The 1,153,433-nt window shown below is 35.4% G+C and overlaps 1 protein-coding gene, 1 long non-coding RNA gene and 1 pseudogene across 5 annotated transcripts; 1 reads left to right on the top strand and 2 right to left on the bottom strand.

Annotated features, from left to right (window-relative positions):
* Positions 1–189,600: 189,600 nt before the first annotated feature.
* Positions 189,601–197,400, bottom strand: LOC129483884 (uncharacterized). Its single transcript, XR_008658324.2, has 4 exons — positions 197,303–197,400; positions 196,047–196,196; positions 190,152–190,247; positions 189,601–189,793 (listed from the first exon to the last, which is right to left on the bottom strand). It is a non-coding gene; the product is annotated as an uncharacterized lncRNA (long non-coding RNA).
* A 222,422-nt stretch (positions 197,401–419,822) lies between these two features.
* LUZP2 (leucine zipper protein 2) lies at positions 419,823–1,005,516 on the top strand. 4 transcript variants are annotated; one of them, XM_055282114.2, is made up of 12 exons: positions 419,823–420,276; positions 666,047–666,160; positions 668,988–669,058; positions 670,106–670,187; positions 695,609–695,671; positions 836,019–836,081; positions 844,523–844,585; positions 900,668–900,742; positions 907,109–907,276; positions 974,075–974,167; positions 1,000,238–1,000,315; positions 1,001,445–1,005,516. In XM_055282114.2, exons 1-12 carry the CDS (start codon positions 419,833–419,835, stop codon positions 1,001,547–1,001,549), a joined length of 1,419 nt encoding a protein of 472 aa, XP_055138089.2. In that variant the 5' UTR covers positions 419,823–419,832; the 3' UTR covers positions 1,001,550–1,005,516. The 4 variants fall into 4 exon arrangements, with proteins under 4 accessions (XP_055138089.2, XP_055138086.1, XP_055138087.1 ...); XM_055282111.2 differs by having other exon boundaries at positions 420,024–420,276; positions 666,043–666,160; XM_063641902.1 differs by lacking the exon at positions 419,823–420,276 and adding an exon at positions 625,935–625,997 and having other exon boundaries at positions 666,043–666,160.
* A 62,520-nt stretch (positions 1,005,517–1,068,036) lies between these two features.
* Positions 1,068,037–1,070,772, bottom strand: LOC129485251 (N-acylneuraminate-9-phosphatase-like; annotated as a pseudogene).
* Between the last annotated feature and the right edge of the window lie 82,661 nt (positions 1,070,773–1,153,433).

Raw genomic sequence — 1,153,433 nt, 5'->3', positions numbered from 1 at the left:
CTTTTGTCAGTTCAGCCACCTGAGTCTTAGCCCAGTTCTGTGCCCTTGCTGGAGAGGTGTTGTGGTCATTTGGTATAGAAGAGGCACTTTGACATTTTGATTTTTCAATGCTTTTGCTTTGATTTTTTTCTTATCTTTGTGGACTTATCTACCTTTGATCTTTGAGATTGTTGACCTTTGAATGGAGTCTTTTTTGTTGATGTTGTTGTCACTTTCTGTTTGTTTTTCTTTTAACAGGCCACTCTTTCATAAGGTTGCAATTTGCTGTGAGTCTACTTCAGACACTAGTCACCTGGGTCCCTCCTCTCATCACCCCTCCACCCCCACCCCCGCTCCTCATTCTTTGTGGGTTGAACTGTCTACCTCATCAGTCCCAATGCAATAACCTGGATACTTCAGTTGGAAGTGCAGAATTCATTCACCATTTTCATTCTTCTCTGTGAGAGCAGGTGACTGCAGTTGCTTCTAATTGACCATATTGCCCCATTCCCTCTTGGAGAAATATATACAGGATGGCTTTTAATGCAGCCCAATACAAATTCACTAACTTTCTCATAACATTATAAGACTATTTTGGTGATTTTTAAAATCACCTGTGAAGGCTGTAAAACAGCAAAATTGACAGCCTGCTCCTTCCTCTGGGAGCTGTATCTCAGGGGGACACCGACCTGATATCTGTTCAAACACTCCTGTAGGAGGTATCTGAAGACACCTGTTGGAAGGTCTCACCCAGTCAGGAGGAATGGGAACAGGGACCCACTTAAAGAAGCAGTCTGGTTCCCAGTCTTGGGTATGTCTTTAACAGCAGTGTGGAAACGAATTAATATGGGAAATTGGTACCACTATAGTGGGGCACTGCTGAAAGGATACCGAAAAATGTGGAGGCAACTTTGGAACTGGGTAACAGGCAGAGGTTGGAACAGTTTGGAAGGTTCAGAAGAAGACAGGAAATGGTGGGAAAGTTTGGAACTTTCTAGAAACTTGTTAAATGGTTTTGGCCAAAATGCTGATAATGACATGGACAATGACATCCAGGCTGAGATGGTCTCAGATGGAGATGAGGAACTTGTTGGGAACTGGAGCAAAATTAACTCTTGTTACGTTTTTGCAAAGAGACTCATGGCATTTTGCCTCTGCCCTAGAGGTTTTGGAATTTTGAACTTAAGGAAGATGATTTAGGGTATATGGTGGAAGAAATTTCTAAGCAGCAAAGCATTCAAGAGGTGACTTGGGTGCTGATAAAAGCATTTGGTTTTATAAAGAAAGCAGAACATAAGAGTTTGGATAATTTGCAGCCTGATGATGCTATAAAGAAGAAAAACACTTTTCTGAGGAAAAATTCAAGCTGGCTGCAGAAATTTGCACAAGTAACAAGGAGCCAAATGTTAATCCCCAAGAAAACGGGAAAAATGTCTCCAGGGTATGTCAGAGGTCTTCACAGTAGCCCCTGCCATCATATGCTCAGAGGCCTAGGAGGAAAAAATGGTTTTGTGGGTCGTGTGCAGCCTAAAAACTTGGTGCCCTGCATCCCAGAGGCTCTAGCCATGGCTGAAAGTGCCAATATAGAGTTTGGACCATGGCTTCTGAGGGTGCAAGCCCCAAGCCTTGGCAGCTTTCATGTGGTGTTGAGCCTATGAATGTACAGAAGTCAAGAACTGAGGTTTGGGGACCTCCACCTAGATTTCAGAAGATGAATGAAAATGCCTGGATGCCCAAACAGAAGTTTGCTGCAGAGGCAAGGTGATCATGGAAAACCTCTGCTAGGGCAGTGCAGAAAAGAAATGTGGGTTTGAAGTCCCCACATAGAATCCCCATTGGGGCACCACCTAGTGGAGTTGTGAGAAGAGGGCCACTGTCCTCCAGACCCCAGAATGGCAGATCCACTAACAGCTTGCACCTTGTGCCTGGAAAAGCTGCCGACAATCAACATCAGCTTGTGAGAAAAGCCAGGAGGGAGGCTGTACCCTGCAAAGCCACAAGGGTGAAGCTGTCCAAGACCATGGAACCTACCATTGCATCAGTGTGACCTGGATGCGAGATACGGAGTCAAAGAAGATCGTTTTGGGGCTTTAAGATTTGACTGCTGTGCTGAATGTTGGACATGCAAGGGGCCTGTAGCCCCTTTGTTTTGGCCAATTTCTCCCATTTTGAATGGCTGTATTTACTCAATGCCTGTACCCCCACTGTATCTAGGAAGTAACTAACTTGCTTTCAATTTTACAGGCTCATAGGTGGAAGGGACTTGCTTGTCTCAGATGAGACTTTGGACTGTTGACTTTTGTGTTAATGCTAAAATGAGTTAAGACTTTGGGGGAATGTTGGGAAGGCATGATTAGTTTTGAAATGTGAGGACATGAAATTTGATAGGGGCCAGGGGTGGAATGATATGGTTTGGCAGTGCCCCTACCCAAGTGTCATCTTGAATTGTAACTCCCACAATTCCTACCTGTTGTGGGAGGGACCCAGTGGGAGGTAATTGAATCACAGGGATGGGTCATTTCTGTGCTGTTCTCACGATAGTGAATAAGTCTCATGAGCTCTGATGGTTTTAAAAAGGGAAATTTCCCTGCACAAGTTTTCTCTGTTTGCCTACTGCCATCCATGTAAGATGTGACTTGCTCCTCCTTGCCTTCTGCCATGATTGTGAGGTCTTCCCAGTCATGTGGAACTGAAAGTTCATTGTGATGCTTAATATGATTGTCATATTTATCGGATTTGAGGATGCAAAGTATTGATCCTGGGTGTGTCTGTGAGGGTGCTGCCAAAAGAGATTAACATTTGAGTCAGTAGGCTGGATGAGGCAGGCCCACCCTTAATCTGGGTGGGCACAATCTAATCAGCTGCTAATGTGACTAGGATAAAAGCAAGCAGAAGAATGTGTAAAGACTAGACTGGCTTAGCCTCCCAGCCTACATCTTTCTCCTATGCTGGATGCTTCCTGCCCTCGAACATCAGACTCCAGGTACTTCAGCTTTGGGACTCAGACTGGCTTCCTTGCTCCTCAGCTTGCAGATGGCCCATTGTGGGACCTTGTGGTCATATGAGTTAATACTCCTTAATAAACTCCTCTTTGTATACACATATCTATCCTGTTAGTTCTGTTCCTCTGGAGAATCCCAATATATCCATTAAACCTGTTTCTTTTGTAAATTGCCCAATCTCAGGTATGTCTTTATCAGCAGCATGAAAATAGACTAATACAATAGTGTTTCATATCTATATTAGTCTGTTCTTCCGCTACTATAAAGAAATACCTGAGACTGGGTGTATTAGTTTATTATCACACTGCTAATAAAGACATACCTGAGACAATTGACTCACAGTTCAGCATGGCTGATGAGGCCTCAGGAAACTTACAATCATGGTGGAAGGGGAAGCAAACACATCCTTCCTCACATGGCAGCAAGAAGGAGAAGAATGAGCAAAGGGGGAAAAGCCTCTTATAAAACTATCATATCTCATAAGAATTTACTCCCTATCAGGAGATCAGCAGCATGGGGGTAACCACCCCCATGATTCAATTACCTACCACGAGGTCCCTCTCATTACATGAGGGGATTATGGGAACTAAAGTTAAAGATGAGATTAGGGTGGGGGCACAGACCAACCATATCACTAGGTAATTTATAAAGAAAAGAGATTTAATTGGCTCAGTGAAGCATAGCAGCTTCTTCTTCTGGGGAAGCCTCAGGAAATGTACAATCATGGTGGAAGGTTAAAGGAAAGCAGGCACATTTTATATGGCCAGAGCAGGAGCAAGAGAGAGAGGGTGGAGATGCCACACACTTTTAAGCAACCAGATCTCAGGAGAATTCACTCACTATCACGAGAAAAGCACCAAGAGGGGAGTCCACCCCCATGATCCTATCACCTCCCACCAGGCCCCATCTGCAACACTGGAAATTATAATTCGACATGAGATTTGGGCAGGGACAAATATCCAAACCATACCAATATTGAACTATGTATACAGAAGAAATTAGAACGCTGATCTCCAGTACAGAATCCTTTGCAACTTTTCAGTATTCTAAAAAAGAAAGTTTTGAAACTCATACTATTCTAAAAAATGCAATATAAATTTTATAACAAGAAATATAAATCTGGGAAGAACATTCAACATTGGATGATGAGAGAGGCACAGAATAGATATAGGCCCAAATGAAATAAAAATTAGTATTAAAATATATTCACATTTTAAAACTTCTCTTCATGAACAAATAATTATGCTTATTTGCAATTACCAATATCAATGTAAGAAAAGTGTAACTTGCAGTTCTTATATCATACTTATAATTACATATGGTTCTTAAAGGCATGATGTCCATTAAATAGAATATCAATTGTAATAAACTTTTTATATATTAGACATTTTAGGATAATCAATTTAATTAATTTTCATGATTAATTTTAAAAATTGAATTCTAAAAGCTGTAGCCAATGTGTAATGACTGACTTAATGGATATCTTAAGACAGTAATTTACCCAAAATCAAACCCTGTGAAAATGAAGCAGTTGACATGCAATATATTGTTAAGTAAACAGGTAATTAGTTTAGTGAGTATATAGCAATGATAGAAAAGAAAGAGAGGATAATTTAGACTACCAAGCTAGGAAGATTTTCTTTGAATATCTGTGTCCCATGTACCTTATATTTCAAAAGGTATTTTATGGTTTTTTGTCTAATTTCTCAGCTACTCTGGGCTCTAGTATGTCCTATATACCAATAAAACAAATATATTTTTCTTTCTTAACTGTAAAGAATGTTAATAATTTTCTAACACATTCTTGAATTTTTAAAGAGGGCACTATTTAACCAAAAGAAATATATCTATACTAGCAGAATTTCAATTCTGTGTCAGGTATCGGGGAGGAAGAAAAGGAACTAAGATTTTTGAGCATCTGTTATACATAATGACAATTTATGATGTATGTATGAAATGTTTAAAATTTTAATTAAGTATTATATTAACTTTGTGAGCCAGGCATTATTAACCTGCTTTATGGGTGAGGATATTGAGATTTTAACTTATGTTACCCACACAAAGTCATGATCTGAGACCAAATTCATGGATATTCTCCATATGAGAAAACCTGAAGTACTGAGACTGGGTAATTTATAAAGAAGGTTTAATTGACTCATGGTTCCACATGGCTGGGAGGCCTCATGAAACTTACAATCATGGCAGAAGGGGAAGCAGGCACCTTCTTGACAGGGCATCAGTGGAGACAGACAGAAGAGTGACCGTGCAAGAGAGAGCAGGGAAAACTGCCTCATAAAAGCATCAGATCTCATGAGAACTCACTCACGTCATGAGAACAGCATGGGGAAACTGTCCCCAGGATCCAATCACCTCCCACCAGGTCTCTCTCTCAATACCTGGGGATTACAATTCAAAATGACATTTGGGTGGGGACAGAAAGCCTAACCATACCAAGCTTATATTTGAATATGCGTAACAGAAATCATAAATGACTGGCATTTATAAAAATTATATTCAGTATAAACAGATAAAATAAGCAGGCAAACTAAATTATTTTTTTTTATTTTATTTATGATTTAAAAATCACTTATGTTCACTGTAAAGACACGGAAAACAAAGAAAATACAATTTATACAATCTAGTTCTCTCTGTGTTTCCAATGTTAGAAAATGACACCAGTCAGAAACGAGAAACCTAGAAGTCTTTCTTATTTCCTCCCATCCTCGTCTCCATGTCTCCATTATTCAGTAAAAGTTTAATACATGGATCTTTAAAATATGCCCATAACCTGTCAACTTGTTTTCTTCTCTAGTCTTACCATCCTGTAAGCCAATTGAAACTGATATCTTTCTGATATCGGTCATGTCTCCTCCAGGCCACTGTGCTCTCAGCAGCTAGTCAGCTAGATTCATATTTTTAGAAACACAAAACAACCTGGGTCATTTGCTAATAAGAAATGTTAGGTATTTGGTAAAAAAAAAATAAAAGCGCTCTTATTTGAATTGCATATTAAAAATTAGAATTATTTTGTTGTGGTTTTCAGGTTTCTATCAGTATTAGCAAATCTCTCTAAACTTACATTATTTTACATAACTTGAATATCTAATACATAACTAAAAATTTAGGTAACAATTTTTTTGTTTTTTGTTTGTTTGTTTTTTAGGTGGAGTCTCACTCTGTCGCCCAGGTTGGAGTGTAGTGGAATGATCTCAGCTCACTGCAACCTCCGCCTCCTGGGCTCAAGTGTTTCTCCCACCTCAGCCTCCCGAGTAGCTGGGATTATAGGGGCATACATTACACCCGGCTAATGTTTGTATTTTTAGTAGAGACAGGATTTCACTATGTTGTCCAGGCTGGTCTTGAACTCCTGACCTCAAGTGATCCACCCATCTTGGCTTCCCAAAATGCTGGGACTAAATGCAATTTTTTAATCCATCAAGTAGACTATTATGCATTATACATAAAACAGGGAGGTTCTAACCATTGAAAATTTAAAAAACAGACATAAGGGGATTAGTTATGTACTAACTCCATTTCTATTGTTTTGTTTGATGGGCTTTAAGTTTTGTTCACCATAGCAGTTAGCAATACAGGTTGAAAGTTGGTATAAATGTGGACAGTGTTTAAGGAGGGCAATACTGAAGATAAAACAGCTTGTGATAAAAAAAGAAAGTCCGTTACTTGGGTAAAATGTAAAGAAATCAAGTATAAAGTCAGTGAAGGATGCCTTAACTTTGTTGTTATACACAGAAAAATACTACAAAAGTTCAACTTTTTACTAAAATGTCTGCAGGAAAATATTGTTTTTATAGAATAAAATCTGAATTGTCAAGCCCGGAGCCCCATACTTTCTCACTGAAATAGTTGTATTTAATAATATATTTTCGCATAAAGTTAGGTATGTTGGGAATACAACTGCACTGTTACAGCGTATTGAGGTAGTTTTTGCATACCTTTTTAATAGTCTATACAGCATAAAGATTATATTCACTTTAAAAGTTTGGCAGAATTCAGCATTAAAATCCTGTAGGCTTATAGTTGGCCATTACCGGGTAATTCTTGGTAAGTTTTAAAATAATTCCACATCATATTTCTTCCATAGCACTTTATTTCTTCATTTGGTAATTTATTTTTCTAGAAATATTAGATATATTTCTGTTTAAAAATGTTTTATTATTCCTAATAGTATTTATTCTTCTCTTTCTTCATAAAATGTACCATTATATATATTTAAACAGATTTATCACAATATTATTCTATCATTTTTCAAAATTTTAATTTCTTACTGTTTAGTTTTAGCTTTGTAATATAACTCCATATATACTTATTTTTTGAAGTTTTAAAATTGTTTATCTTCTACTTTAGGTTAATGTTTATTTCAATTTTTTTAGAAGTAACTCAATTTATATTTATAGATTTGCTTCTGTTAATCTCTGTGTTTGTCAGTGAACATCTGTTTCATTTTCCATAACAATTTTCCACTGTAATTTAATTCTCTTTAGTTTTTGATCCAAGAAAGGAGAGATTGGCATACAAGGAAATGGCACTCTTCAGACTTCATGTTAGTGAGTTTGTTTAACTTTGTTATTTGTAAAGAAGAAAAAGGAAAAGATAAGCAATTTATCCTCACCCCTGTAAGTTTGTTTTGGTTGTGGTAAAATTTCTACATATAGACCATGATTAGTTCATATGTAAATTTCCAAGACCAATTCCTGATTGATAAGAAGCATTTGCTTAGAATTTCTGTGCTAATTTATAGCATACCTTTTCTTAATGCCATCATTTGCGCCCTCTAACTATTTGAACTATTTCTTGAGAACCTGGAAAATTACAAACTGCCAAAGACAGAATATTGCTCATGCCAACTAAAATAATTCATTAGACTCTCTTCTGCTTGGAAGAGGCTACATTTTCTGTTCCGCATGCCATCATATAGAGGACACTTGATAGTAATTTTCAAATAAAAGGATTATAGATATTTCTTCTCCAATTTTTTTTTGTGAGGGTATATATTTTTCTTATATCTTTTGTACTCACAGCAAGAATATCGGTCATTTCAGTTTTAATGGACCTAGGGCTAGCACAATGTTTTTAAAATATGAGACTCTAGTACTCCTTTTTTTTTTTTCTTTTTTTTTTGAGACGGAGTCTCGCTATGTCACCCAAGTTGGAGTGCAGTGGCGCAATCTCGGCTCACTGCAAGCTCCGCCTCCCGGGTTCACGCCATTCTCCTGCCTCAGCCTCTCCGAGTAGCTGGGACTACAGGCGCCCGACATCACGCCCGGCTAATTTTTTGTATTTTTAGTAGAGACGGGGTTTCACCGTGGTCTCAATCTCCTGACCTCGTGATCCGCCCGCCTCGGCCTCCCAAAGTGTTGGGATTACAAGCGTGAGCCACCGCGCCCGGCCGAGACTCTAGTACTCCTTAAATGAGTTAATAAATGCATTAATAAATGACCATTCATTTAATCTTTTTTTAATTAACTATATCTTTTATACATAAATTATGTTAATGATATTGGAGGCTTAAAGTTTGCCTTAGAACTTCATATTGTTATATATAAAATTGTTGCTTTTTAAATTTATTATCCACAAAATTTAATTCAGTATCCTTGCATGAAATATTTTATTTTTTTCAACAGATATTTTTATAAGTTAGATTTGGTCTCAATATCAAAGAGCTCATGTTCTGTTTGTAACAACAGATTTGTACAAAAATAAACAGAAGTTAAAACATGCTAAAATAATGGTTTTGAAGAGTTACTTGGGATTTGAGAGAAAGAAGACATAGCAATTTCCTCAGAGTATGGCATAATTTCATCAATTTTGTGCTGTAATAATTTCTTAGGAGAGCTGCTTGACTTATCCCAGAAGAAGAAAGTGTTTATAAAAATTGTAATTCCCAGGTAATTGATTTTTTACAACCTTGGCACAGATACTTCAGGAGCTTATAGGCGATAATATCACCATTTGAACAAAGTTTCATCCTGACAATTCAATTGATGGTGCTAGATGACAATAGAGATTCACAGCACTTTTGGATAAGGTACTAATCCTTTTGATTATTCATGGTGTAGTGTTATAAAGGCAAGAGGTTTAGACATGAAATCTTTTCCCTGTTTCTTGTATTTATGAAATATTTTAAAAAATGTAAAATTTATCCTCTTAAAATTAATATTTCTAATGAGCAGAAGTGAGCATATCAAAGCAAAAACAACAAAAAAGTGTACTAAATTTTAAAAAAATGTATATAAAATAAATTTGGTTTTGCTTTTAGCTTTGCTTAAGAAGTATGTGGAGGGGGGTATTCTGGGAAGATGGCAGCATCAGAAGCACCAGGATTTGTTTACCCACCTAGACAACAATCGTACTGGCAAAATATTTCTGATGTAAATATTTGGAACTCAGGAGGCAAAGGCTTGGAAGGTAAGTTGCTGCTGATTTCTGTCAATCTCAATTCAGAACAGTGGTAGTTACCCATTACCCCCAGCCCTATGGTAGGCAGCTGAACATGTGTCCATGGAACAGCTTGCACACAGTTTGCAGGAGCCAGGGTGGGGAAAAAAAAGGAATCTCTCCTCCAAATATCAGGGATCTGTGCCTGGATCTCTGATTGCTGTGTCTGATCACAGAGGTACAGACAAAGAAACACATGGCCATTGTTTTTACACTTCGTGGTATTATTGTAGCGCCCCCTCCTGCCCGTTTCTTTCAGATGAATTGACTCACAGGCTATTTAAAGGGACATCACCCTTATTTTTACCCCTTCGTTTCCCTCTTTTCTGCCCTTTGGGTTTGAGACATTAAAGAGTAGGGCAACTAGTCTTTAATTCAGATAATTACAAAGTAATTCCACATTCCCAGAGAATGATGCAGCCTTTTAAAAAACCTGAAAAGACTTTCAGTTTATACTGCATGCTGATCTTTGGCACAGAAACAGATGACAATTTAAAAAAAAAAAAAAGCAAACTCTTGCAAACTCTAGGGAAGGGGTGGGAGTCTAATTTCCAGAGTTAGCAAATAATTAGATTTAAATGTCTAGTTTTTAGCAAATAATCACAAGTGATACAAAGGAACTGGAAAGTATAACTCATTCAAGGAATAAATATAAATGAACAAAAACTATCCTTGAAAAAGACATGTTGACAGACCTACCAGACAAAGATTCTAAAACAACTATCTTAAAGATGCTCAAAGAATTAAAGAAAGATGAGGGGAAAGTCAGGAAAATGATATATGAACTAAATGGACATCAATGAAGACATAGAAAACCTAAAAAAACTCCAAAATTTTATAAGCGAATAGTGTAACAACTGAAATGGCATTCATAACAGAGAGATTCAAAGGAAATTTTAAGTAGACAGAAGAAGATGGACTTGAAGATAAGATAATGTGAATTATTGAGTCTGAGGTGCAAAAATCCTAAAAAGTGTAAAGGAAATGAACAGAGCCTAAGGGACCTGTGAGACAACATTAAGCAGACCAACATACACTTTGTGCATATACTACAAGAAAAAGAGAGGAGAAAGGGGGTAGAGACAATATTGAAGAAATAAGGGCTGTAGACGTCCCAAATTGGATGAAAGGCCTAAACATAAACATCCAAGAAAATCAATGAAATCCAAGTAAAATGGACTCAAAGGGATCCACACTGAAACATATTATAATCAAACTTCCCAAAGACAAAGAATCTTGAAAACAGTGAGAGAGAAACAATTCACATACAAGGAATTGTAGATAACATTATCAGCAAATGTGTTATTGACAATTGTGTAGGCCGGAAGGCAGTATGCCAATATACCCAAAATGCTAACATAAAAAGATTGTCAATCAGGAATTATATACCCAGCAAAACTATCCTTCAAAAGTGAGAGAAAAACTTAAGACATTTCCAGGTAAACAAAAGCTAAGAGAGTTTATTGCCACTAAACCTTTCCTGTAAGAAAATCTCAAAGGAGTCCTGGAGAATGAAATAAAAGAAGACTAGATAGTAACTTGAAGTTTTACAAAAAAAAAAATAATAATAATAAAGAATTCAGTACGTGTAAATACATGGGTAATTACAAAGGCTAGTATTATGGTTTCTAATTGCACTTTTAGTTTTCTACACAATATAGGAGATTATTACATCTTAAGAAAATTATTAGTCTAAAACTTAGTATTATTACAATTGGTTTGAAATTCCATGTTTCCAACATAACTTGAGAAACTAATGGATATCAAAGAATTATTAGTTTAAGTTTTTGAGCACACAATATGTAAAGGTATAATTTTGTGACAATAACAACAAAAGGGGTGGGGGTACAATTGTTAAAGGAATAGAGTTGTTGTATATTATTAAACTGGTATAACTTCAAATTAGTGTGTTATAGCTTTAGTATGTTAAATATAACCCCCAAGTGCTACTGTAGAACATTTGTTCCAACTTCCCCAAAATTCAGAAGTTGAAAAATTAACCCCAAAGGTAATTTACTGTATCAGGAGGTGGCCTTTGGGAGATAATTAGGTCATGAAAATGGAGCCCTGATGAATGGGAATAGTGACATAATAAAAGTGGCCTGAGACAGCTCTTTCACCTCTTCCATTGTGTGAAGATACAGCAAAAATATGATCCTCAAGATAAAAGTTAATTCCTGTCCTAAAACTTTATTTGATAACATGCAAGACATCATAATGGCATTAAATCATTATTAAAAGCCTAGCAACATAGACAATGAGAAGGCAGTTCTGGGTTACAAAATATTGACTAACAACGTTTCTGAACTTAGAAAGAACAAACAAACAAACAAAACACTAGGATGAAACCTATCAAGAAATCTATTAAATTTCACAAGACTTTCTACCTACTCCCACAAAGGTTACTGTTATACCATATCTAATTTTCCAGAGAAGGGTGTTGCGGTAGTCTTTTCTCTTATTCCTATAAGGAACTACCTGAAACTAGATAATTTATGAAGAAAAGAGGTTTAATTGACTCACAGTTCCACAGGCTGTACAAGAAGCATGGCTGGGGAGGCCTCAGGAAACTTAAAATTATTGTGGAAGACAAAGGAGAAGCAGGCACATCTTCACATGCTAGAGTGAGAGCGAGAGAGTGAAGGGGAAAGTACTACACATTTTTAAGCAAGCAGATCTCCTGAGAACTCACTCATTATCATGAGAAGATCAAGGGGGATGTCTGCCTCCACGATCCAGTCACCTCCTACCAGGTCCCTCCCCCAACACTGAGGATTGCAATTCGACATGAGATTTGAGAGCATACACAGAGCCAAACCGTATCTGGTATGATTCTAAATAGTAACTAGTTACATAAAAACAAAGTAAACTTTCAAACATAAGTATTATGGGAATTGCTTTTTGATGGTAAATTTGGAAATTTCTTGGCATACAGATGTAGTATTAGAATTGTAACGTTTAGAGCTTAAAAGGGCATATTTTGTATTTATTTGGATATTTAACAATTATACAAAGCTCCATTTTCCTATGTTAAGTAGTACATTGTGTCCTATTTATACTATTGAAATCATTTTGTAAATGGGATGAGTCACTTAGTACATGGAATCATGCTGCTTAGATTAGCATCTTGGTTAATAATTTAGTAGTTAGAAGGTCTTGGGCAAAACAATCAATTTATATTTCAGTTTGCTAATCTTTCAAAGAGGATAACTACAGTAGTACTAATGCCATAAAATTGTTCACATAGAAGAATGTGTGACACAGAGTAAGTGATCATTAATTGTCAGATGCTATCTCTAACCTTGTTAAACCAAATATTATAGGTGATTCCAAATTTTAACTAAAATTTCCTAAGAATTAAACTCTTCTTTGCCTTCCCTACCCCATATAAACTAATTTTATGGTTTTCTAAGAAAGAAAAGAAAAAAAGAGAGAAAATTTTCAACTTTAGTTACAATTTTATCCTCATCTTTCCACCTACTTCTCTATTACTGGGGAGGAGAGAAGAAAAGGAGAAAGAAAATGAAAAAAGACGATCAAAAGTCTTCTCCAATGACACATTTGGTATTTGGGATCCACCCGAAAGTGTCTAGGCAGATTTAAGCAGATTTAGATGGCTTGTAGCAGATAAACAATTCATAAACGGATGAGTTTCAACTTTTTGTTTGTTTCTGTTATTGTGTGTTTCTTTTTTAGCCTTATGCTGTTGAGTATAACTCTATCTTATGAATTTCCTTTAATTCAGCCACCAAAGTTTCTGTTCAGACTCAGAGTCCTCTCTTCTCTGTCAATAGGCCTTTATCAACCATCTTTTTATTGTCTTCTGAAGCTCTTGTATGACCTTATATTATAATCCTTCCTCCAGTTAATGTCTAAGCCCTCACTTAATGAATTGAAAATTGCACTGAAGCACCAGACTCTGAATATGAAAATATTTAAGGATATTTAGTCAATATTTTGCTTGCATTTTCCTTTTTATGTATAAACGAGTGTGTTATAGTAATAAAACTTCTATCTAATATGGATTAAAGGAACTCTTTCAATAAGTACAAAATAAGAAATTTGTTAAGGATAAAGTTTAGTAGACATTTTCTTTCCTTAGATGTATATTAAGGATATAAAGTCTTATAGTCAGGGATGTCTCAGAATAGATAACTTATTGTATTCCCATATTCCCATTTTTTTTTTCTGAAGAAACCAGTGCTTAGTGACCTGGCACAATTTTTAATGAATGGCAAAGCTGAGATCTGAGTACAAATAGAGAATACTTAATATAAGCAAACTGTAAACATCCAATTGTTGATTCTTAACCTAACAAAATTAAAACAATCAAGAATGAAGTTAATTGCCACATCAGACAAATTATTTGAGACACCTAAGGTTTGCTCCTGGGGAAGAGATTCTCTAATTCTGTTGCTCTCCCACAAGAAGAAAGCAACAGAAAAAGAAATACCCTGGCCTAGAGGAACTTGCCCTGCCCTCTAATCTTTGACATTAAACTTAACTTAGGGCTTCTGAAAAACATTATGGAAATGGCTCCAAATATTTTTTTTTGCCATTTGTTCCCTGGGTCGGCCTCATTCTTCCCTTTCTGATCAGAAATGTGAACTACACATACTATTACAAGTGAGCCATCTATGGCATTAAATTAGATTTGATTTAAAAATACTAAATGTTATATTTTAATAAGTTTTCAATTCAAACTATTTTCTAAGCATGCTATACACTTTCATTGTACCTTCAAATTTGCTTCCCCCTCTGCTGAAGTCACCCTTCTCTGATTAGATCCCTGCATTTTAAGCCTCAGCTCAAAAGATTGTTTCTCTTTCTAGAAGTTTTCTTTGCCATGCCCTCTACTCACCTTGTTATGGTTACTTCCTCTTCTCTGTGTTTATATACTACTGTAATGTCCAGGACAGAGCTTATATATATTTAAGCATTTCTCCTCCCATGCTAACCAGTGAGCTCTTCTGTGTAACCTTATGTGCCCATCATATTGTAGTCCTTGATATGTCACTGCTGAATTTTAAATGAAAAGGAAAATACTGGAAGGTAATGGGATTTATAAATTTACCCTGCATCATTTTGCATAGTTCAGCAAGTCATGTAATACAAAACTTCATGTGAGTTTTGAAACAAATTGGCTAAAATAAAACCTTGATGAAGCAGTAAGGAAGAGAAATGGTTTTATCATTCTCAACAAAATATAAATGCAAGGACTTGGCAGGAATATGAGGGTGTGGTTTTATCCAGGTAAGCAATTTCTGTACAAAATAAATTTCACTTAAAAAAAAATTAGGCCAAGAATGCAATACAATCACCTTAGTAACTTACCTTAGTAAAGGTTCCTAAGGGTCTATGATGCATTTTAGATTTTTACTGTAACTTGATTAAAAATATATATTAAAAAACTGGGTGATAAACATATTTATCTCCCTTATTCACAATATATGTCTGTCAGAAAGAATGTGATGTTTCCTTCAGGAGAAAAGTAATGCAAGTAATCATTTGCATTACCACAGCCATTAAATGGGTTTCTGTTGTTGGACTCCATATTTTCTATTATTCTTTGTATATAGTACATAAAAGATAATAAGATGTTCCACAAAAAAATTAGAAATAAAGAAAATAGAGTTGACCTCTGAGTTTAAACTAGTCATATCTGTAGACAATGGGATGAGACATAAGTTTGTTAAACTCACTGAAAAAAATTATCTAGATTATAAAATTAAAAGAAATATGGTATCAGAAGAAGAAAGTAACTAAATTAGAAAATTAAATTTAGACTATTCCACATCCCTGAATTTGGTCTAATCCTTTACTCACCAGGAATGTATCTTTTTGCTATTTTGCCTTCCAAAAAGCTTACAAAGAGTTAAAATCTATGTTTATGAGTGTGTAGGTAGAAGGGATTCTAGTCAACCTTTTTGGATACAAGGATGAGAATCACTAGAGCTTCGGAAAATTCATTAAGTTAAAGTCCAGCGTTTGAAAGGCCACAATCCTAAGCAAATTAATGCAGGAACAGAAAACCAAATACTACATGTTCTCATTTATAAGCAGGAGCTAAATACTGAGCACACACAATCATAAAGATGGGAATAAGAGACACTGGGGACTACGAAAGGAGAGGTAGTGTGGATTGAAAAACTACCCTTTGGGTACTGTGCTCACTGCCTGAGTGAAAGGATCCATGCCCCAAACCTCAGCACCATGCAATATACCCATGTAACACACCTGCAAATGTACCCCCTGCATCTAAAATAAAAGTTGAAATTAAAAAGAATTCATTATTATTTTCTTAAAGCCCAGGCATGAGGACTCCTTCAGTTGACCTTTTCTTAGAGGAAACACCAATTTTACCTCACTACTACTGTATCTGCTTTACCATCATTAGTTTTTCCTTTGATTTTTATCTTAACAATTTATATGACTATATCCCCTATGTTAATTTCTTTTCCTTTCAAGGCATAAAAGTAAGAAACTTTCTACCTACAGCAGTTATACTTACCCCCTATGTTAATTTCTTTTCCTTTCAAGGCATAAAAGTAAGAAACTCTCTACCTACAGCAGTTATACTTATCTCACCCTCCTAGAATCCAAGGCATGGGTGTGATATTACAAATGAGTCATACAGCTCCACCTAAATTTTCAGCTATATATGATATCTTTAAGTTGTAAAGCGAGGCTTAGGCTACCTTGCGGGACAAATTATTTATCTTTCAGGGTAGGCCAGTCCACCAACAGCTCTAATTGTAAAAATATATATTTCCCTAGAGCTTCCAACAACTATAACCAGATCATGACTTAGGCCATACAGAATGTTAGACCTTCTTGTGCAAATCTTCTTTCCCAGGCTGTACTTTATCCCTGTTTTTTCAATTTTTTCCTTAGACAGTTTTGACACACGTAGCCAGTTTCCTTTCAATAACTTCTGTTTTATCTACATAGTTCTTAGAGAGTAGTTCTCTCTAATGATTGTATCATCTTAAGGATATTCTGACAACTGCTACAGAGTAGACTGGTACTTGTTATGGACCAACTGTGTCTTCCCAAAATTCATATGTTAGTATTCTAACCATCAAGGTAATGGTATTAGAAGAGGAGGCCTTTGGAAGGTGATTAGGTTATAAAGGTGGAGACCTCATCAATGGGATCATTGAAATACAAGAAGAAACACAAGATATATGATTTCTTTTTCAGTCACGTGAAGATACAATGAGAAGACAGCTGTGTGCAAACCAGGAAGAGTTCTCTCACAGATTCAAGATTTGCTGGCATCTTGACTTGGACTTCCCAGCCTCCAGAACCATGTGAAGCAAATGTTGTTTAAGCCACTCAATCTATGGTATTCTGTTATAGCAGACAGAACTTATTAACATACTATTTTATATAGCATTCTCAACTATGATGTCATTTGCTATTTCAAAGGTGGGTGGGTGTGGCATATCACCATTGAGAGATACTGCATATACTGCCAGCTGAAACTCAGTGTTTTCACTTCCTAATGTGAAACATTTGAGTCCTGTCTCCTGCATCCTACAGTTATTCATCACTTAGATTGAATGAGGAATCCTGTCTTTCATCATTCACTTTACTTGACCCAACTGATGAGAGAAATCGTATTTCTGACTACTCCAGTGAAAATTACCCATATTGTTAATTTTTGTTGTTGTTAAATTATCTATGGGCTCCAGAGGCCATGAAATATAATCCACTGAGATAATCCTAATTAAGAAATGTTTTATGCAATTTGAGTTGTTCTCACTGTGACCTCTGGGCAACAATATTATAAAACCCAATTTAGAATTGTTTTTCTGAAAACACTTAGTTGAGCAGTGACTATATTTCAGTATCTGCTTCACAAGGGAGTGGCTGAACTCCTACACATCTTTCATTATGTTTCTTACTAGAAGTTTAATTCTCTCTGTAGGTAAATTCAGTTTAGAATTTATTTTTCAGAGTTGTCTGCAATTTATTTTGAATTATTTGATCTTGTAAGATAATCATGGCGTATTATTGTTGCACAAGCATACAAATTCAAGAATAAGATGCGTGCACTTCTCAGTAAGGTTTTTCCTCTCTGCACTGTGCTTGGTGAAAGTGTTGTGTATATAAAGAGAGGTGACAGCATGACAGATCCTGAAGGTAAACTGACAGGGATTTCAAATTCTAGTTGCATCACTTATTGATTTTTTAAACTTAGGGAATTTACTAACATTTATCTGCTTTGGTTTAACCACTTTCTAAATGGATTAGAAAATTCTCTGTGCCTCAATTTCTTCATCCATAATGCACAATGTAGGTTAATCTTTAAATTGTGAGTTAGTGATTGGTTTGTTGGGAAAAATAAATGAATTTTTAAAATAGTTGTTAAAATTGCTTGTCACATGGTAAGAACATACATTATTCTCTATTTTATCTCTGTTGTAATTTTAGTATCTATGCCAAACCTGTAGCTGCAAAGTTATTTGATTTGTGTGTGTGTATGTACAGACACACTAAAAGAAAGGCATTAGGTTGTTGAATAGAAGCAAGGATGTCACTAATGTTAATAAATAAAATTTTACAATGTATTTGGGGATTGAAACACACACAAACATGCACACACATCATTATATAGAGAAATACACAGCTTTGAGAAAATATTTTTCTATAATTTATGGGGAAGAAGACATCTAATTCTATGACCCAATCCAAAATATTTTTGATGTTTACCTTTAAAACAGTGAGATATACAGATATCTTAATTTTTTTGAAGGAAGATAATTTTTCTATAATATAATCATACTGGAAAGGTTGTATGGGCTTTTTGATTAATAAACTGAGCCTTAATAATATCAATGCAAAAATTGCACTAGGCAAAGTAAAACAGGAAACGAACACTTTATTTAAGGGTATAGCAATGGGAGACAGAGACCACACACAGTCTGAACTCAACTCACTGAAACAAAGAGCAGAAGGGTTTCTAAGAGCTGGGCCAGGAGAACTGTAGGTCCATTGCATTGTTTGCTAATTGGCCTCACTGAAAGGAAAATTAAACTTTCTTGTATCTTCATTGGAGGTGATAGTTGTACATCACAGATGAAGTCACCCACCAAACATAGGCTCCTACCATCCTTCAGAGAGTGGGAGATAGGGGTATTGTCATCCCTAGTTATTACGTTTCGACAGAATGACTTCCTTGAGAAAGATAGTCCTAAATTGTAAAACTGGAAAAAGGCTTTTAGAAACATTACATTCTACAGGGCAGAGAAATAATGTACAATCGCAGCTTTTATAAAGTGAATGCTCTAAGTAAAAAGGAAGTCAGGGGCATACAGCCATGAAACAGGTTGTCCAAAGTTTATTCAAGCTGAGGGAAATGCTAAGATCATCTTTTGTTTATAATTTATAAATCTGACTATTTTAAAATTTAAACAAAAAGATACAAAACCAGGATCATTTTGGACAGATAATCTCCCTTTACCTCAGCACGCTTGTCTCTGAAATGGAGATTTTAATATTTGATTCATTTGATTTGTTGTGAGGTTTTAATTAAATGGTATAGGCAAACACTTCACAGGCTGGAAGATTATTTTTCAATCAATACAAGAGCTGTTAGTTTTATCACTGGCATTATTTTTCCTCCATAGTACAATTTAATTCCTCTGTACAATGTCAATCTACCACTCTGAAAAGCTGACTCAGTATTTTAAAGGAAAATGAAAAAAAATATTAACCAGGTGCTCTGACAATAAGCAATGCCACTATTATCACCATACTAGTTAATTACTGAAACAGTGGAGGCTCTGTTCTGAAAAAAATAATTTATTGACTTCAATAACATTAAAATCTGATTTGAACAAGGATATAAAAATCTGACATCATAAACATTCTTTTCACATTTATATACAGGTATGTGTTCCCATTCAAATGAAATCTGTTTTAATAAATAATTATTATTTTCCTTATTATATTTTTGACACTGGGAAATATTGAATACCAAATCTTAAAATTGTTAAGGGAAATGAGGATTTTCTATATCACCATCTGCTGTTTGCAACGTTTGTAGTTCCAATGTTAATAGTCTAATTCGTTAAACAACAACAAAAAATCCATGTAAATGTGCTGTTAAATTAATGGTCCCAGTCTTAGGAGGCAACTAGATGAGTAAAATATGTTCTCTTTTCGAAAAATAGTGCTGGCTCTTTGCTGTAAATTGCCTCTTTTAAGAAGCCAGATGGTGAGTTGAAAAAGTAATTTAATTTAAAAAGCGTAAAGTGTATTTAAACATAGGATTGGAATATTATATATATATATATATATGATTGAAAATGTTCGAGAGATTTTACACTACTTCTAGCTGAAAATTATACAGAATGGATCAATAAAGAAATATGATAAGGATCATCCTGATTATATAGATCATCCTGCTAGGAGTATATCATTTAGCCCAGAATATATAAAGATCTATATGGAAAAGTAATAAAATCTTACTATTCTCAACTGGAAATCTTCGTTCTTTGAACATATTTTATGTGCTCATTTTACAGACCCTCCTAGAGATATTAATTCTCAGTATGTCAAATATAACCCACACATTTTTATGTTAAATGGTCATTGGTGACTACTCATATTTTTTCTGGGATTAAGTGCTTATGACATGTCAACCGTTAGTCTATTTCAGTGAATATTTTCCAAGAATTTTTCAATTATCTACTAAGCTTTAAAGATTATTTTAATAAGACAACTATTTTCTGTACATTTGATTCTTTTCAGAATTGTATATTAGGTTATTTAGGAGGAACATAAAACATATACTCACTATTGTAGGTAAAATAATGACCTCCCAATGTTGTCCTAATGGCTAATACATGTGAATAAGCAACTATATATGAAAAAAAGATATGTTGTAGATGCGATTAATACCTTGAGATAAAAAAAATCTTTACTAATTTGGATGAGTCCAATTTGGACTCATCCAAATTATTAAAGATCAGAGTCACAGAAAGCAATGTGATATGTGATATGAGCAGAGGTCAGATAATGCATGGCCATGGGCCAGAGAATAAAAATGGTAGCATCTGAAAGCTGGAAAAGATAAGGAATCTCATATCCATTTAAAGCCTATAAAAGGGACAGTCCTACTGACACCTTGATTTTAACTGAATGATACATCTGATCTATAGAACTTAAGATAATATATTTGTGTTGTTTTAAATCAGTTTATTGGTAATTTACTATAGCAACAATAGGGAAATAGTATAAACTGTATCCCCCAAATTGTGTAGACTAGTTATGTAGACAGAAATTACAATCTGAGAAACGTATGAAACAAATTCTATGATATTCAATGGGGAAAAGGTTGTGATAAAAAGTCATCAAGGTCTTTTGAAATATACTGCTTGAATGAAATAGATTTTTAAGTCAGAATGTGAAAAATTAAAATTAAAAATATTTAAACTGAATATCTCTTCATATTAGCAAATTTCACCAAAACTTGCTACCTATTATGCCATTGCATTGCTGCCTCTTATGCCATTACATCTCCCAACTAGCCTGCTGGAGTCCCAAATTGTATCTTACAAGTGCTCATCAACATCCTTATTATAAATTTGTTGTCAGGAGTCTCTTCGGTGCCTTCTGTCCAAAAAGCCACTTGAATTCTGAGTGCTACTCATAACTTGCACAACAGCCCTAATGCCATTGCTTAGGGTTCTGGTCCCTAGTACTACCCAATCAAAACATAAAACAAAAAGCTACTATGATTGCCACCACCAACAACAGGGATTGATAGCAAAAGTCAAGTTGTATTCCACCGAGATCCTGCGGTGCCAGGGCCACATAACCACCATTCTTTTCTAACTCCTGCATTTTGTCACTTGCCAAAAACTGAGTGAAAATATCTCCTTCAGCTTTTGGCTTCCATACTATCTGTATAGTTAGGAGTTCATGGAGCAGAAAGAAAAGGAACTATCTAATATAAATCATGGGTTCAAGTGATTCTCCTGCCTCAGCCTCTCAAGTAGCTGGGATTACAGGCATGCGCAACCACGTCCAGCTAATTTTTGTATTTTTAGTAGAGACGGGGTTTCGCCATGTTTGCCAGGCTGGTCTCGAACTCCTAACCTCAGGCGAGCCACACACCTCCGCCTCCCAAAGTGCTGGGATTACATGCGTGTACTACTGTGCCCAGCCTTAAACTCGTATTTTTCATATACATTAAATCTCTGGTTTTCCAATTTTAATTATAATAAATTTACCTGCAGAAAATCAACATTTTAAGAAGAAAAAAGAAGCTGAATATAGTACCAAATATTATGTATATATAGTGTTTTAAGATCACAGGAAGCTTTCGACACAATCAGAGCTTATGGATGGAAGACCCCTGAGAAAAGGCAACTGCAGTAACGGAAAATGGCATTTTGAAAGCTTGGGGATTTAGCCAAGTATTAGAAAAGGGAGAGATGCTGGCAGGATTTTAGGGAGAAAATTTCAGCTAGGAAGCAGAGAAGCTAGCATAGCTTTTGGCCATCTTACAGCCTGGATAAAGAATAAAAAGAGTTTGGGGCTACCAAGATAGCCAGGATTTCCAAGATTCCCAGAGAAACAAAGTATAAATAAGTCAGCTCAGGACTGCATCTTCTTCCATTTGAGAAACTTGCTGAAGTCTTAAGCTGCACCAGAGACCAAGACACAGGTAAAACGCTGGCAGAAGACAGAGTAGACTTCAGCAGTGGATTTTAGTATTGTAAAAGTAAAATTGAAGGCCCACCAAGAATGAGAGTTTCTAGCAGATACAGCAGGTCCGCAGATGGAGAGTGCAAACAGGAGGTAGTTATTGACTCTATAATGACTGTCACCAACTACAACTTCTACAACTTGTTCTTTTTTTTTCTTATTGGATTATGTGACCTGACCTCACTCTTGACCCACTTCAGACCTCCACAATTTTTATAAATGAGATCTTCTTTCCAATTATAAATTTCTAAATGCAACAAAAACAAACTGAATTAAGAAAAAAGACAAATGAAACACACAGATGAGCTAGTTACTACAGTTTTAAGAAATAAACATTAAAACATCTATAGTTAAATAGGTTAAGAAAATAGAAAGTACAGTTGAGAAATTTCCCTCAAAAGAAGTTATTTTTAAAAATAACTGAAGACATAAAATTGAAAAAAATGTGACAGTTGAAATTAAAGATTTAACAAAGATAAGTTTAAAAGCAAACTAGAGACAACAAAGCAGAGGAGCAGTGAGCTACCAAATAAGTCATAAGAACACAGCCAGGTTAAAATATATATCGGGCAAAAAAGAGAGAAAATAATCAAAAAGGAACCGTCATCTTACAGACAAAGGGCTCCATCAAGTGTAATTACAGTGCCTAAAAAGAAGAAAAAAGAAAATGAGGTAGTAGCATTATGTGAAGAGGTATATAACAATAATTTTCCAAAACATATGAAATACTTCAAGCCAGGTATTCATAAATCAACAATATATTCAAGCAGTGTGAATTCAAAGAAATCAATATTCAGATCCATTATAATAAACATGCTGAAAATAAAAACCCAAAGAGAAAATTTTCAAGGCAGTTAAAAAAATATTGCCTTAAATGTAGCAAAATAAGATGGGTAAGTGATTGATAAAAACATGATATAGCCTGGGTGACAGAGGGAGACTCTGTCTCAAAAAAAAAAAAAAAAAAGAGAAACAGAAAGTATTGTTCAAATGATGAATAAACTTTAAGTGTAAAACTTTATAATCATCAAAAATAATCTTGAAAAGTGAATATGATACTGATGTCTTATTTAGTTTTCAATACAAAAAATAAAAAGAATAGATTAATAGTTATGGGGTGAAAGGATAGAGATGTAACATGATAAAGCAAATACAGTAAAATGTTCATGATCATATCTAAGTAATGGCTATCTTTGATATCACTGTCAAAATCTGTTAACCTTTGCTTACATTTGAAAACATTAATAATAAAATATTGAAAAAAGGTGAAGCATAAATGCCATCCCAACAGATGAAAACATCTGAATATGAAAACATATATTATGAAAATATTTCAGTATAGTTACCAAGAAAATCTTTAAAATTCCAATGAGATACCACTAGAACATTCCCACATTGCTAATTGAATTTTGAGTTACTTCATCAGTAGTAATATAGAATTATGACTATTACACAGTACTTCCACTTCTAGGTATATGCAACATCAATATTATTCATATTAGTCAATACTGTAAACTAGCCAAATGAATACATATTTCATCACTGGTTGAGAGCAAATGGCCACGAGCTATAATTTCTCAATGAATATGTATGTTCATGACCATGTATGTAGTAATGCCTTTTCAAAATACATTCCCTTCATAATACAAATCGTTTCCTCTCCCTCTTTGTGAATACTGACAATAGTGAATTGTTATTTCTCAAAGGATCATGCCTTTTTTTTTTTTATTATCCTATGTTTCTGATGAGGAAACCAAGGCTTAGGGAGGTTACATAATTTGCTCAAGTTTACATAAATTGCCCAGGTGAGGTGGCTCACACCTGTAATCATAACGCTTTGGGAGACCGAGGCAGGAAGATCACTTGAGGTCAGGAGTTGAAGGCCAGCCTGGCCAACACGGTGAAACCCTGTCTCTACTGAAAATACAAAAGTTGGTGGGGCACGGTGGCAGGTGCCTATAATCCCCGCTACTCAGGAAGCTGAGGCACGAGAATTGCTTGAACCTGGGAGGCAGAGGTTGCAGTGAACCGCGATCCTGCCACTGCACTCCAGGCTGGGTGACAGAGCAAGACCCTATCAAAACAAAACAACAACCACAACAACAACAACAACAACAGCTTATATAAATTACAGGTGGTTGTAAATCCATCTGATTTCAGCTAGTGCTTACCATCTGCTATGCATAAAAACATTTTACATTCATTAACTCATTATAAAGACAGAAAAGCAGCTAATGATTTATCATAGTTTATATATTTAATAATGAATTGCTACCCAATCACACCTACACTACTTTTATCCCTTGGTTATTTGATAGAACTTCAGAAAGTCCACGTGTCAATAGCAATAGTAACAAAATGGCTTGGCAGTGTTTTGTGACAGCAAAGTTCAAGGTGCTTAATAAAGATAGAAAGAAATTCACAATGATTTCTACTTTTACCCACAACTGTCACAGAGCTTGTTAAATTTCTGCATTTCACGGGTGTAATTTAAGTTTTCCCCCAGTACATGAAACAGCAACCTAATATAATATTTTCTTAATCTAAATTCCAATCAGCTCACGTTTTATCTGACATTTAATCTAAATGCCAATCAGATCATGTTATTAAATGCTATCAGTTCAGATTTTTTGTTGTTGTTGTTGTTATTTTATCAAATGTGATTCCAAAACTCTATCTCAGGTCTTCTAAAACAATAGCTCTGTAGATGGTTATGTTGTAAACTTAGCAATATATAATGGTATTTTATTTATTTGCTGGTATATTATCTCTTTCCTCTATTAAAAGCAAGAATATTGAGAATTTTGCCTATCTTGATTTATTTCACTTAGAAAAATAAATAACCTAAACAGGTTGAATAAATGAATAGGATGAATAGGATGAATAAATGAATGAGACCAAGAATATATATTTTACTCCATTTATCCAGGTGATCCATATGTATCTAGACAGTTACTGGTGAACAGATTGGAACTGAGAAACTATTGCTCTGGGTTTTGTGGTGGGCAGACTTCTAAGGTGGCCTCCAAGACTCTTGCCCCCTTGGTGTATATTTCCCTCTCATTGACTATGTTCAGGACCTACAGATAAGAGGGGATTTTACTTCCCTGACTAGCTTATGTTATATGACAACGGTGAAGAGATTTTGAAAATAACACTAAGGTCTCAAATATGTTGATTTTGAATTAATCAAAAAGGAGATTATCCTGGGTAACCTTGATTTAAATAGGTACAAGCCCTTAAAAGTTGGACTGGGTGCCTACTCAAAAGGACCATAGAGAACTGAGATCCTTTTTCTTACTTTGAAAAAAATAAGCTACCATATTGTGAAACTGTTTATTAGAGGGCTACCTGCAAGCAACTCTGGGATCCTTAGGAGCTGAAATCAGCCTCTGGGTGACAGCCAGCAAGAAAGTGAAGACCTCAGTGCTACAACCACATGAACCTGAATTCTACAAATAACCATATGAGCTTGGAGGAGGACTCAGACATGCAGAAATAAACTCAGCCTGCTGGACACTTATATTTAAGCCTCGTGAGATGCTGATAAAAGAATTCTGCTAATTCACACCTGGAATCCTCATTCACAAAACTGAGATTTAAAAAGTATGCTATTTTAAGCTTCTCACTGTGTGGTAAGTTGTTACATAGCATAGAATACTAATACAAGGTACTCAAGAATTGATCTTTGATTATTTGATTGTGGTATTTTATAGAGCATCTTAGACTTAAGAATAAAAGCCCTGCCTTCAAAGTCTTATATTTCTTCAACCGTAGACCACCATACATACTCTAAATTATTGAGCTAGTCGGCATTTTTTTTTTTTTTTTCCGAGATGGAGTTTTGCTCTTGTCGCCCAGGCCAGAATGCAATGGCATGATCTTGGCTCACTGTAACCTCCGCCACAGGTTCAAGCGATTCTCCTGCCACAGCTTCTTGAGTAGCTGGGATTACAGGCACCCACCACCATGCCCTACTTTTTGTATTTTTAGTAGATATAGGGTTTCACCATGTTGACCAGGCTGGTCTTGAACTACTGACCTCAGGTGATCCACCTGCTTCAGCCTCCCAAAATGCTGGGATTACAGGTGTGAGCCACCACTCCCAGCCCAGCATTTTTTAAAATAAAAACATTTATGACTACTAAGTTTTTAGGATGCCAAATATTCCTTACCACGGAGGCATATTCAATGCTTCCCCATTAAGTTCATTGAACCTTTAGTTAGATTTTTGTTTAGTTTGGTTTGATTTGTTCGTGTGTGTGTGTGTGTGTGTGTGCATGGTTAAAAAAAATTCCCTGAATTTCAATTTTGCTTAACTTGCTTATAAGAATTGTTAATTTTTTTACGTGCTCAGTCTATATTTATTAAAATAATCATATTAATTTGCTGTTGTGACAAATTACATTATAATGTAATGATAAATGGTCTTTGCATACCTGAAACAAGCCCTCTTAGTCAATAATATATTATCATATTTGATTTACTAATATTTTATTCAGAAATTTTGCATCTGCATTTAAGAAAAAAATTTGTCCCAATTTTTTTTTTTTTTTTTTTTTTTTTTTTTTTACTTCTTCTATCTTTTTCAAGTTTTAAGAGCAACTTTGTTCTTGACATCATAAAAATAACTTGGAAAGTTTACCTCTTTTGTATTTCCTAGAACAGTTTCTGAAAGACTTATTTCATTTTCTCTTAAAATATTTAATAAATTACTAATAAATCATCTGATCTTCCATTTTGGGAAGGCTTTAAAGAATGAATTGTTACTTTGGGAGGCTGAGGCGGGTGGATCATCTGAGGTCAGGAGTTTGAGACCAGCCTGGCCAAAATGGTGAAACCCCATCTCTACAGAAGTTCAAAAATTAGCCGGGCATGATGGCAGGTGCCTGTCATCCAAGCTACTTGGGAGGCTGAGGCAGAAGAATCACTTGAACCTGGGAGACGGAGGTTGCAGTGAGCTGAGATCGTGCCATTTTCACTGCAGCCTGGGCAAGAGAGTGAGACTCCATCTCAAAAAAAAAAAAAAAAAAAAGAATGAATTATTTTTTTTAATTGAAATCAGATAATTCAGATTTTCTATTTTTTCTATTTTTCTACTGTCATCTTTGTAAAGTTAGGCTTACCAAGCAATCTAGTTGTGCTTATCAAGCAATCTATCCATACATATACAGAACAGTTTTTAATATTTCATTGATTTTTAATATTTATTATTCTGTGCTAATTTATTTTTATTGGCTGATTTGTATTAACTTCTGAGATTAAAGTTTAAATTTTTATTTTCAATTATTTTTTCTTTTATACTAAATATATTTAAGGCATAATCAAGCAGGTGATAATTAAGCTGTAGCATAAAACAATATATTTGCAATGAATATATTAAACGAAGGATTTATATCCAAAATACATAAAAAATACCTACAAACCAAAAAGAAAATTACAGACAATAGAAAAATGTGCAAAAAAATGAATAGGTGATTCAAAAAATAGATTATGCAAATAGGTAATATAAATAGAAAAAAATTGCTCCATCTTATTAGCCTTCAGGAACATGTAATTTAAAACCATAGTGGCTAACTTGAAAATTTAAAATACTACCCATGTATCAGGACTCAGAACAACTTCAGCTCTCCTAAATTGATTGTGGAAGTATAGATTGGTGTAAACATTTTTGAATACTATTTCCCAGTATCTAAACAAGTTGAATATATGATCCATTTCTGAGTATATACAGAAAATATATCTCTACTTTTGGTCATGCACACGCACATACACACGTGCTCACAGGAGAATTATTTTTATACCTCAAACTGGAAATACTGTAAATGCTCATCTAAAGCAGAATGAACATAATATTGCAGTATATTAATACATTCCTATAGTACATATCAACACGAATAAATGAACTTAAACTGTACAGAATAATATCAAAGACTCTCACAAGTATAATATTGAGCCAAAGTAGCCAGGCACAAATAAGATGTAAACTGAAATGTATCTGAGACAAGTCTCAATCAATTTAGAAGTTTATTTTGCCAAAGTTAAGGACATGCCTGGAAGAAAGAAAAATAGAATCATAGAAAATCTCAGATCTGTGCCTTTTTATAAAGATGATTTAGAGGCCTTCAATATCTAAATATTCAATATTTAAATATTTAAATAAAGGGGAAACGTTGAAAGAGAAAAGGAGCAGGCAGGGAAACAGTCAATTATGTAAACCTCTTGCACTCAACGAATCCTCAATAAATCAGCACCTTACATCACGTAAAGCGAACATAGAGTAGCTACCTATGGAGATATTTAACTTTGTATCTGTAGCTATCTGCTTAGGTGGAAAAGGAAATGCACCTTCTTGATGACTTAGCTTTCAGCTTATTGTTTTTCTTTTGGCATAGTGAATTGGAGTCCCAAGTTCTTATTTTCTTTCCACAAGGACATGCTGTATGATTCCATTTGTATATAATTTAAATCATGCAAAATTGATGTAAAGAGTTTAAAATTTGAATAGTATTGCTCCCTTGGGTGTGAGTGGAAGTTACTGAGAGAAGATCCAGGGGCTTTGGAGAGATACCAGGGTATGTTGGTACCTTTGATTTTTCATCTTGGCACCAGTTACATGGTTGTGTTTTCTATGAAAAAGTTAATTGAGGCCTACTATTATGATTTTTGTAGTTTTTAGTATATAAACTTAAGTAAAATTTATAAAATATGAAATTTGTGGGATACAGGCAATGACATCCATAGAGTGAAGTTTATATAGCATATAAATGCAATTTTTAGGGAAAAAGAATTAGAGATATATGACCTAAAAGACCATCTAAATAGTTAAAAAAAGAAGCACACTAAATACACAATGATAATGGAGATAATGATATGTATGTTCTAATTTAAAACAGAAACTAATGAAAGAAAGAAACAGAATAGAGAAGACCAACAAGGCATTTTCTTTTTTTTTTGTTTTTTAGAATTTTGTTTGTTTCAAATATTGGGCATTTATAAAAGATAAGCTAGGCTTCTTTTAGAATAATTCCAAATCCACCCTTTATCAAATTCATTTGTTTTATACATAGAGAAAAACCCTCTCCTCCTAAATTGTCTTTATTACCACTCCAAGAAGTGGTTCATGGTAGGTAGATAAACAGATAGATAGAATTTTCCAGAATGGGATAATTGTATACTTATTCTACAACTTGTTTCTTATTTATTGTAGATAACATATATCCCGTGTCACTGTAAGTGGTGTATCTATGTACCCATATCTATATGTAAAGGAGATATATCACGTTTAAAATTCTTACGGATTCATAAGTACACAAAACTACACTTATCATCTTAGAGGTATAGATCAATAAATTATCACAAAGTCACCACACCTTTGGAAGTAACTATAGTTCACAAAACCTAAAAGAGAGGAGTTCTTATGTAAAATTTAATTACCAAATGATAGTTGGAAATTAGCAAGAAGGTGAGTATTTTCATATTTGAACTTGTAAAGAAGAAGTTCTCCCAGAAAGATCATGTAATTGCCCAGTCTGTTTTATATACTGTCAAGATTAAGTTTCTACAGCACTTTCTCAAGGATCTAATAATGTCTTGCCTCTCTCCACAACTCTCTAGACATTCTGGAAAGACAATTCCAACCCAGCTCTACAAGACTGAATTGTTATTGATTTTGGAAGTTTTATAATTCAAATTCCTGCAAAATGTAAAATTCAAATCTTGTCACCTCGTGGACTTGAATTGCTTGTGAATGCAAGAGCAATTGAAAGCAGCTAGCAGCAGTTGTTGAGAAAGTCACTGTTTTCAGGGTAAGCTTTGAATGATTAAAATTTTTCTGTCTCTTCGGATGCAAGGGGAGCATCAGGAAGAATGTCTAGGAAGAAGCCACATCATTTACTAAGTCGGCATGGATTGATTCAGCTAGAGTGGATCCTTTTAGGCTGAGTCAGGATACAGATTTCTCCTCACAAAGAGCCTTAAGTTTCTAAGCTAGAAGAGGAAAGCATTTGGCCCTGGGGGATGTATCAGTTCACCCGGGAGTGAGACTCAACCATCTTACCTCTCCAATCAAATTTGTCAGACTCTTTTAGCTTTTTACACCCCTGTCACCAGAGTAACTATTCAGAGCCCCTGCTGTTTAGTTCACCAAAGAAAAGGCAACATTTCAACATTTTTCTGACACAAATTGGAAAGTTGTGTAGCTCCTGCCTGTACGATCTCAGCAAGAGGCCTGGTAAACCAGTAGGAAAACTGTGGTAGGGCAATCAAAAAACACTAGGAGATAACTGAAATTTTCTAATATAAGAAGCTGTCTTTAGAAGATGTGCTACAGTGATGCTACAGTTTGGAATGCACTGCATCACTGTGGTTCAGTAGCAATATTCAATTCAATGAGCATTTTTTTGTACATTCATACAGCCAATATACTGACTGTGCAAGTTATAAACAAATGAATTGACATGATCGTTTCACCTCAGGGAACTTGCCCTGCAATGGTGCAGATAAGGTATACCCAATCACAGTTAAACTAATTTTTAGTGTGAAAGCACAAAGCATGGAGTAATCAGTTCTGAGTGAAAAATTCTAAGAAAGCTTCATAAATGAGATAAAATTCTAGGTGGCTCTCTCCCACCTCTTGCAGTAAACTTACAGGAAGGACACCAGAGACCGAGAAAGTAAATGAGTAAAATCATAGACTTCCTTTTCCCAGATATGCTTACAGAAGGGAATAAAGCCAGAGTGGCGGAAAATAAAACTGGAAAGGTAGACAATCATTTATTTTATACCAGTCTTTCAAATGATTTTATCATAAAGAGAACTAAATAAGTTTATTTGCAAATAGTCTTTCAATTCACAAAAAAATGGATTTGCATTTAAGTTGAAATAAAAATGCCATATTGGCATTAATAATATTGGCTTATTGCTAATGTAAAATATTACATTAGATAAAACAATATAAAATTGTCTGGGATTATAAAACGGTTCAATATCAGAATTTTACATCATGAAATTAGTAAGTAATATTTTCATGGCATACACTTATTCATTGCTTACTTCATTAATTCATAATTTCTCAAAATTTTTCACATTCATAGACAATTACAGAATTGCTTTTTCCTCTAAATAAGGGGATCTGAGAACAACATGTGCGTTTACAGACATGTGAACATTTTGTGTAGGAGGAAGTAGCTCTCAAAGGGCATTAGGATAGTTATGTGTATGTTTCCTGAACATGGAGGTACACTTAAAGATGTGGCTTTGAATAATAAGCATATCAATTCATAAGCATCCAGGCCGCACAACACGTTCAAATGATACAAACAGTAATAGACCAGAAGATCTCCTGACTCTAATGATTCCAACTCAAAAATTGAAAAGTTCTGTTATAAAGCCATATCTTTCTTCTCCATTTTTAAGGATATGTTTCCTGTCGTGGGATTATTCGAGCTTTGAATGAGGCTGATATTACTACTGATTTTGTTGTTGCTTGGTTGATACTTTGCTTTCTGAGCCTGTGTGCAACTGATTATATTCTGCTTTGAAACTCAAGATAATTTATATTACTGATTGGTGCCTGTGAAGAAAGTAGAAAATGACATTTTCGCTCATGAAAAGGCATTTCTTCTTTTGGCCTTAGTGAGAAGAAAGATTATTTCTGGCCTAATGTCCTTATAGATTTTAGAAATTTTGAATTGTTTAAAATTCCAGGATTTTGTCATGTCTGGGGTTATATATGTGTTTGGAGGGTTTTTTTTTTTTGGTAGTTGTTTAGCTCTTTAAATAACAAATACTTTTGTAATAAAAATAGAATAACTGGAGGCTGAGGCAGGCAGATCACTTGAGGCCAGGAGTTTGAGACCAGCCTGGCTAACATAGTGAAACCCGCCTCTACAAAAAATACAAAAAATTAGCTGAGCATGGTGGCATAGGCCTATAATCCCAGGTACTTGGGGGGCTGAGGTATGAGAATTGCTTGAAACCCGGAAGTGGAGGTTGAAGTGAGCTGAGATTGTGCCACTGCACTCAGGCTGGTTGACAGAGGGAGTCTCTGACTCAAAAAAGAAAAAAAGAATAACTGGTCACAATTTCTAGGACCTAATCAAAGATGTCAGAAGAAAAATATGAATAATTTTTTTTTCTAAGAACGTTTTATAATGTTGGTTCCACAATAATTTTCTTCAGAAAATATTTTATAATTTTGTTTTTCACATGTTGAAACACAAAACAGAAAGAATATCAGCACTCAGAAGGCACCGTATCAGTAGAAATAAAATGTAGCCCAGCTAATATGAAGTTGATTATACCGGAGAGAGGCTATAATTTGTTCTCAAATCTAACTCTTCTTTTATTTCTACCACCCTTGTCCTCATAATGGCTGTCACCACCTCTTATCTGCACAATTTTAGTAGCCTTCTGATTATTATTCCTTCCATTAATAATAACACATTAAGGTAAAGTGTTATAGTATATTTTATAACATATATTTGTTATACATTCATGCACATTAATATTATGCATATATAAATGCATGCTTTCCCCTCTCTATGAAATTTAAAAAATGTATTTCACATAAAAAATTAAAACTAAAAATTGAATATTTTAATAGTATTGGTACAGGATAGGCAAGCCCCCAAACTGGAGTTTAGCCAATGAAGGTTCTTGGCTTCGTCCAGGAAAGAATTCAAGCATGAACCAGTGGAATTACTTAAATGGACGTGTACGGCAGCAACAGAAGTACTACAGAACAGGGCTACCCTACAGGCAGTGTGCCCAGAGTAGTCACTGAAAAGCAATTCTGCACTTATATCTATTTTTAATTATATTCACATTAAGGGGTGGTTTGTGCATTAATTTCTAGGATGAGTGTAGTAACTTCCAGGTGTTCTCATGGCAATGGAAAACTTGCATGGCACAATAGTGGGTGTGTCTTGTGGAAAGCTGCTTTCATTCCAGACTTGTTTTAGCTAATCCTCAAATTGGTCCAGTGTTTGAACTCCGCCTCTGAAGTAGGGTCCCACCCCCTATCTCAGTTTTACAACAAAACAACTAAATGGTTTAAACCTGCTTCTTTAAGAAGCAATTTATTGATCATCATGTCTTCAAAACAAGATAGAAATCTATGTAGAACCCTTTTAAAAAGCATTTATGGGCAAATTACAAAGAGATATTTACAGTAAATTTATAAAGAAGACACTAGAGACTTTTTAAAAATCATGCATTTACAAAATATATGATTGTAAAATCATGTACTGAAATAATGTATTGACATCTGGAAAAATTAATGAAGAAAACAATCTCACATTATATCCAGTTCCTGTAATGCCAAGCCCGGTTTGTAATTGTAATGTCATGCTTCTGTACCAAATTTGATCTTCCCTTAAATAATCTGAGAAAATATTAAAAAGTCACTAAAGCAGATTTTAATATTTTTCAAAAATAATCACTATAAAATGAGAGAAAAGGATTGGAGGCAATTCCTTCAGGCTAATTATTTGACAAATGTTTGAAATTTAGATGCCTGCCAAGGAGAAAAATATAGTACCTATTCGCTCATCTCAGATAGAATCATAAGACACTTTAGAGATAAAGAGATGAAAGAAGCAATCCTTAGGGAGAGCTTTATGATAAATAAACCATCGTCAGTCTCAAAACTCCATTTATACCTGGCTCTGAAAGCATATGTGGGTTTATCTAATACATTTTCATTGCACTTCTACTCTGAGCCAAGTAAAATGCTGGACTCTCTGGATTGAAAAAAAAAAAAAAAAAAAACAGGATACAGTGCCTCCTCTCCAGAAGCTCATAATTTAACAGTCCAGGACATGTTTTCCACATTGTTTATGGGCACTAGACTGGAAAGTATAATAACATGGTTTCTATCTGGGTCTAGGCCAAATACAGAGCCAACATGCAAATTGGTATTAAATCACCCATTGAACTCTCACCTCAACCTGGGTCTCTATGAAATACCTGTTAGTCAAGTTGTAGTTTATGCAGGTGACATCTAAAGGGAATTTAGTTACTGAATTACAAAATGCAAACAACAACTACCAAAAAGTAAATAAGGGGGTAAAATTCCTCATTAGCTTTTATTTCAATTATTTTCAATCTTTAATGTGCATATGGGTCACTGGGGATCTGATGTATTCTGATTCAGTAGATTTCAGGTGTTATCTTAGATTCTGCATATTTTGTAGACATCAGGTGATAATAGTTGCTGCTGGCTCACAAACCATATACTGAGTAATAAACATGTACAACTCCAAGATAGTACCCATCTTATTATATTGAACATTATGTTTTTATGATAGCTGAAAATATCAGTGCCTGACATACAATAAGTGGTTATTAAATGTTCATTGAATTAAAAAAAACGGATCTGTGTACACATTACTTTATTACCACAAATGATAATTTGGTTATTCTAATTTTTTAAAATGAGCCACTATTAGATGAATTATACTTGAACTTAAATGTGTTCTGTTTCATTTTGCCCATCTCCATCTTCTAAATTATTCTCTAATACTAGATAGTAAAAAGAAATTTAAGCCATATCAGTTGTTATATTACTCAAATAAAAATTTAAAAAGATATAAAAACTGTCACTTTATTTAATTACAATTATAATTTCATGTTACTTTTAAAAATTGAGTTTTAATTGAGTCATCTTTCCCTTTCAATTCTGATTGGAAGCACAGTGAGATATTTTTTCTGAATGCCTTGGTACTGAGCTAACCCACAGAGAAAGCAGAATAATGCCTGATACTTTTTCTCTGGGAATGTTAAATAAAGTAATGAAAGTTCATTGTTATATCTCCCAAATCCACATTGTTCTTATTGATTCTCCTGAGAGTATTATTGAGAGAAGGGATTTTTGGCTTATTGTACAAGGCTGTTAATATGCTGCCCCATGAAGTCTTTTTCTCTTAAAATATTATGAAATATGGTATTTACTTAGGACTGCTTTCCAGAAAATCCTCTAGTCTGGTTCTATCAGGGCTTCCTAGTTCACCTAATCTTGTGGACAATAGTCAAAACATAAGAACACTTTCAAAAATAGAGGTTTCTACTACTGTTGAAATTTTAACATATTTTAGATGAAGTAGGTTTTCTTGAGGGCAGTTCAAACTTTCTGATTCTATTCTCCAGAGTTTTGGGAAAAACAAATAATCAAATATCATGCCCCTGAAACTGTAGCTTTTTTTCCCTTGTTTCTTTTTCTTTTTTTAGTTGAGAAGCCTAAGCATGTTTTTTTAAATTTATTTTTTATTATTTTATTTATTTATTTATTTTGAGATGCAGTCTCGCTCTGTCACCCAGGCTGGAGTGCAGTGGCACGATCTCGGCTCACTGCAAGCTCCACCTCCCAGGTTCAGGCCATTCTTCTGCCTCAGCCTTCCGAGTAGCTGGGACTACAGGCGCCCGCCACCACGTCTGGCGAATTTTTTGTATTTTTAGTAAAGACGGGATTTCACCATATTAACCAGGATGGTCTTGATCTCCTGACCTCGTGAGGGGCCCGCCTCAGCCTCCCAAAGTGTTGGGATTACAGGCGTGAGCCACCGCGCCCGGCCAGCATGTTTTTATATAGCATTTTATTCCTTACATCTCCTTTTGCTATATAGATATCTATAATAGTGAATTTTCAAATTACTCAACTATAAAAACAATTCTCCTTTCTGCTTAAACAATCATTCCATATGACAACCGACTTAACAGATAAATTATGGTCTCAAATTGATTTTTACCAATATACTAATGTTCATTTTAATACATCTCAGAAAGGTTCTGATTTTCATATTCTTTTAAGAATATAAGTACATGAAAGTATTTAATGTATTTAAAGAAGAATACTCTCTTAATGAAAACATGTTTACCATTTAGAGCATGAACTGCATTGGTAAGGCAGCAAAAAAGGAGGGGGAAGAAATTACTGCCAAGGTAAAGCTTTAACACCTAATAAGTGGTGTTTATTGGCTCCAGATAGCCAAGGAGTAGGAATGAAAAGGAAATGGTGTTGACAAAATTAACTAATGCAACTAGTAGAATTAAAGAAGATCAAGTATCACGCTGTGGAGCGCTCATCATTCTTGGAGCTGATTCCTTTTTATGAACCTAATTAGTACTTCACTTGTATACACAAGGCCCCTCATTTTTATTCAAATGAATTTGTACCATCTGTTCAGTTTACTCCTAAATACATATGAAAAAGTTTTACTCTGCAACTCAGTAGAATGGGGCATAACATAAAGCTGCTCAAACATCTAGACTGGTCAATAATAACCTCGTGTGTATGTAAATAGTTTGTCTCACACAATACTAGTACAGAAAGCTGAATATAAATCATGTTACTATAGGATTTATAAGGCATAAATGCTCTTTTCAGTTTTCATTTAACTGTGATTTTCTGGTCTATGGCTAGAATGGCAGGAAAGAAATACATAATCAATATGCCAGGAGTTTTCACCAGCATGAGTGATGAAAGAAGACACTCCTGTCTTGGCAGTCCGTACATGAAAATGTTTTCTTGGGAGGGTGTATGTGTCCAGGAATTTATCCATTTCTTCTAGATTTTCTAGTTTATTTGCATAGAAGTGTTTATAGTATTCTCTGATAGTAGTTTGTACTTCTGTGGGATCTGTGGTGATATCCCCTTTATCATTTTTTATTGGGTCTATTTGATTCTTCTCTCTTTTCTTCTTTGTTAGTCTTGCTAGAGGTCTATCCATTTTGCTGATCTTTTCAAAAAACCAGCTCCTGGATTCATTGATTTTTTGAAGGATTTTTTGTGTCTCTATCTCCTTCAGTTCTGCTCTGATCTTAGTTATTTCTTGCCTTCTGCTAGCTTTTGAATGTGTTTGCTCCTGCTCCTCTAGTTCTTTTAATTGTGATGTTAGGGTGTCAATTTTAGATCTTTCCTGAAACCAAGAAGAAGTTGAATCTCTGAATAGACCAATAACAGCCTCTGAAATTGAGGCAATAATTAATAGCTTACCAACCAAAAAAAGTCCTGGACCAGATGGATTCATAGCCGAATTCTACCAGAGGTAGAAGGGGAAGCTGGAACCATTCCTTCTGAAACTATTCCAGTCAATAGAAAAAGAGGGAATCCTCCCTAACTCATTTTATGAGGCCAGCATCATCCTGATACCAAAGCCTGGCGGAGACACAGCAAAAAAGGAGAATTTTAGAACAATATCCCTGATGAACACTGATGCAAAAATCCTCAATAAAATACTGGCAAACCGAATCCAGCAGCACATCAAAAAGCTTATCCATTATGATCAAGTGGGCTTCATCCTGGGATGCAAGGCTGGTTCAACATACACAAATCAATAAACATAATCCAGGATATAAACAGAACCAAAGACAAAAACCACATGATTATCTCAATAGACGCAGAAAAGGCCTTCAACAAAATTCAACAGCTCTTCATACTAAAAACTCTTAATAAATTAGGTATGGATGGGACGTATCTCAAAATAATAAGAGCTATTTATGACAAACCCACAGCCAATATCATATTGAATGGGCAAAAACTGGAAGCTTTCCCTTTGAAAACTGGCACAACACAAGGATGCCCTCTCTCACCCCTCCTATTCAACATAATGTTGGAAGTTCTGGCCAGGGCAATCAGGCAGGAGAAAGAAATGAAGGGTATTCGATTAGGAAAAGAGGAGGCCAAATTGTCCCTGTTTGCAGATGACATGATTGTATATTTAGAAAACCACATCGTCTCAGCCCAAAATCTCCTTAAGCTAATAAGTAACTTCAGCAAAGTCTCAGTATACAAAATCAATGTGCAAAAATCACAAGCATTCTTATTACCAATAACAGACAAACAGCCAAATCATGACTGAACTCCCATTCACAATTGCTTCAAAGAGAATAAAATGCCTAGGAATCCAACTTACAAGGGATGTGAAGGACCTCTTCAAGGAGAACTACAAACCACTGCTCAAAGAAATAAAAGAGGATACAAACAAATGGAAGAACATTCCATGCTCATAGATAGGAATAATCAATATCATGAAATGGCCATACTGCCCAAGGTAATTTATAGATTCAATGCCATCCCCATCAAGCTACCAATGACTTTCTTCACAGAATTGGAAAAAACTACTTTCAAATTCATGTGGAACCAAAAAAGAGCCCGCATTGCAAAGACAATCCTAAGCCAAAAGAACAAAGCTGGAGGCATCAAGCTACCTGACTTCAAACTATACTACAAGGCTATAGTAACCAAAACAGCATGGTACTGGTACCAAAACAGAGATATAGACCAATGGAACAGATCAGAGCCCTCAGAAATAATACCACACATCTACAACCATCTGATCTTTGACAAACCTGACAAAAACAAGAAATGGGGAAAGGATTCCCTATTTAATAAATGGTGCTGGGAAAACTGGGCAGCCATATGGAGAAAGCTGAAACTGGATCCCTTCCTTACCTCATACAAAAATTAATTCAAGATGGATTAAAGACTTAAATGTTAGACCTAAAACATAAAAACTCTAGAACAAAACCTAGGCAATACCATTCAGGACATAGGCATGGGCAAGGACTTCATGTCTAAAACACCAAAAGCAATGGCAAACAAAGCCAAAATTGACAAATGGGGTCTAATTAAACTAAAGCGCTTCTGCACAGCAAAAGAAACTACCATCAGAGTGAACAGACAACCTACAGAATGGGAGAAAATTTTTGCAATCTACCCATCTGACAAAGGGCTAATATCCAGAATCTACAAAGAACTCAAACAAATTTAGAAGAAAAAAAAAACAACTCCATCAAAAAGTGGGCAAAGGATATGAACAGGCATTTATCAAAAGAAGACATTTATGCAGCCAACAAACACATGAAAAATGCTCATCATCACTGGCCATCAGAGAAATGCAAATCAAAACCACAATGAGATATCATCTCACACCAGTTAGAATGGCAATCATTAAAAAGTCAGGAAACAACAGGTGCTGGAGAGGATGTGGAGAAATAGAAACACTTTTACACTGTTGGTGGGACTGTCAACTAGTTCAACCATTGTGGAAGACAGTGTGGCGATTCCTCAGGGATCTAGAACAAGAAATACCATTTGACCCAGCCATCCCATTACTAGCTATATATGTAAAGGACTATAAATCATGCTGCTATAAAGACACATGCACACGTATGTTTATTGCGGCACTCTTCACAATAGCAAAGACTTGGAACCAAACCAAATGTCCAACAATGATAGACTAGATTAAGAAAATGTGGCACATATACACCATGGAATACTATGCAGCCATAAAACAGGATGAGTTCATGTCCTTTGTAGGGACATGGATGAAGCTGGAAACCATCATTCTCAGCAAACTATTGCAGGGCAAAAAACCAAACACCACATGTTCTCACTCACAGGTGGGAATTGAACAATGAGAACACTTGGACACAGGAAGGAGAACATCACAATCCAGGGACTGTTGTGGGGTGGGGGGAGGGGGGACGGATAGCATTAGGAGATATACCTAATGCTAAATGACGAGTTAATGGGTGCAGCACACCAACATGGCACATGTATATATACGTAACAAACCTGCAGGTTGTGCACATGCACCCTAGAACTTAAAGTATATATATAAAAAAATGTTTCAAAGAAAGGTAATTAGGGATGGTGGTCATGATGACTTTAGACAACCATGCAAGGATGCTGGCTTGAACATGCAAGGATGCTGGCTTGTGGAAAAAAAAAAAAAAACACATTAAAAAGAACTCCGTAAGTCAGCAAAAAATGAAGGAGAAGAAATCACTGCCAAGGTAAAGCTTCAAAGGCAGTGGAGAGAAGAATATGTTAACTAGCTTGACTGTATTAATTAGTTCAGTGTGTATATGTACATCAGAGCATCACATTGTACTCCTTAAATATATACAATTTCATTTACAATGTTCAAAGAAACACAAAAGCACCATAAAGTAAGTTGACTGAATATGAATGAAAACATGAATAATGTCAGGGAAAATGATTTAAACAAGTATAATGGAATGATTAGCAATAATAGTAAAGACACAAGTGAAAAAGACGAGGATATTCTTCTCAGGACTGCCTGTTTGAAGTCAAGGATTTAAATTATACTGAGCAGTTGCAATTAGTGTTAGTGGACTCTGAATGACATAGTTGTCTGTAGTTTCTGACTGACCAGAAATTACATGAGGCCAGCTGAAATGTGAAAGATGTGTTGACATCATATAAGTTAAATTATTATTTACTTATTTAATATATATTGTATGAGAGCCTACAAATATGCCACTGAGATTTCAAATTTATGTGTGATATCAGCTAATATTATCGTGATTAATGAAACTTTGCTCCTTATAGTCTTACCTTGTCATCTTCAGTGTGGAACATAGAATTATTCTTTTCCATCTACAGCTGCACTGAGATTTCAAACATTAAGCTACAAGTGCAGTTAGAGCTAAAATGGTCCAGTATGATGATCTGCAATCTATTTTCTCATTTGGAAACAAATAATTTAATCATTAAATAGCAATATTAGAAGTCATTCCCCCAATAATTAAATGATTTCTAAATAATAATTGTATGGTTTTTAATTACACAGATGGATCTAAAATAAGGCATATGCTTAAAGCATACTATATTACAAATAACTAAATTGTTATGACATTTTAGGAGGCTACAACAATTAAAGTATAATTTTTAAAATCTACAATGAAATGAGAATGCAATTTCACATGCATAACTCCAACTGGCTGGAGCTTTTCTATACATCTACAAATACAACTATTTGTAAATAACATTAGTGGGAAACGTGACAGGGATAATATGCAGTAAAATTAGATTTAGGAAGCTTTTCCTAACATGTAAATACAAAACACAAAGTGCCTAATTACTTAACTCATTAAAATTCTCATAAACCATGCTAACCGATTACACAAATGAAAGAGATTAACTATAACTCTTTCAAGGGTAAAATTAAGTTAAAGCAAAGAGCTGCCCTAATATTCATTTTCAAAGAGATTAAATGATTGTACAGTAAGGGTTCAAGTAGAGAAATAGAAGTATTCTTGGAATTTGCAGAAAAAAATTAATACCTAGAATTGGCTATCCAGGTGATGAAAATTTGTTTCCCCGGGATAAAGAGCACAGCCAGGTAAGGGTTAGAATGAATCTAAAAACAACAATTCATAGGCACAACTGATGGCTCCCAGTAGAGTTCTACGTCCTACACCACAGTGGACCAGGTAAGGAGAGGACTAGAAGAAACTCTGAAACCCTTTCTAACACTGAATTTCTGTGTTTTGACAACAGAAGTCTTCACAAAACATTGAATAATTTCATTTTCCTAGGATGTATTACTGTAAGCTTGTTAACATAAGGTATATAACTTAAATGTATAAGAGCTTCTTTTGTCTGTGATTGACACAGTCTGAGAAAGGAGGCATAATATCAAGAAACTCAAAAGATGTGTTTTCTTACTAGACTCCTTTGGGTAACTGTACTTGTTACTGGTGGAGGATGTCCAGGTTCTTGGCGTTTTGAGCAAAGATTTGGAGAAAATGCAAAAACAAAGCAAGGAAAGAATGAAGCAACAAAAGCAGAGACTTATTGAAAATGAAAGCACACTCCATAGGGTGGGAGCGGGCCCACGCGAGCAGCTCAAGGGCCCAGTTACAGAATTTTCTGGGGTTTAAATACCCTTTAGAGGTTTCCATTAGTTACTTGAGGTACACCCTATGTAAATGAAGAGAATGAAGTTACAAAGTCATCTACTGGGTTATGCCCTATCTAAATGAAGAGGATATTTCCTGTCATAGCTGAAGAATTTCCGTTTGATTTAGTTCTAGGAAGTCCTTAGGTTCCCTGGTTCCAGGCCCTATTCTCCTGCCTCACATTCTGCAGTTTTCTATCCTCATTCAACTTGCTAATATTTTCACAGATTGTCATATCTACATATATATCCACAAATACACATGTATATCGTCAATTGTCAGAAATTAAAATTTGTTGAAGATTTTGTCATTTTATAAGCAGGGTTAAATTGTTCAGCAATCTTATGACAAAGAGTGATGTTTTGTCAAAAATATTAATGTATCGGGCTACTAGGGGCTTTACTACAGGATACTCAATTGACAACTGATTCTATAAAACCTGAAATACAATAGGCTTCTCTAAGTATCATCCTCTAGTGAAAAACAAAGGTCACAATAAATCTCTACGAGCCTAGACTGTTATTCTGAGTCGGCCCTTTTTATGAAACTGAACCAAACAATGCAAGTGTAGAGATTTTAGGGGTGTTCCCTCTATTGAACTCTCTGAGGGAATATTTGCCCATAGAGAAAAGAGAAACCCACCTTTCAAGCATAGCCCATCTTGGATGGTTTCCATTAACTACATTATCAATGCTCTGAGTATCTAAGTTTTCATATTTCTTAATGTGTATATATAAGAAAAATGCACTTATTGAACTGATAGAAACATAATTATCCTATTGTGCAAACAATTTCGTGTTGATGAAAAGCAAAATGAGTTGTCTAAGGTCCAGTGGCACATGGAAATTCAGGGACTGCCCCCATAAAAAAGATTTTTTTTTTTTTTTTTTTTTTTTTTTTTTTTTTTTTTTTTTTGAGACTGAGTCTCATTCTGTCGCCCAGGCTGGAGTGCAGTGGCATGATCTTGGCTCACTGCAACCTCCACTCCCGGGTTCAAGAGATTCTCCTGCCTCAGCCTCCCTAACAGCTGGGACTACAGGCACATGCCACCATGCCTGGCTAATTTTTTTGTACTTTTAGTAGAGATGGGATTTCACCATGTTAGCCAAGATGGTCTCGATTTCTTGACCTCACGATCCGCCCGCCTCGGCCTCCCAAAGTTGTGGGATAACAGGCATGAGCCACTGCGCCCGGCAATGTTTTTTTAATATACCACAACCTTTCATGTGTTTTTTTTTCTAACTGCTTTAATTAGTGGTAATATTTGGAAAAAAAACATTTTCCCTTTCTCGATAAATTCTGGTGTATCACTGTCATATATATACGTATATATGCATGCATATACACACACACACATGCACAATCTCCTTTGAATCTTATTATAGAGTCTCTCTTATTTGAGTTTTCCTCTTTAAACTTATTGACTGTTCCACAGCTACAATGAACCTTCCCCTTCTGTGTGTTGCTTCTAAAAACTTTCAATTTTCCCTATCTATAACATAGTCACTTTTAAAAATTATTCCACAGACTTGTAAAATAATATTATTCAAAATGTTTCTGTATTTAACTCACAGTACATTTCTTTTTCCATGGTAGATGTGTCCTTTGATATATTGAAATATATTTAGCTATAAATGATCAGTTTAGTCAAGAAATGTTACTCTTTTAAAAGATTTCTAGATGCTTATCTCATTAGAAAAGAAATGGAAGGTTTAAATGAGAAATATAGAAAGATATTTCCCAAATAATTCATATACTAGAACTGCAATCCACACCTGTTTGAAAGAAGTAACTGTTGTTTTAATAAGCAATCCCGAAACTCTGTGATTCAGAAGTGTGTTTGGTATGTTTTATTCATTTTCCAAATGGCTGTTTTGATGAATTATGGATGTGTGTATTCATACAAACACTATGGAAAAAAAAATTCTTACCAGCGTCTTTCAGCAAAGGGCACATGCACAGGGCAGAGACCAGTAGAGGAGCTCAGAAATCTAGCAGAATGATAACAGCCTAATTTCTTAAGAGTCTATTTTGATTTAGCTGAATAAACACTGTGGAAAGGTTACAGTTTTTAGATACATAGTCTCAGAATATTCAGTCTGGAAACATTTAGAAGTTTGACCTTTTGGTGAAATGTGTGTCCATATGACCATGTCATGGAAAGCTCAAAATATATTCTGAATCATTTACTAATAGCTAAGTAATCTTTAGTTTCCTAGTACAGTACACTTTCACAAAAAAAGGTTCATATCACTTGTTAAGGGCTGTAGCCCCGTCCAATGTAATAAGAATATGTTGCTTCTTGAATATTTTAACTTTTCAACAGTTTCCACAAACTCTTCTTGCAATGTTGTGCAAAGTGTTTAACAGGAAATATCAGCATCACTTAATAGTTTTTCAACTTCTGTATGATACTAGAAGTCTCATAATGCCTGGGGTTTATCTCTACATCTTGTTGATACTTCTGAGTCCAGAGCAAACACATTAAGGAGAATTATTCACTGAGTTTTCACTGAATATCTATTTCATGATTCTGGGCCGGAATCAACCAGTATGGGCTCAGAGTATAACCAAATACTTCATCTTTGAATTGCATTTTGAAACTTTCTTTCCTTTCCTTCCTAATCTCAAATGTGGCCTTGTACTGTGACACTCTGTGCACACTATGCACATCCATGCATAGTGCTTACTTATCCAATTATGTGCTTGCTTAGAAATTACAAGGGCAGCCAGGTGCAGTGGCTCACGCCTGTAATCCCAGCACTTTGGGAGGCCGAGCCAGGTGGATCACTTGAGGTCAGGAGTTCGAGATCAGCCTGGCCAACAAGGTGAAACCCCGTCTTTACTAAAAAAAAGTACAAAAATTAGCTGGGCATGGTGTCACGCACCTGTAATCCCAGCTACTCAGGGGGATGAGGCAGGAGAATAGCTTGAACCCAGGAGGTGGAGGTTGTACTGAGCTGAGATTGTGCCACTGCACTCCAGCCTGGGTAACAGAGCAAGACACTGTGAAAAAAAAAAAAAAGAAAGAAAGAAGGAAAGAAAAAGAAGAGAAGAGAAGAGAAAAGAAAATTGTAAAGGCCAATTCTAAAACATGCCAGGCAGAGAGACCCAGCTGTGGAATCCTCCAGCTCAAGGGGAGTTACAGTTAGCCACCCACTACTGGGCTGAAGTCAGAATGGTGCAAATTGGACCTCCGGATAAGCAATTATGTGAGATGACCATCGTAACACAACACGCAGATCTGCACCCCCTTTTTACTACTAAATTTTTCCCACACATTTTTCTCATGGTTCCTTTGAGGCTTGATCCTGGCCATTCTCCCATCTGCAGGCATTTGACCAATAAAAGCTGCTTTCCTTTTACCATACCTCACTTTCCATGCTTTGACTTCTGAGCATCAAGCATCCTGACTTGAGCAGTTACAAAAGAGAACATACTCATGATTGAGGTATGAAAGGAAAAATCTTAGTTGAAGATGTATGACTGAGTATAAAATCTGAAAAGTAAGGAACAAAAAGAATGGGAAGAAAAGTTACAAGGTCATTTGTCAGAAAGACCATGGATTGATGACAGAATAAAGACGAATTATGGCAAGAAGCCGAATGTCTTTTCTACACGATTTGTGACACAGAATGAGTCTACCTGTTTAAAGAGTTCATGAGCCACCAGACAGTCACTCATAATCACCAAAGGGAGCTCAAAGATTCTTCCTCTTGACAAGCACCTGTGATCTCTGGGGCAGCTCTGCTTAGTATCCTCCCAACTAGCTGATGCTTTCCTCAGACTTCATCCATTAGAAATTCCATCTGAATGCAATAATCTTTTGTCAGGGAAAAACATCTGTCTGTTTCTTTATGGAACCATCACCATCTTAATTTAAAATATCTTGAAACTTTAAAATCTTCCTGAAATCTAAAGAGAAAGGGCAGTATCTTCTGGGTCGTCTGATTCACTTTTGCTATCATTCACTAGATCTGTAACTCACCCTTATTCGGGTGATGCTTCTCCATCACTGCCTAGCAGTTAGACGTGCTACTTCACCTCCGAGTCTGTTCATTAAAAAAATTCTGTTATTTTGCAGTAGAATAATGTCTACTACACAGTAAAGTGTGGCATATAGCAGGTTCCTCAAAGTGATAAGTCTTTCTTCCCCTTTCCATATGGCACTTCATTTAAATGGAAAGTAAAATAGGGAGGAAATGGAAATAAATTAGAAAGTGGATATAGAGAAAGCAAGGTATACGGAAAACAGTATTATGGAAAATAAAGAAGAAATTTCAACAAAATATCAGCATAAAAGAGTATTATACTGTGACAAAGGGAGGATGAAAACTAAAGAAAAATTGAAAAAGAAATAAGAAAATAAAAGTGGTGTATTGTATCCTTTCCTGAAACTGACAAAGCAATGTATAAAATCTAAAACTTTTCTTGTATAGGGACTCCATGGAGAAGCGAAGTAATTCATGATATATTTTATATGGAAAAATAAAGCCTCAACTTAAGATATGTTATACCATAACTTAGATATGCCTAAGAAAACTTCTGTGAATACACAAAACACAGAGGAAAAACAGGGCTAAAGTTAAGACTATAAAAGTATTAAGAAACTAACTCCATGACAAAATCAAACTCTAATATTCACAGTCTTGTGGCTGCAAGGAAGACCTGTGCACTATAGCTCCCAGGAGACATATAAAAGTATTTATAGAATTGGATAGAAATGGTATCTTTGTAGCAACCTCAGAGAGTCAAGGTAAAGATGACTTTCAGAAGCATCCAGAGGAAACCTGCAACCTAGACTTTCCAGATTTCTGGGTCTGAGGTCCATCCCCTTTGACACCTGTTTCTTCTTACTTCACTCATAATCAGAAATCAATAATTCAAAACTGTTCTCGAAAATTCTTGCCAGAACTGCCTGTCCCCTCTTCCCTTTAGTAGTGTATAAGTAACATATCAAATTCCCAAGTCCTGTGTGCCTTACAACTGCCCAGAAGTATGCATAGTAGGGAGTCTCTTTAATTAAAGCCTCATTAATAAAACAGTGCCTTCCCTGGCAAGTGGCTTAGAAGTAGAAGTTGGTTAGTTTTCCCCAAACATAGGAGATGTGAATATGGAGAACATTAAAATGCTAATGAGAACGAGGTAGTGAATGTAATGGAAAGTGATTTGTCCGGAATATACAATGAAGAATCACAGTGATCTTACTGAATACTTTTGATGTACCCAGTATTAGGAAAAGTCATCCTGCTTGTCTGCAGTTGAGACAGGATTTTAACCAATCTTATGATTGAAACATCTAATTTCTCAAATAATAAATGGAACATCCCACTACAAATACTTTTCTGAAAGTACCTGAAAAATACAGTTTTCAATATGCTGCACATTAGGTTCATATCTGTTCCACATTTTCCTCATTTTTCTTGGATTAGCAGGATAACTGGAGAATTTTTTTAGTTTAGTGATAGCAGAAATACAAGAGTATCTGTAAACACCTCGCAGCTCTTTAAAAAACTAGAAATACAATCCAATCCTTTAAAATTTTTTTTGTTGTATATATTTAAGGTATCAAATATGTATGTTTCTGGACCTGTTTTAGGGCATTTTAGGTTAGAAATTGAAGTTCTTCAGTCTGCAATTATCTTTAAAGTTATTGTACTAATGATTTCTGATTTTTGTTTTTTTGTCCCCCTCCCTTGGACACCTATTATTTAGATACTAGCTCTCCCAAAATGGATTTCTAATTATCTTATCTCTTTTTTCTATCATTTGATATTACTTTGTACTCCAATATTTTGTTTCTGTTGTCATTTTTTTAATCCTTTCTTTCTTGGTGGATTTGTCTCTAAAAATTTTTCCTTTACTATAATTTTAGTGACATTTGGAATCAGAAGCATATACATAGTTCTAGGGCACTACATTTTCCTAGAACTTGCCAATTAAAATTTCAAAAGTCTTATTGTAGCTTGAATCTTAGATTTAAAAGAGCCCTTACATACCAAAAATTTAAGTTGTATTTTGACTATTCAAGGTCTGTTTCTCTCTAATAGTACTCAATGAGCTAGTTCTTAACCACTTTTCAAAAGCAACTCTTTATCTCCCATTTATACATGATTTTAGTGTTTATAATGAAATCTAACTCCTTGGCAACACTGCCAACTGATTCACTTTTTTTTATTGCATGTAAAAATATTTTAAGTGTTTAAAAACAGCTAAGATATCCATTCAAAATTGTACATGCTGGATGATCTCATCTTAACATCATTTCTTTTGACTGTTTCTCACACATCATGGCTTCCAGGGCCTTCATCTGCCCTAGATATGTCCTTGACTGGGCACATTCTATTTATGTTTTGCTGGCAAGTAAGAAAATCAATAATCTATATATGAACTGACATGAAAAACACATCAAAATGTGGAACTATTTTTGTAGCACATTATGCTATCATATAGCTTTCTACTATCCAAAAGTGTAGCCACTTGGATCCTGAGTTTTATGCAATATTATTTTGTAGTTTTGTCATATTTAACCATTCTTTTAGTCTTTAATCACATTATTTTTAGAGTCTGATAATATCAGATGGATACTGCAATCTGAACATTTGATAAGTATGCTTTCAAAGTCTGACAAAAAATGGGTAAAGCAGAGAACCAATAATAGAGTTAACTTTCAAAATGGATCTATGATTACATGCTTTGAAAAAAACTGCCTGTTGAGGCCTCCTTTGAGGCCTCCTTTCCTTCACTCAGCCGAAACAACTATAATGACAGCCTTGCCTGGAGCAATGCAGTCTAAGAGGCAGGAGAGCCCTAACCTGGGACAGACAAGCCTGAAGTGCAGCTGCGTGAAACAGAACCACTCTCAGGAGGCTCAAGGTCCATTTGAGTCAAGGGTCCAGGCTGATCTTTAGTCTGAAATGCAATGTCACAAGAGGTGACAGGTACTTCAGATCAAGAAATTTTACCGAGCAATAAACTCCTCATGTACCTATGTGAGTGGAATGGGCATTAGCCCTACAGAAGCCTGAAGAGCTCACAAATGTCCTGTCATAATTTATCAGAATTGTGTGGTGGTAGGGAATTCTTTTAACATAGAACTAGAAGATTAGAACTAAAATCAGGGATAAAAATGCCATTCACAATGCTAGGAAGGCATATAACAGCACTGGGTTCAAGCTATCAGAAAGGATTTGTACATATGGTAATTTTTCATTAAAGACTAGGATTATACTATGAAAAATGTAAAATATGAGGAGGTTAAGAGTGACTAGGTTGTTCTACATGGTATGAAGGCAAAAAGGAAGACACAGGTAGACGGCACAGAGGATAAAGGACTGGAATAGTTTAAGGCATTTATTTCTTAGAAACTGCCCTCTGTACTCTGACACTATTTTAGGATGCCCTTGCTTCATTCTCATAGAGTCAACACAGTGTCTTTGTATACATGCTGCTTTGAGAGTCCAGTACTTACCACTAACAATTGTGGAATCATAACAATCATAAGAAATACATAACCTCAGTGTTAAGAAATCATATAACCCTACTGTTAATAAACCTTCTGTATTTAATTGACAAAAGCAATAACATCTAAAGCAGTGACATTTAAAACAAAGTTCTGAAAATAATAAATTCCAAATGTTTATAATACCATGTTGCATGTTTTCATTAGTTAACAAATTAACAAAAATTTTTGAATTGTCAAGATATGTTAAAAATATTATTGGTTTTGATAACCTAAGAAGATTTTCTAACAAGAGTACCCATTTATTTATAAAATAAGAAAGCCAAGGTTTTAATTTTATTTTAGTGTTTTTGTTTCTGTTTTGTCTAAAAAATGAGTATAGTCAATGCAGAGTCCTACAATACTATAAACTAAAAAAGCATTACCTGAAAGTGAGGACGTAGGATGAGATATAAGAAAATCCATATTACATGATGCATGAATTGCCTATTATTACCGAAAGACTATCCTATTGTGAAAGGATGGTCTCTAACTTACTCAAACAGATTTCCTTAATACGTATTATCAGAAAGTAGCCACAACAAATCATAACCAATTCAAATTAGCCTACAAATTGCTGAATTACATTGCCATTAAAATCTGTTAAAATAGAATGAGGAATATTAATAAGAGCATACTAAATATATTACTCTTCAAATTCATTGATTTGTGGCCTCTACTTGAAGCTCTCTAAGATAGATGAAATTGTGTGGACTGTAGGTCTGATTATGAAAAATAAAACAATAAAGTATTTGCATAAAAATTTGCCCACAGAAACAATAAATCTAAAGGAGATTATGATTTATGATTTTGAGTAGGCAAACGTTTCCTAAGCACAAGATAAAGTATAATAACTGTATGTAAAAGAATTGACAAGTTGCACTAAATTAAAATTGAGAACTGCTGTTCACTAAAAGGCATTTTTAAGAGAGTGAAAGGGCAAGCTACATATTGGTAGAAGATTTTTCGCAACACAATTAAATGACAAAGGACTTGTATTCAGAATATATCAAGAACACTTACAAAACAGTGAAAAGGGATAGTGAATACAATTAGAAAAATAGTCAAGAGATATGAAGAGGCCATTACAAAACAGATTATTTAAAAGGCCAAAGAGAATATAATCAACTACAGAGAACTATAATAAAAACAAAAAGCAATACCTTTAAACACCAATCACAGTAACTAAAATTAGAAGGCTAACCAGGTATGGTGACTTTTTGATGAATTTTGGTGGAGTATATAGGACTCGTATGCTCTTGTAATTGGATTATACATTGGTCCAAGCATTATCTACCAAATATGAACATATACATACTTTTTGTCCCACCCACTCCCATGATCTTTACTCAGGCAGTGACAGAACTAGTACATCTGAAACCCAGCCAGGGCTTTTCCAGAACATGACAACTAAACCACATGTATAGGTGGTCCAGACTCTCATTTCACCTACGCACAGTGAGCACAGTGAATGGAGTACCCATGATGTCAGAGTTGAAGGCCACACATGAGCCCGACTACATGGAATCCCTCTCACCAAAGATAATTTGGCAACTGCCCCTGCTGAATGTCTGGCAAGTCAATAGTGGTGATGAATGCTGAGCCCCAGGTCTGCATTCATACCTTAGAAGATTACCAGTAACCTACTGTCAAGTTGGTTTCATCAGACTCCTTCCATCCTGCAAAGTTTGATTAGCCATCAATTCTGACCAGAATTGACACATACTTCAAGTGTTAATTTGCATTTCAAATAGAACCACTATCTGTGGGCTTTCTGAGTACCTGGTTCACTTACATGGAATTCCACATAGCATCACGTCAGAACAAAGTATACCTTACAGCATAAAAGATGCCAACAATAACCATAAAATGCACTGGTTCATCAACATACCACACCTACCAGTAGATGCTGGCCTATTACAGTAGTGGAATAGCCTCATAAAGATGAAGCTGAGGCATCAGCTTGACAATGACACCATAAAAAAATAAGACACTCTTCTCCTGGATACAGCTATACTCCCTAACCAATGGCCATCAAATGAAACTTTTGACTCAGTAGGTAGATTGCATAAGTGTAGGAAAAAAAAGACTGTAAGTAATAGTGGCGTGGCTTACCATCACTTCCAGTGATTCAGGGAATTTGTACTTTTATGATTTGGCCAGAAAATCTTGGTTTTCAAAAGAGAGTGCTTCCACTAGGGAAAATAGTAAGAAGTCCACTGAACATAAAATTTTGGATATCGCCTGTTCACTCAACTTGAGTCAGTAGAGCAGCAGATTAAAAAAATGAAGGAATTACCACACTGACAAGGGTAATTATCCCTGACACTCAGGAGGAGATAAGGCTTCAGCTGCATTACGTAGGCAGGGAGGAATATGTTTGCCACTATCATCAACAGAGACACCTCTTTTTACCCCCGTGATCAGTTTTAAGTGAAAACTGGTGAACGTAGCAGCATAATGTAAAGTGTTTGATAATGGGGGTCCTTGACACTTCAGAAATGAGCACCCGGGTGACTACACCAGGCAAGCCAGGGAAACTAGTTCTAGCCAAGAGAGTGGGGAAAAGGGGTTGAAAGTGGGTAGGGGAGGAAGGAGAAGATAAGCAACAGCCAGAGCCTTGGAAGCAACTGCACAGCAGGACTGGTAGTTCATACCACTCACACTCCTCTCATTAATTTTTTTAGAAAGTGTGACAACTAGAATCCAGATTCTGTGGTGAATAAAATATATTTAATGTGACATTCAAGTGGAGAGAGTGCTCCGTGGTACACAAAATTAGTGCTTCCTCCTAGATCTCCCTGTGGGGACTGTAAATGCCTGCCCTCTCGTCCCCCTCCAGATAGTGTGAGTATTGCTCCCTTTTGGTTCTCAATCACTTCTTTCTTTGGAGAGTTGCCATGACCTGAGAGTAAACACCTCTGCAGAAAGGGTCTTTCTTGCCACCAGTCCCCTCACCACACTCCATGCAGTGGACAACTCACAGAAGGTGATCAACTTATATATTACAAAATTCTGCCTCCCTTGACTTGAGGAGGAGACAACTCTGCAATGCAATGTATACTTCAGACCGTCCTGTGCATGAGCCCAAGGCATGACTTAATTTGTGATGACGTTCTAGATTGGCTTTTACTCCCCCCTATTCTGCTTCCCTCACTACCTGGTAAGAGTTCTTAAAATGCACTCCCTACTTACATAAAATATATTTGAATATTTGTTCCAGTCTCTGTTTTTCAGAACACAATCTGAAATATGCTATGAACCAGAAATTCCATTTCTAGGCTATCCTTACCAAAAAATGTATATACTGTACAACAAATGATATGTATAAGAATCTTCATAACAGCATTACTCACAATAGTCCATTCGAATAGAGGATGTGGCAGATTGTATTTCCTAAAGACAGCTGCGAAAGTATCTTCTATCACACGTGCCCTTCTTACAACATGATCTTGACACACCTCCAATCTAATGTTGCTTTCTGTAAATCCTTCTCTTAAAATCTGCTTGTTCTTTTGTTGCTGTCTTTGAAAATAAAGTACGGAGCAAGTGATGCTGTGTGATTTCTGAGGCTAGATCATAAAGATGTCATGGATTCAACTTGATTTCTCAGGAAATCACTCATGGAAAACAGTCACCCTGCCATGTGGAAACCCAAAGTAGCCTGCCCAAAGACCACATATAATGTTTCAGACAACTTCCCAATGTGAGTTCAAGCTGACTGACTACCTGCATCAACTGTTAAGCACATATGTGAAGAATCCTCCAAAGGGCTCCAGCCCCAGCTATTCAGGCACTCTTGACCTTCAAGTATTCCCTGCTGAGGCCCTAGACATCTGTGCAGCAGAAACAAACTATCCTCAATGTGACCTGTCCCTATTCCTCTACCACACAGAATCATAAGTAATTAAATTATTGCTTTGTCCTACTGACTTTTTTGGAGTTTTGTTACATAGCACTGGTAAGTAGGATACAATGCATAGTATATTCACACAGTTGTGAAAGTGAGAAGCAGCATATGGATGGGTCTAGTATAATGTCGAGTAAAAAAGATACAGAATATTTTCAGTATGGGATTCAATTTATACAAACAATAAGAAAAGACACAACTATGCTATTAGAAATCAGAATAGTAGTTACTTTGTGGCTTTGTGGGAGATGAAGGAGTGTAGTTATATGAGGAGGTGTAAGGATGCTGGTAGAATTTTACTTCCTGACTTGAGCAGATGGGTTCCACTTTGTGACAGTTCATCAAGCTGTATATTGAAGATTAACAAAAAATAGGTGTGAGTCATGCAGACTAAAATGAAATTTATCTTAATAAATGCAAGAATCACACTTTAATTTTGTCATATTTTAGATAAATGCTCTGATATTATTCAGTTGTGCATATATCATTTGTTTAGGTATTTTGAGTTTCTCATGTTTTTCTCAAAATTTCAGTAGCGGATTAGTGCACTTTCATCTGGTTATAAATCACACATTTCTTTAATAATTTTAAAGTGATAAGAAATCATTTGTTAACACTAATGTCTTCCATATTTATAATGTGATGATTTTTATTTTGAAATATTTCTGCACTCTAGACATAGAATTCTAAAACAGCTGTCTAAAATTTTATTACTATTTACAACCAATATACTATTTATTGTGCATTTTCTAAGTCCTGAATGAACTATTGTCAATTATTTTTAGGTAGTTAATTTTTCCATTAAAACATAAGTGGTGTTTTAGAACCTCTATGGGAAAATTATTATTAAACTAGAATGCACTAGTTCCAAATCTAGAACAGAGAGATCAAAAGATTTAAACTTTGTAATCTACATCAAGTTCAAACCAAAGAAAAAGATATCTGTAAGAATGATATCTTATAAATCCTAGAAAAGCTTTGTGTTGAATGGGATGAGAACTCTTCCTAGGAAAAAAAATCCCATATAGTCTTTTATGTCCTAGAGAAAATTATCTCTAAGAGTATGCATTTATTTTTACTTTTCAAGAACAGCCTCAGACCAATATTCATGTCATTCTTTGAATTAAGAAATTCCTCCAAATAGTCTTTGAGTTCTATTCCTTTTCAGGGATATCTCCCAATTTTAATGACACAGTTGCATTTACATGACATCTGCTTAGTGTGAATTCGATATAAGACCTTGCTAGGTGAGGGTCATGGCATGCCCTAAATAAATAATGGAATTACGGCACATTAAACTGAAATTTTATGACCTTTTACCAAACTAAAACTTCCATAGCCAGAAGTTATGCCCATCATAATGCTGGATGAATTTTTTTTTTTTAAGAACAGAAAGAAAACTGTTTTATCACACAATTAAACTTGAATGTGACATGCATCATAGTCAATCTGCTTAAGAGACTGCAGAGACAGAAAGATGGTCACCAAAATTAGTCCACAAGAGGAACAATCTACAGCACCATGTCATACATAGTTCATCCTGAATTCACATGGAGATTGAAGAGGCTATCTGTGTATGCTAATTGTTTATATTCAATGACAAAAAAACTTTTCACATCTTCATAACAGGAGGTAGTTTAGCAGCTTGAAGCCAGGTACTTGTTGAAGGTAGGCTTTCACTCTGCTACAGAAATGGTTGAAAAGCATTCTATCCTTTTGGCTACTTACATTTTAGAGCAGTGGCTCTGCACTTTTTCTTAAGATCTTTTTAACTTTTTTTTTTTTTTTTTTTGAGACGGAGTCTCGCTCTCTCAAAATAATCTTGCTCAGATGGAGATCTGTTTTTCTCTCCAATGCTGGATGAATTTAGTGATAAATCCTTTCCAGATGTAACACAGGTAATTAAATAGAAAATACAATCTTTCGCAAATAAACAGTTTTTTTAATTCTAGAATCCAATGTCTGATTTGATTTTTATAAAATATCCTAAGTGACAACATAAAAATATTTTTGAGGCAGCTCAAGAATTAAAATTAAACAAGCTGATTGTTTACAGATTACTAAGCATAAAGAATTTTCACTCTTATTGTGAAGTAAACTTTCAGCCTAGAAATACTCAAGAAATAATAAGGAGTAAAGATTAAGTGTCTTAATATGGTGCTTGTTGGGGTGTCTCTTATTGGAAACAGTTTGTCCTTTGCAATAACAACTGTTATTTGCATTATATAAACATTAAAGAATTCCTGAAAGTACTTTAGTCTCTTACAACATATCTTTATATGCTCTTTAATAAATTAATAATCTATTTCTTAGGGATTTGAGACCTATAGACTGAAAAGTTTTATTTTGCCTTTGTGTATTGCATTTGTGTATTGCAACTTTAAGAATTGAAAAAAAAAGCAAGCAATGAGAGACAGTTTGATGTGATGGGAAAACTATAAAACATGGAATCACTTATTCTAGGTTTGATTATTAACTACCATTTACCATCTAAATAAACTTAGGCAAATCATTTAATCTCTCTAAACTTCAATTCCTTTTTCTGTAAAATATAATGTACGCTCTTTGTAATAACACATTGCATTTAAATCATGGGATTATGCATTGGTAAAAAAAGTTTTGAGAACTCTATAATCTACTTAGTAGACTAAATTTGTAAAACATGAGGAAGGTTGTTGAACATTCAAATATAATTTTGGTCCTGTAGAATGTGGAATTTTGCTATTTGGAAATAAAAGCTATATTCTTCAATTTCCAAAACAAAAAACATTTTACACTATTTTTTAATATCTCTGTGTAAAATCAGAAGTATATTAAACTCAACCTCATGGATATGGTTTTCCAGTATCATAAGACTTTTTATATGTTATTGAGTAACTGAAGCATCACTATCTAGTTTGTGTTATTAGCTCATTAAAAAATGAGTTATCCCATTGTTCAGTCACAGAATCATAGAAATTGAGCTAGAAGAAACTTGGCAGTGATTAATTCAAATTATTCCTTCTTTTAAAATGTTAAAACCTCTCCAGAAAAATTAAAACATATTAATGTATATTCTTCGAACAAATTCATACTTATTCTAGTCTTCCTGTAATAAATACAGACCATGATAATTGTAATTATGTTTTCTCTCTCATCCTTCAGACTTGCTGGTATAGTACTGTTTTCTGGTATAGGTCATTTCCATAAATTGAAGATAAAAAAAGTAATGATATCCTTCAGAATGACCAAGAAGCTTGAAGGCTTTTCTAATTTGAAAGACCAAACATCCTAATTAAAGACTAAGTTAACAACTACAGGACAGAAAAAAAACTGGGTTTCTGTATCTTTGTGTTTCTATCCTTTTGTGAGTTAATTTGTTCTTTTCGAATCTGGGGATTATGGTTGGGAGATATTGATGTTCTATGGAGTAGATAAGAACAAGTCAACCATATGCTTTTAAAAGTAAACTTTTTTATAGCCTGTCTGAATTTGCTCTGGGGGAAAAAAAAGACAAACAACTCATGGTCCTTACTCATAAAAGAGTGAAAGAAGACAATATTTACACAAATATAATATAATGCTTCGGTTTCAGAATTTTGTTTTAAAACAACTGGATTATGATACAGGGGAGGCAACAATTTAAATTGAGTTCGAGCATTAAGATTGACAATAGAAAATGCCCCTAGATATGAAAACAAATAAAAGAAAAAAGAAAGAAAGAAAAGGTAAATGGACAGATGTTTCATAGGAATTGCATTGCTTAGCTATATTTTAAATCTTGAAACTGGAGAAGAGATGCCTTCATTGCTACACTCCCCAGTGAAAAACAAAGTACATACTTATGTCATGTAAATAGGAGCACAAAACAATTGTTAGAAATAATTTGATACTTGATGTGTGTGTGTGGGGGTGTGTGTGTGTGCTCCTGGGTGTATACTTGTAAACATCAAGGCACTAGGGGAAAACTAAAACATAGTTATTTGTCATTAAGTTTTTATATAAAGTATCATTGTCTTGCTTATATATAAAGTATCATGCTTTATATAAAGTATTATATAAAGTATCATGCTATGTTGAATAGCATATGGTTGGGCATTATATCATTATATGGTTAGGGCTTATAAAATCTTCAGTTGCTATATTTCAGTTATCAGTTTATTGCCGCTTGGCTACAAATCCATCCATTTTTGCCCTGCTTTTATGGTACTGTAGCTAGATACTGTAAACATTTCAGTTTTGCTAACTGACATAGAGTTACGCTCTTAAAGGACCACTGAAAGTAGAATGGATTTTTCTAACTGATCCGGACCTTTTCTTACAGCTTCCTGGCTAGTGATGCATGGGAAAATCCATAGTCCGTAATCTCAGTAGGTTTTACCTGCAGCACAGAACAGGTGCCTTCTCAGTGAGTTTTGCTTGCATCCTGGAAGGTAACTTATTTACTAGCTCATTTATGGCATCTCAGAGAAATTCTCTACTACATAGTGGACTTCAGACACAATGTCTCCAATAAGGTAAATCTATTAGGTTTGGTGTGAGCAGAGGTTCTCTTTGTTTTTCCTTAGATTATCTCGTTGATGATATAAGGAAATGTAGATTCTAAATTCTACATTTAGAATTCACTGCTCCCTGCATCTGTCATTCATTCCTGTATTCTTTAGAGTTCTCCTTAATCCTCTTACTAAGTTAACCCCTCTTCATAGATAATTATTTATGTCAAAATTTCCCTATTCAAAATGCTGTTATCTGTCTCCTAATTGGACCCTGAACAAATATATTCCATTGCAAAAGTCTATATCCTTTTTTTTTTAAAGAAATCTCACTTCCATTTCACATAAATTAAAAACAAAGCCATGGGAGCTGGGCGCGGTGGCTCACGCTTGTAATCCCAGCACTTTGGGAGGGCGAGGCGGGCGGATCACGAGGTCAGGAGATCGAGACCACAGTGAAACCCCGTCTCTACTAAAAATACAAAAAATTAGCCGGGCGTGGTGGCGGGCGCCTGTAGTCCCAGCTACTCGGAGAGGCTGAGGCAGGAGAATGGCGTGAACCTGGGAGGCGGAGCTTGCAGTGAGCTGAGACTGCGCCACTGCACTCCAGCCTGGGCAACAGAGCGAGACTCCGTCTCAAAAAAAAAAAAAAAAAAAAAAAAAAAAAACAACAAAGCCATGGGAATTAGATTGCCTGAGTTTGAATTTTGATTCCGCTACTTAATTTTGAGAAAATAACCTCTCTGGGCTTCTAATTCTTCAATTGCAAAATAAAAATGATAAAAATAGTACTTGCTGCATACCACTATTGTGAGGATTAAATAAGTTAATTCACACAAGACCCACAGAACAGTGACAGGCACATAAGAAAAAATCAATTAATATTAGCTATATGTGTTATTATTATTATTATTTTTAAACTCCCTTTCATAGGGTTACAGTCACAGAAAAACATACAATTTCTTTCATAATTTTATGTTGTATATAAAAAGCAAAATGAAGAGGGTAACTTAAATAATCACCTTTTGCAGGAAGCCTTTCCTCACTGTCTTCTTGTCTTCCCACTTCTTTGTATCGTCCAGAACTGTCATTACAATGATCGCACTTCACTGTAAATCATTTCTTTAGAAATCTGCTTTCTAGAGCAAAATGAGAGTCAGAGGCTACTCTCCCTCAAGCCTCACACCTTGTAAACACTTAGGAAATATTTAAGGAAGGAGGGCAAGAGGGAAAAAAAGTGAATTTATTTTGTCTGCATCATTCCCCTCAATTTTCAAGACACAAAACTAACCTGAAATATAAAACTGACCCTGTCACCTTTAATCAGGGAAACTATTTTATTTCCTGTGACACAAAAGTGAAAGAGGGAAGTACTAATCTAAGAGGGTCAGGCATTGAGGGAGGTTAGGCAGAGATCTGTCTTGTGCTTAACAGTTAAAGATCTTCCAGTTCTGTTACTGCATGCTGACTAGAGTGAACAATATCCTCTATCCTACATCACCATTTTTCCTCTCCCGTAATTAGTTTGTTAATGAGCTAATGTTTCCAATGGACTGTGAAATTAAAACAATGTGTTATCTACTGTGATTGCGAAATATTTTCTCTGGACATCAAATGTGTTTCACCCACAATGTGATTTTCTTTTCCCTGTTTATAAAAGAATCAAAAAGACAGCATCAAAGAAGTGCAGATGTCTGGTGGGTGAATAAACACTTCCAGCATGTGGAACAATTAAATAATCTCAAACAAAATGGGATGAGAGGCAGATGCAGACACCACAGGAATAACACTTACGCAAAGGGAAAGGCTCCAAGGGAATCTCTGAGAAGCAACCTGGCTCCGCAGGCCAGGCAATCATGGGTTTGTCCTTTTGGCAATTACGAGTGCTCTGGACACTCTGCATGCACATGGCAGGGAGATCCTCAGGCATTTCTGAGGGAATGATGATTAACTTTAAATGTTGCCAAGTAATCAGAACACTGAAGTAGACTCACAAATACAGGCTCTCCCCAGCAAAACCATAGCACTCAATATTCCTTAAACAAGTGCCACAACTTTCTCTGCGTCCCATTCCCTCTACCTGGAATATTTTTGTTTATTGCTTGTAAGATTCTATATTTTGATGTTTAAATGATATTATTTCTAAAATCCTTAAAGGTTACTTTTCATGAAGGGATATCTAATAACTCTAGCTTTGTATGAATTAAAATAGCACCTCTCTCCTTTTAAAAATAACATTTCTAACAAAACAAAATTTGCTAGAAAATTAAGTGGTTTAGGGGAAACATGTATTTTATTTCATGTAAAGGCAAGGCATCTGTAGAAATTACATGGCAGAATATAATCAGCACATAAAACAGAAATTACAACAGTTTGGGAGAGGAACAGTTCATATCAGGTTTGGTTGATGGAAACAATTCACATGAAGAAAATTTGAGCCTCGAAGAAAGAAAATAATTTTAATAGGCAAAAATAGCGACAGGATGCTCTGGACAGAAGTGGACCCAGCAAGAAAGACAGGAATAAGGAAAGTTATACTGGGTTTGAGGGATTAGCAACTGAACCATTTTGATTCTTACGTAGAATAAGTGAAAGGAGTTTCTTCTAAACAAGAAGATTAAGTCAAAAAATGGAAGATAATTGAATATCAACCATTAATTTAATTTAACGAATGTTTTAGTACCACTAAGGATGATTTGAAGAGATTTGTGTGATCCTGTGCCTACCTTAAAAGCTTAAAAAAAAGTTGCATACTTTATTTGCAAATTGTATTTTAATAATGAAAGAAATGATGAAAATAAATATTCGATGCTTATAGTTTAATATGCAATTGAACTGTGTTGTTAAATTTTGGAAAAAAATATCTAAAATGGCTGATGAAATGCAACCATTGTGCACATGCAAAAAATAACGACAATTCAGATTTGCAAAAAGCACACTTACATATAAAGAAATGCACAATGATTTATTTTAAAAGTTGGGGAAAACTTGCAAACAACAATGAAGTCCCTAAGAAACAAGTTGACCTGACACAGAAGAGGAATAACAAGACAGATATGTGTACAAACACTCCATTAAAACTTTTAGTCATATGGAAAAGCTGTTTTGTAATCTTGTTTTCATTACTTAACGAACTTTATAAGACAAGACATCATCTAGACCTTTGAAAGAAACAAGACTCTGGCCTACAGGAGGGTAAATAGTTTATACCAGTTTAGCAACCTGTATTGCTTATTGTGGGAACAAAGAAAAACAAGCTATAGTTTCTAACTTATAATACAGTGCACCTGTAGGTAACAAAAACACAAAGGTACACTTTTTGTAGTATACCATAGCCTATGGGGAACAGTGATTTGGGCATGCATAAGGAGCCTTGAAAACACAATGTTGGAAACTTCCTCCAATTAGATGGAGGGACAGGAAAAATTTCCTGGAGGGAATGGTTTATATGCTAAATTTCAGAGTATTGCTGAGAACTATTGGGTTACAATGGATTTGCAAAGGCATTCCAGCCTGAGAAGAGCATGGAAAAAATGCACTGAAGTGGGAAATAGTGTGTAGTGTGTTATCACCACCAGTTTACTATTTTACTGTATCATCTAAAGGGAAGACCCTCCCATTAATTAAGAAAGTAGACTGAAGAATGAGATAGCTCTGAATTCACGTCTCAGTTCTGCTTTTTAAGAAACATAAATTGTATATGACATTGTTTCTTCAATAATTCAAGGAACCTCAGGTAGTATATATTGGTGTGTATTTTTCTATCATTATTCTCCTTTTATTTAAACTGTGGCGAGAACATCAGATATATCATCTTAACAAATTTTGAAGTTCATAATACATATTGTACAATACGATAAGCACTATGTATGGCAGATCTCTAGAACTTACTTAATTGGCAAAACCGAAACTTTATACTCATTGAATAACAACTCTCCATTTTCTCCTTTCCCCAACTCCTGACAACCACAATTCTACTGTCTGAGTCTATAATGTTGACAATTTTAGATACCTCATGTAAGTTAGATCACGTAGTATTTGTCTTTCTGTGACTTTCTGATTTCATCTAGCATAGTAACCTCCAGCATTTATATGTTGTACCATATGGTAGAGATTCTATTCTTTTTAAGGCTGAATAATATCCCATATAGTGTATGTGTGCATGTGTATGTGAGTGTGTTTGTATGTATGTGTGTGTCTATATACACAACATTTTCTTTATCCATTCATCTATCTGTGGACAAATGAGTTGTTTCCACATCTTTGCTATTGAGGATAATGCTGTAATGTCATGGAAATGAGGTATCTCTTGCAGATACTGATTTTATTTCCTTTGATTACATACCCAGAAGTGGGATTGCTAGATCTCATGGTATTTCCATTTTTAAAATGTTTGAAGAACTTCTCCACCATTTTTTCATAATGTCTGCATCATTTTATATTCCCAAAAACAATTTACAAGAGTCCCAATTTCTTCACATCCTCACTAGCACTTGTTATCTTTTGTGTTTTTTTTAAATAATAGCCACTCTAACAAGTATGGCAGGATAGCTCATTGTGGTTTTCATTTGCATTGTCTTGACAATTGGCGATATTGAGCACCAGTTGATCATTTGTGTGTCTTAACAGGCAACAAAAGCTAAAAAGGACAAGTGGGACTGCATAAAACTAAAAGGCTTCTGCACAGGAAAGGAAAAGTTAAAATGAAACAGCAACCTATGAAATGGTAGAAAATATTTCAAACCATGTATCAGATTAGAATTTAATATTCACAACGTATAAGGAACTCACAACTCAATAGCAAAAACCAAAGTAATCCTATTTAAAAATGGGCAAAAGACTTGAACAGGTCTTTCTCCAGCTCTGCTTTTTATATTTTAAATTAAAAATCACAGAAGTGCTACCTAGAGAATGGCAATTAAGACCTCTCCCCCCATTCAAACCCCAATCTCTGTGGAGGGCCTTATAGCAAATTTTATGTCCTTGAGAAAGAACCACTGCTTGGCAAAGATGAGGATTGGGGTAAGGGCATTCACTCAGGAGAAGAAGGTTGAAAAAAGAATGTCTACCAGGAAGCATGCTTTCATGAAACATTTGGAGGAACTGCATTTGAGACAGAGGTAAAAAGGAAGAGGAAGACAGTGGTATATATTTAAAAAAAAAAGATATAATTATTCAGTAATGTTTTACTTAAGTAAATCAGTGAGAAAATTATCACTCTAAGTATTCCTTTTGACAGAGTCATTGACTTATAATAACAGCAACCTTTTGAATAATTTTATTAAGACCAGGTTGCAATGTTATTTTGTGATGTGCAGGTTTAGACTGTGATCCAAACAAATGCAAAATCAGTCTAAGTATTAAGTGATGTTACTTTGATTTTTATCTAAAATCACATTTCCTAGATTTATTATTCACCATATTTACTAGGTTTGTATAATGATTTGCTTTTGGGTGTTAAAAGCAGTCACAATTTTGTGAGTTGTTCTTTAACTTTTCTCTCATCATTAATCTTTATATAGAGGCAGAGGAGAGGGAGAGATGAAGAAACAAAGCAGATAAAAAGATGAAAATAATAAAATACCAACTGAAAGAAATATAATGTAAAATAATTACCAACTGAGATAATTTTGCTAATTTTTGTAATAATGACACATGTGATTGAAACCCTATTCCCAGTTTGTTAATATGTTTTTTATTTTAGTTCAAACCGTAAGGCAAAGTAACTTAGCTATTACCATTCTACATGTTAGTATTACCATTTCAAAGCCTGCTAACATTTATTTTTCTTCTCCTACTGCCATACAAATAAAGTACTCATGATAGATAATTTTCTCAAAAGAAAAAAATTGAATTGCAAAGAGGATAAAAGCTTTATAAAGATGACACAGCTTAGTATAAACATTTAATTGGCACAGAAACCCAGCTTGATAACTCCCAAGTCATTGTTAATCTTTCTCCTACCAAAATATAGATAATTAAGCTACAGTTTTCCTGATTTCCTTCCACCCTTCCTCTCTCCTTACCTCCCTCCTTACCTCCCTCCTTTTCTTTTGTAGTTGTTGTTTTGTATTTATCAAACAAAAAATCTGCTTAAATGTCTCTTTAATATTATTTTGTGTTTGTTTTTTATCTCATAATTCTGCTAATTCCAATTAATCAACTTTATAAGATGCACGATATATATATACACATATATATACACACATATATATACTGTAGCAGGTTTGCTGTAAGCAACAAAACCTGTTTTATTAGTGACATGTGAAAAATGATTTTATTGCACTTTCGTTAGTATAGAGAGACATATCTCATACAGTTCACTGCACATATCCCTGGCTGAGCATTTTAGTCCCTGGACAGGTAAAGCACAAATTCAATTCAGGGATACTATTCAAATTGCGACTCTGAGATTCAGCTCACAGGTGGGGTACTCAACCTGAAACCCAAAGGACCTCTTAATAATGAGACTATTTTTCATTGTTGATGAAGAAGAGCCTTCTGCTTTATGGAGGAATGCACACTGAAGAGAGATGTATTGGTAAATATCCTCAAGCTAAAATCAAGGTTATTATAGACCATTGGCTAGGATCATTCAATCTGACTTGGTAATTAGATATCACTTTCTGGGAAGCACATACATTAGAAAAGGTTAAGTTAGTTACATTTTGGCTCAGGAACTCTATTATGTGATGATATCATTGTGTATTCACGTACTATGCTCTTGAAAAACTATCATGGTTTGTCCTTGGAAATATAGCTATTGCTTCTTTATTATTTAGGTCCTTCAGCATTCAAAAATAGCTTCTTTATTAGTTTTTTTTTCTTTAATCGTCTCTTCCATAGGGTCCTCCAATGTATTCTCCACTATTTAGCCAAACAATAAGCTGTATTGTCTTTCTATTATACATAGTGATCAAATGATTGGATTTGGAAGTTATCACGTACTTTCAAATGTTTACTCATTTGTGCAATATGTTAATTATAACACTTAGCAGAAAATATGTTTAAAACACTGGTCATGATTACTACTAATAAACAGTTAAAGACCAGTAGTTTATATTAGTGATTGTAGTTTTCTTATAGGAAAGGGAGGTTTTATTATTAAAACACTTTAGAAACTGATTCTATATTTAAAGCAAAGACTACAAATTTACCATTCCCCAAAGACATTTTCATATGGATAAACTGATCACATCAATATCTTTTTTTTTAATTCCTGGTATATCATTTACTTTATTGCCCAGATGGTTTTGGTTATATGATCTTTTTCAATTTATGTATTGCTGCATAAAACACCAATCTGAAATCTAGTGGCTTAAAACAATAACAATATGTATTTTGCTCACAAATCTGCAATCTGGGCAAGTCTCTATTAATAGAGACAGCTCAACCTGAAGGCTTGGTCACTCACATGTCTGGCCACTCATGCTGGTCGTGGACTGGGACTTCAGCTGGGACTATAAAAGAAACACTTAAAATGGTTTTGTGAGGTGCCTACTTGGCTTCCTAACAGTGTGGTAGCTGGATTCCTCATGTAACATCTCAGGAGGACTAGGAGTAAATTTTGCCACTTTTTTTTTTTTAACTTAACCTCAACAGTTATATAGTGTTCAATTCATTGCAGTCATAGGCCTACCCATATTTAGATGTAAAGAACAGATACCTTATATATCAGTAAAAAAGTATCAATATTACAAGTGTGTGGAGGATAAAATAAATGGTTGAGACCATCATTGGGAAATGCAATTAGCCAGATTGCCCTCTAATCAAAACAGTTTATTTTCCTTGATCATACAAAATGCATTCATATTTTCTCCCCAGGAAACCTCTCAAATTCTCATGTATTATAGCACCAGGCCCAGGCTAGAGGCCTAGGAACTCACTATCAAAATTAGGTTCAAGAATAGTTTAGTCTCTTTAGGTCTGATTCCTTCATTACAGCTCTTCAAGTTCAGTTTTCTTTCTTAAATTTGGGCTTTCATCTTGATCTTTAAAGAGCATATAATAGCTGTTAAATTTACTTTAAAATAGATCCCAACAGCCAAATGTCACATTCATGTAAATCTCATAATATTTTCTGAAATACCTATTCATTTTAGGGCATTACTACAGAACTGACTTATATTCTGAAGGAAATAAACACTCTAACGTCTGGGCCACAAAATATATTTACACAGAACCACCTAGTGTTTTAAAGAGACTGATTAGTGTTATTTACAGAGGATAGTCCTCTGCAGTCAATATCTGTATTTCCTATTACCAGCTGATCTCATCTATGTGGGAACCATTACATAATATAGTAATGGAAAGGAAAAATAAGATTTAAGCGATTAACAGTGTGAAATACAATAGTGTGCATTCTAAACAATATTGATTTTTGCCTTTCAGATATTTATTGTCCTATAACTTTCATTACAGGTAATTTTTTTTCTTACTAACTACAGTATAATTTTCCAAAGCTCTTTTTTATTTTAAAATTTGGTCTTCCATAAAGACTAAAAAAAGGAAACTCTATTGGACATACAATTTAATTTTCACATTGATCACCTAAAGATATCTTTGCACATATTGGTACTGTTCCTTTTTTCATTCTGAGCAAAGACCATGAGTCACAATGCAGCAATATTAGGGTGAGAGCTTAAAATATCTTCAGAAATCAGAGCACATTTGAGAGGAATGGGGTACTAGTGGTAATTAAAATATGATGAAGGGTATACATCAAAATAATTCTGGGCAGAGGACATATTTTTTTCCAACATGGCAGATTAGAGGCTTTTAGCATGCCTCAGTTGTTGGAAATAGCAAGATAGTACAAAAAGATAAACTCTGTGAGCTTTAATTCAAGAAAGAAAATGTGAATCCACTGGAGTCACGAAGGATACCCCAGATCCCAGAAAGAAGAACATGGAAAAATTGCCCCTATGATGGCATGTGGCTGATAAAAGTGAGTGAAGAGCCAGTACATAGAGAGGCAGAGAGCCCCCTCCTGCGACTCACTTTTCCATGGAGATCCGAGCACCCTAGGCCAAGGAAGAGCACTTTGTTTCTCCCAAGCCCTGGAGCTAACTCAGGCAGAGGCTTGGAGGGACTCAGATGGAAAGATACCAGGAAATGCTGCAGACATTTTCTCAGACCCAGGACTGAGGCCAGGATGCCATTTTTAATTCAAGTGTATACAAAATCAGTCATTCTTAGTGTGGCGACCTGGCAGTGTGATCATACATTTCTGTCTTGGGGCAAAGATTGGGGCTCTTGATTTAGATCAGGGCTGGGGCCTCCACAGCCAGAATTGTAGAAAGTAGTTCAGCAGTAGACACTGGAATTATGCTCTCCCTTGTCACAGGACTTGGGCGAGAGTAAAGCTATTAAAGCTGCAGTTTCTCCTGGGTGATGAGATTTGCAGCCAGAGACAGTTTGGTGTCCAGGAACAGGTCTGTGTGTGTCATTGCTATAGGCTCCAGCCTGCTCCCCTCAGGTCATAGTGCAACAGGGACCTCTCCACTCCACCCTCAGGCAGCACCCGGCATTCAGAGCACACATGTGTCTGAACCAGAAGCTTGAAGAGCCCTACTTTTCTTGTGCAGAAAGTGTGGTATAGTGAGATCCCCTGCACTTCCTACCAAGGAAGATCCATAGGCATTCAAAACACATGCTCACCCAGATTGGCAGCCTGAGACAATCTACACTTCTTGGGCAAAGATACTGGTTCGGAAGTTCTGTCTCTGCTCCATGCTTAGGCATATCTCCAGGCGTTTGGAATATGCACTTGCCCAGATCAGCAGCCTGAGCTGTCACACCCTCCCTGTGCAGAAATCTAGGTGCAGTGGGACTCTCTGCTCCATGCCCAACCAGATTTCCAGGCATTCAGACATCTGCTTACCCAGATCAGCAGACCTAAGTCATCCATTCTTCCTATGCAGAGATTGTGGTGCAAGCAGACCTTCTCAGCTCCAAGCACAGGCAGATCTCCAAGCATCTGGAGCACCTACTCTCTGGGATTAGGAGTTTAGGCTTCTCAGCTATTCAGAGAACATGACTCCAAGGAGGTTTCCCAGCTCTACCCCAGGGCACACTTCTGAGTGCTTGGTGGCTGCCCACTGGATTCTCTCTCAGTTCTGGTGCTTCTGGCTGCCATCAGATAATCTGTAGGTTGGCCTGCCAGATCTGGTCCTGCCCATCTTGCTGCCTGCATCCCCTGGACTGAGTAGGAAGTTCAGACCTCTGTGCACTCTACATATTAGGCAATTGCCTGAGACAACAAAGAGCTTCTCCTAGTAAATAAGGATCAAGTATATACCCAACAACATTGGCCAGCTCTTACCCGTAAGTGGTATATACTGGCTTTTAGATCAAATTGCACAGCCCAATATAAAACCTGACAATAGACATTCATAAGTCTATAGAAGCAAAGCCAAAAGACCCTACCTGACATTATTTACAGTCACATTCTCCAAGGGAGGAAGGGAAAGGGAAAATTAAAGAAATATCAAACTAGTTATATAACAGAAAAATAAAAAAAAAAGAAAAGATACTATTCACATGAAAATAGTTTTCCAACTTAGAAGTGCTAGCATCTCTGGGTGTTAGAAAACCAGTGCAAGAATTCTGGTACCATGAAAAATCTGAATATAATGACACTTCCAAAAGATCACACCAACTATCCAACAATGGTCTCTAACCAAAATGGAAATTCAGAAATGACAGATAAAGAATTCAAAGAATGGACTGTAAGGAAGCTCAATAAAATTTAAGAAAATGGGCCGGGCACGGTGGCTCAAGCCTGTAATCCCAGCACTTTGGGAGGCCGAGGCGGGCAGATCACAAGGTCAGGAGATCGAGACCATCCTGGCTAACACGGTGAAACCCCTTCTCTACTAAAAATACAAAAAATTAGCCGGGTGCGTTGGCGGGCGCCTGTAGTCCCAGCTACTCGGAGAGGCTGAGGCAGGAGAATGGCGGGAACCCGGGAGGCGGAGCTTGCAGTGAGCCGAGATTGCGCCACTGCACTCCAGCCTGGGGGACAAAGACTCCATCTCAAAAAAAAAAAAAAAAAAAAAAAAAATTTAAGAAAATGTTGAAAATCAATACAAAGAAACTTCTAAAGCAGTCCAGGAAATGAAGAGATAAACATATTAAAATTAAGTCAATCAGAGATTCTGGAATCGAAAACTTTCTTAGGGAATTACAAACTACAATTGAAAGCTTTATCAATAGATAAGACCAAGCAGAAAAAATAATTTAAAAGCTTGAAGACTGATCTTCTGAATTTGGTCAGATGAAATATTATAAAAGTAAATTTAAAACATAGACAAAGTACTAAAAAAATATGGAATTATATAAAATGACCCAAACCTATGAATTATTGGCATTTTTAAGAGATAAGGAGGAAAGTAAATAACTTGGAAAATATGTTTGAAGAAATAATTCAATAATATTTTTCTAATCTTCCTAGAGAGGTAAACATTCAGAGACAAGAAATCCAGAGAACACTTGTGATGTAGTATACAAAATGAACATCATTAAGGCATATAGTCACCAGACTGTCCAAAGTCAACATTAAAGAAAAAAATCAAAGGCAGCTAGAAGAAAAGCTCAGATCATGGACAAAGGGAATTTCTTCTGGCTAACATCAGACTTCTCAGCAAAGCTTGCAAGTCAGGAGAGACTGAAAACCTATTTTCAACATTGTTGAAGACAAGAAATTGGAATTAAGAATTTCTTAATCTTACTAAACTAAACTCCATAAGTGAAGGAGGCCTAAAATCTTTCCAGCAAGTAAGTGTTAACGGAATTTTTTTATGACTAGACCAGCTTCTTCAAGAGATCCTTTAAGGGAGTGCTAAATGTAGTAACAGAAGAATGATATCTGCTACCACAAAAACACATTTAGGTAAACAGCCTACTGACCCTATAAGAAACAATACAATAGAAACTACAAAGCCACCATCTAAAAACATCATGATGGGATCAAAACATCACATATCAGTATTAACATGAATATAAATGGCCTAAATAGCCACTGAAAAGGCACAGAGCTGCAAGTTGGGTTAAAAAAAAAAAAAAAAAACATACATCTGCTGTCTACAAGCGACCCACATCACACATCATAATATCCACAGGTTCAAAGAGTAGGAGAAAGATCTCTCACACAAATGAAAATCAAAAAAGAGCGGAAGTCCCTCTTTTTATATGAAATAAAACAGACATTACACCAAATATCAACAACACTAAAAAAGGACAAAGAATAACATTACACAATGATAAAATATTCAATCCAAAAAGAATACTTAATTATCCTAACTCCATACACACCCAACGTTAGAGTACTCAGATTCATAAAACAACTACTTCCAAACCTGAAAAAAAAATCTTAGACACCCACACCGTAATAGTGGGGGACTTCAACAACCTGTTGTCAGCATTAGACAGATCACTGAGGCAGAAAACTAAGAAAGAAAATATGGACTTAAGTCTGATGCTTGAACAAATGTATCTAATAGACATCTACAGAATACTCTGTCCATCAATCCCAGAATACAGATTTTTCTCATCTGCACAAAGAATATACTCCAGGACCAACAATGTGCTTAGCCAAAAAGTGAATCTCGGAATATTTAAAAATATTAAAATTGTAACAACATTCTCAGACTACAGTGGAATAAACATATAAATCAATATCTCAAATTAATGATCTAATATTATATCTAGAGGAAGTAGGAAAAAGGAGCAAACTAACCTCAAACCTAGAAAATAAAGAAATAACTAAAGTCAGAGCAGAATCTAATGAAATTGAGATACAGAAATTCATACAAAGAATCAATGAAACCAAAAGTTTGTTCTTTGAAAATGTTAACAAGTTTGATAGAGTGATAGACAGATTTAGAAAGAAAAAGAGAACATCCAAGTAAGCACAAACAGAAATGACAAGGTGACATTACAACCAATCCCACAGAAATACAAAAAATTCAGATACTATTATAAACACTTCTAAGAACACAAACCAGAAAATCTACAGACAACTGATACATTTCTGAAAAGACACATCCTCCTGAAATTAAAACCCTGAACATACCAACATTGAGGCCAGAAATTGAATCAATAAGAAAACACCTGCCAAACATAAAAAGCTCAAACCCAAATGTATTCACAGCTGAATTCACAGACATACAAAAAAGTGCTGGTGCCAACTCTACTGAAGCTATTCCAAAAATTCAAGGAGGATGGACTCACTTCCTCATTTATTCTATGAAGTAAAATTACCCTGATGCCACAACCAGGTAAAAACACAACAGAAAATGATCTACAGGCCAATATCCCTGATGAACCTAGACACAAACATTTTTAAGAAAATATTAACAGGCTGGGCGTGGTGGCTCACGCTTGTAATCCCAGCACTTTGGGAGGCCGAGGCGGGCAGATCACGAGGTCAGGAGATCGAGACCATGGTGAAACCCCATCTCTACTAAAAATACAAAAAATTAGCCGGGTGTGGTGGCGGGCGCCTGTAGTCCCAGCTACTCGGAGAGGCTGAGGCAGGAGAATGGCGTGAACCCGGGAGGCGGAGCCTGCAGTGAGCCGAGATTGCGCCACTGCACTCCAGCCTGGGTGACAAAGCGAGACTCCATCTCCAAAAAAAAAAAAAAAAAAAAAAAAGAAAATATTAACAAACCAAATTCAGCACCACATCAAAAAGTTAATTCACCACAATCAAGTAGACTTTATTCCTGCAAGGTTGGTTGAACATACACAAATTAATAAATGTGATTCAGAGCTAAAAACAAAAATATGATCATCTCAATAGATGTGATAAAAGCTTTTGATAATATCCAAAATTTCCTTATGATATAAAAACTTCAACAAATTAGGCATAGAAGGAACACACATAAAATAATAAGACTCATCTCTGACAAACCCACAGCCAACATTATACTCAATGGCAAAAGCTGGAAGCATTCCCACTGAGAACTGGAACAAGACAAGGATGCCCACTCTCCTCACTCATTTTCAACATAGTACTAGAAGGGATGGCCAGAACATTCAGGCAAGAGAAAGAAATAAAAGACATCCAAATAGGAAAAGAAAAAGTCAAACTATCTCTCAATATGAATGATACTAAATTTCCTAAGTTTCATATCATTTCCTGAAATTCCCAACAGAATCTGACAAAAAGCTCCTGGAAATTATAAAGGATTTTGGTAAAGTTCCAGGATACAAAATTGGTGTACAAAAACTAGTACCATTTCCATGCACAAATACTATTCAATCTGAGAGCCAAATCAAGAATTCAATCCCATTTATAATAACCACGAACAAAAAATAAATTATCGAGGAACACATCTAACTCAGAATGTGAAATATTTCTACAAGGAGAACTACAAAACATGGCTGAAAAAAATCATAGATGACAATAACAAATGGTAAAACACCTAAGCTCATGAATTGAGTCAATATTCAACATTGTTCCTTTAAAACTAACAATGTAATTCTTCACAGAATTAGAAAAAGTGATTACAAATTTCATATGGAACCAAAAAGAGCCCCAATAGCCAAAGCAATCCTAAGCAAAAAGGAAAATGCCAGACATCACGATATGGTTTGGCTCTGTGTCCCCACTCAAATCTTATTTCAAATTGTAATCCCCATGTGTTAGCGAAGGGACAAGGTGGGAGGCAATTGGATCATGGGGGTGGTTCCCCCATGCTATTCTTCTGATAGTGAGTGAGTTCTCACAAGAACTGATGGTTTTAAATTATGGCATTTCCTCATGCTCACACAAACTCTCTCCTGCTGCTTTGTGAAGAGGGTACCTGCTTCCCCTTTAACTGCTGCCATGCTTGTAAGTTTCATGAGGCTTCCTATCCAAGGTTCCTGTTAAGCCTGTGGAACAGTGAGTCAATTAGGCCTTTTTCTTTTATAATTACCCAGTCTCAGGTAGTATTCTTTATTGAAGTGTGAGAATGGACTAATATAGTAAATTGGTAACAGGAATGGGGTACTGATATAAAGATACTTGTAAATGTGGAAGAAACTTTGGAACTTTGTAATCGGTAGAGGTTGGAAGAGTTTGGAGGGCTCAGAAGAAGACAGAAAGATGTGGGAAAGTTTGGAACTTCCTAGAGACTAATTGAATGGTTTTGACCAAAATATGGATAATGATGTGGACAATGAAGTACAGGCTGAGGTGGTCTCAGATAGACATGAGGAATTTCTTGGGAGCTGGAGCAAATGTCACTCTTACTGTGCCTTAGCAAAGTGACTGCAGCATTTTGCCCCTGTCCTAGAGATTTGTAGAACTTCAAACTTGAGAGAGATCATTTGGAATTGGAACTTATGTTTAAAAGAGAACCAGAGGATAAGAGCAGCCTGATGATGTGATAGAAAAGAAAAATTTATTTTCTGAGAAGAAATTCAAGCCAGCTGCAGAACATTTTATGTAACAAGGAGCCAAACATTAATAACTAAGACAATGAGGAAAATGTTTCCAGGGCATGTCAGAGATTTTGGCAGCAGCCTCTCCAATCACAGGCCTGGAGACCTAGGAAGGAAAAAATGATTTTATCTGCAAGGCCCAGGACCCCCCTGCTCTGAGAAGCCTTGGGACTTTGTGCCTTGTGTCCCAGCTGTTTCAGCTCCAGCTGTGGCTAAAAGGGGCCAAGGTACAGCTTGGGCCACTGCTTCAGAGCATGCAAGCCCCAAGCCTTGGTGGCTTCGACGTAGTGTTGGGTGTGTGGGTGCACAGAAGGCAAGAATCGAGGTTTGGGAACCTCTGCTTAGATTTCAGTGGATGCAGGAGCAGAGCCTTCATGGAGAACTTCTGCCAGGGCAGTGCAGAAGGGGATTGTGGGGTTGAAGCCCCCAGGTAGAGTCCCTAATGAAGCACTGCCTAGGAAATCTGTGAGAAGGACGGTGCCTTCCAGACCCCAGAATGGTAGATCCACTGAGAGCTTGCACCATGTGCCTGGAAAAGCTGCAGACACTCAATCCCAGCCTGTAATAGCAGCGAGGGGTGGGGCTGTAGCCTGCAAAGCCACAGGGGTGACACTGCCCAAGACTATGGCAGCCCACCTTTTGTATAAGCATGAGCAGGATGTGAGACCTGGAGTCAAATAAGATTGCTCAGGAGCTTGGACACTGAATGACTGCCCTGCTGGATTTCAGACTTTCATGGGGCCTACAGTCCCTTTGTTATGTCCAATTTCTCCCATTTGTAATGGGAACATTTGCCCAATGCCTGTACCCCCACTGCGTCTAAGAAGTAACTAACTTGCTTTTGATTTTTCAGGCTCATAGGCAGAAGAGACTTGTCTTGTTTCAGATGAGACTTTGGACTGCGGACTTTTGAGTTAATGCTGAAAGGAGTTAAAAATTTGAGGGACTGTTGGGAAGGCATATTAGCGTTTCTAAATATGAGCACATGAGATTTAGGAGGGGCCAGGAGCAGAATAACATGGTTTGGCTCTGTGTCCCCACTCAAATCTCATCTTTAATTGTAATCTCCATGTGACAAGGGAAAGACCAGGTGGGAGGTGATTGGATCATGGGGGCAGTTGCCCCCATGCTGTTTTCCTCATAAGGAGTGAGTTCTCATGAGAGCTGATGGTTTTAAAGTTGTCACTTTCTTGTTCTAGCACGCACTCTCTCCTGTCACCTTGTCAGGAAAGTGCCTGCTTCCCCTTGCCTTCAGCCACTACTGTAAGTTTCCTAAGGCATCCTAGACATGCTTCCTATTAAGGCTGCAAAACTGTGAGTTAATTAAACCTCTTTCCTTTATAATTACCAGTCTCAGGTAGTATTCTTTATAGCACTGTGAGAATGGACTAATATATATCACAATACTGACTTTAAATTATACTATAGGTGACAGTAACCAAACAGTATGGTACTGGAACATAATAGACAATCCAGATGCAAAAGCCACACACCTACAGCCATTTGATCTTTGACAAAGTTGACAAAAATTAGCAATGGGGAAAAGACTCCCTATTCAATATGATACCTGGTGCTAGAATAGCTGGCTAGCCATATGCAGAAAAAGGAAACTAGGCTCTGACATTTCATCATACACACAAATTAGCTCAGGATGATTAAAGATTTAAATGTAAAACCTCAAATTATAAGAATCCTAGAAAACCTAGGAAACACCCTTCTGGACATTGTCCTTGGGAAAAAAAATTATGCCTAAGTCCTCAGAAGCAATCGCAACCAAACCAAAATTGACAAGTGGGACCTAATGAAACTAAAGAGTATCTGCACAGCAAAAGAAACCATCAACAGAGAAAAAAGACAACTTACAGAATGGGAGAAAATATCCATAAAGTCTGCATCCAACAAAGGTCAAATATCTAATGTCTGTAACGAACTTAGTCAACAAGCAAAAAGCAAATAGCCCATTTAAAAGTGGGCAAAAGATGTGAACAGAATCTCTCAAAAGAAGACATTTATGCAGCCAACACACATGAAAAAAAGTTCAAGATCATTAATCATTAGAAAAATGGAAATCAAAACCTCAATGAGATACCATCTCACACCAGTCAGAATGGCTATTAAAAAGTCAGAGAACAACAGATCTTGCCAAGGCTATGGAGAAAAGAGAAGGCTAATACACTATTAAGGGGAAGAAAAATTAGTTCAGCCACTGTGCAAAGCAGTTTAGAGATTTTCCCAAGATGTTAAAATAGAACTACTGGGTAAATATCCAGAAGGAAATAAATCATCTACCAAAAAGACTCATGTACTCGTGGCACTATGCTAGGTGTTCATTACAGCACTGTTCACAATAACGAAGCCATGGAATCAACTCAGGTGCCCATCAACAGTAGATTGTACAAACAACTGTAAGCCATTATCCTAACTGAATTAATGCTGGAACTGACAGTCAAATACTGCACGTTATCACTTATAAGTGGGAGCTAAACATTGGGTACTTATGGACGTAAAGACGGCAACAATAGACACTGGGAACTACTAGAGGGGTGGAGGCTGGGAGGTAGCAGGCTAAATGTTGAAAACCTAAGTATTGAATACAATGTTCACTACCTGGGTGACAGGATCATTCATATCCCAAACCTCAGCATTACACAATATACCCATGTAACAAACTGGCAGATGTGGCCCCTGCATTTAAAATAAAAGTTGAAATCATAAAAAATACAAAAAAATCAAAATCAGAGTGTACTTTGGATTTATCCCAGTTTGAATTCTTGTACTACCTCTTATAAGTGATCTCATTCAATATACTTCCCACCTCTCAGAGTCTGTTTTCTTATCTGAAAATGAAAATAATCAGACTTGTCTCATTTCTTATAACTATTAAATCATATAAAGTACTTTATTTCTTGACACAATGAAGGCCCTTAGCAACTAATAATTAGTGTTATCATTAGCTTTGCTATTATTGTTTCCTGAGTGCCCAGAGCAGTGCCTGACATGTGATAAAACTGCAATAATTCATTGTTTGGTGAAAAATTTAATGAAATAATGAATACATAAATCAATAAATTATAGAAATAGCATTATAATAAATTATGTTTACATAATAGTGTGATTCTGGTAAATATCATAGAAGGACTAACAGACAGGCAAATAAATGTCCTTGGAGATAGTCAACATGGATTCACAGAAAGCATAAAATAAGAAAAATTAGTTGACTTTTAATGTAATATACCAGAAAATTAATCTGCATACATTGTCTATATATTTGAAATCTCAGAACTCATAGTTTCTATTTATTCTATTTAATCATATAAAATAGCTTTCTTTTTTTAAATTACAAATTTTATTGTTCTGTGTTATTGGAGGTTGTATTAATTAGGATAGGCTAGGTTATGTTGCATTATAATTAACTACATAGCAAATACAAATAGTAACACAAATGGGTTTTTTATGCTCCACATGCATGATCATAGTTATACGGTAAATCAATTAATTTGTATCCCTTTAGTATTCTTTAATATTATTCCGTAATATTTTTATGTTCTTCAAAATAGTTTCTTTAAGAATCGTATTGTATTTCCTTATGTTAAGCTACTCAAATTAGTTTCCTGGGGCAGCCATAACAAATGACTACAAACTTCGTGGCTTAAAACAACAGAAATTCATTCTTTTACTTAAGGAGGTCAGAAATCTGAAATCAAGGTGCTGAGAGTGGTACATTTCCTGTGAAATCTCTAAGAAAATGTCCTTTCTTGCCTTTTTTAGATTCTGGTAGTTCCAGGCATTCCTTGGCTTATAGAAGCAAAGTTCCTATTTCTTCCTTCACCTTCACAAAAGTTTTCACATGATCTTCTTCTCCACGTTTCTCTGCTACTCTTCTCTTACAAGGACACTTCCCACTACATTTACGGCCCACCCTAACTCAAGATGATCTCATCCTTAACATAGTTATATCTCTAAAAACACCTTTTCCAAATAAGGTTATATTTCCAGGTTCTTGGTCGACTTATCTGCTTGGAGTGGAGGCAGGAGGCACCATTCAAGCCACTATGGTACAATAGTTTACTCAATCTAAATATTTCTGGTTTAAATGTTAAATTTTATAAGGTACATAAAAAGATCAGAGCTGGGTGAAGATTGAATTGTGGGAGAGAAAAGCCTGGAGATAGAAGACAAATAAGAATTTAAGTACAATAATGAAAACAATTTAAACATGAGAAACGAATACTATTGGAACTAGAAGGGGGCTAAATGTGAGCCATTTAACAAAAATATTTTACAAGTTTAGAAAATGTTTGGGAAAGGCCACTAACAAAACTATCAAAGAGCATAAGCATATTTGTAAACAAAGCTAACTTTTGATTTTGAATATACCAAATTTAACTTTTAAAGAGAAATGTTGACTTTTCACTTCTGTTCACTACAGCTTGCATTATCAATGCATTTTTCTACCCACTCTCAGTCTCTGTTCATGAATTTTGGTGAAGGTTACTCTACATTTAGGGGCATTGAATAAAGAAGCAGAATTAATATTTTACCAATATATTCTAAACTTGAATAATGTAGTTTCTGGCATTTTTGGATCCTTTTTTTTGATGCTTCTCTAAGTCGAGTTTCTCCAAAGCTGACAATAGAATGAGGACTTGAATCAAGTAATTCATGAAGGAAGTGCTCCCGTAAGAAACTATTAGAGGAGTGAAGAAAGCAGGAGAGAGGAGAGAAATCTAAACACAGTTTTTATTTCCAGCAAAATCTTACCCTCAGCTTCATCATGCTGGGGACTTCTGGGTGTAAATTTTGTGTTAGATTTAGTCCCAAATCCAAGACACTCTTGGCTAAGGACTTCTCTAGATTGGTACAAACCAGACAATTCTGCATCTCTGCATGTATAATAAATGTGACTAGAATAGCTGAAAAGCAGACCTTCAAAGATAGTCACAAGTGTGAGTCTTCTATAGTTAACTCTGCACTTCTGTGATCCATTCCCCTATTATATTAACTTCACTCTGTCCTGTTAGAGTTTTCTCAAGGTGGTGATTACTCACAATTTCTCCAGAATAATTTTCAATACAATGTTTAGAATGATCAGCTATATGTAGCTACTGTAGTTTATCCTGAGATGATAACTGATATTGGTTAGGTTCCTCTTCTGTCAACCATCATTGATTCCACTCACTCTACACTAGTTCTTCTATGATAAAATAAGTTTTTCTGATGAGAAACATTTCAGTTCCTAAGCATGGTCCCAAATGAAAGTTGTCAAAAAGAGATATATTGAAAAATGAGTAGTGGCATTACTCAATAACAAATAAAAGGAAGAAAAAAGAAAAGGTGAAAAAAATAAGAGAAAAGAAAAAGGAACAAGTAACAAGAAAATCATATTGAAAATGTCCATATGTGAGGAAATAATGTGGTATATTTATTTCACTACATTTATGCAATAGAATAGTTTCTGTTAGTGACCATAAATGAGTTACAGCTACCTGAATAACATTAATACCATTTAATAATCTAATAAGAAGTAAGGAAATATGGGCATGACTATCTTTTTATAAAGTTCAAAAGCAAATAAGACAAAAACATGCATTTTTAGGCATATATATGTATACATGCGTGAAAAATATATACCGCCCAGAGGGGTGGTTTTGTGGGGAGGAAACAGAATTAGCATAACAAAGGTATATGTATATACATATATATAATATAGGGGTAAAGAGTTCACAAATGTTCATTATATTAACAAAGTGAACAAATAAATGTAGGCCAAACATGACCCTGTATCTAGTAACAGTGATTACCGCTAATGCATTCTGTGCACCTGTTTTCCAGTTAAAAATAAAAATTTTTCAGGTTAATTTATTTGAAAGCACAGCTAAGATTGAGAACCATTGTGTTATATGACCTGTAATGAAACTCAATTTATTTTTCAGTCAGCTGAGGCAAATACTAATGGGGAATATTTTATTTGTAAAGGAATTGTGATTCAATATTCAAAGAAATGAGGTTTTTTAAAAATTAAATGTTTTAAAGCATGTGATTTTGCTGTATCATAAAGGCATGAAACAAAATATATAATACAGTAAAAGCTTAAATTTTATCTCACAATGCCCATTCAAATGCTAAATGAAGGACTTCAACAGGAGAGAAATAATGTGTCTGAGTAAATTGACTTTAACAGCCTGAAACAGAATTCGCCTCACAAAGTCACATAACCCAAGTAGTTCAATTACATATCTAGTGGAGAGTGTTTAGAAATATGAAGTTTTACCTTAAAACATGAAAAATGAAGAGGAGTTATGCATTTAATTTTATATGTAGTTGAGAATCTTCTTAACAATGTGTAAGTTCTGTTTTAACATCCGTATTTCAACAATACAAGAACCTGATAAATTGTTTATTCACATAGACACTTTGACCACTTTAATACAAAGAAGAGCCATAGTACATTAATGTACCTGACATGAAGATAAATGACTGCAATTAGCTTTCTCATTAGTTTTAACTAACATGACTTCTTTAGCCATGACTGATTTATCTCCATTTCACTTCTCTAATGCTTCAGGAAATTGTCTGCTAGACATTAAAGGCAGGTAAAGAGAGTTAATTTGAAAATCCAGACAGCAACTTTCTTTTTTCCTTTGGGTTTACTTGTGGCTAACACTCAAAGGAGGATGCATACACACGTGTTTTTGCCATTATTCTATAGGAAAATGATCAATGATATAAAAAGTCAACATTTATGAAATGTAGTCAGAGATATATGTCATATTTAAGGCGAGGAAAAGAAAAACTAAACGTTTTGAACGAGTATCTAAAGAATTCTTGAAAAATCTTGGATTGAATTTATGTTTCTGTCTCCCAACCAATTTCACTTTTGTAATAATACCACAGAGGGGAGGGATTAATCACAGGGATAGGCACATTGGTAAGATAAACTAAATGAGTCCATCAAGAGTTTACAATTATTTTTGGGTGATCAGGTTGCCAAAGTGAGAACAAAAATGAAATTGTATTTTTCTTCAGATTTACAGAAAGCCATAGAACAGTAGTAGAAAGAGGACTTTGCTTTACCTCAGATCTCAGATGAAGATTTACATTTTATGTTTTTACGATGATGGCTTGTCTTACAGAAGCCTGTGAGTTTCTTCTGAAAAATTCTGTGTGTGCCTGTGACCAGAGTATAGTCTAGAGAAGAATTTTCTATTTTCTCTTCCTCATACCTCCCTCATGTGAAGGTGGTATGGGATTTGTGCAATAAAGTGTTTTCAAACATGGATGTTGGAAAAGAGACAGGTTCTTTTACCTGAAAATCTGAGATCAGAGAAGCTCTCTCTGTCTCTGTGCGTAAGTGGACAATAAACGGTTTGCTTATTTAGGTACTTCAATACCAGCTTTAGCTCTAGAGTTGAGGAAACACCACCACAGAGGCAGGCAAAACAAAACAAAACATTAGCAACAAAAGAATCCACTTAGACTTGGAACCTGAGGAAGAACAAGATGAACAATTAGACCAGGGCATACCCTTTGAAATAGCGCCGATAGAAGAGTCACATCTAGAATAAGACACTTCTCTTAGGCAATTCTGGTTTCTTTTAGTGGAAGGAATTAGCAAAGAAAATGGTTAGGTTGGGTTGCTCACTACCGCTGAAATGACGTTGCTTCCAAGACATCTCAGAGGAAAAAAGTAGAAGAAATACATGTTTTAAAGTGTGGAGTCCAAAGTGAGATTTGTAATTCAATTTGGATACTATAGCTTTTACCTCAATTTCTTTAATAATAATTATGTCCTCTCTAGCAATGGAAGTCATTGATTCTAAAAACCATTAACATAATTTCATACTTTCCTTATTCTACTCTATGAAGAAAACAATTTCAAAATAATGATGCTTATGACAGTTTTAAGCAGTTCACATAGTTGTATACATGTTATTATTATTTGCACCTTGCATAAGGGTAGATTTGTAGAAAATACAATCTGTCAAATGCTCTCAGCAAAAGTATTTAATAAGAAAAAAAAGTATAAACAAAAGGGAGAAAGAGAAGGAGGTCATGGTCTTACCTTGAAGTAACATACTCCACAATAAAAAAAACTTACACTCAACTAAGTATTGCACAAGGAAAAATGCAATAAGAGGATAGTAAGAAAATATAGCCAAAATACTATAGGAGAAAAAGCAAATGGTTATGACTTGGAGTCTGGGGATATTTTTACATCACTGTGGCTTAGCATTAAAGAATGAGAAGCACTTCTAAGGTACGGAGACATCAGCACTTCTAAGAATAACTGAGACATCATTCTATACTGAAATTATTACATTTATAATCAAAGTCAAACTAAATAATTTAGAAAGTAACTATAATGGCACTATATCTTATTTTTGTCCTGATATTAAGCATGAATTATATTATGGTAGCCTTACTCTTACTTAATTGGAGATTTAGATGGTGGTTGCATTTATTTCCCTGTTTTCCACATAGAATTCATGGAAATTATTTGATATTGCTTCTTGTGATTTTCTATTTATGTCATTCTAATACTAGTCCTATAATTGTCACTCCTTACCTTTCTCTATCAAAAATATTATTACAGTCAAGATTGCAAAAGTAAACTGATATATTTAGAACCCATATTTTATAAGAAGTTAGGTAATACTTTGAAAGTATGAAGTTATAGACAGGAAAATGTACAAATACGTCCTTTTGAAATGATACATTCCGAAATTGTGACGGTGAAATTGAAATGTGATGAAAAATAATGTAAATGATTGATTCTTAAGGCACAGACATTAATGATTCACAATGAGCTCTATAATTCACAGAACTCAATGATATGCAGAAAACAAATATATGGTAGGTGTATAATTTCCTCTTCCAAGGAAGATAAGACCTATACATGAAAATGATTCATCCCAAAATAACAAATTAAGATAGCATTTTGTTGTATTAAAAATGTAATATATGCTTTCTGAAATGATTTTCTTCTTTGATAAATATATATCTAGCCAATATCAAAATGTGTGAAGCTTTATGTATAATAACAGAACTCCAATCTCGGTCTCTAATGTCAAACCTGCAGCAATAGACTCCATTATTCTAAATTACACTTCCATAAATAAGGCATTTATACCTACTTTGGTATGGCATAATGGAATGATGTTAGTCATTTATTTCTGATTCTTTCTTTCACATATTAATGAATGATTCCAATGATTCTCTAGATTGTATCCAAGGTGATTTTAGCTACTTGTAAGAGAAAATATTCCATAGTGGCTTTGACAATTGGTTGAGGTGGCTTCATGTAACAAGAATTAGAAAGAAGTCAGTTAGGTTGAGATAATCAATCATTTTATTAGGAAGCCATATTCCTCTTATTTTCCCCCTTTTGATTTTTAGTAAAATGACTTATTCTTCAAAGTCACATGCTAATTGGTGTTTACCAAGCATTCATTATTCCCACCCAAAGAAGGGGAGCAGGCATATAAGGCAACATAAAAGAGCCCTGATGACTACTTTTATTAAAAAAAAAAAAATCAGGAAGTCCAGAGTTTTTCCTGAAACTACATCTAGAAATCTAATATATATCTTTGGTAAAAACTAGGGAAATCGGCTATACCTACCTACATTGGAGTCTTAGAAATGAAGTCTATAGTTGAGCTAACTACTACCTAAAACAAAATCTAGGTTATATAAGTAAAAAAGGGAATGCAAGGACACCCAGTAGAAAAAACAAAAACAAAAACAAACAAACAAAAAAACCACAATGCCCAAGTCAGTAACCTGAGTAATACTATGGACTCCATCAAGCTTATGTGAATGGAGAGACATGCTCTGTTGATAGATCAAAATATTTCACATGACTAATACGCGAATTACCTCCAATTTGTCCTATAAATATAATGCCTACAAATTGAAATTTCAGTAGAATTGTAAGATATCACTTCACACCTGTTGGCTATTATCAAAGGGACAAGAGATAAATGTTGGCAAATGCATAGAGAAAAAGGAAATTCTAGTACACTGTTGGCAGAAATTTATACTAGTACATCCATTATGGAAAACAGTATGGAGGTTCCTAAAGAAATTTAAAATAGAATTACCGTATGACCCAGCAATCTATCTTCTGGGTTTATCCTGAAACAGATGAAACCACCATCCTATAAATATATCTATGCTCCCATGTTCATTGCAACATTCTTCAAAATAGTCAAGATATGAAAACAACCTGCATGCTTATTGATGGAAAAATAGATAATAACATACTGTATATATAGAAAATGGAATATTATTTAGCCTCAGAAAAGAAGATCTTGCCATTTAACACAGCATGTGTGAAACTGGAGGACATTGTGCTAAATGCAATAAGCCAAAAAGAGGAGAAAATTATTGCATGATTTCACTTATATGTGGAATTAAAGAGAGAGAGAGCTCAAATACACAGAGATAGAGAACAAAACGATGGTTACCGTGCATACAGGTTACTGTGGGTAGTGGGAGGAAATTTGAAAATGTAGGTCAAAGGATAAAAAAATAGATATGTAAGATGCACAATTGTAGAGATCTAATGTACAACATGAGGACTAAAATTTATAAAACCATTGTTTTAGGGATTTTTGTTAAATAACTAGATTTTAGCTGTTCTTGTTAAAACAATAATTATAAGATGACAGACATGTTAATCTGCTTTACTATGTATACTATACAGGTTGAGTACCCATTTTGGAATGCTTGCAACCAGAAATATTTCAGATTTTGATTTTTTTGGCTTTTTGGAATATTTGCATTACACATACTGGTTAAGCATCCTATATCTGATAATCTAAAAAAAACTTTTTAAATGTTGACAAAATGAAGTAATAGGTTTTTATCAATTTGAATAAGACTGTCTCCCCTACAGCTGTTGGATTGTCAAACTCAGTTGAATAATGACAAAAATTCACAGTACTTTGAATGACTTATGAAAAATAAAAAAACATAAATTGAGTAGGGAATAATTACATAGTAGAGTGCCAGAATAACAAAAATGCTTCCCTGGTTTCCAAGAATTCTGGACACTTAGCTAAAAATAAGAAAGCTTTCTTTCTCTGGCTCCACCAGTACTTCACTGCGTGTCCTCTGATAACCCACTTAGTCTCCCAGAGCCTCATTTTCCTTCCTTGTAAAATGAAAGATGGTGCTTGACCAAAAAAATCCTGAAGTCCTTCTAGTATCCAAGTTCTCTTATTTTGCATTATTATTCTCTCTACTCTATGTTTCTATCTTTTACCTTTACTTCTCTCTCCTCCTTTTTGTCTCTGAATCCCCTTACCTCTCTTGTCCACTCTTTCTTCCACATCTGTTCATGTATGAGAGGGTGAGAGATGTGTGTGTCTGTGTCTATATCTAGAGAACGTGAGAGTGTGCAAAATTTCTTTTGTAACACATATACAATTTATTTGAAATAGTTTATTTTCGATAATTGTATTATAAAAAATTTAAAGTTATGTTAGATTTAGTCCTTAATATAAATGAAATGTGTTAAGGAAACATTTCTTTCCTTTCAACTTTTGTAAATTATTTTATTGTCAAAATTAAGTAATAGAGCTGGTGAATGTTCTAAAATATAATTAGGAATTTTTTACACTTGGCTTGATAACTGGATAGAAACATACACAATGGAATTAACCAAACCGCAAGAATAAGCGAATTTTCAGTCAGTTTAATGAGTAGCTAATTTAAAATATCAATGTTGGTAAACAAGTGCTGAAAATGCAATTTTTTTTCCATTTCTAATATTAAGATATTCTACATGCACTATTGACAGTGAACTGGTGCCACCTCTTTATTCTGAGACTAACAGTTGTCCTGGAGGAGAACCCCTAGGACTGGCTTTTCTGCAGACATACTTCATTGACACTATCTCATCATCCATTGGTTCATTGTTCTCAGTTTTGTATGAAAAAATGTCTTCTTGTTCCTCATTCACTTATCTGACACCACAGATGATGCCTTTGTGAATCAGTAACTTTTTGTTCATGACATCTCAGTTGATATAAATAGAAGTGATGATAATTTTAGGTAGAAAAGAAACACTTGAAGATAGATGGAAATAGAGATAAGAGATAGAAATTGAGATAGAGATGAGAGAAGAGAGAGTTCTTCCAGTGTAAATATCTTTAGAAAAACGTTCTCTAAAATTTGTCTGCCCTAATTTTAATATTTAACCTGAGACTTTAAATCATTTGACTACTTTTAGAAGGGTCCAATTCTATGCCTCACTCTAACCCCAGTTCCGTTATTTTGAAGCTGCTTGTTCTGCACTGTTTTCTATGATATTCCATAAAGTAAGAAGAGTAAGTTAGTCTTTTCAACTTTGCATAACCATGACAGGACCTGGGACACAGTCAGCACTTGAATATTCATTGAATGAATAATTTAAAGAAAATAACAGTGGGTTATACTGCATCTATTATTTTCTATGATTTAATAGCTCAATAGCAACTAGTTTTGAATGGTGAATCCAACTTGGAAGATTACTATATCTTTGCACTATGTCTTTGCTTTAAAATATCAGTATAGAAGGAACAAAATCATTGCAAAATTCTCACTGACAATATTTAGATAAAATATGTAATGAGAACAAAAGAAACAGAATGCACCTGGCAATTGCAGAGCACTTGCCCTTCCATTCTTTTGTCTGTTCTTCATGTAGTCACTCATCTTTCCATAAATCATGTATGTATTCAACATTTATTAAACAGTGTTTCTCTGCCACTTTTTAAATGCTATTTATTTAATTTTTTTTTTTGGCGGCGGGGATGAAGTCTTGCTCTGTCGCCCAGGCTGGAGTGCAATGGAGTGATCTGGACTCACTGCAACCTCCACCTCCAGAGTTCAAGCGATTCTCCTGCCTCAGCCTCCCGACTAGCTAGGATTACAGGTGACCACCACCACGCTCGGCTAATTTTAGTAGAGAGGGAGTTTTACTATGTTGGCCAGGCTGGTCTCAAACTCCTGACCTCAGGTGATCCACCTGTCTCAGCCTCCCAAATTGCTGGGATTACAGGCATGAGCCACCACACCCAGCCTACAACTTTTAACGATAGTTGGAGAGATAAGGAACAGTTAATACTACAATAATGTAAGACCTCTTAAAGGAAAACTGTATAAACAATGACATTTTAAATATTTAAATTAATACAATGATAACGAAAGACTGCAGAGTCCAACTAAATGATTTAGAGTGAAAATAAAATTTAGCCTTTGGATCTCTATACTAAATAAATGTATACATTATCTCCTAGAAAGTTAAGAATCACATGTAAGAGAGAAATGTAGGATTTTAGAAATGAATTACTTCCTCATTCTTAAAATATACGAAATAGGACCATGCTCTTGTGAATCACCTATATTCCCATTTCTTAAATAAATATTATAAAGCTAAAATACCTTGGTATAGGTATCTATGCTTAGGACCATATTAAACAAATATATCGAATGAAAGCATAAGTACACATTACATTTTTTGTATACCTGCCCAGGGCAGCTGCTTCTCTCCAGCCATGACTGAACCACAACCCATACATATTCCTCACTTTCTACTTCACTTAACAAGTTCCAGCTCCAGCTGCATTGACCATTCTCCAATGCTCAGCAGTGCTCTAAATCTCTTTCCTATTAATCAACAATGTGAGGAGGGAGGCAGTGTTCCCTAACTGCTTTCAGTGGAAGGGAAAAATTGGATTCAGAAGGAATTGGCAGGAATTTTTATACACAGAAGTGGTGAAATCAGATGGGATCCATTCCTACCCAGATGTAAATCTCCCTCCAGCTGGTACACTCCAGAATTTTACTTTATTAAATATACAGAAAACTTCACTTGATTTTGGTAGCTACTGATTGATTGATTTCACGAAAATATTTTTTTGCTACATTTAAAACAAATCACCATGAACCAAACCACTCATGCTGTTGTATGACTCCTGTGGCTGGAAATTCTTATCATCCAGAAACTCTGATGTGACTTGGGGGTATCTACACTTTCCCTGTCCTGTGATTCACAGAACACTTGAAAAAATGCACTTAGAGGGCACAATGGGAAAACATAAAGCCATTGTAAGCTTTAAATGCACAGATGATATGTAAGGCTAAATTAGTCCATAAGGGATTATTGTCTCTCTGCCCAGAAGTAAACCCTCTGTAAATAGAAATTTCCCTCGGTTTAATCTTTCAGGGTCTTCATTTTTCTGATTATTTGCTGCATGAGTATCTCCTGTATTAGTTACAACATTCTGCTCATGCCTGCTTTTAACTAATTCAATTAATAGTCTCAGGCTTCTCTGCAATTAATCCACTGAGGAAACAAATCCCTTCTCCTACAGGTCAGGGAAAGAAAAATTGAAAGGGTCTACTTTGAAATGGAAATGAGGGAGCAGAAAGATGAAGGAAATAAAATAAGTACTGAAGGCAGTGCTTTCCATATTTTCCCCCTTGAAGTATTGCTAATAGCAGAGATGAGGGGAGATGTACCCTCCTATTAGTCGCTGGGCAGAGCCAGGAGTAACACATCTCTAATAGATTTTCTTTGAACTCTCAAGTTTAATCATTAACAGTAAAATAATTTGCAGGCTACTATATAACATAGATGTTCATCTTAGCATCATATAATGTAGGTTGATTTTTTACTAGAATTAACTGTAATACTACCTAGAAAATAATGGCATCGTTATGACATTTCCTTCCCCTATTCATAAGTGTGATATATTTTTCCATTTGATAAACTTTTTTCTGAGTCCTTCAGAGTCTTTTATATTTTAGTCTCATACATGTTTGAACATTTCTTGCTATCCATATGTGTTTTATTTCCTTTCTATCATAAATGAAACTTTCTCTTCCATTATATCTCCTGATTTTCATTTGAATATACAATGGCTATTGATTTGTATGTTAATTTTATTACCTTCTACTTTGCTACGTTTTCTTATTGTGAAAAGGATTAGCTTTTCCTTAGATTATTTTGGAGTTTCCAAATATCTAATTGTATCATCTGTAACTAAAGTCGGTTTTACTTTTGGTTTTTCTTCTAGGTTTTTACATTATTATTTGTTTTAGATGCCTGGCAATTTCTTCTAAAACAATGTTAAAAGGCCATGGAAATAATGGGTTTCCTTTTCTTCTTCCTGTATTTGGTGAAAATTATTTAATGTTTCTTAAGTAAGATATTGCCTTTTCAGCAGAGGCATATTATGTGTTAAAAGATAGTTTTCTTGTTAAAAAATTATTAGCTTCTATTTTAACTGTCTTTTACTTGAGTGGATGCTGAATTTTGCCGAGTATCTTTTGTAGCTCTATAATCAATTATTTTTTGTTCTATTACAATGGAGAAGTTTATTAATTATAATATATTCACCTCAGAGTACCCTTGTATTCTACAATTAACTTCACTTGGTCATGATGTATAATTTTTCAATTGTTCCTGAATTATCTTTGTTGATATTTAACATTTAACAATTATCTGATGTTATACTTCTGATTTTAATTTTTTATACCACTTGTTTTGTGGTTTTTTAGTTTACTTTGTTGTTTTTAATTGAAGGTTGTGAATTGAGCACTTATTAATACCTCATTTTGCTTTATTTTATTGACCCAATTACTTTAACGCTATGTTTTTCTTTGACAGTGCTTTAGCTTTACCCCATGATTATGATATATTTTATTTTCATTATAACTTTTTACATAAATTTTGAAATTTAATATTATAAATTTTCAATAATATGTCCTTTTTTAAAAAAACTGCATGAGATCTTTTTACTTTTATTATTATTTTTAGCTGTATACTTTCCATGTGGAGAACAATTTTTTTTTTTTTTATTTTTCTTCTAGGGAATTCATTGGGGTTTAGTATGTGGCCTACAGTGCAGTCCATTTTTATGCATAGCCAAAGGACTTCAAAAGCAAGATAAAACCTTTTATTATCAAAGTTCAGAGTTTTATCTGATATGCATTTGTTCTGTATTAGATTACAAGAGATGTGCTAAAGTCTTTCTTCTTAATAAATTTCATCAAGATTTGCCTGTCCATACCCTAAAATCTAGGAATCATCCTCAATGAATCTCAAATCCACATATATATCTTAATTATCACATTATTACTCCATTATAGGTAGCTATTGTTTCCTGCCTAGAACATCTATCTCCTAATGACATAAATGGCTCTTCTCCATTCTGCCCAAAGCCAGGAAATAAGATCATACATTTCCTATCTAAAAATCATTAATGTTAGCTTAAGGTACAATCAAAATTTCTTCATGTATTTTACAATAACCTGCCTGTTCACCATCCTCATTTTGCAATGCCTTCCACATCTCTCAGTAGACATCAGCCTAGGCTAAACTTTTTCCGTTTTCTTCAAAATGTTAAGAACTTTAAACTTCTAGATCTTTGCATGCACTAGTCTCTTTAACTGAACTATTTTACCCCTCACTCTTCTCCTACTAAACACACATAGTTCCTTTGTCATTTAGGGAAAGAAGTCTTCCTGTCTTTTGTCTCCCATTATTTCTCAATTTAACTTAATTCTTGAAGTTTTCTATCATTTCAGTTATATAAATTTGTAATTATACTTTATTTTGTTAAGTATTTACTTAATGTGTTACTCTCCACTAGTCTGTAAATGTTATGAAGGCAAGAACTATTTCTGGCTGGATTTTTTCCACATTATATCTCTACAATCTAGTGTAGTACTTATAAATGCTCAATAAATAATTGTGGAATAAACATATACAAGTGTTTTCAATTATTTCACAACAATATAAATGTTTTAACATAATGCTTTTGGACTTATAATGGGAGGTGCATTGTAGTACATTGAGCAATTTAGAAATGGGCTGCATTTACCTAGTAGATTCCTTAGGTTGGACATCTGACAATAAAGTAGGAAAAGAAATTTTACACATGCATATACCCCACATGTAAAAAAAAAAAATCACCAAAACAATAAAATTTTAGCATAATCAGCATAATCACCTGTGTAATAATTAGAGGCAGATAACTGTTGATTTGTCTTTAATTTATGGTGAAGATGTATCTGCTGACTTTTTGTTATATTTAACATAGCTGCATGAGAGAAATGCCTAAAAACTTTCTGAATGAGATTCAAGTTGTGACCTGTTGCATATCTAAAACAGTTCTTGTTAGCTATAAGTCTAATTAAAAGCGACAAGTGTAATAAAAATATTCGAAGACAATAATTTTTATCCAAACTACTTCTATAAAGATTCCCCATGCTTCTGTGGAATCAACTACACATTACCCCAGAGATATGAAAATTGCAAAATGAATTACCATTTTAGAAAGATCAATCAAACTATACTCTCAATTCCTGTAAAATATGTGAAGAAGCTGACACCTAGAACTAGAAGTTAATTGCTGAACTTTCATCAGACCTCTTCTTGAACTCTCAAGGTCCCTGCTATGGTTTGAATGTGTCCTTCAAAGATCCTGTTTTCAAACCATGATCCCCAAAGTGAATATGTTGAAATGTGGGATCTCTAAGAGCTGTTTAGGTAACGACAGATGTGCCTTCATGGATAGATTAGTGTCATTATTGTGAGAAGAAATTCTTTAGCATGGAAGTTAGTTTCTTTTTTATTATTATTATTTTGGATTGGGGGGTTACATGTGCAGGTTTGTTACATGGATGTATTGCATAATGGTGAGATTTGGGCTTCTATTGAACCCATCAAACAAATAGTTAACATTGTACCCAACAGATAATTTTTCAACCCTCACTGCCCTCCCTGTATCCTCCTATTTGTAGTCAATTATTTTTGCCTTTATGTCCATGTGTACCCACTCTTCAGCTTCCACTTAGTAAGACTATGCAGTGTTTGATGCTCTATTTCTGAGTTATTTTACTTATGAAAATGGCCTCCAGTTCCATCCATGTTGCTGTAAATAACATAATTTCATTCTTTTTTTCATGGCTCGATAGTATTCCATGGCATATATATATAACACATTTTCTTTGTGCAATCAACCGCTGATGGACACTTAGATTGATTCTATGACTTTGCTATTGTGTATAGGGCTCTGATAAATATACAAATGCAGGAGTCTTTTTAAAATACCATTTTTTTTTTTCCTTTCAGCAGATACCCATAGTGGGATTGCAGAAAGGATTTGTAGTTCTAATTATAGTTCTTTAGGAAATCCCCACACTGTTTTCCATAGAGGTTATACTAATTTACATTCCCACCAACAATGTATCTTTGCCAATATCTGTCATTTTTTTTCTCTTTTTCTCTGCTTCCTCGCTAACATCTGTTGTTTCCTGGCTTTTTAATAACAGCCATTCTGATTGGTATGAGATGAAATCTCATTGTGGTTTTAGTTTTCATTTCTCCGATGATTAGTGATGTTGAGAAATTTTTCATATGTTTATTGACCAAGTAAATGTCCTCTTTTGAGAGGCATCTGTTCACATCTTTTGCCCACTTTTTAATGGGGTCATTTATGGAGTTTTTTTTTTTTAACTTTTAAGTTCAGGGGTACAAGTACAGGTTTGTTTCATAGGTAAACTTGTGTCATGGGGGTTTGTTTTACAGATTATTTCATCACCCAGGTATTAAGCTTAGTACCTATTATTTTGTTGCATTAATTTCCTTATGGATTCTGGATATTAGAGCTTTATTGGATGCATAGTTTGTGAATATTTTCTTCCATTCTGGAGGGATTGTCTGTTTATTCTCTTGATAATTTATTTTACTCTGCAGAAGCTCTTTAGTTTCATTTGGTCCCACTTATCAATTTTTGTTTTTGATACATTTGCTCTTGAGGTCTTAATTGTAAATTCTTTGCCTATGCCAATATCCAGAAAATATTTTCCTAAGTTTTCCTCAAGGATTTTTATAGTTTCAGTCTTTATATTTAAATCATTAATCCATCTTCAGTTAATTTTTGTATATGGTAAAGATAGTGGCCAGTTTTGTTCTTCTGCATATGGCTAGCCAATTTATCCAGAACAATTTTTTGAATAGGATGTCCTATGCTCATTGTTTATTATTGTCCACTTTGTGTAAGACTAGCTGACTGTAGTTACATGGCTTTATTTACAGATTCTTTACTCTGCTCCATTGATCTATATGTCTGTTTTTGTACCAGTACCATGCTGAGTTTGTTACTATTGCCTTGTAGAATAGTTGGGAGTTGGGTATGTGATGTCTCTGGCTTTGTTCTTTTGTGTTGGGATTACTTTGGCTATTTAGGCTCCTTTTTGGTTCCACATAAATTCTAGAATTGTTTCTTCTAATTCTTTGAGAAGTGACCTTGATAATTTGGTAGAAATTGCATTGAATCTGTAGGTTTCTTGGGCAGTATGATTGTTTTAATGATATTGATTCTTTTAATTCATGATAATGTATTTTTTTCTTTTGTTTGTGTAATCTCCAATTTCTTTCATCAGTGTTTGTAATTCTCTTCATACAGATTTTTTACCTCCTTGGTTACAGGTATTCTTAGGTATTTTTTTGACCCTTGCAAATGGTATTGAGTTATTGATTTGGTTCTCAGCTAGAGTGCTGTTGGTGTTTAGAAATGCAAGTTATTACTATATGTTAATTTGCTATTGTGAAACTTTACTGAAGTTGTTTATCAAATCTAGCATTTTTTGGAGAAATCTTTAGTGTTTTCTAAGTATAATATCATGTTACCAGCAAAAGAAAAGATCATTTAACATCCTCTTTTCCAATTTGGATGCTTTTTCTTTCTTTTCTTTTGCCTGATTGCTCTGGTTGGAACTTCCAGTACTTTGTTGAATTGGAGTGGTGAGGGTAGGTATACTTGTCTTGTTCCAGTTCTTAGTGAGATGCTTTCAACTTTTCCCATTCCATATAATGTTGGTTGTGGGTTTGTCATAGACAACTCTTACTATTTTAATAAGTGTTCCCTCTATGTCTAGGGTTTGAGGGTTTTTATTATGAAGGTGAGAGGTGAAGCCAGCTGGACTTCCTGGGTCCAGTTGAGAGGTAACAGCGTGCTGGCAGTCCTCACAGCCCTCGCTTGCTCTTGGCGCCTCCTCTGCCTGGGCTCCCACTTTGGCGGCACTTGAGGAGCCCTTCAGCCCACCGCTGCACAGTGGGAGCCCCTTTCTAGGCTGGCCAAGGCCAGAGCCGGCTCCCTCAGCTTGCAGGGAGGTGTGGAGGGAGAGGAGCGAGTGGGAACTGGGGCTGTGCGGGGTGTTTGCGGGCCAGCTGGAGTTCCGGGTGGGCGTAGGCTTGGCGGGCCCACACTCAGAGCTGCAGGCCAGCCCTGCCAGCCCTGGACAATGAGGGGCTTAGCACCCTGGCTAGCGCTGCGGAGGGTGTACTGGGTCCCCCCAGCAGTGCCAGCCCACCGGTGCTGCGCTCGATTTCTCACCGGGCCTTAGCTGCCTTCCTGGGGGGCAGGGCTCGGGACCTGCAGCCTGCCATGCCTGAGCCTCCCACCCCCTCCATGGGCTCCTGCACAGCTGGAGCCTCCCCGATGAGCACCGCCCCCTGCTCCATGGCGCCCAGTGCCATCCACCACCCAAAGGCTGAGGAGTGTGTGTGCATGGCAAGGGACTGGCAGGCAGCTCCACCTGCAGCCCCCGTGTGGGATCCACTGGGTGAAGCCAGCTGAGCTCCTGAGTCTGGTGGGGACATGGAGAACCTTTATGTCTAGCTCAGGGATTGTAAACGCACCAATCAGTGCCCTGTCAAAACAGACCACTTGGCTCTACCAATCAGCAGGATGAGGGTGGGGCCAGATAAGAGAATAAAAGCAGGCTGCCCTAGCCAGCAGTGGCAACCCGCTCGGGTCTCCTTCTACTCTATGGAAGCTTTGTCCTTTCGCTCTTCACAATAAATCTTGCTATTGCTCACTCTTTGTGTCCATGCTGCTTTTATGAGCTGTAACACTCATTGCGAAGGTCTGCAGCTTCACTCCTGAAGCTAGCGAGAACATGAGCCCACCAGGAGGAACGAACAACTCCAGATGCGCCTCCTTAAGAGCTGTAACACTCACTGCCAAGGTCTGCAACTTCACTCCTGAGCTAGCGAGACCACAAACCCACCAGAAGGAAGAAACTCCAAACACATCCAAACATCAGAAGGAATAAACTCCAGATGCGCCACCTCAAGAGCTGTAACACTCACCGCAAGGGTCCACGGCTTCATTCTTGAAGTCAGTGAGACCAAGAACCCACCAATTCTGGATGTACAGTGACTGAAGAACTTTTCTGTCTAGCTAAAGGTTTGTAAATGCACCAATCAGCACTCTGTAAAAATGCACCAATCAGTGCTCTGTGTCTAGCTAAAGGTTTGTAATGGCACCAATCAGCACTCTGTAAAAACGCACCAATCATTGCTGTGTCTAGCTAAAGGTTTGTAAATGCACCAATTAGCACTGTGTAAAAACGGACCAATCAGCACTCCATAAAATGGACCAATCAGCAGGACGTGGGCAGGGACAAATAAGGGAATAAAAGCTGGCCAGCCGAGCCAGCAATGGCAACCTACCCGGGTCCCCTTCCATGCTGTGGAAGCTTTGTTCTTTCACTCTTCACAATAAATCTTGCTGCTGCTCACTCTTTGGGTCTGCACCACCTTTAAGAGCTGTAACACTCACTGCGAAGGTCTGCGGTTTCACTCCTGAAGTCAGTGAGACCATGAACCTACCGGGAGGAACAAACAACTCTGGATGCACCACCTTGAAGAGCTGTAACACTCACTGCGAAGGTCTGCAGCTTCGCTCCTGAAGTCAGCAAGACCACAAACCCACCAGAAGGAAGAAACTCTGGACACATCCGAACATCTGAAGGAACAAACTCCGGACACACCATCTTTAAGAGCTGTAACACTCACCGTGAGGGTCCATGGCTTCATTCTTGAAGTCAGCGAGACCAAGAGCTCACCAGAAGGAACCAATTCTGGACACAAAGGGATGCTGGATTTTATCAAATGCTTTTTAGTATCTAAAGAGATCATCATAGAGTTTTTGTTTTTAATTCTGTTCATGTTTACTGATTTACATATGTTGAACCATCCTTGCATCCCATTTGAAAATGGATCAAGTGGATAAAATCCATTTTGTTGTGATGGGTTATCTTTTTGATGTGCTATTGAAGTTAGTTGGCTAGTATTTCCTTAAGAACTTTTGTATAGTTGGCTAGTATTTCCTTAAGAACTTTTGTATCTATGTTCATCAGAAATACTGGCCTGTAGTTTTGTGTTTTTTGTTGTGCCCTTACTAGATTTTGGTATCAGTATTATATTGGTTTTAAATAATTAGTTAGGGAGTCACTAAATAACTTATTCATGTAACCTAAACCACTTGTACCCCAAAAACTATTGAAATTTTAAAAAAAAACCCTCCAGGGAGCTGGGCATGCTAGTGCATGCCTGTAGTCCTAGCTACTCAGGAGTTGAGAGGGAAAAATGGCTTGAGGCCAGGACTTCAAGGTTACAGTGAGCTATGATTGCATCACTGCACTCCAGATTGGGTGACAAAGCAAGACTTAGTTTCTGAAAATATAAGTCAAAAAAAAAAAAAAAAAAAGAATTAGGGAGGAATTTCTCCTGCTCAACACCTTGGAATAGTTTCAGTATGACTCATAAAGGCTCTCACTGTGTATCTCATAAAATTTGGCTGTGAATCTTTCTGGTGTTTGGCTTTTATTTGTTGGTATATTTTAAATTACTGATTAAATTTTATTTACTCACAATTGGTTTGTTGAGGATTTCAATTTCTTCCTGACTCAATCTTCAGGGATTGTATGTTTCCTGGAAATTATCCATTTCCTCTAGGTTTTCTAATTTGTGCTCATAGATATGTTCATAGCAGTCCCTGACATCTTTTTTTAATTTTGTGGTATGAGTGGCAATGTTTCCTTTGCCATTTCTGATTGTGCTTATTTGAATCTTCTCTCCTTTTTTATTGGTTAATTTAGTGCGTCATCAATTTTGTTTAGCATTTTAAAGGGTCAATTTTTCATTTCATTGATTCTTTGTACATTTTTTGGTCTCAATTTCATTTAGCTCTACTTTGATCTTCATTATTTCTTTTCTTCTGCTAGCTTTGGGTCTTGTTTGTCCTTGTTTATCTAGATTCTTCATGTATGACATTGGGTTTTTGAGATCTTTCCAACTTTTTTATTCAGGATTTCATGCTATAATCTTTCCTCTTATCACAGCTTTTGCTGTATTCCGAATATTTTGGTAGGTTCTGTCTCTATTTTCATTTGGTCAAACTTTTTTTTTGGTTTCTGGTTTAATCACATTGTTTTCCCAGAAGTCAGCTCCAAATATATGTTTTTTTATTTGAGTATCTCGTTAGCTTATTTTGGGCTTCTGTTTTGTACTCTTTTAGTAACTAACTAAAATAAAGTTAGTTAGATTTAGTGACCTAACTATGCAAATGCAATCTTAATTAGTGTGTTACTATTTATGTAGCATATGTATATGAAGAAATAGAAGAAAGTTCATGGAAAGCCATTTGAACAAAATATTTTTATAATACTATTAACGGCCAAAAGCTTTTATGTTTGGCATTAAAAAATCAATGTGAGCAAGGAAGGAAAGCACAAATGTGTCACAGCTATTCCTCAACTCTATCAATTTTGCAGCCAGTTAAAGGTGGCTATCAGTTCCAATATTATTTTTATGTTACTTTAGAAAGTTTTAGATAGGAATGCATGCATCTTTGTTAGATTAAAGGAATATGAATCATGGAAAAATGGACAGAAAATTGTTTATAGAAAACAGAAATGGAAACACTGTAATCCCAAAAAAATGTATTTCAAAATTTGCCTGTGTGCTTAAATTTAAATTTAAAATTTAAAATTATTGCAGCAGTAATGTGCTTACATTACTGCTGTAAGGATGTTGCAGCTTCTATGGAATAAGCAGGCAGGGATTTCAATCTTGGCCACTTAGTAGGTGTGTTACCTTGGCCATGCAACATCTCCATGAACTTTTGTTTTCTTACAAATTAAATGGAAGTGAGGACTATGAAAATACGTATTATAAATGTGATGCAAATGTGTAGCACTTTAAAGTATTAGTTTTTATCATCATCAGGTAATATTTAATGATAAAACTAAGTTTGAATTCTAATAACTATATTATCATTTTATTTCTCCATGATACTCTTGAGAGATTGTAAGTAACCTGTTAAATTTCAAATGAATTGTATAATAGATAATGTCATAATGATAGTCATAGTAACCACCTACATAGAAGGATTGAGGGAATTAAATATGCCAGGTAACTTTTTGCAGCATTTTCCCTCTGAACCACCTGCTAAATCTGAGAGAAAGGAAAAGAAAACGAGGGTAAATTTTTCTATTGGAGCTTCCTTTTTCCTTGTTGAGTTTGATAAAATTGAATCCACAGAGGTAAAAGTATTTTAAGTTTGAATTAAAATGTATAAACCATGTTTTACTTTCCTATCAGTCTACAGTTAGGTTTTGAAGCAGCTCCAATCAAAAGACACATTTTTCTGAACTCCAGTGCACCTCTACTCTCACTTTGCTCTTTCTTAGGTCTCTTTCCTTGTCCATTCCTTCTCCAAGCTCACAGATATAGGTCTTTTATTACAATTTGTTGTCATCCACCCCAGAAGAGTACCAGGATATATATCAAGACACTCTCCAAACTTCCTTGCCAATGTTTTCATCAGAATATGATGATTTCAGACTCTTTGTCTAGCCTATACTATTCAACAGCCCTTTTATCATCTGACTTAGTTTCTTCCCTGTGATCTTTGACATATTGCATCACAGGTCATATTGCATCAGAATTTCTGCATTAGCTGAGAATATGTGCTTCCTTCACTGAAAAGAAACTTCAACCAGTTTATTGAAAAAATATTAAATTCCAAACTTGCTAGTCCATAATTTGGACATCATTATAAGCTATTCTCAATAACGGTATCTATTCTTATAAATCAAAATAGTAGATGATCATATCAATTAGGTATATTTCTTCAATTCAATTAAGACAATAGAATCAAGCTATGCATTGTGCTAAGCAGTGGAATATAGAAAAAACAAAGGACTCATTAAATTTCTAAATTGACAAATATACTGATGTCATCTAATTAATTAAAGCATACATACAAATTTATATGACCTTGTAACTCTTAAAGAGAAGGCTTAAACAGTATTATAACAGCTCTTATATGCCAATCCTGTCACCTTGTTACATTTCTTCTTCATTTTATTATCTTATTTGTACCTACTAGCTTCACAGTACATGTGATTCAGATTCGTATGTTAACAAATTACAAATCCTTACCTGTGGTAGATGTTTAGTGCTATTTTAAAATAGAAAAATTAAAATAATTAATTCTAAGAATGCTGAGTATAGACTGAATTACCCTTAATATTTTTAACTGTGTCCAGAATTTTAAGCATTTTATTGGCATTACCATCCTCAAGAGCTTTGTTTGCTATTTATGTAACATATTTTTATAGTTTATATATTTGTATTTATAATGATTTTAGGTAAGTCCCTCCTTCATCTACATTTATTTACTATTGCCTTGTTAAAATCAATAGCATTAATAATATTCTAATTTAGATTGGGTTTGAAATCATACTTATTCATTGATTTTTAGTATACATTTTAATAAACACATACACGAGTTAAAAATGGACAGCGATGTACCACTTAAAATCATCTCATAAGGTGCCTGCATTAATTTGCTAGGGCTGTCTCAACAAAGTACTATTGACTGTGTGGTTTAATCATCATAAATTTATTTTCTCACAATTCTGGAGGTTAGAGTCCTGAGACCAAATTGTTGCTAGGATTGTCTTGTTCTGAGGGCTGCGAAGAAAGTATTTGTTTCCGGTCTTTCCTCTTGGCTTGTAAATGGCCATCTTTTCCCTGAAGTTCCTCTTCCTTCATGTGTGTGTCCAAATATCCTCTTAAGGACACAAGTCATATTGGGTTAGGTCCCACGATAATGGCCTTGTTTCAACTTTATTACCACTGTAAAGACCCTATTTTCAAACATGGTCACATTCTGAGTTATTGGTGGTTAAGATTTCAGTGTAAGACTTTTTTGGGAGACATAATTCAACCTATAACCGAGCCTAATGGAAAACTTTCTTGTGTGTGACATGAACTTTTTCTTTATTTTGCCTTTTTTAGACTGATGGCTCTATTTGGAATGACCTTCCTTCTATGTAGCAATCTATTTCTGCATATTTCAATTTTATTATCCTTCAAGGAAAACCACTAATAATGCCCTTTTATACAATTTTTCTTATCCCCCTATTTCTTTCCCCACCATCCAAATAAATGATACCTCTCATTCTCTAAACTCTAAGAGTACATTAGTTGCATCTCTTCTTAGAATTATTTCCCTTTAACAGAAATGCATTGGTTTAATATTAAGGAAGAAATTGTTTTAAAGAAAATTTGTTTTATAAGAGGCATACTGTGTTCTTTTCCCTTCATAGAACAATTATTAAAAGGTAATATTTCTAATATTTCAATTGAGGATAAGGAGAAATAACAACAACAAAAGAGAGAGTTGTAAAATAAGAGTGACAATAAGAAAGAGATAAGGAAAGAAATAAGGAAAAGAAGGAACTATTTTTTTTTTTTTTTTTGAGACGGAATCTCACTCTGTCACCCAGGCTGGAGAGCATGGCATGATCTCAGCTCACTGCAACCTTCGCCTCCTGGGTTCAGGTGATTCTCCTGCTTCAGCCTTCCAAGTAGCTGGGATTACAGACATGCGCTATGATGCCTGGTAGCTTTGCTTGTGCAAATAGAAAGATTAACCACTTTTCTAAATAATTTATTTTCTGGTTTTAGTCACTCATTAGTTTCTATTTTTCTCTTCATATTGGATTTGTGATATAGCTGAATCCTCCCTTAAATCCACATCCCTAATCTTTCTTTTTTTTTTTTTTTTTTTTTTTTTTTGGTGGCGGGGAGCTTTTTGCTCATCACTACTTCAACCCCTTTGAAGGCATATTTTAGTGCATTTAAGTAATACTCCATAAAATTTTCATGAGAAAATTCTTATGCTATTTTTGAGTTTGTAATGTCATGAGATCTGTGATTTTACCAACATAGGAAAAAAATGACATTTCTTGCCACTTATTATAAGAACAAAGCTTTCTGCCCTTGTTATAAATCTAATCCAGTAAACCACTATCCTTTAGCTCTAGAGTACCTTAGGAACAAGGATGTCCCAAAAATTAAAGTGATAAAAAATAAGAATTTGAGAGTTTAATGTTCCCACTCAGGTTCTTTTTATTAATGTGAATATTATATATGTTTTAGAGACATTTTGTTTTTATTTATGGATATACTCATATTTCTCCTTCAGAAGAAAAATAAAACTATATATTATCTTCACCATCAGTAAACACTGGCTGAACACCAACTGTGTACAATATCTAGTGTTAGAACCTGAATATACCACAGAGCTATAAGACACACAGCATTGCAATAAAAAAACCACAGCACATGTTAAGAAAAAGAGCTCATAAATACATATATTCATAAATTTATATACTTATAAACATATATTTATAAAATATATATTCATAAAAGAGAATATGTGATAAATATCAAATAAGTGGCTTAGACACATAATGTTTACAGGAGTTCAGAAAATGACTCAGAACTTGTAACAATTCAAATAGGTTTCATGAGTAAAATAACTCAAGTAGACCTTTGGATGAAAGGCAGTACTTATTAGAGAGAAAGACAGTTTTCAATTAAGATACAAACAGTAGCGAAAAGTGTGGCAGCATCCATATATCCCCTTAGTGCTTCAGCAGAATGCGTTATAACTGTGTTTCAGTGCTCATTATTGCTAGACCTTATGACCTAGGTTCTGATTTACCACAGCACTTAATGTACCCTTATCAAGTGTGCTGAGTTCACATGCACATTACTATATTCTTGCCTTCCTTGGGAGGAAAAAACAACAGGAGATAAAACAAGAGAAGACAAGTTCTATTGAAGTCCATAAATTCCAGGCTAAAAATTAAGCTGATGAGCAATAAAATTACAAATCTTGAGGAATAATGGAAAAAAATTTAAAGCATGCAGCACTCTCGGAAAGTCATTGCATATATCTTGTTTTGAGTTAAAGGGTCTTTTAGAATGTTGTCAGTAGGAATACAAGGAGATGAATTTCAAAGTATTTTAATAAATATTTGCAACTTTGTTTAATGTATTATTACTTAAAATACATAGAAAAATGATTTGATCAGAAGACATTTTTGCAAAGATGGTGTTGTATATAGCAGGTTGACAGCATTTCTTTCCCCAAATATTTAATGTAATAAAAAATTAACTAAAACCAAAATAATAACAATAATAATAAAGTAATAAGAGCAAGAATATTATGAACTAAGAAATATTTGTAAACCTATGCCCAAACTTCTTGCCAAGGAAATAAGCTGAAAAATGCTAGTGTATGTTCACCTTATATCGAAAAGCTGTGGCTTCAAACAAGCAGAAACTGGGGAAGAAGGTAAGTCAACAAAATCATCACACTGCCCCCTATCAATATGGAAACTAGTACATAAGTCAAGGGCAAATCTTTGAGAACGTTCTGCATACCTATACTGTACCTCATCAAGCATAAAAAAAGGCCACTAAGCTTTCCATCTTTTGGGAATAGCACTGAAGTGGAGAATGGGTAAATTCCATTATCAGACTTGTGAAGCTAGTCCTAGTACATGGCATTTCAAAAATCAGGGACATTACAGAGCCCAGATTCCACAGACAACTGCATTCTCCATCAGTGAATCTGTCAACTTACCTCATGCAATCCTCAAACTTCACACTCAACTTGCAGTAAAAAGGACAGAAAAATATCATCCAGTTATTATAATTTTGGCAACATGCACATGGATGGTAGTTTCAAAGAAGATGGAAAAGATTTTAAGAATACTCACTCGACCTGACACGGTGGCTCACGCCTGTAATCCCAGTACTTTTGGAGGTCGAGGTGGGCAGATCACAGGGTCAAGGGTTCAAGACCATCCTGGCCAACATGGTGAAACCTCGTCTTTACTAAAAATATAAAAAGAAATGCAAATCAAAACCATAGTGAGATACCATCTCACACCAGTTAGAATGGCCATCATTAAAAAGTCAGGAAACAACAGGTGCTGGAGAGGATGTGGAGAAATAGGAACACTTTTACACTGTTGGTGGGACTGTAAACTAGTTCAACCATTGTGGAAGTCAGTGTGGCGATTCCTCAGGGATCTAGAACTAGAAATACCATTTGACCCAGCCATCCCATTACTGGGTATATACCCAAAGGACTATAAATCATGCTGCTATAAAGACACATGCACACGTGTGTTTATTGTGGCACTACTCACAATAGCAGAGTTGGAACCAACCCAAATGTCCAACAACGATAGACTGGATTAAGAAAATGTGGCACATATACACCATGGAATACTATGCAGCTATAAAAAATGATGAGTTCGTGTCCTTTGTAGGGACATGGATGAAACTGGAAACCCTCATTCTCTGTAAACTATCGCAAGGACAAAAAACCAAACGCCGCATATTTTCACTCATAGGTGGGAAATGAACAATGAGAACTCATGGACACAGGAAGGGGAACATCACACACTGGGGCCTGTTGTGGGGTGGGAGGAGGGGGGAGGGACAGCATTAGGAGATATACATAATGCTAAATGACGAGTTAATGGGTACAGCAAAACAACATGGCACATGGATACATATGTAACAAACCTGCACATTGTGCACATGTACCCTAAAACCTAAAGTATAATAATAAAAAAATATATAAAAATTAGCTGGGCATGGTGGTGTGTGCCTGTAGTCCCAGCTACCCAGGAGGGTGAGGCAGGAGAATTTCTTGAACCCGGGAGGCTGAGGTTGCAGTGAGCTGAGATCATGCCACTGCACTCCAGCCTGGCGACAGAGTGATACTCTGTCTCGAAAAAAAAAAAAAACTCACTCACTGAAATCCTTTATACCAAATGAAGGTTATGATTGATGGGAAATTAAATACATAAGTGAATAATAAATTCTATACAAGATTTCTCAATATTGCCTTCTCCCTTTCTTGTATGAACATGATAAATATAAATGCCATGATGTTGCACACACTGATTATTGTTTGCCTATTGAACTACCCTACACTTTTTCTCCCACTTTGCAGAAAAGCCCAATTTCACTCAGAACTTCCATGTCTCCAGGCCTAAAAAAAAATCATGATTGCTTTCAATCCTTTGATAAAGTCATTTTTTTTTCCAGCTTACCTTGCACCTAGGAGTCACCAAGAAACTGAAGATTCTCTTCTCATGGATAAAAGAATAGCCCTTTGCCTATGATACCCCTGCAGAAAGAAATATAAATAAAATTATAGTATTAAAAAGTACATATGAATGAAGAATAGAAATTCAATATACATTTTTTTTCAATTTCTACAACCTCTTGTTGCTCACACAATTGCTGGACTTTGAGCCCAACATAGTCTGGGTATTAAAAAGAAAATTATAGTAGATGAGAGACAGATTATACCCCAAAGGCACTGGCTCATCTGTAGTATCTACAATCTTGCAAATAGTATCTGAGTGTGCTGGACCAAGAAAGATTGAGTTTAATTTTGCTTCAGTCAGAATATATTGATACAGATGTCCTAACACAATGTTATGTATGCAGCTTTCTGGCTGTGGTAGACAGCTGCAGTTTTGCTTTCTGGCTTAGCTAAAGCAAACCTAGATCTAAATCTGTACTATAGATATTGTAGGACAGAAACGTGTTTACATAATATAGTGAAAGCTACTTAAAAACTTGGGAGATGGAAATGTTTTGGATTCATCATATGCTTATGCTCCCTCTAAAAATGACTAATTTAAAAAAAGAGAGAGAAAGAGATTTGAAAGACTTGAACTTCATTCTAATTTGGAAGAATTATTTGTGTGCCAGAATCTTAATAGTCTTCTGCAGTTTTACCATACTGTGTATGCTGGTGGGGAGATCTTCAATTAAAACATGGGCTCCCCATTTTCAATTGTACTGGAAAGGACTAAGGATTGCCAAGCAGAGGTGGCTACAGTTTTCCACCAAAATCAAAGTGGTAATGGTAGTTATCATACTTAGCAGGAGAATCAGGTATCTAAGGTTGTTTTATTATATTGAAGAGTCAGGTTTTAGCTTGTTGAATTAGTTATTCCAAATGATAAAGTCAACAGGCAAACTAAAAAGAATATATGACTAACATAGCATACCTATGACATCAATCACTATGCTAGAGGGTTTGGTACCACCATTACCTTTAACACCCAGAACAACTTGACTGAAGGTGGATATTTCTGTTCTGGAGAAAGATTAAAACCCATAGCTATGTAGAACTATCCAGTACTTAATCCAATTCCATATTAAGTCCAAAGAACATGGAATACTGGTCCAGACAGACCCATGAGAGAAATTACAGGAGGACTAGAGATAAAATTCTCAACTAAGCCTACCTAACAATTGTCCCATTTAGAACTAAAAAAAATTTATAACATCATTGTCTGGAAAAATACTCTCTGAATCGGTTTTTTTTTTAATTTATGGAGAATTATAATATATAGGAAACAATAAGTATGATACCAAGTATACACATCAATAAATTATAACAACCAGAACATAATTTTATAAAAAATCTTGTATTAACTGGACCTCAGGAGCTCCCTTTATGCTCCCCTCCAATTACTTCTCCCTCCATCTTAACTGATTTTCTCACTAATAACTTACAATTAGTTATTATAATTTACAATAGTTTTGCCAATTTTGTATTTTTTATCAACGTAACTATATAATATATATTATTTTTAGTTTGTTTCCTTTCACTACATATTATGTTTGTGAGGCTTAGCAAGATTGTTGTATATATTATAAATTATTCTCTTTCAGTATATTATAGTATTTCCTTGTATGAGTATACCATTAATCAATTCTATGGTAGGGAGTATTTGAGTAGTTTTGACAAACTCATTTTATAAATTGGTTATACTAATTTAAATTCCCACAAAACATGTAAGAAAATTCTGAACATTTCACCTGTTCAACTCTGATGTTCATAGTAGGAATTTTCATTTAGTCATTTTTGTATGATTGTATTGGTATATGTAAGCAGCTTGATTTTAATTTGCAGTCTCTGGTAATTAATGAAATTGAACACTTTTTCATATATTTATCACTAATTTGGAAACCTCTTTTGCAATGAGTATTAAAATATTTTACATGTTTAAGTTAGGTTTTCTTTTTTGATAGATTTTCTGAATGAACACAAGATCATTTCCCATGATAGAAGTCTTCTTAGTAACCCAGTGGACAAGCTAACCCAATCTTCATATACTTGTGAGTGTTCTTCTCCACTCAGCACAGGACTTTATCTCATGAGCAAAACAGCCAGCTGGCAGGAATGTAATCCAAACATAGTTTCAAAAGTGGACTCCCAGCCGGCGCGGTGGCTCACGCCTGTAATCCCAGCACTCTGGGAGGCCGAGGCGGGCGGATCACGAGGTCAGGAGATCGACACAATCCTGGCTAACACGGTGAAACCCCGTCTCTACTAAAAATACAAAAAAAAAAAAAAAAAAAAAAAAATTAGCCAGGCGTGGTGGCGGGCGCCTGTAGTCCCAGCTACTCGGGAGGCTGAGGCAGGAGAATGGCGTGAACCCGGGAGGCGGAGCTTGCAGTGAGCCGAGATTGCGCCACTGCACTCCAGCCTGGGCGACAGAGCAAGACTCTGTCTCAAAAAAAAAAAAAACACACAAAAAAAGTGGACTCCCTCAACAAGGCACCAGTGATTTTGGTACCATCATTACTGAAAGTCTAATTTGCTACCCAGAATGATAAATATAAGTAATATCTGTGAGGCTGTTCGAAAGTATCTATGTCTACACGCTTTTTGTGTCAGTCATTCCATCACAAAGTGTTGGTTCCTCCTTGGGCCCTACCTAGGAAACAACAGACAGGATTTGTCTCTTTTCATCTCTTTCTCTCTCTCTGTAGCTCTGTGCAGTCTTTTATTTTAAGGAAGTGAGGCATTAGCAGGAGGAGGAGGCCTAGTTTCACTTCTTATGTTTCTCCCAAATCTGTCTCTTACCTAGAGTTTCTTAAGGCTTCAGGACTTCAAAACCAAAGCCAGAAAGACTCCTATATTTATTTACTTTCTACCAAATCTCATTACTGAAGCAATGATCATGAGGCTGATAAAATCTTAGTTTAAGGAAAATAATAATTATATAAATATCATAAAAATAGTATTATTGTGATAACACTACCCCTACACAGTGAATTTTCCATAATAGTCAGGGTCTTTTTTTTCCTTCATTTTAACTGAGTGAACTTGAATAAGTTATTTAACCTTTCTAAGCCTCATTTCCTTCAATTAGTAAAGGGTCCAAAATAGCAATGTTTCAGCAGTTTCATGATTAGTAAGTGACTCAGTGCAGCATCTGACTCCTTTTAAACTTGTTCAATACATGAAAGCTATATATAAGCCATGTACTGTTATTTAAATAATTTATAGAAGGCAGCTAAGAAGAGAGAATTTCTGAGAACTTTCCCTGCAGTGGTTCTTTACCTCCAATAGCTACAGTCATTACATTTAGACTAATACTATTAATATGCCACCAATAATTTCAGAAAACATCTTGACAATAGCTCAAGTTCTAAAAAAGGTCTAAAAGACCTTCAAGAGTGAGGCTGAAGAAGTCAGTCAGCAAACCTAAAGAACTAGCAGAACTGACAGCATCCCTAAGGAAAAGGGGACAGGTTAATGCTCATTGCCAGGAATTTTTGCTGCAGCATTTTCAAAACTCACAGGAGGTCACAGATGAGACAGGCTCTCAGAATCTCCTATGGCTTCCGGATGTCGCAAGTGCCCTTGCTGTCCTGTCATGTCACATGCCAAAAATAAAAACTTTCTATGCTCTTCCTTAGCAAAGCTCTGTGGTCTTCATATTTTGGATGTAAGAGGAGACAAATGCAACAAGGCATATACCGTGGCTTGAGGACCAAAACTCTTCTTAAAATCTTATTTAGAGATCCAAAATAGTAATATTTGAGAGCAAAAGGTAGCCAAGATTTTAATGTCTCTTTTGCTACTTTTTTTAAATAAGACGTTTTAGTGCTGCAACATATGGGGGCGTGTGTGTATGTTCATGTTGTGCACATGTGTGTGTTTGAGCCTGAAGGTATTTATTCATGTCCCTGATATGACTGTTAAGCATCTTTAAAGGAAATTAAACAACTGGGATAGGGGAAGCCCTTAAAGATAACTTATAATTCTCAAAATTTTAGAGTGTGATGGGAAAATAGTGATGCAAAATATTATAAGCAAGGCAAGCATTGAAATTTAGATTTTTTATTTTCTCACTTGTATAAATTAACAGAAAATCAGTAGCTGTTCTAGGTATATTCCCTTCCTTTTGTATTTTGCCTATTGTCACTCATTGCATTATCTATCCCACCCTACCCCCATCATACGCACACTTACAATAAATAAATGTTTGTTTTCCATTCATACCTGAATGGTTTTGCATCTGAAGGGTTTTATTTTAATGTTTTTCTCTCTTTGAATGAAATGTTCCATATAACTACATCTCTAAATAACTTACGGACTTTTAGAACATTTTGTAGAATAAACCGTACTTACTATCTCATTTTTACTTGCTAAATAAAAACACTCTTATTTGAAACTTCATAAAATTTAAACTGAATATTTCTTAGAGCCTACATTGTTTTCTGTTATATTTGAATTTATTCTAAAATTTTTAAATTCTGTGTCACTTTAGATTGAACAATGTAAATATTTCATAAATATTATAAAAGTATGAATAAATAAGGGAATCAATACAATGAATGTATTCTAGCAATCAGCCTATTTTCCTATAGAGCAATCCACATTTAATCAGATACAAATATTAAAGCAGTACTTTAATATTGAGGGTAATAATGCAATTCTAAAATTCCTCGTGTGCTTATTTTTAGTACAATAAAGCATTTATGATATGCCTACTATATGCATGGCTTCATATTAAACAATCAAGATACAGAAACAAATTAAAAAGAAATAACCCTTTTAATTTGTTAGTTGAAATAATTATGCAAACAAACAAATCATAATACCTACTGACAGAATAATGAAATACTAATGTAAAAGATATTAAAATAGCATTTTAAAAGATTGATTAACAGTATTTGACAGGGGAAATATTATTTAAGGAGAATGCTTTAGCCTGGATATTCTTTATAGAATGTGCCTTGTTTATAAAGGCACAGTTAAAAGGAGATTCTGGAGTGATAAAGAATCAGTGTATTATCATTGAAACGCAACTGAAGTGAGGGAAGTGTTTTTTGCTTTGATGGGAAATTAGCTCTATGGGATAGGCATGGGCCATGATGTGAAAAATATTGTATTCCATGCTTAAGAATGTTGTATTGTGAATATTGGAAACCATAATAGGATTTTCAGCAGTTTGGTGGCATGACCCACGATGTAGTGATGAAAAATATGGGCTCTGAATCCACACTGCCAGGATTTGGAAACCACGTTTGCCAATAACAAATTATCAGACCTTAGTGTACATAAATTTTTGTGCATCAGTTTTAATGTCTATAAATGGTGAATAAAATGTTGCCTGTATCATTGAGTTGTGAGAATTAGTTAATATATCGAAATCACTTAAAACCTGTCATATATTAAAGCTAATAAAAGTACAAGTTATTCTTCTTACTGTTTTTGTTGATATGTCAAAGTGTTAGCAGTGTCATAAATATGGGAAGAGTAAAGTTAGATTTAGTGAGATGGTTAGAATAATATTATTAGAATATGTTACACAATAAAGTATATAATAATGGAGGCAGGAGATAATGAGAAAACAAACTCAAGCCACAGAAGCCATAACAAGAAGTGAAAGAATTGAAAACACAAGTTTGCCTGTGTGTAGTTGCTTTACTTTGGTTTTATTTGCCTTCATATTTTTGAAATATGAATTTTGTAAAGAAATGTATTACACTTATAAACACAAATATATGTATGTATACATATGCCCATTTCAAACAGAAATTATTCTCATATGCATCTTTTTATTTAAAATATGATTTGATAGCTTCTATATTTACACACATAGATATACCTTTTTATATTTTAAATGTCATTCTCTTATTTATGATAGATAAATTCAGAAAATTTTATAATACATAAATGGTAGAACAATTTATATTCCTTTGGGTAAACACCTAGTAATGAGATTGCTGGATTGTTAGTTCTGGTTTTCTTTGAGAAATTTTCAAAATACTTTTCACAATGGCTGAACTAATTTTCATTCCAAACAGGAGTACGTAAGCATACCCTTGTCTCTGCATCCTTACCAACATCTGCTCTACTATTTTTTTTGACTTTTTTAGTAATAGCCATTCTGACTGGTGTGACACGGTATCACATTGTAGTTTTGATTTACATTTCTGTAATAATTAGTGATGTTGGTTTTTTTTTTTCTGTGTGCTTGTTGGCTGCTTGTATGTTCTTTTAAGAAGTGTCTTTCCAAGCCCATTTTTAAATGTTTTTTTTTCTTTTTTGGTCTGTCTTTTGGTTATTTAAGTTCCTTATATATAGTGGTTATTATAACTTGTTGGATGTATAGTTTACAAATATTTTCTCCCTCTCTGTAGGTTGTCTCTTTACTCTGTTGATAGTTTCTTTGGCTGTGCAGAAGCTCTTTAGTTTTATGAGATACTACTTGTCTCTTGTTGTTTTTGTTGCAATTGCTTTTGGAGTCTTCATCATGAAATCTTTGCCAAGGTCAATGACCAGAATGGAATTTCCTATGGTTCCTTCTAGGGTTTTTACAGTTTTAGATTTTACATTTAATCTTAAATTCATCATGTGTTGATTTTTGCATATAGTGAAAGGAAGCGCTCCAGCTTCAGTTTTCTGCATATGTCACACCAGTTATTCCAGCACCATTTATTGAATAGGAAATCTTTTCTCCATTACTTGATATTGTCAACTTTATCAGTGATGAGATAATTAGAAGTACTAAAAATAGTACATAGTAAACCAGTGTCAAAAATGAGGTTAGATGTTTTTCATATTTGCCTTTTTAAATTTTGATATCTATAGCACCTGTCCTTCTGAAAAGCCATGTGTCCATATAAATTTACCTTATGTAATTGTTTTTATTTTCAATATATATATTTTGTTACCTTTCAAAAAGAGATATAATGGTTTAGAGAGTGCTTTTTATCTAACAAATATATTTAAAAATAGATATATGTAATATATATTTAATAAAATTATAGCTTTTTAGTGTTTAGTTCATTTACTTTTGATAATTGCATTCACTTCTGTAGCTGTCACCCATAATAAAATAAAATCTACTTTCAACTCATCAGGAGAGTTTCTCATGTCCCTTTGCAGTTGGTTACCCTTCCAACCATCCTGATTTGTCTTATTTTAGATTAATTTGGCTGTAGATAGGAGGCATATAAATGTACTGTAAGTATTACTATTTTATGATTGACATCTTTTCCTTAACATACTGTTTTGAGATTATTTGTTCTTTTTTAATAATTACTGAAAAGTATGCCATTAAATGCACACACCACTATTTCTCTACCCATTTTCCCCTTGAAAGACATTTAGATTGGTTCCAAGTTTGTGCTTTTATAAATAGGACTACTATAAATAATTTTTTGTGTTTTGAGGGTATATATTTTTTAAATCTTGGGTTAAAAACTAGTAGAACTACTGTTAAGATCAAATGTCTGTTTAACATTATAAAAAACTGCCAGTCTCCAAAGCAGTTTTTACACTACTAACAGCAATTGATAAAAGTTCTAGTTGCTTTGATATCTTTGCCAATATATGATACTAGATTTTAATTTTTAAAATTTTAGCTATTCTAGTAGTTATAAAGTACTTACTTATTAATGGTTTCATTTGCATTTCCCTAGTGACCAATGTTAATCAACTTTAAAGTTCATATAAGTCATATATATGCCTACTTTTATAAAGTATCTATTTAAACCTTGCCCATTTTAAATTTTTATCCTTTCATTTTATACGAGTTATTTATATTTTCTATATACAAGTTACATTTAAATACTGCAAATATTCTCTGTCAGTATCTAGTGTGTCTTTTACACACATAAATTTTAATTTTCAAGAAATCCTATTAATCACTACTTTTTTTAGGTTTTGTGTTTTTGTGTCTGACAAAAATGCCTGTGTATCTAATGTGTAAAAAAAATATATATTCCAGAAACTTGATTTATGTTTAGGTCCATTATTCTTCTCTAATGTATTTATGTGTATATTGTAAGGTACAACTAAAAGTTTACTTCTTCCTCCTACAACGTTTTCAGGTCATTCTACCAATACGTATCTTTTTTAAAAGTTTGCCCATAGCCCTTGAAGTTGCTGCAGAACTTTCTACTTAGTTCAGCTGAAACTGGGGTCTTGTCACACAACCAGGAAAGATCAGGCTCATGGACACATAGAAGGGTGAGGAAAATTGAATTTACTGGGCAAAAAGGAAAAAGAAAAAATAACTCTCAACAAAGCAAGAAAGAATCCTGCTAGCAGGTTTCCCACCTCAAAGATAGGTCACCACCCAGGAACCAAAGAGGCCAGGATCCTCACTGCTGCAAATGGCACAAACTCCCCAAGGCTCCACCTCGTCCTCCAAGTCCGCAGGTGGGAAATGTTCAGAGAGAATTAGCTGGGAAAGGGGTGGGTTTCATCCTGGACCATCACTTCAGTTTTTCAACCTTCAGGCTCTTTCAGGCTTGAAAGTCGGGATTCACCGGGGAACCTTGGCTGTCTCCTGTCTCTATCAAAGTGACTTGGCAAATTGCTGAAAATGAAGCACGTTGAGTCTATTTGTGGACTCTCTATGCTGTATCATTGATATATTTTTCTGTCTTTACTCCAGTACCACCTTTTTGCTGGTAACTGCAGCACTAGAGTCTGTAACGATACCAGGTAGTATAAACTCTCCAACTTTATACTTCTCTTGCAGGATTACTTTGGTTATATTAGATCCTTTGCATATTCAAATAAACTCTGGAATTTTCTTTTACACTTCTTCAAATTATCCTCTTGGAATACTGACACTCTGTTGAATCTGTACTTCATATTAATTGTTAAGATCCTGTATTGTTGTTTTGTTTTGTTTTTTTTTTGCAAGCTGTCCTTTATCAGTTTGAAGAAATTCTCTTCTGTTCCTAAATTTAATTATGAAATGGTAATAAATTTTGTCAAATTCTTATTGAAATGGTTTGGATTTCTATTTTTTGTATTAATGTCAGGTTTTTTATAATTAATTGTTTTTGAATGTTAATTAAGTCATTCATTCCCGATTTTAAAAAGCCTACTTGGTTATGATATTCTATTTATCCTATAGTTGTTGTAGTCAGTTTGCATCCATTCTTACGATTGGCTTAATTTTTTAAATATGATATGTGTCAGATTTCAATATCAGGGTTATACAGCTACATAAACACAATGGGGGGTTATTCTCTCTTGTCAATTTTCTGAAAGAATTTGGATAGAACATTATTATTTATTCTTTAAATATTTGGTAGAATTAACTGAGGCAGTTATTTGGGCCTAGAATTTTATTTATGGAAAGACATTTTATTATGAACTTAATTTATTTAATAAATATGGTTTTATTTATATTTTATATTAATTATTGTGTTAATTTAGGTAAATTAACTTTTTAAAGAAACGTGTTTGTCTTATAAAAGTTGTCTAAATTTTTGAAAAGATTGCTATGATTTAACATAGCATAGCATGACATAAGCCATGTAAGTTATATTTTTTTCTAGCAAACATTACATAATTGCTGAACCTATAAGACATATTATAAGTGCTCAATAAACATTTAACCATCATTGCCAGTTATTGTATATAATAAATATTATATATAATACATACACAGACACCCACAATGTTTCATTATGTTATTATACATTACTATAAAGTTACTTATTTATATCAATAATCTTAAGAAATTATACAGCAGGATTTTCACTGTGAAATACATAGTAAACATAAATACATCTTTCTGATATAGATTATATTATAAAACTGTGATCGAGTGAACTACCTAGTTCTTTACTCAGGATAAGAATTTTATTTCAATGACAGTCAATCATTTGTTTTTCAGACAATAAATACATAGCAATGAACTTATATAACTGTTTGGCATTGTGAAATGTATCCAACATATGTGATTTTGAGGCTAAAATTATTCTTAATTTATCTATGTGGTAATATCTACATAAATATCAACTTTTATTTTACAAAGTGTCGAAAGTTTTCTGCCATAAACATTGTTTTTATGGTAGAATTTAAGGATTACATATGTGTCCACAGTACTTTTATAAGAATTTGACATACTGGCTAAGAAGAAAATCTACAGACATGTATCTACTTGAGGTTTATTTGTCATTAAAGATAAAAGCTAAATACTGTTTTATTATTATTATTATTATTGAGGGTTTAAATCAAGAGAAAGCTAAATCACATTTAAAATGTTTTATATATTAGTCATGAGGGAAAAGTAGACTGACAACCCCAAGTGTTCACAAGAATGCCGGTTTCCTTGATGTGCTTTTTAAAATCTGCTGATTAGCAACCTAATTCTAACTGCAACCATAAACCCCTTTGCCATGTAAAATATCATATTCATCAACTCTGAATATCAGCATGTGAGCATTTTGGAAGAACCATTATTTTGCCTACTTGCCTACTTCATTTTTATTTATTATTTTTATTTATTTTTTTTTTAGAAGAAGTCTTGCTCTGTCGCGCAGGCTGGAGTGCAGTGGTGCAATCTCGGCTCACTGCAAGCTCCGCCTCCCGGGTTCACACCATTCTCCTGCCTCAGCCTCCTGAGTAGCTGGGACTACGGGCGCCCACCACCATGCCCGGCTAATTGTCTTTTTTATTTTTAGTAGAGACGGAGTTTCACTGTGTTAGCCAGGATGGTCTGGATCTCCGGACCTCGTGATCTGCCCGCTTTGATCTCTCAAAGTGCTGGGATTTCAGGCATGAGCCACCGCACCCAGCCAATCATATCTTTTAAAACTCTCTATATTATGTCTATTTTTGTTAATCTTACTGATATGATTTTCAAAGAAATTTTATAGTTTTAGGAAAGAATGGCATGATAAAAATATTTGGCATTGTTTCTTCTGTTAATTACGTTTATATTTAATTGAATTTATTTCTGATTTGAACAAACCCAAATAATCTAAAACAATATATCATTACATTTCAATGACATAGAATAGCACATATTTTAGATGTACCTTAAAATGTAATAAACATTTTCAGAAAGTAGGGTACATGGCATAATAGAATGTTCAATGGGAAATAATTCGGGGTTTATTGCTATAATTCCTTTAACTTGCAGGTTTCGTTAGTAGAGAGGAGCCTCAGTTAACTCATTTATTAGACAAAGTAAATAGGTGAAATCATGTCACAGATCATCTCCAATTTTTTACATTATATATTTTTATTTTATATTAAAGTTAAAAATAAAAATTATGTGATGTTTTGACATGTGTATACACTGTGAAATGGTTAAATCAAGCTAATCGACACATCTGTCACCTCACATACTTATAATTTTTTGTTGGTTGAAAACTTGTTTTTTTTAGCAAATTTTAAATACACAATAAATTATTAATGATAATCACTGTGCCATATTTTTACATGATCCACAAAAATGGGAACACTAGGATTTTTCCATATTACCAATTTATAAAAATTTGACAACCCTTTACAAGAGTGCAATGTTGCAATTCATTTGCTATTCTCCTTATTTTGCAATGTTTATGATCAGAAACATTTAGCAGTATTTATGGTCAGGTTTTCTCCATTCTACTGAAGAAGATAACCTTTGAAAAGTCAATTTTTTCAAATAAATATATGTGCAGTGAAAAAACTTTTAATTATAGCAAGCACTTAAAAAGTGACAGAGTAACTATTTCTGTGTTCCCAGGAGAAGCTGAGGCATATGCTGTCAATTTGTTTACCTTCATATAGTTAAGCTTTTTTTTAATTAAGCGGACAGCACAAATTTCAATAGAATCTATATAAATGCTTATGTTTTCAGATATTTCTCTTGTGTGCATTAGACATATACAGTGAATCTAAGGGGAAATTTAGAGAATTTTATACTGTATAATTAATTTAATTCAATAAAAGTCACATAAATCTTTAATTTTAGTGCCAGTAATCCATTGCGTAAATAAGATGAATCACTTATTTGTGTAAGATAATACTTTCCTTTACTGAAATCTCATCTGATTTCTCACAAAAATTGAAGAAAGTGGCTTATTCATTTTAGTTACAAAGCTAGCTCAGCTCTTTAATGAAAATCATAATACACTTTAACACATTTTCCCACACATTTTGACTTTTTGAAGTCTCAGTGTACATTTATATTGCCTCTTGATCAACTGTTGTAGTTATTTTCTTTAGTAGTTTGGTCTTTTAGTCTTCACACTAAAGATGCAGGTGGTTACACACACCACTATACTACGAGTATTTTGAATTTTTTGTATATTTACGTTTACCAGTGGAGTTTATAACTTCGGATGTTTTCTTGTTACAGGATACGATCCTTTTATTTCAGATTAGAGAAATTCCTTGTAGCATTTCACAGAAGACAGGTCTGGTCTGGTGTTTATGAATTTCCTCGGCTTTTGTTTATGTGGGAAAGTCTTTATCTTTCTTTTTGTTTCAACAACAGTTTTCCTGGGTACAGTATTGTTGGCTGGCATTTTAATTTTTCCTTCATCACTTTGAATATATTATTTCACTCCCTCCTAGCTGTAGGATTTCTGGTAGAAAATCCACTGAAGGATGTACTAGAGCTACAATGAATGCTACGTGTTGTTTTATCTTGCTACTTTCAGTATTTTTTCATCACTGACTTCTGATAATTTGATAACAATGTGCCTTGGTGAATTTCTCTTTGCATTGGATTTTTGGCGACCTATTGATCTTTTGGTACCTGGATGCTGTCATATTTCTCTAGATTTGGCGCATTTTTAGCCATCGTTTCCTCAAATATGCTTTACAGACCTTTTTCTCTCGTCTCCTGTGAGCAGTTCTATTATGAGGATACTGGTTTGCCCGATGGCGTTCCATAATCTCTGAATCTAGGACTTCTCTAGTCTTTTTTTTCTCCTTTGATTGGATAATTTCATATGTTTTGTATTTAGGAGCTTGCTGATTCTTTCCCCCATCTGTTCAAATCTGCTGTTGAAGTGTACTAATGAATGTTTCAGTTCAGTTATTGTATTCTTTATAAGATTTCTATATAGTATTTTTTCTTTGAAAATTGTTTCTATTTATTTGTCAAATTCCTCATTTGATTCCTAAATTGTTTTCCAAATTTTATTTGATTTTTCTATCTGGGTTTTGTGTTGATAGCCTCTACCTCTTTAAAATGACTTTTCTAAATTCTTTTTCAGACATTTCACAAGTCTTAATTCTTCTGGGTCTTTTGTTGGATTTTTTTTTTTAATTTTTTGTGATGGTGTCATATGTCACAATCCTTGTATCTTTACATTGATGCCTGTGCATTTGAGAAGACAGCCACCATTTTCAGCTTTTGCAGGTGTTCTTCAGTGGTATTAGACATTTACTACTTAAAATTGAAACTTAACTTCTGACCCACTAATACTACTCATTGTGAGGAAGACTTACAGTGAGCACCAGAACTTAAAGCACTGCACTGGAACTAACTTGCTACCTTGGTCTTGTTTCCCAGTCTGGAGAAGACTCACTGCAAGCACTGGAACTTAAGTGTTGCACAGGAAATGAAACACAGACTTGAGATCATTCTAGGGCCTGGAGAAAACTAAGTAGGCATCAGAACTTAATCATCAACTTTTTAATTGCTTCCAGGTCAGGAGAAGGCTCCATGTAAACCCCTAGGATTTGTGGAAACTCAAGCCAGGGATTTGGTCCTTCTCACAGGTTATGCCCCCTGCAGCACTGTGGTGTGTGCTAGTGTCCTCTGTGTGACATTTCAATGATTTGGAACCAGAACAGCTGCCAAGATCCATTCAACAATCACTGCCATCAGCACACCAACTCTATCTCCAATTCACTCCAGATGGTTCAGCCCTTCTGGCAATTCCAATGTTTCCCACGGGACAGGACTAGAGCATGTTTCCTACAAAGATCTCCATACTGGTGGAATAGTTGAATGTCCATCCACAATTTCCTCTTATCACCTCTGAAACCATGGGTCTAGGGAAATTCTTAGTGAGTTAGATTATGCTGTCTTAGGAGAAGGGTAGCACGGTCCAAAGTGACAGTTTCTCTTATTGGTCATGGCTTGTTTTTGTGGGTCCAGGGGAGTTTCTGCTTCTCCTCTGAGTTCTGACAGATTCAGGGTTGGATTCTTATCTCTAAATAATTGCTAGTTTATTTTTGTGGTGGGAGGAGGAGTTATGACAGAGGATCTTCTACACTGCCACCTTGTTGATGTCACCTCTCAGTATGATTTATCTTAAAATAATAATATAGTCAAACTTCACATAAAAACGTTTGTCAATGATGGACTGCATATATGATGATAGCCTCAAAAAGTTGTAATGGAGCTAAAAAACTCCAATTGCCTAGTGACATTGTAGTCATCATCATGTCATAGCCCCAGGCATTATTAATGTATTTGTGGTGATACTGGTATAACAAACCTAACCAGTTATATAAAAGTATAACACATACAATTATATATAGTACATCATACTTGATAATGTTAATAAATGATTATGCCACTGGTTTATGTATTTACTATAGTATACCTTTTGTTATTTTAGAGTGCACTTTATCAACTTATTACAAAAAAAGGAGTAACTGTAAAACAGCCTCAGGTCCTTCAGGAGGCATTACAGATAAAGTTGTTATTATCATAGGCAGTGACAGCTCCATGTATGTTATTGCCGCTGAAGACCTCCAGTAAGGCAGGATGTGGAGGCAGAAGACAGTGATTTTGATTATTAGGATCCTGTGGAGGTCTAGGCTTATGTATGTGTCGTGTCTTAGTTTTTTTGTTTTTTGTTTTTTTTTTTTTGAGACGGAGCCTTGCTCTGTCACCCAGGCTGGGGTGCAGTGGCACAATCACTGCAAGCTCCGCCTCCAGGATTCACACCATTCTCCTGCCTCAGCCTCCCGAGTAGCTGGGACTACAGGCAACTGCCACCATGCCCGGCTAATTTTTTGTATGTTTTTTTAATAGAGATGGGGTTTCACCGCGTTAGCCAGGATGGTCTCGATCTCCTGACCTCGTGATCCACCCGCCTTGGCCTCCCAAAGTGTTAGGATTACAGGTGTGAGCCACCGCGCCCAGCCCATGTCTTAGTTTTTAACAACAACAACAAAATTAATGTAAAAACAATTAGAAATAGAAAAAAATACATAGAATATAAAGAAAGAAAATAATTTTGTGCAGGTGTACAAGGTATTTGTGTATTAAGGTAAACATTATTATAAAAGAGCCAAAAAGTTAAAGCCAATGAAATAGTTTAAAAAGTAAAAAAGTCACAGTAAGCTAATATTATTGTTAAAATATTGTTAAACAAATATAATGCAGCCTAAGTATACAGAGTTTATAAAATCTACTACTGTCCAGTAATACGCTAGGCCTTTATATTCACTTGTTACTCACTGACTCACTCAAAGCAACTTTTACTTTTGCAAGCTCCATTCATGATAAGCTATACAGGTGTACCATTTTTTTTGTCTTATTATGTCATATTTTAACTGTACCTTTTCTATGTTGACATATGTTTAAATACACAAATATTATTTTGTTGTAATTTCCTACAGTATTCAATACAGTAATATGCCTTATAGGTTTGTAGCCTAGGAGCAATAGGCTATACCATATAGCCTAGATGTGTAGTAGGCTTTAATACTGAGGTTTGTGCAAATATAACTCTATGATGTTTGCATAATGATGAAATTACCTAACAATGCATTTCACAGGATGTAAACTTGTCATTAACTGATCTATGACTGTATTAATATACTAAAAACATTTTTCAAAAGTTAAGACAGCAGTATAATTTTTTTTCAGGCTTTGTTTAATCACAATGCCACTTTATAATTTAAGCTTTCTAGCATTTTATTGTTAGGAGAACCTATAAAATATATATGAAATTGAGAAATAAAATCATTTCAAATCACTTCCTATTAGTGTCTTCAAACTCTTACCAGAGCATTAGTTCTTAATAATCAATTACATTTTTTATAAGTATTTAGAGTTAATGTGATCTCCATGGTACCTCATTATTCTGTCATTTTGTTTCCCTACATATTGAAACTAATGTGTGATAGTCCCTGTGTAACAAAGTAGGTTAGATTCAAAACTCATTTGGAAACTTTTTATCCCTTTCTTGCTTTTACCCATGAAACATTGTTAAAAGCCCTTTGTTTCCCTCCTTTCCCACCAGGCGCTCCTGTGCACTCTGCTTGCTTATCTAATTATGGGCTTGCTTAGAAATTCAAGGGGCTAATTTTGAAACAAACCAGACATGGAGACCCAGCTGCAAAATTCAAGGGATTACGTCAAAGCAGTTAGTCTACAACCTGGTCATTGTTAAGATGATGCCAGCCCACACTCTGGATGGACCATGAGTCAAGATAGCCACGGGAAGAAGACACACAGACCCTGTACCCAGCACTGCTCCTGCCTGCCTCCCATTTCAAGTTCCCTTTTTTAAGCCCGTCTTCCCAGCCTAATGTTTGGAATTGTCTCTTAGTGACACGAGCCTGGCCATTTCTCAACTGCTAATATTTGAATGAAGTTGCTTATCTTTCACCGCACATCTCTTCTGTTGTGGCTTCCAAGCAAGAAGCAGCTGCACTTGAGTCAGTTACACCTGGCCTTATACTAAACTACGAAATCATTAGTGTGCCCTTTTACGGTTAGTAAAAATATTGTGATTTTTGCCATTTAAAAGTAATAGCAAAAACCACAGTTGCGTTTGCACCAACCTAATAGTTTTTGAAGGGGTAAAAACCAACAAACTTGAAGCAACTATTATTCATATATACATTTTTACGGCCTAGGATTATGTTGAGTGAAAAAATAACACTATTTCCAAAGAATAGAAGCAACAATTTTAAATCTTTAAAGTTCATGTTAGTAACATAATTTATATTTTAAAATACCTTTCACTTAATTTTTATTTGCTTAATTTAATTAAGGAAGGCATTTGAGTGCACATGAAGCATATTTTTGCTTTTACTCATATATTTTAAATTTTATTAGCTATTTTATTATCACTAAAATGAACTAATTTTCAATATCATTTAACAAAATTATTTTTCCTTTGTAGAACTCAAACATGCCAGAATATATTGGTAGCTAAAGATTTAAACATATTAAATTATATTAGTATGTATTACCTGCATTAAACACCTATCTTTAAAGGCTGATTAAAATTTATTTGAATGTTTTACCACAGTTCCTACTAACAAGAGCAATTTAAAAAGATATCATACTTAATTTTTCTAAACTTTGTACATTGTTTTCTTTCCTCAAATAATCAACTTTGGGAAGACTAAGCAAAAAAACCACCTAGAGGTTATGCATATTAATTTCAGAGTAAATTTTAATGTCTTATTTTCACTGAAACAATTTTTCTGATAGAAGTATTTATTGAGAGTAGTATGTGCTCAGAGAATATGCTTAGAAACTTTTCCTCCACAGTACAGCCATCAACTCATGAAGAAAACAATGAAGCCATTAAAAATAAAAGTTTCTTTGAGTACAGCTTATTCATATAATTTTTCTCTTCGTCTGTAAATTAGTTTCTACAACTTAAAAAATGACTTAGGGCTTGGCTTGGTGACTCATGCCTATAACCCCAGCACTTTGGGAGGCTCAACTAGGAAGATCAATTGAGACCAGGAGTTTGAGACCAACCTGGGCAACATAGTGAGACCTTGTCTCAACTGAAAGAGAGAAAGAGAGGAAAGCAAGAAAGAAAGAGAGTAAGAAAGAAAAAGAAAGTGAAAGAAAGAGAGAAAGAAAGAAAAAAAAGAAAGAAAAAGAAAAAGAAAAAAGGAGGGAGGATGGAAGGAAGGAAGGGAAGGAAGGAAAGAAGAGAAAAGAAAAGGGAAAGAAAAAAGGAAGTAAGGGAGGAAGGAAGGAAGGAAAGAAGGAAAGAAGGAAGGAAGGAAAGAAGGAAGGAAGGGAGAGCTAGTCTGTGTAGTGACATACACTTCTGGTCCTAGCTACTTGGGAGGCTGAGGCAGGATGATAGCTTGAGCCCAGGAGTTTGAGGCTGAAGTGAGCCCTCCAGCTAAGCCAAAAAAGTGAGACCGTATCTCTTAAAAAAAAAAGTCATGCAAATTATTATTCATCTTCCTATAGGCCAGTGTTCATTAGAAATATTTTAAACAATATCCAGACTACATAAAAGTAATCTCAGTATTTTCAATATTATAAATAGTTGGGAAAACATAAATTTTTACTATAAAAGTAAAATATTTATTTTTTCATACATAGCTTAAGCTCTACATTATATAGAACTTGACTAAAGTAAGAAAAAATATGTATAAGACAAATATAGGAATACGCCTTTGAAATAATATTGCTACAACTAATTATATTCAATATCACAGGAATCATAACTGTATGATGACACAGAGATATTTTTTAGAATTTCTTTGGTCTTATAAACCTGCTTTTCAATTCTATAAGAAAATCAATACATTTTTTGAGACCTAACTACATGTCAGACATTGTAGTAGTCATTTTACTTTATTGTATTTATTATCTTACTAAATGCACTGGAAATTCTAAAAGATACATACTATTATTATCACATTTTATTGATGAAGATTCTTGGATATAGGTATATTAATTATTCCAAGATCACACAGTTAATGACTGCTAGAACACTGGTCAATGTATCTACAAAGCCTGTATTCACCATTAGAATGAATTCACCTGACAAAAAACATTACATGAAAAACATCCTGTATTGTTGATACATAAAATCATAGACTCACATACTTAAAAGTGAACTTAACATTTACCTGATGAAATGCTACAAAATACATGCTTGAATTTTACCCCATAACATATACCCTTAAAAGTATGGATGAGGGGGTGGAGCCAAGATGGCCAAATAGGAAGAGGTCCCATCTACAGCTCCCAGCGTGAGCGACGCAGAAGACAGGTGATTTCTGCATTTTCATCTGAGGTACTGGGTTCATCTAACTAGGGAGTGCCAAACAGTGGGTGCAGGACAGTCAGTGCAGTGCACCGTGCATGAGCCAAAGCAGGGTGAGGCATTGCCTCACTCGGGAAGCACAAGGGGTCAGGGAGTTCCCTTTCATAGTCAAAGAAAGGGGTGACAGATGGCACCTGGAAAATCTGGTAACTCCCACACTAATACTGTGCTTTTCCAATGGGCTTGGAAAACGGCACACCAGGAGATTGTGTCCCGCACCTGGCTTGGAGGGTCCTACGCCCACAGAGTCTCACTGATTGCTAGCACAGCACTCTGAGATCAAAGTGCAAGGCGGCAGCCAGGCTGGGGGAGGGGAGCCCGCCATTGCCCAGGCTTGCTTAGGTAAACAAAGCAGCCAGGAAGCTCCAAATGGGTGGAGCCCAACACATCTCAAGGAGGCCTGCCTGCCTCTGTAGGCTCCTCCTCTGGGGGCAGGGGACAGACAAACAAAAAGTCAGCAGTAACCTCTGCAGACTTAAATGTCCCTGTCTGACTGACAGCTTTGAAGAGAGTAGTGGTTCTCCCAGCAGGCAGTTGGAAATCTGAGAATGGACAGACTGCCTCCTAAAGTGGGTCCCTGACCCCCGAGCAGCCTAACTGGGAGTCACCCACCAGTAGGGACAGACTGACACCTCACTCAGCCAGGTACACCTCTGAGACGAAACTTCCAGAGGAACGATCAGACAGCTGAATTTGCGGTTCATGAAAATCTGCTGTTCTGCAGCCACCGCTGCTGACACCCAGCCAAACAGGGTCTGGAGTGGACCTCTAGTAAACTCCAACAGACCTGCAGCTGAGAGTCCTGTCTGTTAGAAAGAAAACTAACAAACAGAAAGGACACCCACACCAAAAACCCATCTGTACATCACCATCATCAAAGACCAAAAGTAGAAAAAAATACAAAGATGGGGAGAAACAGAGCAGAAAAACTGGAAACTCTAAAAAGCAGAGCACCTCTCCTCCTCCAAAGGAACGCAGTTCCTCACCAGCAATGGAACAAAGCTGGACAGAGAATGACTTTGAAGAGTTGAGACAAGAAGGCTTCAGACGATCAAACTACTCCGAGCTAAAGAAGGAAATTCAAACCAATGGTAAAGAAGTTAAAAACTTAGAAAAAAAATTAGACAAATGGATAACTAAAACAACCAATGCAAAGAAGTGCTTAAAGGAGCTGATGGAGCTGAAAGCCAAGTTTCGAGAACTATATGAAGAATGCAGAAGCCTCAGTAGCCGATGCAATCAACTGGAAGAAAGGTTATCAGTGATGGAAGATGAAATGAATGAAATGAAGCGAGAAGGGAAGTTTAGAGAAAAAAAGAATACAAAGAAATGAACAAAGCCTCCAAGAAATATGTGACTATGTGAAAAGACCAAACCTACGTCTGATTGCTGTACCTGAAAGTGACTGGGAGAATGGAACAAAGTTGGAAAACACTCTGCAAGATATTATCCAGGAGAACTTCCCCAATCTAGCAAGGCAGGCCAACATTCAGATTCAGGAAATACAGAGAATGCCATAAAGATACTCCTCGAGAAGAGCAACTCCAAGACACATAATTGTCAGATTCACCAAAGTTGAAATGAAGGAAAAAATGTTAAGGGCAGCCAGAGAGAAAGGTCGGGTTACCCACAAAAGGAAGCCCATCAGACTAACAGCTGATCTCTTGGCAGAAACTCTACAAGCCAGAAGAGAGTGGGGGCCGATATTCAACATTCTTAAAGAAAAGAATTTTCAACCCAGAATTTCCTATCCAGCCAAACTAAGCTTCATAAGTGAAGGAGAAATAAAATCCTTTACAGACAAGCAAAGGCTGAGAGATTTTGTCACCAGCAGGCCTGCCCTAAAAGAGCTCCTAAAGGAAGCACTAAACATAGAAAGGAACAACTGGTACAGGCCACTGGAAAAAAAATGCCAAATTGTAAAGACCATCGAGGCTAGGAAGAAAATGCATCAACTAATGAGCAAAATAACCAGCTAACATCATAATGATGGGATCAAATTCACACATAACAATATTAACTTTAAATGTAAATGGGCTAAATGCTCCAATTAAAAGACACAGACTGGCAAATTGGATAAGGAATCAAGATCCATCAGTGTGGTGTATTCAGGAAACCCAGCTCATGTGCAGAGACACACATAAACTCAAAATAAAGGGATGCAGGAAGATCTACCAAACAAATGGAAAACAAAAAAAGGCAGGGATTGCAATCCTTGTCTCTGATAAAACAGACTTTAAACCAACAAAGATCAAAAGAGACAAAGAAGGCCATTACATAATGGTAAAGGGATCAATTCAACAAGAAGAGCTAACTATCCTAAATATATATGTACCTAATACAGGAGCACCCAGATTCATAAAGCAAGTCCTGAGTGACCCACAAAGAGACTTAGACTCCCACACAATAATAATGAGAGACTTTAACACCCCACTGTCAATATTAGACAGATCAATGAGACAGAAAGTTAACAAGGATATCCAGGAATTGAACTCAGCTCTGCACAAAGTGGACCTAATAGACATCTACAGAACTCTCCACCCCAAATCAACAGAATATACATTTTTTTCAGCACCACACCACACCTATACCAAAATTGACCACATAGTTGGAAGAAAAGCGCTCCTCAGCAAATGTAAAAGAACAGAAATTGTAACAAACTGTCTCTCAGACCACAGTGCAATGAAACTAGAACTCAGGATTAAGAAACTCACTCAAAACTGTTCAACTACATAGAAACTGAACAACCTGCTCCTGAATGACTACTGGGTACTTAACGAAATGAAGGTAGAAATAAAGATGTTCTTTGTAACCAATGAGAACAAAGAAACAACATACCAGAATCTCTGGGATATGGTCAAAGCAGTATGTAGAGGGAAAATTATAGCACTAAATGCCCACAAGAGAAAGCAGGAAAGATCCAAAATTGACACCCTAACATCACAATTAAAACAACTAGAAAAGCAAGACCAAACATATTCAAAACCTAGCAGAAGGCAAGAAATAACTAAAATCAGAGCAGAACTGAAGGAAATAGAGACACAAAAATCCTTCAAAAAATTAATGAATCCAGGAGCTGGTTTTTTGAAAAGATCAACAAAATTGATAGACCATTAGCAAGACTAATAAAGAAGAAAAGAGAGAAGAATCAAATAGACGCAATAAAAAATGATAAAGGGGATATCAACATCGATCCCACAGAAATACAATCTACCATCAGAGAATACAAGAAACACCTCTACACAAATAAACTAGAAAATCTAGAAGAAATGGATAAATTCCTGGACACATACACCCTCCAAAGACTAAACCAGGAAGAAGATGAATCTCTGAATAGGTCAATAACAGGCTCTGAAATTGTGGCAATAATCAATAGCTTACCAACCAAAAAGAGTCCAGGACCTGATGGATTCACAGCCGAATTCTACCAGAGGTACAAGGAGGAGCTGGTACCATTCCTTCTGAAACTATCCCAATCAATAGAAAAAGAGGGAATCCTCCCTAACACATTTTTATGAGGCCGGCATCATCCTGATACCAAAGCCTGGCAGAGACAAAGGCAAAAAAAGAGAATTGTAGACCAATATCCTTGATGAACATTGATGCAAAAATCCTCAATAAAATACTGGCAAACCGAATCCAGCAGCACATCAAAAAGCTTATCCATCACGATCAAGTGGGCTTCATCCCTGGGATGCAAGGCTGGTTCAACATACACAAATCAATAAATGTAATCCAGCATATAAACAGAACCAAAGACAAAAACCACATGATTATCTCAATAGATGCAGAAAAGGCCTTTGACAAAATTCAACAACACTTCATGCTAAAAACTCTCAATAAATTAGGTATTGATGGGACGTATCTCAAAATAATAAGAGGTATCTATGACAAACCCACAGCCAATATCATAATGAATGGGCAAAAACTGGAAGCATTCCCTTTGAAAACTGGCACAAGACAGGGATGCCCTCTCTCACCACTCCTATTCAACATAGTGTTGGAAGTTCTGGCCAGGGCAATCAGGCAGGAGAAGGAAATAAAGATTATTCAGTTAGGAAAAGAGGAAATCAAATTGTCCCTGTTTGCAGATGACATGATTGTATATCTAGAAAACCCCATTGTCTCAGCCCAAAATCTCCTTAAGCTGATTAGCAACTTCAGCAAAGTCTCAGGATACAAAATCAATGTACAAAAATCACAAGCATTCTTATACATCAATAACAGACAAACAGAGAGCCAAATCATGAGTGAACTCCCAATGACAGTTGCTTCAAAGAGAATAAAATACCTAGGAATCCAACTTACAAGGGATGTGAAGGACCTCTTCAAGGAGAACTACAAACCACTGCTCAATGAAATAAAAGAGGATACAAACAAATGGAAGAACATTCCATGCTCATGGGTTGGAAGAATCAATATTGTGAAAATGGCCATACTGCCCAAGGTAATTTATAGATTCAATGCCATCCCCATCAAGCTACCAATGACTTTCTTCACAGAATTGGAAAAACTAAAGTTCATATGGAACCAAAAAAGAGCCTGCATTGCCAAGTCAATCCTAAGCCAAAAGAACAAAGCTGGAGGCATCACTCTACCTGACTTCAAACTATACTACAAGTCTACAGTAACCAAAACAGCATGGTACTGGTACCAAAACAGAGATATAGATCAATGGAACAGAACAGAACTCTCAGAAATAATGCCGCATATCTACAACCATCTGATCTTTGACAAACCTGACAAAAACAAGACATGGGAAAAGGATTCCCTATTTAATAAATGGTGCTGGGAAAACTGGCTAGCCATATGGAGAAAGCTGAAACTGGATCCCTTCCTTACTCCTTATACAAAAATTAATTCAAGATGGATTAAAGACTTACATATTAGACATAAAACCATAAAAACCCTAGAAGAAAACCTAGGCAATACCATTCAGGACATAGGTGTGGGCAAGGACTTCATGTCTAAAACACCAAAAGCAATGACAACAAAAGCCAAAATTGACAAATGGGATCTCATTAAACTGAAGAGCTTCTGCGCAGCAAAAGAAACTACCATCAGAGTGAACAGCCAACCTACAAAATTGGAGAAAATTTTCGCAACCTCCTCATCTGGCAAAGGGCTAATATCCAGAACCTACAATGAACTCAAACAAAAATTTACAAGAAAAAAAACAAACAACCCCATCAAAAAGTGGGCAAAGGACATGAACAGACACTTCTCAAAACAAGACATTTATGCAGCCAAAAAACACATGAAAAAATGCTCATCATCACTGGCCATCAGAGAAATGCAAATCAAAACCACAATGAGATAGCATCTCATACCAGTTAGAATTGCGATCATTAAAAAAATCAGGAAACAACAGGTGCTGGAGAGGATGTGGAGAAATAGGAACACTTTTACACTGTTGTTGGGACTGTAAACTAGTTCAACCATTGTGGAAGTCAGTGTGGCGATTCCTCAGGGATCTAGAACTAGAAATACCGTTTGACCTAGACATCCCATTACTGGGTATATACCCAAAGGACTATAAATCATGCTGCTATAAAGACACATGCACACGTATGTTTATTGGGGCACTACTCACAATAGCAAAGACTTGGAACCAACCCAAATGTCCAACAACGATAGACTGGATTAAGAAAATGTGGCACATATACACCATGGAATGCTATGCAGCCGTAAAAAATGATGAGTTCATATCCTTTGTAGGGACATGGATGAAACTGAAAACCATCATTCTCAACAAACTATCACAAGGACAAAAAACCAAACACCACATGTTCTCACTCATAGGTGGGAATTGAATGAGAACAGATGGACACAGGAAGGGGAACATCACACACCGGGGACTGTTGTGGGGTGGAAGTAGGGAGGAGGGACAGCATTGGGAGATATACCTAATGTATATACGCATGTCCAGGAGGAACTAGGCTTAAGCTTCCAGGTGTCTCCTCACAGTGGAGTCACAAATGGGCATGCTCAGTTCTCCTAAAAATGATGTATAAAAACACATGCTAAGTGTTGCCAAACAGAAAAGCTCTTCTAAGCCTAGATGTCTCGTTTCTACTGGGGGTCAGTCATGTAGGCTTGCAATGCTGCATGACTCAGCCACTCCGACTCCAGCCTCCCTCTGCAACCACTCCCATCCCAGCAAAAACAAGTGTTCACCATACTTGTCACTGTTCAGATAAACTTATTTGGTCAAACTGGTGTATCATGGCTTAAGGCTTCACTTATACAGAACCACAAATTCGTTTTAAATACAGCAGATTTTCTTATCAGGCAGGATATTCTAAGCATTTAGAATTTATATCCTAGAAGCCAGCAGCAGGCCTATTGTCAGTTTTCCTTGGAATGTGCTGGATTTTACAGGAGATACGAATACTGTACAGTTTGATTTCTTGTAGAATTTTTATTAAGGGAACAATGGATGATATTCATGAGATCCCTACAGTAATATGAAAGCATATTATTTCACACTAAGTTGCCAAATTCTCTGCTAACAATAGCCAATTTGAGAGATTGCAACAAAAGCAAATGTGAATACAGGGCTCTTAGTTGGAGTCTTCAAACAAAGTTCACAACTATTTAATAAAATATATCTCAAGACCAATCTTTCCAGCTGTCAAATTGACAGAAAGCACAGTGCTTGATATTGCCTACTATTAATAAAGGAATGGAAAAACATGTACAATCATATATTACTTCAACTTTTTAGAGTACAAATAATATCTTTTAAATTTTAAAATGCACATATACATCTACTTCTTGAGATTTATTTTATGGATAAAAATTGTGAAAGTGCATGAAATCACAGAAAAAAAGTTGTGCAGCATAATTTGTAACAACAAATGGCTAGAAACAACTCAACGATTCATCAGTAGATGACCGGTGAAATCAATTACATTAAATCTATACAATGGAATATTATGAAACTGTTAAAAAGAATGGTATCAATCTCTGTCCTGGTATGAAAAGGCAATCTGACATGAGGAAGAATGATATCTATAATGTCAGGAAGCTTTCCAGCTATGTAGTAAACTAAGCTAGAAAGTTAAATTAACAGTGTGCATTTTCTTTTCCTTCGGACACTGTTATGGGCATACTGTGCTGTATTTGAAAAATCATGACAGGAATAAAATAAAACCTGCTATTCCTGGAAATCACAAATTTAAATGTCACCATTAACATCTAAGCTGTCTTAGATAGCTATGCAGTTCTATTTAACTTGTTAATGTACTATATGGTAATTAATCCAGACAAAAATATAGAGTAACAGAAGTGTTAAATAGACAAATCCAAGACTACAAATGATAAAAGGACACTAAATTTTGCCTCAAGTCATACTCTGTGGTAGAAGGTGTCCTGTTCAAAACCAAGAAATGAACAACTTGCTATTCAGTGAATTTGAATAATTCAAAAATAAAAATTTTATTAAATTATCTTTGGGGCAACTGTGTTAAAACTAGAAGACTGAGCTATTTTTGGTTTGGGAATTGTATCTAAGATAAACTAAAAACAGTTTCTGCCATGTCTACCCAGCTTTACAATGCTGTATTTATGATTAATCCTTCTTATGTTTCAGTGGAAATCAAAATATAGGTGATAGATGAGCTTAAATATTTGCAAAAAAAAAAAACTAGCAAACACATTAAGGTAATAAAGTCTAAAATTTCTTAAAGAGTTAGGCTTGTTAAGTGAAGGAAATGGTTTTTTCACTATTGTATATTCCCCACTATGCCTAGCCCAGTGAGCAGTTTCCAAAAATCATTTGCTGATTGCTTATGAGTTTCCTACTGATTTTACCATTTAATTCTCCATCCTAAGCCTAGTACAATCTCCTATTAGACAAGCCCTAGGGAGTATAAAAACAGTATTGCATGTTTTGAGTACTTACATTTATAGAGTTTAAATTCAAAAATATTCTAGGAACATCATAGCAACAGTAAAAATAAAAAATAATCTCATTGCAAATCAACTTTTTTTTGCTTTTGTTTCATCCAGTCTTTTTATATATGCATCTACAATTCTGCGTAGTCATAAACACAGGTTGTATACCATTTTTTATTCAGTATATATGCATCTTAACTTGAAATATTTAAAGTCCACGTTGTGCACTAAAGGCTGACCCTAAGTATTTGAAGAGTATAGGTTTAAAAATGTAATTAGTAAATTTAAAATTAGATTCAGTTAATAGATATTAAAATATTAAAAAGAAATTAGTAAATAGCTTTGAAGTGAACAATATAAAGTTTTTTCAAAGATTGAATAATATGCAATAGAAAATTCTGAATTTTCTACAGATAATAAGCCCCTTATAAAGGAGGTTTTAAAAAATACATAAACATATTTCATTTTCCTTACAGTTATTTGGAGAAAATGTAGATCATAGATAAGGAGATGGGTTTAAAAAATGGGTTAAGATATAAGGCAAAGGTTATTAGACTAAATGAGACATGAATAAAACAATAGTCCCTGCCAACTCTGGCATACATTAAACAAGGTGGCCTAAAAGATTAAATGGGGCTGGGCATGGTGGCTCATGCCTGTAATCTCGGCACTTTGGGAGGCCGAGGCCGGTGGATCACCTGAGGTCAGGAGTTTGGGACCAGCTTGGCCAGCTGGCCAAGATGATGAAACTCTATCTCTACTAAAAATATAAAAAATTAGCCAGGCTTGGCGGTGGGCACCTGTAATCCCAGCTACTTGGGAGGCTGAGGCAGGAGAATCTTTTGAACACGGGAGTCGGAAGTTACAGTGAGCCGAGATCGCACCACTGCACACCAGCCTGGGCAACAAGAGAAACTCAGTCTCAAAAAAAAAGATTAAATGGATTGATGGATTGTGCCAAGTCTTAAGAAACTCAAAATTTGGTCTTCTCCTTTGGCTATAGATAGAATAAATGAATATTTTAAAAATCACTAAATAAAGATACTTACTATAATTTATCTCACAGAGTAGAATAAAATATTCACTAATTCTACAATGCAGCCAATGGAGGTTCCATGCTATTTTCTTGTTTATCATCTACCTATCTGCCTACCTACCTATCCTATCTGTTCATCTATATCTATAAACCATCTATTTATTTTAATGTTCTTTTCTATTTAATTACATGCATGTTTTGAGCATCAAGGAAATGTTACTTGACTTAAATAATTGACAAATTTGAAGAACATATTTGAAGTTTTAAGTAAACTGAATATATATATTTCCAATTTAAGAAATAGTTATCAGCCTTCAGGAAACAAAGGGTTAGCTGGTTGCAAGTTTTATGTAATAAGTTCCTATAATAATTACTGCTGAGATGGGATTTGCAATACGTAAATGGAAAATTCAAATTCACAACTGTGCAACTATTAAAGGTTAAAATTTATTGAGCATATACTATTTAATGCTGAGCCCTCTTATAAATGAAGAGAAATTTATCTGTAAGATAAAAGTTATTTTTGCTTCATAGATTAGAGTGAGATTTATTGCTGTAAAATAACTTAGCAAAAATATCAAGCTTATAGAAATGTTGGAACTTTGTTGTAAACATCAGTCTGCTAAAATTCAAAACCATGCTTTTTAATTTTCATTTCTAGACCTAATTGAGAACTGCATTTCTTTTTCTTCTGTCAACAAAGGAGCCCATATTAAAGGGAGCAGCACATGGATTTTACTAATTAGTTAGCAGGAATTATTAAACCAGTACATACAACACTTATTAAGATTAATCTTCATCGTTTTTAGAAGTAGTTTAGCACTTTTTTGGAAGTACTAAAAGTAGGCTTATAATATGGGTAAGGTGAGTACAGAAAAGACCAAATAAATTGACTTGACTGGATTTTGCTGTACTGAAAAATGTTATGGAAAGCACAGCATTAAAAACAAGTTGCTCTAAAAAATTAAAAATGATGTTAAAATATAGCTGGCTAACTGGAACAAGTTTATGTGGTTTTATTAAAAAGATCAGGTAGGCAAAATCTAGACAGGATTATGTGTCTTTCATTACAGGGTTTAATTTCCTTTAGGTATTAAGTAGAGGCAATAAATTATACACATCCCCTTTTATGACCCCAAGTTGCAAAATATTTGAGAGATAAACAAAGTCAAATATTTGGGAATCAAAATAGGATATTTCATCAAATCTCAAGGGTCATAAATTATAAGATAAAGCATTATATTTTGTATTTAAAAAGCAATGGCAAATTATGATACAATGTCTATAGCAGTTAGATTTTATGGTACTTTGGTTTTCTCTTATTGAAAAAACTCTTAGATAAACTTTGACAGAATTGCTTAACATGAGTTTAATATATATTCTAGTATCAATCAGAATTCTGGCAGAACATTTATTTTACCTCAAATTATTCCAATGAAGAGATTTGGTAATAACCTATGGAGATAGTTAAAGGTACAAACAAGAAATGAAGTGATACCAAAGACAGTAGAAGCTAGAAAGTATTTCCACCCATAGAGATGAAAAAAAAAAAGAGAAAGAAATAATGATGAAAGAGGCCAAAGAAAGCTAGAGCCCTGGAGGGAGGAATGTCCATGATGAGATAGATAGGAGTGATTTACTGATGGCATCTGAAAGCTTTGGACAAATACAATCAAAAGGTACTGATATGGTCTGGCTGTGTGCCTACCCAAATCTCATCTTGAATTGTAGTTCCCATAATTCCCACGTGTCATGGGAGGGACCTGGTGGGAGGTAATTTAATCATGGAGGCGGTTACCCTCATGCTGTTCTCATGATAGGGAGTGAGTTCTTACAAGATCTGCTGGTTTTTTTTTTTTTTTTTTAGACAGAGTCTCGCTCTGTCGCCCAGGCTGGAGTGCAGTGGTGCAATCTCGGCTCACTGCAAGCTCCGCCTCCCGGGTTCACGCCATTCTCCTGCCTCAGCCTCTCCGAGTAGCTGGGACTACAGGCGCCCGCCACTATGCCCGGCTAATTTTTTTGTATTTTTAGTAGAGACGGGGTTTCACCGTGGTCTCGATCTCCTGACCTCGTGATCCGCCCGCCTCGGCCTCCCAAAGTGCTGGGATTACAAGCGTGGGCCACCGCGCCCGGCCAAGATCTGCTGGTTTTATAAGGGATTTTTCCCCCTTTTGCTGGGCACTTCTCTCTTGCGTGTGACCATATAGGACATGCTCCAGCTTTGCCTTCTGCCATGATTGTGTGGCCTCCACAGCCATGTGGAACTGTGAGTCCGTTAAACCCCTTTTTCTTCATAAATTACCCAGTTGCGGGTATGTCTTTATTACCAGCTTGAGAACAGGCTGATACAGATACCAAGCAAGAGAGCTCAGGTGATGCGATCGCAGAAGTCAGCATTCCTGGGCATGAAGAAGGGTAGAAAAGAGCAGACAGTAAATCCAATTTGGTAGGAAAGCAGGACAGTAAAGGTTGGCACATTTGTTCATGTGTGTATGAAATTGTTTAATATTCTGAAATTTCTTCATATTCAGAGTTCAACTTTTCTAGTTTTTTTCTGACTCAGTGCTATTGATGTCCACCCTTTCACACAGTATCATCCTTTGTGTGGTCAAGAATATTGATATACCCTGCTTCCTGAAATAGCGTTCCACTGTCATCTCCAGGATTACTTTCCAAGCTCTGGCAAGTTTTGATGCTGCTACTTTATTTTACCGGAAGACACCAATGGAAATTTTTCAGCCCAATTTCACACATGTGCAGGCAATAGCAACTACTTAACAACCACCCCCTGTGTGAGAATAATTATAAGATTCTTGGGTGGTAAAATGCAACCCGCTAAGAGTTGTTAAAATGTGAAAATATATAAATGTATTAAGGTCAGTAAAATGTGATATCAGTTGTCTTACAGATTTATTTTAGGTTGGAGGGTATGGTTTAGAGTGTGATAACAACAGACTTCATATTACTAAATTACAAAATTAAACTCACCATTCGGGCTAAGTGAGATGGAGCAACCACTGCCTACAAGGCTCTGCTCCCCATAACTTGTATCTGGAAGGATTTAATAAGATGTAGGCTTCTGAACAATAATATTTGTAATTCACCATTGAATTCTAGCTTTACATTTCCAGTTTAAAAATATCTTAGTAAATATGCTAATTCAATTTTTTGTTGGAGTGTATTAAACTTAATTGCATAAGTGTTTAAAAAAGACAATTCAAGGATATACCATAGAAATATTTGTTAAAAGATGGAAGTGATTTATAATATTTTATTTATAATATAATATTTAATTCACAATATTCTAATCAGAGTAGCATGTAATGTGGAAACCATTAAGTAATGATAAGAGGGTCACTTATTTTTGACAAAGGGGAAAACTCTACATTGAATATTGACATGCCAAGAGAAATGTGTGCAACAAACAGCATAGCATCAAAACAAGAAAATGAACTATTAGAAATCTAAGAAGTTGTAATGGAAACAGTACTAGTGGAAGAGTATCTGAATAATAAAATACAAGCTAAAACATTTGAGTGAGCATCTATCTTGTCCAGAATCTTCTAAACTACTTTGGAAAAGGTAGTGTTGGCTGTATCTCAGAAAAAAACTACTGTGGTACTCCCCATTTGGTCATAATATATTATATATATTATTTATATATTGCTGAATTCTATTTTCTAATAACTTGTAAATAATTTTTGTATTTACATTCAGGATGAATATTACTCCGTAATTTTATTGTAGTTTTTTTTGGTTTGGGTTTGGTATTAGAATAATGTTGTCCTCAGATAAATTTGAAATTATTTACTTTTCTTCAAATTATGGGAATAATTTGTGTTGAATTGCTATTATTCTCACACAAATGTTTGGAGGCACTTCCTAGTAAAATCACCTGGTCCTGAAACTTTCTTTTCAGGGAGATTTTTAAATTATACTTTCATATTATTTAGATAGCTAGATGATAGATATATAGATACAGGATTATTCAGGTTATGAATTTCTTATTGAGTGAGTATGAACAGTTTATATCTTTATGGTAGAATGAGGATTTGAAACCTATGATTTGAGAGAGGTTGCCTCTAATCATAGATATGAATTACTGTTTCAGTTTATACCAGTGTAAAAGTTGCTAACCTGTATTAGGATCTTCATTGTAGAGAAGTATAGAAGAATAAACAAGAAGGTCTTTAGTGTTCAAGTTTAGAGTATTCCTAATGTTCTCCCTATCATGTGCGTTTTTAAAAGCCCAATGTGAAAAGCTAAAACATATGAAATATGGTATAAGAAAACACAGACGACCCAGGTTGAAAGAACATAGCATTAATCTACAGTTCTGAATACAAGATGCCTCCTAGAATCTTTAAGTTGTGAAAATTTGCCACATTTTATAGTTTTACATGACATTATTTCTGCTAAATATCCATTTAACTTGTGAAACGGGCACTGGTTACATTTACATTCGCCATCTATTTTCTGCAAGTTAGTATATCCATCCATTTTACCAATGATAAAAGTGAAGTTCAGAGGAACACAAGCTAGTTTGTGGAATATGGGAATATCCAAAATTATCTCACATTTGATGAATTACAAGTGTAATGCCCAATCCTTAATGCAAGGAACACTTAAAAGATGGATAGTTTATCACACTTTTTTTTTTTTTGAAGATCTTCAGGAGGAATTAAGTGGTTACTTTTTGAGGAGTTTAAAATTATTTTTCTCCCAGATGATGTAAGTGTACAAACATTATTAGAAACAGCATGTGAGTGTACATAAACCACAGAACCTTAATGAGGTAGGGAAAATACCATTTACTTTAAAATAAAATCCCACATTTTAATGAATTCCCATAGCACTTTTTAACTTACAAAATGTTGTCAAAGCCAGTTTTTCATGTGATTCTCAGAATAACCGTGTGAAATTGCTATTATTAATCTTTGTCTGTTACAGATGAGATCACCCCAACTTAATGAGGGAAAGTGATTTGCTTAAGGTCTCACAAACAATACATGGCAGAATTAGCTTCAAGCTGTATCTCTTGACAATTTAACCAGTGTTATTTCCAGCGAATCTTTTTGTTTGACCCCAAAGTGTATATGGAGATGAATGAGAATAGAGTAGAAGTCAGAGAATGACAACAATACCCATGACAGCATGGAGATCTTACAGGATGATTTACACCTCCTCTTAAATGAAAATATCACTGGGAGAAAATTAGACAGCACTTTTTTGAATGCAATGCTGCGCTGCCTCAAAACTCTGCTTAATTTTTGAAACTCCTGCTGTCAAAAAAGACATAATTGATCTGTAACCTGGCTGGATATTCTTATACTATAATGAAAAGGATTAGTCCTGCTGGTTTAAACCAGTGTATCATGCTTACGATGAAAAAGAGAGAGGCAAATAAACAGAATACAACAAAAACACGAAACAAAGACAATTAATAAAGAGCAAATAAATCAAAATGTATATTGCTCCTCTACAAGATTTTTTACGAATGGTCCCCCTCAGTCAGTAGAGTGAAACCCAGTGATTAAAACAATATCCAGTATTGTCAAAAACAACCATAGCATTGTATCAGTAGTAGAGCATGTATCAGTAGTAGAGTAGTAGAGGTTGGGTGGAACTAGTCTGAAGCTCTACATATTCAAATTGCTAGAGTTTTGACCTCAGCTAAGTATTTTTTTTTCCTTCTTTTCTCTATAGTAGTCCCCTGAAGTACACAGTAAAAAATTGAAAAATAACACAAGGACTTTTCCAAATGGAAAGAGTATCTGCTTTGGCTATTTTTTTGTAATGTGTACATTGTTCTAATGTTAACATGATGAAAATACATGCGGCTACATTATAGTATTGGTTATATGGTGTTATACTCACAATAAATCTTTGTTTTAGTTAATTAATAATAGTTTTCTGCAAAATCACTCTGAGGTGAATCAGTAATAAAAGTCTGATTCTACTTTTGATGTCTGAGAAGTAACAGTTTTATTAAGACCCATCCCTCTCCTTTCTCTCCTTCCTCCCATCTGGCAAGCCAATACAAACGGCCAAGTGAAAGAATAATACTTAGTATTTGATATCCCAACAGGGTGACCATAGTCAAGATAATTTAGTTGTACATTTTAAAATAACTAAAAGAGCATAATTGGATGGTTTACAACACAAAGGATAAATGCTTAAGCAGATGGATACCCCGTTGTCCATGATGTGATTATTATGCAGTGCATGCCTGTATAAAAATATCTCATGTACCTCAAAAATATATACACCTACTATGTACCCACAAAAAATAAAAATTAATAAATTACTTTTTAGAAAAAAATTAAAAGCCAGGTACTTCCTTTCTTGACACAGGTGGAGAAGTTATCCATATTAAAATTTGTGCAAAAATAATTGGGGACATAAAAACAGATACTAGGCTCGGAAGTAAATAATTCAACGTGTCTTGGAATTCTTCGAAAGTAAAATGGCTGACGGCACACTATATGAACAAGAAAATGAGGAAGATTGTTATTCTTGACCGATTAAGGCCACTAACCCTTAGCAGGGCTATCTTTGGAATATGATTTCTTGAAATCTGTGCAGAAGGGGAAGAACTTGTAAATAAAGAATAGACTGGTTGGAGATCCAAGACTCTTTGGTTTAGGTCAGGACCTACTTCCTTTGACCAGCTCTTATGAAATTCATATTCCTTTAGTAAAGTACACTGGAAATTACAGTGCAGCACCATCACCTCTTTAATCTTTCGTGTTCTTAGAATAAAATATAAAGCCTCAGGCTGGGCGTGGTGGTGCATGCCTGTAATCCCAGAGCTTTGGGAGGCTGAGGTGGGTGGATCACCTGAAGTCAGGAGTTTGAGATCAGCCTGACTAACATGGTGAAACCCCATCTCTACTAAATACAAAAAATATATAAAAAAAAAATAAAAAAAATAGCCGAGCATGGTGGTACATGCAGGTAATCCCAGCTACTTGGGAGGCTGAGGCACAAGAATCGTTTGAACTTGGGAGGTAGAGGTTGCAGCAGTGAGCCAAGATCACACTACTACACTCCAGCCTGGGCAACAGAGTGAGACTATCTCAAAAAAAGAAAAAATTGTATAGTTTGAATGCATTCATTTCTGTGTATCTTTATAAACATAGTGTATTTATAAGTAAATATATGTTGTCTAATGTATTATATATATATATATACTCTTATAACTAATATTACTTCAGTAAAAATTATGTTTAAATATCATGAAAAAAGGGGCCCTAAATTGCTAGAGTTTAGCACTTTATGAAAAGACACTGAAAATATATGAACTAGGTGAGAAGAAGCAACCTATATTTTTGAAAGTGAAACTATAGAGAGGCCTCCACATTCAGCCACATTACCAAATGAACCAAGATGAAATTTCTATCCTCATTTCAAATTGCTACAGAGGATAAAATTTATATTTTTAACCACATAAGACTACTCACTGCTCAGGAACAAATCATGCACTCTCTAGCTTCTGAGCTTTGTTGAGGCTACTCCCTCGGTATGAAATGTTCTTTTCACTACCCCATTCTCTTTTTTGGTGCTTCCTGCATAATGGTAACCACTCTAGTTATAGATAAATTATATCCCCTATGTGGATTTCCCAGATACCTCTTGCAAACCTTAATACTTCTGTCCATTGTGCTTCATGTAGCTTTTCTAATTAAGCATCTATAATCTGATATTACAGGTTTTAAGATTTTGGAGATGTGTGTGTATGTGACTGTGTTTTATGGATGTTTCTTCCTTTACTTGTCTATGACATCCTTGATCCAGTTCAATCCCTATTCATCTGTGTAGCTCTAGAATATAACAAAATGCAGAGAAAATAGGAACCATTTAATAAATTTTGGTAAGAATGCACTCTATAAGATGTTCTAAATTTGATTAAATACATATATTTTAGCTTGCATTCAAGAGTAAGTTTAGAGCTATCATTTTTCCCAGCCATCTCACTACTGCTTATCTACACAAAGTAAAAGTAGTCAATATATTAAAAAGATACCTGAACTCATATGTTTATCTCGGGTACCATTCACATTAGCAAAGATATGGAATCAACCTAAGCATCCATCAACAGGTGAATGAATAAAGAAAATGTGGTATATATACATAATAGAATACTGTTCAGTCAATAAAAGAATGAAATCATGTCTTCTGCAGGAACATGGATGGAACTGAAGGTCATCATCTTAAATGAAGCAAGCCAAGCACAGACAGACAAATATCTCATGTTCTCACTCATAAATGGATGCTCAAATAACGTGTTCAGATGGATGTAGAGAGTAGAATGACAGATAACGAAGACTTGGAAAAGTGAGGGTAGGAGCTTGGAGGGGAGGATGACAAGAAAATGGTTAATCAGTACAATGAATGTTATTTGGGAGATGGATGCCCTAAAAACTCTTACTTGACCACTATGCAATCACTGCATGTAAAAAAATAGCACATTCACCCCATAAAAAGTAAAACAAGAACAGTAAGTTATCCACAAATACTTTTCAATTTTACATCCACACAAAACTGTAATATAGTTGATAGCCTCAAAAATGCAGTAAATTAAAGCTGAATAATGAACTCAAACAAATTTACAAGAAAAAAACAAACAACCCCATCAAAAAGTGGGCAAAGGACATGAACAGACACTTCTCAAAAGAAGACATTTATGCAGCCAAAAAACACATGAAGAAAGGCTCACCATCACTGGCCATCAGAGAAATGCAAATCAAAACCACAGTGAGATAGCATCTCATACCAGTTAGAATGGCCATCATTAAAAAATCAGGAAACAACAGGTGCTGGAGAGGATGTGGAGAAATAGAAACACTTTTACACTGTTGGTGGGACTGTCAACTAGTTCAACCATTGTGGAAGTCAGTGTGGCGATTCCTCAGGGATCTAGAACTAGAAATATCATTTGACCCAGCCATCCCATTACTGGGTATATACCCAAAGGACTATAAATCATGCTGCTATAAAGACACATGCACACGTATGTTTATTGCAGCACTATTCACAATAGCAAAGACTTGGAACCAACCCAAATGTCCAACAACGATAGACTGGATTAAGAAAATGTGGCACATATACACCATGGAATACTATGCAGCCATAAAAAATGATGAGTTCATGTCCTTTGTAGGGACATGGATGAAACTGGAAAACATCATTCTCAGTAAACTATTGCAAGGACAAAAAACCAAACGCCGCATATTCTCACTCATAGGTGGGAATTGAACAATGAGAACTCATGGACACAGGAAGGGGAACATCACATTCCGGGGACTGTTGTGGGGTTGGGGGAGGGGGGAGGGACAGCATTAGGAGATATACCTAATGCTAAATGACGAGTTAATGGGTGCAGCATACCAACGTGGCACATGGATACATATGTAACAAACCTGCACATTGTGCACATGTACCCTAAAACCTAAAGTATAATAATAAAATAAAAAAAATTAAAAAAAAAGAAAACAACCACTTTATAGATCCTTGAAATTCTACAAATATAGGACTGAAGTCTGGATACATATGCGTTTATCACTAAAATAATCTATTAACTGCTTTATACTATGCATTTTATATTAATATAAATTATAAATTAATTGGCTATTGTGTGATGATAGTTGCAGCTACCCAGTATGTACACTGTTTAATGGATATCTAAAAGTTTTAAGTAATTATCAACTCTCACATTTTTGGAGAGATAAAATGAGAGAAGTTCAAAATGAATTCTACTACAACCCAAATATTTAAATGAAATTTCCAATATGAGTACAATGTGATTTATATTTTTCTTACTGCCTAGTTAATTCACATAATCACTGGAAATAAGTCTTAGTAATAAAGGCCCGCCATTGTCCCATCAGCGGCAAGTATTGGCTTTAATGTTGGCCACTCCATGATCAACCAGATTTTCTTTCTTTTACTTCCTGCTTCCAGAAACAATTTTTAAAATGTAATAGCAAAAATAGTAGGATAATCTAACATGTGCTATTAATGATATGTTTTATAGTGCTAGGCACATTATATACCATAACATATACAATCTGAAACTTGGAAAAATTTAAAATTTTCACCTGAAATCTTCCAGTCAGTAAATAGTAAGGAAGAACTTAAGCATATTTGTCTAATTTTATACCCCATTCTCTTACGTACTCATATTGAACACATCTGTTCTATCATAGGTTTCTCCAGAAAGACGATGTTATTTATGCTAATAGCCACTAGCTACATGGGACTATTAAGCACTTGAAATGTGGCTAATCAGAATTGAGATGATATATAAATGTGACATACACATTGCATTTCAAAGACTTATGAAAATATCTCATTAACATCTATATTACAATAATTTTATGTTAATTATGTCAAAATAGTTATATTGTGAATATTCAAGGTTATATTAAATATATGATTAAAAGTAATTGGATTTTTTAAACTTTTTAAAAAATGAGGCTATGAGAAAATGTAAATTTGTATGTCTGGCTTGCATTTATGGCTCACATTTTATCTGACTGAATAGCAGCACTGTTCTAGAACTTTCTGTTCAATAAAATACTTTTGGGACACCAGTTAGGCAATGTGACCTCTCCTGTAAGATGGTATTTGTTAAAAATGAAAACTAGGATGACCATCTCTTCATCTGCCCAAGACTAAGAAGCTTCCTGAGATGCTGAACTTTCAGTGCTACAATGGGACAGTCTCTGGAAAATTAAGAGTTGTTTACCCTAAAAATAAAACATACATTTTATCTTGGTAAGTAATGTTTGGTATCTTTATCTGGATGCTACACAGATATGTAAGAATTAACAATTCCACAAACAAACTCCTTTATCATTTCCAACTCCAATTTCATGATTTCCAGCCTCAATTAATGGTGTCACCATCCACTATCTTACAAATTAAAAGTAAAGCTGCTGCTTCCCTTCTGCCTTCACAGTCTGGTTAATATTTACGGCGTGGCCAAATTTAACCTGGAAACATACAGGGAAGGTAACTGTGGGAAATGTAATTTGTACAGTACAAAATTCCCACACTTTGTGCACTCTAATATTTATTTTACTGTTATTATAATATTAAAAACAGGAAAAACAAACAAGCACATAAAAAGCTATAGGGTTATTCTTGACCTGTCAACATTAATATCTTAGCAGTCATAAAACTTGTGAATGAAGACCCTCCCCTCTATTTTTACCACATATCTGATTTCAAGTACTCATCACTAATTAGCTATTTGTGGGAAAAGACAGATTGTTTAGTTTGTGGTATTTGTGAGGGAATCAGTGGGGATGTGTGGTTATGACAGAAGGTAGGAGGTAGGCAGAGGTGCGCATTCACAGAAGGGTTTTGTAAAAATTACAATGTTTGTACAGAGTAATGGTAATTAGTAAACAAGTAAAAACCGATGATGAAGTAGAGTAACTATTAGTGTAAAGTCCTTGAATAGACAAGAGGACCAGATTAATTATAGCACAATTTATGGGCTCCTCTGATGGCTTATATGGTCATAAGCTTAAATTCAAATCAGTTAGTAGAACTGTGTATTTTTCTAAGTCCACAGAAAAAAAAAAGAGAATACCACTACTGAACTGAGATTGGAGGTTTGTTAGGTGAATTTTCAGACAGAGTGAGGCAATGGCGTTAGGAAAATAGGTGAATATAATTCATTTTATTAAAGGATCATTGAATGTAAACCACAATAGAAATAAAATAAGACTATGAGGAAGATAATAGGCAGTAGAAAAATCAGTAACTATAAAGTGCCAATCAGGAAACTTTTTACAGTTGAGTTATTAAAGTGAGTGCAATGAACTGAATGTTTCTGTATCCCCAAAATTAATATGTGGAAGACTAGCCCCCAATGTTATAATTAATGTTAGTAGATGGGGCCTTTGAGAGGTGAGGGTAGAGGCCTCATGAATGGAATTCATGCCTTTATAAAAGAAGCTCCAGAGAGCTTTCTTCCCATTCTACTATGTGTGGTTACAATGAAAGGACATCTGCCTGTGAACTAGAAAACAGACCCTTACTGGGACTGTGCTACCACTCCATGAAAACCACACTTTTCCCATGGATCCTTGCAACCAGTGGATCAGAAAGTCCCCTCGTAAGCCCATGCCACCTGGGCCTTGGGTCTCAAGTACAGAGCTGGGAAGACTCTTAGTGGCTTTGCAGGTGGGTGGCTGTTTGGGCAGGCTCTGAAACACAGGAGTACTTGCATCCTCTGGCTCTGGGAACTTCCGTGAAGCAGGAGATTCGTCCACTCCCATGGGAAGAGGACTGAAGCCAGGGAGCCAAGTGATCTCGCTCCCACAGAACTCCACAAGCTAAAACCAACTGGCTTGGAATCCCCACTGGCCAGTGCAGCAGGCTGGTGACTGCCTAAGAAGACCGAGTTCTCATGGGTGGTAGGGGCAGCCACCATCACTGCAGCTCCAGTCAGCATTTTCCGTTGCTGCTGGTGCCAATGAGACTGGGTGGTCTGAACCAGGAGCAATTCCTCTAATCGCAGCACAGAAGCTGGGCCCATTTGTGGCCAGACTGCTTCTTTAAATGGGACCTGACCCATTCCTCCTCACCAAGCAGGCCCCACTTGTGGGAATTGCAGCATTCCCAGCCAGGGGTCTATGGGCAGAACCCCGATATCACTAAGGGGAACCCCCAGGAGGGCAGCTGCAGTATTGTATCCCAGGTAAGGATGCAGCACACCTGCTCACCAAGGGACAGCCAGATTACTTATTGAAACAGGTTTCTGGCCTTGCTTCTTCTGACTGGGTGAAACCTCCCAACAGGAGTCTCCAGATACCTCATACAGAAGCAGTCCAGTGAGCATCAGATCAGTGCCCCTCTGGGACAGAGCTCCCAGAGGAAGGAGTAGGCTACCACCTTGCTGGTCTGCAACCTCCACTGGTGATAGGCTCCAGGGAAGGGAGGGAACCAGGTGAATAGACCATGGAGTTGACCCCAAGCAAATTGCAGCACCTAGGCTTAATACCTAGGTGTTGGATTGATAGATGCAGCAAACCACCATGGCACACATTTACCTATGTAGCCAACTTGCACATCCTGCACATGTATTCCAGAACTTAAAAAAACCTACAGAAGAAGGTTCTGACTGCTAGAAGAAAAAACAGAAAACAATAACAGCATCAATGCAAAATACCCCACATAAACTGCATTTGAAGTTTAGCAGCCTCAATAATCAAAGGTAGATAAACCCATGAAGATGAGAAACAATCAATGCAAAAATGCTGAAAACTCAAAAAAGCCAGAGTGCCTCTTCTCCTCTGAATGATTACAACACGTCTCCACCAAGGGCAGAGAACTGGACTGAGGATGAGATGCATGAATTAACAAAAGTAGTCTCCAGAAGATGGGTAATAATGAATTTTGCTGAGCTAAAGGATTATGTTCTACTTTATTGCAAAGAAGCTAAGAAGCATGATAAAAAATTACAAGAGCTGTTAACCAGAATAACAAGTTTAGAGAGGAACATAAATATCCTGATGAAGCTAAAAAGCACAGCATGAGAACTTTACAAGGCAATCACAAGCATCAATAGACAAATAGACCAAGTGGAAGAAAGGAAATCAGAACTTGAAGACTACCTTGCTGAAATAAGGCAGGCAGACAAGATTAGAGATAAAAGGATAAAAAGGAACAACAAAACCTCTGAGAACTATGGGATTATGTTAAAAGACTGAACCTATGACTGATAGGAGTACCTGAAAGAGATGGGGAGAATGGAACCAAGAGTGAAAACACACTTCATGATATCATCCAGGAGAACTTCCCCAGCTTAGCAAGGCCAACATTCAGGTTCAGAAAATCCAGAAAGCCCCAGTAAGATACTCCATGAGTAGATCAACCCCAAGACACATAATCTTCAGATTATCTAAGGTCAAAATGAAGGAAAAAATTTTAAGGGCAGCCAGAGAGAAAGGCCAGGTCACCTATAAAGGAAAGCCAATGAGACAAACAACGGACATCTCAGTGGAAACCCTACAAGCCAGAAGAGATCAGGGCCAATATTTATCATTCTTAAAAGAATTTCCAACTGAGAATTTTATATATGGCTAAACCAACCTTCATAAGCATCAACAAGTCTGTAAAGTAACCAGCTAGCATCATGACAGGCTCAAATTAACATATAACAATATTACCTTAAATGTAAATGGGCTAAATGCCCCACTTAAAAGACACAGAATGGCAGGCTGGATAAACAGTCAAGATCCACCAGTGTTCTGTATTCAAGAGACTCATCTAACATGCAACAACACACATAGACTCAAAATAAAAGGACAGAAGAAAATTTACCAAGCAATTGGAAAACAGAAAGAAGCATGGGTTGCAATCCTAGTTTCAGACAAAATAGACTTTGGACCAACAAAGATAAAAAAGACAAAGAAGGACATTACATAATGGTAAAGGGGCCAATTCAACAACGAAAGCTAACATGTATATGTGTGTGTGTATTTATGTATATATTATATATATGGATAGTTGGGTGTGTGTATGTATATAAGAAATCAACAAAGATATTCAGGAAATTAACAAAGATGTTCAAGAAAATTAACAAAGATACTCAGGAAAATTAACAAAGATATTCAAGAAAATTAACAAAGATATTTAGGACTCAACCTCAGCTTTAAATCAAGTGAACGTTATTGATATCTACAGAACTCTCCACTCCAAAACAACAGAACATATATTCTTCTCAGTGCCACATGGCACTTAATCTAAAATTGATCACATAATTGGAAATAAATCACCCCTCAGCAAATGCAAAACAACTAAAATCAGAAACAGTCTCTCAGACCACAGTGCAATGAAATTAGAGCTGAAGATTTAAAATCTCACACAAAACCACACAACTACATGAAAACTGAACAATTTACCCCTGAATGACTCCTGGGTAAGCAATAAAATTAAGGCAGAAATCAAGCAGTTCTTTGAAACAAAGGTGCACAAAGAGACAACATACCAGAATCTCTGGGACATAGGTAAAGCAGTGTTAAGGCAGAAAATTACAGCACTAAATGCCCACATCAAAAAGCTAGGCAGATCTCAAATTGACACCCTACAATCACAACTAAAAACTGGAGAACCAAGAGCAAACCCTAAAGCTAGCAGAAGACAAGAAACAACTAAGAACAGAGCAGAACTGAGGAGATACAGGCATGAAAAATGAAGAAAAAAAAAAAAAAGCACCAAAGAATCCAGAAGCTGATTTTGTGAGAAAAAAAAAGATAGAGAGCTAGCTAGACTAATAAAAAAGAAAAGAGCAAAGAATAAAATAGACACAATAGAAAATGGTAAAGGAGATGTCACCACTGACCCCACAGAAATACGAACCACCATTAAAAAATACTATCAACACCTCTATGCAATTAAACTGAAAAATCTAGAAAAAAATGGATAAATTCCTGGACACACACATTAATTCCCAAGACTGAACCAGGAATAAGTTGAATCTGTGAATAGACTAATAACAAGTTCTGAAATTGAGGCAGTAATAAATAAGCTGTGAACCAAAAAAAGCCCAGGACTGGATGGATATACAGTTGAATTCTACCAGAAATATAAAGAAGAGCCATTACCTTTTCTTCTGAAACTATTCCAAACAACTGTAAAGGAGGGACTCCTCCATAACTCATCCTATGAAGTCAGAATTATCCTGATACCAAAACCTGGCAGAGATAGAACAACAACAACAACAACAACAACAAAAACTTCAGGCTAATATCCATGATGAAAACTGTGGCAAAAATTTTCAATAAAATACTGGCAAATGAAACATGGCAGCACATCAAAAAGCTTACCCACCACAGTCGAGTTGGCTTTAATAGCCAGAATGTAAGACAAGTTCAACATATGCAAATAATAAATGAAATTTATCACATAAACAGATCTAAAGACAAAAACCACATGATTATCTCAATAGACACAGAAAAGGCCTTTGACAAAATTTAACAACCTTTCATGTTAAAAACTATCAATAAACTAAGTATTGGAAGAACATAAATCAATCTAATGGGAGCCTTTACGACAAACCCATAGAAAGTATCATATTGAATGGGCAGCTGGAAGCATTCCCCTTGAAAGCCTTTCCACTAAACATGGAAAGGAACAACCAGTACCAGCTACTGCAAAAACATGCCAAATTGTAAAGACCATCAAGGCTAGGAAGAAAATGCATCAACTAATGAGCAAAATAACCAGGTAACATCATAATGACAGGATCAAATTCACACATAAAAATATTAACCTTAAATGTAAATGGGCTAAATGTTCCAATTAAAAGACATGGACTGGCAAAATGGATAAAGAGTCAAGACCCATCAGTGTGCTGTATTCAGGAAACCCATCTCATGTGCAGAGACATACATAGGCTCAAAATAAAAGGTGGAGGAAGATCTACCAAGCAAATGGAAAACAAAAAAAAGGCAGGGGTTGCAATCCTAGTCTCTGAAAAAAAGACTTTAAACCAACAAAGATCAAAAGAGACAAAGGTGGCCATTACATAATGGTAAAGGGATCAATTCAACAACAAGAGCTAACTATCCTAAATATATATGCACCCAATACAGGAGCACCCAGATTCATAAAGCAAGTCCTTAGTGACCTACAAAGAGACTTAGACTCCCACACAGTAATAATGGGAGACTTTAATACCCCACTGTCAACATTAGACAGATAAACGAGACAAAGTTAACAAGGATGTCCAGGAATTGAACTCAGCTCTGCACCAAGCAGACCTAATAGACATCTACAGAACTCTCCACCCTAAATCAACAGAATATACATTCTTCTCAGCACTACACCTATTCCAAAATTGACCACATAGTTGGAAGTAAAGCACTCCTCAGCAAATGTAAAAGAACAGAAATTATAAAAAACTGTCTCTCAGACCACAGTGCAATCAAACTAGAACTCAGGATTAAGAAACTCACTCAAAACTGCTCAACTACAGGGAAACTGAACAACCTGTTTCTGAATCATTAGTGGGTACATAATGAAATGAAGGCAGAAATAAAGATGTCCTTTGCAACCAATGAGAACAAAGACACAACATACCAGAACTCTGGGACACACTTAAAGCCGTATGTAGAGGGAAATTTATAGCACTAAATGCCCACAAGAGAAAGCAGGAAAGATCTAAAATTGACACCCTAACATCACAATTGAAAGAAGTAGAGAAGCAAGAGCAAACACATTCAACAGCTAGCAGAAGGCAAGAAATAACTAAAATCAGAGCAGAACTGAAAGAAATAGAGACACAAAAAACCCTTCAAAAAAATCAGTGAATCCAGGAGCTAGTTTTTTGAAAAGATCAACAAAATTGATAGACCACTGGCAAGACTAATAAAGAAGAGAAGAATCAAAAAGAAAAAATAAAAATGATACAGGGGATATCACCACCAATTCCACAGAAATACAAACTACCATCAGAGATTACTATAAATACCTCTAAACAAATAAATTAGAAAATCTAGAAGAAATGGATAAATTCCTGGACATATACACCCTCCCAAGACTAAACCAGGAAGAAGTTGAATCTCTGAATAGACCAATAACAGGCTCTGAAATTGAGGCAATAATTAATAGCTTACCATCCAAAAAAAGTCCAGGACCAGATGGATTCACAGCCGAATTCTACCAAAGTTACAAGTAGGAGCTGGTACCATTCCTTCTGAAACTATTGCAATCAATAGAAAAAGAGGGAATCCTCCCTAACTCATTTTATGAAGCCAGCATCATCCTGATACCAAAGCCTGGCAGACACACAACACAAAAAGAAAATTTTACATCAATATCCCTGATGAACATCGATGTAAAAATCCTCAATAATATACTGGCAAACCGAATCCAGCAGCACATCAAAAAGCTTATACACCATGATCAAGTGGGCTTTATCCCTGGGATGCAAGGCTGGTTCAACATACATGAATCAATAAATGTAATCCAACATATAAACATAACCAAAGAGAAAAACCACATGATTATCTCAATATATGCAGAAAAGGCCTTTGACAAAATTCAAGTCCTTCATGCTAAAAACTCTCAATAAATTAGGTATTGATGGGACGTATCTCAAAATAAGAACAATTTATGACAAACCCACAGCCAATGGGCAAAAACCGGAAGCACTCCCTTTGAAAATTGGCACAATATAGGGATGCCCTCTCTCACCACTCCTATTCAACATAGTGGTGGAAGTTCTGGCCAGGGCAATCAGGCAGGAAAAAAAAATAAGGGGTATTCAATAAGGAAAAGAGGAAGTCAAATTGTCCCTGTTTGCAGATGACATGATTGTATATCTAGAAAACCCCATTGTCTCAGCCCAAAATCTCCTTAAACTGATAAGCAACTTCAGCAAAGTCTCAGGATACAAAATCAATGTGCAAAAATCACAAGCATTCTTGTATACCAATAACAGACAAACAGAGAGCCAAATCACGAGCGAATTCCCATTCACAATTGCTTCAAAGAGAATAAAATACTTAGGAATCCAACTTAAAGGGATGTGAAGGACCTCTTCAAGGAGAACTACAAACCACTGCTCAATGAAATAAAAGAGGATACAAACAAATGGAAGAACATTCCATGCACTCATGAGTAGGGAGAATCAATATCATGAAAATGTCAATACTGCCCAAGGTAATTTATAGATTCAATGCCATCCCCATCAAGCTACCAATGACTTTCTTCACAGAATTGGAAAAAACTGCTTTCAAGTTCATATGGAACCAAAAAAGAGCCTGCATCGCAAAGACAATCCTAAGCCAAAAGAACAAAGCTGGAGGCATCACACTACCTGACTTCAAACTATACTACAAGGCTTCAGTAACCAAAACAGCATGGTACTGCTACCAAACAGAGATATAGACCAATGGAACAGAACAGAGCCCTCAGAAATAACACCACACAACTACAAGCATCTGATCTTTGACAAACCTGACAAACACAAGAAATAGGGAAAGGATTCCCTATTTAACAAATGGTGCTGGGAAAACTGGCTAGCCATATGTAGAAAGCTGAAACTGGATCCCTTCCTTACACCTTATACAAAAATTATTTCAAGATGGATTAAAGACTTAAATGTTAGACATAAAACCATAAAAACCCTAGAAGAAAACCTAGGCATTACCATTCAGGACATAGGCATGGGCAAGGACTTCATGTCTAAAACACCAAAAGCAATGACAACAAAAGCCAAAATTGACAAGTGGGATCTAATTAAACTAAAGAGCTTCTGCACAGCAAAAGAAACTACCATCAGAGTGAACAGGCAACATACAGAATGGGAGGAAATTTTTGCAATCTACTCATCTAACAAAGGGCTACTATCCAGAATCTACAAAGAACTCAAACAAATTTACAAGAAAAAAAAAATCAACAACCCCATCAAAAAGTGGGCAAAGGGTATGAACAGACACTTCTCAAAATAAGACATTTATGCAGCCAACAGACTCATGAAAAAATGCTCATCATCACTGGCCATCAGAAAAATGCAAATCAAAACCACAATGAGATACCATCTCACATCGCTTCTCGGCCTTTTGGCTAAGATCAAGTGTGAGATACCATCTCACACCAGTTAGAATGGCCATCATTAAAAAGTCAGGAAACAACAGGTACTGGAGAGGATGTGGAGAAATAGGAACACTTTTACACTGTTGGTGGGACTGTAAACTAGTTCAACCATTGTGGAAGACAGTGTGGCGATTCCTCAAGGATCTAGAACTAGAAATACCATTTGACCCAGCCATCCCATTACTGGGTATATACCCGAAGGATTATAAATCATGCTGCTATAAAGACACATGCACACGTATGTTTATTGTGGCACTATTCACAATAGCAAAGACTTGGAACCAACCCAAATGTCCAATAACGATAGACTGGATTAAGAAAATGTGGCACATATACACCATGGAATACTATGCAGCCATAAAACAGGATGAGATCATGTCCTTTGTAGGGACATGGATGAAGCTGGAAACCTTCATTCTCAGCAAACTATCGCAGGGACAGAAAAATCAAACACCACATGTTCTCACTCATAGGTGGGAATTGAACAATGAGAACACATGGACACAGGAAGGGGAACATCACACACTGGGGCCAGTCGTGGGGTGGGGGGATGGGGAAGGGATAGCTTTAGGAGACATACCTAATATAAATGATGAGTTAATGGGTGCAGCACACCAACATGTCATGTGTATACATATGTAACAAACATGCACGTTATGCATATGTACCCTAGAACTTTAAGTATAATTAAGAAGAAAAAAGAAAAAAAATAATATGGACTAATGATGAAAATTCAATTATGCAGAAATGTGGAAAGTAAAAAATGTATTTTCTGTTTTCAAAAATAAATAAAGAACAAATTTGTAGGCATCACACTATCTAACTTCAAACTATACTACAAGGCTACAATAACCAATACCACATGGTACTGGTTCAAAAACAGACACACAGAGCAATGGAACAGAATAGAGAACTCAGGAATAAGACTGCACAGCTACAAACATCTGAGCTTTGATAAACCTGACAAATACAAGCAATGGGGAAAGCATTACCTATTTAATAAATGATGCTTGGAGAACTGGTGAGTCATATGTAGAAAATTGAAACTGGACCCCTTTCTTATGCCTTATACAAAAATTAACTCAAAATGGATTAAAGAGTTAAGTGTAACATTCAAAACGATTGAAAAACTATAGAAGAAAATCTACGTAATACCATTCAGGACATAGGTACAGGCAAAGATTTCATGACAAAATCACCAAAAGAAATTTCAACAAAAGCAAAAACTGACAAACAGGGTCTAATTAAGCTAAAGAGCTTCTGCACAGCAGAAGAACCTGTTATCAGAACAAACAGGAAACCTACAGATTCGGAGAAAATTTTTGCAATGTAGTTATCTGACAAAGGCCTAATACCCAGAATCTATGAGGAACGTAAAGAAATTTATACTTAATAAAACAAACAACGCCATTAAAAAGTGGGCAAAGAATATGAACAGACACTTCTCAAAAGACGACATTCATGCAGCCAACAAACATATGAAAAAATCTCAACATCCCTGATCATTAGAAAAATGCAAGTGAAAACTGCAGTGAGATACCATCTCATGCCAGTCTAATGATGATTACTAATAAGTCAAGAAACAACAGATGCTGAAGAAGTTGCAGAGACACAGGAACACTTTTGCACTTTTGGTGGCAATTAAACTAGTTCAACCATGGTGGATGATGGTGTGGTGATTCCTCAAAGATCTAGAACCAGAAATACCCATTTGACTCAGAAATCTCATTATGAGTATTTAACCAAAGGAATATAAATCATTCTATTACAAAGATGCATGCATATGCTCATTGCAACACTATTCACAATAGCAAAGACATGCAGTCATCCCAAATGCCCATCAATGATAGACTGGATAAAGAAAATGGGCTACATATATACCGTGGGATACTATGCAGATGTTAAAAGCAACAATATCATGTCTCTTGCATGGATATGGAGGGAGCTGAAAGCTATTACCTCAGCAAACTAATGCATGAATGAAAAAACACTGCATATTCTTCTTTCTAAGTGGGAGCTGAACAATGAGAACACATGGACACAGGGAGGGGAACAGCACACACTGGGGCCTGTTGGGTGGTGGGGTTGGGGGAGGGAGAGCGTTAGGAAAAATAGTTAATGCATGCTGGAATTGATACCTAGGTGACAAATGACCATGGCACACATTTACCTATGTAGCAAATCTGCATATCCTGTGTATGTACCCCAGAACGTAAAATAAAAGTTACAATAAAAAACAATAAAAAATATATTGGAAAACAAACAAACAAACAATGAAAACAGACCCTCACCAACACTGAGTCTGCTGATATCTTGATCTTACACTTGGTCTCCAGAACTATGAGAAATAAATTTCTATTGTTAATAAGCCATCCAGTCTGTGGTAATTTTTTTTAACAATCTGAATGGATTAAGGCAGTGAGTAAAATAAAAAGATGATAAGCAGTTGTTGGAAACAAGATAACTTAATATTTTGGAAGTTATAAAATAACTAGAAATAAAAAATAAAGCTATGGTAGTTTGAGGAGAGGCGAGTAAAGTATATAAGAGGTGGAAAGCCTAAAGACCTGAAAGACCAGAGAATTGGAAATAGAAGGAGAGAAATATTCCGAAATTAAAGAGAACCCAAAGTGCTAGCTATCCAGCAACAAGGTGGGATAGCAGGAGGTATTCCCTGACAGAATGAGCTTGAAAGGAACATGTGAGGGAGGAGAAATAACAGTACTATGCAAATGTAAATAAGAACACATATGGCACTTTCCTTGCAGTGAAAGATTATCAAGTTGTACCATTATGCAATGCAGTATTTTCACAGGACAGCTAGACTCCTGTTAGAGTGAGAAAGTTAAGGAAAGATTCAGAAAAGACATTAGGACACAGATAACTTTGATGAAGCCCTATTATGAATTCCAGGGGTAACATAGAAAAAGTTTGGATCATCAGGAGATGGGACAGGAAAACAAAAAGCTTTTAAAGATGAATGAGGCATGAACTATAAGCAAGGAATTTTCTGTGGCTACTATGATTAGCACGGATATAAGGCAGAATAAATTCACCCTTAAAGTCTCTTAGAGAGGGGCAATGATCCATTTTAATTATAGCCTCCTTCCAGGAACTGGTCTCCTACAGATTGTAATGGTTATTTGTATAGTATGAGGAGGGATAAAGGGAAGTCTGCCAAAATTTGCAGAGCTTTACGGGTTCTCTATTTAAACTTGCCAATAATATTGTCAATGCCAAGCAATTAAAATACTTCTCAAATGCAGAAAGTTATAGCGCATTTGCTATATTTATGTTTGTGTGCATATTTTGAAATATCTGGCTAAAGAGTTTCAAATATTCTCCTGTTAGACACCAGGTTTCCTCTTAAATATTGTTGCATGTACGTATTTTAAAATAACACTGAAACACTTAAAAATGATAAGCGTATATTTATTTGCCCATTGATATAATTCATGCCAGTGTTTGTTGGCAAGAAAAATATGAAAGTTTCTTTCCTATTTTCGTTTCTTCTACCTTATCATTTGAATTAGGCTGAAATAAAAAAGATAGCTTATCCAAGACCATAAACTTCAAACATTTATTGTATTATGTATAATAAAAGTTAAAAGGCCTACAGAGAACATAAGCTGTGTATACTAGATCAGATATTCTCAAAATGTAACACCTGAATCATCTTCATCAGAACCATCTAGTTTATTTAACATTCAGATGTTCCACACCTCAAAGCACTTCCTGAATTATATTCTCAATATAAGGGATGTTAAAAACCTAAATATGTGTGTGTTTATATATATATATATATGTGTGTGTGTGTGTGTGTATATACACACACACACGTATACACACACACACACACACATATATATATAATACATTCATTAAAATTTTTGTATTTGTCCTAAACTACATCCATTGCGGTTTCAGAAATATTAGTGTTTGGAAGATAAAGGACCACATATTTATTTTCACAATCATCAAGAAAGATTGCTCTATGAGTATTAATTTTTTCATTTTTACTACACACTAAGTACTGTTATTTAAGAAGCAGGCCCTACACTCAGAAACAAAGATTTAAGCACAAATAACTTATTTTGACAATGAAAGAAATACTAGCCAGGGTAAACAAAGTGTGGTGATTTTGTACCATGTCAACAGCACTTGCCATAATTATCTTCTCTGTGTGTTTCCAGGTTAAAGTTGGCCACAGGTAAATATTTACAAGATGGTGAAGGCAGAAGTGAAATAGCAGCTTTAATGCTTAGGGGTCAGGTTAGAATGCTAGAGATTTATGTTGCTCAAGCACATTTCTTTGATCTTTTGATTCACTTTGAGAGTGTGTGAAAGCAGCTAGGTGTTTCCAGAATGAGCACATGTATGCTTCTGTGGCAAATAGTTCCAATCTTTCTAAAGACAATCTGTGGCATTGGGGACAGAGACAATGAGAGAAAAATGTGGGTTTCTGTCTATATCCATGTGTTCCAATCAGCCTCTTTTCTCTCACTTCCTATCAGGTTTCTTTTCCTGACTTGCAGACCTGCTGAACTAGAACAACTTCAGGCCCATCACACAATGCAAAAGTAATAGTGTTCCATAGACTTTTTGACCAGTTCTCAACAGGTTGTAAGTTTTAAAATAATAAATCTCTTATTTCGTATAAGATAAGACTCAAAATGGTCTTACCTTCTTAATGACACCCTAATTCATGAGACAGAAGGAAAGAAAGGCAGTGTATTATTTCATTCTCACACTGCTATGAAGAAATGCTTGAGAATAGGTAATTTGTGAAGAAAAAAGGTTTAATTGACTCACAGTTCTGCATGGCTGGGAGGCTTCAGGAAGCTTACAATCCTGGTGGAAGGCCCTCCACCATACCACTCCATCGTGGCAGGAGAGAGAATCAGTGCCCAGCAAAGGCGGAAGCCCCTTATAAAAACCATCGGATCTCATGAGAACTCAATCACTTCACAAAAACAGCTGGGGGAAACCACGCCATGATTCAATTACCTCCACCTGGTCCCATCATTGACACATGGGGATTATTACAATTCAAGGTGAGATTTAGGTGAAGGCACAGAACCAAACAATAGCATTTCACACCTGGCCCCTCCCAAATCTCATGTCCTCACATTTCAAACCACAATCATGCCTTTCCAACTGCCCCCCAAATCTTAACTCATTCCAGTATTAACCCAAAAAATCGAACTCCAAAGTCTCATCTGAGACAAGGCAAGTCCCTTCTGCCTATAAGCCTGTAAAATCAAAAGCTAGCTTGATACAATGGAGGTACAGGCATTGGGCACATACACCTGTTCCAAATGGGATAAACTGGCCAAAACAAAAGGGCTACAGGCCTCATGCAAGTCTGAAACTCAATAGTGCAGTCATTAAACCTTAAAATTCCAAACAATCTCCTTTGACTCCATGTCTCACATCTGGGTCACAGTGATGCAAGAGGTGGGCTCCCATGGCCCTGGGCAGCTTCACCCCTGTGGCTTTGCAGGGTTCAGCTCCCCTCTCAGCTGCTTTCATGGCTGGTATTGAGTGTCTGCAGCTTTTTCAGGTGCACAGTGCAAGCTGTCAGTGCATCTACTATTCTGGGGTCTGAAGGATGGTGGCCTTCTTCTCACAGCTCCATTAGGCAGTAAGTAGAGCTAGAGCTACGTAAGTAAGTAGAGTAGTGCTAAGTAAGTAGAGCTAGAGATAAATAGAGATCGGTAGGAAAAGACAGGAACATATAGAGATAGATGAAGACTAGCAATATAAGGTCAGTGCCCTAAAGAGGTACAAAAGTAGAGACTAGCAGAGATTTGCAGGGACAGACAAGAACATTCTGAATTATTTAAATTAGCTATGGCTCAAAGGGCAAATATAAAAGGAATAGAGTGGAGGGAGGTAAGGATAAAAATGCTCTTTCTTTTCTCTCCAACAGGACCTTTCGGTCCTTTAACTAAACTTAATTGAAGGACGGATGCACTGGTGTCTGCAGCTTTTGCTGATGCACAAGCATTCCATTCTTTAACTCATTGCAATGCCACAGGCCTTAGAAAAAGATATGGTCACATAAAAAGAGCTGGGAAAAAGGAAAGATAATTATATGGGGACAAGGATTTACTTGTGTCTTTCCAGGTGATGATCAGATGCCTGTGTGGGTGCCCACCAAACATCTGAAGATTTATCATGAGCCACAGCATCTAGTGGACTCACATGTAGAATGCAAATTGAAGGTTTGAAAAGCCTCAGTTTGCTTTCCCTGTGCCTTCTGTTAGAAGGGGCCTGTTTCTCATCAGTGGCTCTCCGGCTACAGCCACAAACGTTTTTGCTTCTGTTTCAGTAGATTTACTAACGTGGGGGTGAGGGTATGCTTGTGTTTCTGCAGGAGATGAATGAACCATGTGGATGCCTCAAGATGTGTATGACCATGGAATGGGAGACTAGAGGGACCCACGGATCCCAACCATGGACCGGGTTCCCCCAGTACGAGCCATGAGCCAGTTGAATCTGAATGCAAAGATGGAACGAAGACAGACCAGAGTCACGATGCTTAATGGACCAGTGCTTTCTGACTCAGTTCCTCTCTACCCTGAATACAAGAGACCCTAATAGTTAGGCAGGAATGTCACCGCCCCTATTCAGCATGAAGAAATTACAGAAGACAGACCTTCATCCTTCGGCAACCCCTAGGATTAAGGGTCCTCTTGTAAAAAGGAAAGGGGAAATATGTGGGAAGTATTCAAATCAGATCGATTCCAGTTTGAATAAGGGCTAAGAAAAAATGAAGCTGGATCACCAACCCGTAATTAAGGGCTGCACAGCCTGCAATCGCCTTGCTCGGTTAAAAGGCCACCTTTTATGCTAGTAATAATATTAGCTAGTAATAATGATACCTTCTCTTTTACAAAAAAGAGAAGTGGGGGCATGTTGGGAAAAAGCGGAGTGTTGGGAGAAGCTGAGGGCAGGGCTTGCATGTCTCACATAATGTAAAAGAGTCTTGGAACATGTCCAGGGTCCAGGATCTAAAACCCCTTGTGGCCTTTGGAACACCAAGCTTTGTACTAAAGGGTAGAAGTCTCCCCTGATGCACCATCATCTAAGCCCAGGGCATAAAATCCCTCGTGGCTTGGGTAAAATCCAGGGCTTGTGGCTCTGGAATGGGCCTAGACTTGCTGGCTCCTTGCTCTTTACTCTCCCAGGATGGATTGTATCTTGATTTAAAAGAACTGCTCTCTATAATCTCAAGTAGCAGAGCAAATGCTAAACCATCACAGCTGTAAATCATGTGCTTAATGCAACGTGCCCTTTCGACCTCCACATTCTCACCACCTGTTTCTCTGTTGGATTACCAATAAATAGCGTGGGCTCCCAGAGCTCGGGGCCTTTGCAGCCTCCGTACACTAGCAATGGCCCCCCTGATCCCACTTTACTTCTCAGATTATCTTTTTCTCAATCCTCTTACTCCGCGTTACTTCGTCACCCCCACAACGTGGTGTTGGGTCTGATCACCCCAATAACTCCCAAGAATAATTCTCCAGGTCTTTTAACGTTCCACATATATAGGCAAAGCAGGCTTTAGTGGCAAGATAAACACCTCCAGCAAAGAGACAAAACTGCTGGCAGATAGAAGTTGAGTGACCTGAAAAGAAAGGGTGTGGCTACAAAGATATATGGGTTATTGGCAGAATCATCTTTGATAATAAGCACTATCTCATTTGTCCTCAAAGCAGCTCTACAGGTATTCTATATTATTTACGCTTGTCTTATAAGGGTAAAGAAAACAGATTTAGAAATCCTAGGCATATTTTCCAAAGTCACAAAGTTGGTAAGTGGAAAAGTTGAGTTATTAAACTCAGGTGTGAATGATTTTAAAGTCTATGCATTTAATGCACTATGGGAGCTGTCAAATAACATATCTGGATTCTTCAATTCAGTGTGGCAGCAGCTGTAGTCCTACCCAGTTGTGACAGAATGGTTTTCATGTTGGGACTCATTGCAGATTATTTGGAGGTTGATTAATTACCCTGACCCTGTCTACACCATAGAATCACACTGCAAACTATGTGGGCCTACCGTTGAAGATTTTGCCTCACGAGAGTCCAGAAAAAGGTGTGCCTAGAAAACCAGCCAAAGCATAAAATACAGGATATAGAATATGTTTGAAGCAAATTACTTCTCCTTTTTATTAATACTTCTTTTGTTTTGCCATAGGCTACATCTGCATCATGGGGACAAATGGAAGATAAAAGACTCTGCTCAGAAGTTAAAAACAGCTGTGTGGTTGAGCCAAACTTACAAGGTAGGACTAAGATATACAAAAAAGATCATAGGTGAAGACAAGGTTCATCGACAAAGGGAGAATTTGTAGGAACTAGTGAACCAGAAGTAATTTCAGTAATTGAAGCAAGTTATGTTCAGCAATTAAGGCAGGGACTAACGATAGAGGCAATTGAAGTAAGTGAGTAGAGAGACTGGATGGGGAACAGACGCTGAAGCAGTCCCCTGATGTCTGGAAATATTGCTTGACCTCACATCTCTCCAATCCCTGCTTTACACTCTCTGCTCTGACTTTATTAAACCTTTTGAAGATTCGCCAGCATAGTGTATTCTCTCTTACCTCTGAACCTCTGAATATATTACTTTACCTGGAAAACACTTCTTTCTACAACTAAGAGCAAAACCAATGATAAAATGTTGGATGCTTTTCTCCTGATATTAGGAACAAGGTAAGATGTCCACTATTATTTCTTCCATTTAATCACATAATGGAAGTTCTAGTCGGTGAATAAAGCAAATAAATAAATATATAGTATAAAGTTTAGAAAAAAAGTAATACTAGCTTTATTTGAAGATATGATTGTTTATAACATAAACAAATATTAAAATAATTACTACAACTAATAAGTAAATTTAGCAAGTTTAAATTTTCAATATTAAAAAGTCAATTACATCACTTGCATGCCTGGAATACAGCCCACCTGATCATAGTGTATTAACTGTTTAATGTGCTGCTGTGTTCAATTTGCTAGTATTCTGTTGAGGATTTTTGCATCTATGTTCATGAGGGATATTGGTCTGAAGTTTTCTTTTTTTGTTATGTCTGTTAGATTTTGATATCACCCTGATGCTGGCTTCATTAAATGAATTAAGGAGGTGCCCCTCCTCCTCAGTTTTTTTGGAATTGTAAAATAAGATGGGTGTCAGTTCTTGTAGAATTTGACCGTGAATCTATCTGATCCTGAGTTTTTGTGGTTGGTTCTTTATTACTGATTTAATTGTGGAAGTTGATGTTCTAGTCAGTGTTTCAATCTCTTCCCAATTCAATCTTGGGAGATGATGTGCTTCCAGTAATGTATCTATTTAAAGTAAATGTTTTGATTGGGGGGCATAGAGTTGTTCGTAGTAGTCTCTAAGGATCTTTTATGTTTCTATGGAATTAGCTGTAATATCACCTTTGCCGTTTCTGCTTATTTGAATTTTCTCTTTGGTAATCTCACTAGGGGTCTATCAATCTTATTTATTTTTTTAAAGAACAAAGTCTTTCATTGGTCCATTTAATGTATTTTTGTATCTCAATTTCATTATTATCTAATTTTAGTTTTTTTCTTCTACTTGCTTTGGGATTGGTTTGTTCTTTTATCCAAGTTTCTTTAGATGCAAAGTTAGATTGTTAATTCGGGCCGGGCACGGTGGCTCACGCCTGTAATCCCAGCACTTTGGGAGGCCGAGGTGGGCAGATCACGAGGTCAGGAGATCGAGACCATCCTGGCTAACACGGTGAAACCCCGTCTCTACTAAAAATACAAAAAATTAGCCGGGTGAGGTGGCGGGCGCCTGTAGTCCCAGCTACGCGGGAGGCTGAGGCAGGAGAATGGCGTGAACCCCTGGGGGTGGAGCCTGCAGTGAGCCGAGATCGTGCCACTGCACTCCAGCCTGGGTGAAAGAGCGAGACTCCGTCTCAAAAAAATAAAAAAATAAAAATAAATAAAATAAAAATAAAAAATAGATTGTTAATTCGACATCTTTCTAGCTTCAAGATGAAGTCATTTAGGGCCATAAACTTTCCTCCTAACACTTACTTTAGCTGCGTCACAGACATTTTGATGGTTGTGTTGCTATTTTCATTATTTTCAAAAAATTTCTTATTTGTACCTTTATTTTGATATTCACCAAGGAATTATTCAGTAGTAAGTTGTTTAATTTCCATATATTTGTGTAGTTCTGAGAGATCTTCTTGGTATTGATTTCTATTTTTATTACACTGTGGTCTAACAATGTGTTTGGTATAATTTTAATTCTTTTGAATTTATTGAATCTTGCTTTATGACCAAGCACATGGTCAGTCTTAGAATATGTTCCATGTGCTTATGAGAAGAATGTATATACTGTAAGTGTTTGGTGGAATGTTACGTAGATGACTATTAGGTTCAATTTGTTACGTGTTGAGTTTAAGCCCAGAGTTTCTTTGTTAGTTTTTACCTCAATGATGTGCCTAACACTGTCAGTGCAATGTTAAAGTCTCTCACCATTATTGTGTAGCTGTCTGACTCTTTTTGTAGGCCAAGAAGAAGTTGCTTTAGTAACGTGGCTGCTCTAATATTGGGTGCATATATATTTAGTATAGTTAAGGCTTCTTGTTGGGCTTGCAACAAGAAACCTTTATCATTATGTACTAATCTTCATTGTGTTTTTAAAATTTTCGTTAGTTTTTAGTATGTTTTATCTGATATAAGAATAGTTACCCTGCACATTTTTGTTTTTCATTTGCATAATAGATTTTACTCCACCCATTTACTTGGAGCTTGTGCATGTCATTCCATATGAGATGGGTCTCTTGAAGGTAACAGATGGTTTGGTCATGTCTTTTTATCTACCCTGCCACTCTATGGCTTTTAAGTGGGGGAATTTAGCCCATTTATTTTAAAAGTTATTGTTGATATGTGCAGTTTTATTCCAGTCATCATGTTGTTAGCTGGTTGTTACACAGACCCGATTGTGTAATTGCTTTATAGTGCCTGTGGGGTATGTGCTTAAGTGTGCCTTTGTGGTCACAGGTGTCATTCTTTCAAATCCACATTTAGCACTCCACTAAGGACCTCATGTAAGGCTGGTCTAGTTGAAATGTATTCCCTCAGCATTTCCTTGTCTGAAAAGGATTTTATTTCTCCTTCACTTATGAAGCTTAGTTTGGCAGGTTATAAAATTTTTGGTTGGAATTTCTTTTTTAAGAACACTAAAAAGGCCAGGCGTGGTGGCTCACGCTTGTAATCCCAGCACTTTGGGAGGCTGAGGCGGGCGGATCACGAGGTCAGGAGATCGAGACCACGGTGAAACCCTGTCTCTACTAAAAATACAAAAAATTAGCCGGGCGTGGTGGCGGGCGCCTGTAGTCCCAGCTACTTGGAGAGGCTGAGGCAGGAGAATGGCGTGAACCCAGGAGGCGGAAGTTGCAGTGAGCCAAGATTGCGCCACTGCACTCCAGCCTGGGCGACAGAGCAAGACTCCGTCTCAAAAAAAAACAAACAAAAACAACAACAACAACAAAAAACACTAAAAATAGGCCCCCAATCACTTCTGCCTTGTAAGGTATCTGCTAGGAGGTCTTCTGCTAGCCTGATGGGGTTCTCTCTGTATATGACCTGCCCCCTTCTGTCTAGCTGCCTTTAAGATTCTTTTTTTGCATTGACCTTGATGAAACTGATGATTATGTGCCTTGGGGTCATTTTGTATAGTATTTGGCTGGGATTCTCTGTATTTTTTTAATTTGCATGTTTACCTCTCTAGCAAGATTGGAGTTAATTTTCATGAACTATATTCTCAAGTACATTTTTCAAGTTGCTTATTCTCTTTTCATTACTCTCAGGAATGGTGATAAGTCATAAATTTGGTTTCTTTATGTAATCCGATATTTCTTGGAGGTTTTGCTAATTTTTCTTAATTTTTTTTATTTTTGTCTGACTATGTTGCATTGAAAAATTGGTCTTTGAGCTCTGAGATTCTTTTCTCAGCTTGTTCTATTCTGTTGTTAATATTTCTGATTGTATTAACGAAATTTTTGTAGTGAATATTTTACCTCAAAAGTTCAATTTGAGTCTTTCTTAAAATGAGTGCTTTGTCTTTCAGCTTTGAGTAACTGTACAGAATTGCTTGGCTTCCTTAGATTGAGTTTCAACTTTCTCCTTCATCTCAATGGGCTTTTTGCCATCCAGATTCTGAATTCCATGTCTGTCATTTCAGACAATTCAGACTGGCTAAAAAAGCATTGTTTGGGGAGCTACTAGGCTCCATTGGAGGTAAAGGGACATTCTGGTTTTTTGAGTTGCCAGAGTTTTTGTGCTGATTCTTTCTTATCTGGGATGGCTTGTATGCCTTTGATTGTGGTAGAAATTGAGTATAGTCCGTTGGCTTCATTTCTGGAAGTTTTCAGAGAGCAAAGTCTCTGTTCAGGGTTGTTGTTGTTGAATTCTTGCTCCTGGTTTCTCAGAGGGGCAAATTAGCCCTGCTTTTTTGTGTAATTTGGGCTGCGATCCAGTGGATGGTGGTTGAGAGCAATGGGCTATAGCTAGACTGGTAGCCAAGAGGTTCTTTTGTTTATCTTCCCCTTGGTAGCTGTGTTCTGTGGTACAAAGGAGAGATAGGTGACCTGTTAAGTAGGTTTGTTCATGGACCTTGTGGAAGCCACCTGAGATCACTGGCACTGTTCCCATGATTTATTGTTGTTGTTAGGTCTTTTGGGCCATGGGTCCTGTGGGAAGAGGTCTGGTAAGGAGATAGGCCACAATCTTACTAGACTAACCCCATGAAGGGAGGCATGCCAGGATCCCATACCAGCCTGTGAAGCTGTGCAATTCAGGCTTTTCAGTTTTCTGAGTGTGAGATCCTCATCCATTTCAGTGAGGAGCCAGATCCTAGCTCAGCACTTCTGAGCCACAGGCCACAGCCCTGGGGCTCCTCCTTCAGCTGCACAGAGTTGGGTTCCCCGTGCAGTGGGAGATCCAAATGCATTGAGGTGTAGCAAAGCACCCAGGCTGGGAAGAAGAGGCTGTAGTGTGTAAATGCTCCTAAAGGGTGGATGTACTGTGTACATGCTTGTAAGGCAGAATCCCTAAGAGGGGCTGCAATGAGAGAGCCAATGATGTACTGTGTACATGCTCCTAAGGGGAGGCCAGGCAGGATCCCTAAGAGGGGCTGGTGGGCAGGCAGGCCTGCAGGACAGATACCCCAGTCCCATGGGGAAACAGGCTAGCTTTTTCCCTGTGGTTAGCTGGGCCCAGAGCCTCTCAGAATAAGAGGAGAAGTACTAGGGTGTGGACACTTACGGCTGTGTTTCACTAGAGCTGACCTGCACTCAAAGATCCCTGGCTCTGTGCCTGCTGCAGCTCCACCTCTGTCTCATCTCTTGAGAATTCCCTCTGCCAGCTCACACATCCATGGGACTAGGAGGGCCCCTGCGGCTAGGATCCCAGAGGCCCTGCAGTGAGAGTGAGCAGTCCCCCAAACCCTTCACTCACCCCTTCTCCAAGTGCTGTCTGGAGCCAAGAACCAGCTGTAGGATTCAGGCACCAATTCTAAATTTTATATGTGCATACAGATTTTCCAGAAGACCTGACACAGTGAGAAAGAGCAAAATTGAAGAACTGACACCTGATTTCAAGATTTAGTAAAAACATACAAAAATCAAGGCTCTGTTAATGGTATAAATATAGACCTATCAATCTATAGAGAGAAAAATAGACTCCAAACCTAGACTCACATATACATGGTCAAATAATTTCCAACAAAGGTATCTAGGTAACTTAATGGGAAACAGAACATCTTTTTCACAAATTATATGGAAATAATAGTCTTAATGGCAAAAATTAGAACTGTAAAATGTCTAGAGGAAAAAAATAGAAAATCTTTATGGCATTGATGAAAGCAAAGACTTCTTAGATTGGGCCACAGACACAGAGATGATAAACTGAAAACAAAAAAATGCATAATTCCTGCCTTATTAAAATAAAAAACTCTTACAGAAACACTATGAGGAAACAAAAATGACAATTCAGGTTAGAAGAAAATATTTACAAAATATATATCCAACACGGATTTTCTATACATATATATGTGTGTGTGTGTGTGTGTGTATATATATATATGTGTGTGTGTGTGTGTGTGTGTGTTTTACCACTCAGTAAGGCATGCCGAACATATGAAAAACAATCAAACATAGACAAAAAACCAAATTAAAAATGTGCAAAATATGTGAACAGACCCTCTGCAAATTAGGATATATGAATGAACAGTTAGCATATAAGCACATATTCTAAATCAGTAGTTATCAGAAAAATGCAAATTCAAACTGAAAATATCCAGTGTTTATCAAAACTTGGAGCAACTGCAATTATCATACATCATTGGTAAAAATATAAGATAATATCATTAGCTTCTTAGAATTTTAAGGTCTATCTACACCACAATCTAGGCTTTCCAGCTATTCTTAGCTATTTACCAAGAGAAATGAGAATATATATATATATATATATATACAGTCATATAATATGACATGTATTAATATTCTTTACAGTTTTATATACAATGGCCCAAAGCTAGAAATTACTCAGATGTCCATCAAAAGGTGAATGGTAAATTCAACTTGGTTTGTTCACACAATTATCTACTACTCAACAATAGAACAGAAAGACAATACTGATACAAAAACATAGATGAATCTCAAAATAATGATGCAATATGGAAGAAGTCACACCTAAAAGAATATATACTATACATTTTCACTTAAACAAATTTTAAAAAATGAAAAATGTTATAATTTATGGTGACAAAATGCAGATAAGTGGTTTCTTGAGGCTGGAATGGGGGAAACAACTGGATTTCAAAGTGGAATGAGGAATCTTTTGTAGATGATGCAATTGTAGTATATCTTGATTGTGGTGGTAGTTTCATGTGTATACACAAATGTCAAAATTCATCATGTCATGTACCTTAAGTGGATATAATTCCTTATATGTAATTTATATTAAAAAAAACTTGTTTAACTCTCAGTCAATGAAATTTTTTATTTTCAATTCAGCCAAATTATTTTTGTAATAACAAAGATATTTTGGAAGTGTCTACTTTGAAATGATAAGATATGTCATTACTTGGCATTATCAAGGTCTAATCTATTTAGAATTAAACTTCTTGTTATTAGTAGAAAGAGTAATACTCTGCTCAGATGGTTTACTGTATCACACATAAACACAAAACAAAAATCTCTCAAGCACCTTCCTAAATAATAGTCTAACAATAAAAAATTGTATTATATAAATACACTGCAATAACACTATTAAATTTGTTATACTCTTAATATCTATGCAATTATAATTATCATACTAAGGTTGCTAAAGTTAATAAATACTTGTTAATTGCTAAAGGCAATTTTTCAACATTCTGCTTGATAGTACCCTGTAGCTATGGCAGTACAGATTTTGCAGCATTAAAGCCTCTGCTATAAGGAGCTGCTGAGCATGTCATTTCACTAATAATTTTTTTCCTTCATTTTCAGAGTCTTTTAGGTTGAAGAAATATTTGCTAATAAATTCATGACACCATAGGTAGAAATATTTTTGGATGTTTAGTTATCATACTGACATCCTTTTAGACTTTATCTAAATAATTCCATGTATAATGTCTTATGTCTCTAGGAGATCTACGTTTTAAAAACATAATTTTCCTCAGTGTAAGAAAGTCAATTCTTGATTTTTATAATTTTTTTTAAGTAGCACTGATTACCTTCTAAACTATTCACCACTTTTAAAGTAATAATTTCTGAATTTTCTCCTAACTTCTTCCAATGGTTTAAATGCAAGAACTCTGTCAATATTTAATTAATTCATTTACCTTATAACTTTTGGGTTTACTGTTCTCCTGTGTCACCTCACAATTTATAATGATAATAGAAATAATTACATGCGTTACAATAATTACACATATTTTAACTAACTTTATATCCATGTTTTTATTTGAGTTAATTTATTAAATTTTGTACATAATCAGTTCAATTTAAAGAGATTTAAGACACAGTTTATGCTGCAAAGTATTCTGATAAGGAGAAACCAAGACAAAATGATATATGCAAAAGATATATTAGGGAAAATATTTTTGAAGATAAGGGAATAAAGCTCGAAAACACAAGAGGAGCCTTCAGACCATCGTATATATCTGACAATTTTGAAGAAGAAAGAAAAGGAAGAAAAATTGAATAGAAAGGATCACAGTCTGCTCCACAGTTCTAAGAAAGTTTGGCCAGGCAAATGGATAGTTCTTGAGTCAGAGTTACATGTCAAAAGTATCCTACATTTGCAGGAATGTCCAGAATTGGTATCGCTAACATGCTCAGTCCTTGAAGGATGATCCTGGCACAAATGCCATTCTGAATTTACATGGGAATCTTTTGGAGCTCTCAGTCAATGAAACTACTCAGTTAGATCTAAAGAGTGCATTTTCATGACCACTGTTTTTATCCCTTGAATTACATAGATTATCTCCATATATTCAAGTGCAAAGCTCCTAGATGATTTCTGTTGGCCTCTTTTTCTTAGGGGGAAACTTCAAAAAAGGGGAGGAGAAAGTAATGGGGCAAATAGCTTTCATCACTGCTATTGCTCTCAAGGTACAAATTATTCTCATTCTCTCCAATCAGTGGATTCTAGATCTAAAAATTGGAAAAAGTCCATAATTGTGTACTGGAGCTATCATCCTCAAAGCCTCCTGTTTTATCATTCTTCTCTTTTTCTAGTTGTAGATATTAAGTATGACCTTAGCTGGCTGCTCATTTATTTTGCCCCTAGGGAGGACATGCTCTATTAATCATTTCCACAATTTCTTGCAGATCAAGGCCCCTGAGCTGCTTCTTAACATTGCTGATAATTGAGGCCTACATTGCTGATAATTGAGGCCTTTAAGCACTTCCATGTGACCTCTATTACATGGGGTCCCACAATTTCACTGGATATAAATGAGCCCAACTCTGAGCCACCTCTCCTGCTATGAGCATTGGTCTACACTTGAGAGTTACCACTAAGCATTCTTTTTTTTTTTTTTTTTTTTTTTTTTTTTTATGCTCGTCCTCCTTTCAACAGAGCACTCCTGATGGCTTCAGTGAAGCATGTGTTCTTTGAACTCTTCAATGGAATATACTACTCTGGTGCGTCTTCTCTTCTTGCATAATGCACTCATTCCAGCATGGCCACTCAGCCTCTTCATTTCTCCTTCTAGAGTATGCCAGGGTGATTCAGGCACTACTTCACTCATTGTTGGCCAGTTCTCCAGGCTTTTAAGATCCGCTCCAGGAAAAAAAAAAAAATTCTCTATTCCTTGAAGTTTTGCCAGGATGTTTAAATCCTGTATGCTGAGACATGCACAAAAGTCAATGGATTCTGGCTACTTCTGGCCCACTCAATTAAACACCCATAAAATCCAAACCTAGGATACTTTCCTTGTTCTGCCAAAGCATGCAAACTAATTTCTTCAGTTCCTTTGTTGTATATTGTATTTCTTCTCTAATCACAGCCAGCGTACTCCTGGCCAGGGTATGCTGGGGCTTTGCCCAGATCATCCTGGTTGCAAGGGGTGGGGAGATCTGGGCAGCTTCTGAGGGAGACATCTGTTACTTCTCAGTGGAAAGATTTCTGCAGAGGGGTCTCTCAGCAGAGAGTGGCACTAGTGATTATTAGGGAAGGGTTGCCAGCCTCTTCAAGCTGAGATTTCAAGGAGATCTGCTGAGATAACATCATTGGGGTTCCAGCCAGATATTTGTATGTTTCAGGGTCCCTGGTTTTCCCAAACAGAGTCCTGAACTTATAATAAAAGATCTACCCTGGCTGAACATTTATACATCTCTAGTGCTCTGTGACTCTATTAGATCCTTGATCTGCTGCTCACCTATTCTGGCTTTTCTACCTCAGGAAATAAAGAGTTATTTTAAGCTGTCAAAGAGCTCCTCTGGCTCTCACATTTAGGTCTTGACTTCTTTTTAAAGACTTCAGTCTCTTATCAAAACAATTTAGCAGTAACCAGATAACTCTTTTGCCTTTGTCTGTATTGCTCTCTTCATATATTTTAACTGTAGGATTCATCAAATGTATGTCATTCTTCTCCACATCACTAGCAGTGACTGCAATTGCTCTGTCACCTTGTTTTAGGGGCTATATGACTCAGGATGGTGCCCTCTTTGCATGGGGGTTGGTATGTGAGCAAGTCACCAAAACCCATCTTTTTTCCTATCTTCATGTGTCACTCTTGGCTCCTCTCATTTTACTTCAGGTCCTCTGAAAAGCCCATGATAAGATAAAATTATACAGGCAAGAACTATATTGAGAAAAAGGCTCATGATGAATAAACGGGAGCAAGCATGAGAAGGAGGGAAAAACCTTTACGCCTTACTGCAGTGCTGATAGCTTTGAAGAACAGGTGTGGTGAAGGAGGATTGTGTAGGAAGAATCTCAGTCTGCAGCACAGTTCTGAGAAAGTTTCAGAGGAGGGCAGAGTATAGTTCTCCAGCTTGTTTCCTATGAGAACAGTTCTCCATCTTTCAGGAGCAAAAGTCTCTTAGTAGCTCTGCCAAGTCACTGCGGCACTATTCACAATAGCAAAGAGTTGGAACCAACCCAAATGTCCAACAACGATAGACTGGATTAAGAAAATGTGGCACATATACACCATGGAATACTATGCAGCCATAAAAAATGATGAGTTCATGTCCTTTGTAGGGACATGGATGAAACTGGAAAACATCATTCTCAGTAAATTATCGCAAGGACAAAAAACCAAACACCGCATGTTCTCACTCATAGGTGGGAATTGAACAATGAGAACTCATGGACACAGGAAGGGGAACATCACACTCCGGGGACTGTTGTGGGGTGGGAGGAAGGGGGAGGGACAGCATTAGGAGATACATCTAATGCTAAATGACGAGTTAATGGGTGCAGGAAATCAACATGGCACATGGATACATATGTAACAAACCTGCACATTGTGCACATGTACCCTAAAACCCTAAAGTATAATAATAAAAAAAAACAAAAACAAAAACAAAAAAAAAACAAAAAAAATATTCTTTTACTGATTATAAATGTAACACACTGAATTAAATGAAATCACCATAATATCACTATGGAAAAATAATCATTAATAGTTTAATGAAATTTCTTTTAATATTTTTTGAAAAAATTCTTAGTCTCTAATGACTTAATTAGTTCAAATGTACTTTTCATTATATTAAAAATATAGTACAAGCAGGAAGACATTATATTAAATATGTATGATACTTTTTCTAAAATTAATAAAAGGTAAATTATTGCATTTCCTTAAGTAACCTGTACAGTTCTTCCATTTTTATAAACAGATGTATGTCAGCTTTAATATTTTCTTTATTCATATTGCTTTTTAAGGAACCTCAGAAACAAATATGATGCCTGAATTATAGCATCTTCTGTTCCTCATTATTGAACATTTACCTAATTAGCCTTATTATAAAAGCCTATTCCTTTCTGAAGGTTAAATACATAGAATAAAGGATCTTTAATGTATTCAGTTTCCATTTGCCCAGGACTCATCCTGGAATAGCACTATGCTAGTATCTATACAATTTCAAATGGAAAAGCAAAACAGAGACTCTTAGCAAGCCTTCACAGTGTTAAGAAATATTTAGCTATTCTACTTTTTACACATAATACATTTTATTAAATTATCTGGTTTTAGTAATTTCAGGTTAGCGTTAGTCACAAAAGCACATAGCTTTAACTCTTACAGTTAACTCTTTAACTCTTTTTATACAAAGTATTGAATTATCTCTGCCTCTGTATTGACTTTAACGAATTGTTAACATTTATTGAGTCTCCAGATCCACCATTAAAGCAATAGCATTTAAATCAAGGATGTGGAAGATACTCTTGACTTTTGTGGTTAATACATTGAAAGGAAACATAATTAACACAACTGTGGAATACAGTTTCCTAAGTATCATTAAAAAAGAACATGGCATTTGAGCTTATAAAGTAACTTCTGTTCACATCAGTCAGAAAGCTCGAAGTTTAGCTGAAAGAATGCAAACAATTGTTTTAGATGTTTCTCAAAACTATACAATCTGAACAATAGAGAACATTAAATTTTAGATTTAAGAAAGATCTTGGAAATAACTTCCGATTAGAAAACTAAACAAAACAAAATTATGATTCATAAATGCTATTAGCATTTTAGATAAAAGAACACATTAACATTTGGTAAATATTCACTATGGTCAGTATATTGTTAAAGAAACAGTATAGAGTCAATTTCATGTGGTCTTTGTGTTGTTACAGTTTCTTTTATATTGTGAGCTTGAGGTGACAGCAGTTACTGTACATCTGTTGATTGGTTATATTTCAATTTTTAGTATAAACACACTTTAAATAACACTACCCCTAAAAGTGACCCAAAAGCTAATAATTCAGATTTTTACAAAAATATATATGACAGAAGAAAGAACATCTCACTAAAAAAATCAGCTGAGTGAAATATGATACTTATAATTTTTATATTAAACATGTTATTACTATCTGTCATGCATAAGATTTCTGACACAAATTTGATTTTATTGTCCTTTTTATTTTTCAACATGCTATTTTTCTTTGACTTATTTTATAATATGAATTTTTTTACAAACATATCAAACACATAAAGGAAAAATAACTCTCCTTCTAAATGTCGTACTCTTAACAACACGTGTTTCTTCTCAACATATTATCTTCCAGGCTTTTGTCAAAAAAGAGAAACATTTTCACAAGACGTAATGTTGGCAATGGTTTAACTTTCTATTTGTTTTCTTTATACATATTATTTCATATTTTGTTGACATTATGTATATTAGTCAGTTATTCAAAAAAACAGAAACAATAGATATGTAAGAGGAGATTTATTATGGGAATTGGGTCATTCAAGTAGGTCAAAAAATCTCACAATATGCCCTTTGCAACTCGGATAACCATGTAAGCCACTGATGTAATTCAGTCTGAGTCCAAAGGCTTGATTGCCATTGGGGCCCATGATATAACTCCCAGGCCCAAGAAGGCAGTGGGATGAGGGGAAACTGGGGTAAATCCCAGAGTCTCAAGTCTAAAAGCCCAAGAACCAGGAGCTCAAATATTTGAAGGTTTAGAAGAGTGAGAACTCACCCTTCCTTTATCTTTTTATTCTATTCAATAGCTCTCAATGGATTTTATGGTGCCTGCCCGCAATGATGAGGGTAAACATTTTTTACTTAGTATACTGATTCAAAGGCTTTCAGAAACACTCTTACAGACACTCCCAGAAATGTTTTATTATTATTATCTGGGCATCCCTTAGCCCAGTCAAGTTGATTCATAAGGTTAGCTATTACCTTAGGTTATAAATATAATGGCTGAATGATCTTCCAACATAGTGTTAGAATAATTGATTTCACCATTATCTAAATGCAAACTATAATTATTTATTAGTTAAATAGCACTAAAGTATCAAGTAGGCTATGATTTTTGTCTTTTCTCTCATGATTTCCTTAGGATAGATTCCTAGAGATGGAATTACAGTTATCCAGTAATTAAACTGGATTGAAGGATTCAACTAGGTGAAGGATTACAATTTATCCAATTTGTTGCATCCATGATCCATAAAATATTATTTGACAGATGAATAAATATATAGATGCTCTCAATCTAAATAAGTAAGCACTATATCTTTTAAAATTTATTTTTTATTCTAAAAATGATATGTGTTATCTTAATATCTAATTTTATCACATTAACGGGATTTTACTAATATTTTCAGAATAATCATTAAAGCAACAGCTACACAACAAAATAATATCTTTTGTTTTTGAATAGGCAATAAGATTTCTATTGCCTTAACATGATCATTCTATTTTCTCAATGACACTTTTGAGTAAAGTAAAATATATTTAAGAATTGGAGAAGTTGTAATTTCTAGTTTGTCTACTCCAGCACTTACCTGATAAATATTTTTCAGCATTTAATATTTTTCATACTCTATGGTAAATATTGGAGATATGAAAGGAAATGACATAAAGCTCATGATGTAGGGTTCAAATTTCATTAGTGTAAATAGTCAGTAGAGTGGGAGTGGAAAAGCATTGAAACCTAAAGAAAAAGTTTCTGGTTATGCTATTTAACAGGGTAGCCACCAACCACAGGTGGGTATGTAAATTTAAATTCAAATAAATTAAACTAAAATAACATTTAAAATTCAATTGTTTCATTATATTAGACAGCTTTCAAGTGCCGTTAGACACATGTTACTAGGTTTTGTTGCATTGAAGAGTACAGATTATAGAAGATTTTCATCAACACAAAAATGTCTATCCTACATCTGGTCTAGTGTGTAGCAGGTGCAGGGATAAGGCAGGAAGTAGGATTGAAGCATACACAGCTGGACTGACACGGGCTCCTGCCTCCTCCTTTCACTTTCCTAGTTAGTTGCTGGAGCCTTTTCAAATGTAAGTATAAATGTATGTTTTTCCTTTTTATTTACTTTGACTTTCTCTGTTCCTCTCTGTTTTCTTTATTTTTCTATTTAAAAAAACTTTGATGAATTATGCAAGTAAAATGTATTTTCAAGTTGTAATAGTCTGCTTTACTAGAGGTGGAGACTTCTCCTCTTTGATGAAGGAATCAAAATTTCTTTGATTTAGGTAACCCTTTGTATGAAATCTTGAGGTATTTTATATGTAAAGCAAACAAGTGTCCAGGCATTTCTCTATGGGAAATGAGGAAAATTAAATTATTTCTGGTAAAGTAAATCTGTTTTATCCATTGTACCGCACTTTTTCTTCCTCAGAGACTCTTTGGCTTGGTTTCATTCAAACACGCATCAGGCCTTCAGCAGCATTTGCTCATATGTGATAGAGTGAAGTTAAAGGCCTGTTCTCAAAGGAAAAAAGACACTGGTATGAATAGGTATCAGATCTCTTAAACCACCCCGCTTTGAAGGGCTTCAACTGACACCAAGGCAAATATGGTAGATTTAAAGATTTTATTCTAGATTCATTTCAAATTCTATTTGTAAAATTATCTTCACTATAAGATTATTATTGTATTATTATTGTATGTTGTATCACAACATAGTAATTGAATTGTTCCACTGTGTAGCAATGGGAGATAGATTATGAAATGGAGAAAATGAAATTAAGAAGTAGGCATAGAAAGAGTTGAAAAGGAAAGAGATCAAGTTTTTGGTTTGAAGGAAGAACAAACCATTGAAGCTTGGTTATTATATGGTTCACCTGTTTGAACAATCAACCACCCTGATGATGATAGACATCAGGATATAAGAAGACTAGGACTCAATTATAGAAATCTTCAGTGAGTGGAAATGGGTAACAGAGGCTTTGTAAATAACCACAACACAGAAGGTTTGGGTCAACAGTAGCAAAATGAGAAATTAAAACCTTCAGTGAAGTAGGTTTTTGTGTGTTAATTTTGCTTATTTGTCTTAAGCAAGTGAAAAAGTAATTTCTTGAAATTAATGATAAGGACTCTGAAGACTACAGGCAATGCCTCTGGACTGTTAAATCTCTGAGATGTGGGAGAGGAAATTGCTGTAATTTAAGAGGAACATATGATAGTTGCCATCGAGGCAAACAGGTAGAGATTACACTGGGAAAAGAAGAGAACATGGAAACAGGATTAATGCAAAAATTAAAATGTGCTGAGGGCTACAGCAGATGCTTAAGGAAGGTGGGAGTGTTACAAAGAGAGAACCAAATTATGGTAGCTGTAAGAACATATAGGATTTGGCCAGAGGGAAGTGCATTTTCTTGGTGAACAGGGATAACAGGGTTAAGATGAGGTGGGACTGAGTTCCCTAAAATCTGAATTATATTGACGGCCCATGTGGAAATAGTGACCTGGAGAATTAAGTAGACAGAAGTCTTTGCTCTGTATTCAAAATTAATGATGTTGAATTTTTTGAGCATCTTCTAAAACAACAACAATCCCTTTTCATAATTTGTTGGCAGGAAGAATAATTTAGTTTCTTGCATTTTCAATGTTCGTTGTTATGGCCATCACAGGGGCCACAAGGCTCAAGACTTTCCATAGTGGACTGTCAAATTTTACCCCAGATGTTATGGAACTCAAATCAGTCAAACATTTTTAGGATGCTGACATCTTTGGACTTATATTTAAGAAAAGCTCATGCTCATTTAGTAACTTAATAAGAATTTAATGAGTCCCTTCTATGTCAATATTTTTATTCTAGTTGCCAATTTGAGTGATAAAATATTTTCAAGGGTGGAACTAACAGTCCAGTGATAAAATAATTAAGACCATAAACAGCAAATTAAAAATTAATTGATTTATATAATTACAGTAATGGCAAATGTCCCATGAAGATTTATGAAATGCTACAAAGGTGTGTTACAGAAGCAGCTGGCCTAATGAGTGTGATGGCAGTGATTGGAGTAAAGGGGCAGAGGTAAAAGGGGGAAGTTTTTCATAAAGAGATAACATTTCAGCTTAGAACTGAAAGTAAATCAGTTGAATTGCAGAGAAGGGAGAGAAGCAATGTATACTCCAGGTCAAAAAAAAAAAAAAATTGCATGCCAAAGGCCCTCAGGTAAGTAAAACAAAACTTGGTTTATTTGAGTATGTGAAAAAAGAGAAGTTTTCCTGGGGTATGTTGAGCTAGAGAAAGTATGGCACTAATGTATCCTGTTATTACGCAATTCCCTTCTCTCCCTCTGCATGCAAATCCACACAATCGATGAAGCTGAGTTTAAATTATTTCACTTTCAATCAGCTGTCTCTGTCCTCTTTGGCCCAACATGATCAGTCCATCTTTAAATTTTTCTAACAATGTTTCTGTGTTCTTCTCGTTCTGAAGTGTTTGCATAGAAAGCCTCATATTTTTACTTACCTGTTTGTCTTAACTATATCTAGTTCCCCACTCATGCTGTCACCAGAGGATTTTGATCATTTCCTGCATTTTAATGTACTGTCTTTGGCTTATGGCACATGTAGTTCTTTGCAAACACTGGGTTTTCAACTAATACTGGCCAAACTTGTGAATTGCCACTAATAATACATCTTAGATATATACAATACACATTTGATTATTCTCTCAATAAATGTTTGTGAGCACCATCTCTGTTAGGCACTATGGTAGGCATTTGGGATGCAATGAGCTTTTTCTCTTAGCATGTAGATGTTCAACATCACAATTGTAAGTGTCCAGTTAGAGGAATTGCAAATGTGTTTGCTTATCTAAGAACAAAATAGATAGGGAGGGACAATAACGTACAGTAAGGAACTGTAAGACATGAAGCATGAAGTAGAAACAAGCTCACTGCCTTATCATTGTGAGTTAAGGTCCTGTGAGTATACAAGGGTCTACCTATTTCCTTTCTTCAACAGATACTTCTTGATGTATAGTATTTGTCATTGTTTTAAAAATAAGGGCTACATGAGTGAATGAAAAAGTCTCACCCATAGGGAACTTGCATTATAGTTGAAGAAATCCTTAGCTGTGCCAAAAATTGTAAGAATCCACATTCTATTTCTTATTCATTGGGCCTATACTGGATCTGGCCAGCATCCACTGCAGAGGACTAAGAAATAATTCCAAAGAATGGAATGATGATTGCTAAAGATTTCAAAGTATTATGACTTGGCATACTGTTTCCTTCTCAATAGCTGCAAACACTGAGACAGTTTAACACTGATCTACAGAAAAGCAGAATGCAGAACAGAAGGAAGAAGCAATCACTGAGTTGTTTTCTGTTTAGGGAAAGCTCTCAAATGTCATTCCCCACATGTCACAGTGGCTGGAGTGTGTTTTTCAAGCTCGCCCTTTGGGGCTGTTCTTTGTGACCTAAGAGTAACTACTGTTCTGTGTTCCTGGAGCTTTTTTGCCTCCTTAAGAAAACTATGACTCAAAGGCTTCTGTAATCTTTCTGTAACAGAAACAAAGGTTTTATCTCAGAAAGGTTAAGATGGCAGGTAGGTAATACTGTATTTGCTTAACCTACTCAACTCCAGAAATGCCACGGAAGATGTGTGAGCCTTTAAGTAAACCTGAGCTTTTTCCAGTGTATGTGAGATGCCTCAAATGTAACATTTCATTAGGTTAAAACAACAGTGAATGGTTTTGATTTCCCTGGAGCTATAAATGGAAATAGTCAGTCTGGGTCATTATACTTAGTCTTTGAGAGCAAATATTTTCTCACTATGTCTACTCTTCCCTCCATATGATCTATACCCACAAAACTATTTTAGGAGTTACAGGTAAATTAAAATTGATCTTGAGTTAGGCACAACTAAACTTGAATGTTCATGAGATGAAGTAACTAAACTCATCTGATAATGATATTCAGAGTCCACAGAGCTGCTCTTCTTTCATGGCCTAGTTTTGTTCAGTTCACTGTAGGTATCTTGGAATCGTTGTTACCTCCGTTCACCTTTGTCTCCTATTTTTGTATTTCCTTGGTTCTTTTTAGTTTTATTTTCTGGCTCATATCAGGCAGGTTTGGCAGCTATTCAGTATCTATTTATTTACTTATTCAACAAGTATTGTGTGTTCTATGTTCTGAGTACATGGGATATGGCAATGAAGAAACTAGACAGAAATCTTCACCATAATAAACCTTGTTATGTCACCTGTGTTGGTCATCGCCTTCATGGAATTTTACGTCCCTCTCCTTGTATCCAGAATGAGGCTTTCTCTTATTTTTTTTTTTTTTGAATTTTCTTTTGATTTCTGCTATCTGCCAATACAACCTAAAAACTTATAACACAGACATTTAGACACTTGCTTTTTTGTCTTTATTTTCACATTATGCAATCTATTGCTTTATCAAGTTCTCTGAATAATTGGCCATCTGTGTATAGCACAAAATAACTGACAAAATACTTCTGGAAAAAAAAAGTATTGCCATTGAAAAACACAACCTTATGTTGGGATTTTCAAACTTCCTTTTTTGGAAAGATGTTAGAAAAATTCCCCTTTTTGTTTATTTTTGAAATGCTGCAGCAATTCTATTAGCTAGAATGTCAGGATAACATACTGACCCCTCTTAAACAAAAATTAGAAAGAATTGCCCATCCTCAGAAACATTCTTCCATTTAGAATCTTTATTAAAAGCCTTTGTTCTGGATAATTTAAAGCTCAAAACTTGAGAAAAACCACAGGAAATAAAGTTATCAATGTCCATATAAGTACTATCTTCCTTTTTGATTTTGTTTTCTACTTCTAGATTTTGGTTTTGTGTTCCTTCCAATTTCTTTCACTAGTAAACATAAACATACTATTGTATTTCAACACAACCTGTGAAACGTTTTATGATCCATATAAGTCCCCTTTTAAAAATATGGGACTTACGAATTTGCAACTTCTGAATTTTTTGATTTTACTACTGGAAGACTGTATTTAAACTATGGTTAGAAAGCAGTAGGGTAATAAAAGGAACACAAAAAGAAATGGAGGTATAAATGATTATATAACTTGATAAGTTGCAAAAGAATAATAAAAATGATAGTAGTTGTAACTGTGATAATCATTATTTTGAAAATAACAACTGTAATATAAAATATTTTTAAATTAGAGATACGTTTTTATTAAAAGTCATATGAGTTCTTGTGTTTAAATTTCATGCACTAATTATCTTCTTCTGAGAACCTGAATATTTTGCCTGCCATTAAACTGCTACACTTTCAAAATTCATAACATACATATATAAGTAAGCATGAAAGAGCAAACAGGGTGTGTTTTGTGACTGTTTTCACTGATGCAGAATGATTTAGGAAGTTACCAGAAGTTATGATTCTGTGAACTGATAGGGAAGAATCTTTCATCTTGTCTCAGAGAGGCAATATTTCCCCTTTTGGGTGAAGAAGGACATATTGGAAAACCATAGTCAGGGCAGATAATGTGGCAGCACTCAGAAAGAAATAGAATGAATTTCCTGGCATTAGATGCATTAATATAGGGAGGAAGACAACGTCTGTTATTTAATGCAAAAGAAAAATCTAAAAGATGCTTAATCCAAGTAATTAAGGGTAAAGCAGAAAGAACTGTAACAGGAAATCTGACAAGAAGAACTTTAAGCTCCCATTATTTTCCTGTACAATGGTTGAAAGTGCCAAGTAGTTTGTCTAAATCTAATCAGAACAAAATGTGTTTGAATTTTAACATTATTTTATAAGATATAGATTTAAAGTGTGTAATACATATGTATTTTATATATATTACACATATATACAAAATGCTAATTTACTTTTCTGTAGTATTATCACTCAAAGTTGATCAACAAAACATTTTAGGTCTCTAGACTTATTTCAGGAAAGGGCAATACACCTGTCAATGTACAATGAAATATTCCTGAATTGTGGGACCTAATGTATGTAGGTGAGAGCTATTTATTATATATTATTATCTACTAGAAAATATATTGTTTAATTGGAACCAAAATCACTCTGCTTTTCCCTATGAGTTGAATATTAAAAAGCATCTTTTTCAGAATACTCTCTATACTGAATAGTTGGTACTATTTTTGCTTATTTATTGATAATTTATATCATCCACCAAGCTGTATTTAACAAACTTGAAGTTAGATGGAATTCAAACAACTTTAAGATTTTAGAGTATTTTTTAATCTCATGAGTTATGCGATTTTAGTGAAATTATTAAGGCTATTTCTTCTTCTATAAAATAAGCACCTGCCTCACAAGAATTTTCTAGGGCTCATATATATTATTTAACAAACCACTGGCTGGATGCAGTGGCTCATGGCTGTAGTCCCAGCACTTGGGAGGCCTAGGCGGGTGTAATCACCTGAGGTCAGGAGTTCGAGACCAGCCCGGTCAACATGGTGAAACACCGTCTCTACTAAAAACACAAAAGAAAATTAGCTGGGCATGGTGGCGGGTGTCTGTAATTCTAGCTACTCAGGAGGCTGAGGCAGGAGAATCGCTTGAATCTGGGAGGCGGAGGTTGCAGTGAGCCGAGATCACGACATTGCCCTCCATCCTGGGAGACAAAAGCAAAACTCCATCTCAAAACAAAAACAAAAAACAAACAAACAAAAAAACAAAACCCACAACAATAACAACAAAATCACTTTGTTAACATTAAAGCAGGATGAACATATATTGGTCATGTTATAATCAGTAGAGTTTAAAGATACTCTATCTTTTTTGTTACTTTCCTTTTCAGTGGGACAAACACCCACTCACAACAAATATTTCTTTCTTAAACTCCAGTTGAAACAGCGGTTCATTGAGGATGTCTGTGGGACAAACACCCACTCACAACAAATATTTCTTTCTTAAACTCCAGTTGAAACAGCGGTTCATTGAGGATGTCTGTGTATACCCCAATTCTCCATACAACATTTAAAATATTCTGCTTGTAAAAGATTCACCACTTTTCTCTTTTAAGCTACTTCTTATCTATGTAAAATAATAAATAATACAAAGCTCTCAAATTGGGTATGATATGACTTTCAGGCAAGACACAAATAATGAAATATAAATGTTTGTAAACTTTTGTAGTAATATAATATTTTAAATGATTCTAAGAACCACCAAAATTTTGTAACAGTTATAATAATATTTGGGCAATATTGTGTGCTTCCCTCTGTAAAATGTCTACATTGAATTTTTGTTTTATCTAGACATAAAAAATTTAAGTCATAGCACTAGCATCTAGAAAGCTCTCTTCTGAGGTCTCACAGAACTTCAACTTGACCTTTTCCTTGAGACAATCAAATGGTGTGATTATTATTTTAGATGCACTTCATTTAGCAAAGTTCTTTATTATAATTATATGTACAAAGTCTATTGGTTATTTTTATTATTATAAAAATTATTATTTATTATTAAATTCCTCTAATTTTTCACAATATGTTTATAAAGAATGCATGGTTTATATTTTTATTAATAATAGTAATATTTAGTATTGGATGTTTCTGTATAGAGTATGTTGTTGAACATGTTGTTATTGGATGACTGAATTTTGCCAATTGGTATTAACAATTACTCAAATTCTTGTTTATGATGGAATTATGAGTTACATTTCTATTTTCAAAATACAACTTAGTGCTTATTTTAAAAATATGTATAAATGATTAATTTTAAAAATTTACATAAATAACCTTAATATCTCTAGGAAATTATTTTTTAAAATAATTGTAGCCATTATGTGAGCAAAAATGCACATAATTTTAAAACAATTTTAGTTATTTAAGTACATTTTTAAAATATAAAATATTTTGCATTCTTCTAAGATAATGGGTCGATAAATGAGGAGCATCTCAAATTTGACTCATATTCCTCAGTGTTTTTCTTCCTCAGCCAAAATACTTTCTCTATATGATAAAGTTATAAAATAAAACAAGAGTGTCACCCAGACCAACAGCACCTGACCCTCTCAAAAAATTAGAGCTGAGATTATTTCAGGTTTTCTTTGTAAACACAAATTTAAAAACACTATAATTCTATGAGATCAGTTACGTCATTTTCAGATCAAGCTCAAGAAGCTGTTTAGAAAATACTACAGTCAACAGATGAACAAAAAATCTTTTGGTTGCAAAACTGCTTATTTCCCTAGCCTATTGCTATTTTTAATGCTTTGTTTCATTTTTTTTTTTAATTTTTATTTTTTAGATGGAGTTTCTCGCTCTGTCGCCAGGCTGGAGTGCAGTGGTGCAATCTCGGCTCACTGTAACCTCTGCCTCCCGGGTTGAACCTAATCTCTACAATCTCTGATTCTCCTGCCTCGGCCTCCCGAGTACATGGGCTACAGGCATGTGCCACCACGCCCAGCTAATTTTTTGTTTTCATGTTTTTTTAGTAGAGACGGGGTTTTACCATTTTGGCCAGGATGGTCTCCATCTCTTGACCTCATGATCTGCTCACCTCAGCCTCCCTAAGTGCTAGGATTACAGGCATGAGCCACCGTGCACAAATTGAGCAAAGAAATACAACATTTATTGTTGAAACAAACTCTTATAACATGGAGCACCAACATGGCCAAATTATATAAAGAAAACACAAATCCAGATGATTATGAGACTTAAAAAGCTTATATTGCGTGTTGGTGAATCTACAGCTCTTAGTTCCTAAGCACAGTTAATACTACTAGCTAGAATCCCGGAAAAGCAATATTTAAAATCAATGTGTTTGTTCTACAGAAATGTGTCAAAAATTTTAAAGCAGTAAATAAATCCTTTAAAAATGAGTTGTTATGAAAATCTGGGTGTGTGTGTAACGACAGTGTTGCTGCAATGAGAAGAGGGAGGTATGTCTTTATAATATTATTCAGAAAACATGGAGTTGCAAATAAAACAGGATTTTAGTCACAGAGAAGCTCTCATATGTAAATATAACCTTGTAGATAGGAATAATTAAATAAATATAGCAAACTGATTAATCTATAAAACCCAGAGTGCTAGACTTGCCTCTTTTCAGCTTTGATGTCAGAAAATAAGCTCAAAATGGGCACTCTACTGCTTCATGCAAAGTGCTGGTTTCCAGAAGAAAGATACTCAAGAGTTATGTGCTCTATCTATTCATTTATAATTGCACATTTAGGCTACTTTCACATCTTAACTCTTCTGAATAATGTCACAGTACACATGATGTTGTGCAGCTATCTCTAAAAGATTCTGATTCTAATAGTCAGATGGAGTAGTGGTTATGAGAAGTTGGAGAAAGGGGAAAATGAGTTGTTTTCAATGGTATAAAGTTTTATTATGCAAAGTGAATAAATTCTAGAGTTCTGCTATACAACATAATGCCTATAGGTAACAGTACTGTATTGCAAAGTTAAAAATTTGTTAAAAGGGTAGATTTTTATGTTAATTGTTTTTACCGTAAACAAATAAAAACAAAACAGCATGAAGAAACTTTTGGAGATGATGAATATGTTTATTAACTTTATTGTAGTGACAGCTTTAGGAATATATGCACATGCCCAATCTCATAAAATTATATACATTAAATATGTGTATTTATTGTATATTAATTATACATCAATAAAGCTATTTTTGGCCTGGTGCAGTGGCTCACACCTGTAATCCCAGCACTTTGGGAGGTCAAGGCGGGTGAATCACCCGAGGTTAGGAGTTCAAGACCAGCCTGACCAACATGGTGAAACCCTGTCTCTACCAAAAATACAAAAATTAGCCAGCAGTGGTGGTGTGTGCCTGTAATCCCAGCTACTCAGGAGGCTGAGGCAAGAGAATCACTTGAATCAGGGAGTGGAGCTTGCAGTGAGCCAAGATAGCTCCATTGCGCTCCAGCCTGGGTGACAGAGCGAGACTCTGTCTCAAAAACAAAACAAAACAAAACAAAAAACAAAAAAAATAGTTTATGAAAGTGACATATTTGAATGCATGCATGAACATAATAGAAATGAACAAGACCATGAGAATAGACTAACATATGCCAGTGAAATTTATGAATTCCGATGAGGGGTAAATCTAACTTTGAAGAAGGGACTTTGAAATTATCTTAAAAAAAAAAAAACAGACTAGTAGAACAACTGTGTATGCTTTAGAGAAACCATAATTACTTTCAAATTATTGATGTGAAGAAGTCCAATTGATTTTGAAATCCATCTTCATAAAAAATTTTAATATAATGTTTTTAATGAAATATTACATATAAATAAAAGTTAAAACCTGACACATAATTTAAAGAAAGAAACTTAACCACATTTAGATTAACGGTAAGAAGTATATCCCCGATGATAATTTGTTTTTCTTTTTGCTATTTTTGCTACATACTAGTGTCAAATTTATCACTGATGACAACTGGAAATAAAGTGAAAAGATTATTTAAACAACTTTGATCAGAGCTACATTTAACCACTACAAAAATAAAATCGGTATAAAATTATGTTCACATAAACAAGCCCCAGTTTTTCCTTCCAAAAATAAAAATATTTTATCTGGAAGTTTTATATAATTCAATATGTAATGTCTTCTTTAGTATTTATTTTTCTTATAATGGTATAAATTTTAAGAAAATGTGATAAATTGTGTTATCGGCTTTCTTATTAATGCCTCCAAATTCCTTTTATTTCAGTTAAGTCTTCTATGCAAATATTACTTTTCATAGGGGTAATGACGTGAAAACTTAGAGTAATGCTGAAACAGTGTATACTGTTTCTCAATTGTCTAGAAATAATAATTATATATGGGATACTAAATTGATTAGCAATGAAGAAATTATGTCAGAATACTTTTGTAAAGGCTTATAAAATAAGAGTCTGAATCTTTTGGCAAAACCAAATGGAAACAAACAAACATTCACTTGCCCCAAGCCAAGTGAATATCTTTGTAGAAAATTGCCGTGTAATAGGCCGTGCAGACTTGGAGTCTGAATCTAAATATATTGAGATTTAAATAAAAATAAAATACTCTATATTAAAGTTCCAAACAAATGGGCTAGCAAATTTCTTTCAAACAGGCTTGAATAAATGGATCAGAGAATGAAAGAGATTGTTAACAATTTTATCAGGAAGACAGAAACAAACCAAGACTGTCCTGACCAAACCAAGAAATAAGGTCACCCCAGCATAAATCAAAATAGTAACAACAGTTAATTTACATCATGGGATACAAGAGTGTTTTGTAGCAGAATGTCAAGACACCAGTCATAGGAGATATACCTAATGCTAAATGACGAGTTAATGGGTGCAGCACACCAACATGGCACATGTATACATATGTAACAAACCTGCACGTTGTGCACATGTACCCTAAAACTTAAAGTATAATAAAATTTTTAAAAAAAGACACTACTCACATAATATGCTGTGTTACAACAGGCACAAATCACAAAGAATTCAACCCAAATGGTGCCCCATTATGCAAAGTGATAGACCTGTTCTTACTCTAAGGCAGGCACACTTCTGAGGGCTGTGCATTAAATACTTTATTCTCAAAGAAGTCCTAAGGTAGGTGCTATTCTTAACCCATTCTACAGATGTAGGAACAAAGAGAGCTTGAATATCCTGCCAGAGACACACAGTAGTGGTGCTGTGATTTGAATACAGGCAATGTAAGATTCTATGAATAAGCTATATTGACTTTCTATTAATATTTTTCTTCAGTGTATTTTTTAGCAACGACCTGAGAATATGAAACTATGAGCTGTGCAGTGCCTCCCTAGAATTTATTCCTTTCAAATACTTCCCATGGCATTACTAGGAAATATGCATGCAACACATACTCAAGTGATTTGAGAACATTATACGAAGACTAGTTTGAAGCAACAGGTTTTTTTTTTTTTTAAGAGTATGAAAATTTTAAGATTTTTAATGCATATTGTCTTAGTGTTTTCACAGTGGGTGGTGTGGGCAATTGCAGTATAAAATATATATGTGCTATTGGACAATAGGGCATTTTTATTTATTTTTTATTATTTTTTTAATTGTACTTTAAGTTTTAGGGTACATGTGCGCAATGTGCAGGTTTGTTACATATGTATCCATGTGCCACGTTGGTGTGCTGCACCCATTAACTTGTCATTTAGCATTAGGTATATCTCCTAATGCTATCCCTCCCCCCTCCCCTCACCCCACAACAGTCCCCAGAGTGTGATGTTCCCCTTCCTGTGTCCATGTGTTCTCATTGTTCAATTCCCACCTATGAGTGAGAACATGTGGTATTTGGTTTTTTTGTCTTCGTGATAGTTTAGGGATTAGAGAATGATGATTTCCAGTTTCATCCATGTCCCTACAAAGGACATGAACTCATCAATTTTTAGGGCTGCATAGTATTCCATGGTGTATATGTGCCACATTTTCTTAATCCAGTCTATCGTTGTTGGACATTTGGGTTGGTTCCAACTCTGCTATTGTGAGTAGTGCCACAATAAACACACGTGTGCATGTGTCTTTATAGCAGCATGATTTATAGTCCTTTGGGTATATAGCCAGTAATGGGATGGCTGGGTCAAATGGTATTTCTAGTTCTAGATCCCTGAGGAATCGCCACACTGACTTCCACAATGGTTGAACTAGTTGACAGTTCCACCAACAGTGTAAAAGTGTAAAAGTGTAAAAGTGTTCCTATTTCTCCACATCCTCTCCAGCACCTGTTGACTTTTTAATAATGGCCATTCTAACTGATGTGAGATGGTATCTCATTGTGCTTTTGATTTGCATTTCTCTGATGGCCAGTGATGATGAGCATTTTTGCATGTGTTTTTTGGCTGCATAAATGTCTTCTTTTGAGAAGTGTCTGTTCATGTCCTTTGCCCACTTTTTGATGGGGTTGTTTGTTTTTTTCTTGTAAATTTGTTTGAGTTCATTATAGATTCTGGATATTAGTGCTTTGTCAGATGAGTAGGTTGCAAAAATTTTCTCCCATTCTGTAGGTTGCCTATTCACTCTGATGGTAGTTTCTTCTGCTGTGCAGAAGCTCTTTAGTTTAATTAGATCCCATTTGTCAATTTTGGCTTTTGTTGCCATTGCTTTTGGTGTTTTAGACATGAAGTCCTTGCCCATGCCTATGTCCTGAATGGTAATGCCTAGGTTTTCTTCTAGGGTTTTTGTGGTTTTAGGTCTAACATGTAAGTCTTTAATCCATCTTGAATTAATTTTTGTATAAGGTGTAAGGAAGGGATCCAGTTTTTTCTACATATGGCTAGCCAGTTTTCCCAGCACCATTTATTAAATAGAGAATCCTATCCCCATTGCTTGCTTTTGTCGGGTTTGTCAAAGATCAGATAGTTGTAGATATGTGGCATTATTTCTGAGGGCTCTGTTCTGTTCCATTGATCTATATCTCTGTTTTGGTACCAGTACCATGCTGTTTTGGTTACTGTAGCCTTGTAGTATAGTTTGAAGTCAGGTAGCGTGATGCCTCCAGCTTTGTTCTTTTGGCTTAGGATTGACTTGGTGATGCGGGCTCCTTTTTGGTTCCATATGAAGTTCAAAGTATTTTTTTCCAATTCTGTGAAGAAAGTCATTGGTAGCTTGATGGGGATGGCATTCAATCTATAAATTACCTTGGGCAGTATGGCTATTTTCACGATATGGATTCTTGCAACCCATGAGCATGGAATGTTCTTCCATTTGTTTGTATCCTCTTTTATTTCATTGAGCAGTGGTTTGTAGTTCTCCTTGAAGAAGTCCTTCACGTCCCTTGTGAGTTGGATTCCTAGGTATTTTATTCTCTTTGAGCAATTGTGAATGGTAGTTCACTCATAATTTGGCTCTCTGTTTGTCTGTTATTGGTGTATAAGAATGCTTGTGATTTTCGTACATTGATTTTGTATCCTGAGACTTTGCTGAAGTTGCTTATCAGCTTAAGGAGATTTTGGGCTGAGACAATGGGGTTTTCTAGATATACAATCATGTCATCTGCAAACAGGGACAATTTGACTGCCTCTTTTCCTAATTGAATATCCTTTATTTCCTTCTCCTGCCTGATTGCCGTGGCCAGAACTTCCAACACTATGTTGAATAGGAGTGGTGAGAGAGGGCATCCCTGTCTTGTGCCAGTTTTCAAAGGGAATGCTTCCAGTTTTTGCCCATTCAGTATGATATTGGCTGTGGGTTTGTCATAGAGAGCTCTTATTATTTTGAGATACATCCTATCAACACCTAATTTATTGAGAGTTCTTAGCAAAATTGTTGAATTTTGTCAAAGGCCTTTTCTGCATCTATTGAGATAATCATGTGGCTTTTGTCTTTGGTCCTGTTTATATGCTGGATTACATTTACTGATTTGCATATGTTGAACCAGCCTTGCATCCCAGGGATGAAGCCCGCTTGATCATGGTGGATAAGCTTTTTGATGTGCTGCTGGATTCAGTTTGCCAGTATTTTATTGAGGATTTTTGCATCAATGTTCATCAAGGATATTGGTCTACAATTCTCTTTTTATGTTGTATCTCTGCCAGGCTTTGGTATCAGGATGATGCTGGCCTCATAAAATGAGTTAGGGAGGATTCCCTCTTTTTCTATTGATTGGGATAGTTTCAGAAGGAATGGTACCAGTTCCTCCTCGTACCTGTGGTAGAATTCGGCTGTGAATCTATCTAGTCCTGGACTCTTTTTGGTTGGTTAGCTATTGATTATTGCCACAATTTCAGAGCCTGTTATTGGTCTATTCAGAGATTCAACTTCTTCTTGGTTTAGTCTTGGGAGGGTGTATGTGTTGAGGAATTTATCCATTTCTTCTAGATTTTCTAGTTTATTTATGTAGAGGTGTTTGTAGTATTCTCTGATGGTAGTTTCTATTTCTGTGGGATTGGTGGTGATGTCCCCTTTATCATTTTTTATTGCATCTATTTGATTCTTCTCTCTTTTCTTCTTTAATAGTCTTGCTAGCAGTCTATCAATTTTGTTGATCTTTTCAAAAAACCAGCTCCTGGATTCATTAATTTTTGGAGGGTTGTTTGTATCTCTATTTCCTTCAATTCTGCTCTGATTTTAGTTATTTCTTGACTTCTGCTAGCTTTTGAATTTGTTTGCTCTTGCTTTTCTAGTTTTTTTAATTGTGATGTTAGGGTGTCAATCTTGGATCTTTCCTGCTTTCTCTTGCAGGAATTTAATGCTATAAATTTCCCTCTACACACTGCTTTGAATGTGTCCCAGAGATTCTGTTATGTTGTGTCTTTGTTCCCGTTGGTTTCAAAGAACATCTTTATTTCTGCCTTCATTTTGTTATGTACCCAGTAGTCATTCAGGAGCAGGTTGTTCAGTTTCCATTTAGTTGAGCTGTTTTGAGTGGTTTTCTTGGGTTTTTCACCTATGAAAATTTTAGTTTGAAAGGTGATTTGAAATAAACAAATCACATGGTATGTATTTTCTTAGAATTATTATCTTCTATTTAGTATTCATGTTTTCTATTTCCAGACTCAATGAAGATGAAAGGGACACTCATGATAAAAGATTCATACCCTCCCTCCTCCGGTCAGTTGAACAGACCATACTTTTGAAGTAATAGCACTCTCCACACGCTAAATGTGCTTACAATAAAATAAATCCCTGAAGGAAGATTTTAAGTCAATCTTAGTTTAAAACTCAGGCCGAATGTGAAGTAAACAGGCTTGCTTATAACTCTTGAGCCTGTGTGTTTAATACTCATATTCCCTATAATTTGTTTACCAGACTGTTTTCATCCTCAGATTAAGTATGCAGATCACCCCAAGGGAAGAGTAGATGCACAATTGATAGAAAGAATAACTGGTGAGAGAAGATGATCCTATGCAGAAAACAGCAAATACCTGAAGTAAGAGTGAGCAAGTTAATAGTTTGGGATATTTTTATGAAAGGTGTTCACTTCCCAAACCATTGTCATATTATTAAGACTTCAAGCTTATAAAGAAAGTATAATTTTATCTACTAGACATACTTCCTTTGAGTAAGGTACTTTCATTATTTAGAAGATTATCTGTGATTCCTAACCTAATGAAAGCATAGCATTTCTGTCTGTATATAAATCCTTTTGTATATAAATTGAGTCAGATAACAAACAAATAAGTATTTCTGTTTGTCCATTATTACATCACATGAAAAGGACAAGATGGATTTTTATTAACTCTGAGTGTATTTAGAATGGTTTGGCTTAGAATATAGATTAGATGGAATATCAGAAAATTACTTTGGATCTCTAAAGAAGTATTTTCAGGGCCTTGAGAGGGATTAGCAGTCACACTAATGAGTGCCTGGAGAAATCCACGGGCCTGGGGTGCTTGTCAAAGGAACAGGCCATAATCAATGTAGGCAACCTTGAAAGAGAGAGACAAATAAGAAAGATCTATGAAATTGCTTACTCCAGGAGACGTGACCTAGCATTAATATGTCATAAATAAAGAAAACAAAAATGGTTCCAAATAAGAATGTCAAATAATTATCACAGGAACTAATTATTTGGATTTTCAGGGATCAATTTTGAAGTCATGTTGCTTCTTATTCAGCAACTCTGTGTAGTGAGTACCAAAGTGACTACCATAAAGATGCTTAATGTCTCCACAGGAAAGGGCAGGAATCATCCAGCCTGCTCATAAAGTTTTATTGGAATCCAGTGCTGTTATTGTGTAGCACAAGCACACAATCTCTTCTGGAAACTCTTTAGAAAGCACTTACCCCACTGATGGTGACGGGACAGTCTAGCAGACTCTGTGCTTTTGCTGGGAGTTGTATTTCTTCAAAAGGCATTACTGTTTTTGGATTGTGAAATGCCTATTTTTAAAACGTAGAAAATTCAGACAAAATATAGAAATAAGAAAGAATGCTGAAAGCACCTTGTACTAATAAAGAACAAATTCAATATTAGCACGTTTTCTCCAAGAGAAATAGAGCAATAGGACCTAATTTACATTTGATCCATTTTATTTAAATCATTTTTTTTTTGCAAAGAGTCTGTGGGATTTTAACAAATTTTCAGTTGTAACCATAACAAGTAAATCTAGTAATAAATGTTATAATGAGGTAAGTTTTTCTACATGTATTAAATGTGCTAAATATGCCACACGATCTAATAATCTTAATACTTTAAAAATGTAACTAGCCATATACTTAAACCTGAGAGAATCCCTATTGCACATTGGCATACAAAGGAAAAAACTATCATAAGAAGAAAAAAATGAATAATATACCTGATATAGAAAGAAAATGCTTTTTAAAAAGTGAAAGAAAGTCAGAGTACTAGCAGTTCTAGTATGATAAAGATGTACAGAAGTGCGGGATTTCATATCTCGCTCTAGATAACTATGACTTTATAAGGAATAACAATAATGTTATTTTTTAAAATATACTTTTATAAATGCAAGTTAAATCTTATCAAATCCTAATGTTTTGAGAGCATAGAATGAATAGTTTTAGTGCAACGTTTCTCAAGTAAAATTTCAAAGTTAGGTATCTTGACATACATTTTGAATTTTATATGGCTACCGAACAAACACATAAAACTTTTGTAAATATCCCTCTATTGCCAGGTGCTTCTTTTAGGAAAATTACTTCATTGAATATTTGAATATTCTGTTGTATCTCAGAATAGTTATATAGTCATCCCTGTGAATTTTCAGCTCTGAAGATAAATATCACATATGACAAGCTAACTGATGGGGTCCTACTTCAGGATCAATCATTCCACCCAGACTCTCAACAGCCTATAGTGTGACAGAGAATCAAAAATGCATCTAAAGCCTACTATAATATCTTTGAAAGGAGAAAGAAAAGACAAAAAAACATGTTTTTCAGCAGTGTTTTTCTTCAGGGATATGAAAGAGAGCCATAAGCATGCCCATTGTAACAACAATATATGTGAGTTATGGTTCAGCCTGGGCTCACAATGCAGAATTATTAAATACTTTCATAACCTAGAGGAAGGGGGGCAAGGGTAGGTATAGTTTGCATTAAAGGAATAAAATTAACAAAAATAAAGCTGTCTACAGAAAACATGCATATATGAGAGTGCCAGTCTGTATATAAATATTATTAGATATGTTTAATTTTATATAATGTAGATAAAAATAAATAGAAATAAAATATTCATCATGCATCTTAAGAAATCATCATGTACACTCTCATTTTGGAAACCACTGTATTACATAAGAGAAACACATTCTTTAAGCACTAGCAGATTTTTATATCTAGCTACTGAATATATATGTATATAATTTATATACGTTATTCCAACTTGGCAGTATAAATCAGATTGACAACAAGAGAACATTAGTGAGCATCTTTAATCTGTAGTAAAGAGTTAATAATTCTAACTGTCTGGATATTTCCATGGGTTTCAGAGAGTTTTGTCTTCTAAACAGTCATTGAATTCTTTATTCATATTGGTTATACTTTAATCTGCAAGGCAATCACAAGGCAGTTGGAAGTGTAATAGACTGGGGCTGGGCCTAGGTTCTAACTCTAGCTTTGCAGTTATTTTACCATTTATTTATTTATTCAACAAAAGCTCCAGCCTAGACACTGAGATACAGTACTAAATAAAACATACCACTGCTCTGACATCACAAGGCAATGAGCAATTCACTTCACAGCATTTGGTCTTATTTCCTTCATGTTTTTTTTCTACTAAATTCTGCATAGTTTTAGCGACATATTCTTGGCATTTCAATTCCTGACATCTTGTGAATAAATATTTTTTTCAATGACTAAAATGATACAATGAAGTAGAGAACTTAAAGTATGATTAGAACCACTGTCTTAGTCTATTCGAACTACCTTAACAACATACTTGGCACTGAGTAATTAATAAACAACAGAAATTTACTGCTCACAAATTCACAAATCTGAGAAGTCCAAGATCAAGTCTCCAGTAGATTCAGTGTTTAGTGAGGGATCATTTTGTAAAGATGCTGCCTTCAATGTGTGTTCTCACATGGCAAAAGTTGGCAACAAACTCCAGTGCTCTTTTATAAGGGCATCAATCCCATTCACAAGGGCTCCACCTTTATGACCTAATAACCTTCCAAAGACCCCACCTCTTAATGCCAACACAATGGGAGATTAATTTTCAACATATAAATTTTGGAGAAACAAACATTCAGACAGTAGCAATACACTTTCAGCACAAATGTTCTATAAAACTAGTTTTCATATGTACAAACAAACTCAAAGATTATCAGTAAATATGCTTTTCTGATGCTAGGGGAGTTACATGATGCATATGTACATATATACGACACATATTAAAAGACAGGAGAGTTTCAAGTGATGTATATCTGCTCACTAAAAACATTCATAATAATTAAAATGTATTGAAAGCCCAAACTGTATAAAACCTTGTAGTTAGTAGAGAATTTATAAAAAATATACCTCATCTTAAGATATTATCAACAAATCCATAGAGTTAAAGGAGAATAATTTCAGATGTTATGTTTTGAAAATCCGTCATAACATAATTTTTTATTCACTTCCCTGGAAGGATTTTTATCCGGTTTGAGTAAACCTCTTTGTGGAAATCTGAATTGCTTTACCAAATTAAATTTTTCAAGTTTAGTTCTGGAGGAATGCAATCAAGTAACAGCTGTAGTTTCAAAATAAACACTTTGGCTCATTTTTTAAAAAAATTTCATTTGGACAGTTCTGAGTTAAAAGAAAAGATACACAAATTCACAGAAGACTATGTATTTCTGAATTCTATTCTACAGCTAAACATGTGAAAACCATGTAAGCCACTTATAATTAGGTTAACATCAATTTGCTTACTTATTGTTTGAAGGGGAGCTATAACGCATGCAATAACCTTTGATGGTAGACTGACCATGATATCAATAGTAAAATTTTATCAAACAGCATGCTCAAATTTTATATCAACAGGGAAGTCATGCATACTTATATTTATGTGTGTGTGTTTGTGTCTATAGTAAATACTGTCTTTCTCTGTTTAGGCATACCTATATATTTTACCATTCGTTTTTATAAATACAAGTAGAACTCTATTTGTCTATAAATACATATGCATAAGGCTCTTCTATCCAGCACACTTGTTGAGATTTCAAAGGAAATGCTACTGAGAATAGAATTTCAAAGTGAAATGCATCATAACACCAGTATACCCATTTGGAAGCAAAAGTTGAAATAGTTCAACATTGAGTAGAATCTCGATATTATGTATGTCTTAATCTAACTTCTAATTTGTTCACCACCAGTTATTGACATCTCCATAATTCTCATTCTATTCTATAAAACCCAAGTGATTTTTTTAGTAAAAAAAAAAAGTATGCCTAATTTAACTTGATATTAACTACAACGACTCACGAACCTTTTGGGACAGAAGAAGCAACTTGTAGCTAGCATGTATGTGTGTGTGGATGGATGGATAGATTGATAGATGATAGATAGATACCTTGACTACACCTCAGATATTCTACTGATTCTATTATTATTGAGAGAGCTCAAGCATCTATTTGAAATAAGTACTCAGAAAAACATTAGGAGGTAATTTCCTTACCTGAAGGAAGATGTAAGATTTTTAAAAGTTTAACAAGTTGAATAAGCTTAAAAATCTTATCAAGTTATAGTCCATCTTACTTAAAAATACTTTTATGCATATTTGAATGTATTCTGATTAAAATAATTAGAATTAGAATAAGATTAAAAGAAAACGTGGCAAGCATCTGTATTTTAAAACCAAGTATTTCGGAAGGTAAATTAAACTCTCTCCCATTACATATCTAATCTAAGATGACAATAAAAATAAATAAAAACCATATTTAGATATATCTGAAAGGTAAATATTTTGAACAACAGATTTCTTTCAATATATGATAACATAAAAATATACTTTATTTCACAAATTTATTTAAACAAGTTTGACATGTCTAATATGTACCAGTTATTGGGCTTGTCATATATAACACTATTATGATCACAACAAAGATTCCGTCTTATAGAATCTTGCCATTTCTAGTTGAATAAAAATACACAACTACTCAAGGAACCACTCTAGTCAAAATAACAAGGAGAGGAGATGTACAACTTTATATGCAAAAAGAATTGTGTAGGTAAAACATCAAATTATGGTAAATTATTTTACTACATCATAAATACTATATCATAAATACTCATTGAATTTTCAAGAAAAGCTTTTGTAAAGGAAGCTGTTTTTAAAAATTCAAATCTGGAATAAAAACTCTAGATTTCAACAGATTTGGAATTTCAGCAAGGGAGGCTGTGTAGGTAAAATGTGTTAAATAGAGAAGTAATCAAAGAAAGACTAATCTAAAAGGGTTTGTTAAAATATAAAGTTGATCATCCACAAAACGAAAATACAAATGGAAATAGAAATTTGAAAGAACAACCATAATTAAACCAGAAATGGCAGAGAATAAAACAAAATGCAGAAACAGGCATAACAACCAGAAAACATGAATTAAGAAGACAGATCTCATGTCAAATATATTTGTGTGTGTACATAATAAATTCCTTATTTAAGATGTCAAAGATTCTTAACCCAGAGACTTAAAAGGCATTTATAATTCCTTCTTTCTTATCCTCCACCAAGTGTATCATTAATCCTTACAGATTTTCTTCACTTAAATATTTAACACACGTGCATTTCTCCACACCCACCTCTTCTAACTTATTTCGAGATTTTTTTTTCCTGCAAAACTGCAATAGACTTGCTAAGTGTTTTGTATCAAAGGTGACCAGGCATTTATGGGTTCAGCTTCTGATGCACAAATGACTGTCTATTCTTTCCTCATTATATCACTAAAACCGTATAATAGCTTAATCTGTGAAACTAAAGTTGAACGGTTGAACCATGAAATGTTGCATCATCTTGCTTATAATTTAAAACCCAGGGACTTTAACAAATTTAGGTAACAGTCTGGTGATCAAGTAAAGTTCTATTAATGGATGGGATTCATTTGGATCATTCAGGTTGCAAAGACAAGTTTGCTGAGTTTTTTGTTTCTGGAGATTTGAATTAATATACATAGGAAAGATAAACAAACAGTAAATGCAATGTTATTAAGCCATAGTTTTCAGACACAATTTCTTCTGTGCTTTGTTATTCCTCCTTATTTCCGTTGAGCGTTCTATACCTCTCTTAATGGTTAGGAAATAAAAAAGATTTCCAGCTCTTAGAATAATTTATTTTCTCATAATATGTATTGTCAACAACAACAGTCCTAAGCCTCAGAGCATAACTAACACTTTGATACAGTCCAGCTTTGTTCCTTTACAGTATAAAGTTCAAGATTTATATTAAGAGGGACATCACGTACTTTTCTGTCTAAAATAAATTTATTCATGTGTATATGACTATGTTTGTGTGTTATGTTTCAAAGCAGTTTTGAAAGAAAATTGCTACTTTTCTAATTTTAATTCATGACAACCCTATATTCAAAGAGTTCTTTGAAATAACATATTGAACAAAGTAAGCTACCTGCTTACTGTGAATAAAAATATAATAGTTCTAAGAGGGCAGAACATGCCCCATGATAGTGTTAGTAAATGATATTAATTTAAAATATAGTATAATTTACTGTATTTTAAGGAAATCATGATTACCATATTTATCATGGACCCTCTTTGGAGAGTTTAATGAAGAAAGTGATGGATGATATATTCAGAAAGGAAGGCTGGTGGTGTTAGGGTAGTCATTCCATATTCCTTCCACTTGCCTTAGTTATGTAAACAGGTTCAGTGAATAGATCTCATCTACCAAATGAAAAAAAAGTATGAAAAAGAAAACTTAATTTTTTCTAATTAAATAATTAGTTGGGTATTTTCACCATGACAAATATCCCTACTAAGTGCCCATATTACCTTTCCATTACAAATATCAATAAATAACCTAGATTTTAAGGCTACTCTCAAATATGTACATAATAAAAATGACACAGAAGTTTAACAGCATATGAAAATACGTATGAGCACAAGAAAAACTATACATGCTATATAAATAGACAAAATTGTGTTTGTCTGTTATCTAAACACATCATTGTGGGGAAAGCCCTGGAAGAATCACGTATATACTGTTGTTTGACCTTTACTGCTACTCGTAAATAGTAGTAGTTTTTACTGTTACTAGTAAATCATCTACTAATAGTAATCACTTACTATTACTAGTAACAAGTGAATGTTTCTTCATCACCTCCTTGGAGTCAAGGAAAACACACAGACACACACAAATGAAGAGAATTGTTCCAGTACTGCAGACCACATTTTAAAAAGCTGTTTTATATTTCCTAGCAAATCAACTATCTCTCGTGTTCAGATGACACCAGAAGAGGAGGAAATGGACAATGGTTTTTTAAAAAAATAAAATCGTGTCCATGTGTTCCCAGAGGAATTATCTCCTATTTGATGAGATGATTTCCTCTAATTGAGAATAAAACTTTACTACCTCCACGATGAACCAAATCTAATAGCAAATGTTTAGCTTTCCTCTCTCACCTATGGCTAGATCATAATCAATATTTACCTGATAGAAATAGTGACAAAATTGAATTATCAAACGCTACAACAGCCCTGTAATATTTCTTAATATTCACAATGGCCTTTGAATGCACAACACAATTATGAATTATAAACAACTATAAACAGTTATGAAGATGTGGTTTAGAATAGTCAGTGAAACCCAAAAATAGGAGAAATAAATGTGTTATTCTCTTGACTTGGCTCATATTTTAAGACCTTAATAGAACACTAATCTGATATTTAAAAACTGCTAAAGGAAGTTTTTAAAGATATCACCTAAAGCCTGAGAATAAGACATTAATATTCTGAGTTGAAAAAAAATCACGATAATCCTTTTTAAATACCTTCAGTATTCATTCAAATCTCTTGTCTTTTTGAGGCCTAAGGAGAAAAGAGTTAGAAGTAGTATAATGCTTTAGATTCTCCCCAAATAAGGCTCTTACAGGTAAGAGGCCCAGCAATGTTGTTGTTTTGTGAGGTTGCCTAGCAACCAACCCCCCTGCTCAACAGTGGAGCCTTCTGAATGCATTAGTGTCAAGATCAACTAGCCTGCAGATCAATTACAAAGACAAAAAATGAAGACAAAAAATGAAAATATAGGTAAAGCACCCCATGGAGTAAAAGAGCATTTGGGTATTACAGGGTAAAACTGTAAAATACCTCTCCTTATATCTCTTCTTTTTTTGGAAGTTATTTTTATTTTTATTTTATTTTATTACTTATTTATTTTATTATTATACTTTAAGTTTTAGGGGACATGTGCACAACGTGCAGGTTTGTTACATAGGTATACATGTGCCATGTTGGTGTGCTGCAACCATTAACTCGTCATTTAACATTAGGTATATCTCCCAGTGCTGTCCCTTCGCCCTCCCCCCACCCCACAACTGTCCCCAGTGTGTGATGTTCCCCTTCCTGTGTCCATGTCTTCTCATTGTTCAATTCCCACCTATGAGTGAGAACATGCAGTGTTTGGTTTTTTGTCCTTATGATAGTTTGCTGAGAATAATGGTTTCCGCCTTCATCCATGTCCCTACAAAGGACATGAACTCATCCTTTTTATGGCTGTGTAGTATTCCATGGTGTATATGTGCCACATTTTCTTAATCCAGTCTATCATTGTTGGACATTTGGGTTGGTTCCAAGTCTTTGCTATTGTGAACAGTGCCACAATAAACATAACTGTGCATGTGTCTTTATAGCAGCATGATTTATAATCCTTTGGGTATATACCCAGTAATGGGATGGCTAGGTCAAATGGTATTTCTAGTTCTAGATCCCTGAGGAATCGCCACACTGACTTCCACAATGGTTGAACTAGTTTACAGTCCCACCAACAGTGTAAAAGTGTTCCTATTTCTCCATATCCTCTCCAGCACCTGTTGTTTCCTGACTTTGTAATGATCACCATTCTAACTGGTGTGAGATGGTATCTCATTGTGCTTTTGATTTGCATTTCTCTGATGACCAGTGATGATGAGCATTTTTTCATGTGTCTTTTGACTGCATAAATGTCTTCTTTTGAGAAGTGTCTGTTCATGTCCTTTGCCCACTTTTTGATGGGGTTGTTTGTTTTTTTCTTGTAAATTTGTTTGAGTTCATTGTAGATTCTGGATATTAGTCCTTTGTCAGATGAATACACTGCAAAAATTTTCTCCCATTCTGTAGGTTGCCTGTTCACTCTGATGGTAGTTTCTTTTGCTGTGCAGAAGCTCTTTAGTTTAATTAGATCCCATTTGTCAATTTTGGCTTTTGTTGCCATTGCTTTTGGTGTTTTAGTCAAGAAGTCCTTGCCCATGCCTATGTCCTGAATGGTATTGCCTAGGTTTTCTTCTAGGGTTTTTATGGTTTTAGGTCTAACATGTAAGTCTTTAATCCGTCTTGAATTAATTTTTGTATCAGGTGTAAGGAAGGGATCCAGTTTCAGCTTTCTCCATATGGCTAGCCAGTTTTCCCAGCACCATTTATTAAATAGGGAATCGTTTCCCCATTTCTTGTTTTTGTCAGGTTTGTCAAAGATCAGATGGTTCTACATGAGTGGTATTATTTCTGAGGGCTCTGCTCTGTTCCATTGGTCTATATCTCTGTTTTGGTACCGGTACCATGCTGTTTTGGTTACTGTAGCCTTGCAGTATAGTTTGAAGTCAGGTAGCATGATGCCTCCAGCTTTGTTCTTTTGGCTTAGGATTGACTTGGCGATGCAGGCTCTTTTTTGGTTCCATATGAACTCTAAAGTCGTTTTTTCCAATTCTGTGATGAAAGTCATTGGTAGCTTGATAGGGATGGCATTGAATCTATAAATTACCTTGGGCAGTATGGCCATTTTCACGATATTGATTCTTCCTATCCATGAGCATGAAATGTTCTTCCATTTGTTTGTGTCCTCTTTTATTTCTTTGAGCAGTGGTTTGTAGTTCTCCTTGAAGAGGTCCTTCATATCCCTTGTAAGTTGGATTCCTAGATATTTTATTCTCTTTGAAGCAATTGTGAATATGTGTTCACTCATGATTCGGCTCTCTGTTTGTGTCTTATTGGTGTATAAGAATGCTTGTGATTTTTGCACATTGATTTTGTATCCTGAGACTTGCTGAAGTTGCTTATCAGCTTAAGGAGATTTTAGGCTGAGATGATGGGGTTTTCTAAATATACAATCATGTCATCTGCAAGCAGGACAATTTGACTTCCTCTTTTCCTAATTGAATACCCTTTATTTCTTTTTCCTGCCTGATTGCCCTGGCCAGAACTTCCAACGCTATGTTGAATAGGAGTGGTGGGAGAGGGCATACCTGTCTTGTGCCAGTTTTCAAAGGGAAAGCTTCCTGTTTTTGCCCATTCAGTATGATATTGGCTGTGGGTTTGTCATAAATAGCTCTTATTATTTTGAGATATATCCCATCAATACCTAATTTATTGAGAGTTTTTAGCATGAAGGTTGTTGAATTTTATCAAATGCCTTTCCTGCATCTGTTGAGATAATCATGTGGTTTTTGTCTTTGGTTTTGTTTTATGCTGGATTAAGTTTATTGATTTGCATATGTTGAACCAGCCTTGCATCCCAGGGATTAAGCCCACTTGATCATGGTGGATAAGCTTTTTGATGTGCTGCTGGATTCAATTTGCTAGTATTTTATTGAGAATTTTTGCATTGATGTTCATGAGGGATATTGGTCTAAAATTCTCTTTTTTGGTTGTGTCTCTGCCAGGCTTTGGTATCAGGATGATGCTGGCCTCATAAAATGAGTTAGGGAGGATTCCCTCTTTTTCTATTGATTGCAATAGTTTCAGAAGGAATGGTACCAGCTCCTCTTTGTACCTCTGGTAGAATTCGGCTGTGAATCCGTCTGGTCCTGGACTTTTTTTGGTTGGTAAGCTATTGATCATTGCCTTAATTTCAGAGCCTGTTATTGGTATATTCAGGGATTCAACTTCTTCCTGGTTTAGTCTTCGGAGGGTGTATGTGTCAAGGAATTTATCCATTTCTTCTAGTTTTTCTAGTTTATTTGTGTAGAGGTCTTTATAGTATTCTCTGATGGTAGTTTGTATTTCTGTGGGATCAGTGGTGATATCACCTTTATCATTTTTTATTGCATCTACTTGATTATTCTCTCTTTTCTTCTTTATTAGTCTTGCTAGCTGTCTATCAATTTTGTTAATCTTTTCAAAAAAACAGCTCCTGGATTCATTGATTTTTTGAAGGGTTTTGTGTCTCTATCTTCTTCAGTTCTGCTCTGATCTTAGTTATTTCTTGCCTTCTGCCAAGTTTTGAATGTATTTGCTCTTTCTTCTCTACTTCTTTTAATTGTGATGTTAGGGTGTCAATTTTAGATCTTTCCTGCTTTTTCTTGCGGGCATTTATTGCTATAAATTTCCCTCTACACACTGCTTTAAGTGTGTCCCAGAGATTCTGGTATGTTGTGTCTTTGTTCTCATAAAGATTGGGAAAAAATAGAGTAGAAAACCTGAAAATTCTAAAAATCAGAGGGCCTCTCCTCCTGCAAATGAGCACAGCTCATCACCAGCAACGGAACAAAGCTGGACGGAGAATGACTTTGACGAGTTAAAAGAAGAAGGCTTCAGATGATCAAACTTCTCTGAGCTAAAGAAGGAAGTTTGAACCCATTGCAAAGAAGCTAAAAACCTTGAAAAAAGATTGGACGAATGGCTACCTAGAATAACTAGTTTAGTTATTTCAGTTAATATGACCTTAAATGAACTGATGGAGCTGAAAACCATGGCACGAGAACTACGTAACGAATGCACAAGCTTCAGTAACTGATTCAATCAACTGGAAGAAAGGATATCAGTGATTGAAGATCAAATGAATGAAATGAAGTGAGAAGAGAAGTTTAGAGAAAAAAAGAGTAAAAACAAGCGAACAAAGCCTCCAAGAAACATAGGACTATGTGAAAAGACCAAATCTATATCTGACTGGTGTACCTGAAAGTGACGAGGAGAAGGGAACCAAGTTGGAAAACACTCTGAAGGATATTATCCAGGAGAAATTCCCCAACGTAGCAAAGCAGGCCAACATTCAAATTCAGGAAATATGGATAACAGCACAAAGATACTCCTCGAGAAGAGAAACTCCAAGACACATAATTGTCAGATTCACCAAAGTCGAAATGAAGGAAAAAATGTTAAGGGCAGCCAGAGAGAAAGGTCGGGTTACCCACAAAGGGAAGCCCATCAGAGTAACAGCAGATCTCTCGGCAGAAACTCTACAAGCCAGAAGAGAGTGGGGGCCAATATTCAACATTCTTAAAGAAAAGAATTTTCTTTTTTTTTTTTTTTTTTTTTTTTTTTTTTTTTTTTTTTAGACGGAGTCTTGCTCTGTCGCCCAGGCTGGAGTGCAGTGGTGCAATCTCGGCTCACTGCAAGCTCCGCCTCCCGGGTTCACGCCATTCTCCTGCCTCAGCCTCTCCGAGTAGCTGGGACTACAGGCGCCCGCCACCACGCCCGGCTAATTTTTTGTATTTTTAGTAGAGACGGGGTTTCACCGTGGTCTCGATCTCCTGACCTCGTGATCCGCCCGCCTCAGCCTCCCAAAGTGCTGGGATTACAAGCGTGAGCCACCGCGCCCGGCAAGAAAAGAATTTTCAACCCAGAATTTCATATCCAGCCAAACTAAGCTTCATAAGTGAAGGAGAAATAAAATCCTTTACAGACAAGCAAATGCTGAGAGATTTTGTCACCACCAGGCCTGCCCTAAAAGAGCTCCTGAAGGAAGCACTAAACATGGAAAGGAACAACTGGTACCAGCCCCTGCAAAAACATGCCAAATTGTAAAGACCATCGATGCTAGGAAGAAAATGCATCAACTACTGGGCAAAATAACCAACTAACATCATAATGACAGGATCAGATTCACACATAACAATATTAACCTTAAATGTAAATGGGCTAAATGCTCCAATTAAAAGACACAGACTGGCAAATTGGATAAAGAGTCAAGACCCATCAGTGTGCTGTAATTAGGAGACCCATCTCACGTGCAGAGACACACATAGGCTCAAAATAAAAGGGTGGAGGAAGATCTACCAAGCAAATGGAAAACAAACAAACAGAAAAAGCAGGGGTTGCAATCCTAGTCTCTGATAAAACAGTCTTTAAACCAACAAAGATCAAAAGAGACAAAGAAGGCCGTTACATAATGGTAAAGAGATCAGTTCAACAAGAAAAGCTAACTATCCTAAATATATATACACCCAATACAGGAGCACCTAGATTCATAAAGCAAGTCCTTAGAGACCTACAAAGAGATGTAGACTCCCACCCAGTAGTAATGGGAGACTTTAACACCCTACTGTCAACATTAGACAGATCACTGAGACAGAAAGTTAACAAGGATATCGAGGAATTGAACTCAGCTCTGCCCCAAGCAGACCTAATAGACATCTACAGAACTCTCCACTTCAAATCAACAGAATATACATTCTTCTCAACACCGCATCGCACTTATTTCAAAATTGACCACATAGTTGGAAGTAAAGCACTCCTTAGCAAATGTAAAAGAGCAGAAATTATAACAAACTGTACTCAGACCACAGTGCAATCAAACTAGAATTGAGGATTAAGAAACTCACTCAAAACTGCTCAACTACATGGAAACTGAACAACCTGTTCCTGAAGGACTACTGGGTACATAATGAAATGAAGGCAGAAATAAAGATGTTCTTATCTAAGATTGTTATGTAGAGAAACTAAAAATCAAAAACAAACCAACCCCAACGTTAGCAAAGGAAATAAAAAACTAAAATTAGAGAATAAGATAATATAATTGAGACCAAAAAATCCATAAAAAGTATCAGTGAAATCAAAAGTTTCTTTTTTGAAAGGATAAATTGATAGATCATTAGCTACGTTAACAAATAAAATAAAGAAGATCCAAATAAGCACAATCAGGAACAACAAAGGTAACATTACAACCAATCCCACAGAAATATAAAAGATCTTCAGATACTATTAACAACACCTCTATTTACACAAACTAGAAAATATGGAGAATAGGAAATAAATTTCTAAGATGGATTCACATCCAAATTTTACAAGATGTCCAAAAAAAGAGCTAGTACCAATTCTAGTGAAACTATTTCAAAAAATTAAGGAGGAGAGATTCCTACCAAACTTGTTCTATGAAACCAGCATCACTCTGATATGAAAACCTGGAAGAGAAATGACCAAAAAAGAAAAACACTGCAGGTCAATATCTCTGATGAACATGGACACAAAAGTCCTCAACAAAATACTACCAAATCAAATCCAGTAGCACATCAAAAATTATTTCATAACAAATAGACTTTATTCCTGGGATGTAAGCTTAGTTCAACATACACAAATCAGTAAGTATGACTCACCACATAAACAGAATTAAAAACACGAACCATATTATCATCTCAATACATGTGGAAAAAGCTTTTGATTGAATCCAACATTTCTTCATGTTAAAAACCCTCAAAAAACTAGGCATTGAAGGAAAATACCCCAAAATAATAAAAGCCATTTATGACAAACCCATAGCTAATATCATACTGAATGGGCAAAAGCTGGAAGCATTCCCCTCATTCAGTGGAACAAGACAAGTATGCTCACCTTCACTACTTCTATTCAACATACTACTAGAAGTCCTTACCACAGCAATCAGTCAAGAAAAAGAAATAAAAGGCAATCAAATATGAAAAGAATTCAAACTATGTTCTTCACTGATCATATGATTTTATACATGGAAAACCCTACAATTTCCACCAAAGCCTCCTGGAACTGATAAAAAACTTCAGTAAAATTTCTGGATACAAAAATCAATGTAAAAAAAATCAGTTCTCAAGCTAGGAGCCAAATAAAGAAAGCCACACACACACACACACACACAGACACACACACATACACACACAACCTAGAAATACATCTAACCAAGGATCTACAAGAAGAGCTACAAAACACTGCTGAAAGAGATCATAAATTACACAAATAAATGGAAAAATATTTCATGCTCATGGATTGGGAGAATCAATATCATTAAAATGGTCACACTTCCTAAAGAAATCTACAGATTCAACGCCATTCATATCAAATTACCAATGTCATTTTTATAGAATTAGAAAAAAACTATTCTAAACTGCATGTGGAATCAAAAAGAGCTCGAATAACCAAAGCCTAAGCAAAACAAACAAAACTGGAGGCACCACATTACTGGAACCCAAACTAGTACTATAAGGCTATAATATCCAAAACAGCATAGTACCCATCCAAAAACACATCAACCAGTGAAACAAAATAGATAATCTAGAAATAAAGTTGCACACCTACAGCCATCTGATCTTCCAGAAAGTCAACAAAAATAATCTGTGGGGAAAGAATTTTCTATTCAAAAAATGATACTGGGAGAGCTGGCCCAGCTGTATGCAGAAAAATGAAGCTGGATCCTTACATTTTACCATATACAAAAAATAACTCAAGATGGAGGAAAGATTTAAATGTAAGACCTTAAACTATAAGAATCCTAGAAGAAAACCTAGTAAACACCATTCTGGGTATTGGCCTTGGGAAATAATTTATGGCTAAGTCTTTAAAAGCAACTGCTACAAAACAAGAATTGACCAGTGAAACCTAGTTAAACTGAAGAGCTTCTGCACATCAGAAGAAATAGAGAAAATAGACAATTTATACAATGGGAGAAAATATTCACAAACTATACATATGACAAATGTCTAATATCCAGAATTTATAAGGAACTTAAACAATTAAATAAGAAAATTAATCTCATTAATTTGTGGGCAAAAGACAGCAGCAGACACTTTTCAAAAAAAGACATACAAGTGACAAACATGTGAAGAAATTCTCCACATCACTAATCACTAGAGAAATGCAAATCAAAACCACGAAGAGATAGCATCTCATATCCATCAGAACGGCTAAGAAGTCAAAAAACACTAGATTCTGGCAAGGCTACAGAAGAAATGAAATGCTGATAAATTTCTGAGGAGAACATAAATTAGCCACTGTGGAAAGCAATTTGGAGATTTCTTATAGAGCTACCATTGAAGCCAGCAATCCCATTATTGAGTATATATATAAAAGAAAATAAATTATTCTACCAAAAGGACACCTGCACCCATATGTCTCTTACAGCTCTATTCACAACAGCAAAGACATGTAAACAACTTTGGTATGATTCAGTGGTGGATTAAATGAAGAAAATGTGTTTCATAACACCATGGAACACTATACAGCCATAAAGAGAATGAAATCATGTTCTTTGCAGCAACATGGATGCAGCTGGAGGCCATTATCCTAAGTGTATTAACACAGGAGCAGAAAACCAAATACCACATATGCTCACTTATAAGTGGGAGCTGAACATTGGGTTCTCATGGACATAAAGATGTTAACAGTAGCCATGAGGGAGCACTAGAGTAGACAGAGAGGGAGAGGACAAGGGCTTAAAACTTCCTATCTGGTACTGTGCTCACTCCTCAGCATCACACAATCTACCCATTCCAAGTGTTCAGTTTTAGTCAATGATCAATCATTCTGGGGCTTGTCAATAGAATGTGTTCACACTTAGAATGTTGCATAATTATGGCAGTTGCCTTATTGTGGATGCAATAACTTGAGTAATATACTAAATAAAGATCCAGAATAATAAAATTTTGGAGGATCATATGAAAGTATAGTTACAGTGGTTCAACTAAAAAACTACAAAAGAATACACTTGTTTTCATCATTCCACAGAATTCATTTATTCTCAGTGAGATATATTCTATCTTCGTTTATTCTCTTTGCCACCTACAAGTTTCTGCAGCAGTATGTGTCTTTTTGCTAGATAATAGTTTCAGTTTTCTTTGTTCTTAAGTTTAATCAGAAATTGCATTGAGATAGTTAAATGTTGTTTTTGCCAATTTTCCCCTGAATTCAGCTAGCGTCTAAGAAGTGATACACACAAAGATAAAGCACTTGATAATTTCCTCAATATAAGAACTGTGATCTGCTAAATACTGATAGCTATAGTGAAAATGGAAAAGACCTGTAGCGCTGGTTTTCAGACTTTAATGTACATCAGAATGCCTGAGAAGATTGAATGTTAGTTTTAGTTCTCCAACATATCCATCCATACCTCCTGTTTTCTTGCACCATTCCTGGCATTACTTGGGTTAGTTAGGGTCTTCTAGTGAACTGATGTTAAAATGAAATTATAGGTACAAGATAGACATTGAAGGAAATGGCTGTACAGGTTAAGAACAGAGAGTCAAAGAGGGGCAGGAAGCATTCAGACGAAGATGTAAGAGTGACCCCAGTGAGGGGGAGAGGTGAGGAAGTATTTGATATAAAGAGTCTCAGACTGCAGCACAGTTCTAAAAATGCTTTGGCAAAAATATTACAGTGGGCCAAAATTGACTGTTAAAGGTCTTGCATCTTGCAGAAGTCTGCCTCCTTTAGTACACCTGCTCTACTCAGTCATTGGGTAGGAGCAGTTTTTATGTAAAAGTGAGTCCAGATGCAAAAGCAGGACAGTTGAGGCCATCAGTTAACCTTGCTCCTGCAGCAGGAGATCTGAGTGGAACATTTCCTTGGCCAACACAGCTTGTCAAAACACACATTTCTGGGCTCCACTCTGAAGAGTTCCTGATTTAGCAAGTCTGGAGGTGGGCCTTGGGATTTGCATTTTTAACAAATTGCATATACTGCAGATCCAGAGACCACATTATGAGAAATGATTATAAAAAAATTCATTTGGTAACTTACTTCTTATAATATCTTGATTATAAGAATTATAATCAAGATTATAAGAATTATAAGAATAATATATTGATTAATTCTTATAATATAATATCGAAACTTAAATATATATGCTAAAATAAACTCTTTTTGTACAAAAAGTTTCTGTGGAGCTTGACCTCAGTAAAATATTGAATAGTTCAATGAGTGTGAATGTTAGTTTAGAAAAATGCATAAATTCTGCTGAGATGAAACTGCTTTAACAGCATTTGACTGGTGCAAAAGAAAAAAACTGGAACTCCTTTCCGGATTTGTCTTACTTCTCAGCAAACAAAACCCAAGTTTTCTTTGTTACATTTTAATAGTTAACATCCTGTACATTGAAACAGTACATTGAAAATTCAAAATGTTTACAGGAACCATGGATGGGAGTGAGATTATGCTTGGGGAAATAAAAGTTATTTAATTCATAAAATCTGCTAATGATGCAGACCAAAATTCCAACGTGTTGTATTCACAGCAGGTTAACAAAAAACTGTCTCAAGGATTCTCTTGCATAAGAAAGAATTATAGGGAATAATTCAGATAATCAGTTATTATATTTAGGACTTCGGCAATAGGCAATGTAATTTTACTCAGCAATATTGGGGTAGGAAAAAAAAAGACCTAGCATCTGAGACAAGAATGAGAACAAACAGGTTGAAAAACAATGAATCTTGTCACCTATGAGGCAAAACAGGTACTCAGTGCTCCTCAACAGAAGATTGAGTCTCTTCTTACTGTTTAAACAAATGGAATATTACAGCAAGTGTGCAGTCCATCCCCAGAATCAGTGGGGCACCGAATTGCTAGGTCCAGTAGAAGGACTTATGCTAAGAGTACTATCTCAGAACTAGAACTGAGGGAAAGAGGGAAGGAAATGTGCTAGTAATATTAATTCAACTTTATTAACAAGCAAATCATACAGTAAACAACTAGCAGAGGAGAAAAGTCACCTGTAGAAAGGGACTGGGCTCTTAAAAGCTTTCACTAGAAGCAAATACATAAGCAATAACTGCGAATATCCTACAATTAAGAAGGTTCCTAAGACTAGAAGAAAATATAATAACAAAAAGACAACCAAAAAAGTACAAATTTTATTCAACACGAGATGAAGCATCAACCAGATATTATTCTTTTAATCACACAGTTTAAGGCTTATCAGTTTGTTCATTGTTTTGTTTTTAGTGAATGTGTTTCAAAACTGTCCTCAAAACAAATTGCATATTTCCTGTGAATCATAACACAAAAACATAGGTAGTAAATGGTAAAGTTTTCACTATGGAATGTGGGAATGCTATTCTTAGTTTTGATTTATTTCAGAAAGTCTAAGTGAAGAAACTTCTGTATTATGGCTTTATTTTTGTAAGTTTATATCCAAGTTCATTCATGTAAATAAGATGATATTTTAATATGGAAATATAAACAAAGTAAATTCAACTGAACTCTCACCATAAAGTTTTTACATCTTGAAATTATGAAAAGCCAAAGACTGCTAAGAACCATGAGTAGCTAAAGAGGAAACAGGATTCTTCCATAGGACTTACAGAAGGAGCCTGGCCATGCTGACACCTTGACTTAAGACTTCTAGTCCACCCTAATGTGACAGAATACACTTTTATTGTCTTTAACCACATACTTTGAGGTACTTGGGTTAGTTAGTTTAAGTTTAATTAGAAACTTATAGAAACAAATACAGATTTTGGTACCGATCATGGGTACTACAGTAACAAATACCTAAACATGGTTAATTGGTTCTGGCATTTGGTAATAGCAAAGACTGAAAGAATTTTGAGATGCATGCTGGAAAAAGTATATATTGCCTTGAAGAAATTATTGTCAGAAATATAGCCATTAATTTATATGAATAATATATATATGAATAATATAATTTATATGAATAATATAACCAGCAATTTTGGTGAGGCCTCAGTAGGAACTGAAGATAGTAGAGAAAGCTCCTATTTTCTTAAGGACTACATACATCATCATGAACAGTATGTTTGTAGAAATACAAACATTAAGGGTGCCTCTGGTGAGTTCTCAGAAAGAAATGAGTATCATGTTATCGGATATTGGAGAAGAGGCAATCCTTGTTAAAAAAACTTTCAGAAAACTTGGTGGAATTAATATCCAGCATTGGGTAAAAATTAAAATTGGATATTTAGTTGACAAGATTTCCAACCAATCTGTGAAAAATATGTTCTGTTATCTCTTTGCTACTATTAGTAAAATGTGAGCAGAATGAGTTAAATTGAGGAATACATTATTAAATAAAAAGAAACAAGAATTTGATGATTTGAAAAATCTCCAGCCTATCCACATTACAAAGATGTTAAAGCATACTCTACAGAGAATGCCTAGAACCTTCAGGGAGAGCATAATCCTGTTACAACTTTCTTTCAGACTTAGTCCCTAACATTTAAGTCTTTAATCCATCTTGAATTAATTTTTGTTGAAGGTGTAAGGAAAGGATCCAGTTTCAGCTTTCTCCATATGGCTAGCCAGTTTTCCCAGCACCATTTATTAAAGAGGGAATCCTTTCCCCATTTCTTGTTTTTGTCAGATTTGTCAAAGATCAGATGGTTCTACATGTGTGGTATTATTTCTGAGGGCTCTGTTCTGTTCCATTGGTCTATATCTCTGTTTTGGTACCAGTACTATGCTATTTTGTTACTGTAGCCTTGCAGTATAGTTTGAAGTCAGGTAGCGTGATGCCTCCAGCTTTGTTCTTTTGGCTTAGGATTGACTTGGCGATGCGGGCTCTTTTTTGGTTCCATGTGAACTTTGAAGTAGTTTTTTTCCAATTCTGTGAAGAAAGTCATTAGTAGCTTGATGGGGATGGCATTGAATCTATAAATTACCTTGGGCAGTGTGGCCATTTTCACGATAGTGATTCTTCCGATCCATGAGCACGGAATGTTCTTCCATTTGTTTGTGTCCTCTTTTATTTCTTTGAGCAGTGGTTTGTAATTCTCCTTGAAGAGGTCCTTCACATCCCTTGTAAGTTGGATTCCTAGGTATTTTATTCTCTTTGAAGCAATTGTGAATGTGTGTTCACTCATGATTTGGCTCTCTGTTTTTCTATTATTGGTGTACAGGAATGCTTGTGATTTTTGTACATTAATGCCAGAAAGTAGAACAAATCATGCAACAAAATTTTCACTGTAGAAAACGTTAAGCAATCTCCAAAAAATGGATTAACTAAAGGAGCATACACATATTTTACTCTTGAAAACAAATGGCACTAACATTGTTACTAATGGTCAGCATTAACTCTGGAGATTATTTCCTTAATCCTTGCCAAGACACTAATAATGAGTACTACGGACTTAGAAAAAATTACGCGTTGACTAATGGGACTGAAGAGAGTTTAGAAAGCATTTAGTAAACAACAGTTTCTCATCCTGTATATGAAAAAACAGAAGTTCAGAAACAGTAAGTGATATATCCAAGATGCAACAGTGAATTAGGGGCATGGAAAGAAAGCAACTGAAATCCATGACTTCAGGTGAGGACTTTCCTTTTGAATAATATACTATGTTTGGAAGAACAAAAGCTTTGAAGAAAGTTGCTATCATGGGAATAGCCGTCTAACATTCATAAAATAAAATGAGTGAAATACTGGAGTTGAATATGACTGTTTAAGAAATTAATAATGTTTGGCTAATAATAACACTACTGCCTTTATATACAACTTTATTGCAAAGGTGCCTCACATATATTCAAAGAGCTATAGTTTAACATAGTAAAAACATATTTATAGAAACTTTTAGGTACATAATTGTCAACAGCGTTTTAAGAAGAAAATCTTGTAGAATATTTCTCTGTGCCAATTTATGCGATCAGAAAAGCTAATAACCTTTATTTGCATGTGATATGCAAACAAACTCAAAATCTTCCTTTGTATTTGCATATGGTATGCAAAAGACATAAACTGAACAAATTCCTAACCAATCAAATTAAAAATAGCCTTTAATTATGTGATGCACACTACTTCCTTTTACTTGCACATGCATGAAAAACTAAAATTTACAACAGCATTGTAAATGTCTCATTCAATAAAGAAAAATAAACAACACTTGAATCATATAAATTGGAATCATTTCTGGAATAGAAACACATTATCATCGAAAGTTTAGGTAGAGCTAGGTAATTTATGAATGAATTTCTCATCTGCATTGTGGGTCAAAATGATTTGGGAATCTAGAATTTCATTCGCTTTTGTCTCTTCTGGCACAGTATTGAGATTCATTATTTTTAACCCCAAATTTCATCCATTAAACATTTAAATATACTCAAATATCTACTAAATTAAACATACCCTGTATATATGCAAATGCAGGCACACAAATCTTTCTGTTGAATCTTGTTTCCGTGCGATCTCTCTCCTTTTCACAGGTGGAAAGAGTGTTCATTTTATTTCCTAACTCAGTGGTAATCTCAACCTTTTTTGTGGCTTTGATTGTCATCTATATACTGATTGCTCATAAATTTGATTTCCAGAATTTACCTCTGAGTTCCAAAACCAACCGTCCAACCATTCAATTGATATTTCCACTCCAGCATCAAATATTTCCACTTCAAAGGCATATAAATGAAATGTTGTTTAACTAAACCACCTCCCTGAAAACCTGGTTCTCTTTCACTGTTTACTGTATCACTCAATGCCACTGTACAAATTAAAAAGCCAGGAGTCAACTTTGAAATCTCCATATCTAATGCACCATAAAGTATCAGATACTTTAATTATTAAACATCTATCTGATTTTTTACTCCACTACTTCATTATTTTTCTCGTTTTTTTCATCAGCCTTACTGACTTTACAGAATACTCCACTACTTTAATCCAAGAACTTGTCAGCTCTCACCTGGATCATGGTACTATCATATTAAATAGTCTCACTCTTTTACTCTACAGCCTAATCAGCACAGTTTCCACAGCATTGCCAGCAATTTTTTTCTTTTCACTTAATAAATGCTGTTTTTTAAAAATGTGTAAACATATATGTAATTTTACTTAAATGCGTAATTATACCATATGATTTGTTTGACAGTCTATTTTTCTTTTTTGCTTTTCTCCATACTCCCTTTCTTATTCCATCTAAACCCACATCATTCTACTCTACTCATGTAGCCTATGTTAAAAAAACTAGTACATATTGCACCCTTCCATATCGTTCTCTAAATATCTATACACATAAACATTCATGCATATTTTATAAGTATTTATATTTAATTTTAGTGTTCTTTTAAAATTTACCATATTTAATTATTTTTTACATTTTTGCAGTTTCCTAAATAACATGTAAGTATTGCTACAAATTAATTCATACATCTCTAACTCATTATTCTCCATGACTACAAAACATTGCCTGGGTTAAGTGAGCAGGAATTTATTCAGGTTTTTTTTTATTGACACATCTTCATGTTTTTCTACTTATTTTCTACATTGTGATTTTTTCAAGCCTGAACTCGATTATACCTACCTGAACTCAGCCTCTGACCCCCAAAAATCTTACACAGAGAAACACAAGGCCTGTGTGTTTTACCTCTACCTACCTCAGAAGCCTCATTGACTCCTATTCACCTTTGTGCACTTTGAGTTACACACACACACAGACATACACATGCCTACACACACTTCACTTGGTATCACTTTCTCTTCTTAAAGAATTGAACTTTTTGTTACATATCAAGGGATCTTTTGCTTCATTTTTCTAAATATTATCTAGTTAAATGTCCCCCAGAGCACCAAGCATCAGAGTATTGCAATTATTATTACTTATTATGAACAGAATGTTACATTAAGTTGTGGTTTTTGTCATTGTCAGCCTCCTTGATTAAACTGCAATTTGCACAAATCCAGGAATATTTTTATTTTAGTTTTATATTTATTTTAATTTCTTTTTTTTTTTTTTTGCTTTTTATTTTATTTTATTTTATTTTTTTAGACAAAGTCTCACTCTGTCATCCAGGCTGGAGTGCAGTGGTGTGACCTCAGCTCACTGCAGCCTCCCCTTCTTGGGTTCAAGCGGTTCTCATGCTACAACCTCCTGAATAGATTGGACTACAGGCGCGCGCCACCACTCCCAGCTAATTTTTGTATTTTGGGTACAGACGGGTTTTCACCATGCTGATCAGGCTGTTCTCAAACTCCTGACCTCAGGTGTTCTGCCTGACTCAGCCTCCCAAAGTCCTGGGATTACAGGAGTGAGCCACTGCGCCAGGCCGTTTTAATTTATTTACATCTCTCGTACTTAGTACAAAACATTGAATATACTAGCAACCAGTATATTTGATGAATAAATTATAATAAATACTTAAACAGAAAATAAGAATTAAAATATTATAACTACTGAAAATATAAATTAATATTTGAAGAAAAGTTAAAAGAAATAGATGAGTTTTAATATTATATTGAATATTATAAACATTTGCAATTACTAAACATAAATTTAATTTTGAAGTTTCTTAATAAAAAAAGAAGGTTGAAAAAAACAAGTTAGTTCTTTAGATTAACCAAAGTGAACTTTATATTATAGTACTTAGATGTAAAATAAATGTTTCTATTTGGTACTTAATGAGTTATAATTTTCTTGAAATTTTCCTTTTCTTATTACTCTTTTGGAATTAATATCCCTTGGAAATCAGGACAATAATCATAATTGCAACACTTATGAATCCTACTTGATGGCTGATAGTGTTCTATGCACTTCACTTATATTTATAAACTCTTTACATACCTCAAGGGACAAGTTTATTTTTTTCATTTTAATGATAATGATATGAAGGTACATAGAAATTAATGTGGCCAACTTCCTACACCGAACAAGTAGAGAAGGCAGAACGTTTAATCTTCCAGTTAATAAAATTGAAAAAATAATAATAATAAACAGCATAGAACAATCTAAAGAAGATTCTCAAATGGTTTATGTTCTATTTCTGATCTCCTCACTGCATATTTATTTTTCTGCTAAGCAGTTTAAGACACTGTTTCAGTATCTACTGCTGAATAATAGACCTTCCAAAACTTAATGGCATAAAACAATACTTTCTCATGATTTTGTGCAATGACTGTGGATAGCTGAGTGGTTCTCAGTTCCTTGCTTCATCAGATGGGGTTATTAATTCAGCTGCATTAAGGTGATAAGTGGATTAGACTGAAAGGTCCAAGAAGGCTTCACTTACAGAGCTATTCCAACAGGTCTTTCTACATGGGCGCTTGCTTCTTTACAGCCTGATGGTCTCAGGAAAGTTGAAGTTCTTATGTGGCAGCTGGTTTCAAAAAAAGACTGAAAGTGAAAGCTGCTAGTCCTTGTAAGAGCTGAGCACGGACCTGAAGTGTCTATTGGATGAACCGTGTCACAAGGTCAGTCTGGACTGCAGGCAAAGCCAGTTGAGATCCCAGGGAAGGGAAAATGAACTTTTCCACTCAATGAAAGGGGCAGTGATTACATGTAGAGAAGAAGATAACTGTGTATGGCTATCTTCAGGGACTATAGCTCAGGTAAACACCTATACTTCATAATTATTTTTTACATATTTATTTTCCTACTCTTTTGTGATGGTATTGGAAATAGTAGAATATGAAAAAGAAAGTAATATTAAAGAACAGAAGTACAGGGGAGACTCTGTAACCCAAACATTAGTATTTTAATGTGGAATTTGAAATGACCCTGAAAATCCTGATTTTTCTTTAGGTTTATACAAGGGCAAGGGAAATTGAACAACTTATGCCATGGACTAGGGGCAAGAAAGAGGAATGTGTGATTTTGGAGGACTGCTTGTAAGTCAATAAGGCTAAAAATAAATCAAAACAAAACAAAAGCCAAGGTGCTTGATGAATATATGCAGGACAAGAATGGAAAGAAAAGGGAGGAACAAAATGTAAAGGGTTTTGAGTGACATACTGAGGATAAAAACTTGACATTTTTGCCCACAGCAAGCACTGGTCTTATTATATTAAACTCGGTAGAGACAATATAACTAAGGGAGAATCATCAAGAGGTTACTTTGACTCATTCAGTGAAGCCCAAATTTTGTCAAATGCTTAATTGTTTTTTAAACATATATTTTCCAGGCCTTGAAATATTACGACAAATGTTTTGGGCAAGGATGTTATTGATAGTGCCAAACAAATTATTTTAGTTTAATTGTTTAGAAAAGTGTCATGCTTAGGGAAAGGCATTAAATGATTTTTCCAAGACTTCTCAAAATATGTATCTTCCAATTAAAATAATATATTTAAAAAGCTCTACAGAATAAATGTTATTAGTACCATTAACTAATATAACTAGCTTAGAGCCTAATATCTATTACATGAAATCAGGATGAAACAATATTTTCCCATCCCCTGTAAATACACTCAGTCAAACCAATCCTGAATAATAGCAGCAGTACGTATATCACTAAAACCAGAGAATTTGAAAGGTGAGGAATTGACTAACTTATTTGACCCAACTTTAAGCTTGTTTTTCATTGTCACCTTCAAACATCTGCAGCTTCCTTGCCTCTTTCAGTCTTCACAGAATTGAAGAGAGTTAGGGCCTTACACTCGATTAGGCTTTGGCGTGAGGGAAAGTCATTTATTAAAATTCTTATTTTTTAATTTTCATTTTTGCCCTTTGAAACTTTCTCTTTTGGTTGCTTATGGTCCTTTGGTACAAATATGTGGTTATTATTATTCCCTTTAAATGAAGTCTTGTTTATTCAAATTTATTAACAATACATTGCAGTTAACTATAATGTATGGATTGCTATTAACTGTTTAATGTGTGATGTGGCATTTTAAAAATATGTTAGATTCCATATTTATATACATATGCTATAGCGCATATATTTTATGTTTTCTGTATTTGTAATATGGTGTTTGTATGCTTTATTTTATGATAAAAAATTTTTTTTTGTTCCATCCTCCCCAATTACTTTGGAGAGTAGTATGTTGGACTTTTTTATTCAACCAGTGCTTACTTTTACTTGAAAGAAAGTAGAACAAATAAAGAAATAATACAATAAAGAGAGAAAGGCAGGTAGATAAAGGAGAGAAACAGGGAAAATGGAAAAGAAAGATGCTATGTTCAATACATAACCTTCTATTATTCAATTTATAAAATTAAATATAACAAAATATTTTACTCCCCTCTGTAAAATTCTAGATACTTCTTAATATTTTAAAATTCAAAATATTTTATCAGAACAGGAATAATTCCCTTCTTTTAGAAACGTTTGCTTCTTAAGATAATCTCATTTTTTCAGTCCTACATATTTGGCACAAATTATTTCCACGACATATATCAACCTTCTTTTTACTGTCAAATGATTATTTTCTTGCTAATATTGTTTTGTGTAATAGAAAATTGAAAACGCAGCATATATTTTCCTGGATCCCCACAGCCCACAGCTGGTATCCATCATGCTCTGGATCCCCAAGTTGAATAATTGATGATATGTGGCCTATTTGATTTTGAAGAAATTATATTCTACATATGGCCTATTTGCTTTTGCTTTAATAAAGCAAAGGGGAAATGTATTAAATTTTATTTGAGTTATTTGAAATATAAAAGGTGAATTTCTACTTATCATAATTTCTTAAAATGTAAGTGTAGCCAGGCAATTTAAGCATTGCCATCAATGAAGAACAGGCCTTGAATTTTAAATATCTCTAAAGGCACTATACTAAAGTTTTGTTATTATTTTGGGCTTCAGAAATCATACACCTGACAAAGAGTATCTTTAGATTTCAGAGGTGCGAAATGTAGATACTGATAAACAGTTGCAATTCTGGAAAGCCTAGCAATTGCCACCCACTGTGCTGAGCTAAATTTAAACAAAGGACAAATAAATCCTACTGGTCATTGGCTAGCATAGTAACATAAATTGATCATTTCAATGATGCATGCTTTTATATAAGAGTGAGATAAGCATTTTTAAACAGATCAAATTATTTGTCAACTGTTGAGAAATTTCAGCTAGGATTTAAAGGTGCACAACATAATCAAATCACTGTACAGCCATACATTGGTGACAAACTGAAAATTAAATTAGCCTCTCAAAGAATTGCTCAAAATTGTTAAGTCATCAAATCATCAAATCTCTACCCAGCAGGGATTTGCTCTGAATAGCCCCATACTTGCTATTCATTCTTCCCATTCATTATTCTATCATTTCCTCTTTATCCTGCTCTCCTATCAAAAATAATTTCTACCTAGAGCACGTATATGGGAAATCCATAACAAAGCAAGCAAGACACAGGGGAAAATCACAAAGCATGTTAAATTTATTCTGATTGCTCTTCTGCGTACAAAGCCCATGTATCCAGTCACATTTTCATAACTATACTTAAAAGCTTTTACAGCCGGGCGCGGTGGCTCACGCTTGTAATCCCAGCACTTTGGGAGGCCAAGGCGGGCGGATCACGAGGTCAGGAGATAGAGACCACGGTGAAACCCCGTCTCTACTAAAAATACAAAAAATTAGCCGGGCGTGGTGGCGGGCGCCTGTAGTCCCAGCTACTCGGAGAGGCTGAGGCAGGAGAATGGCGTGAACCTGGGAGGTGGAGCTTGCAGTGAGCCGAGATTGCGCCACTGCACTCCAGCCTGGGCGACAGAGCAAGACTCCGAGTTACTTGTAAATGAATCATATGTAAAAAGTTAAATTAAAATGCTATTCTATGTTTATAGAAGGCAGGGAGGCCATTTTCTCTTCTCTCCTCTCACAAGGGTTTTCTTGGAGGCGTAATGAATCCGAGCCCATATCTTAACATTTGGAACAGAGATACACCTCCCTAGGGATTCGGTCCATCATCAGTTTTTACAATGTAGAGATATCACTAAGGTCCAGGCCAGATGACTTCTAAAAATGTAAAACTGAACTTCTGGAATTAACTCATGAGATATACAGGTGACTAGCAACAAGGTGCAGTTCTTTGTCTCAAGAAGATAAGAAAAGTTGTTCTTTCTTGTGCTTTGCTTTATAAAATATGTTCAGTTTTGGCTGAATTTCATAATCAGTTGCTCATGCTAACTTACTTACATGCATATAAACCTGTTAATGCTTACTTGATAATAGTTTTTATTCTTTCTTCTATATTGGTACAGAGAGGTTTTGTGTGTGTGTGTGTGTGTGTGTGTGTGTATCTGTTGACAAGACTATTTTATTTCCTCTGCATAGCCAAAAGTGACATGACTCACAGAATTCCACATCAGTTAATTTTAAAAGTTGAACTTGGCCAGGTGCGGTGGCTCACACCTGTAATCCCAGCACTTTGGGAGGCCGAAGAGGGCTGATCACCTGCGTTCAGGAGTTAGAGACCAGCCTGACCAACATGGAGAAACCCCGTCTCTACTAAAAATACAAAGAAAATTAGCTGGGCATGGTGGCACATGCCTGTAATGTCAGCTACTCAGGAGGCTGAGGCAGTAGAATTGCCTGAACCCAGGAGGTGGAGGTTGCGGTGAGTCGAGATGGCACCATTGCACTCCAGCCTGGGCAACAAGAGCAAAACTCCATCTCAAAAAAAAAAAAAAAAGTTGAACTTAAAGTTTGGGTAGTACAGCAAGTCCTCAGAAATTCTTAAGAAACAAATAATTCTGATAGATATATTGGTAGGACCATTAGCTATAAATACATTCTAAAATAAGTCGGTAAGAAGACTATACAATCAGTTGAAACTTCAGATGGAGATTAAACATATTACATTCTTAAAGGCGTTTTACCCAGATGATCTATAATCTACATTCTTACCTTCCATAATCTACCTTCTAGGAAGTTTTCTCCTGAACTATGCAGCACTGTCCACAATTATTTATTGGAATTATTTATTCCTGTAACTGTCTCTTCTACATGATTCTAAAGTAGTGAAAGCCAAAATCTATCTACCTCTACAATCTGGATACCGAGAACCAAAACCACGCCATACTGTACATTAACATGACTTTGCTATTCCACCATCTCCATTGACATGTCTTTGCTTTTTCTGGAGTGTCCTGGTAAAACAAGTAGTTTGGTTGTTTATTATGGGAACTTCATGAAAGGGCTGCCATCTCTTCAATGGAAAACATTAATAGACAGTTTGTTTTCCACAGTTCTTTGAATCGCCTCAAGATCCTTACTTTGTGGTTTCCATTAATCCTGGACTGTTGTATCATAATTCTGAATCAATCCCAATCAAGCCTTTACTTTGAAAGATCCACATTAAATGAAACTTTTTCACTTCCAATTTGTAGCTAACTTTTGACCTTACAGTTTTCTTTTCTCTCCCCATGAGAAGTATTGCCAAAGCTTTGTGAGATACTGTTCTCAATCTATATATCTGTATCTATATTTAGATATTATCTTCCTTTTCATCTGTTAAAATACATATCTGTTCATATCCTTTGCCCACTTTTTGATGGGGTTGTTTGTTTTTTTCTTATAAATTTGTTTGAGTTCATTGTAGATTCTGGATATTAGCCCTTTGTCAGATGAGTAGGTTGCAAACATTTTCTCCCATTCTGTAGGTTGCCTGTTCACTCTGATGGTAGTTTCTTTTGCTGTGCAGAAGCTCCTTAGTTTAATTAGATCCCATTTGTCAATTTTGGCTTTTGTTGCCATTGCTTTTGGTGTTTTAGACATGAAGTCCTTGCCCATGCCTATGTCCTGAATGGTATTGCCTAGGTTTTCTTCTAGGGTTTTTATGGTTTTAGGTCTGACATTTAAAAAACTGGGCAAAGGATATGAGCAGACATTTCTCAAAAGAAGATATTTACGCAGCCAAAAAACACATGAAAAAATGCTCATCATCACTGGCCATCAGAGAAATGCAACTCAAAACCACAATGAGATACCATCTCACACCAGTTAGAATGGCCATCATTAAAAAGTCAGGAAACAACAGGTGCTGGAGAGGATGTGGAGAAATAGGAACACTTTGACACTGTTGGTGGGACTGTCAACTAGTTCAACCATTGTGGAAGTCAGTGTGGCGATTCCTCAGGGATCTAGAACTAGAAATACCATTTGACCCAGCCATCCCATTACTGGGTATATACCCAAAGGATTATAAATCATGCTGCTATAAAGACACATGCACACGTATGTTTATTGTGACACTATTCACAATAGCAAAGACTTGGAACCAACCCAAATGTCTGACAATGATAGACTGGATTAAGAAAATGTGGCACATATACACCATGGAATACTATGCAGCCATAAAAAATGATGAGTTCATGTCCTTTGTAGGGACGTGGATGAAACTGGAAACCATCATTCTCAGCAAACTTTCACAAGGACAAAAAACCAAACACCGCATGTTCTTACTCATAGGTGGGAACTGAAAAATGAGAACACATGGACACAGGAAGGGGAACATCACACTCCGGGGCCTGTTGTGTGGTGGGGGGAGGGGGGAGAGATAGCATTAGGAGATATACCTAATGCTAAATGATGAGTTAATGGGTGTAGCACACCAACATGGCACACGTATACATATGTAACAAACCTACATGTTGTGCACATGTACCCTAAAACTTAAAGTATAATAATAAAATTTAAAAAAAAACTTAAAAAAAAACATATCTGAATGACTAGCATATCACATTATCAGAAATGTTCATTAAACAATTTTATGCTTCATAAGTGTACAATGATGATAATTATTATCATTCTGAGATCTTTCTATGAAGTATCATGGGACAACTGAGAAAACCACAAAAAGAAAGCTTTTTTGTAGTTTCATAGTAACATAGTAAACTTCACTGTCATAGAAAAGTGAAGAGTTTCTTCAAAGAAGAGCAATGTGAGTACTAAACTCAAAACAGTATTCCTTTCACTCATATTTACATGAATTATAAATATTTTTCCAATGTAAAGGAGGAGGGGCAGATCTGACTCCGACCTGAGGGGCAGGCTTGATTCAGGAACAAATTACTTTTGTAATATAGATTTTATCAATTTTACTTCATGCATTTTCTAATCTGTATAATGGGGGAATCTTACAGTACTCTTGAGAGGTTTACATGAATAAAAATATGTTAGTCATTTAGAATAGATCCTCATATACAATGTAAATGTTTTATTAGTGTTACCTATTATTATGTGCCTTTTGTAATTTTATCTGTTTAATTTTGTCCATTAAAGGTGCAATACTAATGTCTTTGTCTCCATTAAGAGGTGTGCAATGTCAAAAAATAAACATCAAATTGTGTTAACACAGACTATCTGAGATGACTTTTATTTTCTTCTACTACATTTTTAAGTCAAGTGTTTCTCCCCAAAATGCCTTTTTCCTTTCTTGTGAACTCTTGCCAACTCCATCATGATTACTTTAGCAATGTTAACAATTAAACGCATTTGTGTATTGCATGGAAATAGGTTAACTACTATCTAATTATTGGCATTTTATATTTATATATTTTTCCTGGGTGCTTTTATTCTTTTTGAAGACTGTAAGAAAAATTTTAAGACTTTGGAATAAGTAAAAGGTATTTTGAATATCTTTACACTGGAATACTAGAGCAAGGTTTGGAGATTGAATATATAACCTTCAAAATTAACAAATAACATGAAATGCATGTGTATTGTTGTCTTAGGTTATTTTACAGTGCTCTAGAAATTATAACTGAATAAAACAAAGTAAAGCAAACAAATTCTCTCCTATAGATAGACATTTAAATTCTGCCTGTTAGAAGTTTTTTGATACCCCAACCCAAGAAAAAGCCAGTTACCTGCCCATTTGCAAATTCATTTTAATATTAAAATAAATTTAATATTTAAAGATAAATATTTATATTTATCTATAAATATGTCTGTTGTTTGGATTTTACTTTGGATTATTTCTAACATTTGCAAGTTGTCTCAATTTATGACTTAAATACATTTTTAATACAAGTTTATTTTATATCTGCATTAGTCATGATTTTGTGTGTGTGTGAAAATTATCCTTTAACAAAATTATTTTCAAAGTTAGTGTATCTAAGGAATCATTTGATTTTGTCTTTTTTTACCAGATCATTTTAAGAAAAAAAAATAATAATTCTTAAATTATACAGTCATTTAAAAATTGTAATTAAAAAATTATATTTTTAAGGCATGTGTCAAAAATGATCAGACTGTTTCTACCAAGACAGATAACTGTTCAAAGAAGTTTCATTCTTAAATTAATGTAATCCAGCATTGTTTGTTATTGACAGCATTAAGCAGTTAACTTAAATGATTATGTTCCCCAATATTTTTGCTGAAGAAGAAAACCAATTCCAAAACAAAATTAACAAAGACTGTGATATGGTTTAGATCTGTATGCCCACTCAAGTCTCATGTTCAATTGTAATCCTCAGTGTTGGAGGTGGAGCATGGTGGGACATGATTGGATCATGAAGGTGGTTTCTAATGGTTTAACACCATCCCCCTGGGTGCTCTTCTTGTGGTAGTGAATGAGTGAGTTATTGAAAGATAAGATAAGCCTGCTTTCCCTTCATCTTCCGCTGTGATTGCAAGTTTCCTGAGGCCTCCTCAGAGGTCAAGCAGATGGCCAGCATCATGCTTCCTGTAGGGCAGGAGTACCAAAACCCCAGGCTACAGACAGGTTCTAGTCCATGGCCTATTAGTAACTGAGCATCACAGCAGGAGGTGAGCTGCCGGTGAGTGAGCATTGCCACCTGAGCTCTGCCTCTGGTAAGTTGAGTAGTAGCGTTAGAATTTCATAGGAGCAGGAACCCTATTGTGAACTGTGCATACGAGGGATCTAGGTTGCACACTCCCTATGAGCATCTAATTAATGCTTAATGATCTGAGGCGGAACAGTTTCATCCTGAAATCATCTGCCCCTGCATCTCTGCCTTCCCCGCAGGCCCCTCATTTGTGGAAAAATCGTCTTCCATGAAACTGGTCCCTGGTGCCAAAACGGTTGGGAACCACTACTGTGCAGTCTATGAAACTATGAGCCAATTAAAACTCTTTTCCTGGCTGGGCGCGGTGGCTCATGCCTGTAATCCCAGCACTTTCGGAGGCCGAGGGAGCGAATCACCTGAGGTGAGGAGTTTGAGACCAGCCTGACCAATATGGAGAAACTCCATCTCTACTAAAAATACAAAATTAGCCAGCCATGGTGGCACATGCCTGTAATCCCAGCACTTTCGGAGGCCGAGGGGCCAAATCACCTGAGGTGGAGAGTGCGAGACCAGCCTGACCAACATGGAGAAACTCCATCTCTACTAAAAATACAAAATTAGCCGGCCGTGGTAGCACATGCCTGTAATCCCAGCTACTTGGGGGGCTGAGGCAGGAGAACCGCTTGAACCCCGGAGGCGGAGGTTGCAGTAAACCAAGATCATGCCATTGCACTCCAGCCTGGGCAACAAGAGCGAAACTCCATCTCAAAAAGAATAAATACATAAATATATAAATAATCTCTTTTCTTTATAAATTACCTAATCTCAGATATTTCTTTATAGCAGCGTGAGAACTGACTAATACAGACTGTTTATGCATAAATCATGGCAAAGAGTTCCATCTGCCATCACCTTTATTTTAATAGGGTTTCAAAAGTGATATAGAAAAGAATAAGTTTTTCAGAATAAAAAAGAGAAAGACTGAGAGTCTCTGATTAATAAGCAGTTCTATTAAGGGGGAGTTTTGGAAGTGGGAGACTTTCTACTTGGTGTTCAGTACATTGGAAGTCCTTGGTTGGCATCAATAGGGGAAGTGACAAGTTTGGAAACATTTCCAAAGAGAAAGTCATGTTCATTGGTAAAGGGAGAAAGTTTCTCTGGCTGACCGTATCTAGGAAACATATCCTGAAGTGGGATTTATGGGGGGCTTCTGGTGGTCAAATTGTCATAATAGCCCTGGGCAGCTGGGGAGGGTGTTGCCTGGCAAGTGGCTCTTGGTCCCTGTAAGTTTTTACCTTAGTTAAAGCCCTGTTTCTTTTTTTCTTATGCATTTTGGTTAACTGTTCAATATGCTATTTTCGATGTTGTTTCTTGGCTTTATACATTACTATTTAAATTTTAATAAATATGTATTCTGTGTTTTCCAGATATGTGCTTTTATTGCAATAACAGCATCTTCTATGTTTTATATTATTAAGAGTAGAGATTGAAATCTCAATTGCTAATGAAGCTAAAAAGTTACTTGAGAGGCATGGGTGTGTGTGTATAGCTCAATACGTTAATTATTTTTAAAATAAACCACACATAATTTAATTGCCTTATTATATTACTTTTGTATCATTTATTTCAATATTTCAAGTGTAACCTCTATTCCACCCATATTGTTGCTGACATTTAAAGCAAACAATTGCATTTGTTTAGTTGTAAGTAGGGATTAATTAATTTACCAAGAAAGATTTTATGTTAATCCCTAGGACTGATTTTTCCAATAATACCTGTGTCTCTCTGCACAAAGGCATTAGTTCCACAACATAATCTTAAAACCCCTTAAAATTCTGATAAAAAGTTACATGAGAAGACAAAATCATATGCACAATACGTAGTGATTAAATGTCCAAGTTTACAATGCCTGTTATGTTTTTGTTTCTTTTAATTTTTATCATGAGTAGAAAGAATAAAGAAAAATGACTTAATGAATAAGCAGAGGCTACAATTTTTGAAGAATTCTATACACATAAAGATGAAAACAAACCTGCCGGAAGCAATCCTTGGAGAAATCTGCATGAAAACATAATCATATACATTGAAAATATACATTTAACATTTACACATACAAGGTGAAAGAGGAAGTGGAGTTAAATAAGTGGAGATAAGGCATATGAGATGGCTCATGACCTCCATTAAGCCACAGACATACAAAGATATTGACAAAAGAGATTGCAAAACTCAAACTCTTATTGCCTCTTCAGAAACACATACTGTGATTCTTCACCAGGAATCATGCACCCAATTATTGCATGTCTCAGAAAAGCCACAAATATCAGCAGGAGAAAATGATCCAGAGAAATGTGGCCTTCTCATTACAAGAGCTGAACTGAAAATAACAGTGGACTGTAAATATTGATTTAATGCATACTCATTATTAATATGCCTGTGGACATGTGATTATTGGTTTAGAGGAGTAAGCAGTGATAAATATGAATCTTTCATACTGGAAATCAAAGCGTTTACAATAACATTTGCCTCAGGGACCATAGTATCTGTAGATCATCAATATAAAAATATACACTCTGAATTTGTTCACAAGTGCACTCTCAAAAAGAAGCCAGACTGTGTGCATAGCAGCCCAGAAATTTAATTTTTAAAAAAGGCACACATGAAGAGGAAAACATGTACTCTTACCCAAGCAACACGGAGAGGATTGATGTTCTGAGAAGTTACATGGATTAGTTATTTGCTTGAAAACACGTACTTGCCAAAACACTAGGAATAGCAGTGGATTTTTTTTTAATACAGGAAAGCATTTCAGCCTAAGAAATACAGTAGATGAATAGAAGCTTTTTCTGATTATGTAATACTAATAAGGCTATTGTATATTAAATGCAATTACACATCAAAATTCTTTCTCCCCAGAATATAGCCACTACACACACACACACACACACACACACACACACGGAGAGAGAGAGAGAGAGAATGTGATGGGAGGACTGGACTTAGCAGAGATAAAAACCTTTAAAATATATTTTGTGTTGGCTGCTGGTGGGAGGGATTCTTAGAGTCGAGGGAGACATGGTTTTAAATTATATGTGTCCAATAATGTGGATTATGGAAAGTATTAGAACTTGCCTATACTAGCAGATAAATAATAAAAAGTTTGCCAATAATACATACATAGATAAAATTATATATAAAATATAATATATAACTAAAATATAATATATAATTATATAATATACAAATATAAATTATATATAATGTATCTATAACTAATATTTATATGTATATTAAATACCTATATTTTTGTATATCTAATATACAGTTTTTATTTAATTATAAATACGATTGTATCTATATATTTATCTAATTATATCAATGTATAAATTTTATATCAAATATAAATTAATATATAGCATATATTAATATATAAGCATACGTATAATATATAATTTTTGTTATATATGTTATATAAAGATATAACATGTTTATTATATATGTTTATATATTATATATAAAATTAGATATTTGATAGATAAAATTAGCTTGTAATTCTCAGTTTCTGTGTAAAACTCTAAGAAGTTAATTTGTCGAGATTCATTAATTAGGCTAAAAATGGAAATATCTAGGACTTACAAATGTTTTTCTATATTGCCTTATTATATATATTATATATTATATTTAGTAGTATATCTGAACAACTTGCAGCATTACCAAAAATATTTGTAATAAAATATTTTCATATTATATATCTATTAAACTTCTTCCTAATTAATTAAAAATCTCATCAAGAAACCTATGAATGACTTATTTTTCTGCATTAGTTGTTTTGTATTCTTCATATATTTTTCAAGTTCTACAGTTATGCAGATCATCTTGTTATGCAAGTATATATACCATATACTAGATCTATCCAAGATATAAATTATCAAAAAATATCTCTCTTTCAATCTACAATCCAAGCATTATAATTATTGATTCATTACCTAAAACTAAAAATATAATTATTTGAGGATATAAATTATATTTGATAAATAACTGTTTCATTTAGTATTTCCAAGTCAAAATTATGATAAATACACTTGAGTTATTAAAAGAACATTCCTAGTTGAAAACTTCAGGAAAAACTTAGGAAAGACTTTTCTTCTTCTAGAACCTTGATGTACTATCTGAAGCTCGTAATTCTGATTTTCTTCATTATTTAGTAACACAAATATTACCATAATTTTGACTAATGCCTGATATTGAGTGTTGATATTAAGTTCTATGACTATTTTTCTGTGATAGATGAATTGTCTGTGTTGCATAGAACAATATGCATACCAGGAAGCATGTATATTGGCCCCATGGAGCCCCGTTTGTTGGAGAAAATTCATGTGTTTTCCCCATTGACCCATCATTTGGGAGCAGTGTGTAGTGATTGGTAGAGACAGAATCCAGAGAGGGGCCCTGACTCTCTATTTGTAGAACGTAATTGGGGAAGAACCAGCACGTGCCATGATGTGATAATAGCTATGATAAGACAGCAATGTAACATGACAGAACACTGGCTACAGCCTTAGCTGTTACCTCAGCATTTACAATTGAAAACAGAGTCAGATTCTCTCTGGAATAATTAGGAGACAGAAAACCAAGCCTTGTGTTTGACCAAAACTGATTGCCTTAGGCATGGAGCCTGTTTTAATTAACCTTTTTAATAAGCCAAATTTTTGTTTTCTGGGAAGCCAATCTTTAGGGGACTATTCTTGGATAATTTAAATGTACCACTCCACTCAGAAATATATGTAACATGTAATGTTCATCCATTTAGAATATTTTAGAGTATCCTTTGCATAGAGTCAAATGTTTCACTTGGTATAGAATCATATTTCATTACATCAATTTAGTGATTACTAGATTAAGCTGGCAAACTTCTTCCGTTTATGACCAAATAGTCATCTTTCACAGTGGTTACCATGCTTAAAAATTTGATGATGAGGAGAATCTTTCCACATTTGTTTTATTCTTCTTGCAATAGCCCATTCTTGTTATAAATACTCCAAGTATTTTAAAGACGGCAACCAGAGGTTCTATGTTCTATTCCACTGGAATATACAATTGACTTAGTACTTACTGGTTCTCTTTAGCGATTGTGAATATACCTATTTATTCTTTAGTCCCTAATAACACAGAGAACAGATCTGGCAATAAGAAAGTTGAGGACTACATTTCTTTTATCATTGTATTTTTTTTTAGTTCCCAGATATCTGTTCTTGTATTGCTGGTACACAGAAAGAAACTGTGAGCCTCTCTAAACAGCATGCTCCCTCTTTTGTTCCCTCATGAAGTGCCTCCCATTCATCATGTATATTCAGGGCCAAGTCTGTGTATAAAAAAAAAAAAGATAAGAGATGGTACCAGGAAGAACAAATCACAGTTCTGTAATTTATTGGTTGTGTGACATTAAATGTGTCTGTTCACCATTTTGAACCATGGTTTTCTTACCTACAAAGTAAAAATAAGATATACCTCTTGGGGTTTATGTGACAATTACATAAAGTGTGTGCGTCTGTGCATTTCTGAGCAGAATGACTGACAGTGCTACAGTATCTTAGTGGTACCAAGAAGAGTGCTTATTGCTTTTTGTTTTGTTGTTGTTGTTGTTGTTTCATGTATCACAAGTGCTTTTTTCATCATTTTTTTTCAAAGAACCTCATATAAAGGTATAGAATTAGGGATTTTTCAGGTGAACTAAGAAATGCAACAGCCATTATGGGAAAAAATCCATATACCCACTTTTGATTTTTAGCCCAGGCACATCAGAACTAACTACATTTCTAATTAAACTTCAAGAAATAATGTTCACGTTAAATAAGTCCATAAAACCAAAGCGCTGGAAGATAATGTAAAATATTATTCATAATACTATATTCAAAATGAAAATTTATAAGGCCAATATTTATCTATTGTCTTTTCTAAATAATGTTTTCAGGGACAGGATTTGTGCTCTTTTCATTTTGTTTTCTGGGCAAATATATTTGGAAAAATAAAATGGTTACCTATATCTAGTATTTAAAAACTAATAGAAATGAAATTCAAATGATTTCCCAACCAGTTGTCAATAGTCTTAGAAAGTCCCTTTAAATGTATTTTTCTTGTAAAATACATTTTACAAGATATAAAAATATATTGTAAAATATATTTTTAATCTTCTGAGTGTTCATAATACTGATAAGCTAAATAGTATATAATTTTCAAAAACATTCAAGGACGTAAATTTGAATTTTTTTAATTTTCCTGCTCCGTTATCATTAGTCAAGAACTATTGAATCAAGACATATAGACACAGTTACTCTAGTTTCCTGTGATTCCTATAATATCTTCTTCAATAATTATTTTGAAGGCTCTTTCTATTCTGTCTCCAACTTATTCTAGCCAGAATCCACATATAGTCACCAAAACACTCTATACTCTCATCTATGTTATTATTCTATAAACTTGTTAAAATCCATGCTATTGTTTAATCATCCAAAAGGATGATAATTGCTGAGCGCAGTGGCTCACACCTATAATCCCAGCACTTTGGAAGGCTGAGGCAGGAGGATCACATTGAGACCATGAGTTCCATCTGGACCAGCTTGGGCAACATAGCAAGACCTTGACTTTACACAAAAATAATTAAAATATTAACCAGGCATAGTGGTGTACACCTGTAGCCCCAGCTTCTTGGAAGGCTGTTGTGGAGGATCACATGAGCTCAGAAGATTGAAGCTGCAGTGAGCTATGATCTTGCCACTGCACTCCACTCTTTAATTCTAATCCCCACTTGTCAAGCAAGCGACCTGGAAGCAGGTGATTGCATCGTGGGGGTGGTTTCCCTCATGCTGTTCTTGTGGTAGTGAGGGAATTCTCACAAGATCTGATGGTTTTAAAAGTGGCAGTTTATCCTGTGTGCTCTTCCTCCTGGCACCTTGTGAAGAAGGTGCTTGCTTCCCTTTCACCTTTTGCGATGATTGTAAGTTTCCTTCTCTCCAGCCATGTGGTTCTATGAGTCAATTAAACCTCCTTTGTTATAAATTATCCAGTCCCAGGTAGTATCTTTATAGCAGTGTGAAAATGAACTAATACACAGAATTGGGACCTGGAGTAAGTACTGCTATGAAGACAAACCAAAACTATGGAATCAATTTTGGAACTGGGTAACAGGAAGATGTTGGAACAGTTTGGAGGGCTTATAAGAGCATAGAAAGATGTGGGAAAGTTTGGAACTTCCTAGAGTTTTGCTAAATGGTTTTGAACAAAATGTTGATGGTGATATGGACAATGAAGTCCAGGCTGAGATGGTCTCAGATGGAGATGAGGGACCTTATTGGGTACTGGAGCAAAGGTCACTCTTGCTATGCTTTAGCAAAGAGATTGATGGCATTTTGCCACTGGCTTAGATATCTGTGGAACTTTGAAGTTGAGAGAGATGATTTAGGATATCTGACAGAAAAAAATTTCCAAGCAGCCAAGCATTCAAGAGTAAGCTGACTTATTCTGAAGGCATTCAGTTATATGCATGCACAAATAGATGGTTTAAAATTGGAACTTAAGTTTAAAAGGGAAGCAGAGCACAGAAGTTTGGAAAATTTGCCACCTGGTCATGTGGTAGAAAAGAAAACCCTATTTTCTGGGGAGGAATTCAAGCAGGCTGCAGAAATTTGCATAAGTAATGAGGGGCTGAATGTTAATAGCCAAGACAATGGGGAAATTTGTGATATTTTCAAATATCACAGATATTTGCAGCAGCTCCTCCCATCACAGGTCCAGAGGTCTAGGAGAAAAAATGGCTTTGTGAGGAGGGCCCAGGTCCTCACTGCTCTGTGCACCCCTAGGACATGGTGTCCTGCATCCTAGCTGCTCCAGCCACAGCTAAAAGGGGTCAAGGTACATCTTGGGCCATTGCTTTAGAGGGTGCAAGCTTCAAGCCTTGGTGGTTTCTACGCAGTATTGGTTCTGTGGGTGTACAGAAAATGAGAGTTGAGTTTTTGGAACCTCCACCTAGATTTCAGAGGACGTATGGAAACACCTGGATGTCCAGGCAGAAGTCAGTTGCAGAGGTGGGGCCCTCATGGACAACTTCTGCTAGTATAGTGCAGAGAGGAAATGTGGAGTTGGAACCCACACACAGAGTCCCCACTGGGGCACTGCCTGGTGGAGCTGTGAGAAGAGGGCCACCACCCTCCAGACTGCAGAAAGGTAGACCCACCGACAGCTTGCAACATATACCTGGAAAAGCCACAGACACTCAACACCATCCCTTGAAAGCAGCCTCAGGGGCTGTACCCTGCAGAGCCATAGAAGCAAAGCTGCCCGAGGCCATGGGAGCCCACCACTTGCAACAGTGTGACCTGTAAAACAGGGAGTCAAAGCAAATTTGGGAGCTTGAAATTTTAATGACTTCCCAGTCAGATTTCAGACTTGCATGGGGCCTGCAGCCCCTTTGCTTTGGCCAATTTATCCCATTTGGAATGGGACATTTACCTAATACCTATACCCCCACTGTATATTGGAAGTAATTCATTTGGTTTTGATTCTTTAGACTCATAGGCAAAAGAAACTTGTCTTGTGTCAGATGATGCTTGGGACTTGGACTTTTGGGTTAATACTGGAATAAGTAAAGACACTGGGGGACTGTCGAGAAGGCATGATTGGTTTTGAAATGGAAAAAGGACATGAGATTTTGTAGAGGCAAGGGACAGAATGATATGGTTTTATCTGTGTTCCCACCCAAATCTCATCTCAAATTTTATTCCCCATGTGTCAAGGGAAGGACTAGGAGGGAGGTGATTGGATCATGGGGGCAGCTTCCTCCATGCTGTTCTGGTGATAGTGAGGGAGAGCTCAGGAGATCTGATGGTTTTAAAAGTGGCAATTTGCCCTGCACTGTCTGTCTCTCCTGGCCCCTTGTGAAGAAGTTGTTTGCCTCCCCTTCATCTTCTGCCATGATTGTTAAGTTTCCTGAGGCCTCCACAGCCATGTGGAACTTTGATTCAATTAAAACTCCTTTGTTTATAAATTATCCAGTGTCAGGTAGTATCTTTATAGCAGTGTGAAAATGGACTAATATACTTATTCACTGATTTCTCAAATATTTATTGAACTCTTGATATGTATCAGGCTCCATAACAAGCACTATATATATACGTGTGTATATATATATATATATATGTGTGTATATATATATGTGTGTATATATGTATGTGTGTATATATATATGTGTGTATATATATGTGTGTGTATATATATGTGTGTGTATATATGTGTATATATGTGTATATATGTGTATATATATGTGTATATATATGTGTGTATATATATGTGTATATATGTGTATATATGTGTATATATGTGTATATATGTGTATATATGTGTGTATATATGTGTATATATATGTGTATATATGTGTATATGTGTATATATATGTGTATATATGTGTATATATATATATGTGTATATATATATATATATATATCCTTATTTAATCCTTATGAGAGTTCTAGAAACTGAGTTCTATTATTACTTCCTGGCATGTGTGCAAATTTCTCCACAGTCGAACTGTTATTAAGGAAAGAAACCTAGATTTAATCAGCTGTATTTGGTCATAAATCAGGAACATAAATTATGATATTTTGTTCTTAATTTACTGTTCAAAATTTGCATTACTTCCAACTGAGATTCTTGCCTAAAGAAAAATAACACTAAATTTATAAAATAAATTAATGCAATCAATTTTTCATATAGCAAGATGCTTGAGTCTCTACACCTTGCTTAAGAGAGTAGAAACTAATTTATCTTTTAACTCAACTTTTAAACTGAAGTGGCTTGAAGTCTATTTTCTTCTTCTCCCATTTTTTTCATCAACTGATTAATATTTAAGCTTTGTCCTAGCTCCGTTGCCACTTTCCTTTAATTAGTTGGAACATACTATGTCACAGGTATTGTAAAGATATGTTCTTATTTGTATTTTTATTTAATGTTCATACAATTTTGAAAGTGCATTATAAATCCCCATTTTTAGATGTAGGAGAAAACTGAAGCTCAGAAAATGCTAAGTGTACTTTATGCAAATTAATAAGTAATGGATCTATAATTCAAATTTGTATTTCTAAATGTCCTGAATTCCCCCACGGGATTGTGCCACAGTTGAAAATATCATGTTATTAATAACCATTTGCTATTCAAACTCTGTCCTACTAAAATATTCTTCATATCATAGCCAACAATTTGCATACTCAAAGGAGAACAGTGGCTATTAATTAATCATATGTTATTCTGCCATGTATTGTACAGTACATTGTATGTGCTAACTCCAGAACAAATGCTCTTTTTTTAAGAAATTCTACAGAAGAGATAATTGTTACAAAGATGCATAAGAATTCATGTTCTTAATGACAACTAAGGAAAATAAACTGTCAGATTATCTATACTCAGAATCAGTTCCATCCCCTTTAGTTTTCTCCATTCTATCATAAGGTCTGCACGTCTAAGAACTGTATTTTTCAAAATCTCTCTGCAGCAGAGTTTCAAGTTAGAGTGCACCAATGATAGGCGGTTTCACAGGGAAACGTGGGAGGCAGAAGTATTTCCTTTAGCACAGCAGGCAGCCATAGGCTCTATCAGGGATGTGATTGTGTACCAGCTACTGGGCCTTCCATGTGAATTTCACTTTCTGAGTGTTTTAGATCACTGTGAACACTGTGGACAGCTTCCTGACCTATAACAGAAGCAACTTCCTGATTCTATTACCAAGTCTGAGCTAGTAGTGAGATACGTTGATCACTCCTCCAGCATTTTCAGTTGTTTTGCAAGTAGCTCATTTCCTGTGTGAAATCTCTCACAGTTTAAACATTCTAGAGAGGCTTTTGTTTTCCTGTATGTACTCTGACTGATATAGGAAGATAAGAAAAGTGGCAAAATATAATGTGTTAGTTTCCACTTATAAGAAGAAGCTTCAAGTCTAGAGAAAGAAACGTTTAACAATGTTTGTATTTATTCAGTGGGCATTATCAACTGAGAAATACTTCCCTCATGTGTTCTGAGGTGGGACTTAACCTCTCTCCACACTAGACAAAATTACATAAATGTAACACCACCCACCATGACTTCATACCAGGACCACAAAACCTAACTACTTTCTGGACTCTCCATCAATTCCTCAACAGTTCTGTCCTCCAAGAGGTGGCAATTGTACTTTTCTTTGCATTTATGTCACTCTATAAGGGCTACATTGAAAAAAGAAGAAAAAAATCATGTTTTAACATCACTATCTCCTGCCATTTTCCTTCTCATACTTGCTTCCTTATTTTCAATTATTTACCAACACTTGCCCAGCTCATATGATAAAACATACATTCAAGGAGTAGGATAGAATTAACTAAGGCCTTATCAAATTATTCATATAACGTCTCAATAAAAGACATTTGTAACAGGATAGACAAAGTGAAGAACGTCACATTTCCCCCCAAATCTTCAAAAAGTCATTTTCAAATAATAGAACATGATATATTAATTTAATTGAAGTAAATATTTTTATTCTAGTTATTTCTTAAGTGAGACAGGAGTTTTGATGGCAACAGACAGTTCCCAGGTTTCAATATTTACTTAAAGCACTTGTTATCTGCTATTATATTATTAGTTGTTACTATTATTATCTTTATTCTAAGGGATGTGTTTTTAATCCATTTCTAACAAAGGTTATTCTGATTCATTTTTAACTTTGAAAGAGCTTTTATAAAATAATATGCTTTGTGTAGGAAAATTCAATTCAGTAGATCCTTTTCTCTCTTTAATGTGATACACTTAATTTTGATTTAATGTTGCGGAGCTTTCCATTATTTTCTCCTTACCTTTTGGGGGTAAAAACCAGGTCTTGAATTGGAAAAAATGTAGACATCTAATTACTTCTATATACTTCAAAGGAACAAGTACGTTTACTTCTAAAGGAGCTGATAAAAGTTATTCTGGCAAATAAGCTCTGACAGTTAATGGAACTAATTTACAAGTAAAGAAATGTGAGAAATAAATTGTTCCATGGGTATAGGAACTTTAAATATTGGAGTCATGGAGGTGAACACCTAAAATTACTCTATCTTCATATCAGAAAATAGCAAATTAGAAAGTGCCATTTATTTAAAGCTTAAGAAAAACAAGTTCTATTCCCAGCATCAGACTGATGGGGATGGGGAAGGAACATAATCTATTAGACTCTCCTTTATATATCCAAGTACCTAGACAACTAGAATTCATTTAATCATATAAGCCTAAAATATAAATACCATCCTAGACATAAGGAAATCAGTGAATATGTCTGCCTTAGGAATTTATTCATTGATCACATCTATTATCTTCTTGAAATACTTTTGTTAATGGGGTTATGGGGTTATGGGGTTATGAAAATGATGAGTAATATTTAACCAAAAATGTATATTAAGGCGAGAGCCACACTTCGAGATGTCAGCCTATCTAGAAATTTTGAATTGAACCAAAATATATTTTGTTTCCTTCTATTTCTCTATATCCATTAAGACTGAGATTTCCAATGATTAGAACAGGGATGTTGATGATTCTAAGAAATGTACTGTGAAATTATTTTTGAAAACAAGTTACTATTGGGAAATAAAATCTCATTTAAGAAATATAAAGAAGTCCCATGTTCTATTACCAGGATAACACAATATTAAAGGACTTCTGAAAATGGGCTAAGACTATGTAATAATTTTGAAAGGTAATTTACTTCTTAGATTCCTTTGGGTTTATTATTTTTCTTTTGAGACAAAGTCTTGCTCTGTTGCCTAGGCTAGAGTGCAGTGGCACGATCTTGGCTCACTGCAATCTCCACCTCCTGGGTTCAAGCGATTATCCTGACCTACTGAGTAGCTACCTACTGGAGGAGCTGGGACTACTGGAGTAGCTGGGAGTCGCCTACTGAGTAGCTGGGACTACAGGTGCCCACCACTACACCTGGATAATTTTTCTAATTTTAGTAGAGATGGGATTGGGCCATATTGGCCAGGCTGGTCTCGAACTGCTGACCTCAGGTGATCCACCCCCTTTGGCCTCACAGTGGGCTGGGATTACAGGTGTGAGTCACAGCACTCAGCCAAATATTTGTTAATAGGATACTTTTATCCAGTGTACCCAAAAAATTTCCAAAGGAAACCTGTCTATCCACAATTGGACATACTTATCTGAAATTAATTTGATCTGATCCTCCCAAAATGATAGTATATAATAAGAGAATAAAGAGCATAAACCTGAATTTCAAAAAACATTGTTTTTGAAAAATGAAATATTTTTAATTTTAAACACATTTTAAAGTATTCATTATTATTATTATTGTACTTAAGTAAGTATAGATTAGTTGATCAATCTATGGATATTTTCTAAATTATGCAAATTTATATTTAACACCCTCCCAAAACACTTTGTTTCGATGCATTTGATGTTTAATAGCATTTATGACACTTCTTAACACACACATATTCTTATTCTCTGTAAGTTTATATTGAAAACAATTTTATAGAACTATTAAAGTATTTTGTAAAAATATCTGTTGAAGAAATAGTGAGCTCCTATCATAAGAAATTAAAAACACAGTAGCAAATGACTTCTCTGAGGCACTGTAATGATGAATGGGTTGGCAGATTGAGTTCCTGAGATGGTTACCAAATGCTGGCAATACATTACAGTTATCTGGTAAGCATCTAACAAATACATATGTCTTTTAACTCAGATCTGATGAATACAAATATGGAGGGTGCAGGTTCCACGCATATGTATTGGTAATAAACTTTTTAAGGGATCTGATCTAACTGGTTTAAAAATGATACTTGAGTATCACAGAATTCAATTTTTAAAATTTTATTATTTTAAGTTTAGGGTACATGTGCACAACGTGCAGGTGAATTACATATGTATACATGTGCCATGTTGGTGTGCTGCACCCATTAACTGGTCATTTAGCATTAGGTATATCTCCCAATGCTATTCCTCCTCCCTCCCTCCACCCCACAACAGTCCCCGGTGTGTGATGTTCCCCTTCCTGTGTCCATGTGTTCTCATTGTTCAATTCCCACCTATGAGTGAGAACATGTGGTGTTTGGTTTTTTGTCCTTGCGATAGTTTGCTGAGAATGATGGTTTCCAGCTTCATCCATGTCCCTACAAAGGACACGAATTCATCATTTTTTATGGCTGCATAGTATTCCATGGTGTATAAGTGCCACATTTTCTTAATCTAGTCTATCATTGTTGGACATTTGGGTTGGTTCCAAGTCTTTGCTATTGTGAATAGTGCCACTATAAACATACATGTGCATGTGTCTTTATAGCAGCGTGATTTATAATCCTTTGGGTATATACCCAGTAATGGGATTGCTGGATCAAATGGTATTTCTAGTTCTAGATCCCTGAGGAATCGCCACACTGACTTCCACAATGGTTGAACTAGTTTACAGTCCCACCAACAGTGTAAAAGTGTTCCTATTTCTCCACATCCTCTCTAGCACCTGTCATTTCCTGACTTTTCAATGATGGCCATTCTAACTGGTGTGAGATGGTATCTCATTGTGGTTTTGATTTGCATTTCTCTGATGGCCAGTGATGATGAGCATTTTTTCATGTGTCTGTTGGCTGCATAAATGTCTTCTTTTGAGAAGTGTCTGTTCATATCTTTCACCCACTTTTTGATGGGGTTGTTTGTTTTTTTCTTGTAAATTTGTTTGAGTTCATTGTAGATTCTGGATATTAGCCCTTTGTCAGATGAGCAGGTTGTGAAAATTTGCTCCCATTTTGCAGGTTGCCTGTTCACTCTGATGGTAGTTTCTTTTGCTGTGCAGAAGCTCTTTAGTTTAATTAGATCCCATTTGTCAATTTTGGCTTTTGTTGCCATTGCTTTTGGTGTTTTAAACATGAAGTCCTTGCCCATGCCTATGTCCTGACTGGTACTGCCTAGGTTTTCTTCGAGGGTTTTTATGGCTTTAGGTCTAACATGTAAGTCTTTAATCCATCTTGAATTAATTTTTGTATAAGGTGTAAGGAAGGGATCCAGTTTCAGCTTTCTACGTATGGCTAGTCAGTTGTCCCAGCACCATTTATTAAATAGGGAATCATTTCCCCATTTCTTGTTTTTGTCAGATTTGTCAAAGATCAGATAGTTGTAGATATGCAGCATTATTTCTGAGGGCTCTGTTCTGTTCTATTGGTCTATATCTCTGTTTTGGCACCACTACCATGCTCTTTTGGTTTCTGTAGCCTTGTAGTATAGTCTAAAGTCAGGTAGCATGATGCCTCCAGCTTTGTTCTTTTTTTTTTTTTTTTTTTTTTTTGAGACAGAGTCGCCCGGGCTGGAGTGCAGTGGCGCAATCTCGGCTCACTGCAAGCTCCGTGTTCTTTTGGCTTAGGATTGACTTGGCAATGTAGGCTCTTTTTTGGTTCCATATGAATTTTGAAGAAGTTTTGTTGCAATTCTGTGAAGAAAGTCATTGGTAGCTTGCTGGGGATGACATTGAATCTATAAATTACCTTGGGCAGTGTGGCCATTTTCACAATATTGATTATTCCCACCCATGAGCATGGAATGTTCTTCCATTTCTTTGTATCCTCTTTTATTTCATTGAGCAGTGGTTTTTAGTTCTCCTTGAAGAGATCCTTCACATACCCTGTAAGTTGGATTCCTAGTATTTTATTCTCTTTGAAGCAATTGTGAATGGGAGTTCATTCATGATTTGGCTCTCTGTTTGTCTGTTATTGGTGTATAAGAAAGCTTGTGATTTTTGCACATTGATTTTGTATCCTGAGACTTTGCTGAAGTTGCTTATCAGCTTAAGGAGATTTGGGGCTGAGACGATGGGGTTTTCTAGATATACAATCATGTCATCTGCAAACAGGGACAATTTGACTTCCTCTTTTCCTAATTGAATGCCCTTTATTTCCTTCTCCTGCCTGATTGCTGTGGCCAGAACTTCCAACACTATGTTGAATAGGAGTGGTGAGAGAGGGCATCGCTGTCTTGTCCCAGTTTTGAAAGGGAATGCTTCCAGTTTTTGTCCATTCAGTATGATATTGGCTGTGGGTTTGTCATAGATAGCTCTTATTATTTTGAGATACGTCCTATCAATACCTAATTTATTGAGAGTTTTATCATGAAGCGTTGTTGAATTTTGTCAAAGGCCTTTTCTGCATCTATTGAGATAATAATGTGGTTTTTATCTTTGGTTCTGTTTATATGCTGGATTACGTTTATTGATTTGTGTATGTTGAACCAGCCCTGCATCCCAGGGATGAAGCCCACTTCATCATAGTGGATAAGCTTTTTGATGTGTTGCTTGATTCAGTTTGCCAGTATTTTATTGAGGATTTTTGCATCAATGTTCATCAAGGATTTTGGTCTAAAATTCTCTTTTTTTGTTGTGTGTCTCTGCCAGGCTTTGGTATCAGGATGATGCTGGCCTCATAAAATGAGTTAGGGAGGATTCCCTCTTTTTCTGTTGATTGGAATAGTTTCAGAAGGAATGGTACCAGTTCCTCCTTGTATCTCTGGTAGAATTTGGCTGTGAATTCATCTGGTCCTGGACTTTTTTTGGTTGGTAAGCTATTAATTATTGCCTCAATTTCAGAGGCTGTTATTGTTCTATTCAGAGATTCAACTTCTTCCTGGTTTAGTCTTGGGAGGGTGTATGTGTCCAGGAATTTATCCATTTCTTCTAGATTTTCTAGTTTATTTGCATAGAAGTGTTTATAGTATTCTCTGATGGTAGTTTGTATTTCTGTGGAATTGGTGGTGATATCACCTTTGTCATTTTTTATTGCATCGATTTGATTATTCTCTCTTTTCTTCTTTATTAGTCTTGCTAGCGGTCTATCAATTTTGTTCATCTTTTCAAAAAACCAGCTCCTGGATATATTGATTTTTTGAAGGCTTTTTTGTGTCTCTGTCTTCTTCATTTCTGCTCTGATCTTAGTTATATCTTGCCTTCTGCTAGCTTTTGAATGAGTTTGCTCTTGCTTCTCTACTTCTTTTAATTGTGATGTTAAGGTGTCAATTTTAGATCTTTCCTGCTTTCTCTTGTGGGCATTTAGTGCTATAAATTTCCCTCTACACGCTGCTTTGAATGTGTCCCAGAGATTCTGGTATGTTGTGTCTTTGTTCTCATTGGTTTCAAAGAACATCTTTATTTTTGTTTTCATTTTGTTATGTACCCAGTAGTCATTCAGGAACAGGTTGTTCTGTTTCCATGTAGTTGAGTGGTTTTGAGTGAGTTTCTTAATCCTGAGTTCTCATTTGATTGCACTGTGGTCTGAGAGACAGTTTGTTATAATTTCTGTTCTTTTACATTTGCTGAGGAGTGCTTTACTTCCAACTATGTGGTCAATTTTGGAATAGGTGTGGTGTGGTGCTGAAAAAAAATGTATATTCTGTTGATTTGGGGTGGAGAGTTCTGTAGAAGTCTATTAGGTCCGCTTGCTGCAGAGTTGAGTTCAATTCCTGGACATCCTTGTTAACTTTCTGTCTCGTTGATCTGTCTAATGTTGACAGTGGGGTGTTAAATTCTCCCATTATTATTGTGTGGGAGTCTAAGTCTCTTTGTAGGTCACTCAGGACTTGCTTTATGAATCTGGGTGCTCCTGCATTGGTCCCTGACCCCTGAGTAGACTAACTGTGAGGTACCCCCCAGTAGGGGTGGACTGACACTGCACATGGCCGAGTACTCTTCTGACACAAAACTTCCAGAGGAACGATGAGGTAGCAGCATTTGTGGTTCACCAATATCCGCTGTTCTGCAGCCACCGCTACTTATACCCAGGCAAACAGGGTCTGGAGTGGACCTCCAGTAAACTCCAACAGAGCTGCAGCTGTGGGTCCTGACTTTTAGGTGGAAAACTAACAAAAAGAAAGGACATCCACACCAAAAACCCATATGTACATCACCATCATCAAAGACCAAAGGTAGATAAAACCACAAAGATAGGGAAAAAAACAGAGCAGAAAAACCGGAAACTCTAAAAATCAGAGCACTTCTCCTTCTCCAAAGAAATGCAGTTCCTCACCAGCAATGGAACAAAGCTGGATAGAGAATGACTTTGACGAATTGAGAGAAGAAGGCTTCAGAAGATCAAACTACTCCAAGCTAAAGGAGGAAATTTGAACCAATGGAAATTTGAAATGAAAACCTTGAAAAAAAAATCAGATGAATGGCTAAATAGAATAAACAATGCCAAGAAGTCTTTAAAGGACCTGATGGAACTGAAAACCATGGCATGAGAACTACGTGACAAATGCACAAGCCTCAGTAGCCGATGCGAGAAAGGGTATCAGTGATGGAAGATGAAATGAATGAAATGAAGCAAGAAGAGAAGTTTAGAGAAAAAAAAATAAAAGGAAATGAACAAAGCCTCCAAGAAATATGGGTCTATGTGAAAAGACCAAATCTACATCTAATTGGTGTAGATTTAGAGATTTAGATTTAGATTTAGATTGGTGAAGAGTTTAGAGAAAAAAGAATAAAAAGAAATGAACAAAGCCTCCAAGAAATGTGGGACTATGGGAAAAGACCAAATCTACATCTGATTGATGTACCTGAAAGTGAAGGGGAGAATGGAACCAAGTTGGAAAACACTCCGCAGGATATTATCCAGGAGAACTTCCCCAATCTACTAAGGCAGGCCAACATTCAAATTCAGGAAATACAGAGAATGCCACAGAGATACTCCTCGAGAAGAGAAACTGCAAAACACATAATTGTCAGATTCACCAAAGTTGAAATGAAGGAAAAAATGTTAAGGGCAGCCAGAGAGAAAGGTCAGGTTACCCACAAAGGGAAGTCCATCAGACTAACAGCTGATCTTTTGGCAGAAACTCTACAAGCCAGAAGAGAGTGGGGGCCAATATTCAACATTGTTAAAGAAAAGAATTTTCAACCCAGAATTTCATATCCAGCCAAACTAAGCTTCATAAGTGAAGGAGAAATAAGATCCTTTACAGAGAAGCAAATGCTGAGAGATTTTGTCACCACCAGGCCTGCCCTACAAGAGCTCCTGAAGGAAGCACTAAACATGGAAAGGAACAACCAGTACCAGCCACTGCAAAAACGTGCCAAATTGTAAAGACCATCAAGGCTAGGAAGAAAATGCATCAACTAACGAGCAAAATAACCAGCTAACATCATAATGACAGGATCAAATTCACACATAACAATATTAACTTTAAATGTAAATGGGCTAAATGCTCCCATTAAAAGACACAGACTGTCAAATTGGATAAGGAGTCAAGACCCATCAGTGTGCTGTATTCAGGAAACCCATCTCACGTGTAGAGACACACATAGTCTCAAAATAAAGGGATGGAAAAAGATTTACCAAGCAAATGGAAAACAAAAAAAGGCCGGGGTTGCAATCCTAGTCTCGGATGAAACAGACTTTAAACCAACAAATATCCAAAGAGACAAAGAAGACCATTACCTAATGGTAAAGGGTTCAACTCAACAAGAAGGGCTAACTATCCTAAATATATATGCACAGGATTCAATTTTTTAAAAGACATATATGCATCAAAGAGCTTTTACTCATATAAACAATCTACATAGAATAAGTCAAGTTTCAGGTGCATCATTGAGTTGCAGAATCCTGAATTGTTAAGATTAATATGAAATATAGTCTTTCCATTTCAGCCTAGTTCTCTATGAGCTGATGAAGTGATTTGAATTCTAGCCCTTTGCAAAAATGAGCCCTATAGTTTCATTCTCACAATCCAGTATTCATACCTACATTCAGTAAAAGTTCACTGAACACCTTCTGGTTGCAAGGCAATAGTCTCTTGAACTCCTTGATATCTTAGAGTTGTTGCTCTTTAAATTCTGTCCCCTTCTAGAATCCCCTCTACTCATCTCTTTTCTCGGCACTAAGCCTTTCAAAGAACTGATTACTTCAAGTGACCCATCTAATCTCAAAATTCCATGTTCAATGATAAAAGTTGCAGAGCAGGACAAATACACACAGGTAGCAGCTCTGCCTCTCTGAGACATCTTTTAGCATGACCTGTGACCTGGGACCTGTCCAATCACTGCACAACAGAATGCAACAAAAAACAGTAGCTATTCTCAGGCTTTTAAAAAAAAAGTTTAATTTTTATTGGACATAGTAGGTGTATATATTTATGAGACATTTTCATACAAGCCTAAGGAAATGAGGTATCTAGCACCTCAAGCATTTACCCTTTCTTTGTGTTATAAAAGATTCAATTAGGCTATTTTAGTTATTTTTAAATCCACAATTAAAGTATTGCTCACTGTAGTCACCTTGTTGTGCTATCAAATACTAGATTTTATTTATTCTATCTAATGATATTTTCATACCCATTAACCATCCCCCACTTATACCTGCTCTCACCCCCAGTACTCTTCACCACCTCTGTCAGCCATCATTCTATTCTCTAATTCCATGAGTTTGATTGTTTTAATTTTTAGCTCCCACAAATAAGTGAGAAAATGTGAAATTTGTGTTTCAGTACCTGGCTTATTTCACTTAACATTATGGTCTCCAGTTACATCCATGTTGTTGCAATTGACAGAATTGCATTCTGTTTTATCGCTGAATAATAATCCATTATATATTTGTACCACATTTTCTTTATCCATTCGTCTGTTTATGGACACTTAGGTTGCTTCCAAATCTTATAATGAATTTTTGCTATTATGAATAGTGCTGCAACAAACATAGAAGTGCAGCAATCTCTTTAGTATATGGATTTATTTTATTTTGGGTACATACCTAACAGTGGAATTGCTGGATCATATAGGAACTCTATTTTTAGCTTTCTGGGGACCCTGCAAACTGTTCTCCATAGTGGTTGTACTAATTTGTATTTTTCGATTTGATGTTACCATGAAGCTTACAAATATCTTATAACCCATTATTTTAAACTGATGATAACATGGCATTGATTGTATACACAAAGAAATAAAGTAAGAAACAAACAAGCAAAACTAAAACTAACACAAACTCTACACTTTAATTCCATCCAAACCCCTGCTTTTTACCTTTTTGTTGTTTCTGCTTATATCTTATTATACTATGTCTTGCAAACTTGTAGTTATGTTTGATTAGTTTATCTTTTAGCCTTTCCACCCAAGATATGAGTAGTTCATATACCACTATTACAGTGCTATAATATTCAGTGTTTTTCCATAGGTTTACTATTAGCAGTGAGATTTGTGCCTTCACATAATTTTTTATTGCTCATTAATACCCATTTCTTTTAGATTGAAGAACTCCTTTTAGCACTTCTTGTGAGACAGGTCTTGGGTTGATGAAATCCTTCAGCTTTTATTTGTCTGGGAAAGTTTTTATTTCTCTTTTCTGTTTGAAGAATATTTTGGCTGAATATGCTACTCTAGAATTAAAGTTTCTTCTTTTTTCTCTCTCTCTCTCTCTTTGGTCCTTTAAGTACGTCATGCCACTGTCTTCTGGCCTGTAAGGTGTCACAGAGATTTCTGCTACCAGACATGTTAGACCTCCATTATATATATATATATTTTTTCTATTGCTGCTTTTAGGATCCTTTCTCCTTCCTTGCCCTTTGAGTATCTGATTACTAAATGCTTTGAGGTAGCCTTCTTTGGATTAAATCTGCTTGGTGTTCTATTACATTCTTATAATTGCGTATTGACATATTTCTCTAGGTTTAGAAAGCTCTCTGTTATTATCCCTTTGAATAAGTCCCTATCTTTCTCTACCTCCTCTTCTAGGCCAATAATGCTTAGATTTGCCCTTTTGAGTCGATTTCTAGATTTTATAGGCATGCTTTGTTATATTTCATTCTTTTTTCTTTTGTCTCCTCTTACTGTTTATTTTCAAATAGACTGTCTTCAAGCTTACTAATTCTTTCATCTGTTTGATCAATTCTGCTACTAAGGGACTCTAATGCATTCTTTAGTATGTCAATTTCATTTTTCAGCTCCAGAATTTCTGCTTGATTCTAATTATTTTACTCTCTTTGGTAAATTTATCTGATAGAATTTTGAGTTCCTTCTCTGTGTTATCTTAAATTTTATTTTGTTTCCTCAAAATAGCTATTTTAAATTATCTTTCTGAAAGGTCACATATCTCTGTTTCCTTGTGATTAGTCCCTGGTGGCTTATTGAGTTCATCTGGTGAGATCACATTTTCCTGGATGGTCTTGATGCTTGTGGATGTTTGTCAAATATCTAGGCATTGAAAAGTTAGGTATTCATCATAGTCTTCACAGTCTAGGCTTATTTGTACCTATCTTTCTTGGGATAGCTTTCCAGATATTTGAAGGGGCTTAGGAGTTGTGATCTAAGATTTTGGTCACTGCAGCTTTATCTTCCTAAGGGGTCCCCCCAAGCCCAGTAATGCTGTGGTTCTTACAGACTCATATAGATCATCCTGGTGGTCTTGGATAAAATTCGGCAGAATTCTGTGGATTATCAGGCAGAGACTCTTGTTCTCTTACCTTATTTTCTCCCAAACAAATGGACCCTCTTTCTCTTTCTGTTAAGATATCTGGAGCTGCGGGAGGGCTGACCAAAACACTCCCTTGGCTGCCCTGTTTGGTGTCTAACTGGGTTACATGCACCCCAAATCCACTGGCTTCAAGCCCAGCGTAGCACCAGGACTTTCCCAGGAATTGAAGTCCTTGTGACCTAGACTGCCTTTCAGGATTATTTAGGACCCCAGTGCACTTTATAGTGCAGTAGTAAGGCTTGCCAGAACTCAGTTTCCAACTGCTGACATGGGCAATTCCCCTCTAGCTAGGGCTTGTCTAAATGCTGCCTCTGTGAGCACTGGCTGAATTTTCCCCAGTATTACCTTCCACTGTGACAGAGTAGCACTAAGTTCCAATGCAAAATCCCACAATCCTTGCACTCTCCCTTCCTCAAGTGCACAGATTCTCTCTTCATCCTGGGGGATGAAGGAGGGTGATGTCAGCAGTTCAATTCTCAGATGACTTTTTCAGTGACATAAAATTAAAACTAGGTACTGTAATTACTCATCTAATTTTTTGTCTTATGAAAGTGTTTTTTTTCCTTTTCTTTTCTTTTTTTTGGTGTATATGTGTGAATATTTGTTCAATTTGGCATTCCTGTGTGGAGGACGATCAGTGAAGGCTTCTATTTGGCCATCTTGCTCCACCTCCTTCTGTTCTCAGTCTCAATTCAGTACTGCATCTACCTCACTTTAATGAATCTATGAAAACCATTTCCAGGTTCTTTACAGTTAGGAGTATTTGTAAGAAAAAATTCAGAAGCATAACAAACTACAGAGATGCTAAATCAACTAGAGAGCATTCACAATGGTTTGGTTCAGCTTCTGAGAGAAAAAAAAAAAAAAAGAACAAAACTGAGGATATGCAAAACTTAATATAAATGATTCCTTTGTATAAATATGGTAAGCCACTTCTCATTTAACCATCTTTGCCCCAACATGTTTATTATAAAACCTGCCTTTTAAATAGGATTTTCTTGATTTACTAAGGGCTTGAGTTTATGGTAACGAAAAAGAGTTCTCATAACTAACTCAGCCCAGGAGAGGGACGGTTAGAAAAATCTTCATGGAGGAGAACTGTCCTTAGTGTTTAGAGTTTGTGGGAGCTGCTATGTTCATATTTAATATGTGGTGCCTTTGGAAAATCTAGATGTAGGTGGCAATTAATGATTTTCTGACAGGGGTAGATCTACATTTTGAGAAGCCCCCTTAAAGGGAAAAATATATAACTCTGATTACAAAATTAGATACACAGTGAACATTTATAAAGAACTATAAAAAAAGGAATAATACATTATCAACTTTAAAGATCTGGCAAGTGTCAAATTATTTTAAAATCCCCCAAAGTCACTTAATTGAAGCATTTAATTAGAGGAATGACTCACCTCTATAACACTGTTTGGCTAACATTTTTATTGGTATACTGTTAGGCCACCTCAGTCACAACAATTCTGTAATAAGATTCCCTATAGAGAGGAAAGAAAGATGATCCAGTCTTTCCTCTAAGTAGTTGATTGAAATTTATTTTTTATTATTATCGGTTAGAAAAGATTTTTCAATTTCACAACCCTTTATTGAAAACCTGTCCTTAGTTTTCTTTGTAGTTTCTTATGCAGGTTGTTCTTCTTGCCCAGGGAAAAGTCTTATGGAAGCACTAGCCCTCCTCTCCTCTCCTCTCCTCTCCTCTCCTCTCCTCTCCTCTCCTCTCCTCTCCTCTGCTCTCCTCTCCTCTCCTCTCCTCCCCTCCCCTCCCCTCCCCTCCCCTCTCTCTTTTCTTTTCTTTTCTTTTCTTTTCTTTCTTACTTTTTTTTGGGAAGGAATCTCACTCTGTGGCCCAGGCTGGAGTGCAGTGGTGTGATCTCGGCTCACTTCAACCTCCACCTCCTGGGTTTAAGTGATTCTCCTGCCTCAACCTCCTGAGTAGCTGGGACTACAGGTGCATGCCACCACGCCCAGCCAATTTTTGTATTTTTAGTAGAGACGGGGTTTCACCATGTTGGCCAGGATGATCTCAATCTCCTGACCTCGTGATCCACCTGTCTCGGCCTCCCAAAGTGCTGAGATTACAGGTGTGAGCCACCACGCCCAGCCCATTCTAGCCTTTTCAATGCACTTGGAATGATTCTCATTCTCATTTGGCTAAGCCAGGACTCCCCTGGTTTTCTTCTATTTCCTGAGCAACTAGAGCATAGGGAGGGTAGAAAAGGGGGTCATGATGCTGGGTTTAGTGGCTTTCAAACAGGGAGTAGAACAGTGTCTAACATAAGCCTTTTCTGTGAGTTCAAATGTAGGATCCAGAAGTTTGATGAGATGGAACAAGGCAGGTTTTTACTGGGGCAAGGAGGGAACTGGATGAGGAAGGTTATAACAAAGATAATGCTGCCAGCTCATTAACCTTACCACAGCTGCAAAATCAGGGTAAGGAGAGAGAAGGTCTCTAGCGCTCTATGTCTCTATCATGGGGTTCATCTATTTTTTTTTTCCACATAACCAAATAGTAAATGTAATTTGTTTTGGTGGCTGTGTGGTCTTTGTTTTAACTACTGAACTCTGCCAGGGAGAAAGCAGCCATAGAATCGGTAAACAGATAGATGTGGCTGTGTTCCAATAAAACTTTATTTATGAAAAAAAAGAAGCATTCAACAAGATTTGGCCCATGAAATGTGATTTGCCAGCCCCCGTTTTACCCTGTGATTGGAGCTTGAAGACTTCGCAGAGGCCCAAGCAAGAACAGGTCTTCTAGTGGACTCTGGATCTAAGAATAGGGATGACTACTTTTTATGTGTAAGATATGATTCTGTTTTAGTAGAGTTGACAAGCTCATTGGGAGTATTACATACAATAGCCAAATGCACATTTGCTGAGGCAGGGAGTTATACATTTTAAAAGACAGTCACAGAGAGCGTATGCTATAGAAAGGAGCAAGATATCATTTTATGTCTAGTGGTTAAGGAAGACTTTATGGAGTAGATGAGGTTTTACTAACATCTTAAATCACAGATAGAATGTGTGTAAATGTAGGGAGTGAAAAATGACTTCAAGTGTGCAAAAATGTGAGCAAAGATGTGAAATTTTGCATCTAGTATCGTTATTCCAAGGGACTTTTAAAAAATTGGCTATTGGATATAGTCAGTGTTTACAAGGAAATTGTCTTCTAGACTACAGTTGTACAGGAAGTAGAATCTGTTAAACTTCTATCTCCAAGACAAGTAGAAATGAAGAGGATTCCTTTTCCCTGGTGATCTATTCTGCAGACACTATAATTTACAGAATCAGAAGAAATAATTACAAAGTCAAGCTTCCCTCTGATAAATCTGCCTGGACTATGTTGGCAGTGAAAGTTAGCAGTTTTTCGTAGTGGACAGGATTTGTAACCTGCATCCCCTAGGACATTCTGCAAAATAGAGTCAATTCTGCACATCCCGTGTGGGACTTTGCAATGATAATGAAGTAGAAAAAAAATAATGTTTTGCCTCCTGGATGCCTAGCTAGATTATAAAATAAAATCCAGAGCTGCATTCACTCCCTTATCTATATTTTCAAGCTGTTCACAAATGGTAGGTTGAATTATGGTAGGTTTGCACATTCAATGCAATGGTATTGAAAGAGAAATAATAGTTAGCTATTCAAATATACAATGACTATGTTCTCTCAAAACATAATTCTCCAGTAGTAAGCAAAACAAAACAAAATTAAGAACTTTTTTTGGAAAATAAATGAGCAAGTTCCAGCATGAGGTCTATTCTATAAACACTTTATCATAATATCCACAACTTTACTAGCAAGTTTTATATTCCTTCCCCATTCATTTTAAGTGTATGTTTAAGTGAGAAATGTAATCTATCTCAAAGGGAAAGAATATGTGCAGGCTTTTTTAATAGTCCAACATCTTCTCCCTAAGGTCTAAAAATTTAAATATGGAATTGCTACTCAACCCAAATTAATCTAAGTCAATCAACCTACAGTTTCTCTCTCCTATACTCTTCTTACTCTGACTGCATTGTCTAGAGAAAGAAGAACTGATCAACAGGACTGATATGGCTGCACTTCAATTTTATCTTGATGTGTTAAAAAAATTCTTCTGTGTTCTTTACAATAATTCAAAGGATAAACCATAAAGCAATACATTTCTGTCAAATAACCCATTTAAAATGCTTACTTCAGCTACAACAGTAAATTTTAGCCCCTCATATGATGTAAACTTTCTTAACAGTTGCTTTTTATTAAATGTATATCTGGAAAGAGCTTTTCTTGCATAATAAACTTTTTTCTTATAATAATTACAGCCAAGTACTAGCTGCATTTGCTATGTCAGATATTTTGCTACATTTTATATGCTTTAATTTATTTAATTGAAATAACAACCATATGTACCACATGTTAATTTGTTCTATGTTTTATTAAACTGAAGTACAAGGAGTCTTAACAATTCAAACCCAGTCCCTCTGACATGAGAGCTTATGCTCTTAAACATTATTATTTTTATAGACTATTATGTACATGAATATGTTTGTTGACATCATGTATATATGAAGATATTTGTTGCACAGCGTATGTTCATTAAACTGAATTTAAGTAAATTGAACATTTTTACTGGAAAATCAGTTCCTTGTAGAAAAATAATTTTTCAAGTTTTAGGAAATATTTAACCATCGATTCCATTTTCATCTCCAAAAAAGCAAAAACACTAGTATTTAATCAATCAGTACTTACTAAATGCAGATAATTTTGTATTAGGAAACCTTGGATCCCATGATTTCTGGAGGAAATAGAGCCAGAACACTCAAGAGGCCCCATGTGTAGGCCCAACGTGGGTTAAGAACTCCCTGAAATTGCATGAAAAGTTTTGAGTGGCTACATGTGCTTTTCTAAGTTGGGAGTTCAGGCTTTTATCACATTTTCAAAGAGCCAGTGACAACCAAAATTAACCACCACTGTTCTGAAGGAAATGGACTAAGGGGTTCTACTTTTGAACTAGGCCACTTAAGGTGCCCAATATAGTCTAGAGAAATCCTCCAAACATACCCAAAGAACTCACCAAGACCTTTGGTTCACACAGGAATGGAACTTTCAATTTCTATTGTGTTGCAAATCACAAGTTTTCCCATAGTCTCTGTTATATAAATGAGTATTCTAGAATCTGGGTACAACCACCTCTTTAACTCTTCCCACCTTAAAGACTCAACTAACCCAACAACTACTTGACCAGGAATCATGGAGCGACAGGAAAAGCACTGGCATCAACGCAATTAGCACTGATGGTAGCTATCCTCCCTGAACCTTGTGATAGCGATTCTTCCTTCTCTACTAAAAAAAAAAAAAAAAAAAAATAGCTGGGCATGGTGGCACGAGTCTGTAGTCCCAACTACCTGGGAGGCTGAGGCAGGAGAATCGCTTGAACCTGGGAAGCAGAGGTTGCAGTGAGCCAAGATCATGGCACTGCACTCCAGCCTGGTGACAGAGTGAGATGCCATCTCAAAAAAAAAAAAAAAAAAAAAAGATTCTTCTTGTGGTCAAAATAATTTCTATTGGATGAAAAGTTAATGAAAAATTGGAGTTTTGGGCCTCTCATTTTTAATTCATTAAATGAGTTTCTCTTCCCTCCCCCTCACAACCTTAGGTACAGAAGTTTTAAGACAAAACAATGTTAATGTGTTTGGCATTCTCTTTAAGACATTCCTTCATTTGTCACCATTCTCATGTTTATTTAGTCTGTGATTCACAGTGTGGATGAACAAGTGTTCAGAAAAAAAAAATTCTGGAGTTTCAGCGTGCATTCTTCATGGGTAGATGAAAAACAAAAGGGTAATGCTATTTGAAAACCTGGCTTCCTACATTCCACTTCCAGGTCCATGTTCAAATGCTCTTCCCATTTCCCTTCTCCTGCTCTTTTTATGTTGTGGTGATCAAAGGATTCCCAGAGCAGTGGTGGTGTACACTTTAGCTTAAAGATATGCAAATCTTATTTAAAGGAAGCCTATTACTCCTATTGTTTGAAATGTCTCATTAGCAGCATTAAATTCACAGTTTAGCAGAATTATTTCAGATACTTGAAGTACATGGAGTATTACACATGACAAATGGTTGTATATACTTTATTTAGTTGTTTGACAATTCTATTATACAGTACTTTAGTAAATGAAGTCTTCTGGAGAAGGTTGACAATGTAAGTATTATGTTGCTTTTCCTTGTAAGAAAAAGTATTCCTATTTATGTTTTGCCCTAATTTATGGTAATGTGAAAAGTAAAAATGCATATATAATATTTACTTCTTCAATAACTCAGTTTGCAAGATAATGTTCAAATTATTATAATTAGAATATAAGGCCATGGATCCAGTGCTTTGGAGGGCATCATTTCAGCTCTCCTCTGGTTACATCCTTACCCAAGTGATGAGAAATCTGTGTGGCAAAGGGGCTATAGTTTAGGAATATTCATGGGGCATCTGTTTTAGGGCGATATGATTTGGCTTGTGGGCCAGGGTGGCCACAGGTATCAGTGATAGGTTTTTTATTGTGCAAGGCTGAGCTAGGTGTGGCAAAAGACGAGCGGCAGACCAACGGGCCAGCTTTCTTCTTACTTTCATTCCGGTAAAGAAGTTTAAGAAGTTTTCTAAATTTGAGTCTGTCCTTCCAGACAATTATAAAGGTGTATGTCATGTCATTAAAAGTTTAATTTATAACTTCTAAAACCTTAGATGGAAAGCATATAGGCATTCATGTGCACTGTGCATGAGTAACATTTAAGGGTAGGCCCACTTCCTGATCTAACCTTTGACTTTATCTAGTTCCTTTTGCTTCTATTTTGATGGTAATTGAAAACATAAATTACCGCCCATAGCTTTCTGTTTCAACTTTTCATCTATCATCTGTCTTTCTACTTAGGCATTTCCTTTTGTACATGGTTTTCTCCATTTACCTATGCCCCTGCACTTCACTCCGCCTTGTCTAAAAAGCAAATCCTCTTTCAAGATACAGCTCAGACATTGTCTCTTTGGTGAGTTCTTTGCTATAATGTGCCTGTCCTCCCACTCTCACTCTCCCAGGTGATCCTTCCTTTGTGATTCCACTTGCGCTATATCTTCACCTATGAGACTCTATTCCTGTTGTTAATTAATAAAAATAGCTACCTCTTATTATTTCTGAGATATCTTTTATAATATTTCAGTCTCACTCTTGCTGGACATTCCTAGGTTGATAAGTATTTCAGCTTTACGTACTAAACACGTATGCATTAGTAACTGTTAGGACACAGAGAATTAAATTAACAACATCCATTAAGGGGGAAAGGATAGCAGTGAGTCAAGGAAAGGTTTAGTGTTAAAGCCTGTGAATCAAGCCCAGTGCCAAATAAGTTCTTGCTATACTTATTTGAGTCTTACATTGATGCACTTAAAGAACATATTTTATATTCTTTATCATAATATAAGGGATAAACCACAAAAGGAATCCAATACATGGGGGTTGACATATATATATATATATATTTAATATATTATCTAAATTAAAGTAATATTTATTTTATGGCTACTAAAGGTAATGTTTGAAAATACATTAATGTAGAAGATGTTGTCTATATTCATTCTAGAAAGTTGTATGTTCTCTTTAGAAAACCTACAAGCTTATTCCTTCATACTCAGCCATTACAGCATAAGCATGCTGAGACAGATCAATACAGATAAACTACACATTTAACTAGATATGACATTACTGAAACAAATAATTCTGCAAATAAAAAATGTATTATTGTAGGTGAATGGATAAGTAAACAGTATTACATCCATGTAACGGAATATTAGTCAGTGCTAGAAAGAAATGAGCTACCTACCATGTCATGGAAAGACATGGAGAGACCTTAAATACATACTACTAAATGAAAAAAAAATCTGAAAAGCTGACATACTGTATGATTCCAACTATATGACACTCTGGAGAAGGCAAAACTGTGGAGACAATACAAAAAAAATTAGTGGTTGCCAGTGGATGAGAGAGAAAAGGAGGGATATATAGGCCGAACCAGAGGATTTTTAGTGTAGTGAAAATACACTGTACGATACTATAATAATGGGTACATGTCATTATACACTTGTCCAAGACAATAGAATCTACAACACCAACAGCGAACTCAAATATTAAACTATAGACTTTGAGTGATTATGGCGTGTCAATGTAGGTTTATCACTTGTATTATAACAAATGTGCCATTCTCTTGGGGATGTGTTGAAATTAGGGAGTATATGGAGAATCTCTGTACCTTCCTCTAAATTTTGGTGTGAAATAAAACTGCTCTAAAAAATTACCTGAACACAAATATCAATTTGTCCCTTATATAAAGATATAAGCATCTAATGCCTAATTTTTAATTGATATAACAATGCATACAAAATTTAATCCTCTCTAAATAGTATATTGTATAAATTTATTCTCAAGTTTATAGAAAGAAAGGAATGCAGTTTCAGTCCAGAAGCTCACTAAATATATTGTGTTACCTATATATTTTTATTCATTTTACTGCAGCAAGAGTGAGGAAATAGACAATCATGTTACACAAGTATACTCTAAAAGTTGGGAAAATGAAGAGACTTCAAAGGAAGATAAGCTGGATACATTTTATTTCTTTTAAGTAAGTAATTTTACTACTTTTAAGTAGTAAAATAGTGACACTTGTAGGTTATGACATCTGTATATTTTATGATGTACACACACACATAGAGAGTAATCACTAAGAAATCTATACAAGGAATATATGAATAAATTAAAATGGAACTCTAAAAAATGTTCAAGTAATCCACAAGAAGGCAAAGAAAACAGTGCAATAAGCAATAGAGAATGAAGGATAAAATAGATAATAAAATGCCAGTTTTAAACTGTAATTTATGATTACATTATATATATTTATGTACAATTATATATAAATATATAATTACATTAAATAGTCTAAAAACACCAACTACAAGGTAGAGATTTCATAGAGTGGATAAAAACAGAATGCAATTCTATCATGTCTACATAAACTAAATTCAAACATAAAAATATAGGTGGGTTGAAAGGAAAAGAAAATAGCAAAATGACAAACATTATCAAAACAATCATGAGAAGCTGTATTTATGTTATATAATGTAGGCTTCAGGCAAAGAAAATTTCAAGAGACAAAAAGGTAATTACATAATGATAAAAGGATCAATACACCAAAAATCTCATTAGTTTTAAATGTCTATGCAGCAAACAATAGCTTCAAAATAAAGCAAAAAATGTATAGAAATCAAAGAAGAAATAGATCCACATTTATATTTGGCTACTTCAAAACTACTTTTAGCAATTGACAGAACTACTAGACAGAAATGCCACAATGTTATAAAAAATTAAATAACAAACAGGTGCCAACTGTCACTTATAGAACACTCCAACTAACAACAATGGAATATATGTCCATTTGAAGCACTCACAGAACATTCACCAAAATAGAGCAGAAAACCTTAACAAACTGAAAAGAATAAAAATCATACAGAGCATGTTCTCTGAACAGGACAGTATATGTCGGAAACAGTTACTCAGTAGGACTGTGTTGTTCAATTTTCAAGAAGGGCTTGTTTTCATGACTGTCCTTTTCCTGGAACTTGGAACTAAGCTCTTGGAATATTGTAATAATAGTGGTTTGCATACTGAAGATCTTGAACACTCTATACTAGTTTGTCTGAATAGTTCATATGTTCTACAGTCATATCACACTGAATGCAACCAATCTTGTCTGAATAGTTCATATGTTGCAATTTATGGTGAAAATCTTCTTTCCTTATTAGAGTCTGGAGCTTGAGCAACTGTTTTAGTGCTATGTACCTACAAGCCTAAAAACAACTACCATGAAATTTCCTAGTACAAAACATTTATCAAGTGTTGTCATGATTTGTTGCTGGAAGAAGTAAGTTTTTCCAAATGAATGAACTGGGGAAGACTTGGGAGTTTATGCTGGTTCCTACAGAATCTAAGGCTGCATTTCTCTCACTACAAATAATTGTTTAGGGAATTTTATTGTATTTTATTTTATTTTAATTTATTTTATACTTGTTTTACCTATCTCTAGCCTCATTATCATCATGTTTATGGGAACTCTGCTGATATTGGAACAGAGGTTGGGGTCAGTAGTGGCTTTAGGAGAGATATGTAGGTTGTCATGGAGCCTAATTTTTGGAGCCACATAGAATGTGTCCTAAAGAGATTAAAAACTCATCTTTGAAGCAACCACCACCACGACCAAATTCTGGTTTGTAGTACTCACAAATGCCTGTATTGTAAATGCAGCAACCAGGACTAATTTCAGCTACCAATGTGACATCAGTGAATGTGGGTTTGGGAAGAAACATGCAGTAGCACAACATTTTAAGCTGTTTTCAGATACAGATACAAAAGACATAAACAATCTTGAAAGCATATATGATGGAATCATAGATTAAAATAATTAGAAAGGGATAACTTAAGTAGTTATCTTTGCTTTTATTATATTTTATTGTAGATTTTTGTAAAAGAATAATAACAGCTGTTTTTAAAAATTGTCTCACAAAATCCCTAAAAATTGAACAATTTCCTCCTGTGGGCCAGTATAAGCCAGTTCTACCGTGCACCATTGTAGAATCTCATTTCACTTCTTGAGTTGTAATGTCCAAACATTTCACTAAAGTAACATTAAGGGAATGAGAGGAGAGTAAATTAGTACTCAGTGGGTTTATAAATAAAGCCCAAAGAGGTATGATGCAATGAGGAGCGTGGGGGAGGGGTCCCTTCCCTTCCCTCGCCTCCACTCCTTTCTTTCTTTCTTTAATTTCTTTTTCTTTCCTCCCTCCCTCCCTCCCTCTTTCCTTCCTTCTTTCCTTCCTTCCTTCTTTCCTTCCTTCCTTCTTTCCTTCCTTCCTTTCTTCCTTCCTTCCTTCTTTCTTTCTTTTCTCTCTCTCTTCTCTCCTTCCTTCCTTCCTTCCTTCCTTCCTTCCTTCCTTCCTTCCTTCCTTTCTTCCTTTCTCCTGCCTAAGCTTCTCAAGTGGCTGGGATAACAAGAGTGTGCCACCACCCCCAGCTAACTTCTGTATTTTTAGTAGGGATTCACCATGTTGGCCAGGCTGGTCTCGAACTTCTGATCTCAAGTGATCCACCTGCCTCAGCCTCGCAAATTGCTGAGAATTACAGGGATGAGCCACCGTGCTTGGCCAGTATCTTAATTAATTTTGATTTTCATTCTCCCTCCCTGTCTTCCTCTCTCCTGTCATTCTCACTGTCTCCCTCGTTTCTCTCTCTAACACTCTTATAATTTTACACTTTAATTTTAACACTCTTATAATTCCATAATATCAATATTGATGTTTATTTTAATGAAGAATCGCTATTTTAAAAGACAGTATTTCAATTTTGCACGTTATTTTCTTGAGTATCTTTTTTAACTAACATTGAGAAGCACACTTTTCATTGGTCTAAAGTTTATCTATGAAATAATCAAACCATCTGAGAGTTATACATTAAAACATGCTTTGTTTTGCTCTTTTATGTGATAAAGTTGACTTAGCTGAACCAACTGAATTGTTTTCTCTTAAGAAAAAACTAGGAAATTTACTAATTCTTTACTGTATTTATTTTAGGATAGATTCCAAAACAACTCATGATGTCCACTTTCATTTTAATAACAACTAAGATTCCTCAGGTTTCAATGTCAAGAATATTTGTCATCCTCTTTATCTAACACTAAAGTTATTCATAACAATTCCCTTTTGCTCGGGCAAGAAAAAATACAAAAGCAAAAGCAAAAACAAAACAAAGCAACAACCCTACAATGAACTAGTATGAATACAAGAATTTTGTTTGTAATATGGGGGTTAGTGGTTAAGTACAAGGTTAGTAGTGCCAAGGCAAAGTCATTTTCCTTCTAGATTTTACTTGCAAAGTGAAGCCACCTCTGTGGAGTCCCTCACTTCAGAGCCAGTCACAGCACTAACCAAATTAGCTTCTGCATGAATTAGTGGATAATAGACATAAGAATGGTTGACACTGGATAGAACCAATAATCAAAATGAAAGATATTTGCTAAAGATTATTTTCATCTAGAAATAGTTACTATTGAAATATCTTCTCACTATAATTAGGAATGTGCCTATGGTGGTCACTCATACATCATAAAAACATAATCTGTGGAGGATTCATGCTTTCTTCCTCACCTCCTTTGCCCTTTTATTTTTGGTTGACAGTAGTAATTACACGTTTATGGGATAGAGAATGCTATTTCAATATGTGTATACAATGTATAATGATCAAATTAGCATAATTGGTATAACCATGACCTCAAAAATTTATCATTTATTTGTGTTGTGAACACCCAAAATCCTGTCTTCTAGCTCTTTGAAAGTGTACAATAAATTATAGTTAACCATATTCATCCTACAGTTCTGCAAAACACCAGACTTCATTCTTCCTATCTAACCTTTTTTTTTTTTTATTTTTTTGTGAGACAGAGTCTAGCTGTCACCCAGGCTGGAGTGCAGTAGCGTGATCTCAGCTCACTGCAACCTCCTCCTCCCGGGTCCCAGCAATTCAAGCACCTCAGCCTCCCAAGTAGCTGGGACCACAGGCATGCACCACCACACCCACCTAATTTTTGTATTTTTTTGGTGGGGAGAGATGGGGTTTCATCATATTGACAAGGCTGGTCTCAAACTCCAGACCTGAAGTGATCTACCTGCCTCGGCCTCCCATAGTACTAGGATTACAGGCATGAGCCACCATGCCCAATCTTAGTGAGAGACAGGAGTAGCTGGATTTCCTAGGCCCACTAAGAAATCCTAAGCCTAGCTGGGGAAGGTGACCACACCCACCTTTAAACACTGGGCTTGTAACTCAGCTCACACCTGATCAATCAGGTAGTAAAGAGGGCTCACTAAAATACCAATTAGGCTAAAAGCAGGAGGTAAAAAATAGTCAAATCATCTATTACCTGAAAGCACAGTGGGAGGGACAATGATTGGGATGTAAACCCAGGAATTTGAGCCGGCAGTGGAAACCCCCTTTGGGTCCCCTCCCATTGTATGGGAGCTCTGTTGTCACTCTATTAAATCTTGCAACTGCACACTGTTCTGGTCTCTGTTTGTTCCGGCTCAAGCTGAGCTATCGCTGGCTGTCCACCACTGCTGATTGCCGCCATTGCAGACCTGCCGCTGACTTCCACCCCTCTGGATTCAGCAGGGTGTCCGCTGCACTCCTGATCCAGCGAGGCACCCATTGCTGCTCCTGATCAGGCTAGAGGCTCGCCATTGTTCCTGCACGGCTAAGTGCCCGGGTTCATCGTAATTGAGCTGAACACTAGTCGCTGGGTTCCACGGTTCTCTTCCATTACCCACTGCTTCTAATAGAGCTATAACACTCACTGCATGGCCCAAGGTTCCATTCCTTGGAATATGTGAGGCCAAGAACCCCAGGTCAGAGAACAAAAGGCTTGCTGCCATCTTGGGAGAGGCCTGCCCTATCTTGGGAGCTCTAAGAACAAAGACGTGCCTGTAACACTAGCCTGTAAAAATAAGTAAATAAATAAAGACAAAGAATAACAAATGCTGGTGAAGATGTGGAGATATATGTAACTGTTGGTGGAAATGTCAATTAGTACTGTCATTATGGAAGACAGTATGGAGGTTTTAGAAAAAGCTAAATGTAGAACTACCATACAGTCCGGCAACTCCACTAATAGGTATTTAACCAAAGGAAAGAAAATCTGTATATCAAAAGGATACCTGCACCCCCATGTTTAGTGCAGCACTATTCACAATGGTGAAGATATGAAATCAACCTAAATATCCATCAATCAATGAATGGATTTAAAAATATGGCATAAACACACACTGAAATACTATTCATCCATAAAAAAGAATGATATCCTGCCATTCGTGGCAACATGAATAAGCCTAAGGACATTATGTTCGGCAAAATAAGTCAGGCACAGAAAGATAAATATTACATATTGTCACTCAAATGTGGGAACTCAAAAAAGTTTGGAGTTCATGGAAGTAGAGAGCAGAACTGTGGGTATTAGAGACTGGGAAGGGTAGCAGAGAGGGTAGGATAGAGAGGTTCGTTAGTATATCTGTTTTTCTAATCAGTTTTCATCTGCCTATATTATACTTAAATCCCGAAAACAATTTATTTCATTTTGGCTCTATATATTTTTATGTATTATTAATAGTAATTGTGGAATATCTGTTCTACTTACTTCAAATGACTGCTGCATCTGAGAACACCGTGTATCAGTTAGGAACCTTGGAAAATTTATAAACATTTATCAAGCATCATTTCTCTTCTCAGATCATTAAGCTTGATTAGCTTCCTCACCACTTCATAAAACAGCCATTATTGATTCCTGGCAATTTGTAAATTATCTTTCTAGTTCATGCCCGATCATCACCATGAAACTCAACCTTCTCAAAGCCAGATTCCTGACTGCAGATACTCAAATTCCTTTGTTCTTCAGGCATCCATCAAATTATTTGCTCTCAAAATCCCCTTATGAAGTTCGTGTTTTTCCTACACTTAGAAAGAGGAAGTAGCATTGCTATGTATTAAATTGGATTTGGGAATTTTTTTAATAATAGTTTTCGTGGAAAATTTCCTATTCTGATTCTTCACTCTGCAAATTTTGGAACCAGCACCCTCCAGTAAAAGTAGGGACTAGGGAGAGAGATTCAGATATCAGAGAGGAAGAATTTAACAAATTCCTAAGAGAATAGAAATATTAAATTCATTTGTATCTGTCCCATATTTATCATCACCTTTTCATTTGTTCATTCTTTATTTTTAAAATTTATTTGAGTAAAAGTGAGACTTAATAAAATGTATACATTTAAAGTATAGAATTCACCAAGTTTTGAAAGGTAAATACACTCAAGCAATCATCATCCTAATCAAGATACAACACATTCTCATCACTCTAAAATGTTCTGTCATAGCCCTTTGCTGCTTTTCCTCACCCACTAAATAAAAAAAGACTGCTCTTATTTCTATTATTAATATCTCCTGTTGTAGAATATCATGTGAAAACATTATACAATATATAATTTTTGAATTCATCTTCCTTGGTGCAGAACATCATTTTAATTAAACAAAATATTTTGAGATGCAAACATTTTGTTGCATTAAAATATCTTATTCTTTTATTTGCCATGCCATATTCCATTGTTTGAATGTACCCATATTAGTCAGAGTTCTCTAAAGGGACAGAACTAATAGGATAGATGTATATATGAAAGGGAGTTTATTAAGGAGTATTGACTCACATGATCACAAGGCGAAGTCCCAGAATGGGCCATCTGCAAGCTGAGGAGCAGGAAAGCCAGCCCGAGTTCTGAAACCTCAAAAGTAGGGATCCCCACAGTGCTGCCTTCAGTCTGTGGCCAAATACCCAAGCGTTCCTGGAAAACCACTGGTGTAGGTCCAAGAGTCCAAAAGCTTAAGAACTTGGAGTCTGATGTTCAAGGGCAGAAAGCGTCCAGCGCAGGAGAAAGATGAAGGCTGGAAGACTCAACAAGTCCAGTCCTTCCACGTTCTTCTGCCTGCTTTATTCTAGCCGTGCTGGCAGCTGCTTAGATGGTGCCCACCGAGATTGAGGGTGAGTCTGCCTCTCCCAGTCCACTGACTCAAATGTTAATCTCCTTCTGTAACACTCTCACAGACACACCCAGGAACAAAACTTTGCATCCTTATATCCAATCAAGTTGACACTCAATATTAACCATCACAGTACCTAAACTTGTGTATTTATTCATTTGATGATGATAACATAGTTTGTTCCTAATATTAGATTTTTACAAATTAAACTGCCATAAATATTTTTGTGAAAATATTTTGATGCAAATATGTTTTTTTTTTTGTAGATGAATAAGACTTACTAAGTCATATGGTCAGTGTATGTTTAAATCCAAAAGAAACAAATTTTATCCACAGTATTCATACCATTTTAACTCTGATAAATAATTTATTAGACATTCCTGTTGCTTCTTAATTGTGGTTTTATTCTGTATTTCCTTAACAACTAATTGTCTTATTATCCATTTTTATATATTCTTTTTAAAAATACGTGTTCAAGTTTTTAAAATTATTTTTACTTTTTGATTGGTATGTTTATCTTCTTAGATTATTTGAGTTGTAATTTTCAAATGTATTCTGGATACAAATAGCTTTTAAAATGTATATGCTGCAAGTATTTTTATCACTTTGTGATTTTCATTTTATTTGCAATTACTTTGAAGATGAAGTTTTTAAAAATACAGTTTTCGGCCAGGCGCGGTGGCTCACACCTGTAATCCCAGCACTTTGGGAGGCCAAGGAAGGTGGATCACTAGGTCAGGAGTCAAAACCAGCCTGGCCAATATGGTGAAACCCCATCTCTACTAAAAATACAAAAATTAGCCAGGCCCACACCTGGTGGTGTGTGCCTGTAATCCCAGCTACTCAAGAGGCTGAGGAAGAAGAATCACTTGAACCCAGGAGGCAGTGGTGGCAGTGAGCTGAGACTGCGCCATTGCACTCCAGCCTGGGTGACAGAGTAAGACTCTGTCTCTAAATAAATAAATAAATAAATAAATAAAGTTCTCAATCATTTTAATTATATGCTTATTGATTTTTGTTTGCCTACCCCAAAGTCATAAATTTTTTTCTGTTTTTTTTTCTAGAAATTGTAAAATGTTAACTTTATATTGTGTTTACAGTAGATTTAGAATTTTTTTATGGTATGAGTCAAGATTTATTCCATTCACATGGATATTTAATAATCCTAGTACTATTTGTTAAACAGACTTTCCTTTTTCCACTTAATTACTTTGCCATTGTACAGTAGAGAATTAAGTATATCAGAGAAAAGGTTTGGTCTTGTCCAAAGACTCAAGGGTAACCACTAAGCCTTTGGTATATACTACCAATGATAGTATCTTTGTTTACCTAGGGATACTACTTTTGTTTACCTGGAGAACTTAGACTATGCTGGATAGTCCATACAATGCAATTTATGGTGGAAGCCTTGGGACATATGGCATCATGTAGACCTTTAAAGTAATAAAAGACTAAAATTAGTCCTGCAGGTGGTCAGTCATATATGCATAAAATGACCTCTAATAAAATTTGTGGACATGAAGGCTTGGCTGCGCTTTTCTGTTTGATAAAACTTCATTCTGATAGAAGTAAGCACAGTCTCTACGTCTCCACTGGAAGAAGACCATTGAAAGCTTGCACTTGGAACTCTCTTGGACCCTGCCCTATGTACCTTTTCCCATTGCTGATTTAAAACTGTGTCCTTTCATTGTCATAAACCATAACCCAGCGTATAACAGTTTTCCTAGGTTCTATGGGTCCATGTAGCAGATTATTACATCTGAAGGCAGACTTGGGATCCACCCAAATTGTAAGACACTTATTATAACTTTGAAAATTCATTGACCATAAATGCTGTCAATTGGCTTCATTTTTTTATTGATTTTTTTTTCTGTCTTCAGCTCACACTGTCTTAATTATTATAGGATAATCTACTTTTATACCAGTAATTATAAGCCCTACATGTTTGCCTTATAAAATAGTCTTAGGTAGGCAAGCTATTTTGCATTTTCATACATATCATTATCTAGTAAAAATCCTGCTTATATATTGAATGGGATTGTGTTAAACCTAAAAACAATTTGGAGAAAATTGATATCTTAAAAATACTGAAATTTCTTCTTCATGAACATGAGTATCCTTCTATTTATCTAGGTCTTTTTCACTTTTTCTCACCACTGTATTCTCACTTCTGACTCTTTCTAAATACGTGTATTTCTGTGGCATCTCTTTTTAATGAAGAAGCCACCATGAGTGCTCAAGAACTGTATGAATACCAGGCTTCTGTTGCCAGGACAACAGAGCTCAGATCTCAGGCTAAAGGCCTGATTGATCCACTGACCAGACAAATGGGGGCCTCTGTCCAAATCCAAAGTAATTTCTCAATATAAACATTTTTTTAACCCTCCAGTAACCATTAAATATTAGGAAGAAGAAGAAATGGAAACAGGGATGGAAGAAAGGAAAGAAATGAAGAAAGAAAATATATTTTCTCTGCCACTTCACTATAACCTTTTAGAGAACAGAGTCTGTGTGTTTTACTATTCTGTGTCAAATACAATCACACACGCACACACGCACACAGATACACTATAAACACTCCAGAGCTATTAAATATAATCTGAAGTGAAATCACTAGTACATTTATAACTTTTATTTGTGCCCTTTGTCACTTGCCAGGTTTTTAGTATATTTAATATATTTTAAAGTGCTACAACCATAGCTTTAATTCATGTCACAATTTAATGTAAGTTATAGCAACTGTTACAACTTCGAGACAATGTAAAAAATGGATAGAAAACAGCCTCTAACATAATGTTGCAGGACTTTTCCTTAGTTCAGCTAAAGACAGAGTTCTATATCCCACGGCCACAAAAATTCAGGCTCGCAGACAATTTGAATGGTAAGATACGGTTTTATCGGGTGAAAAGGATGAAAAGGGGGAAACAGGGACTCTCGCTAGGCCAAGATCTCCTGCTAGAGCGCTTCCCTCTTGCAGCTTGAATCCCAGGTTTCACCCCGGAAGAGGAGGAACCCTGCTCCTGCCCAGTGCAAAAGGACACGCACTTCTGTGGCTCCAACCCAGTGTGCAGGTTGCTCGGAGTTTCTCCAGGGACCCCCTCCCATCTGGTTGTCTCAATAATTTAATTGATAATTTTTTTTTTTTTTTTTTTTGAGACGGAGTCTCCCTCTGTCGTCCAGGCTGGAGTGCAGTGGCGCAATCTCGGCTCACTGCAAACTCCGCCTCCCGGGTTCACGCCATTCTCCTGCCTCAGCCTCTCTGAGTAGCTGGGACTACAGGCGCCCGCCACCACGCCCAGCTAATTTTTTTTTTTTTTTTGTATTTTTTAGTAGAGACGTGGTTTCACTGTGGTCTCGATCTCCTGACCTCGTGATCCGCCCGCCTCTGCCTCCCAAAGTGCTGGGATTACAAGCGTGAGCCACCGTGCCCGGCCAACAAAATTTTTTAAAGTTAGTGGCTATTCAGATTTTCCTTGAATGCTATAAAAGAATAAGATTTGACTGCCAAACACATCTATCGGAAAATGACAGCTTATATTAGCAATACTTACCGAAAAGTTTATCACGGGTACATATTATATTTTCAATTGATTTTTACAAGTGAAAATGACATACTTCAAAATATTTGTAGATTGTTTAGCATTTAACCTTCATAACACATTTTTTTCTTCATACTGTAGCAACAATTATTATTTACCTTTCTAACTTTCAGCTTTTTAAAAATGGATGAAGTTAAATCCTATTAGCTTTAAATTATCAGCCTCCTGACATCCTCTGATCCTGTTCAAAGGTATAAAACCTCATTAATTTAAGACTGTTAGAAAAAACTCAAACTCTACCTAGTAAATGACAAATCAATTAAAATTAATGCTCATTTCTAAGCTTTTGACTTGTACATACATGAAAATATAAGTGGATAAATCTATGAAAAAATTAGCAAACAGAAAACTGTAGCATATAATCTCGTAGAAGATAGTCTCATTCTTCCTACAGTTGTCTATTCTTTTGAATAATGGCATTATGCAGGAAAGAATTGTATTATGTAGTTTTATGTGAGCATGTTATTTTTATACATTTCTGGTAACCTTTCTATAAATGTTCATCTTGCTTGTGTAGATCTTTCTATCATATAGTAATGTCTATTTGGAAGCAACCACTATAGAAGGGGCACACAAAAACCAAGTAGACTATATGACTTGGTCAGTTGAAGTAAATCACCTTCTCTTGTCAACCACTCAGGGTTGGTACAATTGGCACATTAATAAGGTGGCTCTGGTGTCAAGTGTGGGGGATCGGCATAGACCAAATTGCATGGAATTCTACATAGGAAGGTGGATCTAGCTACCGCATGCTGGCTTACTGTCATCAACAGTATCAAATCTGAGTTCCTAAAATTGTGCAATCCCTCAAGAAAATCAACTGCTGACTTGGTGGAAAATTGACCTCCCTTGCACCCAAGAAGAGGCAACAATTCATTCCTACAGAAATAGATACACAATCTTGTTGCCAATTTGGTATCAATCATGACCACTAGTTGAGGGATTAGAGAGTATTTGATCCATTGACATGAGAGCCGGTAACGCTCTGTATAAAACCAACAGGTACATTTCATAGCAAACAATATATAGGAGTGGGCATATGATTAGGGAACTACTGGTCATATCACAAATCCCACAACCTAGAGCCAGCCAACTTCATAAATCTATGGAACTGCCTTTTGAAGGTAAAGATAAAGCACCTGTTTGGATTAACAGTTGGCTAGAATACTTTGCTCTACTCAAGAACTTAGAAAAAAATGTTAAATTGATAATTTTTATGTAGTGCTATGTACAGGAACAAAAATGAAAGCAAGCGTGGCTCTACTTACCTTAATCATAGTGGCTCAGGGAATTTGTGCTTTCTGTTTCTGCAACTCTGAGTTCTGCGTGTTTCAAGGCCTTATTTACCAAGGCATCATCAATTCGAAGATATCTTAATTTAGAATTAAACTTATTTCTTGTTAAGTATCAATGAGGAAGAAACTATGCTAAATTAACTTGACATATTATTGATTATAAAATGTACCCAGATATTCATATAAAAATATATATCTTAATATTGTTGAAACAGAATATTCTTTAAGTTTTTATGAGTTTTATAATGTTTTATGAATAATATCATGATATCTCTGCTTTTTCTCAATTGCATATGTTTTCCTTAACTTTATGCTTTTGAGGTAGAGACAATTTCTGCATTTTAATTTGATGCAATTTCTGCATTTTAATGTACACATTTTGTTGCACAAATAAACCAGTTTATTAATTCATTCTCCTATATAGGAAGAATTAGAAAGTTTTCAGTTTTTTAAATTATAAACTGTCCTGTAGTGAACATATTATCCATGTCTTCTTTCACATATTAGTAAGAGTTGCGATTAAAAATAGTACTAGATTTAAGTTACATTTTCTAGTTGTCTATTGTTTCATGGTATCCAGAGAATATCCAGAAAGCAGGTACAACTTGGCTTTCTTTGGTATTTTGCCATTGTTTGTCAAAAGTGGTTGTACCAACTTTGTTTCTCCCTAGATATATCTAAGATTTTCATTTTTCACATTCATATAAACACATAGTGTTACCAATCTTATTGATATTTTTCAATCTGTTTTGTGTAAAATCATATCTCAGTGTGACTGTAATGTACATTTCTATTGTTACACATGGAATACTCTTTTATTTGCCTGTTGACCAATTGAGTCTCTTTATCATCATATTCTTTGCCCCTTCCCCTTTTGTACAAACAGCTCTAGATTTAAAGAGACTATTATAGTTATCCAGAATTTCTAGAAGTTTGCACATATTTCTAGAATGTAATCTCTGCTCTCCTTTCTTACTCTTTTCCTACATAGCATTGTTATATATTCTAGTTTTATGAATATGTGAAAAGTAAAATTCTACAATGTATAAAACAATATTGGTAATATATGGGAATTATGTAGTATATTTTGGTCATGCTTTCTTTCAGCAAAGTGTAGATTTTAAATATCAGAAAGGAGGAAGCATATAGTTTTACAGATCAGTAATTACCAATAGGTGTTTTTACAATGAGTAAGATTTTCAACAAGTATATCTACTATGTAGTGGTATCATGATTGTTGATTTTGATCCCAGATAATCAAGTTTGAACACAAAGTATGATCTAGAAACAGCATGCAAAAGCAAAGAAAATGAACTCATCTAGGTCTCATTTCAGAACTGAGTATAGAACTCCTATACTTTGGTCCACCAGAATTTATCAAGAAAAAACCTTCAACCTTTACATTTCACCATATGTAAAGAGAAAGCTGGAAACTAAGAACCTAATTCTCTCTCTCTCCCTGTACACACACACACACACACACACACACATATAGAGGGCACAAAGTGATATTATGATATATGCATACAGTGTGGAATGATTAAGTCAAGGTAATTAACATATTCATCATCTCAAATACTTATCTCTTTGGTGAGTACATTTGAAATTTACTTTTTTGGCAATTTTGCCATATATAATAACTATATATATGAAAATGTATAGATGAAATATATTATTCATTACAGAGTTTTGGGAATCCAAATGATAATTTAAATGGGAATTTTATCTACAATGAATTTGTTGCGAATACCAAAGAGACTGTTTTTTAAAGTCCAAAGACATTGGTACTTAAAGGTTAAATATGGAAATCATTTCACAAAAATTTATTTTAGGTTTACCTTTATTGTATCTATTAGGAAAGCTTTCATATATATATATATATGTATGTATATATATGTATGTGTGTATGTATATATATATATATGCCATTTCAACTATAGAAATAGCTATCAAACACAGAAACCTGTTTTATCTATGTTTTATCAGTAAATTATTTTTCTTATTAAAAATACAATGTTGAAACACTCATTCTTCAGTTTATATGTCTCAATGGTTGAAGGAAACTTTAAAAAATACTTTTCACTAGATTTGATTGAAAGTTTTGTAAATTGAACATTTTCACTCAATATTCCCATATTTGAATTCATTTTCTTAAAATTAAACTTTCTGTAGAATAAAGAGAAATATTTCCCACTGGCTCCATTTATAACAGCTGGATGAATGTGTTGTTCAATGTATTCTGCCAGATTTTGCTCCAGAAATTTTCAATTGCCACCTGGAAAGGGTATTGTTTTGTGTCAAAATAAAAAATAACAAGAGCTCAGGACTGACAGAAAACATAGAGGCTACAGTAACTGGCCACCAATAGGTAATCAATTTGCAGTGACCGCTGTTACACAATTAATTAGCTCAATGAAAATACATGAAATCAAATGTTTATTTTCCTCTCTGAAAGGCAAAAAATATCCTGGCACAAAACCACATTTTTAACAAATCCACCCTTATGATCAAAGTAGGTCAAAAACATCAAGTAAATATCAAAACTTACTCTAAAAATTATCTGAGTTCTATTATATAGAAATTCATAATTTTCATTGTATTTGATAATTTTCTGGCAACTACCTGTCATGATTATCTTTTCAGAAATGAGCTTTTATATAAAGTATTTCATAAGATTGATAATTACATGTTAATTCAAGACATGGACTACAAATATTTTCTAAAGCCAAAATGTTTAGTCTTAATTCTTCCCCAGAGCACCCTTCTGTTTATTATTGTATTATCATATTTACTGTAATTATTAAAATGAAAAATTTGAAAATAAGATTAATTTTAGTATTAAAACTTGAGGTTTTAATCATAAATGTTTAAAACACCAGTTTGTTTCTATAGACTCTTTGGATAGGGTTGGAGACCTTGAAAAGTTAGAGAAATGTTTTTCAATTTCTTCATCTCTTCCTCTACAATAACTTTCTGTTCCCTGAGTAAAGTACCACAGTAGGTCAGATAGGCAGATAAAAATTATTCTGGCTGTGATTTTTTTTCTTTTGCACCATATGGAGTAAAATGGTATCTATGAGACAGAGTGTGCACAGAAGATCTAGCTGCCATTTAGTCAAATTGTTCAGAGTGCAGGCCAATTAGGAGGATATTCAAAGCAATTCTAACTACTTGGTTCACAGTATTAAAATCAGGACTTACAGAAAATACAGTTGAGCAAAGCCAAACAAATTTTAAAACTTGTGTAACTTGAAGTCAGTGCATCCACTGGTGCATTCAGAATTGTTAATTGCACACACAAGTAGCTATTCTGTACCAATGAGCATATGCTTACAGAAGAAAATGTTCTAGTTAATGGAAAATAAAATTGCAGAGAAATGACAACATCTGTCATTGAAGATTTAGCTCCCAGAATTAATACAGAATAAGCCCTTTAAAACTTTCTACTGCAACCTAAGCATATTTTCTATGTCCTAAAAATGTCCCCTACATTTAAATCTAAGTAAGAATAGCCAAGGACATGTATTATTGAGCATCTACTATAGTCTTATTTCACAGGAATGTACCTGAAGCATACATGGATGGTATGTATATATTGATATATATATATTGCCCACCCAAAAAAGTAACATTATTAGAAAGGGAAATGTGTATTTATAACAATAATAAACAGATAATAAAGAGTGCTTTAGGGCAAAGGGCTCTAATGGAAAGACAAGATGACTGAGAGTTAGACAATCTAGGTTTGAACCTCATATTATCAGCAGTAACAATGCAAACTCAGACACGTTCTATAGACTCTCTCATGATCAGTTTTCTCACCTGTATGTTAAGCAGATAATACTACCATGTCCACAAATGCCTATCAAGCATTCCTGTTGAGCTAAGTAATGAGTGAAGATATCTAGGGCTCAGAGAGACAAAAATACTCCATTTATGGCAATATGAACTTCTACCATGTCCTCTGTTTAGGAAGTATAACTGTTGTAGGGATGAAAACTCAAACCTTTATCAATATGAGTAGCAAGCTCAACTACATTACTGTTTGCCTTCCTTGCCTTCCCCAGCTCCCCAGCTATTGTGTAAGTTACAGGAGGTCAGGAATCTTTGTCTATTTTGTTCACTGAAAAGAACCAAGAACTTGACACATAGTATTATTATTTCTTAAAGGAATGGATAAAAGTGTTAGCTGATGTTTAAGAGAATCCCTGTTTATCATCTTGGGCAGATTTTAGAAGTAAAGACCACACCACAGAATATTGTTTGCAACCATAATATGTTTGCAGGTTGGGTATGCAACTTATAAAACCAAGGCCAGTAGGACTATTCAGGAGTCCCCAAAACGAAAGGAACAGAGCCACTGCTAGAGATATAAACCTTATGGGTGTGAGTAAGAATGTTGGATCCCCAGAGCAGAACTTAGGAAATACATAACAAGAGCACTGACTGTTCATCCAAAATAGGTTACTGTTGGATAAGGTAAAAGTCACATAGGATTCAAAGTGGTTAAACTGACATTATTTGTCATTGTTATATGTTAATTTGAATAGTACAAATTTCAAACTTTATCAGAATCCAGAAAAGGCCTAAGATTTTGGTTAGAGTTTGGACGGATAGAAGCGAAGAAAAAAAGGTTCTGATCATTTTATAACTAACAGAAGCCTGAGTGAAGACAAAAGCCAGGATAAGCTTGATAGTTTGTAAGAAACTGTATTAAATCATGCTGCTATAAAGACACATGCACACGTATGTTTATTGCGGCACTATTCACAATAGCAAAGAGTTGGAACCAACCCAAATGTCCAACAACGATAGACTGGATTAAGAAAATGTGGCACATATACACCATGGAATACTATGCAGCCATAAAAAATGATGAGTTTGTGTCCTTTGTAGGGACATGGATGAAACTGGAAAACATCATTCTCAGTAAACTATCGCAAGGACAAAAAAACAAACACCGCATGTTCTCACTCATAGGTGGGAATTGAACAATGAGAACTCATGGACACAGGAAGGGGAACATCATGCTCTGGGGACTGTTGTGGGGTGGGGGGAGGGGGGAGGGACAGCATTAGGAGATACACCTAATGCTAAATGACGAGTTAATGGGTGCAGGAAATCAACATGGCACATGGATACATATGTAACAAACCTGCACATTGTGCACATGTACCCTAAAACCCTAAAGTATAATAAAAAAAAAAAAAAAAAAAAAAAAAAAAGAAACTGTAACTAGAGCAAAAGAAGGCTGTCTCATAGCTTCTCTCCTTTTCTCTGTTACTTGTGTGCTGCAGGAAAAGACTTTCTACAAAGTCTACAAAGGTGTTCTGGGCCATGAAAATTCAGACAAAGATTTGGGAATGGAATTAGCATTCGAAAAATTATTCCACAAAAGGATTGCCTTCCACAAGGGAAGAGTATACATGTGAATTAACTGAAATATCTTTATCCAGGTCCACAAATTCATAATTATTAACAGATAATATAACTAGACACGGAGTCATTAGGAACCACAGTGCTACTGAGGGTCATTGATCAAGGAAGTAAAATTATAAAAGCAATGTTTAATGAAGTTTAATTGATGGTAATACCCAGCAAAAACACAATAAGTTGAAGAAAATGGGGATTTAGAGAAACAAGGCATACAGATAGGAAGGTTAGATACTCCAGGTGTGAAGAATTTAATCAAGCTGGGAGCAATAAAAAAAGAAAAAATAGGATATTATGAAAATAGATAGGTTTAAGAAAATACCACTAGTTTTGTTATGTGACTAAATATAAAAGAAAAAAAAGTATGAAAATAACTCCATTATTTTGGTTCTGAATAAAAAGAGGGTACATTTCCAATTCAGAATTGAGAGAGCTGACATCTGTTACACATCTGTCATCTACATGGCATTAAAGAAAACATTTTGCATTCATTGTTTTACTTAATACCTACAGCAGCTCTTTGAGGCACACAATTTCCCTGTCACAGATAAAGAAACAGGCTTTTAGAGTTTGGATAATTGGGCCATTTTTTAATAACAAATACATCTGGAGTAGAAGGATTGAAGCTCATATTGGTCTATCTCTAAAGCCCGTATTTTACTCTAATATCATGCTACAAGATACCTTTTACTACCAAAACTTAATGTAAAAAAATAGGAAAGATAATAGTCAAGTTTGAGAAAGAATATTGGCAAAGGTTATTAAAAATTTTGAAGATATAAAGTTTTCAATATATAATCTCATATTAAATAAGTGAGAGTTAATATACATACATATATGATAAAGTGACAATTTGGTGGGCTGAAATTAATGGTCCTCCTTCCTGTCATAACATAGAGGCTGTACCAATTAACATTCCCACCAGCAGTGTATAAGCATTCCCTTTTCGCTACATCCACGCCAACATCTATTGTATGTTGACTATTTAATAATTACAATTCTGGCAGGAGTAAGGTGGTATCTCATTGTGGTTTTAATTTGCATTTCCCTGATGATGAGTGCTGTTGAACATTTTTTCGTATGTTTATTGGCCATTTGTATATCTTCTTTGTGAAAAATCTATTCATGTCATTTGCCCACTTTTCAATGGGATTTTTTTTCTTGCTGACTTGAGTTTTTTATGGATTCCATATATTAGTTCTGTGTCAGATTTATAGCTTGCAAATATTTTCTCCTCTTCTGTGAGTTGTTTGTTTATGCTGATAATTATTTATTTTGCTATGCAGGAGTTTTTTAGTTTAATTAGGTCCCATTGATTTTTGTTTCCATCACAATTGCTTTTGGGGTCTTAGTCATAAATTTTTTGCCTAGACCATTATCCATAGAGCTTTTCCGAAGTTTTCTTCCAGAATTTATATGGTTTCAGGTCATAGATTTAAGTCTTTCATTTATTGAGATGATTTTTGCATATGATGACACGTAGGGATCCAGGTTCCTTTTTCTACCTGTGGCTATCCAGTTTTCCCAGCACCATTTATTGATTCTATTGTTAACTCAAAAATATTTCAGAAACAAGTTGTTTAATTTGCATGTATTTCTGTAGTTTTGATGATTCCTTTTGCAATTGATTTCTAGTTTTATTTCACTATGATCTGAGAAGATATGTGATATGATTTTGATTTTTTTAAATGTATTGAGACTCGTTTTGTGGCTTATCATATGGCCTATCTTAAACAACATTTCATGTGTTGATCTGAAGAATGTATATTCTGTAGTAGAGCATATTCTTGGGTAGAGTATTTTGTAAATATCTGTTAAGTTCAAACAGTTCTAGAATACAGTTTACATCCATTGTTTTTTTGTTGACTTTCTGCCTCAGTGATCTGTCTAGTGCTATCAGTGAAAAGTGTTGAAGTCTCTCACTATTATTGTGTTGCTGCCCATTCCTTTCTTAGGACTAGTATTTATTGTTTATTGAATCTGGAAGCTCCAGAGTTAGGTGCATATATATTTAGGACTGTAATATATTCTTATTGGATTGATCTTTTTATTATATAATGACCTTCTATGTCCTTTTACTTTTTAATGTTCTTGCTTTAAGGTCTGTTTTATCTGATACAAGAATAGTTACGGCCGGGCGCGGTGGCTCACGCCTGTAATCCCAGCACTTTGGGAGGCCGAGGTGGGTGGATCATGAGGTCAGGAGATTGAGACCATCCTGGCTAACATGGTGAAACCCTGTCTCTGCCAAAAATACAAAAAATTAACCAGGCGTTGTGGCAGGCGCCTGTAGTCCCAGCTACTCAGGAGGCTGAGGCAGGAGAATGGAGTGAACCCAGGAGGTGGAGGTTGCAGTGAGTTGAGATTGCACCACTGCACTCCAACCTGGGTGACAGATGGAGACTCTGTCAAAAAAAAAAAAAAAAAAAAAAAAAAAAAAAAAAAAAAAAAAGAATAGTTACTACTGCTTGCGTTTAGTATCCATTTGCATGGGACATCATTTTCTACTTCTGTACCTTGAGTCTGTACGAATCCCTAAATGTTAGGTAAGTATGTTGAAGACAGCAGATTTAATTTTGTGATTGTTTTAATCATTTCTGTAAATCTGTATCTTTTAATTGAAGCATTTAGATCATTTATATTCAACATTAGTATTGAGATGTGAGGTACTGTTATAGCCATTATGTTGATTGTTACCTAAAAATTTGTTTTCTTCATTGTGTTATAGTTTTATAATTCCTGTAAGTTTTATTATTTCAAGATGTTCTATTCTGTGCATATCAATCTTTTATTTTAAGATTTAGGACTTTTAAAACCGGTTCTTATAATGCTGGTCTGGTAGTAACAGTAACCTTCAGCATTTGCTTTTCTGAAAAATACTTTATATTTTCTTCATTTATGAAACTTAGTATTGCTGGATACAAAATTGTTGGCTGACTGTTATTCTGCTTAAGAAGGCCAAAGATATAACCCCAATCCCTTCTGAGATTGTAAAGTTTGTAAGGTTTCTGCTGAGAAATCTTCTGTTAATCTGATAGGTGTTCCTTTATATGTTACCAGATATTTTTGTGTCACTGCTCTTAGAATTATTTCCTTCAGGTTGACTTTAGATAGTCCAATATACTATATTGTGATGTCCTTGGAGATGTCTTTTTGCAATGAATTTCCCAGGACTTCTTTGAGCTGATTGTATTTGGATGTCTAAATCTTGCAAGACCAGGGAAGTTTTCCTCCATTATTCTCTCAAATAAGTTTTCCAAACTTTTTTCTCTTAGGAACAGCCATGGTTCTTTGGTTTGGCCATGTAACATAATCCCATGTTTCTTGGAGGCTTTGTTCATTTATTTTAAATAATTCTTTTTTCATTTTTATTTGAGTAGTTTAATTCAAAAGCTTTGTCTTTGAGCTCAGATATTCTTTCTTCTACTTTGTCTAGTGTGTTGCTCAAACTTTCCACTGCATTTTGTAACTTTCTAAATGTGCCTTCCACTGCCAAGAGTTATGATTAGTTTTCCTTTAATATGTTTATGTATTTAGAAAATTTTTTATTCATATCCTAAATTGTTTTTAAACTTTTTAAATGTTGGTTTTCATGTTTCTCTTGCATCTCTTTGAATAACTTAATAATTAACTTTTTAAATTCTTTATGTGGTATTACAAAGACTCCATTTTGATTTGGATCCACTGCTCGAGAGCTGGTGTGATTTTTGGGGGGTGTTACAAAACCTTGTTTTATCATATTATTCAAATTAATTTTCTGGTTTATTCTCATTTGGATAGGTTATTTTAATTATTTTTGAATTTATTTGTGATTCAACTGTGTTTATTTCCATTGTTTTCCCTTGAGGATATAACTTTCATGTTTACTGTTTATTGTACCTGATTTGGCTCTGGATACTTTCATGGGTGAAGACTCTGTATGAGTTCCTTGGTTATAGACAGTCTATGTATAATGGCTTTCTCAGATGATAATTGTAGTGGCAATGTGCTCAGTGTGTGAGCAGTTTCACTGTCTCCTATGGAGTTTGAATGACAGAAGTGTCCTGAAGCTTATCTCATTCCTCAGTGCTGTGCACATTTTTATTTACTTATTTTTCCTCCAGTATCTAATTTACTAGGTTGAACAGTTCAGGCTTTAGGCCAGTGAGGAAGGTGTCCATAGGTAAAAGCCAGCTGTGGCTAAAGCAAGTAGGTGGCCAGGTGCAGTGGCTCACGCTTGTAATCCCAGAAGTTTGGGAGCCCAAATCAGGCAGATGACCTGAGGTAAAGAGTTCTAGACCAGGCTGGCCAACATGGTGAAATCCCATCACTACTAAAACTACAAAATTTAGCTGGGCATGGTGGTGGGTGCCTGTAATCCCAGCTACTCGGGAGGCTGAGGCAGGAGAATTGCTTGAATCCGGAAGGCAGAGGTTGCAGTGAGCTGAGATCGTGCCACCGCACTCCAGCCTGGGTGACAGAGCAAGACTCCATCTCAAAAATAAAAAAAGGAAGGTAAATGCTAGGCAGGGGTCTCATCCCTGACAGATGTGGCTTGGAAGCTCTCAGTGAAATACACTGAAGTCTTTTCAGGGAGAAAGGAGGCAGCCACCAGAGCTCACCTGCCAGGCCAGCAGGAAAGTGATCCACCTTGCAGTCACACTCTTGACCCAGTTTTCCAGCCATTCACATTAGACAGGCACCTCTTTTCCTCCGCAGGAATGCTGTTGTTTAATGTAGCATTGAAACTCTACCTCTTGTACAAGCCTGAATAAGGAGGGCCCTCCTCCTGTGGGGATTCAGTCACGTTGAAGTGTTCCAATAAGGCTGTCTATAGGTGCACCCGTGCCAAGTTCCTGTGGGAGAAGTCCCAGCTCTGTCTGCACTGGTGGGTGAGGGGAAGAAGAAATCCCCATCTCCAAGACCCTTTACAAGCACCAGGGTTGCCTGACTGTTGGAGTAGAGCAGTAGACGTTCCTTGCTGAGCCTGGCACTGCACTGTGCCTCTGCTGAAAGAAACCTCTCACAAGCAGAAAGTTTTGGGACTCGAGACCACACACCTGCATTATTTTGTCCCACAGTGTGCTCCTTTGATGTGGTGTACTCCATCTTCCCTTAGGAGTTGGAGTCCCCGAGGGACAGAGCACTGTAAATCCTGCTGCTCCTCTAGGTCTAGCCAGCCAGTGGAACTGCCACACTCCAGGCTGCTGCTGAGGAATGTTTCTAAGGGGTCCAGTTATGTGACCTGTCATCAAGACTCCCAGCAGTGGCTACAGCACCAGCTGTGATGGGGGTAGCAGAGGAGTGAAATTGACTGTGTGAGATTCCTTGCTATAAACAGCCTTAGTGTGTGGGCTTTCTTAAATGCCAGTTACAGTAATAATGAACTATTCATGTGGACAGACTCAGGACCTCCTGGTTAGGCAGGGTGATGCAGGCAATGGTGATAGCTGAGATCATGAAAAAGTTTTCTCCTTCCTGAGCACTGTGCTATTCTGCCTGAAGATGTTGTAATGCAGTGGTCCCAACCTTTTTTGGCACCAGGGACCTGTTTCGTGGAAGAAAATTTTTCCACAAACCAGGGACGTGAATGGTTTCAGGATGAAACTATTCTACCTCAGATCATGAGACGTTAGATTATCATAGGAGTGTGCAACTTAGATCCCTCACACGCACAGCTCACAATAGTGTTCGTGCTCCTGTGAGAACCTAATGCCACCACTGATCTAATAGGAGGTGGAGCTCAGGCAATAATACTTGCTCACCTCCTTCTGCGAAGTCTGGTTCCTAACAGGCCAGGGACCTGTACCAGTCCATGTCCTGGGGGTTGGGGATCTCTGTTGTAATGGACCTCATCATTTGGCCTCCATCTAGGAGGTGATGCTTGCAATAAAGCACCAGCTGTGGCGGTAGTAATGGGATTTATGTTTGCTTTATGTTAGCCAAGGAAGGTGCTCTGGTGTCTCAGGCAATGAATGGGGCCATAGAGCTCCTAAAAGCTTCTGTCCTTTGTGTTTAGCTACCAGGGTGAGTAGAGGGGCAAAAGCAGGTGGGGCCTGAGCCAGGCAAGACTTTTCTCTGGCTCTTCATGCATGGAACCAGCAGTGGCTCCAGTGGGGATTGGTAGGCTGTTCTCTGCCCACTGAGGTAATGTTTCATAGAGGAGCAGAGCTGCCTTTGTTGAAGCAGAGCAGGAGGCAGTTAGCCTCACCCAGCTTTCACACACTTGGCAAGGCAGGTATCACATCCACCGTGTTTCACTAGCATCACCTAGCTAAGTTGCAGGCAGTCTGTAGTCAGAACTCAAAACTGCCACAGGCCATAGCTTTTCTTGCAGAGACAGAAACCATGGTTTCAGGCCATGCCTCTCCCAGTCTACCGGTGAAGCAGGGGCACCCAGCTCCTTTGCCCATGACTACAGCACACTTCTTGCTTGCCCTTGGTTTCTGGCCAAGGGGGGTTGTCCCTACTCAAAATTATATTTTAAGTGTTAGTTGGAAATTTCTCTCAACCTTTGACAACTGCCTGAGTTAGTTGGCAGATTTCTGCGAGCCCCCTGTGAGGTAAGATCAGGAATGACTTCCTTCTATACCTCCTGGAAACTGGGTTTGCATACAAACCATGCCCCAATGACACTGCTTCTCATATACTTTCTACCGCTAACTAAATCAGCTCCAGCACTAGGTAGGGTTAAGGCCTAGATTGCCAGGTTCCCCAGTGGCAGTGTATGCCCTGAAGGCAATTTATTCCCTTCTCACATTCTGGAGTCTTAACAGTTTTCTGTCTGGTTCACAGCGTAGGCTTCAGCCTAACACTTCTTTCAAAAAGTCTGTGGTTTCCTTCGGTTTTCCGTTAATTTTCTATGTCACTTCTTAGAAAAATATTCACAGCATGAACCTTTACACAGTTTTGCCCTTCTAACTGGGAAAGGCATACTCACAATGTCTCCAGTGCACTATCTTGGTAAAAACAACCAACGAACCAATGAAACAAACAAAAACTCTGCCCTTTGTTTTAACCACACTATATGTAAAGGTTTTTCTTTCTTAGCTTTCTTTCTCTTTTTTTAAGTTTAGTGCGATCAACTGAATTATCTACTTGCATGTCTTTTGCATTTCTAGCAATAGTCGAATCTTCCCCAGAAAAATTATTGTCCCTTACACTATTGTCTTATAATTAGTCTTTTCCAATCTCTGTGATAATCTTTCTATTATGTCCCTTTATCTGTTTATTAAAATGTCATTACTTTTCAAATCACTGCCCCTAAATCATGGATATAACTTTTGTTATTACTCTTTATTTTTATTTTTACAGGTATTGACCTGTACTCAGGAAAACTATTAGGCCATCTTTATATAGCTTACTAACAATCATTTTCATTTAGCAGTAGGTTTTTACTTTAAAATATCCTGTTGGGAGGCCAAGGTGGGCAGATCATTTGAGATCAAGAGTTTGAAACCATTCTGGCCAACATGGTGAAACCTCATCTCTACTAAAAATATAAAATTAGCCGGGTTTGGTGGTGCATGCCTGTAATCGCAGCTACTCGGGAGGCTGAGGCAGAAGAATCGCTTGACCCCGGGAAGTGGAGGTTGTAGTGAGCAGAGATTGTGCCATTGCACTCCTGCTTGGGTGACAGAGTGAAACTCCATCTCAAAGAATAAAAATAAATAAAAATAAATAAATGAAATAAAATATCCTGCGTATTTTTTTTTCAATGCCAATAAAACTCAATGCCTTTCTTTTTCCTGGACACACAGCTAAATTCCATTACGCATCCTCTTCGGCAGTCGGGTATGGCAATGTGATTGAATTCTAAATAGTAGACTATGAGAAAACTGATTGAGCTACTTACAGCCCTGGATGGTGAAAACTTCTAAAATTGTAATATTCTTCCCAATCACTGATTTAATACAAATGTACACTTTGAAAGTACAAGCCACTTAAAGAGGGCAACATGACAAATTGGAGGAGAATTGCCAGGCCAAGAATCATTTCTCTTTGCTGTGAGTAAAAAATACACATTCATTACATTTGAGCTATTATATATCTGGGAGTTGTTTTTACAGATACTGGCATTATCTTAATAGATAACTATTATTTTATATTAGAAAATAAAGCAAGCATCTTTCTTTGAAAATGAGCAGACATTTCATAAACAATGATGGTATCCAAGTTTTATACTAATCAAGGTTTAATTGGGCAACTATGTCTGTTTCATATGTTTGTGTACACATATAAATTATGTATTCTGAATATAATATATATAATATGCAGAACATATCTAAAATAATATATGATGCAGAATATAATATAGTATAATATATATAATATAGTAATATATTACATTCTGCATCATATATTATTTTATATAATATATAAGATATGTGGGTATCTATATGTTTTGTATATACTTTACTAGATCTTATATGTGTATATATCTATATGCAATTAAATTTTTTTCATTAAGAAAGAGAAGCGAGAAAGACAGAGAGACAGAAAGCACAAGCATATGAGTATTTAAACACTGAGAAAAGATGGTTTCTACTACAAAGTGGACAGAACAGAAGAAGTAGAGGGAATTAGCATTTTTTAAGGCATGTATTAGGTTTGGTTGTTCTAAAGTTTTATATTTCATTGGTAAAAGATATATTTTAGAAATATTGCAATCATATTTTGCCAATGAGAAATGCAACACTTAACATTTTTTCTTACCTGTGGGATACCACATTTTATTGATTAAATTATATTTAGAAATATTATGCAGTTAGAAATTAGAGAGCTGTTTAAGTCTCAAGGTAACTAAAAGTTTAAAAGATTGTTTAAATATTTTCCTGAAACTCTTGAAGATTAACTTTTTATAAAGTACTATATTGAGATTCAAACAAATCCTTATTTGTCGGACACAGATCTTTCGTCTCAAATTTATCTTCGTCACTTTAGAGATCTTTATATTTCAATTGTTGTTCATGTGCTTTTTGACTAATGGCATTCAAAGGAAGTTGGAGTTTGCTCTATATACAGGTTTCATATCAGGGACAAGGTTATAAGGGTCTTAAGAAAGCATTTGGCATCAAGACTACTAGGCTGTGTATAGTTAGAAAATACTTTAAGTGTAAAAGCATAGTCATATCTGTATAGATCTCCAATGAATAATTTAAACAAGCTTACTAATAATTTACAGAACTGAATCATTTAAACACATCAGCAACCATTGGACATATGCATAGTTCATTTTTATGGTTATGCTTTTTTAAAAAATAGCTTTTTTTTTTTCTTTTTTGAGATGGAGTCTTGCTCTGTCACCCAGGCTGGAGTGCAGTGGCACGATCTCGGCTCACTGCAAGTTCTGCCTCCCGGGTTCACGCCATTCTCCTGCCTCAGCCTCCTGAGTAGCTGGGACTACAGGTGCCCGCCACCATGCCCGGCTAATTTTTTTGTATTTTTAGTAGAGACGGGGTTTCACTGCATTAGCCAGGATGGTCTCGATCTCCTGACCTCATGATCCGCCTGCCTCGGCCTCCCAAAGTGCTGGGATTACAGGGATGAGCCACCACACGTGGTCAAAAAATAGCTTTTAAGTGGGAATATACTACCTCTATCTCTGTCAAATAAATTATGTATTATAATTTAATCAAGATGTTCAGTAATGTGAATATACTTCCAAAATCACATGTATCTTTACAAATTATATTATGAATATTCATTTTAAATAAACAGAAAATGTTAAAAATTTTCAGGTGACTGATTGCCATCTTATGTTATATTAGATTGGTGCAAAAATAATTTTGGTTCTTGTCATTACTTTTAAAGGTGAAAACCGCAATTGCATTACTTTTGCAGCAACTGACATGGTTTGGCTGTGTCCCCACCCAAATCTCATATTGAACTGTAACTCCCACAATTCCCACTTGCTGTGGGAAGAACCCAGTGGAGGTAATTAAATTATGGGGGCATGTCTTTCCTGAGCTGTTCTCATGAGGGTGAATGAGTCTCTCAAGATATAATGGTTTTAAAAACGGGAGTTTCCCTACACAAGCTCTCTCTTTGCCTGCTGCCATTCATGTAAGATGTGACTTGCTCCTCTTTGCCTTCCTTCATGATTGTGAGGGCTCTCCAGTCATATGGAACTGTAAGTCCAATAAACCTCAAACCTCTTGCTTTGTAAATTGCCCAGTCTCCTGTGTGTCTTTATCAGCAGCGTGAAAACACACTAATACACCAATCTAATGTTAAATATGGAATAATTTCTCTTCAGTTTTAATAAAATAAATAAATATAAAAAACAAGAAACATTCATTCTCAAGCTCTAATCTAAAGTAACTTTCAGGAAAATACAGTAGACATGTGCTTTAATATATTATTTTAACATAACTTAAACACTTATTTTATGAAGATAACATTAATTCATTACATATTTGTCACTCTGGTTAGAATGATGCTTCAGACAAAAATACAAGGCTCAATGAACAAGTTTATGCAAAAAATTGGAAAATCTGAAGAAAGTGAATAAATTACGGAACATACACAATCTACCAAGATTGAACCAAGGAGACATAAAAAACCTGAACAGATCAATAGTTAGTAACAAGATTGAATCAGTAATAAAAGTCTCTTTCCAACTCCCACAAAAAGTCCAGGATGGACCCATTGGATTCACAAGACTGGATGAATTCATTGCTAAATTCTACTAAGCTTTCAAACAAGTACTAGCACCAGTTCTTCTCAAACCTTACCACAAAATTGAAAGTGAAGGGATTCTTCCAAGCTCATTCTATGAGGCCAGCATTGCCCTAATACCCACACCAGATAAGGATGTAATAGCAACAACAAAATAGAGCCAATATGGTGATGAACATAGGTGAAACAATTAACAAAATACTAGCAAACAACTTCCAACAGTACATCAAAAGTATTATAAACCATAATCAATTGGGATTTATTCCAGGGATGCAAGGATGGTTTAACATATGCAGAACAATAAACATGATGCATCATATCAATGGAATGAAGAAAAAACATATGATCATTTCAATAGATACAGAAAAAGCATTTGACAAAATTTGACATCCTTTTATAAATACAATTTTCAGTTAAGGGTATATAAAAGAAACATACCTCAACACAATAAAAACCATAGATGACAAACCCACAGCTAACATCATACTGGATAGGGAAAGCTAAAATCTTTTACTAAGGACTAGAACAACACAAGTATGCCTAATCTAATGATTCTTATGCAACATAATACCGGATGTTGTAGCCAGAGCAATTAGGCAAGAAAAAGAAATAAATGGCTTCAAATAGAAAAGGAGAAAGTGAAATTTTCTCTGTTTGCAGATGACATGATTTTTATATTAAAAAAACCTAGACTCCCCCCAAAATACTCATAGAAATGAAACATTCACTAAAGTTACAAAATACAAAATCAACATTCAAAACTCAGTCGTGATAATAATGAGCTAGCTGAAAAAGAAATCAGAAAAGCAATTCCATCTCCACTGACTACAAAAAATAAAATATCTAAGAATAAATTTAACAAAGAAAATAAAATATCTCTACAAGGAAAACTATAAAACACTGGTGAAATAAATTGAAGCAGACAAGAAAAATGGAAAGACATCAATTGTTCATAAATTGGATGAATTAATAATGTTAAAATGACCATGCTACCCTAAATGATCTATGGATTCAGTGCAATCTCTATCAAAGTAACAATGGTATTTCTCACAAGAATAGAAAAAAATAATCTAAAATGTGATTGAAACTACAAAAGACTGTGAATAGCCAAAACAATTTTTCACAGAAAAGGAAACAGACCGAAAAGAAAACTGGGAGAAAACATTTCCAAACCATTCATCTGAATAGACAAGAAACTCAAACAACTCGACAGCAAAAAATCAAATAACCTAATTGAAAATGGACACATGTTCTGAATAGACAACTCTCAAAAGAAGATGTGGCCGCAGTTATATGAAAAAATATTCAGCATCACTAATCATCAGAGAAATGCAAATCAAAATGACAGTGAGATATCATCTTAACCCAGTTAGAATGGCCATTATTATAAAGACAGAAAGTTACAAATGCAGGTTAGAATGCAGAGAAAGGGGAACTCTTATACACCATTAGTGGAATTGTAAATCAGTACAGTCATTATGGTATGGAGGTTCCTCACAAAACTAAAGATAGAACTGTCATATGATTCAGAAATCCCCCTACTCAGTACATATCCAAAGGAAATCAGTATATTGAAGAGATATTTGCACTATCATGGTTACTGTAGCACTATTCACAATATCCAAGATATGGAATCAACCTAAATGTTCATCAATAGATGTAGGGCAAAGAAACTGTGACATATATACATAATGCCAAACTATTAGCCATGGAAAAATGAAATCCTGTCATTCATGGAAACATGAATGATTCTAGAGGACGTTAAGTGAAATAATCCAGGCACAGAAATATAAACAGCACATGTTCTCATTCATATGTATGTGGAAGCTAAAACAGTTGATCTTATAGAAGTAGAGAGTAGAATAGTGTTTACTAAAGGTTGGGAGAAATACGGAGAAAGGGATAGAAAGAGGTTGGTTCATGGAAATAAAGTTACAGCTAAACAGGCGGAATAAGTTCTTGTGTTCCAAAGCACTGTAGGGTGATTATGATTAACAATTTATTGTGTATTTTCAAATAACCAGAAGTAAGTATCTTGAATGTCCCCAACACAAAGAAATGATAAGTGCTCGAAGTGATGAATTTGCTAATTACCTTTATTTTATCGTTAATGTGTTGTACACATGAGTCAAAATACCACACTGAAAGGCCAGGTACAGTGATTCATGCCCTTTAATCCCAGCACATTGAGAGCCTGAGGCAGGAGGATCACTTGAGCTCAGGAGTTCAAGACCAGACTGTTCAACATAAAGAAAGCCCATTTATATTAAAAACAATAAAAATAGCCGGGAAATTTGGCATGTGCCCACAGTACCAGCTAGTTGGGAGGCTGAGGTGAGAGATTGCTTGAGCCCAGAAGTTCGAGGCTGCAATGAACTATGATCACATCACTGCACTCCAGCCTGGGCAACAGCATGAGACCTTGTTTCTAAGAACTATTTATCTATTAATACATATATTTTTATGAAATATATCACACCGTACCTCATAAATATGTACATTTATTATGTTTGCATTAAAAATGATAATTAAAATCAATTTAAAAATCTGACTCATATATTTAACTTGTGCTATTCTAAACTTCATCATACCTTTGCACTAATTTGAGTATATGCTAAATGCTCACACTGAATAAGTGGATTAGATTCCAATGAAAAGATAAATAAGGGCTTCCCATTCACTCAGATTAATGTTCATGAAAAACAATGGAAATTAAGTATAAGGAAAGTATCACATCTTGTAACTTACCAGCAAGCCCAGGGTAAAATGCAGTATCATTGACTATTAAAGTAATAAATCAATATACAATTAACCTACACAACAGTAAAAATGTAAAAAAAAAAACCCTATGATTTTTATTCTCATAATGTATATTTTGGGTACAATGTTTTATTTACTTTTAATCTTTGCAAGTATCTCAAGAATGTTCAGGTATAATTTTTTTATTTTTTAAAACAAATACTTATAATGCTATCATGTACAAGGCACTATTTATGCACTTCATAAATGTGAATTTAATCTTATTGCAACCTTCTATGTATATATGATTGTCACCCACTTCTTGCAGGTGGAATCTGAAGCAAAGGGAAAAAAAAATGCTCAAGCTTTCACCATTTTAAGTGGTGGAGCAAGAATTCAAATCTAGCCATCCTGGTTTTAAAGTAGGTATCAGAGTGGTTAAGACATTAACTAAGGACAAGCAGTTAATAACTTAAAAGAAAGAAATATTAATATGAGGTCTGTTTGTAATATTGCCCTCAGACTCAGTCAAGAAAGTCCCCTGTCTTGACTTCCAAATTTCACAGGGTTCTCTTATGGCCCTGCTTCTGTTGTATTCTTCTTTATGGAGAAATAAACCTATAGAACAAAGGGCACATTTCACCTAGGAGCTATTCCCCAACCTCCGGGAGCCCCCACACCAGTACTCAAACCTACACGGTTCTGCACACAAGGTTCATACCTGCTTATATAGTCTGCTCAAGCCTCTTCTCCAGCTCCCAAAAGTTGATCACACCTACAGTGTGCAAAACCTTAGGCCCAAGGAATTACCAAAGCTGGCTTTTGAGGGTATGCAAGTTGAGCTTGGATATGCAAGCTGAAAGACTTACAAATGTCCTCTCGAGGCCATTCCTGGTCAGTATGGAACAGACAACTAGGAAGAAATGGATGGGCCATGGCTTAGAGGTCTGCCATCAAGTCTTGTGTTTTTTACCATGTCCCTGGGAAGAACACTATGGTTTCCAAGAACTCAAAATTACAATTCAGGTCATTATGAAGACATTTGTCATGGCAGAAGGAAAGACAACATTTTATTTGTTGTCTTTTCTTGCCCTGTACTTGGAAATATTGGGGGTTCATCATTTTTGATAAACACATTCCTATCCCTTATGATATACTATTTCAATATATATAGTATAAAGTATATGGATGAAAATAACAGAACACCCAATTGTAGTATTAATATAGTTGAAGAAATAAATGCTTTACCTTATCCCCTCAACTATATTTTATTTATATTTTATTGGACAGGTATTTTATGAGTTAATGTCATGCAAGAGAGTCTCAAAGTTGAGAATGGAGATGCAAGCTCATGATCAAAGAATAATGAGGTAACCCTTGAGTCATTTAGCTGATAGTGCACCTAAAAACAGTACACCTAACTGTAATCGACTTCAGTTTTCTCAGCCTTTCTTCAGCTACTACTATTGTCTCAAACCTTTTGTTAAATGTAAGGAAACACGTGATACAAGTTTCTTTGGAAGCTTTTAATTATTGATTTTGAAACTTTTCCTTCTGAAATACCCTCCATATATTTTTTGGTTTCATTATATTTTTTTATAAAAGGAAGCAAAAGTTTTTCTAGTGATGCCACCAGGTTAGAAATTTCTCTTATACTATGTCTCACAGTGAAGAAACAATATAACGACTGGTCCAAAAATGCTTCCAACTTCAAAGTAAGCATAACTGTTAAAAAATCAATATTATATTAGTTTTTATGTTAGCAGACAGATATGAAGACTAGAAAACAAATATACTATACTAAGACTAACCTGAAAAAATAAGAAGGAAGATGCACTCATAAAAAGCCATACTTCCTTACCAAAAGTAGAACTTCCAATACAAAAATAATTATTTTAAAATTAAAAGTTAAAATGCTTCCATTTTAAAAATTGAGTTTCAAAAATCCTAGTCATGCATGAGTATAAAAAATGTACTACTCTACAGATCCAACCAGAAGATGAATGCTGTATGCCACAGGAAGAGGTAAAGCTAATACAGAAAAAAAATAGCAGCCTTTTATATTCCATTAAATCTTTGCTATGTGATAATTTCTGATAGCTTTTTTATTTGAAAATCATTATTTTATAATAGTGAAATGGAAGCACTTCTCGTATCTAGCTAAGTCTCTTAAAAACATTCCAATCATATAGGGAGAAGCCAAACTGGAATGCTTAATCAGAATTCAACTTTTTGTGCCTTTTAAGTGTGCTTTTCAGTAGGTTGCCATTACAAGGTTCAGTTCAGCTGTCTAGTTAGAGACCACTGCACTGACATGCAAGGACACCTGTCTTCCTAAATCTCAGTCTTTGCAACTCATCCTTTCTAGTAGGTCAGAAGATATTTAATTTATGATATATCTCCTCAAAAAACTCTCTGTTTTTTTTTTTATCAATAACAGGCAATGAATATTTATTGCCATTTGGCACTGCAAACAAAAAAAGAAGTAGAAAACCAACAAAACTGCCTAAATAACAATAGATTTCTGTAGGGCAAAGGGGAAACACAGTCTATCACTTCATGGCTTGTGCATACAATCCCTAGAATGAGGATGTTTAGATAAATGGAAGATGATCTGCATGTTTCAGTTTTATGTCAAGTAAAAGACAAAAGAGAACAACTTATGTGGGCCATATTTGGTTATTCAAAGAAACATTTAGGAAAACAGAGGGTTGTAGAATTTTAGCATCAATTTCTGAACTTCTTATTTACATTGTTTTATTGTGTAAGCTGTGATTAAATAATGCCAGAAACAATTAAAAAGTAAAATATTTCAACAAATATTTCATTTGTTGGATATAACAATATGACTAACGTTTCACCACCACCATTACCCACCGAATGAATAAATTTGGAAACTGACTAGTCTCATCACAGCAACCTCAAAACTGATGTGGCTAAATGCTAATCAAAAGACGATTTTTGAAACGTTTGTTTCAGTGGTCAAAATAGATTTTTCTTCCAGTGTGAGATATTACACTTCATACTAGCATGAACACACTTCGATGGCAACACTTCGAAGATCTATTTATATGCTTGGAGAGGAAAGAATAGTTAACAGTATCAAATTTGTTTCTATAATTTTGTCAAAAATTCATTTAAAGTTTTTTTTTTTTTAGCTTCAAACAAAACTTTGATCCCATATTGAGATTTCCTAAATCTAACTCTTGAGAGAAAATGCAATAAGAATGAAATTTAGACAAGCTTCAAAGAGCAATTTATCAAGGAAAAAATAGGAAAAAAATAGAAATAAATGTACAAAGCAACACATTTCAAGAATCTGTACATTTTTTTTTCCTGTGGCTATTTAGCCTTTTGGCCAATTCTTGCTAGACAGCATATTTTTGAATATTGATGTCTTATTTATGTCTACACCATTCAACAAATGATATCAGGGTAAACTTTCTATGTGAATGCAAATGGATATGAGAATTGATGGTGCTGGATACTGAGATAAAACAAGAAGTATAGCATAACATTTATTTCCAGAAATTAACAATTTTATCTTTATAATGATGTTGTTTTGATAAACAAGTATGGGGCACAGGATATCACCATTAAATGATATGGACTCTGTTGTGTAGGAAAAATTCAGATTATGGGTTAGGGAGTCATCTCTGGACCAGGCCCATGGATTTCAGTGATTTTACATAATCACACTCAGTAAACAGTAAAGTTAACAATTTTATCATAGTTTCCCTTATAAGTCCACCAACTAAGAAGGTCAACAGTTGTTTTGAGTTAGTTTGATTTTAGTATCAAGATTACACAGGTGGAAAGCAGATTTTGTTCATATCTGTATGTTTCTAATTCATCAATTTACATCATATGGTATTTTCACCTCGAGTTCCAAATTTCTAAATCTAAATGTATATTCTGCAATAATTCTTAATGTTCCATATTCTTAATTTTAATACTAATTTTGAAAGATAGCATTTATACAAGGTTTATACTGTATTAACACACTGCTCTCAAAATTTGTCACATATTAACTTATTAAATCCTTGTAAGATTTTATATTATATGAGGTAAGTAGTATAATTATGCACCAATTTACAGGTGTGGTCTTTATTATTGGAGTAATAAATCCTTACTTAATTAATTGATTAAATCATTTCCTTATCTACAACTGTTTAATATCTATTATGTTCTGGGCATTAAAATGGACAAGAGGGCACAACACCCAATAAACCATTCTCTCTTTTCACAAAGCTTATAGTCCAGTAATGGAGCAGTGAAATTAACCAACAGATACAATATAGTTAGTTCTAATAAGTGTATGTAGAGACTACCTTAAAGTCACCAAAAGGGGCCATCTAAGATGACAGTGATGGTCTTGAAACACTTTCTAGTGTATGAACCTCTGGTGGTTGATTGTATGTGTCAACTTCATTTCCTCACGAGATTCTCAGTTTAAGTATTATTTCTGCATGTGTCTGTGAGAGTGTTTCCAAATTAGATCATCATTTGAATCACTGGATTCAGTAGATTGCCTTTCCCAATGTGAGTAAACACCATCCAATCTGTGGAGGCCAGTAATAGAACTGAAAGGCCAAGAAAGCAGGAATTTGACTCTTCTTTCTGCTTGCCTCCTTGAGCTGAGACATCTGTCTTCTGCCCTTGGACTGTAATTTACACTGTTCACTCACCTGGTCCTCAGGCCTTCAGACTCAGACTGAATTACACCACAGGCTTTCCTACATATCAAGCTAGCAGATTGCAGACTGTGGGACTTTTTGTCCTTTTTAATTATGTGAGCCAATTTCTCACAATTAAATCTTTATATATAAAATAGGATATATACATATCTCCTCAACGAAGTAATAGCTATGTTGAAAAGGGTTTATTTGGGGATCAAAAGTCACTCCAGGCAAAAGGAATACTGTCTATGAACATGATTTGATTATTTGCAAGCAGTCTTTGCCTGTAGCCATTTGAATTTTTTATCATTTTATTTTGTTTTAAGTACTAGAACATATGTGCAGGATATGCAGTATTGTTACATATGTAAATGTGTGCCATGATGGTTTACAGCACCTATTAACCCATCAAATAGGTATTAAGCCCAGCATGCATTAGCTGTTTATCCTTATACGCTCCCTCCCTGTGCCCTCACCCACAGGCTCCAGTGTGTGTTGTTCCCCTCCCTGTGTCCATGTGTTCTCATTATTCAGCTCTCACTTATAAGAGAGAACAGGCGGTGTTTGGTTTTCTGTTTCTGTGTTAGTTTGCTGAGGATAATGGCTTCCAGATCCATCCATGTGCCTGCAAAGGACATAATCTCATTCCTTTTTATGGCTGCATGTTATTCCATGGGGTATATATACCACATTTTCTTTATTCAGTCTATCACTGTTGGGCATTTGGGTTGATTGCATGTCTTTGCTATTGTGAATAGTGCTGCAATGAACATATGTGTGCATGTATCTTTATAATAGAATAACTTACATTCCTTTGGGGTATACCCAGTAATGGGATTGCTGGTCAAATAGTATTTCTGATTCTAGGTCTTTGAGGAATTGCCACACTGTCTTCCACAATGGTTGAACTAATTTATATTCCTACCAACAGTAAAAGCATTCCCATTTCTCCACAGCCTCGCCAGCATCTGTTGATTCTTGACTTTTTAGTAATCAACATTCTGACTGGTGTGAGATGTTACGTCATTGTAGTTTTGATTTGCATTTCTCTAATAATCAATAATGAGCTTTTCTTCACAATTGTTGGCCCCGTGAATGTCTTCTTTTAAGAAGTGTCTGCTTTTGTCCTTTGCACAATTTTTAATGGGATTGTTTGTTTTATTCTTGTAAATTTGCTTAAGTTCCTTATAGATTCTGGATATTAGACTTTTGTCAGATGGATAGATTGCCAAAATTTTCTCCCATTCTGTAGGTTGTCTGTTCACTTGGATGATAGTTTCTTTTGCAGTGCAGAAGCTCTTTAGATTAATTAGAACCCATTTGTCAATTTTACTTTTGTTGGAACTGCTTTTGATGTTTTCATCATGAAATCTTAGCCTGTGTCTATGTCCTGAATGGTATTGCCTAGATTTTCTTCTAGAATTTTTATAGTTTTGGGTTTTACTTTTAAATCTTTAATCCATCTTGAGTTAATTTTTGTATAAGGTGTAAGGAAGGGGTACAGTTTCAATTTTCTGCATATGGCTAGTCAGTTTTCCCAGCACCATTTATTAAATAAGGAATCTTTCCCCATTGCTTGTTTTTGTCAGGTTTATTGATTAGATGGTTGTAGATGGGCAGTCTTATTTCTGAGTTTTCTATTCCGTTCCATTAATCTGTGTCTTTTTTTGTACCAGTACTAAGCTGTTTTTTACTGTAGGCTTGTAGTATAGTTTGAAGTCAGGTAGCATGATGCCTCCAGCTTTGTTCCTTTTGCTTAGGGATTGTTTTGGCTATACAGGCTCTTTTTTGCTTTCACATAGATTTTAAAGTAGTTTGTTGTTGTTGTTGTTTGTTTTTGAGCCAAGGTGTCACTCTTGTCACCCAGGCTGTAGTGCAGTGGTGCATTCTCAGCACACTGCAACCTCCGCCCTCCAGGCTTAAGCGATCCTCCCACCTCAGTCTCCTGAGTAGCAGGGATTACAGATGTGTGCCACCATGCCCAGCTAATTTTTGTATTTTAGTAGCAACTAATTTTTGTATTTTAGTAAAGATGAGGTTTCACCATGTTGGCCAGGCTGGAAACGTAGTCTTTTTCGAATTCTGTGAAGAATGTAAATGGTAGTTTAATGGGAATAGCATTGGATATTTAAATTACTTTGGGAAGTATGGCCATTTCCACGATATTGATTCTTCCTATCCATGAGCATGGAATGTTTTTCCAATTGTTTGTTTCTGCTGTGATTTCTGTGAGCAGTGGTTTGTAGTTCTCCTTGAAAATGTAGGCCGGGCGCGGTGGCTCACGCTTGTAATCCCAGCACTTTGGGAGGCCGAGGCGGGCGGATCACGAGGTCAGGAGATCGAGACCACGGTGAAACCCCGTCTCTACTAAAAATACAAAAAGTTAGCCGGGCGTGGTGGCGGGCGCCTGTAGTCCCAGCTACTCGGAGAGGCTGAGGCAGGAGAATGGCGTGAACCCAGGAGGCGGAGCTTGCAGTGAGCCGAGATTGCGCCACTGAACTCCAGCCTGGGCGACAGAGCGAGACTCCGTCTTAAAAAAAAAAAAAAAAAAAAAAAAAAAGAAGAAAATGTACTTCCCCCTTTAGCTGTATTCCTAGATATTTTATTTTCTTCGTAGCAATTGTGAATGGGAGTTTATTTATGATTTGGCTCTCTGCTTGTCTATTGTTGGTGTATAGAAATGTTTGTGATTCTTGCACATTGATTTTGTATCCTGAGACCTTACTGAAGTTGCTTAGCTTAAGAAGCATTTGGGCTAAGATGATGAGGTTTTCTAGATATAGAATTATGTCATCTGCAAACAGAGATAGTTTGACTTCTTCTCCTTCTATTTGAATTCCCCTGATTTCTTTCTCTTGCCTAATTGTTCTGGCCAGAACTTCCAATATTATATTGAATAGGAGTGAATAGGGCATCTTTGTCTTGTGTTGGTCTTTAAGGGGAATGCTTCCAGCTTTTACTCATTCAGTATGATGTTGGCTATGGGTTTGTCATAAATGGCTCTTATTATTTTGAGGTATGATCCATCAATACCTAGTTTATTGAGAGTTTTTAATATGAAGGGATGTTAAATTTTATTGAAGGCCTTTTCTGCCTCTACTGAGATAATCATGTGGTTTTTGTCTTTAGTTCTGTTTATGCAATTAATTACATTTATTGATTTGGGTGTGTTGAACCAGCCTTGCATCCCAAGGATAAAGCCAACTTGATTGTGGTGGATAAGCTTTTTGATGTGCTGCTGGATTCAGTTTGCCAGTATTTTATTGAGGATTTTGCATCAATATTCATCAGAGATATTGGCCTAAAGTTTGTCATTGTTATTGTTGTATCTCTGCCAAGTTTTGGTATCAGGATAATGCTGGCTTCATAAAATGAGTTACAGAGGAGTCCCTCCGTTTCAATCATTTGAAATAATTTTAGAAAAAATGGCACTAGCTGTTTCTTGAAACTCTGATAGAATTCAACTGTAAATTTGTCTGGTTCTGGGCTTTTTTTAGTTGGTAGGCTATTTATTACTGCCTCAATTTCAGAGCTTGTTATTCGTTTATTCAGGGATTCAACTTCTTCCTGGGTCAGTCAAGGAAAGGTGTAGTGTCCAGGAATTTATCCATTTCTTCTAGATTTTCTAGTTTGTTTGCATAAAGGTGTTAATAGTATTATTTGATGGTTGTTTTTATTGCTCTGGAGTCAGTGGTGATATCCCCTTTATCATTTTTTTGTATCTATTTGATTCTTCTCTCTTTTCTTCTTTATTAATCTAGCTTGCAGTCTGTTTTATTAATTGAAAAAACAGCTCATGGATTTATTGAATTTTTTTTATGTCTATCTCCTTCAGTTCCACTCTGATCTTAGTTATTTCTTGTCTTCTGCTAGCTTTGGGGTTTGCATGTCCTTGGTCTTCTAGTTCTTTTGGTTGTGATGTTAGGGTGTCAATTTCAGATTTTTCTGGCTTTTTGGTGTGAGCATTTAGTGGTACAAATTTCCCTCTTAACACTGCTTTAGCTGCATCCTGGAGATTCTGGTACATTGTTTCTTTATTCTCATTGGTTTCAGAAAACTTACTGATTTCTGCCTTAATTTCATTATTTACCCAGGAGTCATTCAGGAGGAGGTTGTTCAGTCTTCATGTAGTTGTGTTGTTTTGAGTGATTTTCTTAATCTTGAATTCTAATTTGATTATGCTGTGGTCTGAGAGACTGTTATAATTTCAGTTACTTTGCAATGCTGAGGAGTATTTAACTTCCAATTATGTGATCAATTGTGGAATAAGTGCCATGTGGCACTGAAGAGTTCTGTAGATATTGATCAGGTCCACTTGATGCAGAGCTGAGTTCAAGTCCTATATATCTTTGTTAATTTTCTGTCTTGATGATCTAATATTTAATGTAAGGTACTAAAGTCTCCCACTATTACACCGTGGGAGTCTAAGTCTCTGAGAATTTGTTTTATGAATCTGTGTTTTCTTGTATTGGAGGCATATTTATTTAGGAGAGTTAGCTCTTGTTGAATTGAACCCTTTCACATTAGGTAATGCCCTTCTGTGTCTTTTTTGGTCTCTGTTTGTTTAAAGTCTGTTTTGTCAGAAACTAAGATTGCAACCCCTGCCTTTTTTCTGCTTTTCATTTGCTTGGTAAATATTCCTCCATCCCTTTATTTTGAGCCTATGTATGTCTTTGCATGTGAGATGGGTCTCCTGAATACACACACGGGTGGATCTTGACTCTTTATTCAATTTCTGAGTCTGTGTATTTTAATTGGGGCATTTAGCCCATTTACTTTTAAGGTTATATTGTTATGTGTGAATTTAATCCTGCCATCATGATGCTAGCTGGCTATTTTGCAGACTTGTTGATATAGTTGCTTTCTATTGGCATTGGTCTCTGTACTTCGGTATGTTTCTGTAGTGGCTGGTAATGGATTTTCCTAATATTTAGTGCTTCCTTCAGGAGCTCTTTCAAGGAAGACCTGGTGGTGATAAATTCCCTTAGCATTTGCTTATCTGAAAAGGATTTTATTTCTCCCTAGCTTATGAATCTTAGCTTGGCTGAATATGAAATTCTGGGTTGGAAATTATTTTCTTCATGAACGTTGAATATTGGCCCCAATCTTTTCTGTCTTATAGAGTTTCTGCTGAGTGGTATAGTCTTAGCCTGATGGGCTTCACTTTGTAGGTAATCCTGCCTTTCTTTTTGGCTGCATTTAACATTTTTTTCTTCATTTCAACCTTGGGGAATCTGATGATTATGTGTCTTGGTGTTGATCTTCCTATGGAATATCTTACTGGCATTCTCTGGATTTTCTGAATTTGATTGTTGGCCTTTCTTGCTAGATTGGGGAGTTCTGGATGATATCCTGAAGTATGTTTTCCCATTTGATTCCATTCTCCCCATCTCTTTCAGTTACCCTAATCAGTCATAGGTTCAGTCTTTTTACATAATCCCAAGTTCTCAGGGGTTTTGTTTGTTCCTTTGCATTTGTTTTTCTCTAATCTTCTTGGCATGTCTAATTTCAGCAAGATAGTCTTCAAGTTTTCAAATTCTGTCTCTACTTTGTCTATTCAGCTATTGATACTTGTGGTTGAATCGTAAAGTTCTCATGTGTTTTTCATCTCCATCGTCTCATTTATGTTCCTAAACTGGATTTTCCGGTTAACAATTCTAGTAATGTTTTATCTTAGTTCTTAGTTTCTTTACATTTGGTTAGAAGATGATCCTTTAGCTCAGTTAAGTTCATTATTACCCAACTTTGAAATCTATTTCTGTCAGTTCATCCATCTCGGCCTGAGCCCAGTTCTGTGCCCTTCCTAGAGAGGTGTTGCAATCATTTGGAAGAGAAGAGGCACTCTGGCTTTTTGAGTTTTCAGTATTTTTTCTTTGATTTTTTCTGATTTTTGTGAATTTATCGAGCCTTAATCTTTGAGGATGTTGACTTTAAATGGGGTTTTATGGGGACTTTTTTGTTGATGTGGTTGTTGTTGCTTTCTGTTTGTTTCTCTTTTAACAGTCCCTCTCTCTTCTGTAGAGCTGCTGCAGTTTGGTGGGGGTCCACTCAAGATCCTACCTTGGTCCCTCCCACACCTGCAGGTGTCACCATTGGAGGCTACAGAATAGTAAATGTGGCTGCTTGCCCCTTCCTCTGGGAACTCTATCCCCAAGGGGCACCTAACTGATGCCAGTGGGAATGCTCCTGTATAAAGTGTCTGGAGACCCCTGTTGGGGGTCTTACCCAGTCAGGAGGCACTGGATCAGGGACCCACTTAATGAAGCACTCTGGCTCCTCCTTGACAGAAGGGGTGTGCTGTGCTGGGGGGGAATGCCACTGGTCAGGACTGCCCAGATTCCTCAGAGCCAACAGGGGGAAAGACTAAGTTTGCTGATCTGCAGAGACCACAGCTGCTCCTCCCCCTAGGGGCTCTGTCCCTGGGAAATCAGAGTTCTGTTCATAAACCCTTAGCTCTAGGGAGTTGCTGAAATTCCCGTAGGGAGGTCCCATGCAGTGAGTAGAGATGGGTCTGGGTCTGGCCTAAAGAGGCAGTCTAGCCATGATCTGCCACAGCTGCTGTGCTGTGCTGTGCTGTGGGGAATTCCTCCTGGGTCCAAACTTCTCAATCTCCTTGGCACCAGCAGGGGAAAATGGCAGACTGAAGCCGCAGTGATGGCAGCCAGTAGTCTCCCCAGGAGCTCAGTTGTCTTAGGCATCAGGCAGCCGCAGTGATGGCTGCCACCCATTCCCTAGGGAGCTCAGTCATCTTACACAGCAGGCAGCTGCTGTGATGGCAGCCACCTCTCCCGCTGGGAACTCAGTAGTCTTAAGCTGTCTCCAGCATAGCATCCACTGAGAATCTGCACAGCATTGTGTTTAGGACCCAAGGTCTTGGTGGCGTGGGCTCACGAGGGGATCTCCTGATCTGTGGGTTGCACAGATCCAAGGAAAAAGCATGGTTTCCCAAGCAAGGTAGCACAATCACTCACTGCCTCCCTTGGCTGGGTGGGAGCTCCTCTTGCCCCACACAGCTCTGGGGTGGGCTTTGTGCCACCCTGCTTTTCCTCTCTCTCTGGGGATTGCACCAATGGCCTCGTCAGTCCCGGTGAGAGAACCTGGATACCTCAGTTGCCAGTGCAGGATTCTTTCACTGTTTTCATTCTTCTCAGTGGGAGCCTCTGACCATAGCTGTTTCTGGTCAGCCATCTTGGCCATGTCCAACCATAATTTGAATTTTTGATGAGTTAGGCATTTTAATCATATGCTCTAAAGATGGTAGAAGGAGTGGATCTTTAAACAATGAGACACCACTCTTGAAGAGTGGTTTCAAGATTGTAATGAAATAATAAAAGCAACAAACTTAGCACAGGTCCTGGAGAAGACGGTAAGTGATGAACAATTGTAGCCTTAGATCTGACTACTTTAACTTATACAGGAGGAGACTGTGTTTCTATAACTAGGGCAGCTTCTCTCAATTGTCTATGATACAATTAGATTGACCTGAAATCTTGAAACAAACAAACAAACAAACAAACAAAAAAAACAATGAGACAGCCTAGGTAAATGACCAGCAGCCAAATTCAAAAGATTTTATTTCCTGTTTAATTCACAGCAAATCTCATGATATGATAAAAATTGCGTCTGCTTATTTAAAAAAAAGATATGATTAAACTTTAGTGTAAGTATATAATTATAATATTTAATTTTTTAGGGGAGAAAGGGAATTAGATCCTAAAGAAATCTGGAAACACTGTAAAATGTCTCTATCAAAAAGGTCTTGCAAGTTCCCATGTTGATTGTTCTCTAAACTGTTAATTTTGTAGCTTAATCTAGCTCTGTGTACACGTATGTCAATTCCCCCAAATGTCTCTTGCTACTAAAATTGTTACAAATATGCTGCTGCAGTTTAACAGACAGAACATGTTGTTTTGATTATAAATTTACATAATTTAGTTTTATAGTTTAATCAGTCCATGATCTAAACATTGTTTCACACCCAGCACTTCAAACAGGCATGGTAGCATAGCATTTAGAGTGCTAAATCTGGAGGCAGACAAACCTTGTCTTCTCTAATTCAGGCAATGCAGGTAATCCTAACACAGCCTTACTTTCTAGGAACTATTACCAAAATGTTTGCCTTCTTGATTTATCAGGGTTGAAGGTAGTCTCAGTTCCTGTTTTAATTTTTTTAAGATGTGTGTCAGTCATCAGTTCTTGTGAGTCTCATTGTAGGAAACACATTTTACATATCTGATCATATGAACTCCTTACTCCTTTAAGCCTTGTCACTAAACTCGGGGCCAGAAGGCAGCTCCTTTATGACTCTTTCTCTTTAGACACTTACAGCACAAAAGCAGCTTTCTAAATAAATCTCTCACTACTATCCTTCTCTTCTGTCTTAATCCATTAATATTGTAGAAGTCGATCAAATAATTCAAGTGGTACAAAATAGATACCCCTTCATTCTCTTTGTGAAATATATATGGAGTCAGAGATTCATTGTTTTACTTTCACTTTTATATTCATAAACAATTCAAAATGGTGGCCAGAGTACTGTTCTAACATATTATCTGAAGGTTTGAAATTAAATTCAATCCCTTCAGTAGTTCTTTTGTAATATATGTTTTACATATAATTTAAAAAGTGGAAAACTAAAAGCTTTGAACCCATGTTCAAAGATTGAGATTTGTAAATTTGAATCTAAAAAGAGAAATGATGTAAGTGCAAAATTTTAACAAACATTTCTGTAGCTTTCTAATATTCTAACAGTGACCCAGAGTCTAAGATTACATATACAAACAAAATGATTTTTATATGCTGTTGATATCTCCAGCATTATATAAGTTTTTAAAGACACTATTTAAATTAATATAATATCTTCAGAAAAAAATGAGAAAATACTCAACCAAGCCATATGGACACATATTATTATTGGTTCTGTATCTTGTATTTTTGTGTATGCGTATGAAATGTGCTGCAAATTTATTATAAGCTTATTTTTCAATACAAAACAATGATAAACAGATATACATATTAATAGGAAACAACATAAATATATAAGAGAATGGCATAGTGAATTATGGAATATCAATAAAGAAAAATACAATAGTAAAAATTACAGTTTCACAGACACAGAGGAAAGTCTTATTCATTTTATAAAACAGAAATATACAAGGTGGCTGCAAATATGTAAATAGCATATGCATATGCATGTGTGAGTCTGTTTTCTATGCCTATTATAAAATATTACCACAACATAAGTCATCTAGAACAATATAAATTTATTACCTCCCAGTTCTGAAGATCAGAATTTCTACACCAGTCTCATTGGTTTGAAAGCATGGTAGCCACAGGATTGTTTTCCTTACTGACATCTCTAGAGAGCATCAGCATTTTAGCTCATTGAAATTGTTGGCTGAAAACAGTTCCACATGGTTGTAGGAATAAGGTCCTCATTTCCTTGCAGGCTGTTTTCTGGAGATTGTTTCCAATCTCCAGAAGCGACCCACATTCATTGGTTCATTGTGTCTTCCTCTCTCTTCAAAGGCAGAAACATGAATAGAGTCTTTCTCATTAACCAGAATTATAATATCTTTTAAAACCCTATAACATTATCTGGTCAAGATTGTATTTTATAGCCAAACAAAATAGTGAATGAAATCTTATCCAGTCAAAGAAATAAAGAGCAAGGTACTATTTAACTATTTTTGCCTAAGCTCTAACATCCTATAAACTCATTGAGAGATTAAGTATAATCCTGTCACAAAACTTTGTGAAGCAGCACTTATGTATGCAGAAGCACAAAATAATGCTCAGAGATTATCTAACATTTGTGAAAAAAACAAAGAAATCCCTAAAATAGAAGAATGTATTTGGAGACTAATAAAGTAAAACCCTAAAGTCTCAGTGAAACTCAAAATCTTCTCTGGATGCCTAGTCATACTCAACGTTTCTTCCTGTATTACTGCTGCAGTTGCTAAAAAAAGGTTTATTGCTATGGATGTACTTAACATATTTTTGAAATTTGTATCTCCAGAGGTTGTACTAGCCATACAAACCACAATTTGTAGAACTTAAATAATATAATCCACAGATAAAAGTAAACCACTGTCTCCTACTTAATTATGTTTTGGTGTGAGACCTCCTAATACCAGATCAGTTTAAATTATCTTTTTAAATGAGGGAGAGAGAGATTACTTCAGGGAGAGATGAGAAGTAATTGTTTATCTGGAGCACATGTGGCCAGACACCAAAGAGAATAAGTCAACTAGCATAGTTAATTAATTACTATAAGACAAGACGTGAGCTGTTTAATGCAGAGTTCTTGGGCTGAAGATATAAGAGAGATTTATGTATTTTATTAAATATATGTATATATTTCTTCCCCAAAACATGCTCACAGAAAAACGAGTGGCAAGAATCCTAAGCACATATCTCCCCGCAACAGAGGGAAACAGCAATCACTGAAGGGGCACAAAACCTGCTTGGATTTTGTTTGTTTGTTTTTTGTTTTATTTTGTTTTAAACTGTGGAGCAAAGCTTCATTATGGGATAGAATACAATTAGGAAAGCCAAAATTAACAGCTGATGCTGACAAGTTGGACATTCAGCAGTGACAATCGATAGATCAGTTTGGAAAAGGAGGGTTCCATGCAGTTGAGATAACGCATCACCCCCATATTTGCCACCAGGGCTGCCTCATTCATTATTCCATTGCACAATTACAGAATCTCCCAGACTAAATTGGTTGATGTCAACTGGAGGAGTAATCCTTTCCACTTAATTATGTAGTAACTTTACCACAATGAATGTTCTCTACTAGAAAGAGTTATGATCCAAACATGCACATCCTTTTGGCCAACTCTCATAGATCCATTCACATGCCTCTTTCACCAACTTTTTTGTCCCTAATCTAACTTTCCTTCTCTTTGGCTCTAGAACAATCAACAAAATCATTCTTTCCCATTCATGAATTCATATATATCGTGAATTTAAGCTACTTTTTTTCTACATGAGGTGTACAATAAATTACGGTAACCAAGTATGTCTATAGGAAGACTTTTTCCCTAGTATCTTCTTTAGTATCATCCACAGAAAGTTTAGTGATACAGCAGTTCATTTGTGGCTTGTACCTACATATGGTAGATAATTCATGTCTGAACCAACTTTGAGATTCACTTCTTCTAAAAGAGAATTATAAGAGACATCTTATTATAAAATAGGTATGAGCTGAGGAAGAGACATTGACCCCAGGGTGATAGGTGACATAGGGAACAGAGCAACTTGTTCATGGAACTTCCTTATGACTTCCAGACCTGTTCAAGCTCAATTTCATATGTGCCACTTTTATTTTACAATCTACTGCAGTAGGGCTCATCAGACCTTATGAGTTGGTGGTAACACAACCCAGCTCACAATGGCCTATTCAGACTACATAGTCATTTGAGGTCTTAGGTCAGGCACTCCATCTCCATCAAAGTACAGTCTCATACAAGAGCAACAATCCTTTTTTTCTACCTATCTTTTCCCTAGATCCATCATTTTCTCCATATTTTATTAACAATCTCCAAAAAACTCTGTGGCTGAGGATACTTGGTGCCATTCTGATCTTGCTGAATATTGCATTAATTACACCCCAAATAATGCAGTAGCTTACAGGATATAAAACTACCTAAGAGTTGAAGATTCTCAAGTTTCTCTATACACATTCTACACCATCTGAAGTTTCAAGGTCCCACTATTTCACTACTACCTTTCCGATTTTGCCATTTTGTATATGCCCCAACTAAGAATCTATCTTTGATACCTTAACAATCTTCCATTAGGTTGTGTTTCTGGGTTTTTAGATCTATCTTATGTGAAGCTGCAGAAGATGAGTGTGTCTTTAAATGTTACAGATGAGGTTCTCCAATTCTCACACTTTGGTTTAAATTGTGAATCAGTAGGGCTGAGACTCTCATTTTGCTCTTCGGTGAATCAACTGCACTTATTAAAAATCACTAAATTCCAGACTACATAATAGTTACTAATCCTCCCATGCTTCTCAGTTTCCAGGGACATAAGCTAACCAGGCATTCCCTTTACACTTTGTCTGATCTAAGCTCACTACAGGTAAACATCTTGGCAAATACATTGCTATAGATTTCCAGGGACTTACAAAACTCCATTTACTACCACTAATAATACCCTCATTACCACTGTTTGTTGAATGATTTACTTCTTTAATCTTATCCTTAGAGTCTGTTTCATTGGGCCACAAATGGCATCAACTCTTTTATAATAAAGTTCCTAGAGACAGAGGTAAAGATAAAATTTTTTTAAAAGTTCTTTATAAACAGAGGTTTCTTGGGGGTGGGACAACTGAAAAACGGAACGATAAGTTAGAGAATAAAACAAAATAAGAAAGTAAAACAAACAAACAACAACAACAAAAAAGAAAAAATGCTGAGAAACAGTACAATGTCAGGAAATGCTTACCTTTGTCTTAATTCACAGGGGGAGATATCTGTAAATAAATTAACCACCAGTATTGTTCTATTTGAAGGCATGAAAGTCCCCTTTATGTACCTGTAGCAATCAGTCACTGGCTCTGGGCCATTCAAAGAAAGGAGGTCAGTGTAACTTCCAGGGTTAGAAAAAGCTCTAGTCAGTGAAGGGCAATTGTCCAGAGAAGGAAGTACACTGTGGGCCATCAGAAACTGACAGCAACTGGGAAATGGGCGTGCCAGCCAGGAAAGGAACTATTAGAAGTTTTAGCACAGGGTATACATGGGCAGAACCTCTCTCTCTTTCTGTCTCTCTCTCTCTATCTCTACCCTACCCTTTTATAAAAACCATGCACACACACACACCCACAGTCTTGCTTCTTGTTTTGAATAAGAGTCAGCTATTCTTTAGGCAGTGACAAATAAAATATAAATAAAATGACAAGAACTCACTGAGATACCAACTTAGTGGTATTAAGTTTTGAAGTGTCTGGGAGACAAGTTCTAAAAGTGATATAGAGAAAGACACAAGGATAAGGTTTGAAGCAAGAACAAATTTGACCTTATCCTGCCCTCACAGTGATTGAGTGTCAAGAAGACTAGATCAGACAATTTAATAGGCCGTCTTAAACTTTATTAGCTCTTTCTGAGAGTTCTGTGCCAGATCTCCAACAAATAAACAGAAGTACTTGGAAAACCACATAGATAAATTCCCAGTACATCTTTGAGGCATTCTCGCATAAAACGGATATTTCAAAACATAACAGTGCTGAGTTAATCACTGAATGTAAAATGAAGTATTAGATAGAATTATCCACGTAGACTACCTTCCCATAGTCACCAAAAACTTTAATGCTCTACTACAGGAGTCAGCAAATTACAATCATAGGTTAAGTTCAGCTCATGACCTGGTTTGTTTTTGTTGTTTTTTTTTTTTTTTTCTTTTAACAACATGTGAGATAAGAATAATTTTTTACATTTCAAAAGGTTGTGAAAGAAGAAACTCAATACAGGGTCTGGGACAGGACTGTATATGGCTTTCAAAGCCTAACGTATTGGCTATCTGGCCTTCATAGAGAGCATGTTTTGAGGCTGGTTCTATAATTCAGATATGATTCAGGTCTCTTTACAAATTTCCTTCACCATAAGAAAGCAGAGCATAAAACACTCTTTAGTAGCAGAACATAATCCATATCCTCAAGTTCTACTGATACTGCAGTTAGACCATGAGTAGTGAGAATAAATACTTTTATATGTTATTCCTTCTTGAATCTGTTACGGCCACAAATGCTCAATAAAATATTACAAAAATGTGACACCCATAATTTCTGTATAGTCCATTGTTTGTCACACTTCTGAATGCAAAGGAATCGCCTGGAATTTTTATTAAAATATGGATTTCTAAATTATATCTCAAGAAATTTCAAATGTGTTATATATTATGTAGGTCACAGATATTGGCATTTTAAGCACACCCTGGTGATCCTGATGCAGCTGGATCATAAACTGCAATTTGAAGACTACACACAGAATAGAAAGAACATAGGTTTTAAAGTCAGAAAAATTTAGATTTAGTGGTTTACTCTTTAAGTAAAACAATAATTTGAGCCCATTGAATACCTAAACATTATGTTTCAGCTACTCTTGTAAGTGTCGAGCGGTGAACAAATCCAAACAAAAAAATCTCTACTCTCATGTCACTTACACGTGAATTGATATAAATAGATTAAAAGAAATTAAGTAAAATACATAGAATGTCAGTTCGATAAGTGCTCTGGAATAGAAGAAATCAAAGAAATGTGAAAGGAACTGCTGGGGATGAGGCTGGGGAGGGAGATCTCAGTAAATTGTCATTCTGGCAAAGACCTGAAGAAGGTGAGAGAAACAAACGTCATAGAAATACCTAGAGCAAATAAGATCCCAGGGGAGAAAACAGCTACTCTGGAGTTTGGCACATTCAAGAAATAAAATGGTAAAGAAGCGGTAAGGATACAAAGGAACCTCAGACTGCTGTTTGAAGAATAAACTGTAGGGACTGTGTAAGCAGAATAATGGCCCCCCATGTGTCACCTTAAATAGCAAAAAGAATTTTAAAGATGCGATTAAGTTAAGGATCTTGAGATGTGGAGAGTATTCTGGATTACCCAGGTGTGTCCAATGTAATCATAAGGGTACTTATAAATGAATGATGGAGGCAGGAGGGTAGGAATCAAATAGAGATCTGAAGATGCTATGCTGTTGGCTTTGAGAATGGAGGAGGGAGCCACAGCCAAAAAATGCAGGTGACATTTGGAAGTTTCAAAAGGCAAGAAAAAAGATTCTTCCGTAAAGCACCAGGAGAGAGCGTGAGCCCTGCTGATGCCATGCTTTTAGCCCACTTAGACCTATTTTGACTTTTGGCCTTCAGAAATGTAGGATTAAAAATTTGTGTTTGTGTAAACCATGAAGCATGTGACACTTTGCTACAGCAGCCACAGGAAACTGGTGCAGGAAGTAAAGACATTAACATGGAAGATAAGTTGGGAGGTTATTGCATTAATTCAAAAAATAATAAAAGATTGACTTAATAACAAAAAACTGATATAAAATTATTGAATTGTAGATACTCTCTGGTAATTTGAATGAAGGATCAAAATGATTTACAAATGAATTGCATGTTAGCTGTAAGAGAAAGATGAAGGTCAATGATGACACTGTGTAAGATACTGGAAATCAGTTGTTGCCTATTCCAAGTGAGTATGTCAAATAACCATTCAAATCTGATTGCAGGGCTAAAATCTGGGCTCCACAGATAAATTGGTGACCACTTTTAAATAGCATTTAAGGCTGGGACAGTGAAGAAAACCATCAAATGGAGTGAGTGAAGATAGAAACGAGATCCAAAACCTGAGCTCTGGGTCATTCCAGCTTTTGGATATTGTAAAAGTAGCAATGAACTGGCAAAGTAAACTAAGAAGCAGCAACACAGGAGGTAAGATTAATGAAACAGGTGACTGTGTTGCCAAGCCTGGTGAAGGATCTCGAGAGCAAAAGTGAACAAGTGCATAGAATGTTCATGAGAAGTCAATGTGGGGACTGAGAATTAACTATTGGTTTTAGCAGTGTGTAGGTCAATGGGACTTTGGCAACGGTAATTCCAGTGAAATGTTAGGGAAAAAAAGAATCTGATGAGAGTGGGTGCGAGCAGCTCTTTGCTAATTTTAAAACCATGGACACGTTTTTTAACCTCTATAAATGTCAGCTTCCTCCTCCATAATATGAGATAACTATTCATATGTTAAAACAATTTCTGTGAAGATTAAATGATATAGTGCTTACAAAGTATGTCTTAAAACTTCTGGCGCATAGTGCTAAAAACATGTTAGCTATTTTCCTTTCCTTTCTGTCCTCCTACTATATTCCAGTGAAATAAATATCTTTTCTATTATGTATATTTCATAAAATGAATATGGAATAAACTGCAAATTTGTATAATCCAGATAAGAGGTACATTTACTCTACACTTTAAGACATCAACTTAATCAACTTTTCTCCCATTGCTTGGTTCTTGGAAAGTACAGTGACTGCTGAGGAATTTCTATAAATTTCCATGAGTTCACATTTTCAGAGTTACCACTGGTCTGAATATTTAGCTGTCTCTTGATCAGTTCATCTTATGGATAGTCATTCTCTGTATCAGGTATGGTTGTGTTCAGCTGCAAATACTTTAAAATCCAACAAATAATGTCTTAACATTAAAAACAACGTTTAACTCTCTTTGTGAGAAAATCAAGGGTAAGGATTCTAGCCCAGTAAAGAAGTGCAGTCATGACATAGGGAAGCAAACAAAAGCACACTAGACTTTAGCTTTATCATGCAGGTATTTGTTCTCAAGATTTTTAGCTCATAATCACAAAATGACTGCTGTGCCTCCAGAGCCAGATATTACACAGACAGGAGAAAGCAGAGGAAAAAAAGGAAAAAATGAGACTGTCAGCTGAATTTAGTATGTTTTTTACTGTTTATTTTTATTTGACATATAATAATTGTGCATACATATTTATGGGTACATAGTAATATTTTGATATGTATAATGTATAGTGATTAGATCAGGATAATTAGCATATCCATCATCTCAAACATTTATCATTTCTTTGTGTTAGCAATATTCAATATTCTCCTCTGAAAATATATAATTTTATTATTGCTAACTGTAGTCATCCTACAGTGGTATAGAACACCAGAACTTACTCCTCCTATCTAGTTTTAATTTTGCATCTTTTAAGAAAACCCCTCCCTAAAAGAACATTCTTGTAAGTAGATTCTTTTTTTCTTTTTCTTTAATAACAGTTTTTCCTAAATCTATTACCAGGGCAGATTACATGAGGCTGCAGATTAGACCAATGTTTACTAAGGTGTGTTGGATGTATAACTGGGCATAAAAAAAGATGGTTTTGCTTTTTTATCCAACTTGCTGCTCTGTGCCTTTTAGTTGAGGACCGTAGCTGACATATCAAATAATTATGCTATGAATATGGCTGCTTAAGCCTAAGCTATATAAAACCATTCATTTCAAGGACTAGTTAGTAAATACTAGTTTAGGTGGTATTTTATAACGTTTAAACTATAAAGTTAACATGAGAATGGCTAAATCTGAGGAACATTAGATTAGGCCATATTAGGCTATTCTAGATCTCCCTGGAGTCACAAGGGTGCAACCTCAGAGGCATCCTGGCCATCACCAAGTAGGAAAGACCAGGTCTTGCAGATCCGCAAAAGGGTTCACAGAAGAATATGACAGAAATGTGGAATTGAAGAAAGTGGCCTAAGAATTCAGCAAAGAAGACATAAGCTACATAACTGTTCATGGGATCCAAGGTAAAGCTTAAGTAGGGTCCCCTCTGCCCTCCCCAAAAATCCTCTGCTTCCTTCTTTTTGCACTTTTTTGAAAGATCAGTCTGTCTGTGGTCAAAGGATTTCTTTCTCGTCTCTGACTAGGTATTGTGCTATTAGTTTTAAAAGCAGGGTCATGTTCTCTTAGGACCAGAATCGGGAGAGATGTCCATATTACCTGGGAGCTTGGAGTTTGGTCTGGGAGGCAGAGCTGAAAGTTATTTCTCCCTTCAAAAGCATCCTGGGGCTTGGTTTCAGAAGCATCAATACCCTACATGCCATAGCCACTTCAAACAAACTACCATGTTGTTCCTGACATCTTCAAATGTAGTGCAATACTGGATATTAGACTCTTCTAATAATCCACTTGATAATGTCAAAAGCTTCAATGACAGTTAAATTTATTTTATTTTATTTTATTTTATTGTTTTTGAGACAGAGACTTACTCTGTCACCCAGGCTGGAGTGCAGTGGCACAATGCACAATCTCAGCTCACTGCAGCCTCTACCTCCTGGAGTTCAAGCAGTTCTCATACCTCAGCCTCCCACGTGGCTGGGACGATAGGCATGCACAACCACACCCGGCTAAGTTTTGTGTTTTTAGTAAAGATGGGATTTCACCATGTTTACCATGCTGGTCTCGAACTCCTGGCCTCACATGATCTGCCTGCCTCAGCCTCCTAAAGTGCTGGGATTATAGGCGTGAGCCACTGCACCTGGCCTAGAATTGATTTTTAATGATGACTTCTGATATAATGGCTCCCTTGACCAAAGCCTTATATTTTCAACTCCAAAACAAATAGACATATACACATAAATATGTATATTCATGTATACACAACACAGACGTACATGCACACACACACACACGCACACACCTCTATGTGACATCCAGAATAAAATTAATGTCATTATTGTTGTTTTAGACATAGGGATTGTGTAGTTGAACACACTTGGAAGTATATTGAAATTAACCAGGCTAATTGTTTTGCATAACATTCAATACAATTGTTATACAAATAAATTCATTTCAGTATACTGATACTGTTTGGCTCTGTGTCCCCACTCAAATCTCATCTCGAATTGTAATCCCCACATGCCAAGTGAGGGACCCAGTGGGATGTGATTAGATCGTGGGGATGGTTGTTCCCATGCTGTTCTTATGATAGTGAGGGAGTTATCATGCAGTCTGATGATTTTAAAAGCAACAGTTTCCCCCGCACTCTGTTGCTCTTCTGCTGCCTTGTGAAGAAAATGCCTGCTTCTTCTTTGCCTTCCGCCACGATTGTAAATTTCCTGAGGCCTCCCCAGCCATGCAGAACTGTGACTCAATTAAACCTCTTTCCTTTATAAATTACTCAGTCCCCAGTAGTATCTTTATAGCAGTGTGAAAATGGACTAATACATATACTCATGTAAATGTGTTGAAAGGAATATACCCTATCTATGTAAAAAAACAACAAAAACCAAAACAAAACAACAACAACAACAACAAAAACAGGCATCTCTGGAAGCCTAGACTGAAGGTTTAGTTCTGTAGTTCTCCATAAGGCGCAATGAAGCCCTCCACCAACTGGGGACATTTGAAAATGTCTGGAGACATACTGGTCATCACAACCGAGCCTCACCCCTGTGAGGCACCACTGACGTCCAAAGGGTAGAGGCCAGGGCTTCTGCTCCCATTGTACAATGTACAGGAAAGTTTCAACAACCAAGAACTAACCTACCCAAAATATCAACAGTGTGGAAGTTAAGAAACTGCTCTAGAAGGATATTTTGATTTTGGTCATTCAATTCAGCATCTTAGCCCCTGCGACTGCTGGCTCTAAGCAGGCTTTTACAGAAAGTGACTTTGTTAAGGCTTTTGTTCTAACATCTCTTCTGATACTGTCTTTTTCAAAGCCAAACATTACAGAAATAAATTAGCTTAGTTTTCTATTTTTGATTTTCATTTTGTTTTGTTTTATATCTCATTGGCTCACAACTGTAGTCATTGCTATGGAGCTAAAATCCAAATAAACCAATGCTTTGCCTAATTCAGCTTTTTGTTGTTGACAGAAAATTTACTTGTTGCATTTAAGGAATTGCAACTCGGCCTGGGTGGGTTTTGAACATGTTTCTGTGTGTATGTGTGTGTGTGCATGCCAGTATCTTCTGCTTGCTGATTCGGATCTGCCTCCACTCTTTGCTACCTCCCTCTCTGCCCTGGTGTGCTGATTTGCATCAATTGCATTCAGGTTTTCTTGGAATCTCACCAATGGGATCCCAAAATGAAGTCTGTAAGGAGAAAGAGGAGTAAGGTTAATGTGTTTTTTCCCCAACTCCTTCTGTGTAAAGTAAACCTTCTTGAATCACATTACTTTGAGTGTCTCATCTCTTTCCTGATAGAGGTCAGAGTAATTCAGATTTTGAGTATCTGTGTGTCTGTGTGTATATAGTGCATAGCTTTTCCTTTATATTATGCCCATCTAAATGTTCTAACATAACCACAAGAAGTAGTTCCAAAGAGAAAATAATAAAAATAAAAATACAAACAACAGTTCAAACACAATAGAGCAAGAAAGATAACAGTGCTTGCGATCAGTTGTATAACTCTTGTAATGCAAGTTTCAATTATCTTTGTTCTGTTAACATGTAAGCATTGGCAATATTTTTTCAAGTTAGAAAACTAAAATTAAACACAAACTATGAATATCCGCTTGTGGTAAAATTCAGCACTGCTATATCATATTGCCCTTTTGTCCTATCAATACTTGACATATGTCTCCTCCAGTCCTTTCACAGCCTGCATTTGGAATAGCAGTAGCCTTCTAATTCATGACCCAATCTTCAACATTTCCATACTATCATATTCAGCAGTAAGTTGCTATTCTAAAACGTCTAGTGGATTATTTATCTTCCCTGATAAAAATAATTTTTTTCACATTTTCCTACTGAGTACTGCCTAAACTCCTCAATTTGATCAGCAAGGTTTTGTGTAATCTGACCTCAAACTTCCCTTCTCTGTCTGACACATACATGTGTCTTTACGAGTATAGTCTACCCACATTAGACATGACAAACACAGTTTATAACACCTTGACAAATGTCCACTGAACATTCAATTCTTTTTTTTTAATTATTTTGAGAGGGAGTCTTGCTCTGTTGCCCAGGCTGGGGTGCAGTGGCGTGATCTCGGTTCACTGCAATCTCTGCCTCCCAGGTTCAAGCAATTCTCCTGGTTCAGCCTCCCGAGTAGCTGAGACTACAGGCGCGTGTCACCATGCCCTGCTAAGTTTTTGTATTTTTAGTGGAGACAGGGTTTCCCCATGTTAGCCAGGCTGGTCTCGATCTGCTGACCTTGTGATCCACCCACCTCAGCCTCCCAAAGTCCTGGGGTTACAGATGTGAGCCATCGCGCCCAGCCACATTCAATTCTTAATAACCATAGTTATCTGTTAATGGCTCTTTCAAGTAAAAATGTTGTGAATTCTTAGCGAGAAAATGTGGCTAGTCCAACTGGATGTGTTTCCATCATAGCCTGATTTGTAATAGAAGTGTTTTATGCATACTTTCTGTTTTAATACACAAGTGTATATAAAAGAGTCAAGAATTAATAAGATTAATATTTTTACTGCTCCTTAGCAAAGCATAAGTGAAGTATACCATGACTATTAGTATAATCTGGTGCCATTATCTTGACTAAAGCTGAAGCACCAAGTTTCCCCATTATTATTTTTATATCATCAGTGGAAATATAAGCATGGAGAAAAAGGCAATAATATCTTAATATTACCAAGGAAAAATTTTTTTTAACTTAGAGACCCCCCTTACAAGATTCTCAGGGGTCTATTGACTAAAATTTTTAAACCCTGCTATAAAAGCTAAATAGATGTTTGATTCTTCAAGCTGCTTCCTACTGTCTCCGAAATCATGGGTGGTTTCTAACAAAACGTAAGAAGTTACTAGTTGAGGAAAATAGAAGTAGAACCATAATCCTTATGTTCTGGTATTCTACCTTGTTTGCCCAAGGTTTTCATTGTATGTCTTCAATTCCATGTGTGCATGTGGAAATGGAACCAAGATGTTGCTGCTCTCTGGAGCTTTAAGTTTTCCATCTGTGTTTGCACAGTGTTTTACATGGCATATGGGAGTTTCTGTCACACTGATTACAGCTATTCATTTGCATGTCTTTCTCCTTTGGTAGAAAGTGAGCTTCTGAAAGGTAGGAAGGTTGTTTGATTCACACTTTCACTCCAATACCTAGAGTTGGCACACAGTAGATGTACAAAAATAAATAAGCAAACAAAAAATGAATTAAAAAGTTCTGGAGCACTGGAGTTTACAGCTGTGACTATGTTCTCATTGTAATTACTATAGAATGAAATAATAATGGCAGAAATCTTCTACTAAGGAATTACTATATTTTAAGCATGGTCCTAGGTCTTTGCATGGATCTCACTTAATCTCTACATGAACTCTTTGCATTCATAAATTGTTATTCCCAACTGCTCCCCATCTGCATTTTGTAGAAACAAAAGTTGAGAATTAAAAGGTGAAGTGATTTTTTAAATCCCACAATCACCCAATATTGGAGTCAGTATTCAGTTATATGGTATCTTAATGTCACAGACTTCACATATAAGAAGAAAAGCATTCTGGGTGTTTGTTTGTTGTTAGATGCCATCACCATGCATGTTGACCTGACAGCATCAGGTGATTTTATCCCATGCTGGCAGGGGACTGCTAAACATTAGACAGCTGTAAGTTGATTTTCATGATTTTTCTATGGCTCCAACTTGTGTTCTTGTGATTTTAATTGAAATATATATATATATATATATATATATATGTATCTGTATGAAACCATATTTATCCTGATCCTTTTAGCCTCTTTCTGAAAAGCATGTCTAAACTTGTATCATGTAGCCTGTCTGTGATATTTTGTTCAGGGATCTTAACAGAGTAGCAGTCAGTGACCAGGACTAAGGAAGAGAGAAAAAAAAAAAAAAAAAGGCTTAAGAGTAGCATCTCAGCTCATGAATGGGAAATACAACCTGAATGAGCTTTTCCTGCTCAGGATCTATGATGTTCTTATTCTCCACATACAATACGTTATCTTCTAGTAGTAGACTTCCCCGAGGTAAACTCATCAGAGAAACAAATAAGCCAGGATTCCACTTTTTGATAACTGTAATGGGAATTATTCCTTCTTAATAACCATAAAATTTGAGGCCCTGATGCAGGCCATACTTTTTCATCAGAGAGATACTTAAGTGGGCAGATTTTCTATCAGACATGTATTTGGTAACCCCAAGTTCTGATAGTTTGGGAATAATATTTCTCTTAAGGTCAAAGAGAACCAGTGATCTTCTAGTAGACTGGCACAGAATTCCTTGCTAGCCTACAGAATGCTGATGGTTATTTGTTTGTTTGTATATTCATTAGTTTTGCTTCTTTGTTTTGTTTTTCCAAAAACTATATTCTCCTTACTAGAGTAGGATTCCGTGACAAAGTTTATTCTTTCTACACTACTGTCCTAAGATGACCACTCCATCTATGTTCCCCTCACCCTTCTCAGCTGAAGCAATGCTGTGGGGATCTTGTATGTTGTTGAGAGTATATCTCACTACATTTCAAACTATACGATGGCTTTTTGACCATGGCCCAAAGTACGATATACATTGTACCTCATGACCCATTTAAAACAAACTTTCACAAAGAAACTTTTTCTCTTACTAAAAGTAATGGATTCTGTCGTTCTCATCCGTATTCTTTCTACAGGTCCATTGAATTGATTTTGTGATTCACGAATAAGTCTTGGCCCTCAATTTGAGACAATGATCTATTCTAGGGTTGTGGCTCTCACAGTGTGGGAAGTTTTATTAATAATCGAATATTCCTGAACTTAAAAAAAACATATTTACTGTAATAAAACCAATAATTCACTGGTTCTAAAACTTTGTTATGCATCAGAATCACCTGGAAGGCTTAAAACCCAGATTACTGGACTCTACCTCCAGAGATTTGATTCAGTATATCTGCTGAGCAACTCAATAATTTTTACTTTAAACGAGTTTTCGGGTAATGCCAATGCTGCTGGTTCTGGGGATACCCTTTGGGAACCACCGGTCTAAATGGAAAAGCTTGGATTTCCTCCCACTAAGAGTTAATTCTATTAGATCCTTCCTGAGAGTTCTAAGGATGCCCCCTTGTGGAAATCTAAGGTAAAAGTTTGCAAGACAATGCTCCCAAAATACCACTGAGAGATAAAGGCAGTAGATATAACACTCAAATTTGAGACATTCCCTCCACGTCCCTTAGGACAAAGAACAATGATGGTTGGGTAGCAGTAAAACATGATGGTTAAAAGGCCAGATCTTAAAGACAGATGAACCTGGGTTCAAAGCTACCACTTTTGCGTATGATGCTGGGCCTGTTGCTGAACTTCTCTAATTTAAAGCTTCATCATCTGTAAAGCAATATAATAATAGTACTTCATGCATCATATAAAATTTTAGTGAAAATTAAGTACATTATACATGAAGACTGAAACATTTGACTTATAATTTAGGATGTGAATAGCAGTCTTCTATTTAACATTCTGAAGTGCAACACTTGAAACCACTCAAACTCACACCCACATTATTAGCCCTTTCACCTAATGCATCTTTCCCTAGATTATCCAAAGATAAGTGCTTATTCATGAAAAAGAACCAAAATTGACTCAGAACTCAAATATGCCCCTTTACTATGCAGGTTTCTAAAACTTCTCCCGCCACCTGAGTTTGTTTTTTCCGGAATAAGCCACTATGCTACATAGACCCTAACCAGTGACAGAGGCAAAAGTTGCGTGAAACAGCTGCCACCACGATATTCCAAGGGATTCTATTCTACTGCTGCAGAACTGTCTGAAGTATGTAGTTAGAACTAAGTCGCGTGCCTTGGGATCTGCTGCTTTCATAAATGCAGGTGCCTGCCCCAGGCTGTAAGGGTCATTGAGATTTGAGATTAAAACCACTTTCCTCTCAGTACTGTGTTCCGCCACAGCTATTTATCAGCAAGATGGGCCTATGTCCACAGCGTGCGACTCTTTAGATGCATTCAGCCAATACATTTCAGATTCATGGGATAATGAACCAAAACAGCCATTCAGTAAAATCCCAAACTAAAAGCCACCAGACACCAAACCAAGATAAAATCACTTTTAAAAAAATCAGTGCATATATCTTTCATTAGTAATGATTTATCCACTTTCTCAGTGTCTGAAAATAATGAAAGGAAATTAAAATCATCATTTTTTTGCCTCAAGGTGCTCACTGAGGAGATAAACACATATTAAATGTTTTTGAATTTAAGGATAGTAATTCCTTTCCATATTTGAATATTTCTAAAATCTAAATGAGGTTTTCAGTGTAGTAATGTTTATTTTCTCTGAAAGTAAAACCTGTTAATAAATCAGTGCTGTGTTTACAACTTGTGGCGTATTGGAATCAAAACAAAGACAGAATTTCTCATGCAATATGAGGGCTTATGTAAAGGTCTGGTTGGATATTTTTAGATTATATATCAATGGAAGATAATTTTGAATAATATAAATCTTGAGAATTAAAAATGTACATACTTACTCCTGCTCAAACACACACACATACAAACATGCGTATTTTTAAGCATACCCAATACCACCACCATTACTATTGATACCACCACCAGCACTGTTACCATTCATAACTATGGGTCTTAAAGTGTTTTGATGTGGGTGGTGTCTATTTTTCATCTCTAAGAACAAGGCTCTTTCAAAAGCATTGTTAATAAACATAGTATAATCTTTTAAGTATTTTGAAATAGGAATATGACAATAAATCTCAGCAAAATGCTCATAAATTCTAAAATACAACATTAAGCATGTTAAGAAAATATAAAACTTGCCTCTGTACTTTTCAACTAGAATGTCTGTTTCTTGATACAAATAAATAAGTGTCACTAACATGTGAAGTTTCAAAACTGAATTTTGAAATTTTAATTGCAGGACTGAAAATGCAAAAAAAGTCTATGTATTTGTTTAGACTGAGAAGGCGAGAAAAACCAACTTAAAAAAAAGCAATAGCTTTACAAATAAGCCTACATTTACCTAAAAAATGATAGCAAAAAAATGAACCATACTGTCTGAGAAACACTGTCATTTGTGAACAAAGGCTGGCATCTGGACTTGCTTTCAATCAGGCAGCTCTGAACTGTGCAAACTGTAGTCTTCTGTTGTGGTTTCAAATATCCATTTTCAAATACATCCATAGTTTTAGAAATTTACAGTGATTCTCTGAAATAGATGCAATAGATTTATCCGTACATTTTCAAATCTGTTACCTCTATCATAAAAAAAAACTTTATGAGTAGAAGCATTTTCCTTTACAATGTATCTATTATTTCTATCACATTCACATGTGTGATATTAAAAATGCTTATGAATGATGCTCAGTTTTCTATCAGAATAACTCATTCAATGTACATAAGATGCAAAATGCATTAGACCTATTTACAGAACTACAACAAATCAATGTAGTGCAGCCTGAGACTTTAGGTGTGGCATTAAGAGAGCTGAGTAGGATGACTCACTTATTTGTGTGACTTTGCGAAATCACTTAAACCATGTAAGCCCTGGTTTTTTATCTCGAAACTGGAGATAATATCTACCTCATCAGATATTGAAAGTGTTTAATTAATAATCTATGCAATATGTTGTGTATGGCACCTGTTAAAACTCAACAACTTGTAACTACAAGCCTTTATTATAAATATGAAAAGTGTAATAAAAGATACATGTAGTATAAATTATGTTTTGCTTATTTTAAAAATTATGTACATACAAATCTCTATAAATTTAAATTGCAAATGCCCAAGGAGAGTGCATTAGAAAATGATCAATATCACTTTACAAAGAAATACACTAAAGAATTTTTTTTTTTTTTTTTCGAGACGAAGTCTTGCTCTGTCATCTAGGTTGGAGTGCAGTGGTGTGATCTCGGCTCACTGCAACATCCGCCTCTTGGGTTCAAGCAATTCTCCTGCCTCAGCCTTCCGAGTAGCTGGGATTACAGGCACCTGCCACCATGCCCAGCTAATTTTTGTAGTTTTAGTAGAGTTGGGATTTCACCATGTTGGCCAGGCTGGTCTTGAACTCCTGACCTCGTGATCCACCCTCCTCAGCTTCCCAAAGTGCTGGGACTACAGGCATGAGCACATTTGTTGAATTCAATTAAAACCTGATTTTAAAATTTTGCTTTGTGTGGAACTTTGCCAGAGCACACATCATATGTGTCTTTTCAAGATACCAAAATTAGTATGTGCTATAAACCCATAAATTAAAAGTTATCTTCTAGTCTAAAAATGTCTGTGTTTTAGAAAAATTGGTTATTTTATGTAATGAAAATTGTACAGAAAATGTCTATGAGATAAGTGAAATCTAGGCGAACAACAAGTAGCCATGTGAACGACATATATATATATACACATACACACATATAGATGTTATTTATATATGTATACACACGCGTATATTCGTCATTTTATATATGTGTGTGTCTGTGTGTGTGTGTTTGTGTATATGTATATATATGGTACACATATATAATCTTGACTGTGACTGTGGGCCTGATGAGGGAGGGAGCCAAGAGAATCAGAGTGAAGAGAGCTCCCTTTCTTCTACAGATTTGCAGTATATCAGGGAATTTTTAGAATTCTGGCTGCCTGCGTCTCCTGAGAGTTTCTTAGTAAAAGAAACCAAGGAGATACTGAGAGTTTAAAAATAAGCTTTTAATCTTATATATCATATAAGCTTTGGCCAAAACTGGAGTTGATGTGAGAGAAGAGCATGACTTTTGTGGACTCAAGAGAATCTGTTGTTTTCACTATTTTCTAGTTCTGATTTTCCTCCCCACTATTTTTCCCATCCAAGAACTTATGTCACTGTGATCTATGTGAGGAAGAGAGACAGAGGGAGAGGGAGCATTAAATAAATTACTAATGTATCAGTACAATAATGTGAACACAAAACCTTCTGCCTTGGGAGTCTTCTACAGAGGTGCCACAGCCAGCTTTGTTAGAAGAACACAGTTCCACACTCAGAAGGACCCGCAACTTGATTTATTGCTCTGTCATTGCCATCTTGAAACTTTTAATACAATTATCTTTGAATTTGTATTTTTTTTCCCTGAAGTCGGTTGAAGCAATAGGACATGCACGTGGGCAGAGGAGATATGCACAGTGTGTGTGACCCCCTGCCCTGCTTTCTTGCTGTTTTCCTTTGCCTATGTAATTCATGATGCTCATAAGCCCAGAATTATACAAGACCCACAAGTCTTTGGGCGATACCCAAAGCCAGTTCAAAGTAAATGTGTTATGTTATACTTATGTACGGAGTGGGGAAACTTGCTTCAAACCCAGGAAGAAAGCAATGTCATTCAAAGAAATAAGAATGACCAAATAATCCCATCATAGCTATTCTTACTTACCCTCTTCTCCTGCATTAGACAATTAGTGGTGGAGAAATGATGATGTAAAAAGAAAAGAGAAAGATTGGGCAAAATGTAGTTTATTTTCTTTTCAGTACTTCTTTATTCATTAGTAAGCTGAAGGTAGATAGTATTGGCAAATGTGACTTTATTGAGAATTAAAATAAAAACAGCTTATTTAAATTTGTGCATTTCTGCCGTTCTGGTAAGAAAAAAATACATATTCATGCAGGAACTATGAAATATCAGTTATGTAATTTCACTGATTCTGCATATAAGGTAATTGTTCTTATTTAAAACTAGTATTTGAATTTTTAACATTAAAAAATCTAAAATTAAATGTAAGGCAGTTTAAACTGACATTGTACAAAATAAAAGTTAATGGTAAATTTCAGTACTATAATTTAAAAATTTAGTTTTTCTTTAATTAGAATACAACTAAATAGAAATTTAAAAGTGAGGGGAAAGAGAGACGATAAAGAAAAAACATTCCATATTTTAATATCATTAACCACACATTTTCCTTGTTTGTGGACTCAGAGCCCTGCATTTTCATTTTGCACTGGCTCCTGCAAGTTATGTAGCCAACCCTGTATAGAGTTAATGTAAAATGTAAAGGAGAGAGAAGAGAGAGGGCATTTTTCTTACGTCAGCAAAGAGAGAAAAGGAGTACTATGCTATAACCAAAAACACTGTGAGAAAGGCTTTCTTATTACACCCTGGTTTAGAAAGTCCCTGGCTACTCTTACATATGGGTTCTCAAATGCAGTCTTCCGGACTATCTCATAACCTCTTCTACCTCTCACTGACATTGATTGGCCTAATGGATTTCCATATCTTACTGCAGTATCCCATTCTGAATGTCATTGCTGCTTCAGTCCCTGGTCTGGAGAAACACAGCCTTCCCTGTAATTATAAGCTATTCCTTCTACTCAACCCATTACTATAGGTGCATGTGAATCTCTGGCTGGGGTTCTTCTGGAAGAGGGCTGAGAAATTAGCTGGAAGAAAGGAATCTAGATTTAGTATCTACTTAGCTCTCATCCTGTTATCAGGGTGAGGTTAACAAACTTAGGATATAGCTTCATTGCCCATTTGTTGTATATTATATCTAGGCCTTATCCATAATCATAATCAGTAATCTTAAATGTGTTTCTTAAATCTCAAATGTCATAAAAGGCAATGTGGAAATAACATGAGTTTGAAGGTCTCCCATCAATTGGAATCAAGATTCTACTGCTTATTGGATAAATTAACCACCCTCTGAATGCGTTTCCTTATTAATGCTCAGTTACATCAAATTTATATATTCATGTTATTTTTCTTAAAAAAAGACAGAAAATTTGAATGGAAACAAATGATCAACAGTGATGGAACAATGACAATAAAAGGAAGTAGAAAAGATAATCAACTGCTATGTGGATATTTGCCATTTTTTGGCCATCCAATCTGAGTTTCAATCCAGAATTTGAATTTCTTTGTGACATCTGGGAAATCATCTAACACAAAGCCCTCTACTAAAATATAAAATATCGGATATTCACTCTCCTGGTATCCCTGAGAATAAGACCAATTAACATAACTCAGGGTCCCCCAGTCACATGTATCTACCTCAAAAGTTGAATAATATGCTATTGATGAAAATAATTAAGAACTATCCAGAATCTTTTCTGCTGAGCCTGGCATCAGCAGCCCTAGCTTTATCAGGTTTCAGAAGCAAAAGTTGTGACCATTCCAAAGGTGGCATCATGGTCTACATCAGTAGAGTAAGTGCCAATGTGCATGCCCAGTGGCAACAATAGTGAGGTCTACAACGGGGCCACACTGAACCATAATTTGGAGCTTTGTTCCTCTGCTGCATATGTTCCTACCTTGGTTCTAAGTCTTTCATAGAGATTCTGAGAGCTGCCTGATACCCTTTGAATAAATGTTCTACTTATGTTAGCTAGAGTTGTTTCCTGTTGCTTAAGCTAATAACCCTGGCTGATGCAGCAGTTAATGTATATGTTCAGCTATTCCAGGGGGTCTTGACAAAAATGTAGAGATCATTATTAATGTATTTCTGCCAGAGGACTTTAATGCTCTACTTTGGAAAGGCCAACCAAACTTTATTGATGACTACACTCTGGAAAAAAAAAGATAGTTTATGTTATATCAAGTGGAAGATATAACTACTGAGTCTGAATGTGCAAAATCATCTTTAAAGGGGTAAGGAGCCTAAGGGAAAGAGCGTCCTTTGCTTTACATCCATATGGATTATATAAAAATCAACATAAAATGTGGCATTGTTTTTCCTTGAAGATGATAACAAATCTAGGGCCAAGCTCATAGAAGAGTCTTAGGAAAGATTTTTTAAACTCAACTCTCTAAAGGTGAGAGGAATTAAAAGGATGGTGGGATTTTAGTATATGAATTCACCAATATCTCTTAATCTGTGCATCTAAAGCAGATTTACTCTAACAGTACTAGGCTTGAACATCCTAGCCATTTCATGGAATTTATGTAACCTTCTTTCATGCCTCCTGCTCTTGCATCTCCTCTTCTCTCAGGATGTTTCCTGAGATTTTTTGGTCTCAGAGTGTTAGTTGGCTTGGGCTGTTGTAACAAAATACTTTAGTTTCGGTAATATATAAAAACAGGAGTTTGTATTTTTAGTGAGCCGAGATGGCGCCACTGCACTCCAGCCTGGGGGACAGAGAAAGACTCCGTCTCAAAAAAAAAAAAAAAAAAAAAAAAACAGGAGTTTATTGCTCACAATTCTGAAGGCTGGGAAGTCTAAAATGAAGTCCCCAGCAGAGTGGATGTCTGATGAGAGCCCATTCCTCATGGGTGGCACCTTCTGTGGCAAAGGCAAAAAGGCTTCCTGAAGCCCCATTTATAAGAGCACCAATCTCATTTATGACCCAATGCACCCTCATGACTTAATTACCTCCTAAAAGTTCCACCTCTTAATTGTACCACAATTGGGATGAAGTTTCAACATCAGTTGTGGAGGGGACACAGTAATTCAGATTATACCACAGAGTATATGAAAATATCATTGGCATATTCTTGGTATCACATTTTGCAAAGCAATAAGGCTGATTTGGCTGATTATCTTAGAAAATAAGTCAGAAAAGGACGTATTCGGAGCTATCAGTGCTTATAAGTCCCTTCCTAACAAGATGATGCGTGTAGCATGAAACTTGGGCAAAAAGGAATAGAAAGGATTGTGGGATTTTAAAAATGAGCCCACCCATAGCTCTTAACCTGGGCTTTTAAGGCAGATTGATTGTAAAAACCCTAGCTGTGAGCACCCTAGCCATTTCATGGCATTTGTTTCACCTTCTTTCTTGACCCTTGTTCTGGTTCTGCTCCTCTTTTGGGAGGAGCAGATTCTCTGAGATTCTTTGGTTTGGCTCTTCTTCATAGATTCAAGTGCACCCTTTGCACTTTAAGTAAGACATAGTTTTCCCTCTGCTTACAATTTTGAAATTTCTATTATTTAAAATGACACTTACTTTCCAATAATTTTTTTCTGACTTTTGCACTTCAGATTTTCACTTAGTCCTCACTCAGCACTTTCTGACTAAGCTACTTATCAATCCACAGCCAATTCCCCTTTCCTTTGCAAAGTACTAGGAGGGAGGGAACCAGATCCCATACTTAGCAGCACAAAGCATTCAGCTGCGAGGAATACAATCTCCAACTAAAATAGGCCTGAAAAATAGATGCTGTATTATTGAATATGAAATCTCCATGCAGAATGTTTCAGACTTTGTGCACTCAACTAATAGTATCAGGAATAAACTAGATACATCACATCATATCTATCCACAGTGTGGAAAGAAGGTTGGCAATATCTCTTCTCATAATTCCAATATTTCAGTCCTATCTCTAGGCATTACAGCCTCACAAGGACAGAATCTCAACTAGGAAATAAGAGAACAGGGATTAAATGGACTTCTCTTTGTATGACTCTCCATTGCAAACAGGAAAGGAAATCTTTCTTAGATCTCTTAAAAACATGTTCCTTCATCTCACTTTGTGTCCCACCCCCTCTAGGAAAATCACTAGTAAATGCCGTGGGACTGACCTGTTGGGACTCAAATGAGATCTGTATTCATTTAGCAAGAAAGACAATGCTGATAAAAAAAAAAAAAAAAGAAAAGAAAAAGAAAAAAGAAAAAGTGCTGATTATCTTTTGGATAGGTAGCATGACTTCCTTAAGGTTGAGAGAAGCAAACTCTCGCCAAAACAGTGTGAGAAATAATGATAAAAGTTTAGGAACATAATTTAAATTTCAGAAAATAGGTTATATTTATTGTGACTAATGATGTAAATTGTAATGATTCAATCTTGAAGCTAGGGCTCTTTAATATCTGGGATAAATGTCTTTGTTCCTGCTTCTTTTCATCATATTCAGTCCATAATATGAGGCAGGGGTTATCACAGCAGCAGCAGAGCTGAGACATCCACATGAAGGAGATGAATCATACCAGTGCATTTTTCTTCAGGCTCTTGGATCATGGCGGGTGAAGGGGTGGGCACACATGTGGAGACGAATGAGCCAAAGCCAAATATAAACCTTGCTTTGTCTGGGCCACTCTGCACTGACGAGCCTGTGGAGATGTGGCCCACAGTAATAAATGTTAAAGAACAAGAAAGAGGGATTCTGCTGAAAACTATTCTGACTGAAACATGGAAAGTGCTGCAGACTTGCTGGGATATCTGCTAAAATAGATGGCTTCACGATAACATCTAAAATGGAATTTACCACAGTGCAGGAAGTCCTCAGTCAATACCAATGCCCAATACATAGTTTGTAATTAATTACCTGTGCAAATGGGATTGGTTGGACAGAAGCAATTCCTATCCAGTGGAAACTTCTTTGTGATCTTTTACTCTTCTGGCATATTATTTGTTCCAAGAAATAATCTTAAACTTGAGTTACCAACCTTATTTTATCTTTAATAAATACATTTGAAAAGCATCAATGTAAAATGAACCAGCAATGTTAGCAGCAATCGATTTTTAGAGAGTATATCTGTAGCAGTATTAATAAAACACAAGAAAGTCTTTCACTGACATTTTATTTTCTTGACTGGGTGAAATGGCTAATAATAATATTGATCATTTTTTAACCTTGTGCTAAGGACTTTATCTCCCATGCATTACCTTTAATTTCATAAATAACTGAACTGAGGCTTATTTTACTAGGGCTATGCTGCTAGAGAGCGAGAGAGCTGGTCTTCAAATTCTGATCTGTTTTATTTATAATAGAGTACTTTAGAGAATACGATCCTCTCATACCTATTACACTATGGGACAATAAGAGATAGATTTTTTTTTTCAAGATTACAGGCATACTAAGGAAGAAAGAAACAGGTATAATGATAGAGTTACTACCCCTGTCCCAAATGAAGGGCAAAGAAAGAACTGGGCTCAAGGCTAATCAAATATTTCCTCCATAGCAGGTGTATTTGTCAGAGTTCTGCAGAGAAAAACAGAATCACTGGGATCTATGTTATCTACCTACATAGACAGGAAGAGATAGATTTTAGGGGATTGGCTCCTGTGATGTGGAGGCTGACAAATCCAAAATCTACAAGTCAGGTGGGTAGACTGGAGACCCATGAGGAGTTGATGCTGCAGCTCCAGTCTGAAGGCAGTCTAGAGGCAGAAATTTTTCTCTCTCAGGTACCTCAGTCTTTTTCACTGAAGGCTTTTAAATGATTGGTTGAGGCCTACATACATTATGGAAGAAAATGTACTTGTCTCAAAGTCCAAGATTTAAATGTTTATCATATTTTCAAAAATACCTTCACAGTAACATCTAGATGTGTTTGTCCAAAAATTGGGTACCGTGAGTACCATAACCTAGACAAACTGACACATAAAATTAACCATCATAGCAAGAAAGTGGCAACTGAGAAATGCTGCACAGAACAATGGGAAACTATAAACCAAATAAAATTAAATTATCACCTAATATTTTATTTTGCTACTAAGTCTTAATATTGGCTAACTTCACAATACTAATCCTTATCATTACATAGAGTAATGTAATGTCCCTCAATCAAGTTAATGCACGAAAATATCTCAGGAGTATCTTTTTAGTCATCACGTATCTATTAAACATTGAATATATTCCATGCAATGTTCAAGCACATCGGCCAAAAAGAGAAAAGAAACAGTCTCTGTCCCTGAGGGCTTACAGTTTGATGAGGGGTGTAGGGAAACAGAATGCTTGTATCAAAACAATTAGCTTTTTGTTTTACTACTAGCTCAAATGTCAATATTAGTGTTATCACATTATTTCTTAGAGCTGGAAAAGTCAGCCTTGTCTGATATGTTGATAAAGGTAAGCATTATGCTTCCAAGAATATGTGTTCTGGTTACAGACAATTTTTTAGCACAAATAGAAATATTATCAAAGTTTTCAGATCAAAAATGACAACTTGCTGGAATTGCAGTGCATGCACATTAGGCATAAAGGAATTATGTAATGCATTGATATAAGAAATAGTTTCAATGGAAGTTATTATGTTAAGTATTTACATTAAACTTTTTAATATTAAAATTTCACTTAGGTACTACTAAAGATAATATGAACAGGGCCCTGTGTAGTGAATTACAGTTGGTTGGCTGTTTCCATGGTCAGTGAGAAAGCAGGTACTTTTGATTCAGACCTGAGTTCAAGAATCTGTTGTCACTACCAATTGTGACCTCAGGAAAGGTGCTTACACTGCAGAGCCTTACTTTGTTTTTCTTGGTAATAATATTAATTTGTTTTTAGATTTATAAAGATTAAATGTTGTGACACATTTGGAAGTTCCAAGCAGCACCTGAGAGTAGCAGCCTCTCTTTAAGGACAATTTCCTTATTTGCATTAGATTCAAAACTTATGAGAACATCACCTTATGAGTTTATGAGACTCTCTGTTGTATTTTGCATCACTCATATCAATTATTTTGGTATATAAATTTCTAATGTCTTGTGAAATAATATTGTTTTTACTCTCTATCTGCATAATTGCTGCTGACACACAGAGACACAGGCACATGCATATGCATATACACTCACATACATCCCTCCCAGTAAAATATGGCATGCAATTCTACAGTATGAAATTATCGGCTGGGCGCGGTGGCTCATGCCTGTAATCCCAGCACTTTGGGAGGCTGAGGTGGGTGGATCACCTGAGGTCAGAAGTTTGAGACTAGCCTTGCCAACATGGTGAAACCCCGTCTCTACTCAAAATACAAAAAAATTAACTGGGCATGGTAGCGCACGCCTGTAATCCCAGCTACTTGGGAGGTTGAGTAACGAGAATCAATTGAACCTGGGAGGCGTAGGTTGTAGTGAGCCGAGATCATGCCACTGCACTCCAGTCTGGGGGACAGAACAAGACTGGCTCAAAAAAGAAAAAGAAAAAAAGAAGGAAAAAAAAAAGAAAGACATGATCATTGTTAGAGATGCTTACAATGATATCTTGCTCTAACTGAAAGTTGTCTCATATTATGCAAAAGGCAAAGTATGATTGAAATACACTGCTTTGTACAGGAATAACTAGTAGGCCTATATAAAAAAACAGATGCTATTGAAAATACCAGACTAAGAAGATGAAGAGAACAAAAATAGACATGAATTGTGAGCCTGACCTTTGTTCTAGTCACTCTCTAGCTACTCAATTTCTCCAGCTAATGAACTAAAGAAGACATTTACATCAGTATGAGATGTGACTGGAGAACATTATGTCACCTGAAGCTATGCAATGATGGTATTTGGTTCCTTCTGGAAAGCAGGGTTTAAATATTGATAAATATTTCCATAAAACACTGTATAAACATGCAGAGAGAGTGAAAGACCAAATATCAAACTGGGGACTTTTCCAGCATACAACATAAAACTTTAGAAATGAATAAGCTCTTTTCCCAGCACCATTTATTAAATAGGGAATCGTTTCCCCATTTTTTGTTTTTGTCAGGTTTGTCAAAGATCAGATGGTTGTAGATATGCGGCATTATTTCTGAGGGCTCTGTTCTGTTCCATTGGTCTATATGTCTGTTTTGGTACCAGTACCATGCTGTTTTGGTTACTGTAGACTTGTAGTATAGTTTGAAGTCAGGTAGTGAAAACTGGCTAGCCACATGTAGAAAGCTCAAACTGGATCCCTTCCTTACACCTTATACACAAATTAATTCAAGATGGATTAAAGACGTAAATGATAGACCTGAAACCATAAAAACCTTAGAAGAAAACCTAGGCAATACCATTCAGGACATAGGCATAGGCAAGGACTTCATGTCTAAACAACAAAAGCAATGGCAACAAAAGCCAAAATTGATAAATGGGATCTAATTAAACTGAAAAGCTTCTGCACAGTAAAAGAAATTACTATCAGAGTGAACAGGCAACCTACAGAATGGGAGAAAATTTTTGCAATCTACTCATCTGACAAAGGGCTAATATCCAGAATCTACAATGAACTCAAACAAATTTACAAGAAAAAAACAACCCCATCAACAAGTGGGCGAAGGATATGAACAGACACTTCTCAAAAGAAGAAATTTATCCAGCCAACAGACACATGAAAAAATGCTCATCATCACTGGCCATCAGAGAAATGCAAATCAAAACCACAATGGGATACCATCTCACACCAGGTAGAATGGTGATCATTAAAAAGTCAGGAAACAACAGGTGCTGGAGAGGATGTGGAGAAAGAGGAACACTTTTACACTATTGGTGGGACTGTCAACTAGTTCAACCATTGTTGAAGTCAGTGTGGCAATTCCTCAGGGATCTAGAACTAGAAATACCATTTGACCCAGCCATCCCATTACTGGGTATATACCCAAAGGATTATAAATTATGCTGCTATAAAGACACATGCACATGTATGTTTATTGTGGCACCATTCACAATAGCAAAGACTTGGAACCAACCCAAATGTCCGACAATGATAGACTGGATTAAGAAAATGTGGCACATATACACCGTGGAATACTATGCAGCCATAAAAAATGATGAGTTTATGTCCTTTGTAAGGACATGGATGAAGCTGGAAACCATCATTCTCAGCAAACTATCGCAAGGACAAAAAACCAAACACCACATGTTCTCACTCATAGGTGGGAATTGAACAATGAGAACACATGGACACAGGAAGGGGAACATCACACACCGGGGCCTGTTGTGGGGTGGGGTAGGGGGGAGGGATAGCATTAGGAGATATACTGAATGTTAAATGACGAGTTAATGGGTGCAGCACATCAACATGGCACATGGATACATATGTAACAAACCTGCACATTGTGCACATGTACCCTAAAACTTAAAGTATAATAATAATAAAAAAAGAAATGAACGAGCTCTATTACCCAACTTTCTCATTTTAAAAATACAATAACTGAAAGTCAGAGAATTTCAGTTATTTCTAAAATCAAACTGTTTTCAGAGCTAAAAGCTTAATCCTGTGTCTTTAAATCTGCTGTCCATTTTATTAACTATTAATAATGAAATTACAACTTAGCTTTTAGAAGAAATATAAAGATAAGTATTTTCAGAAGTAGAAACTGAAAAATGTAAAAAGGAAGCATGTTTTTTCATATTTACAGCACATTTTTGTGATTTCTTACTTTTTTGTTGTTACATAGACAAAAATCTCCAATATGTAGGAATTAAGCTTCTCATTAATTTTATGACACTGAAACACTAGTAATGTTGATAAATAAAAGGTTAAATTAGATGCACTTTTTGAGCCTCCAGATTGGAAATTTTCTAAGCAAATGTATACATCATCATTAAAGTATCTTTTCATTATTGTAGTGTGTATTGATGCACAGATAATTTTTGATCATGTTTTAATTTTATGTATAGAATTTGTTACATTTAATTATAAAATATTGTTATCAAAATAATATATTCGATATATTAAGAAAACAAATTGCATCGGTGCCACTTATATATAATATATATATATGCATAGCTATACATAATTTATATGTATTATAATTAAAAAGGCATTTGTGAGCCACTACCTAATTTAAGAAATAATATACTCCCAATTTGTGCCCTGATCCCATCTTGTCCTACTGACTTCTTCATCCAGAAAGTAGTCATTATCCTGAATTTACTTTTTAGTTTTTTAATCAATCTTTTTTTCTATTTAAAACAGATTTACTATACCTATATGTCCATGAAAATTAAAAATCATTTTTTCTTATTTTTAAGTCCGTACAGAAATGGTTCTTTATTGTATATATAAGTAGTTGTACCTTGCCATTTTTACTCAACATTACCCAGCAGTATGTTTTTAAGATTCCTCTGCAGGGATATGTTACATGATATTAAAATGTAACTTGGTAACAGCAACACTCATGGTATATTTGCCAGCCAGAAGAAAAACATTTTATGAGTAATATTTTCTCTATGAAAGCTAAATAAAAGTCTCCAATGTCTACTGTTTCCAACTTCGTGTCCATGTTTACTCATTGTTTAGCTCCCACTTATAAGTAAATATATGTGGTATTTGTTTTTCTGCTTCTGAGTTAGTTCACTTAGGATGATTGCCTCCAGCTCCATTCACGCTGCTGCAAAAGACATGATTTCATTCTCTTTTATGGCTGTGTAGTATTTCATGGTGTATATATACCATATTTTTTATCCAGCCAAACATTCACGAATACTTAACTTGATTCCATGACTTTGCTATTGTGAATAGTGCTGCAATGAATGCACAATTGCAGGTGTCTTTTTTTTTTTTTTTTGCAGATGTCTTTTTAATATAATGATTTCTTTTTCTCTAACCTTCCTAGTAGGAAGGTTACTGAGTAAAATGGTAGTATATATTTAGTTCTTTGAGAAATCTCCATACTCTTTTCCATAGAGGTTGAACGAGTTTACATTCCAATCAACAATGTATAAGTATTTCTTTTTCTCCATATCCATATCAGTATCTGTTGTTTTTTGACTTTTTAGTAGTAGCCATTCTGACTTGAGCAAGACAATATCTCATCATTGCTTTAATATACATTTATCTGATGATTAGTGATGTTGCGCATTTTTCACGTGCTTCTTGGCCACTTGTATTTCTTCTTTTGAGAAATATCTGTTTATGTCCTTTTTCCAGTTTTTAATGGGATTTTTTTTTTCTTGTTGGGTGTTTGAGTTCTTTGTAGATTTGGTATATTACTCCTTTGTCAGAGGCATAATTATTTTTATGATGGCACCAAATGTGTGGGCAGGAAAAGTAAAAACAACAACAACAACAACAAAATTAAAAACAAAACCAGAATCAAGTGAGACTACATCAAATTAAAAATTTTCATACCACAAAGGAAAGAGTAAACAAGATGAAAAGGCTGCCTATGAAATGAGAGAAACTATTTACAAAGCATATATTCTATATCTGTTAAGGGGTTAAATCCCAAATATATAGGAAATTCATAAAACTTAATAGCAAACAAAGCCAATAACCAGAATAAAAAATGAGCAAAGGATCTCAATAGACATTTTTTCCAAGGAAGACTTTAAAATGGCCAATAGATGTATTTAAAGGTACTCAACAACACCAAACATCAGGAAAATGAAAACCAAAACCACAACATGCATAGATATCACTCACACCTGTTATTATGGCTGTTATCAAAAAGAAAAGAGATAACAAATATCGGTGAGGGTATGGAGAAAAGAGATCCCCTATATGCTTTTGGTGGGAATGTAAATTGTTACAACCTTTACGGAAAATATTTGGCAGGTTTCTTTAAAAAACTAAAAATAGAACTATTGTGTGATCCAAGAATCCCATTACTTGGTATATAGACAAAGAAAGAAATAATTATCTCAAGATATATCTGAACTCCCATGTTCAGTCTGGCATTATTTACAATACCCAAGATATGAAAACAATGTTAAGCATCTGTTGACAGACAAATGAATAAAGGAATGCTTACTCTTACACAAAGAAATACTATTTTGTCTTAAAAACTAAAGGGAATTCTGTCACTTGTGACAAGACGAATGAGCCTGAAGGACATAACATGTTATATTAAATAAAACAACAAACACAGAAAGACAAATACTGTATACTCTGACTGATATAAGGAATCTTTTTTTTTTTTTTTTTTTTTTTTTTTTGAGACAGAGTCTCGCTCTGTCACCCGGGCTGGAGTGCAGTGGCGCAATCTCGGCTCACTGCAAGCTCCGCCCCCCGGGTTCACGCCATTCTCCTGCCTCAGCCTCCGAGTAGCTGGGACTACAGGCGCCCGCCACCGCGCCCGGCTAATTTTTTGTATTTTTTAGTAGAGACAGGGTTTCACCGTGGTCTCGATCTCCTGACCTCGTGATCCGCCCGCCTCGGCCTCCCAAAGTGCTGGGATTACAAGCGTGAGCCACCGCGCCCGGCCTGATATAAGGAATCTTAAAAAGTTCAACTCAAAGAAACAGAGAGTAGAATGGTGATTACCAGGAAATGGAGGTGGAGGAAATGGGGTGATATTGAACAAAGAGTACAAACATTCAGTTGTAAGAGGAATACGTTCTGGGGATTTAATTTGCAGCATGGTGATTATAACAAATAATACTATATTGCCTACTTGAAGTTTGCTAAGAAAGTAGCTCGTAAGTGTTCTCGCCATGCACACACACACACACACACACGAACTATGTGAAGTGCTGGGTGTGTTAATCAACATGATTTTGGTAATCATTTCACAATGTACACATGTATCAAATTTCCACATTGTATACCTTTGATATATACAATATTTATTTGTCAGTTATGCCTCAATAAAGCTGAAAAATAAGTAACCAGAAAACAATAACAATAACAGCAACCAAACAAAAAAGATGAATGATACCAAAGAATTTGAAATTGAAACACAAAAGTATGAATATCTGCTGGCAGCAAGCAGGGCTAAGATCCAGGGAGAAGATTTTGTAAATGCTTTCCAAATTTGGAAATGTTCTCTTTAGTTTCATGTGATTTGGGTCAAAAATTACATTTCTTCTAAATTTTAGAATAATTTTATCACATGCATACTGTACATGCATAGAAAGTGAAGACAAGAATTGAAGCAATTTCCAAAATGATTGATCCAAAAAAATTTTTCCCTGAAAACAATTACGCATTTCAAAGATTGTTTTGCGTGAATAGTCATTTACAAACTTCACTCTTTATTTGTGTGATGCTACACTAACTAAATTCCATTCTCACTTTCGCTCTAACTACTTCACAGTAACACACCCTATATTCTGATTGCCTTTTAGGTGTCAGGCACCATTACTGGAGTAAGGAATAAGCAATGACGGAGAAGACAGAATCATCAACTGCCATTGCCCCAAACCAAGGAGATACTGCCTTACCTGGGTTTCACTGGAACTAGAAAGTTTTATCCTCAGTTTACCTAAACATTAATAAAGGATAATCTATAGTTAGATTTTTTAAGCTTGAAATACAAGCCTAATAGGCAAGCCACTAATTTGGCCTTCCTTAAAATTATATTTTTGAAAATGTGTATATGGTTTATAAGCAAAGGGCACACTATGTTGGGATGGTAGAGGGCATATGTTCCAGTGGAATCCCATTGCGGGCAGAACTTAAGCTACCCTTCTCTTGTCCTGAGTAATTCACCTCAGACTTCAAAATTGAAGGCCAAGAACTTATTATTTTTTCAAAAAGTTTCAATTAACTAGGCTGGCCCTCTTTTGCTTTTCTTAATAATGTAAACCTATTTATACATCTTGTTTAATTATCATTGTATGAGGTTGGTTCAGACTAACTGTGGTTTACGCATTGTTGAAATTTGCCATTTGATATTGGAATACATTCTTAAATAAATGTGGTTATGTTATTCGTTTTAATGGGCATTTCTAGCTTTATGTTTTTGGGAATTACTTTTTACTTGCTGTTTATTTTATGTTTATTTTCGACTATGGAAATGATATTAGACAAAAAGCAAATTGAAGTGATTTTCTTATTCAGGTTCAAAATGGGTCGTAAAGCACCAGAGTCAACTCGCAACATCGACAACACGTTTGACTCAGAAACTGCTAATGAACATACAGTGCAATGGTGATTCAAGAAGTTTTGCAAAGGAGATGAGAGCCTTGAAGATGAGGAGCATAGTGGCTGGCCACTGGAAGTTGGCAAGGACCAATGGATATGGGAGGGGGACAGGGAAGTGCTGGGTAGAAAAATGTGGGGTCCCTGATGAGGCTCCACCCTCGGGCCTGTGCCCACAGACCTAAGTGAGGACAGGTGCTCCTGTTATCGTGCCCAAATGTTGCATTTTCCAAGACCACCCTGGCGCTGCATGCCTCCATCCTGTGCCTATAAAAACCCCAAGACCCTAAAGGGCACAGACACAAGTGGCTGGACGTTGAGAGGAACACACCGGCAGAAGAGCATACAGGCGGCTGGACATCGAGAGGAATGGAGGAGTGGAAGAGCACACTGACAGGCCCCAGCAGACACCAGCAGGCCATCTACCAGCGGAATGATGTGGACGCCCGAGGGGAACTGGCCAGGACAGTCAGAGAAGAGCTCGGCCACTGAATGGCCCAACTCCAGGGAAAAACCATCTTCCCCCTTCGTCCCCCTCTGGCTCTTCATCCATCTGCTGAGAGCTCCTTCCACCATTCAATAAAAATTCACACTCATTCTCCAAGCCCACGTGTTATCCAGGTTTTCCAGCACACTAGTGGAAGAACCAGGGATACAGAAAACCCTTTGTCCTTGCTATAAAGGAGAGGGTCTAACTGAACTGATGAATACAGGCTGCCTACAGACAGCAAAAGTAAAAGAGCACACTGTAACAAACGCCCTCTGGGGCTGTAAACATTCACCCCTAGACACTGTCCTGGGGTTGGAGCCCAGGACAACGACCTGCCTGTCTGCATGCTCCACTAGAGGTTTTAGCCGCAGGATACCTAAGAAGCAAGCCACACCCCCACTGCATGAGCTGTGAGGGGGATAAGGGAACTTTTCCTGTTTCACAATGGAGAGCAATCATCGAAGTTGATCCTCTTAACAACTACACGAGAAGCTGCGAAGAACTCAACTTCAGTTCGACCATTCTCTGGTCATTCAGCATTTGAAGCAAATTGGTAAGGTGAAAATGCTTAATAAGTGGCTGGCTCATAAGCTGAGAGAAAATCCAAAACTTCGTCCTTTTGAAGTGTCAACTTCTCTTATTCTATGCGACAACAACAAACCATTTCTCTATCAGATTGTATTGTGTGACTTAAAGTGGATTCTATACAACAACCAGAGACAGCCAGCACAGCGATTGGACCGACAAGAAGCTCCAAAGCACTTCCCAAAGCCAAAATCACACCAAAAAATGTGATCACTTTTTGGTGGTCAGCTGCTGGTCTCATCCACTGCAGCTTTCTGAATTCCAGCAAAACCATTACATCTGAGAAGTGTGCTCAGCACGTCCATGAGATGCACCGAAATCTGCAATGGCTGCAGCCGGCACGGATCAACGGAAAGGGCCCAATTCTCCACCACAATGTCTGACTGCACATCGCACAACCAGTACTTCAAAACTTGAACAAATTGGGCTATGAAGTTTTTCCTCATAGCCATATTCACCGGAATATGTAGTAGTTCTTCAAGTATCTCTGCAACTTTTCTACTTCTTCAATTATCTACTACTACTACTACTACTACTACTTCTTCAAGTATCTCTGCAACTTTTTATTTGCAGGGAAAACGCTTCCACGACCAATGGATGCAGAGAATGCTTTCCAAGGGTTTGTCGAGTCCCGAAGCAAGGATTTTTACGCTACGGGAATAAACAAACATTTCTTGTTGGCAAAAATGTGATGATTGTAATGATTTTTATTTTCATTAATAAATATTTGAGGCTATTTATGATGATTTGAAATTCATAACCTGAAACCGTAGTTACATTTGCATCAACCTAATATTATTATTAAGTGCACTGTGCAAGGCAAACATGCATTTGGACCTACTGCACTATACTTTACTTTGCAATTTCCATTTGGAGTGTCTATAATGTCCTTTTATTTTTCTTTTTTATTGAGCATTCATGTAATCGCAAGGATGGGCCATCTTCATTGCCCTAGAGTACCCTTTGAGCCTAAAAAGTGTGGTACAGACAACAAATAGAATGAATTGCAGATAAAAATGGAGATACTCTGTATTTAAAGCTTGCTATTAAGAGGTCAGTAAATGGTTGGAGGGACTAATAATCTAGGCTTCAATAATAAGTGTGGTTCTGTAACATGAATTCTCTTCAGAGCCAGGATAATGCAGAATGTGCCAGGACAAAGTCATCACATCTGTAGCTGATTAGATTAGCACAGGGTGTGAAAACAATAAAACAAACAGGCTTCATCTGAGACCAGAAAGTGTTTGTGAGGTTCCAAACATGCAGAGAAACTCTAAAAAAGAGGATAGCAATTATGAGAAAAGATTCCAAATAAACTTCTCCCTGAGTTACTTCTTCAAGGAACAAATACCATTTTTAAGCACTAACATTTATTGCTATTGTCAACCACTATTACAAATACCTTACCACCTGCATTTTTCAAGGTCCTAATATGTGCCAATCCACAATGCTCACCTCCCACATGCTATTTTTTTCTAATCCACAGAACTAGTTCACAAAGTAGGTATTATTATTCCAAATTTATAGGGAAAGAAACACAATCAGTTTATTTAGTTCGTACAGCTGACTTCACATCATTCAGATATTATCTCAAAAGAAATCTGCCTTTACTCAAAGACACACATTTTATGTGCAGTTGCATCATATTGCCTCATATACTGCCTGCCCAGTTTTCTATATATTGCTTCCATCTACCACATGCATCAATGTCTACCACATTATCATTTATATTCAAAATTATTATTTTCTGAAATTATTTTTTAAACTGCCCATTATTGTTTTTACACAAGAATATAAGCTCCTTTAAGGCATAGAGTATGTCAGTTTTGTTTGTTGCTGCATGTCTAGAGAATAGAGTGGCTTGGCACTTAGTTGGCCTTCAGGAAATATTTGGTGAATGAATGAACAAGTGAATATCTAATAATAATCTGGTAAGTGGCAGAACCAGGATATAAGCAAACCCAGGTTTTCAGCAGCCCACGCTTACATGTTACTTCTACTACATTTCATAACCTCTTATATCAAAGTCATCAGGTTGTACACACCATGGCATCGAATTCCCCAATTATTACAAAGTCTTGTCTGACTATAACAAACCCAGGCCTCCAGCTGTGAGAGAATTGCTACTAGCTTCTAGCTTTTATGTTGAAGGTACAGTCACATCATTTACGTGAATTTTATTCTTGGCAAGCAGGGAACTTATGACCTCTTTGAAATCTATGAATTTGTAGCCCAGATTAGACAGTGCTGGAAACACAGCGAAGACACCAGTCTCTCCGTTGACACTTTCAGTGCTATAATTCTTGAACACTTAGGATTGGAGCTGATCAGTGATTGGGAAGTATCACCTTAAACAGAAATTTTAAAGTCATTAATGTTGTGGTCTAATTAATTACAAGCTTAATATAACTGAAAGGATAATGTAGTTATTAAAGTGGCTAGCATAATGGTAAGTTGCATAAAAAAACTGTACACTTCAGAACGTTTAGAATTTACTACAGTTTGCAGAAAACATCTGGGCCACTAGACTCAGTCATGTATTCTTTTATTTCACAAATATTTATTGAGCAATTACTATGTATTTTTATAACACCATGAACTATGTACAGTTACAAGGACCACATATCAGAGGGAATGTTAATTAATAAATACAAAAGATTTGTTTTAATTTTCTGTCCCACATAGAATTATAAGAATCACCAAACAGTCCATATTAACAAAGTACTGGCGTTGTGCATTTTAATAACTCTTTAAAAATTGTATTGCTCGTGTCTAATTGTGTGCAGTCATTTATCCATGACACTATTTGAAAGACTGATCAAAATTTATTCCTCTCTGATTTGCTGGTTTGCATATTTTTCATTTAGTTACAAAGTGTAACTTGAGTCTAGCTGCCCATATCTGTTTTCTAGGCTTGAGGTTTTCCATTTAAATCTCCTTGTTCAACTTCAATAACAATTTTCCAGTAGAATGGATTAAGGAATCTGGAGAAAGTTAGTCTGGCCTCACTTATCTCTAAGGTCCGTCTTATTAACCTATCTCATCTGCTCTGTAGATATAATACCTGAGGTCCTGAATTACAATGTCACCAACAATTTGGGCATGACCTTGACACTATCTTTACTTCTATTCCCTCCCATTATCCCCACATATAAAAAATATCCATTATGAAAATCACCTCACATCCTGTCCTTTATTTCTCTCATGAGTATTAAATTAGTATTTCTAGAATTGACCTGAAGCAAGGCACCCAAGACCCTTCACAACCTGGCTCCAACGTAACTTTTCTGTTCCTTCTTTTGATGCTTTCTTGTGATACTTTATAATTAGCCCCCAACTCTCACCCAAGCATACATGTGCATGGGCACACATACACAAACGCACACAGTTTGTGCCTTCCTTAACACGTCATTCATTTTATATCTCCTTAACTTCATTGCCATTCTGCTTGCTTAGGCCTGTCTAATGATCTCCTATTCATGCCTCAAGCTTGGCACAGATGTTTCCTCATTGAAGGGACTTTTTCTAAACTAAGTATTCTTGTGGCAATCTGTGCATTTGTCTATTACAAAAGTTATCAAGTTTACTATAATTGTAGTCTATTTTTCCTTTGCCTTTTTTAATGATACAATGTGTTTTTTTCTCATTGTAACTCTATAATACTTAGAAGACAGGCTTGTATGTATCAGACAAGAAATGTCACAGGAGTGAATTAGATTTTAACACAATGATGCCGTAATTCTTTAAACTACACATTGTTTTCAAGGAATTAAATGTGAAATGAATTTTAACTTAACAGCTATCACAAACATCAAAGAGTAAATGATTTAATTTTCTTAACATATCATCTTTGTCTTGTTTTATATTGGCAGCCAGAACAGATATTTTATTTTGGGAAATGTTTTCACCACAGAAATATCTATGTTTACCAATAAAACTTTACTTTTGTATGTATCTTGTTGCTTAATAAAAAGTAAGTGCTTACTGTATGATTATATCCAAAACAAGATTTGTTTTCAAAATATTTGTGATAAATATATGAAGAAAAGCTATCTATCTCCATGAAGATTAAATTAATCAAATCAATGAACAGAAACATACTATATGCCCTGGTATTTTCTAGGCTTAAATTTACATTTAAACTGAAAAGTAGTATAAAATTGTGAATTTATAAAGCACTCTAGATAAAGTTCCAAAGAAATTTGGAACAATTTGGAACTCCAGGCAATTTGTAAATTTACATAACTCCATTTCTATCCATATATTTCACCGGAAGATAAGATTGGTTTGATTATGCTGTCCACATACTTCAGGTAAATGGTGTTTGGCGTTTGAGGCTAGAGGCAGTAGCTACTCTTGCCCACCCTTAACTATAAACATGCTTTTCTTCACACAACATTTGATCCTGTCACTCTCCTGATTATAGTTGCTCAATGCCTACTCATCAGCATACAGACATAAATGAAAACTCCTTAAGGTGATACAGGAAGCCTTTCAAAAAACGAATTCCTATCACCTGTGTAAAGTCATGTCCTGGCCGTCTACAACTCACATGTTATGCGTCAACCATGTTCCACTGCATGTAGTGACACGATTCACTATTATTTCAGACCTTCATTCCTTGGTACATGCTATTATACCTACTTGGCCTTGCTTGACTTCCAGCAAATCAAATCTCATATCAGTCTTCCATTCCACATGAAGACTGTTCTATTAAATTTATTTTAAAATTTCATTAAAATAATAATCTTTATTTTTCATTAGTTTCCACATATTACTTTTTTTAAATGAACACCTTCTCCATGCTAGCCACGACACTAGAAACAAGGGAAAGAGTGATGAATAAAATATATTTATGGTCCTTGATCTTAAGACACTCATCAGTAATTCCAGATGAACATGTGCTATATCAGGTAATGTCCCTCTAGTCAGGTTTGTGAACAGGTTTATGCTCATTACTAAAGCCAACACTTGTAAGTGATTCTTTTCCACTTAGTTAATAGTGTGAGAAAAGACATTTTCGTTTTGGCCTATGGAAAAAGCAGTCACTTGTGGCATCTGCCTTATAAATGTCAAGACACTGAATATCACCCATCTGAAAGACAGATCATGATCACTCTTTTAGTCCTCGGCTTGGCAGAAATGTTTTTAATGTTCTTTGTGACAGATGACTCTATTTTGTCAGTCTATGTGGGAGAAAATGGAGCCAGCATCAGTTTAGACAGCTAAGTTGCAAACATTGGAGAGCTTTTGGATCAAATATTTTAATATGATCACAGTGTGTCCCATGTCTGCCATTCACTACAGTACTAACTCAGTGAGATTTTGTAATCTGTAAGTGGGGACCAAAAATACAATGATAAATTGAATTATCCACACATTTGCAAAAATTAGCTGGAAGATAATTTTCACTATCCATGAAAATTTTTACAAATTATATCAAGCAACTCTCTGGAATTGGATAAACAACCACCAAAGTAATTGTTACATATTTGTTACTTTTCTTTGCTTAGCAATAGCCTTTACTGCATTGTACTCTGTACCCCTAAATCACAGGAATAAAGAATGTTTTATACTACCCATTACTGATTTTCCTTTTTTTTTTTTTTTTTCTAGGAATGGCTTATACCTGTTTTATTTGCAGCAAACTCAAACAAAGTTACAGTCCCTCACTTCATGGCAATCCACTTTTATCAATCCAAGTTTAAAAAGTCCAGAAAAATTAAAGTAGTTCAGCTTATCAGTTTCTCAAATTAGCCACTCCACTTTTAGCTTTTATTTATAATCCCAATTTTTCTTACATAACACATTTTCTCTTAAAAAAAAACTTTGGGGGAAAAATAAGATAAAAAAAGAACAAACTTGACTTAAACTTTGCTTGTGAAGTGTCTCAACCCTTGCAGGAAACTATAGTGAAAATTATCAGTATGAAGGTCAAAGCACTGTGTCCAAGCCCCTTTAGATAAGAGACTAGAAAGGTGTTGCAAAAAGATCCAGAAGGAAGTTGCTATTGCAAATATCTGCAGACTTTAGTAGTAACAATGTCTTCAGTGGATACACCAATTATATGTCAATATTGTGCACTGTAGACTAGGAGCATGGACACTATCCTCAGTCTATTTTGGGAATAGTTTCCAGAAGGCAATCAGTTCTGGTAGTACAAAGTTCTGGGTATCATATCCAAAGATATAATAATACACAGTTAAATGCATGACAATAGAAATTCAATTATATTTTATTGTTTCCCACATCAAGAGTGCACTGCAATATCTAAGAAAGACACTCCTATCTACCCTACAGTCTATAGGCCTGTAGATGGACAAATCCCACTGTTTAATGACAAGGCATCAGGGCACTCCATGGTCTACTCTGAACTTAGCCTTTTCTCTTATCAGAAGCCATTGCACATAGCTTTGACAGATTAATCTTTCTGTATATCAGAGTTTATATTGAGAGGAGCAGCATGAAATAGGCAACAGAGCAAAGGTTTTAAGTTTAAGCAGTGGGAATATAATTCTTATGTAACCTTGGGCAACTCATTTAATTTGTTTGGGCCTTAGTTTCTACCTCTATAAGTGGGAATCGTAATACCTAAGATCCCTTGAATTACAGAGAGTTTTATATGGTATAAAATATTTAAAATCACGGCACTTTTTGATTTTACAAAATATTAAATCTCTTATCTTTTTATTCCAAACCATGGTCAGAAAATGAGATCATCTGCTAACATTAGGCAAGCTCTCTGAAAAAGTCTTTGAATCAAATGAGAGGAATTGTATGTGAATGGACACATTAAGATAAGCATTTTTACAACTCATCTGTATGATGCACTTACTCAATTCCAGATTCCAAAGGAAAGTCCAATTGATCTCTTATGAATGTTGAGGGTAAAGGACTTTAAAGATATCTTTAAAAATCAACTTTTAAAATTAAAGATAAAGAGAAAACAGCTTTGGGGAAACATGACCTCTGCTTTTTATTTTTGAAGGAAAAGTGAAACTGAAGGATTGCACTTTTGATACATTTAAAAAGGAAATGACAAAAAATTGTAAAATGTGAAATTATTATTTTTCAAACTTTTTATTACTATCCCCAATGATCCCCAAATTAAAAACGTGGCTTGAATTAAGGCAGATCTACTAAACTAACTTTCTCCTGACTGAATTATTATAGACTAATTACTCAAGATTTGCCATGACCATGAGAGAAACTATATCCTGATTTGCTATTACTTTAGACACACTAAATAAACTTTAAAATTTTAAATACATTGATTGTTTAAAAATGTATTTTGCCAGTCTGCCGGAATTTCAAAGCAATCAGTGGTTACATTAACTGAAATACCAATATTCTTAAATACAATCATTCTTAAGACAATTTAAGGCTGCAGTAAATAATTTCTTTGAACAAGACTACTTATGTTTAACATAAAATATCTCACAACTTAAATCCAAGTCCCATATTTATCAGTGATTGACTTGATACATGGATTGTAGCACAAATGGAAAATCAGGTTACTCAAAAGACATTTGCCAGGCTTCTCTACTCTTGTGGTGAGTAAAATTCATGACTAGCTTCTCATTCTGCTTTCTACAATCTCTTTGTTCATTTCCCTCCATGATCTCTTACTACTATTTGTGTTTTTCCTATCACCTTTCTCTACCTTGCCCACCTATAAAGTAGATATAAAAAAAAAAAAAAAAACTATTCCTGAGAAGCAGTACAATCTTCTCAGCTTCTCCTTCTTGCTTAAAGAAAATTTAGGACCGAAGAGTGTGTTTTGTCCAAGTGAGTTCCCAGAGTTTTTATTATGGACTCATGATTTTTTCTTTACACAAAACTAAGTGATTTTGTTTTTTTGTTTTTACTTTTTTCCTTGCCTTTTTACCTTGTAATTCTCTCCCCTTCTCTTATTTATTAGAGGAATGCTTTAAGACTGTCTGACATCCGTTGAACAGTTACAACTTTAATTTAATATTTGTCTTGAGACTTCTTGACTCTCAGTTCTTCTCCATTTGATCATCTTTTAAGGGCTGCTAAGTGTCCTTATGGAAGGGTAGCTAGCTTCTCCCAAAACAAGCTGTCCAAAAGACAAAGATAGGAAGTGCTATTTCTTTTATGGCCTTGGAAGTCACACAGCATCATATCTGCTGTATTATAATGGTAACACATGCTGCTTCTGATTTAATGTTGGAGAGTGTGAATACTAGGTGACATGGTTTAGCTCTGTGCCCTCACCCAAATCTCATCTCAAATTGTAATCTCTATGTGTCAAGGGAGGGACCTGTAATCTCTATGTGTAGAGGGAAGGAAGTGATTGGAGCATGAGGGTGGTTTCCCCCATGCAGTTCTCATGATACTGAGTGAGTTCTCACCAGATCTGATGGTTTTATGAGCGTCTAGTATTTCCCCTGCTTGCACTTCTCTCTCCTGCTGCCATGTGAAGAGGTCCTTGCTTCCTCTTCGCCTTCTGCCATGATTGTGAGTTTCCTGAGTCTTCCTCAGCTATGTGGAACTGTGAGTCAATTAAATCTCTTTTCTTTATAAATTACAGAGTCTCAAGCAGTGTGAGAATTGACTAACACACTAGGAGACAAGGATTATTTATGGCCATCTTGGTGGCTATCAGAAGGACTGATTTTGATGCTGGAAGAGTCTATTCCAAAAATATGTCATTACAGACATAGTTTCCTTGGCAAGTTTGTTCTGCTTCAGGAACATTGGATGAGAACGGCTCATCAAGAGTGATTTTGAATGCCAAACGTGGGCAGGACTGTACCATATGCAGGAATCTACACCAGCATATCAACAACTGATTTCTTCTCTACTGAGAGAAGAAAGTGCTGGCATTAGGCATTGAATGTATCAACATGACTCAAAGTGGCAAAAACAAAGTGGGATGGAGTTACTGTCAAGAACCTGGTATGTGAAGGAAAAGAGGTTAGAAAGGGTAACAGCTTACTGTCCACAACTAGGGAAGATGATTGTCTTGACACTTTGACAGTTTTATAGCCAAGGACCAAGGGAATTCTAAAGGTGCACATAATTAGAGCATTTCAATTTATGTTAGTCCTGAGAGATCTGCTTTTTAATAAGAAACCTGAGATTTGATAACATTTTTTATACAAACAGATTTTATACAACAGCATAGTAAAGTTCTGTATTCTCTTGATTTTATGTTGATTATAGGTGCAATGTTATAGAAAAAAAATTAAACTTAAATTTGTATATTTCTAAAATTATGTGTTCCTACATGAGGTAATAGAGTTGATATGATTATTTGTAACATAAGTGTTATGATGGTCCCCAAAATATCATCAATCTGAGTGTGATTTAAACTTTATATGAGATGCCAACTAAGTGCTAAATGTTGGATTACTTTTTAATTCTTTATTTTAAAATCAGACAATTTTCACTGAAAGAAAGGCCTTCTGTATGCAAATGGCCTGAAGCTACTGATTTCAGAAATAATTTATCTCTTATACCAAAATAAGAGGTGATATTGTGATATCAGATTATTTTCATTTTATTCTGATTCTGAGTAAAATAAAAAGTGTAAGACATGTATTTTTGAAGTTCCAAACTTACAGAATTTCTAGGATACTTTCAGGATTCATGGAGAAATAGAACAGCTATTTAAGATGGGAGATTTACCACAGAATTAAAGATATATGACTGTAGTAAGCTTAGAAAGAGTTTTGTCGTGAGATATCAAAATCCCATAATCATTATGATTTTATATTTATTTCATAACATTTTAAACAAAAAATTGTAACTACTTTTAATGTTTTGAAATACATATGGGAAGTGTATTTCTCAGATAATACAAAACATTATTTAAATACCACTTCAAAGTGGTATTTGTCTTGTGACAGTTACCTCTCCAGTGACTAAAGGTGCAAGGGTTGGACACGGTGTGGAGTGGGCAGAGGAACTCGGACTCCCTTGTGTACAATGTAAAAACACTGGGCATCATTAATAGAACAGAGAAAAGAATCCTAAGTTCATGGCTTTTATATCCCATCATATAATAGGTCTGAAGGGCTTGTTTTTGGAGACAACTGAGAGACATCAATGACTGTGACTGATAGTAGAGAGCAGTAACAAATTTACAGAATTGATTATTTACGTATTACCCTGGAAATATTATCACAATATATTTTATTATGATAATACAGAGCGACATATTTGGTTTGGTATTTATTGAGCTATATGGCAGATGGGATATGCATTTTTGTTCCCAGACTGCACTTTTCCTTTCCCTGAATTAACTAACACATGCTGTGACATGCTGTGACACCATTTTCTAAATACTGGCTTCTGATTACTTCCAAAAGTCATGAAATATTTTTGTGTTTAAGTTATTTAAAAAGTAACGGTATTTTTCCAAGACATATTTTTGTAACGATTCATAATCTAGTCATTTAAGCATGTTTTGTTGGAAATAGAAACTCTTCGAAGACCCCAAATGTTTATAATATAGAGATCAAATCAGACTATGGATTATTTATTTTAGTTAACTATTGCTGCATTCAAAACCTACTTCAAATGTAGTGACTTCGTAAACCATCATTTATGTTTTGCTTATGAGTCTTAGTTTTGAGCTGGATTCAATGGATGTAGTTTATCAGTGCTCTACGCTGTATTATTTGGGGTGGCCCAACTAGCCTAGAAGATCTGGTTCTAAGATCACTTACTTGCACGACTGGTAAATTGGTGCTGAGTGTTGATTTCTTTCCATCTAAGTATCTCCCTAGGTTGGATTTCTCATAGTGTTGTACACAAGTTCCAAGAGAGATTGTCCCCAAATACAGGAAAGAGAAACCACCAGTTTCACAAGACCTTGGCCTAGAAACTGCCCTAGAATCAGTTTTATCATATTCTATTGATCAAGTAATCATATAGCCAAGGTACTAGGGGAGAAGATGTAGACCCATCTCACAATAAGAGCAATCTCAAAGAATTTGGGGGCCATAGTGTAATGCTACCACATGACTCATTCATTTACTCACTAAGTTCATCATGACTATCCACTGGATTAGTTTTTAAATATTATATAAATCTTAACACTTTTTATTCTTAGAGTGTTTTAAAATTAATATCTATCTGGGGCTATTCATTGAATATAAGAAGAAAAATAAAGCCTGCTGTTGTATTCAACAAAATAACAATAAATTTTGTAAAAATAATTTGGCAAATTTACATCAGGCTGACTCTATTAGTTTCTTATTGCTGAAAACAATGCAAGGTTTCATATTTTAGAGCTCTGAAGGCCAGAAGTCAAAATTAATCTCACTGAGCTAAAATTAAGCGATCAGGAGAGCTGCCCTCCTTTTTAATGAATTTGAGAAAGAATCTGCCTCCATACCTTTGCAGCTTCTAGAAGTTGCCTACATTCCCTGCCTATTGCCAGGCAGAAATGTAGCAACTTCCATTCTCTTTCTGACTCTCTCTCTGACTACGGCCCCTGCTTCTGTCATCTCCCATCCTTTTTTGACTTTGACTCTCCTGTTTTCTCTTAAAAAGACTCTTATGATTACATTAATTCCCTCAGTAGAATCCCCTATGCCAAGTTCTTCAACTTAATCAGATCTGCAAAATCCAATTTGCCATGTAAGTTAGTATAGTGGAAGGATTTGGGGTCAAAACATGGACATGCTGTTTGGGTGGGAAGGTTAATTATATAGTCTAGCATAATGTTTTTCCCAGAACAAGTCATTAAAGCAATCAGATAAAAATTATTTTAGCATATCAAACACTGATATTAAAAGTAGAAAACAAAGATTATGTTTTATTTAGTCTTAAATTTTTTATATATAAACTTCTAATTTTTTTATGGTTGAGAAGCATTTACAACAAAAGCCTGAAGGCAAAGGATAACCCACATAAAATATCTCAACTTTGGGATACTTTATCAAATCAGTAACAAAACACACAAAATACTAAATAAAATTAACTCATTTATTATTTTAACCAAAATATGAAAAATGTTCTAACATAAGCCAATGTTATAGAAGACATTTGGCTCTATTTTTTATTATTCAAAATTTTGATTATATTGAAATTTTATGTTTTAGTTGCTCAGTAAAATTCTCACAAATAAACTTTTAATGACATTTCTTTCATAAGCCAACAAATGCTCAAATATGTATAGTCACAATTCTACACATTTTAATTTTTAATTTTATTACCAGCTTGTCTGTTACTAAAAGAAAATTTTGGCAAAAATCATAATGTGATATTTCCTTCTTTTATTAATTCACCTTACAGGAAGCAAATATGGCTTTTATTTGATCTTCAAGTATTTGCATTCAAATGTTTTCAAAGAAATTCTAAGATCTTCAGTTGATACCAAACCCTATATTTACTATTTCTTTCCCAATGCATACATACCTATGGTAAAGGTTAATTTATAAATTAGACACAGTAAGAAATTAATACAAATTAATAATAAACCAGAACAGTTGTGCCAATATGCTGTAACAAAAGTTAGGTGAACATGGATTATCTCTCTCTCTCTCAAAAAGTTATATGATTGTGTTCTCCCTCTCTTTATTTCAAAATATCTTATTGTAGTTTACTCACTTTTCTTCTTGTGATTTGTCAATCTGATAACCAAGAGGTCTCCTAAATGACTAACAGGCAGGTAGCATCTACAGTGTGGATAGGCTGAACCAAGGGGTGATTACATTGCCAGCAGAACAGATTGGACAGTGTGAGATTTCATCATGTTACTCAGAATAGCATGCAACTTAAGACTTATGAATTGTCTATATCTGAAATTTTCCATTTAATATTTTTAAATCATAGTTGACTTTAGGTAACTGAAACCACAGAAAACAAAAGCACTGATAAGAAGGGAGCTACTGCACTGTCTGTCCCTAGAAAGATCTTTATAGAATTATTAATATAGTTCATTCTAGATCATTGTCTATGAACTTGTCTGTACCCTACTTGAAATTGCTGTGTATCTGAGTACTCTATGTCTACGCAGATTGAATATGTGTTTCAATTAAGGCAAAATGATAATTTAGGCAGTTTTTTTTATCTGCCCTACTGTCTTGCCATTCTCCATCAATTTTCTTCAGAGTCCTCTGCACCCTAAAGTGTGAATAAATCCAAGAGCTTAAATTTACATTTCTCAGATATATTTGTGTTTTAAGATGAATCAAAAGATATCCTCAGTGGATTTTAGTAAAACAAGCAGGAACCAGCCCAACGATGTGTTAGAATTTAAGAGGTAGAGATCTGGAAGTTTTGGGTGTAAGCAGAACCCCAGTCAAGATCCAGTGATCTTGAATCATTTTAAAGGGATTAAGACTTTAAAAAAAGAACTCAGGCATGAGTGAATACAGTGGTTATTTTTTCTTCCTCTTTTCTTACTGTCTTTTTCTGAAGGCAGGCCCAAATTTCATAGTCGCGCAGCTGTGTGGGCAGTGAAATCTCTAAGACAAACCTTGCTTTTCTCAGCAGTGGATAGGAAAAGGATTTCAGTAAAGCTGGAGGTTATGGGAGAAATTCTAATAGAATAAAGACTGAATAAAGAAACCCTCAGTTCTGAGTATCAGCCAGCACAAAAACTTGGCCTACCCTTAGTTATTTCGGGGGTAGGGGACAGAGAGACCCCGAGCAGCATAGCAAGCAATCCAGGATTTGTCAATGAAAACATTTCCCATGAGTCAAAGTAAATCCTGAGTCACATGTGTGCTGTTTTGTTACCTGCTGAACAAGCAAAACTAAGAAGAAAACATAGCATATTCCAAAAATATTAGCATACTTCAAACACTCAGTGTCTCGTGACAAAGCATCTAAGACCAAATTAAAAATTAATAGACATTTAAACAATGTGACCAATTCTCTAAGGAATAAGAAATAAACATATCACTATCCTTAGACGATCTGAATGATAAGATTATTAGGCCAAATTTTAAAACAGCCATTATGACGTAAAAATAAGATAACTTAAAAGTAAGTATTTATTGTTATTTTAATTCAATCATTATTATTATTAAATATAGTAAGATAGTAAACACACTTTAAACGAGTGAAAATATAGAAGCGTTAAAAAGTGAAATATAGGAAAGAACCAAATGTAACTGTAAAAGTAATAAAATTACAATATCTGGGGAAAAATCACTGCATGTACTCAATAGCAGAATAAAGATCAAAAAGTAAGAATGAAATAAAATATAGACAAATACAAATTTTTCAATCTTATGAAGAGAAAACAGCAGAGATTGAAAAGAATGTGCACAGACAGCCTCGGGGACGAGTGAGACATTATCAACAGGTCTGGTACTTGTGTTGTGGCTATATCCCAGATGGAGAGAATAGAGATTGGTGCAGAAAAAATGTTTGAAGTAGAAACAAAAATTTCCCCAAATCTGTAAATTCCTATAAACTTAGGAATTCCAGAAGCTCAGGGAGTCTTAGATAGGATAAATGCACACAAAAAAATTCCTAGATACATCATAATAAACTACTGAAAACAAAAAAGAAAGGAAAAGAAAACAAATCATATAAACATTTAGGGAAAATAACATATTACATGTAGGAAAGCAATGATTGAAATAACTGTTAATTTCTCACCAGAGATGGTTGGATGCAGAAGACAGTGTTATGTCATCTTTAAAGTACTTAAAGAATATAACTTTGAATTCGGAACTCTATATATAACAAAAATATACTTCAGAAATTAAGCTGAAAAAAATTTTTTTGATGAATGGAAAATAAAAGAATTCTTCATCGCCAGACCTGTTGTAAAAGAAACACTAAAGGTACTTATTCAAGCAAAGGAAAATAATATCAGAAGGTCTTATAGGCAACATGGAATTGGATTTTGTATTTTCTTATTTCATTCAGCCACCCTATTTTTTTGATGTAACTAATGTAATTAACTTACATTCAAGTAACTATTGATACATAAGGATTGACTAACGCCATTCTGTTAATTATTTCTGTTTTTTGTTTGTATCCTTCATTCCTTTCTTCCTCTTTTTCATCTTTGTGATTTTGTTATTGTCCGTACTGCTGCTTTGGTTCCTTTTTCTTTGACATTTGTGTATCTCTTGTAGATTGTTTGCTTTGTGATTATCATGAGGAATAAAAAGTGATAAACAAATCAAAAGCAAGAGAATAGGAAAATGATATACCATGCAATTACTAACCAGAGGAAAGCTGAAGTGTCTATATTAATATCAGACAAAATAAGTTTGAAAAGAAGAAATATTACAAGGAATAAAGAAGGCCATAATACGATGATGAAACAGGCAATTCACAGAGGACATTATGATCTTAAATATGAATGCATCTAACAGCCATGATTCAAAATAGATGACAAAAATTCAGAGTTAGATGGAGAAATAGCCAAATTCACAGTATCTAACCAAATTCCCATAAGAAAATTATATGTATGTTATATGTTTAAGTTTATTCAAAAAACAATGAACCCCAACATAAATATTGTACCTTATAATGAAATATTAACTCAAAATAGATCATAGACATAAGTGAACAACGAACAACTGAAAAACACCTGGGAGAATACATAGAAAAAATCTTTGTGACCTTGACTTAGGCAAAAAGTTCTTAGACAAAACATCAAAATCCACTAAATTAAAAAAAATTGATAAATTGAACTTTATCAAAATCAAAAGCTTCTAATTTTTAAGAGACACCATTAAGTAAAAGACAAAGACATGTAACAGACTTTGGGAAATATTGGCAAGTCAAAAAACTCGACAGATATTTGTATCCAGAATATATAAGGAACCCACCAAGCTCAACAAGAAAACAAACAATCTAGTAAAAATGAGCCAAAGATTTGACTATACGAACATACAGATAGCAAATAAGCATATGAATATATATCACTACATACCTAATAGAGTGGTTAATAAAACAAAACAAAAGAAAAAAACTGGATAAACAAGTGTTGACAAGGATATGTATGTTGATGCGGGGAATAAAAAAATCATACAGGTATCCTGAAAAACAGTTTGGTAGTTTCTTATGCAGTTAACCATATGCTTACCACACTTCCAAGCAATCCTATTTAGAGGTATTTACTTAATAGAATTGAAAACTAATGTTCACCCAAAAACATGGACATGAAAGTTTATATGTGTATAGATATTCTATTCAAAATTATCCCAAACTGGAAATAAGCCAAATGTCACTCATTAGGGAATAAACAAAATGAGGTATATTGATAAAATAAAATACATTTGAACTGTTTGATCTATTACGTAGCAATCAAAAAGAACAAACCATTGATGTATGCAATGGCATAGGTGGATCTCAATCATATTTTGCTAAGTAAAATAAGCCAAATTCAGTGGGCTGCATGCTATATGCTTTCATTTATATGAAAATTTGGAGAAAAAATAATGAAATTGTGGAGAGGCAGAATCAAAAAACAGAAAATAATCAGTGGCTGCTTGGTTAGATGTGGAGGGGAGTAGTTGACTAAAAAGGGGTAGCATTAGAGACTATTTTTGGAAGGTGATGAAATATCTTTTTGGTTGTTTTTGGATACCAATAGGTTTTTTTTTTTTTTCTAAACAAAGAAAAAACTATACACTAAAAAAAGTAAATTATACCGCATGCAATTTTTTCAACTGAAGAAAACACTATGTAAGTATCTTTGGAGGTAATAACATGATACTGCAACCCACATTCACTCAATCACTTCTATCCTTACCTGATCCATTGCAATCACAGTCTAAAACTTAAGGGGCAAAGCAGGAATGCCTACTCTAGGTAAAGAATGACAAAGGAGGAGAATGAATAGACCTGGGTATCAGATACTGAAATTATGGTTCCATGTATTAGAATTGGCCATAAGAAACAAACTGGGAAGGATGAGATTCAAGTCTTTCTTAAATGATAAAGTTATCTAGGGCTTACATATATATCTTCCAAAGTTTCTCAAACCTTGCCTTTTCAAGTTATTATGCTTCTCCTATATGCAGATTGCATTCTGACTCATATGTGCATCACTGCTTAGATTTGACATCTGTTTACTTGATTATTGGAAGCTTATTACATTTCAATTTTAAAGATCCAAATTTCTCTCCTGTAATCTGATATTCTGAAATTTTCTGGTCCCAAGTTTATGTTGATAGGTCCATGAGCTCCATTTGAAACACTAGTCACTTCTGCTTTTATTTATCTTTAACCTGTTTGTGATGGGTTATGGCCTCAGCTGTCTGCTTCACTTCCTCGTTTTGTCCAGCCGAGTAAAGTTTATTCGTGTATTTTATTTTAATATGACCAAGTATGCATTTCACTAGCCTCGATCAATCATTTTTTCATTAATCCAAACTACTGTCTCTGCTTTGGGTGATAATTTTCAGGCTGACAACTGCCTTGGGACAAAGGTATTTTCAGCTGTGATCTATGAGAGTGATTGGCAGGAACTGAAGTCTTGCATATCTCTGTTCCTTAATCACAGCACAAGGTGCACTTGGGAATGTCATCACCATCTGCAACAATCTTATTTGAGAAAAACTGCTGCTTAGTATGTCTTGTAATGCAGAGTCTGAAGAAAAAAATCAATAACAAGATACATGGTTAAATAAAGTCAATAAAACAATAGAAAACACTCCATTTTTATAAATTAAATACCTACGGACTATAAATTAGACAATGTTTTTCTTGTCTTTGTATACAAGGGAAAGTGAATTTTTTTTTTTTTTTTTTTTTTTTTGGAGACGGAGTCTCGCTCTTTCACCCAGGCTGGAGTGCAGTGGCACGATCTCGGCTCATGCCATTCTCCTGCCTCGGCCTCCCGCGTAGCTGAGACTACAGGCACCCGCCACCTCGCCCGGCTAATTTTTTGTATTTTTAGTAGAGACGGGGTTATACCGTGTTAGCCAGGATGGTCTCGATCTCCTGACCTCGTGATCCGCCCGCCTCGGCCTCCCAAAGTGCTGGGATTACAGGCGTGAGCCACCACGCCCGGCCGGAAAGCGAATTTTTTAAGCAGAGAAGGTAACATAATATTAGAATTTAACTGTGTCTTTAAGTTGTGAATAAAAGAAAACGCAACCAAAAGAGGCTTAAATAGTAGAGGGAACTAACTAGTCCATGTGACTTGCATATTTAGAAGTATGATTACCGCAGCATCAGTATGATCCAGAACTGGTGACATCCAAGAACCCAGTTTCATGCTTTCTACTGCTCTGCTTTCTTCATTGTCAGCTTTCTCCCCTTTGCTTCCGTTGACGGCTCACATCAGCTGGGGCAGGATGTTGTTCTCTGTTCATATTCTGAGAAATTGCAAGAATCTAACATTAAATGAAAATTCCTGACTCTAACCCTCACTGAACAACGTAGGTGACAACTCTTAAGTCAGTCACTGTGGCAGTTGATTGACTGGAGCCAGAGTTAGAAGCCCTTCCCTAAAGCACAAACAATCAAAAGGGAGAAGGGATTTTGCTGATTGGAAAGGCCAATCCATGCAATTACTGGAGCTAGGGATAGGTTCAGCACCACCACTTATGTTTGCTACAAAAAGAAGATGGGTAGATGAATTGACAACTAATTGTTTGCCATGTCCAAAGTGCATATAGTAGGTGTTAGGCAAATTTTTTTGTTAGATGAATAAATTATTAATTATAAATTAAAGACAATTCTAGGCTTTCCAGTGAGTAACATTATAGGCAAAACTCACTACTCAGCTTCTGTTTCCTCATCTTTAATGCGAACATATTAACTTCCATATAGAGTTGCTATGAGAATTGGAAGAGTTAATACATGCAAAAGTCCTTAGCCAACTAAAAAGTACTTTTTTCTTTCTTTTTTAAGGGATACGGCTTGCTATGATGCCTAGGCGCTGGCTTCAAACTCCTGGGCTCAAGTCATCCTTTTGTCTCAGCTCAAGAATTAACTCCTATAATTCTTGAATTACAGAAATTACAGGCACACGCCATACAATTTTTGAAAGTATTTTTTTAAGTATCAAATGTTTTAAGTATCAAGATACCATTTAAAAAATAATTTGCATTATAACACAGCTTCAAATTTTGTTAAAATTGAAACATTTTCATTCAATGGATTTTACTTTTTAATGACAAGACTTTTAAATCTTAGTACTTGAAAGCCAAATGCTATAAAATAGAACAAAATATCAAATTAATTTTCAGAGATTTTCTACTTAAGTACTTGATGCACCAAAAATTCAAGAAATTTATGGCAAGCTCTGTAATTTTTTTTTGGTTAGAAATAATTCTGGGGAAACACATCAAGAACAAATAGGTTGTTGTTTTTTAAAAAAGTATTGAAACTTGTATAAAATTAGTCCACTTATTAAGTATTTTTATTGACTCTTTCTTTGTTCTTCTAGCTAACTTTTCTTTAATTTCTAAATCTAGATCTCAACTAAAAGTTGCAAAGTGCAAAAATAAAATCCTAGAAAAAAAAATGGTTATCTCAGATTACAGGCAAATCATTACTGTAACGGTCATTTACATTTTTTACCAGTTTAAATAATCTTTAACTGACTACTATACTACTAAAAATAGATGAAGTAAGATTTACTTCCACCTACACTCTGTGTGTGTGTATGTGTGTATACATATATATATATATATACACATACACATATATGAGTTAACATATATAAATTATATGAGTTAATATACATAAATACAAATGACATATATATTTCAGTTATAAATACATAAGTTATATAGATTTGTTACATACAACATATTTTAGTTTTGTATTTGTGTGTATCCATATACATATATAGAGATTTAATCATCTTTAGCAAGTATTTCTTTAATCTCATCTTTTAAAAAATATACATCTTAATTCATCTGCTCTTTTAGAATTGTGAGAGAGCACAATGTACTACCTCAAAATATGAAGTTGCGCTAAAGGCAATTTAGAAGAAGCAGCAGATGCAGAAAAGCTCTTTGGCTTTTGTACATAGTTTTACCAGGACAGAAAGTGCTCTGCCTTCACTCTACCAGGGAGAACAAAGGTTAACCACTGAAGACAACGGTTAGACCCTTATTGGCCTGGGGAATGGTACCAGAGCAATCTACGTTAACAATCTTTACTAACCCCCATTTATCTGCCATTTGTTTACCTTCCCACAGCTTGCTGCCCCTAGAGACTTAAAGTCCATTTCCTTTGTCTTGTCACTTTTCTAAAAATGTACTTTTCTTTGTTACTATATAAACTGGAATTCAAAGCCACCTTTTTGAGAACTGCTCATTTCCTGTTTCCCATTTATGCATGAAAGAAACATGTTAATAAACTTCTATTTGTCTTTCTCTTGTTGATCTGTCTTTTGTTTCAGGGGTCTGTTACAACTTAGAACATATGAGGATTGAAAAAAAGATTTTTCTTCCGCTGCAAAATCAATTTCAAAAAGCAAAGTTACACTGCATATAAATCATGATATTTCAGAACGAATAGGCAGTTTATTAGTTTGCTTATTCGGATACGTTTTCCTTAAACCAACCAACCAAACAAATAAGAGTGCACTGAATATACAATAATTAAAAGCATGCTGATGTTCATTTCTCATAATTAGAATTCTAACTTTAATTTCACAACAGCGCTGATTACCAATGGCTTTGAGAATAAACTTGATGAGAACGGGCAGTTCAGGAAGCCGGATGAATTAACAAATATGAAAGATTTTTTTTTTCCTGTGATGATGTCTGAGATACTTGAACTACTGGATAGAAAAAATTAAAACATGCTTTGAGAGTCCAAGAAAAAAATACTCTGGGAGGCCGAGGCTGGCGGATCATTTGAGGTCAGGAGTTTGAAACCAGCGTGTCCAACAAGGTGAATCCCAGTCTCTATTAAAAATACAAAAATTAGCCGTTCATGGTAGCAGGCGCCTATAATCCCAGCTACTCGGATGCCTGAGGCAGCAGCTGAGGAGAATTGCTTGAACCCAGGAGGCGGAGGTTGCAGTGAGGAGAGATGGCACCATTGCACTCCATCCTGAGCAACAGAGAGACTATATTTAAAAAAAAAAAAGAAGAATCCAAGAAAAAATGATGTATGAAACTTAAGATAGCAAGTATATAGCAGCTCATAACTTGAAAATCCAGTATTTTGGCTTTTTAAAAAATTAAAAGTGTTAAAAATATCAGCAAACAACTGTATAACTGAGAACTCTTCAATTTAGCATGATGATTGTCAAATTAAATTATAAAGAAAAGGTTTGCATCTCAGCACTAACTCTTACTAGCTATGTGAACTATGGAAATGTACTACTTAACCTACCTGCATTTCTATTTTCTCACCCAAAAATTAAAAAAAAATCATACCTGCATGATAACTTTGGCAGGAAAATTATTTAGCATCTATAAATAATTTTGTAACACAGGCCCTGGAATATCCTGGGTGCTTACACAAGCAGTTGTTAAAATTTTAATGTTACATTAATAAATACAAATAACAAAGTATCTTTTTGCTAAAAATTCAGAAAATTTTTAAGAAAAAGACAAAAAGAAAAAAAGATCTTGCAATATCTATACCGCAAGGTACGTTTCCTTAGTACATAAAAATTTCATGCTTTTTGAACTTCTATTATGCATCAAGGCTATAGACAGTAATGGACGATTTGAAAAGTGGTAGCAAAAAACCTCCTCCCTCAAAGAACTCAATGTAATCTATAAACTAGATTTTTAAATATGAATACTTTAATTCATAATAATTGAAGCATTTGGTATGGAAAGATTAATTCTGATTGGACAATTTGGTATATAAATGCTTTTTAAAGCACTTAACCAGCTGGTTGAAGGGTATTTGTGATTAAGCCACTCCTGTACTGAGCACTGTGCTTTATTTACAAGAAAAATCAATATAAGAAGGCAAATCTGTTCTTTTAAACCATTATAAAAGCTTCAGTCATCATATTCTTTAATGAGAAATATTTGTGATAGCTTTGACTGCATTTTCTATTCAACAGGGGGAAAGTACAGAAACATAGAAGACAGTTTATAACTCCAGTAAGTCCAGGCAGAATCTTAGTCTCATTCATATTATTTAAAAATTTTGATCTAATTATGCTTTGAAGATTTCCCAGGTGGAGATGTAGTTCTTACCAATGTTGTTACGATGCATCATCTGCTGGTGCTAACACAAATTTGAAAATACTATTTGATGTTCAGAGAAATTGCAACACTCACATTTTATTCCAAATCTACATGATGCTGATTTCAGAAGCAAAATATTATGATTTTTGAAATAAGTACATGCTTTAAAATGACAGCAAACAAATCTTGGAAGACTAGATAATAATTGGAGTAATTTACAATACAGAATGTATAGAGGTTGACATGTTTTATGTTTTTTAATATGGTTTCATTTGCAAGACTTAAAATCATTGAATTATTCAAGTCATTCATTTTCAGCCATGTATGGCCTTGGACAAATACCAGTCTTCTTTCTATGTCTCAGTGATTCACTTCTAAAATGAGGAAAATTTTGTCCTGTCTTCCTCCCTCGTGGAAGTTTTATAAAAATCAGAAGAGATTTTGGCATTAAATGAAGGTTGTCTACTCCAATGATTGATTGTCCTCTTTTGAGTCCTGAAGTCCTGAAGAAAGTTGTCCAAGGAGATGGGTGAAAATAGAGCCTATTAAGCCATAATTTTATTATTATTTTTCTTTACTTTTTTGTGCCATCCCAATATGATAAAAATTTTCAAAAACATTTTCTTGTAAAAGTTTAGAAGTTTTGTTCATTATATTTAGCTTATATAAGTTTTGGGATTTATTTATGAATGATGTGTGATAAAGATGTTATTTTCGGTCATGTTTTCTATTGACAAAGAATTTTATTAGCACTGTTTATTAAAGTGCATTCTCTTCTGCTGATTTGTAAGGCTACCACTTTCCTATACAAGATTCCTTATATACTAGGTTTTTTCCAGGCTCCCTCTTCAGTTTCATCATTAAATTACTCTGTCTTTGTGCCTACTCTCATACCCTTTTAACTCTTCTAGTTTTATAATTATTCTTAATGTTAAGTGCTGAGTCTATTTTTTAATCTTCATTAAAACTGGTGTGGCTTTTTGGTCTTTTATACATTTCTATGAATTCTAGAAGCAACTAGGTAAAATTTTTAATTAGAATTGCATTGAATTATTGGTGAATTTGGGTAAAATCGGTTTCTTTGCCACATTAAGTTATCACACATATGAACATTGTATATCTTTCCATTTGTTCAGATCTTTTATTTTCTCTACTCATATTTTGTATTTTTCCGCCACAGAGTTCTCTTGTATTGCTAATGACAGTGACAGATTTGCTTCTTGAATATGTAATAACATATAGCTCAACAATTTATTCTGGACTTTTCCAGAACATATTATGTTCTTCACTTTTCAGTAACTGTATTTATTTTGAGATTTTGGCTTCTATTAGTATATGTCAGAAATTACTGAGATTATATCATGGCATTTAGCTTCTTCTTTTATAATGTATTTATTTTAAATAGATAATATTTACAAAGAGTAAAATAGCCATAAAACTGATAAAAGACAAGCCATAGAAAATAAGTTTTCCTCTGATTCTATTTCACAAGGTTGGTTTTATTATTATTCAGTTATGGTGAGTCTACAGAACAGGAGAGGACTGATATTAAAAGGCTAGTTGTTTCTCACAGTTCTCAAGAGGAGAGGGCACACCACACCAGAGAAAGTCACACAGGGAAACTCCAAGGTAGGTCAAGAGGCAGAGGGTACAGGAGTAATGCATAGGCAAGAGCCTTTATTGTGATTTCCATGGGAAGGAGATGGGGTAAGCAGGTTTAGGATAGGCTAGTTTGAATAATTTCAGGGGACTTTTGTGAATAAAAATTGCCACGAGTTGTCTAGTACTTAACCTTGGACTACTTAGGGTAGGGGAATAGTGGCCAAGAGTATAAAAGCCCCTAAGATAAAGTAGGTAGTTGGGGTATGGGCTCTGGATTGGTTGGTTTGCATATGAAAGGTGGGCTCACAGGAAAGTTATTTACTGGCTCTAGGAATTAGCTAGCCTTGGGAGGGGCTGTCTTTCCAGAGTCTGCAAAACCCTACATGACAAAGCATTAGAAATACAGAAAATATAAAGGCGCAATTAATATTCTATCTCCCTTCTCTAACCATGTAGTTCTCTTCTCAAGAGGTGAAAAATTAATAATTTTATTTTCAGAAATAATCTATACATTTTCAAATATATGTAACTGTACATATTTGCACAATTGCATACTGTACATAATAATGCATTTTGCCTTTTAGTAAACAATATATATTGAGATTTTTGAAATATTGGTAAATCTAAATTAACTTAGTCATTTTACTAGTTCTTCAGAATTCCATTAGATTGCTGTATTACAATTTATTTGACCATGATTTTTGCTGAAGAACATATAACTTATTTAAATATTTCATTATCATAAATAATCCTGCTTTATTTATTTTTTGTTTATTTCATGTAATTAACACATGTATAAGTCTTTATTGGAAAAGAGATAAAAATCCTTATTGAAAGGGTGATGCATTTGGAATAATGATATATATTGACAAACTGTCCTCCATAAAGATGGCTCCAATTTATACTCCTAGGAAGTTTGAGAATGCCAGTTTCTCTCATTATCAGGGTCCCTAAAAAGTATTTATCAAAGTCTTTTTGTGTGTGTACGTATTCATATATACAGAACACATATGCATATATTGGTATAGTGAGAGTTATTTATTGGATATTTTATTTAGAATTTTTGTAATTATCAAAATATTTTCTATAATGTCTCTATCATAGTTTCCTTTTATGGTTTTGATATCAATATTCTAATCATTTCCTAAAATACTTTTCGGAATGTTCTCTCTTTTACATTTTTTGGAATATATAATATGAATTATTTGTTTCTTGAATATGTCATAGAATTTGACTTAAAATTTTTTGTGGCTTTTTTCTTAAATGTACAAGTTAGGATTCATAGACCTCACCTCTAATTTTTATCTATAGAATTCTACTTGTAGTGTGACTTCACAAAAGTTTTAATGATGTTGAAAATAAAAGTTTAGAATTATCTAAGCAGCCAATTCATTGTATTCATGATTTTTAAAAAAAGATGTTTAAATTACAGAAATGAGTTCCCACTTAGAAATAGAGTATAATTGCTTTAACAAACAAACCTACAATCTCATGGTTTTTTACACAAAAAATGAAGAGGATTTTGGCATTGCAAATATACTCGTGGCATTAACTTTGACCCCCTAAGCATATTTTCCTTGGTGTACTCTTTCAGTTTTTTTCCCAATAATTTATTGGTCTTTGGGAGATAGATGACACAACTGGGGTAGCCTCAGTCTGTCAGAAATATCTACAAGATATCAAAGAACACAACATTACAAGTAAGCATATTCTTTTTTTACTTTTTTTTTTTTCTTCTTGTTGGTTGTTTTGTTTTTGAGACAGAGTCTTGCTCTGTATCTCAGCTCACTTCAACCTCCGCCTCCTGGGTTCAAGCAATTCTTCTGCCTCAGCCTCCCGAGTAGTAGCTGGGACTACAGGCAGCGCCAACAAGCCCAGTTGATTTTTGTATTTTTAGTAGAGATGGGGTTTTGCTATGTTGGCCAGGCTGGTCTTGAATTTCTGACCTCAGGTGATCTGCCCACCTTGGCCTCCCAAAGTGCAGGGAAGGCATACTCTTCTTAATATAGAAAGATAACGTTTATAATCCCTCCCTAGTTGGCTTTGGTTACTGACCTTTTTCCATTTCACCAGGGCTCAAGAGGAGCAACAAGCACCTGCATGGAGTGTATTCTTTACCTCCTTTCTTTTTTGTTTTTTAACTTGAGTCCTAAATTTTGTTAATATATGAAGAAAAAAGCCCTTTCTGCAGATGACTGACAGCAGGAATGACTGATGTTATCCTTCATGTAATACTTTGTTCCCTGTCTTAAGTTAGCCTTCCCTTTGATACAGGTGCATTGATACAGCAATAGCTTTAACCCAATAAAGCTGTCACAGAGCTTTCAAAATATTTTACACTAGACCAAAACAAGAAAGTTTCAGGAATTGCCACAAAAAATCTCTTAAATAATAATTGTAAAATGCCTGTACTTGCACTATTGATATCTATTATAGTGTGATAACCAGAAGGATATAAATTATTTGTTCTTTTAATTTTTATTTAACTTTCTTCAGATAATAATATGAGGCTCCAAAGAGTTTACAATGATACCACTTAAAGACTGTGCACTTTTTTGACCACCATAGCAGATATTATTCTGAGTACACCACAGTTGCATTGGCATTATTGAGCTTTTTCCCACGTGTAAGAAAACAGGGTGCTTAGCTGCATTCATAATCAAACATCAGCTGCGAAAAATGTTCTCTTTTCTGACAGTTCCATCATGAATATTACCTATGCACACCAAGACCAGTCAAAACAATAGTGAGAATATATCAGATATAATTAAGCTTCGTATTTGAATACCTTTTTCTCAAGACTCATTCCAGAGCATGACACTATATTTGTGGAAAGTTAATAGATACAAATTTATATTTAATATGACGTGTCAGAGTTTATTTATTCTTTGATCCTCAAATTATTTTCCCCTGACAGGGTGAATTTAGTAAGATATAAACAGCGAACATCGGCCTTCTTTTGGAATTTAAATGACTTAATGTGTGGTTAAACAGTGGATTAATTATGTAACAATTCCAGAGATCATTAATGAATGCATTGCTAGTGTGGGAATTTTTTAAAAAGAAAAGTGCTGTACCAGTGCCAGTCAGATTTACTTAGTTTGATTTTAAAAGCTAGGTTTCAAAATAGTTTGGGCACAAAATGTTGTCTTTATGAGAACATTTTTCTGTTTGCAATTGTTTTCAGATGCCAAATTTCAAGGGCTGTTTACAGGCTCAATTTAGGGGTCAAGTACTTAATACCCAAACTGGTTAATTGCACCCATTATTACTCAGCCAATGAAATTATAGTAGCATACCCAAACAAGAAAGCACCACTGAAAATGAGTCCCCATAAATTTCTCCTAGGACCTCCTGCACTGAAAATGACATTATTTTTATTTTATTTTAATAAGCAGGAATTATAATAATATTTTCTTTTTCTTCATTTCCATTAGCACAAAGATTTTTTTTTCGAATGTCACAAGTGAAAGGAGCCATTTGGCTCTGATTTCAGTACCAAGGGAGACCACTTCAGTGGCTTTTAACACAGAATTGGCTAGACCAGAATGAATGAAAATGTCAGTGTATTCAGATCCACTGAGCCATGAAACCAAATGTGGTGCCACTTTGCTATTATATTACAAGGGAAAAAAAAAACAAGCTTTCAAATTTGTCCTCCTTTTAAAAGATTTGATTAATATATGTTTGTAAATAACCATTTATGTAAGTAAAAGTAAGTGTTAATACTGGCTCAGAGTTTCTTGATTAAGCTATGAATATAGCATCGATTTATGTGATTTCTATTGAACAGAAAGATATCTTTATAATTATTGAATCCAAACCCTTTGCTTTAGAGAAATAGAAAATGAGGCTGAGAGATAGAAACGCACTTGCCCGTTGTCAAACAACTGAGACTCTACAAGCCTGCCATGTTTTGCTGCATCCTGTTCTCTGATGCTGCAGTGCAGGCCTTTGAATTCCCTCTGTAACTGTGCCAAGCAGTTCCGTATACCTAGAGCTCACCATGTCCCTTTCACCATTGCTTTCAAATGTCCTTTTAAAGGAAATTTTTCCTAGCTCTACTCTAATACCAAAAGGATATAATCTTTCCTTGCTCTGTATCCCCATAACCCATTGTTATCTAACCTTCAGGATCTAAAATAGATTCACTTTTCTTATGGTTATATATGTGCTTGCCTTAACTCTTTTTTTCTACCTTCATTATGCCACAAGTTTTTTTGAGAGCAGGAAATTATTTTACTTAACTTTGATGGTCTATATTGTATCTAATATGTGATCCAGCCTGGGTGACGGAGTGAGACTCTGTCTCAGACAACAACAACAAATTCTATTCTCTAAAAACCTAAAGATCTGGAGCCTATAGTCAGAAAGAATGCTGTCTAAAGTTGAATCAATCTGATGGGAATATTAAGGCTATTTAATCCCCATCTAGTTTATTTACTGTGACACTGTATCATGTATTATGCTGTTGATTGCAAGTAATAGAAAACATGTTAAAATAGCTTATTAATAAGGACATTTTATTATTTAAACAGAATTTTCTAGGCAGTGTCATTTCATGGTTAACTGAGCAGCTCAATAAACCATTTAAAACTGCTTATTTCCAATGTACTATTTTGCCATTCGCTTTACACTGTCCTCAAGGTTGCAAAATTGGAACTATATTTTCAGGTACTTCTTACAAAAATAACAATATATGCCAGCAAATTGAGTCTATTAATCATCAATTCTTAAAAATCCTCTCACTTTTAATTGGCTAGAATTCTATCATATGCTCCTTTTTAGTCTGTGCCTACAGTGATGAATCAGAATCTTTTGGATAGTTTAACATTAACAGGATTTATTCCTGAGTTCCTTGAGGAAAAATTGGATATTTTTTTGCAAGAAAAAAATAAAAATAATTATTGAGAATACAATCAACAATGTTAGGGAGAACAATAAAAAAATGCTGTTAAGGGATAAAACTTTTTATCGTAATATTCACATTTTAATATCATCAAATAATTGATTAGAATAATTCAAATAATAAGTTCTATAAGCATGTTAAAATATATATTCTTCCTAAATTTATGAGTCTTTCAAAATATATGTCCAATAATAATCTAGTTTCTATATTTAGTGAAGAGAGACTAAGCAGTTAGGAATCCGAGTGGAAAAATCATACTCAAAAAGTGCTTTTTTCTCTCTCCTCACTCAACGGCAATAAACACAGAAGACTTCTGGAACCAAATATGTACAGGTTTCTCCTCATCAAAAAGCAAGCAATCAATTCTGCAGTGAACACAGCAGCTAGGTATCCTTCAATTCAATTCTGACACTATCTACTTGGAGATGGCAGTATCATATCCCACAGGCTGAGGGCTCCGTCCTACAAGATCATTTCTCACTTCTGATTCCAATCCCACGTCCCAAGTTGGTTTATATGTGCTTCTGACCTACTGGATATAAATCTAGAATCACATGAACCCCTGTTCAGGTTTGATTAATTTGCAAGAGTAGATCACGGAACTCAGGGAAACACGTGCTTAGGTTTTCTAGTTTATTGCAAAGGATATTACAAAGGATATACATAAAGAGATACATGGGACTGGATATGGAAAATAGTGGGGAGTTTCTGTATCCTCCCCAGGTGTGCTACCCTCCAGGAGCCTTCACAGACATGTTCAGCTATCTGGAAGCTCTCCCCACCCTGTCCTTTTGGGGGAATATGAAGGTTTTATTATTGAGGTATGATTGACAACCGTGTAGAAATGTGTCTGGACAAAAAGGGTATGATGTAATACTAATAGATTGAATGGGGGAAACCCAGCAAGGCCTGTCTGTTCAGATACTTCTTTGCCACTTGGTATAGCATATCATTCTCCAGGGTTTGGGACAGAGCTTCTTCTGCAATGGAAGTCTTATGACATACAATCAGACAGTCAGGGAATTTGTTTATGACCAGCTCCAAGACAGAAAGGTATAAAAAGAATCCTGCCTTGAGGACAAAAGGGAACTAGTAAAAGGCAGGCAGGAGAAGGTCAGAGAGAAACATTTTATTTTCTGAGGCCTGATTCTCAGGTCTGAACTACCTTAACATTATAACAAAAGACTGCAACAAGGGCTGTGGGAAACTGCCCTTGTTACAAGCAAGAAACTGCATGCAAAAACCGCATGCAAAAATCAATACAAGGGATCTTCAACAAGTTCGTGGAATATGTGCCTTATGAAAAAACTGCATGAATTTTAATTCTTTTACTTGGATATAAACTCACACTAATTTGCTATATCTGAAGAGGATCTAGTTTGAGGCACTAAGAAGGATTAGACGTTAGTTTTTCAAAAGAGACTTTATCAGAGTGTATTAGTCCATTTTCACACTGCTGATAAAGACATACCTGAGACTGGGTAATTTATAAAGAAAACGAGGTTTAATGGACTCACAGTTCCACATGAGGAGGCCTCACAATCATGGTACAAAGTGAAAGGCACATCTTACATAGCGGTGGACAAGAGAGAATCAGAGAGATTTGAAAGCAGAAACCCCTTATAAAAACATCAGATCTCGTGAGATTAATCCACTACCAGGAAAACAGTATGGGGGAAACTGCCCTTATGATTCAATGATTTCCCACCACATTCCTCCCACAACACATGGGAATTATGGGAGGTGCACTTCAAGATGAGATTTGGGTGGGGACACACAGCAAAACCATATAACATGTTTGTGTTGCTCACACAAATCCTTTAAAATAGAAGCAAGAGCATACATAAAATTCATGGTGAAGCTTGGATGGAAGAATGGTGAAATCACTGATGCTTTACAAAAAGTGTATAAGGATAATGGCCCAATTAAATCAGCAGTTTACAGATGAATAACTCATTTTAAGAAGGGAGAAGACCATGTCGAAGATGAAGCCATAGCATCAGATGATCCACATCAATTTTCATGGACAAAAAAAATCTTATTTATGCCCTAATTGTAGAGGATCAATGATTAATGGCACAAATCAGTTTCAGACAAGAGAAGTTTCAATGGCAAATTTCAATGAGTGGGATCAAGCTCCTGAAGTACTTCTTCAAATAATGTAATAGGAGATAGAACATGACTCTTAACAGTATGATCTTGAAGACAAAGCACAGTCAAAGCAATGGCTACCAAGAGATGGAAATAATCCAGTAAAAGCAAGAGCAGATGTGTCAAGAACAAAGGTAATGGCAACAGTTTTGGGAGGATGCTCAAGGCATTTGGGTTATTGATTTTCTGGAGGGCCAAAGAACAATAACATCTGTTTTTGAGAAAGCCAAAGCTTTAGCAGAAAACCATCCAGGAAAGCTTTAGTCTTTCTCCAGTACAACAATGTTCCTACACATTAATCTCTCGTCAAACAGAGGCAATTTGGAGAGATTTTTGATGGGAAATCATTAAGCTTCTGCCTTAAGTTCTGATTTGGCTCTGACTCCTTTTCATTTCCGAATCTTAAAAAGTCTTTAAAGGGCTCCCATTTCCTTCAGTTAGTAATGTCAAAAATATAGTATTAACATGTTTAAATTCACAGGGCCCTGAGCTCTTTAGGGCCAGACTAAATGGCTGTTATCATCACTTACAAATGTGTCTTGATCTTATGGAGCTTATGTTGAAAATTATTTTTATTTTATTTAAAATATTTGTTTTACTTAATTGTTTTCATTCCAATTTTCCTTGAAATCCACTCGTGTGTGTATGTATGTGTACATAAAATATTACAAGAATAATTCAGCACCCCTCCTCAACAATGACATACTTTTCTTTCCCATACCTTTCTCCCTCATACCTTGTCTTTATTAGTTTGCTATATCTGTATTCATCTGAATGTGTTACATATAATTACTTTATATATTTATCTTTTTTTCCAGATGAACTATTATATGATGTATGTTTTTGTAGTCTGCTCTTTTCTTAAATAATTTTCTTAGTTTAATTATCTTAATACATTTTATCCATGTTAATTGGTTGTTAATCCATCCGGAATTATTATTTGTGGATAGTAAATATAAGAGTTACATCATTTTTATGACTGATTTTCTCAAACTATTTATTAAATAAATTTTAATAACAGTATTTGTTTTCCTTTGATATGTATTTCTCTACAGTATATAATGCTAGCTGTATCATATAGTATACCCATATCTACAAGAGTATTTTTAAGAACTCCCTGTTGTATTGATTTCTTCATCTCAGAGATGGTAATTTTTCAATTCATGTAGCTTTAGAATAAATCTCAATGTTGACAAACAAAAGTGACTCACCTTGATTTTCTTCAAAACTGTCCCCAAGAACTAGGAAAATCAATAATTGGGTCTTCTGTAATGCCTCTGATTGATATTTACGTATTTCTCCAAAATATTCATCCATATGTTAAATTTATTTCTAAGGATTACATTATTTTTCATTGTTATTATAAACAATACATTTTTTTTTTTTTGGTTTTTGCTGATATAAAGTATGTAGTTGATCTGTACGTTAATTTCACACATAGAAACTTTAAGAACTCAATAATGAATTCTAATAACTTTTCTATGGATTTTCTTATTCTATGCTATCATAGCTTCTTCACATATAGTTTTACTTGTTTTCCAATCTTTAGATATTTTGGCTCTTTTCTTGTATTACTGACCTAGTTACATCTTTGATTCATTGTTGTATTGAATGGGTGATATTAGGCTTTCTCTTTTTGTTCCTGATCTAAAAGTGAAAGTTTTGAGTCTGCAGTTTGCATTGTTTTTTTAAGATAATTCTTATCAAGTTAAGGTAGTTTCCTTTTTCTAAAGGTATTTATTATTAGTCTGAATTGATTTAAAGTTTTTAAGTATTTATTTTACAAATTTTTTATTGACTTACAAAATGCATGTAACCACATTCATGCAATCATCACCTAGATCAAGAAACAGAACATTGAACAATACCCACAAAAGAACCCCTTGTACTGTCTTTCAGTCACTTTATCTTTCCTTTCCCTGCTATAAAATAAAAGGTGACCATTGTAATTTTCTAAAATCATAAATCAATAATGCCTGTTTTTAATCTTTATATAAATGTTAATAATATGGTAAATGTTTACTTTATTATATAAATATTGCTACTAAATATATTTAATAATATATTAAATATATAATTAATATATAATATATAAATAGGAACGTGTCAGAGATACTCTTTTGCTTTAGACATCTAGTGCTCAGAATATATTTATGATAGCCACGTTGTTATGTGTAGTTGTAATTATTCTAATTTCACTGATAAATAATATTTAGTGTTTTAAATACTATAAATTTATCCATTCTAGTGCTGATGGATGTTTGTGATTTTCTGATTTTGTATATCATGAATAATATTCCTCTGAATATTCATGTACATGTATTGTTGAGAACATGTGTGCACTTATATTGGACACATTTCTTTTTTCTTTTTTTTTTATTTGGTTTTGAGATAGAGTCTTGCTCTTGTAACCCAGCCTGTAGTGCAATGGTGTGATCATGGCTCACTTTAGCCTCAACCTCCTGGACTCAAGTGATTCTCCTGCCTCAGCTTCCCAAGTAGCCAGGAGTACAGATGAGTGCCACCATGCCCCAATAATCAGTACAGTCCTAAGAATGAAAATGTTGAAACATAAAGTATACATTAGCTCAGCTTCAGTAGATATTGCCAAATAATTTTCCCAAATGGTTGCACCAACTTACTCATCCATCAGCTCTCTACGAGAGTAAAGATTGCTCTATATTTTCACAAAAGTTAATATCTACGTCTGCCCAGTTATGACATTTACTGAAGATTCCTTATGCCTAAGTAATGCTTCCAGTGGAAAAGTGAGTTCAGATGATCAGTTGATTTCTGTGGTACAGCTCTCTCTAGACCCTAGCTCTTAGTATTTAAACTTAGAAATTCAACAGCTTTCTGATTCTGTTAAACAGAAGAGTTTAGTATTTTATCTGGATTTTGTAGTTGTCTGCTCTCCATTCTATGTGAAAGTGGATATGGCATATCGGATTTTATCAATTATTTATGTAAATATATTAAAAAGAGCATGTGATTTTTCTTCCTTAGAGTTTCTAATGCTAAAATATATTTTTATTACCTCAATAAACCCGTTTTGATTATTATTAATTTTTTTTTTTTTGAGATGGAGTCACGCTCTGTCATCAGGCTGGAGTATAGTGGTGCGATCTTGGCTCACTGCAACCTCCGACTCCCTGGTTCAAGCGATACTCCTGTCTCAGCCCCCCGAGTAGCTGGGATTACAGGCACATGCGACCATGCCCTGCTAATTTTTGTATTTTTAGTAGAGACGGGGTTTCACCATGTTGGCCAGGATGGTCTCAATCTCCTGACCTCTTGATCCACCTGCCTTGGCTTCCCAAAGTGCTCGGATTACAGGTATGAGCCACTGCACCTGGTCTATCATTAATTTTTAATAAACTTTATTTTTATTTTATTTCTTCTACAATTTGTTGGGTTTATTGTTTTAATTACTTGTTTAACTTAGAATTTTGGTTTGCTAATATTTAGCTTTTCTTTGTTTCAAATATAAATATTTATATCTACAAGTTTAGCTATAATCACCATCCATGTATCTCAAAGTATTAAAATTGAGTATTTGAATTAACTGCAATGTTAATATTTTAATATATATTTGGATATCTATTGTGAATAATTTTTTCAGCTCACAATATTTAGAATTGTGCTTATAATTTCAAAAATATATGGGGTGTTTTTTGTATGATATTATTGAATTCTAACATAATTGAATCATGCTTGAAAACAAGATCTTTATAATACAACTTGTGTGAAGTCTTCTGAAGTTTGTTTTTGATCTAATATTTGGTTCATTGTTTAAAATATTTCTTATGTGCTTGAGAAGAATATATACTCTATATTTTGGATATGAATTTGTTTATATTTTCTGCTTTGCAAATACTGGTATTATTTAAGTCTTCCATACCTTATTATTTGTTACTCCTGAAGGCTGATTGTTTTTAAAATTTGCTTTGTGAGTTTGTGTTTATTATGGTTTGTCTCTGTGTCCCCACCCAAATCCCATCTGGCATTGTAATCCCCATGTGTTGGAGGAAGGGCCTGGTGGGAAGTGATTGGATCTTGGGGGTGGATTTCCCCCTTGCTTGTGCTCATGATAGTGAGTGAATTCTTACACAATCTGATGGTTTTAAAGTGTAGCACTTCCTGCTTCACTCTCTGTCTCTCTTGCCACCATATAAGATGTGCATTGCTTACCATTTGCCTTTCACCATCATTGTAAGTTTCCTGAGGCCTCCCCAGTCATGCAGAACTTTGAATCATTTAAACTTATTTTCTTCATAAATCACCTAGTCTTAGGTAGTTCTTTATAGCAGTGTGAGAATGAACTAATACATAAAATTGGTGCTAGGAGTATGGCACTGCTATAAAGATACCTGAAAATGTGAAAGCAACTTTGGAACTGGGTAATGGACAGAGGTTGGAACAGTTTGGTGGGCTCAGAAGAAGACAGGAAGATATGGGAAAGTTTGGAACTTCCTAGAGACTTGTTGAATGGTTTTGACAATGAAGTCCAGGCTGATGGAGTCTCAGATGGACATGAGGAACTTATTGGAAACTGGAGCAAAGGTCACTGTTGCTATGCTTTAGCCAAGACTGGTGACATTGTGTACCTCCTCCTAGGATCTGTGGAAGTTTTAACTTGACAGAGATGATTTAGGGTATCTGGTGGAAGAAATTTCTAAGCAGCAAAGCATTCAAGATAGTGCCTGGCTGCTCCTAACAATGTAGAGCCATATGCATTTGAAATAAATGATCTGAAATTGGAATTTATGTTTAAAAGGGAAGCAGAGCACAAAAGTTTGGAAAATTTGCAGCCCGACCATGCAGTAGAAAAGAGCACCCCATTTTCTGTGGAGAAATAAAAGCTGGTCGCAGAAATTTGTATAAGTAAAGAGGAGTCAAATGTTAATATTCACAGCAATGGGGTAAAATGACTCTAGGGCATTTCAGAGATCTTCACAGCAACATCTCCCATCACAGACCCAGAGACCTAGGAGGGAAAAGTGGTTTCCCGGGCTGGGCCCAGGACCCTGCTACTCTGTGCAGCCTTTGGACATGGCACCCTGTGTCCCAGTTCTCCAACTTTAGCCATGGCTAAAAGGGGTCAAGGTACAACTCAGGCCATTGCTTCATAGAATGCAAGCCCCAAGCTTTGGTGTCTTCCATGAGGTGTTGAGCCTTCAGGTGCACAGAAGGCAAGAGTTTGGGAACCTCTGCCTAGATTTCAGAGATGTACGGAAATGCCTGGATATCCAGACAGAACTCTGCTGCAGGGATGGAGCCCTTATGGAGAACCTCTATTAGGGCAGAGCAGAGGAAAAACATGGTGTTGGAGCACCCATACAGAGTCCCTACTGGGACACTGCCTAGTGGAGGTGTGAGAAGAGGGCCAGCATTCTCCCAGCTCTAGAATTGTAGATGCACCGACAGCTTGCACAATGCACCTGGAAAAGCCACAATCACTCAACGTCGGCCTGTGAAAGCAGCCACAGGGGCTGTACCCTGCAGAGCCACAGTGGTAGAGCTGCCCAAGGTCGTGGGAGGTTACCCCTTGCATCAGCTTTCCCTGGATGTGAGACATGGAGTCAAATGAGATTAATTTGTAGCTTTAAGATTTAATGACTGCCTTGTTGGGTTTCAGACTTGCATGGTTTCTGTAGCCTTTTTGTTTTGGCTAATTTCTTCCCCTTGGAATGGGAATATTTACCCACTGCCTGTACTCCCATTGTATCTTGGAAGAAACTAACTTGTTTTTTGATTTTACAGGTTTCATGGATGGAAGGGGCCTGTCTTGTACCAGATGAGACTTTGGAATTGGACTTTTTAAGTTAATGCTAGAATGAGTTAATACTTTGGGAGACTGTTGGGAAGGCATGATTAATTTTGAAATGTGCAAATGACATGATATTTGAGAAGGGTAAGGGGGAGGATGATATGATTTGGCACTGTGTGCCCACTCAAATCCCATTTTAAATTATAATCCCCATGTGTTTTAGGAGGGGCCTGATGGGAGGTGATTGGATTGTGGGAGCAGATTTCTCCCTTGCTGTTCTTGTAAGAGTGAGTAAGTTCTCATGAGATCTCATGGTATTAAAATGTGGCACTTCCCACCTCACTCTTTCTGTCTCCTGCTGCCAGGTAAGACATGCCTTGCTTCGCCTTTGCCTTCTGCCATGACTGTAAGATTTCTGAGGCCTCTCCAGCTATGTGGCGCTGTTAATCAATTAAATTCCTTGCCTTTATAAATTACCCAATCTCAGGCAGTTTTTTATAGAAGTGTGAAAATGGACGAATATAGTGTTCATCTGAGCTTTCACTGTGAGAATTTTGTAAATATAAGGTCTTATCTGAGGGTTTGTCTTTCCACACAGGCTGTGGACTGGCTTCTGTCAGAATTCAAAGTGTCACTGTCAATCTGGTCTTAGGTTTCTGATTAAAGTATTTGTATAAGATTGCATTTTTTATATTTTGCTCTGTATCAAATTACCATCAACCTTAGCAATTCTAAGCAAAAAATATTTATTATAATTTATTATTATAACATTTATAAATGTTGAGGTGTATTTCTTTGTTGTGTGTCATAAATTTAGGAGCCTCTTAGCTAGGTGGTTCTGGCTCAGGATCTCTCATGAGGTTATGGATAAGCCATTGGTCAAAGATGTGGTCTTCCAAAGGCCTTAGTGGGGCTGGATGATCTGCTTCCCTCAAACGGCTATAAGGAGAAGACCTTGAATCCTTGCTAGCTATTGGCAGGATGCTTCAGTTTGTCTTCACATGGACCTTTCCATAGGACTGTTTGATGTGTCCTCACAACATAGCAGAAGATTCCCCCATGATGAATGACTAATAAGAGAGAGAACAAGAAGAAAGCTGAAATGAATTTTGTGACCTAGCCTCAAAAGCCACGCATTGCACTTCTGATATATCCTATTCACTATGAATGAGTCACTAAGCCTGGCCCACATGCAAATGAAGAGAATTAACTTCAGCTTCTAAAAAGAAGCAATATCAAATATTTTAGGGCCTCTTTTAAATCCACCCCAGAAATTTTTACAGAATTTACACAGAATATAAGTTAAACTTTGATGACTAATTAGGGGAGGTATTTACAAATATTTCTTAGAGGAAACTTGTTTTTCCTACTCAGCCTCAGAGCACAGACAATCTGTCTTTTTCTCCCTCTATAGAGGTGCGAGTATTTTATTAGTTCAGCCTTTTCACTGAGACCTTCAAGGAGGAAGATATATGAGGAAATGTCATTTCCAAATTTCCTTTATGTAACTACAAGGCTATGATTTATTCTATCCACATGGCTTAGCCAGTAAAACTGAAGCTGTTTGATCACTAAGACTACCACATGGATTTAGGCCACCCGGTGCATTTTTGCTCTATGTTGTAGCCTATTTTTTACATTTTATCCCCTGGGAATTTTCTTTACTTTTCTGAAAACAAAAGTATAAAATTAGAGATATGTTTACATTAAACAGAATTTTTAGAATTTTGTCTTAAAAGATAGTACAGAGCAATCATTTACTTCTAGAAATGGAAGTCTCTGAAAAGAGATTTACAGTGCAGACGTGCACTACATTTCAACTGGATTGCTAGGTACTACCAGTGCATAATAAGCTTTCAGCCATCCCTCTGGTAGTGATTCTCACAACCAATTCTATCTGTACATTGTTTTCAAGAATACCTTTCTGCTGATCTCTCTTTTGTTAATTATAATACCTTTGGTGATGCACCTTGTTCTTTCACTGGCTTCATACTTCCTGATGCTGACTGACTCAAGCCTTCTTATCCCACCTGTACCCACAAAACACTTCAAGTTGTCTTCTTAAACAAACTTTCTTCATTCCCAAAGAAAAATTCTGGTTAAAGCTATTAATATAATATTTCCACTTATATAAATCCATGAATTTCAGGTATCTATCCATCCATCTTTTTAGTTGTTATCTTTCTGATAATAAAACATTATTTCTGTTACTATTTAGAAAAACAACTTTAACTCATTAATAATTATCTGATTTTTAATATTAACTAAGCACTAAATTAGGCACTGGAAGAATAAATATAGGAAAGAATCTAGCTCTGTTTTTCACAGAGCTCAAATTAGAAACAAAAACATAATAGAAAAAGACTATTGGTGGCACAATGCACTACAATAAACATGTGAATGGAACAATAATGGGAGGAGGGAACATTTTACGTAAATTGAGAAAAGAGAGGAAAATAAGAGAGAATGGTTAGTAGAGACAAACTTTGAGCTAGGCCTTAGAAGTTCTTTAGTTAAGAATGTGAGCTGGTAGTGGCAAGAGGGATGTGTGAAATGGAACAAAGGAAAATATAGACAGAAAGGGAAAGTCTCTAGGCAGAGAAATATGAGCAAGGTTTTGGAGACACATGAGCACAAGAAGCATTCAGACGACAGCTGAGATTCAGATGGTTGGAATGTAGGGTGCACAGTGGTAGAATGGCAGACCGGTTTGAGATTTTAACCTGGCTTTTATTATAAAATGGCAGGGATGAAAAATATTAAAAATAGTTCTTAAATAAATTATTTTTTATTAAATAAATTTATGAAATATCCAGAAGTTTGACTGCAAAACTATTTGATTTCTCAGCAAGGCTTTTAACCATTTCACTGGACTCATGGGTTTCTAAATTCTAGAAAAAGAAAGTTTCTGAAACAGGATTTCTTAGACATATATCACTCTGTGAGTAAGAATTCCTTTAACAAGATGTTAGGTTTTATATGGAAAGTGTCCTTGGTGTGACTCCTCTGAGGATCAATTTTTCTCTTAACTCTATCCATCTTAGTAAACTTAGCAAATTCTAAGTTGACTAAACAAAAGAAACATTCAATTGATAAGAAATAATTTCATGACTCTAGACATTTCCCCAAGCCATGTAATATTCACCTCTTAAGCAATCATAAATAAAACTTAATACTTAAATTCAATTTCCTGGATCTCCCAAGAGAGCAAATGAAAGGGAGAAACAGGCTCTCATTAACATGATTCTCAAATAATGAGAATTTGAAATATGAACTTCGCATCAACTTTGTTTTGGTTTTTTCCTTTGCCATTTACTAATGCTGAAACCTTATGTAAGGCATTTAAATTATTTGTGCTTCAATTGCTTCACCTTATAATAAGGATGAAGGCAGGACACTTGGTTTGATTTGTTCACTGTTGTAGCTTCAACAAGTAGGACAGTATATGTTGTATAAGATCAATAATATTGAATGGATGAATGAATGATCTAACATGGTTGATTCTAGGATTGAATGAATCAATGTGTATAAAGTTGTCTTCATTCAGTAAAGGTATATTAAAGTAAAAGAATAAAGCAACTGCAAAAACATAGAAAACAAGTAAGAAGCCTTACAATTAGTGAATATGTAAAAACCACAGTTTAAACAGCAGCAGTAAATCTGGATGTGGGATGGTAGGAGTCTTTGAAACAGGAATTTTAAATAAAAAATTCCTCTTCTAAATCTGTTTTCTCTGAATGTTGTCTTAGTTCTATCAGACGGAATTCTCCATTATATAAGAGAGCTGGCTGTCTAATCCCAGACATAGATAGCTGCATGATCAGAGAGGGAAAAGGTTTTTTCTCTCAGCTCCAATACAAAATAAAAATTTTAAAAATGTTGGAGAAGTATTCTGATTGGAATGAAGGCATATGTTTTATATTATCTTAAGGAGGGAAAAGATTTTTCTGCAGAAAAACAAACAATAAAATATTAGCCAAAAAAACCCTTAAGGGAATGCTTGACACATATCAAATATTCAACGTATATTAGATTATATTGCCCTTGTTTACAGTTAGCAGTGGGAACAATACAAGTTTTTGGAACTGGTAGTCAGAAAGTGTAAATTTACATTCCAGCTCTCATGGTAGAAAAATGTCCTCTGGAGCAATTGTGAATGGGAGTTCACTCATGATTTGGCTCTCTGTTTGTCTGTTATTGGTGTATAAGAATGCTTGTGATTTTTGTACATTGATTTTGTATCCTGAGACTTTGCTGAAGTTGCTTATCAGCTTAAGGAGATTTTGGGCTGAGACGATGGGGTTTTCTAAATATACGATCATGTCATCTGCAAACAGGGACAATTTGACTTCCTCTTTCGCTAATTGAATACCCTTTATTTCTTTCTCCTGCCTGATTGCCCTGGCCAGAACTTCCAACACTAGGTTGAATAGGAGTGGTGAGAGAGGGCATCCCTGTCTTGTGCCAGTTTTCAAAGGGAATGCTTCCAGTTTTTGTCCATTCAGTATGATATTGGCTGTGGGTTTGTCATAAATAGCTCTTATTATTTTGAAATATGTCCCATCAATACCTAATTTATTGAGAGTTTTTAGCATGAAGGGCTGTTGAATTTTGTCAAAGGCCTTTTCTGCATCTATTGTGATAATCATGTGGTTTTTGTCTTTGTTATGTTTATATGCTGGATTACATTTATTGATTTGTGTATGTTGAACCAGCCTTGCATCCCAGGGATGAAGCCCACTTGATCATGGTGGATAAGTTTTTTGATGTGCTGCTGCATTCCATTTTCCAGTATTTTATTGAGGATTTTTGCATCGATGTTCATCAGGGATATTGATCTAAAATTCTCTTTTTTTATTGTGTCTCTGCCAGGCTTTGCTATCAGGTTGATGCTGGTCTCATAAAATGTGTTAGGGAGGATTCCCTCTTTTTCTGTTGATTGGAATAGTTTCAGAAGGAATGGTACCAGCTCCTCCTTGTACCTCTGGTAGAGTTCGGCTATGAATCCGTCTGGTCCTGGACTTTTTTTTGTTGGTAGGCTATTACTTATTGCCTCAATTTCAGATCCTGTTATTGGTCTATTCAAGGATTCAACTTCTTCCTGGTTTAGTCTTGGGAGGGTGTATGTGTCCAGGAATTTATCCATTTCTTCTAGTTTTTCTAGTTTATTTGTGTAGAGGTGTTTATAGTATTCTCTGATGGTAGTTTGTATTTCTGTGGGATCAGTGGTGATATTCCCTTTATCATTTTTTATTGTGTCTATTTGATTCTTCTCTCTCTTCTTCTTTATTAGTCTTGCTAGTGGTCAATCAATTTTACTGATCTTTTCAAAAAACCGGCTCCAGGATTCATTAATTTTTTGAAGGGTTTTTTGTATCTCTATCTCCTTCAGTTCTTCTCTGACCTTAGTTATTTCTTGCTTCCTGCTAGCTTTTGAATGTGTTTGCTCTTGCTTCTCTATTTCTTTTAATTGTGATGTTCAGGTGTCAATTTTAGATCTTTTCTCCTTTCTCTTGTGGGCATTTAATGCTATACATTTCCTTCTATACACTTACAAGGGAGGTGAAGGACCTCTTCAAGGAGAACTACAAACCACTCCTCAACGAAATAAAAGATGACACAAACAAATGGAAAAACATTCCATGCTCATGGGTAGGAAGAATCAATATCATGAAAATGGCCATACTGTCCAAGGTAATTTATAGATTCAATGCCATCCCCATCAAGCTACCAATGACTTTCTTCACAGAATTGGAAAAAACTACTTTAAAGTTCATATGGAACCAAAAAGAGCCTGCATTGCCAAGACAATCCTAAGCCAAAAGAACAAAGCTGGAGGCATCATGCTACCTGACTTCAAACTATACCATGAGGCTACAGTAACCAAAACAGCATGGTATTGGTACCAAAACAGAGCCCTCAGAAATAATGCCACACATGTACAACCATCTGATCTTTGACAAACCTGACAAAAACAAGAAATGCGGAAAGAATTCCCTATTTAATAAATGGTGCTGGGAAAACTGGCTAGCCATATATAGAAAGCTGAAACTGGATCCCTTCCTTACATCTTATACAAAAATTAATTCAAGATGGATTAGAGACTTAAATGTTAGACCTAAAACCATAAAAACCATAGAAGAAAACTTAGGCAATATCATTCAGGACATAGGCATGGGCAAGGACTTCATGTCTAAAACGCCAAAAGCAATGGCAACAGAAGCCAAAATTGACAAATGAGATCTAATTAAACTAACGAGCTTCTGCACAGCAAAAGAAACTACCATTAGAGTGAACAGGCAACCTACAGAATGGGAGAAAATATTTGCAACCTACTCATCTGACAAAGGGCTAATATCCAGAATCTACAAAGAACTCAAACAAATTTACAAGAAGAAAACAAACAACCCCATCAAAAAGTGGGCGAGTTATATTAATAGACACTTCTCAGAAGAAGACATTTATGCAGCCAACAGAGGCATGAAAAAATGCTCATCATCACTGGCCATCAGAGAAATGCAAATCAAAACCACAATGAGATACCATCTCCCACCAGTTAGAATGGCGATCATTAAAAAGTCAGGAAACAACAGGTGCTGGAGAGGATGTGGAGAAATAGGAACACTTTTACACTGTTGGTGGGACTGTAAACTAGTTCAACCATTATGGAAGACAGTGTGGCGATTCCTCAAGGATCTAGAACTAGAAATACCATTTGACCCAGCCATCCCATTACTGGGTATATACCCAAAAGATTATAAATCATGCTGCTATAAAAGCACATGCACATGTATGTTTATTGCAGAATTATTCACAATAGCAAAGACTTGGAACTAACCCAAGTGTCCAACAATGATAGAGTGGATTAAGAAAATGTGGCACATATACACCATGGAATACTATGCAGCCATAAAAAAGGATTAGTTCCTGTCCTTTGTAGGGACGTGGATGAAGCTGGAAACCATCATTCTCAGCAAACTATCACAAGGACAAAAAACCAAACACCACATGTTCTCACTCAGAGGCGCGAATTGAACAATGAGAACACTTGGACACGGGAAGGGGAACATCACATACCGGGGCCTGTTGTGGGGTGGGGGAAGGGGAGAGGGAATGCATTAGGAGAGATGCCTAATGTAAATGGTGAGTTAATGGGTGCAGCACACCAACTTGGCACATGTATACATATGTAACAAACCTGCATGTTGTGCACATGTACCTTAGAACTTAAAGTATAATACAAAAAATAAATAAGAAAAATGTCCTCTGGTAAACTGATTTGTCCCTCTGAGTCACAAATTCTTTATGTATGAGCTAAGCGTGGATAACAACACTAGCCCCCTGGGCTTTTGCTTTGGTAAAATGAGATAAAATTTGGTTCTAGTGTTTACCATAGTGCCTGACTTATGGTAGATAGTCAATAAATGCCTGTTTACTCCTCTATCTTTTTCATAAGACTGTAGTTTTCTGCCAAATTCTGACATCGGCTGTTAGACCTTAGAGATTAAGGAATCCTCTTTCTAGCTCAGTTCCCCATTTATTACCTGCCAAAGGTGATGACTAATTCCTTTCTGGTAAAACTGTTGTTTGGATGAGAAATAAAACACTATAAATGATAAAACTCTGAGAGGTTATATCTAATATTTAGAAATAGGGGATTATTAGGCTAAATTTTTTTAAATTGTGACATTTTAAAAATTAACAATAGCTCACCTATTTCCTGGAATAGACAAACTAAAAAAAAAGCATCCTAATGTCATATAACTAAGTATTATCTGATTATATTTGCAATTGATAACAAATTTTAATGTTATTATATTAATTACTTATGTTGCATAAGCCAATGGTTATCAGGATGATAGCTACTGGGTGAAGAATAAGAGTAACTAGAAGTAAGTATATCTTAAAGAAAGTCAACTGTTGCAACTTCTGCTGGACTCAGGAAAATCTGTCTCCTCAAAGTGAGATGTGTTAGTAGGTTTTTGAGTATAATCAAGCCCTTCATCCCCCTCAATGTTTCTATTCACATGGTAGATTCTTAATATGTTTCTTTTTATATTTGTATTCATGCAACTTTGAATAATTATTCTTTACTTTGCCTAAAAGAAAAAAAAAAAAACCCTTTTCATTAAAAAAAAAAAAAAAAAAAATCCCAGCTGCCACAATAAGGGGAGGTCTGGAGACAGATTAATTGATCAGTACTTGGGGTGAAGTGAGATGGGAGAAGTTAAGACTTTTTGTCAGAAAGAAGGTCCAATTACACCCACTAAAACTTCCAGGAACTAATACTTCTAGCCTATGCCATTCATTTTTTTTTTTTTTTCTTTTGAGATAGAGTCTTGCTCTTGTCACCCAGGCTAGAGTGCCGTTATGTGATTTCGGCTCCCTGCAACCTCCTCCTCCCGGGTTCAAGCAATTCTCCTGCCTCAGCCTCCTCAGTAGCTGGGACTACAGATGCCTACCACACACCAGACTGATTTTTATATTTTTCATAGAGATAAGGTTTTTGCCCTGTTGGCCAGGCTGGTCTCGAACTCCTGGACCTCGGGTGATCCGTCCGCCTCAGCCTCCCAAAAAGCTGGGATTACAGTTGTGAGCACACCGCATCCGGCCTAGTTAATGAGATTCTTAAGGTAAAATGTTTAAGATCACATGTCATGATGAAATATTACTGAATGAGACCTTCAGAGAAGATTTGGGATTTTGAGAATATTCTGGAAGGTGAATGAGATGCTGAAGTTCTTATTGGATGAATGATGAGACTTTGGAAAGCAACTGATACTTCACACAAAATTTTATGACCGAATTTGGTAAACCATGGCGGAAAAATAAGGTGCATACTCTAGGTTGGATGATATGATTTTATTATGTATTCCCCCAGCCAGTCATTGCTGCACAGTGACCCCATACCTCACCCCACATGCCAAGCACATCACTGTTTCCATGTGTTAGCCAGTTGTGTCCCTCTACCTGGAATGGAATGCATTTCACCCCTGCTTTTTGTTTTAAAGTGACTTATTCTTCAAGCTTTTATTTCCCCTTTCTGTGGATCACTAAAGGATGGAAGGTCTGTCCAAAATTGGTAATAAATTCATTCTTTGCATGTCTATTTCAATTTATTTGATAACTTTCTTATTTATGTTGTTTGTAGTACTTTTACATGATATTTGTTTTTAATTAAAATTTTTATTTTGAGATTACCATAGATTCACATGAAATTTTAATAAATAATACAACAAAATTGTGTGTACCATTATCCTAGTTTCTTCCAAAAGGCAACTTCTTGAGAAACTACAACATGAAAAAGTACAATATAAAGACTAAAATATTGGTATGAATACAGTGAAGATTCAGAAAATTTCCATCCCCAGAAAAATCCCTCACGTTGCTCTTTGATAGCCACACTCACTTTCCTCCCACCTGTGACCCCTGGAAAGCCCTTGGCAACCATAAATCTGTTCTCCATTTTGATAATCTTGTCATTTCAATAATGTTATATAAATGGAATCATACAACCTTTTGCAGTTTGCTTTTTTCACTGTGTACTTTTTTGCAGGTTTATTCAAGATATTCAAGATATTGTGTGTATGAATAGTTTTTTTTTTTTTTTTTTTTTTTTTTTTTTTTTTTTTTTACTGAGTAGTATTCCATGGTGTAGATCTTCCACTGTTTAAACATTTATCTCTTGAAAAATGTCTGGGTTGTTGCCAGTTAAGTCTATAAGAAGAAAACCCTTTCTTAAAAGTTTGTGCACAAGTTTTTATGTGAACCTAAGTCTTCATTTATCTGGAATAAATGTCTAGAATAAATGCAACTTCTGGGCCATATAGTAGTTGAACATTGAGTTTTCTAACAACATGCCAACTGTTTTCTAGACTCGCTATGCCATTTCACATTTTCACCAGCAGTTCATGAGTGATTCATATTCTTTTGATCCTGCTAAGGGATGGTCCAAGTGCAGTGGTGTTTACAACCAACTGATCACAACTAGTTACAGACTTCTTTGTCTTTCTCTATTCCCACTGCTTCATCTGACTAGCCTTAAAGTAAAATTACAAATACAAGTAAATATATCCTGCTAGGATTAGATTTTTGTACTTAAAAATTTCGACAATTCTGATACGTATGTAGTAATATTTCATTATGTTTTCATTTGCATTTCTGTAATAGCCAATCATGTTGAGCATTTTTATGTGCTTATTTGCTATCCGTATATTCTAGGGGACAAAGGTTTTTTCCTGTCTTTGGTCAATTTTCTAATTGATTTTTTTTATTGTTGAGTTTTGAGAGTCCTTTAAATATATTAGATACTAGTTTGTTGTGGTACTTGGTCTGCAAATATTTTCTTGCAGTCGGCATCTTGTCTTTTCATCTTCTTAACAAAAATTTCATAAAACAAAACTTGAAACAAAATTTTTACAAAGTCAACTTAGCCATTTTTTCCTTGTATATATGATGTTACTGATTTCAAGTCTAAGAGCTCTTGGCTTAATCTTAAATCCTAAAGATTTCCTATTTTTTTCAAAAAGTTCCAAAGATTATGTTTTATATTGAAGTCTGTCGTTAATTTTTGTGTGAGTTTTGAGACTTTGACAAGGTTTATTTTGTGTCAATAGATGCCTAATTACACTGGCATCATTTGCTGAAAAGGGTATCTTTTCAATAATTAATTTTGTCAAAAATAAGTTGGGCATATTTGTATGTATCTATGTCTGTTTAATCCATTCTGCTTTTTCGAGCTATACATCCAACTCTTCACCAACACCACACAGTCTTTATTACTATTGCTGTATAATGAATTTTGACATCAGGTAGACACAGTCCACCCTTTGTTGTTGTCTTTCAAAAACTTTTTAGTTCTTCTAGTTTCTTTGCTTTTTAAATTAAATTTTATAATAATTTTTTCTATATCTATAGAAAGGTTGCTGAGATTCTAATAGCCATTGTGTTAAATTTGGGTATTAGTTGGTAAATAATTTACATCTTCACTAGATTGTGTCTTCTAGTTCCTGAACACAATATATCTTTCTATTTACTCATATCTTCTTTGATTTGTTTCATTTCTGTTTTGTAAATTTTAGTTTTGTAGTTTAGATCTGAACTCGGGTGCTGTGGTGCAACCACCAGTTCTCAAGTACCTATATGTATATATAATTTAAAACGTAGGAAAACAAAGAAAAAAATCCAGAAGTCCACAAAAGAGAAACACTTTACTTAAAAGGGAAAAACAATTTAAATGACAGTGAATTTCTCATGAGAAGTTATAGGGACCTGAAAGAAGTAGAACAATATTTTTCAAAGGCTGAAATAATATCAATGCGAACCCAGAAACTTGTATCTAGAGAAAATGTCCTTCAGAATCAAAGAGGAAATAAGGACATTCTGAAATGAAGAAAAATGAAAATTTCCTTTGCTGGTGCAATGACTAAAGTAAGTTCTTTAAATATAAAGGAAACAAAAAAGAATAGGTCTTGAAACCTTAGAAAAACAAAACAAAACATGCTAAACAATAATATGAATAAAAAAATAAACTCCCTTCTCCTCTTGTGTTTTCTAATTTATATTTGACAGTTGAAACAAAATTATATCACTTTTCATGTTTCAAAATGTATATATAGAGAATATTTAAGAAAATTATTATATATATGTATGGAGAGATAGTCCTCAGTGTGACTCCTCTGAGGATCAGTTTTCTTCCTGACTGTTCATCTTAATATTAGCAAAGTCTAATACTTTTTCCTCTTGTGAGGCAGCCCCTTCCTAGTCTTGTTAGGCTTCTTCCCCTTGTGGTTATTGGCATTTGTGTGTTACCAACCTCTCCTGCTCCAAGTGTAGAATAAACTGGGCAAAAAGAAAACCCAGTACACTCGCCAGCCCATTGTTCCTTGGATCCCCAGGTCCCTATTTAGTTTGCCTTCTTCTCTCCACTTTTCAGATCCTTCTTATATTTGTTTTATATCTAATCTCTACAATTTTTAGTTGTACTTAGAGAAATAGGAAAAAAGGATATTTTACCAATTTTTTCAGGATAAGTGAATGGTACTTCAAATTATGTATATGTATAGGTTTTTGAAAACTAATGGTTACACCACTGCCCCTGAGTTCATGGTTGTGGAGATCTTATTGGTTTTGACTATCTTCTCTTGCCCCTTGAGGACTGTTGACAAAGGTGTCCCTCTACAGTCATACCTTTGCTGCCAGATACTGTTTGTCTAATGATGAGTAAACATCTAACTCAAGCTGGGCCATTTGAAGTCCAGTCCCTGAGAGATTTAAATAAAAGACAGGGTTATGTAAACAGGATGAGGCTAAAGATTTACATCGAGGGATTTAAAAAATGTAAAAAGATTGTTATGATCTCCTTGTATAATAAGAACCATTTAGAACTGAGTGTGGCTATATTCTCCCATGTAGGCTGAAGAGAGTGGCCCCTTATCTTTCTTCTGGTTCTCTCTCGTCTCTTACTTTGTACCGACAACAGAAGAGTAGCAGAGTTATAGGTGGATTACTAGAAGGAGAATATTTTAGTATATTTTTCCCACAACTTTGACTCTCTACTCAGAATATACTTATAAACCTGGACCACCTCTGGGAATGGCTAACAGAAAACAAGTACATTAAAAGGTATCCATTACTTAAAAGCAGTGGAAGAAGATTGCTGTTCATTCAGTCTGACAATAGTATTTGTTGTTCACTGAAGAGCACAGTAATAGTGTAGATCCTTTAGAGCTATAAAATATTTACACAAAAAGGTTTCTAACTCATAATTTTAAATAGCTGCAGCAGATATGTTTTGAAGGAACTTTGACATTTAGATTTTTATCATGATTTACTTCATTCAGAGAAGAGAGGTTAAAGGTGCCTTTTGAAAGTTGCAAGAAAGGGTGCTTATTCCTGCAAGTGTGATGGCTCTGCATAATGAGAAATTGCTCTTCTGACAAAACATTTGAGAAGAATATAGATACCAAGATCCTGGAAGTCCTATGTAAGATAAGATTCTTATGTTAATGTGAACCTAAGTTGTTTCTTAAAATAAGAAAGTTAATTGACCAGAGGTGCTTTTGAAACCTGTTTAGAAAATTATCTCTGCTTCTTTTTGTTGTTTTTCTCAGTTTTTAACACCTCTTTAACACTTACAGCTACATGACTAACTTACTAAAAGCAATAGTGATAGTATTACTGCCCTGAAAACATTCAGAAAATTAAAGCTGAGGGGTAAAAAAAAAAAACAAAACTTAGGGCAAATAATTTATGGAACATAACTTCATTGGCTCTCTATACTTTGGTTACTGTGATTTGATTTCTTTATGAAAATCACTTGTACTGTAGGGTATAGTAGGATTGGCAGAATATTTGAAAAAGGTTTAGAAAGAATGCCCTTATTTAGAAATAAAATTGAGGGGCACTTAAAATTTTAATCCTAACAACAATACATGTCACAGATCTCATTTATTTTAAATAATTAAGTTAACAAGCAGATATAACTGATCAAAAAATAATTTATAGAACAGCAACTATGTGACCATATCAGAAAATGAGTTCTCCATATTCATTGTCTCCCCTAATCCCGCAGACACCAGTAGAAAGTGCTAGTCAGTTAATTTATGGAGAATCTAGGGGTATGAGAGAGATTTGGTTACTTGTCCAGTTCCATATTCAGCAAGCAGCGCAATCAGGATCTGAACTCAGATCCAACTGTGACATCTGTTTTATTAATGAAAGTACTATATTGTATCTCCCCCTTTCCCCCCATTCTTAATTTTCGTTCTCAACAAAGAGAGATTTAGGAGTTAATAGGTGGGTCACTTGTTCTTTTGTTTCTCTTTAATTCCAGTATTCTGAAATTCCCTAATTGCCTTTTAGAAAAAAAAAAATTGAAGAATCAACAAAGGGTAGGAAATGAGTCTACTTGATCTTAAGTATTGATCAAGAATAAGGAGCTGAATTTATCCATAAAATTTAAGCCACTGTGCAATTTAAATAACTGAATCTATATATTCCTTCTTCACCCAAACTGTAATTTTAAATCATACATGTTGAGCTTTAAAAGATGTATTCTTTACAAACGTTATATTTTGCTTGGCTATATAAGATATAGTAATGAAGTTAGTCCAATTGATTAGAAACTAAACAGAATGGTTTTGCCACCTTGTTCCAGGGAAATAATTTTAACAAAGTCAATAGAAACACACTCAATTCAATTGAACACATATTAAATTTGCAAATAATATTTGTTCTCACACTGCTATAAAGAAATACCTAAGATTGGGTAATTTATAAAGAAAAGAGATTTAATTGACTCACAGTTCTGCAGGCTGTACAGGAAGCATAGCTTCTTCTGCTCCTTTGGAAGCCTCAGGAAACTTACAGTCATGGTGGAGAGTGAAGGGGAAGCAGGCACATCTTACATGGCCAGAACAGGAGGAAGGGGGAGAGCAGGGAGGTACTACTCTTTTTAAACAACCAGATCTCATGAGAACTAGCTTACTATACAGTAACAAAGGGGGATGGTGCTAAACCATTCATGAGAACTCCAGTCCCATGATCCAGTCGCCTCCCACCAAGTCCCACCTCCAACACTGGGTACTGCAATTTGACATGAGATCTGGTGGGGACACAGATCCAAACCATATAACCCAGGCCTAGTCTTCCACGAGAAAAAACTCATATAGTAAATTGGGATTACATGCTATTATACCAAGTGTTACAAATAAGAAACTACCAGATTTCATATCTGAGTAAGCTCACATCTGGTGGGAAGATTGAGGAGGAAGCAAGAAGCCTCCATTTAGGAGATATCTGATGTGAGACTTGAAAGATGACTGTTTTAGTCTGTTTGAGCTGTCGTAGCAAAATACTATATACTTGGTGGTTTAAACTACAGACATTTATTTTCTCACAATTCTGGCGGCTGGAAGTCCAAGATTAGGATGCCAGTATGCTTGGGTTCGAGTAAGGACTTTTTTTTAGAACTGTAGACTGCCAATTTCTCATTGTATCCTCACATGGCCTTTCCTCTGTGTGTGTGCATGGAGAAAGAGAGAGAGATTGCTTTCCTCCTCTAATAAGGGTATCAAACCCATTTTGAGTGTCTTGTCTTCATGATCTAATCTCAATCTAGTTTCCTCTCAAAAGATGCACTTCCAAATACCATCAAATTGTGTGTAAGGGCTTCAGCATGTGAATTTGGGGGTGACACAAATATTCAGTTCAAAACAATGGTTGTGGTTTTAGCAAAAGTACAGGGTTCATGGGATAATAGAGGACATTCTTGGCAGTGGGATAAACACACGCAAAGACAGAGACATAGGAGAGGCTCCAAAATGAGGCATTGTTGACTATAGGTCTAGATCAGGTGAACACAATGACTAGTGTAAAGTAAGGCTATGGCGAATGTGAGACTGAAGCTTTTGGGTATAATTCTTCAGGAAGTCTTGAGGAATGTCTATGGCTTTTTGTTAGTTTGGAGATGCAGTAGCTCAACATTTAAAAAGTACAGAGTCATTTCTATAGCATAAACAAGACTAAACCAAGTGGGAATAATGCAGCATTTTCTAGGCCGATAAAGCATCAAAGCAGATTTGTTGCCTGGGGTGACACAAGAGGTTCTTTGTCTCACAGCAATGGAGATCAAGTATGCAGACACACAAAGGGTGAGGTTAAGAGCAGAGAATTAATAGGTGAAAGAAAGAGAATAGCTCTCTACTACAGAGAGAGGTCCCAGAAAAATGGGTTGCTGATCTGAGGTGAAATGCAAGAGTTTTTGCAGATGAGCTAGTGGGGAGGCAATGTCTGATCTACATAGGGTGCAAAAAACTGGTTAGGACCAGAAGTGCCGTCTGCATAGGGCACAAATCTCTGTCAGTACCCACCCCGATCTTTTATTATGCAGGCAGGTAGCTACTCCATGTAGTTTCTTTCTTTCTTACTGTACACATGCAAACAAAAAATAAAGGAATGAGAATCCCTCATGGTGGACATGCCTGGCCCTTAGGTAACCCTTTTCTATTGGCACAGCTGCCAGGATCTCCCCGTGCAAGCTTCCAACTTCCTTATCTATGTTTGCTGCTCAATCTCTCAGGCTGCTCTTTGTTAGAAAAGAGGTGTTTTCTTGGGCCGCTTTTTTGTCAGAAGGGAAGTTCTGCCAAGGACTCTTTTGCCTTCATTATCTGCCTAAATAATTTCTTTCAATGTCATGTATCAGCATGACCTTGACATTGATGTAGAGGGGTAAGGTATTAGGAAGGGTCAATGTCAAATGTTTAGGCAGCAGAAAGTGAGTATCTGAGTAGAGTTTATCTCAACAGAAGTGGAAAAGAGGGCTATGTTCTGGAAATACTATGACGTTAGAGTCTTCAGTCTTGACAAACGATTATATGGAGAAGACAGAGTAATTAGATGCATTCATGAGCACTCTGAAAAAGCCATGAAAAGAAAACAATATTTGTAAAGAACCTGTTGTTCTTAGATTTGCTTCTGCAAGTGAAGGTTTATCATGATAATATACACAATGGTAAGAAAGTTTGCAATCTAACAAATCTTTTTTTATCAGGCTGGAGTGCAGTGGTGCTATCACAGCTCACAAGAAGCTCAAACTCCTGGGCTCAAGTGATTCTACTGTGCTGCTAACTTATTTTTTATTTCTATTTTTATTTTTATTTTATTTTATTTTATTTTATTTATTTATTTATTTTGAGACGGAGTCTTGCTCTGTCGCCCAGGCTGGAGTGCAGTGGCACAATCTCGGCTCACTGCAAGCTCCGCCTCCTGGGTTCACGCCATTCTCCTGCCTCAGCCTCTCCGAGTAGCTGGGACTACAGGCGCCCGCCACCACACCCGGCTAATTTTTTTTTGTATTTTTAGTAGAGAGGGGGTTTCACCGTGGTCTCGATCTCCTGACCTCATGATCCGCCCGCCTCGGCCTCCCAAAGTGCTGGGATTACAAGCGTGAGCCACCGCGCCCGGCCTTATTTTTATTTTTTTAGAGTCAGAGTCTTCCTATGTTGCCCAGGCTACACTTAAACTCCTGGCCTCACATGATCCTCCCTCCTCAGCCTCCCAACATGCCGGGACTACAGATGTATGCCACTTTGTCCGGCCCAGGAACGAACATCTAACGAGACTCCAGGGATTTTTATGCTTTCAGGTTTTATCAAAACTGGAACATTCATGATCCAATGCTGTGCAAGAGGTCAAAATATCTTGACCTGATACATCAGGAGGTTGTTGATATTCATTTTAGGACTCTGATTTAACATGACACAGACATTATGTTACTGCATGTCTTGGTGCAGCTTTTATTACAGTTGCCACTGCAAGCCAATGATCCTCGGCCCAAAATTATGTCAGAAAATGAGGGAATCATTTTGTACTTCACCATCTTTGCTGTCACTTCTGACTCCCAGGCAATTAGCCAATAATACTTGTTAGAATAATTTTAGACTGAGAATAGTGGAGTCTCAAAAAATGAGGACTTGAGGTAGAAACTTATTTTTTTCCTGTTAAAGACATTGGGGGTAAAACAGTCTAGAAGATGTTCTGAGGAAGCGGTACTTCTCTCAGTGTGTCTTCTTTTCCCAGGGTCACATCATGGTTATAATACTTCAGCTATTGTGTTTAAACTCCAGGCGTCAGAAGGAAGAAATAAAAAAGCAACATTTAGAAGTTTTGTGAATTTTTGTTTCTTCTTTTTGTTAGCCAGAACTCAGTAGTGATGCTAAGCTGCAAAAGAAATGTAATCATTTAGTGGGGTAGCAAGGTTCCTAATTAAAAATTGAGGTTTATTTATTTATTTTTTTTTTTACTAAGGAAGAAACATAACAGATATTGGGAGGCAAATAGTACATTCTGGCTAAATTTTATAATAGCTTGGTCATCATTATGTTAAATGTCCTACACTGGTCCAAGCTGTTATATTTGCTGTTAAGAGGTAAGCCAGCAAAAGATGTGTATATGCTCTTCCCTCACCTAGGGATATGGCCCGGCAGTTTTCCTCTTACAAAAACTGCAAGCAAAACAGGCATCATGATTGGTCCTCCCAGGACACAACATTTTTAAAGAGCAGCTTTTGGATATAGTGAGCTGAGTAGTGACAGTAAATTGATGAGATCAATTTTGTGCTCATTAAGATTTTACTGATGGTGATGCACAACTGCCCATAGTACTGTTTCTGCAGGCCAAATAAAATTACTGCAAACTAGGCTGTAATAAATATTATAATAGAAACTTGGAGATTTTGCAATCATAGTCTATTTCCCAAAGGGAACAGATGGCCTACTATGATATGTGTAGGCACAGAATTATTCACACTTTTATTCTAGCCATAGGCTTTTCCTGCACTTTCACCCCTGAAATCATCTTTAACAAGAACCCCACATTTACTTAAAAATGGCAAATGGTATTTAGTCAGAGGGTTTTAGCCTTGTTGCTTTCCAATGCATATTTCCACTTCAAAAATAATGTGATAGGGGTCAAGATCATAGCTCACCTGTGGCTTCAAATGAGCTAACAAGGAAAATGAGTTTCCTAGAGGAGAATTCAGAAGCCATTTGTTTATTTCTTATCTAGGAACTCCTGTCAGAGAGGCTCATAATCAAGGCATTCTAGAGTGGGGAGGTACCATCCTCTCCCATAAGATTCTCTTGGACTATGTCAAAACTTGGAAACATCATCTCCAACAAATGAGTTGGCTGAGTGCATTAGGCTACACCCAGGAAGACACAGGAGCACTTGGAAGGAATTTCAGAATATCCTGGCAGATTTACACTTGAGCATTTTTGTTTGGAATTTATCTTTTTAATATAAATGTTACACAGATTTTATATTACACACACACAAACACACACAATGTACATATTCATTGTGTCTTCCAAACTTCTACTCTTTCTGAACACAAACTATTCACTGCAGTAAGAGTGTCCAATGGTTACCATAAATGGCAACTCCTTTGTGCTTATGTTTAGGTTTACATCTATCAGATGAATAGCTCAGCATGGGAATTCCTCATCTTAATTGTCAGTTAATCCAAATTCTACCCAAATTCTTGTTTTCGAAGCTCTACTTCTTTACTTCGCTGAATTTGACTTGTTGGTATGTTAATATCTTCTCGGTATTCTTATCTCTCTTATTGTAAACTTTGTATGATTTACATTTTTCTTAATCTAGAGCAGGCACTTCCATACATTGGGAATACTGTCTAGTGCAAATGATGTTTTTAAGCGGAGGAGTGATAGTGGCATAAAAAATCAGAAATGTTCTGAAGATAATTACTTTACTTTTTCATCTATTCATTCATTTGACAAATATTAATTAAGCACTGACTGTGTGTTAGCAACAGTTCTAGATGTAATAAGGCTTTTCAATCTTTTGAATCTTCTGCTAAAAATGGGACATATTAAATAACAAAAATGTAGGAACCCGACCTCCACATCTAGACTCTTCATTAATACTTATTTTAAATTTTACAATTAGTCAATATGTTTTTAATCATCTAGTTTGTGGAAGACACTGTGTTGAGTGATATAGAAAATTTAATAAAAAATTTAAATCAGGGCTTCAAACTATTAAATCAGGGCTTCAAACTAGAAACATAAGTCAAAAGGACTATCAAGAAAATGCAGACAAAATAAGCTCCTAATATACAGCTTATTCTTAAGCTATATATTAAAGAGTCAAAGGCAGCAGAGATTATGTTATAATAGAAAGGAGAAATTTGAAATGAGCTTTGAAAGAGAAGTAGAATTTCAAGAGATAAGTGGATGGAGGAGAGGTGAGCAGGGAGAAAAACATAAGCAAATATATGTTGGTGAAAATAACAAGGTATGCTTTTTGAAGAAGGCAAAATCTATCTGATTTGGCAGAGAAACTATACTAAGGGTAAAAGGCATGACTAGAAAAGTGGCTCAGATTGGTTTACAGACGTCTTTACATGTCTGGTAAAGCCATAGGAAGCTACTGAAGATTTTTAAGTAGAGGTGTATGAAGAAGAAAATAAGGATTTGAAAATATGAATCTAACATATTTCCAAGTTCTATTAGTCAGATGTGAAGAAAGAAATCAAGAGTGGCAAAGCAGTAATACAGCTTAAGCCTATATATTTGATGATTAAAATCTACAGGTGATACTTTGTCTTCCAACTCAGGATCTATAGGCGGAACTTTTCTCTGGGGTTCACAATCATTTCTTTCACTCCAGTTGTTCAGACAATTACCTTCACCTAGAAACAAACAAACAACGCCTTCTTGGCCTCATGTTAATGCCTCTTCCTCCAGGCCTTCTCAGTTGCTGCTGAAACCTATGCCTGTAATTAAAATTCCAGTGAATGGAAAAATTATTTTCAGTAAATTTGACAAGAAATAGGATGCATTACGTCTCAGCCTAAGAAATTCAAACATTTCTTTTGTAAATAGAATAATATAACAAACACACAATGAAAACCAGTTTATATAGGGAATAATATTACTTTAACAAGATGGACAGTTGTAAAGAAGATGCAGTATAATGGGGTATAAATATTTTATTGCTCAAGGAGGAAGAGGAGAATGTGTGGTTGGTGGTAGAAGCAGAATTGAGGGGTAATCTATGAAATGTGCATTTTTTTATGAACAATTTTCTTTACCTGTTTTTTAAACATGTTAGAACTAAAGATTCTCATGCATTCAGACTACACTTAAAAATAGTCATTGCATAGAAAAAAATTTTAGGAAAAAAACAAAGGCTAAGTGCAATTACACCCATACTAATTAATTATTTACACAATAGATTGAAGTATCCAAAAATGCTATTTCATCACCTTTGTAACTTTGTGTATGTGTACAAAGTAAATAAATTTGATTTCATCCAAACATGGTACAGTTTAAATTGTGTCCACATAATATTCTGTGACTAGACACTGCTGGGACAGGTAGATGAATGTATTGTACCTAAAACTATCTCAACATACCAATTCTTACAGTATAATTATTTACTGTGTTTTCCGATGCCTGACTTCTTTTGATTGCCATTAATAAGACTCAACCATTCTCCAACTTCCCAGTGATTTATGGGATTCTTAGTCTTGTGTCATGGAAGTTGGATTTAAGGTAATGAGCTAGCAGACAATGCTCTGTGCATCACAACCAGATTCTCCTAATTAAATATTATCTCTGTTTCTTTAGTCCTCTCAGGTATTGAGGTATAATTGACAAATAAAAATTGTATATATTCAAAGTGTGCAATGTGATGATGTGATATACATATACATTGTATAATGACTACCATAATCAAGTTAATTAACACACCATCACCATTCACAGTTGCTATTTGGTTGTGCATATGTGTTTGTGTGTGAGTCTGTGTGTGGTGAAGACACTTAAAATGTCACTTATCAAATGTCAAGCAAACAATACAGTACTGTCAACTAAAGTCACCATGCTGTACATTAGATCTCTAGAACATATCTTGTAACTAATGCTTGCACCTTTTAACCTACATCTGCTCATTTCCATTACCCCAGCTTCTGGTAACCACCATTCTACTCTCTGCTTTTATGAGTTTGACTTTTTAATATTCCATCTACAAATAAGTTTGGATTCTTAGTCTTGTGTCATGGAAGTCGGATTTAAGGTAATGAGCTAGTAGACAATGCTCCGTGCATCACAACCAGATTCTCTTAATTAAATCGTATTTCTGTTTCATGCAGAGTATTTGCCTTTCTGTGTTTGGCTTATTTCTCTTAGCATAATGTCCTCTACATTCATTTACACTGTCACAAAGGGCAAGACTTCCTTTTTTAATCACTGAATCATATTCTTTTGTGCGCGCACACACACACACACACACACACACACAAATATACCACTTCACCATATTTTCTTAAACGATTGGACAGCTAGGTGTTTCCATATATTGTCTGTTGTGAATAATGCTGCAATAAACATGAGAGTACAGATATGTCTTCAAGATACTTATTTCATTTTCTTTGGATGTATACCTGGAAATGAGATTGCTGGGTTGCATGGTTGTTCTATTTTTAATTTTTGAGGAACTTCCATACTATTTTCCATCATGCCTGTATCAATTTACATTTCCACTAACATTGTGGAAGTTACACATTGTACAAAGGTTCCATTTCTCCATACCTTTACTAACACCTTTTCAATGTACAAAGGTTCATACATCAATGTGTAAAGGTTATTATAGATCATGTTTAATGTACAATGTACAATCTATTTTCTTTTGGAAAATAGCTATTGTAACTAGTGTGAGGTGATATCTCCTTGTGGTTTTAATTTGCATTTCCCTGATGATTTGTGATGTTAAGCCCTTTTCACGTACCTGTTGGCCATTTTAATATTTGCTTCGGAAAAATATCTTTTCAGGCCTTTGGAGCACTTTTTAATTGAGTTATTTGGTTTAATGTTTATTTTGTTTATTTGCTGTGCAGAAATTTTTTGTTGTTTGTTTGTTTTTTAGTTTGATGCAGTATCACTTGTATATTTTTGCTTTTGTTGCCTGTACTTTTGTTGTTATATCCAATAAAATATTGCCAAGAACAATGTCAAGGTGTTTTTCTCTGCTTTCTGTTAGGAGTTTTATGTTTTCAGACCTTCTATTTAAGTCTTTGAAGTTAATTATTGTATATAATATTAGACAAGGATTCGATTTTATTCTTGTGCATGTGGATATTCAGTTTCCCCAGCACCATTTATTGAGAAGATTGTCCTTTTCTTGTGTGTACTGTCTGTGCCCTTGTGAAAGATTAGCTGACCATATATGTGTGTATATATTTCTTAGCTCTTTACTCAGTTCCATTGAATGTGTATCATTTTTGTGCAAATACACTACGGTTTTGATTACTGTAATTTGTAACATACTTTGAAATTAGAAAGTGTAATATCTCTAGCTTTGTTTTTCTTTCTTAAGATGACTTTAGATACTGTGTTTCATTCAACTTTTATTATTTTTAAAATTATTTCTGTAGAAACCGTTATTGGAATTTTAATAGGGATTGCATTGATTCCATGAATTTCTCTGTGGTATATGGACATTTTAATAATATTAATTTTCCAATCTATGAACATGGGATATCTTTCCACTTATGTCTCTTCTTTATCTTTTTTCATCAATTTTTGACAGCTTTCAGTGTACAGATCTTTCACCTTATTGGCTATCTGTATTCCCAATTTTTTATTCTTTTGCTATTGTAAATTAGACTGCTTTCTTAATTCATTTTTTGGAAAGTTTGTTGTCAGTAAATAGAAACAGAACTGAGTTCTGTATACCAATTTTGTATCCTGCAAGCTTACTGAATCTTTTTTTTTTATTCTAACAGTTTTTTGGTGTAGTCTTTAGGGTTTTCCATACATACGATTATGTTATCTGCAAACAGAGCCAATTTAAATTCTTCCTTTCCAATTTGGATGCCTTTTCTTATTCTTTCCTTGTCTAATTGCTCAGGCTAGGACTTCTAATCCTATATAGAGAGAGTAGAAATGGTGAGAGTGGAGACTCTAGTTTTGTTCTTGAACTTTGAGAAAAAGGTTGCAGCTTTTCACTGTTGAGTGTGATATCAGCTGTGGACTTTTCAAATATAATTTTTATTATATTGAAATACAGTCATGCTATATGTAATTTGTTAAGAATTTTTATCAGGAAAAAAATTTGAATTTTATTAAATGCTTTTCCGGATCCATTGAAATGATCGTATTATTTAAATCTTTCATTCTGTTAATGTTGTGTTGTGTATCTTATTTATCGATTTGCATGTGTTGAAACATTTTTGCATCCCAAGGATAAATCCTAATTGATCATGGTAAATGATTCTTTCATGTGCTGTTGAATTTGGTTTGCTAGTATTTTGTTGAGAATTTTTGCATTGATGTTCATCAGACATAGCAGCCTGTAATTTCCTTTGCTTACAGTGTTCTTATCCGACTTTAGTTTTAGAATAATTCTGGTCACATAAAATGGGTTTAAACTTTTTCTTTCTCTTTAATATTTTGAATAGTTTGAAAAAGATTGGTGTAACTTATTCTTTAAATGCTTGGTAAAATTTACCAGAAAAGCCCTCTGGTCTCCAGCTTTAGTTTGGAGGATTTTAACTACTGATTCAATCTTCTTACACATTATTGGTCTGTAGAGATTTTCTATTTCTTCATAATGCAATCTTTCAAGTTGTATGTTTCTGGGACTCTATACATTTCTTTTATATTACAATATTTGTTGGCATATAATTTTTATAGTATTCTTGAATGAGTCTTTGTATTTCTGTAGGATTAGTTGTAATGTCTCTTTTCTCATTTTATTTATTTGAATGCTCTCTTTTTTATTCATGATTAGTCTAGGTAAAGGTCTGTCTGTCCATTTTGGTTATATTTTTATAAAAACAGCTTTGAGTTGTTTTTATATTTTCCATTATCTTTCTAATTTCTAGTTCATTTATTTCTTCCTTCTTCATTACTTTCTTTATTCTGCTGACTTTGGGGTTAATTTGTTTCTCTTTGTTCCTTGAGATGTGATTTTATGTTGTTTATTTGAGATTTTTGTTTTTTTCTTCTTTTTATTTTAATGTTGCATTCATTGCTATAAACTTCCCTCCTAGAACAGCCTTTGCTACATTTCATAAATTTTGTCATGTTGTGTTTGTTTGCCTCGAAATACATTTTTCATTTTCTATTTAAACTTTTAAGCATAGGTTTTTCAAGAGTGCTATTTAATTTCCACACAATTGGAAATTTCCCAGTCTTCCTCTTGTTACTGATTTCTAGTTTTATACCATTATGGTCAGAAAAGATACTTGAGATGATTTCTATTTTCTTAAATTTGTTAATACTTGTTTTGTGGCCCAACATGTGATTTATTCTGAAGAATGTTCTGTGTGCACTTGAGAAAAATGTGAGTCTGCTGCTGTTGAAAGAAATTTTCTGTACATCTGTTAGGTACATTTGGTCTGTGGCATTCTACAAGTCTGCTGTTTTCATTTTTCTTTTCTGTCTGGATAAACTATTCACTTGTGAATATGCTTCAATGTCTCTGCCTAGTGTTTTGTTTTTGTTTATTGAGACAGGGTCTGGCTATGTTGACAGGCTAGTCCCAAACTCCTGTCCTCAGTCAGTCCTTCTGCCCCCTGCTTCAGCCTCCCAACATGCTGGGATTATGGTTTCTGCTAAATTTTTAACCTTCCCCATAGTTATATCTACTATAACTATGCACCAAATATAAGTGGCCCATCCTGATCAATCATTCTCATTCAGCCATGTCTGACATAAAATATTATCTCTCCGTGTTAAAATTTAGAATAACCAATATGAACAGTATATTTGGGTGGGGTCCACCCCATTGCAGTTAACTATGAGGAAGAGGATTTAAGGGTGCAGGTCCAAGTATTCCAATATATAAGCTGTCCCCTTCTGAAGCCATAGAGGGAACTAAGAAGGAGATATGGAGATGAGAAAGAAAGATCAAAACTGATTCATGCAACATTTTTTTTAGAGGTCATCTTATTTGCCAGACTTTTGTGAGTCTGGAATCCAACAGATGTTTAATGTCTGTATTGCATTTGTGTAATGGTAGTGGCAGCTACAAAAGCACTGGACTAGTGATAAAAAGGCACTGCTCTTAGGTGAATTTCTGCCAATGAATAGTTCTGTGACCTTGAGCTAATCAGCTGTCCACTCGGAAGCCCACTTGTCTTATCCATAAAATAGGAACATCGAGTTGAATAAAAGCTTTAAGTCTCTTCTTTGTCTAAGATTCAGTAAGCTTCTTTGTGTGATAACATTCATTTGTAAAATGAGAAGGTTTGCAAGGGTGGCATACTTCAGTGATGGTAAAAATATGTTTTTCAAATATAGTGAGTGTTATATAAATGCAAAGCAGTTATAGGCAGGTTTAGATAATGTTTAGTGCTTTGCTGTTAGCTTTCATAAAACCACTACAACATTTGAGTGTTATCTTTTTGCCTTATACTATATACTATTTTTTTTTAAAGAACTTGGTTTATGAGCATGTGTTTCCTGGAACAGGTCCAAAACATTTGTTCACTTTTCCTGGAAATAAAGACTTTTAAAATGTAAATAAAAAGCTGATGCTATGTTGTTGTTCTTTTAAACTTACTTATTTTCGTTTTTCTCTTTGATTTCCTGCTGCCCTGCTAAAGTCTTGTGGAAACATAAGACATGCTTTTTACTTTGTTGTCGAAGCCTTGCTATTGTCTAGACACTGACTTTATCACTGCTCTTGAAAAGTTTTCTCTCTCTCTTCCTTTACATCTACACTCTTGGTTTCAGTCGATTAGCGCTGTTGGAGCCCCTGAGTTGTACTTATAGGGAATAATAAAATGGACTAAAAATTCATGCAGAAGCCGAACTGGAGAAGTGAAAGGGTTTTGTTGCTGTCGTTGTTTTTGCAATGGTCTTGGGTTTTGGCCTAGGAATATCTAGTATTTACTGCAATCTCCACCAGTAACTTCCTGTGTGATTAGACAGTTTCTTAACATTTATGAATTTCAAAGATCATGTGAGAAAAATATTTTAAAAATTTACTATTTTTTTTTGTAAAATTTAGTAAAATAGTTATTACCTAGATTTCTTGGTGTATTTTCTATGTGGTCAATAAATATGAAGTTGCACATTAGTTCCTTCAGTCCAGTGCCCCTTGCCATATTTCACTTTCTCTCACTATCAATTATTTTATACATGAGGTAAATATATATGACATATATATTTGTTTACTTTCACTTGTCAGATTCTTTCACTGAGTTTCCTGGAGCATAGATATTTCTTGTTCATTGATAACATTCTAGCATTGAGGACAGTGAATAGAGCAAAGTATGATCTAAATGTACATGTTTTAAGGGACAGCATGATATATATTTGTATTGCAGTTATAGTTTATCAAGACTATTACAGAAAATATCTAGATGTTAGAGTTTATGCTGACCTACATACATAAAATAAACACACAAAAATAATGAGGATCAGAAAAAGGCACTGCTGGTTCTTGAACTACAAGCATCCCATACTCACTGGTGTTTGAAATTATAGGCCAGTTTTAGAGTTGCAATTCAGAGAAAAATCAAACTAAAATTAAAAATAGAAATTTGGAGGAACAAGACTTTTTTGCAGTTTTCCAATGGTTTTCCTCTGTAACTGTACTGATATATAAAATTAATGAACTGTTGCATTTTATAACTGGTAGGAAACAGGAAATCTTCAAGCCATTACTATTTTTATCAATACTGCTGAAGATTCATTTCTTGATTAAGAAATTACATCTAGTTAAACGAAGCTTATCATAGAAAGCCTGCCTCCTCTTTGTCCTCTTTCAGCTTGCAGTATTATGACAGATATACATTCATTTAACATGCATTCATTGTGTGGTTAAAAGTCTCTTTGGGGCCAGATATCGTGATATATGTTTGAAACATAGAGAAAGAGCCCACAGTCTGGAGGAGGGACCAAATAAGTGAACTAGCAATTATTATACAGTCTAATATAAACAATAAAAATATACATACAAAATAATAAGGAGGCAGGAATAAAGGGTGCATTTATCAGTAAAGGCTTAATGGATTGTGTAATACATGAGCTTAATCTTAACAAATATATGAGATTTAATTAGGCTGCAAAAAAGAGCAGTGGTCAGTCAGAGAAACCTGAATATGTGAAGACAGAAAAGTGTGAGTACACGTGTTGTGTTTCATGATCCACAAGTAGTTCTGTAGACCTGAGAGATATTTCATCCTGAGATGACAGATCATGAAGCTATAAAGGAGGACAAGATTAGCAGTTTAAAGCATACAAGGTGCCAGACTGAACTCCAAGTTTATATTTCAGGCTGAGGACATGTAGGTGATAATATGATAAAACAGTATAGGGGATAGAATGAAGAAGGGAAAGGCAAGTAGTTACTGAGCTAGATTTTGAAAGAACAAGTTGATTCAAAAACTAAAACCACAGTTGAAATAGCATTTAGAATTGAACATAAAAATTTCAAAGACTCCATCTTGGCAATACAGTATAAAACATGGTAAATGATATAATATGTTGTCAAGATTCACCTTCTAGAATGAAGATGTGTCATGACAGCTATTTGGAGTGCTGCTGGCTGACAACCCTCAGTTGTCAACCCCCTTGGGGATTGCTTCTACTTCTGAAGTAAGCTGCTACCTTGGCTAAGGTCAAGTTCCCTATCCTATGTGTCCTGCATGCAAAGACTGATTGATAGGTAGAGTATAAAGGACCCTCCTAACTCAATATTGGAAAAACCCCTGAAAACCTATGAAAGGTCATACTGTCTGTGTTCCTCTGTTTGTATTGGTATAAAGAAGTACCTGAGGCTTGGTAATTTATAAAGAAAAAAGGGTTATTTGGCTCCTTGTTCTGCAAACTGTACACAAAGCATAGTGACAGCATCTGCTTCTAGTGACGGTCCTAGGAAACTTACAATCATGGTAGAAGCTGAAGGGGAGCCGGTGTGTCACATGGTGAGAGAGGGAGTAAGATAGCAAGAGGGGAGGTGGCAGGCCCTTTTAAACAACTAGATCTCATGTGAATTCATAGAGTAAGAACTCACTTATTATCACAGGATAGTACAAAGCCATTCAAAAGGAATTAGCCCCCATGACAAAAACACCTCCTACTAGGTCCACCTCCAACACTGAAGTCAAATTTCAACATGAGATTGGAAGGAGAGAAAACATCCAAACTACATTATTTCATCCTTGCCCCCCGCCCAAATCTCACACTTTTCTCACGTTGCAGGATACAATTATCCCTTCCTAATATTTCCCAAAAGTCTTAACTCATTCCAGCATCACTCAAAAGTCTAAAGTCCAAAGTCTCATCTGACATTCAAGGCAATTTTCTCCCACCCAGGAGCCTATGAAATCAAAGCAAGCTATTTACTTCCAAGATATAGTGGTGGTAGAGGCACTGGGTATACACTCCCTTTCCAAATAGAGAAATCAGCCAAAAGAAAGAGGCAACAGACCTCATGCAAGTCCGAAACCCAGGAGGGAAGTCATTAAATTTTAAAGCTCCGCAGTAAACTTGTTTGACTTCATGTCCCATATCCAGGGCACACTGGGGCAAGGGGTGAGCTTCCAAGGCATTGGGCAGCTCTGCGCTGTGGCTTTATAGGGTACAGCCATGATAGCTACTCTCACGGGTTGAAGTTGAGTGCCTGCAGCTTTTCCAGGTGCAGAGTACAAGCTGTCTCCTATTCTCAAATCTGGAGGGCAATGGCCCCATTCCCACAACTCCACTAGGCGGTGCCCTATGGGGACTCTGTGTGGAGGCTCCAATTACACATTTCCCCTTGGTACTGTCCTAGGAGCATCTCACCACGGGGGAGTCACCCTTGTAGCAGGTATCTGCCTGGGCGCCCAGGCTTTCTGATACCTCCACATAAATCTAGGTGGAAGCTGCCAAGAATCTCCTTTACTCTTGCATTCTGCACACCTGGAAGTCACCAAACAGCACATGGAAGTCACCAAAGCTAACGACTTGTACCCTCAAGAGCAGTGGCTCAGGCAGTACTTATGGCCCTTTGAGCCATGGTTAGAGTTGAAGCAGCGGGGAGGCAGGGAGCAGTGTCTTGATGCTGTGTAGGGCAGTGAGGCCCATGGCCTGTTCCTCAAACCATTTCTTCCTCCTAGGCCTCTGGGCATGTGATGAGAAGTGCTGTTCTGAAGACTTCTGAAATTATTCCAAAGCATTATTCCTGTTGCCTTGGATATTAGCACTTGGCCCCTTTTAGTTACACAAACCTCTCTAGCAAGTGATTACTCCACAGCCCTCTTGAATTTCTCTCCTGAAAATGTTTTTTCTTTCTCTACCACATGTCCAGGCTGCAAATTTTTCAGATATTTACACTCTGCTTTTCTTGTTTATATAAGTTCCAACTTTAAGTCATTTCTTTTTGCCCACGTTTGATCATAAGCCGTTGTTAGATGCCATATCTTGAATGGTTTGCTGCTTAGAAATTTCCTTCTACATATACTCTAAGTAATAATTCTTCAGTTCACTCTTCCACAAAGTGCTGGGATATGGACACAATGCAGCCAAACTCTTTGCTAGGGCATAATAAGGATGATATTTACTCTAGTTCTGAATAAATTCATCATTTCCATCTAATAATTCATCAGCCCTGCCTTCACGATTCATATTTCAATCAGCATTTTGGTCACAACCAATTTATAAGTCTCTAAGAAGTTCCAAACTTTCTCTTATCTTCCAATGTCATCTTCTGAGACCCCCAAGCTCTTTCAACATCTGACTGTTACCTAGTTCCAAAGCTACTCCCATATTTTCAAATATCTTTATAGCAACACTTCACCACTTAGTACCAATTTTCTATGTTAGTTTGTGTTGTTATAAAGAAATACCTGAGAGTGGGTAATTTATTAAAATTAAAAAAATAGGTTTATTTGGCTCACAGTACATGAAACATATTTGGCTGTACATGAAACATACTGCCAGCATCTGCTTCGGGTGAGGGCCTCAGGAAGCTTACAATCATGGTAGAAGGTGAAGGGAAGCTGGTATGTCACATTGTGAGACAGAGTAAGAGCAAGGGAGGAGGTGCCAGACTCTTTTAAACAGTCAGATCTAGGCCAGGAGTGTGGCTTATGCCTGTAATCCCAGCATTTTAGGAGGCCAAAGCAGGCACATCACCTGAGGTCAGGAGTTTGAGACCAATCTAGCCAACATGGTGAAACCCCCTCTCTACTAAAAGTACAAAAATTAGCTTAGCGTGGTGGTATGTGCCTGTAATTCCAGCTACTCGGGGGGTGCTGAGGCAGGAGAATTGCTTGAACCCAGGAGGCAGAGTTTGCGGTGAGCTGGGATCACACCACTGCAATCCCTTTGAGACAGATGGAAACTCCGTCTCAAAACAAAAACAAGCAAACAAACAAACAAAAGAGAAAAAAACAGCAGATCCAGTGTGAACTCAGAGTGAGAATTTACTCACTACCATGAGGAGAGTACCAAGTCATTCATGAGGGATCCACCCCATGATCCAAACACCTCCCAGTAGGCACACTCCCAGCACTAGAGGTCACATTTCAACATGAGATTTGGAGGAGACAAAACATCCAAACCATATTAGTATCTTCAGAACTCCCCACAGGGTTCCATTAAACTGCATCATGGCTCTACTTCTCCCCCTGCTGAACCATGCTCTCTCCCTTTCCTTTCATGATTTTAATTCCGAACATACTTTTTAATCAATCTGTTGCACCCTAACTTCCATCTCAACATTTGTATTTGGTGGTCATTTTGCTACAGTAACTTAGGATGCACCTCATATAAATCCAAACTTTGAGTTTAGGAAGCTTAAGCCCTAAAGAAAAATAATTAGTCAAGCGATACAGAAGTAAAGCCAGAAATAAAGAGTTTATTGAAAAACTGTCACTAAGGATCTAGAATGACATCTGTGTCTAACACCCTACTGGGTAAGGACATGTTGGTTCTCTTAGATTTTTCAATCACTGAAGGCATCTAATGAATTCCTATGTAGCATAGTATGCTGTTCTCACCTATGTACTACGGAGAACTGAACTAGCAGTGCCATTACGTTAGCTCTTAGAGAAAATGCTGTATAAATAGACTCAAGCAATCTTTGCTTTTTTAGTGTATTTCAGTGTTAATATCATATATATATACACATATATATATAAGTGATTTAAGATAAATTAGATTAATGCTAAGGCTTAGGATAATTGCTCACTAGGATTACTTTCCCTAGAAACAGAACTTAATTGCTGAAGGATTTAGGCTGTAGTTCTCATTTGCTTCTGGCATCACCATAGTTTTCTAGTACAATTTTCTGTGTGGAATGTATTTATTTCTTTTGAAAGAGATAGCTGTTATAGATCAGAAAGAGTATGGTTCTTGTCTTGAAAAATGTCTAGTTTTGTGAGAAACTAAGTGGTATATTTAAGTCAACTTTTGGCAGAGGTTTACATAATTAAATGAGGTACATTAAATACTGCTTCAGGTGACAGAGAAGGCCCAGTAGATCCAAGCCATAAACCTGCCCTAACCATCTGATTGCATTAGTTGTATTTCAATCGTGGGTCCCTGCTTTGACTATGACTTCTAGAAATCATTAGGGCAGGCTCGTCATGAGAGAAACTGTTATTTCCTTTCATAATACTGAATCTTGACTCTGTTGCTGTATTGTGCAACCCTCTTCTGTCTTGAAAATATTATGCTATTTGTCCAAGGCTGTTTGACTTTTGTCAACTTTCAGACCCCACGAGGCTACATGTAATAAGAATGGATAATCTATAGTGAATAATTTTTATAAGTGCAAGAGTTTTAATTATTTTATTTAACCCCCACCACTTTATAAAGTTTATGATATTATTGTTCCTATTTTACCAATAAAGAAACAAAGGCAAAGAGAAAGGGGTGAGTAATTTATTCAAGGTTACACCGCTAACATATTTTAGAGCCAGAGTTTGATAGCAGTTGGCACAAGATTGCGAACTTTTAGCTATAACTCTGTTTATATTTAAACTATAAAATAAGCTACAAATACAAAGTCTTTATGATCAGTGTAGTTTCTCTTTACGTACTTGCAGCTTACATGGGTGCTTAGTCAAAACTGCTCTGTCAGCTTTTAGAAAGGGCTAGGGGTAGTGTTACCTGACTATACAGAAAAGTCAAGAAAATTCATGTAATACCTTGATTTTATTTTCCAAAGTTAGGTGTTTTGACTGAACAGTCACCTTTGCTGTTTTTCCTTAAATAACTAACAGTGAGATCATGCCCTTTGTTCATGTGACATCTTTTATCAAAGACTCTCAAAGAGTTCCATAAATGTTATATCACTATCTCAGCACCTCTTTATCGTACAATCTGGGACTGCAGTAGATGGCAAATAATTGAAGCTCAGCAGTATTAGGTGACTTATGCAAGGTCGCAGACCCAGACCATCATAGATCTCACACACACACACACACACACACACAAAGATTTCAGTTAATTTATTTTCAGTTCTCTTGCTGTATGATTTTAAATTAGACAAGATACCTTCTCAATTACTCTCCTTGAACCAGAGTTGTACTCTCATTTAAACAGGTCCTAAGACAAAAAGTTAGGTCCTACTTTGGCACCTCTCTGTGTGATGCAGTAATAGCAAGAAAAATGCTTTATAATTGTGCTGTAGTTAATCACAATTTGGTCATTTATATTGTATCATTTGATCTCCCAGAAGTCTAGAAGGTAGTATAATTATTCTCATCTTTCAAATAAATGTTCTGAGACTTAGAATAATGATTACTAGCTTAATTTTGTATTTAATACAGGTATTTTTAAAATTCATATCTCTTTATTTCTAAAAATAAGGCAAAAAACCTTCAGATATTAGGAACTAATAGTATTCCCATTCTACAGATCAGGAAACTGTGACTCCAGTAGTTTTCTGCAATTACAGGCAGCCTGTATTTTCCAATACTATGCATTTAATCCCCATGCTGTGTGACCTGGGGTCCCTGATAGGAATTAGTGGAGGTAACTTTAGAGTATGTTTCATCACCACATCACACACACATCACTATTATCGTCATTATCAGTGTCTTAGAATTCCTGAAAACAGACCCTGAGACAAAGTGTTGCATGTAGGTTTATTGCAAAGAGCTCTCAGGAGATATATCTGAAAGAATTGAGGAAGAAAGATTGGACAGGAAGAGAAGGTGACCTGCAATGCAGCTGTAGCTGAAGCCTCAGCAGGTCATTTTGGTGGGCTTTGTTGTTAAGAGATGGCCCTTCAGAGTTTTCCAATTAAGTAAGAAGGTTGAGCCTTTGTACCTGCACGTGAGCCTCTCATTAAGAACAAGACAACCCCTAGAATTGGGAATAACTTTGCACAAGGCAGTTCTCTGCAGTAGAAGAGAGTTCCCCTGAAAGAAATCATCATTAGACAATGGCAACTGATATTTCTATCAGAGAATGTGAATACATGGGCCTTGATGAAGGGTTCTCAGCAAAGCACGGTAGTGTCCATTACCATCAATAACATTCATTAGGCATGTACCCTGTGTCAGGAACTACACTTGGAACATTACATGTATCCTCCCATTCAGCTGTTGAAACTTTAAGAAGATGAATATCAATATTGTCCCCGTTTTGTAATTAATAAATTTGAGAATATCTGCCCATGACTACACAAGTGTGACTTGCACTCAATCACCAAAGTATGTTGCCTCCCTACACCAAGTTCCTATTCCCAAGATGAGTAAAATTTGACAAATATCTTAATTTCCCTGAAACTTTGCAGATGTATCTTCATCTTCAAATTGATTGTTGGACAGAATACAGGAAATTAACTGCAACATTAAATATAGAGAATTTTATATACTGCCTGACACATTGAATGCAGTTTATTTTTATACCTGTCTAACTCAAAAAGATTAGTTCTAGTTGTGCCTCCTTAAGGCATAGTATTTTCTATCTAAAAAAATGTAAAATGAAGATCTCCAATCAATTTAAAACAAAAGAGTGATACTGTATTAAATCAGTGACTTCGTGCATACTTCGTGTTGTCTAAAACTACCAGATCACCTTTCATGCCTGAGATACAATTCTGGAAGAGGGCTTATGAACAGTAAATAGCCATTTCTACTTTCCTACTGTTTCTATCCTATATAAAGCTGAAATTATCTTAGCTTGTATGAGCAAATAACATAAACTCAAATTATTTAGCCACCCCTTATCCTACATTAAGAACTTTCAATATCACTTTGCGAAAAGGATTTTCTTCTGCCGTTATCAGAAGTTTCTGAAATCCATTGCTTAAAAGAATGTGCTATTTCTCAAATTGAAACAGAGGATGAGAGATCTTTCAACTAATTAGGTAACTTTATTTTTCAGCTGTTTTTTTAAATGGTACTCAATACACATTAAAATAAGCAAAGAAAGAAAACTAGCAAGAGATTCTAGGCTCCATCTAGCATGTGAGATGCTACATCTTATCAATCCCTGGATTCTTCACCTTACCTAACAAGATGCCTAGCAGAGCTAGTTCTCAATTACAAATAACTGGGGGGGTGATAATAAAAATTAGAATAATAAGCTGGTATTCTATGTCCTGTATCAAAAGTTCCAGATAGCTTATCAGCATCCAGAGTGACCTTGGATGTCACCTACCTCGCTGTGCTTCATTTTTTTATTCACTATAATAGTACTACGTGTTTTTATTTCCTACATGCTTTGAGAGTTTCAGAGTGCTGCAACGACTAAGTTTTATTATCCAATTACATTTTTATACAAGTGTAACCAAAAACTTATGCAATCAGTTCCTCTCAAAAAGGTACATTCTCCATTTGAATCTGATTGATTTTGCAGTGAATGGCTGAGATCTCAGCACAAATCCATGTAGCTGTTTAGTGGGCAGCCTGATTTCCATAGACAACAGGAGAATGAAGTACAGTGCATGTGAGCTTAAGATAAATGATTAAATGAAAACAGAGAGACCTGAACCAAATACAGACTTAAATGTTACGTGGATTTTACAAGTTACCTTCACCTTCAGAAACTGCAGTGCTAAAATACAGTGAAGGAAAATGTGCCTCAGATAATTCCAATGAGGCAATGCATAGCATAGAAATCTCAATTTTTCTAACCTTAAAAAGCAAGAAAACATAAGTGAAAGTTTAGGGAGCCAGTATGGGCAATAAATTTTAAGAGCTGTTGAAAGTGAATGTAAACAAGATCTTCCACAAAAGATGTGTCAAACCGTTTGCTAACAGCGGAGGGGAACCACAATGAAATTGGCAATAACCGTTACTTTTGAATATCACAGAAAGCAGAAAAATACAGTAAAATCAATGTTAAAATGTAGTCTGGAAAGAATAACAAACTGATGTTTGAAATAGGCTGGTCTGTTATAAATTTATATACATGGTCTCTTTGTACTCATTATAGCCCATCCTTAAGCCAACATTGTGACCAGAGTAAAGAATATGCTAGTTAGCAGCCTTGAGGTGCACACCCACTTCTCAAACTAGGACTTAGTATCAGCCCAATTTATACCAAAACTGAGAAAAGACAGAGGTGTTTCTCCAAAGGAAAATCAATATGAATTTACAGCAGTAGGAAAATGGAGGTAGAGCAGGCAGGCAAAACAGCAAATGTCCACTAAGAATGAAAATGATTCCAAGATTTACATATGAGTATATAATATAAACATATATATAAATATATAAACATATGTACAGACACATATGTATATACACACATATGTGTCTTCATATACGGATTTATATTTGTCTTTACATATGAATTTACATATAAACATATATGTATTGTACACTATATATATTGTATACTTTATTTAATGAATGTAGTATCTACTGTCACTTATTTCCTACTCAGAAAAAGTATTGGAGCAACAAATGTTTGATGGTCATTAACTCTACTCAAAATCATGTTCAGTTCAGAATTTTTGTTTTTTAATTTTTGTTTTGAGATGAAGCGTCACTGTGTCGCCCAGGCTGGAGTGCAGTGGCTAGTCAAAATAGCAATCATAGCTCACTACAGCCTCAAACTCCTTTCTTCAGGTAATCCTCCCCATCTTTACTTCCAGAGTAGCTGGGACACATGCCACTGTACCCTACCAGTGAGGTTTTAATATGAAATTTCATATTTGATTTCAGTAGTATGTAATGAGGCCTATTGTCTATCTGATTTGATGAGATGTCATATTTAGCCAATATGACTGACAACTGTTAAATTTCTTGGTCTAGCTTTTTGGGAAAAAATGCCATAAACATGGTAAAGTGCACGGCTGAAAGGGTCTTATGGAAAAGAAACAAGAAAGACTGAGACAAGTGGGAAATGGGAAATTGGGAACTTCCTAGCAATGGGAAGATAAAATAGCATGCAATTTCAATGCTTTGGATTTTTCACTACTGTATTTTTCCAAAATCATCCAAAATAGTCAATTTTAACAAAATTGATAACAGAGAATGAGGAAAATGCTGTGTGAAGGTTTTTCACTGCAAATATTTTAAGTTAGACAAGTTTAAATTAATTTATGACAATCAAAGTATTTATGATACTGATTCTTCCCACCTTTCCAGCCTTATTTCTCACATCCTATCACCCACTTAAACATGTCCTTCTAACCACTACTGCAGTATTCTTCACTTTAGAACATAAAGTCTTTGTACTTTCTTAATTATAATAGTATAATAAAGACAAAATCATTGCATTATTATCACATCTAATATTTATTGAGCACTTCCTACGTCCTTTTGTGTGAAGAAATTTAATTCTCATGGTAATTCTATGATACAGGTACTATTATTTTTTAGAGAATCATGTTAGTGTTTAAGGTCTTAAGATGGAAGAAGAATAAACAGCATTTATGGTTACTCATCCTTTCCTCCCTCGAGGGCAAACTAGAATCATGATTTACACTTGATTGATGCCTGTGAATGTGGTCCTCAAATTTTCTTTATGTTGATGATTGATGATGTTATATTGTATACCTGGGTAACAATGGGACCCCATGTACCTGCTTGTGAGGAGTGCTTGGCAAGACTTATGATGTACATCTGGCATCTATGCTAAGATCCTGAGTTTCAGTAATCATGGCTGACTGCATAATGAAAAAGTGCTTATATGACCAGTCTACCATAAAAGCCTTAACCCTTGAGACTCTGCACTTCAATAGGCAGAGATTTCTCACTTGTATTTTGTAGTTCTCTACTAGAGAGAAAGTGGGTCTTATGAGACTCTGGAGAGGGAAGGAATTGAAAGCCTTCACTTTACCCGTTTTAACTTTCATCAATAAATATCTTTTTCCTGTTGCTATTACTTTTTGTTCTTTGCTGTGATAAATCTTAGCTATGAATACATAATTTACTGTAGAGGTCTGTGAGTACTGGCAAATCAGTGAACTTGAAAATAGTCATAGAATGGACCACCAAAACAATATTTAATGCTCCTAGTAATTAAGTAGTATAGGTATTATTATTTTCCAGAAAATCAGGTTACTTCCCAAAGTCTTAGAACTAATGAGAGGAAATGTGCTATTCAAACAGAAGCTCTATTTTGTCCATGAATCAACGCTGACAGTCTATTTAGCCTAGTAAACGCCCTCTTGTGTTATTTGATATGTACATGTGTTACTTTCGCCAAGAAGGTTCCTTAAATCCAAAAGTGGAATAGTATCTTTCACTTACCCTTTCATAGTAAATATACAATTATTTTGTAATTTCCTGTTTACATTAATTATAGCTTCACTGGAATCCTTTTATCATCAGTGATTGATGGAAGACAGAACAAGACCTTGTGTCTAAAAAGAAAGAAAATCAATGAAATTATCTCAATTATTAATCAAATTGCTTTGGTAGGACTATGTGCATTTTCTAGTTCCTCTTGGGTGATTTTTGGTAGGCTTTATTTTTATTTTTTCATGAATTATTCCATTAAATCCAAGTTGTCAAATGTATTAGTGTAATATACCCCTACCATGTATTTAATATCTGTGAGATCTATATTACTGTCTATTGTTCATGACATTGGTATTACATATTTTCTATTTTGTATCCTTAAACTTGCTATGGATTTATCGATATTATTAAATTTCCCAAAGAGTCATTTTTGGCTGTGTTTATATTCTTTCTTTGATTCTATTTTCTATGTCATTTATTTTTGCTCTTACTCTTATTATTTCCTTTCCTGCAATTACTTTCAGTCAATTTTGCTCTTGTTTTCCAGCTTCTTATGATAAATATTAGATAACTCTTTTTAAATATCTATTGTTTCTAATATAAGCATTTATCTTTTAATCATCACTCTAATTGCGTCATAGTTATTTACCTATTATATTGTCATTATCATCCAATTAGAAATCTTTTCCAATTTCATTATGATGTCTTCTTTGATTCATTAGTTATTTAAAATATCAGGAAATTTAGACATTAAATTTTTAATATAATTCTGCTTGGGACAGAGTAACTATTTTGGAAGTTGCAATATTTTTAAATGCATAAAGAGTTATATTATAAACATTTTTTCTGTTGTTAATGTTCCACTTACACCTAGAAAAATATGTTTACTGAATTTTGGGTGAGTTAGTCTATAAATGTTAATTATATCAGATTAGTTAATAGTATTTTTCAAATATTCTATATTCTAACTGATATTTTGTATAATTATATATTAATTATGAAAATAGCATTTTGAAATATACATCTACAACTGCATTTGTTTTTATTATTTTAATGGTCCTAAATAGTTTATTTATTATGTATTTTGAATTTTTGTGGGTATATAGTAGGTGTATATATTTATGGGCTACATGAGATGTCTTGATACAGGCATGCAATGTGAAATAAGCACATCATGGAGAATGAGGTATCCATCCCCTCAAGCATTTGTCCTTTGAGTTACAAACAATCTAATTACTCTCTTTAAGTTATTTAAAAATGTACAATTATTATTGACTGTAGTCATCTTGTTGTTCTGTCAGATAGTAGGTCTTGTTCATTCTTTCTGCCTTTTCTTTTTTCACCCATTAACCATTCTCACCTTTCCCCACCAACTTCCCACTACCCTACCCAGTCTCTGATAACCATCCTTCTACTCTGTATTTCCATGAGTTTAATTGTTTTGATTTTTAGATACAACAAATAAGTGAGAACATGCAGTGTTTGTCTTTCTGGCTGGCTTATTTCACTTAACACAATCATCTCCAGTTCCATACATGCTGTTGTAAATGACGAGATATTCTTTTGTATGGCTGAGTGTAACCCTATTATGTATATCTACCACATTTTCTTTATCCAATCGTCTGTTGATGGATACTTAGGTGGCTTCCAAATCTTAGTTTTTGTAAACAGTGCTGAAACAAACAGGAGTGCAGATATCTCTTCAATATACTGATTTCCTTTTCATTGAATTCTCTGAGGATTTTCTTTTAAAATTTTGTTTTTAAGTATATAGACAGTTAAGATTGTATGGCTTTCTGATAATTTAACATTTTTATCATTATGAAATGTCCCTTTTTATCACAAGTAACGTGTCATGAAATCTTTTTTCCACTTGTAATTTATCTGTTCAATCTTTCTTATGGAAAGCTGCCTTGCTTGTTGTCATGTGTAAAATATATCTTGTGTAGATAGACTTTAGTTGCATATTTATCTAATTGGACAGTCTCTCATTTTTAATTGACACTCTTTATGTTCATTTAATTTAATTATTGATATGGGTTCATTTATATCTACTATTTTACCATTCACCTTCTATTTTCTTTATTCTGTTGCTCTGCTGTTCCTCTTTTCTCAGTTTCGATCAATGTGTTTTTTGTTGTTGTTGTTCTTTTTTCCCCTCTACTTTGGAATATTTGCTGTATGTTTTTGCAATTTGTTTTAGTGTTTGCTCTAGTGAGTATATTATACATTCACATTTTTCATATTCTGCTTAAGGTTCATGTTTTACAACTGTAACAGAACAAAGATTCTTTCAAGTGTAATTCAATTCATCCCTATTCTTTGTGATACTGCTGTCCTATATTAGTTCTACATATTTAATACCAATAATATAATGTTTCTTTTTTATATTTGTCTTAAAAAAAAGGAAAAAGATGGCCAATATGTACTACTTTTTGAACTCCTTATTTTATTCTAGAAATTTGCATTGCCATGTATCACTCACCTTCAGCCTGAACATTAACTATCATCTGTGCCAGGGCAAATTTGCGGTTAATAAATTCTTTCAGGTTTTATTTATTGGAAAATGTCTTTATTTTATCCTTGTTCTTGGAGAATATTTTCGATCAATATAAACTGGATTAACAGTTTCACCTTACTTTAAATATTCTATTTTATTGTCTTTTGTACTTCATTGTTTCTGTTGAGAATGTAGTTGTCATGAAAATTGAAAGTCCCTTGTATATAATATCCTTATTTAAGATTTTCACTGAGACGATGGGGTTTTCTAGAAATACAATCATGTCATCTGCAAACAGGGACAATTTGACTTCCTCTTTTCCTAATTGAATACCGTTTATTTCCTTCTCCTGCCTGATTGCCCTGGCCAGAACTTCCAACACTATGTTAAATAGGAGTGGTGAGAGAGGGCATCCCTGTCTTGTGCCAGTTTTCAAAGGGAATGCGATAGACAACTTCAGCAAAGTCTCAGGATACAAAATCAACGTGCAAAAATCACAAGCATTCTTATACACCAATAACAGACAAACAGAGAGCCAAATCATGAGGGAACTACCATTCACAATTGCTTCAAAGAGGATGAAATACCTAGGAATCCAACTTACAAGGGAGGTGAAGGACCTCTTCAAGGAGAATTACAAACCACTGCTCAATGAAATAAAAGGATACTAACAAATGGAAGATCATTCCATGCTCATGGGTAGGAAGAATCCATATCATGAAAATAGCCATACTGCCCAATGTAATTTATAGATTCAATGCCATCTCCATCAAGCTACCAATGACTTTCTTCACAGAATTGGAAAAAACTACTTTAAAGTTCATATGGAACCAAAAAAGAGCCCGCATTCCCAAGTCAATCCTAAGCCAAAAGAACAAAGCTGGAGGCATCAGGCTACCTGACTTCAAACTATACTACAAGGCTATGGTAACCAAAACAGCATTGTACTGGTGCCAAAACAGAAAATATAGACCAATGGAACAGAACAGAGCCCTCAGAAATAATGCCGCATATCTACAACCATCTGATCTTTGACAAACCTGACAAAAACAAGACATGGGGAAAGGATTCCCTATTTAATAAATGGTGCTGGGAAAACTGGCTAGTCATATATAGAAAGCTGAAACTGGATCCCTTCCTTACACCTTATACAAAAATTAATTCAAGATGGATTGAAGACTTAAATGTTAGACCTAAAACCATAAAAACCATAGAAGAAAACCTAGGCAATACCATTCAGGACATAGGCATGGGAAAGGACTTCATGTTTAAAACACAAAAAGCAATGGCAACAAAAGCCAAAATTGACAAATGGGATCTAATTAAACTAAAAAGCTTCTGCACAGCAAAATAAACTACCATCAGAGAGAACAGACAACCTACAGAATGGGAGAAAATTTTTGCAATCTACTCATCTGACAAAGGGCTAATATCCAGAATCTACAAACAACTCAAACAAATTTACAAGAAAAAAACAAACAGCCCCGTCAACAAGTAGGCAAAGGATATGAACAGACACTTCTCAAAAGAAGACATTTATACAGCCAAAAGACACGTGAAAAAATGCTAATCATCACTGGCCATCAGAGAAATGCAAATCAAAACCACAATGAGATACCATCCCACACCAGTTAGAATGGCGATCATTAAAAAGTCAGGAAAAAACAGGTGCTGGAGAGGATGTGGAGAAATAGGAACACTTTTACACTGTTGGTGGGACTGTAAACTAGTTCAACCATTGTGGAAGTCAATGTGGCAATTCCTCGGGGATCTTGAACTAGAAATACTATTTGACCCAGCCATCCCATTACTGGGTATATACCCAAAGGATTATAAAACATGCTGCTATTAAGACACATGCACACATATGTTTATTGTGGCACTATTCACCATAGCAAAGACTTGGAACCAACCCAAACGTCTGACAATGATAGACTGGATTAAGAAAATGTGGCACATATACACCATGGAATACTATGCAGCCATAAAAAATGATGAGTTCATGTCCTTTGTAAGGACATGGATGAAGCTGGAAGCCATCATTCTCAGCAAACTATCGCAAGGACAAAAAACTAAACACCGCATGTTCTCACTCATAGGTGGGAATTGAACAATGAGAACACATGGACACAGGAAGGGGAACATCACACACTGAGGCCTGTTGTGGGGTGGGGGGAGAGGGGAGGGATAGCATTAACATGTTAAATGATGAGTTAAGGGGTGCAGCACACCAACATGGCACATGTATACATATGTAACTAAACTGCACGTTGTGCACATGTACCCTAAAACTTAAATAAATAAAAAAGATTTTCACTTTATCTTGTATTTTCACCAGTTTGATTATGATATGTTTAACTTTGAATCTGTTGTGCTCATTCCTGCTTAGGTTTGGTGGAATTTCTTGAAAATGAAAATTTATGTGTTTTAAGCGTATTTGGTGTTTTTGTCAATGTTTCTTTGTATAATTTGTAAGTCCCAATATTTTCTTCTTGTCTCCCTGGAAATTCAGATATGTGCTTATTAGACAAATTGATATCATAGTTGATTAAGTCCCTATCCATATATTTCCTCAATCATTTTCTTTTTCCTTAAGATAGTATTATTTATATTCGTGTCTTTAACTTCATTCTTCAGTATTCGTTCTTCAGTATTCAAGCTGTGCATTTTTAATTTCATATATTGTACTCTCCAGTTCTAGCATTTTCATTTGTTTCTTTTTTTCTAGTTTCAATTTCTCAATGGTCTTTGTCTGCTAATTTAAAACTCCGCGTTACTTTGTGTTCTATTGTCATTAACTGTTTTTTTTTGTTGGTTATGAGTGCAATCCATACTTCATGTGTCTAATACTTTGATTGCATGCTTGACATTGTGCTGGCTACACTCTGGAGATTTGAATATACCACTGTGTTTTAATGAATGTCAAATTCTCTTCTGTAGGCAGTTAAAATACTGAAACTTTTTTTGGTGTTGTCAGACTTTAAAAATAAATCTTTTTCTGATAAGTCTATATCATTTGTGAGCTTAGTTCTAAGATACAGCTCTTACACTAAAGCATAGCTCTTATTCTAAAAGCCTGCGTTTTCTCTTTTTAGTCCCAGCCATATGCTTGAGGTGTTTGCAAAGTGTTCTTGAGGTTACTCTACTCTGGGTAAATGTGAATTACAGTATTTCACAGTAGAGGAAGAACTCTGATACCGCTACTCTACTCTCAGCCTCACTGCAACCACAGGTTGACCAAACCAGGCCTTTCAGTGTCTTTCTCTCTGTTTGTACAGTGCAGTCTTCGGCCAGAGACTCATAGTGAACCCCCATGCATGTGTTTGTGGGGTTTCTGGAAAGTTTCTTCTTCTCTGTTACCTTTTCCCACAAATCCTGGGCACTCTAGCAGTTCAAACTTCAGACTTCTGCCTTCTCAGCTCAGGAAGACTATTGTTTGCTTTGGACTTTACCTTCTAGTACCATGTTAGTCCTCTTTAGAAAGCAGGAAGTATGAGCATGAGCTTTTTTTCTTTTTTTTTTTTTTCCTGTGACCTTGTTATTTTTATTCCCCAGTTTTTGAAAACACTCACCAATTTTTTTCAAAATTGCTGTTTATAGAAAGAGGGCAAATCTGGCACTAATTGTTTTTATTCATGCTCAGAAACAGAAATTGTATTATTAATTATATTTGGAGCTGCATATAATGGTGGATAAGGAGTGGTCTTTGAAAATCGTATGTCTAACGTCAGGTATAGTGAGCAAGAAGAAGCTATGCACTAAAAATTTTGGTTTAGTTGTGGTCCTATAATGATAAATAATTATCGAAGAGGGACCAAATTGGGTCTTAAATTTTTGTGCCAAGAGATTCACTGAGATACAGACAAACATGTGTGGCAAAGGGAAGCCTACACTTAATCCCAGAAAGAAAAGAGATGTTATTAATTTTAGAAGTTAGGTGGAATTTAACTGATCCAGTGAATGAATCAGTTGGACACATCAGATTCTTTTGTAAATATACTGCAAAATATGAAAATACTAAAAATGGAAAAAGAAAGGCTTCAAAACACAGGTATAAAAGGATTCACTGAAATTTCAATACCCTGGTGGATTCCCAGTATGATTATTCTCTGAAAGCAGATTTACAATGTATCTCCTGCCTCTGGATAAAAAGAACAATTTATATGAAATGTCAAGAATAAGGCAAATCCATACAGATATTACTATGTTTGTCTCTTTCTTTTTCCAAGTGAATAGACCCAGTCCCAGGATACCTGACATATGGTGATGTTAGCAAAGAAAGAACATGGAACTCTTTCCCCAGCAATATGTATTTAAAAAAAGAGATCCTTTAGCCCATATTCCTTCCTAAAAAATTCCCATTCCAGAGCTCTTACATAAACTTCTAACCATCATGTAAACCAGCAGCATTACTTACAAAGAAGGTGGTAGGGAATTCAATGGGTCAAAGGCATTCAGTGGAGACAGCTGAGCTCAAAACAATTAGTGATTGCCATGTTATTAGTTACTTCCATGAGATCACATTGTTAGATTTCATATATGAGTAAGAACATGTTATATTTATCCTTCTGTGCTTGGCTTATTTTGCTTAACATAGTGTTCTCCAGTTTCATCTATGTTACAGAAAATGAAAAGATTGTATTCATTTTTATTGCTGAATGTGTGTGTATCACATTTATTGTATGCATTCATCTTTGGATTGACCTTTAGTTTGATTCCATATCTTGGCTATTGTGAACAGTGCTGCAGTAAAATGGAGTTGCAGACCTCCCTTCATTGGGAAGATATGAATGGAAAAGGGGTTGATTGGCATATATAAAAATACAGTTAAATGGAAGGGATAAGTTAAAAGTATTCAACAGTACAATAGAGAAACTATAGTTAACAATAGTTTATTTCATGTTTCAAAAGAGCTAGAAGAGAAGATCTGGAATCTTCTCAACACAAAGAAATGATAAATGTTTGAGGTGATGGATATCCTAATCATCCTGATTTGATTATTACACATTACATACTTATATCAAAATATCACATGTATCCCATAAATATGTACAGGTATTATGTATTAATAAAAAATAAAAGATTTAAAAATCTGGAAGGTATTGTGTTTAACTTTTTCTATTTTTGTATGAAGCACAGTTACTAGTATTAGCCTATATTTCTTTTTTTTCTTTTAGGAGGCAGCTGGCTTTTAAATAATGAATAATTGTCCTTATGAGAAGAAACTTCCTTGTAAATAGTTTAAACTAGCAATGAGCAAACAGTGAATATGAAAAAAGGAAACAAATTTTTAATAAACCATGTAAATTATCATTTTTCTGTTCTTATTCTTTAATGCCCAGATCTACAGGTATCTGAATAAAATTAATAATTATCCTAGGAAATATATAAATAAGAGTATAATTTTATATACTACCCTTACTATCTGTAGTGCAAAGAAAAGTAAGAAATATTTATAGTGTGGTGGAAAACATAAAAATTTACTTGCAATATAATATTATCAGTGCAACTCAAGGCAATCTACCACAGGTCATGAAATTCAGAAAAGAACTCACCAAGTTTGCAGTGGCAGATGGACTCAAGAAATCATTCTAGAAAGAAGTGGTGTCCTTGATGAGTCTTAAATGATTAAAGTAAATATCCAAGTACGCTGAGTAAGACAACACTTCATAAAGAAGGAATAACATGAAAAATTATAAAGACTCATTATGGGAAACTTCCATTAATGTGTTTACAGTGCAACATGAAAGAGAAAAAAGGAGGCACGTATTGGTTTTCTTATTTGAGAGTAATTTTCTAGGAGATTTAAGGTTATAAAGATATTTGCAGTTTAGATAGATTATACAAGGGGAATAGTTTTGAGGAAAATCCATCTTAAAGTAAAAAGTACACTCTGAATCAAGAGATGATTACCTGTAATTAAAGCCCAGATGACAGTGTCATATAGAGGTGAGACAATTGTTATAAATAAATATTTAGGAAGTGAAATCTCTAGGGCTTGGTGATTGACTATATGTGGGAGAAGCTGGAGGTAAAATAGAGAACTCTCAGGTTTAAACTTGGGTGACTGAGTTGATGGAAGTATAAGGAGATATACTGAAGAAGGGTCAGACAGAGGAAGAATGAGGAAGTGTTCAATGTGATTGAATTTGACTTTGAGGTATTCATATAGAACCCAGGTAAAGTCTCAGTGAGGAAGTCTAGGCTGGGATAAATTTTAAGATCCATACCATAGTGAAGACTGTAAAAAGCATAAAAAAATAAGTTCAACTTGGGAAGAAAATACAGAATTTTAAAAGAGGAGGATCAAGGATGAAACCCTAGGGGACATGAGAGTTTAGAATATCAGGGCAGAAAAGAGAACAGAAATAAGAAAAAATGTATTACTGTGTGAGGAATGAAATAAGAGTGCCATTAAATTGTGGAAACATAACCTTTCTAACAAATATTGCTAGGAGAACTTGATACCCACATGCAAACAATGGAGCTGAGCCCCTCCTTCACAAATACACAAAAGTTGGATCACAGACCTATCTTTAAGATCTAAAACAATAAAAATCTTAGAAGAAAACAAAGGCATACATATTCATAACCTAGTGTGAGGCAAAGCTGTCTTAGATACAACCTCAGGTGCATAATCATAAAATTAAAAGTAGGTGAATTGAACTTTATCAAAATTAAAAATATTTGTGCTGCAAATGACACCAACAGGAAAGTGAAAAGACAATCCATGGATTAGGAAACATTTGCAAATCACATATCTAAGGGGGATTTGTACCCATTATATAGACAGAACTCTTACTATGCAAAAATAAAACTCAAAATTAATTGAAAAAATAATTTAATAAATGCATCTTCAAAAATGTTTATGAATAGCTGGTACGCACATGAACATATGTTGGTCGTGATTATCAGATAAATGCCAATAAAAAAATGAGATAAGACTTCACATCAGCTAAGATGGCTATAATAATAAAAATGATAGATAAATAATTACAACTAACAAGTTTAAGGTTGTAAAGAAATCGATATCTTCATATATTACTAATGAAAATGTAAAATGGTGCAGCTATCTTGAACAAGAGTTTGGCAGTTTCTCAAAATGTTAAACATAGAGTTACCATATGATCCAGGAATTCCACTTCTAGATATATATCCAAGAGAACTGAAAACAAATGTTCACACAGAAACTTTTATGTGAATGATCATAGCAGTTTTTCATAATAGCGAAAGTATGAAAACAACCATAATACCCATTAACTGATGGATGGATAAACAAAATGTGGTATACCTTTACAATGGAATATTATTCAGCAATAAAAAGAAATTAAGTAATGATATATGCTATAATACAGATGAACTTTAAAACATGAATGTGAAAGAGAGTAGTCATATGAAAGCAGATACAGTATGATTTAATTGATATGAAATGTCAAGATTTGGGTCAATCCATAAAGAGAGAAATTAGATTGGTGTCTGCGGGGCTTCAGGAGAAGGGATAAAGTGGGGACCAGTGAGCGATTACTCGTAGGTACAGGGTTTCTTCTGGGCATGATGAAAATGTTCTGGAATTATATAATGATGATGATTTCATAATCTTGTGGATGTGTATAAAAGCACTAAATTACACACTTTAAAATGGTGAAGTTCTTAGTACCTGAATTAAATCTCAATAAAGCTGTTTTTAAAATAGCTTCTATATCTCCTAATCCTAGCCCTTTATAGAGACTCAGCACAACTACTTGGGTTTTCTTGATGTTCTTTATCAGACTTGGGTACAGTTAACACAAACAATGCTTGCTGACTCCAGTGTTAGGACTCAGCATAGGATAAGTAGTTTAAGATAAGTGAATTGCTATCTGTACTACTGTATCTTTAAAATTCATTTACCAATTCTCCAAAGCCACAAAATTTATTCTGAATTTAAGTTTTTATGTGACAATGTGGACAGAATGTCATGGGTGATGGAGATTCCTGGTTTTGTAATTTTCCTAGAAGAAAAGACTTCTGCTGAGAGACACATCTGTACTTGAATTCAAAATAACACTTCAATTCTCTAAATCTGTGGGAGTTTCCAGAATCTCACTTACACCTTTCAAGATGTACTTCCTTACAATGTTTCTCTCATGCTCTTCCAAGTTAGATGACTTTTGGGGAGATTTTTTTTTCTTTTTGGCTTGCAGTAAACACACAAAGGCCAACAAACTTTGTGGTTCTTTATAGATACCCGATATAGATACAGTGTAAAGAAAGTTCATTCTGATTTTTTTATTCATTGATATTAGATAATTTGATTGTTGTTTTATGTTATATGTCTAGTTGAAAGTAATAAAACTTAGGTTGGGGAAAGTTTTTTCTTACATGTGTATAATGTTTTTCTCTCAAATAAGCATACACTTTGAAGTAATACAGACTGAATTTGAATGCCATCGCCACTATATAAGTCTCTGAGCGACCTTGAGCAAGTTACTTAACTACTCTGAAACTGTCACCTTAACTGGAAAAGAGAAAAATTACAGAAATAACTACCACATTTGGTTTCTATGATTAGGATGTAAGATAATGGATGCAAAGTTGTTATATAAAAAAATGTGCTCTACAAATGTGAGTGTTATTTCCTGGTGCACACATTTAAAAAAATTACCAAGTAGCCTATGTCTTTGTTGAGTATACAACTCAAGTAATCTCCTTCAAATTGAGCAAGGAATTTATTGTTAGAAAACCCTGGCAGGAGCAAACTAGAGTTTATATTTTACTTGGAATCAGAGTTCTGTTTTAGAAAAGTGTGGTGTCATTTTTTTTCTTTTAAATGCTATGCAATTCACATGTTAGTTTATTTGTATATGCCTACTTATTAGGCATATACAAGATCGATAATGTTGTGGATCTTATTATTATTGCTCAAGGGGCTTTCACTTTTCAAAACTTCTTACTCATCTAGTTTAGCAGCTCAAGATTTTGAAGCAAATCTGTTTTACATGCATGTCTTAACCTTCAATCCCATTTAAAAAAAATAGAAAATTAGATGGTTAACGTTTTAGATTTGCATCCTCTTTAAAATAAAGCTTTACAGCAAATGCATTTTTCCTACAAATGTCTTCGAAAATGAGATTGAAGAGGACGTATCATCTAAATTTTTCTGTAAAGAGCTTGCCCCCGAAATAATTGGAACATGAACTGAAACCTCTAGATAGGAATTCCTGGACTCAGCTGTCCATTATCTTTTGGGACTTTGGTGCACCTCATCCTTTACTGAACACAACTTTATGTCAAACACTGGGCTAGGAGTGCTAGGTGTGATGTTTGAGGCAACAGTGGAATTTTTCTTAGGACTTAGTAGAACCAGTTCTTTTTAAAAAAATATATATAGTCAGATTTTGATAATATTCAGTCTGCTCATATCTGCAATAGTGATATCAAAGTCTATTTCACTAGGATGGCTCTTGTGAAGATTAAATTAAATATTGTGTGAAGAAGTGCTTTATACACAGTTATATAACCAGATAATATCCTGATGGAATTCTCATTCTCTCTGTAACACACACACACACAAATACACACACATGCAATATCATCTTATAAAGATCCTAGAATTGAATATCTCAGTAGCAGAGATAGTAGTTCTGTTTCTCAGAATTGCTTTTGCAAAATGGTGTTTTGGATTAGAATTGTGCTATTTAATTTTTCTAATTAAATTTTCTAAATAAAGCCTATTGAATATTGGATGTTAATGATAGAACATTTAAAAATATAGAAAACAAAATGACCTACAAAACCTCTACCTTCCAGTATCATCATTCCGAGCTGATTACTGTTAACATTTTAAGGATTTTTGTCCGCTAGGTCTCCTTGATGAGTTTCACCTGAGGAAAAGGACTTCTTCAGGTGTGTGAACTTGAGCCACTAGGTCCAACCCCATTGGCAGGTGCTGGTACAGACGACTGAAATCAGAGGAAGATCAGAAATCTTCAAAACCCAGAGCAGCAGATGTCTTAACGGTCCCGAAACGTTCTTTGGTTCTTTGCAGTCAACGTTCACGGGTTAAGAAGCTTGCAATGCCATGACGGGCTGAGGTTGCATTTCTGGACGCTGCTTACTCCCGCTTCCTTCCATCTGTTTCAGGCAAATCATTATGCAGTTCTAATTAGAACAATCTTCTAAACACTCTCTCCAGAGCGACGTTCTTCCAAACACGGTTTAAGCAGACGAGAGACACCTGCCTAGGACCCTACGCGTCTGGAAGTCTCTCCCAGTGAATTGGGTCTCATCTCCTGCCGAGTACGCAAGTTCAATTATTGGCAGCTTAGGTTTCTACACTCCGTGCCCCGCCCCGCGCCATCCTGGGGAGCAGCGGGAATAAATGATCAGCCCCTGGCCGGTGCTCACCCGACTGGCCAGAGCGCAGCCCGGTGACCGAAGCGCGCGGGGCGATCGCGAGCACCTCCCTCCCTCTCCCCGCGCCGCCTCCAGCGCGAGTGACAGTGCGCCCTCCGGGCTCCGGAGCGGCGGCGCCGAACAATCCCGGGCAGGGCTCGCCTCGCCGGTGACATCACTCCTGAAGATACTCCTCGCTCCCAGCGCCTGCCTTCCCCAGGCGTCCGTCCGTGTGCCCGTCTCCGCCTTTCCGCCTCCGAAGAGCGCTCATCACTGGCTGGGGACAGAGCCGGGCACCAAGGAGCGACAGGATCCCGAGGAGAGAGAGACAAGGCAGCGAGGGAAGGAGGACCCCGGCAGGCAGCAGCATGAAATTCAGCCCAGCGCACTACCTGCTGCCTCTCCTGCCCGCGCTGGTCCTCAGCACCAGGTGAGTCCAGGAGCGTGAGTGACCCGAGTCCAGGGGCGCTGCTGGGGCGAGGTTGGTCCTACTGTGGGTCACCAGTGGGGGCCAAGGCACTTCAGCTGTTTGCATCTCCCGCCTATGCAAGAGGGACGCTGTATGGTTTGGGCTCTGAAATCCTTCTGAGAGAGCAGAGCCCTTTCCTAGTTATCCCAGCCCCCTGGAGAAAGTCTTAGGATTGCTCTCAGTGAGGGATCAAAATCTTTCTCTTCCGAAGGAGAGAAAAGACATTTTACCCTCCGGTCCTATTAGTAGCCAAAACGTAACATGCGGTAAAAGAACAAAATACAGAACGGAAATAGACAAGGAGGGAATTGCCACCAGGCAGTGTTTTTACATTGGAGTTGTCTTAATAACCATAGAGATTCCCCCTTCCCCCAAGTGTGCCTGATTTAAGGAAGAGGAAACCAGAGAAAACAGATTAATCCTGGAAGATGCTAAGACTTGTACAAAAGTTCCTGGACTCCTGAAATGGCCTGTTTTCAACGTCTTGGATAAGCTTAGTGATAGGCGTTTTCTTCTGACTGTCTTGTGAACAGTTCTAATTAAAGAGCACAGAAGGCGATTAAAAGTTAGAAGACACTCTCAGAGTGCTGATGCAGAGACCCTAGTCAGAAACAATTAAGTACTGTACTCCATCACTGGCCATGGATGGGACTTTAAGCCCCATTACAGACGAGCTATTTTTAGTGGAGATTTAAAATGCAGAGACTGAGAAGAGTTTTGTGACTCCCCACTGTTGATCAAGTCCCAAAGTTGTGATGGGTTTGCTTTTTTCTTCCACAAGCGCAGCACAAAGGTAGACTGTTTATTTGCCCAGGACTGAGTCTTTATTCTGCATGCCCTTAGCATCATATTGGCAGCAACCTCTTTCCCTTGGCTACTATAAAATAAAATAACCCACACAGGATGAAGATCCTTTCAAGTCTACATGAATAGAAACATTATTTGATTGTGCATCTGATGGCAAATAAAGTGGGGATATAGGGTTGTTTCTAATTCTGAAATGGAAAAGGATGAAGAAAACTTACTCTCTCTTACAAATCAAGGCTGTAAAATTCTCGATTCCGTTCCTAATCTACACACCTTCTTTCAGGCCTGTGTAACCAAACTTTCCTTTTAGTGTAGAGACTATTTCATTTACCCTCAATAATTGATAAATTTAGTCTTTCCTTGCGAACAAAGCCCAGGTGACTTTTCCAGATTAAAATGAAATGTGAGTTTGATTCTTCATTTTCTCTAAGGTTTGCTTGTCACTTCAGCTCATAAAGTGCAGATGGTTTTAAAGAAAACCAGTTTGCTTCCCAGTATTATAATTAGTTGCTCTAAATACAGAGCCCATTTTAATATTTGTGGTTAGCTCTCAACAGTTCAATACAAATTATACATCACAGTTATTCTTTAAATTCTTGCCATTCACTCTTATGTTGTGATTTAGTCTTCCAGAGAAAGGAAATTTTCTAACTTTGGACACTTAAGTAGATGCCAGTCAACATATGCATAAAATAGCAAATATTTAAACAATAGAAATCCAGCCCACAGTGATTTTAGACTGTGAACATCTCTAGAGTTCCAAAAGTACATTTGCTTTTTAAGGATACTATAATTAAATTGAATAAAAAAGCTCTATAGTTTCTAGCTTCCAAAATTTTAATGTTCGATATCTGATACAGGGTCAAAAAGCTATTATCTTCTCCTTTCATGAAAGTGTTGATTTTGATAGGGATAAATTTCTTTAAAAATAGTTAACACACTTATTACAACAAAAACTGGAATAATCATCTAGTTCACTTTAGTTTTGAAACTTCTGCAATGCTTGTGGTATGTGAAAACTATGGTTATTAAATTTTACCAGAAGAGAATGCTGGGCTTGAAAAAAAATGAAATGTTCATAATAAGTAGCATATCTTATTAATGTGATTACTCTGTAGGAATTCATTTTACTGGATACCCAGAATACCTTGTGATATTGAACAAATGTGAAAAGGAATGTGGTACTGTCAGTGTCATTTTGCAAAGAAGAGAATAAGTTTTAAAGATCTCTAACAGAAGGCCATTCTGTGTATAATATTTAACAGTTCTTATAGGCACATGGTTAACGTGCAGATTAGAACCTAAACTGAGCAGCTTTGCAAGGACAGTTGTGTTAGTAGGGATGAGCTTATTGTCCTGCTGGGAAAAGCTGAGTGGCTCAGCCATGGCCACCTGTGACAGTGGGTTTTCTGGCCAAAGACTTCTGTTAACTTAGTTTCTTAGTCAGTAGTCCTGTATGTGAAGCAAATGGTATTTCACATGTTTGGATCACGCGGGATTCATTAGCAGGTGGTGGTAATTGCTAGTTTTTCCTATAGCCTTTGGGTAATCTCACCTGTCTTTTATTGTCAAACTCTTTCCAAAGTGTAGGGAATGCAGAGCGGAGACTCTTAATGCAAAAAAATATATATATTTGTTTCATTATATCTTTCTCTGAGTGCATTGCCTTAATACTTTGCTATTTTATTTCCAATAGTTCTGAAGTTCAGTTGTATTTTAAAGCAATCTGTTCAGTGAAACAAATGCTGCAGGTGAAAAGGTAGTCTTTTGACTGTGTTGTGAACAGGTGTAATGGTATCTAGCCCACAGTGACTATCCTGTCTTTTAAATAGAAATTTTTGAATAGAAAACAATCCTGCCTTTTAAATAGACATTTTTGAATAGCTTTGTCTTTTTGTTTGTTCCTCCTCCTCACCTTTTCTGAAGCAACTTTAGATGCTGAAGCACAAAATCCCGTAATTTAATCACAGCAAACATCAATGGCCCCCAATCAGAGTTAATGTATTTGTCCTGAAAGAAAGCTAAATGTTCACTTTACACAAAAGCCAAGCATTTTTCTCTGTTTTACTAGTAAACCCCATACAGTTTTAAAAAAACAAAGAAAAAGAGCTGTTTAATTTCCTGGCATATGGTCTCTCCTGCTTAGAAAATGCATATAAATTACCAAAAAAAATCAAGTTAATGATATGAATAATGTAACTAATACAGAAACTCATTTAAACTGTACACAAATAAATGTGGTCAAAGAAAGCAAACATGTTGGTTTAATAGCTTTGGAGTAGAATGACTATACTTTTAAGATAGCCTTGTTGTATAGTATTAAATTGCTATTCCAAGGTAGGCAGTAATTCACTTCAGAAAGAAGCAGTATAGGTATTGAAAGTAATGGTAGGGTGAAAAATTCTTTAGAAGTTCTTGGTGAAAAGGGACCTATGGAGTGCTGGAGAAGGCTTGTGCTTTATTCTGCTGAACCTCCGTTCCTTTATGCTGTGGTTATACTCTTGATGCCGTTGGATTGTTAACTTTTAAATGACTTAATAAGGAGAGAGACATGGCAGGGGAGGAGTGAAGGTCTACTGACTTCTGGTGGTTTTCCATGAGGCAAGAACTTTGAGCAGATGGTCGGTTATAGTCCTCACAACAGGAGTTACCTTAGAGGTCTCTCCTGGACCCTGTGATCAGCAGTCACACTACATGTTTATTTTGGAATCTATTTTTAGATGATACTATATATTGAAGATGCCCTGGACTATTTGTTCCGTGAATTAAACTAACCTCAAGATCAACTTGATTTGTAGAATAAAGGACAAGAATCACAATAAACACAATGAGAACACACAACAAATATTTTTACCCAAATAAATTTGATGCAAGAAGCAGTCTCACCTTAACTCTCCTGAAATATTTTGAGGCAACATGGGTTTGCTTCCTAAGTCCTGTGCACAGTGTCTGCCACACATGACATTTTAGAGGATGCTACCTTCATTCCTTTATTTGTGATAAAAATTGTACCTTCCATGTAAATGAGATAGAGGAATGGCTTTCTTAAGAAGATATTAACACACAAATATTTTGACTTCTCAAATTGCACTTTTGCACCTTAGTCGCCTATTTCCAATAGCAGTTTTTAAAATGACTTATCTGGTGATTATCTTTGTGGATTAAATTTTCTCTATGATTAATGATAGGGACATCTCAAATATTTGATTTGTCTGTACAGTTGTCCTTAACCAAACTCCATGTAATTGAAAGGAAGAACTTGACCTTCTAACCAGGAAGCAAAGATCACTGAAACCACTGAGGAATGCGTGGTTCTAATGAAATAATGTTTTCTCATGTGTGTTATAAGAAACTATGTGTGCGGCTGTTTCTCAGTGACTTCTAGAAGATTTGCTAAAATCCCTTTTACAAATGGTGCTAAATCATTTAAGTAACCTGATTAAACAGGTACTGTTTAAAATTATGGTTCCTTTTCTGAGAAATCCAAAAAGACTCTCTGAACTTGTCTTCATCCCTGTAGACATGTCTTTGATGTTTCATTATTATGCATTAAGAATGTGCCTGCTATCAGTCAGTTATTACATGAACCATCAGGGCAATAAAAAAATAGATTAGTTATGTATATGCATAATCTAGTCATATATACAAATAATGATATATAAAATAAAACTGGGTAAATAACAACAAAATTTTACACAAATTTCTAAGTGTGAATGAAGCAAAGAGTTAATAATGCCAATTAAGTGGTATCTGGGGCAACTTCTACTTTCCAAGGATATTGAGAAGAAAAATATTTTCTAATCAACCTCAATATCCTGCCACACTTACTATATGTTATTAGGTAAACTTCTTATCCTCTCTATCCAGTTTTCTGATGTAGAACACAGACCTTCTCATAACACCTACTTGAGAAGGTAACAGCCTTCACTTGTAAGGACTGAATGAGTTTATCCGTGGAAAGAGTTTAGCATATTCCCTAAATATTCAACAGAGGTTAGCCTGTATAGTTATTATGGTATTATTAATATTATTTTTATGAAATCTTTGTGATTGATTTGGCCATAGCAGAAAAAAAAAATATAGATACAAATCAATTAGATGACATGAAATTAACAAGAAGCATAGTCATCATCCAAAATAAAAGAATGATTGGTCGAGAAGAGAGGAAGTCAGAGGTATAAAGGGGGTTATTTGGTTATTAGGCTAGTTTTTTTCCAAAGTGTTTTGTTTGTTTGTTTGTTTGTTTGTTTTTGAGATGGAGTCTTGCTCTGTCGCCAGGCTGAAGTGCAGTGGCTCCATCTTGGCTCACTGCAATCTCCACCTCCTGGGTTCAAGCAATTCTCTGCCTCAGCCTCCTGAGTAGCTGAGATTACAGGTACCTGCCACCATGCCCGGCTGATTTTTTTGTATTTTTAGTAGACGGGGTTTCACCGTCTTGGCCAGACTGGTCTTGAACCCATGACCTCATGATGCACCCGCCTCGACCTGCCAAAGTGCTGGGATTACAGACATGAGCCACCGTGCCCAGCCCCTCCAAAGTGTTTTTGATGGTGCTGGGCACTTTGGTGAACACCATGAAAATCTGGAATATTTAACTTAATGACTTAGAATGAGATTTAGCATAAAAGTGAATATTTGTCTGTTTGTATACCTAATTAAAATGTAATTGCTATAAATTTTGATATGAAATCAAAGCTGTGAGTACAAGTGTCAATGAATAAAAGGGGAAGTTTTCAAACTATATAGGTAGGGTAGACTTGAAAGTTTTTATGACTTTATTTTCTACTTCTTCATTGATTTCATCATTTACCAGCAACATTTAAAAGGTACAAATGTTTAGAAAAATTAAAGGAATAAAAGATAGTATTAACATTTTTTTCTACTATGGAGAACAAATTAAGAATCACTGATATAGAGGAAGCCCAACGATTATAGTTTTAAAAATGACCATGTGAAAGGGATCTTATACTAAGTCAGTTTTTAAATAGCTTTAGTGGTTGTTGAGCATCAATTAGTTCACACATATATTATCATAAACTTTTCACAGTTATGTAATAACATTCTATTGCATGAAAAAAATATTTCTCTTTGTTTTGCTATAGATTACTGTGTGAATGTGAATGTGTTGACAATGACATCTGTGAACTGAGTGGATTATAGAAAAGGGTGTAATTTACGGCTAAGAGTAGATGAAAGGTACAGATCATGTCAAGCTTGCATCAGAGAAAGTACAAATATTTACTAAGACGTCTAAGAACTTTGCTTCATGAGTACGAAGACACAAGGTGAAGGTCACCCAAGTAAACAGTGTTCTCTGAGGATTCTTTCATAAACCCTAGGAGACATAATTGTACCGTAGGTAGTGATTGCATTGCAATTACCTCTGAATTGTTTGGTGTTGCTTTCCAGTGTTTTAATCTCTTTAAGTGTACTTTAAAAAGCCTACTATTGGGAAACATACTGTGAACACAAGAATGTGTTCTAGTCCAAAGCCCTACAATTTAGAGGTGAGAAAACTGAAACCCATGGTGACTGAAACTTGCCCAAGGTCGTAAAGGGAAACGAACTAGAACCCAGAACTTTCCACTATATTCATTCTGTTCTGTTCTGTGAATGTTCACTATGACATAGCTATTCTGTAATTAAGCAACATGTGACTAGTTGGTACCTATGAAGAATCCAGAACTATTCTAGTTATTATGGAGTATAAAATAACTTAACAAATTATTGAACCACATGTAATCATCATAGAACAACCGGCCATAAGACAAAAGAGAATTACAGTAATAAGAAGTTGAACATCCTGTATTCAGTAGATTTTTCAAGAATGAGCTGGCCTAAATAAGATTCTAGGTCATTTTCAAAACTCAATGCAGAGTCATTAATGAGTTCTCATCATTGCACACCATTTACCTCTCATAAGATACATCTGTAATGGTTCCTGCTGATCTTTCAGTTCTATTGTAAGGTGGTATTTTTGGTGCCTTTGAGATCTTTCCATTGAAAGTATTTCCTATAACTATAGTTCTCAGACATTTGCTCATATAAATCTCACTTGATAAATCTATGCTGAAACTGTGGTATTTCTCAATGGGCAGCATGCTAACTATCTTGCAAAGATGTGTTCCTAAATATGTTCATACCTGGCTTTAATATAAGATTACATTACATTTTCTTTGGTTTGCATTTCTCTACACTTTCGTCACAGCTTGTGTGATGATGTAGTTATAGACATATAACATTTTTAGGTTCAGATGGTTGTAGATTATTCCACTTGCACATGTTATAAGCTCTTTGCCTTTGCATATGTTCTTTAACCATTCTGAAACTTAATTTTCCCCTCTGTAAAAAGTAAAATAATAATATCTAACATTTAGGGCCATTAAGATTAAATAAAATGTATTTAAGTGTGTCTCAGGGCACATAGCTGTGCCTTGTAGTCCCTCAGAAAATGCTAAGATGTGTTCATTATTACTATACATAGATATGATGATTTAACATGTTTATTTTATATAGAACACCTCAAGCAATCAACATGTAATTTAATAATTTTTTTAAAATTCAAAATAAATGAAGTCCTTAAATTAATTTCATAGTTCTAGACTAGTACAGCCAAAATTATAAAATTATAATTTATTTTCTAATAAGATTCTCCTGGGGCCAGGGCAAGTAAGGAACTAACCCAATGAATGGCTTTCATGAAGATGTGAAACATTACCCATTTCTGTGACAGAATGCATTTTAGAGAGTACCTGAAGAGAAAATGCTTTACTCTAATTTCTAATTCTCGCCAATAACTTAATAACTGAAGGTCACAAGCATTTGGCATCTCATCTTCAGTTTCCTCTTTTTATTTTTTCCTTTCTTGCTTGAAAACGAGTAAGACTGAAAGTGTGCAGTGACTCGCTGTCTTCCAAACTAGTTCTCAGAGCTGAGTTAAGGTATTGGTAAGGGCTAAATCAGATTCTGGGACATTCATCTCATGTCCCCTGTGGAAGATGTGACTTCTTCTGACTTCCTCCTGCCTGTCCTCCAGGGGGTTATGATGGTTTCTGACCTTCAGATTCTGATTCAAAACATACTGCTACCATCTAGAATCACTTATTCCCTGAGTGTTGATAAATGGAGTTGGGGAGTTTAGGGGAGGAATGGAGATGACAAGAGGTGTTTGGCATGTTGCATGGGGTTAAATCCAAAAGAATGTGAGCTCAGATGGAGACTCTGAATCAGACTTACTTGTTATATGAATTTAGAAACGTCAATGAACATCTCTTAGCCATATTTAACAGTGCCTCTCTCATAGATACGTCAAGAGGATTGAATAAGCTAATGTATAAAGAATAGCATCCAGCACAGAGAAATACAGCTCACTGTATCGACAGTCTTACATTATCTAATTAAAATTTTACCCTACCAGATTGTACATGCATTTCAGCAAGAGAGGTCATTGAGAAAAGCTCGTGTGGCATAGACAAGTTAGGATTGTTGATGAAGAGATTGTGGAGCTCATGCCTAACCTCCTTTATTACAAACTAAAAAACCAAATAAAATGGTATTTTTCCTTCAAGAAAATGCAGATAATTTGGGGCCAATGCGGAAGCCAATGCTCTATTATCTTAACCAATTCCAGTTGGGAACACTAATTTAAACACCTATAAGGATTCTAAGGTAGAAGGAAAGGAGAAACTTAGCACACTTGAGCTACTGGAATGTAGTGTGCTTGGAAAGAGACTATAAGACTGGAAGGGAAAGCACCGATCACTAGCTTTTTCTTTGTATATAATGTTCTCTTTTCTAATCCTTGCAGTCATTTATTGCTGGCCTTTGAAGTAAACTAAGCATTGGGCAGGAAAAGGTGGAAAGTCTCTGAATTATAAAAGAAACAAGAAAATGCATGAAAAATTGGAGTAACATCTTAGGAAGACACAGATATGGGCTGAAGAAGTTTTATATTGTTGTAGCTTTTTCCTTCAGATGCCACAGAGAAAAATGTGAGCTCCTTCTGCATGTAAGTTCACATAAAAAAGTGAGGGGCGATTTTTTCTTTTTCTGACATGACAGTTTAGAAAGATATTGAAGTATATCAAATCCCCTTTGTGTGTTCTCTATATATCTTTATTTCAGTTGGCCATTTTATAGAATGATAACCTACAGGTTAGACCAAGATTTCTGAGGACTAATCATGTCTCTAGAAGTGATAGCTACTTACTCTTTGTCACTTAATCCTTACCTATGACAACACATTATATTCATATATGATTCATCACTAGGGACACCCAAGTTTTGCGCTCATTAAATGACTATCCCATATTCCCCCAGCTAAAAATTGGTCAGATCCTAGGTCATTATTCTGAGAATGGCTTTATGAATGAAACTATAGGGCTGCCTATATAGAATCTAATCTCTGTATAAATGTACAGTGAAGAAAAGTAATAATCATTACTACTAATAAGAAAGCAGAAGCTAAACCATACTGGCAAATGACTGCATGTTTTCAATAGGTGAGACAGAGTACATTAAAAATATTCTTAAAATAAATCAGCTAAAATATTCATTAGTTTGAAAACCAGCCAAAAAAAGCCTTTATTATAAATGCAAAAGTTTGCCAGGTAATACATGTTCTCAATTTAGAGTTTCTCCAAGTATGCCCCTCATTCTAATTGAATGAGAATTACCCGTGATGGTCCTTAAAAAGACAGGTTTCAGTTCCTACCCTAGACATTGAATTTTCACTTTAATGTGGAACTTGAGTGCTTCCTATGTATATGAGAGCTTAGAAACCAGAGCTCTAGTATTTCAGAACTATAAAGTCCAGTATACTTTCATCTCTTCGCCATTTACTCAACATGCAAATTGTAGCTGAAGTCAGGAGAATGGGAAGATGTTGATGTTTTGGCAAAAATCACACCTTTACACATGTGTATAAATACATTTAGTAAATGAGGATTTCATTGTGCACCAGGCTGCTTTTATCAGTCAATTTAAATGAAAATAGTTATCTGCCTCACATACCTTTCTTTAAAGGGCTGAAAAAATGCTCAAATAAATTGTGTAAAATATTTACATGGATTTATCAGGGGGTATACTGTATTTAGAAAATATGTGACAAAAGGTGAAGTGTCTGAGATAAACTACAAAGAATTCGAACTTAACTTTCTCTCCCTCCCCAGCTTTCATCACTGCAAGTTATATAATAAAGAGGCAAAAAATTCCAAGACTTACACATGAAGCCATATAAATGCTTGTTCTAGGCTACTTGGGGCAGGAAATCTGAACTTTCAAAATGAGGAGAAGCAATATTTACGTGGTAAAAATGAAAGTTTTGATCATCTTCTCCCTACTCCCCATATGAATGGTGGTTGGCTTTACATGATGTTAAACATTTTTTTTCAAAGAAATGTGTGAATTAAATAGAATGTGCAACTATGCCAGTCATATTGCCCTAGTGCCTAACCTCTGTATCATTAGTTAATTCTCCTGAAGTGAAAAAAGAGACTTAAAAGATAATATAAATAATAATATTTATAATAATATAAATGAATAATACTTAGCAATTATATAATGCCACCAACCAGGTTAATCTTTACAATAAACCTTGAGGTGATTACTGATGTTGCTCTAATTTTATAGATGTAGAAACTAAGGCACATGAGATTAGATTACTTGGCCAACATTATAACTGGTAAGAAGTGGAGTCTAAATTCAAAGGCCAAGTGGCACTAGAACATACATTCTTAATCACTGTACTACAGTGCCCCTTAGGATGTAAAATGAAGCTCTAGGATGGCCTTAAATTTTTGTGTTGGCTTCATTTGTGGGTTCTAGTTGCATGCCCTTCTGCAAATAAATAAGTAGCCAAAATTTTATATGCAGTTAAAGAAGGAAGGCAAAATGTTACTTTTTCTCAGGTAAGCTCACAACTAAAGGTGACAGAAGGTCCTTTCTTTAAAGTTATAACTAAAATGTTTATTTTGTTTTTGTGGTAAAAGAAAAATAATCATATATTAGCATGGTAATATCTTTATGTGTGGAGGTTGTGTGTTAAAAAATACCAGTGAACTACAGTTTTCTACTGCCTGACTCCAGATGTCTTCCAAGTGTTAATTGTGGGGCTTAGGAACAAGTGTGTAGAATCAGGCTGACCTGTGTTCTAATTATAGCTTGCTATCTTCTACTTGTGTGATTCCAGGTAGCTGTCTCAATTCCTCAGACTCATAATTTAATTTTTAAAAATAATTTATAACAGTAGCTAAAGGTTACTGCTTGTTTTCTATGTGTAAGAATTGTACTACAAATTTGTCTAAGGTTACTTTATTTAATGCTCTTCAGTGCCTTATGAAGTGCTTGCTTTACAGAATGAGACATTAAGGATTACAGAAGTTAACATATCTAAGGTCACAAAATTAAAAAGGGGTAGAGGTGAGACTTGAGCCCATGATTTAATAGACATAAGACTCAAGATTCTAATTCAAGGTCAGAATCCTGAGACGATAAAAGTTAGCAATAAAATTTTTGATGGCCAGACATTTGGGAAGTAACTCAGAAACTAAGGAGCTGTTGGGACTATATGTAGACTGATGGGACAAAGAACTTGAATCATACACACGCGACCTGTGTGATGAGTGAGGGTTCAGTGCACGGTAGGTTCTTGCCCACTGTTTGCATTCTGACCCTCAAGACATTCCATGTAGGAAATAGTATCACCTTTGGTTTTAGAGAAGTGAAAAGCGACAAACTCAACATTCACATTTGGTCTGTCTTGAGAGCCGTACCATATAATAAGAACAGCCAGATTTTTCTTAGAAAGTCGTTTGGCTGGAACTGTTCTTCCACTGGTAATCAGAAGATGGCACTGTGAAGTATAGTACAGTCACAGCTGTTCTAGAATTAACTCATTCATAGACTGATACATTTGCCTCGAAATTTGTATCTAAAAAAAGTATATAATACGTACTACATGATATATATAGTATATATAATGTATGGTATATATTATATATGGTATAGTATATATTATGTAGTGTATATAGTATATATGTAATATATAATGTATATATGTATTATATAGTATATATTATATGCATATTGTTATAAATATATTACTCATAGACATCTTGCATTTTCCTGAATACTTATCCTTAAAAATACGGTTTATAACATAAAATATATGCTATATATACATAATATATAAATATATTCCATAGTATATATTATATGCATATTGTAATAAATATTTTAAATATATTACTCATAGATACCTTGCATTTTACTGAATACTTATCCTTGAAAGTAGGCTTATTTGGTAGCACACTGTCATTAGCTTGATTCCAGTAATCACTACAGTGTTTGCTCTATGTCTACCTTTCTCTCAAAGGAGCATAGACTTGCAACTTTAATAATGAATACATTTCCCCTATATATTCTTTTACTCAAGTGACATAACATTAAGTGAATTCTCAAAGACAGCTTAGACAGGTAGTGGGCAATGTGTGAGGGAGACATAAAACCTGGCATTTTTATAGTGTTTTAATTTTAATTGTTATACATGCTCATAACTCCTCACAACATCTTATGTAGCAATTCGTAATAACCTCATTTTATAGATGAAGAGAATTTTAGTAATCACAGCCAGGTAGCTTAAACCTAGGTCTCTGAATTCCACATTCACAACACCAAAGTTGCTTTGGAACCTTGAAAGTTGGGGTGCAAAGGAGACAGAGTTACCAAATGGCTAGCTCTTATGTCTTAAAGAAAGAAAACGAAAGAGCAGAGTGTACTGAGGATTTAAATTGTGATGCTACCCATTTTTATATTTGGAAGATGAAGCCACAGGTACCAGCCTGGCAAGACTAAAGAAGGTGGTGCCTATGCAATGTCTGGCATGTTCTGCCATGATGTTGGCTTTGGTTCTATATTGGCTTAGGTGCATTTCATAAGTTCCTGTAAGTCCCTACCTGTAACCCTTGCTACCTTAATCTGTTGAGATCCAGGTTTTTTGTAATGCATCAGAAAATCCCAAATTACAATGCCTTAAACAAGATATAAATTTATTTCTCTCACACACAAGGTATATAACAGATAGGAAATCCAGGGCTGGCTGGTTCTCCATGGCCAGCCACTGGGCAAACAGAGCCGCATTCTAACTTTCATGGGCTTCAGGTACTTTAAACTTGATCAACCCTTACTCTCTTAAATATATATACAGATACCACATCTATATTATATAACATATCGTTTTGTGACTGTGTTGATATAAAGATTAAAATATTAATATTACTTATCTACTTCAAGCTAAAAATTCATTTTTAAAAATTCTAATTAAAAAAAAATTTAAAATATTTGTGGGCCAAAAAAGTATTGTGGACCATTGGCCATTGCCTCTGTGCTGCTGTGCCAAGTGGATAAGTTAGCCATGTCAGTAAGGACCCCAGCTCCTTCCAGCTTGTTGCTCTGTTGAGGTCTTTGCCCTCGTGATCCAAGGTGGCCACGAGAGTTCAAATCATCTTTCTAAATAGCAGCATGGAGGAAGGACACACTGCTTTCCTTTTATGAATACTCCCCATTTGCTAGTCTTAGTAGAATAGCTAGTACCATATAAAAGGGAGCATGGGACTTGTAGCTTTCTTACCTCTGCCATGTATTCAGGGAAGAATATATTGGAAGCTCTGTCATACTGTCTGTGCCTTCCCTTCTGACTGTTCATGTAATTCTCTGCTATGTAAATTGATTCAATTGCTCCTAAAGAATTTGTCTTTTTTGTGTATAGTAAGTTGTTATTTAATGTCATTCATAGATTTTTGGAAACCACAACTTATGTGAAATGATGTGTAGCAGGTTTCCTTCAAAGTCCTTTCTGATGTTGCTGAGAAAAAATATCATTTTGTTATACATGACAACATACTGTACAGTGATGTGAAAGCTGGTGTCTATCACTAGAATTTTTTTAATTAATTAAAAAATAAAAAAACAAAAAAATACAATGGCAAGTTTTTTGGATTAGAATAGCTATTTCAGCTTCCAGGGATGGTAAAAGGTTACATCATTGGATATTTCCTAGGAGATAGGGATAGATAGGGACAGAACTAGGAAATAGCACTAAAATAGGAGAGTATTTATAAGTAATAATTTTTATGTGACTAGATATTTACCAATGATAAAATATCAGTAAATAGTTACACACTGAACTTAGGGTATGCTTTCTGGAGATGACTACTTTAAAGGCAAAGTTCATATGTATTTTATGATTTATATTGTGGTTTATACTTATGAAGTACTTAGCTATGTGCCTAAATATTTACTAAATGATTAAATCATACCTTTTGCTTTGTTGTTCTTTCTTGAAATTTTTCTGATGCGTGGAAAGAGAATACTTAAATAATACGATATAGATGATTTTTAAAAATTTAAATGAATTATGCTAAGTCTTAGCAAAGTGTATCTATTATTTAGGCTAACCTCAGAATCACACTGTGATAATATTCACTAGTATCCACATATATTTATGTTTGGATCTTATATTATCAGAGACTAGCATTTTCCAAAATTCTCTTCCTTAGAAGAAAACATCTATCAGGGGGATAGTGAATAAAGAAAGTTGAAGGAATTTTTCTGTATACTTTTGTCCAACTAGGAGAGGGATGCCATGATTATGATAACAGAGTGATTAATAGATGATGTATATTAGGCTGAACAGGGGAAGAAGTGAGACCAAGATGGTGCTGGAGGCAAAGGAAAAAGTGAAGGGGCTGAAGAATGTGGTGGTGGTCACAGGCTGAAAAAACAAATAGTGGTGGTAGTAGAATATTGGTAGTATAAACCCAAAGAACCATCTTAGAATTCTAACATTTCAGATCTCAATGAGTCTTTAATATCTACCCCAAACCTTCATTTTTTTATAAATTAAGGTTCATAGATGTCAAATAACTCATCAAAGTGATACAAATATTTAATAGTACAACCAAGACATGGGAAAAAAAAGCAAATAGAATAATACATTACCTATGTTATTGCTGAAGCAGCATCAGCCTTTCATAAAAATTGAGAGAACTTCATCATAATCATGAGGTTACCTAAGTATATAAAGTTTTTCGGAAAAATTACAAATGAATAATTATGGTGTTTTTCATTCCAAATATCTAAATCATTCTTAACACAAATTTAAATGTTAAAGGAGTGATTTTACATTGTTATTCGATCTCTAACACTTAATACAAAGTCCAACATTACTTTTTGTATACTAAATATAGCTTGGCTTGTTGAAATAGGTCTTTTAATTCCTGAATTTAATGGGTTTTTTTCTTTCTTTTTTGTTTTTTTGTTTCTTTGTTTTTTTGAGACGGAGTCTCTCTCTGTTGCCCCGGCTGGAGTGCAGTGGCACCATCTCAGCTCACCGCAACCTCCGCCTCCCGGGAACAAGCAATTCTCCTGCCTCAGCCCCCGGAGTAGCTGGGACTACAGGTGCATGCCGCCATGCCCAGCTAATTTTTTTGTTGTATTTTTATTAGAGACCGGGTTTCACCATGTTGCCCAGGCTGGTCTCAAACTCCTGACCTCAGGTGATCCACCCGCCTCAGCCTCCCAAAATGTTGGGATCACAGGCGTGAGCCACCGCACCCAGCAAATGATTTTTTTCTATGTGACATAGTTTTACTTTCAGTCTCTGTTTTTAAATTAGTATTATTTAAAAAAAAATAGATGGTATTGATGTTTTCAAATAATGTTTTCTTTCAAATCACGGAAACAAGCTAATATCACAAATTTCTCCAAAAATAAAATAATTAAAATTGTATTTGCTGACATGCAAAATAGCTAAAAATTAAGTCCCCCTTACCTGTTTTTAGATTCACAAAAGACTTGATCATATCTCAGCTAAAAACATCTATATTTGAAAGAAAATCTACAGTCATATGATGGTTAGCCTTCATCCTTTAGCAGTCATCGGTAAGGTTTTATTTAATTTTTATGATCAGTGTAGCAAGAAAATGATATAGATGAGATTTGTCCTGGGATAATGACTATGTCTTAAACTATTTTCAGATATTATGAAAACATTAAACTATCAATAGCCACTTTAAAATTGTGTTGCTGTTTTGACTGTCTCTTTAAATAATTAGAAGGGTAAATATTACTCTTTTTGAATAGTCTTAGGATCTATATAATACATGACTCATATGGTTTTTCCTGTGTCTACTTTCTGACTGTCGTTACTTATAGCTACAGCAAATTGCACAGCCATGCTTCGGGCACTATACTCTGATTCTAAAGCCTGGGGTGTGCCATGGAAGATGAGTCAGTGAATTCCATTAATACCAAGCAATCACTAAATGCTGGTAGAAATGAATAAATTACTCTTCTGGAAGATCACCACCTTTTGTCTCTCTTTGACCTTTCAGAGTCTGAATGTAGACAGTGTTTATCTCAAAGAAGTGATGAAAAATTGACAGGCTGGGAAAATAAGAGTTGCCAAACAGAATGCTAATTGGAGGACCACATAAGCATGGAACTGATTTAATGTTTTGAAGTGTCCAAGTGTAGTGCATTCTGCAAGCATAGTTAGGATTCCCTGGCTATGTTCTGCAATAAGAAGCTGATCTGGCTGGGGACACAAGCAGACCTTTGGAAAATAAAATGTTTTAAAGATGAATGGTGAGCCTAAACAGTGCCCATAAACAGAAGCATGTGGCATATCCCTGCCATTCAGCAAGGGGCTGTGCAAGAGGAGTCTTGATTGGTGGGAGAGAAATCCTCCACTCAATGCAGAGAGTAACTAGTTGTGTGTGTGTGTGTGTGTGTGTTTCTTTTCTGGCAATAAAAAATTTCAAGACAAAGTGGCAGAGAAAAAGAGAGAGAGAGAGAGAAATAGATGGTGATGATCAGTCTTTGGTTCCTCATCCATGGTGAAACTGAGAGCATTCTAGCATAAGAATGGTTTCAGAATAAGTAATTTGCTTTACAATTCAGTGACCCTGAACAAATAAACTGTATCCACATCTCAGAGCAGCTGAGAAGGAGAGTAGCCCTGAGGGATTACAGCACAGAATGAGGAAGGTATATTGTAGTATTAAGGGAAAACACATAATAAGATCGTGCCTCTTGTCCATGGAATTATTATAAATTTCACTTTGTGGGGAATTGCAGGGTACCATCGTCATACAGAACCAACTGAATGTATGTTCTTTGTTTATGTAAATAAACTTTATTAACATAATTTTCTTAATTTATTAGTTTTTTTTTTTCCTTTTGATATTCCCAAGTGTGAGAAAAGAAGGTTATGACAACACAGCAATAAGATTACGCGAATCTATTTATCAGGGCAATTGTTAAAAGAATTCTCCCCACTGGTGTTGAAGAAAGAAATATAGTAAGACTTAGTCCTTGAGGTGAGAGCTGTTCTGTAAAAGTGGCCTGGCTCAAGGAAAGCTAAATTCACAAAACTGCTGGTTGGTGCAGGATCAAGCTCTTTTGCGTAGGAGACTTTTTACATGACTTTAGGTCAGAGGTCCTAAAGAGGAGAGTAAATGAATTATTGTTACTAAGACCAAAGGGGGTGGTGAACAATCGTTGTCATTAAAACCTCTGCTGATTTGAGCTCTTAGTGCTTGCAAGTGAAGGACGCTAGAAGGTCTATTATTTACCATTTCCCCCATTTCAGGGCAGAGTTTAGAATCGGAAAGTTCATAATAACTTCTTGGAAATTAACCAAGTCCTCTGTTGTAGGAGTTACACATTCATCTAGAATGTTATTTTTATTTTTTCCTGAGGCAGATTATAAAACCATATACTGTGCCTAGCACATGTGAGGTAAGAGGAGGGAAGTGGTATTCTAGGGAGACTACACATCCTCTGTAACTTACCCTCTTCCTACAGAAGTTCAGTCTACTGAGCTGAAAGACCCCATCTGTAAATGACACTTTTTACAACCAGCAGGAGGGATAACTTGGCAATTGGTTGGTTTATAGCAATTAAGGATATATAAATTAATTCAATTAATATTCACAAAGAACTTGATATCTATCAGGGAAAATGCCAGGAAATAATGTTAAGTGCTTGGGAGCCCAGATGCGTTAAAAAAATATATCCTTCATAGAAGGAGAGGGAGACACGATGCAAAGAGTAAAGTTTTCCAGCTCTGGGAATAGCTGTGTAAGGTGTCACAGAAGTAATGACTTTCCTATAGGTTTCAAAACGTAGAGGGAACATTTAGCCAAAAATTTTTGCTTGGGAAAACAAATTCCAGGAAGAGAATAGCAATGAGAAAGGTGCTAAAATAAAATAATAATAATGACAGAACTAATCATAGGCTCCCCAGTAGTGAACAAGCACTGACTAACATGTATGTAAAACCAGCAGACTTTGTGCGTCAGGGTGGGTTTACCTCTGTGGTACAACCTGTACTCCAGAGCTCCCCTAGGGACCAGGTAAAGCTATTCTTCTGCTGGGATCACTTCCTTGCTGAACTTTTTTGTCCTATAATTTTTTTTTTCTTTCTTATGAAAGTTCTTGTTTATCCCCGATAAATCAACTTTCCAAAGGAGGCCCTGATTATGCTCTGCTTCTGTGAAAACTGACCTGAGACAGAGGCTGATCCACCTGGATTTGAATCCCAGTCTTCCACGTGACTAGTTATGTGATCTTGGATGGGCTGTTGAAAATTTCTTACAGTAGATCATTTTTTTTCAGTTTAATTGGGAAAATAATCAATCTTGAAGTCCTGTTTTGAAGATTAACAGATTAACAGATTTTAAAGACCTGACACTTGTACGTGATTAATATATGCTACTTTTCTTTACTGTTAATTTATGGAAATGAATGTAAAACCTAAAATTATTTGTATGGAATTTGGGTAGGTCTTATATGAATATGAAATTCTATGACCACTTGTCAATCTGAAATAATTGAAATAATCAGAATCCAGTTTTAATGAGTTTATTCAAGTAAAAATCTGGGAATAGCCACCCAGGTTACAGGGACTCCAGAGAAATGGGATAAGTGCTCCAAAGCTAAAAGTTAAAGTTGTGCTTACATGGGAAGAAAACAAAGACATATAACAGGATTACAGCATTTTCTACACAAGGCTGATTTATGAGTAATGACATTTTAATTCGTTAAAGTTTGTTTTCTTTTTTGTGTGGCTTGTTTTCTTTTCAGTTTAAAAGTGTATATTTAACATTCCATCTTAAGACAATATGACAGCATGATGTTTTTGTGTGAGAAAGGTGAGAGGGAAGTTAATCTAAAATGAAGATCAACCATGAAAAGGGAAGAGGTCTTTCCTGGTACTGTTTAGTCATTTGCAATATTTTACAAAACAATGTAGGTAAGGAAGAAGGCAAATCTATAATTAGAGAAACAAAAATTACAGCTTCCTAGGTTACAGCTGCCTAGGTAACAGCTGCCTGTTTATGTGACTTATGTCCCATAATCACATTCCCTTAAGGCTATAAAATTTAGTTTTAACAGCTTAGATTGTGAGTTACTTATTTTTACATACTCAAGAAATAAACTCTGTGATGCAATCTATGTGCCAAGCTCTCTATGTGGCTTTATTTCCAGGTTTGATAATTTCTTATTACCATCTGTTATTTTTGTCTTTTAACCTTTTTCCTAATACAAAATACAAAGATTTTTCTTTATCATATTTTTTGTGTTCTAAGTTGAAACATATGCATGAAATCTTATTTGAAATCTTAATTGAAACATGAATAAGATAATCTTATATCACCTGTCCAAAAAACTATTACAAAGGTTAAAAATATTGTAGGTACAGGCCGGGCATGGTGGCTCACGCCTGTAATCCCAGCACTTTGGGAGGCTGAGGTGGGCGGATCATGAGGTCAGAAGATCGAGCCCATCCTGGCTAACACAGTGAAACCCCGTCTCTACCAAAAATACCAAAAAATTAGCTGGGCGTGGTGGTGGGCACCTGTAGTCCCAGCTACTTGGGAGGCTGAGGCAGGAGAATGGCGTGAACCTGGGAGGCGGAGCTTGCAGTGAGCCGAGATCGTGCCACCGCACTCCAGCCTGGGCGACACAGCGAGACTCCGTCTCAAAAAAAAAAAAAAATTGTAGGTACATATTAAATTTTATGTAAATTTTTTACATTTAAAAATGTTCTATTGATTTTTTTATATATCTAAATAATGACTCCAAAAACATTAATCACTTCAATGAGGGCATCAGTCACATCACTGATTATGGTAAATTGTGGAGCCAATATCCATAGTTTGCTTTCTTAAAAATCCATTTTAGAAGGTTGAATTTATCAGATAGCCTGAAGTGTTAAATGAGAGTTTAATGTTGACTTATTGGAAAATGACATCATTTTGCTTCCCATGGTTATTTTTATATTGTGTCTGAAGAAAGAAAAATCCTTTTATGTTTCTAATGTTTATGGTGTATAACAGGCTTTTTTTAATTATAGGAAATTCCTGTCTTTTATTCACTGAGAAAACAATTTTCCTCCCATAAAATAATACATTTTTTCATCATTTCATTTCTAAAATGACATGTTCCAGGGATTATTTTTGAAATATTGGATGCTTATCTAACACTATCCATTAAGTTTCTGTTCATGTGGAAAGTGAAATGGAAATGTAGGAGAAATTATTTTTTGAAACGGAGGGGATAAAAGGCCTATAATTAATCAGCTGTTATTAATGAATAAAATAACGTTGAATTCAAACAAATAAAAAAAATTAGTTCTTACGTGTTAGGTATGACCTCATTTAATTAAGTTAGATAATTTATATAAATGAGATAATTTAACTTATTTAAAGCTTAGCTAAGTTAAGAGACTTGCTTCATCTCATCCATGAGTCAACGGCGAAATCAGAATTTAAGCTCAGAGCTGCATGAATCTAACATCTAGGTTCTTACAACTTCAGCCATGTTTGTTAAAGATCTTTGATTTTTTTTTTAAAAAAACCTGATATGCCTATTTTCCCCTTGTAACATTGTATATTTACAGTCTGGACTAACAAGGTAACGAGCTATTTGAGGGTGTTTTATCCTTTCTATAAATGTTAAATGAGAAATTTCTTCCTCCTTCTTAAAACAAATGGAAGAGAAACTGTTAAAAATTATTAAAGAGTATAGTTACTGAGTGTCCTTAGTCTATAAATAATTTTTAGAATGTTAAGATGATGACTGAAATATCAGAAGATGATAGTGGGTTTTTATGCACATTTATTAGGGTTGTTTTCTTCTTGATCTTTTCACTGTTTGTGCCTAGTTCAAAGTTAGTCGATAAACAGAACATGGCTTTGTGACCAAAAATTCTCTGAAAAAGAATTTGGAGGAAAGAGACTTTATTCCAGTGAACAGTTTGCAAACTGGGAAGACTGCATAAAACAAAGCGGCATTACAGAGAGCAAAGAGAGGGTTCGGCTTTTGTAGAGAAAGTTTCTATTCAAGTTCCCAATCAAGTCTATTTATGCAAATGAAGGATTCAAACTCGCTTAGTGCTGATTGATTCACATAGCTGAGTTCTGATTATTTTGATGCAGATCATAGTCTATTCGTTGGTTCAGGTGACATGAACAAGGACAGTCAGCTATGAAAGTCCCAAGTTAGGTAGACGTGTGGGTTTTCTGGAACTGAGTACATGTGTGAGCTCTAGGTAGCAAATGGCCTTTGGGCTCTATTTTAAACTTAGACACTGTTATCCACTCAGGATTCATGTTGAGGGATTGGCTGTTTCACGTTTACAGTTTCATTACCCAGTTTGCTCTCACAGTCATACCATCCTCTTTATATTTTGACTACAAACCTGATTTTCTACTTTGACGTCAGACCATTAGGATTGTATGTAAGGACTGTTAACAGTACCCCTCAACCCAACTTTATCTAGAATGAGCCTTGAGCTTTGGAGACTCCTGTACTTGAATGGAGAACACAGCAGGCCATCTGGAACTCTCTAGGAAATCGGATGTAGTTTTAGGGAGAAAGACAAAGTTTTGAATGTAAGATTCATTCCTTGAGATTTTATTGTTTAGTTATATTTATAATATTTTATGCTTAAGTCAATTAAACAATTGAAGAAAATAAGTATGAGATCTCCAGAAATTAAATTGTATGGTGAACACATTAGAAGAGCAGATCTACTATATCTTCCTCCAAAACTATCTTAGTGAAAAGTCCTTGGGAAAGAGTTTCGCCTTTCATCCAGGATACAGCTTCAGTGAGGCAGTAATACACATGTACTGGAATTTGCTGCCTTCTCATGGCCTGGTTAATTTGGAATTTCATTTATTTACCATTTTGATGTGAAAAATTGCACTTCAGATGTTAGTAAATTATTGCCATGTCAATATAGTTGCATTCTAATTATAATATGCATCTTTTTTAAAAAAGGCTTTTTTCAAAATAATTTTGGTTCATGATTAATTTGGGATTGCACATAATTTTCATAATTTTAGTTCAGGCAATCTTTAGACATGAAGATACTTGTTGACAGCACAGTACCTTCGTTCCTCTCTAGTAACTCAATATAACAACATCAGCAAATATTGGTATGAGTTACTATTATAAATGATTTATTTTCATAATCTGATTTCTTTTATTTCATTAGTTTCCTTGGGTTTTTGTCTGATTTCAGAAGATACATAGTTACATGATTTTTAAAATGGCATAATAAAGCATAAAATCCATAAGATCTTTAATTTTGGAGAATTTCGCATGGGAGAATTTTGAAGACTGACCTGTGTACTCTTAAAAGGGGAAATCAGGTAGAAAGATAGCTGTCAAGAAGATGCAATGGAATTATTACCAACAGAATTGAATACAACACATTTTACAAAAAAAGTTAATATCTACTCTGAAACGCACTAATGTATGACCAAAAAGCAGTATTTGGAAATGGAACTGTTATCAACAGGAAAGAAAGGGAAGGATTTAAAAAATGACTGGAATAAATACTTACGTCTGTAGTTGCATTTGGACACCATTTTGAAGGAACCCCTTCCACAGAAACCAGATGTGATTTCTGTTTTTCTGTCTGGAGAAAGCACACATATAATGAAAAGGTTGTATAATTATTGCACTTGTACAGAAGAATCTTCTCATGTAAATTTAAATTTCAATAAGTTGCTGGATTAAACTGTAGCAAGGGAAAGGAAATTGTAAAACGTGGTCTTGTCTTTCATTTACATGTTTGTGTTAGTATGTTAATTATCCTTTTGCGGGGCAGGAGAAGTACAATGAAGCATAGGCAAGCATAAATGCTACTTATACAGGAACCAATACCAAAGCCAGACTAGGTTTAGGAAACCTTAATGGTACATTTAGATAGATAATTGCCATAGCAGTGAAACAGTAGAAACTTATTTTTTGTCAGTGCAAAGCAGATTTACTAATTACCAGTCCCAAGAGAGGACTCCCATTGCATGGGGAATAGCAAAGGTCATCCTTAGGCCAACCACCAAAAACTCAGCCAAGGGTTTTCCAGGGTTGCAGACAAGTCAAGAGAGTGGATATGATGCCTCAGTCCGCACCATCATTAGCTCCAGAGGGAAATAGGACAATGCATGTTTTTAGTTCCCTAGATATGTGTTTCTATCCTTTAATATTTCTGTGAATTGGTGTTGCCATTTGGTGTAATCTTTTAGGAAAACAGATTGTGTGGCTGGGCGTGGTGGCTCATGCCTGTAATCCTAGCACTCTGGGAGGCCAAGGTGGGCGGATCACCTGAGGTCAGAAGTTCGAGACCAGCCTGGCCAACATGGTAAAACCCTGTCTCTATTAGAAATGCAAAAATTAGCCAGGCATGGTGGCACCGGCCTGTAATCCCAGCTGCTCAGGAGACTGAAGCAGGAGAATTGCTTGAACCTGGAAAGTGGAGATTGCAGTGAGCTGAGATCATGCCATTGAACTTCAGCCTGGGTGACAGAGCGAGACTCTATCTAAAAAAATAAATAAAAAATAAAAATAAAAATGATGGGGGTGGGGTGGGGTGGGGTGGGGGAAGAAAACAGATTATTTTAGAGTAATATAATTGTATCTGATGACCCCAGAGGAATTAAAAGAAGCAGGACTCAGTCCCTAAAGCAATGTTTCTTAGGGAGAAAAAATTTAAAGGCCTAGCATTTCAAGATTAAGGAAGAAAAACTTGGTTACAAGCTTTGTAGACTTATAGTATACCTACTTCATGAATCAATATGTCATTGCCCACCTTACTTTTCACAGGGTAATGAGACAACTTTCATAGAAGTTACCACATTTAGCTTAATTAAGAGGAAATATATTTAGGATTAGAAGTTTAATGACTAGATCCAGTGAAGCAGATCACAGTGAAGGGGCAGCTCCTTTGCAATTCAAAACAGATGGTGCCTTTCTTTATCCATTCAGATTTCCTGTTTTGAAAAAAAGGCATATCCATTGAATACTAGCAATGTTTACGACACAGAAGTTAAGACTTCTAAGTCATAAAACACGTTTATGGAGGAACGATGTTAGAAACGTTTCATAGCGAGCATGCATTTTTTTCTTTGACCACTGATTTGTAACCATTACCGAGTGAAATCCTGGAAATACATATATATATATTTTTTGAATCAGTGGAAAGAATTAGAAACTATAGGGAAATCTGTTTTGAATAGCTTAACATTTGGCAATAACTGACCAGGAGATTCTCTACAAATAAAAACGGCTACCTTTCGTAGGAGGATATATTGAGAGAGAACATATGGAGAGAAACTTAAATAAAGTGCTATGGTAGAAAGCTATAGAACCAACTTGTTGTTCCTGATGCTTTAACAGTAGGACTTATCTTCTTTGTGTCTTTTTCTTTAAATTCATAACAATATTTAGCACCTTGTGTCAGAAGACAGGCATTTGGCATAAATAGTCACATAATTTCTGAAACTAATTCTAAAAACCACCTCTTTTTTAAGTTTCTGTCTTAGATTGCTGTTTTTTTTTTTATTTCTTTTTGTTTTTTGCTTTTTTGGGCGTATTTTCCTGAAAGAAGCAAAATCGGTTTCATTCATCTAATTATGCAATGCAAAGATATGAATATCCCTTTGGAGTCTAAGTGCATCTGTAAGCAATTCTTGCATGTATGAACCAATAGAGGCTTCTCAGTTCGTCTGAAAGTCCTTTGAGGACAGGGTGTGAGTCTTAGGCTTCTTAGTATCCTGCATAGCTCATTGTCAAAAGCTCAGGCCATGTGCTGAATCAGTATGTAGTTTGATAAATTGTCAGGTTTTCTGCATTTGAGGTGACCTTTAAATCTTATTGCCAATCCTAAAGCACTCTATATTGGCTTTTATATAATCCACTCGGAAAGGGTGTGAGATTAAATATACAATCGTCTTTTTGACAATAAGAAACTTGTTATTTTAAATCCGATTTGGGGTATTGATGATACTCAGAATGACTATGAATACGAAAGATTTACATAGTAAATATATTCTATAATTATGATTTGAAATAGTCAGTAAAGACCCTTTAAAATGTTTAATCTTTCTACTTCCAATATCTACATTCAGAAAAATACTGTTCTAACACAAACTACCCCAGACTTTTGTGCCTTACCTAGTTCACTAACCCATATGGTAATATTAATGTGAAAATCTTCCCTTAAATTTCTCTCCATGAATTCACATTTGTTGTTTCAATGATTATTTTATCTCATGGTCTCAAAAAAATAATCCTTGACAAGTTATCCCGAGATAAACCTTCCCTGACTTGCTTTCTGTCAGCATCTGGTTCTACAGTGAGAATTCTTCTGGAATGTGCTTTTATTATATCTTGCCATTTAATTGCTTTTCAGTATAAGAAATCTAAATGTTCTTCACATTCTTTGTCTTTACATACGATGCTTAATTTTGCCAAGTCTGTTCAAATTTGGGGCACAAAGAAGTAGCTTATGTTTATTTAAAGTTTAGTGTTAAAAGAAAAATATTTATAGACAATGTAGAAAATGTAAAACAATGCAAAGAAAAATCCTCTACTCAATTATACCTTTAATATTTTTGGTAAATTCTTTATATACCAGAGATCATATATAATGAGTTTTAATTGTGTTTAGTGAATAAAGTAATCCATGCTAATTCACTTAAAATATCAAGCTTTTATTACAAAAAAGAATACTTAGTTGATTTTCTTAATTCACAAATAAGAATCTATTATATATATATTAGATAAATATATACATCGGTAGTGGTTCTCATTTTGTCAGGTAGTACATTTAGATTGACTATTTAGCTCTAAATCAAGATCCTGGTAACAGTAATCAAAGGTAAATGAGCCATAGGAGATAACAATCTTATTTTAATTGAGGTCCTACCGAATCCCTCTGGATAGGTAAAGACTCAATGATCTTGCTTTTATTACAAGCCCGCATCATTATGTTGTAATATATTAATTTTGATCCCAACAAAATATCTTTAATCTTAGGCCTTAGAGGCAGTGGGGCAATGAAACCTTAGATAAAAGTGAAATGTTAATTTTATATTTAAGTAAAGAAAAAATAAGGATTTCTTATTATACTTTTTCTGTGTCCAGCCTCTTTGAGAAACCTGAGGTCAGGTGAGGCCTGAGGGCAGTGAAAAGTTGAATTGATCTTGTCATTCATTTATCTCCTGAATGAGTCTGAATTTAATTTACCTTAAACAAGGATGTTGAACGGACGCTTGATATGGAATAAGAGTCTAGTCCTCAAATTAATTTTTGTGGATACTGGAAGTGTTTCAGAAATTGAGCTGGCCAGTTTTATCATTTTCTGTTAGATGACAAAGATGTTAAATGATATATTTCATTACAGAAAATAATGTATTAAAATATTTTTTAATAAAACAGTTTTTATTGCCTACACATTATAATTCAAGACATAATCAACTGCTAGTCTCTTGCACTGGTCATCTAAAGGTGGTAAAATGTGACTAAGGTAAAAATGAATGGTCTAATTATAGGAATGACATATCCTCATGAGAACGCAAGTTTTGGTAAAACATGCTGACTGCAAGAGCTTTCCTTTATAGATAAGTGCTCTTCTTTACAAAGATTCCATTATATTGACTCTGACGTATCTAGTTGAAAAAGTTATTTTTCTTCTAATTCAGAGCTCACATTTCTTAGAGGAAGTTTAGTTAATGACAAACCTTTCCCTGAAGTCTTTTGAAAACCATAGAAATTTTTACTAAGCAAGAGCACCGTTGTTGATAATTTAGTCCATTAACTCTTTTAGATCCCTTGACACAACGTCTGTGGCAGAAGCAACCAATAGTACAGTTCTAACAAGGTGAAGTGATTCACTTAATTATGAGATATTGAATAGCAATTTTTAAAAATGAGAGCAGTGTGCTAGGACACTGAGGCATATTTGAATGTTCTGTCCTTGAATGTCATGTCATTTAAATTCATTCCAAATCAATCTATAGGACCAAAATCCCAATCATTACTACTTCCACTTCCTTTCTGTAAGTTATGAATGAGGCTTAAGGGGAATATACTACCGATGAAATGACAGAACAGTGGGACTTGGTCAACCTCTCTCTCACAATCACTACCTAAGACAGGCTAGGAGTAGGAAATGCAGGGAGGGAACTGGGAAAAGAATTAGGGAAACATTAAAGAAAGTGAACAAACATATTTGCCACTAATGGATTTCTCTTTCATCAATGTTCAGGACTATGATTCTCCAATTTTTCAGATATTTTCCTCTCTCAGGGCCAGCTCTGCCGGTTGAATATTTTTCTTCACCAATATTGAGCATTTTGCTTTATTTATCATTTCTCATTATTTCCTGCTCTGTCTGAAACACTCATTTTCCATATACATATTGTCTCCTATATTTATTTTTTAAAATAGTGCTAATTGTTTAAATGCTTCATGAGGAAGAATGTTAGACACATATGAAAATGATGCCACATTTTGTTTACAAAGGTAGAGAAATTGCCTGCTTCACATAATCCTAGAAGGTATGTAGCAGGCTTACTTGATAACTCTAATTTCAGAATAGTTTTGTTACAATGTTTTTTTGCAGGCATGACTTTAACTCTGAGCTAACTTCCAGGGAGAGGAATCAGTTTGTGAAAATATTGGCTTTCATGTCTGGGAGCAAAGTTAAGTTAAATTGCTGTAACATAAAGAATATGTATGTTGTCATAGGTAGGATCAGATTAAAGGTCCTTTAATGTGATGCAGAGAAATTGGAATTTAGGTTGATACTAGTGAAACCAGGGAAAGATAATAACAATAGACTTTTAATATACTGCTTTTTTATGATTTTCACACAATTAGAATAAGATTTTCATCTGCAAATTCTCTAATATGTTCTATATATATATATATATATATATATACACAGATATACACACACACAGTCCTCCTAAGCATAAGATATGTACTTAAGAAGGGTCTTTAGGAAATCCTATTTATGTTATCTTTTTTTGTGACATACATTAGTTGAATATGTATAAAGTAAAAACTTGGATTTAAACAGGAAGGAAGTGGTTGGAATATGAGCATGTAAGGGAGGTGCTTTGAAACTATGGAAGACAGTCTTACTCTTTAATTTTGCTTTTGTGATACATCTATAGAATATTCTTCTTATAATCCATGATTTTAGTGAAGACACCAGACCAAAATAGCATACATTACCAAATACTGAGGTAATTTCAATATTTTTTACTTAAAATTTGCTTTCTTTGTTCATTCATTCTTTTTGCAGAGTGTGAATGACATTTTAAGATAAATATCCATCTGTTACTAAGTTTATCTGTTTCTCTTTCTGTTTTCTAAAGCAATCATTCTGCTATGAAGTGCTCCACTATCTGCAGGGCTCCAAAGTTAATAAATCAATTAGCACCAATTAATCATTTATGTAACTCATGACACTAGGGGGCAAAAAGAATAAAAGCTCAAGAGTGCATATTACTTCTGGTACTGACAAAGCATATCTAACTGAAACCTAATTCATTCAAATTTTATTCAGTTGTGATTCATTGACCAAATGTTATGATTTTGGCACAGTTAATGATTAAAGTACAGGATTAAACTTTGGCTTTGGGATGCAATTTTAATCATACTCTCTACTCTTTTTTTTTTTAATAATGCAGTGTAATGTGGAAAGACAACTGAGATATCAATTATAATTATCAATGTTTATTTAGTCTGGATCTATGATCACAAAATTGTTTCTTTTCATTTAACTGTGTTCCATGGGACATTGTTAAAACATCTGATGCTTAAAGAGCATTCAGCCAGATTATTGTAATATGTGCTAGTGCTTGACAGTTACTGTAATATATTAAATGCTCACGATTAACCTGAGTTTTATTTCTATTTAAGAACCTGTCAAAATTAAGTATACTTTTCATTTTTTTGTGTGCTAGACCTTTCTTTGATCTTTTTTTGTTCCTATTGATACAGAAGTTTCATTTCCACAATGGAGTTGGACCAGTCTAGAGTTTACTCTGTCCCGTTGTTCTCATCACAAAGCAGCAATATTCAGAAAATACTTAGAGTTCATACTCTCTGAAGTTGGAGCTCTAAGGGGTCTTAAACATGAACTATGGTAGCTTACTTGAAGAAGAGAGATGTAATCCCAGAGATTTTTGCCCATTGTTAAACTCTGTAAGGAATCCAATTCTGATGCTTTTTATTATCTTTATTCCAATCCAAACAATGAGTCAGTGGTGACCCTCCATTATAACTCATAAACATTTGAGATTCTCTTAGCCAAGTTTCTTTTCTTTGACGTTGGGAAGAACTAGCATAATTGCCATTCAGATAGGCTTTTAGCAATATATTTTGAAGATATTTCTTTTTTGTTCCTCTCTCAATATGGTTTATCTTCTAAAAAGAGGCACATACGTTGATATACTTTGATGAAAAAGAACAGACAATAGTGGGAACTTTTCTGATTGTCTCCATAAATATACGGATTGTAATGAATTTCTATAAGGGAAGTCAAAATGGCACTGATTTGGTTTGTTATAAATAGTTCAAAAGTAATTTTATTTATTAAAATATTGCAGTTCTAAGAGTCAAGAGTAAAGACATACAATCACTTTCTGCCTGACAAGTAGTTGTATATCTGGATATGTTTTTAAATATTTCAGGCCATAGTAGGTTAATGCTAACTAAAGTGTGAGAATTTCCTTTTAGTATTGTTAAATAAGAATCAGTCTCTCTCTCTCACACACACACACACAGTTTATTTGTTGGCATCTTCTAGAAATTTCTTTGTGTTCTTTCAGTTTCTTTATTCTTTAGTTCCACCCCTGCCTCCCACACACATACCCCACTTAATCCAGCCTTGAGAAAATCAAACTTTACACTGAGCATGTTCTTTCTTATAAATTGGGTCACTCAACAGTCTGCTTCTGGGCTATCGCCTCATTTTCTTTGCAAATGCTTTACTCTCCTTTAAAGCTTAAAAATTTCCCAGAGAAGAGTCCTAAAAATCTTTCAGACCCAAAGCTCAGGATTCAAATGGAGCTGAATAGAGTGCGATTTATAATTGGTAGTGCTAAAGCATTTGGTTTTGTGACCACAGACATCGGCATTCTTACAAGGAGGAAACTTCAAATTCACAGGGCTGGACATCCGTTCCTGGTTAGACGTCTTTGCAGAGGTCTTTCTAAGTGACTATTACTGGGAATATGGCTCAATCCTCTATTCATAGTAGATGTAGGCATTTTTTTGATGAAGTATAAGAGTTCCCTTTTATAAAACTTCACGGATAATTGAAAATATAAAAGGAAGTAAATAATTCTTTATAGTCAAAAGCAGATTTCTCAGCATGTTTCAAGGGATACTAGTTTCAGTAGACATTAATAGGCAATCAACAAACAAAATGATCCTCTTGGGAGAAGCACTGGCTTTAAAAAAAGTTAAACAAGTTTCCTTACTTCAGGAATTTCTATAATCTTGGATATACTCATGTACAAAAACCTCTAAAGAGTGGATAAATTTACAGAAATTACCAAATTAGTCACTAAAGAACATCTCAGGGGAGCAGGATTATTTGGATTATATTTTAGAAAGTGTTGTTGTAAATGCTGATGGCACAGATACTTTTTAAAATGGTGATTCTCACCAGGAGAAGCATCTCTTTTCCAGACATAGGTAGTGACTTGTCTGAGGACATGCTCACTCTTCATTAATCCTCATCAAAATATTCCAATTCGTTTGCCTTTACCCTCTGATCATTTTCTACGGAGTGGCCATAACAAAGCAACTTGGAGATTCTGCTTTCTACAGAGACGAACTAAAATGTGTTGAAGACATCACCCACTTATTCTAGCCCCTAAATGCTGACATTATCTTACAAGCCTTTTCTGGTTACGCTTCTCTAGCTGCTTAAACTCATTAAATAATTCATAATTGCTATCAGTATAAAATCCTGAAAGATAGAAGTGTTATCTCATATTACTAATATTCTCTTTATTGAGTTAGTGTTATATACATAGTAGGTGATCAGATGGTAGAATGCTGGGTTAAATCCAAATTAAGCTTCAAAACATCCTAACCAGGCTTCTTAGATTTAGCACAAAACCTATCCTCTGTCTCACCCCTTCAAACTGGCAATGCAAATCAGGCACTTGCTGTCCTTTAATAATAATATAGTCATCCTCCACGTCATAGAACTTATTCCAGTTTGTGTGTATTTGTTTACTGATATGCTTTCCCCCACCCTCTACTGGACAGTAAGTTGCATAAGACAGGATCTATGTCTGTTTTGATCATTTTGTCTTCATACAAAAAACCTGACATAGTAACAGGTGTATTGTAGCTATCAAATAATGAAAATTAATGAATAAATACATATATCCATGTATATATTGTCTTCATCTGGGTATTTCCCTCATGAGATTAACCACGTAGCAACAAACCCATGAGATATTAGCTTTCCAAGGGGAAAACGTAAGTACTAATCATGAGTACTAATCATGGTCCTCCTGAAAGTGTATGCTATAGAGAAAAAAATCTGTAAGGAGGGATTTCTGAGAAGGAATCACGTTAGAGTATAAATACAAATATTTAGCATTCATCATTAGGATGATACATTATTTCTGACAATTGTTTTCTTCAAACAAATGCTAATATGCCCATGATCAGGGTTAGGAATCAATAAGAATAAGACATTTAAATACCTAATATTAAATTATAAGTAAATAAAAATATTTTGCTTAAGATCACTGGTGACACTCCAGCATTTCTCCACAAGTAGTGAAATTTTCCCCCATTTAATAGAGCAAAAGAATATGATTGTTTTATTAAGTTAGCCTGTAATACAAAAGTAGATGTCATTAAATATAGATATCCTGTCAAAAACTATATAAACAAAATCTATCAAACATTTTAAAATTTTGGAAATTTTATCTTCTTTTTAATAATTAACAATATTTGATCTAATAGGTTATATAGGTTGTTAATAGATATCTCTATTTTATGGTTAACAATCCCCAAATTACGCAGGGCAGAGAAGACAAATTTGAGGCTTTAAGGTTTGCCCTGAAAAGAAAATAAACGCTTCATTTTTAGGTTAGACTTTAGTTATTGTGGAAGCTTTGGTGGAAATGTCCTATAAAACTTGGGTATTAACCTTCTTTAATTTTTGTGTTTTTCCTTTCCATTTTCTGGTTGCAAATTTATATACTAGTACCTTTATTTAATTCAATCAAAAGCACTCTAATCCTAACATTAAAATATCCAAAAATTTTAAATGCAATGTACATGATCATTAATTCACTGAGGAGATTTACATTATTCTCATTACTTTGGGGATTCAGGGCAAGTTAAATGCATAACTTCAGTATTAGCATATTTGACTTGACAATTTTTCTGCTTGACATCTGTAATAGTTGTTAAGTCTACAATTTGATTTTTGATTAAATTATCAGAAATATGCTAAGCTCCAGACTGATCATCATATATACATATACCTATACACACACACATATATATACACACACATATGCATATATGAAATATAAATGTTATATTTTCTATAGTAAACATAAACACCCTGCTTTGATCTCACATTCTGTGTCGCCACTGTCACCATTTTACAACACTAAAAATTACTGTTAAAAACAAGAATCTGTATTTGATCTTATAAACTGTGTCTCTCCTTTCTCTTCTACCAACTCCAATATGGCTTGTCTCACTTTGATTATACACAACTTTCTGTTTTCAAGTTTGTCGGTTGTTTACATTTTGCCTTTTTATTTTCGTGTTTTGATCTTCATATTGACATATATCTCAGCAGCAGTTAACCTATTTGATTCCTTCTTTTTACTTTTTTTTTTTTTTTTTTTTTTTTTGGTGGGGTTTAGGGTTGACTTTCATGACTCCACACTCTCCTGGTTTTGTCCCTAAATGGCTGGCTTCTCTCGTTTCACTGCTGGTTCCTCCTTTTCCATTTGGTCTTTCAATGTCTCATCATTTTTCTCAGTTGAATTAATGCAATGAATCCAATTACATGGCTCCCTATAACATCTGTGTTCTAATTATTTCCAAATTTAATTTTATCTGAACCTTTCTCTTAGCCACAGATGGCTTATTACCTTAGCCTCTTTTATTAATATTATTATTGTTTTGCCAGTGGAATTACCTTTACTATTACCATAAAAAAGCAACTTCATAATGCAGTGTGTTTCACATTACCCTTGTTTCTCTGTCCTTAAAATGAAGGGCAATATTCACAATTTTAAAATATGAGAACCAGGTAATGAAGACTAAACAATGTATATTCCGGTAATTGAAGTCAAATTTTGTAGTTGGTCAAAAGTATGTCACTTTTATTTTAATTTTTAAGATGTTTAATTATAATAATTTTAATTGCCACATAAAAATTCTACATATTTGAGTACAGTGTGATATTTCAATATATGAATATAATGTGTGAATATCAAATCAAGATAATTAGCAAATATATCATCTCAAACATTTATCATTTCTTTGTGTTGACAACATTCAAAATACATTCTCCTAGTTTTGAAGATACATAATAAATTGTTGTTTATCATAGTCACCCTATAGTGCTATAGAAAATGAGAATGCATTTCTCCTATTCAGCTGTACTTGTGTATCTATTAGCCCACCTCTGGCTAACCTCCCTTTCCCCTACCTTTCAACCTTCTAGTAACCACCATCCTACTCTCTACTTCTGTGGGTAGAACATTTTTAGCTTTCACATATGAGAACATGTAGTATTTATCTTTCTATGTTGGCATATTTTGTTTAACATACCACAAATTCTTAACATCTCAACTTGGAAGCCCAAGAGAAATTTCAAAATTATCATGGCCAAAATATGTGGCCATTTCAGTAAATTAAAGTGACATATACACATGAGCTTCAGACAAAAACTTAGAAGTCGTCCTTGGTAACTCTCTTTGCCTCATCCTCACCCTTATATTTAATCCATAACTAAATCTCTTTAACCTAACTTCCCCAAATCACTCCAATACATATAGTTCTCTTAATTCCAACTGCTACCACCCTAATCCAAGCTGCTGCAATTTTGTTAAATGAAGAATTCTGTTTTTAGTATTGATTATGAACACTATCAAACAATCAGAGCAGGAGAGAAAATAATAAAGTTAACTTCATTATAACCACATTCACTTTAATCATTATGAATATTTAGCCACTTTTTTTTATTTTTCCACCATTATTTGTGTACCACCCCTTCTTCTCCACTGGAATATTTTATACCAATTACTAGACATACTATGATTCTATTCATTAACACTTTAGAACTTCAAACAAAGTATAATGCAATTATGAGTTTTTAAAAAATTAAGAATAATTCATTTGTATAATTTATGATCTGTGTTTAAGTTCCTTGATTGAGAAATATGACTACTGATTTATTTAAATCAAAATCTAAACATTAAAATTAGTTGACATTTGTCACTTATTCTTTAAATTGTAAGAGTTCCACCACAGCTCTTGGGTTTTCATCAAGATAAGTTATTGAAGAAATAACTGCCAGGGAGATGCTAAGATCCTAAGAACCATCTCAATTCTATGCACCATGAACCCTTTTTCTCTCCCACTTCCATCCTTCGTCAAAACACAAAAAAGTCACTACAACTAGTATATACTTCTATTGCTGTAATTAATGTTTCATTATAACTTCTTTGCTTACATGGTAATTTTCTGTAATATAGTATAAATTGCTTAGAAGGCAATTAAGGTAGGGTGGTGCTGGTCTAACAGGCAATTCAAATGTAATAACTGATCTCCTGTAGTTTCAAGATGAATAATAGAGGATTTGACTCTGTTCTAGAAGTTAAAATATTAAGGTTTCCTAATTATATAAATACTTCAGATTATTTAGTCATGTGAGTTTTTAACTATAATTATATTATCAGGTAAATTATATAATAAAGCCTTTAGTCAAGAAATAACATCAAACAAATTTTGTAAACGTAAATCTTAATACAGTCTTAATTATGCTAACATTTTACTTTCTTAATAAAATTAGATTTCCTGAGGGCTTCATCATCTACACTCAATTTGTTCTGTATATCTAACTTGAAAAATACTAACATCACCAGACAGAAAAGACAGTGCTATATAATCAGAGCTTTCCATTTTAAATTCCAGAATTCACATTGCCTGTATGTGTAGAATATATATACTCAATGATTTTCTCCTGTACATGAATTTCCACTGGATACCCCCTCCCTCACAAACACCAAAAGCAAGATCTTTCCCTATGGCCTTGCCAGGTTGTTAATTGTCTTTTATTTACTTATTTATTTATTTTTGTTTGTTTATTATAATACTTTAGGTTTTAGGGTACATGTGCACAATGTGCAGGTTTGTTACATATGTATCCATGTGCCATGTTGGTTTGCTGCACCCATTAACTCATCATTTAGCATTAGGTGTATCTCCTAATGCTGTCCCTCCCCCCTCCCCCCACCCCACAACAGTCCCCAGAGTCTGATGTTCCCCTTCCTGTGTCCATGAGTTCTCATTGTTCAATTCCCACTTATGAGTGAGAACATGTGGTGTTTGGTTTTTTGTCCTTGCGATAGTTTGCTGAGAATGATGGTTTCCAGTTTCATCCATGTCCCTAGAAAGGACACGAACTCATCATTTTTTATGTCTGCATAGTATTCCCTGGTGTATATGTGCCACATTTTCTTAATCTACTCTATCATTGTTGGACATTTGGGTTGGTTCCAAGTCTTTCCTGTTGTGAATAGTGCTGCAATAAACATACGTGTGCATGTGTCTTTATAGCAGCATGATTTATAGTCCTTTGGGTATATACCCAGTAATGAGATGGTTGGGTCAAATGGTATTTCTAGTTCTAGATCCCTGAGGAATCGCCACACTGACTTCCACAATGGTTGAACTAGTTGACAGTCCCACCAACAGTGTAAAAGTGTTCCTATTTCTCCACATCCTCTCCAGCACCTGTTGTTTCCTGACTTTTTAATGATGGCCATTCTAACTGGTGTGAGATGGTATCTCACTGTGGTTTTGATTTGCATTTCTCTGGTGGCCAGTGATGATGAGCATTTTTGCATGTGTTTTTTGGCTGCATAAATGTCTTCTTTTGAGAAGTGTCTGTTCATGTCCTTTGCCCACTTTTTGATGGGGTTGTTTGTTTTTTTCTTGTAAATTTGTTTGAGTTCATTGTAGATTCTGGATATCAGCCCTTTGTCAGATGAGTAGGTTGCAAAAATTTTCTCCCATTCTGTAGGTTGCCTGTTCACTCTGATGGTAGTTTCTTTTGCTGTGCAGAAGCTTTTTAGTTTAAATCGATCCCATTTGTCAATTTTGGCTTTTGTTGCCATTGCCTTTGATGTTTTAGACATGAAGTCCTTGCCCACGCCTATGTCCTGAATGGTATTGCCTAGGTTTTCTTGCAGGATTTTAATGGTTTTAGGTCTAACATTTAACTCTTTAATCCACCTTGAATTAATTTTTGTATAAGGTGTAAGGAAGGGATCCAGTTTCAGCTTTCTACAAATGGCTAGCCAGTTTTCCCAGCACCATTTATTAAATAGGGAATCCTTTCCCCATTTCTTGTTTTTGTCAGGTTTGTCCAAGATCAGATAGTTGTAGATATGCGGCATTATTTCTGAGGGCTCTGTTCTGTTCCATTGATCTATGTCTCTGTTTTGGTACCAGTACCATGCGGTTTTGGTTACTGTAGCCTTGTAGTATAGTTTGAAGTCAGGTAGTGTGATGCCTCCAGCTTTGTTCTTTTGGCTTAGGATTGACGTGGCGATGCATCTCTTTTTTGGTTCCATATGAACTTTAAAGTATTTTTTTCCAATTCTGTGAAGAAAGTCATTCGTAGCTTGATGGGGATGGCATTGAATCTATAAATTACCTTGGGCAGTATGGCCATTTTCACGATATTGATTCTTCCAACCCATGACCATGGAATGTTCTTCCATTTGTTTTTATCCTCTTTCATTTCATTGAGCAGTGGTTTGTAGTTCTCCTTGAAGAGGTCCTTCACATCCCTTGTAAGTTGGATTCCCAGGTATTTTATTCTCTTTGAAGCAATTGTGAATGGGAGTTCACTCATGATTTGGCTCTCTGTTTGTCTGTGATTGGTGTACAAGAATGCTTGTGATTTTTGTACATTGATTTTGTATCCTGAGACTTTGCTGAAGTTGCTAATCAGCTTAAGGAGATTTTGGGCTGAGATGATGGGGTTTCTAAATATACAATCATGTCATCTGCAGACAGGGCAATTTGACTTCCTCTTTTCCTGATTGAATACCCTTTATTTCCTTCTCCTGCCTGATTGCTCTGGCCAGAACTTCCAACAGTATGTTGAATAGGAGTGGTGAGAGAGGGCATCCCTGTCTTGTGCCAGTTTTCAAAGGGAATGCTTCCAGTTTTTCCCCATTCAGTATGATATTGGCTGTGGGTTTGTCATAGATAGCTCTTATTATTTTGAGATACGTCCCATCAATACCTAATTTATTGAGAGTTTTTAGCATGAAGTGTTGTTGAATTTTGTCAAAGGCCTTTTCTGCATCTATTGAGATAATCATGTGGTTTTTGTCTTTGGTTCTGTTTATATGCTGGATTACATTTATTGATTTGTGTATGTTGAACCAGCCTTGCATCCCAGGGGTGAAGCCCACTTGATCATGGTGTATAAGCTTTTTGATGTGCTGCTGGATTCGGTTTGCCAGTATTTTATTGAGGATTTTTGCATCAATGTTCATCAAGGATATTGGTCTGAAATTCTCTTTTTTGGTTATGTCTCTGCCAGGCTTTGGTATCAGGATGATGCTGGCCTCATAAAATGTGTTAGGGAGGATTCCCTCTTTTTCTATCGATTGGAATAGTTTCAGAAGGAAAGGTACCAGTTCCTCCTTGTACCTCTGGCAGAATTCAGCTGTGAATCCATCAGGTCCTGAACTCTTTTTTGGTTGGTAAGCTATTGATTATTGCCACAATTTCAGAGCCTGTTATTGGTCTATTCAGTGATTCAACTTCTTCCTGGTTTAGTCTTGGGAGGGTGTATTTGTCAAGGAATTTATCCATTTCTTCTAGATGTTCTAGTTTATTTGCATAGAGGTATTTGTAGTATTGTCTGATGATAGATTGTATTTCTGTGGGATCGGTGGTGATATCCCCTTTTCCATTTTGTATTGCATTTATTTGCTTCTTCTCTCTTTTCTTCTTTATTAGTCTTGCTAGTGGTCGATCAATTTTGTTGATCTTTTCAAAAAACTAGCTCCTGGATTCATTAATTTTTTGAAGGGTTTTTTATGTCTCTATTTCCTTCAGTTCTGCTCTGATTTTAGTTATTTCTAGCCTTCTGCTAGCTTTTGAATGTGTTTGCTCTTGCTTTTCTAGTTCTTTTAATTGTGATGTTAGGGTGTCAATTTTGGATCTTCCCTGCTTCTCTTGTGGGTATTTAGTGCTATAAATTTCCCTCTACACACTGCTTTGAATGTGTCCCAGAGATTCTGGTAGGTCGTGTCTGTGTTCTCGTTGGTTTCAAAGAACATCTTTATTTCTGCCTTCATTTCATTATGTACCCAATAGTCATTCAGGAGCAGGTTATTCAGTTTCCATGTAGTTGAGCGGTTTTGAGTGAGTTTCTTAATCCTGAGTTCTAGTTTGATTGCACCGTGGTTTGAAAGACAGTTTGTTATAATTTCTGTTCTTTTACATTTGCTGAGGAGAGCTTTACTTCCAACTATGTGTTCAATTTTGGAATAGGTGTGGTGTGGTGCTGAAAAAAATGTATATTCTGTTGATTTAGGGTGGAGAGTTCTGTAGATGTCTGTTAGGTCCACTTTGTGCAGAGCTGAGTTCAATTCCTGGATATCCTTGTTAACTTTCTGTCTCGTTGATCTGTCTAATGTTGACAGTGGGGTCTTAAAATCTCCCATTATTATTGTGTGGGAGTTTAAGTCCCTTTGTAGGTCACTCAGGACTTGCTTTATGAATCTGGGTCCTCCTGTGTTGGGTGCATATATATTTAGAATAGTTAGCTCTTCTCGTTGAATTGATCCCTTTACCATTATGTAATGGACTTCTTTGTCTCTTTTGATCTTTGTTGGTTTAAACTCTATTTTATCAGAGACTAGGATTGCAACCCCTGCCTTTTTTTGTTTTCCAGTTGCTTGATAGATCTTCCTCCATTCCTTTATTTTGAGTCTATGTGTGTCTCTGCACGTGAGATGGGTTTCCTGAATACAGCACACTGGTGGGTCTTGACTCCTTAACCAGTTTGCCAGTCTGTGTCTTTTAATTGGAGCATTTAGCCCATTTACATTTAAAGTTAATATTGTTATGTGTGAATTTGATCCTGTCATTATGATGTTAGTTGGTTATTTTGCTCATTAGTTGATGCAGTTTCTTCCTAGCCTCGATGGTCTTTACAATTTGGCATGTTTTTGCAGGCGCTGGTACCGGTTGTTCCTTTCCATGTTTAGTGTTTCCTTCAGGAGCTCTTTTAGGGCAGGCCTGGTGGTGACAAAATCACTCAGCGTTTGCTTGTCTGTAAAGTATTTTATTTCTCCTTCACTTATGAAGCTTAGTTTGGCTGGATATGAAATTCTGGGTTGAAAATTCTTTTCTTTAAGAATGTTGAATATCGGCCCCCACTCTCTTCTGGCTTGTAGAGTTGATGCCGAGAGATCAGCTGTTAGTCTGATGGGCTTCCCTTTGTGGGTAACCCGACCTTTCTCTCTGGCTGCCCTTAACATTTTTTCCTTCATTTCAACTTTGGTGAATCTGACAATTATGTGTCTTGGAGTTGCTCTTCTCGAGGAGTACCTTTGTGGCGTTCTCTGTATTTCCTGAATCTGAATGTTGGCCTGCCTTGCTAGATTGGGGAAGTTCTCCTGGATAATATCTTGCAGAGTGTTTTCCAACTTGGTTCCATTCTCCTCGTCATTTTCAGGTACACCAATCAGATGTAGGTTTGGTCTTTTCACATAGTCCCAAATTTCTTGGAGGCTTTGTTCATTTCTTTTTATTCTTTTTTCTCTAAACTTCCCTTCTCACTTCATTTCATTCATTTCATCTTCCATCACTGATACGCTTTCTTCCAGTTGATCGCATCGGGTACTGAGGCTTTTGCAATCTTCATGTAGTTCTCGATACTTGGCTTTCAGCTCCATCAGCTCCTTTAAGCCTTTCTCTCCAATGGTTGTTCTAGTTATCCATTCATCTGATTTTTTTTCAAAGTTTTTAACTTCTTTGCTATTGTTTTGAATTTCCTCCCGTAGCTTGGAGTAGTTTGATCGTCTGAAGCCTTCTTCTCTGAACTCCTCAAAGTCATTCTCCATCCAGCTTTGTTCTATTGCTGGTGAGGAACTGCATTCCTTTGGAGGAGGAGAGGTGCTCTGCTTTTTAGAGTTTCCAGTTTTTCTGTTCTGTTTTTTCCCCATCTTTGTGGTTTTATCTACTTTTGGTCTTTGATGATGGTGATGTACAGGTGGGTGTTTGGTGTGGATGTCCTTTCTGTGTGTTAGTTTTCCTTCTACCAGACAGGACCCTCAGCTTCAGGTCTGTTGGAGTTTGCTAGAGGTCCATTCCAGACCCTGTTTGGCTGGGTGTCAGTAGCAGTGGCTGCAGAACAGCGGATTTTTGTGAGACCACAAATTCAGCTGTCTGATAGTTCCTCTGGAAGTTTTGTCTCAGAGGAGTACCCGGCCGAGTGAGGTGTCAGTCTGTCCCTACTGGGGGGTGCCTCCCAGTTAGGCTGCTTGGGGGTCAGGGACCCACTTTAGGAGGTAGTCTGTCCGTTCTCAGATCCCCAGCTGCATGCTGGGAGAACCACTACTCTCTTCAAAGCTGTCAGTCAGACAGGGACATTTAAGTCTGCAGAGGTTCCTGCTGAATTTTTATTTGTCTGTGCCCTGCCCCCAGAGGTGGAGCCTACAGAGGCAGGCAGGCCTCCTTGAGCTGTGGTGGGCTCCACCCAGTTCGAGCTTCCTGGCTGCTTTGTTTACCTAAGCAAGCCTGGGCTATGGCGGGCGCCCCTCCCCCAGCCTCGCTGCCGCCTTGCAGTTTGATCTCAGACTGCTGTGCTAGCAATCACCAAGACTCCATGGGCATAGGACCCTCCGAGCCAGGTGCGGGACACAATCTCCTGGTGTGCCGTTTTCCAGGCCCATTGGAAAAGCGCAGTATTAGGGTGGGACTGACCTGATTTTCCAGGTGCCATCTGTTACCCCTTTCTTTGACTAGGAAAGGGAACTCCCTGACCCCTTGCGCTTCCCGAGTGAGGCAATGCCTCGCCCTGCTTCGGCTCACACACGGTGCGCTGCACCGACTGTCCCGCACCCACTGTTTGGCACTCCCTAGTGAGATGAACCCGGTACCTCAAACGGAAATGCAGAAATCACCCGTCTTCTGTGTGGCTCAGGCTGGGAGCTGTAGACCGGAGTTGTTCCTATTCAGCATCTTGGCTCCACCCCCTGTTAATTGTCTTTTAAAAAGCTTGATTCAATTCTGAGTGTGGGAAGTTCCACATATTTTTCTTTTGTCTTCTCAGGCATTGATCAGCCATTCTAAAATATTGGATCTTTTTTAACTTTGTACTAAAGTGTTATATCCTACCCATTCACCTTCCTTTATGTTGCTGTGAAATTGATATTTTCATATTCATTTATTTATTTACCAAAATAATACATGCATGGTTGTCTTTTCCTTGGTTTCACTTAAACATGAAACCTCCAAGGTCCTAAATCATTTTATTTGTCTTTCAAACTGCTTTCTTAAATTTTTCTTCTGATATACTTTCAAAAGAATATGCTTGGAATTGAAAATCCTTTGTTCCCCTGATATAAAGCATGCAAAAATAAAACTTATCCTTGCTACTTCTGTTATATATCCTATTTATCTCTCCCCTCCTTTACTCTCTTAGGGGGCTTTGCAAAAGTCTCTTTTAGTACTTTGTAAAATGATAATTATTTGCTTTTGTATGAGTTCTTGTGCTGCCACTTACCAGCTATTTGGGACAGTTTATTTTAAATTATTTGTCTCATTCTCCCTGTGCAAATAGAGAAAATCCAGCATAATATCTTCTCTGCTGAATATTAGGATATATTAAATAATAGATTTATAACCCAGTCACTTAACATATCTGTGCTCCCTTCTCTATTTCCCCAACATGACCCCTGTATGTTTCTGCTGCACTGTGTTGTGAAAGCCACAGGGACAGTAATCACTCCTTAGGCTCCTTTAAAAATAGGCACTTATTCAGATAAAATACAGCAATAAACCTTCTCTAAGTCTAAATAAATAAGCTCTGTGGAAATGATAAATAAATTGTTTCCCTTTGTATTTATAATTTGTTGAATCCAGGTCTCCAAATCTTTTCAGTGTCTTAATGCCAGGCGAGTGTTGGAGTTTTAAGTTGTTTCATCAAGTTGATGTTTAGAATAGATATGTTCCTGTTATTCCACCACTTTCTGAACACTTCTGAGATAAAAAAAAAATTAAAATATGTATACATATACATGCATATAAAGAGAGAGATATATGCATACATAGAAAACACATAAATACATGTATTTTTCCATATAGAGAGCAACAAGCTCTTTCTATGTATTTACATATAGAGAGATGACATATACATTTCTCTACATATAGAAAGATTTCTACATATAGAAAGATTATATATACATTTCTCTATCTAGAAAGATAGAGCATAAGCTATTTTGTAGGTATGTAAATATATGGAAAGCATATATAAATGGAGGTGTATGTAAATACATAGAAAGCATATATATATAGAGAGAGTAAAGGCTTTTAAAAGGATAAAGTAAATAGTCTTCAGTAAGAAGATAATTTAATATTGAATATGTTTCTAAACTTTCCTGCATGTAGGAAACATAGAGATTCCACCTATAAATTCTTTAGCAGAATTATCAAAAGGAGAAACACATCATTTCTGAAGAGGAAGAGAATTTTCTACAGCATTTAGTTAGAAAAACAATTGTCATATAAGACCTTCTTTAGTTGTTTTGAATGATGCCGTGCATAATGTCCTTAATAAAATATGTATAGTGACAATGTGACTATTTTATGGTCCTTGGCAATGCAGGTCCTTGGTTGAAACTTTTAAAACTTGAATTTCTAAGAGCCCATTTAGAGATTTTCCACCATAAACATAGAGGCCTGTCTTGGAGATATTGTGGGTTGGGCTCCAGACCACTTCAATAAAATGAATATTGACATACAGTAAAGCACATGAACGTTTTGCTTTCCCAGTACATATAGAAGTTATATGAATGCTCTACTATAGCCTATTAAGTGTGCAATATCATTATGTCTAAAATGTCTAGGCTTAGTTAAAAAATACTTCATTGCTTAAAAAAAAAAAAAAAAAGGTAGTGATCATCTAGATTTCTGCAATTCCTAAATCTTGTTTTGCAAGTAGAAAGTTTTGCCTCAATGTTGGGGTAGCTGTGGCAATTTCTTAAAATAAAACAACAGTAACGTTTGTTTTGTCAATTTACCATTGCTGTAACAAAAGACTTCTCTTTAACATGAAATCCTATTTTATAGCATTTTACCCATAGTAAAGCCTCTTTCAAAATCGTAATTAACGATCTCAAACCCTGCCACTTCTTTATCAACCAAGTTTATGTAATATTCTAAATCCTTTGCCATCATCTCAACAATATTCATAATATCTTTACCAGGAGTAGATTCCATCTCAAGAAATGACTTGCTTTGCTCATTTATCAGAAGCAACTCTTCATTCATTCATTCAAATGTTATCATAAAGGTGGAAATTCAGTTTCATCTTTAGATTCCACTTCTAATTTTAGTTTTCTTGCAATTTCCACCACCTCTGACACACCTTCCTCCATTAAAGTCTTGAATTCCTCAAAGACATCCATGAGGGTTGGAATAAACTTCTCCCAAACTCCTGTAAATTTTGTAGTTTACAGGATTCCTGATAATTTGATCTCCTCACTGTGAATTACAAATGTTCTTAATGGCATCCAGAATAGTGAATCCTTCCGAGGTTTAAAATTTCCTTTGCTCATGTCTATCAGAGGAATCACTGTCTATGGCAGTTATAGTCTTATAAAATGTATTTATTAAATAATAAGACTCAACAGTCAAAATTACTCCTTGATCCCTGGGCTATAGAATGAACGTTGTGTTAGCAGACATAAAAGCAACGTTAATCTCCATGTACATCTCCATCAGAGTTCTTGGGTGACCAGGCAGTAATATTTTGCAAGAAATCTTTTGTTCTGAACAGTAGTTCTGCACACAAGTCTTAACATAGGAAACCATTCTGTAAACAGATGTGCTGTCATTGGGGCTTTATTTTTGTATTTTTAACATGCAGGCAGAGTAGATTTAGCATACCTCTAAAGGGCCATGAGATTTTTGAAACTGTCAGTGAACACTGGCTTCAACTTAAAGTCACTAGCTGCTTTAGTGTCTAACAGGAGAGTCAGCCAGCCTTTTGAAGCTTTGAAGCCAAGCATTGATTTCTCTTCTCTAGCTATGAAAGTACTCAGTACTCAATACAGAAGAATCTGTATTGAAAATCTGTTGTTTAGTGTAGCCACATTTATCAATGGTCTTGCTTAGATCTTCTGAGTAACTTCCTGCACCATCTCAATCAGCACTTGCTGCTTCACCTTGCACTTTTACGGTATGGAGATGGCTTCTTTCCTTAAATCTTATGAACCAAACTCTGCTAGCTTTCCTCTGAAGCTTTAGCACCTCTCTCAGCCTTCATAGTATTGAAGAGAGTGAGGGCCTTGCTATGGATTAGATTTTGATTTAATCGAACATTGTGGCTGGTTTGATCTTCTATCCGGATCATTAAAACTTTCTGCATATCAGCAATAAGGTTGTTTCACTTTCTTATCATTTGTGTATTCACTGGAGTAGCACTCTTAATTTCCTTCAAGAACATTTCTTTTGCATTCACAACTTTGCTATGTCTTTGACACAAGTAGCATTTCAGTCTAACTAGGCTTTTGACATGCCTTCCTTACTAAGCTCGCTTATTTTTAAGTTTCGATTTAAAGCGAGATACATGGGACACTTCCTTTCATTTGAATATTTAGATGCCTTTGTTGGGTTACTAATTGGTCTAATTTCAATATTATTGCTTCTGAGGAAGAGGAAGTCCCAAGGAGGGGGAGTAAGACAAGGGAACAGCTAGTTGGTTGAGCAGTCAGAAACCCACCTTTGTTAGTTAATTTTGCATTCAATCTTCCATGGTGTGGTTTGTGGCAACCCAAAATAATTACAGTAGTAACATCAAAGACCACTGACTACAGATCACTATAATGGACATAATAATCATGAATAAGTTTGAAATATTGTGAGAATTAACCAAAGTGTGACACAAACAGAAGTGAGCATATACTGTTGGTAAAATGGCACTGATAGGCTTGCTTGATGCATAGTTGCTACAAACTTTCAATTTTTAAAAAATGCAACACTTGTGAAGTGCAATAAATCAAAATGAAATAAAATGAGGTATGCCTATATTTGAGAATAAAACTGATAACTTTGTACTAAGCTTCTTCAAACAAGTTAATATGTTGACATATACAAGCCTACCGATCTAAATACAATAAAACTCTTGAATCACATAAGAATGTTTAGAAATTCTTGTAGTGTTTTCTAAACAATCTTGAAACTATATAATGAACTGAATTCAAGATTTCTATACTAAAATGTATGTGCTATATTTAAATAAAACACATGTATGCAAATCAAAGTTTCTTTTATTTTGTAGAACTATAGAACAGGGACTAATAGAGGCCCCCCCTTTTTTTGTAGCTTTTTACCACTTCTGAAGCAAAACGTGTGTTAAATTTTGTAAAGGTAATTTTAGAAATTAGTTTCAGTCTAGTCTGTGAAACTAAAATGAAAAGGCTTTTACAATTTTTTAAGGATACCTTTTGCATATATTAATTATCATGACATTTTAATGCAAGAATCTGGATATTTGTAACGACAAAAACTACCAAATATAGAGTTTTATCTTTAAATAAATGTTTTACCTTTTTATGTACACAGGCTGTATTTTACCATCTTGCTTTCATAAAAAAAAAAAATAGGCTAAGCTTTGTTAGCTGGCAGAGACACAGTATTGAGCTATTTGTGTTGCTTGTTTTTCTTAAGACTAATTACTTATAATCAATGAGGTTTTTATAAGGCCACTTCTTTGAAGAGAAGGAACTAGTACATTTCCTCCACGAGCTCAAGCATTACACAAACACACATGCACACACCGCAAGATGTGAATAAGCAATTCATAGATGAAGATATTTAAGCTGAAATTAAACTTATAAATATATACATAAACTTATTCAATCTATATTGCCAAAATGAAAGGAATAAGGTCATATTTTTTCAACTATTAAGATGAGAAAATTAAAATAGTAATAATGGACTACTAGATATAACACCTGTAAAAGAATGAATTTGGACTACATCACACTATATTAAAAATTAGCTCCAAATGTTAATAGGCATAAATATAAGTGATAAAACTATAAAATTATAAGAAGAAAACATGGAAATAAATCTTCATGACCTTGGATTAGGTACTGGTTTCTTAGGACATAAAAAGCATAAGTGAGAGTGACTGCTTTTGGGCACATATTTTCTTCCTGGGGCGATAAAAGTTTTCTAAACAGTAACATACTAAATTGTACACTTTAAATATGTTACTTTTTGGTATGTATATTTTATTTTAATAAAGTTTTTAGGTAGGCTAAAATGAACTATTCTACAAAATTTCTATAAAACTATTCTACAAAATACACACATATATATGTGTATTTATGTGTTTTATGTATGTGTGTGTGTATATATACATAAAACTTTGAAAAAATAAGTCCATTTCTGATCATTTATTTTGTAAAAATAATTGTGAGAAAGCAGAATCACATAAGTAAAATATTTCACAGCACTTTTAGCAAATGAAAAGAAATAGATTAAAAGTTAGTGGAAATTGATTAAATACATTGTGTTCTTCACATTCAAAGGACATAACAATTTCACAAAATCAAAAACTCTAAAGGTTCTCACCTAGGTGGTGTCCATGATACATATTAAAGAAAGAAATCAATTTGAAGATTATATATAATTTTTCATTAAAAAAATGAATGTATACAGTAGACATATAGACACACACTTACCCACAGTATCCGGAAGTATATGCTGTAGTCTGTTTATGGCATTTATCTCAGTATAGTATTGGTTTTGTGAGGAGAAAATATTTTACCTTTTATGTCATCTATTCTATACATTTATTTTTAAAATTTGCACATATCTGCTTTTGTATAATTTAAAACATTGGATCTGGAACAAAAAATGTTCTTCTCTTGTTAGAACACAAGTCTTTGTTGTTCTAGAATTGATTATTCATATCTACCTATAAGTCTTCTATTCCAATTATTTGTGATAATAGAATAGAGCTTTAACAGTGCTAATAAGTCCTCGTTGCCACAGGTATTTTGAATATATGTGTGCTATCTGTTATAATTATGAATAACTCTCCACTTTACTCTCAAAATTATTTTAGTTTTGATAATAAATTATATGATAATGCTAATTATAATAACTAAAATCCACATCCTATATGATCTTCTTTAAGTGCAGATGTGTAAGGCCGGAGGATCAGATAGTTTAATCAGTATCAGATCAAGCATACATTTTGCTTTTGTAAATACTCCCCTCCTCCCCTTACCAATTTTGAGGAAAATATACCAGGAAGTAAATATTCCTGCATCACTCTCAAAAACTTGTTGAATATTATTTAAACTGTCTGTGGACATGAGGGGAAAAACAAGTAATCAATAGTGACAAAAGTACATATATATATAGGAAGCAAGTCAATATATTTATTAGCCTACAATGCCTTTTAGCTGTTACTTAAGCCACCATCTTGTGGGAGAAATTATTACCTTAGTCACCATCTAAATGCCTAAACATTTAGAAACTAGCTTCTGAAAATTACTCAATTCAGGTTCATTCATATAAATATGTTAAGAGCTGTATCTGACACATATTAAATGAATCAATAAATACTAGTTTCTGCTGTCATTTTCTTTCATTGTCTCATCTTCATCTTCATCACCATTAGTATGATATGTATATATACATGTGAATGAAAAGACAACATATATATATAAATATATATATATATAAAGACAACACATATATGTGTGTGTGTGTGTGTGTGTGTGTATTCTTATTACATGAATTCTTTAACATTTCCCAAGTTCGGGTGATGTGTATGGTTTAAAATAACTATTTAGAAAAATTTAACAGAAACCTACCATAAATCTGAAAGTTTTATTAATATTACCATATGAAACTTGCATTGTGGGGAAAAATATACCATTTCAGATTTTCATATTTTTAAAGGAAACATAAAAGCATATCAAGGCACAAAACTAATTAAACCATGTCTCTCTCTACAATTATGACTCTTCAGATACATTAGAAGCCCACAAGTAGGGGGGTGAAATGTTATAGATTGAATGTTTGTTATGTCTCTCCCAAATTTTCTTATTGAAACTCTATCCCTCCGATATGATGGTATTTGGAGATGGGGCTTTTGGGAGGCAATTAGGGTTAGATAAGGTCGTTAGAGGGGATCCCTCATGATAGGATTAATACCCTAATGAGAATAGTCTTTGGAGAGATCGCTTGTTCTCTCTCTATCTGCCATGTGCGGATGCAGCAAGAACCAAGATTAAGACACCTACAAACCAGGAAGTGCGGTCTCACCTGGAGCCAAATCAGCCTGCAGCTTGATCCTGGACCACCCAGGATCCAGAATTGTGAGAAAATAAATTTCTGTTGTTTGAACCACTCAGTATGTGGTATTTTATTATGGTAGCTTGAGCAGACTAATATAGCATGCCAACTGTCCTTTAGAAGGATCCTAAAATAATTTTTACCTTGGTACTAAGTTAACTCTGGAAAGATGGAAAATAGGGGAGGATGTACTTGCAGATTAAAATTATTCAGCCAACAGCAGTATCTTTTATATGCTGATACTTATGGAACAATGGTTATGGATAATGGATGCAGTTATGACAGACTTTTAATAGAATCATCCCTAAATAACACAAAACAAAAAAAATTTGAAACAAAATAGACAACATAATTTAAATAATTGCTTAGCTATTCCAAAGATGTAAACATGACACTTTAAGAAGTGAGGTGATGGCCGGCTGGGCGCGGTGGCTTACCTCTGTAATCCCAGCACTTTGAGAGGCCGAGGCAGGCAGATCACCTGAGGTCAGGAGTTCAAGACCAGCCTGGCCAATATGGTGAAACCCCGTCTCTACTAAAAATACAAAAATTAGCTGGGCTTGACACCTGTAATCCCAGCTACTCGGGAGTCTGAGGCAGGAGAATTGCTTGATCCCGGGAGACAGAGGTTGCAGTGAGCTGAGATCGCGCCATTGCGCTCCAGCCTGGGGGACAAGAGAGAGACTTCATCTCAAGAAAAAAAAAAAAAAAGTGAGGTGATGGCATTCGCCTACAGCTTCTTAGCCCGAAGGATTAGATATCATATCATTGCTGGCTGCTTGAAGGAGAAATATTAAGTAAGTGCATCTTAAACATAATTTGACACTGTGTCCCTGACAGTTAACCTGGTGACTGTTGGCATCCTATATTCTATTTATAAACTTAATTTAGATCCACTGCGAGAACATCCTTGGGTCTGAGAAAAAGAAGTAGTCTCTCATCTTTTACCACCTTCAATTTTAGTCTGAACTTTAGGTTTAATATGTATGGGTGTTTTGTTGAATTCTCAGCTTGAGATTTCCACATGCCTGTATATTTGTTCACAAACAATTGATTATGTTGATTACTGAAGACATGGAAACTATGCTTTGGATGCAGGTTGGGGGAAGACCATTAAGACTAAAAGCAAAACATTTATTATTCAAATGCTGCTTTATGCCACGTAATCTCAGATGTCAAGTGATTACTGATAGTACACTGACAAGAATAATGATAAGAACCTAAGCTTTCAGGAAGTCAAAGCATGAAGCTAAGTACAGCCTAAAATTCCAAAAATTCTAAAATTAAGCAACTTTACCACCCTCAGCATAACTTTTTACTTCTATATTTATAAAAGAAAACAAACACCTGTTAGTTTGTTGCCATAATGGGAAGTTCTGTTGTTTATAATCACATATTTCTGAGACAGAATGGATTTATGTTTTACGGAATTAATGGTGTATCAAAAAGATGAATTCTTATTGAACTTAGTGTCATAAACATGTCAGATGTCCATGCCAAAAAAATGTTTCCCTAACAGTGATGTATATTGGAAAGAGAGTCTGCTAGGAAGCTAGAGATAACCTGAATGTAAGTTAAAATTAATAAGGGAAAGAGTGAGGACAGAGAAAATTAAAGATGAGATACAGCAAAGGAACGACAGTATTACTATCCCCACCTCCCATACACAAACCATGTGTTCTCTTTGGTAGAAGAGAAAAGTTCTGTGTTACATTTCAGAATCATGGAGGAGCCCAGCACATATCAGAGAATAGAACATGTATGACAGTCACTGCTGGATTTCAGAAGTCATAAGGTTATACCCACATCTGATGCTTTAGACAAGATCAGCCCTTAAGACACAAGAAAAAGGGAAAGTATGTCTTCAGGAATTCTTATTTTTTTATATAACATATACTCAGTTATTACTGAATGTTAAATCAATTTGGGGAATTTTCCAGTGCATGAAAAAAAAAGCTACTTCTTCCTCTTAGGAGGAGTGTATTGGGGCAGAGACAGTGGAGTAGATCTTTAATTTTCATAATCAATGGAACAAAATAATATGGGTGAAAACTGGGGAAAAAGTCTTTGAGTGCTAGCCATAATTATACAGACGATTTTGGCAGTATGCTAGTTTGCTAGTTTAACAATAAATGATAATCACTTTTATTCAAAAAAATAGATGCTCTTTTATGCTTTTGAATGACTGTGTCACTTTTTTGGTGACAATCAATGCAAAAGACTACATTTATTTATCAGTGACACTTCAGAAAATAAATCTGTAGTATGGTTTCCAAAGTATTATGGGGTTTCTTTTCTTTGAAATAATGAACAAAAAGAACAGCACACACACACACACACACACACACACACACACACACACACACAGAAAAAAAAAAAGAACTAGAAAAATTTAGAATGGAATTGAAGGTGAAATGAGGACATGTGAAACACCAAAGTTTACTACACGTCAGTTAAAATAAACGAAGGAATCTTTATTAGCGGTGTGTTCATAACACTTTGGGGAAAATATTATATTAAATATTGGGTGAGATTTGGTTTATTTATTTTCAGATGTGCGTATGTTTAATTGTAGGACAGATAATTATACTAGGTGGTTCAATGTGTATATAAGAGAACTGATAGTTTAAGAACCAGAAAATGTGTTTGGTTTATTTAAAATATAAATAATACATCTGCGAAAGGTATACCTTGACTTACTCCAGATAACTTAGCAACCCTGTGATATTTCTATGGGAGAACAACTACAGAACATAGGTCCCTTGAAAGAATACTGTGCCATTTTTAAAACTGAATGCAATTTTATTTTATTCTCTAATTGGTACGATTGTGTCTATGTGACCATGTCTCTGAAAAAAGCTGTCTCAGACTATGTGCATTATCACAAAACTTTATGGTGGATTCCCAAAGATGCAGGGCTTCTCAACATTCCATTTGAAATATGGCCTTGAGCCATACAGATAGTTTGTATTGCTATGAGCGAGGAAATAGAGACAAATGGAATCAATGCCCACACTTTGGGAGGCCAAGGCGGACAGATACCTGAGGTCAAGAATTCAAGGCCAGCTTGGCCAACATAGTGAAATTCCATCTCTACTAAAAATACAAAAATTAGCCAGGTATGGTGGTGCGTGACTGTAATCCCAGCTACTCAGGAGGCTGAGGGAGGGGAATCTCTTGAATTAAGGAGGTGGAAGTTTGCAGTGAGTCAAGATTGCACCATTGCACTCCAGCGTGGGTGACAGAGTGAGACTCTGTCTCAAAAAAAAAAAAAAAAAAAAATGGATCAAGGGACTGCAGTATTTCTGGGTAGCTATATTTGGCTATTGTTAAAGTGTTTCACATAAAGATGAAGATATGTCCTGAGAAGTGTATCATTAAGCAGTTCGGCTGAAGTCTGGCTGCTTGCCGCTCAGAGGCTGAAAACCCAAGAAGTGAGGTGTGATGGAAAAAAAGCAGCCTTATTCAACTGGTAGCAGTTGAGATATGGCCAGGCTCATGCCTTTAAAAGATCATTCCAACGTTTGGTGCTGAGGGAAGGGATCTAAAAAGGAAAACTTGGTGTGAGAAACAACTGAGGGTGATGCAGGCGTGTACAGGTCTGTGTGTCTTGTTCCGATAATCATCTTCAGTAATTGCCTGTCCTGAGGTCCAGTTTGCATCATCCTGATTTCAGCCTAGTAGTGGTGGGTTAACATCCTAAATAAAAATAAACCTTTTATGCTAAGTTCAGAGGTACATGTGCAGGTTTGTTATATAGGTAAACTTGTGTCATGGGGGTATGTTGTACAGATTATTTCATCACTCAGATGTAATTAAGCCTAGTGCCCATTAGTTATTTTTCCTGATCCACTCTCTTCTCCCACACTCCACATTCCAATAGGTCCCAGCATCTGTTGTACCCTACTATGTGTCCATGAGTTCTCATCATTTAGCTCCCTGGTATAAGTAAGAATATGTGGAATTTGATTTTCTGTTCTTATGTTAATTTGCTACGGAAAATGGCCTCCAGTTCCATCCATGTCCATGCAAAGGACATGATCTCATTTTTTATGGCTGTGTAGTATTCGATGGTGTATACATACTGTATTTCCTTTATCTCATCTACCTCTGAGAAGCATTAAGGTTAATTCCATGTCTTTGCTTTGTGAATAGTGCTGCAATAAGCACTATTTGCCTGCATGTGTCTTTATGGTAGAACAATTTATATTCCTTTGGATATATACCCAGTAATGGCATTGCTAGGTCAAATGGTAGTTGTGTTTTTTAGGTCTTTAAGGAATCACCACACTGTTTTCCACAATGGCTGACCTAATTTATACTCCCACTAACGGTGTATACGCATCCCTTTTTCTCTGCCAACCCAACAGCACCTGTTATTTTTGGACTTTTTAATAGTAGTCATTCTGACTGGTGTGAGATGATATCTCATTGTGGTTTTGATTTGCATTTTTCTTATGATCAGTGATGTTGAACTTTTTTTATGTGACTTTTGGACACATGTATGTCTTCTTTTGAAAAATGTCTGTTCATGTCCTTTGCCCACTCTTTAATGTTTTTTTTCTTCTTGCTGATTTAAGTTCTTAATAGAAGTTGGATACTAGATTAGGTCTTTGCCAGATGCATACTTTGCAAATATTTTCTCACATTTTGTAGGCTGTCTATTTACTTTCTTGACAGTTTCTTTTGCTGTGAAGAAGCTCTTTAATTAGATATCATTTGACAATTTTTGCTTTTGTTGAAATTACTTTTGAAGCCTTTGTCATGAACTCTTTGCTCATTTTTATTTCCAGAATGGTATTGCCTAGGTTATCTTCCAGGGTTTTTATGGTTTTTGGTTTTACATTTAAATATTTAATCTATCTTAAGTTGATTCCTGTATAATATGTGGTGGAAGAAAGGGGTCCAGCTTCAATCTTCTGCATATGGCTAGCCAGCAATCCCAGCATTATTTGCTGAATGGGGAGTCCTTTCCTTGTTGCTTGTTTTTTTGTTTGTCTTTTTTGACAGCTTTGTAAAAGATCAGATAGGTGTGCAGTCTTATTTTTGGGTTCTCTATTCTGTTCTATTGGTCTATGTGTCTGTTTTTGTACGAGTACCATGCTGTTTTGGTTGCTGTAACACCATAGTACAGTTTGAAGTTAGGTAGTGTGATGCCTCCAGCTTTGTTGTTTTTGCTTAGGATTGCCTTTGTTATAGGGCTCTTGTTTGGTTTCTTATGAATTTTAAAATAGTTATTTCTAATTCTATGAAGAATGTCATTGGTAGTTTGATAGGAATAGCAGTGAATTTGTAAATTGCTTTAGGCAGTATGCTCATATTAACGATATTGATTCTTCCTATCCAGGAGCATAGCTTTTTCATTTGTTTGTGTTATTTCTGATTTATTTGAGCAGTGTTTGCAGTTCTCCTTGTAGAGATTTTTCATGTCCCTGGTTAACTGTATATCTAGGTATTTTATGCTTTTTTGGCAATTGTGAAATGGGACTGCATTCATGATTTGGTTTTTGGCTTGACTGTTGTTGTTGTATAGGAATGTTATGATTTTTGTACATTAATTTTTTGTCTTGAGACTTTTCTGAAGTTATTTATAAGCTTAAGCAGCTTTTGGGCCAGGACTATGGGGTTTCTTATATATAAGATTATATTGTCTACAAATAAGGATAGTTTGACTTCTTGTCTTCCTGTTTGGATGCCCTTTATTTCTTTATCCTGCATAATTTCTCTGGCCAAAACTTCCAACAGAATGTTGAATAAGAACGATGAGAGAAGGAATCTTTGTCCGGTGACAGTTTTCAAGGGAAATGCTTCCAGCTCCTCCCCGTTTAGTATGAGGATGACTGTGGATTTGCCATAAATGGCTCCTATTATTTTGAAATATATTCCTTTGATTAAGAGTTTCTTGAAGGTTTTTAACGTAAAAAAATTGAATTTTTATTAAAAGCTTTTTTTGCACCTATTAACATGATCATGTGGGTATTGTTTTTAGTTCTGTTTATGTGGTGTGAATCACATTTATTGATTTGCTTTTGTTGAACCAACTTTGAATCCCAGGGATAAAGCCTACTTTACTGTGTTGAATAAGCTTTTGGTATGTTGCTGGATTCAGTTTGCCAGTATTTTGTTGAGGATTTTTCTATCAATGTTCATCAAAAGATATTGGTCAGAAGTTTTATTGTTGTGTCTTTGCCAGGTTTTTGTATCAGAATGATGCTGGCCTCATAGAACAAGTTAGGGAGGAGTCCCTCCTCCTCAACTTTTTTTTTAAAATAGTTTCAGTAGGAATGGTACCAGCTCTTCTTTGTATATCTGGTATACAATTCAGCTGCGAATCTGTCTGGTCCTTTTTTTTAATTTTTTTATTTTTTTTGTTTTTTTGTGTTTTTGTTGTTGTTGGTGGTGGTAGTGATGGTGGTGGTAGTGGTGGTTGGTAGGCTATTTATTGCTGATTCACTTCCAGAACTCATAATTGGTCTGTTCAGGGATTCTTCAGTTTCTTTCTTTCTCGTTCAGTCTTCAGAGGGTGTATGTGCCCAGGAATTTATCGGTTTCTTCTAGATTTCCTACCGTGTGTTCATGAAGGTGTTCATAAGATTCTCTGATAGTTATTTATATTTGTCTCCAAAAACATTCTTTACAGAATTAGAAAAATGAAAAAAACTATCCTAAAATTCATTTAGAACTAAAAAAGAGTCCAAATTGCCAAAGCAATCCTAAACAAAAAGAACGAAGCTGGAAGCATTACAGTACCTGACTTCAAACTGTACTACAAGGCAGCAGTAACTAAATCAACATGGTACTGGTGCAAAAACAGACACATAGACCAACTGAATAGATTAGAGAACCCAGAAGTAAAGCGTCACACCTGCAACCAACTGATCTTTGACAAAGCCAACAATAACAAGCAATGGGTAAAGGACTATTTATTCAATACATTATGATGAGATAACTAGTTAGTCATATGAAAAATATTGAAATAGGACCCCTTCCTTTTACCACACGTAATACAAAAATCTACTTAAGGTGAACTAAAGACTTAAATGTAAAACCTAAAACTATTAAAAACCCTAGAAGAAAACATAGGAAATATCATTCTGGACATAGGCCCTGGTAAAGCCTTCATGACAATTTCAAAAGCAATTGCAACAAAAGCAAACATTTACAAGTGAGGCCTAATTAAACTAAAGACCACTGCACAGCAAAAGAAACTATCAACAGAGTAAACTGACGACCTACAAAGTAGGAGTAAATATTTCCAAACTATGAATCTGATAAAAGTCTAATATTCAGAATCTAAAGTAACTTACATCAATAAGCCAAAAAAAAGAAACTATCTCATTAAAAAATGGACAGACACTTCTCAGTAGAAGACATCTATGTGGCCAATAAGCATATTAAAAGATTCTCAACACCACTAATCATTGGAAAAGTGCAAATTAATACCACAATGAGATATCATCTCACACAAGTCAGAAGGACAATTATTAAAAGGTCAAAAAATAATACATGCTGGCAAGGTTGCAGAGAAAAGGGAATGCATATACACTGCTGGTGGAAATGTAAATTAGGTCAGCCACTGTGAAAAGCAGCCTGGAGATTTCACAAGGAACTTAAAATAGAACTACCATTTGACCCAGCAATTTCATTACCGAGTATATCCCCAGAGGATTATAAATCATTCTACCATAAAGACATACACATGCATATGTTCATTGCAGCACTGTTCATAATAACAAATACATGGAGTCAACCTAAGTGCCTATCAATTGTGGGCTGGATAAAGAAAATGTGGCACATACATACCATGGAATACTATGCAGCCAGCAACAAAAAATGAGATCGTGTCCTTTGCAGCAACATGGATGGTGCTGGAATTAATGGATGAAGAGAATTAATGCAGGAAGAGAAAACCAAATAACACATGTTCTCACTTATAAATGGGAGCTAAACATTGAGTACACAGGAACACAAAGAAGGGAACAATAGACACCGGTGACTACTTGAGGGTGGAGGGTGTGAGGATGATGAGAATTGAAAATCTACCTGTCAGGTACTATGCTTATTATCTGGGTGACAAAATTATCCTAGTGCCAAACTCCAGTGACACACAATTTATTCATGTAACAAACTTGCCCAGCTATCCCCTGAACCAAAAATAAAAGTTGCAAAGAAATAAATTAAAGATCCAAAATTGACACCCTAACATCACAATTAAAAGAACTAGAAAAGCAAGAGCAAACACATTCAAAAGCTAGCAGAAGGCAAGAAATAACTAAAATCAGAGCAGAACTGAAGGAAATAGAGACACAAAAAAACCCTTCAAAAAATTAATGAATCCAGGAGCTGGTTTGTTGAAAAGATCAACAAAATCGATAGACCGCTAGCAAGACTAGTAAAGAAGAAAAGAGAGAAGAATCAAATAGACACAATAACAAATGATAAAGGGGGTATCACCACCGAACCCACAGAAATACAAACTACCATCAGAGAATACTACAAACACATCTACCAAGTAAACTAGAAAATCTAGAAGAAATGGATAAATTCCTGGACACATACACCTTCCCAAGAGTAAACCAGGAAGAAGTTGAATCTCTGAATAGACCAAAAACAGGCTCTGAAATTGTGGCAATAATCAATAGCTTACCAACCAAAAAAAGTCCAGGACCAGATGGATTCACAGCCGAATTCTACCAGGGGTACAAGGAGGAGCTGGTACCATTCCTTCTGAAACTATTCCAATCAATAGAAAAAGAGGGAATCCTCCCTAACTCATTTTATGAGGCCAGCATCATCCTGATACCAAAGCCTGGCAGAGACACAACCAAAAAAGAGAATTGTAGACCAATATCCTTGATGAACATTGATGCAAAAATCCTCAATAAAATACTGGCAAACCGAATCCAGCAGCACATCAAAAAGCTTATCCACCATGATCAAGTGGGCTTCATCCCTGGGATGCAAGGCTGGTTCAACATACACAAATCAATAAATGTAATCCAGCCTATAAACAGAACCAAAGACAAAAGCCACATGATTATCTCAATAGATGCAGAAAAGGCCTTTGACAAAATTCAACAACCCTTCATGCTAAAAACTCTCAATAAATTAGGTATTGATGGGACGTATCTCAAAATAATAAGAGCTATCTATGACAAACCCACAGCCAATATCATACTGAATGGGCAAAAACTGGAAGCATTCCCTTTGAAAACTGGCACAAGACAGGGATGCCCTCTCTCACCACTCCTATTCAACATAGTGTTGGAACTTCTGGCCAGGGCAATTAGGCAGGAGAAGGAAATAAAGGGTATTCAATCAGGAAAAGAGGAAGTCAAATTGTCCCTGTCTGCAGATGACATGATTGTATATCTAGAAAACCCCATCGTCTCAGCCCAAAATCTCCTTAAGCTGATATGCAATTTCAGCAAAGTCTCAGGATACAAAATCAATATACAAAAATCACAAGCATTCTTGTACACCAATAACAGACAAACAGAGAGCCAAATCATGAATGAACTCCCAATCACAATTGCTTCAAAGAGAATAAAATACTTAGGAATCCAAGGGACGTGAAGGACCTCTTCAAGGAGAACTACAAACCACTGCTCAATGAAATAAAAGAGGATACAAACAAATGGAAGAACATTCTATGCTCAGGGTAGGAAGAATCAATATCGTGAAAATGGCCATACCGCCCAAGGTAATTTATAGATTCAATGCCATCCCCATCAAGCTACCAATGACTTTCTTCACAGAATTGGAAAAATCTACTTTAAAGTTCATATGGAACCAAAAAAAAGCCCTTATCGCCAAGTCAATCCTAAGCCAAAAGAACAAAGCCAGAGGCATCAGGCTACCTGACTTCAAACTATACTACAAGGCTACAGTAACCAAAACAGCAAGGTACTGGTACCAAAACAGCAAGGTACTGGTACCAAAACAGAGACATAGATCAATGGAACAGAACAGAGCCCTCAGAAATAATGCCACATATCTACAACCATCTGATCTTTGACAAAACTCACAAAAACAAGAAATGGGGAAAGGATTCCCTATTTAATAAATGGTGCTGGGAAAACTGGCTAGCCATATGTAGAAAGCTGAAACTGGATCCCTTCCTTACACCTTATACAAAAATTAATTCAAGATGGATTAAAGACTTAAATGTTAGACCTAAAACCATAAAAACCCCAGAAGAAAACCTAGACAATACCATTCAGGACATAAGCATGGGCAAGGACTTCATGTCTGAAACACTAAAAGTAATGGCAACAAAAGCCAAAATTGACAAATGAGATCTAATTAAACTAAAGAGCTTCTGCACAGCAAAAGAAACTACTATCAGAGTGAACAGGCAACCTACAAAATGGGAGAAAATTTTTGCAACCTACTCATCTGACAAAGGGCTAATATCCAGAATCTACAATGAACTCAAACAAATTTACAAGAAAAAAACAAACAACCCCATCAAAAAGTGGGCAAAGGACATGAGCAGACACTTCTCAAAAGAAGACATTTATGCAGCCAAAAAACACATGAAAAAATGCTCATCATCACTGGCCATCAGAGATATGCAGATCAAATCCACGTTGAGATACCATCTCAAACGAGTTAGAATGGCCATCATTAAAAAGTCAGGAAACAACAGGTGCTGGAGAGGATGTGGAGAAATAGGAACACTTTTACACTGTTGGTGGGACTGTCAACTAGTTCAACCATTGTGGAAGTCAGTGTGGCGATTACTCGAGGATCTTGAACCAGAAATACCATTTGACCCAGCCATCCCATTACTGGGTGTATACCCAAAGGATTATAAATCATGCTGCTATAAAGATACATGTACATGTATGTTTATTGTGGCACTATTCACAATAGCAAAGACTTGGAACCAACCCAAGTGTCCAACAACAATAGACTGGATTAAGAAAATATGGCACATATACACCATGGAATACTATGCAGCGATAAAAAATGATGAGTTCATGTCCTTTGTAGGGGCATAGATGAAACTGGAAACCATCATTCTCAGCAAACTATCGCAAGGACAAAAAACCAAACACCGCTTGTTCTCACTCATAGGTGGGAACTGAACAATGAGAACACATGGACACAGGAAGGGGACATCACACTCTGGGGACTGTTGTGGGGTGAGGGGAGCAGGGAGGGATAGCATTAGGAGATATACCTAATGCCAAATGACGAGTTAATGGGTGCAGCACACCAACATGGCACATGTATACATATGTAACGAACCTGCACATTGTACACATGTACCCTAAAACTGAAAGTATAATAATAATAATACAAACAAAGAAATAAATAAAAATAAGAAAATAACATGAAAGGAGTTTTTAAAATATACTAAAATGTCTGTTAAAATTTTGTGAAATATAAATATGGAAAATGCCCAAAATTAAATATCAAATCATATGAGAGGTATTTCATATTCTAGAAGTAGATGTTTGCTAATTGGTTATTTATTGTATATATTTAATGGTAAATATTTTTCTTCTCAATTTTAAAGGCCTGAAACATTAATATATACTGCTATAGACTTTACAAATACTGTATACTTACCCTACGTTAAATTTATTACAAAATTTGTTCTTCAATAAGAAATTAACCTTGGCTGACTGTAACTTTTTTTACTCTATATACTTTTTAATTTTTTTATTTTTTTGTTATAAAATTTAGTTTAAAATGCAAGTATATTGTACAGCTGTACAGAAATTTTCATATCCCTTATTTTATAAACTTTTCCCATTTTAAAATTTGTTATGTATTATTTACATTTTAAAATTTTAAATTAAAAAAAAAGACAGTAACACAACTTTGGCCTAGGCCCTTACTGGGTGAGGATTATCAATATCACTGTCTTGCATCTTTATGTCTTGTCCTACTGGAAGGTCTCCATGGGCACATACGGAGCTGTCCTTTCCTATGATAACAATGCCTTCTTCTGGAATACCTACTGAAGGGCGTGCCTGAGGTCATTTTACTTTTAACTCTTTTTTAAAAATAAGTCTACAGAGTACAATATAAAATAACACTAACAAGTATAATATATCAAATACATAAACTAGTAGCATAGTCATTTATTATCAAGTGTTATGTACTATACATAACTGTATGTGCAATACTTTTATACAAGCGGAAGCAAGTAGGTGTGTTTACGTCAGCATCACCACAAACATATGAGTAATGTGTTACACTATGAAGTTACAAAGGCTACATTTTCACTAGACAATAGGAATTATTCAGCTCCATTATAATCTTATGAGACTACCATCGTATATTCCATCTGTTATTGGCTAAAATGTCATTTTGTTGTGAATGACTATAGATAATTTTGAATGAGACAAATTGTATAAATTTAAATACCCCCAATGTTAATTAAAACCACCAAAATGTTCATGTTGCTTTCTATGGTCATTTATGGACATGAACTGGAAGATTCTGTAAAATGTAAAGAAACAAAATTACCGCTCTTTAGAATGGAGGAATAAGAGGCGGCCATCATGTCCTAGGCTGGAAAAAAACCTTGTTAGTACATATAAACAGGAGAAAACCCACCACCCTCTTCTGAAATGGAATTCTAAAAATATGTCCTGAGTGACTATTCTTAGAAATATTCCTACAGTTATGTGAAATCTTTACATGGCTTGGGATTTGAGAACATTTATGAATCTGTTTTACTTTTGTATACAGTAACATGTCAATCTCACTATAATAACTCAAATGTGCTAGCTCTTCTAATACTAATTCCTATAAATGACAGTGTGTTAGAAATATTTTAAAATAGAACCTGCCACATTTATGTATTAAAAACATAAAACTAAGGCATAATTTGAAGAATAATTTTGAAGTTTAATTTTGTCTTACTTTTAACATTGTATCATGGTTTAGGTAAGAAATCAATTACACACATTATTTCAAGTTTGACTAATACAATTATAAAAGAGAGACTTATTCTATTAGCTGGATTGGTTGTTAGAACTGCTTAACAAAATATTATATTCTACAACTGAAAGAATAATTAAATATCTTAGAGTTCAAATTTCTACCTGTGTTTTGAAGTATTTGAATGTATACTAGATGGCCAGGCAGCCCAGTCACTTATAGAGGCAGGAAATATATTCCATTATTGTAAACTTCCAGATATTAGCAACTTGAATCTTTCTAATGGGTTAAAACAGGTCACCACTGTAGATATCCTTCCTCAATGGATCTATTTTTGTCTTTTGGAACAGAAATGAATGCACCTTATTCTCCATGTAACATTCTTTTTCTTGTTGTCTAAATGTTTGCAATTGAAAGGAACATTGACCTTCCAAATGGTTTAACTCTCCACCAAAAATGCCTGATACTTGTCCAGGAACAGTGGTTTATACCTGTAATCCCAGCATTTTGGGAGGCCGAGGTGGGAGAATCACTTGAGCCCAGGAGTTCAAGGCTGCAGTGAGCTATGATAGATGGGGCCACTGCACTTCATCCTGGGCAAGAGAGCAAGATCCTGTCTCAAAAACAAACAAACACACACACAAAATGTATGTTTTTTATACTTTAATTACAGAATAACAGGTATGCTTGTATCTAAATTTGGAGGTCAATAAAATTTATACATTTAGAAGAGAGGAAAAATATCTTCATGTACACTCAGATATTACATATGAGTATACATTTATTCCTAAGAAAATAGTTTTTAAGCCTATGTTTGGAAACTATAACATATGTTAAATAACTTTTAGATAAAATAAAAGTCATAAAAATTTGAAATTTTAAAACTAAATGACCAAATGTAATATGTATTTGGTCATTTATTGACCAAATATGGTCAATACTACAAAATATTATTTGTTAAAGAATAAAGTACTGATATATGTTACAACGTGGATGAACCTTGAACATATTATGCTAAGTGAAAGAAGCCAGTAATAGAAGACAATATATTGTATTATTCATTTTTGAAAATATCTACAATAGCCAAGTCCATAAAAATATAAAATGGTTATTTGTTCAGCAGCAGTGGCTTGAATGGGGGAAGGAGAATGGTGAGTAACTGTTTAAGGGTACAGGGTTTCTTTTAGTGGTGTTGAAAATTTTATATAATTAGATTATGGTAATGATCATGCAATTCTGATTATGCTAAATAATACCATTATACTTTAAATGAGTGAATATGATGGTGTGTGAAATGTATTTCAAAAAATCTTTTTAAAAACCCAAATGACAAAAGCAACAAAAGCAAAATATATCAAAATTTGACACAGTCATAGTAATTCATAATTGGAAATATATAGGAAAATCAAAGAAACGAACCTAAAATATAATAAAGGTATGGAAGAATAAAGTAGGTAATAGTAACAACAAAATAGGCTATTTTTTAAAATTGCTAAGTTCCTACAAAAACATGCAATACTAGAATTAGCTCGAGGAGAAATAAAAGTCTTGAATAAATACATCTGTAATTTTTAAAATAGGAATCACATATGTCACCTCCCCATACCCATTAAACACACACACATACACACACACAAACGGAACGACTACAACATAAACAAAACTCAGGCAACAGGCCCAACTGGCTCTACACATAAATTCTATAATACTGTACAAAAGTAATTCTTATATAAGCCCCTCCAGAGAACAGAAAAAACACAAAAGCTAATCAGTTTAATTTATGAGGCTAGTGTGATATGGTGGACAAAACATGATATAGAGACATGAAGAAAGAAAAACTGTGGCCTATTTTCTTCCAAATGTAGATTCAGTATCTTTAATAATATATCAGCTAAACTTACAAAAAGTGTGAAATTATCACAATCAAATTAGTGTTTAACCTAGATATGTGAAGTTATTTTGTCATGTAAGTATATGTCATCTGCAGAAACATAATTTGATACATTTCAAAAATGTTTTAATGATAAAAATTATCACAAAATTAAGAATAGAGGCACACTTCCTTAACTTGATAAAACTTTGTCAAAACATTATAACAAACATTAAATAAGCAAATATGTAAGCCCACCACGATGGCTACTGTTTTATATAGTTTTAGCAGATACGGTCAAAGCTATAAACAAACAATATTATCTAGACTTTCAGTACTTTAAGTGAAGAAGTAAAGCTGTCATTATTTGCAGCTGAAAAGATCATCTACCTACGAATTCTAAAACAACAAACTATAAGAACTACTAAATGTATTCAGCAAAGTTGATAGATGCAAGATCAGCTGGATATAAGAGCAAACATAAAATGCAATAGAAATAATAAACTGCTCTCAATGGCAACGTAAACCATAATATCTAGGAAATAATCAAATAAAACAAACAAGAAAACAAAGCCCTCTGGGTAAACATTTAAATCCTGACAAGGACCATAAATTATATATATGCTGTTAGATAATATGACAGGTAAAAAAGTCTTTTATACTAATAATCTATAAATTATATGAAATACCAATAAAAATTTCATTGGATTTTGAAATTTAATACTTTAAATTATAAATAAATATGAAAATGAAGAAAAATATTTTAAATTATATGTAAAAGAAAAATACCTAATTAAAATATCTAGCTACATTAAAGCAATGTGCCTTACCAGACGTTAAGACATACACATATTGTAGACCTTGAGGTCACAATAATAACTGTTATGTTATTTTTGCAAAGACAATTGAGTCAATGGGAAACAACAGAGAATTTAGACAGTGTATCTCTCTCTATATATAATTATATGTATGTATGTGTATATATACACACACATTTCTGTGTGTGTTGAATAATTCAAAACACAAGCAAGAAGGGGCCAAAAACAATGTGAAAGTGATAGTATTTATAAGTTTGTTAGAAAAAGTAGCTTATATGAAGATAAATAACACTGAATTCCTTTCTAATACAGCATAATAATTTAGAACCTACATGGATTAAAAACTAATGGGTAAAAAGTAAATGTAGAGGAATATTTTGTAACGTAAGGGCGTAAAATACTTCTTTAAGAAAAGCTGAAAAAAGGCTAAAGCAATTATGAGTTTTTGACAGCTGATAGAATGGAAAAAGGTATTTTGAATATTTAAAATCAATTGGAAATTTATATCTAGAATAGAAGGGTACATATATAATACACGTTGGCAAATTAGATAAATCATAGCCACAGGACCTATGAGCAAGGATCCATATAAAGCCACTTCTTAAATGATAAGCTGATGTTTAAAATAGGAACCTTCTCTCTTCCTTCTTGGGGGTTCAATTTTCCCTTAGAGTGAGTTTTGTTATAGACTAGAGACAGAGGAGAAAAAGCTCACTCTTGAGCCAAGCTATGGTACGTATCTGTGCCCACATCACCTTTGGCATGTGTTTCTCCTTTATATTTTTGTAATTAAAATGTTATTTTCATACATGCTTTACATGGGCAGGAAAATCTTTTTAGAGGCAACTTCCCTATTTGTGAGAAAAGATGACTAAAACTGCCATTTTCATGAGTTTCCTTGAGCTCTCTTGGGGCTAAAAAGACTTTGAAAGTATTTCTCTCTAAAGTTCCGCGAAAGAATGCCTTTGTGCAGCCTACGTGAGGGCTGGGAAACGGATTTTCCTCCTGGCACATTGTCTCTCTGCTGCACAGAAGACTGGGAGTTTGATATTTGCTTTTCTTTGTAAATGTGAAGCTGAAAAGCTGATGGCTGAGTTTTAGCTGCCATATCCTGTCTACGGTGCTAAGAGAGAAGATGTGAAAAGCATAATTTGAAAATTGCAACTTCAGAAAACTGAAATCTCCTAGGTAGACACATTCCGATTTTCTAAGGAGCTGCTTTCTTCCCTCATTGTTCTAAGAATATATGTATGATATGATTTTAAACCTGTAGGGCACATTGCTGAACTAAAGGGAATATTGTCTTATGTGTTCAGAATAAAATATGTAATTTTATTAAAGTATTTAGCATGAAAGTAATAAAATATTGGTTTTCATATTTATACATGCTAATATTTAACATGATTTTCTGAAATATACTATGAGTTGCACATATAATTTTAAAACTTCAATTTAGATTTTATAACATAATTATAAGAAAATTAATTTTTTGTCACTTTCAATGCAGCTTGTTGTAAAATCCTTTGAAAAAATACATAATCTCTAGATGTCCTTTCTATCTACTGAGAAAATTCTCAGCATTTTTGTTAAAATGTTTCATGAATGAATGATCATTATTGATTAATTATATGAAACCCCACTAAGATGTATGTAGTTGCGTGGTGTAAGGCAGTAGACTTATCCTTGGTTATTTAATTTTTTTTTTGGTAAGGACTACCAGATTAAAAATCTAGAAAGTGTACAACAGACTATATTGAAAATGGGTCAATTCTAAAGTTATCCCTAAAGTTTATTTCATTCAAGTCCTGTAATGGTGGTGTAAACAGTAGCCCAATTAGAAAATTGGGAAGATGTAACTTTCCAAGTGGAAGATTAGGGGAACCATCCTTATATTCTTAGTCATAAACGTAGTAAGACATCAATACAATTTGGTTTCCCAAAAAGCTACTATGGTGTCTTGAGACATGAAGACATGAAGTACTGCATTCATGTCAAGGGAAATAAACCTCTACTTGCCTGGCCAAACTATCACTGATGCACCATGTAGATCTGATTGCTTGTTTGTAAGGCTGATAACCCAAAACCGAACCCAGTCAAGAACACGAGGCGATTTTAAACAGCTTATTTCGAGAAATATTTGATGAAAAAGCTGAGCATGTTTAGCCTAGAATATGGAAGATTTAGAAGTGATAAGGAAGAAAGCCACAAGTATTGGAAGATAGTATGTAGAAGTGGATTTTCCTCATCTGCAGAAGTGGAATAGTAAAGATACATAACTCAGGGCTTTTGTGTGAAAAAATGATGACATAAAACACTTGAAGGGTTGTCATGGAGTAAATCCTCAAGAAATATGCTTATTGTTTCTGTGCTTTTATAACAAACTTACAACTGCACGAAGGAAAAATCTCAGCAAATTTCTGCAACACCTATCAGCCATCTTTATTATGCAAATACGCTGTGTTCACATTGCAGATGAAGTAATAAGCAGAAGTTTTAGAGAACTGGACTCAACCTCTCTCTGGTACCTCCGCTAACTGTCATGGACTAGTTTAGTTCTTAGCACCTGATTACACAGAAGGATCAAACTCAGAGACATTGCATGAAATCAATGCACTCAGTCCAAAGATATTCATTCAGATAACTGGCTTCAATCATTGTTCTAAGAAATAAATGCTATCCAAGGCTGGGCACGGTGGCTTATGCCTGTAATCCCAGCACGTTGGGAGGCCAGGTGGGAGGATCGCTTGAGTACAGGAGTTCAACACCAGCTTGGGCAACATAGTGTGACCCTGTCTCTACAAATAAAGAATAAAAAAATTAGCTGGGCATAATGGTGTGTGCTTGTAGTTCCAGCCACTCAGGAGGCTAACTGGGAGGACTGCTTGAGCACAGGAGGTCAAGGCTTCAGTGAGCCATGATCATGCCACTGTACTCCAGCGTGGGCAACACAGCAAGATCCTGTCTCAAAAAAAAAAAAAGTGCTATCTGAAATTAGCTTCCATTACCCCTTTTTGATCCTGCTTTTATGGGTGATTCACCTACCAGTTTGTGTAATGTTTTTTAGTCTCTACATGAGTGACTGATGATGCTTTTTCAACTGAAAAACACCTGAATTGTAGTTTCAGTGGCATCAGATAAATACTAAAAGTTTTGTGGATATACTTCCACCCCTGCCATCTCACATACGATTGAACATTGGGGAAATAATGCTTCATTGTATATATGTTTTTATTACGTTGAAAGTTTTGTGAAGAACCATGCCATTCACTTTCTTAATTTTCCATTGTGGCATATAATACTCTTATATTTAACAACTTAGTGAAACTGTGTCATAAAGGATGCTAAAATTATTATCTAATACTTTCTCTCAAAGATCTGGTCCAGTGAGAGAAGCTAGATTTACAAATATCTGTATGTCAAGGAAGATTCTGACATATTATATCAGAGAAAAATAACATTACAGAGATTTAGAAAAAGGAGAAACTGTATTTACTTAATGATGAAAAGAAAGACTTTATGAAGGATGTGGTATATGTGAAGAAAAGAAATTAAGGAATGTGTAGAGTAAGGCAGAGCATGAGAGGTCATTCCAGAAAGGTAGAAGAGTATAAAATATTCTCATCAAATGTTCTTCCTTGAGTAGACTACAGCTCATTTATTTGCCTGGAAAACTAATAGCATAGTGGCAATTATCAGATTTCTTCAATAATATTTAGGCCATAATGATCTCTGTCCTATACATATTTTCCAAAGCCCAGAAGGGTTTTTCTCCAACCCTATTTTTGCCTCTTTCTTTCTTGCGCCCTCAACACTAACTTACCCAGAAACACTCAAGCATACATGACACACACATAAGCTCTTTGGCCATAGGTACTAATTTCACTTCCCTAAATCTTCCAAGATCATTTTGGCCTCTGGGCTTTCCGATCGGTTAATCTGTCACCCTGCAATATTCAGTATTTCATCCAGGCCATGCACTCTACCATTATTAATTAATTTCCTTTCTTTCCATGTCTTATTCTAGCTATCACTTCTCTCAGAAAGCCTTGTCTCATTTCCTATTTAATGAATCTTCCAGGTATTTCCATACTATCCTGAATTTCCACAATAGCACATCGACTCCATTGTGTTACAGCTGATGACTTGTCTTTATTTGCCTTCATACTGCAGGTGCTGTGACAACCCGAGTCCTATCTCTCTTGCCTCCAGAATTCAGCATTACAGTTGCTAAAAAATAAATAATAATATACATTATTGAATCAATGAATAGAAGAGTTAATATGTAACAGATATGTCAGCATCTTGCCAAAATGTGAATTAATAGAAAGTAAAAATATCCTATTTAAGACCAGTGGCATAGGAGCAGGATGATTATGGTTTTAATTAAAATTATTGCCATATGTAAAGCAGTTGTTTGGTTATGATTACACTTAGAATTTGACTGAATAGAGATCTCTTATGAGTATCAGTCAAATAGAAGCAAATAGAAGGCATAAATGAGTGGACAAACTATCAGTAAGTAATGCAAATGGAAGGGAAAGAGTTATTTTGTATTAAATACTCAACAAAGACATAATAAAATTCCAAATCTTGATCAGAAAAAGTCAAAAACAAAACCTGAGAAGAAAATAAGGTTGTCACTTTATTTTATTCCATTAGGGGATATATCAAATTATCATGTCTATGTCTAAGTTACATCTAATATTTATAAGTAAATTTTCAAATAAATCTGTTGCATTTTTCATGGTAGTTTGTACTGCATATTTACATAGTGCAATGGGTGAATCTGAATGTCAACCTTATGGGATCAGGGATATTCAGATAGCTAATAAAACACTATTATGCTTGATTCTTCAGTATGTGCTGAGCCTGCTTCTCTTCAGCTGAAAGGAAAACTCAGGGGCATTGGCATTTCATTCAAATAATTAAGCTGCCCCATGTGTGTCTGTGAGGGTGTTTGCAGAGGAGATTGGTATATGAGTTGGTAAACTTAGTGGAGGAAAATTTGCCCTCAATATGGATAGGCAACATTCAAACAGCTGGGAGTCAAGAGAACAAAAAAGTAGAGGAAGGGTGAATTCTTGCTCTCTCTTCTGGAACAGGGTCATCCTTCTTCTCCTGCTCTTGGATGTCAAAACTCCAGGTTCACCAGCTTTTAGACTCTGGGGCTCAGACCAGTGGCCCCCAGGATTCTAGGGATTTCAGCTTTAGACTGAGACTAACACTGTGAAGTTGCTTGGTTCTGAGGCCTTTCAACTTGAGCTGAGCCATGCTACTGGCTATCCTGTTTCTCCAGCCTGCAGACAGTCTACAGGTGGGCTTTTTCGGACTTCATAATAAAGTGAGCCAATTCTCCTAATAAATCTTTTTTTTCATATGTCTCTATACATGGCCTATTGGTTCTGTCTCTCTGGAGAACTCTGACTCAAACAGTTTTTAAACATTTGTGAAAAAAATTATGTTCATCACATTTATAGATAGTATTAAATTCGACATGCTTACTGATATCTTGCAACACAGGCAAAAATGTCAAGACAGTCTTGCAAATTAGAAAATTAGTCACTGTCAGGATTTGAAAATTTTGTTTCTTCCAAAATTCTTGTTGAAACTTTATCTCTAGTTCAATAGTACTAGGAGGTGGGCCCTTTAGGAGGTCATTAAGTCATGAGAGCAGAGCACTGCTGGATGTCATTAGATCCCTTACAAAAGTAATTGAGGAAGCAGCTTTGCTCTTTTTTGCTCTTTCATTCTTCTGCCTAATGAGGACAGTGTTTGTCACTTTTGTCCTTTTGCCATGTGAGAACAGACACCCCGTTGGATCAGAGAACAGCCCTCGCCAGACATTGAATCTGATGATGGCTTGATGTTGGAATTTCCAACTCCCAGAGTGTAAGAAATAAATTTTTGTTGTTTATAAATTACCCAGGCTCTGATATTTTTTAGCAGCACAAATGGACTGAGACAGTTTCTATATGGAATAAATTTTGGAAGGAACATGGTCATAATAGTAGACTTCAGAACAAGCGATTCAACTATAGCATGTAAATAACTGGCTGAGCATATATTAGGAAACGCCTGTAGTTTACATTTGACCACTATTCACATTATAATGTATGGAATCGAAATGTATTACAACACTTTAATCAGACCTTCTTTGAAAAAATATTTTTCTAAATAGAAATAAAAAATAAGAAAAAACACTTAAGTAGATTTGTAAAAATTTTGTGTTAAATTATAAAATCCTGGAAACATATTAAAAACAAAAGAAAGAGAAGGAACAAATCACCTCAAACTAAAACCCAACTGGTAAAAATAATGTTCATTCACAATAGAAAGTGAGGTGAAGATGGTTATCATAAATTTAGTTATCAGACTAGACCTTCTACCCACTTCAGTGGCTAAAAGACAACCGTAGATCTAGGGAATTTTGAAAGCATTAACTTTGCTCATAAATATTCTCCCTTTTATGACTACCAGTAAAGAGAGTGAGTTTATAAGCAGACACTATAGGTAGACAGGAAGCATAATCAGAATATATTCTCACATCTTTTCCATGCCAAGTTACCTACAAGTGATTAAATTTTTTTATGACAAGCTGCTGTGATAACCTGAAGTACATAAAATAGGTTTAAATAAGTGACAGAAACTATGCAATTATCTTGTGACTTTTCTGAAAAATGAATATGGAAAGTCAAAATTTTCTCCTTAGAGCAGAATAAATAAAAAATCGGAGTTACAGTGTGTTAGATGACAGTTGAATTTAGTGTGAGCAATGTTATATCTCTAAACTTATGGGAAGGGATAAACATTTGGATTTTACTGTGTAAGTCACTACAAAATGCTTGGGAAACAGTGAAGAATGAGACACAGTAGTTGTCTCCAAGACCGGTGTTTTTTTTAGGGAGGTAGTCCCCTTAGGCTGACTCTTCAGGGAGGTAGATAAATCACCTACCTGTCAGGGGGTGGCAGGATAGGGGAGGGATAGCATTAAGAGAAATACCTAATGTAGATCATGGGTTGATGGGTGCAGCAAACCACCACGGCATGTGTATACCTATGTAACAAACCTGCACATTCTGCACATGCACCCCAGTGTGATGAGTGGTACGATTAAGGCTATGCAGACAGTCCTGCTGGACTACATAAGAGAAGCTCTTAACCTGGTGTGGGATGACGGGCCATAGTGAAGGATGGATGGTACAGCAGTTAGTCAAGAAACGGTTTCTGTGTTGAGTTACAATAGATGAAAAGGTTGTATGGAGGTCCAGAGAAGTGATCCAATAAAATAAGCACAATTTCTGATTATGGTTCGACTTTTAAAACATATTGTATAAAGCAAATACAAATGACGCTTGATGTGAAGGGTTCAGCTGGGGCCAAACAATCAAATATGTGACATATCATGATTTATTCTGAGAGCAAAGAACCCCATTAAAAGAATAAAGAAGGTGAAAAGGTGAGCTTTATATTATAAAAAACTCACTATGGTTGTGTAAAGAAAACATGAGAGACAAGAAAAACAGGCAGCATGACAAGTCAGATTCAACTCTAGGTACACTAAAGAACACACAGGTAGTTTGAAAAATATAGAGTTCTTTGCCCCATCCCCAAAGACTCTTTTAAATCGTTTGGTATAGGGTTCTCTTTTAAACAGTTTGGTGTAGGATTCTGGAATAGGTATAATTAAAGGCTCTCCCATGCACTTCTCAAGCATAGCCACAGCTGAAAAATACTAATTTAAGGGAGTATTACAACAGTCCTATTGAAAAACTAATGATGCCCTGAACTAAGATAACAGTAGTTAAGCTGGAGAGATCAAGACCAATTAAGACATAGTTTGCAGATTAATTGGTTATTGAGTATAGCAGAGGAATGGAGTCCAAGATGCTAGCTTGGGCACATCTATAACTGGTAAGAATATTCCCTGAATCCCAGAAAATAGTAAGAGTGTAGAGTTGGGATATGAGCTTATTAGAACTATCTGGAGTAGAGACATTTTTCCAAAGGAAAAAATAAACTGCACAGCTCTAAAGGAAATATACTCACTTTAAATTTGACAAACAATGTTCAAAAATTCTAAAACCTTTTGTTGAAAGCCTATTATATATTTCAGGTACTGTGCTAGACTCTGGAGATATTCAGATGGATAGCACACATTCCCTGTCTTGAAAAGCTTATAACATTATTGGGAAAGCAGACATTTAATTAGGTCATTTTAACATGTCATGTTAATTGACAATAATAATTGCAGGTATCAAATCAAAGATACTTTAAAAACTGTATTACAGCCACAGGTTGACAAGTTTACTTTGTTGTCCACAATGTTCTGATAACTTATGAGAAATATGAGAAAATGAAGCCCAGCATCTCAGTACAAGAACTAGAATTCAAACTGCTCCTTTTCACTCTTCTTAAGAATTAAGAGTTCATGTCCTTTGCAGGGACATGGATAAAACTGGAAACCATCATTCTCAGCAAACTAACACAAGAACAGAAAACCAAACACTGCATGTTCTCATGTTCTCACTCATAAGTGGTAGTTGAACAACGAGAATACATGGACACAAGGAGAGGAACATCACACACCGGGGCCTGTCGGCGGGTGACGGGATAGGGGAGGGATAGTATTAGGAGAAATACCTAATGTAGATGATGGGTTGATGGGTGCAGCAAACCACCATGGCACGTGTATACCTATGTAACAAACCTGCACGTTCTGCACATGCACCCCAGAACTTAAAGTATAACAATAATAATAATAATAAAGAATTACGATAGGGAAAGCACTAGATGCAGATAAAAGCACTTAAAAATAGAAGTCTTAATTTTGTTTTGGAAGATGCATGAAATTTGCCAAATGAAGACAGATAGGAAAGGCAGCCTAGAAAGATGCAAGAAAGTAGATTTTTTTATATGAAACAATTTGAATTATGTGTGGCTGGAAAGCAACGTAAGTGGGACAACGCTCAAAAATGATGAGTGGAGATGTGAGCGAATGTTAGGCGATGAGGACTTTATGTGAGGTGTCTACGTTAGTTTTTGACACCGAATAATGGAAAAAGGCTTAAAAACACAAAGAGTGGGTACCAGAAGAAATTAAAAATATGGAAAATAAATATTTTCTTGTAAGCCTTTTGAAACGCAAAGAGACATTGCCCTTATATATGTAAGTTGGAAGGGCTTCCCTTATACCATAGTATAAAATGTGGTAAAGAACGGAGAATTGAAACTATAACATCTTGCCTTATGGGTCAAGATTCTAGACTGTAACTTAATGATAATTTCTGAATGAAAGTGTTACTTGTTTGATAAGAAAGGCACCCCAAGGGATATAGTTCACTCTAGTTTTTATTTCAATAGTAGATTCTGTTCCCAAAAATGAGTCCTAAGGAAAAAGAAAGAAAGAAAAGAAACCCAGGTATAAGAGAATTTCGAGATAGATGTTAAGTCTATCAGGGCAAAGACCCATTAAATAGGTGCAATAAAGAAAGGTTATAGGCCGGGCATGGTGGCTCATGTCTGTAATCTCAGCAATTTGGGAGGCTGAGGCAAGCAGATCCCAAAGTCAAGAGAATGAGACCATCCTGGCTAACATGGTGAAACCCCGTCTCTACTAAAAAATACAAAAAAAAAAAAAAAAAAAAAAAAAATAGCTGGGCATGGTGGCAGGCACCTGTAGTCCCAGCTACTCAGGAGGCTGACGCAGGAGAATGGTGTGAACCTGGGAGGCGGAGCTTGCAGTGAGCCAAGATGGCGCCACTGTACTCCAGCCTGGGCGACAGAGTGAGACTCCATCTCAAAAAAAAAAGGTTGTAATTGATAACTCGGTCATGAGATAAGGAATGATGAAAGGGTAACATTGTAGGGCCTACGAAGTAGATAAGAAACTAGGCTTCTTGCATTCCTGCAAATTACTTGCAGAAATGGCTTGAACAGAAGAAGGTTGACATATTGACTGTAGCTGACGAATCAGCTTTAATAAAACACTTGTGTTTGGAAAAGTGAAATGTGATGAAACTACATATGCAAATTAACTAGCTTCACCCATGCAGAGGACAAGGCATTCGGAAGCTATGAACAAGAATGGGTCTGACAATTTCCTCTTTCTATTTGAAACTGGGAATCGTTAGGAAGTCAGAATAGCAAGTGAAGAATGTGTAGGGACCACCAAAACACAATTTATAAAACATGCTTTATATTAAGAACCAAGCAGTTTCTTTCCATGAAAGAGGACAAAATATTGGCTTATTTTTTTATGACATTGAGAATTTTCATGTAAAATCAATTTATTAAATGTATGTTAATTGATTATTACTATTTGCAAGGGTTTTTAAATTCAAAATTTAATATAAAAGCAAACTTAAGAGACCCTGCTTTCATAGATCTTACATGTTAGTATGTTTTCATTTCTTCCATTGTAAATTAAGAATAAAATTACTATGTTATTGACATAGTAAGTACGATTCTGTCAAATTTTCTATAGTTTAGTTACATCATACTTTCTTTATTTTGTAGTCCCTTCTATCCTTTTGATTGTCGACGCAGTCATATGTTAACATGGATTCCTGGTTGTTATTTTATCTCAACCTCAATTTTAGAGAAACTAATTCATCTTTCTCAGCACAGGAAAGTGGGAGAAGATGAGGGAAAAAAATATAGTATGTGAACATAGAAACATTAAAAATACTAGCATAGTAATTAAGACGAATCGCTCCTGCTATATAATTTTGATCTTCATTTTATGTCTTCATTTTATTTTATTTTTTATCACTTTATTACGTGTTTTATAACTAGACTGTAATTACAGGGATTTTTGAAGCAGAGTAATAATTAAATGAAATATATCTTAGTCTTAAGTCAACTCCACTTTTTTAATTAGAAGTGAAAATTAAAGCTTAGGAAAAGTATGTTAGCTGCCCAAGGTCAGAGTTATAGTTAAACCCAATAAATATTTCAGTTTACTTGTCTCTTAGTTCACTGAACTGCCCCATTACCTGCTTGACACTCCTATGATTTTACTGCAAGATTTTAAAGTGTGCGGGCTTGATGTTGTTTGAATATATAATCCTCCTTCTCAAACACATATATTCAAATAAAAACCAAGCTTTGTATTCTAGCTGTGAACTCCTTGCATGCCCTCTGAAGGCTTTAAAATACAAACATCCCAGTTCTGAAAGTTTTTCATCTATCTCTTTTAAAGAGTAAAACCAATATTGTATGACCTCTGGTGATCTGGTTTTAGGATGTTAGTTCAAAATATATCACTAATAAAGTTTAATTTGTTTTTAATATTACTGAAATTTTTAATTTAGTCTTATAGAAATAAGACAAATTACTATCACAAAAATAACATTATTCCCCTTGAACTATTAATATAATGCAAAAATAATCTTCGTGGAGCATACAGATTATTCATTTTTCAAGGTGATATTTTCAGGCACATTTTGATATGAAACATTTCACTATAGTTTTATGTAAGCCATCAAAAACAACAGCACATTTGCATGCCCCAAGCCAGAAACCCAAGTGGAATTGGAACAATTTTCTATAGCTGGTCAGTCTCATTTATCTAGAAGCTACTGTTGATAAAGTGTTTGAGGGGAACAAGAGCTTTGCTTTTAGGTAACAAGCAGATCAACAATTATATTTGTAATCAGCAGAAAGTCTCTCACAGTTTTTTTAAAAATAACATTTGATCTAGTCAGCTAATGATATCCTCTGAGACTAGGTAAATAAGAGTCACTTTAAAATTTTTGTTACCACAGATAAACCTTGTTAGTTGATTCTTACGAGTTTGAAAAAGTATATATTTGAGATAAATTAGGTCTAGTAATCCAAAAATGAATGGATCCCTTAAAGAACCCTGGAAAAACTACTAAAACCATCTACTTTAGTGATCCCAGATCTGGGGATAGACACAGGCATGGAGTAATTAACGGGGACACTGTATCCACAAAATACTATTTTTGTTTGTAGTGTGCTGTATCCCTGGTAAATTAGTAAGATCAATTCTTTAAATAACAAGGAATTCCACTTGTACCAAAAAATTGGGATTGTCACTGATGTACCAGGCAGATGAACATGAGGAAGGCTGGATATAGTCACCCTCTGAGCTTTGTGTCTAGGACTGGCTGTAAAGAAGGCTTGCTGTATATGCTGGCCCCCTGAAAAGCAGGTGAATTAAATAGAAGAAATGGCCTCAAAACAGGAACTATTTTTGAATTGTCCTTTATATTTAGTAAAACCCAAAAGAGAACCAAAACATACCTTGCAGACAATGAGTGCAAATGAGAAAATTCTACTCAACATCCTATGAGCATATAAGGGACGTGAAGGTGAATATTTGCCTGGTAGGGACAAAACAAAGTCTAATCTGAGAATATTTATGGTGGCTAGAAGGAACACTTGCGGTCAATACCAAAAAAGCATCTGTTATGACCATTTATTCTTGAAAAAGGCATTAAAACAAAGGAAATAGAAAGCATTATCACATCTGTAATAAAATCTAACTTTATTGAGTTAAAGCTGTGATTCCAAAGGTTTCACTGGTTGCCACATAAATATTTTTAAATGACTAAACTGATAATATAGCTAGAAGAAGTTTTAATATCAAGAATACACAAGATTACAAATACATAGAAAAGAAAATACCAACAGCAAGATAATACTAAAAAGTGCTTTATCACAGAACAAAAGTAAATACCTTATCTTCTTATAACTGAAAAGCAACAATCTAATATTAGGTGGTTTCTTTATAGCATTAAAACACAGAATATTTGTAAATTATGGTTTTTAAGGTGAAGAGTTTTTAAAACAATAATTCTATAGCTAGTGAAATTGTTCAATAATATTTTAAAAATTGTATTAATAGTACAATTCAACTATCAGTATCCAGAAATATAATACAAAATAATTGTAATGTAAATCATAGAAAATATCCAGTTTTTAGCAACAATAATAAAAAAAATTACAAGGCATGTACTTATAGAAAAAATGTGACTCACGCACACGAAAATAAAGCAGGCAACAGAAACTGTTTTCCAAGGGGCCTAAATATTGTGCATAGAAGACAAAGACTTCATGAAACGCTATTAGAAATATGTTAATATAACCAAAAGTAACTGTATTAAAAAATTAAAGAATAGCATGATGACCATAATTCATTAACTAATGACTAGCGATAAAGATTAAAACATTATTTATTATTTATTTATTTATTTATTTATTTTATTATTTATTTATTTTTTTTTTATTTTTCTTTTTTGAGAGGGAGTCTCACTCTGTTGCCAGGCTGGAGTGCAGTGGCGTGATCCAGCTTGCCTCAACCTCCACCTCCCCGGTTCAAGCGACTTTCCTGCCTCAGCCTCCTGAGTAGCTGGGACTAGAGGCATGTGCCACCACGCCCAGCTAATTTGTGTGTGTGTGTGTGTGTGTGTGTGTGTGTGTGTGTGTGTGTATACATATGTGTGTATACATATATGCACAAACACACATGTGTGTATGCATGTATGCACAAACACACGTGTGTGTATGCATGTATGCACAAACACACGTGTGTATGCATGTATGCACAAACACATATGTGTGTATACATGTATGCACAAACACATGTGTGTGTATACATATATACACACATATATATGTGTGTACACATATATATACACACATATATGTGTGTATACATATATATATACACACATATATGTGTGTATACATATATATATATATATACACGCACACACACACACACACACACGCAAATCAGCTGGGCTTTAGCCTGAGATCCTGTGTTTTCAGGAATTCTCTAGGTAATGTGTGTGTATATATAGATATATATATACACACATATATATAATGTATATATATACATATTTATATATAATGTGTATATATACGTATTTATATATAATGTATATATACATACTTATATATAATGTGTATATATATGAATATATATATGTATTTTTTAGTAGAGACAGGGTTTCAACATGTTGGCCAGGATGGTCTTGATCTCTCGACCTCGTGATCTGCCCGCCTCAGTCTCCCAAAGTGCTGGGATTACAGCACAGAAAAATTCAACTATACGCTGTCTACAGTAGACATTTTAAATTCCAAAATGCGAAGTTTGGAATTAAAAAGATGGAATATGTTGCAAATTGCAATTGCAAAAAAGCACTAGGAGCTCGAGACACAGTGAGCCACTGTGTCCAGCCGAAAAATTATTTTTTAAGACAAATGGCAATTTTGTAGTTGAAAGGTACAATGACCAAAATGAAATAAAATTGATTAGAGAGGCTAAAGAGTAGATTTGAAAAAAAAAAATCAGCAAAGTTAAAAACAAACAGAGATAATACAACCTTAATAATAGAGAAGAAAAAAGCATAGAGAAAAATAAACGAGGCTTAATGAAATTTGGAGCATCAGTAATTACACCAACATGTACATGATAAACGTGCCAAAAAGTAAAATAAATGAACAGATTTTTTAAAATAATTAATAGAAACCTCCCAAATGTGATGATGTAACCATTGGTATATACATTTACTAAGCTCAATGAATTTCAAATAGGATAAACTCAAATAGATCCAAACCCAGAAACGCCATAGTCAAAATACTGAAAGCCAAAGTTAAAGAGAAATTGCTGAAAACAGAGAGAGAAAAATGACTCATCATGTATAAGGTAACCCCAATAAGATTAACAGAAGACTTCTTATCAGAAGCAATGATGGCCAGGAAGCAGTATGAAAAGACTTTCAAACTGTTGAATGAAAAAAAAAATAGTACTCTCAAATAAGAATCTTATATTCAAGAAAGCTTCATTTCCAAAATGAAGATAAAATAAATGAGACTTTATATAAATAAAAACTGAGAAAATGTGTTGCTAGCAGATCTGCCTGAAAAAGAGATCCTAAAGGAAGTTCCTCAGCATGAAAGGAAGTGATACAATACAGGAATTATAATCCACACAAACACAAAAGAACACTGGTAAGAAGGTAAATATAAAAGACTGAATATTTACATATTTTCTTCTTTCTTCTCACCAACTTAATAAAATTGCATAAAATAAAACATCTAAACAATCTAATCAAAAGGTACAGATTGTTGGACTGGATTTTGAAAAATTCAACTATATGCTGTCTACAGTAGACATTTCAGATTCCAAAATGCGAATAGTTTGGAATTAAAAAGATGGAATATATTGCAAATTGCAATTGCAAAAAAGCACTAGGAGTTCGAGACCAGCCTGGCCAAGATGGTGAAACCCCGTCTCTACTAAAAATACAAAAATTAGCTGAGTGTGACCGTGCATGCCTATAATCCCAGCTACTCGAGAGGCTGAGACATCAGAATTGTTTGAACCCAGGAGGCGAAGGTTGTAGTAAGTCAAGATTGTGCCACTGCACTAGGCTGACAGAGTGAGACTCTGTCTTAGAAAAAAAAAAAAAAAAAAAGGACTAGATTATTATATTAACATGAGACAAAATAGACTTTTTTAGGACAATCACTTAACATAAGATGAAGAATATTTAATAATGATAAAAAATTAATCTATTAGGAAGCTATAACAGTGAAAAATATGTATGTACATAAAAACAGAGCCCTAAAATTTATGAGGTAAAAATTGACAGAATTGAAGGGAGTTTTACAGTTTAGAAATATGCTCTAATGGGCAAAAGAAAATAAGCATAAAATAAGAATAGGAAAATTAGTATTTTCCTATTAAATTTATATAAGTTCTTATTTATATAAAATAAGAATAGGAAAATATAATTATTTCACCAGGACGAAAAGTATTACTCAAGCATTTACAAATAGGTTTTATTCTAAGTTATTATGCACATGTTTCTTAAATTATTAAAAAGAAAGATTTGTAATATTTTCTGTGTCCAAAATTTAAACCTATATAAATTCAGCTGGAGAAGTAGGATGACTTTAAATTTGTTAATTTTCCTTATTTGATGGAGATGGTAAATAGTCGTTACTTCTTTGAAATTTTGACCTAAGAGAAATAGTAATACACATGTTTTCTTTTAAATTTAATGACAGCCATAATTAGAATTAAAAGCAATGTGTAAACCTTAAGGGAAAAATAAATAAAATCCAATATAACGTGCATAGCAGTGGAGGTTTTAAAAAGACAAAAGAAAACAGAAGTTAAAATTTCTAAAATCAATAAACAAAATGACAGAAAAGCATTAACTATTATAATAAAAATAAAATAGTTAAATGTCATATTAAAAGACCTTTGGGTTAAAATATTCAACCTTATGCTTTCTTTAAGGGAGCCTGTTAAAGCATGATTAAGGTTAAATGCAAAAAGGAAATCTGCATTCATATCTGCATCTACATTTAATCTGTCTATATAAGTACCCTGTTATACAAAACAAAACACAAAAGCAAAAATTAATTCAGCATATAGTATTTTCAAGCAGGAACTCAAAATAAAAATGATATATTAAATCCTTTTTATATTGATAAATAATCTAATGGTTATTTCTGAAATGTTATTGTTGATATAAATCACACAGATACCTTTTAAAATGTAGACTTCTATTCAGTAGGTCTAGGAAGGAGCCTGAGATCCTGTGTTTTCAGGAAGTCGCTAGGTAATGTTCATGTTGCTACTCTGACACCACATGTTGAATAGCAAACTTATATACAATTCTCTTTCATCAGATAACTCACTTCTCTACATGCCAATGAAAATAGGAAAATATTCAAAATAGCATATTATATAAAATGTAGCAGAAGAAAATAGTTGTTTGTAATGCTGATCATAGACATGTTTACTTATTTTCTTTTTCTAATTTCACATTCTATATCCAAACTATTAATTGCATACATATGCTGAAAAAATATTAGAATGTAGCTTATATACAAACAATAGATGCCGAATGACACCTAAACTGCTGACATAACTACTTCACTTGGAAAAAGAAAAATGGAATAGTATGGGGAGTCAGTATAAATAATGACTTTTTAAAAAATTTTAAAATATTTACAAGTAATTATTTTATGGTTTTGGGAGACCTCAAAATAAATATTTTACCCTATCCACAAATATAATATTTTACATAAATTTTCACTCAGTGTTTCAAAATTTTCTCACATCATTTACATACTGACAAATTACTAAAGCATGACTAAAATTACCACACTGATACAACTCTATCTGGAAACTACTACACTTCTTAACAATGAGATGATCATAACTTTTTTTGTATCCAAATTACTCTTTATTCAGATATTTTGAAACATATCTGCTAAGGAAAAACAAACTAGGGCAAAATTCCATCTATATACTTTTCTTATTGAATCATAGACGAGAAGACGGTGATGGGTACATGGTTCATTCAATAACACTGAAGGATCTAGAAATAGATGTGTCGATATTTCATAGAATTTTCTGAGATTTGAGGGGGGAATTGCTTTTCTTAAAAGTCAGCTTTTATATGCAAAAATAAATTTTTTGATGGGCCTGATATTTGCATCGGTCATGGCTCAGGCAATTGAACGTGTAGTGTTTACTGTATTATTAAGGCATTAACCATTTATCGTAGATTTATTTATTTATTTGCTTTAACAAAAGTAGCAAAATGGCCTTCATGGTAAAATAGCTTGTACATCTTGATTCCAATTTTGAAGTTGACTGACTTTTTAAATTGGGAAATTTATTGAAGACTAATGCTCCATTTCAACACACTGGGGCATGTCCAGAAGAGAGTGAGCAGAATTACACTCATCTTCAGTAACGGCTTCAATAAATAGATATTTCACTTTAAGAAATAGTACAGAAATTTACAGATGGAAGAATATGCAGCATCCACATATTCTTATGATTTGCAGTCTCTTTTCTGTGGAGCTTTAACTTCCATAGATGTTATGTGTCTAAGACAGGTAATGGGGAAGCCAAGAGGTGGAGTTCTAAATTTTCCACCTACTTTTCATATATAAAACATTCTATGAATAAATGCTTTTAAACTTTTCTTTTCATAAATTAGAAAACTTAAGGCCAGAGAGGAAATGATTTATCTGAAATCATAAAGCTAGCAGAGAAATGAAGGGTAATATGGAAAGCAAATAGCTATGTTCAAATATTGAAAAAGTTAACGTGAAAGTAATAGAAGTTATTCAATGAAATATCCTAAGACAGCAATACTATGTGGATGGAAGATGAATGTTATAGAAAAATAAACTACTATTCCATAAAAATAATCTTGCAACTTAAGCTGCCTGAAGATCAGATGGGTTGCCACAAGAAGCAGCGATTTCTCCAGCTATAGGGATATTGAGAACGAATCCAGAAAGGCAGTGTTGCTGGTGATGCAGAGGAGATGAAAGCACTTGATCAAAGAAAAAATGGAGTGTCTCTTAAGAACATTCCAGCTCTAAGAGGTTGTAATTTATTAGGTATAAGAAAGTGACCTCCTTTAGTTTTTGCTTTCCTGGCTGTGGAAGATGTTGCTAAAAGCAAATTAGAATGTGAGTTTTTGCTTTCCTGGCTGTGGAAGATGTTGCTAAAAGCAAATTAGAATGTGTCCTTGTGCTCCTTGTCCAGACAGCTCTTTCAGGTTTTCCTCTGGTGCATACATTTTACCCTCCCACAATGTCCTAGGAAAAGGATGTACATACCATAAATATTAGTATCTTTATATTTTCCATGCCTAAATCTTGTGTTTCTCATAGCAACTAAATTTAACTCAAATGCCATTTCCAAATTAGAGTTAGTGAATGCCTTGAGGGTTGTATTCTTAACAATTCTTATATGTCATTTGAGTTCAAAAAGAAGAGTAAAATTCCTTAATCCAGTTATTAAGTATCACTGATGTAAATCAATAAAGAAATTAATAGATAATTTGGTGTGTGGAAAAAGCAACATGGTCAAATGACTTAATCACTTAAGAATATCTAAAATTGCCTTAGAAATGTATTTGTTTTAACTCTGTGATTTTTGAAGTTTAAAATTCTTTTTTTAATTTCTTCAGAAGTAACGACTACTAAGTCTATTTGTATCTTCTGATTTTTACCAGGTTTAGGTTGGCTTTATCCACCTATTTATTTATATAGGGAAATTATAGCTTGTGATTATTATAATATTATATAACCCCAAACTTTCCTAGTAAGATAATGTACTTCTACATCCTCTATTTGTGTTGCTTTTTCCATATTTCTCTGTGAAATTGTGCAAGATTGTCTTATAATTTTATGTTAATGAGCAGGAAAAATTATGTACATTTTCACTCTGGATTCTTGAGATTTATGTGTATGTGGAGCATAAAATAATCATTGGGTGAAATAAAAAACCATAGCCAAGAGCAGATATATGGGATGGAAACCCAATAAATAGTGATGTGATGATGTCAGGCCATCATGCTTACTCTGCTTAGAATAAGCATATAGTAAGATTTATTGTCAAATTCCAACTATTTTAAATAAACTGAATTATTTCAGTTTTTAGAACACTGTAAAAATTTATTTTTATTCCTATTAATTTATTTAAGATATAATCTGCAGATTCAATTTGTTAGTTTAGACTTTACCAACCTTCTTGCTATTTCAGTCATATTATATAAACCGTGATAGTAATATAGGTCTCAAGCAATTCAGTTTATATACTCTTTTTTGAACACAGAAGACATTTTACTCCAAAGACTCATTAGAGTTTGTTTTTGCCATGTCTAAATATGGAGTTCATTATTCTTTGTGTAAATATAGTACTACTCAAAGTAGAATGGAAAGGGAGAATTCTATTTCTAATGTGACAATGCACAAACCACGGACAGCCAATTTTCTTTTCACAGTTTATCACCACATATGTGAAACTACTCTGTGCAAGGATAGTGGCATACAAAAGCTGGAAACAAAATTGAGGGGTGAAGCCTGAGACTGAGAGACAGCTTGATGTCTCTCTGCATCAGGGATTTTGGATTATAATATCCTTAGTGCCTAATCATTCATAATTTAGACTGGGTAGTGCTTAAAAAGGTCTAATTGCTCATCTGCACAATAATTTTACATTATCTAAAGACGAAATATTCTGTTTTTCTGAAACTTGTAATGTGCAGAAAATTTTATTTTATTTTTCTGAGTAAAGAAGAAAAATCTTTTTTTTCATTCTGGATTCTGAGTGATTCAGTCCCAGAGATGAAACTGATCTTGAGAAATTCAAGCTTAGATATCACGTACAATTTTTATAAGTAGTTAATTCCAAATGAAAGGCTGTAATATTCTTTATTTGACTTCCAGCTGATATGTAAGCAGAAAACAGCATGAGACCATGATAGGTGGGTAAAAAATAAACAGATAAATGAAGGAAATTATTGTAAATAAAAGAGAAATTGTTTTTTCCAAGTATAGCATTTAAAGCAGGAAGATACCAGAGTAACAAGCATTGGTATGTAGGAATAAAAGAGCATTCAAATCAACACCTCATATTGTAAATGCTAATTCTTTCACACTCCTCCAGCACCTAAGAGTCTCAAATATGCTTCTTCATAGTTCTTACAAGGATTGCAAAGCCAGTGTATTAACTCAGAGCTTGTACATCACTGTCACCTGGATTTTCATTCCAGCTTTGCAAATTACTAGCTCTTTGCCCATTTCTAAACTTTTATTTAAAGTTTTAAAATGTTAATAATAATCAGAGCTTCCCAAAGTTTTCATGAGAAGTACCTTTTAAAAATGCATTTAAAGCACTTACTATAGAAAGAATACTGCAAATGGTCCTCAGCAGCTATTATTATTATTATCTGGCAGTTGCATATTCTTATACTAATAGGAATTCTAGGTTTCCTCCATATTTAGAGTAGTTAAATTCTGGTACTTTACATACTCAGTGCCCCATTAGTGTGCTCTGTTAGGATTAGGAATTTGAAAGTGTTGAGAATTTTCATTAAATAATTCAGCATAAAATAAAAGACACATGGTATAAACCATCTAAGACAAAATAATTTTTGCTTCCTTATGAATATTCCCAAGGATACATATTCATCAGGCCTAGAAACTTTAAAAAGCACACAGATTACCTGTTTCAATCTTTTATTACACAAGAGAATCTTTTTTAAAAATCTAACTGAATTCTTATTTATTTTTATTTTTTTATTTTTTTAATTTTATTATTATTATACTTTAAGTTTTAGGGTACATGTGCACAACGTGTAGGTTTGTTCCATATGTATACATGTGCCATGTTGGTGTGTTGCACCCATTAACTCATCATTTAGCATTAAGTGTATCTCTTAATGCTATGTATTAATTTGTGCTTGAGCTCTTTTATTTTTCTTTCCTTCTCTCTTTTGCTTATCTCTCCTTTCTTTCCTTCCTCTCTCCTTTGTTTAATCCCTTCCATCCTTCTTCCTTTCCTTTCTCTTTCTTTACTTCCGTCTCTCCTTCCTTTCAATTTTCTTTCCCTTTCTTTCTTTTCTTTCTCTCTTTCTTTCTTTCTCTCTTTCTTTCTTTCTGTTCTTTCTTTCTTTCTTTCTTTCTTTCTTTCTTTCTTTCTTTCTTTCTTTCTTTCTTTCATTCCTTCCTTCTTCTTTTTTTTCCCTCCCTCCCTTCCTTCTTTCCTTCCTTCCTTCCTTCTTTCCTTCCTTCCTTCCTTCTTCTTTTTCTTTTCCCTCCCTCCCTCCCCTCCCTTACTTCTTTCCTGCCTTCTTTCCTGCCTTGCTTCTTTCCTTCCTTCCTTCCTTCCATCCATCTGTCCCTCCCTCCCTCCTTCCTTCCTTCTTTTCTTCTTTCTTTCATCTCTCTCTCTCTCTCTGGTGTGTATGTATTTGTGTGTTTGTTAGTATATTTGTGTGAGTATGTATGTGACTTAGAAACTAAACAAACACTTTGCTATCCAGGAAAATCAATAATGCTAAGAATAATGCAAAGAAAAATTGCACTATTCAAGTTAAACATGCAAGGGAGACTTTATTTAAAACTATTGCAAAAAAGGAGAGATTGAACTGAACTCCCTCTAAAACAAAAGACAGGCATTTCTTAAGCACTGGGGTGAGTAAATGAAAAAGTACTGGAGAATGTTAGCAGGGAGATGGGTCAATGTAGTTAGATAATATGTGTTTGTTAAAGTTATCCTATCCTCTCACAGAGACTGGGAGTTGGGGATTTTGTCTTTCTTTTTTTTACTATTATTATACTTTAGATTTTAGGGTACATGTGCACAATGTGCAGGTTTGTTACATATGTATCCATGTGCCATGTTGGTTTGCTGCACCCATTAACTTGTCATTTAACACCAGGTATATCTCCTAATGCTGTCCCTCCTCCCTCCCCTAACCCCACAACAGTCCCCGGAGCATGATGTTCCCCTTCCTGTGTTCATGTGTTCTCATTGTTCAATTCCCACCTAGGAGTGAGAAAATGCAGTGTTTGGTTTTTTGTCCTTGCGATAGTTTGCTGAGAATGATGGTTTCCAGCTTCATCCATGTCCTTACAAAGGACATGAACTCATCACTTTTTATGGCTGCATAGTATTCCATGGTGTATATGTGCCACATTTTCTTAATCCAGTCTATCGTTGTTGGACATTTGGGTTGGTTCCAAGTCTTTGCTATTGTGAATAGTGCCACAATAAACATACGGATGCATGTGTCTTAATAGCAGCATGATTTATAATCCTTTGGGTATATACCCAGTAATGGGATTGCTGGCTCAAATGGTATTTCTAGTTCAAGATCCCTGAGGAATCGCCACACTGACTTCCACAATGGTTGAACTAGTTTACAGTCCCACCAACAGTGTAAAAGTGTTCCTATTTCTCCACATCCTCTCCAGCACCTGTTGTTTCCTGACTTTTTAATGATGGCCATTCTAACTGGTGTGAGATGGTATCTCACTGTGGTTTTGATTTGCATTTCTCTGATGGCCAGTGATGATGAGCATTTTTTCATGTGTTTTTTGGCTGCATAAATGTCTTCTTTTGAGAAGTGTCTGTTCATGTCCTTCGCCCACTTTTTGATGGGGTTGTTTGTTTTTTTCTTGTAAATTTGTTTGAGTTCATTGTAGATTCTGGATATTAGCCCTTTGTCAGATAAGTAAGTTGCAAAAATTTTGTCTTTCTTGATCATTGCATTTCAAAACGACGGCTTCCAATTCTTTGGTAAAGACTTTGCTGAGTTGTAACACTGACTAGACACTGATAGAAAATTTATATCTTAAAATGGAAGAGAAATAATTTAAAATTGCAAGTTTGTAAAGTAATCCTCTTAAAAAGGGGAGATCAAGTGAATATAGTCATAAAGAAACTGATGTAATGTTTAGTCAATTTGAGGGGAGAGTTAAGGTTGTCTTGGTCACTACTTTATAGATTATTCTTTGCAAAGTAAAACAACTTGAAACATTTCTGTCATTTCCTCATAAACTTTTCTTTCCATTATTCTCTCTTACCTTTTTAAGCTTTGACCATTTCAAATTTCACTTCATTTTAAAATTTAGTTGACCAAATAGGAAACAAGATTTTATTAAATGATGGCTATATTTAAAAAGAAAGAAAGAAAAAGGACAGAAGAAAAGAAGGAGGAGTAAATTTTCAAGGTGTTTTCTTAGTCCTTTCTAATTCTGTTTTTCTTATTGTCCATGAACACTCTATGTGTTTCCTTCTAGGTATCTTTGGTCAGTTGTTGTTTCTTTTCCTATATTTGTCTGGTTGCTTTCCAGGTTAGAGATCATTATTTGATCTACGTATTTTAGGTGAAATTATCTGGCATTTATAACAATAAGCTCACTTAATGTGACATCTTTGCCATATTTCACTGGCTTGGTCTTGATGTATTTATTCATGTTATCAGCATAGATTTAGAATGGAATGTGCATCAAGATTCATGATTCCTGTGATATATTCTGCCAAATATTAACAATTGCTATGTGTTTTTTTCTTTTTCAAACAGTATATTAAGCACTTTAGCTTGATAATCTATTTAATTCCTGAAGTCTTCAATGAAGCACATTCTGTTATTACTCATACACATGAGAAAATGAGATACTGAGATAAAAAGATCACATAGTTTTTTTAATATGAGAGGCTGCATTCCAGATCAGGTTTCTTTTCAACCATATACCATGCTTCTAATCACGATACAACAACCACATCTTTGCTTCCTACCATTTTTGCCTTTCTCTCTTCTCTGCAGTACTGCCTCTCTTTTTATTTACTTCTATTTTCCTCCATTTTTTTCTCTGTAACCTTTTTCTCTTTCCCTGTAATATTCTAGAAGTTGGAGATTTAAAGTTCATTTGGACAGATAGCCTGCATTCAAATAATTGAAAATCTTCATCTTTATTTTAGCACAATGTCATATATGTAATTTGTTACACATGTATGTAACAAATTGAATCAATGAATGAAGGGAACCTATACTTAACCTAAAAGGAGTTTAATTCCTCTATTACATTTTTCTAATTAAAAAAATGGACACCTGGCACGGTGGCTCATGCATGTAATCCCAGCATTTTGGGATGCAGAGGCGGGTGGATCACAAGGTTAGGAGTTTGAGAGCAACCTGGCCAACATGGTGAAACCCCATCTCTACTAAAGATACAAAAAAATTAGCCAGGTGTGATGGCACGTGCCTGTAATCCCAGCTACTCAGGAGTCTGAGGCAGGAGAATCGCTTGAACCCAGGAAGCGGAGGTTGCAGTGAACCGAGGTTGCGCCATTGCAGTCAAGCCTGGGCAACAGGGCGAGACTCCACCTCAAAAAAAAAAAAAAAAAAAAAAAAAAAAGGAAAAATTACTGTCTAACTTCTCAAGCCAGATTTGACACAGGTCAATTTTTTTCTATAATCTAAAATATTTACTTGATATTACAAAAGTTAACTTAGAAGAGGTAGGGAATGAGTAATCAACAAATTTGAGGTTTTCGTAAAGACTTGTTAAAGAAAAAACACATGTGTACAGACAGTGCCTAATTGCCAATGCCAAACATTCTGTTTTTGGAGGTAATTGACAAAGTGAAAATTAAAAAGTAATTGTCCAAATAGACCAAGGATAATAATTTTCTTTTATAATGAATTGTAGATAATTTTTAGAGTGTATATGTAAAAATAGAGGAATGGATAGAACAGTTGAAATAAAAGGAAAATGTGGTAAATGCACTTAACCACCAAATTACTTGTTATATATATGAAATTGCTTGACGTATTAGATATGAGTATTGCAATAAACTTATTTTTAACTTCCATGGCTACTTATAAATATAATTGAAATAAATATAGTAATTTTTAAAAGAATCATATATTCAATCAGAAGAAATTGATGGGACTGGTTAAAGAAAAACATCCTATAAGCAATGAATAGATGCTTTATCTTTTCACAGAACATTTAAGCATCCATACTTTTGCTATTTATTTGCTTAAGTCGTTTTTACTTAAATTTGCCTCTTGAAATCATTAACAATTTTACTATGGTGAATAGTACAATTAATTGTTTATCTGAAAAAAAATCAGCTGCTGCCTAAAATGATAACACTTCTGCTCCTTTTCAGAGTTTTATACAAATTAAAGTGTTATTCATTTGTAAGCATGAATTCTTATATTACTCATATTTTTTTAAAATTATGACTTCATGAAAACTGTAGTGTACCTTATTTAAAGGCAAACATTATTTTATATATTTTAAAATGAACAGAGATGTTAATTTGGGGTTTTTCAAGGTTGTAGAATCAGAGCAATTTCTAGAAAAAACAATCCTTTCAAGCAAATGCATTCTGTGTTACTCCCAATATATTAGAGGCATAATATGCCTTGTGAATTCTGTATTTCATGATTAGTTGTATTACTAGAGTTTAAAATAGAAGAAAGATGCAACAATACAGGATTAATGCTATATTTGAATTAAATTATCAAGTATCTGAATGTTTACTTTGTTCTGTCAGATGTAAAATAAAAAGAGGAAAAAGAAAGAAAAAAAAGGCCCTCACTTTTAAGTAACACATAAGAAGAAATAAATGTAAATTCTGTGACAGGCATTATAATAAGTAATTTACTTATATGTATACACCTGTTTATTCTAATTTATCCACCCCCCAGATTTATAAACTAATAATTGCTATTACACCTACTTATAGATAATGGAACTGAAATTCAGAGGTATTTTAATTCATGATCATGCTGTGATGATACAGTTAGTGTATCGGAAATTGCATTCAGTTACAAGTAAGAAACTTAAAAAATGATGGCTTTAACAAATGGGGTTTTATTTTGCTCAAATGATGAAAAGTCCGGAGAAAGTCATTTCAGGCCCACGATGATGGCTTCATGATGCCATCAGCGTTCTGTACTTCTTTGTTTCTAAGAGCTCAGCCACCGCTCAGCATGTGTTTTTATGCTCAGAATAAAATCTTTCATACAATGTTTTCTTTCTAGACTGGGAGAAAGAAAATGGAAAAACTCAAACATAAATGCTGTTATTTTACTCCTTAATTTTAAAAAGCTTTTTCAGCTTACTTTTTAATTTTAGGAAGCTTTTTAAAATTACTTATTCCTTGAGGAGTAAGAAGCTTCTTAAAACTAAGGAGCTTCTTCTTAATTTTAAGAAGCTTTCTCAGAAATCCTAGGCAATAACTTCCTTTACATCTTACTGTCCAGAAATATTTCATATGATTCATAATATACTTTTTGTTTTCATAATATGCTATTAGCAACAGTATCATAATACTTTATGATAAAGAAAAATGTGAAAGTATATTATTCAGGCAACCAGAAATCTTATCCATAGTTATTAAGAGGCAAAGGTAGGATTTGAAACTTGGTTTGTCTAATTCCTCATGCATGCATATGTTTATTGCAGCATCATCCACAATAGCAAAGATATGGAGTCACCCTAGATGACCGCTGATGGTGGGCTGGATTAAAAAAATATAAATGGAATACTACACACCCATGAAAAAGAAAGAAAATCATCCAAGTTTTCCTTTGTAGCAACATGGGTGCAGCTGGAGGCCTTATCCTAAAAAAATTAATGCAGAAGCAGAAAACCAAATACTGTATGTTCTCACTTATAAGTGGAATCTAAATATTGGGTACTCACTGACATAGAGACAGAAACAATAGACTACTAGAAGGCTGGAGGAGGGAGGGGGACAAGGTTTTACAAACTAACTATTGGGTACTATGCTCAGTACTTGGGTGACTGGATCAATCACACCACAAACCTCAGCATCATGCAATATACCCAGGTAACAAACCTGCACATATACCCCTGAATCTAAAATAAAATTGACATTATTTAAAAAAGAAAGAAACTTGATTTGTCTGATTTCTAATCCAAAAATCTTAATCTCTATTTTATAGAAAAATTTTTCATTTTCTTGGTATATAGCACCATTTAAAATCTTAAATATAATTAATACCATAGAGTGCTTTATTAATGCTATATTAAATGTTTAAGTTTGAAAAAGATGCATATTCATTAAATCAATAAGAATTAGAAAAATCTTGAAAATATATATAAATATGTTGGCACACAGAGCATATAGGAATATTTTAATTTCTTTATTTTTATTTTCCTTTATAACTAAAACCCACAAAGTATTTCCAATTAATTTAAACGATTAGTTTTAAAAAGTTATTAACTTTTCTTGAGTGAATTGCAATTTATTATAAATAGAATCTATTTTGAAACTTCAAGACTAGGAGATATACGCACTATAGGTATGGGACAGTTGACTTCAGGTTTTGAATAATGTTAAATACTACTATAGCAATTTTTATTTCTGATGATTTCCATTCTTCTAATTTTATAGAGCATAGAAGCCCACCTCTGCACAATTGCAAAGGACAAAATTGTAACTACTCAAATTTCTTATGGTTTCAACTTTTGATTCTTTGCTCTACAAATACCTATTCTGTATTTACTTGAGTACTGATTTATAGTAGAAATAAAATAATTCTGTGATCATGATCATATGAATTGTAGTTCTTAATCCATGTCTGAAAGTCAAATGGTTCAGATAATACATTGATTAGGTATATTGAGCAGTAGTTAAGAGTCATCTGGAAATGAGTTGGTAATTTACACAGAATACAAATACATATACATTAAAAACCTTAAAAAATTATCAAATCGTATCGTATATTTATTCATGTCCAATACTAACTGACGACATATTTTATACTAGGCAATAGTCTTATAACCTGATAAAGACTGTCTTTATCCCAGAAACTGCTGAAAATATTTGCTGCAAAGTGTATCTAAGCAAGAACCATAGTAATTATATTATGTTCATGGAATTTACCTTAGTGGTCAGTATGAAACAGGGATAAAATAAGTGTGAATGAATTAGTTAACGAATTTAGTAAAATGAATTGGTTAAAAGACTATTTAAACATCCAGGTTTTTATGATTCTTAAAAGAAGTACAGGATAGCCTAGTTGTTATTTTCTGTTTAATAGGATTAAGATATCCCTAGTTCCCTGATGTTTAAGGATGTTACAATGTAATCCACAGATGTTTATGCACACATCTGCAAGTCTTTTTTTAATTCAGTTCTGGGAGACCAGTTAACTTACTGAAAATGAACTTTAGATTTTATTACATTCTGGTGTTGTTTAAGGACAACATTGTTTAAATCATTTCTAATTGTTTCAAAAGTTGTAGATCAGGCAATTAGAAGTAAAACAGCTGTGCATCAGTTGCCTACAATACTGAAAAGTTTTCTTTTCCTTCTCTGTTGCTGTCATATCAAATAAATAGGCTGAGTTTGTCTGTGATAAACTCACTCTATTTAATACAGTGGGACAGTCCCTTAATTTGAGCACCCAGCACAGTGTCAGCCTAAATCTTCTGCTGATTTAATTAGCAAAAGCTCCATGTTAATCACTTTGCAATTAAACTTTTGAAGTCTCACATTGAAAAAAGTATGATCCTTTCACAAAACAAAAAAAAAATTAAAATGAGCTCAGTAATAAAAGTAATTTGCATTTTTTGCAAATGTGTTAAACAGCTGATGAATTATTCAATACTTAATGTTCGTTCTGCAGACTTAATGAGCCTCTCTAATTTGACCTCCATACCACATTATAAATTTTATTCCATGTTTACGAATAGAAAAGTGTTCATTACCAAAAGGCATTCATCAATATACTATATGTCATTAATAAGGAAAGCTCTTTTTTAATTTAGTAGGAAATTTTGTTCTAGCATTACAAACAGAATTTCCTCCACTATAAAAATAGTTTTACCTCTATTATTCATTTTACAGCCATATATATTATGAACCAAATATGAGAAAAAAACTATTTTGTTATAATGATTTTGGATTTTTTCCTAGATTGCATTTGTTGAACAACCTCATAGAATCCAGTTACACATATTTCTCAAAGCCCTGAGGCACTTTTAGTCCACCTCAGTCTTGCACAGCATAATCTAAAGTTCTAGCTAGTTAGATTCCTGTATATAGAAAGCCTAGCACCATTATATTTCTTCAAAAGTAAAGAAAGAATTTCTCAATCCTTGGATGTATACACTTTCACTGGCCAAAAAAAAAAAAAAAAAAATTATCCCCAGTTATTATTGAATAAAATTCTGTCATAAAAAGAACAAACAAACAACAACAACAAAACAAAAACAGTGATCCTAGTTTGTGCATCTCCAAACCTCTACATTTCATTTAAATGGCAACAGGTACACTAATAATCGAATGCCTGTAATCCCAGCACTTTGGGAGGCCGAGGCAGGAGGATCACTTGAGGTCAGGAGTTTGAGATCAGGCTGTCCAACATGGCGAAACCCCATCTCAACTAAAAATACAAAAATTAGCCGGGTGTGGTGGCGATCTCCTGTAATCCTAGATACTCAGGAGGCTGAGGTGGGAGGATCGCTTGAACTCGGGAGGTGGAGGCATCAGTGAGCCAAAGACATGCCACTGCATTCCAGCCTGGGTGACAGAGTGAGACTCTGCCTAAAATATAAATATAAATATGAATGTTCTAACCTTCATTGAGGATTTATATACTTGATTTTATTTATATGCTTAATGCACACTTCTTATTTAACTCTCACAACAAAGTTAGCAGTTATGTGCTATCGTATCATCTCATTAAGAGGAAACAGAGGCTCAGAGAGTTGATTCACGTTTCCTGATAGTCATCAGGTCACTGATGGAGCAAATACTTGGGCTTTGTTCAGCTTGACTCCAAAGCCCACGTTGGTCCTCCTAAGCACCGCCACCCTCTCTAAACCACACTATACATGCTTCCTTCTGCACTGCAGCCATGATTCTATTTGGAATCATTTCATTTTGGGCGATACAAACTTTGTGCTCTTCTACCACCTAATGTTAGTGAAATGGTTCATAAAGAATAAGCAAGTTCTGATTTCTTCTAACTACAGCAGTGAGAATTATGGGGTTATCTAACATAATCTGGTTAGCTTATTTGTATGTAATAAAAATATTCTTTCTGCAAGAATCTTTTCCAGATGTGTCTGAGACAGACAGTTCTCACATTTTTTAAAAGGAGTGTGGCTCTCTGTAATCCGTAGCTGATTTTTTTTTTTGCTGAGGGAGACATTTGAGAGATGATTAGAAATATAAACCTATTAAAGCCACAGCACATAGGATGTATGTCACACATTTTACTATAAAATTTAAACTTAAGATCTTCAAAAATGAATTAGACTAACCAAAATATCTTCTACTTTCTCAACTTTGTGTTTTATGTAAAGTAAAAGCGAAATAACTTTTAAGAATATACCTCAAGATTTTTCATATAATAGGAGCTCAATAAATATTATTTCCTCCTGCTCTCATTTAAAACCTTATAAATGGTACCCAGCAGCAGTGTATACAGTTAGAATTATGTTTTTTCTATGAAATGTGCAACTATCACTCATCACATAGGTCTCGAAGAAATGTGTGCCTGGTTCCAGCAGTTTTTTTTTTTTTTTTGGCTGCATTGGTAATTGGTAATTTAAAAAGTTTTTGAACATGTGTCTCATCTTGTATGAAGACTTATAAGTATGAAAATCAGCCTAATTATGTCTTTTATAATGAGAGAATAAAAAGGAATATACACAACTAGGGTAGATACTCCAAGTGGATGTACATTTGGAACAAGGGTCTAGAAGAGAGAATAGGACAAATTATATGCAGCAAACGATATGCAGCCATTTCTTAGACTAGATATTAACAAGGTGCTTTCATGGGTTTTTTTGCAATCAACTCTTCATTATCATTCAGCCCTTTTCTTGGTCTTTCATAGAGTTTTTGTAATGAATTACATATAGTTTTTGTAATGATTTACATATAATCATTCTAACATATATATACATACACATAATATCACATATCATTATATGTAATATACATGAATATTATATGAATATATATTTTCATAGTCACATATATATTCATGTGATATATATACATATATTGTATATACACATATATACATATTCATATTATATTCATAATATATCATATATCACATACATATATATTCATATATATACATTCATTCTCTTGGGTCTATTTTAACTTACTTTAGTATTCAAACAAGCCAGGATACAATGTGATTTCTTAGCCAGTTGCCAGAAACCGACTTACACTCTGTCCCTTTATTCTCTGCTAGGCCAATGGGCTCTGTTCTTTTTTACACAGGGATCTGGATTCTGAAAAGAAGGTCAACTTTAAGAGACAGTGTAGCATATTGGTTAAGAGCAGGGACATAGGGAGGTGGCTGGGTTGTGTGAGGAAACTATCAGTAAGTAAATGCTATCACTTGTTGTCATAACATAACTTTTAATACTCCAAATAACCAGACTATTTGGCACCCCATGCCCAACACACCCAAACTCTAATTCCAAATTTTGTTTCCCTTAAAAGAAAGTAGACACTTTTCATCTTTCTCATATTCAGTCTTGTTTAGAAGAAAAGTAAAGCAGATTGTAATTTTAAGTGAAGTAACCAAGGGAAGTTGATGTATACCTTGCTTTTTTCTTTTTTGAGATGGAGTCTCACTCTGTCGCCCAGGCTGGAGTGCAGTGGTGCGATCTAGGCTCACTGCAAACTCCGCCTCCCAGGTTCACGCCATTCTCCTGTCTCAGCCTCCCGAGTAGCTTGGCTACAGGCACCCACCACCACGCCTGGCTAATTTTTTGTATTTTTTTTAGTAGAGACGGGGTTTCACCATGTTAGCCAGGATGGTCTCGATTTCCTGACCTCGTGATCCACCTGCCTCGGCCTCCCAAAGTGCTGGGATTACAGGCGTGAGCCACCATGCCTGACCTACCTTGCTTTTAAATTATTTTTAATTTTTTTATTTTATTCTTTCATTAATTCAAATGCATATCTATATAGAGTGCCTATCATATTCTAGACCCTAACAATTGAAGATGAGTTAGTGAAAAAACAAAAGTCCTGCCATTGTTGCAGTAGCCTTATCGAGATATCAACCTCTGGACTTGTATGGACAGACCAAATGAAGCCTGCCAGCTTCTTTGTATCTGTTCTACCATCATGCATAAACCTCATATCTTCTGTGGTCTTCTCTTCAACCCCACCTCCACTCCACCTCAATCACTTAGTAGCCTAAATTCTGGCATAACTTCTAATTATCCTCCAGTATTTGAGATGTTTGAAAGTTGTTCTTTTTATTTAATTACCAGTTCTTGTGCTGAAATTGTCAACCATTTATTTCTGTTCACCAAAGAAGTAAACAGCTGGATACTTTCCATTCTGTAATTATATATCTGATCTATTGCTTCCCAAAGTGGTTAAATATAGATAAATGACTTCATACTTCACAATCAGAGAGCACTCAGTAAACTTTTGTTGCAGTAGTGGGTTTTTCCCGGTTGTTTAGATTTCCTAAGATAAGTTACTAAATGAAATCATCTTTATATTGGTAATTTACTGTGCTCTGGTGTGTGTGTGTGTATGTGAGCTCCTTGATGACAAGGTTGGTGGTGACATTAGTATCCATGGCACCTACCCTCCAGCCTGCAATTACACAAAGGTGAAAATGGCTTTAAAACAAATATAACTTTTAAGGAAAATTTAGAGAATTCAAAACTATGATTGAGAAGACCAAGAAAGTACATAAATACTTGATCTTAACTGGCCAGTAACTTCACAACCACATTTAGAGTTCCAGATAGAAAAATAGCTACCACTAACAGAAAACTAAAATGAGCTAAGCACTTGTGCGCCTTCCGCCTACATAATCTAACTTCATTCTTCTGAAAGCTCTGTGAAGTAGATGCTATCATTCCTGTTTATCAACAAGGAATTATTTTCTCACAGGCCAGGAAGTGGTAGGGCCTGGGTGTGGAGGTTGATGACTCCTGCTTTCTGTGTTCAGCACCTACATGGAACACTTAGATGTTCTCTCTGGGTATCCTCAATGCCAAAAAGTACAAGGACAGCATAAACATAGGTAAATTTACTGAAAAATGGAGAAAATATGCGACTCTTTCCCTGCCTCGTCTTCTATTCAGTGTTTATTTAACTGACTTGCATGTTTATAAACACAGTAAGAGGACCTCACTATTGTTTTTAATGAAAAAGTTCTCAAGCATACATCCAATGAAGCTGTATTTGACTGGACTTGTCCAGCTGCCATCAGCCAGAATTCAGAACTGAGACTTTCTTGTAAATCAATAGCCAGTGTCAAGTCTGAAGTGAATTTTATATCTTTTAGTTTTGTGAGTCATCACTTTATGTTTCACTGAATTGCTTAAACCAACACAAAATATTTTTCCAGCTTAGCTTTTTTTTGTTTACTCTCATGTTTGCACTTCATATGCTGTTTTACTTATCACACTCTGTTTTAAATAAATGATATATATTTTTCTACTTTAAAATTTAGAATGTTAAAAGACAAACCAACCCACAACAAGAACAACAACAACCACTTTTGTTCTTTTGTGTTCCCTGGGTCTGCTGAAGAAAAAACATTTCTTATTTTTTATTTTTTTTAATTTTAATTTTTTTTTATTATTATACTTTAGGTTTTAGGGTACATGTGCACAACGTGCAGGTTTGTTACATATGTATCCATGTGCCATGTTGTTTTGCTGCACCCATTAACTCGTCATTTAGCATTAGGTATATCTCCTAATGCTGTCCCTCCCCCCTCTCCCCACCCCCCAACAGTCCCCGGAGTCTGATGTTCCCCTTCCTGTGTCCATGAGTTCTCATTGTTCAGTTCCCACCTATGAGTGAGAACATGCGGTGTTTGGTTTTTTGTCCTTGCGATAGTTTACTGAGAATGATGGTTTCCAGCTTCATCCATGTCCCTACAAAGGACATGAACTCATCATTTTTATGGGTGCATAGTATTCCATGGTGTATATGTGCCACATTTTCTTAATCCAGTCTATCGTTGTTGGACATTTGGGTTGGTTCCAACTCTTTGCTATTGTGAATAGTGCCGCCATAAACATACATGTGCATGTGTCTTTATAGCAGCATGATTTATAGTCCTTTGGGTATATACCCAGTAATGGGATGGCTGGGTCAAATGGCATTTCTAGTTCTAGATCCCTGAGGAATCGCCACACTGACTTCCACAATGGTTGAACTAGTTTACAGTCCCACCAACAGTGTAAAAGTGTTCCTATTTCTCCACATCCTCTCCAGCACCTGTTGTTTCCTGATTTTTTAATGATGGCCATTCTAACTGGTGTGAGATGGTATCTCACTGTGGTTTTGATTTGCATTTGTCTGATGGCCAGTGATGATGAGCATTTTTTCATATGTTTTTTGGCTGTGTAAATGTCTTCTTTTGAGAAGTGTAGAGAACTTGTCTCTTAAGAGACTGATGAACATAGCAGTGACATACAGGTAAGGGGAGAAAAAAATCTGAAAGAGCCACTCTCAGACAAACCTATGCCTATTTTATTTAAGGTTTTGTTTTACTCTTACAAGAAATTAAACCAATGTAATATGATTTCAGAATGATGATTCTAACACTGAATGTCAGATAGTTAATGAAGATAAAAATTAGCCAATTTATGATTAGTCTTGTTCAGGGTCAGAGAAATGAACCACAAGGAATTTATAAATGCATTTTTCGTATTGACCTATACCTTTACCATGTATACTAAATTTTCCTTTCATGTTTTAAAATATGCCTCCCAATCCAACAATATTAACTCCAATCATTTTTCTTTCTCGATTACCTTTTGTGGAGATGTAAAAGAGAGGCCAAACCACAGAGAATTGATGTGAGAAAAGAGGCAAAGTTTTAAAGCAGTTCTCTGTACTTTAAATAGAATAGCAAGTCAACAGAAGCTTGTATGTTCAATCATAGTCTGTAGAAACAAAGAATCTAAATTTTTCCTATTCAATTTCAAACACAAAATTATATATCACATTACCCCATCTCTCTCACCTTTGCTATCTGCTCTTGAAGCCATTATGCTTCTTTTTAGTTTTTCATTTTGTTGTGTTTTTTAGAGTTGTATTTTTTATTTTCAGAAAATTTGCATACATATTTTCTTCTAGGACAACTGAAGAGTTTAATTTTCTAAATAAATTCTAATAAAAATATATCATTTTCTCAGAAATAACAAGACTCTTTTTCAGATGCATTCAGATCACCTCCCAATCAACTTATTATCTTAGTTTTTGTTATCTAAATTTCAAAGAAGTAATGACCATTAAAAAGTCATACATTTTAATAAAATAAATCTTGCATCTTGATTTTCCCACGCTTAATAAAATACAAGTGACCTTATTTTGGATTATTAAGTTTAAGTACTCCATTTTGAATTAGATGGAAAACTGTGAATGGTACAAGAAAGATGGCTTTAGTGTTAAAATTCAAATGCATGAAATTTACGGACAATAATTAATCCTCACTAGGAAATCCAATTCTGTGTTATCTACATAGAAAGACTAAATTATAAAAATGTTTTTGGGGCCTATGATTTTTGTATTTATTTTCTAGAATATTATTAATGCCAGAACAGATTCTTCATTATATAACTCATTATGTTAATTTAAAGGCAAATTATATGTTAGGTTTGTACTATCAAAAGTTTCTACTCTTAGATAGCATAAATAGAAATAGGAACATAGTTTTATTAACTGTCCCAAATAATTTTTTAAAAAATTACTATGGAGATTTTCCTCTGATGTAAGACAAACAATTTTTATTATGACTACTTTCCTTGCAGAAAATTGGCTAAATGGGCAACAAGTATACAGTCTAATTCTTTAATCTATACCTTGTAATCCAATTAGCATAAACATAGATGGACGTAGGATCTCTACTCAGGCTCAAATGTATTTTATCATGGCCCTGTCATTAACAGTATACACAAAATATTTTCCCAGTGAAAGGACCCAGAAAGCCTTGGAGAGAGATTCGTGGGAGGTATTAATTTGGGATTGTACAAAGGAGAATACAGTGAGGGTTTCACCCAAATATCTCAATTCAGAATTCCCTACCTGCAATTATTTTTATTGTTTTTGCTGGGAACAATCACTCTTCCAAGGTGAGAGATGGGGGAGGGGTCAAGGAGCCCGAGAGAGCATGAGCACAATGTCTGGATGGAGAATTTTCCTCTTAGCCTTCTGATTTTTAGAGAAAGTTTGTGATCAGCCTATGCCATGGGCTTTTCCATCTATACATCCTAGCACTGGTGGTGATAGTCTCCTTCAGTTTCATGAAGCTAGCTGTGAAATACAATATGAAGGTTACTGGAAATTTTTTAGAGTTGTTTTGAAAACTCAAAACATCTTGTGATGACTACATATTCAATAACTATTTTTTGAGTGACTAGTAGGTGCCTAGCACTGGGATTAATATTGGAGACGTAGAAACAACTATGGCACAATCTCTGCCTTTAAGAATTTTTCAGTCTAGACAGTTTTTTTTTTTTTTTTAAAGTAAATGAAATATATGTGTTTAAGGCAAACAGCTGTGGGGAGAGAGGGAAAAAAACAAGGCATATTATACAGATGTGTCAGAGAGGGTGGGTTTCAAAATGTTCCATGGATGCTGGACATTATGGATTCGTTTTATTTTCCTTTTAGAAAATGGGGAGAGATCATCCAGTAGAGATGTTCACCCCTGACCACCCCTATTAGTTCAAGGTCTGATATGTAGAGAAACGCAGAAAACTTGAGTATGGGAAGATAGAGGATATCTTTTTATTTTAATTTTTAGCCATTTTATTATGTTGGTATTTTTAAATAAATCTATTTACATCTTTGTTCTTTCTTGTCTTTAATTATATTTTTATTCTAGTCACTTACTTTACCTTGAAGGAAGAAAAACCACCTTATTAGATGACTCAACATTTATCCCTTAGTTTTCTGAGTCATCCTTGACTCATAGATCGTGCAGTTTACACAGAAGAGAAAGTCAGGCATTAAAGAAGTAAATGAGAGGCTCCTGCTTGTCAGTGAATTATAAATCTCGCCATGGGCAATGACAGTTTCTCTGAAACTGAGATTGACCACAATGCATGGGCTGAGTGGTCACTTGTGTCTTCACTTAACTAGCCCTTTGAAAGTGTTAAGAGCAATGGATTTTTTTTTAATTAAAAAATGATTGCAAAGAAATGTAGATGAAGGCAAAAGTATAGGTTTGGAAGAAGGAATCTGACTTCCTTGTCTGTCTCTAATGACCTTGGATAAAACATTTAAGCCATCAGGGAAATAACTCAGCCTGTTACCCATCTCTAAATTCCAAGCTTAGGCTCGTTTAGAAGCAAATAAAGGAATTTTTTTTTTCAAAAAAGATTATATTTTAAAATAATAATAGTAATACTAATATGAATAATAGCTTCTTTGTGTTGAGCATTTATGGGAGTCTAGGCCCTCATTAATAACAATTTTACTTTTCTTATTGAAGTTTCACCATTCTGTGAGGGGACTACTCTTATAGATGGAAAAAACTGAGGCCTAGGGAGATTAAATAACTTTCCTAAAGTCTCAATAATTTAAAAAAAAAAGAAGATCCTCACTTCATATTCCATGTTATTCTTGCTTCAAAATGCACGTAATGACTGTTTCATAGCCACCTTGGGTCTCAGCTAAGGTTCAAGTAGCAAACAACTCTGTTTCTCTTCTTGCTGGTGGGGTGTATTTCCAGGCTAACCTGGACATCAATTATCAGTTTGGTAATTTGTCCATCTCATTCTGCTCTTCCACTTCATGTGAATGAATTTATACCGCCAGCAATCTCAGAGCTCACAATGTCATAGCTATTGGACATCCATCCCCTCTGGCTGCTTTCTGGGAATGTTCTCTAGCTTTCTAATCATCCCTAGATCTCTAATTCATCACCAAAGACACCTGCATTTTCTGTTCCTGTCTTTGAGATCTCAGTCGTGCCAGGTCTTCTGCTTCCTCCAGTGACCTATCACAAAATACCTCCTCTGTGTGGTTTCCCTGGTTACCTTGTTCCTACCTCACAAAGTGGCTGCGAGAATAAGTGAGATGATGTGTACAAAAGTGCTTTAGAAATTTAACACCCTTAATTTCCTCGTCACTGAAAGAGGGTTGAACTAGATATTCTTTAAAGTTCCTGTGGCTCCATGACTTCATTACCTGTGATTTATTAACTTGCAATTTAAGTGCAAATTATTTCTGATATCAGACTTCTAATATCTTCATTTATTGCTAAGGCAGATTGTAGCAGGCATTGTATAAACTGAATGGAGCATAGAATACACTCAAAGGAATTCAAAAGATTCTAACTTACTCTCAAACTGGTGCATAGGTTACAATTTTTTTAAGGAATTCTTTTAATTTTCTTCAAACCATGTGCAGTGGATACATAATTATAGGTTAGCATTAAATAAGTCAGGCCACTGCTTGAAATTGTCTATAACGGAGAAATTCTCTCTTCTGATTCTGACCTTGACCTGTTGCCTCATTTCTTTTTCTTCAATTTGGCTTATAATTGGATGTTGAACAAGGACCTTTTCAGCTCATCTGATCCCAAACGGGACATTTTCAATTCTAACACTGAATCTTAGGCATGAAGTGACAGCAGCTATGTTCACAACTGAAGTAATTGGGGTTTGAAAAAAACAGTTGAATGCTTTATCCTAAGTTTGGTATTATAGTTATGGTTTCAATATATGGACTATTCTTTTTGTGTAATGTATGTGCATTTAAAATTGTTCTATTTTCTCTTTTGATTCACAAGTATAAAAACTTAACACTTCTGGTATGTGTACTTGGTATTCAACCTTTCTTCAAGACATGTGAATGTTTTATATAATATTATTACAGTAGAATCATCTCACGCCTTTGAATCAACACTTGAAGGTGCATAACTGTCGCAGTTTCTAAATTGTGACTTGTCATTCTTAATATGAAAATATAAATAATGCTTATACAAGCATTTCTATTTCTTCACCAAGTATAGTGTTTTTAAATTATTTACTTTTTAAATTTACACATTGCAGTTGTATATATTTATGGAGTACAATTTGATGTCTTTGTGTGTATCTGTGTTGTATAATAATCTAATCAGGGTAGTTAGTTTAGCTATTACCTGATGCATTTATCATTTCTCTGCAGTGAGAACATTCAAAAACCTCTCTGCTAGCAATTTTGTTGCATATCCTCAATTAGAAATGGGATTGCTCATTTGTATTAGTGGTTTTAATTGAATTTTATAATAATGACACTATTATCACTTTTAGAGATACAGATAAAGTATAATGACTAATAATTTTTTACTAATCTATAAAGATTTGTCCTCTTTTGCTTTATAAAATGCCACTTAAAAGATATCTATGGTGTTAAAAAATTAAGTGTGTTGCCTTAATACTAAATGTAGCTATCATTAAGGCAGCACTTCAAAAAGGTAGCAAATCCAGAATAGGAAGTACATTAATCATTTCCACGCCTTCTAAAATCAATCTCAGGATATATGTGTTTTTTTTCCCCCATGAATATCTTGTCCCTACCTTCCCTTATTTTCATCATGGATTGCACATGTGGAGTTTTGTAGTAACATCCCTCCTTTGATTTATGTACAGATCTGACATGTAAGAAATATTAAACGTAACTATTTTCTGAACACTGATGCTATTTGCGCTAGCAAATAGATGTACAAAATCCTGGCCTAGCAAGGTGGCTCACACCTGTACTCCCAGTGCTTTGGAGGCTGAGGAGGGAGATCACTTGAGCCCAGGAGGCTGAGGTTACAGTGAGCTATAATTGTGCCACTGCACTACAGTGTGGGTGACAGAGCAAGCCCCAATCCCTTAAAAAATAGTAATAATAAAATGTTTTTAAAACACAAAAACAATATCCTTAGTTCTTCATAATTGTCAGTGTTGCAATATTTTCATTTGGAAACATCCAAGTGGGTAAAAAGCAAGTTCATTAGGAAGATCACACAGCAGTTGAAGGGCAGAGCCATGCCCTTGGGTGGGAGAGCACTTGAGACCAGGAGGTTGAGGTTACAGTGAGACTCTGGTCCACCCAAGACCAAAGCTCAAGCTCTTCTCATATCCCACCACTGATGCTTTTCTGAAGTCAAGGATTGTGTATTTATAGTTTTGGATAACAGTGGATTCAATTACCTTCTACTTCTCTAACTTCTGACGTTATGATATCATAGTTATAACTGCTTTTTCTCTGCATTCCTTTGGGCAGACAAATACAAATATGTTATGGTAGCAGAAAACTGCAGAAATAATGGCCTTTAGAGTCAACTTTGCTCAAAGTCTGAGTTTGTCTGTTAATTTGCTTCTCGAAGTAGAATAAACATGAAATCTTTAAAACCTAGAGCCTGGCCACAGTTTCAGATCAATTTTACGACCTTGAGCAAGTCATGTAACCTAGCAGAATTACTCTTTTGCCATCTGAAAAATTGTGATAATAATAGATAACATCTGAATGCCATTCTATGAAGTTGAATGCAGTCACCTCCACAAGGCAGGCTGTGCTCTGGGGAAGAGAGTTATGGCATTCAATAAAATAAAAAGTAATAATAAATTCTTAAAATATGCACTTGTAAGATATTCACTAAAAATGTTTGGAGCAATTATTGTCCAAGGTATATTGTCCTTTAATTAAAAAAATGCCAGCCAGGTTTTATTACAGTCCATCTCAGCCAAGGATGACTTTCCTGTAATAGACCTATTATATTTTGTGCAGATTAACAAAGAGCCATTGGGGAAAATGAACTGTGCAGTAAGGGTGTTGGCAGGAAATGGAAGAAACCCACCAGGGCACATTCTGTGTGTGGGTGCCTTTCAGATGACAGCACTTTTCACTGTGAGTTGTATTGGTTTTACTCTAAGCAAACACTCACTACCTTAACTGGGATATTGTTCTAGGATCTTTAGATTTATCTGCCTGACAACAGGCATTCCTAATATGCCATGCTATAATTTTCTTGATGTTTCATTCCATTAGAGCTACTCTTTTCATGAATCTTCATAATTAGAATTTGAGGAACATTTCACATTTGATTTGAGATTTTGGTTTTTTCAGCAACCTGGTAGCAGGAGTACTGTCAGCATTAAAGTATTTGTAGTACTTTATGTAATTGTTTATTTAAAAGATAGAATAAAAATGATATGAGCAAAAGCATGTGGCATGCTGATTAAGGGAAATTGCCTATTACATGATATTTTTCTACTTACATTTTCCTCAGTTCTCACTGTCTCAATATAGTTGTTTACATTATGAACGACCTAATATATAACTGGAAGACTTTCCTCAGCCTTATTTATTTTCCCTGAATAGTCTTCTGAATGCTGAACCCTAACGTGAGATCCATTATGCAGCACAGCCTATGTGATCCTACTGATGTAATAGGTGTGTGTTGGAGAAAAGAAAAAAAAACTTGTCTGAATGTCTGGGTATCACTCTCTTGATTGAAATGACATAAATTTATTGGCAATGAAAGTATTACCTAATGTTAGGAGAGATAGTAAAATATCTTATTTAAAAGTCAGAGCCATATAATCACAGGGATAGGCAATGAAAACTAAAATTACAAAGAAAAAAGGCCAGTCTTTAAGTAGAATGCTCTATAACTGTAAGAACAGAATCCATTACAGACATCTATTGGTGATGCACATAGTCAAACAATAACCATTCCTTAATGTCCCCCTGAAGGGACACAAAATGGTTTAGTTTATTCCTCAAATAAACTTCCACTTTTATCCTGTAAGACTTAAACAATGTTGAATATGCAACTGCTTTAATAGGCTAGTTTTCTTAGTTTCAAAATGTAATGGAAAAGATAGAATAGATATGGAATTCTCTTTGGGACAGCAGGCCTGTGCAGCATTCTAAAGGACAGCTCACACTCAGTAAGTGTCAGGGAGACGGTGGCGATGCTCTGCCAGTAAGACTTTCTGCTTCTCTCTTGGTTCCCATCCACACTATACACTGCTGTTAGATTAAGCTTTCTAAAACTTAGGTGCCTCTCAATTGCTTTCTAAATAAGGACATTCAAGGTCTTTCATTGTATGATTCTCAAATTAATTTACAGACTTATTTTGCAGCTCCCTTATTCCTACCATGTTCTTGTTTATTTCGCACCTCAATTCTTTCTTTCCCCGTACACTATACCTGCAATACTTTACATTGTCTGTTCTCAATTTCCACACATTAGGCCTTTGGGAGTGTGCTACTTCTCTCAAAAGCTTAGACAGTCTATTTTTGGCCCATAAGTAAAAATCAACTTTCCTCTGCTCTGAACTCCCTAGCACTGTATTTCCGTCTTTGAGATAGCATTTTATTACTCTCTATCTCATATTGTAAATGTCTTACATTATAAATGTAAATTTTGATCACTAATTTTTGTCATTGTGTATCATTATTCCTGTTGTCTTTAGCTGAGTGGCAAACTTCCCCAACAATAATTTATTATTAATATTACTCTTGATGATTAAGCTGCATAGTACTTCTCTGAGGCCTCTCACAAGATTTCTGTCAGATATCCACTGAAGGCTGAGTGAGCTCGAGCTCACTCACATAGCTGTCAGTTGGCTGAGAACTCAGCTAAGCCTGGTGTCCACAGTACTACAATTGGCTTTTCCTTTGGGGTGACCGATTTGTCTTGGCTTGCCCAGAACATCTCAAATTTAGCGCTCAGAAATACATGTCCTGGCAACCCTCACAGTTTGGGACACAATTTGCTGGTTAGTCACCCACTGCAGCTTAGGCTTCCCATAGCTTAGAGTTTAAGTTCCTTAGAACAGTACCCACAGTGAGGATGTTCCAAGAAGCTCTTACAGAAGCTCCAAGGCTTTTTATTACCTAAATTTAGACATGACATGACATTTCTTCTGCTGCATTTTATTAGTCAAACAAATTCCTAAGGCCAGCTTCAACTCAAGAGAAGAACTAAAGTCCACCTTGAGGGAGTGACAAGGTCCCATTTCAGGAGAGTAATTGCAATGAGAGATATTGTTGCGGCCACCTTTGGAAGACACAGCCTGCCAAACCATGTATTACATAATCTTCCAGAGAGCAGGATTTAATTAGCATTACATTGTTGTTGTATATACCTGCCAGAGTGCCTTGCACTTAGTAAACACTGGATAAGTGCTAACAAATAAAGACAACAAAAATATATTTATCCTAAATGCACTATCATTTCTTACTCGGATTAAAAAATACATTTTACTTGGTTTGTGAAGGATTACTGCCCAATTTATGTGGTTGAAAGTGAAAAATTTCAATAAAGACAGAGAGAAGGTTAAAGGGAAAATATCCTAGATAAAATCCATATTTGTTATTCCAAGATCAATGCTGAGCATTCTGGAATCTGTTAATGATTTCAGATCTTGGGCAGTGTTTTGATAGAATCATAGGTAGTATTTGGAAGAGCAGTAACTAATAGCGCTCTTAAGAAACTCAGGCAGTATACTATCTGTGCATCTACAACTACAGGAATCAATAAAAATTAGACTAACAGGGAGCCACCATTTTTGTTTTAGAACTTTGTTTCACTCTTTTGATGCCCTGTGAAAAAGCATACTTTCAAGTTATTCAGGGATCGATACTTTGATGACCCAGTGGGACATGTCATCCTTGTAGATAAACAGCCTTCTTCTCTCTTAACATACATTGGATGTTATTTTTCCAAATGAACTGTAATAAATCCAAGGCCAAATTCTATAAACAAAATAATATTTAGTTGTCAATGATTCACAATTATGTCATGTGTTAATGTCTCCTAAGTAAATAGTCATATGGAAACATTGGCCTTGATATTTTACATAGAAAATTGCCATTCAATATAGCGGTTTTGGACACTTTTTTTTTTTTTTTTTTTTGAGGTGGAGTCTTGCTCTGTCGCTCAGGCTGGAGTGCACTGGTGTGATCTTGGTTCACTGCAACCTCCGCCTCCCGGGTTCAAGCAATTTTCCTGCCTCAGCCTCCTGTGTAGCTGGGATTACAGGCATGCTCCACCATGCCCGGCTAATTTTTTTGGATTTTTAGTAGAGAAGGGGTTTCACCATATTGGTCAGGCTGGTCTCAAACTCCTGACCATGTGATCCGCCTACCTCGGCCTCCCAAAGTGCTGGGATTACAGGCGTGACACACCATGCCCATTGACCACTCTTACAGATCCTTAGAAGATATTTTTCAGGCCTGGGAATTGCTGTGTTCTCAAATTCTTACACAGAGGCAATTTTAATCTTTGTCAATATACAAGTCCAACTCTATTAGATTCGGGAAAAAAAAAAAAAAAAAAGTGGAGGTCACAGTTTGCAAGCAGCTCTGATGGTTTTCATTACATGGGCCGAAGCAGAGAAGTTCAGCTCTGTTGAGTATCGACATTAAGTACATTTTACAGATCCAGATACCCTCTAATTGCTTTAAAATGTCAGGTGTTCCAAGAAGGAGCAAAGGAGCACAGGCACTGGGGAACTAATTGGCATTGGGACATGAAGCTTTTCTAGGTTAGCGGTTTACATTAGTCTCAGGTCAGTAGTAACTCAAATTCATTCTCTTTAGGGGCAAAGAGCTCTATGAGAAATCAGGACTGGATGCAGTCCAGGTTCCACTGGATGCTATGTGAACATCAAAACCAAAGTACAACTGTCAACTTTTTTACATTAGAGGTTATTCATCATTGAGATATTTAACTTCAATGTTCAAATATTGCATTTTAGGAAATGAGTTTATGCCTCCCCATAGCCAGTTACAAAAGCAAGATCATGGCTATTTATAAATAAATAAAGCTAGGATCAGAACATTCCAGAAACCTCTGTAGAGATGATGCAGGACTGTAAAACAGATTACTGCTTTGCCTATTCAATGACGAGATGGCAAGTGAGACTGACACTGAAATTTAAGCCAGTCAATATTTATTGCTTTTGCTTTCAAGAAGCTTACAGTCAGCATAGGACAAGGCTCTGCTCCTGGAGCACCCTAGCTCCAGACTGAGACATGGAGTCAATTTGATAAGTTTGATTGTTAAGAATGTTGAGAAATTTTTAGTAACATATTTATCTCAGTTTAATCTAAGACAGCAAGTTCCATGTGCATATGGAAGTGTTACTCATACCTCCTCCTCTGCATGCCAGTGACTCAGCTTTATCCATTTCATGGAGAATTTTTAAACTGCAGTAGTAGAACCTTATGGGATACTGGGAAATATCTCCCTTTTATCCATTGCAGCTTCAAATGTTACAACACACAGGAATATAATCCCAAGGCACCAGCTTTGTATTTCTCAAAGCTTCAAATCAGTAACCTCCCACCTATCTTGCACTTTCCTTTTCCTCCCTATATCAAACAATATAGTACTTTTAAAACTATTTCCTATGTTTCTACAAATACTCATAGATAAGAAAGAATAAGATGTAAAATCAGCATTCAAGTTTTGTGGATATTTAAGAAAAGATTAGTGCTGCTGAAGAACAGGTAAAATTCATAGAGGGTGTTTCATTTGAACTAAACCTAATGAGAGATTTGTAGGACTTTTATGCAATAATAGGATCTAAGGAGGGTATTTCCAGTTTAGGGCACAGCAGCACTGTAATCAATGATAATAGAATATAGTGAATATATAGGCAAATATACTGTTTATTATTGAGACCAAGTGGTTTATTAGCAAGTTAATGGAGTTTGGTTAAAGTAGGCTGGTGCCTTATAACAGAGTGCCTAAAATGACATCTAGATATTTAGTCAGGAACCCATAAAGACAGTGGCTGTAAGCAATAGGTTCTAATTCTGTGTTAATCAAAACCAGAATTTTTTGGTAGGATTTTAGTGCCTCAGAGAGTCTAAAAAAACTACCGTTCTTGGCTCAGGAATCATCAAGAACCAGGTGATCTCCAAGGAGTGGAATGTAGGAACCAAAACTATATACAGTTACAGGAATGATCTGCTATTGATTGCTGCGATATGCTGCCAAAATTCAAGGTACACCTTTTCTGAATAAGTGGAACTCCAGCAATTTTTAATCTCTGTTTTTCAGCTAAAATGTCAAAATATGAAGAGGTTATGTCCAGTTGGTCTATGTGGTCATGCTATGCTGTGATTAAGGAGAAATGAGACCCTGGTTTATAGCTTGTTTTAGGGATGAAGTAGTAATTTCAATAAAAGAGTGCCATTATGAGTGCTATTAGAAAGATAAAATGGTTAGAGTCAAAAACAACACTTGTGCATTACCAAGGAGTTATTAAGGGCAGACATAAAGTGAAGTGTAAAAATATTAAATAGGTATATTATATGTATAAGCATGTGTATAGACATATACATAAATCTATCTTTTTAAAATTTTAGTTATTAGCATTTTCCTTAACAGTTTATACAGTAAAGTGTTCATATGTGCATTTGACTTTATTATTTAATGCATACAGGAATCTCCTGCGCGGTAATACACGCTATTTCTATACAGTAAGTCTTCCCTCAAAGTAGTTCCATATGGGATAAAACACATTTTAATTTTCTCTAATCCAAACTCGTAGTCAGCATACAGCCTATATATTCAAAGTTTCAGTGTTTCCCAAAGTGTGTTGCGTGCTGTGGTCTTAAAGATTGTTGAGTGCAGATAAAGTTGTGCATGCAAATGTGATCAGATTTTTGAAAAGGATAAGACATGATATGCTTCCAAAAGATGATAATTACTTTTTGTGACAAAAATTAGCTAAGCATCAGACTCTAGATAAGTGATAGGATTGCCCTTGTAGTTCATGGTTAGATCCTATGATAAACAAAGCAATAAAAGTGCATTTTTCTTGCAGTGTTATTTTTGTTAAACTCCTGCATCTGTCTCCCATCGGCCTTGTATGGTATCACATTAGAAATCAGTTTAGAGCGTAAGGAGTTATACTCACTTATTCTTTAGTCACATAAAAGATACTCATCACCAGCCACCATGGCTTATGCCTGTAAACCTAGCATTTTTGGAGGCTAAGGCGGGTGGAACACTTGAGGTCAGGAGTTGAAGACCAGCCTTGCCAACATGGTGAACCCAGTCTCTACTAAAAATACAAAAATTAGCCGGGTGTGATGGCAGGTGTCTGTAATCCCCACTGCTTGAGAGGCTGAGGTAGGAGAATCACTTGAACCTGGGAGGCAGAGGTGGCGGTGAGCAGAGAATGCACCATTGCACTCCAGCCTGGATGACATAGTGAGACTCCGTCTTGAAAAAAAAAAAAAAAAAAAAAAAGAGAGGGAGAGATTTCTCAAGCACCTGCTTTGTGTCCTGTAGATAACAAAATTGTTGGATTATTTCCTGTAGATGACAGAATTGTTGGACCATCCCCTGGGAATGAGAAAATGAAAATGAGAGTTATTTCCCCCAAGAAGTGAGAGACAATTACATAAATAAGACTCATTAGTAAAATATAAGCAATCAAAATGTTTTTTTTGTACAAGCTTCTGTACAACAAGCACATAAAGAAAAATAAGAGCCTTATTTTGTCAGAAACTTTTATCTGTTGAAACTTCCTAAATGTAGGAGAGTTTCCTAAAACTAGGGGAGGAAAAGGCAGAAGATGTAATAGATGGCTTCTATAGAAGCTGCTGCATGATTTAGATTTTTAAGCAAAATTAGATGGATTAAAAAATATAAGTGCATCAGCAGGTTAGGTGCAAGTGAAGATGAGGAGGGACTAATGTGCAAAAATCTGTATCTCACTGTGTTCAGAAAAAAGAAAAGTGATGCTTTCATTTGGTCCCTGAAAATAAGCTAATCATATCCAGAGAAAAGAGATATTATTAATAAAGATGACTCCAAGGCATATTATCATGCCATCTTCAAAAATAGAGGCCTGCAATAGGCATCAGTCTAGTTTTGTGTCTATCTAAAGCAAATCTTTATGGCAAATGGAAAGGCTGCAGCTGTTGACAGCACAATGGGACGTCTTTGCTTCCAGAAAAACAATTCCAAAGATAGGCTGGTTGCCAACACTACAAGCCTGCTGACACCAGAAAGTCAGGGACAAATGAGAGGTTGGTGTAGTAATTATGGTGAAATCTCTGGGCCTATTCAAATAGCCAAATGTTTTGTTGTTGTTGTTTTCATTCTCTAAGCCATTCAGTACATGTGGGAACCTTTTTCTAAGTCAGTAATCTAGGTAGATAACAGAGGGCAAAATTTCCTTGGTGCTGTACTAATTGGATTATGTACTGTATGCTTAACTGTCAAATGCTGAACCTCCCTTGGAGCTAGAAAATGTTTTCTTCATCAACAAAGTGGTGAAGACAGTCATGCTTTAGGTCTTGAGGCACTTGAGTTTAAGAAAAGATGCTGACAAAGAGATTCTAAAGAGAAACTACTTTTCTAGAGTCAAACCAGGAAGATGATTTGTTATAGATGTTATAGATCCTCAAGTGTGAAATGTATCATCATCCCAGTTCTGACTCAATTTATAAGTGAATTCCCACCATACCATCACCGCCCCAAGATCATATGACCAGTGTTCTTGATAGTTTACTCTCCACTCATGCTTAAGTAGAATTCCTTCACATTTGAGCCAGTTCAATTGTCAGAAAATTCTTACTTTATTTGCAATTGACAACCCTTGTATATATCCTCCACATCTCCATCTATTTCCTAGTCATTGTTCTGCCACAGTATCTTCCTCAATTCAAATATAGCAAGCATAGATAATCAATCACACCTGTCCAAACTAAGCAACTAATGATCAATTGACCTTATTCACGTCTGTAGTATTTTGGTTGTTATTTTGTTTATTGTCTTTTCTTTCTCCTCAGTTACCATATTTCACAGTTTTTTCTGTGTTGCCTTTAAAATACAGAAACATCTGAGAGTCTCATCGAATAGCTGAGATATACTGAGATATTTGTCAATATATTCTTACTATTTTGGTGAAACTACTAAATTTGAAAAGTACATAAAAAAACAAGATTTTCCTCATTGATATGGCTTGTGTAACATTGCAATTTTTCATGACTCAAAGTTCTTTGCATCTCATTTTCACACATAAGCATGGGTTACATTTTGTTGATGGGGAACACATTTCAGTGCTCTTGTTTTCAAGTAAACTCATATTATTAAAAACAGCAGCTATAAAATATTCCCCATAAAAGATATGTTGAATTCCTAACACCTGGTACCTGTGAATGTGACCTTACTTGAAAATAGGGTCTTCATGTAAATTAAGATGGGTCCTACTGAAGTAAAGTGGGCTCTTAATCCAATGACTGGTGTCTTTATTAAAGGAGAGGATATATAATGTAGATTACAACACACAAACACACACACACACACACACACACACACGAACAATGGGGTAACATCATGTGAAGTCACAGACACACAGAAGGAAGAAAGCCCTGTTGCAGCATAGGCCGAGATCAGGATTATGCAGCTGCAAGATGAGAAACACCAAGGAATGCTGGCCACCACCACAAGTTAGGAGAGAGAGCTTGATTTCAGATTTCTAGCCTCCAGAACTTTGAGAGAATACATTTCTGTTGTTTTAAGCCACCTAATTTGTGGTACTTTATTATGGAGCAATAGGAAACTAACAGAGGGGCATGGAAATTTACAGGTTAAAAAAGTTTCGCTGCCATTTCTGGTTGTTCCATAGAGAGGAAAGCTCAGAACTCAGAGACACCCTAGTTCAAATTCTAGTAATCTCACTTGGAAGATTTGTATTTTTCAGCAAATTATCAAACTCTAACTAAAACTTAGCTCACTTCTGTTCATAAAGATCATGGTTGCTTCCTACCATTTTTAATATTAAGTAAGATTATGTGTCTTAAAGGCCTAGTGCTTTAGCTAGGCCTAAGGAAAGGTAGTATAAATGTAAGCACAGGAACAAAGAGAAGGATGTGCTCATGGTATGCGTTTGCATTACCTATTATACCTGTTTAAAATGAAGGTAGACACTCTAGACTCAATGAAAAAAAAAATCCAAAAAGTAAAATTACTGTGGTTATACAATGTCGTTGGCAGGATTTCCACCGTGGTGTTACTCATATGAATATGTTACCTGAAAATAGCAAAACAGACTTCACAAATGTAATTAAGAGTACTAATCAGTTCACTTTAAAAGAAAGATATTATTTAGATGATCTGATTGAACCCAATCTAATCAAATAAACCTTTCTCTTAGATGAAAAGCAGAGCTTTTCCTTAGGTGAAGACATAAAGGGAAATCAGAAAGACTTAAAGTGTGAGAAAAAGTGAATATATCATTGCTGACTTGAAGATGGAGAGGTACAAATATCAAAGACATGGAGATATCAGTCCTACAAACTTGAGACACCAAATTCTACCCACAAATGGAATTAATTTGGAAATATATCCTTCTCAAACTACTCTTATTAATTTCTTATTGTTTATATTTTGAGGCCCTATACAGAAATGTTAGCTGTGTGGTACTCAATTTCTGATCTATAGAATTGTAGATAACAAATGTGTGTTGTTTTAAGCCACTAAATTGGTGGAGTTAATAATTTTTTTAGGCAGAAGTAGAAAACTAATGCATATAACTATGTAAAGATAGAATAAAGATGATAGTTCTGATTCTCTTTATTGGTTTCTTTTTACTTTACCAGCTTTCTTAATAGATTAAATCCACATTTTGAGTTGATTTAAACAAATACATTTCTAATGTAGTTGAATATGAAAAGTCATGTATTATTTTATCAGGTAGCCTATCCAAATTAATTTGAATTTTCTCTGCCCAATATATTTTATGGAAACACTATTTTAAATTTTAAATTGTTTCAATGCATAATATGAGAAAAAATTAAATAAATTCCATTTACTGCTAGCATTTACCAGCAACCAAGAAACAATACTTCAGAATCTCTTAGAATTTCTCTGACTTAACCAAGTATATTAATTCTCATCCATGACAGCAATACAAGACTGTTTAGATATAGTTTATCACAAATAAACAGGTATATATATATATATATATATACACAAACACATATATATGTACACACATGTATATATATATACACATACACATATATACACACACATATATATACATATATATGTATAAATCTCTTTCTTTTAAAGTGTGTATATATATACATCCCTACAAATATGGGGAAAAGAAATAAATGCACTGTGGGCACATGTGATCTTTAATAAAGTTAAAATTGGACCTAATCTCAATAAATTAAAATGCTAAGTGAACATTTTCCTATTAGAAGATTTAGACTCAGAATTTTGAAAGGGGATTTTTGTCTCACAAATGCTTTATTTCAGATATTGTGTTGAATTTTGAGAGTGACAATTTCATTCCCCTAACCTAGAATCAAGTAAAAAATATAAGCAGAAAATGCAAATATCAACTTATTTCTATTATTATTCTATTATTATTGAAAACGCCAAACTGAAAAGCACCTTGGATGTATGGGCATAATCAGGTTCTTTTTCATTTCCTCCGTTGTCAAGCTTGCCCACCAATATGGCTTCCCATTTGATAACTTTTTTCTTTATTCCTGGAGGGAAGAAGTAAAGTGAGATTAAGGGAAGGTGGAAGTCTATTACTGTTATTTCACAAAGAACGAAAATTACTATTGTATGGCAGAATAACTATCTAGGGTAGAACAATGTAAATGTTTATATTAAAATCTTTAACACTGACAGAATATCTAAGTTTCATAATGTACACATGTTACTGTGATTTCCAAATTTCTAAAGTAAAATGTAGTTATTGTCTATTTTTGTATAGCTTCTATATGGCTATGGCACATTCAGGTCCCAACAGTCTATAAAAAGCAGTATATTTGGTTTCAAATGGTATGAGAGGTAGCTTCTTTTAGGACAAAACAAGGTCCTGAGAATTAATGTGAAACCCCAAGATGAGGATGAAGTGGAGAGGCTATCAAGCTTTCAAGAGGTAAGATGTTCCATCCTGCCATTGCATCTGACTCCAAAATGTATTATTTCAAAACTTATTTCTGAGTGACCCAAAAAGGCTCAGCTTGACTCATTTTTTGAAGAGAAGACAATTTTCTAGGAGAAGGTTTAATTCATTAACTTCCATGTCAAAGGAATCTTTTTGTAAGCCTTCCAGATGTTAATATTCTTTTGAAATATTCGAATATCATCCAAGTGAGAACCAGAAATTTGACACAGAAATGACAACAGTAAATTCCGGAGAAATTTTATGTTTCTGAAAATATAGAACACCATTTTTCTCATAACCATACTTTTCCAAAAAAATATTTTATAAAATGGTAGAGATATAAAAGGGAAAAATTCAAATATCTAGATATACATAAATATAAGTATACAATCTCATATGTAAATATGCATTGTTGTTCTGTGTCTACATTAGCCTAATAAAATGAAGGTGTGATCTAATTTACAAAATAATTTATTAGGACAACATGTGGATAAGTATTGCTTCAATTATCTAAGTAAAGAATTTATGTTCTTGTCCAGCTTACATGATTTGTACAAAACCTTATGATGCTGTAAAAGAAAAAGATACAGGAATACAGCGTTTATAATCATGTAAAAAAGTCATATCCTGTTATTATCATTTATTTTTATTATTGTGATATTATCCACATTATTATATAACCTCTTCAGGCCTCAGTTTTAAAAATTTTAGGGTAAGATTCGAATGATATTATCTACAGCACATTCAATTGTGGGCATAAATTTAGGTCTGTATTTGCAAAATTCCGTGTAAATTACAATGCAATAATTGAATGTTAGTTTAGCTTCCCGTCCTTTAGGATCAAATAAAATTAGAACTATCACTCTGACCACCCCCAGCATACCATATTCTGTGTTATTTTGTATTTTCTGCCATATCTTAACAGTGTAGTCTGCTTTTTTACTAAAATGTGAGTGGAAAGCATAAATTATTTGATTCATATTTTTATCCTTCATTGCCCACTGCATATAATCCTGCAAGCACATTACTATGTGATGGATAAATTTATTCATTCAACAGATATTTCTTGAAGATATAATATGATCCAAGTTGTGATATGTGCTAATAATACAAGGTTAAGCAATGCAGAAATCATTCTTTCTACTCCTGAGTTGAGAGCTTCAAGATATAATGAAACAAAAATAAATTAATAACAATATTCAAACACCGTTTAGCTTTCTTTCCTAGTATGCAATTTTTTCTTCTATGGAAAATATAAAATATAAATTACATATTATTCTATTGAGAAAGTGAAGACACTAGAAAAAAACGGTGGCATAGAGTAAAAGCATAGGGACAACAGTATGGTCCCTGACACTGACTGCTTGGGTTCCAATTTTAGCTCTGTCATTTACCATTTATTTGACTTTGTCCGGTGTATTTAACTTTACAGTCTTTTAGTTATCTCAAAGTAATGAAATGAAGCAAACAAGGAGTAACCTTACATACTTCTCAGATTTTCAGTCATGAGAATGTTCACTTGTTTGACTTTTTTCTTCAAGAATTCCATGCACTAAGATTTAGATAGATCTCCAAATACCCACTATGATTTGGTGGAAGCAGCACCCAGTTGGTGTGCTTTGTCTAATATGCAAAAGAACTATCTTATAAGATTTTAAAAAATTCATAGTTATCTCTTTCGGGGGGAGTGGTTTGTTTATAGAAATTCCATCATGATCAAGCTAGAAAGATCAAGATCTTCCAAACATGGCTGGATATAGTTAACATCACATGTGTAATAATAATTATTATTATTAATCATCCCCAAAACCAGCCTTTAAATTTGTCATTTGTGCAAAGAAGAAAGTAAGCCTCTTCTTTGTAAAAGTTTCCCAATGAGTTCTGATTATTAATGGTGACTTTGAAATTATATTTCACAGAGAGTGGCATCAGTGTTTTAGGACCACGCTGAGTTTTACAGATTTCTGATGTAGATATTAATCTGAGCTATTTTACAGAAAGAGCTCCTTTTTAAAAGTAAACATGTTCTCTAATTAAACTCAAGAAATTAAATACAAATAAAAGAATGATAAAAAATTCTGAAAATACTAACTTTATTACATAAAACTTTTGAGGATATGTTATTTGGGGTATTACAATGCCTTGAATCTGAGCTCTTTAAAAACAAAACAAACCACCCCAAATTTGTTTCCTTTTTAAAAAAATGTGACAATAAAGTTATATAATAAAATGAAGATATCTCAATATTTTCTTTTCTTATGAGTTTTATTTCTCTTAAGAATTATGGCATAAAATAAAAATAATTATTTTATTGAACAGACATTGATAATTTTCTTACAGTATTTTTCAACTTTATTGAAGTAAAATTGACAAAATACAACTGTGTATATTCAAGGTATTTAAAGTGAAATTTTGAATTCATTGTAAAATGATTTCCACAATCAAGATAATTAAAACATTAGTATACTTCAGATATACTCTCTTGGGAAATTTCAAGTGTATATTACATTTTTATTATCATGCAATATGTTAGGTCTCCAGAACTTATTTGTCTTATAACTTCAATTATGTACCCTTTGACCAGCATCTCCCCGTTTTTTTCACCCTTGACCCCTGATAACCACCTTTCTACTCTCTTTTTCTGTTAATTCAAGTGTTTTAGATTACATATTAAGTGAGGTCATGCTGTATTAGTTTTCATATGTCTGACTTAGCCTAATGTCTTCCAGTTGCATTTATATTGTTACAAATGACAGAATCTTCATATTTTTTTATAGATGAATAATACTCTACTGTGTACATATAGGTATATGTGTATATATTTATATAGATACATATATATACCACACATTTATGTGTATGTGTATCTGGGTACACACACATACACACACACATAAAGATGATCCCTCACTTATAGTGGTTCAACTTACAATTTTTGGACTTTATGATACTGCAAAAGCAATGCACATTCAGTAGAAACTACTTCAATACAGTATTATTATATATTACTATAAAACAGGCTTTAGGTTAAATGATCTTGCCCAGCTGTAGGATAATGTAAGTGTTCTGAGCACACTTAAAGTAGGCTATGCTAAGCTATGAAGTTTTGTAAAAATGAATTTTTGTCTTGGATTATTTTCAGCTTAAGATGGGTTTATCCCCATTGTAAGCTGAGGAACGTATAGGTGTGTGTGTCTATACAAACACAGACACTTACTATCATATTAGTGACAATTCTTTATTCATCAGTCTTTCCAAAGATGCTTAGGTATTTTCATATCTTGGCTATTATGAACAGTGCTGCAGTGAACATGGGGGTGAGGATATCTCTGATATTTCTCTGAGTTAGTGATTTTATTTCCTTTGTATATATGCCCAGAAGTGGAGATGCTACATCATATAATAGTTGTATTTTGAATTTTTGAGGAAACTTCATACTGTTTTTCATATTGGTTGTACCAGTTTACACTTCCATCAACAATGTAAATGTTCTTTTTTCTCCACATACTTGTCAAAACTCATTATCTTTTGACTTTTTATTAATAACCTAAGGGATGTGAGGTAATATCTCATTGATGTTTTGTTTTGCTTTTCCCTAATGCTGACTGATATTGAGTAGATTTTTATGTATCTATTGGCCATTCGTATGTTTTCCTACGAAAAATTTGAGTTCAGGTCCTTTGATCATTCTTTATTTGGTTTTGTAGTTGTTGTTTTGCTCCTGAATTGTACGACTCCCTTATATATTTTGGATGTTAATCCCTTATCAGTTAAATTGTTTCTTTGTATTCTATAGGCTTCCATTTTATTTTGTTGGATGTTTCCTTTACTGTACAGAAACATTTTAATGTACTTCCAATCATTTTTTTTTATTTTCTTGCCTAGGCTTTTGATGTCAAATCCAAAACGACATTGCCAAAAACAACATTAAGTAGCTTTTCTCCTGTGTTTTCTTCTAATTATTTTATAGCTCCATGTCTTACGTTTGAACCTTTAACCCATTTTCAGATGATTTTGTGTGTAGTATAAAATGGGGATATTGTTTCTTTTTTTTTTTTTTTTTTTTTTTGCATGTGGATATAGTTTTTCCAGCACCATTTATCGAAGAGACTATCTTTTATCCATTATGTAGTCCTGGCACCTTTGTCGAAAATTAAGCATATATGCATGGCTTTACTCTGGACTTTTTTTTATATTCCATTGACCTATGTGTCTGCTTTTATGCCAGTGTGATACTGTTTTGATTTCTATCACTTTTAAATATAACTTGAAATCAGAAAGTATAGTGCCTTCAACTGTGTTATTCTTGTTAAAAATTGCTTTAAGGGCTCAGGCATGTTGTGATTCCATACAAAGTTTAGGATTTTTGTGCGTGTGTGAAAATTACCACTGGAGCCTGATAAGGGTCGCACTGGATCTGTTGGGGTAGTGTGGCCTTTTTCATAGCATTGATTCTGTTTTTTCAAATTTCTCTTTTAATTAAAAGATATCTACATAATTCATTGTGGTACATCTGTTGGTACATCTATCTCTATTTTTTTTTTCATTTTTTATTTTAGTTTTGTTTTTTTTTTTGAGACGGAGTCTCGCTCTGTCACCCAGGCTGGAGCGCAGTGGCGCGATCTCGGCTCACTGCAAGCTCCGCCTCCTGGGTTTATGCTATTCTCCTTCCTCAGCCTCCCCAGTAGCTGGGACTACAGATGCCCGCCACCACACCCAGCTAATTTTTTGTATTTTTAGTAGAGACGGGGTTTCACCGTGCTAGTCAGGAAGGTCTCGATCTCCTGACCTTATGATCCGCCTGCCTCGGCCTCCCAAAAGTGTTGGGATTACCGGCGTGAGCCACTGCCCCTGGCCTCTATTTTATTTAATTAAGGTACAGCCAGCAAAGAAAAAGTTTAATAATCTCTGTCCTGTATTCACCTTCCAACCCAACTGCAACACCCACTTAGAGAATTCACAGCATTGACTACCAATTTAACACAAAGTGAGTATAATTCTACAAGGCAGACACAGAAGGTCATCAGACACTATGCAATTATATGGCATAGAAATAGTGGTTTTAATAAAACTTTTGATTTCTGTTATTTTTAAAGTAATAATTTAATGAACCATGAATTGTAATGGTTTAGAAAATTATTTTGGGTAGACTTTTATTTCTTCTGGTAAAGATCAATGACAGGAACTAAAACAATAACAAACTCTCTTTAAATATAGACAATCCTGTGAATACATTTTGAAAGACATAAGAGAAGTAAGAAGGAAAAGTTAAGATTTTTAGAGTTAGGGCATGAACTGCTTCTCCAAGGAAGAGCTGTGATTATAAGTTTAGTCAAGGGGAAATAACCAGAATTGAGAATGTTCAGTTTATACATATGCACACACACACAAATTGATGTTTTGTATACTTTTGTGAACCTTGATCAACAAATATTTTAATGACAAAACTAATACAAACTATAGACTTAAATTTTTTTAAAAGTATTTCAGTATGATACAATTATCTTCCAAATAATTATATTATAGAATAGCAAAAATTTTGAGAAGGGAAAGTGGTCAAACTTCTTTCAGATTTTCATTTTTCAAATATATATTTACAGGAGTTCTCCAACCAAATATTTTGGGTTTAGATATCTAGTGGTATTTGCTGCCATAGATGGAGGCCTTTCATAGGTGATAGAGGAGATTATTAAAAATACAAAGTGGAGATGACTTCTGAAATTGTAAGGTAACATCCAGATAACATTATCTAGGAGGGCGCCTTACTGTTCTACCCAGCCTCGACTTGTAGGTTGGAAACTATCCCATTTGTGATAGGCTTAGTAGACTACCAAGGCACTGACCACCATAACCTCACTTAATGCATAAGGCAGAATTGTATGATACAAGCAAGCTTTTTTCTTTTAAAAAAAAAGTGCTACCTTACCAGCCTAGTGCCTACTTGTAAAGAAGGAGTCATTTTGGTGGATGAACCCCAATCCTAGCTCTGTAGCAGTGGTGTAGTGTGTTTGCCAAGTTGACAGATTGTGAAAGCAAAGAACTCTGAAACTCTCCACAATTGGAGAAGCAGCAGCTGCTTTTATTTGGAATAGTGTAGGAGGAAGGCTACAACTGAGTGCTCTAGGAAACATAAATTGTGGCAATTAATAAAAGGCTGGGGTGGTGGCTCACTTCTGTAATCCCAGCACTTTGGGAGGCTGAGGCAGATGGATCACCCGAGGTCAGGAGTTCAAGACCAGCCTGGCCAACATAGTGAAAAAACCCTGTCTCTACCAAAAATACAAACAATTAGTGGGATGTGGTGGCAGGTGCCTGTAATCCCAGCTACTGGGAAGGCTGAGGCACAAGAATTGCTTTAACCCTGGAAGCGGAGGTTACAATGAGCTGAGATCACGCCACTGCACTCCAGCCTGGACGATAGAGCAAGATTCCATCTCAAAAAAAAAAAAAAATAGATGGTAGCATAATTTGAGCAGCAAGCTAAATTGTAAACCAGCTAGAAATTCATCAGAGAACTAAGGAAAATGCATGGCAAAGAGCCTGCTGGAGGTCACAGCAAACCAAAAAGACTGGCATTAAAGATTATCCCTTTGAAGGGGCCCAGATTTCATTGGATCAGACTGTAGAGCAATTTATGCTCCAGGGAACTAAAAATATATAATGCAATCAGCTGGCAGTTAGCCAAGGCTAACACCTGGGAGTAACAACTGAGGCACGCAACTTAACAGAAAGATCAAGAAAGAGACAAAGAAACAATCACTCAAATAAATTCACTTGTCATTCCAACGTAACTGTGTAAATACCCAAGTCTGCACTGATTGAAGAATGGCGTTAGAAGAGGAATGTGATGTGGAAAAATAGACTGCTAGAATAGTCCAGCAAAGTTGCTAAACGAATAGAGACACAAATAGTGACATTCATCAGTTCTGGAGGTTGTGGGGTAAAATCAGTATCCAAAGTTGCTATAGCAAATTATTTTAAACATCTAGGACTGAACAAAACATTATGACACATGCAAAGAAACAGAAAAGGGTAACTTACACAGAAAAAAAAAGAAAAAAACTGTAGGCAGCAGAAACTGCCTTTTGAGAGGGCCCAGATGTCAGATTTAACAAAGATATTTTCCATTAAGGAACTGTGATTAGAAAACATTGCTGAACAAATAAACATTTGATGAATGATTGAATGAACAAGTGAATGAAGTCATCCAACCATGCATTTTGGCCCTACAAGATCCTTGTTTATGGTGGCTCAAAGAGAATATTCAAGAAAATAACACCCCACAGAATCCAGTGGTTCTAATTATGCTCTATGAGTGGTTCCACTTAAAGAGTAAACTTTTCTATTTTCATAGTTTCAAGAATTCGCGGGCATGCCACGGTGGCTCAGGTCTATAATCCTAGCACTTTGGGAGGGTGAGGCAGGCAGTACAGTTGAGGCCAGGAGTTCCAGACCAGCCTGGCCAACATGGTGAAACCCTGTCTCTACTGAAAACACAAAATGAGCTGGGCATGGGGGCACGTGCCTGTAGTCCCAGCTACTCAAGAGACTGAGGCACAAGAATCATTTGAACCCAAGAGGCAAAGGTTGCAGTGAGTCGAAGTTGCACCATGGCACTCCAGCCTGGGCCAGGAAGAATAACTTTTACTGATATTTTGGGGATTTAAGACTCCTTTCTAATATGATTAAACCAGAGTTATACCTACATGATATGTTTTAGGTCTTAAATTGTTATAATGTCCCTTACATGACATAGCTTTGTTGTTTTTGTTTGTTTGTTTTGTTTTTGTTTCGTTTTGGCTATCTGCAGTAACATATAAGTGACTTTTGTTTATATTACATTTCTAAATCTTGTGAAGTTAAAGTGTTTATATTATTCATTCAAAAATATTCAACTTTTACTTTGTGCCGAGGTTGTGCTAGCTACTAAGACTGTAATGATGCCTATATTCACCCTCAAGCAACTCAAAGCTTAAGGGAGCAAAATAATAACAAAAATGCTTCTACAGTCCACTATTCAAAGGAATGTATATATCTAATTCATTTGATCTTCATAAAATTAACTGAGATAAGTACCATTTACCCCATTATATATACATACATACAGCTATATAAGATATAAATATTTTGCACACTAATAAAATCATAAATATTCATGTTGCAATGTGATATACACTCTAATAGATATAGGTAATCTCAGACAGGACTTGTTAGATTGTGTGAAAGATACATTGAGTCAGAGTTTGGCAATTATGGAACTATGGTGGAAAGGGAGGCAGTTACTGGAGAGTAACAATGGAACTTACGAGACTATGGAGATGGTTTTCTTCATCGGAATCATTCATCATCATCATCGTCATCATCGTCACCATCCCTGGCATTTATTGACCCCTCCTTCAACACATGTCCTGCATATTATTAAGTGCCAGATATTAACTCTTTTACTCCTCACACCAAGCCAAGGTATAGCTACCTCATTTATCACCATTATACAAATAAGAAAGGAGATACAAAGAGACATAACTGTAATTTATATAAACTGACTCTCACGAGAGCATGACACATCTAGGAAGTGGTTGGAATATTAAAATAATCACAGGAGATAATATAAATGTAGTCTTGAGTCAGACAATATTTGTTATGCCAAGAAGTTTAAACTTTGAAAAACATGTCATTGATGACTTCAGGAAGAAGCATTTTAGGATTTATGTTTTCAAAAGATAATGTACTGAAAAAATGTGAGCAAGAGAGACCAATTAGGAGAAAATTATGAAATTCTAAGGAAGGAAGGGAGTTGAAATAGTAAGTAGTTATGAAGCTAGAAAAAAATAAATTAAAAGCCAATTAAATTTAGCATAGAATTGACAGATGTAATGATCATTTGGATGGCACAGGGTTAAAGGGAAAGAAAGAGAAATTAATGTGGATTACATAGTTTTACACTTGGACAAATTAGTGATGGGGTCATTATCAGAGAGAGAAAATGCAGTGGAGGAACAGGTTTGATGTAAGTTAATTTTAGTTTTGAAAACATTGCATTTTAAATATTTGTGGTATAGGAATAAAACAAAATTCTAGAGTTGACTAAAGGTTTCTTTATTTGAAAAATTAGGCCAAATCATGACTTTATAAATTGATACTCTTTGGAATGAAGAATCATTTTGCCATGGTATGCTCCCATTAAATGCGATTTACCTTTAGTTTCTATTAAAATTATGTTTATATTGAAAGTAAGCTATCAAGTACCGGTTTTTTCTTTCTGAAGTATGGTTTGGATTTAGATCTCAACTTAGCTCACACACTCTTACAATTTTATGAACAGGGCTAGCCTCACCCTACTTTTAAAGATAATTGATGATTAGCAGAATATAAATAGATGAACATTTGATTCATATGTTTTCTGCTGAGTATAAAGTGGATAATAACATTGTTCATAATCTAACCCATTTTCTTTACATGATTAGTTGTGTTTAATTTTCTCGGTGCAGACAGATTATAAGAGACAGTTTAAGTCATATTCTTGTAAAGATAGATAAAGTGTCCATTGGACATATTTCTTTAATTTTCTTCAGGGAGGTGCATCCTTTCCTTTCTCCAATAGACATCTACCCACTTTTGAAATTCTTTCATTTGATCTTTGCTTCCTGCTCTTAGGGAACCCTAGTGGTACTAACAAATGTTTAGCAAACAAGCAGATACAGCATCTTTGTGAAGAATCCACAGGAAACAAATGTCCATGCCAACTCTTATGTAGAACTTCACAATAAACATTTAGAGAGAAGATCTTCTTCAGTAGCTATTTCTCCCCCTCTAACTTCCTTTTTAGTTACCTGGAGACCCTTTCCTGTATCTCAACACCAAAATAGCTACTGGATAGTGAATCTACTTGCATTGCTGGTAGTGTTTTCCTGTCCTACAGACTCTAAGAACAAATGAAATTTCAGATACTTGGTAAAGGGGTGAATTCTATCTGACATAGAGGTGATGCTTTTATATTTGACCAGGAAAGGATGTTAAAACATACACAGATTGTACTCATGAATCCAGGTGTGTGTGGATGTGCATGGGTGCGCACACACACTCTCATGCACAAACACACTTCTTTCTCTCTTTCTTTTCCTAATCTATTTAAAACTATCATAGGTAATTTTAAAACCATAAAATAAAAGATGACAAGGGTAAAATAAAATAATGAGCATAGGTAGTTAAATTTTAAAAGTCACTGCATTTAACTTTTTTTATTTCAGCTTGGAATGTAGGAAAATTTTGTAATTAATAAGTCGCAGTTCCGATTCTTCTGGAAGAAATAAGACCTGGGCATGTTGAATTGGAAAGGTATGTGGGAGGAAGCAACAAAAGCCTAGAATTAGCTGAATCTACATTTCCTTGAAAAAAAATCCAAATATAGAAAATGTGATGATGAACAATAAGTATTAATGACTTAAAATTTTGAGAGATAACATGAAGTTATTATTTTTTAAAAAGGAAGGAATGAAAGAGACATTAAAAGAGGATAATGCTCAGTCACTGGACTATCATTCAGAAAATATTTCTTATTCTGCCAGAATAACTAGCTGTATATTAAATCTTTCAAAAATACCCTTCTGCATATGCGAAATATCCGTGCATCTTAAATATCCAATGAAAACATTTTATCAGTGAATTTAGAGGGGATCCTAACCTACTAGGCACAGTTAACTGCCAGCTCTTTGTTGTGTGTTCTATTTACATTTGTGGTAGGTTTCTATCAGCTGTGTTTCTGAGCTTTTTCTCTTGCTACTCCAAACTCATTCATTGTCCAGTACCATAGCACTTGTCATATGATTGACTTAATAAATTATAATAGATGCTTGCTGAATAGATTTTTGAATGGATTCTACCTTTAATACCTCTTTCTTTAAAAATAGCTACTATACAGCTGTCTAAAAACAAAAATTAAGGGATTATATTTGAATCCTCGTTCTTCCTACCATCCAGTCCATTCCATTTTTGGTAAGTCTTCTCTATTCTAGAAAACATATTGTTAATCAACTTCTTTCCATCTCTGCTCTCTCTCCTACTATGATTCAAACTATAACCATCTTTTTCTGAACTTCTGTATTACTTTAAGTGATGCTCCTACTTTCACTCTTGAGCCACTTATAATCTTCATACATTTTGAAATATTCAATTTATATCATTTCATTTAACCCCCTAAAAAGAATTTGAAAAGGCTTTTATTATCACTGGTAGTAAAATTTAAATTTCTACGTCTGAAAACTAGGGCTCTGCATATTCACTACGGCTTATCGCTCAGATGTTGCCTTTTACCAATTTCTTCTGCCTTCTCTCTGTTGTAGCCACAGTGACCTTTCTATGTCTCAAATGCATAAAAATTATTCCTGATTTAGATCTTTGTACTGCATTTTCCCTCTCTTGGGAAAACTCTTCCTCGAGAAGGACACATAGCTCAATCTTCTGTGTTTTCAGAAAGCCATTACCTGACCCACCTTAAAGTAGATTATCTTCGTGTTCCTGTCCATTACTGTCTTTTGTTTTCTTTTCCTTTGTACATATTATTATTTCAAATCACCTTGTTAATTTGATTACTTCTTTATAATTTCCATCTCAACCTCATAGACTTTATTCGCCTCATGCATAATTCTATCACGAGCATCCAGAACAGTGTTAATGGAATATAATCTTACTAGAGGTTTCTATGTTAAACCTCTTCCAGGTTCAAGAATTAATGTTTACAGCCTGTCATTAAGAAAAAAGGGTGAAATTTCCATTTTGAAATCACAGGTAATTTTGTTATTGATTTTAAAATAGATTTAGTTATTTAATTAAATCTTATTTTTAATTTTGAGGTAATTGTAAATATACATATATGCAGAAGTAATACAGAGAAATTCCATGTATCTTCACCCAGTTTCTCTAATAATGACATTTCATAAAGCTATGGTATCACAAGGATGTTAACACTGAGACCATCAAGATACAGAACAGTTTCATCATCACAATGATCCTTTTTTGCTTTTTTATAGCCATACCCACTTACCTTACCTACGCATGCCAGTTCTTGATCCCTGGCAACCTCTAATCTCTTCTCAGTGCCTACATTTTGGTCATTTAAATAATGCTTTATAAATACAATAATATAGTATATAAGCTTTTGAATTTGACCTTTTATTTTATCCAGTGTAATTCTCTGGAGACTCATCCAAACTGTCGCTTGAATCATAGTTTTTTCTTTTTATTGCTGAGAATTTGGATGCACCAGTTTGTTTAACCATTTGTCTGTTGAAAGATGTATGTTTTCTTACCCGGTTTTGGAGTTATTACCAACACAAATGCTATGAATATTTCTGAACAAGTTTCTATGTGAACATAAGCTTTCACTTATTTGGGATAGATGCCCGGGAATATGTAATTGTTGGTTGTACAGTAATAGCATGTTTAGTTTCAGCAGAATTTTCAAACAGTTTCCAGAGCAGTTGTAATATTTTACCTTTCCATCAACAATGTATTTGTGATCCAGCTTCTGCAAATCCTTGCCATTTTGGATTTATATATGTCTCATATATATATATATATATATATATATATATATATATATATATATTATATATATAGTATTTCAGCCATTCTGATGCATAGTGATACCTCATTATGCTTTGAATTTGCATTTCCCTGATGGATAATGATGAACATTTTGTCATGTGCTTAACTGCCATCTGTATATCTTCACTAGTGAAGTGTCTTTTTGGGTCTTTCTTCTGTGCATTTCCTAGTTTGGTTGCCTTTTTTTTTTTTTCTTTTATTATGGTGTTTTGAGAGCTCTTTATATACTCTTGGTACAAGTCCTTTGTGGCATATGTGGTTGGCAAATATTTTATACCAGCATATAGTTTCACCCCATATACCATTATATAGTTTTCACCCCTCTTCGCCCCTTTAACAGGGCCTTTCACAGAGGCAAAATTTTCAATATTTATTAAAGAGAACTTATCATTTTTTTCTTTTACGGATAATAGTTTTGGTGCCAATTCTCTGCGTAGCCATAGATCTAGAGGATTTCACCCCACTTTTTCCCCATGTTTTTGTTTGTTTATCCCAGAAGCTGTATTGTTTTACATGTTACACTTAAGTCTGTGACCCATTGTGAGTTAATTTTTGAGTAAAGTATGGGCTTTAAGTCGACAATTTTTAATGTTTTTGTTGTTGTTTGGTGGTATTGTGTGTGTGTGGTATTTGGTGTGTGTGTGTGTGTGTGTGTGTTAATGTTTTGACCATGGATGTTCAATTCCCTCAACACCATTTCTTCAAAAGACTACCTTTCCACCACAGAAATTCATTTTCACCTTTGTCAAAATGCAGTTGGACATATTTGTCTGTGTCTATTTCTGAGTTGTCTATGGTGTTACACAGATCGATGTGTCTGTACTTCCACTAATACCACACATTATTTATTACATGGCTGTATATTAAGTCTGGAAATCTGGTAGACTGATACCTCTGACCTTATTCTTATTTTCAATATCGTTTGTTGTGCATACATATCCTGCCTTTCCATATGCATGTCTACATCTGTAAAAATGTTCCTAAGATTTTGATAGGAATTTTGTTAAATCTGTATATCAATTTGGGGAGAACTGCAATCTTTGGGCGAGGTTTGTTTTATGGCACACAGCATGGTAAATCTTGGTATATATTCCGTGGGCACTTGGAAAGAATGTATTCTGCTTTTGTTCGGTAAAATGTTGTATAAATATTGATTAGTTCCTGTTGGCTGATGGCATTGAACTATTTTATATTCTTGTAAATTTTCTGTGTACTAATTCTATCACTTGTTAAAACAGAGGTAGTAGATGTTTCCTCATATGCTCAGGTGTTTCTGATGTTCATGGTGAGGCTATGCTATTTTTTCATTCTATTTGTGTTGTTTAGATTGGATAATTTCTATCAATCTTCATGTTCACTGATTTTTTTCCCTCTGTACTTTCTATTCTGCATGAGCCTATTTGTTGAGTTTTTAACTTTGTTTTTTCTGTATTTTTAGTTATAAAAATCCAGTTTTTCCACATTTTTCACCTAATTTGCGGTTACCTCCTCTCTTTTCATTTGTTTAGTGTGTTCATCATTATTCGTTGAAGCATTTTAGTGATGACTTCTTTAAAATCTTCGTGAGATATTTCTAACGTCTGTTATCTTCATGTTGGCATTAATTCTCTTATTGACTCAGTTGAGATTTCAGTGATTCTTAGTACGATAGTGATTTGGTATTAAAACTTGGATAGTTGGGCCAGGGACCATGGCTCACGCCTGTAATCCTAGCACTTTGGGAAGCCAAGGCGGGCAGATTGCCTGAGCTCAGGAGTTTGAGACCAGCCTGGGCAACACGGTGAAACCTCATCTCTATTAAAATACAAAAAGTTAGCTGGGCATAGTGGCGGGCACCTGTAGTCCCAGCTACTTGGGAGGCTGAGGCAGGGTAATCTCTTGAACTTGGGAGGTGGAGGTTGCAGTGCAGTGAGCAGAGATTGCGCCACTGCACTCCAGCCTGGGTGACAGAGTGAGACTCTGCCTCCAAAAAATAATAATAATAATAATAATAACAATAATAAATAAAACACCTGGATCCTGGATATTTGGGGTGTTATGTTATGAAACTCTTGTCTTACTTAAACCATCTGTTTTAACTGCCTTCCTCTGATACTACTCTGGCAGGGTAAGAGAAAATGCCTTATTACTACTGCCAGATAGTGGAAGAGGTACCAGTTTCCCGGCAGACCTCCACTGACACCCTAGGGAAAAAGGGAACTCCTCATTATTGCTGGGCATGTGTGAGGGTTTTCACTATCAATGTGGCCTACGCTGATACCACTCAGGGGATGGGGGAATGTAGCCTTTTAACCTCTGGGCAGTGATGAAAGTCCCGAATCTCCACTAGGCCACATGTGGAAGCAACACAGCCAAGAATAGGAGAAATGTTTCATTACTGCTGGATATGATGTAAGTCCAGGCTCCCCAGAAGGTCTTCACTAACACCTTGAGGAGAGGTTATCAGCGCCCATAGGGGTGAAAGTCCCAATTCCCTACTTAGCCTTCTCTTATATCACCATACTTCCAGTCTAGGGTGCCTCATGAGAGTGGAGGTCAGACTGCCTACTGGGCCTTTGTTGGCATGAGTTGGAGTGGAGCCACCATTTTTTTATTTGCTATGTTTGACTAGAATAGAGAGGTGGTTTCTTTTGCTGTGCAGAAGCTCTTTGGTTTAATTAGATCCCATTTGTCAATTTTGACTTTTGTTGGCATTGCTTTTGAGAGGTGGTTGCCTATGTTTTTGGCATTGCTAGGCTTTCCTCTTGTTTCTAATCCTTTGATAAGAGACAACATTCTTCTGGTGGAGCTTCTATTTGTCTATATATTACAAGTTTCTAAGTTGTATCTTCTTCAATTCCAAGTCTGAGATACATGAGACAAAAAGAAAGCTTAAACAATTACGCAGCATTTACTTCCTTGAGTTCTAGATTCATCAGTTGGTCTGCTTTCCTCCTTTTGCCTTTCAGAGTTTTGTGTTTGTCTTATATATAATGGCCAGGGCTTTTAGTTGTATTTACTGGGAGAAACAGGGACAAGGACATCTATTCCAATGTTTTGGAAATGGAATACACCTAATTTTATATCACTGATTATTGAGCATCCTTGGGTTATTTATGCAATTTTTCATTTTATAAAATGAAAATTTCTCTGTGAAACTTGCCATCATGCTTCAGCTAGAAGTTTTCATTATATTACTGAAAAATTCTTATTTATTTATTTTTGTAATTCTAACCACTTAGCATTATTATTATTATTATTATTATTATTTTGAGATAGATCTTGCTTTTTTACCCAAGTTGCAGTGCAATGGCATGATCATAGCTCACTGTAACCTCCAACTCCTGGGCTCAGGCTATCCCCCTGCTTCAGCTTCCTGAGTAGCTGAGACTACGGATGTGCACCACCATGCCTGGCTAATTATTTTTTTTTATTTCTTGTAGAGACAGTATCTTGCTATGTTGCCCAAGCTGGTCTCAAACTCCTGGCTTCATGCAATCCTCCTGCCTCAGCCTCCCAAAATACTGGGAGTATGGGTATGTCACCCTGCCGGAGTCCAACTTAGCATTTTAAATGAGATTTCTTTTACATACATTTGTAGCATCTGCTCTACTAGACTCCCAGCTCCTTTAGAAAGGAGACCAGAATTTTCTTATCCTTAAAATACCTATCCCAGTGCCTTATACTTGAAAGACACTGGCACATTTTTTTGAATAACTAAGTTATTTGGGCTTCCTGACATTTAATCTCATGAAAAGAATGCTAGAGCTTTTTAGACCACGTTATAGGAAAAAGTAGTAGTATAAAAATTATAGTTAGTGCAGTTATCCCTCAGTATTTACGTGTGATTGGTTCCAGTACCTTCCGCAGAAACCAATATCAGAGGATGCTCAAGTCCCTGATATAAAATCATGTAGTATTTGCGTATATCTATGTATATTATCTTGTATACTTTAAATCATCCCTAGATTACATAATACCTAATACAGTGTAAATATTTGTTATACTGCATTGTTTAGGGAATAATGATAAGAAAAAACGTCTATACGTGTTCAGTACAGATGCAATTTTTTTAAATGTATTTTTTTAATCCTCTTCTAGTTGGATCCATGGGTATAGAAGCTGCAGATAAGGAAGGCCAACTGTACATTCAAAATAGGTAGTAATTCTTAAAAATTATTTAAGCATTTTGGATCTGTGCATGCTAACATAAGCATTATTTCTCTTTCTATTCTTCTCTGTTTCTCATTTGGAAGGCTTGCCATTGTCTTCTCTAATGCCAGGCATACTTTGTGGATTCCAGTTTTGAGCTTAATGAAATAGATATATTTTAGTCAGTGAGTCTAAAGCCAAAATCTAATTATCTGTAATTCCAAAGAAAACAGTCAACTGAAATAAAATTTTTAAGATGAGAATTTCATTCCATTATTTGTGTACTTTCCCACTGTTAGAGAATAATATTTTACAGATTTTTGCCATAAAAATTGCAATAAGAATTTTTAACTCAACAAATGAAAGATCTTTTATTTTAAAATGTTATGTTCAAATAAACTTTTTTTTCATTTTAAGTTTTGTCAAGGTATTATATCTTTCTACTTCTGAATTTTCTAATATTTAAAGAAGAGGCAATTCTCATACCTGCTCCTTTTTGCTCAGTGGTAATAGTTGCACCTCAGGAAAATCACCTGAAGATAATTAGTAAGTTACTAGCTTCCTACACTGCTTACTTTTTAATATTGTTCTGTAGATCAAATACTGCAAAAGTACTTGGAAAATGTCAAAATCCTAAATTCAAATCCTAAATGTCAAAGTCACTAAATTCTTGTGCATTTAATTTCATCAGGTAACATATACTGTTTGAACATTTGACCTATCTGTGGACAGCTGCAAAGTAAGTCCTGTGAGAAACGCCCAGAAGTACATGCTCCAAAATGGACATATGCACACACTCTCACACACATACACTCACAGTGGGAGTGGGGATGTTGAATTGCTACAATGTAAGTCAAAGAAATTAAGTCATGGCTTGATTTGCCAGTCAGTTCACATAAATCCAGGTTTAATGTTCAGTGCGAACATACAAGATTATCATGCTTGCTCCTAAATGTTAAAAAATGTCCTTACCAGTTGAAAATAGCCTTCTACGTGTTGATTCTCCCTGGGCACCCTTAACCTTTCCCTGGAGCTCTTCACCTTAAAACACCCATGGGTTAACACATATGTCATGAGAAGCTTCCATGAGCCTGCTCCCATGCTAAGGTGTAGCTACTAATCTGATACTGGTGCTTTGTTCTCCCTCTAAATTTTATCATCCTTAGAGTAGAAAATGTCTCTTGAGCTTATTACACAGTGTCACAAATAAATGCATAAGCAAAATTAGTGCACTGAAGTTTAATTGATAACAGTTTCTGTGTTTGACTCTTAACATTTTATCTTGGTTAATTCCTTGTTTTTAGAAGACAAAAGATTTGAGATTCAGAAAAAGACACTAACCTGCCAAGGTCACGTACCAATACTGCCTGTAGTTGAACTGGAGTCTGTTTGACTTTAAAGCCCTATGTTTGCAGCAATATCGCATTGCATTTGTAAAGACAGGTAAATCTATTCTTTTTATGAAGTCAGTGAATTTTAATGCCTCACTGAGCAGGACCTATTAATCTCTGAGTTGGTTCTTTCAATCGAAGAGCTCATCGCATGAGAACACTAGCAACAAAGATTCTCTTGTGGACCTAGCAATCAAATTCAAATGTCACTGAATTCCTAAATTCTCTCTGTCATTAATTGAAAAGCCAGAGATTCTTACTTGTGAAAGCTTTATGATTCTGTCTTCACTTTAGCTATTTTCTGTATCTATATTATATTTTTCCTTAAGGTTTTGCTATTTCAAGCATTTTATGATTCTCATTATTCTCATAGAAGAATTACAAATAGAGTGATGCGGTATCTGCTTTCTCTTCCTCTTAATAGAACATTGTCTTCACAACTCGTTCTTAACTGCCTCAATCTTGCTTAAGTTTGCAAAAAGAAAAATACATGTGAATTCATTCTGGTATGCCTTATAGTGTCCTTTTCTTATTTTTTATAATTTATCTTCTTTTTCTCTTTACATACAGTTTCTTGTCAACACTACAAAACACTCCTTTCCACATACATCTTTTAGAAAAAAAAAAAAACACACAAAAAAAACATGGTATTACTCTGTCACCCAGGCTGAGGCACAGTCTCAGCTCACTGCAGCCTCTGCTTCCTAGGCTCAAGCTATCCTTCCACCTCAGCGTCCCAAGCAGCTGGGACTACAGGCATGTGCCACCAGGCCCAGATAATTTTTGTATTTCTTTTTTTTAAATTTTATTATTATTATACTTAAAGTTTTAGAGTACATGTGCACAACATGCAGGTTTGTTACATGTGTATACATGTGCCATGTTGGTGTGCTGTACCCATTAACTCGTCATTTACATTAGGTATATCTCCTAATGCTATCCCTCCCCCTCCTCCCCACACCACAACAGGCCCCGGTGTGTGATGTTCCCCTTCCTGGTCCATATGTTCTCATTGTTCAGTTCCCACCTATGAGTGAGAACATGCAGTGTTTGGTTTTTTGTCCTTGCGATCACCATGTTTCCTAGGCCGATCTCGAATTTCAGAGCTCAAGCAGTCTGCTTGCCTCAGCCGTGGCTTCCCAAGGTGAGGGATTTACAGGCTGAGACACCACACCAGGCCCTGTCACAAACTTTAGTCAGGTAGATTTTTTAGGTTGGGAAACAACAGAGTCTTATCACAATGATAATCTCAGGGTTTTATTTAGTTAGTTAAAAACTAACTAAACTTAGTTCTCAGTTCAAAATCTGACTAAAGTGCTTATTTACAGTTTAACTTTGGATAATTAATTTTATCCAGCTGAGCTTCCATTTACTCATCTGGTAATAAAAACTAGGAATAATAATACAACCCACTTCTTAGGATTATTTTGAAGATGGAGTTTGGAAATATATGTAATTTACTTGACCAAGTTTTTGAGAAAATAGTTGTTATCCTCTCCACACACACCTTTCACTTTACGAAACTGCCCATCTATGTCCTCAAATAATTTTTAGGCAAACTGTCTTTTATACTTTCTAAATATATGTGGAACAGTTTTAAAATCAGCACTGCACTTTAGAAGAAAATAGAAGCAAAACTGTTTTGCGAAGTTTTGGTGATGCAAATGTTACATTTCATCAATTTCCATTCCACCCTGATGGTATGGAGGAAGGAATGTCCAGGCTTCATATTGTACATGTGCTTTAAAGAGAGTAGGAGAGAAAACACACACACACACACACACAGAGAGAGAGAGAGGGAGAGATTGAGAGAGAGAGAGAGAGAGAAGCAGGCATTTACTGAACTCCCCCAAAACAACATAAAGTCTATTCCTTTAATTAATGAAAAGTCCCACCACATTCTCAGTATAGGCTGTACTCATAAAAACTCACGGGAAAAGGAAAAAAAAAGTTTACAAGACTTAAAGAGGATTGCAAAACTCTTAAGCCAGTGATGTCTTAAAATAATAAAATCAGGATTACTTGAGGAAGAATGTCAGTATGCTTACCGACATAGTAAAAGTATGTTATCTTTTTCAAGTTTTCTTTTTGTCATTTTTTTTGATATGACACAGATTCATATAGAAGTTGAATGGAATTTTGCAGGCTTTTGTGAAAAGAACACAAAGATCTACTTTGTGTAGATGGTCCACTGCCTGTGAGCTGGAAATGTTTTATCACAGCTATGTCCCCATCACTTTGAAAATTGCCAAACATGCCCGGCACAGTGGCTTACTTTTGTAATCCCAGCATTTTGGGAGGCCAAGGCAGGCAGATTACCTAAGGTCAGGAGTTGGAGACCAGCCTGGCCAACATGGTGAAACCCCCTCTCTACTAAAAATACAAAAATTTAGCCAGGAGTGGTGGCACGTGCCTGTAGGCCCAACTACTCGGGAGGCTGAGGCAGGAGAATCACTTGAACCCGGGAGGTAGAGGTTGCAGTGAGCTGAGATCGCACCACTGCACTCCAGCCTGGGCGACAGAGTGAGACTCCATCTCAAAAATTAAAGAAAATTTTGAAACATTATTTAATGTTCAATAACTATTTGTTAAACATTTGCTATCGTACATTCATCCATATGCTTTTGCCTCTATGTGATGATAGAGACAAATTTATCTAATATTAGCTGCTGATCATCTTAGAAATATTTATTGTTCATATAGTGTGTTCATAATCATGACTTGATTCCATCTTATAAATCTTTTAAATATCATTAATCTTAAGAATAGCAATAGGCTGATATTATTTTTAATTTACAGAGAGAAAAACTGAGAATCAGATAAATAAGATGAATTTTCCAGGTTCACTCAGCTAGTATAAGAAAAATACTAATCACAATGCCAGAATTTCAGATTTAATAACATGATCGGTAATCATTCATTAATATGTGATATGTGTCTATTCATTAACGAATAGTGAATAATAGTCATGAGTGTCCTGTGTGTATTTGGTGCTGGTAATAAAAATGATTTTTTTTGTCCTCAAAACTCATATTTTAGAGGCAGAGACAGAAAAATAAGTCAATTATTACAATAAAATGAAATAAAACTCTTAGTCAAAAATAGCTGGTTAAACATTTGTTTATGTCTATTATTTCAAGAGCATATTAAATTGAAAGTCAAAGTATAAAACATATATAAAGTCATACTTACATATAAGAACTGAGCTTTCCATAATTATATCCCTGAAATCATTGAAAGGAATGAGGAAGGATAGGGAGATAAGAAAGCTCTTGGTAATTGCGAGAGGTTATTATAGGTGTGGATCATATGGTTCTAAGTTATGGAGGTGTGAATGTATAGTTAAAGAAAGATGTTTGGACTTTTGGAATAGGAAAGGCATACCTGCACTTTTATCCTATTATGTTATTGGCTGTGTAGTCATGGATGGCTAACTTCTCTCTGAGCTCCATGTGTGATAATAGAAAGTGCTTTATGAAGTACCTCGCACCTAGCTTTTCAAAAAGGATAGTATTATTATAATTGTGCTTATTTTTATTATTGTTATTATTAGGCTGTATTTGAGAAGTAAAACTGATAAAGAAGATGACAGACCATAGTAAAATGAAGAGATCAAGGATAGGAGGATAGGAGAAAAAGAATAAATATGAAGAAGGAGTGAGAGAGAGGGAGCGATTGGTACGCATGGTGAGCACAGAAGGAAATCCTGTGATTCCCAAATGACATTCACATGGATGAAACTGGATGATGTAATGCTAAGCGAATTAAGCCAGACACAGAAAGACAAATACTGCATAACCTCACTTATACAAGAAAATTAAAATAATTAAACTTGTGAAAATAGAGTAGAATAGCAATTTCCAGGGGTGGGTTGGGGAAGGGGAAATGAGATTATGTTAGTCGAAGGGCACAAAATGTCATATACGCAAAATGAATAAATTCTGAAGAGCTAATGTACAGAATGGTTACTATAGTTTCAGTACTGTACTGTATACTTGAAATTCGATAAGAGGACAGATTTTATGTGTTCTCATTTCAAAAAACGGAAAGGAAAGGAAAGGAAGGAAGGAAGGAAGGAAAGAAGGAAGGAAGAAAAGAGAGAAGAGAAAGAAAATGCTACCTATACAAGGTGAAACGTGTTAATTAGCTTCATTGTGGTGATTTATTACTATGTATACATATAAAAAATCAATCTGTACTCTTTAAATATAATTCTACTTATTTTCAATTATACCTCCAATAAAGCTGAACAATAAATTTAGAACATATTTAATAAATGGAATGTTTTCAGGAAATTACAAAGTTCAAATGCATTCTCTGTTTGCTGAGGTGAAGAAGAAAGTCCTTGAGGAAAAGTTTAAGAAATATTAGTTCGAAAAATGACTTTATTATCTAAAAAATAAAAAATCAAAGTTTTCCAACTAACTCCAGAAACCAGAATCAGAGCCTTCAATTGAAGTAGGAGAATAACTAGATCCACAAAAGACATTGATAAAGAAATAGTAGATTAGCTGAATGGCATGATATTCAAAGAATATATTTGTACAGAACAGTGGAAATGTGGTGACCAACAGGAGTCCAGCATGTTTCCAGAAAACATCTCAGAAAAAAATCAATGTTTCTAGTTCATTGGTCTTACGGTATATGGGGAGTAGGAACATAAATAGTTACCAACTAGAGATCTGTAATATAAGGGCTGCCACTTACTAACTTTTTAACCTTAATTTACTTAAGATTTTCTGAGTCTCTGTGTTTTCTAGTATTAAGTGTCAACCTCAGAGGGTTATTTTCCTGAAAAATGAGTCAATTTCCATGAAATGCCAAACAGAGAAGTGAATATTGGTTATTCATCAACAAATGGCGGCCATCTCAACTGTCTTCCTCCAGTGAGAAAAGCTGGGAATGAAAATGGTCCTGGGGGAGAATCAGGTTTCAGCCAACGCAAGGAGTATCAGGGAATAGCCTATATTGTCTCAATTGTGCCATCCTATCACCTGCAAAACAAAAATGCAGAAACTATCATTGCAGCATCCTTAGCAAGCAGCAGGCTTTAAAACACCTGCTTACAATCAAGAGAAAATAAATTAAACTACTGCTCAACTGTGAAGTCTTAAAATACATTCCCAAGAGTAATCTCACAATGAATCACAATTAGTTTTCCTCCTCTAGATATTCCGTCAATAGTTCCTATTGCCTTTTCTGCTGGTTGACTTTCATCAATGACAAGGTAACCTTTCAGCCAGTTGTAAGGATGAGATGGGAGACCAGAAATCAATGAAACACACAGACTTTGTAAACGACACAGCCAATTTGATAATCTCCATCTAACTGTTACTGAACTTCAGCCAATTATTTGTAAGGAAAATACTATTGTGAATCAACTCTGTGGGCTAACATAACGATGAAGGCTAGTCAATATCAAAATGACTTAAAATTAATACCGAGAAGATAGTATTTTTTTCTGAACCTGATCAACATTAAACTAATTAATAGACATCATGAAATTGAGAATCTGCTTCACTTTATAATGGCTAAAAAAATCAAGTCTTGCTTCATATTTCAGGATGATATGTCACAAAATACTACAGAAAGTCATGCTACTCCATGTGACATTTGAAATGACATGTTCTGGTTTTCATTATATTAGGGATCTGCCAACTAATTTACAGGGCAAGTCTGTATGCTTTGAGATGCTTTTGGTCTTCATGTTATTAAACTAAAACAAAGGGAAAAAGTTAATAAACACTTCTGATTGAGTAGAAAGACAATAATAAATCAGCCTGTTTAAAACTCTTCGAATACAAGATGTGAGTACACAGACAATACAGGGAGATACTCCTATAGTACAAAAATATGTAAGATGTTTCTTTATGAGAAATACACTTTGGAATTAATATTTAATACCTCAAAGCAGACATAGGCAAAGGTTTATCAAGTATATCCTAAGTCAACAAGATTTGACCATAATCAGATAATTGAATATTGGGAAAATATGCCCAGAAAAAGGAGAAGGTTTTTCAGCTATAAAAAGAAAGCTTATTGATGGCCAGAAATGTCAGTGCTCATTCAAGCACTGTTGTGGGGCACAAGGCTTTTTCTGTAGTACTAGCTTGTCTCCCAGAGTGGCAAGTCTATTGATATAACCAAAAATGGAGATCCAAATTCATTTTTTAAAGAAATCAGGTATTTAACTATTATAACCGACTTTCTTTCTGTGATCCCAGGATGGCCAAGAATATTCAGATAGCAATTTGCTTTACCATGTAGAGGCAGAACATGAAATCCAGATATTCATTTGCAGTATGTGAATAGCTAGTGTTTTGTTTGCAAAACCCACCTCTGAAAGGATTCTCAACTTGAATTTTCCCTGCAAAATGGAACCTCTCTGAAGTACTGACAATTCCAGTGTTTGAAGCTGCAGGCCTGAGAGACAGACTTTAGAATAATGTAGCCTTACAAGGTAATGCCACATATGACACCCATTGGATGACAGGCAGTGTTTCTTGTCACTATTCAGAGCATTCTCTCCAGCTTACTCTTCTCCAAATGTAATACAGACAATGACACCCCTCCCTTCAATGTGTGCATATATTTAACTGACATTTACTAATTATTATCACATATTTTAAATAGGCTAATCATAATCAGAGCTAGTCAAACAAATTAGACCCTGAAATATTTACTGTCTGGGGCATTTTCAGTCTTTGGCTCCATGTTGAGCTGGTGGCAATTCATCCATGGTGAAGCAGTTACAAAGTACAATATTCTCTGGAAGGAGCAGGGTTGCATGGCACACTGTTTTAAGATGCATGCTTTTAAATTTTGGAACACAGATAATTCTTGTAAAATTATGACTCACACACTTGCATGCACACACACACACACACACACACCTGGGAAACATGTCTATCTATGCCTGTAGCTGATGTTTATCATTAAAAAACATGCTGGTCTTTGATCATTATGCTGCTTTGCTTTGTTCAAAACATTGCAAAAATGTAACAATGTGCTATGGATTGCCATGGAAATGAGAATTGGTTCCTTCTCTGATATTTATAGAGGCCCACTCACAGATCTAAGGCTTCAAATGAGATCACAGCTTTAATCCTTAAGGTGCTTTTTTTCTTTTCCCAAGTTAGGTGCAATTGAGTCCTGATGTATTAGTTTCAAAAGCATTCTCTAATTAATTACCTCATACTGCTTGGTCCTTTATTTATTTATTTATTTATTTATTGAGATGGAATCTCACTCTGTCTCCCAGGCTGGAGTACAGTGGTGCCATCTTGGCTCACTGCAATCTCCGCCTCCCAAGTTCAGGCGATTCTCTTGGCTCAGCCTCCCGAGTAGCTGGGATTAAAGCCGCACGACACCACGTCTGGCTAATTTTTGTATTTTTAGTAGAGTCAGGGTTTCACCGTGTTGGACAGGCTGGTCTGGAACTCCTGACCTCAAGTGATCCATTCATTTTGCCCTCCCAAAATGCTGGAATTACAGGCATGAGGCCTTGTGCCCGGCCTGCTTGGTCCTTTATACAGGTGAATAAAGATAGGAGAATCTGTGCATGTGAATACATACATATATACATATAGATATGCATAGCAGAATTAATGTAAAAGATTATATCTATATAATGTGCATAATATATGATATATATAAAAAAGTGATGTAATAAACAAGGTAGTTAATGCAAACTTTCTATGATAAATTTATCTTATCAGCTGATCATACAAATTAGTTATTTTTATTTCTATAAATTTATGGGATACAAGTGCAATTTTGTTACATACATAGATTTATAGTGGTCAAGTCAGAGCTTTAAGGGTATCCATCATCCAAATAACATGCATTGTACCCATTAAATATTTGTTATTACCCACTCCACCATTCTGTTACACTTCTGAGTTTCTATTGTCTATTATTACATACTCTACGTTCATATGTACACATTATTTAGCTCCAAATTATGAATGAGAACATGCCATATTTGTCTTTCTGTGTCTGAATTGTTTCACTTAAAATTCTGGCCTCCAGCACCATTTATATTGCTGTAAAATACATTTATTCTTTTTATGGCTAAACAGTATTCCATTGTATATATATACATATACCATATTTCCTTTATCTAATCATCCATTGATGAACACTTAAGTTGATTCCATATCTTTGCTATTGTGAAGAGTGCCACAATAAACATAAAAGTGCAAGTATCTTTTTGATAAAATGATTTATTTTCCTTTGGATAGATACCCAGTAGTGGGATTGCTGGATTGAATGGTAGTTTTATTTTTAGTTCCTTGAGCAATCTTCATACTGATTGTCATAGAGGTTGTATTAATTTATTTTCCCAAAATAGCATGTAAGTGTTCCCTTTTCTCCACATCCTCACTAACATCTGTTATCTTTTGTCTTTTTAATAATAACCTTTCTGAGTTGGGTAAGATGATGTACCATTGCGATTTTAATTTGCATTTCTCTGATGATTAGTGATGTTAAGTATGTTTTCATATGCCTGTTGGCCATTTGTATGTTTTCTCTTGAAAAATGTCTGTTTTTTTTTTTTTTTTTTTTTTTTTGCCCACTGCTTAATGGGATTTTTTTTTTGTTTTTACTGAGTCGTTGAAGTTTCTTATATATTCCATATTTTAGTTCCTTGTTGGGTATAGATTGTAAATATTTTCTTGCATCCTGTAAGTTGTCTGTTCACTCTGTTAATTATTTATTTCCTGTACAGAAGCTTTTTAGTTGAATTAAGTCCCATTTATCTATTTTTGTTTTTGTTGTTTGTGCTTTTCAGGTCTTAGCCATTAATTCTTTGCCTAGGCCAAGGTCCAGAAAAGTTGTTCCTATGTTTTCTTCTTGGACTTTTATAGTTTCAGGACTTCCATTTGTCTTTAATTCATTTTAAACTGATTTTTGTTTGTGGTGAGAAACAAGGGTCCAGTTTTATTCTTATGCATAAAGCATTCCAATTTTCCTAGCACCATTTATTATAAAGAGTGTCTTTTCAACAATGTATGTTCTTGTGGACCTTGTCAAAGATTAGTTGGCTTTAAATATGTTGCATTATTTTTGGGTGCTATATTCTGTTTTATTAATCTATGTGTCTACATTAATGCCAGTATCATACTGTTTAGGTTACTATAGCCTTGTAACATAATTTGAAGTCAGGTAATATGATGCCTCCAGCTTTGTTCCTTTTCCTTATAATGGCTTTGGCTATTCAGACTATTTTTTTGTTTCATACTAACTTTAAGATTTTTAAAAATTCCATGAAAATGATGTTGTTATTTTGATAGAGGTTGCACTGAAACTGTAGGTTGCTTTGAGTAGTGTGGTTATTTTAATAAGATTATTTCTTCTGATCTGTGAGCATGGGGTGTTTCATTTGTTGGTGTCACCTACAATTTGTTTTCATTAGTGCTTTATAAGTTTCTTTTTGCAGAGATCCTTCCTCTACTTGGTTAAACACATGTCTAGGTATCTTTTTGTAGCTATTGTAAATGGAATTGCCTTCTTTATTTTATTCTCAGCTAGATCGTTACTGGTGTATAGAAGTACTACTGATTTTTGGACATTGATTTTATATCCTGCAATTTTATCAAATTCATTTATTAAATCTAAAAAGTTTTCTGCTGCCCTCTTTAGGTTTTTCTAAATATGAGGTCACATCATCAGAGAAATTTGACTTTCTCTTCTGATTTGGAAGCTTTTTTTTTTTTCTCTTTCCTGACTGTTGTGGCTAGGATTTCCAGTACTATGTTGAAAACGAGTGGTGAAAGTAGGCATTCTTGTCTTGTTCTAGATCTTAGAAAAGATGTCTTCAGTTTTTCTCCATTTACTATGATGTTGGCTATAGATTTGTTGTATATGGCCATTATCATTTTGAGGTACTTTCCTTCAATGCCGAGTAGGTTCAGGTGTTTATTTTTTTTTTCTTTTCTTATCGTGAGGTGGTGCTGAATTTTATCAAATGCTTTTTCTGTGTCTGTAGAGAGATCAGATAGTTTTTATCCTTAATCCTGTTTATGTGATACAGAACATTTATTGATTTACATATGTTGAAATATCCTCACATCCCTTGGTTGTAGTGTTACATTTTTGATGTGCTATTAGCTCAGTTTGCTGGTATTTTATTGAGGATTTTCACACCTGTGTTCATCAGGGATATCGGTCTGTAGTTGTGTGTGTGTGTCCTTGTCTGGTTGGGTCTCAGGGTGATACTAGCCTCATGGAATAAGCTAGAGATAATTTTCTTTTTCTTGATTTTTGGGAGCTTTAGGATGCTTGGCATTAGTTCTTTGTATGTTTTGTAGAATGCAGCTGTGAATCTATCTAGTCCTGACTTTTCTTTTTTGAGAGATATTTTATTACTGATTCAATCCTTCTAGTCATTAGTGGTCTGTTCAGGTTTTGGAGAATGCAAATTAATACAGGAAAGAGGGCATATGAATATAATGTACCAATTACCAAACCTGATCAAACAGCCTGCTGCTGCTGCTGCCTATTTCTGGCATTGGAAGTGACCCACAATGAAAATGTAATATGGATAGGCTTTTGCTTTTTACTATGGAAGTGGGGCATTTATAGGTATTTAGGATTTTATATTAGTTTTCAGAATAACTGTGTAATGTCATTTCACATTTGAGAATATGTTAATACTTACCAACTCACTAAACACCTGAAAGGCATTTCACTATTGAATTTTTACACAAAACTAGAGGAACTTGTGTGGGTATCAGGAGGCCATTGCGTAAACTCAAAATAGAATATTTATTCATATATTTGGGTATAATGAGGGACATAAAACCTAGGCATTTGATAGCATTGTGAAAGAGCTTGCTGTTTTCTGATCCAGTATGTATTTTTACACAAATAATTTGAAATAATCTAGAGCAAATGTCACCTAGAAAATTGAACAGAAATCTAATAAAGTTTGAATGTAGATGAAAAGGTTATTAATTTTTAACTAACTTCCCCCATATCATTACAATAGGTGCACTGCAAGAAGTGAGTTCTATTATCAGCACAGGTATTACAAGTATGATTTTTAATGTATGGCCTTAGGAATCCCATGTAGCAATCACGGAATTTTTCTTATGTAAATGTCCATTGATCAGCACGTGAAAATTCCTGTCTGCTCATCAGGGCAATCCTAACAGCATCCCCAACAAACATTTAAAATAGATGTGCTCCAAAATCTCAAGTCCTCCCTAGCATATGTGAAAAACATAAACAATTACAGTGGACTGAACTTAATCTCAAAAGGAGACTGGATTGTTCCAACATATAAGGAAATGCAAAATATCACACAGAATATAAACGAAGCTGATGAGATAGCCTGAAGTTGTCAGATATATGTATCTTGTAGGCATTATGGGAATATTAGTACTCACCCAATCTTGTTTGAGAGAACACCATTTCAAACTCCTTTAACCAAGTAATGTATTAAGAAATGATATGTACTGCAACCAATGGATGTCAAAGGAGTAAAACATGTTAAGTCCCTGTTTGTTAAGGAAAGATGGGGCCTTGAAGAATGATAGGATACAGGAAGGAAATCTGAGCAACAGGAGTAAAAGATTATCTTGTTTTGACATGAATTGCCTTTTCTAGTCTGGGAGATTTTCTTGTTCCCTTGATGATGACGATGTGTAAAATTACCTTCATATGTATGTGGCATTTTTCCACATTTATTTACACTTATCTTGTGCTCACGTTCAAAGGCATTCAGGAGTAGAGGACACATAAAACATTCCATCCAAAAACAGTGAAACAAACAGATCTGCCACAATGCTTTCAAGTATTTAAAAATAAAATGAGGATATATAGGTAATTTTGAACCAAATCCAAATATATAAAGATTGACTTTAGCTGCCACTTTATTCTTAGCAAAAGATACACAAGTTAGGCCACTGAAACAGTTTTAAATAATTTTCTAAAAGGTCAAGTTCTCATATGAGTTACCTAGCCACTCCATGAAAATCAATCAGAATCTGTAAAAGTTTACAATAATTGAGAAGAAAAAGCAGTGGAAATAAATGATGTGTTCTTCTCAGTTGTATTTTAGTATATTTTATCATTGCAAAGAAATTCTTGAAGGTATAAGCTCAAAATTTTAGGCAAGTAATACAATTCAGAATAAAATATATTTAAAATAATCACAATTTACTTTTATAAAGTTTTATAGAGAAAAATATATATTGTTAATGTTGACCTTTTATATATTTAAGTATGATGTTTTCTATCTCAAAATGAATGAATTAGTATCTCAAGAGGTGGCTGCTTATATTTATAGTTATATAGCAACTACATGAATTTATCTTCTGCTCACAAAATGAACCATTAACTTTCTATAAATGATATGTATTAATTACAATCTTATGCTTTGGAATCATCACTTTTGACATCCTTCAAATTTGAAAAAAATTATTAAAATGTATTTTTCATTTTAGTCTAACACACGTGTGTGTGTGTGTGTGTGTGTGTGTGTGTGTGTGTAGTCTGTCTATTAGAGGACAATAAAGTCTAAACCTGTTTAACTATTAAAGCAAACAAATAAAGAGCTCAGACTCTGGTGACAGAATTAATGGGTTTTCTATAGCAATCACACTTACTAGAAGTATGATCTTGGGCAAATTACTTAACCCTCTACTTCAGTCATCTTATATGTAAATGAATTTTTGTGAGAATTATATGAGTTCATGTATGACTTAGAAAAAATAAATCTAAGAACTTAAAGGCAAAATATTGATGAAACATGGCAATAAAAACAGCATAATTTTCAAGATGTGGCATAGATACCCTGGAAATGCTATTCCGTATTACAAGGATGGTAATGTATACCATAATCAGATACAAACATTATGGTAGAGGTCCTAAACTGGTAGCTCCCATCTAGATTTGCTTTATTTGGCTATCACAGAATCGGTCCACATAGTTTATTTTCACTGATGTAGTGGCTAAAAATTACATATCAGAAGATAAACCAAGATATGCCAGCTATCCATAACACAGAAAGATCAAGCATTTTCTTTCTGGTTTTTCAAGATCTCATTCCCTATTATTTCCCCCATACTGTAACTAAGTATCATCTTCAAGTTTTCCTAGTGTTTTGCAGTACTGCTTTTTTACAGTTAATTTTTTTCTGGATTTATAACTTCACAAAAAAAAAATAAATGAGCAATAAACTGATGATAGAGCTGTTTGTTTTGCAGCTGATTTTGTTTACTAAATCGTTTGCATTATGAGCCTGGCCAAGGCATTTGAGTTTGCTAGTGCAAGGTGAAAGGGCTTGAGTTCACAAAATTAAAGGCGCTACTGGATTTTGTTATTTTTTAAAAACACAACATCAAGTAGAAAAATTGCTTTATTTTTTTTTCTTTGACTTGGAACAGATAAGCAAGGATGATCTGTACTGGAGATTAGATGAACACACTTGTTACTCAGCTCAAAATAAATCAGTCTCTCATTTGATCTCTGTTAGTCATAATAATAACGTTAAACATAACCTAAAGATATCCTTGTTACCTTTTACCAGGAAGCGTGGGATGGGGGTGAGGGATGAGAAATTATTTAATGGGTACAATGTACAATATTAATCAATATTAATGAGATGGTTGCACTAAAAGTCCAGATTTCACCTCTGGTCAACATACCCATGTAACAAAACTGCACTTGTACCCCTTAAATAAATACAAATAAAAAAAAATTCTAAAAGATAATGAAATAATTCTACCAATTTCACTTTTTATTTTTGTAAATAAAAAGAAATATGACACTATTTATAAGTTGTATAGAAGCATTACCAAAAAAATACAAACACTTGATCTTTTCTTGACATTAAAATGATAAAAATAATTGGCATTAAAAATTGATTTTTGAACAATATGTTGTAAGCAACATGTAAGATTTTAAACCTCAAATCAGAAAAGAGTGTGTGTGTGTGTATTGACAAGTCATAAGAAATAAACACATTTCAATCTACATTAAAATATACTTTGTCACCAAACTAAATACAGTCAAATGTCATTTTCAGTACATTTCTATGCAAAATATGCTGTTTCTCCTTAAGTAATCGATTTAAATTAAACTAATAATAACTTCATTAAAGAATACAGGCATTTCCATCTCACTGTCTTCTATAAAACAATTGAAAACAAAGTTATGTATTTTAAAAACTCATCTTTAATGAAATCTGGAGAGAAGAGAAGCTGTCAGACACTGTGAAACTTGAAACAAATCAACGCAGAGTGCTGGGGAGAACATTTGAGGCCCACAGACAGCATTGACTAAAAGTGGATCTCAATGACTTAAGAGGCCCCACAGAAATATTTTACTTGAAATACAAGGGCTGCGGTGCAGGTAGACTTTGCAAGCCGATCTAAGCACAAGGTGACTCTGCGGAATAATAGGAAAAGTGGAACTGGGGAAAAGTACTGCAGAGATATGCCATCCTTACATATTGTCAGTGTGGTGGCCTGAAGAAATCACACTGGGTGGCAGTCCACTCTGGAACTTCTGATTACTGTCAGTTGAGAAAAAATAAATTGACTCAATTACCTGTAAAAAATAAATAACCTGAAATAAGTGGGGTTTGTCTGGGAACCAGGAAGATTTTTTTATTTGTCCAATGGAACTACACACTGTAAGAGAACACTGATCATTATCTGCCTCATTTATGGTATGATGACATTCTGAGTCACATCATCATCCCAAATTGGAGACAGTTTCAGCCACAGCATATTTATCAGTTCTTTATCGATACTACTTTTCAACAAATACCTACACTGGTAAAAACATTCCATATTCAAAGCAATAAGTAATTAAATAGAATCATCCTGGAGCTAAGGCATAGACAGCATGCTTACTTATAACACAGGGGTTAAGAGGGTGGATTCTGAACCTAGACTGCTTGGGCTCAAATCCAGAGCACTCTGTTATAAAATGAGTGATCTCTCTGCACATCAGTTTTTCCCATTGATAAAGTGGGGGCAAATATTAGCTTATATCATTGTGGGAGTATAAAATGTGATAGTATACATTAAGTACTTCAAACAGTGACCACCACAGGGTGTTATTCATCCTTAGTTGAATTACACACATAAATGCATATCATATTTTCTACGTTGGCACAACTAACATTGTCCACAACTAACATTAATCCAGCCCACAATCTTCACTTGCCTGGCATACTTTAAAAACTCATAAAATGGTCTCTGCACTTCTTGCCTATCACCCTTCAAATAATTCATCAGAGCTCAGCTCACACACACATAACCAGAGACATAAGAAAATATAGAAAATGAAGCAAGATTAAAAATAAAATTTTTTACATGAGGTAATATGAAAGAACAGAGGGCAAACATACATAAAATTTCAACAAATAAAAATGATATAAGCCAATTTTTGCTTATAAAAAAGATGCTTCAATTGAATTTTTAAATGTAAAAATTATAGAATATATATTAACAACTATCAAAGTGTTAAGGTGATAAAATAGAAAGCTAAAAATATTGATTAATAGTTTAAAAAGGGAAAATCTTGATATTACATTAATATATAATCTTTTGGCGTAAAATGCAAAATCTTAAAAATCTATAAAACAAAAATGGTAGAGGATGAGCAGAGTGTTAGAAATATAAAAGTATTATAAAATTGTTGCAGAAAGTCAGGGACCCTGAACAGAGGGACTGGCGGGAGCCAAGGCAGAAGAACATAAATTGTGAAGATTTCATGTACGCTTATTAGTTCCCAAAAGTAATACTTTTATAATTTCTTACACCTGTCTTTACTGCAATCTCTGAACATAAATTGTGAAGATTTCATGGACATTTATTACTTCCCAAAATTAATACTTTTGTAATTTCTTATGCCTGTCTTTAATCTCTTAATCCCATCATCTTTGTAAGCTGAGGATGTATGTCACCTCAGGACCCTGTGATGATTGCATTAACTGTACAAATTGTTTGTAAAACATGTGTGTTTGAACAATATGAAATCAGTGCACCCTGCAAAAGAACAGAATAACAGCGATTTTCAGGAAACAAGGAAAGATAACCATAAGGTCTGACTGCCTGTGGGGTCGGGCAGAATAGAGCCATATTTTTCTTCTTGCAGAAAGCGAGTAGGAGAAATATGGCTGATTTTTTTTCCCAGCAAGGAATAACCCTGGGGAAAGAATGCATTCCTAGGGGGAGGTCTATGAACGACTGCTCTAGGAGTGTCTGTCTTATGCAGTTGAGATAAGGACTGAAATACGCCCTGGTCTCCTGCAGTGCCCTCGGGCTTACTAGGATTGGGAAATTCCAGCCTGGTGAATTCTAGTCAGATCAGTTCTCTGCTCTCACACCCTGTTTCCTGTTAAGATGTTTATCAAGACAATGAGTGCACAGCCGGACACAGACCCTCATCAATAATTCTAATTTTACCTTTTGCCTTGTGATCTTTTATTGTCCTTTGAAGCATGTGATCCCTGTGACCTCCTCCCTGTTTGTACATCCCCTCCCCTTCTAAAATTCCTAATAAAAACTTACTGGTTTCGTGGCTCTGGGTCCCCATCACGGTCCTACCAATATGTGATGACATCCCCGGAGGCCCAGCTGTAAAATTTCTCTCTTTGTACTCTTTCTTTTTATTTTTCAGACTGGCCAACACTTAGGGAAAATAGAGAAGAACCTACGTTGTTGAAATGTTGGGGGCTGGTTCCCCTGATATAAAATCATTTTATTTAACTTAGCCGATGACAAAACAAAACTATATGAAAGTAATATTTTAAAAGATAGATATCTAATATGTAATGTATTAACTTCTGGAACCTACAATCAAATACAGACTTTCTTTAAAATTGTCAATAAAATACTTATAAAATCGATTATACATTTAGCCACAAAAAATAAATTCCCCCAAATAGAAATTATACTAGAAATTTAAAAATTAAATTTTTAATTCTTCTAGCTACAGAAGAAAAACACTACATATTGACTAAAAATATAGTTTTTTAAAAAATCAAAATATGAAATCCAAATTCTAGGACACTTTAATTAAGAAAGTATTCTAAAAACTGTATAGGGAAAAAAATTGTTTGACAAAATCATCCAAGTTGTAATTGCAAGCTAGAAAAAAACAAAAATTCAAAGTATACAGTATTTACTACATGGCTAAAGCAGGGCTTAGTTGATAATTTATAGCCTTAAAAGAAGGATTAACTTGGAAATTTTTAAAAATTATGCATTTTGTTAAGAAATTAGGGCATAACGTGAATAGAAACAAATAATTTATGATAATGAAAGTGGAAATTAATGAGATATAAAGTAGAAATAATTAAAAATAATTTAAAAATAGGAACTGATTGTTAAAAAAATAAAAATAGATACATTAACTAACCCAATCAATAAAACAAATCTCAATATAGTATTGGGATGAGAATGGGAAATCAATCACAGATACCAAATCAAATAAATATTAACAAAGACAATAAATTCTAATAAATTTATGAAAAACAGACAATTTTCCCTGAATAAAATATTTTTAATAGTTAAAAAAAGATTTTAAAAATATAAACACACCAAATGCCACAAGGAAAAAGGGAGAAAATTTTCAAAAACTTGTCAAAGATCTGTTATACTAAAAGATCTAGACTCTTTACAAATCTTCAGTCTTTTTGGACATTTCTTCATTTACTGAAATATTATGAAACTTTTTTCTATAGCAATAAATTAATTTTGTCATGTCACTAGTTGCTTATTTTAATTAATACGTATTTTTCACTAAAGTAGAATCATTTTGTTTCTCTATTTGTTTTCTTCATTTTGCATTCTACCTTTTCATATTTCTTTCCTGTTTCTACATCTGCATTTCTGTGATGAGTCATAGCGATTTTCTCATTACATTTTTATAGCAACATTTTGTAATACATTATATTTTTCTATTGTGTTGTATATTTTCCAGCTTCAATTTTTTTTCAACTCACAGATACGTAGTTCTCTCTATTTTATGTTTTCCCTTATATTTCATTTACCCTTTACTTGTCTGTTTATATTTTGTTTTGTTTGTTTGTTTTGAGACGGAGTTTCGCTCTTGTTGCCCAGGCTGGAGTGCAGTGGTGAGATCTCAGCTCACCGCAACCTCCGCCTCCTGGGTTCAAGCAATTCTCCTGCCTCAGCCTCCTGAGTAGACGGAATTACAGGCGCCCGCCACCATGCCTGGCTAATTTTGTATTTTTATAGAGATGGGGGTTTCGCCACGTTGATCAGGCTGGTCTCCAACTCACGACCTCAGGTGATCCGCCTGCCTCGGCCTCCCAAAGTGCTGGGATTACAGGCATGAGCCACTCCGCCTGGCCTTAATGTTTTGTTTTATATGAGTAGTTCTGCATGAACCATCTCTTTCCTCTACTGTAATATGTGTATATTCTCTCTCACTGCAGTTCCACTTTCTTGAATCCCCTCTACCTTCCTCTCCTCACTACCCTGTGTGTCCTTTCTTTCGCACCTCAGTGCAATCAGGGAGTGTAAGAGTTCACTTCCAGCTCTGTGAAGACTTTATTTAAAGGAATAGGTCTGCTTTTTGTTCTGACATTATGTTAAATGTCTTATTAAAAATTTATCCATTGTTTTTGCTAGTGTTGCTTATTGAAGACAGGCTCCTACCCTCCCATAGAGAAGAGGCATAAGGAAGTTATCTTTTTGACATCTGTATTTCAAGGGGATGATTCCCAAGTCCTTGGGAAAAACACCTCTGGGTTGTAAGTGTAAACCTCAAAGAGCTAAAGAAAGAATTTACAGCTGGTGTTTTTCAAAAGTAAATGTTCTAAAAGGAGTCAAAAAGATTCCTGTGTATGTTTAGTCAAGCTGGGTGGAAAGTTAAGGGCGTCTCGGTCTTTACTAACTATGTAAACAAATAAATATGCAATATTACACAGTACGAGAGATGACTGGTACCAACCAGATGGCTAGTTGTGGGAAGCTGTGAATTTATATAAGGGACCTCTGTCTGAAGAGAAAGACAATGAGCAAACCTTAAATAGATGCGGTTGTGCATCTAACAAATCTGATGGTTTGGTTTGAGCACTTACATTTTTGTGAGATTCATCTGGTTAAATCAGGATTTACATGACTTTTTTCTGCCTATAAAAGCATGGCATGTATACAAAAGAGAAAATACTTGTATTTATTTAGATAAATGTTTGGCACATAAACTAAATTGTGAAAAATATTGTGTTATTTGTATCAATGTTGTAAAAGCATGTTAGAAAATGGTAGGATTGCCAGGCCATATTAAAATTCTTATTGAAATTTGCTTGAGGATTCATAGGATGTTGTGTAGATAAGCATTAGGAGTTATGAAGATGGCAGTAATAAACTATTAAATAATAGCACGTTGTGAATTTTATTGTTTTTAAATTGCTGACTTTCCTAAATTTATTTCTAGCAAAATGAAACATAGTTTACAGAATTTCCTTTTTTATATTAAAGTGCACTGCTTGTCCTAAGGAAAGGTGGTGCTACAAAGTTTTATTTTATATATATATATTTCACTTGCCTCAGCCTCCCAAGTAGCTAGGAGTACAGGTATGTGCCACCATGCCCAGCCAATTTTTTTTATTTTTTGTGGAGATGAGGATCTTATTGTTTTGTCCAGGTTAGTCTCAAACTTCTGGCCTCAAGAGATCCTCCCACCTCAGCCTCCCACAGTGCTAAGATTACAGACATGAGCCACCTCACCCTGCCAACGTTTTCTAATTAGATTTTTTTCTAATGTCACCATGTTTTTCTTATTGAAAAAAATCACTACTTAAATAATTCTAAAATATGATATCAACAACTTGCAGTTGATATTTTTAACAATCCGAATGACCTTAATTTAATGATTCTTATTGCAACATTACCATCTTTGCATAGGGATACACAATCCCTTAAGGGCATTAAAATAATGTGTAGTTTCAACAAACAATTTGACTTTTAAAATTGTGTATTAATTTATGAAAAAGACAAGAAATGTAGTGTCTGAGATTTTTAAAATATTGCTGTTGGACATCAAAAGGTGAAAAGATACATTTAGAAAGGTACCTCATGTAAATTGGTTGAAGAATTCATTCCTCAACTCCTTTCAAATTGAATATTTACTAATTAGAGAAAACTAGTAAAGCAACATTGACATATAAAAAGACATATTTTTTAAACTTCCAGAGTAGTCTAATTAAAGGCCATCTTGTTACTTCTGGCTTACTGCCATAAGTATTATCTTTCACAATGATTTATCTTTGGAAATCTGGGTTTTCTTGAAGATACATACAAATTGCAGTGAATAAATAAATTGGCATAAAATTGCAATTGTTATCTGGGAAAACACATTTCAGAATTTCAAAATCAAATAGTTCTCAAATGAATTTTTCAGTAGTTTTATAATCAAATAGAAGTTAATTATTATTATTATTTTTTTTTTGAGATGGAGTCTCACTCTGTCACCAGGCTGGAGTGCAGTGGCATGATCTAGGCTCACTGTAACCACCACCTCCCTCAAGTGATTCTCCTGCCTTAGCCTCCCGAGTAGCTGGAACTACAGGTGCATGCCATCACACCCAGCTAATTTTTGTATTTTTAGTAGAGACAAGGTTTCACCATGTTGGCCAGGATGGTCTCGATCTTTTGACCTCATGATCCGCCAGCCTTGGCCTCCAAAAATACTGGGATTACAGTCATGAGCCACCTCTCCCAGCCAGAAGTTAATATTTTAAGATATATGATTTTTAGCTAATACACGTTCATCTTTAGCAGAGTTACACTACAATTAGACTGTTTTGTCACATTCTGCATTTTGTCCTGGGATCGCCTGATTTTTTTTTTCCGAAAGTTGTCTATATTAAGGTTAACACTTTACACTGTAAAACTCTATGAGTTTTGACAAATTCATTGTATCATGTGTATACTATTATAGTATCATACCTAATATCATGTCCCCAAAATTATCCTTTGTTCTACATATTCAGTCCTCCAACCCACTAAACTTCGCAATACATTTTTATTTGAATAATTAATTTTACATCTAGAAAGGTTTAGAAATCATCATGGAAAGTGGGGAAACTTAAATAATTTTATGTGAAAGCATAATATGCACAGATTTGAATTTAGATAGTTTATTTGGTTGACACAGTGGGGAGTGTCAAAGAAAAATTATTCTGCCATTTATTAAAGAGAGTGTCAGGAAGACTTTATTATAGGTAATACTGCAATGAAATTTTGCAATAAGGGAGACAGACTGGGCTCAACTCTGCATATAAGAGAAAGTGGGATTTTTTTGCCAAGTAGCAGGGTGGAAGTTATTGAATGGAAAATTACTAAGAGAAAATATCAGGGGTAAGGGAGGATTCTGGATAAATCAACTTGACAAGATTCTTGCTGGAGGCAGGTCAGGATGATCTGAGTGGGAGATTCTTGCTAAACTGAATTAGCAGGATTGTTGTACTGGAAGATAAGCCCTAAGTAGAGAGCCTATTTGAGAAAGGATGTAGAGGAGCCTGAATAAAGTATAGTGAAGAAGAGAGTCTCTTTCAAGAGGTAGAAAAAATTGTGAAGGCCAAAATCTAGACAAAACGTGATGAGAGCCTCAATTATCAGAGTTGAAAATAGAGATTAAGAAGAGATTAAGGCTGGGTGTGGTGGCTCATACTTGTAATCCCAGCACTTTAGGAGGCCAAGGGAGGCACATCACTTGAGGTCAGGAGTTCAAGACCAGCCTGGCCAACATGGGGAAACCCCATCTGTAATAAAAGTACAAAAAAAAAAAATTAGCTGGGCATGGTGGTGCATCTGTCTGGGGGGTTGGGGTGTAGAGAAGAGATTAAGGAGTGGAAGAATTAAGAAATACTTCAAAAGTTAAACCAGGATGATTTCATGGCTGATTGATACTGGAGAAAGCAAAATAAATATAAGAATTATTGTAGAACAAGAACTAGGCATCAATTCTTTCCAGAAGATCACAAAATAAGGCTACTTACTCCATGTAACTACTGTTGGGGAAATTTTAATTTCCTTGCCAATGTGCAGTACAGATTTTGTTTCCCCTTTAAAACTTCTTCCAGCTTCATGCCAGCTACATAAGGCCTACACATCATTTAATTGAATTTGAATTACAGTGATTAATCAATAACAAGTTGTGTTAAATTATCATGAACAACCTCAAGTACTTGCTTTGTAAGGCAAATAGGAGAAGGTGGGTTAGTTGCATCATCTTTAATTCATATTTAATGCATAAATTAGTCACTACCTATTGAAAAAAAGATACACCAAATATGAAATAGTTTGTATACAATCTTTATAAGAGTTTCTTCATAAAGACTTCCAGTGTTGGGAAATTCTCTGTTTTCCATGACTACATGACTATGCATTTCATCCTGGGATAATTCTAATTAATAGAGTATTCTTCCTTTATTCGTAATGTAATGGTGTTGATACAATTGATGCCAGGTCAGCCTAAACTTGAGAGCCACACAGAACAAGTTATATTCTCTCTTTCACATGATACCACTTCCAAATATACAGGAAGTTTTCACATTTATCCTCCATGACTATTAGTTGCTTCTGTAGGTTGACTAATGCCCATCCCAGGACTGAGTATTAAGGAGACTAATTTTTCTCTCTGCTGTTTTCCATTGAACGTGCTACAGTTAGTCTACCACACTTCTAGAAATTCACACTCTTTAGCCAGCACTCTCATTATCCTGTTTGGATAGAAAAGATGCTTGACTCTTTCTTATGTTCTTATAATGTCAATTGCTGGCAGCTGGATCTGCATGCACACTGCTGTGTTGGAGCTTTCAGTTATGGCCTACGAGAACAGCAGGAGGGGGAGTCCTTCAAAGTCTGCTTTCCATACAAATCAGTACAGCCCACTCTGATGCTGTTTACAACTGTGCAATGAAGAATACATCCTCATCTGCTTTCCTCCTGTTCATGCTGCATCAAGTAGAATGATACACACACTCTCCTCCTTTCTGACCTCTCTTTTTTTTTTCACAGCTACCCAGCTATAGCTAGAATAGATGCCTAAAATGATAACAAGTTTATTTGCTGTGGATCATTTGTTTTATGCACATGTTTACCCTCCATGTAGATCACAAAGCAAATGAAAGAGCAATCAAATGGAGGACTCAAGCAGGGGCGGGTATGCAAAATCAACACTGATGCCAATGCTGGAGGCAGCTAAGTCAACAAGTTGCAGATCACAGGAAACTCAATCAGAAATGAAGACAACGGACTTCTTAACTATGCTAGCATATACATGTCTTTATTTTTAAAATTAGTTTGTCTGGGGTTCTTAATTTTATTTGTTTGTTATTTGAATGGAATTTTGCTAGAACTAAGTACAAAGAGAAACACAAAAGTGAAGGCCATAACTTTTGGTCAAGCGTTTCAGATAAAAAACAAGTGGGAAAAAAGTACAGCACCTATTTACTAGGCTGAAGTTTCAGCAGTGACTAATGTAAATCACTTTATAGATCCTGATTCCAATGCCCTTTTTGTTATTTTTCCTTGTGTCTTTTTGTCTAACTTAATTTAAATGTTTCTTTTACATTCCAATCCTGTTTATGTAAAATATTAGTTATTGTGCAGCCTTCTGGCATTGTGTCTAATAATGACTTGAATTATCAGTTTACTATCAGACTGTTTTGCCTATTGCAAATTTGAGAAAGAAAGGAAATATGTTTTTAAAGAGAGAGACCACAGACAATACAGTCAGGTCTTTAACAATCCCCACCTCCCTTTCCATTGAAGACAAAGAGAAAAAGAGAAAGAGGGAGAGAAAGAGAGTTTTATTTTGAACATATTGTAGTCCAACTAACTCATTTGTTTGAAGGCCCTTTTCTATCAAATTAGAGCTTTGCATAATTATATGGTATTGAACATGCAATCTTACAGCCACTCATGTTCCTTTAAAATATAGATTGTCATCAGTTTCTTGAATGTAAAAGACACTAGAATTATGCCATAGCAACGGGGAAACCTCTAACTCAAGAAGAGCACTCGACAGCTGTCATCCTCATGTTCAAATGTTTCTACAAATTTTGGTTCCAAAACAAACAGAAGCATGCTGTGTCCAATTTATCTAATTAGCAGAGTACCTCCTAATTTGCTGTTAACAATCTTCCAGTAATTTTTCTCTTAAAATAGCTTTCACAAAAAATTAAATATATATCTTACTTGTCCATTTTCAGTTTCAATTACAGAAATATTTGGCTTGTTGTTATGGTGTTATAGTTACATCCTGAGTGAGTAATTATTATGTAGATAGCTACAAAAAGTAAACTAAAATACTTAACTTGGACATATATATTAAGTATGTGTGTGTGTGTGTGTGTGTGTGTGTGTGTCCTTAAAATAAAATGTACATAAAATCTCATTAGCTTGTTTCATTAATCCTTGTGTAATCAAATAGGTCATTCATTTTAGGAATTGAAGTCTTCTGAACAATGATAGAAATAGGGGTCCTGGAGGATGGCAAACCTCTGTTCAAACCTCACTCTGCCTCTCATGAGTTGTGTGGTCTTAGGTTGGTTACAGTTCTGAATTTCAGATTCTTTATAAAATTTGAATGTTGATAACACCAGCTTCAAAGTGTTGCTAACGTGATTATTTGACCAGATTTAAGGGCTTAGCCTGACTTCTCATAAGAACTCAATGAATGTTGCTTTCTGTGTTTATGTACACTGAGCACAAGCACAGTGTGCATGTAAAAATGGGAAAGTAATACTGATATTAGATATTTGATTTTCAAAAAACCTCATTCTTTATTTTCTACAAATGCTTATAACAGTTATATTATTCTTCAAAATATAAGAGAGTTTTAAATTTAATATCAAAGAAATTCCAGACAACAAAGTTTAACACATATGGTTTAGTTTACTTACCTAAACAAGAAGTCAGGAGAAATACTATTATTGACATTGGTTTAGTTGCTTAGTGACACTATCAGAGACTCGGAGTTTCCTATCTTAATGCTTTACCATATTGGAATTTACAGCCCTGCTTTCCTAATTAATAGTCTCTTGATTGCAAGATGACTGCTTCTGCTGGAACCTCCATATCCATATTCAAAGAAGAAAGACTGGTTGAATTTGGCAGGTTATCAATGATTTTCATTCATTCCTCTTTAATCAGGAAAGCAAATTATTTCCCATAGCTCCCCAAAAGACTGTTGCTGATGTCTCATTGGCCATAACTGTGTCCAGTAGTTTCTCCAAACTGCAAGGTAACTTGAAAAGCAAATATTTTGCTGGATAACATGCTTCCCATGTTACTGGTCTGTGTCAGCAGAAAAGAAGTGTGAAGGAATGAGTGTCAGATGAGCTACTTTTAGTGCATGCCAGTCATCATGGGAAATGAAAGTATTTTATTAGACTTCCATACACTAATGTTATAGAATTTATTGTTTTAATTTTGAATTACACATGAGGAAGAAGCACTATTGACTTTTCATTACTTGGAGACCTTGAATTTTAAATTCACCTCCAGTAGAAGGATTATTTATTAAGAAATTGGGATTTTCATGAGTCTTTATTTGGATGTTTCTCTTTTGTGCAATATCTTATTTTGTTCCACTCTTTCCACACACTCATTGTGACTTTACTTCTCTTTCTCAAATATGTCAAGCTCATCCTCATCACATGGCATTTGAAGCTGTTTCTTCAGTCTGAGAAGTTTCTCTCCATCCTCTTACATTATTCAATTAATTTAGCACCTACTTAATTCAAAACACCTTTCTATATTTTTCTACCTTCAATCATTGCTGTTTTTTTAAATTGGTACAGAACGTATTAATAAAATTTATACAGAAAGAAAATTATCAAGACTGTGAATGCAGCCAGTATTTAAGTAAATAACAACAAAAACAAAAAAGAAAAAAGAAACTTCATGCTGAATACAAACCACAAAGACGAATAGCACTGGTTTTTCAAAAAGTGTTTAGCTAGACAATAAATTAAAATCCCAAAGAAGTTCTGGAAATTATTTTCTTTCATGAGAAATAGTCTGTTCAACTTGATGAAATAAAGTGAAATGTAATGATATACGAAACATTTTACTAATTGGAAATCACTCACACATAGAGAAATCAACACCACTTTGGGTATATGGTTTATACACTTAGCTAACTTTCTCAAATAGAATTATTGATCTGCTTCTTTTTTGATTTGTTTAGTTTATCTCAAGGTTGATAGCCTTTATCAAGATTGCCTCTCATTTCTGAAATACTCGATTTTTAAAAATTTTTACCTGCTTCAATTATTTTCTTCTTTTGTTTGTATTATAGCATATTATCAAATAACTATATCTATTTTAATATCACCCTCTCTCTTTTTGAATACCCTGGTATTCAAGAGCTATATAGTACCTACCATCCCTACCACCAATTATTTTTATGAAATAAGGTGCCTGGATGAAACTAATGATTTTACCAAGCCACCTGTACTCTTTTGAATCATTACTCACTGGAGTCTTACCTTTGAACTTTCTTTCTTCACCTGCTGTGCTAGCCCTGTTTTCCTCTAGCATGACTTTAATTCTGTAAAATTTTGATCTCTTTCTAAGTGTTAGATTTATGTTCACCACTGATGCAAAAAAATGCTGTTTAAATGCATATTATCTTTATTTCGACATTTCTAAAGCTTGTCTTGCCTTATCTTTATAAACTTAGACACCTCCCTGGCTCTTAAATTTCTACTATTTTCATCTATTCATGTAGGTATCCATGCATACAACCTGGTAATGATAAGTATCTCATCCCTTCTGTCTACGTTGACTGCAAATTGCTTCCAGTTTCTCAGCCTTCTAGTTCTTACTCTCCTTCCCCCTAACCTATCTCTTACCCCTGTCTACCCTCTCTAATATATACTACGTGTTTAGGGAATTTGTTGTAAAATTCAGCTGCTCGGGTGTGTCTAGCCAATGGCCTCTTTTCCTACTATCCATCCAATAATTTGTGTAAACATATTTAACATCTTGTGAAACTGATACATGAGCTATTTAACACATACATTCTGATTTATAGGCTTAATCTGAGATGGAGGATTTCTTCCAGAAGCCAAAGTACAAGTGGAACCATAAGCCACTGCACATGAATGAACCATGGCAAAGGAGTCAGATTCAAGAGTAGGAATCCACAGTGGAGGCTGTGAATCAGAATGGAGTAATGATCCCGAGAACTGTGTGGGTACTAGAAAGGAAACGATAAGGGCTATATGCATACATTTAAATGACTATGTTAGTAAATTCTTCTACTCTACAAACTCAGGCGAGCGGCAAATAGTTCACAATTTATTAGATTGGTGCAAAAGTAATTGTGGTTTTTGCTATTAAAAGCAATGGCAAAACCCACAATTACTTTTGAACTAATCAAATATTTTCTTTAACGGACCCCTCTAAATATTTTCTATCAAGCCAGTAAGAATTAATTTTCGGTCACTATTGGGATTTCCTTTATCCAATAAGGGTATTCTAGTGCATGTGCTCCCTGTCGTGTAACTAATCTTCCCTACAAAAAACAAACATAAAGCCTAAACTTCTGCTTAAATTAGGGAAAGACAACATATGGAGAAAACATGCACAGTTTAATACTTTGCCTTTTTTAAAAAGTAAAGGCAATAGACTTCCATTTTTTGGGCCTTACCCTCCCTATTGAGAAATAGTGGTGTTGGTGGATGGCCAGAGGGAGGCTCCTCAGTAGAATTTGTCCCATAAATGTTGAAGAACCTAACTAAGTGGGTAATGGTTTTCCAGAGATCCCAAAGAAGTAACTCTTTCACCTTCTTTGTTAAACTATTTCTCCTGAAGAGGATGATTTTTATTTATGCTGCTCATTCAAACTTGGAACATATTTTCAGTCTGTACAAGCCTCCTGAATGGTTAGGGAGTGAGGGAGGCTTTTAATCAATGAAGTTCAAGTGAGTTTTAAATTTGTAATTTAAATTGGTCAGATGTGTAGGACCTCGCAGTGTGAATTTTAAGTCATTTTCTCTTTCTAACAAAGTTGTCACTGAAGCACTATTTAGGAGCATTAATGACATTGAAGTCTGATCTTTTCTGGCGTTCAAAAAGTCACTAATATATTTTTGCTTTAGGTAATTTCCATCAATTTCCTCTTGGTACTGTGCCTTCAGTAATAGTCATAGGTGTTATAACCTGAGTCAGGAGTTTAATTTCTGGGGGCTGGGTGGTGGGACTGCAGTTCCAATAAGAGACCATTTCTATCATAGGCAAAAGGCCATCCTCACATATAATCTCAAGTTGCTGATGATTTTTCAAAATGGGATAATAGGATTATTATTAATTTCTGGCTTGCTGAAAGCTTGGGCCACTGTCTATCCTTCTTCAGAATTAAGTTCATTTATTTTTAGAAATTTGTAGAGTTAAAGAATTATTAAGATCACCTCTAAGCTTTATATATACAGACACAGACACACACACACACACACACACACACACACACACACACACACACAGATAATATTTTGATTTTTTCTTACTTCTGCTGATCATCCTATAGCTGTTCCAAGCTATTAAGGCCTTGTTGAAACAATGCGAAATACCATCCATTCAAAATCCTTTGCTATTCCCCAAATTGTAGTGGTGTAGATGTGGTAATGTTTCCATATACGGATACATGCTGTACACAGGATTTTAGCCATCCCAGACAGCTTCCTTATGAACAGAAATGTGAGTCAAAAATATCTGGTGATCCAAAAATATCTATATTGTTATTTTATTTAAATTACCTAAAATCTACCTCTAGGACCATATCCCATCAAAAACTGGCAAAATTCTAATGATTTTCTAAAACATCAAATTACATTTCTTATACCTTTTGGTGTCTTAGCACTACACCAACATACATGCACACACACACAGACACACACACATACTAATAACAGACAACTGATTAAAGTGAAGTGGGCAACTATTTCGTTTACATTTTAAAAGATTCCGAAGAGCCATCATAACAGTAATTGGAGGGAGATCTTCTGTGGTACAAAATTGAAATGGCAGAAGCCAGCTGTGGCAGAATCCAGATTCATGAGACCAGAAGCAGTGCATCCCAGAATGATAATGAACACTCACCAATTATCTCATAGTGGTTTAAGAAATACTCTAAATTTCTTTGTAGATGGCTGGAGTTCCTACATAATACCGTGAGATTTAGAGCTAACAAAATTTGTGTTTAACTATTGAAGTAAAATAACTTGATATTTTTGACTCATATTTCTGTTCTTGAGGAGGCTGTTAAAGTGAGAGCTTGTTTCTTTGTAAGTTGGAGTTCTGGAAACTTTTGCATTAATATGCATCATAAGTTGTTCATGGACTTCTTAAATGTATTACCTTAGGCAAATTTCTGAACTTTTGTAAGTCTCAATTTCTTCATTTCTTACAAAAATAAAAATAACTTGTAAAGTTCCCAGCACAGTTTCTACAGGTACTTAATAACTGTTAGTGCCTTCCCCTGCTTCTTGTTGTCATACACCAGGGCCCTTACACCTTCAGGCTTTGGCCTCAGCTTGTTTCCGTTGTGTTAATATTTTCCTTTCCTGTTCTGCTTTCCAACAATTCCAAGTTTATAAGCCCAGGCGGATTTTGCTTCATTTATTTTTTGAACTGTACTTCAGTAACATTACTCAGCTGATACTAACCAACAGAACCATAAACTATACTCTTGAATAATAGGCAATTATGTTCAACTTGACATCTTTTTATAGATTGCTTCCTATATGCAGCATATTAGTTCATTCCTTGAGAGCTCATTAGCTAATTGACAGTAGGAATTTTATCTTCTGCTAAAGTGCCCAGCACAGAGATGAACATTTAGCAAAGAGCTTAAACACATATGGACACAAATACAAATACACACACACAAAAACCAAAACAATACTTATTAGTTATATTCAATTCCATGTGCCTAAAGGGAGAAGGGGCAGGTGATTTTTGTTGAGTTCCTGTTCTATTACTGGGCCGGATAATTTGCATATGCTACATATTCAAATATTCCCAGCAACAAGGGAAAATAAGGTTTGAAGAAGCAGAAAATTAGAAATTTTAATTAGCTGGTAACCAAAGTCATATAGTATTTGTGATGATTAATTTTAAATATCAACTTGACTAGGCCAGATATTTGGTCAAACATTTTTCTATGTTTCTGTAAAGATATTTTTAGTTGAGATAAACATTTAAATCAGTAGACTTTGAATAAAGCAGATTATTCTCCATAATGTGGGTAGGCCTCCACCAATCAGCTGAAGGCTTTAATAGAAAAAGACTGAAGTCTCCTGAGGAATAGGAAATTCCGCCAGCAGACTGCCTTTGGACTTGAATGAGTACTCTTCCCTATGTCTTCAGCCTACAGCCTACCTTGTGAATTTTGGATGTGCAAAGCCTTTGCAATTCCCTCGGCCAGTTCTTTAATATTTTTCTCTTCTCTCTTTCTCTCTCTCTCTCTGTGTGTTTGTGTATATGTGTGTGTATGAGTGTATATATAGATATATGTGTGTATACATGTTGTGCATGTGTGTATATGTGTTTGTGTGTGTGTGTGTGTGTGTGCGTATGTATATCTCCTGTTGGTTCTATTCTTCTGGAGAAAGCTAATAGAGTGCTTTACCTGCAAAGAAGAGATTTGAACTGAAGTGTTTTTTGAAACCAAAGTTCAAGCTCTTTGCATTACACCTTCTGTCATAGAGATTCCTTTAAAACATCTCATTATTTTCTGGGAGCTATGCCTACACATAGTTATAATTTAAGAAGATACATGTTAAAATACTTACCAATTTTAACAAAGCGGTCATAAGAACAAAGGTTATTCAAAATTGGAGAATTCAGTAGAGAAGCCTCAATCTTAGATGGACTATGAAGAATTCTTAGGTTCACATATATGTAGAGAGAAATAATATTTCATTTGTAGGAAAACAGTGAGAAAAGATTAAATGTGAAAATCTATAGATCATATTTAAGAAACTATGTATATGTCCTCATGCAAAGTGAAAGACAAATGAAAAAACATTTACTTTAGTAGGAAATAATGCTAGAATAAGATTCAGTATTCTAGATGGAGGTCAACTGATACCTAAACTAAGAGATTCATAATAATCTCATAAGAAAGAGTTGAAGTGATTGATTTTTCATGAAAAATAACTCAGATGTCAACAATACCTTCACAGTTATTCCTATATAATAAATAGTAGTAAATATTTATGTTTTGAATGGTGCTGTATGCATTTTGACAGTTTTTATGCCTGCCACATCATTTGATAGGTAGCAAATAATCTAGTATCAGAAACTTTAATAAGTAATAGAGTTCAAGATAGTTGGTAGGAAAAGAGCAAAAATATCAAAAATTTACGTAACTTTTATTGGATTATTTTTGCTACAATAGAAATACATGTTTAATGTGGAAAATTTAGAATTGTGTCAAAGGTTAGAACTAAGGTGCTAAGTCAGAATGGTAGTAGTAGTGGTGGAGAACAAAATATGTGGGGCCTTAGTGACAAATAAGGAGTTGGTTTTTACTCTAAGATGGTAAGCACTTATCTGAGAATAGACTCTCAGTGGGACAAGTGAAGGAGCACAGAGGCCAGTTAGGAGGCTAGAGCAACATGGCAGGCAAGAATAGATGATGTTGGCTTTGTCCACGGTGGTAGAAGGGGATATTTGCCATCATGTTCTGGATATATTTTTTAAGTGGCTTTAATACTATTTTTTACCGAATTGAATGTTGGGAGTGAGACAGATAAGTCACAGGAAACCATAAGATTTCTTTTTTGGTCTGGGTAGTTAAAAGAAGTTTTCACTATACCCCCCAAAAAAAGGACTATTGAGGGAAAAGCAGGCAGGTTTGGGGAAGGCAGAACATTCAGGGATTTGATTTTGGACATGAATGTTCTGAATGTCTATAGTACATTCCAGTGTTAAGTAGGCACTTCCCTATATAAGTCTGAATTCAGTGAAGAGATCCTATTTATACTAATTTGCATGTCTTTAGCTTAGCTATGGCATTTATAGCCCATGAGATTAGTTGAGATAGTCTAGAGCATAAGAGTGAACAGGATAGGGATGAATTCCTCTAGCTGATACCTGGGGCATTCCTACTGCACCTACCACTGGGGTTGAGGATGTGAGAAGAAAATACAATAGAGGTTCAAAAGGAAAGCACACTGAGACAGAAAGAGGCACGAAAGTGATGGGTTCCCAGAAGGCAAGTGAAGAGTTTCAAGAAGAGAGTCTACAAATGTGTAGGATACTGCCCATGTGTTACAGTAAGATATGAACTGGAAACTGACCATTGGTTTTAGTAGTCAAGAGGTCACTGGTAACTTTAACAAAATTTATTTCAAAAGAGCAGTGTGGATAAAAGTGCAAATTATGTAAGTCTAAAAGAGAGTAGGAAAAATGTTATTGGACTCTAGAAATTTAACTATGTTAATTGGATTTGAATAAAGACTTTTAAACAATGATAGTGATTTCTGGATATAATCTTATCTCTATTACTTAGTAATTACGGTCATTGAGCAAAATGTAGAAAGATATACATACAAAGAGGTCAGCGCCAAGATAGAAGCCAGACCATTCACACATCATAACTGCAAGGATGACAATATAGAGAGATACAGAAGCCAGTTGGTAAGAACTTATGAGAATTCCCTTAATTTCAGTGTCTACTTAATAGTCAATAAAATATCCCTAATATTTTATTTACATAAATAATTTCATATTTTGCACTATTATAAAATGTTCTCTTAAATATTCTGCTAGCTGAAACTTTGTCCTCACCCTTAGTAATTTCCTAGAAGTGATGGTTTAACTTATTAAACAAATACTTTTTTCTTTTTTGTTTTATTTTGTTTGTTTGTTCATTTTGTTTTTCAGACAGGGTCTCACTCTCTGCCCAAGCTCGAATGCAGTGGCACGCTCTCTGCTCACTGCAACTTCCACCCCTGGGCTCAAGTGTTTCTCCTGCCTCAGCCTCTGTTTCCCAGGCTGGAGCACAGTGGTGCGATCTCGGTTCACTGCAACCTCTGCCTCCTGAATTCAAGCCATTCTCCTGACTCAGCACCCCCACCCCCACCCCACCCACCCCTGAGTAGCTGAGATTACAGGCGTGCACCACGAGGCCTGGCTAATTTTTGTATTTTTAGTAGAGGTGGGGTTTCACCATCTTGGCAAGGCTGGTCTTGAGCTCCTGGCCTTAGGTGATCCACCGGCTTCGGCCTCCCAAATTGCTGGGATTATAGGCATGAGCCACTGCGCCTGGCCTGCTTTTTTTTCGTAACTTTTTGAATGTCATATGAGTTGAGAATTTAGTGGAAAGATTTTTTCCAAAACAGTAAAGATGTTCCTTGGCATTTACCCTATTTTTTTCTCATTTTGTTTGGATTCTTAGACTAAGTTCCTATAATAAACATAAAATGAGCCAAAAAAATAAATTTTAAAAATCTAGGCCATACATAATCTTATTGCATTGAAAGCATAGTGTGTTGCAGAAAAAATAAGGTTTATGATTCATTTGGACATCAGTTGTTTTATTGTGAAGTGGCAATTAACCATGCAAAAGAAAAGATGCTTTCATTGAAACATCTTTGTTTCTATTTTACACTGGTGTAATTAAGACTTTGGGCTTATTTGTGCCAACAGAGATTTTTATTACAAGTTAAGACAAAAATTGGTCATTTGTTAAAGATATGAAAATGATTAGAATTAGAATTATACATGATTTTATTACTTCAAGCACCATAAAACCCAGAAGGTTTAGAAACAGCTGTCTGTTTATATCCTGATGTAGTGATATCAAGATTTCAGCTTTTTAAAAATATAGTGTTTTTTTTTTAATAACTAGAGGTGCGGGGAATATTTTGGATCATTTGGGAAATAAACTGCAATTGAGGGATTGATTGCATGGTGATTTTGAACATTCAGAGGCTAGAGATCATAATCTCTTTAGACTGTAGGTACTTAAGAGGGTATTATAAAAGGTAATAACATGAAAACTGGTAAAATAGTAGGTAAAATATTGTACAGTTCAGATCATAAAGAAATGCATGCAGAGTGGATTAATACCTTGCTGAGTTTATAGATTACATAGGACATCTCAAAAAAAAAAAGCAAATGTGTGGTCTGAAAAGCGGGAGGAAATTGTCAGTGTTTGGAATTTAGTGACCAGCCTGCTTGTCCACTGGAGTTTGCTGTATCTAAGTGATGTTTTCATCCTGTGACTTTTTACAACCCTTTACTATGTTTCTTACCAATCTCTGGGATAAAGACAGAAAAACTAACACTCTGTGAGTGCCTCCTAGATGTTGGGTGTTTGGTAAGTGAGACATGAGTATGATAGCTCTGTTTTTCCCTAACTGCTTCCCTCATTAAAGATTATCCTTGTTTTACAAATGAAATTAGTGACACTCTGGAATATTAAAGGGTTTGCCTACTGTTACAAAATTGCAATTTGAACAGAGTTCTGTTGGACTTCAAAGTTTTTATTCATTTCTCTGAGGGATGAAGGCAAATATCTAAGAACTTAATATAATTGTTTAAAATTTCTATCCTTCCTCAAATAGAAATAGGTAACTCAAAATGAAGTTAAATCTATTAGTATCAGATTCTCAATGCTGCTTAGGAGTGTCTTAACTGTCTAGGACAAATACATTGTCAAGTATTTATTGGCTACTAGATAATGTCAAAAGAAATATCTCAATTGTATCAATTTTCTATTGCTATGTAATAAATTATCACAAATTTATATGCTTAAGAGGAAAAAAGACCCAAGTGGCTAAGCAGAGTAAGTGAGGAATAAATGAGTTGGTAATCAGTTTAGATAGGTAGATAGAGGCTTGGTTACCTAAGCCCATATGGATTATTGTATCGGTTTTCTATTGCGTCTGTAACAAATTACCACAAACTTAGCGTCTTAAAAGAACACAAATTTGTTTCCTTACAGTTGTGTAGGTGAGAAGTCTGGCACATGTGTCACTGAGCTAAAATCAAGGTGTCAGCAGGGCCTCGTTCCTTCCAGGAGGCTCTGGGAAAGAATCTTCTTCCAGGCTCCTTCAGGGTTTAGGTATATTTCAGTTTTATGCTCTTGTAGAACTGTGGTCCTTGTTTCCTTGATGGAAGTTGGCTGAGTGCCATTTTAAAGGGCACCTGTATTCCTCAGCTTAAGGCTCCTTTTCTCCAGCTTTAAAGCCAGCAACAGCAGGCCAAGTCCTCTTTGCACTCCGAGCCCCTCCGGTTTCCTCCTCTGCATATCTCCCTCATCTCTCCTCAGCCGGAGAAAGTTTTCTGCCAGTAGATGCTCATATGATTAGATTGAGCTCACCTGGATAATTCAGGCTAATCTCTTTATCTTAATGTCTGTAACTTTATTGCATTTGTAAAGTCCCTTTCGCCATGTAACTATTCACAGAGTCTGAGGATTAAGGCGTGGAAACTAAGAGCTGGGGGGCAGGATGGAGATAATATTCTGATAATAAAAGTCTTTGCTCCTCAGATATGATATCCTGGGACCTGACTTGATTTACATTATTTAGAAAGATAATCATATGTGGAGAAAAAAAAACAAGAATAAAAGCAAGGAACCTACTTAGAAGGCTATTGTAATAGTCACATTGAGAGATAATGGAGGCATAATTTGGAATAGATGTTAGAAGTTAGAGCAGTGCTTGAATTTAAGACATATTTTGAAGGGAGAGCTGACAGGACAAACTGATATATTAAATGTAGATTATTAGAAAAAGTAGAGGCCAAATGAGTTCTAAATTTGGACTGAGAAATTGAGTAAATGGTGTACTTTTAGAACTAGGATTCAACAACCTTTCATGCCAAAAACTCTCAATAAATTAGGTATTGATGGGACGTATCTCAAAATAATAAGAGCTATCTATGACAAACCCATAGCCAATATCATACTGAATGGGCAAAAGCTGGAAGCATTCCCTTTGAAAACTGGCAGAAGACAGGGATGCCCTCTCTCACCACTCCTATTCAACATAGTGTTGGAAGTTCTGGCCAGGGCAATCAGGCAGGAGAAGGAAATAAAGGGTATTCAATTAGGGAAAGAGGAAGTCAAATTGTCCCTGTTTGCAGATGACATGATTGTAAATCTAGAAAACTCCATTGTTTCAGCCCAAAATCTCTTTAAGCTGATAGGCAACTTCAGCAAAGTCTCAGGATACAAAATCAATGTGCAAAAATCACAAGCATTCTTATACACCAATAACAGACAGAGAGCCAAATCATGAGTGAACTCCCATTCACAATTGCTTCAAAGAGAATAAAATACCTAGGAGTCCACCTTACAAGGGATGTGAAGGATCTCTTCAAGGAGAACTACAAACCACTGCTCAATGAAATAAAACAGGACACAAACAAATGGAAGACCATTCCAAGCTCATGGGTAGGAAGAATCCATATCGTGAAAATAGCCATACTGCCCAATGTAATTTATAGATTCAATGCCATCTCCATCAAGCTACCAATGACTTTCTTCACAGAATTGGATAAAACTACTTTAAAGTTCGTATGGAACCCAAAAAGAGCCCGCATCACCGAGTCAATCCTAAGCCAAAAGAACAAAGCTGGAGGCATCACGCTACCTGACTTCAAACTATACTACAAGGCTACAGTAAACAAAACAGCATGGTACTGGTACCAAAACAGAGATATAGACCAATGGAACAGAACAGAGCCCTCAGAAATAATGCCGCATATCAACAACTATCTGATCTTTGACAAACCTGACAAAAACAAGCAATGGGGAAAGGATTCCCTATTTAATAAATGGTGCTGGGAAAACTGGCTAGCTATATGTAGAAAGCTGAAACTGGATCCCTTCCTTACACCTTATACAACAATTAATTCAAGGTGGATTAAAGACTTAAATGTTAGACCTAAAACCATAAAAACCCTAGAAGAAAACCTGGGCAATAACATTCAGGACATAGGCATGGGCAAGGACTTCATGTCTAAAACACCAAAAGCAATGGCAACAAAAGCCTAAATTGACAAATGGGATCTAATTAAACTAAAGAGCTTCTGCACAGCAAAAGAAACTATCAGAGTGAACAGGCAACCTACAGAATGGGAGAAAATTTTTGCAATCCACTCATCTGACAAAGGGCTAATATCCAGAATCTACAATGAACTCAAACAAATTTACAAGAAAAAAACAACCCCATCAAAAAATCAGAGAAGGTATGAACAGACACTTCTCAAAAGAAGACATTTATGCAGCCAACAGACACATGAAAAAATGCTCATCATCACTGGCCATCAGAGAAATGCAAATCAAAACCACAGTGAGATACCATCTCACACCAGTTAGAATGGCAATCATTAAAATGTCAGGAAACAACAGGTGCTGGAGAGGATGTGGAGAAATAGGAACACTTTTACACTATTGGTGGGACTGTCAACTAGTTCAACCATTGTGGAAGTCAGTGTGGCGATTCCTCAGGGATCTAGAACTAGAATTACCATTTGACCCAGCTATCCCATTACTGGGTATATACCCAAAGGACTATAAATCATGCTGCTATAAAGACACATGCACACCTATGTTTATTGTGGCACTATTCACAATAGCAAAGACTTGGAACCAACCCAAATGTCCATCAATGATAGACTGGATTAAGAAAATGTGGCACATATACACCATGGGATACTATGCAGCCATAAAATATGATGAGTTCATGTCCTTTGTAGGGACATGGATGAAGCTGGAAACCATCATTCTCAGAAAACTGTCTCAAGGACAAAAAACCAAACACCGCATATTCTCACTCATAGGTGGGAATTGAACAATGAGAACACATGGACCCAGAAGGGGAACATCACACACCGGGGCCTGTTGTGGGGTTGGGGGAGTGGGGAGGGATAGCATTAGGAAATATACCTAATGCTAAATGAAGAGTTAATGGGTGCAGCACACCGACATGGCACATGTATATGTATGTAACAAACCTGCACGTTGTGCACATGTACCCTAAAACTTAAAGTATAATTAAAAAAGAAAACTAGGATTTAAATCTTTTCATATTCTAAACATAATTTTGGCAGCCCATTCAAGCCTATGGAACTCACAACATATTTTTAAATACATAAAATATGCATAAGATGAAAAAAATTGATTTATTGAAATAAAATTATTGAAATATTTTTAAAATTGTGATGTTGTAATATATGTGCTTGTTTATTAGTGTATTGTATATAATATGGTAGGAAGGATTGTAACATGGTCCCAAGAGTCCTGCCCCCAATATAAACCTGTTCTCCTTGAATATGAGCAGAATCTATGAAATATGATGAATGTCATTCCTGTGATGCGATGCGATGCGATTAGATTAGATTAGATTAGATTAGATTAGATTAGATTAGATGGCAAAGGTGAGAGGGAGGTTTGCAGTTGTAATTAGGTCCATAATCGGTTCACTCTGAGTAATCAAAAAGATCCTAGGTAGACTGGGTCTAATCAAACAAACCCTTTGAAAGGGGATCTAAAGTCCAGAGACTTGAAGCAGCAGAGACACTCTCCTGCCAGCCTTAAAGAAGGAAGCGACCATGTATTCTACAACTGCAAGAAGGTGAATCGTGCCAATACCAGATGAACTTGGAAGAGGATCCAGAGGAACATGGTTTGATGGCAATCTTGTAAACGTAGGACCCAGTAAAAGCATGCCAGTCCATCTGACCCACGTAGTTTTAAACCAGTAAGTTTGTAGTAAATGTGTTATGTAGCAAAAGAAATAAAATAATGGGGCTGACAACTTTCATGATTTTAAGGTGCTGAGAAGTGTAAGATGCTGAGAAGTGTAAGATTATCTGCTAGATTATCTGCTAGATTATCTAGATTATCTGCTAGATTATCTAGATTATCTGCTAGATTATCTAGATTATCTGCTACAGCTATAATGTGATGTGAAAATATCTGTGTTTTTCTATTTGTAATGAAGTCACAAGAACTTTTACAATGACTTGTTTCTGGCATTTTTGATGGATAAAAATACCAACTTTAGTTATAGATTAATAAAAATAATGATATAATTTTTCTCCAACTGAATTCACTGATATCTTAAATTCTACCCATGGCTTGCTTGGGGAGAGGGTCTGGATTAAAGTGAAGAACCCCTGATCATAAATGTTCTTCCTGAGTAAAAATGTGCATGAAATATTTTTAGAAAGACTTTGTACAAACTGTCAGAAAATGCCTTCACCGTAATCCTCAGTTACCCCGAAACATTCAAATAAGCAGAGTTGCCTTTTAGTTAGTGTGTTTTTTTAACCTGCTGGATGCAAATAGTGAAACAATTAGGTGATTTTTCCAAACGCTATTGTTTTTTTTACTTAGACCACTTTCATAAAACAATGGGCTTCTTATGATAAAAGATATGAAATCATACTGCTTATATAATGACTTAAATTGCAAATTCATATGTTTGGGAGATGTGGGTCATAGTTTTATCAGAAATCTTGACTCTTAAAATCTGTATTCTTGTATCTTGGAGAAATGTATTTTCTGCATGGATGAGAGCTGTACATTGCTCAGTAATTTTACTCTTTCAAAAGAATTGAAGCCATATCATTATGAAAGAAGTATATGACCTTTAGAGATAAAATTGACTTTAGCTACCAATTCATATATGTAGGTGGATTTTAAACCGGAAATATCTGGCATTGTTCTTTTTATATTTTTTGAAACTTCATGCTCTAATACTCTAAAAGTACAACATATATTTTTACCTTATTTATTCAGAAGTGTCCTTTTCTATCTATTAATACATTCAATAATAAAATGTTAAATACCAGGAGAAATGCAACTTGAGCTATTCTGCCTCATTGCTATGTGATTGCTAATTGGAAAAAGAATCCAATGTTGGCATACAAGGTAGAACAAAACTTGGTGAGGATTGTGCCAACTTAGAAACACACTCAGCACCTGCTGCCTTTTTAAAACAATTATCATCTGTATTAGATTCTGTGGGATCTGTTCAACGGGCTGCAGACAGATGCTTGGATCAGATGTTGCACTTGCACAGCTGGGGCTGCAGAGTCAGCATGAACCTTTCTGCTCCATTCTTGTCTACTTCTCAGCACAGCTGTAATTTTCAGTACATTGGATTTGAGTGTTTCTAGGACCACTGAGCTCAGTTTTTTTTGTTTTTGTATTGAAATCCAATGTATTCTAGATATTCTATTTCTTGGTTGATGAAATATAGGTTCAGATTTCCCTATGATTTGGGATTTAGCCATAACATTTAAAAATAAAGCTTTTATAAATATGGTGAGATAGTAACTATTCGTGAACCTAGGTTGAGGGCATTTGCAGATTCATTATACTGTTCTGTTAACTTTTCTTTGAAGTTGGTTAATGAATTAAAAAATAATATTAACGCTCTTGAGAGAAAGAGTAATGCCTGAAATAGACATATACCACAAAGGAGAGGGGAGGCAGCCTATTTCTAAGAGAAAACCTTAATTTATGGAATACCTGCTTTTTAATTCTCTCAGTAATTTAGGCAGATTTTCCACAATCACCAGATGCATTTGATAGTAAAGTGAGACAATGCCACTGACAGGCAAACAGGGAATTTCAAATGCTGAAGCAAGCAGAAAACCAACCATCACCAACAGTTTCTGGGAAATGAAAATATAAATTAGAACAATATATGAGACGCATCAACATGATAAACCAAAATATAAATACTTAAACAAGGAGTTAGTAAGCAAAAAACAGACCTTAAAACAAGCACTATTCTTAGCTTCAGAGGCATGAGAAAACATCACATCCATAAAACAAAACAGTTTTCTGTGAAAAAAAATCAGCAATTGTAGACCATGAAAATTTCTTAAATAATTCTTTGAAAAATATGTAAAGAAATATTAAAAGGCCTACACTTAAATGTATAGATTTCAAAATAAATAGACTGTATAAAAATTTCTAAATAGCTAAAGGAATTAAAATATAATATAATTTACAAAATAATGTCCAGAATAATATCTCTCCCATTAATTAACAAAAATGAAAAATGTTTGAGATAAGTGATGGATATTGAAATCAAAACATCATTCTATAGAGTTTTCTAAAGAAAGAGAAAAACATAATGAGGACATAAAATATTCCAAAAATAATGTTTTTAAAATTTCCAATAATGAAGAAAAACCTTAATCTTCATAAATTAAGAATTCATACAATGATGATTATGACACATTTGTAGATAACAGGAAACATTTCTGAAAAATAAAATTATACAAAATCTTAAACATTTCTGGGAAAATAAAAACAAAGTGGCTTCAGGAAAAAAATCTTTAATTAAAATTATTTGTCAAAATGGTAATCCTTGGCAGAAGATAATGCTGAACTATATGCAGTGGCAAGAAAAAATTATTTTTACCTGAAATTCTAAATCCACATCAAGATGCAAGTGTGAGACAGTTAATCCTTTAAATAAATACAAAAACTTCATTAAGATGATTAAGTTGTTTAGAAAAATAGGAAAGGGAAAAATCATCTAAACTAAATAAATAATAAATTTTGAGTTTTGCATTCCAAAGATAATCACTTTTAACATTTTGCTGTATTTTATCTAGCCATCTACCTATGCATATATTTATGATATTAGTAATTATATTTTATAGGTAATGGATATGGTTTGGATTTGTGTCCCTGCCAAAATCTCATGTTAAATTGGAGGAGGGCTCTGGTGAGAGGAGATTAGATCATGGGGGCGAATTTTCCCCTTGATGTTCTCGTGATAGTGAGTGAGTGCTCATGAGATCTGATGGTTTAAAAGTTTGTGGCACTTCCCCTTTGTTCTCTCTTTCTCCTGCTCCATCATCGTAAGACATGTTTGCTTCCCTTTTGCCTTCTACCATGACAGCAAGTTTCCTGAGGCATCCCAACCATGCTTCCTGTACAGCCTGTGGAACTATGAGTCAATTAAATCTTTTTTCTTCATAAATTATCCAGTCCGAGGAAGTTCTTTATAGCAGTGTGAGAATGACTAATACAAAAATTGTGTAGTATGACTTTCTTCTCAAGATTATATTTTTTCCCATAGTAAATGCATTTTACAATTTTTTAAAATCTTTTATCTTTCAAATCTTTGTAATATCTAATTCTCATTTCTCTGAGTAGCTATGTAGTGGATATGATTTGGCCATGTCCCCACCCAAATCTCATCTTAAATTGTAGTTCCCATAATCCCCATGTGTCCTGGGAGGGGCCCAGTGGGAGGTAATCAAATCATGGGGGCAGTTTCTCCTATGCTATTCTCGTGATAATAAGTTCTTAGGAGATCTGATGGTTTTACATGAGGCTTCCCCCTTCACTCGGCTCTCATTCTTGTCTTTCCTGATACCTTGTGAAGAAGGACATGTTTGTTTTCCTTTCCACCATGATTGTAAGTTCCTGAAGGCTTCCCCAGCCATGTGGAACTGTGAGGATATTAAATCTCTTTTCTTTATAAATTACCCAGTCTTGGGTATGTCTTCATTGCAACATAAAAATGAAGTAATACGGTAAATTGGTACCAGGTAACACAGTGTTGCTATAAGGATACTAAAAAAATGTGGAAGCGATTTTGGAACTGGGTAACAGGCAGAGATTGGAACAGCTTGGAGAACTCAGAAGAACACAGGAAAATGTGGGAAAGTTTGGAACTTCCTAGAGACTTGGAGGGCTCAGAAGACAGGAAGATGTGGGAAAGTTTGGAACTTCCTAGAGACTTGTTAAATGGCTTTAGCAAAGAGACTGACAGCACTTTGCCCCTGCCTTAGAGATCTGTAGACCTCTGAATTTGAAAGAGACGATTTAGGGTATCACATATAAGAAAGTTCTAAGCAGCAAAGCATTCAAGAGTAAACAGAGTATACAAGTTTGGAAAATTTGCAGCCTGACAATGAGATAGAGAACAAAAACCCATTTTCTGGGGAGAAATTCAAGCCAGCTGGAGAAATTCGAGGAGCCAAATGTTAATCACTATGACAAGTGGGAAAATGTCTCCAGGGCATATCAGAGACCTTCATGGCAGCACCTTCCTCCCCCACTCCATCACAGGTCTAAGGCCTAGGAGGGCAAGCTGGTTTCCTGGGCTGGTCCCAGGGATCCCTGCTCTGTGTAGCCTCTGGACATGGTGCCCTGAATCCCAACTACTTCAGTTCTAGCCATGCAAACAGGGGCTAACATACAGCTTACATCATTGCTTCAGATGATAAAAGCCCTAAGCCTTGGCACTTATATGTGATGTTGGACCTGTGGGTGCATAGAAGTACAAAATTGAGGTTTGAGAACCTCCACCTAGATTTCAGAGGATGTATGGAAATGCCTGGATGTCCAGGCAAGAGTTTGCTGCAGGGGCAGAGCCCTTAAGGAGAACCTCTACTAGGGCAGTGCAGAAGGGAAATATGGGGTTGGAACTTCACATAGAGTCCCCATGGGGGCACTGCCTGGTGGAGCTATGAAAAGAGGTCCACCATCCTCCAGACCCCAGAATGGTACATCCACTTATAGCTTGCACCGTGTACCTAGAAAAGCCAAAGACACTCAACGTCAGCCTGAGAAAGTAGCCAGGAGCATGGCTGTACCCTGAAAAGCCACAGGGCAGAGCTGCTCAAGACAGTGAGAGCCCACTTCTTGCATCAGCATGATCTTGATGTGAAACATGGAGTCAAAGGAGATCATTTTGGAACTTTAAGGTTTAATGACTGCCTTATTGGATTTTGGACTTGCATGGAGCCTGTAGCCCCTTTGTTCTGGCCAATTTCTCCAATTTGGAATGGGTGTATTTACCTATTGCCTGTACTCCATTGTACCTAGAAAGTAACTAACTTGCTTTTGATTTTACAGGCTCATAGGTGGAAAGGATTGCCTTGTCTCAGATGAAACTTTGGACTTGGACTTTTGAGTTAATGCTGGAATGAGTTAAGATTTTGGGAGACTGTTGGAAGGACAGACTTATGTTTTGAAATGTGAGGACATGAGATTTGGGAGGGGTCGGGGCAGAATAATATACTTTGGCTATGTCCCCATCCAAATCTCATCTTGAATTGTAGTTCTCATAATCCCCAAATGTCATGGGAGGGACCTGGTAATTGAATCATGGGGGCATTTCCCCTGATGCTATTTTCATGATGGTAAAAAATTTGTCATGCGCTCTGATGGTTTTACAAAAGGCTTCCCTCTTTGCTTGGCTCTCATTCTTCTCTCTCCTGCCACCTTGTGAAGAAGGACATGATTGCTTTGCCTTCTGCCATGATTGTAAATTTGCTGAGTACCACCGCCCATGACACCACGTGGGACTGTGAGTCAGTTAAACCTCTTTCCTTTATAAATTACCTAATCTCAGGTATTTCTTTATAGCAGTGTGAAAGTGAACTAATACAATAGTAATTCTTTATTATAGTCTTATCATTTGTTAGCTCGTTTGCTTCCATTTTTTTTTACTACTTCATATATGTAATTGTCATTATACATAATTTTTCAAGTTATTTTAGACAGATCTCTGAGTGTAATTTTACTGATACAGATAGTCTGATCATTTATCAAACATTTGAAACTCAAAAAATTATTTTTCAGAAGAATTTTACTAACTCACATTCAGAGCAAGTATGAAGTCTCCACACTTCACAAACAGGAGGAACTAGAAATGGGGGAAAGTCTGCTTAGAAAATGAGGTAGAAGCTGAACTCAGGAGCTGGGGCAATATATTATTAATAAGGAAAATCGATCAATGGGAACTACCAAAGGCTGAGAACTACAGATAGAGATGGGGATCTGCAGGGAAGGAAAATCCTCTTAACTAGTGACAGAGCACAGAAGAAATATATGGGTGCCTATAGTTAACTCCTTTCTCACCAGCTTTTAGTCATTGATTTTATGAGGAAAAAAATGAAAATTACCTGAAAAATGCAGACAACCATTGAGGGGAAAATTATACTATATTCTTTATATTAGAGAAGTGAAAGTTTCTAAAGAAGCATTTCATCATTGGAAAAGATGGAAAGAAACAAACAGATAAGACCTCCATTGAAAATAGCTCCTGAGATTCAAATGTGAAGTCAAAATGAATGCAGGAGCTATTCTCAGACGATTTCATTTTCTAGCATTATCTATAAAAGCTGTGAAATTAAGAGAAAGTTATATAATTGGATCTTTTTTTCTCACCTGGAAGAGAGCTTCCTCCAGAGATGGATTCAGAGTTTAATCATGGGAAGGGCAGTACCCACAGAAAGAGAGTTCATTATTAAAAGAAGTTTTTATCTTCAAAGTTTGGAAGTTAAGATGATTTTTAGTGTTATTACTAAACAGGGGATGAAGGATTGTTTTAGCCCAAAACCCAAAACTAAAGAAAAACCAGGATCTTGCTGAAAAATTGGAAAAGAAGCAAAGCATGGTGGACAGAATACATCAACTGACTTACAATTCTGTTTTTATTTTTCTAGTCTCTCTCCATTATTCTCTTATTCTTTTGCATTGTGTATGTCACCTAACCCTTTCACCCCATCATCAGTTTTCATGTGAAATAGTTTGTGAAAGTATAATAACTTAAAGAAACATTCCTTAATAACAGTACAGTGATACATACATGTTAAGCATTACTAATATTGCCCATGAAAACCTCCTGACTTTTCATCTTATATTCAAAATACACAGTACTTCAACAGCCCAAATATACATTTTTTTTTTTTTTTTTTTGAGATGGAGTCTCACTATGTCACCTATGCTGTAGTGCAGTGGCGCGATCTCGGATCATTGCAACCTCCACCTCCCAGATTGAAGCGATTCTCCTGTCCCAGTTTCTTGAGTAGCTGGAACTACAGACATGTGCCACCATGCTTGGCTAATTTTTTTTGTATTTGTAGTAGAGACGGAGCTTCACCATGTTGGTCAGGCTGGTCTCAAACTCCTGACCTCGTGATCCACCGTCCTCAGCCTCTCAAACTGCTGGGATTACAGGCATGAGCTACCGTGTCTGGCCACATGTTCTTAAATGTATAGATTTGAACACGCAATTTGAATGCAAATATGTTAAAGGGATTAAACTATGCACTCTATGTAATGGGGAGCTGAGTGGGGAGAAAGCAGAGTTTGTACATTCAAAGAGCTGATGTTTATTCCTGAGATTTCTGACTTGGAATTCAGATTTCTAAGAACATTTAACTCCCAAAAACCCAAGGACATGAGCAAATATTGCAAGTGATAAATAGGCTTAGTCAAAAATATAAAATATACCATCTGGGTAAACAGAATTTTATGGACTCTTGGAATTCAGCAACGACTTGGAAAATGCTTCTATTTGGATTGCCTTTGCAGAATTGACTCCTCAGCAATGCAAGTCCCCCAAAACTTAAGTCTTCTGACTCCTTTCAGAGAAATAAATTATCTAATGCAAAAACTAAAAGAATGAGGGTAATTCACATCATAGATATTTTCCTCTTGGAGTTTAGTAATTCACTTTTATAGAAATGAGAACTATAAAGCAGTAAAATTGGCAATAACTAATATCATCGACAGGATGGTAAGTGCTATAATAAAGACTATAGCAGACTGGAAAGAAAATCTTGTCCTCAAAAGTTCACAGTGCAAGTTTGATTGAATTATTGCATAGTGCAAAGTGAAAGTGATTGCATAGTGCATGTGAAAGTTTGAATTATTGCATAGTGCAAAGTGAAAGTGATTGCATAGTGCATGTGAAAGTTTGATTGAATTATTACAGAAAAAGTGTGGTTTTCTTGCTTCTTTAATCTGGTTTCACATGCTGGTACTTATCTGGAATCTTTGTTTGGAAATAAAACAAACTAATCTCCAACACTGAAGCATAAAGGGAATTCATGAGTTTCATTGAAGATTCCAGGGTAAATGTCTGGATTTCAGTCATGGCTAGATGCAGGAGGTCAAAGAATGTCCTTGGAATTTGATACATGTTTCTTTATGTATGATAGTTCCCCATATAGTTTTATTCTCAAAGTAACTTTCTCTCTGTGGAGACAAATGACATGCTGAAAGGTCTAGAAACATATTCAGAAACCAGCAACCTATGTAAAGAGAATACCATTTTACTCCACTATCACTTGAAAAACTTTGGGACACTGAGCAAATTGGGACCATGCATCCATTACTGAATGAATCATTGTGGCCAAAAGTATGAAATCCTCCAAATGATCAGCTTCCCACATGGCGAAGAGTCATACAAGAGTGACTTCCCTAAATAAAGGAACGTGCTTTTTTCCTAGAAGGGGAATAGATAAAACAAATGTCTATTACGCTGCACATCTCTCGCTTTCTATTATTTATAAATAGTTTAATTCTGAAACTCAACTTCTCTCAAAAGAAATGAAATATACAAAAAGTAGATTAGAAGAAAATGGAGGCAAGGATCAAAGTGTGGCTTTACCCAAGTAAAATCTGAGTAAGTACTAGATTTTCCTGGACATTTAAATGTTTATCACGTACCATTTTCCAAACATAGGTTTGAAAATGTTGCAGAAAATGTCAAACTTGCACTAGAATTTCTATATTTTTCATTAAACGGCTTTTTCCTTCAACCAGAAAGTTTGGGTTTAAGCACCTAGTGAAATAAAATCTTACTAACCTGCTACTAGGCAGGCAGCAAGGTGCAACACCAAAAAAGGAAATCAAAAGAACCAAGTTAAAGACCCAGCTCTGACCTTTGTGACATTGGAAAAATGTTCTTATCACTTTAGCTTTCTCATCAGTAAAATTAGAAAATTAGCAAAAGCAATGTATGTGCTCCCAGGTTTATCCAGAAGTGAAATGAGCAGTTTGTTCGTTTCTACAAATGAATTATTTTTTGTCTTCCAAATTAATTATTTATTATTCTTGTGCCTAGTTGTATTCAGTGTTACTCAAGCATACTTTATCACCCAGTACTTTTCTATCTTATTCCTGGAATAAAAAATAAATTCTGTCTAGGCCTGCCGAATGCTTTCCTAATTGGTATTAATGATTTGCTTTTAAATTAGCTGTGCATTTTTATAGAACTAACCTTTGGGGATTACGATTAATGCTACCATTGTTTTAAACCATTAGAGGAAACTGCCAATGAATCTTTTCTATTTTTTTTTTCTTCTTTGTGTTCTGGGCTGTGAAAATGGTCACTCTTAGATATTTAAACATATTTAGATTTGTGGAGGAGAAGAGAGCACATTGTTTGGATTATTTTAAGGAGGCACAATTTATAGAAACTTTCAGTAGCTAAACCTCATTGGTTTACTTGATAGGATGTTCACGTGCAGAATTTGAGGAATTGTGCTTTTGTACTGTGACACAAACTAGGCACTGGTCTCTTTCTAGACTTTTCGAAGGTGCATTCTTTTGGCTTAGGTTATGAATCTTAAAAAATCTTGTCCTGAAGCAAAGAGAGGAGAAATATAATTTCTACTGATTACCTTATGATCAAATTTCCTTTAACTATCTTTGGCTATGAACATTTCACTTCAAATAGCTAATGGTAGGACTCTAGGCATCTAGAGATGACAATAAATTGTATGTTTATCTGGCTACATTCTGAATTAAAAAAAAAAAACTAAAACATATTTCACTATGGCAATAATTTCCAATGAATAACTTCAGGTAAAAACAATGTAATAAATTTACATTGAAGGAGTATAATGTAGTCTAGTTAATGCTCCTTAGATAAGCTGCTTCATATAGTCTTATTTTCCAGTTAAAAATATAGTGTTCATAGAAGCAACACCTGAGCTTGGAGTGAAAACAAGACTCAAGTTGCAGCTCTGGTATTGATAGCTCTGTGACCATGGATAAGTCACTTCATTCTCATTAGCATTAAGTATTTTTTTAAATGGCAATTATTTTAGCTTTTCTTGTGTAAGGGTGATTATGGTCATAATAACAGTCACAGACACTACAAGTTAACCCTATAATGTTGTCATTCCCATTTTATGGATGAAATAAAGCTTCAAATAGTTAAATATTAAAGATTAGTTATATAAGTATATAAACTTAGGCCTGGTTGACTTCAGAATGTGAGTTTTGAACCTGTCTTATTTATCACATCAAATGGCAATTATTTTAGTTGCATTTATATCACCTGCCAAATTGCTGCCTTGGAGTTCTTTCTAATAGGTTGTTTTTGGAAAACACACAGACACACACATATTTATCTTGGGACAGATTTTTAAATATGTGTATTGATAAATTTCTAACCAGTTTTGACTTCTAGAGTTTTTAATTAATTTACAAGAAACTCTATTAACTATTATGTTATTTTTTAATTCCCAAAATTTTAGATTTTCTTTTATTTCATCAGAAAACCCAATTAAGTATTCATTTTAGTTTATGTAAAGTTGGTATTTAGATTTATATTTATCTAAATCTATCTCAAAAAGAGAAACCTTTTCTAGAATTCCTGACAAAATAATCCAAATTTCTCCTACTGATGTTTAATTAGTTTCTATTAGCTGTCTATCTGTAATTAACCCGTTAATAATGTGAATGAATGTAGTTTCATAATGCATTTTTATTTTCTTTTAAAGCTAATTCTCTCTCATTATTATTCTTTCTCAAAGATGTCCTGGGTATTGTGTATATTTTTATCCTAATGAGCATTAGAATCATTTTTTGAATTATTTTTAAAAATTTTGGTAATTTTTGAATTATCAAATGGTAATTAATGTCAATTCAATTTATATTATTTAGGTTTGATAGAAATTACATATTTTGAGCCTCATTCCAAGAAAAAATTTGTATTTGCATACATTAAGAACTCTTCTATATCTGCGTAGATATTTTTTCTTCCTATAGATCTTATTATTGTTTTACTTATTTACAGCAGTTTTAGCATTTTTTTGTAAATTTTATCTGAAGTTTTTCTCCTTGAACTGAAAATATTCCCCTCCCACAACTTTTTAATTGTCATAGCTGCCATTTTATTGATATATTAACATCTAAATTTTGTTCTTGTAAGTAACACTGCCTTGAACATATTTGCTAATGAAAATTTGATTTTAAAACAGTTGTTATTCAAACAGCTATAACAAAATGCTAGGTGTTAAAGTCTGAAGGAGTTCTCTCTCTTTCTTGGCCAAATAATCTTTCACCTAATTATTTTTCTCTCTATCTCACACACACACACACTTTCACAAATATTTCAGATATTTGATACTGCTTACAAGTAGACTCTGATGTTCCCTCATGAATGTCTTATTCAAAGTGGGATAACTTTAACAGACACACAAGAGAGATGGCATTTTTATGCAAGAGAATCTATGAAGAGTCCCATTCCTTGAACATTACACGAACCTAGTTGGAACAAGCGTACTAAATCTTCCAAAACAGTATGGCCTTACCAATGACTGTAAAACATAAAGGTAGCCCATGTAATCAATAGGCTAAATGAGAACAGGATAAATATTTTAATTTAGTTTTCAAAGTAATATTCAGGGACATTTATTTCCTTTTTCTTTTTCTTTTTGCTCGCTCTCAGTAGGAAAGAAAACACTCAATTTGCCATGCATAGAGCTTATTAATAGACTGACAATAAATGTAGTGAGGGAATGGGCTTTTTGGCAAAATACATTCCAGAACAGCTGCATTTGTAACTAAGAGATGTCTCTCATAGTATATCATTTATTACATGCTGCGCAATTTAGTTCTATACAAGTATTGAATCCACTTACACAGTGCTAGGAAAGACTTATATTATTATGTATTTGGAATTGTGCTATGATCTCAACTTTTGCTTGCTTAATGAAGTAAATTTTCTACTGAAACATTTAGTTTCTTTGGAAGTAGTTACAAATTGACCAGTATTGTAAAATTAGTCTCCCTGAGTATAATATAATACTAAACATCAAAAGATACTTAAAATTGTAACTTTTGTGTATTTAATTTATTTGCTATTATTTTGAGAAAGCCACAATAAATTAACTTTCATCTTTGGACAAGATAATTTATATTTATTACAAAATTATACATTAGCATATGCTATTATATTTAATTCATTGTATTTAATTGTATAAATTCAACAGCTCAGAAAACATTTTTGAGATAAGGCTCCCTAAGATGAAGTGCATTCTCCAAGATTCCATTGAAAACCCCACTAGATATCATTTAAAAAAAAAAAAACCTACTGTCTTTTCTTTCTGTGTTCATTGAAATATGGTCATGCATCTTTAGCTACAAGGATAAATTCTGAGAAATGCATTGTCATGGGATTTCGTCCTTGTGCAAAACTCGTAGACTGTACTTACACACACCTGCAAGGTATAGTCAACTACACACCTAAGCTATATGGTATATCCTACGCCTCCTAGGCTACAAACCTGTACAGCATATTGCTTTATTGAATACTTTATGCCAGGGGTCCCCGATCCCTGGACCACAGACCAGTACCAATCCGTGGCCTGTTAGGAACCAGGCTGCATGGCAGGAGGTGAGCAGTGGGTGAGTGAGAATTATTGCCTGAGCTCTGTCTCCCGTCAGATCATCTGTGGCATTAGATTCTCATAAGAGCCTGAACCCTATTGTGAATGGCAAACGCAAGGGATCTAAGTTGTGTGCTCCTTATAAGGATCTCACACCTGCTGATCTAAGGTGATACAGTTTAATACCAAAACCATCCTCCCAACATACCACCACCCCCACCCTTCCTCCGTCCATGGAAAAATTGTCTTCCATGAAACCAATCCCTGGTGCCAAAAAGGTTGGGGACCACTGCTTTAGGCAATTGTAACACGATGATAAATATTTGTGAATATAAGCATAGAAAAGGTAGAATAGAAATACAGTATTATAATATTATGGAACCACTGTCATATATCTGGTTATATCTGGTCTCTTGTTGACCAAAATGTCATGTGGTGCATGACTCTATATCCTATTTTTGATTTCACGAAGTCCAATGTGGCTTCAGAAACCAGTCCATGTCCCTTCTCTACTCCAGCTTTAGTGCTTACATCTGGTTCTAGAAGGGCCCTAGATGGTCCTTGCAGGGTGCAGGGGTGGTCATGGGTGTTAGGAGATTTATACTTTGATTTGTTTCTTCAGCTAAACTTTCTCTCTTCTGTGTTTGTAATTTAGAAGACACCTTCGTTTTCTTTTCTTCCTAAAATTGAGAAACCCTGTCTTGAATGTTTTAGCTCAGGGTTTCCAAACTCAGCAATATTGACATTGGGCCAGATAATTATTTGTTTGAGGAGCCTGTCCAGTGCATTGTTGGATGTTTAAGAGATATGACATGTACACATGGTCAGCTGTATCAAAAATGATTTAGACATTACCAAATGTCCCCTGTAGGGCAAAATTGCCCACAATTGAGGGTAAGGCATTAGCTTTTTTATTTTTTAAAGCAAAGGTTCTTGAAATCTAGGATTATTTTATTGTTCTCACTTTCTTAACACATATTCACTTCCTAAACCATCTAAATTTGGTTTCTATGACTATGTTAGTACTGACATTTCTCATCAACATTGCCATTGAACTTCAAATTGATAAATCCCTTGAATGCCTCTGTCTTTTGAATTCTGAAGTATTTAACATTGCTAATCATCTTTCAATTAATGAAACTATTTTTTATACAGCCACAGTTTATAAGATAATTTAGGGATGAGAACTGCCATTTATCATTAACTTACTATGTATTGGTTACTGTCCTGGACATTGTTTTCTACATATTTTTAAGCTTTATAATAACTGTAGAGTGGGAATTAGTAGACTCATTTTACCATGGGCCTCTTGAAATCTACTTGACCTTTTCTCAGTTCAAATGCCTGTCATGGGTCCAGGCTCTCTGGTTCTACTTTTATTTCCCTTTGCCACTTTCAGGAGACAGCCTGTGACCTTCTGCTAGCCCCGACATCTCTTTCATCCTTTGGATACTTTTATGTTCTGGTTACAGGATGAAATACAGTAAGTTGATTTTCTCCTTCTATGAAGCTTTTCCAGACAAGTGTCCCTCCTTTTCATTCTGTCACTTTACTGGGAATCACCAGGAGAGTAACAATAACCAACGACACAAAAATAAGGTGAAGGAGAAAACTATAAAGTAAATGGGAAGTCATGGCGATTGCTATGATCTTTGTTTTCCCACTAATTTAAGATATGGACGGTGACATTTCTTCCCCTCTATTATCTTATTTAGTGCATATTTAAAGAAGGTCACATGCTTATATGCAACTTTTGTCCCAAACTTTATTCCCCCATATTCCTAAACAACAAAATGCTACTGCGCATGGACGCAGGGAAAAAAAAAAATCTGTGAGATTTCCTATCGGCATCTTTGTTTCTCCTTCTTCTCCTTTTCTTCCTCTCCTGCCTGCTCCCTGCGTATTTAACAATTCCCTGTGTAATATGCAATGGCATTTCCTCTTATGCCTTTTCCCCACAGATGGAGTTGGGTAAGAGGAATTTTAGAAATTTTAGATAGTCTTTGCTTTTTCCCAATGTGCAAGGAAACTGTAATATTGCAATTTTAACTTAAAAATCTAAACTCAGATTTTACCTAGAAATGTTGTTTGTGTAGCACATATATCATGGCCTGACTGTACTTTTAAACTAGTTTTTAGGCAGTTAGCCAATCTTTTGAAACCTGCCTCTTTAAAGTTAGAAATTGTGATACAGTCCTATCTTTACGGTCGATGTGATGTTGAAGTTTAGAAAATTAGAGTATGGTTCAGGTATGAGATAAATCAGTGAACCCCTTGAAGTGGAATTGGGTTGTTTGAACACTAATTTTAAGCTGTGGACCAACATCTAGGTGGAAATTAGACCCCATTTTCCTAACAGACATACAGAATCAAACACATTTGGCATTTCTGAACTTTGTAGTAGGATGCTTTAAAAATCTGTTTGCTATTAAGGGAACAGAAAAAATCTCAATTTCCTTGAGAATTTTTATGGAAATTTTAGAGAACATAGATGATGTTGGGTTATTGGTACAAATTAGATGGTCAAATTTTTGCTTATTTGTTAAATTTTAGAGCTTTCACATTATGCAGCGTTTGTAAGTGCAGAACTGCTCAGCAGAAAATTAGCTTGCCATAGAGTACTTTCAAAATAGAACTGTCATGGTTAAAAATGGAATATTATTTCTTTACTCAACCTCTATATTTGAATAAAATTTGCTGTACATTTGAATAAAGTAAGCTCTACATTTGAATAAAAATTGCTGTATTAATGCTCTCTAGTGAACATCGGTGGTATCAAATGGTGAAATGGAAAAAACAATTTCACCATTTGAATGATGCATTCAAGAAAAACCTGATTGGTCCTTATTATTACTATTAATATTTCTGCCCTACAAATCTCCTAATTATTTTTTATATTTCTTATTTTTTTATTTTTATTTATTTATAATTTTTTTTTGAGACAGAGTCTTAATCTGTTGCCCAGGCTGGAGTACAGAGGTGCAATCTCGGCTCACTGCAACCTCCCCCTCCCGGGTTGAAGTGATTCTCATGCCTCAGCTTCCTGAGCATCTGGGATTACAGGCGTGTGCCATAACACCTGGCTAATTTTTGTATTTTTAGTAGATACGGAGTTTCACCATGTTGGTTAGGCTAGTCTCGAACTCCTAACCTCAAGTGATCCACCCACCTCAGCCTCCCAAAGTGCGCCACCATGCCCAGCCTCACATTTCTTAAAGCATAGAAAAATCAACCCAATGCTAATGGCAGATTTTACTCTTCCTTATCTTATGTGGCATAATTGAAAGAGAAGATTAGAAATCCATGAAATAATATTAGATCATGAAAGAGCTTTCAAAGACAGGTAACTTTTATAGGCTGAAATTCCTTCTATAAAGCCCAAATGACTCCATTGATGCAGCTTCTGAAAAATCAAATAAATAATGTATACACGGTTAATTGAAGATACCCTCCTTCAGCGGGTATTTTTACAAATTTCTTCTCCAAATCTCAAAGCATTAGTTAGAATAAAATCCAAATGCCTCCAATAAAAGCTGTTTAACTCTATCATTAAAGTGTAGCAATCCAGAGATTGTAACATAAATTAAAATGGGAAAAGTGAGAAAAAAGTGAATAAAACTGGCTTTTATAAATAGGATCAGATAATTTTTACTTAATGCAGAAATGGCACTAAACTTTTCTTAGTGGTAAGTAATATACTAATATCCTTGATTAAGCCTCTCATAGTTTATTTTTGTTTGTTTGTTTGTTTTTGAGACAGTCTTGCTTTGTCACCCAGGCTGGAGTGCGGTGGTGTGATCTCGGCTCACCACAGCCTCCTCTTCCCAGGTACAAGTGAATCTCCTGCCTCAGCCTCCCAAGTAGCTGAGACTACAGTCACTCACCATCATGTCTGGCTAATGTTTTTATATTTTTAATATAGACGGGGTTTCTCCATGTTGACTAGGCTGGTTTCGAATTCCTGAACTCAGGTGATCAGCCCTCCTCGGCCTCCCAAAGTTCTGGAATTACAGGCGTGAGCCACCATGCCCGGCCAAGCCTCTGATAGCTTTTACAGAACTTATAACTCCACAAAAAATTCTAAATAATAATATTTAAAAATTTCACAGTGAATATAAGCAATGGACTAATAAAATGTGTAGCTTTACCTTTTCTGCCTCCTAATGTATATATCAAATATATATATCATTTTTTGTCTATTTCCACTTTGACAATTGTTATGAAAATCTCCACCTGTAGCTGCCTGGCACTATTGTAACAGCCTCCCTCATGCTTCCACTCTATTTTCTCGGAACTATTCTTCACTTATAATCCATCAAAATCTTTGAAATCATCAATTTCTCTCTACATTAACATTTTTGTCCTTAAAATAACAGAATAATTATGAAACGATAATAAAGTACCAATAATTTTCCTGTTCTTATAAAGCCCTGCATGACCCTGTTCTTGTCTGACCTTCCAACTCATCTTGTGCTACTTCTCTCTTTGTGAAGGTATGGTAGATCTTTTAATGTCCTTGAACACTCAAGATTGTTCTGATCTCAGAGCTTTTCACATACTCGTGTCTATCAGGAATTCTAAATCCCCTGATTTTTGCAAATTAGGCATTTTTATATTCTTTAAGATTCCTTATGTCACTTTTCTGCAACGTCTTCCCTGACCATTCTAGGTAGGTCTGTCTATATTTATCTTTTTCTCATTGTTCTTTATTCATTTTCTTTAGATTATTTATCACAATTTGTAAATATATATAAACATGTACGTGTTACACACATTCATACATATGTGTGTATATCTTTGTCTCTATCTAAAGAGAGAAATAGAGAAAAAAATAGGGCAGGGTGCGGTGGCTCGCACCTGTAATCACAGCACTTTGGGAGGCCGAGGCAGGCCGATCACGAGGTCAGGAGATCGAGACCATGATGAAACCCCGTCTGTACTAAAAATACAAAAAATTAGCCGGGCATGGTGGCGGGACCCTGTAGTCCCAGCTACTCATGAGGCTGAGGCAAGAGAATGGCGTGAACCTGGGAGGTGGAGCTTGCAGTGAGCCAAGATAGTGCCACTGTACTCCAGACTGGGCAACAGAGTGAGACTCCGTCAAAAAAAAAGAAAGAAAGAAAGAGAAAAGGGAGGAAAGGAGAAAGGGGGGATGATTACTACGTAGCTATGTATATTATTTTTTGTTGTTTTTTACTTTTTTTATTTGACCATTGCTAACTCCATAAAGGCAAGGACAATACTGGATATTCTAATCACTAAAATGTATCCAGTGTCCAGGACAATCAATGGCCCATAGTAACCATTCACTACATTTTTGTATTATGTGTGGATGAATGAATGAAAGGAATGAATAAAAGAATGCATATCTAATTTACACCATTAGGTGATGATAAATCAACCCTTGGGAATTTCAATCCAAACCTCTCTGCTATGCAAGGATGGGCCACAAACCCCAGCAGAATTTCCACATCCTTGTATAGCATTTCCTCAGTCTCTCCCTTTTGCTGTATTCCCAGTGTGCTTGTTATAAGTGTCCTAAATCAAATATTTAATTAGATACTCTGAATTAAACACCTGTGAAAAGAAGGAAAAAAGATTTAAAAAAAAAACAAAACTGAGATTGTGTCTTGTGTTTTATGTTCCCAACTACTTCTAAGCTACTCAATAGCAGCCTTCAATTTTAGACATAATTTACTTTAAAGAAAAATATCCCAGATATCTGACATTAAAGCAGGTCCTTAGGTAGATTCTCACTTTAATACATGCCTATTAACTTTGGAATGTATCAGAAGAGAACAAGGTTGTCTCAAAGGCATGACTTTCAGTCCCTCTGGAAAGCACAGCACATCGCCCAGTGTTAATTTAAGCTTGACAAATGAGAGGCGAATTTATTTGTAAGAGAGTTCATATCATCATTGAGAAGCATTTATTCTTCCTTGAAAGGTTATTTGCTGCAAAATAAGATATAGTGCTGCCGGGCGCGGTGGCTCACGCTTGTAATCCCAGCACTTTGGGAAGCTGAGGCGGGCGGATCACTAGGTCAGGAGATCGAGACCACGGTGAAACCCCGTCTCTACTAAAAATACAAAAAAATTAGCCGGGCGTGGTGGCGGGCGCCTGTAGTCCCAGCTACTCGGAGAGGCTGAGGCAGAAGAATAGCGTGAACCCGGGAGGCGGAGCTTGCAGTGAGCCGAGATTGTGCCACTGCACTCCAGCCTGGGCGACAGAGCGAGACTCCGTCTCAAAAAAAAAAAAAAAAAAAAAAAAAAGATACAGTGCTGCGTCCAGGCAACCAAGCCTGCACCGCAAGAGAACAATCCTTGGCATTTACACTAAGTGTTATGTCCTCTAGCTAGGAAATGAGTTGTGAGAGGTATTTTTCATTTCTAACTTCTGATTATAATAACATTGTCAGTAAGCTTATATGGAGACAGCCGCTGCTAAGCAGGTTTATTTTCACTGGGTCATAAAGTAAAATATGTGTAGAAAGAATTCAGGTAGTTCCTTAAAGAAGCTTTATGTCATAGGAATACAGTGAGCCTCATCAGTGTCAAATAGATAAAAGCTCATATCTCAGCTCTGATCTTTATTGCTTTATTTACTCATATATTAGAGCATAACTTTCTCATAATGTGTTAAAATTTTTCATGACACGTTAGGTATTCAACACATGGTTACTTCAAGTGACAAAAACAGTAATAATGTAGAGAAGTTACATTTCACAAAACACCATAGAACTGAGATATGAAAATGTAGAAATTTCAGGATATTTTCTTAATTATTTTTTATTTATTGTTTATTTAAAAAATATTAACTAGACCTTACTGTATGACAGACACTAAGCTAGGTACAAATTGTTAAATAAAACCACAGCAATGTTTTCCTTTATGGAGTTACACTTTACTTTCTATTGCTTCCATTTTAAGATTTTTTAAATTAACTATTTTAAAAATCCTTTATTTTAAAAGATATGGTAAGATTAATATTTAACTTTTCCAATATTAACATTCTCATTCCTTTTCAAGTGATACAATAGTTAGAATTTGTCCCCTAATTTTAAGAAAATCATGGGACTTGTAGGAAAAGTGCGAAATGGAGGTTTCTCTCCAGTGTGTTCCTGTTGGCACCTGTAATTACTCACCATGATCCTTATCTACTAAGACTTCAGTCCTTAGTTCAGTTGTATCTGCCACTAGAATATAAACTCCTAGCTATAGGGATTGTGTCTGCCTTATTTGCTGTTACACACTCATAATATACACTCACTGGATAACTATTAAATGAATGGATTGCTGTTCACTGTGCTGAGCGATGAAGTGCTATTCCTTGGATACCCTGCCTTCTACCAGAAGATGCTGACAGGAGAAAAGTGAAATTAACATCCCCGTTCTTTGTAGACATTGGCATTTACAAACAGTAGTTGATCAATTCATACCTCTTGACTGGTAATGGAGGAGCAAGGAGAAAAGGACAAAAACTAAGGGAAAGAAAAAATAAAAACTATAAAAGAAAATAAAAGGAGAATAGTGGCCAGTGTAAATTCTCCCCTTCAGGCATGCAAAAAGAAAGGCACAGAGTTGCTAATGTCCTTCTGCCAGTAAAGGAGCAAGGCTCATTACTTTCACCCTTTATAAAGTTGCTCCCAGCTTCCCTGTGCTGCTTCTGTAGCAGCACTAGACTTGCTTAGATGGCAAACATGTCAGAAGGGTTTTACATTTTTTAAAAAACATTGCCCAAGGTCCTCTCCACAAAGCACAATTAACAGTACCCTGAATGTGCTTCCTCAGTGGGAAGGCTTTGTCTAATCCAACCCAGACTTCTCAGTGTCCCAGTGTTCCTTTAACCACTTCATTTCCTACAAGAGGAAAGAAATGACCAATGGACTGAAGACAGGTGTCTCAATGTCATGCAGGGAATGAGAGAAAGATCTCCAGTTCCTCTATTTTCTGTCTGCAGAATTGATGAGCTAGATTTCTTCATTGTGATTGGAGATAATTAGCTGGAAAAATTTTGGTGTGGGGCCAGTAATAACAGTCCTTTATATTCAACACAATTATAATGACTGGCCAGAAAATTCATACACCTGATCCGAAATACTACTAACAAATTCCTTATGAAATATATTATTATATTCATTTTATACATATGGGAATCAAGGCTCAGAATCTAAACGCAATTAACTTGCTCAAGGTCAACGGATAATCTACCTGACTTCGAAGTCCATGCGTTTTCCACTTGTAAAAATGCTTCTCAAACTTTGGACTGCTGTAACAACAACAGTCATGAAAAATAAAGGAGCTGAACTTGAACACTCTTTATGAGTCTTTAATCTCCTTATTTCTCTAAGACCATGTTTCTAACATTCTGTGATCTTGGGAGCCTTCTCAGACATTCATTCATAGAGACATTCTAAGAAAGACTTAGGAGGTTAATAATTACACAGGTTATAAGTGTCAGAGAGATATTTGTTTTGAGCTTTCCAAATCTTAGGAATTCTCACGCTCTTATGGCTCCCGTAGTTTCTATTTGTAATGTCCTTACCTTTCTTTTCTCATGCATAGGAGATAGTGGTAGGAACAAAATAGGTATTACATTTTCGGTATAACGTATTGGTGAATTATCTAACATATCTGTTCTAATTGTAGTCTTAAGTGTATTTTGGATTCTTCGATGTCTTTCCTTCATCATAAAGAAATGAGCTACCTAGTTTACAATAAGGATAATTAGCTTCATTTTTAACACATCTTGAATTAATAGACTGGATATTTTCAATACTTACATTAATATGAAATGTTATAAACTTCACTTTTCTCTCTTCAACATTCAATTTATTTTGTACAATACACTATTTACATTAGTTCAGCAAGTATCACAAATCTAATTTAATTAGATTTTATGGCATTTTTCCAGGAATAAATTGCATTTTTGAAATAAAAAAAATCACCCCAAGCTAACAGGTACTTTGGTTAAAATGCAAAACATCTACATGCATGCAGAAACATTTGTAGGTTTTCTTTAGCCGGAAAGAAGGGTTATTGTACTATCACAAATTATTTCCGTTGATTTTCCTTATCTACATAACATTTTAAGAAGTTTATCTCAGGATAAGCAAAGGTGTCTATCTCAGCATATCTGAAAAACAGTCGAGTTAATGATGATTGAATATAGTTCTAAGATATTCCACCTTCATCAACTTTTACTGTAAATGTGGTAAAGACTGTGCAACTAATACATTATATGTTAAAAGAGTAGGGAGAGGCCGGGTGCCATGGCTCACACCTGCAATCCCAGCACTTTGGGAGACTTAGGTGGGCAGATCACTTGAGGACAGGAGTGTGAGACCAGCCTGGCCAACATGCTGAAACAGTGTCTCTACTAAAAATGCAAAAATTAGCCAGGTATGGTGGCAAGTGTCTGTAATCCTAGCTACTCGGGAGGCTAGGCAGGAGAATGGCTTGGACCTGGGAGGCAAAGTTCGCAGTGAGCTGAGATCGTGCCACTGCACTCCAGCCTGGGTTACAGAGCAAGACACCACCTTGGAAAAAAAAAAAAAGAAAAAAGGAGCAAAAATGCAAATTCAGTAGGATTCAGTGTATATATATGTGTATATATGTGTGTGTGTGTGTGTGTGTGTGTGTGTATGTATATATATTTTAAATCCATATTAAGGAAGGTGTATGATGACTAAGAACTAAGAATAAGAATGTTAGTGGCCAGGTGCAGTGACTCATGCCTGTAATCCCAGCACGTTGGGAGGCCAAGGCGGGTAGATCATGAGATCAAGAGATCAAGACCATCCTGGCCAACATGGTGAAACCCCGTCTCTACTAAAAATACAAAAATTAGCTGGACTTGAGGGCGCGCGCCTGCAGTCCCTGCTACTCAGGAGGCTGAGGCAGGAGAATCGCTTGAAATCAGGAGGCAGAGGTTGCAGCGAGATCAGCTTGGGCAACAGAGTGAGGCTGTCTCAAAGAAAAAAAAGAGAATGTTAGTGATTGTGGGAAAGCCAAGTATGTGTTCTCATTGAGCATCATACCAGCTCTTAACTACTCAGGAGATGGCAGATTAAAGATCCTTCCAAGCTTTTCAGTTTTCCTTTTTTGGTTTTGTAACTAATATTTACAGAATTGTCTTCACTTATTGGAAGACAGGCCGGCAGGCTAGACAAAGAGAAGTGTTGAACCTTATGCTGCTTCATTTCACTACATTTTTTAGTCATTTCTAAACTTCTTGAGCAAAGACTAAATTAAAGACTGTGAGTACTTAAAGGATTATTTTGGAGTTGAATTAATGACACGATTCTTGTCATACATCAGTAGGTAGTACAGAAGGTCAGCTTGACTGATTTAGGGGGCTTGTTTATTTAGGAATGTTGATTTCCTAAAACTCCTCTGATAATCTGACAATTTACTGAACATGTTCATCTAATTTCACTTTATATTTCAACATTCATTTCTACTCACTTTTAGTGGTAATAATTTTAAGATGTCATTAATATAGATTCTTACATTTGCATAATTTATTTTTCTTCTCTTTTTACATCAGTCTTCAAAATTAGATGATAGCTTCCATACCATACTTTACATAGCATATGTAATCATGATACTCATTAATCCATCAATTCATTCATTAGAGACATTTGCCTTTAACTAAGGAGATTTGGTTTATTTGTCCTCATGGACATAATTTATATTTCTCCTCAATGGCACCTACACATCACCTACTCAGCAGCAGTGCCTCTTGTACTTACCACTGCCCCTAAGCTAACTCATCTCACTTCCTTTAATAGGTCTATTATGATAAATCTCAGTTCATGCTGTTTGTCTGAAGGTTCAACTGGCATTGCAAACACAGAAAACCAAAACAGAACCCACCATCCCTTTATTGTTACCTCCAATAAGTATGTAAGATCCCATACTGAGCTCTTGATCTCAGGGGACAGGCTCACATAGCAATCATTTATTTTGCCTTATGTTCTATATCAAAATATTAGTCAAACCTTGTGAAATATACCTGCATAATACCTCTCCTTTATTCTCCCCCCCTCAATTTCTACTGCTTCAATCTCAAGTCCAATCTTCAAAACTTCTCTTTATAATGTTTTCAATAGCCAATAGGCCTCCCAATCAGACCCCTTTTCCTTGTATTAAATTCATCACCTGATCATCAATCTGAGTTTTATGAATATTTAATTTGTTTGCATCACTTTACTGCTCAAAACTATCTTTTGATCCTAATTGCCCATAGGAAAAAAAAAATAAACTTTTTAACCTAGGCCTCTAGATGATCATTTTTCAATCCTATTTCGTCTGAACTTCGCTTTACTTCCTTTAGCCTTCACAACAACTAATTTGCATATTTCCCTGGTTTCTCCCAAGCTCTTTCATGAATGTGCATTTGCTTATAGTGTTCCTTCTGTTCTACAGATTTCTGCCTCCGGTTTCCTTAGGCCTAATCCAATTTTTGTGGCTGTGGCAGATAATATTTCTTCTGTGCCCTGAGCACTGGTGATTCCAATGCACGCTGATGGTGTGCTGTAAGCTTCAGGGAGCTGAGGCCATAGGAACAGTGCTCAACCAATAACAGATAGAAATTGGAGGGAAAAGTATCCTGGTTTTCTTGCCCTTATGGGAGGACAACTCTGAAGTGCCTGGTTTGCCACCCAATTGAGGTCTCCAGCTGTCTTGCTCTCCAGTTGCTCACAATGTCAATCTTCTCCTTAAGTCAACTTAATTGGCTTCCTTTTTCTTCCTGTCTCACTTCCCAGCTCCCCAACTAGGAATTTATGAGATCACCACTCAAATAAATGATTCATATCAGATCCTGTATCAGGGCTAACATAAAGCAATAGTTATTCTTAAAAGTCACCTCCATGCAGCCTTCCTGGATTTCAGTAGCTGGGAGTGTTTTCCTCCATTTGGATGCTTATGTGCTTCTCTTAAAGTGGATGCTTATGTGCTTCTCTTAAAGTGTCAGCACTTACTGTATTTTGCTCTGTGTGTGTGTGTGTGTGTGTGTGTGTGTATTTTCCCTATCTATCCAAGTTTTCTCTATGGGAGAGAGTTGTCTAATTGTTGGGTCGCTAATTGGCTGCCTTTTCTCCTAGGATCCTGGCCTCTTGTCACAGTTTCTAGGGCCCATCCTTAACTTAACCCTACATATCTTCCAAAGCCAACTTTCTTACCAAAGCTGCCATTGAGAAAACCAAATTTCTCTGATTTTCTTTTGAAAAGCACTTTGCACATTACAGACTGATGCTGAGATGAATTCTAGGGGCATGGCAAGTGACTACCTGCAACTAAAAACAAACGTTAAAGTCCTTAGCTCTTCATGATCTTGCACCTGCCTAATTATTATCTCTTCTCATCTCACCTCTACCCCACATACACCCACCTCACACAGCACACTGTAATGTTAGCATGACCCTGCAAACCTGCAAATACCACAGGTTCTTCCCACTGTTCCTCTGCATGTGCTATGTCTTCTGGCTATGACAAAGTGAACATTTACTCCTCTCCCACACTGTTACTAATATCAAACATTCTCCTCCTAGAAATCTCTGTAACTGCCCACCCAACAAAGCCTATTTGGAAATCTACTCATTCCACTCCTGCAGCATCCGGGTTATGCCTCAGTCATTTCATTGATCATGATAAATGACTTCTTGTCATGGTTTTCCCATGAAATATCATAAACTAAGAAGTATTTCAGGGGCCGGGCGCGGTGGCTTACACTTGTAATCCCAGCACTTTGGGAGGCCGAGGCGGGCGGATCACGAGGTCAGGAGATCGAGACCACGGTGAAACCCCGTCTCTACTGAAAAATACCAAAAATTGGCCGGGCGTGGTGGCGGGCGCCTGTAGTCCCTGCTACTCGCAGAGGCTGAGGCAGGAGAATGGCGTGAACCCGGGAGGCGGAGCTTGCAGTGAGCCGAGATTGCGCCACTGCACTCCAGCCTGGGTGACAGAGCGAGACTCAGTCTCAAAAAAAAAAAAAAAAAAAAAAAAAAGAAGTATTTCAGGACAGACATTACGCTGTGTTCACTAATGTGTCATTAGTGCTACAACAACAATTGTTGATGTTATTTATGGTAGAGATAATACATGCTTGTTGAATGAATAAATAAATTGTTTCCTAAGAAATTTAATTGTGAGTCTTGGACACCTAATGTCTTTCCTTACCTACTCCCAGATATTTTTGAAGAAGCATCAAAGCATTATTAGATTATCCTATATTTAGTTGAACTAGAAATGAGGAGTATCATGCTTGATTGACACTCTCATACAGTGTTGTAATCACTCCTCCCAAATTTAAGAAATCATTTCACTCTTCTTTCTTGAAGGACTAAGTAAGCCAAACATGCTGGCAATTACTGAGATGGGGAAATTCTCTCTCAGCATTAGGAGATATACCTAATGCTAAATGACGAGTTAAAGGGTGCAGGAAATCAACATGGCACATGGATACATATGTAACTAACCTGCTCATTGTGCACATGTACCCTAAAACCTAAAGTATAATTAAAAAAAAAAAAAAGCTCTATTTTCAGTATGCAGTAAAGTACTGTGAATGGATATCTTATAAGGCATTTGTAGTGATGCTTTTGATAGAATTTGAAGGAAAAAGTGAACTCTGCACAAAAAAAAATTTGGCAAATTTGCTTACTTTATCATTTGTAGTGTATTGTGGCAGTTTCTAATGTTTTCTTCTCTAGGTCATATTCTCCATGTCACTGTAGTGACAACTAGTGCTTGGAGCATATTGCTCACAAGGCAGTGCCATGACATAAGCAATTCATAGCTATCTTTGGGATACTTCCATGCCAGTAATAGAATACAATAGAAAAGCCACCTTCAACATGTCCTCAGAAGACACTGTCCCTTTATGTTCATACACTTAAACATCCCAGCAAATGCATCTTTTAAGATCACTCTCTTACGGTGTTTTTATTCTAAATATGTAAGTATATCTGTTCAAAATTCATCGACATTTGCCACACCATTCAATCTCTTCTATGCAGCCCACCTAAATAGCTTCACATCTGTTATTTATAAAGGGAATACCTACTAATTCTTAGGAGCTTGTTTTCTCTCACGCTTGCGTCTATTTCTGTTGGCAGTAGAAATTGTCCAGTGCTAATGAGAAGAGCGATTTCCAAAATTCAGCCACTTTTAGGTGAATACTATATAATTCTTATTAACTTACCTATGCTTTAACTTTCTCACCTCATGACTGCCCTTCAACATTTGTTAAAGGTTTGACCCTGCTCATGCTGCTTCCCTGAGAGTTGCTTGTTAACATGAAAATTTATATTTGAAACTCCCAGCATACTTTTAGCAATCATTTGACCACTGGTCATCCAAAGACAACTTGGTCACTGGTGCCCCAAGGCGACCAGCAGTGTTGTGCCACATAAAATGAATTATGATTAAGATTTTAAGTGTCTGAGATATTATTAGGAAAGAAAAGAAAAACATTACACTACAGAGTTGTCCATGCAGCTAAATTTGGTCTGTTTTAAACAAAAAATCTTTATATAGAGGTATCTTTTCTTACTGTAGTTTTAGGTTCCTAACATTTTGATTTAAAACATCCTTATTTATAAAATGACATATGTATAAAATGATCATTGATTTTTAAATGCCCTTGTGTGACAAAATAAAAAAATTTGGGGCTGGGCACAGAGGCTCACACCTGTAATCCTAGCACTTTGGGAGGCCGAGGCAGGTGGATCATGAGATCAGGAGTTCAAGACCAGCCTGGCCAACATGGTGAAACCCTGTCTCTACTAAAAATACAAAAATTAGCCAGGCGTGGTGGTGGGCGCCTGTAGGCCCAGCTACTTGGGAGGCTGAGGCAGAGAATTGCTTGAACCTCGGAGGTGGAGGTTGCAGTGAGCTGAGATTGAGCCATTGCACTCCAGCTTGGGCAACAGAGTGACACTTCATCTCAAAAAAAAAATTGAAATTTACACTGATCACTAAATATACTTTTTGGGAATTTTATCTGTCTTTGAATTTCAAAAGTAGGGAAATCTTTGTCATAGGCAAAAATCATTCTTGAGAAACAATGTATAAGGTAGAATTACATAGAATTTACTATGTGCTGGATGCTGCTTTAAATATGAGGAGTAAATGAATTTAATCTTTGCAATAAACCTGTGAGAATGGTACCTTTATCAGGTCCATTTTACACGTTAAGGTTTAGAGTGGTTGTATAACTTGTCCTAGGTCACAGGGCTGCTAAGAAGCAGAGGCAGAGTTTGAACTGGTAGAGTTTAACTGTGATCATGATATCTTTCTTAAGTTCAAATGTTACAAAAGGCAGAATTTATTTGCAAACTTGGCACCCCTACTTGGAGTAATTGTGCCAGTTTAGTCTTGATTTACCCCACTCTATTTCCTGGCATCATTGACTTCCTCCACTCTGAGACTCAGTAACATCTGAATGCCTTTTCCCCAGAGCTGATCTGAAGGTCTAAATATATTTGAATCAATTAGATTAGTGCTTGAGATAAGAAATCACTAAAAAGCTGGTAGGCATTAACATATTTTTTCAAAAGAAGAGCTTACCCAAGCCTCACTTCTCTAAGCTCTCTTCCTGGGCACAGCACCCACTTAGTTTTCTGCCTGGAGGCAAGCTTCTGCTTGGAGCCTGGCTTCACTAAATCTCTCTTTCTCTCTCTCTGTCTCTCTCTCTGTCTCTGCCAAACAATGCCATTCTCCCCTTGGGCTAGTCACTGGTCAAGGTCAGGTATATTCTCTTTTCAGGAATTTAAGTTTATAATGATAATAACCAGAGAAACATTCTGAAAGAGAAACAACAAAAACAAGCTTTCAGTGATGTTTACAAAGTGTCACATACTGTCTTACACTGTCTTAATGCTTTATATACATAATCTCATTTAGTCCTCACAAGAACCCAGTTACCACTGTGATCCTCATCTTACTAATAAGAGAAACAAATACAGAGAAATTAAGCACTTGCCCAATACTATGTAGCTAGAGAATTGTATGGTCAGGATTTACCCTCAGGAAGACTGTTTTGGAAGCATTGGGCAACTACTGTGAGAAGGTCAAGAATAACATTCTGTTATTTATTCTGTGCCTCTCCTGAAAGTCTGATAATTGGAGTTCAAGTAGACATTTGAGATTTTTGTCTTTGCATTATAATTGATTTTGACAAGTAGATCTCCGTCATAAATATCATGATAAGCAGGCTACTATCCAATTCCCAGGTTATGACCTTTTTATTCACTTTTTGATGGATCTCTTAAAATCTTATTTCAGGCTCAGAAACTGGAACCTACCACTTGCTGACACTTTTACCACTATTGACTCAATGGTCTGGTAGATCACTGCATATAGTTAGTACCTGGTTTCCTGTTTTGTTTATTTATTGAGTAATCTGTAGCCACATAAGAGAGCCCTAATATCATTTATATTACCGGGAGTTCATCTCTCACGTGTCATCACATCTCTTGGATACCACACTTTGTAGCCATTTATACAATCTGAGGTAGGCTCTGCTATCCCATTCTCAAATCTAACCCATCTCCCAGCTAGAAGATCTAGTTAAAGATCTCAGAACCTCCCTCCCTGCATTGTCTCACTGTAGTCAACATACTACCTGTGGTGGATCTGTACGAGTCTGTAGCAACTCAATTCTTGTCTCCTTGGAGGGAGGAATTCAGCCAAGGGGTATAAGGCAGAGGGAGAGACTGAGGCAAGTTTTAGGGCAGGAGTGAAAGTTTATTAAAACGTTTTAGAGGAGAAATGAAAGGAAGTAAAGTACACTTGCAAGACAGCCAAGTGTGTGACTTCAGAGATCCAAGCCCTGTCCAAACCTTGAATTGGGGATTTTTTATACATTGGCATGGTTCCAAGGTTTGCATTTTTTTCCCCCTAATTCTTGCCTTGGAGCAGGCTGTCCACATGTGCAGTGGCCTGCAAGCATTTGGAAGGGACAGCATGCACAGTGTAGTTACTGAAGTTGTATGCATCCTTACTTGAAGCACTTTTCTCTTACCAATGGAGCATTCTCAGAGAAGGGTCCTATACCCATTAAACTCTGTCATTTTGTCTCTTAGTGCGTATGCTTGTGCCTGTTCACCCAGCTCCTGAGTGCTTATTGGGAAGCGGCTGATCGCTAACTTCAGGTACTTTCTATCTATTGGGAGACTGTTTTCTCCTGGCACCAGCTGTGACCAATTTCTATTTTAGAGAGCCAGTTTAACAGCTGCTTGACCATCACTTGATAGTGGCCTGACATTCCTGAGACTGCGTGGGGTGGGGGAGGCCTCCCTTGTCTTGCTCATGTCTGAATTGCTACCTACTTTAACAGACAGACCTTTATCTAACTTTATTTTTAATTTCCCTGATGTTATATACCTATAGATATACATTATTTTATCTTTGACAATTTAGAACTGAATTATGTTCCTGACCCAAAATTGTTTTCTTAAGCATTTACTCCTTTTTCATAGTGCTTTCCATTGCTACCTGACTTTTTAAAATATTTCTCTCTGTATCCTATGTAGACCAATTCTTACTTCTCAACCCCTTTACTAATTTTCTTTCCAGAATTTTATAAACTGGAAAAATAAGGGTAGTGAGAATTCTTAGATAATATCTAAGAATATCACCCACTTATAATATCTAAGAATGTCCGGAAAAGGTGTTTTAACTATTTTCTTATACCTGTATTTTTAGCAAGGATGCTAAGACACTAGCCTAATGGGAGAAATAGATTGTATGGAAATCAATTATCTTATCTCTGTGATATAGGATTCCCCTCATTATAATAACTATGTTTAATTTTTATAAGATTTTAATTTTGTAGTGCATCATCATATTACATTAAATTAATAGTCACATTATTATTTTTAATTAAAATGTCAGATACCTCAAACTTTTGGAAAAAAATAAATAAAAAGTCTCTTTTCCAAGGCCTTGCTACAAGTCTTCAATGTAAGAAGGCTTTTAATGAATAGACTCTGCATACCAGGGTTTATTTGTTTGTTTAAAGCAGTTTTGTTTCTAGATTTTGTTTTAATTCCACTTTTACAAAAGCTCATAGAAGGTAATTTCCAGGGAAATTAATGAGACCTAAGCTCTGGATCCTCCTGTTGCACAAACTTATTTTAAGGTCCTGAGAATTATCCTATCAACGTGTTCACGTTCTTGGATTTTTGTAATATTTGCAAAAGTAAAATATTTAAACTTCCTTTGGTTAAGATTACAATTTATTTCCACTCTGATATCCTTCAAAGTTGCTTCATTTTGTGTCTAATATTATTTTTGTGATAGAATTTTGGTGATCCATCTAAAAGAAGTTGAGTTGAGGCTATATAACGGACTGTGTGTACATAGCTCACAGTCAATTATGTTACTCTCTACCAACTGTAGTGAGAATAGTATACTCCTATCACCAACTCTACCAGCTTCTGGGGTTATGATTAGAAGGTACAAGGCTAGTAGACTAACCAGGAACTGAACATGTTCTAGATGCTGAACAGCTAAAATTTCTCATAGTGGGAGACAAATAATTTGTGAAAGATACAGAACCAGAAAATGTAATTTATAAACTGCTTCATCTAAGAGCACAAATTTTAAGATGGTAATTCAGTTTTCGTCAATGTCTAGACGTTGTTTTCTGTTTAACAACAACGACAACAACATAGATGTTGTTTTCTGTTTAAAAATAATGCAGTTTTCATAATTATAAACATATAGATTTTCTTAAATTTTTTCGATGGGAATGTCAGGAAATAGAATTTATCAGAATTTCTGTGTTTTTTTACAGCAAAAAATCTGTAACAATACAACAAACAACATGTGTATTGCCACGTGTTCTAAGCAGTTCATTGTTTCAGATCATGTTGTTCAGTGCCTGATACATTTTATCCTGAAGATATCTGGAAATCTCAGTCAAAATTGTAGAGAAGTTACCTACAATGCAGAAAAATTACCTCACAAAATTCGTGTTCCCTTAAAAAAATTATGTTTTCATCTCTAAGCTAATATTAATAGCAAAAATAGTGGCATATTAGGTAATTTGCTAATAAAATATTATCTACTTTTATAAATTTGAAAATGCTTGTGGTTTTATTAGTGTTGTAAAACTTGTGAATCATTTTTTTCCCTTTCAAATGAATACCCATTTTTCCCTCATATTCTATTTTTTTTTTCAATGTAACCCCTGTATTTCAAGACCCACCAAATCTGGACTTGCTCCTAAAGTATACAGATAGGAAGGTGAAGTAAGTGTCTCCTTCAGGTATATAAAGCCTAGAATTTGGAATATTTCAGGGTTTTATGGAATAAGTTTTTTTATGAGAATAATATTATGAACAAATAAGAAAGAAAGAGCAAAGAGTACCATTGTATTAGAAAGATGGACTGGTGGAAGGAGACTTATTTGGAAACTTGTATACCTTTGGAAAAATATTTATATGTGTGATGTGTGGCCCAGAACACTCTTTGATGTTAACTCTACGGGTGGCAACCTGTGAGCTACCAAATGGAACTCTTTTACTCATGTATCTTTTGTGACTTGGGGTCATGATGCATAAGGCCAGCATTCACAAGAATAAAGAGTCCAAAGATTCATTTAGTAGATTCATGATAGAATAGGCATATTCTTACTGCACTAATTATACAATTATTTTTCTATAGGGAAAGTAACTAAAATATTGTATGTTTTCTAAACTTTACAGATAAAATGATTTCATATAGATTATTTCTGAGTAGGTTATATTCATGCTTACATGGCATTTTATGTTTTTTCCTATTCTTATTTATTGATATTCGCTATCACCCACTTATGCATCAGCTTATTCAGGGATGGAGGAATTCTAAAGCAAACTAATATTTTACAGAGATCAAAAGAGTTCTGTTGTGAAGGAATAATTGTTGTTACAGAGCTTCACAGGTTACCCAAATGGCCCCAACTCATCCTATGCAGAAGCACAAAGTGCTGAAAAATGGCCGTATCAGGTTCTACCTTCCTGCAACTTACTAATAAGTTCTGGCAAAACAAATAAGTCACAAGCAGGTGATACAAGTAAAAACAAGGAAAGTAGTAGAGGCCATTCCAAGAATGTACGATCTTTTTAGCATGAAATTAAGCTTTTCAAACCCAAGTTTTCAAAGAAAGAAAAGTAGCTAAAATATGAGTTTTCTGTTCGCTATAAAAAAAAAAAAAGCAAACACTTTTTTGTTGCACTGTAACATTAAGTGTAGTACCAAAAAATTGAAATAAATGTGATATCTCTGCAACATATTTAGTGACATTATTTTACATTCAGCCCAGTTTCTTCATGATAAAAGTACATAGCTTAAAAGTCAAAAAGTTTTTAAGGCACATATTGTGCCATTTGGCTATATATTGAGAAAAAAATGCATAATTTTTTTCTTACACTGTACATAATTACGTAAAAGTTGACACAAACTAAGAAGTGTTACTCTTAATTCCTAATTTAGGAGAATATTAAATTATTACGTTAAAACTCATAAAACAAAGAAAATATATTTAAGGATAAAACCACATGGCATTTTCCCTTCAAATAACTGCATATGGGAGTCTATTTGATTTTTACAGCTGCTATTTCATTTTTTTCTTTGACATTACCTCACTTTTGACTGACAAGTATTTTTTTATGTTTCTCCCTAGATTTTACAAAATGAGCCTAGATTATATGTTCTTCACTAAAAGTGAGCAAAAATATATTTTTGCTACCATACCAGGTACCATTGAAATAACTGATTAAGAATTCATAGTCTTGGCTTTCTCTTATTTAGTATATTGTTGGATTTTTACAGTTTGATTTTTCTTGCAGTTTTCTTCATTCTTCTGTATTCCTGCATTCTTTATTCTTGTTCAATAATATCATTTTGTTGTTGTTTTTTAATTGTGGTTTTTATACAGCATTGGGTGATTTATTGTACTACTATGCCACTAGAATGGCAATATTTTCTGTGAATTTTAACATAATAGATCATAGAGGCAGCTGATCTTTTTCACAGGACTATCTAAGAAATAAACCTTCATAAATGATAGGATAGAGTGTTTTACAGATGATTACTTAAGAAGAATCAATATATAGTTTAAGGGATTGAGTTACTGTTTTCCATATATTTTATCTTAATTAAAATAAATGATTATTGCTATAAATAAAAGGAAATTTAATCTATGTTTATTAAAAAGACACAAACAGGAAGTTTTATTTTCACACAAAGAAAGTTTAAAACTAAACAATAGGCCGGGCGCGGTGGCTCACGCTTGTAATCCCAGCACTTTGGGAGGCCGAGGCGGGTGGATCACTAGGTCAGGAGATCGAGACCACGGTGAAACCCCATCTCTACTAAAAATACAAAAAAAAAAAAAAATTAGCCGGGCATGGTGGTGGGCGCCTGTAGTCCCAGCTACTCGGAGAGGCTGAGGCAGGAGAATGGCGTAAACCCGGGAGGCGGAGCTTGCAGTGAGCCGAGATTGCGCCACTGCACTCCAGCCTGGGCGACAGAGCGAGACTCCGTCTCAAAAAAAAAAAAAAAAAAAAAAAAAAAACAACTAAACAAGAAAAACTAGAGGTCTTTGTTTTTCATAAAGGAGACTATGCACTTCATTTATTAATCCCTTGAACAAAGACTTATTTTTTCTGTACTGCATATAAGCAGTTTAGACTTTAGTGGAGTACAGAACTTATCAAAGAAAAGCAGAGACAAAAGACACAATCACTGTACATTATACCTATAAAATGTTTGGGAGTTGATATATGAATACATTTAAAAGCCGAATAGTAAAAATATGCAAGAGGTGTACAGATGGAGAAGATATAACAATGACCAATAATTGTACGAAATCATGCCTACCCTCTCCAGTTTCCAGAAAAAGGCAGTGTAGAGCAAACAGATTTGAAGAAAAAAAAAGAAAAAAAATTAAAAGGATTAATAATAACCCAAATATATTTAGGCTGAGCAAAAAGAGATGCTTTCATACATATCATTGGTGGACATGTGAAATGATGCAAAATTCAGAGAGCAATTTGGAAAAAAATAAAGTGGCCATAAAATAAGGAAACCTCAATTATTTTTGTTTCTTTTCAAAACTTTAGATTTCACTCTAAGTGAAAGGCAACGGTTTTTAAATATTCTAAAAGCTCTAAGCTTCTTAAACCTTCTGACATTTTCTCCTCCTACTTGCCCATTACTCACTGCTTGGCCCATGTAGATCTTTTTGATATTCTTCCAATACATTATGTGTAGTTCTAGTTCAAGGATTTATTTTGTTTTCTCAGTTTAGAATGTTGTTTCCCCATATATCTATCTGTTCAGCTAACTTCTTCACCTCCTTTGGCCTTTTCTTAAATCTTACTGTCTCAAAGAGACTCACCTTGACTACCTTACTCAACACTGTAATGTCAGTCTTTTGTGTTTGTTGTTTTCAATGATTTATCTCAGGTGTCTAGAACTCACTTTAGCAAATACTTAGTGAATTATTAGAAGTCCTTGGAAGACAGTGTGGTGATTCCTCAAGGATCTAGAACCAGAAATACCATTTGACCCAGCAATCCCATTACTGGATATATACCCAAAAGATTATAAATCATTCTGCTATAAAGACACATGCACACATATGTTTACTGCAGCACTGTTCACAATAGCAAATACTTAGAACCAACCCAAATGCCCATCAGTGATAAACTGAATAAAGGAAAGGTGGCATATATACACCATGGAATACTATGCAGCCATAAAAAAGAAAGACTTTGTGTCCTTTTCAGGGACATGGATGAAACTGGAAACCATTATCCTCAGCAAACTAACACAGGAACAGAAAACCAAACATCGCATGTTCTCACTCATCGTGGGAGTTGAACAATGAGAATACATGGACACAGGGAGGGGAACATCACACACTGGGGCCTGTCAGTGAGGGCGGTGTAGGGGGCAAGGGGAGGGAAAGCATTAGGACAAACACCTAATGCATACCAGGCTTAAAACATAGATGATGGGTTGATAAGTGCAGCAAACCACCATAGTACATGTATACCTATGTAACAAACCTGCATGTTCACCACATGTATCCCAAAATCAAAAAATGAAGTACTATGTCCAAAAAGTTTTCTCTATTTCAACATTGCCTAGCAATAAAAATATATATGGATACATTCTAAATGTCTATCAGTACAAGACATTGTTATATCAATTCTAGGAAATATTATGCAAGATTTAAATAAATGTGGAACATTTATACATTCTCACATGAAATGATACCAAAGACATGTAGGTAAGTGACTAGAGCAAGTTTTAGAATTAGTAAAATGTGACCTTTAAATTTTGTTCCTAATTGACATATAATAATTGTACATATATATGAGATACAGTGTGATGTTTTCATACATGTATACATTGTGTAATGATAAAATTATGGTACTTAGCATATCATTTACCTCAAAAGTTGTTTACCTCTTTGTGGTGAGAACATTTAGAATGATCTCTTCTAATTATTCTGAAATATGCACTATAATACTGTTGACTGTAGTCACCTTACTACACTATAGTACACGAGAACTTATTGATCTCGCTGTAATTTTTTACACAATTTCTTAATTGGTATGAAGAGATGGGAGTATCTTCCTTTCAACTTTATGCTTTCTAAAAATGTGGTCCAAATTAATAATAGTCATTACCTTTTGGGAAAGGAGGGAAAGTAAATGGGAAAGAGAATGTATACATTGTATGAGTTATTTTCAACAAGAATACAATGATGTATGATTTTTAAATGCTAAAATAAATAATAAGATGAGTGATTCTGACAGGTTCAGAGGAGAGCCAAATTTCTTTGGGATGAGATAGCATTTGAGTGAAAATTTAAAATATGCATATACTTTTCTAAAAAAAAGCCTTTGAGGTGGGGAAAGAATGGGAAAATAGGGCATTTAAGATAGAAGGATATATTGGAATATAATATATGTTCAGAAGTAGAGATTACTTGGGATCGGTATATGTGTGGGTTCAACAGGAACAGAAACTTCTTTTAGGACTGTGAAGAGCTTATATCTGGGAAAGACAGTAATAGACCTTGCACACAAGGCTTAGGATTTGATACTTTAGTTTGTGTTAAAGTAAAGCCATGGGGACAGTGGTCTTGGTATTTAAATAGGCCAGTGTCTTGCCAGATATGATGTTTAAAGAAAATCAGATTGACCATTTGGGGAAGGACAAGACTAAATCATTTTACATATTTCAACCAGATGTGATTAGAATTTGCCAAAATATCTTCCGACAAGGATGTGCCTCTGAAGTTATTGAGTCACCAGACAAACAGAAAGGGTTACTGTAAACTCATTAAACAAAGATTTATGTTTATTTGTTATTTTTCTCCTTTATAGCTTATCATACAATGTTAATTCAATTATCCTTACAATAGAATGTGAACAAGCATAATGTTGGGAGTTGCCACAATTACCTATACATAATCAAACTCCGATGCTTTCAAAAATTGTATCTTTCATCCCTCTCACATATAATTTTATTTCTCATTACTTCCTAATAACATACTCATCCATTTTTTCTATTATATATTTAACAAAAATTACTGTGCACCTGCTATGAACTCTTGACTCTGGTAGGGGATTGGAATAAAATGACAAGAGAAAAAAAGGTATAACTTTGGAATTCAGTTGGGAAGATATGAAATGTGACAATGAAAAAAAAAAATCAGGTTTGATATGTTTTTTGAACAATCTGAATACAGAAAACTAAAACAGAAAGTTTAGATTATAAGAATTTTTACAAACAACATTAACAGAATCTTGAGAAAAAAAAAAACATGAGATTGGGTAAGTTGTAGATGATCTCTTTGATGAGATAATTCCCATAATGTTAGCTAAAATATATGAGAGAACTAGCTATACATGGATGAAGAAAATCATTTCCAGATATATAAACAACAGTAAAGAACTTGAATAAAAGAAAAACCTGTTACCTTGGGTTTGGTAAAGATTAGCATGGCTAGAGTTACATAAACTAGGAGAAATGTATGGATTAAATATGAAATTAGGCAAGGTCTAAATGATTAAGGTCTGTTAAGGTCAAGGAAAAGACTTTGGATTTTGTTTTGCATGGATTGTGATGCCATCATATACTATTAACAAATTAACAAAAGGAAACAAGTTAACAATTAACATTTCTGAAAGAAATTAACCAGGCTACTTGTGAAAAATTGATTGAAGGGAGTGTCATTATTGTAAGCAGAAAAGCCAGTTAGGAGGTTATGGCTTTATCCAAGGTGAATTAGAGTGTAAATAGGCAAGTTAAGAGATCTATGTATATGAGGGAGCTTTAAAAAGTTTCTAGAAAAATGGAATGACAAGATAAAAATAGGAAGTATAGACTTCATTTTTTAACATATGCTCCATGAAGTTCAAGACACTGAAACTTCTTTTGCAAAAATTATTACAGTATAAAAAATCTGACACAGCGGACTCTATCTTGCCTCTAACCTCACAAGCTAACTACCTTTGCCCATTTTTAGGCCTAGGCCAAGCTAACCATGGAAGAAATTTAGTTTGTAGTTTAATGTTAAAGCAAGGGCGATAATAGCTCCATTCCAAAACTACCTCCCTCTTCATTTGGGAACCAAAAGTGCCTTGGTAAAACTAATGAAAGATGGCAAGATTAGAAATCTGAGAGGCGTCTGAATTCTGCTAATGCAGTTAAGCAATAACCAGCCATTGTCTCTTAGTTGTCTTACTGCTCTAGAGTCATGTAGCTGGAGGTCGTAAGATTCGTAACTTCTCTGGTTTTTCCGATAACATCACCATTATAAAGCCTAAGATTGGTCTTGAGATATTTTTCAGACATTTGCATTCTGATAAACTGAATGACACCACTTGGATCCGTGACTCATACTAAGGAACTGACTCAGCTGGTCCTGTGACTGCCACCCCCCACCCCAAGAAGCTGACTCAATGCACAAAAACCATTCTGATGCTCCTATGATTTAATCTCCAACCAATCAGGAGCACTCATTCCCTAGACCCCTTCCTGCCAAACTGTCCTTAAAAAATCCTAGCCTCCAAGGTTAGGGATGGAGGTGGATTTAAGAAATATCTCCTGTCCTTCCATTTGGCTGTCTTGTGATAATTAAACTCTTTCTTTTCTGCAACACTGCTGTCTCAGTGTATTGGCTTAACTGTGCAGTAGGCAAGAAGAACTACTGGGCTGTAAAACCACTTTTGTAACTGATAAAGCCAGAAATTTAGCCGACCCTCCAAAAACGAGGGTGCTGAAATTTTATCCTTATTAATGCAGGATTTTTACATTATTAATTAAATGAAATACTTTGAGCATCCCAGAAAACTGTTGCCAGGACCTTTGTTCCTAACTGATGCACTTTTGCTTTGACTTGAACACTTCAACCTTTTGGTAGCCATTGCTATTATTGTGCTTTGTCTTCAGAATCATACTGGCAAAGCCATGTTTTATCTCCTTTTATAGTTCTTCAAAAAAGTGCTTTAAGATTTTAATCTCTCTTGTTTAAAATATTCATTGAAAGCTTGGCTCTCGTCTGCAATGGTTTTGGCATCCATTGCATAAAAATTTGCTCAACTTTAAATTATTAGTCAGAATTGTGTAAGCTATTGTTGGCTAGTGTTTCTACTGTATAATTGTTGATTCTCTTCAATTAGGACACAAATAGAGAATTTTTTTCTTCTAGCAACTTGATGCAGTGGTCTGCTGCTGCCAGCTTCATCCTCAACATCATCTCATCCCTTCTTAAAACTAGTTATCCAGGCCAGTCTCACACCTGTAATCCTCTCACTTTGGAAGGCTGAGACAGGTGAATTACTTGAGCTCAGGACTTTGAGACCAGCCTGGGCAACATGGGGAGACCCAGTCTCTACAAAAAAAAATAAAAATTAGCTGATTGTGGTGGTGCACACCTGTAGTCCCAGTTATTTTAGAGGCTGAGATGAGAGGATAGATTGAGCCTGGGAGGTCAGGCTGCAATGAGCAGTGACTGCCCCATTGCACTCTATCCTGCGTGGCAGAGAAAGACACTTTCTGAAAATAAATAAATGAAAACAAACCACAGAAGCACACACACACACACAGACACACACACACACACACACACGAAACAATAACTCTTTCTATTCATTTGCAAACTGCTGATTTCTTTGAAGCATTGTCCCTATAAGATTTCTATAAAGCATCAGTGATTTCACCATTCTTCCACCCAAGCTTCACCATAAATTTTATGTTTGTTCTTGCTTCAATTTTACTAGAATTCATGTTGCTTTTATAGGGGACCTTTTCAAACTGAGGTCAATAAATATTTGGTGCAAAAACTTTTGAATTCCCTGCATAGTTTTTTTCATAATTCATATTTTTCATGAACTTTTGGAAGTTCCTTCATATTTGAAATACATTTTGGAATTAAAATTGACAGTAATTACAGATGCATTGAATAACAAAGGTAGAAAAATGAATATATCAGATATGAGGATCTTGTCTGAGAACTAGGAAGGTTGTTTTACTGATGAGATAAACAAGGAAAGCACACAGAAGTTTTTCGGGGGACATGGTAAGCCTAAGATATAGATGGAAAATGTGACAGTAGATGGATATATAGATATGGAGCTGAGAACAATAGCCTTGGCTATATATATATATACACACACACACACACACACACATATACATATCATAATATATTTAGGTGCTACATATATTTATACATATAATTTATATATATATATCATATATAAATATATAACTTGGGAGTTAATAGAATAGAGATGATATTTCATAGGAATGTATGATGCCACCAAGAGAGAAAGCATAGGTGAAATGAAGAGTTTTGAACACAAAGGAATTATAATATACAGAGTCTGTTTGGAGTAAGAGCCAACAACAACAGAAGAGGGTAGGACCTGTCAGTGAGGGAGGACAGAGCCAGGAAAAATTTTACTTTTCAAATGTGTACTTGTCACTCCCTCTCCCAAGAAAACTCTTTTTCAGATTACTCTATGCCTATTTTCCTCAACCTTTTTTTTTTTTTTTTTTTTTTTTTGAGATGGACTCCCACTCTGTAGCCTAGGCTGGAGTGCAGTGGTGCAATCTCTGCTCACTGCAACCTCTGCCTCCCAGATTCAAGCAAGTCTCTTGCCTCAGCCTCCCCAGTAGCTGGGATTGCAGGTACACACCACCGTTCCTGGCAGATTATTTTGTATTTTTAGTAGAGACAGGGTTTCACCATGTTGGCCAGTCTGGTCTCAAACACCCGACCTCAGGTGATCTACCCGCCTTAGCCTCCCAAAGTGCTGGGATTACAGGCATAAGCCACCATGCTCGGCTTATTTTCCTGAACTTTTTGGGTAATAGTTCAAGCATTAGCATCTTAGTGATACTTTCCTAGACTACTTAATTTCAAATCAACCACAACCAATACTGACACTTCCTATGCCTTTCTCTTTCTAGCACTTAGCAAAATCTAACATATGTATTTTACTGAGTTATTTATAAAATGTTCTGCTGCCATAAGAATATATGACCCAGGAAAGCAGAAATTGTGTTTGTTTTTAAATGCTATATCCCCCAAACTTAAAATTGGTGCTAAATATATTGATAATATACCGTAATTTTGTTTTTTGTGAAGCTGGATGGAGCAATTTTATTGGACTATTGGATATTGATACAATATTAAAATGGTTTTATGAAAGAATGGGAGCTGGGGAAATGACTGTACAATCATTTGGTTGGGGTTAATTCTGCCATTATAATCAGTGGAGGCACTAACTTTGACAGGAGTAAGAAAATATCTTTATAATAAAAATTAGAAGACATATATATGATGAATGTAAGGATTGTATATTTGACTTGAGGAAGATGAGGAGTTTTCTTCATATCTTTAATTTTCTCAATGAGCTCTTCAACTTGGTGTGAGTAAAGCAAGAGTTAGGTTTGTGGGGAAGAAGAAGAAAAAAATCCGATTTACCAGTCAATCCAGTGAATAATACTTAAAAGGAAAATGTGGTAGTATGGCTGTATTAGTCTGTTTTTGTGTTGCTATAAAGAAATACCAAAGGCTGGGTCATTTATAAAACACAGAGGTTAAATCCTGTTCCACCTGGTTATCACCCCTCCGTGGATCTCAGGAGCTTGGTTGGCAGAAGGAGCAGCAGAGACCAGGCAGTCCAGCTTTGCAAAGGCGCTTCGTGTGCTGTGACAGACAGGCATCTGCCAATCATCATCCCTGCTACCCAGATGCCCAAGAGGAAGGTCAGTTCAGCTGAAAGGGCAGTAAATAAGTAACTCAAGAGGAGATCTTCATGATTGTCAGCTCAATCTGCTCCTGCAAAAGTGGAAATGAAGCCACAAAAGGCAGCAGGAAAGGATAAATCTTCAGACAAAAGAGTGTAATAAAGGAGAAAAGGGGAAGAGCAAAGGGAAAATAGGCAAAAATGGCTAAGAAACTAAAAAAGATTTACCTGCAGAAAACGAAGAGAGTAAAACCACGGAGAACCCAGCATCTGATGAAGCCCAAGACAAAGAAACCAAATCTGATTAATATTACACATAGTGTCTCAACAGTGTTTCCTGTATTCCTTCTTGTACAGTCCAGAAGAATATTTTTATCAACTATTTTGTAAACGCAAGTTTGTTAGTAGCTCTCATTTTTAGGAAGGAGGGAATCCTACCTCATCCCATTCTTTAAGTGATTCTTTTAAGAGGTGAAATTATTTGTCGATTGTTTACTTTTTGGTACAACCAGAAAATACTGTGGAGTATTGAATTATGGGAGGCTTTGACTGTCTTAGGTGTCACCTTAACATTCCGTAGAAGGGATTAGTTTTTATAACCTGTAATACAAAGCATACTAAATGGCAACATGGAGTCACAGTTCTGCATTTAATGTCTTGAACGTTTTAAATTATTTCTATTCCCATGTTGTTTTTCAGTTGAATTGTTTCCTAAAGAAAACCACTCCTTGATCATGGCTCTCCCCATCAGAATCGTGCTCACTCTGTAACATCTTTGGTTTTGGTAGCCGTGTTTTCCTAATAACATTGTTAACGTGCTGTGAAATATTGAAAATCTGAGTGTGTAGTGTATATACTATTCAATTGTGAATTGTTGGTAGTTATGTAACAGCTTATCAACATGTGAAGATGCTGGAAATTGATAGTCTCTTAAGTAAAGTTTGACTCCAAATTTTAACCTGGAAAATCACTGGAATAACTTTAAAAAATAATTACAATTCATGGCTTTTCAGACTTTTGCTGTATGTGTCAAGAATTGTGTACAAATTGAAATGTCTGTGGACTGACCCTCAACATAACCAATAAAATCTCAATTATGAAAGAAGAAATAGAAAGGAAAAGAAAAGGAAAGCAAAAGAAAAGAAAAGAAAAGAAAAGGAAAAGGAAGAAAAGAAAAGAAAAGAAAAGAGGTTTAATTAGCACATGGTTCTTCAGGCTGCAGAGGAAACATGGCACTGGCATCTGCTCATCTTCTGGTGAGGCTCAGTCAGCTTACAATCATGGCAGAAGGCAAAGCAGGAGCAGACATTGTCATGTGGTGAGAGCAGGAACCAGAGACAGAAGTGGCGGGGGTGGGCCCAGACTCTTTGAAACAACCAAATTTTGACGGAACTAAATGAATGAGGCCTCACTTATCACCAAGGAGATGGTGCTCCTACAAACTAATACCTCCAATCATATCCCACCTCCAACATGGGGATGACATTTTAACAAGAGATTTGGAAGGGACAACCATTCAAATCATATCAATAGCCAAGCAGTGTGGATTTTCTATGTGAGTGTTGTCATTTCAGATTTAAAATGTGAAGAGCCAATCGGTTTATATCAGTATCACCAATTTTGCTATGTTGCTTGAGTGCAATCAAAGAGAAGGTAATGCCTGTTCAACTAGATGGATTTTGCTAGTTAAATGGGGAAAACTTAAGAGGGATGTTAAAAGCATGTACATATATATCCTTTCTTCACAAGTAATTATAATGGTAAAACTAAAACGTGGAATCTGTGTTGGGCAAGGAGTCAAGTTAAGACAGAGGAGACTGAAAGACTGAAAAAGTTATGAATGTGAAGAATGATACCTTGCTATAAAGTCAAAGAATTGTGGCAGTGAAAAGACAAAATACATTATTTTCACGTACTCAATCCTTAGGCCATTATCTTACTGTTCATCGTTTCTTTTTATCACATGCCTAGGAAGATTCCTCCTATTGGCCTCTGTATCAGTTCATAAGCTTGTAGTGTATCCAATTAACCTGGGAGTATCCAAGCAAAACAACCAATGGTTGCAAAGTACATCTTAAAAGTCTGTGCATATATTATCGGTGGTCTGGGTAGACACTTACTTCTGAAGGTTATTCTCAGAGACATAGCAGTTTAATACAGAATCAGAGAGAAAGTGATGTGGAGTTTGGAAGGGAAACATCAAGCCTGAATAGCCTGATTTTAGATTTCATTCAGAGCAATGATGAAAAATACTACTAAAATAGACACAGGGAGTTTTCAGGATTCATTATGCTTGAGTAAAGAATGATTCACATGGCCAAGCACAGTGGCTCATGCCTGTAATCCCAGCACTTTGGGTGGCCGAGGCAGGTGGATCACATGAGGACAGGAGTTCGAGACCAGCTTGGCCAACATGGTGAAACTCTGTCTCTACTAAAACTACAAAAAAACTATTTGAGTGTTGTGGTGTGTGCCTGTAATCCCACCTACTTGGGAGGCTGAGGCAGGAGAATCGCTTGAACCTGGGAGGTGGAGGTTGCAGTGAGCGGAGATCATGCCTTTGCACTCCAGCCTGGGCCAGAGTGAGACTCCAACTCAAAAAAAAAAAAAAAAACCCAGAATTATTCACAAAATATTGTAATGTGTCTAACTATAAAGCTAAATCCCTTGGGAATAGCCACATAGATGTAAGGTATGCTTATATAATTTGAATTATAGAAAAAAGAGTGATTTGATTTTGTAAACCAACTGACATTTTAGAACCAAAATAAAACAATAAAATAAAAACAAGTCTTAATCTAGATAAGCGTTTGTCTAATCCACTAGCAACACACATATACGCATTCATTCTCTCTCTCTCTCTTATAGGTTAACACAGGAACACTAGATTATCAGGGATATTTCTCTGCTTTAGTGTCTTTGGAAGGGAAAGGGACAACATAGGAAGCAAACATGATATGGTCATTTTTGGACAAACACAGAGTTAAACTTATATTTAACTATAATTTGCTAAAAAATAGCTTAATAATGCAATATTGAACAATTTTCTCTTTTCTACAAATTAAAAATATTTCTTTCCTTAGCTACTTTTTTTAATGTGTTAAAATGCATTATCCAAATTATAATTTCCATGTGTATCTGGACAAGGTTCTTAAATATATTAAATAAGAAAAAAAAGAGGATTATGGAGGAGTAACATGCTTCAACATATTTCTGTGTGTGTATGTGCCATGGCATTAATTAGTTTGCACTTACATTACCTTCGAGTCAAGAATATGTCAGTGAGTGGAATTTAAATTCTCTCATGTATATACATATATATGCAAGAATATATATATATAAGGGAACTTAAATAAGTGCTCCGTGATATTACAACTGTTGTTACATACCATAAGTTCAAATTCATACATATACTAACATTTCAAAAAGCTATATTTGCAAAATTGCTGTCTATCAAATTTTGTGTTGAATAGAGAGGCATAAGGATCATCTAATTCTGTAAACTTTCTGAAAACAAAAAGTTAAAGCTGACTCTAAAGTAGCACTCATAGTACAGATATGACTTATCTGTAGTCCCAGGCTCTCTTCAAATACATTAAACTTGAAATAAAACCTTCAGGCAGATTTATTGCTTACATTATTTGATGACCACAAATGCCTTGGGCTCATACATCTTTAGAATGAGCAGCCATGTGTGTCTACAAATATGAACACACATATACACACACACATACACACATTTACTTGAACCTTAAATCTTGAAAGTAAAAGCTCTCAGTATACATCCAAGACTCTTTTGGGGTATTTTTTTTCATTCCTTTTTTTCTTGAAAAACAGTTGATTTAGTAAGAAAATCTTCACTTGAGCTCCAATACCAAAGATAGTAAAGTTTTTTAAAACCTATCTTCCTACAGCTAAGTTTGTTTTTTTTATATTTTTTATTTCTAAAAGGTTGTTCTTGCCTCTTTAAAAAAAAGTCATGAAAGAGAAGTGAAAAGAGAAAAATAGAAGGAGAAAGTAAGAGGATGTGTAGGGAAACATTTCAAAATCACCTTTTATTTGCCTTTAATTTTTTCTCCAACATTATTATTTGGTAGAAAACAAAATCAATCCAGATTTTAAGATTAACAGTCAAGTAATAAGATTTATGAAATTCCAGAACAGTGTATAGTGTTCTAAGATGTGAGAATGGGGGATTTGGTTTCAATGCTGCTGAAATTAGACTTTCCTCTGTACATTTATTGATGCACATTGATAACAAAGAAAGCAGCTGTGCCTGTTGAAAACCACCATTTGAAGTAGCAACTTGATGACAGAAGATGACATGTGAATTTCCCAGGCTTCAGAACAGAAAGTTGGGGACAGAAGCTGAACAACTGCAATTACCATACTGCAAATGACCTCTGCTAGTTGGAATGCTGCCCACAGCCACTACAACTCACCTTGATTAATAAACATTTCCTACAGTGCCTGGACTGCTAAAAAGTGACACTTTACGTTTTCAAGATTGGCTATTAATCTATGTAAACATCATTCATAATCTGTGATACACATTCCCATATTTCAAATAAAAGTGACATGCAAATTGAAAATATGACAAACCGGCTACTCAAAATTCCAGCAATAGAAAGTATGTGCTCATAGCACTAAAAAAGAAAAAAAAAAATGTGTCTGAAGCTTCTCCCTGCCTATTTAGAAAGCATTGAGTGACAGCTTAAACTAGGGTTTGTAACACCCAGGGTGAGACTACCTATGAGGGCAATGAAAAAATTTTCACTGTGAGCTGTGCAGTGACTTCTGCTTGATATTTCTTTCCCATATCAAGGAAGGAATAGTCATATTCTAAGGTGCATAAAATTACCTTGAAGCTGATGCCTCCGTTTTATAATGTGCTTTTAAGAAGAAGATAATAATGAAGATGATAATTACCATTTTTCCTCATATATTGGCTAGGTGTGGGGGTGGATAAAAATGATAAAACTGTATAACATTTATTGAATGGCAGGAGCTTGTTACTTATGTTGTTATAACAGAAATGCCAGCTATGTGGGAGGTGACAAGACCTCTCATCTCGTCTTTCACAGGTATTTTTAAAACCTTTTTTAGTCTCTATCTCACCCCCTGGGAAGAAGCAAATCCAGTGTCTATTTCCTTTTAGTAGCACCCGCATTCCTTAAGGTCTTCTGTCTCGGCTAATAATGTTTGTTAAAATTCCTTTTTCCAACCAAATTCTGCATTCTGCCCTTGTTTCCATTCTCGCCCTGTGCGGCCTTCTCTCAGTTGTCTAATATCTCCTGTGTAGACAGCCCAGATTAAAGTGCAGCCTAAACTACCACAAAATGGCTGTCGGAATTGATGGATAATGATGAGGGTGGGACGCGAAGGCGCAACTTGAAATCTCGTTTAAAATGTAATACTTTAGGAGCCAGCCTTATTTTTGAACGTTTCGATCTTAATCTACTGGTAGATATTTCCCATGTTCCAAGTTTCTTTTCATTAATATCTGGTTTTTCACCATTTGCTGAGTAATATACTTCCCTCCTCAGATCTCTTTATTTTTTATTCCCTTTTCTCTCATCCCCACCATAATAACTCCTTCAGGGAACCTCTCTCTTCTCCTTCTTGATTTCTGGAAATAAGTAAATCGATTAAAGCACCATTTGTTTCTATAGCACTGTGATCTGGGGTTCACTTTACGCATCCAAATAGTTAATCAAAGCATTTGCTAAAAAATTTAAAAAAAAGAAAGAAAAAGAGAGATGAAGAAAAGAGAGAAGAAAAAAATATATATAACTACTTACTCATTCTTCTTCCTTGTCCCATTTTATTAAAGTATTTACAACAGTCCTTTGATTTTTATATTTGAAATTTAGAAATATCTCTAAATTTCAAATATAAAAATGAGCCTCTAAGATGTTAATTATGCAGCCTAAGTCACGGAGCTACTAAGTTCCAAAGCTTATATTCAAATCTATTCTGTAAAGCCAGAGCTCACTCTCTCTCTCTCTCTCTCTCTCTCTCTCATTGTGTGTGTGTGTGTGTGTGTGTGTGTGTGTGTGTGTGTGTGCATGTGTGTGTCTTTATAATATTTTAGGCCAAATGCACCATGAAGACTACCAGTCTTAAAGATATCATGTGAAAAACACAGAAAAGCTTAACAGTTGTCAAATGTTGTTAGATGGACAACTGAAAAAAATATTAGGAGGTATTAATGTACTCCAGAGACACTAGAACTCTTCGATGTGATGAGAATTGGCTCACATGGTTCTGGTGTCTGAGAAGTCTCACAATCTGCCATGTACAAGCTGGAGAATCAAGAAATCCAGTGGTGTAATTTAGTCTGAGTCCAAAGGCGAGACAACCAGAAGTACCAGAGTCCAAGGGCAGGAGAAGGTGGATCTCTCAGCTCAAAAAAAGAGAGTGAATTTGACTTTCTGCCTTTTTGTTTTATTAGCCCTTAGTGAATTTGATGATACTCACCAACATTGGTAAGGGTTGTTATATATAAAGTTTCAGTACCACAAAAGAAATAGCACTCGAATGTAAAATTTTCTTTTTAATTCTCAGCAAGGCAAGGTACTTCTATATAGAAGGGTGCACCCTTACAGATGGAATAATGGTGAGTACAAACTTGGACAAGGAAGGGGAAGGGGTTCTTATCTCTGACACACGTGGCCCCTGCTGCTGTGTCATTCCCCTTTTGGCTAGGGTTAGACCGCACAGGCTAAACTAATTCTGATTGGCTAATTTAAAGAGAATGACAGGGTGAGTGCTTTGGCGGGAGTCAGGGCAGAGCAGGTAGCAGGTAATTGGCATGAGGGTGTAGCAAGGGCAGAGCAGGTAGCAGGTAATTGGCATGAGGGTGTAGCAGGTGGTTGGAATGTAGGGTGGTGCAGGTGATCAGAATGAGTCAGGGTGGAGCAGGTAATCGAAAAACGTTGCTTTAGGAGGAAGTTAAGTTTAAAAGTAGAAGGCAAAGAATTGACATATTAATTCTTTGAAAAGAAATTTGGAACTCATATCTAACAGGGTGAATATTCTTTACTCAGCCTACTGATTCAAATACTAATCTCTTCCACAAAAAACCTCATAGTCACACTCAGTGATAATGTTTTATTAGCTATCTGGGCATCCCTTAGCGCAGTCAAATCAACACACAAAATCAACCATTAGAAAGAGTCATCTGGATTGATTAAATCCCCTCATTTATCAAAATTTTTATAATCTTTTCTCTCCACATTTTTAACAAATGCCTCTTGTATATCATCATTGCCAGTGTTGCCCGGAAAAGCAAACTCTTCAGTTTTGGTTCAATTCAACTTATGCTGGCAGACTCTGTGTGCTGGGGTTATACTAGGCCAGCGAGTATAGTGCAAAGGTAAAACACGCTCTCACAGACCCACTTCTTGTAGGCCTATAAGAATCACCTAAAATGCTTATGAAAACCTGGATTTCTTGGTTCTTCATCACCACAAGAGATTCTTATTCAGAAGCCCTAAGTATGATTCAAGAATTCATATTTCTGCCAAGTTCCCAGACAATGATTATACTGCTGGAACTCAGAACGCGTGATGAATGACACTGCTCTAGAAGATGTTCTTTGCAATAATTAGGATGAGTTCAGATGTAATTACCTGAAAGCCTGACAGAGAATTAAAATTAAAAACCCTCTATAAGATCACATAACAAAAAGTCTGCATGTTGGACCTTTTAGAGCTGGTCCACAGCCCAGCTCTATCATTAATTACCAAAGCTGTTTTCATTCTTTAAATTACCCAGCTCCATCAAGCTATCACCTGTCTTAGGGATTGGTGTGTCATGTTTCTGAAATGATTGTCACATCTAGAAGTAGAAAGAATTAAGCAAAGAAGAGGATTTTCAGGTCAGCAAAATATTTCCTTGTTTATCTCTGTTTGTGATAAAGAATAAAACATCCCTGAATATGTGAGACACTTCTTCCTATCTTTTATGGTCTGGATTTATCACACGACATGAAGCTGAGAAATTATATATGTGGCATTTTCAAATAGTAATGTGTACAGTTTCTACCAGTAAGGGAGAAGAATAAGGCTAACGATTAGGTTACCAACTATATTCAGAATATTATAGAAAAATAAAAAGAGAATATGTTTATTTAAATTGGGCCTGCACATCATTCTCAAGGAGAGTGTGTAAAAAGACGTGGGGTTATAAAAGAATACAGAGTATTCAGGAAATGGAATAAAAGGTATTTTTAAAATATATGGATTTGATAGAACTACAGAGTATATGGAAGGAAATTGTCAAGGAGAAGTTAAAGAGAAAGGGCAAATACAATTTCTGACAATTGTATTTACATTTTGTAGTTATCATAGGCCTATTTAGTGCAAAATTATTGTTTAAGGCTATGATTGAGGAATTCCATTTCAAATTTTCCAGGAATAATTAGAAGAACTCTTTTTGGATATAAACATTATTTGTAATGGGATCTTAATAAATAATAATTTGATATAGCACATAACTCTACTGATAAAGCGGTATGCATACAGCCTTCCATTGCACCTTTATTCTTTCTGCGAATGTCGTCGTTTTCCTATTTGGGGCCTCAAAAGCAATCAAAAAAGAGAAACCAGGAATTGCAGGGATAATATAATCAGGTGGTTCTTTCTGTTCACCAGCAGTGAGTTTGTAGACAAGGGCCCATGGATGAAAAAGTTACTTTGGTGTCTGTCTTTCTCAGCTGTTTATCAGATCCTTAGAACATGAGAAATTTAAATAAATATGAACCAGGATTCAATCCTCCTGTTACATGCTCCTACTTTGGAAAGTTATAGAAATGTGCTCCTCTGATGAAATCCTTTTTATTTGCCCTCAACTTAACTATAATTATCACTTCCTGGAACCAGACCCACTTAACATTTTAATAAGGGCTTGTCAGTATCTTCAGTAGTGAAAGTGAAAATCAGTGTGGTGGAATTTCTGAACCACGGTGATATCCTCAAAGGAAAAAAATTAACATAAATGAGAGGTAGTGATTTTTTTATTCTAAAGGTGCCTCTGGAGTTGCCCTCTGTAGAATCACAGATATCATGTAGTTCTTAGAGCTTTTCCCCCTTGTTTTAGAGTTTTTCTCTGGCTAGATACAGTTTGCAGAATGGCAGAATCTGAAACCACTCAGCATAAACGGCTTGCAAAATCAATATTGCTCCTATCAGTCACCAAGCAGAAGATTCATTTCACACATCAAACAGAATGCAAAGCCATGGATTCTTGTACTCCTAGTGAAATGGGTTTCTGCATAGATACACGAAGTTAATAAAAACCCAACACATTGATCGTATATTGACAGGGCTATTTTTCTCTGTGATTAATGGTCTCACATTCTGTGCCAATACAATAGCAAGCTCTTCTGAATTTTTCTACTACTTTCTGAAAGTAGCCTAGCCACAATTTCTCTGGCATGAATTTCTTTAATCACAACAAATTTCTACTACTTGAATTATCCATTAAGAGTATTATATATCACAACCGCCATCTTGTAACCAGTGAACTTAATACATGTCTTCAGTGTAAACTTATCACATTTTTTTTGCAATTATGTATTTGTTTCTGTCATACTTTTGTTGTTGTTGTTGTTGTTTTTTTGAGACGGAGTCTCGCTCTGTCACCCAGGCTGGAGTGCAGTGGCGCCATCTCGGCTCACTGCAAGCTCCGCCTCCCGGGTTCACGCCATTCTCCTGCCTCAGCCTCTCCGAGTAGCTGGGACTACAGGCGCCCGCCACCACGCCCGGCTAATTTTTTGTATTTTTTAGTAGAGACGGTGTTTCACCGTGGTCTCGATCTCCTGACCTCGTGATCCGCCCGCCTTGGCCTCCCAAAGTGCTGGGATTACAAGCGTGAGCCACCGCCCCCGGCCTCTATCATACTTTAAATGAAAAACTTTATGAAGTCAGGCACAATGTTTTAGTCATTTCTGATATTCAAGCATAGCTCAAAAGTTGGCGAGAAGAAATAAGAGAGAAAGAGAAAGGAAGGAAAGAAGGAAGGAATGATGGAAGGAAAGGAGGGAGGGAGGGGAGGGGAGGAAGGAAAGAAGGGAGGGAAGTAGGGAGGGAGAAAAAAGAAAACACTGATGTGCTTAATCAGCTTTAATGAAGAAGAAATGCTAGCATCACAGCCAATCTGGTGTAAGTAAGCAAAGACAGAAAGAAATCTTATATATATAGCCAAGCAGATACAATCTATCACAGCATCTCCTCAATGTAAACAATAACTTAATCCTCAAGTAAGAGGACTTGAGGGCACCATTTGTTACACACCATAGTTTATTATAAATTCATTTGGGATTTGGAGTGACTGTGTTATTTAGCTTTGGCATTATCCAAAGGAAAAAATAAACTTCTCCTGTCTTTATGACAAGAGACAATTTTGTTAAATTAAATGAAGTACACTTGAAGTTAGGGTTTTACTGTCCCTCAGAAATAGTGAGATGGGAGTGCTATCCCCCAGGATGATTATGTCTTTAAAAAATGGATCCAAGGTCACTGAGAAAGAAATTCTTGGGTGTTAAAGTTAGCAAGAGACTTACTTAGCTTATATATATTTGTAAAAGACAGAGAAAGAGCTTAAAATTTTCTAAAGTAAATACTATACTTTAAGCAAGAGGAAAGAGGGTCTCTTCCCTATTTTCAACAGAAAAAAAATGACGCCTCTTACTTTTAACTTCTATTTGACTTTACACTAAAAAAAAATCTACTTCCATAAATTTTATCAATTTGTAAATTTAATCTATTAGTTCACAGATTGTAGAACTGAGGCCTAGAGAACTACAATGACGTTCATGGTATCTGACTAGCTGGTTAGTGGCAAAATCTGTAACTCAAATTTTGATTTTTAAATATCTTATTTAATTAATATGCTAAAACATGCATCAGCACAGTCTTTTTTTTTTTTTTTGAAAAAAAAAAAAAAAAACACCTTTCTCACATGTTTAATACAGAAACAGAAAGCATTGCTTTAATAAGGATTTTCTGGGCCTGGCGTGGTGGCTCACGCCTGTAATCCCAGCACTTTGGGAGGCTGAGGTGGGCGGATCACAAGGTCAGGAGATCAAGACGATCCTGGCTAACACGGTGAAACCCTGTCTCTACTAAAAATACAAAAAATTAGCCGGGCGTGGTGGTGGGCTCCTGTAGTCCCAGCTACTCGGGAGGCTGAGGCAGGAGAATGGCGTGAACCCGGGAGGCGAAGCTTGCAGTGAGCCGAGATTGTGCCACTGCACTCCAGCCTGGGTGACGGAGCGAGACTCCGTCTCAAAATAAATAAAAATAAAGATTTTCTGTTTTAAGTATAGACATCAGGGGAGTCATGCAGTGACTGCCTGGCTGTGAAAGTTGATTATGAGGATGGAGTTGTCTCGCTCAACATATCTCTTCTTGAGCATGTTTACTTTTAAAAATCTAGAAATTCTCTTTTTAGTTACTATTTAAAATTTGTAATTTGATTTCTTTATACACACACCATCAAACATACAACCTATAATTTTATATAAAGGCAGCATAGTTTTGTCCCTTATTTGTTTGCCTTTTCCTCTCATAAATTCCGTCTATTTACAGCCCTTCTCTGCCCTCTGTTAAATCATTCTCTTTCAAATTTCTCCCCTTACTAACATAATTCTATATAGGCATAAACATGCACAAACACATATGTATATACTCATAGAACCTTATTCATTATGACTAGTTTTTATAAATGCATCAAACTTTTGATTCTATGCCGCAAAAGTGCTGCATAGAAATTCCTCCAAGTCATGTGGTGTACTCTGATTGATGTATTATTTAACCTCAGTATACCATACCATGTTGTCAAAGGAAATCAAAGCAGAATAGCAGTTAAAAAGGTAAAAACAAATAGTATTCAGGAACTATTGAAATAGGAGGAAAGAGACCTTGTTATAAACTGTGCTTAATTTGGCTGGACTCAGTTGCTCACACCCGTAATCCCAGCACTTTGGGAGACTGAGGCAGGCAGATCACTTGAGCTCAGGAGTTCAAGACCAGCTTGGGCAACATGGTGAGACCCCATCTCTACAAAAAATAAAAAAAGTTAGCCAGGCATGGTGGCATGCACCTGTGGTCTCAGCTACTCAGCTACTCAGGAGGCTAAGGCATGAGGAGAGCTTAAGCCCAGAAAGTCGAGGATATATCACTCCATTGCACTTCAGCCTGAGTGACAGAGCAAGATCCTGCCTAAAAAAAAAAAAAAAACAAAAAAAAAAGTGCTGAGATTAATTCCCAACACATCATCATCAAGTGAGGATTTGCAGCTAAGGAACAGGATGAGGATCTGTGATACAAAATTACTAGGAGAAAGCATCAGGGTTAAAAGGGATTCTGGCTAACCTACCAGGGCACTTAGATATGCCCTGGGTAATGTGGGGGATAAGAAATTTGATCAGATATGGAGGGTGATCAAATATTGAAGGTGGAGGTTTTGGCTAATGACTTAGCAAGATTTTTTTACGACTAGGCAATGCAGGCCATGGACGGATTACCATATTTGGGGCATAATTGAGAAAGGGGCTTAGAGGAGCCTGACTAAAATTTGGCCAAGAAGATAGTCTTTGTCAATGTATTCAACATAATTTATTCAGACCTCTTATTTTCTTTCCAAATATTTTTATCTATGATTAACGCTGCTTTAAACTTATTGTGTTAAGGGCTAGAACTTCTACAGATAGATTCCTAGGTATGGGATTGGTAGGGGAAGAGTTATATATTTTTAACTTGAAACCATCTTGTCAAAAGTCCTCTAATGCCACAATCTTTGACTGTACGTATGTGAGAGAACTTACTTCCCCAGAAGAGACTTTTCTAGACATCTTTACCTAGGGACACAACTAATTCTGCCACACATCTACAACGTCTCTGGGAGATTCTCTTAGTTTGCATTAGCAGACCTTGAAAGAAAAATATACAAATATCCCGGTGGTCACATTGAGTGTTGGCTCTGATACAAAGAAATGTGTCTGAAAAAGAGTGACTTCAGATAGCATAGAAGTCACTTAACAAAATTATTTATTGTTTTGTTCCAAGTCACAGAAATTTTATAGTTTTATGATTTTCTTGTGGGCAGGTATTGCAAATGTTTCCCAGGAAAAAACTACCTGTGTCATCATTTTAATACCCTAGCGAAACCGAATAGAAGTCACTGTTATTCAGTCTCCTTGATTGTGAATTAATAGAAATCTACACCTCAGAATGCCTTTGTTAACTGGGGGGGAGAACAATTTAAATCTTTCTTTTTGATGTGTATTTGGATTGAAAATGTGCTTATATAGTGAGTCCTTCATATCTATGGGTCCAACCATCCAAAGATCAGAAATATGGCAAAAAAATAGAAAATAAAAGTTAATACAGGCGAGACATGGTGGCTTACCCTGCAATCCCAGCACTTTGGGAGGCCAAGGTGGCAAGATCACCTGAGGCCAGGATTTCGAGCTACGATGAACTAATATACACCACTACATTCTATCCTGGATGACAGAGTGAGAATCTGTCTTTTTTTTTTTTTTTTTTTTTTCCTGAGATGGAGTCTTGCTCTGTCACCCAGGCTGGAGTGCAGTAGCATGATCTCTGCCTACTGCAACCTCCATCTCTTGGGTTCAAGCGATTCTCCTTCCTCAGCCTCCTGAGTAGCTGGGATTATAGGCATGCAGCACCATGACTGGCCAAATTTTTTTTTTTTTTTTTTTTTTTTTTGTAGAGACGGGTTCACCATGTTGCCTAGGCTGGTCTTGAACTCCTGACCTCAGGTGATCTGCCCACCTCGGCCTCCCAAAGTGTTGGGATTACAGGCATGAGCCACCATGCCTGGCCAAATCTGTCATTTTAAAAATAGAAGAAAAAAATTACAACCATAAAAATAATGCAAAAGTCAATACAGTATAAAAACTGCTTACATAGCATTTACACATCGTATTTTATATTATAATGATGATTTAAAGTATATAAGACATATGTCAGGGGGTAGGAGGCAAGAGGAGGGAGAGCATTAGGACAAATACCTAATGCATGCGGGGTTTAAAACCTCAGTGATGGGCTGATAGGTGCAGCAAACCACCATGGCACATGTATACCTATGTAACAAACCTGCATGTTCTGTATCCCAGATTTTAAAGTAAATAAAGTAAAATAAAAAAAAGAAAACAAAAAGAAAATATGCTTTTCTTTCTATTTGAAGAAATATATAATTTTTGAGTTGCATTGCCTCCTTATAGCCACATAACAAAATGCACCTCCAGACATCTCAATCAATTGATTGGCTTGGGGTTGGTGGGAAAGTGTATGCCAAGAACAAAGATTTGGTATGGAGTAATATTAAACTGTTTATTCTGCCCATAATTAGAAATAGAAACCTTTGTTTTCTCAAATGCTTTCAGATAAATGATAGTAAAAATCTTCATCAGCATGGGCTGCATGCACCCCCCAACCCCTAACCCATGCGTTCATCTACAACAGCAGAAGTATATGCATGGAGTTTATCTAAAATATTCGTAGCAGAATTTTGACATGCTCATGAATCCTCCAGTTTTCTGCCAAAATGATTCAATTATTCAAACATTAAGAGAAAAACATGCAACCTAAGGGACAGCCTGAGAAACTTGATAGCCTGGCTACCAGAGATGGAGTGCCCTTGGAGGCATCAGCTTCTGTGCACAGCCCTGATGAAGTTTAGATCTCCACCAGAAAGACTGACACAGAAAGCTGTGCCCTTGCCACAGCATCAAGAGTTTACACTGTCAGAAGAGTCTAGACAGTCTACACACCCCTCTGCACACTTTAACTAAAGACTCTCAGCCCATCAGCCTTTTGAGAAACAGAATATTTCCTAACTTCTAAACATCTGAGAGACACAAGCAGGACCTGAGGAGTTGCTTAGGTAACTGACATTTACTTACCTCTGCTGACAATGCTGGCATATCTGGGCGTACGTGGACAGAGTGAACAATGAAAAATGATGTGTAATCAATAAAAGTAAATGTTTGAAAAAAGACATATGCATAAATTATATGCAAATACTAGTCATTTTATATAAGGCACTTGAGCATCCGCAGATTATGGTATCCAATTCAAGGAACAACTGTGTGTGTGTGTGTGTGTGTGTGCATATTTCTAAATATATCTTGGTTAGTAAAGAGCAATTCATAGAGAAATCCATATTCTATAGAAAGTAATTCAAATTTCTGACCATGTCCTTCAAGAGTTTTGATAATTTGAACCTCATCACTTCTCCAGATTTTACCTTACTTAGATGAGTTCAGTGAGTATCCCATATGCAACTTAGACTATATTGCTTGCTGATTTATAATTTGTGTAAACACAGCACTTTAACATCTACATTGTCATTACTTATATTCTCACCTGGGCTTAGACTTCTTTCCCCTTTACCATATTTAATCATCCTATGCATCATTCAAGGCCCAACACAAAGATATTTTCTTCCACAAAATTTTCTGTGACTGTTTAACTTGATGGTGATTTCTTACTCTTATCACATTTTGTCATACAGTATCCTCATTTCAATCTTTGTTCTATATTATGGAAATACAATTTTGAGCCAGTTGATTAGGGATAATTCATTGCTAATGTTTATATATATTTTTTCAAAGAGCCCTCCATGCAGAAGGATCCAATAAAATATATACTACTTCATTATTTATAGAGGGACTGCGTAATCTAGTATTTTTTCATCAATGATATCTAGGGTTGAAGACTATTTCATCATTTACTATCTGTCTTTGGAAAAATTACTTAAATTATGAACCTACTTTCTTGCTTGTAGAATTTCCACTACATCTGTATTTCTGAATGATTATGAGAATTAAATGATATTGTAAAATGTCTACCACGTCTGATATATACTAGTATATATTAGATATTGTTTTAAAATAAAAAATAAAATGAAGCTATAGTTATGCTTGCTATAATAAATAATTATTTAAAAATAGGCAGAAACGTTGAAGACAGGCTGAATGGAAGTTTGTGTTTCTACAATTATTGTTGTTGTTATTCTATTTCTTTGGGAAAACCAAATCTTGAGATGTCTTGGCAGTACTCCAGAGCTTTGAATTTTATGAAATTTCTATCCAAAGAAGGCGTTCAACATACTCTTGGAGGATCTTTTCATTAAAGACAAAAAACAAAAACAATTCAAATGAAATTGAAACATTGAAAGACTATTCCATGATAAGTGAGTCTATTGTATCTGCATTTAAAATAAACAGTTCGAAATATAAATTATGGCAGGGCAGACATCAAAGGAGTGAAAAGAGTCAGGAAGGGTTCCAAGAATGAGGAGGACAAGTCGCAGGATACAGGAGCCTGTTTTTCAACACTTCTGCTAGTCCAAACAAGGACAATGTAAACATCAAATTAAATAGTAACTACTAGAAGCTGGGGGCGGTGGCTCAAGTCTGTAATCCCAGCACTTTGGGAGTCCAAGGCAGACGGATCACCTGAGGTCAAGAGTTCGAGACCAACTGGCCATCGCCCTGTACTAAAAATACAAAAATGTTCTGGGCATGATAACGGCCACCGGTAATCCCAGCTACTTGGGAGACTGAGGCAGGAGAATCTCTTGAACTCAGGAAGCAGAGTTTGCAGTGAGCCGACGTTGTGCCACCGCACTCCAGCCTGGGTGACAGAGTGAGACTACATCTCAAAAAAATTTTTTTAAATATAAAATAATAGTGATTACTAGAAAAAATGAAGAAGTACATGCTTTCAAAAACTCTTATTCTATAAAGGCTGTTGTGCAATAATTAAAATAATAAAACTAATGATTATAAAATAAAGAAGTGGAGTGAATATATGACATGCATATTAAGAAGAGGCATGAACTTTATAGTTCTAGGAGGAGATTTCATGGAAGAAATGAAATGAAGTACGTTCTCTAACTAGATTGATAAACAGAGTAGGTAAAGAACTTCTAGGCTGATGTAGCCATTCAAGCAAAGGTTAGTGGTGAAAATTTATTCAGCTAACCTACATTTATTAAGCATCTCACAATGTGCTATCAAATAAAAACAATGTAGTCTTAATTTTTTTTTCTTATTTTAAAAAACCTTTTAGGTTCAGCAGTACATGTGGAGGTTTGTTACATAGGTGAACTCATGCCATGGGGGTTTGTTATACAGATTATTTCATTACCCAGGTATTAGAACCCAATAGTTATCTTTTTTTGGTTTTTTTTGAGACGGAGTATCGCCCTGTCGCCCAGATGGAGTGCAGTGTCGCCATCTCGGCTCACTGCAAGCTCCGCCCCCCGAGTTCACGCCATTCTCCTGCCTCAGCCTCCGGAGTAGCTGGGACTACAGGCGCCCGACACCACGCCCGGCTAATTTTTTGTATTTTTTTTTTTTTTTTTTAGTAGAAACAAGGTTTCACCGTGTTAGCCAGGATGGTCTCAATCTCCTGACCTCGTGATCCACCTTCCTCAGCCTCCCAAAGGGCTGGGATTACAGGCGTGAGCCACCGCGCCCGGCCCCCAATACTTATCTTTTCTATTCCTCTCCCTCCTCCCTCCCTTCACCCTCCATTAGACCCAAGTGTCTGTTTTCCCTTCTTTGTGTTCATGAGTTCTCATCATTTACTTCCCACTTATAAATGAGAGCATGTGATATTTGGTTTTCTGTTCCTGTGTTAGTTTGCGAAGGATAATAGCCTCCAGCTCCACCCAAGTTCCCATAAAAGATATGATCTCATTCTTTTTTATGACCGCATAGTATTCTATGGTGTTTTTGTAGCACACTTTCGTTATCCAATCTGTCATAATGTAGTCTTAGGTAAGAAAATAATTTATTCAAAAAGCTATTGCAGTAGAAAGAACACTTCAACCATGCAATCTTTAAGCATCCTAGAGTAAAGGCTTTCTTTTATAGAGGGAAAGGAAACAGGACTATCAAAAACTGGCTGTGTGGAAAAGGGTGAGCAGGTTGTGTGGCTGAACAATTGAACAGGAAATGTTTTTACACCATAAGCCAATTAATTAATGCCGTAAAAGCGAATCTCAGAGTGGTTGTTAAGGTGGTGTTCCATATTCCAATACTACCTTAAGTTCATAATGCTTGTTGAAACCCAAGGTGAGACAGAGTTCACAGGCCTGAGAGAAGGTGAGAAGCTAGACCAAAAAGCTTGACCACTCTGGTCAAATGAAGCTAGCAGTCCTTTTGTGCAGATTAATCAGTGAAGCAAAAGTTTAGCTAATCATTAAGAGACAAAGAGTGGGAATTTGGAGTGTCTGTGAGTGATATCATAACAGGTAAATAAGGATGTCATCCATGAATCTTATCTAAATCATATGGCAAGGACAGCATTTTGCAGCATCGCATTTTTGGAGACATAAAAGGTTTGGGGATTTTCTTAACCATTGGTTATTTCTGGAAGCACAGGGCTCAGATACAGTTCAACATTATCAGTACAAAACACTGTACTAGTATCAAACAACATTTCTGCAGTTAAAGCATTCAATTTTGTGGTGAGACGCATACATAAATAATAAAATATTATAATACTAAAGAGAGATGGAGAATACAGAAAACCTTGACAGAAGACTAAGGATTGAAGAGACTGACTTGATGTATTTGGAGATTTTGTGCTGTGAAATCAAGTGTTAAGGCTATACAGAGTACAACAGTGTGTGGGAAGTTCTTAAGTATTAGGAAGAATTTAAACAAATGATTCCTCAGGGAATTCATTTTAATCTTAGATCGAGTTTATTCACAGGAATTAAAATAGACAAAACACATATAAATATTTTCAAGAAATTCTCTTTGATAATTAACTGAGCACAGGGTATATAAGAGGAAATAGAGGAAAGCTGAACAAAGGAAAATGAAGAACAAAGATAGATTCAAGCCCCAGGGCAGATGGCCTTGACCTTGACATGGCCGAAGGCGCCACTGATATTTTGAACTGTAAGTTGATCCAGTTAGAATTTTAAGTTAAAAAGTATAATTTGAATTAAATGGATTAGAAAAGCAAAAAAAAAAAAAAGAAGAAAATTCATATAATGCTATTATATAAACATTCAAATAGTGAGAACCTGAACTAGGATAGTAAGATTGGGTAGAATCAAATAAAAATGTTCAAATAATTAGAATTGGAGAAGAAATGGGATTTGATTGAGCCAATGTTTATCTTTGAGAGCTAAAGAAAATAATTAGTTAAATCATGGCCCCAAAATATCCATCTTTAGTGAAATTAAACAAACTTGTCAGTCTTACTGTTGACCAATCTTCCTGCTGAAGGCAACCGAAAAAATTGACAAAATTCAAAATAATAATTCTTTTTAAGGCATTGGAGAACTATCAATGCATGATGTAACAAGTATTCAAATGGCCAATCTCTGAGAAATAAAATATAGAGAAGTTAACACAGCATTTGCCACTATGTAGTACATTGTTTGCAAATATGCCCATAACTATTCTCGTTATATCCATATACACTTTCTTTATGACTTTGAAGCTTTTCCCATCAAGAAGTGAAGTATATTTACCTGACTCTTGAATCTGGCCTGAACGTGTGACTTGCTTTGTAACTGATACTGTATGATTGACAGGATGTTATTCTAAATCTCAGCCTAAACCTGAAAAATACTCCCTGACCTCTGCTAATTCTCTTAGATCCCTGATCAACTGGTAGATGATCTGCTCTAGCCTAGCTTGCTGATAAAGGGAGATCCAGTTGCTTTCACTGCTAAACTGACAGCAATTCAACCATAGAAGTAGAGTCATTGGCTGAAGAACAAAAGATCACAAATACAAGAATAAGCCCAACCAAGTGGGCGGCCCAGCTAAGCCCAGACTAACACACAGAATCATGAAGTAAATAAATGATAATAAAATAGACAAATTATTAAATATTATGTAATTAATTGGCATTGAAATGGGAACAATTAGAATATTTGAGTATTTACATATCTATTAAAGCATTGACTAACTAAATGATTTCCCACAAAGGATTTGCAGGCCATATTATTTTAGTTCTGAATTCTCCTCATTCAAGGAAGAAAGGTTACCAGTCTCACACAAATTCTTTCAGATAATAGAAAAAAAAATACTATCCAATTTGTTTCATGAGATAAGCATAACTTAGATACCAAGCTTTACAAGGATATAAGACATTTACAAATGATTTTTTCTATGAAAATAAATGTAAAAATTATAAGCAAAATATTAGGAAACTGAATCTAGCAGAAGTATACATGAAATTATTTTGATAGTGTGAGATTAACCTAATGTAATCATTAATCATACATGTGAGATGGATCAATGAAATGAAGTACATTAATAGTATAAATGAAAAATATGTGTGATCACTTGAACTAATGCATTTATTAGACAAATTTTTGCTATACTGAAACTACATTACAAATTACTCCAAAGCCTAATGACTTACAAAAACAAGCACTTATTTTTCAAGCTCATGTTGGGAGCTTACTGCAAGTGTTTCTGCTTCAGAGTATGGATCAAATTCAGACCCGTTCTCTTTATTTTCTTACCGAAGAAGCCTGAGTTGAAGCAGTTACCTACGATTATTTTTTCACGTGGCCAATAGCAGCAGAACAAGAAGCTAAGAAAAATAACATAAGCGACGTTTAATGTCTCTGATAAGCCATGTCCACTAGTGTGCCTTTGAGGCGTCACATGACCAAATGAATGACATAGGAATTTCTATTCTGCTTATATTTGCAGCATAGTAAATGTGGGAAGGGAGAAAGGAGTTGTTAGCAAATAATAACACCTACCATAATGAAGCAAACAACATTTTATAACATTCAAATTTTATTCATGATTAAATGATTAAGAAACTAGAAAGGGAACGTTTTACATCTGATAATGTAAAATAAAAAGAAGGATATTTACTACAAAAATCCGATAGGAAATACCATATTTGGGGTGAGATATTGAAAGCTCTCTCTCCTACAATCTGGAATAAGACAAAGATGTTTATAGTATCAATTCTGTTGAGCACTGTAGAATAGGTTTTTAACTCTTGATAATAAATTAGGATATAAAAGAAAAACTGTCATTCTTGCAGAAAGTATGATAGTGTATATAGAAACTTCAAAAGATTCTAAATGTAAGTGATGCACAAATGTTAAGTTATTCACAAAAGGATTGTGCACTGGAAACTATGCAATATTATTGAGATAAAATGTTACGATCTCTAAATAAATTGTAGTATATGAAATGTTTATGGAGCGGAAAACTCAACATTTTTTAAATGTCAATATAGTCACCCAAAACCCAAACAAGGTTTTATTCTTGTTGAAATTGACAAACCAATTCTAAAATGTATATGGAAATGCATTTGACCATGAATAGGCAAGACAATCTTGAAGAAAATAACAAAATTTAAATTTTTAGACTGTTGGGTATCTATATACTTTTATAAAGCTTTAATAAATAAGAAACAGTGACACTAACAAAATGTTAAATAAATATTTCAATTTGATGGATTAAATAATATAGAAACAGACATCTTTTTTTTTTTTTTTTTTTTCTTTTTTTGAGACGGAGTCTCGCTCTGTCGCCCAGGCTGGAGTGCAGTGGCACAATCTCGGCTCACTGCAAGCTCCGCCTCCCAGGTTCACGCCATTCTCCTGCCTCAGCCTCTCCGAGTAGCTGGGACTACAGGCGCCCGCCACCAAGCCCGGCTAATTTTTCTTGTGTTTTTAGTAGAGATGGGGTTTCACCGTGGTCTCGATCTCCTGACCTCGTGATCCGCCCGCCTCGGCCTCCCAAAGTGCTGGGATTACAAGCGTGAGCCATCGCGCCCGGCCGAAACAGACATCTTTTTATTGAGAAAATTTCTTTATAAAAAATGGCACTGCAAAATATTGGGATTTAATTATATGTTCCCATGCAATACAGAAAAATACAATTCCAGGTTGTTTACAGATCTAAAATGTGAAAAGTGAAATAAGTAAATTAAGTAATTACTTAATACATAGGCTTTCAGAAAATATAGTAAGCCAGCTTACATTTCTTAAACTAGGTCTAAAAAGGGCAAATCCTGATATAAATATTAATTTTGTCTATATTTGTATTAGTCTGTTTTCATGCTGCTGATAAAGACATACCTGAAACTGGGTAATTTATACAGGAAAAAGGGTTTAGTGAACTTACAGTTCCACTGGATGGGGAGGCCTCACAATCATTGTGGAAGGCAAGGGAGAGCAAGTCACATCTTACACGGTTGGCAGCAGGCAAAGAAAGAGATCCATCAGATCTCATGAGACTCATTCACTATCATGAGAACAGCATGGGAAAAACCTGCCCCCATAATCCAACCACATCCCACCAGGTTCCTCCCACAACATGTAGGAATCATGGGAGTTACAATTCAAGATGAGATTTGGGAGGGGACACAGCCAAACCATATCAATATTTATATTATCAACAATTCTTCATTAAAACATACCATTAAGAGATTGAAAATTCAGGGTCAGGCACAGTGGTTCATGCTTGTAATCCCAGAACTTTGGGAGGCCAAAGCAGGAGGATCATTTGAGGTCAGGAGTTCGAGACCAGCCTGGCCAACATGGTGAAACCCATCTCTACTGTAAATACAAAAATTAGCTGGGCATAGGGGTGCATGCCTGTAATCTCAGCTACTTGGGAGGCCGAGGCAGGAGAATTGCTTGAACTCAGGATGTGGAGGTTGCAGGGAGCCGATATCATGCCACTGCTCTACAACCTGGGCAACAGAGTGAGACCTCATATTAAAAAAAAAAAAGAGAGATTCAAAATTCAAGCAGCAGAATAGGAAATTATTTTAATACATTTAATCATAAAAGGGCTCATGTGTGGAATGTATAAATACCTCCCACAAATCAATAACAAGCAATGGGCAAACTAATGGAAAAAGGGCAAAAGTCATGAGTGAGCATTTTATAAAGGATATATAAAAATCACCTTTAGTAATATCCTCCTTTTATGAGTCACCAACCAGGGAAATTCAAATTATAGCTAAAATGAGACAGTATTACACCACTACTAGAATTACTGAATTAAAAACAAGTACTAATGACACCAGTGTGGATAAGAATATGAAGCAACTGGAATTCTCTACCTCTCTTACCCTGCAACTAATTTGAAAAAAACTTTTGGCTGTTATTTGCTAAAGTAGAACGTATGTGTGCTTTATGATGCAGCACTTCCATTCTTAGACATATACCCAGCATAAATGTGTTTATATGTTAACCACAAAGCATATGAAATATTCATTGCAGCATTACTCACAATATTCAAAAACTGGAAAAAGACACAAGTGTCTATCAACACTAGAAAAAAATTGCTGTACAGTTATTCACCACTACACTATGCAGTATTAAAAATTAATAAACTGGCTGGACACGGCAGCCCATGCTTATAATCCAACCACTTTGGGAGGCTGAGGCAGGAGAATTATTTGAAGCCCAGAGTTCAAGACCCTGCTGGGAAACATCATGAGACCCCATCTCTACAAAAAATTTTAAAAACTTAGCCCCGAGTGTGGTGATGTGTGCCTATAGTTCCAGCTACTCGGGAGGTGGAAGTGGGAGGATGGCTTGAGATCAAGAGTTCGAGGCTGCAGTGAGCTATGATTACACATTGCACTCCAGCCTGTGTGAGAGAGCAAGACCCTATCTCTGAAAAATGAAAAATAAAAAGTAATATATAAAAATTAAACTTTGGATAAAATATGAAAAATTTTTACAAACTTGATATCATATTAAATGAATCAAACAAAAGACATTTGATGTATATTATTTACATGTATATTAATTTCAAACATAAGCAAACAATTTTAAGTCACAGAAGTCTGAATATTGGTTATATGTTGGGAGGAGGGTAAAGGTAATGAATGGGTGCCGTCAAAGAAAAGCTTCTAAGGTTAGTTTTCTATCTCTTAAATTTCCGAAGTGTTTAGTTTGCAATACTTCAAGAGTGTTCTTGGGATTTTTGTTTTTCTACATGAATGCTGTATCTTAATACAGTTTATATTTGAAAACAATGGACTAAGAAAGATAGTATCACTTGAAAATTACAAATATGGTACTCAGTGATGAAGCATAACTTTTTATTTTAAAGTCAAAGACAAGCCAGGTGTCATGGCTCACACCTGTAATCCCAGCATTTTCAGAGGCTGAGGAGGGCAGATCGATTGAGCAAAACCCCATCTCTACTAAGAATAGAAAAAAAATTAGCTGGGGATAGTGGCGTGTGTCTATCATCCCAGCTAACTGGGAGGCTGAGGTGGGAGGATGATTTGAGCCAAGAAGCAGAGGTTGAAGTGAGCCGAGATCACACCACTGAACTCCAGCCTGGGTGGCAGAACCAGACCCTGTCTCAAAAAATCAATCAATCAATCAATCAGTCAATTAATTAAATTAAATGAAGTCAAGGACAAGATAGAAGGTATTCTATCACCTCCTCTATTCGACATTGTTTTGAATGTCTTAGGCAACATGATTAGTATACAAAAAGAAACAAAATTATAGCTATTAGAAAAAGATATGACTGGTCAATTCAAAGAAGTTATTGCTACCACTTTAAAAAGTCAACAGAATAAACTGAATAGCTATGACAACTAATAAAGATGTTCAATGAGGTATCTGGAAACAAAATCAACTTACAGACAGTAACTTTAAAGATGACTGGCAATATCTATTTAGACAATTAAATGGAGAAACTCATCCACAATAGTAGCAATAAGTCTAACAAAAAATGAGTAAATGTAAAGAATTTCTGAATTATAAAAACGTACTGGCATAATAAATGAGAGTATATTTCTGGATAGAAAGATGTGTGATTGTTATCTATTTCCCTAAATATAATTATAATGCAAATGCAATTTCAATTCAATTCCCTGCAGGAATTTACAGAAAATTGACATGCTCATTCTAAAATTCATTCAGAAGAAACAAAAGAGAACATTTGCCAATGAAACTGTGAACAAAAACAATAGGGGGGATGAATCTAAGAAGTGTCAAAATGTTGTACACAGTTTTAATAATTAAATCATGATATGTCATGAAGACAGCAAATGAATCCGAATACAGAATTTAAAAACATTTAGAAAAAATAATTTGTTACATCAAAAAGTGCCATATTAAAATCAGCAGGGGAAGTATTGTATCCAATCGTGTTAGGACAACTGGCTATCCATATTTAAGTTATAGTCCCCCTTCTTACTATACATATATATTTGTATATATGTTTATATGTAGATACAAAAATCAATTGGGTAGTTTAGTAAAAATTAAAAATGGATACACTTTTATAAGTGTACATAAACTTTTAGATAACATGGGTTGGAGAAACCTAAGAATTGTCCAGATGCCATAAAGATAAAGGATTTATCTAAATAGATTATTTAAAAGAAATTGGAGAGCGGTAAATGTAAATACCAATAAGAGGTATGAAAAAAAATTCCATATAATGACAATGAACTAAAACCCATAGTGGACAAGAATCTTCCAAATAAATTAGGTAAATGTAATAGGTTGGAATATGTGCCCCCAAATTTAAGTGTTGAAGTCCTAATCTCTAGTACATTAGACGTAACTTCATTTGGAGATAGTTTTTGCAGAGGTAATAAAGTTAAAATAAGGTCTTTAGGGCAGACTCTAAACCAATATGACTAGTGTTCTTATGTAAAGGGGGAATTTAGACGCAGAGATACACCAGGAAGGAAGATGCTGTGAAGAGACATAAGGAGAAGACAGCCATCTGCAAGCTGATGAGAGAGGCCTGAGACGGATCCTTCCCTCATAGCCCTCACAGGAAACAGCCCTACCAACAACTTGATTTTGGATTTCTAGCCTCCAGAATTGTGAGACAAAGTATCTATTGTTTGAGCTACCCAGCCTTAGTTACTTTGTTATGGAAGCTCTAGAAAACTAATGAGTAACTAACTCAAAATTTAAATGGGCAAAATATATAAACAGATAATTCACACAGAAAGAAATACAAGTGGTAAATTATGAAAATATAATCAATCTCTAATAAAGTAAATACAAATTACATCAGAAAGAGGGTATCGTTTTTCACTCATGCCATTAGCAAATTTTCTTTTAAGAAAAAAGGAGCTAAGACAATGTCTGGTTTAGGTGAAGGTGTGAAGAACATCAGAATAAACTAAGAAAATTATAGGCTAGAATAGCTGATAGGCAATTTACCAGCACATATTGAAACTAACACAAAATATCTCATGTACCCCATAAATACATGTACCTACTAAATACCCACAAAATTAAAACATAAAAAAAAAAATACAAGATATGGGCACTGAAGCCAGACCTCCCACCCCACCCCCCACGCCCCCAAAAAATTAACATGTTGACTTTTAGCGAAATATTTACACTTTTAGAAACTTATATCGCAGAAGTACTCAGGGAATTCTTTTGTCCCCACACATATATACACTTTATTAATTTTTAAGAGAGAAAGAAAAAATTGGAAACACCGTAAATTCTCAGGGGTAAAAATATATTCAAGTACAACCACAATGGATAGTAACATATATAGACATGGAAAGTGCTCTAAGACATATGAAGCCAGTTATAGAACCTGAGTGTAGGAGGATCATATTTACTTTTCATGTAAGCAAGAGAAAATTATTAGAAGACAAACATGCACTCATTTGTAAATGGAAGAAAGTCCAATAAAATGTTAGCCAATACTTTCATTATGGTTACTTCTGCAGTGTAATTTGGTTTCCTCTTACATAAGGACCTTAAATGTTTGAATCTAAAGTAGTACTGTTAATCAACAATTCTGCCAGCATTTTCCTGATAATTTGTGTCCTCTTCATGGTTCCCAATGTATATACCAGAAAATAGAGAGATTTAAATTTGTTCTATTTTCCTCATAACATTATTTGAAAATCAAATATGAAGATGAAATGAAACGATGTTATATACTATAAAAGGGAAATGTTATTTATAATTTAATTAAAAGTAAATATAGTAAATAAAGTCAACATTTATTTGTGTAATAGAGAAGAAAGAAGTAATATACAGTAAGTTCTTGAAGGATGCATTGAACATTTAACTGATAAACTCATAGCCAAGTCAATATGTTCTTCAGAATTGTGGTTAAGATATTAGGCTTTGGAGACTGACTGATACACCACTTTCTTAATAGCATGTCCTTAGAAGTTATTTACTACTCTTGTGACTCAATTTCCGTGCCTATAAAATAGGTATGGATGTGTTATGCACATCATTTCATTTACTCCTCAGAACAAATTCATGAGAAAAGCACTATTATTAACCCTACATATAATATGACAGCATATATAATATGCTGTCAATACATATAATCTATTATTAAGAATTATGGTCACTTAAGATGATTTTGGAGATGTGTTCATTGTTCAGGAGAAACAAATTGGGGCATAAAGTAAGGTTATAAAATTGGAAGAAATTAAAAACGTGCCTTGCTGTTTATTATTTAACTTTGCCAGTGAGACTGAATGGAAATTTGGGGCTTTAATAATTGTCTGATTACTGGCTGATTACTGTTCATCAGTGAAATTCACAAGTCCAGCGAGAAATATTGTGGTTCTTAGCAATGGGCCATTCCAATTTCCTTTTAGTGAGAAGAATGCGAAGAGTGCTAGAGACCTACATTTAGCAAATGAGAAAAAGAAAAAAATTGTAATAGAACTCTATTCTAGATGAGATGCATTTATTAATCATCACTAAAGCCATTAGGAGATCTAGTTCCTTTACATTTCTGCAGAATGACTATAAATTCATCATATTTCTTAGTAATAGAAATTATATATGTATATATTTTTAATTAATTACCTATCATGGGTTCAATGCTTTACACGAATTACTCTATTTAACACATGAAAATGTGGGTAAGTTCACTGTTCCATTTTATAGATTCTCAACTAAAGCTGAGAGAATTTGAGCCATTTTCCCACAATTGTACAATTGAACTTGTCGACCCGTCTTTCACTAAAAACACTGTTCTTCCTGACTTCCCTCTCAGTGAAGGGCTGTGTCCAAAATTTGCCTAAGCCAGCAACCTGGCATCATTACTAAATAGCTCCCTCCCACCCTTATTCCACAACATGCAGGCAAAAGAATTAAACACACACACACACACACACACACACACACAGATACAGATACAGGTACAGTATACTATTAATTCCATTTTGTATGTTTTGCTAAAATCAATCCAAGTTTCCCTGCCTCCCCTGCTTCTGCTCTAGTTAGGCCAGCATAATCTTTTGTCCGGACTATTGCAATGCTAACTTTCTTAACAGTCACCTGTTTTCCTGTTTTTTTTTTTCCCTCCTCCAATTCACTCCTTAGTTTTCAGCCAAGGAAAATTTTCCAAAACATAAATCTGATCTTGTCATTTACTGCCTAAAACCTCTCATTTACTTTCATTTGTTCTCAAAATAATGCCCAAATTCCTAATCATCACTTAACAGTCTTGTGAAATGAGTAGTTATTTCACATTTCAGTAGCAAATCTCCTATTCCCCAATTAGAACTCCAAACCTTCTGACATTTATTCACTTTTTGAAAAACTCAACATTTATTTTCATTTAGTATCTGTATGAGTCCATTTCACGCTGCTGATAAAGGCATACCTGAGACTGGGTAATTTACAAAGAAAAAGAGGTTTAATGGATTCACGGTTCCACATGACTGGGGAGGCCTCCCAATCATGGAAGAAGAGGAAAGGCAGGTCCTACATACAGCAGGGAAAAGAGAATGAGAGCCCAGCCAAAGGGAAAACCCCTTATAAAATCATCAGATCTCATGAGACTTATTCACTACCACGAGAACAGTATGGGGGAAACCACGCCTGGGATTCAATTATCTCGAACGGGGACACACCCACAACACGTGGGAATAATGGGAGCTACAATTCAATATGAGATTAGGGTGGGATACAGCCAAACCATATCAGTATCTACACGTGTTTGCCCTTTTCATGTGACTAATTTCTATTTATCTTTCAAAGCACCTCTTATATATTTATATTTATTTTCCTAGAAGTCATTCCTGGATTAGCAGTTCTATGTGCTCCAATTCATCATTTTAATTATCACTCCCCCATCAGTTACAGTGTTAGGCTGCACTGGCAATTGTCAACTTCCTCATCCTGCCACCAAACAACCTACCTCCCACTTGCCAAACACACATATACACAAAGATGCACACACACACTACTTGCTAATTGTTTCTTTTAATAAGAAGGACTTTAGGGTAGTAACTTAATCTCCTAGATTATTTTTTTTTACATTTGCACAACGAGAATTACAATGTCTTTCTCAACCTCCTGGAAAGATCATATAAAAAATAGGAAAATAAAAACAGGATGTGTATATGCGTGACAGAGATAATGAAGTCTTTCTTTCATGGTGCTTATTAACAAGTTTGTTCAAAATTCACTGAAATTATTGTATTTTTTCACTGATTGTCATAGAGATTTTGCTTCTCCCAATACCTCTTTAATAGCAATAGGGATTCTTAGCCAGGTTTGGAAGGTATTGCCTTTTCAATGGGCTGCTTTCTCTATAAACCAGAGAAGAAGCAAGCCTCCGACTTTATGTTCTGGCTCTACCCCAAAGTTTGTTCCCTCAATGTCAGAACCTGTCTATGTTTCTTAAATATATTCTTCCAAAATATATCTCTTGCTGTAAAATTTTAAGGACCTGAGGGGAAAAGTGTATCAATAAACATACCTATTTTCAAAGAGGTACCTGATAAACTACATTATACATACAGAAGAGGTACAATATTGTCCTGGAATCTCTCTGGAGCATAGATAGTCCTCAATGGGAAATGAAACTTATGTTATAAAACGGGGTTTTCAATTTTCCCCTTTTATATGAAATAGTGACAACAAAACCATCTTAGTAATTGAGGTTTTAACTTCTCTAGATTTTACTAAAACTGTGAGTGTTAGTGATTATGACTGATGCCAAGTGGAACCATGTGGGGGGCTCTCATGCCTGTTCTTTCTGTGTTAGACAGGACTATGAAGAGCTAGAAAAGCAGCTGAAAGAAGTATTTAAGGAGCGAAGCACCATTCTTCGTCAGCTGACAAAGACATCTAGAGAACTTGATGGAATTAAAGTCAATCTTCAGGTGAGATGAAAACTCATTTTCCAAGCAGTAAAAGACGAGCAGTCATCTGATTTTCTGAGTGGATTAGCATGCATTTTTAAACAGTTTTTAATGTGTTTCTGGGCTTGACCATGATAGTTATTACTTACTATTATATGCGCTTTAAACAGAAATGTCATTTGAAATATAGTCTAGGAATCTGTGTTTAACAAATACAGAAATGGGATAATTGTGTTCTTGGCAGAGCCATCAATTCCTCAAGCTTCTAAGATCAGTTTGACCCCTGTGTTTTTCACATTATAAAATGACAAAGTAATTAAGATCAAGAGTTAAATGAATATAGGAATGACACCTAGAAGATAATTTTAAATTCCCCACGGGATAATTCTAAAGATTCTTTAATAAATCACATTACTGAAATAGGTAAATGACTTTAAAAGGCAAGTGGCATCTGTAAAAAAAAGTCTTAACATACTGAAATCTTTAAAAAATTGTACATAGGGTAAAAATAGTTTCATAAATATTTGATAATATATTGCAATATTTGACATAAACATTGTATTTATTATCTACTGTATGCTAAAAGCTTTATGTGTATTATATGGTTTAATTCTTGTAACGTATATATGAGGTAGATCCTATTGTGATATCCCTTGTTACACATGAGAGATAATGTTTAGGAAAGGTATGTTATTTTTGAATGTTACAAAAGAAGCCAGAGTTTACATGTAGACAATCTGGCTCCAGAGACTATTAGTTACTGAACTGAACCATGTTTTTAAACCACATGGAGTCGCTTCTGTCCACACTCTTCTCCTTAGCTTTCTAGTCCCATTAAGATGATAAAAATGGTAATGATGATGATGATGGTGGTGGTGGTGGTATTAGTAACCACTGAGGCTTATTGAACATGGTCAAGGTCCAGTGCTAGATACTCTTTCTACAATTTGTATTTAAATTTCACTTGAAGACTATTTGTCACATTTCATAGGTGAGAAAACAGAGTTAGAGAAAGGTTAAGAAACTAAGAGCATGCAGACAATTAAGGGACAGAGCTAGTATTTAAAGTCAACGTCTAAGCTCTTCTTCCAGAAAATGTGTTACATCTGGAGAAGATGGAAACAAGAGCAAAAACAAACCAACAAAAAAAAAACATACACAACCCAGTAGGACACAGAGATGGTAGCAGGATGATAACAGTGCAGGAGTCATAGTGTTATGATGGAAGCATGCACAGAGCATTAGGGAAATGCTCACAAGGATGAAAAGAAGTGCAGATTGATTTCTGGTGAAGCCAATGCCTGACCTGTGGTTAAGTGGAAATTCACCAAGTGAATAGACTGGGAAGAATACCAAGAAACCTGCACCTTCTCAGAGGCATAGAACACTCGACACACGGAGAATATTGAGAGCATATCGTGAAAGGCCCAGATGTGGTCAGTATTTACAATATTCCCAGAATACTCAGCCTTTCTATGCCAGTAGCCAAAGTCAAGACATCTCATTACAGTCTAGAAAGTTGCTTGATACCAATATACAATTTTATGGAGCTACATTTGCTGAAAAGATGACAATCCTACCACTAAAAATAACTGCAGTTCTTAAAATGCCTTTTGCTTATTTTTTTTGGCAGCCATTGTGCGAGGCTGATTTTGTGACTTGTGCCAGGTCATAAGACCATGATACACTTTGAACTTTAGCTCCTGTGAATGATTATTTTTTTTACATTTTAATTCTTCTTTTTGCTTTCCTTGTATTTATGTGAAGCTACTGTTTCGTATAAATAAGCATGGCTTATTGGTTGCTTCCCAATGATAACCTCAGCCAGTTATAATAGGGAAGAGGTTTGTCTTGTAAAGTTCATCCCACTACATCCCTGTTGTAATACTTACCATACTACATTAAAATTGTTGATTTTCAACATTAGATTAAAAAAACGTGTGAAGGCAGGTACCATGCCTTTGCATAGGTCTTTGCATGATTCATAATAGATATTTGTTAAATAAATATTAAGCAAACAAGTGTTTGCCCTTTTTGCTATTATCGATTCCCTACCAGTCACAACTATTCTTTTGCAAACAATGTTCTTGCCTCTTAGTTTCGACTTTTAATGCCAAGAATGACCGGTTACCCTATAAATTAGTTTATTGAATATAAATAAGAAAGTTATTAGAGAAGGCTTAGTAGGATAGATTCTCTTGCAAGAAAAAGCTCAGGAGACTTTTCTGCTGTAATTCATAGTCTCTGAATTCTGAATTTGCCACAGTATATAAACACTAAGGACTGAAGTAGTATACATAATTTATTGTTAATATTCTGTCTATAGAGACCAGTTACAACTTTACATGGCCTTGTTTTTTTGTGTGTCTTAATGCATTACTCATAAATAAGAAATCAACAAAACCTAACAGGTGCATGCACTTTGACTATTTTAATCTTGAATTGTATTATTTCCTGGCTTATGCAGGGAGGTTTGCTATGTTCCCTAATATTTGTAGAAGCTGTGCCAGACCTGGTTTAACATGCCTGCAGAGAACACAGTAAAACTTCAAAGAATGAATAGAAGATGTTTTATATTCACTTTTAAAGAGACCTAGATATTTGGAGAGTAGTTTCTCCTCCATCAAACCTCTAGAAGCCAAGCCTGCTCAATTCCTTTCAGCCACTGTGTAATTGGTGTCATAAATTTCTGTTTACATCCTTAGAGCCATGAGGACCATCATGGACTCATTTTTAATTCTTGTTCCAGGGCATATGTGCAGTCCTATCTAGTACTCTAGAACCAAAGTTAAAGTGAGCCTCAATTTCTCACCTGAATAAAACTTCATTTTTCCACTTTTCTTATCAGTCCTTAAAAAACGATGAGCAGTCTGCCAAAACTGATGTTCAGAAACTTCTGGAATTAGGACAGAAACAAAGGTAAGACTTTTCTTTTCTTTTTTTCTTAGTTATTTCTGCCATAGTGTCAAGCAACATTCAGAAACTTCACAAAATTAATGGATTCTAAATGCATGAACCTATTTATCTTTTCACTTAAATGTGCACGCGATTCACTTGGGAATCTTGTTCAAATGCAGATTCTTACACAACTGGGGTGGGCTTGAGATTCCGCATTTCTAAGAAGCTCTTTGGTGATGGTGGTGCTGATGCTTTTTTGTCTGCAAATAACAGTTTGAATGTTAGGGAGCTATAGTACTTTCCTCAGTTAGTAAGATGGACCCTAGTAAGTCTGACCATCAATAGACAGATTTGATAATATTGATCTAAATGGACCATGTTTAATACAATCAAAACTTGATTATGGTAATAATGATGTGGTGGTAAGGAATGGAATTATCTTATTAACAATACAAGTAGAATCAGCACAATATTATTAGTATTGGTTTGCTTATTTTTGAGGGAAGCATATTATGAAATATACTTGTGTAAATTATAAAACGCCATATGATTTTTAAATTGCTTTTCCAAGCCAATTTCCCTGTTTTTACAAAAGATGTCAGGCCTTACAAAGGATGTATAGAGCACAATACGTTAGAATTAATTAATTAAGAGCATCAGAAGGGAACAGTAATTTTATCCTATCAGCAAGTCTACGGTGGCTTTTTCTAACCAGCATGTTCATACCCCAGTATGCTCTTAGTGAAATTATCTTTTCAACTTGAATTATATATTCCTTTGATTTAACACATCATGTAGCTCACAGATGATTCAAACAGTGGGATTTTTATAAAGCATAATAGTAAGGTTATTTAAAAAAAAATCAACTTGCTTTTAGTATTTGCATGGGAGAGAAAGCCTTTTATTACCAGAATCTTTAGACACATACTGTATGCTTAACTGTGGCTTTATGCAATTCTAGTTGTCTGTGTCCTAAATGTATACAGCAAAGCTTCCTTTTATAATGTACATAGGAAATAATGGAATTATATTATTTTCTCACTTATGCTCTGTTTTCTACTAAAATAGAGAAGAAATGAAGTCTCTTCAGGAGGCCCTGCAAAATCAGCTTAAGGAGACATCAGAGAAAGCAGAAAAACACCAGGCTACTGTAAGTGTGTTTCTTCTTTGTGCCCTTTGCTTTTGGGCTTGGACATTGTTACTTTCTTTTTCCAAAATCACTATGGAACAAACACACCTATAAAAAATAAAAGTGAAAAGACAATAAAAGAAGGATCAGTCAATGTGAACAGAATAATATTGGTCAGCATTCATTCCTGCAAAACGTTAATGTTTTATTTCATTTTTAGGGGGTCATCTAATTCCCAGCCGACTTTTAAGAATGAGAAACTAAAGGACAGAGTGGGACAAGAGTTCTGGTGTTAGGGCTTCATCAGTGGCTCTCACATCGTGGGAAGTCACTGACTGTGAAGTAAATTAAGCTAAGTGATAGTTAAGTCACACCCCACATCCACTGAATAAGGATCTCTCAGGAGCAGGGCCATGGAATCTGTTTAATCCATCCCACGGGTTACTCTAATGCACCCCAAAGTTGATAAATCAAACTCCTCTCCTGACAGCAAGAACTGTGAGAAATAAACTATGAAACAAACTTTCTCACCCGAAATGATGTTCCCTTGACCCCACCGTTTCAGCTCTTACTACGAATATTTACCATAGGCAGGAGGGATGGTGTTCCTGACAGCCATGCTGAAAACTAGGTTTCTACCGTATTCCCCAAAGCCACCTTATGCACCATGTATAGGGATTGGACCTTATCTCTTGTTTTCAGGATCTGAGTCTGTTTTAAAATATAGTGTGTTAATTGAACATATGAGGTATGGTAAGGTCAACAGATCAGGGAAAGACTCCCACTGAAAACATAGCTTAACTTCTCACAGTTGTAGCTGCACACCATAGAGGGGCCACACAGGGAGGCACCCAGGCTGTTCACGAGGCAGAGGGAGAGGAGGAAACTGTGGGTAAGAGGCTTTATTGTGGTTTCTGAGGCAATGAACAAGTGAGGCAGGATAAGTGGGCTTGGGATTGGATAAGTGGGCTTGGGATTGGATAAGTGGGCTTGGGATTGGATAAGTGGGCTTGGGACTGGATAAGTGGGCTTGGGACTGGATAAGTGGGCTTGGGATTGGATAAGTGGGCTTGGGATTCGATAAGTGGGCTTGGGACTGGATAAGTGGGCTTGGGATTGGATAAGTGGGCTTGGGATTGGCCAGTCTGAGTGATTTTTGGTTGGCTCTGGGGCATAGCAGCTGTCCTGACTTATAACCTGTCCCTAAGGTGATTAGGGCAAATGCACAGTGGCCTGGGATAATAAAAGGGGGGCAGTTGGGAGTGTTGTTTTTCGATTGGTTGTTTGTATTTGAAAAGTGTGTCTCTGAAAGGAGGACTTCTCCCCTCCGAGACGTTGGAGCAGCAATGAGAGAGTCCAGAACTAAGGCAGGGTGGCTCAAGCATATCATCGGGTTGTTCAGAGCAAGGCTGATCCAGCACATCCATGAAGAGCAAATGTTAAAGCATCAAATTTACAGAAGCTAAAACCGTGGTGAAGCCTAAATCTCCATTTAGGTCAATTACCTGGAATCCTAGGCTCTCTAAACACAGTCAGCCTGCCTTTCTTTTACAAAACTTCCTTTAACAACCTTGAATAAAATGTGGAGTTTTGCTTCTGAAACTCAGTCCAGTCTGTCATCTGCAACGGCTGATTTCAGGAACAGCCTTTCTCATAATGATTGTTGACTTTTCCAAGTACAGAACTGTTTCATGTAAGGATTCACTGTTATCTGTTCTGTTCACCTTTTAGGACGGGCATGTTGGTTCATTGCTATGCCACAGCAACTCTCACTGCTCACCTGAAATGTGGCCTAAAGTCTGGCTCACTGGATACCAAATGTTACATAAAAGAATAGACATATTTTTAGTATCAGCTTGTTGATCCCTCCTCCCAACACCGGACCTAGCTTACTGAATGGTCCTAATTGCAATCACATTTCTGCCGTGACTAATCATACTTAATCTGGGTTTCTTCATAGCCTAATGACAAACAATGGTAGAGCAGAATAGAAGTGCTCACACAGACTATTTTCTCTGGTTCTCATAATAAAACTACATGTTTGTTTCTTTACAGAAAAAGAGTAATTCAAATAAGGTGTTTCTAGCTTGCATTTGCACAGCCATAAGCTAAGGCATGAACTCGTAATTATTCCAGTAGATTATGCAAACTGTCTGAGACCCAAAAAGAAGAGAGTTATAACTTTTGAAAGAGCACAAACCAAAGTTAGAATATCCAAGTATGACAAATGTCATGGACAAATAATGTAGACTGAGTCACCTTTGTCTTCATCTCAGCGTGCTGACAGTGCCTTCCTTATGGCTGAACACTGAATCTTGAGGGAAGGTTTCTCTTTTCCCCCAAAACTCTTCACTAAACCAGAAACTTCCTAAATAAATTCATAACTTAGTATGTGCTTCAGAGTAAGAGTGTTTGGGGTTTAAATTTCTAGTAGGCCATTTACTAGTTCTGTAAATTTACTAGCTCATTACCAGACTTGATCAAGCTTTTTAACTTCTGCGGGTTTCCTCATTATCACATTTAAGGGGTTATTCACATTAAATTAATGTACATAATCTCTCTAAAATTATATCTGGCATGTAGTAGATAGTAGACATTAAACTGAAGTCATTCCCCTTCCTTCTGCACTTCCCATTTTAATTTCATTTTCATCAGTTAGCTGAATAAATATAAGCAAGTCATTTGATTTCTCTGAGGCTTTTTCATTGTAAGAAGTATGTCAATGGTAGTAATGTAACAGGTTATTTGGTGATTATATGAGATGATGAATGCACTGTTGAGCAGAAGATGTAATCAATTGTAAGCAACTTCTAAATTGTATCATATAGTCATCATCATTATTAGTATTTTTTCTTCCTAACCATTTAAAACCTTTGTTATATGATAATATCGTGGTAAGAATTATCAGGGATGACAGAATGCATACCTAATAAAAGGAATACTAAAATAATATATTCAATTGTTCATACTTTAGGATGTTCTATTTCCTCGACTCTATTTACATTACTATTCAAAATAATTTTGTTTTGCAAATTCTGCATACTGCTGCATAGATTTTCAATGGCTGTTCTTTAAAGCTGGCATTGAAATGTTTGAGAGTGACCTCAGGTTCTCAGAGACTTACAATGGTGTCTTTATGGGAATCACACATATTACCTGTCTATCAGTGATCAGGGGCAACACAGTGATATTTTTACTGTTATTAAAAACTACTAGATGGTGAGGTTTTTCACAAAGGCTTGCATTTTCTTAATTGCAGACTATTTCTTTTTTATTTGGTGTTCTTATTAATTTCTTATTTTCCATAGGTCATTAGGATACAGGTGGTATCTGGTTACATGAGCAAATTCTTTAGTGGTGATTTGTGAGATTTTGGTGCACGCATCAGCCAAGCAGTATACACTGCACCCTATTTGTAGTCTTTTATTCCTTGCCCCCCACTCACACTTTCCCCCAAGTCCCCAAAGTCCATTGTATCATTCTTAGACCTTTGCATCCTCAGAGCTTAGCTCCCACATATCAGTGAGAACATACGATGTTTGGTTTTTCATTCCTGAGTTACTTCACTTAGAGTAATAGTCTCCAATCTCATCCAGGTCGCTGCAAATGCTGTTAATGTATTCCTTTTCGTGGCTTAGCAGTATTCCATTATATATATATGAATTAACTCATATATATATATGAGTTAATTCATATATATATGGTTAATTCATATATATATGGTTAATTCATATATATATATGGTTAATTTATACATATATATATGTGTATATACCACCATTTCTGTATCCACTTGTTGATTGATGGGCATTTGGGTTGGTTCCACAATTTTTCAATTGTGAATTGTGCACTATAAACATAAGTGTACAAGTATCTTTTTCATATAATGACTAATTTTCCTCTGAGTAGATACCCAATAGTGGGATCGATGGATCAAATGGTAGTTCTACTTTTACTTATTTAAGGAATCACCACACTGTTTTCCACAGTGGCTGTACTAGCTTACATTCCCACCAGCAGTGCAGAAGTGTACCCTGATCACCGCATTTATGCCAACACCTACAGTTTATCGATTTTTTGATTATGGCCATTCTTGCAGGAGTAAAGTGTTATCGCATTTTGATTTTGATTTGCATTTCCCTGATCATTAATGATATTGAGCATTTTTCATATGTTTATTTGCAATTTGTATATCTTCTTTTGAGAATTATCTATTCATGTCCTTAGTCCACTTTTTGATGGGAATTTTTTTAACTGATTTGTTTGAGTTTGTTGTAGATTCTGGATATTAGTCCTTTGTCAGATGTATAGATTATGAAGATTTTCTTCCAGTCTGTGTGTTGTCTGTTTACTCTGCCCACTGTTCCTTTTGCTGTGCAAAAGCTCTTAAGTCTAATTAAGTCCCAACTATTTATCTTTGTTTTTATTGCATTTGCTTTTGGGTTCTTTGTCATGAGAGCCTTGCCTAAGCCAATGTCAAGAACGGTTTTTCCAGTGTTATCCACTAGAATTTTTATAGTTTCAGGTCTTAGATTTAAGTCCTTAATCTATCTTGAGTTGATTTTTGTATAAGGTGAGAGGTGAAGATTGTTTCATTCTCCTATATGTGGCTAGCCAATTATCCCAGTACCATTTATTGAAAACGGTGTCCTTTCCCCACTTTATATTTTTGTTTCTTTGTCAAAGATCAGTTGGCTGTAAGTATTAGGGTTTATTTCTGGGTTCCCTATGATTTCCATTGGTCTATATGCCTATATGTACACCAATACTATGCTGTTTTGGTGACTATGGGCTTATGGTTTGAAATCAGGTAGTGCGATACCTCCAGATTTGTTCTTTTTGCTCAGTCTTGCTTTGGCTACGAGGGCTCTTTTTTGTTTCCATATAAATTTTAGAATTGTTTTTTCTAATTCTGAGAAGAATGATGGTGGTATTTTAATGGGGATTGTGTTGAATTTGTAGATAGCTTTTGGCAGTATGGTCTTTGTCACAATATTGATTCTACCCATCCATGAGCATGAGATATGTTTCCGTTTGTTTGTGTCATCTGTGATTTCTTTCAGCAGTGTTTTGTAGTTTTCCTTGTAGAAGTCTTTTGCCTCCCTGGTTAGGTATATTCTTAAGTATTTTACTTTTTTTGCAGCTATTATAAAAGGGGCTGAATCCTTGATTTGATTCTCCACTTGGTCGCTGTTGGGGTAGAGAAGAGCTACTGATTTGTGTACAGTAATCTTCTATCCAGAAACTTTGCTGAATTCTTTTATCAGTTCTAGGAGCTTTTCAGAGGAGTCTTTAAGGTTTTCAAGGTAAATGATAACATCATCAGCAAACAATGACAGTTTGACTTCCTCTTTACCAATTTGGATGCCATTTGTTTCTTTCTCTTGTCTGATTGCTCTGGCTAGGACTTCCAGCACTATGTTGAAAAGGAGTGGTGAAAGTGGACATCCTTGTCTTGTTCCAGTTCTCAGAGGGAATGCTTTCAACTTTTCCCCATTTAGTATTATGTTGGCTGTGGGTTTGTCATAGATGCCTTTTATTACATTGAGGTATGTCCCTTGTATGCCGATTTTGCTGAGAGTTTTAATCATAAAGGGATGCTGGGTTTTGGAGAATGCTTGTTCTGCATCTGTTGAGATGATCATGTGATTTTTGTTTTTAATTCTGTTTATGTGGTGTATCTCATGTATTGACTTGTGTATGTTATACCATCCCTGCATCCCTGGTATAAAACCCACTTGATCATGGTAGATTATCTTTTTGATATGTTGGATTCGGTTAGTTCGTATTTTGTTAAGGATTTTAGTGTCTATGTTCATGAAGGATATTGGTCTGTAGTTTTCTTTTTGGCTATGTCCTTTCCTGGTTTTGGTATTAGGGTGATGCTGGCTTCATAGAATAAATTAGGGAGGGTTCCCTCTTTTTCCATCTTGTGGAATAGTGCCAAAAGGATTGTTACCAATTCTTCTTTGAATGTCTGGTGGAATTCTGCTGTGAATTCATCTGGTCCTAGACTTTTTTTTGTTAGTAATTTTTTAATTACTGTTTCAATCTCTCTGCTTGCTATTGGTCGGTTTGGGGTTTCTAGTTCTTCCTGCTTTAAGCTAGGAGGGTTGTATTTTTCCAGGAATTTATCCATCTCTTCTAGGTTTCCTAGTTTATGTGCATAAAGATGTTCATAGTAGCCTTGAGTGATCTTTTGTATTTCAGTGGTGTCAGTTGTAATATCTCCTGTTTCATTTCTTAGTGGGGTTGTTTGGATTTTCTCTCTTCTTTTCTTGGTTAATCTTGCTAATATTCTATCATTTTCATTTATCTTTTCGAACAACCAGCTTTTTGTTTCATTTATCTTTTGTATTGGTTGTTTTTTGTTTCAGTTTCACTTAGTGCTGCTCTGATCTTGGTTATTTCCTTTCTTCTTCTGGGTCTGGGTTTGGTTTGTTCTTGTTTCTCTAATTCCTTGAGGTGTGACCTTAGAATGTCAGTTTGTGCTCTTTCGGTCTTTCTGATGTAGGCATTTAGGGCTATGAACTTTCCTCATAGCACCACCTTTCCCATATCCCAGAGGTTTTGATAGGTTGTCTTATTATTGTCTTTCAGTTTGAAGATTTTTTAAATTTCCATCTTGATTTCATTTTTGACCCAATGCTCATTCAGGAGCAGGTTATTTAATTTCCATGTATTTGCATGGTTTTGAAGGTTTCTTTTGGAGTTGATTTCCGGTTTTTTTCCACTGTGGTCTGAGAGAGTGTTTGATACAATTTCAATTTGTTTAAACTTATTGAGACTCGTTTTATGGCCTATCATATGGTCTATCTTGGAGAAAGTTGTGTGCACTGTTGAATAGAATGCATATTCTGGGATTGTTGGATGAACTGTTCTGTATATATCTGTTAAGTCCATTTGTTCCAAGGTATAGTTTAAATTCATTGTTTCTTTGTTGACGTTCTGTCTTGACCTTTCTAGTACTGTCAGTGGAGTATTGAAGTCCCCCACTATTATTGTATTGCTGTTTATCTCATTTGTTAGGTCTATCAGTAATTATTTTATAAATTTAGGAACTCCAGTGTTAGGTGTATATATGTTTAGGATTGTGATATTTTCTTTTTGGACAAGGCCTTTTACCATTATATAATGTTCCACTTTGTCTCTTTTAACCACTGTTGCTTTAAAGTTTGTTTTGTCTGATATAAGAATAACTACCCCTGCTTGCTTCTCGTGTCCATTTGCATGAAATGCCTTTTTCTACCACTTTATTTAAGTTTATATGAGTTCTTATGTGTTAGGTGAGTCTCCTGAAGGCAGCAGATGGTTAATTGGCAAGTTTTTTTTGTTGTTGTCATTTGATTTGTTTTGTTTTGAGATGGAGTCTTGCTCTGTCACCCAGGCTGAAGTGCAGTGGCACAGTCTTGGCTCACTGCAACCTCCACCTCCTGGGTTCAAGCGATTTTCCTATCTCAGCCTCCTGAGTAGCTGGCATTACAGGCACATGTCACCACACCCGGCTAATTTTTGTATTTTTAGTAGAGACGGGGTTTCGCCATGTTGGCCAGGATGGTATTGAACTCCTGACCTCAGGTTATCCACCCACCTCAGCTTCCCAAAGTGCTGAGATTACAGGCATGAGCCACTGCGCCCAGCCAGTTCTTATCCATTCTGCAGTTCTGTAACTTTTAAGTGGAGCATTTAGGCCATTTACCGTCAATGTTCGTACTGAGATGTGAGGTACCATTTCAATCGTTGTGCTATTATGTACTTGGTGTTTTTTGTTTTATGTTTTTGCTTTTTAAATTGTATTTTTGTTTTACAGGTCCTGTGTGATTTATGCTTTAAAGAGGTTCTGTTTTGATGTGTTTCCAGGATTTGTTTCAAGATTTAGCATTCCTTTTAGCAGTTCTTGTAGTGGTGGCTTGGTAGTGGCGAATTCACTCAGCATTTGTTTGTCAAAAAATGACTATATCTTTCCTTCATTTATGATGCTTAGTTTCACTGGATACAAAATTCTTAGCTGATAATTGTTCTGTTTGAGAAGGCTGAAGATAGGGCCCCAATCTTTCTAGCTTGTAGGGTTTCTGCTGAGAAATCTGCTGCTAAAGTAATAGGTTTTCCTTTACAGGTTTTCCGCTGTTTTTGTTTCACAGCTCTTAAGATTCCTTCCTTCTTTAGATAACCTGATGACAACGTGCATAGTCGATGATCTTTTTGTGATGAATTTCCCACGTGTTCTTTGTGCTTCTTGTATTTGGATGTCTAGGTCTCTAGCAAGGCTGGGGAAGTTTTCTTCAATTATTCCCCCAAATATATTTTCCAAACTTTTAGATTTATCTTCTTTCACAGGAACACTGATTATTCTTAGGTTTGGTTGTTCAGCATAATCCCAGACTTCTTGAAGCCTTGGTTCATATTTTCTTATTCTTTTTTGCTTTGTCTTTGTTGGATTGAGTTAATTGGAAGACCTTGTCTTCAAACTCTGGATTTCTTTCTTCTACGTGTTCAATTCTATTGTGAGACTTTCCAGAGCATTTGCATTTCTATAAGAATGTCCAACGTTTCCTGAAGTTTTGATTGTTTTTTCTTTATGCTATCTATTTCCTTGAATATTTCTCCCTTTGCTTCTTGTATCACTTTTTGAATTTCCTTGCATTGGGCTTTGACTTTCTCTGGTGCCTCCCTGATTAGTTTGGTAACTAACTGCCTGAATTCTTTTTCAGGTAAATCAGGGATGTCTTCTTGGATCGATTGCTGGTGAGCTACTGTGAATTTTTGGGGGCATTAAAGAGCCTTGCTTTGTCGTATTACCAGTGTTGGTCTTCTGGTTCCTTCTCATTTGGTAGGCCCTGTCATAGAGAAGGTCTAGGGCTGAAAGCTATTGTTCAGATTCTTTTGTCCAATGGGGTGTTCCCTTGATGTGGTACTCTTCTTGTTTTCCTATGGATGTGGATTCCTGTGAGCCTAGCTGCAGTGATTGTGATGTCTCTTCTGGGTCTAGCCACCCAGCAAGTCTACCCAGCTCTGGGCCGGTACTGGGGGCTGACTGCACAGAATCCTATGATGTAAGCCATCTATGGGTCTCTCAGCTGTGGATACCAGCACCTGTTCTGGTGGAGGTGGCAGTTGGGGGTAAAATGCACTCTGTGAGGGTTCTTAGCTCTGGTGGTTTCATGTTCTATTTTTGTACTAGTTGGCCACCTGCCAGGATGTGGCACTTTCCAGAGAGCATCAGCTATGTTAGTATGGAGACGAACCAACCGTGAGCAGGGCCCTAAATCTCCCAAGAGTATATGTCCTTTGTCTTCTGCTACCAGGCTACCAGGGTGGATAGGGAGGGACCATCAGGTTGCTGCAGGGCTAGGCATGTCTGAGCTCAGACTCTACTTAGGTGGGTCTTGCTGTGGCTGCTGTGGGGGATGGGGATGAAGTTCCCAGGTCACTGGAGTTGTGTACCTAGGAGGATTATGGCTACCTCTGCTGAGTCATGCAGGTTGTCAGGGAAGTGGAGAAAAGCCGGTAGTCACAGGCATCGCCCAGCTTCCATGCAATCTGAAGGGCTGGTCTCACTCCCACCATGTTCCCTCTAACAGCCCTAAGTCTATTTCCAGGTGGTAGGCGAGCAGAGCTTAAGAACTTAACCGCAAGCTACCTGCCTTCCAGCTTCAAAAGAAAAGGGCTTGGTTCTTCCCCCTCCTGTGGAGTCTGAAAGCCGGATTTGCACCCTTCCCCGAGTTCTGGCCAGGAGGCTTCTTATCCAATTGTAATTATTACAGAGTTCAACTGGAGACTTCCTGCTTCCTGTGGTGTTTCCTCCTGACAGCCCTCCTGAAGGGTTCTCTGTGGTGCCGGGCAGGAACGGCCTGCTTGGGGACGCAGTGAGCTCCCAGGGCCTTTCCCACTGCTTCCTCTACCCCTATATTTTGCTCAGCTCTCTAAATTGACTCAGCTTCAGGTAAGGTTGGAAACCTTTCTTGCAAACTGCTCCTTCAGTTTCCCCAGTTGGGGTGTGTGTTCAGGAGCCGAGGGTCTCCCTTTCCCACTTCTGCAGTTTGGGTACTCATAGTATTTGGGGTGTCTCCTGGGTTCTGCAGGAGCAGTTTGCTTCCTTCAGAGGGTCTGTCTATTCTTGTTAACTTCCATTTTTTTTTTTTTTTTTTTTGAGACAGAGTCTCGCTCTGTGGTCAGGCTGGAGTGCAGTGGCATGGTCTCGGCTCCCTGCAACCTCCACCTCCCAGGTTCAAACGATTCTCCTGCCTCAGCCTCCCTAGTAGCTGAGACTACTGGTGCGTGCCACCATGCCCAGCTAATTTTGTATTTTCAGAAGAGATGGGGTTTCACCATGTTGGCCAGGATGGTCTTGATCTCTTGACCCCATGATCTGTCCCCCTTGGCCTTCCAAAGTGCTGGGGTTATACGCATGAGCCACCGCACCGAGCTGCCATCTAAAAATAATTTAAAAATTCACTTATCAGTATATATTTATATATGTAGGTATCTATAAATATACACACATACACACACATAAGGGAATATTTGTGTATGTTTTTATATGAGGAAAATGAGAGAGGAAAAGAAGAATTATATATTTCAGCAAAAGAGTCTTCTTTATCCATTATACTTTTTAGAAAATTAAAACATTTTTAAAATTACATATAATTTGCAACCCTTCAATTAGAAATGGAAATCTTGATATAGTTAGTTGATATAAAGTTATACCAGAGGGCACATCTCACTCCTTTCTTGAAGTTAACAAATGTACATAGGCATACCCTCTTCTGAGGATGTAGTTAGAAAATGTATGTATTACTATAGAAACAGCTTACAGTAGAGGCCAAAATTTCCAAGTAACCAACTTCAAAGGGAATCGGACCTGGGCTGGCACAAAGTGCAAATCAGAAGAGAGTACTTTGGTGGTCTTTGGCCTTTGCCATAAGAAGATAAAAAAGGAGATGAGAGAATGGAGAATGAAGAGCAGAAGTGAGTATATTTAAACAGCTTTAAAGTCAAAAGCCTTATTTTCCCACTAGGAGCCTCTTCTTGTTATTTGGTTATAGGCCCCTGTGATGGCTAATATTAGGTGTCAACTTGACTGGATTGAAGGATACGTAGATAGCTGGTTTAAGTATTGTTTCTGGGTGTGTCTGTGAGGGTGTTGCCAGAGGAGACTGCCATTTTAGTCAGTGGACTGGGGGAGAAAGACCTACCCTCAATGTAGGCGGCACCATCCAATGAGCTGTCAGCAAAGCTGGACCAAAGCAGGCAGAAGAAGGTAGGATAAGCTGGCTTACAGATACCTGCATATACAGATATGGACTGATAAGTGATTTCAAAATTATTTTTAGAAGTTAATAGGAATAGACAGACCCTTGAGTCTTCTAACTTTCATCTCCTCCTGGGCTGAATGCCTCCTCCCATTTCTCCTGCCCTTGGACATCAGACTCCAGATTCTTTGGCCTTTGGACTCTTGGACTTATACCAGTGGTTTGCCGGGGGGTCTCAGACATCAGCCACAGACAGAAGGCTGCACTGTCAGCTTCCCAGCTTTTGAGGCTTTTGGATTCTGACTGAGCCTCTACTGCTTCTCTCTTCCCCAGCTTGCAGATGGCCTATCATGGGCCTTCACCTTGTGATCCTGTAAGCCAATTCTCCCTAATATACTCTCTTTCATATATACATGTATCCTGTTAGTTCTGTCCCTCTGGAGAACCCTGATACAGTCCCTTAAAAGAATTATCTACTTGGAGTCTTCTAGACCAAGAGGCTGATAAAAACTTTATCTGACTTGTCAGAATACTCTGGATGTTATTCAGAACCTAGGGAAGTGAGCATCAGAGCTAGAAAATAGATTGTTATCCCTTTCTTAGCGAGATGAACGCCCACTCTTTTACTTAATACTGGGGCATTTAATGAGACTTTTCTTAAAGACTCCACAGAGATCTCTCGGGTCTCCAACTTGACTTCCACAGACTTAGTGTCTTCCTAGGAGGACCTTTGTATATGGTGCAGTAACACAGGCATCCCTATGAATACTGCATCATTTGCATTATACTTGCCTCTTTATATCTTCCAATAGGGGAAAGAAAGAAGAATGAACACAATTTTTAAAATCTGTTGTAAAAGCAAGGTTTTTTGACCATAGTATATCTTTATATTATAAAACATAGCTGATGTTAAACAAATTAAGAAAATAGAATCATCATTATAATTACTCAAATATTCTACCAGTTGGTAACTTATAATAACATATTCAAAAACCAATATGAAGACAAAATATTAAATAGGCTCACTTTGGAGTCATTCCTCGAGAAGGGTATTTAAATAAACTGTATATTCAGTTGTTTGGCAACTTTTTTTATGAGTAGAAGTAAAAATATCCCTCAACTTTCTCTTCTCTCTACTTAAGTCTTCCATACCTACTAGAACCATGTATTGTAGAAATGCATTTTAATCACATCCAGTACAATATACACATACATATATAAGTATAGTAATGTTTCCGTATACTATCAACTGAGAAAAAGATGTGACATATACTAATCTTGTGCATGATATATATTCATACTTTCTACTCTAATCCTCTAATCTATTTTTAAATGATATTCTTGACTTTCTACACTTTTATAATCAAAATATATGGAAAGTGTCCATGTCTGATGCTATGATTTTACCAGAAACTTACTGCTTATCATTCATTCCATGAATACTTATTAATCCTCACTAAGAACTAGAAAATATGGAATAAACCATTTTATTTTTTGACTCATCATCATCAGAATCATCCATTAAATGCATATTTATATAGTTACTACCAAGATGTGAAACTGATGCCATTGCTAACTCATTCCCCCAAAATCAACTCTAAAAAATGATAGCAGTTAAAGGAAAATATGAACTGAAGTATTAAAAAAGAAGTATGTGAAAAACCCAACAAACAAAATAATAAGTGATTCCTGGGAAGAAAGATGACTCACAGAAATGAATATATGTCTTTGGAAGAGGTCGTTGTGATTAGCTGAGTCGGGGACCGCAGTAGGAGGCATGCAAGAGTAGGCTGAAGGTCATCTATAGATTCTGCTCTCCTTTTCTGCACTCTTCCTTGAGAGTATCACCTTCTGTCCCTTCCCCTTAGAAATCAATAGCAACAGCTCAGGCCTCTCCTGTCATCATGGTAACATCAGTGCAGTACAAAAGCCCTGCTAGAATGAGAAGTAATGGGAGTGAGAAAGGGTGGAGTCATAGTACCCACCCCATCTCCCTTAGATCCCCTAAGAGCATTCTGTGCTTTTAAAGTTTTCTATCCTGGGTTTTTCATTTTCTCCCCAGGACAGCAGCCATCATTGGCCCTTTTCCTGTACCCATTGCCACACAGAGAAATTAAAAATTCATTAGGAGATACACCTAATGCTAAATGGCAAGTTAATGGGTGCAGCACACCAACATGGCACATGGATACATATGTAACAAACCTGCACATTGTGCACATGTACCCTAAAACTTAAAGTACAATAATAATAATAATAATAATAATAAATTCAAAAACAAAAATCAGATAAGGGCTAAAATAACAAGATATTTGAGGTACAGAGCTACTAAAAAGAAAGACTACACATTGGACTACATACTCATTCTGAAGGAGAATTACTGGAGTTGATAAACTAACAATTTAGTTAAGCATGTTAAATATACTCAAGGAGTTAACCTATACAGTAATAACACATAGAGAAACAAAACAAAAAATCATAAAATAAGCTACTTGATAATGTTAACTGTAGACAATAGCCAGTAGTTAATAGGTAAAATAAAGAATACACTAAATGGTGTAAGTATAAGAAAGAAAATAGTAATAATGACAAATTTATAGAAAGCATCAGGGAACGACAAAAAACTGAGATAGAAAATGTAAAATATGCATTAAAAGCTATGGAGAATCAGAGTAAAATTGCCAAGTATCTGAGTCACAAAATAAAAGCACACATAAATATATAGAAACTTTATTGTGCCATCGTGAAATTTTAAAATATCAAAATAAAAGATACAATTACAAAATTTTCCAAAGGAACGGATAGATCACCCACAAAAGGGCAATAATCAGATAGATATCAGACTTCTTAAGAGTGTTAATGAGTTTAATAAGACAATAAAGCAATGTTTTACTACACTGCTTCTACATTGTTGTATATGTATAAACTGGCATTCAAATGTTAAAGCATATAAAGCACGGAAGTGTTGCCAGAGAAAGCTCCATTTTGAAAATCCTTTTGGAGGAAATACTGTACTCAAAAAGCAGAACAAACAGCAGACTGCAAGTGATAGGAGGATTAATAGTGAATAAATACCTTGGCAAATTTAGATTTTCCTTTAGGAAACAGAGCCGAAGGGGGGAAAATATGATTGGGGTGAGGCAGTGCAACAAGGGGACATATAGTAAATAACCAAGACTATTACAAATTTTCTATATTTTAACTTAGAAGCAATTACGGTGAGAACAAAATTAGAATGTGTAATATTGAAACTCACATGCAGAAAAACTTGATTTACTCCGTTAAAAAAATAAGATGGAAAAAATTGAATTAATTTATGTAATAGAAAGGAAAAAAGGCAAAAAATTCAAGATGGCCAAAGTTCCAATGTATTAGAAATCATGAGAAATTAAAATGGGTTAAATTTAATAATTTAATTTTAAAAATGAGACAGAATAACTAAAATTAAAAGAATAGGAAAATATATACAAATGTTCTAAGTTTAAAAATTAAAAATATTGCATATGTAACATAAGCAAGATAGGAAAGAAAATACAGGCAAAAGAATATAAAGGAAAGAATTGGCAACAACATTAATGTCTGCCACATAGAATTTAAGAAACAAATATAATAAGAGCAAACTGGTTTGGGGCCCTTTAGTGTTGAGGGACCAGCCAAGTCTCCCTTTGATCTACTCAGCCTTTGATCATGTTGTATTTAGACTTTTGTTTTAACCCCATTAATTTCCATTTTATTCATTTAATATTTTAATAACCATCTAAAGATTTCCACCTTGTGAGATGAATCCCATGACTCTCTCTTCTCTTTTTCTTTGTAGTTTCACCTTATATACTCGCAAACAAAATAAAATAAAGTAAAACCATTATAAATAAGTATATACCTAACAATGTAGCTTCAGTATTCATCAAGCTATATGTAATAGAACACGAACATAAGCAGATACATAGAATATCGTAAAAATACAATTGATAATTTTATTTTATTTTACATCTACCAGTTTGTTATAAAAGAGATAATGAAGGATACAGAGGAAGAGATGACTAAGGCAAGAAATAGGGGAAGGGGCAAGAAGCTTCCATGTGCTCCCTGGACGTGCCACCCTCCAGTAATTTCTAGTGTTCATCCATGTAGGAACTCAGTCCTAGGTTTTTATGGAAGCTTCATTACTTCAGCTTTATGTCCCCCAGGGTATAGGGCAAGATTCTCTTTAGAATGAGAGTTTTATGACCCACAAATAGCAAGGCAAGGAAAGATTAGAGTCCCATTTAGTATGAGCTATTAAAATTGCTTGAGGGGCAGATGTACATGCCTTCTGTTTTACGGTACTAGGTAGATGAATTTCCCAATCAGATACAATGCTCATTCCCATAATACAATCAGATAAAAGTGACCAAACTGCTTCACATGAAGTGTATTCAAATATATCAACTTTTATAATCCTATCCATTTTTACATTTTTAAGTTCTTGTCCCAGGAACTTCTCTTCTTCTCCTGCAGACCATTTTACCCTCTCTTGTGCGAAAGACTTTGGGCCCTCAGCCAGGGATTAAGCCAAGGGACCCTGGCCTTTCTGTCAATCTTTATCTTCATTAATCAGTATAGCCATTACCCCAGACAATGCCAGGGATGGGTTTCTCATTGTAATCTTTTAAAATATTCTGACTTTTTAAATTTATTCAGACTGGGGAAAATAGAGCAAACTGGTTTGGGGCCCTTTAGTTTTGAGGGACCAGCCAAGTCTCCCTTTGATCTACTCAACCTTTGATCATGTTCTATTTAGACTTTTGTTTTAACCCCATTAACTTCCATTTTATTCATTTAATATTTTAATAACCATCTAAAGATTTCCACCTTGTGAGATGAATCCCATGACTCTCTCTTCTCTTTTTCTTTGTAGTTTCACCTCATCAGTGTATTTTTTTTTTTCTTAATTTTTTGTAGAGATGAGGTTTCACTATGTTGCCCAGACTGGTCTTGAACTCCTGGCCTCAAGCAATCCTTCTATCTTGGCTGGCCAAAGTACTAGGATTACAGTTGTGAGTCACCATGCTCTGCCAATGTTTTCTTTATTCATCTTATTTGTTAATTATTTAAAATTTTTCAACTTTCTGAGATGAGTTCTTTCACTCTCCTCACTACCCTTCACTGTTCTTTGGTTAATTTACCTGATGTTTTATTAGCATCTGTAGTGACCCATCAGGAGAAGTTGAGACAACAAATTTGATAAGGCTTCTCTGACTGTCTCTGTTTTGTATCAACAGGGTTATATGAGGTGTTCATGAAAATGGGGCTCCCCTAACCACCATACTTACCATGACCTGAGTAACAGGCATATTTAGCCAGTGAATATCCCTGACATCATAAAAGCAATCCCATATGGCTTGCATATGAAGCATATCAACTGCCTCATCTGCGGTGCTCCACTTGACACTCATAGGTGGAGTCAGACAGCCCCCATTGAGAACTTAACAGTGGCTTTTATCCACCCCACCAGACTGGCCATTTCTTCAGGAATAAATTCCTATGATATATACACATCTGCAATTACTCAGTAGTGAGCAGTAGGTCCTGCCTCAATGCAAACACGTTCTTCTACTCTGTATCATTTAAAGCCAAAGACACTGGCTGGGCTTGGTGGCTCACATCTGTAATCCCAGCACTTTGTGGGGACGAGGTGGGTGGATCACCTGAGGTCAGGAGTTCAAGACCAGCCCTACCAACATGGTGAAACCCCGTCTCTACTAAAAATACAAAATTTAGCTGGGCATGGTGGCAGGGCTTGTAATCTCAGCTACTCGGGAGACTGAGGCAGAAGAATCGCTTGAACCTGGGAGAGAGAGGTTGCAGTGAGCCAAGATCATGCCACTGCACTCCAGTCTGGGCGACAAGAGCAAAACTGTCTAAAAAAAAAAAAAAAAATACACACACCACAGTACTCGCAAATTATTTACTTTCACTATCCATTTTAGTAAAGGTACCTCAGAATGCTGATGATACCAATGTACACAGTGAAAAATTCCTTCACATTATACTAAGTTTCAGTAGTTACTTGTTTTTGCCCTTCTCCCACATCGACCACCCTTTTGGTGACCAAAGGTCTTAGAAGTGCTTTCCGTTTTCCTGACATAATTTTTCCCTTTGTGGGTGGCTTTGAGGCTAGTGGCCTGAGCTCAGACAGACTCATATCTGAGCTTGGTTTACCCTAACGGCCTGACTCAGCACTCTATTTAAATTCTAGTTTAGCTATTATAGATTAAAAAAACCAAAGATTTAAACATGTTTCTTTTCTCTTATTAGTTTCATAAACCAAAAATGAAATTCTAAGCCCCCGCATGGATTGAATGGACTCTCCTCTCAGCCAACGGGATTCCAAAGAAACCTGCAAAACTAGTTCAAGAAGAGGATGACAGACATTTCTCATTATACTCTTTATTTTGGATTTTAGACACAACTGACTAACATTAACATTAAAACTGAGATCTTAAGACTGACAAAACAGACTCTTTGTAGCAGTTAAGAAGCAATATTCCAACCTGACTCTAGCGTAACATCGCATGACAGATAAAGAAGGAAATCAAATTATTTTACATCAAAATATGTTGTCTTACCATGTTTTGAAATGGCTCTTTTTATCTGTAAAGAGTCTTTATTAATATAACTCAATCTTTCCCCTTCCAAGCCCTCCAATCCTGAAGAGATTAACTGTGAGCCTGGCACATTTTAAGGCCTGATAAGAGACATTTGCCATCTATTCTCTGTAGAGTCAGCTTCTGTGGTGGTTTCATCTATATAATAAGAACCTTGGCTTTCACCACCCCCTTTATATTAAACCCAAGCATTTCTTTCTGCTGGCTTCAACTGTAGGCAAAGCTTAACTGTTTTAACCAATTACCTATGACCTGAAAGCCACATCTTCTCCCACCTTTAGATGTCTTACATTTTCAGACCGAACCGATGTGTACCTCACATGTATTGGTTGATTCCATATGTCTTCCTAAAACATATAAAAGCAAGCTGTAACCTAACCACCTTACGCACATGTTCTCAGGACTTCCTGAGACTGTGTCAAGAACCATTGTCCTCACAATTGTCTTCAAATAAATCTTTTCAAATATTTTATGAAGTTTGGCTTTTGTCATCAACAGTTTGCATTTCCCTGTGCATCCATATCTAAATTCCACTGATAGCTTTTACCTTGAGTAACCAAATGCAGCATAACTGCAGCTCTATACCATGGGGGACCATTTGGCTACCCAGGAATCAAAGGTTCTTCACCCCCTGCTCTTTTATTACTTCTCTTTCCGAACCATATGTTTCCCTGAGCCTAAGCAGTGCCAGCAAATGTCATTCCCCTGACACCAATTGTTTTGGGAAAAACTGTCAAACCATGTTTTTCTTCTGCTCCCATACCACAACAATTAACACAGAAGACTTCTGTGACCAAATATGTGGGGATTTGTTCCACTAAGAAGTAGCAGACACCAGCTGAGTCTCCTCCAATTTAATTCTGACCCTACCTAGCTGGAGATAGTGTCAGATCCCACAGGTTGAAGGCTCAGTCACTAAGATTGCTTCCCCTGCTCAGTCACCAGTCTCAAGTTGGGGCCTATAGAACTTCTGACCCACCAGCTTCAAGCTGAGGTTCCCATAACCACCTCCTTTGTTTTGATTAGTTTTCTGGAGTGCCTTACAGAACTCAAGGAAACATCTACATTTACTAGTTTATTATAAAGGCAATTAAATGTATATGAAGAGATAAATAAGACAAAGTATAGGGGAAGGGGAATGGGGCTTCCATGCCATCGCTGCATATGCGACCCACCAGGAACATCTGCATGCTTAGCTCAGGAGGGCCTGAGAACATGTGTTTGTGTGTATATCATGAAGCTCTACAATTGATAGTTTTAAACTATTAGTATATAGTGAGAAATCTCCAACAAACTGCCTATATTTCTTTACCACACCCAGTAGATTTACAGAAATGATACACAAATAAAATATGTATTGAAACATAAATGAAGTTCTATAAATTCAAAAATATTAGTAGCACATATGTTATTAAACTCCATTTTAATAAAAGTAAAAATAATTTTTATAAGTGGTCAAATAATTTCTTGTTTAAAAATATGTTCTAATAACCATCGGATTAGTGAGAAATGATCAAACACATTGTCATACTTGGCACTTAATAATAATGAAAGTCATACATGTCAAAGTAATACTTAGTGGATGATGAATAGCTTTAAATGCATTTTCAGGTAAATGAAAGATAGATGACATTAATTCAAGAAGTTGGTGGAAAAGCAGAAGCTCAAACTCAATGTACTAAGGAAAGAGAATTATAAAGACTAGACAAAAAACAATAAACTATGAAAGAAACAAAAATCCCCTAAGTCCTTAGTTCTTTGAAAAGATTATGTTACAGAGAAAAGGTTATGATAAAAATTGAATAAGAATAAAAGACTCAAATGTTAAAATGTCAACTGCCAAATAAAAAAGAGAAAAGGCCATATTCACAATTTAAAGTATGATCGGCAACTGTCAACTAATTAATTTTAAATTGTGAACAAAAGTCCTTGGTCATATTATTATAAAATTCCAAAATTTCTGCAATAAGAAATATAATACTTGAATAAACCAATGCGTTTGGAATTTTATTGTACTAAAAGGCATCTATTTCCCCAAATTCTAGAGAAGGATTTTAATGATGACTTTTACCTAATTTTCAATGACCAATTAATTCCTAATAAATGCAAGTATTTTGTGGAAAATAAATAACTCTCATCTCCTTATGTGAGCATATGCATTTATTATTGCAAATCAATTCATAACAATATGACTAAATAAACTTATAGGCATATTTCATTAATGAATGTAGATGTAAAAATTCTGAATAAACAAATCTAAGAGTATATTAACAAAATATACTTCATGATCAATGAATGCAAACATGTCTTATCTCTTCAGGAAAATGTGTTCTATGTTTTGAATTGAAAGAGTGATATGGTCTAACTCAGAAACCATAAAGAGATAACAGAATCTTTAATGTGGGAATGACTTGTGTGTGTGTGTGTGTGTGTGTCTGTGTATGCGTATGTGTGTATACATGTATTTGTGTGTATATCATGAATATTTTATTTTATAATGTGCATCTAGTTGGTGGAATCTAGGGAAAGATTAATATCACTGGGGTCAACACTTAACAAATTTTGGTAAAGATTCAAATAAAATCCTTTGTAATTTTTCTCCCTATTTGAAGATTCTAGGTTAAATAAGGATTAAATTAACACATATGTATAACTTTTTTATTGTATAAATCATCCAGTAATTATTTTTACTGAAAGAAAGACTATAGTTGTAACTGAAGTTTGTGTAAGTAAGGGAGATTAAGATCACTGAGGCTCTCTCTCAAATTGGGGCAAATTTTGGATTTGATTAGAGAAATATTGTGCTATTTTAGATTTAAGAGCAGATAATCTTATGTATTGTCCTTGATTAAACATCAAATTACTATGGATTTTTTTCTATTAAGATAAGAGATTGTTTATTTATGCACATATGGTGCAAATGCCCACAACATTTGGTAAGTTATAGTAAAATGCTATGAAACATTGATTTATTTATCATTTTTTCATTGATTGAAAAAAGATGATCTTCCTCATTGAATTTAAAAAATATGAAAAAAGATGTATATCTGAAAAAATAAATTAAAAAACAGTGTATCTTTCTCGATCTAATTCTGTTTAAAAATACTCTTTATGGAAATACATTTATGTTTATTCCTAAGCAAATAATGAAATGGCAAATATTTCAAACCTGTGACCCTAACGGAAAACCCTAACAGACAGCAATGAAGAATGAGCTCTCAGGTGTGACCAGGATAATTAAAGATTTTAATGATTATTGAATGCATTTCCCTACTCTTGTTAATTTTTATGGCTTAACTTGTCGTGAGACATAATTAGTCTAAAGCAAGAGCTTTAGCTTGAAGCTTTGAATCTCATTAAAAATAAAGAATTGCTATGTTCTTTCAATCTTATTCACGGAAAATACAATGTATTTTCTGTTTCTGAGAATTATTTCATAACTATCGATAAGAATGCTTATTCTTTCGGGGTGTTAAAAATCTGTTGGGATTCTAAACCCATGGCCTAAAATGCTAATATATTTTAAATGTTCAAAATATATTTTATGTCTTGAATATTTAAGTATTGCATTCTCAAGTTTTTCTGTCCTTGTTTAACATTTAATAATTATAGTCTTGACATGGTAATGTATTTTCATTATACTTTAATTAAAGTTAATTGTTAAGTATGAATAACATGTGCAGTACCCATATATGGGGATTTGGGGGAAATAATGGTATCAGTGAAAGAACAGATTATTAATATAAGTAATATGGCTTTAAGTAGTTCGTGACATAACTAAAGACAAATCTGTCGAAAGCGAAATTTTCTGGGGCTAATAAAATGCTTGTGTAGAAAAGAATGTAAAAGCTGTTTTGTGGGGGATACACTGTTACTCTGCATACGTGTTTAATTTTGAATGGGGTTAAGTTCTACTCGGTGTAAATCCAAAAGTATCTGAGACAGATCTCAATTAATTTCAAAGCTTATTTCACCAAGGTTAAGGACATGCCTGTGACATGGCCTCAGGAGGGCCTGAGAACGTGTGCCCCTGGTGGTCGGGCTACAGCTTGGTTTTATATGTTGTAGGGAGACATAAGACATCAGTGAATACACGTAAGATGTACATTGCTTTGGTCCAGAAAGGCAGGACAACTTGAAGTGGTAGGGAGCCAGTAGGGTGGCGGAATGTCCAGCTTCCAGGTCATAGTTGATTTCAAAGATTTTCTGATCAGCAGTTGGCAAAGATATTCTGATTGGCAATTGGTTATCTAAGAGTTAGAATCAATAGTAGGGAGTGTCTGGGTTAAGATAAGTGGTTGTGTTATGGAGACCAAGGTTTTTATTATGCAGATAAAGCCTCCAGGTAGCAGGCTTTAGAGCAAATAGATTATCTTAAGGTCTCTGTTTTAATGTTAAATTTCCATCATGGCCTGAACTTGTGTTTCAAGTTAACTTTGGAATGTCGTTGGCTGAGTGGAGGAGTCCATTCAGTTGATTAGGAAGACTTAGAATTTTACTTTTGGGTTATAGTGGTGATACCTTGGTTTTTCTATCAACTTGAACTATCTACTTAATGGACAATGAGTACTAGTGTTTTGGGGTTACTGTCAGTATTTTCAAAATTAATATGGCTAAAACACTAGACATGTTAATTCTCAAGCTTCTCTTTCTGTATTATGTGTTCTTTTGCCATAAAAATTGTTTGGTTTGGGTTTTCAGTAACAACTGAGGAAATGGTAATGCCTGGAAACTTATACAGGCCTGAAAGAAAAAAGTGTTAACAGGTGTTGTAAAACTTCTGATGGACTTTATGGAAAGCCAAGCCCAGGAGTCAGATGTGATGAGGCTGTTAGGTGATACTGGAACTATTGCAGCTCTTGAAGATGTCAGGAAGAGGAATCCATGGATTTTCATTCTTACAGTCCTCTAGATAAATGACTCAGCTGGCTTTCCATTGACTGTTTCTATTTCTGTAACAACTGACTTCCTCTGCATGTTATTTATGCAACACTTGACTTAACACAGCCTTAATAATACCTTATGACATCCTTAACCTATCTCAGCTGAGAACTAGCCAGTCTTCTCTAGAGGTTCCCAGTTCAAATCTCCCAAGGAAAATCCAACAGCCCAGATTTTATTTTAGAGTTAGAATTATTTAGTTATTCTTTACCCTGGACTTCCCATATCATGTGTATTAATCTGTTCTTGAATTGTTATAAAGAAATACCTGAGACTGGGTAATTTATAAAGAAAAAAGATTGAATTGGCTCATGGTTCCACAGGCTATACAGGAAGCATGGCTGGGGAGGCCTCAGGGAGCTTTTACTCATGGCAGAAGGCAAAGTTAGAGTAGGCATCTTCACCTGGGCAGAACAGGAGGAAGAGAGAGAAGGGGGAGAGATGCTACATACTTTTAAACAAGCATATCTCACAATAACTCTATTCCAAAAACAGCAGTAAGATGGTGCTAAACCATTAGAAACCACCCCCATGATCCAATCACCTGCCACCAAGCCCTAGCTCCAGCATTAGGAATTACATTTCAACATGAGATTAGGGTGGGAACACAGACCCAAGACACATCATCCAGTAACTGGGAAATGATGATAATGGGAAAAATCGTTCAAAGGATGATTGCTAATGCCAGAGCTGTATCCAGGCTGTGGGCCACTCACCTCTGGGCTCCAGGCTGCAGACACCTATATACCACTCTATGAGAGAAAAATCTTTCTCATTTAAACCACTGTATTTAGGGATATGTCAGTTACAGTGCCTTATTCTTCACCTTAATTAATTTAGTAATTGTTTACCTTCAGCTGTGGTTACTACCATAAAAAATTCACTAGCCACAATAAATTAACTGGTATTACATAAAATAAATATGAATAAATCTCATAAAATTGATTTTCTCATAATTTAGGCAAACTTTAACATAAAGTAATAGTATTTATTTTTCATAAGTGCATACACAATAAATAAAATGTATAAAAATATGCAGGAGACAAATATGTAAGTTCAGTATAGTGCTTACCTGGGGGGTGGCGGTGAAGAAAGGAATAGAAGTTAGCTGAACCTTTAATAATAAATAATGATAAATAATAATGTATTATTTATAAAAGGGTCTGAAGAAAATTGGATAAAACATTCATATCTGGTTAATGTGTAGGGTTAGCCCACAGGCATTTTACGTATTACTTCTTGTTCTTTTCTTCATGTTTGAAATGTTTCAGGACCAAATATTTTTTTAAGTTGTGTATATGGTAAAAATTAACCTTCTCCCTAAATTTAATTTCCAACCCAATGACTCAGTCTATCTTCAGAGATCACCTGGATCATGAGTCTCTTTTACCATTTCAGGAAACTTCTAAGAATACATTGTTCAATGCATGAGGCTATTGAGCATTAGAAATATGACTAATCCAAACTGAGATGTACTGTTAAGTGTAAAACACACATTGGAATCTAAAAGCATATAACACAAAAAGAATGTAAATTATGTCATGAATAATCCATGTCCAAATAATATTTTGAATATATTGAATTAAGTGCATTAGAAAAATTAAATTTACCTTGTGTCATTACTTTATTAAAAATGTGACTACAAGAAAATTGAAAATCGGATAAATTAAATGTTTCATCCACTGTCATAGTTATTTTCTTATTATAGGGAACCCTCAGTGACTATAAAATCTCAGTGACTAGTGCACTCTCAGGGATTATAAAGATTATAAATTCTATAAAAGTCTTGACCACTTACTATACTACCTTTTTTTTACAAAGTACTTGGGGCAGGTAATGCTATTTTTAGGAAATATGGTTCCAATAAGTGGCATAAGGTGACAGATCCTGATGATATCTTGTTCAGCAAGAAGCATCATGGTGTCTTCGGTAGACTATTCTTAATGTCCCATAGTTTTGAGGTAAGGGATATTATTATGTAAGTGCTCTCAAACTTGGCCACAGGTCATAATTACCTGGAGTGATTTAGAAATAGAGATTCCTAGGTTCAACTCTAGAATCTATTTTTTCTTTTTTTAAAGAACCACTTTTTATTATTATTATTATTGTACTTTAAGTTTTAGGGTACATGTGCACAATGTGCAGGTTTGTTACATGTGTATCCATGTGCCATGTTGGTGTGCTGCACCCATTAACTCCTCATTTAGCATTAGGTGTATCACCTAATGCTATCCCTCCCCCCCGCCCGACCCCACAACTGTCCCCAGAGGGTGATGTTCCCCTTCCTGTGTCCATGTGAAAGAACCACAATTTTAAAAGGAAATGAAGTTTATCCAGGTAAGAGAATCACAGTCATAAAGTGTAGGGTTTCTCAATTAAAAAAAAATAGTTTGTTAAATGAAAAAGGGGTATTTTAATATAATCACTGAATATATGTATAAATTTAGTAATGAAGGTTTTGATTAAGGAACAGTGTAACTCTTTGTTCTTTTTCAGTATTTGTTAATAAATAATTTATTATTTCTCAAAATAATGAAAAAAATAATGAAAGCCATGGTAATGAGTTTGGAATGTGTCTACATAATAGTCTATTCATTTTCAGATTAATTTTTTAAAGACTGAAGTTGAAAGAAAGAGCAAAATGATCCGAGACCTCCAGAATGAGGTAAGATTTATTTCATCTTAGATACATTTTATATAAATAAAATAATATATATGAATGCATGTATAAATTTGCCACTAGTTTGGAGTATTAAACACATGCATATTTAATTTTCAGTTATAAACTAATTGAAATTATAAGGTTATAATTACAATTATTACAATTACAAAAATAATTATAAACTAAGAGAAATTGTAAGGTTAATAATTTCAAAAAGTAGATAATCCTTACATTTATATATATTTGATAATTTCATTAGCCCAAACTTCTCTGGTTCATTTTTCTTTCTAATTATATTTTGCTTAGGATTATAATAAAAATCAATTTTCATTTAATAAATTTACTTATTTGTTTAATAAATGACATTACAGGCACTGAAGAAGAAAGCTAGCTAGAAATTAGCTGCGTGCTAAAAAGGGCCAATCTAGAATGAAAAATGTGTTTAAGGATAATCTCAAAATAATGTAAATTTAAACATAAACAAGTTGTAATCATTTTCATGATAGCCTTTAAAATGTAAGCATCCTATTAAATACTGCATACATTTTTCTTTTTTGTTTCTTTATTTTGTTATATACAGCTACTTTAATTTTTTATAATTTCTCCGTTACCTATTTCTACCTTTTCATTTCCTTTTTATTAAATGCAATTAATTAAGACCATTGAGCCATGACTAATTCATAAGTCTTCCTTGATCAGTCTCACTAATTATGTTTTATTTTGAATCCTGATTATGATGGAAAATATCAACAGACCAGAGTTATCAGAATACTGGGTATAATGGATAACATTTATTTGTTGGAGTCATTTAGGGTTCAGTGAGAAAGCCAGATTACTCAAATCAAAAAATGCTCACATGTGATTTAAAACAAGGAAAACATTTTAAACAAGATTAAAGTCAGTTTTAAAATAGGATAGGGAGTACATTTATATATGCACATGCACACATGCATGCGCGCATACACACACAATCAGCAATATGAACCCAGTTGTATGATTATAAGAGAATTTCAACTTTATTTTTATCTTTATATAGGTAGCATCAGTTCACTTTTAATCTTAGGTAACTTCTTAAAATCTAGAATTCAACTAGAAAGTTCTTTCAAAAAACCACTAGGCTGGGCACAGTGGCTCACAACTATAATCCCAGCATTTAGGGAGGCTGAGGTGGGAGGATCGCTTGAGCCCAGGTGTTTGAGACCAGTCTGGACAACGTGGTAAAATCTCATCTCTAAAAAAAAAAAAAAATTAGCTGGGACTGGTGGCTCACCTGTAGTCCGAGCTTCTTATGAGGCTAAGGCAGGAGGATTGCTTGAGCCTGAGAGGTCGAGTTTGCAGTGAGCAGTGCTCATGTCACTGCATTTCAGCCTGGGTGACAGAGCAAGACCCTGTCTCTATTAAAAATAAATTTTAAAAAACAAAAATTAGAACAACAACAAAAACCTACTAGGCTGGCTCATGCCTGTAATCCCAGTGCTTTGGCAGGCCAAGGCAGCAGGGTTGCTTACGGCCACGAGTTCCAAGTCAGCCTAAGCAACATAGTGAGATTCCATCTCTACCAAATAAATAAATAAATGCAAAACTATGAATTATTAATAACAAGTAACAAAATACTTTGTCTTGGGAGGTTATTTCTATAGTGAAATTGTACTTTGGTAACTACATAGGCTAGAATAATTCAGAAAGAAATACAACCCTACAGAAGATCGATCTGCTAAATATAAGTTTTATAATTAAATTTGCTACTATTCACTTTAACACTATTAAGAGCTTATGAAATGAAAATTGATAACCCAAAAAGCTTTGGTCTTTTTACAAAACCTAATGGTGAACATATATTAGCAATTCAATGTTTTCAATTTTACTCCTTTATATCAATTTATTTAATTTTTAGCAAATAATCAGTACACATGTAGAGATTAAGGCAGATTTATTTAATGAAATAACTGGCGTATACACTGTACAGTGAAGTTATATGGGCACTTTTTGGAAGATTTTTAGTTCAGGCATAAGAAAAAAACAGGTAAATTGATTAAACAAAATACAGTGGTGAGGGAGATAAAACAGATATAAATAAATTTCTGGAAGAAGTTTGAAATCCACTAAGTGGTTACTTTTGAGTGAGGGAATTAGGGAAGTCCCAAAAGATGAAGGCTAAGTCCTTCCTATGCCTATTTGGTTGAGGGTTTTTATCATAAAGGGATCCTGGATTTATCAAATGCTTTTTCTGCATCTATCATATGGAGATAAACAAAACCATATGTGTTTTGTTTTTAATTCTGGTTATGTGATGTACCACATTTATTGACCACATATGTTAAGAAATGAGATAGACAGCAACACAATAATTTCTTCTTTTTTTTTTTTTTTTTTTTTTTGAGACGGAGTCTTGCTCTGTTTCTTCCCAGGCTGGGGTGCAGTGGCTTGATCTCAGCTCACTGCAAGCTCCGTCTCCCAGGTTCACGCCATTCTCCTGCCTCAGCCTCCTGAGTAGCTGGGACTACAGATGCCCGCCACCACGCCCGGCTAATTTTTTGTATTTTTAGTAGAGACGGGGTTTCACCGTGTTAGCCAGGATAGTCTCGATCTCCTGACATCGTAATCCGCCTGACTAAGCCTCCCAAAGTGCTGGGATTACAGGCGTGAACCACCGCACTTGACCAATTTTTGCATTTTTTGTAGAGAAGGGGTTTCTCTATGTTGCCCAGGTGGGTCTTGCATTCTTGGGCTCAAGAGATTCACTCACCTCAGCCTCCTAAAATGCTGGGATTACAGGTGTAAACCACCATGCCCTGCCAATCAGAGTATTTCAAGCACCTTTATTTCATCTATCTCCAGTTACCTATGTCTTCTCATGGGCGCCACTTTTAACCTCTGAATTGTACTGTTATGACTTACAAAAGTTCTATTATGATTGATGTGGTCTCTAAGTTTCAGTTTTGGGCCCTCTGCTTTTCTCTTTATATTCTTTTTTATGAAACATTCGAGTCAAATCCATTCTGCAACAATGTATTTCCTTGCATCAAATGATCATATTAACAATTAACAAGGGGTGAAATCATGTCAGCAAAGCTTTAAAAATCATTTTGTTTTTCTTTCCAATATGTTGAGTTTTGAAGCAGTCAGGCAAAAGACTTCAAATTTTAAAGAAATTGTTATCAATACAGGAACATAAGAAAAAGATTGAAAACATACGGAAGGGCTTCCTTTTAGTGGTTGTAGTGATAGATATTGCATTAAAACTCTTATACTTTTTGCTGGGTAAGATGTGAATACAGAAGTTTCTATTAAGACTTTTCCCCTGCATTGAAACAAGAGATTTAAGAAAAATCTGCATCAAATTTTGATTTTGATGATAGTGTGCTTTATTAGAAGTCAATTCCCTCCAGGATCTACATCCCAAAGGAAGAACACTAAATCCCGAATATAAAGCTGCAAAAAATCAAATGACTATGATGTTTGAGATAAATGCCAAAAAAAAATTGTATTTACACTTCTATTAGTTTCGTTATTGTTTTTCTTAGTCTCACTGTCACCTGGGCTAGAGTGCAGTGGCGTGATCTCAGCTCACTGCAACCTCCACCTTCCGGATTCAAGTGATACCCCTGGCTCAGCCTCCTGAGTAGCTGGGACTACAGGCATATGCCACCAAACCCAGCTAATTTTTATATTTTTAGTAGAGATGGAGTATCACCATGTTGGCCAGGCTGGTCTCTAACTACTGACCTCAGGTGTGATCCACCCACATCAGCCTCCCAAAGTGCTGGAATTACAGGTGTGAACCACTATGCCCATCTTGTTATTGTGTGTGTGTGTGTGTGTGTGGTTTTTTTTTTTTTTTTTGACATTCTGGTAACAATGTTACATAGTAAGAGATCTTCCCCAATCCCATTTTCCCTCCAAAATTTGTATTTTTAGTGTGTAATTTGTAGAATATAAGATTTCCTATATGCAAAATTGGACTTATAATTGATACATCACCAATTTTCCAGTAACTTTCTAATCTAATTCTCTAGTTCTAATCTCTCTTGTGTAATACTTCTGTTAAAAAGGTTAACTGATATATAGTACTATTTTAGAAGAGTTTATTTGAGCAAACAACAATGCATAAATTGGGCTGTTCTGAACTAGAAGTGGTTCAGGAGCTTCACTAAGGAAACAGAGTGGAAGGTTTTTAGTTTTTATGTGACTAAAATAGAAGTGAAGCAAAGAAAATATTTGATTGGCTACAGTTAGACAGTTGCTGTATTTGGTCTATCCCATTGGAAAATCTCTAGTTATAAAGTTACAAGTTTGTTTCTTCTGTGTGGTTAAGCTCAAGTTCTGTTTTTCTTTAACATAGGCATTGATTTACAATGGCCCACATTAAGTTTTTCATATGTTTGCAAATCAAGCAACGATAAGGTCACTTACAAAGCCCAACTGGCTTTGTCTGTGCAAGGATTCTTCAGGGCTCATCTCCATTTTAATTTACTTTAACACATCCTTGTGCTTTCAATGTTTATTTTGCATTTTGTGTTTGAATATTGTTTGGTTGCAAAAAATGTACAGTTTTTTTTTTTGCAAAAAATATACCAGAAAATAAATCAAAACAAGGAAACAAATGAAAAATTCAACCTCCCTTCTCTAACTTCCATACATATGGCAACTGCCTCATCATGTAGTCAACCTCGCATGCTTCAAAGTTCAGAATTTATTCTGACTTTCACTTTTAAAACACCCTTTCTACACTATCATTTCAATTTTTTTGAATTTTATTTATTTTACCCCTAAGATAAAATCAATTTGTCTGTAATGGTCTGAGATATAAGACAGGCTCAAGAATGAGTAAGATAATATATAAGTCTAGGTAATATTAGGCAAATCAGGAGCTGGGACAAGCATCTTTAATTAGTTGAAAATTTTTTTTTTCTTGTATTGAGACAGGGTATCGCTCTGTCGCCCAGGCTGTAGTGCAGCGGTGCGATCTCAGCTCACTGCAACCTCCACCTCCTGGATTCAAACGATTCTCATGCCTCAGCCTCCCAGGTAGCTGGGACTACAGGCATTATATTTTTAGTGGAGATGGGGTTTTGTCATGTTGGCCAGGGTTGTCTTGAACTCCTGACCTCAGGTGATCTACCTGCCTTGGCCTCCCAAAGTGCTGGGATTATAGGCATAAGCCACTGCGCCCTGCCAAAATTTTTAAATAAAGGTGTTAGTTGGATAATGTTCAGGGCTTTTTAAAGAATTACATAGTTGGAAATACTTGATGAACACTAGTATTTAAACAGTCTATGTTCAAGAGGTTAATATTTAAAATATGTAAGACACTCAAGCAATTAAGTAGCAAATAAATAATCTGATAAAATGGGCAAAATATCTGCATAGACATTTATCAGAAGAAGATTTACAAATGCCCAACAGGTAAATAAAAAAATACTCTCAACATCACTAATCATCAGGAAAATGCCAATTGAAGCTATGATAAAATATCAACTCACTTCAGTTAAAATGGCTAGTATCAAAAAGAGAAGTAAGGAATGCTGGCAAGGATGTGGAGAAAGAACTGTTATACACTGGGGGTGGGACTTCAGTTAGTACAGCCATTATGAACAACAATTTGAAAGTTTCTCAAAAAATTAAAAATAGAACTACCATAGGATCCAATAATATAACTACTTGGTATATATCCGAAAGAAATGAAATCAATATGTTGAAGAGACGTGTGCATACTCATGTTTATTGCAGTACTATCACAATAGCTAAGATATGGAATCAATGTGTTTATAGATGAATGGATAAAAATGTGGTCTATATAAACAATGAAATACTATTCAGCTGTTAAAAAGAATGAAATCCTGTCATTTGTGCAAACATGGATGAAGCTAGAGGACATTGTGTTAAGTGAAATTAGCCAAGCACAGAAGGACAAATACTGCATGATGTCACTCATATGAGAAATCTACAAAAGTTGATCTCAAAGAAGTAGAGAGAATAGTGGTTATCAGAAGTTGGAAAAAGTAGGGAATAGAAGGAGATGGAAGAAGATCAGTCAACAGGTACAAAGTTAAAGTTAGGTAGGAGAAATAAGTTCTGTGTCTTATTGCACAGTAGGATCACTGTAGTCACCAACAGTGTATTATGTATTTCAAAATAGTTAGAACAGAGGATTTTGAATATTCTCACCACAAGGAAATAACAACTGTTTGAGGTGATAGATGTGCTAATTACTCTGACTTGATAATTACACAATCTATATGTGTATTGAACATCACATTGCACCTGATAAATATGTACAATTATGTGTCAATTAAAACCTAATAAAACAAAAATAACTTAAAAAATTTAAACTCATTTTTGATAAAATAATGAAAAACACATTCTGTCTTGAATTAGTCAGTAGATAGACATGGAAGAGAAGGGAAAGATGGAAGAGATGGGGCAGATGTTTTTTCCTTATTTTCTTCTATGGTGGGCTATGGTTTTTTTTTTTTTTTTTTGGATTATAATTGATTTGTTTCCTGAGACTCATTTGATAGCTCAAGGTAAGGATGAAATAGAGAATCACACTAAATTCTCTTTTTTGTTTGTTTGTTTTGTTTTGAGACAGAGTCTCGCTCTGTCACCCAGGCTGGAGTGCAGTGGCACCATCATGGCTCACTGCAACCTTCGCCTCCCGAGTTGAAGCAATTCTCCTGCCTCAGCCTCCCGAGTAGCTGGGACTATAGACATGTATCAGCACTCCCGGCTAAATTTTTGTATTTTCAGTAGAGATGAGGTTTTGCCATATTGGCCAGGCTGGTCTTGAACTCCTGACCTCAAGTGATCTGCCCACCTCAGGCTCCCAAAGTGCTGGGATTACAGGCATGAGCCACTGCACCAGGACACTAAATTCTCAAAGTTCAGAATTTATTCTTTCACTTTCAAAACACCCTTTCTGTACTATCATTTGCGATTTTCTTGAATTTTAATTATTTTACTTCTAGGATAAAATCAGTTTGTCTGTAATGGTCTGAGATATAAGAAAGGCTTGGGAATGAGTAGGATAATATATAAGTCTAGGAATTATTAGACAAAACAGGCAGCGGGACAAATGTCTTTAATTAGTTTAAATTAGGTCAGTAATCATAAAAGTAGATTTGATTCTGCTCAGTGGTGGAAATCAGAAATTAATCCAGCTACTCTATCTCAGTGGCATCCTTTTCCTTTTATTATTTCATGTCTCTATTTTCCTCTCTTTCAAGTCTCTCAGTTATCTTTCTCATCTGTTTGTTATATGGACCATATAGTTTACTAGAATTCTGGCACATTAATATGACTTCTTCAACTCCTGTTATCAACTGATTTAATGTCCTTTTATATTTTGTTTTAATGTCATTACTCTAAGTGCCTGGGAGAAAAATCTTGCACAATTCAAGTCACTGGCCAATATCTGGATTCCCAAGTAGTTCCAAATAGCCATTGACACATTTCCAGAAATACGATGAATAAAACATGATTTTCAGGGGCAATAAAGCAGTTACTATTCTTGGTTATGGCAAAATGTGTTCTTTTAAGAAAGGAATTTATTAATTCCTATAGATATCTTACAAAATTGTTGGAAGAGCTAAAAATACAGCTTCTAGGTTGTGCCTTAGAAAAAACTCTACAAACACACGGCTGATTTGGCTCTCTCAAGAAAGCACTACCTCTGCCTGAATCAGGAAGTTGCCAGCCTGCCTGCTGCCCTGCCACTGCAGGCTCCAGCACCACACACCCTGGACCTTCTGCAACAGAGGATGGATAACATTTAGGCTATTTTCTCAAGTAACAAATTCCTGTGTCCATATATTGCAGGGATCATGTCTGAATGGTAAAGCCTAAGTCATATCTGCCCTAGAGCCGCAATGAATTTTCAGATTTTGTTTATTTTTATTTGTCTGCTTTAATTTTTCATGGGAAATATAGATTTGATACTATAGAAAGCTTTCACATTGCAGAAACTAGTCCTCGTAAATTAGTAACCTGTGTATTAAAGGAAACTTTTCTTAATAAAGAGTTACAGTCCATGATAACCACCTTTAGTATACAGTAGATCATCATTGAAGGCTATTGAATAAGTGAGAAACAAGTTCTGAGTACCAATGATGGAGTAATGAATAGCGTGTGCATGTATGTTATAGTGTCTTACGTATATACATGGCATCTTATCTATTCATGTGATTTTTAACTTTGCATTTTTCAGAATTATTTTCTTAACATGATGCAAATGCCTTGAAGTTACAAACCTACCTTCCATAGCACATCATAATTCACATTTTTCACAAAGACAACACAGGGCCAGGACTTTGCATATATTGAGAATATATTAAGAGCACATTCAAGTCTGTTCTTACTAGTACTAATGAATTACATGAATTAAGAAAAAGACAGTACCTCCAAATTTGGAGATAAAAGCTTAATTACTGATATAGTCTGGCTGTGTCCCTACCCAAATCTCACCTTAATTTGTGATAATCCCCACGTGTCAAAGGGTGGGGCCAGGTGGAGATAATTGAATCATGGGGGCAGTTTTCCCCATACTGTTCTCCGAGTAGTGAATAAGTCTCATGAGATCTGATGGTTTTATAAATTAGAGTTACCCTGCACAAGCTCTTCTTGCCTGACCTGACACCGTGTAAGACATGACTTTGCTCCTCATTCACCTTCCTCCATGATTGTCAGACCTGCCCAGCCATGTGGAACTGTGAGTCAATTAAGCCTCTTTCCTTTACAAATTACCCAGTCTCAGTTATGTCTTTATTAGCAGCATGAGAAGAGGATAATACAATTCCTAATTAGCAATATTCCTTCACAGGAACGCTTAAAGACCCCACAATATATAAAGATTGATATCTGAGAATCACTGGCCATCCTGAAATGGTACAGAAAAACGGTATATGTGTTGTATTTTTCAAGGAAGAGGGCCTAGATTCTCAGAAGGAGTCTTTGACTAAAACAAACAAACAAAAATAAAGGTCAATAACCAATGATCTAGAGAAAACTCTAAATTTTAAGAAGAAAACTCACTTTGGTTCAACTCTTGTGCCTGTAAATCTTTCTAAAATAAGTTATTCTACCTTCTTGCCTCAATAAACACACTGAAGTAAAGATGATGGGATATTTCATAACATGATAGAGTGCTTCAGGGTCACTATTCTGAAAATGAATTATTATGCCTGCCTACAGATGAATAGGTGTAGGAGTTTGAGTCAAATATTTACTGAGTCCAGGACACACCCAAGAGGTTTTTAAGATATTTAATTATAACTTTCTTTTTTTCACTTTATTGATGGTTATTTGCCTCTCTTTAGTGATGATTTATATGAAATGTTGGTCAACTGATTGTTCTGGTTAATTTCGTATCCAGCATGTGAAGCTTCCTATAAACTATCCATATAAGGTTTTAAGGCTACTGTTAAAAAGTATAAAAAAGTATGTGTCTTAAAACAACAGGAATTTCCTGTCTCTCAATTCTGGAGGCTACAAGTCTGGATCCACGGTGTCAACAGGGCCTCTTCCTGGCTTCTAGTGTCTCCTGGCAATCCATGTCCCTCTTTGGCTTGTAGTGGTATCACTCCAATCTCTGCTTCAGTATTCATATGACCTTCTTATTCACGTGCCTCTATGTCTTCGTGTGTCTTCTCCTCTTCTTATAACGACATCAGTTATTAGATTTTGAACCCACTCTAATCCAGTATGACCTTGTTTTAACAATTTCATGTGCAAAGACCTGATTTCCAAGTAAGTTCATATTCTGAAGTTCTAGGTAGACATGAATTTTGGGGTGATACTATTAAACCACTCCACCATCTGTGGCATTTTGTATATTCCTCATAGGCAGTGTAGTTTTTTTTTTCTTTTTGATCAATGGAAGTATCCTAAAATTGCTTATTTAAATGCATATGTAATATTTATCTGTATATTTATTTCGGGAATATATTACTTAATTCCAAATATTGTCCCAACATTGTGCTAGATTCCAGAGGCATACAAGTATTATTAAAATCAAATTAAGTAAAACAATCTCTAACCATGAGAAATGTAAAGAACATTTAATATTGTTACCAAGAAGTACAGAAATCCTTGGTTCTTGTCTAACTTGGAAGAAAGAATTCAGCCAAGAGATGAATAGCAAACGTGAAGTAGCAGAGTTTACTGGAGGAAGATAAAGTACATTCCTAAAGAGGTGTGGGAAATAGCTCCAGGCTGGTCTAGCTGGAAAAATAGTCATAACAGTGTTTACTTAGAGGTAGTATACTCTGAAGGACAACACAGAGTGGACTGTTCAAAAGAATGAGCCATCAGCAGCCAGTGTTGGGAGACTTATCATGGGAATCTTACATAATTATTCACGAAGGGGTGTGAATTATTCATGGCTTGGGAGGTCCCTTAGGGTGCACATGTTCTGTGGTTGTACATGCTATTACACATGTCTCATGTCTCAGTAGCATTTAAAATCTCCACGTAGGAGTATGTTCTTTACTATTATAATCAGCAAAAGGCTACTCTCCAGTGAGTTTTGGAGGAGTGCACATGCTTGTCACGAGGGAAAATCTCTAGCATGGTTATCTCCCACTAGGGCCTGTTAAGCCCCCTTCAGTGCCTGAGGACCCTAACCACAAGGCCACATGTAGCCAATGTAGCCATTGTCCTTTTTTCTGTCAGTGGGAAGCATCTGTGATGGTTAATACTGAGTGTCAACTAGATTGTATTGAAGGATACAAAGTATTGATCCTGGGTGTGTCTGTGAGGGTGTTGCCAAAGGAGGTTAACATTTGAGTCAGTGGGCTGGGAAAGGCAGACTCACCCTTAATCTGGGTGGGCACCATCTAATCAGCTGCCATTGCAGCCAGAATATAAGCAGGTAGAAAAATGTGAAAAGAGAGACTGTAGCCTCTCAACCTACATCTTTCTCCCATGCTGGATGCTTCCTGCCCTTGAACATTAGACTTCAAATTCTTCAGTTCTGGAACTCAGACTCTTTGCTCCTCAGCCTGAAGATGGCCTGTTTGGGGCCCTGTGATTGTGTGAGTTAATGTGTTAATACTTAGTAAACTTCTCTCTCTCTCTCTATGTGTGTGTATATATATATATATATATATATATATATTATATATATATATATATATATTATATATATATATAATGTATATTCTTTATATATATGTAGAGAGAATATATATATAAATCTTTATATATATGTAGAGAGAATATATATAAAGAATATATTCTTTATGTATATGTAGAGAGAATATACATATAAAGAATATATTCTTTATATATGTACAGAGAATATATATATAAAGAATATATTCTTTATATATATGTACAGAGAATATATATAAAGAATATATATAGAATATATGTAAAGAATATATAGAGAATATATTCTTTATATATAGAATATATATAGAGAATATATTCTTTATATATAGAATATATAGAGAGAATATATTCTCTCTATATATTATATATATAGAGAATATATTCTCTATATATAGAATATATAGAGAGAATATATTCTCTCTATATATTCTATATATAGAGAATATATTCTTTATATATAGAATATATATTCTTTTAGTTCTGTCCCTCTAGAGACTCATAACTAATACAGCATCTCTAGAACTTCTTTTCCCTGGGGGATCCCTTGCCTGCTCATTTCTGGCTATCTACCTACTATAGCAATATTACATAACAGGTGACATATTTGCCATATAATATAAAATACAATAATAATTACTAAAATTGCTCAAAACAACTACAATAAAAATCATTCAAATGAGCATTTTACAATATAACGTGGAAAGGGGGAAGATGACGACAATAACCCAGAAAAGTTTAATGTCTACTGAAGTCTTCATCTAAGGGGTAGCTTTTGAAAAGTATAATATAATTTGAATTTATGACTATTTGCTCACTACAAAGAAAGTAAACATGAAAATGTTGATACCTCACAAGTCCCCTTGTAGGTGAAGAAATTGTTAGTTTTTTATTAATGTGCATAAAGTTCATTTTGATAGTGCATTGTAGTGGAATCCAATTTCAGGCCAGCTTACTTGCAAAGAAAATATTTGCAGTTCCCAAATCAATGCTGTAATTATCTGTTATAAAAAGACATTGGGACAGCCAACCCAATTGTTACAGCCAAAGCATCATATAAAGAAACATAAATCTTAAAATTTCTCTTAGCTGATACATCAGCCAACTTTCCAGTTCTCAATACTAAGTAAAAAGTGTTGTAGACTTTTTACTTAGCATTCCAGAGGTAAGGCAGGATAGCTGTCTTATGGAAGTTTGCAGCCTACTTTAATTTTCATTTTATTTACTGCTTTTATCAATTAATTTCACTCAGTAATTTCCTGCAGCAGAACATTGGATAGGATAACATCATTACATACAATCTCAGACGTGACTCAGTTGAAACCATGCTCCTTATACCCTGGCTGCATCTGGATCACTTTTTCTGTTCTCTGATAGAGAGATAGCTAGTGTTCCCTGAACATGCTTCAAGTAAAGGAGAAAGTTTAGCTCTTTACTCTTACGCCTTTGGTAAACATTATTTTATGTACCTCAAAATGTGGTTAATTTAGTACAAGAGAAAACTATGCATGTTAGACATTTGTACATATTAAGCTGTCACCAAATGGAAGCTATCACCATCCTCCATTATTGTTATTGGGTTCTGAGGTAAAATTAGTTCATCAATAAGCAGTGTTGTGTACAGATAAATATTTGCTTAGCAGTGGTTCTAAAAATCAAACAACCAATCAAAAGCTTCTTAAGTTCTAAAAATCAGCCAATCAACAACTTCATAACTTAGAACCATAAGTTAAACTTATCAATAAAAATGCGAAGGTAAGACAGGACTCTTATCACTTTTAGACAGTCTCATTTCATCTCTTAAAGCATTTCTTTCCACATGTCAGACAAGAAGACTAACAACTGTGCAATTCATATTTTAATTAGAAACAATAGCCTATGGAGAAAACCTTTTCAAATTGGACTAACAGAAAAATCCCAGAGAAGATACTGAATTGATCACATTCCCAAGTCAACCACCATGGTGGATGAAATTTACCCTACTCAAAACACAGATTTCCCACAGGAAAGAAGAGTTCATTATAGAAGAGTACCTGGACTGATAAGTAAATATATCCAGAAACTGTCAAATACTTTTACTACTCCCTGCCATCCTTGATCATTTTCTTAATATCCTTCAAATCATAGAATGCAGTAATAACGTAATCATTTCTGGTCCCAAGTCATATGTGATGTATTCACATTGCCATATATTTGTTAGCAATGTCTCCTTGGCTATAATTCTACCATTGCTCCAAACATACTGAGGATCTTCACTCTTCATCTTTTATATTTACTTACTACATTCAGATACTCCATAAAATGGCACTAAAGAAGCTCTAGTCATATGGCGGTAGGTAAATGATCATCTCCATTTCCGTACCTGGAAGGAAATGGAAGAACTGATTTCTTTCCAATCCTCAGAGATTCATCATTTCATTGTATGTACTTGACACCCACCTTTGTGCCTCATGTATCCAGCATTATGACTGGAACTGATGTGACTATACAGCCTTCATTCCCAACAGGACATGGGTTCCATCCCCTTGGTGACACTGTAAGTAGTCTTTTTTTTTTGAGACGGAATCTCATTCTGTCGCCCAGGCTGGAGTGCAGTGGTGTGATCTGGGCTCACTGCAAGCTCCACCTCCCGAGCTCAAGCCATTCTCCTGCCTCAGCCTCCCGAGTAGCTGGGACTACAGGCGACCACCATCACGCCCAGCTAATTTTTTTTCATTTTTAGTAGATTCGGGGTTTCACCGTGTTAGCCAGGATGGTCTTGATCTCCTGACCTTGTGATCCGCCCGCCCCTGCCTCCCAAAGTGCTGGGATTACAGGCGTGAGCCACCGTGCCCGGCCTGTAAGTAGTCTTTACTTAAGTATAGAGACTGGATTTGGGAAGTGTAAGGAGCTACAACTTGTTAGAGGTGTGAGAAAAGTAAATTCATGGGGGGATCCATTTAAACAAGTTGGAAAAATAGAAAGAATGCTGCTTTCATGATGGACAGAGAAGAAACAAATTCAAATAATCTACTTAAGACTTACTATAAAAACTATAAAAATCAGATATGCATATATTATCCTAGTGGATTCCTAATGAAAATCTAATGTATCAAAATTGATAACTGTTTCAATAACAAAATAGTAAACATATTTGTACTAATCCCAAGTATAAAAGTTATACTTTTGTTTAACTTCTATATAAAATATATACAATTTTTGTACAACTTATAGTCTTATTCTAAAAGCCATGTGTCATAGAAAAATTGGACACTTCATTTTATTTACAGCAGTTACTAGTTTTTGATATTATAGTACATAATTCATTGATTTTCTTGTTCATTTTCATTCTTCTCTTCTGTGGTTTTTATTTTTTTGGTGTGTTGATGAGTATACAACATGAAATCTCTCCCATTAATACATTTTAAAGTATATAGTATACGATACGAGCATTATTTTCTTAAAGTTACAGGAAAAAAGTCTTTATTTTTTTTAATATTATATCTTCTCCATGTTTTCTGTAATATAGTAGGCACTTGATAAATATTTGTTGAGTGAATGATAAATATTCATTGAATAGGTTATATTTCTATAAGTATCATAAAATGGTCCACTATCCATAACTCATAGAAATGAGAGTTCTCAAAATGGTGAGAAGTTTTTCCTAAATCAAATGTATAATTAGCTGGGCACAGTGGCTCATGCCTGGAATCCCAGCAGTTTTGGAGGCTGAGGTGAGAGGAGTGCTTGAGTCCAAGAATTTGAGACCAGCTTGGGCAACATAGTGAGACCTCGTCTCTGTAAAAAATAAAAAAATAAAAAAACAAAAAAATCAGCCGGGCATCGTGATGCATGCCTGTAGTCCTAGCTATTCAGAGGCTGAGGTGAAGGGATCTCTTGAGCCTAAGAGAATGTGACCACAATGAGCTGTGGTCACACCACTGCATTGCAGCCTAGGCAACAGAGCAAGATCCTTTCTCAAAAATGAATAAAAAACAAACAAACAAATTAAAATTTATAAAATTTATAATAACCTTAAAAATCATAGAAATTAGAAAATCTCATACTGATTAGAACCAGCTAAAACTTGAATTCTTAGATTTTTACATAAGGGGCTGAAAGGCAAGATATTTTACTCCTGGTTACTGTGACATGCTGCACTGAAAGAAAGAATAAAAGCATGTAAGAAACAAACAACCAATAAAGAAGAAAGAAACTAAATGAAGGAACATAAAAAGGAAGAAAGGAAGGAAAAATGAGAAAAGAAACTTGGCTTGGGTTGAGAATGAAGAGTAGATTTTTTGCTAGCGTTTAAGACTTATTTGCTGCGTCATCTGGGAAAAGTCACAACTTTTGTGAATATCACTGGTAAAATAACAGGTTTGCATAAAATGTTCCCCATAATTTTTTTATTTCAGCTTCACAATTCAAAAACTATAAATTCTTAGTCTGTAGAAACAACAGCACATCAACTGAAAACATCAGTAACACCTGAGTACTAAACGCAATGTAAATTCCAACTGAATGGTCATTAGTATTTCAAACAAGTGACTCTAAAATGTGTTTGGATTTGCCTAGAGATTTTCTGAGCATTTCAGAAATGTGTTTGTGTGTATTTTTAAATGTCAAAGTATGCTCTTCTCTAGTACACGCCATAGAAAAATACACCATGAAAAATTAACCAAGATTATTTTAAGAAAGTTTCATCATTGCACCTATATTTACGTTAACTATGTTAACTTTGTTAACTATGTTAACTTTAAAAGAAGTTGATTTTTTAAAAATAAAACATTATTTTCTGGGTTATTTCTAGCAAGTATGCACATTCACAAAGTGTTGGAAATATTCTTGAAACAATCACTTAAGCAGTTGTCAACTATTTTCTCCCTCAGACATAAGAAAATGCCAGTGCTTAGAAGACAAAAAGTAAATGTCATGGGTAGTAAGAAAGTTGACATAGTTTGCACAAATCTGTGTATCTATACCAGCTTTTCATCATACATGTTACACTTAACATTTGAGATACTTAAATGCTATCATTGAAATAGAAACATCAATACTGACCACCACAGTTGGGAGGGTAAAATGAGATAATAATTACAAGAATAACTATCATTGTGCCCCTCCTTGTTTTTCATAATAAATGTAAAGTGTTAATTAATGGCTGGCCACAGGCTAAACATGACTCCTGGCATATTCTTTAATCAGCTCTTACATGGAAACTACATGTAGTAGGCTGAAAAGTAGCCCAAAGAAATCATGTCCTAATTCCTGGAACATGTCCAGGCAACCTTATAAGGCAAAAATATATTTGTATATGTGATACAGTTAAGGATCTTGAGGTGATGAGATTATCCTGGAAAATTTCAGCAGACCCTAAATGTAATCACAAGTGTCTTTATAAGAGAAAGACAGAGATTCGACACACACACATAGGGGAGGAATTGATATGAAGACAGGGCGAGAGAAATTTGAAGATGCTGACTTTGATAATGGGAGGGATGTGAATGTGGGCAGAAATCCAAGGAATTACAACAGCCATGAGAGAGTGGAAGAGTCAAGGAACACAGTCTCCCATAGGGCCTCTGGAGGGAGCTCAACACTGCTTGCTCCTGATTCTTGGCTAGTTACTTCTGACATTTGGCTTTCAAAATTATTAAGCAATAAATATCTGTTGTTTTGCATCGCTCAATTTGTGGTAATTTAATTAGGAAACTAACACAGGTGGGGAAGAAGTAGGACAGGTATTCAGGTTATCATTAATATTAATTACTTAAGTGTGTTTTATGATGGTGGATTCCATTTCCAGCTATTAAATCTGAAACTGAACTGAAACTCTGGCAAGCATTCCCCTTTGACCACTGGATAGAATTTACAGATGATTGTAAAGCACCCATGTGTTTTATCTTCAACCATTATTTATCACACTACTTCTGAGTTCTAAGCACCATGTTAAGCAGAGAGGAAATAAGATCAATACGATCTTCCATGCCTTGTTTTCAACCTTCGCTTTGTGTGGAAAAGACCTCTTAAACATGCAATAAACTTATATGATAGTTGTATAATGCATACAAGGAGCCATGTATCTCATTCATTTACTTCACACAAAACCTATTGAGCAGGAAATTTGCTAGCACTGGGATATATAACAACAACATGCCAATCATGATGAAGGTCATAATGATGGTTGATGATGATGATGATGATGATGATCGTAATAACAACAGCTAACACTTTACCAGTATTTACTCTGTGATACCAGACAGGGCCAGACTCCATATTACCAAGAGTTTTACATGCATTATGTCACTCAATTTGAACAACTGTTTTGTTTATCTGTTCATTTTTAATGGAATGCCTTCAGGTGCACAGAATTTAATCAGTCATTATCTGTGGTTCTGTGGTTTATATCACATCTTCATCATATCATATTGGTTTTGCACAGTCTTTAATCTTTTAAAAAGTTAGTTTTAAGAACACCAGTAAAGGCACCAACTTAAATGTGAGCTAGCTAGGCCTTGCCAAAAATGCCTTGCAGCATCCTCATTCAGAGTTTTTATGTGAAGAAATGGAGAGAAAGAGAAATAAAAGTCATATAGTCAATCATACAGTTGGAGTGTGAAGCCAGACTAACACAAGAGCTAATATTCTCTCCTTTTAACCAAATCTTGCAAAGTGGATTCAAGTTACTATGTTCAATCTTTATCACTTTGCATTAAGCCTAATTGAAGACTTAAACTGACTACCTCTTTTGTTTTATTTTATTATGCTTTAAGTTCCGGGGTACATGTGCAGAACGTGCAGGTTTTTTACATAGGTATACATGTGCCATGGTGGTTTACTTTCTACCTCTTTCAAATGAAATTTCAACCATCAGCTGAAACATTTCACCATTTGTCCCCTTTTTCCTCCTCCTCTCTCGTATAAATAATCTATTCATGTTGATATCAAAATAGATTGACAATATGATATATGATAATATAATCATAGTTTTGGTTTAACCTCAGAGCTATTTCTTACTGCACTATTTACCACTGTTGAAATATGTTGACTCTGCAGTAATTGGCCCCTCAAAACAGTATTAGGTCCTTTCCTACCTTATGTCTGAAAGTTGCAGAAGGTGACACTAGATGGAGTAATTTTCTCCATCAGTCATGAAGATCTGTGTTTCATGATTTTTTATAGCCACAGGTAAGAGAAACTTCCATTTCCATTACCATTTTCCATTTTCTTTAAGAAATAGACCTCATAACACATCATGGTAATATTAGAAATCAAAAACTGATAATAAGAAATTGCAAACGAGCTGCTATTTTATAGAAAGGAAGTTTTTTTAACATACATTAGGAACCCTTCTGCCTCTAAAAACCACGATTTAAATTTAGCATTTCACATTGACTTATAGCATCTTCCTTACCCAATACATTAAAAAAATTAGATGTCTTCCCCCATGATTTTGAAACTTTAATATGTATGAGAAGCACCTGGGCTTCTTATAAATAATGAATATTCTGATTAAGGATGGGGCCTGAGGGTCTAACAAGTTCCCAAGTGATGCCAATAAAACCAATGCACATGCCACGGTTTGGATAACAAGACTCTAAGTAAGTGCTTGTCAAATGCTGCTGAATGGGCAGGTGCTGACTGGCTACTAACAATCATTCAGAGAGCTTTTCTTTAATATGTAGATTTCTAATAGCTGTTTAGAGATTCAGAATCAGGTGTGACTTGAGGTTGGCAATCTGCATTCCTTAAATTTAGGTGAAAGAGATTTTATTATACAACTGAAGAGTTCACAGAAAAGCCTGGCAATCTGTTCACTGAGTAACTTTAAAGTGCTGGTGAAGGAAGTTTTCAAGAGTAACGTTTGCAGCATTAGAAGTATGGTCAGAGTGCAGCTGTGAAGATACAGCACAGTCTAATAAATACAGACTGTGCTGTATCTAATAAATGACATGCACATTTATTAGATAAGGAAGAGCAGAACCACTGATCAAATGGTGTGCTCAAACTCTGTACTATGAGCAAGAGATAATTTCCCAAGTACTAAATTTGGAGGTGCTGCCAGGACTCAATGATGGATTACAAAGCAACCAATGGTCGTGCTATACTATAACAGAGATTTAATTTTATAACCACAGAAAATAGAGCATCTGAAAAAAAAAAATTCAGGTTGGTAAGCACGCTCTGAAACACATAAGCTCCTGGTCCCCTGCTATACAACTGTCTTGCTTTAATATTTTCTCACTTTCTCCTCTTCCTCTTCCTCCTCTTTTCCCTATTTTTCCTTTTCTATCACCACCATCACTACCCTTGAGGAACCCAGTGCCTATCAAATAGTAGGTACTCAGCAAGTACTTGTTGACTAATTGCTAGCTTGATGTATTTTTACAATAAAAATAGCTCATCAAAAAGGAAATAAGAGCTCTGCCTCTGCCATTCTTGTCCTAGAATGTTACTTGTGTAATTTTACTTCTTAATGACAAGGCTTTTATATACATAATTTCAGTTATCTTTGCACAATTCAGTAAATCAGTCAGAACACATTCTGAAATGAAATGGAAGGAAGAGATAAAGAAAACGAAATCTTAGGGGCTCTCCAAGTTGCTTACTTGCAAAGAGCCAGAAGAGACTAGAGAATGAATGAGGCATTCAAATTTTCCTCTCCTTTTCAGGTGCTTTTTTGATTACCTACTGTTCTCAACCCCCATGACTATAGACTTTGAAATAAATGTGACGTCAACCACATAAATAACTGCCTCTTTTAATCTTTGTAACTATCACAAGCACATGTCCATTGTCTAAGTTCACTATTCTTGTCAGAGCTGCAAGAAAATACACTTCTCTTTGTATTCTTTATAGAGCATTTCGTTAAGTTGGATGTTACAGCTCTCATATTTCCATGCATTTCTTCTTTTCTAGATAAGATTATGCCTTTGCTGACAGAGTGGAAAACTGCTAATAGGGGCTTTCAATATAATTATACTTCGTTTTTTTTTTCCTAACCAAGACAACACAATTTTATAAATTTGCTCCCAACTCAAGCTTACCTGGTAGATGTATTTGCTAATTATAATTTAAAAATTAAACCTATTTTGATTTTTAAGAGATAAAAGTTTTTTTTAATCTCAGTTATCAATTAATATTGTTTCTTCCAAGTAAGGTTCTAACATTTTCCAAATTAGAGGAACAAGATTTTATATCCAAATGATTACTCTGGTATGCATTTTAAATTATTTTATTTCATACATGAATCTGCAACCTTCAACTTTTGTGGAGGACTCTGATTTGTTCTTGTAGCAACTGAAAACTCTTGGCAGAGCTAGAGAACTGATCCTTCTGTTTGCTCCAGCAGTGCGCTACCCTTCTTATAACTCAAAAGTTATCACACTGCAATGCATTTCTCTGTAGAGGAGGGGAAAGAGTACTTATTTGTTCTGTTTATTCCAAGTTTTAAACAGTAGTGCATGATACTTAGTAAGTTCTTACTGAGTAAACAAACGAATACCTAATCTGAGTTCTCAAGGTCTACCTTTGTTGTTGTTGTTGGGAAATGAAAGATGACGCCTATTTGAGTAGAAAGTAGACCTCCTGAATTACTAAGAATTTCAATTGAAACTAGGGCCATTTTTGCAGCTCCTAGGCCTTTCTTGTGTGGCTTCATTAAATACACCCCTAGACACTGAGTTTGGACTATTGCTGCATCACTTCATGTTCAGTATCTTGTGAATTGACAGAATATAACATAACTGTTATGTAAACAGACACAGAACTTCCTTTTTTCAGTAATGTCAGAGGCAAACATTTTAAGAGTTAAATCCCTTAAATGAAAATAAAATTTATCTCGTTTTTATTCTACTTTGTTTTCTTTATATATAGCTAATAAGCTTAGATCTTATTATTATTACCATTAATGTTGAAAAATACTACCAACACTTATTTTACAATTAAGAATCATTAAAAAAAATTTTTTTGAAAAAAAATTGTGACAATACCCAATAAATTATAAGGGTATATTGTCATCAGTCTGTTTATTTAACGGTGTTGGTTCTATTAGAAGATTTTTGTAAATACTCTTTTCTTCCATCCTTTGGAAGTTGCTTATTGATTCTGTCACAAGAAGGTAAATCACTTATCTATTTCTTTTCAAAAACAAGATGTATTCATTGTCTAGCAATAATTACTCAGAATTTCCAATCGTTTTTGTTTTCATTTTTGTTTGTTTTGCAAGGGAAGTGTCTTTCCCAAATGCTATGGAGTCCAATTTATGTTCACTCAAAGTGTGAGTCCTCCAGTAAAACAAGGCAATAGTGAATTGGTGACGATATGAAAGGAATGCTTCTTGCCCTACATGCTGCTAACTATAGCAAGGTAGAATCTGTGTGAAAGTTTAATTTTGTGTCACTTCTATTTTCTAAGATATTATTATTAATGGGAACATATATTGTATATGATTAGACATATAATGTGTATGATATATATTTATGCATATATGTTCTATGCCTAATCACATGCTGTATATGTAAATACATGCATTTGCATATATAAGTATCTAGATATTAGAATTCACTTGGGATGAGCCTTTTGGGAAACTGATTAAACTTGATCCCAATATTAATTCCACAGCTCTGTGGAAGTGTGAAGCCCCATCCACATTTCTGTGGATCCATACCTCACACATACATTCTTCCCTGCAGTTACACCATTTATGCTTATTCCTCTTTGAAAGACATCTCTTCTGTGATACCTTTTCAGATCTCTCCTGCATAAGCTGATTGACTTTATCATCTACTCCCATCACATTTAGTACACATATCTATATTGTGGCTTTCACCAGATTGCTGGCTAGTTTTTACTAATGAGGCTGTCTTATCTACTACACTGAGGAATTACTATACTCTAAGTTCTTCAGAGGAAAAAGGAGAGGAGGAAAGAAGAAACTAACCATCTAAGGCTTAAATACAAAATAGCAGGTGGATTTCTGATTAATGATGTGTTAAAAATGTATGCCATTTTCGATTGCAAGTGTCAAAATGTGAATTATTAAATAAAGCATGGACCTTGCTTGGAAATGTTTAACTGAGTCATTTAAATAGCCTGTGACCTGTAAAGACATTGATATTTACTTGGGAATATTAATGACATATTTATAGAAGAGTCTGACATTTCATTAGGAAGTTTAATGAGCTTGACAAGATGACCCTGATAGTCAATTCCAGTAATAACATGTTATTATAATATGATTAAAATGAAGGAGAACAAAAAGCTCAGTTAAGATAAATCGTTATATCAAACAATACAATTATGGCTAGGATGCTACATATGTGCTATTATATAAACGGTCAGAGACAGAAGAGATGTCAGACAGCATTTAGCCCACACTTCTCCTTTCACAGATGAAAAGTTCCAGGCTTCAAGAGGCTATGCTGACTCTGGGAAATTGCTGTTTCTCCCTAAAAATACTTTGTTCCAAATTGGCACTAGTTATAGCTAGCAGGAACTATAGATCTGACTTCCTACAAGCAGTCACCAAATGTAATTATTTGAGTTTGGACTTACAAGCTTTACATTTGACCCTTCAAGCGGTACCCAGAGTTGAGACACTGAGTACATCAATGTATTAACTCATCTTTGCTGGTGGGCACATTTGTCATCGGCTGGCACTTGGTATATGACTGCATTTTTAATTCAGGCTCTCACAAATCCCTCAAAGTTATGAAGGCATTGTAAAATATATGTCTCAGGGAAACCTAAAGCCAAGAAGCATATTATATATTTTATAATTTTATATTTTTAGGTTAACTTAATTTCCCATCATAATTGCATGCATGCATGTTTGATATAAAAATTACAAAATACAGGAACATAGAAAATAGTATGTTTTATTATTTTATCGTGGGAAAAAAGTAGTCAGAATTTATGGGCATATCTAATAAATATTTTCCTGACCCTTCTATATAAATAATATGGGATGTTTTTCTTTCCGCTTAGTATAAATATGCAATTTTTCATGGTACCAAAAATTCTGCATAAATATCATATTAACGACTGCCTATTTGTAACACCTACCCCTAATGTGAAGAATAAAATATGTATATATTTGTATATATACAAATATATAATATATAAATGTTTATATGATTATATAATATATAAAATATATTTGTATTATATTATATAATATTAATAAATTATATATATTTATATATTATATACCATATAGATATATAAATATGTATATTATGTATTTATATATATATATGCCATTGTTTTGTGTTGTTTTATTTTCCCACTTTTGCTTTAATGATTAGAAAGACTATCTTTATGCAGGAATGAATTAAATAGTTGCCTGTTTTCTTTCAGGTATTTTTATAGGAAGCCAAATTTTCAATAAGAAAGTACTATATCCGTAAATAGAATGATGCTATTTGTGCATTCTTTAGTAGGTATTGTACAGTTGAAAAATAATAACTGCCACTAAAACAGCAGGATTGACAACTTTTCTTGCCCAATTCAGGCCCACTTATCAATTCAATTGAGAAATGAGTGTTTGAGTTAATTGAATGTTTCTGTTTAGTCAAGTGACAAAATCTCTGTTCCCTACTCCTTGATCTCCTGAAATGATTTAAAAAGACCTTATTATTTCAACAGCTACATTCGGGTACCCTTCTGAAACACTGGACAATTAATTTCTTTAATTTAAAATAAGCTTATTTAAATGTTTCAAATCATCTAGGGCCTGAAGCTGAACATTGAAGTATCAGTTGTGTTGTGCCATGACTCAAGCTAATGATGTTAAAAAAGATTGAGCTGATTGTAGACTGATTTTATAAGTTCAAAAATTTGGGGCACCATATTCTTATTTCCTTCAGCTATCCAAAGACATAATCATAAAATCTACTACAAAGGTTTATTGTGAAAACTAGGAGGTCAGAATAGTCACTGGCACAATGTTAGAATCTCATTAATGTTAGCTATAATGACCATAATTATTATTATCATTGGTAATTAATAGTAAACTGGACAAAATTGTTTCCTATTGTCAGGTGATTATTTTTCATTTATACCTAGTAAAGCAATCAGCAGAGGCAGTGATGGACTGTAGAGTTAAACTCAATTTCTATTTCTGCTATATTTGTTTTCATTTAGTCACAATTTTCATGGTTCTACCTCCAACACTCACCTCTATTTATTTTCTATGCAAGATTTTTTATTCTCCCACATTAATTTTCTTTGTGGTATGTTAAAAACCAACAGAAGCATCAGGTTCATATATAATAATTGTTCTTGTAATTCACAAAGCTAGGTCCTCAATGCAATATACATGATTATTATTTCTTTTTTGAAATTAGTTACACAATGTTGGCCTATGCTAGTCTTGAATTTCTGGGTTCAAGGAATCCTGCCTCAGCATCTTGAGTCACTGGGACTACAGGTGTGTGTCACCAAGCCTTGCTGTCTTATCCTTTCTTAAAGCAAGTTTTCCATTTGAAAACTGTTAATTTCTTTGGGGCATTGTCCCCATAAACTTTTGTGTAAAACATCATTGGCTTGTGAAACTCAGATAAACATGCTGACCCATCTCTATTTAAATTCATGATCAATAATCTCAAGTGGGCCCTTACTACTTCTAAGCAATCCTGAAATTTTGTACATTTAACAGTACCTTAATTCTTTCACTGTAACAGATGCCTATTTTTTTTTTTTTGAGACTGAGTCTCACTCTGCCACCCTGGCTGGGGTGCAGTGGCACAATCTCGGTTCACTGCCACCTCTGCCTCCCAGGTTCAAGTGACTCTCCTGCCTCAGCCTCCTGAGTAGCTGGGACTACAGGTGTGCACCACCACACCCAGCTAATTTTTGTATTTTTAGTAGAGACGGGGTTTCACCATATTGGCCTGGCTGGTCTTGAACTCCTGACCTCGTGATCCACCCGCCTCGGCTTCCCAAAGTGCTGAGATTACAGGCGTGAGCCACCGTGCTCAGCCCAGATGCCTATTTCATACCTTCTTCTTTGTCCTCAAACTGAAAATTCTGCCTTGCCTTCTAAAGCCACACTATCAGTTGATATTCCTATGTATTAATCAGAATTATCCAGAGAAGCCAAAACAACTGGAAATATATATTCATTTAAATATAATATTCATAACATATATATAAATACTATTTATTTTCAATAATTGCTTCCTTGATTATGGAGGCTGACAATTCCATAATCTATATAGCAAGCAGGCAAGCTGGAGACCCAAAGAAAAGCTAATACTGCAGTTCAGCTCTGAAGTCCATCTGCTGCTGAATTCCCTCTTGCTCTTGCTCTTGCTCCTGCTCCAGGAAAGTCTGTCTTTTGTTCTATTCAGGCCTTTGAGTGCTTGGACAAGGCCCACCCGCATTATGAAGGGCAATCTCTTTACTTCCAAGCCACCAATTCAAACGCAAATCTCATCAAAAAATGCCCTCATAGGAACATCCAGAATAATGTTTGATCAAACATCTGGGCACTGTGGCCAGCCAAATTGATGCATAAACCTATCCATTAAACCCTGCTTTTTATTTCATCAAGAAAACAGAAGGCTTCCATGCTGCATAGTGTTCACGGACACTTGGTGGGGTACATTTCACCCATTATTACTCTGCTGTGTGCCCAGGAATTAGTACGCTCTATGGACAACATCAATTTGTTCTTTTGTCATTTGGCTTTCATTTGAGTTTGCTAAACGCTAATCTTTGGCAGCAGATGGAAGAGTGCTGGTAGTGAGGTCAATATATGTTTATCCTCTATATATGTTCAACTAGGGATGCCAGGATTTTCAGCCAAAGTTCATAGCTTCTCTCAAGGTGTGTCTCTTTGTATAACTTTCTTCTCTTGAATTCATGTCTATTCCCTTCATTACTTAAGTAATCCAAGCTACTGGATTACCTCTTATAGCTTCTCTTTACTCCCTACATGTTAGCAAATAGTTTTTCAATTAAATTTGCTCAAATTGGTACTATTTTGATTGCTTTATCTGTTTCCTGATGGAGTCCTGATTAAATCATACGAAGTAATTTTTCACATGCTTCTAGCCACATCTACCAATGTATCAGCATTGCTACCTGTCTTAGTCTATTCAGGCTGCCATAACAAAATGTTATAAACTGGGTGGCTTATAAACAACAGAAATTGATTTCTCACAGTTCTGAAAGCTGGGAAGTCCAAGATCAAGATGCCAGCAGTGAGGTCTGATGAGGACTCACTTTCTGGCTCAAAGATGACACCTCTTCCACCACATGGTGGAAGGAGCAAATGAGCTTCCTTGGGCTTCTTGTATAAGGGCACTATTCCCATTCATGAGGGCTCTATCTTCAGGACCTAATTATCTTTCAAAGGCTGCACCTTCTAATCCCATGTCTTTGTGGGGTTAGAATTTCAACATGTAAATTTCGAGGAGATATAAACATTTCAGCCATAGCACTACCCATTTACTCTGCTTTCTCAACTTATGCTGAATAAGTTATCCATGGTCTTATCTGAAGTCAGTCTCTCCACTTGTGCTTTGAATTTATACTCCACTCATATGCAAGAATATCTAATAAGCATTCCTTCTCTCATGTATCATAAATTTCACTCTCTCTTTCATAAATATATGCTGTTGTGTCACTCATCTTTGAAATATCAGCATTCTAGCCTACATTGCACACAGCTACTGCCTTTTTGTGTGTTCCTTTTTATAGTAAAATGCTTTGAAATACAATATATTTTTATTCTCCAAATTCATATTTGCATTGAATGTGAATTTGAAAAAAAGACATGTTTTTCTCTTTAAGATCAGTAACTCCCTACTGCCAAGTCAAAATGATAGTTCCCAGTTTTCATGTTAAATTATTAGCAGTATTTGAAACAGTTGACTATGCTCACATTTTTTAAACTCTTGCTTTGTCTTTCATAACTCCATATTTCTAGGGTATTTTCCTGTCTATCTCACTGATCATTCTTCTTTTATTCTTTTTATTTTTTTCTTCTGAGACAGATTATTGCTCTGTCATCCAGCCTGGAGTGCAGTGGCACAATCTCAGCTCACTTCAACCTCTGCCTCCGGGGTTGAAGCGCTTCTCCTGCCTCAGCCTCCTGAGTAGCTGGGATTACAGGCATGTACCACCATGCCCAGCTAATTTTTGTATTTTTAGTAGAGTCGGGGTTTCACTGTGTTGGCTAAGTTAGTCTTGTACTCCTGACCTCAGGTGATCCACCTGCCTCGGCCTTCCAAAATGCTGGGATTACAGACGTGAGCCACCACACTCAGCCAATCCTTTTATTCATTGTCTTTGTTAGATATTTCTTAAATTTTTAGCTATTTATTGTTCAAGTTTTCCAGACCTCAGTCTTCAAACCTCTCATTTTTCCATCTGTGCATACTGTAAAAGTGATCCTTTTTGTCTTAAGTTTGTGATTGTCATTGACCAATGTATACTTTTCCTATGTATATATTCTGTTCAGACCACTCCAGATATGTATGTGCAAATGCTTACTCAATATATCTACCTGTATGTTTAAATGATATCTCAAACTAATGACATCCCACATCAGTGTCTCTGATTATCTCATATGTGGAAGTTATTGAGACAAAACACTTCGTAATCATTGTTGACACCTTTCTTTTTCTCATACCCCACATTTGAAATTCTTCTTAATGTTACAAAAGAAATAACAAAATATTACAGATGCAAGCTATCTTGATGATTTTATGGGCTATCTACCATTTTCGTTATTGTTAATATTAGTTGAATAAGCAAATCTTATTCGAAGTCAGATAAATCTGACTTATGTATTTGAATATCGTATTTTCAACAATTTTTCCCATTATAAATTTAGCTTTAAAGTTGTACCTTGGCCGGGCGCGGTGGCTCACGCCTCTAATCCCAGCACTTTGGGAGGCCGAGGCGGGTGGATCACGAGGTCAGGAGATCGAGACCATGGTGAAACCCCGTCTCTACTAAAAATACAAAAAATTAGCCGGGCGTAGTGGCGGGTGCCTGTAGTCCCAGCTACTCGGGAGGCTGAGGCAGGAGAATGGCGTGAACCCGGGAGGCGGAGCTTGCAGTGAGCCGAGATCGCGCCACTGCACTCCAGCCTGGGCGACAGAGCGAGACTCCATCTTAAAAAAAAAAAAAAAAAAAAAAAAAAAAAGTTGTACCTTTTATGGAATAGGAGAACATTCTGAGTGGAGCTCTGATGGAGTGGAGTGGATTTAGTACATGTACATGATAATTTGTAGGAGTAGCTGATAAATATATGTTAACAATATTAAATGTTTTGTTTCAATCCGTACAACTTCTATTTAAGGTGTATGAGAGTTTAAAAGCTTTCTTCTTTTTCTGAATATCACTACTTGCATGTAAAGCAGCTTGTATATTTTATTTTCATCTCTTCAACGTGTTGTATAATTAATATAATTATAAACTAAATTTTTTATTGGCTATCAAAAAGGGTTAAATTAGTTCTTTGATTATTTTGAATAAATAACTTGCCAATTATTTTCTTTTATAGGACAGAAGGAAATTATTTAAGAATCAACATTTTGATCTTTCCAAATTGTAGACCTGTTATTTACAGAGTTTTGTTAACTTTCAGAAACATTTGAACAGAAGCTTAGAACTTTCTTTCTGTGCTCCAAATTTCAAACAGTGAAAGCAGACTCTGATACTGTAAATGTCAAGAGTTTTCTCCATTTGCTCAGGCCCCTTTCTTACTGAGTCTTTTTTTTTTTTTTTTTGCATTCAATCCAAATAGCAGCTTCTTTCTTCCTTTTCTTTTTAAACTTTGAGAGCTTTGAAATGGAATTCTTCATTTTAAAATTATCCAATCATTTCTTCCATGTATAGAAAAATGCATTTAGCTCTTGTGACCTACCTATCTTGCATTTCTATTTTCAAAGAAATATAAATTTATGGCCAGGCACGGTGGCTCATGTCTGTAATCCCAGCAGTTTAGGAGGTGGAGGCAGGCAGGTCATGAGGTCAGGAAATTGAGACCATCCTGCCAACATGGTGAAACCCTGTCTCTACTAAAATACAAAAAAATTAGCTGAGCGTGGTGGTGCACACCTGTAGTCCCAGCTACTTGGGAGGCTGAGGCAGGGGAATCTCTTGAACCTGGGAGGCAGAGATTGCAATGAGACAAGATTGCACCACTGCACTCCAGCCTGGTGACAGAGTGAGACTCCGTGTCTCAAAAAAAAAAAAAAAAAGAAAATGAAATACAACTTTATGTAATATAATGAAACTGTTTTGTACCATTTATTGTACACGTACTCTATGTGGAGTGCTGTGTTCGTTTTTTTTTTTTTGCGTATATTACTACATATCTTTATAAGAAGTTAGTACGGCAATGTTATAATCTCTGACCTACAGGAAAATGTAATGAAGTTCATTGAAGTTCGTATGCCTAATTTTATCCAAGTAGTAAAAAGGAGAGACTGGGTTTGAGGCAAGGTCCATTGGGATTTAAAATCCAGATATACCACTAAACAAAAATCTTCTTTTGTGAATTTTTCTTATGCCCTGAATTTCCTCCCTCCCATTCACAATGAAAGCTCTACTGTTGTTGTTCCTACTCAATCCACACCATGGTTCTCCCTGAATGAACTTGGTGTCAGGATTGGGATTTGTTCCTGATTCAGCCAAAGATGTACACGAGCTAGAATGGAAAGCTTCCCTTGAGGCAATTTCTATGACTTGTACTTTTTATTCCTTTTCCCCCATTTTCTCACCGAAAGATCTTCTAGCTTCCTGGGAGACTGATTTATTTTCTAGATTCATTGTCTCTCTTTGCCATAACTGGTGAATTTCTGTTAGATCTGCATTTTAATTTTAGCTGAGCAAATTATTAACTGTGGATTCGTTTCTTCACAGTACTTTACTTAGATGTTTATTAGAGAGTTTAGTGTCCCATATTCATCTAATTTCCATGCTGGAACAGGTCAGGTTACCTTTTCTGGAATTTCCCTGTATGATTGCTGATGAACTAATTCTTGTTATTTAAACCTTTCCTTGTGTCAAAGATCAGCCTTAAAATATGGCACTATTCAGCTTTGTAGATGCATCATAAATGATATGTTTATTTGATGTACAATTTTTTGTTGTGCCTTATTTCTAAACAATTCTAGGTAATCCTATGGGCCTGAATCTGCACTCTATGAGTCTTTCCTTCACAAATAAACACACTCTGTTAATGTCACTACCTGCAAACATCTGTGGATATACTCTGCTCACAGATGGGTTTGCAGTGAAAAGACTTTTATGGATCCTCTTGATGCTCAGCTGTAAAAGAATAAAGAAAAGTCTGACTAAATCTTGCAAAAGAAAAATTGCACCTGACAAAATTAAACTGCTATTTATCTGAGACTACCATGATGAGGGAGAGAGGACAGAACAAAGTTGATCTCAACTCTGCTAAAACAAAAGATAGGCGGCTTGTTAGTCATGAGGGAAATATTAAGGCAGTCTTGGTCAATGTCTTTGTCTGTAAGAGACAAGTAATTACTCATAAGTCTTTTTCTGTATCATTCCCTTGGTCTCACCTATTAAACAGCTCATAGGCAACAACAGCTGCTTTAACATGCTTTCGTTAGCTGTCTTGAGAGGTTTTATCTTTTTCAAACCTACTCACAAAATAGTTATATTTATGTACAGTTTTCTTTATCTTTTGTATTCTGACTAACCAATTATTAATAGAAAGTCAGAAAAGTAATCTTTCTAGTATTGAGTCTGAGAAGATACAAGGATCTGTTTTCCCCAACCTGACCTTGTGTTTCTCATGTCAAGTAACGGGTAGATAAATATAATGCCTTTAAAATGTAAAATTCTCCAACTGATCCTAAATAGAACATTAAGGATCTAACTAATGAGCCTGGCCTTGTTAGCCTTGTCAGATCTCCTTATCTAACTTGTACAGATTTTAGAAGGAAGTGCCATTAAACCTTGACCAAGCAGAAAACAAAAATCCAAGGGTTCATTGCACAATGTAATACTCCACATATTCTACTGTGATATTCTACATACTCTACGGACTTTGCACATGGCATACTACTCTTTACGTACAGAGATGAGTTTCTTACTTTTTAAAGTTTGTATTCCAGTAGTGGAGGATGAGTGTGTGCAGTTTCTGCTCATCTTTACTCCTAATCCTGATGGTGTCCAATAGTGCATATTTTCAGAATGGCTGTGATTGCCATTCCTTGAAGTGGAATCAAGAGATATAGCAAACAAAAGGAAAATTAAAACCCCAACCTCAGACTCCTAAGCCATTGAAAATATTTAGCTTATTAAAACACATGAGCTAAATATTTTTATATATTTTGATATCTGACACTTTAGAATGAGACAGAAGCTATGGCTATTTAAATTGGTTATGGATTAAAATCATTTTATGTGCCACAACTGGACAAATGAAAGGTGTCCTTTTGCTGTTTGTATCAATTTTGCCTTTCTTTTACATATAATACAAATAATATTTTCTAATTTATTTTCTCATAAGTTTCTTTCAAGACCGAAATGAAGTGTGGTATTAAAAAATGTACTTGTAAATAAAAGACATAAGATACCATATCATCAATCAAATAGAAGAATAAATATGACATTCAAAATAACCTTGTTAACAAGGTAGTTAATTTTAAGAATTATAGGCTTTCATGTTTAAGTGAATTTGAGATCATTTGGCCATGAATAACATCTTAATTTGGTTATTTATTTGTGTTGAAGATAGAGGGCAGATGGAAGTTAAATACTGTTAAAACTCACTTGCAAAGTAGAATTCAAACATAGTTCCTTAACTTCTTTTTTTTTTTTTTTTTTTTGAGATGGAGTCTCGCTCTGTCGCCCAGGCTGGAGTGCAGTGGCGCAATCTCGGCTCACTGCAAGCTCCGCCTCCCGGGTTCACGCCATTCTCCTGCCTCAGCCTCTCCGAGTAGCTGGGACTACAGGCGCCCGCCACCGCACCCGGCTAATTTTTTGTATTTTTAGTAGAGACGGGGTTTCACCGTGGTCTCGATCTCCTGACCTCGTGATCCGCCCGCCTCGGCCTCCCAAAGTGCTGGGATTACAAGCGTGAGCCACCGCGCCCGGCCAGTTCCTTAACTTCTTAACCCATTTCACTTTCCAAAATGTTTCTACTTTACTGATAAGACGGCTCATAATTGTTTATGTTTGTTGGATAACCACTAACATAGTAATCGTATGGACAATATACATGGTTTATGGATTAAAACATTATTATTAATGACCTTTTTTATTTTGTACAATTTGTCATTATTCTTATTATATATCAATGATTTTAGATCTTCAGAAACACTCTTTTTTCCTTTTTGGTTGTTTACTTTTTACTCTACCTACAGAAAAATTGGCAAATGGTCAGCATTGCAATATTTATGTTCAGAAAGTTCACTAATTATTCACTGACTATATCTGATTCCTACAGCATTAAAACAGTATGAGAAATAAGAAGAAAAGGAAAATAGCAACAATAATGAACAACTGTGAAGGGAATGCAGTTTACAGAGTATTTTCAAGAGTTTTATTACATATGTGTCTCCTAATATCCATGCAAAAATTAAGGTGCTGGGCTCATTTCACTGATGAAGAAACAAAGGCCCTGAGAATTTATGGAAATTAGTACAAATCTCACAACTAAACCAGATGTAACTCCCAAACCTGAGCTTTTTACAAGGTTCTCCTCTGTTGCTTTGTCAGCATGTCAGTGTCCCACAGTTCCTCTCCTCTGTTTTTACAGTGTGCTTATGTAATTTGGGTTTAGTCTTGAGATTAGAGAGCTAAAGGAAAACACAGAACCCTAGTCTGTAGTAAGATGATATGACTTGCTGTCAATCTCTTGTCTCCAAGTACTTCAGTGTTATGCACCTCACTGAGATATGCACGTGCCTGCCTAATCCTGACTCTCTGTAGAGAGCACTGGTGTGTAGTAACTGTGATCTTGTTTCAGTGACTGCAAGTGCTTATGAACCAAACTCCCTACTCTACTGTCCAAGAACTTCTCAGGTGATCCGTTCCCTTCCACAGATGACAGCTTTACCTTTAGATCCCGTATAAACTTATTTTGACTGTTCTCAAATGTAGCATAAATTAATAATAAATAAATAAACAAACAACTTTGTTTTGTGAGTGCAAATTTGAATTTTGGACCCAGCCAGAATTTATCTGAAGCACAATTTGGTGAATAACCTTCTGAACAAGCAGGGGTATACGTTTTAGGGGTAAAATTGCTCTGGGGCTTTCAAGACCTTAAGCAAATGGCATATGCAGAGCAAGTTCTATTCTTCTGAAATCACATGGGTTAGTCTTTTTGAATAACCCGATTAGAGTTTTCTATGTTTAGCATGTTCTACTTTCCTCTATTCTCTGCCACTCTTCCAGTTATAGTGTGTTCTTGGTTTTGTTGGCAAGAGGCGTAACATTATTATTAACCACAAACAACTTGTAATTGCCTTTTTCAATTTGTATAGGTTGCTCATAAAAAAGTCATATAAACTGCAACTATAATTTTGTATTGTAATAATAATCTGTGTGTGTGTGTGTGTGTGTGCCAGAGCAAGGGAGAGAGGACAAAAAGAGCCAAAGAGAAAAAAAAAAAGTAAAGTGAGAGAAGAGGTTCAGAAGGTTTATACCACGGCTGGCTTGTGATAAGACTGCTGGTGAACTCTGGTCAGATTCAATGTTCTTGTGGTCTAATTGGACCGAACATCTTTAAAAAATAAAAATGCAGATCATATAATAAGTTTTTAAGTGAAGTGTTGCTTCACACTTGACATGATTTAGATAGTACACAAGTTTTTTTTTTTTTGGTTTTGAAGTACAAATCTAGCAAAGCTTAGCTTAATGGATTATATAGATACACAGATAAAATAAATCCTCCTCATTAACAGAGGAAACTCTCTGCATATTCATGTTTTATTGTGTGCAGTGAACCATCCTTCCATGAAGGAAGGAGGGCTAGGTTTGGAGACAACAAAGCATGGTGGACTGGGGTTCAAGCTTTCCAGTCAGAACATCGATGTTCAAATTTTGGCTCATCATTCCCTAGCTGTGTGACCTTGTGCAAGTAATTCAAATACTGCCAGCCTCAATCCTGCATGAATAACAGGGAGAAAGTAAGAGTACTAAATCTGTAGAGATGTGGCCAGAATTAAATGAATTAATATGTATCAAACACATAAGATAATAAGAACTGAATAACTATTAGCCCTTATCACTATCACATTACGACATGTAATAATGAAACATTCTGAATAGTCAAACACATGATATCCTGCAATGAGAGTGATTTGACTCAGGATTTATAATTAGGTTTGATTATCCAAAGGTCGTAGAAATTCTGAAAACCACAATTGATGTGATGCCAGGAAGATGATGAAGGCAATAACCTTTTCTTGAATACCTAATGTTTGGCAAACACTGTACGAATTTGCTTTTATGTCAATAATCTCATTTTATCCTACAAACAATTTTGCAAGGGGCATAATTATCCCTCCCATTTCACATGTGAAGAAACTGTAACTCAAGGACTTTAAAAATCGTGTACAAGGTCAGAGAGCAAATGAGTATCAAAGCCAGATTCAAACCACAGAAAACTTGCCTCCTGGTGATAAACCTGCCAGTCTACAATAGAGATGCTTCCCCATCTATTCATACAGGATAACTTAGGGGAAACGTATTTTGTCACTAGCATCTCAATTTCCTATTGCTAAGATAACAACAACTTTTAGGATTCATGCCAGAAAAATCTATGAAACAGCTGACATAGTTTAGGAGTTCTATTTATTGACAAAGTTCTTTTATAAATCTGCTGGCAACATGCTAATGTGGGTTATGGACAAAAGTTGAGTACACTTTACCAAGTTGCAATTTTTTCCTCATTTACTGTTTTCAAGACATTTAAAAACCTTCACTATTTGTGAGGGAAAATAATTAGAGTCTGTGTCTGACATGATACTAAGAAAAATACAAAGTAAAAAGAGCTGAGAACAGGATGAATTTTCCAAATATATAATAATCGAGTTTGGTTTTAATTTTCTTTTGTTTTGTGTTATTAAAAAGAGTCCTTTTTTGGCTCTGATGCTTTGTAAAATACACAAATACTATGTTTTGTTTGTCTGCTTGCTTATTTATTTAAAATTTGAAATATAATTAGCTTCTTTCTTTGAAGCTAGGCGCATCTTATATTTCTTGTTTTTTTTATATTATTTATGTATTTATCTATTGGAAGATGGGGGTCTCACTCTTTTGCCCAGGTTGGAGTTCAGTGGCAAGATCATAGCTCACTAACAGCCTTGATTCTTCCACCTCATTCCCAAGTAGTTGGGACTAAAAGTACACACCACCATATCAAGCTAATATTTTATTGCTTTTAGAGATAGAGTCACACTATGCTGCTCAGTGTGGTCTCTAATTCCTGGCCTCAGGCCATCCTCCCAGCTCAGCCTCCCAAGTCTTTGGGATTACAGACGTGAGCCACTGCAATCCTTTTATGTTAGTTTAATTTGAAAAACTAACAATATATTTTTGCCACAAGGGGGAGGAGTCCCCTAAGTTCCCATCTGCCTTGTGTGCAATACCAAATCAGAGCGCACAAGGGACATTTAGTTTAGAGACATCAGATGGAAAGCGCAGAATTATCTCTGTAGAATGGGCGTATAGGCTGTAGGAGACTGGGACGGTCTATCTGCATGCTCAACTTCCTGCTTCCCCCTGCTTGCCATTAAGAGAGGAGAAGGGATTCCCTAGAGCCTGTGGGAGAGTTGACATGAGGGAAAGGAGCAGCTGCAGGTCTGGCTTTTGGAGTGGACTCAAGGTATATTTCCTATAGAAACGATGCTGGGTACAGTGGGCAGTAGTGGCCAAAGCAGTGCCACCAGTGCGAGGAGTTCACGGCATACTTAGATTTATTTTGGCTGGGTGAGCTTCCTTACTACGTGTTCAACATTGCTACTAGAGAAAAGGAGTTTTTGGGGCACACAAAATTTACAAGCTCAGTTTTATTATGGTAGTGGAAGCTTCACTCACTGTAGAGAAAGCTGTTTTATACTAAAAGCACTGTGTCTCACTGTCATTTTCTCTTTCTGCTCCTCCATCATCGTCATCATCTGAAAATAAGTAATGCTAAATAAAACTTTTGATGTTCTAGCACATTATTCATTATGTGCTGATGAATAGACATGTGCTTGTTCAGTTATTAAAGGATCCCCACAGGTAAGAAAGTATTACCTTAATATAGAGAGAAAACTGAGTAACATATAGGGAGAAGAAACCAGTACAACTTCTACAGCTATTAAATTCAAAGGGGCCGGGTGTGGTGGCTCACGCCTGTAATCATCCTAGCACTTTGAGAGGCCAACGTGGGGGGATCACGAGGTCAGTAGTTCAAGACCAGCCTGGCCAACATGGTGAAACCCCGTCCCTACTAACAATACAAAAATTAGCCAGGCATGGTGGCAGGCACCTGTAATCCCAGCTACTCAGAGGCTGCGGCAGGAGAATTGAACTTGGGAGGCGGAGGTTGTAGTGAGCCGAGACCGCACCATTGCACTTCAGCCTGGGTGACAGAGCAAGACTCCGTTTCAAAAAAAAAAAAAAATGAAAAATGCAAACCAGAACATCTGACTTCACATTGTTTGCCTGGAGAGGTTCTAGCTCTTGGTTCTAGGTCTGGCAAAAGTGAGTTCAAGTATTAGGTCTGCTAAACACCAACTTCACAACTATAGTAAACTCACCTAGCATCTTGAGCCTCAGTTTCCTCATCCAAAAAAGGTGATAAATAGTGATAACTATCTCCTAGTAGTGTTGTAGATAATAAATCAAATATGGAGAAACGATTTAGTTCCTGGCAGTGGAAATTACTATTAGAATACAAAAGTAATATTTTAGTAGTAGTAGTATTTTTTCTATCAGAAAGAATTAATCACAATTAATATTCCCTTAAGTTTAGGTATTGAGCATATCTTCCTGATTGATTGCTGCAGTAAATGATAATTTTAATAAAAGTGCTTAATTCTTTCAGCTAAAGGACGAAACAATCCTAAACATCATTGGAAGTAAAGCAAGGCAAGTGTAGATTTGATCTCTTTAATTACATTTTAGAGCATTTCAGCAGCTCTCTCGGTCCTTTGTCTTCTTCCCCATAATTTGCTATCCACCCGCCCCCACCCTTGTTTTTTTAGAGTTGGATGCTGGGAAGAGAGAATATTTCATTTTCCTTCTCCTATACAATCTCCATATACGGAAGTGAATATCTGAAAGTGATAACGGATAAGCTTTTTCTCTTGCAGAATTCTTGGTGAGACTTAGTTGGGAAAGTCTCGTGAAAGACTCTGTGGCCCCCTCCTCCTGCCTCGCCATGCTAGATTGTGTGTCACATTGTGTAGGACTGTGGTGTCTGTGATGTAGCTTAGCATTAGCTTGCAACTTGATAGAGTCAACAAAACCACGTGGGTATATGACATTGTCACTATCGAGAATTGCAAAACAGATTAGATGCAGGACAACAGTCTGAGCAGAGATTACTGAATTCCCTATATGAGCATGTTCGGAGATATAGTGAACACCAGGTCAACTTCCCACATTACATTCACACACCTATCGTTTAACTTAAATAAATAAATAAATAAATAAATAAATAAATAAATAAATAAATAAATAAAAAAAAAACAAAAAACTCAGGGAAGGCGAAAGCGGATTTGCTTTCCAGGTCATATCCTCACTTATCTTCCTCATGCATCTCTAATTTGTTGTGTCTAATGGGAGACTGAGCAGTGCTGGACAAGATTTTTTCTCTGGAACTTTATTTAAAACACACTAGGAAAATCATGTAAATTTCACTATAAGCCCAGGTTGAAAGTTAAGAAAGCATCAGAAAGATAAACAAACTCCTCCTTCACATTTGCTTTCCCTAGAATTTTTTCTAAAACCCTGCAAATGGCATTTTTGTTTCATTGTAACCTATTTTATTTATACACTTTTGTGGCAAATATATGTCCAAAAGCTATTATGAATTCTATTTGCATTTGACACCAGAACAAACTATTGTAATTTGCAGCAAATATGCAGAGTAGATTAACCTCCCTAAACTTCTTCCATTTCATGTTACACCATGAAGTCTGTTTTTGTTTCATTCTTAATTGTGCTTGGCTCAAAAGTGGAAATTTGCTAAGATGACCTTAATTTTTAAAACAATTTTCTCTGAGGGTTCAAGTGTCGTAAGGGAATGCGGATCCTGCTGAGTCAACATATAACCCATCACTTTAAAGAGGTGCTGATAAAGGAATTTCTACAAATATTCTCAGCAGGGGTAAATTTTAAAATCATTGTCGGTGAGGGAATATCATCTCCCTTTTCCAGGAATCGATCTGCCTGCCTCTGCAACCCCAACCCTCAATTCATTCTCAAAGCTTTCTGAATGCTCCATTAAAGACACATTTTATTCGGGTTTTCCAGTGGTCACATGTTCACTAATAATAATAATTTCCGGGTTTTGGTGATGTATTGTGTTTGGAGGAAATCGTGTTAACCATTTGAAAGATATTTATTTATATGAATAATATAATATTATGAAATACATGACATTACCACTACTTTATTGTGATTATTATTTTATAAATGAGGCTTAGTATTGATCCAAGGAAACACAGTTAATGAAAAAGAGATCTAGGAAAATTCTTATCACGACTCCATATTACTTCATTAAGGAGATTCGGAAAATGCTACCTTGAATGTTTATTAAAATAAATTTTTAAAGATTTAGACAATAATAGTCTAGCAGGGGATGTAGGCAAAACTTTCCTAACTTTATTTATTGTTTTTTCTTAATGTAAGGAATAGGATAATCTAATGACAGCATCCTACATTTTAGGGACATACCTGGCTCTACCACTTAATAGCTGTCCCTAGTTTGAAAAATTACTCAACAGTTATGAGCTTGTTCTCTCATTTGCAAATGGGTTTAATATCCCAAATTGTTTTTCAACTAAAATTTTTTGAATAAAATATGTATGTAGAAAGAGTACATATATGTACATATGTTTAATGATTTTCTGAAACTGAGGACACTCATGTAATGTGCATGTATTCCAGACATTACTACATTACCAAAATCAGAAGTCTCTCTAATCTTCCCTTCAGTCATTACCCACCAAAGATAACCACTATCTTTACTTCTAACAGAATAGGTTCATTTTGCCTGTTTTGAATTTCATTTAATTAGACTCATACAATATGCAGTCTTTTATATCTGGCTCTTTTCACTCAGCATTTATATTTGTGTGATCCAGCCATATGGTTAGCTATGATATAGTTTGCCTGTTCTCATTGCTGCATAGTGTTTTATCCTGTGTGTATACTATATTTACCCATTCCTCTGCTGATAGGTATTTGGGTAGCTTCCAGTTTGGGACTATGAAAGATACTGCCATAAAGAACATTCTACTGCATGAGTTTTGGTGACTGTATAGACACATTTATGTTGGGTTTTTATGGTCTATTTTAACAGATATCATTGCCACTTTTTATTTTTTGATTAAAAAAATTTGCTAAAATACACATAAGATAAAATTTACCTTGTATACCGTTTTTAATTGCACAGTTCATAAATATTAAATATATTCATAATGTTGTGAACCCATCACAACCATTCATTTTCATCATTTCTTACATCTTGTAAAACTGAAACTCTATGCCTATTGAACAGTTACTCCCCATCCCCTGTCTCCCCCAGGGCCCTGGCAACCACCACTCTTTTATTTGTCTCTATGATTTTGACTATTTTATGTACCTTGCTCTGGTTTGAATGTGTGAGTCTCTGTAAAATTCACATGTTGAAAATTAATACCCAGTATGATAGTTTTAAGAGTTGGGGCATTTTGGACAGTGATTAAGTCATGAGTACTCCTCCTTCATTAATGGGATTAATTATCTTATATAAAAGGTTGAAGGGAGCATCCTCATCCTTTTTCCTTCTTCTACCAGACACTGAATCTCCTGGTTCCTTTACCTTAGACTTCCCAGCTTTTAGAACTGTGAGAAATAACTTTCTGTCATTTATAAATTACCCAGTCTGTGGTATTTGTTATAGCATCAAAAACAGACCAAGACATATCTCATATAAGACAATATCATCAGAGTAAAAACGTAACCCACAGAATGGGAGAAAATATTTGTAATTTATGTTTGACAAGGGATTAACGCCTAGAATACAAAGAACTCTTTAAAACTCAACAACAACCAAAACTGATTTAAAAATGGGCAGAAGACATGAATTGATATTTCCCCAAATAAGACATATAATGGCTAAGTAGCTGTTGAGAAGATGCTTATCGTTATGGGAATGCAAATCAAAACTATTATGAGATACTACTTCACACCCATTAGCCATCCCTTAGGATGGCTACTACCAAAAAACAAAAAAACAACAGAAAACACATAAAATAACAAGTGTTAGCCAGGATGTGGAGAAACTGGAATCCTTGCACACTCTAAAGTGGTACAGCTGCTGTGGAAAATATTCTAAAAATAGAATTTCCAAATGATCCAAATTTTCTGCAAGAAGAGTCTCAAAATGATATTCATACACCAACATTTATAGCAGCGTTTTTCACAGCAGCTAAAATGGGAAAACAACCCGAATGTCCACTGACAGATGAATAGATAAACCAAATGTGGTGTATCATACAATGGAATATTATTCAGCCTTAAAAAGAAAAGAAATTCTGACATATGCTATGACATGATGAACTTTGAGAACATTATGCTAAGTTAAATAAGCCAGTTATGAAAAGACAAATGCGGTATCATCCCAAACTTTTTTATATGAACTAAATTAAACAATATATAGAAGACTAGCATAATGTATGGTAACTTAGCAATAAGTGGCACAATAATTGGATTTATATAAAAGTATTTCTGCCTAATGTTGAAGGTGAATTGGAAGAACTTATGGTAAGTGAGTTTTTCTTAGATATTGATCAAACTGGAAACATCAGGAGATTAGAATAAGGCAGTGAGACATTGAAGTACAAACAAGCAAGTGCCATAAAGGAAAAAAAAAACAAAACTAGGAATAACTGTTTCTTTGCTCTTAACACTTCTGAAACCAAATATATGGGTTTTCCGCTAGCAATTCTCTAATTTTCTGTGGACACTGTCTACAACTTATTTCAACTTTCACACTAATTTATCTCTTAGATGCTCTGTGCCAGGAATGAGGCACAAAGACCGAATACATTTTTCTTATTATATCACAAAATCACTAAGACAAAAAGACAGGCCAACTATTGGCAAATTGAGAATGCAGTAGCCATCTAGGAAATTCAGATAAAGCCTATGTTTCTAGTTACTCCACCAAAGGTAGGAATGTTATAGAAATTTTAGGGGAGAAAACGTATCTTTTTCTAACCCATCCCAAAGTTCATGGTAGGTACCCCTATAATAAAAGACATATAACAAGAGAAAAACACACCAATTCATTTAATAATTACCGGCACAGGAGGCTTCATAAACAAAGAACCAAAGAAAAAGAGAGGTTTGTTTACTTGTATGGACAGCCCTGCAGACATATGATTGGAAGACAAATAAGGATGATCTAATGGTAACAAACTGGGGTAAACTTGGGCCTGTTGTTCAGATTCATCTTAGCATCTCTGTATCTTACAGAATAAAGATGTTCATTTCCTCCAGGTATAGGAGGGCTACTTCTGAAATGAATCTCATGACTTGTTTTAGAGAAAGGTCAGAAAATTCTTTTATAGGCTGCTTCAGGGGAGAAGGGAGGGTGAAGGTCAGAGGGACCTTCTTCTTTTGCTTTCTCTTCAGATGCCAAGGTGACATATATATATTTTGGTGTAGCATGTTCTGAATCTTATGAGAAGAACCTTCTTTATCTATTTATTTATTCTTGAGATGGAGTCTCACTTTGTTGCTCAGGCTGGAGTGCAATGGTGCAATCTTGGCTCACTGCAATCTCTGCCTCCCAGGTTCAATCAATTCTCCTGTTTTACCCTCCTGAGTAGCTGGGACTAGAGGCATGTGCCACTACACCCAGCTACCTTTTTGTGTGTGTATGTTTTTAGTACAGACAGGATGTATTAGACTTTTCATGCTTCTGATAAAGACACACCCAATACTGGGGAGATAAAGAGGTTTAATCAACTTACAGTTCCACATGACTGGAGAGGCCTCACAATCATGGCAGAAGGCAAGGAGGAGCAAGTCACATCTTACATGGATGGCCGCAGGCAGAGAGACAGCTTGTGCAGGCAAACTCTGATTTTTAAAGCCATCAGATCTGGTGAGACTTACTGACTATCATGAAAACAGCACAGAAAAGATCCAGCCCCATGATTCAAATACCTCCCACCAGGTTCCTCCCACAACAAATGGGAACTGTGGGAGTTAAAACTCAATATGAGATTTGGGTGGGGACACAGCCAAACCATATCACAGGGTTTCACCATGTTGGCCAGGCTGGTCTCGAACTCCTGACATCAAGTGATCTCCCTGCCTCAGCCATTGTGCCTGGCCAGAAGCAACTTCTTTTACTTCATACTCTTTCCTTTGTCAACATTCTCTTGGATTTGCCCTAAAAATTTGTTCAGCAGAAATCTGTTTGTTGACTTACATAAGCTAAGCATCATAAGTGGTACTGGAGATTTTCAGCCTGAAAATGTCAGAAATAATCCCTGGAAGTATTTTAATCTTTGAAAATTAGAACCCTGAGTGGCCATTGAGATTTTCTAGCCCATCATTTTCTCAACTGTTTGTTTTAGGTTGGATTTCCCCTGAGACAAGAAATTCAAAACTAAGTAGTTTGGGAAAAGGAATGCATGGCAGCAGAGTAATGGAGAAGTAAGACGAGAAAGGGAAGGCAGCCAGTTGAGGATGATGTAGGTTAATCATCCTACAGAAATTTTTGGATGACATTGTAAGACTTCTCTTAAATATTGGCTGGAGGCTTATTGCAGGGGTTTTAATTCCACATTTCTGTCCTGCAACATAAGCAAGAAAAGTGTGTCTTGGCAGAAAGCCTGTTGCAAAGAAATGCAGGAGCTAGATGTTGGCCTGACTTGCTTTGAAATACTAGGGTTGGAAGATATGAAGAGACCAGGAATATTACTTGTAAAAGTATATTTTATTGATGTTAGTCTATAAAAAGTATTTAATGGTCAAAAATCTTGGGGATAAAAAGCCAGGTTACGCTCCAGGACTTTTCTTATTTTATCATTGGTAAATGTGTAGCTTCAGAGTAGGAACATACAGTGATGCTCTGAAGATGGAGCTTACCACTCGGTAAATGTTAATTGTTAAATATTCGGGAATTTTGTGAATCAGTTGTTAAGTTGATGGTAGCCTGAAATTGGGCATTGTAGTAATACTTACATCACAGAATTTGGTATATGTTACTGATCAGCCTCCACTATTGCCAGAGTTTATTAGTGCATCACCAACATTGTGCAATTTTTGTAAACTATAGTCACCATCAACCCTTAAGTTACTGTGACATTGTGTAGGATCAGTGCTGTATGTGGGATTCACTAATAAGATCCAATTGCTTGTTTTTACAAGTGAGGAGCATTAAGTTCATGTTGGTAGTAATTTATTTATAAAAATAAAATTCTTACTGTAAAGAAAAAGGAGATTGGGAAGGTAAACTTGGAATTTGTATGTGAAATGAGGCAAGGCAATGTGGACTCAAGTAGGTAGTTCCCAGTTATTTACAATCTTGTTGATAAAGTCCTCCTATTATTTCTGTCAATACTCTCAATAGTTTTTATTCTTTTTGTTTCCTGAAACAAGACTTTGGAACACAGAAGAGTTTACCTCAGACAATCTTTAACTATTAAAAGCCTTAGTTCTCTCCTCAGAAGGGTAACTCTGATAAAATAATCTCCTTTTACCGATTTCTATGGAATCACATATAAGTTGGTTGGAGGATAGGGGTTGACAACAAAAACAACATCAAAAAATTAGAAAATGAAGTAGAAAGGGCTAGTTCATTAACATTTTTATTAATCACATCAGCGGGCAAACCAATTTATTTACTATCCCTCAAAGAAAATCCACCAAAAAAAAAAAGGAGAGATACGGTCTAGATACTTTAGACCATGGCACCCTCTGGTTATAGGTCATTACAAAGGGAGGAAAAAGTAGTATCTCTTCCTTACCCATTGTAAGGATCATGGCTGATTTTTAAAAGACAGGTTAAGACCGGGTGCAGTAGCTCACCCCTGTAATCCCAGCACTTTGGGAGGCCAAGGTGGGCAGTGGGAGGATCACCTGAGGTCAGGATTTCTGAAACCAGCCTAACATGGTGAAACACTGTCTCTACCAAAAATACAAATTAGCCAGGCGTAGTGGTGAGCGCCTGTAATCCCCGCTACTCGGGAGGCTGAGGCAGGAGAATCACTTGAACCCGGAGGCAGAGGTTGCAGTGAGCTGAGATCGCACCATTGCACTCCAGCCTGGGTGACAGAGTAAGACTCCATCTCAAAAAAAAAAAAAAAAAAAAAAAGTCAGGTTAAACAAATTATTTAACAAAGTTATACATAGCACAGGAGGCTACAGAAATAAAGACCCAGGGAAAGCTGTATTTTTGTGCTCAGGTTCCACAAAGAATGAATAGTTGTGTAGAAATGTGATTGGACAAAAAAGAGTGTAGCTTATGGTAATGAATTGGGGGTGTGTGGAGAGATTCAGCAAGTCCTATTTTCAATCAGATTCATGTTGGCCTCTCTGTGTAGCATTCATTCTTCCCAAGTAAGGGAAAGAACTCCTCTAGAATGAGGGTCTTATGACCTACTTTTCAGGCTAGCTAGGTCAGAGAATTTTTTTACAGCCATGCTTCCCATAAAAAAGTGGAGGAAGGTCAGAGCAACCATCTTGCTCTTTGGCTTTCTCAGTTGCCATAGTAACATATTTTGTGGGTATTGTGCTCTGTGCTGTGATAGAACTGAGATCAGAAGAGAAATAAAAGCATCACTATCAAATAGAATCCAAGTCATTTCTTAATTATTTTGGGGTGTGATTCTGTAGGAGACTTACATTCTGCATTGTCAAATTACTGGGAATTGTGAAACAGTGATCACAATTGAAATAAAATGTAAATAATAGTAATAGAAATAAGAACAATAATGTATATTTTAGAGTTTATACAGCACTTTCACTTATAAGATTACTTCCAATTTTAAATTGCTGAGTTAGTTGTTAATTTAAATAATTAATTTAAGCAGATGATAACAATATAGGTGCTAGCATCATGTCCTTAAGCCCAACAACTTCCAAGAATATTTTGGGTTTTAGACAGTGTAAATTCTAATAAAGTTTAACTCATGCTTTTGTGAAGGTCACTAACATGTTTTCTTTTATTTATTTAAGCTTCTGACTGGATTTGCAATGAACTCGATTCTGAAGGTTGGCAAATTCCAATACTTACACAACCTTTCCTGTAGATGTTATCTGATAAAATGAATGAGAAAATTTAATCTTTTCTCTGCCAATCTGTAGAATTGAAGAAACAGTTTTTCCAACTTCATATTCCAAAGCCCAGTGTTATATTCTCCAGTATAAAGTATAAGACTCAAAGTTAAAATTTTTATACTTTGATTTCTTTGAAGTTCTTATATAGAATTATTTTGTACTGCACATTGCAGGAATAAACCTATCTGGCCCATGGGCTAATTGTAAAATTTAATTGTGCTTACTGTACAAGTTGGTCTCCACCTTCTGCACTACTCAACATGTAGTTAAATATCTATAGTCCTTAACCCCGGGTGTACTGGAGTCACATGTAACAAATTCCAGCTATCAACTCTAAAATTAGGAAAAATATTTTTAGTTTAAATTCTATGTGTGTGTTTCAAGATTAGGTAACTCATTATATAAAATGATAATAGCTATAATATAACCAATTCATCAAATACTGTTAAAACATAAAAACCAATAGTTTATATCAATTTAGAATTGCTGTGGCTTAAATTAGAGTTAAACATTTAAATAACTTATAGTTATTTAATTTTCTTTTGGAAGATAGGTGAAGTCAGTTCATCTGGAAAACACAAATAGTTAATATGCTATTAATATGTGGTCACTGTCATATTTTCATATTAACAATGTATGACATGGCTCACCTGGCAATGTGGAAATGTATAATATATAACAAAAGAGATCTGTATTCCAATGTGAGCTCTATAATTGATTAAATGTATGATTCTAAAAATGTTTCATATCACTTTGCCAAAACAAATAGTATAAATTAACAAATGAATAAATAATAAAATGTATATTAGCTTGGGTAATTTTATTAATCTCAAGTTATTCACATGTGGAGTGGGAAGGGATAAACTTATTTTGCACAATTCCTGCAGAAACAAACTTGTTGAAGTGTCATAGATGATCATTGAGTTAGTTTCCTTTTTACTGCACGCCCTTTCATCATCCCATTCTATTCCCATTCCAGCATCTCACCTAAATCTACTGCACCAGATTCCAAGGACATGTTTCCTCTTTCATTATACCTCCTATAAGTGCAAGTCTCACTTTGCCTTAGTGTGAACATACTTTAAGTTTATGGAGAAATAGGCTTCATAAGAATGGCATAGCCAAGTCTTAAGGTATATAGGGAAGGAGTGAATAATGGAAGAAAAGTGTGTGAGAATTAACTGTCTGAAAATGAGGGAGTTTTTAAACCCTAATTTAAAAAACGTTTTTAAATAACTTTTTTCTCTATTTTCACCTGTAGTAAGGAATAAAATATATTTTTTCCTTATGCATTTGTGTGTGTGTGTGTGTGCATGTGTGTGTGTGTGTGTGTGTTACATTATGAAGTGGTTGGATTTGCTTAGCAGACCACTATATAAATGAATTATGATGATACAAAGGTATAAATGCAAACTTTACTCACTACTGAAAAATACTTGGCACATTACCTAGAATTTTCTTCATATAGTTTTATAATACGGAAATATAGCTATTAAATAATTATCTTATCATAATGTGGCAAAAGCATAGTGAAGTCCAGAGGTGTGTTTTCCCCACCAAAGGACTGAGTAACAGCATTCTGTGTTCCAGGCAGTTAATAGCCTTCTTTTTGTTTGTTTTACTGAAGTTACTGGTATTCCATTTTGTTTTTAGATTTCAGAATTGGGAACTATAGTTGTAAACCTGAGGAAGTCAAAGAAGAAATGAAATCAGTACACACACACATATACATATATACACACATACAGGTAAATCTTATACATATATTTACTCAGATTACTGTGCATTTTTCCTGTCATATTTAGCATATAAGTTGAGCCATAGCATATTGCCATTTTTGTAGGTTAGAAAGAGTAAAACATTAACAATTACATATGGCTGAACCTAATTGAAGAAATAAACACATCTGTTGTCAAGGGTCTGTATAAAGATAATAGCCACTCTTTCTGGAGGGTATTCCACATAACCTGGTTAATAAAATTTAAAATATTAGGCCATTTTATTTAATTGAAATACTAGAATTTGTCCATTCAGTCTGACAAATATTATTGTCTATCATGTGAAACGGTATTTAACAGCACAGCTAAGGTACCTGCTCTCATAAAGCTTACTTCCTCATGGGTGAGATAGAAGTTAAGATACACAAGATACACAAGTAAGATAGGTGTATAGTGTGTTGTAAAAAAACAAAAAGGTGGTATGGACAAAAATAAAGCAGGAAACAAGGATTTACCTTCAAGAACAGAGTTACAATTTTAAAAGATAATCTGGGAATTCCTCAAAAGAATAAATTAGGTATAAAGGAAGTGAAAGGTAAGCCATGAGAGCATCTGTAGAAAAACAGCCTCATTATACTCTGAAGAGGTACCAAGTGTTGCTGTTACAGTGTATGCTCAGTGTCACTGATTTGCCTTTATCCTGTGGAGATGGGTCAGTAGCAAGATTGTAGCTCCTACAGCTCCCATTAGCTCTTCTGTTTAACTTCTCAGAGTCCTCGACTGGGAGTTCATGGCAAATAGTATCAGTGTCTTCTGCAGGTCACACTCACTGTTGAGGTTACAGAAAATAAGAAATAAACTTGGGCCTCAGTTTGTCCACCTGTGTTCCAGTTTGTTTTCGTAGACTTCAGGTTGTTATTGAAGATTCTGTCTTATCCTTGCTTCACTCTGTTTTGCGTCCGGTTTTTCTTACTGACTGTCAGCCCTTCTGCCCTACTGTGAGTTGAGGCTTGCCACCAAATTTAGAAGTGATAGACTTCCATGGATTTCTCCGCTAGCCCTCAGAATCCTGAAAGGCTTAATCCACACAATACATTCCATATTCCATATCACTTTTATTGGTTTTGCTTTTTAAATTCAACATGAATACACTAATCCCCACCCTTAGTAGCCTCTGAAATGTAACATATCCGAACTGAATTTCTGATAATGCTTCTAGCACAGATTTGCTAGTCGCTGTCTTATCTGACATAGTTAATGTCAACTTTATCCTCCTTCTTGTTCAGTCAAAAATCATGGAGTAATTTTTTTTTTTTTACTTTTAGTTTCAGGAATACATGTGCAGGTTTGTTACATAGATAAATTATGTGTTGCAGAGATTTGCTGTATAGATTATTTTGTCACTGAGGTAATAAACATAGTATCTAATAGGTAGTTTTTTCAATCTTGATGGTTCTCTGAGGCACATCCCATATTCTATCTTTCTGGAAATTCTGTTGCTGTACCTTTAAAATATATTCGGTATGCAGCCTTCCAAGGCATTTCACTCTAGCCTAAACTATCTTGTCCTGCCTAGATTAGATAAGGTATCATGTCCTTCCTAGATTAGATTAGATAAGATTATCTGTAGGAAGTAAGTATAGATAAAACAGAGAAGAAATCCAAGGGCTACCCTAGTTTTCAAAGGTCAGCAAATGGGGCCAAGGAAACTGAGAAGGAATAGCCAGAAGGTGGGAAGAAATTCAAGTGAGTATGGGAACCTGAGAAACTATGTAAAACAAACAAACAAAAAAGGTGGTTGAAGGAAGAGAAAGTGATCATTTGCCATCTCACCCTATGATTGAAGAATTGTTTCATCGACAATATGGGCTATTGTGTTTCATCAGAGTTTCTCACCTGGATATAAAAAATAATGTTTATTAGACCCTTTCCCTATGGCATTTGGTGGTAGAAATGTATAAAATATGTATTTCTTATGAGGATGCATTGCAGAATGATATTTGATGTAAACATAACATTTTACACAACAAACATTTTCATCCATATTTCTATGAATACCTCAATGATGTTCAATATCACCTTGAGATCCTTATTTATTGAAAACACTGGTCAGTCGAAAAGTTAACAGTGAATTAACAGATACATGGGCCTGTCTTGTAAAAAAAAAAAAAAAACTTCTTCAATTCCCCTTCTGCTTCTCAGCTCATTGTTTACTAGTAAATACATATTCTAACAACTCAAGCCACCTGAAATATCAATAACAATTTGCCAGTTGCTGTACACAAAAAGAACTGATTCTAGACTGAGCTTTTATTTCCAGATTCCCCAGAAGAGCCACTTAACCTCTCTTTGCCCTTTAAAAATAGGACTAAATTATTCCTTAGCACATGCCATAATGTAAATATTGATAAGATAACATAAATAAAGCTATTTAAATGTTTAGAAAAAGATGAAAATAGATTCTTCCTGTGAGTTTGGTGGATTAGGTATGAAGGGAGATATTATGTGTGTTTTGCTCTGTGTTTTTTGTTTGTTTGTTTTATTTTTTGGACTGCAAAAGAGAACCAAATGATATATTGTTGCCTAACCAAGGAATTAAGGAAAGTGGCAGCCACTGTCACAGAAAACTCTAGTAAATAGATAATGCTTTCATTCAGGCTTGCTAGGCATATTCACATCTTAAAGATGCACATGGAATTCTTAAGTACAGAAAACCAGAGGATCTGGCTCCTTTGAAAACAACTTTCATTTTTGCCCTGGTTTGTGGTGCACTTAATACCATGCCACTCATGCCATATGCATGGGGGTCACTCTAGTCTTTTCCCTCTTTACTGACCACATTCAGTCTTGCTCTAAATTTTATCTACTCTTCCTCTTAAGAATCTTGATAATTACTTTTGTCTACATTGATACTGTTTTATTTCAGACTGACATTATTCTCTCATATTTAATTAGGTATCATCTCCCATCTGATCTCCTGAACAAGAGTCTTATAATTCCCTATTCTTTCCTCAGTATGCACAGAATACAAATTCCTTCTTGTCTGGTACTTCGCTATTCTCTTCAATTATATTCCTGCCACTTCCTAAATAGAGTCTGTATTAGGTTGTTGTTGCATTGCTGTAAAGAACTATCTGAGATGAGGCAATTTATAAAGAAAAGAGGTTTAATTGGCTCATGGTTCTGCAGTCTGTACAGAAAGCATAGTGGCATCTGCTTCTGCGGAGGCCTCAAGAAGCTTCCAGTCATGGCAGAAGGCAAAGTGGGAGCAGGCACAGCACATGGTAAGAATGAAGCAAGAGAGAGAGACAGAGAGACAGAGAAAGAGAGTCGGGGGTGGTGCCACATTCTTTGAAACTTCCAGATCTTGTGTGAACTCAGAGCAAGAGCTCACTTACCAACAAGGGGATGGCCCAAGCCATTCATGAGGGATCCACCTCCACAATCCAAACACCTCCCACCAGGTCCCACCTCCAAAATTGGAGATTACATTTCGACAGGAGATTTGGGTGAGGACAAATATCCAAACTATATCAGAGCCTTTGCTCCAGACATGCTAAATTACTCAATGTGGTGATGCACCTCTAGTTTTGAATGTTTATTCTCTGAGATGCCCCTCCCTTCTCTACCTGGGAGGCAGGATAGAATAAGTGGTCAATGATCACACAAATTCATGTTCAAATACTAACCTTCCACTACATGAGGATGAGCAAAGGTCAGAACTTCCCTGTGCCTCAGTTTGTCATGTGCAAACTGGAAATAATAACAACACCTTCTTCAGTGGCTGTCATGAGAATTAAGCGAGGTTATTAATGTTTGTAAAGCACTTAACACAGTGCCTTGTACACAGTGAGCAATTGGTAGTGTTAGCTATTATTATTATATTTGCCCATTTCCAATTCATACTTTGTGTAAGTTAAAACTTGCTTATTTATTTTCTGTAGAAACTTTCCCACCATCTTTCTCTTCTTATCTTCAGGAGAATTAATAACTTCCTCTTTTGCCCTATCTTTTCCGTCCTAGAGAATAATTCTGACACATAGTAGAAATTATTTGTTTATGTATCCGCCTTTTTCACTGGACTGTGAAAAATTATTTCTTCAACCTTGTTTTTCCTGTGTAGATCCTAGAACATAAGAGGTACTTCATGAATATGTATTGAAGGGATGAATGACAAGTGAGATCAAGTGGTTTCTACCATTAAAAAAAAAAGAAAGATAAAAGAGAAGTCTTCATCTTTATTCCTAGAGAGTATGTATGCGGTCCTTGAGGGCTTTACGAAAGAGTCTTCCTTCTGATATATGTAAATGCTTTCTTTCCTTGTGCTGTGAAATGAATTTTCTATGGAGAACAGCTCTTTTTCTTTAAGTTTTACTTCTAGAGAAAGTCTTCCCCTTCTTGCAAATGGTTTCTTTATTGACCCACAGACCTAAAGTTCCAGATGGCTTATGGTGGTTACAGCTTAGTATGCTCACAAGAAGATATTTAAATCCTAGTGGGTTCGAAGTTTCTCAGTGTTATTAAAGAATCAATATGAAAGCAAAATTGATTATTATTATATTATTATTAAGTAGAATGTCCTATACTATATTGATTTGCTAGGTTGAGAATGGGAAACTGAATCTGTGTTGTTAAAATATAGGTTTTAATTTAAAGTAGAAAGGTGTTGAATTCTTCATAATTAAACACCCATACACAAATTTTCCCATAAATGAATCGATATCATTATTTTTGTAATGTAATTGCAAAATGCAAATTTATTACAAATTTAAATAATAGTACTGTGAATGAATCATGTATATTAATTCTTATACACAATACTGATCTTACTCTTTCTTTTTTTTTTTTTTTTTTTTTTTTTTTTTGAGACGGAGTCTTGCTCTGTCGCCCAGGCTGGAGTGCAGTGGCGCAGTCTCGGCTCACTGCAAGCTCCGCCTCCCGGGTTCACGCCATTCTCCTGCCTCAGCCTCTCCGAGTAGCTGGGACTACAGGCGCCCGCCACCACGCCCGGCTAATTTTTTGTATTTTTAGTAGAGACGGGGTTTCACTGTGGTCTCGATCTCCTGACCTCGTGATCCGCCCGCCTCGGCCTCCCAAAGTGCTGGGATTACAAGCGTGAGCCACCGCGCCCGGCCTGATCTTACTCTTTCTAAAGATGTTTTTATATTGACTTTGATGCATACGGAAAGAAATTACAAATTATATCTCAGATGATAATCAAAAGTTTAAGGAGTTTTAGCTTTAGGCATTTTGAAGAGTGGCTATGGAATTGGATGTTTTAATACCTAATACTCGTATTTAGTGAGGAATTTTAAGAAGTTACCAATAAAAACCATTTACCCTAATAATATAGCTCTCTAAGCCACTGGGGTCACATAAATAAGAGTTGAAAGTAGACTGATTCTAGAAGATACTTGCTTTTTCCTGCCCAGCCTTTAGCCCCTTAAAGCAGTAGTATCTCTCTTGAAGTAAGAAAAGATGGGTTGGGTTTCTTTTCAGCCTCCAGACCTCTCAGCCTCCACTTTGCTCAGAGAATCAACTTCCTTGGAAAGCTGACATTTCTCTCATCGTGGGTTTTCAAGTATAAAATGCTCTGAGTGTCATTAAAGTAGCTTGTCAAATTGTCCCTTATAAAAGAGAGTAGCGATCTCAGTCTCTGAGCAACAATCAGAGCCATAGGTTGAAGTTCAAATGTACTTAAACGGTTTAATCACTGAATGAAGTGCAATGGAGCATATACCAGGTGGGAATGCTGAAGTCTCAATTCAGGAGTGGGTTTGGTTTGTATTAGTGCATCTCTTTCATCTCTTATCTTCTTTTTTTTTTTTTAAATAATGACTTTTATGACCCTGCCATTTTTGCATGATTGGTGACTTATGCAAACTTTATAAGCCTTAGTTTTCTTTATATAAGAAGGACATTATATTTTGCTTTTATAATGATAAAAAATAATTTTGTGACTCTCCTAGTCCCATGCCTGGCCTGCAGTAAGCACACCCCACATGGTAGTTAGAATGATCTGAACAAGTCATTTTCCTCTATGAGGCTTTTCTTCCTCTGTAATATGGTGACTGGACCATCTTATCTCTAAAAATTTTTTTTTCAGCTTTAATATTCTGTATCTCTCTGATAGTGTCACCTCAACAGTAAAAGTTTAGATTATGGCAATGCACAATAAATTAGGTGGCTAAAAATTGTTTTTAAGCTCCTTAAAGCACAATTAGGATGTAAAAAATATAGTCATGCTTATCCAGGATAAGAGCTCAAGTGAAATTTAGAATTGAAATGTTGGAAAAATATTTTGATCTCATTTAATAATACCAATTATATATACTAATATATTAATATATAATCTTGCCTCAGCCAAATATTTATTTTAATTGATGCTATAAGGTCAGATATCTGGATTCAGGATTTTCTGTGTCATTCAGTAATCTGGTAAGCACCATGTTAAGTGATTTACAAACATTAGTTATTTCACTTAATTCTCATGACAGCCACTGAGGTAGGTACTATTATTGTTTCCACTTTGCAGATGACAAGTGACATACAAGACATATAGGTAACTCAGTTTTTGGAGTGATGTTCACATTCTTTTTCTGGGTGGTATATTTGAAACTTGTTTTAGTATTTGATATTCGGTTTTACTTTTTGGCCAAACTTAAGCAAGAAATAATTCATTTTTTAATGTTCCATTACATAGTTTAAGACATAACCCATTACCCTCAGGGATTAAAATTAGAAGGGTAAATTCTTAAAATAAATAATTTGAGAACAGTAAATTCAGTGGTTTTGTCCTGTGAAGTTAGACATCTGGATTCAGAGTAGGCATCATTCTTTGGTAATTTGATTATTAACAATGCTCCTCTGAGGGTCATTTTCATCATCTGTAAAATGGAAATAATAATATATCAATTGCACCTGCTTTATTATGAGCAATAAATGAATGCTCTCATTAATAACAATAAGCATGTATCTAGAGACGCATCAAAGTGTAATAATAACTAAGATATTTCAGACCAGGTGCTAGAAAGATTTATGCAAAAACTCTAATTTGTATAATACTCTTGAAACTTATACCAAAAGTATATAGTATTTCTAGTTGGCTCATGGTTAAGTTGGATAAGTATTTTGTATAAAGGTAGATAACATCCCTAGTTTACAAATGAGGAGCAGTCTCAGAGAGGTACAAGAGCCCAATGAAAATTATGCAATTGATGAATGAGAGAGTTGGAATCTGAAATCCAAATTTCAACAGATCTGTTGGTCTTCAACACCCACATATTTTCCAAATAATCTACAAAAATGAGGAATACAAGTTTTTGAAAAACAAAATTAATTTTCCAAATTCTCTGATAGTGAGAATTTACTTTCCTCAAAGTAGATGAATGAAATGAGGGATTGGTATTTTTTTCTAATCTATGGTTCAGGATGCACATCTGTCCTCAGCAAAGACAAGACATGACAGTCATGTCCAATTGCACAGTGAAATGCAGTAAAAATAATTGTTCAGGAAATGGAATTACCAAGTGCATCACAATTTCTTGTACCAGTTACTTTTCTCTTTCCCAGGGGTAGCCTGTCATACGTTGTGTAATATTTTCATGTATTATGAACATATTTTCCTGCTCACTTTTGCAAATATGTAGATAATAAAATTTATTAGATTTTTATTGCTACTAGCAGATTACATATGCTTATGAATTAGTTCTTTAGAAATATAGCAGGCATGGAGCATCTTATAATCAAATAAAATATTTAGATACTAGGATAGAAAATTCTCCAAGCTCTTTGAGTTGCAGCAACTTGATTTTTTTAAAAACAACTTTGGCTCTGTCTCTTTAAATAGATTGGCAAAATAAAGTAAACTGTCAGTGGAAATGTTTTCAAAAAATATCTTTGCAGATGGATGACAAGATGGATGATCTGTCTTTTAGGTAGATAATGTTTAGGTTTCTTGCATCAAGAAGGAAGACAACAAACGTGGTTTCCTCTGTAAGAAGGTTTAAATAGAAAAATTTTCTTTGCTTTTATGAGAATGTTTAATTAAATGTATTAGCCCCATTGAAAACTGCTGGGCACATTTTGTTTCTGTACCAAAGCTAACAAATGGGTTTTTAGAAATTGGCATGGTCCTGGAAACTTGACATGTCACTTATTCTTCTGACGTTAATAAGCAGTGTCCTAGAGTTGGAATGTGAAGCACGGCGAGGCTGCAATTCTAATAAATTATCTACGTTGAAAGCACGTGTATTAATCTTTACAAGCAAAAATAGGAGGCTTTAAACTTTCAATTTCTTTAAAAAAGTCAGAAGTTTGCAGAAATTATTTGAAAAATTATGGGAAGTTTTACTTTGTCATTTATTTTTTTATTCAGCAAATATTTACTGTGAGATTATTATATATCATGTTCTGTGTTATGCAAAGGACATTTCTTCTGCTTATCTATACAGATTCAACTTAAACATCACTTTCACAGAGAAGCCTTCATGACCCCTTACTTGGCTTGATCCCCTGCAATATATTCTTAGTATTTTTAAATTCTAATAATATATTTTATTGTTATTACTTACATAATGTCCATCTTATCCAATTGTCTGTAAGTTTGCAGAGACCAAAAGCCATGTCAGTTCTGCTAATTACCTTAACTACAATGTTCGTAGAAGGAACTCAATATTTTTTGAATACATTAAACAGGATCCATGAAAATAATTTTTAAAAACCTTGTAATACTCTTAATCTTATGGTTAATGATATTTTGTTTAAAAGTATAATAGCTATATAGGCATATAAGCATAAGATACAGATATATAGACATATAGGCATATATATAGGCATAAGACACAATCTGGGTGCCTGGGAATATCAGGACTTCATGGGGTTGGTGACTCTGAGAAAACATTTGTTAGTTACTGAGAAGAAAAGGGAAGGGAGGCAAATATAATGGGAAGTGAAAGGAAGTCATCTAGCACAGCATGTTTGGAAAATTGCAAGCTATAGCAGAGAGTGAGGTATAGCTTGCCAGGAAATGATTTTAGACAAGTGGTAGGAACCAGCTTTTGAAAAGCCCTCCATAACAGCTAAGGGATTTTCATTTGTGTTTTTGTTGATGGGAAGATTTTGAGGAATTCTAAGCAAGAGAATGATAGGATTTAATTTCCATGTGAGAAAAAGCACTAGTAGTATACCTTTGAGTAAACAGCTACTTGTAGCCTCAAATATCCACATTATATGCCTGGGATATTTGGATGACTTAGTGATTTAGATATTTCTGTCGACATATATGCCCAGAAATCTCTATAGGAATATACATTTATAATTATGCCTGAAGTTTAAAACTTTTCTGTTTTTTGAAATATATTTTTTACTGCTTTATCAATTCACAATTTGAATTAGTGTTCACGTTTTACATTTTACAGACCATAAAACATTCATGGTACACAGTGTGATTCCATTGGTTAATCAAATTTGTATCACCTTCCTGAAGGCTGGATTTTCCATTCACACATTCATCAAAGAATGTTTTTTCTCACAATAACTTATTAATAGGCTAGTTATTTTTTTAGGAAGCAATAGTATACATTGGAGAGTTAAGTTTTACAGTTGTGTACATTTAAATATTTCTGTAGTGATAATTTTTCCCACAATGAGGCTCTTCATTTTATGAGCAAAAGACACTAGGCACAGAAAATGAAAGTGGCAATTCCTTACTTTATGTTATAGGCATTAAATTTCAATTATTCATGCATTTTATTCATTGGAGAGGAAAGCTATATGAAGGAGTCATGGCAATTGAGAGTTACAGTGAATCTAATTCACTCTTTGACATTTACTGAGTGTTTGATATACACAAGAAAAACAACAGTCTGTATGTACTCTCAAGGAATTTTTAGCCTAGTGAGACAAAAGGAAAAAATCTTTGAAATGAAGTGTGGAAATTGTTATAATAGGTGAATGCATACATTGACAAAAGAGCACTTAATCTGTGGACTTTAGATAACATTTCATCAGGGAGGTGGCACTGGTGCCATGTCATAGGCACTCACAGGAGCTCATTATTCAGAGCCTGAAAGGAAACAACAGAGAAGAGCATGTTTGACGCTATGGGCAAGTGAAAATCCATGGCACTTTTAAGGAAGCAATGAGGATGTATTTGTGTGGATGTGTATGGTGGGGAAAGACACTGGTTCCAGGAGTCTCAGGAAAGAAAGAAGAAATGAGAACACAGAGTTAATTTTGAGCCAGAGTTTATGTAAATCCACCAGACAGTTCAGCATAAAGGATGCCCTTGTTTAGATTTGTTTTAGAAAGGGTAATTTCATACTCATGTGGAGAAGGATTAAGGGGAAAAGAAACTAGTGATGAGATCTGAAAAATAATAGATGTAGATAACTGACAATAGGATTAGGGGAAAATATAAGGACTTGGAAGTCATGTCCAAGACTACTTTAATGGCTGTGGAAATACGGGGGCAAATATGATTCAGAAATTGCTCAAATCTTTGGATTTGGGTGTTATAGTGTTATGTCACAATCCAAGACCACAGGACGTGTATTAAGATGAGCCAGGCTGATGATGTGGAAGGCGTAGTATAAGAAGAAGACTTGGAAGTCACTTAGACAAGTCTCCTCTTCAGATGCTGTAGTCTATTCCATGATAGAGAGACTTTTTTGAAGTTCAACAGTCAGTGGTGACATCAGTGGATGATTTGAGCCTGGGCAACATATATGAACAGTCAGAATCATGTTTCACATTGCAGATAATCAGTGGATCTGAAAAGCAACAAAGTGGAATGCAGAATATTTTGGAATATCTTTTTCAAGAGTGTTATTAGGAAAAATGATTTATCAAAATCACCGTCTCATATTTTAAGAATATGTAGTCTTTAAAATTAGTAAAATTTAAAAAGCAAACATAACACAGACAGCATATAGTTTGCTTTATGTAACTGTCTTCTTGTGCGGTAAGGGGCTATATACCAAATGTTTAGGTAGTTTAGTTGTCCTGTTAATTAGCACTTTTCTGATATGTGGTACCCACAAGTATACACATCCCTCAACATTAGATTAGTGCCTAGAACACAGTGCATATTCAATTACTACTTGTAGAATGAATGGATGCACATATAAATGAGTAAGTACATTCAGTTCTCCAGATGCTATCTTCAAATCAGTTAGTCAATAGCATTTTGAGTTCTAAACATTAACACCTTATTAATTTAAGATATATATCTATTAACTATTTTACCCACTTCATTATAGTTTCAGCTGATACTGAGCTTGTATATTACCTTCTTATCACATTATTCTCTAACCCATCTTGACCCTAGATCTTGCTCATGCTGTTAAGTAAGATTCATGTTAGTAAACATAACTTTGAGTAGTTTTTATGTGGAACTAGCTGATTTCTGTCTTCTCTCAGTTACTGGCCTCCTTGGGGGTAAAATTACTTTCAATGAAGACTTTCTTCTGGCACATTTTAAAAAGCATGATGAAAGGTTTAAAAAGAAAGAACATATTTTCAGATACTTTGAATGTATAATTGAAAAACAGTCAAGAAAATGATGGGAACTGTAGATGAGGTATAGTAAACTGCAATCCTTCCAAACCTTTTTCACTGGATGACACATATTAAAAATAATGACATTATATGCCAGAAATATTAATATATATAGAAAAGCTTCTGATTTATTAATAATAGAAAAATAGAATATGAATTCTGTAGTAAAACTAACTTCTGTTCTTAACCTGTATAATGATGATTTTGTTGTGTTACTATTGACAGTTTACTTAATATTATGCAGGGGTTTTTTTGGCCTTTGAACAATTGGGTTAGGATATGTTCTTTGTGAAATTGTCATGAGAATTAAATGTAAAAGCATTGTACAGATGCCTTGTGTAGTGTAGCACAGAGTGAATCTTCAGGGGATAATATCTCTCTACTGAAAGATTATTTCCCCTGGTATAGAAGTCTAAAGTCAAATGATAGTCTTTTTTATTTTATTTTTCATTTCTGTGATCTGCTAATATTTATCACTGACTGTCGTTTTCTCTTCCATCCTGAGCTGAATGGATCCTAAGAAGTTTTTCTTGCTACTTTTAGCCTTCTGAGCACCAGAAATCCCAAACATAGGTGAACCACTCTTAGATTTCCCTCTTTGCATATTTTGTATATATCGTTTTGTGATGTATTCTCATCACTAGTGTGTGGGTGTGGGTGTGGGTGTGTGTTCATTGTGTGTGCACATTAGGTGAAAGTCCTTCTTTAAATAACATTCATTTTAAGAGTGTTAGCTTTTAGTTTTTTTTATAAGAATGCCATTTACACATTTCCCCATTCTTTGTGATGTTTATTGTTCTTTTAGGGTCCTAAATTGCAGGAATCCAGTGCTCCCTTCTCTTCCTTAATGACGTTTATTCCTGGATGACCTTTTTTGTCCAGGGTCTCAGCATTTCAGCCTCCCTGACTTGTTTACCTAGTGTTTGGATTTCCATCTAGGGTAGCAATTCTCAATATTGCTTCTCATTCATTTTGAGATATAATTCTGTAACATGATTTAAAAAATAAATTCCTATATTTAGGTGAATGATGTTTTCAGTAGCATTAATGGTGGTTAATATGACATTCTTAATTATCGTTTGCCTATATGCAAGCTTTAAAATTTACACCACAAAATTCATTCTCTGCATTTTTTCTATAAGTGAAGAAAACTTGAAATTAAATGTTGCTCATTTGTTGCACAAATGTAGTAATAATCATTCATATATTCAGCAAATATTTGTATGTATTTCCAATACATATCAGGAACTATTATGGAGCTGGAAATACAATGAAGAACTAGCCAGACAATGTCTCTGTTCTCCTGGGGCTTATATTATAACAAGAATTTCAGGTGTTGATAAATACAATTAAGCTAATACGGTAAGGTTATGTGATACACTACTGTCAGTGGGGCCAGTTGTTGTAGCAGGTTTCTCTAAAATGCAGCAACATTTTAGCTGAATCCCAGATAATGAAAAGTAGCTAAACATATTGAAATTTGTGGCACGAGAGTTTCAGGAAGAATTAAAAGCAAGTCCAAAGGCACTGAGGTTTCAAGTCTTGATGTGTTTTAGGAATGTCTTTGTGACTAGAGACTAGTGGACAAAAAGGGAATAGGAAATAAACGAATTCAGGAAAAAAAAAAAAAAAAAAGACAGATTTGGGCCACAGAAGACCTTGGAGGCCATAGAAATAAATTTTGACTTGTATTGAGTGTAATATAACATATTCAAGAATTGTAAGCAGGCCTGCATTATAATCTGATTTACATTAACAAAATGATTGTATTCGTGTGTGAAGAATGGATTATGGAGGGGCAGTAGGGGAAACAACAGGTCCAAGTTGGTGACTTCAGCAATATTCGAGGTGAGAAAGACTGTGCCTTAGGCTATGTCAGCAATAGTGAAGCTGAAGAAAACTGACAATATTATTGAGATGGAATCCATAGTTATAATGCAGATATTGAAAGGATATGTGAAATAAATTAATGATTTTTCACTAAGTTTGTAGGTTTAGAAAATGAGTGGTACCTGGGCTGGGCGCGGTGGCTCACGTCTGTAATCCCAGCACTTTGGGAGGCTGAGGCAGGTGGATCACCTGAGGTTGGGAGTTCGAGACCAGCCTGACCAACATGGAGAAATCCCATCTCTACTAAAAATACAAAAAAAATTAGCCGGGCATGGTGGCACATGCCTATAATCCCAGCTTCTTGGGGGGCTGAGGCAGGAGAATCGCTTGAACCCAGGAGGTGGAGGTTGCGGTAAGCCAAGGTCACCCCATTGCACTCCAGCCTGAGCAGCAAGAGCGAAACTCCGTCTCAAAAAAAAAAAAAAAAAGACTGGTACCATTTACTGTGATAGGAAAAACTTGTAGGTACTTTTCTTAGGGAAAACATGTAATATTTGAGAAGGAACCATCAAGATAACTAGGAAGATATTAGTTATGGTTTTTGTTCTGTCTTAATAAACAGCGAGCTAAGAAGTAAGTCACAAAATTATACTGATCTTAGTTTCATTATGTGAACTTGTTTACATGGTTGTAGAATTTGCTTTCAAATCTAAAGTCTTATAATATTAAAACATTGAATAAATTACAAATTCTCTCAATAAAGCCCTACAAATATTTATTTTATATATAATCATCTGTTTCTTAGAGATTAAAAATATGCTTTTTCCGATATTTTAATGTGTGAGTTATGTGCTTTCAAAAATCTCATTTTGTGTTCATGCATGGTACCATGTTATTGAATATTAAATCTCTATCAATTAGTAACTAAAATTTTGACAAAATAAATTACAATCCATTTTACATTTTTATGCCAAATACAACTTTTGCTTACTATATATTATCCATTTGTTAATGAAACTATAGGCTCTATATTTCACATGAGCTTTATCTAGTGAAACAATGTTAGATCTGATGCTTGGAAGACATAAACACAAATATATATGCAAATCTACATATGTGTATACAAATGTGTGTACACACGTGTGTATACACTATGTGTGTACACACCCACTTCAAGGCAGAATGTTTATGTTTATTAATTTGATCCAAGATATTTGGTCTAAGGTGACATCTAGTTTTTCAGTCTATTTAATTCTAATATAAATACTCAGCTTTTAAAAAATTTATAAGTTTCCATGAACTGTTAAAAAGGGTATGAGAGGCCGGGCGCGGTGGCTTACGCTTGTAATCCCAGCACTTTGGGAGGCCAAGGCGGGCGGATCACGAGGTCAGGAGATCAAGACCATGGTGAAACCCCGTCTCTACTAAAAATACAAAAAATTAGCCGGGCGTGGTGGCGGGTGCCTGTAGTCCCAGCTACTTGGAGAGGCTGAGGCAGGAGAATGGCGTGAACCCAGGAGGCGGAGCTTGCAGTGAGCCAAGATTGTGCCACTGCACTCCAGCCTGGGCGACAGAGCGAGACTCCATCTCAAAAAAAAAAAAAAACAAACAAACAAAAAAAAAAGGGTATGAGAAAGTGTATATTCTTACTACATTCTTACTCCATTAAAGATGACAATTTAGTAAGAAAACTTGTATTGTCACAATATAACTTTCCTAAGATTATCCCAATATTGATATCAACTCTCTCAAATTGAAAGCCCAATCAGTTTCCATTTTCCTCCCTTCCCCATTTTCCCCTCTTTTGATCCTCTCTCCTCCTGCTTTCCCCACTTGGTCTCTCAGAAAACTGCATTTAATTTGGTCTTCAGTGTCTTTGTACACAATTATCTTTTTGTAAACACACTAGACACTGTTCTTGGTCTTGAAATAACATTAATCAAAACTATTTCAAATACAGTATGAGTAGGGTCTCAAGGTGAAAGAAGATAGACTTTTATTTCGTTCAAAAAATAAGGAGAATATTTAAGAAAAACTATAAATCTGTCTTGGGTGAGGACTTTTTCCATGCCCATGAATTTTAAAATATGATAGTTTTTTATTTCCTTATTTCACAGAAATCCCACAAGCTTCCCTCATCACCCCCTGATTTTTCTCCCTCTTGAATGGGATCAATATTTTGGGAGACTGCTACATATTTTCAAATAGATTCCATTTTCCTTATTGATTAGAAAAATAGTTTGCAACTCCATGATTAGTAAAGTGAATTTTTAAAAATTATAATAAAAGTTAATTTTAGGAAACAGTTTAGGACTTTTGGATCTTTCATTACATCTTGCTTGTGTTACTAAACTGATGCTCTGTAATTATTGTCTTATGGATCTTGACTGTGATATGGTAGTTGTGTCTCTGAGACTTAGGGATGGCTTAAAAGAAAATGAAACCAAATTGACTGTCAGTGAATTGGGAGATTACACTACTCCTATTTTATCAAATGTCATACACTATGACAAGCCTTCCTCAGAGTTGTAAATTCATAGAACACTAGAAAGCTTTTCTTCTTAGAGAGTATTAAACTATTTTTTTCCTAATTTCACTGCCCTTCCAAAACAGTGTTAACAGCACCCTCACCAGATGACTGGTTTATCAGCAGCAACTTAAATAATAAAACAAGACAAACCAATTTGCCACTGCAAAGTTCACTAAACACTTCCCTGCCCACAAATGGAAAGATCTAGAGTTTCAACGAAGATATACTTCAGTGAATAGGCCCAACTCTAAAATAATTGAACAGTAAAAAGCACTCTAAGGCAGTAAATGAAAAATCTTTTCTGAGAAGTTTACCTTGATTATTTTAAAATTAAAGGCAAAAGAATACACATGATTTAAAGTAGAACTACAGAAAGCTGCAGTATTCTCAGTCCTAGGCCACCAAGATTTCTCATGCTGGTGTTTAAATGAGGAGTTCATAATATGCAACACAGAACAATTAAAAACATCCAGACATAAAAAACTATCAACATCTCATAGAGTCCTCCTCATTAAAATTATAATGGCATTTGGGTTTTCAATTAAAAAAATAAGACATATAAAAATTTCCAATAAGGATACAGCTATGCAAAAGAAATACATAGTGTGGGTTTTGTTACTTTCTAAAACCAATTATGTATAAGATTGAATGGCCAATTTTAAATCTATGCAGTATGGCATATTCAGCTGAGGTACCTTGGATTTGTAGCATTTAATTACCAATGAGTGTAACTTTGCTAGGAGTTACAGTTACTTGTCAAACCAGAGTGGGTCAGAATTCAGGGGTTATCCCTAGGAACAAGGCATATTTCTGCTTTCTTCAGGCCCAAGATAACTTACAATATCTTTTCAAAGTATTATTTGTAGATAAACTACAAAAAGATCACTAAGGAATCTTAAAAAATATTCTTTTTTATTATTAATTTATTACCAACATTTATGGAACACTGATGACACAATGAGGAGGGCAAAATTTCTACCTGAAAGGTCACTGCAATCTTGCAGTGAAATCAGATGTTAACTAAATAATAGCATACCATGTCTTTCTTAAGGAACAGCACATTCAAAGGTCTTGAAACTTGAGGGAACATTTTAGGTGAAAAGAATTATAGCAGGACAATATGACTAAAATAGAAGGGGTGTGGGGGCATGACGGAAGTTGAGGCTAAGAGGTAGGTGGAAAGCCGACCAGACAAGGGCTTGTGGTCGTATTATCAACTCTGTCTTCGAATCAGTAATCTCTGAGGATGGGACCTGGGGCTCTGCGTTTATAAAAACATTCCAATGGTTCTTAACTATATTAATGTTCAAGAACACTGGCCTGTGAACAACTCTTAGTGACTGTCTTTAGAAGCCCAGGCTTCATTGTGGATAACCCATGATCATAAGGCACAATCAGAAAGGGATGGAAATGAATGTCACTCTAGACAACAGAAAATTTCCACAGAGATACATGCATTAGACTAGACCAAGCTGAATGACATTTAGAGTTGGCTGTAGGTCTGCAACTGACAGATTTTATCCCAGCTCCACAAACTTTAGGAGACACACACACACACACACACACAAAAGAATTAAAGAAGAAAAATATAGAAAAAAACGAAAGATAGGTAAGTGAGCAATATTCTGGTGACTTCTTTTGAAGACGTCAAAGGTTAAAACTTACCAAAAGGCCAGAATCTAAATAGTGACTTTTTCACTTTGGCTTTTCTATGAGGTCACATTTCCTTTTAATCTCTCACAATGATAGGGTATTTGGGTCATAACACATAAATATTACTGGAATGACTGATTTCATTAATGTTCAAAGACACAAGCAGCTTAGAGCCTACTTTAGATAGTTTAAATCTATTTTAAATTGCATTTGTAAAAATTCACTATGTTTACTACCCATTGAACATGCAAAAATTCCTGTGCAGAGAGATTTAGAATTAAAAAAGTATAATAAAATTCTGGTTAGTGATTGATAAAAATCACAAATATCCCACTTATTGATCTCCTGCACTACAGATACTTTGCACAGCTGCCATCCCTGTGGCAGAAAAAAAAAAAAAAAAAAACATATCTACTAATATTACCCGTATTGCTCAGTGGATTTTTTTTTTAATCAACTTCTGAATGATGTGTCATAACCTGGGTGAATAACAAGGAAAAATTCGAAACTGTGATGTCTCAGTGCTGGCCCAGACTTATATTCTGAAAGCTGGAGGTGGAGGAGTGACAGCTTCTCAGAGACCTTCAAGCTGGGCTGGAAAAACTGTAGACAGGCATCAAGGTCAAGAGGGCCACAAAGAAAAGTCAATTTGCTTTTAGCTTCTTCTTAGTTGGCTGTGTGCAGTTTTAACTTAGGATTTCTAAAGAACCACAGGCAGGAGAGAAATGGAACTCTGAGATCTCTGCAGATAGGAGAGAGACCAGGGAGTAACCCTGGGTTCCAGCTTAAAATCAAACAGGGAGAACAAGGACGTTGACGTGTCCTCCTGTGCCTTTTTCAAATGGAGGCATTGGCATGATGAAACCTTGTTAGTTTCCTTCAGGAAAAACTAGCCAACTGCTGAGAAGAAAAGCTCTGCTGCCAACTATTTTATTCCCTCTGAAAAGATAAACAGGAGGAGGCAGATATGCCTGAATAACCTGCTTCAGAGAACAAACAAAAATGAAATGAAGGAATGACAAAGGAGAGAGGGGACTGAAGTAAGACAGATGAAGGGAAGAGAGAATGCTAAGCAAGACCTTAGCCAAAAATACAGAGTTCTGGGTGTGGGCAGGGATCATTACAAAATGAAGTCAGAAGAGAAGTAAATGAAAAACTCCAGAGTAGGAAAGTGCGCGTGCGCACACACCTCCCCCCAGCCCACACACACAAAGAAGAGGAAGCACAGCTTTCTTCAAACACGGAAACACAGAACTTTAATTTTGAAAGTTAGCATTTTGAAATTGCTCAACTTGTAGTGATATGTAAAAAGTGCTCAAAGATTGTGGGAGAAATATATGTGATTATATATGTATATACCCATATACACATATATAGTTACTCTTTTTCACAAAAAGGGTTAAAGCTGGAATCTTAACATTGATTGGCTATAGCCATTGCTGCATTGCTGTGATAAGGGTGTTGGAATAAACGGGTATCTATCAAGATAAACTGTTGATAACCTGCACAAATAAAATGGAAGGAAAATGTTGGATTGTTGTCTTTTTAAATTTTCCAGAGAGAAACTTGAGTATGTTGTGAGGTTCTAGAGAGTATGTGTGTTACTTGACTGGGAAGTTGACTTTGAAAAGATTATTTCCTGATTTCTAAGTGACTGTGGTTTGATAAGTCCAGGGTTAACAGCTGACAGTGCCTTCTTGCAAAACATGATTGTGGATAAAAGAAACTTGTATCTAGTTTTAAGTATTTTTCATCATAGTACTCCCTGCTGTCCGTATTGGTCCATTCATGAGAGATACGGTAACAGTGATGTTTAATGTGAAGTAGATTTAAAGACTTAGTGAAATAGTTAAAAACTTAAACACAAGGGAAGAAAATCTGATTTGTCAAGGATTATTGACACTACTTAAATAACTGAAATACAAATTTTGTCAGAGAAAAATAAAAACGCTTAAAGCCTTCATAATCATTTTAGTTTCTGAACTAGTATCTAAACTATCAGAACTAGTATCTGTATCGAAACTACCATCACATAAACTTTCAAATTATATTTCACTTTGAAAGCACTTTGGTTCATCCTTCAGGTCTCATGTGAATTGTCACTTCTTTCTCAAAAATTTCTTGGTAGTCAACTTTCCTCCCCATTTTTGAGCTAAGTTTCCTTCTTTTATATCTTTATTGTCCATATGATTCTCCTAATATAAAATATGCCATATCAGGTTGTATGTGGCTGTTTATTTGGTTATAATGCCAACTTACCTGAAGGCCAAAAGCCAAGTAGGCCTCACTGGTCTGTCTCCAAAACGTGGCACCTTGAGTGACACACAAAAGATACACAGAAAATATTTAATGAATGGCAATAGCTAATATGGATAGAAAGCCTATTAAATGTCAGATATTATTATGAGATATTTTGATATACTAAATTACTTAATACAATAAGTCTATAAAATAGGTACTATTATTACCTCAATTTTAGAGACAAAAAAGTGGAATTTAGTGATTTTTTTTTAGAATCTTGCTGTTTGTAAGAAGCAAGGCTGGCCGGGCGCGGTGGCTCACGCCTGTAATCCCAGCACTTTGGGAGGCTGAGGCGGGCGGATCATGAGGTCAGGAGATCGCGACCATTCTGGCTAACCTGGTGAAACCCCGTCTTTACTAAAAATACAAAAAATTAGCCAGGCCTGATGGTGGGCGCCTGTAGTCCCAGTTACTTGGGAGGCTGAGGCAGGAGAATGGCGTGAACCCGGGAGGTGGAGCTTGCAGTGAGCCAAGATCCTGCCACTGCACTCTAGTCTGGGAGACAGAGCAAGACTCCCTCTCAAAAAAGAAAGAAGCAAGGCTAAGAGTCAAACTCAAGAGTTCTGCTTCCAGATCAGTGTTCCTAACGATTAAGTTGTATCATCTCTCAAATGAAAAACACAAACAGCTGACTATCTAGCAGTTATAATATTATATTGACCTTGTTTATGTATCATCTCTAGCAGTAGAAACTTCAAGAAGAACGTCTTGTTCATATCTCTTGTTCCATTGGAGCACAATGTCTAGCTCATGATTTGAGCTTTTTACGTCAAAGGGTAGAGATATTCAACTGTACACTTTCTCCAGGGAAGTTTTACACAGAGAGATACAGGCAATTTATGTAATCAGCATGTAGTCACTTCTGTAGGCCTTCTTCTTGAAAATTAGGGTCTTAAGTGACGTTAACATTTTGGAAGCAGAAGCTCTCTTTAGAAAATCAGAATGAGATGCTTTTAAAGGAGCTTTGAAAGAAGGTACAGGCTGTATATTACAAATAATCTTTAAGAAAGAAAGAAAAGAAAATGTATGAAATATATTATGAATGATCTTAGCTATTCCAGAAACTTACAAACTTACTGTCTCTTAAAATTACATATAACGAAGAGCTTAAGAATAGGAGTCAAACACAAACTTGATTGCTATGAACATTGTAGCATGCCATTTAGGGAATATCAGAAAGTGTTTAATTTATGTAGACTTAAAATATTATCTTTTAAACAAAGAAAGCAAAGCACACCAGCAGTAGTGAGAAGAGAAAATCTTTAAAAATGTTGGAAAGGCCAAAGTAAAAGAGACAGTTTCTGTTTCTTTTTTTTTTCCTGCCTGCTAAAGGACTGTTTGTAATAAATTAATCTCTCATACAAATGTTTGTGTATTTTGTGATGCTGATCCGTAGGATTCAAGGAAGAGACCAAGAGATCTCCAGTGGAAGATAGTCTCCATGAGGACCATGTCAATATACTTATTGATATATCTCTAGTACCTAGAATAGTGGCAGATTTATATTAGATACAAAATAAATATGTGTAGAACTAATAAATGAATTCAAGAGTAAAATATGAAAGTACCTATCCCCCAAAACTTTTACTTCTATAGAATTGGATATAATAAAGCAGGATACTTGCTATAATGCAAGAAAAAAGAAATCAAATCTATCTGTAAAATAATGAAATCCATTACTGAGAAAATGGACCTTGAAAAATGAATAGAACAAAATATGAGAAGAGATTTCATACTGGAAAATTTTGATGTTATCACTTGACTTGGCCTATATTTATTAAATGATTACATTATCTCCTGTAACAGCCCTCATCATCAAGCAAGAAAGAAATAAAATAAAATAATAGTCTTGCCTGCTTACAGGGGACTGATACGGTTTTAAGGTAATAAAATAGATATTATTATAACTATAACAGGTTTTATTTTTCCAAGTGAGTGTGTTTTATTTCAAAAAAAGTTGTTTTATAAATATAAAATATATTATTACATACCAGGATGTAGTTTTCTATAATATATTGTTAATGATCCATTCTTTTGTCATTCTGAAACAATGAAATATAACTTAGAAAATATGCAAAAATTACAAATCATGCAAAAATCACTAGTATCCTTAGTAACTAAAGTTTGAGACATACTTTAACAAAATTATATGTATATGTATATATAAATGTAGTTAGAAATAAAAAAATTAGAATATCTTTGTGTCTTTAAAAATGCCTTACCGTAAGTTCTAAAAGAGAAGTTTTCAAAATGTTCACAGTAACATTAATGTCAGAGCTGAAGGAAGACAACATTTAATGGAATATATCTTTTATTTCGTATTTTTATTCTAAATAAATAATAAATAAATGGATGGATAGATAGATAAAATGGATACTTTCTACTTTAGTCCCTGTATAATGAGTATGATTTATTACATAGCTTGGAGGCCAGAGGTCTGGATTTCAATTCCATATTTAGTCTGACAAACTTTGGGGTACTTTTGGACTGATCACCTAACCTCTTTGGGCTTCCCTGACTTTAAAATGATGTAAAATTAAGCAGTTGATGAAGGAGTTTCCTGAATGACATTCTGTAAGAATCTACTTTGATTTTGTATTTACAACCATAGTCAGCAAGAGATGAATGAACGCAATGCCATAGAATACTCTGAAACGAATTATAGTTACTTAAAATAGAAAAACAATAAAAGACCTACTGTCTGGAATGGTAATAACTGAACTCTGCTGTAAACTGATTTCTATCTCTATAACAATTTTTCAAATTGGAGAACTGGGAAACAGTAATGGTAGAACTCTGGAAGATAATATTCACCAAAACAACTGGGATTGCTAAAATCAAAACATCACTGCTATTAATTTCGCTGAGAAATAAATTGGTTTCTCATAAGTGTTTTTGTTTGTTGAGAAAAATATTGGTGCATTTTCTCTCTTGGGGCTTTGCAACATTGTAAGAATTCCCCTCAGGCTGAGACTCATAGTCAGGTTTACAAGTTGGACATACCCAAGGAGAGAGCTTTAGCTGTAACCCAGAGGTAGGTTCTCAACCTTGGCTGTCAATCAGAATTATGAGGTCAAATTTTATTAAAAAATGCTCATTCTTGAGCTCCTTTCAGATTAATTGAATCAGAATTTCAGTGTAGTGGAGCTCAGACACCCATAGCTTTACACACATCATGTCCCCCACCCCCGCCACCACACACACACACACACACACACACGCACACACACACACACACACACTTGATTCCATTGTGCAGACAAATAGGAAAACCTGCAAGCTCATTGCTTCCTCCTCATGTAAGCATTTAATGTATTCAGAGGAAAAGGTTGAATTTAGGTATAAATTGACCCAGCTCAGTTCCTTCCCCAAACACAGGAAGGCGGAGACAGCTATTGTGTTCTACCTTAGCATTTTCCTTGTGGTGAGAAACATAGGAAAATGTCTGGGTTATTATCCCATAAAGAAGGAAAGCTCATTATTTGCATTAATAATGCTCATTTATAGTTCTTAAAAGTGCCACCTGTTTTATAATTACTGAAGTGTTACATTTTATTGAAAGTTGGATTTTTTTTTGTATTTCTCTATATGGTATTTTTTTTTTCTTTAAGTTCCGGTATACAAGTGCAGAATGTGCAGGTTTTTTACATAGGTATACATGTGCTATGGTCGTTTGCTGCACCTGTCAACCTGTCATCTAGGTTTGAAGCACCGCATGCATTAGGTATTTGTCCTAATGCTCTCCCTCCCCTTGCCCCTCACTCCCCAACAGGCCCCAGGTAGTGTTGTTGCCTTCCCTGCGTCCATGTGTTCTCATTGTTCAATTCCCACTTATGAGTGAAAACATGCAATGCTTGGTTTCCTGTTCCTGTGCTAGTTTGCTGAGAATGATGGCTTCCAGCTCCATCCATGTCCCTGCAAAGGACATGATCTCATTCGTTTTATGCCTGCATAGTATTCCATGCTGTATATGTGCCACATTTTCTTTATTCAGTCTATCACTGATACACATTTGGGTTGGTTCAAAGTCTTTGCTATTGTAAATAGTGGTACAATAAGCATACATGTGCATGTGTCTTTATAGTAGAATGATTTATAATCCTTTGGATATATACCCAGCGATGGGATTGCTGGGTCAAATGGTATTTCTGGTTCTAGATCCTTGAGAAATTGCCACACTGTCTCCCGCAATGGTTGAACTGATTTCCACTCCAACCAACAGTGCAAAAGCATTCCTGTTTCTCTACAGCCTTGCCAGCATCTATTGTTTTCTGACTTTCATAATTGCCATTCTGACTGGTGTGAGATGGTATCTCATTGTGGTTTTGATTTGCATTTCTCTAATGACCAGTGATGATGAACTTTTTGTCATACGTTTGTTGGCTGCATAAACGTCTTCTTTTGAGAAGTGTCTTTTCAGATCCTTTGTCCACTTTTTGATGGGGTTGTTTGTTTTTTTTTCTTACAAATTTGTTTAAGTTCCTTGTAGATTCTGGATATTAGACCCTTGTCAGGTGGTCAGATTGCAAAAATTTTCTCCCATTCTGCAGGTTGCCTGTTCATTCTGTACTGCAAGGCTACAGTAACTAAAACAGCATGATACTGGTACCAAAACAGATGTATAGACCAATGGAATAGAACAGAGACCTCAGAAATAACACCACACATCTAAAACCATCTGATCTTCCACAAACCTGACAAAAACAAGGAATGGGGAAAGGATTCCCTGTTTAATAAATGGTGCTGGGAAAACTAGCCAGCCATATGCAGAAAACAGAAACTGGACCCTTTCCATACACCTTATACAAAAACTAACTCAAGATAGATTAAAGACTTAAATGTAAAACCCAAAACCATAAAAACCCTAAAAGAAAACCTTGGCAATACCATTCAGAACATAGGCATGGGCAAAGAATTCATGACTAAAACACCAAAAGAAATTGCAACAAAAGCCAAAATTGACAAATTGGATCTAATTAAATTAAAGAGCTTCTGCACAGCAAAAGAAACTAGCATCAGAATGAACAGGCAACCTATAGAAAAGTTGGATTTTTTAAGCTACAGTATACTTTCATAATCTAATTCAAGTATCTCAGATTACAGATAAGATAGTTAAGGATTAGAGAGGAAAAATGGCTTGTATAATGTCAGAGACAAAAATAGACAGAGCTAGATGAAATTTCAAGTTTCCTGATGCCTATTTCATTTCACATTGTATTCTTGGCACAGAAGGGGCTGAGAAATGTTGTAATTATTAAGAAATTTGGTATTAGCAATCTCAGTCTCCTTAATTCCTTAATATAGAATGTAAATTCTTGTAATATTTTTACATATTTACTGCCAAAGTAATGTTTGATCTGTGAATGTTTATTTCTTTTAAGCTATCATAAATCTTACCACTTTGTTTGTCAAGCATTTTCATGAGTTATTAAGAAACTACTAGTAAAAAATTTGCTGCAGAATTCTGAAGGAAGATTAAAAATTTAATAAAGTCATACTGATTTCCTGATGTGAATGCAGATGCCATATGGTACCCAGTATTTCAGTGGTTAATAGCATAGACAATGGAGTCAAAGTGAGAAGAAATTCTGACTGTTTCACTTTCCAAGTTTGGGCTATAATGATCATGCATAAATCTCTTGACCTGAATTTTCTCATTAGCACATGCACAGTAATGATGGTGATAACAATAACAGCAACAATATCTGATTTGAGCAAGTGAGAAAAATTCATAGATAAAAAATTCATAACAAGAGTCTAGCTCTTTGTCAAGAATAGAGCAAGTACTCATTAAGTCGTCACTGTTTTTAATATTGTAAATAATTATCAAGTCCTTAAAATTTGCTTATCCCAAATGGGATTTAAAGGAATATTAAATAGATTGAAAATGTAGTTATTAAAAACAACTCTGATTTTCCAACTAGTGTAATTGAAATATATCAAATTTGGTAGAAATAAAGGAGGTTGAGGCTGGTTATATCAATTCAGCATATGAATATTGGAGGAGACACATTTAGTTTATAACAATCAATAAGAGGATAAATCAGAATCATGTACCATTTGATAGCATACAGTGAGAAAAACACAGAATGATCTCTCTGGTATTTATCTCAAAGTTGCCTAACTTGAACCTTATCAAGAAGATACATCACAATAGCCAAAGATAAGAGATACTACACAAAGGAACTGATTTGTAATCTTCAAAAATATCAAGGTTATGAAAGCCACACACACAAGGGCTTAGAATGATTGAGGGAGACTAAATAATCTTGACAACCAAAAGCAAAATATAGTTCTAGTCTGGAACATTTCACAATAATAAACATTATTGAGACACATGAAAAGTTGAATAGAGTCCAAGTTTAGCTGGTAGCACTGTATCAATGTTGATTTCTTTATTTTGATGCTTGGATTACAGTTGAGGAGATCCTTGTTAGCATGTTAACAAATCTCAAGTGGCTTAAGAAAAATACATATTTCTTTTAATACTTGTTACTTTTCCTCACCCATTAAAGTCTTTCAGTAGGTAATAACAAAAACACCAAAAACACAAACACCAAAAACACAAGCTAGTGACAACCTTGGAACTGTTCAAGAATGGTTGGTAGAATTTATGTCCTTCAATGTCCAACCCATGTAATTTCCTCTGTGTCCTACCCCCTTTCCCCAGTTCTCTGACATTTCTGACATATATTAGAATATATATGGTAATTATGTGCCATATTCAATATTTTTTATACTTTCCTTTTACAGGAATAAACATATAAAATTCCAATTCATTGACTTGTTAAACTACGTTAAATAAGAGATTGATGCCTAAGAACACAAAACAGATTTCAAGGCTTACTTGGACAAGAGGTAGTTACTCAAGATGAATAGATGTTGTCTAAAGCCTCTGAACAGATAGAACCCAATATGAACCTTCAATTTTTTTTTTCTTTTCACTGATTGTCTGAGCCCTCAAGAAGCTGCAGAATACTGTGATCTTTAACTAAAAAGATTCAGAATAAGGGTAACACTACAATTTTATGAGATAGTGTTTATGGCTATAGATGAAATGTATCAGAAATGACAACTGTTCTGCATTTTTAAAATGACTTGTGGAAGAGTAATATCGAATTCAGGAAAAACAATTGACCTGGAAAACATACAGTGGTTTCTTTCACATTGGATAGAATCAGGCTTTGAGGACAGAAAGACAGAATTATGAAAACTTTGATTTGTAAAGTTGTTCCAGTTGTCATCATTATGGTGTCCTTCTCTGTAAAATGGATATATATTTGGGGTTGCTTTAAGGCTAAAAGACTTAGAGTGTGGAATTATTCTGGAATTTGTAGTTCTACATGCTCGATATACTATAATTCCCTTTACTGTCCCCCATCTTAGTATTGTACTTGCTAGTTATCACTGTGACTGAGTTGGATATTCACAGTACTCTTGTGAATAGAAACCTGACTTCTCCCAGATAAACAAACTAGATTTCACAAGTGGTTGCATGATTATTCTGTATAAGGACAATCTAATAACAGGTAATGTGTATTAAACATGTATATATCAGGCACTGTTGTTAGCCCTTCATATTCTACAACTCTATTTGTTATATGTTACTATTTCTGCTCATTTAATATGTAGTCCAACTAAGGCTTAGAAGAAAGTTTAAGTAATTTTCTCAATATCACATTGCTGATATGTAGTACAGCCGAGATAAAGTTACATTTATCTGATACCCACAAATCAAGGAAATATTACACATTACTGGCTTTACTGTAAATAAGTGGGTATATTTTGCTATTAATAGTCATAGCAATAATTTATATTTTATGGCATCTAATCTTTTAATAAAATATCCATATACATTCTCTTTCTGTATACTTAACAACCTGTGAAGGAGATGTGTCTCAGTTTATCTTATTTTGTTTTCTAAAGATACATTTAGATTCAAATAAGTCACTTGTCCATGATTATAGATTAGCTGGTACATGGAAAAGGTCGTCTGACTCTAAACACAGCATTGTTTACATTGCACTTTTCTCTCTGCATATATTGATTATTAATGTTTTTCTTGCTAAAACCTCATATATTGTACGCTGTGGGAGTAATAATGTAGCATTTGACTATTGCCCTTAGGGAACAAGCTAAGAGCATTTAAGTTCACTTTTGTGTCTAATAATTTTAAATTTTATTTGGCCTTCAGATTTTTTTTTATTTATTTTTATTTTTTTTTATTATTATACTTTAAGTTTTAGGGTACATGTGCACAATGTGCAGGTTTGTTACATACGTATCCATGTGCCATGTTGGTGTGCTGCACAGCAAAAGAAACCCGTTAACTCGTGACTTAGCATTAGGTATAACTCCTAATGCTGTCCCTCCCCCATCCCCCCACCCCAAAACAGTCCCCAGAGTGTGATGTTCCCCTTCCTGTGTCCATGTGTTCTCATTGTTCAATTCCCACCTATGAGTGAGAACATGCGGTGTTTGGTTTTTTGTCCTTGCGATAGTTTACTGAGAATGATGGTTTCCAGTTTCATCCATGTCCCTACAAAGGACATGAACTCATCCTTTTTTATGTCTGCATAGTATTCCATGGTGTATATGTGCCACATTTTCTTAATCCAGTCTGTGGCTGTTGGACATTTGGGTTGGTTTCAAGTCTTTGCTGTTGTGAATAGTGCCACCATAAACATACGTGTGCATGTGTCTTTATAGCAGCATGATTTATAGTCCTTTGGGTATATACCCAGTAATGGGATGCCTGGGTCAAATGGTATTTCTAGTGCTAGATCCCTGAGGAATCGCCACACTGACTTCCACAATGGTTGAACTAGTTTACAGTCCCACCAACAGCGTAAAAGTGTTCCTATTTCTCCACATCCTCTCCAGCACCTGTTGTTTCCTGACTTTTTAATGATCACCATTCTAACTGGTGTGAGATGGTATCTCATTGTGGTTTTGATTTGCATTTCTCTGATGGCCAGTGATGATGAGCATTCTTTCATGTGTCTTTTGGCTGCATAATTGTCTTCTTTTGAGAAATGTCTGTTCATATCCTTTGCCCACTTTTTGTTGGGGTTGTTTGTTTTTTTCTTGTAAATTTGTTTGAGTTCATTGTAGATTCTGGATATTAGCCCTTTGTCAGATTAGTAGGTTGTGAAAATTTTCTCCCATTTTGTAGGTTGCCTGTTCACTCTGATGGTAGTTTCTTTTGCTGTGCAGAAGCTCTTTGGTTTAATTAGATACATGTTTTTATAAAAGATTTTCCCCAAGTTATGAAATTAAGCAGTTTAAGTATGTATTTTCTATTTTCAATTGCATTCATATAGTATCACGAGATAGCATATCAGGGAATTTTTAATATTTTGGGACCACTGGCACTTTGAGTCTGATGAAAGATTTGGACTCTCTCCTTGAAAAAAATATGTACGTAAAGGAATGTTTTTTATACATACTCAGGTATTTTGAAGTCTTAATTCAGGCATTTTGAATTCTCTATGAAGCTCATATTTCATTCCCAAGTTAAGAACCACTTTCCTTTCACAACTTTATCACCGTTGCTGCCACTAACTGTTAGCATTCACATTCTAGGCACTTTATACTTGGTATTTTATTATAATAACAACCACATGAGATGGTTATAATTATCAATTCAAATTTATATATGAGGAAATAAAGTTGTAGGTTGTATACTCATGAGCATTTTCCCCAAAATTACAATATCTGAGTTCTACCTGTAATAGCTTTTCATGTTTTGTACATATTTTTTCAAATAGTTTTTTAAAAAGTTGACCCCAATTAGTCTAGAAATGATTCTCTAGGAACCCCATATGTGTATTTCCCTACCCATGGGAAAGTCTCCTTTATTGCAAGCCTGGTTTTCAGTCATTAGTCTGATTTCACTGATACTGTACTAGTTTTAGAACTAGGTCCATGCCAATGGTTAAATCTTTTTGTTCTATTTTTTAAATCATTTTTGTTAGAAAACAATCTATTTTGTATGGAGGTTAAAACTTCTAGATACAATGACTGAGATAGCATAAAAATAGTGCTAAATATAATCAAGTCAATTCATCACATATTAATATTCAAAATTGCATGTGCCACTGAATTTAGTACTTTAATACAATTCAATATTGATGAGGAGAAAAATCCCTAGCCTTTTATCTTTATGGAATCCTTTGTCACCGCTAAATGATCATTGCAAATGTTCCTGAAGAAAGCCTGATGACTTATCTCTTCATGGGCATCTTACTGTTAAAACACATTTCCTTTCAGACTATAGATAACCATGAAAATAGCAAAATAGTTAAGATACGGAACACTCTCGTGGTGCATTTGTCAAAGTTAAATTATAGCTGCCTCAGTTTATTCTCATCTGCTCTTTCATAATCCAGAGGAAATAATCAACATGATAGTGAGTTAGAATATAAATGAAAATAAAGCTTAACTCTCACTCTTGATATTGATATGCAGTCTGGTAATGCAATTAGAATATTCCTGCACATAAGTAATACCCTAAAATTTCTGTATTGATTATTCACCCAAATATCATGGCATCTAGCCCTGGTCATATTTTGCCATGAAAAGAAAAAGTGGTTTGCTGCTCCCCTTTAATAATACCAATTAATTGGTAAATAATACAAAATTTTTAAAATTTCATTTAACAGCACCTTGTGTGGGGAAAATTTTCTGTATTTAAATGGCAATCTTATTTTTAAGCATCAAGGTCTAAGAGCTCAGGATCTGTAGACTGTATGCTTACTGATTATTTTAAACTCAATTAATACCTTTCTTTCTTATTCTCCTCAACCCTTTCTTCTTATGTCTGTACCTCCCACTCTTAGGCTTAAAACATAGTGACATTTATCCCAGTCTAAGACAAATGTCAGCAGGTTCTGCAACAGAAATACACTAGAAAGAGGCATAGCCTTATATAGGAAACATTTGACACGTACCAGATGGTTCTTTCACATCAGATAACCTCTTATTTTGATCTTTGTTCAGATTATAAAACGTCTGCAAGGATTGGAAAAAAAATCTTAATATACCATGCTTATGGTCCTCTTTTGTAGATGGGAAAGCACTAAATAAGTTTCCTAAATCTGTGTTTTTCAGTCCTGTCTGACAAAAGAATAATCTATGAAGCTTGTAAAATATATGTATACTCAGTCCTCTGCCCTAGAGATTCTGATCCATAGCTCTACTGAAAAAGTGAATTGGAATATCTGGAGATGGGGGCTTAGGAATTATTTTTTAAGATCCACAAGTGGTTCAGATGGGTAGAGTTAAGCCAACAGGGTTAAGTAATTTTCCAAGGTTACCAAAGTATTACATAAATGACAATACAGAAAGTATGTCTCCATATTTAGGGCACTAGATATTTAGGTCAAGCCTCATTTGATGTTCTTTTAATGCATTGAGTTGTCAGCATCATTCTATCTAAGAAGAGCCACAGATTTACCATCCAAAATGTTCAATGCTAGTAAAAAGGCTCAACATTTCTCCAACTTTATAGGAGGTGTTATATAACCTGAATACAATTGTTGAATTAAATAGAAGTATATGGATTATTTATTTAAAATTAATCATTGAATTTAATATGCTATTGTATGTTCTCATTGTTAACCATGTAGTATGCAGTAATGAAATGACTTTGGACTAGTGTTATGGACTATATGTTTCTATCCCCCAAAATTCATATGTTAAAACCCTAATGTCCAATGGGATGGTATTAGGAGGTGAGGCCTTTGGGAGGTAATTAGGTCTAGGTGGAGTAGTGAGGGTGAAGCTTCCACGGTGGGATTAGTGCCCTTATAAGAAGAAAAAGAAACTAAAAAAGCTCTTTTGCTTTCTCTGCCATGTTAGGATAGAGCTAGAAGGTGGCTGCCTAGAAGCAAAAAGATGGGTTCTTTCTAGACAGTGATCTGTGAGAACTCTCATCTTGGACTTTTCAGCCTCCAGAACAGTGAGAAATAAATGTTTGTTGCTTACGCCACCTAGTCTGTGGTATTTTTGTTACACCAGCCCAAACTAGGTCAGGTGGTAAGGGTCTTTGTATGGAGCAGATATGGTAGGTAAGAATTCAAAGAAAGGTAAAGTGGTAGCAGGTAGAATTCTACTTCCTGCTGAGTGACAAATTATATATGCAATGAAATTTTTCTGTCTCAATACATTTAAATTTTCAGAAATTATACACACATAACTTTAAATGCCTTCCAGTTTTTCAAGAAAGAAAATCAATTCCAAAGGGCAAACAAATAATTGAAATAAAATTGTTAAGTAAACAAAAATGTCCTAGGAGCAAATGCCACATACAAGATTAACTGGCACATAGCTATTCTAGGCCTTGGGCCCTAGCAAGTTAGTGTTTCTGAATTTAACTCCCTGCCAAAAGGGTCTGTACTCACAGTGCAAGTATAGACTGACAATGAGCAAAGGGACAGATCAGACATTTTTTCTGCCTCTACAGTGTCTCTGGATTACAACAAATGTTATAATGATGATAATAAAAATGTCTCCCCTAAGATTTTGTAGCATATAAATATTAGCATAGTATGAGGAAACTCACATACCTCACAATGAGTGTAAATAGACCAAAATATCCATTTTAATTACCTAAGGTATTGTTAAGTTTAAAAATAGAAATATATAAATATTCAAAGATATTGAAACTAAATATATAAAAAAGATATACTGACACTTATTTTTAAAAGTTGTGGCAATATATTAATATTAGACAAAATAATATTTAAGACCAAAATTATTAACATAAGGGGCATTATTTAATATTAAATTTTTCAATTATATTTATATTATTAGTTCATAATTTAAATATGTTCTATATTATAAGGAATACATTACATAATACATAATATATAATTTATTAAATAATTTGTATAGTAAATTAAATATATTACCTCCCAAGATGATGTAATAGTTCTACACATATATGAATTAATAAAATAGTTTTGAGATTTATGAAGCAGAACAGCTATTGGAGCTTGAAAGGCATTGCATGAATCTAGGTATTTAATAGGTCAGTCAGGGAAAAAAGTATTTAGCAATGTTTAGCAATGTATACTATATTAATTACACAACCAATAACGTTAATTCAGTAAGCAAATGTTGACCTCTGAGCTCAACAATTATACAATGCACCCTCTTTTAAACTACAAAATAAAATTGATAGCCTGCTGACAATGTTCTCTGACCCTTAAGCTGGAAATCAATAATATTTCTTTTTCTTGTGGCTTAGACACAAATACTTCTAAATTACTCTTTGGTCAGGGAAGAAATAATAATAAAAATTTTAATTACCTAAACTTAACTATAATGAAAATACTACTTTAAGATTATATGTAATCTTATTATATATAATGTAGTTATAATAACAATTCAGTGGAAAAGTAAATTTACATTTTTATATTAAAAACAATAGCTAAATTATTAATGATCCAAAGATCTGAATTCAAAAGTTAGGGAAGAAAAGCAAATTAAACCCAAGCAAAGAAGTAATAGAGAAAAAAATAAGTTTTTGAAACAGAAAGCAAGGAGTATAAGCATCAATAAATTTAAAAGCCTAATAAAATATATTCTGAAGCTACTGAACAAAAGAAAAATGACTAAAATAAGTAACATTATTAATGAAAAAGAGATGTAAGTACAAATGCCAAAATATATTTAAAATAAAAAACAGAATATTATGAAAAAACTGTATGACAATATATCTTACAATTTATACAAATATATACATTTGTATAATTACCAAAACTGACTAAATAATACAGTGATTTAACAGAGCCGTTAAAGAAACAGTTTATTAGTTGGAATGCTCCCAAAGATAAAAAAACAAAACAAAACAGGGCCATTCGATTTTAGAAGTACGTTTTACCAAAACTTATTATAACAAATTTTCTTAATTTTATACAATTACTCAGAAAATAAATATTGGGTGATTTTTTCATGCAACAATTTTAGCCTAAAGTTAATATGAAAAATATGACAGTAATAGAAATGAAAATGATAGGCCAATCTTTCCCATTAATGTTGTAAAAATTGTAAACAAAATAACGTGAGCAAAATCTAGCAACATTTTAAAGTTATAATGGATTATAAACAACATCTATCATGCATGTTGAAATAAAATAATATTAACCACTGTGGCATATTAAAAATGTATAGACACACAATCGTAAAACAAGATGAAGAATAATATTTGCTAGCTGATACATCTATGGACAATCAAGAAGAACCATATGGTTTGGCTGTGTCCCCACCCAAATCTCATCTTGAATTGTAACTCAAACAATTCCCACATGTCATGGGAGGTGCCTGGTGAGAGGTGATTGAATTATGGGGGCGGATGTTTCCTGCACTGTTCTCATGATGGTGAATGAGTCTCAAGAGATCTGATGGTTTTAAAAAAAGAGAGCTTCTCTGCACAAGCTCTCTCTCTCTTTGCCTGCCACCATCCATGTAAGACGTGACTTGCTCCTCATTATGTCCTCTACGATTGTGAGGCCTCCCCAGCCATGTGAAACTGTAAGTCCCTTTTTCTTCCCAATCTCAGGTATGTCTTTATTAGCAGTATGAAAAAGAACTAAGACAGTAGATTGGTACCAGTAGAGTGGGGCATTGCTAAAAAGATACCCAGATATGGGGAAGTGACTTTGGAACTGGGTAACAGGCAAAGGTTGGAACAGTTTGGAGGGCTCAGAAGAAGACAGAAAAATGTGGGAAAGTTTGAAACTCCCTATAGACTTATTGAATGGCTTTGCCCAAAAATGCAGATAATGATATGGACAATGAAATCCAGGCTGAGGTGGTCTCAGATGTAGATGAGGAACTTCTTGGGAACTGGAGCAAAGGTGGCTCTTGTTATGTTTTAACAAAGAGGCTGGCAGCATTTTGCCCCTGTCCTAGAGATTTGTAGAACTTAGAACTTGAGAGAGATAATTTAGGGTATCTGGCAGAAGAAATTTGTAAGCAGCAAAGCATTCTAGGGATGGCTTGGATGCTGTTAATGGCATCAGTTTTATAAGGTAAGCAGAGTGTAAAAGTTCAGAATATTTGCACCCTGACAATACAATAGAAAAGAAAATTCCATTTTCTGAGGAGAAATTCAAGCTTGCAGCAGAAATTTGCATAAGTAACAAGGAGCCAAATGTTAATCCCCAAGACAGTGGGGAAAATGTCTCCAGGGCATGTCACAGGTCTTAACAGCAGCCCATCCCATCACAGGCCTGGAGGCTTAGGAGATAAACATGGTTTTGTGTGCTAGGCCCAGGGTCCCTGTGCTGTGTGTAGCCTAGGAACTTGGTGCCCTGTGTCCCAGCCACTCCAGTCATGGCTAAAAGAGGCCAACTTAGAACTCGGGCCATGGCTTCAGAGGGTACAAGCCCCAAGTCTTGGTAGCTTCCATGTGGTGTTGAACCTGCAAGTGCACAAAAGTTAAGAATTGGGGTTTGGGAACCTCTGTCTACATTTCAGAGGTATGGAAATGTCTGTATGCCCAGGTGGAAGTTTGCTGCAGGGGTGGGGCCCTCATGGAGAACCTCTGCTAGGGCAGTGAGGAAGGGGAATGTGGGGCCAGAGCCTCCACACAAAGTCCCTATTGCAGCACCACCTAGTGGAGCTATGAGAGGAGGGCCACCATCCTCCAGACCTCAGATTGGTAGATCCACTGACAGCTTGCACCATGCATCTGGAAAAGCAGCAGACACTCAATGCTAGCCCGTGAAGGCAGCCAGAAGGAGGCTGTACCCTGTGAAGCACAGGTATGGAGCTGCCTAAGACCATGGGAACCCATCCCTCACATCAGCATGATCTGGATATGAGACATGATGTCAAAGGAGATCATTTTGGAGCTTTAAGATTTGACTGCCCTGCTGGATTTCAGACTTGCATGAGGCCTATAGCCTCTTTGTCTTGGAAAATTTATCCTATTGTATCTTGGAAGTAACTAATCTGCTTTTGATTTTACCGGCTTATATGTGAAAGGGAATTGCTTTGTCTCAGATGAGACTTTGGACTGTAGACTTTTCAGTTAATGCTGAAAGGAGCTAAGACTTTGGGGGACTGTTGGGAACACATGATTGGTTTTGAAATATGAGGACATGAGGTTTGGGAGGGGCCAGAGGCAGAATGATATGGTTTGGCTGTGTCTCCACCCAAATTTCATATTGAATTGTAACTCCCACAATTCCCATGTGTCAAGGAAGGAACTCAGTGGAACATGATTGAATTATGGGGGCGGGTCTTTCCTACACTGTTCTTGTGATGGTGAATGAGTCGCATGAAATCTGATGGTTTTAAAAAACAGGAGTTTTCCTGCACAAGCTTTCTCTCTCTTTGTCTGCCGCCATTCATGTAAGACATGACCTGCTCTTCCTTGCCTTTCACCATGATTGTGAGGCCTCCCCAGCCATGTGGAACCGTAAGTCTATGAAGCCTCTTTTTCTTCCCAGTCTCAGGTATGCTTTTATCAGCAGTCTGGAAACAGACTAATACAAAGAGGGAATATAAAGCTATTAACAAAATAGAACTAGATAGGAATTTACTTAACATGCTATAATATACTCATTAAAAGTTTTCAATAGACATTATATTTTTATAGTAAGTTATTAGATGCATCCATTCAACGCAGGCAAGGATCCCTATTATAACCACTTCTATTTAACAGTCAACTGAAGGGCTTAACCAGAACAGAGAGAAACATGAATTCAAGGATATAAAAGAAAAAAAATCACTATAATTTTGTTGATCGTATGATGATCATAAAAACTCAGTTTACAAAAGCCAACAAGAAAAAAAATCAAATATAAGATTCAGCTAAAATTAAGCTTAGAGGAAAACGTATAGCCTTTCATGAATATTGATCATCTGTTTCCATTGTCAGAAGCTAAACATATACAGCAAGTCAAATCCGCCAAATAAAAGAAGAAAATAAGAAACAGAGAACTAAAAAATTTTGAAAACAGATAATAGAAAAATTGAAGAACTTAAATTCCGAAGAACAATAATGAAAAAGACCTCACTAAATAAAATATTTTGAAAAAAAGTATGCCAATACATTCACCTTTTAAAGTAAAATAGAACAATTTCTCAAAAGGCAGCTGACCAAAACTGACAGAAGCAAAGGAAAAGAAATGAAATAAAATATTTTAAAGTCTAGTATCTATTAAAGAGAATGAATCTGTAATTGAAACCTTACAAAGAAAATCCCAGGCTTTCATGGCTTCTGGGAATACATCACGCATACCCAAAGTCTATGAGAGAACAGAAAAACAAGGAAACAATTACTACATTATCAAGGGCAGACAAATAACCTTTTATTTCTATTGCAGTTACAATAATCCCCAGTTATTTAACAGTTCATCACATTAGTCTCTCTCTGTTTCTTTCTGTCTCCTTCTATGTGTGTGTGTATACATATATATGTATTTAATACAGTCTCTCCAAATATACATATATAAACACATATATGCATATATACATGTATGTATACATACATATATACACACATGTATATATACACTCATATATAGTACGTGTACAACACTTTCTCCATATATATGCATACATACATGTATACACACATATATAGATACATTTCTAATTATTAACATTATTACTTCTTTTTTTCAGTTACTTGAAAACACATTACAGGTATAATATGCTATTTTCTAAATATTCCTGTGAATTTCCTTAAAACTGGGATACATAGCTACAATAATCATCCAAATCATGAAATCAGCATTGTATATATTCATTTAATTTGTAGGTCCCATTTAAAGTTCACTATTTATTCCAATAATATCTTTTTTTTTTCCTTTCTGCTTCAGGATCCAATCTAAGATCACGCATTGCATATAGTTGGCATGTCGCTTTAGTTTTCTTCAGTATTGAGTGATTCCTCAGTTTTTTCAATCTTTTGTGATCTTCATAGATTTACAGTACACAGACATTTCATTCTAGAGGTAGTCCTCTCCATCTGAATCTGTCTAATGTTTTATCATGTCCATACTCAGGCCATGCCTTCTTGGGGAGAAAAACACAGAAATGAAGCTGTGCTCTTTACTGGAGGCACATGATGTAGATTTTTCTCAACACTAGTGGTCTTTACCACTGTTGCCTGTTCCTATTGGTATGTGCCTACCTTCTCCATTAAAAACTTACTATTCATCTTTGCAATTGAGAAATATGGGGTGGAGGGGGGAAATAAATATCCCAATCCACCAACCTTAGCATTCATTGATGAATATTGTCTGATCCCGCTACCTCCACAATTTTTGCCAAATATTGATCTTCTGTTTTAATCACATTTTGTCAACAGACTAGTTGGCATTGTATTATAAAAAGGGCTTTACCTTCCTCATTTATTTATATTATTACCTGGTGGATTTATATTTAATCAAATATTTTTATTTGTTACTATCACCATTAATTTCAAAACTTAGGCTATCTCAGTTATGGTAAGTGGGAACTCATTTAAGCTGGCTTATTTGTTCTTGTTGCCATTGTATTTAGAGTACTCCCTTAATTTCTGGTACATAGAATAATTTAAGATCACTTTGACCTTTATCTGACTCGGCCTGAAATTGGCAACTTTAGTAGGAGAGAGTATCTTGGGTTTCAGAGTGTTCATTGCTACTGGGTGTCATTAGCTCTAGACCTTCTCAGCAAACAGGACTAATATATGATTGATATGATATGATATGATATGATATGATATGATATAATAGATATGTTATTACTGCTACAGTTATATACCACGTATTTATCTACCCATTCATCTATCTATATTAAAACATAATGCTTTCACACTGAAACCTACAGATCTAATCCATCTCCTTAGAGAGATTTCTAGCCATTTCACTTTTCACATTTATAGATCCTATCCTTAACAGTAAAAATTTTATCTCCCTTTATCTACACCATATTTATTTGTTTGCTCAATTTGCTTATGTTTGACCGGTGATCTGTGCAGGATAGCCACCTCATTACCTCTACTCTTGTCTCAATATCTTCAGCTCCCACCCTTCCACTCCTGCCTTCTTGCCCCTAAACATTCTTAGCTGCCAGTTTGCTACTTACCCTTGAGCCCTACTGCCTTTCTTGTCTTTGGCCCTGCTGCCTTCTTAGTCTAGTTATGTTGTTTCTCTTTTGCTTTGCTGCATTTTTGCCCCATCACAGCCTCTGCATCTTTGTCCTCTGCCTTCTTGGTATCCAGCCTTACTGCTCCATCTTTGGCCTATAGCCTACAGTTGCCTATTAGACTTTGCCATCATTTTAGCCCTGACGGGAAACATTTCAATTCTTTTTATGAGACTAGCATAATTGACCACAGAACTCGACAAGGAGAAATCAGAAAAGTACAATTATAAGAAATAAACACAAAAACCATAATATCATCTCAATAAGTGCAGAAAAAGCATTTAATATAGGAGCATAGGAGCATACCTCAAAAACTAGGCACAGGAAGGGCATACCTCAAAATAATTAAGGCCATATATGACAAACCCACAGCAAAACCCACAACCTAAGTGGGGAACGTATAAAGCCATCTCTCTACAAACCTGAACAAGAAAATGATGCCAATTCTCACCACACTTTTTTTTGCTACTTAGCATTTTTTTCATTTAAAAATATTATTAAAAATTAGTTTCTGTGACAGGATACTCATTGGATATATCTTTTTTATTATTGTACTGTAAGTTCTGGTCTATATGTGCAGAACGTACAGCTTTGTTACATAGGTATACACCTGCCATGGTGGTTTGCTGCACCCATCAACCTATCAAATACATTAGGTATTCCTCCTAATGCTATCCCTCCCCTAGCCCTCCACCTATCAACAGGCCCTGCTGTGTGATGTTCCCCTCCCTGGGTCCACATGTTCTCATTGTTCAACTCTCACTTATGAGTGAAAACATGTGGTGTTTGGTTTTCTGTTCCTGTGTTAGTTTGCTGAGAATGATGGTTTCCAGCTTAATCCATGTCCCTGCAAAGGACATGAACTCATTGTTTTTATGGCTGCGTAGTATTCCACGGTGTATATGTGCCACATTTTCTTTATACAGTCTATCATTCCTGGGCATTTGGGTTGCTTCCAAGTCTTTGCTATTGTAAGCAGTGCTGCAATAAACATAGGTGTGCATGTGTCTTTATAGTAGAATGATTTATCATCCTTTGGGTATATACCCAGAAATGGGATTGCTGGGTAAAATGGTATTTCTTGTTCTAGATCCTTGAGGAATCACCATGCTGTCTTCCACAATGTTTGAACTAATTTACACTCCCACCAACAGTGTAAAGCGATCCTATTTCTCCACATCCTCTCCAGCTTCGGTTGTTTCCTGACATTTTAATGATTGCCATTTTAACTGGCATGAGGTGGTATCTCATTGTGGTTTTGATTTGCATTTCTCTGATGACCAGTGATGCTGAACTTTTTTTTCATATATTTCTTGGCTGCATAAGTGTCTTCTTTTGAAAAGTGTATGTTTATATACTTCGCCCACTTTTTGATGGGGTTTTTTTCTGGTAAATTTGTTTAAGCTCCTTGTAGATTCTGTATACCAGTCCTTTGTCAGATGGATAGATTGCAAAATTTTCCTCCCATTCCGTATGTTGCCTGTTCACTTCGATGATGATAGTTTCTTTTGCTGTGCAGAAGCTCTTTAGTTTAATTAGATCCCATTTGTCAATGTTGGCTCTTGCTGCCATTGCTTTTGGTGTTGAATTCATGAAGTCGTTGCCCATCCCTATGTCCTGAATGGTAATGCCTAGGTTTTCTAGTAGGAGTTTTATGGCTTTAGGTCTTACGTTTAAGTGTTTATTCCATTTTGAGTTAATTTTTGTATAAGGTGTAAGGAAGGGGCCCAGTTTCAGTTTTCTGCATATGGCTAGCCAGTTTTCCCAGCACCATTCATTAAATAGGGAATCCATTCCCCATTGCTTGTTTTTGTCAGGCATGTCAAAGATCAGACAGTTGTAGATTTGTGGCGTTATTTCTGGGGCCTCTGTTCTGTTCCATTGGTCTATATATCTGTTTTGGTCCCAGTACCATGCTGTTTTGGTTACTGTAGGCTTGTAGTATAGTTAGAAGTCAGGTAGCATGATGCCTCCAGCTTTGTTCTTTTTGCTTAGGATTGTCTTGGTGATATGGGCTCTTTTTTCATTCCATATGAAATTTAAAGTAGTTTTTTCTAATTCTGTGAAGAAAGTCAATGGTAGCTTGATGGAGATAGCATTGAATCTATAAATTACTTTGGGCCTTATGTCTATTTTCACGATATTGATTCTTCCTATCCATGAGCATGGAATGTTTTTCCATTTGTTTGTGTCCTCTCTTATTTCCTTGAGCAGTGGTTTGTAGTTCTCCTGGAAGAGGTTCTTCAGATCCCTTGTAAATTGTATTCCTAGGCATTTTAATCTCTTTGTAGCAATTGCGAAAGGGAGTTCACTCATGATTTGGCTCTCTATTATTGGTGTATAGAAACGCTTGTGATTTTTGCACATTGATTTTTTATCCTTAGACTTTGCTGAAGTTGCTTATCAACTTAAGGACATTTTGGACTGAGATAATGGGGTTTTCTAAATATACAATCATGTCATCTGCAAACAGAGACAATTTGACTTCCTCTCCTCCTATTTGAATACCCTTTATTTCTTTCTCTTGCCTAATTGCCCTGGCCAGAACTTCCAATATTCTGTTGAATAGAAGTGGTGAGAGAGGGCATCCTTGTCTTGTGCCCGTTTTCAAAGGGAATGATTCCAGCTTTTGCCCATTCAGTATGGTATTGGCTGTGGGTTTGTGATAAATAGCTCTTATTATTTTGAGATACATTCCATCAATACCTAGTTTATTGAGAGTTTTTAGCATTGAATTTTGTTGAAGGCTTTCTCTGCATGTATTGAGATAATCATGTGGTTTCTGTCATTGGTACTGTTTATGTGATAGATTACATTTATTGATTTGTGTATGTTAAACCAGGCTTGCATCCCAGGGATGAAGCCGACTTGATCGTAGTGGATATGCTCTTTGATGTGCTGCTGGATTCAGTTTGCCAGTACTTTATTGAGGATTTTCGCATTAATGTTTATCAAGGATATTGGCCTGAAATTTTCTTTGCTTTTCTTTTGTTGTTGTTGTTGTTGTTGTTGTTATGACTCTGATAGGTTTTGGTATCAGGATGATGCTGGCCTCATAAAATGATTTGGGGAGTAGTCCCTCTTTTTCTATTATGTGGAATAGTTTCAGAAAAAAATGGTACCAGCTCCTCTTTGTACCTCTGATAGAATTTGGCTGTGAATCCGTCTCGTCCTGAGCTTTTTTTGGTTGGTAGGCTATTAATCACAGCCTCAATTTCAGAACTTCTTATTCGTCTATTCAGGGATTTGACTTCTTCCTCATTTTGTCTTGGGAGGGTGTAAGTGTCCAGGAATTTATCCATTTCTTTTAGATTTTCTAGTTTATTTACATAGAGGGGTTTATAGTATTCTCTGATGGTAGTTTATATTTCTGTGGGATCAGTGGTGATATCTCCTTTATCATTTTTATTGTGTCTACTTGATTCTTCTCTTTTCTTCTTTATTAGTCTGGCTAGTGGTATGTCTATTTTGTTCATCTTTTTAAAACCAGCTTCTGGATTCATTGATTTTTTTAAAGATTTTTCATGTCTCTATCTCCTTCAATTCTGCTCTTAGTTATTTCTTGTCTTCTGCTAGCTTTTGAGTTTGTTTGCCCTTGCTTCTCTAGTTCTTTTAATTGTGATGTTAGGGTGTCAATTTTAGCCTTTTCTCACTTTCTCCTGCAGGCATTGAGTGATATAAATTTTCCTCTAAACACTGCTTTAGCTGCGTCCCAGAGATTCTGGTACGTTGTGTCTTTGTTCTCATTGGTTTCAAATAACTTATTTATTTCTGCCTTAATTTCATTATTTACCCAGTAGTCATTCAGGAGCAGGCTGTTCAGTTTCCATGTATTTGTGCAGTTTTGAGTGAATTTCTTAATCTTGAATTCTAATTTTATTGCACTGTGGTCTGAGAGACTGTTTGTTATGATTTCCATTCTTTTGCATTTGCTGAGGAGTGTTTTACTTCCAATTATGTGGTCAATTTTAGAATAAGAGTGATGTGATGCTGAGAAGAATGTATATTCTGTTGAGTTGGGGTGGAGAATTCTGTAGATATCTACTAGGTCTTCTTGGTCCAGAGCTGAGTTGAAGTCCTGAATATCTTTGTTAATTTTCTGTTTCATTGATCTGTCTATTATTGTGTGGGAGTCTAAGTCTTTTTGTAGATCTCTAAGAACTTGCTTTATGAATTTGGAAGCTCCTGTATTGGGTATATATATATTTAGGATAGTTATCTCTTCTTGTTGCATTGATCCCTTTACCATTATGTAATGCTCTTCTTTGTCTTTTTTGGTCTTTATTGGTTTAAAGTCTGTTTTATCAGACTAGAATTGCAAACCCCTACTTTTTTCTTCTTTCCATTTGCTTGGTAAATATTCCTCCATCCCTTTATTTTGAACCTATGTGTGTCTTTGCATGTGAGATGGATCTCCTGAATACAGCACACCAATTGGTCGTGACTCTTTATCCAATTTGGCCATCTGTGTCTTTTAATTGGGGCATTTATCCCATTTACATTTAAGGTTAATATTGTTATGTGTGAATTTTATCCTGTCATTATGATACTAGCTGATTATTTTGCCCATTAGTTGATACAGTTTCTTCATAGTGTTGATGATCTTTACCATTTGATATGTTTCTGCAGTGGCTGGTACAGGTTTTTCCTTTCCATGTTTAGTGCTTCCTTCAGGAGCTCTTGTAACATGGGCCTGGTGGTGACAAAATCTCTCAGCATTTGCTTATCTGTAAAGGATTTAGTTTCTCCTTCACTTATGAAGCTTAGTTTTGCTGGATATAAAATTCTTCATTAAGTTGATCTTCAATCTCTGATATCTTTTCTTCTGCTTGATCGATTTGGCTATTGATACTTGTGTATGCTTCACGAAGTTCTTGTGCTGTGTTTTTCAGCTCCATCAGGTTATTTATGTTCTTCTATAAATTGGTTACTCAATTAGCAATTCTTCTAACCTTTTTTCAAGGTGCTTAGCTTCCTTGCATTGGGTTAGAACATGCTCCTTTAGCTTGGAGGAGTTTGTTATTACCCACCTTCTGAAGCCTACTTCTTTCAATTTGTCAAATTCATTCTGCATCCAGTTTTGTTCCTATGCTGGCAAGGAGTTGTGATCCTTTGGAGGAGAAGAGGCTTTCTGGTTTTTGGAATTTTCAGCCTTTTTGCTCTGATTTTTCCTCATCTTCATGGATTTATCTACCTTTGGTCTTTGATGTTGGTGACCTACAGATGGGGTTTTGGTGCGGACATCCTTTTTGTTGATGTTGGTGCTATTCCTTTCTGTTTGTTAGTTTTCCTTCGAACAGTCAGGCCCCTCAGCTACAGGTCTGTTGGAGTTTGCTGGAGGCACACTCCAGAGCCTTTTTGCCTGGATATCACCAACAGAGGCTGTATAACAGCAAAGATTGCTGCTTGTTCCTCCCTCTGGAAGCTTTGTCTTGAGGAGTACCTGCCAGATGCCAGCCAGAGCTCTCCTGTATGAGGTGTCTGTTGACCCCTGCTGGGAGATGTCTCCCACTCAGGAGTCATGGGGGTCAGGGACCCATTTGAGGAGGCAGTCTGTCACTTAGCAGAGCTTGAGCACTGTGCTGGGAGATCCCCTGCTCTCTTCAGAGCCAACGGGCAAGAATGTTTAAGTCTGTTGAAGCTGCACCCACAGCCGTCCCTTCACCCAGGTGCTCTGTCCCAGGGAGATGGAAGTTTCATCTGTAAGTCCCTGACTGAGGCTGCTGCCTTTCTTTCAGAGATGCCCTGCCCAGAGAGGAGGAATCTAGAGAGGCAGTCTGGCTACAGCAGCTTTGCTGAGCTGTGGTGGGCTCCACCCAGTTCAAACTTCCTAGCAGCTTTGTTTACACTGTAAGGGGAAAACCACCTACTCAAGCCTCAGTAATGGTGGATGCCCCTTCCATCAAGCTAGAGCATACCAGGTTGTCTTCAGACTGCTGTGCTGGCAGCGAGAATTTCAAGCCAGTGGATCCTAGCTTGCTGGGCTCCATGGGGGTGGGATCTGCTGAGCTAGGCCACTTGGCTCTCTGGCTTCAGCCCCCTTTCCAGGGCAGTGAACAATTCTGTCTCGCTGGCATTTCAGGCATCACTGGGATGTGAAAATAAAACTCCAGCTAGCTTGGCATCGGCCCAAATGGCCGCCCCATTTTGTGCTTGAAACCCAGTGCCCTGGTGGTGTAGGCACCTGAGGGAATCTCCAGGTCTGCAGGTTGCAAAGCCCATGGGAAAAACATAATATCTGGGCTGGAATGCACTGTTCCTCATGGCACAATCCCTCACAGCTTCCCTTGGCTAGGGGTGGGAGTTTCTCAACCTCTTTCACTTCCCAGGTGAGGCGAAGCTCCACCCTGCTTTGGCTTGCCCTCCATGAGCCACATCCACTGTCTAACCAGTCCCAGTGAGATGAGCTGGGTACCTCAGTTGGAAATGGAGAAATCGCCCACCTCCTGTGTTAATCTTGCTTGGAGCTACAGACCGGAGCTGGTCCTGTTCAGCCATCTTCCATTCTTGTCACTCTTATTCAACATACTACTGAAAGTCCTAGCCAGAGCAATCAGACAAGAGAAATAAATAAAAAGGATCTAAATTAGAAAAGAGGAAGTCAAATTATCTCTGTTTGCTGTGAAATTAGACCTAGGAAACTCTAGAGACTCTTCCAAAAGACTCCTAGATGTGATCAATGAATTCAGTAAAATTTCAGGATACAAAATAAACCTACAAAAATCAGTAGCATTTCTATACACCAATAACAAACAAGCTGAGAAACAACTCAGGCAAGCAATTCCATTTATAATGCCTACAAAAAAAATCTAGGAATATGTTTAACCCAGGAGGTGAAATATCTCTGTAAGGAAACTACTAAAACTCTAATGAGAGAAATTGTAGATTATGCAAACTAATGGAAAAGTATTTCAAGCTCATGGACAGGAAGAATCAAATTGTTAAAATGGCAGTAGTGTCCAAAGCAATTTACAAATTCAATAATATTTTTATCAAACTACCAAGATCATTCTTCACAGAATTAGAAAATACTATTTTAACATTTATGTGGAACCAAAAAGAAGAGTTGGAACAACTAAAGCAATCCTAAACAAGAAGAACAAAGTGGAAGGCATCGCATTACCTGATCTGAAATTATAATACAAGGCTATAGTAATTAAAACAGCATGGTACTGGTGTAAAAAATAGAACAATGGAGAAGAGAAAACTCAGAAATAAAGCTACATATCTACAGCAAACTAATCTTTGACAAAGTCATTTAGAGCATACACAGGAGAAAGGATGACCTTTTCAATAAATGGTGCTGGGAAAATTGGATTGTCATATGCAGAAAAATGAAACTATGTATCTTACTATATACAAAAATTGACTCAAGACAGATCAAAGACTTAAATGTAAAACTTGTAACTATTAAAATCCTAGGAAAGAAATCTAGGAAAACTCTTTTGGACATTGGTGTAGGCAAATAATTCATGACAAGACGTCAAAAGCACAAGTAAGAAAAACAAAAATAGACAAATGGAAGTTAATTTTACTAAAAGCTTCTGCACAGCAAAAGAAAAAATAAACAGTGACAGACACCTGCAGAATGAAAGAAAATATTTGCCAACTATGCATCTAACAGGGACTAATATCTAGAATTTACAAGAAACTTAACAGCAAGAAACAGCTCCATTTAAAAGGCAGAAAATGATATGAATAGACATTTTTCAAAGAAGACATACAAATGGACAAAAAGCATATGAAAAAATGTTCAACACTGCTAAACATCAAGAAATGTGAATTAAAACCAAAATGAGATACCATCTCATGCAAGTCAGAATAGCTATTATTAAAAAGTCAATAAAAGTTATTGGCAGGGATGTAGAGAAAAGATAATGCTTACACGCTTTTATTGAGAATGTAAATTAGTATACCCTCTATAGAAAACTTAAAATATTTTGCAAAGAACTAAAAATAGAACTATCATTCGATCCAACTACACCACTGTTGGATATCTTCCCAAAGGGAATAAATCATTATATCAAAAAGATACTTGTACTCATATGTTTATTGCAGTACTATTCACAATAGCAAAGATATGGATCAATAGAAGTGTCCATCAATGGATAATTGGATAAAGAAAATGTGTTATGTACACACAATGGAATATATAATTTAATGTCTTATCTTAAACCACAAATATGATGAAATTATGTCTTTTGCAGCAACATTAATGGAACTAGAGGCCGTTATCTTACCTGAAATAAGTCAGAAATAAAAAGTCAAATACTGCATGTTCTCACTTATAAGTGGGAGCTAAATAAAGTACATACATGGACAGAGAGTGTGGAACATCAGTAGAGACTCAGAAGGGTGGGAGGGTGAGAAGGGGTTGAAGGATGAAAAAGTACTTAGTGGTTACAATATTCATTATTCAGATGATGGTTACGCAAAAGCTAGACCTCACCACTATGCAATATATCCACATAACAAACTGCCCTTGTACCTCTTACGTTTATATGAATAATTAAAAGGACCATCCATTCTAAGCAGATTCCCATCTTGAAACCATAATTAGTTACCACTGTAATTTGTTTGTTTTCTTCATTGGAGGTAACAAGATTGTACATTATTTTTCATATTCCCTAATTGTTTATAGTCTATATATCCCCACTCCCCTACCCATAAGAATATAAGATTCATGGGGATATATATGTATATACACATACACACACACACACACACACACATATATATATGTTTTTCACAAAATTATGTCAAGTCCTGAGTATAGTGTATGATACATTATAGACATTTAATAAATATTTTTATATAATCAAGTAACATTCATTTGCGACTTAATTTAATTCTGTATAAATTCACAGTGCCACAATATTTTAGTCTCTTTAACCCAAATTATTTTGCTTGGAATCCTAGCAAAGCCCTTTCTCAGGTGCATATCCAAAATAGGTCTTTTTTTATTTATTTTTAGAATTGCTGTGAAAGTTAAATCAGTGCTAATATACGTAAAACACTTAGAGTAGTACCTGGTACAGTGTGAACACTTGAAAAAGTGAGACATGGTTATTTACCACCTTGATCTGCAGTCAGAGGGTGAACTTACTTTAATTCCATTTAGCAGGTTTTTATCTTTTAAAGCCATTTCAGCATGCTTCCAGCCACCTCCACCCCTGATTCCTACCCCTTCACTGTAAGTATGACATTTTTTAAGCTAAGGTTTTCAATATACTTAACTGGTTTTTATTTAACCTTGCTTAGATGCAGTAATATTACAGTTATCTTCATTGGGGTGCACCCAGTTCATGTATTTTGAATCCAGAATTCACATATGGAATTCAAGTGATTTCTTCAGCCCCTATAATTATATGCACATTCTTTTGTGCAGTTTCTTTCTTTTTTTTATTTTTTAATCTGGGATGAGGACTCTCATAGCTATCATCACACTTACTAGGGTATCTTTGGCATCCAATGACTAGAATTGTCCCCAGGGGAAAAAAAAAAAAGCACAGACTTTCACTTTCACATATGCTGTGTCTAAAGTAGCTTCAGCAAATCCTCTGAGGATTCATTCTTCAGGGGTAATTGTTGAGCATACTTTTAACAGCTTTTCCTTAATAAAGCATCCTTTTCTTGACTTCCTGAAACTGAATTTTGTGATCTAAGCCTTGTTCTCATCACAGAATGGAAAACATAATTATTTTTCTGTTTTTCTTCTTTTTTCCTGATAAATTATAGCCACTATATTGAGAGATGCTATTTCTCTTTCAAGATAAAACTATTCTATTCCGACAGCACAGTGGTTTCCAAGGCAACCCAAGTAACTTACTTGGACACAGTTGTTCTTCTTTCTCACTGGGGGAGAAAGTTTCTAAGCAGCTGCTAACATCACACCTAGAGAAAATGGAATGTAAAATAATGTTACATTTCTCTGTATTTCTACGGGCCTTGAGTCTCTCAGCAGGAGCATTTGGGACAATAAAAGAGCTATTGCCAAATGCAAAGAAACTTAATGATCCATAAAGAGTTATAAAATATTGCTATACCATTGCCTTCTGAATAAGTCTGTGAACAATGTAGTTCTTTAGTATAGAAGAACGTTTATATGCAAAGCAGGACAAGGTGTAGTTTCAGTGGTGCTGAGCTGGCACTATTTGAAGAAAGGGTGCAAACAACCAACAGCAGCAACAACAAATACAAGAAATAAACAAAATCTTGCAAGATAGGCTCTGCCAAAATCTGCATATTTATATTTGGGGATTATTCTTTAGTTTATCCCACCTCCATTTTGAAATCCAGTGTTCTTCAGAGATAGAACACATTTAATCAATCATAATAACTGAACTCAATCACATTTCTGCAGTTTGTTATCATTATTGATATATTGTATCTACCTCTACTCCAAGCCCACAAATTAGCCAGTATAGGGCAGGAAAAAATTGTTTACTCACCCATAATTTGGTTCATGGCTGAGGCACCCATAACAAAAGAGAAATTAATAGAAGAAGATGACTTAATATAAGTTATGTGACAATATAAGAATAGTATAGTATAACAAAAGTTATATTGTCACATATAACTTATAAGTCATCTTATTTTATTAATTCAAATTACAATTTAAATTTTAATAAGTTCATTAACCATAAAATAATATTGAAAGAGAAAGTAATTGAGCTTTTCCTGACTTATTGTAGTAGCTCATCATTATTTATGAAGCCCAAATTTGTCATTCATTCATCCTACACTGAAAAGAACCACCCCATTTCTCCCAGTTTAAACCATATACAAAATATTAAGTCAAAATGAATCACAGATGTAAATGTAAGACCTAAAACTATACAATTTTAAAAATGGAGTAAATATTTGTGATTTTTGTTGAGTCAACAGTTTCTTAGTTACATCACTAAAAGCACAGTTGACAAAAGAAAAATAGACAAACTGGAGGGGTGGGGCCAAAATGGCAACTAGAAGCATGGTGCTCAGAGGCTTCCATCGAAAAAACCATAACAAGTGTGTGAATCCTTCACCAGCAATCAAGGTATCCAGACTCTCTCATCAAAATGGACTAGAAGGCTGGCATGACCCACAGAGAGAAGGAAGAGCAGTGTGGTGCGGCAGCCCACCTGCGAGCCACAAGGGACAGGGGAACCCCCTCCCCCCAGCCAAGGGTGGAAATGAGTGAGCCCACTACTCAGCAGGGGAAACTGTGCTTTTTCCACTGAACTGTGCAACCCACGGATCGGAAGATCCCACTCGTGAACCCAAGCCACTGGGGCCTAGTGTCCCAACCACAGAACACGCTGTCTTACAGCCTCTCAGCGAGAAACTGCTTTAACCTACTCAACTCCCAGAGGGAAGGGCGACAAGAAATAGCTGCACCCACCTGCTGTCTAAGTCATTTAAGCTCCTGGGGGAGAGGTAGCAACCCACACTGGGACTCACAACTGCCTAATTCCCCGTGCAGGGGAAGGGCAGCACCTATCTGTATAGCTCCAGGCTATGCTTTTCCCCTGCTGGAGCCAGGGAGGCAGAAAGGCTTAGTCCCAAGACTTGTCCCCACAGTCCAACACAATGGCTGTCATCCGTCGTCTGCGGTCAGAGTGCTCATCAGGTCAGACTCTGTCCCATCCTTCCTCACTGGGTGGGGCTTCCCTGCAGGAACTCCAGTAACTCCAGGCAGAGGCTCAGGGACAGAATCTGATCTCTCTGGGTCTGAGCCCCTAGTGGGAGGGGTGGCTGCAGCCTCTGCAGAACAGCAGACTTAGCCTCTTCTACTGGTAGTTCTGAGGAATTTGGGCAGCCCAGATGAGTGGGTTTTCCCCCCAGTGAAGCACAGCCCCACCACCAAAGGACAAAGTGCTTCCTTAAATGGGTCCTGTTCCATGTGGCACCAAACTAGGTGAGACCCTCCAACAGGGGTTGTCAGACACCCTATACAGGAGCGATCCTACTGGCAACAGGATGGTGCCTCAAGATCAGAGGTCTCAAAAGAAGGAGCAGACACCCATCTTTTCTATTCTCCAGCCTCTTTTAGTGACCTCTCTAGGCACTGGAGTGAATCAGATGAATAGGGCCTGAAGTGAACCCCCAGCAAATTGCAGCAGCCTATACAAAAGAAGGACCTGACTATTGAAAGAAAGACAAACAGGCAGAAAACAAGAACAACAGCATCAACGACAACAAAAGGCCCCCCCAAAAACCCTATCCAAGGGTCAGCAGCCTCAAAGATCGAAGCTAGACAAACTCACAAAGATAAGACAGAATCAATTTTAAAAATGCTGAAAACCCAAAAGGCCAAAGTGCCTTTTCTCCTCCAAATGATTGCAACATTTTGCCATCAAGGGTGCAGAACTGGATGGAGGATCAGATGGACAAATTAACAGAAGTAGGCTTCAGAAGATGGTAACATAAAACTATGCTGAGCTAAAGGAGCATGTTCTAACCCAATGCAAAGAAGCTAAGAACTTTGATAAAATATTTGAGGAATTGATAACTAGAATAACTAGAGAGGAATGTAAACGACCTGAAGGATCTGAAAAACACAGCATGAGAACTTCGTGAAGCATATACAAGTATCAACAGACAAATCAACCAAGTGGAAGAAAGGATATCAGAGTTTGAAGACCACCTTGCTGAAATAAGACATGCAGACAAGAATAGGGAAAAAAGAATGAAAAGGAATGAACAAAGCCTTCAGGAAATATGGGACTTCATAAAGGGACCAAACCTACAATTGATCAGAGTACCAGAAAAAAATGGGAAGAATGTAAACAAGCTAGGAAATGTAAGGATGTAAGAATGTAAGGAAATGTGAGAATGTAAACAAGCTAGGAAGCACACTTCAGGATATTATTCAGGAGAACTTCCCCAACCTAGCAAGACTGGTCAACATGCCAATTCAGAAAATACAGAGAACACCATTAAGATACTCCACAAGATGACCAACCCCAAGACACATAATTGCCGTGTCCGTCCCACACACCCTGGCTGAGCAACAGATGAAAGGAGTACTCAGACACAGGTATGCAGTGTAAGAGCAGCTAGGGGACTGCCCGCCACTAGTGGCCAAAGAATGAGCAGTCCCAAACAGCTGGAGCTGCTTGCTTTTATTCAGTACAGACATAATGCCACAAGCCTGGAGCAAACACAGTTTGTGGGTAATTAACATTATTGTTTTCCCTTTCGGGGAGCAGTCACAGTAGAATCGCTTCTGTATAGGCTGTCTGACAACCCCTGTTGGAGGTTCACACATAGTTTGGTGCCACAGGGAACAAGATCCATGGTCAAAGGTTAGCTTCTGGTCAACATAAGTAAACAAGCCTGTTTATGATAAATTCCCCTACACTTCCTTGTACCTACTCCTTGCCCTCTGCCTCAGGGTCAGAGAACAGCTGCCTTCAGCTTATTCTCCCCCCAAAGCTATGCAGAGGCATCTGACCTTTCAGAAGGCCTGCTCTTTTCCCTATAGTTTCTCCCACCACTCTGACCGATCTCCTACACATAATCATCAGATTCTCCATGGTCAAAATGAAGGAAAATCTGTGAGGTCAGCCAGAGACAAAGGCCACATCAGCTACAAAGGGAAGCCCATCAGACTAACAGCAGACCTTTCAGCAGAAACTCTACAAGCCAGAAGAGATTAGGGGCCAAAATTCAACATTCTTAAAAAAAAGAATTTTCAACCCAGAATTTTATATCCAGCCAAAATAAGCTTCATGAGCAAAGGAGAAATAAAATCCTACCCAGACAAGCAAATGCTGAGATATTTCATTACCACCAGGCGTGCCCTGCAAGAGCTCCTGAAGGAAGCACTAAATATGGAAAGAAAAAACTGGTATCAGCCGCTGCAAAAACACACCAAAATACAAAGACCAATGACACTATGAAGAAAGTGCATCAACTTGTGTGCAGCATTATGATGAAAGGATCAAATTCACACATAACAATACTAGCCTTAAATATAAATGGGCTAAAAGTCCCAGTTAAAAGACAGACTGGCAAACTGGATAAAGAGTCAAGAGCCATCGGTGTGCTGTATTCAGGAGACCCATCTTTAATGCAAAGACACACATAAGCTCAAAATTATGGGATGGAGGAAAATTTAAGAAATACAGAAAAAATTAAGCTGGACTTCATCAGAATTAAATAATTTTATCTTTAAAGGAACCATGAAGCAGGAAGACAACCTGCCGAATGGAATAAACTATTTCAAATTGTATCTAATAAAGAACTTGAATTCAGAATATATAAAGAAATCTTCCAATTCAAAAATACAAATAACCAAAACAGCAATGGGCAATAAATAAAGATTTCTTCAAATAAGATTTTTTTTAAGAAAACAATTAATAAGCACAAGGAAAGGTACTAATGTAATTTTCAATAGAGAAATGCAGATTGAAACCACATTGAGAAACCACTTTACACTCACAGGGAGAGCTGAGATTAGAAAGACAAACAACACTAGCTATAGGTAAGGATGTGAGGAAATAGGAACCCTCATTTATTGCTGATGGAAATTTAAACTGGTGAGGCTGATTTGGAGAATAGTTCATCTGTTCCTCAAAATGTTAAATATAGAATGACCATAAGGCCCAACAACTCTATTCCTAAATATATATGCAAAAGAAATCAAAACCCATTTTCATACCAAAACGTGTACATGAATATTCATAGTGGCATTTTTCAAAATAGCCTAAAAGTGGAAGCAAACCAAATGTCCATCAACTGATAAGTAGGCAAGCAAAATGTTGTTTGTTCATAAAATGAAATACTATTCAACAATAAAAAAGAAAAAAAGTAGACATGCTACAATGTGGATGAACCTTGAAAACATGATCCAAGTGACAGAATCCATTCATATAAGACCATATTTTTCATTACTCCATTCATATGAAATCTCCAGAGTAGGCAAGTGCATACAGACAAAAAGTATACTTGAAGTTTCCAAATACTGGGGGGAAAGGGGGAATAGGAAGTGACTGCCAATGAATACAGATTTTTTGGGGGGGAAGGGGTGATAAAACAATTCTAAAAGTAGATAATGATGAAAATTATTTAACTGCAAATATACTAAAACCTGCTGAATTTTACTCTTTAAATGATTAAACTTCATATTATATAAATTGCGTCTAAATAAAGCTGTTATAAAAACATGTCCCCAGAAAAATTGGAGAAAAACATTCATGTTCATTCTTCACTCAACCTCAGCAGCCTGATATTGCTAGTCCTTTTGCACATAAAAGACTGAGTGCATTGAAGATTATTTATCTAAGATATCATAATTGAGATTCATAATGATACCTCACATCTGAATTGTTGAATATTCTTTTAAGACAATTGAACAAATTGTAATTATAACAGGATTATTTTCTGAATTTTTAAAGTATATTTTAGTGGAAAAAATAATCAAAATTAGTGTACAATGGGTAACTTAGAGGGCACTGAAGTAAGAAATAATGGTGTATCAGAAAATAATGATTTCACTTTAATTTCTCTATACTGTAATTAAGAAAATTAATAATTTTCAAATATTTGTTCCCCAATAATGGTAATAGTGCTACTAATAATAAGTGTAATTATAGTGTACTTATGGGTTGGTTATTACACTAAGCCTGATACACATATATTTGAAGTATCTATGAAGTAGACTCTATAATGTCTTCATCAAGACTCTATAATGTCTTCATCCATGTCATCAAATGTTGACATGGAACAACATTTAATGAAAAGCCATATTAATAATCGATGACAAAGGCATTATAGAATTTGGAGCTCAAAGAGAAATAAGGGAATTTTTGTTCCTTTATAATTATAGAATTTATAGTGTTTATAATTGTGGCAAAACATTCAAACAGACTCAGAAATAAATAAATAAAGGCTGTGATAATCAACTTCAGGCAATAGATTTGTTTTTAAGTTAATCTAGGCATATAGCTCAGTGATCACATTTGAATTTGTTTCTCTCTTTCCATTGCTGGGCCTGGCTTTCTGTGTGGTGACTCCATTGTCAGACAGGGTGTGTCCACATAGTGGCAAGTTGTTTGGTCAGATACGTTAGGTGATTCTTTTACATTCCATGTTAGTGAAAAACAACAAACGCCATTATGAATAAAGTCTGGAGATTCACACTGATGATGAGCTTGCTCATAAATCTATGATTCTATCCATGGCAATATGGTATGTGAATTGGTTTATGGTGCTTCATAAGTCCTACTCCTCAAGGTAGGGAGAACTAAGAGTCATGAAGATGTGATGCCACAATCTAAAATTGGAGCTGCTTCCACAAGAAAGGGAGTTGAATACGGGATCCATAAACAACAAATGTTTACTCTCCTTTATTTAAAAAGTTGATGTTCTCAGAATTGTAGGTTTATTCAGCATCTCACAATTGCATATTGGTAGAACAAGAACTTGAATACAGAACTTTGCACTCCTGTCTTGTATACTTCCTCTTATTCTACATTTATTACTGTGAAGTATTGATGCTGGTAGATATGGTCATGATGAGTGCTGAGGCAAACGTCACACTAAGCTTAGTTTATAGCATGAGAGTAAAAAGTCAACTTTCAGAGTCAGAACAAGTTGAGTTTGAATAGCAGCTGTGCCATGTACTACTTTTGTGGCTTCAAAAAGGTGGCTTATCCCCTCTCAGGTAATGTCCGCTGAAAACTGATGTTTCATGCTTAGCATAATTCATATAATTTGGAAAGTGCTTAGTAAATGTTAACCACTATTTTTGTTTTTATTAATACTATTGCCTCAGTTTTCTTATGTACAAGTAGGATAATTTAATCTATCTAAATATTTGTTGAGAAGTTCGAGTAGTCTTGTACAGATAAATCCTTGTCCTGGTTAATTTGCCCATGGCAAAGATTTAGTAAATGATTTCTTAAGATTGAAATTTAAAGAGGCCAAGTTTTTGGCTGCTTCTTTTCAGTCCTTTTAAAAACCCCTGGCTTGTCTATCCAGCACAGGCTATAGGCAGGAGTGGCATGGGTTAACATTATGGGATTACCAGAGTCACCTCCTGCTCCTAGTGTCTGTCTCACTCCCTCTCTTGTTTATCCCTCAGATGGTTATTTGACAGCATTCCCCTTAAATGTCTTCACCAAATACATTTGTGTGTGTATTGTGTGTATATGTTGTATATTTGTGTGTATATATATGTGTGTGTATATATATATGTGTGTGTGTGTGTGTATATATATATATATATATATATATATATATATAAAAAATTTATTTTATTTTATTTTTTGAGATGGATTCTCACTCTGTTGCCCAGGCTGGAGTGCAGTGGCGTGATCTTGGCTCACTGCAACCTCTGCCTCCCGGTTTCAAGCAATTCTCCTGCCTCAGCCTCTGGAGTAGCTAGGACTACAGATGTGCACTACCATGCCCAGCTAATTTTTGTATTTTTAGTAGAGAGGGGTTTCACCATGTTGGCCAGGTTGCTCTCGAACTCTTGACCTCAAGTGATCCATCTGCCTCAGCCTCCCAAATTGCTGGGATTACAGGCGTGAGCCACCGCTCCTGGCCTGCATTATATATATATATATATATATATATATATATATATATTTCATTTCTTTTTAACTGTCTCTAATATTCTTCTTTACAAATCTTCATGAACATTTCTTAGTCCACTTATCTCCACTAGTATCTTTATAAAATGATAACTAAAGAGTTCAACATAATATCTATGAGTATGGCTGACAGAAAAAGACTGAATAATCTCATGGGCATAATTTTCTGTATAACTACCACATCAGGGAGGAAAACTGGACATATTTCTTGTTGAAATCCACAGTGACTATCTCAATATTCTATTGGCCATGACAACCAGCCTGTAATAAGATTTTCTAAGGGGAAACTGCTCAAGTTTCCTTCAGAAACAAAATGACATCTGCAAATTTACTGACACACTTAGTAACATACATAAAACAACATTTTTTTTGTAAAATAGCAATCCTATTTGAAAAAGGAAACATGGTAGAAAAAGGCGATCAAATATTACAAAGTCCAAAGCACCGTGCTACATGTAGAGAGGAACAGAACAAAAAAACTACTATCCCTCTTTAACATATATAGCAGATTTGTCTGCCAGCATAGTAGGTAACATGATAAACTTAAGAAGTTGTTTGGACTTTGAAAATTCAGAAAGACTTCGTAGAAATAGTGACATTTGTGCTAGACTTTGCAGACGTGGTAAGATTTTAATTAGTGCAGAAGTGTAGAATGGGAGGAAGTGGCAAAAATGTAATCGCCAGGCTTGAGAAATATTCAGATTAATCAGAAAATGAGATAGCCACCATAACAGGAGTTCGGTGGGAAATGAGTCTGGAGATAAGACTGAGGCCACGTGGAGGTGAGCAGGGGCTGCTAATGGCATCCACTCCAGTCTTAAAAGCTGTTTCCCAGGAAAGCAGGACACTGATAAAAGCTGAGTAATTCAACTTGACTTCAAAAGGCCTTTTGAAGCATGAGCACGCAACCCAATTAAGTGATAGAGTATAAATTATGGACCAGAGTCTTTCTTCTTTTTCTTCAAGAGATAAATTAATAAAAGGGTGCACTTCCATCAGAGGAAAGAGGAAGGGTTCCTTTTATGATCCCAGAGTAACTCCTTGCATTCTCATCTTACGGTAAGACAAGACTCCAGAGTAGGATTTTAGGTTTGGAGCCCCCCAAGGATATACAAGACATAATTTTTACCTGCATGAGGGTCTGGGTTAATAGTATTCTTAAATTTTGCCATGTTGTTCCTTTCGCAACATTTCAAAAAGGCATTAGGTTTAGTGTCTATTTTGCCTCTGAAGTTGCTTCTCTGGCTCTCTTTCTCTCCCTTCTCTTTCTCCCAGTCATTTTGTTATTGATCACACTCTGCCTCTGGTTTTCTTGTTCAGAAACTGCTGCAGTTGACCTACCCTTGCCATTGATGTTTATTTTAGGTGTGGCTTCAGGCTGCAAGCTCCTTGGAGTTCCTTTGGCTGGACTGCTTAACTCTCATGGAGACTTAGAAATGCTTTTGTTATTTTCAGATGTCCTATGAAACAGGATCTCACTGTTTCTAATTCTCTTTGTGTTTGCTTGTCAAGGAACTTGGGACAAGTTCACAGTAGAAAGTTCCTGGTAATTTGATGTTTTCATACTCAGGAGTTGTTTTCACACTTACACTTAGAGGGAGGAAAGGCATCATTTATTTCTCTACTTACCTATATCAGTAGTTGTCGAACTATGATGCCAATGAATCAACTTGAGTCCTTTATAAAATGTAAATTTGGTCCAATATTTCCTAATATTACAACTTATCAGTACTGATGTAAACATTTAGTTGAATATCAGTGTTAACAAAAACCTTGGATGATTTTTTAAAGGTGTTGTATTTTGAGAAATACATATATAGAATGTAAGTTTTCTTGTTCTGATCCATGGCCAGCATCTTCACAGTTCTCATTAGACCTTGTTCAGCCACCTCTTGAACAAAGCATTTCTTATTGTAGCCCTCCTACACCTCTGAGACCACTGAAGAAAACCAGCATTTTTCACCTCAAAATATGGCTTGTCGATGTAAATATTGCTAAGGTGAAGACGATTAAGAAGGAGTAGAGGAAGGGCTGTTTCTATCCTCTCCTTCCTTTCCTGTGTAAAGACAGAGATATAAATTCTTCCTTACTGGAGACAACTCTTAGCTGTGATATGGCACAAAAGAAATCTACAAACAAATCTTACTTCATTAGTTCATTCCTGTTTATTTATCTTCCTACAATTTTCTGACTCTGGAAGCATAAGACTTCATTCCATATACTTGTCACCTCTCTAAAATAATACTGTTCTTTGTTAAAGATGCTATATAAGCCTGAGTTCTAAGTCGCTACTTTTGAGTTATCCATCATTAAATTTTCTCCTGTGTGATGTGCACTGCATGTGTTAATAAACTTGCTTGCTTTTCTCTTGTTAATCTGTCTTTTGTTGCAGGAGTCTGTCCAAACTACAAACTTATGAGGGCTAAGAAGAAATTATATTTCCTCCCTGACACCATCCTCGTAATTTAACAAAACAAAATAATCTATAGTGGAATACTAAAGATATTGTGATGTCATGAGTACCTGCTTTGGGCCACATGTAGCAATTTTAACATAAATTAAAAATCTTCCCCAAAAGGATTTTATGCTTTAGTATTACTTGCTACAGGGAGTTCCAAGCCACTTTTAAACCTCTCTGCCTTCCACTCTTGCTATATAAGGACTCATCCCAAGCATATTTACATAATCCATATCAAAGAACATCAGGTATTAAAAATCATGACCTCCTAATCAAAGCTTCTTCCTATATGTAGCCAGTAGTATGGAAGAGCAACAAAATAGAATTGTAAAGAGAGAACAAGTAGACTTCCAAGAATATTCTCATTGTAATGAATATGTATCTTTTGCATCTTTGCCAGGCATTTTTGGAACTTACCAGCCTCAAAGAAAGGAGAGATTTTGCATTCTGTGACAAGGTCTTCCTTCAGGAGTTTTGAGAGCCAGTGGGATGGCTTGAGCAGATACACAATTAAAAACACTCTGCTTGATACCTACCATCAAAGCAAATGAGAGGACATTTTAGATCGCAGAAAGAGAAATGGTATTGATGCTGAACAGGAACAGATACATTAGACAGAATGTTTGAAGCAGAAGAGTACAGACATAGCCTCATTTTATTGCACTTAGCTTCGCTGAGATTCACAGATACTGCATTTTTAAGAAATTAAAGCTTTGTGGAAACCTTGTGTCTGGTAAGTCTTTTAGCACCACTTTTCCAACAGCATTTGCTCACTTTATATCCCTGTGTCACATTTTGGGAATTCTCATATTATTTCAAACTTTTCCATCATTATCATCATTATGATTATTATTATTTAGATGGAGTCTCACTCTGTCGCCGAGGCTGGAGTGCAGTGGCGTGAATTCAGCTCACTGTAACCTCTGCCTTCGGGGTTCAAGTGATTCTCCTGCCTCAGCCTCCCAAGTAGTTGGGATTACAGGCTCCATTATTGTTATATCTGTTATACTGATCTGTGCTTAGTGAACTTTGACGATATTATTGTAACTGTTTTGGGGAGCCATGAATTGTACACAGAGAAGATGGCAAACAATAAATAATGTCTGTGATGGCCATTGCCCCATCTCTCTCCCTCTCATCAGGGGTCCCTATTACCACAGACACAACAATATTGAAATTAGGCCAATTATCGTAATACCCTACAGTGAAAGAAAGAGTCGCAAGTCTCTTACTTTAAATCAAAAGCTAGGAATGATTACACTTAGTGGGAAAATGAAGACAAAAGCTGAGATAGGCTAAGAGCTAGATTTCTTGCATTAAATAGGTAGCCAAGTTGTGAACGTAAAGGAAAAGTTCTTAAAGAAAATTAAAAGTGCTGCTACAGCATGAATGATAAGAAAGTGAAACAGCCTTATTGCTGATATGGAGAAATTTTTAGTGGTCTGTATAGAAGTTCTAACCCGCCAAAACATTCCCTTAAGCAAAAGCCTACTCTAAATCAAGGCCGTAACTAACTCTTCAATTCTGTAAAGGCTGAGAAAGATAATGAAACTGTAAAGGCAAAGTTTGAGCTATCAGGGGTGAGTTCATGAGGTTGTTAAGGAAAGCTGAGAGTCCCAGTATTTCTGCTCTTTTACCTCTTGCACAACCACGTTGCCTAAGCCTCTCAATCATACAATTTTTGCCAGGATTCTGAATGCTTAGGAAATGTTTTGGAGGACCCATTAATACCAGCTTCAGTGTAATCCTAAGTATTGTTTCTCTGCCCAGCCTCCTGAGTTTCCATGAGTCCTACCTGTTTTCCAATCATAGTTCTCCAGTCATTCTGTACCTATTGAAATCTATGAGCACACCAGTTCCTACACACACACACAGACACACACACACACACACACACACACACTTTCTTGTGAGACCGACAGCATTATTTCCATTACTTGTGACTAAGAAATTTGTCTCTTAAATGTGTAATTCCCAGGTTTTAAAGTAAGGACTTGAGTAAAGAAAGTTGCAATAAATCCTGCAAAAGTATCCTAAAGTCTCTGGGCTTTTGACGCTGCAAGCTCGAAAATTACTCCATAAATTTGGTCTACTTTTATTTCTGCCACAGACTATTACTATACAAAAGCTTTAAGGGGGTTTCTATTGGCTAAATATTTTATTGAAAACACAAGATTCATTCTATTATGATCTTCATCCTGATCATTTTGTTGTAAGAAGTCCAGTAGCTGTTATTCTCTACTGATGTCCCTGATCATAAGCTAAATTTGAGGAGAACAATGGGGATATAAAATGTCCGTTGGATGAATTTCTATATATTCAGTTAACCATTTTTTTGGTAGAAGATTTTTTTGCTTACATATTTTATAGTAGTATAAAATATTTGATAACTTTTTTCCTGGAATTTTCACTTTCTACATTATATTTAGGTTCATTCTTAAGAAGTGGTAGCTCTGAGCTATCTGAGTGCAATTTAAAATATTCAAATACATTGTAAAGTTATTTTCCAAAAGGTTTATCCAGATTTATAACTTTTTAGTAGTGTTTAAAAAATTTCTTTCAATATTCCATCACTTTTCCTGTATATTTACTTAAATTTTTAAAAATGAATTTGATATAAATTTATATCTCTTTGAATTTGAATTACTTTTACACTAATGAAGTTGTCAACCATCACAATTTCCTCTATGGAAATGGTTAATTAATGACCTTAAACCACTAACATAGTTTTCTTTCATCTGGTTTCCAATCCTAGTTTTTGTAATTTTGTAATCTCTCCTACCAACTTGCTACCATCAGCCAGTTATCACGTTTACCTGATTCCAGAAATCACTCTTCTGTACATTTTGCTGTAAACCTGAATTCATCCCCCCTGGCCACTTCAGTCCTGATTTAATTGTGAAAAAGGCTTTTCCAGGGACCCTGAATTCTATTATAAGTTATGCAACTTCTGGTCTGCCTCTGAAGACTCATCAGGCTGTCTTTAAGTCAGATTCTGCGATATCCTTCAGCAAAGAGCAAGGTTCCCAAAATGTATTTAATCACAGAATTGTTTGTGATGTTATTTCTACGAATCTTTCATAAAGCCAGTATTCCCTATAACCTACAGTAAAAAAAAAAGGTTTACTAGTATCTGGAGAAAACATTTAATACCAAATTTGATAAAATCAACGTAAAAACATTTCTCTAGGAACCACTGACCCACATTTGGAATGAACTATATGTACAACATGCCATGCAGTTACCTTAGGAAATAGTTTCCCCAAACTATAATAGTATACAGTGATGTCTGCATAAGATTATCTCTCCAATTGTAATCTAACCTTGCTAAGAAACTAATGTAAACTATTAGTTCCATTTGACTCTGGTCGTATATAGTTATCTTCCTTTACTTGTCTCTCATTCCCCTCTATTTTCATCTGCACACCACCTGTTATCCCCATCCTCTGACTTCTCCCTGCATGTTGTGTATATTGTCCAGGTTCTGATTTCCTTGTATGTGTCAGACACCATCCTTCTCAATATCTCTCTACATTGGGCTATCAATTTCTTATATTAGATTAGTTATTCTTATCGGTGAATTTTTCTCAGTCTTTACTTATAATTACTGCAAATTCACCTTATATACCAGTGCTAGTCTAATTCAGTATTGTGCTGAAGGAGGTTTGTTCTTCTAATATGCTCTGCACAATGTTTGCTACTAATTATGGGTACTTATATCCACCTGGAATGATTTCACGCTGTGTTTGCTTGCTCTATTTGCTGCAGTCTCAGCTGTATTACCTAATCTAAAAGCTTTGTTCCCTGCCTTGGATGTAGCAGCTCAGTAGTGCAACTGTTAAACCATTCAAGGGGATTAAAATATTTTGGAAGATGAAGGACCATATTTAAAATGTTAATTACCTATCACTTCTTCAATAGTCCCTCTTCCTGTGTGTTTTCATCCACCATTTTAAACTCAACAAAATGGAGAGCAATTGAGGCATATGGAAGGAGTAGAAGCGCATATGGATTTTTTTTAATCAAACAGCAAATCTAATATTTTAGGAAAATCCTACACCCTGTGGGTTTTAGTTTAAATTCCAGTATCAGTGACATATGACTATACGGCATATGCAAAATTTTGCTTTTTTTATTTACAAAGCATTTGCACATTCTTTGTTTCCTCTTATTCCCACAGCAACATTGTCAAGAAGCATACATTACAGATGGAGAAACCAAGGCTTAGAAATGTCACAGTACAGATATGCCCATGGTGACAGCTTGTAAATGGGAGACTTTAGACTAGAACATACATCTTGTGAATTCTGTTTTACATTTTTCCCTCTATAATGCTCTATCAAATAAAAATTGAAAATGCCTTGATTTTGACGTAAGGAGAAACACTATTAGAAAAAAGATTTTCTCTTGTTCTTGTCTAATCAGCAATGTTCAGGTGCACACCACAGGAGCAGCTGGAAATGCAATAAAGACAGATGTGATAACAATTCATTCACAGACTCTAATGCTTTCAAACCCCAGTGCTAGTCTAAAAGCACAGATCACAGCAGGCAACACAAGAAGAATCAAATGTGCTCACAAGAATTGAGCAAGTTGTAAATCTTGCAGAATTTTGAAAGTGAAATGGTATTTAGTAATTTCAAAGTCCTACCTCTATCATGAATTCGTTATGTAGTAAATATTTTTCAAAGTTTTGAAATAATTAGAAGAAAATACATCCAGGATCACAGATCATTTATACGTAATAAGCCCAGCGTAAGTCAGAATGGTAGGGTGACAAAAATGTTGGTCTTTGGAGTCTGTGTGAATTGTTGCATTGGCGTTATATGAAAAGCTTTGCTCAGTGTTTGGAGCAGCCATTCGCTAAGTATGATTTTCCTCCCTTTTTCCTTCAGATAACCCTTTGACTTCAGATATTATTTGATTCATTAAAAATAACTCAGTGAACCTTCTCGGATAAATTGCAGGCACTGAGGAGAGATGTGTCAAAATAAACATCCTCCTGGGTCAGAGGTGGCCAAGCTGAAACTGAATGCTGGAGGCCATGCTCTCACACTCCCTCCTTGTTATTTGGGAGACAATTACAAGAAGATGAGAAAGAGCCCAGGGCCTGGGTTTAGATAATGATCTACATTTTATCTCTGCCTTTGAAAAGCTGTGTGACATTGAACAAGTCCCTTGACTTCTCTGAGTGTCAGTTTAGTTAACTTGTTTGTTAAATAGAAAAACTACGTCTTGCTAGCTTTCTTGCAGGGCTGTTAAGAAAATTGTATAAGATAGTAACTGTGAAAGCTTAACTGGTTTTAATGATTCTGTGGATCTTCCTCTTGAGCTCTAACACCTGACAGGGATTAGCAACCATAGAAAAAAAAGATCAACCAACCTGCAGATACTGTAGAATAACTATTAATGGGAAGAGATACGGTAAGATAGACTGTGAGATAATTGATTTCTCTCCATTTATTCTTCCAGCTTTACGGTGGCTTTAAAGCTTGTGCGTGCATAAGACTCACCTGGGAACAATGCTAAAATGAAGGTTTTGGGGCCACATGGCTAGAGATTCTCATTTGCCCAATCTGGCCTGGGACCAAGATTCTGTTTTATTAACAAGTACCCTAGTTGCTCCCTGGGAAGGTGATTCGAGGGCCCCTGTCAGGTTCCAACCTGAGCTGGGGTCCAAGGGGAGTTGGTAGATGGGTGGCAGGTAGTTGAAAGAACACTCAGGGGGCTGTAGGCAGGTGAGACATGGCTTTATTATATGCCACCTCTCACAGTATCAGTGATATATTTATGGACCTCACAGGCAATAGTGGCTCAGAGTCAGGTGATGAGCCCACCCATAACATGGTTACATAACTGACTATATAATGCACGGGACTGTACGCCTGCACTCCAATCCCGCTGTGTCATGCTGCACCGGATGTTTACCTCGGCCTATACTTGACTGCAGCACAGCCATTTCCCTAACAGCCCTGGTGTAAGAAATATTGACTAAGTCCTTCATCTGTGATACAAGTACTTCCTCATCACATGGATAAGTGCCTTGGAAACAACACAAGAGTTCTTAGCTGATTCCTTGCAGATTCATGGAGAGTGGGGAACTTGTTGAACTAATGTTAGCTTCTGAAAAGGATGCTTCTCATGCATTCTGCTAATTAACGTTATTACTGAAAATGTGTTATTTACCTCTTTTCATTTTCTGTTTTAAGAGTTAAGATCCAGGTCCTCAATTGGGATGAGAAAAGAGTGATGAACTGTGGCAAAGATTGATAGTTTTTTTCCAAAATAGCTCTTCTCTCTATTCTAAAAAGATATTTTACTTTCGTCTGAGCAAATTATCATCCATGATAAATATTTCCCAGCATCCTTTGAAGCTTGCTGGGGCCATGTTCCTAAGTTCTGGCTACTGGTATATAAACAGAGGAGACGCTAGCCCCTTTCAGTTTGTATCCATAAAGGAAAAGTATTTACACTCCTCTTTTTCTTTTATCCTTCCCTGATGGTAGAACACGGACATAGAGATGAGGGTATCCTGGACCAAACAGGAACAGACAACATCATAGAGGTAGCAACGCATCAAATGAGAAGGGGTCTGGTTCTTAACACCTTCAAGTAACAGAGTCACAACACCTAACTTTTATGTCAGAAATTCAGAAAAAGAAAGAAATTCCTATTTAGTGTAACACTCTGCTATTTGGGGTTTCTGTCTCACATAGCTAAATCCAATTTATTCTAACTAATAAAAGCATCAAATAAACATCCAGGATTAGAAATATGCAATACTATAATGTGAAGTGCAGAGCCCTAGCTATCATACTTGCGAAATGATCATTGTATTATCTCTTTCATAAGATTTTTAGGAGAAGTACAAGGGATAAATATGCATGAAAATTGTCTGATAAAAATTCCTGCAACTTGTCAAGTAAACAGTCTTTATTTATTTATACTACTAGTGAGTATTTTATAAATCATTATTCATGAGAGTAGGTCATTAACTCTCTGATAAAGATCTTACTATATCCTAAGGTATGTAGAGAAAGTTGGATAAGAAAAAAATCAACTTCCAACTCTAAGCTTTAAGACTCTTTTAAAAATATGTATTTTTTAATTTTATGTTTTAAATTTTTATGGGTACATAGTAAGTATATATATTTGTGGGGTACATGAGATGTTTTAACAGAGGCATGCAATGTAATCACATCATGGAAAATGGGGTATCCACCTCCTCAAACATTAATCCTTTGTGTTACAAACAAACCAATTATGCTCTTAGTTATTTTAAAATGTACAATTAATTTATTATTGATTATTCTCACCCTGTTGTACTATCAAATACTAAGTCTTATTCAATTTTTCTAACTATATTTTTGTACTCATTCACCATCCCCACCTCCCTCTGACATCACTCCCCCACCCCCAACTAATCTTCTCAGGCTGTGGTAAGCATCCTTCTACTGTCAATCTCCATGAGTTCAATTGTTTTAATTTTTAGTTCTCACAAATAAATGAGAACATGTGACTTTTGTCTTTCAGCGCCTGGCTTATTTTACTTAGTATAGTGACTTCCAGCACCATCCATCTTGCTGCAAATAACAGGATCTCATATTTTTTATAGCTAAACAGTACTCCATTGTGTATATATACCTCATTTTCGTTATCTCTTCATCTGTTGATGGACACTTAGGTTGTAATTTATCTTTTAGTCTTTCTACTTGATAAGAGTAACTTACACATGATAATTACAGTGTTATAATATTCTGTGTTGTTGGTTTTTTTTTTTGGTGAACTTACAATTGCCAGTAAGTTTTGTACCTTCAGGTAATTATTGTACATTAACGCCCTTTTCTTTCAGATTGAAGAACTCTCTTTAGCATTTCTTGTAGGACAGGTCTGGTGTTGATGAAATCCCTCAGCTTTTATTTGTCTGGGAAAGTCTTTATTTCCCCTCCATATTTGAAAGATATTTTTCACTGGGTATATTTTCTAGGGTAAAAAGTTGTGTTCTCTCAGCTCTTTAAGTATGTCATACCACTCTCTCCTATCCCGTAAGGTTTACCTTGAAAAATCTGCCACCTTTTGGAGCTTCTTTGTACGTTATTTGCTTCTTTTCTCTTGCTGCTTTTAGGATCCTTTTGTTTTCCTTGACCTTTGGGAGTTTGATTATTAAATACATGGTGATAGTCTTCTTCGGGTTAACTTTACTTGGTGTTCTATAACCTTCTTGTGCTTAGCTATTGATATCTTTCCCTAAGTTTGAGAAGTTCTGTTATTATCCCTTTCATTTTTTATTTTACTTTTAATTTTTATTTTAGTTTCAGCTCCGGGACACATGTGCAGAAAGTACAGGTTTGTTACATAGGTATACCTGTGCCATGGTGCTTTGCTGCACTGATTGACCCGTCCTCTAAGTTCCCTCCTTTTGCCCCCCCACACCCTAACAGGCCCTGGTGTGTGTTGTTCCCCTCCATCTGTCCATCTGTTCTCATTGTTCAGCTCCCAGTTTTGAGTGAGAATGTGTGGTGTTTGGTTTTCTGTTCCTGTGGTAGTTTGCTAAGGATGATAGTTTCCAGCTTCATCCATGTCCCTGGCAAAGGACATGATCTAATTTATTTATTTATTTATTTATATTGGTATTTATTTATTTATTTTTGAGATGGAGTCTCACTCTGTCACCCAGGCTGCAGTGCAGTGGCACAATCTTGGCTCACTGCAAGCTCTGCCTCCTGGGTTCACGCCATTCTTCTGCCTCAGCCTCCAGAGTAGCTGGGACTACAGGCGCCCACCCCCACGCCCGGCTAATTTTTTGTATTTTTAGTAGAGATGGGGTTTCACCGTGTTAGCCAGAATGGTCTTGATCTCCTGACCTCGTGATCCGACTGCCTCGGCCTCCCAAAGTGCTGGGATTACAGGCATGAGGCACCGTGCCCAGCCGATCTCATTTATTTTTATGGCTGTGTAGTATTCCATGGTGTATAGGTACCACATTTTTTTTTATCCAGTCTGTCATTGATTGGCATTTTCGCTGGTTCTATGACTTTGCTATTATAAACAGTGCTGCAGTAAATATGCATGCACATATGTCTTTATAGTAGAATGATTTATATTCATTTTGCTATATACTCAATAATGGGATTGCTGTGCCAAATGGTATTTCTGGTTCTGGATCCTTGAGGAATCGCCACACTGTATTCCATAATAGTCGAACCAATTTACCTTCCCACCAACCATATAAAAGCATTCCTATTTCTCCACAGCCTCACCAGCATCTATTGTTTCCTGACTTTTTAATAATTGCCATTCTGACTGGCGTGAGATGGTATCTCATTCTGGTTTTGATTCGCATTTCTCTAATGATAAGTGATGTTGAGCTTTTTTTTCCATATGTTTGTTGGCCATTAATATGTCTTCTTTTGAGAAGTGTCTGTTCATATCCTTTGCCCACTTTTTGATGGGGCTGGAAAGGGAGCCTCATAATTTTTACTGGTGCCCTATTCTGTGGCTGAGCTTGTATCCAAGTTGCAAGACAAAGTCCTCCTTAACCTAGCCTATCCTCTCCTCATACAGAAGGAAGGGTCTCTTTTCAACCCCTGAACTGTGCAGCCTGTAGTTGAGAGAGGAATGGCACAAGCACTTTCACAGCTACCCCAGCTGCTGTCTCAGTATGTCACATGCTCCCCATGTCCACCATCTCTGAGCCCAGCTCAGCAATAGGGCTTGATTAGGAGTTGTAGTCCTTCTGCCCTAGACATTCTTTCCAATTTATTTAGAGCCCCAAAGCACTTTATCCCATGGTGGTGATGACTGACAAAACTCAAGGTTAGACTGCTGGCATAGGCGATTCCCCTCTGGCTAGGACTGGTTTAATATTCCCCCCATGGGTGAACATCTGCTGAGTTCGGTCCAGTGTTGCTTTCTGCTGTGACAGGGTAGCACTGAGTTCAGTGCATTGTTTCACAGTTGCTGCACTCTCCCTCTCCCAAGTTTACAGACTCTCTCCATGCCATGAGGCTGCTGCCAGGGCATGGGAGAGGGGTGGCATTGGTAATTCAACACTGTTTTTCCTACTTCTTCGGTGCCCCTTTCAGTGATATGAAGTTAAAACTAGGTACTGTGAATGCTCACTTGATTTTTGGTAAGAAAGTGAATTTTTGTGTAGAGAGTTGCTAAACTGGTGTCTTTGTTAGGGGGACGGTTGGTGGAGCATCCTGTTTGGCTATCCTGCTCTGTCCCTTTTCTAGAACTTGCATTTCTGAGTACTGAGGTGATACTCATGCTATTGGCGCAGAGAACACATTTTGAGATCCACTGGCTTACAGGAAGAAAGTCTCTGTAGAATTTATTAGATAAGCAAACTTGCTGTGGGTTGAGATCTCTTAAGGCTGTAGGGTGTCTCCAATTCTCTACACGTGTTAGATTATAAATTCCTAGATGGTGAAGAATGTGTGTGTGTGTGTGTGTGTGTATGTATGTGTGTGTTTGTGTTTTGGAACTCGGATGTTTTACCCAATGCTAGACACCTATTAGCTGCTTCAAATTTACTTACTTATTTATTTTGTTATCTTCTTCTTCCCTCTGGCACTATTTCAGGCAGTAATATGTCCTTTCAAATGTATCTGTACTATGGAAAGCACTTTGTAGACTCATAGCATGGCAATAATTGCTGCACACATGCAATTTTGGGAAGAAGACAAGAATTCAATTTGTATGAACCTGGGCCTTGGAGACAGAAGATCTGATGTGGGTCAAGAACAGGGTTTGAAATTTGGCTATGTTTTTGGTTGCCACGTAAGCTTAAGAGATTCACTTAATCTGTCTATGTTATATGAATTTAATTATTTGTAGTAATCGTAACTTATGAGGTTATTTCAAGTTTTAACAAGCCAGTGCATTTAAAGTGAAATTATGTTATTTTTAACTCAACTGAGATACCTTTGGTTTAGCTGAAGGAAAGTAAGAATCATGCTTGATAACGACATTTTAATAAAAAGGAGAGACTGAGTAATTGCCAAAAAAAAAAAAAAAGAGACAGAACATTTGTCTTAGCAAGAGAAGTTTGATAATGAAATAGAGATAAAGTTAGGTCTGAGTATTTCTCTGCATCTGCAAGGATGGATGACTCATGTCTAAAGGGGGACAATAGATGTTTACGTTTGTATGAGATCTTTATGCTCAAAGTTAAGCCTCGTGACTTTGTCTACCTGAGATGTAAATGAGCCACTTGAATGATCAGAGGAAGTTGAAAGTATTCTGATTACTCAAATATTCAGAGAAAAGTAACATTTACTCATCACTTCTGGCTGGGAACACAATGTTAGGAGTAGAAGTCCGAATGTTGGATCATATAATGAAAATAACCATCAAAAATTTCAACACAAATACAAATTCAAATGGAATAAAGTGTTTGCTAATAGTCATGATATTTTCAATAAAACAAATTAGTTTTACAAGCATAATATTAAAATTGCTGTGAATAGATTTTATAAAATTTTTATAAAGACCAAAAAAGAAAAATACAAACAATTGTATAAATTTTACTTTTTAAAAATATGTATACTTGTAAAAATATGTGCATATAAAATCATTTCTAATAACCTATTTATTTAATGTGTTTATTTATTTGTTTTATTATAGCAAACAACAAAATGAATATTCATAGTTTTATTTATCTGTTACTCAATTCATTATTTAATTAGATCTTAAATTCTTAGCTATGAATCTGCTCTTTTGGGAGCTTTCAGATAGCTGTCATTGGTATGAGGTCACTTCATGTAATTAAAGGCAGTTTTATTATAATTTTGTAAAAATATTTTTATTAATATCCACCTCTATATTCAGTCATAGTGATATCACTTCTCAATGAATACATATTTTACATGAGAAGTCCAACATACTTTAAATAGTGAATATGTTGTCTATTGTTCTGTAGATTTTGAGATGAGAAGTTTTTAAAGTTCACAAGGTTTTTATATTTATTTTTAGTAATCTTCTTAAAAAAATTTTGGAGAAATTTTAGGTTCACGGAAAAATCAAGTACGGAGTTCTGATATGCTCCTTTCTCTCACACGCTCACATCTTCTTCACTCAACATCCCACACCAGAGTGGTACATGTGTTACAATCAATAAGCCAACATAGAAACGTCGTTATCACCCCCAAACCATAGTTTACATTAGGATATGCTCTTGGTGTTCTACATTGTGTACATCCTGTGTGTTTGCATTAATGTATAATGACATGTATCCATCATTGTAGTGTTATACAGAGTAGTTTCACTAACATAAAATTCCTTGCTATATCTATTCCTTCCTCCCTCTTAACCTTTGGTCAGTTTTGCTTTTTTCAAAATGTTGCATAGTTAGATTATAATAAGCATGTACCCTTTCAGATTGGCTTCTTTCAGTTAGTAATATGCATTTATAATCCATCCATGTCTTCTCATGGCTAGGTAACTCATTGCTTTTTAGTGCAATGGGAGGAAGGAGGAAAGGAAGAAAGGAAGGAAGGGAAGAAGGGAGGAAGGGAGGAAGGGAGGGAATGAGAAGGGAGAGAGAAAGAAACAAAGAGAAAAGGAAGAAAGAAAATAAAGAAAAAGAAGGAAAGAAAAAGAAAAAGAAAAAAGAAAGAAAGAAGAAAAGAAAGAAAGAAAGAAAGAAAGAAAGAAAGAAAGAAAGAAAGAAAGAAAGAAAGAAAGAGGAAGGAAGGAAGGTGAAGGAAGGAAGGAAAGAAAAGAGAAGAAGAGAAAAAAGAAAAGAAGAAAGAGAAAAAAGAAAAGAGAAGAAAGAGAAAATATATCTTCTAAGATTAGTGGGAAAATATCTCAAGGATAATCAACTGTGTCAAATGCTGATGATAATACAAGAAAGACAAGAACAAAGGATTTCCCATGGATTTAACAATGAGGTCATTATTCAAAGTTAGCAAATTTTTTTTAAAGTACATTTTTTAATGGATACATACATGTGCAGAATCTCATACTAAATGTACGCTAAGAGCATAGGAAGCAAATTTGATCTCTTTTCACTATGACAAGACATGCCCCTTATTAGTGGAGTCAGATTTATGATAATAGTAAGACAAAATATTTATTCTATCAATGCCCCAATCAACCCAAACTGACTATCGGCAGGGATAACTTACCTGTACTTGGAACAGAAAAGCAAATGATGAGCATATTCTTCTTACTGCCACTCCATGGGAATTTTCTAATGATGCTGGGATAAAAAATAACCCCCAATTATTAAATAAATCATCTTTCTTTGAAATTTATAGCAGCTAAACTTTATTGTTTGGCTTGAACTGCAGTATGAAATTTTCATTAGCAATAATTTAAGAAGATATTTCTCACTACAGTCAATATTTGGCAAGCTTCAATTAATTCATAAACAATAAGTTAGCTCTAAATTTATTCTTGTAAGCAAGCATTTATGTCCTTCAGTCATTGTGTATGTTTTATTTACTGACTAGCAAACGTTGAATTAAATAGTTTTTAAAGTTAATAGCATTTGTCTTAAATGACAGTTTGCGATGTCTTATGTACCTGTAGAACTTATAGTTGAATTTGGAAATATGTAGAACTCTTTATATCCTGTGCCTAAAGAGTGTTAACACACATGTTGGTAAAACTCCGTAAGTAGAATTCGGTTCTGTCACGAAGTGGAAAAAAGTGGGAGATCTGCTCTTAATTACTGTAGTCCTTCAACTGTGTTTCTAGAATGAAGTGGCTTTATTGATGCTGGAATTCCCAGTAGAATTGCAAAGAGAGGGTGGCAGGTGTTCAAGCCTTAACTGGGAAGATCAGGGTGAGAATATCTTTAGGAGTAATTACAGGTGAATTAACTGATCTTTCCTAATGATTTTATAGCAAATTTATTCTGCACAGTTGGAACTCTAAGGAAAAAGCTATTTTATAAACCATAAATTATTTTCTTTCCTGGTGGGATTGGACTGGCTGTTGAAAGTTACATGTATCTGGGATTAGACACTCAAAGCTAAATTTTATGTGTATGTACATTTTGACCATAAACAGATTAAATAAAGGAAGCTACAAGTCTCTCATTTCTAAAATGGAGCTGATTAAGAAATTTACCTTATGGTACTGCACTGAGGATTTAATGAATTCTTATACAAAGCATACTGTAGAATACCTGGCACAAAGTAAACACTCCGTAAATGCTAGTTGAAACACAGACAAACATTTGACACCTAGTCATTTTTTCTCCCTATAAAATACTGCCTAAAAGTAAACTCACTTACCCTATATTGGAGTGAACTTTTCATAATTCATGTGAATTACATAACACATATTATGGTCCTATATCGCTGGCCTGAATGCACCTTTTGAGTTTAATCTCTCATCGTTCATCAGTCCCTTCTGCATGATTTCACTGAATATCCTGTAGAACTACAAGAACTAGAACTACTAGAACTAGTACAAACTTTTCCCCCTCTTGCCATTTCCTATTATTTGCCCAACTCCTTTACACATCTAAAGACAGCTCAGTGTCACTTCCTGAATAGGCGCCTCTCCCGAGACTTGTAGTGTTACTGTCAGGCTCCTTCATAGATTGTGAACTCCTTGAAGAAATGGGTTGTTTTTGCCCCATTCCCAGAACACAGAAGGTCTTTATAAATGTTGACAGGAATATGAGTATTTTTCTCACAAAATTGATTTTAGGGTGATTGTTATTCTGTATCTTTAGCTACATTTTTAACCTATCAGAATTAGAACTCTCTGATAAGGGAGGGGAATTATTAATAACAGAAGAAGCAGGTTCTGTTTCGAAGAGACGTGCCTGTTTTAGAGGAAGAACAAATCAGACAGACAGAAGTATCATCATGTGAAATTACTTTTATGATAAATTCTTCTTTATCTATGAGAGAAATTAGAGGACTCATTAACCAGAAACTTGCCTGCAGTCTACTAAAATAATAATGCCTTATAAATTGTGATGTCAAAGCCCTCAACCTTCTTGGAAAGTTGTCCTAATCATCAAAAAAGATGACTCTTCTTTATTTTTACAAAATGAAGTGAATTTTATTGTAATAATAAGAGCTAAAATTTATTGCGTGCTTACATTATGCCAGCTTCTGATATTCATGCTTTACTTATTTAATACAACCACCCCTTGAAGTTGGTCATGATGTTTTCCTCATTTTATGAAAGACAAAACAAGGGCTCGAGATGTTACAAAATGTGTTGAAAGTCATAGAGATTATAGGAAATCATACCCAAGTCTAGTTGTCCTGATCCAAGAAGCCAGCCACTGTGCTGTATTACATGCCTACTATTTGGAAAGTGTTATTGTATGGGTGAGATGAGGCTAATCAACATACACAGAATATCTAATCAGTTTACTCAGTGTATTGAAATGTGTTGCAATTTTATATCACCTGACATCAGGAAAAGTCATCATCTCATGTTTCTCATGCTCCTAAATGGTACTGCAATAGTCGTGAAGCTGCAAGTAGTCTAAGAGATTATCTAAACGTGTTCCATTTTTTCACACACATGGATGCTGAGTGTCTATGGGAGATAAGGAACTAACGCTAGATATTTGAGCTGATTTGATTCTGAGTGAAGAATAGAAACCTCATAAAGCATGCTTAAAATTTCCTATAAAAGAGAACCAAGTTCATATTCTATTCCCTATCTAACTTCAACAAATATTTGAGCAGCTGTAAAACTTTTGTTACATCTGCAACCAATTTAAAATTTAAATTGGCAAGGTCTACACTCAACTGGGACATCTGCCACCAGTAGGATAATGCCATGGCTGTCTGGTGGTGGCTTTAGTTAATATTTACAGAATTAAATTATTATTCATGTGTGTTCAATTCTATATCTTTCTGTAAAAATATGACTATTAAAGTAGAAATTAATCTGTATGTATGTTAAAAACATAATTTATTTAAACAAAGGAATTATTTGAAAAATACTTTTTAGTAAAAATATTTGGTTTCAATTAATTATCTTTCTCATGACTTGCATATTATGTTTTTCTATAATTTTAAAGATAATATATTTTAGTCTTTGACCAAAGATATTTCAGTTGTCAAAATCTCTGAATGTATTCTAGGTGGCTGATTCAGTTTGCTCTTTTTCTCTATTATTAACTCAGAACAATTCTATAAATAATTTAAGCTCCTTCCATGTTGGAAGTCTACTTTTTATTTCCATGTAGCTAAGAAAATATACAAATGCCATGTATGTGATTCTCATTTTTCCCCTAGTTTCTCTACTGCCAATCCTTTCTAGCTGGGAGAAAAATTTATTTCCATTGTTTTACCTTTTTGCCTTTGATTTTATAAGAAGAACATTCTTTAAATTGTAAGGAGATATCAATTTTAAAATGCATTAGTCTGGTTTATTAAACTTCTTAAGGGGAAGAAACCATAAATACTAAAGGAAATATACGTAATTCTGGAGACCACATCCTGATTCCTGAAACATTAAAAAGTGAAAAACTGTGCATCTAAGAATTGCTGAAATAAACACACATGGTTTAGATCTAGTCTAGAATGCCATCCATTTTCCTAAGATTTCTTTAATAAGGGGTGCTATAACCTGAAAGTTTGTGTTCATCTCTCAAAGTTCCCTGCTTCCTAATACCATCACACTGGTGATTAGTTTTCTAACTTTGAGAAATGATTAGGTCACTAATGGAAAATGAAGGGGTGCTGAACATGGGCATTTAGTGTCTCTTTAACAGAAAACTTCTTTTACCTGGTGAATGTCCTAATGCCTATTTGCCTGATCTGTGACCAGGGGTTTCCTCCCATGGGAGCTGGTTATACTAGCAGGTGCCCTGTTGGCTCTTGTCTGACCTGTTTATGCCTGCCTGACCTCTTTCACTGTGCTGCTGGGAATGCTATGGAACTTGTGTTTTCCTGGCATCCTAGGGAAAACCCAGCCTGAGAAGCCCCTAGTTTTTTTGATTTTGTTTTGTTTTGTTTTGTTTTCAGATGGAAGGCACAAATATAACACACCACCAAAGCATAAGCCATTCAAAAGGTTTTCTACCTGCATATCCCGGGCAGGGATGTGCAATGAATCTGGAGGACAATCTTCTGTTTCTAGGTCAAGACAGGAATGAAAGGTCAGACAGAGAGACAGCAAGCACATGGCAACTGGCACTAATAGATATACAAGCACGTGGCAACAGGTACTAATGTATATGTAGGCAAATAAGGTGTGGGTTATTTTAAGTTTGTTGGCAATGAATGATTTCTTTAAGGGAAGTATCAGAAAAGCAGGCAGCCCAGTCTGCTAGGCAAAATGGTGCCTATAAGTTATTATCTCCGGCCCCTGACTTGAACCATTTGGGTGTTGTATACAACTGGAAACTGTGCCAAAGGTAACCGAGCCCTAGTTCTGATATGAGAAAGTTACACTTGTATTCAAAATGGATGCAGAGGCAACATAAAATTATAAGAATTCGCTACCTTCTAACTCCTGTTGCTCTCTTTAGTACAGGATATAAGATTTCCCATTGTAAAATGACATATTTAAAAGGGCAAATGTATTTTCTAGTCATTTGAAAAACACATTTAAACTGAAACAAATGTGGACCTCAAGCAGTCATATAAAGTGGTGCACAGTCAGTTTTAGGAAGTTCTAAAATAGTAGATGCTTTCCGCTGTGAGATGCAGCAATCTCTGGTTTTATTTTGGGTACTGCTGCAGGTGATTTTCTCTTGGTTTAAATTTAATTGCACTTTACAAATTAATGCATGTTTTCAGCCGCCTGGCCACAATGGTTTATTTTATTTAAGTCTACAAAATGTAATTAAACACATTTACATAATTTATTATGTTTGGAAATTTTAAATGGTCCCAGATCATTACTTTTACCTTGAAAATTCATTGAGGCCTTATCATTCCACTTTATAATTAAGCACAGTGATTTATAGCCTTCGTTCGGTTGTCACAAGAACTGTATTCCTGTCTTATGACTGCAGATGCCTCCCCCTACTTGGTTCTTGCTTATTTTCTGAGCCTTATTCATAGGCTTTCTCTTTACTCTGTACAAAGTCCTTCCAATAAATTTATTTATACATGATTTTGTCATTATTGGGTATGATTATATTCTAATTAATATATAGTAAGATTGTGAAATTATGCTGGATTTATGATCATTTTGGTTTTACAGCCAAAAGTTTTTGGATTTGAGCTAATGTGTAAGCTATATTGCAAATATGATATTTTAAGTTTCCAGTGAAAAATCAAAATGAGATTAAGAGGATATAATTACATTAAATATTTTGTCATCCTCTTACTTAAATTCGAGTTTTATCACACATGCAGTGGGAAATATTACACGACATTTTTAGGCAGATCTGACACATACGCATGCTGAGTTCCCAAGAAGTTGTAGGAATATTTGTTTTTAAGTTAACCAACACCTGAACACCATTTAATATTGTTCGGCTTTTAATATTGTTAGGCTTTGTGTCCCCCCACAAATCCCATCTTGAATTATAATCCCCATAATCTCCATGTGTCAAGGGAGAGACCAGGTGGAGGTAATTGAATCATGGGGGATGGTTTCCCCCATGTTGTTCTCATGATGGTAAGTTCTCAGGAGATCTGATGGTTTTGCAAGGGGCTCTTCCCACTTCACTCGGCACCACTCCTTCCTGCCTCCTTGTGAAGAAGGTACCTTTCTTCCCCTTCATCTTCAGCCATGATTGTAAGTTTCCTGAGGCCTCCCCAGCCAAGCTGAACTGTGAGTCAGTTAAAACTCTTTCCTTTATAAATTACCCAGTCTCAGACAGTTCTTTACAGCATTATGAAAACACACTAATACAGCATCCAATTGAGAGGTATTCCCTAAATAGGTGGTATGCAGGGTCTACCTTCCACTTACAGAAACCAAAAAGGGGATGGATATTTTCTCACTCACCCTGGTAAAATATGGCATTAGCCTAAAATATAAATTTGGTTACTTGAATGTTCTTCCTTGCTGTTCTTAACCGTAAGAAAGTGACAAAACTATGTGATTATGTAACATGTGGGTGGGGGGCAAAAATATTTTAGCATGACATCAAGCACGTACTGGAGGCATGTAACTAAAAAATCTAGGATATACTAGCACTAAGACAAGGCTTTATCAAGGTGAGGAGGTGATGCAAACATCACCAGGTTCCAAATTTTTCTCTCCATATTCAGGTCTTCTTTTTCTAAGTAAAATCTATTCTCAGATAAACTATGTGATCTGTTTCAATGCCTAAGTAGTGTCAAATGATAATTGTTTCAGAAATAAAGAAGAATCATCATTAATCATAAGTGAAAAGGTTAAATTGGTAAATTGTCTGAGGATCAGAATTCCCTTTTCAGTGTCCTGTGCCACCATGTTTTTGAAGCACATGCCATCTGAGAACAATGTCAGTATGGTCTTTGAGGAGAGTCTCCCCTGTGGCCCACAGTTGGCTCAGCTGAGGCTGCTTGTAATTAATTATCCCCAAATTCTGGATACATTTCAAAATACTGAAATGTTCTAATTTTTAAACTCTGGCAATGACATTTAGCTTTATGGAAACATTTCTTTACACTGTTGCCCAGAATTACCAACAGCCAGAATAAATTATGGACACACATTATAATCACCACCCATTTGTGGATGTCCACAGAGATATCTATGTGGTGGAGTGACAGTCTTTCCTGTGCTCATCCAGGTGCATAGTACAAGTATATCATAAATGCTTTAAGTAAAATGATGTTCATTTCTCTGCTTTAACACCTTAGAATTGGACAGAATAAACAAAGGAAATTCAAGTGAAATTTTATTTGCTGTGATGAAGAAATAGTTGTTCTCACCCACCCCCATGGAAATCCGTATATTCAGATGGAGATTAGATTACATGATATAGAAATTTCCCTCTAAGAAGTGTATAATCTGTAACATACAATTGTGAATTAATAAATGAGCAAATATATTATAAAAATGTAACCAAGCATATACTCAGGGAGAAAAGACACAGAGTCTCAAATTCTGTTAATTCAGAGGTGATAACAAACCAATTATATGTAGTCATCAAAATAATTATTTTACTGTTTATCAAACTTAATTACATGACAAACAGAAGAAGCACATGACAATAATAACACTATTAATGCAAATTCTAGCAGAATCTTTAAAAATCTAGAATATAGATGTTTTCAGATATTCTAGCAGTATTCAGCTATGCAGATGCAATCTCTTAAACAAGTGGAATCACAATTTCAAACTAGTTATTTGCTTGGGATGACTGACTAGCAGTCATTGAGTATAATCAATCTTGTAGGCTTGATTTATGAATAAGAATTTAGAGGCTGTAAAAGCTGAAGTTAAGGAGGTGGGGGAGCATTAAAGAGGATCATCAAAAGTTCTCATACATGAATTCCTAATGTGTTAGTAACTCTACCTCCTGGCATCAAAAAATGAACTGGTTGTTTGAGATAGTCACATAATCTGGATTTATTCATCTTTATCCTGAGATATATTATTTCATAGATGATAAGATTCACATGTTTAATAATGCACAATGAAAATTTGTGCAAATAAGAAAATATGTATGTACATATTTATATGAATTTGCTAACAGAAATTTCTAAAATCACATATAGAAAAAATATAAAGCATTTTAGGGCCATTAACAGGAGTAGTAAAAGTTCTTACAACTCTCAGTTATACCCACTGATGTCTCCATTAGCACTTATTATAAAAATTAAAGTTTATCATTCAACGTTTATACCATCCAGAAAAAGTTAAAATATATTAAGAATAGCCTATTTCTCTTCAATAAAGCATATATATAACTCTATTTGTTTATATTTCTATTGTCCAAAACATTCTATGTATAGATAAGCCCTATGCTATTTCTAGTCAACTGCTAATCTCTTGAATGAAGCTGAATTAGGTAGTCAACTACTAGATGTATCCTGAGAAACAAGTAATGTGTATATTTCATTTATTTTATAAATAAGAGCTACAGACTGACATCACAATCTTTTCAAGGGCTATTAAATTTATTATTTTAACTAACATTTTTGAACATCTATCTTATATTGTTAATTGAGGACATTTCTGAATGTACAACAACATAAGAATAATAGTTTTTAAACTTCGAAGATATGACAGGTTAATGAGTAAAGGAGAAATATGAAATATCACAGAATTCCTTGACACTAAGTGATGTTTTGCAAATACCGAACAGAATGATGTTTGTAAACTTTCCACTGGTTTTCAGGAGTCCCAAAACATTAGGAAAATGTACATCACCTAACTTTGTCACATATTCATAATTGTTTTTCCTTTTTATTTCCAAGAAGCACAATGTAGACCAAGAGGTAGAAAAAATATTTTTAAAGATACGTGTTTAAGATGTTCAGCTTTTGTCAAATGAAGCAATAGGTCACAATAATGTCACAGAGGCAATGGATTGCCAGCTTAATCCTCAGCAATAACATAATACTCATTATCAGGCATTTATTCATTTATTCATTCATGAATGCTATTCATTCACATTCATTAAATAATAACTACAAGTTGAATAATGTTTTCAGCACTGGACACACAGAAAAATCAGACAGATTCAATTTTTTGTTTAGATGAAGAAGAAGGAACAGAATATAAACAGCGAAAAAAATCAAAACACACAGAAAAAAACAAAAGTAGCGAAACTCAGTACTCAGAAATTCTGCAGAGTATTTATATACACATGCACACATACACACACACATTCACACCCTATAATACCACTTTTATTGTGCTATTTTGCATAGAAAACTCTTTAGGAATATTAAATTTATTAAAATAACAGAGATCCTTGGAGGAGATTACACATAATACATCACCTAATAGCATGAAGGTTTTTATCTGCTTATCTTGTCTCCTAGTTTTAAATATACACATTTAAACTTTACACATTTAGACTCACAATATGGAAAGCATTTTATTTTCCATATTTTCAGTTAATATTACAATACTTCTTTAAAGCCCTGGCATATGCTTTTTTCACTTCCATCCAATTTCATGCTGACACACAAACACATGCACAAATACACACACACATACACACGGATTATTACTTTTTAAAATTTTGGTCATAGTTTTAAACATTTCCCTGCAAATTGTTTTCCTCTAAGAACAATTTAATATGAGCATCCATCCAGGAGACTATAAATCTGCTTTACAATTAGTAGAGATTTTTGGTAGCTATATAATTTTGATTGTACATTCTGTGTTTCAATGGTTTATTTTCATATCTGTAGCCCACTCTAACTCAGAAGGTGAGTTCTTTGAAAGCAGATAACTCCTGTTTTATATTTGTATTCTCAAGATTTAACACTGAGTCTAGCACAAAGAAGTCAATGAATATCTATGAGTGAATAGAATATGCATGAATACATAAATTTTTTAATGAATCTTTTTTAAAATAATTCATTTTGTTTTTGTGATGGAGTTTCATTCTTGTTGCCCAGGCTGGAGTGCAATGACATGGTCTTGACTCACTACAACCTCTGCCTCCCGGGTTCAAGCAATTCTCCTTCCTCAGCCTCCCGAGTAGCTGGGATTACAGGTGCTGCCACCACGCCCGGTTAATTTTTGTATTTTTAGTAGAGATGGGGCTTCACCATGTTAGTCAGCCTGGTATCGAATTCCTGACCTCAAGTGATTCACCCACCTCGGCCTCCCAAAGTGTTGGGATTACAGGCGTGAGCCACCGTGCCGGCCAAATAATTTCAATTTTTATTATAGATTAAAGGGTACATGTGCAGATTTGTTATATGGGTATATTGTGTGATGCTGAAGGTGAGCATAGTACCCAGTAGTTTTTTTTTTTTTCAGCCCATGTCTAACTCCCTCCCTCCCCTATCTAATAGTCCCTGGTATCTATTGTCCTCATCTTTATGTCTATGCGTATTCAATGTTTAACTCCCTCTTATACATGACAACATATGACATTTGGTTTCCTGTTCCATTTAGCCACTGTGGAAAGCAGTTTGGAACTTTCTGAAGAATGAATCTTTCCATTTAAAACAAATTTTACCCTCCAGACTTTATGTATGATAGAGGTTCACTGGGGGCAATTGAGAACGGGATGTCTATTAGAATAAATAGGAAGATCACAAAAAACTTTCAGAAGCAAACAGTCACTACAATCAAAATAGTTATTACACACATAGAAAATGAGGAGGAGAAAACACAAACTAGGATAATGACTGGTTCAAGTCAAGTTCTTGGGACTTAGGAAAAAATAACCAATCTAACTTGGTTACAGCAAAGTGTTTATATAGGCAAGACAAAAGACTGGTGAGAGATGCTCAAATTTTTAATCCCTTGAAAGTCAGTCTGTTTGAAATTTATAAAACTCCATGACAGATTTTCAGTGGGGTGGCATAGGATTCTCACCATATTTTAGGAAGTTTAGGAAGTTTACCCTGAAACAAATGTGCTAAGTAGGTTGAGTTACAGTGAACCTTAGAGTAAGCTAGAAAAATTAGCTCTTCAAAGAACCCAGTAAGTGGGAGACAAGCTAGAGGAAGAACAAGAGGATAAAAACTTTAGGAATGAATATATATATATATATATATATATATATATATATATATATATAAACTGCAAGAAAAACAAACAGAACTATTTTTTAAAAATTTATCCGTTTTTTCATCTTTTATTTGAGATTCAGGGGGTGCATGTGTAGGTTTGTTTCCTGTATATACTGCATGATTCTGAGGTTTGGAGCATGAGTGCTATCACCCAGGTACTGAGCATAATACCTAAGAGTTTTTAAACCCTTGCCTGCCTCCCTCACTCCTCACTCTTGTAGTCCTCATTTTCCATTGTTGCCATCTGTATATCCATGAGTACCCAATATTTAGCTCCCATTTATAAGTAAGAACATATGGTATTTGATTTTCTGTTCCTGTGTTAATTTGTTTAGGATAACAATATCCAGTTGCATCTATTTTGCTGCAAAGGACAAGATTTCCTTCTTTTTATGGCTGCATAGTATTCCATGGTGTATATGTAACATTTTTTCATTATTCAATCCACCATTGTTGGGCACCTAAGATGATGCCATGTCTTTGCTAATGTGCTGCAATGAACATGTGAGTGCATGTGTCTTTTGGTAGAAAGATTTGGTTTTTTTTTTTGTTTTTTTTTTTTTGGATCTTTGGCCAGTAATGGGATCGCTGAGTCGAATGGTAGTTCGCTTTTAAGTTCTTTGAGAAATCTTCAAACTGCTTTCCACAGTGGCTTCACCAATTTACATTCCCACCAATACGGTATAAGTGTCCCCTTTTCTCTACACCCTCATCAGCATCTTTTGTTTTTTGACTATTTACAGCAATTCTGACTGGTGTGAAATGAGATCTCATTGTGATTTTGATTTGCGTTTCTCTGAAGATTAGTGATGTTGAACATTTTCTCCATATTGAGAGATGACAATGTGCTAGCAGCCCTCGCTCGCTCTCAGTGCCTCCTCGGCCTAGGCGTCCATTCTGATCGTGCTCAGGAGCCCTTCAGTCTGCCACTGCACTGCGGGGGCCCATCACTGGGCTGGCAGAGGCCGGACCCAGCTCCCTTTGCTTGCGGGGAGATGTGGAGGAAGAGGCGCTGCCGGAACCGGGGCTGTGCATTGCGCTTGTGGGCCAGCGTGAGTTCTGGGTGGGCGGGGGCTCAGTGGGCCCCACACTCGGAGCAGCCGGCCTGCTCTTCCAGCCCGGGACAGTGAGGGGCTTAGCACCTGGGCCAGCAGCTGCAGAGGGGGCCTGGGGTACCCCAGCACTGCCGGCCCACCCATGCTGCGCTCGAATTCTCACCAGGCCTCAGCCAGTGCCCCACGGGGCAGGGCTCAGGACCTGCAGCCCGCCATGCCCCAACCTCCCCACCCCGCCTCCCCCCGTGGGCTACCGCATGGCCCGAGCCTCCCTGACAGGCGCTGCTCCCTGCTCTGTGGTTCCTGGTCCCACCCACGGCCCAAGGGTTGAGGAGCAGGGGTGCACCCTATGGGACTGGCGGGCAGCTCCGCCCGTGGCCCCAGCACGGGATCCACTAGGTGAAGCCTGCTGGGCTCCTGAGTTGGGTGGGAACTTGGAGAACTTTTATGTCTAGCTGGAGGATTGTATATGCACCAATCAGCACTCTGTGTCTAGCTCAAGGTTTGTAAATGCACCAATCAGCACTCTGTATCTAGCTAATCTGCTGTAGACTTGGAGAAATTTTATGTCTAGCTAAAGGATTGTAAATACACCAATCAGCACTCTGTGTCCAGCTCAACATTTGTAAACGCACCAATCAGCACTCTGTGTCTAGCTCAAGGTGTGTAAACGCACCAATCACACCCTGTGTCTAGCTCAAGGTTTGTAGACACACCAATCAGTGCTCTGTGTCTAGTTAATCTAGTGGGGACTTGGAGAACTTTTACGTCTGGCTAGAGGATTGTAAATACACCAGTCAGCACTCTGTGTCTAGCTCAGGGATTGTAAACACACCAATCAGCACCCTGTCAAAACGGACCAATCAGCACTCCGAAAAATGGGCCAATCAGCTCTCTGTAAAATGGGCCAATCAGCAGGATGCAGGTGGGGTCAGATAAAGGAATAAAAGCAGGCTGCCCGGGCAGGCAGCAGCAACCCTCTCCTGTGGAGGCTTTGTTCTTTCACTCTTTGCAATAAATCTTGCTGCTGCTCACTCTTTGGGTCTGCACTGCTTTTATGAGCTGTAATACTCACTGCGAAAGTCCGCAGCTTCACTCCTGAGGTCAGCGAGACTACGAACCCACCAGGAGGAATAAACAACTCTGGAAGGGAGGAACGAACAACTCCGGAGGCGCCGCCTTGGGAGCTGTAGCACTCACCACGAAGGTCTGCAGCTTCACGCCCGCGAGACCATGAACCCACCAGAAGGAAGAAACTGACCACGTCAGAACATCAGAAGGAACAAACTTCGGACACAGCAGCTTTAAGAACTGCAATACTCACCGTGAGCGACTGTGGCTTCCTTCTTGAAGTCAGTGAGACCAAGAACCCACCAATTTCGGACACAGTATGATTGTTGGTTTCTTGTATGACTTCTTTGGAAAACTGTTTATGTTTTTGTCCTTTTTTTAATGGGGTTATTTATTTTTTGCTTGCTCAATTGTTTTTCTTATAGATTCTCGAGCAGATTTTCGTCTTTGTCCCCTTCCTTTTGCCTTTCCTTTAACACGGATTCCTCCTCTTTTTGGAAGAGAATGACATAGTGAAATTTGCAATTCAGAAAAAAATACATTGGCAATTGAAATTTGTATAACACTCTATGATATGCATTTATATATAAATATGTTCAGTTTTAACAGATGCCTAGTAACATATAGTTGAATGGATCTAGGAGATTCTGCTATTCAGAAAAAAAAAAAAAAAACTGGAATGTATTTTCAAAATTGTACAGTTCCTATTCATACACTTTTATATTTGGTATATCTGTGAGAAAATATCCATGAAGAGAGACATAAGAGCTTACATAAATTGGAAGAGTCAAGCATATCTAAGACATCCAGTTTACTTATGAGTGACAATTATAAAAAAAAATCAGGTATGTCAGATCCTTGTATTTGTTTTCAGGTAATCTGGCCAAACAGCAGTAACATCATCTTTAAAAAGAGTTTAAGGTCGGGCGCGGTGGCTCACGCCTATAATTCTAGCACTTTGGGAGGCCGAGGCGGGCAGATCACGAGGTCAGGAAATCAAGACCATCCTAACATGGTGAAACCCCCGTCTCTACTAAAAATACAAAACATTAGCTGGGCGTGGTGGTGAGCGCCTGTAGTCCCAGCTACTCGGGAGCCTGAGGCAGGAGAATGGCGTGAACTTGGGAAGCGGAGCTTGCAGTGAGCCCAGATCGCGCCACTGTACTCCAGCCTGGGCGACAGAGCAAGACTCCGTCTCAGGAAAAAAAAAAAAAGAGTTTAAAAAGGATGGGTCACAGTGGTGCGCATATACATATAAAACGTGACAATTTCTTGTGTAAACAGTAAGCTTTTTAAAAGACATTTCTGGTCTCATGTGAATACTACGAATTATTTGCCAGCGTTTTTCGGGTGAATGCCAAAAACCCTTGTGAGGTACCTGGAAATGGACTGCAATTCTGGAAAGTGTAGGTGGAAAATGAAGGCAGAATAATACAGTTTTCTGTTAGATGGGACCAATGATAAACTCTGAGTCAAGAGACATTTATCACATCATTTCCTGAGACAGAATACAAACAAAGATTGTCTTTTTACCTGTTTAAGAGATTGGTAGTTTTACTAACTTATTTTTCTCTGAAAATAACATACACATATTGGCAATTTTCTTTCACTTTATCTAAACTAGATACAGTGATGTAATAAACTATCAAATTTTCATACTTTGAATGATTGAAAAATTTAGAAATTTCTAAACTTATTCACTTGCATTTATAGATCATGTGTAATGACCTCATCAGGGATACCTTTTCTGATTCATTTACTCCAAATTATGTATCTTTTATAATTTTATAATGGTTCACTCATCTTCAGATGTATTATATACCTTATAGCGTGTGATGTAGTAATTATGTATGGCGGACTGTGATCTTTTGTTTCAAATGTAGGATATTTGAATTGATATTGTACCGCTTCCTACATTTGAAGTGGTACAATATCAATTCTAAATAGACTTCTAAATATACTAATTAGACTGTAGAAAAACAAGAAGGTAAAAGAAAAACTGTGAGATTGTAAACAAAACCTGATTATATATAGATTATATTACATTACATGTAAATACTTTGAGAGAACGATATCGCCAGACTATATAAAAATATGCAATCAAATTATACTTGACAATTATTAAAAAATGCACTTTACCTACAAAGTCTCAAGAAAGATGAAAGTAAAATATGAAAATATTTGCTATACAAACTGCAAGAGAAAAGGCTTTAGCATGTCTAATATCAGATAAATTAGCCGTGACAAAATAAATTGCCAGAGAGAAAGAGAGGCATATTATTATGTTAAAAGGGGCAATCCTTTATTCTAAAATAACAATTCTTAAATTTGTAAGCAACTAAAAAAGCTTCAAATTTCATGAAGCAATAACTGACAGACTTAAAGGAATAGACAAATCCACAATGACTTTTGGATATTTTAATATTCCTTTCAAGCTAATAGATAGAACAAAGAGAAAATTCAATGAAGATGTAGAAATTGGAAATCTAATGACTTTCAAGTTCTTTATATGTCAATGCTGAAAATGAAAGTCTTTTTTGTTATATATATATATATTTAGTGTTATTTCTAAATGAACTTCACCGTCTTTGCCAATGATAGCTATTTCTATTGACTGATTTCCTCCTCCTTTGTCTTAAGGCTCTCATTTTCCTGATTCTTGTGTTTAATGATTTCGAATGAATGCTGAATTGTAGGTATTACATTATTGGGCACTTGGATTTTGTTATCTTCTAAGAGTATTACATTCTAGTAGATAATAATTGTTTAGCTTGGTTGTTTTGAGTTTTGTTTTTAAGCTTTATAAGGTTGATCTAAATGAGCCATTACAGGACTGTTTTGACCTTGCTTGTAAGACAGGCCTTTCTAGGGTTTTTATTAAATATCTTAGCGGTTAAGTCTTTCCATTCTGGCTTGTTGGAAATTGAATGTCTAGGTGAGCTCTAGTAATTTTTCACCTTGCAGTTCTTTTCTGGTGGTTCTTTAGCTGGCCTTGCAGCATGTTTGTTTATGTATATGCAGATTTCTATTCATCTAAAGACATAAGGGAACACCCCTGAATATCCTCTGTACTCTTTTTCTGCATTGCATTCTTAAATTAAGTTTAGCCCAAAGTTGCCTCCTTACACATTTTAAGTTTGGCCTAAAGGTTTCTCTATACATAGTGAAGTGTAACCTAACTGTTATGTTAAGCAGACTGTATCCTACACTTGTGCCAGCCACTGAGTTTTTGCCAGTCAAGAGAAGTCGACTGTTAAAACCATGTTCAAACACAGCAAGCACCGAGCTGTAACCAAGGCAGCTGTTTTTGTACCTCACTTTTACTTTCTGTATGTCTTTTTGCTTTTTCTGCCCATAAATCTTTGATCACATATCTGCAATGGAGTGTCTCTGAACTTAGTCTGGTTAACGGGCTGCCTGATTTGCAAATCATTCTTTGCTCAAACTGCTAAATTCAATCTCTCTAAGATTTTCCTTTTAACAGCTTCGAAGCCTCTGCTGTTTTGTAACATAAATTATACCTGATCGCCTTTCTCTAATGTTAAACTCTTTTTTCCCAACTAATCAAAACTTCTGCGTTCTGCTTGGGTTTTTCTTCTGTATGGTACTTCATAAATTGCCTCCAGATAAAAACAAAACAAAACAAACAAAAAAGAGCAACTGCAGGGATTTCTTGCCTATTTCTCCTCTCTTTAGTACGACAGTCTGGCAGTAGTGGTTGTCTACTGTCTTAAACATTTGTTTTATTATATTTTGTCTAGTTGTCTAGTTGTTTATGGCAAGAGGGCTTGTCTGAGGCCAGATGCTTCATATTGGCCAAAAGAGTTATTTTCTCAATTGATTTTTGACAAAGGCTCTTAGATATTTCAATGTATGAAGGAGCACTTCTTCACCAATTGGTGCACAAGTAACTGGATGTTTGCAATAAAAACTAAAAGTGAACCTTGACCCTTACCTGACTTCATTAAAAAACAAAAAAAAAAAAGAAAGTTAACTTGAAGAGGATTATACAAAAGACTATACCCCAAAACTATAAAACTTTAAGAAAACTATTTGAGAAAAATTCTTCATGACTTTGAAGTAGGAAAACATTTCTTAGGGCACAGAAAGCACTATTCCCAAACACTTACTGACCAAACTTTAGACAGACTCTTCTGAGTTCGCTTTTCAAATGGGCCTTTTCCTCAGGTCTCGTCTTAGACTTGCCTCATCCAGTTGTAGCAGGGATCCTGCTAGGTCAGTTGAGGGAGACTCCCTTAACCCTTGATACCTAAACCTGATCAAGTGGCTTTCAGAAAGGATTCTATTAGGCAGGTTTGGCAAGAATCCTCCTATCCATGATAGCTCCTATTTTTTCTATCCATTGACCTCCATAATTCTGCTCATTGGCTTTAAATGTCCAGCTGTCTTTGCTATATTTTTGCTGTATTTAGAGTTGAGTCCTATCTCTCTCCCTTATTTCAATAGCCTTGACATTTGTTTCAAAAGTCCTGAATCAAACCTTTCTTATCATTTTACAAGTAAACATGATAAATAGAACTTCAGCAAAATATAGTAGTGTAATATTTTGGTCACCCTTAGTAAAATCAAACATAGGTTAATACTTTCACCTTTATTTCTCAAATTCTAGTAATGACATAAATTCTTTAGTCCAAAGTGTTTTATTATCCATCAAATTTAGGAAAACCATTTATATTAAACACAATTTGATTATTATTAAAACATCTAATAATAGTAGGTTCAGGAGCACATGTTCAGGGGTACATGTGCAGGTGTTTTATAAAAGTAAACTGGTAAACTCACGTCATAGAGGTTCGTTGTACAGATTATTTTGGCACCCAAGTACTAAGCCTTGTACCCAATAGTTATTTTTTCTGACCCCCTCCCTCCTCCTACCCTCAACCCTCAGGTAGACTCCAGTGTCTGTTGTTCCCCTCTTTGTGTCCATGAAGCACAATATTCTAATAAAGACTCTGAGAAGTCTGGAGAAAATAAATCTTTTTAACTTTGTTCAACTCATTATCATAGCATCAATCTTTTTTGGGGAAGAGTGGAGAGTAAATATTATTAGAGATGAAATAAATAGTATGCTAAAAATTAGTCTTGTGTTTTTTCCTCCTCAGAAAAAAATATAAAATAATATCATTTTTTGAAGGATCAAAGTTAGTATTTGCTATAATTTATATCATTCAAATCAACATTCAAAATTTCCCGAGTGTTAGCAGCATTAATAAGTGAACAAATAATAATACAAAAAACAAATAAATACAAACATAGATACATAAATGAATAGAAAAAATAAAAAAATAGCTTTAAGGGGAGATGCAAATTTTAAATAGTATATACTACAGACACCAATTTTTAAATATGCTGTTTATTAATTTATAGTTATTTCTGATTTCTAATAATGTTTTTCAGGTGTGAATGGTTTTTGTTAGGACATAAATACTCCTATGAGATATACATCCCCTATTTTGTCTCCATTTTGAAGAGTTTTATTATGCTACAATCTGAGCAACACTGCAGAGCCAGAACATATCAGTATACATACCTTTACTGGGGATACACATCTCTTTAATTATGGAATTAATGTATATCAGATTATCTTTAAAAAACCCTAATATTGTACCTTGTATGATCAATGCAAATATTTGTAAAAAGACATTACTAGAATAAATCAGAATAACTTCCTCCCATTTGTGTAAAACATTTCATGGTATTGAAATTCTAAGTGAGCTTTTCAAATTTCCAAATTTTAGCTAAAGAGGAAAAAACCAAGTATTCTTTCAGACCGGGACAACTGTACCCCCTCACTGCATGATAGGAAAAAAAAATAGAAAGCCCTGTTTAAAATTAGCTTGGAATTCTAAGTGGGGAACTCTTAAACTTGATGTGTTTGTTCATTTGCTCTGCATTAAGTGTTCATTTTGCTCCTGGTGCTTATCCAATTGGCCCTCCTTAGAGTCATCATGTATAGTATATACTTGTACTAGGACATCGTCTACTCCTCTAGCGTCAGTATGATGTCTGAATCCTGTGTGTTTTAGTTATTTGCTCTCCTTTAGCCTGCCCATCTAAAGACAGTCTATGTTCTTCAGTTATTGGGGTAAAAGAAAAGCCCAAGTGCAACAAGCCAGATATAATGAAATAGCCATGAGGGGTTAGATTCAGATGGTTAAGAAGTGTCAGAGGAACAAACATTTGCCTTTGAACTCGGTCAATTATGAGATATTTAAAGAGTAACAGATCTGTGTGTACTCACTCACACCCCGCAGAAAGAGTATACCTCTCAGGCCTGGAAGAAGAAATGGCTTCTGAGAATCAAGGAGTTCAACATACTGATTTCATTTATTTTTGATATATATCCAGTAATGGGATTGCTGGGTTACATAGTAATCCGTTTTTAATTTTTTGAGACACTTCCATACTGATAATGGCTGTACCCAGCAACTGTACATAAGAGTTCCCCTTTCTCCACATCCTCATTAGTACTTGTCATTTTTTGTCTTTTTGATAATAACCATCCTAACCCGAGTGCGGTAATATTTAATTGCATTTTCCTGATGATTAATAATGTTTAGCATTTTTAGTGTATCTATTGGCATTTGTTTGTCTTCTTTTATTCAGACGTTTTGCCAATTTTTTTTTTTGTTTTTTTTGAGATGGAGTCTCGCTCTCTTGCCCAGGCTGGAGTGCAGTGGCGTGATGGGCTCACTGCAAGCTCCGCCTCCCAGGTTCATGCCATTCTCCTGCCTCAGCCTCCCGAGTAGCTGGGACTACAGCCACCTGCCACCACGCTCGGCTAATTTTTTTTGTATTTTTAGTAGAAACGGGGTTTCACCGTGTTAGCCAGGATGGTCTGGATCTCCTGATCTCTTGATCTGCCCGCTTCAGCCTCCTGAAATGCTGGGATTACAGGCGTGAGCCACCACACCCGGCCTATTTTGCCAATTTTTGATAAAACATATTATTTGCTTTTTGCTTTTGATTTGTGTTCTTGGTTTGTTCTAGATAGTAACCTTTGTCAGCTGAGTAGTTTGCAAATATTTTCTCCCATCCTTCAGGTTGTCTCTTCACTGTATTATTTTCTTCTGCTGTGCAGAAGTAGTAAATCCTTACCTATCAATAATAACCTTGACTATAAATAAACTAAATTACAGTGGTTAAATGGACATAAAAAGACTCAAATATATGCTGCTTATAGGAAACTTATTTCACCTATAAAGACATGCATAGGCTGAAAGTGAAGGGATGGAAAAAGATATTCCATTCAAATGGAAACCAAAATAGATCAGAAGTAGCTATGCTTACATCAGATAAAATAGGCTTTCAGTAAAAAATGATTTAAAAAATGACGAATAAGTCCATTATATAATGATAACAGGGTCATTACAGTAGGAGGATACAACAATTGCAATTACATATGCATCTAAATGGAGATATTTATTGCGATGTAAGAATAGTAGGGTACTTTAATACCCCACTTTCAGAACTAGACATATTATCCAAACAAAACATCAACAAAGAAACGTCAGAGTAAGGCCAGGTGTGGTGGCTGATACCTGTAATCCCAGCACTTTGGGAGGCCAAGGCAGGCGGATCACCTGATGTCAGAGTTCATGACCAGCCTGGTCATCTCTACCTAAAATACAAAAAAATTAGCCAGGCATGGTGGTGAACATCTGTAATCCCAGCCACCTGGGAGGCTGAGGCAGGAGAATAGCTTCAACCTGGGAGGCGGAGGTTGCAGGGAGCTGAAATCGTACCACTGCACTCCAATCTGGACAACGGAGTGAGACTCCATCTCAAAAAAATAAATTAATAAAAAAAAAAGAAACATCAGAGTTAAACTGCACTCTAGACCAAATGGACCTCATGGACATTGACAGAACATTTTGCCCAACAGCTATAGCATACACATGGAATGTTCTCCAGTATAGACTGTATTTTAGGATGCCAGAAAAAAAAATTTTTTTTTCAAAAACGAAATTATATCAATTATCTTTTCTGCCTACAATAGAATAAAACTAGAAATTATCATTTTAAATGAATGTGTTAATGCTAATATGCCAAATTTTAATTGAATATAAAACAATCTTTTACATTACAGATTTAATTCAGTTTTACAACAATCCATTACATTTTACATTATGAAGGTCTAATTTTTGAACAGAACATAAAGCAGTAATGCTGACATAGTTGAAGAAGTTCTTAATATTTTGTCTCTTCTTTGCAATAAAACTATGTTTTCTTCCTCAGAATAAAAGCTTGAAAAACAAACTCTTGTCAGGAAACAAGCTCTGTGGCATTCATGCAGAAGAGGTGAGTAAATTTTTGCTGCTTCTAGCTTTAACCAGATAAAAACAATATTATTGCCAGATTTTTGTTCAATTCAGACATCTGGTAACTCTTTTTCCTCCTAATACAAATGCAAATTTTTAGATAGAAAAATAAAATATATTTTAAACCTTTGGGTATCTTTGTGTTTTACCATTGCAATAGCCAAAAGGAAAAAAAAAGTTTAACAAAGGCAGGTAATGGTCACTTTTGTAGATTTTTTTTTTCTGGATTTCTTCCTTATCTGGACTATCAGAATTTCCTTATTAGCAAATTACTGGAAGTCCATAAAATTTTCCTTTTTTATTTTTCCTCTCTTGCACCTTCTATGTGATGTCTACAAAGTTTTGCAGTGGCAAGTGACTGTCAGAGTGAAGATTCCAGGGTTGATGATAAACCATACAAAATAAATACTTCATTGTTTCTATTTGCTGTGTAGTAAAATTGTCTCATATATTTCTCAGGGGGAAATATGTCATTCTGCTTAATATAGATTTAACTAAAATAACCAATTTTCTATATTTCTCATCTCCAAATCTATTCTTATGACTCTAATGTGAAAATGTATCTTATAGAAGCCTTAGTAATAGCAACGAAATAGTAATGATACTGTCATGATAAATGTTTATGCCTCAAGGAGAGGAGACAAGAGTCACTGTTTTAGTTGCATCCTCCAAGAAGCACACACAAAGATATATTAAATGTGTGAGAAATATATTCAAGAAATAGCCTGTGAATGATAAGGGACAGTCATGAGTGGCTTCATATCATGACGAATGTCTTATACCTATGAAGCAGAGGGAAGGCAGGAAGTTTAGATGCAATGAGAAAAGTTGCTTACACAAGTTAAAACAAGTTTACCCTTTCTCTCAGAGTTGTCTAGAAGTAAGGCGAAGAGCTTCTAAAACAGCTCTATTGTCTTTAAATTATGGAATGACCATTGGTTCCAAGATATCTTTTTCTGCCACTATCCTATTCCAGCAGGAAGGAAAGGGAAGATAACCTGGTGAAGCACAAGCATTGCTTTTCAGGAGTCCGCCCAGGAAATGGTCTCTTCTATCTCATTGTACCCTATTTGCTAAAACTAGGTCACATGCTGAGTTCAGTTGAAGAGAGTCTGGAAAATGTCAGTAGGTCAGTGGTCCTGTGTCCAGGCCAAACTAAGATTTGTTAAAGAAGGTGAAAACTCTCCTTGAAAAACAAGAAAAAATCATTAACACAAATACAAAAAAAAAACATTAACACAAATACAAAATAACAAGCAATATAACAATCCATTTCATAATATCTTTCCTATAATATTATATATGGCATGAATAGAAATGTTTAATACAGAAAAACTAAAAGATGATGTTCCATAAGATGAAAAATTAGCCTAAATGGTTCGTAGATCTGATCTAGCGTAGCGTTTCATTTCTTTGTATTTTTCTATTTGAATACAAATAGACTTGTACATTGTTTATATTTCCTAGGTTTTGGAAATAGTATAAATGTGGTTTGTGCAGGTTGTGAGTATTACTTACAAGAGGGTAACCAGGTGGAATGATGTTTTGAATAAGAAATATCTAGATTGAAGTTATATTCTGATATGATTTATATGTGTTCAGGGTTCACATGACACTCATGTATATGAAAGAGAGGAAGCTCCTGTGAGAAATATCTGTGGTGCACAGAAGTAAAAATGGGCTTACCTTTATTGTTTAGTCTGTCAGTTCAAGAATAATTCATATTTTTTCTTCATCTCAATGCCTTTGAGAATATATTATCCCTGAATTGTTAGATACTTCATGTATTAGTGTTGCCTAATACTGAAATGTATTCTTATGCCTACTATTGAAATGTATTGTAATAGGTTCATTGCAATTTATTTGCTGTATGTCATTATGTATTTATGGAATAAATTTAGAGCTTAACATTCTCGGTAATGGGGCAGGCATGTGTTTTTGTCTGTCACTGTACAATTTCAAAACAATATGGTGGCAAATTTAATTATTTGATTCACCATCACTACCAAAAACAAAATACTAATATATTTTCTTGGTTAGGAGCTAAAATGGAGATTGCCTGTTAGATCAGTGACCCTCAACTGTCGGTATTCGTAGAATAAAATATTTAAATCCCATTGACACCCAGAAGATTGCCATTGTTTTAATTTGCCAGAGGATAACATTCACAAGGGAAGCTACTATAAACACCATCTACCAAAATCATCACTCCTATTTTATCAAAGAAATGCTGTTTGAACATGAAATTATAGGAAGCAAAAATCTCAGACTGAAAGATAATCTCCTGAATGGGATAAAAAAGCTGAGCTAAAATATCCTATCATGGCTGCCTACTTTTTCATCTTCCTTGTCTCTTTTCATATAGACAATGTTATCATTATTAGCAACTTTAATTTTGCTGTGAAATCTTCTTATGAAAACCTTATGACTCACAGTCACCAACATCTGGAACTGTATTTAAAATCACTGATTGTTTGAAGGTTATCCTTTTGATAATTTTAGCTTTTCAAAATGTTGCTAACAAGTTAAATAAAACAATCTAAGTGTTAGCTGGGTTTTGAATTAATATATATTATAAAAAGAGATGTACCCACTCAGAATTTATTTATTCTTTGAATCTTTCCTGAAATCCTCAGACAGGAAGTTGCTTTTTTGTTGTTTGTTTGTTTTTTTTTGAGACTGAGTCTCACTCTGTTGCCCAGGCTGGAGTGCGGTGGCACGATCTAGGCTCACTGCAAGCTCCGCCTCCCAGGTTCATGCCATTTTTCTGCGTCAGCCTCCCGAGCAGCTGAGACTATAGGACTATTAGCCTGCCACCACACCCGACTAATTTTTTGTATTTTTAGTAGAGACGGGGTTTCACTGTGTTAGCCAGGATGGTCTTGATCTCCTGACCTCGTGATCCACCCGCCTCGGCCTCCCAAAGTGCTGGGATTACAGGCATGAGCCACCGCACCCAGCCAGGATTTTTCTTTTGACTGAAAATTACAAGAGTGCTAGTAATAAAGTGATGAGTAACTGTGAGGAAAACCCCTAAAACATTTTTTAAATATATATATATATATATATAATGATAGCAAAGCTCAAAAAATCTAGTCATTCAAGACCATCAAATGCAGAAGGTTTTATTGTAGTTCCTGAATGAATCATTGAATAATTGATGTTTTGATAATAATTCCAAGTTATGTGGAAAATTTTAAATGATATTCTGTACATTCAGAATATGCACTTTAATTATGTTTTAAAAATGAACACCTCAAATAGTTAAAAGGCAACCATTCTGACACTTGAAAAATAGAGCATCAATTATGTGGAAGAATTGATAAGCAGTTTGGCAAATCATGTGCACCATATATGGTAGTAATCTCCCACTCTTCATTGATATTCATCAACATTAGTTTGAGGGAAAAAAAAAAAAAAGAAGAAAGTCTGTTTTCCTGAGAAACCTGGTTGTAAACGAGTCCTGGACAGCAGATTGGAAAAGCAGGGAGAAAATGCCAATCAACTGTGCATTTGAAATTGTGAGAGATGTAATAAATTATCATTTACTAAAATCAGCAGCACGAAATAATGATAACCATGTAAAGCAGGATTATCTTAGAGGGCCTCCCCAGCCATGTGGAATTGTGAGTCAGTTAAACTCCTTTGTAAATTGCACAGTCTCAGGTATTTCTTTATAGCAGTGTGAGATCAGACTAATACAGTAAATTGACACCACAGGGAATGGGATGCTGCTGTAATGATACCTGAAAATGTGGAAGCGACTTCAGAACTGGCTAACAGGCAGAGGTTGGAACACTTTGGAGAGCTCAGAAAAAAACAAGAAGATGTGGGGTAGTTTGGAACTTCCTAGAGACTTGACAACGGGTTTGACAAAAATGCTGATAATGATATGGACAATGAACTCCAGGCTGAAGTGGTCTCAGATGGAGATGAAGAACTTGTTGGGAACTGGAGTAAAGGTGACTCTTGCTATGCTGTAGCAAAGAGACCGTCAGTATTTTGCCCTTGCCCTAGAGTTCTGTGGAACTTTGAACTTGTGAGAGATAATTTAGGGTATCTGGTGGAAGAAATTCCTAAGCAGCAAAGTGTTCAAGAGGAAGTGGAGCATGAAAGTTTGGAAAATTTGCATACTGACAAAGCAATAAAAAAAATAAAAAAAGAAAGAAAACATTTTCTGGAGAGAAATTCAAGCCAAAGACAGAAATTTGCATAAGTAATGAGGAGCCCAATGTTAATCACCAAGACAATGGGGAAAATGTCTCCAAGGGATGTGGAAACCTTCATGGCAGCCCTTCCCAACATATGCCCAGAGATCTAGGAGGGAAAAATGGTGTCATGGGCTGGGTCCAGGGCCTCTCTGCTCTGTGCAGCCTCTGGACGTGGTGCCCTGCATCCCACCTGCTTCAGCTCCAGCTGTGGCTAAAAGGGGCCATTAATTCAGCTCAGACCATTAATTCAGAGGGTGCAAGCTCCAAGCCTTGGTGCCTTCCATGTGGTATTGAGCCTTTAGGGACACAGAAGTCAAGAATTCAGGTTTGGGAACCTCTGCCTACATGTCAGAGGATGTATGGAAATGCGTGGATGTCCAGGCAGAAATTTCCTGAAGGGGTGGAAGCCACATGGATAACCTCTTCTAGGGAAGTGCAGAAGGGAAATGTGGGTTTGGAGCTCCACACAGAGTCACCATGGCATCACTGCCTAGTGGAGCTGTGAGAAAAGAGAGCCACCGTCCTCCAGACTCCAGAATGGTAGATCCACCGACAACTTGCACTGTGCACCTGGAAAAGGCATGGGCACTCAATGCTAGCCCATGAAAGCAGCCAAGAGCGGGGCTGTACCTTGCAAATCCACAGGGTGCAGCTGTGCAAGGCTATGCGAGCCCACCTCTTATATCAGCATGACCTGGATGTGAGACAAGGAGTCAAAGGAGATAATTTTGGAACTTTAAGGTTTAATGACTGCCCTATTGGCTTTCAGAATTGCATGGAGCCTATGGCCCCTTTATTTTGGCCAATTTCTTCATTTGGAATGGATGTATTGACCCAATGCCTGTACCTCCATTGTATCTAGGAAGTAACTAACTTGCTTTTATTTTACAGGCTCATAGGCAGAAGGGAATTGTGTTCTCAGATGAGTTGTTGGACTTGGACTTTTGGGTTAAAGCTGGAATGAGTTAAGACTTTGGGGGACTGTTGGAAGGACTGTTTTGAAATGTGAGGACATGAGATTTGGGAAGGGCTGGAACAGAATGATATGGTTTGGCTTTTTGTTTCTACCCAAATCTCACCTTGATTTGTAATCCCATAATCTCCACATTTCATAGGAGGGACCTGATGGGAGGTAATTGAATTTTGGAGGCAGTTTCTCCCATGCTGTTCGCTTGATAGTGAGTGAGTTCTCAGGAGATCAATGGTTTTATAAGCATCTGGCATTTCCCCTGCTGGCACTCACTGTCTCTTCTGCCACCCTGTGAAGAGGTGCCTTCCACCATGATTGTAAGTGTCCTGAGGCCTCCCCAGCCATGCAGAACTCAGAGTCAATTAAGCTTCTTTCCTTTATAAATTACACAGTCTCAGGTATTTCCTTATAGCAGTGTGAGAACAGACTAATACAGAGAGTAAATTAACATAATAAGACATAGATGCTGTACTTGAACTATTATTTTGAGTCACTTGGGAAGCTGTGTGAGGACAGACAGTGATGTAATAAATGTGATTCTGAAGTAGAAGCATAAAGTCAAGGTACTGAGGGTTCAATGTGAGTTTTCATTCATAAAAGCCATTAGCAACTAGGTACAGTCAATCATGTCTTTTTGTTCTTCTTATGCATCATGCATTTCACCTTTAGTATCCATATCAAAAGAAAGGTGACTTTCTATGGAAATGAAAACAAATCAATTACCCCATGAGAAACCATAAATTCTTGCTGCTGCTTTGTACAGAGTTAAGTGATACAGAATTATTAACATATCTAACTCTTAACTTACCCTTCTTTTCGTTTCATTTCGTTTCCTTTCCTTTCCTTCTTTTTTCCTCTCTTCCTTCCTCTCTTTCTTCCTCTTTCCTTCTTTTCCTCTCTCCCACTTCCTCTTTATCTCCCCCTTTCCCTCTCCTTCTCTTCCTGTCTCCTTTTCTTTTTTTTAATTTTATTTCATTTTGTTTTCTTTTCTTTTTGTTCTTTCTTATTAACTTCCTGATTCAATAGATCATGAAATGCAGGTGACTTATAATAGAAATATCTGTGAGAAAACTGTGTTTACAATATTAGAACCTTGTAGTGGTGTATCATTGACAACAAATTCAAGTTTCCACTTGAATCGATCATACTTACAGCATTGAACAATGATTGAAAAATTATTGTGCCATTATAACACAGCTCCCACTTCACAAATCGAGTACATTGCATAATTAGAAATATTCTGGGGCTGGGCGTGGTGGCTCACGTCTGTAATCCGAGCACTTTGGGATGCCGAGGTGGGCAGATTGCCTGAGCTCAGGAGTTCGAGACAAGGCTGGACAACACAGTGAAACCCTGTCTCTACTAGAATACAAAAAACTAGTCTGGTATGCTGGTGTGCACCTGTAGTCCCAGCTACTCAGGAGGCTGAGGCAGGAGAATTGCTTGAACCCAGTAGGCACAGGTTGCAGTGAGCTGAGAATGCACCACTGCACTCCAGCCTGGGCAACAGAGCAAGACTTCATCTCAAAAAAAAAAAAAAAAAATTCTGAATATTATAGAAAACTGAATCACAATAAACTTGCAGTTGGTTCAGTGTAAAACTCATATACATGCATTGTAAGCTTGGAAAAATATATTTCTACAATGTAGGCAGCCATTCTTTATTTAAAAAGGGCTTTTATATCAACACAGTTTACTAGGATGTAATAGTGATGTAAGAATCATGGGTTTATTACCTACTGTAGCCAGCTGCTTTTAAAATTTAATTTTATTGAGATAAAATTTAATTTTATTGAGATTTATCTAGTTTAAGTGTACAGTTTGATGGATTTGACCAATGTCTAGATTCAAAACATAGAATTTTTTCATTACCCTCCAAAATGTCTTCTTGCTATATTACACTGAATCTTCACCCCCACTGTCAGCCCATGTCAACTACTAAACTGATTTCTGTCCCTATTTGTTTGCCTTTTAGAATGTTTTCCAAGTGGAATTATACAAAATATAGCTTGTAGTTACTGGATTCTTTCACATGGTATAACGCTTTTGAAATTTGTCCATGTTGTTCTATAATTCAGTACTTCATTCCTTTTTAATTGCTCAGCAGTAGTCTGGTACTCCATGTCATGGATATCCTACAATTTATCTCATTTATTTCTTATTAAACATGTATGCTTTATCTAGCTTTTGGCTATTATGAATAAAGATGCCATAAGCATTTTTGTATATGTTATAATTCCTCTTGGGTAATTACCTAGGACATATTCCAGTGTAATGCAGTGTACATATGTTTAATTTTATCAGAAACAAGACAGTTTCCCCAAGTGATGATACTAATTTATAATTCCACTCAAATACATTTTAAGTATCAATTTTTCCTTCATGTGATCATGCTAATCTATTTATTTGTCTCTCTCTCTCTGCGTGTGTGTGTGTGTGTGTGTGTGTGTGGTTATTGGTTATTGGTGGTAGTGGTTTTCTTTTTTTGTTTGTTTGTTTGTTTTTTGCCTGAGTAAAGAATGAGGACCTATAATTTTAGGTGTAGAAATACAATAACCTGAAGTCCTTATATTTAACGTTAATAATTGGGACTGTCCTGAAAAATTCAAAATACATGATCATAATTCTGTGACTTAAGGCACCGTAATTAAATGTGGTAGTCAAAGCAAACTGCTGAGAAAGATTTTCTTTTTAAGTATTTTCCTATTTGTGATGGCCCTCTTACAAAGTGTTTTGCTCTAAAATGCAAACAACATTCAGCTCAGCATGTTAGTGTTGTAGCAGCTTTTCTTGCTTCCGATCACATTTGCTTCTACCTAGATACCTAGACATATGTCAAATTCAAATTTATTCCAATTTAAACAATAAGTAATTGAAAATAAGTAGTAAAAAACTGAGGCATGCATATGTACAGATATAATTAGCATCTAAAATTAGACTGTTGGCCATGCCTGGGTGACAGAAATTCTGTGTGTTTAGCTGTGGATTGGAGGAAGAACAATAATCGACTTTCTTTAAATAACGTATTTTAAACAAGCTTTGGTTTTTCTCTTTCTGCCTAGGATGTCCAGAGGTCTGACTCTCAAAGCAGAGCTAAGGGTTTCTGTTTTACTTCTAAACTAGCTGGACTGTGCTTTGCTTGACTGCAAAACGTATTCCTGTGAAGTCTGAAAGTATTTTAATCTTCAAGTTTGAAAATATAAATGAGTTACACAACTTATCCATGTTTTTGTCTTACAGTCAAAAAAAATCCAAGCTCAGCTGAAGGAGCTTCGTTATGGGAAGAAGGATTTATTATTTAAGGTGAGTCTCTTTTCTCTCTTTTTCCTGAAACTTGCTAGCCCAATACCTAAAATATCAAAAACATTATTTAGCTTAAATTTATTTTCTGAAATTTCTCATGAATTGGAGTTGCATTTGACTGCATTAGAAATACTTTCATTTTCTTGCCAACTTAATTAATGGAGATAAGTGGAAGTATTATTTCCTACATTCATTCTTAATCAAAAGCATGCCTCATTCCAGCAGGTTAGGAGTGTATAAAACAAATCCTGGTTCCCCAGAGTTCATGAGCTGCAGATATTAAGCTGAGAGATTTATGCAAAGGTAGATCATACAAGGAATTTTGAATCTTTTAAATTTATTTTTCAAATCAGAATTTTAGAAAGAAATGTTAGAAGACAATGAGACAGTTCAGTAATATTCAGTGTTTTACTCCTATATAACATGCCAGTTGAATATAGATTAGTAATGCATCAACTTTCAGATATTACCAAGATGAGGACTTGTTGAAAATTTTTATGACTTAAAATACGAGACATATTATATGTAAACCTTGTTATTTCATGTTATTTTACATCTTATGAAATCAGGAGACCTGAATGCAAAGGGACTATGAAGTTGCATGAATTAGAATTCCTTTAATGTATATAATACCCACAAAAACTGTTCTACTATAGGACTTTTATTAACTCAAATAACAAAAGGGCCAGAAGCATGACAATGTTATGATTTATTTCATAGCTCAACAGTGTCAACAAGACTCAGGTTTGTTTTTCATTGTCCTCCACATAACAACCCTCAACTTACTGACTTATTCTAAACCTTGGTTCCTCATAGAATCATGATGGTCGCTAAAGATATACATATTGTGTCTTCATCAAACTATGTACACAATCGAGGCAGAAAAAGGAGGCATTTGTCCTCCAAGGTCATTATTTTTTATGAAGGAGGAGAGTTTTTTGAGAAGATTCTCCAAACTAGGTTATGCATACATGCAAAGGTAAAACCTTAGCATTTTTAGCAATTTTAGATTCTATTGTGAAAGAGTGTTTCTTTTACAGGTAAGTAATAGAAAGGGAGTTGCTGTGGGAGGCAGCCAGTGGTTTCTGCTGTAATGTATTCATTCACTCATCCTGATGGCAGCACACTTATCTGATTTACCTACTAATATATCAGCAGTGCACAGTTTAAGTCTTGAATAAACATATGTTTATGATAGACAGATAGGTAGATAGATAGATAGATGTGTCAAGGAAGTAGACAGTAGAAACTCAACTATTAGCTTGGTGCAAGAGTAATTGAGGTTCTTGCCATTAAAAAAAAAAATGGCAAAAATCACAATTACTTTTGCACCAACCTGATAGCACAAAAGTATCTATTACCACAGACATTCACCCATGCACCTTTGAAAATTAGTCTACAAACTGGTGAACCCTGAGATGAGTAGTAGATTCTATTTCACATACTTTCTCCTTAGGATATATTCAATTTTGAATAGATTTTATTTTATTTTATTTATTATTATCTTTTTTTTTAGTAAATGTAGACGTTGAAGAAGTAATGCTTGCTGTCAAAGCATTTACATTTCATCCTAAAATCAATGACACATGCTGGCACTTTCAAGGCATAATGATGAATTAGGTGCCCTTATTAATGCTTGAGAGCTGCCTTTAGCTTGGAAGAAGCTTTCAGCTGAAGTACAAATCCTTCACTAAAGACAGAGGTGAGGCCTAACTGACTGTTAGTTGCCCAGAGACTTGAGTTACTTTATATCCTCCTTGACTCCATTTGGAGCTGATATATTCTCTAGAATACCTAATCTCCATTTTAGTGCTTTTTAAATTTTTATTTATTTATTTTTTAATTATACTGTAAGTTCTAGGGTACATATTCACAACGTGCAGGTTTGTTACATATGTATACATGTGCCTTGTTGGTGTGCTGCACCCATTAACTCGTCATTTACATTAGGTAAATTTCCTAATGCTATCCTTCCCCCCTCCTGCCACCCCGCAACAGGCCCCGGTGTGTGATGTTCCCCTTCCTGTGTCCACGTGTTCTCACTGTTCAATTCCCACCTATGAGTGAGAACATGTGGTGTTTGGTTTTTTGTCCTTGCGATAGTTTGCTGAGAATTATAGTTTCCAGCTTCATCCATGTCCCCACAAAGGAAATGAACTCATCCTTTTACATGGCTGCATAGTATTCCATGGTGTATATGTACCACATTTTCTTAATCGGTCTATCATTGATGGACATTTGGGTTGGTTCCAAGTCTTTGCTATTGTGAATAGTGACGCCATAAACATACGTGTGCATGTGTCTTTATAGCAGCATGATTTATAATCCTTTGGGTATATACCCAGTAATGGGATAGCTGGGTCAAATGGTATTTTTAGTTCTAGATACTTGAGGAATCGCCACACTGTCTTCCACAATGGTTGAACTAGTTTACAGTCCCACCAACAGTGTAAAAGTGTTCCTATTTCTCCACATCCTCTCCAGCACCTGTTGTTTCCTGACTATTTAATGATCGCCATTCTAACTGTTGTGAGATGGTATCTCATTGTGGTTTTGATTTGCATTTCTCTGATGGCCCCTGATGATGAGCATTTTTTCATGTGTTTTTTGGCTGCATAAATGTCTTCTTTTGAGAAGTGTCTGTTTATATCCTTTGCCTAATTTTGATGGGGTTGTTTGTTTTTTTCTTGTAAATTTGTTTGAGTTCTTTGTAGATTCTGGATATTAGCCCTTTGTCAGATGAGTAGATTGCAAAAATTTTTTCCCATTCTGTAGGTTGCCTGTTCACTCTGATGGTAGTTTCTTTTGCTGTGCAGAAGCTTTTTAGTTTGATTAGATCCCATTTGTAAATTTTGACTTTTGTTGCCATTGCTTTTGGTGTTTTGGACATGAAGTCCTTGCCCACGCCTATGTCCTGAATGGTATTGCCTAGGTTTTCTTCTAGGATTTTTAGGGTTTTAGGTCTAACATTTAAGTCTTTAATCCATCTTGAATTAATTTTTGTATAAGGTGTAAGGAAGGGATCCAGTTTTAGCTTGCTACTTATGGCTAGGCAATTTTCCCAGCACCATTTATTAAATAGGGAATCTTTTCCCCATTTCTTGTTTTTGTCAGGTTTGTCAAAGATCAGATGGTTGTAGATGTGTGGTATTATTTCTGAGGGCTCTGTTCTGTTCCATTGGTCTATATCTCTGTTTTGGTACCAGTACCATGCTGTTTTGGTTACTGTAGCCTTGTAGTATAATTTGAAGTCAGGTAGCGTGATGCCTCCAGCTTTGTTCTTTTCACTTAGGATTGACTTGGCAATGCGGGCTCTTTTTTGGTTCCATATGAACTTTAAAGTAGTTTTTTCCAATTTTATGAAGAAAGTCATTGGTAGCTTGCTAGGGATGGCATTGAATCTATAAATTACCTTGGGCAGTATGGCCATTTTCACGATATTGATTCTTCCTACCCATGAGCATGGAATGTTCTTCCATTTGCTTGTGTCCTCTTTTATTTCATTGAGCAGTGGTTTGTAGTTCTCTTTGAAGAGGTCCTTCATGTCCTTTGTAAGTTGGATTCCTAGGTATTTTATTCTCTTTGAAGCAATTGTGAATGGGAGTTCACTCATGATTTGGCTCTCTGTCTGTTATTGGTGTATAAGAATGCTTGTGATTTTTGCACATTGATTTTGCATCCTGAGACTTTGCTGAAGTTGCTTATCAGCTTAAGGAGATTTTGGGCTGAGATGATGGGGTTTTCTAGATATACAATCATGTCATCTGCAAACAGGGACAATTTGACTTCCTCTTTTCCTAATTGAATACCCCTTATTTCTTTCTCCTGGCTGATTGCCCTGGCCAGAACTTCCAACAGTATGTTGAATAGGAGTGGTGAGAGAGGGCATCCCTGTCTTGTGCCAGTTTTCAAAGAGAAAGCTTCCAGTTTTTGCCCATTCAGTATGATATTGGCTGTGGGTTTGCCACATGATTATCTCAATAGATGCAGAAAAGGCCTTTGACAAAATTCAAAAGACTTCATGCTAAAAACTCTCAATAGATTAGGTATTGATGGGACATATCTCAAAATAATAAGAGCTATTTATGACAAACCCACAGCCAATATCATGCTGTTTTTAGATTTGACAAGTGTACTTCTTTTTTTAAAAGATAACCTAAATATTATTTATTCACTGAAGAAAAATTTCAAAAAAGTGTCAAAAAATATAAAGCCAAACTTAAAATCCCATCACCAGAACAAATGCAAACAATATTTTTATGTATTTCATATTTCTGTCTAGTTCTCTTTGTATTAATTGTATCTGCCTGGTGATTGATCTGTATACACATATATCTCCATTGCAATACATCTATATATATATTCTTTATATATATTCATAATATATACCATATATACTTATATATAATATATTCATAATATATATCATATATACTTATATATAATATATTCATAATATATATCATATATACTTATATATAATATAGTCATAATATATATCATATATACTTATATGATATATATTCATAATATATGTCATATATACTTATATGATATATATTCATAATATATGTCCTATATACTTATATGATATATATTCATAATATATGTCCTATATACTTATATGATATATATTCATAATATATGTCCTATATACTTATATGATATATATTCATAATATATGTCCTATATACTTATATGATATATATTCATAATATATGTCCTATATACTTATATGATATATATTCATAATATATGTCCTATATACTTATATGATATATATTCATAATATATGTCCTATATACTTATATGATATATATTCATAATATATGTCATATATACTTATATGACATATATTCATAATATATGTCATATATACTTATATGATATATATTCATAATATATGTCATATATACTTATATGATATATATTCATAATATATGTCATATATACTTATATAATATATAGTCATAATATATATTATATATACTTGTGTATAATATATAGTCATTATATATCATATATACTTATATAATATGTCATAATATATATTATATATACTTATATATAATATGTATTCATAATATATATTATATATAAGTATATATAATATATATTCTTTATATATATTCATAACCTATATATTCTTTATATATATACTTTACATATATTCTTTATATATATTCATAATTTGTAATTTAAATACACAAAGATAGCTTTTAATTTTATATAGATATACCAAAGGTTACTTAACCTTTCACTTATGTGTAGGTATGTTTATACATACATACATGTATATATAATGATTTAAATTTATATTATGATGAAAAATACTTTCTTATTTTTAACTTGAGTTATAGTTTTCATGAAACATGTATCTAACTATGAAGTAGTTCATGAAAATTATTTTAAAATATTAATTATTGCTACCTAGTACAGGTGATTTTCAGAAGAAATGTAATAGTTTACTCTTCCATCAGTACAATAATAACAAGAAAAATGTTGAATTTAAGAATTATTTTGTACTGCATGTTTTATTAAAGAAACAAAAATAAATAATTGGTTAGCTAAGAAATTTTATGAATGAATAAGTGCTACACAACCGTGACAAGTTGTGTTGCTTTAAGAGATTATAAAGTAAAATGATTATTTTGGTTATAAATTTTATTGTTGGGTGGTTTAAAGATTTAAGTCATTTAATATTCTTTGCTTACTTTTTTGGGGAGGTAGAGGTAAATTAAAAACAATTTTTATAATACTCTCAAATCACTAAAAATTCAATCTATCAACTTCTCCGTTGAGATAGATAATGGCAGACATTTTGATAGTTTTGTGATTGTGTTTGTTGTTTATTGAATAAAAACAATTTTAAAATACCATGTGTCATTCAGTGTTTGAAATAAAATGGTGGCTTAGTTAAATGACTGCTTCGGGGAATTGGTAGTCCAGTTATTAAAAATATACTATAGTGATATATTTGGCCCTGTGTATTGGTAATTTCTATATCCATACAACTGTGAATCAAAAATATTTGAATAAAATTTAATTCAGCAATCTCACTGTTGGGTATCTACTCCCCAAAAAAGAAATAATTAAATCACAACTTATCTGCACTCACAGGTTTATCACAGTACTATTCACAGTAGGAAATATACAGAATCAATTGTAATATTCATCAACAGATAATGATAAAGAAATGTGGCATATGTACACATACGGAATGCTATTCAACTATAAAAAATAAAATCATGTCTTTTGCAGCAATATGGGTGGAACTGGAGGCCATTATCTTAATTAAGTGAAACAACTCAGACACAGAAATAAAATAAAAAACCTGCATGTTCTCACTTAAAAATGGAAGCTAAATAATGTGTACACATGGACATAGAGTATGGAATGATGGATAATGAATACTCAGAAGGGTTGTGGGGAAGGAAGGGACTGGAAAATGAGAAATTATTTAATGTGTATCATGTACATTATTTTAGTGATGGATACACTGAAAGCCCAGACATCACCACAGTGCAATATATTCATGTAACAAAATTGCACTTACACCCCTTAAATGTATACAAATAAAAAAGAAAATATTTTTTAAAACCCATAAAAATAATATGTCCATTAAAAATAATACAGTAAAAATACAATATTTACGTAGCACTTACATTGTATTAGATATTGATATGGCTTTGATGACTGGAGGAACACCAGGGTTCTTGGTCTCCCACTGATAGGATTAACGACACAGACACAGGTGGAGTGGTTTAGGAATGAAAAGTTTAATAGTCAAGAAAGAAGAAAGAAAGAAGAAAACAGCTCCCCCACACAGAGACAGAGGGAGTGGGGCTCGGAACAAAGAGGAACCACATGTGCAGCAGAAAAGTGGTTGCTTATATTGGGATGCTGGAGGAGGCAGTGTTTTGTTTGCACAGGGCCCAGGGGTTTGGTTTGACCAGGTGTGTCATTTATGTAGCTTCCAGGAACCTGGCCCTCCCACCTTAGTCCTTTAATATGCAAATGAGGGTCGCCATGATGTTCTGAACACCTGGTGTTATCTGGAGGTGGCCATTACACTTGGCACAGGTGGCGACAAGGAGAAGATGGCGGGAATTGCCATGTTGTCCATGTTGGGTGAACCTAGTTTCTAATCGCCGGCATTTGCATATTACAGCTTGCCAGCCTGGCTTTTAAAGCCTCCTTTTTGTTAGAAAAGAAATGGTTTGGGGTTTGCTTTTTATTACAGGAAAATTTCCACTGAGAACCTTTACCCTTACTTTCTCCCTAAAAATTATTTCTTAATAACGCCTATATTGGTATTATATGCAATCTAGACATTAAAACATATACAGGAAGATGTGCATATATTAAGTGCATATAATATGTCATTTTAAATATGAGATTTGAACGTCTACAGATTTTGGTGTCCGTGGAGTTCCTGGAATCAATTTCCTGTGTAACCAAAGGAGTACTGTATATATTTAGCATTTTTACTTTACTCAGGTCTGTAATGTGTCACTTCGTTTGACCCTCACCACAACCCCTATGAGACAGGAAAATTTATGTGATCTCTTTCACAATGAAAGAATTGAAGTCTAGAGGAATTTGACATTTGTGGCCACTAACATGTTTACCTGTAAAGCATTTTTACTAGCAGAATGAAGCTATCGCAATGGATATTAATTTTTTTTTTTTTTAAGTAGAGCTGACCTGTTGGGGCATCATGAATTAAGTACATTTGCAGGGTTTTATAGTTAATCCTTTGATAACTATCCCTATAGCATATGTTTATATCATTGGATCAAAATGCTGTCTTAATTGTTCTGGAATGTGTGGTTATAGACTAGATGCATTCATTCCTGCTGAAATTCAGACATCACAGTGGCATGTGTCATCATTGTTATTTTCTCTAAATCTAGAGGTATTTAACTTGGTACCTCTATTGTCATCTGCTCTTGAAGAGAGGGGCATTGCAACCTGAATTTCCATGTATGTATAACAGAGGGTCAGATTATTTCCTGATGATTCCAGATATCTATAAGGGAATTTTGTAAAGTAGTTTTTCCTTAATTTTTAAACTTTTGAGTAATTTAATTTTTGTGCATCTGTCTCATTAATTTAAACTTATGTCATCCACATGTTAAACTAATTTTTAATGAGCAAAATGCTTTTCAGTGCCATTTACTTCTAACAAGTGTGAATTTATTTCCAGTTAAATGAGGTTTGGTGCCAAAATGTAGGCAACTTACAAATGAGGTGTGAGGGGTTAACAATATTATTTTCTTACATGATTCCAGAAGCTGTAAGCTTGTCAAATCACATTCATTTGTGCATCAAAATAATTATATGAGTCAGACAGGGAGGATAATATTGTTATCTTATGGATTAGAAAACCAAGACCCAGAGAAGTTATAAGAGTTTTCTGAAATGATGGGACTAGCAAGTGGCACAGTTATATCATCATTTTTTTTTTTTTTTTTTTTTTTTTAGAGAGTGTCTCACTCCATTGCCCAGGCTGGAGTGTGTTGGCGCGATCTCGGCTCACTGAAAGCTCCGCCTCCCGGGTTCGTGCTATTCTCCTGCCTCAGCCTCCTGAGTAGCTGGGACTACAGGCACCTGCCACCATGCCCAGCTAATCTTTTGTATTTTTGGTAGAGACGGGGTTTCACGGTTTTAGCCAGTATGGTCTCGATCTCCTGACCTCGTGATCCACCCTCCTCGGCCTCCCAAAGTTCTGGGATGACAGGCGTGAGCCACTGTGCCAGGCCGGCACAGTTATAACTTAATCTAAGTATTTTGATTCCACGATATCGTATTTTTCCTAGCTTAATTTCTACTTTGTATTTTAAGGTGATTTACAGATTATATCTTTTAGAAGTCATTTCTTCTAATGTACTCAAAGATCTGTGAAAGAAAAATCAAAATCTTTGGTCCCCAAACTCAATTTGCCAAAGGAAAAAGTCAAGCTTGAAAACTGAGTCACTCCAAACTGCCTCCCATTTTGTCTTGAAGCCATAGCTACAAAGACAGGATTCGGCTGGGCGCGGTGGCTCACACCTGTAATCCTGGCACTTTGGGAGGCCGAGGTGGGGGGATCACCTGAGGTCAGGAGATTGAGACCATCCTGGTCAACACGGTGAAACGTCGTCTCTATTAAAAATACAAAAATTAGCTGGGCTTGGTGGCGCATGCCTGTAGTCCCAACTACTTGAGAGGCTGAGGCAGGAGAATCACTTGAATCCGGGAGGCAGAGGTTGCAGTGAGCCAAGATCGTGCCACTGCACTCCAGCCTGGCACAGACGAGAAAAAAAGACAGATTACAAACTTCCGCAGGGTGCTCCCTCTCAATGTGCTCACAAGATAATTCCTTGTGGGCCCCAAGGTCTTTATCCTAAAATGGTTGAAAGTCACCCTGACAATGTAAATGAACAGCTTATTTTCACAGGTAAGGGACAAAAATAGGACTAGGAGTCATCTCTCAGCCCACTTGAGATGAATTCATATTTTGCCACTTCCTCTACTCTGTGTTTAAGTAAAAATGCAGATTCACTAAGAAGGAGGTGAATACCTCGTTGACTGTTATTCTACCCTCTCTTTCTTCATTTAAAATATGGATTCAGTGAGGGCTGATCAAAGCCTCAAAAGAATGCAACTGCTTGCCCTCCACCCCCAGCCCCCACTCCCCAGCTTTTTTTTTTTTTTTTTTAATTGAGACGGAGTCTCATTTTGTCGCCAGGTTGGAATGCAGTGGCGTGATTTCAGCTCACTGCAGTCTCTGCCTCCCGCGTTCAAGTGATTCTCCTGCCTCAGCCTCCCAAGTAGCTGGGACTACAGGCACGTGCCACCACACCCAGCTAATTTTTGTATTTTTAGTAGAGATGGGGTTTCACCATGTTGGCAAGGATGGTCTCAGCCTCCTGACCTCAGGTGATCTGCCCGCCTCCGCCTCCCAAAGTGCTGGGATTACAGGCATGAGCCACCGCACCCAGCCAGCTTGCCCCTTTTATTTACTCTCTGCTTTTTACTTTCCTCTTTATTGCCCGTTCCTGCCCTTAGAATGTTGAAATCTCCCGAATGGTGTTTGGAAGAAGCACAGATCACAGATGTTCCTGTGATTTTATGATCCTTTTTCCTGGACATTTACTCAACCTTGGCAAAATCCACCTGTAAATCAAAAAATATATGAGACTGGTTTCAATTAATTTAGAAGTTTATTTTGCCAAGGTTAAGGACATACCTGTGACACAGCCTCAGAAAATCCTGAGAATGTGTGCTCAAGGTGGTTGGGCTACAGCTTGGTTTTATACATTTTAGGGAGATATAATACATACATATAAGATGTTCATTGGTTCAGTTCAGAAAGGTGGAACAACTTGAAGCTTAGGCTAGGGAGATGATAGGTGGATTTAAATATTTCCTGATTGGCAATTGGTTAAAAGAGTTTATCTAAAGACCTGGAATCAACAGAAGTCAGTGTCAATGTTAAGATAAGAGGTTGTGGATACTAAATTTTTTAATATGCAGATGAAGCTTCTATGTAGCAGGATTCAGTGAGAATAGACTGTAAAAGTCTATCAGACTTATGGTGCCAAACTCTTAGTTAATTCTCTCCTGGCTCAGAAAAAAAAATCTGGAAAGGGAAAAGGATTCTTTACAGAATATAGATTTTTTTCCCACAATAGACAGCTTTGCATGGCCATTTCAAAATATGTCAAAGAAATATATTTTGTGTTAAAATATTTTAATTTATTTCAGGGGCTACTATTTATCATGTTGGTATCTCGTAGTGCTACAAAGAGTCTGCTTTGCCAGTCTTAAGGTTTCTATTTTAGTGGTAAATGCTGGACAGCTGTGCCTGGATTTCAACAGGAAGAGACGATAATGAGGCATGTCTGACCCCCACCTTCTCATCTTGGCCTGAACTAATTTTTCAGGTTAATTTAGGAATGCCCTTGGCCAAAAGGAAAAGTCCATTCAATTGGCCAGGGGGCTTAGAGTTTTATTTTTGGCTCCTATACTCTACCAGTTTAAAAGAACCAACAGCTTAGAAGTAAATTCTGTGCGTAAGAAACAAGAGAAAGTAAATTGGCTTGTCAAAATCAACCTAACTTTGTAGACTTATTCCTTGTATGCTTAAAGCACAAAAGCCTACTAGCCTCACTTATTTTTTTCCAGTATTCACTAGCTAATGGAAAGGAGATGCAGGTTTTAAAAGATCACACATTTCTTATCAGAAACAATGACAAGTGAAATTCTAATCAACATGAATTTTTTTCTCCAAAATGTGAGAATTCTTCAAATAGAATGACTAAAAGTATCGAAATTTATTTTTTAAATTATTTTAATTATTTTTAATTTTAATTTTTTTTATTTCAATAGGATTTTGAGGCTCAGGTGGTGTTTGGTTACATGAATTAGTTTGTTAGTGGTGATTTCTGAGATTTTGGTGCACCCATCACCCAAGCAGAGTACACTGTACCCAACATGTAGTCATTTATCCCTCACCTCCCTCCCACTTTTTCTTTTGAGTCCCCAAAGTCCATTGTATTGTTCTTATGCATTTGCATCCTCCTAGCTTAGCTCCCACTTAGGAGTGAGCATATACGATGTTTGGTTTCCATTCCTGAGTTACTTCACTTAGAATAATGGTCTCCAAATCCAACCAGGTTGCTGCAAATGCCATTATTTTGTTCCTTTTTATGGCTGATGAGTATCCCATGGTGTGTGTCTGTGTGTGTGTGTGTATACACACATATGGAACCAGTCCAAAGGCCCATAAATCAATAAGTGCATAAAGACAATGTGATATATATATATATACATATATATATACATATGTGTATGTGTTGCTACTATAAACATGTGTGTGCAAGTATCTTTTTTGCATAATGACTTCTTTTCCTGTGTTTAGATACCCAGGGGTGGGATTGCTGGATCAAATGGTAGATCTACATTTAGTTCCTTTAAGGAATCTCCACACTGTTTCTCATAGTGGTTGTAGTAGTTTACATTCCCACCAGCAGTGTAAAAAGTGTTCCCTTTTCACCACATTCACACCAACAACTATTTTTTTTTTAATTTTTTGATGATGACGATTCTTGCAGGAATAAGGTAGTATCACAGTATCACATTATGGTTTTAATTTGTATTTCTCTGATTTTTAAAAATGTCGAGTATTTTCTTATATGTTTGTTGGCCATTTGTGTATCTCCTTTTGAGAATTTTCTATTCATGTTCTTAGCCAAATTTTGATGGGATCTTTTTTTTTCTTTTTTCTTGTTGATTTGTTTGAGTTCCTCATAGATTCTAGATATTAATCCTTTGTCAAAAATATAGATTGTGAAGATATTTTCTTACTCTTTGGGTTATCTGTTTGCTGATTGTTTCTTTTGCTGTGCTGAAGCTTTTTATTTGAATTAAGTTCCATCTATTTATCTTTGTTTTTGTTGCATTTGCTTTTGGTTTCTTGGTCATGAAGTCTTTTTCCAATCTTATCCTCTAGAATTTTTATGGCTTCAGGTCTTAGATTCAACTATTTGATCCATCTTGAGTTGATTTTTGTATACGGTGAGAGGAGTATCCAGTTTCATTCTTCTATTATGTGGCTTATTTGTATATTAGGGTGTCCTTTCCCCACTTTATGTTTTGTTTTCTTTGTCGAAGATCAGTTGACTGTAAGTATTTGGCTTTATTTCTTAGTTTTCTATTCTGTTCCATTGGTCTATATAACTATTTTTATACAAGTACCACGTTGTTTTGGTGACTATGGCCTTAGAGTATAATTTGAAGTCAGGTAATGTGGTGCCTCCAGATTTGTTCTTTTTGCTTAGTCTTGCTTTGGCTGTGTGGGCTCCTTTTGGTTCCATATAAATTTTAGAAATTTTTTTTCTACTTTTGTGGAGAATGATGGTAGTATTTTGATGGAAATTACACTGAATTTGTAAGTTGCTTTTGGCAGTATGGTCATTTTCACAATATTGATTCTACCCATCCAGAGCATGGGATGTCTTTTCATTTGTTTGTATTGTCTATGATTTCTTTCAGCACTGCTTTGTAGTTTTCCTTGTAGAGACCTTTCACCTCTTTGGTTAGGTATATTCCTAAGTATTTTATTTTCCTTGCAGCTATTGTAAAAAAAGTTGAGTTCTTGATTTGTTTATCAGTTTGATCACTGTTGATGTATGGCAGAGCTACTGATTTGTGTACATTGATTTTGTATCCTGAAACTTTGCTGCATTTAATTATCAGTTCTAGGAGCTTTTTGGAGGAGTCCTTAGGGTTTTTTATAAAATCATATCATCAGCAAACAGCAACAGTTTGACTTCCTCTTTACCAATTTGGATGCCCTTTATTTCTTTCTCTTGTCTGATTGCCCTAGCTAGGACTTCCTGTACTATGTTCAATAGAAATGGGGAAAGTAGACATCCTCGTTTTGTTCCAGTTCTCAGGAGGAATGCTTTCAACTTCTCCTTGTTTAGTACTGTGTTTGTTGTCATAGATGGCTTTTATTACATTAAGGTATGTTCCTTCTATGCTGATTTTGCTTAGGGTTATAATCATAAAGGGATTCTGGATTTTGTCAAATGTTCTTTTCTGTGTCTATTAAGATGATCATGTAATTAAAAAAAAAATTCTCCCTGTGTAATGTATCACATTTATTAACTTGCATATGTTAAACCATCCCTGCATCCCTGGTATGAAACCCAGTTTGTCATGGTGAATTCTCTTTTTGAAATGCTGTTGGATTTGGTTAGCTAATATTTTGTTAAGTATTTTTGCATCTGTGTTCATCAAGGATTTTGGTCTGTAGTTTTTTAAATTTTATGTCCTTTTCTGGTTTTGGTATTACTGTGATACTAGATTCATAGAATGATTTAGAGTGGATTTCCTCTTTCTTAATCTTTCGGAATAGTGCAAATAAGATTGGTACCAATTCTTCTTTGAATGTCTTATAGAATTCAGCTGTGAATCTGTCTGGTTCTGGATTTTGTTGTGTTATTTGCAATATTTTATTACAATTTCCATTACACTGCTTGTTATTGGTCTCTTCAGAGTTTCTATTTTTCCCTGGCTTAATCTCAGAAGGTTGTATATTTCCAGGAATTTAAATATTTCCTCTAGGTTTTCTAGTTTATGCAAGTAAAGGTGTTCATAGTAGCCTTGAATGAATGATCTTTTGTATTTCTGTGGTATCAGTCATAATATATCCCCTTTCATTTCTAATTAAGCTTGTTTGGATTGTCCCTCTTCTTGGTTAACCTTGCTAATGGTCTATCAATTTTATTTATCTTTTCAAAGAATCAGCTTTTTGTTTCATTTATCTTTTGTACTGTTTGTTTTAATTTCATTTAAATCTGTTTTGTTATTTGTTATTTCTTCTCTTCTGCTGGGTTCAAGTTTGATTTGTTCTTGTTTCTCTAGTTCCTTGAGGTGTGACCTTAGATTGTCTATTTGTGCTTTTTCAAACTTTTTATGTAGGCATTTAATGCTATGAACTTTCCTCTTATTACTGCCTTTGCTGTATCCCAGAGGTTTTTGTTGGTTATATCACTATTATCATTCAGTTCAAAGAATTTTTAAATTTCCATCTTGATATCATTGTTTACCCAGTGATCATTGAGGAGCAGGTTATTTAATTTCCTTGCAATTGTATGGTGTTGAGGGTTCCTTCTGGAGTTGATTTCCAATTTCATTCCACTGTTGTCTGAGACAGTACTTGACATAATTTTGATTTTCTTAAATTGACTGACACTTGTTTTGTGGCCTGTCATATGGTCTGTCTTGGAGAATGTTCCATGTGCCGAAGAATAGAGTATATATTCTGCAATAGTTTGGTACAGTGTTCTGTAAATATCTGTTAAGTCCATTTGTTCTAGGGTATAGTTTAAGTCCATTTGTTATTTGTTGGCTTTCTCTCCTGATGACCTGTCTAGTGCTGTCAGTGGGATACTGAAGTGCTCTACTATTATTGTTCTGCTGTCTATATCATTTCTGAGGTATAGTACTTATCAGTAGTTATCGTCTTATAAACTTGGGAGCTCCAGTGTTAGGTGCATATATATTTAGAATTGTGACATTTCCCTGTAGGGCAAGTCCTGTTATCATGAGATAATGTCTGTCTTTGACTTTTTTCATTGCTGCTACTTTAAAGTTTGTTTTGTTTGATATAAGAATTGCTACTGTTGTTCACTTTTGGTGTTCATTTGCATGAAATATCTTATTCCACCCCCTTACCTTAAGTTTATTTGAGTCTTTTTGTGTTGGGCGAGTCTCTTGAAGATAGTAAATACTCTGTTGGTGAATGTTTGTGCATTCTGCCATTCTGTGCCTTTTAAGTGAAGCATTTAGGCCATTTACATTCAATGTTACTATTGAGATGTGAGGTACTATTCTAGTCATCATGCTATTTGTTGCCTGAATACCTTTTTTTCATTGTCTTATTGTTTTATGAGTCCTGTGAAATTTATGCTTTAAGGAGGTTCTATTTTGATGTATTTTGAATATTTATTTCAAGGTTTGGAGCTTCTTTTAGCAATTCTCATAGCGCTGACTTGGCATTGCAAAATCGCTCAGTATTGTTTGTCTGAAAAAGATACATCTTTATTTATGAAGCTTAGTTTCACTGGATACAAAATTTTTGGCTGATAATTGCTTTGTTTAAGGAGGCTAAAGATAGCACCGCCCAATCCCTTCTAGGTTGTAGGGTTTCTGCTAAGAAATCTGTTGTTAATCTGATAGGTTTTCTTTTCTAGGTTACCTGATGCTTTTGCCTCATAGCTCCTGAAATACTTTCCTTCATCTCGACTTTAGATAACCCAATGACTATGTGCCTAGGTGCCTAATCATTTGCAATGAGTTTCCCAGGTGTTCTTTGAGGTTCTTGTATTTGGATATCTAGATCTCTAGTAAGGTTGGGGAAATTTTCCCCAATTATTGCCTTAAATGTGTTTTCTAAACTTACAGATTTCTTTTCTTCCTCAGAAACACTAATTATTCTTAGGTTTGGTCATTTAATATAATCCCAAACTTCTTGGAAGCTTTGTTCATTTTTTAAAAATTCATGGCTGGGCACAGTGGCTCACGCCTCTAATCCCAGCACTTTGGGAAGCCAAGGCAGGTGGATCATGATGTCAGAAGCTCAAGACCATCCTGGCCAACATGGTGAAACCTGTCTCTACTAAAACTACAAAAATTAGCTGGGCATGGTGGCACATCCCTGTAATCCCAGCTACTCGGGAGGCTGAAGCATGAGAATCGCTTGAACATAGGAGGCAGAGGTTGCATTGAGCCAAGATCATGCCACTACACTCCAGCCTGATGACAAAGTGAGACTCTGTCTCAAAATAAAATAAAATAAAATATTCTTTTTTATTTATCTTTGTTGGATTGGATTAATTCAAAAGCCTTTACTTTGAGCTCTGAATTTCTTTCTTCTTGTTGTTTGATTCTATTCCTGAAGGGATGGGTTGCCCCTCCACACCTATGGGCATTTCTCGTTAGGTAGAATGAGAGACTTGGAAAAGAAAGAGACAGACAAAGTATAGAGAAAGAAAAATAGGCCCAGGGGACTGGCGTTCAGCATACAGAGGACCCATATTCCTGAGACTTTCTAGTGTCTTTTGCATTTCTCTAAGTGTGTCCTTCACTTCCAGAAGCCATGGTTGTTTATATTTGTGCTATCTTTTTCTCTGGAGATTTCTTTGTCCATATCCTTAGACTTTTGTTTGTTTGTTTGTTTTAAATTTCTTTAAGTTGGTATTCACCTCTCTGGTACTTTCTTGAGTAGCTTAACAATTGACCTTCTGAATTCTTTTTCTGGCAATTCAGAGATTTTTGTCTTGGTTGGGATCCATTGCTGGTGAACTAGTGTGGTCTTTTGAGGGTGTTACAGAACCTTTTTTTGTCATATCACTGGAATTGTTTTCCTGGTTTTTTTTTGTTTGTTTTTGTTTTTGTTTTGTCATTCATTAGGATATACTATATCAGAGGGAAGATCTGGGGCTCAGGGGTTACTGTTCAGATGATTTTGTCCCATGGGGTGCTCCATTAATGTGGTGTTCACCTCTTTCCATAGGGATGTGGCTTCCTGAGAGCTGAACTGCAGTGATTGTTATTTCTCTTCTGATCTAGCCACCCACCAGAGCTACTGGGCTCCTGTCTGCTGTTGGGGAGTGTCTGTAAAGAGTCCTGTGATGTCATCCATCTTCAGGTCTCTCATTCATGGATAGCAGCACCTTCTCCAATGGAGGTAGCAGTGAAGAGAAGTGGATTCTGTGAGGGTTCTTGGTTGTAGTTTTGTTTATTACACTGGTTTTGTGTTGGTTGGCAGCCAGCCAGGAGATGGCACATTCAAGACAGCATCAGCTGCAGTAGTATACGGAGGATACAAGCTTGCCCTAGGGTCTCCTGGAGAATATTCGGGTGTCTCAGGCAGTGGGTGGGGCCACAGTGCTCCCACAAGATTATGTACTTTGTCTTTGGCTACCACAGGGGGTAGAGAAAGACCTTCGGGTTGGGGGCAGGGTTAGGCCTGTTTGAGCTCTGGCTCTTCTTGGGTGATTCTTGCTGCAGCTGCTATGAGGGATAGGGGTGTGGATCTCAGGCCAACTGAATTATGTTCCCAGAAGAATTATAGCTGCCTCTGCTGTCATGCAGGCTGCCAGGGAAGTGGGGAAAAGTTGGTAGTGAAACTGGCCTCACCCAGCTCTCACACAGCTCAAAAGGCTGCTCTCACTCCCACCATGCCACCTCAACATCATCAAATTTATATCCAGGCAGCAGGTAAGCAGGACTGAGAACTTGCCCCAGGCTACTGCCCTCCCCACTGAAAAGGCAAAAGGGTTTTCAGGTTTCACGCCTCCCTGCCTGCCGCAGCTTCTGTGCAGTGGCTGCACTTGCTGTTTGCCTATCTCTGGGGTTCTGTCCAGGAAACTCTGCATTCAGTCAGAATTGTTACAAAGTATAGCTGGAAGTTTCCTTCTCCCTGTGGTCTTTTCCCAATTCCTCTGGCAGCCCTCCCCAAGGACCCCTGTGAGACCACGTCAGAAATGGCTTCCCTGGGGACTGAGTGTGCCCACAGGGCTCTTCCTGCTGCTTCCCCTACCCCTATATTTCACTCAGCTCATTAAATTTGTCTCAGCTCCAGATAAGGTCAAATCATTCTCCCATGATCTGGACCTTCAGCTTCCCCAGTGAGGATGTGTGTTCAGGGGTGCACAATCCCCTTTTCACACTTTCACACTTTCGGTGCTCAGAGTTTTTTGACTGTCTCCTGGAGCCTGCGGGAGTGATCTGCTTCCTTCAAAGCATCTGGGGATTCTCTTTGCTTTCCTGTTATGTTCCTGTGGTAGTTTGTGGAGGAAATTTTCATGATGTGAGTCTCCATACGTAGCTCTGTTCATCTGAGTGGGAGCTGCAAGTTAGTACTGCCTCCTATCCACCATTTTCTCTGGAATCTCCAAGTATTGAAATTTTAAAGAGAATTGGGGTAAATAAACTAAGCTCAGAGTTTTAAAGTAACTTATTTATGGCTACAAAACTTCAATATAAGTCTCCTGACTTCAGGTTTATTCATTTGTTCAAAAGTATTTATTGTGCATGTATTATCTATCAGGCACTGAGAAAATTGTTTTTTTCTATTTGACCATGATGCCTTCATGCTTTAGTAAGGGCTTCAGAGTCAATGGATGCATTTCAGGAAGATATTAATTCTGCAGAATTTGTTCATAATAATTACAGGTTTACATAAGGCATTTTTTTGAGAAGAGTTTGTAAAATGTTTCAGATACTTAAATGGCTTGCATACTGTCATGCACATCCGTGTGAAGAGAACACCAAACAGGCTTTGTGTGAGCAATAAATCTTTTTAATTACCTGGGTGCAGGTGGCTTGTGTCCAAAAAGAGAGTCATCAAAGGGTGGTGGGATTATCGTTAGTTCTTATAGGTTTGGGATAGGTGGTGGAGTTAGGAGTAATTTTTTGTGGGCAGGGGGTGGGTCTTACAAAATACATTTTCAAGGGTGGGAAGAATATTACAAAGTACCTTCTTAAGGACAGGGGGTGGGGAGAGGATATTACAATGTACTTTCTCAAGGGTGGGGAGGGTGTATTGTACAAAGTACATTCACAAGGGTGGGGGAATATCACAAAGTACATTATCGCAAGGGCGGGGAGGGTGTATTGTCACAAAGTCAACTGATCAGTTAGGGTGGGGCAGGAACAAATCACAATGGTGGAATGGCATCAGTTAAAGCAGGAACTGGCTATTTTCACTTCTTTTGTGGATCTTCAGTTGCTTCAGGCCATCTGGATGTGTATGTGCAGGTCACAAGGGATATGATGGCTTAGCTTGGGCTCAGAGGCCTGACACATACATCCATAGTTTAACAATTTAGAAACCATTGCTTTACATATTTCCCCTTACCTTCTGTCATTCTAAATACATTTAGGTATTGATTAAACGAGGTTTCTCTGGCTATCTTTGAGCATAAAACACACTTGTACCAAGTTTCTATTATTTCCCTTTCTTACTCTGTTCATTTATTTGAAAACTGAATTTGTTCCATAACTTCCAGGCTTGTGGTTTAGTACTAATTTTAAGAAAATATTTTTATAACTTTAATAACATACTTAAATTTTACCTTTCTTATTTTAAATTTTTCCATTCTCACCAAATTTTACCATTAAGTTAGGATTTTAAAAAATAATGTTGTGACATATTACATAAGAAAACAAAACATTTAAAATGTTATATGTCAGGACTTGTAAATACATTTAAAATTATGAATATATTTGTGTGTCCCCAATCTGACATGCTGTGCCTATTTCAGACCTTGCTAATAGGTTATATGATGCTCTTCTCCACTGTTTGTATCTAGCCTCAAACTCTTTCTCATTCTCATGTTTGAAGTAGCTCCTAAAAGTCTGTCAGAGTTGATACACAAGATACAACCTATTTGCCTTCTGAATGAGCTTTTAAATATTTAGCCTGTGGCCAGTCTTCAGCCTGCAGAGAGCTACTCTACCAGGATTTGTTTCCTATTGTCTTACTATGGCAGTGAATACTATTTGTTATTTTTGAAAAAAAGCTTTGTAGAGCAATATATGTAAGCTAAATAATGTACGAGAATAAGGCACAAGTCAAGATGCTTGTGCAGAAAATCAAAACAAAGAGTAATTCTAGAACATTTCTCCTTGCTTCTGAGAGGGTGTGTTGAGCAATGAATTGCTGACCTTCTTTACATATTCTTTTCTTGTGCATCATGTTGTATACATTGTGTATGTATGTCTTGGCTTAGCAAGCTGTCCTCACAGTGAGAGGGGCCCTTAACTTTATGCTAAGTAGAGCTGATATGCATATTTCCTTGTTTAAAGTAAATATAGAACAGTGATACAATCATGAGTCCTTTGGGGAAAATCATTCCCTTTGTGAAATTGCCTGGGCTACTGGTATTTCAGTGAACTAGTTTCTTTAAATACTAAATGCTTTGTTATTAAGTACCTTTTTAAAAATTACTTTTTCAGTTTGAGACATTTGTTTCTTCTGAGCAAAAGCAAGTACAACACATGTTTCTGATCAGATGACATTTTAGGTTCTAAAATTATGGATTAAAAATTATGGATTTTTGTAAAATTGCATTTGAGTGCCCTGGAATTACTTCTCAGGGATTTACTGCATCTTCAAGTAGCTCTCATCTCTATTACAATATAAAACAGTTACAGTAGTATTGTTCTTCTAAAAAGATTTCATTATGAAAGTAAAATAAAAAAGAAAGATTAGTGAAAAAATAGTAATTCACTAATGTACTTACAAGTCCTGATGTATATAATATTAAATGTTTTGTTATGTAACATGTCATAACATTTTTTTAAATCATGAATTAATGGTAAAATTTGGAAAGAATGGTAAAATGGTTACCAAGTTATAAAATTTTATAATTTTTAAAAGTGCCTTTTTATATCTTTTATCCTAATGGTGATGCCAATATAATTTCAGAAGACAAGAGCAAATTATTATTCTCCTGTGAATACTTCTTTGGGCAACATGTTTAGATGTTCTCTTTTTGTCATGAATGGAAACATTTCAAAAGCATATTTTTGAATTTATTTATTTCACTTTATTTCATTACTGTTACTGAGTTGCCAGGGTTTTTGTTAACCTAATAAAAGAGAAGAAGACCTTTACCTTTTATGATATTGAATAGAAAGTTGCTACAATAGACACAGTTCAGAACAATTTTTTTAAAAGTTCACAAATTTCATAGTTTATGAAAAAAATTGTAGAGCTCATGGAAGCAAGGGCTGAACCCCTAAGTGGTATAAACTGGGAGTCTTTTACTAGTGACAACACTACCAATTAAATCATTATACTTGTACATATTTTTTAAAGAAAAGATTTATGGTACCTTAGCCCCTACCATTGTCATTTGGACATAACAAATCCCATTTGAGGAATAAGTCAGATTAATTTATTATATAAAGTTTCAGGAACTTAGAACCTTCACACTGGAAGGCCGGCAAATAGCTGCAATTTCAGTCTCTTACTCAATAGAGGCTTACCTCCTCAAAAACATTGCCTCTGATTATAAATATCCAGTGTTTAAGGTTCACAAAAAGTAAGGCAATTTTTTTTTTTCCTTATACAATAATGACTGTTGGAGAAGCCCCTCTCACTCCTGATCATAGCTGTTTTAGATACCTACCTGCTTCCCACAGAGATGCCAACCCTCTGTCTATAATGTGTGTTTTTCTCCATGGTCCTCTTGTATTCACTTTTTCTATAGTCTTTGTTTCTATCTGTGTGGTGCAGGATTTGAGTGGACAATGAAATCATTTCAGTACTCTGAACTCCTGCAGTTTAGTCAGAGGCCAAAATTCACAATAACCAACACATAGTTTTAATTTTTCATTCCAATTTCATAATCGACTCTTGTCAAGCTCACAACTAGCATATCTTCCCACCCTGCTTCAATCATTGCTACTTCTCCTCCACAAATAGAAGTATAAAACTTCATTAAGGTTGCAAATACCGGCCGGGCGCGGTGGCTCACGCTTGTAATCCTAGCACTTTGGGAGGCCGAGGCGGGCGGATCACAAGGTCAGGAGATTGAGACCACGGTGAAACCCCGTCTCTACTAAAAATACAAAAAATTAGCCGGGCGTGGTGGCGGGCGCCTGTAGTCCCAGCTACTCGGAGAGGCTGAGGCAGGAGAATGGCGGGAACCCGGGAGGCGGAGCTTGCAGTGAGCCGAGATTGCGCCACTGCACTCCAGCCTGGGCGACAGAGCGAGACTCCGTCTAAAAGGTTGCAAATACCTATATGGTATATATATTATATCATGTGTGAAAATTGCTTTCGTATTTTTGGTAAATCCTTTTGTTCAATCAGTGCCTCCTGCAATGAGAAACACACAAACACACACACACACACACACACGAGTAAAAATAAGAAGCACTTTCCTTGGGGTCTAGGACTGCATTACATGCTTCAAGGGACAAAGAAAAGCAATTCTAAGAAAAACTATTTTACAACTTTAATTCACTGACATATAAAAGTTATTATTTATATTAAACAGAAGCATTGTCTACTGAATATTTTGTTCATTCCTTCTTGCTTAGTAGATGTAGCTTGATGTGGTAAAAATAAAATATAGTCGAAAAGAGGGGATCTAATTTCTTTATTAAGTCTTTCACTTACCTGGAAACTAAGCTTGAGTAAAGTCACTTTACTTGTTGTATATCAACTCCTGTCAATACATATGAATGAGATGAAAAAAGCACACACTTCCAAGTTATGTAGCAGGATCAAATGAGATTGTAAATGCAAATACATTGTACAAAATATTTTAGACATGCTGAATTACCAATGAATTGTTTTATTTTTTCCTCAGGAAAATTTATTTCACAAGAAATTACCAGCTTACTTTTTTAGAGTCTAAACAATTATTGGTCTTAGTCTCATTCAAGAAATACGTCATATGTGGCCGGGCGCGGTGGCTCATGCCCGTAATCCGAGCACTTTGGGAGGCCGAGGCGGGCGGATCACGAGGTCAGGAGATCAAGACCATCCTGGCTAACACGGTGAAACCCCGTCTCTACTAAAAATACAAAAAACTAGCCGGGCGTGGTGGCGCGGGCGCCGGTAGTTCCAGCCACATGGGAGGCTGAGGCAGGAGAATGGTGTGAACTCGGGAGGCGGAGCTTGCAGTGAGCCGAGATCGCGCCACTGCACTCCAGCCTGGGCGACAGAGCGAGACTCCGTCTCAAAAAAAAAAAAAAAAAGAAAAAGAAATACGTCATATGTTCTTAACTCAGAACCTCATACTTTCCATCGTCTGGCATATGTAAAACTACATTGCACACCTTTTCTTCTTCTTCAAGACATCTAGCCACCTTGGAAGCCAGGGGAGAATCAATTTATCTTTTTTATTTTAGACAAATGTATTTGTTTAATTTATTTATTAATAAGAACAAAAAAAAACCCCAAATAACATTCTTGAGAAAACACAGGTTCTAAGTTTTAGTATTTTTGTGGAAATCAAGTACTAAAGGCATAGTATTGTTTTCAGAAATGAATTATAGGGATACATTTTTTTCTAATAAAGTTTTTCAATCTATTTTTTAATTAAAGGAAAGAAATAAATGCAGACACCGATAGCTAAATATGATTTTTTTAGCACAATTGCAGTTGACCATTTGTCTGGAAACAGAGATCTGAAAGAGTACATTGTTCTTTTCAACTGCCTTTAACATACATATCATTTGTGGAAATAATAGTCAGAAATTCTTTAATCTTAGATGCATCAGACACCTTTGCTATAATAATTTGGTTTTATACTTTGTTCTATCTTGGGCAAATTTGATATGCTGATATACTGAAGATTTATTCATTAAAATATGTAAAATCTACTAAAATAATATTGAAAATAGCTCTGTGGATTTTTTTTTTCTAATTGAGCAGAAACTATGTTAACTCAATGTTACACCACTTCCTCCTTCTTCATGTATTAAATTTGTTTTTAATTTAGATGAATTGAGGAAAATGATGATACCATATTAATATTTTCACTTATTTGAACCGTTTTATTTGCTTGTGGCTTGGATTTTAATGGTAGTCTGCAGGAGTACGGTAGCAATCAAACACAGTCTTATGGGTTGCCTGTTCAATTCTGGCTGTTTTAATAACAATACTTAGCTTTAGCTACATGGAATGAAGATGCTTTGTTGGTGTTTGACAATTTTAACACGTGTAGGATAGCACCTGTATATCTTGTTGAAAGGAAATGCTGATTTAGTAGGTCTGGGAGAGGGCTTGAGATTCCACACTTCGAACAAGCCCCAACAAGGTGCTGAGTCTAATGGTCTAGCCACACTTTAAATTGGAAGGCCTAGCAATCTGATTAATCAGATTTGAAAGGATTTTCTCTCTCTCTCTCTCTTTTTTAATTTTAAAATTCTGTAGACACTGGTGTGGTAGGAAGAACGAGCATTTGGAAATCAAATTATCTCGGTTCTCTTTTAGTCATTTCACTAGCTTCCTAGTATTTCCAATAGAAATATAGAAGTGTATGGACTTCTAAAAAAGTGCACTCGTACTTGTTTAACTTTTTTTGTTCACTCAACACAGTTGACATTTTCTGGCAGGCGCAGGAAAAACAAAGTTGAATGACGAATTTTCAGATCCTCGGTCTAGTAAGGGAGACGGTCTAGTTTGCAATCAATTTTAATACAACATGGTAAGAGTTTTACAAGTATTTCTACCACTCTTGGGGGAAGGGATCACTGAGGGGAGGATCAAAGTTCAGTAAACCTATTAGTACCTTCCTACTAGCTTTATGGAAGACTGAGTTGTATTAGACCTTGAAGGCATTGCACCAATGTTTGGTAGGTATTTACTAAATATTCATAGGAAGGAAGGAAGAAAAAATGGAGGAAAAAATCCAATGATTAAGTGAGGAATGCAGCATTTATTAAGAAAATCGTCTAACAAAATGGACTGCCATTTGGACACGAATCACTATTTAATAAATTGTCATAGAAACTTGCTGAAATACGTGGTATACATGGAGACAGGCAAGATAAGAGATTGGGGAGATAGGCTGATGTCAAATCATGAGAGTCAATGATGGTGATATTAACAAGGTTTGGAAAAAAAATGTCAGTAATTTTATTTATACAGTGCTTCTTTGTGTTGGTAGGAAAAAATGTTCAAGCTCCTGTTAGCTTGTAAATATGGACATCACCTTTCTTCCCAGATTTGCCCTTCTCTTCCTGTGGTTCCTGGTCATGACTTATCCTTTCAGCCAATGAGGGCTGGCCAGTGAGAACTTGGCATCATGGAGGTGCTTCTGACTGATCAGCAGGTCCACTGGTTCTGGTTCTATTTTTTTTTTCTTTTACTAGTTACCACCTTAAGTGTCTTTTGACTGTACAGTGAATATAGAAAAAAAGGAGAAAGGATGGGAGGATAATTATATAGAAATATTTTACCCAGAAAACAGAGCACCCCCAAAAAACACACACATTGAAATCTACTACTTTCATATTTCTCTTTAATAAGCAATTTAATGAGAATGGAAACTATATTGCTGCTTAATGGAGTATAAAACTTTTCTAATTTAAAGTTATCTACTTGGCTGTGAAAGGAAAAGTAGACTCACATATTCAGGGTAGTAAGGAAAAAAAATTGGAGCACTTTGATTGGTCTTCAATATTTTAGACACTCATTAAGCTTGTATTTTATTCACAAGTGGGCACATTATCTTCCACCCATAGAAAAGGCAGGAAGATGTAGCATTTAAAAGCAGAGATTCTGGATCCAAGCCTGCTGTGTTTAATACTTTGTCGATAACAGTATTAATTTGAGCACGGTAAGTAAACCTTATGCTTCTCTTTTTTTCTCATCTGTAAGATAAAATTGATGATAGCTTCTATGTTACACAGTCATTTTGCAAATTAATGAGTTAATACAAATAAATTATCAACTTATAATAGCTTCTGGCACATATTAAGTGCACAATAATATTAGCTATTATTGTTCAAACAAAAGAGACAATTTTACTTTCTTTTGATCTTAATATTGCTAACCAATTCTTTTGGGTTCTAATAGAATCTTGAATTCAATCTAAGCTTTTCCTATTCTTGAGTGAGTTGCATAACCTCTGACCTATTTTCTCAACTGCAAAATGGAAATGATCACTACTCTACAGAAGTGGGGTTTGTAGAGATAAGGTATGTGACTCTACAACCTAATAGGCCCTCAGCAAATGTAGTTGTCTTCAACTTCTCTTTCACTTTTGTTTTGTTTTTTTTGTTTTGCATGTTTAGTATATGGAGACAGAAAGAGAAAAATAAAGTATTTTTCCCTCTTTTTCATTTTGCTGTTAGGCAAGCTGGAAATAGGATTGAGATTTACTGTTGCGTTTAGATAGAAGGAGCGTAAATAGAATTCTCAGGGTAACCCACTGGGCATGGCCATCATGAGTCCCCTCATTATCTGGAAAGTGTGGAAAGTCAGTTTCTTTTCAGCATGCAAATATGAAGGTGCTATGGCATCTAAAGCTTTTGGCTATCAATGCTTTATGCTTCATAACTCTAACAAACTTTAACTCATATCACAGTTAGGTTTTACTGATTTTTAATCCTAAGTATGTTTTTCCAAAACATTAGTAGAGTTTTGTCGAAAGTTTTATAAAATATATCATGTCATCATTGTTTATTTATGTTTCACCTCTTTAATGTGTCCATTTAGAGAAAAATATGTAAATCACAAACTTTAAATACACAAATATAAAAAAGCAAAATTGGTCTGCAAGTTAGAGTTTATCAGCTCTGTCAAGCAGAAATTAATTCATTCAGCAGATGAATTCAACAGATGAAGCAACTTCAGCGTGTCAGACACTGTGTTGGATGCAGCTCATATATCAGGAAACAATTCAAATATAACAACACTTTCTACAGGGCATTTATAGTCTAATGTAGATAGGTAGAAACTTTGAGTAGGTTAGGTGGTATCCCACTCTCCAAAGCACCATCATTTGTACTCGTATGTTTTCATAGTCTAACACCTCACGTGCTCTGAATCCCCATCAGAAAGAAAAAATTCAGTGTATTTAAATTTAACGTATTTAAAAATTTAATGTATTTATTGTCAGCTATATTTAAGTATAATTTATGTCCAATAAAATCCATCATTTCAGTTGGACAACTTATTGAGTTTTGATTAATATATATATAGTGTGTTATGTCACCACAATCAAGATATATAACTGTGCCATCATTTAAAAAAATAACTGACCATGGAACAATTTGCAGTCAATTCCCTTTCCATGCCCTGCTGTCTTTTATTATTGTTTTGCCTCTTCTAGAACATCACGAAATAAAAACACTTAGCATAATATGCTTGAGTTCATATGTGTTGTTTGATATGTCCGTCATTTTTCCCTTTTTAATGCTAATTTCATTTCATAAATAGATACAGAACAGTTTGTTTCCCTGTTAGCTAACTGACTGGCATTTTCTTGCTTTAGGTTTGGGACTATTATAAATACTGCTGCTATGAGGGCTCACACAGAGATCTTTGTATAAACACAAAATTTTATTTTGTTCTGGGGAAAAATTAGGAGTAGAATAGTTATGGCATATGTTATTTTTTAATTGTATAAAAATTGCCAATTATCTTCCAATTGAATGTACCATTGCATTTCCACCAGCAATGTATGAAAAATCCACATGTCCTGCTTTCCTGGCAATACTTGGTTTGGTCAGTCCTGAGTTTCAGTCTTTCTAGTGCATGAGTAGTGACGAGCGTATGGTTATAACCTATATTTCCCTGAGAATGATGTTGTTGAATACTTTTCATGTGCCTAGTTTTCATTTGTATATCCTCTTTGTTGAAGTGGCTGTTCACATGTTTTGCTCCTTAATGAGAAAATGTTTTATTTTTATATTGGATTTTTTGTTTTCTAATAACTAAGTTATAATCATTCTTCATGTATTCTAAATACTAGTTCTTTATCAGATATATATTTCACAAACTTTTTTGGCCAATGTGTGGCTTGGCTTTTCATTTTCTTAAATGTAGCTTTCAAAGGGAAAAAAAACTTTTATTTTTGATAAAGTCAAAATGATAACTGTTTCTTTGATGTTAGAACTTTCTGTGTCTGTTTAAAGGTCTTCTAGCACAAGGTCATAAAGTTTGTCCTTGTGTTTTCTTTTGGGTGTTTCATATGTGTTGGCTATTGTGTTTACATCTGTGATTTACCTGAATTTACGTTTTATATAAAATGTGTTGATGGTTTCAGATTTTTCTTATTATTTAATGAGGTCAGTTACATCATAATTTATTTTTAACATAGTAATAATTGAGCTGAGAAGACCAACTGATGGTATAGTAAAATACCCTGAACTGTGTACAACTTCTTATGCCACTTATTTCATGGATTTCTGCATGAGAAGTCCATATAAAGCTCCTTTGATTGGAGTTGTATGGTAATTCTTTGTTCTTGAAGTTCAGGACATTATTTAAGCACTCTGAATATGACATGTAAAAAAATCAGAAATTAATTCTGGGTTTGCCACTGAATAGAGTAATTTTTGCGCAAATTTTTCAACTTCAGTGTTTCAGCTTCTTCCTGTTAGACTAGGGTAATTCATAGTTTTCTGCAAACCTAGAAGAGAAGCAAATGCTTTATAAATGTAAGCCCTTTTTCTTGTCTGTTTTATTATTTTTTATTTTTTTTGTCTCTCTCCCTTTCGTTTTCTTCATTAGCTCTTTGGTTCAATTAGGAAAAAACTGTAGTTGCCCAATTAATTCTCCTCTGTACTGCCATAGCACTCTGAGCGAAGTGTCCCATGCTGGGGTCTACTGTGGTTATTTGAGTGTCAGTCACCTTTTCCTATAGGACTATAAGCTGCTATTCTGGGGGAAGTCCATCTAATAATAATTTATTCTGACTTATTTTATCAGTAAAATATTCATGACTGGGCATGGTCGCTCATGCCTGTAATCCCAGCACTTTGGGAGGCCGAGGTGGACAGATCACTTGAGATCAGGAGTTCGAGACCAGCCTGGCCAACATGGTGAAACCTCGTCTCTGCTAAAAATACAAAAATTAGTTGGGTGTCATGGTGCATGCCTGTAATCCCAGCTACTTGGGAGGCTGAGGCATGAGAATCGCTTAAACCCAAGAGGCAGAGGTTGCAGTGAGCCGAGATTGGTCCACTGCACTCCAGCCTGGGCGACAGAGGGAGACTCCATCTCAAAAAAAAAAAAAAATCATTAGGTGCCACCGTCTATTAAGTATCTCACTTGTGTGCTGTGGACAAAATATAAGTAAGGTATGGTATGGTTTCTGCTTTCAAGAAGTCCACATATAATAATGTCAACTATTATTTTAAATGTACATAGCCAGGCAATGTGCAACTAACTCACACACACGATCACCTTTAATATTCACAATAACTATTTAAGGCAATGGTGTCTGTATTTGTCTGCATTTTAGAATCAACTGAAGATCTTTAAAAATTTTTGAAGCCCAGGCAACACCCCAGACCAATTAGATAAAAATGTCTGAGAAGGGGTCAAAAGCATAAATATTTTTTGAAGCTCCTCAGTTAACTTAATGTGCAACAATTTGGGGAACCACCACTTTAAGGTCAGTTGTAATATTACCAACCTCAGTATTCAGATGAGGTAACCATGGCTCTGAGAGGTTAAGGCACTCTGACTCTAGGACCCCATGCTCCCAAACAATACAGTATAAAACTTCCAATTAAATGAAAATTCTAAACCTACGCGTATAATTTTTGTATGCACAAATATATAGTTACACATAAAACTTACTTATAAAATATGCAGAGAGAAAGAGAGACTGGAAATATGTGTGAGAATTGATATCCAGTAGAGAGTAGAAAAAATGGAAAACCTAGTATCACTTTTGGAGGTGTTTGGGGACATGGTGTTATTGTTGGGTTACTTAAGAAATATTTTGAAGAGAAGTCGAGATTTGAACTCAAGTTTGGAAAGAGAAGTAGCAATGCAGTTGCAACGACTGGGGAAGGTTCTTTGGGAGCAGATGGAGTAACATGGTCAAACAACTCAAGGCATGAGAGAGCATGGGGAGTTTCAGTTTGACAAATAGTGAAAGGAGCTAGTGGTGACCTGGCAAAAGCTGAGACCTGGAGTCAGAGCTGAAAGATTATGGGTAAGTCAAGTATTAGAATGCCTTCTGTTGTAGGATAAAGGCTTTAAACTGTGCTATTTTTTAAAAGCTGTGGTGAATTTAGTTAAAGATTATTATGAATAGATTTATCTTCAATGCACATTGTATGCTCTTATGTACATTTATGCATAGTTTTGAGTTTGAATACACTGAGGTAGAGTAGTGAGTGCCAATTCTTTTTAAATCTGTGCAGCGAAATTGTAATTCTTTGCAAGCTGGAAACCACATTTCATCATTAATTGCCAGATGCCACTGGCAAGAATCACATTTCCCTGAATAGACTCCTATTTGCCAGTTCCAGAGATTAGCAATATAATTGGATGTCAAAATGCATCCTTTCCGCATCTTTCTCTGCTCCTCCCTGCTGTTTTCATAATGGTGAAACCTGAAAAAGTAAAGTAGGTGATCTTACTTATTCTGGAACTCAGAAGCCCACAATAAGATACAGAGAGATGTTTCCAACAGGAATGCACGTTTATTTATAACCACACAGAAAAGTGATTGTAACATTTTTCTTCTAAATATTTTCTACATTCTTACATTCATTGTGTTAACTCAGGCTTTCTTCACCTCTTCTGAATCATGACAGGGCTCCCTGAATTCGGTCTTCTCCTCCAAGCTGTATTCCACACTATCAAAAGAAGGGTTGTCTGTTTAAATTTCAAATTTGCCTGTTGTTTTTTTTTCCAGTCCTACCTTTATCTTTCTTTATTATCTTTCCAGTCTTTATAGAAATAGTTTCAACCTCCTTAGTATAGCTTACAAGGCACTCTGTGAACAACCACTATCTATATCTTCAGTCTTATCGGCACTGAACACTGGATAATAGAGGTGTTACATTTCTCATAGTTTTCCATTCTTATATCTGTTGTTTCCTAATATTTGTGTTTTTTTCCTCCCATGTCTTTACAAGTGTTCTTCACATTGCTAGCTCTTACGATTTTTAAAAAAGTTTTATTGAGATATACTTTATATAATATAAAATCAATCCATTTAAAATGTACAATTCTATGTTTTAATTATATCCACAGGCTTGTGCAACCATCACTAGAATTCAATTTTAGAAAATTGTCTTCATCACAAAAAGATGTTCATATTCACTAGCAGTCACTGCCTATTCCCCTTTTTCCCTAGACCCAGGGAAGAGATAGTCTAATTTTTGTCCCTGATGATTTTCATGTTTTGGACTTTTCATATATAAGTAGAAACATACAATATTGGTATTTCGTGACTAGCTTCTTTCACTTAGGGTAATATTTTCAAAGTTCATTCGTGTTATATATTAATACTTCATTTTGTTTAAATGTCATATAATATTCCGTTGGGTGGATGTACACATCTTGTTCATCTGTTTGTTAGAATATGGACATTAGGTTGCCTCTACTTTTTAGATATAAATAGTGCCAAGACAATATATTTGGTTTTTGTTTTGTTCAGCGTGATAACTGCTGCTTCCTGATGGTTTAGCCCATTCATATTTGATGCAATTATTGATATAATTAGATTTGGGTGTCATTTTTCTTTTTGTTTTCGATATGTCTCATGACTATTTTGTTCCCCTGATGCTATTTTACTGTCTTTTTTGTATAATGTGATGCTCTCTAACAGAACATTTTTAATTCTTTTTAATGATATGTTTTGAGCTATGTTCTGAATGCTTCCTCTAAGGCTTCTAATATACTTCTTAAATTATTAGATTCTACTTCAGATTTATACTAATTTGTTTCTAGTGAAGAATAGAAATCTTATACCTATATAGTTCCTTTGCCCCAACCCTTCTTTTTTTTCTAATATTTTGTACATATCGTGACCACGTATGTTATCTGTCTTCTAATGAAGCTGAGAGAATATAGAGTAAGTACATAATTTTAGAATGTGCTATATTGACCTCATTTACAATTTCTGCTTCTCCTTATTTCTCCCTGTGTATTCAAATTACAAATTATTGTCATTTTGTTACTCCAATTTAGCTATTTTTCTGTCTTCTGTGTGCTATTATTGGCAAATATATTAGATTTCTATATATCACAATTACATATGTATCTATATATTCATATATGCATACATGCGCATGTATCATTTTATGCAGTTATTTATAAAGCAGATAGCAGGAGAGATGTACAATTACAATTAACCCTTGAACAATGTGGAAGTTAGGGGCACCAATCCCATGTATGGTCAAAAATCTGCATGTAACTTTTGACTCCCCAAGTAGTTACTAGTAATAACCTACTATTGACTGAAAGCTTTACCAGTAATATAAACAGTCAATTAACATATATTTTGTATATTACATGTATTAAAGACTTTATTTTTCTAATAAAGTAATTTAGAAAAATGAGTATATTATTAAGAAAGTCATAGGGAAGAGAAAATATATTTACCCTTATTCATTAAGTGGAAGTGGATCATCAGAAAGGTCTTTCTCTGTGTCCTCTTCACATTGAATAGGATGAGGAGCAGTTGGTCTTCCTATCTCTGAGAGGCAGAGATGGAAGAGGAGGAAGAGCTAGAAAGGGAGGCAGTAGAGGCAGACACACTGCATAGCTTACATTAGAAAAATATCCAAATAGAAGTGGACCTGTGAAGTTCAAACCAATGTTAGTCAAGTGTTAACTGTATAATCTTTTATATATTACTTATTTTATTACTTTCACTGGTGCTCTTTTTTCCCCCAAGTGTATTTGAATTATTGTCTTTCATCACTTGGTTTAGTCTAAATAAATTATTTTAGTGTTTCTTGTGAGGTAGACCTGCTCACAACAAATTCTCAGTGTTTGTTCATTTGGGAATATCTTTACTTTGGCCTTATTTTTGAAAAAGTTGCTGGATATAAAATCGTTGGGTGACATCTGTTTTATCCTTCAATACTTTGAATATCTTAACACACTACTTCTGCTCTCCATTGTTTATCATGAGAAGGCAGCTGTTGTTAGTCTTGGTGTGGTCTCTTGTCCATGCTAAGTTGTTTTCCTCTTGCTGCTTTCTAAATGTTGAATTAATGATTGCCTTTCAACACTTTGACTGTGATATGTCTGAGCGTCAGTTCTTCGCGTCTCTCTTATGTGAAGATTGCTGATCTTGTTAGATACGCATGAATTTTTCAACTATTATTTCTTAAAATATTTTTCTGTTCCTTTCTTTTGGTATTTCATAATTCATAAGTTAGTGTGCTTAATGATGTCCCACATTTCTTTGAGGCATTGCTCATTTTTCTTAATTCTTTTTTCTCTGTTTCCTCAATTGTATTATCTCTATTCGTCTATTATTAATTTTCCTTATTATTTTTTCCTCCAGGTCAAATATAGTGTTGAGCATCATTAGTGTTTTTTTCATTTGGTTATTGCAATTTTAACTCCAAAATTCTCATATTGTCCTTTTCAGTAACGACAACTTCTTTATTGCTGTTCTCTATATGCAAAGACATTGTCATCATACCTTCATTTAATTACTTAAACATTATTTTCTTTAGTAATTTCAACATATTTATAATAACTCTTTAAAGTACTTATTTGCAATATCCACCACAGGGATTTCTCAAAGGTAATTTATATGCCCTGCTACGATGCCATCTACATCTTAAATATGTATAGAGTCTGAAGAGCAGGGCAGGGTTAGCACCAGAATTGTTTCTTAAAGGCAGGCGCTGGGCCCTAAATTCCCTAAAGCATGCTACTCACAGGCTAAAGTTATTGTTGTTGTTGTTTTAAAGTATATGATATGACAACAAGAAACATTTCTTAATCCTGCTGAATATAGACAATATAACTCATGGGTTTTTAGAACCTTGTGAATCCACCCCTTAAAAAATTTCCTCATCTCTGAATGAAAAACAGGGGCGAGAAGATCCAGAAGTATTTCTTCCACATTGTTGACTCTTGGAGAATGAAGTAACAGCTTCCTCTTGAAACTCTATCTATCTATCTATCTATCTATCTATCTATCTATCTATCTATCTAGATATGTTTAGATAGATAGATCAGCAGAACATATAAACAGAGCCAATAGAAAATACATGTTTACATAAAAGCCAGTGGTGTAATTCCACCCCATAAATGTATACACCTACTGTATACCCACAAAAAGTAAAATAATTAAAACTAAAAAAAAAAACTAAAAGAAAACTCAGTGCTGTATTTCCAGCGTGAATCCGAACTTCTGAAAACCAAGAGAGCCAGTGGTATAAATCCCAGTGAAATGGCACGAAAAGACATATATTTTAGCTCAGAAGGCAGGCAAGATGCAAAAAGGGTAAATTCCTCTTTTCCACTCTTTGCTTTATTTAGGGCTCAATGGATTGGATGATGTCTACCTACATCCTCTATTTCTTCCTGTCTATCTATCATCTATCTATCTATCTATCTATCTATCTATCTATCTATCTATCATCTATCTATCTATCATCTGTTATCTATCTAATATCTAAATGATTTAGACCTAAATGATTTCTATGACAAATATAATTTCAAATTATATTTTTATTTTCTTCACTAACACCATTGGTTGTATTAGTTTAATTTAAGCAAGTAATTTAAGCAAGAATATTTATAAAACATTTTGAGTATACTGATGATTTTTTTTTGTTCTTGGAATATATGGAGTGTGTACTCTTTGCTATGCATAAGTGAACATGTGTGTGTTCTATTGAGTCATGTCAGAGTAAACATTATCTTCAATACAAACCATATGGCATGCTTCCTCAGAGGCAGTGGTTCATAATACTGGATTTGCATGAAATTTTATATATGGATATTTCGAAACACTGAAGCCAGGCTAAGTCACTTGAGATTCTGCCTCAGAAGGTTCGAGCTGGAGAGTGGATATTTTCATACACAGTGACATTGATATAAGGATTAATGATTTAAATGTGTAGAACATACAGGTGAAAAATGATCAGAACTCTTTGAAATTAGTTTGCAAACTTTTTTGAGTTCTCTGACAAAGAAGAAATCAGCTTTTCTTCTTTGTTGCCTGAGATAAGCTTAATGTAACTCTTCTTTGTAACTCAAATGTCCCCCCGACGTTTTTTTTTTTGAGATGGAGTCTTTAAGCTATTTGGCCAAATTACTAGGAGGGGCAGTAATGGGTGGATATCCATGATGGATGGGTAGATGGTGGGAGAGATGAATGGATGGAAAGTTAGATAAGTAGATAGATGTATGACTAAGTAAGTGGAAGAGTGCATGGATAATAGAATATAGGGTAGTGAGTAGACAGATCAATGATGAATGGATGGGTTGACTAGGAGCTAGACTGACGAATGATGAGATAAATAAGTGAATGGATGGATGAAGGAAAAAAAGACATACAAAAAAGAGGAAAACTAAATGTTAACACCTCCTTGCAATGTTTAATCTACCAAATTAACCCGCCAAAATGATTTCCTATGTTCAGTAAAAAATGTTTAGTTTAGAAGAGATTTAATTTATTAATTATCCAGTTGGAATTCTTCATAATTAGATCATAGGAATGTCCACTAAGCCCTGTGGGGGCTAGGTAGAAATAGCAAAGTGACAGCTCCAAACCAGGTGAAATAAATATTTGACCTCTATTTTGACAGATACAATTATAAGGCATGCAACTTCTCTAACCATAAGGATAAGCTAGTGACATGAGACAGACCAACAGAAATTTAGCAGTTCTTTTTGTCTTTAGAGAAGCAATACAGCTAATGAACTGCATTATAAAGACCATTTTTTTTTTTTGCCAAAACCAAAGTTATAGCTCAAACTTCCCAATAATTTCCCCAAATAAAAAAATTATGCATCAGTTTTTTTTTGCTTTTGTTTTTATTCTTTTGCATTTATTGCCTCATTTGAGCTTGAGAACAACCTTTTGACATGGTGAAATATTTTAGTACTTTTTTTGAGAAGGAAATCTCAGTGAGGAATTAGGTTAATTATCTAAGGTTTCTAAGATGATGATACATCTGCCACATGAGAAATCCATTAATCAAGACATCGATAAGAAAGTTGTTTAGTTTCTTTTTGTGTTATAGGTGGTAGCTTCATAAAATATCTCAGCTGAAACCCCCAATTTGTCTTTCACCATTTTATGTTCATTTTTGTCTTCCTTCAAAAAGTGAGGGAAGATATGTTTCATGTCTTGTTTCAGTTTACTGTCATTTGGGAAGCAATGAAGCCCTGAACAACATAATAACTGGGAATAAAATGTACATTATCTTACATAGATTTGCAAGAGTAGACTTAATTAGTGAATGCTGGGTATCAGGTGTATGGGTACCAACTGCCAAATACTATTAAAGCAACGTTGGGCCACACAGGCTCTTTAGCCTTTTCAAGTTTCTCTTGCCTTCCTTGTTAAATGGTTATAACAATATTATTTATTACTGCAGATAATACACTCAAATGTCAGCACAATTCTGGCATATGATAAGTATTTCATAAACTTACAATGATACTATGATTCCTATTTTGTTGCAGTTGAAAAACTGAAGATTTGAGAAAATAAGGGCCTTGTCCATTAGCTTAAAGCTAATAAATAGAAAAAGAACAATGCTTTTAAGTTATATTTTAGGATTCTTTTTCTAATACCCCTAATTATAAGAATTTAATTAATTATAAGCATTTACAATTGTATAAAAGAATTAACAAAGTTTATGTGATTGTTCCATGTTTGTGCTTAGGAGCCAATTATATTTTATCCTCACTTGTGGCTTTAGTCATTATCCTAACTAGCTCAAGTAAAATATACTTAAACATTATATATATATAAAGATTTGTGCTCCTAGAGATCTGTAGGTTTTCAATTAGCCTTTCCCTTCCAGTTGTACAATTTGGGAGGTAGTTTTTTGTTGCAGAAGAAGAAAATCTACATCCTTCTTGCCACTCTAAATGTAATAAAAGTATGTCAAAGTTGAAAACCCTTACAAAAACCTTACACCATCCTTGATCATAGCACATATTCTCTTTACAGTGGGAAATAATGATTAGTTCATTATATTCTCCAATGCAGCATACATTCTTGGAGAATGAGGTCTCTATTTTACGTATCTTAATCACTATCACAATTTGCATATTGACTGGCACATGGTAGATAATTGATACATATTTTTGGAATCAACCTGAATTGATTTGAATACAAGTCATTATTTTGCTAACAATTCAACAGATGTATTTACTGGCAACTGAGGTTAAGGAGAATCATAGATCTGGTAATAAGATGAACAAATATTAAATAATGTGGAAGCAGCCTTATAAAAAAAGAACATCTTTCTTTAATTGTAATATAAATTATTGTTGTTATCATCGCCATCATTATTTTTCCACCATCTATGTATCTTGATCACATTTAAAAGTGTCTCTAAACATATTATAATATAAAAAGGATTCATTCAATCAACATTTTTTAGAGAATATAATGTTGGCATGTGTTTTTGCAGGCACCTGTATGATTTATCAGTAAACAAAAGTTCCCTACTTTGGTAGAATTTATATTGAAGTGAATGGGATAAGCAATATTCAATAAATAGAAAAATAATATATGTAGTATATTAGAAAGTTAAATGTTATAGGAAAAAGGAAAGGTAGAATGGAATGGGGAATTGGGATTTCCAGGTGGGAAGTGAGGCAGTTTACAATCCTAAGAGTCTAGAATGGACCTCTTTAAATGAGCAACAGGAGCCAAGAATTGAAAGAGGTGAGGAGTTTGAGAAGTGAGAGATTCCAAAATGTGGTCTTGAAATCATCAGTACCTGAGTTTTATTTTTATTTCCTTTAGTTACCTTCATATATGTTTATTTGACTTGGTAGACTTTTGTTTGCACACCTAAAAAGTAAGGAAAATAATGTTTTTTGTCCTACTGTTTGACTTATATAAATTGATCAGAACTTGCTGTGTAACAGTAATTGTTATTGAATGCATGTTAAAAGTAGAATGTGCTAAGAAACGTAGCTCACGTTATGTACAATTACATGAGAGGTGAGATATTGACACGGGTTGAAGAGCTCTTTGGCCCATCTCTGTGGGCCTCACATTTCTAGGGCTTCAATATTTCCTGGAGTTTTGCTTTCTCCTGTAAGCAAATTTGCCAAATTCTGTGTCATTCGGCTCCACGTATGAATTCAAGTGAAAATAACAAAAAAGTCTTTTGAGAAATAGATACAGAAATGCATTAAAAATCTCTACTAAAATGCATTAAAGTAAATTTAAGAAAAAAATACACATTTAGAATAGTAGGGAATTAACAAGCTGATATGTAGATGTTTCACTATCTGCTGCTTTCAACAAAATTCACTTAGTAGAAAACAATTTTTAAAATGACTTTTGGAATAAGCATCTAGTGCAGCTGCTGTACTTTGGTGGTGGCAAAATTAAACAATTGGCTTAATCCAGCCTTTGAATGGCAGAAAGATTGGCACAAATAGCCCTAGGGGATCATGATATTCAAGCAGATTCACACAGGAAAAAAAAATACCTGTGGGAAATGTTTCCACTGACTTAATCCTGACATCTACAAAATTTTATGCTGGATTGTATCCACTGTCTCCTCAGCACACTTGTCATTAAAGTTAATAAACCACCAATTTCTGTGCCTGTTGGAAGGAAATGCAGCCATTGTCTGCCATGTCAATTAACTGTCAGAAAAAGGAGATTTAGAGGATGGACTGAAAAGGCTCCTAAAGGAACACTTCATGGACTTTAAAAGAGACGACTTGAAACCTCAAAACATTTAAGTAGATATCCAGTCCTTGTAAATAGAGAGACTTTTCAGTACAAATACAGAAACAAAAACTTAAAGTGCTTTGGAAGAATGTAAGAATTCCGTTTTCTTTGTACAGTTGTGGCACCTACATCAAACTCATTCACTTGCTAATTTGTTCATCCAATATTGATTTAGAATCCACTATATACCTGGCACTATTCTTGTAATTATTTATTCAATGATTAGCAAAACAGATGCAAATCCCTATTGTCTAGTGAGAGAATGAGATATTAAATAGACAAGTAAATGGATAAATGACAACTATAATAAGTAGTGATGGAAGTTAAACAGTATGTATTAATATAACCATACAAATAAATGGTTCAACTGTTAAAGCACTACTGTACCAACTGGTAAATAACCATCCTTTTTTCTTCCTGGCCCATCTCCTGGAACGCTTTTCTTTTCCCTGACACTCAGTAATAAATGGAAAACACCTGTTGTAGCACAATGGCTTTGCCATAACACTATAACCTTGCAGGACTCCACATAGAACAATAGCAAGGGTAACCTATAGTTTAACACAAGTCTTTGTACAGTGTTCTGTGATCCTCCAGGGAAAAAAAGGAGGACAGGTATTTTGTTATGAGATGTCACAAGACTGTTCTTCTTCTACCTCCCTGTCTCACAGGAGGTTGCCATGAAGCATATTTTATCTGTCTCTTGTGCCATTAAAACATGAGACTTTCCACAGTGCACCTCTTCCCCTTCTTTGGGTACAGCTATAGACTAAAATTGTTTGGCTGTAATTTAGAGTTTGATCCACAATGGCAGAGAGACCTACCACTTGTGTTGTCTGTCATCTGGCACCCCTGGTCTGATGTCATCCAGAGACTGGGAGTGTGGGTTGCCAACACCATGCTGATCTGCCTTATACAGTCATTGTGAGTAATAAACTGCCCAAATATATTTGGACTGATTGCCTCCTTTCTGGCTGAATCTATGAGACTGTGTCAAGTCAGCTTAGGAGCCTCCACCATGCTGCTGCATGGGGACTGCTTAACTGCTTGAAACCCATCAAAGTGTTGGGCACGGTGGCTCACGCCTGTAATCCCAGCACTTTGGGAGGCAGAGGCGGGAGGATCACGAGGTCAGGAGATTGAGACCATCCTGGCTAACACAGTGAAACCCTGTGTCTACTAAAAATACAAAAAAAAACAATTAGCCGGGCGTGGTGGTGGGCGACTGTAGTCCCAGCTACTTGGGAGGCTGAGGCAGGAGAATGGCGTGAACCCGGGAGGCGGAGCTTGCAGTGAGCCGAGATTGCGCCACTGCACTCCAGCCTGGGCGACAGAGCGGGACTCCGTCTCAAAAAAAAAAAAAAAAAAAAAAAAAGAAACCCATCAAAGCAGGAAACTAATAGGACCCTGCTCCAGCATTCAGGGAAGAGTAAGATTCTACTGGTGTACATCCACACCATACCAATCATTTTATATTTTGAATATCACAGTGCGTGAAAGTACTAGGAAGAAAAATGTGATATTCCACGAGATAATATAACATACATGCTAAAATTATATTTGTAGTGCAAAATGAATTTCTATGGGAATTAGCATTTCAACTAGGATCTGAGGAATGAGTAGGAATGGACCAGAAAGAATAGGGTACCAAATAATTTTCCACAACTTTAGGAAGAAGGGTCAGGTACATGTGAAGATGGTGAGGTATGTAAGAATATGTCTCATTCAATGAACTATAAAGAAGGCCAAAGAGAAATTATACTGTACATGTGGGTCAAAATATCTCCCTGACAGCCTAGCAAAACACTAGTACTTACACCCGTAAAGATGGAGTTCTGAGACTTCCCAAATGCAACGCCCATATAATTTTTTTGTCTCACTATTTAAAAGACATATTGATAGTTTTAGTGAGGAATACAAAAAATATTTGAAGACTTTTTTGTCTATAAGTTTCATAAAGATAGGGATGTTGCTTTATGTTGTGTTGTATTTGTAACTGACCTTATACTGAGTGTTAAAAATATCCGGTAAATGAAGGTGTGAGAGAAGGAAAGAAGGAAACAAGGAACCAAGAGAGGGAGGAAAGGAAAAAGAGAGAGAAGGAGGTCTTTTATTTTAGAAGAGTATAAAATTTATAAAATGGCTGTGATATATTAGGCCTGCAGTAAATGCCTTTCAAAAGATTGAATGAGAGAGGAGAAAGATGTAATAAAAATTACATGTGATGAAAATATAATAAAGAAATAAAAATAATTTATAGTCTTAAATAATTAACCCTGATAATATATAAATTCCAAAGTACCAACACACACTTGTGATGTGACTTTACACAATCTTCCTGGAATAATTCACCTCTCGTTGGCTTGTTCAGGGGGATTTGCACAAAAAACGTGGGTGCATTCTAGACTAATTTCATGACCAGGGATATAAGGCAACATTATTATTGGCATACCTTGGGTGGTGTGGATTGTGTAGACAAACAAACTTAATGACCTCTAAAGATAATATTGTGACAAACTATTTAAAATCTCAAACTGAAGGTAAGGGAGTTTGTGTTTTATTGTAAAGACAATAAGAAATCACTAAAGTTGTTTTGTTAAGAGGAAATGGGTTAAAATACAGTTTCATGAAAAATACATATGTTGGATCATGCAGAATGACTTTGTGAAGGGGAAAGGAGAGACAGCGAGAGAGAGAAAATGAACAAAACTCAGTGAGATAGTTGCAGCAATCTAGTCAACGGTGGAAACAAAGACCTAACTTTATTAGTCTTAAAAACAACAAAGAAGAAACAAATGTAACTTATGACTTCTGCATTCGGACATGAGCATAAAACTACTTTTGACAGTAGAACAGAGATCATGTGTGTGGGACATACAAGAATGACCCCTGAGAGCTGTCCACTTTCTAATTCCTAGAACATGTGAATATGTGATTGGGTCAGTGCAAGCAGGGGTGGGATAATATGGCCACAAGCAAGGAATGCAGGCAGCCACTGCAAGCTGGGAAAGGCAAGGAATTGATTTTTCCCTGGAACCTGCAGAAGGAATCAGGATTGCTGACACCTTGACTTTAGCCCAGTAATACATATTTTGGATTTCTTATTTCTAGAATTTTAAGGCAACATGTTTTCGATGTTTTAAGCCACTAAGCTTGATGATTTGTTACAGCAGCCATAGGAAACTAATATAATCTGCTATTGGCAGTAATATAAAGAGTGAGAGAAGGTCTTGACTTCAATTGTATACATGCTGCTTTGGAGGAATCAGAAACGTGCTGAGTGAAAATATTTTTCAAAAAATAAAACATAATGGAGTTCTGTTCACGGAAAATGTGCAGATAGCACTGATAAATGAGTCATAGGTGTAACAGGAAATAAAGATTTTGGTGATTTCTTATGTTTGGGTAGAAAACAAGAAGGAAGAACAATAAGAGAAGGCTGGGAAGTAGTGAGAAAAAGATGAACAGGGGTGAAAAATGAAAGAAAGTGGGATTTGGTAGAGAAATCTTAATGGGAAAATTACCAGAAGAGTTGATGATCAGCTATTTCACATGCTACACAAATTTCCAGGGCAGTAGGACTGTGGTTTTTCCATATTTGAAGAATCTCTAGTTTAAAGTACTTTCCGATTCATGGAATTGAAAAAAATTAGAATACAAACACCAACATTTTTGCTAAAGTAATATTCCACAGAAGTCATAAAAATAATTGTTTCTTGGGGTAAGGTAGCATTACAATGGGAGACAATGTAAAGATGTTAAAAGTGTGCCATGGACTGAAGTTGTTTAATTTGTAGATATACTAAGGGCCTGCCTTGTTGTCTTGTTCAGCTTGGCTTTTAAACTGTTGGAGTGAAAGTAGCCCAGTATAGTAAGTTTGGAGTCAGATAAATGTGGTACCAAAACCTAGCTGTTATCTTTCGCTTATTCCCTTTGATCCTAATTCTTTTTTAAACTGCAAATTGGCAAATTATACTTGTATATATGTATGAGATACAAAGTTGTGTTAGTATTTATGAATGCAATGTAGAATAATTAAATCAGGTTAGTTGACATGTCAATTTCTCTAAATATTTATCATTTTTGATAGTGAGAACATTTGAAATTACTCTTAGAAAGTTTGATATGTATCATAATATTTACTATATTCATCATATTGTGGAACAGACCTCCAAGAAAAAAAATCATATTCCTTCTAATTGAGGCTTTGTACCCTTTGACTTCATCTCTCCATCCCCTCGATGCTTCCCAGCCTCTATTTACCAACATCCAACTCTCTGCTTTGAGTTTGTTTCAGAGACTACATATAAGTGAGAACATGTGGTATTTGACTTTCTTACCCAGCTTATTTCATTTAGCATAATGCTCTCCAATTCCATCCATGTTGTTACAAATGACAAAATTTATCTTTTTAAAGGCTGAATAATATTTCATTGTTTATATATAACACATTTTCTTTATTTGATGGTGAACACAGGTCGATTTCTTAAATTGACTATTGTAAATAGTGCTGCAATAAACATGGGAATGCAGATATCTGTTTGACATACTGATTTCAAATCTCTTGGATAAATGCCCAGAAGCAGGATTGCTGGATCACACAGGAATTCTATTTTCAGTGTTTTGAGAAACCTCCATTCGGTTTTCTTCAATGGCTGTGCTAATTTACCCTACCACCAACAGGGTGCCAGGATTCCCATTTTACCACATTCCTGCCAATGTTTGTTGTCTGTCAGATGAGGATAATTACTTATCTCTTAGGATTAATGAGAATATTTAGATGTTAATTCATGGTAACTGGCACATTTACCTGCTACATGCTGGTAATTACATAATGGTGGTGATTATTTTATATAATCTCAGAAAAAGAGGCAGAGAACATGAGAATAAAAGTCAAGTTAAAAGCATTATTAGATAACAGGATGTATGTGGGAAAACCATAAATATAGTAGTATAGAAACAGCAAGTTTTTTCACCTTCTTTATACTCAGCCCAACATTGGTTAAGATAGTATTAATTTTCATAATTGATCAGCAAACTACCTATGTAGTTTACAGGACCACATCTCATCCAGGATTTTAAAAGATGCATATGTATATTGAACTGATAATATCTGCCTAAGTAAGGAACAATCAGATAATCTTCATTTCTTTGAAATCTCTTTAAAATTAATAACTACAGGGTATATTATACTATGGGGCTATTCCTCCTAGCAATTACTACCTCCTAGAACACTTGAAGTAGACAAAGGCAAAATGGATTAATAATAACTTCTGATATAATTTTGTCCTCATGAAATCAATAAATTCTATAGTAAAGAAATATTAGATGCTTCTAGATTATATCTCAAAGCATCCTTTTTTAAAAAATGTATTTCTTTACCTAGATAGTCGATCCAGGTTCGTGTATATCACAGAAATTTCTTGTTCTCAATGCACAGTATAAAAGGGAATGCCGGATATTCATTTTCATGAAGACAAACGTATTTTATTTTTAATGATAGAGTAAGTAAAAGTTTCAGATATTTTCAGAAAGTACAATTTCTAGATGTATAGTTCAGGGTCTAGAACCTATTAATTAAGATTGAAAAGCTATGTAGAGTATCAGTAAAGTAGCTGAGAAGTCCCATTAAGATTCCCAAGACTAATATAAGGAACAAAAGCCTATATAGGAAGATGTCTAAACAAAATAATTCTCAAAGAGCAATCATCTAATTTCTAATAATAAAGAGTGGACGTGTGAAAATTGTCATTCTTCCTCTCTGCATAATTTTCACCATTTTTCTTTGTTATCAGTTCTAGACATGTAATTCAAGTTTATGAATTGCATACTAAATGTTTGATGAAATTCACCTGGCCTAGAAGTAAATTTTAAAGAGATAGTTTTCTGCTGAAAGCTCCATTTCTTCAGTTTTCTCCACAGAAAACTCTCTCTGCCAAGGGCCTTGATTCATATTCAAAGCTTCTCTGGAATATCTCTGTGTACAAAGAAAGGATATCAACAAAATTTGATAGACATTGAAATCAATATGTTTGTGCTTTAATAACTCACAAAAAGGCTGAATAAATTATTTGTTTTTGAAACGCTCTCTGGGTGAAATATAAAACATGAGATTATAAACTTTGAAACCAATTTTGAGGAAAAGTTATAGGTTAACAAAATTTAGAAAGTGTCTGTCTAGTCATTAAAATGATTAATAAACTAGTATGATAATTTTACATATAAATTTTTTAATTAAAACCTACTGTTTTGAAGAGAGGTTTAGGAAGAGAGTTTAAAGAAGGATCAATATGAAATATATGTAAAATATTAAATGGCTCATTTAAAAAATAAATATTAGGAAATAAAATCACATGTTGTTTTGTCTACTCTGGTACATTGACTAGATGTGTCTATTACTATAGAAAGCACCCAAGGAGTCATAAATTCCTTTAGAGGTAACATTTAAAAATCATCTACTCAAAAATTCTTACTTTGCACACAGGGAGTCTGAGATCAAACAGTAAGTGGCAAAGATCATGCAATAACTGTGACTCATGGATCATTAATCTCTCCTGGAGTAATTTTTAGATATTCTTAAAGATAAATCAAGATAGTACACTTAGGTCTTCTAGGGGAAGTGGTTTTTTATTATAGTTTTACTTGCTTTATCTGATAATTACATTGAACATATTCTCATGAGCATTTTTGTAGTTTGAATATAACCATTTTACATATGAATAAACCACTTTTCATTTATTCAATTATTTGACCAATTTTTTTAAAATGTGGTTGTTTGTATTTTTAATTTATTTACTACCTAAGTCTATTTAACTTTTTTTAATGATTGTCTTCTTATTGTTGAGCTGTAAGTTTCATTTGTATATTTTGGATTCAAGTCCTTTCACTGATACATATTTTCTCTTGTTTATGACTTGGCTTTTCATTCTCTCTGTAGTGTCTATTGAAGAACAACATTTTATATATAATAAAATTATGTTTATCTTTTTTTAATGTTTGGGCTTTTTTGTCTATTTAAGAAATATTTGTCTGTCTCAAGGTCACAGCAATTTTCTTCTAGATTTATGTTTGAGCTTTTACATTTAGGTTTATAATTCATTTCTAATTTTTGTTTGTGAATAGTGTGAGGAAAAGATCAGGTTGATTTTACACATGCACACACATATTATGTTTATATATATAATGGATTATATGTTATATAAAGATATATAATGTGTATTTTATACATTGTAAAATATATATTTTATATATATAATATACATATATAATGTGTGTGCATGTGCAAAATATATATTTTACACTATATATTATATATATAGTGGATATGATATATTCATTGTATCAATTGGATATAATATAACCATTATATAATGTACAAATATATGTTTATATTATATAATGGATATATACATATATAATGTATGTGCATGTGTAAAGTATGCATAATATATATTTTTTATGTATATAATGTATGATAAAATCTCCAATTGCTTTCTCATTATTTATTAAATTTAGTATTTTTAAGCATTGAATTACACTTTGTCTTTCTAAACAATCAAATAACAATATATGTTTTCAACTGACTACATATTTGGGTCAATTTCCAGATTCGGTCCTGATTGATTGTCATATATGTCTATGCTTATGCCAACACCACAATGCCATTAATGTAGCTTTGGAGTTAGTCTTAACATCAGATAGCGTTAGTCCTACAGCTAGTGCTTTTCTAAAGATTTTGGATACACATGTTAGAAATAGCTTGGCAAATTTACCAAAAATAATCGTGTGGGAAATACAGTCTGTTTGTATTTTATCTGTACATTAATTGAGGGAGACCAGACATCATAAGAGTATTAAATCTCTCATTCAATAGCAAAAATATTTTAATTCATAGACTTTGTATATATTTCTGTTTATTTAAAATTTTATTAGTCTTAGTAATGTTTTGTAATTTTCAACACAAATGTTTTTCACATTCTTCATTAAATTTTTTCCTAACAATTCTTAATGCATTTTTTCTCTTTTTTTTACACTTTTCTTTCTAGTATTCCAACGTACATATGTTAAAGTGTTTAATATTATTCTAAGCATTTTTGAGGCCCTGTTCATGTTTCTTCAAACTTTTTTTCCCTTCACTGTTCTTCAAAAAGAATCATTTCTATTAGTATCACATCATATTTACTGGCCCTTTTTCTGCCATCTTCGTTTTTTAATGTGCATCCAATTTCATTTTTCTTTTCAGAATTTTCATTTGCTTAAAAAAATGTGCAAATTTTATGTTAAGATTTCCTCTTTTATCAAGAACACATTACCTATAAGTTCTTAATCCTATTTTTAATAGCCGACTTAAAGTGTTTTTCTGTTATATTCAACATATAGACTACCTAGATATCGGTTATAATTGTCTACTCTTGTGTGTCTTTGGATCATATATACATATATGTTATATTAATTACTGGTGAGATTTTATGTTGCGACGGAGATTGTGGTTGCTATATTACAGAGACTCTGGATTTTATCTTTTGAATATTTTTAATTTTTGTTCTAGAGTGCTGTTAAAATACTGGTAATCAACTTGATTTGTGTAGGGTTTGTTTTATTCTTTGCCTATTGCCAATACTTAAAAAGCTCAAGGTAATACCCAAGCTCCTCTTATTTAATTGAGCTAAACCTCCAAAGACGTGTCCCCACCACCCCCCCGCCCCAAGTACTGTCTAGGATTGATTTAGATTTGTTTAAGGTAGGTTCAAAATAGGCCTCATTCTAGGACAGGGATCAAAAAACATTTGCTGTAAGTGAGCACATAGTAAATATTTTAGTCTGAGCAGGCCATATGGTTAACCACTGAATTCCACCGTTGTAGCACAAAAGCAACTAGGCAATACTTAAATAAAGGTGGTTGTGTTTTAATAAAATTTGCATACAAAATCAGTCAGTAAGCAAGATTTTGACTGTGGGCCGTAGCTTGCGAACAACTCTTTAGTGCTTAGCTATTAATCTAAAGACTGCTGTTTTGATTGCCTGTGGTGTTAAGAGTTTATGGGTGTCTCTGGAGCTCTACTATCCTTTTACAGTGCTTAACCTTGAGTTTTTCTTTTCTCCTCTCAGCCATGTAGAATTTGTTCTGTTATTGACCTTGTATAATTTATTACTCTGGTATGTGTAGACCAAATGTCAGCCAAGGATGTACTGGAACACTCCTCCTGTTACCCAAGCTGATTTTTGGGAGCCCCACTCCTGCACTTCATACTTCTCTGATGCCCTGTCCCACATATTGTAGCCATTTAATCTGTTCTAAATTCTGCTTTCCACCTCAATAGCTCAGTACAACTACAGTGATCGTCTTGGGCCATTGCTCTTTGCACCTTGGTGAAGAAATTGCCATCAGGCAGAAAACTGGTGCAGTCATGGGTCTTACCCTAGTCAGTTTCCTATATTTCAAGATTCATAGCCTGGCACAATTGATTCATAGTTGTTTATAGGAGGAGGACTAGTCCAATATTGATTACCCTGTCATCTCTATCATGTCTAGAAGCAGATAATTCGAATCCTTTTTTTAAGTTATATTTTAGGTTTGAGAATACACGTGAAGGTATGTTGCATAGGTAAACCCTTGTCCTGGTGGTTTGTTGTACATATTATTTTCTTACCCAGGTATTAATCCCAGTACCCAATAGTTATCTTTTCTGCTTCTCTCCCTCCTTTCTACTCCTCCTCCCCACTCAAGTAGACTCTAGTGTCTGTTGTTTCCTTCTTTGTCTTCCTAAGTTCTTATCATTTAGCTCCCACTTATAAGAGAGAACATGCAGTATTTGGTTTTCTGTTCGTGTGTTAGTTTGCTAAGGATAATAGCCTAATCCTTCTTTAAATATCAAGAAATATAAATATCTAACTAGAATTTAAGAAAAAAATATTTCTTTACATTAGCTGAAAATGCAGGGTTCATTGATTTCAGGCATGGTTTGAATGAGTTTTTCATGTCACCAAAGCCTGCTCTATATTTATTTCTTGTTTTTTATGTTTTATTTTATCCTATAGGACAGTATAGCCTCATGCTGTTCTCTTTTATTCCAGCAATAATGTATATTTGAGTTTAGGCCTAAACATCTTCATATTACTCTGCAAAGAGAAATAATATACTGTATCTTCCCTTAGATGAAGAGAGACAGCTTTTATTCCAGAAAACATCAGTAAATATCTTCTAGTTTCTGCATAAAGTCATTTAAGTGCCTAAACCAATTTTCAATTATATAACTAGAGAGTTAAGAGTTGAGATAGAGTGATTGCTTTAAGAAATTACGTCTCCATCTTTGCAACTGAGCATTGAGATCTCACCTAGCATGTATGGCTACAAAAGAATGTGAGGCAGAATGGATGAGAAAGAGTGGAGTTATTACTCACATTTTAGGAGGCCGGTCCATCTTATGACTTGTTCATCTGGTTTTCTGCATTTTGGTGGGAACACACACAGACACACACACACACACTTTCTCTTTCTTGAGGAATTGTAGGAATTATCTTAGGAATTAAGATGAACCATGCATTTGTACTTTATGTTCTTAGAGCCTTAAAAATGGCTTACCGAGCTGAATTAGAAAATCTGTTAGAATTTTATTTTAGAAACTACTACTTGGAAAACTCCTGCATCTTCTGTGTCTCTGGTAGGTTTACTATCTTTGATAATGAGACTTTTGGAGCCAACATCATTACTTTTTACAAGCGGCTGCCAGAGATCTTGGAACAAAATTTTCAGCTCAGCCAAGACAAATAAGTTTTATGGCTCCACTATCAGTGCTTTTTTTCTGCTGTTGCATCCCCTACCCTACCTTTATATCACATTCATGCAGCATATTATAATATATTTTTTCCATAAACCTGATATGCTTTACTTGTCTTTAAGATTTTATTGCTTTTAATGTGAAATTGTCTCACATCCTTTTTAGAGGAAAGTAAGGTATAGTTTTATATTCTATAAACCTCAGTGAAATTTATCAGAGAAATTAAAATAAAGACAACTGGTTAATTTTACCTAGAGGGAAAGGGGTGAAGGAAGAATTTTTAAAAATTGTATCCATGAGTTATTTCAGAATCATTGAATTACAAATCTAATGTATGACTGATGAGTCAGAACTTCGCAAATTTATCTAGTTGCCAAAATTTTATAAAATGATTCACTGAAATTTCAATAAAATGTAGTCATCTAGCCTCACATCCTTTTTCTTTTCTGCTTCATCCAACACAGTTATACCTTCATGTTTCCTAGAAGAAAACAGTTTGTGCACCGAACACACTACTGGTGCTATCCTTTAGAATCTAACTCTACTTAAGGTCCATTCTGAGAAAAAATAACAAGTAACACCCCCGTGGAGCACTACACTTAGAGTAACTGAGCCAGAAACAAAACCAAGCTCCAGCTTTTTATGGTCTGTAAAAATTTGAAGTTCTACATTTTCATAATTGTTAATAAAGTATATTAAGAATTTACATTAAGAATGTGGTACATATACACCACGGAATAGTTGGCAGCCATAAAAAGAATGAAATAATGTCCTTTGCAGCAACATGGATGAAGATGGAGGCCATAATCCTAAGGACATTAATACAGGAACAGAAAACTAAATGCTGCATGTTCTCACTTACAAGTAGGAGATAAGCATGGAGTGCACATAGACATAAATATGGGAACAATGGACACTGTTGTCTACTAGAGCAATTATCCTCAACCTTTGTGGCACCAGTGACCAGTTTCATGGAAGACCATTTTTCCACGTACCTGAGATGGGGTCGGGGAGGGGTTTCATGATTATTCAAGTGCGTTACATTTGTCATTAGATTCTTATAAAGAGCATGCAGCCTAGATCCTTTACATGCGTATTTCACAATAGGGTTCATGCCCCTATGAAAATCTAATGCTGCTGCTGACCTGACAGGAGGTGGAGTTCAGCTTTGCTCACTTGCCAGCTGCTTACCTCCTGCTGTGCTGCCCAGTTCCTAACAAACCACGGAGCAGTACCAGTCTGTGGCATAGGGGCTAGGGACCACCGTACTAGAGGGTGGAGGGAGGAGGTTGGGTTGAAAAACTACCTACTGGGTAGGATAGTCACTGTTAGCATGATGGGATCTATATGGCAAACCTCAGCATCATGCAATATCCGCATGTAACAAATCTGCACATGTACTCCCTGTATCTAAAATAAAAGTTTAAATTAAAAAAAATTATGAAAAAAAATTATGGCTACTCTGTATGATTTAATCCTACTGGATTAATCCTTTCCAAACTAGAATCAAAGTATTGCAGTATGGGATGGTATCTGCAAGTCCTTTTATTACTTTTTCTTATTCTTTTTGTCAACTCTGGTTTCCCAAGATCTCTTGGCTGGATTTTCACCAGGTAAGAAAAGGTAAATCATTAAAACCCTGGGTATGGCCAGGTGTAGTGGCTCATGCTTGTAATCCCAGCTCTTTGGGAGGCTGAGGCAGGCAGATCATCTGAGGTCAGAAGATCGAGACCAGCCTGGCCACCATGGCAAGATCCTGTTTTTACTAAAACAATACAAAAATTAGCTGGGTGTGGTGGCATGCACCTATAATCCCAACTACTTGAGAGGCTGAGGCACAAGAATAACTTGAATCCAGGAGGCGGAGTTGCAGTGAGCTGAGATCATACCACTGCACTCCAGCCTGGGTGACAGCAGAGTGAGACTGCAAAAAAAAAAAAAAAAAAAACTTGGGCATGAATGGCAATAAAACTTTCAAAGGCAAATTTGCTATTTTTGTTGGAATTTATTCTTCCTGCCCTGATACAAGCTTCCTGAATTGTTATTGATTGCCTTTATGATGAATTTATGACAAGTAATATAAACTATATTACTTATCATATAGTCATATATTACTATTGAACTGGTACTACTCTAAGTATTTTACAGATATTGACTAATTTAAGTCTCCCAACAAGCCTGTAAGTTAAGTACTATTATTCATCTTTAAAGAAGAGGAAACTGAAGCATGGGGAGATTAAATATTTAAGTAGTAAAAATTAATCAGGTAAAAACTAGTACTCCAATTTCAATGTGAACTCCAATGTTCATCTCCTACCATCTTTGTTTTGCTGTCTCTCTAAAGTGAAAGACAACAATGTTGTCCTTATTATTTTTGAGTATGTTCCTTCAATACCTAATTTATTGAACATGAAGGGATGCTTAGTTATATCAAAGGCCTTTTTCTGTGTCTATTGAGATAATCATGTGGGTTTTTTTTTCTTTAGTTCTGTTTATGTGATGAATTACATTTACTGATTTGTGTATGTTGAACCAGGCTTGGATCCTGGGTGTAAAGCCACCTTGATTGTGGTGGATAACCTTTTTGATGTGCTGCTGGATTCGATTTGCCAGTATTTTATTGAGGGTTTTTTCACTGATGTTCATCAGGGATATTTGTCTGAAGTTTTCTTTTTTTGTTGTATGTCTGCCAGGTTTAGGTGTCAGAATGATGCTGACCTCATAAAATGCACTGGGGTGGAGTCCTTCCTTTTCAACTGTTTGTGATAGTTTTAGTAGAAATAGTACCAGCTCTTCTTTGTACCTCTGGTAGAATTCACCTGTAAATCCGTCTGGTCCTGGGTTTTTTTGTTTCTTTTTTAAATTTTTGGTTGGTAGGCTATTTATTACTGCCTCAATTTTAGAACTCATTATTGGACTATTTATGGATTCAGTTTCTTCCTTGTTCAGTCTTGGGAGGGTGTTTGTTTCCAGGAACTTATTCATTTCTTCTAAATTTTCTAGTTTATGTGCATAGAGGTGTTTATAGTATTCTCTGATTTTTTTTTGTATTCCTGTGGAAGTCAGCGATGGTATCTCCATGATCCCATTTCTATTGTGTCTTCTCTCTTTTCTTCTTTATTAGTCTAGCTAGCATTCTATATATTTATTCGTTTTTTTCTTTTCTTTTTCTTTTTTTTTTTTTTTCAAAAAAACCGCTCCTAGGTTCATTGATTTTTTGACGGTTATTTTGTGTCTCTAGCTCCTTCAGTTCAGCTCTGATCTTGTTATTTCTTGTCTTTTGCTAGCTTTGGGGTTTGTTTGCTCTTGGTTCTCTAGTTCTTTAAGTTGTGTTGTTAGGTCGTTAATCTGAGATTCTTCTAGTTTTTTTGACGTGGGCTTTTGGTGCTATAAATTTCCTTCTTAAAATTGCTATAGCTGCATCCCAGAGATTTTGGTACATTGTCTCATTGTTCTCATTCGTTTTAAATAACTTCTTCATTTTTGTCTTAATTTCATTATTTAGCCAGAAGTCATTCAGCAGCAGGTTGTACAATTTCTGTGTAGTTTTGTGGTTTTGAGTGAATTTCTTAGTCTTGAGTTCCGATTTGACTGTGCTGTGGTCTGGAAGATTGTTTGTTATGATCTTAGTTCTTTTGCATTTGCCGAGGAGTGTTTTACTTCTACTTATGTGATCAATTTTAGAGTGAGTGCCATGCAGCAATGAGAACAATGTATATTCTGTTGTTTTTTAATGCAGAGTTCTGTAGATATCTATCAACTCTGCTTGATCCAGAGCTGAGTTCAGTTCCTAATTATCTTTGTTAATTTTCTGTCTTGATGATGTGTCTAATATTGTCAGTGGGGTGTTAATGTCTCCCACTATTATTGTGTGGGAGTATAAGTCTCTTTGTAGGTCTCTAAGAACTTACTTTAATAATCTGGGTGCTCCTGTATTGGGTGCATATATATTTAGAATAGTTAGCTCTTCTTGTGGAATTGAAACCTTTACCATTATGTAATGCCCTTCTTTATCTTTTTTGATCTTTGTTGGTTTAATGTCTGTTTTGTCAGAAACTAGGATTGTGACCTCTTCTTTTTTGTGTTTTTCATTTGCTTGGTAAATTTTCCTCCATCCATTTATTTTGAACCTATGTGTGTCTTTGCACATGAGATGGGTCTCTTGAAGACAGCATGTGGATGGGTCTTGACCCTTTATCAACATTGCCGTTCTGTTTCCTTTAATTGGGGCATTTAGACCATTTACATTTAAGATTAATATTGTTATATGTGAATTTGATTCTGTCATGATGCTGAAACTAGCATTTTCTTATACACATTAAAAAGGGAATTCTTGCATAAATAGTTCTATGTGTTTATGACAGATAATGTTTCTACCAATAAAATGAAATACATGTGATTTAAATATAATTTATAAATTCTTGTTTCTTTCAGCCTCCGAGTTTGGGTTTCTGTTTCACAAGAGGAGCTAATTAACCCATATAGATATGGTTTATCAGGAATACTGTTGTGATCAAATAAATTTTACCAGATATCTAAAAGATAAGAAGAAAATCATGCTTGGAATTTTTAAGACCTTACAATATAGATAAACTTAGCACTTTTGAGGTAAAATAAGGCCAGTATATCCAAAGCATATTGAGCAAGGGGCACGTGGTAGGAAAGAAAGATTGAGAAGGAGAAAATAATGTTGTGCATTATTTGTTATGGTAAAACATATGATTTTTAAATCAATGAATAAATAGGGAAATGTGCATATGTGAGTTGCCTGGAGGTCAGTGATCTTGGCTGGGCTGAAGTATGACTCTAGAGATCCACCAGCTTGCTTATCCACCAGCAATTTGACTGTAAGCTGGGTTTATTGTAAATATTTACAATATTAATATGTTGATTAATATAACCTTTCACATGCTCTATTCCGTTTTTTAGCTTCACTTTCTTGATAGCAACTGTCACTATCTGATTTTATATATGTATATTCTGTCTCTTTTTAAAGAGAAGGATTTCTTTTTCTTCATTATTCTACAATTAGTTCAGAGAATGGTTTTTGATTTATATTAAAAGATGAATAATATTTGCTGAATTATAAAATTATTGAATGAATGTTGATACCTAATAAAATGGCAGCTTTCCTATAGAAAATTAAATGCATTTTATTATTCTTGCTCTCAACAGATACCACAATCGACTGGTAGATGTAAACAATTTAAGAATATAAGTTTATAGATTATTTAGAGAAAGTATTTGTTGTTGCTGTTGTTGTTGTGGTTGTTGTTTAAGTCATCTTGGCAATTCTCCTGGCCCAGCACAGTGCCTGGCATAGTGAAGAACACAGAGATTAATCAAAGGATGAATGGATAAATGGAACAATAATGGAATAAAGCAAAGTGGTGCAAATGCTATATGTATACAGATAATGGAACTTCCTACTCTTCACATTCCTAATTTGAACCTGGCTATTACGGTGTAGAATAAGTATTGCCATCTCTAGTTTAGAAAAGTCAAGGGCTTTGCCCAAGATCACATAGCTGGGAAGTGGTGGAGGCGGGATTTGAATATATAAATTCCAAATCTGAAGGTACTGCTTTTTTATTCTAATAGCACAATAATGATACTTGTAATGGTATGGAGGTATGGTGGGATAGAGAAGTGTATGGGATTAAAACACAAAACAAAAATAGAGTACATCTTAGTACATTTGTCTGCTTGAGCTGCCGTAACAAAATACCATCGACTAGTATAAAAATAAAAATCTATTATCTCTCAATTCTGGATGCTAGAAGTCCCAGAGTAAGGTGTCCATATATTTAGTTTCTGGCGAAATCTATTCCTGGCTTGTAGACCATGCCTTCTCTGTCTGCCCTCATTTGGCCTATCCACCTGTGAACACAAATAAATATCTCTGTTGTTTTTTTCCTCTCCTTACATGAACATGTGTCCTATGGAATTAGGGCCTCACTCTTGTGACTTCATTTAATTTTAATTACCCCCAAAGTGCTCTGTCTCCAAATACAGTGACAATATTGAGTTAAGGCTTCAACGTATAAACTTTGGTGGCATAAAATTCAGTCTATACCAACTGGAAATATAAGTAATTGATTTAAATCACAAGTATTCCTAGGGACTTGAGTTGGGTCCTTGAAATTAGATGTTTTGGTCTAGTGAAGCATTTAGTGCCTATTTATCCAGAACTACCATTCTCTGAATATTAAATATTCTGCACATCAAATTATCATGATATACAGTATTTTTAAACTGAATTCTGAGTGAATCTTACAGGACACTGTTTTTTTTTTTACTTTTCTCTCTTTTTACAATTCTTTGGCAATATATGACAGATGCTTAAAGGTACAGAGACAAATTGCAGAATTTATCTAAAAGATTTATCTCTTATTTTACAGGCGCAGCAGCTTACCGATCTGGAACAAAAATTAGCTGTAGCCAAAAATGAACTGGAGAAAGCAGCTCTTGACAGGGTAAGTCTACATTCATGAACCATTACAACTTTACTTTTAGCAAAAAAAAAAAAAAAAAAAAAAAAGTTAAAGTATGCTCATTGCTTTTCTTGATTTATTAATGTGTTTCCAGATGCTGTGTATATAACAGAGTTACAGAATTCAGGAAGGTTTGATATCTTCTTTGGAATCCAATTATTTCTTTGTTTTTGCTGCTACAGTAAATTGACTGAAGGTTCATTCTTGTGAGTTCATGGCTCCATTTTTCACCTCACTGGTATATTTATTCCATAATACCATGAATAAACATGCTTTAAAGCATCAACTAAGGCACTGTATATTAACTCTGGGTGAATGAGTTATGAAGCACAAGGAAGTAATTATTGGCATCAAATTGTTATAACCAGTTTTTGAATGTGTGTATCTTACAATTTATACTTATCTATATTTACTTGGAAACATGCACAAGAACACTGAATATAGCAATGTTTATTTTAATAATAAATGGAAGTAATTTAACTGTTTACTGTAAGATAATTAATGCACCTATTTTTATATATTTCTATACTCAAATTTGGAAATAATAAGTAAAATATAATTTAACAAATATACATAAATGTATTTTATCAATATTGATATACCTACAACATATAATGTTCAGTGAGAAAAGCAGAATTATATGTATAATATTTAACAATTGTTCAAATGCACAAAACACATTTTAAAAAATTACATACAATGTAAAAAGATAATGTGTATGTAGAAATTTGATGTATATATAGAAAGATACAGTCACATAAAATTCATGGATACAATTGCGTTTGGGGAAAAACAGTAAAATAACACCAGGGATGTTTACAAAGAGCACTTCTACTGTGCCATAAATATTTTATCCTCCAATAATTGTACACATACAAGCAATCTTTAATTCATACACCACATATATGTACATTTTATCCATTACATACATGCATTATATATGTATACATGTATTCTTCCATTACATATATGCTTTACATATGTATGTATACATACATTAGATATAGGTAATAAATATATGCATGTTGCACATATGCCCATAATATGTATGTATATATATACTATGTTTAACATTATAGAAAATGATATATGTAACAAGTATATATGTATTTTATTATCAAAATTTTGCTTTTAACACTTAATTCAGATAGATATTTACTTGATATTTATTATGTTGCTCTCTATCTGCTTCTATTGTTTTTAATTTTTTTTTTAATTAAAGAAAATGCTCTGATGTCAAGGGCTTTCTATTTTTGTGGTCACAGCTTAGTAACCATTTATTTGAGAAAATTAAGCAAGTAAGATGATTGCAATTATAAACTTATTTTGCAATAATTCATTTATTTTGCAATAGTACACTGTATACATTTAGCAATTTTGTAAGGAAAAGAGCTTACCTTCTAACCATCAGTTTGTACCATAGTTGTTTTAGTATAAAATAGAGGGGAGCTTGCCCCCTATTTTGTGAATTAGGTCAAGTAAAATTTGTCTTATTAAGATCCCAGCATTATAAGATTTTTAAAAAATTTATGTAAAACAAATTTATTCTAATTTAAGCTAATCTCTGAGCATATCCAACTTATGCCACATACTACTTTTAAAAAATGTATATAACTCATAACATTGATGGAATCAGAGAATCAGAGGCATATATAATCCTAAAGCTCAAGTAGGCCACCTGCGTTTTAGTCCTTTCTCTTCCATTCCTGTACAATCGCTGCAATATGGTTTAAATCCTAGAAAATCATTAGATTCCCATGATTCTGAAGCAGCCTGGTCTTCTCTGAGTTGTTACCCTCTCTGACTCTTGGAATATCCTTCGATATATTAAATGTGGCCATCCTATGCTAGGTACAAGAGAAAATAGAAAATATATGAGACAAGGTATTGGGTCCCATATCTCTCACAATTTTGTTTAGCACTAACAATTAGGAAATAATTGTATGCTGAGACATGAGGCAACAGAAGCACAGAGAATGCATATGTATTTTATAAGTACCTGTGGGTCATAGGGCACGGTAAGTCACAAAACACTTTACTTTGCAACTGGAATTTGGCCTGAGTCACAGAGCTCAGGGTTAGTGTAGAGTTGTTCCTCCATCTTTAGTTGTACATATTCTTACCCATTCAATGCTCTTCTCCTCCCAATTCCACCTCCCAACCCCTGTCATTATGTCCCTAAATTTCAGGATGAGAGGCTGATGTTGCAGTGGTTAAATAATGGTCTCCAGAGATGGTCTACTTGTGTTCAAATCATGACTCTTTGACTGAATGACCATGTTCAAATTCCTTAAAATCTTTATGTCTCATTGGAAATAACAATAAACTTTATTTATAATGGTGATAAGAAAATTACACATAGCCAAAAATTACAGTACTAGGTACAATGCCTGGAAAACATTCATTAAGTAAGCTTAGAAGTTATTATTGTTACTGAATGAGATCACAGACTGCTTCTCTGTGATAACAATTCCCTCTTTAACCTTCAGATGTTGTCACGCCTTTTACTAACTATAAATGCCTTTCATATTACTGGAGGCTGATTTTAACAAATCTCATGTAAGATACATATGAGGTTCATAAACTGTAGCCATAAAGTTAGATAGAAATGCTAGCTGACTTCAAAATGGATACAAACTACAGTTTAATGAAATGGATTTTCACCTCTCTCCATCATCTTTATATGAGGCTTTTAAAATACTATTCGAGTATCTAGTTCCCAAGAATATAATATCTGGAATTCAAATAACCTTAAGTACTTCATGCATATTATGAAAAACTCTTAACACTTCAACTTGATTCTTATGACATATTTAATGAAAGAGTCTCAGTTTAGTATCTCAGTGTAAACAACAACAACATCAAGAGCTAAGAATCAGCCTTGAATTTCCCATCAATTATTTATTTGGCAGTATCTTATGAATTATATATAGTTGGCCTCAGCTACTGGAATATGAAAGAAGCTTTATGCTAAGAAAAATCTCTTAAACTTTTACACCAAAAATGTTTGTATAGTATCTTCCCCTCACACCTGGGAAAGCATACATTATTACATCCATATCACAGATGACATAGGTAGGGTAGGTGACCTACACAGACTCCAATGACTGAGTAATACAGAATGAGAAATCTTTTTGCAAACACACAGTGTCTGGCACACAGCAGGAATATAATAAATACTTCTTAATTAAAAATAAAGATCTGACCTAAATGAATAAACATTCTAGTCATCCTATGTACATGGGACCTGAATGTCACTGGAGCAGAGGTCCCAAAACATTGAATGACTTTCCCGGGCTCTCCGAGCTGATTTCATGGCAGAAATAAAGTTAGGGAGAAAGTGTTTGGCCTCACAGTCTCTCATGGTCTTTCCAAAGCTGGCAGCTGAGGACTTGGTGTCTTCATGTAAAAGAATTAAGGTAACATGAAAAATATCTTGTGAAGTTTCATTTGTGTAGAGATTAGATATTAGGAGCACAGTTGTCTTTGCAAGGTATATCTTGTTGTCCCCAGACAAAATGCATTTTTTCTGAGAAAAGTACTAACACACACCAAAAAAATCTACCTCCTAAATCTTCCACCATCTTAAGATCACATGAGAAATACTTTCTTATAAACTTTTCATATTATACAGTATAAATGGTAGTATTTTTTAATATATAAAATAATTTCTTACCTAATATACAAGATAAAATGATAAATATTTCATTATTTTCTCTTGTAACAAAGAACTAACCTATATTCTCTGGAGAGTTTGCTTAATTTTTCATATAACAAGCATGTGTTGTGTTAGAAACTGATGATGCCACAGAAAGGATACCAGCCTTCAAAAAAGTTTGTTAAAAGTGAATATTAAACATATAAACGACAAGATAATTTGAAATGATGGTAAGGACTAAATAAGATATAAAGTTAGAAAATATAATAACAATTTTAGGGAAGAAGCATTCCTGGAAAAGGTGATAGGGGCTGTTTCCATGAAAACAGTTTGTGAGCTGAGACATACATTTTAAGTGGCAGTTTCTATATGGGTATTTGGAAGAAGGGTTCTGCAAGCAGAGGAAGCAGCATTTGTAAAGGCTGTAATATGGAAATGAGTTTGGGATGCTTGAGGGTCTATACACAAAGGATATTGTGATAAACAGGGCATTTTCATTAAGGAACTTGCATTTTACTATCACATTTTAAAACAAGTGGGAAAAGTGGTGTGCTGCAGGGAGCGGAAAGACAGAGCAAAAACAAGACTGGCTGTACATGGTTTACATCATATTTCATTAGGTGACAGCTTGTTTTAGCAAACTTCAAAGTAAACAGTAGCCTGCAGTTGAAAACAAATGACACCTAACAGTATAAATAAAAATGTAAGGCCATCGTGGTGTAAAATCATCCTCTGGGTTTTGCTCATGGAACTGAGTCAAGCCAAACCTGAGTAGAATGAGTAATAGGCTCTGTTAAGTTAGTGGAAGTTAATGGGCATTAGGTAAGGGGTGCGCAATTTGGACCTGAGGGTTTCTCCCATTTTTAGACCATGTAGGGTGAGTTTGTGACCTTGACCTAGCATTTGTAAAATGTCATGATACTGGTGGGGAAGTCTTTTTGCATGCTAATGCATTGTAATTAGTATATAATGAGCAGTGAGGATGACCAGCGGTCACCCTCATTGCCATCTAGGTTTTGGGGGTTTTGGCTGGCTTCTTGACTGTAATCTGTTTTATCAGCAAGGTTTTTATGACCTATATCTTGTGTTGACCTCCTATTTCACCCTTTGACTTTGAATGCCTAACCTGGGAATGCAGCCCAGTAGGTTTAAGCCCAGCCCCTATTCAAGATGCAGTTGCTCTGGTTCAAATGTCCTGACGCTATTACCTAACAAGGCCCAGAGGAAATGAGAGTTTTATCAGAGACAAATATGTTTTTACCATTATGTGGGGAAATCAAGTAGAGATATAGGCTAATCTGAGAAACACAAGAATCTACATTGCTATGGCAACGATTCTAAATACAGAAAGTTGATGCAGAAAGAAAGATGGCAAGTTTCATCAACAGAGTAAACAAACAACCTATAGAATAGGTGGAAATATTTGCAAAGTATGCATCTGACAAAGGTCTAATATCCAGCATATATAAGGAATTTAAATTTATAAGAGAAAAACAACCTCATTAAAAAATAGGCAAAGGACATGAACAGACACTTTTCAAAAGAAGACACACATGTGGCCAACAAGCATATGAAAAAAGCTCAATATCACTAATTATTAGAGAAACGCAAATCAAAATCACAGTGAAATACCATCTCACACCAGTCAGAATGGCTGTTATTAAAAAGTTAAAAAATAACAGATGGTTGTGAGGTTGCAGAGAAAAGGGAAGACTTATGTAGTTAGTGGGAGTATAAATTAGTTCAGCCATTGTGGAAAGCAGTATGGCGATTCCTCAAAGAGCTAAAAGCAGAACTATCATTTGGCCCAGCCATCCCGTTACTGGGTATACACCAAGAGGAATATACATTTTTCTTCCATAAAGACACATGCATGTGAGTGATCATTGCAGCACTATTCACAATAACAAAGACATAGAATCAACCTAAATGCCCTTCAATGACAGATTGGATAAATAATATGTGATACATATACACCATGGAATAATATCCAGCCATAAAAAAGAATGAGATCATGTCTTTTGCAGGAAGGTGGATTGAGCTGGAGGCTATTATCCTTAGAAAACAAATGCAGGTACAGAAAACTAAATACCCACCATTCCCACAAGGGAGCTAAATGATGAGAACTTAGGAAGACAAAGAAGGAAACAACAGATGCTGGGGTCTACTTGAGGGTGGAGGATGGGAGAAGGGAGAAGAGTAGAGAGGAGTAGAAAGGATAACTGCTGGGTACTGGGCTGAAGACCTGGGAGATGAAATAATCTGTACAACAACCCCTCATGACACAAATTTACCTATTTAACGAACCTTCATACGTGCCCCCAAACCTAAAATAAAAGTTAAATAAAGATGGTAACTTTCAAAAAAGGGTATTTTCTACATCAGAGTAACCTAGAGTATATTTCCTTTCCTGCAAACTATCATGGTGGAAATCATGTCAGTTCAAGAGAAAGTAATAAGACATATCTTTGTATTTCAGTGTTCAAAATATATCATGAAATGCATTAGCTCCTAGAAACAGACTGTGGATATAAAAGTATGTCATAATGAAATTTATAAATTAGGCAATTACATTTGAAAAGTGATAAGTATTTTTGTGGGGAGTATAGGCTAGGAGGAAAGGGAGAATGCAAGCAGTTAATTGATGAGCATAGCTAAATGTAAATATGTTAATGCCTCGTTTTTTGTAGGAGTCACAGATGAAAGCAATGAAAGAGACTGTGCAGCTCTGCTTGACATCCGTTTTCCGTGATCAGCGTCCTCCCCCTTTGAGTTTAATCACGTCAAATCCAACTCAGATGTTACTCCCACCCAGGAATATTGCCTCTAAGCTTCCAGACGCAGCGGCCAAAAGCAAGGTACCTACCTTTTATTTGTGCTTTGTAAAGTAACAGCAAGTAATGTGTTGTCTTTAAAGCCCAGTGTATATAATCACCAGAGTGGATTCAAGTATGACAACAAATCCGTTGAAAGATTAGGAGGAAAATGGAAGGTAGTAACCCAGCTTGTAAAATCTCCATGGTCACTAGGAGAATGTTGGAAGGGAGCTTTTCCTTCGTAGAGAACCTAGCTGATTCTTAGGCAGAATCATGTAATTGTTTAACACAAAACAAAAACTAATAATGTTGGACTAAGTTAAAAGAGAATATCTTGTATTACATTGCAATAAACATCACAGGTTTGATATGGGGAATATTTTCTTCTGGGGCATAAGTATCTTCAGAAAGGTATATCATTTTTTTTTCCTTAAGTCCACAACTCTCAACATTGGCTGCACATTAGAATCTTAGTGTAAATGTTTTTAAAAGTGTGCTTAGGTGTATTTACATTAAAAAAGCCTTACTCCTGGCTTTTTTTCTCCCAGACCTATTAAATTAGATTTTTTTTTTTTTTTGAGTTAGACTCCAGTTATCAGTAATTTTTCAAAGTCCCAGGGGATTTTAAGGTGCATTCAAGTTTAAGGACAACTCATTTGAGCAAATCTTCCTCCAAATTCCCTCCACCAACCTACTTTAGACAAAACAAAGAACATTTAATGGTGCTTTTGTTTCAATCTCCAAAAACTTCAATGTGTAGGCCCTGCATACATTGAAATAAATCCTGAGAGCCAGAAATAATCTTTGGAGAAAGGAGTTTCGTTTTGGGCAGTATGTTGGAAAGATCTAGTTCTCTGATCACTTGTCTGGGCATCACTTGTTATTAAAATGAGTGCTGTGGATACCAGCCTGATTTCTAAATGCAAATCTCAAGGGTTGAGTGCAGAAAAACTTAAGAACAGCTAATGCAAATACCTAATAATGTGTTACGTCTGGCTTTCTTCCTGCTTATTTCTGAGATTTCCTATTTTTGAATTAAAGTGGGTAGATTAGGGAAATGCTATTTTCAGGATGGAGAGTCAGAAATAAGTAGAACGAAGTAAATCTTCTGATGTACTGTTTTTATGTGTAACTAGTCAACTTGTGAACTACAAAGATTTAGTCTGTATGAGATCCTTATGTAATATTAACGATTCTCTTTTAAAAATTACTCAAAACAATGTATTTAACTATATTATATTATTGTCTGTGTTTTTATATGTAAATTTTATATATATATAAAATTGTGAATTTTAAAAGCCAGAGGTCCACGAAGGGAGGAGTACAAAATTGCAAGTGTTTACTAGAAAAAGGTTAAAAATAATTAATATATTAGTACCCCTACCATTTAAATTTATTGTTTTTATTATGGTGCATACCTGTTACATTCACTGTTAGAACCATAGCTTAAGTTTCTGCTGAGAGTCTTCAACGAAGTCCATCAGATACGCTTTCATCATTACCCTTTGTAAAATCGAGATCCTGGTTTCTCTCTAAGTTGAGTGAATTATTTCTTACCCTCCCAGTTAGAATTATTTTTTCTTTCCTCAGTGCTTGCTTTGACAGCTGAGTGTTTACTACTCTTGGCCCTTGCTCATCCCTTGAATGTTATGTCTGCATATGTCTTCCTTCTTCAGAGAGATGACTGTGCTTAGCCCGTTGATCTGTTTAATGTTATTTAGTATCCAGAATGATGTTTCTAGAAAATTCATTTGAAATACTTGTGGTATGCCTTTCTTCTTCTTATAAATTTTCTTTTAAATTTGAAATGACACTTGTTGTATGCCCTTCTTCTTATAAATTTTCTTATAAATTCTTATAAATTTTACTTATTTGAAATTTAGAAAATTATATATTATTGTTTGTTTAGTGTTTTGTATTCAACTACATTGTTTTTCTTCTATGTACCAGTACTCTGCTGGTAACTAAGACAGCAAATTTCAAGTGACACAGCCCCCAACTTTTGGAGATTGCAGCCTAATTTTCTGTAAGAGACAACAAGAAAACTGCAGGATTTGTTCTTAGTAGTAGATCAGGTCATCTTCTGTTTGTTTCGCTGTTTGTTTTCTAGATACCTGGATACAAATACACAGGAGATGATGTATCTTTTATGTCTTTGTTATGATATTATATATTTGTTATGTAGAAAATAATATTCTTTCAAATATATATAAAAGCCAAGGTAGAAACCAGGGGATCCGATCTGCATTTTGCATAAAACGACAATTCCCCAACTAAAGTAGAAACAAATAAACCATTTGACAATCTTCTGACCTATGTAGGAGAGGATGGTGACCTACTTTATGTCACCAACACTGAAAATAGGATTCGAAATGTTATTGAGTCATAAAATTGTCACGACCTAGGGGCTAAATGGGAAGCATGAAGGGAGGAAATCAAGAATAAAAGTCTTTGCATTCATTCACTATGATGTAAAGGGCAAGAGGAGGTTTTAAAAGGGAAGCCAAACTGGTTTGTTTTTAACCTGTTGTGTTTTGGGTTTCCGTCATAAAACCAAGTGTCCATATCCAGTAGATGATTATGTATTTAAATCTGGAACTGAGGGAAGACATCTGAATAAGGATATTAGATTAGATATCATCACAATGAATAGGGTTAAATATTGCAAATAAATAAAATTACCTGAAGAGACGGTATGGAGTGAAAAGAGATGAGGTCTGCAAAGACACTAGACATGAGAAGTAACATGAGTATGGTTTTGTGTGTAAGCTAACAGATGGGATGCTTATGACAAAAGTGCATTTATTCTCATTATTTTGCTGAGATACTCTCTAATGTATATTTAAGCTGAGAGCCATGACTTTTCTATGCCTATTTTGCTATTGCAAAAAATAGAGTGTGCATGTCATTGTGTATATTCAGAATGATAAATACTCCAGTGGTCTGTTGGAGCTGGTTCATATGTGCTTGCAAAAGTTGACTGTTAAATTTACAGAATTTGTACTATTCAACTGTTAAATACAGGCATTATTAAATATTATATTATATATACTTACAATTACATAAATTCTACCAACGGCAATGTGGTAAATACCAAAGCTACTACATAGTGCTATAATCTATGCTGTTCAGGGTATTGTATATTTTGGATCTGTATAGTGGAAATACTATATAATAGTATACTACTGCATATCTCTGCAATTTGTGTTCATGACATCATGTTAGCAGATTGAAATTGGTAATATTTATACTGTAGAAATTGACTAACACTATAAATCAGGGTCCTCCTAACCCACAGAGCTAGTGAAAGCATGCCTGTGTGTGTGTGTGTAACATTTAAGATAGGATTACTTGGCATTATAGATAATATATAAAAAAATGTGACTAACATTTTTTCTACTGCTATGTGGTAGAGCTAGATGCATAGTAGTGCTCAGAAAAGGCAAATTAATAAACAAAAAGGCTTGTGTAATTAATAGCATTCTGAAAAAACTCATTTTGTATATCTGTTGCAATATTATATTCATTTTTTATAAAATATATGCTTTATAGAATTTGGAAAAAATAAATATAAGAGGAAGAACAGAAAACATATCACCAAGAATCCTACCACTTTAAGTTTAAAAAATATGAATTAATACACAGTAATGTGTTTGGTGTTTATATTTGCATAATAGAACGTTTAAGAGGTAGGATTCATTAGTCAGACTAAGTAAAAATCTCTTTTCTGCTATTTTTTAATTTTAATACCTTGATCAAATTACTTAACTTTTCTGAGACTCATCTTTCATGTCTATTAAATGGAGATAATTACAGCACCAACCTTAGAAAGTTGTTGAGGAGATCAAATATGAAAATTCACATAAAACATTAGCATATGTTGTGGTGCCTGACACACATAAAGCAGTCAATAAATATGTGAAACAAGTATTAGGATCTCTTAAAGCCAGGATAACATGAAAACACTTGAAGAAAATTTTTAGTAGGTTGTAACTTTAACTTTGAATAAAGCTACACTATTTACACTGTATTATTTTTCAAGCGTTAGAATACATTAATTCAAATAAGTGTAACTTCAGTTTTTTAGCATAAAAGTATAGTAGAATCCTTGCAATCCATTTAGTGTCAGGGATCATAATAGTACATGTCATAAAGAAAGGAGAATGTTTAAAGACACCAGAAATGAAAAGCAATTCAGATAAGCAATGCAGATAAACAGCAATGAAACTGTGCTATGAAAACCCATATGTCATGCCATCCCAGGCTATTACTGTTTCTTTTTCTTTTCAACTCACTGCCTTAGTTGCAGTTTATATTGTTGAAGGTCACAACTGTGGTGTTGTGGGCAGGAGGCCCTGGAATGAATGTGGCTCTCTTTAGGAACTTAAAGACATGCAAGTGAAAATTGCATTTTTCTTAGTGCCCGGAAGTTTAGACAGATCAAGGTACATTTTTCTTTTCCTCTTTTTTGCTAAAAATCTGTTACAAAGTAGTTTTTTAAGAAACCTCAAAACAGTGCACCTGGAATCATCGTAAGCCGAGGTCTGAGCCTAGGCTGCATCTTCAAATTATTATGGGCTTCAAAAACGCTCACACCTGGATGTCAATACTCCCGATTCTGATACAATTTAGCAGGAGTTTAGGCTAGTTTTGGATAGTATTCAAAAATCTCAGATGATTCTAATTTACAGCCAAGGTTGAACATGAGTAAGATCCTTATTTTAGAAATGAGAAAGGACTCTAAGAAGTAAGCTTGCCCTATCTACTTCTCTGCTTCTAGAAGAATTTCTCAAATAATACAGAGGTGATCAATTTTAAACAGTTCTGTTTTTCCACCTGCTCTCCGTCAATAGCTAACCACTTAGTTATCTCCAGCATCCCCTGAACTATCCTCCATGTGAAAGGATGCATGAGGGAGGTGAGATCTCACAGTATGTGTTAAACCCAATATTTCCTCTTCAACCTCCTTTTAATATTCAAAGCGTATAATACCATTCGGGGAGAAAGAACATGAACAGCATTAGAGGTAACTTTTTTTTTCAATGGGAAACAAGAGAGTCTATGTCTAGATATCCCTAATCAAACTCTATTCCCTAGGTTTCTGCAAAGGAAGTTGTAGTTCAGAGATAAAATCATGTTTCCTCACAGCTTTCTGAAGGCCTCACAGCCAATGTTCTTGTTACTTTATTATAAGACATGTTACTGAATGATAGAAGAATCTATGGATGTAAAATACCCATGACTATATGCAAAGAGTAATTTAATTAACTATATAAAATATGACTATGTAATGTGGTCCTTTATGAAATAGTGTTAAAGAGGACACGATTGTGCATTTTATTATCATAAGATTCTCTTAACAGCCTTGATAAGCATCAGTATGACCTTAAACTGGAATATGTTTTTTCTGAATCATACATTTAATAACTATAAATTAAGTAATTTGAGTATACAAAGCATTGCTTAGAGATTTATGTGCTATATTTCTTTTAGTTATTTTAACTATCTGTAAGGATAATATCTTTTTTAAATTCAAGAAGCTGGATATCGGAGTTTTAGAAGCTTATCTTCTAGGCTTTTTGTATTGTGTTGTGTCCTCCACGAAGACACAAAATAGAATTAGATTTGCGAGAGGTTTATTTGGAAAAATGCCTGTGAGAGAAAATAGGGAGGCAGCCATAGGAGGCTGTAAGAGCCATCAGGCCCCAGTGCAGATCTGATCATTCTGGAGCAGTGAGGGAAGAAAGAGGGTCTAGATACAAAAAGGCTTAGATTCCTGCGCAGTTAAAAAAAAAAAAAGAAAAGAAAAGAAAAACAACTTTGGCAAATGTCAATGGGAAGTCATTGAATAAAAGCCACCCATCAGAAGAGTCCCCATATTTTATGGGAATGGGCTACCTTACTAGCCCTGTTGCATCGCATGATGGGGAAGTCACAGTTTAGCAAATGGGGCTTTCAGTCAATTATGCTCACCGCAGTGGGAAATCTGAGAGGTTCCATGTTGGTGGACTGTATTTTTCTCATTATGCTGGAATAAATCTCACATTCCTAAAGACTGTCAGTTTCTTGCTAAACTATGGCTTCTACATCTCAGGGAAATATAATGTCTTTAAAATTTAGGATATCTTCATTATTTATTTTGTTTAATAGGTAAAGAAGCTAATGTTATGGGAGACTCACAGAATAGCAAAACTCTGACACTCGTGATATCAATTCAAAGGTGTAGCATTAACTGCAGACAGTACAGCTTGCTTCCTATGTGGAGACAGAACAGACAAATATGGACTCTGTGAAGGCCATCCTGATGCTGACATTTTTTTCCTATATCTTTCAGTCAGGAACAAAGCAAAATGAGTTATATGAACAACTGGGATACGGTGAAACTGAGCTTGTCAGATTTCTAGATGTCCAGCATTTGGGTTATATTCAAAGAGAATATGCTTGCCCATTTGTTCAAGTCACTAAGCTAAACAATGTAAGGTTAAGATATTTGACTTATGTCATCCAACTAATAGAAAACAAGATTTAAACTAAGGTCTGGTAGTTCTAAAATCAGGTTTTGTTTTTCTATGCTAGTATTGCTAATTATATGTGATATATATACAACTATCTCTGGTGATACTCAACCTAGTTGCTCTGATGTTTTCAAAATGTAAAGAGTTTGGTCCTCTTGAAAATGCAGGCTTTCAGTTCTTTATAAAAAGGAAGAATAATTGTTAGACTTTATAATTGTGTTCTTCTTTTCTCCATTCCTCCCTCAGTTTCACTTTTCTTCCCTTTCTTCAATATTTATCAGGTCTCACCTTGTATAAGACACACGGAAAAAAAAGGGAAGAAAATGTTACAAATCATATGTAATCAATCATACACATATATAAAATCCTTTCAATAATTTTATCTATGTACATATATGAAAAAATATATTACTTATATTTTAATAAAATTCTGAGATATTTTCTATGTTATTAAAAATACATTTAATTTAATGTATTTTTTCAAATGTGAGACATATGAATGACTGCAAAGAATTCTGCTGAATATTCATATTTTTATGTGAACATAGACTTCTCTTCCTGTAGTTTTTATCTCACATAACTATCTTTTGCCCTGGGGTGCATGTACTTTGACATCTTTATATCAGTAAAAAATTATAGTAGATAATGAGGCAGACAGAGAGAAAGTGTGACAGTCTTAATTAAAATTGCTTAGAAATATATTGTAACAGTCTCTGTGTATTAGTCTGTTCTCATGCTGCTAATAAAGACATACTTGAGACTTGGTAATTTATAAAGAAAAGAGGTTTAATTGACTCACAGTTTCACGTGGCTGGGGAGGCCTCACATTCCTGGTGGAAGATGAAGGAAAAGCAATGGGATGTCTTACACAGCAGCAGGCAAGAGAGCATGTGTGGGGGAAATTCCTTTTATGAAACCATCAGATCTCCTGAGACTTACTATCATGAGAACAGCACACGAAAGACCTGCCCCCATGATTCAGTTACTTCCCACCAGGTCCCTCTCATGACACATGGGAATTATGGGAGCTACAATTCAAGATGAGATTTGGGACACCACCAAACCATATCATTCCACCCCTGACTCCTCCCAAATCTCATGTCCTCACATTTCAAAACAAATCATGCCTTCCCAGCAGTCCCCCAAAGTCTTAACTCATTTCAGCATTAGCTCCAAAGTCCACAGTCCAAAGTCTCACCTGAGACAAAGCAAGTCCCTTCTGCCTATAAGCCTGTAAAATTGAAAGCATGTTAGATACTTTCTAGATACAAAAGGGGTACAGGCATTTGGAAAATACACCTATTCCAAATGGGAAAAATTGGCCAAAATGAATGGGATACAGGCCCCACGCAAGTCCAAAATTCACCAGGGTGGTCAAATCTTAAAGCTCCAAAATGATCTCCTTTGAATCTATGTCTCAAGTTCAGGTCACACTGATGCAAGAGGTGGGCTCCCATGGCCTTGGGCAACTCTGCCCCTGTGGATTTGCAGGGTATAGCCACCCTCCTGGCTGCTTTAACAGGCTGGCATTGAGTATCTGTGACTTTTCCATGGGCATAGTGGAAGCTGCCGGTGGATCTACTATTCTGGGGTCTGGAGGATGGTGGCACTCTTCTCACAGCTCTTCTAGGCTGTGGGGACTCTGTGTGGGGGATCCTGTGAGGCCTCTGAGCCCAAGCTAAGCCATCATATCCCCTGTGACCTGCATGTATACATCCAGATAGCCTGAAGCAACTGAAGACCCACAAAGAAGTGAAAATAGCCTTATCTGATGACATTCCACCATTGTGATTTGTTTCTGCACCACCCTAACTGATCAATGTACTTTGTAATCTCCCCCACCCTTAAGAAGTTTCTTTGTAATCTCCCCTATCCTTAAGAAGATTCTTTGTAATTCTCCCCACCCTTGAGAATGTACTTTGTGAGATCCACCCCCTGCCTGCAAAACATTGCTCCTAACTCCACCGCCTATCCTCAAACCTATAAGAACTAATGATAATCCCACCACCCTTTGCTGATTCTCTTTTCGGACTCAGCCGGCCTGCACCCAGGTGAAATAAACAACCTTGTTGCTCACACAAAGCCTGTTTGGTGGTCTCTTCACAGGGACGTGCATGACAGATCCAACTCACATTTTCCTTCCACACCGCGCTGGCAGAAGTTCTCCATGAGGGCCCACCCCTGCAACAAACTTCTGCCTGGACATTGAGGCATTTCCAAATACCCCCTGAAATCTAGTTGGAGGTTCTCAAAACTCAATTCTTGACTTCTGTTTACCCACAGGCCTAACACCACATGGAAGCCACCAAAGTTTGGGGCTTCACCATCTGAGGCAATGACCTGAGCTGTATGTTGGCCCCTTTTAGCCACAGCTGGAGCTAAAACAGCTGGGAGGCAGGGCACCATGTTCAGAGGCTGCATAGAGCAGGAGGCACTGGGCCTGGCCCACAGAACCATTTTTCCCTCCTAGACCTCCAGGCCAGTGATGGGAGGGGCTGCCATGAAAGTTTCTGACATGCCCAGGAGACATTTTCCTTATTGTCTTGGTGATCAACATTTGATCCTTTGTTATTTATGCAAATTTCTGCAGCTGGCTTGAGTTTCTCCCCAGAAAATGGGATTTTCTTCTCTATTGCATTGTTAGGCTGCAAATTTTTCAAACTTTTATGCTCTGTCATCTCTTGAATGCTTTGCTGCTTGGAAATTTTTTCCACCAGATACCCCAAATCACCTCTCTCAAGTTCAAATTTCCACAGCAATCTAGGGCAGGGGCAAAATGCCACCAGTCTCTTTGCATAGCAAGAGTGACCTTTACTCCACTTCCCAACAAGTTTCTCATCCCCATCTGAGACTACCTCAGCCTGTATTTTATTGTCCACATCACTATCAGCATTTTGGTCAAAGCCACTTAACAAGTCATAGTAGTTTTATAAATATACAAACTAAATTGATTCATTATTTTTCTATCAGTTCCTAATCACTGGGCACCTAAATTGCAATTGTCATCTGTCTCCATTTAATCCTACTTTTAGGTGGGATCATTTAAAATATTGCCACATATTCTCTGATATTCATCCATCAATATATGGGGTCTATGTCCCCTTTCTTACAATCTGGGCAAGTTTGTAATTATCTGACAATGCTAGTGAAATTATAGATTGTTCATCTCCCCTAAACCTAAATGAATGCACTCAAATTTTGCTACCATTTTCGAGGTAGTTCAGGTTGCTTATATCTAGCATGACTCAAAAGACTATTGCATGGATTATCCTGAAGTTTTCCAACTGTTTAAACATGCACACACATACAAACATGTATTTTACAATTTATATATACATATACCTTTACAATTTTTCTATAGGTTTTATGAATTTTATATGTAAAATTTAAATTTAACTACTCCATTTTGTTTTTCAGCAAAGGTTAATTTGAGTCAAGAACAAATCTTTAGATTTTGAACATAATCTTGTCTTACTGATGGGCAAAATATATGACTAACCATTGGTAATATATGGTTCAAATATTTACTATTTGTATATATTGCAAAATGATGAATTGAAAGGTAAATGCAAAGATGAAGACTGGAAAACCATTTATATGGGATTTCTTGGTTAATCCCAAGGAAAAATTACAAAACTTCCATTAAAACAGCAACTGGTGAGAACATAGAAGCTGAAAGACAGTAAATAGAGTTGGCACATATTTGGTGATCTTATTAGACAACCTGAGAGTTCAAGATTTTAAAAGACTCCTTCAAGTTAGAAATATAAAGAATCTAAATAAAAGTCAAGAATATATATTTTTCAAATCCTTGCATAACTCTAGCCTTTTTATTCTATGTATATTTTTAACCGCCACCCAACCATCACTCATAATACTGGTGAACTTCTACTCCCCTTTCATGGGTTCATCTCAAATGTCAACTCTTTTTGACTGCTTTCTTGAGTTTCTATTGTGTTTAAGCATTTATTTTTATTTATTTTTCCTTTTTAAATTTTTTATTTCCATAAGTTATTGGGGAATAGGTGGTGTTTGGTTACATGAGTAAGTTCTTTAGCAGTGATTTGTGAGATTTTGGTGCACCCATCAACTGAGCAGTATACACTGCACCCTATTTGTAGTCTTTTATCCTTTACCCCCTTCCTACCTTTCCTCCTGAGTCCCCAAAGTCCTTTGTGTCATTCATATGCCTTTGCATCCTCATAGTTTAACTCCCACTTAGGAGTGAGAACATACGATATTTGGTTTTCCATTCCTGAGTTGCTTCACTTAGAATCAGTCTCCGTTCTCATCCAGGTTGCTGCGAATGCCATTCCTTTCTATGGCTGAGTAGTATTCCATGATATATTCATATATGTGTGTGTGTGTGTAGATATATATGTGTGTATATATATATACACACATATATATGTATTCAATCATATATCTACATACATCTCTCACAGTTTCTTTATCCACTTGTTGAGTGATGGGAATTTGGGTTAGTTCCAGAGTTTGCAATTGCAAATTGTTCTTCTATAAATATGCGTGTGTAACTGTCTTTTTCATTTAATGACTTTTTTCCTCCGTGTAGGTAGCCAGTAATGGAATTGCTGGATCAAATGATAGTTATACTTTTAGTTCTTTAAGGAATCTCCACACTGTTTTCCATAGTGGTTGTACGAGTTTACATTCCCGCCAGCAGTGTAGTAGTGTTCCCTGTTCACTGCAACCACACCAACATCTATTATTTTTTGATTTTTTGATTATGGCCATTCTTGCAGAAGTAAGGTGGTGTTGCATTGTGGTTTTGATTTGCATTTCCCTGATCATTAGTGATGTTGATCATTTTTTCATATTTATTGGCCATTTGTATATCTTCTTTTGAGAATTGTCTATTTATGTTCTTAGCCCACTTTTTGATGGGATTCTTTGTTTTTTCCTTGCTCATTTGTTTGAGTTCAATGTAGATTCTGGATATTAGTCCTTTGTCAGATTCATAGATTGTGAAGATTATCTCCCACTTTGTGAGTTGTCTGTTTACTCTGCTGACTGTTCCTTTTGTGGTGCAAAAGCTCTTATCTATTGTGGTTAAGCATTTTTATTGTATTTATATGGCATTTGTGAAAAACTTAACCTTGAGACTCTGCCCTAAATCCCTGGCTAGCCTGTGAGCTCCTCATAAATACATACATTGGCAAGTTTCCATTGCATCACCAATACTCCAAAAACAGGCTGTAAGAAAATCACACTTAGTGATTTGTAACTTAAATTGAACTACTAGAATTGGTGAACTTGTCCAGTAAACAGTAGGCAAACATTTATTGTACTCTGTTTTGGAAAATATAATTGTGTGTGTATGTGTCTGTGTTTATGTGTGGTGGGGGCTGGGTGTGCCATTTTACCATGATTTTCTTAGGATTGCAAATATGATAAAATACAATTAGGTGGTATTGGCTGCTTGCTGTTTTAATGGAATTAGATTAATTGAATTACCTGAAGCATAAGCTCCATGAAAATAGGCAACTACGTTTCTTTTGCTCACTAATATCTACCAAACTTTCAAAACAATGTGATATACAGAAACTGTTCAATTGATATTTACTGAATGAATAAATGAATTATTTAAAAGGACATGTCAGAGTTACTTCCAGGAGGCATTGCTCACAATACCTAAAAATTTTCCGATTGAAATACAAATATTTATTTATTTTCCCTGTCATCTACATTTATAATTTATTTTGATGTATAAGATTGCTTCCAAAACATTGTGACATACAAGTTGTACTATCTATTTGATGACTTCCCTATTGAATTTCTTGTATATCTGTGTTATTACATTTTATGTGAAGTAAAGCATGAATTTAAGCATATTTAATTTAAGTATACATAATGCCAGTTCACAATTCTGGAGCTTCTTGCTCCTTTATCCAGAAATCTTTTCACTATTTGAATTTGAAAATTACCTGAAGTGAAAAGATTCAAAATATACAATTACTTTTTAAGTTTCAAAGAAAATTCTCTGCTTCACAATATTTTATTTATGTTTACAACAAATTGAATTCAATATTCTATTGATATATAAATTATCTGAATTTTCAGGGAAATTGGACTCTTGCTAAAAATTAGAAACATGGTAAATTGTAAAGTTAGAATTTGGTATTACCATTATCTGTCTGGAAAACTACAGTTCTTGTCTCTATGCCTCACTACATTGACTCATCTGGCCTGAAAACTTAGGTGATATATAATGGGAGAAAATCAATCCCAGTAAATCTGTTTTACTTTGTTTTCTATTATAAGGAAATTAACAACTATTACATAAAAAAAGAGAAGGTTAAAATGTCATAATGTAAAAGCAGTCAATACCAAAACCCTATCAATGTCACTATTTGGGTTATTTACATCTTTCCTCTAGGTATTCTGCCTCTTGGGAAATATATTAGAGAAATCATAGTTATTGCCAGTCTTGTTTTGTCTTTTAGTAAAACATACTCTCATTTGCTTCTGTATCTCCCAGTTATTATTAGGTAGATAAAACTGTATGGTTAATCATATACACAGTTAGAAATACTATATATTCTTAATGAATTCACCCTTTACCATTATGTGATGACTTTTTGTGCCTTTTAATGTTTATTGTCCTGATATCTATTTTGCCTAATTTTACAATAGCCACACCAGTTTTTACATCAATAATACTACATCCTTTTCAAATTATTATATGTTATTTTTAAGCTGTGTCTTTGTGCAAATATTTTCTTCCATTCTGGGGGTTGTATTTTCACTTTATTGAAGATTTCATTTGCAGCACAGAAGACACAAGTTTTTTAAATTTGATGAAGTTCAATATATTTTTCCGCTTCTTTTTTTGCAGCGGTTGGGGGGAATAGAGTCTCGCTCTGTTGCCCAGGCTGGAGTGCAGTGGCGCGATCTTGGCTCACTGCAGCCTCTGCCTCCTGGGTTCAAGCGATTCTCCTGCCTCAGTCTCCTGAGTAGCTGGAATTACAGGCACGTGCCAACACGCCCGGCTAATTTTTGTATTTTTAGTAGAGACGGGGTTTCACCATGTTAGCCAGGTTGGTCTCGAACTGCTGACCTCGTAATCTGCCTGCCTCAGCCTCCCAAAGTGCTGGGATTACAGGCTTGGGCCACTGCATCTGGTCCTTTTTTTTTTTTTTTTTTTTTTGGCATTTGTGATATTGCTATGTTTAATAAGACTTTGCCTGGTGTGAGGTCATAGATTATCACCTATGTTTTCTATTCAGAGACTTAATTTTAACTCTTACATTTAGGCATATGATTTAATTTGAGTTCACTTCTATATGTTGTATTTGGTACTGATCAAACTTCATTTGTCTGCATGTGGCATCTTGTTGTTTAAACACCATTTGTTGAAAAGACTTGTTTTATTTCACTGAATTGGCACAATGCCCTGTCTAAATACAGTTGATCATGATGCAAGGGACTGGATTCTCAATTCACTTCTATTAATCTATATGCCTATCTATCTGATAGTGTTTGCAGTGACTATGGTAGATTTGTAGTGTATTTTAAAATAAGGAAGTGGATTCCTCCAGCTTAGTTCATTCTATTTAAAATTTGCTTTGGCTATTCTTGGTCATTGCATTTTTCAAATAAGTTTGAGAATTACCTTCTCAATTTCTAGAAAAACAAATAAAGCTCAAATTTTAAAGGGATGACATTGAATCTTTAGATAACTTAGGGACTATTATTGTCTTAACAATATTAAATCTTTGAATATTCTGTTGTTTTCAAGGTAGTAATTTAATCTTTGAAATGTCCTTGCTAGTGTATAAAATACAATTCTTACCACATTTTTAATAAATTGAATATATTGCTTTTCATTTCATCTACACTGTCATTGTCAGTCCTGTATGTAATATTCTATTTTCTAGGAGTCATTCTAGGATTTCCCAATAAGCACCTTTGACTTAGCACAATCTACTTTGAAATTATATTATACTGTTATACATTACACAAATGAGAGTACCATAAAACATTTTATTTTCATTTTTCATTGTCATACATTTCAATTGTATAACTGGTATAACCACAAAAGACATTGATACAGGTTTTGCTTTCAAAAACGAATTACAGGCTGGATGTGGTGGCTCATACCTGTAATCGCAGCACTTTCAGAGGCCGAGGCAGGTGAGCCTCGTCCTTGAGCTCAAGAGTATGAGACCAGCCTGGGCAACATGGCTCAGTCCCATCTCTACACAAAATACAGAAATTAGCTGGGCATGGTGGTACACGCCTGTAGTCCCAGCTACTCGGGAGGCTGAGGGAGAAGGCTGGCTTCAGCAAAGGAGGCAGAGATTGCAGTGAGCACAGATTGCACCACTACACTCCAGACTGGGTGACAGAGAAAGACCTTGTCCCAAAAAATTAAAAATAAAAAGCTAATAACATATATTTATGTATATGAAATTGAGAAAAAAATGCTCTTTTAAAGGGACTCATATTTATCATTTCCGGACTCATCTTTCTTCAGTATAAATTTAACTTTGCACATTACCTCATTTTTTTCTACTTGAAATTGTTTCATCTTGCTTTTTAAAGTTTTTTTTTCTGAATTTAGTGAGCTAGGTTGACAGATTTTTAAACTTAGTATATTAAAAATGTCACCTCATTGCCTTCTAGCTGGCATAGCTCAGATAATAAATTATGTGATTATCTTTTCCTTTTTGCCTTATATTTAATATGTATTTTATCTCTGAATGCTTTAAATTTTGTTTTCTTTTTTCAATGGTTATCAGCACGCTCTAAATTCAATTCATAATTGAAAGGTCAATGGTTTGGTTTTCACTTGCTTTTTAGTTGTTTCCAGAATTTTCTAGAAAGTCAATTCCAACTCTGATAAGGGAGAAAAAAAGTCATTCTAAATTTAGTGTTAGTGCTACACGACCAATTTTTTTTTTCTACATTACTTATTATTTAAAAATCCAGTAAATTTTTTGTATAATTCATTTTTATTTTTAATGTTATATTCTTCTATCTATAGGTTCTAATTATTTTTTATATATTTTATTTTCTCTTTGTTATTGGTTTCCTCTGCATGTTGATTATAAAAATATTATCTATTATAATATATTTAATTACAAATTGTATATCTGAGTTATTTTCAGGTCATTTTTTATTGAGTGACTTTTCTCCTGGTTATCAATCATATTTTTCTTCTTCTTGACATGTTTCATGTTTTTTGACTGGTCATTATTTCATTTAAACCTGGATTTCATTGTTTTCTATTAAATAAATAATACGTTTCTCTCTCTCTCCCTGTTCATATTTCCTCTATCTTTCTCTCTTTCTCTCCAATTAACTACTTGTAAAACAGATTCAACTCTCAAGGCATGTTTTTAAATTTTCTAGAATGGATCTAATGTAGCCTTCACTTCATGAATAATTCTTACATTCTATTAAATTAGGAACCTTCTGGGGTTTCCACAAAATGCCACATATTAAAACTAGGATTTTCCATTGTAATTGTCTTCCCACCCTGTGCAACTTCTAAAAATTCGCACCTTACAATTATTCAGATATTATTTTTCTAGTCTTGTGGAGTTCCACGTATTTCTACACAACATGATATTCAGGAAAAACTTAGTGAAATAAAAATCAGATTTTTAGAAATCTTTCTGCTTAATCCTCTACTTTCCAGAAATATTTCACAAGCGTTAGTAGTTCACCTTTTTTGAAATCCTGTCTACCAATACCCAACTTAATAGGATTTCTGGGCTCCCTTTCAGGTATTCAAACCTGGACTTTCAGCCGAGGAATTGCCTCCAGGCATAAAATCTTGATGATAATAAGACTCACCTTTCATTTTTTTTTGTTTTTGTTTTCCTTCTCTTAGGGATCACAGTACTGTCATGCATGTAGTCGATAACTAAAAACAGTTACTTCATAAATTTTATGTGATTTTTAAAACTATTTTTTGTGTGAAATTTGCTATCTGTTAGAAGTCATCACCACCATTTTCCTTCAGGTTATTACTAGTTCAACACATGACTTTAATCTCTTAACTGCCTCATCATATGTAATGATCTAATGCAACACATGGTCATTGAGCCCTTATCACATTTCATTCAATTATGTTCAAAATTTCAGTGTTACATTTCATTTAATGATGTTCAAAATTTGAATGTCTCATGCCTAAGAATTTTCACTTTATATAGCCTCCAACTCTACTTCTAATTACATTTAGTTCTTTATTGACCTTCAATTATACTTCTAAAAACCAGGATAAATGTTAACTTCCAGATGTGTAGTAAACCATGGGCAGATACAGGTATTGCAATGAGAGAAGGGAAAAAGAAGGGAAAGAAGAAAAGGAAAAAGAAGAAGGAGGAGGAAGAGGAGGACGGAGGAGGAGCAGGAAGAGGGGAGGAGGAGGAAGGAGAAAGAAGGAGGAGGAGGGGAGGAGGAGGAAGAAGGAGAAAGAAGGAGGAGGAGGAGGAAGGAGGAGAAGGAGAAAGAGGAGGAGGAAAAGGAGAAGGAGAAGAAGAAGAGAGAAAGAGGAGAAGAAGAGGAGGAGGAAGAGAAGATGAGGAGGAGTGGTAACACTCCTTTTAGTAGAGTTCTACCTTGTTGACCAGGATGGTCTCAATCCCTTGACCTCATAATCTGCCCATAATCTGCCCTCCCAAAGTGCTGAGATTACAGGTGTGAGCCTCTCTGCCCAAAATAGTGGCTACATTTTAAGTGACACATGCAATGTTATATATATTTCTAAGCACTTCTCACAAAGAAATTGTTTTAAACTCACAACCTTGTTAATTAAGTCTTATTGTGTCCGGAATTGGTTCCTTCTGGTGGGTTCTTGGTCTCGCTGACTTTAAGAATGAAGCTGTGGACCCTCATGTTGAGTGTTACAGCTCATAAAGGTAGTGTGGACCCAAAGAGTGAGCAGCAGCAAGATTTATTGTGAAGGGCAAAAGAACAAAGCTTCCACAGTGTGGAAGGGGACCTGAGCAGGTTGCTGCTGCTGGCTCGAGTGGCCAGCATTTATTCCCTTATTTGGCCCCTCCCACATCCTGCTGATTGATCCATTTTACAGAGCACTGTCCATTCATTTTACAGAGCGCTGATTGGTCCATTCATTTTACAGAGTGCTGATTGGTCCGTTTGTACTGAGAGTTGATTGGTGCAGTTACAAACCTTTAGCTAGACACAGAGTGTTGATTGGTGCATTTACAATCCTTTAGCTAGACAGAAAAGTTCTCCAAATCCCCACCTGACCCAGAAGCCCAAGCCAGCTTCACCTCTCAATCCTCCCTCTAAACAGGATACCCCAACTGCTGTTGGGAATTTAGCTGATGACCACTCTAGCTACTTCCTGCTGGATAGGGGCGAAGAAGGGGCCCTGCAGTTGTAGTGTCCTCCAGAGGGGAACTCTTTAGGCCAGTGAAAGGGTCAGAGGGTTGGTCCAGGTTTCCTCAGTAGTAGTTGTTAGTTGAGCTCATTTGGGGTTCCATTTGTAAGAACACCTGTAGCTTGATGGCCTCAATTCTAGAGGAAACAAATTTGACAAGCAGGTTAAAAATACAGGGCCGAAAGGCAAGTAACAGCAAGATAGCTGCCATGGTACTTAGAAAGGGGAGAAGCCATGTTGCCCAACTCCAGAGGTTGGTATAAGAGTTTGAAAGGTGTTGCCTGATTTCAGAAGCCTTTTCCTGTAAACGCCGGGCGGCATCTCTTACTATCCCTGACTGGTTAGTGTAAAAGCAATACTCTTCCCCTAAGAAGGTGCGAAGTCCTCCTTTCTCAGCAGTGAGGATGTCTAGGCCTCAGCAGTTTTGGAGAGTCACTGCTACTAAAGAGTCTATTTGGGATTGTAGTTACTATCCTTACTGAATAGATTTTGTTATTTCTTGCAAACAGTCTGAGAAATCCTTTGAGAGTGTGTGGTAGTAGAATAATGAAGTAGATAAACTGGCTATTCTGGTTCCTGTAGCAGTGGCCATTTCTAACCCTATAAATAGGGGTATTAGTTGTATGACCCTGTGCTGATGGAATTGAGCTTTGAGGGGCACTGGTAGGGTCTGATTTCCGTAAGATTAGAAGTTAGGATAATATATGTTTGCACTGTTAACTTTTAGCAAGCTCTACTTTTGTTGAAAACCTTGTAAGTTTGAGATTTCAATTGTTCTTTGCTATTAATAAGACCTCATTCAGTCCATATGAACTGAGAATTGGTATAGATGGCTCCTTCCTGATTCTGTAAATACTGTAAGGCTTGGCTGAGTGCAAACACCTCACACATTGGAGCAGACCAATTATTAGGCAATTTTCCTAACTCTGCTTTTACCAGAGTTTCCTTATCATTTACTGAATACCCATTGTGTCTTTTTTCCTTAATCGCCCAGGAGGAACTATCTAGTCCTGTCCTGAAGGGAGTTTCTCCTAGATTTGTCAGACCTTTGTATGGTAATTAATTAAGATTTAGATCCCCTGTTAGGAAACCTGCTGGGTTAAGGATTTTTGATAGGAAAGCTATGGGTTGTCAGTGGCCTCAGTGTTTTCAGGCTATGCCCTTGTTTACACTGACAACAAGGTGGTATTGGAGTGTTATAGGGTTACAGAGAAGACCTTCAATTATCAATTATAGGTTTTAAATTTACCCTGGCTTTTAAAGGAATAGGATACACTGTTTTTTCTTTACTACTTATATCTCTCTTTCTCTCTCTTTGACTTCTTCTTTGTTTGTCTGTCTCTTTCTCTCTTTCCTTCTTTGACTTTCTGTCAGTCTCTTGCTCTGTCTCTCTTTGACTTTGTCTCTCTGTCTCTTCCTCTCTGTGTCCTTCTCTTTGACTTCTTATCTTTCTCTGTTTCTTCCTCTCTCTCTCTTTCTCTGACTTCCTGTCTCTTTCTCTCTTTCCTTTCTGCTGCCTCTGCCAGCTGCTTATACTGCTGTTCTCCCTTCTCCTTTTCCTTTTTGATGGCTTTGGCAGTGTACACCTCCTTGGGTTTTTGCACTGAGTGCAATAACTCCATGATTTCCCTGTGGTATTTAATAGGAGTTCCCCCAGAGGTTAGGAACTCCCTTTCTTTCCATATTGCAGCATGGGCATGAAGGATTAGATAAGCATACTTTCTATCTGTATACACATTTATTCTTTTCCCCTTTCCCAGTTCTAAGTCTCTGGTAAGTGCCACTAGTTCTGCTAACTGGGTTCTGGTCCCTTGGGGAAGAGGCTTATTTCAAGTATGGTTATATCACTAACTATGGCATAACCTGCCCTTCATATCCCATTCTCCACAAATGAACTTCCATCGATATATAGGTGAAGGTCAGGATTAGCTAAGGGGACTTCCAAGAGATCATCTCGGGCAGCATAAGTCTGGACTATAATTTGTTGGCAGTCATGCTCAATTGGTTCCCCATCCTCTGGGAGAAAAGTGGCAGGGTTGAGGGACATGCATGTACATATTTGAAGCACCTGTCCCTCAAGAATAGCACCTGGTATCTAAGTAGGCAGTTGTCTCATATCCATAAACTTCCTTTGGCATCTAGTATGCCATTTACATCATGAGTAGTCCAGACAGTGAGATCCTTTCCTTGTATTATTTTGGTAGCCTCTGACACTAAGACGGCCACCACCACAACTACCTGTAAACAGTGAGGCCAGCCTTTTGCTACTACATCAGTTTCCTTACTTAGGTATGCCACTGGTTGTGGGGTTGTCCCACGAGTATGAGTAAGGACTCCAAGAGCTTTCCCTGCTCTCTCTGTGATGTATAAAGAGAAGTTTTGTCCTGTGAGAAGGCTTAAAGCTGGAGCTTATACTAGGGCCTTCTTTAAGATTTTGAAGGCTATTTCTGACCCTGGTTCCCATTCTACTAGATGAGTATTTGCCCTCTGGGTCTCCTTGATTAGAGTATACAGGGGCCTGGCTATCTTGCTGTATACAGGGATACATAGTCAGCAAAAGCCAGTGATTCCAAGAAACCCCTGCAAATGTTTTAATGTCTTAGGGTGAGGATAAGCCAGTATAGGCTGTATTCATTCCTCGCTGAGGGCCCTGGTTCCTCTGGCTAAAATTAGGCCTAGATATTTGACCTGCTGTAGGCAAAGCTGGGCCTTCGACCTAGACACCTTGTACCCTTGATTAGCTAGAAAGTTCAAGAGATCTAGAGTAGCCTGCTGCCATGAGGCTTCCGAACTGGTAGCCAAAAGTAAATCATCCACATACTGAAGGACCAGAGTGCCTGGAGTTGAGAAGAGGCCTAGATCTTGGTCCAATGCCTGACCAAACAGATGAGGGCTATCCCTAAACCCTTGGGGCAAGACGGTCCACGTAAGTTGGGATGTGTGGTCTGTGGGATCCTCAAAGGCAAAGAGAAACTGGGAGTCAGAGTGCAGGAGAATACAGAAGAAGGCATCCTTGAGGTCCAGAACCATGACCCATTCTGCTTCCTCTGGTATTTGAGAGAGCAGGGTGTAGGGGTTGGCTATAACTAGATATAGAGGAATTACTGCCTCACTGATGAGTCTAACATCTTGCACTAATCTCCACTGATCATTTGGTTTTTGTACTCCTAGAATTGGGGTGTTGCAGGGACTGTTGCATTTCCTTACTAAGCCTTGAGCTTTTAAACATTTAACAATATCCTGTAATCCTTTATGAGCTTCAGGCTTTAAGGGATATTGCCTATGATAAGGAAAAGTGGTGGGATCTTTTAGCCTGATTTTGACTGAGCGGGCATTTTTTGCCCTTCCAAATAGTCTTTCCAATGCCCAGACTTCAGGGTTGACTCCTTCCTCAAGTAGGGGACAACAAATGGTAACTTGTGCCCCATATTCATGTAGATAATAACTCCAGCTTTGGCTAATATATCCCTCCCTAATAAAGGTGTGGGACTTCCAGGCATAACAAGAAAGGCATGTGAAAAGAGCAAAGTCTCCCAATTACAACTGAGGAGGTAGGAGAAATACCTGTTTACAGGCTGTCCCAGGATTCCTCGGATGGTAACGGACCTTCAAGACAGTTGTCCAGGACAGGAGATTAGTACTGAGAAGGCCATACCAGTGTCCAGGAGGAAGTGAATTTCCTGGCCCTCAATGGCTAAACATACCTGAGACTCAGTGAGGGTGATGACATGAGCTGGCACTTGCCCCGGGCACCCTGAGTCCTGTTGTTGGATCATCTGGGTTGGGGGCTTCTGACCCAGAGAACCTTTGTCCTCTGGGGCAGTGCACCTTCCAGTGATTGCCTTGGCATAGCGGACATGGACAAGGGAGCAGCTTGTTTCTCACTGGACAATCTTTTTTAAAGTGTCCTTGTAAACCATACTGATAACAAGCCCTACTAGATGATTTGCCTGCTCCATTTTCTGTCCTCTGAACCACCAAGATTTGTTTGCCTGAGGGCCATGACTAAGGCTGTGGCCTTTCTCTGATCTTGCTTTTCCTTTTGGGTCTGTTCCTCTTGGTCCATATTATAGAACACTGAGGTTGCCAGGTTTAATAATGCCTCCAGATTTTGTTCAGGGCCCAGGGCTTGCTTTTGGAGCTTTCTGCTGATATCTGCAGCTGATTGAGTAATAAACTTATCTTTTAGAATCAATTGACCCTCGAGTGATTTGGGTGACAGGTGAGTATATTTTCTTAGGCCTCCCATAGCCGGTCGAGGAAAGTGGAAGCATTTTCTTCCTTTCCCTGAGTTATGGTGGACATCATTGAGTAATTCATGGGCTTTTTCCTAATTCTCCTTAGTCCTTCTAGAACACAGGTCAACAGATGTTTACAACTCCAGTCCCCAAGATCTGAGTCGAGGTCCCAGTGGAGATTCATACTGGGGATGGTGTGCTAACCAGTAGGGACTTTATCCCTTTCTTCAGCTGTCATTCTATCATTTACTTGACTAAGATACGAGGTATCTCCAAACTCTCAGGCTGCAGCCAAAGCCTCATTCTTTTCATTAAAGGCCAGGGTTTGATCTAACAAGAGCATGACATCTCTCCAAGTGAGATCGAAGGTTTATCCTAGACCCTGTAGGACATCTATGTACCTATCAGGATCATCTGAAAACTTCCCCAGGTCTGCCTTGATCTGCTTTAAGTCAGAGAAGGAGAAGGGGACATGTACCCAGGTTGGACCAAATTCCCCACCCCCTACAGCTTGAAGGGGGCATAACTGATAGCCCAGGGGATTTTGTGGTCCTTTGGAGATTTCTTTGCTTGTTTCCTTCTGGGAGAGGGAGATTAGAAGAGACTTATCATTAATAGGAAGGGGAGCTATAGGGAGGCTAGGATATGGGGGTAAGCTGAAAGGTCCTCCTGTGGGATGTAAATTGCAAGCTTTACATAGTTGTGGATTCACCTTCAGTGAAAAGTAAGCTTGGACATAAGGTATCTCACTCCATTTGTCTTCCCTCTTACAGAAAAGGTCAAGCTGCAGGATAGTTTTGTAATTTATACTTCCCTCAGGTCGCCTTTTTTCCCCATCAGAGAGAGAATATTGGGGCCAGGCCATAGTGCAGAGCAAACTGAGCCATCTGTTTTTCAGGGTTTGGGGGTCAAATTGGTCCCAATGGCTTAGGATGCATTTCAAGAGTGAACCTGTTGATGCCTGTTTCCCATCTGAAGGACAAAACCGCCCATGGTTTTGGTTTGTTTGTTTCCCCCTGCCCAAGAACCCACAACGGTCCCTGGACCCTGTTGATCGGAATAGTTGCGCTCACCGACACAGCAACAGAAACACTAATTTTCCTCCTAGACCACAAGGAGGACTGAGGAAGGTCAGATTTAGTGGCCTTTACCAACGCATTCTCGAAAACCTGTACCCTGTCCTCTCAGACCACAAAGAGGCCCGAGAAAATCAGATTTAGTGGCCCTTACCGACACATTCTCAAAAACTTGTTAGAGTCCTAAGCATTCTCCTGTTAGTATTGGGACCTTACCCCTGTCCTATAAAGATGTTATGCCCCAAAAATGAAGTGGAGGGCCACACCCTGAGTGAGGGGAGGGATCTCCAGAGTTGGAAGATTGATGCCTTATGTCCTTACTTATATGAATAGGAAGGATACAATTTCTGAGGCTCCCCATATCCTAGCTTCAGCTTTTGTTAGGCCTGCTTGTTTGAGGAGGGATCCTAAAATTCCAGATAGTCCCCCCTATGATGGGGCTTTGGGCAAAAATTATGTCTTTCTGATTGGTGAGTCTGGGTGCCTAAAGAAGGTAACAGGGTCGTGAAGTTTATACTAGAAATCATTCTTACAGGAGAAAAGCACCAGAGAGTCATCTTTAGAAGTGGGACTAGCCTTGGAGAAGAGAGGCAAGAGGAAGTTTGTCTGACAGGCATTAGGACCCAGGAGCCAAGGGTCAAGATAGATAGGATAGATGGGCAAGTCTCGCTTGGGTGACATGACTTTGAGAGTTCAGCTCATGGCCACAGGATCAACCAACTTTCTGTCAGGACCCTGGAGCTGAATGGCTTTCCTCTCTGTCAGCCCTTGGCTTAGCCCAGAAGTATAGGAAAAGCGGAAGCTGGTTCCAGGAAAACCAATCCTCACAACTCCAAAGAGTTGGGGGTTGTTAGCCCTTTCCCAGAAAGCCTGACACCCGTGTCTTTAGTCTGGCAGCCACGCTAGTCACTTTTAACTGGCCAACAGGTGCCGGGTATTTAGCCCCCAAGTTCTTAGGAAATATAGGACGAATAGCAAGTGAAAAGAGTCCCATGGCACTCACTGCTTGGCGACAGTCGATAGTCCCATCTAGGTCACCAAAATATGTCTGGAATTGGTTCCTTCTGGTGGATTCTTGGTTTTGCTGACTTCAAGAGTGAAGCCACAGACCCTCGTTGTGAGAGTTACAGCTCATAAAGGTAGTGCGGACCCAAAGAGTGAGCAGCAGCAAGATTTATTGTGAAGAGTGAAAGAACAAAGCTTCCACAGCGTGGAAGGGGACCCAAGCGGGTTGCCGCTGCTGGCTCGGTTGGCCAGCTTTTATTCCCTTATTTGGCCTGGCCACATCCTGCTGATTGGTCCATTTTACAGAGTGCTGATTGGTCTATTTTACAGAGTGCTGATTGGTCTGTTTTTACAGAGTGCTGATTGGTGCATTTACAAACCTTTAGCTAGACATAGAGCACAGATTTATGCATTTACAATCCTTTAGCTAGACAGAAAAGTTCTCCAAGTCCCCACCTGACCCAGAAGCCCAGCCAGGTTCACCTCTCACTATTATTGTTATTGTACAAATTATAGAAACAACCCAAACAACAAAGAACCTGAAATCCTATAAAAGTTGTAAAACTATTAAATGTGCCAGGTTTGGTGCTCACACCTGTAATCCCAGGAATTTGGGAGGCTGAGGTGGGCAAATCACTTGAGGTCAGGAGTTCAAGACCAGCCTGGCTAACATGGTGAAACCCCATCTCTACTAAAAATACAAAAATAAGCTGGGCATGGTGGCATGTGCCTGTAATCCCAGCCTCTCAGGAGGCTGAGGTAGGAGAATCGCTTGAACCTGGGAGGTGAAGGTTGCAGTGGGCCGAGCTCACACCACTGTACTGCAGCCTGAGTAACAAAGCAAGACTCCATCTCAAGAAAACAAAACAAAACTATTAAACGGTGAATCCAGGGTGTGAATCTGTAATCTGGTTTCAGAGTTGGTATTTACAGTTATCATAAACTAATCCTCAAACATACCCACATTGTTTAATTAGGAGGAAGGGCAATGTTTACTATTATATACATACGTATCTACTGCAAGGTGTGGACTTAATCATGAATATATAAAATATTATGATTATTAAAATTTTGGTATGAAATATTTAAAAAGTACTATAAGTTAGTACAACTAAAATTGGTCAGAAATTATTATAATTTATGTTGTAACTAATTTGCCCTAATAATTGCTTGTGAACAGAAACAGTTCCTTTTGAATATCCATTGATGCTGTATAATTAACAAAGGTCTGCAAAGCTATAATAATTTAATAAATGTTCATTTAAATAGAAATGACAGGATCTTTTCAGTGCCACTTTACAAGATGGAAATCTGTGTGACCAGTAGTGCCCTTACCTGGGCTTGGCTCAGTTCTGGGTTGACTACTGGGCTTGCTCTGCCCACTCGGCCTGTTGGGCTGTACTCAGCTCGTGCTACTGGCTTGGATTCTGCATGTGCACAGGGACTCTGTGTTCAGCCCGTGGCTGATCCAGGTGTGCTGTGGGTGGTTTTCATGATGGTCAATGGTGGGTAGACGAGGGAAAAGTGGTGGAACCCCAAATCTGAGAGATGCCAGCAACCACAGAGGCCCAAGGTGTGTTACTGCTTTTGCTTGGGCAGTCCCAAGGCCTGAACCCACCACCCACAGTGTGGTGAATGGGATGGCAGGGGGAATTGAGAGGGCGTGTTACAGCTTATTTGTGTTACAGCTTGTTTGTTCCCACCACCTGCAGTGCAGCAAATGAGGGCCTATCGCGGCTCATTTGGTTCCTCCATTTGCAGCTTGGTGAACTGGGGCATGTGACACCCCAGCAGCTTTTTATTCCCTGTTGCTCAGCAAGTGGGAGGGAGGGTTACAATGTTACAGGTCTTTTCCCAGCTGCTGTTCCTCAGGCTCAAGGTTCCTGTCCTGGGACAAAGAAGAATGAGGTTATGTGGACACGAGAGTAAGTAAGGCAATGAAGAAGAAGTTTATTGAGTGAGAGAAAAGCTCCCCGCCATGAGAGGGGAAGCCCTCTTATGAGAGGGGTCCCAGAAGTAGGAAGCCCAACATGTGACTGAGTCCAGGGTATATATGGGTTCAGAAAGGGGAAGTGTGTGCTGATTGGCCCATGGGCGGGCCTGGGAAAAATACCATTCAGTTGGCTAAAAGGCATCAAGGAAGTTCTCACTCTGGTAGTACGCTGTACCTGGAACTGGCTGCTCAAGTTTTCAGGCTTTAAATTGTCTTTGGTTTGAAGGTGAGATTTCACTGGGGACCACTCCCTTGTCTGCTTAGGAATTTATCTGCCTCTTAGCACTATAATAAACACTAATATACAAAAAGGTAAAAACTTTTCAGTCTTTGCCTTAATGTGAAAGTCCAGAATAATTTGTCCAAATACCATTTTAGGACTGTGTACATTCCAACAATTTTGAGGAGGGAGGAACAGAGGACACTGTTATGTTAAAGTATGCATATAGCTCATCATAATTCATTTGTTTGTGATTACATATAAACCAGAAAGTGAGATATGTACTTTAAATGACCTTTTACTTAAACTTCAGCAAAAATGTTTTCATTTTTGAAATTCTCTAAAATTAAATTATAGTTTATATGACTCTTGGCTATGAGTTATGTCCATAAATAATTATTTGCATTGCATATACATATTGTGGTAATATGCTCTCAAATATCTAATCAATGTGTAATAAAATATGTATTTATTGGAATATTAGTGTTAGTACTTCATAATTTCATAGAAACTTTTATCTAGTAACTAAAGAAAACATACAAGTATCAACTAATCTTTATAGAGTTTTATTTCCTTTTAAATATGTATAGGAAGGGATCACCATGTCATTATAACTCACTAGAGATTAGAGACACTCAAATATTATTTTTTAAAAACTTTCTATTTTCCCTTTTACCTCATTTTGAGATTATCTGAAATGTCTATGACTAACCAAAGGTGTTGTGATTTTAACACATTCTCTACATTTAAGAGTCAAGTATTTAACAATTCATGAAAAGAAAATGAATGTTTTATCTTCATGCAATAAAAATAACATAATCTTAGTGTCTCAGTCTCTGATAAATTGGCCTATTAACTCAGTAGTTAGTACTACTCCTTGTTTTCTTCATCCTCACATATGACCTCTCCTTTCCCCTTCATCTTTACTTTCACTTTGAGCCAATTAAGGATATTTTAGTCTACCTTGGCTTAAAAAATATTTTTTAAATTTCTTCCTCAAATATTATTGGAACAATATTAAAAATACAGTAAATTATGATTTTTAAAGTATATTAGTTTGTTAACATTCCTCTTTGGCAATCCCCATGTGGTACCATTCCAGAATTTCCTAGCTTACGCTGTTTTTTAAAACTATCAGGCAGTCTAGCATAGTTAAGACCAATAATTTCTATTCAGGTAACCTTAAATTCAAGCATATGCTGCTATTTCCTAGTGATAACATCATTGGCAAGTATTTTAACATATTTAAGAATCTATGCTCTCTAAAATAAGTGTATTAATAACCTTGCTGCCCTGGCACTGTGGCTCATGACTGTAATCCCAACACTTTGGGAGGCTGAGGCAGGCGGATCACTTGAGATTAGGAGTTTGAGACCAGCCTGGCCAATATGGCAAAACCCTGTCTCTACTAAAAACTACAAAATTGGCCAAGGGGATTCACCTGTCATCCTAGCTACTCAGGATGCTGAGGCAAGAGAGTCACTTGAACCAGGGAGGCAGAGGTTACAATGAGCCAAGATCGCACCAATGCACTCCAACCTGGGTGACAGAGCAAGAGTCCATCTCAGTAATAACAATAACAACAAGGCCGGGAGTGGTGGCTCACACTTGTAATCACAGCACTTTGGGAGGCTGAGGGAGGTGGATCACTTGAGGCCAGTAGTTCAAGACCTGCCTGGCCAACATGGCGAAACCCCATCTCTACTAAAAATACAAAAATTAGCCAGTCATGGTGGGGAACACTTGTAGTCCCAGCTACTCCAGTGGCTGAGGTGGCAGAATCACTTGAACTCGGGAGGGGGAGGTTGCAGTGAGCGGAGATCGCACCATTGCACTCCAGCCTGGGTGACAGAGTGAGATTCCGTCCAAATAATAATAATGATATAATAATAACAACACTGCAAAGTGGTAGGGAGGATTGAATGAAATAATACATGTCCAGCAAAGTCACAAGTACTCCCAATTAATAGGAGCTTCTTATAAGTAGATAGATAAGTGAATATCAATTGAGCCTATCTTTCCATTAGAGGCTAAAATTAGAGTCACTGATGTTTCTGGGAATCCAATATTGATAACATCAAACAGACACATCATAGTTAATGGGTTAATTCTGAATAGCAAACCTCAAGGGCATGGGGCACATATTTTTTATTTTAGTTTCCTTAATTTTTAGCACAATATATTGTAACTATCAGTGAATGCTCAATGAACAAACAAATTACTAAGTTAATGAATGAATGATCTGAGAAAAGGAATGGCTTCACAGTAGACAAATTATAACGTGTATATGAGCATCTGTATCTCTCTTTATATCCATAAACTTATTCTATCATGTTGAGTAAACATATTCATTATAGTGACAGTATGGCTTTGAACTTTTGCATTAGACACAAGAACGTTTTTATGCTCTTCCCATATTTCATCACTAGTCATGTATATGCTGTGAATTTCAGTACCCATAATAGGGACAGCTTTGCTTTAATCCATCCTCCTATTCTTGTTAGTTATCTGCTCTAAGACTAGACTACAGTGAATAGAAAAGCAAACATAAGGTTCAGGCCATTTAGTTTTCTATAGGGTATGTAAAATATTCTAATTTTTATATTAAAACAAGACATAAAATTCATGAAATTCTATGAGTGCCTTTTTATGGATGGTGGTACAATGACTATATTTAAGTAATTTAAGACACATCAAACAGTTTTCAATTTTGTTTAAATTTTTTTATTGATGCATAATATTTTACATATTTATGAGGCACATGTGATATTTTGTTGCAAACATAGATTGTGTAATGATCAAGTCAGGGTATTCAGGGCATCTATCACCTTGTATATTTATTATTTATATCTGTTGGGAATATTTCAAAATCTCTCTTCTAGAGAGAGAATATATATGTTTTTATTTTAAAATTTAATATATATATATATTTTAATAAACTTACCAAAATTATCTAGACCTTGATTAAAATACAAAATGGGGATGGTTAGTAACAGGAAAGTTTTCTGAAGGCTTGTGTATAGACACAAAAGGCAGCATTTCCTACCCTTTTCTAACAAAATGGTTCATTTTTAGGAACACACATACACTTATTTTTGTTGGTTAGCAATGTGTTTCCTATTATTATTAGAATTAGGTTATTTTAATTAGCTGCCTTGAAGGGTAATCTGCTTTGCTGAGCGTTTAATAAACACTGAGTGACACTTTCCAAGTTCTCTCACTTAGACAAAATATAATAACCTCTTACTCTCTACATCTTTATAAGTCTCTGACGTGAATAACCAGGTAATATAAATAATCGAGATGCTTTTATTATTAACTGCTGCCTGTAAAACTAACTTCCAACTCCCTGACTTAAATCTTTTACTCCCAAACTCCCCACACTGTTTCCCAAGCATGGCTAAACTTGCCAAACCCATTAGACATTGTAAATATTGGACTTCCATCTACATCTATTCTTTAGAACTAGAAAGGTGTTCCTATTTCCCTGATGCATTTTTACTTCCTTCTTTGCCCTTCTGCTGATGCTGCTGAAGTCCTCAAAACCCATTAAAGTCCTAAATTTGATGGCACCACTACTGAGGCAGTCAGAAGCATGCCCTTAGTCTTATTAAGCTTTTATTTCAACTGCATTATGAAAGAGTGCTCAACATTATTAATGATCAGAGAACTGCAAATATGAATTTCAGGGAGATATCATCTTATTCCAGTCAGAATGACTGTTATTAAAAAGGCAAAAAATAACTAATAGATGTTGGTGAGGATGCAGAGAAAAGGAAATTCATATATTGTTGGTGGGAATGTGAACTTGTACATCCACTATGAAGACACTAAGGAGATTTCTCAAAAAACTAAAACTAGAACTACCCTTCAATACAGTCATCTCACTCCTGGGTATCTACCCAAAGGAAAAGAAAGAGATATATCAAATGGATACCTGTACTCACATATTTATGCAGCACTCTTCACAATAGCAAATATATGGAATCAACCTAAGTGTCCATCAATGGATGAGTGGATCAAGAAAATGTACTATGTATACCCAAATGGAATACTCCACAGGTATAAACAAAAATGAAATAATGTCACTTTCAGCAACATGGATGAAACCGGTTGTCATTATCTTAAGTGAAATAAGCCAGGGACTAAAAGTCAAATATTGCATGTTCTCACTTATATGTGGGAGCTAAAACTTTGATGACAGGGAAGTAAAGCGTGGACAGATAAACAGTATGTGAAGGGTGAGTGGGGAGAGGGGAGGAGGATGAAGAGAGGTGGGTTAATGGGTACAAACATACACTTAACGTAGAAAAAATGAATTGAATGTTTAACAGCAGAGTAGAGTGACTGTAGTTATACAAAAATGTAGTGTACTTGGGTGAGGAACACCCTAGATACCCTGACCAGATCACTATATATTGTTTAAATTTCACATGTACCTTTATAAATTTTTACGTATGAAAATTAATTAGTTTAAAAAGCAGGCCTACACTAGCTTACCCATATGCTTACTAGTTTATTGGTACAAAATAGATAAAATGTTTGATCTCTTGAAATGTGTGAAAATATATTTAATATAACTATGGCTTATTTCCTAGTTTCTTTTTTCACTTTTAGCTATTTGTTAATGTCTCTGAGATAAACTATTATTATAACATGGATACAGTATTAATCCTTTGTCATGTTTTCATGCTTATACACATAAGGTCACCCAATGATATCTTTTTTTAATTTCAACATTTAAAAAATTACATTAATTGTATTTATTTATTATTCTTTTTTATCATACTTCAAGTTTTAGGGTACATGTGCACATGGTGCAGTTTTGTTACATATGTGTACGTGTGCCATGTTGGTATGCTGCACCCATTAACTCATCATTTAACATTAGGTATATCTCCTAATGCTATACCTCCCCCCTCCCCCCACCCCATGAAAGGCCCCAGTGTGTGATGTTCCCCTTCCTGTGTCCATGTGTTCTCATTGTTCAATTCCCAGCTATGAGTGAGAACATGCAGTGTTTGGTTTTTTGTCCTTGCCATAGTTTACTGAGAATGATGGTTTCCAGCTTCATCCATGTCCCTACAAAGGACATGAACTCATCTTTTTATGGCTGCATAGTATTCCCTGGTGTATATGTACCACATTTTTTTAATCCAGTCTATCATTGTTGGACATTTGGGTTGGTTCCAAATCTTTGCTATTGTGAATAGTGCTGCAATAAGCATACATGTGCATGTGTCTTTATAGCAGCATGTTTTATAATCCTTTGGGTATATACCCAGTAATGGGATGGCTGGGTTAAATGGTATTTCTAGTTCTAGATCCCTGAGGAATCGCCACACTGACTTCTACAGTGGTTGAACTAGTTGACAGTCCCACCAACAGTGTAAAAGTGTTCCTATTTCTCCACATCCTCTCCAGCACTGTTGTTTCCTGACTTTTTAATGATGGCCATTCTAAATGGTGTGAGATGGTATCTCATTGTGGTTTTGATTTGCATTTCTCTGATGGCCAGTGATGGTGAGCATTTTTTCATGTGTCTTTTGTCTGCATAAATGTCTTCTTTTGGGAAGTGTCCTTTCATATCCTTTGCCCACTTTTTGATGGGGTTGTTTGTTTTTTTCTTGTAAATTCGTTTGAGTTCATTGTAGATTCTGGATATTAGCCCTTTGTCAGATGAGTAGATTGCAAAAATTTTCTCCCATTCTGTAGGTTGCCTGTTCACTCTGATGGTAGTTTCTTTTGCTGTGCAGAAGCTCTTTAGTTTAATTAGATCCCATTTGTCAATTTGGGCTTTTGTTGCCATTGCATGTGGTGTTTAAGACATGAAGTCCTTGCCCATGCCTATGTCCTGAGTGGTATTGCCTAGGTTTTCTTCTAGAGTTTTTATGGTTTTAGGTCTAACATGTAAGTCTTTAATCCATCTTGAATTAAATTTTGTATAAGGTATAAGGAAGGGATTCAGTTTCAGCTTTCTACATATAGCTAGCCAGTTTTCCCAGCACCATTTATTCCCCATTTCTTGTTTTTGTCAGGTTTGTCAAAAATCAGATAGTTGTAGTATGCATTGTATTTATTAGAAAATATTTTTGTCATGTATAATTTTAGAAAATGTTATTAATATTATGTTAAGAGTAGTTGAGATTTATTTAGTCATGGTATATCCATATAAATTCTCACAAAACACTGAAAGAAAGAAACATTATTATCCTAAGTTTTAAAAATAAACTTTTAGTGGAATACTTCTACACTTACAAAATGTTATGATAGTACAGAGAATTCCTGTGTAACATTCACTCAGCTTCCCCTAATGTTAACATCTTATATAATCATGCTACATATATCAAAGCAAAGAAGTTAGCATTTGTACAATACTATTACCAGACTACAGACCCTATTTGGGTTTCATCAGTTTTTCTTACTAATATCCTTTTCCTATTTTAGGATCTAACCCAGGATTCCACATTGTTTTAAGTCATCCTGTCTCCTTAGTCTCCTCTGGTCTTTGACAGTTTTTCAGCTTTTCCTTGTTTTTCATGGCCTGATATATTTGAGGGGTAGTAGTGAGATATTTTATAGAGCATTCCCAATACAGATCTGTTCAAATGGGTTTTCATGCTTGGACTGGAGGTATAGATTTTTGTAAATAACACCACAGAGGTGTGGTACATTTGTCAATATCCCACCAGGAATACATGGTATCTACGTGTATTCCTAAATAGAGCTGTTAAACCTCATCTCTTGGTTAAAATAGTGTCTACTGAATATTCATTCACAAAGTTACTATGATTCTTGTCCAATTATTTTTCATTTACTATGTATTTACTTCAATAGCTTTAGGGGTATGAGTGGGTTTTGGTTACATGAATGAATTGTATAGTAGTGAAGTGTGAATTTCTTTTTTTAAATTTTTTATTTATTTTTATTTTTTGAGACGGAGCCTCTCTCTGTTACCCAGGCTGGAGTGCAGTGGCGCGATCTCGGCTCACTGCAAGCTCTGCCTCCTTGGTTCACACCATTCTCCTGCCTCAGCCTCCTGAGTAGCTGGGACTACAGGCACCCTCCATCATGCCCAGCTAATTTTTTGCATTTTTAGTAGAGACATGGTTTCATTGTGTTAGCCAGGATTGTCTCGATCTCCTGACCTCATGATCCACCCACTTCAGCCTACCAAAGTGCTGGGATTACAGGCGTGAGCCACCACGCTGGGCCGTCAAGTGTGAAATTTTAATGCGCCTGTCATCCAAGTAGTATATATTTTACCCAACATACGATTATTTATCCCTCACCCTTCTTCCAACCTTCCCCCTTCTGAGTCTCTATTGCCCATTGTACCACTCTCTATGCCTTTCTGTACTCATAGATTAGCTCGCAGCTACAATTGAGAACCTAAGGCATTTGATTTTCCATTCCTGGGTTACTTCACTTAGAGTAATGATCTCGTTTCACCCAAGTTGCAGCAAAATATATTATTCCTTTCTTTTTAAGGCTGCGTAGTGTTCCATGGCATATATACATATATATCTATATATATACACATACATACCATGGTGTGGGTGTACCTGTATATGGTGCTGTATGTGTATATATATACAAACACACGTGTTACATATGTGTGTGTGTGTGTGTGTACCACATTTTCTTTATCCACTTATCAGTTGATGTTCACTTAGTTTGGTTCCATAGCTTTGGAATTGTAAACTGTGCTGCTATAAACATACATATGCATGTGTCTTTTTTATATGATGACTTTTTTTCCTGTGGGTAGATACACAGTAGTGAGATTACTGGATTGAATGGTAGATCTACTTTTAGATTTTTGAGAAATCTTCACACTGTTTTTCATAGAGGTTATATTAATTTTCATTCCCACCAGCAATGTATAAGCATCCCCTTTTCATCACATCCTTGCCAACATCCTTTTTTTTTTTGACTTTTTAATAATGGGCATTATGGCTGTGGTAAGGTGGTATCTCATGGTGGTTTTAATTTGCATTTCCCTAATGATTAGTGAGTTGAGCATTTTTGCATATGTTTGTTGGCCGTTTATATATCTTATTTTGAGAAGTATCTCTTCATGCCACTTGCCCACTTTTCAATGGGATTATTTGTTTTCTCTTGCTGATTTAAGTTCCTTGTAGATTCTGGATATTAGTCCAATGACAGAGGCATAGTTTGCAAATATTTCTCCCACTCTGTAGGTTTTATGTTTACTCTGATGATGATTTATTTTTCTATGAACAAGCTTTTTTAGTTTACCTATATCCCATTTATTTATTTTAGTTTTTGTTGCATTTCCCTTCGGGGTCTTAGTCATAAATTCTTTGCCTACAATGTCCAGAAGAGTTTTTCCTAGATTTTCTTTTAGTGTTTTCATGGTTTTAGGTTTAAGTCTTTAATTTATCTTGAGTTGAACTTTGTATTTGGTGAGAGATAGGGAACCAGTTTCATTCATCTACATGTGGCTATCCAGTTTTCTCAGCACCATTTATTGAATAGGGTGTTGTTTCCCCAGTTTGTTTTCATATGCTTTGTCGAAGATTAGTTGGTTTTACATATTTGTCTCTATTTCTGGGTCTTCTATTCTGTTTCCTTCGTTTATGTGTCTTTTACACCAGCACCAGGGTGTTTTGGTGACTATAGCCTTATCGCATATTTCAAGTCAGGTATTGTGTTACCTCCAAGTTTGCTTATTGTTGTTGTTGTTGTTGTGTGTGTGTTTTGCTTAGGATTGCTTTGGCTATTCTGGCTCTATTTTTGTTCCATGTGAATTTTAGGATTGTTTTTCCTAATCGTGTGAAAAATGATGTGGTAGATTGATAAGAATTGCACTGCATCTGTAAATTGTTTTGGAAAATATGGTTATCTTCGTGATAATGATTCTTCAAATCCATGAGGATTGATGTGTTTCCATTTGCTTCTGTCATCTATAACTTCTTTCAGAATTGTTTTGTAGTTCTCCTTGTAGAGATTTTGTACCTTCTTGGTTAAGCATATCCCTAGGTGGGTTTTTTTTTTTTTTTTCTTTTTGCAGCTATTTTAAAAGGGATTGAGTTCTTGACTTCTTAATTTGATGTTCAGTTTGGTGGTGGTTGGTATATGACATTGCTACTGATTTGTGTACATTGATACTTGAGGCTTGTCTGAATTCATTGATCAAATCTAGGAGTCTTTTGGAGGCATCTTTAGGTTATTCTAGGTATGCAATCATGGCATTGACAAACAGATAGTTTGACTTCCTCTTTTCCAGTTTGGATGCCCTCTATTTCTTTCTCTTGGCTGATTGTTCTGGCTAGCACTTCCTCCTTTCCAAACTTTATTCTTTGGAACAGAATCACTAAGTTCAGCCTACACTCAAGGGAAAGGAATTTAAACTCCACTTTCTGAAAGATGGAGTGTCAGCATGCATTATTTAGAATTCTCTCATAAGGAATATTTATCTCTTCTCCTCCATTTCTTTATTCAATCATTTATTCTCCTCCATTCATTTATTCAATGCATGTTAGCATGGACTTATAGTTACTTTTACTTTAGTTTTTGAGCTATAATACAATCCTATCATTATTAATTCCTTTTTCCTTTTTGTTTTTTTTTTTTTTGGAGACACTCTCACTCTGTTGCCCAGGCTGGAGTGCAGGGCCATGATCTCAGTTCACTGTAATCTCCAGCTCCTGGGTTCAAGTGATTCTCATGCCTTGGCCTCTCAAGTAGCTGGAACTACAGGTGCATGCCACCATGCCTGGCTAAGTTTTGTATTTTTAGTAGAGTTGGGATTTTGCCATGTTGGCCAGGCTTGTCTTGAACTCCTGGCCTCAAGTGATCCACCTGCCTCAGCTGCCCAAAGTGCTGGGATTACAGAAGTAAGCCTGTAAGTCCGGCCTTATCTTCCCTTTAAATGACTTTATTTTTTAGAACAGTTTTAGACTCACAGCAAAATTGAGCAGAAAGTAAAGACAGTTCCCAAAATTTTGCTGCCCTCCTCCCAACATGCAGCCTCCCACATTATCAACATGTTATGCCAGAGTGGCACATTTGTTGCACCAGTGAACTAGCTTGACACATCACTATGGTCATTAAAGTCGATATTTCACATTAGCTTTTGCCCTTGGTGTTGTATATTCTATGACTTTTGACAACTGTGACATGTCCCACCTTATAGTATCATAAAGAATTTATCTTCATTTTACATGACAGTAAACAGAATCGATCATTCATTCTATCACATGAATCTATCATACAGAATATCATACATCATCTAACATAGATTTATCATCATTTTACATGAGAGTAAACTGAATCATAGAAATAAGTTTCTCACAAAAGGTGACACAGTTTATTAACTTTTTGTGAATGATATAATGCATTTCATTAAAATTAATTATAAATTTGATTTGAACTATTTCATATACCATTGTCTTATAGATACATACTATAAACAATTTATCTCCTTATTTATGAATTTTTAATTATCATTATTTTTATTTAAATGAGCACGGTTTAGTTGACTTAAACATCTGTCTTATGCTCCACCAAAACAATAAAGTCTGCAAAGAAAACCTGTTTCTTCATTTTTATGTCCTCCTTTCTTCCTCATTGATCCGTTCCACTCAATAGCATTTAATATAGAACTTTTACTAGCAGAGTAGATGATGGATTATTGTTTGCTGAATGAATGATTATCTAATATGTTATTGAGCTTAAGTTTTTGTCATGCACACTATTTAAGCTGTCATTATGGGAGCCTGACTTCTGAGGTTTCTTGAGGCTACTGTCAGAGGCAGGAATGTGAGTAGGATGGCATATTGTTTTGATCTAGTGTCACATACTTTATCTTCTTAAAAATCACTCCAGATTTTCACCTATTGGCATACTGTTTTGATCTAGTGTCATATACTTTATCTTCTTAAAAATGACTCCAGATTTTTACATCCTGGATTGTGTTTTGGTATAATATTTAAAGCCTCATAATAATTTGAGAGAATTTATAGGTTCCACTTTAACAACCATCTGTGTACTGCAGCAAACACATGATCAAGGTTCTAGAATATTGAAAATTTAACGTATTTTCTAAAGTTTATCATTTTAACATATAAAAATGAGAATGACTCCACAGTAACCTCCACAGTAACCTTCTGATAGTCACAGAAAGGAGCAATAGCAAAAAAAGGATGATTTGACTTTGGAGAAAATTATGGTCTAATGCCACATATACTATTTTGTCTAGTGCTACTAATATCATTTGCTAGACCTCTTTTTTTTTTATAAGAAATGTCTAAGAACGACCATCTTCCATTTGTGATTTACTAATAAATTGTGATAATTCATCTCCCCATTTACCCTATTGTCTTCCAGAAAAGCCAGCTACACCCTAGCCTATTTTGTGAAGCTGCTCTTGTAGCTTATTTCAGCATGGACTGCATCTGACTGAAGATTTTAGGGCAAAGCTCCATTCTTCTTAATTTGAGGAATCACTCATTCTTGCAGCAATATGCATCCTCTTATGTTTCACTAGTCACATCTTTCTGTTGTCATTTTTGTAGAGTTATATTCTTGGTGTCATTGTGTATAGCCATAAATTGATTCTGTTCAGTTTTGATTCTACATTTAATCACCTGAAAACACTATTTTCTTTTTTTTTTTTTTTTTTTTTTTGAGACGGAGTCTCGCTCTGTCACCCAGGCTGGAGTGCAGTGGCGCAATCTCGGCTCACTGCAAGCTCCGCCTCCCGGGTTCACGCCATTCTCCTGCCTCAGCCTCTCCGAGTAGCTGGGACTACAGGCGCCCGCCACCACGCCCGGCTAATTTTTTGTATTTTTAGTAGAGACGGGGTTTCATCGTGGTCTCGATCTCCTGACCTCGTGATCTGCCCGCCTCGGCCTCCCAAAGTGCTGGGATTACAAGCGTGAGCCACCGCGCCCGGCCTGAAAACACTATTTTCTTTCCTGCTACTCTAGCACAAAATTATCTCTTAAGAATAATTTGAATTCTTAGATTTTTTTGATGTTTTTTACATTTCTTTAACAAATTACGACCCTCTAATAAATAATTTTACTTGGGATCTAATCTAATAACTTTTAAAATGATTCTATTGATTGTATTCTGCTATGATTGATAAAAGTTGTAATAGGCACATGATAATGTATATCCAAGAGAATAATTTGGAATGTTATTAAATTAGAAATGCTACAAACATTTTATAATTATGAGGGAGCATTCTGAGTACAGCAGAACAGAAAGATGAACAGTTCCTGGATTCTGGTGCCCTTACTGAATTGCAAAATTAAACAACTCTAGAACTCTTCTACTTTAAGATTTTATATGTGAGATGATAAACCCTTTCTGTTCAAGCTCTTCTTATTTGGAGCTTATATAACTTGCAGCTAAATAGTTTCTAACTGTTAAAGAGGTTTTACTATAGTAGGGAAAATATAACTAAACCAATAAAAATAAATGATAACCATGACAAAATCTATGAAAGCACAAAAGGTGAAGAAAATCTTGATGGGCGAGCATTCTATGAGAGACTTATTAATACAGGTTATATTCAAATGGTGTTTTCAAGAATAATTGGGAATTTGTCAGAAAAAAAGGATGTTTTGGGAAGTAGAAGAGATAGCCATGCACAGAAGAACGAGATCAGGAAGAAACTGTTATAAGTAGTGCAGGACACAAAATTATTGTCCATGCATGTGCACACAGGTGTGTGTGTGTGTGTGTGTGTGTGTGTGTGTACACATGCAGGTGAGAAAGAATGAGAGGGAGGAGAAGAGATAGAAAAACGCACACAGAGAAACATAGACAAAGACATAGGGACAGTAGGTGTTTGAGATGATGATTAGTGTGTGTTTCATATATTAATGGTGAGAAGAATAATTGAGCTACTGGGCAGGGATAGAAAGAGAGACTAAAGAGAAAGTTTTGAAAGAGCTTCTGTTCCAAGACTAAAGAGAAAGTTTTGAAAGAGCTTCTGGTCCAAGACCCAGGAATTTTTGTGTTAACTGAATGTGGAAGGGAGCCAGTATAGGGAGAGTATCATGATCAGCTTTAGTTGTATCTTTTATTATGTTGTTCTTAGCATTTGAAGAATGCAATATAGGGGAATATAGAGAGTCTGTGAAGGGCAGTGACAAAGAAGAATGGTAGAATTGGAGGCCATGGAGATCAGATATGAAGCTACTACTCTCTAATGTGAATGACTCTGGGGTAGGACTAAAATTGAAGGTGAGGAGACATGATTAAGCAGGCATTAATGAGACATTTACGTCTTCCACTCCAACTGTATTTTTCACCACTCTTCATCCTTCTCCAGGCATACTGCCTTCTTTTGGTTCATTAACGTTGGAAATGCTCCCCCCCCCCTTAGTCCAGTACCTATTCCACTCTTTCATCCTGGAACGCTCTTCCTGGACTCTTTATCTGGGGAACCAGTGCTCATCTATTAGGTCTCACTTTTAATGCCTTTGCCTGGGGGAAACTTGACCCCAGATGGGTCAGCTAACTGTATTAATATGCTGTGTCCTCAACATATTGTAAAATTTTCTTTCATTATAGTTATTCAAATTGTATCTAAATAAAGCTTTATGAAAGTACCTCTTTTACATGTAGATCATCCACCGGACTGGGTATTCCATGAACACACGGACCACGTCTGTTTTGTCACATGCCACGTTCTGGCCATATCATGCTTAGCCAATAAGTAGTTTGTGAAAAAAATAAACAAATAAATGAAACATTTATTACTAGCCTGAAATGGAAAGGTATGTATAAGGCGTTAGGGTTGTGGAAATATTTAAATAGGGAATGTGATTTATATCAGCTGTCCTCCGTCATTTGGGATTTTGCAGACTAATAATTTTATAAAAGCAATGGACTCTCTTCACCAACAAAATCTATAATTTAGTATCAGTGAACATCAGTTTAAGAAATCTCATTTTAAAGACTATTATTATTAGAAAATTATACAATCAAGTTTAGAGTGTGGGAAGATAAAAGTTATCTAGGAAATCTATGTTCCTAAATAAATAGTACTGGACAGAGGCTTACAGATTCTCTATATTTCTATTAAAATAAGATGAGAGGCCCATTCAGTATGATATTGGCTGTGGGTTTGTCATAAATAGCCCTTATTATTTTGAGGTATGTCCCATCAATACCTAGTTCATTGAGAGTTTCTGGCATGATAGGCTGTTGAATTTCGTTGAAGGCCTTTTCTGCATCTACTGAGATAATCATGTGGTTTTTGTCTTTGGTTCTATTTATATGATGGATTACGTTTATTGATTTGCATATGTTGAACCAGCCTTGCATCCCAGGGATGCAGCCAACTTGATAGTGGTGGGTAAGCTTTTTGATGTGCTGCTGGATTCGGTTTGCCAGCATTTTATTGAGGATTTTTGCATCAATGTTCATCACGGATATTGGTCTAAAATTCTCTTTTTTTTTGTTGTGTCTATGCCAGGCTTTGGTATCAGAATGATGCTGGCATCATAAAATGTGTTAGGGAGGATTCCCTCTTTTTCTATTGATTGGAATAGTTTCAGAAGGAATGGTACTAGCTCCTTTTTGTACCTCTGGTAGAATTTGACTGTGAATCCATCTAGTCCCAGACTTTTTTTGTTGGTAGGCTATTAATTATTGCCTCAATTTCAGAGCCTGTTATTGGTCTATTCAGGGATTCAACTTCTTCCTGGTGTAGTCTTGGGAGTGTGTATTTGTCCAGGAATTTATCCATTTCTTCTAGATTTTCTAGTTTATTTGTGTAGAGATCTTTATAGTATTCTCTGATGGTAGTTTGTATTTCTGTGAGATCGGTGTTGATATCCCCTTTATCATTTTTTATTGCATCTATTTGGTTCTTCTCTCTTTTCTTCTTTATTAATCTTGCTAGCAGTCTATCAATTTTTTGATCTTTTCAAAAAGCCAGCTCCTGGATTCATTGATTTTTTGAAGGTTTTTTATGTCTCTATCTCCTTCAGTTCTTCTCTGATCTTCGTTATTTCTTGCCTTCTGCTAGCTTTTGAATGTGTTTGCTCTTGCTTCTCTAGTTATTTTAATTGTGATGTTAGGATGTCCATTTTAGATCTTTCCTGCTTTCTCTTGTGGGCATTTAGTGCTATAAATTTCCCTCTACACACTGCTTTGAATGTGTCCCAGAGATTCTGGTATGTTGTGTCTTTGTTCTCGTTGGTTTCAAAGAACATCTTTATTTCTGCCTTCATTTCATTGTGTACCCAATAGTCATTCAGGAGCAGGTTGTTCAGTTTCCATGTAGTTGAGCGGTTTTGAGTGAGTTTCTTAATCCTGAGTTCTAGTTTGATTGAACTGTGGTCTGAGAGACAGTTTGTTATAATTTCTGTTCTTTTACATTTGCTGAGGAGAGCTTTACTTCCAACTATGTGTTCAATTTTGGAATAGGTGTGGTGTGGTGCTGAAAAAAATGTATATTCTGTTGATTTGGGGTGGAGAGTTCTGTAGATGTCTATTAGGTCTGCTTGGTTCAGAGCTGAGTTCAATTCCTGGATATCCTTGTTAACTTTCTGTCTCATTGATCTGCATTTGAACACTGTCACAAGACAGGGATGCCCTCTTTCACCACTCCTATTCAACATAGTGTTTTAAGTTCTGGCCAGGGCAATCAGGCAAGAGAAAGAAATAAAGGGTATTCAGTTAGGAAAAGAGGAAGCCAAATTGTCCCTGTTTGCAGATGACATGATTGTATATTTAGGAAACCCCATCATCTCAGTCCAAAATTTCCTGAAGCTGATAAGCAACTTCAGCAAAGTCCTCAGGATACAAAATCAATATGCCAAAATCACAAGCATTCCTATACACCAATAACAGACAAACAGAGAGCCAAATCATGAGTGAACTCCCATTCACAATTGCTTCAAAGAGAATACAATACCTAGGAATCCAACTTACAAAGGATGTGAAGGACCTCTTCAAGGAGAACTACAAACTACTGCTCAATGAAATAAAAGAAGACACAGACAAATGGAAGAACATTACATGCTCACTGATAGGAAGAATCAGTATCGTGAAAATGGCCATACTGCCCATTATAGATTCAATGCCATCCCCATCAAGCTACCAATGACTTTCTTCACAGAATTGGAAAAAAATATTTTAAAGTTCATATGGAACCAAAAAAGAGCCCGTATTGCCAAGACCATCCTAAGCCAAAAGAACAAAGCTGGAGGCATCATGCTACCTGAATTCAAACTATACTACAAGGCTACAGTAACCAAAACAGCATGGTACTGGTACCAAAACAGGGATATAGACCAATGGAACAGAACAGAGCCCTCAGAAATAATACCACACATCTACAACCATCTGGTCTTTGACAAACCTGACAAAAACAAGAAATGGGGAAAGGATTCCCTATTTAATAAATGGTGCTGGGAAAACTGGCTAGCCATATGGAGAAAGCTGAAACTGGATCCCTTCCTTACACCTTATACAAAAATTAATTCAAGATGGATTAAAGACTTACATGTTAGACCTAAAACCATAAAAACCCTAGAAGAAAACCTAGGCAATACCATTCAGGCCATAGGCATGAGCAAGGACTTCATGACTAAAACACCAAAAGCAATGACAACAAAAGCCCAAATTGACAAATGGGATCTAATTAAACTAAAGAGCTTCTGCACAGCAAAAGAAACTACCATCAGAATGAACAGGCAACCTACGGAATGGGAGAAAATTTTTACAATCTACCCATCTGACAAAGGGCTAATATTGAGAATTTACAAATAATTTAAGCAAATTTACAAGAAAAAAATCAAACAACCCCATTAAAAAGTGGGCAAAGGATATGAACAGACACTTCTGAAAATAAAACATTTATGCAGCCAACAGACACGTGAAAAAATGCTCATCATCACTGGCCATCAGAGAAATGCAAATTAAAACCACAATGAACCACCATCTCATACCAGTTAGAATGGCAATCATTAAAAAGTCAGGAAACAACAGGTGCTGGAGAGGATGTGGAGAAACAGGAACACTTTTACACTATTGGTGGGACTGTAAACTAGTTCAACCCTTGTAGAAGACAGTGTGGCGATTCCTTAAGGATCTAGAACTAGAAATACCATTTGACCCAGCCATCCCCTTACTTGGCATATACCCAAAGGATTATAAATCATGCTGCTATAAAGACACATGCACACGTATGTTTATTGCGGCACTATTCACAATAGCAAAGACTTGCAACCAACCCAAATGTCCATGATAGACTGGATTAAGAAAATGTGGCACATATACACCATGGAATACTATGCAGCCATAAAAAAGGATGAGTTCATGTCCTTTGTAGGGACATGGATGAAGCTGGAAACCATCATTCTGAGCAAACTATCGCAAGGATGGAAAACCAAACACCACATGTTCTCACTCATAGGTGGGAATTGAACAATGAGAACACTTGGACCAGGGTGGGGAACATGACACACTGGAGCCTGTCATGGAGTGGGGGAAAGGGGGAGGGATAGCATTAGGAGATATACCTAATGTAAATGATGAGTTAATGGGTGCAGCACACCAACATGGCACGTGTATACATATGTAACAAACCTGCATGTTGTGCACATGTATCCTAGACCTTAAAGTATAATAAAAAAATATAAAAATAAAATAAGATGAGAGGCAATCATTTGAAGTTATAACAGAACATTTTAGAATATATATGAAAATTAAATGCTTAACATTTGGTATTAGCAAACTATCCTCTAGAGATAAATTATTACATTGTGAATACTGTTCTTTCTAATATGCTTCAGAGATGCTGTGTTTGGAAAGCAGAGTGTAAGAAATGTAGGTTAAAGAACTGAAGCTTATTGCCTTAAAATGTGATTTTTGTTCTAATTAATTTTTACAAATGTCCAGTATTAGCATTGACTAATTAAGCGGTGATTATTTGTGTGGCCTCTACTATTTACTTGCTTTGTTAAATTTGGACAAATTTCTTAAACTCTGGGTTGTAGTTCCCTCATTTTTAAAAGGTAGCAGGATTGGTTGCTATGATACTGTGTTCACAATGAACTTATATTTTTCTGATACGTGACAGGAGTTCTGTATATAACAACTATCATTGCCATCCGCCCTATCCCCCGAGAAAGGAAGAAAAAGTAATTCAGAGGATTTTTTATACTATTTCACCTTTTTAAACCAGTAAAATCTTGACCGTCTCCTAAATTAAATTCACTGTCCCAGATTTTAATTAAACATTTGCCTGTGTTCTTCCATTTGCAAATAATCACCTATGCATACAGATCACAACCATCCACAAACGTAATATCAAAGGGGTTCCTGAATTATTACAGGATCTTAAGTTTTTTAACTATACCATTGTATACAAGCAATATATTTGCTGATCATTTCTCAGAAATTATTAGCAAAAGAAAATAAATGATTGCTAAATTAGCTCCTCTAAATGTAAGCAAGGATTTATGTTATTTTGAAATATTAATATACACAGTTATTAATAATGGGATAATTCATAATACAGCTTAGTACAGTGATATTTATCTTCAAAACACTTTTGGAGCGCTAATATTCTATTTCTCATGATTAATTTAGAATAATTCTCCTCTTGAATAATAATGTGTCATCATTTACATTATTTATACTTTATTATCAACTTTATGTTAGTTAAAAATTAAGTTTAGAAGCACCCATAAAGTTTTTCATTGTTCTTTTCTCTGCCTTCATAGTTTTTATTTTTAGTCTATATAAAATTTTAACTGAATCATCTGGCAATTAATGAAGTTACCAGTATGAACTCTATAAGTGATTATATCTACAGCTGTCGCAATGTTAAAAATTGGCATTTAGGCCGGGCACGGTGGCTCACGCCTGTAATCTCAGCACTTTGGGAGGCCAAGGCAGGTGGATCACGAGGTCAGAAGTTCAAGATCAGCCTGGCCAAGATGGTGAAACCCTGTCTCTACTAAAAATACAAAAAATTAGCTGGGCATGGTGGTGGGTGCCTCTAATCCCAGCAACTCGGGAGGCTGAGGCAGAGAATTGCTTGAACCCGGTAGGTGGAGGTTGCAGTGAGCTGAGATCACGCCACTGCACTCCAGCCTGGGTGACAGAATGAAATTCCGTCTCAAAAAAAAAAAAAAAAAAGCGTTTAGATTTAGATACCATCAATGTTTTCCATTGGCTAGTGGATAAAATCTAAGTTCCTCAGTTTGGAGGTCAAATCTATCAACTAGTATTTGATATAATATACTTTCCCTCTATTGGAACTTGCTACTTGGAGAATATTCATATCCTAGTTTTAACTTTTAATTTATTTTTAATTAATTTTTAATTTGGGGGTACTAGTAGGTGTGTATACTTATAGGTTATATGAGACATTTTGATACAAGCATACAATGAATAATAGTCACATCAGGATAAATGAAGTATTCATCATTTGAAGCATTTATCATTTCTTTGTGTTATAAACATTCCAGTTATAGTCTTTCACTTATTTTTAAATGTGCAATAAATTATTGTCAACTGTAATCACCCTGTTGTGCTATCAAATAGTAGCTCTTATTCATTATATTTAACTATATTTTTGTACCCATTACTCATCCCCACTCCCTCTGTCCATTACCCTTCCCAGCTTATGGGAACCATCATTCTGAGTGTCCATCAACAGAAAAACAGATGAAGAAAATGTGGTGTATATAATAATGAAGGTTCATCCAGCCATAAAAAAGAATGAGATTTTTTCATCTGTAACAACATGGAACTGAAGAACATTATATTAAGTGAAATAAACCAAACACAGAAAAACCAACTTTGCTTGTTCTCATTTATTTCTGGGAGCTAAAAATTAAAACAATTGAACTCTATGTACTATTTTTAATTATAAAGTAGAATCGTGTACTGTTTATTTCAGTAGAGTAGAATTATGTACCATTTTTAATTTGGATGATTTTTTTTTTTACTTTCTCTCCATTTTATATTAAGTTAGATCTGTCTCATTTAAAAATCCAGTTCATCCATAAGATAGTCCTAGGGTCTACTTTCTAGCTTCAATTCCTCTGTCATATTCTTAAAATTTTTCTTGACTAGAATTAATCTTGTTCTTTGCACAATATTTTATATTTTTTAAATCAATTTTCTTATTTGGAAACTATACTATATCAGGCAAAAACTAAACAAAAGGCAACAAAGAACTTAAAAGATCATTAAGTGAAATAAGCCAGGCACGGAAAGACAAACATCACATGTTCTCACATATTTGTGGGATCTAAACATCAAACAATTGAACTCATGGACATAGTAGAAAAATGGTTACCAGAGGCTGGGAAAGGCAGTGGGGACCTGGGGGGTAGGAGGAATTGGTTAATGGCTACAAAAAGAAAATAGAAAGAATAAATGAGACCTACTATTTGATAGCACAAGAGGGTGACTATACTCAATAATAAAATTTTTAAATAACTTAAAGAGTGTAAGGGGATTGTTTGTTACTCGAAGGATAAATGCTTGAGGAGATGGAAACCACATTCTCCATGATGTGCTTAGTTCACATTGCATGCCTGAATCAAAACATCTCATGTACTCCATAAATATGTACACCTACTATGTACCCACACAATTTTTAAAAATAAATTAAGAAAAAATAAAAAACAATACTTCAAATATGAACACTTTTAAAAAAAGAAATAAAGAATGTATAATTGGCTGGGTGCGGTGGCTCACACCTGTAATCCCAGCACTTTGGGAGGTGAGGCAGGCAGATCACTTGAGGTCAGTAGTTCAAGACCAGCCTGGCCAACATGGTGAAACCCCATCTCTACTAAAATTACAAAAATTAGCCTTGCATGGTGGTGGGTACCTGTAATCCCAGCTACTTGGGAGGCTGAAGCAGGAGAATCATTTGAACCCGGGAGGTGGAGGTTGCAGTGAGCCAAGATTTGGCCACTGCCCTCCAACCTGGATGTCAGAGAGAGACTCTGTCTCAAAAAAAAAAAAAAGTATCATTATCTCAAGAAGGAAAAAAGTACCTTACATTTTATTTTTTATCTCACAAAATTTGCTTTACATATACACGTTTTTACTGGATACTATTGTATATGTTGTTTTGTGATACATTTTATTTTATAGAAGTATAAACAATTGCCATGTCAATAGATATATTTTGTAACTACCAAGTATTTAATTATTTTTTGTTTTTATGTAAGGTGTGTATATAACATAATAATAAAACAAGCACACATAGATTTACCAACCAACATAACCACATGATTTGGGGCATTATCAAGATTAGTGACATTAGATGGGTATTCATGCAAAATGCTTGTCCTAAATTTTGTGTTTATTGTTCCCAACCTTTGTGTGTTTGCATATTTATGTGCATTTTCTCCCATATACATTTGTCTTTAAGAAATATAGCTAGTATTGATTATTCTGAATTTTATAGAATCAGTAATATTCTCTAATTTTTGCAACTCACATTTTTCACTGAATATTTATTTCAAGGATATCTTTGTTACTGGTAGTTGTAGTTCAATTAATTCTCATTAACAAATTAAAGTATGAGATAATACTGTAATTTATTTCTCTATTCTCCTATTGATAGAAAGGATAATTCAACTTTTGCTCTTATTAGCAATGCAGCTAAAACCATTCTGTTTCATATCTCTACAAAGATAGCCTAGAATATATAACTAGAAGTGAGTTGTGAGATCAAAGGCCACGTGTCTATCAACATTAAAGAATATTGACAATTTTTTTTCCAAAAATAGTTATTTGAAATTTATTTATATAAATATTGTGGATGACCACTCTTAATCCAGTCCACATATTCACCAATACTTGTTATTTTAAGCCTTAAATTTTGCTGATCTGCTATAGCATTGTAGCTCCCTGGGTCTTAAGTTGCATTTTCTTAATTACATAAGAGATAAAGCTGTCATTTCTTAATTTAATACATAATTTGTTTTTCTGATTTTGAGATATGACTATGTATTTACCATTTTCTTATTTAAATTTTTTCATTTATCTATTGATTTATAAGTATTATTTACAAATTCTAAATACTAATCTTTTGATTTGCAAACAACTACTCACAATTTGTATGTGTGGTGTGTGTTTGTATATATGTGTGTTACTATATATATATATATATTTTTTTTTTTTTTTTTTTTTTTTTTTTTTTTTTTTTTTTTTTTTTTTGACATGGAGCCTCACTCTGTCACCCAGGCTGGAGTGCAGTGGTGTGATCTCAGCTCACTGCAACCTCCACCTCCCGAGTTCAAGCGATTCTTTGGCCTCAGCCTCCTGAGTAGCTGGGACTACAGGCACGCACCACCACACCTGTCTAATTTTTGTGTTTTTAGTAGAAACGGGGTGTCACCATATTGGCCAGGCTGCTCTCGAACTCCTGACCTCCTGATCCGCCTGCCTCAGCATCCCAAAGTGCTGGGATTACAGGCGTGAGCCACCGTGCCCAGCCTACTGTATTTTTGATGCCTTTTGATAAATAGGTTTCCGATATTTCTTCAGTAAATATTGCAAAATTATATTTTTCTTGAAATTTCTCAATTGCTTATGTGTTTTCCAATGGATTTAAAGTTTCTGTGGTATTGTCTTTATGTCTTTTAAACTTCAGCTGCAAACATTTTATGCCAAATTTCTCATTCCAAATAGTTTATTTGTGCTTATCAATATTGCTTCAAAGATGTGTATTATATTGTTTTCAAATTGTTAATTTTTCTGTTTATACTTTTCATTCTAATTTTGTTTTCTATTCCCACAATTTGTCTCCCTCTCTTTACTGTCAGCATTTTCTAATTTATTTGAGTTATTTTCCCAGCTTTTAAATTTCTTTTGCCTTTTGTTTGTCTTTGATATAAGCATTTAGAAATTATATATCTTCCTACAAAGGGTTACCTTAGCTACATTCCTAATATTTAACATATACCATTGTTATTAGAAATTCAGTTAACAAATTTTTTAAATCCCTTATTATTTCCTCTTGGATATGTAAGTTATTTATAAGTACATTTTTAAATTTACAAATGTATGGTGGTTTTTTTTAGGTTATATGACAAAGAACAACTAAAATTACCAATCAGCTGATTTTAAAGTCGAAATAATATCCTAGATTTTCTGAATGGACCCAAAGTAATGACAAGGGACCTTAAAATTGGACAGGGAGGGCCAAAGGAGGGCATCGTGACTATGGACAGCATAGAGAGTTACAATGATGCTGAGTCTGCAAATAGAGGAAAGAGGCCATGAGCCAAAGGATGTGACTAAGCTCTAACAGCTGGAAAGGCCAGGGAGGGTATTCCTCCCTAGTGCCTCCAGAAACACACATAGTTTCTGGGCCACCTTGATTTTAGCCCATTGAGATTCATGTAAGATGTCTGACCAACAGAACTTTAGGATAATGAATTTGTGTTGTTTTAAACCACTTGTGTGTTTTCACAGTTGTGTTATAAGTTGTTGCAGTAGCAGTAGGAAACTAATAATGCTGGTATGACACCAAATTTAGCAACACCATGATTTTGGACAAGTGACTTAATCACTATGAGTTTCAATTTTTTTTCCTACAAAAATGGGGATTCTAATACACCCTTATTTCTTCATATTTTAGTATTATTGACACGAAGATATAATTTTACTCTAATACTCTGATACTCATTTTACTCTGATACTCCCTCACCCAGAAATGTCAGTAGATATTGTTGAGTATTTTATTTTATTTTATTTTATTTATTTTATTTTATTTTATTTTATTTTATTTTATTTTATTTTATTTTATTTTCATGCCCTTAGAATCATGGAGAAGCTCTCATACCTGCCTTAATCTTCAGGAAGTTCTTGTGAAGGAAAAGGTGATTGCTCTGGGCAAATAGAATTGATAAAATTCATGATTGTAGTCAGGAAAGAAAGCAAATTGGTAGAGAAATATCAAGCTGAATAAAAGCACAGAAAGGATGCTGTAGGGTTTATTCAGGAAATAATGAATTTCCATAATTTGTTGCAAGGGGACGTTATACAATACATTCATTTTTGATCATTGTGATGGTGCTTATCTTACTATATACCACTATTTATCCTGAAGTTAGATCAAAGAAAATTTTGAGAAAAATCCAAGATTTTGTTAAGAATCAAGACAGCTATTCAACTTTTAGGGAATTATTTGTTGGCTCTAATTTAGAAATAACTGTATTATACAGAATCCCATAAGAAGGTTTGCTTTTCCCTCTTAACAATCATCTAACTTTGGCAAACATTCTGAAGATGGAGAGTTGGGAAGAAACAAAATGCCAGGAATATTTGAGCTACTTCAGGTTAAAGCCATTAGTCCTGAAGTACCATAGGAGTGGGCAATAGAGCAGTAACTAAGGACAAATGGTGCATGTGTTTTCTCCAGAAACATATAAGAAGAACTTTAGCAGAATAAGGAACACAGAAATAGGAAGATATTAATTCAGCTTTGAAAACTGTATATTAACCAGATTTTCTTTTTAGAAATATTTATTCGCAGTCCAGCTATGTGCCCAGTATGCTAAGGAGAGCATGGATTTTGTTGTACAGTTAGTGAGCATTTAGATTTTTTAAATATTTGTATTGAATGCATAAAATTAAACATGTTAGAATCAAAGGATAGAAAAAGTCAACTTTTAGATACATGATGTACATGTGTACGTTTGTTACATGGGAATATTGTGTGATGCTGAGGCTTGGGGTAGGGATCCTGTTACCTGGGTAGTGAGCACAGTACCCAATAGGTAGTTTTTGAACACAACCTTCTCACATTCCTTCCAACTTCCAGTATCCACAGTGTCTATAACTTCCATATGTATGTCCACGTGTGCTCAATGGTTAGCTCCTACTTATAAGTGAAAACAAGCAGTATTTGATTTTCTGTTCCTATGTTAATTCACTTAGAATTATGGCCTCCAACTCTACCCATGTTGCTACAAAAGACATAACTTTATTTCTTTTTTAATGGCAGTGTGGTGCACATGGTGTTCATGTACACATTTTTTTGATCCAATCCGCCATTGAAAAACAGGCACCTGGGTTGATTCCAATCTTTGCTATTATGAATAGTGCTGCAATGAACATAGGAGTACCTGTGTCTTTTTGGTAGAATGATTTATCTTCCTTTAGGATCTATCCCCAGTAATGAGATTGCTGGGCCAAATGGTGGCTATATTGTAAGTTCTTTGAGAAACCTCCAGACTCCTTTCCACAGCAGCTGTACTAATTTACATTCCCACCAACAGTGTATAAACATTCCCTTTTCTTCACAGCCTCACCACCATCTCTTGTTTTTTGACTTTTTAATAATAGCCATTCTAATTGGTGTGTGAAATAATTTTGTAGTTTTGATTTGCATTTCTCTGATGATTAATGATGCTGAGCATTTTTTTCATATGTTTGTTGGCTACTTGCATATCTTCTTTTGAAAAGTGTATGTTCATGAACTTTTCCCATTTTTAACAGGGTTACTTGTTTTTTGCCTGTTGATTTAATTTCCCAATAGATTCTGGATATTAGGCCTTTGTTAGATGCATAGTTTACAAATATCTTCTTCCATTCTGTAGGTTGTCTGTTTTGTTGATAGTTTCTTTATCTATCCAGAAGCTCTTTAGGTAAATTAGATCTCACTTCTCTTTTTTGTTGTTGTTGCAATTGCTTTTTGGGACTTAGCCAAAATTTATTTTCCAAGGCCAATGTCATGAAGAGTATTTTCCAAGTTGTCTTCCTGGATTTTTAGTTTGAGTTCTTACATTTAAATACTTGATCCATTTTCTATATTGTGAATTTTTGTATATTGTGAAAGGTAGGGGTCCAGCTTCAATCTTCCACATATGGTTAGCCAGTTATCCCAGCTCCATTTATTGAATTGGGAGTCCTTCCCCCATTGAAAGTTTGTGTTGGCCTCGTCGAAGATGAAATGGTTATAGGTGTCTGACTTTATTTCTGAGCCTTCTATTCCATTTAATTGGTCTACATGTCTGTTTTTGTACTAGTACTAAGCTGTTTGACTACTGTGCCTTTGTAGTATAGTTTCAGGTCAGGTAGTGTGCTACCTCCAGTCTTGTTCTTTTTGGTTAGGATTGCTTTGGCTGTGTGGGCTCACTACATAAACAGAATTAAAAGCAGAAACCATATGATCATCTCAATAGATACAGAAAAAGCTTCTGATAAAATCCAACATTCTTTTATCATAAAAACCCTAGACAATTTAGGCACCAAAGGAAGATACCTTAAAATAAAAAGAGCCATCCTTGACAAATCCAAAACATCATCATACTGAAAATCAAAAAGCTTGAACCATTGCCCCTGAAAACTGGAACAAGGCAAAGATGCTCATTCTCACCACTCATATGCAACATGGTACTGGAAGCCCCAGTCAGAGCAATCAGGCAAGAGGAAGAAATGAAAGATATCCAAATAGAAAGAGAAGATGTCAAACTATTTTTCTTTGCTGATGATATGATTCTGTACTTCGAAAATCATAAAAAAATCTCCCAAAAGGCTTTTATAACTGATAAACAACTTCAGCAGTTTCAGGATACAAAATCAATGTACGAAAATCAATAGGATTTCTACACATCAACAATGTCCAGGCTGAGAGTAAAATCAAGAATACAATCCCACTTAAAAAAGCCAGAAAGAAAAATGAAATACCAAGGAATACAGCTAACCAAAGAAGTGAAGTATCTCTACAAGAAGAACTGCAAAACAGTGATGAAAAAAAATCAGGTATGACACAAATAAATTGAAAAACCTTCCATGCTCATTGTTTGGAAGAATCAATATCAAAAATTGACCATAATGCCCAAAACAATGTACAGATTAAACACTATTCTTATCAAACTATCAACATCTAAGAACATTTCTGGGAGAATGGGTATTACAGTAAAATATACATCAATTTTATATCTTCATGTCAAGAATACTAAAATATGAAGGAAAAAATGTACTGGTGAGTCACATTTATTGATTTACGTATGTTGAACCAGCCTTGCATCCTAGGAATAAAGCCTACTTGATCATGGTATATTTACTTTTTTATCTGCTTCTGCACTCAGTTTGCTAATATTTTGTTGAGTGTTTTTACATCTATGTTCATGAGGGATATTGGCCTAAATTTTTTGTTGTCATTATGTCTTTGCCAGATTTTGATATCAGATGGTTGTTGGCTTCATAGGATGAATTAGGATGGAGGCCCTCCTCCCCAACTTTTTGGAATAGTTTGAGTAAGATTGGTATCCATTCTTCTTTGTATGTCTGCTAAAATTCAGCTGTGAATACATCTGATCTGGGATTTTTTTGCCTGATAGATTCTTTATTGCTGATTCAATTTTTTAAGTTCATATTGGCTATTCATTTATTTAGAGTTTCAATATCTTTCTGATTAAATTATTGGGAAATTTCATGCTTCTAGAAATTTATCAATTTCTTCTATATTTTCTAATTTGTGTGTATAGAGCTTTTCATAGTCTTTGAGGGTGTTTTATATTTTTGTGGAATGAGTTATGATATCTCATTTGACATTTCTGATTGTGCTTATTGAAATCTTCTCTTTCTTTTTCTTTGTTAGTCTAGCTAGTGGTCTACCAATCGTACTCATTTTTTTGAAGAACCAACTCTTGGTTTCATTGATCTCTTATATGGATTGTTGCATCTAAATTTCATTCAGTTCCTCTCTAGTTTTAGTTCTTTCTTTTATTCTGCTAGCTTTGGGGTTAGTTTGTTCTTTTTTTCGTAATTCCTTTAGGTGCAAAGTTAGATTGTTAATTTGAGATTCTTCTAACATCTTGATGGAGGCACTTAAGACTAAACTTTCCTCAGCACTACTTTGTCTGCATCCCAGAGATCTGAGCAAGTTGTGTCCCAATTTTCATTAATTTCAAATATGTTTTTTTTCCTGCCCTAATGTCAGTGTTCACTCAGGTGTTAATCAGGAGTAAGTTGTTTAATTTTCATGCATTGAGAGATATATTCTTGGTATTGATTTCTATTTTATTGCACTGGGGTCTAGGAGTGTGCTTGGTATAATTTCATTTTTAAAAAAAATTTCGAGGCTTGCTTTATTATGAACATGTTGTCTCTCTTAGAATATGTTCTGTATACAGATGAGGATGTATATCCTGTGGTTGTTGAGTGGAGTATTGTGTAGATGTCTGTTAGGTCTAATTAGTCAAGTGTCAAGTTTTAGACTAGAATCTCTTTTTTAGCTTTCTGCCTCAATGATCTGTCTGATTCTGTTAGTGGAGTGTTGAAGTCTCTCATGATTATTGTGTTTTGTCTACATCTTTTTTTTAGGCCAAGAAGTATTTCTTTTCTAAATCTGGGTGCTTCAGTGTTGGGTGTGCATATGTTTAGGATAGTTAAGGCGTCTTGTTGGATTGTATCCTTTAGCATTATGTAATGCCCTTAATTGTCCTTGTTAATTATTAATTGGTTTAAAGTCTGTTTTATGTGATATAAGAATAGCTATTTCTGCTCTTTTTTGTTTCTCATTTGCTTGGTAGCTCTTATTCTACCCTTTGATTTTGAGCTTGTGAGTGTTGTTACACATGAAATGGGTCTCCTGAAGACAACAAATGATTGGGTCTTGTCTTTTTATCCAGCCTGACACTCTGTGTCTTTTAAATCAAATGTTTAGCCCATTTACATTCAAGGTTAATACTGACATGTGTGATTTTTGATTCTGTCATTGTGTTGTTAGCTGGTTGTCATGTAGATTTGATTGTGTAGTTGCTTTGTAGTGCCAGGGAGCTGTGAGCTTAAGTGTGTTTTTATAGTAGCAGGTGTAGTTTTTTTTAAATCTATGTTTAGCACTCCCTTAAAGAACTCTGACAAGGCTAATCTAGTTAAAACATATTTCCTATCATATGCTTCTCTGAGAAAGATTTTATTTCTCCTTTACCTATTAAGCTTATTTTGGTAGGATATGAAAATCTTGTTGGATTTTTTTTTTTTCTTCATGAATGCTGAATATAGGCCACCAGTCTCTTCTGGCTTGTGAAGTTTCTGCTGAGAGGTCTGCTGCTAGCCTAATGGAGTTTCCTCTGTAGGTTACCTGCCCCTTCTCTCTAGCTGCCTTTAAGATTTTTTCTTTTGCCTTCATCTTGGTGAAATCTGATAACTACATGCCTTGGGGATAGTCCACTTGTATGGTCTCTGGCTGAGGTTCTCTATATTACTTAGATATGTATGTCAACCTCTCTAGCAAAATTAGGGAAATTTTCATGGACTATATTATTAAACATATTGTCCAAGTTGCTTTTTCTCTCTCCTCTCCCAGGAATGCCAATGAGTCATAGATTTTGTCCCTTTACATAATCCCATATTTCTCAGAGGTGTTATCCATTTTTAAAATTCTTTAAAAATGTTTTCTGTCTGACATAATTTATTTGAAGAACCACTAGTAGAGCTTTGAGATTCTTTCCTCAGCTTGGTCTATTCTACTGTTAATACTTACAATTGTATTATGAAATTCCTGTACCAGGCATACCTGCTACCATAAAAATATACTTAAGCTCATGGCCCACAGGCACTGTAAAACAACTATGAAATCAAGTCTACATAACAACCAGCAACAACAGGATGAAAGAATCAAAATCACACCTATCACAAAATCACACAATTTTCTTTCAGCTCAAGAAGCTCAGTTTGAGTCTTTCTAAAAATGGCAATTTCATGTTTCTATTCTTAAATCTTTGTGCTGAATTGGTTGGCTTTCTTGAACTGAGTTTCAGCTTTCTCCTGGATCTCATTGAACTTCCTTGCCATCCAGATTCTGAATTCCAGTCTATCATTTCAGGCAATTCAGACTGGTTAAGAACCATTGCTGTGGAGCTAGTGAGCTCATTTGTAGGTAAGGGGACACTGGCTATTTGAATTTACAGAGTTCTTGCATTGACTATTTCTCATCTGGAAGAGCTAGCATTTCTTTAACTGTGGTGTAAATTGAATATAGTCATTTGGCTTTATTTCTGGAAGCTTTCATAGGGCTAAGCCTCTGTACAGAGTCTTTGTTGCTGAATTCTTGCTACTGGTTTTGCAGGGGGTAGAATTAGTAAAGTGTTTTTTGGTGTTATATTTGTACTGTAATCCAATAGATGATACTTGAGAGCAATGGGTGGTTGATACGATCTTAGCCACACAGCATCTTTGCATATCCTTGCATTCACAGCTGCATTCTGTGGTGTAAATGGGAGAGAGGTGACCCCCTCACCAGGTCTGCTCCTTGGTCTTGGGGTTTGAGAAAGACACCTCTGGTCACTGGAAATGTACTTGCAATTTTTGTTATTGTTGTTGTTAGGTCTTTCAGGCCTTGGGGCTCCCTTGGGGATTGGACCTGAGCTGGTGGCCACAGCCCTGGGATTCTAGGACCTGTTTGCAGCTCTCTTCTCTGGATCCTTGGGGTTGGGTTTTGGGTGCACTAGGGGATGCAAAGGGCTTTCAGGCTGCCACAGTGCACTCAAGTGGAGCAAAGGACCCAGGCTGTGCACTTGAGGCTACACTGTGTACATGCACCTGTGGGGTAGCCAGGCAGAGGCCCTAGGTGGTACTGGTAGGCAGGTAGGCCTGTAGGACTGATGGGCCCCAGTCCTGCAGGGAATCAGGCCGTGTTTTATCCCTGGCAGTTAGCTGGGGCTGAAGCCTTTTAGAGGGAGGTAGGAGCTCTGGTGGGAGGGCACTTACGGCCCAGCTCTGCCGGAGCTGACCCATACTCAAAGTTCCCCAAATCCAAGTGTGCTGCAGCTCCATCTCTGTCTAATCCCTGGGGAGATCCCCCTGCCAGCTCACATGTCCATGGGGGTATGGAGACTCCTGCAACTAAGATCCTAGAGGTCCAAAGTGAGATGAGTAGTCCCGCAGTCCCTTCACTCATTATCTTCCCCAGGCACCATTCAGAATTGGAACAGTTTATTTTTTTATTTTGTAATTTTTAAAATTTTTTATTGTAACAAATCTCTATTCCCTGAGAATAGAGAGGCAGTTAGAGCAAGGACAAATATTGTCCTTTAAAATTTTTTTTCAAACTCTATAGGTGATCATTTTTGAAAAATTGTTTTTAGGTATCACTACAGATACTTTCTCTGATCACACTTTTTCTCATTCTATATGCATGAATTAAAGTAAAAGAAGGCATGATTTTGGGAGGATCATGTGTGGACCACACTCACACCCCCTCTATATGACTTTATTTTTTCTATTAACAACCTATAAATATATAAAACCAACAGAAATTTCTAGAAGACCAAAATTAGTAAATCATAGAAGAATAAAATATTTGTCAAACTTAATTCAATAAATGCATATGAGCATTTGCATTCTCCAAACAGAACTTGATTTTCATGCCCATTAAATGTGTGTTTTATTTTCTCAAAGCGATTACTTGCTTGGCCATAAAGCAAGCTTTAATAAAATTAAAGTATATGTTAGCAAACTATACTGTATATGCATAGTTCTCTGTAGAGAGCCACTTTTCTTTCTTTCCAATTTTTTTTTTTTTTTTTTTTTTTTGCCAATAGCACAGAATACCCCTGGGGAAGTCATTACATATATCTGATTTCAAGAGGGAACTCAAGGTGAACAGTAACAAATTCTGTCAACCACTTTCACACAAGTAGAAAATCACAATACCTATTAAGGTGGAAGTCAAAGAACAAATAGATCGGAATCTGACAGCATAGGTTAAATAATTAGCTGTGTAATCCAAATGCTATTTGATTCTCCTAACTCAGTGGACCTCTCAGTCTGTTTTTTCACCCAGAATATGGAGCTAGTAATAGCTGTCTCATAGATTTCAGTTGCAATGTCCCAAGACTTCTGTGATGTTTTAAGCGTCTTCTTTTTGTCAGCCTTAATGCTCAATGTGATGAGTTGTAGAGATGAAAGGGGCATTGTCTTTGCCTTTAAAGAAGTTGATGATCTCATTCTTGTCACGACTCTAGGAAATTAAATGAAGTCAGTTAAACAAAATGACTATTCCAATCATTTCATTCATCTGCATGATCCTTACTATATAGCCCATGGTTTGATTCCTGGAGAGTCTACTGCATGTGTGGACTTTGGAAGAATTGTATCGCTACCAAAACTGGTCTTTGGTACCCATCATTTCTCACTGTTTTAGCTCTTGACTGCCCTCATTCTGGCATCTAGTTGCTACAGGCTTTGTGTCCTTCATTTGTGTCCTTTCTCTCTGGAACCACTGTCCCTCATTACCTGTTGTCAGTTTTCTTAATACCATTGTTTGTATTTTGTCATTTTTTTTCATGGTTTCGGGTGGCACAGAACAGTAGTCTTTCCTTATCTGCAGGGGATATTTTCCAAGACCTTGACTGGATGCCTGAAACTGGATAGTATTGAATCCTCTATATGCTGTATTTTTTCTATACTACTTATGATAAAGTTTTACTTATAAACTAGGCACAGTAAGATATTAGCAAGAATCATTAATAATAAAATAGAACAATTAAAATGATATACTATAATAAAAGTTAAGTGAATGTAGTCTTTCTCTTTCTTTCTCTCTCTCACTCAAAATATCTTAATATTTTCAAAGCTTGGTTGACCTCAGGTAAATGAAATCATAGAAAGTGAAACCATATATAAGGGGTATTACTGTAAATGTGATTATTGTTACTTCATCTTGGTCAGAAAATCCATCTCATTCTTTTTTAAGACAAATAAAATGTTACATTTAAAGTGCTTACCAATCAGCTGAAATATATGAATTGATTATATAGGTATATAAAGTGATATGTATCTTATATATGTAATATGTATTATTTTATACACAGACACACAAAATTTATTATCACTTTGAAGACCTTTGTGGGTCTAGGATCAAAGGGATTTTTCTATGTTAGCCACTTTTACTCTCCTTGAGTATTCTTCAGTGCAGGGGTCCCCAGCCATGGACCGGTACTGTTCCCTGGCCTGTTAGGAAGCCGGCCACACAGCAAGAGGTGAGCAGCAGGTGAGCAAGCATTACCACCTGAGCTCTGCCTCCTGTCAGATCAGCGGCAGCATTAGATTCTCACAGCAGGGGAACCCCTATTGTGAACTGTGTGTGCAAGGGATCTGGGTTATGTGCTCTTTATGAAAATCTAATGTCTGATGACGTGAGGTGGAACAGTTTCATCCTGAAATCATTGTCTCGCCATTCATGGAAAAATTGTCTTCCACAAAACCAGTCCCTGGTGCCAAATGGTTGGGGACCACCACTTCAGTATATTTGCACTGCTAAGGAAAAAACGACATATATCAATTTTTTAAAAATTTCCTCATGTTATATATTAAAAATATGCACAGACTATAGAAAAAATCAAGTTAAATTAGAAAAAAAGCCACTTATGTAATCTGCATGCTATTTTTTTAATGGCACAAGAAAAAGACTAACATATTTCATTTATTCTGGAATTCTTTATTTTACAATTATCCTCTTAGGGATTTTTATTCCATCCATTTACAAAACAGTTAATTTAATTGAAGTTTTCATAATGTTTAACATGAATTTTGAGTACCATTTAAAAGATGTAGGCTTCAAACTTTTTATCAGAAAAGCTAAGAGAAAGTTTGGATATTCTAATGAGGGAATATTAACTTATTTTGCCTTGCATAGGAATATGAAATATAATCAAGAGCTAGGAAAATGAGTCTCTAGTCCATTATAAATTACTGGAAGAAGTGGTTGTTTTTGTTTCCTATTGCTATTGTAACAAATACCACAAACTTGCTGACTTAAAACAACATAAATATTTTCTCTCACAAATCTAAAGGCTAGAAATCTGAAATCTGCCAGGACTATACTTCCTCTAGGGGTTCTAGGGAAGAATCCATTCTATGCCTCTCACAGCTTCTGGTGGTTGTCTGGGGATACCTGGGCTTGTGGCTGTCTATATCTGCCCCCATTACCACCTTGCCTTCTATTCCATGTTTCTGTGTGAAATCTCCCTCTTTTTCTACCTTATAAGGACACTTGTGATAGCATTTAGGGCCAACATAATAATCCAGGATCCTATGGAGTGAAATCTGTTCTCCCAAAAGTAATATGTTGAAGCTATAACCACCATGGTATAGGGCCTTTGTGAAAGTAATTAATGTTAAATGAAGTCATAATGGTGGGAGCATGATCTGGTAGAATTGGTGTTCTTTTAAGAAACTAAACCAGAGAACTTGTTTCCTCTGTGCTGTGGGGATAGTTCTAAGATGGCCATCTGCAAGCTCAGAGGAGAGTCTTCGTAAGAAACTGATCCCGCTGGACCTCGATTTGGGATTTCTAGCTTTCAGAACTGGGAGAAAATAGATTTCTGTTGTTTTAAGCCACTCACTCTGATTTTTCTGTTGTAGACCAAGCTGACTAATACACAGGGTAATCTACTCATCTTAATAGCCTTAATATCATCAAATCCTTTGTCATATAAAGTAGAACATTGACACATCTTTTGGGGACCTCCACATTCTACCATTTAGCCCAGTACAGTGGTCAATCTCTTTTTAATCCACACCTCCCTAGAGTAAGAATCGAGTAAATCATACATCTTCAAGCGACAGCTGTGTAACAGATGCCAGACTCTACTTCATATTCAATTTCCTCCTTCCTAAAAACAAACAAACAAATGAAAACAACAACAAAAGCAAAAAGCACACTGCAATTTAGGTACTTTTTACATCATGTGACAGAGCTGCAAAAAACAGAGGCTCTGCAAGGATATATATATCCAGGATATATGATATATATATATATATATATTTGATTAAATTACTCCATCCTCCAGTAATTTATAATGTACTAGAGACTCATTTTCCTAGCTCTTGATTATATTTCATAATCCTTGATATATATATCATATCTATCAGACAATATATACATATATAATATATATCAGACTATATATAATATATATAGTGTGTATATATATATCTGTCACATTATGTAAAAAGTACATAAATTGCAGTGTGCTTTTTGCTTTTGTTGTTGTTGTCATTTGTTCGTTTTTATAAAATGGGTCTCAGACTATATATTTATATAGTCCATATATATCTGATATATATATATATAGTCTGAGGCTGTATATATACTATAGATATATACACACACACATATATATATATATATATACATATATGTATGTGTATGTGTGTGTGTGGGTATGTGTGTATATATATATGTATATATATATAGTCTGAGGCCCATTTTATTTAAATACAGATCCAGGGTTGAAATCCACATTCCTTTCACTCCAAAATACATCATCTTTCCCTAAATTCAGTTATTTTTCTGGTGTTAATTAACCAGTTTCAATAAGGCTTCTTTCCACAAGGAGCCATCTTACTGATGGCAAAGGCATGTATGAAGGATAACATTTATTATTTTTGAAAACAAGCAGTTCATTAATTAAATATTATGTGTTTGTATTTTAAAAATTAACTTTTATGCTTTGGTGCTCATAGTCGTGAAGAAATGTATATTTTCTTCCTATTATTAAAAGTAATTAATGTATGTACATGATTTAAAGCAAAATTAAGTGGGATAGCATTAGTATTGATAAAAAAACAGTAGTAAACCAGACAACCCAGTTCTGATAGATGAGCACAAGGGCAGCCTTTCATTAATTCATAGAATAGGATGTAAAGAATAACTGAAAAAAAAAAAAGAAAGTTACACTGTCATTCTTTTCTCCTTGCTCTGTGTGAACTTAACAGTGAATGAAGCCCCTTTTATCTTCCATCTAAAATATCAAAGACCCACAAGAATAAATTATGGATAGATGATAATTAACTTATTTTCAATATATTCTTTGCCTCAGCCTTACTTTCAAAATCTGGGCACATTTTAATAAATGCACAATATTTGCATGAGAAAACATAATTAAATGAGCATGAAAAGGATCCATCTGCTACATAGTTTTATTTTTAGGAATTTACTGAATATGGTAAAATCAAATATCCATCATTGCTGAGCCTGTTATTACTCTTTTGAGCTTTCGTAACTGGTTGATGTTTTCCTTCTGGTAGTTTTTATGGTAAAACACTATCTCAGAACTTGTGTTGTCAGTTTCACTTTATTGACTTGATTCCATGTATCATCCAGGCCTCTGTGGTTACATGCAAAAAATACTGATCTTTACCAATTTTAGTAAAGGAGATTTCTTGGTTGACCATTATAACTCATAGTATTAGCAAGAACATGGGAGAAACAAGCCTGGGCACAGGCAGAAATAAACTTTGCTTCATTAGATTGGGACACATGAATCACAAAAATGGTTTTATTGTAGAAACAACTTGTACAAGAGACCCTGCTGAAATTAACATATCTAACCATTGGTAGCCTGTTTTGAATCTGGTCAGCTGAGTTCCAAGGCTTCTAATGACCTAACTTGGATTATGTATGTGCACATATCTTGAATTGGTCAAGAAATTAAATGCACAAAACAATGCTTGGGATATACCATACCATGAAAGAAAAGTAATCCTCCAAAAAAAAGGGGGGCAATGATTATTAGGAAAGTAGAAGGAAAGATGAGCAGCTACTGAGGAGCAAATGGGAGCTCTTTGAGATACAGATCTGTTTCAAATATTTGATTCAGTTTTAAACATAATACTGTTGTAGAGTGGATGCATAATAAATATTTGTGTATTCATATTGGGAAATACAATTTAAATTGCTACATTTTAGAAAGATTTCTCCAGCAATAAACATGTCCACTACCCTTGCTTCAGTATTGGCCCTAATTTTACCTTCTCTTAATCCTAAAAAAATCATAAATAAGTGGTGAGAAGGAAAAAAGAAGGAAACAAAAAATTATGAATGAAAAATATGTACTAGCTTCCAAGATGAAACAATGAATAACACACGCTATCTTCCTTTAAGGAGCCCCAAGCCTATAATAGCCTGATGTTTGGATCAGTGATTAGAATGATATGAGTTATGCAGACTGGTACCAAGAAGGTTAATGTTCACCAAAATATTATCTATTAAACTCAAAATTGAAAATTTAAAAAATCATCAGTTATAATACACATTTTTTTTTTTTTTTTTTTTTTTTTTTGAGACGGAGTCTCGCTCTGTCGCCCAGGCTGGAGTGCAGTGGCGCAATCTCGGCTCACTGCAAGCTCCGCCTCCCAGGTTCACGCCATTCTCCTGCCTCAGCCTCTCCGAGTAGCTGGGACTACAGGCGCCCGCCACCGCGCCCGGCTAATTTTTTGTATAATACACATTTTTAAAAACTTTGTAATTTTTTAGACGTGTAAAGTATAGATACAAACCATATATAGCGTCATTTCATGTTATATGTAAAAGCAGAATAAAAATGGCATGGAGATAATAATTGTGACTGTGTAAGATATTCATTTATGTGGATATTAACAAACACTGGGAGGGTAACAAATAAAAGTAGATTTGCTAGAATAATGGATGTGTTTTATTTTTTAATTTCCTTTAATGCCACTATATGTGAAAAGAAATTTACAAGGAAATTTTGGGACTATTTATTCTGTCATCTGATTGTTTGGAAACAAAATACATTGAAATTGTCCCTTGCCTGTTAGTGTGATTCAATCCATTCTTCATGATTTTGCAGCTGTGGTTCTGGCTGTGCGTGCCAGGGGAGACCTCCAGTATTACTGTTTATTTATTACTCTTGTTCTTTTTAACCTGTTTCCTCAAAGCATCTGCAAGTTGGTGGTTATGGGAAGACAGGTGGTGGATGTTCAGTAGATCTTAGCTAGAATAAATAGCTGTTTTGACTCTTAAGAATGATATTGTTTTTAACACTGATATCCAATAATACCTATTAGGAGTTGCAAGTGCTTTAAACTCTCGATTAGGAATACAAAATTGCCCTTCTTGCTAAAAACATACCTTTTCTTCAGTTTCTGTATTTTAGAATTCTATATTACATAGAATTCTTCAAATGGCATAGATTCTAACCCTTGTTCAGAACATACAATTACTATTCAATCTATTCCATCACCAAGATTTGACATCTCAGTTCAGCTGTTGTTGCCATATACCTGGTCATTTTAATTGCTTCTGTCTTAATTTCCCACTCTCATTTTCTTCTGTTTCATTTTTGCCTAGGTACTGTTGCCATATCATGCTGACAGGGGCTCTAGCCATATCATACCTCTGATTTGAAATATCCAAGGGACCCCCGCCTCGGGTATTTTTTTTTAAGTTAGCGCCTATGCTGGGCAAGAGTGCAGTGACACAATCACGGCTCACTGCAGCCTAGAATTTCTGGACTCAAGCCATCTTCCAGCCTCAGCCTCCTCATTAGCTAGGATTATAGGTGTAAACTACCACATTAAAAAAAAATCGTAGAGACGGGAGACTCATGATGTTGTCCAGGCTGGTCTTGCACTCCTGACCTCAAGAGATCCTCCTGCCTCTGTCTCCCAACATGCTGGAAATATAGATCTGAGGCACTGCACCCAGCCCCCCTTTGGCTGCTAAATTAAGTATAAATTTTGTAGCTGAATTTTGGAATCTCCTCTCTACTGTTTAGTATTTTTAATCATTCTTATTGCTCCTTCTACCCTATAGACCAACAAGCCAACAACTGAGTCTCATTTTTCTATTTCTTTGCTTAAATGTTTTCCTTCACCTGAATGGCCTCCCTCATTCTTGCCATTATTTATTCAGTGACCTACTTCAAAAAGAACTCTCTTCACTAGAACTTTTCTTCTTACCCCAAATGGAATTGACCATCATTCTTTTAAAATATAGACAAATCTGTTCTGTCTCCCTGTACTTAATAAGCTTTATATTACAGTTTATATAGAGTTTATATTGTGAATAACAATCAGATTACGTGAACTCTATGAAGACCCAAATGCTACCTTTGTCATCTTTGTATTTACCAAGGGAATCTGCAACAGAACACTGGCTTTTTCATTGGCTTGATTTAAAGGGCAACTCCGAAGCTTGTTGAATGAATTTAATAGGATTAGAAAGAAGAACTTTTGTTTTCTAGTTTAATTATTTTTTAATCCTAATGAAGTTAGAGGGGAGGTCAGATGTAGGATTCCTAAACAAAGGAAAAACAGGAAAGAAAAAGGGAGTATTGGAGGTGGAAAACACTAAATGCCTTCTGGATTTCACCTAATGAAGTTAAACTTCTTTAGGTATAAATAAAGAAGAATGTATTTACTATTTATTTATTTATTTATTTATTGTTATACCCAGAGTCCAGCATTTGGGTGACTTTATATAGGATCAACTTTAGTGAACTTACTTACTTTATTTTCTATTGTTTTTCTAATATTCTAGTTGCTTTATTCATGTTCTTTTTTACACTTAATATTCTATCAGCTTTATTAACTGTTCTTGGATTTCAGTTTTATAAAGATATTGTTTTTGTAAAAATGTTCTGCTAAAGAATGTACTTGACTGTGAAAAACCAGGAGAGTGCTGTGTAGAAAGTGGTGCAGGTAAAACAACCTGGGTGAGATTGACCGTGTCCTAGTTTTCCTCGACCCCTAATGGTTAAAAACCTCATTTCTTCCTCTCCTGTGATGTGGTGTGATGAAAGTCTCAGACTCAGGCAAAGTAGCATTTACTAGTTTATTTTGTGTGCCCTAAAACAGTACCCTCATGGACTGAGGAGCTGAGTGTAACACCAATATTCAAATCAGCTCTTCCCAAGAAGCACATACACATTTGAAAGGATAATCTTAAACCTACTTACAGTGGTACTTATATACAACAATTAGGGCATACCCTTTTCTTACCAGAAGTAGGAAACAGCTTTTTCTTTTCTCTTTTCTTTTCTGTTTTCTCTTTTCTTTTCTTTTCTTTTCTTTTCTTTTCTTTTTCTTTTCTTTCTTTTCTTTTCTTTTCTTATTTTCTTCTCTTCTTTTCAATTGTGTTTCTAGAGGGATGAATTCTAGAATAATATTTAGGGTTTCTGGAAATATAAAGCAGAGTTTGATTAGTTAGTAAAGCATTGGAGTTAATATAACCCACTATGTAAATTATGAAGTGTTACGAATCGTATTCTTTCTATCGAGAAAATCAGGTTATTTTCTTATTCACATATTATTTCTCCATATACTGGGGGTTAAAATAAAAAGAAAGGACAGGATATATACTTTGTGAGGGACTAGAATCCTTAAAATAAAATCTTACCATGGAAGAAATAAATATTTTCAGTGAGAAAATAATCGCAATGGACATCACTAATGCAAAATTAAATATAATTTATTTATTTAATTTCGAATTTAAAAATTTTTCAAGGTATATTTTATGGTATCTGATATATGCAAATTTCCATTTTATTGTTTTATTTTGATTGCAATGTTGCTATAATATTATTTCATGTGTTACAATAACGATTCGGGTCTATTTGTTCAAAGTATTTCTCTGGTATTTAATGATCTCTCTTTCTATCTCTCTTCGTCTCTTCTAAGCCTCAACAAAGTGCTTCTGGAAACAATGAGAGCTCTCAAGTTGAGTCAACAAAGGAAGGAAATCCAAGTACGACTGCCTGTGACTCTCAAGATGTAAGAAAAATTTAAGATGCTTTTTACAGTATTAGACATGAGAACAAAGCATAAGCATTTTAACAATTCTAATTGATGCCACCATGAAACTTACTACTTATATGTAATATCTACTACCTAAGGATTGTACTTTTAAATATAAGAAAGTAAATGTTCTTTTGGTGTGAATCAGGTAGGTGTTCCATTAAGCATTGCAACCAGATTCTTAGGACAACTATGAATATGAGTTTTTAGAGAGGTAAGTGGATGACCACAGGCTAAGTAAGGTCGTCATTCCCATGGCTACATGATAGAAAGCTGTTAAAATGTAAAAAAAAAAAACAAAAACCAACAAAAAACCTTATAGGATGTATTTCTCCATGTAAAGCAAATACACTCAGCATACAGAGACATCATGGTAGAAGAAGGGAGATTCATTTCCTTCAAATGATAGGAAATATGGAATTTGTTCAATGAGTCTTTTCACTGATTAAAAGTGCAATGAAATTTTATTTTTTTTGAACTTTGGCCAAATTAAGCTAATGGATCTATTACATTTAGATTTGAGAATAGCAAGTGACAACAATTGTGTTGAATAGATTCAAAATTAGGCTTTATTCCAACTCAAAAAGTATCTGATGAAACTATTTATGCTTGAAAGAAATCAGGCTGCAGCAAAAAATATATAATAATGATAAGGAGGAATAGACAAGTAAGTTAAACAAGCGATCTCTTTTTGCTCTTCTGGCTGCCAAAGTGGATTTAGAAAAATGAATTACTCAACAGTTTTGCCTTCAAGTCTTTGTTTATTTAAACTTGTATCCAAACTGTACAAGTTAGAACATGAAGTTAATAAGAAGTATAAATAAAATGCTTGAAATTTACTTCCAAAGGAGGAGAGAGTCAAAAAGGCTTTGGGCAGGAAGGAAGATTTTTACTGTAGTTAGAAGCATGGGTAGGTCTTTGACAGTGAGCAAATTTGCAAAGGCAGGAAAATATCACAGCAGTATGGCTAAAAAACATAATACACAAAATGGTGGGATATGTGCCTACAACAATCATTGAAGACTAGAGTGTGAGGGGCCCTGGATTCCCAAGCTAAGAAATTTAATTTGAACAAGGGAGCTAGTTCAGGTTTTCAAATGTTTGTATTCAATCGAGGGATAAGACCATGATGTTAATTTTAAGGATGGTGTTTTTATTTCTTGATATATATTTTTGAAACTACATAAAAACATGTTCTCATTGGAGGCAAAATAGAAAATTTATGTGTTGTTTGCTAGGATTCCTCAAAGCAACCTTCTGGTCTACTTTTCTTATTGAAGCCTGCTTCAAATCATAAATTGTTTTATTCATATGTTATTTGTTGCTCTCTTCTACTTTTGTTGTTCTCCTTTGTCAGTGATAGCTCTTCTGTCCTTAGTAAGTTCCAGAAGCAGATACTATCTTGTTTTATTCTCATTCTGGACCTGGGGCTCTTCAAAAAGCTGCCTCCACCAGCACAAACATAAATGTTCTTCCACTAACCTGACTTCTGTCCTCTAGACTTTTGTTATTGGAGTCTCTACTCCTGAGAAGCTACACCTTTTAGTACATGGAGTGCTCAGTATTCAGAGCCTGCAGATTCAATTAAAGATAATAATGAAGAAAGTAATACAATGAGTGACATAAACCAGGTGTGAGTAATAGGAATTAGTGGGACATGCGTGAACATCAGTTTTCAAGTTCTAGACCAGTACTTCTTAGCTCTGTCTCCAGAATAGTATCAACCGAAGAGTACTTACAAAATACTGATGCCCACAACCCATTGCAGAAAAATTACCTCAGCACCTCAGTGGGTAAGGTCTAGACATTAGTTATGTTAATTTTTTGATTCCTCCAGGTGATTCAAATATATAGGTCATTTTTCACTAATAATAAATTTCCCATTCATAAGAACCATCTGGGGAGCTTTTAGATAGTCAGATTCTGAGCAATTCATCTGGAAATTTTTAATAAATAAAACTAGAGAGACTTTGTTTTTTGCCTTGTCTAAATTTAGCCATAATATTCTGATTTGCATTAAATATTGTGAAATGTATTGCTTCCATTTTAATGTAGCAATATAAAAATACTGACTCTACCAGCCTAGAGACTTAAGCTCCAATTTGGGTTGCTTTATTGAATGTCCAAACTGAATAAGAAGGCAGAACTTAATTTCATTTTTTAAAATCACAAAATAAAATTCTTTATCACATTTATACCTTTATATTTTGTCTATTTTGGGGTGTGTTTTAGAATCTTAACCTATGCCTTTATATGACTTTCCTTTAATCAGATATTGAATGAATGCTATTTAGTTTTATACAAGGACAAAAAGTAGGATATAATGTAGTTTTACTTTGTTTTTAATGTCCTTACTTAATAAAATTGAAAGTAACTTTATTCCTATTTCTTGTTTTAACTTGATTTTCAGTTGTAATAAATTCAGAAATCCAAAAACCACTGAATTAGCAAATTTAAAAATAATTAAAGTGAGATTAAATAGGAACCAGAATCTAGGCAATCACAGGAACAATTGGGAACAAGCAATGAAAAGGCTATTTCAAAGAGAGAGCCACAGGATTCTGTGATCAAATGAAGATGTAGGTATAAAGATGAAGTGTAACATGAGCCCCAAATACATGTTTTATTGGCTAAAATAATTACATCATCATTATCAAGAAAGAAAACTAGAGTAGGAGATATTTTTGGTTAACTTTTTTCTATTTACTTCTGAACAGAAGAGATTGGTACTCTGTTAATAATTAGAATGGGTGAAAGGTACAATGAAGCTAATTATTTTTGAAATATATAATTTTAAAAATAGCTTTATTGAGATATAACTTGCATACCATAAAAATTCACCCATATAAGTGTATGTTTCACTCATTCATCACATTTGCTGAGTCCAGGACTGTAATCCAGTTCCAGAACATTTTCATCTCCCTAATATGATCCCACATGCATTTTTTTTTCTTTTTTAATACAATGAGTCCCTGTCCCCACACTAAGCATCAGGCAACCACAAACATGGTTTCTTTTTGTATTCGTTTGTACCTTTTTATTGCTGAAAAACATTTTATTGTATGGTGTACCACACTTCTTTATCCATTTACCAGTTGATGTCTTTTGGATTATTTTTAATTTGTAGCTATTACGAAAAAATGATGCTATGAACATTTGCATAAACCACTTTGTATGGCTATGTTTTAATCTCTGTTGAGTAGACACCTAGATGTAGAATTGCTGGGTTTGATGATAAGTTTATGCTTATATTGAAAAATTGGTACATTCTTTCCCCCTTTGAACAAACACAAGTGGTGCTTCTCTATTCTCCCATCTTCACCATTAAAACCTCACGGTTCTCAGAAAGGTAAAATTCTCAGTAGTGAGGGCTCACCTTACCTTAAACTAAGCCTCTAGGAGTTTTTATATTTCATGGTAGTCCATACTCGGCCTCCAGAAATTTATTAAAGATATTACATAAATGTTCTCATCAACTACTGGCTCCAGCAGCTTTCACTTAGGTGGCTTGTCTGTGTACTCTGTATTCATGGTCTCACTAGTTTTGGGGGTGGTAGTTTTTTGTAACATTAATTCTTTGATACATCTAAGAAAAATTATTATCAGTCTGTTCAGCCTTTTGCTTGTTGTGAAGGTGGAAGTGGAGGCTTCCAAGACCTTTACGTGTCAGAGCAGAACCTGAAGTCCTAATCTGTGTCTTCTGAAACACACAGGCTTTTATTTTCAGTAAAGTTCAACTCATCATTTTATTCTTCATGCTTTTGACATATCTAAAGAATTATTTACCTGTTTAAGCACACTGATTTTTTTTTCTTATGGTTTCTTATATAATGTGTGTGCTTTTATTTCTTACATTTAGATCAATATTCTTCAATTTTTGTGTGTGTCTGTGGATGGTGTTAGGTAAGGTTTTGCATTTATTATTTGCATGTTGTTATTCAGTTGTCCTAGTCTTTATAACACATTTTTAATTGAACTTCTTTAGTATCTTTGTCAAAAAATAACTGACCACAAACATGAGTTCATTTCTCAACTTTCAATTTTTTATTGATTTATCCTTACGCTAATACCATATTTTCTTGTTTTGATTTTAATGTTTAATTTTAGTGGTAAGATAGCAGGTGTATATATTTATGGGATGAGATAAAAACATGAGATTTCTGATACAGGTATGCCTTGATTACTGTAGCTTTACAGTAAGTTTTGAAGTCTACAATTTAAAGTACTGTGACTTTGTTGTTCCTTTTCAAGATTGTATTGGCTATTCTGAGTCCCTTACATTTCTTTGCAAATAATAAGACCAAAACATTATCTTAATAATGCTGTTTTTTTTCCAATCCATAAACATGGAATGTCTCTCCATTTTCTTAAATCTTTTTTTCTTTTTCTTTTTTTTTTTTGAGATGGAGTGTGCCCTGGCGCGGTCTCGGCTCACTGCAACCTCTGCCTCCTGGGTTCAAGCGATTCTCCTGCCTCAGCCTCCTGAGTAGCTGGGACTACAGGTGCCTGCCACCATGACCAGCTAATTTTTGTATTTTTAGTAGAGACGGGCTTTCACCATGCTGGCCAGGATGGTCTCGATCTCTTGACCTCGTGATCCACCCGCCTCAGCCTCCCAAAGAGCTGGGATTACAGGCATAAGCCACTGTGCCTGGCCTACTTTAATCTTTTAAAATTTCTTTCAGCAATGTTTGATAGTTTTTCAGGGTTCAAGTCTTGCATTTCTTGTCTTTATTTTTCTTAAGTACTTTTCTCTTTTCCGTAGTATTGCAAATGTAGTATTTTAATTGCATTTCCAGATTGTTAATTGCTATATATATAAATGCAAGTAATTTTTGTATATTGATCTATCAGATTGAGGAGTTTTAAGTGACTGTGAGCTCTGAGTAAAACTGTGATGAGATTTGCACATCACCTATAGGTAGTTGCAGTGTTGATTTTAAGCAGTTATGATGCTACATCCAGAATAAAGGAGACAAATATCTAATTTTGCTTATGAGTCTACACTGATAAATTCCGTCTCATTTTAGAAATAACACTTTGAGGTTCAACAACGATAAATGCAAAGTGTTTTCTAATGCTTGAGGTAGAAGGCTGAATAAAAAAGTTGGAATTGAAGGTTTGTGTTCACTTATGTTTCATCCAGTTTGCATCTGTGTAATCATGAATATTTAACCCTTTTAAGACAGCTTTTTCTCCTCCGAAAAAGAGAGATAAATATCTGTTGCTTAATATAACTCGTCCAAAGGATCCAGTGAGATAGCCCAGCTTTACAGTTAGCATATGATTAGCATAAGAAGCTCTCAATAATTACTACTTTCCATTCCCTTATGCAAAGCTATGCCTCTCACAAAAAACCTCAATAAATGTTTTGAATTATATACTTTAATTAATTTATCAAATGAAAAAACTTAAAATATGACCAAAGCAACCTTAAATACTGTAATTGTATTTGTAATGTATTTGTAATGAGTGGCCTTATTCAGTGCTACTTTACACAGCAGAACCAGATGTAGCTAGTAGAAACAGCTATATGAATAATAATTTTCTAGTGAAATATAAACATGAACTCTTAATGAAAAGTATCTGAAACTAGAATTAACAGTTGGTGGAAGTACTATAATATATGATAGAATAATGAAAAACAGCCATTCTGGAATATAGTCAGGAATTGAGGCATTCGTGTGGAGGATAGACTGATCATGTTAGCATCTCTTTCAATTTCAGGATTCTATAATTATCAGCAACCTCATCCCCCGGCAGCTGATAGGACGCTATGCAGTCTCTCAGTAAATAGATAAGAAAGATTATGCATTTTGATTCCTGTTGGTCATACCTGAGACTGAATAACATAGAAGAGAAAGCATGGGAACTACATAAAACCTAGATGTGTATACTGACTTTACTGTTTCCTAACATTGTTGCTCTGGGAAGGGACTTTGTATTCACATCCCATTATCAGTGTAAGGTAGATGAAGATTTTTCAAATTTTAGCATACTAAGAATCATCAAGTCAACTGGTAAAACAGCTTATGCTTAAGATCCATTTCCATTCCCGTGTATTATTAATCTGTTGGTCAGGGAAAGAGCCCAGGAATGTGTATTATTGTAATAATCCCACGTAGATTTTCTTCTGTCAATATTTCATGTTAAACACTGAGAAATTGCCGGGCGCCGTGGCTCATGCCTGTAATCCCGGCGCTTTGGGAGGCCAAAGCAGGTGGATCACGAGGTCAGGAGATCGAGACCATCCTGGCTAATATGGTGAAACCCCGTCTCTACTAAAAATACAAAAAATTAGCTGGGCATGGTGGCAGGCACCTGTAATCCCAGCTACTTGGGAGGCTGAGGCAATGCAATCACTTGAACCTGGGAGGCAGAGGTTGCAGTCAGCTGAGATCGTGCCACTGCACTTTGAGAAATTTTGTTGTTCATTTATTGCAGGTTTATTATTATTATTATATAAATATATAGATATTAAATATGTCACATTCAACCATATCATAGATATCCTTATTAGTTCCTTTTAAGAAGCAGCTCTGAAGTTTTAATACTCAAAGTCTCAAAATATTCTGTGGCCAAAGAATCAAACTTGGAATTATTTTTAGATATAATTCTAAAAATGAAATAAAATAAAATAAAAATTCTATATAAAACATGCTTATTTTTAGATATCTTTGTTGCTTTGTTCCACTTCCTGTCTATGGTATGCCCTGTGTAAACCAGGCAGGATCACTTAGAAAATGGCCCTCGGATTCCTTATTCCTTTTTAAAGAAGACTTAAGAAACTTGAAATGGATTACTAAATTCTTAGCAGCATATTCGACTATCAGTTTGGGGTATGTAGAAGTTACTCTAAAAGCTGCTTTGTTTAAATGATAATATTGGAGTCACATTGAGAAAGCAAAGGATGTGTCTACTCCATCCCATTTTCCTGCAGCTTGCAAATGTGCCTCATATTGTTTAATAGCATATCAAGAATTAAAGACGTTGAACATTGTATCTTAATTTTCACTTAGGAATTAAGAGTTAATACTCAATGTGAATGTGTTTTGCAATGTTTCTGACTCCTATAAGTAGCAAACATTTAATTTTTCTTACTGTGCTGAGGAAATGAAAAACAAGGACGGCTTATGTTTAGCACTGGGAGCACTAGCTCAATTTCCTGCCATTACATCTGCTTGCGAGTCCCTTACCAAAGGGACTCTATTCAACAGAAAAATATTGCCTAGGGAAATGAGAAGAGAAAATGTGCAGAAAATAAATTCTAGAGCTGCAAGTAGAAAATTATGCCAGCTTTTTCATGTTAAAACAATTTTGGCTGAGATATAAGAAATCTAGTTTGCTATTATATCCAACATGCATTTTGTGGCATTTGATGGTTTGGATGAGTTGTTGGTAGATGCAATGCTTGGTTAACATAATTTTCTAGGCAAGTCATGCCCTGCTGTAATTGGACGGAAAGACCACACAGCATTGTCATTCTGGGCTACATTCCATCAGACCATCTGAAGAGGTTGGCTTCATTAGAACCATTTTTTGTTGTCCTACTGTAGTATTTTTTTCAAGAAGAAGCAGGAATCCCTCCAAATAGTGTAGGAATGATAGGTAGTTTCCAATGGTCTTTGGAAAAATGTTATATTTTATTCATATAAATCTCCATGTTTACTTTTCTGTAACACCTTAACTTAAGCATCCAAACATGTTAACCTAATTTATTTCCATAAATAGTACAGAAAGCTTAAGAAAAATGGTTAATCTATTAATATGGTAAATGAAAATAACCCAGTAACTGTGTTAATATTTATTATAAAAATCATTGGCCAAACAATAACGTGCAAACACAAAGCATAATCTGATAAATAATTATTTACCCCTCCCATTTACCTATGAGACACATAAGGACTTCCTTTTCTGGGTTTCCATTGTCCTTGCTGGATGAATGTATTTTGTCCATTATCACAGTACACCTTGTATTTTGATTATTTGTATAAGGTTCTCATTTTCAATTAGATAATAAGTAATTTGAGGGCAAAGTCTATAAAAATATTTGTATTGTAAATTAAGGTTCAGAGAGGGAAGGTGACTTGCCCAGAGGCACCTGCTTCAGGGACACTGATGTCAGAACTTGCTTCCCTTCCAGTCCACCACTCCTGCCGTCGGCTCCATCAACAAATTTGGAGTCATTGTCTTGATTTAATGTTACATTCTCAATCTTTTCACTTCTTGCTTTTCAGTTTCTTAACTTATAAATATTAAACCAGCACTAAAACATTGTTCTGTAATAAATGTGAAAAATCAATTTCCTATGTAAATTGGCATCACAGAAAAATTCAGTCAAAACGTATTGGTGTTTCTAAGTAGCATGGTGCTCAATTTTACTTTTTTTCTCTTTTGTAATATTATAAAAATTTTGCTTGTTTTTAGCCTATAGCTTGTCCCATCTCTTATTTAAATATGCAGAATGAACTAGATTTTTGTATTTGTCATAAATAGTTTTTTGTTGGTAGAATTTCACATTTACCAGTTGTATAGTTGCATTAATTATTCTGAGTTATTTTAATCTTTTAGAGTAAGATCATAAGAGATATGACTCATCTCTTTAGCGAAGTATAAAGAATGTTTAGTAACAACAAAGTCATAGCAATTGGCAAGGTCAGCGATACAAAGTAAATGCAAATTTGACAATGAATTTCTGAAAACTTATTCCATCTGCTTTAATTCTTAAAGTTTTATTCTTTATTTCTGAGAGCAGGAATACAGTATAATTAAAAATAAATAAGAAGCAAAAGAGGACATTATCTTTTTGTAATCATTTCAGTGATTATAAATTCAGTCATCATGCCCTTTTGAAAAAATCATTCTAAATATACTACTTTATTTCCATAAATAATTTCCAAATGGGATATCTGCACTGAAGTCAAACACATGCATGTATCATAATGAAGACCTTCTGAAGCAATTGAATGCCTTAGTTAGATTAGATGGGCTGATTGATCTGATGTTTCTGCCTTGAGGGGGGAAAAAAAGAATAAAAGGCATCCTTCAAGGTAAAAGTTACTCAAGGCAGGATGAATGCTTGATTACTGAGACTATTTACTTACCCTGTTAAATCATAAACACAAAAGGAGGAGAGGAAAAGAAACAAAGAACTGGGGGGGAAATCTCCAGCAATAAATTCTTTGGCAATGTCAAGATTTTGTAATGATCGGAATTAATATGTTGACCACAGAAGTGTAAACTTAAAGTGAATATCAGTGCTTCTGTTATGATAGGAATCAAACTTACTGGCAATATAGAGAAATTTTGATTGAAGGAAGGGAAAACTGAAAAAGGGAGATGAAAGGTAAAACCTACATTGAGCACCTAATATATGCAAGATATTCCATTAGGAAGCTTTGTATGTTTTTAAACAATGTAATCAACTCTTCTAGCATCTGATTGAGGTAGGTATTATTTTGTCTAGCTTACAGATAAAGAATCAGAACCTCAGTAAGTTGAACTAACTTTCCCAAGTTCATACAACGAATGAAGGTAAAAAGAATTTGTCTTCATTCATTAGAGTTGCTATAACAAAATACCATAGACTGGGTGGTTTATAAACAATAGAAAATTTATTTTTCACAGTTCTAGAGGCTAGGAAATCCTTGTTCAAGGCACTGACAGATTTGGTGTTCGGTGAGGCCCACTTGCTTAGGCAAAGCCATCTTCTCATGGTAATTTCACATGGCAGAAGAGGTAAGATGATGTCTCTGAAGCCTCTTTTATAAGGGCACTAGTACCATTCATGAGGCTCTACCCTCATGACCTAATCACCTCCCAAGGGCTCCAATGCCTTATCCCATTACCTTGTGAGTTAGGATTTCAATGTATAAATTTTGGGGGGACATAAATATTCAGATAGTAGCAAAATTCTAACCTAAGATGGACTATCTGTTTATTCACTTTGCTGTGATTACCTTTATTATCTCATTTCACTGTGATATAAACATTTTGAAGGTAAATATCATTATCATCATTTAACAAATGAGATAAAAGAAGGCTAAATTGATATTTCCCACTTTGCCATAGGCAAATGCTGTTCTGTGATGAAGTTTTCAACAGTATAAATAAAAAGAAAAGTGATATAGAATAAAAAGCCATATAACAACATATTAGTGGATTTTCCATTAATCTTTTATCTTCTGTCTTATCCTCATTCTCCTCTTTTTCCCATTCTTCTTCTTCTTTCTTCCTCTTCTTTTTTCTATTTCTCCCTCTCTCTGTCTCAGGATAATTTATTTTGTCATTGGATCCTTTGTCTATTTTTCAAATTAAAATTTTTATCTGAAATATTGCTGAAATATAGTAATCTACTTTTTGTTGATTTATTTTCTCCAATGTCAAAATTTAACATTGGCAATTTCATCGTTATTGGTACCTAATTTTATTTTCCAATGAGATACCAAATTCCAGAAATTTCCACGTTCATGGACTTACCCACATTATCACAAATAATAGGAAATAGAGTTGGGACTCAAATTCATTTGTACATGACTCCAAAGCTGATTCTTCCTGCCTTACTGTGGGACTCCTAATAATGACTAGAGACATCACAGGATTCGAGTCCCCTGCACTACGCTGTGATTGTGTGTTCTTTTGCACACACAGAGATTATGTAATTACCAAGATTTGTCTCAACTACATACTTTTGTTGTTACCATGATTGCTTTTGTGGTCATGTGATAATATTGTGTCAGTTGGCAGTTTATTGCCAGAAATCACAGAAACAAACAGGTTATTCTAGAGGTATTGGTGAAGATGTGTATCTGAGAGGCAGTGTTTAGTCATTTTAATAGGTGTATTTGTGGCTTATCCCACTATAATTTACAGACCCAGCTGTGTTTCTCCCTAGGTCTCCTGTATAATTGAATGGGTGAACCGCATATTGATGCAGTTGAATTTGTGCATGCTTTCTTGATTAATTTGCATATTTTATTACTTGAATTTCCAGATCTTGGGTACTTTACTAATTAGGTTGAATTTTACTTGAGATGATGAAGGTATTTTGAAGACTTGTACTACTCTTTGTATTGTTTTAAATAATTCTCCAGACTAATATTTGATATTTTTTCTTTTTTAGACATAAAATGATTCTTTTGAATAATTAATCCATCATTCACCACAAATTATTACATCTCTATCCATTCTTTCCCAAATAAAATTATATTATTTAATTATGCATACATAAAGAGAAATGATATCTGAACTTTTGCTTTAGTTCAAGAAAAAGAATTTGAGTTTGAAATTGATACGGAATGAAGACCTTAAGTTTTTAGGCACTTTTCAAATTTAAATGTTATATTTTTATGAACCTGTATATTGCCCTATATGCCAGCTGTACACAGATAAGCAGTTATTATATAGATGGAAATATATCGTTGGAAAATGACATGTCAGTCCTACCCCTCAAGAAAAGGGAAAAAAAAGGAAAAACAAAAAAAGAAAAACAGAGGGAAGGGAGAAGAAGAAAAAGGAGGGAGACAGGAGAAAGGAAGGGAAAAAGGGAGGGGGAAGAAAGGAGAGGAGGAGGAAGGGAGAGAGAGAGAGAGAGAGGTAGATATAATGGATACAGAAATGCTAAAGACAGAAATAGATAGCTACAACAATCGCCAAATAGGTAGGCTTTATTTGTTATTTTGAAACCAAACTCCAGGGCCAAGCACGGTGGCTTGTAACTGTAATCCCAGCACTCTGGGAGGCCTAGATAGGCAGATCACTTGAGTACAGGAGTTTGAGACCACCCTGGGAAACATGTTGAAACTCTGCCTCTATAAAGAATACAAAAAAAAAAAAAAAAAAATTATCTGCATGTGGTGGCATTTGCCAGTACTCCCAGATACTTGAAGGGCTGAGGTGGGAGGACCACTGGAGCCAGGGAGGTTGAGGCTACAGCGAGCTATCATCACGCCAGTGCACTCCAGCCTATGTGACAGAGCAAGACCCTGTCAAAAAATAAAAAAAAAAAAAGAAAGAAAGGAAAGGAAACCAGCAAAATGTCAAAGCACATCAATAAAGTTGTGTGTCTTTCCATCTCCAACTTTATCATTGTGCTGTGACATTTGACAATACCAAGTTTAATATATTTTATTTTTATCAGTTTTATATACGTTTATTGCTTTGTATTAGTGTAATATTATCTATATAATTTCATATTATATGCTACCAGATTAAGCATTTTTATATTAACAAACATTCTAAAAACGTTCTTAATGACCACAAAAAATTTTATTTTATCATTATTTAGTTAATCATCATATTTTTGTTTGACCAATATCTTGTTTTATTTCTGTTATACAAATCACCATAATGAATACTTCTTAGTGCTCTCTTTCTTTTCTTTTTTTTGTTTGTTCGTTTAGTTTTGTTTTAAATTTTGTATTTTTTTTTTTCAGAGAAAAAATACCCCAAATTAAAATAAAATTGGCCGTCTGTATCCCTGGGTTTTACATCTGTGGATTTCACCAACCATGGATCAAAAATATTTGGAAAAACATACAACAGAAAATAAAACAAATAAAATATAGTATAACAACTATTTACATCACATTCCTATTATATTATGTGCTATAATTAATCTAGAGATGATTTAAAGTATATGGGAGAGCATCTGTAGATTATATATAAATATAACGTCATTTTATTTAAGGGAGTTGAGCATCCATGGATTTTGGTATCTGTGTGGGATGATGGAAGAAATCTCCAGCTGATATTGAGGGATGACTGTACACTGAATTGTGAAAATATTTAAAGCCATTAGTCCATCTTAATACAATATTTTCCAAAATATCTGTGTGAATATATTTTCACACCGGTATTGTAAAAGAGAGAAAAGAAAAGAAGAGAGAGGAGTCTGCTTCAGCATGTTATAGCCAACAGTAAATGTGTAGTTTTTGTTTATTTATATGTTTTATAAGAAAAATAGTTTATCACTTTAATTATTATTTATATTTTGTGTAATTTGATCATACCATTTTTTTCAGTGTCATGTGGATGGCACTGCATTAATGCAAATACATCTGAGTAAGTTAATGTAGAACCACATTTCTTCCAAAACTGAATGGACTATGTTAATCATTAAACAACCACCACTTGTTAAATATATAATTTCAGAGAGTGGTCCATAATGATAAAAATACATATGATTTATTGAACATGTAAAGTGTATCAGGAGCTTTATTCCAGGTTCTTTGTCTTTATTTAACCCCACAAAAATTCCATGAATACCATTCCATTTCCCTATTAAATAAATGGTAAACATGAAGAATAGGACAGTCAGACAAAGAACAGGTGAAAAAAACCAGACTCAATATTAAACTTTCTGAATGCAGATCCTGTACTTCTCACTGCCTAGGGACTCAATTTATCTTCAAATATCTTGTAAGATAAACATTATTACTTCAACTGTATACATTTTAAACATGAAGGAAATGTAGCCTGAATATATTCCCATGTCTCCCTGTTTACAAAGCACATATTCTTTCCACTAGGTTATACATTTTCAATTCACGTACCATATAGTTTATTTTATTGTTTCTTATCATTCCACCTGTATTGATTTCCTTGATGAAAAAGAAACATGTTATACAATTATTATTTTCTGATAATATCTATATTGACATTCATATTTAAAACACCATTAATATTATGCACCCTACAGAATTATGTTGACATTTAAATAGATGGTGTATATTAAATTATGTATCTACTGCTTTATAATTGCTTGTTAAATATAAATTTCCTGTGTGATTAATTTCATTATCTCTTTCTTTATGTGTTAATTATGCCTCTTAAAAAACATGAGCAGCATGTAAATTTCTTTTTTTAACTATTCAAATTTCCAACAACTTCTCAGGTAGACTTAAAAAAATAAAGCATTATTGTCAAGTATTAGAAGATATACTTAACTTGTGAAACTTGAAAACTAAATTGGCATACCTACTCTATTTCATAAAATCTCATGGAATTTCAAATTTGGTGTAGGTTTCAGAGGTGACTGAACCCATCCATTTCATGAAAATAGCCTAAGATTGTGGCTGTTTTGGCTTAATATCAGCATTTCCAGTTCATTTTATTTTGGACTGTCTCTCAGTTTAAGACATATTGTTCTTTCCATTGACCCAATCTGATCTCTCTCATCCTAGGCACATCACTCAAGGAACAGAATATGCCTAGCCCTTCTCCCTTCATGATAGCCCTTGAAATATTTGATAGTATGTCTTAATTCTCCATTTGTTGACATTTCTGATGTTCATCTGAAAGATAAAAATCTCAAAATCTCTAGATATAGAAAAGAGAAGCATGTTCTGACTTCCTACAAAACATAATTCACTTAGTGAATTCTTTCTTAAATATTTGAGACCAAAATATGCATCACAAACTATGGGAAAGCTGTTTGAAATGACCAAATGTTCTTGTAGTCAATGATGATTTTGGTCATGCATTGTCTCTGGGTTGTTCTCTACCGTGTACCTGGGTCCCACAAAGCACCTGGCACACAGTCATAACCTGGTACATCTTTATTAAGCGCCAAGTGAATGAACCTTATTAACGTTACCTGCTGCTGTCGTAATTGCCTATAACATTAATCCTTATGTTCATCATTATCATTGCTGCTACAATATATAATACAGAACACAGTGGGTTGAGTGGCACTGAGATAAGTGCATTAAATATATGTCCTTATTTATTCCTTATAAATATTGATAAGCAAACTTGTTCCTCGTTTTAAAAATATGAAAATTGAGACTGAGGAAAATTGAGTAATCCAAGGCCACGAAGCTAGTAGATTTAAGAATTTAAACATTTACTAAACATAGATTCCATCACCCATGGGGTTTAACCTTATTCTTCTTTGTCATGAAATCACTTATGTGAAACAGCACTTTTTGTCTCTTTCCAAGAGTCACAGTTCCATTTCAGGTTTTACAAGGAAGAATTAAAAGAATGAAATTTCAATAATTACTCCTGGTAGAGGAATGAGGCAAAGAATATATCAGTGTGACAAAACTTTTTGTGTTTGTATATGTATTTAACAGTCATAGTCAAAAGATAATCTATGAATCAGAGAAGGTGACAGCAAAGATTGATTATTTTCATGCTCACTCATAGACCTTCACTATGATTCATCAAAGTTAATCTGATGACCACATTCTATGACACATCTTATTTGTTTACCAAAACAGTCTCCAACCTTCTAATTTCATCCATCTTCTCTGTCTGCCTCTGCACTTATCATGCTTAGCACACAAATAGTAAGAGGAACAATAATGAAAATTTGGCAGAATCTGCTTTTTTATACTAACCATAAAAACCTTTCAGATTCCCAAAAGAGCATTTGTTGGAAGGAGGATTTCTAGGGAAGCTAGTTCAGAATGTTATACAACATTTTGTCTTCTTGGGGGATTTTATTTCTTTTCTTTTGTGACTGGAAAATCTCCCAACTCTTCCTATTAGTTATGCATAACCAAAAGGCTATTTGAAGATGAGGAAAATTTTCATTCACTCTGGCATTGTCCAGTGATGGTCTCAGTGGAAAGGGGAGGCATGAGAGTTGGGAGTATAAAATGGTTGCATAGAGCTTTTCAACACAAGATTTATGATCTTTGGGGATTTATAACTTGAACTGCTTATTAAATGATACTTGTGAGTTTACAAAATAATGTTTTATGATCATTTGGGGCATAAAAAAGCCTGAGCAAAGATTTAAAGTTGTCCACTTGCTCATCAAGTTTGAAGAATAAGTAAAAACCTGTGGCAATGACATTCACTAAGGGGCTCTAAGTGTAGCCATATGATGAATGATCTTAAGTGCTATTTAGCTAAATTCATGCTTTATTCTATAGGCAATAGGAAATCACATATTTGTGTGGGGGAGATATTTTTTCTTGTTTTGTTTTGATTAATTTTTATGCAGTGAGTTAGCATGATAAAATCCATTTTAGGAAGACATTTGTGGAGGCTGATCTGTTTGGGTTGGAGAAAGGTGAGGTTAGAGAGAGTTAAAAGTTTAATTCAACAATCCAGAAATGAAATAAAGAGGTAAATGCCATTATCTCTGAAAGAGAAAGGAAGACTATGACGTGCTGAATTGTTTTCATGAAAAACTGTTTACAGCTTCCCCACAGAAAGGTCATCTGTTTCTATCATCCGCAAGTTTCGTTTTCAAAGCTGAGATAGCATAATCCTCAAAATCCTCTGAGTTGAGACATTGAACCTACAAATGGCAATTAAAACTACAAAAGGTATTGTCCTTGTTGTTGTTTGTGGTGAGTACATATAAAGGGAAAACTCTGAAAGTTTATTATCCCTTGGGTTGAGATTCATTATCATTTAAGTGATAAAATTATATTTTGGGGATGGGAAGTTAATTACACTCTGATTATATGTAGTGTGGGTTTCAGGCACAGAGAGACTGAGTCATTTTAAAAAGAAAATTTAGAGAAGTGTCTGTTCATATCGTTTGCCCACTTTTTGATGAGTTTGTTTTTATCTTGTAAATTTACTTAAGATTTTTTAAGTTCTGGATATTATCCCTTTGTCAGATGAATAGATTGCAAAAATTTTCTCCCATTCTGTAGGTTGCCTATTCACTCTGATGATAGTTTAGGTTGCTGTGCAGAAGCTCTTTAGTTTAATTAGGTCCCATTTGTCAATTTTGGCTTTTGTTGCCATTGGTTTTGGTGTTTTAGTCATGAAGTCTTTGGCCATGCCTAAGTCCTGAATGGTATTGCCTAGGTTTTCTTCTAGGCTTTTTATGGCATAAATGGAAGACCTACATGTAGGTCATTTATGTGGCCAAGAAACATGTGAAAAATGCTCATCATCATTGGTCATTAGAGAAATGCAAATCAAAACCACAATGAGATACCATCTCATGCCAGTTAGAATGACAATCATTAAAAAGTCAGGAAACAACAGAGGCTGGAGAGGATATGGAGAAATAGGAAAAGTTTTACACTGTTGGTGGGAGTGTAAATTAGTTCAACCATTGTGAAAGACAGTGTGGAGATTCCTCAAGGATCTAGAACTAGAAATATCATTTGACCCAGCAATCCCATTACTGGGTATATACCCAAAGGATTATAAATAATTCTACCATAAAGACACATGCACACGTATGTTTATTGCAGCACTGTTCACAATAGCAAAGTCTTGGAACCAACCCAAATGCCCATCAACGATAGACTGGATAAAGAAAATGTGGCACATATATACCATGGAATACTATGCAGCCATAAAAAAGGATGAGTTCACGTCCTTTGCAGGAACATGGATGAAGCTGGAAACCATCATTCTATCACAAGGACAGGAAGTCAAACACCACATGTTCTTGCTCATAAGTGGAAGTTGTAAAATGAGAACACATGGACACAGGGAGGGGAACATCACACACCAGGGCCTGTTGGGGGCTGGGGTCTAGGGGAGGGATAACATCAGGAGAAATACCTGATGTAGATGACGAGTTTATGGGTGCAGCAAACCACAATGGCATGTGTATACCTATATAACAAACCCGGACGTTCTGTACATGTATCCCAGAAGTTAAAGTATGATAAAAAATAAAATAAAAAGGAACTTTAATGTATTTTTCTTTCAGTTTTATAATTTAATTTAGTAATAGAGTCATGAAATATTCTTTGGAACTCTAGCTCAAAATATTTGAGTATTAAAACCTAACTTCTAACAAATGTTGCCAAGTTTCAACTTCTTGTCAGCCATATGAGAGAAGAAAAATGGTGCTGCCTTGACAAGTTCTGGAAGTGAGAGAGGGATGCTTATAAAAATCATATAGATTACAAATCTTTCACTGGAGGAAGAGAGTCATACTGATGACATGTTTGAACAATTATTGTATGTAATGATCGCTGTAGAGTGCTGTTCATAAATCTCTTTAGATTCCAACATAGAGAACACATTGACTTCTTAGAAACGTAGGCATGTTAATGCAGGATATTTACAATGTAATTGTCATTTAATAACTGCCAGATTCAGTATAAACATCACTTCTTGAGCTACCTCAGAGTTCTTGAACTGTACCTACTCTAATCATCTCAGTATTTCCCATCTCAGCTTACCTCACAACTGCTACCTTTGATGCATCCACCTCACTTACAGAACGTTTACTTCTGCTTTTTTGTCCTCATGACTGTGCTTCAAAAAATTTTATTCATCATTCAAGCCTCAGTTCCTCCTTCATGAAGAAATCGATTGCCCTAATTAGCCATGAGTGATATTTTCTTCTTTTCTGGATAATACATCTCACTGATTCGTCAGGCCCAAATGTGTACCAACCATTTACTTAGGGATCTTGGTAGAATATTGCAAAAGTATTAATATTATGAGAAATGTTTTTGGTTTTGTCACAAATTGTGTTGTTACCTGAAACTGCAACATGTGAGGTGCTATCAAAATCTAAAATATTATATAGTTAAATAATAAAATGGGAGAAAGAAAATATAAATCTTTGAAAGATCCCAAATTTGCAGCAAGAGACTTTGTCTCAATTGCAACAGCAATAACTTTATGACCTTGAGGATGTTATGTAGATCTGTTGGTCTCATCCTCATTTGTAAAAAAGATAAAAATATCTGAGTGTTGTTATGAGAGTTAAATCGTGAAATATATATCAAATCAATTTCAGCATCTGGTACATAACAGATAATTGGTAAGTTATAGTATACTAATTCATAAATTAACATTTCTTTATTTTCAATTTTCAAACCCCAGCTACACATGGAACACCTGGAAATAGTAACAGTTTTGATCACTTGAGCATGTTATCCCAATGGGTAATACACAATATGTGTGTGTGGGTGTATAAACTAATATATACATAAAATAGTAGAAAATATGTATTCTGAAAAAAATTAACAAAAGGAAAATAAAAAGTGACAGGGTATACATGTCTATATTTCAATATTCAGTAGTTTCAATTCATTTTATCAACTTATTCACTTATATCATATAGCTGGCAAACAATTATACTTGGAATGAAATAAAACATTAGTTCTTTATTTGATTATACTATAAGTTTTTTCTTCAATTTATAATTTTTCACAGGAATTTTTTATTTTTTTTTTAATTTATCGTTAAGAGCTCTTATGTGAAACATCAAGGGTGTTTCTTGACATGTGACCATCTGAATGAGTGCAGTGGTGTCAAATCTTGTGTTAATTGTAGAAATAAAACAACTTACTTCTTATTTATTTAAATAAATATATGAGCATTAACAGTTCTATTATTTTCTTTCTGTCATCACAGTAATATGTGTTTGCATACCTATGCAAACATCCAAATGGGAGTCTACTCATTTAGGGATTGAGCTGAGTGAGGACTAAAGAGATTAGATAATAAAACCTTAAGGTAAGAGCACTAAGAAACACAGAATTTTAAGAAATGAAAGAGCCAGCAGTATGCATAGCAAAAAAGAAGTTAAGGAGAAAGACAAATGGGGAAAAGATTCACTTATCCTTTCACCTAAATTTATCTATATATTATGTTCACAAAATTATTTAAATATGACCCATCCCCCAGAAGTGTATTTATTTACAAATTATCTAGCATCCACCTTCAAAAAATGTGGAGCCAGTAAATAGACTACAGTTTAATAATCAAAGCAAACGCAAAGCAAAAATAAGATATTTATTATCTTGTCAGGTTCAACTGACAAACCAGGACCATCTAGATAATCTTCATTTCTATTAACTCAAAGCCAACATACTACCTGATCATAGGAGTTATACTCCATCACATTCATAGTGTCTGCCTGTGAGAACCTATCAAGAGGAGGGTGTTATATAAGGTTTGCACACCAGTGGGTGAGAAACATGGGGACCATCTTAGAATCCTGCCTGTCAAAATATCCCAGTTAAGTCCCTAACTAGCATTTGAAATTTTTAGAATATGTATTGTAAAATAATTGTTTTTCCATAGATTAAACATTTAAAGATCATATATTTCAGATACATATTAAGTCCTTATATAAGTTTGATAAAATGGCATTGTGAATGACTATGTATGGTGTGTGTGTCTGTGTGTGTGTGTGTGTGTGTGTGTGTGTGTTACTGAAAGCTAAAATTATAAATTGCCTGACAAAATAAAAAAGAATAAACTTTCCTATTGCCCTTCAAACTTTTCTATTGCCCTTCAAACTTTCCTATTTCCCTTCGGTTCACATCTTGGAAAACTTCCCTTCTTTGAATCACCTTTAGCCGTGACCTTGAAGTTTTTTCCTGGGCAGGGTCCAAAAATTCCACAGATGAAAAACAGAGCCCTATTCATGTAAACTGACATGAAACCATTCATGTAAAGCAGACGTGTATATCTTACACTTTCAGCACAATTAATAAGGACCATGTCATGCAATTTTGTAAATTATAAATCTACTGAGGTATGATTAATGTGTTTTATGAAACATACCTCTTTGTATCTTGATATCATTTAACACAGTTCTAATCTATAATAAATATGTAAACAGCAATTAAGTTGAAACAGAATTACCATCCGTAATTTATTTCACGTATATTTATATGTCTATTTTACATGTTAAATCACACATGATGAAAAAGCATATAAAGTTAAAGCAATGGAAAGAAAAAAATGTAACTGGTTTTAGGCACCTGAAATAATTAAACAAATGATTCTTGTGTATCTAAACTATGTCATGCAAATACACTAAGCATATTGAATTTATGTTTTAAAATGTATAGAAATTGTCTGTGATGGATATTAATATCCTTATTTTCAGTTGATGAAATTAAAGCCCAAGGGGATTGCGGAACTTCCCCTGATAGATAATTAGTAGGTGAAAGAACTGGGACTTGAGCATAGATATGCCTCATCTCAAACCCTGTGCTTTCATCTTACAGAGGTTGCCACTGGATGTGACCTGCAGGCACTTTCCATCATTATACTTAAATCTCTCTGATACTCTTTTTAATATGTTCTTGATTATGTATGTATTTACGCTTTCTCCACTAGAATATAACCTCCACTGACATCAAAGTCCTTGACTTTTTTTATTTTTCTATTTTCAGTCAGTGCCTAGCTTATAATAGAAACTCAGTAAATATTTGTGGAATGAATGATTAAAGTATAGAACTATTTTTGAAGCTCAATTTGGCTCTTAGTGTTGAGGCAATTTAAGGATAACAAAGGTAATTTATTAGATTGTCTAGATTTCATTTGTGTGGCCAAAAAGGGAAAAACAAAAACACATTTGCAGAGGCAAAAGTTATTGCAATAGTTTTCTATAAAATTATATTTACTCTTTAGATAACATTGGTTACTCTCTTTAGATCTTAGCTATAGTTGCAGTAAGTGCCTGTTTTCTCTCAGTGACCCCACCTCTTACCCTTTAATGTAGTGTAGCTTTTTTAAATGAAGAGATTTTCTTTAAGAATTAAATTATGTTGTTTCCAAGGGAGCTTCCCTAGAAGTAAGCCCATTGGTTTAATTTTAAATTCAGTGATTACCATTATAACCCCAAACCCATGTTTTATTGGGTAAATCTTTAAATCCATAAACACAATTTGGTGTCATCTTGAAATCTATATTTTCTCAAATATTTTTTGTTTCCAAAGCAAAACATGAATATAGACAATTTGTTGTAGAATCAGGAGGACCAGAGAGACCTTGGGGTACAGCAGGATGTTTATTGAGTGCACTCACACCCAGCGGACTTAACATACAAACACTGGGCTCAAAACAAAGACAGCACTTGATTTTTATACACACTTTAAAAAGGGGTTGGGCTAGCTTGAAGCAAGCTTACAGTTACAGTGGTGCAAAAGCAAGGATACAGAGGCAGAACAATTAATTAAATTGTGACAGGTTCATAACTTAGGATTACACATGATCATTGCCAAGCAATCCAGATGTCTGTTATCTAGGTTTTGCTTTAAAGATCCTTGCATGGGTTTATCTTATAACCTTCACTATGCTGCCTAGACAGCTGTAGTTCAGGCCCGTTCAGGCTTCTTATGACCTTCACTGTACTTTTTAGATAAAACAGAATACTTGAAGTTACTAGTTACAGAGAACAATAATCTATAAACTCATATTATAAAACAAAGAAAAATTTGATTTTCTTCTCCCTATTTTGACAGAGTGCTTGGAGAGTCTCCATAGCACATTCCTTTGTGTCCTGGCTTCTTAGATAGTATTATCAAGACGTCCCCTGGGTCTGGGCTGTGCTCGTTGCTGCCTCTGGGACAAGTTAGCCTAATACAGGAAAGCTTATTTCTCTTTTTAATTTAATTTTTTTCTTTCTTTAATTTCCTGCCTAAAATTTTTGTTATATTTTACCTTTATTGTTAAAAAAGGAGCATTAGTAAGAAACGTTTTTGCAGCCCCTCTACTCAGCATTTTCTTCATTTCCTTTCCTTCTCTCTACCTTTCCTCTTATTTTTCTGTTTGGTAATTGCATCACTGTTGATTCTGTGACATAAAATAATGTCAGCGTCAACTGGTCATAAATAATGTTGTGTAACCATTAATGATAGTAATAACAATAATCAAACGAGGAGAAAGAAAAAAAGGAATGATCACTATTTGTTAATCTATGCTGAATACCTGTTTATGTTTCCTAATTTTACCCTTAAACTAACTCCATAAAGAAGCTGACCCATTTTACAGCCAAAGAACCCGAAGCCCAGAGAAAAATAACTTGATCAAGGTCATCAATGGATAAGTATCAGAGCTAAAACATAAGCCAAAGTCTATTTCACTCCAAAGCACTTTTAACCAATAGTCAAAACTACTTTTATACTACAATACTGGAAATGGGTCAAATTTGTCTTGTCTTCCTTCACAACAGTTCTCTGGTATTTTTGATAGTCTAGGTCCTGTTTGCAACAGAGTGAGGGAACTCTATGAGAAACCCACCCTTTGTGTCTCACCAAATTGAGCTCTATTTCAGCAAAGGCTATAAGTTTAGTAAAAGGCTTTATTAAAGCACAAAGCCTATTCAGTATAGTAATGTGGCCTTATCTCTGGTGCCTCTCTGAGACTCACTAACAATTTTGTGAACCATCTTATGAAATTTCCACAATGCCTGTGAAGCACAGAAAGAGAAAATTTAAAGATGCTGTTCATCGTAAGATAAAAGTATCAGAAAAAGCTACAGCTGCCTTCTAGCCACAAAACGTTTTCTTTAATGTTGAAATGTAGTAAGTTTTCATTGTTCAGATGATCACAGGCTTATCTCAAATAGTTGGTTGTGCTAGCATTAACGAAATATATTCCATAGCAAATCCCATAGCGTCTTCCTCATGACAATGACCTCAAGTGAAGCTTTACACATAAAGAATATTAGGTCAAAAATATTCAAGAAATATGTACATTATATCTCCTTCTTAGAGATTTGTAACATATTGTACATTATGAAGTGAATATCAAATTTCATAGGTACATTTGAATTGCTAGCATGCCAATTAAAAATGCAAACCCCATATTTATAGGACAGAATTATCACCCTGAAGTGTTTTTTTAGCAGTCACCTCCTGTGATTACGTGATCATTCAAGATCAAAACTTTAAGATATTATATATGGTTTCTGAGAAGAACTACAATAAATACAACTGTTTAATGTTGAAATCAATTTTTCCCTAAACTTAAATGACATGAACTCCACTCTTACCAAGTGCATTTTGGGAAATCCTACACTATGCAAATTACTTTCTGTATGAACCACATTTTTTGAGCTTGATTTTTTACTATTAGTTAATTTTTCAAAGGGTAAATGCAAGAATAATAAAAACAACAGCCAGTTGGTTTGTTACAGCAAAACAGAGTAATTATAGTATTTCCAGAGAAATGTGAAGTTCCAATTATAAATCATACAACAAGAAATTTTTCCTTAGGCCGTGTAGAAGATTCCTCTATATATATAAAGGAATACATAGTATTAGTATTTAGAATACTTAAAAAGTATTTAGAATTAGGTAGTTAATAATTCAGCTATTGATTTTCAGTCTTATAGTGACAATCTCTCTTTTTCTGTATACTGTAGGCTTATTTAGAAGAACCAATTGTGTATGAAATGTGCCTAAATGTGGCCATACAAAGAAAGCAGGCATTTATGAGAATTCTAAAGTATTGAACTATTTCATGGCCAATATTTTAAAATTATTTATTATTTATTTAGAGATTATATATCGACCACTTTCTGGTAGGCATCTAGCTGTGATCTAGTGGAGATAAATATTGCCCCTGTCTTAAAGTTATTCGCAATATATTGGGGAGGCAGGCATGATTACACATATAAAAACAACGGTAACTGTTAAAGTTGTTATAAGCATTACCTTTAGAGCAGGGAAGTGTGACTGAGTCTGTCTAGTAGCAGAAAAGATAAAATATGGCAGAAATGAGTAGCTGGTTTTCAGGGGCCTGCAGTGAAGGAAGTGGGGTAGCACATACATGGACAGAGAAATGTACAGATACATGGTTTGTGTTTGTTTAAAAGCAATATAGTGTGAGAATAGAGGGAGCATAAAAAATAACCTTTAAAATCTGAATTAGAGTAGGTTTAATCTCCTATAAACCTTTTTATTTATCTTCTACTCAGAATTTTTAGAGTTTAAAGTCAACTTAGCTCTCTATCCCCTGGTTCATCGCTTGGAAATAAACTTATTTTTTTGATGTCAGTGGGTCAGTGGTCATGAATTTTATATATAATTATATTTAAATATAATAATTATATATATTCTTTTTTGAGACAGGATCTCACTCTGTAGCCTAGGTTGGAGTGCAGTGGCATGATCACAGCTCATTGCAGCCGCAACCTCCCGGGCACTTCAGAAGGTCATCTTCCCACTTCAGCCTCCCAGGTAGCTGGGACCACAGGCATGTGCCACCACACCCAGCTGCTTTTGTTTTTGTTTTTGTAAAGTGGATGTTTCACCATGTTGCCCATGCTGGTCTCAAACTCCTGGGCTTAAGCAATCCACCCACCTCAGCCTTGCAAAGTGCTGCGATTACAAGTGTGAGCCATTTAACCTGGCCTAATGTTCACAAATTATTAAACTCTTAGGCTCTGTCTTGCACATGGAAAAGATTATGAGAAATATAACAAACGCACACACAAATGCAGATTCTTACACTACATATGTTGCTGTTAATTTAAAAGTATGTATATAATAAAGAAGAAAGACAGGAAGAGAGGAAGGAGGAAAAGTATCAGTAAGTAAAAAAAGAAAGGGAGGAAGGAAGAGAGGAGGGATAGAGGGAAGGAGGAAGGGAGGGAGGGAGGGAAAGAAGAAGGAAGGAAGGATGCAAGGAAGGAAGGGAGGAAGGGAGGAATGGAGGGAGGGAGGGAAGAAGGGAGGGAGGGAGGGAAGGAGGGAGGGAAGGAGGGAGGGAGGGAGGATTGAATATTTTAACCCTGGTTAAAATGGAAGTGAAGCCCAAGTGGAATCCTTTTTTTTTTATTTTTTTTATTTTTTTTTTCCGTTGCTAACACTTCATCTTCCTTTAAACTGCTGAAGCTAATAAGTAGGATCAGATATTCTGGCCAGTAAAATGACTGGGATCTCAGTTCCAGAAATATTGTCTTTTAAAAAAGACACTGAGGATTTTATGCAAGACAGATTGGTGGTCATATTAGTTACATTGCTTCCTAGCTTGCAATATTGATGTTCCTGCAGGCACTCAGATAATTGACATATATAAATCACAGAGTCTGGATGTATTGTAGATATAGTAGTTTTATAATCTTTTACTTCTTTTTTAAATGTTTTACAGGGAAATAATTTTCCATTGGAATTGTACTTCTTTGTAGTAGCTGACTGCCATAAGCCCCATTGTGATCCCCAAACCAGCCAGGCATGTTTGCTCTCTCCTTGAAATCCCACTGCTGTGGTGATGATTTTTGTCCCTAGCTTTTGCCTTTTCGGTATGGATCAAAGTGATAGAATCTTCTCAACAGGACGAATTCAAGAGAGTGTTTTTAACTCCCCCTTTCTTTATTTAACTTCATTGATGTATTTTCAATTGCTGCTTTTGTAGGAGGGCAGAACCTGTTCAATGAGGCACAAAGAGAGTCCCCCAAGTAATGCCACTGCAGAAACCGAGCCTATCCCACAGGTATGTGTTTGTTTTATTTTGATTATATCAGAAAACACTTATTGGATCCATTGTATTTATTTATTTTTATTATTTTTTATTTATTTATTTATTTTGAGACAGAGTTGCGCTCTATCTCCCAGGCTGGAGTGCAGTGGCGCAATCTCGGCTCACTGCAAACTCCACCTCCCAGGCTCACGCCATTCTCCTGCCTCAGCCTCCCGAGTAGCTGGGACTACAGGCGCCCGCCACCATGCCCAAATTTTTTGTATTTTTAGTAGAGATGGGGTTTCACCATGTTAGCCAGGATGGTCTCGATCTCCTGACCTCGTGATCCACCCACCTCAGCCTCCCAAAGGGCTGGGATTACAGGCGTGAGCCACCACACCTGGCCGGATCCATGGTATTTAACACTCTTCTCTCTTGCTCTAGCTGGGGCAGGATGTTGTACTTGCTAGTACTATATATAAAGCCCTGGTGCCCCTGGGCTTTTCCAAGGCTGCTCTGCTTTCTACTAAGCTATTGGCTTGACTATATGAGGCCCTCAGAAGGTCAAGGGTGAGGGGAGTTCTCCCTCACTTGCACCCTCCGTCTCACAGAACAGGAAACAAAACAAAAATAAACAGGGATGATCAAACAGGCATATATTTCTTTTTGGACAAAGGAGACTAAAGAGGATTTGAGGAAGCAGAGGAGGTGAAAAGAAGTACATATTACTTACAAAAACAAACAAAATAAACACAAGTCAAGAGCTTAATTCTGAATTTTTATTTGTACTGTACTATAGTTGACCAAAAATGTTGTATCATTGACATTCTTAATATTTATTTCACTTAATACTAAAATGTGGAGTTAGATTTAACTTATTCTCAAACTTTGAATTAGATTAAACACAGTTGAATGGTTTGGGCAAAGTTTTTCAAAATAGTTTTTGAAATGTTTTGCTGTTTTTAGACGAAATATTGTCATGTACTTTTATGAAATATAATTAGCATCTTTACATTTGTTTCATTTCTGTCCAGTGTTCATTTTCTCTGAGATATTTGTTGAGGTCTATGAATTTCCATTCTTATTGTTAGACTTTTCAATTTTTACCTTAAAGTGTATTTATTTTGATTCTTCTAATTGTCTTTTCTGTATTGTTTAACAGAAATTGCAAATGCCTCCTTGTGCTGAATGTGAGGTGAAAAAAGCCCCAGAAAAACCATTGACCAGCTTTGAAGGGATGGCAGCTAGAGAAGAAAAAATACTGTAAATACTAAGAAACTGTGTTAAAAAACGTCCATTTGCTATTGTCTTCATACTCTTTTTAGACCACAAGCTTGATGGAAATGCTAAGTTTCTAAAGCATGCAACTTTTTCACAATTTTATGTTACTTTATAAAGTAGCCTACAAATTTTCAAAGATTCCAGACCAATTATGATCCTTAAACAATAACCTAATTGAATTGAATATCCACAGTCAGAAATATTTTGTTGTCAACAGTAAATTGCCCCATATAAATTGGTCTGGTTTAACTCAAATGCCATCTAACACGTAATTCTCCTGGTTCATTTGGATATCCAGTACTTCTATGATGTGGTTGTCAAAATCAAATGGAGGATAATAAAATATTGTGGGTTCTCAGCATTCTTAGAATCCAAATTACAACCATAGCAGTAAGGGTTTGGTCCACATGAGCCAACTGAAGTCATTTTCATCAAGTTTGGAATTTGTGCCAACCTAAATACGTTGTTTCTTTGATGGTGTTTATTGCTATTGGTATTATTTTGAACTAATAACAATTATTTTGTCTAAATAATGCTAAGACAATTCTGTCAAGAATTTTGTCAGCTAACCTAATTCATTAACTATGTTTGGCATCATATAGACAAAATATTTGGATGAATGACTAAATTTATGACACGATTAAATATTTTGGCATTCTATAGACACATCTCCTATGTATGTCTACTGGAATTACTCCAAGCTAATAACCAAGTTTTCTGAAATACTTGGCAGGATTTTTGGTATGAAGTTGGGTAGTGGAATAGGGAATGAAGAGTGACTTCTAAAATACAAATATGAAAGCAGGTTATATATATTACAAAACAGGGGTTTGATGAAAGTACAATAGCCATGTTGATTCCGTAAACCCAGATGCATATTTTTTGAAAACCAATGTGTTATTTAAACAAATCAATGGCAGTGTTAATCCTTAAGAGTTCTGATTTTCTATAGGAATATCACTAATCAAATAAATGCACTCATGAATAATTGGAACATAGCTCACAAGCAAGAGGAATTGACCCTTGAATAATTATCTGATTAATAGGTTTCATAGGGCATTCAAAGTTGCAGACTCAGTTAATGACTACACTTAAGTTGTCTGGACTGAAAAGTCATTTCTTTTGTTTAGAACCTTTTTGCAACTGTAGAAAGCATATTAAACCATTGGTTTTACAGGACGGATCTGTCAAACCACAATATATACATTTGGATCAGTGTATCCTAGGAGATAGTTTATAAAAATATATTAAAAGAAATCTGTAATCAATAAATGAACTTAGGTTCTGAGATTTAATGGCATACCTCTGATCAAAATGGCTTATTAAAAGAAATTTAAAGATTTGGAGAATTGGAAAATATCATTAGCTGTAAAAGTAATATTCTAATATATTTATGTAGCACTTCTATTTTCAGAATAGTTCAGTGTCATTCATTAGCACAGACAGATCCCAGCCACAATGGTTCAACTTAATGATTTTTTGATGATTCTGTGAAAGCTTCATAATTTATACATGCTTTTAATTTTGAATTTTGTTATTTTTGGAGGGCTAGTGATACATGTTCCATGAAATATTCAACGCTTTATTATAAAACGGGGTTTGTGTTAGACAATTTGCCCAACTGTAGGATGAGGTATATGTTCTGAGCACATTTAAGCAGGTTTAAGTTAGGGTGGGCTATGATTTTCCATAGGTTAGGTATCTTAAATGCATTTTAGACTTACAATATTTTCAACTTTTGATTGCTTTATCTGTATGTAACCCTATTGTAAGTCAAGGGGCATTTATATTTTTCATAAAACCGGCTACCCAAGGAAAAAAGATAATTAGCTTTATGGATGATCTATAGAGCTTTCAGATGAGGTGACCAGGATAAAATAACAGATCAAAGTCTGAGGTTTCTTCTGACTCCTTCATATTTCTAAAAATAATTTAATTATACAAACTAGAATACTGCTAGTCTCCCAAGTCCTGTCCCTTGTAATTTTCCCACTGTTCTCAGTGGCCCTAACCATCTCCATATGTTCCTGACAGGGAAACAGATCATTTAGTTTTAATTTACATTCAGTCTCCCTCCTCCCACTGGGGCCCAACTTCCCTCATAGGCTTTGTGGGTCCTGTGGAAAGTTATTCACCATGTAATCTAGCACAGCATGTTTTGAAGCATCTTTGGAATGAAAAAAAGAAGGATCAGGCTGTTATTTTCTGAAATTGTTATGAGAGATAACATGTTGAAAGGTAAGAACTCAGGTTGATATTAATCATGTTTTTATCAATCTTCATTTTAAAGTTGTGTATGTTCTGTGTATTCTAAATTCCTTTTATTAATTCCTAGCTTGATCAAGTTGGCTTTGGATCCATATGACTTTTTTTTTTTTTTTTTTTTTTTGAGATGAAATCTCACTCTTGTTGCCCAGGTTGGAGAGCAATGGAGCGATCTCGGCTCACTGCAACTCTGCCTCCCAGGTTCAAGTGATTCTCCTGCCTCAGCCTCCCAAGTAGCTGGGATTACAGGTAGCTGCCACCATGCCCGGCTAATTTTTATATTTTTAGTAGAGATGGGGTTTCACCATGTTGGCCAGGCTGGTCTCGAACTCCTGACCTCAGGCAATCCACCTGCCTCAGCCTCCTCCCAAAATGCTGGGATTACAGGTGTGAGCCACCGTGCCCGGCCAATGTATTCTTTTTCCTTTAAATATATATGGCATTATACATCCAGCAAGGTTTACTGTGTTATATTCATTGCATCATTTGTTTTAAAAGTAAAAAAAAAGAAACTTGTAGCAGGAGACATTTAAAAATATATTTAAGAGTTCCTTTTACTAGCTAAGTTTGAGACTCTATTCAGTAAGTTCTATGACTGTACCTTAATGAATGCATTTTGTTTATCTCAATTTTTATTTGCTTTAAAATAGAATCAGATAAGTTTAAAATGTTTCTCTCACATTTGTGAATTTGTCTATGAGAGAGGGGCCATTTCTTACATCTTTTAATTAACAACTAAATAAACAGACGTTGTTTTAAAGGAATTAACACTTAAATTCCAGCCATCCTCATATGGAATAAAATATCAACCTAAATGTTGACTATAAATAGTATAATTCTATTATGTACCTGTAATGATAAGCAGTGAAAGATTACTTACATTTTGAAAAATAGGGAATTGATTCTTATTAAGAAAAAAGATATTTTCCAATGGAGTAACTTGTTTTAATAGAGGTACAACCAGAACCAACAACAATTGTATTTCTCTATAGTTATTTTAAAATAGTAATCAATGCTATGTATTTGATGTATTTGTTTCTAAATTAGAAATTTCTTTTGGATTTATGTTTTCTTTTATGTGCATTAAATATAGACTGAACCCATTCCTAAAATGCATTAAACTTAAATGAATGCTGTGTGTATCCAACGCCAAAATGCTCAGAAGAAAAGTGAATAATTCAGTAATTCATCTGGATGTGGTTTTCTGCGTAATCTCAAATATCTGAATATTGAAAAAACTAGGTTGCTAACTTTTTTTCATTCCTTATGCAAATGTTTAGCATCATAGTGCTGTTTCAGATACAGAACTGTTTCATAAAATATCCACAGTTACAAGTCTAAGACAGTTATATGTAAAGAAAATGTACTATTTTAGATGAACAATGTGGATAACTGAACTAAAATGATATTTGTGAACTTTGCTATAATGAAATATTTTATTTTTATAGCTCAGGTATTGTAATTAGCACTAATTGCAGCAGAGACTGAAATAATTATTGACACCACAGAGTACCATAGAGTAGGTTGAACTGGCCAGACCTAGAGAGTGAAGAAAACACATACTGTTCACTTAGGAGACATTTTCTTAGTTGTGTGTATAGTTCTAAATTTCCCCAAACTATGTGTTCATTTGGATTGTGTTATATAATAACAGTCGAATGACGAAGAATAAAAGATGCTGAAAGATAGTCTATTTTTGTTCAATAAAGATTGTTACAAGAATACAATGTATATTATCTTACATAAACTAATTGAAAAAGCAGATATGAGCATTAGAAATGGTACTTGCTTCTGTGTATCAGGATCTAAGAACTTTCCTTAAATAGCATCTTGAAATTTTCTTTAATCTTTCTTTGCCAATATCCCCAAAATCTTTTATTTTGCGGGTGCTTTCTTTAAAAAAAAAATAGAGTTCCATGGTGAACAGGGATTGTGTCTTTTTTTTAATTTAAATTTTTATTTTTCATTTATGAACTATTATTGTGATATGTAATAGGTACAGTGTGATGTATCTCTATATATGAACACACATGTAGTGGAAGGATTATATCAAGCTAATTAACATATCCATCACCTCACAAATTAATCTCAAGTGCTTAGAGCTAGCTGTCTTGTAGAAGATGCTCAAACATTTGTTGAATAAATTAATTTAGATGCTGAAGCAGCAAGGGAACAAGCAGGGGAACAGCAAGGGAGTATGTATTGGCATGAGAACAGAGAACCGTAAGAACCAAAAATAAGCATTTTGTTTTGTTTGTTGTTTTGTTTTGTTCTTAGACTATCTTTTTTTTTTTTTCTAAAAGCTTTAACAATAGGCCTGTGGCTGGGACTTTCTAAGCAGAGTAGATAAGGCACTCCTGGGTAAATTCTGAAATGTAGGTCAATGCAATAGAAATATTTCACGTGGACTTTATGAGTCTTTAATTGACACCCACTTCTGATACACACTTGGACATGCACAGGTCACTTCTTTTAGCATTTGTTTCCTAATCTATTGGATCTTAAAACAGAGATTTTCTTCTGCATTCTGAAGAGACCTAGCCATTTTAGTAGAAATAACTGTACGGCTGCCGAGAGGTAAGTGAATATCAAGATGATAGGACTCTGGATTTTTTTTTTTTCTTTTTGAGACGGAGTCTTGCTCTGTCGCCCAGGCTGGAGTGCAGTGGCATGATCTCGGCTCACTGCAAGCTCTGCCTCCCGGGTTCACGCCATTCTCCTGCCTCAGCCAAGCGAGTAGCTGGGACCACAGGCGACCGCCACCACGCCCGGCTAATTTTTTTGTATTTTTAGTGGAGACAGGGTTTCATCGTGTTAGCCAGGGTGGTCTCGAACTCCTGACCTCATGATCTGTCCATCTCGGCCTCCCAAAGTGCTGGGATTACAGGCGTGAGCCACCGTGCCCGGCCCAGGACTCTGGATTCTATAATCCCTTCAACTAAAATATTTATTATTTTACATAATTTATTTGTTGGACTTATATAATCTGCATATACTTTCATTGGAGAAAGGGTGTCCAAGTCTAAAGTGATTTGAAAGTCACAGATCAAGAGGATCTCTATGATCCTTCCTTCCCATTTGTTCATTCAGTCAGCCATTCAATCATTCAATAAATATTCTTTGAGATTCTGATATGTACCTGGCATTCTACTTGTTACTGAGGATCCAAATGTAAGCAAAAGTAATAATTATGAATACCAATATGTTTCACTTACACCATTCATTCTTTTAGGTAATTTTTAAAAATTGATTAAATATTCTCAAGATTCTTTGAAATAGACATTATGGTTATCATTATTTCACAGTTGAGGAAATTGAGATAGAGAAGTAGCAGTTAAATTACCCCAAATCATACAGCTAGTAAGAGGAAGAGGTGAGATATGGACCTGGAAATGAGTTACTGGAATCCATGCGTTTAACAACTTCAACATGTAGCCTCTCCTGCAAAGGCTGGGGCCCTGCCCTGATGGAACTTAAAGTTTAAAAAAAGAGAGACAATGATTAATGAAGGAAGCATACAGATAAATGCATTACTGTGACAAATACAAATGTGGGTTCTCTTTATAGCATACCATAGGGTAGAGGCAGTAGTATCTGAATGTCTTAGCTGTGCAAAGGCTTGATGGAGAAAATGATATTAAGCTAAGATTAATGAAAATAGGATATTTGTATGGATGTTCAAACCTTCAAAAAGGAAATTTTCTGGTGTTAGATACTAGCTAACAATATTTGAAAGTGCAAACTTGAATTCTCATAATTAGACATTTGTTAATTAGTGCTGTGCAAAAAAAATGAAAGCATCAAATGGTAGAATCATTGCTTCCTATTTCCTGCAAGCTATAATATCTGGCTCTGTTGGGAATAAAAGATCCTGAAATGTGGGATTCTTCCATAAACCTTATTTTCTAGGGCTTAAATTTGTAGTATTCTCTCCCTCCCTCTCTTTGAAAAGCCCTGCATTTAATGTTAAAATTATTGATTGAAGTTGTCTGTGGAGTGGTTACAGCATTTGCATCATGAATCAGTGTGGTGTGGGTGCATTTCCCTTTTCTCCCTTTCTTAGCACTCTCCCACTCTTAAATTCCTTAATTCTTTCGAGAACACCATTTCCTTTCATGGCTTGTAGACACAGTAGCATCTTGGGAAAAATAGAATATATTTGTTCACAGAAAATCCAGGATGACTTGAAGCTCCTGGAAGAAGCAGTTGACCTCTATACCTGGTTAACTGCTGAATGAGCGTGCTTTCCCGGGCCACATCTCTATCAAGGATGAGAACAAGAGAAGGCACCCTGTAGTGGGTCATGAGTAAAATGTGATGCTGACACTCTGCACATAAAAGCCACTAAGAATGACAAGTCTGGGTGATTTTGAGGAAGTGTAGGATAAATAGTAACAGTGTGGGTAAGAGGTTGGGGAGAGGAATAAACAATGAAGAGGAAATTTTAAATTCCTCATTTTAATACCTGAAACAGATCTTGCTGAAGTAGATGGGTCATAAATAAAAACGAATTATTTACTAGATGTGTTCTCAGTCATTACTCATTGACCATGGAGGTACTTTAATGAATATTAGCCCAATTAATAACTACAAGTTTGAAAAAGTGTGAGATAGATGATAAATGTTCTTCATATCATCAGAACTTGAGATCAGCTAGGTGTGTCCAAAAAGTAAATTAGATTATCAAGTTGACATAATTAACTCTAGTACCCTTGAAAGAGAATTTGCCTTCCCACGTTTTATTCTCCTTAGAGGAAAAACAGGCTGTTTGTAAGTATTCAACTTAATATGAGTAAGGGAATAGGAAGGTGGTTGAGGTTTGGGGCAGTATAAACCCTGAGGTACCCTCATTTTTTCCACGATGAATACATAGACTGGTTTTTGAATGAGGAATTAGGACAGATCTTTCTCTACAACATTAGAAAACAGTCTGTCATTTCCTCTTTTGTTATCATTTCGTTTAGGGAGTTTGCCCCTAAAGGCTGTTTGATTTTTGAGTCTCCAAATAAGTTTTAGATATTCCTATGATGCATTTGTTTTACCCATTGACATGGCATCTGTTAACTGAAACCTAATAATTTTTCATGTATGTTCCTATGGACAAATATGTGCATTGTATGTGCTTCTGCATATTCTTGTTTGCATATGCCTATTGTGGGCATTATTATAGGGATTCCATACACATTTGTGCTCTCTGGCATCTGTGCACATTCTAATTTGTGGATGGGTAAATTTAGCATATGAATAACCTCATATATTCACATCTCTCCACATGAATGTACATGCCTTCATGATGTTCATCAATATTAATTCATCAAAACATATATACATTATACATATATGACATATATATCAGTTGAATACCTTTTTATACCCTGATTCTATTTACATGTTTCATAGTATTTTAACATAGGAATTCTAAGAGCATAGTAGATAACTGCGTATTTATAGTTAAGTGAGAGTCCAATACTGTTGCAGTGAGCACAGTGCTAATTCATGCTGTGCAAGTGAACACACCAAATTAGCATACCACTTCAGTTATTTGATAGGGTAGCCATCCTCAGTTGTCAAGTACACAGGCTTGGCTCATGTACCTCTTTATGTTTTCTCACCCGTTTACACTTAGACCTAGACCACACAGTGATATTTGGAACTATTTGCTGGATGCACTAAGGCAGGGGATTCCTTTTGGCACGGTTCTGCATGAATGGAACCTCAAATGGATTTTGTAGATTATCTTCATTGTTACCAAAACATTTTTTATTTGAGGAAAATGTTGCAAGTATTTATACTAGATAATATCCACTGTGACTGTACTGGAACAAAGGTATTCTGATAGAGAAAAAAAGAATGTAATCATAAGGTCCAGGAAAGAGAGGTATTTTATTTATCTTAACTAATAAGAAGAGAATGTTCTAATGACAGGTATTTGCTGTAGAAGATTCTAGGCATAGCTTTCCCTGAAATCAATACATTTTTGATGTCTGTTTGAGGAAATACATTGCTAAGGTTTTCTCTTATTTTCTTTATAAAAAATAAAATTATGTTACTTTGCTCTCTGTGTTTTATGTGAAATTTGGGTTAATTAATAAAATCCATGTTTATAATGTACAGAATAAAATACTAATTAATCCGTGGTAGAATTGCTAAGGTTAATGGGCTTTTAATTAAGACGTGATGTGCTTTATATAATTTTATTTTCCCAGATAAACGGAAGATAGATATGTCTGTTTGATTCAAATTATCCAGTTTCTATCAACTCCAACTTTACCAGGTGACCTGGTACATAATTATTGTTTTCCAACACATCATAGGATTTAATGTCTCCTACTATTCCATGAAATAGGAGTAAACAATGCAAACTCACAAATTATTTTTTCTAAAGATTGATGCATGTACTTTACTTGGCCCAAAGGCTAGAGTGGGCATTGTGGTGGTAGACTTTTAAATGAAATACTCAGAAGACTTCCTGACTTGGCTCCCAATTTTGTGTCTTGAAATACACTATTTTAGGCCAGATTTTCTAAAGGTTACTTCGCTTCATACATATGTCTGAACCTTGAGGAGTGTACACATAACTGCCCATAGAAATGGTAAAATATGTTTATAAGCAGATGCTTTGGAGGTAGACTGTTAGCATTATATTTTTTAATCAGCTTTTTATGTTTGTGTCCTCAATTAGCTAATCTCTGTGTGTTTCAGTGCTTCCATCAGTAGATTGGGAGTAATAAGATAGCACACCTCAAGATAATAATAACTATTTCATTTAAATATTAAGTGAGATTATATGAATAAGACACACAGTAAACATTTAATAAATGATAGTTATTTCTGTTTTAAGGGTATTTACACATACAGAAATGCGTTTGCAAATGCCTAATAAGAAAATTATCATGCATTTGGAATTGGATATGTGTTCGATCTGTGTGTGTTGGGGGGGTGGGTGTGTGTTGGAGGGTGTCTATATGTAGTGAGCAGGAGATATGAAGTCTTATTTCTAAATAAACTATGTTGTTTATTATCTAAAGAAAAAGACTGGAGTTATCTAGTTACCCTTATGTTGAACTCATATTTCTTTTTTTATTTTATTTTATTATTATTATACTTTAAGCTTTAGGGTACATGTGCACAACCTGCAGGTTTGTTACATATGTATACATGTGCCATGTTGGTGTGCTTCACCCATTAACTCGTCATTTAGCATTAGGTATATCTCCTAATGCTGTCCCTCCTCCCTCCCCCCACCCCACAACAGTCCCTGGAGTGTGATGTTCCCCTTCCTATGTCCATGTGTTCTCATTGTTCAGTTCCCACCTATGAGTGAGAACATGCGGTGTTTGGTTTTTTGTCCTTGTGATAGTTTGCTGAGAATGATGGTTTCCAGCTTCATCCATGTCCCTACAAAGGACATGAACTCATCATTTTTTATGGCTGCATAGGATTCCATGGTGTATATGTGCCACATTTCTTAATCCAGTCTATCATTGTTGGACCTTTGGGTTGGTTCCAAGTCTTTGCTATTGTGAATAGTGCCGCAGTAAACATACCTGTGCATGTGTCTTTATAGCAGCCTGATTTATAATCCTTTGGGTATATACCCAATAATGGGATGGCTGGGTCAAACGGTATTTCTAGTCTAGATCCCTGAGGAATCGCCATACTGACTTCCACAATGGTTGAACTAGTTTACAGTCCCACCAACAGTGTAAAGGTGTTCCTGTTTCTCCACATCCTCTCCAGCACCTGTTGTTTCCTGACTTTTTAATGATGGCCATTCTAACTGGTGTGAGATGGTATCTCACTGTGGTTTTGATTTGCATTTCTCTGATGGCCAGTGATGATGAGCATTCTTTCATGTGTTTTTTGGCTACATAAATGTCTTCTTTTGAGAAGTGTCTTTTCATATCCTTCGCCCACTTTTTGATGGGTTATTTTTTTTTTTATTCATAAATTTGTTTGAGTTCATTGTAGATTCTGGATATTAGTCCTTTGTCAGATGAGTAGGTTGCAAAAATTTTCTCCCATTCTGTAGGTTGCCTGTTCACTCTGATGGTAGTTTCTTTTGCTGTGCAGAAGCTCTTTAGTTTAATTAGATCCCATTTGTCAATTTTGGCTTTTGTTGCCATTGCTTTTGGTGTTTTAGACATGAAGTCCTTGCCCATGCCTATGTCCTGAATGGTATTGTCTAGGTTTCCTTCTAGGGTTTTTATGGTTTTAGGCCTAACATGTAAGTCTTTAATCCATCTTGAATTAATTTTTGTATAAGGTGTAGGGAAGGGGTCCAGTTTCAGCTTTCTACTTATGGCTAGCCAGTTTTCCCAGCACCATTTATTAAATAGGGAATCCTTTCCCATTGCTTGTTTTTGTCAGGTTTTTCAAAGATCAGATAGTTGTAGATATGTGGCATTATTTCTGAGGGCTGTGTTCTGTTCCATTGGTCTATGTCTCTGTTGTGGTACCAGTACCATGCTGTTTTGGTTACTGTAGCCTTGTAGTATAGTTTGAAGTCAGGTAGCGTGATGCCTCCAGCTTTGTTCTTTTGGCTTAGAATTGACTTGGCAATACGGGCTCTATTTTGGTTCCATATGAACTTTAAAGTAGTTTTTTCCAATTGTGTGAAGAAAGTCATTGGTAGCTTGATGGGGATGGCATTGAATCTATAAATTACCTTGGGCAGTATGGCCATTTTCACGATATTGATTCTTCCTACCCATGAGCATGGAATATTCTTCCATTTGTTTGTATCCTCTTTTATTTCATTGAGCAGTGGTTTGTAGTTCTCCTTGAAGAGGTCCTTCACATCCCTTGTAAGTTGGGTTGCTAGTTATTTTATCCTCTTTGAAGCAATTGTGAATGGGAGTTCACTCATGATTTGGCTCTCTATTTGTCTGTTATTGATGTATAAGAATGCTTGTGATTTCTGTACATTGATTTTGTATCCTGAGACTTTGCTGAAGTTGCTTATCAGCTCGAGGAGATTTTGGGCTGCAAACAGGGACAATTTGACTTCCTCTTTTCCTAATTGAATACCCTTTATTTCCTTCAACTGCCTGATTGCCCTGGCCAGGACTTCCAACACTATGTTGAATAGGAGTGGTGAGAGAGGGCATCCCTGTCTTGTGCCAGTTTTCAAAGGGAATGCTTCCAGTTTTTGCCCATTCAGTATGATATTGGCTGTGGGTTTGTCATAGAGAGCTCTTATTATTTTGAGATACGTCCCATCAATACCTAATTTATTGAGAGTTTTTAGCATGAAGGGTTGTTGAATTTTGTCAAAGGCCTTTTCTGCATCTATTGAGATAATCACATGGTTTTTGTCTTTGGTTCTGTTTATATGCTGGGTTACATTTATTGATTTGCATATGTTGAACCAGCCTTGCATCCCAGGGATGAAACCCACTTGATCATGGTGGATAAGCTTTTTGATGTGCTGCTGGATTCGGTTTGCCAGTATTTTATTGAGAATTTTTGCATCGATGTCCATCGAGGATATTGGTCGAAAATTCTCTTTTTTGGTTGTGTCTCTGCCAGGCTTTGGTATCAGGATGATGCTGGCCTCATAAAATGAGGTAGGGAGGATTCCCTCTTTTTCTGTTGATTGGAATAGTTTCAGAAGGAATGGTACCATCTCCTCTCTGTACCTCTGGTAGAATTCGGCTGTGAATCCATCCAGTCCTGGACTCTTTTTGGTTGGTAAGCTATTGATTATTGCCTCAATTTCAGAGCCTGTTATTGGTCTATTCAGAGATTCAACTTCTTCCTAGTTTAGTCTTGGGAGGATGTATCTGTCGAGGAATTTATCCATTTCTGATAGATTTTCTAGTTTAGTTGTGTAGAGGTGTTTATAGTATTCTCTGATGGTAGTTTGTATTTCTGTGGGATCGGTGGTGATATCCCCTTTATCATTTTTTATTGCATCTATTTGATTCTTCTCTCTTTTCTTCTTTATTAGTCTTGCTAGTGGTCTATCAATTTTTTTGATCGTTTCAAAAAACCAGCTCCTGGATTCATTAATTTTTGAAGGGTTTTTTGTGTCTCTGTTTCCTTCAGTTCTGCTCTGATCTTAGTTATTTCTTGCCTTTTGCTAGCTTTTGAATGTGTTTGCTCTTGCTTTTCTAGTTCTTTTAATTCTGATGTTAGGGTGTCAATTTTATATATGTTGAACTCATATATCTTAAGATTAATGAGCTAAGATATGATAATCATCCTTTTAAAAGCCCTGAGTAGTAGCATGAAATGACTCTCCATTTACGTACTCAATACTGTCACACTTTTTTTTCTTCTAAAAACATCTAATTTTTGTCTCCTGATGTGAGTCACAAATACTAATTAAGAGAGCAGAATTCTGTTATTTCTTTCCCAAGATTTTATAAGAATGTTTTCATTTCCTTTACCTTCTGGCATAAATTATTTTCTAGATTTTGTTTTCTTATCTAATCTTAAGTGATAATAAATAACTGTGGAAAAATGACAAATTGATTCATTCTTAATTGCAATTATATAATTTTAGTAAGATGTAGTATAGGCTATAATCTAAAGTGATTTGCAACAGTTGATTCTAGAAATTGAGTAGACATAGAAATAAAAAAGTTATAAGATTCAATGATTTTTTATTGAGTAGAAAAAAATTTATTCTAGATTTTTTTTTGCCTTCCAAGTTTTAAACATATTGGTCTAGTACTAGTTTTACAGGGACCTTTAAAACACTAATAAAACATTAATGAAAACCAAGCCTCATTTCAGATTTTATGGTGGAAATAATTTTACACACATTCATTACTTTTTGAAATTAGATTTTGATTCTCAATAGGGAAATAGAAGCATCAATTTTCCTATTCAACCTTTCTTCATCCCTACTTCAAAGCTTCGTGGACCTCTTAATGCCTTCCCTCTTTCCCATTTTTTCTTTTATTAAAGAAAAGTGTGTGAGAAAAGACTCCTTCCTGATATGCCCTGAAATTCTTTCTGAGAGTGTAAATGAGATAAGGTCTTTGTGGAACTGAAAGCTGCTTCAAAGTTTGAGATTTATATAACCAATTTACTTTTTAAATACAAGGTTTTTACACTTTTGAACTATCCTGATAGTCTGCTCAGTTGTCATTCTGTGACACCTTTGCCCCCGCAGTCTATTCACCACATAATGTCCACACTGATTCTTAAAAAAAAAAAAAAAGGTTACATCATGACAATCCACTGTATAAAATTATCAAATTGTTTCTAATCTCACTGAGATCTATACTTAAAAAAATGAAATCCTCATCATGACCTACCAGGCCCTACTGTGCTTGGCCTCCCTCTCTTGGCCTCATTTCCCGCCACTCTCCCAATGGTTTATTTTCCTCTAATTACACTGGCCTCCTTGCTGTACCTTACATTTGCTGAAAAGCTCTTATATTAGCGTCTTAGTACTTGATCTCTGACTGGGATGCTGTTTCTTTAACTATTTATGCAGCTTACCCTTCTCTGTTCTCTACTGAAATGTCACTGCATACGGATTATTCTTGATTACTCTACTTAAAATGGTACCATATCCCCACCACTCTACCCTTACTTTGTTTAAAATTACTTTGTGGCATTATATCATATATAATGATATGGCAACTTTTAGCAAAATGAATTCGTTTTTACAGTAGATTGTTTTACCAAATTAAGAATGCAATCACCCCAATACTTTAGGTGACTTATCCGAGGTACATGATACCAGAACTGGGATACAAATTTGGAAGACAGTGTAGCCGTACTCATCTAGTTTTTAACATATACCCTGAAGCTTATCTTAGCAGGGTTAGGATAACAAAAATAGAGTTCCTGGGCCATGCCCTAGAATCACTAAAACAGATTTTCTCATACTGGATTGAAGGAGTCTACTTTTTATAAGAATTAAGATGAACCTACACAAACTTAGGTTTAAAAGCACTGACGTATGCCTGACTTACTGCTTATATAACTACTATTAACATCTATAGCTGTCCAATTTTTCTCTTATATAAAATCTACCTTGTGAGGCAAATTTGTCCTGTTCCAATGTTTTTCATTATAGTATACATGAGATATTATGACAGATTTTTCTACCACCTCCCAAATACTGAAGCTTTTCAGCCTGTAGTGAAGCAAAGTTGCTTTTTTCCCCATTTCTGACTACTTCTTATATAGCAATCAGCATGCCAGACCAGAGTCTCTCACCAAATTGGCAAGGTAATGGCTTTGTTTTCCCTCTCCCCTGGATGTATTAATATAATGAACATGGTTAATGATGGCTGACAGTACTAATAATTATTCTAACAAGAATTATGTAATTGACTGTCATACAGACTGATGGTAATAGGATTTCCATAATTTTAATTTCCATTAAAAGCAATGGCAAAAAACACAATTACTTTTGTACCAAACCTAATAGCCCCTTTTGGAAGCTATTGGTTTCATTATTTTTATGACATTGTTCCATTTCTTTTGAACTGTAATTTTATCTCCCTGCCTATCAGGATAAGGGGCTTTCGAGTTTGGTGATAGATTTTCAATGTGACTGGAACCCTCATACATCTTTTAAGTAGAGAAACAAATCTATGGCTATAATCAGGAAAAGAGGGATAAAGGAGCTAGAAACTATTGGAGCTAGAACTTTGCCTCCACCGTCGTCCGATAAATGATGTGAAGTAACACATTTGTAATTATCAATGATTTTAAAAGAGGTTATAAAGTAACAATTTTCAATGAGTTTGCTCCTGAGTAGGTCATTAAGGAACCTGAACTTACCCATATCTCTATTATATTATAGTGTTATCCTCAGGCCCTTAAATGCTTTCAAAGATCAGAGAGTAAAGTTGGCCTGATTCAGTGAAGCTGCTATTTTGTATCCCTCAACAAGCAGCAAGAATTTAAGCATTTACTTTTATTTATTTTTTCTAAGTAGTCTCTAAGTCAAGATAATAGCTTAAATTTGTAATAAGGACATAGGAACTAAGGGAATGAAATGCAAATCAGAATATTTCACTCTTTATTCTCAACTTTTCCATCACGTAGTCTCTAAACTTCTCACCAAGGTTCACAATGCCATATACGATTTGGCTTCTGGCTCAATAGCTGCATATCAGGTACAAATATTTAAAAGCAAATAACATCAGTTCTGCACAATTTCAGAAAAGGGGCAGAACCATTTTCCAAGTCATTTTATGAGGCCGTTACAACACTAATTCAAAAACAAGATGAAAACAATACAAAAAAGACAACTACAAACAAATGTCCCAAATTATTATAACCAAATCCCCCTAAAATATGTAAACAAATAAAATGTAACAATATATACAGACAAGAATATACAATGTTCAAATGGAGTTTACTTCAGATATACAGTGATGATTGACTATAAGAAAAGCAGCCAATTTAATCTTGTATACTCAAGTCTAAAAAGAAAAAAAAAGAGGCCAGGCCCGGTGGCTCACGCCTGTAATCCCAGCACTTTGGGAGGCCGAGGCGGGTGGATCACGAGGTCAGGAGATCGAGACCATCCTGGCTAACACAGTGAAACCCCGTCTCTACTGAAAATACAAAAAAAATTAGCCAGGCACGGTAACAGGCGCCTGTAGTCCCAGCTACTCGGGAGGCTGAAGCAGGAGAATGGCGTGAACTGGGAGGCGGAGCTTGCAGTTAGCTGAGATCGAGATCGTGCCACTGCACTCCAGCCTGGGCGACAGAGTGAGACCCCGTCTCAAAAACAAACAAAAAAATTATATCAATTGATACATAAGAGGCATTTCACAAAATACAATATCTATTTATGATAAAACTCTCAGCAATTAGGAATACAAGGAAATTATTATTTTATAGCTAAATGTCATCTACAAAATGCTACAACGAACGTCACACTTAATAATTAGGAAATAAATTGTTTATTCTAAATTTGGTAGCAAGAGAAGAATGTCCACATTTACCACTCTCATTTAACATTATACTGGAAATCTTCACCAGTCAAATAAAACAAAACAAAACAACAACAACAACAAAGTTAAGCAGATTAGAAAGAAAAAAATAATAGTGTCTCTATTTACAGATATTATGAGTGTCTATGTAGACGATTCTAACCAAATGAAACAACAAAAAAACTCCTAATAATAAGTGAAAACTATAGAATACAACGTCAACAGATTCTAACCAAATGAAACAACAACAAAAAAACTCCTAATAATAAGTGAAAATTATAGAATACAATGTCAACACAGAAAAGCTAATTTTATTTTTGTATACGTAAATGGAAATACAATGTTTTAAAAAACATTTCCAATGAAACCAAAATAATTTGGGCAAAAATCTAAGAAAGTATGTATAGGATTTCTATGCTGAAGAATGTAATGTCAATGAAAGAAATTAAACAGCATTGAAGTACACAGAGAAACATACTCTGTTCAATGGTAAATCTCAATATAATAAAAATATCAATTTTCTCCAAATTCATTTATAAATCCATAGTTGTGGCTACCACAGTATCCACGACCAAAAAAGTTAGCTTCTCTCCCTGTTCAAAAGCAGCAGCTAGAAATCCTATTTCCTTCCAAAACACAAACCTAACCTGACTGCATGGCAATGTCATGCCAGAGCTCACTAGTGCTTACAGAAATGCTATAACCTGATAAAATCAGCCTTCTCTTAGACAAATGTAGATTTATTACACCCTCTAACATTCTGATAGTCAACTCAAACTTCCTTTGAATTCCAAAGTGTTTTTGTTTCAACTTCCTTTCAGCTCTCTACATATCCAATATATCTGTCCTATCTTCTATATTGTCTTTATAATACACAATTCCCTTTCTTATATTTATTCCCAAGAGTAGCTTAAGAATTTTAAGAGTACGTAAGAATATGTGACATTTTATTAGCTGCTTATAGAAATAATTCTTTTTTAAGCATATTTTTATAAATTCACCCAGTGAAGGCAAGGGCACCGTTTGGCATGTAATAGTCATTCATTAATCATATGTTGGATGAAAGAGTGAGTTAATGTATATTATATGACTACTGACACCATGGGAAGGTAAATTTATTTTGCAGCAACTCTTATGGGTCAAGCATCATTGATACTATTCACATTATCATTATGTTTTATTATTTATATTATTTGTACATATTATATTCTAACATGAATATTCTTAAAAATATTTGAAATGCATAGAGAGTAACTAACTTGTCCAATGTCACAATACCTGTAAATGACAGGACAGTAACTTGAACGCAGAACATCTTATTCCAATTTTCAGTTTAGTTTTAATGTAACTCAAAGTTTAACCGTGTATGTATTATTGACTGCTGTTCTTCCAATTCATGTGTATAATAAAATTTTATATCTTAAGAAAAACTTTAAATAAATACTTAAATTCTACTTGGAAAGTGATTTGATGATTTAGTATGAAATCATGGGGCTGATACATGTTGCTATGTTGTGATTAAGGGTTATGTTAGAATGAGGGTCTTTAATCATGATAATTCCCCAAAGAGTAGCCTGAATTTCCTGAAACTGAGGGTCTAATAAGTGGGAGATGCTATAAATGTCATTTCACATGTGAGCCAATAAAAAGGCAGGTAATGATCAAACACTGTATTTTTAAAACTATGCTTAAGCTAATTTGTTGCAAATTATAGTCACTTTTTCTGAGAATTATTTTTAAGGAACTCATTATTTTGAAAATTGAAGCTGAGAAAACGGTACATGTGTAACATTACATTACCAATTTTTAAATTGAAGTTTTAAAGATGAATATTATTTGGGAAGAAAGTTATTAAAAGAAATTGTTGTTCAGAGTAATTCCAGCCTGAATTTCATAGGCGTTTATAAAGAAAATGTTGCTTCTGTATTGGACAACCATAGGCAAATAGGGTGCAGGCAAACACAATCATAATGATTTATATTTATAAAGTGAGCCTCATTTACTTATTAATGTATTTCCTTGACTCTACATAGTCAGGATTTCTCATAACATACACACTTCAAATTCACAGTCCAGATCTCCTAGGGAAATGTGGATAAATTTCTAGGCCACAGATCAATAAAACGAAGTTCTGGGTAGATACTCCCTTATACTCAGTAGCTTTGGGTACTCAGAGAACTAAAGATTTTTGGCAACTCTCTAGTGCCTCATATTTGGTAGGTCAGCATCAACTAGGCAACTGCATGTCACAGAAGCTGTGTGAGTGAATCTATCAGAAAGACACTACTCAGCCCACACAGGCAAAATAAGCAAAGAGTTTATGTCTTGCCCTATCAGCAAACAGAAGGAAAAAGAGGTGCTAGCTCAGCAGCTAATTTCCTAAAGTAATGACATAAAAATATCCCCAATGATAATAAGGAATAAATAATATAAAATGCTATCTGTGTTCTTGGCACAGTGCAATCATAACATCTCCATGACAGGGGTGCATAATTTTCCAAATTTTACATATAATGGAAATAAGGGCACTGTGTACCTGACAATATTGAACATTACCTGAACCCTATTCTTCTGAAAAATGATAGTTATGAAATCCCCCACCATTGTGTGTTTCAGGAAATAGCTCTCCAGATGATTTGTATAACAGGTGGACACACTTTCTCATGACTCATAAGATTCACAAATGACTCCACCTGTGACAAGGCAAAACATAGACCTCTCTCCTTTTGCCTGATCTGACAAATGGAGCCAGCTGAACCAGCTGAACACAGCAATAAATGTTTTCTCTTTAGCGACTGACTGAAATTTCCTCTGCAAATCACTCTTCCTTTAACTTGTACACTCATTTCTATAAAAGGATAAGGCAAAATCACCCCCAGGAACACTCTGTTTCGGACATTGGATCCTCACCCTCTTGCAATAGCCATAGTAAAGTCAATTCCCTTAGGTTTTTTTGTTTGTTTTTGTCTTTGACATACTATATTAATCTGTTCTCATGCTGCTTTAAAGAACTACCTCGAAACCCAGGGCCCAGCCCCAGCTGGGCCCCTGCCAAGCCCCCGGCCTCTGTGGTGGGATGGAGCCTCCGGATTGAGGCTGGTAAAAGCTGAACTCAACAGCAGCAATGAGAGTGCTCACGCCACTCTATGTGTGCGGTCAGCAGTGTGGCCACAGTTGGGGCCACTCTCTCAACCTCAGGTGTCCCCAGGGCCCAGACCGCTACTGGGCACAGCCAGGCTGGCTACCAACTGGTTACCTGCCCTGTGGCTGGGGGACGGAGCAGCAGGTATCAGCTGGGCTAGGGTCAGGGTCAGGGGGCCACTGGTGCACAGCCTGGCACAGACTGGCAGGCTTTGAGGCCCGGGGTGCTGAGGGTGGTCACACATCCATCAGCCACCTCCAGCTCTTCCAGGGCATTCTAGATGGGGGGGTCCCAGGAGGGGGCAGGTTTTGGTGCCAATTTGAGTGTATAAAGGTTTAGGTAAATACAAAAAAAACAAAAAACAACAACAAAAAAAACTACCTGACAACTGGGTAATTTATAAAAATAAGAGGTTTAATTGACTCACAGTTCTACCGGCTTAACAGAAATCATGACTGGAAGGCCTACAGAAAACTTACAATCATGATGGAATGTGAAGGGGAAGCAAGAACCTTCTTTATGGGCAACAGGAGGGAGAGTGAGTGAGCAGGGAAGTGCCATACACTTTTAAACCATCAGATGTCCTGAGAACTCACTCACTATCATGAGAACAGCAAGGGGGTATCCCACCCCCATGATCCAATTACCTCCCACCAGGCCCCTCCTCCAACTCAACATAACATTTGAACAGGGACACAAATCCAAATCATATCACATACCTAATGTTATTTTTTCACTGTGATATGAATTATAATTCTACCTGCAGTTCTGTAGTATATCTCATTTACACCTGAAGTTATGCATTCTAAAGTCACAGAAACTGGGTGATCTGGTTTGGCCTTGTCCCCACCGAAATCTCAATCTTGAATTGTACTGCCCATAATCCCCAGGTGTTCTGGGAGGGACCTGGTGGGAGATAATTGAATCAGGAGGGAGATTACCCTAATTGTTTTCTGCTGGTGGGAGTGAGTTCTCACGAGACCTGATGGTTGTATAAGGGCCTTCCTCCTTCTCTCAGCTCTCATTCTTCTCTCTTCTGCCACCGTGTGAAGAAGGATATGTTTGCTTCCTTTTCCACCATGATTGTAAGTTTCCTGAGGCTTCCCCAGCCCTGCGGAACTGTGAGTCATTTAATCCTCTTTCCTTTATAAATTACCCAGTTCCAGGTATTTCTTCACAGCAGCATGAGAGCAGAATAATATACTGGGTTCAAAGAAGTTCTGTAATTGTGGAAAAGTATTTCTTATTTCCAATAACTGTGCAGAATTTTTTTTTCTGAAATATGTCTGAGGAGGTTCCCAAGCCTCATCCCATCTGTAGATTGGTTCATTTCTCTAAAAACAGAGGCTATTAACTTCAAATCTAACTTATGCATGAAAAAGAACAAAACCCCTTAATCTTCAGATTTTGAATGATTGGTTAGTTGTCACAGAAACAGTAGATTTGAGTGCTGTGAAGGATTTTATTAGTGGTTCAATTGTTCATCAAAAGCTATCATTATTACTTATAGGATGTGGTTTAAGAATAATTAACAGCCTTTAAGTTTGGCCAGCTGGCTTGAGTAAACTTATATGTTGTGCTTAGCAATACAAATAATGGTATCTGTTTTGTTCTGCATTAATAATTCAGTACAAAATAAGAAGTTCATCTTGGCTTGTGACCTAGGATAGACTACATCCTGCACGTCATGGAGGAGGGATAGGGCCATGCTCTGTGTGATTTACACTTTAATTATTGTGAACTAGGTAAAAGAAATATCAATAAATTAAGATTTAGTTTCTGTAAGAGAGCAGACACTTTTCACAAGGGTTTCTCTTTAACTGGTACAGAACCAGAACTTAGAACATCTTATAAGTAGTAGTTTGGGCACCTAATGAAATCTTAATGTAACATCTTGTTTCTAGGACCCATAGAAATCAAGCTACAGAATCAGGTGAGTACCTTAATTATAAAACACCAGGAATGTGTAGAAGAAATCACAATTTTAATGGCAATGTCTTTAAAAAGTGTATTATTACACAACACAGAGTACCAACACATTCTTACTATATTTTAATACCATGATAACTTTTAAGATACTAATTATTAATTCAATTTAAAAATATTTTTCCTAATGTTAAATGTAGGCTTCACCAAGGATCACTGGTCGAAGACCGTTTTTAAATTAAACAGGCAGCTGATTCCTATCTCATAAAGATGCATAAGTATCAGAGGTCTAAAGTGGTTAGAATAGTACAAAATGATATGTTCTTATTATTACTTGCCCTTATAAATTGTTATTTATTTAAAAATTTTAGATTCCAAGTTAACCTGATTCATTTTGTTCCATTAACTTATTTCAAATAGCAATATGTAATATAGCCAAAATAAGCGTATTACTGAGCATACTGAAGCATAACAGAAATACTTTAAAATGTTAATTAATTTATTCACATACCTTCCATTGATTCATTCAAAATCTACCTAACACTTGATAGATGCAAGTGATTCAAAACACTTCTGTGTATACACTTACGGAAATAATAGTCACAATCTTTTGATCTCAGTGGTTTCATGGAGTTTACAATCTTTGGTGAATGTTAAGAAATAGGGAGGAACAGGCAATCAACAAGACATAAGTTAAAAATAGCAGCTCAAAGAGTGGTAAGCAGTATGTGGAAACCGAAGTTGGAAATGCAGACAGGAAGTATGGGGGTGGAATCCGATACAGTAGAATGAGTGAGTTGGAGATCTGTAAATATGACTCCAAGGTTATGATGAGTGCAATAATGCATGGCCATGTAGGCTGTTTATTATGACTTTTGGTCTTTTATTCTGAGTGAAATAGAAAGCTGTAGATGTTTTTGAGCAAAGCGTTGCATAATATAACTACATTTAAAATCATTACTTTGATTGCCTTCTCATTCTGTTATTTTCTTCAATGTGCAGAAGCTTTAAAGTTGGATCTGGTCCTACTTATCTATTTGGTCTTTTGAGAAGGCTATTGTAATAATCTAAGTGGTAGATTATAGTGAAACTTAATCCAGGCAGTAGTAAAAACCGTCAACACCTTTCATTCTTTATTTTAAAAATGTATATATATATATATTATATTGTATACACGTGTATGTTCTTTGTATAAAATCAATAATAAAACTTTTTGAGAAGTGTACACATTCATGTTGAATATTTTTAAACAATAGAAGTCATCCAGATACAACTATATTAAGATATATGATCAAGCAGAATAAAACATAAAATAGTGAAATATGAATTAATATGAGTTAATGACTACAGTGCCCATATACATACGTATGTACATATATATACATATATATACACATATACATACATATGCATACATACATATATACACATATATACATATATACATATATACAAATATATACATATATATACATATATATATATTTCTTTTTTTCTGAAACAGGGTCTCACTCTTGTCATCCATGCTGGAGTGCAGTAGTGTGATCATAGCTCACTGTAACCTCAAATTCTGGAGCTCTTCCTACCTCAGCCTCCAAAGTAGCTAGGACTATAGGCGTACACCACCACACTTGGCTAATATTCTAATATTTTATATTTGTTGCTGAGATGGGGTTTCCCTGTGTTGACCACTCTGGTCTTGAACTCCTGGCCTCAAGAGATCCCCCTTCCTCAGCCTCCCAAAGTACTGATATTACAAGTATAAACCACCATGCCTGGCTAGTGCCCATATCTCTTAGAGGCCAATTTGGAAAATAATTTTAAAAGATTGAAAAAGTAGATTTGTGAATATAATTTTGCTATATTTGCTTAAAATATGAAATATATCTTTATAATCATAGTTGTTGAACTTAAAATTAATTCTGATCACAATAATGTACTTTCTAATGAAAGTACATCTCAGTTATGGCTATGGACTGAACGTTTATGTCCCTCCAAAACTCATATGTTGAAATCTAATCCCCAACTTCATGGTGTTTAGAGGTAGGCCTTTGAAAGGCAGTTTCTCTCCCTGTCTTTATATATTTATATGTATATATATGTATATATATATATATATATAGAGAGAGAGAGTGTGTGTGTGTGTAATATAACATAGAGCAAATGTATAATACACATTTCTTTATGATACACATACAAATACATATTCTTTACTAGAAAATGGAAACATTTGCCAATATTAGAGGACAACATACACTTTCTATGACAACAAATACAACTAAAAACATTTACCACCCAGTTTGTTAATAGATTTAAATGAATAGAGAGGCATATTTCTCAGCAATACCACTGAAAATACATCCTAGTTTCCTCGCCTCTTGCACAGATCCACTTCTAATTCTGTTCCACTACTCCAGTGCATTTTTAAAAATGTCACTTCCACAAGACCTTCAAAAGAAGGGAGCAGAGTAATTTTGGGGGGATATTTCTTTAAAGGGCTCAAATTAGTTTGTGTCAACATGTGTGTTATGTTTGTTTTTTTCCCTTTGAAGTATATTAGTAGAAACAAATAGGAGCACTTACTTTTAATCCTGGCTTTCAAAGTAGACACTTATAACTTGTTACAGTTTTTCTTGGCTCTATCCATTTTTATGTGAATAAGAAAACATCTTTTCCTACTGTTTTTCATAATATGAACTTGCTATAATTAAATGGATGAGTTAGGGAATTCAATTTGCAATATCTCTGCCAATATTAATTAAAGTACAATCTGAGTGATAATTTAAAGCTTTCAGAGATACATAATATATATCAGGAACAAAACAATTCTACTCTGTGTAGCTTTATGCTTTCTTTGCTTTGACAATGAGTGATAAAATATTAAGAATATTTAACCTATGCCAACAAAAATGTAATTGTGATAGGAAAGTGACATTAATTACTCTTATACAAAAGCTGGATGCAACCAAAATCTGTATAATGCAAGGTGTGGTTAGGTTTTATAATGTCCATTAAAAACGTTTTTATTATGAAGTGCTTGAATCCTTGTGAGTTCCATAATCTCTCTGTAGGAGGGATGTTCTCAGGGACACGGATCTATTTAGGAGAATCATTTTGTCTTTTACAGAATAAATTTACTACATTTGATTAAGTCATCGTTTTAATTAGGATAAACTGGCAAGAGACCTGATGAAGGTGGAAAAGTAAAACCCTCCTGAGGTCGTGCTTTGCTGCAGCCTATGATACGTGGAAAAAAATAATATAGTTATTGTAATACTCAAAAGCTTTACAGGTTTCAGAAACTCACATGACTTCAGCTGCTAAAGTGATAGAATACACGTGTAAATTTGTGAGGGTTAAATTCAACAGGAAATAGTGAATATTTCAGATAACTGAATATTATGCACTCGAAGGAGTGCAAATTAGTGGGTAAGATAAATTTTCGTTAACAAATGAGCATTCAGTAAAAACTGTTAAATATTATATATATATTTATAAAATATTGTGAGAAAAAAATAACTAAAAGATGTTTATTAGATTTGCCGGGTAGAATTTAGTCAATCATGCGTTCTTTCTAATCTGCAATCTCTAAATAAGCTGGTTCAACAACACAGTGTTTGTGTGTGTCGGCAAGAGTGAGCTTGTGTGCGTGTGTAATTGTATGTATATAGTTTGAAACCCAGTGATGGTGTGATATATTTTATACATTCATACAGAGGTATATTTTTAAAATGTATTTGTGCTTTAGGTCTGATATTTGTTTTAAAAATATTTGAAATTTGCCAGGTTAGTACTTATTTTTCTTTAGCGATTGATGAATATGCCATTGTAAAGTTTACCTGTTATGAACTTTATATCAAGCTTGTCCAACCCACGGCCCAGGACTGCTTTGAATGCAGCCCAACACAAATTTGTGAACTTTCTTAAAACATTATGAGATTTTTGTGATTTTTTTCTTTTTAGCTCATCGGCTATCATTAGCAGTAGTGTATTTTGTATGTAGCCCAAGACAATTCTTCTTCCAATATGGCCCAGGGAAGACAAAAGATTGAACACTCCTGCTTTAGATTGCTTCTGATTTCCTTTTTTTTTGTCTAAAATTGAAATGTTAATACACCTTACGATACACATATCTTGCCTACTCATTTGTTTTGTACAGATTTCTAGAAATGAGATTTCAAATCATAGCATACATATTTTCAAAATTTTGAAAGATTTTGCCAAATTATCTACTAATACATTTGCACTGATTTATATTTCCCATATATTTTTATGTATTTTCTGTCCTGTTATCCCAACAGGATGTGAATCAGTAAAACTACTGATAATTTCATGAAAAATATTAGATTGTTTGAATTTATATATGTAAATTATAATAGTTAAGAATTTTTAAATAATTTTATTGGACTTCTTGCTTGTATACTTCCTCCTATATGAGTAATATAATTTAGTGATTTTTTTTCATTTTTTGCCATGAAGAGTTTGAAAATATATTCCTTCTTTTATTTAAAGACTTTCTTGTTGAACATTGAATATATAACTTGCCATTTAGTTTGATTCTTGTAATCTTTAAATATGCTCATCCATGTAAAGCATAGAAACAACTTATGTAAAGTAATAATAAAACTTAAGAAAACTAATTATAAGAATTAGGATACTCAACTACATTTCACGCATAGTTTTAATTGGAATGTACTGATGTATGTAAAACATAGGTGGGGTGTGGTGACTCATGCCTGTAATCTCAGCTCTTTGGCAGGCCCAGGAAGGAGGATTTCTTAAGGCCAGGAGTTCTACTCCAGCCTGGCCAACATAGTGATACATCATCTCTACCAAAAAAAAAAAAAAAAATACTGGGCATATTCTAGCTTGCCTGTAGTCCTAGCTACTGGAGAAGCTGAGGCAGAGTGATCACTTGAGTCCAGGTGCTACAGTAAGCTATGTACTCCAGCCTGGGCAACAGAGTGAGAACCTAGCTCTAAAATAATAAATTAATTTTAAAAATAAAAATAAACAGGCCAAGCACAGTGGCTCACACCTGTAATCCCAGTGCTTTGGGAGGCCAAGGCAGGAGGATCTCTTGAGTGCAGGAGTTCCAGACCAGCCTTGGCAAATGGCAAAGCTCCATCTCAAAAAATAAATAAAATAAATAATAAACTGTAAAGTATTCCCATTCTGTAATAAGAATATAACTGACATATTTCTATATAGATCTTTCAAATTTTATCAACTGTATTCATCACATTTTATAATTTTGTTTGTTTGAATTGAGGCATTCTCCTTTTATGTTTTGGATATAGTTATTTGAGATATTTACTGTGCATTCATAACTTCACAGTTTTGCAATTGCTTTTCTTGACTAGTAAGGGCAAACATACATTCTATACCTCAATATCTCATTTCCAATAGTTATATAAATTTTTTATTCTATTTTTTGTTGCATTCTTTAAAACCTTTAAAATACTGGTGAGAAGGGTTGATATAAAAGTCATTTTTCTGTTATTTTTGTTTGTTGGTACTTTCTTTACTAGACATTCTTTTAATGTGCTTACTCTCTTTTCTAGTTATAATCTATCATATTTTATTAAATGTATAAATGATACCTTGCTTTCAATATTATAATGATATAAGGTTGATATTAAATATCTTTATAAAAATTAATGATCTACTATTAATAGATAGCAGATAATATGTATGATTGCACTGTACTTTTACTCTCACGATTTAATAGGAAAAGTATTGTTGTGTTTCTTATTGTTCAGTTGTGTATGTTTGCATTTCTGAAGTAATATCTAATTTCAAATTTTGTGTTTTTAACAGATTCATCAAGATATAATTCACATAACATGCAATTCACCATTTAAACTGTGTAATTCAATGGTTTTTGGTATATTACTAGATAAATGTAGCAGTAACATCATCAACAATTTAAAACATTTAATCACCTTAAAAAACAAAACAAATAACTTTATTTCCTTTAACTATTAGCATTTCCCCTTCGCCCCCATCTCATACTTCAGCTCCAAGCAAACACCTGTTTTCTGTCTCCTTAGATTTTCCTATTGAAGATATTTTATATAAAGGTAATCATACAGCATGTAATCTTTTGCGATTGGTTTTCTTTGACTTAACATTTTCAAGGATTGTCCATGTTGTAGAATGCATCCATATTTCATTCCTTTTTATGGTCAAGTAATATTCTGTTGTATGGGCCCATACTACATTTTATTTATCCGTTAATCAGCTGATGGACATGTCATTTGTTTCTATCTTTGGCTCTTATGTATCATGCAGTTTTAACATTTATATATAAGTGATAATGAAAGAATGTTTTCTTTTCCCTTGGCTATGTATATAGGAGTAGAATTGCTGGGTCATATGATAGCTCTATCATGCTTGACGACCTAAGAGACTCTTCTCCAACCTGTCTAGCATTTTGAATTCCCACCAGCAGTGGTCAAGGGCTCTAATATCCCCATATCATTATCAGTCTGATTAGTTTTGTTTTACTATCACTCACTCATTCTAGTGAGTGTAAAGTGGTATCTCGTTGAGGTGTGAGTTGTATTTCTATCCATACTAATGATGTTAAGCAACTTTTCTCATGTGTGTCTGTGTTTTGTTGGTTTTTTTTTTTTCATTTTATATCTTCTTTGAGAAATACATGTTTAGATTCTTGGCCCATTGTTTAAAAATTGGGTTGTCTTTTCAGTATTCAGTTGTAAGTATTCTTTATATATTCTGAACAAAAGTGCTCTATCATACATTTTACAATATTTTCTCCCATTCTGTAGGTTAGCTTTTCATTTTCTTGATACTGCCTTTGAGCATAAATTTTAATTTTAATTTTGATATTTATATAGACACTAAAACTTTCTCATGAGAATTATTTGTATAATACATATAGTTTTTCTTTTTAATCTTAACTTACCTTTGAATTTATATTCACGTGCCTCTCTTTTAGACAACATATAGTTGTGTTACATTTTTATTTAGTTTGTTGTTACAGGTTGCTAAGGTTTTTAGTGTGTCTTTTCCAAAATTCAGGTATTGACAATATGGTAGTATTAAGAAGTGAGGCCTTTAAGAAGTGATCAAGCCATAGGGACTCCGTCGTGAATGGGATTAGGTATGCTTTGAAAAGAACTTAACTGAAGAAGACAATCTCTTTTGCTCTACCGCCTTCTTCAATGTGAGGAAACAGTGCTCCTCCTCTCAGAGGATGCAGCATCAAGGCACCATATAGGAAGCGGATTGCTGCCCTCACTAGACAACTGGATCTACTGGCACCATGACTTTGTACTTCTCAGGCATCAGAACTGCGAGAAATACATTTGTTATTTTTAAATTATCCAGTCTTAGGCATTCTGTTATAGCAGCACAGAAACATATGTTATGTTTAGAAAATTTAGAGGTACTATAAATATTGATAAGATTTTGCTTCAATCTCAGTCCTTTTGTTTTTTAAATTCATCTCATTTGTTCTTTTTTCCCCATTTTTCTAATTTTGAATTAATTGCATCAATTGAGAATTTTTATCTTTCTTCTACCCTTGCTATTAGCTTATTAGCTATAAATTTTACGCTATTTTCCAGCTATTGCTCTAGGATTTAAATAAAACATCCACCTTTATCTTACCACAGTCTACTTTTAAACTACATTACACCATTTAATATATGACATAAGAACCTAATAGTGTAGTTAATTTATTTTATCTTTCCATCCATTGAGTAAGATTTATCAAACTTCTAAATTCGGTATGACATAAATTCTCAAATATTTTTATATTAATTTGAAATGGTTGCATTATGTTTTGAATACTTTTTTAATGAAAGAAAATATATATTTATATTGTTACATGTTTTTCTATTTCCAGTATTAAGTTTCTTAATTCCTTTACATACATCAATGGTTCCAACTGATCTATATTTTTCAGTCTGAGATTCTTTCTTTAATATCTGTTAATGTACAAATCTTATAGCAACATACTTCCTCAGCAGTGTTTGAATTCGTATTTTTTCAATTTTATTTGTGAATGCTATTTTTAATTGGAGAAAAATTCCATACTGACATTTTTTTCTTTAAGCCATCTAAAGAAATTTTGTTTCACTTCCCCTTGCATTGCTTTACATATGTGAGCAATAATTCTTACATTTGTCCCCTTGAACATAATTTATTTTTTTGATCTTATGGTGTTCTTTTTATGATTGGATTCTATCAAATTGCATACGAACTGCCTTGGTATGGTTCTTTGTGCTTACCATATGTATTAGTCTGTTCTTGCATTGCTGTAAATAACTACCTGAGACTGGGTAATTTATAAAGAAAATTGGTTTAATTGACTTACAGTTCCACAGGCTGCATAGGAATCATGGCTAGGGAAGCCTCGGGGAACTTATAAGCGTGGTAGAAGGCCAAGGGGAAGCAGGCACATCTTTACCTTGCATAGCAGGAGACACAATGTGAAGGGGGAAGTGCTACACACTTTTGAGAGGTGACAGCATGCTGACAGTCCTCACAGCCCTCGCTTGCTCTCGGTGCCTGCTCTGCCTGGGCTCCCACTTTGGCGGCACTTGAGGAGCCCTTCAGCCCACCACTGCACTGTGGGAGCCCCTTTCTGGGCTGGCCAAGGCGGGAGCCGGCTCCCTCAGCTTGCGGGGAGGTGTGGAGAGAGAGGCGCAAGCGGGAGCCAGTGCTGCGTGCGGCGCTTGTGGGCCGGCTGGAGTTCTGGATGGGCGTGGGCTCGGCGGGCCCCGCACTCGGAGCCCCTGGCTGGCCCGGCCCTGGGCAATAAGGTACTTAGCACCTGGGCCCGGGGATGCGGAGGGTGTACTGGGTCCCCCAGCAGTGCCAGCCCACTGGCGCTGCGCTGGATTTCTCGCCGGGCCTTGCCTGCCTTCCTGCGGGGCAGGGCTCGGGACCTGCAGCCCACCATGCCTGAGCCTCCCACCCCTCCATGGGCTCCTGTGCCACCCCAGCCTCACCAACGAGCGCCACCCCCTGCTCCATGGCGCCCAGTCCCATCGACCACCCAAGGGCTGAGGAGTGCGAGCACACGGCACGGGACTGGCAGGCAGCTCCGCCTGCGGCCCCAGTGCAGGATCCACTGGGTGAAGCCAGTTGGGCTCCTGAGTCTGGTGGAGACGTGGAGAACCTTTATGTCTAGCTCACGGATTGTAAACACACCAATTGGCACTCTGTATCTAGCTCAAGGTGTGTGAACACACCAATCAGCACCCTGTCAAAACAGACCACTCGGCTCTACCAATCAGCAGGACGTGGGTGGGGCTAGATAAGAGAATAAAAGCAGGCTGCCTGAGCCAGCAGCGGCAACCCGCTCGTGTCCCCTTCCACACTGTGGAAGCTTTGTTCTTTTGCTCTTTGCAATAAATCTTGCTACTGCTCACTCTTTGGGTCCACACTGCTTTTATGAGCTGTAACACTCACCGTGAAGGTCTGCAGCTTCACTCCTGAAGCCAGCGAGACCACAAGCCCACTGGAAGGAACGAACAACTCCAGACGCGCCACCTTAAGAGCTGTAACACTCACCGTGAGGGTCCGCGGCTTCATTCTTGAAGTCAGTGAGACCAAGAACCCACCAATTCCGGACACACTTTTAAACAACCAGATATTGTGAGAACCCACTCACTAGCATGAGAACAGCAGGGAAGAAGTTTACTCCCATGATCCAATCACCTCCCACCAGTTCCCTTCTCCAACATTTGGGATTACAATTTGACATGTAATTTGTGGGAGGACACAGAGACAAACCATGTTATTCTGTCCCTGGCCACTCCCAAATCCCATGTCCTTTTCACATTTTGAAACACCATCATGCCTTCCAACAGTCCCCCAAGTCTTAACTCATTCCAGCATTAACTCAAAAGTCCGAAGATCAGTCTCATCTGAGACAAGGCAAATTCTTTCTACCTGTGAGCCTATAAAGTCAAAAACAACTTAGTTACTTCCAAGATACCACGGGGGTACAGGAATTGGGTGAATACACCAATTTTACGAGGGAAAAGTCAGCAAAAACAGAAGGGCTACAGACACCACACAAGTATAAAACCCAGCAGGGCAGTCATTAAATCTTAAAACTCCAAAATAATCTCCTTTGACTCCATGTTTCACATTCAGGCAACACTGATGCAAAGGGTGGGCCCTCAAGGCCTTGAGCACCTCTACCCCCATGGCTCTGTAGGGTATAGCTCCCTTGTCTGCTTACACTGACTGGCATTAAGTGCTTGTGGCTTTTCCAGGTGCATAGTGCAAGCTATTGATGGACATATGATTCTGGGCTCTGGAGAATGGTGGTGCTCTTCTCAAAGCTCCACTATGAAGTGCCCCAGTGGGAAGTCTGTGTGGAGGCTCCAACCCCACATTTGCTGTCCACACTGCCCTAGCAGGGATTTTCCATGAGGGCTCTATCCCTGCAGAAGACTGCTGCCTGGACATCTAGGCATTTTCATACATCCTCTAAAAGCTAGGTGGAGTCTTCCAAGCCTTAATTCTTGCCCTCTACACACCAGCAGGCTTAACCCCACATGAAAGCTGCTGACACTTCTGGCTTGTACCTTCTCAGGCAGCAGCCTGATATGAATTTATGGCCCTTTTAGTCATGGCTGGAGCTGGAACAGCAGGGACACAGGGAGCTGTGTCCTGAGGCTTCACAGGACAGCAGAGCCCTGTGTCTGGCAAAAAAAAAAAAAAAAAATTTTTTTCCTCCTAGGATTTTGGGCCTGTGATGAGAGGGGCTGTCTTGAAGGTCTCTGAAATGGCTTTGAGGCATTTTCCCCACTGTCTTGGCTATTAACATTTGCCTTCTCTGTACTTTTGCACATTTTTACAGTTGGCATGAATTACTCCTCTGAAAATGAATTTTTCTTTTCTTTCATGACCAGGCTGCAAATTTTCCACGCTTTTATGCCCTGCTTCTCTTTTAATTTAAGTTCCAGTTTCAGAGCATATCTTTGCTCATGCATATGACCACATGCTGTTAGAAGCATCCAGGTAACTTCTTGACGGTTTTGCTGCATAGAAATTTCTTCCATCAGATACTCTAAATTATCACTCTCAAGTTCAAAGTTCCACAGATCCTACAGGAGAGGCACCATGCCACCAGTCTCTTTGCTAAAGCATAGCAAGAGTGACCTTTACTTCAGTTTCCAATAAATTCCTCTTCTCCATCTGAGACCACCTCAGCCTGGGCTTCATTGTCCTTATCACTATCAACGTTTTGATTACAACAGTTTAACAAGTCTCTAGGAAGTCTCAAACTTTCCTTTATCTTGCTGTCTTCTGAACCCTCCAAACTGTTCCTACCTCTGCCCATTACCCAGTTCCAAAGTTGTGTCCATATTTTTAGGTATCTTTATACCAATTCTCCTTTCCTGGTACTATTTTCTGTATTAGCTTTTGCTCGCATTGCTATAAATAACTACCTGAGATTGGATAATTTATAAAGAAAAAACAGTTTAATTGACTCATAGTTATGCAGGCTGTACAGGAATCATGGCTGGTAAAGCCTCAGGAAACTTAAAATCATGGTGGAAGGTGAAGGGGAAACTGGCACATCTTCATATGGTGGAACAGGTAAGGGGAAGGTGGAACAGGTAAGGGGAAAGTGCTACACACTTTTAAAAAAAACAGATCTCGTGATAACTGACTCAGTATCATGAGAACAGAAAGGGGGAAGTCCACTGCTCTGATTCAATCACCTCCCACCAGACCCCTCCTCCAACAATGAGATTTACAGTTTAATATGCAATTTGGATGGGGGCACAGAGTCAATATCACCCTGCTTCAATTTTATTGAATATTTTTAGATTTGTGATTTTATGGTTTTTATCAAATTTGAAAAAAAAGTAAATGAATGTTATTTTTTCAATTTTTTTGTTCTTGCTCTCAGTCATATCCTACTGGGACTCCAGTTACATATGTTTTATAGGGCTTAATATTACCTGACAAATGCTTTTTTTAATTTTTAATCTTTGAATTCACCAATCCTTTGTTCTGCAGAGTTCTATTCATTGGTAAGAACATCCAGTGAATAAAAACATGCATTTTTAAAGTAATTTCTCTTTATATTTGTTTCCTTTTTGCATATGACACTTCTCTTCTTTGTATGTTCATGTATTTAGTTGCATTCTTGAGCATATTTATGTTATTCTTTAAAGGATGTGAACTAGTTTAGCCCTATAATCAGGATGTGACCATTCTGGGATTTGGACCACCACTTCAGCTCCATGAGATGTGAACATCTTCTAGCCTTGCATGTTCTAAGAATTGGTCATTTTAGAGGAATCCAGTAGTTGATATTTGATTGGCCTTGTGTAATCTTAATCTGTAAGTGTATAATGTGTAATTCAGCTAAAACTCAAGAGATATCATGAAAACATTTGGAGTTATTTCTCCCTGCAGCTTCCTCCTCTCTAGTACTTTTCTCTACAAATTCTAGTGCCCTTGAATGTTAATGTTTGTCACCTTACTTCAGCAAGACTGCCAAACTAATGTACACCCCACTGAATAATAAAATGCCTACATTCAGAAAGACAGTAATAATAAATATCACATAATTTAATTTCATTCAATACTTTCTGTTGTCTAATGCCTAAACAATGGGCATTTTCTATATTTTGCCTGTTTATTTCAATTGTTTAACATGGGAGTATATGTCCTGCATTTGATATTTCTTCATAATTGATGTTTTGAAATTGTGCACAGGACCTTGCTTATTTATATTGGAGAAACTCTAGATTTTGTTTCTTTCTTCTAAAGAGGGTTAGTTTTGTGATGATATGCAGTTCATTTACTGGCTGGTCACCTTGAGCTTGTGTATACTTGGTTTTAAGTTTTGTTAAGATACATTACTAGAAGCCTAGATTGTTATCCAAGGCCCTCTATCTTGGGAAGATTCAACATGCAAATTATAGTTCTACTTGGACCTTTTAAGGGCTTCGTATTATTGTCCAATTTATTAAAATCTTTGTCTCATTTCTCGTATTTTATACAGTTTTGTGGGCACTTATAATGGGAGGGCAACTTCAGTATCAACTATTGCAGGCTGAGCACAGTAACTCATGCCTGTAATCCTAGCATTTTGGGAAGCCAAGGCAGGAGGAGGATCTCTTGAACCCAGAGTTCAAGACCAGGCTATTAACATTTGCCTTCAGGCAACATGGTGAGACCCTGCTTCTATTAAAAGTGAAAATAATACTAAAATACAATTTTTAAAAGTCTAGTATCAATTGTTCCACCATAGACAGAAATATAAATATAAATTAAGGCACAAGGTTTTGTGGTGGTTTGTTATGCAGTATTATTTTAGCAAGAGTGAACTAATTTCAGTTCCCATCCTATGTACTATCACAATACAATATATTTTGTGTACCAGAGTATAAATTAAGTTACATTGTAGCCAATTATTTTGTTATTTTATGATCCCTACTACACTTTGCACTCTAAGCGGGCAGATAGTCTGTTTAAATTGCTCTCTATCACACCTCTACCAATTGGCACATTTATTGGCACAAAAATAAATCCTTAAAAATATGTGTTTTAATATTAATTGAGAAATTAAAATATTTTTGTCAGTTTAGGCAAAGAGTAGCAACCAAAATCTTACAATTGTATCTCCCGTAATAGCACAGAATGCTTTAAATATTAGATTATTGAAAAAGAGGTCAGTGCTGACAGTTAACCTCACTGTTCTCCTTTATGAACAAAAGGAATTTATCTCTCTCAGCCTTAGACAGTTTCAAATTTGCATAATCAAAAACAGCATATTTAACACTTGCTGTTTCTAAAATAAAACCTCCATTTTTATGTCAGTTATTCTGAAGATGTAAAATGAGTTCTACACCAAGCTGGACAGAGAGAATATCTATTGACTTATGAAATTTGGACAAGGAAAAGACACAATGAAAATCTTTGAAAAGCATTATTATAATAGAAATATTATTTTGCGTGATATGACAAGCCAACATTTCTAATGTCCAGCTAGGTATGTTAGTAAACCTTTATGAATGTGTTTCTTTTCTGTAAATTCAAAGTGGTTGAGATGACATACAAGGTTCCTTTCACCTCTAAAATACTGTGACTATTAAGACAGTTTAATTTATTACTAGTAACAAGTAGCTAACCCTTTGGCTAAATAATTCATTCTTATTAGAACATATCTTGAGGTTAGAATTTTTGCACTTGGCCTAGACATTTTTCCTTATAAAGATCATATTCAGCCTCCCTTTGGAGTAGAAATTATTTTCTAATTCAATGTTTATACTAGTTTTTTTTATTTTAACTTTTATTTTAGATACAGGAGGTCACATGTGCAGATTTGCTACATAGGAGTATTGCATGATACTAAGGTCTGGAATATGGATCCCATCACTAAGTTAGTAAGCATAGTACCTGATGGGTAGATTTTTAGCCCACCTTCCTCTCCCTTCACCTTCTAATAGTCCACAGTGTCTACCGTTTCCACAGAACATGATTTCATTATTTTTATGCCTGCATAATATTTCACGGTATATATGTGCTACATTTTCTTTAACCAATCTACCACTGATGGACACCTGGGGTTGAGTCCATGTCTTTGCTATTGTGAATAGTGCTGTGGTGAACATGCAAGTGTGTGCGTCTTTTTGGTAGAACGATTTATTTCCTTTGGGGTATATATCCAGTAATGGGATGGTTGTATCAAATGGTGGCTCTATTTTTAAGTCCTCTGCAGAATCTCCAGACTGCTTTATATAGTGGCTGGACTCATTTACATTACTACCAACAGTGTATAAGCATTATTCCCTTTTCTCCACAGCCTCACCAGCATCTGCTGTTTTCTGACGTTTTAGTAATCGTCATTCTGAGAGGTGTGAGATGATATCTCGTTGTGGTTTTGATTTGCATTTCTCTGATGATGCGTAACACTGATTATTTTTTCATGTTTGTTGAACACTTGTATATCTTCTCTTGAAAAGTGTTCATGTCCTTTTCCCATTTTTTTAATGGGATTATCTGGTTTTCACATTTTGATGTGTTTAACCTGTCTACAGATTCTGGAAATTAGGCCTTTGACAGATGCATAGTTTGAGTATCTTCTCCCATTTTATATTTCTCCCAAAATACTGGTATGAACATTAAAGAAGAAAATACTTTTTACTCAGTTGATAGTTTCTTTGGTTGCAAAGAAGCTCTTCAGTTTAAATAGGTCCCACTTATCTACTTTTTGTTGCTTTTGGAGACTTAGCCAAACGTTCTTTTCCAAGGCTGATGTTGAGAAGAGTATTTCCTAGGTTGTCTTCCAGGACTTTTGAAGTTTGAGGTCTTACATTTAATCTCTAATCCATTTTGAGTTAATTTTTGCATATGGTGAAAAATAGTGGTCCAGCTTCAATCGTTTGAATATGGCTAGCCAGTAATCCCAGCATAATTTATTGAATCAGGAGTCCCTTCCCCATTGTTTCTTTGAGTTGGCCTTGTCAAAGATCAGAGGTTTGTAGGTGTGGCTTTATTTCCAAATCTTCTATTCTGTTCCATTAGTCTATGTATCTTCTGTTGGACCAGTACCAAGCTGTATTGATTGCTGTGGCTTTATAGTATAGTTTGAGGTCAGGTAATCCCTGTGCTGCCTCCAGCTTTGCTCTTTTTGCTTAGGATTGCTTTGGTTGGTTTTGCTCTTTTTTTGGTTCCATATGAATTTTATAATCATTTTTTTCTTATTCTATGATAAATGCTATTAGTAGTTTGATAAAAATAATATTGAATCTGTAAATTGCTTGGGCAATATGGCCATTTTTATAATACTGATTCTTTTGATACAGGAGCATTGAATGTTTTTCAATTTATTTGTGTCATATCTGATTTCTATCAGCAGTGTTTCATAGTTTTTGTTGTAGAGATCTTTCCCCTACTTGGTCAGCTGTATTCCTAGCTACTTCATTTTTTGGGGGGCTACTGTAAGTGCAATCATGTTCTTGATTTTACTCTCTGCCTGGACATTGTTGGTATATAGAAGTGCTACTAATTTTTGTACATTGATTTTGTACCCTGAAACTTTACTAAAGTTGTTTTTCAATTCTAGGAGCCTTTTGGCAGAGTCTACAGGATGTTTTAGGTAAAGAATCATATTGTCAGCAAAGAGAGATAGTTTGACTTTTTTTTTTCTTTCCTATTTGGAGGCCTTTTATTTTTTTCTCTTCTCTGACTGCTCTAGCTATGAATTCCCGTACTATGTTGAATAGGAGTGGTGAGAGTGGGCACACTTGTATTGTCCTAGTTCTCAAGGGGAATGGTTTGAGCTTTTGCCCATTCAATATAATGTTGGTTTTGGGTTTGTCACATATAGCTCTTATTTATTTTGAGGTGTGTTCCTTTGACGAACAGTCTGTTGAGAGTTTTTATCATGAAGGGATGTTGGGTATACTAGTATTTTTAAATTAATTTTATTATTCCTTAGGAAACCATTGTGGGTGTCAAGTAATTCATCCTAAATAAAATTTACAACACATCAATTTTTCTAGAAGAATATGAAAATCTTACCAAGAAAAATCTGTTTGCCCAGTGCTCTTATAGTTCTCAAATATCACACACCATTAAAAATTACATCACTAGCACAATATTTGTATTTTGCAAATCTAAAATTGAGCAGAGATTTTGATTACTTGCAAAATAGCATTTTTTCTAATCAAAAGTTTGAGAAAATGGCTCCTTTTGTTATCTAAATTAATCAATATATGTCTGATAAATATATTAGTGGTAGAATTCTTGAAATAAGCAATATATTTCCAGTTTGACTTTCTTGATCCTTAGTATATTTTATTCTAACTTTGTAATGAATATAAAAAATGACATTATCCCTGGAAACTGCCTTAAATAGGAAGAAATAATTTGATGTAAATCTATATAACTACTTTTAAGGTTACATTTTGAGGTGATCTTAGCTAAAAGGAGATAGAGATGATAACAAAAATTTGCACTACTGTGATATATATGCTAATGATTTTTTAGGCAGACAAATAATAATTTAATATACAAAATGCATTATAAATTCAAACCCTTTCTGAAAATATACTTTTTTTTATTTTACCTAAATATTGTGCATCAGTACTACTTTGCCTTTATCTTTCTTTACCTATAAATATACTCACATGCATATATCTATCAAATTAACGTTTGAATTCGTAACTTATCACTGTGTATTATGACTTTGTTTCTATTAGGTTAAAAATTGTTTGCATCTAAAAACTGCAAAGACCACAAAATGACATTTTTTTATTTTAAAATAATTCAAATTTACAAAAAAGGTGCAAAAAATAGTTTAAATATTATCTTACATAAGCATAGAATAATTATCAAAAGGAGATAACTGATGTTGACGCAATACTATTAACACATCTACAGGCCTCATTCAAATTTTACTAATTGTCCCGCTAATGTCATTTTTCTGGTCCAGGATTTTATTCAGGGTCTCACACCTTAAGTATAGTTATTTGTCTCTTTAGCTTCCTCCTACCTAGGAAAGCTTGTAATTTTTTTAAATCTATCATAACCTTGAAACTTTTGAAAAATGCTGGTCTAACATGTCTTAGAATGCCTCTCAATTTGAGTTTTTCTGGTAGTTATTCATGTTGAAATGTGTATTTGGCAAAAATGTCACAAAATATATTGTGAGGCCTTGTTAGTGCATCTTATCTGGAGGTACATAGTGCTGATATATGTCATTACAGAGGAAACCACCTTCAATTACTTGGTTGAGTTGAAGGCCTGTAGGATTTTGAATTGTAAACTTAAAAATTTTCTATTTATGATCAAAAAGTATTTTATGAGAACGTACTTGAAGAATATGTGGTTATCCTGTATATTATAATTTTTTTTCTATTTTTCAAAGAGGTGTTTTTTAAATTGTGAATTTCTATAGTGATCATTTCACCTACTTTTATTAGTTAGAATTCTATGGAAAACTATCTTTTCTTTCCCATTTATTTATTATTCATTTATTTATTTATATCATTCTGGACTTGTAGATATTTATTTTTTATATTTCATAATTAGTTATTATAGTTAACATGAATTTTATTTCTCAGTTTATTCAAGATAGGCATTTGGATCTCTTCCCCATTGGCTAACATGCTCCTTTGATATCTTTTTTTTTCTTTTTTTTTTTTAAAGCATGTTTTTACATTTCTAGTTCTAGGAGAGCTTCTAGGATAATCTTTTAATTTTCCTTCCCAGGTCTTGCAGTCAACAATTTCTTTAAGGAAATAATCTGTTTAAAAAGTATTTTTTTTGTGACTGATATTTAGAAAAGAGTATCTATATCCTAACTGTGCTTGCTCATTGATACTAGTGTCTGTCTTTACTTTGAATCTCTCTCAGAAGAGAGGAGGAGAGAACATATGTGTGAATAGACAGACACAAATATATATATTTTTCTATATTAGCATGTGTATGTGTATTTTAAACCATGTGTTCATACTGATACCTCCAATTTAAATTCAACACTATACAGTTTACTAACCTTCTGCTTTACCTATCTGTACCTCTTCTCCAATAGTGAGAAATATGGCTTTTATTATTGATGATATTTAATTTGCTCAATCCTAGAATAAACATATATTAGTTTTAGAATTGAAGATCAATATCTCTGTGATAAACAAATTTCCAACTAGAGTACAATATTTGTATAGTTTTTTCTTATAACTTAGAATTTATAGCCAAAATACTCTTCTGCATGATGAAAGACAGCTTATCTTGTAAAAAAAAATTAAGCTGAAAACTGTAAGATAAATAGTTAATATACGAAAAGAGAAGAAGACAGAGTTCTAGGCAAGGGGGAAATATGAGGTGGAGAGAAACTGTGAGTTTCAGAAACAGACAAACGGTCAGTATAGACTTTGTGAATCTTTTTGCAGTTCAGTAAATTATATGCCCTGTAGAGACAGGATCTCCTAGTAATACAGGTAGAAGTGTGGCAGTGACATTAAGATCACATACATTGTTTTATTTGAGGAGTTACAAATCATTTCAGCTTCTTTCTCTTCTAGACATTCCTAAAGTAGAAATATGAACATTGAAAGAACATTGCCAGTCTGTAACTGGGAAAAGCCAGTGGAACACCCTCAAAATAGAAAAAACAAATCTACCTACAAAATAGATCTTGTATTTGTCCACATTTCCTCCATACTCACTACCATCACCTTAATATCAATTTTTCAAGTGATCTTCCTGTTATGATGTTATTCTGCTACCCTCAGACCTAGATAATTAGCAGAGTAGAAGTTAACTCCCTGATGCTTTTCCTGGTCATAAGCATGTCTTTTTAGCAAACAATGTTTTAAACTATGGTATTTATTTACTTATGAGACATGTGAGGCTAAACATTATTTGAGGCATCTAGAATAACAGCTTGAAATGCTTGAGAAAAATTGAATTATAATTCTATTGAAGGACAGGAGGAGAAAATAATCAACTTTTAGATGGTAACTAACAAGCAATTAAAATAAACAAACACATTAATAAACTTGAATTCCTCTTGTTAAAAAAACTGTGAACAATCAAGTAAAGTTCTACTTTTTACTAAGCTTTTAACATAAAAGTGATGTGCAGCTTTTGTATTCTTTTGTGCCTACTCCTATACTAACTCAATCCCTGAGTTAAATTCACTATCACAACTTTGTTGTAAACTATCCTGTGTTGAGTCCAGATCTCCTGTAATTGCTTCATCTTTCATGTTAAATTCTGGTTCTCCTCTCATTGACAGGTAGGCATGTTGATTCTAATTTTAAGAAGTAATATTGTAGAAAAGGTTTTGAATTCAAGGATTCAGAGTAAATTATGCAAAACATTTCTTATAAATTCTGGGTCAAACAGGAGTGGGAACAAACATTAGAATGAATGATGACTAGTAATATTATTTTATGAAACACCTTGTTCTTAGCACTATGTAGGGAATGCCTATCAACATGAAATAACAGAGATTCCTTACAGTCAAGCATCGCTGACAGTTTCTGGTTATAGGCGTGTTTGAATCACCTGTGCTTGTTTTTCTTTCCTTGCCTTTTTAATTTCTTACTTAAACAGAGTAATTACTGGTACTAGCTATGGCCATTTTAGTTTGCTGTCTTAATTATGCTTTGGAGAGGTAAAAATATAATTAACTGGAAAAATGTTAATGTATTCATATTTTCCATGCCAGAATTTTGAGGTGCAAGGACAAAGCCAATGGAAATGTCCAACTACTGCATAAACTGAGTATAGTCCAAGGACCTCAAAACAAAGCGTGTTTTTTATTGACCCTGCAGATAGATCTTTGTATAGTGAAGGTAAACATACGCTTCTTAAAAGCACTCTACTGGAAAGGAAGCTGTGTGTGTGTGTGTGTGTGTGTATGTGTGTGTGAGTGAGTGAGTTGTAGGGGATCTCTCCTCAAGAGTCTTTCTTTTGTTGAAACCTGTGGGGGCCACCTTGACTAAGAAAAATGGGGCTGAACAACGTCTTAAATTGTTCCCGGAAGGCCTTGAGATGGCTTGTTCAAGCATCTTTGGGACCCTCCAGAGTCTTGTTACAAATTCAAATAGCACAAAACCCTTCAGAGAATTTGCTGGTTGCTCCATAATCCTTTTTTCCCCCCATAAAATTGCTGATGATTATATTGGTTTAAAGAACTTGCTTAGAGAAAAATATTAATAACTGAATAAAAATGAAATTCTGTGGATTTTGATTTTACTGAATGGCACATAGAGATTATTTTAAAAAAGTGTTAATAGACACTTCAGATAATATATGGAAAATATATATTTTGTAAGTGAATCTGCAATTACACAATTAGTAAAACACATTGTAATGTAGTCCTTAACACATCAGATATCGTTTTTGTATCTCTTTATATTTTTCAATAGTCCATCCAATGTATTCTAAATTTGTTATTGTTTTCATCAAGTTGAAAATAATTTTGAATAAGCCTTTCTGTGCCCAAATAAATTGTAGGTCCTTGAACCTTCAAATGGCAATTGAAATAAAATAAAACTAGGCATTTAAGATTTTGGTTTCAATTTTCTGACTCAATCATGAAGGAAATATAACTTACATTTACATTTTTTAGATAGTGTTTAAATTTGCAATTTGCAATCCAACATAGAGGTAGTGTCATACAGAGAAAAGAATACTGAATTTGGAATCAGAGTTGATTTGCAAACCGTCTCTATCATGTACTGCCTTTGGCTAAGTTACTTACTTTAATTCTTTGGGTGACAGAGTCTCCTTTTGTAAAATGGCCATACTCCCTATTGCACACGGTTATTGTGGCAATCAATGACAGTGCACCTGAAAACATATTAGAAAACTTTTTAATGCTGTCAGAAAGTGGTTAAAGGACTTTATTTTTTCAGCATATGCATCTTTAGGAAAGCTGTAACAGAGATACATTCTAAGATTTTTAAGCACGGTAGGTAAAAGTGAATGAGGCGGCCTGGAATTTCTGCTTTATTTATTAGGGGATTCTAAAGTAAGAAATAATATGGTCAACTCTACTTGTAAGTGCTAATGGCAAATGTCGTGGCAGTCACAAATGGTCTATGCTACCAAAAGGGTTCACATCTATGAAATATTTTAATCAGGCAGTATCTGGTTCATCTAAGATAACTGAATGCTATAAAAACAATCAAATGAATAAAAATATATTTAAAATCTGAGGCATTCACACTATAAATTTCAAAGTAAAAATGGTTCTATTTCATTATTTCATCCCCCAAACATTTTCTGAGGATTTGGCTTATGTTCTAAGGATAACTCCATTATTATCATTGTTGTTGCTATTAATCAGGATACAGTATTTGTCACATAAGAAATATATTTATGGATAAAAATTACCTTAATTAAGCTGTGGCACCATGAAACAAATGAATCCCTGTAGGGATTATGTAGGTAATTCCACAGTTGAAATACTCCTATATTATGAAGAAGCTTGGTTTTTGTTTTGTTCCTGCTTTATGTTTTTAGAGTATTTTTTGTTAGTTCTCCACTTTTTAAATTACAGCTTTTATTTCATCTTTATATGCTCTGAGCATTTAGGGGAAAAATCATATCACATACATTCTGGAAGTGCCATTCAAATCCTGCCTCTGTTACTGACTAGCTGTGAGACACTGGTCAATTCTTTCAATCTTGCTGGGATTCAATGTCCTCATCTGTGTGAATGGAGGATTTGAGTCAATAATCTTCCCAGGACTGCCAGAGCCAAAGTGATTATTACCTCTGTTTCACTGCAGTTGAAACTGATGCTCAAGAATAAAGATCGTCATTCACTAGCCCATTTACTTTCCAACAGTGGAATTTAGAGAGATTTGTAACAGCTTTTTTATTTTCCTTTTGATGTCTGTATCAGCATCTTTTTTGAATGTTAACAAAAATATGAGCTCATATGAAGACTCTTTTTATTAGCTTTGTTTATCGAATTGTCTCAACGAAAACATTCTTGCAAAATAGAAAATGAATTATCATTAATTCCAAGAATGAAATTTATTAAACATTTCATATATGTTGTAATTAAGCAAGGTAGGTGGTTTTATTCTCAGCTTGAAAATGAAAGAAAATAATTTTCAAGAGTTGTTAGGTTGTGCTTATTTTACTAGAATGTAAAAAGTATTAGTCGTCCTCAATATCAAAGTATTGGAAGGTATATAAGACTTCAACCCAGATCTGTATGGAGGTTATGTATATATTGTATCATAAAATTTCTCCTAAGAAATTGGGTCAATAATATGTTCTATAAAATATGACTGTAATTTGTAGTTGGATTTTAGGAGAACTTCCATCCCATCCATCTCCCTCATTTGCCCCTAAGTTTTCTACTTTATATCATTTATTACTTTTTTCATCTTCCAGGGACCTTGTGTCAGCCATATAATGTCTAATAGAAACAAAAAAGATTACTTGACATACCTAGTAATCACTAAAATGTAGTGAAACATGAAATTTCAGAGTGGTTAAGTGCAATGAAGCTGGTATTTTTGCATTTGAATCTAGGTTCCAAGGCTTATTAGGTTTATGGTCTTTATAAGTTAGATGAACTCTCTAAGCCTTAATAACCTTGCTTGTACAGTGTTGATAATAAGAATAGCATCAGACTTCATGTTTTGATGGTTTGGTGAAATTAGTTAACTTTTCATGAGAAAATATTAGATACAAAGAGGTAGGTAATAATCTCAGGAATTCTTATATCACTGGAAGCATAAGTTTTTAAAATCTTCCACCTAATTTGAGCTTTCCATATTTATCTTAATAACAATCTATGCGTTTGATGATTCATATGATTTCTAAATTCTTCCCCTTCCTTTAGTTTCCTGACTTTGACCTTCTCCGATACCATAGCCATACTTTAAACACTGATCTCAAAATCTCTAATCCCAAATTGTAATCAAACCTATACCTGCATTGATTCACTTTATAGCATGAGTTTGGAGTTATTAGTGTCTGGACTACATCCAATATCTTACTGACCTAGCCATGATTTCCATGAAAGAAATGCTTGAGCCATTTCCTTTATGCCATTTACTTTTATCATATTGATTCCATCTATAACTGCACAGAACTCTAGAAAACTGGGCCTGTGAGTTTACATTTGGATGAGAGAGATTGGAAGTAAAATCCAGGACAAAGGTTACTTCTCAGTCGATTTCCTGAACCATTGTTCAAAACGTGGGGAATGAAAGTACAATCTGCTGAGTTAACGGAAATTTCATCCACAAGATGGTGCACAGTGCTTATCTTTGTCTGTTCACCATCTTGAACAAAGATATTAGATGTTATATTTTCACTGAAAGAATATAATAATAGCTTTGTTAAATGACTTATTTAATGTCATGTGTTGTAATCTGTCATATTTTGTATTTCAAACTTGATTATGTTTTGAACGTTTAGTGTCATGTGCATGTGTGTGTGTACTCAGTTCCACAGTATAAGGATCTAACCCATATTACAAAAGAAAATATAGACCTGTAAAATTCGAGGGAAGGTTGAGTGACATATATACTATAAGAAAAAAAAGACTACTGTCTTTCTGTGAGTATTTTGCCACAAGTGGAAAAACAAGGATATATATTGACTATTATGAAACAATCATTCAGTGTAAAGGGATATGGGTTAATTTGTATATTCTTCATATGCTCAATTTATAATTAAGGCTGTTGAATAAACAGGGTGTGTACCTTGTGCTTCCTTTGTAATGTTCTCACAAGCTTTCTGTAAGTTCTCTTTACAGTTATCATGTAGATATGATTGACATCCTAGATTAGACCAGGAGTAGCTACAGTTGAAAACAGGTTAGAGACACAGGTGTTACAGGCATCAAGTGCAAAGAGGATATATGATACAGCAGGAATAGCAACCATAGAAATGCAGCCAGTGGCTAATGTATGTTGGACCTGATCAAGCATGATCTCATTTATACCACTTTCATTAGATCAAGTATTGCTGGGCATTGTGCAACATAACATCCTGATAGATCAGATGTCACCTGGTTAGACATCTCAAGTCACATGATAACTTAATAGACCATGGAAAGCTTTCCATCTTTGTCTAAGTCCAAATAAGACAGAAACTGCTGTTCCATAGAATAGTTACCTGTAAAGAATGACATAGAATTTCTCTAAAATCCTGTGCTGTTATTACTCAATACAGCCCTGGGAAAGGCTCCACACAATACCCCTATTAATCATAGACCCTTCAAAAGCCATTATTGCCTCCTGGGTCAATATGGTTCATGTACTGGAATAGCTTACCCAGAAGCCAGGACCTATTACTAAGAGTTTTCTTGCTTAGAGCCCTGCTTAAATGTGACAGCCTTTTGGGTTTCTTGGCAAATGGGCTTGAATATCATGCCCATAAAGGGTATACAGTCCTTCAAATCCAAAAAGCTTCACTAAGCATGGTGCTGTTTTTCACCTTAGATGATCTAGCTATAAAATATATGTATAATATTTATGATATATATACAGACATATATTTTTAAGAAATTTTATCAATGTGGAAAACCATTAATTTTCTCTGTATTTATTTTCCACTCTTCAGTACACATGTGCCTTATCAATATATCTAGGCTAATTATTACTTCTGTTTATCAGCTCCAATATATATGAAACGATCAATCTAATGAATACATATAATATGAGGAATGGAAAAGGGATCAATTTCCCTGTGGGATAGATTATGATGTAGTTGATACAGCTCTGTGGTAAGAAAATGAAGCTGTATTACTGGATCTGCCAGCTACATGCAAACTGTTTCTGGTGTCCTTACTAAAATGCAGAAAATAAACAACAAATTCTCAGATCAATACCTGAATATCAGGTGCCAGGGTGTGTGCTCATTTGCTCCATCGAAGAAATTACATCTGGAGCAGCAGTTGAAATTGAAGTTACCACAGGATTAAGTTTACAATAACCCACTTTCTCTAAGATCCATTTATCTTTGGCACAAGAAAATAAGCAAGTGGAATTGGGGTGTGATTGAAATCACTAACCCTACATAATTCAAGTTTGTGATTGTGGAACTAATCTCCTAGTCTTTCTAGGAAAGCAACACGTCCTTTTTTGACATACAGTTTTACATTTTGCTGTCAGATAACCAGTGTGGAGTTTCTGCCAGTTGCCGGGTTTGTCTCTTTCAAGTATGCATGTAAGAATTGAGAAAATAATTATACCAAGGGTTTGGAGTTTCACTGTTCCCACTGTGAGATGGACCTGAGGCAACTCCATTAATTACTTGATTCTCATTACACCCTGCACTGAGGTTGGACCACAGTGTCAATTTTATTTTCAGGAATTAATGTTAGTTCAGATCAATATGTAAAATAATCTCTGAAAGTCTGGTTATTTGCCCTTTACCAATTCAAAATTACTATATAATGAAGATTCATTGGAGAAAAACTAGAAGGAAGATTTGTAAAATATATTTTTGACAGGATTTCCCTGCACTTTTTTCAAAGGGACTTATCCTCCCTTTTTTAGTAAGGGTATGACTATGTAAACTGATTCAAGCCTGGAAAATAATCAAGGAACCAGAAGTCTCTACCCTGGCCATTAAAATAAGACTTGTGTTCACTAGACCATGAGTTTCCAAGTTAGAAAGAAAATTAATAGACTGACCACTGATTTCAGTCCCAAGGACACCATAATAAATTAGCCAGAATCAAAAATCTCTGTAGTTCTATGCTTGCCAGTTACAGTAACCATTACAAAATTTGTATTTGGCAGTTAAATGCAAGCTACCTTCCTCCTTCAACTCCAGGAATTCATTTGATGACAAGCATTTCTACTGTCACTCCTGGCCTGTAAAGAACAGCCATTGCAGAGTTCTTTAAGAATACTAGTGCTCCACTTACCACTGTATGCTTTAAAGCTTCAGTGAAAAGATTACCCTCCTCCAAGACACAAAGTTAGGGGTTGAGTAAGCAGATGTTTCCTAATATATTCATGTATTAATCCATTCTCATGCTGCTATAAAGAAATACCCAAGACTCGGTAATTTATAAAAGAAAGAGGTTTAATTGACTCACAGTTCTGCATTGCTGGGGAGGCTTCAGGAAACTTACAATCATGGTGGAAGGCAAAGGAGAAGCAGGGCAGCAAAATGGAGAGTGCAAGCAGGGGAAATGCCAGACGCTTATAAAACCATTAGATCTCCTGAGACTCACTCATTATCACAAGAACAGCATGGGGGAAACCACCCCATGATTCAATTACCTCCACTTTGTCCCTCCTTTGACATGTGGGGTTAGGGGAATTACAATTCAAGGTGAGATTTGGGAGGTGCACAAAGCCAAACCATATCAATCCACCTTAGGATCTCAATCTCAATATGCCTCTGGATACTTTCCTTTAAAATAGGACTGTCCAAAAACTTCTTGCAATGATGGAGTTATTTTATATCTATGTTATTTACTGTGGTGACCACTAGTTAGAAAAGACTTGTAAGTCCTTATAATATGGCTAATACAATAAACAAATGAATTTAACTTAATTTAATTCTAATTAATTCAAATAACCACATGTATCCAATACTATCACATTGAAAAGCACAGATATATAGGTTAGTAAGAAAGTTCTGGCATCACAACTTCATTTGGCATCAATTATATTTTTTTGTGTTTAAGCAGCCAACCAAGCAAACCGCTATAGGTCACCCAGTTACTTGAGCAAAGACACTGAAATCAGACACTGATTAGTGCAATTATGTCAACATCAGTTTGATCTAAGATTATATTAATCCTGATCCAGCATGCTTAGAATCTATTATGTCTTTGAATCTAGTTAAATCAACAAGCCAATTCTAGATTTCAATAATTAAAGTTCTATTTTCTGGGGACCACTTCTGGTGCTATAATAATAACTGTTTTAGTCAAACTCCAGTCAGGGAACCAGGATCACAGGGTCACTGTGAGTGTTACATAATGACACATTTATTTATAAGAATTAGTTTTTACAGAATTGTTTAAAGAGCTCTGGAAGGAGAAGTTGGAGATTCAGAAAAAGAGTAACTAACCTGATTTCCTTAAGCACAGGCTAGGATTGACAGAACTTCCCAGGAAATTTAATGAGCTAAGCTCATTCAGCTACTGAAATGGGACTGGGTAGGGCGGGCTTTGAAGAGGTGTACGAGAAGCAGTTGACTTTGGCTAACTCCATCTCTGTGGATCTGTATGCAAATGTCTGGTTGTGGAATTGGGGCCATTGTTCATCAACAAGGCCAAAAAATGGGTAGATGAGCTGGACACGAGCACAGAAGTGAAAGGATAGGCTAGGACCTGGTGAGAGCCCTTTGCATCTGACTGTCATGACATCTGGTAGTGAAAACCTGAGATGAATGACCACTGCTTTATCCATATCACCCACATCTTATGGTAGCTTCTATTTTGGCCAACTCCAAAATGAGAACATACAGGGAAGTTATTCTGGAACATACAATTCCAAACTTAAACAAGTTGACATTGGTAAAATACAGCACACTTCCCAATTTTATTACATACTTCTCAGATTAGCAACAACGTATCAGAAACAATATCTGTCCCAGAGTTTGGATGAGTAATTAATGGTAGTGATAGAATTTGAGGAAGGATCATGAGAGTGAAGTGTTAAAAACAACAGGTCAGGTTTTTCTTTAAAATCATTGATATGGCACAGCTCTCTGCTCCCTGCTATGATGAGGGAGACAATACACAGTCTCCGTGTTGAAGAATTATGCCACCCTAATGGCACCTGCTAATAAACTAATACCACTAGTCTGAAAATGCTTTACAAACTCATGATTATTGAAATCACCTCCTATAGCCATATTTTTACTTAAACTCTCTTATTATAGCTTATTGGATTAGATATGTACCCTTAGTCAAGTTAGGCCAATGGCAGTCTCTCTTCTGGGTGATTGCAATTAGGACCAAGAGAGGATGTGTCATTTTCCTTGTGAATTGAAAACTCCAGAGCTGTTAGACACCATGATTTGTCCTGTGGGCCAGAATAGCAAAGTAAATCAATCTAGCCTGAGTATGAGAAAAACAGGTCTAAAACTGATTTGCTGTGAGATGCAATGTCCAGAGAAAAAGAAATATTTTTCATCACTTATTCTCTAACTTCACTTTTTTGAGGTTTATCTCCGCTATGACTTCATGTAAAACTCCCTTTTTGTTGTTTTTATTTGTTTGTTTGTTTATTTCTCAAAGAACTCCCCTGATATGCTTAAGCTTAGTATGAATTTATTTACATTAAAAATGTCCTAATATCGGACCCATATTTGAATTGCTCCAGATAGCAATACAACCTAGGAAGTAACCAGGAAATAATTCATCAATTTGTTTCTTTTCTAGTGGGTAGGACAACAATGTCTATTTCCCAGGATTGCCAGTGTATTATGGCTTCATGAAGATGGGTGATAAATGTTAAATACCAAAAAAAGCAGGATTAAAATATTCCATATCAGTGAGTCAAAGTAATGTAGTAGCTAAAACAGCCCATTCTAGAGACAGATGGGTTTGGTCCACATCCTAATTCCTCCTTATGACATATGATACCTTATACAACTACTTTTTGGTTCTCATTTCTCTTATATGTAAAATGAGGATGATAATAGTACTAATATGATAGAGTGGTTGCTTTAATTGCTTGAGTTAATATATGTAACATATAAAAAATATATTTTAACATTTAATATATGTTAAATAGTATTACTATCAATTATAGAAACCTGTACCCCCAATATGAGAGTATTTTTCATATTTGGTGGAATAAATTTATTAATTTTCATATAGTACCATTATTAGAAAACTGTATATGCATGCGGTTTCAGGCTCGGTATTTCACGAGAGATGATGGCATTTCTCAAGTTTGACAAAAGTTACTTGTTTATGTTTCTTGTGCTGGTTGCCAGTAATTTTCCTGCAAAGATAAAATCATAAATCCCCTCCTGGATCATGAGTCCCAATTATGCTGATACAGAAGTATTTGAAGGTAGGAGAATATAAACATTCATTTTCCAGTTTGTTTACTGGACTAACCATGTTCCTTTGTTATCAATATTATATTGATATAATGCTTGAAATCTTTGATATTATAAAGTAAATTGTAGCAGATGGAAATACAGAAGGATTAGCAGCTAACTAACCCTAAAATGGACAAAATAGAGAGAGAGCAGTTTATTTCCAAGACGTGTCATAGTAAGTGTCAAAGGAGAATTATATTGAAGCAGTGTTATGTTCTTTGGGTAGTTACATATAAGTAACATGTATGCAGAATAAACAGAAGCAATGAAATACTCAAGACAATATAGTTAGATATTTACATTGCTTGCAAAATAATATCTGTACTATATCTCAAGTGATTTGACAGTTTGTTTTTAATTCTCTCTAGTCTAGAAACCAGTGATGCTTCTAAATTCAATGATATACAATCATTTTTCCATAACTCAGCTTTCCCATAAGCTAGTAATGTAGGTATGCCATATGTCTGTAAATACTTCTAAGTTAGACTGACTTAGTCAACAAAAGGCTTTTGTTGTTTGTTGTAGTTCTACATTTCTATGTGCTTCTACAAACCCTATATTTTTATTGTGCCTTTGTCAATAACTCCATTTAAGTACTTAGCCCTCTTCTCTCTAGGAATGATAAAGTCTGAGAAATGTTACGAAAGGAAAGAACAGCTTAGCTCAGAATTATATATTTCAATTGTTTTCTAGAAACTCTAAAAGCAATGGTGCACTTTTCATCTCCACAATACACTTTTGCAAGACTCCTGTCCTATATGGGTCCTAGAATCAATTACTAGAAGTGGAAGAAGCTTTAGAGGTTACATTAAATTAAAAAACTGAGGCTGGAGTTTGGACCTGATTTAACACAAATCAGAAAGCTGAAACTAACCCCAGGCTTCTAGTTCCCATTCTTTGTCCTATTGTCACTGTTTTTCATTTTATTGCCTTATCAATAATTAATCAAATTTGTTCACTTGTGGTGGAATATTTAGAAAGATAAAATAAAGAAAAAATATTCATTGATGCTATGCTGCTAATAAGTTTTCATTTAAATTGATGAGATCATGGCTGCTTAATGCTAAAGGCTAGAAGTTCAGGATAAAGCTGTTAACAATGTTTATTTCAATCAGAGACCTCTCTCCTTGGTTTATAGATGGCCATCCTTTTATTTATTTATTTATTTTTTTGTCATCAGATGCTCTTTCCTCCATATTTATCTCTGTTCTAATCTCCTTTTCTTATAAGGACAATAGCTGTCTTAGGACCCACTTTAGCAACTTCATTTAAACTTTGCCTCTTAAAAATCTATGTTCAAATATGGTTACATTCTGAGGTACTAGGGGTTAGAACTTCAATGTATACGTTTTGAAGAACACAATCTGATATGACCTTCCCTTTAAGGAAAGTTCTTCATTGTTGAACATAGTAGTGATTTTCACGTTCCTTTGATTAGAATTCAGTCATATGACTATACATATGTAGCCATATGACTGACTATACAGATTTCTATTTCAAAGAAAGAATAAACAGTTGTTAAAGTATGAACAAAAATCTCAATCATATTTATTTTGAAAAAAATCACAATTAGAACTAAGAGCATGGTCATCAATCTACAAAGAGCTTGCATACCTTGTATGCCTATGAGAACCTTGGTTGCAAGAAAAACATCTCTAATTTATTTAGAAAATAAAGGATTGTGATCATATAGTGGTCAAGTACATTGCACTGTGAAAAACAAAGGGATTTTCTTGTGAGTATATGAGGGAAATCCAAAAAGCAAAGGAAAAATGAAAGATTTTGGCCTCAGAGAGAATGATATCTGAGAAGGTTTAGGAATGTAGGTAGACATAACTGAGAACATGTCCTCGTTAGTTCTATGTGCCACAAGTTGGATTGATCTGACCCACGGTTTTCAATGTATTCAAAATTCAAATTTCTAGGTTAAAAATTCTGATTGTATAGAACATGACAGACATCTATGTCTAAGTGAAGGGATGGCTGGAGACATTGAGAAAAGCAACACAAATGAATGCAATAATGGGTTACATAAGAAAACAAGGATTATTAATACAAAATCAATATACTAAATATTCTGTCACCTGGGGCCTGGGACAGAGGCAATGGATGCTGGATGGGAACAAATATAAACTTACAAAATCACCACCCAAATCTAGAGATTCCAAAGTATGTACCTCTACAAACATGAGATAACCTAAATACTAAATCAAAATGTAAATGACCATTAGAATGAAACATGGCACATATACACCATGGAATACTAAGCAGCCATAAAAAAGGATGAGTTCATGTCCTTTGCAGGGACATGGATGAAGCTGGAAACCATCATTCTCAGCAAACTAACACAGGAACACAAAACCAAACACCACATGTTCTCACTCATAAGTGGGAGTTGAACAATGAGAACACCTGGACACAGGGAGGTGAACATCACACACTGGGGGCCTGTCAAGGGGTGGGGGACTAGGGGAGGGACAGCATTAGGAGAAATACCTAATGTAGATAACGGGTTAATGGGTACAGCAAACCACCATGGCATGTGTAGGCCTATGTAACCTGCACGTTCTACATGTGTATCCCAGAACTTAAAGTATAATTTAAAAAAATGAAAAATGAAGCTGATGAGAAAAGGAATTTAAACTTTGATCTGAGACTAATGAATGGGAACTAGATGCAAGAAAATAAAAATTATATTAAATGAATTTATAATTAAGTTACTTAAAACATGCAAACATAAAGTACATTAATCAAATATATCAATTAAAACATTTTGAAAATTATAAATATAACGAAATGTATAGTGTTGAGTCAGATATTATTTCTAAGCTATATAAAACTTATAAAATAAAAATAAATGGATTTACAGTATAAAAATAGACAAGTCTATACAGTGAACAAACCATGTACTCTGACCTCGTTAAAATTGTATCTGACAAATCTAAAGGTTTTTTTTCCCAGAGATCAAGTTTTATTTTATTCCTCTTTACAATTTTATAATTTTTTGATTTTTTCAACTTTTTTTACTATTTTATATCACTCAAAGTCTGTGATTATAGTAGTATTCAGTTTTGGTGTCATGTATTCTACGGATTTGGACAAATGCATCATATGTGTCCACAATTATAGTATCACACACAGTATTTTCATTTCCCTAAAATCTACCGCACTCTGCCTGTTCATCCCTCACTACCCCCCCAATCTCTGGCAACTATGGATCTTTTTACTGTCTACATAGTTTTACTTTTTCCTGAGTGTCAATAGTTGGAATAATAGAGTATGTAGCTATTTCAAATTGTCTTCTTTCACTTAATAATATCTATTTAAGTTGTCTCCATATCTTTTTATGTCTTCATAGCCCATTTCTTTTTAGCACTGAATAATATGATGATCTAGATACACTATCATTTATCCAGTCATCAACTGAAGAACATGTTGGTTGATTCCAAGTTATGGCAATTATGCATAAAGCTGCTATAAGAATCCATGTGCTAATTTTTGTGTGGACATACATTTTCAACTCTTTTGATTAAATAGCAAGGAGTATAACTGCTGGTTTATATGTAAAAGTATGTTTACTTTTGTAAGAAACTATCAAGTTTAACTACCAAAGTGGCTGGACAATTTTGCATTCTGACCAATAATAAATAAGAATTCCTGCTACTCCACATCCTTAGCAGCATTTGGCATTGTCATTGGTCTGAATTTTGGCCTTTCTAAATGGTGCATAGTGGTTTCTCATTGTTTTAATCTTCATTTCTCTGATGACGTATGTCAAGGAACATCTTTTCATATGCTTATTTGCCATCTGTATATCTTCTCTGGCAAGGTGTTTTAAGGACTTCAGCCCATTTTTTAATCAGATTATCTTGTTGAATTTTAGGAGAGTTTTTTTTTCATATTTTGGATAACAGTTGTTCATATATCTTTTGTAAATATTTTCTCTTAGTTTGTGACTTGTCTTTGATTCATTTGACATTGCCTTTTGAAGAGAAGAAAATTTTGATTTAAATGAAATCCAGCTTATAAATATATCTTCCATGGATCCTGTCTTTGGTGTCATATCCAAAAAGTCATCACCAAACCCAAGGTCGCCTAGATTTTCTCCTATGTTATTTTCTAGGTATTTTATAGGTTTACATTTTAAATTTAGGTCTGCCGTTCATTGTGTGTGTGTGTGTGTGTGTGTGTGTGTTTGAAGTATATAAAGTCCGTGTTTAGACCCTTTTTTTTTCGCATGTGAATATCTAGTTGTTCCAATGCAATTTTTTGAAAAGACTATCTTTTCTCTGTTCTGTTGCCTTTGCTTTTTTGTCAAAGATCAGTTGGTGATTTTATGTTTGTTTATTTATGGACCCTTTATTCTTTTCTATTCATCTGTATGTCTATACTTTCACCATTATCACAATGTCTTGACTACTGTTTTATAGAAATTCTTAAAGTTGAGTAATGTCAGTACTCCAACTTTGTTCTTCCTTTTTAATATTGTGTTAGCTATTCTAAATATTTTTCCTATCTATATATTAAGTTCCCAATACCTGCACTAATACTTTGTTGTACATTTCACTGTGTCATGGAATATAATTTTTATGCATTGTTAGACTTAATTTGCTAATATTTTGCTGAGAGGCTTTGCATCTATGTTCATGAGTGATATTGGTCTGCAGTTTTCTTTATACATACTGTCTTTGTCTGATTTTGATATAAAGGCAATGCCAGACTCACAGAATGAGTCTGAAAGTATTGTCTCAGAGGCTATCTCCTGAAAAAGTTTGTAAAGAATTTGTATACTTTCTTTCTTACAACTACTTGGTAAATTCACCAGTGGACCCAACTAGGCCTGCTATTTTCCATTTCGGAAGGTTAATCATTTAATAGACATAGGTCTATTCAGATTGTCCATTTCTTCTTATGTTAATTTTGGCAGATCATGTCTTTCAAGGAATTAGTCAATTTTATCTAGGTAACACATTTGTGGGCATAGCATTGTTTAGAGTGTTCTTTTATTGTCATTTTAATATCCATAGATTCTGCAGTGATACTCCCTCTTTTATTTCTAATATTAGTAATTGTGTCTGAACTGTTTTTTCTTAGTTAGCATGCCTAGAGTTTTATCAATTTATTTATCTTCTTGAAGAACCAGCTTTTGGTTCTGTTGATTTTCTTTATTAATTTCCTGTTTTCAATTTTATTGATTTCTGCTTTAATTTTTATTCTTCTAGTTACTTTGGATTTAATTTGCTTTTCTTTTTGTCTTTTCCCAGTGTGAAAGCTGTTTCCTGATCATAGATATTTATTTTCAGTAGATGCATTTGATGCTATAAATTTCTTGTAAATACTGCTTTTACTGCATTGAACAAATTTTAATAAGTCGTGTTTTCATTTTCATTTTGTTTAAAATGTATTTCACATTTCTCTTCATATTTCTTATTTGATCTCCATATGTTGTTTAGAAATATATTGTTTACGCTTCACATATTTTGGACTTTTTATTTTTAGTGCATGTAAATACTTATAATTTTATTTTATTTTTAACTTAATTTGAAGTTCTGGGATACATGTGCAGGATGTGCTGGTTTGTTACATAGGTAAACGTGTGCCATGGTGGTTTGCTGCACCTATCAATCCATCACCTAGGTATTAAGCTCCGAATGCATTAGCTATTTATCCTGAAGCTTTCCCTCCCCACCACCACACTCCCAACCATGTGTGTGGTTCGCCTCCCTGTATCCATGTGTTCTTACTGTTCAGCTCCCACTTATAAGTGAGAACATGTGGTGGTTGGTTTTCTGTTCTGTGTTAGTTTGCTGAGGATAATGCCTTCCATTGGATTTTCAATTACCTTTTTGTTATTGTTACCTAGTTTAATTCCACTGCGATTTGAGGGCACACATCATATAATTTCTATTGTTTAAAATGTGTTAAGGTCTATCTTATGGCACAGAGTAAGGTCACCATTTTTCTCTCACCCAGAGCCTCTCAACTACCATATGACTTTTTGTCTCTATAATTTTGACAACTCTAATTACCTCATAAAAGTGCAATCATACATTAATTGTCCTTTTTGGCTAGCTTATTACACTCAATATAACGTCCTCAAGATTCATTCATTTTGTAGCATATGTCAATTTTTTTTCATTTTCAAAGATGAATAATATTTAATTGTACATACACATCACAATTTGCTTATCCATTTATCTGTTGATGGACACTTGAGTTCCTTCCACGTTTTTGCTATTGTGAATAATGCAGCTATAAACATGGGTGAATGGAAATCTCTTCAAGGCCCAGTTTTCAATTGATAGGGGTATACATTTAGAACTGGAATTGTTGCATCACATAGAAATTCTATTTTTAATATTTTAAGGAACATTTTCATATTTTTTTCTGGCAGTTACACTATTTTACATTTTCACCAACAATGCATAAGTACCAATTTCTCTACATCCTTAAAAATTCTTGTTATTTTTTGATTGTTCTTATATTAGCAATCCTAGTGAGTGAGAGGTTATAGATCATTGTAATTTTGATTTACATTTCTCTACTGATTGGTAATATTGAGCATCTTTTCACATGTTTATTGTTCTTTTGTGTATATTATTTGAAGAAATGTCTATTCAAGTCTTCTACCCAATGTTTAATATGGTTGTTTGTTTTATTGTTGTTGAGTTTCAATTCTCCATATATTCTGGATATCAATCCCTTACTAGATATATTATCTGAAAATATTTTCACCCATTCTTTGTGTTCCCTTTTTACTTTATTGACATCTTTAGATGCAAGTTTTATAAAAATTTTCAAGAAGTCCAGTCTGTCTATTCTTTCTTTCATTGCTTGTACCTGTGGTGTCATATCTAAGAAATCACTGCCAAATCCAAAGTCCTGTAGCTTTTGCCATATATTATCTTCTAAGAGTTTTATAGTTTTAGATCTTATATTTAGGTCTTTGATCCTCTTTAATTTTTATATATGTTATTAGGGCAGGATCCAACATTGTTCTTTTACATATGGATATGCCACTTTCCCAGCACCATTTGTTCAAAAGTTTATTCTTTTTCTTCTCCATTGAATGCTATTTTCAGTCTTGTCAAAATCATTTGATCATATATGTAAGGTTTTACTTTTAAGATTTCTATTCTATTTCATTGATCTCTATGTCTGTCTTTATGCAGTTACCACATTTTTTGGATTACTCTAGCTTTCAGTAAGTTTTGAATTCAGGAAGTGTTAGTCTTTCAGCTTTACCTTTATTCAAGATAGTTTTTGGCCCTTTGAGATTCCATATAAATTTTAGAAATGCCTTTTCCATTTCTGCAGAATATGTCTTTGGGAATTTTGTAAGTATTTCATTGAAATTGTAGATCTCTTTGAGTAGTATTGCCATCTTATTATTGTCACTCAATCCATGAACATGGGATGTATTTCCAATTATTTATGCGTTCATTAATTTCTTTCAGCAATGTTTTATAGTTTTTATTGTGCAAGTCTTCAGTTCATTGGTTAAGATAATTTACAAATATTTTATTTTTTGGATGCTATTGTAAATGGAATTGTTATCATAAATTCCTTTTCAACATTATTGGTTGTTACTGTATAAAATACAACTGAATCCTGCTACTTTGCTGAATACACTTATTAGTTATAATAACTTTTTGCCTGTGTGTATGTATACTCAATAGTTTTTGTACATACAAGATCAGAAATAATTTTATTCCATTCTTTCCAATTTGGTTGCCTTTTATTTCTTTTTCTTGCCAAATTGCTCAGCTAATACTTCTAATACTATACTAGATAGAAGTAGCAAAATAAGCATTATTGCCTTATCTCTGATCTTAAAGAAAAAACTTTCTATCATTCACCAGCATGTATGATGTTCACTATACGATTTTTATGTATTATTTTTATTTTGTTCAGGTAGTTTCCTTCTATTCATAAGTTGATGAGAGTTTTTATTATGAAAGAATGTCAATTTTTTCCAAGTACCTTTTCTGCATTAATTAAAATAAGCTTCTTAAAATCTTGTTAATATTGTGTATTACATTAATTTTTATAACTTGAACCATTCTTGCATCCTAAGAATAACTCTCAACACTGTCATGGTGTATATTCCTGTTAATATGATGTTGAATTTGGTTTGCTAGTATTTTTTAATTTGTTTTTTATTTTATTTATTTTAATTGACAAATAATTATTGTGTATATTTATGGGGTACAATGTGATGCTTTTATCTATACGTACATTGTAGAAAGCTCAAGGTGCTAGTTTTTTTGATAATTTTGGATTTATTTTAAGCAGGGGCATTGGACTATGTTTTTATTTTCTTGTAGTGCTTTTATTTGGCTTTGGTATCAGGAAAACACTAACCTTATAAATCAATTTGAAAAAAATTCTCTTTTCTTCAATTTTTGGAAGGCTTAGAGAAAGATTGATGTGTATTTTTTAAATGTTTGGGAGAATTCAACAGTGAAGTAATCAGATTCAGGGCTTTCCTTTATTGCGAGATCTTTGGTTATTGAATCGGTCTCCTTCCAGTTAAAGGTGTATACTTATGTTTTATGTCTTCATAATTTAATCTAAGTAGGTTTCTTTTGTATTTTTATTTTTTTTTTCTTCGAGACAGAGTCTTGCTCCTGTCACCCAGGCTGGAGTGCAATGGCACGATCTTGGTTCACTGCAACCTCCGCCTCCCAAGTTCAAGCGATTCTCCTGCCTCAGCCTACCAAGTAGCTGAGGTTACAGACATATGCCACGCCACCACGCTCAGCTAATTTTTGTATTTTTAGTAGAGACGAGGTTTTGCCATGTTGGCCAGGCTGGTCTCCAGCTCCTGCCCTGAGGTGATTCCCTTGCCTCGGCCTCCCAAAGTGCTGGGATTACAGGTGTGAGCCATCGCGTCTAAGTAAGTTTCTTGCTTCTGGAAATTTGTCTGTTTATGTAGGTTAACCAGGTTTTTGGCAAACAATTTTTTATAGTACTTCAGTATATTCCTTTTTATTCCTATAGAACTGGGATTAGTCACCACTTTCATTTTTGATTTCAGGAATTTGAGTCTTCTTTTTTTTGTTGGTTCATCTAGCTAAAAATTTGCCAATTTTGTTTATATTTTTAAATAACCAACTTTTGTTTTCATTAATATTCATTTATCTCTGCTCTGGTTTTTGTTAATTTCTTCTTCTAGCTTTGTGTGTAGTTTGTTATTCTTTTTTTTAGTTCTTTAAGTTGTAAATTTAAATTGTTAATTTGGGATATTTCTTGTTTTCTAAGGTGTTTATGGTTATAAATTTCTGCTAAGCACTGATTTGCTACATCTCATAACTTCTCCTAATATCTATCTTCTTACATTTATTGAGACTTACTTTGGTAACATATGGTCCATCCTGGAAAATGTTCCTTGTACACTTGAAAATAATAAGTATAGTGTTATTTGGGATATAGTGCTTTTATGTACCTCTGTCCAGTTACTAATAAGCTCATCAAAGATTTTTTTTTAATTTCTGTTACAGTATTTTTTGGTTTTGTTTTTGGTTTGTTTTTTATTTCTAGTATTTCTTTTCATTGTATTCTTAGTATTTTCACCTCTGTTCTTACATTGCACATCTATTTTTTCATACTCTTTATTCATTAGGGACCTTAGTATATTAATCATACTTGTTTTCAATCATTTGTCTGATATTTCCAATATCCTTGGCTTATATGGTTTGGCTGTGTCCCCACTGATATCTTATCTTGAATTGTAGATCCCATAATCCTCACACGTCAGGGGAAGGACCTGGTGGTAGGTTATTGAATAATGGGGGCGGTTACCTCCATGCTGTTCTCGTGATAGTGAGTGAGTTCTCATGAGATCTGATGGTTTTATAAAGAGCATTTCCCCTGCACATGTTCTCTTGCCTGCCACCATGTAAGACGTGGCTTTGTTCCTCCTTTGCCTTCCACGATGATTGTGAGGCCTCCCCAGCCTCGTGAATCTGTGAGTCCATTAAACCTCTTTTTCTTTATAAATTACCCAATCTCGGGTATGTTCTTATAGCAGCATGAGAATGAACTAATACAGTAAACTGGTACTTGGAGTGGGGTGCTGCTATAAAGATACCCAAAAATGTGGAAGTGATTTTGGAACTAGGTAACAGGGAGAGGTTGGAACAGTTTGGAGGGCTCCGAAGAAGAAAGAAAAATAGGGGAAAGTTTGGAACTTCCTAGAGACTTGTTGAATAGCTTTGATAAAAATGCTGATAATGATATGAACAATGAAGTACAGACTGAGGTGGTCTCAGATGGATATGAGAAAGTTGTTGGAAACTGGAATTCCGGCATGTATCAAAATGATTCCTTCCTCCTACTATTTGTTAGAAGGAGATGGGAATTTTTCTCCCATATTTACTGTAAGAACTTGGTCAAGCTCTTGAATATGACTCTGTCCTCCTACAGGTTTTAACTCTCAGACTTGCCCAACCTTTCCTCCAGTAATTTGACAATTACAGTTAAAGCTTTTCTACCCTGGTACTGATTCTCCTGGGGGTTTCTACTCTGGTATGTGGTAATTCTCTGTTACCTACCTGGTGAGCATCTCAAATTTTGTGCTTCCAGTTTGCCCTATGACATCACTTCTCTTATGGATTTTTATAAAACATATTGATTTCTTTACTTTATTCATCATTTTACTTTTTATAAGGATGAGGAGGCAAATTCAAGCTGTTTCCATGAGGAAGTGAAAATAGGAACTCAGTTCTATAATTTTTAAGAGTAAATAACTAGCAGAAAAAAAAGCCACAAAATTTATATCATCCTATATTTTATCCTATGTAAAATCACAAACTCCATATTTCTCAGGCTATTTAATATAGATATTCAACTTGTATTTGGTACCAGTTATATAACAACCAATATATAGTTGTTCCCCAGGGCCAGGTCAGAGGAGGCTTTGCTATTTGCATTCAGCATTAGGTATAGTTCTAAATAAGCTATTCTGCCTTCTCAGTGTCACCTTTTTTTTTTTTTTTTTGAGACGGAGTCTCTACCTTTTAGTTAGTCCTAAGCAATAAAAGCAGAGATCAGGCATGCTGTGCAATGGATGTTATGTTGAGTAAAATGAATTAATTACAGGCTAATGCTGAATTTAAAACATTTCTGAGATAACAGGCTCTTTAAAGTGTTGACAATAAATTGATGTTTAAGTGTGTCATTATTGTCTTTGATCAAAACACAAGTAACACAGGATTTCGATCAAAACTATAAGTTGTGTTGCCCCTGAATAATTTAATATTTTGAGTGGCATCTAGTACCAACACTTGCCCAATCTCTACACTCTGCTTTTTAAATTTTTAATTAAAAATACAAGTTAATAACTCCTACTATCTATTCACAGACAAATTTGTGTGCATGTATGTGAGTGTGTGTGTGTTTTTAACAGCAGTCTCTACCTTTTAGTTCGTCTTAAGCAATAAAAGCAGACATCAGGCATGCTGTGCGATAGGTGTTATCCATTGCAAACATTTGAAATAAATGTTTTAAATTCAGGTGTGTGTGTGTGTGTGTGTGTGTGTGTATACATGTAGGTATACATGTATATATGGATGAATATATGTGTCTGTGTTCGTGTTTACATATATATGTATATAAAAACACATACATACACAGTCATGCATCACTTAATGAAGGGGATGTATTGTGAGAAATGTATTGTGAGATATTTTTGCCATTTTGTGAACATTATAGAGTGTACTTACACAACCCTTGATGCTATAGCCTACTACACATCTAGGCTATCCTTGAGTAGCATGTTAGTGTACTGACTACTGTAAGCAGCTGTAACACAATGGTAAGTATTTTTGTATGTAAACATATCTATCATAGAAGAAGATCTAGAAAAATAGGAGATTATAATACTATGGGACCACTGTTGAATATGTGGTCTGTTGTTGGCCAAAATATCAACATGTGGCACATGACTATATGTATATATGGAAATATAGTCTTATTCATTTTTCAGAATATCTGGTTATTTCACTTGTTTCTTTGAAAATTATTTTCCCAAGCTTTATAATAAGGCTTAAACCTCTTCTGCTCCAGAATCTGTTTTTGAGAGCCTATTGTGTGCTTCTGATTCATAGGCCTGGTCCCTGATCGGTCACCTAAAATGGTTTTGTGGCAGTATCCTTCTAAAGCACGCAAATAAATAGATGAGATTATGCAACACTATTTATTTACTAAGATTCTGTTTTCACTGATTGACATCTGAACCTATATGAAATATGGTTTTATTTTCTCCCAACAGGGTGAGTCAAGTCTGTCACTTACATTCTCCCAAGTCAAATATCCTTTTTATCATATCAAAAGTAGGAAAATGATTTTCATTAATCAGAGCAGAGAGCCTAAAGCTTAATTCCTTGCTTCAATTTATCATGATTTGTATGTAGTTGAAAGGAAGCCAATTAATGTACTTTCTCTTTTTGCTCTTATTAATTAGTAGACATGCTGAAAACTGTCAGAATTAAAATCTTTCTTAGATTATTTTTCTCCTTTTAACTTTCTGGAAATAATGGTAGAGATTTTTTCTTTGAAGTTAACTGGAATTGTCAACTTGTATACTAGCACCAACAGTCAAAAATTACACTATAGAAATAAAAACCTTTCCATTAAGTATTATTTGAAGCCTTAGTACTGAGAAAGAAAAAATAATTGGTTGTTATGTCTATTCTCTGTCAGGTTTAGAAAACTGTTTTAAGTGTTTATTTTTTATTCCTTGATGTTCCTTCTATAAAGGTAAAATAAACAACTAAAATCAATCATGTCGAGGAAAGAACAAACATTAATTTTCTTGAGGAAACTCAAACATATACTTATGATCAAACTAATGTTTAACATTTTCCATGTTTAAAGGGAGATATTGTGCCCAGACATTTTTTCCTGAAGATTTATACAAGTCAGCTGCCACTATAGCCAAGTGTTTGAAGCTTTAATTGGTCCTTATTATAGTTGGATCATAAAGGTAAAAAATAAAAATCTCAGTGAAAGACATTGGGTGTTAAAAATATTTGAGCCTTTCAGCTGTCACATGCAATTTTCTGTAATCCATATGAAAATTCAGCATGTCTCTAATGCAAATATGTTGGTAAATGGTTTCACTTCCAACAATATTAAGGAATTTAATAGAGACTAATGGAAAATAAAAGAATACTGCTACATGACTAAGAAGAGGCTTATATTAACCTTTTTTGGGAGTCATAAACCTCAATATAAAAGGCAGAAATTAGGTAGGATGTGTGCTAATACATACTGAGATGGAGATTTCCTCCTCTTTAAACAAGATAATTCATTTTCACTGGCTGACTCCTTAAAAGCTACTCTTTTTCTATTTTTATTTTAAAATCAGGGTGACAAGGAAGTGAGATAATCTTTAATCATACAGGAGCTTTGTGTATAGCATGCTCAGATGCTATTAGACAATATTATACATACATTAGACAATACAGTATCAGGGCTGAAAGAAAATTTATATTTCCTAATTCAAGATACAAATAAGTATATTGAATAGCTCTACAAACTTGCCGTTCTAACTTTGGGCAGTGGACCAGCAGCATGGACATCATATAGGAGCTTGTTAAAAGTGTAAAATTGGCCAGGCATGGCGACTCACGCCTGTAATCCTAGCACTTTGGGAGGCCGAGATGGGTAAATCACTTGAGGTCAGGGGTTAAAACCAGCCTGGCTAACATGGTGAAACCCTGTCTCTACTAAAAATACAAAAAAAAAAAAATTAACCTGACTTGGTGGCACGCACCCGTAATCCCAGCTGCTCAGGAGGCTGAGGCAGGAGAATCGCTTGAACCCGGCAGGCAGAGGTTGCAGTGAGCCGAGATCAAGCCACTGCACTCCAGCCTGTGCAATAGAGCGAGACTCCATCTCAGAAAAAAAAAAAAGGGATCCACTCTAAGTTTTCAGAATCTTCATTTAAACAAGATCTTCAGGTGATGCATGTACACATTGGAGTCTGAAAATTCTGTCCTGACAACATCTCCCCTAAATGCTAATCCAGGTCCAACATCTTCAGTTTCTGGGTAATTAATAAGGGTAACCTACCTTATAGTGGATAATTTCAATGTTTATGATCTTCCTGATAAGAAGGGAAAAATCTTCTTGTATCCAATTGACCAAATTCTTGTCCTAGGGCCAATCAAGTTGAGTTTTATTCCTTTTTCAGAATAGTCTATTGCATACTTCAAAACTTGTTCTACCTTCTTACTCATCTCTTCCTCCAATTCCTTTAGTCAGTCCTCAATTTATAAAGTAATTATTCTTCTATGTTGGATGTTCTATCTAAACTCCATCCTGATGATTGGGAATCAGGTGTAATTTCTCCATTTATCAATTTGAAATGCAGTATTCCAGTAATGAAAGAAGAATTGAGTGGCATTGTTGTCTCTCACATTCTACACACATTTTCTCTATTAATTCTGCCTAAAGATTGCATTTACCATACTTGAGAGAGTGGGAACATAACATGAAGTGGGGGACTCATACTGAGTCTGTAATTGTCCGAGGCCATGTCTCTATTTTTTCCTCTTTTTATTCAATGTATGTATGTCAAATCAATTCTTGGATGCCCAAAACATAACTCTAAAAAGTTGAACATGCATTGCTACATACATTTTTTTCATATCTGAAGCAATTTCCCTATAAACTTACCATATTAGAGAATTTCATCTCAATTTAAATAATAATTTTTATGTTATGTATTAGTTATTTATTTGATATAATGTCTCTTGAAAATAGACGGAATTCTCCGCTATCATCATGCACACCTAAGATATTAAGATTCTGGGCTGAGCATGGTGGCTCAAGCCTGTGATCCCAGCACTTTGGAAGGCCGAGGCTGGTGGATCACCTGAGGTCAGGAGTTCAAGACCAGCCTGGCCAACATGGTGAAACCCCGTCTTTACAAAAAGTACAAAAATAATTAGCCAGGCATGATAGGGACTGCCTGTAATCCCAGTTACTCAGGAGGTTGAGGCAGGAGAATCACTTGAACCCAGGAGGCAGAGGTTGCAGTGAGCTGAGATTGCGCCACTGCACTCCAGCCTGAGTGACAAAGCAAGAGTCCATCTCAAAAAAAAAGATTCTGATTCACTTTCTTATGTCATTGTGTGTATGTATATGTTTGTTGGATATAAATTTACTTTTTTAAGGCAAAAAATATGGTTTATGTTTTTAAAATATGCAAAATAATTTCACTATGAAATTTCTTCATTGGCATGTGACTTAGTATTTATTTCATATTAACCAGATTCAGTTGCTCTGATAAATCTGTGTGTTTTAGAAAAATTTATTTTTAATAAATACCTATTTTTAAGCCAGAAGATAAACCTTACATTTGTGCATCCATGTGTAAGCGATCCTGCTTGGTGTCATGGAGCCAAGATACTAAAACATTAATAAAATAATTTGTAAAAACTCCATTCACAGACTAACAAATAATATATTTCCTCAAATTTTCTGGAATATACTACTGACTTGTATTAATGTAATCTGAATTTTCAGATATAAATACCAGTCAGTGGTTGGTTGTTACAACTTAAAAGCAATCAGGTTGGGAAGACCTTCAAAATATTGGTCATTAAATCGTAAATAAAATTTTTCTTAGAATTGGACCATGGTAAGTGGAGTGCCTTAACTTTTCTTAGTTCAAACTCTGCGAATTGACTCTAACATTCGTAATCATGCCCTTTTATGTGCTTTAAGCGGAGATACTGTTGGTCTATACTTTGTAAGAGAGCAGGTAACTCTAGCACAGAAGAAACTATATCACATGGAACTGGGTAGGACTTCATTGGCACTATTCCATTTTTATCAATTCAGACTGTTGCTCGCAGTCTTGCTTTCAATCTGCAGGTTGTATTCTGAGAGGATTGCAGCAGTAATAAAACATGGACGGTGCTGGCTTCTCCTCTCTCTGCTCTCCACCTACAACAGCATCAAAATAGGACTGACAGCCACAAGCCTCAGTCTTCTCCCTCTAGCTCTGTCTGTCCCCATTCGTTAATAGAAGTAGGTGGACCTCCTTTCAAAGTTCAGTGAACATGGCTTTGGCATCTTCTGCTAATGTCATATGCTGTTATTGTGTAGTTTTCCAAAGGAAGTAGCATTCTTCAGCCAATTTTCTACTGGCTGCACCACCTTTTGTTTCCTGGATTGCTTTTTCCCAATGTGAAGTCCTTAGATCAGTAACGCATGTATTGTAAGGATGAACCATTCCTTGCTGAGTTTAACTTGAACTTTCTCACAGATGATGTTAGCCTCTTCCTTTTAATGGTGTTTTGACTGTAGGAGCTTTATCGTCTTCAGCACACCTCTCTGGCTCGCCCAGGTGGTGTTGATGGGAGTGTTGTCCAGGTCATAGTAAAGGGCCTGCGCGCGGCTCAGCCCCCTAACACCACATGCGGCGGGCTTGTGACCCCTGAATTTACTTAAAACAAACAAACACTTTGCATTCCAATCACCTAACTTATTTAATTGAGATATAAAGCATTATAAAGGCCTAAAACACTACATGAGCTGACTTCATTACCTTTTAACTTTATCTTCTATTTTTCTAAGTTTCCCTCATATCCTCCTTACTCAAAAGGTGTCCTATAAATAACGGCTGCCCTGACCACCCAGGTGCTTACAAACTCGATTTTCTTATTATTTATTTATTTATTCAAATCTCTTAACTTCATCTAAATACTAAACTTTACTTACTTTTTTCATTTATTGCATGCCCCCCACCACCACCCCCATGCCGTCAAACGCATGCTAGTGTGTTTTTTTCACATATTATTCCCATAATTTAGACTGCTGCATGGCACTCTGCAGGCAGCCAAAAACGTTTGCCAGATGAATGAATGTGTAACCTGTTTTCTCCTTAAACCCATCTGAGCTCATTTATAGACTGAGAAAAACAGCACTTACTGTTTTTCAGTTTGCGCATTTATAGATTGAGAAAAACAACACTTACTTTATAGGATGTTTGTATGTGTGAAGTTCCCAATCCCAGGTAAACTCTAACTATAGCTGCTTATATGATTTAGAACACATTTTTCTTCAGTCCACAATTCCCAATGGAACAAATTTTTGAAGATTATTAAACAAAGCACGTAATCTCTTTTTTCTTATTTCTTTTTCATAGTACCATTGCCAATAGTTATAACAATTGTTAGAGTTTTTCTAACTTATATAAGTAATTTGTTAGATTTTTTCTTCTTTCTCTGTTTACTAGAAGTCATATTTGAATTGATTGTTTTTGCTCATATGTTAATGATTAGAAGGTGATGAGGAATAGTGCTAGCTCTTACCTGGAGGAGTAATGAGCCTTGGAAAAATCTGCAGACACGAGTGTAGCAGCTTTTGATGGGACTTCTGCTCACTAGCTTTCCCTATATAGTCAATGATATTTATCTGAACAGATTGCCTGTCATGTGCTAAAACAAACCAAAAGGAGAAAAAAGTGGGGGCGGGGAGTTAATTTATATGGGAATGTAGATCTAGAAACGAAGGAAAAAAGGAAAAAAAGGAAAGAAGGAAAAAAACCTTTTTTCGGGTGTCTTGCATTTAAACGATCCCCTGTGTATCATGAAAAATTGATGGCTGTGTACATTTTTTCTCTGCTAACTCCAGACTAAAATGACAGCCAGTGAAAGTGAACCCCTCCCTTAGGAATAGCTAGAGGTTATACCCATCTAGAACGTTCAATACTTATTATTTTAGTAATACTGCCAGTGTTCATCTCCAAGACACCAATATTATCTTAGAAAATTTAGTAAAAAGTGAACACGTATAAGAAAAAATTTTGGTAAACCGTCCAAAAAGCAGATAGATGTTAATAACAGGTTTATAAATAAGTATAGATATATTTATTTATAAACCTGTTATTAACAGGAAGGAAGGAAGGAAGGAAGGAAGGAAGGAAAGGAACGAAGGAAGGAAGGAAGGAAGAAAAGTAAAAGGGAGGGAGGGAGGAAGAAGTTGGGAGAGAAGGAAGGAGGGAGGGAGGGAGGAAGAAGTTGGGAGAGAAGGAAGAAAGGAGGGAAGGAAGAAAGGAGGAAAAAAAAGGAAAAGAAGGAAGGAGGGAGGGAGAGGAGAGGGAGGGAAGGAAGAAGGGAGGGAAAAAAGAAAGCAGGAAAAGAAAGAAGGAAGGAGGGAAGGAGGGAGGGAGAGGGGAGGGAGGGAAGGAGGGAAGAGCATGATGAGAAGGGAAAGGAGGGAGGGAGGAGATTGTTAAAGCAAAACATATAACCATTCATTACTTGCAATGGGGATGTCTGAAAATTCATTTGTGTGAATGTATTTATATTTATAAAGGTTTTTTGTGCATTTGGGAGCTTCCAAGCACAAGAAACAAGGGCTAACCACTGCAGTGTCAAACTTCTCTTTACATAGTAAGCCAAAATTGTTGATAACATTTTCTTTGTTTCTGATCAAAATACAGTATATTTTTGTATTGTGTTAGAGATTTTCATATTTTCTCATCTATGCCAGATATTCAGAATATTTATCTTTCCCATCACTGAATTATCAAAAGAAGAAAAAAATATTATCATTATCATGGCTAATGAGGATGAGTGTGGTAGTGGGAGAGAAGATCGAAAGGAGGTAACTCAAAGGTGATGAAAATTTGTAAATTTAAAGGTCATTTTCGGGTACTAGTTTTACTTGAGCAAATATTCCTGCCAATTATTGCATTTTCATCCTTATTGAGAAAAAGCTTTCTCTCTTTTCTTGACAAAAATTCTGTTTTTTTTCTATTTTCTTTTCTCATTTTTAAACAAATGGACAGTGTATTTGCAGATTCTTCTTTGATAGATGGTATAGTAAAACAAAATTGATAGACTTGGTCATTTTGTTTCTGTCCTACATTACTTTTAGGGAGGTCTATTTTTCATCGTTGTGATACATATACAAAATTTAAACCTGGCACCAATCTGTTATGTATTGATAGGGAGTGAATACCTCAGGGACAAGCAGCATCAGCATCAAGAAATTTGCTAGAAAGTCAAGTTACCAGCATCCCTTCAGATGTACAGAATCATACTTTTTGTGAATGAGGTCATCCAATATCTTCCAGACAATCCTTAGGCATAGTAATATTTGAAAACCGCTCCTCTAAACAGAGAATCTCAGACTTCTATATCCATGGGAAACACCTGGGGTTCTAAGAAGAAATCAACAGTTGTGGGCATAAATCCTAAAGTATTGAATTTACTAAACCTGGTGTAGTGTCCAGCAATCTGTATCGCTTCTATGTTACTCTAAAGTCTAAAGTCTGAAAACTAAGCTGAAGTTGCTCAAGATTAATCTTTAGTTATAGCGGCTATTTGCACTGGAGCTTCTCTAAAGTCCTGCATCTTTATTTCCATAAGTTGATCCTTATCAGAGTAAAACACAAGCAAACTAGCAAGCAAACAATGCTATTACCTTACAGAAGAATGTTCAACATCTTCACAGTGGCATGCTCCTCCTATCACAGTCTATTCCCAGCTTACCTAACTAACCTCCTCTTCAGCCACTTCTTGTACTCTGTGTGTATTCTCACCACTGTGTTATGAGCTTTCTTCACCTTCATATATTTATGTTTCTTTTGCACAGAATGGCCTTCTTCCCTGATCTTCCTGTTAAATATCTGTGTACTACTGAAATGTCACCTTTCTTTTTCAAAGAATTCCCTGAATATTTCTTTTATGGCAGAAATGATTATTTATTCCCAGATCACTTTATATATATTTCAGAAAATATACGGATAAATATTTCGTATTGTGTTGTAAGTAATTTTGCATATCACATGTTTTTGGAAACACTAAGAAAACTCCATTAGACTATGTTGGTAGGAAGTCTTTGAGGACCAGGTACAGATCTCACTTATCATTCTGACTACCTCTTATAACCCCTATTACACGTTAGGATCACAATAAATACTTTTCCAAATGTTTTGTTCAACTTTGTTTCAACACAAAAAGTGAAATCACATATTATAGAAAACAATTGAAAAGTTGAAGATTCTGAATTGAGGTTCAACTTCAATTTGCCAACTAAGGGATTTTGAATGAGTTCTAAGCCTCTCTGGACTTTATATCACTCTTCTGTTAAAAAAAAAAAAAAAAAAAAAAAGACCAGAATACAGTAAGTTTCCATCATTCAAAAATATAAAAATAAGTTTTCTTCTTTAAAGGTAATCTTACGTGAACCTTACTTGAAATTCTATCACATAATATAATAAAAGCTAAACTCTTCCAGTTGAAGAGGGAGACTGAGGAGGACAAAACCTTCCAGGAAAAATGAAAGGATATGTACCCGAAACTAATATATGTATGATTATTTCTATAGGTATTATGAGAGGCAAAACTCTGGTATGTGTTATAAAATCAGGATTAAGCATCGTATTTCTCCCATGTATATCTTATATTAACATAACCTTTTTATTTTATAATATGTCACTAACTTTTTAATATTTAGAAAGTTGGGAGGAGACTGATTTGCGGGAAAACTCAATCTCCCACGTGGAATGGCCTTGCAGCAATTAAATTCTTTCTTTACTGCAACACCATGGTCTCAGTGAATTGGCTTTGCCTGTGCAGTGGGTGCCATAGTTTGTCAGCCTCCCACTGGTAGAACAGACCTGGAGGTAAACTCTGGTGGCCACTTACTGTTTTTGAGGCCCTCTTCTGGCACCATCTCTATTGGTGAGGTGCTGTTGACCCATAGTGCCTGGGCCTACTTGCAATGGAGAAATATTTTTTTAAAATAATGTTCATCTTAACAGATGTGAGGTGATATTTCATTGCAGTTTTGATTTGCATTTTGCTAATGATTAGTGTTTCAAGAATATTTTATATACATGTTGGCAATTTGTATGTCTTATTTTAGAGAAATATTTCTTCAAGTTTTTTACTCATTTTTTTTTTAATCAGGAAGGTCTTCCATTAAGTCTTTAATTCATTTTGAGTTTATTTTGTGCATAGTATAAGATATAGGTCTAATTATATTCCTTTGCATGTGAATATCTTGTTTTCCAAACATTATTTGTTGAAGAAACTATCTATTACCTATTGTGTAGCCTTGGCACCCATGTTGAATATTACTTGACCAACCCTTTCCTTTCCCAGGATGAAGTTAGGAGTTGGGGGTTATCTCCTACTTGTTTCATGATGAGCCAGGGAGAAGGCCTATGGAAAGTGAGTGCTCCACACTGTGGCTTTTGTTCTCAGTGGCCATCAGCCTGGTACCCTTCCTATTAATGCTTAGATTCAGGCAAGACAAAAATCATTTTATTGGGAAATGCTTCAAAAAGTCTTAATGTTGGAAATATATTTTAGTCTCCTCTTTTCCTTCCTGGGAAAAAAGACATGGGCTAGGAATTTTCCTCTAATTGCGATACACTTAGTTGGAGGGAGGGACTATGATATGTGATTGCCACAAATTTTTTACAGGCTTTGATGTTGTTAATTTTTTTGTTTGCTTGTTTTTTGAGACAGGGTCTCACTTTGTCATTCAGTCTGGAATGCAGTGGTGTGATCTCAGCTGCCTGTAGCCTGGACATCCCCAAGCTCAGGTGATTCTCCCACCTCAGCCTCCCAAGTAGCTGGGACTACAGGCACACACCACCATGCTCAGCTATTTTTGTTTTGCATTTTTTTTTTCTCTGTAGAGATGGGGTTTTGCCATGTTGCCCCCATGTTCAAGGCTGGTCTTGAACTCCTGGGCTCAAGCGATCTGCCTGCCTTGGTCTCCCAAAGTGCTAGACTTACAGGCATGAGCCACCACACCCAGCCTGATGTTGCTGATTTTATGTTCACCTGAGGTACCTAAGCTTCTTAACTGGTTTCTGGATTTTGTATAAAGAAAATTGGTCCTTGTACTAATGTAGAGTTTGTGTCTCTATTGGGAGTGGAGGGTATCAGGCATCTTGTTCTGTCATCTTACTGGTGTCATTTATTTTATTTTATTTTATTTTATTTTATTTTATTTTATTTTTTATTATACTTTAGGTTTTAGGGTACATGTGCACAATGTGCAGGCTCGTTACATATGTATCCATGTGCCATGTTGATTTCCTGCACCCATTAACTCATCATTTAGAATTAGGTATATCTCCTAATGCTGTCCCTCCCCCCTCCCCCAACCCCACAACAGTCCCCGGAGTGTGATGTTCCCCTTCCTGTGTCCATGAGTTCTCATTGTTCAATTCCCACCTATGAGTGAGAACATGTGGTGTTTGGTTTTTTGTCCTTGCGATAGTTTACTGAGAATGATGGTTTCCAGTTTCATCCATGTCCCTACAAAGGACATGAACTCATCATTTTTTATGGCTGCATAGTATTCCATGCTGTATATGTGCCACATTTTCTTAACCCACAGCCAATATCATACCGAATGGGCAAAAACTGGAAGCATTCCCTCGGAAAACTGGCACAAGACAGGGATGCCCTCTCTCACCGCTCCTATTCAACATAGTGCTGGAAGTTCTTGCCAGAGCAATCAGGCAGGAGAAGGAAATAAAGGGTATTCAATTAGGAAAAGAGTAAGTCAAACTGTCCCTGTTTGCAGATGACATGATCGTATATCTAGAAAACCCCATTGTCTCAGCCCAAAATCTCCTTAAGCTGATTAGCAACTTCAGCAAAGTCTCAGGATACAAAATCAATGTACAAAAATCACAAGCATTCTTGTACACCAATCACAGACAAACAGAGAGCCAAATCATGAGTGAACTCCCATTCACAATTGCTTCAAAGAGAATAAAATACCTAGGAATCCAACTTACAAGGGATGTGAAGGACCTCTTCAAGGAGAACTACAAACCACTGCTCAATGAAATAAAAGAGGATACAAACAACTGGTGTCATTTTTATAGTAGAAACACTTATTCAGCTTCACTCCACATTAGTGTTCATTTAAATATTCAATATTTTAGTTAATTAGTTCTTTATATATGTAAAGCTAGTTACCTAGTCATTATGGTCACTGAGCCACTAATGCTAGCAGGGCTACTCTATCCCTGCACTTTTGTACCAATGAACTAGGTTGGCTGTTTTCAAAAATGTGTATGCCATTTGTGTTTTTTATTGTAATTATATAATTAATTTAAATATAATATTTTTGTGAAAATTTTATTGTGAAAAAGTTCTACTATAATATGAAAAAATAAGTTGCTAAAATGATTTTGTTCAGTTGTGAAAAAGACAATTTTATAATTTTAAAATCATGAAAATATAAATTTTTTTCTGTAGAAATATGACTGTTTTATTATTTGACTTATTATTTTACTTGATTTTGTATAGATTCTCTGTGGATTTTTGTACAAATCCATAATATGTATACATATTTATAGCATACATGTAATATTTTGATACAATTACACACTGTATAATTATAAAATCAGGGTATTTATGAATTCATCATCTTAAATATTTACTGTTTCTTTGTGTTTGGATCATTTTACATCTTCTAGCTATTTTGAAATATAAAATAAATTACTGTGAACTATATTCACCATAATTGGTTATCAAATACTAGAACTTATTCCTTCTAACTGTATGTTTGTACCCATTAACCAGCTTCTTTCCATGCCTATCCCATCCCAAATCCTTTAAAGCCTCGAACAACCACCATTCTGCTTTCTACCCCCATGATGTCAACATTTTTGCCTGCCACATGTGAGAGAACGTGCAACATTATTCTCTCTGTGCCTGGCTTATTTCACTTACCATAATGACTTCCAGTGTCATTCATGTTTCTACAAATGATAGAATTATATTATTTTTGTCTGAATAGTATTTTATTGTGTATGTAGACCACAGTTTAAAAAATCCGTATATTCACTGATGAACATTTAGGTTGATTCCATATCTTGGCTATTGAGACTAGTGGTATAATAAAGATGGGGGAGCAGATATCCCTCTGATAAACCGATTTTCTCTCCTTTAGATAAATGCCTATTAGTAGGATTGCTGGATCATATAGCAGTTCTATTTTTAGTTCTCTGAGAAACCTTCATACTAGTTTTCCTAATGGCTGTATTAATTTACATACTCACTGACAGTGTATAAGAGTTTCCTTTTTGCCACATCCTTACCAACATTTATTATTGTTTGTCTTTGTGATAATAGCCATTCTAACTGGGATGAGAGATATCTCATTGTAGTTTTGAGTTGCATTTCCCTGATGATTAGTAATGTTGTGCTTTTCTGTTGTACAGGCAGATTTTTTCTTAATATGTTAAATTATTCATTCACTTAAGAACTCAAAGGTATATTTATTGTGATATAAAATATCAATTAGTACACTTACTTGAAATATCTTTTGTCTGAATCAAACCAAATAAGTGTAAAATAAATGTACCTGTGTGCATTAAAAGTTAAAATAAAATGTTTTATATCTATAGATATATATAGATATCTTCTGTAGATCGCTAAAATATATCCCTATGTATCTATATATAAAATAGATAACTGTGTCTATGTTTATTTATCTATGTTTTGAAATGATTCTGTATGATAAACGACTTTTCCTATTAACTGCCCTACTACTTGTCCTGGTGACATTTAATAAAATCCTCTGTGGTATATTAAATGAGAGGCATATTTAAACCACTAAGTGTTAATCATCAAACCAAAGAAATGTAACTCACTGTCATCCATTATACACAAAATCCGGGGAGAAAAAAATAGATAACACTCGATTTAAATAACAACTCATTTTTAATGAAGTCACATAAATTAGATAAATTGGTATATATAGCCATATGTAATGTTAGTAAAATTTTAAATGTTATATCCAGAGTGAAATCAATTTGGCTAACAGTCAAGTTTAGTAGAATGTTTTGCATTTTTTAGAGGATGTCTGGGTTTCCAAAATGTTTTATGAATGTTTCACTGTAGATGCAAAGAGAGCAATGTCTATTCAATAAATAAAAATAGCAATTAATTTGATCAGTCTTCTGAAGAACAGAAAAATAATATATAAGCAGTTCTTTTTTTCTTATTTTTTAAATTTTAAATTTTTATGGATTCATAGTAGGTGTACAGATTTGTGGGATACCTGAGATATTTTGAAATAAGCATGGAATGTCAAATAATCACATCATGAAGAACTGGGTATCCATTCCCTCAAGTATTCTTTCTGTTACAAACAATCCAATTAAATTCTTTTAGTTATCATTTTTTATTCTTCAACTTTTATTTCAAGTTCCAGGGTACATGTGCAGGATGTGCAGGTTTGTTACATAGGTAAACGTGTGCTATGGTGGTTTGCTGCACAGATCAACCCATCACCTTGGTAAGAAGCCCAGCATGCATTAGCTATTGTACCTGATGCTCTCTCTACCCCAACCCTCCCCAACAGGACCCGATATGTGTTGTTCCCTGCAGCTGTGGCCATATCTTCTCACCACTCAGCTTGCACTTACATGTGACAGAATGCATTGTTTGGTGTTCTGCTCCTGCATTAGTTTGCTGAGGATATTGGCGTCCAGCTCCATTCATGTCACTGCAAAAAAAAAAACATCATCTTACTGCTTTTCATGACTGCATAGTATTTCATGAGTGTATATGTCACATTTTCTTTATCATTGATGGGCATTCTATCATTGATGAGAATTTGCATTGATTCCACGTCTTTGCTATTGTGAATGGTGCTACAATGAGCATAGGTGTGCATATATTTTTATAATAGAATGATTTATAATACTTTGGGTATATACCAAGTAGCAAGATTCCTGGGCCAAATGGTATTTCTGCTTCTAGATATTTGAAGAATCGCCACACTATCTTCCACAATCATTGAACTGATTTACATTCCCACCAACAGTGTAAAAATGTTCCTTTTTCTTCACAGCCTCCCCAGCATCAGTTGTTTCCTGACTTTTTAATAATTGCCATTCTGACTGGCATGCTATGATATCTCACTGTAGTTTTTATTTGCATTTCTGTAATGATCAGTGCGTTGAACTTATTTTCATATATTTATTGGCTGCATGAGTGTCTTCTTTTGAGAAATATCTGTTCATGTTTTTAGCCCGCTATTTGTTGGGGTTGTTTTTTTTCTTGTAAATTTGTTTAAGTGCCTTGTACACTCTAAATATTAGACCTTTGTCAGATGGATAGATTGCAAAAGTTTTCTCCCATTGTAGGTTTTCTGTTGGCTCTGATGATAGTTTCTTTTGCTGTGCAAAAGCTCTTTAGTTTAATTGGATACCATTTGTCAATTTTTGCTTTTGTTGCAATTGCTTTCGGTGAGTTCATTATAAAATGTTTGCTTGTGCCTATGTCCTGAATGATTTTGTACGCACAATTTTAGTTATTTTAAAGTGTACAATTATTATTGACTGTAGTCACTGTTGTGCAATCAAGTAGTATGTCTTAGTCATTCTATTTTTTTATACCCATTAACCATTCTCACCTCCCCCAATCCCCCTACTACAATTTCCAGCCTCTGATAACCATTCTTCTACTCTCTATTCCTATGAGTTCAATTATTTTGATATTTAGATCCCACAAATAAGTAAGAGCATGTGATGTTTGTCTTTTTGTGCCTGGCTTATTTCACTTAACATAATGAGCTCCAGTTCCATGCATGTTGTTTCAAATAACAGCATCTCATTGTTTTTTTTTTAAATCTGAATAGTATTCCCGTGTGTATATGTACCACATTTTCTTTATTCATTTATCTCTTTATAGACACTTACATTGCTTCCAAATCTCAGCTATTGTAAACAGTGCTGCAAAAAATAGGAGAGTACAGATATATTTTTCACTATACTGATTTTCTTTCTTTTGTGTATATACCCTGCTGTGGAATTGCTGGATCATATGGTAGGTATATTTTTAGTTTTTAGAGGAACTACCAGACTGTTCTCCATAGTGTTTGTACTAATTAACCTTCCCCCCAACAGGGCATGAAGGTTCGATTTTTCTCCATATACTTACCACCTTTTGTTATTGCTTGTCTTTTGGATATAAGCCATTTTAACTCGGATGTGATGGTATCTCATTATAGTTTTGATTTGCCTGATTTATATGATGATCAGTGATGTTGGGAACCTTTTGATATGCCTTTTTGCCATTTGTGTGTCTTCTTTTGAGAAATGTTTATAAAAATCTTTAGCCCATTTTAATTGGATTATTAATTTTTTTCTTATAGAGTGGTTTAAGTTCCTTATATATTCTGGTTATTAATCCTTTGTCACATGTTTAGCTTGCACATATTTCCTCCCATTGTGTGGGTTGCCTCTTCACTTCATTTATTGTTTTCCTTGGCTGTGCAGCTTTTTAACTTGATGTAATCCCATTTGCCCATTTTTTCTTTGGTTGCCTGTGCTTGTAGAGTATTGCTCAAGAAACTTTTGCCCAGACCAATGTCCTGGAGATTTTTCCCAATGTTTTCTTGTAGTGGTTTCACAGCCTGAGGTCTAAGATTAAAGTCTCTAATAAATTTTGATTTGATTTTTGTATATGGTGAGAGATAGGGGTCTAGTTTCATCATTCTTCTGCGTATGAATATCCCGTTATTGAAGAGACTCTTATTTTCCCAGCATATGTTTCTGGCACCTTTGTTGAAAATGAGTTTAGTATAGGTATGTAGATTTGTTTCCGGGTTCTCTATTCTGTTGCATTGTATCTGTTTTTATGCCAGTACCATACTGTTTTGGTTACTGTAGCTCTGAAGTATAATTTGAAGTCAGGTAATGTGGTTCCTCTAGTTCTGTTCTTCTTGCTTAGGATATCTTTTGCTATTCTGTGTCTTCTGTGGTTCCATATAAATTTTAGGCTTTTGTTTAGTATTTTTGTAAAGAATGTCATTGGAATTTTTTTAGGGATTAAATTGTATCTGTAGATTGCTTTGGGTAATATGGACATTTTAACAATATTGATTCTTATGCTCATAGAATATTTTTACATTATTTGGTATCCTCTTCAATTTTTTCATCAATGTTTTATAATTTTATTATAGAAATCTTCCACTTCTTTGGTTAATTCCTAGTTATTTAATTTTATGTGTGGCTACTGTAAATGGAATTATTTTAATTTTTCCTGATTTTTAATATTTTGTATTTAAAATTTTATCTTTTCTTGCTAAATTGACCCCTTTATCATTATATAGTGACCTTCTTTGTCCTTCTTACAGTCTTTGTCTTTTGTCTAAGTATAGTGACTCTTGCTTTCTTTTGTTTGTTTATTTCCAGTGGCATGAAGTATCTTTTTCCATCCCTTTATTTTTAGTCTCCGTGTGTATTAGAAGTGAAGGGTGTTTCTTGTAGGTGACAGATCAATGGGTCTTCTTTCGTTTATTCATTTAGCTACTCTATCTTTTGATTGGAGAGTTTAGTCCACTTACAGTCAGTGTTGTTATTAATAAGTAAGGACTTACTCCTGCCATTTTGTTACTTGTTTTCTTGTTGTTTTGTGGTGTTCTCCTCTTTATTTTTTTTCCTATCTTCCCATAGCGAAGGTAATTTTACCCTGTGATAAAATTTAGTTACTTCCTTTTTAAATTTTTGTTTATCCAGTGTATGCTTTTTGGTTTGAAGTTACCATGAGGCTTGCAAATACTATTATTTGCAAAATAACCCATTATTTTCACCCAATAAAAACTTAACACTGCGTAAACAAACAAAAATAAAATTAAGAAAATTATACACCTTAACTTCACCCTCTCACTTTTTTACTTCTTGTTGTTTCTATTTCTGTATTATTGTATTGTGTATATCTTGTAAAGTTATTGTAGTTACTATTTTTGATGGTCCATTGATTACTCTTTACTTAGGATAAGAGTAGTTTACACACCACAGTTATAGTATTATAATATTCTGCGTTTTTCTGTGTACTTACTATCACCAGTGAGTTTTGTACCTTTGGCGTGATTACTTATTGCTCATCAACATCTTTTCTTTCTCACTGAAGTACTCTCTTTTAGCATATCTTGTAGGACAGGTCTGGTGTTTATGAAATCCCTCAGCTTTTGTTTGTCTGGTAAAGTCTTCTTTTCTCCACGTTTGAAGGATATTTTGTCCAGATATACTATTCTAGGGTAAAAGTTTTTTCCTTCAACATCTTAAGCACGTCATGCCACTGTCTCCTGGCCTGTAAGGTTTCCACTGAAAAGTCTGCTGCCAGATGTATTGAAGCTCCATTGTATGTCATTTGTTTTTTTTCTCTTGCTGCTTTTAGGATCTTTTCTTTATTCTTGACCTTTGAGAGTTTTATTATCAAATGCCTTGAAGTAGTCTTCTTCGGGTTAACTCTGTTTGGTGTTCTGTAACCTTCTTGTACTTGGTTATTGATAGCTTTCACTAAGTTTGGAAAGTTATCCATTGTGATCTTTTTGAATAAAATTTCTACCTCAACTTTTTCTCTATCTCCTCTTTAAGGCTGACAAGTCAGATTTGTCTTTTGGAGGCTATTTTCTAGATCCTACCGGTGTGCTTCCTTGTTTTCCATTATTTTACGTTTTGTCTCCTCTAGCTGTATATTTTCTAATACCTGTATTCAAGTCCACTGATTCTTTCTTCTGCTTTATTAATTATGTTAAAGGACTCTGATGCATTCTTCAATTTGCCAATTGCATTTTTTCAGCTCCAGTATGCCTGTTGATACTTTTTATTTCAATCTCTGTCAAATTTATCTGATAAAATTGTGAATTTCTTCTCTGTGTTATCTTAATTTTCTGTACATGTTTCCTCAACACAGCTATTTTGAGTTCTCTGTCTGGAAGGATACATAACTGTTTCTGCAGGATTTATCCCTTGTTTCTTATTTAGTTCATTTGGTGAGGTCATGTTTTCCTGGATGGTGCTGATGCTACTTGATGTTCTTTGGTGTCTGGGCATTGAATATTTTAGTATTTATTGTAGTCTTTATTTTCTGAGCTTGTTTGTACCTGTTCTTCTTGGGAAGGCTTTCCAGATATTTGAAAGGATTTGGGGGTTGTTATCTAAGCTGTATCTGCTTTAGAAAGCTCAGTAATGCTGCAGTTCTTGCAGACTCTTAGAGGTATCTTTTTGATGGTCTTGGACAAAATCGAGCTGAATTCTCTGGATTACCGAGTGGAGACTCTTATTCTCTTCTCTTACTGTATCCCCTCCAAACAGTCTCTCTCTGTGTTCTGAGTCACCTAAATCTAGGAGTGGAGTGACACAAGCACTCCTGTGACCACCACCACTATGACAGCATTGGATCAGGCCTGAAGCCAGCACAGCCCTGGGTCTTGCCCAAGCCCTGCTGTAACCACTCCCTGGCTACTGCCTATGTTCACTCAAGCCCCCTGGGCTCTACATTCAGCAGCTGGCAAATCTAGCCAGGCTGTTTCCTTCACTTCAGGGTGATGAGATCCCTCACCCCTGCATGGGTCCTGAAGTGCCATCCAGTAACTAGGGACTAGAGTAAAAATCCTTAAAATTGCCCCTGATGTTTTGTTGTACTGCAGCTGAACTAGCATTTAAATCACAAGATGGAGTCCTTCTCAATCTTTCCTCCTTTTTCCAAAGGCAGAGGAGCCTCACTCTATAACCACCATCACCACAGGCCCACATGGAGTTCCGACAGACTACCACTGATGTTCTTTCATGGCTCAAGGTCTGTTAAGTCAGCTTATGATGAATGCTGCCTAGCCTAAATCTCACCCTTCAATGTAGTAGGCAAGTCTAGAGTTTCTACTCAAGAGTGAAGTCCCAAAATGAGTGACTCCAAGGGCCCGCTTGGTGCTCTACCCCACCCTGTGGACATCCTAAAGTACCCAAAGTGAAGACAAGACAATGTCTCCTTTACTTTTCCCTCTGCTTTTCTCAAGCAGAAGGAATTTTACCCCATAGCCACCACACTGTTAATGTGCTGAGTCACACCTGAACCAACAAGTTACATAGGCTTACACAAGGCCCTCAACATAGTACTCAGGTATCAGTGTTGGTTATTCAGGGCTCAAGGTTCTTCAGGTAGTAGGTGATGAAAGCTGCCAGGAGAGTGGGTCTTTTCTTTGAAGGCATTGAAGACAGTGGGTTCTCTTCTGGCCCAGGGTATGTCTAGGAATGTTGCCTGGGAGCTACAGTCTAGCATAAGGCCTCACAACTCTGACCAGTACCCTGTCCTCCTGTGGCTCAGCTCATATCCAATATGCAACACAAAGTCCTCCATACTCTTCCCTTTCCTCTCCTCAAGCAGAAAGAAGGTGTCTCTTTTGGAGCCACAATCTGTGCCACCTGGGGTTAGGAGACGGGTGATGCCAGCACTTTCTTAGCTTCCCCAGGTGATATCTCAGTGGGTCACATGCACCCCACTCCCCACCCTCTTCCAGTATATTTTTTCTCGGCCCCATTCAACCATGGACTCCACTAAGATTTTCAGTCCTTAAGGCCTAGATTGTCTTTCAAGTTTACTTAGAGACCCAGACGCAAAGCAGATTGGCCCTTGGTGGGGAGGTTTGCAGGAACTCAAGTTCATACTTCTGGTTTCAGCAATTCATCTTTGGTTGTAGCTGGTTAAAATGCTCCCTCTTTGGGTGAGCCTCAGGTGAGTTTCTTCTGTTTATTTGTATTTTGTTTGTTTGCTTGTTTATTTTTTTCCTGCTAACAGGACAACATTGAGTTCAATGTCTCATAATTGCTATGTTCTCCTTCCCCCAGCACACAGATGCTTTTCACACCATGATGGGGGTGACTGGGGGATGGCATTCGCAATTAAACACCATTTTTTTTTTAAGTGAAAGCAAGTTCATTAAGAAAGTAAAGGAATAAAAGAATGGGTACTCCATGGGCTGAGTAGCCAATTAAAGACTAGTGTTTTTTAATCTTTTTACTTCCTCTTTCAGTGACAGTTTGTTAAAACCAGATACTATGAGGGTTCACCTGATTTTTATTTCCATGGAGGTGTTTCTTCTTTGTAGATGGTTGTTAAATTTGTGGGTTTTTATGAATGGTGAAGAGACAATCAGTGGGGCCTTCTATTTTTGCCATCTTGCTCCACCTCTATAAGCAGTTTTTTTTGTTTGTTTGTTTGTTTATTTGTTTTGAGATGGAGTCTCGCTCTGTTGCCCAGGCTGGAGTGCAGTGGCATGGTCTCAGCTCACTGCAACCTCTGTCTCCTGGGTTCAAGTGACTCCCCTGCCTCAGCCTCCCAAATAGCTGGGACTACAGGCACATGCCACCACCCCCAGCTAATTTTTTGTATTTTTAGTACAGACAGGGTTTCACCGTGTTAGCCTGGATGGTCTCGATCTCCTGACCTCGTGATCTGCCTGCCTCAGACTTCCAAAGTGCTGGGATTCCAGGTGTGAGCCACCACGCCTGGCCAAGCAGTTCTTTAAATAAGGATTTAAACATGTCATTTGTGTTTTAAAAATATTTTTCAAATAAGAGAACTAATAAAATAGGAAAGTAGTTTGAAAAAATATGTTCATACTATGAAATCTATTTAATTTAAAGAAAATGCTAAAAATATTTATATGCAATCTAAAACAAGCCTTCAAAAATTTTGATATTTATATACCTAACGATTTTTTTTTCTGGCCACTGTTAGAAATGTGGTCCTTCTAGGAAATTATTATTTAGCTAAGATCTAAAAACAGTTGACAGACATTTCAGATTAAAATATGCTTTTTCCAATGTGGTATGTTAAATTATGGTTTACATTCACCAGAAATTCACATAATATTGTGCTAAAGAGTCTGATTTTGAGTCTGTCTCCACAGAACTTATTGTATTTCTATATATGAAAAGTGAAGTAAAAGATTTTAAGTACCCCAAATTTTGCCTACTATTTGGTAGATTTCAGTCCCTTCTAAGTATTTCTCTTCATACACAATGCACTTAACTTTCAAATGTTTAGGCTTGAATAACTCTTTAATATCAGTGGCCGTGACGAGGGATGTGAAGGACCTCTTCAAGGAGAACTACAAACCACTGCTCAATGAAAGAAAAGAAGATACAAACAAATGGAAGAACACTCCATGCTGATGGGTAGGAAGAATCAATATCGTGAAAACCGCCATACTGCCCAAGGTAATTTATAGATTCAGTGCCATCCCCATCAAGCTACCAATGACTTTCTTCACACAATTGGAAAAAACTACTTTAAAGTTCATATGGAACCAAAAAACGGCCCGCACCGCCAAGTCAATCCTATGCCAAAAGAACAAAGCTGGAGGCATCACACTACCTGACCAAACTATACTACAAGGCTACAGTAACCAAAACAGCATGGTACTGGTACTACAACAGAGATATAGACCAATGGAACAGAACAGAGCCCTCAGAAATAATGCCGCATATCTACAACTATCTGATTTTTGACAAACCTGACAAAAACAAGCAACGGGGAAATGATTCCCTATTTAATAAATGGTGCTGGGAAAACTGGCTAGCCATATGTAGAAAGCTGAAACTGGATCCCTTCCTTATACCTTACACAAAAATTAATTCAAGATGGATTAAAGACTTACATGCTAGACCTAAAACCATAAAAACCCTAGAAGAAAACCTAGGCAGTACCATTCAGGACATAGGCATGGGCAAGGACTTTATGTCTAAAACACCAAAAGCAATGGCAACAAAAGCCAAAATTGACAAATGGGATCTAATTAAATTAAAGAGCTTCTGCACAGCAAAAGAAACCACAATCAGAGTGAACAGGCAACCTACAGAATGGGAGAAAATTTTTGCAACCTACTCGTCTGACAAAGGGCTAATATCCAGAATCTACAGTGAACTCAAACAAATTTGGCCATCAGAGAAATGCAAATCAAAACCACAGTGACATACCATCTCACACCAGTTAGAATGGTGATCATTAAAAAGTCAGGAAACAACAGGTGCTGAAGAGGATGTGGAGAAATAGGAACACTTTGACACTGTTGGTGGGATTGTAAACTAGTTCAACCATTGTGAAAGTCAGTGTGGTGATTCCTCAGGGATCTAGAACTAGAAATACCATTTGACCCAGCAATCCCATTACTGGGTATATACCCAAAGGATTATAAATCATGCTGCTATAAAGACACACGCACACGTATGTTTATTGTGGCACTATTCACAATATTCACAATAGCAAAGACTTGGAACTAAGCCAAATGTCCAACAATGATAGACTGGATTAAGAAAATGTAGCACATATACACCATGGAATACTATGCAGCCATAAAAAATGATGAGTTCATGTCCTTTGTAGGGACATGGATGAAACTGGAAACCATCATTCTCAGCAAACTATCGCAAGGACAAAAAACCAAACACCGCATGTTCTCACTCATAGGTGGGAATTGAACAATGAGAACACATGGACACAGGAAGGGGAACATTACAGTAATTTCCTTTTCTTAAAAAATGGGAATTTCTGGAAGATAATATAAAATAACACTAGCATTTTCTCTCCCTTATTTTTGTTTAACTCCAAAGCAATAGTTTTGTGTACTAAAATATACTTACTGTCTTAGAGAAACACTCCTGCAGAATTAGGATACTTTACGTGTGTTTCCAGGCCTTGGTCAAGTGCAGTTGACTCTGAAAGCCAGAACCAATACTATTCATTCATTGATTCATTCATTCAAAGACAGGCTGTCACTCTGTCGCCAGGCTGGAGTGCAGTGGCATAATTATAGCTCATTGCATTGTCAAACTTCTGGGCTCTAGTGATTCTCCCACCTCAGCCTCTTGAGTATGTAGGATTACAGGTACAACACCACCCATGGCTAATTTTACTTGTTTCAACTTTTTGTAGAGACAGGGTTTTGCTGTGTTGTCCAGGCTGGTCGTAAACTCCTGGCCTCAAGTGATCCTCCCATCTCAGCATTTCAAAGATCTGGGATTACAGGCGTGAGCAATTCTGCCTGGACCAAAATACTGTTAATGTGATGGAAAGATTTTATTTCTAAATTTGAAGGACTGTGAGACAAACTATAGATTGCAGTAAAATCACAGCAATGTTATTAGAACAATTTTCCTCTCCATCCAAGTTTTGCTTTGACTTTGAGTCAGTGTGAACCACATTGTAGTTATTGGCTTGCATTATCTTCATGAAGACTCTAATACAGCTGTGCACATAGCAATTGCTTGGAAATTTTGATTTTGTTATCTTTGCAACTGCTTTTTTTAAGCTTTCCTTAGATGAAAAATATGTTAATGTATGAATATCAATGATATTGCATACTGTATTAGTATGGCTTGCAGAAATGCCTGTCCTTCTCCCTTAGACTACAAGACAGACTGGAGAGACTTAAGTTTTATAAGACTTAGATGTGAATATTTGCTCTATGATAAGCCAGTACTACACCTTTCGAAAGTCACTTTCCTGAGCCTTTTTTCCTTCATCAGTATAATGCCAACAATATTATACTCCTCATTTCATATAGTTACTGTGAAGATTAAATAATGTAGAAATTATATCAACTGTGAAGTGTTTAGGGAGCACATTTAAATCCCACAATACCTCTATGGCATGAGTATTACTTGCTTTTTATTTTTACAAATTTATTGGGTGCGAGAAAAATTTTGTAACATGTGTATAGCACATAGTAAGGAGATTTAGGATGTCCATCGTGAGGTACAATATATTTTTGTTAAGTATAGTTATCCTACACTGCTATTGTGTTAGTCAAGGTTCTCTAGAGGGACAGAAATAATAGTATATCTATGTTAAGTTTATTAAGAAATATTAACTCACAAGATCACAAGGTCTCAAAAGCTGAGGAGCAAGGAAGCCAGTCCAAGTGTCAAAGCTGAAGAACATGGAGTCAAATATTTGAGCGCAGGAAGCATCCAGCATGGGAGAAAGATGTAGGCGGGGAGGCTAAACCAGTCTAATCTTTTCACATTCTTCTGCCTGCTTTTTATTCTGGCTGCACTGGCAGCTGATTCAATTGTGCCCACCCAGATTAAGGGTGGGTCTGCTTTTCCAGTCAACTGACCAAAATGTTAATCTCCTTTGACAACACCCTTACAGACACACCCAGGATCAATACTTTGCACCCTTCAATCCAATCAAGTTGATACTCAGTATCAACCATCACAGCTATCAAATATTAAACTCATTTTTTTCTGTCTTTCTGTGTGTTTGTGCCCTTTAACCCACTTATCTTTATCCTGCCCTCTCCCCAAGACTCATCCTTCCAAGTCTCTGTTATCTGTTTCCACTCTCTACCTCCACATGTTCAAAATATTTGGCTCCCACATACAAGTGAGAACATTCAATATTTATCTTTTTATGCCTGAATTATTTCACTTAAGATAATGACCTTCAGTTCCATCCATGTTGCTGCAAGTGAAATTATTCCACTATTTTATGGCAGACTAGTATTCCACTGTGTATATATACTACATTTTTAAATCTATTTATTCATTGATGAACACTGAGGCTGATTTCATATCTTTGCTCTTGTGAATAGTGCTGCAATAAACATGCAAGTGAAGGTATCCCTGTGACATGTTGATTTCTTTTCCTTGGGGAAGATACCTAGTGTTGGGCTCCTGGATCTATCAGTAATTCTGTGTTTAGTTTTTTGAGAAATCTCCATACTGTTTTCCATAGTGGCTGTAATACCCCACATTCCCAACAACAGTGTGTATAAGTTCCCTTTCTCTGCGTTAAAATCAACATCTGTTACTTTTGGTCTCTTTAACTAAAGTCATTCTGACGGAGGAAAATGATATCTCTGTGGTTTTGATTTGGATGTCTCTTATAATTGCTGATGTTGAACATTTTTTATATACCTAATGGCTGTTGTATGTCATCTTTTGAGAAATGTCTATTCATGTCCCTTGGCCACTTTTTAATGGGATCTTTATGTTTTTTTTCCTGTTGAGTTGTTTGAGCTCCTTACATATTCTGGATATTAGTCTCCTGTTGCATATATAGTTTGCAACTATGTTCTCCCATTCAACAGGTTTTCTGTTTACTGCTATTTCTTTGGTCCACAGTAGCTTTTCAGTTTCAGTCCCGTTTGTCTGTTTTTGTTTTTGTTACCTGTCTTTTGAGGTTTTAGTCATAAGTTAATTGCCAACATCAATATCCAGGAGAGTTTTCCCTAGGTTTTCTTCCAGTATTTTAAATTTTAGGTCCTACATTTAAGTCTTTAATCCATTTGGGGTTGATTTTTATATATGGTGAGTGACAGGGTTTCAGTCTCATTCTTCTGCATATGGCTATCCAATTTTCCTGGCACCATTGATTAAAGAAGGAGTTCTTTTTCTAAAGTAAGTTCTTGTCAGCTTTGTAGAAGATCAATTGGCTGTGGCTTTATTTCTTGGTTCTGTATTCTGTTCTATCAGTCTATGTGTCTATTTTTGCACCCATGCCATTCTGTTGTGGTAACGATAGTCTTGCATTATATTTTGAAGTCAGATAATGTGATGCCTCCAGCTTTGTTCTTTTTTATGTGTGTGTGATTTATTTTTGTTTTCTTCTATTTTTATTTTAATTTTTATTTTAAGTTCAGTGATACATGCGCAGGGTTGTTATATAGGTAAACTGCATATCATGTAGTTTTGGTGCACAGATTATTTTGTCACTCAGGTAATAAGCACATAGGCACAGTACCTAATAGGTATTTTTTAAAAATCTCTGCTCCTTCCACCCTCCACCCTCAAGTATGCCCTGATGTTTCTTGTTCTCCTTTTTGTGTGCATATGTTGTCATTGTTTAGCTACCATTCATAAGTGAGAACATGTAGCATTTGGCTCTCTGTTCTTGCGTTTGCTTAGGATAATGGCCTCCAGCTCCATTCATGTTGCTGCAAAGGACCTGATCTAGTTCTTTTTTATGGCTGTGTAGTACTCCATGGTGTAGAGGTACCATTTTTTTAAATCCAGTCTATCATTGATGGGCATGTACTATGATTTCATGTCTTGTTATTGTGAATAGTGCTACAATGAATATTCATGTGCATGTATCTTTATGGTAATTTATATTCTTCTGGGTATATAGCCAGTAATGGGATTGCTGAGTTGTAATGCTTATAGCTATTTGAGGAACTGTCATACTGCTTTCCATAATGGTTGAACTAATATATACTCGCACCAACAGTGTATAAGCATTCCCTTTTCTGTGTAACCTCACCAGTATCTGTTGTTTTTGACTTTTTAATAATAATAGCCATTCTGACCAGTGTGAAATTGTATCTAATTGTGGTTTTGATTTGCATTTCTCTAACAATTAGTGATGTAAAACTTTTTTCATATTCTTGTTGGCCACATATATGTCTTTTTTTAAAGTGTCTGTTCATGGGTTTTGCCCATTTTTAAAATGAGATTGTTTGTTCTTTGCTTGTAAATTTGTTTCAGCTCCTTGTAGATTCTGGATATTAGATTTCTGTCAGATGCATAGTTTGCAAACATTTTCTTCTATTCTGCAGGATGTGTGATTCCTCTTTTTTTTTTTATTATACTTTAAGTTTTAGGGTACATGTGCACAATGTGCAGTTTAGTTACATATGTATACATGTGCCATGTTGGTGTGCTGCACGCATTAACTCGTCATTTAACATTAGGTATATCTCCAAATGCTATCCCTCCCCACTCCCCCCACCCCACAATAGGCCCCAGTGTGTGATATTCCCCTTCCTGTGTCCATGTGTTCTCATTGTTCAATTCCCACCTATGAGTGAGAACATGCGGTGTTTGGTTTTTTGTCCTTGTGATAGTTTGCTGAGAATGATGGTTTCCAGCATCATCCATGATCCTACAAAGGACATGAACTCATCATTTTTTATGGCTGCATAGTATTCCATGGTGTATATGTGCCACATTTTCTTAATCCAGTCTATCATTGTTGGACATTTGGCTTGGTTCCAAGTCTTTGCTATTGTGAATAGTGCCGCAATAAACATACGAGTGCATGAGTCTTTATAGCAGCATGATTTATAATCCTTTGGGTATATACCCAGCAATGGGATGGCTGGGTCAAATGGGTCAAATGGGTCAAATGGTATGTCTACTTCTAGATCCCTGAGGAATCGCCGCACTGACTTCCACAGTCGTTGAACTAGTTTACAATCCCACCAACAGTGTCAAAGTGTTCCTATTTCTCCACATCCTCTCCAGCACCTGTTGTTTCCTGACTTTTTAATGATCACCACTCTAACTGGTGTGAGATGGTATCTCACTGTGGTTTTGATTTGCATTTCTCTGATGGCCAGTGATGATGAGCATTTTTTCATGTTTGTTTTGGCTGCATAAATGTCTTCTTTTGAGAAGTGTCTGTTCATATCCTTCACCCACTTTTTGATGAGGTTGTTTGTTTTTTTCTTGTAAATTTGTTTGAGTTCATTGTAGATTCTGGATATTAGCCCTTTGTCAGATGAGTAGATTGCAAAAATTTTCTCCCATTCTGTAGGTTGCCTGTTCACTCTGATGGTAGTTTCTTTTGCTGTGCAGAAGCTCTTTAATTTAATTAGATCCCATTTGTCAATTTTGGCTTTTGTTGCCATTGCTTTTGGTGTTTTAGACATAAAGTCCTTGCCCATGCCTATGTCCTGAATGGTACTGCCTAGGTTTTCTTCTAGGGTTTTTATGGTTTTAGGTCTAACATTTAAGTCTCTAATCCATCTTGAATTAATTTTTGTATAAGATGTAAGGAAGCAATCCAGTTTCAGCTTTCTACATATGGCTAGCCAGTTTTCCCAGCACCATTTATTAAATAGGGAATCATTTCCCCATTTCTTGTTTTTGTCAGGTTTCTCAAAGAACAGATTGTTGTAGACATGTGGCATTATTTCTGAGGCCTCTGTTCTGTTCCGTTGACCTATATCTCTGTTTTGGTACCAGTACCATGCTGTTTTGGTTACTGTAGCCTTATTGTATAGTTTGAAGTTAGGTAGTGTGATGTCTCCAGCTTTGTTCTTTTTGCTTAGGATTGGCTCGGCAACACAGGCTCTTTTTTGGTTCCATATGAACTTTAAAGTAGTTTTTTCCAATTCTGTGAAGAAAGTCATTGATAGCTTGATGGGGATGGCATTGAATCTATAAATTACCTTAGGCAGTATGGCCATTTTTATGATATTGATTCTTCCTACCCATGAACATGGAATGTTCTTCCATTTGTTTGTATCCTCTGTTGATAGTTTTTTTTTTTTCCTGCAGTGCGGAAGCTCTTTAGTTCAAATGAATTTTACTTCTCAATTTTTGTTTTTGTTGCAATTACTTTTGGCAGCTTTGTCATAAAACCTTTATGAAGTCCTATGTCCAGAATGGTATTTCCTAGGTTTTCTTGCAGCATTTTTTATAGTTTTATTACTTACATTTAAGTCAATACATCTTGAGTTGATTTTTGTATATGTTGTAATGAAGGAGTCCAGCTTCAATCTTCTGCATATAGCCAGCCAGTTATCCCAGATTTCTGGGCTCTCTATTCTGTTCCATAGATCTATATGTCTGTTAGTGTACCATTAACATGCTGTTTTGGTTACTGCGTCCTTGTAATATAATTTGCAATCAGGTAATGTGATGCCTCCAACTTTCTTTTAACAATATTAATTCTTCCTATCCATGAGTGTGGTATACCTTTCCATCCATTTTTGTCATCTCTGATTTCCTTGAGCAGTGTTTTTAATTCTCCTTGTAGAGATCTTTTACCTCACTGCTTAACTGTATTCCTAGATACTTTTTATTCTTTGTGGCAGTTGTGAATGGGATTGTGTTCCTGATTTGGCTTTGAGCTTAGACATTGTTGGTGTATAGGAATGCTGCTGATTTTTACACTTTTATTTTGCTTAATGAAACTTTTCTCTAGCTGTTTATCAGATAAAGGAGATTTTAGGCAGATATGGGATGTTCTAAATATAGGATCATGTCATATGCAAACAAGGATAGTTTGACTTTCTCTCTTCCATTTTGGGTGCCTTTTATTTCTTTCTCTTGTCTGATTGCTCTGGCCAGGACTTCCAGTACTGTGTTGAATAGGAGAGGTGATAGAAGGCATCCTCGTCTTGTTCCATTTTTCAGGAAGATTGCTTCCAGCTTTTGCCCATTCTGTATGATGTTAGCTGTGAGTTTTTCATAGATGTCTCTTATTATTTGAAGTATGTTCCTTCAATGCCCAGCAAAAATCTCATCCACCATAATCAAATTGGCTTTATCCCTGGAATGCAAGGTTGTTTCCACTTACACAAATCAATAAATGTGATTATTATATAAACAGAATTAAAAACAACACATAATTATCTTGATAGATGCAGAAAAGGCTTTTGATAAATTTCAACATCTGTTAATGTTAAAAACCCTCAAACGACTAAGCAGCTTGGTTCTTTTGCTCAGGATTTATTTGGCTATTCAATATCTTTTTTGATTCTCTGTGAATTTTAGAATAGGTTTATCTAATTCTGTGAAAAATGGCATTGGTATTTTGATAAAGATTAAATTGAATCCTTAGATTGTTTTGAACAACATTGCCCTTTTTATTATGTCAATCTTTCTATTCCATGAGCCTGAATTGTATCAAATTGTTTTTCTGCATCTACTGAGATAATAATTTTTTTTATTTATTCTGTTTATGTGATTTATCATATTATTGATTGTATATGTTGAACTCTCTTTGAGTCCATGGTACAAATCCTACCTGATCATGATGTATTATCTTCTGATGTGCCATTTGATTTGGTTTGCTAATAGTTTGTTTAGGATTTTTGTGTTTCTGTTGATCATGGATATTGGCCTGTAGTTTTCTTTTTTATTGCATCCTCCTCTGGGTTTGGTATCTAGAATAATGCTGTCTTTGTCAAATAAGTTAGGGAGAATTCCCTCCTCTTTTATTTTTGAAAATAGTTTCAGGAGGCTTATTATTAATTCTTAGTTGTATTTTTGGTATAATTTGTGAATTCATCTGGTCCTGGGTTTTTCTTCATTGTGAGAGTTTTTATTGCTGTTTCAAATCACTAGTTATTACTGTTTTTTTTTTTCATATTTTCTATTCTTCATCTAATTTTGGTAAGTTGTATGATTCCAGGAATGTATCCAATTCTTCTAGATTTTCCAGTTGTATAATTGTTAATAATAGTCTCTCATAATCTTTTGCATTTCTGAGGTATCAGTTGTAATGTCTCCTTTTTCATTTCGGATTTTATTTGGATCTTCTTTGCTTGCTAAGTCTAGTGAGTGCTTTATCGGTTTGTTTAATCTTTTTGAAAAACCAGCTTTTTATTTTATTAATCTTTTGTCTTGAATTTACTTTATATTTTATATAGTTATGCTCAGGTCTTTATTATTTCTTTTGTTAATTTTGTGATCAGTTTGCTCTTGCTTTTCTAGTCTCTTGAGACATTTTGTTGGATTGTTAATTTGTAAACTTTCCCCTTTTTGTGTAAGCCTTTATTGCTATAAACGTCCCTCTTAGCATTGTTTTTGCTTGAACCTACATGTTTTTGTATGTTGTGTTTTCGTTGTCATTTGTTTCAAATAATTTTTTTATTTTCATCTCAGTTTTTTCATTGACACAATGGTCATTCAGGAGCATATTGTATTATATATATAACCATATATATAACTATATATATAACTATATATATATAACCATATATATAACTATATATATAACCATATATATATAACCATATATATAACCATATATATAACCATATATATAACCATATATATAACCATATATATATAACCATATATATAACCATATATATATTGTTTCCAAAGTTTTTACTAGTATTAATTTTTAGTTTTCTTTTATTATAGACTGAGAAGATACTTGATTCAATTTTAATTTTAAAAAATCCTCTTAGAGTTGTTTGGTGGGCAAACATATGGGCTATCCTGGAGAATGTTTCATGTTCATATACATTTTTTAAATCAGAACGTGAAACATTCTCCAGGATAGCCCATATATTAGGCATATGGGCTATAATATGGAGTAGCATATGTATGAATGCATGTGTTTTTTAAATAGAATGTTTCATGTTTCTTAGATCCATTTGCTCTAAAGTCCAGTTTATATCCAATTTTTTTTATTAATTTACTGACTACATGATCTAAGGCTGAAAATGGGATGGTGAAATCCCCCACTAGTTGATTTCAATATCATTACATAATGACTACTTTTTTGCTATTCTTAAGTTAAAATCTATATATCTAATACAAGGATAGCTACTCCTGCTTACTTTTGGTTTCCATTTTCATGCAATATCTTCTGCCATCCGTTTCTTTCGCTCTGTATGTATCTTCACTGGTAAAGTGAGGGTTTTTTGTTTTGTTTTGTTTTGTTTTTCTTGTTAAGTACCATATAGTTGGAGCATTTTTTAATCCATTTCACCATTCCATATCTTTTAAGTCCATAATTTAACTTGTTTGCATTCAAGATTATTACTGATATGTAAGACTTTGTTTCTGTTATATTAATTGTTTTGTTTGTTTTGTATATTCTTTATTCCTATCCTTTTTTTGTAATGTTTCATGATTGTGGTTTGGTGTATTCATGTAGTGGTATCATTTGAGTAGCTTCTATTCCTCGTTTTTGTGATTGCTTTTGTAGTGTAGTTTGTACACTTGTTTTCATGATGATAAATGTCATCTTTTTGCTGCTATGTTTAGGACTCTCTTGAACATTTCTTTCAGGGCCAGTCTAGTGGTAATGAATTCTCTCAACATTTCATCATCTGGGAATTATTTTATTTTTCCTTCATTTATGAAGAAGAATTTCGTTGGATATAGTGTACATTGGGGGTAATTCTATTATTTTAGGACTTTGAATATATTATACCATTCTCTTATGGACTGTGAGGTTTCTGCTGAGAAATTTGCTGTTAGACCGATAAGATTTCTTTTATAGGTAATTAGGCACCTTTCTTTTGTTGATTTTAGGATGTGCTTTTTATCTTTGACTTTACACAGTCTTATAATGTACTCTGCAGAAGACATTTTTGCATTGTATCTATCTGGGGGTCGTCGAGCCTTCTGTATGTGAATATCTAAATCCCTTGCTAGACTTGGGAAGTTCTCATCTATTATTTCACTGAATAGGTTTTCTAATCACTTCTTTGTTTCCACTTCCTTGAGGATACCAATAATTGAGAAATTTGGTCACTTTATGTTATCTCAAATGTCATAAAGGTTTTGCTTATTCTTTTTTATTCTTTTTCTTTTTTTTTTTTTTTTTTTTTAGAAGGAGTTTCACTCTTGTTGCCCAGGCTGGAGTGCCAGGGTGCAATCTCAGCTTACTGAGACCTCCGCCTCCCAGATATCTTGCCTCAGCTTCCCGAGTAGCTAGGAGTACAGGCACCTGCCACCATAACTGGCTAATTTTTGTATTTTTAGTAGAGACGAGGTTTCACCACGTTGGCCAGGCTGGTCTCGAACTCCTGAGTTCAGGTGATCCACCCCCCTCAGCCTCCCAAAGTGCTGGGATTACAGACGTGAGCCATCGCGCCAGGCCTCTTTATTTTTATCTGACTGAATTATTTCAGAATATCTGTCTTCAAGTTCTGAGATTTGTTTTTCTATCTAATCTAGCCTATTGTTGAAGATTTTAAGCCTTTTCCCATTTAGAAAAGAAAAGCACAACTCACTGCCAGTACTCATTAAATTTTACATTAACATACTCTTTGAGGCTGAAGCAAATCCAACTGATTTTCAATGTGAAAATAAAATATAAAAACTGTTCTTAGAGTTATTTCATCAGAATCTCTTTACTTCTTTTTTTCTCTTTTGACAGTCTTGCTCTGTCACACAGGCTGGAGTGCAGTGGCACCATCTCAGCTCACTACAACTTCTGTCTCACAGGTTCAAGGGATTCTCATGTCTCAACTTCCTGATTAGCTGCGATTACAGGTGTGTACCATCACACCCAGCTAATTTTTATATTTTTAGTAGAGAGGGTTTTCACCATATAGGCCAGGCTGGTCTTGAACTCAAGAGCTCAAGTGATCTGCCTGCCTTCCTCTCCCAAAGTGCTGGGATTACAGGTGTGAGCCACCACACCCTGTCCTCTGGTTGTTTTTTAAACTACCTGTCTTTTTATTAGATTTCTCATCATATCCTAAGTTAGTTTTCTATTTTTCTGTATTTTTCCTTATAATTATCTTGTATCTCATGGAGTTTTTAAAAATAAATATTTTGAATTCTTTATCCTGAATTTTGAAAATGTGTTTTTGTTTAAGATCTATTGCTGGAGAATTATTTCTTTGAAAATGTCATAATTTTCTGCTTCTTAATGTTTTCTCTTCATTCACATCGATATCTTCACATCTGATGTAATCTTCATTTCTTTTTATTTTTGAATTTTCCCTCATAGGGAAAGACTTTTTCTTTTTCATTCTTTCTCTCTCTCTCTCTCTTTTTTTTTTTTTTTTAGAATGTGCAGGTTTGTTACATAGGTAAACATGATGTGCCATGGTGGTTTGCTTCACCTATCAACCAGTTACCAAGGTATTAAGCCCCACATGCATTAGCTATTTGTCCTGATGCTCTCCCTCCCCTTACCATCCGACAGGCTCCAGTGTGTGTTGCTCCCCTCCCTATGTTTATGTGTTCTCATTGTTCACCTCCCACTTATGAGTGAGAACACGCAGTGTTTGGTCTGATACCAGAATTTACAAAGAACTTAAACAAATTTATAAGAAAAAAACAAAAACAACCTCATCAAAAAGTGGGCAAAGAACATGATCAGATACTTCTCAAAAGAAGACTTTTCTTTGAAGATTTATCTGTGCCGATGGTTAGGTGGGGTACTTGACTTTGATTCTGTGTGTGTGCAATAGTGTAATCTCTGTATCATTTTGTTGGCTGTAAATAGCATTAGTGGTCTCTATGAATTTCTCAGTGTGCCAGGGTCTGGTTAATAGGGGAGGCTGTTTTAAAGTTGTGCTGGGGATGCGGATGTCAGGTAGGCCAGTCTTCAGGCCTCAGTTGTGGCAGAGGTGGGCTGTGTATGCCTATCTTTGTACCACAGGACAATATGCACTGGCACTGGGATTGGCTGTTAGTAGTCGGCTGATTCTTGGGCCTCCTGGTGGCTTTCTTGGATGCTTGTAGTGAAAGTGGTAGATCTACTGGGCCAGTGAGTTCTCATGCCTTTCTGCACCCAGTGTGGCATGGGTGATGGCAGTAGCAGTGGTGGGATGATTCTATAGGTTTCAAATCCTGTATATTGATATTTGCAATGACTGCTATGAGCTGGGTGGGAATGTGTTTAGGCCTGCAGTTGCTACTTACAAGTAGTTGCCAGCTGAGGTGCAGCAGCCAGGTGTTTAGGTTTAACCTCAGGCCCCTCAGAGGAGTGCTTATGTGCCTACGATGGTTGGGCAATTCCCAGGACCCCAGGCTATGTGCTCTGTTTTGGAGGGAAGGGCAAAGCCACTCTGGGTGGACTAGGCCTCAGGAACCCTAATGATAAGAGTAGGTTCCAGCCCCAGTGGACACGAGATGGGTGATTCTCAGGCCCCAGCAGAGGGCTTAGGTGAGGGGCAGTAGCAGCCATGAAGAAGCCCTATTACTGGAGAAGGTGGGACCGTTCACCTTTGCCACAGCCTGAGATATGGGTGGGGAACATATTTTTTCTTTGTATTTCAGCCTCTCGTCTGATGATCGTAGCCTGTACTTAACTTCTACACCCAATCAGGCTGCAGGAGCCTCTGCCCAGCTCATAACCAAGTCCCAGCAGCAACTCACATCCTCATCTCAAATCCCAGCAGCACTTGCTTCCTGGCACTGGCCAGTGTTGCCCATGCCTCTCTTGCTTCCTAGCCCTGGCTGCAGAATGCTCCTAGCTCATTCCAAGCTTGTTCTTCTATCTCAACAATTGACAGCACAACTTTTCGTATTGCCCCTATCCCAGTGCCACTGGATCCCAGGACAGCATGTAGTTTGGTAATGGCTAGGTTTGAAAATGTTTTGCTTTATCTGCTTTGGTCTGGTCTCAGAATGGATGTAGGGCCCATTACAAGCTTTGTCCCTGGGGAAGTTCTGTCCCACCATCTCCTGGCAGCTTTCTATTTCAGTTTCAGAGATTGGGAGGGTCAAGCAGTTTTCCTGCAGCCAAGATTGCATGATTCCATGGTGGTAAGTCTCTTACTTTGGGTAAGCATTACTCTTATCTCCAGTTTATAGTAAGGAAATTGAGAGAATATTTAAAATGCCCAGGATCACACAGTGGCTAATTCAGAGACTTAGGCTTTGAAGACGGGATGTCTGGTTTTATATTCTGTGCTCTTAACCCCTATGCTATACAAATTGCCTAGCACAGAGTTCACAACCATTAAATACTTAAAACTCTCCTTCCACTGACTTGGCTCATATACTAGACAACATATTAATTTTAGGATGCATATTTTAAAATTCTTGTCACCGAATTTTAATAATCTGTGATCCCTTCTTGCTGATTAAAATCCGAAACTGTTTAGCTTTCTGGCTATGGTATAAATCACCTCCTTTAATATTTTTCATCACATTTTTATCTCTTCTTCTATAGAAGCCATCCCTGGGTGATTTTAGTCTTTGTTCCACATCTTGTTGGAATGCTTTAAATATTTATAATTTTACTTTTTATTTAAAATTTAAAGTAATTTTTTTCCTCTTTGATCTCATGATAATACACATTCTCCCAGTTTTATTTCTATTTCTATTATCAGGTTTTATTTTTTTTTCCTGACCCCTACTGCACTGGCCTTCTAAATGTTGAAGTTTTTCCGCCTGGACTAGATCTGTGCATGCCTACATATTCCATTTACATTACATCAGGAAAGCCAATATTTATCCGATAAAAATGCATATAACCAGAATTGGCACCACTGTTATTTCAGGACACAGAGTAGATTTAAGGACTCACTGCTGAAGCCATCACCCCCTTATATTGCATGACTTCTCTTTCACTGCATGTTTTATTCTCAATGATGTTTACACATTCGCCTTCCTGTGGTTACCAGCTCTCTCTATATATACAACTTTTTATAGTCTCTTACCTTCGTTTTGTACTACTCCCACTGCTAAAGGATTCATTTTTTTGAGTTACCTAGCTCAGATTTTTAAGACAGTAGACATTTATGTTATGTGACATGTTCTATGATCTGGCAGCTGCCTCCATCTATAGCCTCATTTTGAGCTATGTACTCCCAGGCTCACTGTATTCTATCACATTTCTCACTTTCTGGTACCAAAATGCATCCAGACTTATCCCACCTCAGTTCCTCTGTCCCTGGTTGTTTTTTTTTTTTTCCTTCTGGAATAGCCTCTGCTCTAATTTTGCATGGCTAACACTTTCTTATCTAAATTAGCACATTTCTTGACCATTTGATCTACTAAACCCTTTCAAAGACATTTCAAATTCCTCTAGTTTGTATACAGCATTTATAATTATCAAAATGTATGTTAACTGTTGGTTTATTTGATTTCCTTTTTAGTACATATTTCCTCCCATCAGTACCAGAGCTCAAAGGTCATGGCAAGAAAGACAGATGTTTTCTTTCATGATTATATCTGCAACACATTCTGCTCGATGTTTGACCAAGTTATTTTATTTTCAACATAAGTTAGCACTATTTCAATAAGATATTAAACTAGACACATCTCCAAAATTTTAATCATTTTAGTAAAAGTAAATATATATTTTTTGTTTTTAAAATGCTTCCACTTAAACAAATTTCTATGAGCTGGGAAGATACAGAAATGTCCTGCTTATATCTGCCTGCAGGGAAGATTAGCTATCAGTGTTTTGAAAACTGTCCTCATTTGTAGAGGGCCACTCTAGCTAAGGCAATGCTCTTCTCAAGGCAGCCCGCATTTGGTAATCAAGGTGTGATGTTAAAGATGCCTGGCCATTTTTTGATTTTCTCTTCATTTCATTCTCAAGTATTGGTCCCTAATAGATAACTTACACTACTTCTCCTTCTAAACCTAAAAGAGTTGGTACAGGAAGTAGTTCAAGATGAAATTGGAGAGTAGAATCATTCACCATTAGCATGGCATTAAGGAACATACCACTGGTGGTAGGTAGTTCAAAGTTGAAGTCAAATTGTTAAAATAATGTGATGAATAGGAGAAAATGCACAAGTAAATGTAATACTTCAGGCATTGAAGAGTTATATAAACAAAAATAGCAATAAATTAACTGATTAAGTGGCTACTGCCGAGCACCAATGATGCTTTACAGAAGACATGAAACATATGAGGGCAATAAACAGGCAATTGAAAGCCAGATGTAAAAAAAAGCATCATTTAATTGCATATGAAGAAACCTAATCTCCTGTGGAGAAAAAGTAGAGAAGGCCAAAAATCAAATACAGGAATTTGTGTTCTGAAAAAATAAAAATGAAATAAAATTAAATGCCCAACAAAGTCAGCTTTAATATTCCAAACTTATGTCCCTCTTGGGGAATTGCTAGGCTATTGAATATGACATAGAGATATAGAGAATAGCCCTGAAAATTTTGACTCCTTAAATTTTTAGCCTACAAAAGACTTCATTCTTCTCTAGTGAAAGCCAGCACGTTTTCCTTGTTAGTTAACAATACAGAAGCTTTTCTTCCACAAAGAAATAACTGAACCTATACCCTCTCTATTCCTGGTCACAAGTCAGGTCAATAAATAATGTTATGTAGCATTAGGCCCTGGCATGGAGTGGGCTGGTTCTGATAGGAAAGTTAAAAAACTGTACCTCAATAAAGCCAGTGTAATACACATGATAATATATTCTCAAAATGCTTGATCAAGGGAGTTGGAACATAACACTAGATGAGAAGATTATTGATTTGGTTGCACTGTCCTAAGATTCCCTAGACTCTGGCAAGAAACCTAGAAAATGGTGTGAATCTATTATTAGGATCACTTCTAGAATGGAACAAGTGACTTATACTGAGAAAAGATGAAATTTTGGAATATCCATTAGTGGAGCAGAAAGCTAATGGAGGTACTTATATTAGAATAAATGTACCATGCATATTCTAGAAGAACTAATAGATGTTGTATTCCATGACAAGTCGTAGGTTATACATTATTTACCAAAACCATTTAATATGTTGGTGAGAAGGCACTAGCATCACTAGGAATTCAGTGATGTTTCTCTTCTGTAGGTCAAGACTAATGGGTGGACTAATTTTTAGCCTACAGAAGTCTAAGATATTAGATAAGTTGGCTCACTGAGAGCAATGGAGATAACAGAATAAAGCTCCCTCTCAATAGAGGGAAGGGTGCATCACTTAATCACACACTTCAGGTGAATACAATTATTACAATTCCCAGGAAGGTAAGAGTGTGAGTCAAGAGGTCGTGGACCACAGAGAATTACAGAGAAATATAATGGACACAGCATCCTGAGGTGAAAATAGATTGGTAGTATTAAGCGTGTTCCTCTTATTGTGCCAGTGAAAAATAATCAAGTATTAATAACCAATAGCTTGATAGTAGTTAACTCAATAAGAATGATCTTAATATAGTCATTGGATCTTGGGTCTAAAGAACCAGCTCAATCCTGAGTAAGTATTGGACCCACGATCAATGATGTAAATATATCTATGTCCCCAGGAGATAGAAACTTGTTAGACTAAGTATACGTTATAATGAATTCCTCAGTTATTTCTCCAAGGAATTTAAGATCATCTATCTGCTAATTGCACAAAGGGGAAGAGGGAATATTTAGACATTGTAATTAATGTTGGACGTGAGGATGGAGTTGAATTTGAAACTCAGAAACTCAAAGTGTCAACATGCTATCTCTCTGAAAGTGGAGTCATGTGAGATTTAGGTAATAAATGGAATCCTAGACAAGGTATGCTTTGTAAAGGGTTTACTTGGTTTGTAATCTCACCTATTGACCATTTTCCTCATCCGTAAATATACAGTTGGTTTTGACATATTTGGTAGGTGGTGCAACCCAAACATTGCTCTCTTTTTCTTTTGGAAAAGACCTATCATAGCAGGGAAGGGCAAATAAAAGGCTCTGAAACTACTTCCTATAACCAAGATAGCAAATCAAATGCAATATTTTATCTCTCAGAGCATGACAGAGTTAGTATTACTCTTAAAGATATAACTATGGTGACCCCACTTAATTCCCAAATCTGCTTCAATAGAAAACAGAGTACTACTAAAAGATAAATGCAGATCACTTCAAGTTCACCCAAATAGTAGCTTTGATTGCAGCAGCCTTATAATAACATAGCTAGGACAGATTACTATGACTTCAAGTATATATCATATGGCCATTAATATGGCAAGCTCATCATTTTCTACCCTAATCAATAATGAGCAGAATGAGTGTGCCCTTTCATAGAAAAGACAATAGTATTTTTCCTCTTGGCCGTGATAACTCTCCTACCTTCCTTTGCAATATACTTTGAAAAAGTCTGAACAGTATGGGTATTCTGAAAAATAACACATATACTTACTGCATTGATAATATGTTCATCTGGCCCGATGAGCAAGATATAGCTAACAAGCTGAAGGTCTTGTTATGACTCAAATACTCATGTGTGTAGGAGAGAACCATACTGATATATTTAGGAGCCCAAAAGATCAGAGGCATGTCAGAACATCCCATATAAATGACAGACATTTTTGTGTTATTTGTATTTTAGTATTTTACACCTTCTACTACAAAGAAGAAAGCACAATGCTTGTTAGAGTTTTTTAGGTTTTGTGGAAAATATATTCCACATATTTGGATATTACTCTGGCCCATATACTGGGTGAAATAAAAGGCTTCCAACTTTGGGTGTGGCCTGGAAAAATAAAATAATATTCAGTAGTTCCAGACTGTGATGGAAGTAGTCCTAAATGTTATGCCATACAAGCTGGCAGATGACATATGATTCAGTATATTACATGTGGAGTTTGTGGTAAGTGCCCATGAGAAAATTATAATGCTGACCCATGCGGTTCTAGACAAAGCCATGCCATCTGGAGTGAAGAATAATATTTTTTTCTTTTTCTTTTTTTTTTTTTTTTTGGCAAAACAGTTCCTGTTATGCTATAAAGTGCTGCCAGAGACTTAACTCCTGAAACACCACATGGCTATTTGGCCAGAACCACTCATAAACTTTTGTGGCTGAGCCACTAACTATTGTAAGAAGGAGACATTATACCTGAGATTGTGCACACACATGACCAGAGGGTTTCAGCAAACTGTATGAGCAGGTAACCCAGACCCCCATGGGACTTACCACTCCTACCAATGTTCATTTCTCAATATATACTTACAACTTATAGGTAATCTGAAGTATCCTCTTGGTGGAAATACGCCTGAACTAACTTTATAGATAAGTCAATTCCATACATGAGTCCGAACTGAAAAACACACATCCACACTCAAAGTGGCCTTGAAAGACAGTGGAAAGGAAAAGTCTTTCCAGTGGGCAGAAGTTCAAACATTGCATTTGTCTTTCAACCTTGTGTGAAAAAGAGAAACTTACCCATATTTAGAATGTATGCTCACTCATATTCATGGAAAATGACTTGCTTGGCTAGTCAGGAGGCTAAACAAAAATATTGGAAGATTATAAACAAGTAGATGCAGGAAATTGGCATATGGATAGATATATGGGCTTGGGCACAAAGTATAAAAATCTTTTAATCCTATATGAATGGCCATAATAGAGCATCTACTGTGAAAGAGGCACTAAATACCCAAGTAGATAGAATGATCTGTCCTGGTGGTATCAGCCACAGTGCCCATGGCCACTCCAGTAATAGCATAATAGGAAACTGAACCAACTGACCAAAACGGTGGAGATTGAAGAGATACATGAGCCTAAAAGCATGAATTCCTATTATCAAGGCTAATTTAGTTACTGCTGCTTCCACATGTTTAACAACTACTGGCTAGTAGACGCCAGTGCTGAGCCTCTGATGTAGAACTTCTCTTTGATATGACTAATCCTAGCCACTTAGTGTCAAGTTGATTATATGGGTCTCTTAATAGTTCTGATAAATCCAGAGTTTTTTTTCCTCAGGAATAGACATGTATTCCATATATGACTATAACTTTCTTTCTCATGGGCTTCTAGGTAGCACCACTATCTGAAGATTTATTTAGTCTTTGATTCACTGGCAGTAGATCTGATATATTGCTCCAGACCAAGGAGGCATTTTACAGCAAAGGGGGTCTGTGAGACAGCCCATGATCATGGGATCTGTTGGTCATATCACATGTCAACCAAAACCAGATGACCTGATAAAACATTGTAACAACCTGCTAAAGTCAAAGCTCAACCACCATATCAGAGGCAGTACTTTTTAAGGACGGGTTGACACGACATAGGATGCGTATACACATTAAAGGAAAGATGTAGGGTGCTGTTTCCCCAGTGCCGAAAATATATGGATTCTGGAACCACCAGGTGTTTGTAGTAATGCCCCACACTCCATAATTTCCTGTGAACCGTTTGGGATCATTGTACTCCCATCCCTGCAACTCTGGTTGTCTAATACTAGAAATGCCAGTCCCTAATGAAAGAAAGATTTTGCTAGAGGCTATGTGTTAATTTGGATTGTAATCTATGGCTCCTGCTTGGACATTTTGCATCAGTGGATTAGCAAGCAAGATAAGAAACTACTGCTTAGTAAAGGTAATGGATTTTAATAATCAGAAGGAAGCAGGGCTGCAATTTCATTGTAGGGGCAAGGACGAATGCGTGTGTGAGACTCAAATGATTCCCATTGCTGTCCCTTTATACCTTTATATTCATTCATAGTGTAAATGAAGAGGTACAATCATGCCAGCTTGAGAAGTGTATGGTAGACAGGACTTCAAATACCTTGGGGATAAAGAACTTCAAAAGGTGTAATTAGCCGGGCGCGGTGGCGGGCGCCTGTAGTCCCAGCTACTCGGAGAGGCTGAGGCAGGAGAATGGCGTGAACCCGGGAGGCGGAGCTTGCAGTGAGCCGAGATTGCGCCACTGCACTCTAGCCTGGGCGACAGAGCGAGACTCCGTCTCAAAAAAAAAAAAAAAAAAAAAAAAAAAAAAAAAGGTGTTTGCTGACTAAGGGGGATCTAAAATGGAGAATACAAGAGGGAAATCTGTGTGTCAATTGAAGCACTGAGGAAAACTCTAGTCACCTTTTTATAACCTTTCTTTTTCATGTTTTCTCTCAGGAAGAGGACCAAAAACCCTAGAGGGTCAGATATTCAAATATATAGAGAAAAGTGGATTTGAGGCCGGGCGCGGTGGCTCACGCTTGTAATCCCAGCACTTTGGGAGGCCGAGGCGGGTGGATCACAAGGTCAGGAGATCGAGACCACGGTGAAACCCCGTCTCTACTAAAAAATACAAAAAAAAAATTAGCCGGGCGTGGTGGCGGGCGCCTGTAGTCCCAGCTACTCGGAGAGGCTGAGGCAGGAGAATGAACCCGGCAGGCGGAGCTTGCAGTGAGCCGAGATTGCGCCACTGCACTCCACCCCGGGCGACAGAGCGAGACTCCGTCTCAAAAAAAAAAAAAAAAAAAAAAAAAAAGAAAGTCTACTCAAATCCACTTTTCTTTTTTTTTTTTTTTTTTTTTTTTTTGAGACGGAGTCTCACTCTGTCACCCAGGCTGGAGTGCAGTGGCGCGATCTCAGCTGACTGCAAGCTCTGCCTCCCGGGTTCACGCCATTCTCCTGCCTCAGCCTCTCCGAGTAGCTGGGACTACAGGCGCCCGCCACCACGCCCGGCTAATTTTTTTGTATTTTTAGTAGAGACGGGGTTTCACCGTGGTCTCCATCTTCTGACCTCGTGATCCGCCCGCCTCGGCCTCCCAAAGTACTGGGATTACAAGCGTGAGCCACCGCGCCCGGCCCAGAGTAGACTTTCTTATGCTGACAATATCCATGTTCAAGAAAGTAGTTGCTGTCCAAAGGTGGGGAGAGAAGTATGTAGACATTATATAGGTGTGTGCCCCCCAGGGTCATTCTATTCAGGAGATAATAACTTCCCTCAATGCCATGTACTTCTCAGGGGAGCTTGCAGACAGTGATTTGAGAGGCAGATGTATAAAGCCCTGCCATTTCGGCCTGTCTCAGGACAACTCTTAACAGACAATATTCACTCCAGAAATCCTTTTGTGGTTTTTGAAGGCTTGGTTTAGTCTGTTTCAAAACTCAACTTCTTCTTGTTTGATCCTGTTTTCACACTGTTTGTGGATTCAATGTCTAATAGCATCCTATAGCCAATCTCCATCTCATGGTTAGATCCTGGAAAAAACAACATACAATAGTATGCTACTTCTTTTCGATAAATTGGACGACTAGCCTTCTGCTAAAAGAAACAAATAGATGTCTCTTTACATAAAAGGTTATTAAATTTGAGATCATGTTTGGATCTTAGAAGGCCAGAGGAATTCTAACCTATTTCAGGTAAGTGGTGTATAGATTTATGTGATGGTGATTTGCCTGTGTTTATTGCATGTTATTTTTTTCCAACAATAGGAAACACATATATTTACAAGAAGGAATACATAATTTTTACTCAATTGCCAAACTGTGTGTGATTAAAAGAAGTTTGATTTACTGCCATATATGCAGGAAGTATATTTTTTCATGATCTTAAGTATCTAACTGCTTCAGAGTTGGCAGATAATAATTTAAACAGTTGAACGTTTGTTCTATATATGTTCCAATAAATTAATAACATTTTTATTAACACTATGTACAGATACAGAATTGAGGATAAAATGTTCATGAGCTGAGGGAAGTGTAAGAAAAGATGGTGAATAAACCTCCTTCAGAAACTTCCAGTAGAGATGTTTACCATATGGTTTTATTTATATTATTTTATCTGTGCGGATACAGAGTATTTTTTGACAAATAAGAAAAAGATGTTTTTTGATGTAGCCAGGAAGCATTTTGAAAGCATTTTCTGGCTTATAATGCCAAAATTGAATTTGCTTCGTATATTTGAGAATACCAGAGGCTAATTTCTTGGGAATTTTATTAACAAGTTACAGAATGTAAATTATATTCATTATGTTATTGAAGCTATTTCAAAATGTCTGAGGGTTTGGCAGTTACTTTCATACCCTGTAGCTTTGTGGACTTAGTAATTAATCAGCTCCAGATGTAACTGACTTTGAAGAATAATTTCACAAAAGATCACATGCACACAGATGCATTATTTGTTTAGCATTATTGTTTTTAAGATTTAAATAATCTTAGAGTCTTCATTTAAATTATTAAAATAAGTATAAATGTATTTTTAGGCAAAGATTAGAATTTGCATAAGGATTAGAATTTCTTTGTTCAGTCCACTATTTTCCAGTAGAAAGTAATAGTCATGGTATACTAATATGAATAACAGTTTTAATTAACATGCAAAGAATGCTAGAATTAATTTCAGTGATGCAGCACTGTAATGACATTCAGTGAAAGAAACAAACAAGGAAACTACTGAAGGTTAGAGATACATATTTTCCAATTATTCTGACCATCTTCTATTCTTTGAAAAGAGGTGTGCTTCACTGATATTTGAATGTAAAAAAGGCTATGTTTAAATTGAAGAAGTTTCTAGAAATCTTCTCAGTAGCATTGTCCTAAGAAAATACTTAAATATAACCCAAACATACATAACATTGAGTGAAATAAATCCAGACTTTCAAAAATAGTAAAAAATATCCAGTGATAGGGGTCTTGAAAGGTGGCTATCCTCTCCTTTTATTATAGAAAGACAAATAAAATCAACTCAAAAATGTCAATTTTATTAGTAAAAAAAATATTCTGTCAGTAGAAGGTTGTTCCAGCTGTAGAGGAAAAATAGTTAATTTTCAAAGAGCTGATTATGGAATTTCCATAATATGGTGTGGGCTACCTCACATACAGGCAAGCCTGGGGAATCATGGGCTGACCTCACAGAAAAGAATGTATTCTCCCAAGGAAAAATAAAACATATCTTTGTATTCTGGGATGGCCTCGCTTTATAACATCTTGAGTTGTAGATAGCAGGAAAGAGGCAGTAATAAAAGGTAATAATTCACACATTTTAGCACTACTTTACAGTTGGGAAGCCTGAGACTTCTTGAGCAGATGTGCTGACCCAGTGCAGCATTGTATTCCAACCAGGCAAGTCAATGGCAAAGGCAAGACAACAGCCCGGCTTCCAGCATTCTATCCTAACCAAAGTCCTAACCAATTATTTCCTCCTCCAGTATCCACCATCAAAAATACTACTTACGTCTCTAGTTTTTAAAATCTATTTTATACTGTGAAATGTTTAGTTTTATTCTGTATTTTGTATAGTGTTAGATGCTTTCACATGTTGTATTTAATCACTATGAGATCCTGAATAGATTATAGTTATTGTCCCTATGACTCAGACAAAAAAACAAATAGACAAACAAAAGTTAGATCCACAGCCGGAAAAGCATTATTTGTAGAAGTGTAGGGATGGCATACAGATCTGACTCAGGGTCCTTTTCTCCTGAATATAAAAATCTGCCACTTTACATCCATTTATATATACAAATTTAGGGATACTCATTTTTAATTGCTATCATTTCCTGGGAAATTAAACATTATAAACATTGTAAAATGATCTATTTCTAGTAATGATTTTTACACAAAGGTCTATTTTATCCTCTATTAAATAGTGTGTGTATGAGTGTGTGTGTGTGTGTGTGCATATTTGCATGCTATATAATAATTATTATTATTAGAGACAGTCTGTCACCTAGGTTGGAGTGCAGTGACATGATCTTGGCTCACTGCAACCTCTGCCTCCCAGGTTCAAGCAATTCTCCTGCCTCAGCTTTCCAGGTAGCTGGGATGATAGGCACGCACCACCATGCCCAGTTAATTTTTGTATTTTTAGTAGAGACGGGGTTTCAGCATGTTGGCAAAGCTGGTGTGGTCCATCTTGTTCAGCCTACCAAAATGCTGGGATTACAGGTATATGCCACTGTGCCCAGCTGCTATATTATTTTTTTATTTCCATTTTGGCATTTCTCCATCCTTATATTTCAACCGGCTGTGTCCCTTTTAATCTATATAGCAATTTTTTTTATGCATTTAACGTTCTTTATTTGTAATTGGAACATTTAGGTGACAACTAAATTTAATCACTGATATACCTTTTTCCATCTTTTTTGATGGACTACTTAAAAGACATATTACATTTTCACTGTATTCCTTTTAAAGTTACGTACTTATTTACTATTTTGTCTCGTGGTTACACAAAGGTTCAAACTTGTATCTTTATCTTATGAAACTCTAATGTTAAGTGGTATTATCCTCTTCTTCCCGCACAAGTAAAATATTTTTACCTACTTTCTAACATCTATACTATTTTTCATGTAATTTATATCTATAGTATTTAAACCCTAGTAGATATTACTATTTATATTATATATAGTCAATAGTCATTTAGATTTTCCCATATATTTAGCCTTTTGTTGATGTTATATTATTTTCTGTATCTCTGAAATTTCATTTGAAATTACAACCCTCTGCTGGAGAAATATCCTTTAGTAGTTCACTTAGTGCAGGTTTGCTGGTTGCAAAATCTCTATTTTTTTTTTAACATTTCTAAAACTGTATTTTGTTCTTGATGTACATTTGCATTAAATGTTAAATTCTAGGCTAGCAGTTTTGTTTTTTAAGCACTTTGAAGGTATCACGGCATTATCTATTGGACTCCTCCGATTATGTTGTAAAGTCGTCTGCAACTCTACTCATTGCTCTTGTAAAGGTATTATCCACTTATTTTATCACTACTTTTGACATTTTTTCTTTGTCCTTATGCTAATATATCATATGTTTTGTTTTAATGTGGATTTATTTTTATTTACAATTTGCATTAGGTTTCTTTATTTTGTGGATTCCTGTCTTATATAAGATTCTGAAAGTTTTTGACAAATATTTCTTGCAATGTTTTCTATCTTCATAATCACTTTCCCCTCTTTCCAGGACTCAAATTGCTTATGTTGGATACATTCATTGTGTATAACTTTCTAACCATTACTCATCTAATTATGGCACAGTAGCCAATCAGTGAGAAAAAAACTCTACCATGATTTTCATACTACTCGAAAATTGATGTCATTAGACCTTAAATTTTCTTACCACAAATGATAAGTATATGAGGTGATTAATATATTACTTTCATTTAATTATTTTGCCATGTATCAAAATATCATCAAATATATGAAAATATCATGTTGTACATCATAAATATGTACAATTGTAATTGTATAGTATACCTTAGTGAAGTTTGGGGAGAAAAAGTGTTGCTAAAACTGTTGGGCCTCTTTGAGGAACAATAAAAGTAACAGTCTCCTAGAAGTTTCCTTCTTAGTTTTTAACTTTTTGGTTTTCTTTATTTTTGATAGACCAAATATCATGGGACTAAGTGATGTTAAAAACAGGTTGATTAAACTCTTCAATTATCTGATGAGGAAAAAATTCTAGCAAGATCAAATAGGATGGGAAATGCTTTCTAAGCATTTCATGAAGAAGCTGGAATTTGAGGTTCAATTTACACAGTGATAAACTCTAATCCAGTAATTATCTAAAATCCCATGTGCTTTCCTAAATACTTATTCTGAATTGATAGACTTGAAGATCACCTTGGTAAGACAAGATTTTGAGCCTCTTTGGATTCAGTTTCTGCCTTTTTATTTGCAGTCCGTTAACTAGTTAGCATTTATTAATTGTCTTTTGTTTGTGCCAGAGTCTTTTCTAGGTTTATAATGTTTATTGGTGATTATCTAAGCTTAGAGTAGAACAAATAAATAGGGTGTGTTCTCCGGATATAAATAAAGTAGTATCACCAAATATGTTTGGCAGAATTCCCAGAAATGGAAAAGTTTACACGTAAAAGTGTCGAAAGCCTTTGAAATATTGTCTGGGTGTTCATAATCCAAAGCATGGAAACATAGTCACTTAATCCTCCAGTAGTGGGGTTTCGTTTCTCAGATTTTAGTTAGACATTTTCACATTTAAATTTTATTAATAGATTTAATAATTTTTATTGAGTGCCTACTGTCTGCCAGACAACAAATGAAGAAATATGTATGTGCTTATTGTTAACATATTAATAGATTTTACAGATCAAAAATGAAACGGCCTTTTCTAACCATTTTTACTAATTTTCTGATGAGAAATAAAGGTCTCCGTAGGCATTGATGCAATGGATAAGGCTTTCAGAATTCTTGAAAGGGCTCTATTAGGTATGGTTATGTTATAACTTGACCTATTTTTCCAGTTCTGTCTCTTCACAAAGCTCTTTTATTTTCTGCATTTGATTGCTGGAAGGTTGTAACTTCGATAATATCCTTTACCTTGATTTATTCTTTGTTAAAAATACTAAAGAGGCTGTAGCTCTTAGTTACCTGCTGATATCCAAAAAGATGTCAAGTTCCTTGTAATTAATTGCTTACCCTCTGTGGCACATACAAAAAAAAATGTTTTTTTTTTTTTTAAATCATCAGAGAAAGTGCATAGAAATAACCTATTTAAAAAAAGAAAAAAAAGCTTAAGAAGTCAGGTGGGCTCTTTATTAGGCCATAAAGAAGCTAAAGGCTTTGTTTAGATACATCAAGAAAAACATAAAGCAGATGTAAAGTTGGGGAATATAGTTCAGCAAATTGATTGTTTCCTTAAGGATGTCAAGGATAAATGTTGCCAGATTTTTTGACATGCTTGACCAACTCTTTTGGCTTATTAAATTTATGTTTGTTTATTTGTTAAGAGACAGCCAGAATACTAGTAATCTGAAGAGTTAATTGAGGCCAGAATAACCACAGTGCTAAGGCTTAGAAAACTTACAGTCTAATTATGAAGTTTACAATGAATGTTAATGATTGATATATAGTTGAGGTCATACAAGTTAGAAGACCGAAAAAAAAAAAAGAAAAGAAAACAGAAAAGGCTTATGTGTAAAAGCTACAATTGCCAAAATATTGGTTATATTTTTATTGTCCAAAATAATGAGAGGTAACCGATATGAATATATGAATTAAATGTAGCTCCTACCTTCAAGTATAATATAATAGATTAAGTTGATAAGCAGCCATAACTGATATCATGGCACTAATAATCAAATAACACTGGGTTTTTGACAGATAATGACACACATTCTCATGTAATTGTCACAGTTACTCTGTAGAACAAGTATCATTATGGTCTACACTGTTGGGATCCTGCACAAAATGCATTTCCCTTTCTTGTGGCCTCCCTATGTAATGGAAAAGGATTGTTAAATCCAATCTCAACAACTATGTTTCTTGATTTAGGGTTGGCCATGTGACTACGTTCTGAACAATGATATCTAACTGGAAATCTGTTAGTAAGAGTGGGATGGAGTCTTGAAAAGTTTTGTTTTCCTGATAAAAGGGAAGAGCCATCACCGGTACCTGTAACCCTCATGTAAATATCTGGAGATTCAGCAGCCATCTTGTGACTATTAAAGAACAAAAGGAGGACAAATGCCAGTTCACTAAGGATGGTGGGGAAAAAATAAAGATACAGGCTGTATTTCTTCTGACACCATATGGCATTTGAATAAACAATGGCAAATATTCCTAACGAGAAAAATGCATCTACATTTGTTTCAGCAGCTGTTAGTTAGATATTTTGTTACTTGTAGATAAATACATTTCTGACAAACAATAATTTGTCTGACTTTTGATGTTATATTGTTCACTATGGCCTTAAGTGGAGGCTGTAATAATTTAGCCTCCAAGGTTGTTCCCATCTTTATTTTGTTTAGATCTACTTTTTCGTTAGTTTCAATGGAAACCTCATTTTGTTGGAGTGAACGTGTAATGAGTTTGGGGATGATACTCTTGTCTCCTTCCATTAAGACCCTTGTTTTCATTTCTTTACACTTATTTCTGGGTTTCTACATGGTAGTCTAAGATTCTTAGAATTTTTAAAAATCAAAAAATTTAATCTCAGGCTTTTGGCTAACTATGTTTTTAGTGTATATGTGTGTATTTTGTATACTTTTATTTCATATCCTAAAGAATTTGAGACTTTTTTTTCTTTTTTTAGATAGAGTTTTGCCCTTGTTGCCCAGGATCGAATGCAATGGTACGATCTCTGCTCACCATAACCTCTGCCTCCCGGGCTCAAAGGATTCTCTTGCCTCAGCCTCCCGAGAAGCTTGGATTACACGCATGTGTCACCACACCTGGCTAATTTTGTATTTTTAGTAGAGACGGAGTTTCTCCATGTTGGTCAGGCTGGTCTTGAACTCCTAACCTCAGGTGATCCTCCCGCCTCGGTCTCCCAAAGTGCTGGGATTATAGGTGTGAGCCACCGCACCTGGCCTGAGACTATTTAAGAGAAATATACTCAGTAAAAAAGACAAATACACGTGTACAGTACAAACTTAGGAGCCTAGAGAGTTACAGGTGGGTTGTAGAGAATAAACTGCAAATATGCAAGTCACATGTTTACAAAAAGTTCTTAACATTGAGTTCCAAATATGGTTTTCATAGATAGTATTTATTGAATGCCTACTATGTACCAGACATTTGCACTATAGAATGTAGCCCAGCCTACTTTCTTCCAAAACACACATGAGCAGTCCAGTTTCCAAGAGACAGTTCATTTTTAGATTCAGCCAGTGCTAGGAAACTGACCATATCACAGTTAATTTTCCACTTAAAATTAGAAGTTTATTTCAACTTAACCATAATTTAGGTCATATGTGATCTTTTGGGAAGCATTCAAGTGGATTTAAAGTTATGGGTAGTGTGATATATTCTATACATCAATGTGTGTGTGTGTGTGTGTGTGTGTGTGTAAAATCTATTCAGTAGGTCTCTAAATCTCCTTTTTCCTGTGTTATCAAGAAAAAGATTCTGGTTTTGTCTGGCCTGGATTCCTCTTTCACATAATGCTGAAGTCCTTTTTGGTTGCTCAGAATTCAGTCTCTGTACCACCTGTGCAAAGATTCTTAAAATTCTTATATCAGAAATGCTATCACTATTTGCTTTATCAAAAATTGTGCAAACAGGTAATGTAAACCCTACAATGTCTTCTTTTCTAAAGATTGTTTTATTTTAGGTCTTTAGCATTTCAGCATAAATTTTATAATTGACTGAGAAATTACTAAAACATAATCTACAGGGAATTAATTGATATGGACTTGAACTATGAATAAATTTGAGAAAATTGACATATTAACAATATTTAGTCACCTGATGTAAGAACATATTTAGTTTTTTTTGTTTTTTTTTAATTTTTTCAATGATTTATTTTAAAGAAATTCATCATGTAGGGAATGTAAATATACCATATTTAATATCCAATTTTTTTTCCATGTATGAGGAAGTATCTTTATTGTCCATTAACTTTGGTTTATTATTATTATTATTGTACTTTAAGTTTTAGGGTACATGTGTACAATGTGCAGGTTGGTTACATATGTCTCCATGTGCCATGTTGGTGTGCTGCACCCATTAACTCGTCATTTAGCATTAGGTATATCTCCTGATGCTGTCTCTCCTCCCTCACCCCACCCCACAACAGTCCCCGGAGTGTGATGTTCCCTTTCCTGTGTCCATGTGTTCTCATTGTTCAATTCCCACCTATGAGTGAGAACCTGTGGAGTTTCATTTTTTGTCCTTGCGATAGTTTACTGAGAATGATAGTTTCCAGTTTCATCCACGTCCCTACAAAGGACATGAACTCATCATTTCTTATGGCTGCATAGTATTCAATGGTGTGTATGTGCCACATTTTCTTAATCCAGTCTATCGTTGTTGGACATTTGGGTTGGTTCCAAGTCTTTGCTATTGTGAATAGTGCCACAATAAACATATGTGCATGTGTCTTTATAGCAGCATGATTTATAGTCCTTTGGGTATATACCCAGTAATGGATGGCTGGGTGAAATGGTATTTCTAGTTCTAGATCCCTGAGGAATCGCCACACTGACTTCCACAATGGTTGAACTAGTTTACAGTCCCACCACAGTGTAAAAGTGTTCCTATTTCTCCACATCCTTTCCAGCACCTGTTGTTTCCTGACTTTTTAATGATGGCCATTCTAACTGGTGGGAGATGGTATCTCATTGTGGTTTTGATTTGCATTTCTCTGATGGCCAGTGATTATGAGCATTTTTGCATATGTATTTTGACTGCATAAATGTCTTCTTTTGAGCAGTGTCTGTTCATGTCCTTTGCCCACTTTTTGATGGGGTTGTTTGTTTATTTCTTGTAAATATGTTGGAGTTCATTGTAGATTCTGGATATTAACCCTTTGTCAGATGAGTAGGTTGTGAAAATTTTCTCCCATTCTGTAGGTTGCCTGTTCACTCTGATGGTAGTTTCTTTTGCTGTGCAGAAGCTCTTTAGTTTAATTAGATCCCATTTGTCAATTTTGGCTTTTGTTGCCATTGCTTTTGGTGTTTTAGACATGAAGTCCTTGCCCATGCCTATGTCCTGAATGGTATTGCCTAGGTTTTCTTCTAGGGTTTTTATGGTTTTAGGTCTAACATGTAAGTCTTTAATCCATCTTGAATTAATTTTTGTATAAGGTGTAAGGAAGGGATCCAGTTTCAGCTTTCTACATATGGCTAGCCAGTTTTCCCAGAACCATTTATTAAATAGGGAATCCTTATCCCATTTCTTGTTTTAGTCAGGTTTGTCAAAGATCAGATAGTTGAAGATATGTGGCATTATTTCCGAGGGTTCTGTTCTGTTCCATTGATCTATATCTCTGTTTTGGTACCAGCACTATGCTGTTTTGGTTACTGTAGCCTTGTAGTATAGTTTGAAGTCAGGTAGCATGATGCCTCCAGCTTTGTTCTTTTGGCTTAGGATTGACTTGGTGATGTGGGCTCTTTTTTGGTTCCATATGAACTTTAAAGTAGATTTTTCCAATTCTGTGAAGAAAGTCATTGGTAGCTTGCTGGGGATGGCATTGAATCTATAAATTACCTTGGGCAGTACGGCCATTTTCATGATATTGCTTCTTCCAACCCATGAGCATGGAATGTTCTTCCATTTGTTTGTATCCTCTTTTATTTCATTGAGCAGTGGTTTGTAGTTCTCCTTGAAGAGGTCTTTCATGTCCCTTGTAAGTTGGATTCCTAGGTATTTTATTCTCTTTGAAGCAATTGTGAATGGGAGTTCACTCATGATTTGGCTCTCTGTTTGTCTGTTATAGGTGTACAAGAATGCTTGTGATTTTTGTACATTGATTTTGTATCCTGAGACTTTGCTGAAGTTGCATATCAGCTTAAGGAGATTTTGGGCTGAGACAATGGGGTTTCCTAGATATACAATCATGTTATCTGCAAACAGGGACAATTTGACTTCCTCTTTTCCTAATTGTATACCCTTTATTTCCTTCTCCTTCCTGATTGCCCTGGCCAGAACTTCCAACACTATGTTGAATAGGAGTGGTGAGAGAGTGCATCCCTGTCTTCTTCCGGTTTTCAAAGGGAATGCTTCCAGTTTTTGCCCATTCAGTATGATATTGGCTATGGGTTTGTCATAGGTAGCTCTTATTATTTTGAGATACGTCCCATCAATACCTAATTTATTGAGAGTTTTTAGCATGAAGGGTTGTTGAGTTTTGTCAAAGGCCTTTTCTGCATCTATTGAGATAATCATGTGGGCTTTGTCTTTGGTTCTGTTTATATGCTGGATTACATTTATTGATTTGCATATGTTGAACCACCCTTGCATCCCAGGGATGAAGCCCAGTTGATCATGGTGGATATGCTTTTTGATATGCTGCTGGATTCGGTTTGCCAGCATTTTATTGAGGATTTTTGCATCAATGTTCATGAAGGATATTGGTCTGAAATTCTTTTTTGGTTGTGTCTCTGCCAGGCTTTGGTATCAGGATGATGCTAGCCTCATAAAATGTGTTAGGGAGGATTCCCTCTTTTTCTGTTGATTGGAATAGTTTCAGAAGGAATGGTACCAGTTCCTCCTTGTACCTCTGGTAGAATTTGGCTGTGAATCCTTCAGGTCCTGGACTCTTTTTGATTGGTAAGCTATTGATTATTGCCACAATTTCAGAGCCCGTTATTGGTCTATTCAGAGATTCAACTTCTTCCTGGTTTAGTCTTGTGAGCATGTATTTGTTGAGAAACTTATCCACTTCTTCTAGATTTTCTAGTTTATTTGTGTAGAGGTGTTTGTAGTATTCTCTGATGGTAGATTGTATTTCTGTGCGATTGGTGGTGATATTCCCTTTATCATTTTTTATTGCATCTATTTGATTCTTCTCTCTTTTCTTCTTTATTAGTCTTCCTAGCGGTCTATCAATTTTGTTGATCTTTTCAAAAAACCAGCTCCTGGATTCATTTATTTTTTGAAGGGTTTTTTGTGTCTCTATTTCCTTCAGTTCTGCTCTGATTTTAGTTATCTCTTGCCTTCTGCTAGCTTTTGAATGTGTTTGCTCTTGCTTTTCTAGTTCTTTTAATTGTGATGTTAGGGTGTCAATTTTGGATCTTTCCTGCTTTCTCTTATGGGCATTTAGTGCTATAAATTTCCCTCTACACACTGCTTTGAATGTGTCCCAGAGATTCTGGTATGTTATGTCTTTGTTCTCATTGGTTTCAAAGAACATCTTTATTTCTGCCTTCATTTCGTTATGTACCCAGTAGTCATTCAGGAGCAGGTTGTTCAGTTTCCATGTAGTTGAGCGGTTTTGAGTGAGTTTCTTAATCCTGAGTTCTGGTTTGATTGCACTGTAGTCTGAGAGACAGTTTGTTATAATTGCTGTTCTTTTACATTTGCTGAGGAGAGCTTTACTTCCAACTATGTGTTCAATTTTGGAATAGGTGTGGTGTGGTGCTGAAAAAAATGTATATTCTGTTGATTTGGGGTAGAGAGTTCTGTAGATGTCTATTAGGTCCACTTTGTGCAGAGCTGAATTCAATTCCTGGGTTAACTTTCTATCTCATTGATCTGTCTAATATTGACAGTGGGATGTTAAAATCTCCCATTATTATTGTGTGGGAGTCTAAGTCTCTTTGTGGGTCACTCAGGACTTGCTTTATGAATCTGGGTGCTCCTGTGTTGGGTGCATATATATTATGATAGTTAGCTCTTCTTGTTGAATTGATCCCTTTACCATAATGTAATGGCCTTCTTTGTCTCTTTTGATCTTTGTTGGTTTGAAGTCTATTTTATCAGAGACTAGGATTGCAACCCCTGCCTTTTTTTGTTTTCCGTTTGCTTGGTAGATCTTCCTCCATCCCTTTATTTTGAGTCTATGTGTGTCTTTGCATGTTAGATGGGTTTCCTGAATACAGCACACTGATGGGTCTTGACTCCTTATCCAGTTTGCCAGTCTGTGTCTTTTAATTGGAGCAGTTAGCCCATTTACATTTAAAATTAATATTGTTATGTGTAAATTTGATCCTGTCATTATGATGTTAGCTGGTTATTTTGCTCATTAGTTGATGCAGTTTCTTCCTACCCTCGATGGTCTTTACAATTTGACATGTTTTTGCAGTGGCTGGTACCGGTTGTTCCTTTCCATGTTTAGTGCTTCCTTCAGGAGCTCTTTTAGAGCAGGCCTGGTGGTGACAAAATCTCTCAGCATTTTCTTATCTGTAAAGGATTTTATTTCTCCTTCACTTATGAAGCTTAGTTTGGCTGGATATGAAATTCTGGGTTGAAAATTCTTTTCTTTAAGAATGTTGAATATTGGCCCCCACTCTTTTCTGGCTTGTAGGGTTTCTGCAGAAAGATCCACTGTTAGTCTGATGGGCTTCCCTTTGTGGGTAACCCGACCTTTCTCTTTGGCCACTCTGAACATTTTTTCCTTCATTTCAACTTTGGTGAATCTGACAATTATGTGTCTTGGGGTTGCTCTTCTCAAGGAGTATCTTTGTGGCATTCTCTGTATTTCCTGAATGTGAATGTTGGTCTGCCTTGCTAGATTGTGGAATGTCTCCTGTATAATATCTCTCAGAGTGTTTTCCAACTTGGTTCCATTCTCCCCGTCAGTTTCAGGTACACCAATCAGATGTAGGTTTGGTCTTTTCACATAGTCCCATATTTCTTGGAGGCTTTGTTCATTTATTTTTATTCTTTTTTCTCTAAACTTCCCTTCTCACTTCATTTCATTCATTTCATCTTGCATCACTGATATCCTTTCTTCCAGTTGATCACGTCGGCTACTGAGGCTTCTGTATTCTTCACGTAGTTCTCGAAACTTGGCTTTCTGCTCCATCAGCTCCTTTAAGCACTTCTCTGCATTGGTCATTTTAGTTATACATTCGTCTAATTTTTTTTCAAAGTTTTTAACTTCTTTGCCATTGGTTTGAATTTCCTCCTGTAGCTTGGAGTAGTTTGATCGTCTGAAGCCTTCTTCTCTCAACTCGTCAAAGTCATTCTCCATCCAGCTTTGTTCTGTTGCTGGTGAGGAACTGCGTTCCTTTGGAGGAGAGGCACTCTGCTTTTTAGAGTTTCCAGTTTTTCTGCTCTGTTTTCTCCCCATCTTTGTAGTTTTTTCTACTTTTGGTCTTTGATGATGGTGATGTACAGATGGGTTTTTGGTGTGGGTGTCCTTTCTATTTGTTAGTTTTCCTTCTACCATACAGGACCCTCAGCTGCAGGTCTGTTGGAGTTTGCTAGAGGTCCACTCCAGACCCTGTTTGCCTGGGTGTCAGCAGTGGTGGGTGCAGAACAGCTGATTTTCGTGAACCGCAAATTCAGCTCTCTGATCGTTCCTCTGGAAGTTTTGTCTCAGAGGAATACCCGGCCTAGTGAGGTGTCAGTCTGTCCCTACTGGTGGGTGCCTCTCAGTTGGGCTCCTCAGGGGTCAGGGACCCGCTTTAGGTGGCAGTCTGCCCATTCTCAGGTCTCCAGCTGTGTGCTGGGAGAATCACTACTCTCTTCAAAGCTGTCAGACAGGGACATTTAAGTCTGCAGAGGTTCCTGCTGACTTTTTCTTTGTCTGTGCCCTGCCCCCAGAGATGGAGCCTACAGAGGCAGGCAGGCCTCCTTGAGCTGCGGTGGGCTCCGCCCAATTCGAGCTTCCTGGCTGCTTTGTTTACCTAAGCAAGCCTGGGCAATGGTGGGCGCCCCTCCCCTAGAGTGGCCACTGCCTTGCAGTTTGATCTCAGACTGCCGTGCTGGCAATCAGCGAGACTCCGTGGGCATAGGACCCTCAGAGCCAGGTGCGGGACACAATGTCCTGGTGTGTTGTTTTCCAAACCTTTTGGAAAAGCGCAGTATTAGGGTGGGAGTGACCTAATCTTCCAGGTGCCCTCTGTCACCCTTTTCTTTGACTAAAAAAGGGAACTCCCTGACCCCTTGCACTTCCCGAGTGAGACAATGCCTCGCCCTGCTTCCACTGAGCTCTAAACTGACTGTCCTGCACCCACTGTTTGGCACTCCCTAGTGAGATGAACCCGGTACCTCAGATGGAAATGTGGAAATCACCCGTCTTCTGCATCTCTCACGCTGGAAGCTTTAGACCGGAGCTGTTCCTATTCGGCCATCCGAACATACTTAGTTTTAAAAAAATGTTTTCTGGGAATGTTCTCTAGATTACCATGTACAGAAAACGTGCACTTATTGTCACATATGTTTCAAAGTATTTCACATTTGGAAGAACTATACTTAGAAGTTATTAAAATCAAGATTTCTGGATGTTTCATTACTGTTATAAAAATGCAATAAAATTTTAAATTAAAATATTTCTTTTTTGTTACTACAAAAATAATACATTGATGAAAAACCATAAAGCACAAAATACTTTTTAAAGTACTTGTAACTCTTCTCACCCAGAAGTCATTGTGATGTATAACATTCTATACATATAAGATCTAAATATGCTTTTCCAAGAAAATTCTCATACTATGCATGCTAATTTTTAGTCTCCTTTTTAAAACTTGTAGTTCTGTTATGTTGAATGTTATATGTTATATATTTGTTTAATTGTTATATACTTGCAATTAACATTTATATTTTTGCCTTGTATAAGTCAAACTTGGTAAACTCATGATATTTTGAGTAGTTCTGTAGAATTTATCACATTTTTTACAAAGGTGACCAAAACTTCATGAATAAAGCATGTTACCTCTTTATTTCCAATTAGTAGAACTTTTATTTCTTGTATTTGCCGTATAATAGTAACTAGAAAATGCATTACAATGTGAAAATAAGTTGCAAGGTTAGGGCAGCCATTTTTACCTTCTAATCTTAAGGGAAAAAACATTAGTTTTTCACTATTTAGTTTGATGTAAGTTGTTGAGTTTTTAACTATGTGCCCTGTACAAGCCTCATGATATTCTCATCTATTCCTAATTTTCTGATAATTTTTATGAACAACAGTTGTTAAATTTTTCAAATTCCTTTTCTGTATATACTGAGGCAATCATGCAGGTTTTTAAAAATTTTTTGTTAGTTAATGAAATAAATTATTTTGGTTATATTTTTATGTTAAAACAGTCTTTCCATCCAGGGATAGACCTAATTTGGTCATTATATGTGTCTACTAAAGAATTTATCTAATTGTTGGATAAAATTCTTGGACACAATTTATCTAATGAATTAAATAAATTATCCAGCAATTGAATAAATTAGCATGCATAAGTAATTTCCTTAGTATATATACATCTCCTCACAAGATGGAAAGAGAGAGGACTCATTGTAGATCCTTCTAGTCCTCTCTCTCTCCATCTTGATATTGGAATTTTTTCTTTACTAACTTTTTTTTCCCTGATGAGTCTGGTGGCTAGAGAATAATACATTTTATTAATTTTTCAAAGAAAAAGCTTTTGCTATCATAAAGTGTCTTCTATTGTTGCCTTCTATTTTATTGCTTTATTACCTCATCTTTATCAGTTATTTTATTGTACTAGCTTTGGATTTCAATTGCTATTCTTCTGGTTTCATAATAAAGAAGCTTAGGTTATTAACTTAATTAATTTCTTCTTTTATAATACAGGTAATAGTTATTGAATGCCATAAATTTTTCCATTTTCATTATTTTGCTGAATCAAACAAATTTTATGTGTATTTTTAAAATTTCCATTTATCATAAAATAATTCCAAATATTCTGCTTGTATTAATCCATGGTTTATTAGAAGTGTATTGCTTAGTTACAATGTGTTGGTATTTTCCAAATACTTTTCTATTACTGTTTTTTTATTTAATTTTATCGTGGTCACAAAATATACTTTGCATTAGTCAAATCGGTTTAAAGTTATTTTGTTTTTTTTGTGGTCCAGAATATTGCCTATCTTATTAAAAGTTGTATGTTAGCTTGATAAAAATGAGTGTTCTGCTATTTTGAGAGTGGTGTTCTATAAATGTCAATTATATCACATTGTTGACAGATTTTTCAATATTTTATATCCTTTTTGATTTGCTGTCTACCTTTTTATCAATTTGTAGAAGCATTGAAATCTCTCAAAATTATTGACAGAATACTTACAAGTATTCTATTGTCTATTCTTAAAATTATCTATTTGTTTTTCATTCTGTATGTTTTTCAGCTCTGTCGGGTTTTTACTTGTTTGTTAATTTCAGTACTTCTTGAAAGTATTGAAAGATAGAAAATTCTATTATCTAGTCTTATAATTGTCTACTCTTTGATTTAGTTCCATAAGTTTTTCACTTCTTTAAGTTTTTTTTTCATGTTCTGTAAAGCTTTGTTACCTAGAAATGCTGTGTCCTTGAACTGTCAAAGTCTTTAGTAACGTGTAACAACTGTCTTTGACCTTGGTATAATTCCTTTCTCTGCCATCTACTTCTTCTGATATCGGTATAATTACTCCAGCTTTTTTGCTTAGTGTTAGCATGGTATGGTATTTCCCATCATTTTATTTTTAAATCCTTTACTTTCTCTTTTAATCAGGCTTCTTATCAGCAACGTATCATTAGATTTTGTTTTTTAAATAAGCTCTCAACTTATGATTTTTAATTGGGGATATAGAACAGTTACATTTAATTCAATTATGTATAAAGCCTGGTTTACATGTATTTTCTTGTTTTCTATTTGTCCGATTTCTGCTTTGTTCAATTTTTTTTGCTTTATTTTGATTATTTGAGCATTCTTATATTTTATCATCTTTATTAGCCTACTAGCTATATTCCTTTCTTTTGCTAATGTTTACCTTGGCATTTCTAATGAAAATCTTCATCATAGTTTTTATTCTACAATGTTAAACCATTTCACACAGAGTACAAGAATAGTCATTTTCTTCTCCTAGTTTTTATTATCATTGTTATATATTCGAATTCTCTATGTCTTAATAAACTTCACACTATATTGTTATTATTTTTGCCTCTAATAATTATCTGTTAAAGAGACTTAAATAGTACTACAATTACATTTACTGAAATAACAATTTCCAGTGCTCTTCATTTATTTACATAGATCCAAGTTTCTATCTTGTATAAATTCCCTTCTGCCTAAAAGACTATATTATTTTTTAAAGTCTAGTTCTGGTGATGATTTTTTTTTATCTTTTACATGTCTGAAAAGCCCATTAATTGAATCATTGGGTTTGAAATAAAATTTCCTTTGGTATGAAAGTCTAAGTTGACTCTTTGAGCAATTTAATGATATTAATCCATTCGTTTTTGGCATGTATTGTTTTCTTCAATAAATCTGTTGTTATTATCTTTGTTTCTCTGCATGTAATAAATCATTCATTGTAGCTGTTTTAAAGATATTTTTAAAGCATGACTGGTTTCAATTTATTTGACTAAGATGTTCTTAGATATAGTTTTTATCATTTTTATGAACTTGGTGGGTTATTTTAGTTTATATAATCTGTGAATTTATAGTTTTATCAAGTTTGAAGAATTTTAAACCAAAATTTTTTAAATGTTTTTTTCTATCTCCTATCTTCTCTATTTTGAAGATTCAAATTTCATGTTTATTAAGTTGCTTAAAATTATCCTACAAACTTAAGAAAATATTGTTTGTTAGTTTTTTTAATCTTATGGCTCTTTATATCACTTGTTGCTGTTTCATCAAGTTCATTAAAGATATTTTATTCTACGGTATCTAATCTGTTGTCATTTTGAGTATTCCACAAATTTGTTTAACACATGCATTCTATTTTTTGTCTATAATTCTTCAATTGGAGTTTTTTGTTTTGTTTTGTTTTTCACTTTGTCTCAGTTCATTTGTGCTTCTATAACAAAATACCACAAACTGAGTGGTTTATAAACAACAAAAATTTATTTCTCATAGTTCTGGGAGTTGGGAAGTCCAAGGTTAAGATGCTGACAAATGTAGTGTCTGGTGAAGATTTATTTTCTTATTTATAGTTGGCTCCTTCTAGCTGTGCTCTCCCACTGTAGAAGAGAGGGGCTTGGGCCTCTTTAAAAAGGTGCTAATTCCATTAATGAGGGCTCTGCCTCCATGACCCAATCACGTCTGAAAGCTCCCGCCTCTTAACTTGGTCACATTTGGCATTAAGGCTTCAACTTATGAATTTTGGGGAAACAAACATTCAGAGCATGGCATTCAAAAATGTAGCAAATTCTATATTTCTCTTTGTCACACTTACGCTTTTTTCTACCTTCTTGAATATATTGATTATAATTATATCAGCTGTTCTAGTACTATTTTCTATTAAATCTGTCATTTATCATGTCCTTGGTTCTATTTACTTATTTTTTTCTCATTATGCCTCATGTTTTTCTGATTCTCTTACGTCTTATAATTTTTTACTGTATGTCAAGTCTTATGATTTTTACCTTTTTAGGTACCAGATAACATTTTTCCACCTTTAAATTTTGCAATCTTTTTTGTGAGATGGTGTTAAATAATTTATTCATAGTAAAATTAACATTAATACAGTAATGTGAGCATGTATTATCAAAGGCAAGGTAAGAATAAGAGAGATTGTTGATTAGATGACTATATTCTATAAGTCAATCAGTAAAAGTTAAGACTCACAAACATAGCTAGAAATATGGGAAACAGAGAGAAAGAGAAAAATAAAAAATCATTGTTAGGAGTAAGAATATCTGCAGGAATAGCAGAATATAAAATGTTGATTTTATATTATTTGTATCTGTAATGCTACATATGACTTATTAATTACAAAATTATACCTATCACAGCAGTATCTAAATTCCTCAATAAAATACAAAAACCACACTTTCTTTGATGTGATGGCATTTGTGGTTATTATAGGAAAGTATACATTCTGGTTGATATCAGTCAGTGACAACAGTAAATACATAGGTATCAAGAGAGAATAATTTCCAAAATGCAAAAGTAACAGAATTGAACATAGATTTGACTGTTCTTTTGAAGTCTGAACTTCTCATAAAATGTGGAAGCAGTTTTCAAGAGTTATATAGTAAAGGAAATAGTAATTCCCAAAGACAAGAAAACTTGAGGGCATGAAAACTGGAGACACAAACATAACAATTTTAAAGATAAGAAAAATATCTGTATAAGAACACTTTGCACAAACTCTGATGAGCTATGTATAAAATTTCATAATATAATATGTAGGAACCAGAAGATGGAGGTTCTATTTCTTTTCCTGATATCAGCTTACTACATGATTAAAAAAAAATTTAGTTTCCATATCTATAAATGTAGTATGTTCAATTTTCCACCATACTCTAAAATGTTAGGAATATAAACACTAGAAAATAGTTACCAACTATGGAATAGGAAAGGAAAGAAAGATAAATTATTATGATCCCTATTTTTTTCATTAAATTATAAATTTGTTTCCAGATCTGGTCTAAGTATACATGAAGCCAGTAGTAGAAAAGCAATAATTTCATACTTAGATGCTAAAATATTTAAAAATTAATTTTAACAATTGCAATCACTTACTGGGAATCTGCTAAGTACTGTTACATAATACATTTATGCTCAATTGATCTTTAATATAATATTTTGGATTTGTGTCAACACACTGTACAGATAACAAAATAGTTCTGTGAAACCTTGTGATCAGGTAGACTAGCTGTTTAGTGTATATATCATAAGAAACAGAAGCATAAGCATAAACTTCATAATTATATTCATAAATTGCAATAAAAACAAAACCAAACAAAAGAAGGCAAAAATGAATGACTAGTATTGTCTAAAGAGTCATTTGGTGCTCTTTTGACTTCTTTTCCAAAGAACTCCTTATTACATGTCATATGGTAGCATTTTTATTTCCTTGGCTAGGAACAACTTGAAATGAGGTGACAGCAACTCTTAAGAGAATTGCCTGTGTGTTTTGCTGAAATTTAAATGTAATGCTACTTAACTTTTCAGGTATCCTGGGAATATTCCTAACTGTTTCTCCATATTTCTACTTGCTTCAATCAGTATTCTATTAGGTGTAATGGTTTTGTGAGCTCAGTCATAAAATTTGATTTCTAGGTTTTCCATCATGCTGCATCATTAAAAGACAAAGAGCCACTTTACACAACTTACTAGAAAACATTAGGCAAAAATTTCTTTTTATGATAAGGAATGAAGTCAGTCTTGCAAATCTTGCTAGATATTGTCTAATATTAACTTTAATGAAAAGCAATTCTCATCACCACTAGTAGATCATCAAGGCTCTCTTATGGGTTTAGTTGAGCTTGCTCAGAGAGAAGCTCTTGACAGTATTGCATAAATTTTGATATGCCTAAGCTGCAAAGATCATATTTAGAAAGCAAGGTGAAATATGATTAAAAGCAGCTAAGTACTATTCAGTAAATTGGTCTTGGCTCTATGCAAAATAATTCATCAGAATTTATGTGGTTTAGAGAGATATGGAGGCAGCTAGTGTTTTGATTTCAGACTAATATTTCAAACTCATTGGAAGTTACAAATGATCTAAGATATAATAATATCATATGAAATGCATTTTTACTAAAAATTTAAACTGAATCTTCCCAATAAGAGTTTGAGGAAATTTATAAAAGGACATACTCAGTAAGATGGATAAACTAGAAACAAAATTCAGTGTACAGAGGATAAAGGGGTTGTTATCTCCAAAAACTAGACCCATGTGATGACTACACCCAGCGTTAATTTTATTCCTGATCCATTTTCAAGTCAAGGTTAAATAAAATATATATATAATTTATATGTATAACACCACATCATATTATATATTTATATTTCATTTTATAGATGAATGTATTTTTGTACATATATTAATGTTTCTCTTTATAATTATAAAAGCTGGAATTTATTTAATATTTTAGTATTTACTAAACATAGGTCATTATGTTCTCACTGAATTCTCAGAACAAACTTGTGTGTTAGGTATTCTTATATTCTCTGTTTTATAGTAAAACAAATAGAGCTTTCAAGAGGTTAAAGAAAATTGCCCAGAGTCCTGCAGGTGTATATGCCAGAAACAGTTCACAAATTTAGATGTGTCTAACTCCGTAATTTGAGTATAATTTTATCAGAAGATAAGAGCCAGCAACCCCTAGGGCTTAATGATATGATGGCTTTATAAAAGGTCATTAAATTACATAATGGGCTATGGTTACAACAATTTGATTGCTATTATTGTATTTTGGGGCAAGATGGTTTTAGACAAGTAGTGGTATAAATTTCAAATGTTTAAGTCTTGTGTTTACTAACATTGCAATTACGCATATAGCACCAATTTCTGTACATGAAAGTGAAACAAAATACATAGATTACTGTAAGCCTCAGTAATCCACGTATTTAAAACTGTAATAATAATAATAATAACTACTTCCATGTGTTTTGGAATGTTTGCAAATGAAAATATGTTTAAATCTTCTAACATAGTTTCTCATATACTCTTACGTTCAATAAATAACTAGATCTCTTTCCAGTTTCCTCCACTATTTATGAATAAAGAAATTCCTTGCATGAAAAGCATTTCCAGAGTTAGTCCACAACATAGGCCAGAAATGATTAACCACAATTGATTGATTTTTTTTTCTGACTTTATTGATAATATTGATTTTATCCATCACAAATTTCCAATAAACAAACGTCTCAGTGGTGTCATATATCTTCGTACACTAAAACTACATTTTCTAGGACCACTTTTCCTGTATATTTGCAGATTAGAAGTGGGAAAAAGAAGAACTGGGACCAGATTAGAAAAACCCAAGAAAAACAGCAGTCATTGCTATTGGAAGCTAATCACAATCAGAGACAATTATAATCTCAGTTATTTTCCATGGATCTTAGCTCTCCTCTCACCTCCACCCTCCACCATATATATATATATATTATATATAATATATCCTTTTTATATTATATATATATAATATAAAAAGGATATTTGAGCTGAATGTGGTGGCTCATGCCTGTAATCCCAGCACTGTGGGATGCTAAGGCAGGAGGATCACTTAAGTTCAATAGTTTGAAACCAGCCTGAGAAACACAGTGAGACCGTGTCTTTACAAATAAAAAATAAAAATAGCTGAGCACTTACTCAGAAGGCTGGTGAGGAAGGAGGATTCCTTAATCCCAAAAGTTTGAAACTACAGTGAACTATGATGGCACCACTGCACTCCAGGCTGGGTGACAGGTGATACTCAGTCTCTTAAAAAAAAAAAAAAAAAAAAAAAAAGGATATTTTGAGGAGGAGTTCTTTATTTTTATTTCCCCAAAATATGAGCCGATAGGAATATTTCATTTAGGTATTCAATTGGCTAGAAGAAAGAGAGAAGAGAAAAATAAACATAATTTATAGGTATACATTTCCTGCGAGGTGAGCCATTCATCAAATAGATAAATTTACCAGGAATGATTCACATCTTATTAATAAGAACCTATATTTGTGCCTTTAAGTTATTTCTTTGTAATGATGGTGAACATTTTAAGAAAACAAAAAATTAATGACTGGGGCAGAAAATTTAAAACTTCTATTTCAAAGAGGAAGAAGAAAATGATTGTTTTCTAGAAGGGATTCAGTTTATTTTTTCTTATTTTTACATTATGTTTCATGGTATTTTATATAGATAAATGGCATCACAGTGTATCATAATAGAATTGATATATAGGGCTGAGAGTTATAAGTGTATGTTCTCTTACAGTGCAGAATTCCTATTTTCGTGAACCACATGAACTATAGTTTATTCATGAAATGTAATCTGAGTGGCTCAGGAAAGCATGGCGAATTTCTGATCTTTGAAAGGTTGGCTTTTAGAAGGACAGGTGATTTATTATGTCTACGTGACTTCATTGATAGCATAAATCACTCTTTCCTCTATCTCTTCTCTTAACCCCTACTCTGATTCATATATACCATGAAGTGTCAGGTGAAGTTTTAGATGTGACGAAAGAAAGAAAGAGAGAGAGAGAGAGAAAGGAAGGAAGGAAAGAAGGAAGGAAGGAAAGAAGGATGGAAGGAAAGAAGGAAAGAGAAGGAAAGAAGGAAAGAGAAGGAAGGAAGGAAAGAGAAGGAAAGAAGGAAGGAAAGAAAGGAAAGAAAGAAGGAAAGAGGAGGGAAGGAGGGAGGGAGGGAGGGAGGAAGGAAGGAAGGAGGGAAGGCGGAGGGAGGGAGGAAGAGATGGAGGAAGGGAGAAAGAGAGGGAGGAAGGAAAGAAGGAAGGAAGGAAGGCAGCCAAGAAAGAACGAAAGGAAAGGAAAAGGAGAGGAAGAAAGGGAGGGAGGGAAGAAACAGGAGAAGGAGGGAAGGAAGGGAAAAAGGAAAGAAAAGGCAGGCAGGCCAGGAAAGAAGGGAGGAAGGGAGGAAGAGAGAGAAAATATTTAGTCTTGAAATTAATTTAAGGGTGCTCTATACCTGATTAGCAAAGAATTCATATGGATGATGTTTGAAACATTTATTTATCCTAAGATATTCAGCTAATTCAACTAGTTAAGATTGTCTACAAAGGTGAAATGATGCAGTTTTATGATTAGAGGTTTTAAAAGAATCATTCAGCTAGCCTTGGCCTTAGAATATCAAGTTTGACTTATCTCTATTTGCAAATGAATGAAACGTTTGTGAAACAAATCAGCAGAGACAGGGTTAGGGTGCTTTCTTAGAAGGACAATACATGAATTTAGCAAAAATAAAATAAAAATTTCTTGAATAAGAAAATCTTATTTTCTCCTATATGCTTGTGGGTGATCAGGAAACATTTTAGGAAATAATAAATTCTTGTGATATAGGTGCTATTTTGTTTTAGACAATCAATGGAACAAAACAGATATAGCCAAAGTGAAGGGCTCTGCATAATTTTTTTTCCCCAAAATGTGACTCTTATTATTCAAACTCTACCAGCTCCACTAGCACTCTACTCCCATCCCAGGGGTCCACAAATACAGCATGAGACAAACCCTACCTCTGCTTTAATAGTAATATATGGGAAAAGATGGAGACAAAGATATTTGCAGATGGAGATTGATTACTGTTTAGGAAGGGTTAGGGAATCTTGCAATACAAAGGAAGAGGGGGAATTCCAACAAGATTTTTTAAAAAAAATAGAGGGGCCTATTTATCCTGATTTATCTGGGACTGAGTGTTTCTGATATTTGGGATTTTCAGTGCTTAAAGGAGAAAATTTTCAGGCCAATTGAGATTATTGGTTACCCTAACGGGGAGAGATGGAGAAAAATTAAAATATGCAAAAGTTTCATTTAAGCCACCTGCTGAAGTCTTAAATTGTTTTGAGTTGGGCTCAAGAGTTTTAGGAATTAAGGCCATCACTCATATTTAGGAGTGAAAATATAGATGAAGAACACAGTCCTTCCCCAAATTCCTTACCAAATTCTCTGTCGCCAGGCTGGAGTGCAGTGGCTTGATTTTGGCTCACTGCAACCTCCGCCTCCCAGGTTCAAACGATTCTCCTGCCTCAGCCTCTAGAGTAGCTGGGACTAGAGGCATGTGCCACCACACCCAGCTAATTTTTTTTTTTTGTATTTTTAGTAGAGACAGGGGTTCACCATGATGCTCAGGCTGGTCTCGAACTCCTGACCTCCCAAAGTGCTAGGATTACAGGCGTGAGCCAACATGTCCAGCCTGAACAAAAACTTGCTTATCAATACCTCTTTAAACTTTCTTAGGTTCCCACTAGGTATTTGCTTTGAGAAAACCTGTATGTATGAACAGATAATAATTATAGAAATAGAGTCATATTTTATTATTTTATGTAGCTATAAAATCTTCCCTTATCCATACTTCATTTTAATAATAAACATACATTTAATAGCTATGTAAATGTTAATGATATTAATATAACTCTTCAACATAATTTTGCCTTTCGGTTATATCTAGTCTTATGTGTTTTTTATTTTTAATAATAGATGATTCATTAATTAGTATGTTCTTACAACATAGCGTGTTGTGTCTGAGTTAAAATCCACAATAAATTTCTGGGGTTGGATCACAATGTATTTACACATGTATATCTTTATGACTACAGTACAGTGAATTTTACTTTACTACTTTCAAAAATTTATACCAGTTTCAAATGCTAACTTATGAGTCAACTGAATTTGTAATTCAATTTTACTGAAACTTTGTTAGTAATGCATACATTGATATTTTTCCTAAAATTTTCCTAGTGCAAAAATAGAACCTCAAGTTTATTTTAATAAACATTTCTTTGATCACTCCCAAGAGTGAACAGTTCTTAACATGTATCTACATTTTGTTATTTGTAATTGCTTCTTTGCATTCATTTAAGTTTTAAAATTGCCATACCAAATGTGAAAGGTTACATTTAGGCATTGTCTTTTTTTGGTAGTTATGCATTTAATGCAAGGCTAAAAAAGAAAAAAAAATTGTTTGGCATTTCTACTTGTAACACTGTTACAGTCATTAGGATAAATGGCATATCATGTCACAGTGAGTGACATTTGATAAATGATGGGGACAGTTAGAGAACAAAACTATTTAAATTTTGTTTAGAGCTTCAATGATGGCAGATGCTCATTTCCTCAAGCTGTCTTATTGACTAAATTTGAAATGACTAGCAGGCAAAATAAAATTAAAGAAAAAAAGTATGATAAATGAACATTTAAAAGGCAAAGTCAAGGATATAAACATGCAATGATTCCCTCGAAACATTCCTTTTAAATAGACAGAATATAATTCTCCTGAACTTCATAATATAAGTAATACAGAATTTGGCTTTAGAGTGTAATTGATTGCACTGTTTACAGGAAAACATGAATTAAGAGAGAAGAAAATAAGGATGATAAAAAAGGAGGAGAATTATGGAATTATGCTATAAGAATGATAAAGAGAGACATTGAGCTGTTAAGAATATTATAAGCCATCTATTTCTTCTTGTTTTTCTAGATCGTGAGAGCAAAAATGACTAATATTTATGTGAGAATTAATAAATAACATATCTGGATAAGGAATGCCTACGAGTTGACTAGTGTGCAGTGTAATTTTTATTTGGCCAAAATTAAATGCCGTCTTTCTCTTGAATTAAGTAGAAGACAATATAATAGAAGGCAAATGCCGAATAAATATTCTGGAGGAGTGGGCCAGTTATGTCCCCCTGGTTATGTTTCCAAGTTTGGTTGGTTCAACACCCCCTGTAAAGTTCTGCATTGAGGCCGACTCATGGTATTTAATACTTTGGAACTATCTCCACCTGTGCAGGAAATTTTTGTCTTCTAGCTAATATGAATGAAGGTGTTTCTTCTGTCACCCGGCCTGGCAAATCAGCACTTTTAATACATTTTTGTATAGCTGGAAAAAATGGTTCTGAGTATTAATAAGTGTGCGTCCTGACATCTTTTGCTTGCAATGATTTTCAAGGTTGAGTGGAGATGGATGTTATGAGAACTCAGTTATCCTTCTAGATGATCTAAACTTTCAGTCTATTGTAGTCATGAAGAACCAACTTCAAATCTTAACTTCACCATCTCCCAGTTGGTGTGGATTCTTACAAGTGGCTTAATATATCTGGGTCTCATTATTCCCCATATATAAAACTTGCATAAAATACTGTGTGCCATCAATAGGAGGATAAAAATGAGTTCTCTGTTAGGAATATTTTAGGGAATAAAGCTTGATTCCTGGGAGAAAAGTAGCTTCTGTAATGTAGTGTTTTGTTTTCTTGAATTTATGTTGCTTTAAATAGTGGTAGTGGTGGAGGTGGTGTATATTCTGAGAACAGTTGCTCTCTGTAGATATGTACTGTAGTATCAAAAAGTCCTTTCCTTAGTGTGAGGCTCATAGTATTTTAGAAAAGTAAGAAAAACAGCAGATGCAACCTCTTACTACACAGATAAAAAGATGGAGGGCCAGGGAGGGAAAAGATTTTCCATAGATACCAAGTAAGTGAGGCCCAAACTCAGTTATTCTGATTTTCCAAGGACACATGTGTACTCTCAAAATTACTTCGTGTCAGTCAATTCTAAAATTGCTAGTTACAGAATGAGGTACTTCAGATAATCAACATTTAGTGTCCGAAATATTTCATCTGCTGTTATCATTTGTCTGTGTTTTCTGGATGATTGCCTTAATGTTCAATTTACTTTGTTAATCATAAGGAATGGAATTAGGACAGAATACATTTTAAACAATAGTGGACTGCTCAAGCTAATGCCATTCATATTATCAAAAGAAGCCTCAGGAGAATTTAAAGGATCTAAAGGAAAATTTTCCTTCCTTTCCCTTCCCTTCCCTTCCCTCTCCTTCCCTTCCCTTCCCTCTCCTTCCCTTCCCTTCCCTCCCCTCCCCTTCCCTTCCCTCCCCTCCCCTTCCCTCCCCTCCCCTCCCCTTCCCTTCCCTCCCCTCCCCTCCCCTTCCCTTCCCTCCCCTCCCCTCCCCTTCCCTCCCCTTCCCTCCCCTTCCCTCCCCTTCCCTCCCCTCTGCTCCCCTTCCCTGCCCTTCCCTCCCCTCCCCTCCCCTCCTCTCCCTTCACCTCCCCTCTCCTCCTCTCCCCTTCCCTCCCTTGCCCTCCCATCCCCTTCCCTCCTCTTCCCTTTCTTTCTTTCCTCCTCTTTCCGTGTCTCATTGTATAAAATAAAAAGAAATGTTCACATTAAGCTGTGTGTTATGGCCCAAATTATGGGTCATCCTGTCAAGCCAGTTGCATTTCCATTCCCAGGGTAAAACCGTACCCAAAAATGACAGAAATATTGCTAGAGGAATTTAGACAAATATGTCTGCTTAACAAATGATGCAATGGTTTGTCTGTAAATAGTAATATAATTAATACCAAGAAATGAACTAAGAAAAAGCTTCTGAAAGTGTAGAGGTAACAACAAACATGCCATCCAATACTCCCATAATTTGTTTACGCTAATAATAAAATGAAAGCAGTTGCTCAGATAAATATCTCAGAAAAATATCCAAACCCCATTAACTTCCAACCCAAGTATGCTCCTTCATTGAGGATGGATCGCCCTGTCTAGTTCAGGAAAAGAAGAAAAAATATCAGTCTGGTTGTCTAGCATTAGCCACAGAAGCCTTGTGTTGAAAAAAAAAATTCTAATATTGTGGCAAAACTTGCATGAAATCATTCAAAGAAAAAAAATAAACTGTCTTCTGACATAAGTAGCTGCATAAATCCTAAGACTAAGCCTGATCTTAATGTAGAGTGAGAACAAAAGACAACTTTATGTCTTGTAAGTTTTGGCATATTTTTTCTCATTTTCAAGCACAGAAATTGCCTATTTTAAATATATTTAGGTGCTTCATATATATATGAATATATATAATATGAATTGTATTCATTTCCCTCTAAAGAGTATGAATTTATTCATAGAAGGATTGATGACATCTTTGACAGGGCTAGATGTTTCAGCTTCTAGCATAAAAGAAAAAACCTGAGAGAGAAACACTGACCATTACCTACCCCAGCCAACTAATCATGTTTTTCAGAGGCACTCTTTAACTTTGATATTACCTGGGACAGTAGTGTCTTTGAATAATGACTCTGTCTCTTTCATTTTTATGTTCTAAAATCCCATTCTGTGTGTGCACTTAAAACATCTGTACCCTTTGTTTTCAATGAACAATGAAGAATTCATGTGGGTTCACCACAATGCCTAGCAATTCATTTGGTTTGCCTTTCAAGGTGAGGTGATGTATACACTTTGTACTTAGAACAGTATTAGAGGATCCAACCTTAATGAATGAATTTTCAGTGGTAGATAAGGATTATTATGATCCAAAGCTCATCTCTTGGGCTGCAGCCTTCATCTACAACTGTCAGGAAATTTTCCAAACCATAGCATACTTACTTTGTGAAAAAACAGAAAACCCTTCTGAAATATTTATCTTTATAATACATTCTAGAATATGTTATGTTCCAGTTATTTTACCTTTCTGTCATATAATTTAGGAATCTTTAGCAAGAATAGTAAGAAAAGATGCACAAAGAACAAAAAGAAAAGTTGAGGTAAATGGAAGCAAATTGTAGAATTTGTAGAGAGTTGATTTTGCAGGTACTTTGAAAGAAATAAGGGAAGCTGAGCAAAAAAACTCAGACAATGAATATGTTCTTATACCTTGAAGAAGAGGGGATTGAGAACTGTTGAAGAGCGGCTGAGTGAATGCATTCATCCATTCATCTATTTGTCCTCACAAAAATGCTTATTGTAATCCTATTATGAGTCAGGCACCTATTAAACACTGAAGATGAGTAGATAAATCTGACTGCTAACCTCATGGAGTTTAGTCTAGTTAAAATACATGGGCATTACATAAATAATTAAACAAATAGTAATATAAATGCAATTGTAACTGAGCAATTCAGTCCCAAGCATTTCCAGCATGTGCTGATGCACTCTGAGATAGAGTCGTCTTAGATGGGGCTGACATAACAGTGCATTTGTAGAGACTAATTGGGATAGCTGCCTTGTGCCCACACATGATTTCCCTCTTGTGCAACTTTGCTGATAGATTAGTTTGTTAGGCATTTCAACATTGAATATTCACATTTATCCATTTCTCTCTGAACTACATTCATTCATTTCTCTCTGAACTACAGAAGGAAAAATTTTAGAGCTACCACAAAAGAAGAAGATTTGAGAACCCTCTACATTATACTGAAGAACAATAACTAATTGTATTTTTAATTCATAGTCTTCATTATGGCTAGCACCAGTCTAGTAATTTTGAGACATTCTTGAAAACCTAGCATTAATATCTTTTTCCACAGATTTACATTGATTTAATAAACTGATGCTCCAATATTTAAATGTATTCAATTTGATTTCAAGTATTTTGAGAGTCAAAAATTCATCACCAAATTAAATTATATTACGTATGGGAAACAGAGCAAGATTAGATAAATCTGTGAAGCATAAAATGATAACTATTCTAATTTAAAAGTGGTCTTCTACTAGTGACAAAACTAAAACAAAGGGGAGCATTTCTAGGTTGTATTGGAATCCCATGTGGAGAGAAGCATTCATTTTTAAATTGAACTGTATGTATTATGAAGTTGAGTCCTGTCTATGAAGACTTTTACTTGGAAATTCTCATATGTAAGTGGTAGGATTTCTGGAGTGTTCAGCTAGCATTTAATAATGCTCAAAACTGTGTAAAGGAGCCTCTAACTGCTAGAGTGAGTGAGCTGAGCCAGAGCTGAACAGCTCTGGATTTCATTGCCAAACAGTTGTAGAAAAATGACATGCATTGCATTTACAGTGACTCTTTGCAATGATAGTACTATTTGGCTAGTAGTTATCTATTAGAAAATTATGTTTCAAAATAAGTTTATTTTGTTACACTTGAACAAAATAGAAATCCAAAATTTAACTGAAATAAATAATAAATAATTTAAAAAGAAAAAGATTGTCTAATATTAAAAATCACTTTTTAAGTCTCAACATTATGTGTGAAAATGAGACAAAATCTATCCTGTTTGGAGCCTCATGTTTTCAACTACTGTACACATCCTTTTACTCCAGACATAATAATGACCATTACTGAGCACTTACTATGTGCCAGGCCATTTCTATTTTCCATATACTGATACATTAAATACTTATAGAAATCCTAGGGAGTGCATACTATTATTGTCTCCATTGTATAGATGAGAGGACTGCATTATAGAGAGGTAAATAACTGGTGCAAGGTTGTATAACTGCTAAGAAGCCACTGAATGCTTATGTACCTGTGCTTTCCAGCTCTAGAAGCTGTATTTTTAACTACCCTTCTAGTCTGAGTATCTTCTTATTACCATGCCTTTACCAATGGATTTATCCCTGAATCTGTCTCTAGGTACTGCATGGACACATTTCAAGTTTCAATTTGGATGTAATATCTCCTATGAATTTTCTTACATTTGTCCCACTCTTAACTGGGTAAGCAACCACACAATGCGCCACTACAGAACTCAGGGTTAATAGCACTCTTCACACTAGATTTTTAATTACACTTTTCACCTCTTTGTCTTTCCTACTAGCTTGAGATACTTAAGGGAAGACTTCTTATGTTCCCAATAAATGTTTACTGAATGTATAAATGAGTATGAAGGAATTATAAGTGAAAATTTTGTAAAATTACATTTAAAACTGTAAACATCATAGATTATTATTTCATTTCATGATAAGTGTATTCTATGGCAAAATAGCATCTCAGAGAGGGTTGTTTTTTCAATGTAAATAAAATGGTGAAATAAAAATTACAAAAGAAAATTATTCAAAAAGGGCAGACACTGATTTATGTTTGCTGCAGGGTATTTTTAAAATTGAAAATGGCATTTATAAAACAAAGGGCAGAAAAATATCAATTTTGCTTGAAGTGAAGTATAATGCTCTTGATTTTTACAACTGAAAGCATTGACAGTGACTTATCATCCTGACTTGACAAAGGATAATTGAAGAAATCTTAAAGAATCATGACTTAACTCTCTTTGATGGTATTAAAATCTAAATTGTTATGGGTGGCACTCAATATGAGAACACATGACATAAAATACAAAAAATATAGAAAATAGGTCTCAACTGAATAAATTTTTATGGCAAAGAATATTATGTCATATAGGGGAGAAGTTTCTGATTAAAAAATAAAGAGTGGGCAGAACACAGTGGCTCAGGCCTATAAACCTAACACTTTGGGAGGCAGAGGCAGGCAGATCACGAGGTCAGGAGATGGAGGCTATCCTAGCTAACATGGTGAAACCCCACCTCTACTAAAAATACAAAAAATTAGCTCGGTGTGGTGGCGTGTGCCTGTAATCCCAGCTACTCAGGAGGCTGAGGCAGGAGAATCACTTGAACTCGGGAGGCAGCAGAGGTTCCAGTGAGCCGAAAGTGAGACTCCATCTCAAAAAAAAAAAAAAAAAAAAAAAGAGTGATAGAACAGGACAAATCAATTATATTTGTATTTCTGAAGGTGATGAATGGTCAATTCCTTGCTTGGATCTATGTGGTTAGAGAGAAATATCTGTGTTCCTAGAAGTGCACAGGATCATGCAAAGAGAATTGACAAGGCCTCATTCCAAAGACAAATGGATTAATTAGTTGTGATTGCATCTAAATTACTATTAAGAATCAGGAGACCACAAAAAAAAGCATAGCACACTAAAAACTTTTTTTTCTCAAATAAGACAGCCTAAATATGGATCCACCTTCTTACTGACAGAATACCCTAACACTGGTTATTGAACAGCCCCCTAATTTTTACCATGCAGATAGTTACAACCTTCTAATAAAATTATCATGGAAATTGAACGAAATCATGTATGTCAACTTGCACATCAGACATACATAATAGACATCTTCAGTAGGCTTGTTACAGCTATTATTAATTGCAAAACAATGAGGATGATCTCAAGTCTTAGAAAGCCAAAGTGTCAATTACTTCATTTTCTAAGTAGGCAAATGTATTTACCATACATACAGATACATTAAAAACGACTGATTATAAGGAATTGGTTCACATGATTGTGGAGGTTGGCAAGTCCCAAAATCTGCAGTGTTAGTCAGCAAGCTGGAGACCAAGCAGAGCTGGTAATTTAGCTCCAGTTTGCATCCAAAGACCTAAGAATTATGAGAGCTGTTGGTGCTGTTTCAGTCGAAAGATCTTGGAGGCACAAGACCCAGGAAGAGTCATTGCTTCAGTTTGCGTTTGATGGTAGGAAAATGCCAATGTCCCAGCCAAATACCATCAGGCAGGAAGAATTTTCTTATTCAGGGTAGGGTCAACCCTTATGTTCTATTCAGACCTTCAACTGATCATATGAGGCCCATCCACATTAGAGAGGGTTATATAGTTGGGATATTTGTCCTCATCCAAATCTCATGTTAAAATGCAATCCCCAGTGTTGGAGGTGGGGCCTGGTGGGAGATATTTGGGTCCTGAGGGTGGATTCCTCACGGATTGGTTCTGTCTTAGTGATAGTGAGTTCTCATAACATCAGATTATTGTAAAGTGTGGCACCTCCCCTTTCTCTTGCTTCTGCTCTTGCCATGTGAGATGCCTGCATCCCCTTAATATTTTGCTGTGATTGTAAGCCTCCTGAGGCCCTCAGCAGAAGCCAAGCAGATGACAATGCCATACTTCCTGTACAGCCTGCAGAACCATGAGCCAATTAAATCTCTTTTCTTTACGAATTACAAATTACCTAATCTTGGGTATTTTGTTATAGCACTGCAAGAACAGCCTAACACAGAGGTCAATCTGCTTTGCTCAGTCTACAGATTTCAATATTAATCTCATCCAAAACACCCTCATGAAAACACCCAGAGTAATGTTTGACCAATTATCTGGGTACAGTGTGGCCCAGTCAACTTGACACACATAATTAACCATCATAGCAAATATCATGATTTTTCTTAGGACCATGTGTAATAGCTTAGGTTTTTACTCACAGGAACAATAAGCCTATCTTAAAGCAATTACTCTGAAGCCAATCATTTATGACATATACAAAAGGCTATCTTTGTCTTTGTCTTTTTTTTCTATGTGTTTATCTTTGCCTGATAATAAGGTTATCATAAAACATTTCTAGTAAGAAAACTAGAAAGGGAAAAAGTTTCTACTCCATTGTTTTAAACAATATTTTACATGCAGATTCTAGGAGGATTAATCATCACCAATGTCAAATAATCTAAAAATAGCATTTCCCTTTTTAAAAGGCATTACACTTTATTTCTTGTGTCAAAATTTATGCTCGACTCTCTTGCAATATTATCTCAGATAACCTTCAGTGTCCCTTCTAACCATTATCATGGTTAGAAAATGAGGGTACCAGGATTCAAGCTCTGATTTATAAACTTAAAAGTATTTCTTGCCCTTTTCAAACTGTCTAACTCCTTTCTTAACCATAATCAAATATCATTTCAGTTTTCGCTGATTACAAATTGCATATATCACAAAATAAGTTTGACTTTACAGCATATTCTAATCAATTCTATTTACTTGGTTATACTAATGCAATCATTATCATTGTTACCTAAGATAAGGTTGTAATTTGTCTCAGCAGGTGATTAAGTATGCAGTTGTTTTAGCCTTGATTCTCATTGCTAATTTTTTTAATCACCAAATACCCAAAACAATAGAATATTAGCTATTCTCTGTGAATCATAAAATCTTGTTTCCTAACAATTTAATTCATATTATACATTTATAAATTTACAGATTTGAGGTGGACTGGGGAGAACAGAGTAACTCTATTTTCAACAATGTTCACTCTCAATTTTGACAGTGATTAAAAACTTTATAACAATAGCACTTGGCCTAAGGAGCACCAGCACCTAATACCTGGGTACCCATGGTGAAAACCATCCTGCTTACTAAGAGAAGTAAATTGGATAAATAGTCTACATCTTTGAATGTTATGGTTTAATTAAAAGGCAGCATATTTATGAGTGGCATTGAGATAGCTGAGAAACATAAAGTGAAACATTTATTATTCATTTCCTGTCAATGTATCAACATAGATATCAAAAGAAGACAATTTTTCTCAATTTCATAGAGAATAATCTAGGTTCAGAGAAAATTTAATGCTTTGACCAAAGAAATGCATAACTGAGAAAAGTCTTAAAGTGTTCAAATGCCTATCAAGAAAACAGTAACACTAATTGCCAGGTTTAGCTGTCGGAGATACAGAAGTCAACATGAAAAATTTCTTGATTTCACAGAGCTTAGATTTTGATGAGGAAGGTAAGAAATAAAAAAGAGAACACAAAAATAACTGTAATACTTCAGAGTGATAGACACTATAAAGTAAATAAGTCAGCAATATAGGAGAGAGTATGATGAAGATAGTGCTTGTAATTTAAATAGTTAAGTCATATGTTTCACAAGTGACATTTAAACATTATGTAAATTAGGTTAAAGAACATGTCATGCAAAGGACTGGGAAAGGTCATTTAGACTAAGCTCCTGTATTGGAAATGAGCTGGAGATATTCAAGGAATTGCAAGAAGAAAAGTGTGGCTGGACCAGAATGTGAAAGAGGAAGAGTGATAGGATATGAAGTCAGAGTAAGAGGCTGTCATCTGATCATACCTGGTCTTGGAGGAATTTCAGAGAGTGTGAGCTGAAATATGCCATAATATGATTTTAGTTGTTAAAGCCTTGCTGTTACTATAGTGTGGAGAATCGATTCACACTTAGAAGAGGGAAAAAATGCAATTTTTATTTTTTGCTTTTCTTTGGTTGGGCTACCAGGTTTTATTTTTAAAAATTTACATACTTCATAGATTGTAAGTAATTTTATACATGCATGTTTAATCAACTTTAATGAGTTTGTATACATACATTTAAAATATCTGTTTAAACTTGTTGAGGAATATAAGAAATATTGCTTTCACTGGCATTTTAGATGGTAGGAAACCATAGACACAAGGCAGTAACACACACTCAGAAAAAAAACACCCACTAGATCTTCTGGTTTCTAGATAGCCTTTTTAGTCTAAAAGGATTTTATTTTCTATTTTGCAGCCAATACCAATCACTCAGGCCAGTAGAATGGCTGCCTTTTCTGTAACTTGGGTTAGCAGCATATATGAGAAATATCACATGACCACAACTATCTTTTCTAGTGGGAGGATTTATCTCTAGAGTAGTGGGTCTTCTAAACTCAAGTAGCTCATCTTATAAGAACAAGTAGCAACATTTCTTAAGTGAATAGTGGCAGTGGCTACTCCTACATCCACTTCATGACTTGTGCATATGTATTTGTAGTCACAGGAGAGGCTATGCCATATATTGTCTACATATTTAAGTCATATGCCCCATTCTATTGAATAATTTGGTCTTCTTAGACAACTTCTTCCATTTCTGGTCTGAGCCATGCAAGATATAGACCACCTTAAGGATTTCGTGATAATGAGAGATGGACAGAAATTCCCATTTTATTTCTCAGTAGCCAACTCTTTGCTCACCTTTGCTGTATTTTAATAAGATAACTATAAATTGTGAGCACTTAATTGGTTCTGTAATCCTAACACCTTTATATTCAGACCTTTGGACTACCAAGATATATCTTCTCTGTACCTGCAGAAAATAGGAGACTTTTAAAAACCTCCTGTACAGACTTTTTGATTTTCCTCTTGTGTCCTGAGTTGGATAGTAAAGATTTTATTTATCTTCTGTGTTGTGTGCATTTTCTATTTTTTAATAGAAGCCACACCCAATGCTACTTTTCTCTTTAATATCCATTTCCTCATTTCCCAGATCCTTGACCTCCTCTCACACCACTTTTTATCCATGCCCAGGGAAAATGTGTGTAATCATAGTGCCACCACAAACTGTGGTTTATCAGGGACTCAATTCATCTAGTAGGAAAGATATATATGACCTCTTCAATAATATGATCAACCCAACCCCAGGTTTCTATTTTTAAAATTTATTATTTAGATTACCTCCCAGAGCCAATTACTATGTCAATTAGGATCCTCCCATCAAAAAATAGTTGTATACCCAAGAAAATAATAGAAGAGAGCTTAATCAGGAGACTGGAGAACAGAAAGAAGACAAGGATGCTCACTCTTAACACTCAAATTCAACATAGTACTGGAAGTCCCCCAGAGCAATCAAGCAAGAGAAATAAATAAAAGGTAACCAAATAGGAAGAGAGGAAGTCAAACTATCTCTTATGGCATGCAATACGACTCTATACCTAGAAAACCCCAAAGTCTCTCCTCAAAGTCTCCTGGAATTGATTTTTTCAAACTTCAGTAAAATTTCAGGATACAAATTCAATGTACAAAAGCCAGTAGTGCCGATAACATCCAAGCTGAGAGCCAAATTAAGAATGCAATTCCATTTGTAATAGCCACAAAAAGAAATAAACTACCTAAGAATACAGCTAATAGGGACGAGAAAAAGTTCTACAATGAAAGAAAGCACTCCTGAAAAAAATCAAAGACAACAAAAACAAATGCAAAGACTTTTCGCGTTCATGAATACGAAGAATCAATGTTAAAATGGCCATACTACTCAAAACAATTTATGGATCCCCTGTTATCCTATCAAATAAGCAATGGAATTTTTAACAAATTAGAAAAAGCTACTCCAAAATGTATATAGAACCAAAAAAGAGCTCAGATAGCTAAAGCAAGTCCTATTTAAAAAAAAAAAAAAAAAAAAGCCAGAGGCATCACACTACATGACTTCAAACTAAGGCTACAGTAACCAAAACAGCATCGTGCAGGTAAAAAAAGCAGACACATAGACCAATGATACAAAACAGAGAGCTCATTAATGAAATGGGAAAAGAATTCTCTATTCAATACATGGTGCTGGGATAACTGGCTAGCCATATGCAGAAGGTTGCATCTGGACACCTTCATTTTACCAGATGCAAAAATCGACTCAAGATGGATTAATGGCTGAAATATAATACATAAAACTGTAACAACCCTAAAGGAAAACCTAGGAATACCATTCTGGACACAGGCTTTGGCAAAGATTTCATGGCAAAACCTCCAAAAGCAATTACAACAAAACCAAAAATGGACAAGTGGGATCTAATTAAACTAAAAAGATTCTGCACTGCAAAAGAAACTGTGAACAGAATAAACAGACAACCTACAGAATGGGAGAAAATATTTGCAAACTATGCCTCTGACAAAGATCTAATACTCAGAATATATAAGGAACATAGACAAATCAACAAGAAAAAAACAACTCTATTTAAAAATAGTCAAAGGACATAAACAGACACTTCTCAAAAGAATATACACAAGTGGCCAATAAGAATATGAAAAGTTGCTCAACATCAGTAATCATAGGAGAAATACAAATCAAAACCACCATGAGATACCATCTCACATCAGTCAGAATGGCTATTATTAAAAAGTAAGAGAAAAGATGTTGGCCAGTTTGTGGGAAAAAAAGATTATTTATACACTACGGGTGGGGATTCAAATTAGTGAAACTACTGTGGGAAAAGAAGTTAGGAGATTTCTGAAAGAGCTAAAAACAGAACTACCATCGAACCCAGCAATCTCATTATTGGGTATATGCTTGAAAGACTATAAAACATTCTACCAAAAACAAACAAACAAATAGACCAAAAAAACCCACGTGCACTTTAAGTTCATCGCAGCACTATTCGCAATAGTAAAGACATGGCATCAACCTAGATACTCATCAATGTTGGACTCGATAAAGACAATATGGTACATGTACACCCTGGAGTATATGAAGCCATAAAAAACTGAAGTAATGTCCTTCGCGGCATCATGGCTGCAGCTGGAGGCCATTAACCTAAGCAAATTAACATAGGAACACAAAACCAAATACCAAACATGTTCTTACTAATAAGTGGGGCTGAACACTGAGTACACATGGACACCACGGCCTACTTGAGTGGGGAAGGTGAGAGAAGAGTGAGAGTCAAAAAACTATCTACTGGGTACTGTGCGCATTACCTGTGTGAGAAAAGTATTTGCACACCAAACCCCAAAGACATGCAATTTACTCATGTAGGAAACGTACACATGTTCACTATGAACCTAAAATAAAAGTAGAAAAAAAAAGACAATGACTCAAAAACTCATACAGCCTACATTCAGCATAGTGATCTTTCCCTACAGCACATACAATTGTCCACTTGGCAATACTGACAAGAATGTGGCATCCTATGGATCTATGTTCTGAAGTTCAGATGTGTAGACCCAAACCTACTAAGCCTATTTGTTCTCAAACTCTGAAACTTAAAGTTGAGGTATCTCAACATAGATACCACTTTGCTGATCTGAAGTTTCACATGCACTCTGTATGAACAGCTTTGCTAGGTGATAAACAAGCTTTAGAGTCATTTAAATGGGAAAATATTTTGTTCTCTCTATCTCTTGAAAAGCAAATAGGCCACTTGGGCACTAAAATTACATTAACTCACTAAATGTCGTGGCTGTATTAACTACTGCCCAGGCAGCGAATTGGAAATATACCATCAGAGAGAAAGCTATTTCTCTCAGTCACTTATTATGCCAGACTTTTTACTTTGCTATTACGGGATATAAAGGCATCATGATGGGGAAAAATTTGGATACTAAGACACCTTGCCAAACACATTTTTTATTTGTTGTAGATCTTGATAACCTTGTAGTAATTTTTTGAAGGAAAATTCAATGTTATTCTCCAAAGATTGTTATAATTTTGGTAAGAATACATAAGATCTACCCTTTAACAAAATTTTAAGTGTATAATAAAGTATTGTATAGCATATTTAATGATGGAAGCTCTACACTCATTAAATAGCTACTCCTCATTTTTCTTTTCTGTACAGACCCTGGCAAACACCATTCCAGTCTTTGATTCTATGTATTTGAATATTTTCAATACCTCATATAAGTAGACTTGTACAGTATTTGTGTTTCTGTGACTGATTTATTTCACTTAACATAATGACCTCAAGGTGCAGCCATGCTCCCGCATATTGCAAAATTTCTTCTTTTTAAAGGCTGAACACTCTTCCATTGTAGGTGTACACACATTGTTTAATCCACTTACCAGTTAACAGACATTTAGATTCTTTCCACGCATTGGATAATGGAAATAGTGCTAAAGTGAACATAGTAATGTTATATCTGTTTGACATTCTGTTTTTAATTATTTTGAACAAATCTCAAGAAGTAGGATTGTTCTATTTTTAGTAATTTGAGGATCATCAATATTGGTTTTCATAATGGATGCATCATTTTGCATTTCTATCAACAGTGTGCAAGGGTTCCAACATCTTTACCAACACTTGTCTTTAAAAAAAATTAGTAGCTATTCTGACAATGTAAAGTGCTTTCTCACTGTAGTTTTGATTTGCATTTCTCTTATGATTATTGATGTTGCGTATATTTTTATATACCTGTCGATCATTTCTATGTCTTCTATGAAACAAAGTCTATTTAATTCCTTTACCCATGTTTTGAAATTTGGTTATTTGTTAATATGCAATAGAGTTGTAGGAATTTTTTTACATGTTTTAGAAATTAACCCCTAGGCAGATATGTTTTGTGAATATTTTTTCCTATTCTGTAGGTCACTTTTTCATGCTTTTGATTTTTTCTTGATATGCAGCAGCTTTTTAGCTTGATATAGTCTCACTTGTATACTTTGCTTTTTTTGCCTGTGTCTTTGGTATCATATTCATGAAACCGTTGAAGAAACCAGTATGTGTTGAAAATTCTGGCAAATATATTGCCTCAATATCCAGTTTGCGTTTGGCTATCTAGCTTAGATAATAAGTTCCAGTATTATTCCTCTAGTAAAGGGCAGATTGCTCTCTCTCTCCAAACACACACACCCAGTCATAGAGTCGGCCTGATTTGAAGATAAACCTCCTTGCAGTAAAGGTTTTTCATGTTCTTTGTTTCAAATTTCATGCCTGCTTGCTATAAACTGTGCAATTGCCACACCGCTCCTCTGACGCTTATGGACCTTAATGAAGGCAAGTGCCCCTAGTCTATGCTTCCTTCCTGCCTGAGCTCCCTGAGCTCCATGTGTCTGGCCTTCGGGCATGCTATGTACTCTCCAGGACCTATAAGTGATAAAATCTTTATTTCCGTCTTGTGTCACTCTTAATCATTTAAGGGATGCTCTTCATCTTAAAGATCCTATATTAAAACACAATGTCAGAAAGCATTTTCCATATGTTTCTTCAAGGAGTTTTATAGTTTTATGTCTAAGGTGTAAATCTTTGATCTATTTTGAGTTTATTTTTCTGTTCAGTTTCATACATTTGAATGTGGATATCCAGTTTTCATAGCACTACTTGTTGAAAAGAATTTCCTTCTCCTATTGTGTGTTCTTGGTATCCTTGTAGACGAACAATTGAAAGTATATGAATGGCTCTCTATACTGTTCTATTAGTCCATACGTCCTCATTCTAGTGCTAGACTGTTGTAAACACTATGGATTTTAAGATTTTTTTTATATTAGTAAGTCCAATGCCTCCAGCTTTGTTCTTCTTTCTCAAGAATGATTTGATTATTTGGTGTTTTTTTGTTTTTTTTTTTTTTTGTGGTTGCATATGGGTTTAGAATTGGTTTTTCTATTTCCTTTTTAAAAAGCCATTAATGTTTTTATAGAAATTGCAAGGAATTTGTAGATAACCTTGGGGAACATGGACATGTTTAACAATGTTACTTTTTCCAATCTATGAACAAAGATTTTTAAATTTGTTTTTGTGTTATTTAATTACCTTCATCAATGTTTGGTAGTTTTCAATGCACAAGTATTTCATCTCCTTAGCTAAATTTATTTCTATGTATTGAATTCTTTTTTTCTTTATTGTAAATGGGATTTTTTAAATTCTCTTTTCAGATAGTTGCTAGTGTATAGAAATTCAATTGATTTTTGCATGTTTATTTGACATTCTAAAAATGTGCTGTATTTGTTTGTTACATCTGCTTTTTAATGGAGTTTTTAGTGTTTTCTATATGTAAGATCAAGCCTTCTGCGAGCAGACACTGTACTTCTCCTTTTGCAATTGCCTTTTATTGTTTATTTTTCTTACCTAACTGCTCTAGCTAAAACTTCCATGATTATGTTTAATAGAGGTGAGAAGAGTGAGAATCCTTGCTTTACTCCTAATATTAGAAGACAAGCATTCAGGTTTTCACCATAGAGTATGATGTTAGCTGTGAGATTTTTATATATGGCTCTTCATTTAAAGTAGTTTTCTTCTATACCTAGCTTGTTGAGAGTTTTTATCATGAAATGGTGTTAAATTTTGTTAAATGCTTCTTCCAATCTATTGAGATAATAATACAAGTTTTAACTTTCTTTCTGCTAGCGTAATGCATTCATTGATTGATTTTTAGAAGTTGAATCACCTTTGTGCCCAAGGAATTATCACACTTGGTAATTGTACATAATCCTTAAAATCCGCTGTTCAATTCAATTTGCTAGTATTTTGCTGAAGATTTTTGCATCTATATTAATGAGGAGTATTGAACCACATTCTTATTTTCTTGGAATATTTTTACCTGGCTTTAGTATCAAGAAAATGCTGGCCTTATAAAATTACTTTTAAATCATTATTTTTTAAGAGACTTTATCTCTTCATTTTTGAAGAACAGTTTTGCTATATATATTATAAATGGTAAGTTGGTTGGCAGTTTTTTAAAAAAAATATGTTTTTGGCATCTTGAATATACTCCCTGTGGCCTCTAAGGTTTCTTTTATAAATTCACTAATAATCTAATAAGACTTGGCTTTCAAAATTATCTCTTTTTCTTTGATTTTTGACAATTTGATTATAATGTGTCTCAGTGGGGATTCCTTTAGGCTTATTTTATTTTGTGCCCTTCAGGCTTCTAGCATCTGGATTTCGATTTCCTCCGTCAGATTTGGAAAATGTTTGTTTATTATTTCCTTGTATATGTTTTCTAGTCCTTTCTCTTATCTCCTACTATAAATTCCATTATGCATAGATTGATCTACTATATGATGTTCTTTAATTCTTTTAAGCTTTTTTCACTCTATTTCTATTTTTGCTCCTCTTATTATTTTTAGTGACATATCTTTGAGTTTACTGATTTTTTTCTACTTGATCTAGTTTGTTGTTGAATATTTCTAGTGAATTTTCAGTTGAATTATTTTGATCTTCAGTTGCATTTCTTTTGGTACTTTTATACTATTTTTTATCTCCTTCATTAAATTTGGACTCTGTTTATATATTGTTTCCCAGAGCTTAGTGAGCATCTTGGTGATGTTTATTTTGAATCCTTTTCAAATAAATCAATTTTATCCATTTCATTAAGGTAAGTTTCTGAATAGTTATCTTATTCTTTTGCTTGGAGCATATTTGCCTATTTCTTCTTCTTCCTTTACTCTCTGTGCTGATGTTTGAATATTAGCTAAAACATCCACCTATACCAATCTTTAGAGACTGGTTCTGTAAAGGAAAAGACCAATCAGCTTGGCCAGAGACTTTATAGGCCTCTCAACCCTTCATCCTAGTCCAATCTACTTTGTCTTTTTGCACCCCAACTAGATAACTAAAGTATGCCAAATCCTTTCACTGCGCTAGTGAAAGTAACACTGAAGCTAGTTCTGTGGCTGCTTCAAAAGTTGGGCCAATGGATGCTCCATCCATCACTTTTACTCTTTAGAGAGAAGCTGGGAGCTAGTTTTTCCTGTTTTTTTTTTTTTTTTTCTTAAATTTGCATACTCTGTATTGGTCTGGGCAAAGGGGCTATCAACTGTAAGCTAAAATCTGTGTTCCTGTTCTCATTAGCCTGCAAATGATTAGATTATTCCAAGCGTCATCAGCACTTTGAGACAAGCAATACGGAAGCTAGTTCTTTGGGTGGTCCTCAGGAAAGCTGAGGGCTTGTAAATGCAGAAACTCTCTTTCTCTTTCAAGGGAGAAGATGGTGGCTGAAATGTTTCCTCTGCGGAGTAGTCAGAAGTAGTTATGGTGATTACCAACCCAAGACATTGTCTTTGTTCTCTCCAAGGCAATTTTATTGTGCTGATCAAGTTATTATTCTAAGACTGGCAAGTCAGAAGCCAGTAGTCTGGGGAGCTCATGCAGAAGAGTTGAGGTTCTGGACACATGGGTCAACTCTTTCCATCCCTTAGGAGAACCTGGGAGCTTAAAAGTCTCTTCTCAATTATATGGCACTATGTCAATGGCAGGAATTCTGGACAGAAGGTGTCCTGAGTCATTCTACTGGCTTTAATAAGTCTGGTTTTGTGTTTTTCTGGGGTGCAGTTTCTTTCCTTTCAATCCTTTTCTGGATTTCTCACAAAGGGAATTGGTTCATAATTTGTTGTTGCATCAGTGTATTTATGGGAGAAAGTAAGTTTAGGGCTTTCTACTCCACTCTTTTGCTGATACAACTCAAAATATTTCCATAATCTAGTAATAATATCAATTAATTCATAATTACCTATATGTCTTCTATTGTTTGCCTAACACTGTTCTCATCCAACTTTTAATGTACAGAAACTCTTATACACATCACTTAAAGAAAAAAGTTTAACTGACTTTCAAAATATTTAGGAAAAATATGTGTTGCATTGGCAAACAAAAAGATCCCACACTAACTAATTGTGTCATTCTATTTTCATATTACTATGAAGAAACACACAAGACTGGGTATTTTATCAATAAAAAGAGGTTTAATTGACTCACAGTTCCATATGGCTGGGGAGGCCTCACAATCATGGTGGAAGACAGAGGGGGTGCAAAGGCACGTCTTACATGGCAGCAAGCAAGAGTGTGTGCAGAGGAACTGCCCTTTATAAAACCATCAGATCTCATGAGACTCATTCTCTGTCAAAAGAAGAGCATCGGAAAAACTTACCCCCATGATTCAATTACCTCCAACTGAGTCCCTCTAATAACACACACGGGGATTATGGGAGGTACAATTCAAGATGAGATTTGGGTGGGGATACAGCCAAACCATCTCACTAGTTTAAACAGCAAAATACTTTTTAAAGAGTATATAAAATAGTATGCCATATTTCTCAGAGGTCAAGGTGCAGCCATGAGAAGTGCTCAAATTATACCATGCAAATATTGCTGAAAAGACCCTATTCAACCACTCAAGGTAGAGATGCAGCAGCTCACAGCAGGCACTGGGCATGAACGTCTCTGCCATGCTATATCCCAAAGTGAAATATCTTCTCTACCACCTTCATTAAAGAAATGAATTAAATAAAAACCCTAATTTTTCCATTGTTACTCCATGAAGATAAGGTGAGTAAGAACTACAGAAATAAGATTTTATATTCAAGCCATTTGATTACAAAAATTTCAGCACTTGAAGTGACAGAAGTATTTAGATGTGTTTAGAGATTGTGTATGTTGAAAAAGTACAGAAGCTACGTTTCTTTTTTTCTCTAGGAGTACAAAATAGTTTAAATTCTGAGTATAAATTCCTTCTTTGCATTTATAAGTCCTAAAGTAAGAGAATACAGAGACTACAGCCTTGGGGGCAGATTAAAAGCTACAGAATTCATCTAGTACAATGTGGTGCTTAGCAATGAAAAACAAAGCTAACACAAACAGTAGTTAGTATTTAAGAAGACATGTAGTGAATTAGCCATGTTTCTCAACTGGAGATCTTATTAAAATGAAGATTCTGATAGAGTAGACCTGCAATGGAACCTAAGACATACATTTCTAACTAGCTTCCAGGTGATGGGTTTGCTGCAGTCTCTCAAAACACACATGGAGTAGCATGATTTATAGTACAGTCATGCACAGCATAATGACATTTTGTTAAATTAAGGGCCATATCTACAATGGTAATCCCATAGGATTATAATGGAGCTACCTTATACAGATATACTGTTTCATATTTTTATACTGTTTTTTACTCTGTGATTAGTCACACAAATACTTACCCATGTGTATTGCAACTGACTACAGCATTTAGTACAATAACATGTTGTATAAGTTTATAACCTAGGAGCAATAGCCTACACATTACAGCCTAGGTATACAGTAGGCTATATCATCTAGGTTTGTGTAAGTACACTGTATGAAGTTTACACAATGATTAAATTGCCTAAGGACACATTTCTCAGAGCATGTTCCTATTGTTAAGGAAAACATTAATTTATACATTACTAAAATGTGATAATATTCTAGAAATAAGTGATTCAATGGTTAAGTTGACTTTTAAAATTTTTGTTTAAATTTCATTGAAAAGACTTAATTCTTACAGATTTTTCAGAGCCTTTAATCTTTAATAAGCTAAGACACATAGAGACATCCCAGAGCATGGAGTAAAGGAGGGAAGTTTTTTGTAGTGTATATAAGTTCACCTTTTCAGCTTGACTATATGTATACATGTATGTATGTTTGTATATATATATTTATGTGTGTGTATGTGTGTGCATGGAGAGAGAGAGAGAGAGAGAGAGAGACAGAGAGAGAAAAGAAAAAGAGAGAGGTACTTATTATAAAAACTGATTTATGCAATTAAGGAAACTGACAAGTCCCCAAATCTGCAAGGTGAGATAATAAGGAGAGTC

Source organism: Symphalangus syndactylus, chromosome 6 (genome assembly GCF_028878055.3).
Source record: "Symphalangus syndactylus isolate Jambi chromosome 6, NHGRI_mSymSyn1-v2.1_pri, whole genome shotgun sequence".
Taxonomy (NCBI): domain Eukaryota; kingdom Metazoa; phylum Chordata; class Mammalia; order Primates; family Hylobatidae; genus Symphalangus; species Symphalangus syndactylus.
The sequence above is the reverse complement of the archived record's forward strand: the minus strand, read 5'-3'. Positions and strand labels throughout refer to the sequence as shown.

Excerpts from the sequence above, each read along its gene's own strand:
- LUZP2 (XM_055282114.2), top strand. The coding sequence starts at position 419,833 with ATGATCAGCCCCTGGCCGGTGCTCACCCGACTGGCCAGAGCGCAGCCC. Across the intron at positions 900,743-907,108 it reads AGAAAGCAGCTCTTGACAGG|GAGTCACAGATGAAAGCAAT; the intron begins GTAAGTCTACAT and ends CGTTTTTTGTAG. Across the intron at positions 1,000,316-1,001,444 it reads AAACCGAGCCTATCCCACAG|AAATTGCAAATGCCTCCTTG; the intron begins GTATGTGTTTGT and ends ATTGTTTAACAG.